Source organism: Fringilla coelebs, assembly GCF_963513975.1.
Source record: "Fringilla coelebs genome assembly, chromosome: 7".
Lineage (NCBI taxonomy): Eukaryota > Metazoa > Chordata > Aves > Passeriformes > Fringillidae > Fringilla > Fringilla coelebs.
Window position 1 is genome coordinate 4,083,736 of NC_140035.1, and position 1,027,226 is coordinate 5,110,961.

The 1,027,226-nt window shown below is 39.3% G+C and overlaps 3 protein-coding genes across 3 annotated transcripts in view; 1 reads left to right on the plus strand and 2 right to left on the minus strand.

Annotated features, from left to right (window-relative positions):
* Positions 1-40,195, minus strand: part of ARHGAP15 (Rho GTPase activating protein 15) — a 302,702-nt gene extending 262,507 nt beyond the window's left edge. Inside the window, exons 1-4 of the mRNA XM_084209803.1 lie at positions 40,016-40,195; positions 10,045-10,119; positions 6,848-6,909; positions 5,440-5,527 (exon numbers count right to left, since the gene is read on the minus strand). Coding sequence (XP_084065929.1) covers positions 5,440-5,527; positions 6,848-6,909; positions 10,045-10,119; positions 40,016-40,180 — 390 coding nt within the window. The 5' untranslated portion in view covers positions 40,181-40,195. The remainder of the gene's footprint in view (positions 1-5,439; positions 5,528-6,847; positions 6,910-10,044; positions 10,120-40,015) is intronic.
* A 30,387-nt stretch (positions 40,196-70,582) lies between these two features.
* KYNU (kynureninase) lies at positions 70,583-128,179 on the minus strand (the record flags this gene model as incomplete). The annotated part of the gene is made up of 14 exons (XM_084208980.1): positions 70,583-70,798; positions 72,008-72,238; positions 75,884-75,969; positions 77,421-77,473; positions 94,269-94,342; positions 95,083-95,181; positions 101,430-101,576; positions 102,865-102,939; positions 104,426-104,497; positions 105,827-105,888; positions 111,455-111,537; positions 118,148-118,268; positions 123,545-123,734; positions 128,096-128,179. 14 exons carry the CDS (start codon positions 128,177-128,179, stop codon positions 70,646-70,648), a joined length of 1,530 nt encoding a protein of 509 aa, XP_084065106.1. The 3' UTR covers positions 70,583-70,645.
* Positions 128,180-353,181: 225,002 nt separating this feature from the next.
* Positions 353,182-971,665, plus strand: LRP1B (LDL receptor related protein 1B; the record flags this gene model as incomplete). The annotated part of the gene is made up of 91 exons (XM_084209463.1): positions 353,182-353,263; positions 512,736-512,861; positions 610,387-610,524; positions 681,939-682,058; positions 684,365-684,493; positions 690,473-690,730; positions 710,484-710,646; positions 745,773-745,995; positions 748,809-748,980; positions 751,657-751,800; positions 753,677-753,913; positions 758,398-758,578; positions 761,387-761,606; positions 763,232-763,421; positions 768,265-768,387; positions 770,416-770,556; positions 773,787-773,912; positions 775,648-775,764; positions 778,811-778,891; positions 780,150-780,317; positions 781,987-782,169; positions 788,781-788,981; positions 789,789-790,034; positions 795,314-795,511; positions 796,222-796,426; positions 798,693-798,857; positions 799,349-799,593; positions 805,987-806,118; positions 807,303-807,530; positions 810,309-810,483; positions 810,786-810,880; positions 814,461-814,610; positions 823,301-823,441; positions 824,160-824,285; positions 825,432-825,563; positions 828,840-828,974; positions 830,436-830,565; positions 832,892-833,018; positions 833,173-833,324; positions 833,613-833,737; positions 836,799-837,170; positions 847,273-847,462; positions 849,329-849,533; positions 854,758-854,950; positions 856,074-856,199; positions 858,216-858,344; positions 859,723-859,842; positions 861,345-861,458; positions 861,649-861,798; positions 864,297-864,419; positions 866,157-866,276; positions 868,309-868,437; positions 869,299-869,421; positions 870,656-870,796; positions 872,000-872,187; positions 873,611-873,794; positions 875,020-875,105; positions 878,601-878,723; positions 882,382-882,563; positions 884,791-884,990; positions 895,164-895,352; positions 896,107-896,255; positions 899,623-899,716; positions 900,749-900,865; positions 901,036-901,155; positions 902,599-902,718; positions 905,268-905,384; positions 910,283-910,389; positions 911,047-911,176; positions 912,164-912,270; positions 912,539-912,671; positions 915,892-916,014; positions 916,472-916,594; positions 917,281-917,418; positions 917,982-918,116; positions 918,821-918,940; positions 920,080-920,321; positions 925,897-926,120; positions 926,367-926,473; positions 928,160-928,276; positions 930,094-930,267; positions 930,797-930,922; positions 937,940-938,104; positions 947,009-947,170; positions 951,266-951,440; positions 952,074-952,178; positions 963,419-963,495; positions 965,554-965,644; positions 967,896-968,040; positions 969,053-969,151; positions 971,525-971,665. 91 exons carry the CDS (start codon positions 353,182-353,184, stop codon positions 971,663-971,665), a joined length of 13,800 nt encoding a protein of 4,599 aa, XP_084065589.1.
* Positions 971,666-1,027,226: the final 55,561 nt, after the last annotated feature.

Here is a 1,027,226-nt window from a genome sequence, read left to right on the forward strand (position 1 = left end):
ACAGACTTTATAGAGTTAAGAGTGGCCAGTCCAGCACCAGCCACAGAGTCAGCTTTCCAAAAACTACTCACTGGATTTCTCTGATGTTGTTATTAAAGGCTAAAATATGTGAGTTCTCCAGGATGCCTTTGAGATGGGAGGAAGAGAACCTATTTAGGTTAAAAGAGGCAAAGAGATCCTGGTCAAGTGATTTGCAGGCCTAGTATCTGGAAGTTTTCAGTGCTGGGATTGCAATTATGTTCTCCATTTGCCAAACCAGAAAACCACCATGGTTAGGCTCCACTGAAACTGACAGTCCTGTGTGCCTTTGTTCCTTTTTTTTTATTATTATTAATTTTTTTAATAGAAGAAATATACTGTTCAAAACAGAAGGATGTTCTTGTGGTTAAACCACGGGAAGAAAAGAACTTGGATTTCTTTTTCCCCACCTCTGCCTCAAATTTCCTGCCTGGCCTCTGACAAGAGCTTAGTCTTTCCAATTTTTTAATAGCAGATCAAAACTGCAGCATTGAGACTTGATTTTGCAAAAAAAAAAAAAAAATTGAGAAATTTAATCAGCTAATATTTGCATGGCAAAAATTATGAAGTTGTAAAAAAAAACCTCCGAGCACCAATATATTAATGCAAATAAATATTCAAATTGTAGAGGAAATGAATGAGTTTTAAATATTCTAATACTTTTATAAATAGTGCTATGAAGTTTAGATCATCTCCAGGACTCCATGCAATGCCCAGATATGCACCACACAGGCAGCTCTGCAACCCATCAGGAACACACAAGACAGGCTTCTCAAAGTGGGCAATCTTCCTCTCTTTGAAAAAAGATTACCCACATGGATAGTTTGAGTTGGAAAATACTTTCACAAAGAGGGGCAGCTTAATTCCACCAGCAGAAAGAGTTGAGAAATTTTGGAAACACATTATGAGATTAAAAGAAGAGATTAACATGTAGACAAAGGAAGAGAAATAGTTTTTTGATAGTGAACATTACTGGGCTACAGAATATTTTCCTCAGGAAAACTGCCATGGAACACTGAAGGGAGAAAAAACAAAAGCCTAAAGAGGTGTTGCAGGAAGATGGAATAGTGAACTGAGTAATATCTCTAATTTCTATTTAAATTTATTGTACAAAAATATATGCAACAGCAGCAGCTGGACCTTCCTGTGCACCCAGTGAACACAGAGTGTAATTTTGCTGCTGTTGCAGTACTCTGGAGTTTGTTTACAGCTCTGATTTTGTAACAAGCAGAAGAAAAGTACAAGCATGTGCATCTCCCTCTCCAGAAAGGATGGGATGCAGGCTTGTGGTGTGGGAAAGATGAACAGGCTTCTGCTGTGTGCAGTAATTATTTGAGTCAGTCTCTTTCTCTGGGGGAAATAAATATGTATTGAGCAACCTGGTCTAGTGGAAGGTTTCCTTCCCCACAGCAGGGGAGTGGAACAAAATGATCCTTAAGGTCCTTTCCAACCCAAACTCTAGAATTCTATGAAAACTTACCCTTTGGAGAATTTATCAGTTCTGACCACAGTGTGTCTATGAACTCATGAGTATGGCATAAAAATGAAGCTTCTGATGAAAACTTCATGCTAAATCATTCACAGAATGACCAGGTTGGAAGAGACCTTCAAGATTATCGAGTCCAGCCCCAACACCTCAACTCAACCCTGGCACCCAGTGCCACATCCAGGCTTTGTTAAACACACCCAGGGATGGGGACTCCACCACTTCCTTGGGCAGCCACTCCAGAATTTTATCACTCTTTCCATAAAATACTTTTTCCTAATATCCAACCTATATTTCCCTTGGTGCAGCCTGAGGCTGTGTGCTCTGGTTGTGTCAGTGCTGCCTGGAGAAAGAGCCCAGCCCCGCTGAGCACAGGCACCTTTCAGGAGCTGTGAGAGTGATGAGGGCACCCCTGAGCCTCCTTTTCTCCAGGCTGAGCACCCCCAGCTCGCTTTTCAGAGCCACTGAGCCTGAAACTGCCCATCACTCTCCTGCTGCACACCTGGGGTGCACCCGCTGAAATCCATCAGAGCTCCAGAAAATGCACAAGGAAATTCATTCTGGCCTAAACATTTCCCTGCTACAGAGCTGGCTTCCCAGGTTATGCAACACCCAGAGACCCTGGGAGAGAGCAAGTTAAGGTGACTGGGAAGCCTGAGCTCTCCACGTCCTTGCTTTGTGCTCTGCAGTCAGAGCAATTATGTTATATCAATGTTGTTGCAGGGGGTTACGCTGTAAATTGATACAAGTGTCTGCTAAGATGAAATCTTCCTAAACATGAATATGGATTTCAGCAGCATTTTCACTCGCTAAATTACTTTGCAGATGGGCTAATAACCTGAGGTTAAAATAACCTCTGTTGAATAAACTATCTGAGGGAATAAACTGACTACATTTTCTTGGTCGGAAAGACCAACTGATGATAGAATTAAATGCTGGTAAGGAAGAATGTAGCTGTGATTCATTTAGATCACAGTGTCCTTAATTTAAAATAAAGAACGAGTCAAATTCCTAAGAATTGTTAAACAAAAACAAACAAAAAAACCCAACAGCAACAAAAAAGTATTTTAAAGCCAGTACCACAAAAAAATCAAGGCAGCAGAAAAAGCTAATGATTTAGCTACACGGGATGCAAACTTGCATTTTCAGTAGTATTTGTAAACAATCTCATTTTCTGAATCTCTCCTCTGTGTGCTTTAATTGCTGTGCTCTATTGCTTCCAATAACTCCAGATTTTGTCACCAGCTTCACCAGAAAGCAAAGCAATGGATCCCAGTCCTCTCCACGCAAAGTTGCCACAGTGAGTGCTGCACCTACAGTCATACACAGGAGCAGCAAAACCTTTTAGGTATTGCCAGTTCCTTGATCAAAAACATTACTAAAGATTTAGATAAATAGAATTTCAGATCACCTTTAAATGCTGTTTAGTCCCATTGTCATGAATAGAGGTATTAGAGGGGCTCTCTTTTCTTTCTCTCCTGCTGCCTTTGTTTTGTGAAATATCATTCCTCTTTTAACGATGCTGTCTGAGTCTAAATTTTTGCTCCAAGTACAGTATTGAATAATTAATAATTAATGAATTAATAACTTTAGAATATAAAGGAACTTTAATGTTTTTGTTAAGTCACATCATTTTCCTGCTAACAATAAAAATGCTTTGTTATAATTCATACTATTGTGGATGAGCATAGCTTCTCTTACATTATTTAATTAATGGTTGAGTTCCCCCTATTCCAAAGTAAGCAAAAACTGGAAAAATAAAATAAAATCAGTAAACAAATGGCTTCTAATGAATCTTTTTTGGTATTAGTCCCTTTCCAGTATCAAAATTATATCTGGTTAAGTGGTTTACAAAGGAAATAAGCACTGCATTTACTCATTTACAAATGAGATAAGCATGGAAGTTGAGCTTTTTTTGACATGCAAAATTTGAGTTTAGGAAATTGAGTTATAAAATTATGAACACTGACAGCTCTTGTTGTTTTCAAGCTTTATCTAATTTGTTTATTTACTGCTGCATTTAAGTTTTATGCAACAGACAGAAAATGTAACTTCAACAGATTTTTCTCACCTAGTGAACATTGAGTTCGCAGCCTCAATATTCAAAGATAGCATGGAATAAAACAAAACAAAACAAAAAACCCAACATTTTTTTCCCTCCCCAGAATGAGAAAAATACAGGTTCAATATGTCTGTGCTCTTCCTAACACAGGAGATTTTATCTCACTGATAAAATGAGCACTGGTTGTGACTGAGGCTTCAGGGAAAGGGACTGACCTCTCAGAAGGTCCCGTTTCATAACCCATCATCCCTTTTTCAGTTAAATCATTTGAGATCTGGGCCAAAATCCCCATTTTCCAGGCTGGTCTAGTTTAGTATCCAAATCCCTAAAGAGCTAATGGGGATTTTAACCATATTGAGGAGTCTCAGAGCAAAATCAAGCATCCTGTGTGTTAAATTTCCACCAGTTCATTTATCTCCTGAAATCTGGGTAAGGACTTGCAAAGAGAGGGAAGAGGTAACAGATAGAGGTGCAAGACACTTAGTAAATTATGATAGTTCTAATAAGTTCACCTTTGACATTTTTCTTTTTCCTAATAACATAAAAGTCAACTTTATGGAAAACAGGTAATTCTGAAAAAAAAATTAATTCAAGCTTTTCTGTTCTGATGGCTGCAGAGAAGTTGTATTTTCCAGCTGGACTAGCAAAACACAAGCAGGAAATGCCAGATTTCACCCTTTATTTATTTGTATTGTTTCATATCTTAGTTCTGGGGTTCTTTTTCTACAAAGCTCAAAAAATGTGAGGCATGAAAAGGTGCTCTTCAAGGCTGATTTTATGACAGGTGGCATTGATAGATCTAGGATTTATAGAAGAATGGTCTGCATCACCTGCCACAGGAAAAATAACTTATTGTTTGTGACTCCTGCCAAAGAGAGCACCTTGGTGGCCACCCATCAAGCCAATGAGGTTTGGCAGGTTCGATCAGGCCTTGAGAGCCTTTCACAACAGGGCTTTGTCAAGCCTGTCCCTTCACCCCCACAGTGTCACAGAGCCACCAAACTCCCCTTGTGTTGCCCAAGCCGAGGTTTGGCCGTGCCCAGCACCGAGGGGACGCGCCACTACCGCTCACGCAGCGGAGCTGTCACGGGTCCCCAGATGGAGATCAGTGGCCTTTCCTTGGGGCACAATAAAAAGGTGCTGCAAATTTCACTTTGTAGTAACTACAGGCTACAGAAATTGCATTAGCTGCATTAGATGGAGTCGTAGAAATATTCAGGAAGGTTAGCGGGATATGGTGGATGTCACATTTATACTGCGATAAAAAATCACTTTGCTAACTTATAATGTTTTCTGCTTTGGTAACACCCTATATTAAGGTGCCGCTTATAAATAATTTATTATTATTTATTAATGTATAAACCACTTTATAGGATGGTAGATAACAACTTAAATTCATGTATTAAAGATGCACATGCATGGTTTAATACAATTTACGCCTCACAATATCCTTTGCAACAGATTCTCATCGCATCATCTGTTCAGCATTTATTACTAATGCATTTTATAACATACTTTATAATACATTATTTGAGGAAGTAGCTGCATTTAGTGATCATTTTCATAAATAAGAATAAAGCATTTATAAGTGGCACCTTAATTTAAAGTGTTACCTTCACATTACTGGGTAGTCACTCACCATTTGTCTCACTTTGCAATTACTCTCGAAATGCACCTCTTAATAAAGGACATGCTGTGTCCTAGTTCTTCACATACACTACATCTGATTAAGAGTTTATCAAGGCATTTTTCCTTCAGCTGCTTTCAAACCTTTGAAGTTGCCAGCTCAGTCTAAATTTGTCTTCTGTAAACACCAAACTTTTTTAGATTGAAATAATAGTTGCCAGGAGACTGAGGATATTGGATTGCCTACCAGGTTGGCCATCGCCGGCTGCTTGGACTCTTTGTAGAATTCCATTTTCCGAGCAGTAAGAACAATCCAGGAGGTAGACCAATTTTTCCTTACAAAGAATATAAAAAAAAAAAAAAAAAAAACAAGGAAAAAAGAAAAAAATAAATCTGTGAGGCATTCAAGCAGGAGGTAAAATATATTTCATTTCTAGACATGGCTTTTAATTATTAAAACATAATACATATTAATATATATATGTCAGATACAAAAATGGTCTAAAGTCAACATTGCCAATAAACTTCCATCAACATTGATGGAGTTGCACCACCCTAATTATACCCAAAATGTGACCTATCAAAGCTTGAAGGGCTTCTTTCTCCTCATTCACATTTTGAAGCCCATTTGTGTTTCTTTTTTGCCATGGTGTCAAATGAAAACAGTGGGATTATTCACACATGCTCAAAGTTCACAAGAAGAGGGCTCCGAAATAGCTGGTGCCCTTCTGGTACCTAATACTTAAAATAAAGCTGAGAAGGAAAAATGTTGATCTGACTACACAGAGCTCAGTAACAGGTCTATTTTGAAAGGTCCCAAATGCTGGCTCCTTTCCCTAAATTAAAAGTTTACACGAGTGCAAGGAAGATAAGAACAATATCTGAGCAAGGTTTGAGTAACCATTAAATAGCAGGAGTTCACAGTACAGCCCTAGAGAACTGAACAAACTGTGGGGGCTAGGGAGAAGTAAAAATACACATGGACATGTGTAAGAAAGACCCCTGATACAGAAAACCATAATATTCAACTCAGAGGAAAATGCTATTATATATGTTATCTATAGCAGGTTTCAAACCACTACACATCATCAAAAATCTGATCTGATAAAAAGCTATTTTTAGATCAACAGCTCAAGTTTAACTTTTGAATTTAGGGGTCCTAATATCTGATATTTACAGGAAAGTTCATAAACACGTTATCGATCTGCTTCACATGGTGAATATGAGTTGTCTATTGGTAACCACCACCTCAGATCTTCAGTATTTTCTCTATTTTTTCTTTCCATCTAAAAGAGGTCTTGTAAGTGCACAAGGGTGTGAGTGGTCAAACGTGCTATGTGCAGATTTAAACAAACTTTCCTATGAGTTGGATAGGCTGACTGAAATTACCAAGGAACTCAGTGGTAATATATCTTGGAATACATCTTAAACCCAGTACCAATTTATACCAAATGACCCCGGTTATGGATAGGATGGGACATCCACGACTTCTCTGGGCAACCTGTGACAGGATTTCATCCTAATATCCCATTTGACCCTGCTCTATGTTGGTTTGAATCCATTCCCCCTTTTCCTGTCTATCCAGGCCCTTGTCCTAAGTCCCTTTCCAGCTCTCTTGGATCCCCCTTGGGCTCTGTCACATTCCCATGTTATACCTTAATTTCTTGCCACCATCTGCTATTTTTGCTTTTAGAAGATATCCTTCCTTTGCCACTACCTGCAAGAAAGGAAAAAAAAGGTCATAACCATATTATTTATTGAGCTGAACAAAACCACTTAATACATGCATAGGAGTTTGCATCCAGATTCCCTGGTATGGGGGATCTTACCACTAATTCTCAGTTTTATCACCTCTTTTTCTGATATGTTCCATTCTTTTGAATAATATTCAAACAACACTTAAAGTCAACTACTACACAAAATTAACCACAATAAAAACCCAATAAAGTTTTATTTTACTTTATTTTATTCTATTTATTTTAGAATAAATTTGTGTAAGTGTGGGCAAAGTTTCTAGCTATGAGTAAATGAGAATTTTAAACGCATTGCAGGTAAATTATGTTAAAATATCATTTTATATATTGTGTTTCACTACTAGCTGTGAGGGACACAGCACACTGAGGATTCTATATGGGAATGTGACACTTGATTGTCAGGTCCCAACACCATGCTTGAGTTTTGGTGTATTAGAAGCAAGACCTAGTCTTGCTCTTTGTTTTGTTTTTTTTTTCCATTTCAATTTGTGCTCCTACACCTCTCTGAACACCCTCCTTAAGCCAGACCCCCTTGGAGACCCTTGGCTCTCTGATCAGCTGAAATATCCCATTTTACCACTGGGATAGGGGTTATTCTTGTCTGTATAAATTTATATTTAAAAGCTAAAACCCAAACAAAGCAAGATGACTGTTTTTGAGCCAAACGCAGCGACCTTCCATCTCATCAGGTCTCATCAACTGAGGATGTCTCAGCTGTGTCAGGAATGGGAAAAAGAAACAAATAGTGATTAAGAGTCTGGTTTTGCTTTCAAACACTACTGAGCCAGTGCCCGACTTGGATATTAGAAACTCCACATGGTCTTTGTAGTAAATTGCATCACAAGGCAATTTCATAACAATTTCAATAGAATTTTGCTGTCTGCAAAGCCATTAAATAGCAATAAAACATGCTTTAAGAGGCAATATAAGGATTTTTAAATCAAACATGTCTGTTAGTTTGACTGTACAAAAAGCATTATTTTAACAGTGTAGTATGTTTCAGAATTTCCTCAGATTCAGGCTGTGGTTGATATACAACATGTAATGACATATATACTGTGTAGGTGTCTGTTTGTACCTATGGAAAGGTCTGTAGGCCCATGGACAGTGATTTAAGTGACATTCTCAAGAGGGTACAGGAGGATCAGCACATGCTTCATCTGTAATTTGTACTTAATCTCATGTAAATTCCTGTCATGCATATCATTACCACAGAAAACCAAGAGAGAAAGTGTGCAGGGATTATTGTGCAGAGTTATGTCACTATTTATCTAGTGATGGATGGGTGAACTAACAGACCTAAAATAAGGTTTAATCCCCATCTCCACCTACTTCTTTTTTTTTTCCCCCCCTTACTTTACATTTTCGATATTTTTCTTCCCGTTCTAGTGCTTCTTTTTTGTGGTATAAAACTTCTGGTCATTGGCCAGGGCCAGAGATGCCAAACATCATATGAGAAAAGTTATTCTTTTTAATATTTCTATCCATCTGGAAACAGAAACTGGGAGGAGCATTGTCTAGCCATTCAAGCTGCTGACTCCTTCTCTGAATCAGACCCCAAATCTCATGTTTTCAAAGTTTACCAACCACTTTCCCAAACTGCTATCTTAAGCAATCCAGGACTAAAGGAAAATATTATTTTTCAACATCACATCTGAATCACCTTTGTTGTCAATCTGGGGAAGTTAAGAACTGGATGTGCTTCCAGATGAAAATGTTGCTTCTCAGTCATATTTTCCTTATAATTGTCTTCAGCCAGGATATCAAATCCACTAACAAATATTGGGTGTATAAAATATCCTGACTGAAATTACATAGCTCAAATCCACCATTTGCTATAAATTAAATGGCTCAAAACTGAACAGTAAAAAACTACAAGAGCTGCAGTTAATATGAGCCCTCTCAGTGCTAAGAAAACTCCTTTCACACACATTGCTTTAACTGAATTAGTACAGGTGCTGTACTTAAAATTAGCACAGCCTCCTCTAATTGATAACGTGCACAGTTTTCTCTGTAATTAATATAAAGGGCATGCATGGAATTATGAAAAAACTACCACAAAGTCAAATAAAAATATGTCTAGGATGACCCCAATATTTTTATAACTTTTTTTGGGGGTGCTGCATTCCCCTTGTTAAACATCTATTAATAGCCCCTTTTCTATGCAACTTTTTTTTCCAAGAAAACTCTTCTAGGACAGCTCAGAATCAACTTGCAATACCTCTGCAAATGGATGATATTGGATTGAAAAGAATTCCAAATATATCCTAGTGATACATTCTGTCTCAATAAATATCATCATCTTTTGTTAAGCTGCTGCCCTTCCTGCACCTTTTCAACATGTGGAAGGTTGATAAAATGACCCAAAATGCCCTGAAGAATTAGCATAGAAATAGGAAAATGGAAGTATTTTGTGGAGTTTGTGTTGATTTGTTTTTAAATTGTTTTTAGAAGAATAGTACAGATGAGAGCACATAGTGTAAATATTTGAGTTTCTAATACTCTCATTGTCATGGGCTAATATTGTTAGATACTATAAGGAAACATAATTATCACATTCAGGCTTTATAATTTTCTTGAGTAGAATTCAAACCTTCTGAACATACCTAATCCTGAAAAGTTTGTGTAAGTAACAGTACTGCTGATACCGAACTTTCTTTACTTAATCTGTATTTTCATATTCATTTTATTTTACCAGAAAAACATCTGTTTCCCATTCCCCCCAGATTCTTCTAATGTCAAGAATTTATTGTTGTTAATTTCATTATGATATTTCTTATACAAATGAACGCTAATATTAAAAACACCTTAATAAGGGCAAAGAGAGGACAAAGTCTTCATTGCCTTTTTTTATGCCAAAGATTAGCACACTGAAATCTCAGTCAAGTACAACAGAATTAACAGCTAAGTCAAGTCATATAAATGATTTTGCACCTTCTAAAATTATTCTTTTTATTGATTAATCAAAGTCCCTCACGTTTCTCAACATCTTGAGGCATCCAAATCCTCCGTATTCATTCTTTAGTAGAGCAAGTGCAACATTTAATTATCAATAAAGAACCAGAGTGATTTATCAGCTCCACAGAGCAATTCCTTACCGTGGTGTCCTGGGTACTGATGATGTCTGCAAACGTCAGGTTGTGTTGGGAAAGGTTTCTTCTGTGACGGTTTATCTGAAAAAGAAGGAGAGATATTTCCATTCAGACAGGATTCAAACCCAGGCAGGTAAAGGTGGGCCAACACATTTAATTACAGGGCACACACAGCGTGCATTGGGTGGAGGTTTGGGGTTTCTTTCTGGTGCTCCTCTGAGCCCTGGGTATTTAAAATGTGCAGCTGATATGCTCTGGTATAAAAGTCTGGTATAAATGTGTTTCTTGGTGATGTCACATTGGCAAATTTACCTCAAAATTAATCAGCTGATAATAATAACCTAAATTATGTTTTGGGTTTTTTTTCTCATTAGGAACCTCAAAAATGGTTTAACTGCTTAGGTGCTCTTAAACCCATTTTAGAGAAATAGGAAAGCTGCTGATTGTAACATCAAGGCCACGAAAAGCAAGTTAGTGAAGAAACCAGAAAACGATTGGGCACAAGCACACAAAAATCCAGCAAGTTTAAACTGCTTTGAAGGCTGTTTCTAAAGTCTCCATGATTGAAAGGTTACAGCAACACTGGACTGTGACTCTACAATTGCTCTCAAATACAGAGTCCTTGGTGTCCTCCAATTCTCCCTTTTATTTTAGGAAGACAATGTAATCAACTGTGACTTAATTCTGAAAAATTATTGCTTTATACCAGAAACTATTAAAACAAAATAAAAGTTACTTCACAAATCAAGCATTTGGCAGAGCTCAATAGCATTTTACTTCCTTGAAAATCTGCAACAAAGAACAGATCACTCAAAAGTGTGTGCAAGTATATGTGTGTGTGAGTGTATATATACATACAGATAAAACTTTTACTGTTTAAATTCAGTATCAATCAAAAGATATATAATTAGGAGCTGAGGTCCTGTAAAATTTAGTGATTATTTCATCTTTTAGCTCAAGTCACCAAGCAAACAACAAAATATAGCCTCAACTAGCTTCCACTGTATTCATCATAATGCATTCTCTTTTCCCCTATTAAAAGAGAGTTAACCAAAAGTCATAATGTATTCTGTTTATATTCAAGTGTCTGAATATAGAAAATGTTCTTAATTAATCCAGAGGGCCACGCTCAAAAAACAGTTAAACATATTATGATCCCATATTTTTTCCTCCACACATTGCTTTCATGTTTATTTGTAAGCACTAAGGTTTTTAAGCCTTGAAATCTATATCCTAGATATTGCTCTACTCTCCTAGTCAGAGCTAATGAGCTTAATGAATTACCAGTTCTAAATTTAATACAAACATTTCAAAGAAAGAGATAAAACATCCTTCACAATTCAAAAGTTTCTCTGACCTATTTATGAAGAATATCACTTAACAATTTCATTAAGGGTGAGTAACAGCTGGTGACATGGCTGTGTCCTAAAGTGTTTTTCTCTCTTAATATTCTGCATCTTAAGCAATCGAGCTTTCATAAGAAATACTTTAGTTAGTGGCAGTCCCTCCTTTGGGGAGAAAAAAAATGTCAGACCACATTTTCTGTATTTTGCAATCTTGTTTTCAGGAGTGTCATGTTCCTGTTTTATTAGCATGTAGGGTAAACAAGAATGATTTGCTGATGCTATTGAGAGAACTTCTAAGATTGCAGTCCTTCTATTTAGATTTTCGATGGAGCTTAATATTAATGCAGGCAGAGGCATGTATATAAATTCAAAATAAATTAATTCCATTTATCTTTTTCTTTTTCTTTACTGTTAGACAACTCTGAAGGTTCTATAGTGCCTGAGACATATAGCTAAACTATTCAGGTCTAGATCACAGGAACTCTTTCTTACCCAGATCCCCCACATCCTAATTATTCCTTAACATACAAGAGAGCACACTGCCCGGCGATGGCTTCTCAAATATATTCTTCACTCATCCAAATTAAATAACAAGGTACACCACCACTCCACAGTGCCTGCTTTAACATTCAGCTGCTCTCTCCAGGAGCCCCACGTGGCTGTTGGGGGCCCTGAGTGCAACTTTGTGAAGTGTGGAGCACCGAGCCGAGCTCCCGGCCGCTCTCTGGCTCAGCGATCAGAGCATTTGCCAAAGAAATGCTCACGTTTGATACTTGCTAAAAAAGAATTTATCCAGAGCCCTAAATCCATCCACAACAGAAGGAAGAAACGAGCAAAATTTCCTATTTTTGTAGGCCTAGAAAATTATTGGGGTGGTGTAATTAAAGGACACTATTCAAGATTTCCAGGAAATACGAAGCAACTAAGGAAAATAAAATTCCAGGTGTGGACGATGCTATGTCCTTTAAGAAACTTCTTTATGTATGCAAAGAAGAAGTGTTAGGGAAAACTGCATGAAGGCAAGGAAAAGAGTAAACCTCTTACACAATTTTTTAATTGATACTTCTGCTAAAAAGGTGTGTCTTTTTAGCCTACTAATGTGCAATCTCATGCAAAGAAAGTCCTGAAGCTCCATAGTCTGAACCTAGCTACAATTATACAACCAAAATCCACAATTATGTAAGCCAAGATCCAGCTCTTCTGGAAAAAGACTCCAAATATTTTGCTCACAAGTGGAATTAATGGAAACTTCAATAAAGTTCTTACTGTTTTCTACCAGCCTTTTGGTTTAGAAATAGAACTTCAAAGAAAATTAATCAAAACAACTTGAAAAAAATAAACAGGATCATCAGAGGAAATGTATTCTTTTAGACTGATTTGATAAAATTCCAGCAGGGCTGATAGAAATTTGGTCTTAAATATATTTTACAAATACCAGTGGATGGGTTAGTTACATCACTTCCCTTAAGATAAATCCAGTTGAAAGTTAAAATGTTCTCAGCAGAACCTGGGTGACAGCAGTCAAGATGGCCATGTTTCAATATACTCACAATTTTCAGTGAAGTACCAAAATATTCAAAGGGAGGTGTAGGCTCTGTTATTTTCATTCCTTCATTCAGCTTTTAATAGATAGACCATAAAGGAGGGAGGTTTAGATTTTTTTTTTCCTCCATAGCTCCATTTGATTACCCTAATAAACTCAAGAAAAACCTACATAATATCTGTCACAAGTCCTCTACCTCACCTCCCAGGGTACAATGAAAGGCAGAGATTTACAGAAGTTCGTGAGATCCCTTTTTGGGAAAGGCAGCTTATCAGCAGTTTTCTGATTTGATGAACATTCTTCAGTCAGCAACAATGTCACCTGCAGCACTAAAAATCCACTCTGCGAGCGCTTGCAAGTCTGTGGGCAAGTCTGGTTTTGTTAAATTCAGCCTGAGCTGCCCCCCCCTTCCCTTAGCTAAAGGGGATCCATCTCCTACCAGAGTTATTTCAGCATCTAAGCACTAATCCGTCATCATCCTTCCCACAAAGGCAAAGCCTCCGCTCCGTGCGCCGGGTACCCCGGTGTGAAGGGACAACCATCTGACAGCTGCTGTTTGGACAGGGAGGTAAAACACTGGAACCTGATGTTTCATTTAATTTCTCTCTGTGTTCCCGTTTGTTCTTTAAATTCTCCCTCTTTTTCTGAGGATTTATCATGGCTAAGTCAGCGACTCTTTTCACACACTGTGGCGTTGATTTAAAAAGAATCTTGGAGGATGCATTTGTTTTTTATTTCCCATTACAGGCATATTTCTAACCTAATTCATCTCGTCTATGAGAAGCAGCAGACTTCTTTTTGATTTCAACCAAACCTAACAAAACCAACCAGCATTACTCAAAATGCTGCTCTAGTGCAAAGTACAGACAATTAATTATTTCCTGAAATGTCATTCTGAATTCACTGGTATCCCTAAGTAATTAAGATAATTGTATGACCTTTCTAGGTGGCTTTCAAGATTGTCAAGTAAGTTATTCACCACACATTATTTATCCACAACCACCACCTACAAGTAGCCTGGGAAAACCATGGCTTTCTCAAACAAGCAGCACCTGGTCCAGCAGAGCTCTGCTTTGGATGGGAAGCCCTAAACTGACATCTACCTGCTGTTTTCTCCATCATTCACAGTATTGCTCTGCCAAGGAGATGGTTCTCATGGAGGGTTTGATAGATTTCTACCAAAACCTATTCATGCTGTTCATGGCTTGACCTTTCTTTTCAGGGCTCTAGCTGTTGTTTTGTTTCATCCTGCCGACACTGCAACCATGTATGTGGAGATTCCTTTATAAATAACCAAAAAAAAAAAAAGAGAGAAATCCCCTACTGTTGAGCCCTACTGCTGCCTGATGCTCTGCTCTGGACCCAATCCAGCAAAGCACTCTGCAGTGGCCTTAAGTGTTTTTCTGGATCAGGGCCAGAACACTCCATTCTTTACAGGATCGAACTTACTGGTGGCAGCTCGAAAGTTTTGCAATAAAAGTACAAACTGGTCGCATAAACTTCTGTGGAAACCATTCCCTCAACAGAGAAGGAGGGGTGACACCTGATTTAGTGATGTCTGTGGTCATTTCGTTCCCAGTCACTCCCAAACTGCAGTGACAGCTCATAATCGCTTAGATAAAGAAACTTAACAAAAATGTATTGTAGCATTTCTTAATGGTCACATCCCTTGAAAGACACCTATGCAATGGCAGGGAGAATCCTGTAACATTTCACTCACTGCCATGCTCAAAGGGACTGGTTTTCAAGATCCAATCTTGGGAAGTATGGCAAATCCATCGTTATCTACAGAAATTATTTGGAAACAGCTGAGCTATGATATGATTTCATGTCGGCTGTGAAAGGCACTGAGAAAATCCCACGGGCCTCCCCAGTCAGAGATGCCCCTTTGTCATTTTCAAGGGCATTTTATGACATGGAAATTATGACAGAGCCCTTCAAAGTGACAGAGGGCAGGGTTAGATTATAGGTCAGGAAGAAATCCTTCTCTCACCCAAGGGTGGTGAGGCCCTAGCATGGGGTGCCCCATCTCTGGAAGCATCCAAGGCCAGACTGGATGGGGCTTGGAGCAACCTGCAATACTGGAAGGTGTCCCTGCCCATGGCAGGGGGTGGCACTGGATGCCATATAAACCACACATTATTCTCTGACTCTATTCAATTCTATTCATTTCAGTTCAGCAAATAAGGAATTTTACTCCATTATCAAGTAGAGGATATCAAGAAACAGCAGGAACTCTCCCCTTCCTGCCCCACACTGCTGCAGATGCTCCCAGTGCATTTGACCTGTGCCATCTCTCAGCAGAAGAACCCTTCCAGCTCTGGGGAAAGCTCCATGTCCCAGTGGCCTTCCTGCCTTGCTCTGGAGCCCTCCTAACACCATCCTCCTGAGGATCACATTAGAACCACGTGGTTTATGTTTTCTTTTCCCCCTTCCTTGTCTCAAAGAGGTTTCTTCAGGAAAAAAGGTAATGAGATTAAAGGCAGTATAATATGATATTTGGTCTCACTGCCTTTTTTCCAAGGCTTGCAGGAGAGAGAGACAAAAAATGCAGTTTCAGTCCTGCCCCCACCAGCCCAGATTTGCTCCTCACCCTCCATCCCCAAGCTCCCCAAAACTCATTACCGCGCAGGTGACCGAACACTGCTCAGGAATAGGAACTTGCATGGATGGAGCTTTTGTGTGCTGGCTACAGACCAGATAATCTCTCCATGCATCATTTAATAAGAAAACCACTTCACAGTCCTCCCAGGCCTGCGTTACATACGACATGCTCTCAGCAGAATCTGCAGCCTGAAATCGGCGGGGGAAGAGGAAAAGCAGCAAGCAGGACTGCGCTGCCTTCGCCCTGCGCGCCTCCCTTTGAGCACACTGCCCTCTACACTCAGCTCGCTTCTCCAGAGCCTCTGAAAATAATGATAATGGTTTTGCTTCCCTTGACCTCCTGCTCCCTTATAAATCAGAATCCTATAGACCTTTCCCACAGTGCAGGGGTCCTCCTTTGTATCCGAGCCTGTGAAGGTGGGTATTTTTTATCAAGGCAATATAACCACGTGGGCGTGCTGCTCCCTGGCTCCAGGACTTGCTGTAGACGAGCACCACGGTGCCTCTGCTGGGGGAGTATCTCCATTTATCTTCATTCATGAAAGAAGAGTAAAATAATTACTCAGATCCTAGTTTAAAATTCAGCCCAGTGTTAAGATGAGCTCATTCTCTCTGATCAGAGAATCATTAATCGCGAGTTTGATTACAAAGCAGAGCCTGTTTGAAACTGCGTTGCCTTCCTTCCCCAAATTATTGGAGGGGTATTCTAAATCTGAGGTAACCAGTTTTGGCTAATATTTTCAGTCCAAGAATTAGCTTTCTGGGTACTTTTCTCCATTAATGGCTTGCTGTTTCCCAGGAGCAGATTTTTCCCTAGAGTGTGAGCCCTTTTGTTCCTCTCTAGTCACTCAAATGGCCTTTGAAATTTGTCCAATTGATCCTTGCTTTGAGGGAGTCCCAGCTGATGTAGTTGGCTTCATTTTTAGCATTTTCAGGAGTAGGAGAAGTGCCAAAAGCCTATGTAGAAGAAGAGACAGCTACAAAAGGTTCTTACCACCCATATGTGTTCAAGAAATCCTAGGGCTGCTCTAAATTTGACTGTGGGTCACTCGGATTCGTGTACCTGGGGATCCAACCATCACAAAGGAACCAACAGCTGTGCTGCCTCTAATCCGCAGGATTTCCAACTGGAAATCAAACTGGAACCTGGTCTCTAAGCTTCAATATGCTTTAATTGCATTAAACACAATCCTCATCGATTCCAGCAAAGAACATTAAATTTGGGACTCCTGATATATTTCTATTTGCCTTTTCTGTTACAGCCTGTAATATGCAACAAAATGTAGCAAGGTACACACTGTGACAGCATTCATCCAGCCATGCCTAAAAAGGTATATTATGAAATCTAATGTATTGATAAGTTTCCTATTCTGATTTTTCTATTCAACACACAGTCATTATTTCACTGCGATATTTTAATATATTTATCTAAACTACTGCAGGTGATTTGGTAAAATTACAGATGAGTAGTGCAGCAATGGTAGAAAAAATATGGAGTAAAACCAGCAGGAATAAAACTGCAATAACTATCAGAGCTTCACTGTTCTTTGCCTCTGACATCTACATCTGCAAAACTGCTCTTTGATGTTATGGCTCTAAAAGGTAAAAATCAAAGTTAATACAGACATAGAGTAATGATAGATTATATTTTCATGTCCCCTCTGGATCTTAGAAAAATAAAGACAATAAATGTGAGAACTCAGCTGTGACAGCAAACTGTGTCAGCAACTATGACCTGAAATTGCACCCCAGAACTGTAGTCTCAGGGTAAAAGGAAAGCAAAAAAAAATATCATTAAAACTTACTAAGTAAATGTGCAAAAACAACTACAAGAATTGCCTTTACAAAAATCACATCCAGCACATACACTATGATCAAAATGCTCTGAAAAGCTCTCTCCTGAAAGGACTGTCTTACAGAAAAGCGTAATTAACATTGATGTCACACTCCTGCAAGTCATCCATTGCTGTTTGCCATATAAATACCCTTGTAGAAAATAATATTAATATTCCTAGACAAATGCTCAGTCCCCTCTAGTGGACCCCACATTAGCACATTGCTTTATCCTGCCTACCTAATTCCTTCTTTCAGATTTAAACAAGCCAAAAACTCACCTTATGCTACTGCAGAAGCAATTTTTATTTTTGAAGGTTAATCCAACTCAGCAGGATTTAGGGATGGCACTTTTGCTTGGTCGTAGGCATGTTGGCTCAGGCCAGACAGCTGTTTGGACATTCTCCACTGGGAATCTTGCCCTCAACACCCACAGTTGATGCACATACATGGTCTACTGGCTGCCTACTTCCATGCCCATCTGTTCAGATGGCATGGTGCCCACTCACAAGTTCGCTGGATCCTTGCCCTTAGTGTGTAGATGCCAGGCAATGATGGGCTTAGATGGGCAGCCTGCAAAATACTGAAAGTGATCATTTTTTTCCTGTAGGAAGTCCTTCCTCTGCAATAGCACTGAAGCATGGGCACCACATGCTACCCTACACTTAATAACACCTGTGGACATATATGTGCCAGGAACAGAAAGGGAGGGGGTGGGGGAGAACGTGCTTGGGGGGAAATGCAAAGTGGAAAGATACAAAAAATTTGCAAGGATTCCTGTATAAGAATATAGTCTCTGTTGCCCATGGCAGTGGAGGGACACCCAGGGTAAGTGGGAGCAAAGTGGCTCAAGCATCAGAGCAGCACAGACGTGGCCACATTGGCCAGAGCACAGCTGGTTTAGCCTGATTCCCACTTCTGATACCCAAATTTCCTTACAGCTACCTTGGGTACTGCACACCACTCACTACACACTCAAAGTGTATAAAAATCAAAACCAAATCACACCAAAACCAGTGTGATCTAGACCTAGACCTGTCTAAACTTCAACATTCCATATACACCACACAGCACAAAACATTCCATGGCAAGCCATGGCACCAGTAAAGGTAGATAGGAAATAAATAATTTTAACAAAGGTCCACTTTAACTTATGTCATTGCCCTTTAAAACAATAACTGAGAAAACTGTACTGGGTAACAAGAGATTATTTCAGATAATTTAGTAGATAAGAAAAGTTTTGGTTTTTTTCCCCCCCAAAGTCCAAAAATCAACCTTATTGCAGCTATATTAGGACAAAGCAGCAATTTAAATTATCATTTTCTTCCCTAGTTCAATTAACAGTAAATCAACATACAGCAATAATTTTATTGCTTGAAATAAGCTACTTAAAAAATTAATACTTTGTTAACTATTCCAAAAAGATACATTTTATTTACATTTTTATTGGAATTATTTGAACTGTGTGCCTATAAATCCCAAGGTATTTTCACAGGCCATCCATTCCTTAGTTGTTCTTTGTACATTGTGTGGTAGTCTTTAGAAAAGTCAGAGAGACTCTGCTCTTTGATTAGATGAACTAAACTTTTAGAAGGAGGGAGGGGAAAATCAAAGACTGCTCAAGAGTGTATTTCCAGTGTCATTTTGTAGGAATACCAACACTGTGGAGACCAAGCTATCAGTCTTACCAACATGCATGGAAAAATTGAGAAACTGAATTGCAAATACCCATGAAACATACTGAAATAAGTACTCCAACAAGTGCTTATTTCTCTTTTTTCTTCCCCTTCCCATCTCTGAGCGCACCCCGACAACGCTCCAACAATTTCGGGTGAGTGAGAGCAGGCTGGAAAAAGAGATAAATCTACAAGACTGAATCTGCAGCCTGGCTCAGGGCTCTCATGGAGTCAGCAGTGTGCTGTGCTTGGAGGCACATTTAAGCTGTGTCTAACTTAGTGTTTACTCTGGGGTGACTGGATTTGAGCGCGCTGTCCCTACCCCAGAGAATTGTTCGCCGTGCGGAGACATCAGTCTTGTCTTTGAGCATGCTCCGCCGAGTCACTCATGTGTGGCTGCTTGATCTGTTTGGGTCTGGACATATTGTCAAATCCTTGTGTCCAAGTTCCACGGGAGCAGTGCCGAAAAAGTCCTGGCTCCAGAATGAAATTAGATTTATACAGAACGCAAGCCAAAATAGTCGCTATGAACATCCGGTGACAAAAATCAAAGAGTCGGAATAAAAAGTGGTTTGCTCTGACTCTCGAGCTTAGTTCAACTTCTTTAATCTGAAGGGAAAAGAAACCACTAAGATCACCTCCTTTCTAGTTTTTAGGCTCTTGATTCCAGGCAAAGCAGAGGTGAAACGCTGGTTTTTACAATGGAAAGTCCTTTGTTCTCCTCAGTGCAGAAATTCTCACAAAGAACCTTTTTGTGTGATTGAAAGGAGTATCTTCTAACACAGGTCATAGCTGACAACCCCATAGCTAAATCTTATTAAAAACTGTTCAGAGACCAAAATTAGAGACTGTAATACAGAACCACTTGGATACCTGTCAGATTGATAATATCTAGATGACCATCTAACTTGCCACCTGCTCTCCCTTCCCTTTGCACTAATAACCTGAATAAGCTTGTGAATACTTTTTCCCCAGTCCTGTTGGCTCATATTAGTCTTTCATACCATCAAGACCTGCAATCTCTTAAAAAAGTCAGTTGTGCTTATTAGCATTGTTCAGAGGAGCAAATTAAAGATTGCAGCACAAGAAAGAATGAAGCAAAGTTTTCAAATAGATTTTCCCAGGTGCCATTATAAACATTAACACGAAAGAAAGAGTAATCAAGATAATAACTGATCTACTTCAAGTAGCTTTTTAAGCAAATGACTAATTTTGCAAAGGTCAATTAGCAGGATGACTCCTTCCTATTAGATTTGACACCACAATATTCAGCAAGGAAAAGAATGAAAATATTTAAAAGCCTAACTTTTCTCCCCTCTTCCTTGGAGATTTCTCAGTTTTATATTTAATCACAACCTTGTAACAAACCAGGTAGCAAGCAGTGATTGCTAGTGCTGCTACCCAGCTCAGGGATTCTCCACTTACAATTTGCCTTCATTTCACACAAAATTAATATCCTAGCATTTTTACCACAACCTGCTGACACAGTAAAACTATGATAATGTAAAGGTTAGGGCTTGGTTAGGGGTTTTTCAAATACCAAAGTTAGTTCTTCAAATTTGTATCAGACTTCAGGATTCATGATGAGATTCTTTGTCATACACATTAAAAAAAAAAAAAGTGGAATCTATTTGTGTCTTGGCAAAATTAGAAGTACAATTGCAAAACTCTATTCTTCATATTGCTTAAGTGCTATTTCATTATTTGCCTTCAGAGACACAGAAACATTTCAAAAAAATCTACTCCCCAAGTTGGGCCATGTCCTGAAGAGAACACAGGGGACAGGGAATATTCCTGATCCCAGCTCACTGAACCTCCTGGTATTACTCCTGTGCCATCACACTGACAGCAAACCACATAATGCTAGCACAGCAGATAAAGTAAGGGAGAAATGGAATTATCCTGTTTGAAACTTCTGAAGCGTCTAGACAGACTGAAAATTGCCCTGATTTGATTTTCCTAATTCTGTTCTGATAGGGAAAAGTCAGCTATTTTTCAAAATGTTAAAAAAAAATACTCTCAGCAATAAAAAGATCATCCACTACCATCCAAGATGTGGGCAGTGTATAAAGGCAGCACTTACACCAGAGAAGCAATTTACCTTTTTTTAAAAACCCCAACATTTTACATCTATATAATTCATTAAAAAAACCAAACAAACACCGAGCCACTCAAGGAAACAAATCAACCAAACATTGTTAGAAGGTTTGGTGGCACACGAAAAACAGGACTTTAACTGCATATTTCAGTGCCTATACCGTGTTGTACATACATTTATACCACACTCTCAGCAAAGTCACAAATATACATTATGTATTGTAGGGAAAAAGGTTTTGATTTATCACTTCTGTGCTTGGTTTCTTCCTCTTTCAGCCCCAGCTCAACTGAGGCTTTCAAACAGCACCTGCCACCAGATTGCTTTGCCTCTCCACCCCACGACATGGATAAGGAATCAAGATGGCACCACTTATGAAAATGTTTATATAAATATTTTATCCAAACTGTGCTGGACTTAGCATATGCTATTTCTCTCTGATATCTCCCTGGAAGGGACACATTTCTTGGTTGAAGGCATGAAAACACAATGAATTTACCAATCCTCTTGGTAGTTTCCCACCAGTCTTTTGCAAAATGTGCTGTAATTCTCATTTTATTTTGGGGGGGTTCCAACTTCCTGACATTTCATCTTGTATACCCATTTCCCACTACATTAAAGAACTCTGGTGCTCAATGATGTCCCATAAGGTAGGAAAGAGAGAAATAATTTGCCTTTCAATTTCTTTCAATAATTTAAACATGCTGAGGTCTGTAGGTCCTTCATTGTCAAGACAATTTTCCTAGCCTCACTTTTAAAATTTGTTTTAACTCTTCCTTGCATAATCTTAATTATTTTAGAATCACTATTCTGATCTACTCATCAGTGCCATTGACAGATACGGGCATTTGCCATCTCCCTGCTTCATTTTCACTCAAATTGGTCAGCTCAAAACACTCACAAAATCTACATTTTACAGCAAAATCCCAGAACACAGTTCCTAATTCTGGGTGCAGCAGGGCCTGTTTCCCATATATACATATATTTGGATAAATTAAAATGCACTTTCAGCCATTAAGCCATCCAGATCACTCTCCATGAGTGCCTTTACCCAGACCTATTTGCCAGTCCATCAATCTTTGCTTTATTTTCAAATGTTATTAGAACTGTTCTATTTACTTCCATATCATGGATAAAGAGAGTGATTAGTGTCAAGCTTAATACTAGTCCCTGGAGAACAACTCTAAAAATTCACCCAGTTGATGATGATTCCCCAGGGACTACTTTCCAAAACGTGTAAATTAATCAGTTCTTAATCCATTTAATGTGTGCTTCACTGATACTGCACATAACTAATATTTAATCAGAATGTCACGTACTATTAAGTCGAGTGACTTAAAAACTTTCACTGCACAAGTATGGCTCCTTTTCCAACCAGACTTACATCAAAAAATAATCCATTTGGTTGCATTTTTAAAATTTTTTATTTGTTCACTTATTATGATTGACACCAATGATATTCCTATTTTTTAATTGAACCCTGGAACACTTTTCCATTAATTGACCAAATACTCTTATAGGATAATTTGACTGTGAAATTTTCCAAGTCATGCCATTTTCCCTTTCTGAACACTGACATAATGATTGCCCCTTTTTTAAATTTTGTAATTTCCATGCCAACTAATTATTTACAATTTGAATGAACAAGCACGGACCACCTCAGAAAAATCTGCAAGGTTGTAGTAAGACATTCATTTAGGTTTCCTAAAGTTTTGCCAGATATTGCTGATTTCTTCTGAAATTAGCATTCAACAGGCTTTCAGTCATTAATAGGATAGAAAGTTCATCATCACTTTCTCATAATCAAGCAGTGTGATTTTAGGAAAACACCAAACAAACCACAAACACAAAACCCCACAAATATTTATTAATTTTTCTGGGTTTTTTTCTGCAGCACTGTTATAAGCCTCATCATCTTAGCTGTGAGCCTGTAACAGCACAGAATAAAACTCTTAAAAATAGAGATAAAACAAGTGAATTGAAATTATTCCTGTGCACAGAGTTCAGAACTTAAAGAATTTGGAAACCCTCAGGACACAGGGAATGGCTCCCTTTTTTCCAGCACTGCAGGGCTTGCAGGATTCCCCTCAGGGTACAATACCTGGCATGAAGTTGGCTGTAGGGAAGGTTTTATGCACATTTTAACATTTGGCTGCTTTCCACTGTGTAAAGGACCTGTCTTTGCCTGTACCAAGTCTTTGCCATCACTAAAACCAGTCAATTAGCCAATACAGCCCAGTTTGTCACTGCTTAGATTCAGTGGCTATATATAACCTGCTGAATGCACAGTACACCTGACAGACAGAACAAAACTATCTGGACTCTACTGCAAAATCCACTTCATTATTTAGCATGTGGAAGCTGCATTTTATACAACCACCTCTTTTTCTGTGAGGAAAGCTGCTAAATCAAAAATGTGATATTTTCTCTCACTCATACAGGTGCACATACAGCCAGGAAGGCAGAGGCAGGCTGATATACTGTGACACGCTGATTTTTTAAACACCTTGCAGGTTTAAGAACGTATATGGTTACAGTGGAGCATAAGGGAAGATAAATCCACCTAAATTATAATCCCTTCAGTCATTTATTACACATTGCCATAGAAACAAATTCACAAACTACTAAAAGTATCAAAATTCATCTTAAAACGTTCTGCTGTCGGTATACAAAGGGCCATTCACTTCCCAGCTCAAATTCCCAAAATACTGTAAATGGAGTCTGACCTAAATAAATGCTGCTCCAGATCTGAAGATCATCAGATCCATTACACACAGCCATTCAGGCACAGACAGAGTGGTGGTCGCAAATGTTCAGATAAATTAGCATAAAGGCACATGTATCTCTAATAGGTTAATAAGTACAACCAGTGGGAAGTGAAAATGGTTGTTTGCCTATGGACTACTGTGAGAGTTCATCAATTACGGGGGAAACACACAGAAAAGTGTGACAGTGATTATTCTTCCCCATCCCCCGAAACGCCATTATTTTAATAATTATTGAAAGATTAGGAGGCAGCCCAATGGTGTAGATGGAATTTCCTTGAAATGCTTTGGATCTGCTTTGCAAGTGATATTTTTCCGAGCCCAACACCCCCTGTTTTGTAGGTCACACGGATATCCACAGACTGCGGATACTGAAGGCGCTTGTCCTTCAGCCTTCTGCCTCACCACATGATTGAGCATCCGTATACCTTACAACCATACACCCTGTCGAGTGTTATTCTCTTACATATCACAATTTACCTCGCTTCCTCCACTCAAACATGCAACCAAGCTGAGCAACAAGCTGCTTCAGCTGCCATGTCATTTCAGTTTTTACACATCTTCTCTTTTTATGTGTGCTCCACATCTCCGTGATGTCTCATCTCCCCGTTCCACTGCCATAGGCTACGAGTCAGGAACAAAGCTCAGGCTCAATGTCAAACAGAGTGAAAATGGGAAAATATCATAGAAGAGAAAATTAATGGGCACAAACACAGCTCTGAAACTTCCATCCTTGTGGGCTTTGCAACATCCCATCATTTCTTGGCAAAATGGGAAGGAGAAGGGAGTAAGTAATGGTATTGCTACAGAAAATGCCTCAAAAAAGGTATTTAGCTAAGGAAAATACCAAGTGGAAGAGTTATGCTTGCATATTAAAAAATAAATAATCTTGTAAATGTGCAATCAGGCCATTTAATTTAAAAAAAAAATAAATATTTCCACTCTCCACCACTTTCCTGCTGTCCCTCTTTCCTTGCCTGACCACCGTGGTTTGCCGAGGTTCATGTTTCCAAAAATGCCTCAGCAATAAAAAGTCCCAAGTCTGACACACAGGAACAGACCCTGAGGCTGGAATCACGGCTCCTCTGCATGAACTGAGGTCTTGCTCTCATTTCAAACAGGGAGATTTCAAGGTGAAACACCCACAAAATCTCTCTTGTCAACAGGTTCACTAGTTATGTCTTTAAAACAAGTACGGTGCCTTTCAACTCTTCTGTTTGGTTTTTTTTCTGTAATAAAAATGTTGAGTTTCAGGGAAATTATGATGTTTGCAACCCACATCATAAAAAAAATCAAAATTAACCACACAAACCCCCAAATCCCAGTATCTTAAAAATGGTTGATTCTAGCCACATGGACATGGCTGGCAAATTCCATTGTATGGAATCAAGGTCTTGGATATCATTAGACATTTGGTGACTGTGAAATCTAATTCATGGCCTTAGACTTTTTAAAAAATAGAGATTTTCAAAAAAATACAAAATAGAAGTCTCAGACTACAATAATGCAAAGGAAAAATGGGATGCTTCAGTTTTATTCTTAAATGGTAGAATTATCTTGCTGTAGAAAATATATTATTGTTTAGAAACCTGTATCTCTCATCCCCAAATTAGCTATTTTTTTAAAAAATAGCCCTCCTCTTTTTGTCAGTCACCAAAATCAAACACAAGCATAAATGCTAGTATATCAAATATTAACATTGGTATTTATTCGCATCCAGGTACTTGATTTATCAGCTAAATTATTTATTCAAGCGGTAACACCACTTCATGTAACCCCATTTCGTATTATGTGCAAACCTTATCTGAATATATTAGGTGCAATCTTAATAAACCTTTTCACTTTTCTATTTCAGTCCTTCATTTTTTTCACTGTTTGAAACATATAATTTATTTTTTGGACTAACATGCTATAACTGAGTTTACTGCAAACTGTACACATACTTTTTAATATTTTTCAGATGAGCAAACCATAGTCAAAAAATAAAATGTCTTTTTTTTTGGGTGGGGGGTGAATTCATTCATGATGCATTTTCAGTCTGTTTATTAAGTAATCATATCTGGGTACAAGTGTCAACACAATTTACGTTTTGAATAATGTGAAGCAGATAACCTCAATTAACAAGTAATTAGAGTCATTTTCCTATTAAGCAGTTTCCCTAATTGTTTTTGAAACCTGGAACTAAAATTGTAATAAATAATAAGCGGCCAAAACATGTCCCTGCATTAGTTTAATCCAGGCTGTTCCAGTGGAGCCTGGGAAAAGAAGCAGCAGAAATAAGGGCTGACTCCTCGTGAAGTATTGAGAGAAGGGGGAAATATTTTGTAGCTGTGGACTCTTCATAGTGTACTCTTCTGTCATTTTTTTTTAATTTATGTTATTTCCTTTCCCTCTCTTTTTTCACCCCCAAGATTTCATAGATGAACTTTTAACATATGAGATATCCGACTTAATCATTGCTGTGGATTGACTAGAGCTCATCAGGGAAAAGCCATCCCCCAGTGAACACAGAGGGTGTGATCTCAGCTGAACTACATTTTATAGTAATACAAATTAATTTGATCCCTTACATTCTACCTTGTCAGCATACCATGCCTCTCTTTGTATAAAATAATAAATAACAACCTGTTTTTCAACAAAAATAGAACAATTTGTGTGTTTGCTGCTGGTCATAAAAGAAAAAAAAAAGTCCTTCACTTGAATATCTTCTTTAAATAGATACCTGTCTTATCTCAAGTACAATAAATGAGCTTAGAGAACATACAAATTTCACATATATTTCTCTGCTCACACTGCGTGGTTTCATGGAAAACACCTAGGTTACACTCTGTCTGTCACATCCAAAAACGGGGAGAAATAATTTTCTAGCTGAAAACAAAATCCAGCAGCTGCTCCTCACCCAGAGCCAAAACAAACAAGTGAACTAAAAACTAACAGAAAAGCTACACAAAAATCCCAGGGAAAAAAAAAAAAAAAAAAAAGGAAGAAAAAAAAAGAAAGAAAAAGGGAAAAGAGCAAGTGCAATAATATGGGGCTGCCCCATTCCTGGACGTGTCCAAGACCAGGTGAGATGGAGCTCTGAGCAGCCTGGTGGGGTGGAAGGTGTCCCTGCCCATGGCAGGGAAAACACCTGGATGTGCTTTATGGTCCCTTCCAACCCAAACCATTCCCTGGTTTTGTGATTCTATTCTCTTCAGCCACAAACTCCAGCCCAAGCCAGAGCCTCCTGACCTGCAGTTACATTTATCACAATTCCAGCTATTAGGAGATACCATTTTCACCTGAAGGAGAGGAAGGAGATGGAATTCTTACAGACCATGAAGGAGCCAAGCTACTCAAAAAGGTTCTTGGCACATTTCTAAATAGACTTCACCCTCCACCCCACAAACACTTGGCTGTTGTCTTTAAGTCTACAGGAAATTTTGCCAGCCTTGGAAGAGTACAAGATTTCTATTTACTTAATTTTTTACAAAATCTCAATAAAGCAGCAAATCAAAACCAGACCCCTCAAAATAAAAATTAAAAACCCTAGGAAGACAGCCTGAGAAATTCCAGGAAAAACTGGCAGCCACAGAAGGACATGATCTGTCCAGAAGGAATACAAACATTTAAATAACTTGCTGGAAATTAGACTTTGTGAAAAATACCATTGATTCCTTTCAAGTCATTTTATTAAAAGGTCTATTAATGCTTGGCTTGCACTTTGTGGCCATGAGAGATGTTGGAGCAAAGAGCTATCAAAGGTGGCTATCAAAGTTGGGTTTTTTCCATTTAACTTTCTCTAACTATTAAGCTGCTCATTTTGTGGAGACAATCATTAGTGTCTTTAATGTGAAACAAAGCTTCTGGATAAGAGCTGCTAGCTGAAGATCAATATGAAAGATATCATTTCAGTTACAGCTTTAATAACTGTAACAATAGGGAGCCTGGCATTGCAGGCTTTATGCATTAATGTAATTTAGAATCTACCAGGTACAAATCTTATCAAACATTAGCAGTGGCTGCATTGGGATTTTCTAGGTAAGAAAACTGTGTGATAAATGGGAAGTATTTGAAAGGTAAACTTTCATGTAATCAGGCTCATCTGCCATAAAAACATGAAAGAATTTACATGAAGAAAGTGAAATAAATAAACCAAAACAGATTCTGGGAAAAGGATGGACAATTTTAAGGAGCTAGTGGTTCATGTGCTCAGAGTACACTAGAATGTCTCTCTTGTTTATATCAGCACAAATATGACCCACAAAACTGGAATTTCAGCCAAATTCAGTACAACTAAAGATTTTATGTGAACCACCATACACAGAAAAACAAACCTACCTGGATGTGCAGTCAGCCAAACCCCAAAACTCATGGGAAGCTTTTTCCCTGCCTGCCAACAATAGCACTAAAGACCAGGATCCCAACCCTTCCTCCAACCACAATTCACAGCTCCACCCAGCAAATTTACCTTTCCCACCCCATTTCTTCCCACCCACCTGACTCCAAATCCCTCTGCTCCCTACTTACCCCATGCTTTTAACAATAGGCCCAGCTACCCCAACCTTTTCCAGGTTTTTGAAATTTGCATGGTGGTGTCAACCTTAGTCTTCCACAACAGTTTATCTACAACCATGTTATTTCTTTTCCCAGCTCTCTAATTTCTTGGTTAAAATAAAATGTAAAAAAAAAAAATACAAAAAAACTCAACCCACCACCAAAGGGGAAAAAACCCAAGAAAATCAGGCCTGAAAATGTTAAACCACAAATTTTGGATCTTCCCTGCAAAGTTATTCTTAAAACCTGATGCAACCAATTGGCAGTTCTTTAAACAATTTGTTTAACTCGTGTCCAAATGTCTTCAGGTTTTAGTGCTTACAGGTGGCTACTTTAGATTTACACTTTAATTTTGAGAAAGATCTAAACTGGGAACACTGAATTTTCAGTTTATCATTTGCTGATAAAAAATGGAAAGCTCAAAGTTAAAGTAGCCAACTACTGGAAAGAGTTGGCACCTGGCATTTTAATTTTTAAACATTGGGGGGGTTTTGTGTAATGAGGTTATAAAGTAAGAGTCTGACTTCAGGACCACAATCAAGAAGAATGAGCTCTTAAGGATGACAGAATCACTGATGGGAAGCTCAGTTGGTCCAAAATCCAGGTTTGGTCCAAATAAATAAACAAAAGTTTGGATGCTTGTCTGGGTTTTCTACCTGCCTTGGGGCTAGAGATGTCATGAGAACAGATTCTCTCATCACAGCTGCAGCACTTCCAGTCCTGGCCATGGATGAAATATCCAGGAGAACAATCTTTCTTACAGAGCTCTGGGGCAGGGGAGGGAAGTAAGGGAAAATAGGATGGGGATTTCACAGTCTTTCAAATTTGATTCCAAAACTGAGGTAAGATTCAGAGACGAGAAAGGAAAACACAATTTTCTACTCTACTTGGGTTTTGGCTGTAGTCTTCAATGCCACTTTTTACTGCAATTGGCAGAGTAAGTGGCAGCTCAGAGAGTCAATAATCACACAAAGAAAGGTGCAACTGCTTCTAAAGTTTAGGCATACTCAGTATTGTCCTAAAATAACAAACATGACATAGTTGCCTTGGTCTATGACATGTAAGTAAAAAAATTGATTTTTTTTTATTTTTTAATAGGCTGTATATTGAGAAACTAAGCTCATTTTTCCTCTCAAGGTGTTGGGTTCTGGGCTCCTTGAAGGGGGAGGTTCCAACCCAGCTGTGTGTCTATGCAGGCACACCCTTAACTACAAAATCATGGATGATAAAGTCCTATTTCCATTAAGGCTATGAATCACACCAAACAGGAAATCAAACAGAAAATAAAATATTACCATGTTAACATGACAGGATCAGATGCTGAAAAAAAATAAAGAAAGGTCGACTTCAAAGGAAATTTGAACTGATTTAGGGCAGGAGAATTGTGCTGTCAACTATTTGTCTAAGAATAGGCACATTGCCTAACAAGGACACTCTTGTCTGTTTTAGAACCCCTTCTCATTGCATTAAACAACACTTATTAAGCATGTGCATACACAGTGCAATAGCACATGTGTTTAGGGCATGCACAAAGTAATTTGATCCCCATTTCATCTCATTGGTACTGCAAATGTTTCACTGCAGTAATAAAACAGGCAAAAAAACCCAAACCAAAACAAAAAAACCCTGGTTCTTTACCTCTCCTGTCATGTTGCATTGGGTCACTCGGTGCCACACGATGTGATATCATATAGCTCAATGCAAGGAGACACATGTCCCTTCTCATTGGAAATTTAAAGAAATGGAGCTTACTTTTCCCCTGTGGGAAGCTATGCAGGTCAGGTGCCCAAGACTAGCTATGGGAAGTTTGATATAATCTCAGTTTCAGTACCTACATATTTCAAATCTGACGGCATTTTTGAAAGGAAATGTGTTAGATGCCACAATTCAGCTGTAACACAGTATTTAATAAAGATAGCGTAAAAGGAATATAATTCCACAGCTTATGTTCCCTGTCACGGTGTGCACTGACACAGATTTCCAGAGAGACTCCTTTAAACAACACTTTTTAAGCATACTTTTTGAAATATACAGCACAGAACACAAAGGCCCTCAGAGAAACCTAACGCCGCTGAAAGCACAGGGGTATAGAATCAAGGGAAGAGAACTGATTAATGATGAAGCCAAAATAAGGTTTTTTTGGATGAAAAATAGTGAAACAGTTAAGCACAGAGAATATAGATAAGGAAAATGTACAGGACCTGGGGCCAAGTTCTCCTCTCAGTTACACTAGCATAATTGTGGAATAATTCTGTTTTAATTAATAGAGTTAATATGATGAGAATGGAATTATCTACATAAAGAGCATGATTGAAACATTACGGTTGAACCAGCTTTGAGGCAGCCTCTTTAATGTGTGGGAAAGAAATATACATTCTCCACAGTCCCACTTTACAGGTAGAGAAACAGAGAAAAGTACTAAAAAATCCCTTTGGCAGGCAAACATCCAGGCTGGGACCAGGGAAACATGACAAATTCCAGTCCAGCTCCTTCTTCACTTGGTTGCAATGAATAAATACAACTGAAGGCTGTCTTGGAAGCCAAGTAAAATATTATGTGTATAAAATTATCTTGCTAACATCATGGCAGGTTGCTGTCTCACTCCTGAATCAAAAAGATGTGGCTTTATAGTGTGTTGGCCTGTTTAGCATCATGATGGCAACTTCAGTGTCATTAACATGTCTGGGTATTTGGATGCCACTTCTTACAGGATAAAGCAGTCAAAAAATTAGAAGGCTGAGGATCAGAATCAGTAGAGATTTTATGAAATAAATTTTTCCTGCAGGTAAAAAGCACAAGGATATATTGGTATGGACTCTGTCATGATGGTAATACAAAAGCACTGAGATAATTGATATTTGAACCAGATGTTAAGGCAGAGAAAAGAATATTATTTGGAGGGTTGGTTCAAACCTCATGTCCAAGTTTCCTTAGTCTGCTGCATTGCCTTACCAGGACAGCTCAAAAGCCACACTCTGCAGTGTTTTGGAGCAAGCAAGTTCTGAGCTACAAAGTCCTGATTCAACTCCATGATGGTTCTTTAGGTTTGAGCAAGATAAGGGGAAGGAGAGGAACATTCAGAGTTCTTAGAGTTCACCTCATTTCAGCACTTTCACACATTTCTGATGGATAGAATGAAGAGGGGTGTCTATTTTTCCTTGCAAGTTCCTGTTGGTTCCACAGCCCCAGTCCCCAGTTATCAGTGAGAAATGGCAGTCTCAGTCTGTGCCTGCACTCTGCTCTTTAACAAGACAGCACATTTTATATCATGTGGACCAAAATTGGTATTAGCATGAATTTCCACTACTCTTCTATAGATGACAATAAAATCAATAATTACTAATCCAGATACTCCCATTTACTCCTTGTTTTTCCTGTGTTCTCTGAAGAACTACCAACACTACCGTAGAAGATATTTTTTGAGCGTTTCTCTGTCTACTTTCCTATCAATGTCTTAGTGTTAACAAATGAGAGTGGGAGTGAGAGAGTGGCCAAATATCTCAAAGGGTGAGTTCAGGGTTCCTGGTGCTGCCCCAAGCTCTCACAAGGTCCTGCCCTGAGCACTGACACCCCAAAGCCCCAGGTCCTTGAGAAGAACCAGCACTGCCACCTCATGTCTCCACAGCTCCTGCCAGCATCAGACACTGAAAGGGCTGTGAAGAGATTAAAAGAAAATATGGAACAAAAGAAGCCAAGCATGGGTTTTAGATGGTAAATTAAATAATATTTTCATGACCAAGTTTTCATTTTTCCCCCCCTCAAGACATACATTACAACAGAGAGAAATGTCTCATCTGAAAAGAAAAAAAACTCTTTAATTTTTTTACCCTTTTTTTAGATGTCCTATGAGCTTAAAAATATTTTTATATGTATCTACACCAAGCTTTCTATGAAACTCAAAGGGATATGCAGACTTTGAGGAATGCATTGATCTTCTCATAAACCACCCAAATTGTAGAAAACTCTATTAATGATAAAGAAAATGTTGGATTTGTTCACTAGATGTTAGGAAAACAACGGCGGGGGGGGGGGTGTGTGGTATTCATAAAGAGGATGAAAAACTTCTTAACAGAGCATTCAGTTAGGAGAGTGTTTTAATATTGAACGACCTTTCAAATAATTCCATTTTCAGGCGACGGATGATGGGAACGCCAATGTTTTAGAGCCAGCTGCTCCTCTAGCTAGCATCTCCCCAATTTTTAAGGGAAAAAAAAAGAATAATAAAAAGGGAAAGGGGAAGGAAAGGGGGGGAGGTGGAGGGGTGGAAAGGCGTTTGTCACGGGGTTGTGGGTCCGTGGGATCAGCTGCTCCAGCTGCAATCCCTGGTGCTGCTCTGCCCCCTGGTGCTGCCGCGGCCGCAGAGCATCCCCCGCCGAGCATCCCCCGCTGTCACTTCTCACTTCTCCGCCAAGTTCAAGGTCAGTGCCTAGCTATTTTCAGCTCATCTCTTCTTGATCCATGCAGAGAAATGACAAGGTAACGTGATTTGGGGTCAGCTGTATTACAGGAACCGTTACATAAACGGAGAAAGTGGAAATCAATCCCGGCTGACAGTGTCTTCGGGATAATCAGCGCTCACTCCATGCCGCTGTCAGCTCTCCTGCATCAAACACCATGTTACTTCTGTCACATCTCCTTAACAAAACCAGAGTCTCACTTTTGGCAAAGTAAATAAATATTTCACTCGGGCTTGCATTTGATTCATTGTTTAGAGAACTTTAACACTTTGGACTTGCAAAGAGTCCCCATTTGGAGGAGAAAAGACAGCTTACCCTGTCAGGTCCATTACCGCTTGCAAAGGGCGCTGGCAAAGATACAGTGGACTCTTATGAAACGCCCCGTTCCTCGCGTTTTGGGCTTGATTTCTTTAAGCAGACGATCGTCCTCCAAATCTCCGTCGCCGAGCGGACATCGCCTTCCCAAAGCGCTTCACCTAACCCACGGTCACCCCGGCCCCATCCCCATCACAGCTCTTCCCCCTAACCTTCTAGGACACCTCCCCTCAATTTGTCTGATTATTATTGCTCGATCTGAACCGTTTCCTCCCCTGAGCAGACATCTTTCCCTAACGCAGAATTATGAACATATCATTTCACAAGATGCGCCGCGTTAGCCGCGTCTCGGTGGCAGCACATGGTGCGTCGGTTTAGGGGGAGAGCAGCCACTCCATCCCACCCACCTTGTGCTCCCATGGAACTGCCAAGCCCGCCGAGGAACAATTTGCCATAATATTAGTTGTCAGTAAATTCAAAGACGGAGCTCCTAAAGCTATAAAATGGATTAGAAGCAATTTAAAAAAGAATTAACAAACTAGAGTAAGAGTATACTGTCAACAAACAAATGCTTCATCATAGCACTGTAATTTGGAATTTTAATTACCCCTCTGCTTCTGTAACAAAACAATGTCTGAACTGGCAGCCATTTGAATCTCTCACAGGTCATTGAGCATTCTAGTTAATTACTCTATGAATAGCCTGTTTTTCTCCCCTCTGGAAACACGTTTCTAATGGCAGTCAAGGTCTGACAAATGTGTCATCTACATAATTAGCTAGGAAGCAACACAAAACATTAAACATGCTTTGTGCCGACAACTATCAAAACATTTCATTTGTTGTCAATTATTCATTACTTTGTAGGTTCTGAAGGGGTTGTTATTATGAAAATAAGTCCAGATGCTAACAAGGTTAGAGTTTTTTATTCAAATTAGTAATCAGAGGACTAACTTTAAAAAATGTGTCTTGTGTACGTTTATGGCAGCGTTCAATCAGCACTAAATTATAAACGAATTTAGCTAAGTTCAAGTGAAAATAGCCATGGCAGAGCACATACACTAATTTGTGGAGTTGCAGCTCTCTTTGAAGTTTTAGGATCTAAGCTGAAGTAGCAAACTTTCAGAACCTTTGGCAAGACTAATTTGTGCTTGGTAAATAGAGTAAAGATTTTCACAGCGTGAGATAATGTAAGATTGCAAAAAAAAAAAAAAAAAAAAGAAAAAAAATGGAGGTTTTTGAACCTTTTTTTCTACCCTTCTGTCACACTGAGTAAAAGTCAAAATCAGCAATTCTGACCCCTATAATATCTTGTCTGAACTTCGGTTTGGCTTAACAAGGAAGCCAAACCAGTTACATTCACCACTCCCTTAATAGAGCTGAAATGAATTTATCCTTGCTTTCAAGAAGAAATAGGTGCTGGTTATTTCCTTTTCCTATGATCTCATTATGATGCTGCCCGTCAAGCAACACAGCTGAAATTGTACAGTGAAACTGTGGGGAGGAGAAATAAATGGGGAGTTGAACAATAAAATTAACTTCTTCCTTTTTAGCCAGGATTATTTCAGCCAAAGTGCTGCCATGTAAATATACAATAAAGCATAACTTCTCACAGGGCATATTTAAGACAATAGAAACGAAAAAAATATTATTCACAAAAGCAAGAGGCTTGTTTTGAACGTGAAAACACACCTGCACACAAAATATTGGTGCTGTGAAAGGGCTGGGAGGCAAACCTGAGAAAAATCACTTATAGAAGGTAAGCTGAGCCCTAAAATAGGCTCATGCATTAATATTCCACTTTCAGCTTTTAAGTCAGAGGAGTTCATGGTATAGAGAACACACAAGAGCACAGAGGGGCATCTGTGCAGGCTGAGGGCCTCTGCCCTGGAGCCAGAGCAGCTCCTCAGGTAGGGAGCAAGGGACACAGCAGTGAAATGGGTGAAAATCTGGAGCCAAGGGCTGAAGGAGGCAGTCTGTGGGCACTCTCAGCAGAGAGCAGATTCATGTTTTCAAAACACAAAACCAGTCTGAATACAGTAAGGGGACATAGGACACACTTCATTTCTCTTTTTCCTGCCCTGGAAAGGAGAATGACTAACGTTGCTAAACAGACTTGCTTTCTTTTAGCAATATTCATGCCCAAGAAGTGAAACTGGACTGTGTGGAGCCAAGGATTTCACACCTACCCTGAAATACTTGGAGCAAATAAGGTGTAAGCTTGCATTTATTAACAATTCCCACCCTTGTCATGGGAAGCTCAAATATCTTTCTGTATCTGTCCCAGTGCTGTTACATGATTTGTGTACACCTTGAAGGGAACACAGCATTTTTCTTTTACAGAGACAGACGTGGCTGCATCTATAACAGACCAGTGTTTGATGACAAAATTTGCAGAGAATAAAGCCTGGGCAGTCACTATTAGATCAGAGCAAAGAGAATATTTTTCAAAACTACATCAGGTGAAGGTTTTCTGCTTTTAGAAATATTTTGTCAAGATTTGCTTTTTCCTCCAAGAAAAAAAGTAAACTGGGGGAAGAAAAAAAAAAAAGAGCTATCCTTAAAAACTTTCCCTAAATAAACTACGCTATAAAAGAAGCTCTGATGATCTCTCAGAGATTGAAATAATCCCTTTTTGAGCTAAAACTACCCATAGCAATGAAACTGAAAATACTCTAAAAGAGGGCTGGAAACTGCCTTGCAATTAACATTAAACAGATAACATATTTACGAGGAAGTCAAAATATTTTGGAAGCCGATAATCCTGTAAGCCTTAACGTGGTATAAAAACAACAAATAAATGCAAAGTGTTACTGTTACACATGCCTGCCTGATCAATGGTTTTCACATATTGATCTATAAATGGAGTTGACAGTCTGTGTTGGCTGCACATTTTCCAAGCAGCTCTATTTTTGTACAAAACCAATACGGGCAATTACCTTTGTTTGAGATGCCAAGTCTTATCAATTCAATGTGATTTAGTGTCATTTTAATTAAATATCAGGATCTACTTCAGGACAATCTATACAAACAAAGCCTCAAACTTGACTATAAGCTTGATTTGAAGTAAACATGTACAAGCCCTGCAATTTCAAAATATGGCTCAAAAACTCTGCTAAACAGAAGGTTTATATTTTTAGCAAATTTATTTCTGTCTTTTTGGCTAGCCATAACTTTGGCAAGTGTTCTATGATCACAGGAGTAAGAAACAAAAGAAGATTGCTTCCCATTTGTCTGATAATGTATTAGGGAGATAAATAAACCTACCAGTTTGTTTAACCTAATCAGAGAAAGCTCTAATACATTAACATTTTGGAATGTCTAAATAGGTTCTAATTCTTAATATAGACACCAATAAAAAAGACATTTCATTGTTTGAAGTTGTTCTGAATGAAGCAAAATGCACTTCCCTGGGGTTTAACAGATGAAAATAGCAAATATTCATTTACACTGCTAGTCAAGACAATACCATTAAGCACAGAAAGAGCCCTCACTTGCCGCAGCCTGTGTCCAGCTTCATGATTTGTGCTCTTTAGACTCAACATTAATATCAATTTCAACCTTTGCACAAAGCTCAGGCATTTCCATTGAAATAAATAACACAACCCCCCAATAACCTCTTGCTTGTTCAGTTCCTGCCTCCCACATTTGCATCTGCACCACTATAAAATGGACGCGTGCATATGGCCCTGCTGGTGTATGATGCACATCCTTCCCTGTCACCCTGCAGAAAATAATCTGTTCACCTTCAAAAGTACAGCCCCAGGTGTGTTCACAAACACCACAGCACATGCCTCAGACTGCAGCAAATCCCTCAGAGAAAATGAGGCATGTTTCTCCTCTATAAATCACCACTCATCTTTCTACCTTTGTGCCTGGTTTATGCCCTTTATTGTCCAGAGTGGGCATTTCCTCTTTCCAAATAAGTTTTAGAAATCTATATTTCTATTGATTGTTCAAAATGTGCCAAAGGCTGGTTGCCTTAATCCACTAAAGTCAGTAGGTTTTGCATGAGTTGAGTAAAAAGGATTTGACCCATTTATTAATAGAACAGAGCATATTGCACACACCAACCATGGACAGCAAAAGTGTGGTATGGAATCCTTTATTCAGCTGCTTCTAGTTTTTTTCAAAAGAAAAATCTCTCCAATAATAGGACAAAAATACTCAGTCAATGTAAAATAGAAAATAAACATAATCAATGGATGCCTCATGGATTATATCCATCATCTAAACAGAGGCAGACCGTGAAAACAGAAAATTTCCAAGTGGAAAGATGAGGATAAATCCTTTTTTTCTTCAAGCACAAAATAATTAGCTTTGATTAATATTCTGGTAATATGTGTCTTTTAGCAGGGATCTGCATGCCTCTAAATGCAGTAGTGAAGACTGTGTAGAAAAGTGCAACGGGAGGAACGCCTTGATTTTTAAAAAAATATTATTAAATATATAAATATATAAATATATAAATATACACATATATAAATATATATAAATATAAAATATATATAAATATACACATATATGCCTGTGTCAGATGGACTCTTCTTTTTTCAAGACACTTGGAAGGACAGGAGATGCTCACTCCCCTGCATTACTTTCCCCCAAATCCTTCCCAAGTCACATGCCCAGATATGTCAGCACAAGGCTGATGCACACAATTGGTATTTCACTGTTCCTTTAACTCACTGCATTTAAAACCCACAGCTGAAAGCATTTGGATCCTTGGGAATTTTTGCTTTTACTTTGGGCGTTAGCAAACAACTTTAAGAGGCTTATTTAAGTAAATACGCCCAAACACTTTCAGCCTGTCAATATCTAGTCAGAAAATTCTGCATGGCAAAAAGAGATGAAAAGAATTGAAACAGAAAGGAAATTAGTAGCATGGCAAGCTTTCAATCTATTATGTGGGAGCCAAGTTTGCTTGGTAAAATGACATATACTCGGTAAAATTCCGCTTTTATGTAATTAGCTGCTAAACAAATGCAACACAAAGCAACTTTCCAGCTCCCAGCCAATGAACATATATTGCACCTGGTGTGGCTGTTGGGATACAGCAGTGAATATTTATGTCTAATTTAACTTTTTAGAGCCCTTGCTCTGTAACAGTCCAGCATACTATCCCCCAAACTAAAGTTATGTAACAAGGTAATATCAACAATGAGAAACTGCATGATAAAATCCTGCCCAAAAGTGAAAAATGCTAATTTTGTCTCATTTAGCAGCTGGATACAGAAATGCTCATTAGTTTTAAGAGGGTTAATCCTTTTAACTTTTGCATATTGATATGCCAATTATGCCTAATTGTACAAGAGGCATCAGTCAAGGTAATAGTGCATAAACACATGAAAGTTATTAAGTACATCCCAACATGTAATAAAGTAGGTGTTAATTGGTAGCTGAGTTCTGCAGGCTATTGAGGTGGATAATTCATTGAGAGATGGATCACTTGTAATTTCTCTACATAATTCCTTTTGCAGTCTCATGCTGTGATGTTTTCATGCTTGTCAAAAACAACTGCAGCCTAGTGCCTTTTGTTAAACACAGCCAATAAAATGTTAGGCACCATTAAATATACTTAACTTTTAAACTTTTTCAAAGGTACAGTTCTTCCTGATATTACATTACAGTATTCCCAGTGAATTATTATAAGCAGTGTTCCAAGTTTTTGGTGGAGGAACACTGCAAGTCAGATAAAAGGAGGAAACATATGCAGTGTGTCTGAGGCAAAGAATATAATTTAAATAAATGGTAAATGAGTATCTTATCAGCTGCTAAGATCTAAACAGATTTTTCACTCTAGAAATATAAGGAGAAATGAGTTAAATTACACCAGAGAAATTAATCACTAGAATAACATATTTCTAAATAAGTCTAAATTTTGAGGTTTAATTTTGAGTAAAAAGGAAATACTGAGGGTCTCGTGGCTTTCCTCCATTTAATAACTTTGTCAAAAAGCTGAATATTTCATAGGAATCCATTACATCAACAGCAAAAAAAATAATGGTTGGCATGGTTGTGAGAAGTGGCTGAGATCTGGGACTCTGTCCCCAGCTAACAGAGTTTTCCCCCTCATTTGCATTCTCTGAGAACAAAATGGATCTGGAGTCCAAAAAAGTGGCTAACATTGCATAAATAATTTTGTAACATCATATGGCCTCAGCTGCAAGTTGCCACCATTATGGAAGGAAATTAACCAGGGGAGACTCATACCAATCAGTTTGTTTAGTAGCTCACAAGGAGTGCAGGGGCAGGGATGCAACTGGCAATGGAGTTCATCACTAACTATTTAATTTTAAAAAAAGTGCTAATGGATAAAAAAACAACTCAACTCCTTTAATTCTGTTTACTAATGAAATAACAGCACGCATTCAGTGCCTGATTTTTGTACAGTCCGTTCAGTCTTAGAGCAAGACCTTTTTTTGTTACAAAGTTATTTGCAGAGTTTGAAATTTCTATTTGTTTTCTTCTGTCCGCTTTTGAAGTTTGCCTTTTGAGAAACTGTGATATGTGTCTGAAACTGGAAGTGCTATTATCTGCTTACTTAAGCCTTACTTAAGTGCTGTTACAACTGAGAGTTGGAATGCTGAGTAGATGTTATGATCATGGCCACCAAAGCCAAATTCTGCATTTCATGAAGGAAAATTGTTATCCCAATGCCTAGAGATACTCCTAAAAATGTGTTAGTGACTTTAGATCCCTCCTTTCAAAGGATGATAATGGAACCAGTGTCTTAACAAGCAGAAAATAAATCTGTAGATGTTTTAAAAAATTGGAAGACTGAGAAAATATTAGGAGTGTTTTACTTACGGGCTCGGCGACTTTCACATTCTCAGAGAGAATCATAGATTTGCTTTGGCTCAGCCTGTCGTGGTGACTGTTGGAATTTTTGATCCTCATTTGAACAGCCCCCATGCTATGGTGGGAAGGATTAGGCTTTTCAGAGGCTGTATCAGAAGTTGAAGACCTTTCCATGGTTGCTGGGTTGACCTGAAGAATGTGAAATAAGAGCATTAATCTAAGGACTCCTCACACAAAAACGTATCAACGCCAGGTCTGTGTCACTGCAGTCAGGAGAAGAAGCTGAGTTGTCTTGCTGGCAAGATCTTGATCATCTTTGAGCACCAGGATAACTATCAGCTGTGTCAGCCTGCAGTTTTATTATTGTCCTTATCACCCTCCCATCCAAACCGCCTTGGAAGAGTTAGTTTATGTAAAAGATTATCCTTATCTCAAAAGCCATTCTCCTCCATGGTGTAATCTCCCTGCAAGCCTCTGCCACATCCAGCTGGCAGCCACTCCACTTTGTCTTTGGCCCTGCTCACAGGACACATTTTAAATCTTGCACAGGGAAAGGACAGGCTGTGAAGCCAATTAACATATCTTACCTCCACAGTCCCACACGGGCCAGCTACAAGTGCATCTCAGGGCCACACTGAAACCCTGCAGTGGCCTGGAGCTGATAAAATAGCCCTCAATTTTCACAATCCTACCAGCAGCAGGGATGAGATTTTTGTTTCTCTGTCCATTTTTAAAATTGAGAAATGGCTGAGCTCTCAAACCCTTGGATGGGGAGAGGACCTAGAGTGATCACGGTGCTGCTGTTCAACCTCCCATATTAGTGTTAAAACAACTCAGCTAACCCCCTCCTAGCTATTCAAAACATTTTTGGAGGCAAAAGTTGCCTTATATTTCAGTAGAAAACACCAAGACAGTGATGTACAACACTTGCTCTGTTTTCCTCCCCCCTTGCTCACCCTCGTACTACTGCATGTAGCTCGTGGGTGCAGCAATCTACTGAGAGTCACAAGAAAACTGGCTCTTTATATTGCTGTGTAACCACATGAGAAAATGTGTAAGGAAAAGATACTACACAAGCTGAAATAGCTGGTTTCCCAACTATGGAGCCAGGGAAATGGAAATCCATTTAAGTGCAGCTATAGCACAAACTGTTGAAGAATCAGCGTTTTCCAAACGCTGGGTTGGAGAGCATGGCTATTTCTAGCAACATCCTGGCAACTTCTGAAGGCTCTGAAAGATTAAATTCCTTGATTTCAAGAAAGCCCATTAGTGTAGAGACATCAGAGCAGAGAACACATTGTCCAGGTGTGAAGGTGGGAGGGGGAGATGGGGAGCTCTGCTGCACGACTCTGGGCAGGTGGGAGGACACAGCTCCCACAGCTTCAGCCTCTCAGCACTGATAAAACCATCCCTCAGAGGAAATCACCCTAAATGGAGAGGATGATAACAACAGGTCATGTAGTAGGAATGGCTGAGGGGGGAAGAGACCTTGGTAGGGCATCTGGGCCAACCTGTTTAAACAGGAACACCTAGAAGAGGTTGGCCCATGTCCAGAAGGCTTTTCATAGAACCCCAGATTTTTGGGGGGATTGGATCACATCAAAGATCACAGATTTCCAACTCCCCTGGCATGGGCTGGGACCTCCAGTGGAATTTATATGCACTCATGATAGCACTCTCGACAAAAGAAAGAGGGAAGTACTTTAATATTAGCCCATTACTCACTCAATAGGATAGAAACTGAATTTAATCCAAAAAAATCCATACCAAAAATAAAGCCTGTGCCCATTGGCTGTTTCCTGCATTGACTCAGTTACTCAAAGATCCCCACAGAAGTTGAACCTCAGGTTATAGAAATTAGATTAAAGCTGTTTCATGTTACTTAGGAGCATGCCTGCCTATGACTGCTGCAGAGCTGGTGTATTGTACTTGAGAAAACTCTTTCCATGGATCTCTGGTGGGCAGCACTGTGTGTTCTCCCTCCCCAAGACGCTTCTCACCACCCTTCAGAGCAGTCAGCACCCAAATCCGTGTCACAGGGATACTTTGCCATTTTGGCAGTAAGGACTGCAGCAGCTCCCAGCAGGAAATTATTTTTTCTCTCCTCCTAAACTTGGAGAGTCAAACCATTTTGTATTTCATGTTGGTATCAAATCAAAATTGCTTCTCAACAGATTTTCAGTAGGCTCCAGGCTGGAGAGCGGATCAGACTCGAGAGACGAGAGCAGCGCTGGCTCTGTCACGGATCCAATGTTTGGCTGGAGCACATTGCTCAGATTTTTCTTCTGAAATCTCCCACCTATAAAGCTCTGACATATCCCTTCTTGGGAGCATTATGAGTTTTAATTAGGTAGTCTCTGCCTGGTGTTGTCAGTGCACGACATGCCATAAAAAAGTTTAATAGTGGGATGAAGCCATGCCCTGGATGACAAGTAGGAGCACAGTCAGTAACCAGCAGGGCTGCAAAGACTCCTGAAACTCTTGGTTCTGATCTCATTGAACCTGGGTTAATTTTCCTGAAATTTGAGCTAATTTGCAAACATCAAAGTATTACAAGGAGGCTTTCCAAGATACTAAAATTACAGGAACTGCTGCAAAAGAAACAACAACAAAACCCAAAATGGAGCATTTCCACCATGAGATTTGTCTTAGTGTAAAACACAGTGAGATCCTGCAGAATATGAAGGAGGTCTGGTATAGATAGGGAAGAAAGGTACATAAGTTGTGCCCTTAGGATTTCAGGTAGGAATCCTTTGCTGCCCGAGCTCCAGGCAGGCTCCTGACAGCGTTACCAGCCCTACGTGCCAGTAGATGGCACCCTGAATATGAGCTCCACAAACGCAACAGCACGACATTTGCATTTGCAAGGAGGATTTGGTAATCCTCGCACTCTGCCCTGCCTCTGTTGTTTGTTTGCTTATTTTTGTTCTGACTTTTTTTTTTTTTTTAATAACAGAGGGGAAGAGCATCAGGAAACTGATAAAATATCGTCAGAAAACATTAAAAGGATCCTATATTCTGCATTTATGAGTTGGTGCTTCCAAATTGTTATGAGAAGCATCAGGGCCAAGTTTGGGCCCGTTTTGCAGGGGAATTTGTTTTGCTTCCTGTGGAAGTCAGAGCTGCCAAGCCCCGTGCAACTGCTTGTGTGGCACTCCATGTCCATTATATAATTATCTAATTTGCCTTTTGGCAAACAGTTCTCATCTGGATATAAATTTCAGTTTTGGAACCTCCTAGGGTTGATTTGCTAGAGCAAGGCATTAACCCAAGACAGAATTTCCCCTCCTCTCCACCTTGTGGTTTAGAGTGTTCCTGGAGCAAAGGGGCAGGGCAACTTTGAGACATTAACCTAAGAGAAGGGAAACAAGGGCACACACTCAAAATTCCTCTTGGAAATACCTGGTTTGGGGCACTGTGGAACAGAAGGGGCAGGTTGGAAAAGGGTGAGGAATAGTCAGGGGCAAGATGAGGATGGATGGATGACACAGGAAGAAAAAACTGATTCTTAGAGTGGGGAAAAGAGGCTACAGTAGGCATGTGGAAAGATAAATTTAATTTCTGGAGAGTGGGTGAAACACTTACTTATGGGGGAGGAAACACCACCAAGGTGAAGGAACAAGATCACCTTTTTTGGCTGCAGCAGCAAAACCAGGTCAGTCCTACACAACTTTCAGAGATACTTCAGGAGGTCAGAAGCCTTCTTTGAAGGAAGAAGTGGTTCATCCTTTCATGAAATTTGCAGCCTTAGTGGGCCAACTCTTGAAAAGACTTTTCCCACAGATGGGTCCATGTGTTTGGAATGCTCCAGGAGGATGTGAGTCTGCTCCAGCAAGTAGCATAGCAACCTTGTAGTGCAGCAGATTGAGTTAAGCCAGAGCTCAGGCACCAGCTACAGGGGGGAGCTGGCTGATAAACATTCAAGTGGCATTTGACAGTTCCTAGAGAGTTTAGATCTCCAATTTCTAAATGTACAGCTGACTTTCAATCACACGGCGTGAAAATAATGAGGGTTGTAGAGGTGAAAAACAGAAAGGTTATTGCTGATGCAAATCCACAGACAGCAAAGCCATCCCACATCTGAGAATCCAGCCCAGGTTTAGAGAATTGCATTAGAGCAAATGGTGAGGATCAGACCTCCTCCTTCCCCACAAAGTGCTGGGAATTGCCAAAACTATGCACCAGAAGATTTTCTGCAATGTTTCATTTAAAAGTTGAGCTTTCACCGAATCATGACGTTTGATAACAGTAAAAATATGTCAATTATTTTTGTTTGATGGGGAAAAATTATTTTCTGTCCTTTTGAAAAGAGAAAGGAGATGGCAAAGCAAACAAAAACGAAAGCAAACCCTTCTGTTGCTATTTAGAGTTTCTATCAAAAAAAACAAAAATGCACTTTTTAGCTTTTTGAAAAAATGAAATAGTGAATTGCTCTTATCCCTACCATTCTTACATCTTCTGTAGCTGAACTATGGTTTGTGTCTCAGAATGACAGTCTGTAAGTACTGCCCCCCTACAGCACCTCATGGACTTAGAATGAGTTTCATATTGAATTTATCAGTATTTTAATCCACTTTATACATGCTGATTTGTCCAAAAAGTGACCCTATAATGAGCAAACTGATTGATATTAGCCAATTATTTCTTGAGTTTTGCTGCAGCACTGGTAATCAGTATGCACATCTTCTACAAAGCAGAGAATTAATTCTTCAAGAAACAAGAAGATAGCAGTATTTCCAACATTTGGCTTGAGCTGTACCTACATTTCCTGCAGCTACATACAGTAGAAGACAGAATGCAAATGATAATTCATCAGCATCTTGTACCAGAGAAGCTGTGGCTGCCCCATCCCTGGAAGTGTCCAAGGCCAGGTTTGATGGGGCTTGAAGCAATCTGGAATACTGGAAGGTGTCCCTGCCCATGGCAGAGGGTTGGAACAAAATGGTCTTTAAAACCCCTTCCAACCCACATTATTCCAGGTTTCTATGAATAAACAGGTAACATGTACTTTTCTCCAAAAACTGGGGGAAAAAAAGGCTAATTAATAGGGCTCAAATTTATTATTCAGGATTATGAGTTTAAAATAATATATTTTTCAGTATTCCTTAATAAGCTTTTAATTTCTCCCACGTTTTCTCCTTATGACTTGCACCACTGTCAAATCAGAAGCATAATGAACATGAAAGTTCACTACACAGCAGAGTGCAAACACTGCAAAACTGAAGTGCATCTTGTTGCATTGACTAATTTAAGTACTTAGCTCAAGAACACGCAGTACTTGAAGAGCATGGGCAAAACCTAATGCAATATCACAGAAGGATAAAAATCAGCACTAGGTTCACCATCACAGCAGACCTGTGAGCCTGCAAAACCACAAAAATGGAAGCAGAAGTTGCAGTTAACAACTGAAAAAACCAAGAGAACGCCAGACACGTGGTGAGTTGGAGCACTCCTGTTGAGGAGAACATGCCAGTGTGTCTGTGAAAGTGCTTATCACCAAAATCAACTCACCTATGTGCATAGTGCTGCTGCCAGGTTTTGCCCTTGCCACACTCATATCTCTGCAGAGGCACAGCTCAGGGCAGCAAGTGCTTGAACACACGCAGTGATGGAAAATAAAGGTGCACAAATGAATTTTTTTTTTTTAATTATTCCTATCTGCGCTTTGCTGTGTCTACTTTAGTTCAGCCTTCCCCACTGGGCTGCTCTGAGAGCTGACACATCACACCCCTGTGCCCAGGGCAGGCACATGGACAGGAAAGGCTGCTGAGGGATGCAGTGTCCTGGGCTGGTGCCCAGGAGTGTCCTGAAGCCAGTTTATCTGAGTACTGGAAAGCAGAGAAACCTATTGGACTGAAAATACAAAGCAGATATAACCTTCCTATGCCTTTTCATTTGTAAAAAATATCAGGTACTTAGGAAGCAGGATTAATTTCAATCATCACTTCTACCTTTAATCAAAGCAGGACAACAGGAATGACACATCACCACTGCCTGGTCCTTTAACCCACTTTTGTCTCTTTATATCAGATAGACAATAAACCAGAATTTAGTGCCAGGTTCAGCCTGCTGTAAAATGTTAAATGTCCTAAGCTCAGCAGCTCAGTTTCCCTTATCACCCAAAACTGCAGTCTCATCTCTAAGTTGATGCACCCTCCAGAAACCATGTTCATCAGCATTAATCATCACACCCTCTTTGAATTTTTTACCCTGTTGCAGCCATATTAGAGTTTTGCTGGTGTCTCAGAACAGACAACACACACAGCAAGGATCGTGGGGCTCCTCTAAAAGCTGGCTTTGTAATTTCTCTTTCCTAGTCCAGTACTTGTGGACTTTCTGCAAATAAGAGCAGAAATGGCCCACTCCAATTTATGTGTACAGTCACCCATCTCTCTGCTGTGGTCAAAGAGAAGAGCAAATCATCTTTTATGCTTTGTTTGGAGCCGTATCTCACTGTCCAGAATTTCTCTGTCACCATGTGTGGCACAATCTGCCTGACCATTATTCACAATTTTTTATGCTCTGAGGTATATCATTCAGTCTCTATGAAGGATGCACCTAAAGGCAAATTTCTCAACACAGCTTGACCCAAATCATAGAATCAGAGCATAATTGAGCTTGGGAAATGCCTCAAACATGCTCTGTTGACAGGTCCATCACTAAACCATGTCCTGAAGCATCACATCTCCATGTTTTTGAGCACTTCTGGGCGCTGTGATTCCACCACTTTCCTAGGCAGCCCGTTCCAATGCTTGATCACCCTTTCAGTGAAGAAATTTTCCCTAAAATCCAATATAAACCTCCCCTAACACAACCTGAAGCTATTTCCTCTTGTCATATCACTTAGCAGACCGTCTAAGTAGTAACTCAATACAAGAGTAAAGCATTAAACAAGTCTCTAGGCTGAAAAACCTGTTATCTGTGAGATTTTAACCTGATCCTTGGCATGATGACAATTTCAACCCCTCTGATTTATTCTCTTTTATTACAAAGGGACTATATTTTACAACTCTTGGTTAGAAATTACGTAATTCTCACAACAGAAATCTAACATATCAACCTAATATCCAGTAGGAACAAAATGTGTTTTCATAGAACATAATTTCTTTCTGGCTTGTACAATACAGAAAAGGTGGTTCCAGGCAGGTTTTACAGGACTGAGTGTGGTTTTGTGCTCCCAGTGACCCAGCTGAGGCTGATGGAATTACAGCTGGCCAACAGCAACATTTAGGACCCCTGAGGAGGGGAGACAAAGCATTCATTGCATTATGGATCAGGCAAGGAAAAGCACTTTGTAACAAGAGGGAAGGGCATAGATTTGCCCCATTATACATGAGCAATGGTTTTGTTTAATTTTGGGTCTAAGAACATACTTAAAGTATGGTTTTTTGATGACTCAGTTCCTAAGAATTAAAGTATTGGAGTGTGGTACTTCATTTCTCATTCCTGAGGGTTTTCCACACATATTAGGGATGTGCTACTCTCACAGACCCACATAAATACAGTCTGCACCCCACAGTACCTTATAGACTTGTACAGTTGGTGCTTCAGTCATTTCCTGCCCATGGACAGAGGGGTTAAAACTATGAGTGGCTTATTGATGTGAAGATTGACTGCAGCCTTTTTTCTATTTTTTCAACAAGTAATAGCACACTACAAAATAAAAAAAAATAATTAAAGGATAAAATATAATAACAAAAGGCTTATATCAAGTCCCACTTTCTAGCAAGTGGCAGAAAAAATATATTATCCAAATATATTCAATGGAAATATTGTTAATTTAATTTACAAAAATTTACAAATTTTTGCTTGATTTTTCTCCAGGTTTGGAGGGAGAGAAACATGAAGAGAGAAAATTTATGGGCCTCTTCTGGACTGACAATGGTTATCACTGAGGATTACAAGGGGCCTGAAGTCCTCCTTTGTGTTATTCTGGAATTTCATAGAGGATGACAACCCCAGAGTGTTTCCTTCTATACAAATACATTCCTACCCTGCTATACAGGGGTTTTTAAACCCTTGAAAAAAGCAGGACAGAAGACAAAGGAAAACAGGGAAAATCTGCTTGGTCCCTATAGGGCAGAGACCTGCTCCCTCTGGAAATGCTTTCCCATCTGGCTGGAAATGTTCTGAGAATTAGAAAGAGAGGACAATGGGAGAGTTACAATTCCAAAGTTTTGTGGATACAATGGCAAACCCTTCACATCCACATTTTATGACTCCAGATCCAGCTCTAATCCTGTATTGCTCCATGACCTGCTGTCTGCAGGTCTTCCCTGCACAAATAAAACTTGCTTGGAAATGTCACTGGGATATTATTGAAAACAACAAAACCACATTTAATAGGGTTAAAAAAAGTCATCAAGTGACTTCATGTGGTCATGCCTCCTCTTGTACCACTTAGTTTCCTAATTATGTTACATGGGAAAGTCACAGCAAAGGTAGCAGTTGTTTCAAAAGTTCTTCTGTCCCAATATATCATATGGGATAGCATGATGGAGTCTATTTTCACCATTCCTATGTCAATTCACTCTCTCAGCTTCCAGTGGAACTTGAAGCTAAAAGTATCCTTTGTGTACAGTTTGGCCTGCATATGTTCTGGGAACAGTTGTCCATAGTAGAAATTCAGTTGAATATGTAAAAGAACATGCCTGAGGAAAAAAAAAAATAAAAATGCTACTTCCAGGTCTTCCTGCTGGCAGCACCTTTCATTTCTTTCTGGATTGCTTCTGATCCAGGACACCTGCCTCTGTTTTCTGTGCTGTGCAAGCTAGACTACAATCCTTCTGATGGAGAATATTGGTTCTATAGATTAAGGATTAAAAACCAGTCTGTGAGTATCATCCCATGCACAGCACTTCCAATGCTTCCCATGGCCCTGAACAGGACTGGAATGGTTTGGACATTAGGCCAATGGCACTGAGTAATTTACAGCAGCAAAAAATTTAGTGACAATTCATAATTCATGCATTTAATTGGCTTAACTCTAAATATGACCTGGTAAGTGTTAGAGGAGAATGCTTGGTTATTCCTGACCTGTCCTACTCATAAGGAGAAGAAAATTTCCTTCTACCTCTGTCCTTTATTCTAAAGTTTTATTTACTGGAGATAACTACAGAGTAGAGCCATGGCTTTGCAGACACCCCAAGACTGACCAGTCTAAACCCATTTCACACCTGCACCTGATGCTGGTTTCATGGCAACTTTTTAGTTTAAAGCTGTCTAATTCAGAATTTAAAAAAAAAAAATAAAATCAATGTTTTCTCTAGGAAGATCACATAAGAATCACAAATTTTCCCCGGTGCTTGAAAGAAATCTGTTCCTATAGCCTAAATGTTCAGAAAAGTGTTGTTACTTTTAATGTTGCCAGATCTGGAGTGATGAGATACTATGGGAAAGGTTATTCTTGCAGTATTTACAGATACAAGCAGAAGCAGAAGTGACAGAAATTTCAAAGTAAGGCTGCTTGAAATACTTCCAGCTCAATTTTGCAGAACTTCTCCTCACAGAGATTTGGATATTCATCCAAGCTTTCCATGCTTACCTGAACTAGACATGTGGTGATGGTTATTTTGGAACAACCCAAAGTCTCTGGAGAAGTAGAAGAGTTTGTACCACAAGACAAACTGATGTATTAGAAAAATATTTTTTAAACACCTGAAAGCTTTCTGCAAATAGCCCAAGAAACAACCTTCCTGTAAGTTCTAAATTTCAGAGCTTTGCCAATTTTGGGATTAATTTGACAGGGGCAGGGCTGTCACAAGGGCTGCTTGGGTAGGGTGTGCCAGCCCCTTTGTGCCCTCCCCACAGCTCCCCTGGGTGATTCACTGGGAGGAAGCATTTCATGTTCATCTCTGAGTTAAACTAACACAAGTTTTATCTCACTCTACCTCAGTTGGGCACTGCTGAACATGTGGAGCAGTCGTAAGTCATGGCTCACTTTGCCCTCAGCTCCTTCAGCAGCACCATCCCCTTCACCAGAAAAAATTCCTTCTTGAGTTCTGTAAAGCCTTTGGTGAAGCAGCAGCAGCAGTTTTAACCTCTTAGAGTGTCTGAGAGCTCCTCAGCTTAGCAGTTTCAATGCACATTTGCTGTGTCTTAATCCCTTTTGCAGTTCCATATACCCATCATCCCACAGAAGACATCTGTCAAACTCAGATACTGAGATTATTGAATACCAAGGGCTTTAAATCTTCTCAGACTTTAAAAATAAATTAAAGAATAAAGTGAATTTATGATAAACTTATTTCTCTTGTTATTTAAAACTTTAAAACTTAAAATAACACTTTTTTTTCCTCTTTTTTTTGGCTGACCCTGCCTCCTGCCTCAGTAGTTCTACAGAGAGGAGGCTTGTCCTTTACCCAGGCTGAGAGATGCCCTCCCTCCCACTCCCCTGATGATGTTTGACTTCCTGTGCTGTGCACATGAAACAGTCCCTCCCACCCTCTCCCCATCTCCCATCATCTCTATCTGCAGCAGTTTTTCTGCTGTGATCCTGCAGCTGTTCCCTTACTTCTTCTCACTGCTCCCACTTCCCATCTGAGGGAGGAAAAAAATCCTCCAGACACTTTTGATCTGTTCCCACACTCCATCCCCACTTTCCTCTGCAGAGCTCCTGGTGCTGCACTTCCAAGAGAGGCTGCTGTGAAATGCAGCAGAGACAGCACCTGCAGCTCTAGGAGAAAACTTTTGAGCTATAGCAGGAACCAGGAGGGGAAATTCTTTGTGGTTTGCTTTGAGCAAGCCCCTCTTCTGCATTTCATGGGGCCTCCAGTTTGCTTTCTTCTGCAGCAGGAGCGCCTGCCCCAGCAAGCTGCTCCCCAGCACCACGTGGCAAAGAGGAGACAAAAGCCCCTGTTCTGTGTGATAACATCTGATATCACACACACCCTGCAGCTGAGATGGCTGCACAGGGAAATACCAAGGGTGCTGTGCCGTCAAAAAAGTTAATTTCATATACTTATGTTATGGTTTAGGCTGCAAAGGGCCTTAAAAATCATCTATGTGCAATTCTCCTATCATGATTGCTTTGATGATGCAAGTAGTTTGAGCATAGGCTCTGTTAATTATACTTAATTTTATTTTTTTTTTCTGCAAATGAAATTCTTTAGCAAGGGACTAGAAAGCTTTATGTCACTGAGATGGTTCAGGTGATCCCAGGAAACCTTGTACCCATTTTCTGCAGGCCAGGAGGCCACAGCCACCTGTGTCCCAGCACAGATGTGCTGCACACAGCCAAAGTCAATGCCAATGGCCCCAGGAGCACAGAAGGGCCACCTGCAAGCACCAACACTCACAGTGAGACAGTCACAGCCATTCAGCTGCCCCCAGCACTGTTCAGGGCAAAAATACCTAATGACTGTGACATTTTCCACTGGGTTTATGAGGGAGCATCCTCAAACCCCTTTTTGGATGAAACAGCTGCACTCAGCTCAAATGACCCTCTGCAGTCCTGTGCACCTGAGTTAAAATGTCCTTAGACTGCATCAACATTGTTCCCTGAATACCTGAATCTTGGTGCAGGGTACAACCCCAGTAAGAAATATCTTCATTTAACTTCTTTCATTCTTTTATTCTGTACAATTTTCACTCCACATCTTAACAGATTCCCTCTTTTCAGCTACCCCCACTCTAAGAAAGGTTTTACAAAAGACTCAAACTTCAGAAGAAAATGCAAGCTAGAAAGGAAGTTTTCAAATTCAAGCCCTGTGCAGCAAGAATGTCTCAGGTGTCTGTGACTGCATCCTACTCAAGCAGGAGCTAATGCTGGACTGTCCAAAAGAAATTCAAGAATGTGTTGAAGACATGACTCCCTCTAAACTTCTGCTGAAGCTCGGGGCACTCCTTGCCTTTTCCAGGGTTTAGGATTGATGAAGGAGGAGGAACTGACATGCTTTCACTTGGGCTGTTTCTGCTTATTTTGGCACTCCCAGAGCAGATGGATTAATGGTGGATGGATTAATGCTAAATGGGTTAATTCTGAATCTAAAAATCATCACAAGAATTTGATTACTTGTTACTATACTTTGTTGGATGTTTTTTTTGTTTTCAATAAATTAACCAAGAATGCAATGTACTGCTGATAATGGAAACATTGATCTCTCTGGATCAAACCTCAGCAGGACTCAGCCCAACACACAAATGGCTGCATGTTCCAGAACCCTGAGAGATGGAAAGGCTGATGTGACACCCTCCCAGGTGAAAAATATTGATTAATTCATAGCACAACTATTTTTGAGTGAGCTCAAGAAGGCTTCAGTTGGTGTTTGCTGTGGGTGTCCATGGTGTGGCCGTGGCCCTCCTGTGATGTGTGTGGGTTTGGCTCTGAGCCCCAGCTGCAGCAGAGACACCAAAAAGCTGAGAAGCTCCTGACACCCAGCAGGGTGGGGACAGACCCACCAGCCCTGGAGGGGACAGAACCCTCTCAGAGACACAACTCCAGAGCTTCAACTGCTTTCACAAAATATCTCTGTCATTTCCTTCCTCACCCCGAAAGGAAGAGAATTTGTAACATCCTGAGTAGCAAATAAACAAGTTCAGGTGCCAAGGGCTGTGTCCTGCCCCAGAGCACTTTCAGTAACTGGTATCTGATTCAGCACCAAATACAGAAGAGGTTTTGGTCAGGGTGTGGCAGAAAAAGAAATCCAAAACAAAGAACAAGCACATGTTCAAAGGACGTCTCTTCAGCTCTAAGCCACGTTCACTTCTGTTTTCCCTTCCTCCTCATCTCAGGTTGCAGGTGCACTGAAAACTGATGGATGCTTTGCAGAAGGAATCACAAGTCCCTTTAAGTTCATCTGCTCAAGGACTGTGCCTGCTTGGTGTGTCAGGCACAAGGTTTGGAAGAAATATTCATGAAAACCACAGTAGAAATATTCATGTAAACCACAATACCCAGCTTAACTGCAGGTGACTGGTTTAATATCTGTGACTCTCCAATGGCAGGAAGAGTTATATGGATCTTAAAGAACCTACCACCAACCCTAGCACCATCAAACTCAGTTAATTTATTGAAGAAATGCTTCAGTAAACACCTGAGCACTCCCTGAGTTAATGCAACACACACAGTAGCTTAGCAGATAGTTTGGAGAATATAAATATCTGTTTAAACCTCTGTTACCTTTCCTACCTAATTCTGAAACTTTCTTTCTCATAAGTCAGCTGAGTGAAAATATAGACAAATTAAGAGAAAAAGGTCAAAATTTTAAAGCATATATGAATTTTGGTTCCTGCTTTCTGCAAACAGGATTTATTTTACATGTGCCAGTTGTCAACATCCCCAGATTACTTTAATATGGACCAATAATGCTCTGAAAAACTTCTCCAGCATGGCCTGGCTGCTTCCACTGACAGCTCTTGCATGGGCTAGATTTGCCCCATTGTCAGTTTAAACATCTAAACATTTGTCATCTAAACATCTGTGCCCAGAAAATGATTTCCTAACCTTCTTAATGAAAATCCAAGTGCTTTCCTTTTGCTCCTGTCTCAGCCAGCCTGGAAGTTTGCAACCCAGGGAGCTCCAAGCTGTGACAAAAATGATGCAAGACTCTGTGGCACTCACTCTTTAGGTAAAAAATAGCTCTGCATTGAGGAAGTCCCAGTGTAAATGAGGAGCTAGCAGGGCTTGTTTTGCAGTGAGTCTCCAAAACAACCTTTTTATAGTATTTCTCAAAGCAGGGAGGACTGGCAGAGGCATGCTGAGGGTGTGAAGGCATGATCCTAACACCCAGCACAGCAAGGAAACCATCTCTGTCCTTCAGGGGCTGGTGAGAGTGAAAGTCAGATTCACTGGCTGAAGCAGACCCACCTTAAGAGAAGGTTTCAGAGCTGGTAACACCAAAACCTCCTCACCTAGCCCAGGACCCCCAGTGCTGAAGGCAGCACTCAGCCCACCCTGACCCTCAGAGGTCATGACACCGGTTTGGTGGTGACAAAAGCCACCACAGAATGGAAAAGGGACAGTTCTGTGCAGGTTGTGTAGCCAGGTGGGGAAATCTGCTGCAGTGCTCTGAATGGCACTTGAATTATCATGGAAAATCTGGGCCAAAATTGTATCCAATCTGCTTTCTTCGAGATTTATACTACCAAAAAAATGAAATCAGGAAAACCATCTGCATGTAACAGGATCCATCAGCACCAATTCCTGCCTTTGTAGCACTGAGAAACAGGTTTCATGCATCCATATGGAGCTCTTAGGAGCTGAGTGGAATGCAGAGACTTTGGCTGGAGCTCAGGTGATGCTTTATTTTGTTTTTCAAAGAGATCAGCCCAAACAGCACCAATAGAGGATTAGGACACGTTCTGCACAAATGCTGTGTTTCAGGTTAAAAGTTAGGAACACTCTTAAGTACTGACAGACTTCTTCAACAAGAGATGGTTCCTAGCCCCACGCAGGCTTTAACAGCTCATTAAATGGTTAACAGCTCATTAAATGGTCAACAACTCACACTGATTGATCTGATACAGCACAGAGCTATCTAACAACAAAAAAAACCCCAAAAAACAAAAAACAGATCAGGGACCAGAAACAGAGAGACAAATCCAAACCAGAGCTGTTGGAATTCTCCAGCACCACGTTGGAGGTTGTGGAGTTTTGCTACCCAAACACCAGGAGGAAAATTCAAGCATGCTTCTGCCACCATTTGATTTTCTCTTTCCTGTTTCACTCCAGGTAGGGAGGAACATACCCAAGGCCAGGATACAGCCCTGTGGTGACAGGGACAACCAAACTGCTCTCAAGCTTGGGTGAAAGAAGATGGAGAACCTCTTCCAAACCAGGATATCTTTGTGTCAAAGCAAAAAAGAAGTTTCTACAACAAATGCTGTCAAAAAAAGCAATTTTTTTTTTTTTCAATTCAATAATAGTGTATAGCAGGAGCTTTAAAATAGAGTGCTTCTGCTGTTCACTCTATTTGGAAAGGAAAATGAACAAATGTACATCAGAGATGTAATTGGATGGAGAGGTAAACTGAACAAGACATGCTGCTTTAAAATGAATTTTCTTTGGACACAAAGAGGTAAGTTGCAGAGAAAGGGAGAAAATAAAGACATAAAACTCTGAGAATTCAAACTACTTCACCAAATCTCACAGCTCTTTGGAAAATGCATTTTAAATTACTCTAAGACTCTGCAGCAGAAACATAAAAATCACGACAAACACAGCCCAGGAAGAGAACATATTCTTTTTATACAATTTCCCTGTCTGTGCTGATTTGTGTATGCAGGCAGGACAGCTTTTTTTTTTTCTCCAAAAAAGTACAGAAAATATGAAATGTGATCTTCCAACATTACCCTAAAATCTGTCTCCAATTAGTATGCACAATTCCAAAAAGAGCTCCGAGCCACGTGTGATATCTTTCAACTCTGACCCATATTTCCAAAAAAACCCCAAGTTGCCTGTGTGGAGAAGGCAATCAGTTACAAACGGGAGCACAAGTCATAAAGTTTGCTATGTGTTACTGGGATAAAAAACCTTCAGTATAAAACAAGCCTTGCTAATTCTGGCTCTCCTTTATGTGGCCCATAATCAAAGTGCTTTATTGTGTTATTTGAGCATCTTCCTGAATCGTTATTTCTTTGCAAAGCTGTGCAGGCCAAAAAGTTGTTTGCCTACCAACAGCAATGCAAAGGTGTCTTTGCTGAGGGAAAACTCTGAGGTCAGGACATCCAGCCCTTTTCTGGCCAGCTCTGAAGGATGAATTAATCTGGGTTTAAACAACCCACACAGGAAACACACAGCCACGACATCTCCACTGAACAGCTCCACCATCAACTGCCCATAGAGAAACCCTGGATATTTTATGCAAAATTTCCTTTATGCCCCGTGCTCTTTTCCTACCTGACAAATAATAGAGTGGTATCAAACTTGTTGATATTGAGTAGGGCAAGAAATCCCTCTATCAACATCTTCAGACTCTAGAAGTACCAAAACAGCTACATACCTACCCTCAGCACTTTTACAGTATCCATGGCTACTAATCACATCCCTCATGGTCACCAGCACAGGAGCCAGTTAATCAAACAGTGCTAAAGTGCACTCAGGAAGGGCAAATGCTGGGAAAAGTGATCTAATCTCATTTCCCAGCCAGTGCCACAAACTTTTATATATTTTTGGGGAGAGCTAGTTAGTTCCAGCTGGGATACAAGAAGGGATTAGTGGTTTGGGGTACTAGACAGGGTCAGGTAAAGTTGCCTCTTGCAGAGAATGCAACAGATTTGCTAAACTCTGAGCACTGATTTAAAGCATCATTTCACATCTGTATCCTCTACACTTCTCTCCTTGCTTTCAAACCCACAAAGGTGTACAGAAAGAAAGTAATTGTGCAATTCAACCAACCTGATTTGAATGCCTACAAAACGCTCACAGCTACAATTATTTATAAAAAAATTCAGCAGGAGGTTTCCCAAACTGCACTGAGATGGATCAGAGGCTCCTTACCTGCAGCCTCAGGGACGTTGTCATCTCATCTCAAGCCGCCATCAATGAGCAACAGTTTTAACTATTTCAAAAGAACGGAAAAGATCAAGGTCACATGTCTAGAGACGGCACTTGAGTTAGTCCCACAGCTCGTATAGAGTGAAAAAAAGCAGGGAAAAAGTAAAGTAAAACCACTTCCTGCAAGAGCAGAAGTGCACCATCTCACCAGTGAGTGACTTACTTCTAGAGGTTAGTGTAAGATTCTTCTGGATTGGAGAAAAAAAAAAAGATATTTTAAAGTGTGAAAGTAAAGTAAAGCAGCTCCTTTGTGAAAATTGCAGCAAACAGGGTGGCTTTTGCAAAAGGTAAAGATGAGGTTTAAAAGGAAATGCTGAAAGGAATTACGATTCTAAGCCTTAAGACAACTTCCCTTTTCTTGCCTTCAATGAAACCCTTTGAGTACTGAAATAAATAACTTGCAACAAATCTGCTTTGCTATTTTGAAAAATAGCTTTAGCAGGCAGGACACTTACTGTAGTGCTATTTAGATTAATAAAGTAGCAAGTTCTGGACAATCAGAGAGTTTGCTACTAAAAAAAAAGCCAGGCAGAGGTCAGGCAGGCAAACACTTGTGTTTCTTTGATTTTCTGCTTTAAGCCTTCTCCACAAAGCTGCCCATGGAGAAGCAGGGGCACACTCAGCTGCTGCCCTGCGTCACTTCCCGCAGCACCCACACCCCAAAGGTCCCTCCCAGGCAGGGGGAACCCAGAGAGCCACCAGATTCAGGCACTGCTCTGGGCCTCTGGAAACGCCCCTTCCTTGTAAATGCCTTCATCAGCAGCTGCCACGTGGATGTTTTTTTTCTCTCAGCAAGGAACAATCATATATTTCTGGTATTTGTAGGTGATGCTGCTAACTGGAGCAGCGGGGATTCCCGCGCAGGGCAAGACTGCGGAACAATCACGATGCTGCTCGGGCTGAAGAGCTCTCTGGTAATGCTTTGGCAGAAAAAGGGGGCTTTTTTTGGTTGTGTCCCACAAAAAAACAACAAAAAAAACCAACAAACACCAAACGCCTGCCATACGACCTGAGAAAATCATGGCTGTCCTGGTATTTAGGGTTTTGTCCCAACAGTGAGGGAAAATGAGCTCTGTTGAGAAGTGGAGCTCCTCAAGAAGCTCTGTCCCATCTGTACAGAGGTCCAGGAGCAAAGAGGATCCCACAGAACAACCCATGGTTGTAATAGAGGGAAACAGAGATAATGGGGAGAGCAGAGCCATCCTAATGGAGATAGGAAACAAGGAGTGGGATCTGTGCCTGGACTGTGCCTTGGGGAGCCCTACAAGGGGATTGTGATGCATTTTACAAGGCTGCAAAGAAAAGTCTGATTTGCAGGTGGGTCATTTCCTACTGCATCAAGAAAATGATGCAAGAAAGTTCCTGCAGAGAGGAGTTTTAGTCCATCATGCACTTACTGAGGCAGTGGGGTAGCAAGAGCTTCAGGGACTCAAGATAAGTGCAGCAATAAAACAGGGGGACACAGCCCTGCTGAAGGGATGGCAGAGCTCTTAGGCCACACAGTGACCCTACTACTATTATTATTATTATTATTATTATTATTATTATTATTATTATTATTATTATTATTATTATTATTTCTTTTTTAGTAACTTCTGCAAGATCCATTTCATGACCAAAGATCCAATTATGCCAAAGGCCACACAAAGCCAGAACCAAGACTCTCCTTGTTTCCAAATGCAGCCTACGTGGGCCAAGAGGCAGCACACAGGGGCAAGCAGGAGAGGGAGCTGAACAGCACAATGGCTGCTCTTCACCATTCTAAACTGTCATTTCTTTGGAGGCCCTGCATTTCAGGGATGTATTTTAAAGCTGGACTTCTGAAATAAAAATGTGAATGATGTCTATGGATTTTGATGAGGGGTTTCTCCCAGGTTTGAGGAGGTGAGAGAGCAATACAGTATTTTTCTGTAAACTAACCATTTCTAGAAACCATTTCAGCAGTACTAATTAACTGCTAACTCTTTTACAAGCAATATATATACCAATTTATTTTGCCATATTAAATAATTTTTAATTGAAAAATCTATTGTAGCTGTGTGGATCTCAAGACTTCCCTCAAATAAAATCACTGGAAGCATTTTTCAGTCACAAAATATTTGTCAGTGGTATGGACAACAAAACTTAACCACTAAAGTATGGAAAGCCATCATCAAACCTGTAAAATGCTGCAGCAGAAGTTGCCTGTGTTACCTGGTTCAAACCCTAGATGACTGGGGACATGACATTTTCCATGAAAACATCTTTCACCGCACACCTAACATTTCACTCGAGCTGCAGACTGCGTCTGAGCTCCTTCACATCCCTTTGACAGTATGTCAGCAGTGACAAAATTCTATAAAAGGATGGCAGCTTTGCATACAGCTCAAACTTATGCAGCACAAGCTTCCTGTGTGATCTCTGAGAGGCTGAAAATACTTTAGATGTGCAAAAAAAAAAAAAAAAAAAAAAAAAAAGAAGCCGGTTTAACAAAATCTAAGCGCTCCTTTTTGATCTAAGTAAAACTAAGCAGGAAACAGAAGCTGCACAGACACTACCTGGAGCAGATTGCTGTGCAATAGGTTGGCCCTTGTGTTTGCTGTGCAAGTTAAAGATGGAGCATCATTTCTGAGGCGCTGATTTCTCGTCCCTGTTTTAGTGGCTGATGGCGTCATTGCCTCTGAGACGTGTCACCAGGCTGGGGAGCATCCAGATTGCCTCATCTCATACCTCACAGAATTAAAGCTAAAAAAGCTGTCTTAAAAAAATCACTGTTGGCTGAAGGTGCTGAATGCCCAGCATACGTTATCAACTCTGTTATGATAAATTCAAGAGGTATCATGAGCTCCCTCAGGTGCATAAACAGCTATCCTGAGACATTCTGGACCAGCAGTCTCCTGGGGGGGAAAAGAAAACTTGACTTTTTCTGTTGCTTTTGCCTAGTTCAGCCTTTACTCCCTGTTGTGATGACTGGCAGGCAGCCTGGTGTCTGGCTTGTAGAGCAGACACCCAGTAGCAAAACTAATTCAGTGCTTAAATCAAGCCATAACAGACAATACAAACCTGACAGCACACAGGCACAGGGCTGGAAGGACGATTGTGCATGCATTGCCTTGCTGCAGAAGAAAATCATTTTTTGTTATTAAAAAATGCCTAAAGCACCAAAACTTTTCAATTCACTGGGAAAAACCCTAGGAAGCCATCATCAGTGATGATCATGGAATCATGGAATCATGGAATGGTTTGGTTTGTAAGGGCCCTTAAAGAAAATCCAGTTCCAGCCTCTTGCCATGGTCAGGGACACCTTCCACTTAAGCAGATTGCTCCAAGCCCCATTGAGCCTGGCCTTGGACAGTTAAAAATAATGATTTTTTCCCCCACATCTTTCACCAGGGAAATGCCATTTTTTTCATAATTTTAGAACATTTCAAAAAGAGAAAAAGATGCTTTTTTTTTTCATGGCCAGTAATTCATATTCTTGCTCATAGCAATCATTTGCTCAGAATGCCGATGTCCATTCCACAACCATTATTTTATTTTTTTTTTTTGCTACAAGGGCCTTGAATATTTAATCCCAGCAAAAATGTATCTGGAAGCACATTGTGATGTGTCAAGAAGGCCATGCTTGTGGCCATGTAACAACTCCAACAGCTCATAGCCCAGGTGAGCAGCAGCCTCTGATATCACCTGCTTGGGCTGTAAATTATGCAGGAGCCTGAATGCAAATGTCAATGTAAATATATAGAAATGGCTGAATTCACAGAGCCCTTCTCAACCACAATGTGCATTATAAACATCCTGGTGCCATCTTCCAAACCCTTTTACTCTGAGCTGACTTTTTCCCCCAAACAATCCCTTTCACTTACCGCACTCTTCAAAGTGCAAGAGACGTTTTAACAAAGTGGTCACAGGTGGTAGGGAATAGATCTTTAGAGATTCTCCAGCACTCTAATGTTGGCTCTATGGAAGGAACATATGTGCTGTGACTTGAGGTCTAAAACCCAGAACATTCACATTTTAGCAGAAAAATGATCTGACATTAAATCACTTAATAGCTGAGCCACTGAAGTTTTGACAGCAGATAGACTGTAGGAAGCAGCAGAGAAGTTCAGGATAGAGCTCTCTGAGCACTGACTCCTAATAAACTTCATTTGGCCTTAAAATGAGGTTTGGATTCAGAAATATTCATAGCCGAGAAAATAACATGCATTTTTTGGTTTAACCTCATTATGTTTCAAGCTTAGTTATTGCTATATTTCATTGTGAAAGAAAAAAAAAATAGGACACTAAAGTTAACAAAAACTACTGGGTAAGAAAGTTCTATAAAAATCCAAAATAGTCTTTTTCTCTCTCTTTCCCAGGTGTTTTTACAGATCTTGCCATTTATTTTAAAAGCCAGCCTTGCCTAGGGCTATATTTAATAACTTAGAAAAGCCACTCCAATCCATTGTATAGCCATACTGTACTAAAAAAAGAGACAAAACCCCAGCATATGTTGATGCATTATGTAAAGACTTTCCTTGACAGGATTTAGTTACATGCAAGCTTGAAATGCAGTGTAAATGTATTTTCTGGAGTGCTAAAAGTACTACAATACCAAACTGCCAAAAAAGGTGGTTTTACACACTTTGTCACACAATAAGGAACCTTCAAAGAAAAGAGTTGTGCTCTCTGGGAGACAATATCTTGATCTATGAGCCCATGATCAAGTCAGAGCTACAAAAACAGTCAATGTTTTCATGGGGAAGGAAGAGTCTGGAAGGAATATGTCAGTCCTTAGCACAAAAAGGATGCTCAGCCAGTGTTGCTTCTACCTCTGTTAAAGGAGTTTCAGTTACTTGGTGAATAGTTTCTAGTGGAGAAAGTCCCAAATCCTGTAAAATCCCATGCTGAGGATGGACAGAGAACAAAGATAAGATGTTCTGAGATATTTTCTCCTTCTGCTTCAGCCTTTGAGGAAAATCAGTCTCATTTCTACAGGATCAAAGCCTCCATTCACAATAAATAAATAAACAAATAAACATAAAGCAAGCAGCCAAAGAAGCTATTCACAAAAACAATGCGTCCCCATCAAATCTAGTGGAAATAAGAATTGCTGAAGTCTTTTCTTGTCTCTTGCTAACAGAGGCTTTATCCAAGTGGCAGCTCTGCTCTCACCCATGCTGCCTCCCAGAGTGCATCAGAACTGTCCAGGCACTGGTGCCAGAAAAAAGAAAGCAAGAAATGCAAGGGAGAGTGAGTTGCAGGATGTCAAACTCCTCTGCAGACAGATGAATGCCCTCTCTTGTGTCCAGAAGCTTTCAGGGGAGACTGTGCTGCTTGGAATGGACTGGGAAACATCAAATAAATCAGTTTATCAGAGACTTGAAGCAGTTAGTTGAATTAATTAATTCCGTATGTCAGTTCCAATCCCTTCCTGTGATTTTATTTGCTCATGTAATACACAGATCCTTCTAGTTCGTGTGCATGGCTCTACCCCTTTGCCCTTTTCCTCAGCTCCCTCCTTCTGGCAGGCAATTGCTGTATTCTCACAGGATCTGGGAGATGTCAGGAAATCAGGTTATTGGTGAATGGGGGTATCCAGATCTGAGGAAGGAAAAAAGAAAAAAAAAAAAAAGAAAATAAGAAGGGCATATTCAGAGCAACTCATAGCCAGCAAGCTGAGCATTAGATATGTTTGGCTGTTTGCACTTCTTGGAAGACTTAGTCACAGCAGCCACCTACGGAAAATAAGAATGTCTTTACTCAGAGCACTTCAACATGTCCATGGAAATACAATGAATTTCAGCTTGCTACAAGCACACAAAAATAGAAAACTGATGGCCCTCATTCTATAGCCCTTGAGCTTGTTCCAGTTTTTCAGTTCCTTTTAATTCTATAGTCTGTGGCCTCTCAAGTCAGAGACTTCCTTTTCCCTTGTTTCTCAAGGCCATGTTGTCCTCTTTGCTCTGGCCCTTGCCTGTAATATTGGTTTTTTGGGACCCTTTTTATTTCATTAATCTGGCAAGATTGATAAAGACTCTCCTAAAGCAGGTACCCAGCACTGTCTTACCCTGATGCTGCAGTCATCTCTCTGTAGGTTTTCAAGAATCACCTCCAGGCTACAGCAGAAGGAGCCTGGAGCTATGTTTTACAACATCTCCACTCTTGCATGAGGTGTGTAGGGGGTTGTTTAGCAAAATTATTGCAATGCTAATTTCTTCTGAGCCAGAATTGGACCTTCTGAGCTGTGAGAAATGTTCATCCAGACCCATTATTTCCATAAGTGCAGGAAAACCCTGAGACAGGACAAAGTGTATCATCAGCAGTTCCAAAGAAAAGTGGTATTTAGAGCTAGGTAATAATTTTAGGAGTATTTAGGATGTAGGAAAGAGTGAGAGAAGGAGTTTCTGCTGCAGTCTCTAGGCTTTTATAAAAGCTTAATTAATTACAAACCCTTCAGTCCAACTCCCCACCTCTGTTATCATCTCACCTTTATTTCAAGCTCCAGTTACTATGACCCTCCTAATTCTTCTGAGAAAAAAAAAAAACATTAAACATTAGGTCTGTTGGGAAAAATACTCTCCATGAGGCTTTTTAATCCTGGTTTATTCTTGCCTTGTAACAGGGTCTGCAAAACCAACTTGCACTCATTACTTATTTCTTCACAGAGCCAAGAGTTCTTTGTGATAACCTTTAACAGCGACAGTCGATGGAGGCACCAGCCCCTCTCCCCCTGTGCATAAGCTTGCAAATCTAAAATAGGGCCTTAATGAAAAGAAATTTAAATATTATAACTCCACAGTATATGTCATTATGATATATTGAATGCAAAGCAGCTGTTCCTGACAGATTTGGCATATAACAGGGGTAAAGTAATTTTACACAAATCATTATGTTCATTATTTTAAATTAATAGATTAAAATTAGTCAGGGATGTTTTGTAAGGCCATCTTACCCGCAGAGCCCTTTATCCTCAAATTCTAAGAGGGTTTTTTTTTTTGTTTCTCCTCAATATTCTGTGCAGAGAGGACATAAATGCCCTGATACTTGCACCATAAGCCCCTAAATTCATGGCTGTTGAGCCTTTTCCAATATAAGCATCTGAAGAAAAGGTACTTAAGGGAAATAGAAAATGACATCATTTTTTTTCCTGATCTTTTGAAGAATGATTCCCCCCCCATCCTACAGGAACAGATTCTGGACTAATTTTTCCTACCAAAGGCTTTAAAGTCTAAAATTCATCAAACATCTTGTCCTCAGAGACAATGTCATCCAAGTTCAAAGGATCTATAGCCCAGCAAAGCTGATGTCTTATTTCAGAGCTAACGTCTTTGTTTCCACCGAATGTTTGATTCCATCAAATTAAACCACTTCTTACACTTCCCATAAATGTGAAAAAAAATAAAATTAAAGACAGAACCAATTTATTCTCTGGAGAAGAGCATACATATATATATATATATATATATGTATATATACACATACATGTACATGTATATCAAATACATTAATTTGGGATGTTTTTCCAATATTTTTTTGGGGGATGGACCTGTTATATATATCATCAGGTTTTTCATATACTTTTGAAGAGAATTTGAATTGAAAATAGTAGCCTTCCAAGACATTTGTTTTAATGATCATCATTATAATTAAGAGCATGCTTTTCATAACTATGTATAAAAAGAATTTTTTTCAAGTCTGGGTGATGGAATAATTTCAAGATCCTTTGTTGAGAAGAATTTCAATATTCATTCAGAAAAATGTCAGAAGATCAGACTTCAACATAGAACTTTGGTGATTCATACTTCTTCTGGTATTTTATCACTTTATCACTTTATTTTAATATCCAGTTAAAGAGAGAAAGTTTGAATAAAATAAGAATACTTATGAAAATCAAGCAGTCATAAGCTACATCATCTTCTACAGAACTTAGGATATTCCAAAAACTGACATGTAGCTTTTTCCTTCATCCATATCTGATACAGAGCAATGCAGAATCTTTCATTTAGTAGTTACATTTGAAAAGTTGAGAGTAACTCCTCAAAATTCGGTGTACTTGTCACTGCTGTATTAATGTAGAAGAAATTTATCTTTTCTAAGCCAAGTTCTTTCAAAATCAAATGAAATTTAAATGTTGTAATGAGGTTTATAAAGTCATTAAATTAATCTGGCACTGTATTGTATTGAACTAGAAGTCAAACAAAAATCAGGGAAAACGTTTAGTGGTGGACTTGGCAGCATCAGGTCTAAGGTTGGACTCAGTGACCTCAAAGTCTTTTCCAACATAAATGATTCCATGATTCTATAATAAGTGGGATTTTCACATCAGTTTAAAAATAAGAAAAAACCCCACACTTTCAGGGTCAATGAAGGGAGCTCAGAAGCAGGTTAGTGTGCTCTTCCACTCACAGTTCCTCTAAATGAGTCCCTCACATGTTTCCTCTTTAAGTAGGAGCAGTACAGAAAAGTCCAGAAGCATCCTTAAAAAGGAAGGGCCACAGATTCACCAGTTACCCAGCTGTGAGGTCTTTTCCACAGAAGCAGAGAGGAATTGTCAGCATCTGTTGCCTTGTGGCCACAATGGTTTAAATGAGATATCACAGAACAACAACTGAGCATTTTGCACAAACCTTCAGCTAAGATGTTAAAACTGCTTCCATGTCTTGTCTGAAGAATGAATATTTCTGAATATTGCCTTTAACCTCCCAGATGAAAATTAAAATAACACACTCATTAAGAAGAAACAGGGTGCTGTGTGCTTGACACACCTCAGTGAATTAAACAGAAAATACAGGTAAAATAATGACAAGTGTGTTTCTGCTGAGATTAATTGATGGCATTTAGGAACTCCCAGTTCTTATTGCCTTGTGCTCAGGTATCAAAGGGAACTTTGCAGATGTCCTCTCCCAATCACCTTTGGAACAGCCACCCCAGGCTTTCAAAACTGAGGCACCAGGAACGTCCTTGGAGTAGAAAAGTTGCAGGTTGAATTCAAGAAGTTGGATTTGGCCCCTGCTGCCAAAATTATGAGGCAAGCCCCAGCCCACCACACTTCATGGATATCTTCAAATTCATACCTTGTACAGGGATGGTACAACTGCCACTCACTTTTATTTCAGGCGAAGGGGTCTCGGTGCTGTTTGCCCCCACGCTCATTTCAGAAGCCTGTATAAATCTTCCCCCACGTGGGAATCATTTTGAACATATTGAATAATGATTTTTCTATGTCTCTGCCACTTTGATGTAGTCTCAGAGGAGGAAGAACTATCCTGGATAGACCACTTGGCCATGTTTTAACAATTTGAGGATCACTTCAAAATTCCTCAGTAAAATACAAGGTAAAAAAAAAAAAAAAAAAAAAAAGAACACAAGTTCAGTTGATGAGGCCCCACCCCCCACCCCCAAATTATAATGTAGCAAGTTTTTGAACATATACTTTAAATTCAAAATTCGTTTCTAATTTTAAAGCTGTATTTTATCATTTGATTAATTGCTTAAAACTGTACACAAAGATAAAGGGAACTTTGAAATTCATACCTTGGAGTATTAACATGTACTCAGGACTAGATGTAAAATGTCAGAGAGAAAAAAGATCTAATGAACTCTTTATTGGTGAAATACAGTATTGCAGCTGCCCAGAATTTTAAAAGGTTTGTAGCCAGCTCCAAAGCCAAATAACTACAGAAGTTTACTTACAGCAGGACTCTCATTCAGCACTTCCAATCTCTTCTTCCAGGGTTCTTTTTACATTAATAAAATGTCCAGAGAAAAAATAATAAAAGAAAAAAAGTGCAACCGCAGAAGAATTTTTCTGTCTAGAAAATTACACTACCATAAGTTTTCCTTTTCCCTGATGTCTTCTCTGCCATAATAATGGTTTCAGGATTTAAATCCTTTGCTACTATTGTGACTTCAAAGCCTTAAAACTGCAATTGAATGAAGTAGTTCATCTGTCATTATTCAAATATGAAGCAATTATGATGAAATAAAGATAGAATTCCATTGAGAAATACCCCAATCAATTCTCACTTATATTTAACTAGAAACATAAAACGATGCTTAGAAGAGTAAGTTTAGGAAATAAAAACTCGGGATATAAAAAGTATGAATTACTGATCTATAACTTACTCATTTCTGAATAAGCTGTCTAAATATATTTCACAAATATTGACAAAAGTTTAAGCTTACCATGCAAAACTGTCTCTCAGCTGGTCTCAGAGAGTGAGCAGCTTTGCAGAAATATATTTACACCAGCTGGAGTGCCCAGAGGTTCAGATGGGAACCTGCAGAAGTTTTGGGGGTCTCTGGGTAGGTCAGCTCCCTCTGAAGTGTGTTTTATAGGAAATAACGCACCTACCTCAGCCATGGCTTCATTATAATAGTGAACATGGCAATTCTGGGCTGGACTCGATCATCTTGGAGTTCTTTTAAATCCTCAGCGATTCTGTGACTCAGGGAAAGGTGTTAAAATAAAATATTGATGTGGCTGCTTTGATGTCAGCACATCCTGTCAGGCCCCTCTGTGGATTTAGCCCAAAGTGTTTCTTTTCACCTTTTTGAACCCAGCCAAAGCCCATTCCTACCCCAGGGGCTGGAATTTCACAGGGAATTCCCTCTGTACCCTGTTCTGTTTGGGAATATTTAACACAAGTTAAAAAGTTAATTATTTTGTTTTAGCATCTTCCATCCTTTCTTGCACCTTTCTTGCTTCATCTACCAATGCATAATAATTTGCTGGTAAAATGAAATCAAGGTGGGTTCTGTCACTGTCAGACAAGGACTTTTTGGGGTTTAAGCTTTACAAATGAGCCACATTCTTCCCACTCTCACTAATGCCACAAGCTCAGATGTAAAAATTCCTGTGTCATGCCTTTTCCTTCCCTCAGAGTATATTGTTCTTTTGTAAGACAAAGGCATCCTCTGCTGCTTGGGAAGGGAGACTTTGCCTTGTCTTTGGTGTTCCCGTGGCAGAACAGGGTTAAAAATGCACAGATGGATCCCATAGTATTTCCTCCTCATATTTTCAACAGTTGCAGTGAGCTTAAGAGTTCTGTGCATTTTTAAATGTTGTTGTGCTGAAAAAGATCACACACAACCAGGGATCTGTGTGCTCACATTTGCCTTCATTTTGTAGGCATTTTCTCACTCTACCTGGGTATCAATCTTCTGTCATCTACAGATCCTCATGTCCTGCAGTTCAATTTGAAAAATGTAATTTCTACAGACAATCCAAGAATGAAATGTTATCACAATTAGAAAGCCTTGCTACTTAGTATTGAATTTTAAATCAGAGATGTAACTAGCAAGAAGCATTCGGGGTATATACAATTAATTATTTCACACATAATTATTCCTGATATTACTCTAACTGTGATAACTTAAAGCATTTGAAAAAGAAGACTGCAATATTATTCTTTTTTTTTTTTTCACAGAAGCTCTTTCCCTTGATATTCTTTTGCTAAATAATATGTAAAATACTGACACCTAATGTTAACTTCCAGTATTATTCATTTTGCAAAACTTTTACTTCAGGTAGGGAAAGACCATGTGAAACTGGTGCTTATGCTGCAATTTTGTTTCAGTAAAATCAGTAAACTGCAATACAGGCTTCACTCACTTTTTGGAAATAATTTTCTGAATTTATTTTTAGATATATATGCCTATAAATGCAAGGATCTTTCAGTTTTATTATCACAAGTCACAGGTAAAAAAGAGATAATAAAATAGTTGAAATAAGTGAGTTTTGATGCACTGAATTTAATCAAATCCATCAAATCAACACAAATACATATATTTAAAGTCGATATTTGTACCTGTAGCTGGAAATGATACTAAAAGACAAAATATTATCAAATATTTATTATTAATCTGTTAGTCTTTGAAAACTGAACAGCATATATTCATTACTTACCTACTATGTGTTTCACTTTCTTCTGAGACACAAAAAATTTATTTTACAGTGTGGGAATCAAAAGCAGATCTCAAATTTCCCCAAAATCACTGTTTATCTGCCCAGAACTGCCAAGAAAGCTTGTCCAAACTTGAGGTCTAAATGCTATTTAGAAAGAGATTTTGGGATTCTTACTCCTCTGGGGTTTGAGTTGATATCACAATAAGATATTTTATAATATTATCTAATTCAATTTTATAATAATATCTAATTCATACCTGAGTTTATGTTAAGTTTGCCTGACTTTATAGGGAAGATGGAAGAGTGAGCTGGCATTTGCACACAAGAGCTGCAAAGGCACTGACACTGAGTTCAACCCCTTTTCAACACCGTGGACCTGCACATTTTTATATTCAGTGCTTTTTGCATCAACTGTCACTCTATGGAAAAGGGCCCTTCTCTAAGATCAGATGAAGTAGCTGAGCTGCAGGTGCAAGGATAAAAACAAACCCACAAAAACACAGATACCTGGCCTGCAGCATGATCCAGCTCAGCTGAACCGAGGAGAGATGACGTCAGTGCAATCAGAACCTCTTGAGTGAGACAGAGCTTTCCAACTGATTAAGACTCCTGTCCTATTCTTTATAACAATATTCTGGTTAAAGGAGCTTGTCTTTCTCTTCACAAGCACTAAAAATACCAACAAATGCTGCATTTGCAGTTCTTTCCGCTTTCCCCTGCATATTACAACCAATAAAATAGGCGTCAGTGCAGCAAGGGTTTCAACACTACACATCTTTGGGGAATTTTAGAGAGCAGGTAGGTGCAGTGCAGGCCCTTGGGTTCCCTTGTGCTGCAGGAGGTGCTCTGAGGGTGTGAAAGTTTCAACCAGAAAAAGCAAATCTAAGAGAAAGCAGAGAAGGCCTCACTCCCCCCAAAATCCTTCCTCACTCTTGAAATAGAATAAAAAGTATCATAGAATCAGAGCAGTTTGGGTTGGAATGGACCTTTTAAAGGGTCCACCAGAGCAGGCTGCTCAGAGCCCCATCCAGCCTGGCCTTGAATGTTTCCAGGGATGCATCCCCCACCTCTCTGTTCCAGTGTTTCAGCCCCTTCACTGTAAAAAACTGCCTTCCTATATCTATCCTAAATCCCCCTCCTCCAGTTTAAAACCATCCCCCTCGTTCTACCACACCAGTTTGTCCCTGTCCTTATTACAGGCTCCCTTCACATATTCAAAGCACTACTGGATGTAATTTTCTGAGTGTTTCATACCAAAAATGAGACACATTGAACATCATCAGAGAGGAAGTTTCAGCTGATTCTTGGAAAACGCTGCGTGAATAGCTGCAGACTTTAGGGCTTAATTGCCAATTATGCCAAGGTGTTATTTATGCCTTAAAACAACTTTGGATAAAGAGTTGCTGAAATGTAAGCAGTTTTTCTGTGTTGGTCTTGCCTGCCTGGTGCAAATCTCTGTAAAAATTTGGGCCACACGGTGAGCTAACAATGAAATGTTTTGCTGCTGCTTAAAGAGCTCAGGGTTCATTTTGCCTAATCCCAACTAAGCCTCCCTAAAGCTGCAGGGAGTGCTCCCACAGCCCTTCACGCTGCCTTACACGGGTCTACAACTCCACTCAGCTTCCTCCAGCTCCTCCTCTCCAACAGGGCTACCTAGAAAGATAAAATGGTTTGTTTTGGCCAACTGTATCACAGCAAAGAAGGTATCTGCAATGTAAATTGGTTCTTAAATTAAATCATTCATTAAAGCAAAATTTCAAAATATTGGGCCCTTTGAAAAACTCGGTGTGCAGCAGTCAGGAGTTTTGAAACAATTGTTCAACTTCTACTTTTCAAGTATATCCTGTACTTTAAATAGAATTACTAAATTAAAAATGTAAATTGGACTGTATCTTTAACAGTTGGTGATTTGTCTATTTTCCACATTTTATTATGCATAATTTTTATAATAAAGAAGGGATTTTTTTTTCATCCCTGTTCTAGTTGATAGCAATTTTTCCATGCTTCTCAAGGCTAATGTAATAAAACTACATAAAATGTTTAAGAAGAGCCCCATTAAAATATACAAAGCACACTAATTCATGAAGTCAAAGTCAAAGCAGAGTGGAAATATGAGCTTTAATAAAACTATGTCTGTTGTAAATAACTATTCAAGCACAGTCATTTTTTTGCAAATTGCATGGGATATAGCTCGGTCTACTCGAAGCAAAGAATCACTCAGCAGGATAAATGCATCTTGGTCAGAAATAGATTAAAAGGTACAGCTGAGCCATCAATAAGAACCAGATAGCACAGTATTATTTGCTGTTTGTTTTGAAGATGTAATTGCAGATCCCAGGATTTCAATAAATCTGTGCACATCAAGGAAGGAATTGTAGAGAGGAACTGGGGCAACACGAAGAGCGTTTGGTTCCCGCATGTCACACTGCAAAACAGAGAGGGAGCATTCAGTAAATTCAGGTCACTTCTTGTCTATCTGTCAGGCTGTATTTTTTTAAATGCCACAACTTGTCTTCAAGGAAGAATGACTGGACTGACAAGGAAGCACATGTAAAACCTTTGGGATGTTCAAGGAGCTACAGTGAGGAGCATGACTGTGAAAAATTTAGTAACAAGAGTAGCTTTGCCTAAAAAAATGATGCAAACTCAGAATAGGCAGGACTTTAGCAGTGCCATTGAGGACTTCAAGCCAACTATGTAGCCCCAAAATAAACTTTAATGCCTATAGCAACCCAGAGTTGAAGAGGCACAGAGATGACAAAAAAAAAAAACCAACCCAAAAACCCCCAATTCCAATATGTGAGCGTCTTGTTCTAAAGGTACAAGTAATGGCACAGGCATTGCAGTACTTTTCTTCCCCTCACTGTGATTTTGAACATTTTCCTGAATATAATAATCTCTTCTATTTGAAAAATATCACTGCAGTGCAAAGACAAGCCAACAATGTGAGGCTCCATGCCCTGTTAAAAGCAGGAGTTCCTGGAATTCCCTGGCAGCACCAAAGCAGCAGCAGCATACGTAACCTAAAAGAGGTGCCCTTTGGGGAGACAAGTGACCAGCAGAAAGAAAACTGAGATCTCATTTCTATGGCATTGTGCTATCAGCCTCACCTCCCAGCACATCTAAATCACCCAATGTATGGCCCTAAATTTCACTTTTATTCTTTTGGAGCAGTGCTCGATGGTACCTGTGTCATTACAAGGAAGTGGCTGCTTTTTCTGAGTGCTAAAACACATCTCTAGGGAAATGGTAGCCTCTCTATTGCTCCATCTCAATGTCTCACAAAGCTTTTGGCCACTTGTGGATCAAGAAGGGGACTGATGTAGGTTCAGAGTTCCTTGTCATGTAAATCTGTAGCTGTGCCTCCCATCCTAATGCACCCATGATACAGCTGTAACCTCAGAAGTGACTCCAGAACTACTGGAAATAATTTGACAGTAAAAGGGCAATACAGAGCCTTACAAATAATTTATAAAATAACTCTATGTATTTGACTGCTTGTATAAGTAAAAATTGAAATTGTAAGAAATCATCATCAGTCCTAGTGGGTTTTTGCCTTATATGAGACTACGTTTGAATAAAAGCAAATTAATGGTTTGTTACTTGTAAAGAAGATGAAGTTTGATTTACTTACAGCCACTCCTCTCTTCTCCAGCTCTTTAAAGACAGATTTGATTGGAAGGGAAAACGTCAGAGTGAGCTGGCATCCTCTCTCCTCAATCTGAGATGGTGTGATTATTCTTACAAAGGGCTTCTCTGGGTTTGTTTTATCCTCACTGTAGTAATGCTTTATCAGGTACTCCAGGTAACCAGTGAGTAGAACAGATTTCCTCCTCAATGCTTTCATTGTAGTTTGGCTAAAAACCTGTGATGATTTGAAATCATTAGAATGAGAATGTGTTGCTGTAGAAAATGAAAAGGAAATACACATAGATTTCTCTATACATTATCACTGGAATCAAGTAGTAACACCAGAGACACATTTCACATAAACATGGCAGGATTGGGCTTTGGAATAATGTGTTTTAGATAATGACAGATATTTGTGCCTACTGTTTAGAAGTTCCATAAGCGTCTGTGTCAGCAGAAATAACTTGAACACAAAGCCAGTTTGTTAATAGAGCATTGCTCTGCATGTCTAAAAAGAATCCATAAATCCTTTATAGGTGCAATAGTGCTGAATGAAACTCAAAACCACATGACAGTTTTCCCTTGTGTGTACCTTTAATACTCACCTTCCCACTCTCTACATGTCCCTGAAAGGAGGGTGGAGCCAGGTGGGGTTTGGTCTCCTCTCCCCGGAAAAAATTGATAGAAAAAGAGGAAACAGCCTCAAGTGGCACCAGGAGAGGTTTAGTTTGGATATTAGGAAGAATTTCTTAACTAAAAGTATGGTCAAGCACTGGAACAGGCTGTCCATGCAGGAATCACTGTCCCTGGAAGTGTTCCAAACCACGCAGGTGTGGCACTTGAGGTCATGGTTTGGTGGTGGACCTGGCAGTGCTGGTTTAATGATCTTGGAGGTCTTTTCCAAACTGAATGATTCTAATAACAAAATTCAAGGCCCAAGACTGAAACATCAGGACTGGTGTAGAAATTCTTGCCAGTGAAAGCCCAAAATGAATATTAACATTGACTTCACAGCTTTAAGTACTGTGCAGGCTCACTCTCTCTAGTCCACATGAAGAAAAAAAACACATTCACTGAATTATTTTTCAATAGCTCTGTGCCCCTACACATCTACAAGTACCAGAGAGTTTCAAAATATAATGCAAAAATGACTGCTTGGAAAAGGCAGTGCTGTTTGGCCTCACAAACAAGACCAATGTGTTAGAGGAGTTTGGGAACAGAGGGTGAGACAGCTTCTGCTTTTGCTCTGGAAAGGCACCATTGCAGGGAATGATAGAAATGCAACCCCAGAAACAATTCACCCCTGCCTTCCTCAAACCTCCCTTTCCTTCTTCCCATGGAATTAGCTGCAGGGGAAAATGACAAGGATACAGACATGCAAGTGCCCAACAGCCACTTCAAATCACATCCTGGCTCATCAGTGATCGTGGACAGCTCTCTCTCTACACTGACTGCAGCTGCAAATCACAGGCAAGGCAGTGCCCTGGATGAAAATCCACAATCTTCACTCTCAACAAATCACTGTTCTACACTAGAGAAGCAACAATTTTAAGATTACTTATATCATAACCTGGAAAAGCATAAAGAGAGGTACCTGAGGAATCCTACTCAAAATATGCCAAATTCTGGTTTCCAGCAGCATCTGGAAAACGTAGTTTTTTAGAACATCCCAAATCTCACTCCCTGATGCTATCACAGCCACTAGATGCTGCACAAAACCAAGAACCCCTGAATTTTGTGCCTGTTAAACGGAATGTGGATGCTGTAAGGCAGACTTTGAAAGGGAATAAATGTGACAGGGACTAGAGCCACCAGCAGCCAGCAGTTGCACAGGTCAACAAAAATCTAGAGGTGCTTCCCTCTCCACCTAGGCAGGCAGAGCAGACAGAACTGTTCAGTGCATTACTAGAGGGAAAACAGACCTGCCTCCTATTCCTCCAGGATTTGCAGGAGGATGAGGGATGGATCTCCTTAGGCTGCAAGCAAAAATCTGCTTCCACAGGCTTTGTGCAAGGAATACTTGGTCTCCTGGGTGAAATTTTTTGAAAAAGGTCTTTAAAATGTGTCTGTAGAGCGCTCCCCTTTTTTCCATAAAAGGCAGCAGCCAGTGCCATAACAGTCACTTTAAGCATTATTGAGGAATAACATCCATTAACACTTGCAGTTTTCATTGTTTCCATTGGAAACACTGCCTTCTGCTTAATGTGTCCCAGTGAAGGTGGCATGCAATTTCACTAGCCATCTCTTGCCAGACATGAAAACTACTTTGTTTCCCACTGTATTAGAGCAATTAGCACTGGGAAATCCTGGCTGTGCCAAAAGGTAATGTGGGCAGGGAAAGGGGAGGCAATGGAAACTGCTCAGCCCTCATTGTTCCAGGCTCCCTGCAGTGGGCTAAATGACACCAGCCCACACAAACCCGAGCACTCACAATCTGGGTCATGGCAGAACAGCTTTCAGCTTATCTCCAAGGTCACATAAAGTTTAAAACAATATAGTGGATGTTTAAGGACTAAAAAAAAATAAATTGTCAGGCGTAACAAGAAGCATGGCTGTGCCCTTTGCAGTCCTTCAGCGTTGCATGCAGGATGGAGAGCTCAGAACTGGCAATTTTCTGACTTTGTTTGCTTAAGATGCTGTTTTTTCAGTAAATACAGAAGAGGGATGTGGACCCAGCTCTTTGTTCCAGCATCAGCTCAGCCATTCCACTAGAATTAATGGAATTCTAACCAGAAAGAAATTTCTGCCATTTATGCTGGTGGCAAAACCTTGCTACCCAAGACTGCCTTGAAAACCAGCTTAAGGATGATTTTATAGTCTAATATATTGCACACAGCAGGTAAATCTCAGTAACACCACCTTTTTGAGCCACAGAGACTGAGTCCTGATTTCAGGGGCGAACCATCCTTATGAGAGCAGCTGGAACATCCTGATATGAAACACAGGTGTTTGGGGAACAGCTCCATCCCTTTGTTTGGGGAACAGCTCCATCCCTCAAACAGGGAAGGGCTGTGCTCTCCAAGGCAGATCAGAGGCTTTCAGCACAGGATCACACCTTCAGAGGAGGAATTAGCTCAGTATGGCAGCACTGCCCTTCCCACAGCCACAGTGTCAGTGATTCACACAGAGATAGGTCAGGGATGGGGCTCTGCTCCTTTGGCCACCAGAAAACTAATGATTCAATGAAAGAAAAGACAGCTTGGAGCTATGCCACACTCATGGATTCCTCTTTTAGGAAACATTTGCTGATAGTTTCTCTCTTCTGCTTGTAACCAAAGGCAGAACAGGTTCCTTGAGCCACTGGATCAGTTGATCCAGGAGAGGCAGGACACCTAATTTTGTTTCATAAAGGATAGAAGTCTGCTTTGCTGGTGGAATATATGAAGCAGCAGCTCTTGATGCAACTTTTCAGACTTACATGACTCCTTTGCAGGAAGATGCTGAGCATAATTCTTCCCATGAGTAGTACTGAGACAAGGCACTGTTGGACTTGGTGATCTCAGAGATCTCTCCCAACTTTAATTATTCTGTGATTTTGAGCCCTCAATATTTCTATGGGATAAAGGTGCTGTTTGTACCGAGCTCCTAAAAGCAGGGACAAACACACTGCCAGAGTTTAGATTTGGAGGTGCAAACCTCAAATACCGTTGGTCCAACTCAGGGTCCTCCAGCAGAGTTTGTGAGAAACATGGGGATATGAGTATATTCATTAAAGGTCTGTCAGGGCTGTGGGGTTATTTTGTTTGCTTTTCATTACTTCTCCCCTTCCACATTCAAATATTTCACAGTTTTCTTAAAGGGAGGCAGCAATAACACACGTAACATTCATTAAACATTTTTATACTCTTAAATTCAGGCTCAAAGTAAAGCAATTACTTACCTCTAAACTGGCATGCAGAGCACAGACCAGTAAAATTGGAGGATTTGATAACCGGAATCCATTAATTCCTTCACTTAGTTGTAATTCTGGAAAATGAATAACTTATATTAGTGTTTTTGATTTCTTCATTTTAATGGATTGGACCTTATCTTGAAGTCTGTCCTCACGCAGTAAAATATTTCCCTAATGTGGCCCGTAGGAATTGGTCATTAAAAGGAAATAGTAATCTATTCCCAGCTAATACTTTCAACTTCGAGAGAAGCCCAATTTAATCCAGCAGAAGACCTCATTAGCAGCTTCATGGGAACCAGAGAACTGCAATTAATTTGTTTAAATGGTGTGTGCTAAAACCACCTTTACACTTGAATCTCTTTTAAGGCTGACACGAGGCAGAGGAATTCCAAGTCAGCAGAGGCACGCTCACGCGGAGCAAGGAATCACGTTCCTTCACTTTATTGAGCTGATGAGACACATGGGAGGTTGCATATGCAGCTAAGTGTAGCTTCAGGCCAAGGAGAGGGAGCTGCCTAGACTTTGGGCTGGGAAATTTCACAAAATCTATTTAATAAATCTACAAAAGCCCGGCTGTAAGTTCTGTGTCACCGTTGATATTTCATGCTCCAGCACCAGAGCGGGAGGGCGCGGTGCAGGAAACGCTTTTCGCGCACAGCAGATTGGCTAATTTTATGATGCCCAACTTCTCCCCTGTAAACTACTCATGGAAATGAATAAACAACGTTTTTCTTCTTCTAGCAGTATTTCAAGGCAATTTGTGTCTCCTGCTGGCTTTCCATAGTGCCACTCTCTTGCATTTGGTCTGAAAACAAAGAGCAGACTGAGGCTATTAGAGAGGTGCTCTCCAGCCAAAGCCACATCAACAGGCGCTGCCACAGAAAATTAAAAATATATTAGAAGCAAAACAACCAATCAAACCAAAAAGCTCCTTTCTCATCCTGATCCCTCAGGATATTCTCTCTGCCATAGCTTAAACTGGAGCTGAACAGTCTAGTTGCCAGATTTGGAAACGAATTCTCATTTTGTGTTGGGACAATAAACACTATTTCAGAGCAGGTTTGTCTTACAACCCATGCCTCCCTAGTGCAGGAAATTTGGAGATGCTGAAACATTAGTGAGATTTTATGACTTTTGTCAGGTTGCCTTACCTGAATTTGTATAATTTCTCATTAATTCCAGTAGAACTAATCCTGAAGAAAGATATTACCCCAGTGACTGATAGCAGATCCTCGCTCCTCAGAGACTTTTAAATTTAATTCACTGAGATACTTTGAAAGTTTCATCCATATTCTATATCTGCTTTTTGAAGGTATTTCAGCAAAATGTCTAGGAGCAGACAGTCAAACCCTTATGCCCACACACAAATTTATTCCAACATTTATTTTGTTAATTCCACTGCTTCACATATTTAGCATGAGGAAATGCAAAGTTCTGTCCTTTCTCCTCAAACTAGTACAGAAGAGAAGCTGGTTACATATAAATAAATCAAATAAGGTAAAATTGAGAGTGTATAAATACATACTGTTTTCCATGAGGAATCGTGTTTTGAAGTCATGGCCCCACCAGCCAATTAGCCTAAGATTTTTTAAAGAAAATGAATTAATACAATTTAATATCTTTCAACTTAGCTTTGAGTATTAAGAATTACATAAGATTGAGCAATATATAAATTTCTAATAATACATTTTATTTCTAACAATGACATAAAAATGAAATAAATTCTCTAAAGAGTTAGCACTAAAAACTTAACATTACCATTTGAGAATTTCTCTTTTACTGCAAATAATAAAACACACCACATCTTTCAATTAACTATTGATTTTAACAATATCCATTTTCTCTGAATTCACTTCACAAAACAAAAAATAGTACAGAAATATTTCCACTGGTTCCAAGGCATTAAATTCAAAACATTCTCCCCTGCTCTTAAACTTAGTTTAATGAATATTGAAAGCTATAAGGAGTTATAAAATCTGACTTAGTTTCACCAAGGAAAGGACTTTTTGGTGAGCTACAAGCAAACAAGACCTTGGAATGAGGATTGTGTGGGCATTGCCTTGTCCTTACTGTGAGACCACTGTGAATTCTGCATACACTTTTATTTTCCTGAACTAAACTTATTCTTTGAAAAACTTTCTTTAAAATAATACCCAAACCAGCTTAATGCTATATTCCCTTTTTTAAAGATTGTATCCTGAAAAAAAACCAAACCCATACAGTTATTTTAAAAATAATATGTCTGAGTTTGGACATTAAAATGACATTATATTATTAACTCCTATTTAATGGAAAGCATGTTTGAGGGCATTGCTACAAGCAGTTTTCTAAAGCAGCTGGATGCACTGGATCACCTACTGCCAGGGCACTGCAGATAAAACAAATATTGCAAAATCAGGGACTTTTTTCCCCACCTCCCTTGGATTCTCCACTTCTTATCTCAGCACACAATGATATCAGTGACTAATATTGCCAGTCCTGCTTGAGACTCCCCTGTATTAATGCTTTTAAAATATCAAGAAGTCCCCATCACAAACTCCTTCCTGAACTTCTCAGCTCCCAGAACTGTACATATTGGCCACCATTTCTGCCAAGGTTTTGCTCAGTTTTCCCTATGCCAGATAGCAAAATTTTAGGAGTGAAGCCTGGCAAAACTTGTAATGATAAAAAAAATCTATATGTAAAGGTCACAGTAGATCAGCCTTCCTGGAAGCAAACAGGGAAAAGGAAGTCATGGCCCCTCCCTCAAGGAGCATTTTGCAGTTTGCCTGAAAGAGCTGAGCTCTGCAGAATTAAGACCACATTTGAGTTAGAAACTTGTTATATGAATACTGCAGAGTGTAAAATAAAGTAGTTCGTATTTCTGTATAACAACACAGGTTTTATGTTTACTTCTGTGAGCTGCATCTAAACAGAGGCTCTACAGAAAAGGATGTTTTTTTCTTTATTGCTGCATGATGTTTTTATTATTCTGAGACCCATGAAAATTAATAGTGCAATATACATCCATTTTAAATGAGGTATTGCATTGCCAAAATGAATACACCCCAAATAAAGCACAACAGAGCCTCTGCCCAAGTGACTCCATCACTGATGCTTTTAATCATAAAAGATATTTCAGTTATTTTATAGGAACTCTACAACATATATATAACATTGTACTGAAAACTCTGAATATTGCATGTTCCTGCAACAATCTGCTGATATCAATGTCTACACACAAATTCTATGAATTTCAAAGCTTTGAAGCAGAAAAGAAATCGAAAAGGAAATAAAACATCTGGACAAATAGTCTGTGAGAAGGCGAAAACAACAATTGTTCCACTTGGACCACACCCAGAAAGCAAAGACAAAATACAGATCCACCAGACCATTATCCAGATCAGGGCTGATGAAAAGCTCCCCTATTGCACTTCAAATGCTCAAAATTCACTAATTCTGAAGTTGGCTTCAACCCAGATCTCAGCTGCAGCACCACGGAGGCAACTTGGAAAGTGAAATTTCAAAACTTTTCCAAAATGACAGAATGAAGGATTTTTTTTAAAAAGACAGTTTTAGCTGTCTTGCCCTTTCCTACCATAATCTGACAATTTGCTTTTCCTCTTTTTTATTTTTTCTGTTTTGGCTGTTCTAGAACTTCAGAGGTGTCACTGCAGGATGTGCACTTTGAGGCAGCTCTGGTCCTACACTCTCATTGATCTAATGGTCCATATGGATGTCATGTTATTTGACATTTAAGTTGACAGGCTTCAAAGCGTGGAAATTAACAAAATCTTCACAAATTATAGCGGTTTGCTGTTTACAATTTTCTGTGAAAATTTTGAAATGAAGGTTGCCGCCGCTATGCCAAATTTCAACCTGTTGTGATGGGAGAGAGCTAAGGTGTTAAACCCCAAACATAACGCTTTATAAATGCTCACTAAAAATAATAGGCAATAAAACTGCACATTAACTTACTGCAGTAAAAATTCTTATTAAAGAGTTGTTACTCTGCATGCAAAGTGAGCATTTTGAACTGCAGTTGCTATTTCAACTCTTCCTGCCCCAAAAACAAAGGCACCAAGATCTAAATAGATTCTGAATTCCAACCCATAACTTTTGGCAAAATACATGAAGTGGAAGGCTCTGCAAAGCCATATATGATGTGCTTGTGATTAAAAACACCTTAAACATGTTAGCAATGGGACTGTCAAGTTACGTGCTTCCCATGGCAGATAAAACCCATTGTGGGAAGTGTGTTAAGATCAGCATCTAAAGAGATAAAGTTCTAATTTAGCAAATGCTCCACTACAAATTAAAAATGCAAATTTATCCAAACTGAGCCCTTGTTTTAACACATCACTAATCAAAATTGTTAACTCAGTGATAGAAGGGTTTTGTTTGCAGCATCCTGCTGCCAGTCCCAGGTATTCCCAGCAGCCTCCCAAGGCTGGTCAGCAGAGATGCTCCTCCACAGAGAACTATCTCCATCCTGGAGCAAAAGCATATTTGAAATCCATTGAGAAATCATTACTAAAATGAGAGTAAATTAGTGCCAAACTAGCTGTGTCTTTTTCTGCAAGGTGAGCATGTTCTTACAAGCCCACTTCTGTTAGAAAATAACCTTTCAAATGGATTGTTCCATTCTGTGCCTCAAATAAAACCACTGGCATCACAGAATGTCTTGGGTCGGAAGGCACCTTGAAAAGCATCTCTTTCCAACCCCTGCCATGAGCAGGGACACCTTCCACTGGACCAGGTTGCTGAAGGACCCATCCAACCTTGTCTGGGTCCTCACAGCTTGATAACACTGAGACCTTCCCAGAGAATTCTGCCACTTCCAGTCTTTGCACGGAATTTTTACATGTGCCACATAAAATTTAAGGCAAACTGTTATTAGCTCGGCTTCATGAAACAAGTAAGAATATAATTAAATATTGCTGAAAGATTTTCAAAATCCTTTTTATTTTTTTTTTAACTCCAAAATGTTCTCTTGTTTTACAAATCAATGAACAAAGGTTTGCTGGGCTGGAAAATGACTGCAGAAAGGAACAGTATCCTCTTATTTAGTCATACTCTCTTTAAGGACATTTACACCAGGGAAAAATCCCTCCAGTAAGTATTTTTATTTAGCTCATTTTCCTCCTTCATATCTGTCTGCATTAGACTGAAGCACTGGTTGTTCATAACTTGAGTCATCTCATTTGTAGTTGTATTAATGATGCAGGAGTGCAGGATATAATGATCATGATGCATGTGCAGTGTAAACATCAAAGAAGATCCAGTTAAAGAACACAGAAAAAAATACAAAAAAAATTCCTCTGACCTTTGCTTTGGCATTACAGATGATCATGCTACTCATTTATAATTTACAGCCTGGAGCAACACGGGTCTCATTTTCCTTCTCAGCAAGAAAAAGAGACAGAAACTCTTGAGTAGTGATAGAGAAAACAGGGAAATACCATTAATGTGGCCCAGCTTTTACAGTGCAGGGCAATGTGTTGAAGTATCCTGTCATTATATTGTGTGAGATAATCATTTCAGATCCAGAGGAAGGCAAGTTGAAAAGCTACAGGAATGCAGTGTGAAATTTGTAATACTTGATTTTACATCTTCCAGCTTCCCTGGGCATGGAGCAGTTTGTTTCCTCTCCCTTATCAGGTCACAAAGCGAGCTGGAAATTTCATAGTCATTATTTAGATTATATTAGGAGCATATACCAGCAAAGCATGTTATGTTTATGAAAGGATGGATTAAGCCAAATCATAAACAGGCACTTTGGGGCCAGGCTGTGTCCACAAAGGAGCTGATGTAACTGCTGGGTGGCAGCTAAGCTCTTCATTCACACATTGCTTTAATTTTGCAAAAGCATCCAGGTGTTGGCAAAGATTTGTTTGATTTTTTTTCATGCTACTGTTCCAGCCATGAGAAAGAATCAGCTCTGAGGAGTTAATGAGACTTGTCACTGCTCCCAAAGTTCATTACACAGAGCCAGGCAGATCTTATGCTATGTCTGCAAAGGCAGCCTTGTGCAGGGAAAAGAATGAAAGGGCCAAAAATAACCATTAAGTTCTGTTTCTTGCAGTCCTAAATGTCCATGGCACAGCTGGCTGGTTGAAGAGCACATCCATGTCTCAAAACACCCTGAAGACCTAAGATGGGCAAGCAACAAACACTGTGACACAGGTTTAGAGGAAAGAGGTTAATTGTGACTTAAATATCACTCTCTTAGCAGGAAATGTGTGACAAAAACACCCATGAAGCCTTAGAAATTAAACTGCAAAAGGACATAGAAAGCCTGGAGCTAGGAACAATCCACATCTGACCATGCTGAACCATCATCCTTCTGCCTAGAAGAACGTTGTGGCACCACATCCAAAGCCCAAGTTTTCATATTTCAGCTTCCAGGATTAAAAAACCCAAACCAAACCAAATAAACAAAGCCCCGAACCAACAAATGGTACAATCAGCTCCTCAAACCCAAAAGCATTTCTAAACATGCCTTACATCCATATTTGAATCTCCAGCTCAACTGAAAGGTTGTTTCCACATTCTGAGGAACATTCCTTCAGTTTCCTGGGCTCTATGTAGTGCAATGCAGATAGAAAAAGTACCCAGGACTCAGATCATCAGCAGGAGCATCTCCTAATGCTGCTGCACTCAGTCAAAGGTCAATCCCAGAAATCAAACTCACAGAAACAGTTCTCTCACCCCCTCAAATCCACCTTGCTGTCACCCAGATCTGCAAACAGCTCTGCAGAACCTCTGAGCACAGACCTGGTCCCCAGGCTCAACAGCTGGGCTCAACTCTTTGCATTCTACTCTGCATTAATTTTACTGCAGCTTTCTAATTGCAATTTTTATATGTTTTAATTTAATTTCTATGGCATTAATTTTATTGCAAGCACATGAGCATGATTGTGTTTCTTTGGATTCAATGCCAAAACTCAGAATAAATAGAATGACACATACACACACCAACTAAGAAAACAGAAAAACCTGCTCGTTGCTTTACATGGCATATTTTTGGCTCACTGGCTGGAGTTTGAGAAGGAGTTTCAATTTTCTTTGCTATCAGACTTGTCTGATCACTGATGAGTCATTTGGTCTCTCCATGCCTCAAGCCCTCATCTCTAGGAATTCTGCTCAGGACTGCACTAACTCTGCAGTGAGGGATGATATAAATATAATTGTTAAAATATAAAATATATTTGTTAAAATGTACTCACATATTTAACAATGAGGACCATGTAAGGATGAATAAAAGCATTTATGTGGAACATCTTATGTGAGATTTTTTAATATGCAGATAAGAAAAGGGCATTTGGAAGTAAAGCTGATGTCACTTGGTTTTTTCCCCTCCTGTCAGCCTTTCCCCAAATTATCACCTCATCCTCCAAAGTTGTTGCTAGTTTAGGTTTCTATTAATTTCAGAATTGAATCTTTTTCTTGATCTAGGTCGCTAAACTGGCATTTCTGATAAAGTTTAAAAAAAAAATTAAAAAGCTCAATATTTCTACTACTTAATTCCACATGGCATTTTAGGGCTGTGCTGAACAAACCAAACCCAAGTGGATGGACAACGTTATTCCAGTCCACCCCACCCTCTCCACACTGAGCACCCCAGCAGAATCCTGCTCTCACCCAGAGCTTCCCTGCTGACAGCTCACTGAAAGGGAGAAAAGACATTTCAAATGATTTTTAAAATGATGAGGGGTCTGTTTAATCAAAACAAAGACTAATGGAAAAATGACTCCTGCTTTCATCACTGAAATCAAGAATTCAACGATTTTAACCCCCTTGTGTAGGTGAAATTCTCCCCATACTGAGAAGCTGTCAGTTATGGAGTATCCCCACAGTACATATCTATAAGGGCTAGGATTTGCACAGGGGATTAAGGGACTTATAGCAGCTACCCCTGTTAGACTTCAGCAATATTTCCAACCTTACTCTCACAGTCTCCTTCAGAAAACCTTGCCAAGATTGCCAGAAGCTATATTTAAAGCCTTTTTTTTTCTTCCTTTATATCTTTTCAGCTATCCTTTATCCCAAATGGTAAGCTTGGACTTGTTTCATTATTCTCTTCTGTGCAGTGCCTGTTAATTTTAAGTAGGATCTGTTGTTAGGATTTGAAAAGCTTTTGAAGCCCAGGTAATTATTAGCCTGAGACTTCTGTAGTTTAGAACTTGCTCACACTCTGCTGCTTTCCTTACCCTTTTCAACTCATTACAAATGTTTCCTAATTATTAAGCATATGTGACTTGTGAGCGGCGCCATATATTATTAATGGGCCAGTCTCTTAGAACTCAGTGGAAAAAATCAAAACTCCTTATGAAAAGTTGCTTCTGTGAAAGTAGTAACTTTTCATATTTAATATCAATGAGGCTTTACTTTGTCAAAGGACCAAAGTAATGTGATTGTATTAGGGGCTAATAGCATGACATTTTTCTTCTGTTAAGAGGCTTGCACTTTCAGTACCATCTAAAGGGAGACAATTTTTCTCCTCTATTTTGAGGCTTGTCTTGGTTAAAAAATAGCTAAACTCACTTTCTGCCTAGCAGCAAGTTTTAACAGCAAAGACCCAAATCCAGAAAAACAGTCTCATAATTTAAACAATGACACTTAACTATGCAGCTGCAATGGATGGAATTAAGAAACTTCTAGATTTGAGTAATCACCCTCTTTCCAAAAGTAGCTGGGCAGCTCTCAGCTCCCTGAGCTTTGCTGCTCTTCGAGGTGGGTGATTTAACAAAACTGTTGCCACAATTAGGGAGGCTCTTGGGTGAAAAACTCGGGGCTGTTTGGTCAGTGGAGTACAAGGTGATTTGCAGCTCGTGGCTACGTGGAGACAGAGGGTGCACACACTCTTCCTGGATTGATTTTTACCTTGTTAGTGGTTTAGGCTCGACACAAGTGGGAATACACCAATTTCAACATGTCCATCCATATTACCCCTCCAGGTCAAAACAAAAGGAGATTGAGCTCAGTTTTGTAGCAGGAAACAAGTTGCTGTGGCCAGGGCATGAGGAAGAGGGATGGATGCAATGCTGCCAATCCAATCAGGGCTCTCCACCAAACCTCCGAGGCGCTGGCCATAAGGGACAATAATTTCATTCGCCATGATTAGGCAAAAGAAAGGTATGATCCAACAGCAGACAAAATGGGAGCCTAAATTAAATCCCAGGAGAAGATTTCACAAAAAACAAACCCCCTAAGGCTAATGAAGTTGAATTAAAAACTGTTAAATCAGCTTACGAACAACTATTATCACAAAGTGCTCATATAACACTTTCACTGGCCAAATATCAGATATATGAAAAGGGGGAATACAGCCAACAGTATGTTCACACATTTAGTAAGGGGAAATTGAATATTCTGCCTAACACTAGAAATTAAAAATCAAGCAGGGAGCCAATTTACTCACAGAGATATTAATAAAGTTCTCAGTGATTTTTATAAAGTACTGAATAGCTCTCAATTATTTTATGGTGATAAAAAAAAAAAAGAAGCATGATATATTCTTTAAGAATTCCATGATTTTTTTCCAGTCTGTTTCAAATAGATTAAATTAAACGAGTGAAAGCAACAGTCTCTCCTAGAGCTACTTTTAAATGTGGATTCTGACTTAAAGGAGACTTAGACAGTTTTGATTACTATGATGTGTTTACTCAGCTATACAGTCTCTGCAATCCCTTGAATAAAGCTTTCAGAGGAGGATATCTAGATCGATTTCTAAATAATAAATACATCTCACTGAAATACAGTATAAAAATTTTAACATCTGGGAGGTCTTTCTTGTTTTTGAATAGATGAATCATGATTTTAATGCAAGACCTTTATCATACCAGAATCCTTATTAGCTAAAATGTAAGTTATCACCTCTGCTCTTTGCCTGAAACAAGAAACAATCCACATTAGATGAGATTTTTTTTTAATGACAGTGGCTAGAACTAATTGAATTCATAGTTTCAAGTGCCAGCAAATTTGCCACAGAATCCAGTACTTGTGTTACAAAACCTTTACTGAGTGATACTGAAGGAGGAAAACTCAGACAAAGTCTTTTCAGCTGAAATCTAAGACATAAGACAATCTAAGACAAGCTGAAATAATTAAGGGAAAACAGAAATGGGCATCTTTCAGAATTGTTTTAAAGAGTTTCTCTTCAAAAAGATAAAATTTCATCCATCACTAGAAAGCAAGAACTATGTGACTTAGGGGCCTTTCTTTATTGGGCTGCAATTACCCAAATTTTCAGTAGCACATAAATTTAAGTCTTAAATTTATGTTATTTATTTATATAAATAAAAAATAAACAGTTTTGACATGAGGGCCAATGTAAGTATGTCACGTCTGACATGAGGTCCAGGAGCTCCAGGCTCTTCTCACTGCAGAAACAGGTTAGAAGCATCAAATAAGGACATTTCTATGGACTTATTGTCCTGTCAGAAAATAACTGTACCTGCAACTCTGACCTTCAACACACACTGACAAAATCTCCACGCACTAGCTCACAATGGGTTGCTCAAAAGTCATCTCAGAAAACTGTCAGTGAAAACAGAGGGATGCTGAAAAACTAAATTTCAGTAGGAAATGATTCCATTTTTTGCTCAATAATCTGCACACAGCTAAAGAAAATAATTCTTCATGTTGAGCAGCTGTTTTTCATGGCATGGGACAGAAAGAACCTAACATTTTCCTAAAACTGATATACTGGTGTGATTAGATCAGTGAATTGATGTCATGCTGACTGAGAAATTAGGGAAAGGAAAAGGAAAGGGAAGATTCTGTGTTTCTCCCAGCATCTCACTAAAACTCCTCTCCAGACACTTGAGTGAGCTCTTTACAGCTGGAACTGCCCTGCAGTTCCCATGCGGTGGAAGGCAGCAAGAGGCAGCTGCCAGCAAGCACTGAAAATTACTCCAGTGAAAAATGAGGAGTAGCCACTGTGACAGTAAAAATTTACCAGCAGCAACAAAGAGGTGTGAAAATAAGTATTTCACAATTGGAAAGTGAGAGGAAGGATGGCTTACAGCGAGTGGGCAAGAATAGACAATATATGTCATGAAGGCCTCCAGGAAGCTCCTGATTCAAAGACATGTGGAAATGGGTAAGAAATAAGAGACAGCAGGCTGTGGATGTCTTTTGCTGAACTTTAAGATAAAATAGATTTGATTAAGGGACACGAAAGAAAAATAGAAATATGAAGGTTTCTGACCTGGTGAAACCTTATCTTGGTTGAGTGTTGGAAAAGTTTTAGGCAGGAGAGAGTATGAGGACTAGAATCCCCATGAACGTGTGGAAACAAATAGGCACAAGGGGTAAACGAAAGAAAGAAAGAAAGAAAGAAAGAAAGAAAGAAAGAAAGAAAGAAAGAAAGAAAGAAAGAAAGAAAGAAAGAAAGAAAGAAAGAAAGAAAGAAAGAAAGAAAGAAAGAAAGAAAGAAAGAAAGAAAGAAAAGACCCTTTCATAATGCCCCCATGCACAAATCCAGAACTCCAGCTTAGCAAAAGGTGAGAAGACTGAATTATTTCCTTAACCTGAGCGATGACCTTTGAAAATGCTTATGGTTTGAGCCAGGTGCTGTCTGGGACATGAATCACAACCTGAGCTGTATGTGTGACTCCAGAGCTGCAGCTAAAGCCAGAGAGGTGCTCAGCCAGGTCAGGGACACAAACAGCTCTGGGAGACATCCCAGGCACAAAATCCCGTCTGAACACGTAGCTGAGAATTGCAGGAACATATTCTGGGGGACAGAATTGGAGAGAAAACTGGTGACACTTAATGGCACAAAAGCATAAAGGCTCTTGCTGGTGCTTTCAGCTTAGAGCAATTTCAAGGCATACCATGACCTCAGAGCACATTCTATAAGGAGAAATTAGACACATTTTCCCACTGTGGTCTAATGAACCAATACAAAAGCATGAGCAAATCTCATTTTTAAAGGGCGTGTGCAGACTACAGGTTTATCTGAGAATCTTAGGAGGAAAGCTTCATACAAAGTTCCAAAATTTCTGAAGTAGAAAAAGTGAAAAAGGATCAAACACCGAAAGGGAGTCAACATCTAGCAGGAAATCCCAGGTGCAAAATTGCATTAGTTCCAGCACATTTCTGCACAGAGGTAAGCAAGCTCTTAGTGGCAATGGCAGAAGATTTACTAGAGGTTTTTTTCACTAAAAATAAACCCTTTCCTCCCTAATATAGAAAGGTTCTGTGAGGTGGCAACAGAAACACACAGATAAATGGATAAGAGGAGAAATAATACCTCTTTTTGTGACTTACTAAGAAAGCAGGCAAAGAAGGTTTTCTTTCCATTTTCCTAGAGGTGTGTAACACCAGTACGAGTGTTGCATCTCTGTAAATTAATTCAGCAGGAAGGAAGCTTGCTGCTTTGTCTTATTGAGAAAAATCAAGACACAGCAAAGTGCTTTCAAAACTACCTGCCTGGAAGTGGAGAACTGAGGCACACAGAGCAGGCAGATAACAACACAGGGCCTTTGAAATGCAAGGGAAAATCAGAGCAACCATCCAGACTCCAAGGAGAGCCCCAGGATCCCTTCCCTGCTAGTTAACAGGATGCAAGAGTCGCCCCCAGGCTACATTCACCTTTCCATCAGGCTAAGCCGGCTGGTTCCTTTCATCTGTTTGAGCAGTTGTGTCTTACACCATCCATGAGAAAGCTCGAGGCACTGCAGATGGGAAAGCAAATGTGGAAGGAACAGAGCCACCTCCCTCTCATTCCCGAGGCTGGGAGCGGGACAGGACCGTGGCACAGCACAGCAAGTGATGTCCCTTCAGCGTGATCCAGGAGGAAAAATGCATGGGAGTGCACTCAGGGGATGAGAGCAGCACATTTCTTCCACACTCACCCCACAGGTGATGTGGAGTTCACATCCAGCACCTTTACAATCACCTTAAAATCCAACCAGGCCAAAGGTGACAAAACAAGAAGGAAGACTTTCAAGAAGGAAAGAACAAGAGGGATATTTATAATGAGAAAAGAGGTGAGATTGCTCGAAGATACAGCTTAATTACAAGGAAAGATTTGAAGGAAGAGGGAGAGAAAATGCTTGACAGAGAACAAGGAGACAATCATGGGAGCCACATAAAAGGAGCCGAAGAAAAAGAATGGGAATAGATGATGTGAGTGCACATTAACCTCTCGTTTTTTCTCTCAGAGACTCACTCCAAAGTTAAAAAATGCTCTTGGATATCTGCCATGCAGTTGGTGAATCCGAGAACACACCCCTGCAGGCCCATCATGGGTCTAGATTGGCCTAATAAATCACTTGTCCCAAGACAATGCAATTAAGCCTAATTAGCCGATAGCTTTATTCCTAAACAGTCTCTTCCCAAGGGAGGTTTTAACTTTTGGTTTCTAAATTAGCTCAAGGAGCTAAATTGCTCTCATCTCCTTGGCAAAGCAACAGTTCATGTCTACCTTAGCACAGGATACTTCAGGCACTCGGGGGACACGTGTAGCTGCACGAGTAGTTTATTTACATTAGCCCACAGTCTGAGTCCAGCAGGACCAGGGAGAGCCCTTCTGGAAACAGCAGCATGTTCACTGCCATCTGTCACCACTGACTTCCCCACCTGACTTCCCTGCGAGTCTCTGTGCTGCTTCTCCAGATCCTCTCCTTGACCAGGACAAGGTGTTCTGTCCTGATAAAGCTTCCAGTAGTGCTGAGATGCTCAGAGGAGACAAATTAAACAGGCCAGTGAGAAATGGGCAATCTTGGCCTATTATCCGAGTAAAGTCTGAGTAGAAGACTTAGTCTGGGTGAAGAAATTCTTCCCTGTGAGGATGGAGAGGCCCTGGCACAGGTGCCCAGGGAAGCTGTGGCTGCCCTGGATTCCTGGAAGTGTCCAAGGCCAGGTTGGATGGGGCTAGGAGCACCCTGGGATAGTGCAAGGTGCCCCTGCCATGGCCGGGGGTTGAATAAGATGAGCTTTAAGGTCCCCCCCAACCAAAATCATCCTATAATCCCATGATTCCTAGAAGCATTCCAAAGATCACCATTAGTTCTTTCCAGTAGAGTAAAACGACCTTCCAAAGCCTTTTATGACTGTCCTTTGCTTCCAACTCACGTTCCTCCAAAGTTACATTATTTTCAGCAGTTTTACAGAAGATTCAGCTCTTTATTTTGGGGATTATGTGACTCTAATTCAAAAAAAAGACTAATGTGATATCTCCTCATAAATCAAGAAAATGAGCAAAGAAAAACTCAGGGGGAGCTACCAGTCCAAGAAGGTGTAGAGTAACCTCTTGCAAAACAGTTACTGGAGAGAGAAGGTTTGCACTGGAGCAGGATGGGCATCCAGAGCACCTGGGAAAAATGGGAAGGGGAAATTATAAAGAGTTGGAGTAGCAAATTTCTGTTTATCTGACACCAGGGTTAGAGGTCACATACAAAACAAGCTGTGCAGGTCTCTATAAAGGACTAACAGGAAGCTATTTGCTCTCTGGCATTTTCATTGGCATCAAAATGCCAAAAGGGGAAGCAGTATAAGAAAAAGAGCTGATATCTCACCTCTGTCTGTGAAAAAGTTCGCTGAAGATGCCTTTTGTTCCTCAAAGCTAATATGAAATCATTACCTTTTTGCTTCTTGCTCTTTCAAACTTTGTTTTTATTCTATGGTAAAAGCCAACAAATCTTTGGACATCAACTGCTTCCTGCACATGCAGCATTTCTTCACATCACAGAAACTTTTTACTTTTAAACACTACCTGCTGCTAGTGTGGGCTAAAGTCTTGATAAATCCCCTCATTTTAAACCCTGCACAGTTTTCATTTAATCCTCTGCAAGGGTTTATCTATTATTTTCCTGACTGCTTTACATACATTTATTTCCCTTTCATCTGTTTAAACTGTGCCTTACTTTTACTTATTTTACTGTCTCAGGGCTCTGTAAATTTGTCTCCTCCTGTTCCTTTCACCCCCTGGCAGCAGAGCTGAGCCTACTGGCCATCTACAGCTGCAAACACCCTGCTGGGAACACCTGACTCAAGCATCTTCTCCCCCAGGTGCTCACCAACATTCACATTTCATTACATCCAAATTGCTTGGGAATTCAAGTTATCCTTTTTATAAATGGAGAATTAGGGAGGGAGCAAAAAATTTCAAAAATTAAAATGGGAACTTTACTGGAGCTCAAACAGCTTGACAAGCAAAATTTCAGTATTAGTAGGGCACTTCAATGCTCTCTGTGTGTTGGAAACCTCCCCTCTGCAACACTTACATGGAAACCTGGTGGCACAGGCTCAGCCTGCATTGACCTGATGGTTTCAGTAGTATTTCATAGCTCTGCTCTCTCCAGGTCCTTTTTTTTTAATTTGAAACCTTCCCATAAAGAAATCACTCTCACCCAAATAGCCAGGAATATATTGCATTGTGATATATAGAGGCTGGTATTAAAAAAGCTATTTGAGTATTAAGAGAGACTTCAAAGGAGGTGAGATCATGGGAGAGTGGGATAGATCAGACCCATATATGTCAGATTGATTCAGTTTTGCTGCTCTCAGGACAAAGCTGGGGACTAGCAAAGCACCACCCCACAAGCTTTGGTAGAGATGTTAATTGGGCTGGTTACAACATGTCACTTTTAGAGCCATGGCCCCTGCAGTGAATTAGAGAACCATCCCAAGCCAAGCCAAGGTGTTTGCAGGACAGCAGGCTGGTGTTAGCAGTGACACAAAACAACAGCAGGACACAGGAGATTCTATCACCCTCAGCTTTCACCTGATCTAAAGATCAAGCCCTGCCCTCAGATAGAAATCCTTTCCCCAGAATTCCCAACTTTCTAACTCCTGTGGGAAGCTTGCACTTCCATGAAGAAGGGTGGCCCTGGTTTGCCTTTTGTCTGCTGGGACAGGCTAAGGTATTGCTGATTTACATCAGGTCTGGGTTGTGGAGGTTTGCAGCAAGGCAGCCCCAAAGCAGAAAACAGCTCTGGCATGGCCTCATGTAGTGATGGGAAGGCTATTAAATATTTTAAATACTTTAAACAGTTCTATCCCAAGTTGCATTTTAAAAGAAAGCAGCAAATAAATGTTTTGGTTTTTGAGGGAGCAGCTGGAGAGGAACAAACCCAGTTTCTTAAACTGGGCATAAGACAAAGCATACTCACAAATTTAGGAGAAGTTAAAACAAAATACCTAAATTCCTTTGGTGATATGCAGTAGCTGGGTCTGGGGGCTTTAAAAATGCAATTTTGGACCGAGTGTTTTATTTCCAACAAGCCCTTTTTGCCCCAGCCTCAGACAGTAAAAAGCAAATGTTCTGCCTCCCTGAATTACAGTCAGAGCACACATTTTCCCATTAAGACACAATAGATTATTTCCATATTAAAATAACTACCTAGTCGATAACTTGCAGGAAATATGAAGGATGAGACAAATTAGAAAAATTTATAGAGGTGAGTAAAAAGTGACTCACCTAAAACCAGCCATGAGTTAGAACACTATTTCAGACAGCTCACAGGACGAAAGGGTGTCAGCTGGAATGGAATTTAATTCCCTGCTCGTGTGTGGGCTGAGGTGCAAAGAAACAAGTGGCTGGTGCCTCTGTTCTTGACTGAAGTTGTGTGGCCACTGGGTGTCATCCTTGTTTCAGATGACAGCCAGGGACTCTGCAGCTGCAGAGCAGAGCCTGCAACTTCCCGAGCAGTTAAATTCCACTCTATTTGATTGTACAACATACAGCAAATTGCTCTGCATTTAAATCAGCTATACAATTGAATACTTTGACATAGACAAATTCTCCTTTGTCTCAGAGCCTTATTTGGAGACCTGAAATGGCTGGTTGCTGCAGGAAAGAAAGAAAAGTAATGCAATGGGGGCATAGGAACTACAAACAATTTGATGAGTGATTATCAAATCTTGGGAAATATGAAATAACTATGATTAAATAATGCAGAGGGTCGATGCAGGAAGTTTGGAATTATATCTGCAATTTGTCCCCAGGCTGGAAAAGCCTATTCCATATAGGTAATTTCATTTGAGATATTCAGTATCCAGATTCAGTGCACAAATTAATGACTATGTATGAAGGAGCTGGTCCAGGGAAAACTAATCTAAACTGTTACCCACAGTACCAAGCTAGTTCCCTCAGAAAAGTTCCAAAATGTCATCAAGGAGGAAAAAAAGACTGAATTTTATTAATTTCACCTATTGCTATTCTGTATTTTTTCACATTTTTTCCACTGTTCAGTATCTTCCCAGTTCCCCACCACCAGGATCCACGGGAGCCACACAACCAGGTGTGGCCATGGGAGCAATGCCTGCACCTGGCAACAGAGGAGCAGGAAAAAGCCTCTCCAGAAGAAATATCCTGATATCCAGTAAGTTTTCCCTTGCTCACATACAAGGTTTGGAATTGGCTCACAACAGGTCATATGTCATCCTAATGAGTTTTCTGTTATGGGTGACTGAAAAGAACTTATCAGCGTTATTTTGTTATCTCCTGAGAGTCTAGACAGTCTGAAACCAGCACACAGTGCAGCAAAGCTGCTTATTATAATATTATTTGTCTCTGGAACCTGATTTGGTTTGCGTTCTTCGAGCTAAAATAAAAGGAAGTGCCAGCAATTTCTCCAAGCATTACAGCCAGAAATGTTTACATTTGTCAGTGCATTCAAAGTATTTATCTCAGTGTTCTTAATAGACAGAGTATAGCCATAAAATGGCTTAAATAACAGGTATTTTTGTTAATGCAGCTAACCTCAGCTGATAGCTCAGCTTTCCATGGATTATATAGTCTTTCAGAGCAGATCTCCATGTAATACTTCCTAGCTTTACCAGTGGATATAATTTTAATGAAAACATGCCACTACTAAAGAGCTATTAGGCACAGAGTTGAAACTGTCTTTGATTTTGTTCACCAACCAAAGACTTCAATAATTATTTAAAATCCATTTTTAAAGGCAGATGTTAAATATTCTCTTTATATTAAGCAGCTTCACAGACATGATTTTGGATCCTTTTTTTTTAATATTACCAACACTCTCTTTTATGGTTCTGTTTAGTTAAGAATTGGTAGCAGACTCAAAGGAGGAAATGCATTTTAGATGGGAGCATATGCATTAGCAATTTCAAAATTTACTAAAGTTAGTGAAAACAACCCATCTGAAGTAACAAAGTCAGATAATCAAATTGTCTAAATGTTTATTACCCTTTTCATTGAAGTAATAAACCAGTAACAAATATTACCCCAATGAGTTCTTATTAAAACTGGAATTTTCTTCTGTTTCTATAAATAGATGCACATACCCATATTCTATGGCTACAAACTTACACAATTTCACTTTCAGATCTCAATTCTGAAACAGAAACTTCTTTCCCATTTCAACTTCGCAGCACCTTTTATTCGGAAGTTTATTATTAGAAAAATACTTACGCTGGTTTAATACTCTTGGAATGCTTTTCATGAATGTAGGCAGCACCAAGGCCTCCTGCTCCAGAATTTAAATACTGCAAAGAATAAATCAACATATACATGTTGTGCTCATTATTGTAAAGTATCACTTTCCTTCCCTCACCCTGGTCTATAAAACAAACCAATTTTAACGTTTCTAGTGGTTTCTAGATGGAGATTTTAGCATTTGTCACAAAGTGCTGATGGAGGTAAAAGCAGATATATTTTTTCAGATTAGTTTTTAAAGTATCTCTCTTGGCTTACGTATGGTATTTGAAGTCTAAGAGGCCAGAAAATTGAAGTACATCTGAAACAGTTCCATATATATTTGCTATATATATATGGCAAAGTCATCAAACAATTCATCTGACTATGTCTGACGAGTCTTAATCCCACTGGGATTAAAAGAACTAAAGATACCTTGCTCTGTGATCTGAAATTATTAAAGTTTAGACAAGAATATTCTCTTATTTAGGGACCACTTCATAAAATATTATCGCTGTGAGACCTTCTTGGTGTGAGAAATAGGAAGAGTCTCTGATTCCATGTCCACAGGGCAGATGTTTAACCACCACCAGTACCCATCTCACATCCACAAGACCCTATAGGTCATTGCTGCTTTTTGGACCAATTCATAACAGAGGCACCATTAAAGTCAGTGTCCATCTTTTTGCTGTGGCAAATTCAAAATCTTGCTCAGCTGTTCAGGTGCAGCTCTTATTCACCTGACCTGTGTGCTGACCCATGAGATGAGTGACATTATGGAAAGCAGTCTCCAACAATGAATCTGTTTTACCTTGTAGGAGCACCAGCAGGCAAAATCTACTCCCCAGTCATGCAAATGAAGCTCTACGTTCCCAACTGCATGAGCCAGGTCGAATCCGACAAAGCATCCCTGCAGGAAAGAGATAATTACTGGGTTACTTATTAAGATAATCATCACTGTGATATTATTTTGAAAAGAAGTCTCTCAGAGCTTAACTCGCTCTCAGTATGTGCAGGCTACCTAGAAACTTTTTAAAGAAGCAGAGAGTGATAGGATAAGTGGGAATGGATTTAAACTCAAAGAGGGGAGATTTAGGTTAGATGTTAAGAAGAAATATTTTTCTGTGAGGGCGGTGAGACACTGGAATAAGTTACTCAGAGAAAGTGTGGCTGCCCCATTCCTGGGAGTGTTCAAGGCCAGGTTGGATGGGGCTTGGAGCAACCTGGGACAGTGGAGGGTGTCCCTGCCCATGGGACAAACCAATCTTAAGGTCCCTTCCAACCCAAACCCTTCTATGATTAATCTATCTAGTCCCATCCGTTCTGAGTGATTACTAGAAACAAGTTCTCTATACCACAGATACACATAGAAATCCCCAATTTTTCTGTGATTTGTCTTCAAGGATGCTTGGATAGGGTTTAGATTTCTGAGGTTTTGTTTGTGCAGTACTTGAAACAAGTATTGAGAACAATCAAGGATGCTTGGATAGGGTTTAGATTTCTGAGGTTTTGTTTGTGCAGTACTTGAAACAAGTATTGAGAACAAATGCATAAATACAAACACTTCCTGTATGGCACAACAACCCCCAGGCAGAGACAAAGCAATAATGGTCATACTGATGCCAGTTACCCATGAACAATTACATTTCAATATATATTCATGCTCAAGGTGTCCCTGGTATTTAAACAAGGAGCACATTGTTCTTTGGGAATCCAAATGGATGAGATAGCAGCTTATGCAATGCCTTGATCTTTAAGAACTTTTGTATTTGTCCTTAAAAAGAAGGAATCTGTCCTTTCTCTGTGAAAAGTATTTTATTTGGCATAAGCCAAATTTGCACAGGACACTGTGAAAAAGGTGGGGGGAACCCAATATCTAAGGACTGAGAGATTTCTAGATCTAAAAGTATGAGTTTTACACATGAAATAACCACTGGATGGCAGCATTTTTAAACTAAAAAGCTATTCTAAGCCTTGCTATTTATTTAAGAGCAGAGAAATAAAACTGCTTTTTGTGCCTGGACTACAAATTAAATGCTATTTTACATTTTGCTTTTAAAACACAAACAGCTTGCTTGCAAGCAGCAGGGTAGGAATAAGAGTGAGAGCACAGGCTTCAGAAAAATCAACGTCCAATAATAAAACAAAGGGTTTTTTTAAGAATCTCCTGCTGTTTCTTGCATGGAGGGAGTCTTAGCTAAATTATTTAAGCAGTACTTTGGTATATTTAATCTTCTGTATAAACTAGATAACAATTTGTAAGGAGCAGCATTTTAAGAAGATGTGACACGTTAATTCTAATGGAGACATTTGTGAAGTTATCAGCTTGAAAAATTACTCCAAAACGATGGGAAGAAAACTCACTGCCAGAGCATTTGCGTGATCTAAATGTTGGAACCAGAGTCCCAATAAATAGCCGTGGTGTCTTGATTTCACAGGGACACAGAGGACTAAGTTAAGAGAAATCAACTGAAATGGTGAAGCTAATGCAGAGAGGCTGGGACATGCTGAATTCCGATGGGAATGCTCTCATCCAGGGATAAAACGGCTTTGGATCAGAGAAATAAGCTACAGCAAACTAAAGCCAATTGCCAATGCATGAGGAGGCTGTCATAGGGTTTTAAGGCATCGACTTCAAAACTTCAGTTGAGTGGATTTAAACCTTAACAGGTACGTACATCCCACACAAACTTTTGGAAGCAATTCTATGACAGATGCACTGGTTTCAGTGGAAACCAGGAATAACAGATGAGAGTCTTGCAGAATGCATGCATCTGGCTGTACATTAACAAAATTGAAACCAAAAAAAAAAGAAAAAAAGAAAAAAAGTAAATTGCTCATAAGGAAAAAGCATGTAAGAAATTTAATTCTATAAATCATGTGCCAAAACCAGTTGTCCTTTCCCTGTCAGTACACCGTATATGCTATAAAAAATTATCTTCAACTACATGATATCAAATTATGAAAATACAGTAGGTGGAAGCTAGGAGGAGACACCTTGGGACAGTTGGATGCCCTCACACTAATGAGGCTCCATAACCACATCCACACGTGCTACCTTGACATGGACAAAAGTTCTTGGGCACTGACAGCGGCTGCAACAGATCAGCTTGAACAAAAAAGAAGGTCATTGACATAATACCCATGGGCCATCTTCCTGAACTCCTTTAGCTGCTCCCCACCACTTTGAAACTGGTTGGTAGATTCCACTTAACAATACTGAGGCACGGGAAATTTGGGTTCAGGGTTGGCAGGGTTCCCGCATCGTCTCAGAAACGCCCACTCGCACCAGTTTGTTCGAGTCGTCATCTGCAAGATGGGGTGTGCTGGTTTGCTTTCCCAGGGAGGTGTCTGGCACTTGAGTCACACAAACAGCAAATGTTTAGCCACACAGATTGCATGGAAAAAGTAAAACAAACTGAAGCAGCTCTCCCTGCACAAGCCACGCAGAACCAGGACTGCGTGGGAACGGCGCTTCTCCAGACTGGGGGGAAAACAGAGCTCTCCATCTGCTCCGGGCAAAGGAGAGGACATGTGCTCTCCCCTGCCTCTTCTGTTTTATTCTAACATCTAAAAGTCATTTCTGCCAAGTGTCTGGGTAGCTGCTGATAACCAGCAGGTAACAACTCAGCATGGACAATGACATTTGGAGAGAGGGAGAGAAATGACAGCTTCACGCCAGCAAAGCTGGGACATTTAGAAAGAGAGACAGGAAAAGAAATGAAGATGAAGGATCTTAAAGCTCTTCCTACTGGGACTCAAGAGATTAAAATATTTTACATAACAGTACAGAGTCAGTGGAAAGTACGATATAACTTATGAAATGAAAATTGTATTTGAAAGGTAGAATCTCCTAAAAGTCAACCATTTCTTCACTTGTAGAAGAATAAAACAACTCAGCCTCCTCCATCCTCTAGAGCAAGCTTGAAAGTATGAAACAAGGAAAACTGGTACATCCTCCTCAGCCTGCTGATGAGTCTCTTGCACAATACGTAGTAATTTCGATTTATCTGAGAGTCCTTAGATGGAAAAATAGCCTGAGGTAATTTTTCAAGCTTAATTTAGTTCATTTAATATTTAATGACTTAATGAAGCTGTCTATGTGCAGAGCTTTCACTCTGGGAGGAATCTTAATGTACGCAGAGAACTTAGGAAATTGGCTTAAAAAATGTAAAAGGAAATCAGTAACTTAATTCATAAATGATTGACCTCAAGAATCCTAGGACATTTTCCAGGCCTCCAGAGCTCACAGCTCAAATCTCTTGCCAAGCCCTGATAGGGCACAACACTGTGGGACTTTATTTCAACAGTACATTAAAAGAATTATTAAGACCATCTGTGTAGGACTTTTCTCTCTGACATACTGGCTGACAAGTGATTTTTTTTTCCCTGTCTTCTACCAAACAGCATTTTCACCTTGTATTTTCCCCTTCTGAATCCTTTGCTTGTCAGTTCTCCCCAACCTATTTTCTGTTCAGGAGTGCAGGGTCATCCCCCATCCTTCATCCCTGGGAAGGAGAGCCTTGCATTTTTGCTACAAACGTGACTTTTCAGTCTTATCTGCTTTCAAAAGAACTTTCAGCCTATCTGTGACAATATGTTGACGAGAAGACAATTCTGGATTCATCAGGTCCAGAAGCTCTTGAAGGAGATATGGTAAGTCAAATTAAAGCCATGTATAGACACAAAGACACTAGTGATTCTGCTTCAGCAGTTGTTTTTGTTTTCCTCTAATCCAACAGCAGCTCCTAACCCCACCTCTGGCCTGGAAAAGAGGAGAGGAGCCAATTCTTTTGAAACCCCCACATTTCAGGCATTTTGATAGCCAGAAGCCTTGTGTCCAAGATAAGCAGCAGGGAGCAGAAATGCTTCTTACCAACATAAACACTTCATGAATCAACGATTTTGTGGCTGTTCATGTAAATATTTGTCATACATAGACGTTGAAGTGTGGTGTAACAGTTTCTTACATGGAGGGTTTGTATAAACATATAAACATCACTTAACCTGTGGGCAGAATCTGTAAGGACACTGAGCTGAGTGTATCTGACAGGAGGGAAATAAAAACACGGCTGGCTCATGCTTTTCAAGCCTTGAGGGTACTCAAACAGTTCTTCAGGTTGAATTAATTTTGCTTTTTCAGTATACTAATGATATTTTACTTCATTAATCTACCTGGATCTCAACCCTGCACACTCGAACCACTAGAAATTCAATTTGATGGGTTTTTTTTTCTTTCTCTTGAAAAAATCTGTGGAAGAAGAGATTCATGTCTACATGATGTCATTTCTAACAGGCATTCAGATGGAAACAGGCCTTTGACATCAACCTGTTCCTCTGGAATGCTGAATTGCTGTCACAAATTGCTCTCCTCTTCAGGAACATGACACAGTCTCTGGGTAAAGTGTGTGGTGGTTTCGTGTGCATCCCTGTGGAAGCCCATACACGTGGGTTAATATTATTACTATTTGCACTGCCTTGCAGAAATTTTAATCTTTCTCCATCAAGTCCTGGTTATCTCCTCAGATTTTATAAACATCCAATCCATTTTCCCTCTCTATAATAAGCTGGGAGTGACTACTCTCTCCCAGAACACCACTTTGGGGCAGTTTAGAGCTATCAGTGAAACTGCATCTCTTCCACATATCCAAGTCTGCAGCCCACAGTCCAGAGAGCATCTTTGGAGAAGTGGTAAAGCAATAGGTTTTTTCCCAGGTTGTTCATCTTTATGGAAAGGAAGGAAGATTTCTCTCTCTCTTTCTCAGACACCTTTCAGACACATCACGGAGCGGCTTTCTGGGAAGCAGCACTGAAGACATGTAGGTGTTGGCAGCTCTGCTGCCACCAGGAGAGAGAGAGAGTAGAGCAGTGGGTGGCACCATCCTGTTAATAACCTGTCTTCCCTTTCTAACATTCCAGCACGGTGGAATTGTGATTTTTTTTTTTTTTTTTGTGGTCAGCAAAGTGCTGGCAGGCACTCCAGGAAAGCACCATGAGGGTGTTGCTTTTGGAGCTCCTGCACAAACCCACTTCCCCTGCAGCTGACTCCCCACATTTCTTTTCACCCTGCTTTTCCATATCCCTGTCAGAAGTTGGTTTTGTTTAGTGCTGTTTCTAACACTGGTTTTAACACCAGGTGCTGCTCTGTGGGAACATTCCCTTTTTACATCCCACGGGCCCTGCACCAGCTCTCACACCTGCTCTGCTCTCCCAGGGGGGACTTCACCATCTTTTGCATCAGCAGAACTTACGCCCTGAAGTCCAGAAAAAATTCCACTGCCAAACCTGCAGCTACAGAAGATGTATAGTGTAGGAACCTCTCCAGAGAGTTAAACCATTAAATATAAAGAGTTAGCTGGTTTGCCAAAAACCCAGTGATACCAAATAAGTTTACCCTTCAGTGGTTTAATCTTGTATGAGATAAGCTGCATCCAGTAAAAGGCTGCCAGCATGGAAAGTCTGGTGAACTCCTGTTGATAAGACAACTTAATTAAAAATTATTTTCTGCTGGATTCCTAAGGCTATTGAGATGGTTGAAGAGTTTTACAGCTATGTCCACAGAACACACTGCCTGCAAGCTCTGAAGGCTGAGTCATCACTAAAATACACTCATCTTGTGATGTTGATGTGCTCCACACTGTGCCTGTCTCCAGAAAACTCATCAGTGGAGTCTGAGCAGTGCTGGCTCCATGGGGATCTCACCTCCCTGCTCAGGGGGGAGCAAAATCTGCCATAACACAGCTAGAGGAAAGGAGGAAAATCATGAAAGTCTCATGCTGAAAGAGTTCAGAAAAAACTCAGAAATCTTACACAAAGTAACTGTCAAAGACAGGTTAGAGCTGTGATTGCCTCCTCTTCCTCCTTCACTGAGGCTCTTGGTATTCTACCCTTCAAGAAAAGCCATATCAAAGTTAAAAGTCATGAATTACCTTTTCCAAATAGTTTAACATTCATCTGCCTGAAAGATTGCTCCCACAGGGCTATTTCTTCATGCAGCCCACTGTCCCCAAAGGTCTGGGCACAGAGTGCTTTTACCTTTTACCAGAGACCTAAAAATTTCTGTGTTTTGTTCCACAAAAAAAAAACCCAGACCAACTGATTTCACAGAGAAAACTGATCTAAAATTGGTATGAAAAGACACATCTGGAGCAGTCCTACCTTTTTTTGGCCAGCCCTTGTTATTCTAGGGATGTCAAACAACTGTCCCGTGTAGTACTGCACCCCACTGAGCATAATGACAGCAATAGAGTCCCCTTCCTTCTCAATTACAGACAGGATATCTTCAGTCCTCAAGGTCTCCTCCCCCTAAAACAAAATTAAAGGACATATTTTACATCAACTCTGGCAGTAATGACATTGCCACCACTTATTTCATAATCTATATTTTACCATGAAAGGAGATCAAAAGCAAACCTTTGTCTTGGTAATGATATACAAAGGTAGTGCCCATGACCAAGCAAACTCAAAAAAATAAACATTAGCAAGTGAATCTTGGAGGTACCTGCTGTAAAATGTCTATTCACTTCATACTCTTTAGTATTTCTGACAGTTTTAATTTACAGTCAAAAATTCCTGCTGCAGACAGACTATCTAATGATTTTTAAGTGGCATCTGAAATTTGTGACACCCACAAGATTTGAAAGTTGTCTATCAGCTTCAGTCTTTACTTTTCTGATAAACTTGGTATCCCACAGGAAGCTATTATAAACCTGACATATTCATATTTCAAAAACAATGTCTCACATCATCAAAAGTACAAAAATCCCCAAACCTGTGGTCATTAAATATAGAAGAATTTCAACCACAAGAAAAAAAAAAATCAACCTCATTTTTGATTCTTTACAGGAAAATTACTGCCCCATCCTCCTCCTGTCTTCCTAGCAAGGGATCTTGTAAAACATACCACCACCTAGGGATCAATTAGGCAGTGAAAACCTAGAATTAAATTAGACTTGTTACTGAAAAAAGCTTGGGCAAGATGGTTGAATTGCAAGGGACTGTTATTATCTCAACAATCTCTGCAAATCTATCAAGCGTTCAGGAGTGGGCTCTTTACTCACAAGATGACTCAGATTTCAGAAGCAAAAGGTCACCCTGGGTTTATAGTTAGGTGACAAAGTTCTTAATGCTGCAGAAGTGAAGCGAGGCAGCATTTCAAATTAATCTGAATTGCATATTACTGAGAGCAGACCTTTCCCTCAGCCCGTGCTGATGCAGACACAGTGCTGCTCGTGTTATGGCAATCTCTTACCTCAGGACATTCAAAGGACACTGGGAATTCTCAGTGAGTCAAAATCATGCTTTGCAGGTGACTCAGGTTTGGGTTTTTTTGGAAACAGGAAAAATAGAGAGAATGGCTTTTTTGTTGTATTTGCTGTTCTTCTGGGGAAAGTTAACTATTGAATCAGCAATTATAAAATGGGGTCTAATGTAAAAAATATGCACGGAAAGACACCTGTTTATGATTCATAAATTTCATCTATATTTTAATGCACAGATTACAACTTCTATACTAGAATATTTGAGAATATTCACATGAAAGGTGTTTCTGCCCTTGGTGGCAGCAAGCAGAAGGGACAGGTTCCTCACCAACCTGCCGTGGCTGCAGCAGGACCATGCTTTTCTCCACATCCAGCCCATGCAGTTGGAGCTGGGACTCCACAGCATACTGGAAGAGAATTCCATGTAGACAGCATTAACTCAAATACATGATAAACAACTACAAGGAAAAAAAGACATCACATCAAGACTTGAGAAAGCTGTTCAGATGTCTTGCCTTTCACTAAAAGTAATGCTTGAAAGCATAATCCAAGTCCACTGAGAAATTCACAGATTTCCTTTGGAGTAAAAAAGATCTGAATTTAATTCACATGAGAATGAATTCCTTTGCAAGGACCAAGTCAAAGCCTGAATCCCACAGGATAAATCCATGGAGCAGAATGAGGGTGGAGATAGGGCCCTTAGCAACCTGATCCAGTGGGTGACATCCCTGCCCATGGAAGAAGGGTGGGAACATGATAATCTTGAAATCCTTTCCAACCTAAACCATTCCATGGTCCTGTGGTGTGATGGATGCACTTCACCAGAGGCCAGAAAGCCAAGCCTGCAGGGATAACAGCCAAGGAGGACTGAGCATCCCTTCTCCAGGAGCCCTGGGTACCCACATGCCCTGCTGCCAACACAAACGAGGTACGGCCAGCACAGACATCCTGCCCTGTGACATCCTCACCTCTTCTATTTGCTGCACATCTGGAGGAAAATAAGAGATTTAAACTCTCAAGCTATTTAAAAAATCCTGTCTGCCAATTTTATTGATAAATAATGGTCCTGGAGATCAAATAACAATCATCAAATAACAGTATAAAAGAGTTTAAAATTTCACAAGAGGAACTGAAGCGGTGGCAGTTGCAGAGATTATTCCTGAAGTGCCACAGAAATTTAAGAGGATGGAGTGTAAATGCACAAGTGCATGTGGAACAAATATGGAATTAATCTGAACATTACTTAGAATAAAAGCAATTTGAGGTGTATACATCTGTGCCAGCATCTTCATTACAAATAAACCTGTTAGTAGCTTGAGTCACTTTTATTGCACCTCAGAGATCAAATTTGTTATCAATTTCCAGGAGTTTACGGTGCTGATGATAAAGTAGCAGTGCCCCACAAAACCAAAGATTAATTTGCTCGAAGCTCTGATGCACAGGCTATTGTCTCTTATTTTATAGCAGACAAATTATGTTTGAACTAGTAATCTAAAGTCCTAAGAACAAACATTTCCATCTCTGTCTGGGGATATATAAGTGTTAATGTTGTGAGTTTGTATTGATTTGGTTTCATAAAGTAAAACTGCAACAAGAATTAATAAAACATTTACAGCTTTAGTTGATTTAGGCCAGTAGTTTGCTCGATGTCTTTAAAAAGACTAATAAATCAATGCACCCATTCATTCTTTTCCTCATGCAACACTTCTTATTTGAACAAAAGGAATAAAGCTAGGATCTGTAAAGTATGCTGAGCTCAAAAGTTTCTGACAGATTTTTTTATTGTAATGTTACTTGGACAAGATGAGCTAATAAATATTCAAATTGTACTACTGATATTCTTTGGAAAAATATGATTAATAATACAAATATGGTGAAATATTAATTTCTTACATGGTCAGATGGAAAGGCTCTTGCTTCTAGAAGAATTTTATAGCGTCTTGGAGTAGGCTTAAAGAAAGATAACTGTTAAGGAAAAAGAAAGAAAGAAATATTGAAATTTATCTAAGCAGAGATGGGAAAGATGCTCCCAGCATATAACTTAATAAAGACTGCTTTACTGTCATGCAGACCTACAGAGAATCCCCTAGAAATTACAAATATTTCTTTGTCCATATAACATTTATCAAAGTAGGAAAGTGTTACAATACTGTATTTCACATATCCATAACAAAGCCACCAAAACCCAGCAGTGAAAACTTGCACTTACAGGAATCAATGGCAAAGCTTTGACTGCAGCCAGGCAAGCTGGGATTTCACCCAGCTCCATCCAGCAATCAAAAGCAGCAGCTGAAGAGTACCAGACAGTGAAAAAGAATTAGATTTACATCCCTGCACTTAAACTTTAGTTATGGAATCATCCCTTACTCCAAAACAAGGCTGACCAAAGACCTGATCTCAGCACCTGAGGTGGGTGATCTTCTCAGGTCCTGGCAAGCTGGGCTGGCCACTGTGCCAGGAGGAGTACAGAGATTTGCAAGCCCTCCTGCTCAATTTACCTTGGATTACACAACCCTCTGCACGGTCTGTGTACTCCAGAAATTCACATTTAATTCAGGGCAGAGTAGCCACCTGAATTGACTGTACTAAACCTACCCTGCTCCATGTTCATTAATTTTTAAGAGGTCCAGAGGAGCAGATCCAAGTGATAAACCTTGTTGTGAGAACCACACAAAGCAAGCTTCACATCTACACTCAAACCAAATCTTTGGAACCAAATCTTTGGAAATATTGGAGAACCAGAGACAGGCTCTGTGCAGCCACAGGGACACCCGAGCATGAATAAGACACATTTATGGTTGCTATGGCATGCAAGTCAAAATGCTTTAGCACATTTTTGATACATATAAAATAGCATAATTCTAAGTGTCATCTCTTGTAAGCAGCTGCATTTTAAACTTGACTGATATTACAGCTTTGTTTGCTCACTGCTGAACTCGTTTCCTTAACTTTGAAATTTGACATGGAATCAAAATTTGAGAGGTTGCTTGTAAATGTTTCTTAAATAATAAGATTTCCTCTGGCAACTGACATACAACACATGTGAGAACAGCTGAAACTTCCCTTACAGAGTCCTTGAAAATATTTCTCTGTCCAGCTTTCCTGCTTAGTATTGAGTCAGACCGGGTCTCGCACATACATTATTCAAGATACAACTCCCAAGGCTTAAAAACTTAATCTGTCACCCAGTGCTGTCTCTGTGAGGTTCTCAGAAAGCACTTTGCTTACACACACACAAAGAAAGGAGAAAAATACTTGTCAACACAAGATCAAATATTCATCATAAAGACATACCATCTGAAGGTGCAAGTTAACAGTCAGCCCATTCATTAAGGCTATTTCTTGTGTTTTGGCCCCTAAAAAATGAAAAAGATAAAAAATTTGAAAAATGGTTGGAGTATTTCTTTAAAATTTCAGAGAAATAGAACAGAGAGCAGAGAACAGTAGTGAGAAAGCAAAAGAATTCAGTCAGTGTCTCTCCAAAGCCTGGAAAGGAAACAAATGTTTATGGTGTCATCAGAGTGAAATAAAAAGATTTCTTGTCTGACTCTCTATGCTGCACTGGCAGGAAAATATTTATTTTTTCAGGTCAGACACAGAAAACAAAACAACCCCACAACTAAATCTTTCCATTTCCCAGCAAACCACCAGTGGATTTATTATCTTGAATATCTCAGACAAGTGAGGTCACAAAGACTATATGTAAAGCAAGACTTGAAGACTTAGTTTTGTCAGAAGTTCATATGTAACACAAGTGAGAAAGCATATTGAGATAATCATCTGTTGTAAGTGATTACTGTAATGTCAAGATAAATCTCATCCCTAATTAAAAAATTAAATAAGCAAAATTGACCTATTGGATATAACAGTCCATTATTAATGTATAAGCTTTACAAGAAGCCATACCCACGTTGCTCCAAGGAGGATAATAACAGATGCCTTTGGACTACAGCTAATCACAAGCAGAGCTAATTAGTAACAACTAATTGTTGTTAGCAAGTATTTAGTAACAAATTCTCCAGCATTTGTCAAGCCCTGGTGAAAGGTTTTAGGTAGGACAAGGAATTGTGTGTTGGGCAGCACCAAGACACGGAGAAAATGAATTCCTGTTTCTTTCTGGTATGCTTGGTGTCTGTTGTTGAAAAAGAGAAATTCATTCTTGAGACAAATCAACATTTTGAGAGTCTTCTTCAGATGGGAGATGTGTTCATGCATCTTGTCCTGATCCTCACTCAGCCTCAGATTCACCGAATGTGGAGAGAGGCTGCAGAGAGGGAGGGATGAAGAGAAGTGTAAGCAGGCAGGGAGGGCAACAGCCACTCTTGGAATCAATAAAGAAGAAGGAAAAGCTGATTTGGGGATATAAAAGGGTAAGGGGAGGCACAAGAAAAGGAAAGCTGAACTCTGAATTTCTCTTGTCCCTGCCTTGGGGGATACCTGACACACTGCCACCATATCCTAAACAGTTTAAATTTACAGAGTGATTGCTATGTCAGTGTAGGAGAAATGATATAACAATGGGTTCAACCCAATGCAGGCAAATATAGCCAAAGAACACTGAAATCTATAATTATAATTAATTCATACATTCCTCTCAAGCAAGCCTCAGCTTCTGCCAGCCCAGGAAAAGCCAAGCACCATTCTCATTGAGGTGTTCAAGGACATTTCCACTTGTTGCTGAAATCTCCAGGTTTTGGACAGAAGGATTTGGAAAACAGGTGTCATTGACTGGGAATGATCAGTCCAGGGGATGAGCCACACAAAAATGACTAAGCTCCCTCCTCCTTCAGACACCAGGAACATCATCAAGTTTGTAGAAAGAAATATATTAAGGACTTTCTTCATAGGGAAGAATAAGCTTTTTTTCTTCACTTAAACTCCTTTCCTTTGCTTTCTTTTCTTCCCTCTGATAGCATTGCATCTTAAGGCTCCATGCTGCTGGAAGAGGTCACCTTGGGGTTGCTCTATTGCAGATCCAGGAGACAGCTAGAGAGAGTGATTGCAGCTCAAAACAGTATTATTTGCAGTCTTAATATTTCTATGGAACTCTTGAGGCTGGAAAAGGGACAGGATCAAGAAATGGCATTGTTCTTATTCGTCCCTCTGCTCCTTCTGTGAAGTCTGTGGCTTTCACAGCAAATTCTGCACGAGCAATCCCCTGCCTGCTGTACTGATTCTGTATAAAACAAATGGTTAATCTGTAGATCACTTTTAGCTGCATGTTAGCATCCCAAATTAAATATGACACTACATTTGTCATGTAAGTCTTGGTCTTCCGTAAATTATATATTTATTAAAAGCCTTCCATTATTGAATTTCATGCCCACAAAACAAACCTCATCCATGTCATTGGAAAACTGTTATCCTTTATAACCTGCACTGCATTTCAGAAAACAACCTTTCCATGATCCAATTAACCTATTACAATATTCAAAGACCCGGCACACGGGAGACAAAATTATGTTTGCCTTCCTTATTTCCTAACTTTATACCATATCTCCAGGACAGGCTAAAACCTGTATGTTCTGCATGATAAATCTCCTCTTTAATAAAAGGAAGCAGCGTTTGCAAAGTACAACTTCAGAGACAATTATGATTGCGTTAGGCAGACACTGCCATCCTTCTCCTCTCTGACTGCCAGGGAAGTCTGATCCTCGCTGGAGTAAGTAAAAAGCATTTTGTAAAATGATTGGAAAAAGGCTAAGAGCCCCAATTTTGAAAACATTTTGGTTATTTCAAATAATCCTTATCACTCAAAGTCACTCCAAATCTGCTCAGCATTCAGTCTTCCCTCAACAGAGACCTGCCCGAGCCCATCGTGGAGCAGCAGTCACACAGTTAATCTTGTTCCATCAGAAGGTGATCCTGCCAAGGTTGTAATGTTTTAATAAAGTCTGGTAGGAGAGGCAGAGATTGCCTTCATTGCCTTCTGCCACTTGGTGTGAGCACAGGAAAAAAGCTTTGGCCTCCGCTGACCTTGACTCTTCATTTCACAACGTATTTACTACTGTAACTTTCATTGAACAAGAAAATGTGACTGCCTTTAATAAGCAAGGTGCTCGTGCACTATAAACCATTAAGCAGACAATGGTGTTTTACAGTCCTTGGTCCATTTCTGAGTAAGTTTTAGTTGCTACCACTGCTTAGGGTGAGAAATGACAATTCTTCTTCCTCCTCCTCCTCCAAAGCATGTTCAATAGTGAATAAAAAACACAGTAAAATTCTGTTATTGTTCTTACATTAAAGTCAATAAGAAAGTAAATTCAGAATTCATTCAGCTACGTACTCGTACATAATCAATATTATTATTTATTGGAAAACTGTACTTAAGCATAAATTGTGAGGGCTGGAACTCTAATATCCCTTCCAACCTAAATCACTTCATGAATCTGTGGATTACTGCATTGAAAAGAGCATTTTAACATCGCTTTTTTTTCCATCCATTTATCCTTTTAACCTCTTCACCATCGCCTACAAGTTTAAAAATTGGAATTTACTATGATACATCCATTATTTGGAAAATATTAATTCATCTGCATTCCAAGAATCCCTCATCTGTGTCCTGGAAAAGATCCATGAGGGTAGTTTCTAAACAAAACCCTGCACACAAACTTAAGGGCCAGATGTGAGCCTAGACCACATTTTATAATTTAATCAAACAATGCCCCAGAAATTCTGGAGAACAGAATCCAAACCATGCTTATTATCTTTGAGAAAGACAACAGGAAGCACTTCCCAGGAAATTACTTTCAAAACAAAATATTAGGTTATTAGGGTGACTTCAGTAATAATTTTTATCAAAAATTTTGGAATATTTGTTTACCATTTAAAAAATGATAATAAATCCATTGTGGTTAAGACATGGTGATGTAAAAGCACTGGTGTCACCTGGAGCTTGATAAATAAAAGGAAAGTAAGGAGATGGATGAGCAATTAGATGAAATTTAAGCGAAGCTCTCATTTCCATCTCCTTACACCTAGTTGTATTTAATTAATATTAAAATAGAGACTTAGTTGGCAGCCTCTATAAGACAGATGGTTAAGGGTAAAAGGGTCCCAGCCTCGTTCTCTGCTTTCTGCAGTGACTCTTAACCTACAGCTGAGGCCAGAGGGACGCTGGCAGGGGCAGTGGCAGCAGGTCAGGGCTCAGCCTGCCTCAGGGCTCCACATTCTGCAAACAAAGCACAAGCAAACAGAGGTGATGCAGGGAAAGATGATAACTCAGAAGCTTCCAGTTGTCCTTTGGGGAATCTTGGCTCTCTCTCTCCTGGTCGTGTGAAGAACGTCAGTGGTCGTACTTTGATTACAAATGGGGGTGCCTGGGAGTATGATATAAGAGAAATTCTTGTCTGCCTGCTTAGTTAAATTCAAGGTTTCCAGTTGAAAATTCCAAGGCACATTTTCACATCTTCCTAGTTCTACCCTGAGAGAACAAGAATATCCACTGGCCAAGGGAGATGGGTCATACTGGAGAAAACCCTAAATCAGCTGTGTTCAGCATTTCAACACCCTCCACTCCCTTTATAGTTCCACATTTTTATGTCCTATGAGGCTTAACAGAGGGTGATGAGCTTGTCCTTGAATGCAATGAAAGCAAGAGAAGTAACTTAACCTCCTGAGCAGCACCAGGTACAACAATAGCAACTCATAAAACCAGAACCCCCAATCTGCATTTTGAGATTTTTATTTCATTCTGCAGATGGGATTTTCCTACATAGCTCAGTGATGCCCGGTGTAGCCACAGTTGTATTTATATTATCTCAGAGTTTACATCATGGATAGACCAACTACAACAATAATTTATTGCATTTGTTCTGCTCCAATAATAACACCCACTATTTTAGCTATTTTGAAACTTCATAAAGAATTCAGAGAGGGATTTTATTTATAAGTTTATAAATAAACTTGTCATGAAACATTCTTTAATGTCTCTGCTCCCAATTGTTCCAATCCTATTTGCTTTTCTTGAAGGAGAAAACCCATAATTTTCTCATTGAACACTTGTCTGCAGTTGGAGGAGAAATTACGATACAATATCTAGGATACAGCAGGTCAACACAAGGGCAATATTTTTCCTTAGTGATGGCACAAATGAATGCCTGATAATTCAGTTCTGATAGTCACTATTGAGAGTTGCCTTCAACACCTACCTTGAAAAATGGGCCAGATCTCCCCAAAATCTACTAACCTAGCCTTGACAACAGCTGGGAGGTTTGGGGAGAAAAAGACCTTGCCAAGGTAATTTCTCTTCCCCTTTAGAGACAACTCTGAAGAAAACCCCAGTGCAAGATTACATCATCAACTACACAGAGTAAGAAGTGATAGAGGAGATTTGCATTCTCACTCAGCTGACTGCTTTCATGGCATATTCACCAGGAGGAGTCTCCAGGGCTCCTCAATCCCTGGAACAACCAGAAGCACTTCCTGCCCAAGTCCTGCAGCACTGCAGGCTCCTCAAGGGGACAACGGGGTCGTGGGAGCTCATCAATAGCAGGGCCTGCCCCAGTTATCTGCTCCATTGCCATAAGCAGCTCTTAAAGATGAGTCTGGGTTTAGGGGCAGGGTAAAGAGGAAAACCAGAAAAATTCTGGATAGAAACAATTTATCAAAGGGGAGGAAAGTTCATAATTTTACTTCCGGAAGAGTGACTGAGATTCTGCAATACCAAGTACCCATGTGTCCAAGTGGTTTATGATGCTCCAATAAATCCTCTGCTGTAATTAGTTTATCCCACACATTCATCCCCTAAAACACTCACAGCCTTAAAATAAAATGTTAGCCCATGCACAAGAAAACCTGCTTCCAAACACAAGAATAAAAGGAACTAAATTCTGCCTACCAAGTTTCAGGGGTTTGAGTCTTAAAGCAGCTAGATTTGTTTTTATTTCTAGAGAAAGGTTTTGCCTTGCATGTCACACCTACCAACCAGCTCAGCCATCAGGTCCAGGATGCACTCATCTGCCAAAGCCCACGGGCGTCGGCCATTGAAATGGCCATGGACACCTCTGAAAAGGAATAGAAAAATTATGAAAATGTGTAGTATTCTATTTGGATCAGTCCTAAGAATCATATCTGATTTGGACACTCCACATTTGGAATATGAGACTTGCCTAAGGTTAGAACAACAATTTTCTCATACTCTTAAACCTCAGAGCAAAGGCAATTTATTGGTTTATGACAGGATTTCAGTTGCTTGAAAATTATTTATTTTGGCCCATAAAATTCCTCTAGAAATTCCTCAGAATTAAAGATGATGTTTTTTTTCACAAGCCCCCTGGAAGTGGCTACAAGGGCTCTGGAAGACTCTGGGAACAGTAAAGCTGGGACAGGGCATCCCAGTGTGGGATGGCACCTGCTAAGCCAGGCTGGCATCACTGCACAGACAGCAGAGATCCCCCCACAGACTAACCCAGCCTGCATTTCTGGCTGGGCATCAGATGGTGCAGAGGATGACAGACTTAAATACTGCCTTGCTCCCAGACAGGAATCTTTCTTATCAGAAACAATTTCCATCCTCCTGCATCTCCTATCTGAGCTCACTCTCCTGCATAAACCAGAGGGTTCTTCATGCAGGTGCTTCCTTGCGTCAACAGAGCTGCTTGCTAATTCTTATTGCTTATCTTTTCCCTGAAAAGTTGTTCTAGATCTCAGTGTACATAAAGCTTTTTGGGTAGACAAAGGCTATTTTAAAACTTTGTGTTTCAAACTGCTCCTGTCTGCAGGGGATCGTATGGTCACCTTAAGCTCAAGTGTGCTGTTACTCTGAAGAGACAGATGTATAAATTCAGTTCTGGATTAAGTGCTCTGAACTAAATTGTCCTTCAATTATGACAGAGAAGAAAACTTCTCAGTTTTCTTATACATCTGCCATGCATATATAAATAAAAAGGTGCCTATTTTCTTAAACATGCAGGGTGTAGAGCACAGATTTAAATGCAAATGGAGGCAGATTGAGAAAAGTAATAATGGTGCTAATCCAGGGAAACATTGCTCTGGGCTCCCATCTCACACTGGATGATTTTCATATTTGCTGAGCACCACAGGGTACTTGTGGAGTTGGAAACACCAGGCTGCATGAGGCTGAGTATAAAGCTGTTTCAAAATAAGGGGAAAAGCCAGTAGGAAGCTGGGTAGAGAGCAGAAGAAGCCCTAAAAGCTTTGATGTGAGAAAAAAGGGGGGAAAAAAAGTAGCAAACATTTTAAAGAAGAACTGTCCCACAAGGTTCACTCAAAATCACAAGAGGACAGCTGTCACATTAAGACCTGAGAAAGGAGGATGCATGAGACACTACCCCATCCTATTTAAAACCTTGGTTTTCCCTATCCACCTCATACTTTCCCTTCTCAGGTAGAGTTTCTTTCTGTCTCTTGCAAATATTACATGGGTGTTTTACAGTCAGATCCTTTTTGATTGACTTGGGTCTAATTCATGCCTCATAGAGATATTTCCAAAAAAGAATTACAATCCTAAAAAATGGGAGAGCTGATGCTTTTAAAAAACTCAGTTGTAGTAACCATTTTGAGACTCTCATCCTTACAAAACCCCATTTAATTTTGGGCTAGATTAGGTCAACAGCTGAAGGAGTGCAAAGGTACAACTGAACATCTCTTACAGATAGAATAGCATCCCCATGCTCAACGAGTCCAATCCCACACCAACAAGGAGGACCCTGCTCCTCAGTTTGGATGAGGTCCTGGTACAGCAGCTGACTGCTTTTCTCCATTTTACAATTGCTCTCTGATGAGTCCTGGACAGCAGAGAGCAGGCAGTGTGAAATAACCCTCATTTACAAGAGCATTTCATAGATGAGGAATAAAGGCAGTAGATGGGGAGAGGAGAAAATGCTGTGAGGGGCAGGAGTAATGCTAAAATTTCCTCCCTTCTATCAGCCCACAATGCAGCTGCATTCCCTGAAGACAGGGGGTATATGTTTCACAAACAGCAAGACATTTATTGGTAATTTCCTGTCTTATTCTTAACTGTAATAGAGTGATCAAGGGACTTTAGGATAATACAGACTGTTAAAATAAAACCCCCAAAGATTTTCAGTGGCTCCCAGCCTGAGGGAATCTGTATTTCTGAAAGAGGATAGCAAATATAATAAGATGGGAAAAATAAGTCCTAACTACCTATGGGATTCTCTTTCATTAGCTTTCCCTGATTTTATAGCTATTAGTGTCATCCTAATGGGAATTTACTAATGAAAGTTCTCTCTATCAGCACACAGGACTAACAAAATTTCAGAATAAATTTCCAAGTTATCATGAAAACAGTTGTGAGATTTTGGTCATGAGAATGTTTTATTTTGAGAGGAAGACATGGACATTTAACCATATTGAAAGAAGGGAGAGGCAGCATTTATTATTATTCTTATTATTATTATTATGGCACAGCTTACAGCTTGCCTCCCTCTTGATGGCCAATATAAATGCCAAGAGACAAAAATTATTGCCTCTAAAATGGTAGTTAAAAGCATATTCTTGGACCCTTTTTTTTATTTTAATCACATGAAACTCTGTAGACTTTGCTGATGGCACAATACATCCTATTACACTTAGGTTGTAAAATTCTATGCTCTGCCTCAGAGAATTTATATCTCTGTATATTATGCCACCCCTCTCTCAGCTCTGGTAGGCACTGGGGGTAATAATCTTTAAGGACACAAGTGCAGTGCTCCTGGCATTCTCCTCATACATAGAGAGCCTTTTTTCCCCCCACTGCACCCTAGGTAGGAAAAGAGATTTAAATTGAGGTATCCAAATTAATGAATACAAAACTTCACCCATGAAATCACAGAGCATCAGACAAACAGATATTTCTTCAACTTCTATGAGAGTTTCTCATTGTGCAAATTAATTTTTAGTCAGTTACCATTTTATTTTCAGATTGGCAGGAAATCACAATTCCACGTTTTATTCGCTGAGGTCTGGTTGATTTAAAGCTGGCTAGGGGAGCTAGAAACACATTTTTTGAGATGATCCCAGGGTTTCAAAGGCGGTGAGAAAAGGAATTTAAATTAATTGCCATCTTCAGGAATCTTCTGTGCTCATCCAAATCTTAGTCAAGTGCAAATTTCCTTCTTGCTCCTTTGCCAAAAATGATGCAAGGTATTTAATGAGCCAGTACAGACTCTTAAATTGGACCAAGGTTTCCAGCAAAGAAACAGCCAAAAAAAGGGAAGACATCAAAAGAAAAAGAACTGCATGGACCAGCAGATTAAAGACAAAACTTAAAATCCCAGGGCATTAAAGCAGGAATTTGCAGCTCCAGCACAAAACCTGGTGAAAGGCAGAGTCCTGAGAATGGCAGGAGAGGTGGGGATGTCCAACAGGGCTTGGCCAAGCTGCACTCCTCTTTGCAGCCTTCTCATATCTTGCAGGATTAGTTCAGCACACACAAAGATACCTTCTGACTTGCTGAAAATTGTCTTGCCACTGCAAGTGTTATATTACAAAGCCTTCCTCAAACTGGGAGGTGGTCAATATCCTACACCCATGTCAGCCTCTTGCCACATCACTTCAATGCTTAGAAGTATATATATATATAAATATATATAGATATAGATAATTTCTAGCCTCAATCTATTAATTCCTTGTTTATATTTACTATGCCAACATGCTTTTCATATAAGTGGTTCCTTCCCTCCCCTACACTGATACATCCACAGAGAACAATCATTTTCCCTTTCAGTCTTAATTTTGCTCAACAGCTCCAGTCCTCAAGACTTGCATGCAGCAGGTTCCCCACTCCCCAGTCACCCTGCCAGCCCTTCACAGGAGCACAACTGGCTGCAGCAGGCTCCCTTCTGTTTTAATTGTTCCACTTTAATGAGTTATTCAGAGGAGAGACATTGCCTGCTGCAGTGAGTATGCTCACACACAGTAATGATTCTATAAAATATTTTAATTACTTAACCAGTTCTGGCAGGGCAGAGGGGAAAACAAGGCACTGCAAAGCATCTCTTGGCCTTCCTCCAACCAAAAAAATGCCCCTTGAAGTTTGGATTTTTAAAACATTGGTTTATTGGCTACTCTAGGCTAAACGTGAGGGAACAACCCTTCATCCCTTTTTACCCATTATTCAATAAATCTTGGATTTAGCTGAAATCATAACTGAAAGATGAAGCCTCAGAGGCTGGTTTTAAATCCATAATAAGAATTCCAGTGGCTTGGATTTGTAATCTTGCTACATTAGCATAAGGAACAGTGGAAAGGGATATGGAGAGGAAGAATACAAATCCAGAGAAGGCATGTGGGAGGCAGATGTAGGATGAGAGCTGGAACCCACCAGTTAAAGTGGAGGTGAGGGAAAGGAACTAAGCACTGAGAGGAAACACAACAAGAGAGAGGCTTTTCCATGTTTTCCTCTCCCAGCTGTTTGCCTGATGAGTTTTACCATCACTACTTGGAGGGAAAGCTACAGCTCCCCTGCCCTTGACCAGCAGTGGGTAATCTTCCTTTTCACTCTTGCCCTTAACTACGAGCAGTGAAAGCCATTTAAATAGACTCACAGCTCTTTGAGAGGGGTCCCAAGACACAACAAACAGAAAATGCAATAAACCAATTTATAAGAAAGCCAGAATCTATACCATGGCTGACTTGATGGATGTCCCTAATTTGCATGCCATTTCCTAGATTCTTGCTACTTATTTATCTAAGCCAGAGCCACTACATCCCACACTGCTGACACAACAGCCATTGAACAGCCCTCAGCTGGAACAGCTACCACCTTAGACTGGGTTTTGCTAAGCTGTGCTTGGTGACTGGAATAAAAGTACTCATTTCTGTACCTTCAGCCATCTATTCCTTTGCATTCCATTCACCACCTTCTCTAAGACACACTGCTCTCCTCAAAATTAGCTTGATCTTACCCTAGCTGTCTCAGTTGCTTTAGGTTCAGGATTTAATTCTGTTTCTTTGTTGATCTTAATTTGAGGGGTTTTTTTTAGTTGGTACTTTGTTTTTTTGATTTATTCTGGGCAAGGCTTTTGAGGCCAAGCTGTGGTTTTGGCAAACAACCTTTCTGGTTGTGCTCCCTCTCTTGCAGTGGCTAGAAATCAATGTTCAGCCATTTTCCCCCACTAGACACAGATCCTGAAGGCACTTTTGATCTGAAGGAACACACTGCCTACCTTTTTTCTTCCAGGTTTTTACAGTCACTGAGGAAAAACTCATCTTTCACTGCAGCAAAGACAAACACAAGAATAGAAGTGAGGCAGTGAAAAGATACAGTAGAGGAGCTGAAATACTTTTGCAGTCCCAGTGCATCACTCTAAGAATGTTATCTGACTTCTGCCTTTTGAAGGAGCTCAGCTGTTTCCCTGACAAAGTGGGATAACAGCACAGAAATGGACAGGGTTGCAATTTTTTCAAACGACTGGAGAAACTGCATTGCTGCGCTGCCTGAATAACCAGAAGGAATGAGCTCTTCCCAAAGTTCCACTCATTCCCACTCATTCTCAGCCTTCTCACCTATAAGAATACAGGTGAAAAATAGGAATCAATAAACCATATTGATGAGCTCCCAGCATTCATACATTTACGAGTGGAAGAGCAGCTACAGATTTCTCACATTTGCATTGAGAAGCCTCCATCTCGACCGTTCCTGCTGAAACAAGGCTGCCCACTTAGCAGAATTCATTTTTCCTCTTCTGCCTCTCCATATTTCCTCTGCTCTCTCACCATGAAATCACATCTGTTCCACTCATATCCTGTACCCTATAAAAGAGTTCATCTCTCACCCAGCTCACTCACTCATCTGGATGTTATTTTCCTTTCCCACCTTCAGTTCCCTGTTTTTCACTCATCATTTTCCTTACTCATCCCTGCTCCAGCTGCTCAGGCAGGTGCAGGAGATCTCAAAGCACAGACTCTTAATGGAACAGAACATAATATTAAAAAAACCTAAATAAAGAGCAAAAACAGCTTTTTCTTTCCCCTCTGTATATTAAAAGGTTCCCCATTTGTTATGATGACAGTGCCTCTTTCCTTCTTTTTTCCTGTCTCTTTTACATCAGGTTGATTTAGCAAAGCTTGTTGTAATTCACACTCAGCTCCTTACTGACAAGACAGGAATGTTTCTTTCTAAATAAAATGAACTTGTCAGGCAGAGACCTGGTTTAAGAGAAGCCAAAAACCTGCCAGCATGGGCTGCAGCACTACCTGCATTCAGTGCTTTTTCAAGGGCAACTGCTTGTTGCAAGGTCTGCAGGGCGAATCACGCAGTTAAAAACATTAATTAGAAAATCACAGGGCCTGGAACCCCACCACATTCACCAGCAAGCAGCAGCAGCCAAATAGGTTTGTGTGCTTTGTGAGGACACTTTATAAACACTGCAGAGTGGAGAGGGTTAAACTGCAAAGGTCCTCCAGGTGAGCCAAGCAGAGCCACAACACACAGCACGGGCTATCACAGCTGAAAGGGTCTATTTGCCTGTTTTACTGCTCCTGCCTTTAAAAGAGATATAAACAGCACTAGGGAAACACTGAACATGTTTTACTCCTGGGCTGGAGCATTTTTAATGCACTCTTCTGCTGCTCAAGCAGTTCCAAGGAAGATCCCAAAATAAAGAGCTCCTCTGAAGCACAGGTCAGCATCTGGCACACGGTACTCACGTCCGAGCCCACTTGTCCAGCTCTTCATCCAAGTAAGTTTTAACTTTTCTTGGCTGGAGCCCAAGAGAATTCCCAGCAAAGTACACACAGCTCTCCTCTCCATTCACCAGGGTCAGGTCAGCTGCGGAGGGAAACCAGAGAAACGAAATGCACGTGGGACTGAGCACTGGAGGGTCACCACAGTACATGTGGGACACGGCACAGCAAGGTCAACACGTGTGGGACTGAGCACAGCAGGGTCAGCACAGCACGTGTGGGACACTGCACAGGAGGATCAGCATGTGTGGGACAGAGCACAGGAGGGCAGCAGGTGTGCACACCCCCCCCAAACACCCCTGCCACCCCCAGAGCTCTGTCCATCCCCCATCCCCTGGACATCCCGGTCCCCACATGCAAACAGAGATGTCACATCCTGACCTCTCTCCCAGAACATCACCGAAGAGCATCTAAGGAGACAATTTGCAAGCAACTATGCACATTTTCCTCCTACAATTTTTGGAGCTAATTAGAGTTCAGGCACCAGTAAATCCCCAGCTCTCAGGGGCTGTGTGAGAAGCAGACACTGGCACCAATTTTATCAGGTCTGTAACCAACAGTGAGTATATTCCCAATCAGGCTATTCACTTTTCTTCCACCACCAATATATGCCTACTCTGAGTGATGAAGCTGCTGGAATCATGCATTTAATAAAAGTTAGGCCTAGGTAAATCTGTGTCTTAATGTAAATTGTCCCTGCACAATTAAATCTCTGTTCAGAAAAAATGTAATTGTCAAGGAGAATATTTTAAAGCAGTCTTAAAAGTTTTTGTCTTGTCAGCAAATACTGTGGGCTGCACTTCATGTCATCATCTGAGGAGAAGGAGGAAATCTGTGTTGACAAATCCTTTCAATGATTAGGAGAAAAGCAAGGCAGTAGAAATTTATAAATAATAGCTCTAGTGAGGTTCTGAACAATCTAATTACCCTGTGTCATCATCTATCAATCCAAACACAGCCTTCTTCTGTTATTTCTCATGTTAGAGATTCTTGGAGGGACAAGTGATGGTGACCTTCTAGAAGTGGTAATTTGCATTTTTCTATACCTATACTTACAATACCCCTGAAAGATAATATCACATATAATTTTGATAAATATAATTGATATCCCTCAGAATAGGGATCAAATGAATGAGTATGTTAAAATACATGCTAAAAATTAACTTCAATTCAATCTGTGAAAATCTTGTAAGTCCTGTAGAAAAACAGCCTGGAAAAGGTTTCTTACTACCTTTTGCACTAACAATTACCAATTTCATTGAACTTCCCCAGAAAAACATTTTTCAGGAGTATAGACAACTTGGGTAATTTCCTAATTAAAGTTTTAGAGGCTTTTTAAAAGCATAAGTCAGAGAGCAATCTCAGCCTAATCTGTTTTGCAGATACTCTGTCTGTTTTACATCTCCATTGTAATATGAATGAAAACAGAGAGGCATAAATATCATCCATGCCCCCAAACTGATTATATTAAAAGTTCTTTTCCTACCAAGAAACACAATAACACTGTCCCCATGGGGTTAGAGAGAAGGATCCTTGCTCAAGAATCTGGAGCTGCATCTCACCAATGCTCACCAAGCAGTAAAAGAGGTGAGGAATTATCAGCAAGGCAGCTTTTCTTACACCACAGTCCTTTCTAAATAAAAACACCCCTGTTTACCATTGGAGAGACAGGGCATTGCCTTTTTGATAAAGTTATTTTAACACCTTTTTACCTGTTCCTTTCGATATTCTTTTCTTGATGTGCTATCAACTCTAAATCTGGATGAACTTTTTTCCCTTTTGACAAAAAGCTCTTTACTTCCCCCTCTCTGACATCACTAAAATATTCATTTTAGACCATTGCTGCTTATTTTTTTCACCATCTTTGTAATTTCTCCTGATCAGCACCTCCTCATGCTCCAACAACTCTACATTCACTGTAATATTCTTTTTTCCTAGCACTTGTCTTTCCCCAAATTACATTTATTTTTCACAGTATAGGCTCTGTTACTTTCTGGAGGAGCTGTGGTTGATTTGAAATACATATTGAAATATTCTAACAGGAAATAAACACAATTCAGGAAATAAAAGCAAAGAAAAAAAATAATTATTGAAATGTGTTCTTAGAGTAGCCTGGATCAAAAAATACATTTTTGTTAAGATTAATTAAATATATATTCACACACCTACTCAAATTCCTGCAAACTGGTCAAATCTAACACATATATTGCTCTGCATTCTAATTGTATCCATTCATCTACATTCAATATGCCCTTCTGTATCTTTAAACCTAAAAGGAAAAGGAAGTTTATTGTCAGAAATATTCAGTTCAAACAAAAAGGAAAAATGTAATGGGTTCTTTAACCAGAAAGGAAGGACTAAATCTGCTTATACTTATCTAAGCTCTGTCCTTAGCTGAAGGATAAAAGATCTCCACTTCCACACCTGCCTCTACCCCCCTCACCAGGCCTCCAAAAAGCCAGATTTTCATGGCTAACCATTCCTTTTAATAATTTCTTCTGGAAATACAACTCAGCACTTTCACTCCAGGGCATCTTTTTATTCCCAAGAAACCCAAATGATGCCCCACTCCTTCAGCAGGTGACGAAGCACAAGCCATAGCCTTAATCAGATGGGTGATTTGGTGCCCAGCCCATTTCTGCCTCCTCCCTGGAGTGCACGAAAAGAGGTTCAAGAGACTTTGTTGTCAGCTCTGAGAAGAGCAACGGGATCCAAACATTTCCCTAAATCTTCTGCTGTAATCTTTTCCTCACCTGAGCTTTGCCCCTCATGCTTGCACATAAAACCTCCCAGATCTGCAGGGAGCTAGGCTGCTACTGGTTTCCTCCGGATGGATACTGCAAATAAACAGCTCTGACAGTTTATAACTTGATAACTAAATTAAACTATTCTAATGACTTCCTAAATATTTTCCTGTACGTCATCTTACTGTTGTCTCCTATGGATGTTCTCATCTGCTTCTTGTAAGGTTTCATTTTAAAGCCTCATTGTAATGTTTTATGTAAATATATAAAGAGCATTTGATGGCTAATATCTGGAATGACATTTATCTTCAGGAATGTGTTATCTGGCATCCTCTCCTGGGCGCAGATAAATGTCATGGCAGATCTGTCTCTATGCTATAGTCACACAATGTAAATATATATATATATTTACACCCCTGCTGCTCTTCAGCAGGGAAGCTGTTCCTGATGACAGCTGAAGCACAGAAAAGGACAGGAAAAAAAGGGGAGGGAAAACCCCCTCAATTTAGGAACACCAGAAGGATGGGTTATCTGTGCTTTTCAACTGGTACTACTTTGTACATCACTTATCTTCACTAAAACATATCTATCCACAGTTTGGGACTAAATATTATTGTAACTACAGGGGGGAAACCCCACAGAAGCAGTCTTTGGGTCTAAATATTGTGGTAATTGAAAACCAAACAATAATGGATGTTGAAAGGGAAGAAACCAAAACTGTCACATGGGTATCAAAACCTCTACCTGCTTCTCAGAAGATTCTTTAATCTGAAGCTGCTGCAACACTACACTGAAAAGTGACCTTTGATGTCCTGGAGAGACATTTGACATTCTGCAAAGATCCAGCTGCTCCTGCTTGGGCTGGGTTCCAGCAGCACCACTGCCGTGGGAACTGTGTTCCAGCATCTTTCCAGCTTTAGTGGCACATCTTGCAGCACAATGGTGGCAGCTGAAGGGGCTTTGAGCACAGTATAGTCAAATGTCCAAGCAAACAGAGGAGGTTTAGAAAACTCTCTTTTTTTACCCCTCTCAGGGTAAAAAAAAAATGAAAAAGAAAAATTACAGGGGCATGGAGGAAGCACATAGTTTAAATATTTGCAAAGTGTCCACTCCTGCTCTGAATAATAGAAACAGAAAAACTCAGGGATTTAAATGTAGGGAAAGATAAGCCAATACCACCAGAACACAGCGAACTGAGATTTATCATCCCTGTGTCCCAAGGGCAGGAGCAGACTGCATTCCCAACACTCGTCACTGCTCAGCAGGAAGGTACTGAAGACAGACTGTTTCAAAAGATGTCCAGGAATTCAGACTATTGACACCATTTTCTATCATAGTCCTTTACTGATCACACTTTTGTGAATGCACCTGTATTTCTCATTTACCATCAGTAATGTCCTTTCAGAAAAAAAAAAATCTGCAGAAAATTCTATCTGCATTCATTGGAAAATGAAAAAAAAATTGCAAGGAAGTTCTATCATATTTTTTCTTTTCATTTTCAATAGTTACATTTGGCCAAGGCAGGAAAGGAGGAGAGTGACTGTGCCTGTGTGTGTTCACCATCTAAGGAAATAATCTGCCATTTCTCCAGTGTGCAGTGACCAGGGCCTGCAGAGCCAGCACAGCTTTTGCTCTCCAGGTAACTGACACAAAAATAAACCCAGACAGGGCTTGGGAAGCAGGAGGAGAGACCAGGACCTTGCTGCCTCCATAGGTGGCTGCTCCCACCAGGTTTCCCTGCGTGAATTTGGCTAAACATGGTGGCTATTGCAGGTACCAAAAAAAAGTTGGAGCTGGGTCTTGGTTTTGATGGTCTGGGAGTACTAACCCCAAACAAATGCTTCCCTCTCAGCCTGCCACCCCCTTTTCCACCCCTCCTGCCTCCACACCAAGCCCTCCCCAAGCCCAGACGTGCCACAGGCTCCTCAAAGCAACCTGTGGAACCGGAAAGAAGGAGAAAAATGTCCAGAACTATTTCACATAGCTTCACTGAAGTCAGGTGCTGTCTATTTTTAGGCAATTCATGAGGAAAGTGGAAAATATCTTCAAATAAAAGGCTTCATTATGAATTATTTGCTCAGATCAATTATTTGTTCTGAGGCACAGTCTTCCATTTGGCCTCAGTGAGAAAATAGCTCCACCAGCAGCAATAAGACATAAATGTTCACATAATATATATACTGCCTCTTTCATTAACTAAAATAATTGTAACCAGACAGATAATTCCAAGCTGAATCACACCAAGGAAGCAACTGCTCTGAACTACCCAAGCGAGGCTGCTGTTTCGAGCCATTAGACAGAAAAGCTCCTGCCTATAATTTTCAATCAGTCACTACATTGTTCAAAGCTGCTGACTGACAGCATAAGCACCACATAAGTACTGTATCCTCACATTTGATTCAGGATGGCAACGAGAACATAGAGCTTTTGGTGCTAGAATAAGCTGATGGATTGATTTAGCAACAGCGGGGACATTCTGTGCTCAGATATGACTACAATTGCTCAATTATCTCATAAGTGACGATGATTTCCAAAGACTTGGAATAAACACATGCAGAAGATGTGAAGCCCAGCCCTTTCCCCCTCCCTCTCCCTCAACAGCAATTATAACTCTCACTTGGAGGCAGATCCTTGACTTTGGGGATACAGAAACATTCTCGAAGGTGCTTTAACTCATCTTTTTCATCTAAGTGGAAAGCAAGTTTTCTGTCCGTGGGACTGCACCCGAGCTGCAAGGCAGTTTGTTCCAGAATGCTTGTTGGGAGCACAGGAGAAGATGGATCCATTTTCAGGTCATTCAATTTCACCTGAAAATCAGAAATGCCAGTTTAGCTTCTGCAGTTTGCATAGTCACGAGTGGCTGATAAGCAGCCACTAAAGCTGCACCATTCAAGACCCAAACTTACTTGATTTAAAGCTTTTAAAAAGTGAAGTGTCTGAATAGAATAGTAAACCTGATCAAATATTTCCAAGGCAACATATTGCTTTAACCCCCAAAGGCTTTTTTCTTTCACTTCTACAGATACAAAGCTCTTCCTTTTTTAAACTTTATCAGCCTCTTCTAAGTTCTCCCACCAGACTGACAGCAGCTCCAAATGCTGGAGTGTCACTCACAGTCTGGAGACGTCAAAGCCAGAGGCAGCATTATTGTTTCTGCAGTTTGAGCTCCTAAGAATAGCAGGTGCACAGACACATTGAAGTTGTTTCCACATTTTCCAATGTTCAGCCCCTTTCAGCATTTTTTACCTCAAAAATTGGAGGGGGTGTTTGTATACGGCCGTGTTCATGTGCAAGGGCAGAGCAGGCAGGATGCAGGTGGCAGGCTAACACGGCTTTCAAAATCAGGGCCTTGAATTATTATTTCCTTTCAGCTACACCAAATATCCTGCTGGTTTAGATCTGTTTCTCCTGGGAAAGGAGAGAAGCCCAAGTGAAATCAGAAATATGACAGACCATGAATGCTAAGAGAATGCCCAAAACTAACTGCAAAATTTACAAGCTCATTGATCTTGATATGAAAACAGTCCTGTAACTGTAATGCTCAGAGACACACTGTGTTCCAGACAGCTCTGGTGCACTTGGCTTTACAATTGGCAGAGAAGGTTTGCAGCACATACTCTGCACTTTAGGGCAAGATTTCCCTGCTGTGTTTTGTGGCAGCAGGCAGCCAAGAGGCTCAACGAGGTGCTTGGTGGATGCCCCAGTTTAGGGAAATGTGTAGTTACACCACATAACATTCTCTGCCTTTTTAACATCCTCAAGAGTCTTGGTGCAAAGGAACCCTCGAGGGGATAGGCTGAAATAGGATAGATTAGCACATAACAAGGAACACAGAGCCACTAGAGAATATCGCTTCTTCTCTCTGTTTGAGAAAGAAAACTCTTTAAGCGCATGTCTTCCATAAGCTCTCATTTCTTAAAGCCAAGATATCCTACATATAGCTATCAGAAACAAGCTGTGGATAGAACAACAGATGACTATTGAGAAGAGCTTTGTCAACACATATGGGAAGGACAACGGTTGGTATTTAAATATAAACTCCCCAAACAGCACAGCCTCCTCAGTGCTAATTAACCCAAACCTGTTTATACTCTGGCCAAATGGCCAGCATGATGCTACTTACCTGCTTTAATCTGCTATCATTTGGTTTTATGATGAGAACATAATCTTTTACCCCTCCAGACCTGGTATCTTACACAGTAACAATTTTTCCCCTTCAACCAGCATGCAGAGTTAAAATTAAAGAAAAAATTTAAAAAATAGCAGCAGAGTTCTTTAAAACAACAGTTTTCATTTAGCTAATGTTCTCCTTCCTCTGGGATTTATTGGAGACATCCTATTTTTATGCTGTCTCCACACAGGTTGTTTACACCTCCTCATTGTCACTAAATTTATCATTCCCACTCATTCACCCTAATCATCATTTAGCTGGGGAAAAGGAAAATATAATGGCAAAAAAAGTTTGGGAAAAAAAAATTAGCATCTTGGTTTTCAGAGTGCTTTTCAAGGTTTCTAGGAGGCTGAGGGCTACACCCAGACCAGGAGCTGGATGTGATGCTCAAGTGGCCCCAACTCCCAAAGAGCTGCATCCCACTGAAAGCCCTGAGGAAGGTGTGACCAGGCTCCCTGTGCCCCAGGGAACTGCTCCTCAGTTCCTCCACAGCTGAGCAGCTGATCCAAGGTGCTGCTCCCTGCTGGGATGTCAGTCACAGATGTGATTTTCTGCAGGTCACCTTCTGCACCTGATTTGGCACACACCAGGGAGGGTGGCTTAGGGATCTCTATTTCTTCCAGGTGTTGTGAACCAACAAGAAAAGCAAGTTATGGTCACAGACACCATGGCCATCACTAATGCAGTCACCTCATTATACACACAGAGTAACTCCAGTTTCACTTCTCCAAATTACAGGATTAATGAGACCTTATTTCCAAGCAACACTTGGATCAGCACTTGGAAAGCAGAACTAGGTTTTGTTTCCAAAGCTTGTTTATTTGATTTACAACCCCAGCATGGATGTCCTGATCCCATTATCAAAGCATGTCCAGCACATACATAATAAAGATAGAGCCCTCTGTTTTTAATAATGAGCACTTAATGCAAATTATGTAAAAAAAATCCTTAGATGAGTGATTGAAACCCATGTCTCCCTTACTGTCTCCTTCTAGGTAAAAGAATTGCCAGTGCAAGCTGCAAAATCTCCTTCCCACTCAAGTTAATGCCTGGATTTTTTTTTTTTTTTTTTTTTTTTTTACTCCCTGGTGACATTCTCCTGGAGGTAAGGAGCCTTTTCAGCTCTCTAAACAGATCAATCTTGAGTTAAGAATATTTGCTCAGTGATGCTCAGCCCCCATGGTCCCTAGGAAGTATTGCCATCACCTCTGTCCTCTTCTGAAAACAGCCTAAAGAGGGTTTGAGACTCTCCAGCGTTCATCTCCTGGGACCACTGGGGTAATTGTCCTGAAATTTGTGATCAGGAGGTGGATAATAAGGGTGCTTGAAGGATTATTTGGTATTGTAACCCCATTCTTCTCATCCAGCCTGTGGAATCCCTGCTCCACACCACATGAGCATAGCACAGCTTCCTATTATTTAGGAATTCCTATGATTTATCTCAGCAGTCTCCTTTTTTTAGCAAGGACACCTAGTTATTGCAGTGGATTTGTGGCCATCATCTCCCAGGCCATCCACTGACCCACCTGGCAAGCACAGATGGGTTTTGGTTCCATTTGAGACCTGACTCAAACCTCCCTGAAATCAATAAGTGTCTCTACTACAGACAGCAATTCCTGGATCAGGCTCTTGGTTCCCTGTCATTGCTGCATCTGATCAATGATTTACATTTATTCTGATTATAATTGAAATTAGATTTTGACAACAAATATAATATTAAATACAGAGATCTAGAAGTTAAAAAAAGATTAAATGCTCAGGGGTATCTGATTTAATACAAATATTATTAAATAAGGTAAAACAATGAATATAAAATCAATCAAAATCCTGTTGGGGAATGAAATCCTAGAGATCCAATTCTGAGACCAGCATAAGAAAGTACTTTTGCCCTTTGAGTAGGAATTAGGCTTCATAGAGAGGAATCCCAGAATTTCTTGGGGTTGGTTTTTCCCACTCCCCTTAACTCTGACTGGCATTGTTGTATTTTTTTTTTTTCCAGAATAGAGTCCTGTGCAACTCTTTTACAATAATGCATGAGTCATTTGCTGTTTTCTACATGTAGGACAAACACATTTGTATAAGAACAGCACACTTTATCTCCTTATAACTGAAAACAATATTCAATAACCTCTTCAAACTAAAATTCAGACCCATCAGAGGAAAATGCATTTCCCACTTTGATAAACATAGCTCCTTACCAGAATTTTTTTTTTTCAGATAAAAAAGAATATTTTAAGAGAAATAATTTGTCTCCACTACCTACTACAAAAAAAGTCATACAGGTGTTTTAATACAATCCCAGAATGGTTTGGGTAGGAAGGGATTTTAAAGGCCACTTTGTTTCAATCCCTGCCATGGGCAGAGACACCTTCCACTAGATCAGGTTTTCTTATTTCTTTCCTTGAAAATGTATTACAGTTTTTGATTTAACAGATGACATGAAGTCAGTATATTTTTACTTTTTTCCTCTTTCTTTGTTCTTTTGCTCTTCCACAGAACTTGCTTGTACTACACCCTGATTCAATGTAAAAACTCAACTATGACTGTAGGCAATCTTTCATATTCAAAAAGATCACATGCAACTTATATTAAGAAAAAAAAGCAATTTTTCCATCACTTATCAGCCCCTATCAAACATTGGCCTCTACTACTTATTTCCCATTTTAAAGCTATGAAAGACAATGGATGAGAATTAGTCAGGCACAAGTGACACAAATGTCTGGGTGATTATTTCAGTTTTGTCCTTTATGCATAATTTACTGACTAAATAAAAAAAAAAAAGTGAATATTAGCAAGTCATCTTATCAAACCTCCTCAGAAAGGTCCATTAGGCTTAATTATAAAATGATAATTTGTCCTGGTTTAGATCTGCTTGTATCTTTATGGATCTCCCCTCTGTCTTGATGTCTTTGTAAAAAAAAAAAAATAAGAAAAAAGTAAAGTTCCCTTAACCCTCCCCTTAAACATTTTCTTTAAATATTCCAAGATGTTACTCACAGTCTTTGTACCCAGCACAGTGCTGACAGGCACACAATGAATCCCTACTTTCCGCTGTATCCTCATGGGATAAGGGTTTATCATGGAAATGTCCTGCCCTCTCTGCCCTCCAATAGTTGTTCTCCAGGTTGCTAAACACAGCTCAGCCCACAGACCTTTGATATGGTGGGGCTGGTGTCCTAATGCACCCTTTGGGGGGGAAAACTGGGGGTGTGCACAGTGTGAGTGGGGAAGTTTGCAGCACAGGTCCGGGCTGTCAAAATACACCCACTGAAAGCACCAATAGCGCCGTAATTGAGGCTGGTTTAGAAAACAAACAAAAGAGGAACTCCAGAACTGCGCAGCGTGTAGGGCTGATTCTCTTCCCATCTTTACACCAAAGAAATTGCTTTGCTTGAGCATGATTGTGCAGAAGGAAGTTTCTAAAACAGCACAGCCCAAAGCAGCATGCAGCCTAGATTACTTCAGGTTAAATACACTTCAGTGAATTTGTTTAAATTACGGAACCAGAGAGAAAGAAAAATCTAAATATTCATAACATCCCCAACAACAGACACACAGCAGCAACCGCCACTGTATAATTAAATAAGTTATACAGCACAGTGTCACAGCTGCAGCAAGGGAATGTGACAGAGAGGAATTATAATAAACTCAGTTACTTTGAGTAATTTAGGCACTTATTGACCTTCATGTCAAGAAGCGCTATGGTGCTAAAAGTAATTTTACATAGAAAACTCATCTTTTCTCCTCTAGAGTGAAACCACATTACCCTGTGGTCGGCAGCCCTTCCTGGGAGGGGTGATGAAACTCCTGAGCAAATACTCATTGCTGCATGGAGAAACAGCCACAGTCACATGCCTGGCTCCCCAGACTCTGACCCCACCAGCCACATGATCTCTGAGTTAACCAAAAACCAGGTGTATATACAATTATTTCTCCTATTATTATCTTTTCCTTTGTCACCATGGTGGAATTTAAAGCTCTGATTAAATTAAGAATGCACCCCTCTTCCATATGGGCATGGGAAAATAAACACAGCTGTAATGAAAGTGGTTTTAGACCAAACTCTTTTACTTTAGTGAAGGAGACAGCAGAGATAGGAGATAGCAGAACGGCAAGAAGCCAGTAGTGTTTGCAACCACATGGCAGAGGAAGTGGTGGGAATTTACACAGAATGCAGATTTGCCAGGGTGGAAAACAGAAGAATTGAAGGTGAAATCAGGAATGAATAGAGTTGATATCTCTCTTTGCTCTCTATAAACATTATCTCAAACCAGCCATGTGTTTGCTCAAGCCCCTCCATTCAAGCTTGAGTGACACCCATTCTTACACACAGCTAGAACACAGGAATATGGAAAAAGAAAAAATGTTTTCATCCAGCCTCTGTGAAGCTTCAGAGGAGGGTTAAAAAAAAAAAAAAAGAAAAAAAAAAGAAAGAAAAACCACCAAAATATATAACGGAACTGTGAGGAGAGATATAGGGGCAGGAGGGTCAGAGTTGTGGACTAACAATGTAATTCAGAGATACATCTCCATCCTGGAGTTCTGTGTGCCCAGACCCCTGCAGTAATGCTTGTTTATTATCTGGATTTCCATTTTCAGTAAGCATCAATAGATGTGACACTCTTGAACTGTAACATTTCATCTTCTTTGCTAGAAAAAAGCCCAACAAAACAACCACACAGAGCACTTAATATTGACCCAAAATAGAGCTGACCTCTATCCATCAGTTCCTGGAGTATCAGTGCCCTCTTTTGCACTGTCAAATTACTTTTTCTGGGGCTTCCTACTAACTCAGCTTGTTTACTCCACCAGCAAGACAACGGGACTGCTGCTCAAGAAACTTTATCCTGCCAGGAGTCTGGTCTGGGAAAGAGGCAGGAGACTGGGGCACTTCAGCTACTGAAGCAAAAGGGATCCAAAGTCAAATGCAGCCCAAAAGGGGTTTCTGTTTCTTGTTTGGCTGGCCATTTAGGTCAAACCAAGCTGAAATACACTGCAACTTTTCAATTTGCCTTTGGAAATGAAACTGCACAAACAGCGGAGTGAAAATTTTCCCACTACATTTCCCTTTGAATGAGCATCGTGCATTTTAACCTTGATTGTGGATGGTGGCAGGAAAGCAGCTGTGCTGGCAAAGGCCATATGCTTGCAGACTTATATGAGAATTGGAGTATTGACCCCTTCTTCCCAACTATTTTCCTCAACCTTTCTTCTGGAATGAAAGAAAAACAGAGACAAAATCCTTTGGCCCTAAATTCAAGGATCAAACATCAGCAAACATATAGCCTGGGTACATTTATTTTTAGCTACAGAACAAGTAAAATGGTCTGGGTTTTTTTGGTTTTTCTTGGTGTTTTTTGTGTGTGTGTGTTTTCCCCTTGTGTGGCAGCTGCTGTAAGTTCCAGCAAGACCAATGTACAGGGGAGTGAGGCTGCATGAGATGGCCAAAGTCCCAGCAGGCACAGGTCTAAGTGGCAGAGAATGCAACGGAGGGCAGCTCAGCCCTCATTCTCTCAAAGGATCTGTTAGGAACATGATGGGAAGGCAGAGACATCTGACAGTTTAGAGAAGGAAAAAGAAGAATAAAAGGAGCTCTGTGTGTCTGTAACTAAGGGCTGTGTGGGGTACTTGGGGCAGAGAAGGGATTGAGGGGGGGGGCAGGAAAACACATTTCCCATACCAGCAGCTTCCTTGTCTCATAACATTTAGCCACCCACTGCCAGCCACATCCTTGGGTGTGCTGAGACTGCTTCATCTCAGGTTCCCCCCAGTTATTTGCTGTGTCCATCTGCCATCCATCACTGCCCCTCCCAGACTGACCAGAGACCACTCAAGCCTTGTCCCTTCACCGGAAGGAACTGTGTGAGCTTTTCCACAGGAGCGGCAGTAAAAGTTGCAACAAATTAATTTAACAAAACACATGCCTTCTTCTGAAGGCATGTGATGACAACAAATAACCAAGGGCACCCTACAGCAAACTCAGCCCGTGCCAGATGGGATGCCAGGACACTGGGTCCATCAGGTCATGAAAGCTTGCCTTGGCACTGCTAGCCCTGAGCCTTCTTTCTGTCAAGAGGATAAAATGATCCAGCAAACAAAGAAGGATTCTCTCTAACAGGAACAGGCAGGTCTTACACACAATGAGACGGCCTGGAAGACCCTCAGGCAGGAAAACTATGGCTCTTACAGTCAGGAAAGGAGCATCAAAGCAGTGACTGTCCAAGCAGCACACACTGCACCTGCAGCACGGGCTCTGCTCAGTCACAGATGCTCAGAAAAACCAGGATTGTCTGTACTTACAAGGCAAGCCCCACGGCTATTTTTTAAGGCATGCCATCTGCACCTTGTGATGCCACGATGCATTTCACCTCGGGCTTCACAGCAATCCCTCAGTAAACAACAGCACAAAACCTTTGGTCTCCTCCCTGCTGAGCTTGCTATAACAACTTTCTTATCACTTTTGTTTTCTCTCCACTCCATCAACACCCCTGCTCTGCCCGAAAGCTCCTCTGTTACCTCAGGTCACATTTAAACCCTGTGTGATAAGGGTGCCCTACACCTGCACCTCACTTAACTGCTTCTCCTCCCTCCCCCTCAGCCCCAGCCGAGTTGCTTTTTCCCTCTGAAGTTATTTGAAGGGAACATGTATATTTGACCTTTTTGCAGGAGTGGATTGCTCTGGCTGTCTGATTTTAACTTTTGGTCTTCAGATTAAGACTAAAAAATCCTTGCTCAGTCCATTGAACTTTTCTTTATAGAGACTTCGCTCCCTATAATGATGATCCAGTGTTTATTTTTTTATTTATTTATGAAGCAGTCATTAGTAGCTCCTGCTAAATAATTAATTGCACTTTGAGTAGCCAAAATGAGCTCCTAAAACCTTCCTCCTTGTCTGAATGGATTTTCCCTGTTTTCTTTTCAGTAAGACTGTTAGGCATATCTTATCTAAATAGATATGGTTTTTTCCTGTTATGTGACCTGCTCCTAGTATTGTTTTTCTTCAGGCTCTGTATTAGTAATCATTTTCATTTCTTTCTGAGTCATTAAACATAATATTTGTCCTTTAAAATCTATTCTCAAAGTAGTGCCTCGATGAAAAAAAAAAAAAACACAGGAATAAGAAATTATTTACTTTTCTGTAGTAACATTTAAGGAGAACTATTGCACTGCTGCACTGATAACAGTAATACCCAGAGAGGGACAATAAGAGAATGAGTCAAGTGATTTCCACGTAAAGGAAACAAGAGCAGTAACTCCCCATGGCTCTGATAACTCCATGGTAGCTGCAGCAGCAGGAGAACACATTTTGAATAGATGAAATTTCCTTGTGTCTCTCCAAGTTAGCTGCTACTAATAAAAGATGACTGTAGCTCGGGTGCCCTCACCTGCAGTTCCAGGCTGGATGCACACACACGTTGGTTTTTTAAAGCCTCTTGCTATAAGGAATGGCTTCACTGTTGTTGATCTTAATGTTTTGCAAAGAATAAAAGATTTCCCCCACCTCTGGTCAAATACTTGGTCTCAAAGTTTGCTCTGGATAAGGACAAGGACAAGCAAGGACATTTCGAGTGGTTTTTACCTAAGGCAGGGACAGGAGGGGGGACATGCCTGTCCCCTCCTGAAGGAGCAGTAGTGTGACGGCCAAGGGGGCATTTGAGACACTGAAAGAAAAATGGGGGATGTGAGACCCCCTCTTCTCACAGCAGCTGCTTGCTATGTGGTATAAAATCCTAAAAATCAAACTGAGCGCCTTGGGGATGGATTTCCAGCCAACTTCCTAATTGCTCTTTCTGCAAGGTGCTTCCAAAGGTGTTTCTGTATCAGATGTAGCCTCTTTCTACCTAGCCACATTTTCCTCATCTCCCAAATGACCAGCTGCGTGTCCAGAACTCACAGAACAACACCACCAACAACTTCTCCATCTGCTTGTAGCACATTTCCTGCCTGTGGTCACAGAACTTCTGAAAAGGGGGAAATCAGACACCAGCTACGAGCCAGATGCAATGGGATAACAACCACACTTCACTGAGAGGCTTCCCACAACACCAGAAGTTTCCTTTTGTCCTAAATGTTTGAGTTGCATGTCTTTTATGATTCTCTTCACACCACTGCAGGCTGACAAATAGCTGAGGACATGAACTGAGCTGAGGCAGACAAACGACCCTGGTGCCTTTCCCCTCCTTCCCCCTTCCCTCGTTTGCAGCTCCATAAAAGTGAAAGCACTTCACACTTTTCACTCTTGTTTTTAAGCTCTTGCAGCAGTTACCACCTGGAACAAGGCTCAGGAATGGGGGAAGGAAGAAAAGGCAGGACAGAAAATAACAAGCTGAGCTTGTATTACATGTATGAAAAATGAAATGAAATGAAGAAAGGAAAGGGAAAGGAAAAGGGAAAGGGAAAACGGAAAAGAAAAGAAAATCCAAAGGTCGCACATAGCATGGTACAGGTTAATGAACCATCACACGGATCTGGACCTGCCAAAAGCTGGAATTGCAAGGCTGGGCTCGGCTGATTTAAATAGTGTGCTACTGTTCTGGATAGCCTGGAATTAGAAGAGGGACCAATGGCCCACAAAGGATGGTGACAAAGCGCTGCGTGACACCTGAGGGAGTCCAGCAGTGACTTAGGAAGGGGATATGGTCACACATCCTGTGATAAGAAAGTCATTCTGCAGCTTTCTCTCCGAGCAGCTTTATTTAACAGCACACACAGAAACAGAGACACTCTCCTTGGCAAAGCTGAACATCCTGGAAAACTCTCTAATGCCAAATAACATGAGAAAAGCAACAAGCTTTAAGGCCACCAGGGCACAGCACGGCTCCTGCAAGGGGCCAGAGGTGAAGAGAAAACCTCGAGCTTCATTCACAAAACCAGCAGGCTGCACGGGAGCACAGCAGTACCAAACTCTATCCAGGAGAACAAGCAGGTTCTTGTGCTGCTCTGAGGAGCTTTTGCTATCCACACACTCACTCCTCCTTCCCCCAGCCCCAGAGTCCAAGCTTCCAGCCCTCCCTGAGCACAGGTTTTATCTTTGCTTGACTCACTAATAAACTGATTAGGCAGCAGATCAGACCACAGACCGACCAAGGTTTAAACAAAGCTTTAGCCAACATTTAACTCCATATTGATAGTTATAATCCCCAAATAACCCTTTGTTTGTCCCCTCCCTGGTTCCAGGCGGTGACTCAGCAGGCACAGGGCTCCATTAATATTCCCAGAGCGTTTCCTTTCCACTGGCTGTCTCCCTTGTGCTGTGATCAGACCTATCAGGATGTGGTGAATTGCTCTGAGGAAGGTTACAGGTCTCCATAGGGACTGCTCATGATCTTTGAAAAATGCATTTCCCTCTAGCAAGCTATAAATGCTTATGAGAGTTGCTAAAGATCACTCAAAATAGATTATTGAACACTTTGATGCTGCACTCTCATTTTGTGTTATCATATACTTAAAGTATATTAAAAGATTCCCTAAATGCCAAGTGCATTTGCCTGGAAGAGATTTGTGTTTTCCAAAGCCAGAAGAAAATATCTTTGTATCATTCCAGGATATGTAATGCTTTTTTTCTGCCATCCTGCAGAATGGATTATAAGTGTTTGACAGTACTTTTTTTATTTTTTTTTCCCCTTCTTTTTTTCCCTTCCCCCAGAACCACTGACTGCTGTGATAGACTTTAGTTAACTTCTTTGGATTGTTTTTTGCCTCACCAACAGTCTGCAGTCAAAATGAAAAATAAGAACCTTCTGGATCCTGCCTTGATAAGGTCAGGCTGTAGAATTTTTCTTTCCAGCAATTTAGCCAGGATCTCTCCTTGCAGAATACATTTACTTGGTAATAAACATCTCCAGACAGCCAGGCTGTACAGACTGGAAACAATTAAGCCAAAATTGGGAAAAGCAGCACATGAATAAATATTTCACTTTTCAATGAAATTAGACTGAAAATTTCAGAAGCAAAGAAAGCAACAACACTTTCAAATTATATTAATTAGACAGATTTGTAAAAACCTATGCTCATGCAAGTACCTTATGCATATTTTAATACAAAACTATGAAGAAAATGTGCTGGATAATCACAAGCCTTTGGTGCTGTCCTGCTGTGGTCAAGCACCAGACACACACAAACATTTAGGGAACATAATTCAATATCTAGTAGGAACAACAATGAAGTTTTGTTATATTCCTTTGGCTTTACAAAAGGAGCTCTGCTAAGCAACAGGTTAAAAGGGTTTGTCTAACTAAAGTAGAATAAGATGAAAATGTAGTTTATTCCAGAAATGAATTAACAGTTTACGAAAAGACTCATCTCTCAGGTAAACAATGAAATAAATGTTTAGATGCCCCAACTTGTTAGAGATCCAAGTAAAATTCCTTTGTAACAACCCAGAGTTTTTCTACCATCACAAACACTTCACCAGATCCTAAATTCCACAGTTTTCCAATTTTTTCATAAAGACACTTATTGCAAATCCACCACCTGTTTGCACGCAGTAAGAGAACAAAAAGCATCTGTTGTGTTATTTTTAATTAGTTTATCCTCCTACACCTCCTCTGTCCAACATCCTCAAATAGTTTAGATGTAAATTCTTAAATAATTTAGAACTGAAAAATTATACATCATGTTTGTGACATCATTTGGTGTGATTTTCTCCAGAGTCTCAAAACTGGCACAAAACGAAATTTGGTTTTAGAAAGAACTACTTTTTTTTCAGTTTGGAAAGTTCACAGCATTTTCCAGAGGAATTAATGAACATTGCTAATAGCTTGATCCAAGTTATAAGGCATTAGGAGGACACAAGCAGGAGGAAAGGCAATATATAACCTTTAGATGAGACAATTAGAGATCAATTATTAGAGCCAGAGAAGAGCATTTGAAAGCAGCTTCTTCATTAATCAAAGATTATCTCAAATTAGAATGTTTAATTATTTGCCACAGTTCCTTGTATTTTCTTCTGCACAAAAAAAAAAAAAAAAAAGAAAAAAAAAAGCAAGGGCTTTTTGAAAGCTGCTAGGTTTTGAACATTCAATTTTAACATTATTTTAAACCTAAAATACCAAATACTTAAAAAAACAGGTAACAGTGATATTGCATGACTCGGGAGATTACACTGAAGATGCACAACTGATGATTTTTATATGCTAAATCTGTTGGTTTAATCTATTAATCTATTTGGATCTCCAAATACCTGGAAAAATTATTTTAATATAAATGGCAATAAAGGGAAAGATGGGAGCATCCTATGCACTGTAGTGACCTGGGGCAGGATCCAAGGGTTTGATGTTGGGTTTAGACTGAATTTGCAGATGGCTGAGTTTTAGATTCTCAAACAATTGAGCACATCCGAAACCTCGAGTGGGAGGCAGCATCACCAGCAGGCACAGGAAGGGTGATCAGAGCAGCTGGAGGGTGAAAATGCTGGGCAATGCTCCGGATGGGAGCTGCACAACCTGCTGGAGGCTGGGTCAGCTTTACCTCCTGTCCTGGGGTGACTTCATGGTGCTCAGGGTATCCCCATTGGTCTGTTTAACCCAGAAATAAGTTTTGCACCTTTAAGATCGGGTCTGAGAGCAAAGTGGGGGGAGAAGAAGGACACAGTTTGTTTTCAGACGCTGCACTCACTCCTCCACATTCCTGCTCCTGGACTGCGCTGTCTGCAGCATGGACAGACAGCGGGACAGAGCTCTCCTGTGCTTTTAGTTAGTTTTTAGCTTGCTGAGGCAGAGAAGCTCCCTGGACTGTGGTTTTTCTTCTTCTTGGAGCTGTTTTAACCTGCTCTGGACTGAGGAGCACTGGCAACTCACACCCGTGGCCCAGTGGGCCGGGCCTGGGCCGCGCCATTTCCTGAGTGAGCCGAGCTGCAGTCCACCAAGGAGACTTTATCACCTCGTAAAGAACAGCAGGAGGATTTATTCTTTAATATTGTTCATTTTTTGTGCTGGTAGATGCTTTGCCTGTTAAATAAACAGGTTTTTTTCCACTTTCCTCCAAGGAAATCTTCTCCCGAACCGGTTGGGGGAGAGGCCGTGTGAATCTGCTTTCTAGAGGAGCCCCTTTGGAGGGTTTATCTCCCAAATTTGCCCTAAACCAGGACACCTTCCCTGGCCTGGTGGCCACCACCGACCAAACCAGCACTGGCTTTTGTAAGTCCAGACAGCTGAGATGAGAGCTGGCAGGAGATACGCCTGGAGAGCAGGAAAGGCCTTTTGCAGGCAGGCATTTTGGGCTAACAGGGGCACAGAGAGCTTTGCTGGGAGCCCTCGGCAGCCCAGGGAGCTCAGCAGGAACAACAACTGCTACTCATCATCAGAAGGGCTGGAGCAGGGCAGGACCCTGCTGAAACATCCCCAGAACCTCCCATCCCCACGGACACTCTCCAGCCATGCCAGGGCTCTGAGGGAATGCCATCTGCTGGCTGCTCCTGAGGGACAGGTGGGTCATTCTGTGCTTGCCGCCATCTCCTCACCATCCATCTCCTGGGAGGGAGAGACGTGCTTGGTGACCGCAGCAGCAGCTGTCCAGGGGCTGTGCCACCTGATTCCTGCTCATGGATCTTCTCAGGAACCGTGTCCCAGCACGGTGCCTCAGCAGTTATTCTTCAGTGACAGCCAGACACAGATGTAGATCCAGGCTGGGGGCCCAAGCTGTTCCTTTTATGAGATAATTTTCTTACACAGACATTTTTTCCTCTTGGCCAACCCCATAAGGCCACAATAAAGCTATTTTATGTCTTTACTCTTTTGTAAGGTGTATCCTGAACTTGGATACAGACTTTCTTCTCCTGGATGACCTCCCCTTGCAAGGCCCCATCCTTTGTTGTCCAGCTTAGGATGACCCCAGGCACGTTCAGAGTAATTCAAACTAGGTTTTTAGAATCATTGAATCATTTAGGTTGGAAAAACCTTAAGATCATCAAGTCCAACAGTCCCTCCAGCAGTGCCAAGTCTGCCATTAACCCCTGTCCCCAGGTGCCACAACTACACACCTTAAACACCTCCAGGGATGGTGACTCAGGCACTGCCCTGAGCAGCCTGTTCCAGGGAAAAAATGTTCCCTAAAATCCAATATAAATCTTCCTTGGTGCAACTCAAGGCCATTCCCTCTCCTCCTGTCCCTGTTCCCTGGGAGCAGAGCCTTTCCTTCCTGTCAGGGAGTCATGCAGAGCCACAAGGTCCCCCCTGAGCCTCCTTTTCTCAGGCTGAGCCCCTTTCCCAGCTCCCTCCAATCCAGCTCCAGAAGATGCTGCTCTCCATGCAGTCACAACAGCTTTTGCACAAGAAGATACTCTTCACTTAAACATGAAAAAACAAAAGTCCCTTTTATTGCCCCGCTAGTTTTTGCCCCAGAAACTATTGTTATTCTACAATCTTATTTTAATGAAGTAAAGGCAAAATGTGCTTCCTACTGGCATAAGCTGAAGAAGTTTATACCAGACAGAGATTTTGAGAGACAGAGCCCATAAAAAGGGTTTACTGACATATGTGCACAGGTTGCACATTTCTGGCAGAAAGCAAGTCTCACTTGACCTTGAAGGAAAGAGTTTCCAACAATTTAACACCAAGGACTCATCCATGTGTGTGTCTCCACCAGCTTTACCTATTCTGTGAGCTCTCCACAACCCTTCTCCCATATAAGGGTTGAAAAAATGAGGCCAAGAAGTCACATTCAGAACTAAGGTTAAGATAAAAATTTTGCAGCAAGGTGCATCTTTTTATTATGGAAGTTCAGATCCTAAGGGATCCCAAAATCTCCCCACAGCCTCTATGAACTTTGACTAAAAATAAAAGATAATGATTGCATTAAGGCCCTGAAGTTCTGGTCAGGATTTCAAGCTGTCCCTCTCTGGTATATGTATTAACCTGCCTTTGATAATAAAATACATGGCTGATGCAATTCTCAATGAATTTCCCATTTAAGAAAAATAAAAAGTAGAAGGAAAAAAAAAAAGAAAACAAAACCAAAGTTTAAAAAAGACCAAAGAACTTGCTATTTAGCTATTTGAAAACTGGCTGCATGCATGTTGAGGTATGTCTGAGTATATCAGGCTTAACCCAAAAATGTATTCCTCTGCACTCCATTAGAAAAGCCTGCAAACAGAGTTTATTACAGCTTTACTAAAGACAGCACCATAATTTTGATGTCTCAGGGGTGATTGGAAAAACACATCCCTGCAGGTTATCCCTAACTCTTCTTAATCAATACCCAATCTTGTTCTGTATCACACAGAAATATTACTATTTCCAAACCTCTCAGAGCAGAGCTAAGATGCAGCATCTGCCAAGTAAGAGCCAGTCCTGCCAGCCAAGCTCTCAGCCTCACCACAGGCTTTTTCTACAGTCCCTCTAGTGCAAAAGATCTATAAATACCACCAATAAAACCTTTTTCCTGTCTTCCCAGTGTAAGTCTTAGGGATTTCACTGCTGGAGTAATACCCTGCCTCCTCCAGAAGGTTATTTTTATAGGGAAAAAAAAAATATATATATATATGTTGAGCTAAAAAACCTCAATGCCACAGCATGCACTACTCATGAAGTCAGTCAGAAATCACTGAGAGCTGCAGTGATACCACTCATGATTGTGCTGAGGGTGGAGTGGCTGCTCAGCACTCAGCACAGCTACAAACCCAGGTGTTCCTGCCCCTGCAGGAGATACGGCACTGCAGAGGGGCAGGTTCTCATCAGGAAGCAGCAGTGACCCCATGCACAAAGAAATTGAGACCTAAGGTCCATAGGATAATAAATTCTGAATTAAAATCCTACTAATAAGTAAGGAAATTATATTCTGGGGAAATATTCATGATGGAAACAGCCCACATATATGTGTACACAAATGGAATTTTATATTTAAATATCAATGTTTTAACACCGAGTCAGTAATGAGGGAAATTTTGGTTTTAAATGTCTGCTATCAGATGCTGGAACAATTAACAGTGTGTTTTGAAAATGACATTCCCTAATCCTCTCTTTCTCCTGACTAAAGGAGGACAAATGTGATTAGCAGAGAACACATACACCTGCATGGGAACATTTTCTAGTTATTCACGTGGCTGTAAATGATCCCTGGCATCTTGTAACATGATGAAAACTGAAGATAAACAGTACATGCCACTGGGAAAAGAGTGCAAATCCTTCCCTATTTCCCTTGAAATGAAACTTTTGGCCTTGTTATTGCAAAGAAATAAAATTGAACACACAGTTTTATGAAGGTTTAAGGTCTCCTCTTGTGTTTGCCACATACTTCCAGCACCTCTATTGTGCCAACACTAATTATCAAGTTGTTTAAAAATTGTTTAAAAATTAATTTCCTACCTTTTTTTTTAAATTTATTTAATCTACCTTAGCTTTCAGCTTATTATCCAGCTGTCCAGAAGGTCACTAAAAAGTTGGACTGCTGGCTTATGTGGGAGAAGCATGGATGTTTGTACAGATAGAAGAGGGGTGAAGGGATGACAAATTCAGTGCTAACTTGGACCTTTCAATCTAATTGCAAACCAGAAATTGCTGATTTACCCTCACCTGAGGTAACAGAGATTCCCATATTACACAAGGACCCCTGCAATTTCTCATGGTGTGTTTGCACCCATTAACTGCAGTACAAAACCACACAAGATCATAAAACAAATTGGTTCTGTCTGCAAATGGGAGAGACAAACTTGTTAGAGAAGATGGAAATCTCTGCATTTCTCTCAGAAACAAGCTTTACAGCTTAGCAATAAATACCCAAAAATCTTGCTTTCTAATAGAACTGTGATCCAAGTTAATATATTTTGTTTCTAGGTGGCACATGGAGAAGTAGAAAATCCAATGTGTCCCCATGGCAAACCTACAGCTGGAAGTTGCAATTTTAATTTTTTATATAGTTTACCTGCACAGGAATCAAGCTCAATCTAGTGCCAGCTGAGAATTAACTCAGTCCCAATGTTTATTACAACAGTGCACAAAATAAATTATATCATAACTGTATTGCCATAAAATTATGGTATATAGTTTTGAGGTGGCAATGCTAAATAAATATTTTTTAATTTCTTAGAATAATGATTTTGAATAATAGTTAGTTCACAACTTGCTTTGATTAATTTGCTGATGGAAACAGTATACATTGTTCCTATTACTTCTGTTTTAATGGAAGAATATCTTTACTGTCCTATTCTATTTCAAATAATTACATTATACTGAGATAGCTTTAACAATTCACAAACCATTCAGAAAAAAAGCCCAAAATGAATGCAGTTATTAAAGTGACATTAAGTGCTTTAATAATCATTTTTGGTCAGGGCAGATGTGTTATAAATAAATTCAAATGCGGTATTAATCTTAAATTAAAAAAAAAAAAAACAGAAAAATCGCAGTCAGCAAGAAAATTGGATATCTTACCAAACTTTGCTTTGCAACTTCTGAATTCCCTGAGAGGATTTTACTGGAAGTGATACTTAACCTTTAGATGTCGTGATCCTGGAATGGCCAGGTGTACACTTCTACAGCCAGGCCAATTATCTTCAATTAAGCAATAAATGTGCAAGGCTTGTTCAGTGCCAGTAGAAATTCCTCAGATTTATACCACACCTTCAGAAATACACTAAGAGTTAAAAAACAGAATTACCTTCCAGTAAGAGCTTAATGAAACACACCTTTATGTAGCTTCACCATTTAATACCTCTAATTTGGATTTATTTTTTTTTAAGTTTTACAGCAGCCTTAAAGAATAAAACTGCTTGGCTGTCCTAATTTGGATTAGAAAGCATATTGCTCTAGTGCCTTACAGAAGTGTCTGAACTACCCACCACAGATATTTCTCCTAGACAATGACCATATAAAAGATGAACATGTTGAGTTTCTTCATTGTAAAACATCAAATTTTTTGGAGCAGTTCATTTTTTTTGGAATTGACTCTAAAAGATTGCAATCACCTACCCTGCAGGAACAACAGTAATATATCTGCAACACAGCTTATTCACATGGTACTTTGGGGCTTGCTATTGAAGAGGAAGAAGAAATAGACAGAGACATATGCTGAGAGGTTTTTTAAGATGCAACAGAAATGTTATTTAATTTTCCTTAGAAGTAACATATTCTGTTTAGGTGATTTTAGTGATCAAAAGGCATTAATTGCAAAGGTATAAAATAGGGGCTATATGGGCTACCCTGGTGTTATCAGGACACAAAAGAAAACATCCAACAGGCGGGAGGAAAGTGAGATACAGTGCTCTCAGTGATTTTAACGGGGTGTTTATGGGCCACTTATATCACACTTTGCTTTATAACACAATCCCAGAGTGCACAGAACTTTTGAGATTCCCAGAAATGCCGTTGTGCTGACCCTGACCCAAAAAAAAAAAAAAAAAGATCAGAGAATTTTTAGTGTGCAGTGAAAGAGAACACAATACAGGAAAAGTAAACCACAAATGATTTGACAAAATGCTGCATGGCATTTACTTACAGCTGATGTGCCTTTTCAGCACACTTATTCTCTCATTCCTCCAACATGTGTTTCCAAAAGTGAGTCTTGCAAATAGCAGGGAAATCAAAGACCTCACTAACCATGTCTTTTCCTTACTAACTGGTGAGATTAATCCCTTTTTATATCACTTTTTGTCCATAGCCACTTTTATTTACATTTCTTTACAAAACTGCAGGACCAGCTCAGTCCTTCTTTATATAATATCACTACTAAACCACTGATCCATAAAAATCAGGCAAAACCATGATGCAGAGAACAACCCACAGCTCCAGCTCATCTCTGGGATTCACAAAGCCACATTCAGAGCAGATAACTCAGATTTTTATATTCCCAGGGCCAAGGCAATGGGTTGAGTCTCAGCAACCACATTCTGAGAACTATGGTCTGCCAAACCTGCAAGAGACAAGGTTAAAAAATCCAAAATATTTAATGGTACCTCTGCATGCGGGTCCTCTGTTGGTACACGAAATGTTTTCTGTGTTTTATATTGCTCTCTGTGTGTGAAATTAAGTGCACTTTGACTGGCACTGAGAAATTTGGGTTTAATCACAGTCAAAACAGGCAGAAAATATTCCCAAGCTGCAGCCAGCTGGGCAAGGGATAACACAGATTGCTGGATGGAGCCCCCAGCCACATTTCCCTACCCTCCATCTTACTGACGCAAGGGAATTCACTGGCTTAGCATTAACCAGAAAAATAAAAAACAGCTGCACCAGCTGCCAGGCAGCCTCAGAGGAAACACCACATTATTTACAGCAGCAAGAAATTCTTTATTTTACCATTAAATATTTTCAAGCATTTTTGGATTCATTCTTTACAATTCGTTAAATAAAGCTACAAGGTTTTAAATATTTCCTGTTCCATATTTAAAAACCCTCTGCTGCAAGTTTCCAAATGTAGTTTATCCATGGATGTCTATTATGACCATGCCACTGAATGAGGTTTTAAAATGACCTTAAAAGAGCCTCATTGTCAGTTGGATTCTCCACTTCTCCCCAGGTTGGGTGGTGAGCATGAGAGACTCTTCTCAGAGGAAACTTTTTGTGGAGTTTCAAAAGCAGCTATTGAACAGCTCTAATAACCACACTGCTCTCAGAGTCTCCAAATCCTTCTGGCAATGTCTTTGCCTGGCACTCAGTAGAGATAAAAAAGATTTCACTAAAAATATCAGCCTCCTCCTCCCTGTTACCTTCTCTGGCTGTGAATTCAAAAATTCAGTCACTGCTGAGGTGGGTCTGTGATGGAAACATGGGTCTTCACTTCTGAATGAAAGGAATGGAGGTACTTCCTTTAGCATAATTTAAAATCAATCACAAGAGTTACAAAGGAATCTATTTATCAGATTTGTTCTTATTTGGCACTATCCAAATGAATTTTCCAGAATATTTTCTTTAACTTTTTAATGAATTAAAGAAACACAATAAACATGCATTTAAATCAGAACCTACGGTGTAATCTAAGTGATCCAACTCAGGACAGAGAGAAGGAGCTGTGCTGTTAAGAGGCCTTTATTCCATAGATGGTTTTTCCTTATGGTGAGTTATTTTATAATGCAGTGCTTTTATTGCTGTGGCACTGGTAATTACAATAAAATTTCTTATTAACTAAATAAAATATCAGAAATATGTATTTTTGAAATTTTTATTAAACTCCAATCATAATGTCAGTGAGTCCATTGGGAATTAGTTAGAGGCTTGCAATAGCACCTTTTTCTCTGAAAAAAATTGTATTTCTATACAGTACATGTTAGGTAGAGCATGTTACCTTCGTACCTAGCCAGCACATACAACACAGCCTGCAGCAGAATCACGGCTACAAGTCACAGTGACAGCAGCAGAGAGTCAGGAAAATTTAGAGAGCTGTGGGGTAAAGTCCCACATGCTTCTGCTCCCTTTCTTAAGCCAGCAGTAACACTGATCCCTTTCCAAGATGAGCTGTTGGGAGGAATTATGCAACAGCTCCAATACTATCCCCATATTCATCTAAGCTTATCCATCTAATCCTCAGGTTGTGCCAGGGAAGGTTTAGGTTGGATTTTAGGAATAATTTCTTCACCAAAAGAGTTGCCAATCCCTGGCACAGCTGCCCAGGGCAGTGGTGGAGTCCCCATCCCTGGAGGGATTTAAAATCATGGGGATGTGGCACTTGGGGACATGGGTTAGTGCTGGCCTTGGCAGTGCTGGGGGATGCCTGTGCTCAATGATCTTAAGGGTCTTTTCCAATCTAAAATAATCTGTGATTTTCTGGATCTCACTCAAACACTGAGAAGAGCAGCTGGCTCACAGCAGCTTTACTGGGTGTACAATTCTTCAACAAAATATGTTAAAAAAGATAAAAACCATGGCAACTTCACCTGATTTGGTTTTCTTCCCAGAGCAGAACCTGAGCATCCACAGAGGAACTGTAGCTCTCAGCGTCCTGTTGCTACCTCCTTCCCAAGGCTGAGCATATCCTGAACAGGAGGAACACAAAAACAGAAAGCTGAAAAATCAACATAAGAGTGCTTCTAAAGAAGCCTTATCACCCCCACCTGAGATGTCAGAATTAAGGAAAAGACTCCAAATTGAAATTTAGACACTCTGACCACTGCTGCTGCCACACAGCATCACCTATGTGATTATAGAACAGATATGCAAAGGACAAAAATAAAATTACAGACAATTACACACTTAGCATTTCTTAATTCTGAAGTGTTTACCTTCCCAATTAAAATACTGCTTAGCCAATAAGGTTATTTTATATCTGATATATGCTTTATGAATATATATGGAGCTGTGGTACTAAAATCAATATGAACATCTCAAGAATACTTTGATTTGTTTCTGTTATTAAATAAAGCCAGTGGATCTTTTAATCTCTATGTGTATAGCTATTCATCTCCCTTTTATGATCCCCCTTGGTTATTTTTTATTTCTCTGTCCTGCTTTGATCAGGTTCATGACTGATTCCAAATCAGGAAGACCCTCCTTAAAAAGTGTCTGTACTGAGTCTGTGTTTGAAAATGTTAACATTATTCAGGATTTGACTTTTTTGCACATACCCAAGGCAGTGAAGCTAGGATTATTTTCAGCGATCCCAGAACTAATTTTTATTTGTGATGAATATCAATTTCTTTCTCAAAATGGGATTTCTTATAGAATGCCTCCCAGTTTAACATTTTTAATAGGAATTTGCCATTGATAAGATTTGCAAATTTCAAGGACATTTCTCACATGTCAGCAGGAAGCCACCACTAGTATGTCACTCAAATTTTATGACAACACAGCCCCAATATTACTGACAGATGTCTGAAGAACAAGTCACCTGTTACATCCAGTGGCTTAGAGCTGACACTTTTCTGATTTTATATGCTAGATTTTTAATGTACAATAATTTAAAACTATTTCTCTCCTCAATGGCTTTAAAACAGATAAAGCCCTTTGTTACACAAGCCAGACAATTTTTACAATGTGGCAGCACATCCCACATTTTTCTTTTATGCAAGGGTTTTACTCACAGCAGGAGCAAAACACCTATTTAATATCATCCAGGGTAAAAATCACACATTTTTTTGTGTTCAATTTACCCAGAAATGCAATGAGGTCCTAAACATTTAAAGTGAATTATCCCAAGTGTCTCTGTGTCTTGCTGAACAGTTTGCCAATTCAAAGGGATGTCAGGAAGAAGTAACATTAAACTAACAGCCGTGTGCATTGATTTTCTGAAAGATTAGGGATTGCAAAATTGTGAGGAGAAAAAACTTCAGAAACTTGCTTGACATAAGGGAATGAGCAGTGGAGATTCATTAATCAAAGTCTATAAGGACTTTATTAATAACCTTGTCTGATAAGTTTGAAAAGAAAATAATGATATTTTAAAGCATTTAGAATATTTAGGGTACCTGCAGGAATTGCCTTTGTTAGAAGCTGCCTTCAGGCTAAAGCTCCACTAATAAGATGAAAATTGCTGATATCAGTTTGAGAAAAATATAAGAGTAATTTAGGCAGAGATGAGTTTGCAAGAATGCAGTTAATGAAAGCATCTGAGAACAGTCTTTTGGAGCTTTCCTAGTGACACAGCTTTCCTTTTCTAGTGACACAAGAGCATCTGAGGATAGCAGACCAGATGATGTTGTAAAAATGAAAAGAAGAAAAGGAAAAGACCTGAAGTTTATCTTATTTGTTTCCTTCAATGACTTGATGTAAAGAACAGCTTGGGTTTTAGTACATGGGGTGACAAACAATTATTTAGATTTTTTTCATGGTAAACCTATAAATTTTTGTAATTAGTCAATGAAATGCTGGCAGTCAAGCCTGTCTCTCTCATCTCAGCTCATCCAGAGAGTGAACCCAGTGTTTTGGGAAGAATATCAGATTTTGGGGTTAAAGATTTATTCCACTCTAATTCTTAAATGCAACAAAATATTACTTGGAAGCCATTAGCAAAAAAGGTCATTCTAAACTATAAAATTATTCAGGGTAAAATTATTCCAGAGACAAATATACAGTATTGATAATTAAATTGTTAGATAATTAAATTAACCAGACTTTCTGTAGTGGAAGGTCTATCCTGAACTTTGGTGCATAGCATATAAAATTATTTTTGTATTACATAAATAAATATCTAAATTAACACAAACTTTTATGGCTATTCAACTAAATACAAAATATGCTTTTCAGTTTAAATAATGCTTATTTTTCAGCTGAATGGTCCTATTCCTTTTAAATTTTGCTTTGAATGTTCCTCTTTCTCTGCAAGATTATTGTGCCTAGCATTTGGTGAAGACCTCCACAAAGCATTTTACTTAAAAATAAAAAAAATATCCTCCTTTGGGGCTTTAATCCTGCTGAATTTGTGAAGATGTCATTAAAATAGGACTTTTTTTTTTTTTTAAGACCTTGGTGTAGAACCACTAAATTGTCTTTACTGTACTCACCTCCTCAGCAGTACTCAGTGAGAGCAATCAGGCCATATTTTCCACTCATGCTTATGTAAATCACAAATAAATCATTTGCAGCCAGCAGGCGTGACCCAGTGAGAACAGGTTCCCAGCTGTTCAGCACGGGCTTACTCAGGAAAGATTTGTTGGACTCGGTGGTTCACACTAAAATGAGTAAAGAGCAGCTTTATCTCTGCTCCTGGTTCACAGGCCATGCCTGGAATTTGGGGTTTGTAGCAGGTTTTATCACTTTGTCCTTCCCTGAATGCATACAGAGAGCTAATTACCATGAGGAGGAGTTGTGATCCCGTTCAGGCTCTGACTCAGCCCTCGGCTCTCCCTGAGCATCCTCCTGCTGCCTGAGCATCCTTCTCTTTATCCTAACCACACACAACAGCAGCGATTCACCGACAAACTGCGGGGCCAGAGGCAGAAACAATTCGTGCACATTTTACCATTCTTTTGGACTCATTTCCTCGGGAATTAAGCCGAAATTCCAAACCCTGAGCACCTCCAAGTACCTGGTCCTTTCTTCCACTGCAGTTGTCCTACCATCTGCCTCAGAGCTGGCTTTTCCAGCTTGTCCCAGGAACTGGCAGGGTTTGGAGGAGAGGCACGGTGGAAGCATCAAACAGCACTTTACATTTCTTGCTACCTTATCTATCCTATACATTTATGCATTGGCTATTCTGAATATAACATTTTATACCTTGAGAAGAGACAAGCAAGACTGGGCTAGGCCTGGGCAGAGTTTGTAAATTGTCCCCACACAGTGGCAGATGGATGTACATCCAACCTTGTACAGCTCGAGTGCGTGCAAACATCAAAATCAAATTTCATTTCTCCTCTATCAAATAAGACAGAGCATGCTGTAGTCTTTGAGTAATCAGTGTTATCTGCTCAGGCACTGATATTTCTGATCTCCTAAACTCTGTTAGCCCAGCCCTTGGAAGATCTTCCTCTGTGATTAGAGAGTGGGGATAATGTGGTCAAAAGAAAAGAATGGTTATATCAGTGCACATACACAGCTGCTTCTGTCTAAGCATTGATACTGGGAAAACAGATCCCTCCTGGTAAGCATCCTGAAAGCTGGGGTGAAGCAGTGTTAATAAAACAACATTGAATTAGAGCTGCTTTCCCAGCTCTAAATTTACCAAAATTTATCTAAAATTTCTCAGTACAAAAAGACATGCAATATCAAATCCCACTTGTGAAGGAAAAGATTCTCCCCAGAACCTGCTGAATCTCTGATTAATAAAGTTTAGATTTAACTAAACTAAAGCATGATTTTTTTTTTCTTTAGTATCTGACTTTCTAGGGAATAAAGCACAATAGTTTGGGTTTTTCAAAAAACATATCTTCCTAAGCTTGTATTTCCATTCAATAAAGCAGATGCATTAGGGGACCGAGGCCTTATTCAATCTAAGCATTTAAATTACTTAATGGAATGTAAAACAGAAACAAAACTTTCAGCTGATGGCTATCGGCAGCCCTGAGCTTCCACGGGCTTGATCGGCCTCAGTGGGCAATATCCATCAGTCACAGGTGGGCTCCACACCTGAGGGCTGAGGTGGAGTCTGTGCCTGGGGCAGAGCCCAGCCCAGGGTCCCACGCACACATCAGGGCTCAGCTGCTCTGAACCAAGAAGGCCAATGGCTCCTGGATCAGGAATGGTGAGGCCAGCAGGAGCAGGGAGGGCATTCTGCCCCTGCACTGGGCAGGGCACACCTCGAGTGCTGTGAGCAATTCTGACCCCTCAGCTTGGGAAGGATGTTGAGATGCTTGAGCACATCCAGGGGAGGCAATGGGGCTGGAGAGGGGCTGGGAACACAAACCCTGTGAGGAACCCCTGAGGGAGCTGGGGGTGCTCAGCCTGGAGAAAAGGAGGCTCAGGGGTGCCCTCATCACTCTCACAGCTCCCTGTGAAAAGTGCCTGCGCTCAGCTGGGCTGGGCTCTTTCTCCAGGCAGCACTGACACAACCAGAGCACACAGCCTCGAGCTGCACCAAGGGAAATACAGGTTGGATATCAGGAAAAAGTTTTTCATGGAAAGAGTGATAAAGTTCTAGAATGACTGCCCAGGGAGAAGTCCCCATCCCTGAGTGTGTTTAACAAAGCCTGGATGTGGCACTGGGTGCCAGGGTTGAGTTGAGGTGCTGGAGCATGGGTTGGACTTGAGGATCTTGAGAGTCTGTGGGTTTTCATCACCTGTCTGCTGTAATTACACTCCATGGCACCCAGGCTGTCTCTGTGCTGACTTTGGACCTCACAGATCACCTTAAGGCATTTGGGACCTTTTCACCATCCTTGGTGCAGTCAGGGCTTGGCTCTTGCTTCCACCACCATTAGCCTTTCACTTTTAGCCTGGCTTAGTTTAAAAGTTAATTATGGCTTAGTGTCTGCCTTTATAAACAGGGATCTGTGTGGTTTTTATTATTAAAGAGCTATATTTTCTTCCAAAAAAAAAAAAAAACCCAACAAAACCTTTCTGAATGATTCTTTATATGACTACTTCAATTTTTAAGCAGACACAGCAGCAGAAAGAACAGTGAGAGTTCAGCATTTCTTATCTCCTGGAATCAGGAATCGTTCAAGCAAGTAAACTCAAAACAGCTGTGGTAATTGGCTGAAATTGCCACTTTTAATGACACAAATTATACCAGAGTGATGTTTAATGAAAGCTACAATTCCCAGCTTCTATATGCAAAATTTAAAACATTCTCCTAAATTGTGTTGACCTCTCTTGTTTAATACCCTGCTAATCATTGAAAATTGGAAACAAATGCTTCAATTAAGAGACAATTAATTGACAATTAATTCAACAATAAGCAGATGGCCAGAAAGAGCATCCTGCTATTAAATGAATCAAATGTGAGAGGGAGCATTTGACCTTTCTTATGTAAAGCTCCCCTCCTCGAAAAAAACGCTTTTCCCGAAAAAAGAAAATGTGCAGATTTTTTTGTCTCTTACTCTGCAGAGCTATAACTTTGAAAAATGAAAATAAAAACCTTATTTACATCAGCATTTTGGTCTAGGGGATAGGAATTGTGAATTAGGAGGGAAATAAGGAGCAGTAGCATGCACAAGTGCAAGAGGATTTACAATAGCTCTTGCACCCCAAGGCCTAATAGAAGAAAATAAAGCCGCCATTATCATCAAAACTGCAGATGATCTCATAAAGGCCTTGTCTACACGGGGAGGTCAGCACAGAACAAGCTCTGTTATGAATTTTAAGTAATGTTGCAACTTTTCCTGGCTCCCCGTGCAGGAGGGGCGGCTGCTCGTCCATGGTTCCCCTGGATGAGGCACAGAGAGGGGCTGGGGCAGGAGTGTGTTACCCAAAACTGCAGCGAGGAACCCCGAGCACAAACACAGCTCAAAAAGGGTGGGTGGGAAGGAGGCTGGAGAAGCTGCTCTGCAGGTGGGGTGGGGAAAAGGCTCTTTGCATTCACCCCTCTACTCATTCCCTCTTAGCACCCCTGTGCAGATCAGCCTGATGGGTTGTTGTTCTAATTGTGTCTTGGCATGCATCACAGAACGGGCTGGGCTGGAGGGGTCCTTAAAGCCCACCTCATCCCAGCCCCTGCCGTGGGCAGGGACACCTTCCCCTATCCCAGGAAGCTCAGAACCCTGTCCCACCCGGCCTTGGATGTTTCCAGGGATGGGGCAGCCACAGCTTCTCTGGGCACCCAGTGCCAGAGAGTGATTCCTTCCCAAAATCACATCTAGCCCTGCCCTCTGGCAGTGGGAAGCCATCCCCCCTGTCCTGTCCCTCTCCAGCTCTCTTGGAAGCTCTTCAGGCCGTGGAAGGGGCTCTGTGATCTTCCTGGAGCCTTCTCAAGGCTGAACAACCCCAGCTCTCTTATCCCTTTGCAGGGCTGTACGAGGAGAAGGTTTGAACTCCATACCAAAAGTCCCTTGGCAAGTCAAGGTTTCACCCTACATAGCTCAAAAACTCAAAGCCAAATTCTCAGTGGCACTGGGAATATTTTCAGATAACTTCAGAAAATGGTCCTCTTTCATTTCCTTTCTCCTGTGAGAAAATGTGTAAAATTCTAATTTAGCTCAGAGAACCATTTTACGTGTAAACAAAAATTTATGCTAAAGTTGTAATGTACTACATAAGACAGAAAAGCTACTTGTCCCACACATAAAGAATAGTGTCTCTGAATCACTAAGAAATTAATTTTGTTAGCAAAAGATTAGTTATCTTGTCTCAAATATATTGCAAAATTAAATTGATGAAGCAAAAAAAAAAAAATACATTGAACAATGGAAAAAGTTCCTTTAAAAGAACTCGAGCTAGAGATAAACCAAAGTTTCTGTTCTCCAAATTTTTATTTAACCTATAGTTAAAAAACTAACATGGTTAATGATTAAAACTCATAAATAAATAATTCCTGCCATGCCTCACACAGCACTGCAGGTGCTCTGACTGTGTTTCATTTGATGCTGTATTTTATGCAGTCTGACTACGATTTCCTTGGTAATTTATACTGCATAAACCTTGACACCTGGGTGGCAGGAGCAGTAAGCTGAGCTTTCTGGGGCTTTGGCATAGGTAAAGGAGGCAGGTTAATCATTGCTTATACCTGGAGCTGTCTGGGTTCTGTTAATATTCATCAGGTGCTCCTGCCCTTTATTTCTGTGGCTGCCTCTTAATCCCACCATGAGAACAACCTAATCCAAAAGCCAGAGCAGCAAGACCATTAAGCAAATTCATGAATACTTTCTTCATAATACTCATCTTTCCTATGTCAACATAATAGGGATGTTTTTTTCCTTTAATATTAATAACACATTTGTACTTGAAAAAAGAGGTTTTTTTAAGAATTCCAGAAGTTAAACAACCAAATAAAAGTCACTGTGGAAAATCAGTTGTATTTTGTGAGTTGTGCTTGGTGTGCCCTGGAAAGGACTTCCTGAACTGGTGAGAATCTGGGGAAAAATTTGCATAATTTAGACAAGAAATGTGCAGACAGAAATAATTAAACTGGCTTTCTCCAAGTAATTGATGGAAAGTGGAAGTCAATGGAACTGGAAATAAATTCTATTATTTCAGGAAACAAGCCAGAAAGAGAAGAGGAAATACAATAATTTCAATGCTTATAAAATCAGAGTCCTTAAATATTTTGTTCTCTGAGAAGGAACCAGACAGAACTGTGGTGACACAGAGAGGTGGCTCCTGGTGGAGCCTCCAGGAGTGGCAGAGCTCAGAACTGGGGGCCAGAAACAATCAGAGAGTTTAGCAGCACCAACGTTCTTTTAGTCAGGATAAACTTCCCAGCCAGACCTCTCAAATCTTAAAGATGAATTATTTTACCACCGCGTGTCTTTGATTCCTCTGCAGTTTGCTCCTGCTCCTGCTTGGTACATGAGACTGTAAGATTGTAAAGGACACAAGAAATGACATATTGAAATAATGACATATTGAAAGAATAATGACATATTGTAAATAAATGATGGATGATGTTCAGAGACTTAAAGGATTTTTTTTTATACTCAAATAGTAACTTTTTTTTACTTAAGTCACTGTCTCAGTTGTTCTCATGTTCAAGAGAGGTCTTGTTACTGATTGCTGGATTATCTTGCTTTCTGCAAGGATTTAGTTAAACTTTCTGAGTTAGTGAACTCTAAAAACCACTTTAAAATTATAGCACCGGTTCAAGTTTCCTTCTTTAATTAAATTTTAAACAGTCCCCAGAAGTTTTGTGTCTGTCTCCTGCCTTGGAATATCTCAATCCATTCCCAGCTGTCATACTCAGAGTGCTGGGTCTGCACATTCATTATCAGATACCAGAGAGATAGCAAAAGAAACATCAAAAACCCAAAACAAACAAACAAAACAAAACAAAGTGGAGAAGATACTGAATATAGTTTAGGAAAATTCATAAATAAATATGTGTCAAGTTTTTCTTCACATGTCATTGGTATTTTAAAATATTTTAGATTGTCTTCTGATATCAAAAATGCAAATATTTTCAAATGAATAATTTTGTTATTAATGACTTAACACTTGTTTTAAGCTTGAAATAGGGAAAAACAAGTATTGTAACTTTTTTCATTTTCATCTTTCTAGTTCATAATACCTTTTTAAGCTTTATACTCTAACAAAGGATTTTAAAAAGTGAAAAGAAAACAAAGAGACAAAAACAAACTAAAAAACCTCCAAACAAATGTATTAAAAACATGAAAGTAAAATGTTTAGGTCAATATAAAGAAAATGTTCTTGGGACATTTGTTATTTTTAATTTGCATGCCAAAAAGAGATTTGAATTTTAGTAAACATGTTTTTTTTCCAAAATAAGTCATCTCATTTTCTGAAGATTATGAAAAGAGCATTTGTTCTGCATGCTATAATTTTGTCTACTTTTGCTAAGATTAGATAGCCTTTGATTTTCTGAAAATTATTTGCAAAATGTTTAATGCCTGTAGTACCCAAGATAATTACAAAAAAGGGGGGTTTATTAGTTCCACACTGGAGCTTCTAAATATCTGCAAAAGCAGCTGTTGTAACCATTAATATAGCTTTTATTTTAAAATATTCATTGTTAAATTAATACTGGAATAATCTGGGGCTGTTCCAAATGATCAGAAAATACCTGAAAAAAAAACCCTTGTCAATGTTTTAACAGAATGCACAAGACCATCTGTGTAATTCTATTTCTTAGCCTTTTATTCTAGGCTCAATCTTGGTCTCTAATGCCACCAAAATTGAGGGTTGGACTAATACAGTCCCCATCCCTCTGTAGCAATGATAATGTGAATAAATTGATGAGGGCTCAGCACTGCACTGAGATCCAATAGCCAGACACATTTAGATATTCTACAAATTCAAATATGGTTGATTTCCTTTGTCCATGAAGGTATTTGAAACAATAAAATGCATAAATTAGAGTGTCTTTACTATTTAATCATTAAGAAATCCAGAGGCAACTTGTTTACCTACAGCTGTGGGAATTCCTATAAAGCCAGTACATTCCAAGAGACAAATGTGGAACCAGAGATCCAAATGAACCCTTGTTCAGTGAGGGCTTGTGGTCAGTTCTGCAAATTTAAAAACAAAAAAAAAAAAAAAAAAGAAAACAAAAAACCCCCAACAAAACAAAAAAAAAGGACAAAAATAAACAAATTAACAGACTAAAGTCTTCTGCCCTCATTTTTCTTTGTTGCTGCTGGAACATAGGCTTAACTGGGGTTTTTTTGTAGCCCTTCATCAAGTCTTGGCAGCTTATCTGCAGCTCCAAGGCAGGATACAGGTTAGCAGGGTATTAGCTCTGTGTCGTCTTCACTTGAGACCAAGAAAGCATTCAGTCAGCTCATGAAAGATAGAGTAGACCTGGCAGTTTATTACAAATCCTGTGCACTCCTCAGCCGTCCCAGCCAGCAGGTACACCCCTGCAGCTCAATTCAGGGATGCACAGAGGATAATGCTCCCTTTAGATCCAACTCTGCTCTTTGCTAATCTCCTGTCAGCCAAATTCTCTTTGCTCTTCTCCATTTCGCACCGTGTTTCATTTTGGAAATCCTTAATTAGCCACCAGGCAGGTTGGAAAAAAAAATTGACACAACTGATGAGTCAGCATTTCGACTAACAATTGCTAAAGTTTTGGGTATTTTTTTTAAGTCCCCAACTCAAGAAGAGTCTGGCTCTGCAGCTCACTTTCTGGGGCTTTGAAATGCAAATCACTAAGTCCAGTAGACTGAAATTCAATCTGAATTACTCAGAAGTGTCAGAACAACAAAGGCTATGAAAGTGCAGTGCCCTATTTAACAAACCTTTGTGAAGAGATCATGGTGGAGAAAGTGTGGAGTTTGTCACCTGAAAGCCTTTAAAAAGTTGTCTGCCTAATCACAACTGCCAGACCTTTCTGAGCAAGGATTAGATAACACAGATATAAAAGTTCATCCAGTCCCCCAAAGACCATCCTAACAGTTTTATATAATGTGATTTAAGAGGGGTGGTGCAAAGGGTGAAGAGCATGACAAGTCCAAGGCCAAATCTTCAAACCTTTATTCAGCCATGATTTCTGCAGCTCACATTCTGCCTCAGTGAGGCACACAAAGTGTCCTTAGTCCCAGGGAAGTTCCACCTCTGCAAGGAGACATGAGGAAATGTATGAGAATCCCCTTGTCTGGATGCTTCCCTGACAGACTGCTTCCTCCCATGCAATAATTAGCAGGCATTAATTCACCATAACTATTTGTTCCTGTAAAATTTTGGAGAAGCACAGGCCTTCAAAGCCCACACCAGAAATATCCCACGCACTCATTAACTGTGTGATTCACCAAATTTAAATACTGTACAAAAATATCCTTGTGGACACTCATTTCCAGATATGTGACATCTGATTTCCTCCTTTTCCAGAGCATGAATTTAAATATACCCATGAAATCCCCTCATTTGCCATGTGGTTGCCTTGTTCCCTCACAGATGTGGGGCTACCTCCTGTTTTCCCACCTGCTCCTGCTCATTTCCCCTCCCCAGGTCTCACACACTCAGCACAGTGGCCTAAACTTTCTTGCAAGTTGTCAGTAACATCATTCTACAAATAAAACACCTCATAGGAGAGACCCCTTTCCTTAGGAGAAGAGAATAAAGAGCTAGAAAAGATACTGGGATCTGCTTCAAATGTACTCAGCATTATGCCAGTAAATTTACAGAGCAAAATAGCCCTGACTGTGCTGGGAAGGCTTTTCAGAGCAGACTTCAAGGTTCATCTCAAGGAGAGTGCTTTGCAATATGACTGGAAAGGTCTGTTGGCTTCCTGACACACTGATAATCCTTCTGCAGAGTCGGGGTGTTCAGTGTGGTGGCCACAGTCATTGGGGCTTCAAAGATGCTCGGCAGAACCTGCCCATCCTCCTGCTCCAGCTGGGCACAGAGTGGTTTGCCTTGCAAAGAGAGCCAGGCTGGATTTCCATGTGGGCTCACTGCAGAGAATGGGTGCAATCACCAGACCTACAGCAGCTCCTGGCAGAGCTGAGCTGATGTTCCCACCAGGCTTTTCTACCTTGCAACCCATAGATCAGTGAAGGCTGCTGAGTTTCTCACCTAATTATACCTAATTATTTGGGATCTCTAAACACAGAGTTTCCTGCTAACACAGCCAGGAACCCATTTTCAGATGAAAAGAGCAACTCCCTGCTTTATGTGAGGTGAAGCTTTAGGTCAGCCTTTTGCTGCTACAAAACACAGATGAGCTCAGCAAAGGTCTTTTAAGCAAACAGACCTTCTCAGACCTAATTTCAACCACCAGTGGAGAGTTTGTGCCATCATTCTTTCTAACTAATCCATGCCTGTGAGCTCAGCCATTTTGTCTCCCCAATAAGTTACTTCAGATCAGCACTGTCAGAAATACAAATAACATCTTTATTTCAACCCATTGCCATTCCTCCAACAGGTACAGAGCTGGAGCATCCTGCTGGAATAGCAGACAGAAATTCATCCCCTTGTTTGAGCCCAAACACCTGTGCACCATCTCACTTGCATGAGATGGTTATTTGGCAATTTATAAACAGAGCTCTGAGACTAATGTCTGTGTGCTCTATGGCTGCCTGCTTACCCCCAGCTCCTGTTTGGCATCTCCCATCTATTTAAGGGAAAAAAACCCCAAACAACAACAAAACAAAACAAATTATAGGAATAATGAAAGACTGTGCCATGAGATACCTGCCCAGAACAGAGCGATTAATTCAAATTAGCATAGGGATTTCAGTGGGCCACGGGGACACAATGATTTATGTGAAATACACTTCATGCTAGAATAACAAAGGAGACTTACTCACTTCCATCTATTACAGCAATTAGAGAGGAAAAAAAAATGAAAAAGGACGTGCAATATTTCCATGGAGGTTAAACTAAAGATACATCTATATCAGTCCTTAGTGTCCATGGTTTCAACCCAAAATTTACCCTCAGCACTTCCTAAATCTTCCCAGTGCCCATCCCTGCAGACACAAGCCTGTCTCCCCTCTCCCCAGCAGGTTCCACGTGGCTCTGTCACACCTTCTCAAAGGGAAGTAAAACAAGCGTGAGAAAAGTGCAAACAAACAGAAGCTGCCACATACATGTTCTGGAAGAGCTTATTCCTGTGTGGGAAGTGCTACTGTGTGATAAAGGACTTTTATATCTGGGTGATTGTAATGCCCTGGGATTGTGCCAGCAGTGCCAAAGATGGAGATTTTCACAGCCCTGGTTAATCTGACTACGGAAACTTTGTGCAGGCCAAAATTAGATTTAATTTATATTAACACTGCTCATTGCTCACAGTGGAAGTTGTACTTGCTCAGAAGGAGACCTTTGTGTGTCATACAGGGGTACTGTGACCTAAGGTACCTGCTTGGTATCTACAAGATCAACAAATATTCCATGAAAAGTTTGCCTGCCTTGTATGTCAGAAAATAAACGTAAAACAGAAAAACTCCTATTTGAAGTACCATGTGAAATTTGATTTTCTTAACCATGCATTTTTAATGAATGTGAAAATGACCTGACTAAAACCTAGAAATTTCTATTAATAAGGATCAATGAGTAAATAAAAGCATCCAAATGCATTGTTGTCCCCTATGGCCAGAGAAAACACCTTGTATTTGCCTTAGCACAGTGGAGTCACTGAACTGATAAATAAATAACAACCAGACCCAAGAATACTGTCATCGTGATGTGCCAAAGAAAACAACACACCACATTCACCAGGAGCAAAGGCAAAAAACAATACCTGGCATTATATGGTTTGCAAGATAAAATTTACCTATCCTCTGAAGTAATTAGCAAGTACATGAAGCTCGTAAACAGAGAAAAAGGGGCATCTCCTGTTCTGCATCTCAGGCTGTCAGGCACGGATCAGGAGTGAGAACCTGCCTGACAGCGACAAGGCACAGCGGAGAGCGTGGCACCGCCCGGCTGGCAGCATTTCATCAAACCACAGCTCCTTCAGAAGGGCAAATTAGCTGTTCTTGTTCTTCTTCCTGCCCCTCCTAAAATATGCTGTCTGCGTCCAAATAGAGACATCGGGACACGAGACAGCTGGGCTGTCAGGGATGCTGCTAACCCAGATCTGTCAAGGTGAACATGTGAGAGACTTCAGTTCTCCATAGGCTGGGTGGAGGAGGAGAAGGCTGTGCTGTCCCTGCTAAGCTGCTGCTGCCAGGGAATCGGGAAGCTTTCTGAATACACAACTTATTCAACTTTTTGTGCCCTGTGAGGATGCTGACCGCAGGTACCCGCGTGGAGGGGCTGCTGGTGAGGCAAGGCTCGGGACAAAAATCATGGCTTGCTTTGTAGAGCCAGGATTGTCCCATACCCAGCAGGGATTCTTTAACTGGTATCCACACCACCACTGTGATGAAAGGATTGAACACTCTGAACAGAGAAGAACTCTCCTGCAAGCCCAGGAGCATCTGCTCTGCTTTTAATTTGTCTGTAGCACAAAATCCTTTAAGGCTCTGTCCTACAGGTGTTGGCACCTTTGGGGTGAAATGTTAAAATCCTGTCTGCTCCCCTTAAGAGCTGGTGGCACTTTGGTTACAAGCTGGGGTTCACCACAACCTTCCTGGTTTCTCCCAGAGATAAACTTTAAATTTTAACACTGTTTTCTAAAGGTTCTCATTGAAGTTCAAGTTTTGCACATTTTTGTACTTTTCATGCACAGACAGAATCACCACTGTAGAACAGAGAAAAAATTTGTTGAAATAAGACTTAGAGAGCATCCAGCAAAGAAAAGGCTACACTGGTAAGTGATGTCCTGACACAGGCTCAGCAGATGCCTTTTCCAGAGGAATCTGGTCAATATTAGGATGAGTTAAGAGAATACTTAGAGAAAGCAATAGGTATTTTCAAAATGGATGGGCCATTAGCAGCAGATAATTGAATACCTGTGGTTAAGAAGTGCCATTGAGTTCAATAGGAGCTGCACATACATCTGAAGCCAACACAGGGTTTTGACAGAGCCCAGATAAGGTGATGGGGAAGCAGAACATTTCTGAACAACAGGGGAAAAAAAACACTAGGTTACAATAAAAATTGTGGGGGGGAAAGCAAACAAACAAATAAACAAACCACAAACTGAAGCTAAAATATTTTCACTGTGGCTAAACTTTTTCCAAAATGAAAATCTTGGGTGGAAATTTGTGATTCACTCCCTTTGGGGCTGCTTTGTGAATAGAGTCTCCCTTCTGGTCTGGGGAAAAACAAAGTACTGGAATGTCTCACCAGCTGTAGCTCTTCACCTTCTACCATTTATGATGAGGAAAGTTGTATGTATATTTATATATAACTCATAGAGAGTTTGAATTAAAATTCAGTGTTTCTTTCCTGTCCAAAGAACAAGAAAACTGCTCCTACATAAAGATATTCCTGCTTGCTCAAGAGCTTTGATATCCTACAGACCAAAATATGAGGTTTGTCAAGGGTTTTATACAATTTACCAATCTCCCATAGGGAGATGACAGAATTCTCATGACAGCCTAAATAAAGGTTTTTTTGGAACACACACCTCTGGCAGACACAGGTGGATCCCATTTCAGCCCTTTGCAAATCCAGCAAGTACTGCAGGCCCTCTTCTGCTGCCTTGCCATCACTTCTGGCCTGTGAGCAACCTCCAGACCCAAGGCAAATGATGGCAGCAAGGATCCACCCAGCTGTGATGAAGCAGCACAGGACTGAAATGAGCTTCTCACTGACTTACAGCAAGGCACTCAGTCTGGTGGGGACCTGTTTGTGCTTGTAGGGTCATAGCAATGGGTAAAGTCAAAAATAAGATTTCACAGAACTTCTTCATGCTGTGAGCCTTGACTTCCCTGATAAGAAGGTCCCAGAGCTGACCTGAGCCATTTGGCTCTTTCTCTCTGACCTTACACCATATCTGTTACCTCTTTCACATTGCTAAACACACATCTTCTCATCTAGTTCTTTTTCTTTGGCTTCAGCTGCCTTACATTTGATTATCTCCCTGCTTAACTGAAAAAGGCATGCCAAATATTCCTGTTGCTTTTGCTTTGGCATTAATTATGCCCTGTTTTCATCTTTAATTTGGATTCTGGCTGTACATTTGCAAAGTAGATTTGCTGGGAATGCATGCTGCATCATTTGTCAGCAGCTGCTCTCCCAAACTGCCTCCTGAAGAAGTTCCTCTGCCAGACAAAAAAGTCTGCAACGTTCAAAGGGGCTGCACAGAACTTACAAGACTTTCTCCTAATTAAGAGTTCAATATTTGTATTAAGCATTTGAAATAGGAGGTGAATTTATTCAGCCTCAATATTATTTTCCTGTATATTTTATCGATCTGCATGGCTACTTTGCTGCTTCCCAATACTTCTCCTGTATTCCTATAAATAAGTTGATTACAGTTGTAAAATACAGATTAGCTCTCAATTCTCTCAAAGACAGTGTTAGGACTTAACCTATAACATTCTTCCCAATACATTTGAAAAAGACAGAAGTGAGGATTTCAGAGACATAAAGCATACTAATGTCTGTGTTATGTGATACTTCACAGACATTTTTCCCAAAATAAAAATGGTTAATTTAATCAAACCTTGGATTTTGAATCTCCAGTCACTGATAGATAAAATGACATTATTCAACTGACATTGATACAAGTAAAAAAAAAAGCTTTCTATCTCCTAGCTTTGGTTGTACTTGACCCATTTTATTTTAAATAACTATTTTTGAGGGCTAAAATAATAATAATAGATTCACTGTGATTTTTAGTTAGTTTTTCTGATTTTTTTTTGCCAATCCCACAGGTTATGCATGGGGGCCAGAAGCACAAGCTACATGGCACAAGCTACCCCAGTAATCTTAAACACAAATATTTTGAGGCAATTCCAGAACGATATGTTGGTCTCCCAAAGGTGGTTTACAGTCATGGTTTTGTTTACAGATTATTCCTTTGTAATAGCTAAATATTTTTCTGGTACTGAAAATGGAAGATGTTATATTTATCACTTGAGAGATGTTGAATATAAAACTGCAGCCTGCATTATTCAGCTTTGTGTGAGGTCTAGCAGCACCAAAAATTCTCTTTAGTCTGAAAAATATCTGTGGAAGGCTCCATTTGTATCAGGAATTAACTAGAGAATGAGGAACATGACCACTTGAAAATAATTTGTGTCTCTCCCCCAACCTCTACTTAGTCTTAGTCTTAGTCTTTTCCTAAAAAAATAATTAGCTATTGTGAAAAATGCTCACAGAAGTTCTGCACACTGAAAGGAAGAGGAAAAAAAAAAAATCACAGATTTTTATCCTTGCAGCTGACAAGGAAGAAACGACTATGAGCCAGGATGTTTTGCAGATTTGGGAACACCTTGTGCAAGGGTAATTGTGCCAGTGACGCTGCTGGTCCTCTTGGGAGCAGCGACCTTTGCAAAGAGCAGCAGCACCCACAAACACTAATTTGGAAAGACAGAGGAGGAATGCACAGAGTCCATAAACACCTGGAACCAGCTGTTTAAAAAGTAGCCCATAAATATGAAAACCCAGCTCACGGAGCCCTGGCAGCTCTCTGCCAGGCAATGTCACCAGGAGCTGTGCCCTTCCACTACAGAGCACAGATATTTTTTTATATATTTATATACTTTTTTTTTTTCCAGTCCATCAGAATTTGTGCTCCTGCTCTGCGAATCCATCAGGCAGCTCTGAAGGCATAACAATAGCTGGTCAAGGACAGAGCACACAATGTCTTTTCACAAGGGGCAAAGGCAATCAAGAGATTTCACACATATTTGTGCTGCCTGAGAAACATCCTTAATGTGTGGGGACACAGACAAGGGTAAGAGCAAGAAAGATAAATTATCTTGCTCCTAGCTACAGTCAGCCTGTGGATAGAAGCAGATTGACACAGTTGAGTACAAGCACCACGAGCCAGAGACTGTAAATACCTGTTAGAGTGCAAGCTGAGCTGAGCAAGGAAAAATGTCTGTCTCCTTCCTCCTAACCCTTCTGCTTGTCTTTATCTGTCTCTCCTGGTAATTTTATCATCCTTCTCAGAGAGCAGAGAGGGGATGGAAAGGGTAAGTGGCATTTCTAACACCAGCGCTGGATATTAAGGGTGAGGTATTTAAATCTGCAAGATAGATTTAAGAGTCATCAGCCTTCGGAGACAAGCTCTTAGATTAGCAGCTCTAAAAACTCTTCAGGAATTACAGCTAAAGCAACACAGACAAAGCCTCCCAGTAATCCCATTTTTGCACATTTGCAGAAATGGATTGAGGAGGCTGAGAAACATTCAGCCCACAGAAACCCCATAGCTTAAGTGGCTACTGCTGCAGACTTTGGCTAATTACACTGCCAGGTGTGGATCCTACAGAAAGATTTAGGCCTGAGAAGAAAAACACAGGAAAATGATGAAAATTTCTTTGAAATATTCCTATTTGCCCTCCTCCTAAGTCCTTCTGTTTCTGCATATGTTGTGAAACTGCTTCTGCTTGGTGATGGCTGAGGCTTGTACAGAGAATGCAACACACTGGGACAACATCTCACTGGATTCATGTCTGGCACTGCACCATCACTCCTGAGCAGATTGAGATAGCAGGGATTGACCAGATAGAGCCAAGAAAATAATGGACAACCTCTAGGTTTCCTGGTGCCCTTAGCACTGGAGTGTAGCAAAGCCTGCATTTTGGGCCTGCCCCAGCACAAAGCTCACTGAGCTGCTTTCACAGGATTGTCCCAGCAGATCACCCCTACATGGGGCACAGGGAGCTTTGGGATTGCCCCATGGAAACCCAGAACTAGCAAAAGGTCACTAAGAAGCTGATAGTGCTGTTGGGCACTGGCTTTCCTCATCATTCAAACTGCAGAATGGGATTCTCTTTTACTCCATTCCAAGGGGCACGTGAAGACTTCCCTTCATGGAAGATCAAGGGGCAGAGAGCAGCTGAATGTCTAAACCTTCTCCTCTCATTTACAGGGCACAAGTAGGGCATGGCAGCCTGGAAATATTTCCATTAATTTATAGGTTAACTGGAGGTTTGTTCAGCTATGGCTATGCCTAACCTAATGAGGGCTGCATCTGGGAACATCCCAGAGAATCCTTCAGCAGAGCCCGTGCTCCACGAGCAGATGTGGGCCACAGCCCACTGCAAACGTGTGTAATGGACAGGAAAAGTGGGAGTCTTGCTGGTCACTTTGTCTGCTGACATTCCTGCACTGGAAAAGATGTGGGAGAGCTCTTTGTGCTGAGGAAGTGATATCCTGAATTCCAGGAGCAGCACGGTGATCATCTGGACACACGGCCATATGGCAGGTCATGTGTGCCAGGAGAAGCTCCCAGGAGAGGAGTTTCCACCTTCAGAATATGACTGCTAATCACTGTCCTCCAGATTGCAACAGGCAGGACACAGAGCACCCCATCAGACTCACAGAGAGGCTGATAAAAGAGCGAACATGTTATGTACGTAGGAAATTCAGCGCAATATTGAAATATGAATAAAATGGAATACATTGGAATAATATTATCAATGTGTCTTGAAATGCAGTTTGATACTCTCCAATTGAATTGTCTTGCTTTGTTTCACTTCAACGTCTGAATTTTGTTTTCTTACTTTGATTTGGAGCTCATTTCAAGTACAAAGAATTTACCACAAAACAGGAAAAAAAAAGTTGCTCATCGGTCAAAGGCAAACACTTTGCATTTAACATGGAAACACAGCTCCTCACAACTGTGTAAATCCCTGATCAAAAGATAAATCTCTTTTTTTGGTTTTTTTTAATCAAATATTAGTGATTACTGTAAGGATCACTGCAAACACCAGCTCCATGAGCACTGGAGGAGCCTACTGAACACAGGATCTAAGCAGACATGCTAATAACCCTAAATTAGACTAGAGTTTACTGAATATTAAGATTGCTGAATATTAAATAGGAAACTTGCAAATTCCAACACAGCTGATCATCCTCTAGATGAGCCAGTGAATAAAACCACCCCTGAAGTGCTCAAATTCATGTACTGTTGAATCGAATTTTTCATCTCTGATTGAAGAGCAGAATGTCTCTGTGTTTTCTTAGTTTTTATCTCCATGGAGAGCTAAAGACAGCTACTGTCATCTTGTATGCCAGGTCTGTCACTCTTGGGACATCTTGCAGTGGGAGCCTAAGCATATTCATTTTTTAAGTAAAGTCTTCTCAAATGCAAGATATAAGCTGTGAAAGAAAAAATAAAAAACTTACCAAAAGAAGAAATAAGAAATTAATTGCTCAAGTTGCAAGTCAGAGGAAAAGGCACACTTCTCTGCTGTTTAATTTTCAGAGAGAACGAAAACAGAAGAAAAATCACAACCAAATGCAACATTTCATCATTAAAACCACAATTAAATCCAAACATCAGAAATAATGTCTGTTTGCTGTAATTAAAACTGAAAGCACAGGAGTGAGTGCCTTGGAGGCAGCTCTCATTGCCTGCCAGAACCCATATGTTTGCTTAGGTACCAGGTTGAGAGCTGCTTAAGAAATGCTGACACACATATTCAGTTGATACAGTAGTGGACTAAGTGTAAAACAGCAACAAAAACATTTTACTTGTGAAAATAGATAAGTTAATGACATTTTTTTTAATATATATATAGGCACACTTTTCATTATTACAGTGAAGAGTGTCTGGGAGTCAGGCCCATAAATGAGATGAAAAGGAAGCTGTGCTGTACCTGAAAACTCTTCATCCCACCCTTCCTCTTCTTTTTTTCACCTTGTTTTGTTCAAACATTCACCTTAAGGCTTTGAGTGAACAACTGCATCAACCTGGGTCTTACTGCCCAACAACAGGAGCTTCCAGGGACGGGGTTCAGCCCAGCTGGAGAAAGATCCTGAGACACCTTTTGTTTGGGTGATGTCCCAAATTACCTGTGCATTACCCAAACCAGCTTGGTGGTACTGAGTGAGCCCATAAGCAAAAGTATTGGACTAGTGAGAACTTAATTTTTCCTGCTGGAGGAAGTGTGTCATAACCAATGCCTTTTCTATTCAAAATTAATTGTCTCAAGCAGCATATGACACTAAAACTGAAATTTGCAGCTCACTCTTTTAAGGTGCTGAAGTGCATGGCTTTAATCCCCAGAGGCATTAGTGCAGGTACTTAAAGTTTGTACGTGTGCGGTCTTATTGATGTAAGCACTTGGTTAAAAAGGGCCAGATTACAAAGCTTCTTTGAGGATCTAGCCCCGAGCAGTGAAAAGAAACAGTTTAGGCCAGAGACATCAGAGTGGGCTAGAGCCCACATGGGTTATTTGCATTTGGAATGAAAGCATTTTAAGAATTTAATCACCTTTGAAAAGCATTGTGCGGAGACGATCCCCAGTCATTTTGAGGAACTAAGTCCTCTTAAATTCTAATTCTTACCCTTCTGCTTATTCACAAAATAGCTTTAAGGAATATCTTGCAGTGCCTCAGCTTTTCCATCCCCACAATACATACCTCAAAGGGCCATTGTGCCTGTCATTAAATAGTGCTGGTAAAGCACTCTGAATATCTGCACTGGTATATACATTCCATGAGAAATTATTACTGTAGCATTAGTACCATATGAAGTTTGATATAAATCCATGAACTATACCATTGGTTACAATTCTCTATACACTATCACCAGCATAAAGATATTAAGTGAAAGAAATAGTTGACTACTTTAGAACATGGCTCTCTAAAACCTTTATTCTTATAGCTATATTATATTCAAATGTCAAAATATATCCAAACCCCTATTTTTATTTTAAGCTTGGCTGATTTATTGATGGCTGTGCTTAATTTTTAAAACATTTTCTCCTTTAGAAATTAGTCTTCTGTCAACCTCTCTAATGTACACAATCTGGAGTCACAGCATTCATCTTAAGCAGCTTAGCATTAATGTTTAATTCTGCAGTCCTTACCCTGGCTGTGCAGAACAGTTTGATAGTTTATGTCTTTTGCAATCAGTAGTTAATATATATCGCTGTATTCTCCACTGTAGTGATAGTAAGTTGCTTTTCTCTCACACTCTATTTTTCCTGGGTTTTCCCCCTTAATTTCTACCTGGTTTAAGATACTTGATTTTTCATTAAAAAGTAATTTTGAGAGATAGCAACTGAAATGCTGAAGGACACAGGATCTCTGGCCCCTCACTGAATGCTGGAGTTCTCGAGATGTTTTGGAATCAGATGCCCTGGGCACCCCTAGGTGGGACTTGCTTATTTGCTGCTGGGGGTCATGGAATGGTTTGGGTTAGGAGGGACCTTAAAACCAGTTCCATCCCCCTGCCATGGGCAGGGACACCTTGCACTAGACCAGGTTGCTCCAGACCTCATCCAGCCTGGCCTTGGGGTATCCCTTGGGCACCAAGGGCTTCAGCCCCCCAGCCCTCAGTGTTGTGAATAGAATGCCTGGTTGTCCCACAGAGCAGACCTTCACACAAGGACTGTTCCTGTTGCAACAAGCAGAAACAATGCATTAACCTCTCTCACACTTCATGTAGGTCAGAATAAAGCATGGGGTGCCTTAAGCACTGATACATAGTCCCCAGGGCAATTTAGGCTGGCTAAAGCACACTGCTTTTCTTCATTTTTCATATTTCTGCCTACAGCTGTACATGTCAAACACCTACACTTATACACCCCAGGCTTGCTGTCTGCTAGAATCCACACCCAAGCAGCCCACTTTCCACGTGAGAGATTCAGGGCTGCCACTCTGGAGTACGTGGAGATTGGGTAGGTGAGTGTATGCTTAACATTAGTCCATGCTTATCTTCTATTAAACCTAGTAGGACTCAGTGCTTGTTTAATGTTAATTATACCCTTATGTGGTTTTATGGATTGGGGCCTGGATTACTTATTTGATTGCAATTAGGCCTGTGATTGCATGTTCACTGAGCTGAGACCATTCAGCAAAGAGCCTGAGTGCTGGTCTACTCCCCCCTGCCCTCCTTTGGAGTCACAGAAGTCACTCTGCTGGCAGTGCTGAGAGGTTTCTCTCAGCCTCATGGTCATGATGGATTAAAAAATAAAAATACCATCACTCCTTTTCTCAGTGCCTTGTGATAGCGAGCAGATAGAGCTGTCTCAATGAGAGGGTGAGCAAACCATCTCCAAAACACAAACCTTTTACAACTTTGGTACATGAATATACACATGCATTTCTCCCATCCAGAGAAGCTGTAAACAAGTGAACTCTTCTAACCTCAGTCAAAACTGTCAAACTGAAAACCAGAAAACAAATGCTCTGGTGAAAAGGAAGAGGTAGAGCAACCTTTAGCAGAGCCACAAAATCTCACACCTTCCACTGTGAAAAGCAAAAACTCAAGAGGAGAAATTCCCATCCTGCTAAACACTAACAGGCTTAGAGCTCAGTGTGACCATAGCAATTTAACTCTTTCTTGCAGAGTCAAAACCCACCATCATCTGGAAACAATATTAATTATAGAGGCACAAAATTCACAATTCATTTTGTGCAGGGCAATGCTTACAGAGTTTTTTAAACAGTTAATTTCTTCATGCAAACTGTCTTCTCTAGACAAACATATGAAGAAAAAAACTGATATCCTCATCATAATGGTCTTGTGGCTAAGGTAACAGATTGGGAGTCATTCCCAAGGTCTGTGTCCTTTTCGTGTCTTATCTTTGAGAGACAGATTGTGAACCAGTTATTCTCATTGATGAGGAGCACTTGCACTAGTTGCCCCATACAAAATAATGATACAGCTCATGCAGGCACTCGTCCATCACTCCAAAAAAGACATTCTCAATGTAACCTTTAGGTTGAAAGAGATGTTCAGGGAAGTCACTATCTCCTCCTGCATTTAGCACAAAGGTCTCCCTGCAGCTGGCATGTCAAAGGATCTGCAATATAAGTAAAGACAGCCTCAACAGTAGCCAGAAAACATCTTTCTAGAATATTTAAGTAAAGGTTACTGCAGGCAAAATATTAAAATATTTTCCGCTGTAAAATCATTGTCAGCCACATCCCTACATCTCAATGATCTTAGAGGTCTTTTCCAACCTAAACTGCTCTATGATTTTGTTTGAGGCCTCAAGGACAGATTTGAGGCTAAAATATAAAAGAAAAGGAGTAGTTAAATACTGATTCATACACAAAAGCTTAGTTCTTTTTTATTTCCATAAATGGCAATCATTCAAGCTATCAATCATCTGGAGAGGAAGAATCAGCAGGCAATCTAATTCAAGGAATTAGATTGTAATGTCTGATGTAGATCTACCAGTTAATTTAAATAATGAGTCACCTGGTAGGCAATCAAATCTAGGTCAGGACATTTAGCAGGCTGAAAATAATGAGTCTAACAGCAACAGAGCTAACAAAACAATCCAGATAATAATGACAGCACAGAATGACAGTCCTAAGGTAATCAGACAGTGTGCACAAACTGTAAATAGACAGAGTAAAGAGACTGAACTTGTGTAGGGAGGCAAAACATATTCTCCAATGAAACTATTATAGAAGAATTATGTTTGGTTAAAAGGAAGCATAGTGACAATCACAGTGAGGACATGCAATATTTATGTGCTCTGACTGCATCTACGATATCAGTGAAAGCCTTCTTTCCCAGGTTTTTAGTTTGTTTTGCTTTGTATGAAAAGCAAACACTGTAAAATTTGATTGTTGTTGGATTGAGAAAGTGAGGCCCCCCATTTTCCTACTGTCTTTTCTTGACCTTTCCTTGAAATAATTTTTGATCTTGATTTTAGAAATTGCTTCTCAGCTCAAGAAAATAAGACTGGGGGAGAAATAAAGTAAATATTCAAAAGCAGCTCCCCTCTGCCCTGGTGCCCACATGGATCAGGATATTGGAGACACAGGTAGCAGGGACAGGGAATTCTGCTCCTGAAAAGCACGAGCAGGAGATGTGTTAGAGTGGGAAACACTAGATGTCAGCAGCCCTCCTTGCTCTCCAAAGGGCGCTGCCTGCTCAAGGAGAGTTTGTCGTTTATGCATCTGCTCCTCTCTGGATGCACAGTTCCCTAATGATGGGATTTTTATCTCCACAGTGTCCTGACTGCATTCAGCTGCCACAAAGTGTTTTCTTGTGTGTGGTTTCAGCCTTGTTCATTCACACAAGCAGAGGGTAATGTGTTCTGTTGGTGTATCAGGAAGCAAATTCTTTTTGTACAACCTGCAGTGCAAAGCAAGTCACTGACTCTGCCAGGGGGGTCAGACCCTCTTTCCCCAGTGCTCTGCTCCAGAAATTTAAGAATTATAGAACCATTAAGATTGAAAAAGTCCTCTAAGATCATCAAGTTCCCATTAACCCAGCACTGCCAAGCCCACCTCTAACCCACATCCCCATGTGCCTCTTTTAAATCCTTCCAGGGGTGGTGATCCCTCAAGCAGTGCCCTGGGCTGCCTGTTCCAAAGCCTGACCTATGCTTTAATTTGGAGGGGGTTCTGTGGCTCTTTTGGGTTGTTTTTTTATTGAGATTAGCTCTTTGTTACCAATGACACCACCAAGTTTTTCAGACAAAATGAGGAATGGCGACAGATTTACCTATGGAGATGAATTTTATAATCCATTACCCATATGATGCTGCAGGCAGCTGGAGCTCTGCTGGCTTGTCACTAATGCTGGGCTCTTGGGTTTATTCAGCTTAAACTAATCAGGGAGCATATAGGAGATGACTATCAAATAAATATCCTTCAACTTCAGCATCTCATTATGCCTTCAAACCTGGCATCTCATTATGTCCTAAAATGAATGATGGCACTACTTACCATAACTCCAGGTAGCTAGCTAATGCTGAACAGTCAATTTTTCCCCTTTGTGAACTGATTATTTAGTTTATAATTACAATTTCAGTTTTAAAAGCATTGTTGTGTTCCACTGACAGATTTTAGAAAGTGTAGGGCTTTGTAGCTCAGCTTTATGTTTTCCAAGCATGTCATGGACTCCTTCAAGAGAATCTGTGGGAGCTCTTGTGATTCCTTACATCATGAATTTTTTCTTTGAAAAGTCAAAAGGGAATGATCAGACTTTATTGTTACCTACATCAGTGGGAATTATCTCTGCCTATGAACTGGACCTACTGTGGTGATAAGGCAGTATCAGGTAGCTACTTGGAAAAACTTCATCAGGTTTCAGAAATAAAAAATGGGTGAAGAGTCTAAACTGGGGTTTATTGAAATGCAAAAATTTCATCTTCTGAAGTAATTTAGTCATTTCTTGTAGGACTTCTGAGCTCTGCTGCAACCCAAGTGGTGAGAGGAAGAAGAGATGGCAGATAAGTCCATCTTCCCTATTCTGCTGTACTGTGTGTAGACTATTCACACTATTTGAAGTCAGATTTCTGTTGTGATGTTCTTATTATTTAATTGTATGTTAATCTGGTTTATGTCTTCTCAAAGGTAACAAGAACTCCCTTATACATCAGAGAAGTGGTATTCAATGCACAGAGAAGGTTGTGGAGTGTTTTGAGGTCCACTTCAATGAAGAGAGCCTTATATAATGAGAAATAATATCTAAAAACTAACCTTAAGATTTTGGAATACCCAAAAAAGCACCAACCCGTACAAGCAAGATGGAAATTACAACCTTATCACTAATTCACATATTTAATTTGTATCATTTGTTTCCCCAATTTTGGAGCCTGTCACATCTGGAAACTCTTCCACAGCTGGAGAGTAGCACCTTTAAGCTGTAAATTGTAACATTTGGCTAGCAGGGCCTGCTAAAGTGCTAATCCCAGAAACAGCAATTTTCCTCTTTTTACACATACTTAACAGTTTTTTATATGCCTGAAATAGTAATGCCATATGTAATTCTCTTTCTAGCCAAGCCTACTTAAAATGCTCGCTCAGAAGTAATAAGTGCAATATTTTTTCTAATCAGGTCCCCTTGGAATGAAATCATGGAAAAACTGTTCCTGCCAGCTCATGCTGATTACCTGTGTGTCTCATTACTCTAAACCCTATCTGACAGCCACACAGTCGTAACTGTCTTTCAACAAGAGCTACCACCGAGTCTTTTAAAATAATTTCATTTCAATTTTAGCTAGTTCTAGCTTAAACAGCACATTTAATTGCCTAATAAGCAGTTCATAAGAAGAACATAATTTCAAAGTAAAATGTTGGACCTACCCGGTCTTTGACAGTGAGGGAAATTAGAGATGCCTTTTAAGTCCTCCAGTGCAAGTTATTCTGCAGCAGAGGAATCAGCAACCTGGAAACTCGTTAGAATACTGATTACACTTTCAAAGCATGCACAGAATTAAAAAATAATAATAATAAAAATTACTGGAAATATTAAGCAATTACTGAGTGCAGAAGGTAGAATATTTTAACAGTTTCAGAAGTAGCAGTAGGCTCCAAAGTAATAAGAATCCCAGCAGGTTTGGTTTGTCTATAGGGAAAACTTCCCACACCACTGGAAACTGCTGTTATTTTATTACACATGAAATATCAGAATAAATGTACAATGTGCAGGGGCTAATTTTGCCTGATCTCCCATGAAACAAAGACAACAAGACTCAGTCCACGTGTTTTTCCTTTCAGCCCCATTATCAGTGCCTAATGAACTCCCAGTTCCAGAATGCTGCATTATCTTGAGGAGGCCCAGAAATCACAGACTGGGCCAAGTTGTATTAAATCCCTGAGCTCAACAGGGAAATTCCCTGAGGATTTACAGCAGGTGGACTTCAGCCATCAGTGTTGGAATATCTCACCTCCACGTGTCCTTGGGTCTGTGCCCATGGGATGGATCCTCTTGGCAACTTGCAAGACCCACATCTGGCAGGGAAAATCCAGGCTGCAAGGGAAAGCAGGCAGGGAAGAGGGCAGGAGGACCAGAGTCCTTCAACGTGGAGCTGGGACATGACTGAGAAATCTTCTGGGAAATCTTCAACGTGGAGCTGGGACATGACTGGGAAATCTTCTGGGGTTCATCCCACCCAAGCAAAGCATGGCCACAGACCTCAAGTTCTAATTCACCAAATGAGCAAGTCCCTCACCCTCTGGATTTTTGTTGAGTCCTCAAATAATTAGACATTAAGTTCCAAAGCCTAAGGCAGAGATAATGGCTAAGAGACTGCCCCTTGTTTGTCCATTTGGGATGGCAGCTGTTGATTTCTTCTAGACAATGTCTTTTCCTGCCAGTGTGAATATTTCTAGGATTCATAAAAACTTCTGTCAAGTTCCTGAGGAATGAAAAGTGGCTGACAGACACAGTAAACTGCCAACATGGGCATTTATTTGATATCCAGGAATGTTTTCTTTTTCTGAAAGACACTAAACCCAGTTACTACAGGGAATACCCTATAGAAAGGCAATGAAATAAATTAAGATCTGTAATGGAAATGCTTTTCTATTGAAAAAATATTCAGTTCTGGAAACTGATCGTTTTGTCACAATGTCTTGACTCTGATTAAACTGCACAAATAAAAAAAGAAGGAAAATAATCAAACCCCAGTGATATTCATGAGGTCAAATGCACTGTCATATATCTGTTCATTGTTTTGAACTATTTTTTAAGATTTTATGAGAACATTACAAATTGGATGACCAAGGAAAAAAAAATCTAAAATTTCTATGCTCTGCTTTTATCTGAATTAAATGGGAGACTTCTGGCTTCATTTTAAATGAAATACTGTGTTATTAAATTGCATCAAATTTTTCATCAGATCACTTTTAAGAAAAAAAAAAACTTAAGAAACTCTAGCTGTAAAGAACAAAGTGAAATAAAATTGCATAGCAATATTTAGGAAATATTAGTAAATACAAGAAGTACTGCTGAAGAAAAATCAATTTTCTTCACCCATCAGCTCAAAATAGAATTGTCTGATTTTACTCCCAGAAAATGAGGAAATAATTTTGTCTATGAACATTGGAAAACTGATAAACTAGAAGTGTAAACTATGAAGTCATAAATCAAATACAAAACAAATTTCAGAAATGATCAAACAATAACTCATTTTCTGCTATAGATTTCTCTGTGTGTCTGCCTGTGAAATACCCTTTTAACCTGCCTTTTCCCATGTTTTTTGAAAGTATGGTATATTCAGCCCCTCAACAAAATTCTTATTAGTGAAAGCATTAATCATTGGTTAATTGTAATTACTTAGCCTGTGGAAAATTTGGGAATGGAATTAGACTGTGACTACAAGTCAAATAAAGTTTGCCTTTCCTATTGATTTAAACACTTTTGAGACAGATGTCCAATATGGTTTGCTTGGCATTTTCTTTTTTTTTTTTTGATGCTTGGTCAATGTGCTGAATAATAATTGAACTCACTCTCTACACAAAATTTTTGTATCCCACTGAAGTTACCTTGTAATCATCAATTTTCCTAACGAGAGAGGACAGCACATATATTGCTTTTCCAATAAACTTGCACAAATGTACAAAGCAAGATATTTTTGAGCTTCTAGAATTTTTTGTTGTTGAACTGAATGTTCCTGACAACATTAAAAATTATTTAAAGCCTGCTCTACACACTTTGATGCCTTCTTTAAAGACATTTAAGCTTTTTCAGTGTCACAGTCCGATGCTGTTTCCTTTATTTATGCTTAGAAGGGCAGAGCCTCAACAGGGTTTCAGTGTTGGGATGGGGCATTGCCTGCATCTGACACTGGGTGTTCTTCAGTCAATCAGAAATGTGAAAGGGAAGATCAAGGGCTTAATTTTTCCATCACTGGAGTTCCTGTCTTTTTTTCTTTCCCTTCTTTTTTTTTTTTTAATATCACCTTTAATGAAGACTTCAACTTTAATATCACCTTTGATGACTTCAACTATTAAGAAAATATTAATTTTTTCGCTGATTTTTTTTTGAAACTGGATGAAGATCCTTTCAGAACTGATCAAACCTATCATTGTAAAATTTTGCCAAAAAAATTTATATTTTTTTTAACTCTGAATCACAACACAGAGAACCTTCCCTGACAAATTATAATGTCATAACCTAACAATATTTATTCTTACAGCAAATAAATATTTCATGCACATTTAAATTTATTACAAAATTTTTTCATGGTTTTCTGAACCAGCCACACATTACCACTTCCAGTGGTAGATTATTTCACTTTCCTGAAGTCTGTTTTTCTAAACTTAAGTCTGGAAAATAACAGCCTTATTTTCTTGTCCATTCAGATTTCAAATATAAAGCTAATGACATTTTATTATTCACACAGTTGGAATCTCTTGTGAATACTTGCTTTTAAAAGAATGTCTGAGAATACTCCCAAATGGGAGGGGGGAAAAAAGCATATTTATTTAGAACAATTTGAGCTGTTTCATTTTAAATTCAATGCCAAAAAGCTTCAGCAGTTCCCCCCATGACCTCCCATAACATGAGTCATCAGAGATAACTGTATCTATTATTATGCTGCAAAAAGGTAGGAGGTTTTGCTTTTTCAAACACTTTTAGCTAACTTTTCCCCCATTTCCAGGGCAGGCTAAGGTAATAATTTACTGCTTGCAGAAAAATTACAAGACTTCCACAATGACTCATCTATGCTGCTTGGGTTTTACATGAAAGCAGCTGTACAGCACAAGTTTTTAACCTGATTTATTCTTAGGTTGAAGATTTGGATGCTTTTTGGGATAACAAGTTGGGTAACAAAGTGAAGAGGTTTTGATGTTTCAAGTTTTAGGCTCCTCAGCTCTGAGCTGCTGTGGGAAGAGCAGACAGACAAACCTGACCAACTTCCTGAGTTCCCCTCCATCCCAGCTTCTCCAGAGATCTCTGCTGGCCACCAGCTCAACCCCTACTCGCATTCCTTGCACCAAAGCTCCAGCATTTGCAGCAAAACCACAGACTGCATGATTTTTCTTTTCTTTCATCTGCCTTTTTAAATGGAGGTGATAAAATAAAACCCAATAATGAGTTTGCAAAGTCCTTCTGATGCTCACAGAACCCTCCAATCCATAAGGAAGGTCTTGGATGCAGGTCATGGGAAGGAGGACTCCTGTAATGAACACCACATCAATAAATAAAAACATGCTGTCTTCCTGAGAATTCTTTCCTAGAAAGAGGCATAGTAATAATGAGTATATTCTTACTTACAGAATTCACAAACTAAAGCCATGATTCAAAGCAAAAGCTTCAGAAGAGGATGGATAGAGAGTATCAGAAGTCAAGACTTAGTACATAATTATAAAGACAATATCAGCAAAACATTGCATCGGTGTCTCTACATTTGGTCGTGCCATAATTAATCCAGCCCAAATCCTTTTGTAAAAGAAATAAACTAGTGAGATAATTTTAATGAGTTTTAAATTGATGTTGTACTTTGCATTCCCTCTAAATCTAAATATTGGTAATAATTTCTCCACCTAAATATTTTCTTCTGTTATAATTTCAGTAACTACAGCATATGCAAGCCAAGATATGAGTTAGAGAATGAAAAGAAACATTGGATAATAGATCATTAACCTTAGGCCATATTTTAATCTTCATTTCTAAAGGTTTCCCTTTCTGCACACTTTATTCATTTTGCATTTCCTGCTTGCAACAAGCAAATTCAGCAAACATTATTTATCAGAGTTCCTTTGTAGGCAAACAACAGCCTGAGTTTCCTGATGTGTCGTGGAGGACAAACCAAGGAGGCAGATTCCACAAAAATAAATGGTTGATGCCCAAGTTAGTGATGTATTTCTTTAAACGTAGTGGAAATACCCTTAAAAGCTGCAAGGACACATAATCAAGTGTCCCAAGAGGAGACTAACTCATGCTCTGACCTTTTATACCAGTTTGGTTATAGTAGGTATTCAATTACCCAATTAAAAGAAAAAAATGAGAGAGAAGAAAACGGGTATAAATCCATAGCAATATCATCTTGATGCCTCTGATTCTTGAACTGAGTTATACCTTATTCAGAGGTACAATGAGGCCCTCAAAAGCAAAAATTCCAAGTGCCACAATATTTATGAGAAGATATTCTGAAAGGAATTAAACTTTTTTGATCAACAACTCTTTTTATGAAATTGCCATTTTTTTCCTCTTTTATAATACCTGACTTTTCCTGCCCACTTCTTACTTTCTTGTCTTCATAAACCTGGAAATTAGAAATATGTCCTGGTTTGAAAGGAGGAGGAGATACCTTACATCAAAGAGTAAACAGCACATTTCTATCTCAGTAAATGAGGTCATTTTGCTATTTCTCCACTCTGCTTTATTCTTTCTTTCCCTGGATACTGAACTCTGAAACTAAATTATCCCTACTTCCTTTTCTGAAGAACTGAAAAGGCAAATTTAGTGCACATCATAATTTGCAACAACCACAGGGGTTTAAATTTTGTAGCCCATAGGTAAATGCAACATTTTCTTCTAGTTAAAAGAACTTCTTTCTCTAGCATTACAATGTGTTATAATTGCATTGTACATTCCATTTCTTAGCTAGGTGAAAGTTGCAAACCCTATCAACAATTTTTAAAAATATTCTTTTTTCATATGATACCCAAAGGAATTTTTTCATACTAAGAACAATATTTGCAAAAATATCTACTTATTTTTTGGTTTATTTGATCGCTGTATGTTTGCTAAACATGCTGGATAGATCTGTGGGGGGACATTCATTGCTCTTATTTAAAACTGGAGGTGTTCATCCATTTTCAGATTCCCAGCTCCTTCTTTCTTGGCATCACCGATGTCAGCCTGAGTTCTGTGGTTGTGTCAGTGGTACCGCGCTCAAGTCTATAAATTCATGTGCCGTTGGAAAGTCTAAATTTCATCAGTGTCATCAATCATGAATTGATGAATAACAAAGAGTCTTCAAAGATTTCTTATCCAACAAGAATCTGTTGCAAAAGAAACACAAAATCATCTTTGTTACAACCAAGACTGATGCTGGTCCACATCGAGTGAGATTCTTTACTTAAGAATTACTTGTGCCACTAAAACAAGTTGGAAGAGTGGCAGTAATATTTGTTACCATGGTACAATTACTTTCATAACTGAGAAAACATTGTTCAGTTTTATTTTCAAAAGAAATTATTGTATTTTTCCCAAAATTCCATCATTAATCTTTGTAAAGAATGGCTGAGGACGGAATAGAATTATGATCCCCTTCTGTCAGGAAGAGAAAGATTAGAATTACAATACTCTTCTGTCAGGAAGAGAAAGATTAGATTACACTTCATATTTTATGTGAAGAAAATTGTGGCTACTTTGGCCATAAATATAGACTCTAAGAAGAAAAAATACTGAATTTGGATTGCCAGTGCAATGCTATTATGCCAGAGTAATATAATATGCCCACAGATATGATAGGTGCTTTCAGAAAAGTCCAGCTATGTAACATGATACACTACACTGCAGATGAAACCTTCTCTTAATATATAACCTGCATAACAATTTCAGTGTAATAAATGGTGGGTGGATTTCTTGTTATTGATTTTACCATCCCAGGCAGTTGGAGGTCATCATGCATTTACACAGGAAATACTACAAATCCCAATGGTCATAAGTTTGTTACCTCAGCTTATTTTTCTGGGTTCTTTTTTCATATAGTTGGTACAGCAGTAAACACGGAGAATAATAATCCTTACTGCTTAGCAATTTCTTTTATTGTCCTTTGCATTATATACAATCTTTTGGTGGGAAAGCCCTTAAGAGAAACAAAATCAATAGGACACTATGAAACTGTAATAGGAGTCTACAAAAATCACTCTAAGAAGCATCAGATATAATAGAAAGAGATTAAACCTCCATAGGGCTTTTCTTTCTAGGGAAAAAAAAAAGCTAATAATTGTAAAAAAGGTAAAAAGCTTGTTTGCTGTTACTTAGTAGGTTGTGCTAAATTCTTACAGGGGCTGAGGGAGGGAAGGTGCCACTGTAATTCTGAACATAAATGCACAAGAAAAGCTCAGCTCTCAGAGGAGGACTTGCTTCCCCAAAGACTCATGGAAGACTCTTCCAGAGCATCCAAATTCTTCAAAAGGGAAAATTATATAAATTGGGAAATACTGGAATGTTGAGGAGTTTATTTCTCCAGCACAAGATCACTAAGTGTTAAATTTCCAAAGAAATTCCTGAGTTGCACCAGGGCTGTTCAGAGAATAAGCAGGTGAAACAGCTCCTTGATCCAGCCACCAGTGTTTCTCTATTTATCTCCTGGAAGGAAAGCCCAGAGGAAAGTGCTTTAGGTTTTTGCACAACTCTTTTTGCAGGTCTTTGGTATCAGCCTGCACACTCAGTCACAGTTTGAGTGCTTTATCTCTGCAGGGTTCCTTCCTGATATGGCCCATGCTGATGAGCTGATGACTCACAAAAGATTTAACACCAAGAGCACCACAAAGTTATTCTCATTTAATTTCTATTCAATGATATTCTTAAAACCTTTCAAGAAGTTTGAGAGGTGATGATAGCATAGGTCCTGATCCAAACTTACCTACAGTCAGTAAGAACTTAGACTTTGACTTATTTAATCCTGATTGAGCTAGATAATAAAGCCAGTGCTGAATTTTAAGTGTGCAAATAGTTCTATATTATGCATACAAATCCCTTTCCAGATTAGGCTAAATGTTAATCAGTAGAACACCAGTAGAACTCCCCCAGTCAGCTTCCTTTTCACAACTAAGAAATTCACAATGGGGACTCAGAATGACTACTTCAAAATTCTTATATTCAAAGGTAAGTGAAAGCTTCAGTGGGCTGGACACTGGACTATTCCCTGTCAATTACTGTACTTGTGAAACCTCTTCCTCACATGGTTTAACTTGTGGCATTTCATGGAGGTGTTTTGAATCTGTAATACCTGTCTGTCCTGTACTGCCTGCTTGGGCTCTAGCTTTGGATAGCTAAATTATCTCAGTTAAATGCCCAGAGAATATGAAATACATGGTGAACCATGTATTCATGGTGAGCAAATGTGATGAAATACATGGTGAGCTGTGCGCTGAAGAAATGATTTGTCAAACCCCACACTCTTCCACATCACTGCAATTTTGTTGAACTGGATAGAATTAAATCCAATGTGCTCTTTGTATTTGAATCTGCATTAATACTCAAATAATTTGTGCATCTGTACACTGACAGTGGAAACTATTTTTGGCAATGTAAATTTATTTTGTTAAATATCTAAACCAACCTGGACCAAGGGCTGAACTCACTCATAGCAGCTGCTGCATCAAGAACATGAATGTTCTATTTCCCCTCACATCCCAGCCACAGGAGCACCACTCAGCCCATATATTCATCAGAGTGTTTTAGTGTACCTTCTAAATTGTCATCATTCTCTCTGCTCCATTAATAGAACTATCTGCATGAAAGAAAGAACAAATTGTCTTCTAACTGGTCTATTACAAGGTACATTAATGAAGATAGGGGAACTTTATTAGTGCTTTAATGGTGTACCTGTTCACTTCACGTTTTCTTGGGTGTTATTGTTGTAAGGGGCTGCTTGACAGGCATCAAAGTGCTGCCAGGTACAACAAACAATGCATTAGAAAGCAACTTTTATGCTTGTACAGTTCTTTTTCCTTGTAAAACAAGTATTTTCCAAGCAACATTTACCACCAGTCATTTGATGGCCACTGATATTTGACCATCTTAAATGCGGTTGCCGAGCCAGGCACTTCAAGTTTCACACCCTTGTAAAGTGACTTTTGTGGTTTTTTGGTTTTTTTAAACAAAAAAAACAGTTTTAAAATAAATTCTGAGGAGCAGAGCATTAACTTAATGTTTTATCACATTAACTAAACTATATCCTGTAAAAAAACTGCACTATAAAACACTGCATTAAAGTTAATGCAAGACTGAATATTATACATGGGCATATCCACTGCAATTTAGATCCTCACTAGGACTAAGCTTCCATGGATGCCCTTGAGAAATTGGCTTGACTAAACATAGGGAAATTAAACCATGTATTAAAGAGGAAAGTGACCTTCTAGCACATGGGTCATACATAAGTTTTTTGAATATTTTTTTTTTTTTTAAGGCTGGCCTAATCATTGAAAACTGGAAATGAAAAGACAAATTAAAATGCCCTGTTTCCGTGTTACAGTTGTTATCCACAGATCAGCAAAGGGTAAGGGCCACCATGGGATGGTCTGGGTGTAAAACTCATGTACAGGATACAAAAATTCATTCATTTCATAGTGATTTCTCACACTGTCCTAAAGCATCATCGTGGTGTCTTTTGTTAAAAACATTTTCAGCCATTTCCTGACAAGATCAGCAAATTGTTTGTGCTTCAATAAGCTATTACAGAGCAGGCAAATATTATAAACCCACAGTATTTACTTTGCAAATGTAAAGATAAATTTGTTGTTGCTCATATGACTCAGTTCTGTAAATTTATTACTATAAATGTATATCTAAATTATACATATAAATATGTGCTATATATTGGATAAGGTTGCCGTCCCTTCATAAACAATCCAAAATAATGGGAATGATAGTCAAAATCTGAAAATAAATTGTTACTAAAGAGAAATATTTTAAGGAGATGAGAGAGAGAGAAGTACCAATCTGATATTCACATTTCATATTTGTGAAATTTATATGATTAAAAGCAACAATGACTTTTCAATGACTGAAATTCCCTTTTTCACTGCCAAAGAAAGCTGAATAATTTTGGGGGTTTGTTTTTTTTTTGTTGGGAGAGTGCATGCTTGGTTTTTGTTTGCTTGTTTATTTGCTTGGGGGTTTTTATCATAAATCACCACATTGAATTCTAAATGCTTTGTCCTTGTCTTCCTTTCTGGAATAAACACAGAAAGACTCTTCTACTGAAAAGTAAGGTAAAAAACCTTTTGAGAGATTATGTCTTCCTCTTTTCTCTGTTTTAAAATGAATATTTGCAAGTGGGGGCAGAAATATCTGGAATTACCTTGTTCAGTGGGCCCTACCAGTGACCAGGACCTACCAGTGAGGTTGTGATAAACATTTACAAGTGTGCATGGAACAGAAATCTTTGACATGGCCTAATTTCACTCCATATTCACAACCTGTTTGTTCATAATCATTTACCAGCTCGTGTGGTTTTTTAACAAAGTAGTTTTTCAGAAAGGTTTGAAGAAAACTTAATCTGGTAAAAGGCTTTAAACATCTCAGAAGTACAATGAGGTTGAAGTTAGCATTAATGTTTATATGCATGAAAATCATTATTGTCTGAGCATTTTACACTGCTTTTTCTTCCAAGCTGATAACACAGGCTGACGTACCATGATGCATTTTTTATTAAGTGCTTGATTATTCAGTTTGATTTCCTGGAGGCTTTGTGTCTAATTTGCAGAGGAGGGAGGGGATCAGCTTCAGCTTTGTGCAGAAAGTGGAAATAACACATCTTATGGAGACCTGTTATGGTGTGACATGATTATATGGGGCCAATCTTCATGAGGCTGTAGAAATAATCTCAGTTCCTGAAAAGTGGCAGAGCTTATCAGATTGTGAGGAATAAATAAAAATGAATGCAAACTTTATGCAAAATCCTCAAAATTTAAGAAATAGGGAAGAAGACACAAAGGCATCAGATTTAACTCCCATTTTGATGTTCACTTTGCAACATCTAAATTGCAAAGACTAAAATATCTCCTAGCTGCAATTATGTAATTTTCATTCCAGAGTTCAGCGCTATTGTAGAGGCATTTTTCAGTCTAGACAGAGGGCTAACTACTTCAGTTTTACAACAGGTCAAAGTGACCCAAACTAACTCTTCTCTGGTGGTAAATGTAATTTTTTATTTTTTTTTAAACCACTTTGTCAAGGTTTATAAAGAGATCACTTCATTTAAATGCTGGATCACATGTTCTGCACTCAACCAGAGTGTACACCTTGGCAGGTTGAATATAATTCACATATTGCTTAATATCATATAAATATTTATATGCAAAAAGTATTGGGATGGAGTGCACGGCTGCCAGTGAAATATTCCTGCAGAAATTATGAGAAAGATATTTTGCAAGAAAACAGCAGTATCAAACCTTTGAGTCCTTTAACTAAATCTTGGCTAATTATCAGCAATCATGATATTCACTATCAGAAATGCAGCAAAATCTTCCACTAAGTTCATTTTGTATCATTCACAGCTTGGGTAAAACCCAGCTTGCCAACTTTGTGTTTGAGCACATTCACTGGAGGAGACTCAGGTACCTGCAGTGTCATTTCTCATTTTCATTATTATTTTTTATATCATATATGCTTGTTTTATAGGTATATTTCTGTTGCTGTTAGAGGTGATTAGAAGAAATGAATGAAATGTACATTTCACTGTCAGAGTGAAATGTACATTTCAAGTATACAATTAAGAAAAAAAATAATGTGATACAAAAGCAAGCATATATGTACTGTGGTAGAAAGCCTTTTGAGTTGGAAAAGCTTTGTGGAAAGTGGCCAAAAATGGAGGTAAATTACATCAACATAGATTTATCTCTGTGCTTAGTTCAATGTTTTGTAATCCTGATACAAATACACAGTTTATTTTAAACCACAAAGCACAGCAAACACGATCAGATAGAAAGACTCAACTGATTTCTTTCAGTTATTAGGCCCCTGACATTCATAAATCACCAGAAAGGCTGACCAGATATTCTGAAACCCATCCAATTCGCCATAGCACTGATGGGTTACACTTTGGAAACTTGATCCTTCATTCTGATCATTATAATAATTTGAACTGCCAAAATAAATCACAGAATACCAGGTTGGAAGAGACCTCAAGGATCATCTGGTCCCACCTTTCTTGGCAAAGACACATCCTAGACATGGCCCAGCATCCTGTCCAGGCAACTCTTTAAAGTGTCCAGCGTTGGTGAATCCACCACTTCCCTGTGGAGAATATTCAATATTTACATTGATTTCATCAGGACAGGATTTCTTGCCATTAGAAGTGTTGTTTTATGTTTAATATCTTTTTCCCTCAGGTTTAGGCACCAGCCCAGGAAGAGGTCTGTGCGTGGCGTTAAACATGTACTCACTTTAGTCTGGGTTTAAACATTTAAATAATGCACTTAATGCCTTCTGCCTCAACATCAGCAATTTTTAGAGAATTGATTGTAGCTGGCTCTGCTGTCACCTGCAGTTTCTGACCCAAACCACCTGTTCCAGCCACATCCACCCTCACTGGGGTCGTGTTTCCCCTTGCACTGTAAAAATGTGTACAGCTCATCAAAAATGCATTTCGTTACCTTCAGCATATTCCAATTGCAGCCTGAGCCTGAGATGCATTTTTAAAACCAAAGTTACGTTTTGCAGAACAGAAGAATATTTGGGGAAAAGTCCCAAATGTGATGTCAATCAGACAAAATGTATTGCTTTCATGGAATCCGCTGGTTTGTTGTGTTCCACAAAAAGAACAAAGCCCCTTCCCAGAGTTTAATGGGTGGCATGTGCCTCCAGCTATGCAGCAGAATAAATGGGGCTCCAAATTTTTTTTTCCTAATTATACAGCTGTTTAGAGAACACATAACATTTATAGAGATGTGCCTTGTCAAAAGTTAGAAGTGGTGCCTCTTGGCAGGCCGGCACACTCAGACCTCATGTCCACCTACACTCATTTAAACTCTGCCAGAAAAAGCAGAGGAAAAGGGTGAACAGCAGAGAAAAGAGGTAAACTTTGCTGTTCACCAAAGAGCAAAGTTCATTTAAATAATATTCCTTTAAATAATATTCCTGACTCTCACTGCTGTCTGTTCTCCTTTCTGAGCTCCACAATAATTTTTTGATTATTTTTGCACCATTCCTCTGGGATTTGCGGAGCTAAATGCTCTCCATAAGATTCCTCAGAGAATTTCCTCATCCCAAGTGCTAAGGAAAAGGTCAGTGCCATGAGTTTGCCCCTGAATTTGTGATGGGCCTCATTTTGAGGCACCCCTTTCTCTGCTTCCCCTGACTGAGCTCTTGAGTCAACAAAGCCATCACCATCTCTTTGCATTAAAGACACCTCCAAGGTTTTTTTCCACAGTTGAGTATTGCTCCTGTCATTAAAATTTTATGGATGAATGCTCCACAAGCATCCAGTAGTGTTTCTAAGAGCCCTATTGCCTCCCATTATTAATTAAAAGATTGGAGGAAGACTGACTAAGTCTTTGAAGTAGGAACTATAAGAAACCATGTCTAAAAGGGTTTAAAATTGCTGTAACAATTATAAAGTATAGATACATTTTAGATATTGCATAAAAACCATATAAATATAAAATAATTTGAGAAATTCTTTGCTCTGAGGGTGATGAGGCAGAGGGTGCCCAGAGCAGCTGTGGCTGCCCCTGGATCCCTGGAAATGTCTAAGGCCAGGCTGGACAGGCTTGGAGCAACCTGGGACAGTGGAAGGTGTCCCTGACTATGGCAAGAGGTGGAATGGGATGATTTTCAGGGTCCTTTCCAACCCAAAATATTCTATGATCTTGTGAAAAGTTAAATTATAGAAACTATTATAACCATTATCATTACTTTAATATTTATAAATTATAAAAATTATATAAATTCTAAATTATTAGTATATTACATATAGAAATTATCTATATACAGAGTATGTGTTTAAATTTATAGCACAGTCCCACCCAGGGCTATCAGCCAAGAACCTGATTTCCACAGTGTTAGGCATATATTAACACAAAATTAAAGCATAATTTTCCCGTGCAGAACTTTCAAGGTGGCTGAAAAAAAAAAATGAATGGAGTATATTTAAATAGTAACTAAGCATTTTTCTGTGTAATAATTCTATGCAAGAAGTGTGATCATGGAGAATAGAGCAAGAAATGAGAGTGAACATGAGAGGGAAAAACACTTTGGCTGTCCAGGTACCAATTCCTCTCTAAGCAGAGGCCCATGAAATCAGGGAGTGTTTGAGAGACAGTGCCACTTACTGAGCAAAGAGACAGTCCAAACACCTTAATCTCAGAGGATTACAACCACTACAAATGGAAACAAACTTTCCAGCTCCTTTCCAAATTAAACAATTAACTCTGATATTCACACCCTTGGAGAGATTTCAGTTGAGCTAGCATGTCTAATTTATAATCGATGATTAACAGAAGATGCAACTAATTTGTCTTTGTTATTTGATTTTTCCCCAGTCAAATTTACTCAGTAAAATGGATTGAAACAATGTTCTAAAGGCTGGTAAGCATTGAATTAGATATCTGGTATGGCTTCATTGGAGACCAGCATTAAATAGATGTATTACAGGACACTATCTCTTGCCTTGAGTAGTTTTAACAAATTAATTTTGACCCGTGAGCTTAATAAAGTCTGTTAAGTAGGCCCAACCTCTTTGTTAAGTTAAAGAGACTGAATATTTAATTATTTTAATTGTCTGATGAATTTGAAATAGCAAATCTTAAAAATACATTTTCAACCTTGTGTGCAATTAAGCATTACTATTGTGATTTGACTGCAGTCAAGAGGTCACAAAATCAAGCCCAGTCAACCCTGATGGGATGAGAATTGCACATTAGATCAAGAAAAACAGTTTTCTGGAGGTTAAAGTAACAGTTCAGGGAAACTAAGATACATTTGCAGGAATATTTAGAATTGTGATTAGGCAGCAGAAGAGCTAACAAAGATGGGCAGCCTAAATAATGGTAAAATACACCTTGCTGAAGTGGTTTATGGTCATTCTTATGGTAAAGACATGAAACTCCAGCAGTTTGTGCATGAAGTATCTCTTTCACAGTCATCTTCTACACTAAATATGGAGATGTAAACATTTAGAGATGGGGGAGCTGTCCCAGAGCCCACTGCTAGATCCAGCATAGCTCAGTGTACCCCCTCACCTCTCCCAGTTCCCAGTCAGTTCCCTGTTCTTTTTGGGGGGGTTAAGGGTTTTTGGCACAAATTTGCCCTAATAGACATCAGCAAATCTCACATGCACAGAAATCATTGCTGGCACTCAGTTTAAGCTGGCAGTGTCACTGACAGGACCATGTCCTGTGTCCCCCAGCCTTGGGCATCTGATTTGTGACACTGGTCCCCAAAGATCTGCTGAGCAGCAGAATTCCTGCACTGTCCCAAAGCAGTGGGCTGCAGGGAATGAGGAAGCATCAGGAGCAGAGGTAAAGCTGCAATGGAACCTGCAGAAAGCAGGATTTGATTATCCAGCTCCAGCTCAAACATAAAGATTTTGAGCAATCTAATTTCTGAGCAGCACCACTGAAGTCAATAGTAAATGAGGCTGTGACATTTCCTAGAAAGTTCTTCAAAAAAAAAAAAAAAAAGAAGGGTTTAACAAGGATCATGAATGAACACAAAAGTGACCTACGTCACAGCCTGATATTTTCCTGCAACATTTTTTCCCAAATTATTTGAACTGAAATCATCTCCAGTTTATGGGCATGCAATGGAACAACCCTCTTAGATAAATATATCCTGAATTTTCTATCTTTTAATTTTACATAATAATCCAATAAGAACACAAGCTGACTCAACTGCAGTTATTAGGTCTAATCTCTTCAAGTAATTATTTTACTAAGAAAAAAGTAGAAGTATTTCTGAAAGTGCTCTCTCCAGAGGATGGTTCTACACTGGACATCAGACAGAAACTAATCAGACACAGTAAAATAAGGACAAAAAAAAGCAGCCACAGTCACTGTGCTGAGAAGTCATCCCAGTTAAAATCAATACTGTAATTAATGTTAAAACACAGGAGATCAGAATCCATCATGCAATATTTTTCCTGTCTGTGCTGTTATTTTTATAGCTGAATTTTGCTAGGCTGAACTGCTTCACATCTGAATAATTGCTGGAAAGGAGCTCCAGCCCTTTCTGGAGAAACAAAGGGAGACTGAGGTTTTTATTTTCACAGGAAGAAAGAGGGTGAGAAGGGAAAATTAAGTGAAAGCAAATCTGTGTGTTATTTATATGAACTGCAGAGCACGAAGCAAACCACACAACCTGGCAGGCAATTTCTGCTGAAATTGCTGCAAAATCTTTCAAGGTTTCCTGAGATGAAGTTCCCCAATTTCTGCTGCAGACACCTCCACTCTGGTGACCCTGGACCTCCCTGCTGAAGGACTGGTGGTCACAGCATTTCTCCTGCTTGCCTATTCTTTTCTGAATTCATTTTCCACTGCAACAAGAGCCATGTCCTCAATTTCCATCCCCTGAAAAGCAACCATGATGCATTGACAGATAATTTTAAAAGACAGGATCAAGTTCATATAATTAAAAAATATCTGTTCAGAATATTTCAGGCTTTCAGTCTCTCTTTGTTTTTTTTTTAATTTAAAGTCTTTCATTTCTGCAATAAGAATGACCTTGATACATAATAAATATATTGGTTGTCTGGTATTTTAACATGAAGTTGCAATGTGAGGTAGAAAAATTGGTTTTTCTTAGTTTCTTAAATTAAAATCACAAGTCTTGCATCTACAAGTAGAAGCTGTTCCTGCCCATGGCAGGGACTTGGAACGAGATGATGTTTAAGATTTCATCCAACCCATACCATTCTATGGTTCTATGATCTGAAAAATTTGATTGGTGACACAGCAATATTCACTGTATGGAAACGTGACTGAACACATTGTGCAAGAGCACAAATAACCTTTTCTACCCTTAAAGCTACAGAAAATAGTCATTAATTCCAGCTAACCCCCATCCCCACCCACCTACAGTGCCTGGCATGTTTCACAGCACCTTGATGGGAGCACACTGGTGAGTACCAGCAACTTCACCAAGGGGGAAATCCATCCCTGGATCAGTAACAGAGTGCAAACTTCTGAGTCCCACACAGGAATGCAGTCACTCTAAAGGAACTAATCAGGAGTAACCTCTCTTAGCTGTGAAAAAAATACAACAGAGTTCTCTTCTACCTGAAAGCTGTGCACAAGAAAAGAAGAAAAACAGCTCATTCTCCTGTTCCAGCTTGGCTGGGCTCTCTGTTTATAAACAGACTGCAGAGATGTGGCAGTCTAGCCCTCAGTTTTGTCCTTCTTCCACAGTAATAGCCCATAATATTATTGTTTTCTAAACAATTGAGGTGATTTGAATTTACCTTGAAACTGACATGGGCTGAGCATGTTTTTAAATCCCTTTTGGTCTCACTGCACTTATATATAAAAACTGCAGAAGCGTTGTCAGTGGATATTTTACAAATTTGCTAAAGACTATTATTTAACCATGCTAATTATAACAATAAATGATTTAGCACTAATTATAAAGTCATATAGTAGAGAAGTACACATATTTTATCCACCTAGCAGATTTTATTAGACAGCTATATTGGGCTCTGGTTTTCATCATCTCACACATGTTTATGCATCAAAGATTTCAGTTTGACACTTGCTTTTTTCCTTTTCCATTTTATATTATTATTGATGTATTATTAAACGGTGGAAGATTTTGAACACATATGTTGATAAACAGAAAAGGAGCTTTGTTTTCCATAGGAACGTTGTTTTTTTATCTTTTCTTCATTGAATTGTCAAGACTGAATACTTAATCACAGCTGGATGTTGGGCCTCATCTTGAACACCATAAAGTCAACGAGAGTTTTGCAACTGATTTTTATTGGAATGGGGCTGAGAACAGTATTGGTAATGTGCAACTTATAAATGCCATTTGCACACATATCAATTTTATTAACTCCCTTAGTATGGAATTTTCAGAATGTAATAGTTTGGCAGGCATTACTTTAGATTTATAGTGCTCCAGGATGACACTATTAAGCCACATTCACACCTCTGAAAATTGCTATAGCAACAGACCAGGACCAGTTCTTCCTCCACACTGGTGGGTGAGAATTATCTCAACAACTGAGGCTCCTGCTGCTGCCTTTTGGGGGGCATTGCTTCAGGAAGAGGTGCCTCTGTGAGATGTATCCACCAACAAAACACACACAAGTAAATATAGATGCAAACAGCACGAGCAGATGGTCACAAACTGGTAGAGCAGAGATGATATGGGAAGGCATGGAATGTGTGGGACTGTCAAAGCAAACTGCCTGAATGGATTTCTCTTTGGGAAGGAATAGGGGCAACAGGAGCAGGCTGCCCAGAGGAGCAGGGATGTCACCATTCCTGGAAGAGTTCAAAAGACAGAAGTGGCACCTGGGGACAAGGTTCAGTGTGAGCTTGGTGCTGGGTTAATGACTGGACTCAGTGATTTCAGAGGTCTTTTCTGATGTCAAGGATTCTGATTTTAACCCATGAATCTTTCATCTTCTACAGACCTGATGGAAACAAGACAAAACCTGGAAAGGAAGATTGAGCACTCCTTAAAATATCAGTAATTCCTGTTAGAGAGAGAGGAGGTGACAGACCAGTCTGGCTCTCAGTGCTGCCTCCAAAACTCTGCACAAGCCACATCTGACCTTGCCAGAGCCCCTCTGCCATGGCAGGGGAAATATCCACCCCTCATCCCTGAGAGGTTCTGAAACAAACAGAAGTGCTGAATGGACAAGAGAGATGAAGTCAAGCTTCACTTGAAGTCAAGGGCACTGCTGGAGAGAAACCTCAGGCCTGAAAATTCCACTCCCCTTCATGGAGGAACAGGGATCATGCAGGGACAGCCTGACCTGAGTCACTGCTTCCTGTGGGAGTAGAAATGAGGATTTTCCCTTTGTCTGAGAGAACAGATCACTGAAGAAAACCTGGAAGAATGACAATCTCCTGTTGCTATTTCTGACACTTAGAGGTTTGCCTTTATCCTGGCCATGAAACCATCTTAAAACACCAAACATCAAGGGACCACAATTTTTTATAAGATTACTTTTAACTATTTCTTCATACTTTCAACTAATCTTTACATTTCTATTTGCCCAGGGTTAAAAAAAAAAAAAAGCATCTCTGAATCCAATGGCCTGTCAATTATTGTACTTCAAAGTGGAATTTCAGAATTTCAGGTCCATTTCCTCTGTATCTGTAACACATGGTAGAGCCTGAGTCACTTTTTTGGCAATGATGTCACCCCTGACTCATGCTGAATCATGCTGGCAACGCTGTTTCATCATTTTCTGGCAGAAAAGCTACAGGCAACATTTTCTCCAAACTATGACTTAAGATCAATTTGTCTACAAAACAAAAATAAAACTCATTATATACTTCTGAGTTCTAGATATTCTTTAAGGAGTTACCTAATCCTGAATTATTGCCTCCTAAAGCGTTTCTGAGCAATCGTATTTTGGTAAGATTCTAGAGGTACAGGTAGGTAGTAGCTGAAGCTAGCAAAAGCAAGCTTTTGAAATAAAGAGACTTAAAAGCCAGAGGAGGGATCTCAGTGGCTGGAGATGGAGTGCAACCATCACAAAAATTTCTTTGCGTTTTTTTCTTCGAGAGATGGTAAAAATGCTTCCCTCTTCCACAATAGGTGGGAGGGCAAAATCTGATAGCTTCAAATGGGTGGCATGTCTTTGCTGTTCTCTAACCACTGAGAAACAGATTCAGTCTCCTTCTGCAGTCATTTCAATTAGACAATAATCCAAAGAGATTCCAAATCCAGAGAGAGAAAACTCTCGTCCTCCCAGGCATACCAAGACAAGCGCTGACAGGGGCATAAATCCCATTGCCTTAAATCAGCTGTGCTGGGTCTGGCCCAAAGCTCTTATGATTCATTGTGCTTAAAGGTTTTAAATAAAATGTCAAACCATTGCCATGGCCACTGCCATCAGCTATGTCACCATCCTGGCTCCAATGTGCTCCCTGGCTTGTCACTGCAGCTTGAGCATGGGGTGATACCAGCAAACACTTACTGAAGGGGACTTGAAAGGGAGAAGTGAAAAATTACTCCAAAATTTGCAAGAGAAATGGCATTTTCCTTGCAAAATATCTGCTGCATCGAGCCTCAGATGCAGCTGCTCCATCACAACCCCACTGCATCATTGCTGGTGCCTGCAGAAAACCTGAGTGCTCCTCCAAGCACTTGTTTGTTGATGCACTGCTGTGCTCCCATGGATGAATTTTGAAAATGTGCTTTAGCTCACCAGCTATGGAGCTTACTCTTTCCTTTCCTTGCTAAACTAAGCATGTCCTTAAAGTGAATGCAGTCTCACATGCACGTAGACATTCCTGCAGAACTCACAACACACTGCTAAGATGATATGATTTGTTCATATTTGTTGACAGATCACTGGTCAGGAAGAATTAAAATAATTAAAAGGCCCTTCATTAGCAAAAGCAGGAAAAAATCCCCAACTAATAGTGAAGTCTAAAGACAGGAAAACTACTTTTCAGGTTTTAAAAGAAGTAAAAGAGTCAATGGGCAAAATTAGGAGTCTACTCTCAATTTTTCTGTGACAATAATTTTAAAATGTTTGGAATTTGAGGCAGTACTCTCCATGATAGTGGTAAATATCACACTTTCTTTCCAACACACTTCAGCTCCTGTCAGCTCAGTTCTGCCTACCCATGTTTAACTCCCTTTGTTCTTCCTGTGGACCAAGGTCTGGAGCTTTTCTAGAATAACTGGAATGTGTCTGCCTATGGCAGGGGGATTGAGGATCTTTAAGGTCCCTTCCAACCTCAAAACCACTCTGTAATTATGTGCCAGCTGCATAAACTGCATATCATGATCTGAGAAAATTCTGCCAGTGCTTTTTCTCTTGTACCCATTTCCCCTCAGATAGGATGTTCAGATATGCTTTCCCAAACTTCCCCACCATTTCAGCTAGTCTCTTAAATCTCTGTTTCCTGCAGACTGATCTCTGACAAAGCTCTTTTCTCCAACAGAGCCATTCCAAGGATTACTAAGCTGCAAATCACTATTGAAAGTATTCCACACCTAAACCTCGAAGCGAGCTAAACATGATTTATCTTTAAAAAGAAAAAGCAAAACCAAACCAAACCAAACAAACAAAAAAAAATTAAAAAACCAACAGTCTTTGGATTGGCACAGAATACAGTCAGGAAAAAACAAAGAGCAGGCATTCATTTGGAGCAAAGGGAAATATCAATGCAAGTTACAAACACCAGATATTTGTGTTTGTGTTTTCCTGGGCTGGATTATTGCTGTTATTAATTGCATGTCTAAACCTAAATCCCCACTCTTTAATGTGCAGACAGAATTGTAAAAATAGGTGTTGTTAAATGCTGCTGTCTTTATAAAGACCTCTGCAAAAACACAAACCAATGACTGCAGCACTGATTTTGATTTTCTGTTTTTCTTATATGTGTATCAGTGGGTTTTCTCTCTCAAAAGCAGATTGCTTATTCAAAGGAAGGCTGGCTATATGATACACAGGCTTGCTTTGAAGTAAGAACAATTTTTCTGCTTCCTTTTAATCTATCTGTAAACTGTGAAGTTGCCATCAAGTAGCTCCATATTAGTTGTGGGTGTTAAAACCTGTCAATCATGCAAGATAATTTAAATTCGTAGGTTCCTTAGACAGTGATTTTCTCCCAGATATCAAGTTATCTCCTTCTTAAAAAGGATACAATAACTTGAGACACCTGTAGGAAAAAAAACCATGATGATCATGAAGCTGGTGGGTTTGTTCCCATGTATAATTTGGTGTTATTCTTAAATTTCCACATAACATCTCTTTTATATGAGTTATTTTCATTTATGGTGATTAAAACTTCAGGACTACAATTACAAATTTTCTAGCACAGAGGGGAAAAAAAAGAAAAGAAACCATTCTAATCAATTGTAACCATTGTAATCAATTGTCTTCAGCATGTGGGGTGCAATCTCTTTTAATGGCAAAAAATCCCCTGCTAGGTGAGACCTTTGATCCATCAAATCCAGCTGGGAGAGCCTGCATGACTTCCTGTGGTTCACAGCCTTCTCCAACATCCACATTTCCTGGATTAGGGACATTATTGCAGACATCTCTGCCTGTTCCCTTCCATCAGTGCATTTTCATGGACTGTCCATGGATTTTTCTATCCTTTTTTGAGCAGGCTGATGCTGCCCCACGACCTCCAGAGACAGCCACTTCCAGACTTCACTTGCACAGTGATAAAAGTACTTTTCTTTGGTAGGTGTTGAAGATTTTCTTCTCGTTCTAATGAGTTTCAGAACCAAGTGTGGCTTGTATTAAAATGCCCCTTTGGTCTCTCCAAAGCCCAGAACTTCAGGAGCTCAGGGTGATGCACTTCTCTCTTTTCCTGGGCTTTTCCAGCACATGACTGTGCCCATGAAAGCCACTGTCCTGTGGGAAGGTACAGACTCTTCCAGTCCTTCCAGCTCTACCAGATCACAGATTTTTCACATCTTCCCTTTCTCTGAGTCCCTCCATTTACCTCCAGTCCTGCAGTAAAAAGTCCCCCCTTGCACTGCCTCCTCTTTGTCCCTGTGAGGACATCCATGGCAGTGATGCAACCTCTGCCTGCAGCAGAGAACACACTGGGGGTGTGGATCAGAAGTTGGCTCTGCTGGAGAGCCTTTAGCAGGAAACACCACAAAACCAAAGGAAAAACATTTTCTTCAGACACCAATGCCGTGACATGATGTGTCAATAAATTCAATTTAACTATTAAAATTAATCTAAGGATGACCTCTGCAAAGGTAGGATATAAAGATAAGATTCTAAGAACAGTGATTAAGACTAAATATCCTTCTCTTGTGGTTTCCTAATAAGACACAGCAAGCCCCGCTGACTAGTCAACACAAACACCTAAAGAATGAAATGGACTAAGGAAAACAAAAAGAATTGTTTAGCTTGGTTTTCTGAACTAATTCCTAAAGCTTGCTTTAACTGTTTTTCTAATTTAGATAGATGCCACTTGGAGGCACTCTTATACTATTCTTACTTGAAGTTTCTTAGCAGCTCTTCATGCAGGGAAAAAGTAATTTTTTTTTAATTTCTTTTTTCTTCTAATAATCATCTGGAAATGGGTAATTAACAATGGTTTGGGTAGTTAAACTTTGACATTACTTGTATTTATTACCTTGTAACTTTGTCAGAGGTAAATAGTTCCCTATACTCTCAGTAAAACTGACTTAATTCCCTTATGCAATGGGTGATAAGCTGTGTCTGTGATGCAATGCTGGCTCAAAGTGGCTAGAAAGGATTACAAACTGCCAACTTATACAGATTATTCACTTTAAAACTGTGTGGGGTTTTATCATTTCAGATTTGAAATTAAGCACCTAGTTTATCATTACATCCCTTATATATTAAATTATCTTTGAGAAGCAGATAAAAGTATTTCTGTTTTATAGGCACATATAATCTCCCAATTTTGATTGCATTTTAGATGTGGAACTTTGGAATGCATTTCAGTGTATTTGGAGCCTTGTAAAATTCTCAGTCTAAGCAGGGGTGACATTTTGCAAAGCACTGTAGGAGTACTTTTAAAATTCTTATGTAATGTGTTCATTAATTTTCAATAGCTCAACAACCAAAAAATTAATCAGGCTAAAAGAAAGCTTGGCCATCAGTTGCAAGGCAACGCCTTGCACACCTGGGAAAGCCTACAAGAGGGAGAAAAGAGCTTGGAGCACAGTGTTTTCCTTATTAAAGGATGCATAAAAAGGGTCTAAAAAGTCTACTACCATGAAAAAAACAAAACTGTGATTCAGAAAGTCAGGGACTGAGTCCTTTCCTGTGGTATTTTCTGAGTCCCCCATGGCAGGAAGGAAATGATGAATCTGACTTCATGTTCTTAGAGGGCTAATTTATTATTTTATGATAGTATATTATATTAAAGAATACTATACTAAAGAACAGAGAAAGGGTGCAGACAGAAAGCTAGAAGATACTCATTAAAAACTCACAACTGACCCCTCAGAATCTGACACAGCCTGACTGTGATTGGTCATTAGGTCAAAACAATTCACATGTTGGATAAACAATCTCCAACCACATTCCAAAGCAGCAAAACACAAGAGAAGCAAATGAGATAATATTGTTTTTCTTTTTCTCTAAGGCTTCTCAGCTTGCCAGGAGAAGAATCCTGGGCAAGGGGATTTTTCAGTAAATATGACAGTGACACTTTCCACCCTAACCCTGAGATGTGCACCCACCTCTCCTGTCCCACCTCACACCTCTGCAGGGGTCAGCCAAGCACCATTTGTAAGGGGATGATGCAGGACCCAGGATCATTCTGCTGAGGATGTGCAGCCCAGCCCCAGGATGTGCTGAGGTGCTGTAAATCCCACCAGCATGGCCTTGTGGCACCCAGCAAACAGCAATTTTACGAGTTCCTCTCACTCCAAATGACCATTTCACGCAGCTCAGCTGTGCAGTTCAAAACCCATCTGAACAGAGATGTACCTCACACTCATCTTCCCAAAGAAATCCTTGCATATGCTCTAGATAAACATTAGGAATTCCTCAGAGTGAAAGAGATTAGTACAAACTGTACTTGAGCAGAGCATAAGTCTAAATAGAGAGTGGTGAGGGATAATACCTGCCTGGGGAGCCATCAGGACAAAGTGTGCTCACAGAGAATGATGGCTTTCAGCAGTGTCAGGAAGAAGGCAGCGAGAGGAAACCTCTGCTTCGGGAGGATGGGAGAGAGTTGAAAGCCAGGGAAGTCCAGTGCCATGAGAAGGGCGAAGGCAAATGGATATTAACCCTTTGGAAATCTTCTGGTTCTGCTGGCATCCTGCTTTTTGAGGGCTAAGTTTCTTTTGCAACATGCACTGACCATGCTTTTCTGCCAGCCTGGTTCTTTACTGACACAGGAGCAGCCACAGAGGCCCAGAGCAGCAGTGCCAGATCCCATATCCCAACTCCAACAGCAGGGAAAAGCCAAAGCCTCTGCACATCCCATCCCATCCCATCCCATCCCATCCCATCCCATCGACCCAGCATCCACCACATGTTCTTTCCAAGTACTAAGACACCCACAGGGGATTAATCTTCAATCAATGTGTCCAGCTTCTATTTGAACTTCAAGTCTCTTTTCTGTGCCTTTTTATGTTCTCCTCTCTGCTGAAGACACCTAAGCTGAGCATGTAGAGCATATGGAAGTAATAGTGACTGTGAAAAAGCGATGGAGAGAGCACAAATTTTCCCCACATCCTGTAGAGGAGTTTTGAAGCTTATCCCACACTTCATAGCTTGTTTGTTTTGAATCTGCCACCTCCTACTCATCCCCCTCTCTCTCAGCACTTGAAATATTTTTTATTTTGCCCTTTTCCCCTTCCCTTTTTATTTGCTTACATTTTTTCTTTTTCACTCTACCCCAAACCATTTCCCTGTTCTTCTCCTCTACATTTATTTTTCACTCCAGTTTCTACAGCTCTCTCTCTCGTTTCAGGCACATTATTGGCATAAAAATATTGTCTGCAAAATTAAGGAGGAATTGGAAAGGCACATCGCCTGAGAGGCAGGATTTCTTACAGGTCTTATTCTACTCAGACAAATCTTCTGGCACTGTTCACAATTCAGAATTGTATTGGGTAAACTCCTAAACACTTTTTTCAGTGAAGTAGGTGGTTTGCCACATCCTTCCTTTGCTGCGTCTTTCCTTGCTCTTTGACTGCTAAAGATTTTTCCCACAGCAGAAAGACCTAAATGGAATTTGACCTAAGCCAAGCACTTACATAGAAGTCAAATTTCCTGAGAACAAAGTGGTGGAGGCAGCACAAAGGACCTGATGATCGATTTAATGAACATACCTGTCAGTGAGATGTTACCCCACCACTGTTGGTTCACTTAAACTTGGTTTTCCGAACAGCCCTCCATGGTCTGGAGTCAAAATCTTGGCAGTTTCTGGGTAGTGGGAGCATCAGACCATGGCACTGAGGACTCATAAATATCCTTTCTTTGCTGTTGTTTCAAGCTCAGTAGGCACCTCCATGACTTCCTGATAAAAGGATGCAGACCCTGCAGAGGAGGGGTCAGCTCCGAGTGGCCAACCTCCCACTCAAAGGTGGCACCAGAGCACAGGAAAGGCTCTTCTTCAAGTTAAAAGTTTCCTTTTAGCCAATGCTTCATCCACCCTCAGGTCACCAACTGATTTATGATTTCACATCCAAACCAGTCTCTGATGCTAATTTGACAAGCCAACTGGTGAATCCTGAAACACTTCCCTGCTAAAGATGAGACAGAGTTGAAACTGTGCATTAGGGCGTCAGTCACAGAAACCATCTGTTCTAACAGGGCTTTTTGTTCTTCCCAAATTCAAGCTTTCTGAATGAGATGCTGACTGTTTTATAAAATACTGACAAGAATCAGTATACAAGAAATTACCTATTCAGCATCTCTAAGAGATGGTAATTGACAGTAGTCAGTTAAGAAGTAAAGATGTTTTGAATGATTAGCATTAGGGAGGATGAGTTATAGAATCTCTTCGTTAACTCTGTATAAAATTAACCTTCCTAGCACTTACAGTTTCAGAATTGCTTTGCAAAACACTACAAATGAGCCTTAAGTGCAAGGCATTGTTTCCCATGGCTAGTCACAACAGTCATAAAATAAATCAGGGGTCTGGATAAGCTTTGCTGCCTTTCTTCAAGACAATATCCTGGAGTAATTTTATTTTTGGCCATGAATGACTCACTATCACCTCCATCTTTTCATTTATCACTCTAATATTTCAAAACTAAGGAAGAGTGACTCAGAGAAAGCCTTTTCCCCCACGAGAGCAGTCAATGAGAGAAGATTGCCCACCTCCAACCTCATAGATTTGCAGCATCCAAGTGGATCAAGCCCCAGACAAGTGAGCCAGACCCCAGGGTTGACCCTTCTGGAACAGGAAATCCAACCCAAGACCTGCTGGGGCCCTTCCTACCTAAATTACCACAGATCCCAGCACAGGCAACTTGCACCAGTATCTCTGATTGACAATTCATAGAAATCAGGCTGTTCCTGCCTTGTCTTGAGTACAGCAATGCTCCCTAACCCTCCCAAAGTTTAAGGCAGTCATTTTATTATTTCCCACCAAATTTCAACTCTGATTTCTGCTTTGGCCCCTTTAGCAGAGCTGACACTGAATTACCACACCAGGGTTTTCTGGTGTGGTAAAAAAAATTAATTTCCCAGAATTTCTTCTTTTCAGACTCTCTAAAGATAGTTTGGATTGATAGCAGAGAAATACCAATATTTTGATCACAGATATTTTGAAATTTCATGCCCGTCAGAAGCTACATGGCATTGCCAACCAAACCTCTCGCAGCAAACTGTAAACAGATTCTTTTTGGACACCTGAAGGTTGAGGAGACACTTTTCTATTCTGAGGACACAATTTACATAGATAAAACAGATAATACCAAGAACTCAAGCAGAAAGAACAATTTTATATCAGACTCCTCTTAATATACACTGAGATTTGTCTTTATTGTGAAAGTAGTAGCTACCAACTTTCTTTACAATGTATTTCCCATACCTCAAAATGAATTCTTCTCCATCTCTTCTTTCCATTCATAGAAATGGCATGAAGTTCTATTTTTTCCCTTGGTGAAGCACCTGAGGCTGCTTGCATCAAATCACAGAATGGGTTGGGTTGGAAAGGACCATGAAGATCATCAGGGACACTTTCCACTATCCCAGGTTGCCCCAAGCCCTGTCCAACCTGACCTCAGACACTGCCTGGGGGCAGCCACAGCTTCTCTGGGAAAGCTGTGCCAGGGCCTTACCCCCTCCCAGGGAAGGATTTCTTCCCAATATCCCAGCTAGCCCAGCCTTCTGTCAGTGACAATCCATTGCCCCTGGCCCTGTCACTCCATGCCCATCTCCAAAGCTCCTCTCCAGATCTCTTGGAGCCCCCTTAGGTATTTGAAGAGGCTCTGAGGTCTCCCCAGAGCTTTCTCCAGGCTGAACATCCCCAACCTTCCCTGCCTGGCTACAGACCAGAAGGGTCTCAGCCCTCTGTGGCCTCCTCTGGACCTCCTCCAGCAGCTCCAGTCCTTCTTGTGCTGGGGACCCCCCAGCTGGATGCAGTGCCCTGAGTGGGGGTCTGACTTGTGAGAAGAATTCCATTGACATCTTCCCTGTACGTGTTGAAATACAAAAGAAAAAAAACGGATGAGCGAGCTACGAATATATTTTTCTGTATTAAAACAAGAATGACATTACAAATATCTGTTCTATCACAGCAGAGTGTTCCTTTATCAGCAGGCTGTGAAGCTGAGGCTGCTCTAGGTGTTCTCTGCGAGGCTGCTCAACAGACTGCAGGGATAGAACAGACCTTCACTCTGTGAAATCCTGCTGACAGCTCCGAGCTGAATGCTGCAGCTCCTTGTCCCCTTAAGATAACACAATTGCTTGGATGCACAGCATCTTATGCAGTTTATGAGGCAGTGATCAATCTCTGATTGACAATTCTAATTAGCAGCTCTCTTATGTGCAACATTATGGCATTTTATAGCAACTTTCTCCTGGATATTAAACCTCCACCACCATCTTACATGAAACAAAGTACTTTATAGATCATTTGATACCCAATGCTATAAATTCTGTTTGTTTATACTGAAAGGCTATGTTGGTATTATAATTTTGATATAAAAATTCATATCTTTAATTCCCAGCAATATCTTCTAAGGCCTCAGCTTTTCTTCTCTGAAGAGCTCTTGGCATTCAAGGCTGATGCAGGAGGAGGACTACCGTATCCTATTATTGCTATTTTCAGAACTCTGTGTATCTGTGTATTCCAGGTATAAGGTTTTGCTCATTTAGAGATGAAGATTATTTTCCTCCCCCCAACAGCAGTGATTCATAATGGAATACAGCAATCATAAGAAAAAATGACATCTGTTTAAAAATGTGGTTCTCTGTTACAGTCACAATGACATATCACATTTTGCTTGGTTGAAAACAGCTATAAAATGGTGTTCATTTGAGATGTGTTATGAAACATCTAAACAGATTTGTCATGGAATAACAGCTTTTCCCCCCCCAGCCCACCCCAAACCAGGCAATAGTTACACAGCAGGGTCATTCCTGAGCATCCCCATTAGAATCTGTAACTAGCAGACCAAAGTCCATCAGAAATACAGGAAATGAGCTTGGGTTTGAGTCACTGAATTCCTCACCTGTACTAAATGTGAGTTTGTTTCAGGGTATTTTTTTTCCCTCCCTGATATTTCTTTTGGAGAACTAGGCTTTCCATCATACAGAAGGTGATAAATTACTGAGAAAAACACAGTATCTTTTCTTGTCATGTGTGTGGCTTGTACCACAGATCTGTTTTCCCTGGTGTTCTCAGAGGGAGAGACAGTATATAAAATAAAGTTTTCCTCCTCCCTCCCCAGAAATCCCTAAACAGTAATTTGAGCTTAAATGTTACCTTAAGCCTACTTTAAATTAACCACCCTACACTTCCAAAACTCAATTTAAAGATGAGGAATCAGCAAAAATTCTGTAACAACACCAAAAGAAAAAAAAGATTGTAAAGTACAGATAAGGAGGTTGATGATATATACACTTGAAATGCCAGATATCAGCAGACAGAATGCAAAGCACAGCAGGGCAGTTACAACTCAGTGTGATTCATCTTTTAAATGATAAGACTTCTCTAATTTTATGAAGTATTTGTCATATCAAATGCTTCCTAGTCCCATGAAAAATTTCTTTCCTTTCCATCCCTTAGGATTTTGATGTACAGTACAGTGCTGCCTTAATATCAGGATTAATGTTGGAATTATAAATAAACCACTCAATATTTAGGGCTATTGATGGTGGTAAGTGACACCCTGAAAGTTGAATTTCCACTCTGAACAGTAACTTTACAGTATTGCACAAACCAGGAGCTGTACAGGGACAATCTCCCTTATTTTATTCAGAAGGGAGAGGGCCTGAAGATCCATTGATTTCAAACTTATTTTGCAAGTTTTCATTTAAATATCATAAATCCTCCCAGTAAATTGAGAAAATACATTTTTTCCCTTTGGAAATTAATCAGGAGGCAATTTATATGCATATATCTAATACATAGGCACACAGACATATAAAAATGTGATTTGAGGGAAGAGCTTGTATTGCATTAATAAAAGCAAAGATAAAAATTCAAATAGGAGCTTCAGCATAACCAGTCCCTTCAAGTCACATTGACTGTGCAGGAGTTCAGCCACCCCAGCTGCCCTTTGGCTGTTCCTGCAGGTCATCCTCCTGCACTGGGGCTGCTCCTGCTCCCTGGCTCAGGGATTTCTCCCTCAGCTGCCAGCCCCAGTTGCTGTTTGCACAGCCAGGTGCTCTGCTCATCCTCTGCTAACGAGGCTTTTCTTCTGCTCCACTGAAAAACTTTCTCTTTTGCTATTTTGGCAGGCTTCACTCCCTCCTACCTACGCCTTCTCACCCTCATCACCCTCCTCTCCTGCCAAAACACACCTTTCCTGAGCCGCTTTTTCTCCATTTCATTTCCATACCTCTCATCCTGTGTGACTCATCAAATACACCTGGTCCCCAAACATCAGGGAGAACCTCTGGTACACGCAGGGTTCTTATGTTTTACCTTTAAATTGAGTTTTGCCATGACACTAAACAATTTGTGCTGAATGTTTTCACTCAATTTGTTAAAGAACGGGGGACCTTGTTCAAATTTAAACAGGACTCCCCCTGCTACACACCAAAACCCCCCAAAACGACCCAAATTTTCTTCACATGTTAAACAGCAATAATCAGAAGTGGCAAAGAATGCATTTAATTCCCAACACAGCTGTACTTGAGGGAGGCATGGGGCTCACCCACCCTGAAGTCATTGTTAAATTTGGCATCACTAACACGGCCGCAGACGAGGATAAATCTTCCTTCTCATCCGCATTCAGGCGCGGTTGAGAGCAGCGCTGCCTGTTCCACACTCCTGCTTTTCTCTGCTGAGTTTGGGGGGAGAGAGGTATAAAATATGCAGCACAGAGCCCCGCTGCAAACTGGAGGATGTGTGGTTCCTCCTGCTTTGATGGAGGGAAAATGTGTTTCTCTCATCTATTCTCCTCGGACTGCAAAGGCAGGAAAGGGGAAGGCCGTGGCAAGCCTTTGGAAAGGAGAGGGCTGGTAGTCCAAGCAGCTGAGTCCAGAAATAAAAAAAAAAAACATAAAAATAGTTCTAGTAGTTGATTAAAATTGTGTGATATTCCCCATGGAGAAAAAAGGCTTCCACAATGTTAAGGTGTTCAACTTGTGGAGTTAAGATTGTGATGTAACGGTATAACACAGCCCAAATCTCGCTCAGCAATCAAATTTGCTAAATAACTTCTGGAAAGGCCTAAGTGTATTTTAAATAACATCCATAGTTATTTATCCAGTATCTTTAGAACTATAGTCAAAAAGACATGTGAGTAATGTAGCATGCAAGCAACTCTCACACTGAGGAATTTATTTTATTCTACCTTTTTTAACACATATACAGACACATAAAACAGATCAACCTTTTTGTATATCCTAATAGTTCTCAACTTCTGTTGTTAATATTTTTTTTAATATTCAGTTCATGAGACAATCCAAAATTAAGGCATCTACATATAAAGGGCAGTAAAACATAAAACATTAATTTTGCATTTTAACATTAATTTTATCTCAGATACTTTACACCACTTCATAAAATTTAAAGCTATTCAATTTTAAGGCTTTACTTATATTGAATTTTAGCACTTGTCTTATTTAGGATAGACCTTCAGTACAGGAGATGTAATTTAAGATGACCTGTAAAACATATAGACAAAGCATCTTCTGATGTGTATCCTATACCAGGTCAATTTTACTGACATGCCCTCAAAAATTAGCTTGCCCTTGACAAGGAAATTATTTCAAAATGCTCTTCTATTTTTCCTTATCACTGTATACAAGGGAAACAGGTTAACAGAAAATTCAATTGCCCGAGATTATCTAGGAACTCAGAGGTAAAGATCCAGATTGAATATGCATCTTCCAGCTCTTCAAACACCAATACATTCCCAAGAGATCTTCTCCTGTATCATATCAGTTAAAAAAAAAAACAAAACAGAAGATAAATGGCAGGCATGCCAGACAGCAGCCCTGCCTGCTGTTTTCCCTAGTTAGAAATGCAAACAAGAATTGACCTGTGCCACTTCTGATCTCAAACCAGTTATCAGAGTGCATCTCCTTCAGCAGCCAGGCCAAGGGAACTGGAGTCAATGACCGTGGATAAAAGCTTTTCCGATAAACCCTCAATCCATTAAATCAAATGGCGACTTTAAATTGATGAAGATTATAATAAATTATTTCTTAATCCTGATGTATCAATCTATCATAGGTGGTGGCACTGCGCAACGAGCGGCAGCACTAAAAGCTTTATGAAAGTCATCTCCTGTTCCCTCAGAGCTCAGAGGGTGGGAGAGGAGCTGCAGCAGGGCACAGAGGAGTGAGAGGTCACAGCTCCTGTGCCAGGGGGAGGAAGGACCTGATGTTGGCATCCCGTTGGGAAAAGGGACTCTGGTGGAGGTTCCCATCACGGCACAGGGGCTGACAGCGCCATGGAAAGGACCAGACCATTCCAGTTACTTTGAGGAGCAGAAGGAACAGGATACTCCCTCAGTTTGGGGAATATTTACAGTTGTTATCCTGTTGTTAGTAATGAGATTGAGAAGCACAGAGACCCTTTAGTCTGCTGCGGGCACGCTGCTAAGTCTGAACTCTGCTCGCTTCTGTTTATCATCCTAATTCAGCAAATGGCAAGAATGAACTCTTTTTGGAGCATGCTCACAGCTATCTCCTAAATAATGAACATTGAAACAGTTTCTTTCAAAGCCCTTGGAATTCATAAAAAGAGGAAGTGGCAACTCTAAGGAAGCTTTATTTATTTTTTAACAAAACTATTCTAATCCAAGCATTATACCATGAAAACATTCAGATCCAAGCCTGGCCATTCCATTACCATTTGACATTTCTGCCTGATGTATTTCTCCTGGATTCAGGCACTTCACCACCAGCTGGTGAAATGAGGTGTTGGTTTTGATCCACTGCACTGGATCCTCATTATCCAAGGCTGCTTCTCCACTAACACAAAGGAAGGAGGGATCATGACTCCAAGGAAGTGCCTGAAGTAGGGCAGCATAAAGGGCTACACCTATGGCCATATCTCCAAGCATTCCAGGCTCTGCAGCCTTCCCCTTGCTGCCTTTGTTTGGAAATTCCAACCTGTGTTGGCTGGGATGGTGTTCTCTCCTTACACCTGGTGACTTTCACGGTCGTGGGAGCTTCCCAATAATTTACATTTCTCCAAACACACATGGTTTGGCCTCAGGACAATGACAGCGTCACAAACCCACCTTCCTTTCACACTGACTGTTAAGAGCTTAAAAAGACCAGATGAGTTTTTCTACAAATCCTGGAGAGTTTGGTTCAGTGAATACTCAAAGACCTTTATTTGATAGCCTTTGCTGCACAGGTCAGCTGAGCTCTTTATCTGCCTGTCCTGTATGCTCTGAGCTGCAACATTTGAGAGCTCTAAACCCAAAAATGAACCTAAGAAATGTTTGACTTTGAGTTGCATTTTACTTCAGACATTTTCTATGCACCGCTGCACGCACACAAAAGGCAAATCTGATGGGAATACTGCAAGAAAGGGTGTTGTCATCAGGTTTTGAGACCACTGTTGAAGACTGAAGACTTCAGATGAAAACTCAAAATTTTGAAGTCTTCCTTGTAGTTAGTAATATATATTTACACAGCCAGACAAGCAACTCATAACATTTTACATTTCTTCTAGAAATAAATCTTGCAACATCTGTGTGAGATAAAAACTTAAATACAGTTATTTTACAGATGAGGAAACTTAAGCACAGAGAAAAGTGCATGACTAAGAAATTGACATTTACTTTCAATGTCTAAAAGGGACTCTCAGGCATCTAAATGATGGCTTAAGTATTCACATTCAGAAATGAGCATTTTGCTCCAATTAAAAAAAAAAAGAGCTGTCAGGTATAAAAATACATAAACCCCTAAAAATAACCTAGTTAACATCTTAGGCTGATTTAAAGGCTTATGACTTCTACCTGGTAACTTTCCAAACAGCAACCCTGGGGGAAAGCAGAGATCTAAATATTAATAACAGGATTTCTGCCACTGGACCTACTATGATTATAAAAAGAAGAGATTATTTTTGGCTTAAAAGTGTGTGGTTGGGATGTTTATTTATCACCTTGGTAAATGAAAAAAAAAAAAAAAAAAAGCCAGAAACTTCAATTCACAAATAGAAGCACATTTAGCAACTGCTATTGCAAACAGTTGGTCCATCTCACCATGAAAAATATAGGTCTCATAGCTACTAAAAAAAAAATTGCAATTTTCTATATTTAAAAATTTTCTAATTCTTAAATAATTTTTTTCTTAGTTATAAGGCATCTTTATGTTTTCCTTAAGTATCAACCCAAGGCATGCTTTTAATTTTGGGGGTTTTTTTAGTGTCTTCAAAGTTTGGTCACGCCACCTTCTCTCACCTGCCACTTCCCAAACCTCTTTTCTTCTCCTTGAGCACAGAAGATGGCCCAGACAATGCAGCAATCATTCAAATCACATCTCCAGCACACACGCTGGATCTGCTATGGCTCGCGCTGCTTCCATCCCTCGCGATAAATTTTAATCAGATACTTTGTACCCTGTTGTACTCTTGTCTGAAACCATCCAAAATGCTGTTGTTGCTAAGGAAACCACTTCCCGTTATCCTCACACTCATCTCTGCTGCCTCTTTCCCTCCCTTCCCCTGTTCCCCATGTTTTCCTTGGCTCCAAGGGCACCACTGAGCATTCACCCCCTCATACCTTGGGGTGCAATCTCACTTGAGGCACATGAGAAATCCCTTCAACCAGAATTGGGGGTGTTTAAAGCGTGACCATCCTTGCACAGGCCCATTATTTAATTAGTCCCTGCACAGCAGGGAACAAACCAATCCCAATGGCTGCCACAGTGAGGAGAAGCTCTAACCTCCTGTGAAAAAAAGGCAAAATTGCAGCTCTGGGCTCTTCTTGCAGGAGACGAAATTAGAAATACATGGAATGGAATACATGGTCTGGATAAGCAAATGTTTGGGTACTTTTCCTAAGGAATGAAGTTTCAGACCTCTGCACTCTCCCCTGCAGAGCCCTCCCACCATAAGAAGCCCACTACAGGAAGAGTTGTTTACCTCTCTCAGAGAAATCAAGTCCCCGGAGCCATTTGACTGCAGAATTGATTTCTGACCCTTTGCTTTCTTCCAGGCTCCTGATGTTTAAATCACCAGGAAGGGTGCTCGTGTTTAGAGTTTTATCTTCTCAAAGCTTTGCAAAGCACGGCTCCATCACCACAAGGCACGAGGGAAAAATAAGAAAAGGGGAAATCTGGCTTTTGCCATGACCATCCTGCATGCCCAGAAGCAGAACTAAGCCAGGCTGTTAACTGAAAGAGGCTCAGGGGATGCACAGCAAGGAAATAAAGTCAGCAACCATTAGAGTGCTTTCTTCTACAGGAAGGGATAAAGCAGCATTTGAATAATATTTCAACTTTTATTTGGTAGGTTTTTTCAGGGAAAAGGAAATTCATTCAACATACACCATTCCCTAATGGAAAGGCCCCTTTAACTATATATTGTGTTGTCAGTAATGGGGATTTTGACATATTTGCCCTTTTTCTACACTCATTACTCTTCTCCCCACCTTGCTTTTGCTTTTTACCACACTCAGATTTGTGTAGGGGGATGTAGAAGAGGCAAAAGGCAAAATTCAGAGCTAAAGAGCAATCAACCTCTAATATTACAGAGCTTTCTCTGTGTTTTTGCTTTCCCCAACTAAGCCTCCCTGCCACTAGTATTGAGTGTGAGGAGCCTGCTGGGTCTGTTGCAGTTGTCCTATTGACTTTCTCTGGATGAATAAGTTCCTGTCAAGAGCAGCACTAAATATCCACTTTAGAAAAGCACTTTTAGCCATAAAGAGCACATTTTCCCTTCCTTTCTAGAGTCAGAGCCAGCGCTGCAAAGCACAATGGAAATGCAGTCTTTGGAGACAGATATAATTATAAGTAAATACTTCACAGGCATTAATTAGCAACATTTTTTCACCTGTGGTTTGTATAGGGAGTCAAACATCCCCCAGCAGAATTTGCTGCTGCTCCTATACTTGCTACCAACACTTCATAAGTAATAATTACACCAAACCCTTGTACTGCACCAAGCTTCAGATGCTTGAATAATATGAATCCAAAGCCTCAGTTGTGGATTTTTTTTTAATTTTATTTTTTTTTTAGTCAAAAGCAGCTAAGACACAGATCCTGAATCAACTGCATGAAGCTTCTTAATACTTTCTTGTGGTCAGGAGCTGAATCAGGGATAGACCCCTTGCCAAAAAAATTTCACAAAATTCCAGAATGCTTATTTGGGATTTCAGCTAATTATCTGAAAAAAAAAAATCCTTGAGAGGAACAAAGTAATGGCTCATCTGCATTCAGCATCAGTGCCATAAGATGAAGGTTAAAGAAAAAAACTGTACAGAAACAGGAAAGCAGAAGAGACAAAAATAAAGGCCAGTGTATTGGTCTACAGCCTTGCAGAGCAGCAGAGCAAATGCTCAGTGAGGAACACAACCATGGGGCTGTGTTTGCCAGCAAAGAGAACAGCCAATTTCTTTGGGCTGTGCATGTCCAAAGGCTCTGCAGTTTTTTTAATCAAAGTCTACTGCTCTCACCCACTTAGACAATACATTACTGATATAATACAGAAAGGGCCTTAAAGAATTCCTGAAATTATTTTTCACGTAATAAATTTCAGAATTCTTGACTCACTTGGCAGAATTCTTCCCTTTCCTTTAGGCAAAAAAAACATAAAAGAAGTTGTTCCCTTGCTTTGTTGGGGTGATGTTCAGGGTTAAGGTTCCCATGCTGGAAATCCCACAGAGAAGCTCATGCATATATTGCTAAATTATTACAGAGGTTTTATTCTGGGGAGTATTGTCATCAATAAACCCACATGCTATAGAAAGTTCAGAGGCAGGTGGGAGAGAAACATCAACATATTCATCTGAAAACTAAGTTAAATGTTAGAAAGCCTGGATTTGTTTTGCATAAGCCTTGGAACGTGTGCCACCAGCGTGGCCCTGGAGCAGCTTCAGGAAACACTGGCTGTGAACACAGACTGGTGGAAAAACAGCAGAGCCACTTCTGGCTCTGACTCAGCATCATGAGTGCCTCCTGACACACTGCCTGCTGCCACCACGGACTCCAAGGGCTCCAGTCAAGCAGCAGAACCTGTGTTTTCATTCCCAAACACCTCCAGATTTCTCATGAGGGCCCAGATCACCTCGTCCCTTAGCTGGGCAGAGGGGAACGTTCACATAACCACCTCCAGATTTCCATCTGAGACGCAGAGTTCGCTGTTTGAACATATGAATATGCAGTCAGGAGCTGTCAAAAAATCATGCAGCTATTCACTGGAACAAACAAGAGAGGAGAAATGTCTTAATATCAGAGCTGGCTTGACATTTCCCAGCATAACCAGATCTGGCTGTGGTCTGCAAGAAATCAATTCACAGAGAAGCCACAAATATCAGCTAATGCCTTGGTTCATAAACTTTTATCCATGCTGGTATGAAAGACCTATTAAAGTAAATAGGGCGAGAGCCTCAGGCTCAGGTTGAGGGCCCAGAGAAGGTAAGAAGTCAAGCAGGCTCTTTGAAAGCTCCCTGGGGAAAAGAACAGGGATATCACTTGGAAAACAGCCCTAAATTTTTTTCCTTCACATACATTGCCCCTATTTTGCATACCCTGGACAGAGCCTGAACCAAAGAGATTTCTTAGTGCCTTAGTTTTGGTAAAGGTCATATGAATATTGATCGCTACTGGAGAAGTTCAAAAAACCTTTTAAACTGATGCCTTTTGTTTGGCACCAATTAATTTTTATTCCCATATTTTGAAATGAAAAGTTCCCAATTCCATCTACTTGAAAAATGATTCTGAGTATTGTGAATAAGAAGCTTTTACAGGACTAGGTAAATTGCTGGAAGATTTTTAAGGATTGCACTTCACTCCTTCAGATCTGTTATTTTTGACAAGAGGAAAGAAAGGTTAGAGTAGTGTACAGCATAAATAATTTTCAACTAATGACCTAAGACTTCAGGGTCAGGTCTTTCAGGAGTTTATTATTAATCTCTTGACTTAACTGACTTGTGGTTTCATTTGTGGGATTTTTTTAAAAAAAGAAAATAAGGAGGTCTTTCTCCTTTTAGAAAAACATTGTTAGTTTCAGCTATATTCTCAGGTTTTCACAGATTAAGGTCTTGATTATGGTTTTCCTGAATGTGTAGCATGTTTCTGATGAAGAGAAGGGCTTGAGAGCTATTTAAGTTGGTGACAGGATTTAACACTAATTGGGTCTACACTGGGGATTATTCTTACAGGTATTATTACAATGGAAATAGAGACAGCCAAGAGGACAAGCATTTAGTGAAGATATGCACTAAATAGAACAGTGCTTGCAGTAATTAATATTTCAGAAATCCGTGAGAGTAAATTGGCAGTAAAGAGGCAGAATTGCAATTTGGATTTCCAGGTCTCTGCTCTAAAACCAAGCAAGGTCAAGGATAGGATTAATTTCTTCAGTACAGGTTATGGTCTCAGTGACTGTTTAAATTTTATATGACCATAGTGGCCATAAAACAAATAGGAAGAGAAGAGGCACGAGAAGAAAAAGGAAGAGTGTTTTTATCATCTGTCTGGGAAAAAAAAAAATCAAGACCCATTGGAATTTTCTCCATAGAATCATAGGATGGGTTGGGTTAGAAGGGACCTTAAAAGATCATCTAGTTCCAATCCCCCTGCCATGGGCAGGGATTTAATCAGTAAGTTCATTTCAGTATCCACACAGTTCTTTACCAACAGTGCAAACATGAGCTGCAGAATACAGCAGGTGCTAAACATGCAATATCTAAATATAAAGACAATATTTCTGTATACTAATTAAAATATTACACTTTTAAAGATAAAGCCTACTGAAAATAGACTTTTACAGAGACAGGCCTGATTTTCTATCAGGTGTCCTTTACTCATGAACATGTAAAAGCAACTCCCATTTAGGTGAAAAACATTAATAACTGCTTTAAGCTCATAGTGGGAGAACTTTTTTTTTTTAGTGCAGAGAAGTTAAGATGTCTCCATTTGGAAATTGTTCCCTACAAATTCCACACAGACTTCTGTGATGGCTGGAATGACCATGGGGTTTGGTAACCTGACCTTGGCGTCTTCTTTCTCTCAGGTGGAAGGAGGTAGCTGAACAAAACCCTTCCACTCTGGAGACAGACTTTGGAGCTGATTAGTCAGCCACACACTTAAGTCTATTAATACATAGTACTATTGCCATGGTAGCAGGTTAAAGTTAGAAGTAACTAGATTTGAATAATTTAAATATGCTAAAAATACCAACTTCTGGGCTTAAGTGGTTCTATTTGTCACCTATAATGACAATTGCCACCTATGCTAGAAAGTCTCCTTGGAAAGCTTCCTCTCAGCATGTGCAGAATTTTCTATGTGATCATGCTCCAAAATCTGTGTCATGGTTCCATCTGCAGACATCAAAACCAATAGTTGTGTTTCTCAGATGTAGTGAATACGCACAGCTTGATCTCTGTCATAAACCAAACCAAAGCTAATAATTGGAAGATAATTGGAAGGTTGAATCCAATTAGTTTGATTTGGTATGGCCCAGGCACCTCCAGATGAATCCAAGTACAATTTCACCAGTTTCCCTTTTCCCACATGTTTACATCTACACAGAGACCACAGAAAAAAAGAATAATAAGCTTAAAATTTAAGAAGGAGTGCACATGTATAATAAAACCTACAAGAGGTGCAAAGAATACTAAACTATATTGCCCTACCATCTAAAAATATTGACTATACTTGGGAAAAAAAACCAACCCAAATCAATACCAAACAACCAATGAACCAATCCAGAATACAACAAACCAAACCATAAAAACTAACACTGTTTTTCAGAAAGGTATTAAGAAAAATTATCTCTCCTATCAGTTTAGCAAAGTACAACCCAAATGTAAGGTAAAATTTGTTCTATTTCTAAGAATTTCTGGCTTGGTGCTCCAGACTCACTAAATTAATGCAGTGTCAATTCCAATCAATCCAACCCACTCACCTAAGTAAAATCCTGCAGGTACATTACTGTTTCCAGGACTGTTTGACAGCAATGGGAAAGATACAGGGCTCAGAGTTAACAAAAAAATTTCAAAACCAGTTTCTGTCTGCATTTAGCACAGACACCATATTTCAGATCTTAGCTTGTCGTGCTCATTTCTTAATTAAAAAAAAAATTAACAGGGAATATTAAACATATTCCTATTTCATCTTTCAATATGCAGATTGTAGGTGCAGCCTGGTAGCAGCCTGTAGGATGTGGCTGGATGACACAGGTGGAAGGAGGAAAGATAATTTTAACACCAAGAGATTACAACTACAAATTTACCTATCAGTAACCCAGCTGGGAAGCTGATTAATAACACTGGAATGAAGATTTTGAACTAAAAGTAAGAAAAATGCAGGACATGGGGTTTAATATAATTTGGGAGTGGACAAGCCTTTTCACCTTCTAGGGAATTAAAAAAAAAAAGTATTTTTTCTTATTTCTACACCAGCCTATAGAAATGAAAAATATTTTTTTGCAATGTTCACCCTCCCCCTTCCATCTGGTGAGACCATGGGGCCCTGGATCCACAAGGGTCTGATCATCCACATCTGGGCGCAGCTGTGTCCGTGTGTCTGTCCCAGCCCCTCAGGGGCAGAGCAGCCCTGTTTTTGTGGGATATCAGGAAGGACTGACTGGCCCAAGATGAAATGGCTCTGCCCAGCTGCCCACAGTGCAGGACTGAGGTCCTGGCAGGTCCAACCCCTGCCTGGGCAAGCATGGAGTTTTCCTAAAATGATGTTATCACACACAGGAACAGGAGGCTAATTGGGAAACAGAGCTGCAGCAAGGAGCTTCCAGGAAGGATTTTAAAGATAAAGAAGAGCCAGCTAAGCTTAGAGAACAAGCCAATACTGATAGCTGTGTGAAATGCAGATGCAGGGAGCCAGATGTTTTAAACTTGAGCTGTTGTTGTGACTGTGGAGTCCCAGCACTGCTTCATTTGCTGCCCCCATTAGACTGCCACTCTGAGTTTCTCTGCTGTGCTGGGCCAACCTTCTCCTGGGATCATTACAAATATCTCAATTTAGTTTTCCAATAAAAATAGGAAAGTTGCAGTTTAGCAGCACAGCTGCACTTATTGAAATAGCTCTGTCTCTGCTGGTGAGGGCTGTGAGGTGGAGAAGGAAGGGGAGAGGAGCAGCTGCAGTGCAGAGGAGCTGGTTGGGGACAGACACAAAAAAGGCAGGGAAGGATAAGGAGGCTTCACATCAGGAGAAGCAGAGGTGGTGCACATCAGCACAGGCTTTATTTCACTGTGTTCCTATTTAATGAATTGAGAAATCTTGTCTGAATCAGAGCCAAGGCTGAGAGTTCACCCCCCTGTTCCATCCTGCTCTTTGACCTCTTCATGCTCCTCTGTACATTTATTGTACACAGATATATTAAATATCATTACAATAGATATTGTGTATAATTACACATAACCAACAGCCTGAATATCTCATAAAACAGCAATACAAAGACATCTCCTCACTGTGCAGAGCAGTCATAGAGGTGAACATCACAGTGAGGAGGTGCCACCCTTGCTGAACTCATGGGACAGCCTTTCATACTCTGTGTGTGCTGACCCACCTGGCACTCATGCTTCTCATACAATTTAATTATTTAAAATGATGATTCTTTGCATATATCAATGGGCAATTATGACCAAGCTGTAGATGGGCTTGCCCTTCAAAACAGATTTTGAAGGTCACCATTAGAAGTCTCAGCTGCCACAGTTTGAATTGGTACACCTAGGACTTCAGGCTTTGTTTTTCCTCACAATCAGGTAAACAAAAGAATGAGAATATGAATTGTTAGCTAAAAAACCCAAAGGCAGAAGATGTAAAGATTCACAGAACAACTATGTTCATAATTCCAAAGAAATGGGAAAAGGAAAATCTACATTAAAAGGAAATGTCAGCAAATGTGGAGAAATTGTCAAGACATTCTGTGGAATTAAAACAAAACAAAAAAAACCCTTTAAAATTCAGGACAGCTGTTGTTAAAGGACAGCTTATTCAGGGCACATCAGTATCAAATAATCCTGATGCAGGGAAAATGGAAGAAATAGAGACCCAGGACCTCTTTAACAACCCAGATAATCAGAAAGGAATTGTACTTAAAGTGGAGTTGAGCTGAAAGTGGATATATAATTAAGGACAAGTGTAAATGAATAGTACAAGTATGTAGGCATAGAATTGAAAAGACAGAGGCACAAAACAAGGTATGACCAGGTATTAATGTAAATGAAAGCAGGAAAACAATTCCAGAAATGCAACATTCATAACAGAAGATAAAGAGTCAACAAGTTGCCTTATTTTAGTTATAATAATGGCAAATGCAGGAAAACTCAAGTAGCCAAAACCTGCCTTTCTTCAGTTTTCACTTAGAGTAATTACAGCCAGATACTAAAACAATTAATTTTAACTGGAAGCTAAAAGCATAGGACAGGAATATGAAAAGCAAAGGTTGAAGAATATTTAAGTTAGACATATTTGAGTTCCAAAGACAAATGAAATGCACTGTAAAGTACTCAAGGAATTAACTTGAGCCATCTAAGAACCATTAGCAATTATGTTTGAGATTTCAGAGGGCAGGGAAGTCTTGGGGGACCGGGGAAGGGCAGAGAGAGCACTAGCTCTGCAAAGAGAAGACAGAAGGAAGGTCCAAGGATTTAGAGATCAGACAACATGGTTTTTGTATTTGGGAGTGTATTAGAACTGTGCTTGAAATGAGGAGACACAAATGTGAACATGTAGAGTGTGGAAGTCTGGAGAGCAGATTAACCCTGTCACCAACCAGGGGCATTGCTGGCGCCGAGGAGCACATGGGAGGCTGCAGGTGCAGCCTGGTGAAGCTGCTGATAGCAAGATCAACTCCCATCACTTCCATGAGTCAACTCAGAAGAAAGGTCTAAAGAGAAGTTCTGGTGGAGCATGTAGACAGCTGGTTTAAAAGCAGCACTCAAACCTTTTACCTTTGACCAGCCTCTAAAATGGAAAGGTGCTGTCCTGGATTTTGTTCTGCATTCTCGTGCTGGGGCAGAACAGATTCTCAAGAGGAGCTGCTGGAGCTTTGCCTCACCCAGGGACACAGCTGCCACTGCAGAGCAGGGACTGCACAGAGCCAGGGGCAGTTCTGCTCCTCAGCCCACCAGCAAGGGGCTGGAAGGGCTCCAGAAGCTGGGAAGGGACACAGCTGGGACAGCAAACCCCAGGTGACCCAAGGAACACCCTGGAACGTTTGGCATCATGCTCAGCATGTAACTTGGGGGTGGAAAGAGGGAACTGGGGCCATTCTGAGCCCTGCTTTCCTGGGGATGGCTGAACACCTGCCCACCCATGAGCAGTGGTGGAGAATTCCTTGATTTGCTTTGCTTTGCTTGCATGGACAGCTTTTGCTTTACCTATCAAACTTTCATCTCCACCCACAAGGTTCTCACCTCTCCAGTTCTTTGCCCGTGCCACTGTGGGGAATTTGAGTGGCTGTGCAGGGCTTGGCTGGCAGCTGAGGCTAAGCAACAACAGTTCTTTAGCAAGAAATGCCTGTTTTGACAAATACAGCTGTTTGTGTGGTCCCAAAGTAGCAAGCAGATAATAGAGTAGCATTTTGCTAGAGGACTGGGAACAGTTATTTTAAGTTGGAGACATTTCTGGAAAGGTTGTCTTCCACGAAACGCTGTGTGGAGTTACTGTGCTCAGCAAGCCTCAGTTACCTCCTGATTCTGAAAGGAATCCTGCAGCAGAGCCAGGCACTGAGTGACAGTGCTGAGGACAGATGTGAGGAGATGAGGATTTATCAGCTGAGATAAGGGGCTTTGGCTTCCTCATTAGTTACAGTCACTGTGGTTGAGCAACTGCATTGCCTCCTCCTCCTCCACACCAGGGGGGACAAAGCAAGCTACAAATTGCTGGGAATGCTGCATTTATCATCAGCTCCAATTCACTCCCAAGCTAAGCACTAGCAGTGCAGTTGTATTTATAACTCATTCGGGGGAAAAAATAAAAATATTTATAGCCATAACAAAGAAACAGCCATTTTGATGCTGTTTGCTCAAATCCCATTTCTGACATTGGGGATACGATGAGCTTGGAGTCTCTACCATCTCAGAACAACACAACACATGCAGGAATATTTTTCTTGAGATCAGCCAAGCATAAGGACCAGGCAGACCAGGTAGGGGGTGCCCATCTGATATAGCAGTATTGCTCTTGGTACTCAAAGCACATCTTGCTCAGGACTATGGAATCAGAAAATATTTTATCCCTTTTGTTAGATTTCCTTCACAGACCCCTGCAGAAATAGGTAAAGGACACACTTTCCCTCATGAAATCAAAATACCTCTTGAAGGTGCCGCTTCAAAACCTTAAAAAAAGTTTGAAAGTCACAACAAGTAACAAAAGACCAATGAGTCACAGTAACAGAACACAGCACAGGAAACAAACTCTACAACTGTCTTTTCCTAGAGGAAAAATAGCTCTGAGATTGGCCCTTTTGTAAAAAGGAAATAAAATCCACTGATGAACCTTCAAGGGCCTGGTGTTAGGTATTGCAGAATAATGGAAGGATAAAGGGTTGAAAGGGGCATTAAAGCCCATCCAGTCCCACCCCCTGCCACGGCAGGAGCACCTTCCTCTATCCCAGGTTGCTCCAACCTGACTTGGACACTCCCAGGGATCCAGGGGCAGCCACAGCTGTGCCAGGGCCTCATCACTTTCACAGGGAGGAATTTCTTTATGATATTGAACCTAAATTTCTCCTCTTACAATTTGTATCCACTGCTCCTTGTCCTGCCCCTACAGTTCCTGGTGTATTTTTCCTTGCATGTCTAATGTTAAAAACAAACTGCACACCTCTTCCCCCTTCCAAGGGGATCACAGATATTTTTATGCATATTATGGCTTGACCCCAAAGAATGTTGATTCAAGGAATACCTTGACAGCAGAACTGAAGATAAAACTAAGGACAATACAGCAAATTTAAATTGTTGATATGATAGTTGCATATTCATCAAACCAAAGAGTTGCTGAGGCTTCCATATTGAGCTAAATTGGATTCACACAGAGGGACATGAGCAGTGAGAAAGAAGTTCTTCCTCACCAAAGCTCTTTCACTCTAAGCCTGAGGACCAGGAGTGAGGCAGCAGCACAACCAGCCAAAATAAAAAAAAAAAAAAAGAAGAATGGATAAGATTAAGGCTATTACTTTTCTCCCTGCAGATATCTCAGCAAGCCAGTACGGGTACATGCACATGATATTTGGAAAGAAAACAGCAAGGGGGGAAATGGGCTTGTGCTTCTTTCCTTCTCTGAAAGTATTTTCTGAAAATTCTTTTTGTGTAGAATTAAGATTAGCCTTCCTAAGTCTGCCTGAATAACAAGGATGTTTAGCAGGAATGCTCTTGTCTTAAGGAGATTGGCAGGTTGAGAGGTTACACCTTAGCAAGATGTATTTTCTACAAACTCATTGAACCTCTGACACTGCTTAAAAATCATTATTACCTAAAATGCTCTATTTTTGTCATCAGTGTTGCTCCCTGCCCCAAGTGTTCTGTCACTGCAGAGTAGCTCAGCTTTAACTGAGACCAAACTTCTGATGTAAACAGGAGCAGAGTTCTCCCCCAGTCAGTCCTGCACAAATATTGCAGCCCTGACACAGAGCATGGAGCTGGGTCACCATCCCTTTCTGTCCAAGTAATGAAGTGTTCCAAAGCCATGTCCCCCTGGCATTGCATACACAGACACACATGCACAGATCCCCCTGGGCACCGAGACTTCCAACTGCAGTACAGCATTAAAAGGTATATTCTTCCTTCAAAGTCCATTTATAATTCCCACCAACACTTTGGAGAGCTGTGCAAACCCATTAAGAAAGAGATGAATATACTTCCCTCCTGTGCACAGCCTTGAATTACAAACCAGGAGCAGCTACAGAGGTCTGACACCTAAGAGCAAAACTTGAAAATCTATATTTCTTGCAGAGATGCATCTTCTCCTCTCATTCCAGCAGGGCTACAGTACAGTGTGCTCTGCTCACCTCTGCTGCCTGATGGTGCAGATATTCTTTCTGTGGTCAAAGTTAAGAAGTGCTAAAGATATTTAAAATCCATTTCCAGATCAGCCCTATCTGCATCTGTTTACTTGACTGAAAACAAACAAACATATGTCTGCAATACTCACTTATTTTTCTATAGAAAAGTCATGCTGACATATATTCAAGGACCAGAGCTCTTCAGCAGGTTTCCAGGCTGTTTTGGTATTCATTTCCAAAGTGTTTTCCTGCTTTCTTTTATAACAACAATCATAACAAAACACACTTTGGAAAACAGGAACATAAAAGTCAGCTGATTATGCCCTCATCCCCCCGCCCCAGAGGCAGACAGGAGCTCTCACTTTTCATAGATGAAAAGCTGTTCTTGAAAACACTTTTTGGTGGCCTTTCTCACCTCTGAGACTACAGATCTCTCACCAAGGCCAGGTTTGTTTCTTCAAACAAACCTTTACAGTCCAGTGATGCCAAACTCCTGCTGAAGCCCAAGTGTGGGCACCCAGTGGGATTGGCAATTTGTCCCTCACAGGAAAGATGGGAAGACACACCCATTATTTGATGAGGGTGTCCAGAATTGCATCAAGTTTACATGTGTGAGAAATTAACTTATAAGAAAAAACAGCTCCTTATTTGTCTTTAAGGATGTGATGAATGAAATACTATCACTGGTCTCCTGCATCATTTCCTTGCACAGACTAGAACAAACATAAATTGGAGCAAAATGATAATTAATTGTAATTTGCTTTACTCGAGGAAAGCATTATTTCCTGGACTAGGTGTAGAGACACCCCTGCTCTTTCCCACCTGTGTTACTCACCCACTGACTGATCTGTTCATGCTGTTCTGCCTTTGTACCTGATTTCTGATTTCTGAACTGGTAAGGAGAGGGAAATAATTACTGATTTGAGTATTGCCAGATCAATTTGCCTTAAAGACATGTGGACACACATAACTTCATCAGAATTTTCAAAATGCTCAAGACAATCTCCTATTCCCCATTAGCAAAGCTTCCCATTGTACCACTACAACCTGGAGTAACAACCAACCTCTAAAACTCCCAACACACAGCAACTCCTTTAATTTTCAACACTTCACTGTAACTTGCAGCCAACTTGTGCACTTGTTCCATTGCACAGAGCTCTTTTTCCTGCAGGTAGATGATGGTATAATACACACCAGTGGTGATGGAGCTCTTGCAGAAATCAGAGAGTTTAGTGTCAGTCAAGTGACCCCAGGGAGCTCTTTGTTGCCCAGCTGCCATGAGGATGGCTCGTGGCTGTGTCTGTCCTTTTGAAAAATAGATTCTTCAGATTCATCTGAGATGCCTGGACAGCAGTGCCCAGAAATCCTTCATTTATTCTCCACCTTACACAAATCAACCCCTCAGGGCATGCTTGCTGCCACTGAGGATTGTCCAGCCTCCTGCTCGCCTGCTCAAAATTGATTTTTACCTCTTGGAAAATTTAAAAGCCCCAGCAGTACAGAATTTACAGCACAGTTGCACCACAGATGCATTGGACAAACTGCCCATGATGCACCACACATCTGAGCTCATGCTTCTGGAGAGTCTGCCTTGCTTTTGCCACCAGTGGATGCAGCTGGGCTGGTTTGGTGATGCTTTTATGTTTTGTTCTAAATTAGCCCCATGTACTCACTTGCTGAAGGAAGGAGTGCTATCACAGGTGACAGGACACAGCAAGCTGAATGTTGACAGGTGTTCTTTTCCACTGGGGAAAAAAAAAATTCTTCAAACATAGAAAAGCTGTGCTGGGGTTTCAAGTTTTCTCATCAGAATTCAACACCACTCCAACACCTCCAGGGTGAACAAACACCACGCAGGAAAGAGAGCTTGGTGAAGAAAGAAGCAAAGCAAGGTGTTTTAAGCGCTGTGCTTGATTCACCTTCCCTTTCTCCTCAGCCATCCTTGCCTCCCCCTCAGCCCCCACTCACCCTGAGAGGTCCCTGCCCTGTGGCTCCTCTGGAGCAGGTGAAGCCACATCTGCCCACAGCTGTGTGTGTCAGAGCCCACCAGGCTCACGCTGTATTTGCTGCATCACAGCATCACAAATGGCTTTTTTAGGGGGCAGTGGCAGAGGGTGAAGTTTGCTGGAGCCTCAGGGAATCAAAGGAGGAGCAAAGCTTACTGAAACAGTTCCTAGTAACAGCAGCAGACTGAAAATCAGCCTGTTTGTTGTTCTGCTTGGGTTGATGAACCTCCAGAGTCTGTGCATAACAGAAGACAACAGGACACAGCTTTCCTGTCAACTGTCAGTTCAACTTTTAGATATTCCTGATGGTTTCAGGCTGCACTTTGTTCTAAACCCTCAGTCCATGGTAATGGGCTAAGCAGGTGCTTTTTCTAATAGAAAATTGATTACACAGCAAAGTTTAGTGCAGAGCTGAAACAGTATGGGTATTAAATGGCTATTTAGCAAGGAAAAATGATTAGCCATTGCAAATGCTAAGCTCTGATTTCACATAAAAGGTCAATGTTAAAAAAAAAAAAATTAGCTCCAGCTTCATTGAAATACTGTTTTGACAGATGTGTTAGAGGGCTTGGGGAGGATCAGGGATGCACAGGAGACTTCCTGGTGTCAGGTGCAAAACCCACTGCAACTAATGTCTGAAAAAAAGAGTTCCGTTTTCATCCACCTTGTGCCTCACCTGGCCATTTCCACAATGAATACAAAAAAAAAAGGTCATGTAAGAAGAGAAAAAGTCTACACCTACATAGAATTTGCTCTGCCCACCTGTAATGCTCCAGCAGAGCCAGTGTTGCCCACTCAACATCATGCACTTCATGAGGTGCTCTAGGGGAGCTGAAAGACAAAGTAGACTAATTGAGAAGGCACAGAGAAAGCAAGATCAGGAGAAACAAAAATAAGAACAAATGTGGCTGGATATAATCTGTAAAATGGACAAGACTGAATATCTGATGGGCCTTTTTTTTAATAAACCTGAATACAATAACTATTCCAACCTGCAAACAACACATAGGGCAATAAGAAATATTTCACATCATTGTTATTTAATAGAGACTCGTCCAAGGCAGAGAGGACAGTGAAGATCATGATGGGCAGATTTCAATGCTTTTGTTTAAAGAGGTCATAAAATAATAAAGAAGTTTATACAAGCACTTTTACAGTCTGGAAGACAGAAGGAAACAAGCAACAGAGTGGAGGAAACTTCCTCACCCAAGAGCCAGAAGTTCAGCATGTTGGTGTTTCAGGGTTTTTATGGTTTTTGTTTGCTTTTTTTTTAATACAGGTAGCAGAAACCAACAATGTAATCCAAAATACAACCTCAGTCTGGCAGTGGTTTGGCACACTAAATGTAGTTAATATTGTCATTAAATTCATTACCTCAGTGGAAGAAAGACAAGCTGTAGCCACTACTATGCTGCAGAAATATGTGTATTTTCCACTAGGGAACACAAGGAAAGGGAAAGTAAAGGAATTCTTCAAACCACCTGTTGTTAAAAAAAATAAAGTCTCTAGAATTCTCTTGACTCAGACAGAAAGAAGAAAAAAGGAAACAAGACTTGGACACACACTCTGATCCTGGCAGGAAAAGAAGCATAATAAGTTGATTTATGTACAAGTGCTGAAGAATGAGCAACATCACCCTTGAAAGAGAACATAGACCGCATTTTGCTTTGAGAAGATCTGGTATGGCCAGCAATGGAAAATATTTGCACTTCAGGCAGCTTCCATCTGAATAAAAGTACTCTTAAAGAAGTGTTAACATGTCTGAGAACTGAAAAGTTTGTGTGGTACTGAAACGCAGCTCGAATGAGCGTGATGGACTTGGATCATGGTTTGGTGAGTGCCTGAGATGGTGTTCATTGTCGTTAAACTTGGGTGGAAGAAGAGTAAATGGAACTCCTTTATCTGGGGGAATTCAGGAGAAAGTGCAAGCCAGGCTGGTAAAACATCTTTTCCAAACACCTCCCAAGACCAAAAATCATTTGAGGGGTTTTTTGGTGTTTTGGGTTTGTTTTGTTTTTTCTCTTGCAATGGGAATCTTTAACTTAAGGTGTCATGAAAGTCTTTAACTTAAGGTGTCAAGAAAAACAAACCAACAAAAACCACCAAAACAAAAAACCTGAAACAGGGTCTAGAGGAACAAGGACAAGGTGTCCACTACAAAACACCTTCCCTTTGGTGCTTCTGAGATGAAAAGGCGCCACATCTTTTCACAAAGCAGCGCTGAGATGATTGTTTCTGCACCTTCAGAGCCTCTTCCTCCCAGCAGTCAGAGCAGGAGAAATGCCCTCTGGGGATGAGAAACCTCCTCTGTCCAAGTGCTTTTTCAGACACATCCATGCAAACCATGCAGCCCCAGGAATTCCAGCCCTGGGAGCAGAACCTGGAGTGAGCACTTCCCACATTCAGGTTTTCACCCGAGCTCACTGAATTGCGACTAATGACTCCAGCACAGTGCTGCAAACCCCGAACAAAATGAAAAAATCCTCACTTTACTCACCCAGCCAATCTATTTCAGGCTCGTGCATAATCAGTGCTGTAGCTGGCTCTTGCCCAGGAGCCCTCTCAGAAAAGCCATGCATTTCCCAGAGCTCCTCCACAGCCACCAGTTAGAAAGGGAAGCTTCAAACTGAGAAATAGTCGGTGTAGGTTTTTATGAGGTTTTTTTTAAGGCATATTTACCTCCTATCATTAAACAGATAATATCATGTTAAAAATAGACTCAAATTACGGCCAACACTGCTCTTAAGTTTTCAGGAATCTGGCAAAAGTCAAGGGGAGAAACACTTGGCAAAAGGAGGAAAGGTAAGAAGTCATTTTTACATTTTTCCTCACGTGGGGTGGGGGGAAGTGTTACAGGCCTTCTGCAGTGGAGTCTCTGCACTTAGCTCCCTCTCTTACTCAGGGATCTCAGAGCCACATCACAGATTTTGATACTGATTTTCCACTGAAGCCTCAAGAGGCCATCAAAAAACTATTTATTCTCTGTACCTACTCAAGTTTAAGACTCATCATCCACCCCACAATCCTGGGACAAATGAGTGCCTAAAGAAACAAGACACCTCAATTTTCAGCTTTAACATGAATATCGTTTTCACCAAGCAATAAATCAGAATATCAAATTTAGCCTGCTGCTTCCTAGGATTTCCTGAGACAAATATCCACTGTGTGAGGAGCTTGGGAGTTCTTCAGGGGTGTTCCTTCAGCTCCTGCCCTGTGATGCTCAGCATCAACTCAGCTCTCAGTGGGCAAAAGCTGGGAGCCCTCGGTGGCACCTGACATGTGTAGGTTGCTGTGTCCTGTCAGAGCTCCTGTGTTCCCTCAGTCAGAGGTTAGGAGGCACAAACATTCCCTGTGGCTGAGTGCTTGTAATTAAACACAGCGCTGAAGAAGCTAATTAAAAAAATGTTTTGATGATAGCTGTGTAATGCTTAATAACCTTCGTAGTGGAACAGCTGTGCAGAACAGTCTTAATTTGTGCATGTTTTTAGGAGTGTGATATCAGCACTGTGCTGGCATGCTGCAGGCACTAAGGAGCAGGAGAGGCATCAGTTTGGGTGGCTTTTGGGCTCTTCAGAAGGAGAAGCCATCACCTTCTCTGCCCCAGGGGAACCCTGCTTTGCACCACTGCCTTCTGTAAGCACAGAGGGTAATTTAAATGTTCTTATTCCCTTAGGGTAAACTTGGGTTTGGGCATTTTGGGTGCAAAAGTTGCATGCAAGCATATCCAGGTAAAAATCTGATTGCCATCCCCCGGTGAGGAACTCTCCTTTCATGACAAAAGTGGTTTTGGCTGCTTAGATATATATCTATATATTTACATACACACTCCCTCCCCTTTGCTCTCTATAGGAGCTCAATTAAAAGTTAGGAATGTTTGGATTCTACTCTGGTGTCAGCTCTGAGGAACCTGGTCTAGTGGAAGGTGTCCCTCCCCAGGGAAGAGGTGTTGGAAAATTATTTTCTTTAAAGTCCCTTTCAACCCAGGCCACTCTGTGATTCCATGAATGAAGAAGCAGAAGTCACAGCACTACAGATAGGGACCAGTCCCCAGATTCAGACATTTCCTCTTGTACCAAATCCCCACTCCCCACCAGTTCCTGGGACTCTGCATCTCACCGAACTCATGAAAGAAAAATCACTTTCTCTGTGCCTTAACAGCACAATCAGTTTTCACAAACCACAGAAGTCACAAACAGATCACTGTAAGGGACAGATTCCAAACAGATATTTCAACTTCTTATGCACACAGAAAAGCAGGGACAAAGAAGAATCAATAGCAATATGCTTACTAATATGTGCCTTAGCCACAGGCTGCAGCATGGGATGCAATATACATAAGGTAAACATCTTCAATGCAACACAGTTCAATAAAATGATAGATATTCCAAAACTAAAGTATCCCCAAAGAAACAAAAAACATAATATCTGCCCAAAAAAAGGAGAAAATCCATGTAACCTCAGCAGTGAGTATACAATAATTTATACCTTCAAGGCTAGCTTTGGAATAAAAAAAGCTCTTTGGGGAAAAAAAAAAAAAAACACTAAAGTTTTCTCTATTGCAGAAAGGCCAGGCAGCCCAGGGATGCTCACTGAAGTGCTCAGCAATGCTGACAGGGGATGCACTCCTGCATTGTGGGAAGTGCATTTGTAAAGGGCTTTTAGGTCTTGGTAGAAGATTTACACAGTATGCATTTGTATGTTAATTTTGAAATAAAAAAAATGCTGATTTAGAAATGTTATGGAATAGGATAGATATTGTCAAGTGAGAAACAGAGTTAGAAAAAAGTTTTAAAGCGTGGTTTTGTAAATAAGGCTAGATATTTGTGGAGAAATAGAATTATGAAAGATGTATTGTAGCAGGATTTATGAGGGGCAGTTTTAGATGATTGGTTTTATGGTATTTATAGTAAGGTGTGGTAAAAAGTTGATAAGAAATGTTTATAGTGTATTGTAACAAGAAAATAGTTGGGTATTGATTGTGATGGTGTGAATTATAATATTTGTATTGTTTCAATTTTTTTAATGAGACTGAAAATGGAATAAAAGTTTTTAAAACATCTTTTAGTTACTTTCTCTCTAAGTTAAGAAAAGAGTATTCTCCAACACTGTGTCAGGGCTGGGGCAGCTCCAGAACCTCCTGGGGAATTCTTGGGGGAGACTTGAACGGAGCCACCCGGTCCAGGGGCAGGAGATCCCAAGGGGAGCAAATCTCTCCAACAGCACAGGATCTTCCCAGAGCAAACAACAGCAGCACAGGGCTGAAATGAACACTTTAAAAAGTACAATTCCCATTTCCAACAACTTTCAAAGGGCCTTGTTCCTCCTGCACTTCCCACCTCGGGACTAATTGCCAAGGGTTCACCCAATTGCAGCGTGGAAAGCAAACACAAATCCATCCTCACTGTCTGCTTGACAATCATCTGATTTTTCAAGCAATCCCCCAGTGCATGTGATTTGTAGGGGAGGATGTGAGTTTGACAGCTGCATCCCTCAATATTGCACATAAATTAAAAATACACCATGGACATCTCAAAGGAAATCTTGAAACGCTTCATCTTTTCTTTTGCAACAAGTCCAGCTAACTCCTTTTCAAGTATCTTCCTACTTAAAACTGATCTTCATTATTCCAGCCAACTGGCAAAAGCCAGAAGCTGGGAGGGTGATGAATTAAGAAGCGCTGGAGTTTCTGGTTGTTTAATATTTGCTTATGAAACACTGAACTTTAGTTAAATGCGAGTGCTGAGGGCTTGGGCTAATTGCTGCTTTTTTTTTTCATCTTGCCAGGTTATTTGCTTTAATCCTGTCACCTCACTGACTTCCAGCACCTCATTATACCTTGGAGAACCAAGTTAACCAACAAAAAGGACTTGGCCAAGGTTTCTTGAACGCTCTCTTAAGGCATAAAATTATAAAAACAATAGTTCAGCAACAAAATAAAGACTACCCTTCATTCCACTCTTCATATGATTATTTTGCAAGAAAAAAAATATTTTTCATGTCTGCAAGGCTTTTATTGAAAAAAAATGTCTTTTTGGATGGAAAAAGTTTCTTGAACCTTGAATGACTGAGCACCATTTTTCATTATGCTAATTTAAGTGGTTAAAGGTTTGCCTGACTGACACTAATTGATGGTCCCTCCTGGGGCTTAATTGACATGAGCTTGTCTCTATAAACCTGCACTGTTAATCAGCTCCTTAGCCACTCTGGAAAATGTTTGCAGCTGAAGAAGTGTCGGTGGGGGCTGCAGACAAACATTGATTCTGAGTGAGGGTGCTTTTCAGCACTCTTGTTGTGATATTTCATTAAACTGATATTTTCCTGATTCCTTTTCTAAAGCAGGAAGATCATGGCTTACATTAATTTTCTGCTGGATTTATTTCTGCTGTTGTTTGGGAAGCATTTCATTTAGCTGTTGAGTGTTTCCTTTGATCTTCTGCAGCAGGCTTAGATAACGAGATGTTAAATACTGGCTGAAACATCTCGAATTAGCCACAATATCGAGTCATCCACCAGGAAAGAGTCATCCTTTGCTACACCCTTGTTATTCCTGCAGTGATATCGTGCTTAGAAAATGCAAGTGGGGAAAAAATTGTTATTTTAGTTATAGGACCAATATCCTTTCTTCCTTTTCAGAGCCAGCACTGAATATTTTCTGAAGTTTCTCTCAACTATTAAATTACTCCAGTATTAAATTTCCCCAACAACCCTGTCCCTTGCTATGATATATTCACATTTTGATTTAAAAAGTCCTTTCATAAACTGCTGTGTTCCATTTGAAAGTGGCTTATAGCCACATTTCCTTCTCCTATCCCTTGACCAGAACCATTCCAAACTTCTCATTTTTAGCACATCTTTTCCTTGCGTTGATTTTCTGATTTTTAAGAAATCCCGAGTGCACACAATGTAAGTCATTACCTATTAATAATGGTACAATTATTGTAAACACTGAAGAGAGATGGGGATTCAGATATGCAGATTTCTCATCTATCATGCACAAAAAAGTGACTTTGTAGCATTCTCAATAGAAAGTAGGGAGTGTATCAAGTTACAACTTTGATTTGCTTTGCTGACAGGAATGTTTGCTCTCTAAAAATATCAGAAAAATGGTTAAAAGTAGTTTTAAAGAATAAAAAAAAAAGTGATTTACAAAATAGGACTCAATATTTTCCTGCCCATTGCAGGGATGCCTGGCAGAAGTTGGGAACTGCTCAGTAACAGCATGGTAGGTGACTTACACCAAGGCAGAGGCTACTCTACATGTTAGAATGACTCTGAAAAAAGCTTTTTTCTCAAAAGATGTTTGGGATGATAAAACAGGACAGCCTGGTATTTCCTGAAATTAATTTGGGACAAATATACACTGTAATTCCACCTCAAAATGTGCTTAGGCACCAGCTATAGACAAGCAGTTATAAATAACTTAAAGTTCTGCAGAAGTAACCCACAGGATATTTTGGGGATGTGACTTTTCCTCAGGCCATGCTCCCAGCTCTGGGACCCCAGGTTCAGCACAGCCCCCCAAAGCCTTCCTGCTGTAAAGACATTTCACTGCCCCACCCTGCTCACTCCCCCACTTGGGTTTTCCAAACTAGCACCCCCATATCACATTTTGCTCTTGGGAGTAACACTTTAGAAATATCTTTAAAAGTACTTCACTATTCCCCTTCCAAACATAATTCACCTGCCATGAAGCACCTTGGAATAGTAACTAGATTTTGGAGGGGGGGGTTGCCCTGTGCTTAAATAATTCTTGCTATAAGGTCATAGAAGATGTAGATAAGTTGATAATAATGGTAATATTTGGTAGGTTCAGAAAAATACTGAACTGCCTCCAATTTTATGACAGCTACCTGAGTGGGAAGCACACAGCAGTAAACATGGCTAAATCCATTTTTATAGACATGTATATAAATTATTGGGATAAACTCATCAAAAGCACAGCAGGTTAACTGGTACACCAAGGGGGGAAAAAATCTGATGTCCTAAAAACAGCAATACGAGTGTGGCCTTTAAATTGTTAAATTATTTGGACAGGGAAAATTATGTACATAAAGATAAGCATGGGATGCATCCTGAATAATTTATTTCAGTTCAACTTCTTGTTTCCTAAGAAGTCAAAACTTGTGGGTTGCTTTGAATTTACAAGTCATAATGGGCTGACCCAATTTATACCAGCACATTGCAAGTCTCCAGAACCATTTTTCACATTGTTCTCTTAACATCTTTCTTTGAGGGCTGGATTGTTTAGCTGGCCATATGTGAAAAGATACCATATGCTGTCAGGAAGGGGTTTTTTTTTAAGTTCCACCAAGACACAGAAAGATTGAAAAGATTTTAAGACAGGCTTGTGAAAACTTTAAATCATAAACCATTCCACAATGCATAAATCATACAATTGTTCAGATAGCAGCCCTCAGTTTACATCTGTTGGGCGAGCAGCTATCAAAGCTATTTCATATTTCTTCAGTTCTATTTGCCTGCTTCATACTCTGCCCAGTGTTGTTTTCATCTCCTCTTGCCTGAAATGCAATATATAAAATACACAGATATTGTTTGCCATTACATCAACTCAGTTTTGAGTGTTGAACAACAAAACGCTGAGAAATAAAGCAAATTTCAGACAGAATATGGGGAGAGTCACATGCTTCATCCACAAGTTATAGTTATGCAGTGAAAGCTGCCACTTCAGGGTGCTTTTGCTGACAATCTCCCAATATATTTTACTAATATAACAAGAATTCTTCCTCATCAGCATTTTTCATTCTTACTATTGTCCATGAGATGCTGAAAACCTCACGCCAGCCAACACACACTGTATTTTACAGCAATTAAATATGCTGAGAGACTTCAGAATAAATATGTCTCAGGCAGCCCAGGAGAGGAGTTCACCCCTGGAGTTGCACCTTGGCTGTGCTACCTGAGCCAGAACAGACATAAAAATCATTTAAAGCTTTGCAGCGAGCAGGAATGCAAGTTGTAACTGAAAACAAAGCTCTACAGTCAACCCTGACAGATTTCTCAAAATGCTTTTTCTGAGCAGATTAGGTAAATTATTTACAGCTGTGGAGGAGTGGCTGTGGGGTCAATTTGCCCAGGATTAGTTCAGGAATTGAAGGTTTTCTGAAGCCCCTCAGAGCTCAAACACCTTCCCTGCTCCCCTGATGCTGCTGGGTGTAGATGTCCCACACCAAGACACTGCAAAGCCCTTCCTCCACTCCCAGCTGTGGTACCAGCTCCTGGAGGATCTTCACACCAAGGAGGATCCCTTACAAATCCCATACCTCAAATATTTTCTTTCTTAACATCAAAATACCTGAACACTCCGAATTCCATTTATTCCTATCTTAATGAGGCTGGATTAATTGAAGGCACCATTCAAAGTCCAGACCAAATCAAAAGTTTAGAAGGATTCAAATGGGAAATTCAACCAGGCTTATTTAATATGCTCAGTCCAATGTAAACATAAAATCCCTTTTATTTTCTGAATTGAGCAGCCAAACTTTAGACTCCTATTTAATCAAAAGTAGGCAGCAGCCTAGGTTTAATTGCTATCCTCAGGATTGCTTTCAAAGGCACAAATTTTGGGTTGAGGGGGTATCACCCTCAGCCAGGTTTGCCATTTGCTTGGGGATTCATTCACATCTCATCTCCCCTACTCTTGGACTTGTTATTTTTCCTTCAAAGCTTCACCTATTTGAAAATATAGATTTCACTTTGGGAGTTCATTTTTTTATATTTAAATGGGTGGAAAACCAGAAATCCATTGAGCCAGAAAAGGCTCCCTCACCTGTTAAAGCCATTCACAAATCAAAAGGCTGAATGGTTTCAATCAGCCACAGAAAACTTTGACATGCAAACAGAAATTCATAGTTTAGAAATCTATAAACTTTAAACCCATTTATATAGTTAATGAGCCTTGATTAATGACTTTGGGGAAAATGGATGATGCATAATCCTAGCCTTGGACATAACAAAATCAAAGAATTTAAATGCTGAAAGAGAGATGGCATGTGTAATAAAGTTCATGGTGGTAAAATATTAAGAGTTTTGAGAGAATTGCAGTGTTTGCTAATTTACATGCCATGAACTACACTAGCAAGCTCTGGGGATCTTTTTATGCAAATGGGATCTGGAGTAGACTAAAATGAAATTCCAAATAAACATATATATGTATGGGTCATAATCCAGTAACTGTAGTAAACACATCCTGAATAAAATTACAGAGGAGAACAACAAGAAATCCTTGAGCAAACCCTGGAGTGGTGTTTGGGTACTTTATACAAAGCAAAAAACCCTTTGTGCATTTGTATATTCGTGCCAGAGAGGCACCATGCAGCAGTGCAGCCTTCAAGCAGGTGCACAAATTATCCCTGTGATACAGAATGGATCTGTGCAGGAAATTGAGCCCCTTCCCAAAGACTCAGGTGATCAATGCCAGAAGAATTGGTGGCTCAGATGTCAAGCCATTTCACCTAAGAGCTCTAACATGAAGTATTTGCATTGTCAAATCAAGGGGAGTGGGTGCATTTCCAGTATTTACCTTTAATTTATTAAAAATTGAGTTCTATTTTTAAATAAAGTTTTTTTTAAGGATAAACTGTTAAATTAGGACATTAAATTATTTTGATTTTTAACTTAATGACTAATTATTTGTGGTTTGTAATGTGGATTTTTAAATTTAATTATATAATATTTAAACTTATGAAGAAGGATTAGTTATTGTTTTAAAAAATTTATTTTCTTTTATATATATTATTGTATTTCTAAATTTTAAGGTTTTATTATGTGATAATATACTTTTATTTAAATAATAATGTAATAATTTTATTTAAAAGTTTTATTTATTTTTTTAATTTAAATAAATAATATAATATACTTTTATTTAAATTAAGCACTCAATCTTAGTTTTATTATTTAATTTTGGAAGTGTTTTCTAGATTAAATGTAGAGTTCTTTTGGGGGTTAGTATAAAGTCTAAAATTCTCAGCAGTTAGGGTTCTAGCAGCAGATAGCCAGTTATTGTGAGCTGATCCACACTGCTTTTCTAGACACTTGAGTTTCTGCTAGAAAACTCAGTTTATCAGCTGGCTGCTCTAATTAATTTGCTCTCTCAGCTCTGTAGTTGTCACAGTACAGAGATGAGATGGACACAGGGAGACTCCCTCCAAATCAGCATTTTCTAGACCATGAAAAGTTGGTCTGACTATCAGAACTCTCCCAAACCAAACACTTAAAGCTCATCTGGAAGCTGCTGGTCAAACACCCAGCCTTGGTTCACTGAGCACACCAGTGGCACACAATTGCAGCCTTGCAGGGGCATTTCAAAGCTGCCTTGACACAATCAATAACCCATTCTCCACAAAGAACAAGCAGAGTATTGGAAATAAACAGCTGTGTCGCCAGGTCAGGCCCACGCTGGCTTTTCCAATTGCAGCACTGTACATTTTTGTACAAGGGCTTATTGCCCCTCAACTTATGCTAAAGAGAGGCAAATAAACCCTCACCCAGCAGCTCAGGCCACCAGCACGAGCTTTGCTGATGCTTTGATTAGTCAGAGGATGAATATAAAGTCAAAGGATGGATTTCCCTGTGTGGTTTGACATGTTGCCCCTATATCTCTTCTGCCAATTATTTTATTTTCTTAGTCAAACCAGGCAATGTCATTCCTGCTGTGCTGTCTGACCCTTCAGAGTTATCACCCATCTTCTTGTGGCTGTTTTTAGGAAACTGATCTTTGGGGGGCATTTCAGTGATACTCAGTAGGAACTCTCATACATTTTGCCACTCCTCATTTACACACAAGAAATATGCGATACTTCAACAAATATTGAATAATTTCTGGTTCAAAACAACTCCCTCAAATTTAAAAACCCATGAAGAAACTAGAGCTGACACTTAGGGTTCAGGGCCAAGCTCTTCACTCACATTTACTGTGAAATGCTGTGGGATAAAAGAGTATCCCTGCTAAACACTGCTTCCAATGTGTCTCACCACACATAAACTGCAGCTTTTCAAATATAAGGACTAACTCTACAACATATAGAACGAATTTTTCTTTTTCTTACACTTTTAAAGATGACAGCTGCAATCAATTCTCTTTTCTGATGACATTAGGAGTTGTCTGTATTAAACATTCCCATGGAAGACTCAATTTTTGGATTTCTTTTAAGAGGCCAATCTAAGAGAAGGCAGGAAACCTGAGATCTACCCCAAATGCACTAAGAAATAAAACAGATCAAGAAGCTGAATTCTGTGTCAGAGCTGCATTTGTTTTCAGCAAGAGCAGCTTATGAATCTTTGAAGTTCAGACCAAAGTGGATAATTAGAGTAATTAAGTCTAGGAAGAAGCTCAGGCACATGGGAAAGGATTCATTTCTGACCATTCCATTTCATGGCTGCACATGCCTGTGCAATCCTCCCCAGCTGATGCATTCTGTGCTTTCCTGATCCTGGGTTGTTACACAGCCAGCAAGACAGACAAGATAAATAAGTCAAAATCCAATCCCACAAAAGCCAGGCAATATCTCTGTATCAGTGACCCAAGCTAGGCTAGAGCAGGTACAAGCAAAGAAAATGGAAAAGGGATGGAGCAGGAGGGCAGTGAATTCCTGATCCTTTCAGGGGATGCCCTGACTGAGGTTAACCCCAGGTCCCCCAGAAATCACATCCTGGTAAAAATGGGCAAAACCATCGTGCAAGGTGAGCATGAATAAGGAGATATTTTTCATTGCCAGTCCTCTGAAAACCAAGAGAGGAAGAATCAAAGAATCAGCTCTTGCAACCTGTCATGATAAAATTTTGAAACCAACTTTGAATTCCTCTTTCAGCTGACCTTGTATCAGCAACTGCTCCTTTCATCCCATTAGCAGAACCTCACTCACTAAAGCACCTTCCTTTTTGTGCATTCCTGAAAAAACTCCCAGATTAACATGTTGCTCATAATTCCTTGGGTTTAGAATTCCTTTCTCTAAGAAGGAGTCTGCACAGCCTTTTAATAGATGCTTTAAAAGAAGAACCCTAAAGAAATAGAAAAAGTACTTCACAAAACTCACCAAGGCTCACCACTGCCATGGGAGGAGACCCCAGATGTTCTGTTTAAGCCTGGAGTTGATTCCTTCTCACAACAAAAGTGTTCACACCTGGGAAAAATACTTAGGCTTTAGTATCAAGTTGCTGTTGTGCATTTCCAATACTGTTCTGTGTGCACAGTGCCTCCAATAAATAATAAAAAGTAATGCACTGCTGTGCTGTGGCCTCAGAAACACAGCAAGTGGGGTTAAAAGCACAAGAACCTCAGACATGGGGAAAGAAATGCAAGCAGGTGGAGGAGGAGGAGCTCTAAGCATGTCAAGGCAAAGAAAAAGTTAGATTTTTAAAAAATCCAATGTGAATTTTAAAAAAAAACTCAAGGTGTTGTTCCTAGGGAAACTTAGGCTGGGTGAAGAAGGAAGAATTTCAGTGCCTGCTGTTGTCTTCTCCAAGGTGCCCCATATCTGGCAAGGTATTGAAGAACCAGAAGAGCTGGAATTAATTAATTTAATTCAAATCCTAAGTCATCAGTGCAATGATGCTACAGGAGAGATACATGACCTCTCTTAATCAAAGCTGGAGAAATGATTTCCCACACTGGAAGGGATGACATGTACTCTTCCCTAGTCTATCCAGCATATTTTCCCATTTATTTAGATTATTCTGTATTTATGTGTGTATTTAGGTGAGATTTTCACTGTACTGAGCCATAAATGCTGGAGGAAAGAGTTTCTGCCTGTTCATAAACAGTGTACCAGGTGTCAGGGTTGCAATTCAGCTGTCAATGGCCAAGACTGAATTGTGATAATAGAGGCAGAATTGCATAAAGGAAGATCTCATCACTCTTGAATTAGATTATTGCACCTTTGTCTTATTCAAGATTTTCTCCTTTATAAAAAGAAAGCCTCACTTCTGACTCCTCTGACAAGTGATAAGGAAAATATGAACATGTTGGACTGGGAAAAAGCGGCTTGTAACTGGCTGTGTCCCAAAAATCTGCATGATCTGGAGCAGCCCCTGTTCCCCCTTGAGCTTCTAGGGAGCTGACTCCCCTCACATGTATCCCAGAACCAGCAGCTATAAATAAAGCATGCAACAAGACTGCAAACCTGCCAATAGAGTCTTTGGCAATCAGAGCTACCCCTCATTATATTTAAAACAACAAGAAAAATTAATGCATGAATAAGATCCCAGGGGGAAGCACAAAAAATAGTGGCAACTAACCTAAAAAAGACACCAAACCTCTCTGAATGCCATTTTTAACTCCAAAGCATAAAGTTCTGTACTTTAAACTGATTTTTTTACAAAAAAGCAATGAGGCATTGGTTCTGCCAGTAACAGACACGGGAAAATGCAGCTTTCTGAAAAATAGGAAAAGCTTATAATATTTTTTCCTTATTTTTGTAATGTGTCCTTAGAAAACATCACTGAGTAATTATCCTTGTGCTGTTGCATATTTTCTGCGTTGCTCAGGCTCCTTTGTCTGAGCCAGGTGTCTACATGAAGGAACAGATCCTCAAAAGCAGTTAATACCTCACAGCTCCACCTGATGAAGGTATCATCATCTCTGAAGAAACAGCCTCCCCTGTCTCCTCATTTAGCCATCACTGCATTTACAAAGAAAATAATGCAAATAATTTATGCAGACAAGCTACCAACACCTGCAGAAGGACCTGCCAGGAAGGTCCTGGAGAATCTTCATTTTTTCTTCCTCCTGGTCCAGCTGGAGGGTCCCAGCTGACAAGAAGCAGGCAGAGAGCTTGGGGAAAAACCTTGTGCCAAATGCTCTAAGATGCAGCAGGTCTTTCTAAGCGAGGGAACCTATAACCGGGTGGACCAGCAGAAAAAGAAAACTAGAAATATTCACATTTCACTTGGCAAGTTCTTGTCATACACTAAGAAATCATTTTGGAGCTCCTTAAAGGATAAAAATGCCTTTTTTAAGGATTAATTGGGAATTTCAAAGGGCTCTTAAAGGGTTTAAGCATTCTTCCAGCACCACAGGGAAAGCAATAATTAGCTTTTCTCAGCCAACCTGTACTTTAGAGCACTGGAGAATAATGAAGTATTTTCCATATCCCTACCTCCACAACGTTTATCCTCATCCCTGTGAGCCAAGCTCAGCCAGGCAGGCTGCAGGTGGCTGTAGACTTTGCTAATGTTAAGAGAGGTATAGGCACTCCTTTGGGGGAAATTAACTGTGAAATATACAGATCAACTCAGTAATTCTTAACCTTTTTCTTTGTGGAACAATTCATTCATTTAAACTGCCCTTATTATGTTAATCCACCTAAAGCAAGTTTCATAACAAACAAGCAGCCACAACCATTTTCTCTCCTAAATAAAAACAAAACAGAATATGTAAGTGTATACATTTTGAAAGCTTTTTTTTTTTAAAAAAGCATCTTTACTGGCAACATCAGGATCAGTGGGAGGCTACACAGAGCACCAGCGAGACAAGTATCTGCAGAGGTTTGCTTGGGTGAATTCATTATTGCTTGGCAAACTGAGCACTTTCCTCAGGAAATATTTTGTCCTTTGGAGTTTTTGATTTAAACATACTCAGTTGATGCAGCTTTTTCCTAAGTGTCTCTTTCTTAAAAGCGCCTCTGGCAAAAAGCAGAGGATAAAGGCACAGCAGAGCCCAGGATGCACTTGCAGCCTGTGTGCCCCTGCTATACCCCCAGGAGGCAAGGGCAGGAGGAAGGTGAACACAACCTTGGCTGGATTGTCCTTGGGCAATCACAATTTGGAGGGGACAAAACCCACCAGGGGATCTGCACTGCCAATTTTCCTCTGTTAAGGCTAAAATGTGCAGCTTCTCCAGGGGAGCCCAGCCACTCACCCACACCCACCTCACCACCAGGCTCGCTGCAATCAGCCCTTCCCCTCCTCCCCTTCACTTTTAGATGCTTTGCTGCCATCAGAGATGTGATTCCTGCCACCTGTCCTACAGAGCTGTCCCACCCTCACCTCCAAAGGCCCGTCACATTAATAAATGCTGTGCCACAGCAGGATGGAATCTGCCTCAGGCTGCACTGCCTGCACACCAAGGATGGACTGGAGGGATGAGACAGACCAGGTAAAAGCCCTAAATATTTTCTATTATGAACATCAAGTAATGGATAAAATCTTAGATCTCTGCTAATGATTAAGCTCATGGGAAAAGAATACATCTGTGTGATGTAAGCTACATAAATCCATCCAGGTGAAAGACATGAATTTTGTACCTTGGATGTTTTTGGTGCCACAGGAGTCTGTGCAGATAGGTGTGCAGACTCCAACACCTCACAGCTGAGGTCCTCAGTTCTCAGAGAGCAATAACTGGATTATGTGGATGAGCTGGATTTATCCCAACAGCCACATTGTGGTGTCCATCCAACACACTGAGGGAATTCCTCCAGACCACGTCAGTCCCTGCTGCTTGACGGTGCAACCTCTGAGCTGGTGCAGTTTCAAAACCAGCATCCACAAGGAATTGGAGCTCCAAACAGCAGAGCTCCTCAGGGCCATCAGCTCCCTGCTCATCCAGGACAATTTTAAAGTCAGTTGCCTGTGAGAGCAGCCTGCAGGTCACAGTCACAGGAGTCCCCACTCCTGGCCACTGCCACCAGTGACAGGAGCCCAAAGCTCTGCACAGGGGCTGGAACCCCCTCATTCAGTTTCTGGACACATGACACCACAGAGCAGGACTGCACAAAAAGCAGAGGCAAGAGCAAAAGGGAAAAGAGTTTATGTGGTTAAGCTGAGTGTGAACACCAGAGAGGTTGGACCTAAATATCAATATAACCTATTTCCTTCCAAGGATGGATTTCTTGCCCACTGAATGATCAGTTAATCCTCCTTTTTATTCTCTTCCTTTCAGTAAAACTCCCAAGTTATTGCAGGTGTTATCCAGGGACACAATATTCACAGTTCCATTTGCTTATGTTTTACTGCTCCCATTAAAATTTGTACAAAGTTTAGAGACTGAACTTGAATTGTGCCCTTACTGGAAGCAGCTTGAACCCCACAGTTCTTCACTTTCATACTACAAAGTGAGGAATATCCCCAGAACTCTCTGAGAGTTTAATGAGAAATTAATCCTTTTTTTTACTCTCTTATTTTTCTTTCTCTATGTCCCCAGCCTTGCTTTTTTATACACCTTTCAAACCTCAGCATATGCATGTACCTCATTTTGGGCCCACCTTGACTTGCTAAAATCATATGCAATCCATGCCTTCCATCTCACCAGAGTGAATGCACTAAAAGAGCAGAATGTCTTTTTTTCTGAGATGTCATGTAACACAAGATATGCAAACTGTCTCTGATTGGAAAGAAGAGATTATTTTTCCTGTCAAATACATATGCTTTATGTACACTGCTTGTTAGAACAATGTTCAACAAACGTTCCATTTTTTAAAGGCTAGAATATGCCGAAAATGAGTTTTGCATGCAAAATCTTCGTGTATAAGAAGAAAAATAGGAGCACTACACAGTGCATTCTGTTATCAGGAATAAACATGGGCAGCAAGAAGCTTCTGAGGGAGTGGAGACTGCCAAGTTTGTCAGTTCAATTTTGGGTTTGTCTTTTTTATATAATGACCGGTGTGGTGGGGAGGGAAAATACACGGGGCAGTGCCAGCCCTGGGGCCGGTGCTGAGAGGAGGGAGGAGCCATTGTGGGGATGCAGAGGCTCTGTGCAGGCTCTGTGGCATCCGTAGGATTCAGCCAATCTGTTCCTGCAGCTGCCAGTTTGATGCATGATTTACCTGGCTGGATGCAGATCCCGCACCGGCGCTGCCAGCTCCAGGGTTGGACAGCCACGCTGCCAGGGCTGCTCAGAGCATCCTCCCAGCCCTCTGCTGCCCCACAAAAGGGAGGAGAAAGCCTCCAGGATTTTGGTCTGCTTTGTTTTAATTTGTATTGTTTTTTGGTTTTTTTAAATTTTTTTAAATTTTTTTTTCCCCTGTATAGCTCTCAATGCTTGAAGACTAAAAAAAAAAAAATTTCTATTTTTCCTCCAGATGGGCTTCTACTTAAGATTATAAGTAAACCAAGGAAAACACATATGAAAAAAAGCTTTTTTTTTAACCAGGCAGCAGGACAGCACACACACTCGTCATCCCTCCATGAAGCATAGACTATTAAAGATGTAATATTTCCACTATATCTCAGCTGCAGTACAACAAGTGACTCCAGGTGAGCTCACACAGCTGACCTTCCATAAGCATTTCCAATACCCTTCAAAATATCACATTATTTACCAGTTGTGGGAAAGTGTTCTTTAGTAAGCAGCACAAAGCAATCACAGTGGCTTTAGAGATTTTAAAGGTTTCCTAAGGAGCCACAAGTGTCTGTAAGATGCCCTTGGGGATTCTGTTTTGCACTGTGATTGTGCAGTGTTTTATTTCTGTCATAAAGTACATACAAAGGGAAAAGGAAGGAAGTAATCTCCTACAGCTGGAAACCAAATTACAAGACTCTCTTATAATAAGGAGAGATTTTCCCCAAAGTGACACAGTGGGACATTAAGTCTTTGAATTTGATCCTACCTAAATGAACAGGAAAAATTTCCATTGACTTTAGTGGTAGAGGATCAAACTCCAAAGGAGCTATTTAAAATATTATGTAGGTGATGTATGAGTGTGGTTTCATGTATGTTCATTAAGTCTTTTTATCCCCTCCTCCCCTCTGAAAATGCTGCAGAAATATTATCAGGTTCTGTGATTACAGCGTGTGCTGATATGCCAAAGGTATCTCTAAGAGCAGCGTTTCTGTGGAGGAACCAACCCAGATGAGCTTTATATTAACAGGAGTTCACAAATAAGGTTTTGTTATCTCTGCTCCTGGCAATTGTCAGGGCACACTGAAGCATTATTAACATTGCTGCAATCAGCAAATGAAGCACGACACCCAGGACCCAGCATTATCCCTAACTTCAGTTCTAAACAGTTTCCTTCTAATCTAGCTTTTAGCACTACTTCCAGAAAAGAAGGAATTAATACAGAGAGAAAGCAGAGTTTCTGAGAAGGACTCTCTGGCAGCTTGAATCCTCTTTGAAGTAGAAAAAAAAAAAAAAAAGAAGTAATGGTACCTGCACCCCATTACATTGGTGTGAGTCACATTTAGGAGATTCAGCTGCTATGGCAGATTTTACAGAAGTCACTATATCCTACTTTGCCTCTCCATGAACACCTCATGAAAAACCTGGACCTGAGCTCAAATGCAGAGGAAATAGGAATTTTACAATTATTAAGGATGAAAACGAGTACCATTTAAATGAATGCATTGAAAGATGTTTGTAATCCACCTGAATTTACCTTTCCTGTTAGCACTAAACTGAAGTTGCTTGCAGTCACCTGCCTCAGGGTTATACTCAGAGTTATACTTGAAGGAAGGAATTATAACTTGTGAGGCCAAATTTTTCAGTCTCATTCCAGTTAACCCAATGTCCTGAAAGGACTTGGATTCATCCTGATGATTCTTTAGCTGTAGGACAGTTCATGAACTGCAGAACCAGGATTTAGCTCCTTGGAATATTTTTGTACAGTCACCCCTGTTTCATTGTAAGGCCTGATCCAGAAAGTGCTTGTGTTCATTTTCCTATTCACTACAAAAGATTTTAGAAAATCTTTAATAGGAGTCAGAAAGTGATATGAGAGAAATCATAGCCTGGCTGGCTAACTGGTAAAAGAAGAAATGAGATAAATCTGAGCTAATGGCTTGTCTTGAGAGATTCCTATGGGACAGGATCATCCTTAAATAAAAAACTGTTAAGAACAGGCCTTCTAATTTTGTGATAGTTGCTCAAGCTTTGCTCTTCCCACAAAAAGAACTTTTAGTTTACATGGTAGGGTATAACATTGCAATATGGGATAAACCAGGCAGCTTCAGGACAACAACTGCTGAAACTAAATAAACTTTGAAAGGCAAGGAAAAGGAAAAAAAGGCCTTTTAAAAGTAGTGTCCTGGACATCCAAAGAAGATTATGATTTTGTAATTCAGTTTCTTAACAAAATCCTTGCTAATACTCACGTTCCTGTAAGCTCTGAAGTGCTGCTTTCATACAGACAGGCAAGTTCAGTCTGCCCTACCCTGAGCTGATCCCTTCCAAACCATTTCAGTAAAACCCAATCAGATCTCTAACAAAAGGAGCTGCAGTGGCTCTTTGACTGCTGGCAGTGACTTTATCACTCCCTTCCCTTTTGTGGCTGCCTCTATACAGCTGTGAGCTCATCACTGCCAGTCTGGAGCTGGGATTTCAGGATTTTTGCTCTTAGCAGAGCTTTAGCTCAGTGCTTTGAATCGCTGCTTATGGGATCCTGAGTTATTTTAAAAAGTAACTAAGGGCTGTGGCTGTGCATGGGTTAATGGTTGTGATGCTTTGCTGCTCCCAGGTGAGTGGTCTGGTCCCTGCCTTTCCCATCTCTGTGATCCCTCATCCCTCCTGCCAGCTCTGCTCCCTCTAAGCTTCTCTGTGAGCTTGCAGGAACAGCTCTTTTGCTGGGTGCTTTCTCTACCACCAAGTGTAATTGGATTAGAATTGTAGAATTACCTCGTGGAGGTGTCAGCAGGGCAGCAAAGCTGGTGTAAAATGCACAGATGAAGGATGTAACCAGGAGCAGAGGATGGGAAGATCAGGGTCTCCTCTCTCCAGCAGCAAGAAGCTCTTCTGTCAGCTCACCACCTCCTGCCCACAGGCATCTAATGGGTGCTGGAATATCTTTCAGTCTGCTCCTTTCTAAATCTCTTTTGTTAGGGTTGGAAAAAACCTGCACAGCAGAGCAGCCTAAAATTGATGTGCTTAGTCTAAAACTTCCAAGAGGGAGACACAGCCCATCCCCAGCTGAGCTGCTCAGGGGTGCCTTCATCCAGGGCTGCCCATTTGGAGTCATTAATGTCACACACTCCTCTGCAGGGACCTCAGCTGGGTTCCTTGAGGAGTGCAGGAAAAGCTCACATGAGTGTTATTATTTTTGTTAAAATCACAGACAGGCTAGAATGACCCATCTTCCTGCTGAGAGACAAGGTCGCAGCTCCTCCCCAAAATGCAGGAGCATCTCCCACTCCTGGTGCTGCTCCATCTCTTTAAACCTGCACCAGAGACAGTCTGGCCTCCCCTTGGCTGCTACAGCTCTGCATCCTGTCAGGCTAAAACATGAATCTCTGCTCCAGGGGGATGGTTGCACAGTTTACATGAAACTCCCCAGCAGAAAGAGCTGCTTTTTGAGGCAAGGGCTGCACTCCGAGGTCCCTTGCTCCTTAGCATCCCAACCACAAGCCTACAAAAGCTTCTCTCATGTTTTTTTATCCTTTCTCACAATATATTTTGAATACTTGATGCTGAGTGAGGCAGCTTGAGAAAGCGAGAGGCGCCTTCAGGCTGCACAGCCTGTGTGCTGGTGGCTGGTTTGTGCTGCACAAATGGCAGCTCCATGGGCAAAGCTGGGAATTCAGGACACTGCTTTCACCTCAGGCAGGGGCTCCCATCAGGTATTCACCTTCTCTGAAAGCAAACAGGGAATGTGGCTGTGTTTTCATCCTGGATGAAAGTCACTTTTCCAGGGTTGGCAAAAGGAGGTCATGATGAGCACAAAGGGCCTTTACAGCTCAGCTGAGAGTAAAGAGTTGTAGAATCATCCAGGTTGGAAAAAACCTCTGAGATCATCGAGCCTGACTTCTGCAGCCAGTCCTGGTGCAAAAGGAGAAAGGGAAAAGGTTGTAAAGTCACACTGCCACACATTCAGAGGCAAATATCCTGCTGCAAGGTCTACAACAATTTCTGGAAGGCTCTTGCACTAAAACTGCTGCATTCAGATGCTTCATTAACAACTCCAGCTTTGATTGCTTGATATGTTTTCTGCTCAGTAATTTGAAGCCATAAATCACTGTTTAAGCTCCTAAAAATGAAGTGATCGTTAAGGAATTAAGAGTATATTACTGTCAGTAATATCTGATCCTTTGAGATGGGAGAGCATCTTACACCACATAGCATTTCTCTAACTATCTCTGTGGAGATTGTGGAGAAGGAAGATTTTTTTTAATGCAGGTATTAGAGTCAGAATTCCAGAAGGGGAAACTGGGAATATTATGTTTACAAGAAGCCTGATAACCTGAAATCCAGACAGTTTTTACCTAGATACTTTCTTTTGAAAAAAACACAAACATCATCAGTGGAAGTTAGCTGAACTGGACTGCTGATTTTACCCAGAAATAAACAAAAATCCTGGGTGTGTATATATTTAGAAGTAGGAGGAGTGATCAATCAGTCAATAAGATTGGCCTGGACTTGGAAGTAGGTTAACCTTCCAGAAAAAGCATTATTTTAGTTTTGGAGTTGACTTCTTATTAGAGCAGACCAGGCTCTGCTTCCAAACAAGAATTTGGGTCTAAATTAGATACTGAATCACCTAAATAAAAAAAAAATAAATAAAAAGAAGAAACCAACAAGAATTAGCCTGAGAACAGAATTTAAACCTCAGAATCAAAAGTAAGAAACTAAGAGTTTAGACAGCTGAAGGCATGGGAGTAATCTAGAAGACTTTCACATTGTGAGACCATTACTAGCAACTAGCTATTAGGAAATGCTAAACACATAACTGTGTTGGAAGCCTCAGTTCTCTCTGGAGATTAAATGCCAGGCTGAATCAGGTTGGAAAAAAGGCATTCCCATTCCCTCCAGGCTCCCCAGTCTGCAGTGTATTCCCAAGGGTTTAAATCAAAAGTTCAAAAAGTTTAACTCTGCAGAAGTCCCAGCTTCACTGGCAAAGCCAAGCCCAAGCACCATGACTCACCTCCCTGCTCTGGGTGAGCAGGCAGAATGTGCATTTTTCACCCCGTAAAGCATCACAGAGAGGCAGCACTTGCACAGCTGTGGGGTCACAGGATGCAGGTCAGGAGTCAGACAGAATTAACAAGGTGGGATATAAAACAAGCTGTGGCAGGGAGTCTGCCCATCAAGGAGCAGGAAACCTGTGCTCAAGTCTATACTTCATTCTACAAGGGAGAAGAAGAGGGGTGTGTGAGGGATTTTGATCTGTTAATGATATAAAAGCATGGAGTTTGGGGTTTTTTTTTGCCTTTTTTTTTCCCTTCACTTTAGGGTGTCTTATTTAACTATACTGCACAAACTTTGTCTCTGAAAGGGTTTCAAAACTCAGCTGCGCAGCATTGAAGATTTGTCACAAAACTGAAGGTTTGGCTGGGATCTTGTTTTCAGTATCCTCTGAAATTTTTAGTAAAGTTCAATTTCATGTACTCATAACAATTTTATTTGTTTCCTGTTGAGTGACAGGCTAGGGATAAAAACATCTTTGAAGAACTGGGATTGTATTGGATATGAGAGCACGTCATTTTTTTTTTTCTTGAGTTCCTCAGGCAGCACCCAAAATTCAGACCATTTTAAGGCAAATTTCTGGTAGTAGCAAGATAAAATTGTAAGGGAACTACTATATAAAATTGTTAGAGAACAACTATTCTTCAGGTAATTTTTGTTATCAATGACAGATTTTTCCAACAGAAATGTACTTCAACTGTGTGCTGCAGTTCTTGTGACTTGGAGCTGCATAAGCCAAAGACACTGATTTCAGTGCACTGAGCACAGGTGGTAAAGCAGCAGACCCTCATTAGGAAAGAACATTTTAAAATTAATTATCTATTGCTGCAAAATGTGAAAAATAATGGAAATGTAGTTAAATTTTCCATATGTCCTATTGACTCAATCTCTGATCTTGTTAGGGAAAATATAAAGCACCTGTCTTTGATAAGGGTGAATTGCTTCTCCAGGACCAATTCTCTGGGCTCTTTGGAATTGGCATTGGATATTTTTTAAGTGCAATGTGTTGCTTGATTTAATTTCTGGCATGATGGCTTCTCTCCCTTGATTTTCAGCTGCTCAAGAAGTAGAAAGATGATGGATTTGGTCTCTCTGAGAAAATCTTCCTCAATGAAGCAAACTGGCGATTCCATCTAATTCCAGAGAGAATGAATGAACACCACACAGATAAAAAGTAAAAAAAAAAATTACAATAATTATTCAATGGCATTTAAGTCTTGTGTTAAATTTCATTGGGAAATAAAACATTTGACTGAGACCATATTAACATCACCAGACAGCTTCATGCCCAGACCTGGGTGGAAATAGTTAGAAACTTTACATTAGGCTGAAGCTTTAAGCTTACCCCACATGTATAAAAGTTTTGTAACAGAAGGAATACTTGCCTTTCATCTTTGCTATTGGCACAGAAACTCTTTGAATGAAGGGATGAGCTCAAAAGTTGCCCATTTATCATCTAAAGTATTAAATCAAGCTGTGGGCTTACATGGCTGAAGAGGATGAAATGTTCATCACTTGTAGGGACATTGAAAATTCTGTACAAAAATTACAAACAACATAAAACAGCGAGTCATTTAAATGCTGACTTTATCCATTAGGATGTGCAATGTAGAACAGAAAGTTTTAATTCCATATCCCATTTTTTTTTCAGCAGGAAGATTGCTGCAGCTTATTACACTTCATTATGTATTTAGCAAAATCAGCAAACAATCCAGAACTGAATACTAATGAGGATCACACATGTGTGAAATGGTACAGGAGGAGGCAGAAGGACAGAACTGCAAGCTAAAAATCTTTGTAGGAAGAAGTGGCTCTCCAAAGTTTGCCTGTGATCATAAAATCATGGAATGGTTTGGGTTGGAAGAGATCTTAAAGAACACCTCCTTCCAACCCCCTGCCTTGGGCAGGGACACCTTCCACGAGACCAGGCTGCTCCCAGCCCTGTCCAACCTGGCCTTGAGCACTTCCAGGGATGTGGCATCCTGATCCCTGCTCATGCAGACACAGCAGCCATCTCAGCTGCTCATTAGCAGGGTAATTGCTTGAGTAATTATGGCAAGAGTTGCCCAGATCTTAAGCCTGTTCTGCTAAATAAATTTGTGCCTCTGTAGTTGCACCTCTTGTGAGGCTGAGAGGCTCATTCAACCCAGGGCTGGGAGTGGCACCTCAGTGCTTTCTTTCTGCTTCTGTGAACTTCTCGAAGGTGCTAAAAAATCTACTGAAAACAAGGAATGAGTAGCTAAGAGAAGGAATTTTAGAAGGAGCTCTGTCTTCCCTTCAGTGGAAGTGATCCAAGATCTCTGTGCTCTCTTCCATCAGCCCCACAAGTGTTGCCCACCCACCATCCTTTTTTACCAATAAAATTTCTCCCGTTTTGCATTTTCAGCTGTTTCACCGATAATTTTAGATATTAGTGTTTCACTCTTTGAAAAACAAGATTTAACTACATTATCCACGGAAAATGCTTTCCAAACAAACGCCAACAAGGATAGGCAAGAAATAATAAAGATTGGTAAGTTGAATTATTCTCTGACTGATCTTTACTCTATTCTGAATAAAACTTTAGCCAAAACCAAATGCCAAATTCATTTCTTCCTTCCTCAACTCTCCATTATCAACTGGAGTATCAGTCTGCAGATGATGGTGGCCATATTTTTTTCTAGGCTCTTAGGAAATCATCCAAAGTAAATATTAATAATGTTTGAGCATATCAATCTGTAAAAGCTGATGGAAAATCTTCCTAGTGGTCCCTAGTGGCATCCCCACGTGCTCTCCATCACCCAGGAGGGGCTGCAGCATCAGCACCCACAGGTCAGGACCTGAGGTCACTTCTGGAATGTTCTGTCTCCCTCTGCACTGCCCTGGCACAGTGTGGGATGCTCCAGGTGTCCTGGGACAGATTGGTACCTGCTCCTTGAGACCTGCACATGCACCTTGTAGTTGAAAATCGGTGCAGAGGATATTTATTCAACTTAAGAAAAACAGTATATGAATGTACTTTAAAAAATATAAAGCACAGTTTTCCCCAAGAAGCCCAGACTAATTTGTAGGGATTCTGATACAACTGATTATTGCATTACTGTCTGATTATTGAATTGAAAAAGTGCAGCTGTTGCTCTCCAATTTCTGTGCATTAAAAGCTCCTTAAATTTTCAAGATATCCAGAGGAATTTCCCTTACTGTGTCTTCATTTTCAGTGTATCCTGCTCCTGCAGTGTGATGCTGAGTGTAAGGTGTAAGGAAGATGCTTTTTCTCTCCTCTGCAATGCTTTCTGAATTCTCTAGGACTGCTGTATCTCATCTTGCATAACACAGCAGATGGGAGAGAGAACAGAGTGGGGCAGAATCCAGTAACATCCTTTGGATGGTTGGACTGGCAGATTGCAGGAAACTGTGTTGATGGTACCTGCCAAGTCACCAATCAGCCTGAATCAATTAATTGTCAAACTGGCACACAACTCCTAGCAGGAAGCTCCGTGTCTCGTTGGGTTGGTTGTCTTTGCGTTTTTATTTTTATCTATCCAATGTCACTTTTTTTTTTTTGTTTGTTTTAATATCCTTACGCTTTTGAAGGTTCATCTTTTTGTTTACTGACATCTTGAGTATCTGTGCTTCTTGTAAGCCTGTAGATAATGCATCAAAGTCAGTACTGCCTGGTTTTGCTGGTGTTTAATATTTTCTGGATAACAAATTGTTTTCAGGAAGTGAAAATATTATTCAAGGGAAGATATGTTTAAGATCTCAGAAGTTAAAACATCACTGACAATACTGGAAAAGATGTTTTATTTCTTCATTAGCAACATCCTCTAGCCACTTAAAAGTCCTGGTTTCTATTTTTGTGTGTGCCTTTCTCCAGCAGTAATACTGCTGCTGGCTTCCCATAAATGACCTTGTTTATGTCTTCATATTTATTCATAGCACCAAGCTATGACATAGTATACAAATGTAATATACACATTACTAACAGCATTTAAATTAAATATGGACTGTAGCACAGGCAGCTCTTCCCTGGGATAGGGAGATCCATCCCCACTATCCCTATTCCTGTTGGTAAAATCCTTTTTAGCCCTGTATCTCCCAGGGCAGGGGATGTGCCAGCCCCAGAAGTGCCCCTTGGAGCCTTTGTGTGCATCCCCACCACCCAGGAAACATTGCAGCTGCTCTTTTTCTATGTATTATTTCCTTCTAGATTGTTTTTGGAGCAGATTTAGCTCTGCCTCACCTCTCTGCTTGCCCAAATGCCTGTAAAGGTACAAGTCTACAGCTCCAACAATCAGCGATACTTCCCAGCACAGTGGAAGCCCCTCATGTCCTCATATCCACTGGCACAAAATCAGGGGGAACTGATGAAAGCTGCTGTGGTGTGGATAGCAGACACCTGCCTGGCTGCACCAGCCCTCCCAAACCACCATGTCCCCACTATTTTTGGGTAAAATATGACGCTGTTCATAAGTGTGCTGGGAGCTGCAACGTGAGCTCTATGCAAAGAGCAGCTCTTCTATGAACTCATTCAGCAAAAAAAAAAAGTAAATTTTTCAAAAAAGTAACTTTCTGATTTTTTTGGCTGTGGGGAAGATACGAAATACTTGCAGGAGTGGGCTCTGGCCCGTAGGAAGCAGGTGCTGCCTCCCAGCCCTGCTGCCATGGATGGTCCCAAGACATCTGTCATTGTGCAGGGAAAGGTGGTCTGAGCTCAGCAGAGGCACAGACGAATGGAGCCGAGCTTGTACTGCACAGAAAAGAGTTACAAACGTTTCAGAAGAGAAATCAGCCTTAAATCCTGCAGCCTGTGCAGGGCCTGGGAGAATCTTCTTGTCTGAGATGGGCCCAAGGGTTTGACACTGGGTGGAGAGGGCCAGAGGAATCCCTCAAGTGGGGATGGACTCTGTGTCCTGCCAGAGGAATCCTTTAAGTGGGGATGGACTCTGGGTCCTGCCAGATGAATCCCTCAAGTGGGGATGGACTCTGGGTCCTGTCAGATGCACCCCTCAAGTGGGGATGGACTCTGGGTCCTGCCAGGCACATATTAGCACTGTAAATGCCAGATCTTCACCAGGATGTGACCTGGTGTCTCCACTTCTCTCAATCAGGTGGGCACACAACATGGATTTTGTGCCATTGAAGGAAGACAGAGACTGGAAGTCTCAGCATTCAATGGCAATGATGCGCGGGGCATCTCCTCACATAAATTTAACTCGTAAAAATCTCCTGGATCAGCAGCATGGGTTCAGACCAGGCTCTGTATGAGAGGGCCACAGGGGCTGTAACCCTGTAGCAGAGGCCCTGCTGGACAATTTCTGAGCGGGGATCTTGTGTAGACCATGGTCTGCCATATCCACGGTCTCACCCTGCTTCTAGACTCTAAAACATCGCTCCTGCTCTTGTCAGAATGCAATGCACTGGGGCAATCCTCACCTTGGAACTTGCAAGCCCAAGCATGGGGGACATCAACTGGCCAAACCCCAAGAATAAGAGCTGAATTGATTTTGAGAAGCACAGATCCTCTGAAGACCAAAGCATAAAGAAATAAGTGAGAGTGTGTGAGTCTGTGTGAAACCATTGCACGCACAATCAAAGAATTTGAGAGGAAAACTTTTGCCAGAGCCAAACAGCCATGTGCCCTCATCCAGAATTGCATATAAAATCTTAGTAAATTTTAATGTGTTTTAATCCAGCCTTTATGGTTTCTTTGAATACTTGCAACTCTCTTTCCATATCAGTGCATTATTGTATAATAAGTTAAATCTTTTGCAAAGTTGCTTTATGTGGCTGAGTTTGAACTGCTGTACAAAGGATTTTTCCATTTATGAACTTGGTGGATGGTGATTCTTTCTCTACAGTTGTCCAATTAATTTTGTTCCTAAATGTGAACAAAAACCAGCTTGTATCAGGATAGTTCCTGTTATACTTCAATGTGATTTTGATTACATTATGTTACAGAAGTAGCACTGGCCTTCCTTCAAGTCTAGGTGAGAAGCTAATTGGTTTCAAACTGTTTTAAATATGCTGAAGTTATAGTTGTCAATTATTTTTCTGGAACAATAATAATTTCTCAGATTGAACTCTGCTTTGTTAAAGGGCTTTAAAAGCTGAAATAATGAAATAACTTCCTTTTTTTTTTTCTTGTTTTTCTCTGCTTTCACATTTAGAATCTTTTGGTTCCTGACCCCCACAGCCTGTTAATTTTGATCAGCTTTCATTCTGATTTGAAAGAAAGGCTCCCTTTTTTTTGTTTTTTAATCAGTGTTGCGTTAATACATTTTACATTGCTTAAAAGTTACTTCAGGAGCTGGTTCTGAAAGAGGCATGGCAATATCTTTAATAAGCTCTCTATTCATGCTTACTTTTAATGTCTTTTTACTGATTTAATCAATAATTTTGAAGCAGCATTGTGCCATCTTTGTGGGCATCTCTCAACAAACCAATTAAAAATTCTTTTTAATAGATATGCAAGGGTAATGTGTCATCACAAAGACTTAGCTATGGAAATGCAGTAGTGCTGTACACACACAGAATTTCCTCAAAATTTCAGCTGAGATGTACACAAAATTATTATCCACTTCCCAAAAGGAGAAGTAGTTCTGCAAACATTGCCTTATGTGTGTGTTTGTCACAGCACCACATTCAGAACACACATCTGGCTACTCCCAGCTACAGCAGCCTTTTACTGTTTTTTTGAGTAATATATTGTCACAGAACATTTATCACTTTTGATACATAATTATCTGTAAAACAGGGATTAGGATTTTGTTGGGTAAGGCCCAGCCGTATGTGAAATCAGAACAAGGGTCATTACCTTTAATGCCTTTTTATATCTTTGGATGCTGCAACAATTACTGCCTGGAAAGAGGGAGGATGGGGCGTGAGAATGGGCACTCCAAGGTGTTCCAGACATCTGCTTGACTGAACCAGCATGCAAGAAAAAAAGAAACACTGAGAAATTCCACCAAAAACTAGAAGGTAATCCTCCTGAAAGCAAAACCCACCACAGAAAATGGAGCCTGTTCTGGTGAGGGATGAGTTGCTGGTGGGGCAGGGTGATTGGATTTCCTGATGGAAGAAAGGAGATTTCCTCGCCTGCATATGGCCAGAGCCATTTTCTTCAAGGGTTTTCCATTTTTTTTCCAGTTTTAGCACTCTGTCTTAATGGTGATTCAGGGTTTAACCAATGGAAGTGAAGAGATTTCGTGCTGAAGCCCAAGGGAGATAGCTTTAGTTTTGAGGGTTTTTACATGAACAGCCAATATTATTTCAAGTGTTTTATGAATATGGGATTCACCTTGGCAGATCAGATTAGTCCAGCACAAGATCTGTCTGACAACACTGGCCAATATTGATGTCTGATAATGTCAAACACCTCTTGGCTGGGTCTACAGCTGCTCACCCTGACCTTGGGCAACCAGATAACTTCTCTCCTGATGTGCAGAGATTTATGATGCTCATATATTTCCATTCTCTCAGCATAACTGCAGATATTTTACTGGGGTATTTTTTCTTTTATTTTCAACTGTAATTTCTCATCATCTTTGCATCTTACTGACCTTTGCTATGATGAGCTGTTAGGCTGAGCTTCTGCTGCTGCAGCTCCACATGTTTACCTAGAAGGATTCATGGAAAATGACGTTTATAAAGCAAATCCAGAGCACAAACATCTGCTCCTGCTCCTGCTGACATCAGGGCCCTGCTGCTGGTGCTGTGCATGGGATGAAGAGGAGATCCTGAGGGTGTGGAATTTAACAGCTCTGGGCAAGGTGCAAGGAAGTTGTGATCAGAGTGGTGGAGTGTGAGATGTGTGAGCAAGTGCTGGGTGTCTGCTGCAGCCTCCCTGAGCTGATACATGGCAGGCACAGGTAGGGAGAGGGGTGGCAGTAACTCCAAACATCCTCTAAAGAGCTACCTGCTTCTTCTACCTGCTCCTCTTCCCACTGACATGCTGGATAAAGCAAACTAAAGGATCCAGGACCCCCTGCTCTTCCCACAGAAGAAAGCTTCCTGGAGCACATGGAGGGGAAAGGGAACTTTGTTTTCTTATTCTCTGGTGACTTTATCCGTGTGGAGAGGCTCCTGCAGAGTGTCACAAAGCCAGGATAAATGTTAGGAAGCTGAATTAATTTATTGCTGGAGGTCCCTTCCAACTGAAAGTATTCTTTCTCTTCTTCTCCATTCCATTCCATTCCATTCCATTCCATTCCATTCCATTCCATCCCATCCCATCCCATCCCATCCCATTCACCAAGCACCCCCAAAAGAACGATCTGACAGAAGGCACCTGCTAACATATGGCGTGCTGCACTTAGGGGCTGCGAGGAAGATTGTGCTGGGAGAGCTTTATTTCTGTTTGGTGGAAAATGTACTTAGTGACTCCAGAGAGCAGGCTGCAAGCCCCAGAAAACAATTCTGGGGTATGAGAGTATGAGCTGCTGCAGCAGGCTCTGCTTGCTCATTCTGGGAACGTGCCCCTGCCCTGATGAGGACAGACCACCTACTGAGAAGTGCAAGTAATTCTCTTTCCACACCAGTTCATTTTTTGGCTCCTTCACTAAGATTAATTCCTCTCTTTGTATTTAACAGCATCTCCAACTAGCAAAACAAAACCAGCTTCATGAATAGCAGCGAACAACCTCCAGCCAGGTTGCCAGGTACTGTGGTGGCTTTGCAGGAGAGACATCTGTCTGATGGCAACTTGACCAAGACCAACAGCAGAGCAGAGTCACAGTCCCATGTGCCAACATCAAGCTGGTGTTGCCAGCCATGGACTAAAGGAGAAATTGAGGGGTTTTTTCAGTTGTGTTACCACTGGTCTGAAATTTCCTGTCTGCGTCTAAAAACTGCTCTTGATTTGGCGCTTGGCATAACAAATGCCCCGGAATGCAGTGCAGAGCTTTAAAAGCAAAATAGCCTGTTCTTGCCACTGAGCCTATGCACAGGCTTTTCTCCAAGGTCCTCTCCCTAAAGGTTTTGGAACAAATTTCAGTCCCTGTAATAGTCACAGCCTGAGAAAAAAATATAAGTTTAAAGTTTCTGAATAAAAGAAAAAAAAATCCCAGATAAGTACTCATGAAACTGGAACAGAGGACCAAAGTATTCATCTCTTGCATCAGAACACACACCCAGCTCTAAGTCCAAACCCACAATGGATGCATTCCTCACGTATGGAAGGGTTGAATTCACACGAGAAAAGCTATTTTTGCAAGGCTTTGGCTTTTGATGGCAGGATCTGAGATCTAATCTCTGCAATTTGAGGCTGAGCAGCTATGGAGCATATGTTGTGAAATGCAGAACAGAGTTCTGACCCTCCATTCCAGCATTTCGCTGCCTCCTGCTCCCCGGCATCCTTCCCTGAGCCCTCGGGTCCCAGTTTGTGCACAAAGAGCCAGCTTTTCCCTCCTTTCCATGCCAGCCCCAATCTCATCTCTCTTCTAAATATGGGCTTGGCAGTGTTTTAAGCATTTGGTTGAAGTCTGTGTGTGTTTGAACCAGAACGCTTTTTCTCCGCAATCCCTTTACAGGAACATGCCAGACTGATTTGAAAGTGTCTGATACAGGAATTACTTATTTGCCTTTCCACACAGGGACTGCAATGCTCTTAAAAGGCACATTTCCACTGGAATAACCAGATCTGTGCCAACACAGGTAAAGGGTTTCAAACTCCTGATGCTTGCAGCGCTTTTGCCCAGTTTGCTGCATCACTCCTTGCCATGACAGCTCAACCTCTGCTTTGGTCACCTTTAGCACCTCTCATCCCCACTCCAGGGTGGACAGGACCCATAAAACCTCTTTTATAATCTCCACAAGTCTCTTTAAAATAAATGAAATCCACAGTCCAACCTTGAACTTCCAGCATGCCCGGAAGCTGGCTGAGCATCTCCTCCCATGCTCGGCGTGCCTGTGTTTGTCCTTGTTGTACGAGTGGTTCCTGGTGAGACGTGGCTGTCAGCTTTGCTGCAGACACAGAGGAAATGTTTTGCACTTGTACAGCAGTGCACTCACTGGAGGAAATGCTGCTGCACACCAGCCTGTGCTGGGCTAACAGGAAAAGGCAGTTTTCTCATCTCTTTGGAGAAGCTCAATCTGCAGTGTGGTGCATGATTTAGCAGCGTTTGTGGTGTTTCCCTGATTCATTCTCAGAAAGGTTTCTCAGCAACAGATGAAGGAAGGGAGACCATGAGCACTTTTCCACAGGAGAAACTTCTTTGTGTTGTTGTGTGGTGTCAAGTGTTAGGATTTTTACTTTCCCCTTTGTAAGTGCACACAGAGGTCTCTGGCATGAAGTCACTTCTCTGGATATGCATTCCTGACATAAGTAACTGAGTTAGGGAAGCTTCTCTGGCATGACAGAAGAGAGGGAAATAGGTAATTTCTTGAAATTCTAGCAGCTGGATTTGAAACTCACAGTGATCATTTGGTTAAAATATTTCTCAAAGCATGCCAGGTTCAATTTTAGGGATTTATAGGATATATTCTGTAATCTTCTAGGGAAATCTCAAAGGAAAAGAGTGAGAAAAGCAAGGTTAGACTTTTATTTTTATATTCCTGGACATGGAGGTAACAGTTGTATTTACAATTAATTTCCAATGTTACAGAAACTGTCTGTAAACATGTGTTTGAGATCCTGTCTGATAAGACCAGAAAATTTCATATTAGAATGTGACCCTTACAGATTTTTAATGGGAAACTTAAATAAGACAAAATAGAATGAATGCACCATTTCCATTATTCCCTCCTACCTTTTAGCCCATAAAAGCCTATTCCTTTAAAAATTAGGCACAGTGCCTACAGAGAAAAAGTGTCATTAGCAAAAAAGCTTCATGCTTCCACTGAAACACAAAGTATCAGTAGAACTCATCTGTGATTGGAATTAAAATTGTACCAGAAGACTGCAGCACTTGTGCATCCTTCTGGAAAAATAAAGGTGGAGCCTCCATGGCAGGTTTATCTTTGTACTCAAGGAAACTTCCCAGTAGGAGTCCTAGGAGGAAAAAGCTGGTATTTTCCTAAGGCTAGTAAACCAACTAGTTAATCCAAGGGAAATTCAGCTAGATAATTGTAAGCTGTTAAATCCTTAATTAAAGGATGGTACAAAGGTATCTCAGCAGACACAGACACAAAGGTATTTGTCCTCTCCTCAGTTCTAATAAAATTGTTGTTTAGATGGATTTATGAATTGACTTCAGGATTAGATGCTTCCCTTATATGTGTCTTCATGGTCTGGGAATAAAATTAACACCACAGCAGAATGCAGATGCCAAAGTGAAAAAAAAGCTGAAGTGCTAAAAAACTGAGAAACAAGGATAAGTGCTTAGTTGAGGGGTTACTCCTTGTAAGAAAGCAAAATCTAACAAAAAAAGTTTGTTTTCCTATGAATTACAACTCAGATGCAGGATTCTGTGTGTGATTAATCCCAAATTTAGGGTGAATATTCTGTGTGTGTGGATTGTGGCTGGGGTAATGGTTTGCAAGACTGAGCTCCCAGCACACATTCCCAGGTCATTACCTTTAAATCAAGTCTTGGAAATTCAATATTGAATTTCTGGGATTTCTGAGGAACCCGTGATGAGTATTTGCAAAAGTCAGAAGGAGAGAAGGGCAGATGGGCCAACACACAGATTTTGGTTCTCGTGCCAGGGAGAGGGAGCAGACAGTGAGGACTGCAATCCCTGCTGCTCCATCCTGCACCCAGAGCTCAGCAATTCCCTCATCCTCTGCTTTTCTTCCCCCTGGGGGCTGCCCTCAAAATAAAAACCCTCAACTCCCCCACTTCCCCTTCTCAGCTCTCCATCCTTCACACTGCAAGCAGGGAGCTCTGTGTGCTGAGGAACAGCTTGACAGTTTGAAGAAGTGTATAGGACAATCCATCATGAATATGAAGACTTGAAAGAATGTTTAATTTTGCTTTCTTCAGGAAACCAGCAGCCCAAGATTCCAGCTGCTCAAAATATGTCAGCAGTGGCTCTAACTGCAGGGCCCTGAGAGGGAATTTGTAGAAACCACGTGGATTTATGCATCTGCTGCTTCTGTGCTGCTAAGCTGGGTCTCCATCTTTTATTGTTGGTACATCCCACCCATATTTATTTGATTTTTACTCCCAAATTTTGTGCAGTACAAAACACAGCCCACCTTACAACAGTAGCAGTCCCACTTCTCTCACAGAAAGTTATTTCAGAAGGCAAAGGGTGGCAGGGTTTCCATGTTCTTTCACCAGATGGCATCAATTAATACACCTTCTAACCCCAAATGTTAATATTTTATAGGACTGAGAGAACATTCACTTATTTTATTTCTCTTCCCACAAGCATACACTTGCAAAAATGTTTCCTAACTTATCTTAATTCATATCTCTTATTTCATAATTACCATTTTACTATTCTTTCTGCCCCTGTCATAGCTTAGTTGTGTTTTTTTTAAATTTAATCAAATAATAATTAAATTCTGAGGGTAACGCCTCTGGTTATCTCTTCATAATTAAAGTTTACTTTTTTCTTCAGGAATATTTGAAAGGAAAAGGCAATTGCTTGTAAGAATGCATGCATATAATTTGTGTGTGAGTTTGATGACTGGAGTGACTTTGGCAGGGAATTCAGAGGAAATAAAATTTATGTACTCAGATACTGGGACTTTGGAATTTTTCTTTTTTTAATTTGGGTTGGTTAACTGGTTTCAAGAAGTCCCAGCTACATGTCAAACAAAACCCAAGAGGCTTGTATGCTTTCTGTCTTAAACATTGCTTTTGCTGAGCATGGTAGGTGCTACCAATTGCTCTCTCTACCTTCCCTCACAGGCAGACTAAATTCTTTCCAAGATGTGTTCAAGGAAGACCCATCAATATTTACTTAATGGGGCGCTGTTTTTTCCCTGAAATCCCAGGAAAAAAATCCAAACTTCACTTTTCTGGAGAGGAGTGAGATACAGTTAAAGCACTATTAATGCAGAGAGAGCTGTGCCCCAGCTACCACTCTGCTCAGACAACAATTTTTCTTTGCTCCAGTCCAGGGTTACTTGGCATCTGAGATTTATAAAGGTGAAAAATAACCCGACACCATAACCCTTTCAATATTTCAGAGTTTACATTGACAAAATTGTTCTTAATATTTTATTGGACTATCTCCTCGCTAGACAGCTTGAGGATATTTTCCTCAAAATAAATAATGGTCAAGAAGATCTAAAATAATAGCTTTTCATTCTGGTGTTATTTACAGTCCTATGATTAAGTCATGAAAATGCAGAATAGAGGTGATTATAACATTGTCAGCGTCCAGCAAAGTGTCTGACAGGACCTAGCTGGGCCACTGCACCCCCAGCTGTGACAGATGTGGCAGCAAAGAAAGACAACACAGTTTGAGTCTATCAGCAGTGGAAAACAAGATTTCAAATGTGCTGTCAGAGACCAAGAGCGAAAATCATTCTGGTGCTAGAGAAAGTGATGAAAGTTCCCCCAAAGCTGAACTGGGAGCAGGGCAGAGGGAACAGTAAATAATCAGAGCTCGTGCCACAGGCAGGGTGGTGTGATGTGCTTGTTCTTGGCTACATGGAATAGTTCTGCAAGCAAAATGGGCTGTTAAGTATTGCACATCAGCGCTCCTTACCTTATTAGATTACAAGGCTTCACAGCGCTCTCCCAGAACCTGATAACAGTCCTGACTCCCTCTCCTTACACAAACCTTGACAACCATACAGCATTTTACATTTAATTACTTGAGCTGAAACTGTTCCTTGTACAAAGGTTGTTTTCAAATTAATTAATCTGCTTCCTCCATATGTCACAATTCTCTTTTGTATCCCTCATGATCTTTCAGACACGAACAAAACTCATCCAAGATCCATATGTCTCTCTATTTGCTGTTGTTATGCGCTTGTACCTGATTTTTTTAAACTTTCATTGAAGAGCTACTTTTAAAACTAATAAAAAAATAAAATAAAAAAGCTTTTCACAATGTCACCTAGTCATGATATACTTTTTTTGTTGTTGTTGTTATGTGAGAACTGTTATCACCAGCATGAACACTAATCTCATTCATATAACAACTACCTCAGGAAGCTACTGGGTATTTGGACTTTTTAATGCAATCCAAGGGCTGGAATAACTTAAGCCCATGGATAAACAGCAGTAACTCTGCAGGTCACCCTCTAGCTGCCCACAACAACAATATCCAGCAGAAGTTAACACCTAATCTAATTAGTTTCCTTGAGGGGGAAAATTATGAAAAAGACAGAGCAGTATCTCTCTGGGTTTATAATGTATATTTTATTTAATCCTGTAATTAGCATTGCAGTGGCTTATCCTGGTAGCATAAGATAGTCAAAGCTATCAGCTTTGCTACCCAAATTAGAACTCTTAGTCTTTCCTGATTCAAACTGTCACAAAATAATTATAATAATAATATTTTATTATGAAAAAAAAAAACATGTCAGGAACATCACAGCTGTCTTGTGTCCTCATGCAGCGAGTTTGAAGACAGCAGCTGGGACTCAGGAGAGGGTGAGCTCTTGAGCAACTGCTGCTCCCACCTGAAATGGATTCAGCCATTCCCATTCTGGGAAGGTTTGGAGGTCACTGGATTAGCCAAATTTTCATTAATACAGTCACAAGCATTAGAAAATCGTTCTCCCCAGCTCTTTGCAATCATGGGTTTTGTTATCAGAAAGCTGAAAGAAACTGGATTGTTTTCCCTACCTGAACTTTACTTCTCTTCAGGATAAAGGGAAAGGAAAAGAAAGCATCTATTGCCTGAATATTGATCTCTGAACTGGAGTCTCATGGACATTTTTCATTGTTTACACTTTGAAAAATAGGGAAAAAAAAGATTGGTAACATCAGAGGTTGACTTGGATGAGTATCATAATTTTGTGACACAAAAAAAGTCAGGAAACCTTAAACAATTTGCTGATCTTGTGCCTTCTGTGTCATCAATTTGCTTTATTTTTAGATCAACTCTTGAGAGCAAAGCTGTATGTTGCTGCACCTAGATTTTTTAATGTTCAGGTTAAAAGATGGGAGTCAGCTGAAGCTGGAAAGACTCTCATTATGACAACACTTTTGGGCATCAATACATGAGGTCTGAATATTTCCAAATCTGGAAATAACCTTTTTCAGGTTTAACCTTTAACTTTTTTCAGGTCTTGGCAAAATCTCCATCTTCAGGGGATGCACTAGAGCATGGGAAGAGCAGAGTTTGTACTAACAGTGACAGACCAGCTCACAAATTCAATGGCATTGTTGGGATTCCACTGAGAATACTGTTAATTTTGTAAATTATAACAACATAATCATGCAGGAAGTGCTGCATAAGATGGAAAAAAATTATAAGAAACTTCTACTCCAAGGCTCTAAGGTGGGTTTTTTAGGGTTTTTTTTTCTACTTTATTATTTTTCCCATATTAAAGAGGCTGGATAACAAAAAGTCCATGGTTTTCACTTCAGATTTCACCGTGTAATTCTGAGTGCACCTTAAACCATGAAGGATAAGGCATGGAATACCAAGAATTATCCATGCTGCAGCAGATAGAAGACAGTGCCAGCACAGTTTTTTTTCACAGCTCTTCTTCACAAACAGCAAACAGAGGAAGATGGAGAAATGAGAGGAAGATGGTTTATTACTGGCAAGGGCTCCAAGTCTGGGAAGCCTGACACGTGACTCAAAATGTGACAGTTGAAATATATGAAATTTCAGAGTATTAGGAACATTATTCTGGATGTCTTATTGAAACACACTACACAATCATCTGCCACAAAAGTGGAGTGATTCAATTTTAAGGCAATTTAAAAATCAAATTGAGGACATCTCTCATTTGAAGTGAGTGAGACTTGGCTGGTCCTTTAGAGATGAGAAGAGTTAAGCCCTGCTGCTGCCTGGAAAGTTCTGAATCACAGAGGTGGGAACCACAGAAGGGGAAAAAAAACCAAAAAACTTTACAACTTGTATGACTGAGGGGAGAAGTGTGCCCTTGAAAACCAGAAGGGAGATCAGAAGAATCATTTATGTGGATTTGTGTGGGGGTTTTTATCTCCTGGTCAACGAGTTCTGAGCATATAAGTTGTTTATGTAAAAAAAAAAACAACTTAAGAGCAGGGAGCAGAAAAAAAAAGATAACAAATATAAGGGAGTATTTTCTCCAAAAAGTCAATGAAAAATAAGAATTCATTACTAGAGAAGAAGCATTAGCAAAGTTCAGCAAATAGCCAATGAACAACAGGGGAAAAACAAAAGCACAAAAAATTTTGAGGGTAAGCCCAAGAAATGTGCCCAATAATCTTAAACACATGTGTGATTGAATGGGTTTGTAACTCAGATTGTTAATGGGATTGAGATAAATAATTTGCTACACAGGAATAAAACCCTAAGTTTTGGAAATGTACCTGGTGATCAAATCTATGAATTTATTCAAGTGACTAAACAGATGCAAAAGGATCAAAGTGGATTTTTAAAACCACATGGATATTTCCACATATTATTGGACCCAGCTCAATTTTTTGAAATGACCTAGGGTCAGACTTGTGAAGTTATTCAACAGCCTAAAATATATACACAAGTACTAATGGGACCTACATAATTGCTTAACTAATTCAGTTACTTGACTTCTGTTAAAAATTTCAATTAATATATTCCACTGGGCTTTGAAAATGAATTGGAAATGCTGAGCATTTATTCATTAAGAGCTCATCTTCATAATCTGGTGTGTAAGAAAAACAATGTTAAATTCTCTTTGCTGTCATCAGATGTATCTGTTGATCATCTAAATCCGAGCAGTCTGAAGTTATTTTTGTACTCCAGACTATTCACTGAGACTTTATCAAACATGCCAAGGCAATTTCATTATTATTTCTCCTGACATAAAATTTGAGTTTTATCTTCAGATGTATCAATATGATTTTGGCTCCATCTGCACTTGCTAAGTAAAATTAATTGGAATCACATTTACCACGATCAAACTAAAATTAATTGAGATTGTTATACTGGAGACATGCTTTTTTTTTTCTGTGTTAGGCAGAATTAAAACAGAGATTTTTTCCTCCTCTTTCCTGGATGTGATATTTTTTCTCTTAAATTCTTAAATCCAAAGAAATAGAAGGAAGTCAGCATAAAACATGGGGTTTTTTTATTCTTTCCTCTATTACTGGTTAAAAGCACCGTGCAATCATTTTCATTTTAAAACCCCAATAGGAGAATTACAGACTTTTCTATTTTTTTGCGAAGGATACCATTTTGCAAATACGCAGGGAAAATGATTAATAAAAAATGGAGAACAGCACTGATTGAATATTAGTGTCTGTGCTCAGCCACTAAGCCGGTCTGGGGGAGATGTGCTTTGTACTCAGGGCATTGTGTGCATTCAGAATGAGATAATCAGTTTAAAACTATCCAAGAACTTCTGAACTGCAGATTAACTTCCATCATCCTCTGCAAAATAGGAGAGTGATTGCCATATGCCTGCTGCCAACACAATCCAGGGGAGGAATTCTTTGCCCTTTCTTCTCTATATACATAAAAATGGCCTGGAAAGTTTAATTTATTTCTTGGTGAAATACCTGAGGCTGTTTGCATCAGATGAGATTGGTTTGGGTTGAAAGCGACAAAAAAAATCATCTCATTCCAATCCCCTGCCATGGGACACCTTCCACTGTCCCAGGCTGCTCAGAATCCCATCCAGCCTGGCCTTGGACACTTCCAGGGATCCAGGGGCAGGCACAGCCCCTCTGAATAACCCATGCCAGGCCCTCACCACCCTCACAGGGAAGAATTTCTTCTTAAAACCTAATCCCCTGCTCTCTGTCAGTTTGAAGACTTTGCCACTTGTCCTGTCACTCCAGGCTCTTGTCCCCAGTCCCTCTCCAGCTCTCTTGGAGCCCCTTTAGGCCCTGGAAAGGGCTCTAAGGTCTTGCAGGAGCCTTCTCCAGGCTGGAAAACCCCAACTCTCCCATCCTGTCTCCAGAGCAGAGGGGCTCCCACCCTCAGAACATTCCATGGCTCCCTCTGGACTCACTCCAGCAGGTCCTTCTGATTTCCAGGGCCTCAGAGCTGGAGAGGGCTCCTCTGTTACCTATAATTATTTATTTTGTGCCCACTGAGGAGACAGAAAGAGGAATGCAAATTAACAAAACCTTAAAATTATGTCAACAATTAATCTGCAAGTCATTTCTGCCTGGCATCCTATCTAACCCTGATATCCTACATCAAATTCCATTTCTGCTGGCCCCCTCTAGCCTTGAGTTAAAGGTTCATCCCCACCTCCTTCCAAGTAAATTTTTCTGTCTGGATGCTTCAGACAGGAGATAAGAGTATTATTTTCCACTTTATTTTTCAGAAGGCATTCCATTTCTGAAATACTTTCAATTAGTAGAACACAGCCAACGATATCCAAGGCATCTCTCATTTCTGAAGAGAACACAAGCTTTCCTCACTAACTTGTCAATGCTGACTCTTGATCTGATGCACTTCTCCAAAGCATCGCCTTTCTATTTATTTTCAGGGACCAGGTATCTGTGACAAACAATTCAAAATGAGTGATAAGGTTAAGAACATCTTCTCTGAGTTTGTGTACAAACATTCTGCACATTCTCAAGCCTCCCCTGCCCAGCTGCCTCTCTGCAGTCATGTTCTCCATTCTTGCACCGCGGCTGTGGTTGCTGTAAATGTTGCAGCACCATGAGAAAGCCCTAAATCACCGTGTGCTGTGAGTGCTGACTTTGTAACCAGCGAAAAGAGAGCTTACTGCACCACACAAAAGATCCATGTTTCCACACATTCAACAAACTGCTGAAAGACCTGCAATTTAGATAGCAGGAACTAAGTTCTAAGTAGGCAGGAGATAAAGGGCTGTGAGGCAAAGGGAGGGAGAAGATAAAGAGCATCACTGTAAGACCAGTATTTGATACTATCAATCCCATTTAACCATCTTCTTTTAGCTAAAATGTTTGTTTATACTGTCCTGGGGTTTTATTCCAAATGTCAAAGCGACAGGAATGATATGAAAAACGTAGATTAGAAAGCAATTGCTCAAGTGCAGCGTCCTCTGAGGCAGAGAGGAGAGTTTCTTTAGGAAGCCTTGGACAGAAGGAACATAGTGCTTTCATTCTCCACATTTCAAGCCAGCTGACTACAGCAGCACTGCTAAAACCCAGAATGTCTCTACCCTACTTGTTCTAAGCAGCAATTGCTGTCTATACCATGCCAACTGTGCCTGTTCCTGGAGTTCCCATCAATAGAGGAAAAGGAAAATTCCTTCTCTCTGTCTTGAGAGACCATGGCAAGGAGAGACCCTTGACCTTCAGGCTCATGGAGGAGGCTGACCTCACCCCCAGGGTGTCCAGAGCTCCTTGGAGCAGACTGGTGTAAATGGTAGAATGCTTGGTTTGCAATCCCATGGGCTGCATATAACTCCTGTGGCCATGCAGGGATCATGGGAAGAAACCAGGATGCAGACATAGACCTTGTTTGGAGCAGTGCAATAAGCATTTCCATAAATCAAAAGCTTCTACAAATTGGTGTGGTTTTTTGAGAAAGCATTAAAAATGGTTCTTTGCACAGCCATATGACCTATTTTAAATATACATAAAACCAGCAGCCAGTTCCTTACTGTCTCAGCACCCAATTTGCCAGCATAGTCCCACTTGCTTAGGAAAAACAAACAACGCTGATTTCTTGTCTTTCAGAGGTGCTGCTTGGAAAACTTTGTTACAAATAGCTTTCAGTGAACTTTAAAAGGAAGTTATGTTGTATATTGCAGAAGGACTCAGCACCTTCAATCCTTGTTCCCTGCAGGAAATGATTAAAATAACCAAAGATGTTGCAGTCATTTGGAGAGTTTAGCCAAGGCATGTCCCTATAACCATTGCTACGGGGTTTTATTGCATTCTAGGCAGTACCTGAGCTCACTGTGGGCACATCCACACAGCTCAAGAAATAACCTGAGCTCCAGAAAAGGTCACAGGAGCAGGCAAGCACACAGGCAGGGTGGGCAACCACGGGAATCCCAGGGCCTCTCAGTAGGTGAGAACCACAGAATCATTAATGCTGGAGAACACCTCTAAGATCATCATGTCAAACCATCAATAGAAGCAAACAATTTCTAAGCTATAAGTTGTGAAAATGAGGACTCTGGACTGGACTAATCCACTATCCACTCTCTGGTGGACAATGCAGCTGCTTTTAATGTTCTTGCATGGAGGCATTAATGGCAGCTCTGGGAGTTGTCTGGGTCTGGGCTGTGCCCTGACCCCCTCACACTGCTGGCTGCAGCAGAGAGATTGACTGGGTAAAGGATGTGAGTCCAGCTCAGAGCAAAGGTGAGCAGAGCAGTTTAAACCACTCTTCAGCAGTCATTGAAACCAAACTGGAGTGAATTAGGTCATACAAGTTTACAGTCATACCAGCTACAGCCAAAGAGAGCTTTAAAAACTGTCCTTGACACCTCTTAGCTTTTAGTTATTCTGATCTTGTTTCTTTATGACTCCGTCATTCAATCCACCATCCAAGCTGCCTCTTGCTCAGGAGCAGCTCAGGCCAATTCCCTGGTTTTTGGGGGAAAAAAAATGGTGCTTAAAGAACAGAGAAAGTGTGAGGGTTTGACCAGGGGCCTTGGCAGCAGGGGAGGAACAGGACTTTGAAATCAGAGGGGTGGCACAGCTGGATGTGACTGTAGCTGCTCTTCCTCCTCCACGTGGGTGAGCTCTGAGCCCGAGTCAGGGTTGAAAAAGTTTGCTCAAAGACACACAGGGGAGCTCCTGGAGAGGAGAAGCAGCTGTGAACATTCTGGTTTTGGGGTGAAAATTATCAACAGCTCTTGGTAATGATTGTAAGGATTAGATTGACATTTGTCCTTCTAACTTTGGTCTGTCCACTCATTTTTGTATAAATTAAACATCACACAATCACCTTAAGAAAAAGGTCTGCAACATCGATCTGAAATAGAACTAGTAATCATTTGCATATATTCTGCCCCAAATTTAGGTTTGTATTTTTAGATTTGGAGTGTGCTCCTGTCAGTGGTGATCCTGGTTTTGCTGGTCACCCCCCTATACCTGCATATAATTCACCACCTCAGAGATTTACTCATTTAGTCTACAATAACAATATGTAATTAAAAAAAAAAAAGAGAAAAAAACCAACATAATTCTACCCCCACACAATATCATGAATGAATCCAGTTTGATCTGGTCTTATCTTGGGCTATCTTGGCTTGAAGAGAGCGGGTTAAGCCTGGGAATAACAGGGGAGAAGGGCTGGTGTGGTTCCCATGTTCTTCCTGCTCTTGCCTAAGCAGCAGCACAGAGCAACTTAGAGTAAAAACCTCCCAATGAAATGTTCAAGGAGCCAGAGTGGGATCAGTGAAGGCATCACTCAGATATCCTTTTTTAATCAGGTGTTGCTCTCCAGCTTTCAAATCTTGAATGGGGGAATTTGCAGAAGCAGCACAAGAGACACAACCCAGTGTGTGGGTATAATTAAAAAAAAGTAGCAGCATAATTAAAATGATAACAGAGGCAGAAAGGTAACCAGTTTTCAAAGGTGATTTGAGAAAGCACCAAGGTGAAATGGGATTTTTGCCATTAACTTTACTAAAACTGGGTTTTCCCTACAAGTTTAACAACTTCCTAGGTGTCCTATTTTTTTTTTTTTATTTAATAGGAGCTTTACAGGTAAAAATCAATTAGATCATTGTCATTGTGTGATACTTTCAAAAAAAAAAAAGACAGTAAAGTTGTCTTCTAGAAACATAATATTTTCATTTTAGAGCATAATATTTATTTGATAGCTCAGAGCATCATTTCAGCCTTTCCTTCTACATGAAATAATATGTATGCAATGGAGTGATACAGAACATTGTGATAAAAAACATTTCCCAAAGTTCAATTGCTCATAATGGCTTATATTGCCTATGCATATGTGCCTGCACAGGGGAAGGTTTATTTCAAGGAAAAAAAAAAAAAAAAAAGAGTGGAAATTTGCAGTATTTGTTACACTTATCAGACTTGAACACCTTTAAGTGGTTTCCTATGAAAGATGTTTCTATGTGACCAAAAGCTGTTAATAGCAGTTTTTTGCTGGAGACCTGCAGCTATCTTTCTGTAAAAGACTGGGGCTGTAAAGTCCTTGTCTCTGTGTCTGTTACAGACCGGGGAAATGCAGCTGCAGGGCTGCAGAAGGAGGAGCTGTGCTCGTGGGGTTGGTTTCCTTCAGAAGGGAGATGCTGTGCACCTTGTCTGCCTGTGTTTCCACAACAATCCACTACTGCTTAATAACAATCCATAATGTTCTAAAAATAATAAGCCTAGGTGGTCTGGAAAGCAAGGAAATAGAAAGGCTGTCACATTTTCTCCAGAGGGAATTGATACATTTTGTTGTGCTCTATTCCCCAAAGGGCACAGCAGATGTACAGGTACTAGGCTAGAAATTGTTATAATTACAAAACCTGTATTCAGTTCCTCAGAGAGCTTTGAAATTTCAACATACAGTAGAAACTGGAGCTTTGAAGAGGAAAAAAAAAATCCATATGCCTGAAGAACAATAGAGTACAGGATGATTTCCTGAATTATTTACTGCAGCAAGTCGATCATTAAGAAATACAACACAACAAACAAAACTTAAAAGAAGCACTGTAAATCTAAAGTACATCAAAACCAAAATTTCTGGCCCACGAAGGATTTTTTAATACATATATACCACTTTTGTTTTGCACTTTCTGCACAGAGTGGTTATATAAGAATCTATACAGACTGATATCCCTCTCCTTCTCACCCCATCTCCGTTGCCTGTGAATTGCAGCTATTTGTTTTCTGTGAGGGGAAAAGCCTTTATTAATGCTAACATAGGAAAATGAATTGAATTATTTATGTTCCTGTGCAGCTAAAGAACAAAACAAAACAAAAACCAAAAAAAGCTTACTGTCTTACTCTATGTTTGGAAACGGTCAATCACCGGTGATGGCAATAGAGGAGAAAAGGTTTTCAGGTCCTTTCTGATTTCACTGAGTCATTGATTCATGGAATGCTCTGGTTTGGCTGTGGTTTTAACACTCATCTAATCCAAACTCTTTCCCATGGGCAGAGACACCTTCCACTATCCACCCTGTGGCATCACCTCCCCTCCTTCATAAGGAAGAATTTCTCCACAATATCCAATCTAACCCAGCCCAATTTCAGTGTGAATCCATTCCCTCTTGTCCTGTCCCTCTTGTCCAAAATCCCTCTCCAGCTCTCCTGCAGCCCCTTACAGGAACCCACAACAGCTGTTCTCTTTGGTCCCCTGCCATTCTCCCAAGGCCACAAACCCATGGGTAAATCCTCTGGTTTCTTGGGCACCTGAAAAACATACTGACATCAGCATGAGGCTCATAGGCCTTCATCAGTACTTCTGGGATGCCCACATGTTCCTTCTAAATCAAGATATATAATTTATGGATATCCTCTGGAGATGACAACATTTCATGTAGATCTGTCCCAATTATTTGACAATCTGCATTGTTCAAATTTCATCCCTTCGTAGTATCACTGGAAATTCATATGAAAATTGAAATGCACTGTAAGATGGTTTCAAATTTCTCCTGGGAACTTGGCAAGAGCAGAGTTTCCTTGGGTTTACCATGTTAACTCCCTGCTGTATTTACCTGAGGCCAATTTGCTGCAGGGGAGTGCAGAAATCTCACAGGCAAGTGGGGAGAAGCCTAAAGTGCCTGGGGCCTGGAGCATTTGGTGACTGGCATAGCACCAAATTATTAATCCTGTGATAGCAGCTTTAAATCAGACCCTGTGATGTCTGTCCTTCTCCTTTTAATTGCTGAGCCCTTTCTGCTAGTCACTGGCACTGCTGTTATTTAATCTCTTTCCTTTAGGAGACTGTGCTCAGGTAGGAAGAGTGAGGCAGGGGAAAGGAGAGAGCAGAGGGAGGAAGATGAGGAGGAGAAGGCAGGATGAAGGCAGAAGGCCCAAGGTAAATGTTCAGAACTATTATCCAAGCCCAGGCAGCCACCACAGTGAGGTGACACGACCTCCAGAACAGGTATCTCCAAACAGGATAAAGCAGGAACTGTGGTTTTCCCATTTTTCATTCTGATTTCTAAACTGTTCTCAAATCATTGTTGTGTGCTACTCTTAGTGTGGGTTACAAATAACAGCCTAATCCACATTTTTGTTAAAATTGTTTGATAAATATTCTTTTATACCAGGAAAGCTTCAGTCTTATTGAAAACATGAAAGCTATTATACAATGGATTTTTGACAGGCTCACTGGAGCCCACTCTGATAAATCTATAGGGAAATCACTCTTTAGAGCATTCTTACATATACAATAAATTGTGCTAGCATAGCTCTTAAGGAGAAGCACTTGAAAGAAAAATATTTGAGGGTTAAAAAAAAAACTACCTAACACAAACAAACAACTGAAAAATAACACTCAGAGAATATCCTGGCACTTACATTTCTCACAATTAAGTTCCAAGCAAGGGATTTCTCTCTACTTTGAAGGAAACTTCTGTAGCAACCTTTTCAAATTTTGCAAAGCCATAAGAGGATGTACTAGAATTGCAACGCACTGTGTTTCATCTGGCATAGCTCTTCCATCTCTTCAATAATTTCTGGTGCCACAAAATGTCTTCATGTAACATAGCAACAGTTTCAGCAACTGTGCAGATTTAGAATCATCAAAAACATTGTAGTTTGGTCGAAATTGCATGGCTCCCTTCCCTCTTCTATACATTGCATAATGTGTGGGTGTATCATTCGTAAATAGCTGTCTGTAGTCCCACAGTAAAAAAAGAATAATAATGATAAGACAATGTGAACAGGTGCTGCATCTGATGCTGGAAATCCCTACAAAGCATCTGAAATCTCTTGGAAAGGAAAAAAAATCCTGACACAGGGACAAAAGACCCTTTTCCTTCTGGATACTTAATGACATTCATGGCCAAAATAACCAGATAGGAACAAATAAAGTGGAAATTGTAAAATGAAGAAAAACCTCTGGCTGGTGGAACGTGTGCTTTCTTGTACAATGTGCTGTGCCTCTAAAGGCCTTTCAAACAGATACTCAGTGTACAAGTTTGTGCTCCCAACAGGGTTTGGACACATGGGTTGAGTTCAGAGAACACTGTGGGGAGCGCCAGAGCCTGGGATGTGATGGTTCACAGGCAGGAGCTTCCACACAGAGCACAATTTCCTCACATCAAATAAACCCTGCAATAGGATTTTAAGTATACTTTTAAGGTTACATATTTAAATAAGGAAATGTGTAGGATTAACTTGCTAAGGGTTTGGTGTTTTCTCTTTATAAGGGTTTGAGAAAGGATGATATAAATGATCTTTCTTTAATTTGTGGAGTGGTGTAACTGTGCTCAGGGGCAGTGGATGGTCAGTGAGGGAAGACAAGTGCTGCAGTTGCACTTCAGTGTATATAAACACTTATCTCTGTCTGAGTGTGCATAAAATGTATGTGAGCAAACACAGCTGGAACATGGAGACTCTACCCTGAAAGAAAACTTCTTTCTCACCTCTCTCTCTCTAATGTGCAAGTAGGTTCCAAAATTACAGCTGCAGGGAGTTCTCCTCAGCAGAACTCCCCAGTCAGAGCAGGGGAAAGGAGCAGCTACACAGTGGGATGGGCCCCTCAGTGGGATGATGCATGAAATGTCTCCTGATCACACTGAGATGAAATCAAGACTTCCAGAAAACAAAATGAAGGCCATGCTGGTCTGAAAAACACTGAAGAATATTATTAAAAATCAAAAACTCCTCCTGCAGTTCAGTTGACTGACCTGAAATTTCCAAGGAGCACATTCAATATACAATAGCCAAGCAATATACAATATACAATATGCAATATACAATATACAATATACAACATACAATATACAATAGCCAAGCATTGTCTAAGTAGGTGGCACTGAGATGCCACCAGGCTCTGCTCCCAGCCCAGAGATGGGAACTGTTCTTGCCTCTGTGCTGAGCTGAGGTGCACCTCACAACCCTGCACTTGGATTTGAGCTGATGTGCACCTTTCCAGTGGGCAGCAAAAGCAGAAGGAGCTGGTGCACAACCCAAACCAGCCTCTGCCAATGAGCATGGATCACTACCTTGTTGTTTTTGGTTTCCCTCTCTTCCTGGAGCAGATGTGGAAGACACAGCCCTCACACTTCAGCAGCCATTGAGATGTCCAGAACATTAGCTGATGGGAACCAGGTGAGCAATTATCTCATTCTGAATATGCAGTTTCTGGAAAGATCTAATTTTCCCTCTCAGACAGAGCATCCTAAAAAATAATGGTGAAGTGGAACATGGATGTGAATGTTACTAAAAATTTACTGGCGGTGCCTGACTTCATCTTTAGCAAACAGCACATTGAAAGAGTAGGAGAAAGTGCAATCTAAAATCTCATTTAAAAACAAATATATGTTCTTTCCCTTAATTAAGTTCATTAGTTCTTGCAATTAATCTAATTGTAACTGGGATTTCAAACAAATAGTTTCTGGCAATATTATCACAGATAGTAACACTTGCCACAGCTGGAGGTCATGAGAACTTAAGGGCATTTTCCAGCCTCTTCCCTGAGCACCATTTTGGCAAGGAATAATTATGCAGAGTGAAAGCTGATGGATTGTTCTGATATCAGTGAAGCCTTCATGTCTTTTCACCAGATGTAAAGTGTAATCAGAATTTTTCAGAAGTACTTCTGAATGTCATTTTTACAGTTTTATTGGCAGCTTTTTAGAATCCATTTCCTGCCATACATGGAGGCACAAAGAGGCAGAATTGTAAAAATGCTGCACTTCTTTTCCTCCTTTTTCTTCAGCAGGGGGAAGATAGCAAGAAGAAAGGGAAGACAGAATTGGTATCAGATGTGCAACACTGTGAAGGATCTTAGGTTGCCCTGCAAGCTGGCTGTGGGTTTTTTCCCATGGCCTGATAGTGCCAGGCTGCCTATAATCTCAACTTTTGTAATTAAAATGTCTTTAGTCAGAAGCACCCGTGTATTGCTATGCTCACTGACTGAAAATTTCCCTTCATCAGCCTCCCCTGCCAAACACCTCCTGCACGCTGCTCTCAGCACCTGGGACCTGTGGTTTACAGCAGCTCCCCATCCTGCAGAAAGGAAATATTTGGATGGCAGTCAGGGCTTGCAGTGGCAAAGCAGAGCTGATGGTGGCGTGCGGGGAAGTGCAGCTGTGCCAATGGCAGGGGAAGAGCTCAGCGGAAGGTTGCCCAGTTGTTTTTGTGGACAATCCACACACCTGACCAAACCTTGGAGAAGCTCATGGCCAATCACCAGCCAACAATCATTAGTCCATCTTTAATTAAAGTGCATCACTTCTGATTGCTGATATTGCACGGTTAATTTGGTGTTGGTAGATCAGCTGTAGGGACTGTTGTCATGGGCGACATTTGGGACTCCACGGTGCCAGATCATAAAAAGATTGGCAGCACACAGCAATACTGAGAATCTTACACCTGTAAAGCTGTCAAATCATAGATAATGTATGTACTCATTGTCTCACAAAGCAGATAAAGGGAAAGGTTTATCAACAAGAAAGGATTTTGCCTGCTTGACTTCTCCAAATTGAAAAGGAAGATCCATATTGGCAAGATCTTTATCAACTGAAGGCTGTTTTCTGAAATCAGCAAGGACAGTTTTGCTTCTCAGGCTTCCTCTCACTGCTACACTGAGAGAATGAGCTCAGTCTTTGTTTTTCTGTTTTGCTCCTTAGTGAGCACTTTCACATCATGAAATGGGCCCTTTCCTTTCAGACTGTACTCAGGAGACAACTGGGTGTTGTTTCAGACCTGAATGCATAGTGAGGGGACAAAACTCAAAGCTCCTACCATTCTCAGTGTGGCACAGTAAGGTATAATGGACCCACATTTCTGAAACATCAAGGCAGAAAGTGTTGCCCAGAGCACAAAAAGTGTAGGTAGATGATGTGACACGTCATGACCAGACAGCAAAGGCACCTTTGGAAAACATTTGGGTGATATAAGGCCAGCAATCTTTTATTTGTTTTTTGCTTTGATGACATTACCTAAGCAACAAGGACACACTAGAAATTATGGTTTTGATCTTGCTGGGAGTTAATGGGAGGGGAACTGTGAGCTGGTGATTGTGGGTGCTGTTCTCCCAGGAGGTCTTTCAGACAAAACTAAAAAATATGTGAAATCATGCTATGAGTAATCCCAGGAGCAGTGCACCTGAGCACACTGACATATTTGTTGGGTAGGAACAATCCAAAGGGTTTGCCTTTGGTGCAGTTAATTAGCCCAGTAAGAGCTTGCAGAGTTAGAGATGGAATGATGCTCTGCAGTTTTTGCTCAATGATCTGCACAATGTGGTTGCACTGGGAAATTATGTTTGAGCTTGGAAGCAAATCAGTCTAACCCAGCTGTCTGCCTGTGCATCGTGCACACAATGCAGACTCCACAAGCTCTTTGTCATGACTACTCACTTCTGAGTCTGCTAAACTGCCCTTCCCATTCCTTGTCTCATTTTAAGATGGATCTGCTATTCCCTGAACCTTCTTGTTTGGCTTTTCTCTCACAGGTTTGACATCCCTGCAGTGATAAAGTTGCTCATGAAAGTACAGAATTTCAATGTATCAGGAAATAATGCACCTAATTATTAACCAAATATTAGTAGCCACACCAACAGCACTGCTTTTATGACAAAGTAGAATGGGGCTCCGAAATCTGCTTTCAGATTATCTTCAGGCTGCTGAGATATTTTCCAGTGTGCTTAGCCTTGGTTCCAGTCTTCTGCCCTGGTGCTTATGGCCAGTGGGTAAATGGAGAATGAGAGGATGAACAGGAAAACTGAATAATTTGGCATAAATTCCTGCAAGTGTTACTGAACCTGGGAGATTCCCTGGGGCAAAAAGCATAAGACATAGGGGTTTTGTACCAGCTGACAATCAAGATAGGCAATGCTGTTAGCAGCACTGTAAGAAGGTTTATTTCTATTCCTGTAATTTCAAGTAGGTTTTAAGTAGAAGGAAAGTATCTGTGATGTTTGCTGTCTGCACAGCTGTGAATTTCATCAAGTCCAATGCAGTTCTTAGGCATTTAAGGAAGGAGCTTCTAAACCAACAAAGTAAAAGCTGAGCTCTATTCAGAATTACAGCAAAAGCAACTTCTGAGGGTATCATCTATCTCCAAATCTGCTTTTCTTGGCTTTGTGTGATACAGAGCACCATGACCTTCTCCCACACATCCAAAAGAAAGGATATTTTGCTTTCAAGAAACCTTTCAACTTTTCTTTGACATCCCCAAGGTGCCTAAATAACAGAGTCAAGCTGTCCAACCTTGGAGTCAACTTAGCCAGCCTTGATTTTTCCAGACTCACACACCAATATGAAAAGAAATACTGGCTCAAAGTCAATAGGTTTATGCATGCACTCAGGAAGATTTAAGTCAGTGTCGAACACAAGTACTTGATTTCAGGTTTAGCTGAGTACAATCAAAACTCTTGTCAGATAAAAGTCTTTAATTAGATTTATTTTTTTCCCCATGCTATTTCTACGGTAACATTTATATTATCCATGAGAGCTGGTAATATCATTCTCCTTGCAGCATATTTACACTCCAACAAGCTCCTCTGTCAGTAAATGCACCCAGACAGAGCACATCAGTTGCCACCATCTCACTGCCAAGAGCCAAAACAAAAGAAAAAGGGCAAAGTTATTAGTATATTTTTTCCAACAAACTGAAGAAGAAGAGTCAGTCATGAGAGCAAATGATTGCCACTCCATGAGAGATAGGAAGACTACAGCTGCAGAATGTAAAAGAATTTCATTGACCTGTTATTGGTTGGAAAAGATAAAGAGCTTTCTCCAGAAGTGCTTTAAAAGTGTACACACACACACAGAGAAGGGTAACAGAAAGCTAAAAAAGTTCAGCTGCAAGAATTTATATCGGCAGAGCTGTGATATCTTGATGTGACCAGGAACAGGTTGTACCTGTCTCATATCTGGTCAAGGAGTTTCTGAATGTCTGGGAAAAGAAGAGTAAGCCCTGTTAATTAAAGCTGGGACTGGGAGAAACGAATCAGTAAGAAATAAAGCAAGAGAGGTAATCAATGAGGAAGGAGGATTTTGCTGGTAGGCTGCAATTAGACTTCGAGGAAAAGGACACAGAGCAATTGATCATCCAGTAGCTCCCTGGCTATCCAGAAATATTTTGCTCTCTTCACTCTGAGGGCACAAATGTGGTAAACGTGGCAATCCTGCAGTCAAAGTTTTGAAACAGAAAGAAGTTGACACAGATAATTGCATTGAATGGGGAAAAAAAATCAAACATTGAAAGCACCATCATGCATTGATAGTCACAGCATCTTTCTATTGGATATTAGAAAAGAGAAAAAGTGGAATCATGGACAGAGATAAATGTTGAATTTTCTAGAATGATCTTAAATAACAAAGAAGAACTGGAGGAAAAGGTTTCTCCTCAGAAACATTGGTAGGATCAGGAAGACTTTTTGATGAAAATAAAAGAATAGACAAATAGGTAAAACAAGAAAAGGCATAGAAAAGCACTAGATTTCTTTTTGTGCAGAAACCCTGAGGCAGCCTGTAGCTGATGTGGATGCCTGCCTTTGAGGCTTTTTTGGGTGGAGATCAGTTGAAATGGGATGGATCACTGTGAAAGTCTAGTTGGAATGGTTATGGACTCAAATCTCATTATATGATGTGAGCTCACATGGTAATATTGAAGTCTCTTCTGGCCCCTCCATGGGGCCAGGACACCACTGTGGTAATGTCAAATTCCTATCAACTCAGTTGTTTATTAACAACTAAACCAAGCCCAACATTTTTGTAGAAAGTAGATTAACTTAATTTTCAACTTCCATCAGCCCAGTATACCTGCTGGATTATTCTTCACATAGGCTCTGGATTTTTAACTTTTTTTTTTCTTGGGGTTTTTTTGGGTTTTTTTTCAAATCATTCAACACCATATGACATAGTGACCCCAAAAGGTAAACCACTGGGGCCACAGACCAGACTGGGGGAGGATATTACAGGACATAAATGGAAAGAAGAAGCTGTAAATTCCTAACACACCGGCTTCTTTCCTTGCCTTCACCACTGGGGCTCCTGGGATATATTGCTACCATTGAGGAAGTCACCTCTGAAACTGAAACCCAGAAAGGGCAAATGCTGTGTTCTCCTTGCAAGTTGTTTTCACAGAGGTATTTCTTTGTTTTCTGTTCTAGCAGGGCAGCCACAGCTGCTCATTCTGCTTTTCTTCTTCTTCTTGAAATTAATGTTGTGAGCAAATGAAAAAAGTCACACCTAAAATATTTCTCCATCTGTAAAAATGGGAATAACAACATCTCCTTCACAGGGGTGTTGTGCATCACAATTATAGGTTTGGCACTCTCTGAGGCATCTCCCCTCTGTCAGTGTGGCTTGCTCAGCCCTCAGCTCCCTCCTCACGTCTTTGCACAGGAGCTGACCCTCAGCAACTTCTCAGGTGCCTTGATTTTGTTTAAAGTTGGTAGCCTAAAGCTCCTGTCTGTCCTCCAAATTTCTAATCTATATTCCTGCACATCTTGAGTTTTACTCTGATACAGACTTCAGAAGAATCCATTAAAATATCAAATGTCTTGGATAATTATTTAAGGGCTTTTTGTAGTAATATGCTCTAAAATTAAAACTTACAAAGAGTTGTCAATGGCACTTGGGGACAGATTTCAGTAGTGAGCTTGGCAGGATTCATGGCTGGACTTGATGATCTTAGAGGTCTTTACCAGTCTAAATAATTCTGTGATTCTAATCACTGTGCAGCCTGTGGGTGCTGCTAAGTAAAATCCCAGGGCTATCCAAGGGGGAGAATGTTCACACCATGCTCCTTCAGCTCAAGGACCCACAGAGAGCCAATGCCCTGCGTGTTGAATTTAGAACCTGGCCACCCTCCCTGAAACTTTATAGAAATTATTTAAAAGATTTCTTTTTCTTCTACTTCCTTCAAGCTGATGTGAGTGGGGATAATTTTTTTTTGCAGGTTGCATTCTTCCTTTCCAACATGAAATGTGACATCTGTTGACAGCTGGGTGATATTTTCTTGACAGGAATGGGTTTTTTGGGGGAGAAGAGGAATCAAATTTGGTGACATGAAACATTTAACAAATTTACTTTGCTTTCTCTGCGGATCTTGTGCTGAACAGATTTCATAAAAGCAGTTAGGTTAGTGTTGACTTTACAGGAATAAAATAATATCATGACATCTTAGTGAGCATTACTGTTGTGTAATGGAAGTGCATGTGGGCAAAAGACATTTAATAAGAATATGTTTTAAAGACACTAAACCTAGATTTTAAAAAAACAACAGAACAAAACAAAAAAAACCAAAACTGTATCTTACAGCATTCTTCTCAATGGAGAATATTTTCCTAATAACATTTTAATGCTGGAATTTTCTCCACCATTGCAGACTAGAGGAATTGCAATTCCTATTGAAGATAATTGTCTTTAAAAATCAGTGGGAGAAGGGATGCCAGTGTCATCTTTTCTCCCTATTTAACAAGCATGGTGCAGCTTTTCCTGGGCAGGACAGGAGTGCTCCCATCCCTGTCTGTGCTTTGTGCCCCCCCCTGGAAATGACACCCAGTGCACAAAGGTAGGGACACAGCTTTCCTGGTTACACACATCCTTCTTACCAGGGGATGTTGTCTCTGCCATCCTGCACTGGTTGAAATCCCAACCCCAGGAGGAAATAGAGATGCTTTGGTGTAAAACCAGACTAAGGAAGGGAAGAATTCAACATCCATCTCTGAAGAGTTCCTGGTAACATGATTTTGCCTGTAGCAATGGTTTACTTTTGAGGTCACCTTTCTAAAAAATGTACTTTCAACAACTCTGTGCTGTTTTCCAAATATTTGGAATATGTTTGCAGCAGTTCAGGGGAGTCAGGACTGTGAGAAAGCAAATGAGACACCCTCACTATCTATCTTTGAACATCACAGTTTAAATATCCTTTTTCCTACCCAGTTGCATATCTATATGCACTCAAAATGGAATATATTTTTCACTGAACTTCAGTATTTTTCAAAATTAAATATTAGATCCAGTTTCACATGGCAGTGTGAGCAATATGAGTGGCAGTGGCATAAGGGCTCTTCCCACCAGCCCAAGTGTCCCTTCCAGAGGGTCCCAGTGCATCCATTCTCCCACCCTCCTGCCAGCATTCCCAAATTGCTGCTTCCAGCACCTCTTTGCTTTGGTGGTTCCTCCCCCTTAAAAACTGGTGAATGTCAGAGCAGCCCTGATGGGATGAAAACCCTCAACAAAAAGATGATGATTACAGACTCATTAGGCCAACCTGCAGTGAAAGTGCTGTGACCAAATGTTCAGCACTTAGGGTGCCATAAATTTTCCTAAATGGGAAAGCAGTGTTTTAAGCAGGCTCACACTTATTCTAGGTCAGGGTCATTAGGGAAGGATTCTCTCCTGCTGTAACTCATGTGGCAGAAACAAGAGGTTGTATATTTTGGGGTTGCTTCATTTTTACTTTTAAAAGATGGTCTCGAGCCAAAAGGCCTGGATGTGAAACTCAAGCTTTGAATCCAGGTTTGGTGCTATCAAAGTTGCCTGTAAGAGCCAAGGGCAGTGGAACATAAGAAATGTTCCTTTCAATTTGAATTTCAAACTTCCATCTGAAAGATCTGGATCCTTGATTTTTGATTCACTAAAGATGAGCAGTATCTGTACACAGGAGAATAATTTTGGTTCTCACCTCTTTGCAATGTGGGGAGCATAAGTAGTTTTATGTTATTTTTTTTCCCTTGTTTTCAAGGTCAGGCTGGATGGGATTCTAAACAACTTAGTCTAGTGGAAGATGTCCCTGCCCATGACAGGGAGGTTGAAATGAGATGGTCTGTAAGGTCCCTTCCAACCCAGGCCATTCTATGATTCCATGATTCATAAAGAAAGAGAAGTGTAGTGTTTTCACAGCAGCAATTAATATTAAAAATGGTACATATATAATTGTTGGCGATGAGGACTGTGTAAATGAAGCCTGGTGTTTATGTTTCTTGGAGGGGTTTGTGTCTTTCATCCAAAACTGATTATTTATTTTGCCCTGACTTTACTGCACCCCTTTAAACTCCCTAGCTCTGACCCCACGGCCCTGTGCCTTTGTGGGGATGAGCAGTGCAACCTCCATGAAGGAAAGAGCAGCCTGGAGAGGGGAGCAGTGCTATTGATGTCTGTCCTGCAGTAAGAGAAAATAATGCCCTCTGCACCCTCCACGGGGTCCAACAGAGCTGCTGGACATCACTCAGATATTTCCCTGTAGGAGCATCCGAATGGAAATCTTGGCCTCCTACAGGAAACTCCAGGTAATAAAAAACGGATTAGTCTTTGGGTACCGTTCTGCTATGATTAATAGTGGAAACAGTGAAAATCTTTTTTTATAATAGTCCATGGGGTTGCTAAGGTTGGCCCAAGTGTACCTGAATGTTAACTTTGGACCATTTTTTCCTGTGTACTGCAGCTTTTTGTCAGCTGTATCAAGAGTTACTGTTCAGCTCTGGTCACCAGAGGGATAGGCAAAACAAGCTGAACAATAATAGAGACATTTGTGCAATTTCAACCACTCTTGCCTTTGCTTCTTGAGTGACAAGTGGCAGGAAGCCAACTTTTCAGAGAGTGTTTGGAAAGAAGGGACGAGCTCATTGTACTCCTGTTCAAAACATGCCCATGGGTGAGGAAAGGGAACAATTCACCACTGCTGGAAGCTGAGAGGGGACACCATCTCCTCCCTGAGTACAGCATGGAGCTCAACACTGGGAACTGCTGGAGGAGGAGCTGCTGAACTTAATCACAACACAAGAGGAAAACAAACAGAATAAATGCTCATTAATAAATGGAGCTGAAAATCGGAAGGGTTTTAACTATCACAGGAGTGAGGTTATGAGAACGTGTTTAGATAGAAGTCCACATATCAGCAGAATCTTATTCCTAGAGATGCCTCTGCTGCATTTATCTGACTTCTTTCATTCCTTTCTTTAAAATGAAAAAATGAATCAGAGAAATGCACTATTGACATTATGTCAGTCCCACGAGCTTGCCATGTTCTGTTGAGAAATAACTACAGCTCCACTCTTATTCACCTCAATGTTACTCTTAGATTTGCACATTTGCTCTTTTTTTTTTTCCCCTTTACTTATATTCCTGCTGCAATATCTTTCAAAGATTAAATAAATTGCTATTCAAAAGGCAGCACTACAATTCTATTTATACTCCCAGGCTCTTCACCAAAACTCAATACTACAATGTAGTTTCTAAAAGTGAAAGAATTTGCCATTTTTTTTGTAAGATATGTTAATATAGAAAGGCTTTTGAAGGAGAAGGAACTTGAAAGACTCTCTAATGCTCTGTTATTATCTAGTCCATAAAAAGGGTACCACAGCAGCATACCTTGCTGACTGTGCATATGACTACCTTTTTTTTTTTTTTTTTTTTTTTTACTTTAGGACATATAAGGAAAAATTAATTACATGAATTACACTATCAGTCATTTCACAAAATGGTTCTGGGGAAAGATTAAGCTTCACCTGTGCATTTCCCTGAAGCACAGTCATTTGTGTATATACACGAAGCAAAATACACCTCTACAATACTGGGCCATTATAAAGAACTGTTTTCCACTAAATAAATATTCAGCAAATGGGCAATTTTGCACCTTGGCTGTTTTGCTTCTTGTGCTTGAAGGATTATTTTAGTTACTCTTCTTCATACCCAGTGAAATATCACTTGACTGAAGGGCCTGGGAGCTCCTGCAGCTATTTCAGCTGGGAATATTGAAAAGGAGTCTGGTGTCTTACCATGATTTCTGGGTCTGTTTCAGTGAGCACACAAAGAAAAAACAGCATCTGTCACCCCACTGTGTGCTGTTGGATTCCTTAGGGCTGTACCCCTCTACCTGCTGGGCATCTCTGTGGCTACAGGGACACCAGGGGGATGGACCACAGGGATGGGGATGGGTAGTAGTGTCAGCCCTCACAGATATTGCCACAATATTCCCTTCTGCCTCTGCCAACAAATATAATATCTCTTACATAGTTTAACCACTGGGGAATTTTTCTCTAATGAACCATATTTAAGAAAAAAAAGAAAATGGACTCACACACATACACAGTGATATCTACTGATATTAATCAGACAAGATACTGCATATGCTCCGAGCCATGGAAATTTCTTAGTCTCCAAAGGCAGTTACAGATGTTGTGATCATTATTAAAGGAAAAGAAAGAAAAAAGGAAACGAGAACCTCAAGCTGTCAAGGCTTTAGAAAGAGGTTTCTGAAGATTTCTGGAGGTCTCTGGGAGGCAATGGGGGGCACAGCTTCCACAGGGTGCTCCTCAGAGGCAGCACACCGTGCTCTCTCCGCCCAGCACTGTGCCACGCTCATGCGGCAGTGAGCGGTACTGAGGCTGCACAAACCAGCATTCCATGGAATTGCAACTGCTGATGTGCTTTGGAACAAAGGCTGCAAACGTGCTTAGGAATCTTTTCTGCAGTCTTTTCTCAGAAGGTTTTAGCACAACACAGCTCTGGACAGGTCCTCTCTAGACCTGTTTAGTGTCCAAGACTGAAGGAAGGCAGAGCTTTGCTCTGCAGGCAGCGCCACATTTTGAGCCTCAGTGTGGGGCAGGGGAGGCATAAAATAAACCAGGAGAAAAATCACCCCTTTTCAATCCTTATTTTGTTTTAAGAAAACTGCACACTGCCAGAAATGAAAGCATGAGAAACATCTGTGGTTTTTAATTCTTCTAGAATTGTTATTCTTTGAGTGCTGTCTGATGCATATCCCACGCTTTTTTTTTTTAATAGTTTGCACCTTTTTAATTGAAAGATATTTTTTCTAGCATTTTCAAGCACTGCTTACTTTTCCTGCCATTGTAGGATTTTTGAAGTTTACAGGAGGAAAAGCAGTAACCATAAGATTTTTGAGGTGAGTAGATAAACTAAAGCACAAAAAGAACCTGTAACAAGGTATTACAGCAGGGAGAAGCATCAGACAGGTGTATCATCCCCGAGAAGTCAGTGAAAGCAGAGAAGTGACAGGACAAATTATGTTCTACAAATTAAAATGTAGAGAAACTCTTACTAAGCACCTTGAATGTCTCATGAAATAAGAGGTCACTGAAAAATTGCTCTTTCTCCTCTCAATAGGATCCCACCAAACACAAACACCTGCCTTGTGATGGTGGGATGAAATATCTATTCCTCCATTACTACTTCTACACTTTTGTTTTGCATCTCTGTCAAACACTGAACACAGCATCTTTACTCATTGCCTTATAAATCTGCTGCAGTAACCTAGGAGTCGTGAAGTTGTCAATGTGTATTTATGGAATAGGTCTATTTTATCAGGGCATTTTTCTTCCACAACATTTAGTGCTTGTAGACTGATACCTATTGAAATTCAGAAACATTTTCTGTAAATATATGTTTATCTTGCTGTTATTTAAATATATGAGACTGTACTCTGTGTGTGTCTCCTGATACTTATATGCAAATTTCTTTTAAAAAGATGACTAAGCCAATTTAAACTGAAAGTAAAGAAAACAGTTCTTTGCTGAGACTTGCATGCCAAATTTGAGCCAGAAAGGATTTTAATAGAGAACTCTTAGACTCACAAACCCTTAGAAACAGTATTTATAATGGAAATTTTGACAGCACCTTCAGTACAGCAGTGAAAATAACACCACCATAATGAAAAAGAAATGATGATAAACAGAATATATTATAAAGTAGGGTCTAACAAATTCATAGCCTTTAGTTTTGTCAGCAAGCTGGCAACAAGCAGTGAAATACAAAACAAGCCTTAGCTTTTAAATGAGAACAGCCTGAACAACAAAAATGATTCTGTAAAATAGATTAAGAAAATATAATACCACCCTTACTGCATAAAGTACTATTTTCATTAGGAACCTTAATTCAAAAATTAACACTAAGAGCACTTAGAATGGAAGAAGTTAAAAATGCGGCTATCTGTCATTTTGGTAGCGTATTTTCTTCAAAAAGACATTCTTATTACATTTGCCAGGCAGGTTTGCTAATGCCTTTTGTTTAAATATTCATATGTGGGCTTTTGAGCTTGATTCCTGTGAAGAGAGACAGAGCCTGAGAGCTCCTGCTGAAGCAGCTCCAAGATGTGATCCATGGCACAAGAGGGGACAGACACAGGGGGATGCTCTGTCCTCCCTCCTGTGGCATCCCAGCACCTGCTCACGCCTGAGCACACCCACCCACACACAGATGTGCCCACAGGCTCCTCAGGAGCCTGGCCTCTGCTAAAATCTCCAAACCAAGTACTGGGAACCATCCCCTTCCCATATTTTTTTAGCCACATCTCTGTATCATGGCTTCCAAGGGTCGCGACAGAAGATGGGTTCCAGTGGTAGAGTGTTGTGGGGTTGGGGATGGAGATCTTCCCTTGCCCAGTCACACAATGAAATAACATCTCCATGTGAAGGCAAGGTGGAAACAGTCACATAGAAATAAATGTGGCTTTTGTGTCAACTTTCATTGGCGTGAATACAGCTATTAGCTTGCATAGTGAGCCTGTGTAATAATATGTTAAACATGGGATCAGGCATTCTTGTATTGATGGAAAAACCTGCATGCAGTGGAAACACACACCTACAACAGAACTTGGGTTCTGTAAAAATGTGGAAGGTAAAAGATATCATCTAGGAACTGCTTTGTTCCCACATTTCATCTGCCTAATGTAATACACTATTGGAAAAATGAAGTGTAAGACAAAAAATTCAGACCATGGATGCCCTCCCCCTCCACTTGGAGTTGTGGGTTGGAACTGGGTGATCTTTTAGGTCCCTTACAAACCAAGTCATTCTATTCCAGGTAAAACAGATACTCCTGAGTTTGCAATGTATTATTTTTTCTTTCAAGACAAATATCAAGGTTAATCCACTAGGAATGCGCGTTGTTTCCTCTTGCTCCCAGAACCTCATTGCCATCTGTGGGCTAATATGAGCTGAATTCTTCAAAGTGAAGAAATCAGTGGCCTCCTATATAATTTTGTAAATATAAAGTGAGACATTTTATTGTTTTTATTTTAAAATTTACTTTTCAGCACTATCTTTTATGTCAATTTATATAATGCCTTTCTCTAGCGTGTTGGCAGTATATTTAGTAATCGGAGATGCTATCTTTAACCTCTCTATTAATTTTCTCCTGGCAATGTCCTCTTCACACTCCCAGCTGTGTCCATCAGGTTATCTGAATTTCATGCATGATCCATGCGATGTGAAATATCTCTGCACTTGTCCCTCAGCCTGTAAGTCCTCATAACCTTGGCAAGGTGTTTCTAGCACTTCAGAGTGCTGCATCATCTGTCCTATCCATGGATTAAATTTAAACCATCTGCATTGCTATTCTTGGCCAAGACATGACAGCACCGAGGATGAGGCCTGAGGGCAGCAGTGCTGGGCCAAGGTCACTTCCAGACTCCTGGGGACCACAGCTGGTCAAGGTGCAGCAATGGGGTTTTGTCCCCAGATGACTCTTGGTGACACTGGGACCAGCTTGGGCAAAGCAGTAACCTCTGCAGAGGTCTTACAACAAACAACATGATAAACAGCAAAATCTGGGCTTTTAAACATCACTTTACATGCTAACCCACTCAGCAGCTGACAAATGCATCTTCCATTCATTAGGGCATGCCTGGGGAACAACAGACTCTTCTCCTTTTGGCTGCTGATGATTTCCTTTGGCATTAACCACATTACCCACACATTATGTTCCATCTCTAATTTTCTATTAACTTATAAGACTTTCTGGCCTCAGATGACCTAACCTGAATTCACTCTTCACTTGAGTGAAGATTTGAGTGAACATTTCTTGTCTGGGAGCACTGTGGGTGACACCACCAGTTAATCAGTTTCTAGCTCTTCTGATAAAATCTTACAGATATTTTCTACCCAGCATGTCTTGTATGCATAGGTTTTATAAATATCAAAACAGCTTGAAATTAACCCAGACCTTTTTTCATCATGAATTTCAGCTAGTGCAGCCCTCTTCTCTTTGCTTTTATGAGTACATGCCTGTCTTAAGCAGAATACTGTTCTTAATTCCTTGTCTTTCTCATCTTACTCCTCCTGCTTTCTCTCCTGTGTCAAACATAAACTTCTTGTTTCCTCCTCCAAAGCCATGCCGTATCCCCATCTCTGACCAGATCATACCACTGAACTCCACTTTTAAAGGATTCATTTTTCAAGTTGGCACTTTGATGCTTTCTCCCATACTATCACTCCCTCTTTGCAGGAGCTTCCCATAAACATGAGAAAAAATAACTACTCCTCCTCCAGAATGTCTCTCAAACCTCTCTTTTTGTGAAGTGACTGTTTTTCATTGGCTATGGCCACACTGAGATATACTACACACCGTGTTAATCAATATTACCTCATTGCTTTCTCGGATTCACCATTCTTTTTTATTTATTTCTACATTCTTGCCTGTCTTACTTTGAGATTAGAAAATCATCTTTATGTCCTGCATGTTCACCTTATTTAGATAGCTGCCCACCCCTATGATGAGGTCTCATAGGCAATATAGTGACACTAAAAATAAAGAGTTATGGGCTTATAAAGACGTCTGTGAATCGGAAGCACTCTCCTAAAGGGAGCAGAGTGGAAATTTACTGGTGAACATTAAATCTCAACTGTTCTCTAATTTAAAAAAAATGGTACACCCAGACTCAGATGGAGATGTACTGGTGGGCAGCATGTGGTTTTTCATTAAGTATAGAGATATACTTTGAGTTATAGCTGTGACTTGACTCATGTTTTATAGGAGAAAAGCACAGACCCTCGACAGGATCCATCTCTAGGTAAATATTCCTGTCTCTGTGAGCCCAACATTTCTCCCAACAAGGGGTCATACTTTAGTGCTTATTTCTGGAAGCAGACAAGGAAGTGAATTCCCAAAATGCTTTTCTTCCCTCTCCTTCAGGACAAATGTTTCCTGGTTGAATACTACATATAATGTAGCATATGTACTTGAATATGGAAGAGTAAGTAATACAAGGCTCCCCACCTTTAACCAGTCACTGTCTGCAACCATTAGGATGAAAAATTGTAGTTGTTTTCCCATCTTACATTGCTCTGCATAATAACTAATACAGGATAGGCATGGCAGGAGACACAGGATGCATCACTGTAATACATTTTAGAGACAAAACTTTACTCTGTGTTATTGACTAAAATGCCCCTGTTAAATTGGTGATGATACCACCTCCTTTTTATTATAAGGGCAAAAAAGTGGCAAGCTCAGATATTTTTAAATACTTCCTTACATGTAGAGATGATGGAGGGAAATAGAAAACCATGCAAATAAAACCTTCATCAGTCAGTCCTGGAGGCCAGCCAGGGACCAGATAATTTGGACAAGATCATGATGGGCTGGATGAAGGAATGGGAACAAGGTTCTGCTTCCAGGCTTTGTAAAATGGCTGTAGACAGCCTGTCCCTTCCTAAAATGTCCTGGTTTTTTTTTATTTCAGACTGAAAACACAACCAAATATTTTTTTCCTAGTTCATTGGAAAACAAAGTCTTGAGAAGAAGAAGAATGAGAAAACCCATGTTTGCTGTAATGCTGCTATGTTATTGAGCCATAATATTATAGCACAAAAAATACACCACTTAAGAATCTGCTTTTTAAAAGCTGCCAGGATTTTTAACCTCATCTCAAAATGCATGAGAGACCTCTTAAAATGTATGGCCTCAGTACATTGCAAATCTATTCATTTAGCAGTTGTATCAGATATATTTCTTTGTCAGCCACCCATTTAAGACGGGATCATCTTAAAAGGCACTGACATAAATTGTTGCACAGGAGATCGATCAGTTTAAAAGGTTTTTCCTTTTAACAGATCAGATATCTATTATATCTCACCATTTGGCATATGGAATTTCCATTGAATAATTTCAGTGTTTAATCACTTCTTTAAACACGTATTCACATTAAAAGATTTCTCCCAGATTCCATGATCACGGCTTACTGAAATGAGTTTTATGCTCATGTGTTGCATCAAATAGATGACCAAATGGCCAGGACATTCTTCCTAAGAAACCAGTTCAATTAGCTGGGAGAGACCTTTGGTGCAAAGGTAGGGGTTATTCAGCTGAGGCAAGGAAAAGCAGTTTTACAAGGTAGGTGACAAATTATCAGAATTTTGCTATTTATTCCTGAGCCTACAGGTGAGCATTACACACCTCTAGAAGTCATGGCAGGGCAGTGGGTGGGATCCCATCCTCCCCATGTTAATCCCTGAATCAATTCCTGCAGATGTGCAAAGGAATGCACATGGACTGTTGCTCTTTACTGCTCTGAAAATCACACTTCTTGACAGATATATAATTGCTATTGTTTCTCGCAATTAGTTCATAAGAAAGATGCTGAAAACAGCAATCTGGTAAATAACTTTAATTGAATTCTAAGGGCAAAATGCTGCCAATCATTAGTCCCATTGGTAACACCTTTCTCTACAATCATTCCATTGATTTGGCTGAGATGACTGTTGAGGTTTACATCGGGGGCCACAACAAAAAAACGACAGAGCAGAACTTCACCTGAGCACTGAAACATGGCATCAATGTTTTCTTCTCTTCCTCTCCTTCCCTTCCATCTTGCTCAGGCTGAGGGACTCCATCCCTTGTCCCAGACCATCAGTGCTTATTCTGTAGGGATGCCACAGAGGCTGGATGTGCTACTGCTGAGCATCTCTAACAGTCACTTTATTTCCTTCCTCTCTGGGGACAGCCTGGAGACCAGAGCAACTTCTCATATTCAGTGGCCACAATCCATTTCTCCTCTGGAAGATAAGAATTCCCAAATAGCCATCCAACAACAATGGCACTTGGATATTATAAATAGTGGATAACAGAAGCATAAAGTTTCAGCAATAGACTTTGTTTATACTGTTTCTTCTGTATGAATTCCAACTATTTATTTTTTCTCCTTGACCTGATAAAAGAATTATTTGACAGCTCCACAAACTTCAGACTCACTGAGAATTAAACAAACTAACTGCAGTAAAACTATGATCTCATCAGCCTCCCACACATTTACTTTTGTGTTGTACTCATTTATATTGCATGCCTAATTAGTCAGGGGACATGACAATTACAAAATTAAACTACCAATAGATTTTCTTGAGTTCTTAAAGCTTTGAAAAAAAGAAACAGAATCAAAAAGAAAGGATTATGAATCAGAAAGTTGCTGGAAATTGTATAACCACAGTGCTTCCTATTCAGAAGTCATCCAGTTATATTTTCAAGCCCACCAATGGATTTTTAGCCTAAGTCTCAAAGCAAACCTAGATTTATACTGCTGCTGAGGGATTTTTTTTTTATTATTTATAGTTTGTTTTCTCACAAAAGCCATATATAGAAATAAAGAAAACATTTCCATCCTTATTCCTTTTTTTTTAGCATCCTTCCATAATCTGAACATTAACAAGAAGATGTCACATTTTAGATGAGTTAGACAGATTCATAGGGTTTTGAAGGCAAGAATATCTCCATATGAATGGAATTTCAACCCCAAACTCAGACATTATGCTGTAATTCCCTCTGAAGACTCACATAGCACACATTTAATAACAACCTGAACTGTCTAGTTTCTAAAACTAGACAATTTTTAGTATTCCAGTAGCTATTTACAGAGGAGCTGTACACTCCACATGCAATGCAGCGATGTTCTCATTCCCCTGAACCTCTTTTCTCTGCCAGGACCGTGCTCTTCTTCAAGCTCCTTGTTGACTGATACAAATTCCTTTTGAATGTTTGTTGATTGCATTTGACACAAAGGTCTGCTGGACACAAAAGCTGCGTAACTCAATGAAGATTCATTTTCTAAAGCCGCCAACCTCCCAAGTGACAGCAGGGACACTTGTGCTAAAATTATTGTTTTCTTCATCCTTGCAAATTCCTCTTTACATCTCTGACCTTTTCCAGTTTGTGTGCGTACAATTGTGTACGTACCAGATCCATCTGGAGAGTAGGAATGAACAAGACTCTTTTCATGCTTTTGTTGTGTTTTCTGCACCCTCAGCACAGCCCTTCAGATGATGTCCTTCATAGGAGATCTCTTTAGGAATGAGTGAGATTCCTGTGCTGTATCCTGTTCTCCTCACAGTCAGGACAACACTAACTGGCAACAACAAGGGGTGTAGAACCTGCACCCCCTAGGAAGGCAGCAAGTGAGGTTTTCTGAAAAATCCCATCCAGGGGCTCCATTACTCCAGAAAATCCATATGTCAGAAGTCACAGAGAGCAAATATATTTGTTCTGCATAGGTCAGACAGTCTGTGCACTAAAACTGATAACAAATAGCCATTTTTGTTTGCTCTGTGTCCAGTGAGAGTGGAAGAATTGGCAACCAGCCCACCCACAAAACTATCTGCTTTGCATACCTTCAGTAGACATATTTTCCCTCTCCTTGTACATCCCCAGCTTCCCTCCTGCTGGATTTTAACAGAATTTGTAGAAGCCTCTATTTCAGTTGTGTTCCAAGTGGCTCTTGGAGAGAGGGAAGTTTGCTCTCTCTGGGTTTTGCTGTCCCAGAGTCCCTGAGGTAGGTGCACACTTTGTGAGCTCAGGGTGACCTGGAGAACTGCAGGTACTGTCAATAAAGCCCACAACTCAGATTGTCCCATTGCCACATCATTGAATAGACTCTTCTCTTCTGCACCCACTCCAGGCCAACAACACTTTATGTCCAGCCCCTGTTGGATTTTCTCAGGGACCCTCAATTTTCTCACTGCTCTCGGAATGTTCTTATTACACATCACATGTTCATATTTCTTCCCATTGCTTCCAGGATTATATTGTTTCTTACTATCCAGTACAACTGCAATTTGTGAAAAAATAATCCCCAGCAATGCATCCAAATTCCAAGCAAACTTTTTTTCCTACATTGCACTTATTACATTGTTTTTGTCAGCCCTTGCATTTTTTTTTCCCTGTCATATTACTTTATGGAATGTATATACTTGACATGAGAACTATCAGTGTGTCTGGCTCTTCAGCAAAAGTTCTAGTCATAAGCACAGAAAACAACTTGCTGAAATATTTTCTAAACATTCTCCTTCTGGTTTTCTATTGAGTGCCACTCACAAAAAAAAATTAGAAAGAAGTGAAAGCAATCTATCAGGAAAATGGAACAAATGCAGTTGAAGGAAAAAGATCTGTGTTTGGGGACATTTGTATCAGACTATTGGGGCTTTAGTTATGTGCCCAGGCAGAGTACATGCCCTAATAAAGCAGATAATGCAGTGGGATTTTGAATTAGTTCCTTCAGGTTACAATTTTTATTGGCAGGTGCAATGAGTTATGTGGCATTTGTTATGTAGTAATGATGAACAGCATTTTCATGTACATAAACAAGGTGATTTTGCAAAGAGATGCATGGCACACATTGGGAATTTAGAATATAGCATGTAAGTTTCATCTCTAACAACACCAAACCTATGTCGCAGGACACTTTAAAAAAAAAAAAAAAACAAACCAAACATAAAAAACATGAGTAGAATGTGCTATAGCCCCTATGTGGAGAAGCCAAAAGCAGGTAATAGCTCCTAATCACAGAGAAGGAAGAATCTTATGAATAATCAAAGGAGATTTGTGCCTACTTAGTATTTCAGAATTGTTTCCAACTTGGGGAAAGCACTGAGAGCCCCTCAGGAAAAGCTGCCATACTGTAATGCAAAGGCAGGATAAAGATTAATACGTGTTTTCAAATATATATAAGAACAACTGCTGGTAGAATAAGAATTCAAACATTTCCTGTATTATGCTTGAAGGCATTCAAGCTGCCAGCCAATAGGTATAACAAGAAACTTCCCATTTTGCTATTATATTGTTGTGCTGTATAGGGTTTTTCTCTGAAGCATCTGGTATGGGTTATTGTCAAAATCCTACTTTGAGCAACGCTCCAGCTTAACATGAGAATTTCTGTGCTCCTGAAACTGGGACATTCTAATTATCTTTCAACAATACAGTGCTGTGCTACCAAACCCACTTTAATCTATAATAATAATAGAAAAGAATCATAAGCCAAAAAGACTGTTTACAAGTTGACACAAATGACCCAATCTTTACAAAGAGCCACGGTGGAAAAAGTGTGAAAAATGTACTTCACAGAAGCATCCTTGGCAGAGGACGTGAATTCAGTGAAAAGGTTTAAAACATTTCAACGAAAGCCTGAATTGGATGACAGAGCTGCAAGAAGTTTATCTTGTACCAAAAGAGGGAACAGAAAAGATCTCAGAAAAATACAGTACATATCTTCTCTGTTACCAAACAGACTTCAAAATAGCAAACACAATAAACAGACAAATGACAAGAAAATGCCTAAACACAACAAACTAACCTCTGCAGGGTTCTTCACGGCTTTATTCCCTCGTATATGACCTGTGATTTGCATGTATATCAATATTTTTCTAGCAGTTGCACAGGTCCATTAGCCAGATGCCATTCTTCATAACAAAACCATTATAAATATATGGCCTCAAAGTGCTTTTGGCCCGAGTCCAGCAGATCCCATCTTTCAACAAGCCATTTCAATATAGGGAAAAGAGAAAGAAAGAAGGAAAATTTCTTTTCGAGCGTGTCATACCTCCAAGTCTAATAATGAGTAGTGAGAAAGATCAGGCAGGTTTCTGTATTGTCCAAAAGTTACAAATTAAACCTAGGAGAGGCTGTTTAATGAAGTCTGAGTGCAGCACAATAGGAAATCATGATATTGCCCTCAATGCTGCTGCCTTGACAGCACTGAGTTTCCTGTAGGGAAAGAGAAGTGAGGTTTGAAATTCCACATTCAGAGAGGAAATGCCCTGCAATATTGCAAACTAGAAGAAGAAAAATAGAAATAACTATTTTATAAACTTTCCTTGATAATATTTTTTCCATTATTTCATCAAAGTAAAACAAGTGAGAACAATTGTCACGTCACTCTGAAGTAAACTGTGCTTACCAGTGCTTAAAGAAAAGTCAACATGGTTCACCAATACTTTGTCTCTGAAAATCGACCTTTCTTAGCAAAATAAAGGTTTGAAAACCCTCTGCTACTTTAAAAGACATCTGACATCCAGACCCCAGCTAAGGACAATCTTCATTTTCACATTTGAGCCATCAGAGGTTAACATTCTAGTGTAAGCAGAGTGGCATTCTAATTGTGAACTTATTAAAGTAAAAGATAATTTTATGTGTTTCATTTGGTTGCTTGGGTTTTTTTGGTTTTTTTTTCTTACCAAATGAGGTACAATATGAAATCAAGCAATTCCAGTAATGTTAATGGGATCATGAATAATTGGCTGGGATTTTCCTCACTCTGGAGGTGTTAGATGCAGTTTGGATTAAGGCAGAGAAGAGATTCTAAGGCACTTGGCAGTACATATTTACCCTGTAATACAAGGATAAACAGATGCAAATAAGCAATTAAATATGTGAGAAGATTAAAAATCATGTACCCCTACCCTTAGTGCCATAAAAATAAGCCTTACAAAAATTTATAGCTTCAGAGAAAGGTCTCACCCTTCAAATAGCTTGGAAACTCCCAAAATAATTTCTATTTCCCTGGCCCCTATGTTTGCTCTCCCTCCCCTTAGGAAAGCTGAAAAAATACCTAAGTACATACAAAAAAAAAACCAAAACCAAAAACAAAAAACAAAACACAAAACTGAATAGAAGAGATAAAAAAAAATAATTTGAGGGATTGAAATTTATGTCATCTAGTTCTCCATGATTCAGCCCAGCAACAAAGGGGAGGCATCAGGGAGGGCTCAGCTAGCTCTAGGCAAGGCAAAGCCACTTCAGCCAGAGGTCTCAGAGTAATGAGAGACCCCACAAAAGCAATCATGGGAAGGGAACAAATATGTGATCCTGTGGTAAAAAAGGCTTTGCCTGCATGTGTGACACGAAACCCAAGGAATAAACAAATTGTGTCTAAACACTGCAAAAGCTCTTGGGTCTGCAGAAGTTCTGCAGCAATTTGTGGCTGCAGAAATGTGTAGAGAGCAGGGGAGATCCAGGACCAGAAGGAGTCACTTCTCCTGCTGCTGCTGCTGGGCCATGCATGTGGCTTTGAGTCTGTCAGAACAATGCACCAGTGTGGCTTTATGTGGGTGTCAGTCAGGTCACTGATACACTGGATCATGTTAGGTCTGAGTTTAATGAGATCTGATCTTAATCTGATTCCTGAAGTCCCTTCTCTGGCCTGAACATTGTGGTACTGGACTTTATGCAATGCAGACCCATCCTTCTCAAAGCTGCCCTCCAGCAAACCTACAAGAACAGCAAATATTGAAATGCCATGTGCTGGATACAGGCTCCAAGCTGCTGAGCACCAAATCCCCACCCCTGCTGAGAGAAAAGGGTCAGGGGTTCAGGTAAGGGCCTATTTTGAGAGTCTGAACAGTCAAGTTTGGGTTATGGCAGCGAGGAAAATGATAGGTATTCATTTCAGTTCATGATTTCTCAATTTTTAATTTGGTTTTAAAGATTTCTCATCAGCAGCATATTTCCTAATTTTTCCACTGTCTGAACCTGTCAGATAGCTCTGAACCAAAGCCAGACCGCATAGACTGCCTCAAATTAATGAAAAAGGTGAAATGAGAAAGTTCTATCTCCACTACACTAAATAACAAAGCTCTGTAGCAAGTACACCAAACACATGAACAGAACCCCGGCAAGGTGAAGCCACTCCTAACAGTTCTGAGAACCACTTATTTGACAAAAATACAACTTTCAAAAAAACCATTTCAAACTTAGTAAAAAAAAAAAAATATAATGCTTTGGGGTCCTTGTCCCCAGCTCTATTGTGGCTTTAGGGGCACTGGGAAATTCTATTAGTGACTGTAAGTTCAGGCATGGTGACTCAGCCGTGCTGCACCCATTGAGTGAGTCTTTAGGCCAGCTCAAGATAAGGCTCAGTTCAAGAGAGGTTTATGTTTTCCTTTAGAAACTTGTGAGAACACGATACTTGGATTGAGACACTCATCTCGAGAAACAGCTCTTGCTTTTCAAACCTGCAGGAGTTATTTGGGTAGCGTGTGCTCTCCGGTCCTTCATATTTAATGGCCATAATGCCTCCATTGTGTGGTTGTCATTAAATATAACACTGCCCTCCAACCTTTGAATTACCACTAGAAGCTGCCATGAACAATTTATATGCCAATCTTGATTCCCAGAAGAAACTCAGGCAGAAGCTTCTCCTTTTAAAATGTTCAAATGTGCTTTGTATCAAAAGAAAAAAGAAATATATTTGTGAAGTACTTACCATCAATTACAAATATCTGTGGTAAAATTAAGTAGTGGAAGGCTCTTTTATATCCAGAAACTTTCAAGAATTACCAAAAGTTGAAACCTGTCAGATATTTTAAGTAGATTTATAACAGAAGACTGTATCTATGGCTTTAGTATCTCATATGTACAAAGCTAAACTGACAGAATTAAAGCTATTCATGCTGGAAAATCCCACAGTGCAGTTATCAGACTCCAGGAATAATATGCATAAATGAAAGAAGTCTTATGATCAGGAGGGAATTAAAGAAAAAAGGGCTGATCCTCAGTGTTGGTGTGTTTTTAGCAAACGTGGGTCCTGTGCACCTAAAAGCATGAGGTGCTACAAGTGCCTTTGGAAATCAGATAACAGTATTCTACATTTCACTATTGTGCATGAACCCCTTGCTTTATGCAGGATTTTGACAGTGGGAAGTGTTGTGCATTATTTTAAATAATTAGCCTTATTTTTAAGCCCTTAAAACTGCTTTTGTACTGCTTGCAAAGGGTTTTGTCTTGTTTTTAGTCTTTCTCCTCCCACCCATCTACCAAACTGCTTTGAATCCATTATCCTAAAGAACAATATAGCAATATCTTCCTCTGTTTATATGACCAAGAATGGCTCTCCTAAGCATTTTGAGTTCTTGTAGAGGCTGCACATCATATTCAACACCAGGAGAACTGAGATGGACACTGATGCATGTACATTAAATATTGTGCTCTGCTTGCAGGATCCCTTTCAAATTAGGGGACCGTGAGATGGTCCCCACGGGCCCATGCTTTGAGGCAGGATTGCATATGGGCATGAGAATAAAGTAGTTAGAAGAGCCAAAATGCCACTGTGCTCTGCATATTTTATGTGCTTTAATTGTATTATATTGATTTGAGTCCATTATAGCCTGGTTTGTTACTCTAATAAATTACATTGTTCTTTGAAACAATGATGGCTTAAGATTGAAATATTATATTAAAACTTATATCTGACTGGCAGGCTTCAAATGTGATATTTACCACTGGCTATGGAGAAAGTAATCCTTGAAAGGCTTTCACTCTTTAAATAAAACCTCCAAGTCACAATGTACAAGTTTAAAAATGGTCCTCAAGTATTGGTTAAGAGTGGGAGGAGAACAGCAGAGGGAACGGGCATTCTTCAGGCTGGGATTTGAAAACAGGACATGTAAGCAAAAAGAAAAGAAATAACTTTTCATTTAGATTTGAGGAACAGAAGGGTTTTAGCTTTTAAACTCCAAACAAAGCTTTATTATGATGACTTTCTGTTTATATTTTAGGTTGAGGTTTTGGAACATTTAATTCATAAAAGAAAAACAAATTTCCAAAAATGTATTTGTATTAAGCATTTAATGTTTAATTGATTATATGCTTTGTGTGGCAATTCTTATGAAATCTAAAGCTGAAAGAGCTCAGCATATAAAGATGAATATTTTTTTATGATTGGGCTTGGTTTTTTTTTTTTTAGCAAAACAAGAGAGAACAATTTTCAAAGTAAATACCAAGCCAAGACTGAGAAAGCAGGGTTTTTTAAAAAAGAAGCCTGCTAGGCACCATATATTTCACATACCCTATGTGTTTTTCTGGAAGTACAAAGTTTTTTTTAGGTGAAGTAAAAGGGAAACAGGGCATTGTTGGAATGGAAAACTGTAAACAGGAGCTCAGAGTAGATTAAAAAAAGAAATTTCATGACAACATACACATTTAAAAGATGAAGGTGAGTCATCACCATGAGATGAATACCTTATTTTTTAAACCCCTGGGAGTTGTCTTTGATGAGCAGCATCACAGTCACTGCAGGTAGGTGCATTTTGACAGGCAAAGAGCTGCACTGCACTAATTCACTCTGTCAGAAATTCCCACCACAGCACAGAGGTGATTTTGTGGGATTCAGCTCCTGGGGTGCAGCGAGTCTGGAGGTGGGACCCTGCAGCAGCAGACGTTCAGTGGCAGAAGAGCAAGCTGCTGCTGAATAAGGAAATTTTGTCTTTATAGCCCAAACAAACTACTGAACATTGTCCTCAGACATGCAGAATTTTAAACTTTATGTAAACTTATTCACAAAAAAAACAAAACCTCATTCAAAATATCCATAGGCATTTTTTTAAAAACACCATGAAGAGATGTAAGCAACAAAACTGGAATTTTGGCAGTTTTTCAAACCTGGTTATATTTTGGTGCTTATTGCTTTTATATATAGTAGCTACTTTTTTTTTTTGATTACTTCTTTTGCCTTCTGGTAGCCTGACAAACAAATGTATCACCTGATGGCAGGTGTAAAAGCAGCTCCACGTGGGTTACTTGCCCCAGCTTTGGACTGAAGCAGGACTGAGGCATGCCCTGTGCCATGCAGACAGGAGGAGCTGATTCCCGTAGTCCCTCCCATTCCCTCTCTCCATCGAGGCTTCCAGACAGCCCAGGACTGTGTCACTGCTGGAGTTACCACTGGGACTGACATTACAGAATTGGCCATTCATCATCTTTGACACCAGGGCTATTTCAGAAAGTACTGCTTTGGCACATTCAGGAATAATCATATCAAAGTTGGGGCTGTGCTTTGCTTCACAGGGAGGTCATGCAGACAATAATAATGTATCACGGGTTTTTGTTCTATTAGAATGCTACCTATGCCTTATGTGTGGGTTGTGGTACTCCTCTGAAACCTTCCAGGGGTGGGTGGCAGGGCTGTTTGACCTCAGAGACAGCCTGCATGCAGAGGGCAGGCAAAAAGCAGGACAAAATGGGGAGCAATGCAAAAGAAAACAAGAAAATTAAAAAAAAAATCAAGTGGAAAAAAAGTGGGATTCTTATACAAAATTATGTGTTTTAACATACTTAAAAGAATTCACAAGGAAAGTCAAGGTTGACTTGGAAAAATCTCAAACTTATAGATCAATATGCAAACTGACATTATGCATTCAAAACAACATATTATGTTTCATTTATAAAGGCACATGTCACAGTCCCAGGGATAGACACTACAAAACGGTCTGATTTACACAAAGTAGAACATACACACACCAAATTATAAACGCAAACCTGAATGTTTTCCATGCAATCAGAAGGCCTGTCTGTACACCTTTCATGGTAATAGCAAAATTATGCTTCCAGTAGGCATAAGATTGGCTCATAATGGCCTAATCCCACTGATGTTCCTTACCTTGGCATACGTCAGCCTTATGAATAATTCCATGGGTGTCAGGAAAGATGCAGCTGTTAAAATGCTAAGCCAGGCCTGATCATTACATTAGCCTGAAAACAGTGGCTTAAAAATGTGAGTTCTCAGAACTGACGCCTGATGTTAAACCTTTCAGATCAATTTTCTCAAGATCTTCACCAAAATTTAAAATTAGCATTTCTTTTTCTCCTTTTCCTTTCTCATTCTTTTTCCTCTCGAAAACCTCAGCTTCCATCAGCAAACATAGCTCCTAAAGGAAATTTGTTTAAGGGGAATATCAACTGAGAGCAGAGTTACAATAAACAGGCAAGAATCAGCAACATGGAGTTTTCATGAGATCTCTCCATTTGCTGAGTGCTGTTGTAAGGAGATATAAACTCTCCAGTGCCACTCAAAGGACAATATTTTGTCTTTACATATTAGTGCAAAGTGAACTTGGAGCTCAAGAAACCTTACCCAACAAGTTCTATTACATCCTGATTACAAAGGACATGCACTTGACAAGCAAACCAGCAGAACTGAGATGGTTTCAGCCTGAGCTTTGGAGTGCAGTATAAACAAACACCAAAACCCACAGTTAATTACATCTACTGCTGCCTGCTTCAGAGGATATAAAAATATATCTGTGCTTCTCAGGAAAAGCATTAGGACTTTGACCTACTGGCAATTTGCACTGAAAATACAGGATCAAACATTCAAAGACCAGTTTTCCTCCCACTAAGGCAACAGCAACATAAAAAGTATGTGGTATTATTTATATCTTTACCATCCTTATAATGATGATGAAAACTGGACATTAAAATAGTTCCAGGAAACAAACCCCTGAGAAATATCCTTATGCATTCTATTTTTACTGGAGATTAGGCACTGAACATTTCATCATCACTGTCCTTGATTCTTTATAAGCAAAGCACTGCTATGAGTTAAACTGCCAACAAAAACCCAAAAACTGTATTCCCTTTCACTTTCAGATTTTGTCAAGGAGTTTTTCACCCTACAGACATAAAGTTTGGTTTAATATTTTAACTGCAACCAAAATAGTCCTTTTTCTGGTACACAAAGCTTCCCTGGAAAACAGAGGGGTAGCTGATAACGAGGATAATCCAATGTTTTAGGCACTAACAGTGCTGAAAGAGGAATTACAAAGGTGCAGGTGTACTCACAGTGCCAAGCAGAACTCAAGAGGGAGGAAAGGCTGAGGGTGAGGATGAGGAAGGAGGAAATGATGCAGGAGTGCAGATGAAAACCCCTCTTCCAATATGCATGTTCCTCCAGGACCCTAAAGGAAAAGAAAAAGAAAAAGGGAAAAAAAATTGTTTAAGAAAATTACCACCAAAATTCTACATATAGGTACTATAAGAATTTGAGATCCCAGTGAAACTGAGGATAATTTAGCTTCCTAGTTAGAAAAACTGTCAGAATCATGACTCAGCTTGAAGAAAATCATAAAGTTTGAAGTTGGGGGGTTATAACCAACAAACCAATGTCTATATCACATCTCAGTCACTAACTAAAAACCAACCTCATCCTCAAAAAATCTTTTTTTCCCCATGTCTGGTGTCAGGAAGCAAATTCCCTCCCTTGTTCCCTGGCTCCTCTTCTTCCAGCTATCAAAGGTGAGCCTGCACCCATCTGTTCATGACACTTTTAAGACCCTACATTGCTTTGACAAAATGATAGGTTTTTAATTGTTTCTTCTTATTTGTTTTTTTTTTTCCCATTTTTGCCATTTCAGCACAAAATTTGAGGGTAATTATCCTCAGATGAAAGAGAGGTGAAAGTCAAACCTGTTCTCATGTTATAAAATTTAAGATTTTACTCCTAGGTGGTGACTGTGGAATCACAGCTAATGTGTGGGTACCTGAAACTACACATTCAATGTTCAGGGATGGTATTTGGCAAGGATTAGATTTCCAGTTGAAGGTACACATTCCAGAGCTTGCTAGAACCACATAAACCAAAATCTAACTAAATTGATTCAGGTATTATGTAAAAATCCTCTGAAATACTAAAGTCCTCCTAAAGTACTAAAAAATGGACTATGTAAATTTTCCTCTAAAGCAATGGAGATAATATTTTTTCTCTGTCTTTACTTACAAGAACAACCCAAAGCAAGCCCCAGGTTTTCACTTTTGAAAATCAGCCCATATCTTGAATGGAAACTCTGAAGAAAATGTTAATTAACACTTAAGAAGACAAGGAGTCCCTTTTACATAAATTGTCTTTCTTCCCAGTAGCTATTAAGAAAGGCAAAGGAAAGCTTTTGGAACATAAAGGATGCAATCCCCATCACTTTCACTACAAGTTTCCTTGGAACAAAAATGAAAGCTTTATGTTTGATGAGCACCAGAAGCTTCAATTTCTATGTGGTGTAATTTAAGTCTCATGTCAAACAAACAAAAAAGAGGAATTTTGGCATTAAATCCTCCAGCAATTTACTGCAACACTTGTAACTCACGAAGTACCTGGTAGGGAACCAGTGACTTTGCTGCAACTGGAAGAAATTAGTACATCTATCTAATAGCAATGAGAGAGCTTCATTTGAATGAAATGTTCATACTTTGGTCAAGCATTGCTGTATACAAGATAGAATTTGAGAAAAAGATTCGCTGCCTCACACATTTCCCCAGACTTACCATAAAACACCAGAAAAATTGCATCTATTGCCTGGAATTACACTGTTTTATCCATGATTTTCCACTCACAAAAACTAGAATATAATTTGTCATTTCTTGCCCTTACACTAATTGAACTGACACAGCTCTATTAAAATGAGTCAAATCTAATAACAGCGTTTCAATGGATAGGAAAGATATCTGCTTGTTTTTCTTAAAAGACAAGAAGGGGGAAAAAGATATTTTTGGGTTGGCTAAGCATCTATTCCCAACACATAATAAGGTTGTTATCAACCAGAAAAGCCTATTAAGATAGAAAATGAATACTGAAAGCTTTCTAATTAAACACTTTCCACTTACATGATACTGAAAAAATAGAGTGGGAGATGCTGGTCCTGATACTGTATTAGTCATTGTATCACTCATATCATGATCTTGTAATCAGCTCTCAGGATGAATAGCCCAGGTGCTCAAGCTGTGCTGCGATTTGTAATTGGAAACATCTTTGGATAATAGTTGTCTCATGAGTTGTTTTCTCCTCTTGTCATATTTTTTTTTAATGTGATGTGACTTATAATTGAGTTTTCTATTAGCTGTCATGCAGTTGTGTTTTTTAAAAACTTTAAATCTGCTCCTGCCAAGCTGGTCTGTGCAGGTTCATCCTGGGCTGGAGTGGGATGTGTGCATGGACATGGGGCAGCACGAGTCCTGTCCCTCTGAGGCAGCAGGCAGGATTAGGGCTGCAAGATTTCCTTCTTTGAGGGAGGATTATCATTTTGATATCTACCCACAAGGATCCCCACTATGGGGGGTATATTCTGATATTAGTATTAATTTTTTCTAACAGGGACAAAGCTAAACCAACCACAGCAGACAGATTCCCTTCTTCAAACAGATATCTCCTGTCACATCTCACCAAAATGTTACATAGCAAACAACTCAATGAGTTCTCTTTACTTGCAATATTCCAACATGCTACTAATAAGCATAACTTTTGCTACTTTTATTCTAATAAACTATATAACTTTTATACTAATAAGCATAACTTCCAATAAGTTCATCGTTTTACATATCTGGCTGGTTAAAAGTGTAGTAACGACTTTTAGTGCTAGGAGATTTGCAAGAAAGAGAGAGGATTTGGTAGCCAGCCTTGAGAAACACAATTAAATTTGGTCTGAGTGGAAGGTTAAAAATCATATAATCTCAGCTACATTAAAACCACTGGCATGTTATAGATTACAAGCAGAAGCCCATAGTATTCAAATTTATATAATTTATTTCTTTCATATTTTTAATTAGGTACTTCAGCTCTACCACATACTGTTCATGGGCTCTACCAAGATACAGCACAAATCTATACAACCAATAATCTTAAAACACAGAAATCATTATTATCTTTAATGTTCTCAAGTGCAAACTGTTCCTAATATATATTTTTCTATGTAATCTGGCCAAAAGGTTTTAAATTAGCAAAAAGTGTATAGCAGTAACAGGGTGGACATGAGAGCTCTGGATATGGTACTTTCACATAGGTGAAGCAGATTAAAAAGTTGGATATAAATATATAGTTCCTCTATTAAATGTAAGAAGGACAGATAATTTTAAAGTGCTTAATGCTGTGCACAGGAGCATCTCTGCTAGGGGAGCACATGGCAGCCTGCACATAGCAGATCAAACCTCCTGCAGCACTGGCCCCAAGGAAAGTGTGGTTTAGAGAATTTCCATTTATTAAGATTTCTCCAATTCCCAATGATCATTTTTTCTGCTGTAGGAGCTGCCTGCATTCAGTGGCTGTTTATTCTCTTGGCTTTCCCCAGTGGCCAGTGGTAATTCCCCAAGTACACATAACAAGGATGAACAGAAATTTGGGCTCTTTTTCTGACACAAGGAGTGGAACTGCCAGTTGTAATTATGGATTATGATGATTATTGAAAATATTTTGAAATTTTAAGCAGGGGTTTGCTGTTGACCCAGAAGGAGCAGTGCTGTGTCTCTGGCAGTGCTGCTGTCTGTGTCACCAGCCTTCCTTGGCTGATCTGCTGCAGGGTGATATGGAAAAATTCAAGCCAGGTTTTAATTGCACTCTTCTTTGGAGGAGAGGACTGTGGGCTGTTGAATCCAAGCCCTGTGACTTCCTCACCCGGTTTTGCTGGCCTGGCTCCTTTGCTGCCCTCCCCTCTCTGTTTGGTTACACACAGAGATACATCAAATATCACCTTATGCTGTACAATGGCAGAGGCTGCCCAAAAAATTATCCTTGCCAGCCAAACAATTTCTGTGAGGCAATGTAGCTAATTCTTGTTCTAAATTCTACCATCATCACACTCAAGGTCACTCTCTTCAGTCCTGTGAATTGATCCCCAAGATGGGAACTAAAACATGTTGGGGTGGCCCAAAATTTTAGATTTAAATTGCAAATGTGCAAGCAAAGTGCCAGCTCAGTTCCTTAATTGTTGGTAAAATATACAGAAACCTAAAATGCTTCCCTCAGATGCAAATTCTGCAGTGTTTGACTGTGCAGAAGCTTCCTTCCCTGGGAGTTTGGGAACTTAGTTAACGATGCAACCACGTGGTCATTTATTCTAATTAATGTGAATACATTTGCATTTGCAGATCTAGCAGCTTTAGCAAGCCAAGAAACAGCCCACAGTGGTTTTACAGGGTGCACACAGATGTGCTGGTGCAGCACAGGACACTCTGGTCAATGCAGAACGTGGCAGATACCCAGTACTGGAGGCCCCAGACTGTGCTCAGTAAATGTTTTCCAACATCTTTGACCCATGAGAGGCTGAACTTGCTGTGCAACAGTTGTGGGAACCTTTTGTTCCAACAGAGACAGTTATCAGAAACTTGGCTAAATTATTCATATTAAAAAAACAAATAAAGCACATAGATGAGCCTTCTTGGACCTGCATAAATTAGAGCCAGCCCATTCCTCTGTGCTTTGTTCCCAATTGCTGTTACTTTCTTCTACAGGCAAGATTTTATTTGGGAAGTCACAAGTTCTTAGTTAAAACAGGTTTAACTATTTATCATCAGATTCATCCACCTACATAAAACCCTCCAACTGTTGAAGTTGTTAAAGGGACACTGTCAATTTCAAAACTGCCCATCTATTTAAAAATGTTTTACCTTCTGTTGTTAGAAGTGATCCCTAAGGTGGGATACTTGAAAGGCAGTAGAGAGAATACATCTCCTTGAGCATTTTAAGTATCATCTTTTTCACTTTTTCTCCCTAAATGCCCAGGCCAATGACATGCTCTGATGCCCCCAAGGGGAACTTGGGCTGCAGAGTAACTTCTCCAGCTCTAAACAGATTTTTATTTTTACATAAGTGACTGCCTGTCCAGGTGATGCTCTTTTGTAGTTTAAATAAAGGAAAAACTATAAAGCAAACTTTCCACAGTATCAGCCTAATCCCTCCTGGGACACCACAGGCTTTGAACTCTGCCCTTCAACAACAGCTCCACATCTACTAATTCTTACCAAAAATTAATTCTTACAAGGACTGACCAGCACTGGAAGAGGAGATTTCAGTGGCTTGAGGGACAGAAAAAAGATAAAGAGAGAAAAGTAGGAGTAAATGAAGAAGAAGATTTAAGAGCACATGAGATAAAGCCAAGGGATACTAATACCATGAAGCAGCGAGGGAAAACTTTTGTGGAAAAGGGAATGCAAATCTGCTGTTAAAGACAGTATTATATTTTATATGCAGCAGGAGGCTTAGTTTGAAGTGGCATAAGGTAGCAATGATTTTTATGGTATTTCCATGCTTCTAGTGTTTGATTTTGCTAACTTAACTTTCTTTTAGTGTGTGTTTTAATGTAATATAGAGATTTGGGATGGTTTATTTTTTGTGATTGTAATGCATAATTCTGACTGACTCAACCTTTAATTTGATTTCCTCTTCATAGTTCAGATTAGAGAACTAAAATATAGCAGCGTGATGTAAGTGAACTTCCTCTCCTTTAACTGCAAAAGGGGAGGTTTTGGCTAAGTTAGTTTTCACACAGCTTTATCTCTGGGAATAAATGGAAAGAAGAGGTAAGAGATGCTGGGAGGACACTGGCAGGCAGTGAGGAGCACCTCACACCACCAGTGCCTTGGGCTTCCCAGGCGTCACAGAGAGAAGCCAAAAGAAACTCCTGGGATGAGCTCACTCAGCAGCTCATCTCCATATTTTTGCATACTGACATGTGCTGAAGGGCACACATGTTTCTCAAGACAGCACAAAGTTGCTGCCTTGAGGAGCAGAACTGACTCCAAATGCATTTTAGATGTTGTGTAAATTACCTACATAGAGCCCTGTTGTCCCCATGTGATCCTTTGCAGGTTCTAAATAAGCAAACCAATGTGTCTCAGCAGTTGCATTTTTGGAATCTTTGTACCCCTAAGCTGTAAAAGAAGGTAGGATGTGTATTCAGAAAATGAGGAAAAGGGAGTCTTTGGTTACTTTTTTGTCTTTCTAGGATATTCTGAATGCCAGCAGGGTAAGGGAGGTGATTCTGTCCCTCTGTTCTGCTCTTGTGAGACCCCACCTGCATCCAGCTCTGGGCCCCCTACCCAGGAAGGACATGGAGCTGTTGGAATGAGCCCAGAGGAGGCCACGAAGATGCTCTGGAGGCTGGAGCCCCTCTGCTCCAGAGACAGGCTGGGAGAGCTGGGGCTGTTCATCCTGGAGAAGAGAAGGTTCTGGGGAGTCTTAGAGCCCCTTCAAATGCCTGAAGCTGTGGAAGGACTTTGGACAAAAGCATGAAGTGACAGGACAAGGGGGAATGGCTCAGTCAAAGCAAAGGCAGGGTTAGATGGGATATTGGGAAGAAATTCTTGACTGTGAGAGTGATAAGACATTGGAACTGTTTGTCCAGGGAAGCTGTGGATGCTTCACTTTGGAAGTGTTCAAGACCAGGGCTTGGAGCAACCTGGGATAGTGGAAGGTGTCCCTGCCCATGGCAGGAGATTGGAATGGGATGACCTTTTTAGGTCCCTTGGAACTCAAACCATTCTATGATTCTCTGATTTTGCCTTTCTATAGTTTTATATTTTTAGGCATTATACATTGTAATAGTGAAGGCTCATGTCCTCTTCCACCACCTAAAGTTAACTAAAGAATATATGAGTAAACTAATATTGGCTGGAATAGACAGGAGAATTATTGCCTTTTTAGGGAGACAAGAGAAAGGAATAAACAGACATAAACATGTAAATGTGCTAAAGCTCCATTCACAATCACAGTTCATTATATGCCAGTAAAACTGCCTGAATAAATGCAAACCTTTAATCCTCAGAGGAAGTAGAATTACTTTCACTGTAAATAACTGCAGAATAGGGTTTTCAGGCACCTGATATTTCTCTTCAGCAGCAGTGCAAGGGACACTCATTCAGATTTCACTATCGCAGTGCACAAGACAGGAGAACTTTTATCAATATCATGATGCTTTTCTAAAAGACCTGGTTTTAAAGGTGAATTATGCATACTGGAAATTCAGGGAAAAGGAAGGCTGAGTGTCTGTGTGAACGACTTTTGCTCATATTCCATCATAAGTAAGAATAATAATGAATCTTCTGAATAAAGGAAAGAAGTTCTGCATTAGCTGACACTCATTTTTCCAAAAGATATAACTGCTTTACTTAATGCCTGATCTAAAGCCCTGGGAAATTTTTCTCACTTCATTGTACTCCCATCTTCTCTATGGAAGACATACTTGGTCAAACAGTTAACAATTAATTAAGTAAATTAAGTACTTTGGCCCCAACTTCTTTCCAGTAAGACTTGAGTAATAATAATGATATCAGTGTGTGACATATGTGCAATGAAGTCAGCATTTGACATTATACTTCTGAAGAAACTTTCAGTGAAGTATGTACCATTAATGATGATAAAGCTTAGAGAAAAGGCTCAAAAATTGCATCCTCTTACTTAGCAGATCTGATCCTGATGATCTCAGGGAGGCTGTCAGAAATACATTTGACTCCAAAACATATATGCCTCATATAGAGCTGCAGAAAGGCAGTAAATAAATAAAAGGTCTTAACATCATTTTTTCATGGTATATTTTCCTAGTGACTTTAGTGAGAATGAGACAAGTTTATGGGGATGGAAAAGCAACAGACCTGTTATCCCTTAAATATGGTCGGAAAGGGAAAACAGAAACAAACAGAAGAAAATCCACAGAAGTCTCCCAGCACAACTAGATTGACAGGCTTTTCAGATGAAAGAGAGAGAAAGGGATGCAGAAAAGTATTTCCTGTGCTGTAATATGAATGAGAAGTATTCTAAATGGTCCAGAGGGATTTGCAAAGTATCGTGTTGCTTTTGTTGCTGCTATTTGCTCTATAAGTAAGGTTTGTTTATTTGAAAATTAAAATAGATTAAGTTAATTTGAACATTTTCCCCTGTTGTGGCTTTATGATGTTCACTACTTTATTGGTGAAAAAAAAGCTGAACCTGCTCTGGAGGTTTGCTGAAGAGCCATTAGTGTGCAGTAATTTACAGCTACTCAGAACCATGCATTGAGCTCCTAATTGATTGCTAATGTTGATGCGCTTGATTGGATGTCAAGTTATGTGTAAAATTTATTGAAAATAATTCTGTTTCTTTCCTCTCTCTAACACCACAGACAGTAAATTGAAATAGATATGCAGATAGCTGCATCTATTTCCCCAGGCCTGAATTTTACAGAACCTCCCACCAAATAAGACCTTTTCAGACTGTACCACCAGGATATCCTAAAACCCCTCACTAAAAATAAGCAAAATAGAATATTCCCATGCCCTTTTCCACCCTACCATTTTGCACAAAGACATAAAAAACGTTGCTAGCACCCAGAGCCAGAGCTGCTACTCCCACATTTCAAATGAGCAGCTTTAACCTCAGGAGCTTTGATATCAGCTGGAACATTAACCACGATACTTCTTCCTCTGCGCGCTGCTCAAAGTCCCCACGGTCTTTTAAACTGGGAGTTGCAGGTGCTGAATTGCCCGTGAGGGATGAAAGAGTGACAGGTCTGAACTCTGCCATCCACTCAGGAGGCAGGGGATGGCACCCCAGGGAAAAGAGCAACCTGGAGAACAGTAGCGCTGCAGATGGCACCATGTGCTGCTCTCAACGAGACGTTGCAGGATTTTTGTGTCCTGGGTTTGCCTGTGCTTCAGGCCATGCCCTAAAGGATCAGCTGAACAAAAAGTTTTTCTAGCCCAAAAGAAAATTACAGCTATTAATTCATATATATAGATAAATGTATATTTGTCTATAAATGTTTCTAGACTCAGCAGTTGGAAAACTAGATCAGGATCAAAACGTGCAAATGTTTATTTGCTGTCTAACTGGTAGGGGAAAAAGAAGTTATTCAGAAATATTTTAGATTATTTGTTTCAAGCATTTGGAGCATTGAAACAGCACTACTACCCCTCTAATAAAGGAATAGTTTGGAAAGGCTGGAATTTGTGCTCCTTTGCATGCATGGCCAAAGAAGGGAAACGGAGCTGGGGTCTGGAACATAAATCTGAAGGGTCTAGGGGGGCTCAACTTGGAGAAAAGGAGGCTCAGGGGGGACCTTCTTGCTCCATAAAATTTTCTGAAAGAAGGGTGTTGCCAGGGGGGATTGATCTCTTATCACAAGAAGTCACAAGAAGCAGGACAAGAAGAAATGGCCTCAAGTTGCACCAGGGAAGACTTAGATTGGATATTGACACTGAAAGGGCTGTCATGCCCTGGCACAGCTGCCCAGGGCAGTGGCAGAGTCATCATCTCCAGAGGGATTTAAAAGTCATGTACATGTGGCACTTGGGGACACGGTTTGTGCTGGCCTTGGCAGTGCTGGGGGAATGGCTGGACTCAATGATCTTAAAGGTCCTTTCCAGACTAAGTGATTCTGTAATTCTTTTCTATCAGAGATGGAGAATATTGGAGAGGACATAGGAGGGACCCAATTCTTTTGACAAAGTTTGTACAGAAGCATCAACAGAACTGAAGGCATTCAAAACCTTAGAAGCACTTCTGTGTTTGTTTATTCATGACATAGAATGCTTTTTAATCCAGAAGGTGGCAGAAATATAGAAAAAAATATACAGTGTTTATAAATTCCTTTTCCTGTCCTCTCCAAAGATGAGCTAGACTGAAGAGAGCAACACATATAAAAAACAAGAGACAAGATCCGATTTGATTCAAGAGCTTTATAAAGGGTTTCATTTTGGAGGAGACATGGAATGATCTAACCAATATTTCTGTTTCAAAGATTAACTTAAAAAATTAGTTTTCAAAAGCATTAATATCACCAAGCAAACAGCAAAACACCTCCTAAAGTCTGTGACACGAAGATATTAATATTTCTTCCATGAACACTTTTTAATGCCCCTCCTGAGACAGCAGCAGGATTGGAGCACATGTTCCCTGATTTCACAGTAATTTTACACTTTTGCCTGCTCCCCCCCATGCCATGAATGCTGGCAGATCCCTCCACAGCAGTGCAACGTGATAGAAACTCCACAGGGTAAATGCTGAAGAGCTTTTGTAACACCAAGCTGCTCCCCAGGAGATCTCTCAAAGGAAAAGCCAGACTATCCTTCAGAGCTGTGTTCCAGGCTTTCCATGAGTTAAGATGTGTTTTATTTAAAAGATAAGTAATTAACAGCTGTATCATAGAAGAGAGAAACTTTAGAGAAGTTGGGGCTATGTCTAAAATGGATTCTTTAAAAGAAACCACAATATTTAATAGGGATATTTTGAAGGAAACATTTCACCAGTTACTGTTGCTGTGCTTTGCTGTCTAAACATCCTACTCTGTACTGTCATCATGCTCATTTTTCAGCTGTCAGTGCTAGAGACATGCAAATAATGAAACAGCAGCATGTCCAAATTAGCTTATATAATCATGAATACAGCAGAGTAAATAATTTAATAGGAACTATGTATCTGGAAAACCTATCTCTGTGTTTTTCCTATTCAGAATATACTTGAGAGGAGTTCAGAATTTATACAAATTAATTCAGGATTTGGTTTTGTAAGGAGAATTTCCAGCTTGCAGCCTCATCTTGAATATCTCTTCATTAGGTTTTAGTAGTTTGTGTTTGAGGGAAAGGCAGTGGCAGCACTCAGTGCTGCTGCCTGGGAACTGGGAGAACAGGATCACATCTGCCAGGGATTTGGCCTCAATTCTTCTGTGCCTCTGAAATCCCCCTGAAAGATGATGAGAATGTGACAGTCTTTTTTTGAAGCCCAGAGGAAGCTCCTTTCCTTGCAAAAGTAGGGAAATCGTGGAGAAGTGACTGTCTATGGTTCACATTCTTGGGTACCACCTAGTGGCACCAGCTTGGTTAAGGATGGATGTGACTGCTTCACAGAGCCAGGGTTTGGTTATCAGGATCTTGGCACGAAGTTTGTGTCCTTATCAACTGTCAGACCACATCCAATGTGACCAAAAATAACTGCAGGAACCTCCTGAAAAGAAACAGGCCAAATATTCACAGGTATCATACAGAAATATTTATCCTGGTGGAATCACAATAATCCACTTCCCTAATTTTGTTGTAGTGGTCGCTGGATTATTTTAAGCATTTTTCCTTAACTTGCAACAACATTAATAGAAGCTGAGTAATTTTAAGAGAGTTTGTTGTAATTTTAAGAGAGGCATTTTGTTACCCCATGGAGAATATCTCTCAACTGAAGAGGAGCAGCACTCCAGACTCCTCCTGTGGCTTTGATGGTTTGATCCACCAGCAGTATAAACTATTTGCAGACAATGCAAAATGCCTTTGTTTTATAGATTCTTTCCCTGGCGTCCTGAATGAAATGCATATCACTAACCTATTAAGTACAAATCGCTTAAAGATGTAAATTTTTTATGACTTGCTAAATGCTAATGTATGACTTGTAAAATGTTAAAGTAGTAAATAGCGTCTTTGAGCTCATACACACTAAATTTCATTCTCTAGCCCTGAGCATTTAAGGTAGCATTTGTCAGAGAGATTTCCATAATCCTCATTTACTTTAATTTATTGTTGTTCAAAAAAAAAAAATTAAGAATTAATGTCCATAGAATAGAAAAATTGGCCTTTGTCAATGGATAACACTCTCCTACTAATAGGAGACTGTTGAGACATTCCCTAAGAATAAATGTTATGAAATATGAAACACATGATACAATACCACAATATGTAATTACAGCTATTTTATGTCAGCTGTTCTGAATGACTCCAGAAGATATTATCAAAATCTGATTAATGTTTCCACATTCGATACTTCTTGATTTATTGATGCAATAACCAGCTGAGAAGGTCTCACAAAACCAATTTATTTAAAGTTTGCCATAGAAGCTCCTATATACCCTGCCTCCCATCTGCTAGAATATTTCCTATATTTAGAATAATATACGCATAAAAATGAAAGCCACCAAGTGGAATTTGTTCTGGCTGGAAATATCAGAGGCTGATATGGTTATTTGTTGAGAAGGGAGCAAGCTAGTTTCCAGAGAATATTGATGAATGGTCTCCAGATACACAGCAAAGAGCTAAATTCAGAGGTGTGAAATTAATGTGACTGCACCTGCGAAAACTAGCCACGAATTTGTTCCAAAATGATATATTATGAATATGTGGAGATAGAAAAGATACTCAGGGCCTTGGAAGAAATACTGTAGTAAATCATGAAGATCCTAGCATTAAAAAACAAACAAACAAACAAACAAGAAAATTCAGGTGCTCTTTATGTCCCCTTTGCTTAGCTATTTCCAAGTTAGCTAGGTATTTAGCACCAAATTTTGATTCTGTTATTCATGGAATATATTAATTTTCAGGGGCTGTTAAGGAATTGGTTCTTGCTGTCAGTACAGCTTCTCCCTTTAAGTCACAAGAGAGTAGATATGCTAAATATTTTCATCTTGTAGAATAAAGAGCATTCTGTTTCAGTTTTTAATAACGTTTTGAGATCTATTCCAAGCGTGATTCATTTAAATAAAAATCAATAGGCTTAGCTGCTTCTTTTGAATCATTTAAGACAACATCTTTCCATTGGCTCTTCATCAGGGGCCAAATTCTGACCTGATTTATGCTCTAATTTACACTGCAACCCATTGCCTTTAGAGGATCTGCACATTGTGTAAATTAGTACAGATTTGACTCCAGGGATCTTTGGTAAGTGGCATAAATTAAGAACAGGGAAAATCTGCTCTCTTTTAAAACCCCATAAAGGTCAATACAAAATTGAGAACAAGACACAGCCCCAAGTCTCTCAGTTAAAATGTATTAAAAGGTTTCAGGGAGCAGTTTTATCCTCCCTGCCTCAATCTGCCCTCATTCTGCTGTCCCGCAGTGCCTCATTCACATCCACCACACTGGGACACTGACAGCGAGATGAGCCAGAATTTGCCCCACAGGGGATCACATTTTGCACACTGTGTTGACTTCTAACTTGGCTGATAGCACCTGGCATCAGCTTAAGGCAAAGGTGACTGTGGCTGGAACAATCTTTTTTATCGGTCACGATCCCACAGGCTGCGACTTCCGTCCGAGGGAAGGATTTATGCAATTGCTAATCCGGGCATTTCATTACAAGTATTAATATTTGAGGACATCTGAGATTTCTTCTGGAAGACAACTGCATAAAAAATTTAGCACTACCAAGGAGCATTATTTCTTCTTTTTTTTCTTCTTTTTTTAAGGTGCTCCCTTCTGACAAGAGCACTTTCTCTCCCCTGCACTAGTCATTGTGGAGGGACAGGGATATTTGTGGCCAGTGTGGAATGGTGAGCTCTCTCTGGGTAATCAATCACTTCCCCTTGGTCACCAGGATAGTCAGGGCAGGTTGCCCGCTGCAGTTTGTGCTGACAGGGGCATTTTGGCAGAAGCTGGAGGGACACTAAAGAAGGTGAGATGTCCTTTAGTGCTGCACAGCACACGAGCTGAATGGAGAGATTGCTTGGAATTATTTAGGGTTTACTTAACAAGCATCAGCTCTGTTTGCCTGTAAGACCATGGGTCTCCTTCACAAGGATTCCCAACGCTCAAAGCAATGCTCAGTTGCTGCCCATCCACATTTTTCATAAGGAAAAATATATAAAATAATCACTCTTCAGCTGTGATGCACAGCAATTTCACACAGTTTGATTCACCAGCTTGGACTAAGTTTATATGCCCTATGAATATAGGTCTTACTAGAAAATTTCACATGAAGCCACAGATTGTGCATTGACTTCTTGTAGGACAATTGATATTTTCACCTTTTCTTTCTGGCAGCAATGACTGCAGTGTATATCATGAGATCCCATCACTGGAATTAATGGGATGCAGAAAATATTTTGACTGGTATAATCTACAATTCATCTAAAAGAAGAAGAAGGGAACCAGGCATCAAAACTGAAAATACAATTTACTCTCAGGCTGCAGAGACAAGGCTTTCTGATGTGTGAACAAGCACAGCAAATAGCCCCAATGGACTGGGCTCTGGATGTGTTGTGGGCACAGTTAATCATCCTGGGGTGAGGGGGTTTGCGTAATCCATGGGTTCAGAGAGCAATGAATTCTTTCAAGTTTTCTAAGGAGAACTTTTTTTTGCAATGTTGAGAGAAGCACAGGGCTTATTACTCACTCATGGTAAGTGATGCAAATGAATGCAAATATTTTGTGTGGGCCACAGTAGAGAGAATTTTACTTTTAAAGAATAAGATAAATTCCCTTTTAATGCCAGACATGAAACTAAGTTCAAGGACCCAAAGGACTCTGTATATTGACAAGTTCACAAATGCAAAATGCCACAATGGGCCATGTAGTTCCCCATCCTATCTCTGGTTCTCCAAGGAATAATTTTCAAGCAGAATTGAGAGGTTTTGTCCCTTTCTGAGTCATGCTTAACACTCCACCATGCCTGGCTTTGCAGGAACTAGCCTTCAAAAATTATTTCTGTGGGTGCAGAGATCCACTGTAGCCATGGTTTCTAGCATTTGATGCATTAATTGGTTCCTCTGCAAACAGAAATCAACAGCAAGGACTGCAAACATCTCGCTGCAGTACCTGAGCAGGGGATCCATGAAAATTCCAGATTCCATCTACACATGCATTTGGAATGAGCATTGTCGTTGCAGGGAGCAGCTGAACAATGAACTGTGATTAACCTCTGCTTGTGAAGTGCTGCCATTAATTTTGGCATTTATCATGGAAATACTTCTGAAATTTTACAGATTTGAATAATTCTATTGATATTTTCCTGGGCCTTTTGATTACTGAGAAATGAATTATCTGAACATTCTAGAGTCATGAATATACAAGAGATGAGGAAATGTGACAATACCTTCCTCATTAAAATCAGCTTTAAGGCACAGGACATAGGGAATTAAAAAGCCAATGTAGCTAAACTATTTATAACTACCTGATACTCTTTCAATCACTTTATCTAACATTAGGCTATTTTGAAAGAGACATAAAATAAAACCCTCAGCACACTTAAATCCACTGACTTCAAAAGCGTCAAGATATCAATTATACTCTGTTATTTTTAAGGAATAAGAATTGAGTGAGGGATAAATGAATTAATTCAAGTTTAGCTTTTCAGCTATGCTAATACTCATTTGGTTTCAATTTTTCCAAGTTTTCCATCTGGGTTCATTTTCTGAGGTGAAATTCATTTTCATTTTACTGGGCTCTATCAGAGTAGATTTTAGAGGTCTCTAACTTTGATAAATTAGACATGTATAAAAATTGGCCAGAGGATGAATGGGACAGATGTTGGGGCTCACATGTTTATAAAAGTCTGACAGTGGTTTTTACCTGCACTTACTCAGAATTAAGGCAAGAACCAATTTTTTTGCTTTTAACTTGGATTAACTTGCTTTTAACTGTGAATTTCTAGAAGCTTATTCCTCATTAATGTCTTTAAAAACAAAACAAAGCAAAACAGACAAACTAACAGTGACTCCAGTTTTATGCAGAATATAATTCAAACAAGTTAGGAGATTAATTTTAGGAGTAATGATTTTGACAACACATTTCATTCAATTCAGGAAAATTCAGATTTGTTGTTAACACTTATAATCTATTCATACAAAGTCTTTTTGGCGTCATGAGATCAAACAAATGTCAGATATTTGAGATGGAGACATCAGCCCTTCCTGAGACAAAGCACACAAAAAAGGATATTAAATGTATCAACTGGGAAGTAAAGAATGAAAAGTAATGGACATTGCTACAAAGCAAACACAAAAATAAAATTTAATAGATTAGATAGTTAAGAAACAACAACTTCCAGCTGTCCTAAACCACTGTGTAATATGATGTCTACCTGTACTGGCAAATGTACTGAATTATTAATTAAATTTTATACAATAGTTCTCAATAGTTCTCAGTTTTATACAATAGTTCTCAAATATATGACATAGGAGAAACCATAGAAAGTGATACTTCTAACAGAAAGTGTTACTTTAAAAAGCAACAAAAAGGAGAAGACAAAAGAGTGAAATATTAGCAGTAAGCTGACAACTTTTAATTTTTTTTTTTAAAACCCAAAACTTGGTTTTGACTTTAGGCAATCCCTCAGCAAAATCATTTTCAGAAAAGGTCAAGAAAAAAAAAAATCATGGGTCTTAGTTAAAGAACACTACACAGGAGATAATTAGAAAGAATAAAAAATCTTTTAAAAAATCAAATTGAAATAATGGAAATAATAGAAAACAGTATGAGTTCTGTCAATTTAAATGTGGCAGCACGGTCAGGCAGACCTGGGCAATGTGAATGCCTTCTGCAGGGAGCACATTTCACAGCTCTGAGCAACAGCAATGAAATAGCTAAAGAAACTACAGGTGCAGAAGTGGTGTGGGAAGCCACTACTCACTCAGAGGAAAGGCAACAAAATTCCAGGATGTGTTAGGGAAGGCACAGAAAGTGAAAAAGCCAAGTCATGCAGTGCTATGTCAGCTCACAAACCCACAGTACTAACGTCCTGACCAAATACTGGAGTGGAAATGTTTGGAGAAGATGAGTGGAGGTTTAATAAATGGGATGACTTCTGTGTGAAGATCAACAAAACCTGTGGTCTGACTAAAAATGTCTTTTATTCTGTTCTCCTACTCGTGGCAAAGGCTGGCAGCAGGTGGCCAGCGTCATTTGGAGTGCTGGCACTGTTAGTCCATAATTATTTGTGGGATGCCATACCGCTGATAATATAAAAATCAGAGGTAGTAGAAGTGAAATTTGAATAGTTGATACCATAATTTGAGATGAATTTAGTAAGTTTTTCTCATCCATGATTTTAAAGGGCTTTTACATTATCAGATGTCCTCTGTGCTATGAATTTATGGTATTTCATATCTGCATCTCACTAGTACACAGTAAGGTTTCCATCTTCTCTGCCTTGGCCACTTTGAGATTAGAATGCCCCAAGGTCTCCCCATGCAAATGTTCCTTCAATCTCCTGGATAAGAGGTGGAATTGCAGAAAGCACATGTGCTCCTGAGGGCTATGGGTCTGGTACAGGTTTTTCTAATGGCTTCTGCCTTGGATCTGGGATGGAATTTTTCCACCTATTAATTCCCAAATGCTACTGGATCTGCCCATAGGAAAGGCTGCAGCTCCTCCTGAGAGGATCTCCTACGGGGTAGAACATCTTCAAAAGCCATTTTCACTGCCCACATTCATACCAGGGCTTCCTAATGATTTCCATGTTTAAGGACATTTAATGTACCCAGATAGTCTTACCCAGATCCCCTTGATGGGTTTATATTTGCCAAAGTAATATCAGAGAGATATTTCAGTGATGTTTCATTCCACACTTACTCTGCAAACCAGGATGATTGTACCTAATGAAAATTAAATTGCAGATTACCCTGAAAAGAAGGTAAACAGCTAATGAAATGAACATTTTATTTAACCTCATCTACTCTAGAAGTTTTTTAAGCTAACCTCTAACCCATCCTTAGGTTGCACATCTCCAGGCTCTTGTCACACATTGGTGACAGCTCCATTTGTCCCACGTGTGACCTTTGTATCCAATACTGGTGCACTGAGATTTTGTGAGAGAAAAAGCTGTATTTTAATCTACCAGATACTGTATTTGAACAAGTAAAAAAACGAGTAAATCCACTGCTTTCTGACTAACATTAGGTAATCAAACAAGAAACAGAGATGATACAATTTAGTCAAAGAGGGGAACATTTTGCAAACCACAAGTTCTCCCGTATAATAGTTTTTATACAGCTTCATTTTAATTTTCTTTCCAAAAAGCAATAAAGCAGAAGTTGTTTTTACAACACAGACAGAAAATTGATTAATTAAGTGTTGATCATTGTCCAAGGGTACTTCAGAATTTCTAAACTACTGCATATTTAATAGGAATTTTGTTTTTAGTTTAAATAAAAATTCCAATAAAGAGATTAACGGTTAACCTGCTGATGATTTACATATTGCTATGTGCTATTATTTCTCCTACAATTATCCATTATGTTCTTCTGTTTGCTCATACTTAAAAGACGTGGAACATTTTGGTCCTTTTTTGCATTGATTGCTCTTTTTGCTCACCTTAAGTAAACTACTGTATAGCTGAAAATGAGAATCTGAATATAATAGCATATTGCAAGCAATTTACCGCTTGTACTTCTCATTTCAACTCTTTTTTTTTTCATTTTCATTTTTTTTTGACAGGAATGCAATTTGCATTTTCTTATTAATACTGATAAGAAGCCGGACATTACAGTTATTGGAAACACAAGTCAATTTGGTTTGCCCTTCAAACAAAATACTCTTTTGTTACAAGACTTGGCAGCTCTGCAGTATAAGATTGATAGGTCTGAATGTTGAATTCTTTGTAACTGAAAGGTTACCAGCAAAGACTGTTTATACTAAAGCTGAGAGTGAATTTGATGCTACTTGCAGGTAAAAATTAAAAAATTAAAAAAGAAAATACCTGTGAATTTTAATTCTAAGTCTCTCTGAAACAAATGTGAATTTTAACCAGTGCACTCAGTGTACAAGAGAGTGTCATTGCAAAGGAGTTCTTGGAGCAATGCTGAAGCAGAAAGTACAAATACACCTTCTGCAAGAACAGCACACAAATTGTTTTTAAGGGAAGGGGATTTTTATATGCAGTCCAGCTCATAGGGGGTTTATAGCCAAGGTCACATAATTTTATAGACAATGAAACCAGTGCCAAGCAGATAATAGGCTGCTGTGCTTAGAATATTTGTTTTTCATTAAAAAAATGCAAGTCTAGTGCCTCCACTTCTCTTGCTAGGAAAATGGATATTTCATTTTTTAAATTTTTATAGTAACAGGCTTTTTTCCCCCCCATTTTTGTAGCTGTTGTTGTTTGTTCTGTTTGGGGTTTTTTTTAGATTTTGGGGTTTTTTGTTTTTCCATAGGAAAGCTTTCTTCTCAATCCACATCTAAGGACATAACTTGATTCAGAAGCAATAGTGACTCAGGCTTCTTAGTGCTTTTTGTTCTTCTTTGTAATTGAAAACTTCAAAAATCTTATTTTTATGTCTTAAAAAAAGGTTGAGAGGGGAGGGGGTAGAATGAAAGGCAGCACAAAAGAGAATGAGACAGAAAATTGAGCAGACCATAAAACTTTTTTTCTTTTATTATTATTTCTTCCACCTGAAACTTAGATGCCAGAAGTACTGTAGGAAACATTCACCTCTGAATAAATGTCTCTCCCATTCAAAAGAACTCTCTGCTACCACCTTATCACTGTGGATAAAGAAAAGTACCCATTTTTGGTTGTTTGCTGAGGGGCTTCTCTGCATTCAGACAGGAATAATTCAAGCAGTGGTCCAAGCCCATTCCCTGGGATAACACAGTGAGTTTGGCCACTGAGTTTTTAGGATTTGCAAGACTGTATGGATGAGGATTTTCCTCTCAGTGAAGGATCCAAGTGTGACAAGTGAACAACTCAAGCTTTGCACTCACCACTTACAAGCAGGTCATTTATTAGGGCTCAGCCTGGGCTGTGCCTCACCACGTGGTGAATGCCTTTATTCATAAAGATATTATTTTTATTTAGAAACATGCCCCTGGCAATGAAAATAACAAAGAGAAGAGATGCCACACACTCCTTTGGTGCTTAAAATAGAGTTTGCTTCTAACTTTATTGAAACACATCAGGGCTTGGGGATCATATGACACCAATTTGATTTATATAAACTCCCTCCACTGTTTGTCTTTGTAAGTTGTACTAGACTTCAAGGACAGGTTTCATGTTGGAATGACAGAATGGCAGGATTCAAGTAAACAGAACAGTCAGGGTTTTTTATTTTCTTCTCCTATTTAATATAATTGCTAGTTTTTTTCTCAGAGTGACCCTGAAAGTCATCTCAGTGGTAATGAAATTGAGCTGCATAAAAAAGCTGTCTGATTTGAAGAAAAAATTAAGGTCCCAGTTTTTCAATAGGTAAGGAGCCCTTCCCAGACTGACAATTTGTTTTTAAATTGACCATCTCCAACAGAATAGATGCCTTTATTACAAAAAGCACTACAGTTTTCTTGATGAGTGGGTATAGAAGAAAGAAATATGTCTTGATCTGCCATGTTTAGTTAACTTAATATCTGTTTTCTAACTTCACCACTCCTGCTTATCCTCCCAGCCAGCCAGCTCATGGCTGTTCCTATTCCCTGTGTCCAGGAGCCTTAAAGGAGGGGTTAGGAGGATTCCAATCGAGCACACTGTACATACAACACCCAAAAGGAAAATTAACTTCTTTTTATATACATAATCATAGAATCATAGGATGGTTTGGGTTGGGAGGGACTTTAAATACAGCTCACTCCATAGGCAGGGACACCTTCCACTCTCCAAGCCCCAGCCAGCCTGGCCTTGGACACTTACAGGGATGGGGCAGCCACAGCTTTGGGAAACTTGTGCCAGGACCTCATCACCCTCACAGGCAAGAGCTTCCTCCTGACATCTAATCTGATCTCTCCCTTTCTTTAGTTTAAAATCATTCCCCCTTTTATTTTATTTTATTTGATTTTAGTTTAAAATCAGATCCCACCATCATCTGCCAGTGTAAAAGTCACTCAGCAAAGCTGGGCTCATGGTAGTGAGAAAATACACTGAGCTCAGCTCAGGTGATAATGAGTGTCCATGGGATAATCCTTCATTATTGGGAGTTCAGAGTACTCAAGCAAGGCATGGGGAGCTGGGATGGTGATTCCTGCTTCCCTGGAGGTGTGAGCACTCTCAGCTCTCACTTCAGCAAGTTTGCTCCAATTCACTCTCTGACATTGCTTTACTTGGTGCATGCCTTGGCTACCTTAAAGCATCAAAGTATTTTCACATGGGCAAATCTGAGAAACAGCAGATGTTGCCCAGCATTCACATTAGATCCTATTATACATCCTATTAGATCTTTTAGGATATTAATTGCATAGGCTACTCTTTCCACCCAATTTCTCTACCTTTGGGAAGAGCTATGCCTTCCCCCCAGCTTTGCCACTGTTGTCTCTTTACAACACTTTTGAACCATTCCTGATCTATTCTGTTATTCTCACATCTGAAATATTAACAAGCAGAAAGTCTGACGCTCTTCAAACCAAAGCCAAGGGATGCCTCACTGACACCATAAAAATCAGATGTAAATTAACTGGGCCAATTATTTCTAGATATTTTTTGCCTTGCTTCTCTCCCAGCATTAAATTTTCATTTTAATTGAAAGCAGATAAGTTTAAGTAACACAGCCTGCTTGCTGTTGGGTTACTTCTTTAATCTCTGACAGTAGTTGCTACATGTGCTGTCTCTTCAGCACACCACCAAACCCACCAGTTACCTCTGTGTTAAGTTATATCCAGTAATGATTTTTTCCCAGTATCAATCAGAAGCATAAAGCAGAATGGATAGCTAGATGTAGGAGTCAAGATTTTGATTGACAGTGAAGAGCAAACAATATTTCCAGCTCAATAAATGTCAGTGAGCTATTGATAAGTAAGATAAACTGTAATAATCTCTGGAGCAGAACATTGTACAAGAATAGTAAAAAAAAAAAAAAAAAAAAAGCCATAAAAAAATAAAATCCTAAAAATTTAATTTAGGTGAAAGAAGCCAAACCAACTATTTGAAATATTTTGAGCATTTCTGCAAAATGTGGTTCACAATTCCATATGAACAGTTGTTGTAGAAAAAAGGAAAAGTAAAGAACTTGTTTTCATTAATTCTGTAGATGTAATGAAAGGACTCAAAAGAAATACAGCAACATAAAGGAAGAAAATGTTAGTTTTGTATTCCTGAATTAATGTTCACTTCTTACACCCACAATATTAAAAGAGTAAATTTAATCACCACATATGATATGTCAAATATTATATCTGGTCTAAATATAAGATCAATAAAGTACATGATAGAAATCACTAAGAATCAATTCCAAGAGTTAGACAGAAACAATATAAAAGGAACCATGCACAGAAATCTGTGCATGAAACAGATTCCAAGCTGTTGTGAAAACTCTCTCTCCTTTGTTTGGTGCAGTTGACCAGGTTTACAGGTGGACATATTTGGGATCTCTGGATATTCATTTCCATGGTGCATATATAATATGTCTCCAAAACCTATTGAGTATTGTTATCTATATAACTTTTCTTCCCTTTTGGGGCAGGGCAGATGGGAAATATAAAACATGAATTTCTTGTGCCTAGGAGTCATCATGTTGTCCTCTCATTAATCAGGGGCAAGAAGATTAGAATCAGTCCTAGAAGATTACAAATTTTGTAGCCCATCCTTATATTTTCAGTCTCTAGAGAACTTTTCAGGGAGCATGGCAAACCAGAAGTCAATACTTGAACTTAGGGAGATGTGGATGAATAAACAGGTTATCTCTCTCCTTTCTAAAACCTGTCATGCTGCTCCTGAACTTCCTTCAATAATCTAGCATGAAGAAAATGAACCAGTTCAAAATTTTAAAGTGATTCTAAATCTTGAACTTCTGTGCAATTTTCTAAATTTATTTAGTAAACCCTTGATTTAAGTAGTGGATTCACACCTTATTCTCAAGCTGAGAAACTGTTTATATTTTCCCCAACTTGCATAACTGGTTGCAGACAGGAAGGCTTTGGAGAATGTTCTGTGCCTGTGAGGAGGTAAGAGGTAAGGTGAGTCTGACAGACAAGTTTTTAATACAGAATAACTTGTAATGATGTTTTGGGGATAAAAATATATTATTTATTTGGTGACAGAATATTTTTGCACAGTGTAAAAGGATATTATGATTTATCTGCCTGCTCAATGTCTAGTGGACAAAAATCTATAAGGAAGCAATGTCAATTAGTCTTCTAGTGGCACATTATTATTTTGGTAGATTCAGGATTGGGATGCATCTAGATCAAGGCTTTAAAATATGTTTTGTCGAGGTTTTTTGTTTGTTTGTGGGGATTTTTTTTTTTTGGTATTTTGTCAAATAGTTTGTTTTCTATAACAGAATGTCAATACTTAGGAAGGAAATTTTTCTGGGAGTCACAGAATGCAGATATTTAGGAAGGAGAAGACCTTCTGAATCTGAATATCCTTCTAAAAACTCAGTGGCTGTACTTGATTTTGACCCACAGAAGAATAATATAATATAGGGCCACATCAAAATTCTCTCTGCAGCCTAAAATGGTTACTTTGGTCCAGGCCTTGTTTATGTTTAATCCTTTCAACATCTGTGTGACATAAGAGTGCATTAAAGCCTATATCTAAAAACAAACTACAGAAGGGAAGATCTTTCGCCCTGCTGAGTGCTCGCTGATTTCTAGTGCCTCCATTTTGGGGAGGAAGGGATGTGCACTCATCAGAGGCATCTAAAACTTGTTCAGAGATGTCAAAATTACTATAATCAGCCTCCACTCATAATCAGCTTCAGTGAGTAAGTATTCAGCTAATCTAAAAATTGATCTCAAGAGTGTCTCCAGCCGCATGTTCAAGTGGGACCCGAAATGAGGGAGCGCCCTCGGGACTCTGGGTTCACTGCTGGGCCAGGGAGACTCCAGCACCACGGGGAACCAAGCAGCTCTGCTGCAGCCTCACCTTCCACCAGCTCCTCTCCCTCAACTGAGGTCAGTTTGCTGCTATGGGATCTGCTCCTGGCTGTCACTACAGGCTTATGCAGAGACAGCCACCAAGTGTGTGGATGGGGGGCTGTGTTCATAGCCAGCACCAGGTCTGTGGGACATTCCTTTTTTTCACTGAGTAGGATGAACTATGTGGTCCTTCCCTACAGACAAATCACTATATCATGGTAGTCTGACAAGTGTCTGATATATTTTTTTCCCCATTATTTCCTTGTTGAAATGTTACAGTTTTAATGCTTTTTTTTTTTTTATTAATGAAATTACCATATTTTTTCTCCTGTCTATTCACTGCCATCAACTTAGCTCAAAATAAAATAAAGGAATCTAACAATTAGGATTCTGTGTTGGAGAACGATGCTGCCTTGACTGAGAGCTCTGGAAATGGCATTGTCATTTTACAACAAAGAATAGCAACAATTTGCTCAGTGACACTGAAAGGCCACCCACGCTCTTTTACCTCTCACAACATTGATTTGATGGGATCCATCTCAAAGGCAGAGAGAAAGTAATTTTGGCTAGGAAATTCTTGCCTTTTCCCTTTTCTGCAAGGCTGGCCACCAGTGATTATATGGTGTAAACACCTCTCCATCATCACACAGGCTGTGAACATCAGCAGTGAGCACGGAGGATCACCTGAGATGGGGTAATAACAGCCTCCTCTCAGCAACAGAGATGACGAGATTGGAGCAAGACCTCAAGTGAATTGCACCTATACAGGATTGAACATGGATATCCATTCTGGACTGCTATCATTTACATTAAGGAAGGAAAAAAGAAAAAGGAAAAGGAAAAAAAAAAAAAAGATGCATTGCACTGACCAGTTTCACAGTTTCACCTTTCTCCTTGTCATGTAAGATAAATTTATCTAAAGCCTTTTTCTTGGCCATACATTTGTCAGATTTCTTACATTTTAGGTTTTAGCCCTATGCAAATAAAAACATGGGGACATCTGTTACAAAATGAAATTCTTCTTCTCCTGTTACCTATCCCCTCAACTGTTTTCTGCCTGCCCAGTTCCCTCACAAGTGTCTCATACTTGCACTTTTATGTTCTGAATGACAACCCTGTATTGATCTGGCAACAAAACCCCTCCTAATTTAAATCCCCTTCAGGCTTTCCCTCTGTCGTGACAACTTTGGGAAATCATCCAAAAAAATGGAAAATTATTTGGATGAGGACAGGCACACAAAAGCGTATCCTTAAAGAGAACAAGTGTATGTAAATCTCATGTTCTTCCTCTTTTCCAGCCTTGCAGAACTGCCTCCTTTTCAGAAGCCTTTTCAGAAGCTCACTGGCCCCATTCTTTGGAGAAAAAAGGAAGAAATAGGGTTAAGCAGCCATGTCCTGACTCCCATCAGTCCAAAGGGGGAAGCCAGAAGGGAAGCCCAGCCCAAGAGCCCTGAGCCAGGCCAGCACCACATAGGGAGCAAAATGAGATGTGGGGCATTGCCTGGACCCAATAAATCACCTCACAGACACCTTTAATGCCATCATTCAATCAGTCTGGGCTTTGCTTACGTTTTTAACAACTTCCAAGTAATTGCCAAAGTTATCTGAGGATGAATGTTCAGGTAAATAACTTGGTGCACATGGATTGCTGGTGGGGGTGGAAAGCTTTTCCTTTCCTGCAGTCTCTCACCATATGGAGCTCTGAAAAATAAAGGTTTTTGTTGTCTGTGTACTGTGCTGTACGTTATTTAGGTTCCACTGAAAAAAAAAATCAAGAAAACCAGGTAGGATTTTCTCTTCTTCTCCTCCTTTTTCTCCATCCCAGGAGATGGTGGATGCATAGCCTCCTTACTGGAAATATTTCAGTTCCCTGGATCATAACATGTTCCTTGTGCTTTGTTGTATGATGTTCTTAACTAGACCATTAAATGCTAATATATTTTTCTTATATTGCTTTTACCCACAGTGACTCAAGGAAGTCAGATTCTAGAAGAGTTATTTTAAATCTGACTTTAGAGGACATTGGATAGAATCCTGAGTTTGAAACACCTTGTTATGCCATCACAGAAACACATTTTGGTACTTGCTGTTTGAAGATTCCATAAATGGCATAGAAGATCTTTTATTCATAGTTTACTGTTGCAGCTGATACAGTTGGATTTAACTCTGCTTTTTTATTCATAGATAAATGAATACTTTAAATGGCTTTGAACCCTTTTTAAGTATGAATTTCCCATTAAATATATTGAGACAACTGATTAATCAGACCTGATTTCTTTTTCCCCCTTTTCCAAATTTTTCTCAGGGTAGTGCACACTACCCTGAGAATTATGTTTATTTTCCAGTGTTAATGATTCCAAAACTGATAAAGCTATTCACAAAACATTGTGTTCCATGTTTATCTTGCATTTTCTTGGATGATTCCAGGTACTCACTGGAAACCAGAAGTCCTGAGCTAAATTGCTGACTATAACTACAACTACAATGATATAGAATTAAGGAATTATAGAATTACAGAATGGTCTGGGCTGCAAAAATCTTGAAGCTCATCCCCTCCCACCCCCTGCCATGGGCAGGGACCCCTTCCACTATCCCAGGTTGCTCCAAGCCCTGCCCAACCTGGCCTTGGACACTTCCAGGGATGGGGCAGCCACAGCTGCTCTGGACAACATGTGGACTTATCCCAAGTTATTCTGACAAGTGTTATCCCCAAAATTTATTAATATTTTGGAAAATTATGAGTCATGAAAGGAGCTGCATACACAAGTAAGAAAATCCATTTGATCAATCCCAATTTCAGTGCTATTGACTATTATTCCTGAGGAACAAGGAAATCCATATATCAATAATTGTCATCTCCAAAACCCACTAAATTGAATTAGTGTTAATTCACATTTCATTATAAAATTATTTTTATCAATCATCTCAGGGCTCTATGTAACAAAGCCTACAGTGCACAATGGAGAAATAATGCCAGGAAATTAAATCAGGAAAACTTACAAAATACATTATCTAGATTAAACCTGTGATTCTGCAGAAATTTAAACTCAGCATGAAATTGACCCACAATATTCCAGAAGGGGAAAAAAAAATTTGTTATTTGGTCATAGAAATAACCAGAGTAGTCTTCTTTGTGTCATCTCCCTCTCTTTGCAGGTGAGAGGCTTGAGGGATCACAGTAGATATATATTTCCCATGTCTTCCTGAGCATCTTTATAACAATAATAATAATAATAATAATAATAATAATAATAATAATAATAATAATAATAATAATAATAATAATAATCTCAATGCTTATGTATTTTGAATAAGAATTCTGTATAATTAAATCCTGATGACCTTGAGGGTTTTTCTCAGTTCAAATCCAGACAAACACCCATTCACAGCACTGCCCACCAAGCCCAAGACCCAGTAGCTGCAACTCCTGCCTTTGGCACATGGATCCATAAAGGCCAATGATAATTCCAGTTTTCAAAAAGTTTCCATCTTGATCTATATATAGTGATTGCCCTGGCTCAAAGATTCCAATTTCACCTAAAATTAGCTCTCAAGCCTTCTGGAATTTGGAATAATAAGTTATTACACACCTTAATTTCCTGTGAGTGTTTCAGCAAAGAGTCCTGGTAAAAGCAGGACAAGCACAAGCAGTCCTGCCCCCTGTTGTCCCCCTCCTCCTTCTTTGCTCCATGGAAAATGGAGCTTGGTGAGATTTCTAAGAGTTTGTGAGGTGGGTGTTGAACTCAGCCTGTGCACCAGCCTGAGCTCTTACCTGGGAGAGAGCAGGACTCCCTCCACTCCTCTTTTATTTGTGTGGCCACTTGTGCAAATTCATTGTGCGGTTGTGCACTTGAATCCTCTTTGTTATGATGTTTTGTGCTGGAAAACAAGATCTGGGAATGCTTTAGTGGATCCTGGTGTCTTCATGCAACCACTCTTAAACAGGGTTTTATGGGATGCCCCAATCTTGAAAAGGCAACTCCAGCTACCCCAAACGTGCTGCAGAGAAGGATGTTACAGAGAAGGATGTTACAGAGAAGGATGTTGCAAGGATATTTACAGATAGCCATCTTCTGTTTTCTCAAATATAACTAAATATTCTCTTGCTCAAAATGTCATGAAAATTACTCATTCACAGTGACTTTGTACAATCCTGTTCCCTCAAAGCTCTTCTCCCTGCACACAGAGTCTCTAGAGGTTTTTTTGCTGACCCCTCCCTCCACAGCTAAAAAGCATTAGAGCCACCACTGCTGGGCACACAATCAAACCAGGCTGAGTTAGAGCAGTAAAACAGATTATACTTATTAGCCAAGTGACTGCAGCAGACTTTGTACACAGGTTGGAGTTTTTTTACAATGACAAGCACAACACTTTTGCTTAAACCTCTGTGGAGGTGATTTAAGTAAAGTCTGCTGCTTTATGATTTGGGCTTTGAAAGTGCCTCAGTCAAATAACTTAATTTTACCCCATGATGTTTCAAATGCTTTCCTCTTAAAAAAAAAGGAGAATGCTTGTTTGACATGAAGGACCATAAAATAATTAAAGATGTTTTTGTCAACTGTTTATTTGAAATGTTGAAGGGAGATCAATATGTTGATTTGCGTGAGCAGATACTGATTTGCATGAGCAGATATTTAAGAATGTGAGCAAAGCATTCATGTCTTTTTTCCTCATAATTAATACCTGCAGAACACTGAAAAAAGAAGTCCTACAATTCACTGGATATAGGAGCATACAAGGCCTGAAATTCCCTTCAGTTAATTCAGGCAATTACTGCCAAAAATTTTTTTAAAAGGTCTGAAAGCTTCGTCATGATAGAGTCACTGCAGTTACCAGTGAGGACAACCTGAAAACTATTCAATGATGCTAGTTTGGGTCCAATTTGAAAAGTAGCCCAAGACAGGAAGCAATTTTCTCAGGCCATAAAACACTTTCAGATAACAAAAGTCCCACTCTGGGGTGAGGGAGGACCAAGAGGTTTCAAAAATTTTCACCATAAAACAAAATTATAAAAACTCATTGTTGGAGGCATTCACACAAGGTGTGACCGAGCCAAGCTTGGCTCTTTTCCTCTCTGGTTCAGGGTTTTCAGGCTTCTGGACATCAGTGCCTGCCAGCCTATTGCATATTCCTCTGCTGATCTTCTGCTGGATGGGGCTGCTTTTCACAGGTAAATAAACAGGATTTGCACAAATAGATGCGTAAGGGTGAGCAAAGGAGGCTGAAGAAGTACTTGACTCAAAACAATGGCATGATTCCGTTTCCAGGTGAAGACCAAGACACTCAGAAAGTCTTTATTTCTGTGTTTCCTCTTGGTTTGGAAAAGGAATCTTGGATGTCTTAATGATCCTATGGCTCTATACCCCAGTGGGGATAGATGTTCATATAGTTGAGGAAGGTGTGCTCAGGTAGTTTGCATCAAACAAAAATAGGTGTAGTTTTCTCTTTATATTACTGGAATTAGAATTTTCACTCCCAATTTGTATACCATTTTAGGCAAAAGTTTTCTAAAAACTGTTACTTTCCCATTAAACAATTTGCTTTGTTACAGTCAGAATTTTTTAATGAAACATTCTGCTAATAAATAAAAAAATCCTGAGTATATAGTAATTTTTTTCCCACCAGTAAAGTTGTTGGTGTAAGTTGCTGCAATCTGGAGTCAAGTTCAGAAGAGCATTGTCAATATGTAAAATAAACCATTTAAGCATAAGGTCGGCTTCACACTGAGGTCATGGTGGACTGACTTGACTTATATTTGCTGCTGAGAGGCAACAAACTATTATTTTTCCCACCTTCTGCTCAGTCAACCATCTCAACTCCTATTGATTCCAACAGAGATTCACTTGCTTTAAGGTTTGATTTGCAAGTTACATATTTTGCATTTGACCTATTACCAAGATACATTTTTACCTATATTCTCTATTTCTGTCAATGCATTTTAATCCAAACAAAATTTTACAAAGGAATAGAGCATCAAATTATATATATCTACACATTAAAAAAAATCCTTCTTATTCAAAGCTAAATCAGAAAATAAGCAATTTTTAAACTGTTCACAAGACCAATTTTTTTTTTATTATATTTATCTTTTCTATATCATGATCAGAAATTGAATTAAAATCAGTATCCTTGCATTCATAACTTAGGGGAATCTTTACAGAATGAGCTAGGTTTATAAATTTTGTCTTCCTGACTTGGGAAATTATTCAGTGTGATTGTGGACAAGATTTAAAAATCATGCAGGTGCCTAAAGGATGACTCAGGTGATGTTCAATCATCTCAGTTGAAGATTTTGCTCAAAATGTTCTTCCAGCTGTGAGGTACCCTGGGTATGTCGGGGTTGACCTTCTCTGCTACCCACAGCTTCTCTCTTGCACCCATCAAGCTGATCAGAACTGAGAAATCAGAAAATTTTTTCCCTTTAATCTCTTGAGGAATTTGATCTAATAGCTGTTCAGAGATCACAGCCAACAAACATGTGAAGAATACAGATGAAGTGACTTTATTTTTAAAACTTGGCCCTTGAGAGAATGATTGGTGGCAGTGCTCATGTGTTATATACGCTATTTCTTACAGTGTTTGCCCAAGAAATGGAGAATATATATTTGATTTCACCTTCTGCCAGGGAAGGTGCAAGCCCACGTTCCCAGCCCCACAGTGCAGTTCTTCCTTAAGCCATGCTGGTGGGTTTCTGATCTCAGGACCAGAGGTATTTTCCAAAGACAGTTTAATCTAGCAGCAGAGAGTTTAACTGCTTCCAGGAGGGAAGGGAGCTGCACTCCAGGCTCTGTGTCTGTACAAATGATAAACCAGTTGGTAGCTGCACAGGCACTGGGCCTGCTGCTGGCCCTTTCTAAAACCCTGTCAGCATGTGAAGGGATGGTCAGAGGTGCCTCTCCCAGTCAGAGGGGCTCAGATGAACCATTCCCCCACCTCAGCTGCTGCTTGGCCAGCAGACAGCTAATCCTGGATGTGGCAGGATGGGAAAACTTCCTCCATTCTCAGCACTGATTAACACCACACAGCACACTGCCCTTATCAGTTCTTTTCCTGAATAGCCTCACAGAGACTTTCCCTGTGGTGTGTTCACCATCCCAAAGATGTTCTGTGCAAAGCAAGTAGCCCTCAAAAAACTGCATTTGTTGAAACACTTCTGAGGGGCTTTTTTTCCCATTAGTTATTTAAATAGTACATTACTATAGCAACTAGTGCCTCACTATCTTTAATGTATTAAACTACATTACACCACATGAGGCAGGAGAATATTATTATTTTACTTTACAAAGGTGGGAGCAAGATACAGATACTAAATGGGTGTTTACACAGAAAAGCTAAATTAGAATTTCAGCAAAGAAGGTGCATTCAGGTTAACTCTATTTTAGCAGCCACTGCTAGCAACAGGAGCAAAGACAACCTAATGTGGAGTGGTAACTGGCACCCCAAATCTCCCAGCTCCCATTGCCAGGGGTTCACGTGTTGAACATGAGTTCGTGCACATTTTGCAGCCACATGTTATTTTACCTCAGTGATGATGGGCAGGAGCTTTCTTTCCATGAATCATGACACAGCATTTCAATCCTTTTCTGCCACAAGAAGCGAGTCCTGGAGAAAGCTGCAGCATCATCCATGGCCCCAGCAGCACCTCCATCCCACTGCCAGGTCAGTCCTGCATGGAGCAGACAAAACTCTGCATCACACAAGGTTCTGTGTGTCTGTGTGTCGTGCCCCACACAGGGCCACACCACTCCTGATGTGTCACTTCTCAAAGTCACCATTATTTAACTGAGAGAACACATGAATTGATAGCACTTTATTAGCATTTCTGGCACATCGCTCCTGCAAAGCAGAGTGGCAAGCGAGGTCACTCCCTCATGCAAAAGAAATGTGTTTTATTATTCCAATACTCGTTTTGATCTTTAATTTATTTGCTTCATGTTAAAAAAAAAAATCAGTGACAGATATGTGGATTCAGAATGTCTGTTAACAGTAGTGCTCTGAGGTTTATCAAAGAAAGACAAGTTTGAAAAGGAAGATAAATTTTCAAAAAGAAAGGAAAATCAGAAGTCAGTTTTAACATGAGTGTATTTTTTTTAAACCTTTCCTGGAAATTATTCTTAAGCTTTAACAGCAGCTGTTGCTTCAATTAGATTTTCCTTTTTTTTTAAATTCTTCAATTAAGATGTTACAAGAAGTAAGTCTGGATTTAGATTTAACTTAACCAATGAGTCAATCATTATAAAACTGCAAATGATGAGGATATCTAGTATTAACATGAGTTTGGTCACCCACACAGGTAGCTAATATACACAGGCCAGAGACACAGTCTGCAGAAGTCACCTAAGTCTCCCTAATGACTTCAAGAAGCTACAAACAAAACTATTGAATAGAATATTGTAAAGCCTAGCTCTGCAGTAGAATTTGCATGGCAAGCTGTTCTTCACTCTGAAATCATCTTCTGGAATCTCAGGCTGTGGTTTTCAAATGTTCTGACACTAGTCATGATGTCTACATGGAAGAGGTTGAAAAACTTAGCTGAAGGTAACTGCAAGAATATATCCCTGAGTTTTCAAAGTCTGAAATATAGTTTGTGAGAAGCAGGAATGAAGCATTCATCTGAGAGACTCATTAAACCCCAGACCCTGGAGCAAGAGCTGGAAGAGAATTCAATGTGCAGGGATCTAAAGAAACAATGGATTCCAAATCAATACATAACACAATTGTTGCTGTAACTGCATGATGTTCTGTTTTTCCATTCAGACTCCACTTCCCCTTTGGCCATATCCCTGTTATCATGAAACTAAACAGCAAAGATTTCATTCATTTCACTGCCCCAGTAACTAATCTATCACCTGAACTACTTCTATGTGCAAGATCAAAAGTGGTGTTGAAGAATAGGTGCTTGCTGTCAGATTTAAGGAAAAAAAAAATGTTCTAATTTGTTGAAGAAAATCCAGCATGGGAAAGGAAGAAAAAAAAAAAATAACCAAGAAGTGATGAAGGAAAGTCAGTGCTGATAGTGGGAAAAGCCTGAGGATGTGCCTTGCATTGCAGCACATCATCACACGCCGTCAGGGATGCGCTCTCTGCCTGAGGATGCTGGCTGTGCTTCCTGGAGAGAATGATCCTCCTCCCCAGGTAGCAAAACCTCTGCTGATAGCAAGGATATGGGATGGAGGGAATTGCTCTGAGAAATGCAGGGGAGTGCTCCCACAGCCCAGCTGGAAGGGGAAACAGATAAACCCCTTGTATGGCTTCTCCTCAGGGAACAGCTCAGCACCCGTGAGGCATTTTTCAAAAAGAACTGAATGATCTTCCGAGGCCAGGGAATAATTTTGAAAGATGTCTGGGGGCACCAGAAAGGAGCCCTGCTTGGAGAACAAGCTCTGGGGGTGGCAAAAGTTGTTTCAACTTTCTTTTTGTCAATGTAAAGAGTATCACCTGAGGGGGTCTTATTGCTCTGTTCAGGGATTTTTTTGAGTTTTTAACAGCATTTGTAAAAATTTTTAACAGTGTTCAGTTGTTAACACATACAGAATTACAGAATCATCAAGGTTTGAAGAGGCTTTCAAGGTCATCCTGTCCCGTTATCAGCCTAGCTCCAACATAAATACCCCTGAACCATATCCTAAAGTGCCACATCCAGACCCCTCTGGAACACTGGCAGAGAGAGTAACTCCACCACCAGCCTGGACAGTCTTATTTGTAGTATCTAATCTGAATCTCCCATGGCACATCTTAATAAGGCCATTTCCTCATTTCCTTCAGGTAATGCAGAGGGGACTGAGCTCTCCCTCACTACAAACTCCTTCCAGGTAGTTGTGGAGAGGAATGAGATCCCCTGCAAAGAAGTTGTCTTGAAAATATAAATGGGATTAAAAAGCCCAGCAATCTGATTGCCAGGTTGTCTCTGGCACTGGCTGAGGGCACTGTGGCACAGACCCTAAAGAGCCTCCATCCTTCCCAATCCTTTATCCACCTTATGACATGACCCAGCAAAGGCCAAGTGCTGGCACTCCTCTCCCACTCCTCCTCCTCTTCCTCTGCTCTGCTTCAGCCCTTTGAAATAGTCCAATTGCTTCTGAGTGCTGCCTGGGTACTCCTTGTCCACTCTATCCAGCTTTTGTTGCTTCATATGGAGTGGTGTGAACTCTCTCAGTCTCTGACTTGAAAGCCCCACTTTGGGGAATGATGTGAAAAGCATTTCTTTTAAAATGAAGAAAGTGAATGGACTTTTTTCTTTCTTTTGGTAACCATCAAGGCTATGAATAAGAGCAAGGAAATACATGAAAGTAACCAGCTGATGGGTGCTGAAGGTGTCCACTTTGGATGGATTATCAAATCCATCCTCAAATATTTCAAGGCACATTTTATAACAGGCATTTACTATTAAAATAATAGTAAAAGGAAAAATAATGGATTTTTTTAAATTTTAAATCATATTCTCTCTTCAGTCTATAACAATATTCCAGTTAATGACTTGATCTATTATATAGTTCTGTTATTAGCATATAAAGTTAATATACTTCCCATTTCAAAAGTGCTTTCCAAGATTATTGTATCAATTACTCTTATTAAAGCTTTCTGATGGTCCTGAGGGGTGGACTATTCAAATCCAAGGGATATTATAGTACCTCCCTAACCCTTTAAAACACAGCCAGTGTGGATGCTGGGTTTTGAGCTTTGTTAGACCAATGTGTTGCTGTTGTGTTTTAGCAAACTCTTTTGCAAGAACACTGTCAAAAGAAAATAATGCCATGGTTAGCTGTACATTGAGCAAACTAATGGATCTGAAAGAAATTTCAATGTGGTAAATAATCTTCTGTCTGCTATAATTAAGGATGTATTTGAGAAGAGGAAGATTACTTATCTGCTAGCACGAAAGGAAAAGAGCGTGAATGAAAATAAATTACCTGCAGCCCTCTCAGGGAAGGGGACTGCCCCTGGGTTCTCACTGTGAGAGATTTTTGTGTTCCTAAGGACATTCCTGCATCTGCTCTGCTGTGCATGAGTGCAGGAGGATGGAGGGGAACCTGTAACCCAAAGCTTCCATTGATCCTGTCCCCTCTATGTCAGTAAAACACCATGCCAACATCATTGTGGCACCAGAGACCCAACAGCTCAGTGCACAACATCAGCAAATTGTTCTCCACTCAGATGTGGTGAATAACATGACATTTCTGAGGCTGACAGGACCTGCTGTACTCTGTGTCTGTATCACACCACATTGACCTACCACAACCAACAGCTTGGGAAAACTGGGAAACCTCTAAATGGTCCAAGTTCTGTTTAACTGCAACACGCACAATCCTCCTCCCTGCCCTGCCTTTTGGAGTTGTTTATAGGATGCTCAGGGCACACATTAGGTTTGACAGCAAAAACAGCAAATGGGTGGAGAACTATTTCACCTGGGCATAATTTCACGTGGGATTAAGGAATAGAGCATGAGGTATTTTGAAGAGTAGTGAATCTATCCACGTGGGAGCCAGAGCCTGTATTAGTGCAGTGCCCAGACCTAACTCACTCAAACACTGCATCTCACCTCCTCTTTAATTATGGTTTTCCTCCCATCTGCAGACATAACACCCTGGTGACCCGCAGTGAGGAAAAACCTAGGCTAGAGGGCTAGAGGAAAAACCTAGGAGGAAAGATTTTTTGGAACAAAAGACCTGAATTCTATGAAATATGAAATTATTCACATTCACAGGGGCTGAGGGACTCTCTGCAATGTTTCTAATTAGTCTGGAAGCAGAAAAAGTCAAAATCGGTTTTTATTTTTTGGGAGATGGAATGTCACTTATGGACATTGGCATGATCAAAGCACAGGAGTTTTCTTCTCTCAAGCTCTTCCAAGAAAGATACAAGAACACTTCAGAAAGGACAGCAAGAGAGTGTTTTCCTTATTCCATTATGCGACTGGCTAATTCCATTAAGCATGAGCATTTTAGGAAGTTTGCACTGTACATTTGTCAGTGATGATCTGATTATCCATAAAACACCTTACTCTTCTCTTCAGAACCCCAACAATCACTAATCTTGAGTTCCAGGGGTCAGTAGGGGGAGAAGAAGGTGGGAGAGGAGATGTGTAATTTAACATTTTCCTATGTGTTTGAAAGGAGAGAGTTTTCAGTTTTATTGAATATTTTATCCCTCTTACACTAAGAAAGTTGATACACTCTCAGTTTACCTCCTGATAAGTAATATACAGCACTTAGGATTTTATTTACTGCTTCATTTTTCATCATTTCTGCAGAAGTTAAACCATTATTACTGCCTGTAATATAAAACCCAAATTATCTCAAGGTTTCTCTTCTTTTTTTTTTTTACAGTTTACGTTTTTGCTCAGTATATCCCATTATTAGTGTTACACATTCTAGGAAATAACCAAAATTGAAGACATAATTGCAGGTAAGACCATAACATTGAGATGATTTGCTGATACTGTAACCTCTCCAGGAGTAAAAAATGCAGTAGAAAAATAGTAGAGTATTTTGTTTGCCTTTCATTCTACTATTATGGGCAGGGATAGTATTAAATATTCCACTACGCAACTCAAAACATCTGCAAGAATGAATTAAAGTAGATATTGTATTTTCACCAGCAATTTTTAAGAGATATTTCTTGTTAAAAGGTGCAGACTGGGTGGTTCTTTTTGTTCTTTTGCAATTGTAGCATCATTTAAGCTGATAAGCACCCTGACTCTCCCAGACCTTGGGAGTGGAAATACCAGCTCATAATCATTCTGAGAGCTCCTGGAGCAATGCAGAGGCCAAGCTGTGTCAGCCTGCACGAGCAGGATATTGCTGCATGGGAGAACCTGGAGGAAGGCAGTAATTTGAATGGATGGGAGTTCACATGGAGGCTTCCACTGAATCTATTTCATCCAGAAAATCCTGGAGTGCAAACCATAAGTTGTGACTCCATGAACCAGTCTGGGAAAGAAGCATCCTGTTTGATAGCAAAGGATAAATTTCAGCTCAGTTTCTTAACATTGCCTTTTTCCTTCCTCCTTTCAGCTTTCCAGAGGTCCTGCAGAGTGCTCCCTCATTTCTTTCTGGAGGAGCAGTGCAGCACTAACAAAATCAAGATACAAGTCTCACTTCTGCATCCAACTCCTCACATTCCTTGGGCCAAATTTGGATTTCATTTCTTTTTTGTGCTGGTGTATTTCTTCTGCAGAGCACTGGCTTCCTGAGGACCATGAGCTGTACATATCTGTGTATGCCTATATCTATACATATGCATATATATCTCTATATATATACATAGATATATAGGTATAAAAAGTGTCAGGTTCTGTGATCCTGAAGAAACTGCACAAATAGCACAGAAAGTTTCACAGGAAAGTGACTTCTTCATATAGTGGAAGCACCAAACCGGAGGTGTTTACTGCTCTTTTTCTTCTCAGCCTAATTTCTAATTTTGTTTACTTTCTTGATAGGTCCACTGACATCTGAGGAAGAAAGATTGCTGACTGCAAAAACACCTTCCTTTGGCAGAGTCATCCCTGTAATTTGTGCTGACCATATGAATATCTACGTGGTTAATACAGCAAGGGAAGGTTTTTTTTTTTCAAAGTGGGGAAAAAAGATTTCTCTGCATCATGCTGGGCGAGAATATAAGATCTTCTTGAACAATTCAGTTAGGAAAGAAGTTGGAGTTCAAATAAAAAATACCTATTTTCAGTTACTCTGGTTTACATCTAAAATGATTTAATTGAAGTAAGTGAAATTATTTTTGTGTTACCTTCAGCTAAATGCTCAGAATCCAGCCACACTGCACCACTGTGCATTTTTCTCCTACTAGAAAGGAAGAATATCACAACTTAATTTTTGATGGCAAAGAAGGAGGCCTTAGCACCACATTTAAAGTGGAATTTTAGCTCCTGTGTCACACAATTTCCAGGACAGTATCACAGATGAGCACTGCAGCCTGCCTACCACGGGCAGTAATTACTTTCCTGGATGGCTTGAGGTATATTTCATTTAAAAGAAGCTCTTTTCCATATAAATTTGGAAATGCATAGTAGGTATACACACATATGTGCATACCTATACATTTGTATATTGCAGCAATGAGGAAAAGTAGATAGAAATACACACATTTGTGGATCCCTTTAATAAGGCCAAGAATGAGGATGAAGACAAGTCTTACAAAAAACCCAAATCTCAACTCCCAAAATCATCAACTTTCAGTGTGTGAATTAGTCAACCTGAAGTCAACCCAATTACTCTCTCTCCAGTGTTGATTCTAATTCTTTCTGGATATTTTTATTCATTTCCTTGAGCTTCCCTCAGGCTGATTTCTGATTTTTTAAGTTAATTTTTAAGTCCAGGGTTGTTTGTTTTGGAAAATCTAGAATATTTGTCGTTTTCATACAGCAGCTATCCTGGATTAATGGACTTAGCCCACAGCCCTCTATTTCACACTAAATGAATGGAAAATAAAAATCTATTAATCACTGATTCTATAATAACTCCTAAATTATGGGAATTATATTTTGAGGTAAAAATAGTAAGGCTTTTAAATTCAAAACTGAGGAAACCATCTCTGTGTATTCATAATGTTTCAAATCAAATTATTGTCTTGGGTTTGGGTTTTTACTAATGTTAAATTCTTTAAAGAAAAAAATATGTAAAATAACCCAGTGTTCCATTTCAAATCTTGGTGAGTTTTACAGGACATCACTGGTTATCATGAATAAATTTGATGTAAATCTAAATGCCCATTGCATTGTGGATTAAATTAGATGTTACTTACTAGATATTTATTGAACTTATCTAGTAAGACTATTCTGATTTGGAGCTTATTTTAAAATCATTACAAAAAGAAGGAGAGATAAAAGAAAATATCCTGAAATCTCTGCTTAACAAACAGGATGAACAAAAGAGGAAAGAGGAACGAAAGAAGCATGGAGATGATTAAAACCCCCTATTGTCCTAACAGTCAGCTTTGAAAAAGTTCAAAGAAACATAAAATCTTTCCAGTCAGAGCTTTAAAGAGAAAGGGAATAAAAATGATCGCTTCAAAACTGTGAGCATATTCACTTGTGGCTCTGTTACTCCAGCAAGACACCCACAGCTCCCCTCCATGCCAAGCTCAGCAGCTCAGGAGCATCAGCAGACTGACAAGGCAAACTAACAGCACTTTATGTAGGGAGCTATATTTGATACTGCTCAGTAGAGTCTTATCCTTCTATAAAACTAAAGCTGTGTCTTCTCAAAATCCCCAATACCAAACCTATTTTCTTTATTTCCATACACTCATCCTGTCCAGGAAAGTACTAAAAATATTTGCAATGATTATGGGCCCCTTTTTCCTACTTGTAAATTTAACATTGTTCTAAGCAATAATATCTTTTAGTTTTGGTCCTGCCCTGAAATTCAGACTTACATTAATTTAGTGTTGCTATGAATGGACAACATCTGTAAGGCCCATAGTAGCAAGACCTTGCATAAATTTAAAATAAATCAATAAAATTGAATCCATGCTAATGATTAATTTGCAAGCATTTTCAGGTTCTTGTAATAAGCAGAAGACAGAGGTGTAAGTTGAATCATGATTGCATATCACTGGCACAATATTATCTCATTCCTTTAAACAAATTTGAGCTACATGAATCAACATGAGATTGGATCAGAAATGGGATGGAACCAATTTTCCTGCAGCATGATCTCCTGCCGGCAACTTTGGGGAGAGCTCTTTTTGTGACGATGCACACAGTTTAATCTCTCACCTTGAAGTTAATTTTATCCTGCAGTAGGCAGAACAGCCATTATGTAGGAGCAGGATGAATTTCAGAGAAGTTGCTTTCACATGCAAACACACGAGACCTGGGAGAGCTTGAGCGCTGCTACGGTGCCAAGGCCTGTCTGCCTGAGCTGGTGAGGGAGGATGGCTCAGCAGCAGGTCTGTGGAAATGCAAACACAACTCACCAAACAGCCACAATCACCTCAGTCTAGATTTTAAATATGGACAGGAATAGCAGAACACAAAGATGTAGGAATTAGGAACTTGGACTAAAAGCTGAATGCCTCAGAAGTATGAAGCGCTCTAAGGAAATATGAACTCCTTTACTCTTGTGTCTCTGGGTGCTGGGCTGGAGGGACACCTTCCAGTTCTCTCATTTCTACTTGCCAGAGGACCAGAAGTGGCCAGGAACAGGATTTTCTGGGTTTAAGATTTAGGGCTCTTGGTTGGTAGAAAGGAACTCTTGCTCAATGTGCTGCTCCCTTTATACTATAAATAGTTATCAGATACATGGAGATAACTCTGATTAACAGAACATTATCAGACATAAAACAGAAGGACACAAGCATTACAGGGAAAAAAAAAAAAGAAATCATTTTGAGATGTCTGAAAGGCTTGTTTTCCTCACAAAGAGATGGGTACTGTAAGGTAAGTTGATTACTTCTGCACGAATGGCATCGCTGATACCTGAGAACATTCTGCAGCACAGAACAAACTGGTTAAAAGTCTGAGAAATTCTGGTTTGGACTAACAATGACTTTTTCCCCCCTCCTCTTTCTCAATAACTTTTTTGTAGGATCAGGGAACATTTAGGCGAGAAGAGATGTTGGGCAACAATGTTACCATTTTTCTGCAAATAATCAGCTTTTATCAATATACTTCTGATTCATTATGCTTACATTGACCACAACCCAGTTTTAGACCTAGTAATTCTTGGTTCATCAGGTCAAAAGAAACCTACCAAGCCAGTTTGGACATATATCCTGATGACCCCCAATACAGCAGTGTGGATTAAAGACTATTTTTCAGGATTGAATCTTTGGCTTGAGCCAACCCATTGTGACTGGGATGTCCCTGGCATTCCTGAATGCAAACCAGTATCAATATCTCATTGCTTCCCCCTGCAGGGTTGCAGACTGTGGTGTTGAGGTTGCGGTCTGTAAGAAGAATTGTAATCCCTGCGGCAAGGACTGGGAGATACAAGTAGGAGCACTGCAGTGATTAAGACTGATCACACAAATGGGGGGTTTGGTATTGTGAGAGGGCAGGGGGTTTTATGTTGATTACTGTTGTAATGAAGTTGATTGCTCCCAGGATTGAAGAGATACCGGCCAGGTGTAGGGAGAAAATTGCAAGGTCAGCTGAGGCTCCAGCATGAGCTAGGTTGCCAGCTAGTGGTGGGCACACTGTTCAGCCTGTACCAACCCCTGCTTCGACTCTAGAGGATGCTAGCAGGAGAAGGAAGGATGGGGGGAGTAATCAGATGTTCCCCAGCCAGAACCTTTAGGGAGTTTGTTGCTCTTCCTGGTACAGGACTGGTGTAATACTGGGTTGCTGCCAAGCTTAGGGCACTATTTAAACTGCATTTCAAAGTTTACACTTTGAGTGCTCTTTTGTGCAACTTTAGATTTTTGGCTGAAATGTTGTAATGCCAGAGAAACTTCTAAAAATAATACTTCATAATTGCAACATATAAATCTTACATAACGCCTCCTTTCAGCTGAGACAGGTTTATTTGCAACAGGAAAGCAAAGCCCTTGGTGCTGCTGGCTAGAACAGAGATTCAGAGGGAGGGAGGGGGAAAGAGAGCAAGTCTTGTTCTTTCATGTTGTTCATTTTTACTGTCAGGATTCACATCTATTCCTAACAGCATCTCAAGACCTGAGGAAGAGGGGAACCATGACATAGACGCGGAATGCAAGAATTTACACAAGGTCGTGCCAAACAGGACTGGGTAAGGTAGCAGCAAACCTTTTTTAGGGTTGTAAACTTTTTTCTCCTTGGCTTGAGCAAGGATTGGGCTAAAGGAATAAGAGGGACAGGCTGGGGCAGCAACAGGGAAGTACAAATATAGGTGCTAAGGTGAAGAGGCTGACAGAACCAGGCAGGATCCTTCCGCAGCAGCAGAGGATCAACAGAAATCATGTGTGTCTGAGCAATAAACAACCAGTGCAAAGCATTTAACAAGCATCAAGATCAGGATTCAGGATTTCCTTTTCTCATCTTCATGTTCATAACTTATAATAATTTCACTGAAATTTAAAATATGGTTGAAAGGAAGCATAAGGTAACGAATAATCATTAGTGCTAAATTAAGTAAGTTTTGTCAGTAAGTAAAACAAAAAAAAATCAGTTTATTTCTAACTATAAAAGAAATTTCAAAACACAGCTATAATTTAAATATCTTTAGACTTGAAGCAGAAACACTTTTCCTGTAATTCAGGAGAGCTTTGAGATAATTTTTTTCTCTTTTAGGTTGACTTTTTTGCATCCTTAATTATTTAGTTTGGTAAGTAAAAAGCATATAATTGCCATAGCTATGTCCATAGCTATGCCTATAGCTTTGTAACTTAAGGGCCAGAACACACAAATTCTATCTTGAAATTAGTGAACATTTTAATCTTCTTATCTAAGGCCTTCAGTATATGATTGTATAGGTGTGTCCTGGCTTCTTAACAAAATGCAAATCCCTCTCAGCAAATATTTGTTCAAAGAAGTAGAACTTAAAATTAAAATAATCTTTTCTCATTACTATCATTAGGTGGGATAGGTGAGAATATTGGGAGAGAACAAGGCACCTATAAATCACATTATGAGGTATTCTCATATTCCTGTGTTGAGCATATGGTGAATAAAGGCTTTTTATGTTTTTCTCCAGACACACTCAAGGAAAAATTGTTGTCTTCATCAGCAGAGGCAAAAGGAATCTCTCTCTCTCTCTCTCCTTTTGCCCAGATCTCATATTTCTGTGGTTGCTATAGAAAGCTATTACTGGAACTCATATCTAGTAAGTTTTCCTCTCCATCACCAAATAAGTCCTTAATACCCAGTATTCCAAGCTGTTTGTTTTAGATATTGTTCTCCAAGATCTCCTTTTTCTTTTTTTTTTTTTAACCTGTAAAAGGGTCAAGGTTTTATTTTCTCTCCAGATACCTTCTAACTTCAAAGTTTCTGAATTTAATAAAATTCCTCCACTGTCAAGCAACAGCCACCAAGACACACAACAAACCACTCTTACTTGTTTCACTTTTGCTCTGTTGTGAAGCTGAGCAGCTCATGGTTCCTGCTGCAGCTGACAAGGAGCAGTTTTGGTGGCCTGGCATTTTCAGGTGGACTGATTTCTGCAGGGTGGCAAGTCTTTGCCTCTTCCTTCCATTGTAGCAGTGGCTCTGCCAGCCTCTGAGGGGCCATTGGGAGCCAGGATGGGAACAAGAATGGGAAATGGGGTGTGAACAGGAAGAGTTTTATTAAAAACAAACAAACAACAACAACAACAACAACAACAACAAAAAAACCCTCCACCAGTAACAAAGCACAGAACTAAAAGTTTTTTCCATTTTTTTTCAGGAAAAAAATAGCTACAGTAGCAGCCTTTCTTCTGTAAAGTAGATGTTACATGAGTGACAGAAAAAGGCTGAATTCTAAAGTCTTGAGAGTGACTCTTGCAGAACATTCAGGACCCCTTTGTACGTGTGACTGGTGAGGGTGGAGTTTTGCCCAGGGCAGCAGAGCCCCTCCAAGGCTGATGGCGTGAAAAGATTACTCAGAAAAGCTCCTTCTCTGTCAGTGTCAGGTATGTGCCTCAGACAATGCAGAACTCGATGATGCATCATTTATGTTATTGTCCTATGAGGGTTATGAATTCCATAATGTAAAAAGCTCTGTATGACACACATCTACTTTTCTTCCACTCCTTTTAGTGAAATTCAGGAAGAAAGATGTGCTAAAAGCAGAAATGTTAGCTGAATTACACCCCATCACAAGAGTTTTGTATATCAAACAAAAGAGGATTCCTACATCCAATTATGCAGAGTGAAATGCAATAGTAAACTCAAAGACTATTTTTTTATCTTAATGCTTAAATGTTAAGCTAGATATAAAAAGGACATATAAATAAATGATAAATTGTTGATTATTTTGAAAGCTAATTTGAAATTTTTGTACTGTGCTGGCAGCAGTGAGTGTCCTAAATTGGCCCAAGAGATGCAACTTAATGTAGAAGCATCATGAGAGGGTGGGGATTCACCTGATAAGGAGATGGGGGTTGGAGATGGGGCTCAGAGCACCAAAGTGATTCCGTCCACAAGAAAATAAAGCCATTACACAATCTGTTACAACATGTGTGTGAGATTTCTAACACAGGAACAGTGAGGGAGAAAAATAACTCACAATTGGACCGTTAAATCTGGCCTGGACTTGACAAATGCACACAAAAAAATACGGCCTTCATTTTCCTGTGTTGAGTATTTCAGTGTAGCATAAAATTACGTTTAGCTGGTTCCCCACTCCCTGCCTCCATTTCTACCAAAAATGCACTTGCATGGTTGCATGCTCACATTTAACCATATGCACACTGATTCCCCAGCACATTTTAAGGTGCTCCAAATTGATATAGCAAGTGGCAGAGCGTGGCTTTTATGGTCTGGCTTCAGAATGATAGCTATTCCTCATGCATTGTGTGTTCTCCCACTTCAAAAAGAGAGCTCCTACCCTGATTCAGTCTTTTTCTTCAGGTTGCCATTATGTCTTCTTCAGTCTGTCCAGGTCCCTTGCTTGGGGGCTGGCCTTTATGGGCTTCTGGCAGGCTCAGAATCCTCTCCCTGCCATCCAGTAGAACGAGTTTTGTCTTCAATAGCTGAGGGCAGTGCAGGCAGGATGCAGCCAGCCCTTCTTTCCACTGCCTGTGGGCAGATCAGGTGTTACTGAGGGTTAACACACAGAGGAATGGGATGTGAAAATGGCATCTGAATTTCTGTTTGCATTACAACCCTCTGCTGTTTGATTAAAAAATCAGCATTAGTCATCTCCCTGGGGAATCTCCCTCACCTCTAAGGATATTGCAGTGCTGTGGAAGTCTACCTGAATATTGGCTTGTGATGTCTTTCTGGGAATATGGATATTTGGGGAAGTGGGAAAGGCTTTTGTGCATTGCATGGAAAAGCCAGAGGAACAAACTGTCACAGCCTTTTCACAGAGCCACACAGGCACTGAAATCAGCTGCTCTTTGGAAAAGCTTGGACAAATGGGAAATATTTGATCCAGAAAAGCATGCTTTTCACTAGCTCTTCTCCTGAAGGAATTGGCAAATTGGGGCAATGAAAGGCCATGCCCGACAGTTTTAGCAGAAGGCCAGCATCCAGTGAAAGAGCAGGACCTTGCCCCAAAGGCATTGCCCTATCCACGTTCCCCCTTGAATGACCTTATCGCTGGCAGTCCAGCTCCATCTGTGCTCCAGCCTTAGCAGGGCGGGTGTTTCCTATGAGTGCTCTCCAAAATTAGGAAGGCAATTTTACTTCAGCCTTGAATTGCCATAATTAAGATGCTTTTTTGCATCTGATGCCTTTCTGCGTACCGAACACTGATCACATGGCCTAGACTGTCCTGCTCCTTCCCATACCATCCACCACCCACTTCTGCTGCTACTGGCTGCTTTTTGCACTGTGCAGGGAAGAGCAGCATGTGCTCCATACCCAGGATCATCTCGACTCCCAAACTGGGGATGGATGGGTGGTAAGCCACAGGATGACAGACAGACAGAAAGCAGCTCATGCATGGAACCTGAGGGTGGGGAGAACAGCGCCTGCCAAAACCTCTGAGATCTGGGTGTGCACCTGGTGGGTTTGGTTGCTGGTCCAGTTCTGCTGTCCCAGCTTCCTTGGCTGCTCCATGTGCTTGCTCCCCTGGGGAATAATGAAGTGGGGCTGCATTTTTAGGAAGCTCAGATGAGTCTCCAACTTGGGGGGTTTCATCTTGTGCTGCCTGACTCCTTAGAGAGAAGCACACGCTCCTCTCTGAGGTGGAAATAAGGAATGTGGGTCCCAGGAAGTGGGATCATTGTTCTGAATGCCAAGACTGACATCCCACAGTCCCGGGAAAGAGGCCAGTGCATCTTTTGAATCTGACTTTCAGGCTCTGAGGCACCAGGATTGTGTTCAATAGATCTCATTCTCTACGTGCCAGACCAGATCGTGCACTCTGAACGTATCACTCCAGATGCTGACAACAGGGCTCAGCCAGCTGAACCTGCACGATCCAACCCCGCCTGGTGTGGAAAGTCTGAGCTCAGGCAGCAGGCTGGGCTTTAACAGGAGGAAATCTCATATTTATTCATGATTTAATTAAGAGAGACAAGACTTTTCAGCCTGTTTTGAATATACATGAAAACAAATACATAGATAAGGCTATCGTTCTTTTTATCAGCCCCATGCTTCTGAACAAAACAGCAATTTCAAATATTCTGGATAGTGAGATTTAATCCATCACAAGGGCCTGACCTTGCTTCTCCCATATAGGGATTTAGAGTGTGGTGCTACAGATTTGAATCCTGAACACCAAAGAAAAGACACATGAAAAGCAAAAATCTCTCACTGAATTTTGTTCCAGCCTTGTTTGAACACAAACCTCCCTGTGATTTGGATTTTATTCATTAAAATAAAGCACACAGAATAACTCTCACCTACTATTATTAATCATAAGGATTTGCTTGGGAAAACAAATATACTTGGGCTTTCAGAACAAATCAATTTGGAGAAAGAGAATATTCTGTCATGACAGCCCAGAAGAGGGTAAAAACAAACATCTCTGCTGCTGCTGGTTTACAGCTGACTCCGCGATGGACTGCTGGTGATGTGTGATGCTATTTTTACACAGCAATTGTTTAATCACTTCTGTTCCCATGGGCTGAGACTAAAAATGATGCCTCCAGAGCACTTTGTCTACAAGCAGGTAGAAATAATTTGATCACATCCTTTACGGCTGCAGAGGAGATGGAGCTTTATGAAGCATCAGCAGCACATTTCACAAAGAATCTAAATATTGAGCAGGAGTGAGAGTGTGTTGATCATGACATCTAAGTGGCATAATGTCACCAAATGATTTGCTATGAAACATATCACCCTCTCCAACAGAAAAGGGAAGAGCAGTGCTTGAAGCTGTGCATTTTTTCTGGCTTTTTTTTTCTTTTTTGTGCAGAGTTACCTCTTGGGGCTCATATCCCCACTTTCCAGGAAAGATGTGGACTATACTGAAGGACACTGGCAATTGTATGAAAGCATTTTGAGTGTAGATATTTCTGGGATTGTTTATTGGGCTTGTTGTTGGTTGTTGTACTTCACACCTCCCGTGAAGTGAACTTCTCCCAGTGAAAGCAAAATTAAACACCAGTGGATTTGAACTTCAAAATTGTGAACTTCTCCCAGTGAAAGCAAAATTAAACACCAATGGATTTGCCAGGAAGAAAGTGTGACAATGTCTCACTCAACACAATCTCAGCCTCAGCCTCCCCACAATTCTGAACAACGACTGACTGTACCTCTACACCTGGGTGTTTATAGCATGCTTGTTCGTAACACAGAACAATTCCTATTATAAATATTGAAGCAGTCCTCCTGCAGAAAAACATTAATTCCAGCAAACTGGAGATATTCCCTCGGTCAAACCCCGGCGTAACTCTGTAAATCAGAAAATTATGCGAACGAGAAACTTGACCTAATAGACAGAGCAAACACTTAAACCTCCAGCACGGAGAGTAATAGCCCAGCTTCACAGATGTCAATGGGAATTTTACTATTGACTTCCATAGGGCCAGCATCTCACCCATATCTGCATAGATGATTAATAGCTCCCCTGCCTTTCAATATCCTCCCTGGCTAACAATAAATTATCTCTGCCAGTGATTACTTTTAAGATGTAGCTCATAAAAATCCTTGTGAAAAGCAAAATAGTTTTGCCTTTGGGACAGACTATATTAAAGTAAGTGTAGGATATTTTTGAAATCTTCCCCAGACGGATTGCCATAGGGCACTACAAGATCTTCCTGCATTCATTTCAAATAATCCCAGCCACTTGTCCTGCTACAGCATTACCCTTGCAGAGGGTTTTTTTTTTCAGAAAGAAGGATTTAAGCTTTCTATCAAAGTGTGTTTAATATGAGAGATTGTGAAATGGTTTTGTCTCCTTCCTAGTTTATGTGTTTGCAGAGATACTTCTGTTTACTTTGAGAAAAGACATAAGTACTGTCCCTTGTATCTGGGTTTTTGATTTGTTTGTTTTGGGTTTCCTTTGCAGACACTTGTACCCCTTATATATAGTGTTCAGAACAAGTTAATAGGAGGAATCTGCTAGTTTAAGTTTGTTTTAATAATCTGAAAGTATTGGCCAAGTGCCAGCTTCAGGGTGTATTCTGCTGCAAAGAAAAAGAAAAGAGGTAAATAAGGTGTGATTTTGAAAGTTACAGGACCCCTTCATTCAATAATCCTCCTGTGGACCAATGGTATTTAACATCTCTTTCCATCAGATAATTCATTCCCATTCCTGCCTCTCCTCTCCTTTCCTTTTTTTTTTTAATTTTTTTTTTAAAATTTCAAGAAGCTTTTCAGATCAGCTGGAGAATGTTTCCCTCAGGACCACGATTCCCAACTGGCCCAGCTGCCAGTGACTTTCTCTTCTGCAGATTTCTTGGGTTTCCTTTTCTGTCTTCTGTTGCTCCCTGTATCGTTTCCTCACTCTTCAATCCCCTGCATTCTCATTCAGAGGAAGGGCGCCAGGTTACTGGTTTACACAAGGCTTCTGCATGTATTAGGACAGTGTAAACCTCAATGTAAGAAATGTAAGAGATGTCTTCTTGGCTTGCATGTGATACTGCAGAAATATCCTTGGGGACTCCTAGAGTGACTTCCACTTTCCTCACAAGAAAATAATAATATTTTACTGCTACCCTTTTTTTTTCTAATCACCCAGCTTTTTATCCATCAAGAAATTTCTTGTCTTACCCTGCTGCAGTTTCCTTTCAGACTTATATGACAGCATTCTTGAAAGCCCATTGCAAAGGTACAGGCAGATGCTGAACTGTGTCCTTCTTGCAAGGAGAAAAGGAACTGAGCCCCATTTTTCTGCATGTGCAGAGAACTGTACGTTGCTATCAAGGGAAAAGGACTGGAGAAGAGGTTTATGTTCATATCCTCATGATTACAGCTGAAAATGATGTCAGGCCAGGTCCCTCACACCCACAGACATCCACGTGTGTTTTGACATCATTTGCTCTCTTTTGCTGCTGTGATTGTATTGAAAAAGATGTTGAAGATCTTGAAGTTTTTTTGCACGTGTAACTGTCATTGGATATTACCTAATATCCAGTGCCCCTTCATTTCTGCATGAGTGCACAGCTTGTTCTGCTACCCCTTTGGATGGGCAGGTCACACACAGCCATGAAAGAGCTGCTCAGGTTTTTGAAGTGAGTTCCCACCTTAACCAGGATCACCAAAACACAGAGTTGGTTCAACACAAAGGTCTTCTGTCTCTCTGCTCTTCTCCTTTCCCCAAACCAGCACTACCTGTATCCTTGCTCCAGGTGAAGAAGTGCCACAATCCTGGGCAGTGGAGGGGGAGACCCAACCTTTAGAGGAGACAGAGAGAGGGGAAAGAGGGAAATCAGCGTTTTGAACCAGAATTATATTTTTCAAGAGGAATCCTTCTAAAAGCTCAAGCAGTGACTGTAAAACTATTGTCAGTCAAGATCTGTCTAGCAACTTGTTTAAGGAAAATTCTTCCAGACCGACTCAGTGTGCACTGCAGAGCCTGGGAGGAGAAACAGGCTGCTGAGCATCCCACTGCATCAGCCACTTACACGTGAGCTGAAATCTCTCCTGTGAGAGAAGGGGGACAGCAAATGAGCTGGACTTCTTACCCAGGAGAGTCAAAATCATTCCATGGGAGCAGTTAGTCTGCAGTTCTAGCTCAGGGATTAAATTCAACATACAGAGCTGTGTTATTCTGATTTGCACACTTGCACTGGTAGCAGATCTACCTGCTTCTGTTACAAGGAAGAGATAAATAAAGATGAATGTGATCTTTGTTTAGAAGTTGAATTTGGATTTTCCCTCAGCATCCTTCACTGTAGTCTCTCATTTTCAGTTCTCCCTCTCCTCCATGTAGCAATTTCTGTGTTTCATTGTTATTCCATCTACAGACACAAGAGTAAATGCTGTGATTCCCTAACAGCATTAGCCAGATAAGCCTGGGGGAATTAACCCCTCAGAGGGTTTATGTTCCATTCTGAATCACCTTCTAACATATTATTCAATGACTGTACCCACTGAACTTTTTTTTATATCCCAGTTAATATTTTCTCTCAATAGTTTCCTTTGATTCCTCTACCACTTTCCTTCTTCATGCTCCTTAAGTGCATTTGTGCAGGTATGAGATGCTCCAAAGGTGGGTGGGTATGTGACAAGGAGATATCTGACCCAGCCAAGGTCATGTGTGTGAAGTTTCTTTATGTGCAAAGTGTGAGGTTTACTTTCACATCAACCACAGATAAAAGGACATCATATTTTAGTGTCAGTTATAAAAAGAGAGAGTATTTACAGAAGTTTAAAAGTCCTACTTTTTAAGTATTCATCATAATTAGCTTTTAAAAAAAAATCTAATAGAATTTAGGAATTTATATAAGTTATCTTATTTTGAGAACTATATAATTCCAAGTTCCAGTATGCTTTTGCAGTTTTTATTCCCATAAAAATTTGAATTGTTAATTCTGTTAGAAAAGTAACTATTATGCTTCTTAAAACATGTTATTTCTATTTTTTTTTTCAATTTGAATGGCCACATTGAAATAAATTATATTTAGAATTATCTGAAGCCTTAACCCTACTAAACACAGACTATTCAAAAAATAAAATACAACGTAAATAGTTACAGTTATGTAAACCACTGTAATGTCCTTTTGTGATCTATAATTTTATTGCGGGAGGGGGATGACTTCGATTTTAAGATTTTACGCTTTTTTTGCCCCAAAATGGAAAAATTTTGGGTTTGAGCCTAGTTTAAAGCGATGATTTGAGCAGTAGCCTATGGGGGGCACTCAAGGACTGCGAACAGATCCCGCTCCTCCCAAACTTCTCAGATCGTCTGCGCCGGGATGGGGCAGACCCTGGGGCACATTTTCACATTACGTTTTATAAAAGGAAGAAAAGTGAGGAAAATAAACTAAACCATTTTTGTCGCAGCCTCACTATTCCCCGATGAAAGAAAAAATTATATTAAAAGGTGCATTTAAATGACATTCAGAGCCTGATTATGCTAAAAGCGTAAGAGCATCGTGCAGACTGTGGAGCTTGTCTGCATTTTTAAACTCTAAACAAGGTACCTTTTACATGATGTTTCAATAGTAGAGACAATTATTGTTCGCCTACCGAGTTTTTGGGATCGTTTTAAACTTTAATGGCATTTGCATGCTCTATTCCTGGCTTTATGGAGTGAAACAATTATTTATGCAAATTGTTTTGATTTTTTTTTTTTTTTTTTTTGCCATGAAGGAAAATTTTGCCTACTGTAGTGGTGGCTGTTTGCCACAGCAGCCATTTGGACCGTCACCGTTAAGCCTTTATCTGATGGCAAAAATCTTGTACCAGATGTTCTTTTATTTGATCTGCTTTATGATTAATCAGATTTAGCCCAAAACCAGAATGAAAACTCTGCTCTGGCACCTGGCTGCTGTCGCACAATAATTTGCTTTGTAGTCGGGGGGGAGGCTCGTTTAGCCTTTGAAACGCTGTGGTGCAGACTCATAAGTTTTCATTCTGATATATTTTGGAGGAAGAGAGTAAAAAGTCACTATAATAGCTGTCGGCAGGATAATTTTCCAAACATCTCAGACTGGTAAATAGCACTAATTTCTCCTAGAGGGAAAGTTAAAGGAAGTTTGGATAGCAAACAGTTATGCACAGAAGCTCTAGTGCCTGGCCAGGCAGCACTGATGCTGCTGAAGTAGGGGTGGGACAGAGCCTGGGCTGATGCACCACCAGCCACGGAGCTAAACCTCATCCAAATAGTAAAATTCCACTTCTCTGTAGAAAAATATTGTGCCAGAAGGAAAGCATTCCTACAGGCTCCTTCAGTAATGCAAGTGTCTAAGGTTTATCAAGAAGGGAAAATGTTCTGAGTTTATGAAGCTGCTGAATTGAGTACTGTGGAGGTATGTTTGGAGTGCAAAGGGAGGGCTCTTCCCTTAGGAAAATCACCTAAAATGCAAATGTGAAGCATCATCACTGTTTTGCTTCAAGCTGGGATCATTTTGGCATGAAGAGCCGATGTAGAACTGAGAGTGGCAACTGTAATTTTTTAATAATAAATACGTTAACTATAGTTGATTTTATTGCATTAGGAGAAATGGTTTATGCGCTTCCTGGGCATGCCAAACAACCATGAGCTCCCCAGGTTTGTCAAGAGAGACACCCCTATTCTGTGGTATATCATCTTTTCTTCTTATGCTGCACGACTGGGAATACACAATTGATATTTGTCAAATAGCATCCATTTACAACACAAGTATCTCCAATTTCAGCACCGCCAGGTGTACGTCTTAAAAAAAAAAAACCCTTTTTTTTAGATATTCCTTCTGTGCGCCTGGTAAATGGCAAATATATGATCCTTGAGAGCAGTAAGATATGGGAGCATAATAGGAGATTGTGGAAATGGATAATGACTGCTGTCAAAGACATTATGCATTATGCATTATTATTATTTTAATCATTTGCCATCACTAAGAAAGATCTTAGTAGGTTATTCCTGATGCAGTGTTTAGGAAAATGAAAGAGGTCGATAAAGCTGTACGTTTTACTTCACAACACTTGCGTGATGAAATTGAAAATTTCATAAATAAGTTGCATTGAAATCTAATTTAAAAAGGGGAAAAAAAAAGAAAAAAAAAAGATGAGTTCTCTCCTTTGGCGATATTCATGTGGGTTTTTGAGTAGGTGTTGTGTGAATGCCATAAATAATGGAGTTAATCCTAAATTACTAATGGTAGGACTGGTTGTCTTTGCTACTCCTTTGGGCTAACTGGAGAGGCACTTAGCTGTCCAGATCTCAAAAAATTTCAGTAACTGGACCTTCAGGACTAAAGATGTAGAACAAATTCATGATTAAGCTCATGCTCATGGGTATTTGGGAGATGAGCTTTTGATATCCACTGTCTCAGAAAATAACATTATATTAAGCAAAGGTAATGTTATTGTGTTATTCAGAGCTATGTAGTATATTTATTTTATGACAAGCTGGTGAAGGAAGTACTTTGAACTGGCTAAAATGCAACATGGTCTGGTCACAAATTTTACAATGAGAGTTTGAAACAGATGGAATCAGATATTTTTTAATTTTTTTCTATTTCTCATACTTTTTCTGAGCAGTGACTGTGAACATTATTTTTTTGGAAAAGGACTTTCTACCCCACTCATTGGAAATAAATTTCATCTCTTCCTGCATGTGCATTCAGCAGGATGGTGGGTAAGGAATTTGGCCTGTTTTATATAAACATCTTAATTTATTGGGTAATAGAATGATTTGGAAGTTTCTTTTGAATGAAATACTTTTTTTGTGCATGTCTCAAAATTGTCCTTTAAACAGACTTGAAAGGTGATGAGTTCTTCTCTGTTCCAATAACTTTTATGAGGCTATTTTTACGAGAATCAAACCTTGCAATCAGCATTAAGATTTCCCATTTATGCCTTCGCTAAAGCATGTCCAGTTAACTGCAAAATGTCACTTGTCCTGAGCAGATGTCTGGGTACCACAGGCTGGCGTTGAGCTGCCCTTTAGCAGAGCTGCAGCAGTTCACTGCACTTCCTCTGGTGTGGGCCAGCACCACTTCTCAAGAGTTTTGCAAGAAAAAAAGAATCAGGATTTCTTTACAATAGCTGGAAGATGGAGTTTAGTGCAGATCAAGGTCATGGTTTCCAGGTTTAGGACTTTGCCTTTTGCTTTGTGTCTCATTTATTGTTGCACTTGTGAGGCAGGGTCTTCACACTGATGTGTTTTTATGTGGCTTTTAGTACCTCCCAATTTATGTATTAAAGCCAGGCCAAATCATCTGGAATGCCAGGCAGCAATTTCTATCCATGACACCCGGTATGCAAATATCCACATTACAGCTCACACATGAAGAACTTTTCCTACAGCTGTTGGAGATGCACATTCAGAAAGTCTTTAATAATGAAACCAACGTTGCACTGCAGTAATGAAAAATTCCTTCAGGGATGTTTTCTCCAGCAGGGATAGCATGTAATGCAACCCTCTGAATTCAGATAGGGTGGGTTTTTTTGTTCTGTTTTTAATCTTTGGTCTTTCTTCTCTTTTCGATCCTCTCAAATACTTTCTCCCTTCTTTCTGCTCCTGTGTCAGCTGCTGCCTGGCAACTTTTCTCTGTGTGGTGGGACAGGGCAGGGCACCAGACCGCCTTTGGTCTGGCTGCCAGCACCATCCCCTAGCAACCAGGCCAGGCACTGTGATGCTCTGCAAAGGGCTGCACACCAGCCAGCAACCTTTGTCCTCACTGCCCCTGTCACACCAGGCACTGATGCCACCATCCCTGCCCACCCACACAACCACTCGAAGGCTGTGGCTGGTACACAATAAACAAGAGCCCAACCCAGGTCTCAGTGATGCAGTCCAGGCATTTTCACAGTGACTCATGCCAGAATTACCTTCTGGTGATAATTAATATTCCTGTGTTGTATTATACCGGCAAGTATGAATGATTGGTTCTACTTTGTTTAATTTATCTAAATAAGAGATTTCATAATATTCTATAGCTTGATGAATTAATTTATTTAACTTGTCAGTGTTAATAACTCTGATTATGAGGAAGAAGTTATAAAGTACCCTAAGTGCGAACAGATCTCTAACAGCAGTTTTAACTTTGAATTTAATTCTGACAAGTATTTCAGTCTAGTCTCCTATGCAATTAGCTTCCTTTTTTTGGCTGTGGCAAGGAAAAGAGATTCCCTGGATTCTTTTCTGTAGCTCTCCACTGTATCCTGCTCTCTGTGTATCTCCCCAGTGCTTCTGATTTGGATTTTTCTAGTGGGACTGAGTGAAGACTTCAATAAATATTTGACAAGCCAGACTGGTTCCTGAGCTGTGTACCTGCACTGGTCCTGCGTGTCTCGACATTCAGACACCACACAGAAATCTGAACACAGCTGTGTGCATTCAAACAGCAACAGGGAGGCTGGGAATGCAGAAACTGCTCCCAGCTAAAATTGCCATTCCCTTTTTTTTCTCAAGTCTGAGGCTAAAAAGCCTGTCATACAGCAGGTGATGGCTTGAAGCATCTGAATTATAATATATGTATAGGTACTGCCTTGGATTACGGTCATTTCAGCAAACATTTCAGCCAATTTTTTTTTTTTTTTATTCATAGAATATACACATTAAAACTTTCCCACAGTTCTTGGTGCAGCCTTTATTTGGATGTGGAAAGGAGAGATGAGAGTGGCAGTTAATTCTGTGTAGTTTTACTGTACCATTGAGGTCAGTCATTCCATCATATAGAGATGCACCATCCTTCCAACACTTCATAGGAATTGATGTTTAATGGAAATGAGGCTGAGGGGAATGATTTATCAAAGGTCAACTTTTATTTGTTCAACAGCCTGTATTTTAAAAACCAGACTTCTATGAGAATTCTCGCCTCATGGTGTTATCTTAAAGCAAGTTATATTTTTAGGCAATTTGAAAAATAATTACTTATCAGTAATTGTGTTTTAAGTCGTAATTCTCACTGCATACTCCATATCAAAACTTTATGTCCTGTAAACAAGGAGGCCATTGACTTTTATTATAAATATAATTTAAATATTTTAATAAGCTTATGTGCGTATGTGATCAGCAGTATTGAAAGCAAGATCAATCAGTTCTTCAAAGTCTCTCATAAATGCTAATGTTTAAAATGGGCACTAAATGGCACCGTATCATTAAAGGAAATTATTCACAGAGAGTAGTGAGGACTGTTGTTAAACAAGTATGGAATAAGAATGAAAAGGAGCAAATTAGATGGTAGGAAAGCAGGATTTTAGCTGAGGTGCTTTTGTGAGGAGGCACGAAAGGGCAGCACGCCAATTAACAGATAATAATGTTTGGGGGAAAAGCATCACCGCTTGCAACCCTGCAGACCTTGAAAATTTTGCAGAAGATGCGAGAAGTCAAGATGAAGGAAGGCTATTCTGCAGACAGTTCCACATCCTGAGAATGCCGGGACAGCGTGTTCGCTGTGAATATGTGTGTCTTTATACCATGTGACAGTCCTGGCACGGGGGAAATGCCACTGATTTAATGAGGAATTCCTTAAAACTTGGAATTCCCTTGTTTTCCTTCACACATTTTTCTCACTTTGCTCTAGCGTCTCCACATTTTCGTATTTGAAATGCAGTAGGTTGCTCAAATAACGCCGCAATTAACGCCTAAGAGCCGTATGGTGGTGGCTTGGGGGGTTTGAGGCAGGACACAGGGCAATCCCATCCATAAACCCGGTGGAATGATGTTCCAGGGTGACATTCAGCACGGCTTCATTTTGGTTATAAAAGCAACCGATTTCCAAGATCATGGACACTGCCAGATTTTTTCATCTTCATTCAGACCTGTTTCTGTATTAGCAAAGGTTTTCTACTCTGGGATCCATAATTCTGCTCACTTATGTCTGTATAAATGCTAATTGACTGTAGGTGAATTACACAGGCTTTAAAGGCAGTAGATAAATGCAGAATTTGATCCAAGCGGATTTTCCCCTTTAGCTGTAAATTCTTTGCTGTCAACAAGCAAACCTGCAACCCTCTGTGAGTCCTGACAATCCTTGACCTCAGAGGCGACTCTGGGACCCAGACTGGGCTCTTCAGTTCTTGGGCAATTGAACTTCCCCCAGTTCAACAGATATAATGAAATATTTGACGTACTACGTTGTGTACTTTTCTGTCCTTCAGCATTGCTTGGTCTGGTTCTGGAAGCCCCTTGGCCGTAGTGCTTCATATAAAAGGTATTTAGGCTCTGTGCTGTGGATATAAACGTGAAGGTGAAAGAGCTGAGGCTCTACGCTTGGAATGTGAAGGTCTCAGCCATCAATATTAGCACCCGGCTGTCTTCGGAGAAAACTAATATCTGAGGATGATGTAGAAGTATTATCACCTTTCACCTATTAAAGGGTCTGTTTTTTTTAAAAAAAAAAAGAAAACAAACTTGTGAAGATGTGATAAACTGCAGTTTTGGTATGGGGCCGTTTCAAGGTAATTCTCCTATGTAAAGTCACATAAAGTCTAAACAGGCAGTATCGACTGTGAACTCAGACTTACCTCAAGACAAAAAAGAACACTTAAAGAAGATTGAGCGGTCATTGGTTGTGTTGTTAAAGTAGCGTGATCTCCTACTTTCATTGTCTGTGAATTACTTAAAAACAAAACCCTGTTCAAGGACAGGTTAGCCGAGGCTTGGAGCCACCTGGTCTACTGGGAGTTGTCCCTGCCCACGGCGAATGGCTGGAACTGGATGGGCTTTGGTGTTAACCACAAACCATTCGGCGATTCCGTGGAGCATCTTTAACCCAAGCCAAATTTACCTGGGCATCTTTGGACGACGACTTGGCGCTCACAGCCGGAGGCGGCGCGCACCTCCTTCCCTCAGCATCCCCACAGCTTCACACGGCAAAAGGGCCTGTGGATTTTGTTTTTGTTTTTTTTTTTTTTTCTTTTTAATATATATATATTTTCTTTTTGCTAACTCACTCCTCCTCTCTCAGCCTCACTCGCCTTTGCGAATTATGAAAAAAAAAAAAAAAAAAGAGGAGACACAAGCCCTCCAATTTCAGAGCGCACCCCGGTTCCCACTCGCGGCGGGAGGCCCGGGCGCTGAGGGGCGCCTCCCTTCAGGCGGCTTCGCGCCTCCGGCGCGCGCGTGCGGGGAGCGGGGGGGGGGGGGCGGCGCGCGGCTGTGGCGGCGGGCGGGGGGAGCGGGCGGCGCGAGCGGCGCGCGGAGCCCCGCGGGGCGGCGCGCGGAGCCGTGAGGGGCGGCGCGGGGCGGTGCGCGGGGCGGTGCGGGGCGGAGCGCGGCGCTGCCGGCCGCCGGCGCCCCGCGCTGCCCGCTCGCTGCGTGCGGCGAGCCCAGCCGCGCTCCGCGCTCCGCAAAGTGCCGGCGGTGCCGCCGCGCCTCCTCCCGCACGGGCTCTGCCGCTCCGCGCCCGCGGCAGACAGGCTCGGCTCCTCAGCCTCTTCTCCCGCACGCCCGCCGCGATGTCCGCGCTCCTCCTGGCCCTGGCGACGCTCTGGGGATTACCGCCCGTCGCCGAGGCGCTGGCAGCGGCAGCCCGCGGAGGTAAGGCGCGTCCTTGGCGGGGTGCGGAGCCGCGGGACTTCCCGCCGCTTCTGCTCGGGAAGTTTTGCTCCCTCGTGCCTTGCGCGGACGGGCGCGGCCGCGGAGCGCACCCCTGACCGCGCTCCATCACCGCGCTCCCCTGACCGCGCTCCATCACCGCGCTCCATCACCGCGCTCCCGCACGCCTGGATTGCGGGCGCGCTGCGCTGGGTTGGGGGCGAATCTCGGCGGCGGCGAATACATGGGGGCGAGGAGCGGGATGATGTGCCCGGTGGTCCCGATGACCTCGCCGGGCGCGAACCGCGGGGTGCGATCCGCCACGGGGCGGGCGAGCCGCTGGTGCCGGCGACCCCCGCGGTCCTGGCCGCGGCTCCCCGTGGCAGCCCTGCGGCCGGCGGAGATGTGCCGCAGGAACGGCGAGCGCCCTCCGCTTCCCACAGCCGTCCAAAAGTTCCCTCCTCAATGTCCCCGAGTTGCCGCTCAGTGCCCGAACTTGGATTTGGGCACGGGGGCTCGGGGTCCCGCAGCCGCGGGGTGGGAGATCGCGGAACTTCCAACTCTGTTCTGCTTAGAGAAGTCCCTGATCCGAGAGGGTTGCGGGCTCTGGGTTTCGTGTCTCTTATTGCACAGTCACCAGAGCGCTCTCATCTTCCTGCGAGATGTTTGAATTGGATATTTTCTAAGTATAGCCCAAGTCCGCCTTCTGTGTGGCTCAGGTGCGGGAACGGCGGTGTGCTGCTCTGACTCAGGTTTTCTTAGCGCTGTAGAAAACCCCGCGCGCCAGAAAATTGTCTGTCGGCTTGTTGGAGCCCTTCAGCTCCCAAACTGCGTGGTCTCATGAATGAGATGCCCGGGGTGATGTACACACTCTGCGAGGGTTTAGTTAGATATCAGTAGAAATGCAAATCTCTAAAGCTTTGAATTCTCACTGTTAGACATCCAGCTCCTCTCCATCACGTACACATTACCTACTAAATTGTTTACTAACTGCTTACAACTCGTTTGGGTGAGTGCGGATGCCTCTGCACAGTCGGTCTGGGGTATAGATTTCTGCTTCAGTCGAACTACCAAACCTCTCCCGTCCCTTTCCCACGTAGCCATCAGAATTACATAGGTGATTCATGCTGCGAAAATGAGAAATAACTACCTATCAACGAGGAAAGTATTGCTGCAGCATCGCAAACTAGCATGTTTAAAACACTGCATCACAAGGTGCAGGGATATTGCGAGGAAATGAGGATAGTGTTCCATAGAACGGCACTTGAACAGCCAGAGAGGAAAGGGTCTCAGGAAATCTTTCCAGTTTTATGAAGGGTACATATGCTTTTGCTTTGGTTCACAAAGATTCGTGGTCGTGGTAGTGCTTGTTTGATGGAAAATATTTCAAGAACTTTCCATGTTATTCACAGAATGGTCAGATTAGATTTCAGCAACTGTAGCTTGTATCTGATTTCATGAATAAAAATCAAACTTACAAACATTTAGTGGAATTGTTTTGGAAACTGATTTGTCGCTCTGTATTCCTTCATGGCAGTAAGCAAGTGCCAATTATGCATGAATATTAATTTCTGGTGTTTAAATTTTGTTGAATTTTACCCTTTTTTTTATTTTTCATAGTTACCTTGCTCTGATTTAGGGTTTCACCAAAAAAAAAAAAAAAAAGGTGCTGCCAGCTTTTATTAAAATCAATCCTATCTTAAAACACAGCATCCTGGTAAATCATACCAGCCCCAAAAGTGGGATAAATCAAATTTACTTAGACTCAACTAACTCATCATATCATAATGTCATGTCTTATCAAAACTGAGCACTGCACAAATTATGACTTAAAAGGCATTTTGTTTCACAAAAAACGTCAAGTGGTCTCAACCTAAAAGGGATTCAGGATGAGGCATCCAGAAAAGGAATTACATTCTCACATCAGATAAACTTTATGATACAGTGTAAAAATTATTGACCATACCAAGCTGATTTTCCTTTACAGGAGGAAATTCTGAGTCATTGGAGCATGCTAAGCTCCAATGTGAAAGGCACCGAAATTTGGAATGCACTGAGGTTGGCCATAGGTAATAAGAGAATTGGGAAAATGTCATGGGTTGTGTTAATAGCACTGTTGTGGTAGCCATGGTAATATAACATACTAGTGAGATGCTGTAGGGAGAAGTAACACTCTCCCTTAGATCAGTGGGCAACATCAGGAGGAAAAAAGAGGTGGGGGGTGAACCCCACCAAAGTTTGAATTATCTAAGCTCTTTTCTCTGGGTTTGAAATACAATTAATTCTTTCAGTCTTATCGGGTCTGTCCTCAGCCAGGTTACAGCTCCTCTAACTTCATGTATATAAATAAAATTGTGAAGAGAAAATGATATGGAGAGGGGGAGCTGGAAAAAGGGAAGTGAGCAGAAGGGAGTCCAGCCAGGAGAGTGTGGTAGGATAAGGGCCAAGTCTTGCTGCAGCTGAGGTTGTGCCACTGAAGCCACAAAGAGGTGATTTCTTTTCCTTCTACTTCAGTCAGTTCTTCCTAAGGAAATGGATGGACTCAGATTCCTTGCGACACTTGCAACTCCTTCACAGTGTAGCTGCAACAAATGAATTTATGGAGCCTGAGAAAAACCTTGCAAACAGTTTGGGAAGCTGAGAATGCAACATTTGTTACCTGCTCTCCCTACAGACGCTCAAGGGAACTTCACAGGTCCCATCGGTGCTCTGGTTCTTGTGGGCGTTTCCTTCCCACAGCTCTTCCCAGCCTTGGAGCTTCACCCTGCTCCCTGCCTGGGCTCCTACACCCTTTTTTGTCATCCTTGACTTTTGTGTCTGCTGCTGTGAGCATCATTACATGGACCCACTGCACTAATTGGAGTGATTACCTAGAGGTGATCCAAATTGCAGAGATGCCCTGGATAATGGGAGCTTGACTGGGTAATCTCGGTGTTGTCAGTGAGATGTGTATCCACACCAGTATTAATGAGTTGCATTGCTCGTTATTAATCGACTTGCTGTCTATGCTGAGGCTTGTTTGTGTTGGGTTTTGGTGGCACGTCACTGCTGTCAGCAGCACTGAGCCACTGTCTTCTCCCACTCTTTCATGTGTGGTTTTAGTGTTTTGGAGCTTGCAGGCAGGCACTGGCATGGTGAAACAGCTTCTCAGCAAAGTCTTGCAGATGAGAGATGCTCCTGCAAAGGGAGACTTTGTATGGGATGGGAAAATGTCACATAACTTAAAACTCAAGTTCATGAGTGATGGCATATCACACTTGCTGATTTGAAAACTGTTTTTTTGAAGGAACGACAAATCTTCATGAATTTTACTCCTTTCTGCAGTCCCAAAAACACTTCCAAAACTTCTGTCTTCATCCCACTTAACACGGAATTTATTGTTCTCACAGTGTCCTTTGACCATATTTAAGTGAAATCTGGAAGCAAATTACTTTGAAATGGAATTTTCAGGCTTAAGGTCAGGCTGGTGGGAGTTTGGATTTCTCACCCTGTGGCAGAAACACAAACCAAGCAAAATAAATTTGTCTCCTTGGGATGACTGTTGATGGCCTTCATTCCCTGGTGAGGTGCCACAGCAGGCAACTCTGACTTCACTGGGAGCCTTTACAATACAACTTTGTCATTACTAGCACCTTAATGCTGGAAACTGGGTGTGCCAGCACTGCTGTACTTCACCAGACTGAGCTCCAGCTTGGCCATCTGTTGGAAAGTGTTCTTGAAAAAAACCTACAAAAGCTGTTTCTGTGCTGTACTACAGAGGTGGATATTCCCATAGTTAACTCTGTTATGTTCTGAACATAGATAATATGTATTAGTGTCTTATGTGCAAAAGAGATGATTCCAATGTCATAGTGACTTTGCTGTTTATTTATTTACCCTAAAAAAAACCCACTACTTAAAAACATGCCTATCATTAGAGAGGCAAAATTACAGAGGAGGGTGAAAATATATCAAGGAATTTGGGACAGTTCTTTGCAGGATGTGTGATAAGGGTTAATTAAAGTCAGGAATGGTGGGAGATGTCCACAAGCGCAGTTTCAGTCGCTGACTGGTTTTGGAGGCACTCAGAGCTGTCTGTCTGCCCTCAGCTGAATTTGTGAGTGCACACACAAACCCCTGGCACTCCTGGAGCCGGAGCTCTGTGTGTGGGTTCCTGTGAACTGACGTGCACATTCTCTCTTACCTAGTTTGCTCTTTCAGTGGTTTCTGAGAGCTGAAGTTTAGTAAAAAGAAAGTGGTAGAAACACACAAACTATTTAAAGGCTAAGCTGCATTTTAAAGTTCAATACTAGGTGTTTGATGTGAAAAGACTATGTGTAAACTTGTTCTGCAGCAAGCCTTTTACTAATTTATCACAGCAGTTCTGCTGGAGCTGTGGCAGGTTGAAGGAGCTGTCCTCCAAAGGCTTGGAGAGAAGCTCTCACTTCGCACAGTGCTTCCTTTGAAGAGCTGCATGACGGCTGCTATGTAAATCTGACTAGATGCCATACCTTTGAGGTTCATATGGACCCCAATCTTTCTGCATTTAACCTGGCAAAACTCACATTGACTTCATCTGCAAGGTTGGAAGTGAGTGTTCCTCCAGCACCTTCTTACATATCCTTTACTGTTTTTTTGCAGTTGAAGAAATTTGGTTTCTCCATTTTGCACTGGCTCAAAGGACTTATGTAATTGTAACTTGTGAATTTAGAATTATGGCTTTCTCTAGAAAGGCTGGCAATTTAGATAATAGAACATTGTTTTTGTTACAGTAGCATATTTGGAATCCCAGCATGTTGTTGCTTTTTTCCTGGTTTTTATGCATTAATCTGTCGCTTAATAGTCTTGTTCTTCAAATGCAATTAAAAAAATTTTGCTTAGAGAACTCATTTTAATTGCACTTCCTCAAAACATTCTTAATGATGAACAGTGAAGATGAAAATAGCAGAACTTGGCTACTTCTAAGCGAGTTATACAGACTATTGAGTCTGTATTTAATGTCAGTTTGGGCTAAGTGTAGACATTGGAGAACTAGGTCTTAAATTTGTAAGTGCAATTAGGAACTAATTGGGTTTCTTTAAAAATATAATTACTCAAATAATGACTTTGCACCTTCTGTCTAACCCACTAGTTTGCTTTTTAATTGAACAAGTGGATTTTTTTCCCCATAAATTATCTCTATCGAAGATATGAAAATATTTGTAAACTTATCCCAGATAGCTAGCCAGTTGTTGACCATAATGGGACAAATTCCCAAGATGTACCAAAACATAGGGCTGTAAAGTGATACAAATCTTAATTTTTAAGCAGTTGGTAAAGTGAAATAACCAGGACTTGTTGCTGTAGAATCAGCTGCTCAGCCCAGCCGTGGTCCTGCTGACAGGATTCCTTTGGTGAGGATGCTCTGGAGCCTCTGCAGGAGGGAAGGGCATTTTCCCATGGGTGCTGGGCTGTGGGAGAGCAGGATTAGACCTCAGTAATGGAATTCCAATAAAACTCAGTCAGTGCCTTTTAATTAGATTTAATGGCAACTGGGAAGGATCATTAGAGATAAACACATGCTTTTGCCAGTAATACGTTCACCATGTTATTAATCTGATTTAATTTGCAAGATCCACATAGCAGGAGTAAGATTTTTCTCTGTACCTGGGAAGTGTTATATGAGCCCATTACATTTTGTTGTTCTATATGTCATTGCTTCCCAAGCAGTATGTAAATCCAGAATTGGGGCTGGGCTCTGTGTGTGGTGGTTATGAACCCTGGCAGTCTTAGGGCAGGGCTGCATGCTGGAGAGAAGGCTGTTTGTCTCTTTAGAAACCGCATTTTTATTGACCATTTTGCTATAAATTGCAATGGTGTATTAATAACAAAACACTGCAATATGCAGAGTGTGCTGCTAAGTAATAGGGCTTTTTAGAGATGATGTAATGCCAGTCTGGAAGTGAGGTACGCCTGGAGATTTTTATTTCCATGCAGTTGGAAATACAGCCTAGTTCTCTGAGGCGGAAAAACAGATTACAGCATTACGAGTTCTAGATATGGTACGTTGCATCCTGAAATGCTCTTCCCAACCCAACAGTGCTCCTAAACACCTCTCCTGCTGCTTCCTGCTGAGTGATGAGCCCTTCCAGAGGAGCCAGACAGCTGAAACTCAGCTTCACTTCAGAAACAAGGATGTACAAGGATGTTTCCTTTTCTTGGAAATACTCATGTATTTTGGGCTATCTATTGCCTGGTTGTCTGCATGACATCCCTTGGTAACATTTGGCCATGGCACTCTTGAATGACTTACACTTCAAGTGCAGTAGAATAAGTGCTAGCAGCTAAAATCTAAGCCATGAGAATAATATCTGTTATTCCTCAAAGTTTTCACTACTGCAGGGCTCTGTTTTTAACAGCAGTTCATAAGAGTGACTCCTGGTTTTCCTCGAATGAGCAGAGAGAATGAAAAGGTGCAGTTGTGGTTTTTGCAGTGGTATTTTGGGCTGGGGATGGGCTGTGTGCAAGCAAGACTAATGCCAATGCAATGCTCTGAAATGCAGTGTTTTGATGTGAGGTGCTCTGTCTAGAAGATTGTTCTGTGAACACATGGACATGCTCCCACAAAAATTCCCATCTGGCTTTCTTATAAAGCTTTGTGATTGTAATTTACTGCCTGGAAACTTAACAAAAATATCTTCTCAGTGCTACTTTTTAAAATACAATTTTGATATTGTCAAATAGTTTGGGCTGCTGTGTATAATTTTCTCAGAGGCTGTGATATGGTGTAGAGCACTTGGGTCTCCACCTCCCTTAACATGCAGGAAAGTATTTTTCCTGAAGCAAAGTTCTTCTCAATAATTCCAAGGCACTGGAAGTACCAAAAACCCATCACTTCTGATACATCCCTCTTAGCGTATAATTTTTTTTTTGAGAAATGCTGTAGTGTTGTGTAGTCAAAAAAATGCGAGTTTGAAAAAGTTACACTAATGCCAGAAGATCACAAAAAATCAGAAGTTTTCTACATGATAGGTAGATTTCCACAAAACACCTGCCTCTTTTTCCTTGCAAATAGAGGGAAGATAAAAGAGGAGAGAGCAAAGTAAGTTCATTGCTGCTTGGATGCTCTTTTGCATATGCAAACACACACTGATTTACCCAAAGTATATTGGTATTTGTGTAAAGCTGTGTGCTTAGGAAATCAAAGTGTGTCATTTGCCAATGAGACTTTTTCTTCTCTGAAGCAAAACATTTTTAATGTTTTGTAAACAAATAGATTTCAGACCTTCATCAAGACCCCTGAAGTCAATGGATTCTTTGTTTTCTCCTTGAAGTAATAGAATCAGGTTGCATCTAAGTGTAAAGGAACTTTGAAGAATTTTATTAAAATTTCACTGGAAATTCTTAATTAGAGGATCTCTAATTAAATTACATTGTCTGTATTGCCCTATGACTTTTATGAAAGAAATACCTATTTAGCGAAATATTTCTATTCCAATAGTTGGTTCAGTTTTGTAGGATTTGTCAAACTGAACACGTTTATATTTCTCTTATCTAATTTTAAATTATGTGCATCACATGCATGATTACTTCTCATTTCAGAATCTGTAATCCTCTAGAAGAAGAGTTATTGCATGAATTCTTTTAATAAAGTTTATTTGATTTTTTTTAATGTAAAAACATTAGTTTTTGCTAGGAAACTGCCTTCCTGTGAGGTCAGAAAACCTGAGAAAATTCCAGACAGGTCAATATGCTAAGATGTGTATGGTCTGCAAGTCATTGGTTGGTTAAGCCTAGTTTTTTTCTACACAGAAGGATCTGCTGGTCTTCTACATGATGCACTACCCTTTTCTTCATAAAAAATGTATATTGGCTTTGGAGATGTGGAAGTATTATAAAGGTGGCACCTTCTCACTCTGCACATCAGTTCCCTATGAATCTTTGCAGATTTATCCAAGGATGAGCATGCTTGACCTTCTTTTGGAGCCTGTCCTAAAGCAGCTGTTTTTCCAGCAGTATTTAGTAAAGTATAATGAGGGGTAGGTCAAGCCTGTGTGTTCTCCAGTGCTGATAGTCATATTTCTCCTGGAGGAAAACTGGCCTGCCTTCCAAATTCATCAGAAACACTTGGTTTAAAATAGGTTTATTTTGTGTAACTATTGAAGTTGCTTTTTCTGAGGAATGTTTGCAGGCAGTGGGAGTTTAAGAGTACAAGGAGTGGAGGAAGGCTGCAAAATGGAATTTGTTCTCCTTGGGCCCAAGTCCTAAGCCAAGTGTTTTTATTCTTATATTTAGATTTCAGAAAGAATGGTGAGCAGAAAATGGTTTCTTCATTGTGGTATCTTACAGTAAGGAGTCTTAGGCAAAACTCTTGAGGCTGCAATGTTAAATCCTGTGCAAGGGAGATGGAGCAGGTCTGAAACTTAAATGTTAAATCCTGTGCAAGGGCGATGAAGCAGGTCTGGATTATAAAAGTGTGAAAACTTAAGCGCTGTGCTGGGCCTACAGCTTATGTATGCCTTTGGAAACAAAGCTGTTCTGTGCTGGAGCAAAAAGATGTTTCAGAGGCTCACCTGGGCAGGTGATGCTGTAGGACTGCTGTAAACCCTTCTGTGAGAATATATTGCACATATATGCATATGTATATAGAGCTGTAGAGGGGGAGACATGAGAGGTGCTGTGCTAAGTACAGCAAAGCCAGGAGTACCAGGGCTTTTTTCAGCAGATAGAATCTGATGCCCTGACCCAAGTGGCCCATTATCACATTTCTTCAAACTGGAGCAAGCTATTCAGGTCAGTGTGTGTGTACAGACCCACCTGAATGAATTCCTCAGCTTGCACTTGCTGTGTTACATTTCTTACTCTGGGTTTCCAGTGGCCGTGAGTTGAGTAGAGTTGACAGTACACAATATTACCTATTTACTCGGTAGATTATACTCCTCTGGAGAATTGGTGTCAGCTAATCTGCTACTTCTGCATTTTCAGAGACCTGTGAACTGCATCTGCAGTACTATTGCAGAAGAGTGTCAGATCTAAATTTCTATAATTTTCTTATTTACCTTGGATTTCTGGGCCTCTGTGTCCAGGTCTCCAGCCTTTGACACTTATTTTGTCCTGTGAATCGCTTGCTTTCTGTGCAGAAATTCTCTCTGTCAGTATCCAATTTTGGCCACTCTTAGGGTGGTAAGAAGTTTGAAGCAGATGGTTGTCAACAGATGATGACAAAATTCTGAAATACGGCTCTGATACAAACTGTGAGGCTGACTATTTAAGGCCTATTTGAAGCACATTCAAGTGTATGGTGCCTGCTTGTGTTTCTAATGCTATTGCTACCTTTGCTGTGGAACATTCTCGGAACAATTCATAAGTTCCATACTTTTTTCTGAAAACAGCATAACTCCCCACACCAATTAGTGGTGTTCAGTAATGAGTATATGAACCATGTTATGATTTTGTGTCAGTTAGAATTGTTAAATGCTCCTTGATGAAACCATGCTGATTTACATTAATTGGTGGCCTGTCTTCCCACAATGGCATCACACTGTGTCAGAAGTGCCTCACAAAAAGTTGTAACATAACTAAACTCTCAGTGATTGCCCATGATTGCCATTCTGCTGTTGACTGCTGCTCTGAATACTTACCAGCAAAAGACTTGAAAATTCAGGAGATTTTAATAAGTGGCTGTGAGCCTTAGGAGCATAACTAAAAGCATTTGCATAAAATGAGCGCTGAGATCCAGTAGGTGTGGCACAACTCAGATCCTTCCACTGCATTCCCTTTGCTAATCCAGCAGCTCAAAGAAATTGAAGTGCATTAAAGTCTGTTTACGTGGCTATGAAAAGCATGATGCAAATATGCAAATTGAAGAGCGCATCTTCCACAAGTTTATATATCTTAATGAAAAATGTCAGAGCGTAATATATCAACAGTCTGCTTCGCCCCACAGTAGCCAGTTTTTTCTAAAGATAGCACAGCATGTCCTTGGTGTACTACTAGGAGTAAATTAACACAGCAGCGTGCTTGCTTTGAAGTCAGCTGATGATTCTTCTGCTGATTTTTGGGGAGGGAGGACTTGTCTGCTGAGGGTGGTCATCTTGAACTGCTTACCACTTATTCATGCACACAAAATCTTTATCTAATTTCTTTTGGTATCCTGTTTTCTGTTGAGTGGAAAAGTTGCCCCACCTGAGTGGAAATCTTGGATTGTGTATTGTGGGACACATGAGAAGCATAAGCTGGCCATGGGTGTTTTGCTAGTGGGCCAGCAGAGTGGTCACTCCCACTTGGGTGCATCTGATTTCACCTCACGAATTCTGGTTTCATCCTGAGTAGGATATCCCTCTCTTTTTTCCTTTTTTTTCTTCGTGTCAAATTTACAAAATCTCATGTCTGGGAAATTCCCTTACAGCTTCAGGAGGCCAGGTGCTGCTGAGCTCATTGGAGAGTCACAGCTGTTGATGGTACAGGTGTCTGTCAAATGCTGTGTTTTCATTTGGGGTTTGCAGCCACAGGGAAAAAAACAAACTGGAAGTGAATGGAGGAGGGTTACTTGTTAAATTACAGCATTATTTTATTTGATGGGAAGCTGAAAAGGCATGTCCAGTACCAAAAAACCCTAAAAATCTCCACAGTGCTTCTGAACCGAAAAGAACTTGTGTTGCTGAATACATGAGGAGTTAAGCAGCAACATTTGGTATGTGCAAGTATTGTCTTTGATAAGCCATGGGGAAATCAACATCTTTTCTTTCTTTCCTGAAAATACAGGAGGCTTCTTGAAGCACTTGCTTTTGGGAATGAGTGTATTAGTGAAGAGTTCATGGATGATCCAGATCTAATTTTTATAGAAATGAATGGTAACCCACTGTGGGACCTCAAGTCTGCGTGGGTGTATTTTTGCATTCACCTTCCTTATTCTAGACTTAAGGAATCCTTTTTATTTTTTTATTTTTTCCCCACTGATAAATAAGTGAAGTTTAAAAGTAACTCATCCCAGTAGGAATCACTACCATTGTAAGAAGGGGAAAAAAAGAAGTCAGCATTAGTGCAGTGATGTTTGAATAGCACCATGTAATCCCCCCACACTTCGGTAATAAAGCTGCATGGGCTGCAGTCAGCGTTCCTGTCAGTACCTTTCTATTGACATCTTTCTGTCAGAAAGGATGAAGTGAAGAGTAAAACCTAACTCTGTTTTCTCTTATGCTAAATGTATTCTGCAAAGCTTTGGTGAAATACAAAGCATGTGGACTTTGCAGATAGTGTTTGCATTTGGGACTTGTGGGAAAATTTATGTGAACTTTGTGCTGTGGGAATGGTTGCCCTTTAAAGCAATTGGTTATATTTAATGTAAGTACATACCTCAAAACTGTATTTGGTGGAGTGCTCTGTTCTTCAGAGCTCTTTTGTTTTTAGGGGCAGGAGTGTGTAATGACTGGTATGAACTGAGTTTTTACAATTTGGTCGGCTTGGGTGCACACACTTACTGTTTTTTTGCCCTGAGAAGTCTGTTAGTGTTTAAAAGCAGCAGACAAACCCAAAACCCTGTCAAAGTAAGCCAGAGTACTTTGCAATTGTCTGCTGAAACCATCTAATAACATAGTCCAAAAGCTCATTAATATTGATTTTCTTAATTCTCTCAATAACCTGAACATTTGTTCTAATTACAAGAGGAATAAAAAGCAGACTAACAGGTTCTTAGATGTCAAAGTCTGTTGGACCACAAAGTATCCAAAAGGATATCCTTCAGAAGGAGTAAGTGGGAGGTATGAGTATGAATTTCATTAGCCAGTAACAATATGCATACCCATATTTGGGGGAGAAACACCTCTCAAAACATCTCCTTCCTGCTGGACCTCTGGGCTCATACACTTGGCAAGGTCACGACTCCTGCCTACCTTTGCAGCCTTTTCTGTGCAAGAGGCTGGGGAAAGTTTTGGAAAAACTGGTAAATTACATTTTTTTTGCAAAGAAAATACCTGAGCAATTAGGACTAGGTAAAGCACCTCTGGAAGGAGTGGGGTTGGGCTCCTGTTTCTCCTGTGATGGTGGAGAAAGGTTGCCCATGGTGTGATGGTCTAGTTCTTCATGTGAATGATGCAGGCATCAAGAATAGCATTAGTTCTTGGAGCAATTTTAAATGTGAGCTAAGTATTCTTCTTAAGAAAAAAAAACAATAAAAGGAAGCATTTTAATTTTTCTGTGTAGTCTTAAGTGTTATATAATAGGGAAGAAAATCACTCTTTTGTCCTTAGTAACCCTTTGATTGCCATAGAATCTGATCTGAGACATGCCTTCTGTGCTGGTGGTGCTGCTGATGCTGATCTTGGAGTGAGGGGCCAAGGATGGAGCTCTGACCCTGGCCCACCTGGGCTATACCCTGGCTCCTCCCCAGGGGAGGGTTCCCCCTCCTCAGACCTCATTCCCTGTCAGGCCCAGATTACCACATTCAGTTTGTGTGGGCTTTGTACCCAACAAACCTGTGCAGAGCTTGGGCACAGCAATAACAGTCCTCGAGGCTGAGGTTGTTCTTCCTCCCAGTCTCTTATCAGGTGGGTGCTGATAAAGCTTGAGATCCCTCTTGAATTTCATTGGAAATTCTTTTGGAGAAGACTGGCTAGTAATAGCCCAAGGAGGAGAAATGGTGTCCCAGGAAAGGCAATGGTGTTGCTGAAGAAGGAAAATCTGAAGGATTTTCTTCCCTGAGTGCTGTGCTTCCTACACAGGAAGAGACGAAAGGCTTCATCAATCTCCCTCTTATTAAACTGGCACAGCTAATATATTCTGCTAAAATGTGTTCATCATGCTGTTTAAAACAGCCAGGTTAGAAATCTACTGACAATAAATGAAGATTTATTGGTTTTTGTGTCATTGGGGCACCTAAGACAGGTTTGGAATACTAACTGGAATTTGTGAAAGGGGAAAAAACTGTTTCGGTGCCATTTAATTAACTATCTGGCCAATATTTCTCCCTTTTTATTGTAAAATCTGTAAGTTGCAACTGGCTGCAAAAGTACTCTTCTGCAACTCTGCCAACAGTTAACAAATAAACACATTAATACAGAAAGTCTTGTAGAGATCCATGTGTACTGGATAAAACCATACCTTGAACTGCAGAGATGGCTTGTTTTAACAAACCAGCAAGCTAGAAGATAATAATTGCATTTTGTGTATCTCTTGGTAAGTGTGGCTGTGCAGGATAACTGAAATCAGTGCAAATATGAGCAGTATTTTCTTTTTAACTGAAGTCATACCTGGAGCCCGATGTAAATAACCTATTTTATGCAAGTCCCAGATACTTTTATTGCTTAGTCTCTGTATTGTGTTGTTATTCTAAGCAATAGCACTGTAAGCTGTGATCCAAATACAGAGTTGCAAGTCTTCAAATTTCTACCAAAATTTGAATCAAGTTTGTGGATTAAGGCCTAACAAGATTTATTGAGGTTAAAAGAAAAGTATTTTTTGGAGAGCTGATTTATGTAAACATTCATGTAATTTGTCCAAGCAATCTTGACTGAGAGATAGCACTATGGATCATGACTTCAGACACTTTCTGGGATCCACTGAAGTAAAAACTGGGAGTTTGTGTGCTTTGCTGGTCACTGTTCCTCTCCCAGCTTCCCATGGCAGGAGTGCTGCCCTGCAGGCTGCGTCTCCCTGACCTTTGAGGAGATTGCTACTGCTGTTTGGGGAGCTGCAAGCACAAAGGGAAAATTGGGATTTTTATCACTCAAGGTCAAAGCACTGACACCAAATGACTGGTTCGTGTTTTAGCTTAAAATGCTGCAGACAGCACATTATGGGCAAGGATATGTAAAGCTCACCTTCACTGTGAGATCTACCAAAGGGGGAAATATCTGAGCCTGCCTCGTGATGCACAAAATGCTGTGGCAAGCAACTGTTTTGGGGAGATGGAGACCAAGTTTTGTAAGCATTTAGAAAAAAATGAAAAGAAATCCAAAGCTGAATTAACTTTATTCTCTCTCTTGCAGCTGCTGGAGCTCTTGCAGTCCCTCTGGTCAGGCTTCCAGCGGGAGCTCTCGGGTTGAAAGGTTAACGACTCATTTACTAAGCAGTGCCATTTTCTTTCATTTTTCATCTGCAATTATCTCTACTCCTCTAAAAACTGAAAGGCCCTTCCAAAACATATTGTACTGATGCATTATTGCTGTCAATTAGTTATTAAATCATAGATCTTTAAAAGTGAAATCCAAGTATGCATGAATTTATTCGGCTGCTGCACAGCCACTCAATTACAGAAGTGATGCATATCATATCCAGGCAGCTCTGAATATTGGCAGATGTTTCTTAATAAGGATCACAGTGTTCATTTGAATTGTCATTTTTGGGGGATTCTGGGGGAAGGATGGATACTGAAGGAAGCACCTTGAGGATGGTGCAGTAGAGGAGCAAAGCAGATCCATCCTGCTGTGGGATTGTTTGTGGGGTGAGAGCTCAATGTGAGAGCTGGAGACAATCAGGGTGAGAGATGGCAATGCCTTCTATGTAGGGGTGGCAAGATTAGAAAAGAACCACATCCTGAGCCCTGGTTACAGGGATGGTGGCAAGGAAAGAGGAATTGCCAGTAACTTGTAAATCATAGGCTTAAAGACTGCAATAGTGGTGTTGTGGTTTCAGGGAATGGAAGATGATGAGGGCAAAAGCCAGATTTTTTCACAGCTGTTTGATATGGTATTCGTGTTCATTTATGAATTCCTTAAATTAGCAGTTTCACTTTTCTGCTGTCTACTATACTTTGACTCTTAACTGAATTAAGTCACGTTATAAATGACATCTTTCCACAGTTGGAATACGGGTTAGCACTCCCAAGAGGGGTGCTTTAATGAGGTTGTTGCTATGACAGCTCAGCTTCAGGTAGCACATGTGCCACTTCAGAGTACCCTCTCTCCCCTCAAAACATTGCAGCAACTTCTGCGAGGGCATTTTAGACCTTTCAGTGTATTTTATGACCAGCACTTTGTATTTCTCTTCTCCTAATAATGCCGCTGAGGTATTCTGTTTGTTTCTGCTTTTATTCCTGCAATGTTAATAGCAGTGCATGACTTGACAAGTTAAAGAAACAAGGAGGTGTTGGTTCTTTGGCAATTTCAAAGGATTCTCTGAGGACAAGTCAAAACATTTACAGAAAGAACAGGTGCAAACACTATAGTGTTTACAGCGGAGATGTGTGGGGCCTGCACTTCTGATATTCACATCAAAGAACTTCACAATGAATGGAAATTGTTTATTACCTACTTGGACACCTGGTAGGAATACAGACATTCCTGTTGGGATACAGCCTTGTAGGTGGCTGCAGGGATTTGCCTCTGCAGAGCAGCTGGCTGTGGTCTGTGGCCAGGCTGTGTAATGGCTCTCAGTACCTCAAAGATGTTAAATCATGCAGTTGTATTTTTCAGAAACACTCTGAGGTTGTATTTGCTTTGCCACTGCTGTCTGCTAGAGTCATGAGGCTGCCTGGTAGGGCGAGAAAAGTCTTTCCTATTAGAAACCAATTCACTCCATCCCTGCCTTTCTACGGGGGCTCTGCTCTTGTTGAGTGCCAATTTTTGCACAGTTACATGTGGGTAGGTAGTTCCAAGCTCAAGGCTTTGAATCTCAGTGTGGTCCAGACAAAGACTGACACCAGTATTTTTGGAAAAAAAAAAAAACAACAAACAACCAGAAATAGCAGAAGTCCTCACCACAGTTTAACAAAGTTATTCCACAAAGGTGTTGGAACAGCCTTTAGGACGCATGGTGTCAGAGTTAGCACTCTGTATTGTGAATATTGCTCTGTTGTTGCTTGCCCATGAAATGACAAAATGTCATGTTTAAACTCAAGTGAGCAGCTCTAAAATGCATTTCTGCTGCTTCAGTGTTTTCTAGTTGCTTTGTAGACACAAGAGACTTTATTATTGAGTCTCCTCTTCCTTCCAAGCTCTGAATGTGAGTTTTTAGATGTATGACACTGACATACAGAAAGGAGTCAGTCAAATCTGACATGACCTATATAAATATTGCCTTAAACACTGGCCTGGATGAAAAGGCTTTTTCCCTTTCCAAAGGTATTCAGTTTTGTTTGCTTAGCTGTGGATTGTTGCAGTTGCTTCTCATTGGATGTGTGTCTCTACCCACCAGTGGATGCTCTGTCTCCTCAGCACCTGTCAGAAATAAATTTCTTTGTCACTACTCCTGTCAATGAAGTTAAACCCAGGGAGATGCTCAGCAACTCTACAACCAGAAAGCTTTGCCATTTTGAAGTTATTTGGCTTAAAAGATTTTTTTGTTTTGTTTGCTACTGCCTTAGAAACTGTGTACTATAATGATCAGGATTCATTTCTTTCAAGTGTTTTATTGAAAGCTAAAACACCTTGGGACTAAAGAGTGAAAAGGCTGGCTTTATAAATCAATGCTTCTTTGTATGTATTATGCTATTTACTACTCTTCCAAGTATAGTAAATTTTTACAAATGCAAAATCATTCAGCTGTATCCAGATTGGTTTAAAAGGTGATGATGAGAACAGTTAAGTTTTTTGCGGGTTCTGATAATACTGTTTGCCATAATTGTTCTTGTTCCAGTTCTTTTCTGTGACCATGCTGAAAGTGCAATTTATCTGGAATTTTAATGACCAGTAAATAGGTCCAAATATTCCTCACATTATACTCTTTTTCCTATTCTCTATTTGACTTTCTTGGCCATTAGTGCCACTTATTCTCAGATCATAATGTTGCCTTGTCTGGTAAGAAGGTGAGATGGAGATTAGGAGATTTTACCTCGCAGAAAAACACAGCAGAAAAAGCAAACCCAGCACCCAGGGTGCCTCGACAAAAGGAGACCAGATGCAGAGTGAAAAGCACATGGTGCAGATTCTGGCTTCTCCCTGCAAAGATTGCTGCAAGAACAGAAAGCACGCTGTGATTTATTCTCGTGGCAAAAAATCCGCAAGTGGAACAAAGAGTACAGAAATCTCAATATGTTGTTGCTAATACAATTTACATTTAGAACAGTGTGTCCTCCTTCACCACCATGCTCTGTTTGAACATAGCTAAGTTCAACTAGTCTATAGCTTGAACTGCAGTCAGAGCTTCCACTAAATGAACATCTGAAACTTAATGGTAATTATATAGCTTCTAAAAAAAAAATTCCCCCTGTATTATATTTGTTCAGGAGTTATCTCCATGTATAATAATATCAAATTATTATGCTGTCTCTCAAAGACATAAATCGCATCATTTTTACACAGACCAGAAAATGACTTGCACTTAATGACATGTTTATCTGTGTATATATGGTAGATTTTAAATTGAACAGTTCCAGACATAATTTTCCTAATATTTGTTAATCCATCTTTAATTAAAATGTTAATTACTAATCCAGATATCACACAGAGAAAAATCAGCCTACAGTAAACTGTGCCTTATTTGCACAAGGACAAAACCCCTGCATTTACATGTCAGTCTGCTGAGTTTCAGCATCGTCACTTTCATGTGTGATAACCAACTAAAAACGTATTGGTGAGTTATTGTACTCAGTGTTTACCCCCAGAAACCGCTGTGGGGGAGTCCAGGGGGGCATGGAGTTAATTTAGTGCTAGTTAAAAATTGCCAGAGTAGGGTCTGAAGCGCTCTTTGATGGGGTTTTTTGCACAGAATGGCTTCTGCCAGTGCTGCTGTGGCTGAAGTTGCCTCTGACAGTTCCTGGGATAGAAAACACTGCTGAAATCGTGTCCTGTGTAGCCCAGAACAAAACTCCCTCTGTGTCTGAGCCCTGCTTTCCAGAAGTCAGGCCCAGCCTGTCCTGTTTCCCAGCCAAGGGTTAGGGAAGGTAAAGTTAGCTAGATGGAAGTTGTACTTGCCATGTAAGAAAAGTGCATTAAGGTTAACTTGCTTTGGAAGGCTGGGGTGAGGAAGACTCACTCATGCTTTTCCTCACTAAGATCCAGTCTGTATGCAAATCTGTTTACTGATATTTTCATTTGTGCTACTCCATACAGAGAGTTCCAGCACTTCACACCTAACAAGAAATAATCCTGTGATTCCCTGTGCAAAGTTGCACATGTAGCTGCAAACAGGAAGGCTTTTGTTTGTGTATGTGAATTAAAATACCTTGTTGACAGAAGCTAATTACAATCTTCAAGACTGAAAACAAATTGTTATTCTTGTAAAAATTAGGAAATGCGAATTGTTCAGATTTCTTGCCTTGTATATATATTTTTCATCTGTCATTAATGACATTGTTAGGGACAATCCAGTTTAAACAGAATTCATGTGACTTTTTCAGTGTTGTTGTCTCCAAATGGCAAACTCTTTAAATCACACAAGAATTTTCAGGCAAAGCCATATAATTAATGAGGAAAATAAGGACTTGCCTATAGTGTGCCATCTGTTGATTTTTATTTAATTAGAAACTAATTTTCATAACTTTGTCTCGCTTATATAAAATGTATACTAATAGTTAGATTTTTAAAAGAGTATTTTTTAAAGTCTGAGAGGAAAAACATTTTGCCAAATACATCTAGAATATTAACTACTGCTAAATAGTATTTCACAAATATCACATCTCTTGATTCCAGAAGCCTTAACAATCTGTTCCTATTTGGGGTTTGTCTGAATACTACTGAAAGGGCTTGAGCTTTTGGGTTTCAGATGTGCTTTCTTCATATTTTTTAACCTGTTCATTTTTTCATCAAAGGAGGTCACCTCTTCACCTTTCTTTTAATCTTTCCTCCCTTTCATTCCCCTTATTCCAGTGTTCTTTCCAGCTTGTGAAAGTCACTTAATCTCTGTTTGAAACTGTACCTGATTTGCTCCGGCAGCATGGCTTCTCTTAGCAAGATCATCCACATGGATAAAGAGGAGGCTGCCTTTGACATTTCTGCTGCACCAGGAGGATGCAGCCCTGCCTTGTCCAAGAGCTACAAACAAGAGGTTATTTTAGGAATGCTATGGATTGGTGTGTATCGCTCTGCCTTGGTTTGCAGTCGCCGTGTCTTTGAGACGTGTTGGAATATCTGCTATCAGTGCATGAATAATACTGCTATTTATAACTTGTTTGCAGGCAAGAGAGGCCTCTCCTGGCCCTGTCCACCAGGAGAGGCAGTCTGCCTGCATGGAAATTGAGTTTGTTTCGGTTCCTTGCTAAAAACAGTCCAAGCTCCACCACTCCTCAAGGTGAGGTGGTGTTTGTGAGCTGTCCCTTGGCCAGGCACAGCCCTCTCCAGAGCAGCCTGTGCCCCGGCGAGCCCAAAGCCAGGCTCCTGGGGGAGCTCTTGTCTTTCCCATGCCAAGTCCTTAAACCATCTTAGCTACAAACCTGCAAACAAATGGTGAGAACATGCCATCCCTCCACCTGGCATCTTTATTCCTGCAACCTGCTTGGAAGTGGATTTTCTTCCCCCATGTCTCCTTATGTCTGGTCTGCTGAGCACAGGCAGGGCACTGGGGCTCTGGAGCTCACTCACTTGTGCCTCACTCATATTATTTCCTTTTGTTCTTAGCTGGACACAGCAGATTAAGAATTGCTTCCTCTTCCCCTTGCATGGTAAGCCAGGACTAACAAAAACTAAAGACAAATCTGCTACTACAGCTATTGCTTATTAGGGAATGGGGTGAGGGAGAAGGTTCAGAATTGGCAGCTAATAGACACGTAAAACTCATCTTCACAAGATATTCCCAAAGTCATTATTCAGTGAAGAATCTTATAAATGAGGGGGTTGCTTAACAATTGCATTCTCGAGTATAGTACATTTTTCACTTAATTTGCCTTTGCAAGCTGATTTTTCTTGAACCTGCAAAATTGAATTCTTTCCTAAGTGGAGGACCAGTTACCAAAAGAGTGTGAGATGTATATTGGGTGTATGTTGATTTGGGGGTTATCTGGTAAAAGAAAAATGATGCTTTCAGGAAGAGAGAATGCAGATTAATAAAAATTTGTCCTCAGATGAGATCAAGACACCCACTCTGTCAATGTGAGGAGCTGCCAGACTTCAAATGTCCCCTCTTAACTTGTGATGAAGGCGGGTCTAAAGGTGAACAGACTGGAAAACTTTTGGAGTAGGTGTTAAAAAAAAAAGAAAAAAAAATAGCAGGTTTCTCTTAGCATGATATCAGGGAAGAGTGGGTAAAATGGCCTCAAGTCTTGAACCAAAAAAATATTAGGGTGAGAGAGGTAGTTTTAGGGCAGAAAGGATGTATGAAAGGTGGGAGATGACCTTAATTTCTTAAGAGTATTTTTTCTTTTTCCTTCCTTGTTCTACATTAATAGCTCCACTCTGTAAAGCTCCTGCATTTATCCTGGAATAACCATCCCTGGAGCTTCAGCCTTTTTACTGAAATTCATTTTGAAAAAAGCTCTAAGTGGAAGTTTAGCAACCCCTCTCCTCCAATAAAGATTGTTCAATAAAATCAAAACTGTATTCCTTGGCCCAAATCCATGTGTCTGATTCTGCACAGATGCAGAGCAAAACCTGCTGCAAGACAAGGAGGGCATCCACCAGGTGAACTTTGTCCTTGTTTTCTTGTTTTCTTTAACCTCTGCACGCCCCTTTGTTATGCTTTTCATGCAGTAGAAATTTCTGAGGTGCTTTTGGTGTGAGCCTTACCTTCACATCTTCTTGAAAGATGTTTTAAAGCAGCTCTGAAGAGGATCCCTTTCTACCACAGCACCCATGATTTTTACAGTGGCAAGCTCTGTGTTCACAAACCCCCATTCCTTCTTTGCTGTTTTCAGTTGCTCCTGGACAAGCCTGCCTTCGGAACTGGTTGATGAACCTCTTCCATCCCACACTGTTCTCTTTGTGTTTAGCTGTTTATTTCCCACTATACTCTTTAAAATCCTAATAGCTTTGTCTTCAGTGTGCTGTGCTTGGCATCAGCAATTTAGAATTTCCTTGCCAAGTAAGCACAACCTTTGTTTTGCTCAGGCAACACCTTAAGACGTAAAAACTGGGAGTGTGGTAAATCATATGGGGAGAAAAAAAAGTCTTCCTTTAAAAATACATCTAATAACTGTGTTTGTATTTCTTCAGTGGTATAGCAATAACTTCTAAGTGCTTTACCACTGTGGTGATTTCTAGTTCACTTTCAAAAATGCAGCTTATTGAAAGTGTCACTATTAATAGCATCCTGGTGGCACAATAAAGGATAATTCAATAGGATATCCCAGTTAAGCAGGGTACCGTGTTTACATTGGGTTCCTGCCCAGCAGCTGCTTATGCTGAAATAATTCTGCACATAATTCAGGAATTAATCAAGGTGTAACCATGGGGACAATGCCAGCGTGGCCATCATAATGTGGCCTATAAAGACAAATTATATAATTCATCTGCAGTTTGGTGTGATCATGGGCAATAAGCTGATTTCTTGACCACCTTGGCAATATGGTAATGCTGTTGTTGCTGATGCTACCCAGAAGAGGTAAAGAAAATGCAAAAAACAATATTTATGGAAATAGAGATCAATTTTTCTTACATGTCTATCCATAAAGTGTGAAATATATATATATATATATATATATGCAGCAGCATAAGTGCATGTTTCTGGGTGCAGATTGCATGATCATTTGTGCATGTTTTCTGAGACAAAAGTGCTGGGAAAAACAACTGGTCAGTATTAGTGAGAATGAAGTAATTTAATTGGATTTTTCATTTTTATTTTTAGCTTGCAAGATAATTGCCTCATTATGGGTGGTAGATTCTGATTTTATTTTATCAGTATTAATCAGAACTACATGCAGTTCCCAGAAAGATGTAACCACTCACAAAGGCCCTTTGGATGCCCAGAAAAGGCTATTAAAAATTGAATAGTTCAAATAGATAAAGATGGGATTTCTAGCAAAACAGCCATTTTGGGGAAGGGGAGTGCAAGCATAATTTTGTTTTGTTCTATTGATGGTACTATTTTAGTTCAGGCCTCCATTTAGAGCTCATCAAGACACCCATGGGAATATATGAATTAGTTTGTTTTAATTGGATTATTTAATTTGATTGTTTAAATTGCCTTTCTGTTTTTATTTGCAGCCCTTTTTTTAGCCGAAAGCATTTTCAGATTTGGATTTGTGTGTGTGCTTGTTTTGTATGCTCACTACTTTGATTCTCTTCCAAAGGTCTTTTCTTTTTCCTTGGAAAAAAAAAATGGTGAAAATTAATATGTTGGCAAAATCCAGCCATGAGTTCAGAGAGAGTTGTGAATAATGGATGCGGGATCTTTCTCTCTCACTGCAAAGGCAGTGCAACATTATCCAGCTTTTTATTAAAAATGCTGCATTTTTAATTACACCCCAGAAATAAACAAATCAAATGCAGGAAACTTTTAGACCCTGACCCGCCAGTATTCCATGAGTGGTCAGATGGGGCCTGATCTAATGGAAGCAGAGTTCTGCACTGGTTCAACCAGAGTGATGTACACAGAGCTGGATCTGGGTTTCCAGGCCAAGAAAAGAACGAGTTAGCTTTGAACCAGGGCTTGTGGAAAGATAAACATGCAGGGGCTGACACGGGCAAAGATTCTGCCTGCACGTTACTTGAGCGTTACAGCATGAGGTGCTGTAATTCTTGACATTGTCTTTGTTAGTCTATAAAAGTAATTTATCAGATGGTGCTGATAATTGTCTGAACGTGATTCTGGCAGGGCAGGCAGGAGTTTGGTTTGTGCAGCCTAAGGGAATCCTCCCGAACCATCCACCCCCAGTCGATGGCAGCTTTGTCATTGACTGAAAGATTAAAGGGTTCAATAAGGTGAATTGACATAAATCAAAGTGATTTAATTCTGATTTAAACCAACAAGCAGAAAACTTTGATTTAAATAATTGATTTTAATCTAATTGTGAATTTATAGTGTTAGTGGTTTTCTCTGAGGCAAATTACTTGATTGGTGTATCAGGGTAAACGCACTGATTTGTGACCAAAGAGAAATTTAGCAGATACTTTTTTTTGGCCTAACAGTGAAACAATTCTCTCCTCACAGTTATATGTGTCTTTTTCATGTGAGATCTGTATTGAACCTTAACTCTTCATCAATTTTCAGCTCCTGTTTGAAAAGTGAATGGGTGAGATTTAATTCAGTGACTATTAATTCTCAGGATATATTAATTTTCATCTGCATTTATTTTTAAACTGGTATCATGCATTTTAGTCACCATTTGGAGTGGATTTTTGTGGACACTAGAGGGAGTACACATTGTTTCAGGAAGTTTTAGTTCAAACCACGATGATCTAATCAGGCACTATAGAGCTAGATCTGATGTTATAGCTGATGTTTGTAATCAAGTTTTTATATCTTGGGTCGTTTATGGAGGAAAAAACACAAAAAAACAAAGAGGTTTTTCAAAAAACCCTCTAAAATAATAAAAAAAAATCTTATATTTTCAATGATGCAAAAGTGGCACCTTGTGTTCTCCAGCATAGTTTAAAATAGAAATCAGCCACAAAGTGGCCAGGCAGTGCAGGCTTCAGGCTGAATTTAGTCAGCACTGCTGGATGTGAGAGGGAGGAACCAGCATCATCTGCCTCCTCTGCTGGGCGAGGTGCTGATTCCCACTGGGCTCTGTGTTTTCCTTGCCCTGTCACAGGAAATCCCACAACATGGCATCCAGGCAATAGAGATAAGAATTGGAGGATTGTTTTTAATGAAATTTCTAAAATCTACAGGTAAATAAAAAAAAAAGAAAATAGTAAAACAAGAAAAAAGTAGTAGTATGACACCCTCTGCACCATCCTGCTTTCTGTGTTATTAAGAAAGTGTGTTGCCTGATTAAAATGAGATTGCTACAATCTAAAGTATCATTTGGGCAGGGACATGGAGTTGTTGACAGTGCATTAAATGGTTCAAGGTGAATGAGGCTAGAGCAATGATAAAGAAAATAAAAATATTCCAAGTTTTCTGAAACATAGTAAGGTTTGCAGCACTAGTAGATTTTTTGTGTGTATGTGTTTTCCCACTCTTTAGCCTTTTAATCAGTTTTAAGTCAGTTTCAATGACTCCAGGTTGGTTCAGTAGTGTTACATACATTCCAGGGGAAATGTATTGGTTATAATAAGAATAGTTTGTCTCAGATGTAATTTTATTGGCTTGTGTTAAAATGCATTGATTTTTTGGCTGAAATATTTGGGCTTCGGGGTAGATACATTTGTTCTGGTTAGGAGTGCACTGGAGTCAGTAGAGCTCTTGTGCTTCAGCAAATACATTTTTATTTAAAAGTAAATGTAACATTTGAAAGGATGAAATGGGAATTAATTGGTCAGGTGCTGTATTTTCAGACCTGCCATCCGTTCTAACGTGAAATGTTCTGACACTTGAAAGAGCACTGTCTGGTCATCATATTTTTAATATATGTAATTGTAAATCTTCTTTGTAATATTGTATTCTGTGTAATATTGTAACATTCTTAATAAAATATATATAAACCACATATACAAATAATATTTTCTCTTCCAATGTTAAAATCCATGGACAAGGCTGTCAAAGAGAAAATTTTAACTTGTTTTTTGGGGAATGCCTATTCCTCGTTTTCCTGCCTTCTTTTAATTCTGCTCTGATCATCTCCCATTGAAAAACTTGGTCTTAGTCCCTTCTCTGTGATTTGTCACTAGCTCAGAGTTTTGACAGAATTGAAAGATCTGTGGAAATTATGGATGTGATAAATCTGGATGAGCTTTGGCTGAGTTTGCTGTTCATGTCAGCAGATGGAGCTCTGATGGACCTCAGCTCCATTGCCAGCGCTGAAATTGCCTCACTGGCTGGGCAGAGCCCCATGCCTGGCTCTCTGCTCCTGGGTTCATAAATTAAATACATTATTTGTGTTCTTTGTGTTGTTCTTTTGCAAGCTGGATGTAAGCAGCTCTACCACATATGGAGCAAGCAAGCTGTGGTGCAAATGGCTTATAAAGCCAATATTTCTGTAATCAGCTGTACCTGAGAGGTGGCTGGAACTGCTTTGCTCTCTGCTGTTTCACCATGTTTGGGAGGGAGGAGAAGCCTTCCTCTTGTTCCCTTCCTCCTGCCAAATATCCTTTCCCCTGATCAGTCTGTGCCCTGAGCTTGAGGAGAATGACATGAGATTCAAAGTCTTCTTAAAATGTGCATAATTAGGCCAGCCACAAAATTTGTGCCTAATACTAAGTTGGATAAGATGCACAACACTTACCTTTTCTGGAAACACTTACCTTTCTGTGTATATCTGTCTTATGACCTTGAATATTTTTCCCACATTTGGCCGTCAAACTACCCCAAAATCTCATGTAAGATTCCAATTCTGTTTATTCTCCCTTTAATTCATATAAGTCTAAGGATATTTTTTCAGACTCCAGCTACATACAGAAGTCCTATCAACTCTAATGGTTGTTACTTGCAGTTAAAGAAAGGCAAATAGACTTTTATGTGTTTTAAATCCTACTAGTATGGCTATCAAAAAATTAATGACTTACAAAACCAAAAGCAATCCTGCCACATTTAATATTCTGCAACTGCAAGTCAACTTATTATATGCATTAATCAATTTGTCATAAATGAACCCCTGTTTTATATACAAGCAAATAAAACAACCATGCAGCAACATATTTTATTCATAAACCAATATGCAGCAAAGCAAATGGACATAGATTTAATGTCTCACTTTTTAAATAAAATATGGTTACATCAATCTGCTTGTTATACAAATTTATGTAGCCTATATGAATCAATATGTGATATGTATAAACTACTTTTCAATCTGGCATGTTTGGTACTTCATAATTACCTCAATTAAATGAAAAATTCCTAGTTTTAAAGAGTCCTAGAAGCAACTCAGATTTTAATTAAAAGTTTTACCTTGGTTTTAAAAAGGTCATATTAGCCAAGGGGAGATAATGTCCTTTTATAGAAGCACATCTTACTTCTGTTGCTAATTGATGTTATTTGCTGAAGAATAATTTATGCTGCTGTTAAGGCAAGAAAGAGGAAAAAAAATCAGTAATGTTGTTACAATTTTTTGAGAATTATATTTTTTTCAGTGCCAGAATGTTCATGCTTCATCCAGTAGATAAATACTGTTTAAAAAAAGAAGTGCATTCTTAATTGGTGGAAAAATGTGATATTTTACTAATGAAGGAAAAGTGTCTGCCAGGATGTGTTTACTGGTGAGACAGCAGTGTGTGCTGTGGTCCACTGGGAAATTATATGTTAAAGCATGTACCTGTCCTTTGGCTTTCAACCCAGTCATGACATTTCATTTTGGTTGGGAAAATGGACTGTGATGTTCACCATGGAGTGTTTGCTCATCACTCTGAATGCATGATTACAGAAAAAGACTTCTAGGTACTTTTAAATTCCTGGAGATTAAAATGAAAATAAGAAATAAAATGAACAAAACAATATAACTGTTCAAAGAGAATGTGTAAAGCAAGATCTGAGTGTTATTCAAAAACCAAAATAGGCAGGCTTTAAATTCAACAATTTTTTTTTCTGAAGAGATGTTCCCTCTGGTGCAAAATACTCTCTTTAGAAGACTGAAATACAAGGGGATTCATGATGGGAGGTGAATCAAACCAAGGGGAAGACAAACAATAGATTGACAAAAGCAATCAAAGGAACAGTAGAAGCAAAATAAGAAAAGCAAAGGGAGTATTCTGACATCTTGATCTTTAAGAAACCTCTTCCCAGTCATCATAAACCCTTGAACTTGAAGGCAAGAGCTGATTCTGCTGATATGCATCCCCTGTAGCCCCATCATTTCTGTCAAAGACAAAAGGGAGAGCTTTTTGAGATGTCATTTTTCCTTTGCCATGCACATTGCAATGGGATGCCCAGCCTGAGAACTGAGGAGTATTTCAGTAGAATTCAAGAAACCATGCATGGGGCTGATTTGATTTAATATATTAACTCCATCAGTGCTTCATTATGAATAACCTGTGTGTTTAAACCACTTCTTGATCCTAAAATGATATAAGGAAAATAAATTAGAATTGTAGAATAGAATAATAGAATATCCTTTGTTGGAAGGGACCTTGTCAAAGCCCAGCTCTTCTTGGTCTATCATGGGACAGCTCCAGAAATGACAGCACATGCCTGAGAGCATTGTCTAAATACTCCTTGAGCTCTGGCAGCCTTGGGGTCATGACCATCTTTGTAACCCTCCTTTGGATACTCTCTAATGGCCTAATTTCTTTATTTTGATTGTGGTGCCCCAAACTGCCCCCAGGACTCGGTGTCTTTGTTGATCTCTGTTGTAGAGCTGCTGTTTGCCAGCCCTCTCATTTGTCCAGGCCTCTCTGCAGAGCCCCTTTACTCGGCACCGAAGGGAGACTGAAGGACCTTTAATTTCCAGGGTCATCCTTCTTGAAAATTGGGAAAACATTTGCCAGCTTAACAGGGATCTCTCCACATTCCCAAGACTGTTCAAAACTCATTGAGAGAGGCCTTGTGGTGATCAGCCAGCTCTTCATGCGTTCTCAGCTGAATCCCTTCAGGCCCCATAGACCTACGGGGATCCAGCTGGAGTAGCAGATCCCACACAAGTTCAGGGTTGACTGGGAGTTTGCCATTCCCACAGTCAATGTTATTTCTACACTGCCTTTTGCTATTAATGCATTTAAATAATCTCATTGTTCCCCACAGTTCTGGCCAACTTCAACTGTAATTGAGCTCTGGACACACAAATTTTCTCTCTACAGTGGTGAGCAGCATCTCATTCCTGTCATGTCACCTGACCTTGCTTCCATTGGTTCTTCCCTTCTCTTTTTTTTTTGCCTTAGCTCCAGAAGGTCATCCCTGGTCAGCCAAGCCAGCTGGAGGATTAAAATCCTGCCTTGTTTGCTTATCTTCTAACATTTCAGAATTGCCTCTGCTGGTGGGAGGTGTTGCTAGAAGGCAACCAACGCTGATGGACCCCAGCAGAAGTATTTTTCCAAGGGGCTTTTACTCACACCCTGAGCAGCTTGAAATCTGCTCTCCTCGTGCCCAAGTTTCATTTAAGTAGTTTTCATTTGCTTTCCTTCCTGTCACCATGTTTTAAACTCGATTCTTTCGTGACTGCTGTGGCCATGATGGCCACCAACCACACTTCACTCATGAGGCCCTCTCTGCTAACAGGCAGCAAATCAAGGAGGGCATCGTCCCTGGCTGGTTCCCTCTGTTCCTGTACCTGAGATTAGTCCTTACCTAGAGACACCCTCAGCCATGCCACTGCCAACTGCCAGCTCCACAATTCCAGCCCTTCTGTTGCATACAACTCCACCCTCTGCTTCCATTCTTAAGGAAGAAACTGAGTGGCTTCTTGGCTGCAATTTTCATAAAACTGTAACCACAAGGATGGAGCACAACATTGACAGCTGCACACGTAACTTTGCTAAATTTTCAAAAGATAAATTTGCTAAGAAAGAGCTAAGACACCTTTTGTTAAGGCGGATATAATTTAAGAGACATATTTACAAACACTTGCTGTTGGCTTGCTCTAAGAATCAAGGATCCTGCTGAGCATTAAGAATTATTGAAAATCAATAAATTCTTAGTGTGCAGAAGGTCAGATGTGTTTCTAAAATACAGTGATGTACAATTAAATTATTATAGTGCATATGTGCCCTGTTTAAAAGATCTCTTTATGACACATTGTTATTCCCCTCAATCTATCAAGTAGTTAATTTTAAATCCTAAGGAAACACATATCCGTATGTGTGTTACTCTGGAAAGTCGTTATGTTGCTTTGAGCATATCAACACATATTTTTAATGTTGTCTGTGCTTCTGTTTTCCTGTCAAATGGATGTCAGAGCCATTGTTATCTTTTATGTTATTTACAAAGTTACCCCTCTGCTGTTCTACACTACAGCTCATGAAGTTTTGCATGTCAACCTTTATCTTCTTCTCTTTTCTCCCCCTAGACATCACAGGTCTGTCTTTACACCCCAAGCCAGCTGACTTTTCCTACAAGTAACCTGGATCACTTGATCTGGAACATGAATTTTTGGAAATCTACTCTAAGGCATAGCATATAAGTTCATGTATAGGTACCAGAATAAGTGATTAGATTAATCATCGATATTGCAAAGTTCTCTGCACTTCCTGCAAAAAGTCAGACAAGAGTTGTGTATTATTTGGGTTTGTGGGTTTGTGGGATGGGTGGGTTCTGGTTTTAAAAATCTTGGTCCAGGTTCTTACTATAGTCAGGCCAGTAGATGTATGCTGTCTGTTGTCCTGTCCCAAAGGATACCTGCAGTGTCAGGTGATGTTTTGGTGTTCGATGACAAAATTCTGCTGTCTTGTGGAACCAACTGCTGGCTCTGTGGCCTAGAAATCTTGCAGAGTCTGTTCTTACTTTTTGTTGGCAGTAATAACAGTCACTCTACTACTGCTTGTCAACACTCCTCAAATTATCTTGGAAGTTCTGAATCATCAGTGTAATAATTAGTTAAAAGCTCATTAAAAAAGATAAAGGATAATTGAACTAAGGGGTTTCCCAGACTGCCTCAAAAATAGCAGAAGAGTCGAGGTGGTTTGACTCAAAGCATTATCACCATGGTGGTTGGTAACCGGTGCCTGGTCTCATAAGAAACAAACAAACAAAACCCAAAAACACCAACAAAAGACAATAAAACTGTTAATCACTCCCCCAATATGTAATGTGTAGGTTTAAATGAAACATGAAGTTCAGTGGTTTGAATGCTGCCCCTGGGCAGTGAGAAGTGGATAGAGAGGAATAGTGTTTCCACCTGTGTTTGGGAGGAGACTTTCTCTGGTTTCGGTGACATTAGGAAGTGGTCATGACTTGCAGCAAGGGAAATTCCAGCTAGAAAAAAAAAAGATTTCCCCATGAGAGAATCTTCAGTGGTAGTACTGGTGCCTAGAGGAGCTGTGATATTTCCATCCTTGTCTACAAATGTCCAGCAGTAAGCCTGTCCTGCTCCAGGGCAAACAGATTTAACTCTGAATTTAATTCTGCTTTGAGCAAGGGGTTTCAACCAGGACCTTTGAAGGTGTGTCCCAACTTACAGGGGGAAAACAGGAGTATTATAGTCTTGGAAGATTTTGAATCACGTCCCCTATTATGGGTTTGAAAAAATAAAAGGTACCAGTCTTTCAGTCAGCCACTGAAAAATGCAAGAGCTATCAAGGAAGCCTTTAAAACTTGCCTAAAATTGCGCCGAAATAATGAGCTCCTTGAAGAGACAGTCCCATAGTTGAGGCCAGATATACACATATATACAGTTAGCCTAAATCACGATCTGTTTGAAAAAAGATTTGTGAAAGCTATGGTGTCTGAGCAAGCCATTATTGTTCATAGCACAAAATATCAAAAGTTCAAGAAAGAGCCACAATGTAAATTTGCAAAGGGAATTTTCAGAATACAAAAGGCTTTTCTTTAGAAAAGCTGTTTTGCCTGTGAAAGTGTTTCTAACCAGTGCAGTTATTGCTACAGGACACACAGGGTAGCTGCTAATACAATGATGGCATCATAATGTCAGCCTCAGAGGTGGGTTTTCACAGCAACCCAGCTTTGGGTTGCAAAGCTGGTTAAGGTGGATATGATGAGTGGCTTGATAAGGTGGAGAAAGACAGGTTTTTCTTTGCACAGTGACATTGATCCTTGCAGGAATTGTTACAAAAGCCACTGAACCTCGCCAACACAAAAACAGCTGGAAAAGAATAAAAAGACTGGCAGAAAAAGTTCAGCTTCAGCAATGTAGCTTCAACCTGGGCTTGTCAGAAGTGGTGTTGACCCTCAGGCACAGGGAGACTTGAATTTCACTTGTCAGTGCTCCGAATGTGATGCAGAGTACGTGGTGTACTTGGGTTTGTATTAAAGGTTGGATAGCAATGTTTATCCTGCTGCGCTTGGACAACAAAAATTAAAGGATGTCTCCAACTTTCTCGTTGGACCAGAGGTAGTAATTAATTTGAGGGTTAATGTGGGGGGAAATAAAAAGAGAAGTTGGAGAATAAAAGCAAACAGTTCCTAAACAGTTCTTGGCAGGGTCAACAAATAAGATACTCGTAAGATGATGGGTGACAATTCTCTTTAGTTGCAGGAGCTACTTAAGGACCACAATGTTTTGGAGAAGGAAATGCTTCTCTGGGATGGGACAGGAATGAGGGAAAATATTTCGTTCCTTCCAAAGCAAGAATGCTAATGAGAGGGACAAATGTTAATAAATTTCTCTGAAAGCCTGTAGAAGTTAAGAAATATTAGCTTTATGTTCTTCTGGAATAGTCTGCATGTAGTATATAGTATTTCTAGTCTGAAGTAACAGCAACCTTGTTTTGACTTCTTGCTTTAATCTTATTTTAAGTTAAAAAGTTGGAAAGTAATTTATTTCATAACTAATGTCTAATTACTGAATTTATCAGTTTCAGAGTGTTTGTTTCCTTATTTAGACATGCCTATCTAATATGTTACTATAGTAGTCATTGGAAAATTTTAAAATATTTAATGAATACTTTTTGGTAATCCAAATATCAGAAGTACTTCTTTGATAATCAAGAATAATGGTGTAAAATTGTGCTGTTTAATGAGTGATGGCCTTACTGCACCCATTGAAATGACTGTTTCCTCATTTGGACCTGTAATCTCCTACAAACAGTTTTCATTTCCTTTTGGGAGTATGGAAGTTCTGAAGAATGCCACTTATCATTAATTTGGTATGTTAATCTAGAAGAATAAAAAATTTCAATTTTTGAGTTTTGACAGCACCTTTGGGTCAGTTTCTGGATTTAGCTATTTGTTCAGTCTTCTCAAGCTACACTAATATGAATTCCTGCACGTATATGAAAAAGCTTTGTGAAGCATAACATGTCTACAGACTTTTCTGTAAATGTAGCAAGGAAAATCAGACAAGATGGACACATCAGGGGGAAAAATCCTGGCTGAGCAGTCAGCTTGCAATAAAAATAAGAGAAATAAAGGCTGTGTGAATTAATTGCTGAAGTAGCACAACATCCTTTTTGAAGATACAGATGAGAAGTGTGAGGACAAGACTGACTCAGGCAAGATTTTATAAATCGCCAACTTTAGGCATTCTGTTTCTTCTGATTTAAACAAACACTAATCCCAACCAGGACACTGTGTGTTCCATATTCATGAATGAAAAGCCTTTTTTTATTGTCTGCTTCAAGGAAATTGTTCCCAGAATTGAGATTATCTTCTGAAGTTGAAAATTTTGGATGAACAGGTAAGTTTTGAGAACTGGTAAAACAATAGAAAAATGAATAAATGTCAACCCCAGGCATAACCAAAGCAGTTTCCATAGGAACACAGATGTGTAGCTCCTATTCATGACAGATTTAGCAATTTGATTGCATGTTTGTTGTGACCTTACATTTAAAAAAAGCCATATTTGAACTCTAGTATTTGAGGATCCTAACAAGGGTGTTGTGCTAATGGCACCTGAAATATCCCTAAACTCCTGTGTTAATGTTTGTAGCTGTAAATGGCTCACAAAGAATCAGAAACAGAAATTGTTAGGTGATGAGTTCCAGGTTAGCCTTGGCAAAGTGCTTTGCTGATGTCTAGGATAAAGAAAATGTGCGTGGACACATCCTTTATTGTGGTCCCCAGAGATTTTGGAAGCCAGAGCTGAGGTGACATTGAGCAGTGACCTTTTTCCAGGAAATGCTGTGTTTCCCTAGGTTGCCATGAGGGTCAATGTTCTCTAACACTCCTCCTGTGGTACCCTCCAGGGCTCTGCAGCCTCTCCTGCTGCTGACTCCTCTCTTTGCCAAACTAAACATTAAAGCCAACCAAAGTCTCTCAAGATGAAAGCCACATTTCATAGAACCATAGAATGGTTTGGGTTGGAAGGAACCTTAAAGATGCTTTAGTTCCAATTCCCTTCTGTGGATAGGGACACCTTCCACTATGGCAGATTGCTCTGAACTCCTTCCAGCATAGCCTTGGACACTTCCAGTGACGGGGCAGCCACAGATCTGTAGAGGTGTGTGACTCCCTGAAGACTTTTAAAAGTATAATTGATTACAGTTAACTTTTTGATTAATGTGAAACATTCCAGTGTCCAATAACTTGTTCTGGCTGAGCTTTGTAGCCTAATGAGTTGAGTCTGCATGAAACTTTCTAATCTGCATAAAGGTCAACCAGTCAATAATTTTAGCTTCTGCTGTTTTAACACACTGAAGTGTACACGAAGATGAAAAAGCTTCTGTGCTAACTCAAGTGGCCTTGCTTTTTTTTTTCTTTCTTCTCAGATTCAAAGTCACAACCTGAGTGATGCCTAAAGTTTTAGCTTTCATATTTTTCAGCTTCTGTACTGTCATAGTGTATAACTCTAAACTTCATATAAAGTTCTTTTCACAGTTCACAAAACTTTTCCCAGCCTGAGAACCAAGGACACCATTGCAGTTTCAGACCCAAAAAGTGTAAACACCAACAAATTGAGGAGAGCAGTCTGGGAGGATATGACTTAATAACCTGAAGCTGTAATTGGACATTTGACCCCAATATGTCAAAACTTATAAAAGTGTGAAAACTTGTGACCAGCTGTCCATTTTGTGTCCATCTTGGGTCCATCTGGGGCAGAGCCATGGCTGGGCTCTTGTACTGCCCAAGGTGTATCCTTTGAAAGCCTTTTATGAAACTTTATTCCTTTATTCCTGCTTTATTCCTTTAACTCTGTCTAGCCTCTGTTCTAGGCACCATGAACCCCTCTGTTGTGGCACTGTGCCTCAGCAGATGCCAGTGGCACTCAATCGCCTCAGAGATACCATGCCATGACTTATGTCTCTTATTTCTGCTGTAGTTATAAGGAGTATCTAAATTGGAACATAAATTGTCTCTGGTTAATTGTTTCATTAAATGAGCAATGTGGACTGCTAAGCATTATTATTCCCATTTTACAATTGAAGAAATGCAGTTAGCAATGTCTCAGTGATGCGGATGTGAATATTTAGTTGCATATCTGCACTCTCATGAGTATCATAAATAAGCCCAAAATCTGGCATGTTTCAACTGTTGGAGTCATTGAAAAGAGACTGATAATGAAGACAAATTTGTGCATATGCTGTACTTGTTCTGAATGTACAATTGCTGCTTATTTCCGCAAGAATCAAAGGCGAGCTCTGAACTCTGGCTACTGAATGCTCCAGGATAATTTGAAAGCCCAAAAAAGTGAGTCCCAGAATGGGATTTAGTGATACCATTGATCTCTTTGTTGTAGCAAGCTCAGGCACTTAAACAGAGATGTCCACATTTAGACACCCCTTTTTATCTGGTAGATGATTTTCTGGAGATAAGCATACACATTACAATCTGGTGGTATTTTTCAAAGACTTAAAAAAAAAAAATTTAAAAAAAAGGTTTCTTTTGTTACAGATCACTTATTTTTGCAAGATGTATGTTACCTTTCAGAACAGTGTGAGTACAGGACTGGGTGTTTGTAAATATTTTCTTACATTCCCAGACATTTTCGTGTGTTGATAAATGGGTTTCAGCACTTACTTCAGTTCATCAGAGATGTCTGAATGGAGCATCAAGAACAGTGAGCTCTGAGGTGTGTCTGTGGCTGCTCTTGCAGTATTTGAGTTGTGAAACAAAGAAATGGATTTCACCAATTTAACTTCCACAGTATGACTTCTTAAAATACTTAATTTTGGCTCCTCAAATCACCCTGCAAAACCAGAAAATTAGTGGTGCAAATTGAGACTGGAGTCAGCTTTTTTTTTCCCCTCTGATATGCAGTGTTTTTCCAGATCCAGGAAAGGATGTGGTGTGGCACAGCTGACACACCTGTGTGGGGTGTGCTTTCCTTGTCTAGTGTGAAGTGAACACATGGGGTCATGCAGATTGAAATGACTATTTAAGCATACCATGAGGTTACTATTCATTGCACCTGATGATGATGTTATTAAAATATTCCATGAATACCGAGCCTTTAGGCACACAAATGCTCCAGGGTTGTAATTAGGTGGTTGAGGGTTTCTTCCTTTTGTGACCTGCCACCAGAGCTGGGGCACTTAGGGGATCTCTCAGGCACATGTAAACTTTGTCAGTTTGTGGAGAGCTGAGCTCCTTGGTCAGATGTATTTGTGAGATCCTGCAGGGAGCCGAGGAAATCTATGTTTCAAATACCCTGTGCCCTGCAGAGAGAGCTTTCATGTAGGCACTTGCTGCAGATCTTGGAGGAAACGCTGAACTTTTAAGTGCTCACTGATGTGTGTCTCATCCAGCCCAAGGGAAATAATTGGGAAGTGTTTATAAAATACAGCCTTGCCATCAGCATTTGGAGGGGAATGGGAGAAAATGGGATCCTGTGGTGTGGCAACTGTACTCAGAATTGTAATAAAACAGCTAAAGAAAGAAGATTTGTGTGATGTGTTGCAACTAGAAAGAACAGAAGCTGCCACATCTGCAGGCTTGCAGTGAATGAGAAATATTTTTATTTCCTATTTCATTATCATTATGCCAGTCCTTTAAGAACATTCCTGAAGAAGAGTGAGTGGCTCAGTGCTAGGAAGAATTACATCTTTTCTGCAGGCCGCTTTGTATGAATATAGGATTTTTTTTCCCCATAATGGGAATGTTTGTTGTTTTACCATCAAAACAGACACACCATGTGTACATCTGCCTATTAGCATACGAATGACAAAATTGCATATAGAAATGTGATGATCATATTTAACAGCGGGGGTCACATTTGGGTACAACATCTGTCAGTTCTTTGTGACCAGCATAAGAAATTGCTTTAGGGACATTGTGTTGTGTGGGATTAATCTAAATTAAAGTTCTGATTTAACTGTTATTCCCAGGCCTTGAATAATCATGCAAACTTTGGCTTAGTCTAGAGGGCAGGAGCAGAGGGTGCAGAGTTTGCCTTGTGCTGTTTTGTGGGGTGAAGTGTCTTAAACTTCCACAGAGTGAATTCTGCTTCTTCCTCCCATTCCCAGTGTGTAAATTAGGGGTAGCTCAAGGAAGCTGCAGGATTGCACTGATGCAAACTGAGTGCTTCTTCCCCTGATAGCTTCAGAGTTCACAGCTTCAGTAAAGTTTTTCATGTATGAGCTCCTCTTCAGATTCCTGAAATAGAAATGATCACAGGCTGGTGCCCTCAGACCAGCTCTTCTCCCCATGAGCAGAGGACTCATTATGTTAATCGCCATGGAAAGGATGTATTTCATGGGAGAACAGAAAAACATTTTTTCTCACCATTTTTAGTCAGCCTTTCAAGAAAGCTGCCTTTTTTCAAGTGCCTGCACTGTGAAATCTCAGATATTGTTCAGTATGGGATGGATCCGAGAAGGGTTGCTGGGTGATGCCAAGAGTGGCTGCACCCTCTGAGCATCTGGGAGGCTTCTGTCTCTGCAGTGTGCAGATCTCCACCCTGCCAGCCACAGTCTGTGCTGGAGAGACACAATTTCTAATGCAAAGTAAAGCAGACTCAGAAAAACAGTTGCACAAATTTCTCCTTTCACCCCTGCATTTTGCTTCTAGTCTAAACAAGACAGCTCTGATTTATCCTATGTGGGGGAATGGTGGGGTTTTATTCTTTAAGGCATTTGCTTCATCTACAGCATGCTTGACAATAAAAACATCTCAACATCCCAATGCTGTTCTCCCATCTGTGGAGTTTAGAGGTCAGTGTGGTTAAACCCCATTACTAAACCAAGAGTGGCTTAAGGCAAAACAAATTGGATGGGAAAAGAAGATTTCTAAGCAGTATTTTTTTAAACCCTCGTGCATTTGGAGGAGATTGGTAAAGGGATAAAAATGATCTTTCCAAGGAAGCTGATTGTCCTCTCACCCATGGGACAGTGGGCAGGGAAAGGGGTCATGGCTGCTTCAGATGACATGGAACATCTTTGAATTTGCCAGGGCCACAGATCCCCTTTTGCTTCTTCCTCTGACCTGTGTTTGCTTCACTGTCAAGCTTTGTGTGAATAATGTTTGGAAGTATTGACATCTAAAGAGTAAGAGCAGTGATGTATGAAAGGCAGCATTTTACAAACTCCAGATGATACATCTTAGTGTTTAATCATAGACTCAAAATCATACATCTGATTGTGTTTATGGGGGTTTTTCCCCTCTTTGCATAGAATTATAATAAACCAGAATTTATTCAAGGTATTGTATGAAATTCTCTCAAAGGAGGCAAAGGGGATTGTTTTGTGGCTCCATCAAAGCATCTAAAGAACATAAACTTGGCTTTCATGATATTATCAATCAAATGCTTATTTTGAAGTTGTTGCCATCATCCAAGTCTTTCTTTGAAGAGGAAGTCAGAAGGTCAAGATTTCACAGACTGTTCTCTCCATAGACCTCTTCTGTGTATATGGGGTTTTGATTCAGAGAATGATGGCTGGAGTTTGAAAACAGTTTAGAACATATCAGCAGTGAGTGATCTCAGGGGGAAGGTTTCAAAGGGCCCAGAGGGGCAGAGAGCAGCTGTACCCCTTAGGAAGGTCCAATAACTGAGTGAGAAGGACTCTGCTGCTGCCCTGGGGGGATGCCTGGGTAGGTACCTAACGTGTTTTTTTATTGTCATGTCCAGAATGACGATTTTGAAGAAGTTAGTGACACTCTGCTTTGAGCATATTAGAAATTATAAGCAATAGGATCACTGTAAACCTTTGCCTGTGTGATGTAAAAGTCCATCTTTTCCAAAGAGAGAGCTAAAAAAGCCCCAACCCTCCTTTCCTCTGACACCCCTTACAGGTGCAATGTCGTGGTGCTGTTCTTCATCCAGCTCCACATCAAGTTAAAAGGAATCTATTTTGAGTGTTTCCTTATCTTTTATTCTTAATTTTATAAATTAATTTTTCTTTATAGAAGGGCTTTTAGACCATGTATATTTCTGTTAGTCCATCAATCTTGGTGAATGCAGTGGCAATATTTTTTATATTAATAGTATTGCATTAGGTTAAAATAAATCAGTGTCAAATTATTTACTGCCCTCTTATGCAAAGTACTGCACGTTCTCAGGGGCTTGGTTTGTCCATGTCTAAAAAAATTGGATCTTCTGCTACACTGTCAACTGATACTTGTCTTTAAAGTGTGCTCTTTCTGTCTCAGTTGCAATGCTGTTCCCTTTGCAGAACAAAAGGACGATGAGCTTTTTCCTACAGTCCATTCCCATAACCCTGGAATGTAGAACTCACTGCCAGCTGAGGTACAAAGCAGCTGGCACCGAACAGAAAGGACACAAAAGATTGACCAGAATTCAAACTACCACAAAATGAAATTAAAATTATCTCCTATCAGCAGCATCTCAGTAGTACAGTTTTGTTTGAACAATGAAAACTAGCATTTCAATTACATAATGGACCTTAACAGAACCACAGAGCATAAGAGGAAAATTCAGAACACTTAGGTCAGCTGAGCTCCTCTGAGCTTTTCTTGGCTAAAAGGAAAGCCAGTGGCAGATGAATGCACTCAAATACTGTAAAAATAATAATGTTCTCTGGTATTTACTGCCTGTCACTGGAAGATCTCCAAGAGTTTTTCTTTAAATAATAATTAAGCATTGCAACTAATTTTAATATCTCTTCAAGGATGATTTGATCTGCACTTCTGTAAGGGCTAGAAATGTGGCATTTTTTTCTTTTTGTTTCTTTTTCCTTATTTATCCCTAGTTAGAAATAAGGTGAATGGTAAATCTAGGAATAAAGTCAAGGTGTCGGCAGTCACTCTGGCATGTGCAAAGAGGAGAAATTAATTTTCTCTTCCTTCAAGTTCAAACACTACAAATGCCACAGGCTGCCTGATCTAATATTTATCTTGTCATTTCCCAAAAGGCTGTTTCCTTTCCTGGTAGGTGAGTGCTTGCAGTGGGCTGCTCTTCTGCCCTTTCCATTTTGGGAGTGTTCCTGCATTTCGAAGAAGCTCAAATCTCCCAAAGAGAAGTTAGATGTAAATTTTCACCTGAGTGTAAATCAATAAGTTTGAAAAATGGCCATAATCTGGGTACCTGGTACCTTTTAAAATCATTAAACTATATATTAGGCAAAAGGAAATAAGAGCAAAATGAATTAGAAGTGAGGAAACTAGGTGGTTTTTTCACCTCTGATTTTTAAGGGGTGAATTTAATGGAGGATCAATAGAGCTGGCAAGGGTCAGCTTTACTTTAGCAAGGTAATATATGCAGTTCTCAACATCGTCTTCTACAGCATCTCAGCCATGACCATCAATACTCTGTGACTCCTGTAGTGCATCAGTTTGAAGCAGAGGATGCCAATCTGCTGTCTTGTGCACTGATCTATGAGCAAATCTATAATAATGGAATTTAGTCATCGAAGGATGTTGTGTGAACATTAATTAACCTTTAAAAATAAGTATGGGGAAAGTAATACTGTTCCTGTTTCAGAGCTTGTGGTATCTAAAATATGGGAAGATGAGCTTGGCTGGGTTTTTCAAAAATTGCAAGGGTTCATTTGGAGTACAAGGAAGGGCAAGTGCTCAAATCTTGGGGTATGGCTTTGTGTGTAAGATATCCTAGAAAATCAAGTAATCCCTGGGGACATCCATCTTCCCAAGCTGTGGAGGGGCACAGGACCAGCAGGTGGCTGTGCCAGGTCTGGTGCATGACAGGACCTCAACATGTGTCTGTTCATGAGGTGATGGGTTTTTTGGGAGGTTTTGCTATCAATGAGAGAGATTTTAAGCCATTTTGTACATATCTTAACCATCCAAGTAGGGCTTTTGAGCTGGTGTCTAGAGCCAAAACATGGGGGTACAAATCCCATGAAAGCAGCTTTGTGTGCCCCATGACAATGTGTTTTTTGAGGCTGAGTTTGTGGGTGTGACTCTGTGTGCCTGTACTGGCATCTCTTCCTGAACCATGTGAACTCTTCCTTTTTTCCATAGCATATAAAATATCACGTCCTTGTGACATATTATTGGCTTTTTCATTAGAGTTAATTTCTTCTCTTGTTTATTTTATTGCACTGACTTAAGAAATATACAATACTATGCTTGTCATTGCCTTAGGATTTTTTTCTTTATAAATATTATCTTTTTGATGATTCCGAGAACTCTGAAGAAAAAAAAAATATTGATTTCTCTATGTCAAAAGGCTCTTCTGTATCTCATAAATATTCTTTTTGTCAGGATTTAATAATTTATTGTCCAATCCAGTGCTTAAGTAAAATAGATTTACGTTAATACAAACTTTCTTTGGTATTTAGATGATCAATTTTTCAAATGAGGAAAAAAAGGAAGGTGTTAGGAGCAACAAATTATCACATGTACTATGGTTTACTTGTAACCTTGGGTTCAAAGCAGATGATTTGGAGGAAGAGTTCATTGGGAAGATGTTAAAATGCATTTAGGGAAGGAGGCACTTTTGCATAGCAGCCTTAGGGGTGATACTGAGACTCTGCTCATCAGAGTCAGCAGAGATGTTGAATCAAAATGTCTGCAGGATGGTTTTCCACACTTGTCTTGGACAACATCTGGAAATATGAATATTAGAATTGATTTTCAGATTTCGATTCAACCTGAAAGCTCCAGTCCAGCGTGCTCAAAAAGCAGTTTTCCAAGTTTGCTGTGCTCAGCCAGGTGCCAACTGTGCACCCATGGGGCAGGGAGAGGCTTTCCACAGGACTGAGCAGGAGTCTCCACAGGCCAGGGCATCCCTTCTTCTTGCTAAAGGTAAGAGGGATTGGGCTGTAAAGTAGTTCATGTATCAGTGAAAGCCCAGTGATTTCAGTTAGAGTTGATGAAAATGAGACAAGGCACTCTCTTCTACTACGTGTGTTAAAAGCCAGGCGGGGACTGAGGAGATAAAGACAGCTGGTTCAGTCTTACACTTCTGGGCTGTTTTTGCCTGTTAAGCCCTTTATAAACTGGGAATAAATGCATATTACAGCTCAGATAAAGGAAAAGGAAAAATCCCCAAAGCTGGGTGTATTGCCTGCCTTCACTGGCCCACTTATTCTTACATTTTTTTAATGGGTGTCCTTATGGGTGTTGTTCCTTATGGGTATTATCTCTATATATCAGCTGAGTTTTGTTGCTGGCTTTCTAACAATGAAGAATACAATTTAAAAATAAATCAGTTTCTAATTTAATTACATGGGCTTTGTTTTTAATTGCATGCTTCTACTAATAGAACAGCAGATCATGTAAAATTGAGGATGGAAAAATAAATTTGCAGGATATTTTTCTTCATGGTTTTGGTGAGTCGTTATGTTACAGAATCATACTTTTTCCGCAAACTGAATTGGGAAGGCAAACTAGAATGCAGATATTTTGTTACATGTTTATTGATGTTTTTTATTTTAACGGGACTCAAAGTTTGACTTGCTGCCTGATGAGAATCGAGGGTTATATTTCTTCCTGCAGCAAAGTTTCAGACCAATGAGCCTCCTGGCAGGGTGATCAGAGCTGAGTTTCAGTGATGGCTGCACAGATTGCCATATGATATTGTATGTAATTAGCATTTGTTGTTCAGAATTCTTCTCTGTTATACCAGTGAGAAGCCACAAGTACTCTCCTGAGATCAATGCATTTTCTCTGCTATTTGCACTGCTGAAATCACAGTTTAGCTCATTGTATGTTTGTATAATATGTTGTACACAACTGTGAATGCATATTTGATTATAATAGAAATGTGATTAAATTTCAGCTTTGTTCACTTCACCTGCTTTTGCTCACTGTATCTCTGCTGAGATTTATTCTGGCAATCAAAACTCTTCAACTGATTCATGTGGCTGCCAGAAAAATGAAAACAGCAAACAACAAACAAATAAAAACCCTTCTGCCAAGACCTTGATTCTTTTTCTTCCTGCAAACACAGGTTTCATCTCTGCTACTGTGGCAAATTTATACATTGGATATTTCCATTCCCTGCAGCAACAGAAATAGAGGCTCACAGCCAAACCAAAAGAAATGGATAGGTCTTCAAATACTAACTTTAAAATATAGGTCGTAGGTATAATTTCCTGTGTTTGTAGCTTGTTTTCCAAGAGAAAAATTGAAAATTATCCTGGTAACTTGAGCAAGATTGCAGTCTGTGGAATGAGGCTGGAGTGTCTCATGGCCAAGCTTTGGGCTGCCCGACGTTAATCTCTGCATTTCCATTGGAACACCTCTGCAGTCCCAGGCACCAAGAGCTCCAAAGTGATGCATCAACCTCTGCCAGCATCACTGTCCTGACTCTCTCCATGAGAGCCAAGCTCTTGGGATAAATCAGCCCTCTGCTAAAGGCCTGTCGACCCAAGCCCAAGTGTTCCTGCTGTAATTTTTCCTTTAGTGTTGCATCCAGTTTCATGGGGTAAGCCTGTGTTTATCGTCCGCTCCTCTCCCTGTTTCAAACAGAAAAACCCAAGATATTCTTTCTGAAAAAGAAGGGGAGATACAGCCACTGAACTTGCCTCTGTATGAATTAGCACGACATAGTTCTCCTTTTCAGTAGGAAACAATGTGCCACTGACTGGATCAATAAAAATTGATTTTTGAATAGGGAGTAGAAGCAAACAATTGCATAAAGGGGGAAATAATCTTATGCTGAAAGCAATTGAGTAATACACGTTTTACCAGGAGCCCATGAGTGTGTAGAGATGAAAAATAAAGCAGGACATTTATGACCTGGGGGGAAAAAAAAGAAGTCAAATGAGGTTTTAATTCTGATTTGCGATATTTTTATGACTGATATAGAACAAAGTATCTAATTTTATTCTAAGCAGGGTAGTTCAGGGTTTGGTTTTGGTTTTTTTTTTCCATCTTTGCTGGCTTATTTCTGTTCAGTTGTGAGAGAAGTGTGCTAAATAGACCCAGAAGGGCTTTCAAAGGATAGATTGCTATTGCTTTCGCTTGTACAAAAAGGTTAATTATGGAGGTTGGGAAAATGTTGCTGCTTTAATGATAAGGGACTGCTGTACAGAAATGACTGACTGAGCTAGTTTTCAGGGTCATCTTAATTTAAAATAAATGACAAAACATCAGGCTCCTTGATCACTCTGAGCATTAAAAATGAAAGGTCCGACATGCATGAGAAATACCTAATGATCAGAAAATCTGATAGGTAACAGAGGAGGAGCTCAACCAAAAAATAATTCATTAGAATTTCTATGTAACACAATCTTTCTAGAAATTAATTTTTAAAAATGTACAGAACCAAAGTTGTAGAATTTTTGCCTGAGTTTATAGACTGTTAAATAAAACAGAATTTGTAATAAATTGAACTGTAATTTAAACCTCTATTTTTTATGCTTCTCTTCATGGTTCCTCTTCTACCATTCCAGTCAATTAGGCACTGCAGAATTTCAAAGGAGAACAGAATTTGGATTTTATTGTTGACATACTAAACTTGATGTATTATCACCATTTTTGCTTTAGTATTGGTGCTGTGATACAAGTTTTCACATAGAAAATATGTATTTCCCCCATTTTTGCACTGAAGACTGAAAAAGTGAAAGGTCTGTTCAAGGTTTATGCCACACTTCTTTGCCAGGAACATGAAGGCCTGTAAAGCACAGTGTTTACTAGAAAATACAAAGAAGTTAAAATACCTACCTGGTAAAATAAGAGTGATTACTTTAGAGCATCATCCTTGAAAAGTGCTGAGAGCAATGGAGGGTGAACCTCAGTAGGTTCTAGAAATTCACATTCTCCCTAAATAAGTGTCTTAAAGAATGCATTGAGTCCGGTGCAAATCACTGCAGGCCAGTGAACCTGTGAGAAATCCTGCAATAAGCACATGTCCTCTGGGATCGCCATCCAGGTGCCCTTCAGGGTCTCCTCTGTGAGCACACAGGTTGTTGGGATCCCGGGCTGTTCTGGGCTGGGAATGGTTGATGCTCTCTGCCAAGCCAGTCCTGGAAAAATTTCACAGCAGAGGGGAGTCCTCTAGGGCTCAGATGCAATTTATTTCTCAATACCTTCTGTATCCATTACCTTATGGTTTTGGGCCACTGTCATTATTTTAGGTCATCTGTAAGTCTCAGAGTTTTGTTGGAGCACCAAGCCCAAGCTACAGAGAGTTGGAGTTTTCACATTCCCATTTTTTCTTTTTGGAGTTGCAGGAATTTACACTGATTTTTGAAGACAGTCATTTTGTGTCTTACTCCACTATAATGACTTGCTTGGATTGAAAAGAATCCTCCCACTGCCTACTGCTGGAACCAAGTATCTGTAGGAAGTGCCCAAGCAACAATCTCATCAGCATTCCCAAGATTCTCCATTTGGTATTAATTCTTCAGAATCCAATACCCAGTATTTAAAAAATTTATAATCCTAGCCTGTTGATGTGGCAGTCAGTGAAAAAATATGTAAAAGTAATGAAGAATTGATAATACAGTAGAAATTAGCAAGGATAGATATTTGGAAGTTATTGCATTAATTTAAAATTCATAAAATTAATGAGTTTTGTATAAAAGTTACTATCTCAAGATACTTAGAATGAAAACAGTTATTAGAAACATTATTAATCTTAGAATGAAGAAACATTTTGCTTTTTCTCCTCATTTTTTTATGCCTGCCTTTTGCAATTTTGAATTGTTGGTCTTACAAATTATGATGGTGCAGAAACAAAAGTGGTGGAAGTTCAGTGGTGATGAAATATGGAATCTCAGCCATGTTTTACTTATGTGAATTATTAATATACACATATTTTTGCTTCTGTTTGTTTCTTTATTTCTTCTTAAGTGGAACAGGTATGATTTTTCTCAGTTTTTGAGGACAGAACTGGGCCTCACTTGGGCTCTGAGGTTTTAGTTCAGATCAGCAGTACTTGTCCCCAGGCATCACAATATTGCCCAGTGGCTGCACAGACTGAGCTTGAAACTGTAACAGATATAACAGGAGGTTGTAGCTATCCCTTAAAATTACATATGTATTTCATATATATATGAAATGTATGTGTGTGTATGTGTGTGTGTGTGTGTGTGTATTTGTGAGCTGCTGTGCTTCTGTGGTTCGTCTCCTGTCTTGTTGGTAAGAATTACAAGACTGACTCCCAAAATTACATACAACATTGGCTACCATATCCTACAACAAAGAGCAAAACTGTTGCTTGTTCCAGGGAGTCATTACTTAGATCTTGGCAGAGACAAAATGTTGGAGTTAAAGAAAATACTACTGAGGAAGTGATGTGGGAAAGCTGGTCATGGATGCTGAGGCTCAAAGTGATGAGAGCTGGAGCTGCTGGAAGGGACTCTTGGGGGATAGAGAGGGCCACTGCAAACAGAGATAGGTGGCATTGCAAATGTAGATTGGTAACTGGAGGCAAGCCAAAGAACTGGAGAAGAACAGCATTTAGTAGGAAAACACTGTGCTCAGCAAAGGAGTTAGTAGCTTGGAATTTTGTGGTTTGTCCAAGAGAGTCTTGGAAGCTTGGAGAATAGAAAATTAGAATTATGATTATTGAGAGTCTGAAAAATTGTGGGGATGAAAAAGACTGAAAGGAGGGGTTGGGATGAAAAGCGTTTTAGTGTGACTGTGTTTGCAGTGAGTTGATCGAGCCAATGCTTTGGTGAAGACTCCCCAGTGCTGGAGGTTTGCCTGGGGGAGTAAATGCAGAATATCTCTGTGCTCCAGAGATCTCATGGACATTAGACAGCCCTGGCTCAGACTGCGATTCTGCTCCTTTTTGGTAGACAACTTTTAACTTACTAAATTTCTTCTTGTGTATTGTACTTAAAAGCAGAGTGTGTTTTATTGAAATACCTCACCCAACAAACCTAAAATATAAACAGCTTTGCTTATTCTGAAACATGTGGCTTTGTTAGGACAAATAGCTGCATTTGCTTTTGTTTCACATGAATGCAGGAAATAAATATTTTCATTTGCTGTAGTTATTCGTAACTAGTATGTTAAAGTCTTCAGCATAAGCAGCATATATAGATTTAAGAGTTAACCAGGACTTAAGTGTAATTCCTTTTGAGCATTTAGCTATTAACTTCATGCAAGTAAAGCCATTGAGTTGCTTATTTAATGATTTATTTGTTTATATGGAAAATCAATTAGCACAGCTCCTGGGGTTTCCTTACCTTTTTTCTTCAAGGATTCTCCCCAGGAGCAGTACTGGCACAGTGAGCTTTTGGCATCCATGAAGTGCCTCGGTTCACAGGGGGTTCCTGAGGTGCAGGAACCTGCCAAGTCAGTGCACCAGAGCAGGGGAGGAGCTGGGGACTGAGACTTCAGAGCCTTTGAACTTGCCCTTACAGCCAACACTAAGAAATGCCAGCCTTGGGTATTGATGGGGAAGATAATGTTAATAGAAAGAAAAGCATCATTGCTTTATTTGAATAATTAGTGGCTCCAAAAGGCTTAGTTCTAGCCTGTGCTCTTAGGAGCACTTGCAACTTGTTTTTCTTTCGTCTCCTCCTTTTGTTAAAATGGTGGATGCTCTCTAGGGCATGTGTGTGTGCTGGGGAGAACTGTGCTGGAATAGCTCTGTGTACAGGGGGATGGAGGGAGAGGTGCTGGGCTCATCTCTCTCATTTGCTGCCAGTTCAGCTGGTTCTGGGCCCTGGTGGCACCAGGCCTGTTCTCCTCAGAGCAGGAGAGCCCAGTGCCTCCAAGCTGTGTGCTGGGCCTTCGTGTCCCTGCTCTGAAGCAGCTCTGCCTCCTCTCAGGAGTCACTCTTGAAGCCTCCAGCATTTTTTGCCCAAATTGGCCCAGATTCACAAAGTTGTCTGTATATGCTTGCCACACTGAGATAAATCAAGTTTTTTTCCATGGAAAGTAAATTATATTCCCATTTATCTGCCTGCAGATGCTTATTAAAAGGAAGTCTTCTAGTTCAAGAAAGCACAAAGTAAAAAGCTGTTGATGGGCAGTGAAGCCCACACATTTCTCCTGGCACTCAGATACAGAATGGTCACCACCATCACATACCAAGATCCCTTTGGAGCTGGGGTTGTTGGCAGCAAACATGTGCTTGTAGGTACTAAATCTGAAATTAAAAACAAATGGCATTGACAGCACAAGGGAGACATGTGCTGTTAATTATGTTGCTTTGAATCAACAGGTGAAGGAGGGACACTGAGGTTGAGTGAATGAAACCCAGCCCTCTTAACTATATCATTCTTATTTTCAATAGACATTCAAGAATAACTGATTTTTGATTCTAGATTTCTCTAAGCACTCACTGTAAATAAGAAGGGAAACTGTAAATAAGAAGGGAAACCATAAATAAAACAGCAATAACTGATCTTCTACTTTTATTTTTAATCTTGGTATCATAGAACTTCCTAAAGAGCAGTTATTTTGACAGTTCTATTTAGCTTAGGAGTCTAAATATTCAATTTTTTAAATCATAGAAATGAAAAGGCTGCTGGTTTTAAAATTGCAACTATTGAAACAGTCTTCTTTATATGGCTTCTAAGAAGTCTGATGACTTTGAAGGAAGCTGACAAATAAAGCATATTTAAACCTGGATGGAAGCATCACTCCTCCAGTACTCATTTATAATTATGCCCAATTTTGAAACTCAAGATTCAGAAAAGAGATTATTTTTTTTCATAGATAGGATGCCATGAGGCATTTCCCAGTTTATTAACCCGTGCTGCTCAGCAGAGAAAAGGCAGAGCAAACACCAGATCCCCACTGGAGAGAGTTTGATCATTGTGTTGGGTGTTGATGGAGTGAAACAGTGACATTCAGCAAACAGGTTTTAAGGCTTGTGTGGCAGATATGAAACGCAGAGTAAATATTCCTAGTGGACTGTGTAAGCCTTTGCCATCAGCGTCTCCGATTGCCACCGTCAATCACACCCCCCCTGGGACTGGCCTTGTGCTGCACAGCCTCATTGACTTTTATTGTGGGGTGTATTTCATCCTCTGCAGGAAGGAAACAGTCTGGGCATGCAGCTTGCTCTGCAGAGCAAGGGAAGCAGTTTGGTGGAGAGGGGATCCAGACAGCCCCTTGCTCCTGGTTGAGGAGGAAATGGACATTTGACATGGTGACAGAACAAGGGAGAATGGGTTCAGAGTGACAGTAGAATAAGGTTAGATATTTGGAAAAGTTCTCTGCTGTGAGGGTGGTGGGGACCTGGGACAAGTATCCCAGAGAAGCTGTGGCTGCCCCAATCCTGGAAGTGTCCAAGGCCAGGTTGGATGGAGCTCTGAGCAGCCTGGTCTAGTAGAATGCATCCCTGCCCATGGCAGGGCAGTGGAGCTAGGTGGTCTTTGGGTTGGTAGTACCTTCCAAACCATTCCATGATTTTATGATTCTGTGATTCTATACTCTATTTCAGAATACATCACTGGCCTGAAATTAAATTAATTAAATATATTTTTTCAATACTCTGCACATATTTTCATGCTATAACTGTGCCCAGGGTGTCAACAATGTAATTTTTTCACCTTTGCTGAATTCTCACCTCTATGGCTCCATAAGAGCCTGACATGTGCAACAGGCAGCCAGACTGAGACTTAATTCTACAGTCTGCTCCTGATGGGAATACATGCATAGTACCCATTAAAATGAAGGGATTTCAGCACAGGAGCAGTGGTCTGTTTGGACACAGCTGGAAAAACTGGAGATTAAATATATTATTTCAGAACAGCAGCTGTGAAGCTGATGACTCACTGCAAAAACTGCTGACAGGATCCTGCTCTGCATGTATTTTTAACATATGCAGTAATAAATGTATAAAATACAGTTAAAAATAAAGAGTATTAAATCCCCATTAAAAAAAAAAAATAAAATGCCATAGTTATCGAGCAGAGAATTTCTTCAGGAAAAATTTAAGTTCTTAAAAGTACCAGAAGATTAAATAGGTTACGTCACTAATCCTCGTTCAAGCTGTGGTTTGGAAATGTCTGAAAAAAGGTGAAAAAAAGTGAAATTTTTGATGTGCTTTTGAGAGAGAGATTGGAATAAGTGCTGAGGACAAGAGTGGATTGATCATTTTGAATAGGAGATCAAGGCAAATCAGGGTAAATGAAAATAATTTGGGGGAAGCCCTATTTTAAGTACTTTTTAAGAAGATACATCCTTTGTGGAGTTGTGAGAGCTTATTCTCATAAATGAGCATGTTTCACAATGAACATACTCAATTCTGGGTTACCAGCCTCCATTGCCAAACAGGAGATGGCCCTGCAAAGCCTGCTGGCAAAAGGATCACACATTTCCACTCAATGGACACCAAATGGTGTCACATATAAGAACTTGAGTTCAGTTGGTCTGGAAAAGTAGAAGCAAAAGATTGTTTATCATTAAGGCCCATAAATCACTGTGGTTGCATCTTTTTGGGGTGCCTCAGCTGGTTGGACGCCATGCCTGGTGAGCAGTAACTGAGGAATGTCATTCCCACTAGGGCAAATTGAACCCAAGGCAAATTTTGTGAGTGTTCCTAGTTAATTAAGATATTACAAGTTCAGCAAAAAATATAGAACAGTAAAAAGTGCAGTAAAATGTAGATACATGTTTTAATGCAATCTTGGATCATTTGTCTCCTGGTCAGCATTTCTTTGAAATGCTACCAAAGATGGGCGAGGCGGGAGTGTAATTGGAATAAGGATTGTCTGTGAACTTCTCCTGGTGCTAAAGCTCTTGATCCCCAGCTCACACCTACACACTGACATTAACTGAAAGCACTTGCAATTAACCCACAAATCCAGGTGCCTGCTGGTGTCAGGGAAAAGAGAGAGAGTGATGCTATATTTTCAAAATATCTGTAAACTCTAATATGACACATCTTGCAGCAGGTAGAAGGATTTGCTGCTTTATTGTGGGAGGAAAATCTTTTTTATATTAGCTCTCTTACCTTTCAGATGCTTTTATAAAGGCTGAAATGTATACCTGAAAGGAAAAATACTCTGCTTGAAGCTATGGAAAACAAAGGAAGTCAGTCCTTTTTCATCTTGCTACAATTAGAATACAACCATAAACCATGTAGCTCAAATATTGTTTATGAACTCACAGGTCTGAACTGAATAACCATCCGTAAATTTTAAAAATTAAAATCCCTTTAGGAAGTAGTGACCTCGGAGAACTTAAATTGCTTCTAAAATCCTGAAGGCTGAATTAGTTAGGAAAAGCGATGAGCTTGATTAAAAAAAATAAGTCAGTACAAGCTGTTCTTCCCTGTCTGTCCAAAGGGCTGGAAGAAACGCCTGACTTTTGGCTGAACTGTCTGGTGTTTGCTGTAAGTTTGTGATCAGACCCCAGCAGCTTTAGCAAACGACTCAAGCAGGGGCTCAGCTGCGAGTCGGGAACTGTCCGCGAACCACGATCGATGCTGTCAGAGGGACGGGCTGGCATGTGCTGGGGGGGAAAGAGGAATGTCACACAGTGCTTATCCAACAGAAGCATTCCTTGCAAACCATAGGTGGAACCTGGGTTACAGAGGGGAATCCATCGTGTTGGACACTGGAGAGGTGCTCGTGTTGGGGTTCATTGGGGGCGAGGCATTTTCAGTGCGGAATTCCCATGGGGATGCTGAATGCCAGCGCTGCAGGCTGGGCTCTCCCAGCAGAGTGAGGTGAGGTCAAACTCCTGCTCTCCCTGTGCTGCAGGCCCTACACTGTCAGCAGTCATGGGGCTGTTGTCTTATCTCGGCTGGGGGTGGGCAGCTGAGCTGAGAAAGGTCTCGCTCTGCTCTTTCTTCTCTATTTTTGTGTCAAAGGTGATGCTCCTGCTGAAGATTTTGGTGGCAGCAACAAAGTTCCCCCTGACCTCTGGTTGTCAAATGTTATAAAGGCTTTATTAAATGGTAAATAAGAGATGCTGTGGAAGGAAAGCCCTAAAGAGAGGGATCTTGGCCAAAATAATGCTGCAGAATGGTCTGTAGAATAACAGGTGAGTGAGCTCAAATACCAGCAGAAGCAAGGATGCCCATATTGGCCATTATGGGGCACCTGGAGGCCTCTGCAGCAGCCTGAACTTTCTGCCAATTAATTTTGTGTTGTTTTGAAGCTGGATCATCTTCACTACTGTTGTGAAAATGCCATTAATTTAAAGAGCTGTCAGTCAGAGCTGGTTATTAGCCTTCAGGGGTGGTAGTGCACAGAATTCATTGTAGGCCAAAATACTTTAGTCCAATCCCTGTATACAGGATGGAGATCAAATATGGCACAAACTGATAAAGAACTTCTCAAAGCTCACAGTGTCTTTTAAACAGAACTCTGAAGCTGGAGTTTTAAAATTCCATTATTTAATGTTTAACCATTAAAAAAATTACTCTTTAAAGACTAGGTAGCACTGACATTATGTCATCATCTTTTCACAGAATCACAGAATGGTTTGGATTGGAAGGGGCCTTAAAGATCCACTGCCATAAGTGGGCACACCTTCCTCTAGATCAGGTTGCTCCAAGCCCCATTCAACCTGGCCTTGGACACTTTGAGGGATGAGGACTCACACTTTAAGAATTTTTTCTTTTTCTTCCAGACACAAGCCAGAAGTTGCATAATTAAGACTTCAAATCCAAAATTAACAGGATTATTGTACAAGTAGTGCAACAAAATAACAGTATTCTTCTAAGAATGAGCTTTACAGCAAAAAAGCCCACAATTTTTCTACTACTTAAAAACTTGTACTTGTTTTATCAGGGATCTGATAAATGGTTGAGCTGTGTTGGCTTCAATTAGGTCTGTTGACTTCTTGCTCTTCATTAAAGGTGGTGTGTACTACCTGTACTACTATACTAGCTTAGGTTCAGATTTGTACCTAAAACAGAGCAGAAAACAGCAGTAAAACTCTAATATAACTAGCACAAAATCTCAATAGTGTACAAAATGTCACTTAAGAAACTCTTTGATGTTTGTGGAAACAGCATATTAGCTTTTTTTTGTCTGTTTGTTCCATTTGCATTTCTGTGCTCTTTGCTTCCCGAGGAAATCTTTTTCCATTTAATTAGCCACAAAAGCTCAGATACATACTTGTTAACAGGCTTAATTTGCAACGCTGTGCCAAAGGTTCTTTGCAAGCCTTTGTCTGCAGTGTGGGAAGAGAGGACAGTTTCATGTTGTTCCTACCAAGCCCATAGCAGAAATGGCATTGCTGCTTTCGTGCCACTGTTTCCAGTGCAGCTGCTGTTGGATTCAACATTTTTTGCTCTTAATCAGGTGTTTAAAAAGCCCCTGTCTCGCCTGCCTTGCCACCTCACACACCTGCAGAGGTGGGGGTAACAACACCAGTTCCAGGTGTTGCTAAACATGTGACTTTCAAATCTTAAAACTTGTCTGGTGCATACTAGATGTTTATACAACTTAATATTATCAACATTTGGGGCATAATCTTATGAAAACCAGTGTTGTTGATATTTTCTAAAATGTTAAATACATTGAGGATTATTGCCATATATTGCCCTCATTAATTTTTAGAAACATGTTCAAAATAGGGGTGAAATGTCATAATATTATTTTTCTGTTGGACACAAATATAATAGGAGTATTCTGATTTGCAGCTAATTTGCAGACTTCCCTTTGTGTATGAACTTTCTACACTAAACCCTTTTCAGTGTGATTTTTCAAATTAACTTTTGATAGTCCATCTGTCCCATTAAAAGGTTCTTCCTCTCTTTTTTTATATAGATAGGTTGTTTTCCAGTAAGCAATGGTGGGGGAGGGGGGGGGAATTATTCAATCCATCAAGAAGGATTAGGGAAGGTAAAGAATAACAATGATAGAAAAAAAAGTTATGATCTCCTTCATAAAAGAACTTAGGATCTAAACTGGGTCCTGGACTTCAGTCAGCTTGTTGACCCCAAGATCCCCCAAAGTAATCGACTGATGTATCAGTTAATATCCATGGATAAATTCCATGTTGCAATAAATTGAGAGTGTTTCATTTTCAGAAGGCTGTCCCATGTAATTCTAAATATTCTCCCTAATGCAGTATTAACTCTTAAAGAAAACAAAAATCTCTGCTCTCCCAGGTCTGATGTCCAGCAGTGGTTATTCCTGATGCCAAACAGCCTTTTCCAAATTAATCATCCTACTAAACCAACAGCAGTGTAATCCCAAAGGGTAACTTCCAAATCATCCACATTTCCTGTTCTGATAAAACACAGCTGGGAATTTACTCATTTTGTGTGTTTTATGCTAGCAGAAGGTGACTGAACTGTCAGAATGAAAACATCTAACAGCAATAATTTGATTGCAAGGAAATGGAGGTGGAATTGAGACAGAAGCAATTGCTTTCTGGCAGTGTCTCCCAGATTTCCTTGTGGACCAGCTGAAGAGCTGCTGTCTGCTGGGAGCCTGGGAATCCCTCAGCCTCACCCACCCATCCTGCCTCTGGCAGGAGCTGCTTAGGGAAGGGAATCATTCTGCACATTTGAACAACAGAGCGATTAAATATCATAATTTTTGTCTTCCAGCAAAAATTACTGACTTGCTGGTCAGTCTGGGAGTTTTCCTAGAGCTCCTGTGTAATTGCCACGCTAAAGGTTTGCAAAACAGCCCCTTCCAAGTTTAAGAACCAACGAGTGTAGCAGCACCCAGCCCCCTCCGTACAGCGCTCGTACGTTGAATTGGTGTGCACATATAAATCAACATTAACAACTTTCTGTATTGGGTAATCCCTGACATTTTCAGCTCAGCAGATATACAGGCTACTTAGACTATATTGTATGAGTGTGGAAGCAATGTAACTCTTTAATTACACATTTTATGTAGTAGCAAGTTACTAAATTACACATATGTAATTCGCACGTGGAGCAGTATATTGCCCTGGTGCCCTCTGCTTTTTAATTCCCATCCTAAAAGCAGCATCTGCAAGTAATTTCTTTATAGGCATATTTTCCATGATTTGTTGCAAAATAAAACTTGACTCTTTTATTTTATCCTTTTAGTTGGTTGTCACCTTTTCACACTCTTAAAGCAGTATTTCACAGTGATCCACCATACCCATGTTCCTGCTGAAATTCCCTGCATTTGGTGCAGATTTCTGCACGAGAGGAAGGCTGGATTTGCAGATCTTTACACTATCAGGTAAAGGTTTGTGGTTTAGAGCACAATGTGTGTTTATAGTACACTTTGTGTGGTGAAGAACTTACCCTCCACACTGAATGCCCTGGACTACTTTAAGTGAGAAAAACTAGTAAGGCTAACTCCAAACAACTGCTTTATTAATTCTATTTCATTTCAAGCTACTGCTGAAAGCTACTCCAAAAGCAGTTTTTATGATACTTGCTCAGTTGGGCTGTGTGGATTTCTCCCATGTTGGGGCATTGTTACAGAGGGAATTCTGGAATGTTTCTCCTATGAGGCAATGCTGATAATTGATAATTTTTTGAAAAGTAATATTGGTTCTTAATTGGAAATTATACTTTCTAAATGCTTTCTTTTGTGTTTACAAAAAGATATAAGACAACAAGGACAGGCTTGATTTAAAATTAATTATTTGGAACCACTTAATATTTTTTAGAATGTTCATGTATGCACATTTTGCAGATTTAGGGCTCATTCATGATTAGGGGGAAAAAAAGAATTCAAGTACCTATTCCATATAGGGTATTAGTTCTGTGCTTCATATCTGATTTGAATAAATTATACTATGCTGAGTCCAGAATATTCTGTGCCCCCCCAACCATGCAAGTTGAAACAGCCTGAGCCTTATATATTTGTAACATTTTACTGAATATGCTATATATTTAAATTGTATTTTTTGTTAATCAAGATGAGGAAAACTCATTGGTCATGTTGGACTTGCATCTAGACTCATTGTAGCCTTGAGACTGAATTGTTACTTAATTGGAAAAGCAAAAGTATAAGGAATTGCACACATAAAAACATTTCAGAACGTTCCTATATTTGAAGGGAGAATCAGTTGTCTCCTTTATCAGGTAATGCAGGGTTCTCTTTCCTACCATCCCTCTTTCACAAATTAATCATGATTTATACGTGGAACTGCACATCATGAGTCATTAACAGTGGCAATGAACCCAATTTTGGATAGCATGCACACACAATACATACAAACCTCATAAATCAGAACGCATTCACAAGCAAACAAATGCACAGTTACCGTCCTGTGTGCATAAGGACACAGCAAATGCTCTCCATCTGCAAAGGGATGACCTTCTGCACTGGCAAATGAATTGCAAAATCTTTTCTAGCTGCTACCAGTGTGCAGATCATATTCTTAGCACACCCATAAACATCCTAGTTACTGCCAATTTGAAGAATTTAGCTCAGTACTCTTTTCTCTCTCGCTGCTATGAGGGGAAAAAAATCCTTCTTGTTAGAAGGACAAGATGTACTGCGGGATTGTGTCCTGACAAATGACCTTTCCCAGGCTTTAACAGCTCCAGGAAGGGTATCCTTGAAAGTAAGTGGGTGTTTACAGTTGCCTTTTGAATGGGCAAGCACTGCACCTTTCTCCTGGCCTCTTTGGGTGGTGTGGGTTAAAACTACCTTTTGACATACCCCTCCTGTACGTTTCTCTTCTGCTGAGGAGCAGCCTGAAATGTGCTGCTTTTGTTTTACTAAACTCTTCAGTTTTGTAAAAATAGACACCAAGTGTCTGGCTGAAGCAGATCCAAGCAGGATTGCTCACTGTGACATTGTGTTGCTGCGTGAAGGGGGAAAAAGGCACTATTGCAACTTTTCATGGAGGAAGGACAAAATCCAGCCTTCCTTATTCATTAGAGCCTTTCAGGCTGTGACCGTTCTGTCACAGCTGAGGTGACAGGAGGCCATCCTTCACAGTGATGAACATGTCAGCCTATGCTCTTCTCAGCTGTCACCCATCATTATGCATATGGCAGAGAGAAGAAAAAAAAAGAAAGAAACGGAAAAGACACAATTTGATTGAAACATGGATTTGTGCAGACATAAGGATCGTGGCTCAACAGGTGTGAGCCCTACGTTTGAAATAGGGACGAAAATAGGAATCAGACATCACTGGAGTTTGCCCAGCTGCCTTGTATGAGTCGTGTTGGGTGTGAGGGGTTCTGTTCCTGCAGCTTTCCTGCACGGAACCTGTGCTGCTGATGCCATTCATGATTTAGTCAGAGATAAAACAACTTCTTTTAGTAAGACTGCAGCTCTGTCTTGCAGTGTTTGTATTAACAGGTACAGCTCCTGTGCCTAACCTACACAAATTAAAGGAGGAATATCTAGAAGGACTTTATTCTGGATCTTGTTGCCTGTCTGCACCTCCGGAAGGCAAAGCTCTAAGTCAGTAAGGATCAGAGGAGCAGCTGGTCTCAAAGGAGAGGGCTGTGCTGGGTGGAGCTCAATGTAGGGCTTGCAGCAGGACCTTGAGTAAATGGATGAATTGTCAGAATCTTTTATATAACACACAGCTCAGATAATGCAAATTTTTTTGTGTGTGTGTAAATAAGACAAAGCAGCTACACAAATAACTGATATTAAAATCCCTGTAGTGGTTAGAAATTTGTATTAGTCTTAGAATTCACTGTGTATTGCTTTGATTTATGGAGCTCTGTAACTGTACAGCTGTCTGGAGAGAGCAGAAACATCCTGTGCAGATTTCACAGCTGCCTGGTGTCGGGAGAAGTGACATTCAAAGCCATCATATTTGAAGTCTGCTTTAGAAGGGAGTTTTGTTGCTGCAAGATGATACATTGAGTATACTGTCATTTAGTTATTTGAAAACATGATGATAATGTGACAGAAAAAATAAATGTGAAAATGTTGACCTGTGTAGAAAATCAACTCTTGAAGGGAAGTAAATCAAGTGTTATTCTTGTGATGACCACAGGAAAGTATTTGACAACGTGATATATGAAGAGAAAATGATACCTAGAGGAGGGGTAAAGGAAAGGAAGATGGAATGATTTTAGGAAATACTTACCATTCTGACTTTCTTTTTAGATTAGACTGATTAGGGAAAAACAAAACCAAATCCAAACTCCTGCAATTCTCATATTACATTTGGTCTGTTTAAGATTCAGTAGTGATAAGGAGCTTGCTGGAGAAGCCAAGGACTACATGAGAATTAAAAAAAAAAAAAAAAAAAGTGATTCAGTGGCCTGGCGTAAACTGGATTTCATTTGCTCTACTTATTGCAATTTAGTGGAGACTAATTTAAGTGTTACTTACTTCAGAGGTGCTGCTCTGATCTACAGTCAGGGAGGAAATGTGAACTCCAGTATCAGCCCTCTGGACTGAACTTTTTGTTGTGGCCCTGAAAAAAAACCCTCACTCAGTACTTTTTTAACTTACATAATGTGTCTCAGTGCCAATTGTTCAATCTATCTATTAACCTACATATGTCCATAGTGGGGAAAAGAGTGCAGATGTGCTACTTGCTATTTCTGTGTGCCCTTGAAACTTCAAATGAATCAGACAGAATAAGACCACTCTGATTTCCACCAGCACTGCACAGAGCTGGGTTTCACAGGGAGAAAGTAGTGGGGCTCTCACTGCAGTCATTCAATATAGCTGCAATGTGTTTACAAAAGGGTTTTTTTATTATTTTCAGATTAAAATGTAGCATCAGTGATAATGCACTCCCTTGTAACCACACCCTAGGCAATAACACATCTTTTGAAGTGGGATCAGTGTTGTATGCAAAGCTTCTTTTTTTTAGAAATAGAAATTCTGAATATTCTCTATAACGTGCTTTTATTATCTACCCTCCACTGTTACTAGGCTTTAATAAGAGCAAACATCACACAAAAAAATAAAAGGTCATTTATGACAAGAGTATAAATATATGGTAAATCCACAGCAAAAATATGCCATGGAGTTATTTAGGGGAGTTCATTCCAGTCTAGCTTTTGTAAGGGTAGAGTAGCTTAAAAGATTTGTTTATCAACAAATATTACTCTTCATAAATTTTGTACTATGCTGAAGTTTTTCCTCCCTTTTTTTTCTATTTGTCTGCAGAAGCAGACACTGTCTGTGGCTGCTTTAAGCTGATCCAGTGCAATCCCAGCGTAGGGAGAGCTGGCCTAGATGGATAATGGGTTTTTGGGGGAGGTTGAGTTTTTTCAATATTTAAACTTCTTTATTTCAGGAGCACTTACTTCACTCAGTGAGGCAAAATGAGCTACATTTAGAGGGGAAAGAAAATAGAACAGAGGAATTGAGATAAGTTAAAGTGATGTTTAGAGGCTTTGCTAGCAGAGCTGCACCACTGTAATTGCTGCTAACAAGAGTGGGCACTGTAAAGCTGCTTCAGCACAGGAATGAGGGTGCAGGAGCTTGCACAGCTTCCCTGGAAAGCCCCAAACCCCAGCCTAAAGGGCCTCCCTGCTGGTGTCAGGTACCCCAGGGATTAATTACACAGACTGACAATTAAAAGTACAAAAATAGATTGAGCTGTACTATTTCAGCTTACAGGATTTCATGCATTACCTTAGAATGATGTATTTCATAGAATTGTGCAATCCTGGAATGGTTTGGGTTGGAAGGTCATCTCCTTCCAAGCACCCTACCTGTCCCATGGGCAGGGCCACCTTCCCCTAAACCTGATAGCTCAGAGCTCCATCCAGCTGAGGCTTGGGAATAGATCTGAGTCTGAGCTGAATAAGAGGAGGAACCAAGGAAAGCATAAATCAAAAAGCAGAAAATCCTAGGCTGTCCAAGTATTTACTTGCTGCTGGAGTCCCATAATTTCCTATTTGCCCCAACAGAGAACTTAGTTTTCTCTGTGCATGTTAATAAGAGCCTGCAGAGAATGTTTGGGGGCACAGGTACTGTTACACTTTTAATTAACTTTTACAACAATTACGGTTTTTCTGCTTTTTTGGTTCTATTCCAAGACCTGTGGGGTTTTTTTTTGGAGCACTTACACGCAGGTCTCATTTTTTACTTTTCTGCCATCCTCTAAGTTATAGAGGTGTTTATTTAAGGACAAGTGAGAGGTGCTGGGAGGGGCAGACATCATGATTGAACTGTGGGCTCCAAACTGAAAAGACTTTTAAAGTTGGGTGTTATTAAGAGCACATTTAATCAGGGAAAGTGACAAACAATTTGTTGTAAGACACATAAATACTAGTGGGAAACTAATTTCACTGGCATAAAAAACAATCAACACTTGCATATAAAGTAAATGGAAAACAAGTGCCCCTGCACATTATTGCTCCTGCCGTGTATCACAGTTATTTACAACAATTACTTTCTGCTCTCAACCAAACCAGCCCTTTTATTACCCACAGAGTAACTCAGGGGCAGAAAAATATTCAGGAAATGCAAAAACATCCACGGGATTTTCCTTTTTTTTCCTTTTTAGTTGGTCATATTTAATAATCATAAACTTCCTTGTTGCTTAAGAGCCTGACCTTCTCTGTTAGCAAAGCTCGCACCTAAAAATCCTGCAAAGTTTCAATTTCTAAATGTCACAAAATATCAAATGGGTGCAGAAGATAAGAAGCAACTCAATAAATGTTTGTATTCTTCTTTTGATGCTCTTTTGTGTTTCATTTTCTTTGGAAAAAAAAAATAACCCCAAGTTTAATTTCTGCTCCAAATAGAAGAAAGAAAGAGAGCAGAGCCTGGGGTAGCAGTCAGTTAAAATATTGATTACAGTGCATAGCAATTCGCTGAAAAATAAATAAATAAACTCCAAATGCCTGCAAACTATTTAGGAAAAAGCATACTGTTTCCTATGGTGGGAAGAAGTATAATTAAAAAGCTATCAACAGTCTGGGGTTGTCAAAAATACTTTGTCACCTGAAGCACATTCCTTGTAATTATCTTTTGGGCTTTAAGCTAGATCACCATTAACCTCCCAAGAAGAAGGGTTACTATGCTTTCTGGTGTGAGAAATTGTATCATCATGTAAATTAAACCCTGTTAGGTAGTCAAATTGGATTTGGGAAACGATTGAGTGTTAAACCTAGTCATGTATATTATCAAATGACACAAAGCATGAAATGCTAAGAGGGAAGGAAAAAGAAAATTATTTCTTCCTTCCTTAAAAATGTCAGCATTCTTGTACAAAAACCTACTTTTTTTTTCTCTGGTGGAGATAAAAACAAGAAGCTGAGGTAGTATGTATATATATATATACACATTTTGATTACTTTTTAAAAGTTTTTGTTTTCCAGAGCACAGAGAATGAGACAAGCCAGCGCTAGCTGATATTAATGTAACAATCCTTGGATGACACATATCTATTACTCAGGATCTCATACCCTGACACATAAGTTGCCAGGATTGATAGCAATGCCTCCTTCTACCCAAATGAAATGAGTTCACCAAATATGTTGGTGTATTTGCAGCTGTGGTGACTGCATGGAAGGAAACTTCCTCCATCTCTGCCTGCAACCAGCTGCTTGGTAACAGTAATATCAAGCACAAAAATTAGTCAATTGCTAAAAAAGTGGTAATGTCCTATAGAGCATAAAAGGTATTGTTTAGAATAAAGGAAATTAAAAAAAAACCAACAAAACTTGAGTTTTCTTCTTACTCTATTTTACTCTATTTTCTTTCTACTTGCTTACAGCATAGTCAGTATCTGCCTGAGGAATTTGTGGTTTGAATCCAAGGAGAAGTAACACCTTTTAAGCATAGACTTTTTTCTTGTTAGCTTTTCTAGCAGTGTTTACAAGATGCAGTATCTCAGTGACCAGCATAAAATAAAGGGTGATTTCACTCTGATTACAGTGGTAGAGCTGAACCTGCAAAGACACCGAGTCTGTGTTCCTGTAGGTGTTTTAGACAGGACAACTTAAAGTGCAGCATTAAAATTTCAGATTTCAAAATTGTTTGTGGTGGCAAAGCCATTCCTTGTCCTGTTTCCTACACCCCCTCTGTTTGTTATCTGCTTGCTGAAATGCCATCAGCTCTTGCAGAAATTGTAAGTTCAAACCAAATGTCTCTGTTTCCCAAGCCCAAATGGGGGGATGGGGGCTCAGGGTGTCCCTCGGATCCCTGGCTCTGTGTGGAGAACAGCCGTGCTCACCTCTGTGCCCAACAGTGTTTTCAACAAGGAAAAGAAAGAAAAAGGGGAAAAAAAAAAAAACCATGCACAACTTTTCACTTGTGCAAAGAACTGACAGAAAGGAGAAGGCTGAACTTCATTTAATGGTGAGGGAAGAGCAGATAATATATTTTTCTCAGGAACAGGAGGAGTGAAACTCAGACCTTTGCAAATAGCTAACATCCTGTTCCATCATTAGGGAGCACACACTTCTTTGTAGTTGCTAAATATAAAAATAATTTCCTGGCAATCTTCAAAGCTGAGAGTATAAATTTACTTTTTTATTATTATTTTGAAGAGAACTTTTTTTTAAAATTTTTCTGCCAAATTCGCGCATGTTGACAATGGTTTGTATCCAGCATTTACAGGCTTTTCACTTTCAACTCATGGAAAGTGGGTAATTGAAGTGGTGTGCACAACAAAGGAAAACATCCATTGGTTCCATATAAACCTTTTAAAAGCTTCTGAGTGAAAAGTAAGGCAGGCTGATATGAATTGCAAAAGGACACAATTAATTTGTACATGAAAGGAGATTTTTTAGTATGCCATTAGCCTCTGTAATAGCCAAAAAATAAAAAGGCAATCATGGATAACCTTGCCAAAAGTATGACGAACAGCTTGTCATGAAGAAGTTTTGCATTTTAAGCAAACGCATAATGTTTTTATTAAAATTACTTTGTTAACTCTTACTTGCTTCCAAGGAAATAATGTCTAAAAAATGTTATTGAAAGGCATATGATCATTTCATATTAATGAAAAATCAACTGCATCCACTGGTATAAGTGGAAGTGTTGTTGCTGTTTGGAAGAGTTTTGAATTTTCAGCAGAGCAGTTCTATCTCATTTCCTCTGTGTCCTTGTGCCTTTCCATATAACTTATTAATGGAAGCATCAGTTAAAAAAAAGCCATGGGGAAGTTATGAACCTCTGTTCTATGTCCCATATCTCTAAGAAGCTAATTTTTCCCATTTTATTTTTTTAAAAAAGAAAGTCTCTTCTCATTTCCCCCTTTTCTTCTCCCTAAGTTAGTTAATCTTTTTCAGCATATATTATCTGCATGTTATATAGCATATAGTCTATTTTTAGGAAAAAAAATGTAAATTCTAGGAATTTATTAAGTGGTTTTATTTCTAGCCATAGCTAGCCAAGGTCATAAACTGCTCTTGAAGATTCCTGCTAACAATGAAAGTTAAATTACGCTACAGGTATTAAAAAGACAAGATTGGGCGACTGATAAATTATTTTCTGCATACCATGAAAAGAAAATGAGTCATGGGATTTCAGTAGCTTGATTTAATCAATAACTCCGTAATTTCTAATCAATCATAGCTTACTTTTATCCATCATTACAAGAGTGCAATAATTGTTAGTCCTCTATGAGAGTATCTGACAGCATTAAATAATTTATAGAATAATACAGGCACTCTTATGAGACAACAAGGAGCTGGTGTCTTGTCAGTGATGGTGAGAAACCATCATTTATGTTAATAACAGTTAAAATATCACAGTAGTCTAAAGAGACCCCTGAATCTTACATCAGTAATGGGGACTACAGACTGTACCTGCTGGAAATACGGTGGGATATACTTGCTGGAAAAATGTATTTCTCAAATATTGCATCGTTTACAATGCTTAGTATGTATTTATTTGGAAAAAAAAATCATTATGGCAATTTATGGAGCAATAAACTGTAGCATGGGTGAATTTTATAAGCCTTCCTTGTGTGCCCACTACAGAAGAGTCTTATCGATTATCGGTCTGATTTTTTTCATCAGTGCTGCTCATTTCTAACTCCATTCATATTCATCTGGTAGCAGGAGAAGGGGCAGTTTCTCAGTGCCTGTGGCAATGGAGACAATTTATCTCCAGACAGAAATCTCCTGCAGAGTCACAGATCTGTGGTAGCAGCAGCTCGATACCTGCTCTCCAAAGTCCTGGCTCGTCTCCCTCCACTTCCCTCCCTGCCATTTACTCACCCTCACCCTCTTCACATCCAAAGGTTTTGATTCTCCTTTTGGTACCTGCTGGATTCTACAAATGAGGTCTTCAAAAGGTCCGGTTGGATCTCTGACTGGGGTAGGTTTATGATTGCCTGTGCTATCACTGGTATATTCTGCTCTACACATACATCTATTTGGATTAATCATATGAATTAAGTTTCTGGGTTTTCCCCTTTCTCTTTTCTTCTTTGATGCTCTAAATTGGTAGAAATCAGGACTGATGAGACACTTGCAGTCAGCAGATACTGTGTGGCAGAGAATCTGTTTTCCACCATTGTAACCAGGTTTTTCTTCTTCCTCTGTGATCCTTCTTTGCCATTTCTGACAAATTTCTCCACTCCACTGTGCTTTATTTCTCTCATTTTTCCTTCCTCCTCTGGATGAATGCTGCCTTCCTCCGCCTCTCATATTTTCTCCAGTTGTGAACTGCTCAAGGCTGTGCTTGGCCCAGGGCAGTATTTCTTTTCTCCTGCCCTTCACCATGGTCTGTTCTCTCTGCAGCCATGGCAAAGCTTTGCCATAAATCCCAAAAGCATTTTCTGCTACTTTTCCAGCTGTGGAAAATAGTCCTCTTGATAAGCCAGCCATTTTAATTAATGACAATTACAGCCCTGTTTAGGATTCCCCCTGCAGGTTTGTACTCTCTAGCCTAGGGTAGAATTGAACACAGGGACAAAGCCCTGGTACCTGATCTAATGGGGAAATCAACCCTGGGAGGGGCAGTGGGTTGGACCTCCTGAGGGCTTTACAGCCTAAATCATTGTCTGGTTCCAAATATAGCCTTCTTCCCAAGGTGTTCTTTAAAGAGATGTGTAAGACTCCCTAAGGATGCACGAAGCGTCTCCTCTTCTCTCCCATCTGGATTTCTGCTTTTCATTTTGCCTCCCAAGGAATCCACACTTAAAAGCACAGTTGGGGTATTGGGCTTCTTTCCAAAAGAGTTAAAGAAATATCAAGCTCCAATTAGTCTGAAACATCTTGATTTTTTCCTGTTTTATGTTCTGAGATAGAGAAAATTAATTATGACTATCATGTAGAAAACAGAGAATTAAATACAAAATAATTTTTAAAAATAATAATAATGGATTTTATTTGAATGATCCTTTCTGGACCTCTAAAATTTTCTTGGCTTATTTTTTTAGGACCAGGGGAAAAAAAAAAAACAACTGAAGGATTACACCATTTACACTCTTAAATTTTGAGAAGAAATGTGGTGAGGCAAAGAGTCAGACTCACCCTGGCATGATTTGATCAGATTTGAGGAATTTACACCAGGGATTAATTTGGTCCAGGAAGCTGGTAATCATGTACCACAGATGTTACAGTATTTGAAGGCAATGGTCCATTATAGCAGAAGGAACAATATTGTGCCCCAAAGGACCTATCAAGTGAATGAGATGTTGAGAGGCTTTTTACACAAACATTGATTCAGTACTGGTTGCAAGATCCAAATGTGCCCAAGAAAATGAAAGACTTTGCTGGATCTTAACATTGGTGTCTCTTTTAGAGCTACCAGGGAACATTTTAAGATCATCCCCTAACTGCCTGTATGGAAATGGCCAGTTCAATATGCAAATGGTACTTCTATTTCTTTGCCAGTAGTCTTTAAAATAGTGAAGGAATGTCCTCATATGTAGCTCAAAATGTCTTGACAAAAATGCTTAATTTAAGTTCTTAATATTTTCAAATATCTATTTTTAAGTTAATGGCTGTTAAAATCTATGCACATCTATGTATTTTGAAAACCAATCACATAGTTTATCATTGGAGGCCAGAGGTTAGAGGCGTATTAGAAATAGAACAATTATGGTTTGTACTCTGTGATTAAATATCAGAAGCATTAACCAGCCTCAGCATTACAGTCATAATATTAGAATAAAAATGACAGTTACTCTTGTAAAAGGCTAATAAGGTTGCGTGTGTATAAATCTCTTCTGTAATTTCAAATGGGATACAGATCCACATAGACTGATTCATTCCACCTACTCAAAAAAGAGGAGACTTCCCAAATCTTTCCTTTTTCAAAAGTAAGAACCAAGTCCTTTGTTATAATCCAGATGAACTCTGAATCCCTGGTGGCTCCTTCCCAGCAAACCAGCTGGCTAAAGCAGGCAACTCAGTGGCCCTGACCTTTTGGGTTCCCATCACTGGGCATGTTGTAAGAGGCAAAGATGATGAACTTCAAAATGAGCTTTTGTTTTCTTTACTACCTCTTTAACTGACACTGGAAAGAACTTTCTGGGCAGCTTGAAGGATTTGGTAAAGCCCATTTAACTTGTCCTGGTGACTGCATAACAAGGTGTTTTATATCCTGACAAAATGTCATATTCACTTTCTCATTTCTTAGCAGTTTAAGTTTTTTCCCCTGGTTGGTTTGTTATTTCGGCAGTGCTCCTGAAAGGTCACGTGAGCCTCAAATTCTGCAGGTCTTGGCAGCAGCTGTGGACTTCTCTGCTGCTGCTGTTTTTCTGTGCATGTGTTTTATTTAGATTAAAAGGCAAAGTACATTCATTCAAGGCTTAGGCAGTTTAGCATAATTAATTGCACAATACAAATAATTTAATTAAGTTTAAACATTGCTGAATTAAAGTCCTCATAAAGCACATTTGCTGTTTTCATTATGCCAGACATACTCTCTCTGTCTTCACTGGAGATTATTTTTTCAGCATATTCAGTGCAAGGAAGCGGCAGAGAATAAACAGTGCCCAAAACCCCAAAACCTGGTGAGGGCCCCTTGCACATGTAAGAAGGGGGTCAAGTGCTCTTCCTGTAAGACAAGTGTTGGATGGACATAGTTTTGAAAAGGCTGAAATGATTTGTGTCACCCTCTGCCCCTCTGCTCTCCTGGACAGGTTGTCCTTGCCGTAAATAACTCCATATTGTATTGTTGTGTTGTGTTTGACACGTCTGTCCTACAGAAAATGGATTGAACCTGTCTGTCAGCCCCATGTGCTCTCCAGACAATTATGATTTCTTCATTACTCTTCCCATGATTGTGTGTCTTTTAGTGACTTCAAAATGAGGTCTTCATCAAGTTGGCAATCCCTTGGGGCTCACGGGTCTCCCAACACCCCAACCATTTAATCTAATTTATTATGCAGATAGAAATGAAGTGCTGCTGTCACTGCTGCACAGGGGAGAGGGAGCAAAGTGCTGTGAGGTCTCAGAGCCCCAGCCTCCACCCAGAGGGACCGTGGTGTGTCCTCCAAGATTTCTGTCCTTAAACCTGCTCATTCCTTTCAGCTCAGTCACTGTTTTCACCTCCATAATGCGGTTGCTGCTAGTTATGCCGAGCACTGCATATTTTTGCCTTTCTGCTATTCAAGAAAAAGGTTAAGAACGAAAATATCTGCCAGCTAAGGTATTCTCTACTGTTTTTCCAAGATAGAGTCCAGCTGACACATTTTGTATTGACAGCTGGTGAGACGTTCACAAAAATGACATCTGCCCATTAAAAATATCCCTGTTACTTTTCCTTATCCCTGGGGATTTCAAGACTGCAAATCATTTTCATGAGAGATGTAACCTTAGATCAAGCTATATAAAAATACATCACTTCCATCAAGTGAAATAATCACAGTGTGATACAGGAATATTAAACAACTGCCTTCCCGCGTGGTGTGCGCGCGAATTTTTGGAGTTTTCCTCTCAGTGCCTCCAATTGTTATTTCATATTGTGACACCTGTAATTGTATATAGCAATCTAGACTTTAAAATCCTGACAAGGCTGCTCTGGGTTCCACTGCATACATAAATCCATCACAGCAGATGAAATAGATTTTAAATTGATGGTACCACACCAAGCACTGAAATAAAAGCAGTAGCTTCACTTATCCTTGTAGACTAATAGCTGCAAATGATTTTATGAATCGTTAGTTCAGATCCTATAGTCCTACTCATTTGAAACCATTTCTAGATTAATGCCTTTTTGTCTGTGATATGATATTAATAGGCAACTGAAAAGCATGCAGTTTCTAGTGGTTTGTCACAGCAGCATCTTAGTAATGGGAGGCAGTTTGTAGTATTGGAATAAATGATGGATTGCTGGGATTTGGATAACTGGCAGTTTTTTCAGGAGACTGTCTCCTGAGAGCTAGCGTCCAGTGAGAAAATATGAATTCTGAGCATGGATTGCTTGCTGCTGAGTAGTTCTGTTTGGATGATAATTGTTGTGCTCTCCTGAGACCCTACCTGCAGTGCCGTGTCCATCAGTGTAAGGCTGTAGAGCTGCCGGAGTGAATCCAGAGGGAGCCACGGAGATACTCCAAGGGCTGGAGTCCCTCTGCTCTGGAGCCAGGCTGGGAGAGCTGGGGGTGTTCACCTGGAGAAGGCTCCAGGGAGACCTCAGCCCCTTCCAGTGTTTAAAGGGGCTCCAGAAGAGCTGGAGAGTGACTTGGGACCAGGTCAAGGAGTGAGAGGACAAGAGAGAATGGATCTAAAATTACAGACATTAGGTTTAGATCAGATGCTGGGAAAAAATTCTTCCCTGTGAGGATGGGCAGGCCCTGGCACAGGGTACCCAGAGAAGCTGTGGCTGCCCCTGGATCCCTGGAAGTGTCCAAGGCCAGGTTGGACAGGGCTTGAGCAGCTTGGTCTAGTGGAAGGTGTCCCTGCCCATGGCAGGGGAGCTGGAACAAAGCTCCCCTTAAAGTTCAAGGTCCTTCCCAACTCACACCAGTCTGTGATTCTGTCATTCTATGCACAGGGCTCTCTGTAAGCTTAATAATCATACAAAAGCTTCAAATAGAGCTCTTTATGAATTTACTCTGAGTAATTTATAATTATGTAGAATGAGAAAAACTATTTAAGTGTTTTTTTTAAAGTAAATGAGTCTCAACCACTATCTTTCAGCTTATTAGGTATTTAATATTAATGAAACTAAAAAGATGCAGTAAAATTGTGTGAAAAAATAAAACCTGGTGTGCCTGTTCCTATTCAGGCAAGTAGAATAACACTTGTATTTTCCACCTTCCTATCATCCTTCCTAGGGAATTTGGGGTCTCTGCTCTCCACTAAGAGCGCAGAGCCAGGGAGATGAGGCTCTTCCCTGTGCTTATTTAGACAGTTATGGTATGATGTCACGTCTTAACATGATAGCAAGGAAAAATCTATGGATCAGTTGTTACTTAATTAGCTCTCTTTATCATGCTGCTGAATCCAGGAGGATCAGAGGTTAGTAATAACAACGTGATAGAAGGACCTGCAGTGCTGGAGGGCTGATACTTGAAAGAGATGTGCTTTCTGTAATGATATGATCTAGGAAAATGTTGCAGTTTTAATGTTGTTATTGTTGCATTTAGTTTGCTTTTCTTTCTACAGTGGAGTAGTAAATTATGTTGGATTTATTTTCTTTTGTGTCCCACATGAGAGACTGACATCCATTTATACCTAATTTGAAACAAAAGTTAGAATCACAACCTTTTTTTTTTTTTTCTCCTTGTACACTATTCTGAATTTCTCAGCCACAGTGCTAAAAATAATAGAAGTCTGTGTATTTACTGGTCATCTGTAAATAAACCTTGCAGGCATGCCTACATTTTAAACTCAGTATAATCTTACCATATATTCATAGGTGCAGAAGTCAGATCCTGCTATTGACGTTCTAACACTTTTTAGGTTTTTATAATTTTATATTTAGATCCTGCCATGAGACTCATTCTTCAGTCTCTGAGCCGCAGTCCTTGAGCACACAGGGGCTGACATTGACGTCTGCCGAACGTGCTGCGCAGGGTACAGGAGAGTTATCTCCATCATTATGTGCCTCCGTGCTCCTTAAATAAGCTGGAGGAATGTGAGGGGGGAGGAGGCAAGAGCAAGGTTTCCAGAGGATGGCTGTGCAAACCTGGGAAGATGGATGGGTGTCATACCCAGCACACGTAGGAGGCTTCTTCAGCCCAATGTGACCCACATTCCTGCCGGAGGAGAGAACGGCACAAAGTCAATGTCACTCCCCCTCTTCCTAAGTTTCTCTTGTTTTTGTTCTTTTTTCTCCATTCAGGTTTAATTACAGAGGAACTTCCTGCCATATAAATTAGAGTAACCCATGAATTTCAGCCGTGGTGCCAGAATTTCCACCAGCTGAGGAAGGGTCCTCAAGCCCTTCCGGAGGTTTGTGGGGGGCATCGCGTACCTGAGTCAGCCTCCTCTGTCTGGCTGCCCTAATCAATTCCTGAATGCTGTGCTCAAACATATCATGATATTCATCAATTCCCCTCTCCAAATAAGCAAGAAAAATTCTGTGAAGGTTTTTCTGTCGTTACTGATGTTCATAATGTAGTGAGATTGATGGATTGCACTAAAATCCTTGCTGTGGCAATGGAGCATTTTGAAACACGCTGGAAGAGAAAACAGGTTTAGTGCAGGGGTATGCAAGAATATTTAAGGATGTTGTGGTGAAACATGCTGGGTTTGTTAGGGATGAGGGAATATTAGGAAAAAAACATATGTTTGAACAAATGTGTAAATCGGGAGATCAAAACCTGTACTGAACTTGCAAAAAAATAAAGCAAAAAAAAAAAAAAAAGAAATTTGCAAATGCATCCTTTTTAATTCAATTTTTCTATTTCATAATAAAAAAATGTGTTGTGGAGAGTCTTTGGAAAAACCTTAGTGGTGTCTGGCACACAAAAGCCTTTACAGGAGGTAGTTAAAGGGCTTGTCAGTAAATTTAGAACATGGAGTTGCTTAGAAGTACTTAGAGCAAACATCCTAAGTGCAAACATTTTTGTAGAATAAAAATTAGTTTTCATATATAATTTGTATCCAAAAATTAGAGAGGAATAAAGGACAGGATCAGAGTAAATGAGCTCTTAGATCCTAAAATTTGTTGTTGGCAAATGTAGCACTGGCTGCTATTTTTCGGCTCCATGTATTAATTAATGTGTGTGGCAAATGTGCATGTAACCATTAAAAAAAACCAAAAAAAACAAGAACAGACCTATATTTGTTCCACAAATCGCCAATACAGAACTGTCCAGTATGCTTTTATTTATCACTAAAAGCAGGAAAATTTCTAAAGCAGTAGAGGAAAATACATCTTTGCAAAGATAGAAAGTTGGCTTACTAAATCCCAGGAAACATGACTTCCAAAACTAACCTGCCACTTTCATGCCAGAAACAGCATTTCACCTTGAAAACTATTTCTTGATCTTGAGCATTTGATACTCACAGCAGCTGTCTTGTGCGGTCAAGAAAATCAGACTCTCAGGGACTTCCATACAAAGGGTCACACAAGGCTTTCAAGTCTGTTTTAGACAAATCTGAACAATAACAACAATCAAACTCCTGAATCCTCTACTGAAAACTTTAATTTCTGCCTCCAAGATCCTCTCTGCTCTTATTTTTTTCCGAGAAATATATCAAGCTTCCTTTCAAATCAGTTTGCCTATATTACCTTCTTTGGGAAGTCTGCAAATTGTCAGAAATCTCCTAAATTCCAGTCTAAATTTATTCATGAACAATTTATAACCCCTCGGTCTTGTATGAGTATCAGCCTTCAAACTTAAATAATTCTTCTCCCTCCCTGCTGTTTACTTCCAAATGTACCTATAAAGAATAATTGCATCCCCTCTCAGACTTCATTTTGCTGGGCTAAACAGACCAAGCTCTTTTTAATTTCCTCTTCCTTAATCATCCTACCAGGACTTGGCTGTACTTTTCACAAACCACGGTATGTGGAACGGTTCATGTTGCATCTTGCTAATGCTTTCTGTGGCAGTCTAGACTCTGCTTAAAACTTACCTTCAATTTTGTTATCAAATTTTGCAAATAAGAGAAAGTACTTGCAAGTTAATTTTAAAAAACTTATTTCTTTTTGGAGTCCTGAATATCTGTTTGATGGCAGTGCCTGTCACTGCCTAATTGCTTGGATTAGACTCAAGCCTTTGCATTCAAACGGGCAAAACTTCTGAGAACCCCAATTTCTCTAATTAGCTTTACTGCTCTCTGTTCCAAAAAGATGCATCTTCATTGTAGGGATGCAATTTTTAGGTTGACTCATGACTGGTCTAACGCCATCCTAAGCAGGGTTAGAGTTGCTATAAACAGAAAAACGGCTCCTGTGCTGTCCTCCTTAATTTCATCAGTCATGGCACAGGACAAGTTTTTCAGCCTGTGATAAGATCCATAAACTTACAGTATCGTCTCTTTGTTGCTCATTTTGCATCTTATGCTCCTTTTGACATCTCACCTTGTTCATCCAATTTATTTAAATACAATTTTTCACTAATTGGGTGATTAGACAGCATTCACTGTAGTCCTGTTTTTGCCCTCTGGGATTTTGACCCAGCGCAAGAAAACATCGTTTATATTGTTCCAGACTGCATAAATATTTGTGAATGAGTATTAAAATCTCAGATGTCAAGTACAGTGCAAAAAAAGGCATTGATGAATCTCCTTCTGTGCCCTCATTTGGTGGTGATTAGGTGACCTGCCAGCCAGCTCGACAGCCCTTCAGTGATCTTATCATTTTCTGGCAGCTCCTGAAAGAGCAAATGGATAAGAGTCGAGTCTGTCTGGCAGCAGTGAGGACTCTGCTGCAGGTCTGCCTGCCATGACCTGCCCAACCCCTCCGTCACCGCAGCTGCACATTTGGTAAATTACAGTTATCTGGGCCCTGGCAGGGGCGAGGGACCTTGGTTATTAAGAATTAGGAAGAGCAGAGAAATAGTGCAGGCAGTCAGTGGGAGAGCTGAGATGATAACTCATGGTCTCTTCACCTGGACCCCGCTGCTCTTTGTGCTAAAGTCAAGCTTATCGTGGCAAGCAGCTCTCGGAGTAAATACGCAGCATTTTATCAGTTCCTGCAGGAGCACCTTGCAGGGGTGCCAGATTCATGATACTGCCCCAAGACATGAGGCAGGTCTTTATATAAAAGTGTCTTCAGTCTCCCAGCCCTGTGCTTTAACCTCTGGCTGTGCATCTTCTCAGGGCTCCATTCTGGCTCAGAGGAGGGTTCAAAGGAGTGACCCCTGGGATCAACACAAGGTGTTGAGTTCTCCTCTGGGGCGGGTTGGTCTCAGTGGCAGAGGAGTGTCATGGGCTGCCTGCCCCTGTGTGCTGGGCTAAGGGACACCTGGGAGCATTGGAAGGTGGCTGTGGACAACCACAAGGTCACACTTGTGACCTTGTAACCTGGGACAGTGGAAGTAGTCCTTGCAATGGGACATGGACTGGAACTAGATGATCTTTAGGGTCACTTCCAACCCAAAGTATTCTATGATTCTTCCTGTTTCCAGTGCTACAGCTCTGTGGGCGTTTTTAGATTATTCTTGTAGTTTATTTCTGGTGCTCTCTGTTGTGTGATAATAACTCCAAGCCAGGGAGCACACAAGGGGTGCAGGTGATAGTTGGTGACTGAGTACAGATACAGAATTACTGAGTTTCTTATTTTTCTCTGTTAGAGATGGGCACTAAGTGAAGCTCTCCTTTGTGGTTTTGCCCTTAGAGATAGAAAAGGCACTTTAAATTATATCTGTGTTTTCAAAAGCTGAATGCTGCTTTGCTAGAAGTAAACTACTCCTCAGCACTTCAGACTTAACCAATACATGCCAATTAATATCAATACAGTTCTGTACCAGTGAGAGGCCACAAGGGATTGTCCTGACCTGTCAGCTGCTGGGAGCAGAGGCATTTTCAGCATGAAGCCAGGGCTCCCTCTACCTGGCTTAGATGCTACCATTATGGCAAGTGGCCACTTCCCTGCCATCCCCTCTGCTGTGCCCAGAGTCAGTGGAAGGATGCTCACTAATTTTCAGCAGGCATTAGATCTTGTCTTAAATGGTCTGAAAGCAGCCTGTAATTTGTTTGTAGGATGTGTTATGAGGAAATTGGAACCACTCTTGATTAGGAAATTCCTCCCTTATTCAAAATGTATTAGCTGAAGAGAAGATACAAGTGAAGGTGCATTCTATAGCAGTGGATTTCTGTTTTGCTAGTTAACCATACACTACATGCCTCAGAAATCCCCGAGCCAGACATTTAAGAAGTGTGAATTTTTTGCCATCTCATTTGCTATAAATGCAGATTAGAAGGTGTTTTGGGACATGCAGGGCAGTAAGTGTTGGTTAAGCAAAGGCAGTTACAGAATTCCCTGTAAACACATATCTGAAGGTGAGATATGTTGGAGATGGAAATCAACATGACTCACTTGAGGGGTGGTTCTGTTTTCTCCTGTATCCCTGACATTTTGATGTGTGCAAGACAAGAGAATGGCTATTATAGGTAACGATGATGTCATTTATTTAAACACCAGTAAAATATGGATTTTCCCCCTCCAGTTCATAACTGCAGTCCCTGGAATCACCTCCCCAGAGATGCACGTGGATGATTGTTTGCTTTATACATCTGAAGGCAGCTTTGTGGAACTACAATTGGAAAAATTCTACAGAAAGCATCTGTGCTTCAAGTGCCAAAGCCTTCAGGCTGAAAGCAGCCCCTGGAAATACTTTTTTGAAAGCCCATATTGACAGACTGAGTTCTGAGCATGGTTACACTGATTATATGGCACTGTAGTCTCCTCTGCACTAAAATACACCGCTATTAGATGGATTTTTGGTCAGGTGCTATGTGAGTCTCAAAGAATGACAACCAATATACTACAGCAGTTAGGCTTTCTTTTCTATTATTAGTGGTAACTTTCTCCTGAATATTGAAAGAATGGTGTATTTTCCACTGAAAAACTCCTGGATAAAAGACATCAGATAGCAGGGGCTGGTGTTCCAATGTTCCAGAAACATTGGCAGAAGAGGGAAATAGGGTCATGAAATACCAACTATTCATCTTTAAGGGGTTTTCTTACTCCCCATGCACTGTCATTGTCTCCCTTTTGCCCCTTCCTATGTCTTTAGTTATATATCATTGCCCTTAAGTCTTCCTCAGTTTTTCTTAAAGCAATTCTCAGCTTTCACCTTGGTTGCTCTGTAGACCTGTGGCCAAAATTAGAGATTCGCACTCGTTCTTTCTCTCACTTGCCTGGGGCGAGGTATTTGCAGCATCCTGAATAACAAATTGCATTTGCATGTTTCAGATGCTGATGGTGGCAGTGATCATCATCATTTCACTGTCATGGTGTGCAGCTTTTAACCTTTTGTTATACCCATCTGTTGTCTGTGCCTCACCTTATGCTGTGGCTGTGAAATGGTTGTTGTGGGGATCATCTGCCTGGGATGGATGTTTGTACAGCACTTTTAGCCTGCTCCAATCCTAATCCCAAACCAGAGCTTTTAATTGTTGCTGCAGTGCAAATATATTGACAAGGTCAGGCCAGATGTTACAAAAATTAAAGCCACCTTTTGTCTCTGTCGGTGCCAGTGCCCTTCAGTTACAGAGAGAAATGCTGTTTATGTGCCTGTAGCTGGAAAAAAATATTTCCTGTGAGAGTGATGAGGCCCTGACACAGGTGACCCAGAGAAGCTGTTGGTTACCCCATCCCTGGAAGTGTTCATGGTCAGGCTGGATGGGGTTTGGAACAATCTGGGATAGTGGAAGGAGTCCCTGCAATGGGACATGGATTGGAACTAGTTGATCTTTAGGGTCACTTCCAACCCAAAGTATTCTATGATTCTTCCTGTCTCCAGTGCTACAGCTCTGTGGGCTTTTAGCAACTTCTCTCTTAGATTATTCTTGTAGTTTATTTCTCTATGTTGTGTGATAATAACTCCAAGCCAGGGAGCACAGCTGAGATGCAGACCATGTTTTCCACATGGTTCAGAAGATTCCTTGGGTCCTTGTCCTTCCACACTCTTGTCAAACCTCATGGAGAGGCCATGAACAGGCAGAGTTGTGGTGATGGATAATCCTCATGCCAGCAATCATGGGTAAAGGATTCCTTTCCCTTCATGCACCTGTGAGTGCATGGCAACTGTTTTCCCCTGGGTTTTGAAGCATCCTTTGCAGGCTACCATAATTGAAAAGGTTAAGTGGAATGGCTGGTGAATTTAAAACTGAGAGCATTGCCTCTTGTCATTTCTTTATGCTTGTTAATGAGCCTTCATCTCCTGTTTATAGTAGGGAGGTAAAACAGTAGTGGAGGTTGAGATACACAGAAAGGCTTTGAGAAAAGCAAGTCTTCTATGAAATAGAATCTCAACTTTAAGGAAAAAAAAATTACCTACTAATAAATTACATTACAAAATGTGTCTTCACATAAAGCCTGGAGTCTGATTTACATAAAAACATGCCTGGGAGCTCTTAAGTTCTTGTTGTTCTGCCACAAGCCAAGATCTCTTTTGGAAAGACAAATGAGAAGTGTCACCACTTGCAATCATATGTATAAAACTAATGGTCTTCCAGTATCCTCTGTTGCAATGGAATTGCTTTCCTGAGCTTAGGCTGTTGATGGGCCAGTGCAGAGGAAGCTTGGGAACATTGGAGTTTTGGAATGCTGTACCCTTCCCTCCAGCAGCCTAGAAAATCCCATGCACCTTTTGACTAGTGTGGGCTCTGACAGGGACCACACATGCAGGTTTGAGCCTATAGAGTAAAGAACAGGAAACCTTTTTTTCCCCTGGAGGAATATCACAGACAGCAGCAGTAAGTAGTGATGCCAGCTAATGCCAGTCATGATTAGGGTTTGTAGGAGAGCACCCATTATGGGATGGATCACGCTTCCCTTCTGTGCTGTGAGAGACTCTGCTGCCTTGCTCTCTGCCACTTGCTGTGTTCTCACTCAGGGTGTGCCTGTGCTGAGAGCCCCGTGCCAGGGCTGTGCACACAGGTGAGCTCTGGGGGGGCTCCTCAGGACAGCAGGTTTTTGGGGAGGTTCCGGTTCTGAGGATCTGCAGGCAGTGCTGCTGAAGGGCAGCCCAGCACACGGCAGGACAAATGCGAGGAAAGGTCATCGTGTCCCGCTTTCAGAGAGGCCCATGGGCTCTGTGTCGAGCAGGATTTCTCCCCATGGACTCTGCTATCTGTAAATGGCACCAATTCCCTCAAATCTCTGCTCCTGGCCAGGTTTCCACCAAGTCTGTATTTGTTGATTAGGCTCTTTCACTGGAAAAGAGCAGGTACAGAAATACCGTGAACCCATAAGGTGTGTTAGTTATGGAAAGATAAAGAAAGCAACAAAAAGAAATTACTACTTTTATTTTTCAGTATGATTGTGCTTTCTGAGAGTTAAAATGCTTTCAGAAAGAGCTGGGAAATTCAGATTAAACATGCAATGAATTAGTATTCAGCCTTAGTATCCGTGATTTCTTAATCCTTCCTTAGCCTAACATCTCCCCAAAACAGCCTTATAAGAAAAACAGACCAGGAAAAAAAAGGAGCATAAAAACTTACAGGTTTTCTCAAAGGTTAATTAATTGCAATTAATTGTGAAGTGCTACAGCACGGAACAGTAGCTTTGAATTTGATAATGAAAACCAAAAAACACAAAACCAAAAAAGAGGAAATACTCATACGGAACAATCCTGGGCTTGCAGATGTGTTTTTTTCCTCCCCTCTGAGTAGGTTCAGTTTACAAACTTAACTCAGACAATTTACAAATATGGTTTCAGTTGAGAATTATTTTAGGGTGGTGTGGTGGAAAGAACAGAATGTTTTCTTTAGGAAAGTAGAGACCAGCAGTTCTGTACAGGACAAAGTGAGCAAGACTATGAATGCTCTTCACAAATAGAGGGTGACTTTCAATGAGATTGGGCCCTGACTTTGGGATTATTTAGATTAAAATAAATACTGAATCAGTAGTGAAAAGAATGGAAGGCTCATTTTTTTGCCCTCTTGAGTTGCTCTTGAAGAAATTGCTCAGAAATAGACCTGTCTGGTTTGGCTGGGTTCTCAAAGGGGTCTGTGTCCTGTGGTACAGGCACAGGACTGAGACAGTCACTGGGAGGGACTGGGAGCGCTTCTTCCATGTCCTTCTCTCTCCAGTTCAATGCTCTGAAGAGTCAGTTGTTTGTCAGCATTGGAGAAGTGCTAAGAAGCACCAACCTAAAATGTTGTGGGCAAATGTTAGGTGTGAGTTTCAAGCCCAGACTGCTCACCAGTGTATGAGGTGGGGAAAAGAGTAGGTTGAAGATTGATTTCTTCAAGGCCAAATTCAGTGACAGAGTTAAAAACAAACCCAGAACCCTCTCCCTTTGTGCTGGGGTGCTGTTCCCTCTCTTAACTCTCTCTGCCTCTTGCCTACCACGATCTCAAATTCTGAGCTGGTGGTGCTGAGAGCACCCACCTGGCATCTGGGCAATGCATGGCCACGAGCACCACGGCTCTGTGACACCCCCAGGGATGCTGCAGAGCCTGTGGAGGGCAGGATCTGCCACTGATGAAGTTGAAGGAATTCAGGGCACAGCCTCCCCTCTTTCCATGGCCCAAAACACAAGTCTCACCGTGCAGGAGAATTCATTTCACTTGCTTTCTCATCTGCTGAAGTAATAGGGTCAGATCAGTGGGGAAAGCAGAAATTACTTTCAAGTTTCCTGACTCCCTGAGAAGGCTGCTCTCTGTATATGATGTGGTTACAGCTCCCAGACTGATGTATTTATTTTACAGCCACAGCTCTGAGTGCACAGAGCAGGGTTACACAATAGTAACAACAATGAAAGTTTACAGAAGGTGTTACTTAGCTAGTAAACCTACAGATAAAATAACAGGGTGCAGGTACGTGGAGATATGTGAGACATGGCTGGTCATGTTTGTTTAGAACAGACTCATCCTGTCATCATAAAGGATCCCTTGAGCCTTCTCAAAATCTTATTTCAAAATTTATTATGCTATTTAGCATATACAAAGTTACAAAAATCAGCACCACAGCCAGATGGCTGGGGAATTGTATTATCCTGTAGCTCTCTTCCCTACTGCCAATAAATTTGGTGGCCAAGGCAGGGCACCAGATGCAAAATGCTGCCAATTGGGCCAGCTGTGGGAATGGGAGCCTGGATCTCCTCTGATCACTTCCAGTCCCCAAAGAGAGCCTGTCTGCTTTGGCTCGGCAGCCTCGATCCTATACAGAGTTACTGCTGCAAGAGGAGAGCAAATTGGGTGGGATCAGAGGAATGGGCACTTTATCCACCTGTTAGAAAAAAGAATTATTGCCAGTGCAGTGAGGTTGTTATAAAATTAATGAGATAAAGAAGAAAAGTCATATTTAATTAAATCATGCCCTTTTCCTCTTCTAGACAATGTGTCACTGGGGCTATGCTTCAGAGTTTATAGATTTGTATAGAAATTGGTGCTAATAGTTCAATTTTTGTGTAATTATTATGCTAGTAATGTTGAAAATGAAGAATCTGGATAGAGGGAGGAAGAGACAATATTTCTATAAATACTTAATATCCAGAGGAGGCAGATGGGGTAAAATTATATTTAGAGATTAAAGATAAAGCAAAGAACCACTGCAATCTAATTCCAGCTCTGACCCGGAGTTTCTGTCCATCATGAGATGTCACTAAAGCTCTCTGGGTCTGGGTTATGTTTTTTTTTCTTAAATCTTTTACATGAAGATAATGCCTTGCTCTCTCACTGGGGTTTTTTGACAATTCATGTCTGTATAACACTTTGAAGCAGAGCTTGTAAAGTGCTAAGTATTATTAAGATGAGATGAGGAGAATCTCTTATCTCAAACATCAAGTTCTTCAGGGATGGGGAAGGAGGCAGTGATCTATTATCTGTAATACTCCTCTACAGACTAGGTTTGATCAGCCTTAGTGTGATTCAACAAAACCCTGTTCAACTGTGGACAAATGGACATCTCTATTATAAGTGATGAAATGGAAACCTGGATAAAGGCAGAAATCGCCCGACACCGTCTTTGATCATAATCTACCTGCGCCTCAAAGGAGAGCATAATAATACAAACATATTTGCAGAGGTAATCCAAAAATAACTCCTCCTGTTGTTCTGCCTGCATAGAGCCATCAGGAATGAGCTCAGGCACTTGTTGTTGTTGTTGTTGTTGTTGTTGTTGCTGTCAGCGTTGTGCAGTGTTGCTGTGCCAATTCAGAGGCTGCCAAGACGCTCGCGATGGGTGCCACATCCCAGCAGCCTGATGGTGCTTGTTTGCAATATTTGCAAAGCACCTCAGCATCATCTTTTGGAAAGGCAGTGAAGAATTAGGATGAACTTTGTCACTTGGTGATGATAGACACTGCTGTATCATCTCTGGGATGATTTAAAGAAAGTAAATAAGGCCATGTTTATGGGCAAAGGATTATTGCAGAGAAAAACACGGGACAGAATCAGCTGTGGAGTCAGAAAGGAGCAGGTAAGCTTCAAGCAGTAACACAGATTTTCATCAAATCTTTGAGGAAGAACAGGAGAGAGTAATTTTGCATGTAGAAATGCTCTTACATGTCAATAACTGTTCTGAAGCAGCACAGAGACTCACTGTAACATTCAGAGGCTCTGCTCCTTCAGCAATTTGAGCTTTCTGGACATAATTTCAAGGTCACACATCAGCGTCAACCCTGTTGTCAGTCAAGTAATCAGCATTTCACTCACTCCTCCTCACTCTTTCTTCCTGATACTCTATTCTGCATCCCTGTGCACAGAGCCAGCCTTTGCAGCCTTAGTGTCTTTTTCATGGTGGTTCAAAAAAATAAATAAGACTTTGAATCCTTCTGCTTTGCTTATGTTATGTTTTCCTTTTGGGAAAGAGCTTCCTTTAAGTAAACAACAGGGAAATAAAAGCAGATTTCTAAACCTGCTGTTATTCATCTGTTTTCCCTGTGGGTCTGCAGTGCCTTTCTCTGAGACATGAGACCTGATGAATATTGACACAGAAATAATGACTGACCATTGCAACAGTGCCACTTGTGTTATCTGTTGAAATTTATGCCTTCATTATTTAATAACAATAAATGAATAAAATCGAATATTTCCATTTGCAAGGTCACCTATAAATTGTACCATAAATTCTTATTATAAATTACTGTGTACTTCAAAGTAGAAATGTGCTGATTGGAACAGAGGTTTTGGAGTATTTGTACTCCCCAAAGGACATAGTTCAACAAATTTTCATTAATAATTAATCATGACACAGTGGTTCTAGGAGGTTAACAAGAACATAGCAAGTATAAGACTCCCAGAATTACAAGTTTTGGGTGAATGGGGCATGAAATGTTGGCATCTTTTGCTACTTTTATCTGTTCTAGCCATTACTTGGGATGGGAGTGAGTAATGGACATGTGTTTGTTCTCTGTGCTTCTCTGCTTTTCTTCCCAAGACATTTTTTTATGTCAGTAATGATGGACTCATGTCAGTGAAACTGTGTTCTCTATATAGGAATATAAATACATAAATAAGTATAAAATATGTATAAAATATATAGGGGAAACAATAGTAGAGCCATCTTCATTTAAGTTTTTACATTTAAAGTTTTCATCTACTCTCTTCAGAACCATCAATCTCTCTGAGATGTCAGGATGTATGTTCTACCAGCACAGTATTCCAGGAATGTCCTAATTACATGTGTCAGGTCTTGCCATGCAGCCTGTGAGCCCCTTCACATTCACTCAGTTACTTTACTTATTCAGCATCCTAGGATGCTCCTTGTTACTGATGCATCCTTGCTCCTGATTGTCTTTTCAATATGCACCTTGGAGATGCCAACATGCTAGAAGGTAAAACTGCAGGCTATAGAAGCTCTTAAAAGTCAGATTTTGCCAACCACAGACTTGTCATAGGAAAGATTTTAAGGCTAATGAAGGAAGAGTAATGGGATCTCGAACCTCACAGTGCTTTATATTAATTGCTTGCAAATTCTGACTGCTGGCAACTGTGCTACACTCAAAGCATAATGGACTGGGGAGGCCAAACTTGCATTCCTGCAATGTAGGAGTTTTTTAATCAGGCAGTCAAAATAACTGCAGAGGACATGGAAGTGTTTGTGTCCACCCAGTGATGCTTGGGAGGTCTGCAGGAGAGCAGCCTTGCACATAACCTTGTGTGTTGCATACACTTTAATTAGGTCTTACTGCTTTTCAGGTGAGCTCTGAAGAGCTGCAAGATACAGAAAAAGAAGATCCAATATTCCAGCCCTTCTTCTGTTGACTCTGAGAGTCATTTGTCTCAATTTGCCAGCGTAGTCATAGATGATACTCACACAAAATACATTAGTTCAAAAACCAGAGCAGACGAATGGAGTTAAAAATTCTAGACTTTACTTACTCACAATATATTGTCTGTCTTTTTCATGAGAAAAAAAATAAAGATATATTAAAGACAGGGAAGCAGTGCTTATGTGGTCTGATAGATTAAAAACCTCTGGGAGATGAGGCAGGGAAAGGCCTGCCAAGCACAGGGAGCCTGAGAGCAACAGTTTGGCTTCATTTGACTCCTTTTTGTGAGACAGTTTCCAAGTTTTCAATTGGCTTCATTAGGCTGAAGTGGTTTATCTTGCTTTGTACATCTCGGCCTACTTTTAGCCTTTTTTTCCCTTTCCTTTTACCATGAAACTCATGTTCTCCTATGAGCAAAGTGAACATGGAGAAAAGGAAAGGCTGGCACTTTAGAATGTGACTCTTTTGTCTTCCTGACTTTTTCCCAGCTCAAAATGTTTTAGCATTTTGTGAGCAGGGTTTTTGCATATGAAGACACAGGAGCTTTTAAGAGCTGCTAATGGAAGTTAAAACTAAACCAACAACCACTAAGACTTTAGGGAATATCCAGTTTATGAAACATGTTTTCAGCATTTCCCTTTATTCACTGGGAATTGTTAGGACATTCCACATATGTGTGTTCCAAAAAAGCTGGTATTTACTTGTAGCTCGGTGCTGTGGGGATGATAATGAATGAGCAATTGTAGCTTTTAATAAAAAGACTTGGGGAACAGTGTGGTTTTAAGAAACAAAATTCTATTTTCTTGTACTGGTTTTTAGTGACAGATAATCAAAGAGGAATTCATCATTACACTACATCACATTAAAGCCTTGCTTCTCCCTTAGGTGTCAGGTCTCTGTAAATGGGTGGGATAGCTACCAAAACATCTCACTGTGTTTTAGGTTCCAGCAGTGGGAGGTGAGGTGGCCACCACTGTAAGCAGTTGGGGGATTAACTTTGGTGTCCCCATCAGAGCTCAGGGAAGGTTTTCTAGTTTGAGAGGTGACTTGTTTGGCTGAAGTCAGTCCCTCTTAGACAAACATCCTCACCTCCTTTTGGGGAAGGAGAGTGTTTACTGACACTGCACCAGGATTTTGGGAAGATGTAGAGGCTGTCAGGCTGTTCGTGCAGCTCTGGTCATGGCAGGCTCTCTCCCACTAACATCACTCCACTGGCACTGAGAGGTGTCCATGTTAATCAGCTCATCTTTATTTTTATGAACAAATCCTGATATAGCCACAGGCTCGAGATTCAAAGCAAGGTTTCCATTAAAACACAGACCACTGTCACTTTTGTGGCCAGTCCACACCCTGTGCTGTGACAGAGGAGCTGTCACTACCTGTGGCATTGAGCATTCATAAAAGACCTTAAAAGCATCCTGCAGACCAAACCTGAATTGTGACTCCTACAAAACTGGCCAAAAGATGGATTGAGACACTCTTGTCCTTGTCACTGTGCCCAGCATACCCAGACCATCACCCTAAAACAAGCTGGGTTGGCCCCAGGCTTTTCTGAAATGTAAGTGTCCCCATAAATAACAGAAGCTGATTACAATAATTCTTTTCTGAAATTAGCAGAGATCTGTTTTCTCTCCAAAGACACTTGCATGTTTTCTTAGAAGTTGCTAGAAAATGTACATAAAGTTGTTTCTGCTTATACTATTCCATACAGAAGCTCATACACAAATTAACTTTGAAAAGATATGAGCATAGCTAGAATGTTTTGTTCTTTTACCTAAAATCTGTACATGAAACCCAAAATAAAAGTTCCTTCCTTTCTGCATTTAAACAGAAACTAGGTAGGTTTTCACATTAGGCAACAAAAATTATTATCCTAGCAGAGTGATTGAGATAAGCTCATTCAACCTAACTAAAATGTTGTCATTTTCAATAACATTTCTTGTTCTGCACGAAGAAAATCACGTTGAAGTCTCAAAAAATTAAACGAAATTACAGTTGCATAATGAAGCTGAGCTCTTTATGGCTGGTAATAGAGGAGCAAGAATTTAGAGTTTAGTAAATTCATAGTGGTTTGGAAATGTTATGACAGAAAGAGGGCAATGCAGAGACAATAACAGAAGAACTTTCCATCCTATGACTTTATGCTGCTTATGAACAGATTGCAAGTTCTGGCACAATCTGCAGCAGAAAACATATCTATTTTTCATTTTGCAATTATCAGAAAGATCAGAGGCTCCTATTTTTGCAGATTTTTGCTGGGGGAATTTGGCTGAATTGCTCAGAAGATGATCCCTGAGTGTTTTTCTAAATTGCGTGCGTATAAACACATCCAGTGGTGACAGCCCTCTGCTCAGGGAGCAGCCTCACCCAGATTCACCATAACAGGAGGACCTTCCTCACCAAGAGGGATCAGCAAAGTGTAGCTCAGAGCATTTCCACAGCTCACCCCAAATTCCTACACAAGTCCTGGAGCCTTCTCTGCCTCTGGCATGGAATTCAGCTGCCTCCCAGATGTGCTGCAGCCTAATCCAGCTGCACACTAAAACACTGTGCAGTGAGATTTATGCAATCATTCCATCCCTTCTGGCTCAAAATTGGCCTGGAAGGCAGAAATACAGAGAATAATGGTAATGGAGCTTTTCTGATCATCAGGATATATGTGCATTTGATTCGGCAAAGGGTCGAGGGCTGTCAGGGTACAATTCACCACATTCCTGTATTTGTTTCAATTTGCTTATACATAATCTTGTCAAAGTGATTTTTTTTCCCCCTCTCCAAGGCTGTTGCATGAATGGGAGCTTCAAAGTGGAGCTCACAAAAAGTCAAACACGACTCGGTGCGTTCCATCTGAAGCAGCAGCTCTGACACACACAAAAGGGAAAATGGAAACAAATGAAAACATCCTTCAGAGATGGTGTTTTGCATCATGATCACTGGCTGTGTGATGCAAGGGATGATTTCTGAGATGCATTCTCAGAGAACAGAGAGAGCTTTGATACTGAATATACACGAGCTACGTGATTTTCACACCGCAAGTGCAAAGGGAGCCATGTACTTGGATTGTTCTGTGGGGGTTTTTTTAATAAATTAGGAATTCATTATACTAATAAGTAAAGCAGATGCATGGCAAAAGGTGGTGGTCTGTAATGAATGCAGAAGGCTCTGCTGTACATAATTTAGCAGAGCATTTGAAATGCTCTTTGACTTTCCCTTTGTGGATGCTCAGCTGCTTAATGTCAGGTATTTTTATACTCACAAACCAAAGAAGGTCCTCTGTAGTGCCTCTTGCCTTGTTGTTTCAGAGACTTGCAGCATAACAGCAGGTTTCTTATTCCTTACTTTTGTATTAGCTCCTTCCTAGAGCACTTATCACAACTTGGGAACCTCTCTGATTTCCACTAAATACCACCAGTCCCCTCTGTGTCTGCTGAGCGGGCACCAGCCACTTCATCTCCATCCTTTTTCCTACAAGTTTCATGAAGCAGTTCCCAAATCCTCTCCCTCCCCCTCCAAGCAGAGAGAGCAGGAGGTTGCAATGAGCCTGAAATGCACAGATGGTTTAATTCTTAACATCTCAAGAACTTTTATAATATCATTGGGGCTAATAGCAGAAAAGATAATTAACCTTTCATCCTTGAAAGACTTTCCCTAAATAGCTGCAATAGATAAAGTTCAGGACAAATAGGAAGAGGAATTCTGCTTCACATCTTTCAGACCACAAAATGTGCATGTATTTCATGTGAATTTGTGCTGAACACTTTCAGTGATTTCCTGTGCTCAGGCCTCTAGATAGGCTCATGTTGTGGGGAAGTTGTGGGGTCTTCCTTTTTCCGTTTGTAAACATTTGTAAGTGTTCTCTAGTAGGAAGGCAGTATCCTCTTCAGCTCCATATCACCCATTCCCAGACTGAAATACTGAGGTATTCAGCATTGTTGATAAGTCATTTCTCTTTTACTTCTTTCTTTGTGCAGGCTCAAGCAGTGTTTACTGCTTCGCTAAATCAAGGTGCTCAAAGGAAATCTAAACCTCTGCTGGGTTTTCTGCAGAGCATAAAACAATATCTGCAACAAACTTCTGGAGCATTACGTGCCCAAAAGCCTGGAAACAAGTCAGCCCCAGGGCTGACATGACAAGCTCTCTACGTTCCTCCACCTGGAAGTTTCTCTGTGCCTCTTCCTCCTGGCTGATTCATGGCAGAGCTGCTCCCAAGGATTGCTTTTTCAGGCTACTTTTTGGTCCATGTCAGCTGGCAGCTTCATATGAAGCAGGAGAGGCCTTGAGGGAGCAAAGCCTGAACTGCAAGCAGGCAGGTAACCAGAGTCAGAGAAACAGGAGAGGATGGCAGGGATGGTATTCCTCATCTAAAGCATTCAGTCACTTTGTGTCTGACAATCCTTTTCTTAAATCCCTCTGTCCCAAATCTTTTGTCCTGGCACATGGGACCTGCAGAGCCCTTGCACTCCTGTTCTGAACATGGCTGGAATTGCTCTCTCTGTTGCCCATCAAAACTAAGGGATGTCCAAACATGAGAGAGAAAAGTCACATATAATAAGGAATGTCACATATGATGAGGAATAGATTCCTTGTGGGTAGGAGGCAGCACAGCCCTGTAGATGCAGATGAGAGCTGGTACTAGAGCCAAGCCCAGCTCAGAGCTTGTGACTTGGAAAAAAAGTTTTGTCTAATGGGGGAAAAAAGCTGAAGCAATCAGCACTGCAAAGTGCTGACTGAAAGAATTAACATTAAAGAGATAAAGCAGACCAGAAGGCAAAAGCAATCAGATTTGTAAAAGAGAGCAGATTCTGATTTTATCTTATGGAAATAGATGCAATAAAAGCTTTCTAACTGGAGTTGTATAAAGTTGCAAAATATTTTATGCAATAGGAGAAAAATTTATGCCAGTGGTTCCTTTAATATTTTATGGAAATTTGTTCAGCAAATAAATTGAAGTGGTTTTTTATTTGCAAACAGAAGGTAAATGGGACAACTGAAGCTTTTTTTTCTAAATATATATATTTTTTTTCTATTAGATGGATTCACCCTATGGTTGGGTAGCTTCTGCAAACAGTTTTTAGATACAATTTAAACATCATAAGCCAAGCCACCCCTGACCACCCAGGACTGAATGTGTCTGGGGCTAGAAATGCCTGGTGTTGCTTCACCACAGAGCTGGACTGAGCTCCTGAGCGTGGGCCAGCAATCAGACCTGATGGCCAGCACTCAGATCCTCTCTTAGTGTCACTAATGCAAACTGAAGTAGAACAGAAGTGACAGAGAAGCTGCAGCACATACAGGCATATATGGCTTTTCCTTTGAAAAGCGAGGGAGCCAGCACAATGCATTAGAGCAGTCATCTCCTTTTATCTGATAGCAGGGGAAAAAAAATTAACCCAACTAAAAATAGTCAGGGCATTTTGCCCTATGATCTTTTCTCATCTTATGGATCAATATGCCCTGAGCTTGCATCCCATACATAAACAGCTTTCATGGGTGAGATGACCTTGCTATGCAATAGATGGATCTGTAATCAACAGACCGTAGTACAGTAGGGCCAGTAGGGTAGAAGGTAACAGAGTTTATAAATAATTGAACTCAATTAAATTCAAACTAAGATAAATCAGAAAATGTTTCTTTGAAACCTCAAGACTTAATGATTGAGGAGGCATTTTAGTGCCTTGGCAGAACTCTGTTGACAGTGGCAACATTTTACCAAAATTTTGAGGTTGTTCTGTGGCTATTCAGGAGTTGCACTCCATCATCCTTGTGGGTTCCTTCCAACTCAGGCTGTTCTGTGGTTCTGTAACTGCTGAAGGAGGGGGGCAGGACTTAAAGAAGCACCTTCCTTTCTGAATTTACCACTTAGAGGTGGAAGGTGGAGGGGCAGGAGTACACAGCACACAGGGATCGTGATGCAATAAGAAATTAGGGCTGGCTGTGAAACCAGTCCACACACTAAATACCTGTATTATTTTGACATGCAAGGAAGGTGTGTACAGTTTTTATCCCTAAAATTATTAATAACTGTGAACATCTCTTTCTTTTTGGAGATCAATCTCTAGGTGGTTCTTTCATCAGTAAAGTCCTGAGCATGGTGTCCCAGATGAGTTGTCAGAGGAACACTGAGAATGCCCTGCATAATTTTGTAATTTGGTCATTTGCTTGTCTGCAAGGAGATTTGTATTTGGTGTTATAATTAAGAAAGAATGATTTTGTATATTTTGAGATTTTATTACAAAAATGCAGGCTAGGTTCTAAATTAACAAAAAGATTAAACATTATTCCCTTGTTATTTTTATTTCTTCATAATTAGGAAGCAATTTTCTTTAATAACATTGTTCAGAAAGTTAAGAGGAGCTGTCTAGTTCTCTGTGTAAGAAACAGAGGGCAGACAGGATCAAGATGCTTGTGCATGTGTGCAACATGTGAGATACACAGAAGTACCTGCAGGCAAAAACCCTTCATGTTTTTGGTTTTTTTTTTTTTTCTTCTCTGCAAGACTGCACCAAGTTAGTGCAGCAAGTAAAAAAACATTTGAAGGGGGAAAAACCTGAGTATAATAAATACAAAAATTCCACAGCAAGATGTGTTAAGTTCTAAATCCTATCTGGAGCATTCAAGGGCTGCTTTGTCAGGAAATCCTGCTGGTTGGAAGAGGGAGATGTACATCTCACACTGAGGCTGCACTAAGGTGTGCTGCAGGAATGGTCCCAGCATCTGCAGTGGCATTGATGCTTCAGCATTCAGCCCTGAGCTGAATTTTTGCTTGTTTCCATGATAGTGGAGAGTCACAAACTCCTTGTGATTCTCAGAGCATGACCCAGCCTGCCCTGGGAGGGGCACTGATCATTAACCCAGGCCATCAGGATGGCCGAGTTCAGTCCAGTCTGACAGGCGTTCTGTCACACTTGCTTAATTTAATTTCTGCCCTAATATAAACTTTTATTAAAACTTCAATTTACAATTCTCATATTAGTTTTAAGTACAGTTCAAGGAAAAGATGTAAAGAATTAAAATTAGGTGCAATCCGTCGTGTCCTGATTTGATTTCTGCCAACAGGAGAGTTGCTAAGGAGAAAAAACATCCGTGGAAGCACGGAATGCAAATTGCTCAGCACACACAGAGTCCTGACACAAGCTGGGTGTTAATTTATTTAAAGCTCATGATATTGTAATGAATTCAGGGTTTGCTTGGCTTTGAGGGAGAAACTGTATATATCAGGTAGCAGTTGGATATAACATTCAACTGCTTATTCTTGCCTCTGCTATTGTGGATGGAGCCCACACTGCTTCCTCCTTCACCCTTTGAAAGCAGCAGCAGAGCTCCTCAGGCGTGGGATCAAATCCTTGTAGAACTGTGCCCTGGAAGGAAGGAAAAAAGGAAAGAAGGAAAGAAGGAAAGAAGTCCATTATGTGGATGAGACAGCATCCCTTCAGTGTGGGGCACACTGTGTCTGTTCGATCAGGTGAATCACACACAAACTCAGAGGAGGAGAGGCTGAGCCATTTAAATTTTATAGCCACATAAATTATAGATGGAAATCACTTCTGGAATAAGGAAAATTACAATTGCCGTGTTCAGACAGACCATTCGTACGGCAGCTGACGGTTAAGTTTTGCGAGATGGTGATCACTGGTAATAGTCACTAGTAATAATTTATTTAAAATTCAGCAGTGCCCAGAGACTTCAGCTGAGCTCAGAGCCACTGTGGAAGTCTTTGCACAAACACCTGACAAGAGATCTTGACAGGGTTTTAGAGTAGGAGATAAGAATTGTTATTATTCTCATTTCAGAGATTTAGAGAGATCGAGCAATTCTGAAATGGCTCCTGGGAAGTCTGAGCCTTGCACTGGTGTTAGAAAGCAAAGAGGAAATCCAGCTGACACTTTGTTAACTGATTTTGAACTATTCTGCCTTTTAAAGTTGTGCCTTTTCCACCTTTCCTACTTGGAAATAGTCAGCGTTTCAGTTCAATTAATAAAAAAAATTCTGTTTAAGTCTCTTGACATGTTTGCAAAGTTCCATATGTTAGTCCATAACCACTGCTCAAAGATATTCTCTTACTTCATATGCCTGTGCTATGGGTTTTTCCTTGGGTTTTTTTCCCCCTTGTGTTATTTTAGAGTTCAGTACATAAATATTGAAGTTTTCAACCCCAAGTCCATATAAGCAGGAGAATAATAAATATAACATTAAATTATGTATGGTGTAATAATGTGCTAACCACTTTCATGTTCACCAAGTAAAGTAGAGGGAAATAATTTGTGTCTAAACAAGGGCAGCATTTTTTACATTGTGGAGGTCACTGGAACACATTGTTCTCATTAGATACACAGAAACCTTGGGAAGGAGTAGAATCCTAGATAAGCACAAGCAAATCTCTAATGGATAGTCTGGGAATGTGTCAGCTGATTTGTAAAATGTAAATGCTTTATGAGTAATAGGGTTTTAAAGCTGATTTTGATTAATGAAATGCAATCTACTTATTCCTTCAGCAGTCAGGCTACAAACATCTAACCAACTAATTAGTCTGTTTAGGTAAAGTATTAAATCTGTCTTTTGTTTAAAAATAGGAAAAAGAAAAACAGACATGCTCTGGAAGGTGCATGCAGTAAGGAAAAAACCTTCATTGGTGTGAATGACCTGATCACAAAAGTACAGTAATTACATAAAACTTTGCAAGGCTTTGTACTTCTAAACATACTGACAATTTCAATCTCAGAAGTTAAATTATTAAATGGAAAAAATGGGGGCAAACAGAAATGATATCTTTATATTTTGCAGACTTTTGCAGACTGAGGCAAGGATGGTTTTGTGAAATCAGGCGAGGTCATGAATTTTACAGCCAGTTTAGCAATCACTGAGGTAGACAAGGTCAGAAAGTCTAAGGAGTCCTTTCTTGTTTATGGGTTTAATTTGCAGCCCTTAGTGCTCTGTTACAAGTGTTGCACAGTATGACATTTGTGAATTGGATTCCTGTGGTGGTACACTGGAGAAGAGGCCTCCAACTAGAAGTTGCTGAAAGCCTTTGACACAGAGCTTACCTGTGCAGGACCACTGGTTTGATTGCTCATGATATTCATAATGGGAAGCATTAAAATGGATTTGGCAGATTTTTTTTTTTTTAATCTGGTTTTATCATTCTGCCTAGTTCTGTTTTTTCTTGGCTGTTCCATTAAAACAAGCAGACTAATTCCAAACATGTCCAGTCCCAGCATATTCCCCTCACAGGCATCCAGTAACAAGACTGAAAACTTAAGCAGGTGCTTAAGACCAGTGCCTGAATAAACCACCTACCCTTGGGTTATAATATTTACGAACCTCTATAATTAAATAGACTGAAGAAGAGAGGTAATGACACACCTTCATTCTGTAGCCATGTCCATCAAATCTGGGAACTGGAGAGCACTTTAAAAGCCAGCAAGATGGTAGCAGGGTTAAGAAAAGGGAGAGTGGCAAAGACAGCTGGAGAAGGCAAATGGAGGCTCATCTCATTCCCAAGAGCTCTTTAGTTCTCTGAAATAGTGCACTGGTTGGGCTGTTCCAGTGCAATCCGTGATGGTGCCCTCTGAACCAGTGCTTGGAATAGGGCCTGAGGTTGGGAAGGTCAGACACATGCATGGGGTCATTCCTCAACACTCCAACAGCGTTGGAGCTGGTAAAACACTGCAGAAAGCCTGGATTTAATCCCATATGTGTTTGGCCACTGATGATAAGACACAGTTCTGCTACTTCACTGAACTGTGGGTGAGTTTTCCTATCTGCATTACAGCTCCTCTGCTGCAGGAGGAAGGCTTAGTCCTTCATCAGTGCTAGAGGCTTTTTCTGTTGAGAATTTTCTCTGATTCCATTTCACATTATCTCAAAAATAACCTGTTGTTTTTGTTTTGTTTTGTTTTTAACAGAATATCTATTTTCTTTGTCAGTGTTTTTTTCAGTTATATTTCATATCTGTCTCTTCCTGCTGTCCTCTTTCCCATTAATTCTCAAAATAACGTGCATTGATTGTTCTGTTCTAGTAGTGCCAAGATCATCATGGCACTACATGTACTATTTCCCTTAGGAAAGGTGCTACTTCTTCCAGGAAGAAAAGAAAACAGGAAAAAATATATATTTCTATTATATTTCTAAAACAATCTAAATTATCTGCTTCAATACATGTGTAGACAGTACAGTGGAGCAAAGGAAACCTGTTTTCTCTTGTTTCAGAGATTTTTCTTTATTGCACATCTTGATCATTTCTTTAAGTGAGGAAACTTCTGCAGGAAAACATCACACAGAATTGCTCTATTTCTCCATTTTGTGTGATCAGAAAGATTTGGTACATAAACACCATTTCATCCTAAAACTGTACTAATCCACGTGTTATTAATTTAAGTGTTTCCTCAATCCTGCTTAGGATGACTTTGGTAAAAGATCCTCTGGCTGTTACTCAACATGCTTATTCTGCTAATATTTTCATGATTATCCCATTCTCTCTCTTTTGGATGAGAATTAGGATTTATTCTTCAACTACTCTGGAACCTTCTCACCATTTCAAATATCCCAGGGGAATCTTTCATAATTCCGTTACTGTTGCTCCACAGCTCTAGCTGTGAAAGCTCAGGCAAAGCTGCTTAACAAACAAGTGAGCTCACTTTAGGGAAAAAAAAACCCAAACAACAACAACAACATAAAGAAAAACCAACCCAACAAAAACAACATAAAATTGTTGGATTCACCAGGCTTTTATGTTTGACACATCAGTGCCACATGTCATTTTGCTGGGGTCTCCAGTTGCTTGGCTTTCCTGCAGTGTCTGCGTCAGCAAAAATGGGTTGTCAACCAAGAAGTGACAGAAGCCATGGACAGAAGCCCTTTGCTTTCTGTTGATGCATTTGTGAAGTCTTTTTGTAAGGTTTTTTTATGTTTCTTGAGAGATGCTTTTAGCACTTACCCTGTTTAATACCTTCTGAGCATTCAAAAGACAGCAGCTTTACATCAGGAGAGGTTTATAACAAGTACAAACAGTGAAATGTTTCCACAGCAGAGTGGCAAGTCCTTGGACCAGGACAATGCCTCGGAGTCAGTAGTGGGGATGGAAGTGGGAAAGCTGCTGGTTTCATTCTGAGCTTTCTGGCACAATGATATTACAAAGCCTCTGGCCACTGCCCCAACAACCTACTGTGCTTTGGCACTCATTTTTTCAAAGAGAGCAAGTGATGCTGCCCAGAAAAGCAGCGTCTTCCTGTGCAGATACTGAAATATGTGAATCCCAAGAATATGCATGGAAACACAGAACAATCAAGGTCCGTATGAAAACTGAATCCCAGCCAGCACATTTTGGTTGGTGGAGATCTCATCTGAAACATGGTGATGAAAGAGCCTCCACTATGTGGCCACAGTTAGTTCATGTTCATGCTTCATCACTGAAAGTGCTGGACACATTAATCAATGGGACACATTTTATTTTTAAAAATGGACAAATGCTTTTTGCTGCGACACTGTTAGCCCATTTTCAAAAGTCAAAATGGTTGTACATTCTGTTAATGTGTTACTGGAATAAAATCATGCTGCACATTTAGGGCTGGATTATGTGGAGAGCAGCCAATACTTGCAGCATTGATTACGAGGTCTATGCCTAAGTAGTTTTCTTCCTGATTTATGAGCCAGACATTATCATTCATTGAGTGACAGAGTAAGCTACTAGATTTGTTAATTGGACAATAAACCACACTTTCATTCTCCTCTTCCAGTGTTTTTCATTAAGAAGAGACATATCTAACATTTAATGAAATGCTTAAATAAATAAATGGATACAGAAATGTTGAACATAAACCCTTTGCTTGTTTCAAGAGTAGTGTATGGTGTATTTATTAATTAGTCTGGTGAATGTAATTAAAGGGCTATAAACTCTGTGAGGAAGTTAATCAGCCTTGTAATAAACACCAATTTATAGGTACAGTAGGTCAGCTGGTATTAAGTAAAGAGGTAACCTGCATAGAAGCTCATCTTTAGCAAGGAGAAAATGTAAATAAGTTATCTTCATGAAAAATACAGCTGACCTTGCAGATTCAAAGGCAGCAGATTGCAATGTTTTCACAAGTTCATGTAGTTTTTTATCTCCTAGCAACTGTATGTCATTTACATATTTTACCACATCGAACATCTTAAAGAGATTTTTCTGATGGCTGGTGTTGGAGAAGAGTCATTGTAGCGTAGTTCCTGGTAGACTGTTGTTTTTCATAACTGTGCTTAATGTCTTTATGGGAGGCTCTGAAGTGACATAAAAGGTTTCAGTGTAGGAATTTGATACTACAAGCACTTTTAGATTGTTTTTTGAGGTGTTTATCAAAACACCGGGGTCTGAGTTCAAGAACTGGCACATCTACTGCTGACATTAGTCTGAAAGACACCAGTATAAAGTACACACATATACATAAATATAAATTATATATATATATATATGTGTATCTATATGTGTTTGTGTATATATAATTACATAGCCACTTTCTATATTAAAAAAAAGTGTACAGATTTTCTTCATTAAGATTTTTCCTCATTAGTTCTGCTCATTAATTCTCTGATGGCTGCTTCAGTTAGCACATGAGGCTCCCAGCAATGGCAAGGGAAGGAGTCTGGGGCCATGCTCTGGCACACAGTAATGTTTCTGCCCAGAGGGTCAGACGTGAATTCAGCTGAACATTTTTATTTGTATAGAAAATCTATCATTCTTGTACCACTAATGGTAGTAGGTGGTGAAATTTCCGAGCCAGGACAAACCCCAGGAGAATATTGGATGTAGAAATAGGATCAAAAGACATGAGGAGGACTGAGAGTTTGTTGCTATATCATCAGTCCAGTCCTCCCTTTGCTATAGGTGGGAAGCAGAATCCTTACAGGATTTGAGCTGTTGTGGTGAAGCAGAGGCAGGACAGAACCTCTCTCACTGTAGCACATGGAAAGGCATTTGAGTTCATTTGAGCCTCATCAGCTGAGCCCATGAAATTGCAAGCACTCTGCTCACTTAGAGATAAATCTGACACAAGCAGCACTTGATGGCTAAAACTCAACTTTGCTCACAAAGAGAAATGTTAAGGAATTTGAAGGCAGATCAGGTGTTCCCAGGAGTTTTTCTGATGAGTGAGGGCTGTAATCCTGGGCAAAGGGAACAGGAATGTGAAGACACCAGTAGCAAATCTCCTATCAGGTTGGCATCACCTGTAGAGAGCCAAGGACCCAACTTAGGGTTCAGCTTCACAGAGCAAAATGCAGGCATTGAAATGCTGAGCTCTGCCTTTTCTCTCACTGGAAAGCTGGGCTCTCCTGCTGGAATTAACCCAGGGTGATCCAGAATCACTCCTTAGGTGCTCTGTAATCTAACACAGCCCAAAATGTGAGCATGGCACCTGTTCTGCCATCAGGAGTTCAGCTGTGGTTGCTATAAATCACTCTTCAGCCCCACCAATTTTCTATCAATGTAATTGATTGTGTGCTTGTTTCTCTTTCCCAGCAATTCTGTGTAATCAATTACAGCACCCCAGTCACAGCAGTTGCTTTGGGAAATTTGTGAAATGACAAGGGACCTCATGCAAGCTGTACAAAATTACCAATTATGGAACTACACAATCTTTTCTGGGATGCCATAAAGTGCTGTTATTCACCCTAAAAGAGAATGTCTAAACAGATCGGTTTCTCATCAAATGCCATTGCTCAGGGATCTGAAGAATATGGAAATGCCTGAGTTTAAATCATCTGTATGCCTGAAAAAGCATAAGAAATTAGTTTCTCGAGCTATTTTTTATGAGGTTTTTTTTCATAGCTTACAGCTAAGTCATGCATTATGGTGAATCATTAACTACTGACTTTTATAGCTAGTCCTTATATTGCCTATTTTTACCTTTGATGACAGTTTTGGGATGTGATATTGTATAGACCACAAATGCTCATCAGACAATGCAATCACCTGTTTCTAACACGTCCCCAGGTTTACTCTTTCGCTGTAGAAAATACAGCAAGGAACTGACCTTTATTTGTAGTGTGCTTTGTGCTGTTCTTTGATTCCTTCCACAGCCTCACCTTCATGGGGAGTGATTTTCCCATCATTTGGGAGAGATGCACAATTCAATTCCTGCTACACATAAAATCCCCGCCGGTCTGCGCAGACCGGAATAGCTCCATCTGCAATGCCAAGCGCTCTGCATTCCCTCCTTGTCACCAGGGAAGGGACAAATCAGCTCAAACTGATGCCTGTCAGGATAAGATTGGAGGGACAAACCTGTTTGCTTGCCACATTTCAATTGGGAACAAGTCAGGCCTTTAAACTCCAAAGCAAGTCCTTCTGTAATTTCTTCGTACGGAAATGCAGATAATCAAATCTTTTTCTTGCCAGACACAATGTAATTTTATGCTTTGATTTATTCTGAAGCATTCGATTTATAGTTATCCCTAACCCTGAAGAGTCCTGTTGGAATTGAATAAAGCCAGCAGATAACATCCCAATTAGAGTTTTCTGTGGGGAAATAAGATAAATAAAGGAAATTCTGCCAAAAAGAGATCCTTGATGAAACCTGGGGCTCATAGGTGTTTTAGCACATGTAACTCTTGGTGACAGTGACAAAATACAGATAAAACTGAGAATGTAAATAGAAAAATATGTGGGTTTTACTCTGTGTGTGTATGACTCAAACTGTGGAGAGATGCAGAAGCCTTTACTGGGTCCATTTGAAGTCTGTGGGTGTGGGAAATAGCTTGACGTGGCCAAAGGTTGAAGACAGGTGTCCTTCCGAAATGGTTAGTACAAAAAAATAAAAAAATAGTTAGTTTTGGAGAGTGGGAGTGAGACTAATGATGGAGGTGGCACCTTCATACATACCTGAAGAGGGGAATGAGGACAGCTGGGTCACAGCCTGGTCTGGTGCTCTCAGACCTCACATTGCTCTGGGACTTGCCTGAGCTGTGCAAGTCCCATAATATAATAACAAAAATAACAATAAGATGCTTTGGGGAAGGAGATTCATGCTAAGAATGGACAATGTCCTGTTCCTGCAGGGCCATTGATACTTTATGTGACACAACCATCAGAGGGCCAAGGGGGTTTTGAAGAGTTAATTTTGGCTTGTCACACATCAGACAGGTATCCAAATCCTTCTTAAATTTCTCCTTTGAATCTGTCTTCTGCATAGAAAAGGAACCATTTAAAGTGTGCAGAAGAATATAGCTGTTTCTGGTTGCTCCTTCTCAGGAACCTTTCAGAATTACTTACGACTCAGTTCATCCTCATCTTTTTATTCAGAAAGGTTTCACAATATTTTCTTTTTTAAGGAAAGTGAAAAGACTCTGTTGAGGTTTGGACAGATGTGCATTAATATTGAGTGATTTGATTTAGATTGACACTTTGAGATGCTCAGTTAAACTTCAGCTCTCTGAAACAAATTCTTTTGTTTCAATGTTTCAAGGAAACAATGGCAGAAATCAAACTCTGTGGAAAATATTTACCTGGAAACTTTATAAATATCTCTTCTTGCAGCTGAGTTTCTGGTGTTCATGTCTAGGGGGTCAGATTTAATGGAAGTCTGTATGTAGATGATACCTTTGTAACTCCTTCTCTGTGCCAATACTACCATACTAGTCAGTGGACCAAGGAATTCATCTGTTTAAGTCCATCCAAAAAAAAAAAAAAAGAAAAAATTATACTAAAAATTAAAAAAAAAAAGAATCTATTTCAGCTGGGAGGGCTGCTGCATGTAGCTGGATGCAGAGGACAGGAATCTGGAGCTGGAGGCAGGGGCAGAGGAGGATCATTGCAGGGATCCAGATCCAGACTGATGTGGGGTCAGGGTTAGAGAGCACAGCAGTGGGGTGAGAGGTGCTGGGCTCACGTCATGCTGGGATGTGTGATGCACAAAAATGCCACCTCACCTGTGTGTTGGTTTCCAGGTCTTGCTGGGCTAATTCTCAAAAAGGTAACAACTGAGCCTAAAATACTGACTCATGCCAAAGCTGAAGTTTTAATTATTTTAAGGTGGCAAATGTTATACTAGTAAAGAAGGTCAGTTTTGAGCTTAATTTAAAGACAAGCCTCATCATAAGCACTTGCCCTGCCTTGTAAAGGTAAGACATACAGCTTGGTCTGTTCACAGCTGCAGCAGCAAGGCTGGGAGTATTATGCAGTAGATGGTGGGTAATGATGCTTTAAGGGAGTGAATATAACATTTTTGAATTTTCACAGCTCTCCTTTTTGTTCTTTGTGGACAGGAAAACAATTAGACCTGCAAAGCTCTGTGTGAGGCTCTGGGATAAAGCGACATATCAAATGCCTTTTCTCACGGGGACGTTGAAGCCTTGTGGGTAAACTTTTAAATAAACAGAAGATTTATTCACAGTAGTTGGGTGCTCTTGTTCCAAACTGAAGGCATCCTTTTAATAAAAATTATCCAGTTCCTTCTTCCCCCGTGGGCTCTGAGGGTGGGTGTCCACAGGGGCGAGCGCGGGGAGCGCGTTCCCTCTGGCTTTGGATGCCTCACAAGTCTTTCTGTGTGTGCCTTAATAGTCCTCTGAGGGAACTGAAGTCTCATTTTGTGTGACTCTGAATTTAAATCCAGGTCACAGAGATGTTAAATAGCAAATGACACATTTACTGTGCCGCCCAGCTGCCTTCTGTAATGCAGCAGGAATGCTTTCTGAGCAGGGACAGTATGCCAATATTAACTTATATACAGGTTGGTTTATTGTAGAAGCTAATGGTAAAAAATAGGGAAAAAAGAAATCAAGAGATGCTGCTCACATTTAAATAGCTACTTATTCCCTTTGCACCTTCTCTCCTGAAGTGCTAATGCACTTCCCTGACTGAAGAATTCCTAAAACATTAAAACATTCATCCTTTTCAGTTCAAACGTTTACATTTATATTTATTATAAAAATAAAATTAAAAAAATCCATTAAACCATTCTGGTTTCAAGGTCACCAGAAATCATGTCAATATGCTATTCTAACTCCTGTGCTTAGTTAAAAACTCAAATTACCTCTTCGGTTTCTGATCCTTTCTGTAATATTCTCCTTTTGTGAAAGCACATACTTTATTTCTCTGGGAGGAAGGTGGTTTGTCAGAGGCTGCTGCATTATTGCAGCCTTACAAGCAAATAATGAACCTGGACACCTGCATTCTGTACAAAAAGGCTTTGATCAGGCAGATGGAGAATGTGCTCCTGGGCATCAAAAAGGCTCATCACAAAATTGAAAAGATGGGGATATTGGGGTATTTGCTGCACAGATGTCCTTTCTGGAATAGTACTGCAAAATACATACCCAAGCAGCAGCTAAATGGGCTTCTGACCAATAGATGGAGACAAAAAGTGGTTTTTTTCATTAACCTGCCTTGTTCCTATTGAGAAGATCAGTTTACCTGCAGGTCCTTCTCTGCTCTGAGTTGTTCAAAGCGGGTGTGTAGGTGAGTTAATTTCTTTTTTGTCATTGTTGGTGTTTGGGGTTTTTGTTTGGTTGGTTGGTTTGGTTTGTTTTTGTGTTTGGTTTCCCCAATGAATACTTAGATGAGGGATTTAGCTCTGATGGTGGTTTCTCAGGTGACATGGTTGGTTTTCCCTTAATTCATAATGCTGTGGAACAGCTTTTGGGGTTAATGACCTCAGTTTTACTTCAGTTTTGGGACAAGAACGAGCTAATAGGAATTAGTCTCTTCCTCTGTTTTTGTTTTTTTTTTTCTCTGCTCATGTTTCAGTGGTTTTAATTTAAAGTTGTCAGATTGCAACTTACCCACTTCTGAATCTCTCTGGTTTCTAGGACTGTTACCTCCAGATCTAAGTTAAAACTTTATTTTTCCAATCATCAGTTGCATGGGTTCACCCCTTTTGTATTTCTTAGGTGTTCTAATTGCCATGTTTCAAACCCACAAATTTGTTCTTAAACCCTTATTAAGCACTGACACTATTGTCTTATAAACCTAATTTAGATTAATGTATAATAAGAAAAAAAAAAAACAAAACACAAAAACCCCCAAGACCAATACTGTTCTGCCATCTGTTGATTATGTTTTACTGTGCCTTAGTGAATCACTACCTATTTCTGTTCCTTGAATCTAAATATAATTTCAGTTTACTTCTGATTTCCTGAAACCCCAAATTACTGTGTTTAATTTATAAATTGCTTCTTATATATTCTGTTCATGGCTGGTGAATGTAATTAACATTTTCTTATGAAAAACCTGTACCTATAAATATCAAGGCTGTGACACACATTATTAATTTTAAAAAAATGACAAGGGTTGTTGGTTTTGCAAATATATAAATAGCTTTCAAAAATGTGCCATAAGTCTTCACATCTCCTCTCTAATAAGTATAAATATATTTATTTCGTGATTATTAGGAAGGGGATGTGGGATACTGGAGTAATATTTAAGTATCACACCAGGATCAAGTAAATAAGACCTGGAATCACTTCTCAGCACTGAGCAGCCTTTCCCATGCACACAGCAGATTTCAGTCCTGTGTGAAGGAATTTTGCATCAAAATACAATTCCTAACCTAGGAGCAAGACAGTCTGGCAGCTCTATCTTTTCACTGTTAATTACTTCCCCAAACAAACCAGTTTGGATTTCATGTGATCATTGCTCTGTTCACAGGCTGGAGAATAAACCAACCCACTTCAATAAATTTGAGAAAGCAAAGGCAAGAATAATCTGTGCAAAATTGATTATAATCTGACTATTTGGGGGGACTTTTTGACAACATCATTGTGCCTGTGGTTCAAGTCAGTTGTTAGCCCTGCTCCTCTTTAGTTATTTCTGGTTGTTTGGGTTTTTTAGGATTTTCTTCTTGACCTTTTTTCCAAGGCCTGGATCCCAGTATCTATAGGAATTCCCTTCAACCAAAAGGAGTTTACCTCTTACTGCTCATTTCTTCATAATTAACTAAAAATATGAGATTTAAACACAAAGGCACAATTTTGAGCTTATCAAACAAGCAACAGAAGTCCCTTGAACATAACTCGGTTTTTAATTACCCACTTACTATTGATCTCAGGCTTCGGTAATGTGCAGCAGCACATTTTTCTGCTGGGTAAGGATGTAAATTTGGGAGGATGAAACATTTTCAAGTGTCTGACTCTTGTTCCTCGAGCTGCATTTTCCTGTTTTCTCCCTGGTAAGGATTTCTGATGGATTTTCTTATTTTCTTGGCTAGATGGCAGATCCTTGAAACCTTTCTTATCTGGCATGCACAAACAAGGCTTTTCTTCACCATGAAATATTCATAGAATAAAACACTTACAAAGATGTTAAAGGACATGGAACATTTAGTCCCAGTCCAAATCTTTCCAACTTCATTTAACCCCAGAAGGGTGGAATTCTCCTGGGAATTACCATAGAGTTGTGAGTCAGAAATAAAGTAATAAGCTTCAAAATTGTTGCTCATTTAGCCCTAAGGGCTAGAACCCTGCATAAGGGGTTTCCTTAAAAATAGCTGCAAGTAAACCTGACAGGCTTGGCTCAGGCAATGCAAAGTTTTAGCTTTTTTTTTTTAATGTACTCAACACACAGTTTTCTGAGTATTATCATACTAAACTAAATTTGGCCATGAACATGCCCAGATCAACTGGGGATTTGATTAGGACAAGAAAATTAATTGTTACTGGGATTTAGAGTTGATTTGAGCCTGCTAAAGACAAGGTAGCCCTATATTTCACCTTGATTAAAGAAGAAAAATCTAGTCAGGTATTATACAATTACAGCAAAAGTGACATCATGATTTATTGTGTCAAACCGTTTCTTTCTTCTTACAGCACCACAAAGGTCAGTGAAAAACGAGGCTGCTGCGTAAGATCAAGAAAGAAACTGGTAGTGTGAATAAAAGCCATGAATGTCATTTTTAATTTTCAGTGTCCCTGCTTTTGTGGCTGGGAGCCAGACCATAGCATTTCATTTGCTTTTAAAAAAAACCAAAAACTATATTCACTGCTTTTTTCAAAGAAGTCCAGTTGAACTCTCTGGAGAGTGGGCATCAGACTAGAAAAAAATATCTGCAAACTTTTTTGTATGACAGAACAGAGTCTGATGGGATTGCTAGTAATTTTTATTTTTTTAATGCTTTTTTGTGGCAAAAGGAGGGGGAGAGGTTCCTCAGAAAACCTTGCAGTGGCACATGCTGGCACATGCTGGCACTGTCATGGAAATTGTTTCTAATTCTTCTGATAGTAGTGCAATTGGAAAGCAGGAAGAAACTGGCCACCTGTGCTAAAAGAATTTTTAAATCTATATTATTTATAAATTAAGAGTATAAATAGCAGAGGAGATGAATGGCAAGCATCCAGCAGTCCAAGACACTTATGCAGGTTGTTTAGTTCTTCTGAACGGAATTGTTTACTTCTTAAGACCATTAGTAGTGTGACTTTAACACAGCCTTGGTGATACAGAATTAAAGAAGCCTTTTGATCCTTAAGTAAGAACCTCACTTTGATTGCTTTTGTACCTAATGGTAAATGTGATTATCTTTAACGTGACAACGTTGTCTTTAGGATGGAGAGCAGCTCAATTTTCCTGCCTCTTTTTCCCAAGCGTCCCGAATGTTTTATAAAGCAGCATCTTTCCATGGCAGACACCAGAGCATGGTGAGCACATATACCAGAGATCATGGGGGTCAGTAGTCATTTTTCAGCTGACTGCAGTGATCTTTGATGTGCTTGGCAATATTTAACCAAGTTCTCAAATGCTGTTGTTCCTGCAGGTCAGGCTCAGAAGCTGCAATGCAGGAAGACCGAAACAAGTCAAATAAACCGATTGTGCTATAAAAACAAGCAATCAGCAAAGTGCTAGAAAATCCCATTTTGGCAAGAAAACACTCCAGCTTTGTTCTTTGGTGTTATGATGTGGTGGAAAGCCCTCAGCAGTGCTATAAATTTGTGTTACACGAATGTTTATCTCCAGACCTCTATGCATGCAGTGTATAATTCGAAACACAATCCATGCTCTTTTCTCACACATTTGTTTCTTTGCCTCTCACAGTCTTGGTGTTTTTTACAGGAGGTCTCCATTTCCTACAGGCTTAGGTGATTCTGATAAATTAAAACAAGCATCTCCACAGACAGTGTTATTTCAGTTCATGTGACATATTCCACTTTACCACAGATTGCCTGTGGTGCACAAATCTGTTACTCGTGGTAACGAGTTCCTGTGTCCACGACGTTAATCCGTTTTTAAAAAAATGGATTTAAACCACAGTAAAAATGATTTATGGGGTTTACAAAGTCTTTCCACTAGTTTAGCAAGATTAATTTAAAATCATGCTAAGTCAAATAACAACTTGTGGTAGATAAGGCCTTATTCTTTCCCTATCTTTCTCTTTCACATGTCCCTTGTTCTTATAATCTCTTATGACTATGTATATTGCATGACATATTTTGGTATAATTTAACAACAAGAACTTCTGAGCTTTTTCCCTGCAAGCTGCAGGAAATGGCCAGATTTTTGAAAGAAGATAGTTGCAGCTTGCTCTTGTAAAAATACTGCTTGTAGTACCTAAGGCTCATGGAAACTCCCCACATGCCCAGTCAGCTAAATGTCTAGGAAATGTCTCAGTCTTTGAAATCCAGAACACAGTGATTTAATTTATGTTCATGTTTTGATAACTTGCTGAAACCTAACTTACTTCAGCAGTACAACATTTGGGAAGGGAAATAGGTTGGCACCATAATATTACTGCACGAGTCCTGTGATCTGTGGGTGGAAACTTCATATTCAAAGTTCACTCTCCTAGGGATATTTGTACATGGAGTTTGTCTAGGTAGAGCACGTGATGGGAAGAATGTGGTTGTAGGACAGGTAATTATTGAATGGCTCCTACAATGGAAACAAAGAGTGGGCTATGAAATCACTGTTGATTGAACATAGCCAATTCTCATTAAGCAGAGTGAAAGGAGGTAATTTTGGAAGGAACCTTAACTTCAAGTAGTTGTATATAGTGATGTCAGTGCTGAAGAGATGTGATTGTACCAGCTGCCAGCCCATTCTGTTCACACCCTGCTTCTCTGGCCTGGCCCTTAATCCTGCTGCTGTCCCACCTCTGGAGAGCAGGGGGCAGAAGGCCGAGGAGGCATCTTTGGATTCACAAATGCTCGGGAAAGAGGCTTTCATTTAGCTCAGCCAGAAGTGCTGAGGACAGGCTGTGCCTCCTGAATCCCACCAGCTGAGTGTATCTTGCAAAGCACCCTCAGAGGTGCTTTGTGAGTTTGAGGTACTGTGGGAACAGGGGATTGGAAGCAGGCAATAGAAAGGATTGTGTTAGGAAAGGTAAAATTGGGAATTTGGCATTACATTAATTGTGTGGTACCAAGGAGTAGGATGGATTAGCATCCCTGGCTTTTTTTGGGCGTCTAAAACCAGGCTGTGATGCCCTTAGCAAAAATGAACACAATAATACCCAAACTATCCTCCAAGGAGTCAAATGCTATTCAAGCAAATACTGAGAAAAAACAAGTTCTGTGAAAAATGTAGCTATTTTCCAGGGAAAAAACAAAACAAACCAAAACAACAAAACTAAGAAACTTTTCAAAACTTCTTAAGTGGTGCTCCACCTCCAGGCTGTCTGGGTGGGATTCAATAGGAGGCTAACCTAAATATCAGCATCTGCATGCAGCCAGTGTGTCTCATCTGCCAGGGGAGATGTGATTGATGAAGCCATAGAGCCCTGGGGAGTGGCTGGCCCTACAAATTCCTGTGTCTCCATGCTGGATCTCCAGTGGCAATGGATTTTAGGCATCTGGCTCACAGACAGGCTTATGAATTCCAACATGGAAATGTAATGTTCTTGTACTGCAGCTTTCTTGCCATGACCTCAGTCAGCCACGCTATTTTGGAGCTTATAAACTTTTAACTCCGTCTTAATGAGGTTGAGCTAGTAGAAAGCCCCATATAAATAATTTAATAATATGTCTGGATGAAATGGCTGCTATCTAACTGGTAGAATAACAGAAGTGATTAAATTAAATTCAATATACACATTAGCCACTGAACTACACAGCCATAAAAGAATGAAGAGTGTGGTCTAAAGAGTTGTCTCTTTTCCTCCCACAGCTTCATAATTATATCTTCAGGGAAATGCCACAGCTCAGCATTTAACGATCTGCCATCAGAGACATTTACGAGGAGATTTTCAGGGAAGGAGAGAGTTGAAGGTGTCTTTTGTACCAAAAAAAGCAGTCATTGAATACTCTGGCAATCACCTGCTGAGAGGAGCATTGATCCATATATTTACATATGATCTGAAGTTAATAATTCTAAGTTTTTTCTCAAAGAAAATCCACAACAAGGTCACGATCTCCCAGGAATTGTTTGGAAAATAGAGCATAAATCTTGGGCAATGTCAATCTGTCACTGCACTGCAGCAGATTTGTATGGTTTGAGAGAGCACAGCTGATCAGTTCAGGACACTGTGTTCCATGAGGAGTGGCTCTGGAGACACCCAGCCCCTTTTCAATGCTGACACGCAGGGTGCTCTGGAAAAAGGGGGAGGCTTTTGCAGTGTAAGAAGCAGTGGAATGAAGTGCTCATGAAGAATTAACAGATGGGCCAGAGTAAACAAATGTAAAAAATCAGTGAAATACTCTTACTAGTGCCAGACTATAAATCAAATTGAAATATCCTGAGTAGGTGTAGCTGGTATGGATATGGAGATGTGACTGTTACTTTGAAGGTGGAAACTAAAATTCTGGATGAAGACTAGTGTGTTAAAGGCTCAGCATGAGAAACTTCCAACTTAAATACATATTTAATTTTCAAAATAGACAAGGAAAAGTCCAGGTTGTGGCTGTCAAGTGTATCCTAGACATTTCAAAACATGGCTTTCATTACCACTCATCTCTTAAAGCAGATTAGGTTGTCCAAATGGATTCTGAAATGCAGGAAAAGATCAAGTACCCTTAAGAAGAAAAAGACAAACTTAAACAGACCTGTGAGTGCATTTATTTGAGTCACTGAAATGCTCAATAAGAGTTGAAGAAGTCTCTTTAATTAAGTTGCATGCACTCCTAATCTAGTGAGACAGGGATTTCCAAGGGGATATTGTCAGTTTCCCAGTGAGGTGGTAACAACATCCACTGCTTTGTCATTTATAGTGGCCGTTTATCACTTGCATTTGTCCCGGCACAGGCGGTCAAAGACATAAATCACACTCTCCTGTACTCGCAGCAAAAATGAAAATACAGTGTACTATTACATTTTATCCATTTTTAAGGTGTTAGCTCCTACTGACCTCGTTCATGGACTGGAGCCTCACAAAGCAGCTCAGCTGTTTGTGTGAGAGATGCTCTTTTCTTTTGAGCATCCTCTGCTGTAGCCCGTGAACAGGAGAGTCCCTCATCACTGCTAGGATTTTGCAAAGAGGGAATTACCAAAAAAAGCTGGTTTAATTTCAAGCTCCATTAGACACAGTGTTTGCCAAATGGAAGAAGACCAAATTGTTTGGAAATCTTGTCCTGAAACCTCTATGTTGGTATTAAAAATCAGAAGGAGTAGGTATTAATAAATAGAAATCATATAATGTATCATCTGAATCACTCCCTTTAAATCACTTTGAGTCTTTTAATTTTTTTTTTCTTGTGGAAATGTAAAGTACTTACTCTGGGAGTATTTATTACAGAATTGTACTACCAGTCTGGGATTTCCAGTACTAGATTGTTGAAATCAGTATTTGAATGGCTTGAAAGTAATTAGGCTATGTATAAATACATATATATGTGTGTATGCATAAATTTTCCTTCATTTTTCTTTATCCTTCCTTTAAAATGTTTAAAATTCATACATGGTACTTTATGATGTGAACATAGCAATTAGGGGAAGGAAATAATATAATTAACAAGTAGTAAAGCTGATTTTTAATCCAATCTATTCTTTTTACCATGAATTTTAAGTGGCAAGATTTTCTTCCTCCATCTACAGACTGAAGTGCTTGTGTTCACACAGAGCTTTTCCCTCAGGAAGGTCTGTGTTCCAGCCTCACCAGATGAACTGCCTCTGTGGTGCTGATGTGCTATTCCTCCTGCAAATGTTGATGCTGGGGGTTGAGGGCTCCTGCCCAGGCACTGAGAGCAGTGTTTTACAATTTCACATTTATATTCAAATGACAAAGTCATACTCAAATTCTTAGGGTTCTGCCAAAGTCATCAGCTTGTTCAATGTCCAGCTGAAGTATGTGTAGGGGAATTTGTTGCTGGCAGAGGTTGAACATGAGCCAGCTGTGGCCAGAAGGGCTGATGGCACCTGGTTTATATCAGCAATGGTGTGGCCAGCAGGGCCAGGGCAATGACTGTGCCCCTGTACTGGGATGTGACAAGGCCACCTTTTGAGTCTGCATCAGTTCTGTCCCCTCACTACAAGAAAAACATTGAAGGGCTGGAATGTATCCCCAGTGGGGAAGGGTCTGGAGCACCAGGAGCAGCTGAGTGGGCTCAGCCAGGAGAAAAGGAGGCCCAGGGGGACCTTATCAGTCTTGATAGCTCCCAAAAAGGAGACTGTGGTGAGGTGAGGTCAGTCTCTTCTTCCAGCACTAGGACTAGAGGAAATGGCCTCAAGTTGTCCTGAGGGAGGTCCAGGTTGGATATTAGGGAAAAAATTCTTCTCTGAAAGGTTTTGAGGCACTGGAGTGGGCTTCCCAGGGAAGTGGTGGAGTCACCATCCCTGGAGGTCTATAAAAGATGTGTAGATGTGGCACTTGGGGACATGGCTCAGTGCTGGGTTTGGCAGTGCTGGAGGAATGGTTGGACTCGATCCTAGATGGCTTTTCCAGCCTAAATGACTCTATGATTCTGTGTTCAGTAATTAATGTAAGAAATATCTCTCTGACTGTACTAAGAAGCAGGATGGCTCTCTGCTCTGATGTATGGGTTCAATTGATCCAGCAGCCAGAGTGATGGATAAGGAGGTGTGTGAACTCATCCCTGCAGGCTGGGCTGACGCCGCTGGCTGCGGCACGGGCCCCAGTGCCATTTGTAGGTCTGCCAAGGCCAGGAGTAGCTGTCAGGCATCTGAACTGCATGGCTTTAGTCTCCTTTTTAAAAATTTTCCCCACAAGCATTATTACCAGAATTGCCAATATTAAAAGTACCCTTAGTTTGGAAAATAGGGACCTGGGGAGGCAGTAGTGATGCAGGATCTCAAGGCACAGCCCGTCGTGGGGCACAGGGCCCTCAGCCTGGAGGTGCTGCCACATGTAAGGTAGACAAGACAAGCAGGACAGTTAAATTGGTTTAATGGATCAGATTTAAGCTGAATCTGATTTAAAATGGATATACATTTGTGTGCTTGCTTGTTAGGAAAGATGGGATCAGCCGCCAGAGCCACCCCTGGGGGCTGCACCAGTGGTGTTGATATGCAGTGCCAGCAGCAGGCTGAGCCTCCTGGAGTGCTGCAGAGTGAATGCCAGCTCCTTTAATCTCTGTCAGCATGGTCCTCCCTCACTTCATCCGCTCCAAAGAAAGTTTTAAAGGATGCATTTAAAGAAATGTTTTTAGGATTCGCTGGAGGAAGTGTGTTCCTGGGTGTCTACTGGCTCTAGCTTAACCCATGGTGCTCCATGTGTGATTTTGGAATCACCTCCCAGCGCCAAGGATGGAGCGTTTATTTGTTATTGTGTCTGGTAATACAGTGATTGCTCTGTGACTCAGGAGGGAAATAGCTTCGTGAGTGCTGGGCACTGTTGAAAAAGTCAGTGTTTACCATGAGGTCAGAAATCTGTAGCAGGAGCCAGATCCGTTATTGTCTGTAACTTAAATTTTGCATATATATGTTTTGTGTTCAGGGACGTGTATATAGATACATGTACTCCTCTCTCTCTCTGTCTTTCTGTGCGTGCATATCAAGGTTAGTAAGGAAAGAAATTGTTATAGTCTCATATAAAGAACTTAAAAATGAATATTTTTCCATCTGAGTCTAGCATGAAACAAGCAATTCTCACCACTTTAGTGCCTAATTTTTTGAAGATCTGACAGGTCGTTTTGAGAACGTGCTGCATACATTGGCATGTTTGCATTTTTCAAATCCTTTCGATGCTGCAGGGTGACAGGAGACTTTTACAGCCGGGAAAGAGCAGCTCCTGTAGCCTTTCCTACAGAAGCCTCCTCTCCCATAGCAGTGATTTCTACTTCCCAGGGAGCGGAACTCGGCACACACTGCTCGGCTTTATTGCAAGGCACTGCACCAGCTGAAGGAATGGATCCACTCATTCAGGACAAGTAAGCAAATTCAGCTGGCTGATGAAAGGAAGCCTAGACAACGGTGTTTAAACACTCGCTCCCATTTCCTCCCCCCGTCCCCAGATGTCTGGTTTCAGTTTTAAAACATAATAACATTTCATTAAGGAGTCATAGCAACCCCTCACTAATTTGTGAAGAGTACATCGTGAGCTACATTCTGTACTTATCAACATTTGAGCACTTTAGATCTTGTTTCATCTCATTAGTGGATGTTTATGGGACCTGAGGGTTTCAGCACTCTCTGACAGCTGCACCACCACAGAGATGTCATTTCAAAGAGCTGGATATTTAAATTGCTGGTTCTGGAAAAATTTAGCCACGGGATGGCATTTACAGGAAACAGCAAACCAGAAGAATGTGCCGTGTTGGAAATTGCTTGATGTTAACCTCAGGAAGAGTGGAAATTCTGCTCTCCCACTCTGCTCCCCCACTTTACTGGACCGAAGCCTTTTTCCCCTGAATGCTCCAGTTAGGTTCGTGCAGGATTTAATTTGTATGAAAATAAGTGTTCTTTTTCCTCCACTAAATCTATTAAGCAGTGCACCATTTAGTAAACTGTCAGTGGCATCTGTTGGAGAAAAGGCAAATAAAATACTGATGCACAAGGAGGTAGTTTTTCCAGATTATTGATATGTAGTTTCACAAATTTATAAAAAAATTCCCATGGCACATGATTTATTTGGAAATAATCCACCAGTCTGCTTTTTGTGCCTTTGTTTTTAATATCGCTTTTCTTCCCCATCACAATGTAGGGTTTTCTCTGAAATGCACTAACAGGAAAAACAAATGCAAGTGTGAATGAACAGTGTGATGTAAACGATGGAGCAGGAAATGGCATCTTAAATTTGTTTACAGTATGCTATAAGTCAAAGCATAGGAAACTGTTTTAATAACAAGCAGTTGATAATCATGTTAATTAGGAAATCACAGAAAAGAACTGTGCCACTTCTGTGATAATTGCCTTATTAACACTGCATAGACTGAATTCATTTTTCAAGGATTATTGCGGAATTCACATTCACAAGTGCTTTTACAAAAATGGTGGGGATTTGTTTCATTATAGGTGGAGCCTTGGTGGTGTCATTGGGAGGAGATAGCTGGTAGGGTTCTTAAAAATCCCTGCCAGAATGGAAGTGCAATGAAGATCAATATCAGATCTTATCTGAATAAATATTTCTGAATTTTACAGTTGCTACCTGGCAAACTGTGCTTATGGAATAATAACTTTACAAATTGGAAATCTCTTGCCTCATTCATCAAGTATAACTACAGTAATGCTGCATGAGTTCGTGACCAATTTTTATGCATGAGTCGCTGGGCACCTTGTGGTTTTGATGGGAAATGGAAAACTGAGTGCTCTCTGAGGAGACTTGGATTTGAAGGGGAAAAAAGGCAATATTTGATTTCAAAAGGCTGGAGTACAGATAGCAGCAACACCAATGCTTCTCTTCCCTGCTGAACAGCTGAACAAGCTGCTGAGCACCAGCACGTCATCCTCCAAGAGCCTGGTGCTGCTGGAGCTGTCAGAGGACACATCATCCCTCCAAGAGCCTGGAGCTGTCAGAGGACACATCATCCCTCCAAGAGCCTGGAGCTGTCAGAGGACACATCATCCCTCCAAGAGCCTGGAGCTGTCAGAGGACACATCATCCCTCCAAGAGCCTGGAGCTCTCAGAGGACCCAGCAGTGAGGCCCCAAACCCCTCTGTGAGGCCAAGGCTGCCAGGGTTGTGGCAGAGGAGGTTCTGCAACTCTGGCATCATGGCAGCACCAGCATGTGCTGCATCTGCATCTTTCCTCTCACTTATGTGAATACAAACAGCTTTGCAGGTGCTGGAAGGTTTTGGAGAGGGTGAAATTGCTGCATTTAGTCCACCTCACACATTTCCAGCAGTTAGTTCAAGCTGACACTGGTAGTTTTGCTGTGAGGACCCTGCTAACTGGAACCAGCCCAGCTCAGTACCTGTGTGCCTGCTGGAGTGGCCGTGCTTGAGAACCAGGCATCAGCTGAGAACATCTTCAGGCTCTAGTGCTTATTCCATTTCATCCATGTTTCTTTATTCCTTTCTTCAGCTGTACTTACACAAGGGTAAAAGCTGTGTTCCTAGAGCTGTCTGGCAGCACAGCTTTCCAGGCTTGGGTTTTTTTTAAATGTTACTTGAAGCAAAGTGCTTCCCTTTCTGCCGTGCAGAGCTGAATGTCATTCTGCCTCTGGAGCAGAATGGCAGCATCCTCACACACCCACACTTGGTGCCATTCCCGTATCATCCTTGTGGAGACATCCAGGCTATGGGCATTGGAACAGTTGGAGAGATCCACAAGGAGCCTTCTTAAATGGAAACTTAAGGCTGTAGTCCTCTGGCAGAATTTGGGATATTTTTTTTTTCCTCTTATCAAGACCTAAACTTGTTAGGAACAGTTGTAGCTCTGCCTGCAAGCAAAGCATCCTGTTCCCATTGCAGGCTTTCAGCTTGATGGAGGATCATAAGGAAAGGGAGTCAAGGAAATAATGAGGAAAAGGACTAACATTTTAGGGAAGGTCTTTGCACCTCTTCATCTTTAGACTTTTGCCCTGGGTCGCCACAGATTGTCCAAGAGCACATCCTTCCAGAAGTGGATAATTCTGTCACTCTGACTCCATGGACTGACATGAATCTTGCTTAGGTCATCAGCCCCTCACAACCAAGAGAAGATGCTTTTCTCTGATCTTTTTAGAGACAGAATTTGCTGCAAGAGCATGGATAACTTAAAGGGACCCCACATTAGATTTTGTCTTGAGCTTGTATTGCTTGTTTCTTCAGCTTGTATTTTCAGTAGTCCAGGGCAAGTTAACACAGTTACTTCTGGAGAACAAGAGGGCTTCAAGGCCCTGGAATGGCTGCTTTTAAAGGCTGTTTTGACTTTGGCCAATATCTTGTGTGTAGAATGTTTAGTCCTTGGCAGCAGCCACTGATTTTTGCTATTCATGTTGGCAGTTGTGTCACCTGGTGACTCAAAAGGGATTTTCCCCGTTCATCTGTGCTGGCTTCTTTCTGCTCTCTAAATCACACCTCTCTTTCTCACTGTCCTTTCCCTGTGTTTTTCCTTGCTGCATCTCTGCTGTGTGCCCTCTGGAATTCCTGATGGGTCTGCAGTGCTATCCAGGGGCTGAGAGGATGTTTTCAACAGATTCCTGGAGAATCATAGCCACCATCTGTGATGCTGGTGGCTGTTGGGAGAGCAAAGTCTATCCTGCACCTTTAGGTGTCCAAATGGCAGAAGCCAATGGGCCATACTGGTCCCACTGTCTCCCCTCCACAGAGAATCCCACTGCTGGACTTCTGCTAGGAAAGATTTATAACCCCTTCAAAAGAACTAACAAAAAAAAATTTTGTAGGTAAATTTGCCACACTTAAAGCATGGCCTCTTATCAATAATCAGATCTTAATCTGCTTTTGCAAAGCCTGCCTCTGTCTGAAGCATTTGTCCTTGGCCATGGTCCATCCAGTGCAGCATCCTGGCTGCCTGGATTTGATTAAGAAGATGACTTACATCTTCTTTACTGTGTAGTGATACTCTGATCTAGACACCAGCTCAGCAGACACTGAGGTGTTTTATTGGAGTCAGGACATGCAAAAATGTATTGCTGCACTGCCTTAGACAAAGTCCTTTGGTGAGCTGAAAATGAGGAAGGAGCAGGAGTTCCCTCAGGGCAGTGATTGACTGCTCCATTATGAATCAGCTGGAGTGACTGGAGCCACAGAGATGTCACAGTGCTGAAGCTGCTCCTCGCCTTGCCTTGCAAACGCAGCCCAACACAGGTTTTTCAGTTGTTTTATGATTTTACCATGTTGATGCTGAGCAAGGGGAACAGGCACAGATCTCATTTCCTGTTGTTATCAATAGCAGTGACAGTTCATAACTCCCCAGTGAGTTAGATAATACTTTTGTTCATTTTTTACTTTCATATAAATGAACCAAAAGAACTGGCAATAAACACACAGTAGGCAAGAACATCCTAATGCACATCACGTGCAAAATTTATACAGTAGTAAAAACAAGGGAATATTCCAGTTTAAATCCACTCTCTGCTTTGATCTGGCTCACCTACCTGGCAAACAATATTTCTTCTAGCTATGAGCTAGATGTCACCTTTTATAAAGATATGTGGAAAACCAGTAATTGTTCCAGTCAACGATGACATTTGTCATATCCCATTTAGTGAACTCAATCTCTTTACTCGTTCACAGTGGTGTTTGTGAAATCCTTGATGTCTGACACATTGATTTGTCTGTGTAAAAAGCAGAAATACCTGACATTGCCACAGAACAAAGTTTCCCAGCGGGTGTACAAGCTGCAGGTCCTCCAGGGCAACATGGTGAGAGTTTCTTTAGCTGCAAACCAGAGAATGCATGGAGGGGGATAGGAGAGGTCTCATCCTGCCACATCCATCTCAGGAACTGGGAACTGCCAGCAGATCCCATGTCTGAGGAAAGCCTTAGAGCTCCCATAGTCCCTTACTCATGGAGAAAACTGTTATCTAAGGCACTGCCTCTCAGGTTAAAAAAAAAAAAAAAGAAGCAAAAGAAAAGTGATAATATATAAATGTTGGGATTTTGATTTATTAATATAACTGACTCAATTGATGTTTAATATCTCATTCCATGCTGAACAGAATCCCCAAACTCATATTGTGCTGCTTATCTAAATAGCAAAATACATTTTTTTCTGGTTTAAAGGTCTAGTAAGTAGATATTAGCTGATTTTAAGATACACATACTTCATGCTCTGATGTAAAGAAAATGTGTTCTCCCCAGTTGTCTTTGTCTGCTGTTCTAGAGCAATGTTTCTTCTGCTCAGATATTTTTTTTCCCCTTTAAATGTTTAATCTGGGGATAATTTCTTTTGCCTTTAAATGTTTTATCTGGGGATGTCATTTGACTTCTTTCTCCAGTTAGAGCACCAGTACAAGTCATGCTGTGCAATGCACATTTTACATGGTATTCTGCTTTCAAAAAAAGCTAATGAACATGAGCATTTGGGATTCATTGGAAATGGTCTACTTAATGTGGTGCTTCTGTAGGAGATATAGTCCTTTCCAAAAGTTACTGCTTCTCCAGTCCTTGCAGCTATTCCTGTCAGATACACAGGGGAGCCCTGGCAAGGACATGGAGTACACTGGCTTTTTTTAGTGCCAAAATGACTCTAATCGATCTTATTTATTCTTTACACTAACATTCAACAGGAAGAAAAGCTCCAAATTCAGACTTGTGGCAGCAACTTCATTAGGGCATAAGGAACACAGAGAACTTCAGTGCTTGGGACACTTCTTAAGAGACTTTTCAGAGTATTTCCATGTCAACAGGAGTCAAACCCTGATCTTATTCTTTCTGAAGCCCACAATGACTTTCCTGTTAAATGCACTGGCTCAGCATTGGCTGGTAATAAAGGAGGGTGATTGTCCTTCATACTAAACCTTTCAGCCCAGATCACTGTAAAAGTGGTATTAGTGTGATTAAGAAGATCCAGGCCAAGACTATTTAACTGCTTAATCTTAGAAATGAGATAGCACAGATTGCAGTGTGAATGCCCAGGCTGCAAGATCAGCACAAGAGGTGCCTTAAAAAAAAAAAAAAAAATGTGTGAAACTGTCTTGCCTGTCCATGAAAAACATTGGATGAATGTATTTGTGCCACTTTTACAGTAAAAACAGCAAGATCCCCATCCCTGGAAGTGTCCAGGGTCAGGCTGGATGGGCTTGGAGTAACCTGGGACAGTGGAAGGTATGGATGGAACTGGATGGTGTTTAAGGTCCTTCCACCCCAAACCACTGTGGGATTTTGCCATGCAGACAAACCACATCATCATCTGCAAGGAAGTTTTCTGGGCCCCTCTCAGAGGGCATTTTGGGGACAAAGGTGTAACTCAGCATTTATGTGGCTCCTGTGCCTTAAAAGGGGAGCAGATCATGGCTATTCCTCTGTCCCCTTGAACCATTCATTGGTGGAACCAGTACAGCTTTAGGCTGGAGGGTTTGTTCACCCAATTTGAATTTCCATCCACTTTAGACACCAAAGCTGTGTGCTGCCAGGTCCCTGATGAATCCCTTGTTCTTTAATGTATCAATCTTGATAATTCCTCTGTGAAGTTTGGAAAAGCACAGAAATTTTAATTGTGGCATTAAAAGCCACCTAGATCCTTGTACTGAAATCCAAAGGTACCTGTGAGATTTCTAAAAAAATCTCCTCTCAGGAAATCTGTCAGGGAACTGCATCTGCATCCTTTTCATTACAGACTGCTGCTGTAATGATTCAAGCATCTTCTCCTCATCAGGGACAGTGTATTTACAGTGCTATCCATTAGGGAGATGATTGCTCCTGGAAGAGATGCCAAAATACCACTGTTTTTGATGTGTGAATGTTCACAGTCACCTGTATAAATAGCAGTAGGCTGCTGGAGAAAACTGTATTGATGCTTTTTGCTTTTGCTTCTGGGATTTGGTTTATTTGCCTTTCATGATCAGTGAGAATTGTTGTAGAAGTGCTTCCCCAGAACAATGCTGTGAGGAGCAGGGGGGCAGCGAGCGAGCACCGGGGTCCTGGGGGGCTGAGCTGTCAGATGGAGCTGATTTCTGTCTGCAGCTGTGAGCTTAATTTAAAAGATATTCGTTGTCAGCACGGGGTTTTATTTCTAGAGCCACAGTTTGAGCCAGAGGAGGGGCAGGGATGTGAGAAGTGTTATCAGTTATTGTTGCCCTGAAGACTGCTGCACCAGAGCAGCAATAGATGCCAATGGATTTCCGGTGGATAATTCAATGGCAACTTTCTTCTGAGCACTGCAGCGTGGGAGCCTTTGAAAGAAAGAGGTTAAGAGACAAGTAAGTAGGATTGGAGTGCTATTATTACAGCTATTTTTCTTTACCTCTTATACATGTCATCCTCTTTTATTTGGAGCTGACTGTTGAACCAGGAAAACGGATGTTACAGTGTACAAATGATGCCTAGGCGAGGAAGGATCACTGATAAGTGATCTGTAGTATATTGACCTTTCAGAAAAATTGAATAAAAAATACACGTGCTTTGAGACTTTCAAAAGTAAAAGATCACCTACATCCTCTCATTGTGCACAGAGAGCATGAGTACCTCCAGCAGCAACATGGAAAACAAAGGCACCACCATCCCCACCATAACCCCCCAGCCACAGGATCTAGGCATTGTCTCTCACCAAAATCACAGCTCTTGACATAGCAGGGAGCTGCAGGGAGAACTGGGAATACCAGAGATGTCACATTTGAGTGAACGCTTCCCATGTCCCAGCTGTACAACTCTTAAGCTCTCCATATGCTATTCAAATATCAACTGATTAATGTTTGCTGTGGTGTGTGATTTAACCATATATTCAGGGTTTCTTTGTTCACTTAGCAGCAATGAGATATCACAGCAACATCTACTGAGAGATCAAGGAGAAAAGTCAACTTTTAAGTGCAGTTTTGTGAGCTTTCAGTGTTTTCCTAAAAATTTGTACTGCCCTCCCCAAAATCACACTCTTGTCTGTTCTGCTTCTCCATACCCATAGCCACCCAGCCTTCCTGTTCCACATGTGAAGTCACTGTGTTTGTCTTAGACAGTAATTTTTCACAGGTTAGAGTTTGTAAACACCATTTTTTTTCCTACCATGCTGTTTCGATGCATTTGATGTGAAACCCACCTACTTTCTCCTTGGTCTTCATAAACAAGGTTTGTGCATCCTGCTCAGCAGAGTCTGTTAATCTCAGCATTCTGAGACTCTCGACAGGAAGGTTTTGGTTGAGCTTGTGCTTGGCTACAACAAGGAATCTGGGGGGAAAAAAAATCAGCCAGCTGGTCACAGCTTGGTTACAACCCAGTTTTCTGGTACATTATGAAAGAATTCTCTTACAACAGAATTGACAGCAGTGGAGGTGTCCTAGACCAGCTGAATATAGCTTGCATAGAGGAGGTTTTGGTCAGACTCATCCCTTTCTCTAATGGAAATAACTACAGAGAGAAAATATAGGTGATGAGGCTGGGGATGGGTGTGAAAACTTGTGAAAGTTCTGCATGTGGACATTCTGTAAGCAGAGAATACACTCATACATAAACATTTATACACAACTATATACACTTGGATCAGCTTTCCATTAAGGAATTTAGCTGAGGAGACTGGTCAAGTAAAGCCTTTAAATCCCCCAAGTGACTGATTTCAGCCTGTGTGTCCTCTCAGGGACACTGAGTGCCCCTTCTCAGGAGCTTGGAGGAGCCTGTGGCTGGCTGAGTGCTGAGCTGTGGGAGGTGGCTGCTGGGGGAGAAAATAATTTACACAGGAAACAACATTCCTCACAGGAGAGACAGAAATTAAAAAAAAAAAAAGTATAATTGAAGGGCTCTAAATCCTCTAAGCATGAGTTTTCTTCTTCTTTCTTCCTTATTGTCATAAGGAAAATAGGACAGAGGTGTAACAGGAGCTTAGGAAGAGCTGATTTCCAGAGAGTGCCATGTACCACACTGCCAGGTAACTTGAAGTTCCCTGATTTCTCTTGGTGCTTTTCCAGTTAATTTTTAAACACTTTATCCTTGTTTGGATATTGAGAAGGTGGGGACAAAGAGAGAGAGGAACAGGCCCAATGTCACTTGTGAATTTGACTGAGATCTGAGCTTTGTGTTCTGCTGGTAGAAAAATCAACCAACAGGAACATTAAAAGATGGATTTTCTTTTAAATTAATTAGGTTGGATTTCTGTGTGTTCCACATCACAGACCTGTCAGTCTTCCTTCTGCGAACCTGGAAGCTGTTGGTCATATGGAAGTGAATGCCATATATGTGTATGAGGGTGGTGGAAAATGTTCATTTTGACCTTCAACAGTTGTCCTTTAAGTAACACAGAATAAAACTGCTGAGGTCTTGTGCATGGCCAAAGTCTCTGGTGAGATCTCTAAAATAGGGTCAAGAGCCCTGTTTAAGGAAATTATCTTTCTCTAAGCAGGAGCAAAAAGCTTGCAAGGAGACTGGGCAGGCAAGGGGAGCAAATAAGATGTAGGGAGTGAACGGAGAGCCAGGAGGATTGTTATCAGGTGAGACTTTGCTCAGCTTGGCACAGATGGCCTCTGAGTTTTGGCTGAGGAATAGCTGAGATGGCTCTGGAAATCTGACGGATTCTTTGGCCTGCTGTGTGCAGGTCAATTCTGTCAGGATGTGGAGTGGGAGAAAATTACCTGGCAGCAAAGGTCGGGGGTAATGACATTTTGTAAGGCATAGTCTCTTTAATAAAGTGGAATTAAGAGCTGATTAAGGGAGTCATCACCTAAAGAAGCAGCGGCAGAAGGCATTGACACCTCCAGGTGTGATCCCTTCCCCAGCTCCTGCCAGGGAGGAGGTCTGAGAGCCCCTGAGCCATTCCCACACTCCAGGTGTGCATGCAGCTGTGCCCACAGCAGGGGAAAGGAGAGAGAGGTGGCAAAGCCCAGCTGTGGTTCTGGAACTCTTAAGAGCAGGAAGGTTAATCAAATGTACAAACTCTGCAGGTACAGAGGAGACCACAGGGCGGTGGTGACTGTTCCCCCAGGGCATTGCAGTCTGACCCTTGAGCTTCTCACTTTCCCTCCCAGGAGAGTCACAAAAAAAGCAGCCTGTTAATTCACTTCAGAGGAGTAGTGCAAAAGGAAAGGAGAAATCCAAGCCTTTAGGGTGAGATTTTTAATCTTCAGGTTCAATTTAGACTGTTGCTTAAAGTATGCACTGAAATAGTGTTACATGTGTAATTAGCAAATTAATAGCTCACCATGTTGTGCAGAAATGTCAGCACCTACAAATGTCATTGCAATTTCTTTACAAGCTCAACTTTTCATTTTTAGACCAATAATTTTGTCTCCAATGAGAATGGGCTGTTTCACTGCTGATTAATGGAACAATGTTTATAAGAAGGCTGCAATTTTAACGTTTTGAAGACAGCTTAATTGACAGTAATTGACACTTTAACAGTCTGCATACATAAATATTTTTGTTTGTGAAGGTGATGTTCTCCAGGCTGCTGGAGACAGGGGTGAAGTTTGTTTTAGAAGAAACAGGACATTTTATTCCCCTTTAAGCCATACTAACACGTGCTCCATGCTGTGCTCTGGGATAAAAACCTCATGGTTTGCTGTGGGGACCCAGTTTCAGGGCTGGGACAGACTGGTGAGGAGTCAAAGTGTGGATTGTGTTTCAGTTTCTGTAAAAATCTGCTTTACCACTGCCAAAGGCATCCCGGGATCTGGGAGCTCAGCGAGGAATTAATCTCTGCTACAGAGTGCACAGCACTACAAAAAAGAAAAAAAAAATTAGAAAAAGCAAATGAATAATAAAAATACTATATTGCACTGCATTATACCTACCAGAAAAAAAATGCAAAATGAGGCATGATTTCCATTCTGGTACCTGCCATTTAAAATTAGTTCCCCCCCAGTTAGCACTCGTTTTTTGTTTGACTGGATAATTAGATGGTGATTTTGTTTTGTTAGAGTAAGTGCAACAAATTGATCACATTATTTTCAAAATGCTTTGCTTTCTTAAAAGTAATTGAAAAGCTGGGACCAGAAAACCACCATCAATACCCATATTTATCTAATTTAAAGTTTTATTGAAACTTTTTTAGGAGGGAAAATATATAATGAGATGATTTTTGATGCTTATAATAATAAAGTGAGAGTGGGGGTTTTGTAATTTTTTTTTAAAGCTAAATCTCTGTACAATGAAAAAGTCTCCTGAAATAAGTGCTTGAAGGTTACTGTGAGATAAAACAACAGGTTGGTAACTCCTTTTTCAGTTGTTTTATCCTAACTAAAATCCACTATGTTGTTTACTGCATAATATTTATTTAATTGAGGTTTGCAAAGCCCCAGTAACAATTTACTTTTATTGTTTCAGCAGTTCAGCTTAGTTTCATTTTGATAACACAAGAGCTACAAGTAAACAGTTCATCTGCATACCAAAGATTATTTTATTTTTCCTGGTGGGAAACTTTTCCTTGCAGATTAACTCTTTCTGCAGCGACTTTGACATTATTGTAATTACAACTCATATATAACCTATCCCTTCAGTAGGAGGAAAAAAAATAAGAGAAGCAGCCATTAATTTTGCTCATTCAAATTGTGTTTGCTTGCAAGAAGACAGGCTATTATTTCTTCTTACAAAAGCCATAATGAGAAATTTTCTGAGCTGATTGTTCAGATCAAGCAAAGGGCAATGTGCAGTTGATTAAAGTCCACCCAAAGTCTTGAGCCTGGGAGTATTGAATGGGAAAGCAAACCTGGTTTTTAATCCCAGAAGACTTAAGTAGACCCTGAGCGTGGGTCAGCTGGGATTTTTTATAAGGAAAAAAAAAAAAATAGAGCTAGATTACCTGGAAAGATTAAAACTCTGAGAGACAAAAAAAAAACCACAATAAACCCCAAACCCAGGAATATCTGTTGTAGGAATTCATAAAGATACAGATAAAGTCTTTTCTTGCCTAGAGTAAATGCCACTTCAATTTGTAAGTTCATTTGATATTCCCTTTTTAGGGACTATTTCCCTCCTACGTTGTTAGCACCTTTGTTTCCCCACACGCAGCACCAGGAAAATAACAAGCAACATGAAACTTGTTAAAAATATCAGTCAGCCTGATGGCCCTTAGTTGATTCTACCCATAATCTCCATGGGTACACATGCCATTTCACAGGATCTGATCAATAAGGCAGCAGCAGCAGCAGCCTGGGAGCTCCAGCAGAGTGTTAATAAATCCACTTTTCCAGGAAGTTGTATATGAACTCTTGTTGGAGTCACTTGGAGTTTGGCAAGCTGATCAATGGCAGGGTTGGACACAAAAGCCAAGGGAAAAGGGAGAGAAATTATTCCTCTCCCACAAGTAGCACTGCCATCAGGAATATCAGAAACTTTATTGTGTCGTAGGACTTGCTGCACCAAGCAAAGCATTCAAGTGTCAACCTCCAAGTTTTGCTGGTGCTTGACTGTGTGAAAGTTCCAGGAATAAGGTAATGTGCCATCAATCCCAAATAATTACTGCCATTTACACAGGAAAAGGAGAGGGGGAAAATATTTCATGTTACAGTGTGCTCCAGGGAGCTGCTCATCCCTGACTTCCTTCATCAGAGAAGTTTCAGCTGTGCAATCCCTTAAAAAGGAGCAGGGAACAATTTTATATGTTTCTAAGTGGATTTTTCCATGAAGAAGCTATGCATTGATGGGACAGGGTGAGCAGAAAATGATGGCTCTAGTCTCTGTCTTGCAGTGCTGCAGTTGTGCCCTGGCCTCATGTTGGGTGAGACAAGGGACAAAATGTGAAGAAATGAATTGGTACAGCTCTGCCCATGGGATCAGGAGCACCATTCCTCTTTCCACTACTCTTCTGCCTCACTTACTTCACTCTCTTTGTCTTATCTGCCCCAATTAAGCACACAAAGATTAACCAAATCCAGTGTTGGAACTCACAGTAAATGTGCTGTGTGTGTATTCTAAAGTGAAGAAGAAAAAAACCCTTGCAAGCAAGCTGAAGTAACAGATGGAGAACCACTAAGGTTTCTCTTTCCTCAGTTAGAAACTTCCTTACCCATGAAAAGGCTCAAAGGACAGTGCAGAATTTGGACTCCTTGCTTAAAAGGATGTGATATCACCATTTCAAACACTAGTGCATTTGGAAAGGAGCGATGGAAATGTTTGCTCTGGGTGGAGAAGGGCTCAGCTGAGGGAGTTTTCTGGGTGTTGACGGTGAGATGCATTTTGTCCTCTGTATCCCTGTGGAAAAGTGCATCCCTCTCAGCTGGACCTGCCTGCAACCACAATATTCTCCTTGTGGTTAAACAAAGGATGTTTTTTAGCTGGTACTGGATGTGATGAAAACCACAGTTTCATTTCTTGTGAAGCCAGCTGGATTCTTCTGGTACTTCCAGCTGTTTCAGCATAATTTTTGCCTCTCTGAAAAGAAGATTTGGAAAGATTAATTGGAAAACTGAAAATGTTTGGTTTCCTGAAAATGTCTCTGGTCTGATAACCAAAAGGAGGAAGGGCGCAAAGTGCTGTGTCTAGCTGAAATTTGAACTGAAAAGAAAGGGGTTGGTACATGTAAGTAATTTCTGCCCTAGGCAATCTCTTGTTAGCATTCACAGCACTGAAGAGTTTTTCTCTGGGATTTTTTTTTGCAGAGGACAAAATACAAATGTTGAGTGGTTTTGTAGATTGAAATTTGAAACCCAAGCAGCTTTACTTGGATGCACTGGATCATGTAGGGTGTTTTATTTCTGGTTAAGAATCTGTTAGGGCTCTTTCCTGTGCCCAGCGAAGTCAAATAAAGTACTTCCATTGATCTGAAAGAGTTATTATTAGGATGAGATAATTGTGAGGAGGTAGATGAGTGGAAAATTAATAATTATTTATGCATAAACATGATTATAAATTTAAAATTAATGTTCTAATTATATTCTTTTCATATTCAGGGACATTAATTTTAAATTCACTGCTTTGGTGATTAATCTTGCCTTAAATAAATCTGCCAAAATATGAAACCCAGGGAACACAAAGGGACAAGAATGGAGTAAAAAAAAATTCTTGTAACTCTATGGATATTTATAAAATGGTCTATGCTCTGGCACTTACCTAACTTTAGGGCTTTTTTTCTCTCTCAGTTTCTGTTGTGCCTTGTTGATACACTTGCTGGTTGATTCCTAAGTGAAGGCATTGGGAGTTTTCCCATTAACTGCACTGAACTATGAAACAGGCACCGCATGTCACTGCCTTCATCAACACATCAGTTTAGGTGTAGTGCCTTCTATTTTTTTAATGAAACAAAATAATAACTCTGCAGGGCAGCTGATCACCTTATTATTTTCCATAAATCTACATTACTGTCTCACACAAGAAGGGCCTGTCTGCCAGAGAAGAGATTCAATTAAAAGACTGCCAGAACAAACGGACCTGCCCTGCATCCCAAAGCCGGACACGTTTGGTGCCACAAAATACCAGAGCAGCTTTCTCAGATGGAGTCCCTCTCCTTGAAACCTCTCCCCATCATTTTTACACAGTTTGCTTGAGGAATCAACAGCTGAAGTGTCTTTTACTGCCCTGATGAATCACAGCTCACTTATTCTTTACCTTGGCAGAGATCATGTCATCATAGGATAGAATTTTTCACTACAGGTGGTACTAGAGCTTTCATTTCACCAAATTTTTACAAAGACTATCTAAAAGTGTTGCCTCTTGTTTAGTGTAGGAGCTTTCTAGTCCTTCACGAGGTATCTCAGTGCTAGGTGGGATCATAATTGAAGATTCCAATAATCAAAAGACACAAAAAGTATGTTACATTTGTCAAAAGCCATCCCTAAACTGGGAGGATTTGTTCAGGTGCCCTGTGGCTCCAACAAGGGTCCATTTCCTATGTATTTCCATGGTCTTACTTGGAAATAAAAACAAACATCTAAATCTGAAATTATCCTTAAGCCTTTCCCATAATACTGATGGGGGAATATGTTTAGAGGGTGTTTTAATTATTTACTGCCAGTATAATACAACTGTATTGAGGTCATATCTTTAAAAGTTCACATTTAAAAAAAAAAGTTTCACTCTTCCATTTATGTATATGAGAGTAAAGTTTCTGCACCTTAAGCCAAAATTTAAAAGGTTGATCCATCTTCTGATTTCTTTTTCAAGCATTCTTTATCTTTTCCACTTGTTGCTAAGATTTTTTTGGGGGTTATTTACATCAATCACCTCTGTCAATGGCCTTTTCTTTCTTATGTGCAATATCTAATAGCAGTATAAATATTCCCTGAAATCTCACATTTAGTTATTCACTTTGATGTTTTTAGTAGGTTGTTCAATACTAACTTTATTTTGCTGTTTACCAGCAACAAAAAAAGTCACATTATCAACTTTTTCCACATTAATTGATCTCATACTTCTTGATTCTGCAGCTCTTTAGCTATTATAGAATGGTTTGGGTTGGGAGTGACTTTATAGATCATTTAATTTCAAACCCCTGCCATCAAATCAGATTAGCCTTTTTTTAGTAAGAAAATCTGCATTTGAAGTTTCTCAGCAAATTCAGACCAGTACACAGTTTTTTTGCTCCTGGTGCAAATGTCCAAGAGCAAAAGAGGACAGTGCTTGGGAGTGGTTGTGTAGCAGAAAAAAGAAACTGCAGGTAGATTTTTAAAAATAAAAAAAAATGTAATAATGTTGGCATGAGTTGCATCTAGGATCAGGATATTTAAAGGGAAAAGTGTAATGTTCTGCCTTAAAGAGAACTTGAGGAAATCTTTCCACAGCAAGGTGCATCGGTATGAAACAGAGTTTAATGTCAAGGGATGCCAGTAATTGTACCATTACCTGTGGCAGTGACAGGCAATTTAAAGCTAAGCCCACATATTGATGGCCTTGGCATGTGAGTTCCCTGCCCTGGGTACCTTGGGGAGTGATGAGGATGTGAGAAACATCCCAGCCTCTTCCCAAAGGGCTCTCCCTCTTAGGAGTTATTAGGCACAGGGAGGTGTAGGGAGGTGTAATAACCTTTTTTTTCCCATGCCCACAGTGCAGGAGTCATTCTGCCCTGAGCCAAACACGATCCCTCAGGAAGCCTTTTCCAGGTGGGTTTCTAGCAGTGGAGTTGGCTCCCAGCCTTGCAGAAAGCCTTGGACACAGCAGGTATTTCCCTACTGTTTGCCAAATGTCTCGTTTTCAAAGCTACTGCAGAACTGGAGACACGGCTTGAGGAAAATCAGTTTAGACCCAAGACAATTTAAAATAGTTTTAAGAGTAAAAAGCAATGAAGAGCCTGTGTTGATCCTCTATGTCATACCTGCCATGAGCTCAACTAAATTTTCATTTCTCTGAAGTTCTGGCAGTAAATTTTTTTTACAGAAAGAGCAGAAAATATCCCCTCCAGCACTATATAGATATTTTTATCCCAGCAAATGCCTAATGGTATGAGGATTTCTTTGATGACATGAAAGATTTTTTTAATACTGCTTTATGCTTTGGTAGCCCATCCAAGGAAAACAACGCTGGCATTTGTGAATTACATTTGAAGTTGGGTGGTTTTGCCTGCTGGAGTGCCATTGCAGAGTGTGTGAGTGAAATTTTTTTACACCTTCCTAAAATTATACAGAAAACAGAGCAATATTATTTAAGAGTTACAGCACATGGAAAACCTGCAAGGGGGAGCGAGCTGGGGTCTCCTTGGAGGATGATTCCCTTTACCCCTCTCCGTACGACATTGTGGAAAACAGGAATTCTGCACAGGCTTTGCCCCTGTCCAGAATCTCTGGTCCTGCTCTGGGGTTTCTCTGCCATTGAGCTGTGACTCTACCAACTGTTAGAGAAACAAAAGCTCTTTCCAGCTCACATCACCCAGAAATAGCCTGCTGTCTGCACTCCTTCCTAGCCCAGCTCTCCACTCTCTATTTTAACATCCCACCCCAGTTCTGTGGGGCAGATCCTAAATCTGCCAGGTGTTTTTTTCCTGCAGTCCTGGCCCAGAGCACCCTGCAGGCTGGGCTGCAGGATGCTGTGCCACGGCCTCCTTTCAAGGCACAGGGCACAGAGGCTGCTGCAGAGAAGGTCAGAGCCCTTTGTGGCCAGAGATCCAAGGGAAATGCGGCTTCACACGCTCTCAAAGACAAAATCTCGCAAAGGCTTTCAGGGCAACAGATCTGTAATATCTCAATTCTATTCTGAAGCTGTCAGACAATAAAATAACAATGAGTCCCTGGCCTGATAATCACATTTCAAGCAGAAGGTAGCAGAGAACAAAATGCTTTTATTTCTCAAGAAAAAAAAAGTCTGATTATGCTGGTTATATGCTGCCATCCAGAAATCCTCGAGGAGCAGCCAGCAGACACTAGAGGGTAAAATGTAGGATTGCCCATTTAGTTTACAGATAGCTGGATTTAAAACAAAGAGTGGTATGAAATTATATACACAGTGCACTGTACTGACAGGCCTCCCAAGGTGTATTCTGCAGAAAATACTTTGTGTGTATTATCTCTGTGTCATTGACAAAACAGGTTGTGGGATTGTGGATGCAGATCCACTCCTAGACCTAGCTCAGAAAAATAAGTGCAAGAATTCTGTTTCATCAGACCCATCCAAATTACTGGTGTAACCATAGTTCTCTGCTTAAATGAGAGTTTCCATGGCAGCAAACATAATATTCTTAATTGGTAGGAGAAGTAGGTGAAACACAAAAAATTACATGAAAAATTTTAATATTATTTTATTTCAACTTCATCTGATCAGAAACAGCTTCTAGGGGATTTGTCAATGCATTTTCAAATACACCTTTAAAACTTTCGTATTTAGTTTTAGCAGCTAAATGCATTAGTTCCACCAGAACAGAATATATCTACCAGGCACTCTGAACCCTGGAGCTCCCCTCCCTCATTCATTGCTGAGAAACTTTGTGTTGGGAACTTGGAGATCACGGATGACACTATTCCAGCTACCTACATCAAAATTTCTTGATTGCTTTACAGACTTGGCTTACTTTGCAAATCCTGCAAGTACATTTCAATCAAGCTTGAATTTGATTTAAAAATAAAAATATTTCATCCAAGAAATTGGATTTTTCAATTTATTATGACTTTTAAAAAGATTCAAGCTAGTGTGGATGACCCAATATAGTATGACTATGATGTTTTAAAAATCATCAAAGCAATTCTTTCTTATCTGTGAATTTGCTTGCAAGTTTGACCTTACTTGCTACATTTTCTACATGTACTGCAGTGCTTTAACCACATCATTTCCAGTAATCTTTCATGACTGCAGCTCTCCTTAGAAAGTCAGATGGATAATAGCATTTCATTGATGTCCCTTTCTTTATATCAAACTAATTTGAAAATTGAATGCATTGAAGTTGCAGGAAAATTGAGGGTGAAGCAATGGCTCTTTTTTTCCTGTGGAAATTATTTATGATTTTTCTATACAGCTCACAAGCTAAAAGATGCAGTAGACAGAATGATGTCCCTTTCTTCATCTGTGAAATTCAGGAAATGATAGCTGTTATTTGTGTAATCTTAGCACTGTTGTAGGGAATCGATTGCTGTATGTACTGTACAAGTTACACTCTGGCATTTCCTACACAGATAAATTAAAATAAGGCTCTTCTGCACATTGGAGTGAGACTCAGAAGAACAGATGACAGAACCTATTAAGGCTGTGAATTGAGTTAGAAGGGGCTGTGATTCCACCAACATACAGGAAAGTGGTTTCTGAGGTTTCTAGATAAGATTGTTTCTTGTTGATCAAAGTTCAAAAAGCAAAGTATAAACAATAATCCCTTTTTTATGCAATAGTTGAGACTCTTTATTCTAAAATTATTCTTCCTGTGTCACTCTAACACTGGTGGTTAAAGTCCTTCACTTACCAATGATCCCAGAACCATGGGATACTTTGTGTTGGAAGGGACTTTGAAGCTCATCTCATTCCATTCCTGCCATGGGCAGGGACACCTTCCCCTATTCCAGGTTGTTCCAAGCCCCATCCAGCCTGGCCTGGCCTTGGACACTTCCAGGGATCCAGGGGCAGCCTCAGCTTCTCTGGGTACCCTGTGCCAGGCCCTGCCCACCCTCACATGGAAGAATTTTTTATAATACCTAACTCCCTGCTCTCTGTCAGTTTGAAGCCATTCCCCCTTGTCCTGTCCCTCCAGGCCCTTGTCCAAAGCCCCTCCCCAGCTCTCTTGGAGCCCCTTTAGATCCTGGTAGGGTCTCTTAATTCTCCTCAGAGCCTTCATTCCTCAAAGCCATATTAAAGAATAGTAAGGAATGTTTTATGAAAAATGTAGATTAACACAGCCTTGATCATCTCCTCAGACACTCTTCTCTTTTTTCCTGTGTGTTACTGGCCCCAAGATACAAACACAGCTTTTTAATAAAAAACTCAGAAGCAAAGTGATAAAAGCTGAAGGTTTTGAATTGGGAAGCTTAAAACCATGAGCTTGTGCAAACAATACTCTCCATATGGTGTTTTATACTTACTGGTTTTACTTAATGTGTGGGTTCAGTCTTTGGAATAGCTTTGAGTGTTATAATTACAACTCTGGTGAGTGCATTGGGCTTGAGGCTACAGCTCCTGAGCCTTGATACCCATGAACCTGGTGTCTGCACAAGGTGTGACCCCATTAGCTGGGCAGAGCTGAGTGCATTTGAGTCACAGCTGCACTTTGGGGAAATCTTCATCTTATTCCAATATAATTAAGGAAATCCAGGCTACAGTGGTTCAACACAGAGTGTTTTATGCTCACTCAAGTAGCATTACAGGGAATTGCTGAAGAGATGTAATAAATTCTCTAGGATTGTATCTGGGACTTTGATTGCCAAGCAAAACATCGAGAAGGATATTTCATGTCTTGAATGTCACATTTCTCCACTTGTAAAGACAGTATTGTCAAACAGGATAATGCACTCTTCTGCAAAAACAAGTTCTGTAAATGGAGTTTGTATGTAATAACTAGTTAATATATCAAATCTTCTTACTCTGCCTGTTCTTGGCAGCACAGCTGGTGCTCCAGGGACGAGCCAGCTGTGACTCCGTGGTGGAAACATGCAGTCAGTGCAGTGTGAGCAGGAGCACACTCTGTGCTGGCCACACATCCCAAACTGGGGTTTTAACAACTCTTTGGAGCTTTGTGCAGCGAGAAAGGGGTGAAATTTTGCATCGTTTGCATGTCTCACAAGGCAGAATGGAAATTCCCACTAGAACAAGGTCAGGATGATAAAAGCCACATGAAAGAGGGTCTTTTGAGAAGGATGGCATTGACAATCTTGGGCTTTAGAAGGAGAAAAATGTCTCAGGGAGTTGGTAATGGGATAGAGATTATATTTCCTATAGGTCACTGTCTCTGCTCCTGCTCGGATCAGTAGTGGTGGCTGAACATCACAAGGAGCCAGTGGCTGGGTTAGGCCGAGCTGTGAATGTGCCGACTGTTCCAGCCTGTTTTCTTGCGGGATTATTCACATCTCAGAAATGCCATCTTGACTCTGACTAACTGCTGTCCCCATTAGCACTGTAAACAAGGAGGTCAAGGACCCAGCTGGAACAAAGGCTGAGCTATTGCCTCCTCTCAGGCTGCACTGAGCCTGGGAGCTCACAGGGAGGATGCAGTCCCTCTGTAAAGAGATTTCCATCTGCAAGGCACTCTTCTTAAAGGTCTCATATGTCCAGCCACACACAAGAACTCATTAGAAATTAAAATAATGTGATTAAGAGTTTAAAAATGAGTAGTTCAGGCTTTTACAGAGAGAACATGCAGTGTGTATCTAAGAGAAAAACTGCAGCATTATTTTGAAGATGGTATTCTGCCTCAGCCTGAAAGCATTCCTTAAAAAATTGTAATAGTATTTACATTTCTAATTTTACGCATTTCTAATCCCATGCATTTGCATGGACATGAGGCACTGAAATAAATTTAATCTCATTCCCTCCTCCTAAAACAGTATCTGTTCTTGGTGACCCAGTGATTCCCTGATGGAGAGCTGACTGACATCTTTTAAAGGGAGAACCACCTTGAATCTTCCAGCCTCTAAACTCTAATGGATGAGACAAATTGTGTGTTAAAATTTTGAAAAAAAAAAATTAAGAAAAAAAATTGGAGGGAACACTATCCCTTTAATTTCCAGCCTAATGATGTTATCATCCTTTCAGGTTGCTCCAAGAGCACATAGTGATTAATGAGTTAAGTAAGAAGTAATGAGCATTTATTTGTCCAGTTGCACCCTCTTACTGGAACACAGAACAAATGCTGCTTATCCACTCATCTCTGAGAAGTGCATTAAATGCTTCTACCTCCAAACCCCGATGGTGATATTATTTATCTCACAGGGATACCGATGCAGACTTTGAGCACTGCAAAGCATTAACTGTTGGGTCTTTGGGAAGGACCTGAGTGCTGCTCAGCCCAGCACCTCCATCCTTTGGTACCCACAGCCCTAGGGGTGTTCTCCCTGTCCTTATCACTGCCCCAGGACAGATAAGAGCTGGAAATGGAGTCAGAGGGGCTGTGCTGCTCCAGGGCTGAGGATTAAAGTGGGAGGCAAAGGGTCAGCAGGACCCTGCCACTTTTACAAAAAAAAAAAAAGCAGCATGGGATGGAGCACAGGGATCCCCATCTCACTCAGGAATGAACTCTGGGATCACAATTTTGTCTTTATTGCAGAGAGCAGTGCTTCTCTCAGCCGTCTGCTCTGGGGATCCAGCTGTGCTAGGGAAGTTGTGCCTCTGGACACAAAAATATCTGCTTAGATCCATGGAGCTGTTCTTCATCATTGCTGAACCTGCACAGCTGCAGATATTTTGGGCAGTTTCATAGGAGAACTAAGGTAGGGTTAGGATTTTTTTGGATCTCATTCACAGCAGGTGTGGTAGTGGATGAAGCCAAGAGGGATGTGGATGTTCCTTGGTAGCGGCATCGCCACATAATCTCTTTAATTAATTCATTAATTAATTCAACATCACTTGAAGCTGATTGGGTTAATGGTGTACTTTTATCTCTGCTGCCCTTCCTGGGACACTGTCCAAGATGATGGTGTCTTACCTGGAGCTGTCAAGCTAAGCCTTGCTGCTCCTAGAGGAAATATATGGTACCTTACACCTTGGCAGTGGCATTCTTGAACCTGAATATTTCCTTCCTCCTGATATCTGCTGCTCCTTCTCCCTGTCCTGTCCAGCCTGACCTGGGCGTTTAAAAATCCGTGACATAAACCTGATTTTCTTGGTTTCAGGGCAATTAGCAATATATTGGGCCTGTATGTTTTTAGAAGGAAACCTCAGGTAAGAAGTGTAATATCAACATAAAGTCTAATTTTTCTGTCAATGTTATTTTGGAGTGATTCAGTGTGTGTGTGTCTGCAATGTGACTAGAAGGTTGATAAAGTAATTACCGTTTTTATGAATCTTGGAGTTATTATTCCCTTAGTACAAGCCCTTGTAACTTGTCAGCTTCAGGGGGAACATTCATCACAATTTTTTTTTTTTATTATAATGGCGACATGATATAAAAATGGCTTATGCAAGAAAATTCTCCTTACATGTTCTAATAACTGCTTTCAATTTGTTCTTCCCATCAGCACTATTAATATGCAAATAGAATACAAAATTATGATGTCAAATCATAGATCTAATCAGTATATTCTACTTTGTGTATGATATTTGCTATTATTCTAGAAAAAATGAAAAATATAGGAAAAAAATTGTGAGCCTAATTATTGTTCATCAAAACAATTACAAAAGACAGGAGAAAAGGGAAAAAAAAACCAATATTGGAAAAAAGAATTTGTCTTCTGGGTAAGCCACTGGCAAGTGTCCTTTTCAGACAGCAAAACTGTATTAATAAGATCCCTGGAAAGCAATAGCTTGTGAGGTATTTGTTTTCAATTGAATCAGAAGATCATATTGATCTTCAGATTTGTGATTTTGTCTGATTTGCTCTGGACTATTTTGCAATATATATAAATAAATTTGCTTTAAAAATAATATTCCTGTTTGTTTAGGGCAGTAACACAGTCTGCTATAATATTTGTATCTGTAAATTTTAACTTTTTGATACACGCAAAACTTTTAAAGTATTCAGATAAACGCTAAGTATCCATCTTTAACCAGTGAAAAGACATTTCAAGGAAACTGGACAGGGTGTATGCACAGAATGAGTGCAGATGGCACAGAATTAACATGTGCAAAAAAAGCCCTGAAAAAATATGAGAAGAGGGAGCACAGTGTTTCCAACTGCTAATTCGAGTTGTCCATCCCTGGGCTCTATGAATCCCACAGGCTGTGGTGTAAAAGCAATTTGTTGGAAATATCAATAGGCAGTTATAAAAAGTGATGTAAAAAACAAGAGTGGAAATCCAGCCATCAACCATGGTTCTGGCAACTTGCTGCTTTTCAAATGTGCAGACCCACAAAACCCCATGGTGGTGATGTGTGACTTTGACATGTTACTTCAAAGGGTTTTTTGTGAGGCTAAGATAAACAACACAAGAAAAGCAGTGCATTAGGTAATATTACTGGAAAGCTGGGTGAAATTAGAATCAGTTTTATTTTAACACCATATATTAATATAATTTCCAGTCCAGTTTGTTTTGTTCTTTAATAGCCCCCTGGCAGGTGAGCCTGCACATATCTATCATTTCCTTCTAAGCATCGTCTGATGGCAGCAATTATAACTTTATAAACTCCATCACTGGATCCTCCCTGAGAGACCCAGACACTAATGGGAGATTTATGAAGTATTTAAGTACTTGCTCTAGAACTGAGATCCAACAACCACCCTGCAGCTGCTGGGTTTTTGGCTACAGGTTACCCAGACATCTACATTCTGCAGAAACCCCTTGGTATTTTTGAAAGGTACCAGGCTCTGAGGGGGTGTAAGCATTCCCAGCTTTCTAAAGCATGCAGGTGCTGGGACCCCACACCATTGTGAAACATACTGGGATCATGCCAGGAACTGGTTTATTTGCCTCTTCACCTGCCAGAAATCCCCAAGACCTGGCTGTGCTGTTGGAGAGAGGGGGCACTGCATATTCTGAGCAAAACACTACAAAGAGCAGTGATATCCCCTAAGATCCCCAAACCTAGAAACAAACCATTGCAAAAGAACAAGCTATAGTTACACATTTTTAATTTTATTTATGGTTTATTATTACATTTTCCCCCCAAAACCATACATAAAGGTACAGAGCATACAGCATGATTTCAGATTTTTTGGGTTTTTTTAAGATCATTAAAGGTCAGGTGTGATTAAAGAGAATAATTCAAACCAGCTGTGATGAATCGTTGGCCTCCTCGTTGGACTTGGTGGAAAACTCCTGAACTCAGTTAAGATTTAGGAGGCAAGGGTGGACAAAGAAAAGCAGCAGCTTTGTGGTATTTTAAGAGAAAGCAACTTCTGGAATTTAATCTGGGAAGAAGGAATAATCAGGAGTATGGAGCAGTGCAGAACAAACTGGGTGCGTGATAATTACATTTAGGTAAAATACATAGTTGGGGGTGAAAGGGAAAAGTGATCTTAATTAAGGGGGGCTTTGAGTCTGGAAAAAGTGTTGGTTTTTGTGCTTCCTGAGGGGGAGGCTGGTAAGGAGCAGGGAAGGGGAATGGAAAAGGACACTAGAGAAGCCTTGAGGCAGTGATTGCACTGAAAGAATAACCAGTTGTATGTAAGGAAGGTGAGGTAGGGGATGCTGTCCCTGGGGTTGGTCTCCAGCTTTCCTGCCCTTGGGAGCTCCAGGGATCTCAGGTGTGAGAGCTGTTCTGCTCAGATCTAATGCACTGATTCTGCCCATATTATAAATTGTTCTTGCTAATGGGTCTGAGGTTGTGCATGGGGGAAGAGCAAAGATTGTTTTCAGGGTTCAGAACCACTAAAGTGTTGTTCAGGTCTGTTGGTAAGAGAAATTTGCTGTTTGCTTGCTGGAGTCTCTGGAAGAGAATATTTAGGGGGTGAAATGAGTTGGTTTATTTTTATGGAAAACCTGTTCAAGCAATTTTAAACACAGAATAGATAAATACCCAAATGTTGTATTGTTAGCCATGGTTGAGCTAGGACTGCTAATTGCTCTACAGAAATGGGAGCACAGCAGTGCTGCAAGGACTGAGAGACACAGGAGGGCAAAAGGAAAGAGAAAACCTGCCCTGGTGCTAGGAGGGAAACCTGGATGGGAGCTGGTGTTGACCCTGGCAGAGCTGAGAGATTTTGCAAACTCTGAAATGCTTAATAGTTCTTTTTAGTTGGCTGTGAAAGCACAGTGGGTTTTCATGGCACAAACCAGCTCAGAGGTTTATCTGTGTATTAATAAAACTCCTTGTGATAAGCAGTGCTATCTTTCTATCAGTTGGAATAAACCATATCCAAGGTTTATAACTCTTAGAGCAACTTGGATTGAAAAATACCTGCGTGTGTTATTCTGCCATGTCAAAGAGCTTTTGTCAGACCAGCCCCTGTCCCTGGTGAAAGCAGAGGAGAATCATAGAGGTTCTTGGATATAAATGGATGGAGAAATGGGTTTGACTGGTTATTTGAAAGTGATTTGTGTGTCTGGGGTTTATCAGTTGTGCTTCCTGAAGCAAAGATGGAGTATTTCTTCTTTTCAGGCACAGTGTGCTGTATCCAAACACCTGGACAATAACTACACCTTTTCCAGTTTGGGATATTCTTTGGTTCTGTGCAAAGTACAGCAAACATCTCATTCATATTTCCATATATTTTTGAGAACAGGCCAAGAGGCTGCTGAAACAGCATAATTTAGTCAATCTGGATCATAGATGGGGCCTAACCCCAACTTTGGTTAGATAAGGTAAATCATGTTGACTTCCATAGCTGAACATTTTTATTTACCTGTTTTAGTTTTCCCATCCTTCCCTATAGATCATAGACTCAGCATTCTCTCTGTTGCATAATATCCTATTTCAAGGTCAAAATTAAACTTGCCTCAGCCACTTCCATTATTGTATTAAAATGAATGTTCCTGACAATGTCAGCAAAACGTGTCCCTGTAATCAGCATCACACAGTGGATCCCTCCTTAATCTGAATTGAGAAGCACTATCTGGAGCTGGAGGCTGAGTGGCAGCCCCAGAGCTGCTGTGCAATTTAAAATGCCAGGGTTACGTCTCAGGATGTTGTAGTGTTCCCTCAAGTCCCAGAACAATCTAAATTGTTCTTCTCTTTTCCTACCTGTGCTATTCAGTGCTGAGTTTTGTAGGCCAGCGCTAATGGAAAATGTGTCTGCCCAAGGGAGAGGGTGAGTTTTGTATCAAGTACTTCCTGCCTTTAAAGCAGTTTGACTGATTGCTTCTGTTTAAATTTTTATATAAATAGTGACGGGAGCATTCCTTCACAGAAATATCTGAAATCTGTAAGAAGTTCCTGTTTTGTGCACTGTTGCAATGAGACATCCCTCAAATATAGTCATATCTCTACTTATTTGATAAATGGAAGCTTATCAAACTTTCAAAACTCCCTTTTTAGAAAATGGAAGCACAGATATTATTATTTTTTTAATAAATAAAGCAACAGCCTTTTCATAGATTTTAATTTTAAGTAAATTGATTTTTTTTTCCCCCTATGCCATTTCTGACCATACTTACCTGTTGGCATTAATGCCACTGGTGTGCTCACAAAAACCAAGGTGGAACATCACATGTGACAAAGGATCCCTCCAATTTGCTCTAAACAATTGTAAGGCGTGTGATAACCACCACTGAGAGATCTAGAGATTACTGGGAACCTCCAAGATAAGGCTGTGTCTCTAATTAGCTGTTAATTAAAATCTTGATATCTGGACTGTATCCAGTGGCAATTCCAAACAAGCTGATAACATCATTCTGTAGTGTAGTTTCCTTATTCTAGAACACTTTACATTGAGTTTTACTTCAGCTATTTACCATCAGCTAGTGTGTTTCACTCATTTTAATTTCTGAAAGGATTAATCAAGTATCTTTTATTGCAAGCACTCCATAACGCCATGCCCAGGTGGTTTGTTCCCTTCCATCTTGAACAGAAGATGATTTTTGTTGGCAATTAATTCTGGATGATTTCTCAGGATAGATTTCACAGGTTTATTAAACTTTTCCATTAACTTTTTTCAGGGAGGTTTGAGCATCCTCCTGCAGAAATGATGAAGAGGTGTAATTGGAAGAGAAGTTAGATTTTTTCAGGGTGACTGTTGAGTTGTTTTTATTGTTGCTCAATAATTGTTCAGTGCAAAACTGTCTGAGCCCTGCTAGAAACAGAGACTGGAGCCCATCCTGGCCTGTCTGATGGGATCCTTGGGGCAAAAGCTCACTCCTCTGGAGAAAGAGGTGTTCACAGATTGGGGATAAGGTTTCAGAGGGGGAGTTTGGAGTCTGTAAGCAAAAGCTTTCCTTTGGTTGGTCTCCTGGGAGATGGAAACTGTGGGTGAACTCTCTGCTCTAGCTGAGGATTTTGAGCATTTGGCCAAATGCTTTGATGTACCTGCTCTTATCCATTAGGCTCCTAACAAAACAGGGGTTTGAAAGGGAAACAGTGAGATAATTCTTGTTATTTGTCTAGTGGGTATTGACACCAGCCTCGAGGAGAGGGATCTGGTCTGAATCTGTGGGAGGATGAAGGTGCAGAGCAATGGAGTCAATGGAGGTACCTGGCAGCAGCAGGATTTCAAACCCACACAGACAGCATTCCATCGACTTTGATCCTAGGCCAGCCTTCCTCCAGGATGTGTGCCTTGGAGCACGAGTGCTGGGCTTTTCAGGCATCCCTGGACAGAGCCCTGCTCCATGTGCTGGGGGTCTCAGTCTCCTGGAGCCTTCCTGGGCCATCCTGAGACAGGAATGGCTGAGTAGGTGCAGCCTGGGCTGGCAGTGGACTCAGAACCTGCTGCACTTGACTGAATGTGGCTGTGCGTGCCCTGCTCACATCCTTGGTCTCATAAAGTTTGTAACAAGCAGTCTGAGTAGCCAGATATATTTTTCTTTTCTTTGGAAACAGGATGCTGCTGGTCTTGCACTGAAAGCTTGCAAAGGTTAATGTCATTTTGAGCAAAGAGCTCTGCTTATTTTATGCTAATCCAATGAAAGTTATATAAAAGTAACAACTCTGTGGCTCTTCTGAATGTAATTTTGCTAAGGGGAAGATCCCAACCCTTTTGAAGTCAGTGGCATAATGCCATTGACTGGTTCAGCCTTTAACCCTCTGTGTATCAACCAGGCAAGAAAATAAACTTTTTCTGTGACTTTGACTAAACCTCAGTACTTGCATGCAAGTTTTACAGAACACTAAAACCAGGCAAAATGCAGCACATGTACTATTTATGCATTGAAGAACTCCAATTTTCTTCAAAGCCAGATCTTCTGCAGTATCATACAATTACTTTCAACTGCTTATATGCTTTTACTTCCAGGACTTGCCTTAAATGTGTTTAAAAGATAGGAAGGAATTTCTACCAGGCGATAGCATGAAAGATCAAATATTTCCCTGTCTTCATTTTCTTTATCTCTTTAGAAGGCTTAGAGACAGCAGCAGGTAATTTGGGGTGTACATTTTTGAAGAACATCAGCCTCTAGCTGTTCCCATTACCAAGCCAAGATTTCAGAAAAACATGGTCACTTCATAAGGATGTCTGACAAGAACTGCCTTCTTTTGAGGAAAAAAAGCTGTTGGTCTTTATCTTCTATTTAAATAAAAATTGAAATAACTAAAAAGCCAAAAAAGCAAAAAGGGAATACAATTCAGCTAACAGACAATACATATGAAAAGGCATAACCCTACCAGAGAGGTTACTTCAAGGGAGAAAAACACATTCTTGCCTGGCTTTGCACTTGTCCAGCACAAAGTAAGTAAAAAGAGGTGGCAGACTTGGGTTTGAAAACAGGAGGAGTGTGTGCTTGCTGCACTCTGTGTGTGTGTGTGCTTAATCCTACTTTTAGAGTTCATGAAAGTCCATTCCAGAGTCTAGTTTCAGAAAACGTTATATGATCCCTTTGGTGGCTTATCACAATTAGCTGCAATTGCAAACAGGTCATCAGTTGTCCAGAAACCAGACATGAAGTTTGTGTGGGCCAAAAATAGCAGGGGTCTACAGGACTGTGAAAGTTGAATTTGAAGGGAAGTGAGATTTTTCACTCCAGTGTGTTCTCATAATGAATTTATCACATACCATGTTCTTCCTCTTCATCATCCCCTTCATCTTTTCTCTCAGTGATACTAAATAAGCAGAATCAACATTTCTTAGAATGAAAATACTTGCTGCTACTCCAGCATTTTACCTAAACAAAAGATGGGTTTAGGTTCCATAGATGGGGGCTTGTTTCCTTGCCTTTGACTCCTTAAATATTGCTGTCTTAGCCAAAAACCTATTAAAAGTTGAGGCAGCGTGGCTTCTCATTGCTCTGTGTCCCAAATTCATCCTCTTCTCACAGCTTTGTGCTGATGGCACCCTTGGGTACTGGGTGCTGCAAACCCTGGCTCCCCTCCAGCCAGGGCAAGTCCCAGGCTGTGTAAATTCAGAAAGGAGGGATCATGAACAGATTTAATTGCTTCTTTGAGTTTCATTTTGTGTCCTTGCTATTTTCCCACATTGCTTTGTATCTGTCCTGTAAAATGTGGTCCATAGGGCTGTTAAACTCACTTATATTCGCTGTGGATATTAAACATGTGAGTTTGAAGCTGCTGAGAGGAGAAACAAGCAGGGTTGAACTTTATTCCTCTCCTTTCTGAAATGGCACTCTTCAGGAGTCCCAGAAGGCTTAAGGAAGAAGGTAATATTTTAATTGCCTTGTATTTCTCCAGCAGATTAATAGTGCTGTCAGTGCAGGAGAGGGCATGAAGCTGAAATACACACAGGAAGATGCACGACAAGAAATACAAACCTCACTGATGGCTCTGCAGGGCCAAATCCTGCTCCCCTGAGTCCTGTGCACTGTGGGGATTTAAGGCCAGCTGGTCATGGCTGAGTTGTGCTGCTCATGGACTAGATGAGGGCTGTAGCTTCCTTCCAAGTGAGCTGTTCTATGTCACCTGCCCCAACTACAGCATAAAAGTGTGTGTGTACATAAATTTATGAATTTGATCAGTAATTCCTCCTGGAAAATCCTCAACTTTTGTGTAAGGAAAACATTTTTTACTGACTCTTTGTGCCTGAGTCATTTGCCAGGGCAAGGAGGAAGGGGGGACATGACTGCAGGTACTGAGATGGTGTCAGGGGTTTTGATGCTCTCTCCTGGATTTACTTGTAGTCTATATCTGATGCCTCAATTTCTTATGCTGAATGATTCCCCCCTCTAATTACTGTTTTGCTAGCATGAATATGCATCACTGCTTATGGTATAAACCTGAAGGGCAGCACAAATAAGTGGGAAGATGTGCTGCTCTTAGATTTTGGCACTTTTTTCCCTCAAAAATTCCTCATGCTGACTCTGATGCTGAGTATTAAAAAAAACCAAAAACCCAAACAAAAGCGTTATTGTAAGAGAAGATATATTAATGATAGAGAAAGAAAACATCAAAATTTGCTATTTGGTCCTTGGAGTGTTTTTCAGTTCAGGTTGTCAGCTGGCAAAGGTTTCTCAGCTCTAACAGATGTTCCTGTTCTCAACCAGAGTCCTTCTGCAGAGGGACAAACTGGATTTTTCATTGCTCACATTTCTCATGAGAGAGGGAGTGATGTGAAACTTAGTTTGTGCATTACCAGGGAGAAAACAGCTGTTTCCATGGGCTCCAACTCCACATTTCCAGCAATCTTTCTGCTTAGCTCTGTGTGGAGGCTCTTGCTGCCTGCAAATGCCAGCGGTTTGCACAGTGCATGGTGTGGCAGAGCTGGCCTTTGTGGGTAAATGATACCTTTGATGCAGGGTATTGGATTTATTTGTGTAGCTAATGGCTTTTGTCAATGGAAGTTACACTGCAGGTAATGCTCATTTCAGTCTTTAGTAAATATGAGCATCTGGGTTGGGGGTATTCCTATTCAGAGGATTAAGCATGTGTGAGAAGTGGTACAAACATTTCCTATACATGGGAATTGTCAAATGTCTCTTAGATCAAAGGAAGAAAAGATAAACTGCTTAAAAAAATATAGCAAAGCTCCTATTTTATTAGTCCTCTTAAGAGGATGAATCTGTGGAATAATCTACACTATTGGGAGGAAGTTCTAGTTAGTTTCATGTTTTTCCTCAGCAGGAGAGAAGGATGTGAGCTTAGTCTCCTGGTTTTATTCACCCTGGTGAATTCCAGTCATGATTCATTCTCACTAATGAGATCAAAGCACAGAGTTACCCTTCCACTAACACACTCCCTCAAAGGTATTAATTGCTTCTCAAAAAAGAAGAAGAAAAAAAATATATGTATGTTGGCAAAGCCACAGAGCTTCATTGTGTTATCACAGGTGCTTAACCAACCTTTGAAATTAAAAATAAAAAAAAAGATTTGTTATTTTGCACTTTATGCCAAATGAATGGATGAGGGATTCCTCTACAGCTCAGCTGACACAAAGGCAGAGCCTGGCAGGTAGCAGTTCTCTGTGAGTGCCACTGGGTGTTGGGGCTGATGTAGGACATGCTGAGAGGGATAAGGGTGATGAACCTCTATTTTCCAGCTTGAGAGATGGATAGGGGCAGCAGAGCTGATAGAAATGTAGTGTAATGCCTTTCTAAATTGGCCTAAATGGGATTGGCTCTGGAGAGGGGTTGGCAAATTATGGCATGTTCACTTCTACCTTTGGGAAATGTTCACTGCATTCTTATTGTTACCACAAATCAGAAAGGTTGGTCCATAAGGCAGTTGTTTTCTATAGCTTAAACAGTCCAGGCTGTGGGCAGTACTGCGCTTAAAATATATTTTAAAAAATTAAAATGAATAAAGTGGTGTTTTACAAACCAGTTGTTTCTTGATGCAAGTTAAATTCCAGCAGGTGTGTATTGCAGGTGGGGATGATCAACCCTTTATGACAACCCTGTTTGTAATTTTCCTCTCATTTCCCTGATTGCTTATGAGTTAATTGTGTGTGTAGTGAAAGAAAGACTTCAGACTGCTTCTTCATCAGTTAATTAAGAGTAAATCAACATATTTTAAAAGGTGGCAAAATAGTTTTTGACTTGTATTTAGGGTTCTTGAGCTGTGCCTACTTTATGAAATTTCTTTTTCTTCTTCTGAACTCTGTACTCTGCAAACCTGTTGTGTAATTGCAGTTGGCTACTGAATGAGAAGTTAAACAACTGTTCACATACTAATCAAGAGCTCCTTTTGTATTTCCAAATCTCTTTGCCCTGCTTGCAGAAGGAGTGCTGAGTCTAAAGGATGATTTGGTTCTAGCTTGCTAAGGAGTTTACATGAGTAAATATATAATTGCACCTCTTTTTGCCAATTGATTTTATTACAGTGCTTAATGGTTTGTTGAATAGTTTATAGGATAATGAATGTCATTTCCTTGTATTATACTATAAATAACTTGGCAAATTTTTAATTAGGATAATCACGGTAGCTTTCTCTACTGCTGTAATCAAGCTTTGCTTTTTGCATCCAAGAAACAATGTACATCTATATCAAGTTAGAACAATTATGCTTTTCTAGAGAGTACAAGATTTTTTTGATTGTATTTTTTTTTAATAGACTTCCCTTTTTAAATCTTAGCTCTGCTTCTGTTGAAATGATAATTAGCTCAATTGGATGAATTTCACTTACTTTAATATTCTGATTAGAAGAATGAATGACACAAAACTTTTGTCCTATGTCAGATTTTGAAGCATGGCTTTCTGTAGCATTGGAATACAATCAGGCACTTCCTACCATAATGTATAAAGATATTTTACAGCCACACCAAGTTGAATATTTACTTTGGTTTCAGTTGTAATCTCAAAGTCTATTAAATAGAGAAAGTAAAACTATAGAAAGAATAAAGCAATTCAAGCAAAACTTTTCAAGTGTTCCAAGTACTGCATGGAGTGCTCTCCTACCTGGGGGAGCCCAGTGTGCAGGACCTGATGTCCAGCACAGCTTGGAGATGCTCAGGGGTCCCCAGCACGAAGGGATGGCAGTGTTGGAAGGCACCTGAAAGCTCATCCAGTTCCACCCCCTGCCATGGGCAGGCACATCTTCCACTAGACCAGGCTCCTCCAAGCTCCATCTTGGGCACTTCCAGGGATCCAGGGGCAGCCACAGCTCCTCTGGGCACCCTGTGCCAGGGCCTCACCACCCTCACAGGGAGGAATGAGACTTGAGACATCAGGACAGATAGATGGAGCTGTGCTTAAATTCTCCCTGTGCTGCTGTTCCTTGAGTGTGTTCTCTTCTGGCTGTTTAAGAAGTTGCTGCTTGGAAATTTTTTTCAAATAGATTAATCAGAAAAAAAACCAAAAACAAAACCCAGACCTTTTATAAAGTGATTATTATTGTCTGAATCTGGAAAGCCACACCCTTTCCAGTAAAACTTCTTCCTGAAGGAGAGAGTCCTTAGGCTCATGAAGGAATTCTGAAGGAGAAAGTCTATCTCCATTTTTTCTCTTTTGAGCAAGAAGGTTTTTCTAGCACCTACAACTTCATAAAACATTCATAAAGTTTCTGTCTTACCATAGTGCTGTTTTGTAAATGATGATGGATCTACAGAAAGGCCAACCCCTCTTTTCCACAGAACCCAAAAACCCAGACAGATTCAAATTTGCCATTTCCTCTGGTACTTCTGTAAATGTAGCCTGGTTTATGTTAAGGGCTGCCTGGTCTCCTGCTTGTGCTATAACTGGCAGTGTAAATATCCATTTCATTGCTGAGATTTGGAAGCTGTTAACATGGCTTTCACCACACTGCAGAATGTTTCTGCAGCTTTGCAGCTCCTTCTCAAGGCTAGTGCTGCTGCAGTTTTGCAATTATGCAATCAAATACAAATCTAAACATATGGCCATTTCTCTAAAATACAGAGCCTGAGGAAACTGGAGACAGCAATGATGAGTTGGAATTAAAATCCAGTGGAAACAGAGTTAAATGTCAATGTCTGCATTGTGCCTAGTTAATATTTCACAGGAATGCTGTCAACTTGCTATAGAGCCCAGAGGATTTATACATTTTCCTGACAGATGATCATGATTCCCATCAGTACACTTAATGCCAACATCTGCAGGGTTCTACCTAATTTGGGAAACAAATATATTCTGTCCTCATCAGAAAAGAATACTTTGTATGTTCCAGGAAATGCTCATTACCTTAGGGTCATTGCAATTAAGTGGAGGACAGAGATTTTTCAAGGGGTACCATTACACTTCCTTTTTGGCTGCTTTGGCTTCCTTTTTATCTTGAAATGCAAGTTGGCAGGTGCCAGCTCCTGGTCTTGGCATTGCAGTGAAAAAATGCTTTTGATCATGGGTCTAAGTAAACACATGAGAATAAAGTATAAACATGGTCATTAGGAAAGTTTTGGTCATACCATCTGTGCTTTATGGGTGAGGAATGTTGAGAATGTATTGTACACAACAGCTTTATATCCTTATCATCCCTTTCTTTAAGATCCACTATATTTGATTATTTTATGCCTTTATTGGTCATTAGGGAAAACTTCTCAAAATTTAGGTTTTATAACTTTCTGTGCATTAAATCATGGCCAGTCTAGATATTAAGGACAAGGACACCTGTATAAACATTCATTTTTCTTGAGTCTCTTCTACCTTCTTCAGAGCTGATGATCGTCCCATCAACCTCTATTTCATTTTGCTAAATAAATAACTTTCACTTGATTTCTTCTCTTGATGATCTTTATTCCCCAGATTATAGTTCAGCTGGCTGGAATTCTAAATTATTTATGTGGGTGTGAGGATACCCAAGGAAGAAGTTATGTTTCATGTTGTTGCATGGATGAGTTTTGTTTATACAAATGCAGTTGAGTGATGGCAGTGTAGCATAAGTGCAAGCAGAAGTAGAGGTGGAGTAGGAATAGAATTCCTTCTCTGGGAAGCACACCAGAAAACTCAGGGAAGACAGCCTGCCTGGATTAATGATGTATTTCCATGCCTAGAGCAGGAGCAGTCTGGCCAGGAATTATGAAAAATGATAACAGGATTTCTCATGAGCTATTAGAAAAAATAACAGAAAATGGAGAAGATAGGAAATGTTAGCTTGGGTTTGGTAAAGAAAAAGAAAAGGCAAGTTTTTAAAGAGGTCATTATTTCTAGGTAACTCATAAAATTATTTTCTTCTAGTTCTTGTAGTTCTGCAGATTTCTGCCATTTGTCACTTTTAAGTTATGTAAAGTAACTATCTATGTTAAATTTGGTGTCGTTGAATTTTAATTTTTGCAGTACTTAAGGCAGTTACCTTCAGGGTTGGGGGAAAAAATCAGAATTTTTCATGAAGCAGTCTCTTTTATGTTGGTGTTGTTCAACCAGACCATGACTAGAAAAACTTGGAAAGGATTTTACCCAGCCACAGGATGCTATTGGGACATTTTTAATATAAAAATTTTTCTTTGGAGTGATAAATGTCCTGTTATGTACTGAAATGTCAGCCTTGAGAATGTCTTGGTCCTGTGTTCTTTTGACAAGTTGAGGAAGAACAATGGTGTCTATCAGTGAATCAGATCAGAATGAAAATGAACTTGTAAACCAATAAAGTGAGTGTCTCCCACCTTATTAGAAACAGCATTGAGTCGAACAGGAACAATCCTGCATTTGGGTTTGAGTGATGAATAAGGCTTCACTTTCAAAGGTTATTTTCTCTGTCTATTGCTGCAAACTCAGTGCACCACTGATAAAAGGTTCCCTTTGACTCACCTGGTCCCTCCATGGATTTGGATGTGCTGAGGTCAGTTTCTAAGTGTATGAAAACCATTTCAAACAAGGTAGTAACTCCTTGATCTTTTTGTTGTGCTTTAATGCTGTAATTTAAAAATATTTTAGTTGTCTCTATTTTCATCTCCTTCTTGTCTATCTTAACATAATTTTATCTAGTTTTTGCTTCCTTATCAGCAGCCCTGTTACTTTTGTCCTTTTCCCTTTTCAGATGAGGGAGAGCTCTTTCTTCCCATCAATTTATCTGGGGCATTCTTAAATACTGAAATAATATAATAGGTTGGGAAAGAGAGCTTTAAATGACATCTAGTCCAACCCCACTGCCATGGACAGGACAACAACATCTTCAACAGCATCAGGTTGCTCAGAACCATTTCCAACCTGATCTTGGAAGTTTTGAGGAATGGGGCATCCACAGCATCTCTGGGCAAGATGTGCCAGGGCCTCACCTCCCTCACAGGGAAGAATTTCTTCCTAATATCTAATCTAACCTGGCTGTGTGTCACTGTGAAGCCATTCCCCCTTGCTCTGCCACTCCTGGCCCTTTTCAGAAATCCCTCTGCTTTAGCTCTTTTTCCATCTGAACAACTCCAATTCTCTCGAGCCTTTCTGTCTTGCAGAGGTGCTCTGGTTGCCAGTCACCTTTGTGGTCTCCTCTGGACCACACTGAATGACAAATAGTGTCACTTGGTAGAAATGAGAAGGGAGACGGTGTCCAGTGACATTTGGGCCAGCTCAGAAAAGCATGAGGACCAAACAATGTCCTTGTTGAGGCCAGGCACGGTCAGGGAGTAGAGCCATGGAAAGTGGTTTTCATGCAAATGTCCAATGAAAACCTTGAAGAGCTTCTTTTCAGAGGTGAAATCAGTGGAGTTTAGAAGAGCTCTGGAAACATGGATTTTGTAACTCATTCATCTTTGTAAATTGTGAGTGCCTGTACAGTTTCCCCTTAGTGCTCACAAATCCATGAATCTTTCTGCTGCAGAAGGTAGAGTTTGTTTGGCCTGGCAGATTAATCTCTGTGGGAGGTGAAACTGCTCACATGTCCACCTAAAGAGGGAAATTATGGATCCAGCTCTGCCTCCTCACTCTCCTTACTGCATTGTGTCACGTCCCTTTTTAGCTAAAATCATTCCCAGTGGGATGTTTCTGATGGAACAAAAGCAAGGGTGAGTGCTGCCCCAGATGTGGGCTGGGGTAAAACACCCCTCTGATGTGGATCTCCATCAGCACAGCAGGAGAGGGAAAAGGTGAGCCAAGCCAGTTGAAAGATGCTTTGTTTTGTGGAGCACAGTGGGGATGGTTTGCCTGTTGGTGCCTCTGTCCATGGGTGTGATGGGAATGAGCCTTGAATCCTGCTGGGGCTCTGAGACAGAGCTCTCCTGGAGTGTCCTCAGGAGGCATCACCCTGCCCTTTCAGGGGCTGCTTAAAACACCTCACTGTTCCCAGCTGGAGATCTTGGGAAATTCATGAATACCTAGATCTGATTTACCAGCTTTTCTGTCAAGTTGTAGTAATTATGATAAAAATATTCCTCATTCCATTTAGCAGAGCAGTTAAGGAAATGTTGCTTGACTAGAGTATCTTATCCTGTTTTTAATGTGATTTTCATTGACCAAAGTTTCACAGTTTTGATGCCTGTTTACAATACTACAGTGTCATCTTTCTGTTTCCTCAAAAGGCACGTTTCCAAAATGCTTTCAAATATCCAGCCATTTTAATGAATACCTCAAGGGATCATTGAAATATCTTTAAACAGGTGGTGTGAGTTTAAAAAGTTTTCCCCTGTGTATCCATCTGCATTCATCACCTTAGGTCATCTTCAATATTCATGTCTTCTACCTGGAATGCTGGTTTTGTCCTCAGTGATAACATGTGGTTTTCTTCAAAATGAAGCATATGGTTTATTTTGCTTGTAAAATTGCCCTTAAAATCTCTTGGATTTTTTTTTTCCTGGTATTTGTATCTGCCAGGATTGGAAGACTTAGTTTTTGCTTAAACTATCTCAGTATTTATGATAGTGTTCATTATTGAGAAATAAATGACAGGAAAAAATATTTTTATTTGTGCAGATACACAAAGCAGCTTGCAAACAGCCTTGGTTTCTTGCTAAATCTTACCTAAAGTTCCCTGCCAAGCTACCATAAATTTAGTTTCACAATGCAATCTTTAGAAATATCTTCAAAGCCATTTCTCTGGTTTTCTTGGTTGTTTTTTTGTTTTGTTTTGTTCTGTTTTGATCATTTTCCCCCCTCCTTTAACACCACTGCAGAAAATGGATTTAAGAGGGGGAAAAAAATAGCTGTATTTTTATCAGTCTTTTAAAGGCAAATGATGAAAAATTTTTTGTTTATTAATTCCTAGAGCTCAGTTTAGTTAGACTTGGTTCAATCAATGCCAGTGTTCTGCTATTTTCTTAGAGTTTAAAGGAACTTGTTACAGTGAGAGAATTGTTGTTTATACTCATTAGCCATCAATGGCTTAATGAGGAATAGAATTAAATATCTAAATATCTTAAATAGATGGACTCAGGGCAGGTGGCCAGGGAGGAATTTCTCCAGGGGCACTCAGCAGTGAAGTCACTCAATTTCACAGAATCCCTGGGTTGGAAGAGACCTTCAAGATCATCGAGTCCAACCCAGCCCCAACAGCTCAACTCAACCCTGGCACCCAGTGCCACATCCAATCCTTGTTTAAACACATCCAATCTCTTTTTAAACGTACAAACACATGGCCAGTGTGACATGGCTTTAGGGGCTGCTTTAGTTGCAGTCCCCAAGTGAAGGTGCAATAGTGTCTCTGAATCAATCCAGGAACTAAATTTTTACCAACTTTTTAAGGGAAAGTAAATTAAAGACATTGGGGCCATCTTATGAATTCATGTGCCTCTCTTGCCAGTGCTCGAACACATTTTAGTGGGTCATAGCTATAATTCTTGCTATATTTCTTATTTTTTAATTTTTATTTTTAAATAGAAAATAGGTGTCACTGTTCTGCCACAGGTGTGCTTTCTGTGAGACGGCACTTTAAATCTACTCGAGCGTCATTATTGTAGAGACTCAAACAGTTTAGATCTTAATTGATATTAATAGGAATAACCCTCAATGACGTGAACTTGGCAAGCCAGAAATTGCAGCTGTTCTCAGCAGTAGTGGCAGTAACAAAGATAATTAATTGTTTTTCCCTGGGAGATATATTTAGATTGTACAAACTAAATATTCCATTCCCTGAGCCCTAATTCAAGCTTCTATTTGTTCTGTAAATACAGGAAGTGAAACGAAAGTTAATATTTTTTGACTGTCACACCATAATGTGAGCTATTGCAATTATTTTGGAGAAATGAAGTATTTAAAATATTTATTCCATGTCTTCCAATAATAACTTCAGCAGTTGATGTTGTGTACGATTTTGTCAGCATAAAATGAGTAATAATTTGATATTTTTAATTTTTTTTTGTTGGTATATAAGAGCTGGTACTTCATTTGGCCCCAGCAGTAGTGTGCAAAGGGGATCATATTGTATATTGCAGAGCACGTGTCCCTGGCAGAGTTTTAGACAAAAAGTATTCCTGAGTGAGCACAACTTCATTTGCTAAGAACTTGCAGTCAGCATTATAATCCTCCTGGATTATTAAAGAATACATCAAGGTTCAGTTTTGAATTGCACAGGGATGTGTTAATGGCACTGTAAAATGTTTATACCCATCGTGCAGGAGGCCTCTGTCTGGGTTATTGATTGCCAGGCTTTAAATTCTTCCCGTTTTGCTTAAATAAGAGTGTGAAGGAATCTTCACAGATCCTTCCCCTGTGTCAGCTGCAAGTGGGCTGAACCACCTGGGGAGTATTTACTTCTGGTCCTGGTTCTTGAAGCTGTAATAGACACCCCCACAAGAATGTATATTCATATGCTCTAAGTGTGTGGTTTTTATTAATACTTATTTTAATAGTGGTTGTAAAACTCATGCATTTAAATGCAGTTCTTTAAAGCAATGGCATTTTGAGCAAGGGTTTCTTTCACTGGTTATTTATTTCTACAATAGAAAGTCTCTGGTGTGGGTGTAATTTTGTCTACGCTGATAGCATCCACCTTGAAAATGTAACATGCAGAGGATGCTCTGTTGCTTGCTACCAAAGTAATTTTCTATTACAGGTTTTAAATCTCTGATATCCTAAAAACTGGAGCTGCCTCAGGTGTGGCTGGACCCAGAGGCAACAGCTCTGAGCAATGCAGGTGCCCTTCAGCACCTTCACAGCTGCCTCCCTTCACAGTCAAGAAATGAGACTTTATTTCCCCAAACTAATATGGCACTAAACCACCAATCTAAACATTTACCTTTGTGATGTAAATATTTCCTAAGCTCAGCTTCTTTCAAATCCTGCCATTATTTGCATTGCTCAGGGAGAGGAGCAGACTTTGCAGCAGGAAAATGTGTTCTTTATGAATGGGATGAAACTCTTTTCTTCACTTGCATCTTAAATGCAATCTAAATGATCCATCATGCCCTGCACACAGCCAAAGCAATAGGTATGATGAAAGTCTGATTGCATGTAATCAGCAGCAGTAGTGATTTGAATGTTTTGTCCTGTATTTTCCCTCAGCCTACTGCCCAGAAAAGCTGCTGCTTTAGTGTATTGAAAGAAATTGCTAGAGTTCATCAACTGGGTTAGTTCAGAACCCCATTTCCCTGGTTCTCTCTTGGGTTTTTTGATCATTACACGGCTAGAATATCAGTTGCTTTGGATACTTATTAAAAATATTTACAATATTGCACAATCTAGGCTGGCATTCAGGTCCACAGCTCCTTATCAACAGTGGATTTAAGAGGTAAAACTGTTTTTTTTACCTGTGCCCTAAAGTACAGAGAATTGTTCTTAAAAAAACACCAGCTGGGGGAAACTTAGAAATGGGATGCCACTAAAAAAAAAAAAAACAAAAACACTTAAGAAGTATTGCTATTACTGTGGTCTTAGATCAGGCCAAACCATCTCTTTCTGGAGGGTGTGTGCATACATTCTGCAGGATCTGTCGAGGATAAACCAGTGCAGCACTGACAGAGCCGTCCCCTCAGTAATTCCCTGACTGGAGCCCACTCACAAGTGAAATCACTGTTCTGCAGAGCTCTGAAGCTGTGTCTGTCTTCTGGGGAAAATTGCCTGCTCGTACGCTTCTGCATCTCTTTCTTTCCTGCTGCTAGAATATAATTAAATACGCTAGAATATAATTAAAGTTGCTAAAAATACATGCTTTCTGATATTGTTTTTTTCTGTGTAGGCGGCTGCTGTTACTCTGTTCTCAGGGGAGGAGATGGTATAAAGATGAGTGTCACTTAACTCTATTAAGTGGTCCATATTGCATAGGGATATAAAAGCTCCTTACTTGTGGCCTGATCCAAAGCCCCATGGAGTTTTTAAATATATATATATATATATATATATATATGTACAGTGCTTTGTTATTTTTACAGAAGCATTTTTCCCCTATCGGCAAAGAGGAGATTTCTGAAAACTACCACTTTCATGTTAGCTGTGAGAATTTACATTCTTAGTGCTGAAGAAATTAGTAGAACAAGCAGGGCCATAATTACTGTGCTTTTACAATACCGACTTTGTACCTAATTAGGGTTTAGTCTACAGAGCACTCTGTTTGTTTAATAATCCCAGCAGACATAGTTGGAGTTTTTGCATCACCTGGATGTAGCTGGGGACAACCATGGAAGTGACAGTTGACAAGATTTTACCTATTTTACAGTATAAAGCATTGGCTCACCTTTGAAATGCATGGAATCAGTTAAGGGGGAGCTGGAATCAGCATTTAGAGGCAAAGCAGCTCAATGCAAAAAGAGTCTTTGTTCACTTTTTTGTGTGGTAAAACCAGGGCTTAATTTTCTCTTCACAATCTCAGCAGCTTGCAAAGCTGGTAATAAAATCCTCAGCACCCCTGCTGATGAAGTCAGATCTGCTATTGCTAACAAAGGTTAAACATCCATCATCTTTTGACCTGCTAAAATTATTCCATCTGCAGGTTTGATCCTGAATTTACCACCTGTCCCATGCCTTTTGGTTTCTATTTAAAGATGACCGATTTTTTCCTGAATATGAAGTTCTTGATTGCCTTTCCTGCCTCCTCAGCCATCATTTAAATTGTAATTATCTTTTCATATGGAAAGTCTCAAAAAATACTTAAAGATTTTTGGATAGAGAGGGGACAAAGAGGACCCTGAGTCTGTATTTGTGATGGATTTCCTCCAGCCTGTTCTGTGGTGAGACCTTCCCCAGTGAAACCTGGGTCTGTCATATTTGTTCAGGTGTCCACCAACTCCTTGTTCAGCACTTCAGGGTTATGACCCTCATTTCCATGACTGTGGTGGAATTTCTTAAAAGTTAGTTTTCTTGGCCACCCTTCAGTCCCCAAACTCCAGGATTGATTGAAGAAAGCAGTTACATTAAAAATTAAATTATTTCTTCCTTGGTTTTTGTGCAACTAAAACATTTACTCTGTGTGTAATCCTGCATACCATCCTATCCATTCTGTTCCTGATGCTGTCTTTAATTTTCTAATTGCCTGTTTCTCTTGATCATCCTGTGTGACACAAATAGCCTCAGGGATGGCAGGGATTTGAAAAAGCAGTAGCTGAGGAAAGCCTTTCCACAGGAATGCTACCTTTGAATTAAATTTTTCCTCCATAAGGATATGTGGGGGTCTTTTGGTTTTTTATCAAGTGTCCAAATGCCTTGGAAAGAAACTTTTAAAATTATTTTGACCAAGTTGCTTGATAATGAAGTTGTTATATTCAAAGTTGTCTTTATTTCCCGTGTGTCTGTTTTGATATGCTTTTTTACAGTATTTTTTTTAAATAGCAGTCAACACTTATGAATTATAATAGAACATCACCTTAATAAATCAAAGGAATAATTATCTAAACTGATGGTTCGTTGGATTTTGTTTGCCTTTGAATAATCCAATGTTTAATTTATATATAACTGTTTTAATAAATGTTTATGCTTTAAAACATTCAATAAATAAATGTTTTATGATTTTTTTAAGTAACATTTAATAACTCTGAGCAATAATACTTGGTTTTCTTTGCACGATGAACCAGTGGTGACTGTAGAATGCAACTTAGGACAAGAGCTTGTTCCTGCAGCAAAGCTCTTGACAGAGAAAGGTGACTTTTGGCTCCCTTTAAAAAAAAAAGGGTTTTGTTATCAGTCCAGACTTGAAGCCTGTAATAGCCTTCTCATCCTTTTATCAATCCAACTCCTCTCCTTAGTGTCGAGGCTTTGGCCATTTCCTCCTTGTTTGGAGGAGCCAATGGGCGGATGGGCTCATTAATCCTGCCTGTGGTCACTCACAGTGGGGCAATAAATCCAAGCAGAGAGGGTTTCACAGCTTGTTTGTAGGTAGCTGGGTGACACCAGGCTGATGTCACATCTATCTTTTACTTTTTACTTTGATCCTTCTTTGTAACATGGATTTTTTGGGTGAAATGCAAGCTGCCCTGCAAAATACCATTTAAAATATTTTAGCAGAAGCCTTTTGCTAAATATTGTGTCTTGCTGCCTGTGAATATTTTTGCCTGTTCAGAAAATCACATTGAAGACCTACTGATAGCAGCAGCTAATATCACAATACATTGCTCTCTAGTGGTGTGAAAATTATTATTCAGTGTATGCGCTTCCAAATTACACCTTAAATTATCAGTCTTGGATCATGCTATCAAGAAAGTCAGACCTGAGCTGCAGAAGATCACAATTGTAACTACTTTCCCAACTGTTAAATTGCAATTAAACCTATATTAAGTGACCCTTTGGTGTGCCTTTTACTTAATTCTTACAATTTCACTTAGCACTGTTGATTGCAGTTATTTAAAATAATGGATACAATTTCAGTAGGGTCCAGCATAAATGTAGAGACGTGTGTAGGATTAGAGTAATTTTTTTATAGTTTATATGAGAAACAGATTATTTTAGTTACAAGTTTCTAATAATACTATTATAGTTTTTATGTTTGGTGACATCCAACTTGAATAAAATAGTTTACCCTGGTAATGAGATTTTCCTTTTAATTCTTTATGTAGACACTATTTAGAAGGGAATTTTAGCTTGGTTTTCCCCTAGTTCTCACATGCTTTTAATAAGTGAGTGTAGTTTAAAGTTATCTTAGTATTTAACCCCGTTTCCCTGTAGATTAATTATCCTAATATAAAACAAATGTGTATTAAACATATGCAGCTGCTTACGGAAGCAGATTTAACTGTTCCATTTAATATAAGTCTCTTGTTGCACAAAACAAACCCGTCATATTTAAGATTTCTCTGGTCATTAAAACTGAATTATGTAATAGGCTTCCATCTGCTATTGAAACCTGTTCATCATTATTTTGTGTCATTTTAAGTGGGAGCATTCTGAGAAATGCTTAGTGACAGCAGGCTTGGCTCTCCTGGCAGGGTAGGACACGGCTTCCTTCCTTTGGAGATGCAAAAATGAATGCATCGCCTTCTGAGAAGGTTTTCTCCAAGAGTTTGGTTCTCCCTTCTCCAGCCTTGCCACCTTCTGGAAAATTCTGTGTTTCATTTGTGCTGTTAAACTGTGTGCAGGTTGGAATCTCCTCCCTGTGTCTCCCCCAGCCCTTTGCATCAATTGCTGTGGGATAATTCAGCGCTGCCATCCGCCAGCCCCACCCGGTCTGGGGGATGCTGATGGTGCTGAGCAGAGCAGGCAGCACTCAGTGATGGCTCTGCAGTGACATCCAACCTCCCTCACAGCTTGTCCAAGAGCTGCATGGACCACCTGTGAGGGAGCTGGGCTGGGGAACTTCATGAGAACAAACCATTCCGTTGACAGAAGGTATCTGATTTCAGGATTAACATTTCTGGTATCTTATTCAAGATGTAATTTCTGGATATGGCAAAAGGAATAAAGTTTGTGCTTGAGTCCTAAAACAAACAAATCTAGCACCAATGCTAGCATAGCTTCAACATCTTCCTCCAGGGAAATAAAAGAGAAAGTAAAAAAGATAGTTCAGATACTTTATAATTCTTTCCTTACTGTTTTTAATTTTTTAATCCTTTATGATAAATTATTTTCTCTGTTTTCTCAATATAACTTAGTTTTCCCAACTAAGCAGTCATCTGAGATACCTAGATCTTACCTATCTCTTTCCCTCATAAAGTTATCTGTGCTTTAAAAGAAAACTTTACTTTTATTCAAAGTGAGGATAAGCAGAGCCTCTTTTTTTTTCTTAATATTCCCATAATGTTTCCAGTATCTTAAAATATTTCAACAGTTTGTGCTTTTCCTTCCTTGTGTGGACAGATGTCATTCTATTACAGTTTGAAATATTCAAGTGAAATTGCTTTGTAATGTTTTATATGGTAAGAAAACTACCAAATTAAAACAATTACATCATTGATTGCCCTTTGATAGATGAAATTTATCTAAATTAATTATCTTTTAGTATTTGCTAAAAATGTTTATATGTGAAAATTCACAATGATAGAACATCTGCTCAGCAGAGGGCTTATCAAAGGTATTGTAATAAGCTATGTAATGAATGTTTCAGCTTTCAAAAGAGAAAATATTTTGCGTGGCATTTATTTAAATAATTTGTCTCAAGTTAGGATTTCCATCCCACTTTAAGAAAAAGAAGCAATTTTGTTGTGAAAACATTTCAATTGAATTTGGAAGCTTTACAACTCAGTGAAGGAAGAAGTGTAACTTGGAAATATCTAAATTCCAGGAGCTAGGAGATGAAAAAGGTTCATTTGAAGTCCTGCTTGGAGGCACAGCGAGCGGCGCGCTGCGGCGAGCTGGGTTTGAAATCGCGCCGGGTGACTTGTCCTCAGTCCCCACCCGTCTGCTCATTTCTTATGCTCTTCAGGAGTTTGCCTGTCAGACCTTCTGGAGGTTTGATCCTGGGAGCAGCTGGAAACCTCACTCTTTTCTCCATTGAGCCTCCTGATGAAGCAGGAAACATGTTTGTGTACAAGAAACCTGTTATTCAAGTCGCGGCTCCTAGAATTCCTTTTTCATGTGAAAGTTTGTGTTGCTTATCCAAGTGTAGAGGAAATGTCCTTATATAAGAGCTCCAAGATGCTTGCCATTCCTTATAAAAACCTATTTCTTATTCCTGTATATTTATTAACTTTTTCAAGTCTTCTGTCACAACCATTCCTACCTGTCAAATAAGAAATAAAATTACAATTTTATGAACACACTCTGATAATACAGGCTAAGGTAGTGGAGAGGCTCAGAGGTTTCCACCTTCCATAAAAATGGTTTTTTTCAAAGTCATTTTGTTCTTTGACGTGGGAAAGAAAGAAGGGTTGTTTCAGTGGGAGCCTTTGAAGGCTTTCCACAAGTGAGAACATTTTTGCTCATGTTCACCCTGGCACTGGCTGTCAGCAGCTGAAAGGGCACCTTGTTGACTCTGGTACAGGGCTTGTCACTCTTCACACACAGAGGGATAAGTGATGGTCACTTTGACCCTCCACCCTGACATTTACATTGAATCCACGTCAGGCTGCTTGGAAAGAAGGACCACTTCACCCTGGGGAATATCTGTGCATGTTTCCTCCAGCTTTCAAGGAGGTGAAGGATAATTGTGAAGAAAAGGTTCAGAGGGAGCTTGTTTAGCCTTTGGCCTCCTTTCTTTGTAGGGCTGCTGGGAGCAGGGATTGGCAAAGGGCAGGACTGCAGGTAATGTGTTTCTATTAGGGTCTCTCTGTTGTGTTAGAAAAGGCACCTGGCTATTCTGTGGTATTTTTGAGCCATTAAGGAACATAACTATTATATCATTTTGTAGTTTGCTGAGATAGGTATTATTCTGTGACCCTTTGTTGATTAGATAAAAATTGGCTCAGGAATATTTGGGTGTTTCTCATTATCTATTTCTTAAATTTCTCTGTCCATAGATTGTGCCAAGCTGAGTTTGAATAACCTTGTTATTCAAACTTCTCTTGTTCAAATCCAGGAGGGAACTTGGTGTCCCCCCTCTTAATGGAAATATGTTTTTGGCAAAGAAAGAGGCAAAAAGAACAAGAAACGAGACAGTCCCTAAACTTACCACCTGCCCACTTCCAGAAATGCTCCAGGATTTTCATCAATTAGTGGATGTTTCTCATCTTCCTGTTAGTACTGACTTCTCAATATTTGCTTAATCTGGTCCATAAATTGTACTAGCACACAGCAAGTCCAAAAAATATGAAGAGCTCTTGCAGCTGTGTGATGTAAATAAGGGATTTAAGCATGAATATTATGGACTGAGATCTGGGATGTCCAATGTCACTCCACAGACTCCAAACAAGATGCCTGTGACCTTGCTGGGTGGGAGATGTGCACGCTGAGGAAAGTTTGCACATGGAATTTAAACATATGTGGTTTAAACTGAGCATATGGTGCTTTTACTGACAGGTACCTGTTCGTGTGCCTTGCTTATGGATAAAGCAATTAGCTGATTAGTAAATGCTGAATAAGTGATAACTTTAATGCCTAGAGCTGAATAAATACACATAAAACATCTGTATTCCTTTTTAGAAGGCTGCATGTGAACATACCAGCAGCTCTCTTAGCCCCTTTGCATTGTGGAAGCACAAATCAGGGCTTGGTAGATCCTGTGAGAGATTTTTGGGTTCTGTAAATAAAATGTCATGACTTTGAACACAGCATTACACTGAACCAAGTAGGACAGAAATAAATGGTATCATAATAATATTTTTATACCCTGAATGTAAAACTCTGTTTACTGTTTTGCAAGATGAATCTCAAGGATTTTGTCTGCAGTTTAGTGTGGCCAAAATGTAAATGTTTTACTCTGTGCTGGGCTCTAAAAATGCAGTTTTAACTCCAAAGGTATGAAAGATTTCTAAAGTATTATATAAAGTCTGAAATTCATAAGTAGGAAATGCTGTGCATGCTTTTTCCTCACATCTCCCTTTCAGTTACAGTAATTTAGGTTTTAGTGTATGATGAATTCTGTCATAAATTACTACCAGAATACATTTTTCAGCTTTGGAGTAAATTTTGCTTAAATTAATATGGAAACCCTCCCATGTTTGAGTGAGAGATCAAAGAAAATCCCAAATGGAAAACATGCTTTTGAGAGGGGGGAAAAAAATAGTTCTGAGTTCTTAAACTCTTGCAATGAAGATAACTTAATTAAAATCAAAGCAAAACCAATTATGAACTTAAAAGTGGAAGTTTTTGGTTGCATAACATCCCTGAAACGTGGCAGGATAGGTTTATTGTCATTGCCAGAATTCCTGGTCATACAGACAGGTGATGCCAATGGATCCCAATGGAAATGTACAGCTGGATTGCAGCTAAGGGACAAACTAACTGAGATCTATCAATTTGTAATTTTTATTCATGGATTTCATGGTTCATTCCTTGAATTAACCATTCTCAAGTGGAAAATGAAAGCATGTTCACACACATCCCCCTAGTCTATGTGCACCTTTCCTTGCCATTTTCCTTGAAAATGGAGAGGGAATTGAAAATTTCAGCTTTGTTTGTTTGTTTCACTCGAAACACAGTGAAAATATATTTTTAAGTGCAAAATTAAATTAAATAATTTAGTGAGGCATTCTTACTTCACACTGATCTTAAGCTATTGCTATAAAAGCTTTTAAATATGATGCTCTGATGATCTCTAATCCTCCAGCATTCATTCCCATCGTGCTTCTATCATATCCTTCAAAAGCTTCTCCAGGAATGTGATTTTTGGGTTAGCGTGCACATGTGGTTTTTCTCAATATTTAGTGAAAGCCTAATGAGCAGGCTCCCTGCTCTAGTAGATCAAGACTTCATCAGGCTGAGTTTTGCTCTTTGAAGAGCGTTGCCATATGGGAGGTTTGTTTTTTTGGGCTCTCTCAGGTGCTCTTGGCAGATGGAGCTGGACGCGCTCGGGAGACGGAGCACCGAGCAACTCCCATGCAGGGGGCTGGGGGGTCACCAGGGCCACAGCAGGAGCCTGGCACATCCACAGAGGAAAGAAGGAAGCACTGTTCTGGAATTCAGCAGCTTCTCTGGGCACCTGGCTCCTTGACCAAGGCAGTTCTTAATTAGATTCACGGCAAGTTGTTCCCAGTCTCGTGACAGAGCTGGAGAGCCCTCAATTCTATAAATGTTATCTCCCATTCAGGTCTGCTCAAGAGCCCTGTTGACCTCCTTTTCTTCATTGCATTCCCTCAAACAGGAAAGATCCAGATCCCTTAGACCCTAAACAGTGACCACAGGCAGTGATCTCCATCCCTACTTATTTAGGAGCTGAATGCAAGTTTACAAAGGCAAATGCCTTTTTAATCCAGGAGCATTCCTGGTCCAGGCAGACATCACCCACTGCCTTGTGTGCTGGTTGGTTGACTGGTTTGCTTCCCTTTTTCCTCTTTTCTGTTGTCATCATAATGGAATTGTGGTTTTCCAAATTCAGTGTAATTTCATACAGTGTAATTCTAGTTGTTTTCCTAATGAAGATTATGAGCTTCATCCTCTTTAAAAAATGTTCATCTTTAAAAAAAAAAAATCACCACGTTTTTGGCTGTGGGAACATTGACTTTCAACAAAGGCACCAGGTTTCTTATTTATTTTTTTTACTTTCCTTCTAAGAGGCACTGCCAGGTGTTTGCAGCATAGGATAGGAGCATAGGAGTAGTATCCTTAGGGAGGCAAGGCTTTCATTTACCCATAGAGGGATGATTTCTCACCATCTGCTCTGCATCTCAGACAACTGGGATGTTAAAAAAGTGAATTTTCCCGTCCACTGGGAGCTTTCCTGCACAGCTCACGTATTACAGAAAGAAAAAGATGTCACTGAAAAGAACTGTTTTACTTCTGGGCCATCACAGATGACTATTTTTCAGCAAGAGGGTTGTTGTGATTTTTGTTTTATTTTTTTTAAAGCCCGCTAATTAGTGCATGTTCGTAATTAACTGGTCAAATTCATTCTGTAAAGAAAACAGCTGAAAACAAAAATAACTCAGTGGTTATGCAAAATAAAAACATTTGAGAAAGCACTTTCAGAGCCAATAAAACCCTGAGGTAATATTAAACTGCTTTATTCTAAACAAAATCTATTTTTCAAAGTGTTTTAGAAGTTAGTGTTTTTTTCACTCTGCTAAGTTTTTCTCAAGGTAGAGAATATAAAAAGCTTAGATCTCCATAATTTCTGTATTGTTGCATAAAATGGAAAGCAAGAATTTAATAGTATGGAAATAGCTTAATTTTTCTCCATTTTTTAAAAAAGGTAGCAAACAAGCTTTTTTTCCAGTACAAACATTCAACTCCGAGCTCAATGTGAAATTACTTTTAAGAACTTCTTTATATCCTGTTACTTAGGCTATTTTCATAAATTTTGCCCAAAAGAGGAGCAAATGCAAGATTTTTTTTGTGTAACCATGTGTGACCATCTGCAGATTTGGAAGAAGCATTTGCACTGAGGAAGGGATAATCACCCTGCCAGGTTTTGTTTCAGACAAGATTTCTATTCTATAGGTGCTGTAAATGGAGTTATTTGGGGAGGTTTGTGTAGAACCAGACACTTGTGTGACCTTGACTGTAGAAGTGTTTTCACAACTTTACATTTCTATATTTATTCAGTAATATTTTTCACTTAGCTGTCAGTTCAGAAACCTCTCTAAATAAATAAATAAATTACTCTTAATAATTAAAGAATTTTCAACAATTTTTTTGCTCTGAGGAATAGTCATTCCAGAACTGAATAAATAAGTGGACACGTTTGGCAATGCTAGTTTTAATTTTTCCTGGTCAGTTAGAAGCAGATGTGCAATACACAGAAAATTGCAGTTCATCCTGTAGTAAAAGCAGAAATGTACCATGGTTTCAAGAATACTCTAAAACCAAATATTATAGAGTTCTTCTGTGTGTTTCTCACACTACTCTACATCTTTGAAATGCTAAAACTTGCCAAACTCTCTCCCTCTTTCTGACTTCCAGGATGGTTTTTCAAGATGTGCTATCAAAGCAGGGCCTTTAATCATCTCCCTGAAAGCTTTAAGCAAAACCACTCCATGTAAACTTCTACTCTTAATTATCCAGTTGCTCATTTTTGCTGTTCAGGGGAAGGAATTAAGATATAACAAAAATCCTTTCATTCTTGAAGGCTTAAAAGAAGTTGTGATACAGTTATTTTAAGAAATAGGAAATATATCTACATAGTAGTTGCAAATTTGGCTTGTTGTAAAATTGAGTGGCATCAGTAGTTGAGAACCTGACCTCAGAAATGAGACCTGCACACAGGAAATTATTAAATTATTACTCTAATAAAGGATTCTTGTTGTTTTTTCCTTTAGAGATAATACATCCCATGGCTTTTGGAGGAACTAAGCCAATGGGGAGATCTATGAGTGGATTGGGTTTTGTCTCCTCTTTTATTCTTGGTTTTATGTCTTTGTGGCAGTATTGACTCCAGTGAAGTTATTTCTCTCTTGTGCCAGTGTAAGAATAATGAGGAAACCTTTTCCCAGCAATCTGCAATGTAACCTTGTGGAAGACACTACTGTAATTTATATATTGATAAAATGAATATAATATATTGCACAGAGGTTTTGTGAGCTTTAATTAATATTAGAATAGTTTTACATTGAATAATGATGGAATAGTCTTGAGTTAATTAACTCTAGATCTCAAGGACATCAGCCTGTGGTGGTTGAATGCAGCAGATAGTGTGGGTGTGCCAAACTTCCAGAATTGCCCTCTTTTAAAAGCCATTGTTTTCAAGGTGCCCCAGTGTTGACTTTAAATTCTTTGTTTGCTAATATGTCACGTGAACTATAAAATAATTTTTATATAAAATGGAGGAAGGATTTGGTCATGAAAAGGTGTCTAAGGGAATAGTTGAAAATAGATATGTTTATTTAGATAGAACTTTGACTACTTGCAAAAATACATCTTTGAAAATTTGATTATTTGAAACAATTTAAAAATATTTTCTGTGGCAGAAGAGGTGAGTTGGGAACCTCTCTGCTGGTAGCATGACATTAAAGCTTGTTGGTTTCTGTCTAGTGAGCAAATTTACTTCCTGGTGAAATACATAGAAAAAAAGCAGATTTTTCTTAAAATTTTATTCCATACAAGTAGTTCATGGTGATGTTGTTCCTGTCAGGCTGGAAGGGTGATGGGCAGCTCCCACTGAACCCTCAGCTGGATCTTGGATCTCCCTAAGTGAGGGTACCAGATACCACTAAATTATTACTTCATATCGTTCCTATCATTTGCTTTGATTTTTGCTTTTTCAATCATTCCATTTTCACTTTTGATTTTCATTGTGCCATTTATTTTTTTCCCCTTCACCTTTAACCATTTCACTCTAACCCATTCTCATTTCCAGAAGAGCATCCCTTGTGTGACGTAGGGGAGTTCCTGTGCCACGACGGTGTCACTTGTGTGTCCTGGCACTGGCTGTGTGACGGGGAGCCCGACTGTCCTGATGATTCTGATGAGTCCTTAGACACCTGTAAGTAAAGGAGGAGCTGATCTTTGCTTTCATCTGCCTTTAAACTGGAACATTTTCAGTCACACTGATGATACAACTGGAAGGGCAGATCCCATTTTGTTTTATCAGTTTTGTATGAATGTTCTTGTTGAGGGGAGCAGGTTAGATTCTCAGTGTAGGTGAGAGGCAGAAGCAATGGATGGGATGGAAGGTGTTTTGTTCTTGTGCTACTCTGTCATGAGCACTGGCACTGGAGAATATGTGCCCTCTGCTCTCCCTGAGCTGTTGATGGGCTGAGAGGGGACAGGCAGAGTCAGGCACAGGAAAATGTGATCCTCTGAATACATTCAGGGGGAGCTGGGGTGGAAGAGAAGAGTGCAAAGTATTTTCAATACAAATATGAAAAGCATACAAACATCAAAGGGGAAAATGAAAGACGATGTGAGGGCTGTGAGGGGGGAAATAAACAAAGAAAGGAAGATGATGGAAAGCTTTAATAAAACATATTTAATTATAGTGAGGACCTTTTTGGGTTTTTTTTGGTTTTTAATGTGGCTAAGAGCTTTTGAACACCAGAGTAACAACCTTACAGACTTTTTTCTTATCAGCCTTGTAGACTACTGATGAGGTGTTATTAAATCTTAATGTTCCCTTGTTTCCTGTGTTCTGAGGAAAATGAGGGAATTTCCTGATTTTATCCCCAGGATAATCACTTAATGTAAAAGAAGGACCATGTATTTTGTATCAAAGCAATACTGACAATCAGGAAGGCTGGAAATGGGGTTTGCTGCTCAAAGAAAAGAAAATATCAAACATCAGACAGCATTTAGGAGTCTAATCTTTAAAATGAGGAACAGGAGCTCAAGATGTCTGGGAGCCATTTCTGTCTGGGCAAACACTGCAGTGCTGATTGCAGCCTTCCTGCTCCAGAGTTTGTTCTCTGCTACTGATCAGAAAATTGCCTTGGGGGCTGTGGTGAGGGTGCTCTGATTAACCACCCTCCACACTCTCTGGGATTCTCAGCCACAACATCCTGCAGTGGGAAGCGTTGGGTACAGCTGGGGTTTTGTTACTGCACTGCTGACTGATTGCCCCCCTCTCTGATGTGTTTTTGAGCACAGTGTTGATGTGTGCAGATAAAAGTTTTTCTGACTAATGGATATTGAGGCAGGAGCACACAAATGGTCACACACAGTTTTTAACTTGCCTTCTGATATTCACCACGTAGTTCCAAATCCAACAGCTTGCTGGATGCCCAGGTATTTTCCTCTTGAGAGTATCATATGTTTTGTAAGACCTGTGTTCAGCAATTCCATTTAAAGTATTAAAATCATGACATTTGGAGTTTATTGATGGCTGGAAAAAAAGGGGAGGGAGTGGGAGAGTCTACACTTTTCCTGACATCAACCAGCATGGCCCTCTTGGAAGCACCTTTCCCTTTGCAAACGTGAACAGTTTATGTCAGATGCTTCCCTTAGGCTGTCCTAAGCCAAAGGTAGGAGTCAGCACCGTGGCCTTTCTGGTTATAGAGAAGGAAGGTGCTGGAATCTTTCATCTTTTGCACCTTGCATGGCCCTTTGCTGAGGAGCTGCTGGGTAATGAGGTGCCTGGGCCACGGCTGAGTGAGTGAGACAATAATTGCCTCAGGTCTGCTGCCCTCTCTCACCCTCTCAGTGTAACTCAGCCCAGGACTGAGTGAGAGCCAAGTGACAGCGCTGGGGCATCGGTGGAACTCTGTTACATAATTGCTCACAATTCTGGTTTGCACTGGATGGTTCTGTGTTTTTTTAGTCAGCACAATCTTCTGTTAAATTGTTGAAAATGTGTGCCTACTTTGGCTTCATCAGGTAAGTTGTTTCTCATTTAAAATCAATATAACTCTCCTGATTTTTCCTGCTGATACTTTGCACCATGGTGTCTGTAGAAACCTAAAAATTACATAAAAAATATTCCTATGATATATTTGATCCCTGGTGCTAATGCCTGGGACAAAGCACATTCAGTTTTTTGTGCACAGAGTCGTGTGTCTGTTTGTTTTAGATGACTTTGTCAGCTCTTTTTTGACTTGCATATGATGAATTATTTGGTGTAGCCTGACAGATATTGCTAGTTGTTTCTATAGCCATAAACAAATGGATTTTGATTGATTTTCTGTGGATTTGTGCCTAGTAATAGGGTTTTCTGGGTTCTAATAATGTGCTAGCATTGATCAAAGCTTTTCCTGCAAGTGGAAGTTCTTAACTTTTCTCCTGTGGGGATTTCAAAGTATAGAAAAGGAGAGAAATTCTCAAGTTGCAGCTTTTCCCATGGTGAGAATATGAGAAGTCTTATTAGTCTCATCACTCAAGCATCTATTTACAGCAAACATCCAGGAACTAAATATCTTAGTGAGCAATCTCCTAGTGGCATTTTAACCAAGTTTTGCAATGGAATCTGAAAGTTATTTGGCTGTACACACATACATGATATGCCTGTATCCACTAAATGCCTCAGGAACCCACCTGAAATCCTACAATCTAGTAGGTTATTAGTGTTTGGAAGGAGATCTGGGATGGGACAGAAAAGGGGGAAATTGTGGCATCTTTATTTATTGTTAAATTCAGCGTCTGCTGGCAAAAGCCTGGGCAGGGCTCTGTGCAGGCACAACTTCCTTGAGCTGTTGGGTTTGTGCTGGAGGAGTCCTGGCTCAGCCTGTGTGTTCTTTTCAGGCAGCAGAAAGCTTCCAGCACCAGTCTGTTCCCCTTCTACTTCCCACCTTCCTCTAAATGGTCTCACAAACAGCTTGGTGAAATCACAAGTGAACTCCTGCAGCACCTACACTTGTGTTCCCTTCCATTTCTTAGCAGCTGTAGTTCTTTCTGCTCTCTGAAGATGCTGTTTTTTACAGTACCAAGGTGCCTCAGTAACTTATAATGAATAATTTAGTCAACAAATTCTGTTGCTTTTCTGTTCCAGAGTTGTTCATGAGAAAATTGATTTTTGAAAAAAATAAAATGTATTAATAAAACTCTTGACCAAGTAATTTTTATGCCTTCTTGGGTGGTCTCTTGGTTGTTCACGAGTTTTTTGCAAATAGTCAGGATTCAAAAATCAATTTACTCAAGCTAATCAGATGATGCTGGGTTCTTCAGTAGGCTAAATCAGCAAGCTCACTCAGAATCAATAGAACTTTATCAGACAGCCCAGAATCTGGCCAGACAGTTTGGCTTTTACAGATAGCTGTGAGCCTGGAGGCTGATGCAAATGTTCAGAGGCAGGGCTCTGTTAAAAGGAAAAATAAAATGGCTGGCTGCAGACTCACCTGGCACGTGATTTGGGTGGGACAATTACAAACTCAAATCCATTGCTGAAAAGCATAGAGTTTAAAAACATAACATTGACAACAATTTGTATATTTGTATCATTAACTGACTCCACTACTGTGTGCTGTAGGCAGTTACCACTTCTAATCATCAATGCAATACTCATTTTCTTGGGAATGGTTTTAGTGGTGTTTTGGGGGGCTTTTTTGGTTGTTTGTTTTATTTTTGGTGTTTTGGTTGGATTTTTTGGCTTATTTTACCATTCTTGCCACTAGTGTTGGTCTTAAGCTGTAAATATTTGCCTATCTCAGCAACTGCAAGCAGAGAACTTCACTAATTTTTTTGTGTCTTAAAGATCCAGTTTAAAACATGGTTTTTACCTGTGTGTTTTGTATTCCACAATTGTACCTCTCAATAACATATTCATCCTAAGTAAGCCATGTCCAAGGAATACTGTGGTTTCTGAAACCAGACAAATATTTGATGTGATGTGCTATTATCTGCTTTTCTCCTCAGCCTCCTACTAACAGAGCTGAGATCTAAAAGGTACATTGGCAAATTACTCCTTCCATTTAGTACTTAAGGCTTTTTCTGTGTGTTTGCAGCTTCAGAACTCATCTGGCTTGCATGTTGTTTTCAAATCTGAGCTCACCAACCCCTCTCTGTCAGAATGCATTCTGCCAGGGCGAGGTGAAACAAAGGAGCAGGGAGAGAAGTTGCTGTTTTCCTACAGCTTCTTTTTGAAACTGTGCACACTGATTGTGTTTGGGTATTGTGATGCTGCTGGGTGCAGCAGCTCCAGCAAAAGCTGTTTTTGTCTCTCAGCCATGGAGAAGAAAAAGATGCTATAACAGTACCTGACAGCTGCCCTGTAAGGAGACACTTGAGGTGTGGAACGAGGTTCCCCTGAACTCCTTTTGTATCCATCTGTGGTAGAACAGGCAGCAGAATCTGCAGCAGCACAGCTTCCCCCATCTATCACCACAAATACTGCTTGAATGCCATGAGCAACCCAGAGGGAATAGAACCCTACAATATCAGATCTCCCATCAACAGAGCAGCACTCTACAAGGAACTGCCAAGTCCAAAAGTGCTTGATGGTCATTTATTTTAGCAGCAGCAAAATCCTGAAAACATTTTACTCTTGTCTCTCCTATTGTCCTCAACTGCCCTTTATTTGTGATCCTGACACTGTTGCTCTGGTATTTGAGCCTTCCTAAATGTTGTCCAAATACTGTTTGCATACCTTCCACACACACAATTTATTTGTGCCTGACTGGCCCTGCATTGAAGCAACACTGGTTGCCGTTAATAAATCATCAAATTTGAATGGTCCCTGTCTCTGGTAGTTGAGTAGATGTACCCTTATTGTAGCATGTTGAAAGTATTTCTGATAATTATCTTCCTCTGGGATTGTAGGGAATGTCAGTCTCTATAATCGTGATTAAACTGGAGTTGGAGGAGCAAAAGAAATGCAGCAACCACAAGTGCCTTGTTTAAAAGCTTGAGTCTCACTTTGGTTGCTAAAAGTGTGTCTTTCATTCTCTGGATGCTAATTATGGGAGACTAGTTTCAGAAGCTTAAAAATTGTTAATTGGGTACCTCTGTTGTAGTTCTTTTACCAGCAAAGGATGAGATAATTGGATGCAATGTTGCTCTTGTGGTATGAAACAATAAAGATAAAATTTCCTAAAGCTCCTAATTCTTTTATGAGTAGATTCATTGAAATTCAATAGAAGCTGGGATCCCAAACCACTCTTTAGTAGCTTTGGAAAATCCCAGCTCAATAAATAATGTGCATACATTGAAGGTGCACTGCCATGAAGCTGCTAAATGTAAATGAAGAAAATGCTGGACATGAGGGGAAAATGTGGTCTTGTGTTTCTACTCTTGATAATTTTGGTGTGTGTAGTTACTGTTGAATAAGGAATCTGCTGTATAAAATACCTCTTTAAACCTATTTTTCAGCAAGATATTTGAACTTGTTACTGGCCAGATATTAATTTAATCTGTTTTGAGATGATGAATGGGTACTCCCTTTCTTCCTCTGCATCAGGATTGTTCCTATCAGTAGTGCAGAATTCTGAAGCTGTTGTACGAAATGAACCACAGCAAAATGACAAATGTCAACAAATTTTATCCAACTGCTGCTAGTTTACATAAAATTAAGTTAAATGCTTAATGCAGCAATACAATATTGCCAGCTTTTATGTTAGCTGGTGAGAAGTGTTTCTGACAGAACGAGATGAATGTTTTGTAGGAATATTAGCTTTCCTGATACTATTTATACAGACCTGAAACAAAACACACTTCCCACTGAAGCTCTTCTTGCAGTTTACCCTGGCAAAGCTTCTGTGGTTGGTGAACACTGGTAAAGAAAAGACTTATAAAGACATTTTTCTTCTTGCTGGAGCCTTTGCCATCCTATTTACTGGCACATAGCCTGTCAGGGCTGCTGGCTTCATCCCATCCAGGCTGTTGGCTCCTGGAAAACATCTCAGTGACTGTGACCTGGGCTTCAGCTTTTGACCTCATTTTCTCCTTACTCCATCATGTGGAAAACCAGAGCTCAGCCCTTCCAGGAAATGTGATTTTGCTGGTGTGATGGGATTTCTGATGTTCTGATAGTTAATGGGGTGTTGGAGCAAACAGTCTGGAAAGGATGGGTGTCCAAAGTGCTGAGCCCTTTGGGAAGGTTACCCAAAGCACCCCAGTGAGACAAATCCTGCACTGCCATCCGTGTGGAGGAGCTCAGCCTGTTCCTCTGGGGGGTTTGGGGCTGCTCTTGATGGTGCCTGGTTGTCATCCTAAGGGGGATCATTGCTGGAGGATGTTCTGCCTTTCTCTCCACTGATTCTGCTCCTTTTCCCTCTGGGCTTCCCATCTTTGGCTGTTGGGGAGCACTTGCCTGGGGCCAGGGGATAATTTTGATGCTTCTGATGTATTCACTTCCTGCCACAACCAGCATATAGGCGGTGCTGCTGAGGCTCCAGAGCACATTTAGAGGCAATTCCTTTGTATAATTTCCCAGTGGGCTCCAATGCTACTTCTGAGGCGTGAGCACACTGTCCCATCACTGGCATACAACATTTGCCTTCTCTACATAAATTAGTTTATTCACTTTTTTTCAGGGGGAGTGACTTTAAATACTTGGTGGGATTAGGCAGTGTCAGGTAACACCATGGGAACGAAAATTTCCACCAGACTGAACATAAGGATCTGGGAAGAGCAAGGTGTGAAGCTGAGCAACTTGAGTCAGAGATGTAGAGATTCTCATTCCTGGTGAGTCAGGCACTGCTGCCTGAGCTCTAAAGGGCTGGAAAGAGCAGCTTAGCCCCCAGCAGCTTCATTAAGCAAGGGGCTACAATTTCAGCTTTCTGAATAAAAAGCAGTTTGTCTCAAATAATTATTTTGCAAATGTCCTGCTACACTCGGGTATACATTGGAATTTGGCAGGGAATAGAATTACTTGCTTCTGCTAATTTTCTTTAAAGCATTTTAAAGACTAAAAATGCTCAGTTAAATTTTGTGCTTTGTTGTTTGCTTTTTTTCTTCCTACTTTATTTTCTATTCTGGGTATTCATTTCACTTTGGTTCCCAGTCTGAAAGTTCTTTGTTTCCTTTACATAGTCCAAACACCCAAACCTCTTCCAGCCAAATATAATTAGTTGAAGACTGAATTTTATCATTCTGAAGTTGGTGTGTTACATATGCAGATATTTGAACAGTTATTTATACCTTCAAATATAAAGTGTTACATTATTGTAACTATTGTAGTGAAATGGTTTTGGTAAGTTGAGCTCATTTTTGGTGTGCTAGGAATGATTTTTGCCTCACAAATATATAGCAGAAGGTTTGTGTGGTGCACAAAGAGTTTAAGAAAGAAGGGTTCCTTTGTTTTTTAAATGCTTCAGTGCATAGTAAGAGAATAACCTTCTACAAGATTTTCACTTCTATTCAACCAAGTGCTTGAGTTTCTCACCATCTGAGTACACAAAATGCAGCATAATGCATAAAATTAGATTTCATTTTGCCTTTGCACATGGTGCAAAATATTCAAAATCTTTAATTATGAATTTGGGGAGTTGATGATGTCAAAACCACAAATTTTCTACTCTGTGTCAATGATGAGAACTACGTGGGGAGGAATCATGGATCTGTTATTGCATGGAAATTCAGCAGCCCTGGCAAGAGGTCCAAGATCAAATAAGTGTAATTTCTGTGGCTGTGTACTTTCCTTTGGAATAAAGTAAGCACAAAGAAGTTCAGTGCTGAAGGATGTAAAGGTCATTGTATCTCTCAGTGACACAGTTATTAGAAATACTACCTCCTCTTTTTTGCCTGTGCCTGATTATCCTGAGCATGATTTTCCACAGTGATTTATGGGGAATTCAATTAAATGACTGCCGGCAAAATGAGCTTCTTTTGAGTTCTGTGGAAACATGGAGATGTAATCCAAGGCCAGCACTGAGCCTTTGAAGGGTGATACCCAATACCTAAAACTCTGAAACAGCTCATTTATGGATTAATTGCTTGCTAAAATTGCAATTCCTACACAGAGGCAGACCTAATGTGATATATACTCATAAGATGAGAAAATTAAAAGATCAATCTTTTGAAAAACCTATAAAAGTAATTCATACTTTGAGGAAGACTTTGTTTTTAAGTTTTTTAACCCAAAACAATTTTATTTTCATACCTAAGCTATAAATTATACCCAAAAAAAGCCCTTAATAAAGAATTGCCCATGGGGAGAGAAGAAATGGACAGACGTGGCACAGTTTGTCTTTCCTGAGGTTGTGCTCGCTGTTAAGCTGAGCCTAATGGCTTTAGTTTTTCTTTCCAAGAATTGACCTTCTTGACAGCATTTGGCCACGAGTAAGACACTTGTTTCAGTGTGAGGCATGGTTTGAGAGTGGCCTGTCTGTCAGGTGTGCTCTCTGCTTTCACAGGAGGGATGTGTCTCTGAGCTAAACAGGAGCCCTGAGGATCAAACTGCACCTCTGAGATCCACTGGGGCAGAAAATGCCCCCAAAGGGCCAGGAACTGTTCACTAGGCAAGTGAGGGAGCAGAGATGTGAGGTTGCAGCGTGGGGGGTTTGTTTGGGCTTTTTTCAGAAACCCTTTATGGTATTTTGGTCCCCATTTCTATGTGCATTTATTTACAATCCATTTAATTTGTATTCTATTTAACAGCAGTTTTATTTTTTTATTTTCTTTTCTCCTCTTTCATATTTATGTCCTTGCAAATCTCTCAAGGCCTTCTGTACATCAGCTGAGCCCTTTCACTGTAGCACTGCATTTTCACACAGTATTTTCTTTCTCCCTAATCCTTGCTGTTGCTTTATTCATTACTTTAACACCTTCCTTGCTTTTTTTCTTAGTTCTGCTGACAAACTATTAAAACTGCTATGAAAACTATTTTTCATTTTCCACGTTCCTTTATTTTTCCTCTCTCATCATCATCAACAGGTTCCCTTTCCCCTCTCAGAGGTCTCATCAATTTTGCTGATACCCAAACCCACTCATTCATTTTCTGTTTTTCACTCCACTAACAGTCCTTTGTGCCTTGCTGTCCTGTGATGCTGTTGTTCTAGAGTCAACATCAGGAAAAGAGAATATTTTGGGAAATGAGGAATGCACTTTGGCAGGATAATTCAGCCAAATCCCAGAGCTGATTGTGAAGGTATTGATTTTCAGGGTGTCATTTGGGCTTTCTCTGCCAGGAACAGCTCTGGTATAAGGGAAGTGGAGAAATTGCTGCATCACAGCAATGTCTAATCAATAGGCATTGACAAAATGTAGAAACATATTTAGGAGAAAACATAAGAATATAGCATCATCAAACCTCTTCTTGGCTCTGCTGACATCAAAAGGTAATTTTTGATAACACAGGGATTTAGAAATTACAGCAATCTTGGGTATGAAATGGCTTGTTGAGAGGTTTTTATCTGAGGTGGTGCTACTTCACCCAATTGCACTGAGGCTCATTACAGATGTTTATAATTATAATGATGCATCTGGCCTGTAGATCTTACACTGTGAGAAATGTCACGGATTTAAACAGAGGGCTGGATGGATTTCTTATTTGTCACTTCAAATTGCCAGGGTAATAATCATTTTTCTTCTCCTTCAAAATTACTGATGAACACAACTCTCATTAGCAAGCAGATGAATTTCTGGAAGAAAGGTAAAATTGCTTTTTTTTTTTTGAAAATAGGGCTGTGATTTAAAGTATGAGTTTGTATATGTTTGTATTGATGACATGCACAGTAATTTTAGTCAGCAAAGAGGGCACTTTGCCATGGATGAAGAAATAGAGCTAGACCAAAACCTCTGCTCACAAAGAGTAGTGCAGAACTATGACAGAGGAGTGGAACTTAATAAAGCAGAAAAGGAGAAGAAAAAAAATAATTTCAAACAAATTGAGATTTAATAAGTATTTAATTCCTCCTGTTAACTTACAAATGCACAGGTGTAATCCAGTGAGCCCATGTTTTAGCAGCTCTTACTCATGCCCAGGTAGTTCTGGGGGAAATTTAACTGTGCCAGAGGAAACATTTTCAAGTCTGCATTGCTCAAGACCTTCATGTCACATTGTTCAAAGATGCATCAGCAGGCATATGCAACCACTTTGGAGGACTGTGAGCTGTGCCCTCAGAAATGGGTCTTAAACTGGATGTAGAACTTGGAAAATGCCCACTGTGAGGTACTTTCAAGTTAGTTTTACTCATGAGAGCAGCCATTTATAGGACTGGACCCAAGTTTGTGTTTATACTTCCTCACAGAGAATGCTAAATTAATTTTTACCATCTGCCATTTATCACCTCGTTAAGGGCTCAGGTATAGCTGTTAATGGTAGATATGCTATAAAATGAGTTACTTCAGAGAAAGGATGTGGGAAACTTTGCATTATTTAACTGTTGTAACAAAATCTAGGAGTGGGGGGAGAAACCTGTTTTTTCATAGTATAATAAAACTACCTCTGAAGTTTTTCTTCTTCCTTCACTTGTTAAGCATTCATAAATAGGCCAGGGCTGCAAGAAGTGTCTCTTGCTGCTCTTGTGCTCAGGCTGTGGAGGATATTGGGATGGCATTTTCTAACTCATTCTTATTTTCTTTTGCTCTGCTTCCACACCAGGCTATTGATCTTTGAGACAATTTTTAAAAACTATTTAGACTAAAGTTGTCTAAGGTGGTTTTCTTCTTTTTGCAAGGTGTAGCTTCATTTACAAGTGTGCTGTGTTACCTGAAGCAATGAGCTCAGGTGACAAAACCCAGGTACAAATAATGAATAGGATAAATAATGGATGCCTGCTCTACTATGAGGAGAGCAGTTATATGCTATAACACCTGCTTGGTTCAATAACAAAGTAAACCCCACATTATTCTCTACTGAAATCTGACTGTATTTTCGTAGAAAAAATAGCAGCTATTGTCATTTTGCCTTTCAATGGATTTCTCTCCACTTTCCTAAGCCTTTTCAGTCCCAACTGCTGCTGCTGCCATCCCTGGCTGTGCTTCAGTCCTGGGGCAGTCGCATTCAGGGGGATGTGAGCTGGGGCCACAGTGTCAGCACCTAAAAATAATAAGGGAAGGTGTTCAGACACTGTGTTGTCCATAACAACAAAGGCTTTGTTCCATTGATTTGCAATTCCAAGTTTGAAATGAGACAATTCAGTTTAGCAGCAGCCTTATTTTCACAGTTGGGTTTTTATTTAGTAAGTTCTCTGTCCAAGACAGAGAATAATCTTCTCTCCTCTTTCCTCTTTACCTAAAGCTGGGTTTTTGGATTTTTTTAAATTTTTTTTTTAATTTCTACCTGCAGTTGTAAGTGTACTGGAGGCTGTGGTTTGGCTCATTAGGCTCCTCTAACACCAAGTCTCATTTCTTTTTGGCTGCACTGGAGGTGTCTCTGAGGTCAGCCAGGTCAAAGCTGCAGATTCTGCAAGTGACCATGAAACCTCTTTCCTGTTAACAGTCCCAGGAATTTGAATGTGCCTGATGAATGAGGTCAGCTGAAATGAGCTGCCTATGTATTTACAAAATTATGATTTTTGCCTTCTTCTCACCTTCCTTCAATGTGTCTTTGGCCTGGCCTTCCACCCATGTCACTCCTTGATCAGCAGTGGATGTCATGCCCACCCTGCCTGTGTGACTTCATGGCAGGAGGAGGAAATTACAAAAAGATCATTAAGGTGTGAAATTAAATTCTTAAAGATGACACATCTGAAATAGCTAAAACATTACCCCCAAAACAAACAGTACCATTGATCCCACTTAATTACATGCTTAATAATTTTATACCAATGTAAAGCACATTGGTGATGCACTAATCCATTTCATATTCACTGCCACCACAGATTTTCTCCTCCTTATTTGCTTTGAATCTCATCATTATTGTGCACATAAAACTAGTATTCTTAGAATTTTTATAGTGCCATTTCCATATAAAATGAGGAAAAGACTAATATATGAATACTAAACAGCTCATTAACATGGTTTGCAATATATTTATTCATGATAAAAGCAGCTGAGAAATGCTGATATAAAATAGTACTTCAGTCCCAGAGTATGTCTAAGATTAGAAAAATCATGCCTCGGATAATAAATACTTCAGGGAAAACAGGAAATTTTAAATACAAATAACATCAAATAAAGAGCTTTGTATGCTTAATTAAACACATTAACAGATGCATTTATTTCAGTTAAATAATTAATATATTACTAATACTAGCAGCAAGAATTTTTTTATGCTTTAAAAAATTACCTGAAAAGGTTTTTATTTCAGGAGAAAAAAAATGCTGCCTTTAAAAGACATTAGAGACATTCTTATCTGGAAGTGGCACAAAGATTGTTAATGATCAAATTACACAGCAAGCAAAATGCTGCAAGGAGAGCCTAATCTACCATGTCAAGAACCCTGATCTCTGAATTTGCTCTGTATGAGCAAGCCACTGTCTCCAGCCTAAGGAGCAGGATGGGCTTTGGAACAATTTAAGTGATGAATGCTTTCTTCTCTGCCCATGTGCATTAAATGCTGGTCCTTCAAGTTATTTTTGGTGGCCTTTCAGCCATGCTTGCTGTGCCCAGGCCAGAGGAACAGGCTGTTGTGAATTACCTGTCCAGAACTGGCCCAAGGCTGTGTGACAGAGAAAAATCCTGCATTTGCTGGAAGCATTTTATAGAGTCTGGAGCAGGAGTTTAGGAATATATTCTGCAGGAATAATTAATGCATTGAGGGTTTAAGTGGTTATAAATGGATCATTTGGTGTAGATTTAGCTATGTGCTTATTTCCTTTCTGCAAGTATTTTATACTGACCTGAACCAGAAGCTTTTGCTGCTATTTAGTTGTTGGGCCATATTAATTCAGCTGAAGATTCATATTCCACATATCCATATTCCAAAATCATATTCAGGATTCCAGTCTATCAATAAACACTGCTGATACCTCTAAAAAGGGTCAGGGAAGGTCCTTGATCTTCACTCAGATAGAAAATTGTATGAGTGATTATTAAGATCAAAAGATAAAAACGTTTGGTCATCCAAAATGGCAATAAATAAATATCCAGCCAATTGTTTCTACTAGAAACACATCTGCTGTTGTTGACAGGAAGTATTATGTAGTACCCTCTCCATACTGCTGAATATCCCCAAATTGGAAAAATCCCACTGATACTTTTTGGGGTTTTTTAGATAAAAGGGAATTTCTCCTCCAGTTTTCAGATTGCATTGTTGAGTCACCAAAATGGGGAAATTGGGAGTTAGCTAGAGGGAGAGTGAATTCATGTGTGTGCAAGGTAGAGTGCAGAGCTGTGGGGAAGATGGGGCCAGTTTTGATTTCCTTTCTGCTGTAGAGGAGAGGGCACAGTCCTGGTGCTGGGCTTGGGGACAGGGCTGCCTTTGGACTGCTCCTTTCCTTGTTTACCAGCACAGCTCACAGTGATGGTGCAGATGAGCAAGAACATTAAAAGCAGCCATTTCACAGCACTGTTCCTTAGTCTGCCACAGAAAAGGGTGCTGGAAGAAGAACTTGGCTAATTTAATGTTTCTGTGAAGTGTGCTAATTGGTTAGGCATGTATATGGATTTTAACTTTTTTTTTAAACATTTTGTATTTTCTTACAAGAACTGGAAACATGAAATAGATAAATACTCCTTAATAAGCCAGAAGAAGGTCAACTTTGACTAATCCAATCTTAAAGACAAAGAGGCTTGGTGGTTGGAGCTTTTTTTTTATTATTTTTTTGAGCTGGTGATAGGTTGAAATGATGCATATTATATTCCTTGACCTTTAAGGCCTGGGCTCTGTTTTTTTGGCACGCTGCTGTCAGGAGCAGCCCCCAGAAAGATGAGAGCACACCGTGGTTACACCTGCAGCATCCCTAATGCAGCCACAGGCAGGAGGGGGAGCACAGCTGCTGCAGGGATCTGCTGCAGGGATCTGCTGCTGCTGCTGCCCCTTGGAAAACCCTCCTGGGGCTGTGCAGGACAAATGGCTCAGCAGGAGCCCTTGGATGGGCAGGGGAGAGCTGGAGATGGAGGAGCCACAGGATCTGATCGCTTTTCAGGGCTTCTCCCAGCCCACACAGGTCAGTGAGAATGGAGCAGCCTTCACCCCTGAGCCTGGACTGTGCAGTGCTGCTGCCAGGCAGGGACAGCTCACAGAGCCTGGCACTCCTGAGTCACTGCCCCAGCACTGAGCACTTTTCAGCTCCTTTTCTTACAGTCAAACAGCTTTATCTTGTCCTCTCTGCATCCTACAGTTGTGGGTTTTTTGATTATTTTTATATATATATTTTTTTTTTAAGAATTAGTTTTCAAAGGGCTTAAAATAGCTTGCTCTAATTGGGAGCAATCCAAGTCGAGAAAGGAAGAGAAAATTGCAGTCATCCAGACAGCCCAGTGGCTTTTCTGGGGTAAATCATAAAGCCATAAATCACCGTGTGTTTATTCTGTTTTTATGTGACTCAGCTGCATTTGTGGCTGCATTTTAGCTGCCAGCAAGCTTATAATTTTGAGTGTATAAAAATTACCGTGAGATTCTTTAGGGAGATTTTACTTTTTTCAGCTTGATTTTTGTATGACAGTAAAGAGCTGACAAACTTCATCCACAGTCAAGGGAAATGTTTCTTTTCCATTGTGGAGAAGAAAGCTAAGAGACATGTAAAATTGTACCTGAGGAATGTACTGAGAGGAAGAGACAGTGATGCAGCACCCATAATTACCTCAAATTTCCATTTTTTAACAAGAAATCCATGTTTCATAGGGGCATAGAATGGTTTATAGGACCTTAAAAGTCATGTAGTCCCAGCCTCCTGCCATGGGCAGGGACACTTTCCACTAGACCAGGTTGCTCCAAGCCCTGTCCCAGCTGGTCTTGAACATCAGCAGATTTTGACTCCTTTATGTATGACCCCCACTGAAAGGTTTGTTTTTTTTTTACTAAAAAAACTCCTAACTCTTGGAAAATCAACGTGAAAAGTTACTGAGGGCAGAAGGAGGTGTTGGATTTCAGGTGGATTTAATGTGGGTATCTGTTGGGATCTCTCTTTTGGTTTTTATCTCTTTGTGGCTGCGTAGAGCAGCACTTCCTTGGATGCACTTTTAGTTATGCTTGAATTTAAAGATTTCTTTCTCTTCTCAGGACAGTGTGGAAGAACCTTGCCATTAATGTGTGTTTGCACGTTTCTATAGCAATGCTACTGTGTAAGGAGCCCCACTCCTGGAGCTGCAGAGCGCAGGGCTCAGTTAAACCTGACAGCAAATCTTGTGCTGCTCTGCTGCAGTGCTGGGCTGGGACTGAGCCCCATCCCTCAGGAAGAGCATCTTGATCAAAAATAGGAGCATGGTCCACCTGTAGCCCTGCAGGTCAGCAGAGCAGGGCTCACCTGGCATCCCCCCAGCCTGGCACTGTGTGATCTCTGAAAGGCTGAGATCACAGGGTGTGCCCAGGGGTGGGCAGGACTCCTCTCAGCCACAGCCTTGTTAGTGGTACCATTTAATGAACCTGGGGTGCTGAAGGGATTTTGCCTTATAATGCATCAGCTTGGCTGTAGGATCTCTTTTATCAACCGAAATTACCAGAATAAAAGAGTGTAAGCAAAACCCTCAGTGCCAAGCACCAAAGGTAATTCCCATCACTGTGCAACGGCCTCTGCACACGCACTGCCCATGTGCCCACTTTATTGTTACTTATTTGTAATGACAGATTGGTTTTAGCAGGATGTTTTTAGCTTGTTAGAGCTGCAGCAGTTAGTCTGCAGCCAGCAGCAGCGTTTGGAAAGTGATCCATGCCCTCCCCAGCACACTGCTCACGAGGCAGTGATCTTTGGTGTGGCCTCCGCGCGTGGCTGTGCTGAGCTCATTAAGATGTCTCAGCCTCACAGAAGGTATCAGCTATATTAAGTAAGGAGTCCTGGCTATAAAAACAAATGCAGCATGGCATGGAAATACATTAACATCCCCTGGTTCACTGTAGCATCGTGTTTTCAGGGAAACAAACAAAGGAGATATAATCAACTGAGCTGGCATCAGCCCAGTTACTCTGAGCAAACAGTAATAGCTTTCACAGGGTTCAGGGTTGGGTCTTCTGCTCATTAATATTCCTCTAAAGGGATGCAGGATCTTTGCTGCTGAAATAAAGAGTGAATAAAATGAAAACTAGAGATGTCTCCGAGCTTTGCCAGGTGTGTTGCTGGGAGATGTTTAATAAAAAGCTTGGCCCTGGTGTGAATGGTTTCCCTGCTGGGTGTCAGGGCCTCCTCCAGCCCCCACAGCACAGCCAGTCACTGATGGCACTGCAGTGCTCACCATGTTGCTGCTGCTTGCTGTAGTTGAGGACTCAGATTAGTTAGAACCAGTTTTTTCTGCATGTCTCTGTGCTCGGGCGGCTCGCTGGCAGCCGCGCTGCCCAAAGCACCTCCAGGTGAACGCCCTCTGCCCCGTGTTTTGCCAGAGAGCTGGGAGGGTGTACAGACAAACCAGCATGAATGTAACCTGTGCAAACCAGCTCTTCCTCCTGCATCCTCCAGCAGTCCCTGGAAAGCAGGATTCATCCTCCCCAGCAGCTCTGGCAATCACAGGCTTTTAGCTGGGCTTGGGAAAGGTTTGACATAAATGCAAAACCTGCTCACAGTTTGGGCTTCATGAATCCTTTGTCTACAGAGCTCAAGCGCTCAGTTTTTGTCTTTTTAAAGTCTGGTTTGTAAATCCTCCACTGGTAACTGTTTTTTCTTGTTTTTTCTCTTCTCTCCTCCTCCAGAGAGACTTTTGGAAGGCTGTTTTAGCACGGATGCCATGAGGCTGATTATGAACTGCAGCTAATTCTGGCATCTTGTAAATATCAAAACAGCACATTTTGTTTTTACACTAATGCACTAAGGTCAAAATTGCCTTTCTATTTGAACAGATAAGCATTTCATCTTTGTTAATATCCACAACCTAAAAGCTGTAGGAGGATAACAGGAATTTTTAATAGTGATATGTTGATGTTTCGGCTTGCTCTCTGAGGAGAACTTCCGAAGACAGAAATATAACATGATGGTATAGCGTTCTGCTGCGTGCCAGCTCGCTCTGCGCTCTGCAAGGAGCTTTATGTGCTGCTTTCTAGACATTGCACTGGGAAAGAACCAGGCACTGCTGCTCCTGGAGGTGTTCTGAGCTCTTGTTTCAGCATTGCATCCTCTTTTGATGACATCTCTCCAGTTCCCAAGCTGTCTTTTCAGATTGGAGGCTGATGTCCACAGGACATTTCTGTGCAGTAGGGTTTTCATATTGCTGACTCAGCTGGCATCATTCCCCCAGTGTCATTGCATCCTATTTACTTTATTGTGCATCTGTTTAGGTCTGGTGCTCCCTCAGGGCATACAAGATCACTAATCTAAGTCCTCAGTTTCATCTCACCACTTTCCTACTCTTGTGGTTTGATGTGCTGTATAAATATCATTGTTGCTTGAGCACTAATGCACGATTTAAAAATAATAAATACCCCATTTGCTGAAGGCTAATAGGCAATTCATTTTGTGCTGCAGTATCTCCAGTTCCTCCTGCAAAGGATTTGTTCTCTCAGGAGGTGGTTTTGTGAACTTTGCCATGCCATCCAAACTCTGCAAAGTGATGCAATTCTGGTTCTTTTGTTGTTTTTTTGACAAATTCTGCTGTCTCACTGTGGGTTTGGCTTGGTGGCCAGAGTGCCTCTGCAAGTCAGGGCAACAACTCACCCCAGGGCCATGCTTTGAGTGGTGGAAACTTGGTAAAACCTGCAGTTCTGGAGGAGAACTGGACCCCTCTCAAAGGGAGGTTGTTTGGAGGTGAAGGGCAGAGCCTCAGGATATGCGTGGGGTGCATTGACTCAATATTGTGTTACCCCCAACATTTTTATCAACCTTGTCTATCCATGTGAATTCTGCTCCTTAAATTTGACGCTTTTTCTTTGGTATTTTTATTTTTTATTATTATTTTTTAGGGCTGATTCATTCATGACCAGTGCTCATTTTAGTCTTGCATTACCTCAAATCTCTTCTATGTTTTTTTTCCTTTTTTTCTGTGTAACCTGTAGCACAGGATAGTCATCACTATTTTTTCATCTTTATGTGGGCTGCAGTGGGAAGGTTTAGGTTGGACATTAGGAAGAATTTCATCACAGAAAGGGTGTTTAGACATTGGAATGGGCTGCCCAGGGAGGTTGTGGAGTCCATGGAGATGTTTAAGGCACCCTGTGTCATGGTCTGATTTTGGTCAGAGGTTACACTAAATGATTTCAGAGCCCCTCTCCAACCTAATTGATTCTATGCAATTCTGTGGTTCTTGAGTTTTACAGTTTGTTTTTCTAATGTGACTCACCTGGAAAATTTTGGTTATTTCAACAGAATTTTCACCCCACATTTCGAGGGGCAGCATAGCCTGTGATAGGCTCAATTTCAGCCATGCCATTAAAAACCTCATGGAGTTACAAATGTTATTCTTTAATCACTCAGGCAGGAAGGGCCTGAAGGAGCATTGGTTAGGTGGGGCCATATAAATGTGGTCAGTATATTGCAATATTAGCTTTGGCATAACATAACCAGTGCTTTCACACTCTTCCCAGAGATTTTTAGACAGATTCTCACAAGTGAAGGATGCTCTGAGAAGTTCCACAAATTGTGGGAGGATAAGAAATGTGTTAGTCCCACATTTATTGAGGATTTTTATCTGTGAAGTGTGTGGAAACATGAGTAGAAAACAAGAAACAGAAATAACTTGTTTGATTTCAAAATGTAAAGTAGCACAAAAAGAATATTGCTCTGTCTAGAAAAGAAATTTATAAAGGAAAAATGTTTTTTATATTATTATTTCCAGGTTGTCTCTGGATGGAAAAAAGGTTATGTTTTCCCCTGTTTGTTTTATTTTTGTTTAGCAGTGAGGTGGAAGAAGGAAGATCATCAGATTTTGTGGTGAGCAGCGGTATAATCAGTTTATCATCTTGTCAGCATTTGATAAATACCTTTTGGAGAAGCTCCTATATGAAAAGAATCTCATAAGAAATGAAAAGCATGGCTATGGAACCTCTGTGGAGTTTAGCCAGTAGATGTCACAGATATCACATGGGAGATGTAGCTAAAAGGCAAAGCATTTTAGTTTCTCTTTTAAGTAATTCAGGTGAAGGTGGACACACACAGACAGGTGGGCACTCAAGAGCCAGACCTACACACAAAAATTGTCTGATGTAGTGGTAGCTGATCCTGGACAGAATTTTTGTGGTGCCTCAGATGAAGTGTGTGAGTGTGGGGAGAGAAGCAGGAGCTTTGTCTGATTGTCTGGGCTGGCTGTTTGTCTGTCTGTGCCCAGACACCGTAGGATGGTTCGTTCAGATCGGGCTCCAAAGGACGAGGCTGGACTCTCTGATTTTCGGTCTTCAAGGTTGTTTATTATTTCTTATCTACAAAGTTTTCTCTCTGCCCAGCCGGGATCTGCCCAGCAAGGCAGCCAAAGACACTCTGACAGCCCACGGGGCAGTCGTGTCTTTCTATAACAAAACCTATGTAAATCTTATTTACCTTTTCTCCCCAATACCTTTCACCCTTGTTGGTAAGTGTACCTTCACCAAGAACCTATCCACAAGTATCTGTGTCACTCAGAAAATGGATGACAAGAAGAAGGAAGAAGAGCCACGAGGCAGGCCCAAATTCCTCCATCTTGTCTCCATAACCCCCCTGTACCAAAACCTTAAAACCTGTGTTTCACCTTGTAAATAAACTGTTTCTATACCCTTTAAACCCCAGTGATTCTCATATCCTCATACACAAGTGGCACATCCCTAGAGGGATCAAAGTCAAGCCACCAGGTACTTTTGGCAACATCCCAAGCCCTCCAAGCCCCCCGAGGGTTCTCTCGGTAGCTCTGGACATCCAGAGCGATGTGCTGGATTCCCACATCTGGTGTGTTGGCAAAATTCTAACAGAACACCAAGAAGAAAGCAAGGTGTGAAAACAGTGACCTTGCTGCACGAGGGAAACACAAGAGCTGAGCTACCACTGAGGCTCAAAGAGGTTCTGAATTGAGTCAGCAGACTTACACCTTTCAGAATGACCCTATTTCTAGGTGATGAGCTATTTTGCAAGTAGGTCACAATCACATAATTGTTTGAACAAATTCAATATTTGGGGGTTTCAAGAGAGAGAAAATTTGATTTCCTGTACCCATAGCCTGAGCTGGCAGTGTAACTATTGAGGGAGCACTGAAGCCCATGAACCAAGACAGGGAAAAGCAGCAGTGGAAATGTGTCCTGGTGAGACAAAGGGGCTGTTTCCATCCCCTGCACAGGAAAAATAGACCTTTCTCCTCTACATGGCTACTCTCTAAGGAAGCTTTCTGGGTTATTTTTCCTAGAAATATAATAAAATGCATCAGTAAAACACTTTCCCAATGTTTTTCCAGTAATTATTTTTATTTCATAATGTATAAGATCACAGTGATATTTACCTAGTAAAATAAAACAGGTTTAAAAATGACCTAAGCACATATAAGGGGAGCAAAGTATGTTGAGTGCCAGAAATAGTAGGCAGAGGTAGAGCCTGTGGTGACTTCATATTTGGCAAGTTTCTATACCCATCTACATTTCCTTCCATGTTTACACAAACATGTTGAGGTTTTTTCCACTGTTTTTCAAATCTGGGTTGATTCAGGAACAGTAGTTTGTTAGAGGATGGTCTTGTAGAAACTGCCAGGCTTCTGTTATGAGGAAGACAGAATAATAAAATAATTAAACTATTGTTTATTCTTGTCTTGCAATCATCATGCACTTCCAGACTCATCATTTTGGGACATGGGGTTGTTAAAACTGGCAGGTAAGAGTCACTGCTTGAGGTGATGGGAGAAGTGTTGCAGCTTGTAACAGGTAAAAGGTAAATTAGGCTGCCTAATAACTTGGACACTCTTTGCTCTACATCATGCAAAAAGTGCCCCCCAACATGAAGTGCTCTGCCTAATAGGTTGTGCAAAGTACAATAAAAGGGCTCAAACAGCTTTCTGTCATGATGCAGGATCAGTTCAGGTGCTCTAGAGGATGAGGGCAAGGACCATGCCATGATAGTGATTTATGCTAATGATTTAATGATAATGGTTATCACTGGTGCACACAAATTGCTAATGAACCAGGAGGTGCACTTGTAATCTTCCCTGAGCTTTCTAGAAAGTCTTTAATTTCCAAGGCAGCAAATAGAGGTGCCTGGGTTTCTTTCACTGGTCACAGCAGCATGAAGTTGTCAGAAGAGGCTGCTGCAGGGTTTGTGGTGGCCTGCAGGCAGACTGGTTCAGTGAGAGGCAAGACTCATGCTACAGGGATTTTCAGAGAGAAAAATGGGAAAAGGAGTTCTCACTTTGGAAACCCTTTTTGGAAACCCTCACTTTGGAAACACAAGGAAATTGTGAGATGAGTTTGAGCTTGGGGAGGCAAAGGGAAGAGGAGAGGGCAGCTCTGATGTGTCCCTTCACTGTGGCAGTGGGAGGCTGTGTTTGGGTGTTAGGGGTGTTCCAGCTGTGCAGACCTCATTGCATTGGATTCTTGGCATATTTTGGGTTTGCCTACATTTCATCTCACACATCATAGCAGAGGATTGCTTCCCTCAGAGTCCCAGGCTGAGACAGGCACGTGGCTTCCTCAGGTAGGCAGGATCTATACAGATGGATTTCAGAGAGCAACAAGATCATGATTATTTAGGGCATTGCTCAGTGGTTGCGACAACACTGAGCTTTCTTTAAAGGCTTTTCTAAACCTGGAGATATTTTCAATGTAAAATATAGTTTTGCTGTTTGTTTACCTCTTAAAATGTATTTTTCATGCTAAACCTTTAAAGTGCCCTTCTTATCTATCTTCTGCAAAGTATCACAAGTAAAGTTGAAGACTTAATCTACAAATCCCTTTGTCATGTCCTATAATAAAATATGAGCAGAAGGTAGTTAAAACTATTTATCACAGAATACTTGGCAAGTCTGGGACTTTTTAAGTTAGATAAATTGGCAACTGCTCCATTTTTTATCTCATAAGACAGAACTAAACCAGAGTGAAGCATTGAGCCTTCTTGCTTTAGGAAGATGCTGGAGTTTGCTGGTGTGTTTTTTACTTATTAAAGTCAAAAAATGTTAAAGAGAATTTAGGACACTATACTTTTGCTTCTATTTAAATTATCTTCTGTATGGTACTTTTTTATAAATTGTAATTTCCCTTTCAGGATAATATTTTTTTGAATATGCCTGTCAGGAAATTATTAGGTATTCCTGGTCACTTTATCCACTTACAGTGCATGCTAAACAAACTCAATAAGCATTTCATTCAGCATTAATGGGATAATTATTGTATGTGGAATACTGATTTATGATTAAAGGCACTTTTACTGGGATCTGACATTTGTTCAATTCATTACTCCTGTAAGATAGCAATTAAGCTTTACAAGGTTATTTTAAATTGATTGGTACAGAATTTTTGTAACAATAGTCTTTATAATACATCATCTACAGCTCCAGTGCCATGTTAACCAAACATTAATTTTAAGTCATGTGTAGATGTTCTGCTGTTAATTGTAGCTACTCATTGTTTACACTGCATTGTAGCACAGGAGGGCAGAGTATTGTTTGTTGGTGCGCTGGGTATTTTGGTCAAGAATGGTTTTGACCTAAATTCTGTTGAAACCGGTGATGCAGTGCTTATGGATTTCTTAATTACACAGAAAATTGCATCCCAAAGCTCTGTAATAGAATGGAAAATGCATCAGGAATTTCATCCCTCTGAACAACCTTGCAGACAAGCACAGATCCTGCTGGTTTTTCTGAGAGGCACTTTTAGCACCTCCAGCTTTCCTCTCCTGTTCCCTTAATCTCCTTTTTGGAGAGGCCTTGGGGAGTCCTTGTTTCATTCTAATGAATAATGGATAAAGTCCCTGTCCATCCCAAGGAAAGGCAGAGTGAGTGAGGAGAGTTTCAGTGTGAGAACAAGGCTGTGTCAGAGAGATTGACGCTGCCTTGGAACGGGGAAAGCTCTCAGCATTCCTGGGGAGGGATATTGAGCTCAGACAAGGGAGGCAAATGAGCAATTGTGTCTCTTGTCTGAGGCTCCTGAGCTGGCTCCAGGGCTCCTGCCAAGGTTGGGTGTAGGGGAGCCCCTGGAAGCTCTGGGTCTCTGTCCCCCCTGACCTCCTGGAAACTCCTGTTCCTCCAACCCACAGCTGACCCTGAGCAGCATTTCAGCAAATCCTAAACCCATTCCCTTCTGGCTCCTTGCCTGCTTGCTGTTTCTTTGCTTTCAAGCACTTAGTAGCTGTTGAAATCCCTCTACTGCATAGCTGCTTTTACCCCCTTTCTTTTATTTCTTTCCCCCCCCAAAAATAAAAATGAAGTGTAAAAGGAACAGGATGCTGGAATGGGAGGATGCTCTCGAGACTAGAAAAGAGAAAAAAGGAATCTGGCTGTGGGAGAAAGTTGAAAGAAAAAAAATCTCCAGCCCAGCATTAAGTCAACCTATGAATTCAGAAAAGTGAGATTTGCAAGACTCTTAAGTCTGTTTCCTGCCCAAGATGCCTTCCTGCCACCAAGATAATTGCCCTTTTTTAGGCAGAAAAAGCACAAGCAGGATTTGCTGTATTTGGTAGAGGAACCAAAAATGTATTTTTCAGGAAATGCTCCACACAGGATAACCAAATAACTGTCTGCATGGATGGAAGCTCCTGGTATCTAAAGGAAATCACCTTTAATACAGTTTTTATGCTGTTATTATTATGACTCATTACTAGCAATGGTATGAGGCTACAAATGACTGAAGGTGGAAAATAATTAGTAAAATATTACCAGATCCTTAAATGTAATTAGTAGGCTTTTTAATTTTGTGTGTGTATTTTAAAAAGGGGGGAAAATATTTTTTTTTGCAATACATTGGAGGAAGATGCTCAGACATGAGTCCTAAGTACATCAAGACCAGCAAAGTGTAGCCTACTATGAAAGACCATATGCCTGTGGGTTAGTGTGCTGAATTAAACTGAATTTCTTACAATATTAAAATTATTTGTCTTCTAGAATAGCCCAGAATTTAAAAAAAAAAAAAAATCTTTTGTCAAAGTCAGATAGTTTCTACGAACTTTATATATTAGAAAACTTCATCTTTTCAAACCCTTGGAAATGGGAAAAAAATCTTGTAGAGAGGAACTCTAATCTCTTGCTCTGATTTATGTAACATATAAAATGTATCCATTCTTTTTAAGTTTCCAATTAAATAAGAGATACTCTCTCATTGTTACACTGTTCCAAAGAGGAAAAAATTGAAATTATATGGAAAAAGAAGAAAACCTTTTAAAAGAGACTTCTTTCTCCTCTTCCAGTTGACAAGTTGGATTTTATGTAACAGGCAGTGACTGAAACATCAGTTCAGAAATTAAAACTCCTCTGTAGTTTAAAAATGTGTCATCAACTTCCCAATCACTCCTGGTTTAATCTTTGTGCGATTCCCGAAAGAAGTGAAAAGAAAAAATATCACAAGAAGAGCCCTGTAAATTATTGTTATTATTTTTTTTTCTCTCTGATGCCAATGAATGACTTAAATCACTTATGCTGATTAAAAACCCAGAACATAATCAGTCTTTTGTTTTTATTTTTTTTTACTTTTTTAGTGTTTCATGCAGGAAAATTATTGATGTTACTTAAAAGTAGAAAGAGAGAACATTCTGGATACAGCAAAAATTGACATCTCAGGTTTTCAGAGTTTGCGGTGAACCCACCCCCTTGAATTTAATCTGGTGTTAACCCCAGACTGTGATTTTTCTTTGTTCTTTTCTTCCAACTACTTTTTTTTTTTTTTTTTAGTCTGAAACTCCTCTTAGTTATCAATATAGAACTTTTCCTCATCATTATTTTTACATGAAAAAATATATTCCTCAGAAGTAAAACTAAGTTTTTTTTTAAGTTTTTTGCTTCTTAAGATTGGACACAGGTTTTTGCCCTGTACCACAAAAAATAAAAAATGGGTTTATATGTTCAGTACCCTTAGTCCATGAGCTCTTAGAGAAGTAGATATTCTTAATAGAAGGCCAAAATTAATTATGAGCAGGCTTGATTAACTAAAATAAACAAAACAGGGCTAAGAAACCAGATTTAAAAAGGGCACAAATGTGACTTTGTTTTGTTTTTTTTTTTTTTTTAAGTTTTAAGTATATTGAATAATTCTGAGCAGGTAGAATGTTTCAGTAGAATTAAAGGCAGCATTTCCTGCCTTTTTTTCCCATATTTTTAGCTTTCAAATGTTAGATCATATATGGAGTACTTTCTAAAATAATATATGAGGATGAATTTTTGTAGTTCCAGCATATTTGATTGCATAGGTACTTTAGGAAAAATTAGTCTTTAAGCAATTAAAAAAATGAAGCATTAGTTAAATTAAAAAAAAAAAAAGACTATAATTCTGACTTTCTATTAGGCAATTCATTTATTTAACTAAGCAGAGAGAAATAAAATGCCCCAAAGTATGTCTTTTACAGAGGATTACTCCCACAGCGTTATTTAATTTTATCTGTATGTATCCTACTGATATTGCCTATATTCTTCATTTCTTTATTCCTGTTTGTACATAAAGAATCTTATTAGCACATCAGTAATTTGCAGTCTAAGCTCCCTCCAGGTACTGGAGTACCCTCCAGTGCTTTTCCTGCACTTTTTTATGTAGATCTCCCAGGTGTTGCTGTTCAAAATACAGTGCCAAAGCCTCAGGTTGACAAAAGGAATTGTCATCTATCAGCAAGGTGCTCCTTCTTTTTGTATTGAAAAGTGCAAGGGGTAATATAATTGAAAAGAAAGTTATTGCAAAAATGGCTTTGTCTCCCAATCCAGTGTCCTGGATTGGGAAAAGCAAAGGAACAAACTGGATTGGAAAAGCAAAGGAACAAAGTGGATTGGGAAAAGCAAAGGAACAAAGTGGATTGGGAAAAGCAAAGGAACAAACTGGATTGGAAAAGCAAAGGAACAAAGTGGATTGGGAAAAGCAAAGTTCACCTTGCAGCCCTAGACCCTAATGGGTCACAGGACCTGAGTGGTTTTACAGATTTGCCTTCTGGAACTTCACCTTCCCATTTTTAGCACATCTCTTAGGCTGTGTTAGTAAGCTCTTCATCCCTCTGGTTACACAAGGGGGGAGTAGTGAGGAGAGCATCACCTCCAGAAAATCCCTGTTTGCCTTTTCACCCTCCGGAACTACAACTGGAGCCATTCCCCTGCTTCCAGCAGAGATGATCCTCTGGAATTACCAGTGGAGATCTTGCAGCAGGGATGATCCTCCCTCTGCTGTCCCAGAACTCCCTTTCTCTCCTGTGTACAGGTCAGCAGCTCCAGCTGGCAGGGAGATTCCCTGGGTGCTCCATGCTGGGCACTCTGTGCTTCCCAGCCTGTCCCTCGCATGGAGCGGGATGCTGACACTGCCATTCCCTGTCTGCCCGAGCTGCCAGGCTCCACAACAATTAAAGGCTGCATCCATAGAGTTTAGACAGATGCCTGTCACCTCAGAAGTGTAAGTCCAGGCTCCAGATCTTCAGCAGGCAGCTCAGCTGCCACTCAAACCGGCAGCTTCCCCCGGCAGCTCTGGCAGGGATCGCGCTCGGCTCTGCAGAGGGTGCGTGACGGATTGGGTTATGTAGGAAAGACTGGTGGCAGCTGCAGAGTGAGTATTTGGCACTCACTGGAGCAGGACTCCAAGTGAGGCAGTCATCATTAGCTGACTGTCCTGGCTGGCTGGCTCTTGAATGTGAGTTTTGACTCAAAATGCTCTTTTGATGCCGGCCCAGTGAATATTAGCTGTGACACGGAGCAGTGCCAGCGAGCAGGAGGAGAGTGCCTCGCTCAGAGATGCTGCACAGGCTCTGTGGAGTGGAGGGATCAGGAGATGCACACTCAGACCCTTCTAATGTGGTCCAGTACATTAGAAGTTTTGAAAGACAAATTTATTGCAGAGGTAGGGTGTAGGGGCACTGGGATGGGAATGAAAAGCAGCAGCGTGCTTTCATCTTGGTGCCACAAAGTAAAGGGCTGCATTTCATATCTGCTTCTTGTGTTTTAATTAAAGTTATGGAAAGATGAAAAATAAAAAGCTTGTTAATCATAAATGGCTTTTCACCTCCTTCAACATTTCAGTTCACTTTCTACTGCTCCCCTTTAAGTCATGATCGACTTAGAACCTTTTAACTTTACCTCTTGATCCTGCCTTCCCCTTCATGCTGCCCTGCCAGGGCAAGGGGATGGGAATGGGCCAAGGGAAAGTTTGAAATTTGGTTTCTGCAGAATATCTTGGCCAGCCAAGCCTGTGTGTGGGCAGGTGAGCTGCTGTGCTGCTGCAGACCAGAGAGCATCTCTGCTGAGCAGTTACTGACAGTACCAGTGCCCTGTGGTGGGTGCCTTCACCCTCTGGGACTGAAAGCCCAAACTGTGCCCCTTCAATGGCTCTGGGTGACCCAATTTGCTTGTGGGATGTTCAGGGGAAAAGAAGGATCAGTGCATCAGTATAAAACAGCTTTTCTCAATGTAATGTAGAAACAAGAAAAGTTCACTTTGTAAACTGCAAAGTGTAATATTTTCATCCTCTGGCTTTTCCTTTTGTGCATTTGTTGCCTGTAATGTGTCTGTGTCACAGATATTAAATCTTTGAAAAGGAATTGAACCTACTAAATGAAAAAGCATTCAGAGTTGCACCACACTCCTTAATACCGTAGGGTCTCTGCAGACATGCTTTAATCTTTGTTAAGGTTAATAATTACATTATAATTTTTTGTAACTGTATGAGGGTTAATGAAGCAGGAGTGTGGTTTATGGAGGAATTCCTTTTAGTGAATTGCTTTCAAAAATTTTTCAAGTGGAATAGTGTTCAACTACATATTTTTCAGTTCAGGAAATCTGTTTCAGTGGGAATTAGATTCAGAGAAAACTTATTATTCCAGTGCAACTAATGTCTTTCATTTTTAAAGTCATAGTTTGAATATTTTATCTGTGGGATAACGATACTCTTGGTGGCTTTGCCATACTGATATCACTTGCAGCTATCATTTAGGAAAAAAAAAAGAAAAAGAAAGAAAGGACAATGATGCAAAATAAAGAAAGTCCTGGTTGGGACTATAGGAACAAATTATAGGATTACAATTTGTTCCAAATCAGTAAAGTCTAATTTTTATTCAAGATGATGGCTTTTCCAAAACAAACTGGTCCTGTTTATCTATTACTCCTGTTTGAAGGTTGTGGAGAACAAAGCACAAGTAGTTTAAAGTCCCTACTAATCTAGAAAGGGCACACAATAATTTCCATTCACCTCTGGGACTTAAACACAGACTGTTGTGTAAAATAAGTTATGACCTCCTGCAGAAAGGAGTTTCCAGAGTCCATCTGGTGTACAAAATCATGCAAGCTCACCCTCTGAAGGAGAACAGGGTGGAGATAAAACATAGCAGGTTCCACTCCCTGGGGGTTCTTAGCTGCTGTCCACAGAGGCCTGGCAGAGCTTTAATGCTGCTTTAAAAGTTCAAGTCCTAAAAGGCAAAGCAAACCAGGGGAGGCTGGGGAGGAGCAGCAGGAAGGCTGAGATTTGGTACAGGGCATGTCAGGAGCATCTTTCCTTGTGCTGTAAAGCATTCAGAGCTTGGCTTTGCTGGGGAGACAGTGAAGAGGGTGAAAAGGGATGAAATTTAAAGTGATTTTGTAGTTTCCAGAACAAGCTTGTGTTTGTCCCAGTGCTCTGGGGGTGGGGAAGGGGAAATGGAGTGTGCTGCATCCATAAAAACCAGCAGGTGACACAAATGTCAATTTGCCCAGGAGCCTCCCGAACCTGGTGCCAGTTGGCAAACTGGGCTGCTGTTCAAGCATCAGTCAAGAGATTCTGGGATGAAACTGTTTTGCAAACAGTGCCTCTCCATGTGATTCTAATGACAAGTCTGCAACATCTGGCTGTGGTTTTGGGCTCAGAGCTCATACATTTGCATGCCCTGGTCCCTCCACAAATGGTTTCTGTCTTGAAGGGTGAACAGTAGCCTTTGTATGAACACTACATCCATGGTTTGTAATATCTCCTCTTTTCATTGCTTCTTAGCAGCCTAGAACAGATATTTTGAAATTACTTAGGAGTGCATTAATTTTAAGAGTTTGCTCAAGATCTTTCTATTTAATTGTTCCTGAGTTTGTTTATTTTGTTCTTGTTGTTTTCCAACTCCTTCATAAGTTTCTTACTGGTTCTTCAGCCAGTTCTGTTCCCTCAGAACATGGGGACTTTTTCCATGCAATCCTGAGATGCCAAGGGCTCTGCTCCATAGAGCTGACCTGGAACATAGATGTGGGAGTTTGCATCTTGTATGTGTTAAGCTCCAAACCTGCTAATTCTGATGGAACAGAGATGTTTCTGTCAAAAAAATTCAGAATATACATTCTTGTGTTCATGTTGAATTAGCAGTAAGACCTGAATACATTTTGGAGGTGATTCAATTATCTCTGTATCACCATTAAGTTACTAACTGGAAGATGGGACTAGAAATAATTGTCATTGTTCAACAGAGACAGAAAAAAAAAGAATCAAATACAGAAATACAATCTGCAGAGATTATAGGTGGGAACGGTTCAGCTTGGGCTGACTGTTGTGCAGTGTCTGGGCTTTAATTCTTTGTTTGGTTTTTCTTTTGAGATTGCATTTTTACCTGTTCTGAGTTTGGATCTGAAACACCCTTTATTGAAACTTTTTTGCAGTGACAGAAAATCAGAAAGTGCTAAAACACAATGATACAGCAAAGATAATCCCCATTGATGGATGGAGCATTAATGGACATTGACCCTCCTTTAATGACCAAATTGTTTCCAGTGTCACTGTGTGCAATGTCAAACACATTTCTTGTCCAGTGCAGTGTCAACTTTATAGTCAGTGGGCAGTTCCTAAATTCTGTGCTCGGTGTATTTCCCTTCAGTTTGCTGGAGGTGTTCTTGGGAAATGAAGTGACTGACAGTCCCGTGGTGATGGCTCAATGCACCTCCAGCTGCACCACAAATTGTCACCAGGAGTAGAGTAAGAGATTAAAGGGGACTCGCTGTGAGAGGCAACAAAAGCAACAAACTCATCCCCACAAGGGGATTTCAGTTCAGTGTGTTCAGAAAAAGCTGAGCTTGAGTCACAGTCAAATCAACTCGAGTCACTCAAATACCATTTGAGTCACAGTCAAAGCAATGAATTGCTGGAGAAGCAGGAGATGGATTAAAAAGTAATTACACAGGGGGAAAAGGTGTTCTGGGAGTAGGTCTAGAAGTGACTAATTTTTTTTTATAAGCAGTCCTAACCTAAGTCTTTGATGACTATGCCAATGTATGGGAGATACAGAAAAAAACCCATAGCATTTAGAAGACTCTGCTTGTAATGGCCCATATTTCATCAGGGGTAACTTGTGAATCATTGTGTGCATCACACCTCTTTTACTGTGTCACCTCCTTGTCTTTTTGTTCATGGCAGCCAGACAGATTTTTTCTTTGGATATTCTGTAGATTCTTTATTTAAATCTCCAGCATGAATGCCACATCACTTTTGGATTTTTCTGGAAGTTTACATTTCTGTGATCTTTAGTAAGTCAAACCACCAAGCATAGAGGCCACCTGGTGTGACCCATGATGGAGGAGTGGTTTGTGGCTGGGTTTGTAGCCCCTGCTCCCTCACTGTGTGCCCTGGGCAGGGGCTCTGGGGGATTCCTTGGGCATTTGCCTGTCACAGAAGTCTTTGGGAAAGGCTTCATTGATTCCAGTGGACTGGGATCAATTAGTCTTCAATTAGAGAATGACCTTGATACTCTTTCTCTAATCAGCATTTCCCAGTTACATCAGTGCTGCTTGGCACTGTCCTAGCTCCAGCCTGAGTATTTAATTATTATTTTTTTTTTTTACTTCTAGATCTGCATTACTGCTTTTAGATTGGAGTAAAGTCAATTGAAGTAAATTTCCTCCTTTGCTTTATGTCTGTACCAACACACATCGTTTACTTAATGCAATCCATTAGTTTTCTTTCTGTCTCATCTGTTAGCCATTACTTTATTACTTTTAATTTAGAAGCTCTAGATTTCCTTCAATAATATTTCAGTCTTAGTATAGATCCTATAATAGTTCTTTTTTTTTTTTAATAAAGATATCATATAACATATACCCAGGCAAATACTCCAGTTGGTAATCATATGAAATCTATTTATTAACTTTAGAGAAACAGAACTACACATTTCCATAAATGCCTTAAATATTCTAATTAATTGGGATGTGATCTTTCCTAAATGTGCCGGATCACTTCAGCCTGAGTGCCATTCAATGTTGCAAATTTTGTTTTCTGACTTTTAATCATTAGTGGTTATTCCCCTGATGAGCTTATTAGCCTTGAGTACAAATACTTCATCTACCCTAGTGAAGAACTATGTCTGAGGAACTCCTTAAATATGCATGGATATCTAAAGTTCCTTTTTTTTTTTCTTCTTCTTCTTCATAGAAAGTGAAGTGATACTGTCATATAACATTATCTTCACTAATTTTACTATTTCAAGGTTGAATACTCATATTTTGTAGGAATATGCAATGTCTGTAGTTTGATATAGATGGAAAATACAAGTCTTGTACATACCAGAGCTATCTGAAAAAAGCTCTGCATTTTATCTGTTTGCTGTGGAGTTTTACTCCAAAATTATATTAACTAGTCAAGCAGGAGACACCACATTTCTGTGCAGCTTCCATCCAGTTGAATTCTTTGGGCTGTAATGGTGTTTTGTTCAGAGTAAGGACCGAGTGTAGTCCAAGGACACTGTTTTTTAATCAATCTATGATGACAGATGCTAATGATACATAATTATGCACGATATAAAAACGATAAATTAGAACCACAAGGGTTATTTTGGTGTTCATACTTTCTCTTGAAAACAGAGGTGATAGAAGCTCTGAAAAGACTTTTCAATCATTTTCATTTTGATCTCAAAAGTTCATCAGTTGTGCAATCTCTGTGTTAGAATGGTTTCATCCCCTTCAGTGATGTGGACAGTCAGACAGGGAAGTTTCCTTAACTTGTGAGCTTTGCTTGGTCTTTGTTTCTATTTCTTTCATTATCAGGCTAAATATTATTTTCATGGGTTTTTATTGCTGTATAACACAGCAGAAACATCCTTAGGACCAATTTGAACCATCCTTCTTTCGATGGAACATGGCACAGGATGTAGGAGCTGGGACTGGAGACAGGAAAACGGCAGCAGGGATTTTTGGAAAAGATTTGAGTATAATGTCTCATCAATTTCTTGAACTGTTTTTTTACCTGTCAATCAGTCACTTTTTCTTTTGTTTTCTGAAAATTTCTAGACACTGAAATCTCTAAGTGTATGTCAAAGTTTGAGAAACTATTATTTTCCTCCCTCTTTTACTTGATTTTACACTGGGGCACAAGGAAGTAATGTGGCTTTCTCTAGTGAAAATGAGAATAGTGGAATATTAGAAACCTGAATTTTAGCATTAAATATATGTACAGTGAGTGTTTGCAGTGCTTACATATATGTGTGCACTACTAAAAATAGATATTATTTTCCCCAACCATCTTGTTTTGCTGGTCATAGCTTTAAGTTTCTTTCTTTCCCTTTTTTTTTTTTTTTTAACCTACTTAAACTTTCCTCAAATATTTCCAAATACTATGAACCATTTGTAGCTGTCCTAATTCTGGCTCATAAGCAATGCTAAAAATTCCTCCCCCAATTGACAGCTTTCTTTGCCAGATTACAATATTCCCAGCTGATTAGTTATCTTAACCGCAGGGCTTTTTCTGAAAAGTACAATTAGCAGAATTTGTTTCAAGCTCCTACTAACAGTTTGCTGTAGAATGTAATTTATTTCATGTTTTCTGAGCAATGAATGTTATTCAAGTATTTTTGAAAAATCTGCTAAGAGTATATTTTTATCCCTTTCCTTTCTTTCTTCTTCCCAATGCCAAGAAATAAAAATTGAAAATATGATTTCATCTGGAACTAAGAACAGAGTGGGGTTCTGGGTGTGCAGCAGTTGTTACTGTTAAATTCAGCTATTTATGACATAACAGCATGTGGAGAGGTTGCTGGGAGGAGAGGGGAAGCAGGAGGATTAGGAGCTTTCAGCAGTGGGGATTTCTGAGCCTTGGAGCAGGCAGTGCTCTGCTGGGCTGAGTTTGAAGAGCTCACAGCTCAAAGTTGAAGCTGAGGGGAATCAGAAGTGAAGGTCTCGTCCTTTGCCAGCACAGACATTTAATTTTCATTCATTAGGGAGTTCCAGCTGCAAACTCTACAGCAGAAAGCTGTGGCTTTGTCCCTGTTTATTTATCAGCACTGATGGGAAAAGGCAGGCAGCAAACATGCACGTAGCTTTTGTAAAACTATACAAAGATAAAAACCCGGTAATGTATCCTTGACTTGGAGCACGGCAGCTGACACTTGCTGAATGGCTGCTGGAGTGTGATTAAATCCTTGGGAAAAAAGGGAAGAGTTACTGCAAGGAGCTGTTAAAAAGCTTGAGAAATAAATACAGGAGGCTGGATGTGTCTGGTTTGTGTTGGGAGGCAGCACAGCAGATCTGAGAGGAAGAGGGAGGATGGAAGAAGTGAATAATGCTGGTCCCAGATTTCCCACTGTCATGGTCTGGTTGTTCTGCTTAGGTTTTTTGGAAGCTGAACAAAAACTGGAAGAAGTGATATCAAAACCTCCCTGTCCCAGTGTGCAGTAAATACATCCCACATATTTATGAATTGGAGACAGAGAGTACTGTGGTGAAAAAGATGGGAATAGGGTTTTTCTTGCTCAAAATTAGGAAGTCTTTTTCTGTTTATACCTAATAGTTCTGATTTCAGTAAACAGTGAGAAGGCTGAAGTGCTACACAGGCACTTCAGAAAATGCCATCGGTTTCTCTCTCAGCTGCATAGAAAATCTGTGTCCTTTATTTAAGTAATTGTCAGAAAAATTAAAGAATCTGAATCTATGTTTATTGTAAAATTTCTATTTTACAAATCTCTTCTACAGACTCACTGAATTTAAAGACATTAAATGAGAAGCTGGACTGGTTGTTTATAAGACACAGGTAGAATTTTCATAGGCTAGGGAAATTTCAGACCATTAATGGTAATTTTCACATTTAGCAGTTAGTGGAAGGTAATGTGGCTGCTTATACTCAGGATAATACTTATTTTTATTTAAATGGTTATTTTCACAATGAAGTCACGGGAGATTGAAGCCTGCTTCTCTCTTTGTTTCATTCTTTTCTTGCACATTGTTTTCTCTTATAAAGAAATAAAAGACTAAAGAGATTTACACTGGCCAGAGTTTAATTTGTATTGACATTTGTATCTTACCTCTGAGGTTTTGGAAAAAAATGGAATTCAATGAGGTCAGACACATACAAATGAGAAGATATTGCTCTGAGTTGCATGAGCACTGAGACACCTAAATGCAACTTAAACAAAAGTGAGCTGGAAACTTAGCCCAGCCTGTGAAACATGGACTTTGGGGCTGCAAAACCAGTTTGTGTTTTAGTGAGTATTTATTGAAACCATAAAGCTCTGGGTTGGAGGGATAGAATTCAGAATACCAAATAATTTGAATAATATTAAATAATTTTCAATATGGGAGAAAAATACCAGTTGATCTGCTATCCTCTGGATGGTAAAGAACATGAAAACTGCTCTGATTTCCAACAGTGGTGCTGCAGGTTTTGGTCATCCCACACAATTTAGCACATGATGTGACCATGGGCAATTTATATTAACAAATAGAGTTAGCTTTATGTGTTTATAACTTGTATATAGGACTAAAATACTGTATAAGGAACTCATAAGAGCAAATCCTCCTGAGCTATTCTCCTGTTCTAAATTTGAGTATTTTTCAAGGAGATGCATAAATATCCCAGCATTTCCTACTATCTACCAATTTGTGAAGTATCTTCTCAAAAGCTTTTCTTGAGAACTTGCTTTGTGCATCGACTACAGAAACATTTCTTTCCCACAATTGCCTAATGTGGACTGAAGGAAATAACAGTAGAATTTTCAGTCACAGGGAGCAATTTCAAACTCTGCATTCTGTTAAGGGTAAATTTCTTCCCTGAGTCTTTTATTCCCAAGATTGTGTTTGTACCAAGTGGGATAAATGCTCTGCTGTTTGCACATTAGTACTTATGTGATACTTGGTGTTAAATCAGAAACTGCATTTTACAAATTCTGTCACAGTGGTGTTGCTGATCATGTAATTACTACAGTTATTTTTGATTAGCCAGCTACCACAGTGATGCTGGGTGGTGCAGGGAAGTCATCCTTACCCAAAGCATCCCTGGACCTCAGTCAGAGGAGATGCTAAAATCACCCTGTACCTCCTGTTATTGAAATGGATGCTGTGAGCATTATCTGCTGACCCTGATGGCTGAGGGGATTGTAGAATCACTAATAAAAGGCTGCATGTGATGAAAGCTGCTGGCTGATGGGGAGTTACCTGACCCTTTCAAGGCAGCCTGCACTGCCCCTGTGCACCAGTGTTATGTAGAATGCTGAACTTGGGTGTTTTGTTGGGGAGACTTCTGTGAGACAAAAGGGGGGCTCAAAGAGATCCTTTTAAATAACTTGGGTATCTTAAAATGAGGTAGTTTGAAACAAATTATTTGCATTTCAGTATTAATGACCCTAAAAGTAAAACTGCTCCTGCTTTTTTTTTTTCTTCCTTTTTTATGAGCATCAATATGATCAAGAGCATATCCAAAAGTGCACAGATCTTTAGTTTCCTGCAGAACCAGGGGGGAAAAATACATGTAAAGCAGCATAATGTGTGAGAATTGGCCCTTTCCCTGCTCTCAATGATGTTTGAGAATAATAAAACGTGGCACTATGACAGATACCTTTTGGGAGCACTTAGAGCTTTAAATGGACTCTCTGTATTACAATACTAAATTGCAGAGTTACCATAAAACACACCAAATAGATTTACATTTAAATTGTAACAGAACAAGGGAGATAATGTCACAACCAGGCAACAAAAATGGGAAGGCCAATAAATGTCAGCTCCTTATTTCACTCTCCAGTTCGTTGGGAAGTTAGGAACTTTTGAATTTTGAGCCACTTCTTGCCAAGAAATGAATAGATAAACTTGTTCCTCTGAAGCTTTTCAGCCTCATGGATAAACCCTCTTCAATGAAGGTATGGGTCAGTGTGAGGGGCTAGGATAGATCCAGATTGATCACTGCAACAACAGCTCCCTTCTCCCAGAGCTCTTCTCTACTCTCTTCCTCCACCATGGTTCAGACTCTTTACTCTTTGTCCTTTTTATATTTTTAAAATTGAAGGTTTTAAATTTTTTTTTTTTTTTTTAGTCCATGGTGGTATGGTTTTCCTCTCCAGCTTTACTTTTTTTTTCCCAACTGTGGCCTTCACACAATCTCTGTCTGTTCTCTCTCACTTGATTTTATTTCTTCAGATATTATGAATGATATAATTGCATCCTGGCTCCTTGGGACTGCTGGTGCAGTAGTGTAAAAGTGGAAACAACTGTATTTTGAGAATATGGCACAGAATGTATCTCTCCTTTCCTTTGGTTCATAGAACCATAGTAGATTAACTCAACTAATAGTGATTTTTCTGCAGCCCATCAGTGTGACATGGCATAAATATTCAGAAGTACCAGTGGAGCTTTTTTTTGACAGTTACTCAATGAGTTTGACTCAGAAATGCTTTGTGATGATGAGTTTTCTCTTTATTCATAAACAGCTTGGGTATTAGTCAAACCTGTGAGTTAAATTCTGCTTTAGCATAAAAGCATGGCCTTCACTTGAAAAATCATTTTTTCCGCTGCCTAAATCTGGAGTTTTGCAAGGTCTGATTAATTCACTTAGAAAACTTTCTAGCTACCTTGTGATTTATGAATGGACAGAACTGTGCTTTAAAAAGAAGAGCTTTTTTCTTACAAAGAAAACAAAATAGATGTTGAAAAGGGGACTTGCCTGTAACAGTATTTTCTGTGACTTGCATAAAATGTATTTGTCTTTATAATGACATTGATTTTTATAGCTCCTATAACTACAAAAATAATTAAGAGCGTTTCACTGAGCTAAAGAGGGATGTTTCATATTGACTTGAGAGTTAATTTAAATTACAAATGAAATACAGGAGAAGTGCCCTAAAAACTGATGTGTACATTTTTGTAGCACGGTGAACAGATAGCAATTAGTGATAACTGATTTGCCTCCAAGTTGCTTTGAATAGCAGATGAGGAAGAGCTCAATACAGAGCAAATAAGCTCAGGCTGGCTGGAGAGAAGACAGAGGAGTTAATCTCCCCTCCAGGGCAATGATGTTCCAGGTGATATCCTTACAATGGATTTTGTCACTTTGTGTTTTAATGCTCCCAAACAATGGGTTTTCACCTGTTATTTCCTCAGGATATTCTCTCATAAATGATCTATTTAGCAAGGCTTAGGCTTCCCTCCTGTCTTCTCTTTGCAAATGAACCAACAGCATCAATTAGGATTGATTGGGAAGGTCAGGCTTGGTTTTGCACTGGAAAGATTCACAACCAGAGGTGGTCATGGCATGAATGTACAGGACTGGTCATGTTGTTGGACGGGAGCAGGGCTGGTGTCCAGAATATTGTGCTCAGCAGGAACAGGACAGCGAGACCCACCTGTGCTGGGGCCACACCATCAATCCCTTTGGGCCTGCATAGCAAGAAAGCTATTGAAGGGCTGGAGTGTGTCCAGAGGAGGGAACAGAGCTTGGGAGGGTCTGGAGAACCAGGAGCAGCTGAGGGGGTTCAGCCAGGAGAAAAGGAGGCTCTGGAGGGACCTTCTCACTCCCAAAAACTCCCTGACAGGAGGGTGCAGCCCAGGTGGGGTCTGTCTTTTCTCCTTGATAACAAGCAGTAGGAAAAGAAGAAACAGCCTTAGGTTGTACCAGGGGAGGTTTAGATTAGATATTGGAGAAAATTTCTTCACTGAACTGGTTGTCAAGCCCTGGCACAGCTGCTCAGGGAGGTGGCAGGCTCCCTGTCCCTGCAGGGATTTTAAAGCCATGTAGGTGTGGTACCTGGGGACATGGTTCAGTGGTGGCCTTGCCAGTGCAGGGTTACTGGTTGCACTCAATGATCTTAAATGTTTTTTTTCCAACCTTAATAATTCTATGAGAATTCAAAATAATTGCTGCATCTGGAGACAGCTAAAATAGGCATTAAAAAGGAAATATGTGAAAAAGCCAGTAAATGACACAGAATTCAGCCCATATTGATGCCTTGTGAAGGCTGACCTAGAACAGAGACTAGGCAGAGCTAAGGAATAAAGTAGGGATTTATTGAAAGGCCTCCATGGATGCACCTGGGGCAGCACAAGAGCCCAGCCAGGGCTGTGCCCAAAATGAACCAAAATGGGCACAAAATGGATGACTGGTCATGGGGTTTCTCACTTTTATAAGTTCTGGTCCATTTGCATATTGGAGTTAATTGTCCAGTTACAGCTTTAGCTAATGGAGTCCCATCCTGTTTGTTTTTCTCTCTTCAGCCCACATTGTTTATACTATCTCAGCCCCGAGCTGGGGCAGAGATTTGGATCCTTTGTCCTTGGTCCCCAGCTAGAGAAGGAATTGTTTTGTCTCCCTGCTCTGTGCAGAGAGCTCACTGTCCCTTAATATGAAGCTCAGACCCATACACTAAAGCAGCACAGAATCTGAAAAACATAAAAGCTAAAATCTCAGGCTTCAATATGAATCGGAGACTTGTAAGAAAGTGTCATCTCTTGACAACTGTTTATTGATGGAATCAGTACTTTTCTAATTGATACTTCAGGAACATTGTAATGAAATTTCAGCTGTTTTGCTTCTACCATAATGTACAAATGAGTAAAGCTATTTTTGATTGTAGATGTTTTTTATATTGTTTTGTCAAATTTGCCACTCTAACTGATGACAACTTTGAAACCTTTTAGGGAATAGTATAGATGCCAAAACATCATATAGATGCCAATGCTACTGAGTAGCCTCTCTCAATTATATTTTGTGGCAGAGAATTATGTCATATAGATAAAGTTTTTCCATTGCTTGGGCTTGAATCTATTTTAATTCATACTCTTCAGCTCTTTCTGATTCTTGATTTTTGGTTTTTATTATCTGTCTTTTTCCTGAAAATTGTAGTGCAATTTGACATCGCATCACAGAGGTATATTTGATTTTTTTTTTATTATTTTTATATTTTCTGCATTCTAATTTGGCAGAACTGGGCAGAATAGAACTGCTGTGTGTCTGGGTGTGTTTACTTTTCTAACGAATATCTTTTCTGGCTGAACTGGAAAATTTCAGGACAGACATCCTGTAGCTGTGCCATAGCCAGTGCTTTGGTTAGACTGGAAAAATCCAGGTCTGCTCTTGAGCCACACTGGGTCAACAGATGAGCACTTGTGCTCCACAGTAAACCCAAAGAAGTAGGAGACACCAATTATGGGATATGCAGGTGTGTGTGCATTTCTGTTTAGGTAATCCAGGATAGGAATATGTGAGTCTTAACGGCACAGGAAAAATAAAAAATAGCTGGGGGCCTTAAAGGATTATTTTCTTCCAAGCCTGCCCTCAAAGCAGTTTTTATTCAGCACATGATTTATATGTCTGATTTCTGTGGTGTGTTTCTTCCAGAGAGAGAAACTGAGGGTGGTGGGGACTCTTGGAAGCCAGCGTGGGAAGCAGGGGTGGCTCTGTGGTCCCTGAGATTTCTGCTGCCTCCTGGGGGGGAGGATGCTCCCCGTGCTCTGCTGGCTCAGCAGGCAGCCCCTGCTTCATTGATCCTCCTGGGATCAATGGGGAAGTGCTGTGCACAAATTACTGCCCAGGTTTGGTCCTCACACGGAGCAGTGGCTGTGAGCAAAAGCTCAAGAGAGGCGGAAACACGGAGTGGGGATTTCTTGCAGAGCACATCCTACTACTGCAGGTGGTCTTGCAGGAGGCTGAATAGTCACTTTTGCTGCTGCCAGCTCAGGTGTGAGGCAGCAGGACAGGCTGGAGCAATTAAAAAGCCACTGCACCCCCTGCCAGGCCTTCCCAGGGTATTTGCTGAATGCCAGGTGCAGCCTGCCTCGCTGGAACAGAAATTGCTTGCATTGATTTTGATGATGTTGGGCTTCATTTCAAAAGCTCGAGAAGTTGTTCTGGTGTGGATGTTGAAGAAAAGGGCTTCAGAATTAAGAAATAGAATCCATGCAAAACTCCAGGAGTAAAGTGGCAATAAGAAAAGTACTGGCACCTGTCCATGTGCTGCAGTCTTATTGGAATAAATGCAAATCATCTTTGGGCTGAAAGGAGCACATGTGAAAGCTTTTAATTTTGTTAAAATGAATTACCCATCATTATCTTGTTGTTAATATGTAGAAGTAGACTACTGAAAGACACTGAATAGTCACAGTAATTTACCATTAATCAAGGAAAAAAAGCCTCATAAGACAGGTTACAAAATCACATTACTGAGAAAGCAGTTTGCATCTTACATGAGTAATTTGCTGTGTAAAATTCAACACAGAAATAACAGCAGTGTGTGACTCTATTGACGAGGTTTGTCTGCAGGTGTCTCTTAGAGTAATAAGAGGCCACACAGATAGGTACTTCACAAGAAAACATCTTTCTCTGTACTTTTAGTGTACAATTTGATTTGGTTTTACATTTCCTCCTTTCTGTAACTGTGGATTGTCTCATTTTGGTCCATACTCAGCTTGGAAGTTCTCACTGGGAGAGATTTGGTGCTGATCCTTAAAAGTGTCGTGTTTGTTGCAATGTGTTTAACTCAGGTTGACCTTGGGGTTTGAGCTATAATTATTATACAGAAGGATGAAAATTTGCAAGGAACGGTGACTTTATTCTAATGAGCACACCTCTGTAAATATTCTTACTCTGTTTATTCTCGTTCTTGTGCTTTACTAACAAGCAAGACAAAGAGCAGCCTTAGTAACTCCTAGAGCTAAAATCACTAGGTTTCCTTGAAATGGGGAAACATCAGATTTTCTGGCTTTAACCTTTCCCAAGGATGATGTGAAGATTCTTTGTTGTCACCTGCCCCTTCCCACCTCTGACACTGTAAATGGTGGTTGATGCCATATGAGTGAGTCCCTTGGAAGGGAAGGCAGATGTGCTTCAAGTTTGTCATGTGCCAAAACAGGTTTTGAGTCAGGCTGTAAGTGAGAAAGGACTGCAAATTTAAACCCCATGGTGATTCTGGCACTGCTGCCAGACTGAGAGTCTGAGGGGGAAGGTGCTCCCAGAGCACCTCAGCACTGCAGACTGAACCATTTCCATCATTCAAGTGGGAAGGTGTAGGCACCTAAATCATTCTGGTGCTCCTGCTGTTGAAGCTGCTGTAAATTCAGGTAGCCCCTTCTCATTTCTCTCAAATCTGTGTGTGGCTGTGAAGCTTTGATCCCTGCATGAAGCTGACAAGTGATAAAAGTTTCTGGAGTCCTGGCCTATTTCTGTGTGGTTTTTCTTGCCAAGGGAGCAGCAAAAGAACAATTAATCTGCTCAGTCAGACACATTTTGCAGGTAGGATTTGGTTATTGTAACAAATTTGGTTCAGTGATTTCCCCTTTGCAGTTTCTCAAATCCTTCCATGTGTCTCATTGTAGCATTTGCAAAACAAAAGCAGAAACATGTTTTTGAATCTGATAATGTGGGGAAATGTTTCATGAATTATAAATGAACGTCAGTGATGTATGAATGTGCACGTTAAACTGCTGGAAGATTTGAAATATGCAACATGTTAGCATATAACTTCACTCAGTTTTCAATTTTTGAGTTTCACTTAGGGAGTCACAGTAGTACTTCAAAACCAATTTAAAAATATTGTCATTAGGATAAGTTATGTTTTTATTCACTATTAGTATATGGGAGCTGTCATGTACCATATCCTAATAGGGGATTTCAAAATCTGGTCTTCTGTTCTGTCAACTGGAATTTTTAATAAATTTTCTTATTGAGCTCAGGTTTTTAAAAATCTTTAGATTTTACTGTTTAAATCAAGGTAGACCACTGAAAAAATAACTGATGGCAACTCTTTGGAAAGTGTTTTATTTCTATTACATGCCATTGAATTAGGGAGGGGCAAGATATTATATGTACAAGCAAACACAAGGTGACATCCTGAGCGTGGTTATCAAAACTCTGGTGATGCAAAGCTTCTTGCCAGCTCAGTAACATTTCTTCTCTCACACAGCTTTGTGTGTTTTCTTTCCTGTCCATCAAAATGAAACATTCTAAAGCTTGAGGATTTTATTAATCAAGTAAGCTCATCCAAATTACTTTCATTTACTTGAAAGCTCTGTCAAGACACATGAAGCCATGTGATCTTGCTGTTTTTAACCAGGTGCAGAGAATCTAGGCTTAAATAAGACTTGCAGCTACAAGTTCTGGCTAATCCTTCTCTTAAAGAACAGAACAGCAGCCTAAGTTTCTCTCTGTGGTTGCTGAATGGTATGAGGCCAGACAGCTAACATGCTTCACAGTCAAAGGAACAGAAACTATTTGGTTATTTATACTTTTCTTTTACTTTCATCCTTCCAGTTACATTTTTTTTTTCCTTCCAGCTTGGCATATTTCACCTTATAAAAATAAACTTAGTTAGTATTTATGGGTTCCTTGTACCACAGCAGGGCCTAGGAGGCCTCAAAGGGATGCAATTATTCCAAATGCTTGGAAACAGCATGCTCCCCAATCACAATAAAATTCAAGATAATCAATTTAATCTAATTTGTTTCAACTGTTTTGAAAGATAAAGTTGATTGTGAGAGCAGCTGGACCTTGAAATTCTGTTCTTTAGACATTTAAAAAAAAATTATTGTGGAAAACAGAGGAATGAGAGTATAAAGCTGTTATGCAGTTTAGTGTTGGGGAAATATATACATCAAGACTGAAAGCATTCATTGCCCTTTATATTCAAAATGTTCTATTGGTAGGCATTGACTTGTGTTGCTTCTGCAGTTGACCATTTCAAGCAAACACATGGATCAAAACTACTCTTGACCACTTTAAAATTATTTTATTATTTATTGTTAATTTCAAGTTTATGCTTCAGATAGGCTTTATATTTGGCTGGAGGAGAGGCCATACTGAAATCCAAAATTTGAATTGTAGGTTTGAGAATGGATTGGTGTGGTGGTCATCATTTTATGCTGGCATTAAGTGTTTAGGAGTATCAGGGCTGTGTATCAATTTGACTGGTTTTGAAGCATTTTCATTTTCACAGATGCAATTAATGTTGAACTACTTATTGCCTTCTGTCAGACTCTGAGTAATATGTTTTTGTGAATTAGTGAATCAGTTGTTCCATTTGTCACACTGCTACTAGACACTAAAAAACATAAATAGAAATACATTACCTGTTTTGAAGAGCAGTCTTCCAAGAGAAATGTCCAGTCAAATTCTCCATTTTCAAAATATCTGGAATAATTCCTCAAATATCAGCCCAAATGAGGGATATCAAAGTAGGTGGATTTCTCCTTCCCTTAAATACTGCTTTTGCTCTCTTTTACTGTCCCATCTTCACTGCCACAATTATTTGATTTAAGGTATGGCTTTAGGTGTGTTTTTATTTCTCTTCCCCATTCTTTTTGGTTTTGTTCTTTATTGTCAATAAAATTGGTATCATTTTGTCCCAGCTGCAAAAGTTACTCCCTTCAAAGCACTGCACCTGCGGGTTCATTTTATTGAAAGGCATTTTGAGATGTAGACAGTAAAACTTAACAATTCTTTTGATAGAAATTGATGTGGAAAACTGCCACAAAGATAAGGAAAACAACAGCAGGGAGTGAGAAAAGGAACAGAGGAAAAGAAGGTTTTTTTTTTTCATAAACTCTACTCTGTTCCAACAGACTGACCTGTATTAAAAGTAGAAAGACATTTTAGATCTTGCACTCAGCTTTTCCCAACTATTTTGTTCACAACATTTGATGGTTTGCAACAAATAAAAAGAAAATATTTTGAAATGTTTAAAAGTGAGAGATTTTTAGGTATCAGGAAGACATTCCCATATCATTTAAGGGACTTTGAGTAACCAGGTATAGTGGAAGGTGCCCATAGCAGGGGTTTGAAATGAGATTATCTTTAATATCCCTTCCAACCCAAACCTTTGTATGATTCTATGAATGTTCTTAGTTTGGTAATCTTTTAATGTAGTATAGATTCAATCCAATTTACTGTTTTCACTAAACTCAAAGTGAACACTGTTGAATTTGTGTGGGGTTATGGTGATTTACACCAAGATTTTGCTGCAGTAGGTGTTCAGCCTTCAGTAACCCACTCTGATTAAATAAAGAGCTGCAGGTAAGCTTATACCACTTTTTTTTGGTCTGGATTTGTTGGTTTGTGTGTTTACTTCTTAGTTGTTTGCAGCATCAGCAACTTTAATTGATGTAATGAACCAAAAATTTGTTGTTCCTGCCTCGGTAATGGTGACTCAGTGAGTTTTTAAAGTTGAGTTCTTAAAACTGACTTTTAAATCAGGAGCCAGCAACTGTAGAAAAACATGGCCCTAGGGTGACCTGCTTCTCCCAGACTATGGAACTTCAGCTGTCATAACTGTATTTATAGTTATTGGTAACTTAATATAGGAAATGATTCACTTATTAAATCTATTAAGTAATTTTGTTGTGAGCTACTGGCTAGCAGTAGCAGTTGTTGGCAGTAAAAGGTGTCCATTCCCTTGCTTTAGTAATGAAAGTAAAAAGGAATTCAGCAAAAGCTATTTTCTTTCTCTGTCCTTTGTCAACATCTTTCTCTGGAGCCTTTTTGCTTTCCCAAAGTAGATCTTTCTGTGGAGTACTGAAAGTAAGAGGCTGGAATTCTGACCCCTAAAGGCATAGATAGTTTGGGATTTACATGTGGCACAGAAAAATGCATCAAAGCCCCTTCAGAATTTTTGAAGTTTTGTAGACCTTTTTGCTCATATAACTGTTTGCTGGATTTTGGCTATGAGTCAGCCAAATGACTGTAGAAATGGTGTTTATTGAGTTGGTTTCCTGCCTCAGTTCACCACAAGTGCTGCCTTTATTGCCTGAGAGAAAACTCTGCTTTTGGTGATCACCCACCTGCTGAGCTGTCAGAGCCCAACAGGGCACAGCCTTTACTCTGCAGCTTCCCAGAAATCCACCAGAAGGTAGTGGGAATTCCCAGCTGGACCCCCACTCTGATTACTTGTAACTAAAAATCCTCCTCAAAACAAAGACTGGCTTACCAAATACCATTTCCACTTCTCTGCTGTTTGTCCCTGCTTCTTCTTTTCAGGAAAGCTCTGGGATGTAATGACTCCAAAGTCAGGGCTGGCTGACTGCACCCAGTCACAGAAAAAAAGATGTCATCTCTGTTGAGTTAAAAAAAAAAAAAAAAAGGTTTTCTGAAAAGAAGAATTATAAAACAAACTGCTAATGCCTGGTGCTGTTTTGATCTGGCAAAGGAGAGCTTGCAGGAGCAGAGATTGCTGGGCATCTCAGTTTTTAGCTGCATTTTTCCTGTTGGCCATAGGTATCTTTCTGGCAATTGCTGACAAGGATAGAGGCTGTGGAGTGAAGAAGGGATCTGATTTAACTTCATACCAGGATGCTTAATTGTTATGTTAAGGGCTAAAATTTCAGGGCATGCCCCTTTCAAGGCTGGCTGATCTCACTGGGCTGCAGCTTTTCCTGCCACAGACCATGGCATGTGCAGGTGTCTGATTTGCTGTTCCAGCCATGGAGACCTGCTCAGGGATGTCAGAGCTGCTGCTGCTTCCTTACCACTGCTCTCCACACTTCCCTCTTGATGAGTGGGTACAAAAGGCTCCATGAAACATTTGGTATATGCAAATGAACAAACAGGTGAATTATCAAGAACTATAGGTTCAGGAGGAAAAAAAAAAAAAGTCAATTGTCTTATCTTTCCTGGAGACATGCTATGGCCAGATAAGCAGTTCATCTTCCCAGGTATGTTCCATTAAGTATATTACCCAATCAAGTAGGATATATAAAGCATATTGCAAGTCTAATCTCCCCAGGCAAGTAGTATTCAATTATCCTTACCATTTTCAAGAGAGAAATATCCTGAGCTTTTAGAGTGCTTGTATTCTTGACACTCAGTCGTGTTATGTGAGGGCTAATAAAGAACATTCCAGCTAAGCAGGCATAAGACAGGCAGATGAAATATTGAAGAAAATAGTATTATGTAAGTCCTGAGGTGCAAATGTTCACCATCCCTCAAAGTGGTTTTGTGACATCTTATCTAATGTTTTGAAATGGGGTCAAGGATGAGAGAGACTGAGAATTGCCATCCACTGTGCCTACAGTGTGTCTTTTGTGTGTATAGTCATAATTGAAAGAGAAATTCTGTGGAATACTTTGTTTGCAAGTGCCCTTTCTGTTTTAAAACTGCTTTTTTTTTGTTGTGTGTTGTTTTGCTATGTAAATTGCTTTTTGAATTGAATACTCTTCAGACAGACCAATTTTCCTGTTACTCTTCTAAGCAAGCATTAGAGATGTCAGAAGTCCCAGCTCCTGGAGTGCTCTTGGAAGCAGTGTCTTCTCTGCCACGTGAGATGTGGCAGGTGGCAGCTCAGTTCAGTCACAGACAGCTTCAGAATTTGGTAGCTGACAAGAATCCAGGGAATATCTTTGGAGGGTTATGGGAAAAGCTCTGCTTTGTATCTGTTCCTGGCAGGACTTGCAGCAGGGGTCCCTGTGGGGATTTTTTGCTGCCTTCCCAGACCAAACCCTGCTCTCAGGGGTTGTTTCTCTTCTGCTGAGCTTTGCATGTATTGCAGAAATTTTAGTGTCAGCTATATGAGCAAAGCTAAATACCAGGATATTTCAGTCTATGAAATGTGTCCAGTGTTTCAGAGAGAGAGAGAGAGATTAAAGGAAAATATATTCTTTGCCTGATTATTGTATATAAATGGTACAGCATTTCATGGGATGTGTTGTAAAGGTTGAAACAAGGAAGCATTTCCCAAATTCCTTTTTTCCCCCATTCTTTAAGTGACCTATGAGCTTCTTCATTCAAACATTAAAAGCTGTTGTTAAGAGTACACATATTCTGTTCTTACTCCTGCCCATGATGCACTGTACTCTTCATATCCGTATTTTGCCAAGATATAAACACCTAAAAATTCCCATTTACTGTATTTTCCTACATTTTAGCACCTACTTTCATTGCTGGTCCTTTGTGTTTTTTTCCCACAGGGCATGTTCCATACACCCATGAAAATAGTGCAGTGTTATTTTCCTCTCACTTTGATTTTTGTTTCCATTCTGTCACCAGAACAGGGCAGAGTCCTTCATATCTGCCCACCTCCAAAGGTTTGCTTTATGTAAAGCACAGTCTAGGGTGTCATCCCAGGGAATGTCTCCTGCCAAAATGGGATTCTTCACCAAAACTGATGTGCATTAATCTGCTATTAGACAGATTTAATCTTCACATGCTTTCAGTGTTGCTAGTCAGAGCTGAAACCTTGCAAAAGTAACAAATCTTTAATTAGGCCTTTGTGAGCTGGAAGTGAGCAAGGCACAGAGATAAAAGGCTGTTTTTTTCACAAGAATTTCGATGTTTGCAAGGTCAGAGAGAAACTTAAATCTGTAGGTGTGCTCCAGAGTGTGTGTTTGGCCAAATTTAGTCTTCTGAACTCTTGAAATACCTGGTATAACATCTATTTACAGAAGAGCTAATTTTTTTCTCAGTTAAGTAGAGAAGCAGTAAAGATATGTACTTATTAATGAAAAGGAATACGTGGATTTGAGCTGAAACTGGAAGGTGACATGAGAGGACTGATATTCCCTGCATCCCTCTGTACCCCACAGTTGTTTTCTACTCAATTTATATGGTTCTCAGAGCAGCTCTAACCTAATCAAGTGGAATACATCTATTTCCCCCTACCCTGTCTGGAGTACATGGCTGTTTGTAAATTAAGGCTTTTGAAGCCTGTTTTTTTCCCTCACTTACAGTTGTTTAGCACAAAAGCAAAATGAAAGAAAATCCCCCAATGTGGTAAATAGGACTTATTACTTAGTGACAGCGCCTTCCATTTCCAACCTCTGGTTCCCAGTGGGTCCCACATTTGCCTCTCCAGCTAACTTTGCAATGAAGTGTTCATCTCTTTCTGATAGAAATGCCTTTTCAGAAGATAAGCAGTTCAGACAGAAATAATAAAAGCCTGGCTTACAACACTTACCTTCTGGTGGCCACTTGGGAAATGCTGCCTTCTTTTACATCACATATTGCCTGGATTATGCAGGAGAGAAAAGTGTTTGTCTGGCTGTCCCCACAGCTTTTGCAGTCTAATTCAGGCCAGTCACAGATACTTGGGTCATGCTGCATGTTTCCCCCTGAATTCCAACTTTTCTAAAAGTTCAAGAGTCTCAGCAGATCACATTAATTCTGAACCCTGACCCAGTTTCATGATCATCCTCATCCCTCAGTCTTTGTTTCTCTTGCTCCCCCTGAATAGTTTGCAGCAGCCCAAGGGTCAGGATTTCCAAACAGCTGGTTTAGAAATAAGCAGTGTATGCTAACAAAAAATGCTTCATGGAAATAATTCTGCTTTTTTGTTATAGAAGCACGTGAGACTAAGAATATTCATGTCAATATCTCCTAATTTTGGAGAGGGTTTTAGTGGTAGAATCTGTTACGTCAGTTATGCTGCTGCTGTTGTTCAAGTCCAGGAACTTCTGAAGGAGCACTGAGATTATATGAAGCAAACAGAACTGGACTGGTTCTGTCACAAAGCCAAAAAACTTCAATTAAGCTTTCAAAACCAGATTTCATTCTTTGTTCACAGACTTATAGCTGTAGTGATGGATCTGTAAGGTGGGAACATTATACAAAAATAAAAGTGCTTTTCTCTTAATTATTTCCCTCTACATTTCTATTATATCTTCACCATAAGCAGAGTAGAATAAAGGCTGTTTTGTTTTGTTTGCCCTATGACTCTACTGCCCAGAGAAGTATTTCAGATAACCTGTATACAATGTCTCCTGCCTAAGCTGCAATTTGTACATTTATTAAGTGATTCCTGCTACTGAACTAAAAGTCCAGCTGCAAATAAGACAGTCAAATTTAAAAGATAGCACAATTTCCACTAAAATCCATGTATCCAACAGTTCAGTGCTTTGTAGCACGAGGAATACTCCAGTCAGGAGGAGTTGAGCCAGAAAAGGTGATACCAGGAGGCCAACACAAGCTGGCAGCTGAAGGACTCCAAACTCTTGGTTGCTCTGTCAAAAGCATCTCCTGTCACTTCCTCAGTTAATTACTGTGGTTGCCACTGCAGAAATGGATATTTTTCAAAGAATAATATCCCTTGATCACCTGCAGCACAGGTCTGGGGTTGTCTTTTACTGCCCGTGTAGAGCCTCACTATAATTGGTTGTGACTAAATCTCCCATGACAAAATTTTGAAATGATTTTTCATCTTGGTGTTTCTGATGCATGCAGTGTGTGCCAAATCTTCAAACCTCAAAAAATTGTCTGAGGATGGCATATAGGGTCACTAATGGCATTTTTAGAGATGTCATTAAAGATAAAAATTTTCTAGGCCTAATGAATATTTAACCAGAAGTACATTAATACTTTTTTTTTTGTTCACCAAAGTTGACTTTTCATCATCAAAGTATTTGTAAGAATAATTTTTATGTAGAATGTAGAATGCTCAACTATAGAACCTTTTTTTTTATTGATCATAGAATTTAGGAAATATTAATGTATGAGAATACAGACTCCTGAGATGAAAGCAAAAATATTGTAGTTTCTTGCTCTATGTAACTTCATACCAACAGCTGTCTTTCATTTTTTAATGCCTAAAACACATGTTAATCTATTCCAGAATAAATACACTAGCAGAAAGAAAGGGAAAGTCAGAGAATTCAAAAGTCTAACATATGCAAAGACATTTACTCTTCATAGGTGCTCCACAAGTGGAGGCTCTCTAACTTTCTGACTGAGTTTCTAAGTTTCATGAAATGTATGCTTTTTTAAGAAGTAATGATGAATATTGAGGAATAAAATTTGTTCTTTTCTCCTTTCCTCTTTGAACAGCGCTTTTAATGATATATAAAATCAGCATGCCTTGAGAAAATCTCCTTTGCTTTTTAGAGAAATAGGAAATCTTAACCTAAAGAATTCTGTGGAAATATTGCCTGGGGATATCAAATTTATTCTGCATTTTAATGAAATCACAAATGAGTCAATTTAAAAGTAGTATACTATAAACTCTGCTTCCTTCCTACATCTGTTCATAAACATAGAAGGGATGTATACCTAGGGGAAACTTGCTTCCTCTTACATGCAAAGAGGAAGAAATTCTAAGTAGGAATACAAATTTTTCCTCATTCCCTGTGGGTAAGCATCACAGAAGGCAACCTAGTTAAGTTTCATTTGTGAGAGGCAGAGCTCCTGGTGGATGCTCGTTGTTAATCAGGTTTGGTGCAGACAGAAGCCTGGCACTCTGCGTCTGAGCAGTGCTGCAATTTGCATCGACCAGTCGAGCAGAACTCCTGCCTAACAAACCATACAAACCATCATAACAAAAAAAAAAAAAAAAAAAAATAAAAAACCCAAACAAAACCAAAGAGTAAGAAAAGTTTTATTCGCTAACAACTTTTCTGCAGAAAGTTTCCTGGATTCTTTAGCAAAGAGCACCTCTCTTAAAAACGCTGAAACAAACTTTGAGGACATGTTTAGTAATTACCTATAATCAAAATGCTTACATATAGTCTCTAGGTCTTCCAAATAGACATTTGTAAAAATTAGAGCTGACACATGCAGGCAGATTATTAATGAGCCCTTGTGTCATCATTGCCTGCTTCTGTCAAAAGTGGATCCCCAATTTCTGCTGCACTGCACTGTGTGCATAAACACTTCTAAAGCAGTGTTTCTGTTAAGTGACATAATCAGGCATCAGAGGTTGCAAGTGACATCTCAGCTGTCACTGTGCAGTCACACAATGATTTACTGCAAAGGGTGACTGCTCATTTTGTGTACAAGGAGTGGGATGTGGGGAGGGTAATCCTTGAGTGCCATAAGCTGGATTCTAAATCCACATTTCTTCTAGGAGCGGTGACTGAGCATGTTTGGTGAACAAAAGGAATGTTTTTACCACTGCTAGCTTTTTTTGCCTTTTTTTTTTTGTTTGTTTGTTTTTGGTACCTGAGCAATGCTATATTTATATTTCTTCTGAATGAATCATCCATACCACTTCAGAGATGTCAAACTCAGAGTGAGGACTGCAAGTTTTCTGTTCAGGTACACCTGAAACTTTGTCAGTATGAATGGAACTAAAGGGGTAGTTAACAGAACACTTAGGGTGTTACCTATGCTTGATATAGAAATATCCCCTAAAAAATGTCACATTTATTCTCACTGATTCAAAACTGTTGCTTTGCTGTATTTTTAAGGTGTTTCCTGGCACAACATAAAGTGTGTGGGCTTGATGCACTAAATTGCATAAAGATGGTGCTCCATGAACCCAGCCACAAATAAGAGACACAGTGGGTTTCCATTCCATGAGCACTCGTGTCATCCTTCAGTAGGATAAACATTTTGAGCAATCCTGAATCATTCTTGAATTCATTTTTGTTTCTGAAATGCTAGAAGGAGTATAATTGTCTAAATCTAGAAGGAAGATTCAGAATCACGTAGGAAGTTGGACCTCAGTGCATTAACTGTGAAAGTTTATTTTCCCAAATGTGTAAATGGACTTTATTGGCCCATGTACAGATGCTGATACACTTTTTATTTTTGCAGCTATAAGTAGCAGCAGAGAAATTAGAGGTTTGTCATCTGAAATGTTGATCCACCCTCCTCTCAATATGATCTCCAGGTGTTTTGCAAACATTACAGTGATACATTGTCCTTATCTCCTTTAAATTAATATTTTCTTAGCATCTCTTAATTTCTGTACTGAATCAGTTCGAAATGGTCACAGTATTTTAACAGCTTTCTTTCTTTTAATATGACACTTGTGTTTGAGGTGAAAGTTGTGCTGTCCTCCATCTCTAATTAATTGTGCCAGCAGCCATAACATTTTATTATGTGATTCATAAAGCTTTTATTTGGCACGAAATAGAAGTAAGTTAGCTTTGGGGTATGAACTGTTCCAGGAGCAGAGCCTCGTATTTAATTCTCTTTTAAATCCCCTTAGAAGGTATTTAAAGATTCCTTTTGGTCCTGCTCAGGTATTTCTGAGGCTTTGGTTGTTGTTCCCTTCGGAAGAAGGTGACAGCTGGAGGATCAGCGCTCCTGGGGATGTCCCTGCACGCCCTGAGCATCCCCAGCCCTGCTCTCTGGTTTGCCCAGCGCTGCCTGATCTCTGCCCTGGGGTGACAGGCTGCCAGGAGCCTCAGGATCAGATTCAGTTTAATCCACACCCAGCCCGTTGTTATTCCCCTTTTCTCCCTCCTCGGCTCCAGGTGTGTTGGTGTTTTGCAGGGACATCAGTCAGGGGGAATAAGCTGTGGATGGAGAATATCAGAACAAGCTCAGTAGATCAGCTCCTGTCTTTAGCCTTTGTGTGGGGTTTTGACTCAAACCACAGTGTCAGAAAGGCTAAACCTCTAGCAGGGCATCAAGGGAAAGGAAATGTTCCCATTACAGAGAGATAAAGAGCTTTAGGTTGCAGTCTGCTTTCTCTCCAGTGGTAGCAGGGTCATCATTCGTCATTCATTATTGCACAACACCTTCAATATTGGGTTTAATTACAATTCAGGTCATTATGTTTTCTAATAATTTCATATCTAAGATACTAATATCCAAAATTAGAACAAATGTAGTATAATAATTTCCTTATTAGCAGCCTTTATCTCATCAAGAAGCCATATCAGACGAACAGGGTGAAGGCCATTGTGTTCTACTGGTTGATTAGCAAAGTCTGGGTTTATTTGGTTTAAATATAAGACAAAACAAGATGAAGGGAAGGAAGAAAAAAACCTTTAAGCATGTTATGATGGAATCACTTGGCATAGCTTCTTAAATCTCTGCCTTCTACCTAACATCATGTTAATTCAATATTACAAAAGAAAACCTGAGAGGGTTCAAAAAGTCGTTGGTGTTAGGTCACTGTAGTGGCTGAAAGAGACAGAAATGGGACACAAAAGGAGCATTTTAACACTCAGAAACACTGAGACCTCAGCTCTGGTTCATAGCAGGCAACACAAACCAGGCTTAACCTGGGACTCTGGGTCAGGGGTTTTAAGAACTCCTCCATCCTGGCCATGCTCTCCCTCAGCATCCAAAAGGAAAGATTCATCTTTGGCTCTTTGATATTGACACCTGTATCCAAAGAGTGATTTCATTGGAGAATAGTTACTATTCACCCTCGTGGCTATTACATGAATATTTAACACAAGATCAAAATGCCATAACCATGTTCTTGCTTCTGATTCAAAACACACCATCAGGAGTGATTTGCAGTTAATATCAGAGAGCCTCTGGGCGACAACTGCCTCCCAGAAACCAGCCTTCCTAAAGCAGCATTCAAATGTTGTCTGATCTGCAAATACAGAATTCCCCAGGGCTTTCTGTACAATAACCTCACATATTAAGTGCAGTTTTGTCTTCCCAGTAGAGTCTTTAGGAAATTCTGTGCTTGAAGTCAGTTTTTTTGTGTGTGTGTGTGTTTTGTAACTTACTGATGTAATTTTTCAAAGCAAATTTCTTAGACCGTTTTTATTTTTAAGATCTATTGATTTACCAAGAAACAAATTCAGGAAGAAAAAATTCCAAACAAACGGTCCATAGTATTAAAAACTGTGTGGGTGGGGATTGAAGAAAATGTTTTGTAAATGTACTTTGATTTATACTAACACTTGCAAACTCAGGAGCAAAGCATAATCTATTATAGTGTACAGAGTCTATTTTGGATTAATTTCCTAGGAAATTCTGTGAAAACTCCTCAACCTACTGCCTTCCCTGAAGAAGGGGAAGGGAAATCTGTCTCTCAGCAGATTCTAAAAGGTCATGCCTGTCATTCTGCTATTTGTGTGGTGTCATTCCAAACTGTGAGCTGGATTTTAAGACCATGGAATGGTTTGGGTTGGAAGGGACCTTACAGACCATGCAGTTCCACCCCTTCCATGGCAGGTTGCAGAGCAGGTTGCTCAGTGCCTCATCCATCCTGGCTGTGTTGTGCCTGTTTTCCTCTCCTCTGTGTGTTTTCTATTACAGCTTGGTGCTAATTTGGAGGGTTAGGAGCAGTAAGATACCATCCCATCAGTGTCAGTGTCTTAGGGGCAGGGCAGCACATCTTTTTTTGTGTCCAGACTAATTATCTCTCTACCACACACGCTCACAGAGTGAATCCCACAAGTGGCCTATCTATTTCTCTCCAGGTTTTGCAGAGCCAAGAGGCTGAGTAACAAACACACTGAACTGCTCAATGTTTAACCATATTCCAGTGAGGATTGCATTGTGGACCAGACTGTAGAAATTGAGGAAAATTGCAACATTTGCTATCAGCACAGAGTAACTCACACTGTACTTTCTTCTGTGCATTGCCTGTCTGCAGAGCTCTGAATAGAGCAAAACTATTAACTCCTGGGAGAGGGGTTTATCTCACTGAATAGGAAAAAGAGTATTTTACATGCATGGCAATGATTTAAGTACTTTGTAAAAGCAATTTACTTGCTTTTAAGCAAAACTGGTGGCAATGCAGGTTGCAGTTGCTCAGTGTGTGTGTGCTTTCAGGCTTCTGCAGAGGTGTCTGAGTGCTCTGCTGGATGGGGTCAGAGCACAGAAATGCTCAGACACATCCTTAAGTGTGGGCACACAGATCTGGGCTTGGCTGATTTGCCCTAAATACATGGCTAAATATAATACTAGGGAAAGATTGCTGGGATAATGATCAGGAAATGGAGCCTTTCCCAAGGGGATGATGCTCTTTCTAAGATCTTCCAGTGCATCTCTGGTTAAATCCACGGCTTTTTGCTTGTTACAGGATGATCACCTCTGCCTCTTGAGCAGAGCTTGTGCCTACAGAGGCAGTGTAGTACACAGAGGTAAAATAAGGGAGAAAATCTTTCAAATAAAATATTGTAAATTATTAAATTAACAGAAAATGCCTGCTGGAGTTTGTGGTCCGTATAGAGGAATATATAAAAGGGGAAAAAAAAGTTAATCAATGAAACAAAGTTTAATTTCTTATCCCAAAGTGCGTTTTCTTCTTTCACACTAATTGTTTACAAGGTTTAACAAGAAAACTGACCACTCTTTTGTTGTATTTCCAGGAGAAAATCAATATAATTGGCTATTCCTGTTAGAAGGAAGAGCCCCTTTCTCTGGGAGCATCACTGAAATATTGCCTGAGAGTTTGCTGCATCCCTGTCCATGTTTTAGTGGGATTTGGACTATCTCCTTAATAATAAATAGAGTTTAACTTTTGGTCATCCCTTATGTGGTTGGGCAGTTGAACTTGATGGTCACTGTAGACCCTTCCAACTTTGGACTTGACTTCTATTTTGTTCTCTTCTTTCTATTTTGACACTTAAAACTCAGCCCAGAGACAAACAAGAAGATCAAAGTTATGCAAATAGTTCTAATGAAATGTTGGAGAGTGTTTACAAAGCTTTCAGTTCAGGTTGGGAATTGGATATAGTCAAAGGCTCTCACTGAATAATGTTTTCATACTATTATTTGCTTATGTCTAAAAAGAAATTCTCTAACCACTGGGAGAGTGAGGTTTGTGAACTGCCTTAAATAGAAACAAAAGTTTAACAAAAACCCCAAAAACTAATTCTAAGTAATAATTAAATTATCTGTAATTAATGTTTTAGTAAGATCACATGTTCCTCAATTGGAAATAAGATTATTTTCCAATTGTACCTAGTAAAATAATTTTGCTATAATATCCTTTAGTTTTCAAAATGCATCTTGATTACTTCCTCTGGAGTAAACAAAAAGAGGAAGAAACATCATTTTATTTAATTTCTTTTGATTTTAAAAAAAGCCAACCCATTTGCATTTATATTCATGCATGTCTGGGTCCACATTTAAGCAAAGCAACCTAAAACATTCCTCCATACATGTTAGGATATGTTTCAATCCTGTATCTGTTTTCAGATCTGCTTAAAATTTAGTATTGGGCTACACACATGGAAATCTCAAAAGCAGAATATCATTACAGCAGCTTGTGAAGGTAGACTGAAAGATTTCTATGGTCATGTGAATAATATTCTCAGCAGTATTGGGATTGTAATTAAAGCCAGTCTGGTGCTAGCACTGGTATGGTGGGACACTGAGCAGTGTGCAGGTCAAAATTATTTGTTGATATATACATTTTACCAGTGAAAAAAATTCAGAAATAGAATTTCAGTTACATAAAAACCTAAGAGACAGATAATAAATGCACATTTCAACTCAGGGAAGCAGTATTTGTGTATTGGATCTGGAAAACAACTTGTAAAAGAAAATAAATCCTTTTTTCAAGCCAGATTTGGAAGGACAAATGGGAGGATGCTGGCTTGCAATAGGCAGACCCTGTCACCTCTGTGTTATGCCTACAATTGCACTTGCCTTTTGCAGCTCCTCTTATTTTTCAGCAGTTTCTGACTCAACAGCAATTACCTTCAGCGCAGGGCAGCAAGGGGTGTTCAGGGAAAGCAGGAGCATTTCATAATCCTTGTGTATTCTGTGGATCTGTGCTTTTATTTCACCTGACAGGAAGAAGCAGAGAAGATAAAACAGGCAGCATTAGGCTTTGATTTGAGCTTTTTTCATTTTAAATGTCCTGAGACACTAACATTGTTCAGGCTGTGATATTCAGATTTCCAGCACTTTTATTTCAAGTGTCATTGCTTATCATTATGATAAAAAGACATTGCCACTGAGAGAAAGAGGAGTCAGCTGTGCATATTGTCAGACCCTCCTTTGGAGTGGATATTTTCAAACACAAGGTCCTGTTGAATTTGGAGTGCAGGGAGGTTGATTGATGCTGTAATTGATTTAAAGCTGATTTCTGTTAGAACTGTCATTGGAAGAGCGGAGGTGATAACACAGCTTTCATGATTAGCTCTGCATATGGTTTGCTGATAAGGAAATATTGTATTTAAAAAGAATATTCAGGATGGAAGGAAGAGAAGAGGGAAGGAAGGTGAAAGCTTTGACAGTGCTAACATTTCTGCTGGATCCAAATCAGCACAGAGTCCTGCAGCAGGGCCAAAAGCATGGATACAAATGAAAGGGCTGAAATCCAGAACAAAGCAACACTTATTTAACAAAAAATGCATGTAAAACCCACAACACAGTGGTAAATTATTCTAAGACTTGGATATTCCTCAAAATATTGCGATAAATTCTTTAAATGCTGCTGTCAAATTCACCTTCTGCAGTCAATTTAGCTCAGCTGAATGGAACTGAAATTCTGATATACTGAATTTTATCTATACATATCTATATTTATGATGCTCTGAGCAACATGGTGTCATGGGAGGTGTCTCTGTCTATGGCACTGAGGTTGGAAGTAGATGATTTTTATGGTCCTTTCCAAAATAAACCATTCTATGGTATGTATGTGTATACACACATATATATGTGTGTCATCTTTCATTTGAAAAGACATATTATTTGAGACTTTGCTCTCTAATTTTTGGAGCTTTTTAGGTGCCTGAAAATTGCATTTTCCTCAAATTAGTGAATAATCATGGTTTTGGAAGTTGCTCAAGTTCATTCACACCTTGAGAACAGCTTGAAAATTACCTACCAGTCTGCTCCTGAAATTTTTCTAGTGCCCAAAATGGGAAAATACAGTAAAAGTAACCTGTACTTTTACAAATCTTAACCTGATAATCATGCTATGAACAAAGCGCAAAAATGATAATATTTATCAATTCATGCACTGTAACATCTTAATTATGAGCAGGATGAGGGAGATAAATTACCCTGACACGATTTTTGCCTTGACTCACAGATCTGTGTTAAAAGGTGGGATTTTGGTAGTGGCACCTCTCTCTGAAGTGCAGCTGGGCATATGCAGTGCCAGCAGGGGCTACTCTGCCTCCAGGGTTTTGTGTCTTCATAGGTCTGCCAGAACTCTGGAACCCATTTATAGAAATATATGAGGTAAGCAAATGTTATTTATAGCATTTAATGCCTGTGGAGTTTTGTTTGTTTGTTTGTTTGTTTGTTTTTAATTTTTTTTCCCTTGGTGATAACTCTCAGGATCCCTAAAAGAAAAGAACAAACCATGATTAAGTCTTTCTCATGCAAATGCAGGTAATGATCCATTAACCCTGGGTGTCAAAGCTATTTGCACATTCATCATTCAGCAATCTTCTGATATGGGGAAAATAAATACAATTCCAGCCTACTCTGTTGAGCTGGTCCATTTTCTAACAGTACAATAAACTTGTAGAAGAATGATCGAAATTTAAAATATGGGTGAAGGCTGAGGTTAGTGTTAACACAGAAAACACACCCACTCCCAATTAAAAAAAAAAAAAGACACAAAACCACAACAACAAAACCCTGAAAACCAAAAAAAACCCCCACAACTTTAAAATTTAAAATTGTTTTACTTTTGATTTTGACACTTGGGTGTTAGAGTGTCAAGAGCAACAGTGAATCACAAATGACTGTAACAGTGATAAAAGAAAAGCTGTTGAAAGCATAGTACATGCTATTAACAAACAATTAAATCAGTCTCTTCTTTTTTTTTAGCATTTTTCTACCCATATGTTTATCTTTAGAATACTTGTGACTGGAAAAGGTACCTGCATCTTCTGTTTTACCCATATGGTCCCATAGCAGCAGATGCCTGAAATGGCTTAGGAAAGGTGTGACTCATGCTATCTGCTGGATTTTTCCTGGCATTTTTTCCCTTGATTTGTCAAAATATTGCACAAAAGAATGTTCATTTATAGGATTACAGACCAAAACCTACATTTAGAAATGCTGTCATAAATGCCTGCATGCAGTCTGGCTGTCTTTCCTGCCAAGGACTGTTAATGCTTAAATTAGCCACCTGATGGTCTGGTGCCTTGTTGTTCACAAATGTCAACTGCTCGTGAAAGAAATAACAGGTTTTTTTCCATCAATTCACAGAATAACATTCTGAGTGAGCTCATAAACCCTGCTAATTGCTGGCAAAAATTTGCATGTACTTTTCTTTTGGATTGTTTAGTGCTTCATTGCACGTGGAGCTGCCACCCAGCCTGCAAGTGGGACTCCTCAAACTTTGCCTCTTGGAAAGAAGGGGTGGCTGAGTCTAGGAAAACAAACACAATCCAAAACTTGATCTGAGTCTTGTTGCTGGTTATAATCATACATAATTATTAGGCAAGGAATTTAAATTACAGCTTTTTCCTCTTTACAGAGCTTATTCAGATAAAAGGCATATTCATTTTCTATGGTTTTCTGCCACTGAAGCATCATTATTTAACATAATTTGGGTTTTTTTTTGTTAGTCTCTATCTCCTGTTTGCCCTCTCTTCTCTAGGTCTGAATTCTGCAAAATACACAACCTGTATCAAAGCTCACATGGGTTTTAAACATATATCTATAAATAAAAATTGTGTTTCTGATTTGAGGAGCAATGTTTAAGAAATGTAATCTTTTAAAAACTTTTTTCTTGAGTTATCAAAACCACCCAAAGTCAAGCTGTGACATGTTTCCTATAATGCAATCTTATTTCTAGAATCATGTTACCAAAAGAGCCATTTAATTTGTACTTTTCAGCAATTTTCAACTAATTCTCTATTGTAGTTTCTGGAACCATGCCTTAGAATACATTTTATTTCAGATATATAACTACCCCCTGAAGCTCAGGCAACCTTCATCTGATGAAAATGTGATTTTTAGAGCTGTCTACCACACTATTCTGAGAACTAATGAATCAGTTAGGGTAGCTACAAATACCTGGAATTCCCGTAGCTCAGCAGCAGTTTATTTGACAGTAGGCAAATGGAAATATTTTTGAAGAAATAGAGGCTTTAATGGAAAGACTGAGAAAACAGAAAGCCCAGATGGAATATTGTCACTGTTGATGTGTTTGTATCAGGCACAAAGACAAGGTTTGCCTCTGCAGAGCCTCCAGAGATGTTCTTTAAATCTCTGCCTCCTCCCAGCCTATTCCAGCTAGTCTGGTCAGGAGATTCAAAATAAGAATGTTCTCAATATTGGATGGTTTTGTAAAGCCAAATTTTGAATTCTTTAGAAAATGGTGGGAATATATGTGACAAAATGAGGCAGCTGATTGACATCGTAGGTTTAGTGGAAAGGGTCCTGGGCAATTGCAGGGCTTGGTGTAAGGTGATCTTGAGAGTCCTTTCCAACCCAAAGCATTCCATGGTTCAACACAGGTCCTGACTTCCACTTTCCTTAGAGGAGCAAAGTGCTTTGTGAGAAACCAGCTGTGAGAAACACCCTCACTTTTAACATTTTAAATCTTTATTAAACCCTAACAAAAAACACAACAAAAGGCTTAATAAGGAGAATTGCACCACTGGCTGTTTCCAGGACTATCAGCCAGGTGGCTTATCTATAAAATGGATGCTCTGCCTTTTATACCCTCAGCCCTCCCAAAGTTTTGTCAGTTTACTCTTTTTCTGCCATCCACTGGTGGAGATCACTTTCTTACATCTTGACTGGATGTTTTTATGCTGCCCCTCCTGGTACCAAGCTGGCTCTCTCCAAATACCCTGACTACTGAGGCTGGTGAAAGGGGGAGGGGAAAGAGGAATATGGGAGGAAACATTGCAGTAACATCATTATACATCTTAACATACACTTAATATTCACCCCTTAATTGTGAGAGTCAGCTAGATATCACTCATCTATAGCACCAGCTATTCCATTATGCATTAATAATTAATAGGAAAAACCTCCAAACTATTAAACAGAGTGTTTCCATGGAGAATCTTCTGTTGTGATCTTTTGCTGTGCATTATTTATGTGTATTTGCTAAGGTGGTGAATGAAATGGAAAAGCATTTAGGGTTTTACCACTGCATTGAGCACAGTCATGTAGAAGAGGATTCACCTGTTGGAATTACCCCTGTGCCACTTACTCACTTCAATGCAAACAGCTCATTGTCATGGTTATATTGTGTGGATAAAAAGGTTTGGAAACAAAACAAAATCTTCCTTTTTGATACACCACTGGGCATTTCTTAGAAAAGGAGCAGTTCTCTTACTTTGGGAGACACGTCAGGGAGACTTCCACATCACCTCATGCTTCTTTCAGATGTTCTGAGGCAGAGTTGGGAAACAAGTTTCAAAGATGCTGTGTTCTTTGTGCCAGGGCAGAACATTATTTGATGTGGTTTAGAGTTATTATACACTTCTGCTGCTCTTTTCAATGAATAAAAGAAATACTAAAATATTTAGGCATAGTTTAGCCTAAGAACATGGTTACTTTCAGTGGGGAAGTAGAAAGGCAGTGAACAGAAACTGCTCCTCTGTGTACTAGAAAACTCTGGTTTTCTACTATTGCTGCTTCAAAAGCTTTGTAAAGAGAAAAAGGAAATCTGCTGGGCACTATAGAGTTGAATGTCATAAGCAAAATAGTCCATATTTGGAAAAAAAAAGAAATTTATAAAAGAGCTATTGTAATTATGTCACTGATGTGAACATTTTAGGAAAAGCCAATTAAATACTTTGCACTGATTCAAAATACTGTATAGTTTTATAGAAGAATAGTTTATTTCCCAGGGAAAAAAAGGGATATGAATATAATTGCACCAATTTTCTATCCAGTGTTTTTGACCAGAGTATGAACTTTTACAAGACCTACATCTTTTATTAGCTCCCAGCTGTCTTCAGTCAGTTTATATAAACCCCTAATTTTGTCTTTGACAGTGTCAAAAAATTTAATCTGGACATCCACATTATGACATTTTTACTTCACAATTTTGATTCTTTCACTGAGATGAATAAACTGTGCTCAATCATTGCTGTAAAAATATTTTTCTTTTTAAGACAGCAAATGGGTGCATATTCTATGGTCCAACATCCAGAAGTAGAAGGAAAATGAAATGACATTTCATTTGTTTCAGAACTTCCAATACTCTTCATGTTCTATAGAGATGTTAATTTTTATTTCAAATATCTAAATATCTGTGTGATTGTGTGTATATATATATATATCTATATATATATGAATGCAGCTTTGCAAACCTACTTTAAGAAATTCCAAGAGCAAATTTCCCCCTGGATGTTCTCAATCAATACCTTCAACATACTGTTTTTAATCAATCATTTTTACCTACAATGTCCAGAGAAATCTTGCTGGCAGAAACTGATGGAGCTGCCCAATACCTGAGAGCAGAACAGTGAGAACCCTCCAGGGAATTGAAACAGGGATTAAAATATGCTCAGCTGGAGGAGGATGTGGAGCAGGATCTCCCATGGGGAATGTTCTGGCAGGAGCAGGCAAAGGGGTGCCTTTTTTTTTTCTTTTTCCTGAAATAATCAGAGCTCATTAACACAATGAACCTGACAGGTGAAAGGGCTGAAGGTCATCTTGCCCTGATGGGTTTTGACCATAAACTTGAACAGTTTTGCCCTTAAGCAAAACTGTTTTGCCCATGAACTCCAGGATGTTGGATGTAAGATCTTAAAGTTTTTATGTTTAGATGCCCAAGGCTTCTTGAAAATGTATTTTATAGTTTTTATACCAGAAAATACCAAATTAAAGTTACTTCAGCAATGGCTTTTTTCTTCTTTTTTAGAACTGCTCTTTGTCATAACTAAAACAATTCATCTTGGGAAGGTACAGATGCCAGCAGAAGGATAACGTTGTGCTGATATTTAAAAAGAGTCACTGCTGCTGATTGCTGGCCTGTTAGCCTGGTATTGATCCAGAGCAAAATAATGCAGTGGCTAATGCAAGGCTTGCTTAATAAAAATGTAAGGAATGTAATGTAATTATTGCCTATTAGCATTGGATGAGGGAAAATATATCCTAGCAAGCTACCTTGGTCTTGGTTTTGATGAGATTAGAAGTTGGTTGATAAAACAAAGATGTTGACATTAGTCATGAGCCTTGGAAAAAATATCTGTAGCATGAGTTACCTCAGGAACAGCAGCAACACAACTCAGTGCTGGAGGTTAGCAATAACCAAATGGTGTATTTGCAGTTCTGCCCAAACAATTTGGGCACCTCAGAGTACAAAATCCAAACCTCTTTAGCCTTAATTACAGAGCTGACTGAACAATCTGACTGCAGAGAACCTTGCCATTTCACTCTGAAGGATTATCACCACTCTGGTGGTACTGCTGCATTTGTGAGGTCAGCTGAGCCACTGTTCACCCAAACTCTCAAGAATTATGGACCCTGGAGCTTGGCTGAGTGAGGGAATCAAAACTTCTTTCAGCCAAGATTTCCACTCACAGTAACGTGGGTAAATATACTTGTCACATTTCTTTCTTCATAGCAATGAAGTGGGAATTTCTAGCTAAAGACATGTTCTAAAATTCCATGCATAAACAGAAAGGGGAGTAAATTTTGGCTGCTCTAGTGCTGCGTGGAAGGCTGGGGAAATCTTTATCAAACTAAAGAATCAGCTGTCAAAAAAGAGCAATATATACCTTACTGGTATAGATATTATTTGAGAAGCCTCAAGACAGCAATGACAGTAAGTGGATTTTTGGAGGGTGAGAAAGAAAGGAAGATAGACAGAACAAGCCCCATAGCCAAGTTAAGCAAGACAAATTCCCAATTTTATTTTTAGTAAGATAAAGCAGTTGTAGGGAACAGAGCTATATGCTATAAATGAAGAGTGCTGACAAAGCATATGTTGTTAAAATCTGAGAAAGGGTAATGAAATAGGACAGAGAAGGCTGAAATTTTGTCAGCATTTCATAATGCAAATGAAAAGAAGCCATTACAGTTGATCTTTCTTGAGGAAGTGGTCTTCACATATTCATTTGTTAAATCAAAAAGGAGATTAAATGTTTCAGTTAAAAAAAAGAATCATAATTCCCTGTTTCATTTTTTTGTAAGTATCTGGTAAATCTACATTGAAAGTATGAGAGGAGATGAAATGGAGTTTTATTCCCACTTTGGGTGTAGAATTAAGAGAGATTCTTTTTGGTAAAGGGAAAAAGCAGATGATCATATAGGGAGGACTGGAGAAATTGTCATTAGGGAAGTTTGTGCTAATTTTAATATAGAGTTGATTTAGAATTTCTGTGACAAATTCATTTTTGTTTTAAAGGCTAAACTTACTAAAATATGTCTCTGAAAGGATCCTAGAAAATAGTATTAAGTCTAAATTTTCAGCACACTTAAAATTGCTTTCCTTCTCTGCTGCTGCCTTTGTGAACTCATAAAAATGAGGAGAGTTCCCTCACTGGTTAAATAATAAGAGTGTAAGTCAGTGCTCAGGTGTGTGCAGAGCTCATCCTCAAGGCAGCCATGCAGTTGTTATATAGATATTTTTAACTGCCTCATTGTTTAGTGTGCATTACTAACTTCAGGGTAGTCAGGATAATAAAACAAGATGAGTAAACCCCAGACTAAAATATCATGCAAACCTGAAGCTAATATTGGTTCAATATTCCTAAGTACCCACATGCTTTACATAGTGGCAGTGTATTTTGTTTTTTCAGGACTCTGTCCTTTGGTTCATGATCTCACTTTGGGGTGAGGGGAAACTTGTTGACTATAATCTAAGGCAAGTTTTCATCTGTGCCATGCTAGAAGTATGAGGAATGCTTGAAATCTTCCACTGGAAGCAGATTTCTGACTTTCCAAATCTTCTCCCTTAATGGAGATTCTTTTGAATATCAGGAACACAAAGGCCCTTCTCATAAATTAGCACAGGCTCAATTAACTGCATCTCTAGCTGGTATTGAACAAATATTTCATTGAAAGCAAAAGTATTTTTCAATTTTTTGACATTTTTCCTTAAAGTGATATTAAAAAGTCTGGTGAAATTCACCATCAGTTTAATTCAAACTCATCCTGCCTGGGCCTGGGATCCCTGCAATCCCTGACCCAGGCTGGCCAGCTGAACAAAAGGAAGCCTTAATTAAATGATTACATAAAATTCCCTCTGGAGAAGCTGAATGAAATTCATTACATGAAGGATTTCCAGCTCTGAGCAGATGTGAAAGAAAATCTGGAAGCCTCATGAACTGGCAGAGAAATCCCAAATCTAAGCTATTGAAAAATGATGGGATGAGAGATGATTATTTTTGAAAGAAGAGCATCCCCCTTTCGAGGAACTCCTGTTATTTCTCAGCCTGGCTCGTGTCTGGGAGGTTTGTTTGGAGTTGATTAAATACTTTGTGCTCATGACTGACAGCGTGCCTGGTGCCAGAGAGGGGAGATGGAGGTTTGCTGCACATTGTACACACTTGTCAGAAGAGAAGCAGGGAAACATCTGTTTCTCTGACATGACAAGGTGCTGGTGAACAGCAAATATTACATGTAGAGCTTGTTGGCTTTGTGCAGCCAAAATATTTTGCAGGGATCTGTCAGTTTGATGTTTTGGGTGAAGGGGGGAAGGGGAAGAAGGACTTCCCAAAGTAGTGTGTAAGAACTGTGCTGAGATAATCTAAAGTGTTTGAATGCTCTGAGCATGGAGAGCAGAACCTTGGGCAGGGGCTGTGATGGGCTTTATGTTCCTCTCAAACACCATCCTGAGCATCATTGAAAGGAAGGAGTGTGAGTATAACTTTGAAAAGAATATTTCAACCTGCCAGTTCTGGGTAACCATTCAAAACATTTAATTTTTCTCAATTTACACCAACCATAGTTTTTGAAATACTAAAATGCTACGGTAAAGTATTGACACAGCCTTGCAAGGGTTTCTCTGCCTGCCTGTGTTGGTGTTTTTTGTCTAAAAATAACTATTAAATAATGGATTTAAGAGGTTGTTGTTCACTCTGGTGTCCCATGGCTTGTCATGATAGAAGAATCATTTCTCCAATTTCAGGATGGGGCTTTAGAGCTCAAACTCAAACATTGAGTCTGCATCCCATCCCACAGAATCATTCCAGAGATGCCCTCCATGGGGAGTACCAGTGTTCCACCACATTTAACTGCCTACCAAATGGGATTTTACAAGATCTGCTCTGCTAATAATGCTGAGGGTGCACAACCTGACATTCTCACAGTTCTCCTGTGCCTTCCTAATGCCACCACACAGGAAGCAGACCTGCTCACTGACCAATTCAATTATTTTTCTGTAGCTGGACACGTTGCTAATGGTAATCCATTAGAATCTCCTTGTACTGCTGGCAGGTCTTTATTTATCCCTGGGACTGAAAGCATTTTAAATCTCTCTGGGAAAAAGATCTTGGTAGGAAGAAGTGAACAGTCCTCTGAAAAGATGAGGACAAGTCCTGTGTTTTCCTCTTTAGCAAGGACTTTTTAATGGAAATAAGATGTTATGGAAGTATTGGCTCTTGTTTTATGCTGAATAACAATGATGATGATGATGATAGAAATAGATTGAATCAGACTATTTGCATATGGTTCCTCCAGCATCAGTTTCTGTTGTTCCTTCATTTCCATCACTTAAATTCTACCCATGAGCAGAGTGAGCTGTGATGGGAGCTGATCTGGCTGCAGCCTGTGCTGTTCCATCACGGGATAATTTTGGCACACTGCAGCTTTCTGTGCAGTCTGGGATGCCACAAGTGCCAGTGCTGGCACAGAGGAGGAGGACAGCCAAGCCTGGGGAGCAGAGGCTGAGCAGGAACAGATATTTTAAACTGCAGTCCCAGTGTATTTTCTGAGTCCTGCGTGCCTTGAATGGCAGCAATTTAGCAATTTGCTGGGTAAGTTGTTGTTTTAAAGAAAAAAATTCAGATATTACTGTCCACTGACTCAGACAGAATCTCTGCCTGTTTATTCCAGTCCTTGACCTTTGCCCTGGAGTTGTCTTTCAATTTCTGCAGTACAGCAAATTTCCAACCAATTTTCAGCTCTGGGTTAGCTAATAGTTCTGTGTGAGGAGGTTCACACTGGTTTAAATGCTGTCTGGCTGTTTAAATAACTTTTCTTTTCTTTTTCTTTTTTTTGAAAGCTGTGAGAATGCCACCACAAAAAAATAAATAGAAAATAAGGGGAAAAAAAGTGTGATACTTGGAAATAACTTTGTAATGAACTGTAAAGAGGTATCTCAAATCTCAACTAGACAACTCCTATCCAATAATAGTAAAATAAAATATACAAATAAAATAGTAGCTAAATAAAAGTTTAATTGGATTAGGTGTGCATTAACAATAAATAAGCTTAAGGAGTCAGAAACATAAAAACTTCTAAGATGGAGAATCCAATGGCCCAACCAACTCAATAGAGTCTTCTGGAAAGTGGCCAGCTGGGAGAAATCAAGCATCCAGGATACAGGGAGACTTGTCCAACCTTGGGATACTTCACAGATTTTAACTGAGAAGTCAAGGACAAAGAAAAATCCCTCCTGAGCCAGGGTTTGTATTTGCACCATCCTAACTGGTTGGCAGTGACAGACTTTGCCCTGACCTGTTTTTGAGCAACTGACTTCAATCAAATCCTCAGCACTGTTGCAAAACTATGATTTCAAATGGTAGTTTTACAGGATTGTTTAAATTTATCATCTTTTGCTTCTTTGAAACACATGAATTGATTTTTTTTTAATGTCCTCATATGATTTGGTATTTTATTTTGCCTGGTTTTGTTTCTTTTACTTTATTGCTCTTAAAAATTTTGTTCTACTTGCAGGGCTTCCCCTCCCTCCCCCCCCCTTTCCATGACATGTGTGGTTTTTTCCTATTTAGAAAGTTCTGTAAAATATATCTTTTAATTTATTTCTTTATATATATAATTATTTGTTTATTTATTTATTTATTTTCTTTTTTTCATAGTACTGCCTTAAGGCTTTCTTGAGGTGAGATCCCTGGGATTGCATGGAAAATTCCAGACGTGCATCATGAATTTACACAATGGGGTGATGATGGTTTTGAGATATTCTTAATAGTTTTCTATTTGCCTTTTTGAGAGCTACTGAGCATTAAGCTGACACTTTTAGGGAACTGTCTGACATGACACCAGATATCTTGTATGAGTGGCAATGTCTTATCTGGGGTTTATTATTGCTCTAGGTAGGGTTATTTTTACTTCTGTGCTGCCATTTAGATGGATCTGCCATTTTATCACCAGTCTGTGTTGTCTGTGCCTTTTCCTTCAAACTTATGTACAAACCTTCCAACTTGCCACATGATTTACTTAAATGTTGAATAGCACAGCTCTGAGCCCTGATCCTTGAAATAACCTACATCTATTACAGGAGGGGGAAATAAAAATTCTGCCATATGCTTTTAATCTTTTAGAGACTCTGGAATTCACAGGATGACCTTCTCTCTTACCTCATGGTGGTACAGTTATTTTAAGATATTTAGGTAAGGGACAGTAGTAAAAAGGGTTATCATATAGATATGACTTATATTCATTATTCTTTTCCAGAAGCTTCTCACCTTTTCAATAGGCTTATGTAAACTTGAGAGACACTTTATTTCTATTTCAATTCTATGTATTTTTTAGCCTCCTCTTTGTATCTTATTCATTATCTTATCATCTTTGTTAGTTCTTTTTTTTTTTTTTTGAATATAATTTCCACCTGTTTTCTATGATTGGAAGTCTCATTTTGTCTCTACCAACTTCTGTTTTATGTAAATACTAATAACCCACTAATTGCTCTAATACTGCTCCTACTACTAAGGGATGTGGGTAAGATCTATCACATGTAGGTTGTTCATTACTCCTGAAAAGGAAAAGACATTGAGAGAAATACTTTAATTTTTGTAGTGCATTGCATTGATTTTACTTGGGGGGATGTTTGGATTGTGGTTATTTGTTTACATAAAGAGGAAAAAAAAGAGGTTCCCTTAGCAATTTTTTTTCATCTGGGTTTTTACTGAGCTCACATTATGATAATGACTTGCCTCTGAAGAATTGTTCTATATAAATTTAGCCTTCGTGATTAAATTTAGAATATAGTGAAACAGAATTTTAACTCACTTAAAAACTCTCAATCCATCTCTAAATGAAGTTTTCCATAATCAACTTATATGGGGGGAAAGAAAATTAAGAAAATTCAATATTTAACAGTTAAAATGTGACATTGTGCAGACCCCAAGACAGCAGGAAGAAGAAAGTCCTGCTAGGCTTTACTTTAAGGAACATTTCGAAGCCAATTTTCCAAACTCATTTGCACTGTCTTTTGAACAGCAAAATTTGATTTTTTTTCTCTAGGAAACTTACTCAGTTTAGGAAAAAAAAAAAAAAAAAGAAAAGAAAAGATGTTTTGATACATTGTCTTTCTCAGATAAATTCCCAGCAATGAGAAATTGCAAATGAGTGTCAAATCATGATTCTCTGTCACTGAAATGTGTTCTAACCCAGCAGCTCTCACAACACAAAGCTGTCTGGGATGGTGTTATGTAGAGCCAGTGGGTTTTGTGGAGCTATTTAATATTCTTATTTCCACATTATTTATTCAGAAGAAATTTCTATTAACAGAGCATTGGACTCACAAGGCAATTAACTCCCTCCCCTCTCAAGGATCCCTCTTCAGATACACTGACATGCTCTGCAGAACAAAGGATTTGATCTTTGGGGAAAATAATTTGCTGGAATGTTTTTCTTTCTTTTTTTTTTTTTTTTTCCTTTTCTTTTTTCTCATTTGCTTATCACAGTGTTAACATGTGAGGGAAAACAATGAGTTACTCTGCTGCTCTCTGAGAAGACACAGATCAGGAGGATGCATTTACACCTACATCCATTTCAGAATTGTTTTCCATCTCATGTTCAGAGCATCCAACATGATTGTCTTTTCTTCCTTCCAGTCTGCTTTGCCCTCATCTCCCTGGGAAAAAGCAGAAATAGAGTACACAGCTTGTGAATTCTACATTTAGTTTGGTGCCTGATGGAGATACAAAACACAGATGATGGCTCCTCTCAAAGAGCACAAGTGAAGGATTTCATGAGTAGGAAAATGCACCCTTTCTCATTTCCATGAGGTTCAGGAGGCAGTTCTGGGGTGGTGGATGCCTCTGTGCAAGATGGTTTGTTTCTACATAGCTCTATTAAATGCTGCAATGCTGAAGTAATGCACTTTTTAATTATTCTAAAACATAATTTATACATTAGTTTCCATAGTAACTTGTCATTGCTGTGACATGGTTGGAGCTAGTGACATTTGTGAGTCAATTAAGCAATGATTTGCAGTGGTTTATTTCTCAAGTAATTTTTTTTTTGTTATAGTCAGCCACATTTATATTGAAATTGTTATACATTCCATAGTTATATGCTAGATGGAAAATTAGTCAATGAGGTAACTGTATTTTAAGCATGAAAGAAGTGTAATTGAAATCTGTTTCTGCAGAAGGTTGTATTTTCAAAAATACACTACTTTGACACATGGGAATATTGTTTCTTCCGGGCTTGCTCCACTATTAAATAAAGATTTAAGTGTTTGGCTCTGAAGGAATCATCACTTTCAACCAGGGACAATTCACTGTGCCAATAAAAAGGTTGTGTACAATTTAGAAAGGACCAGAAAACAGTGTCCTTGGCTCTAATTAGTTTTCTTGATATATAAGGTAATATATTTCTCAGAAGGATATAAATGATGCTAACACTTTTATTTTGACATAATAAGCCTTCTAAGGAATTACTGAGTTTAAATGAAAAATACATACAGTACTAGCAACTCCTGTTTTCCATTGGTACTCCCACAGCCATAGCTGCAAATGTCTGTACCTGGAGGAAAATCAGGGACTAAAGTGTTGTGATATTGTTGTTACAAACTGATTTTTTTTATGGGAATCTTCTAGATTGTGGCCATCTCCAGCAGTAGAAGATGTTGGAGAACTAGTTCACCCCACAGTGGGTTTGTTGGTGTGGAAGAGAAGCAACACACAAATTTTCTCTCAATTATCCAGTTTTCAAATATTCCTGGTCATATATTGGGAAGAAATTCCTTACTGTGAGCGTGGCAGGGGCCCTGGCACAGGTGCCTCAGTGAGGTTGTGTTGGAACCCAGGACATCCCTCTGGGTGCCCTGGAGGGCTCGAGCCCCTGGCTGGGGGCTCAGAGACCTTGGCACAAAGCCAAAGACACCTGCAGCTTAAATTTTGACCCATGGAGAAAATTACCAACCTTATGTGAATATGTACAAGCCACGAGAGTTCAAGTAGAATGATAGTTAGTTTGTTACAAGATAGAAAGGTGGAATTTTGAGTTTTTAGAATGGGGGCTCAGAAGCCAAGATGCAGGGATTTGGGTGTGCCTTGTCCTTCTTCTTTCTTCTTCTTAGCCTCCATCTTCTGGGTGATGGTGGCACTTTTGGATTGGTTTAGAGTAGAAACAGACTGTCTAACACAGGTGATAGGTATTGGAAAATTATTGTAAATAATGTACACTTAGTCTTTAGTATAAAAAGATAACACCACCCCAAGGGCAGTCAGTGTGCCATGGACTGACCTGTCAGACCTCAGCAGGTCAGAGAAAGAATGTTTCAGATAACAGAGAATAAACAACCTTGAGAACCACAGCCAAAGAATCCTGACTCCTTCTTTGATCTCAGGGCTGGGAAAAAGAGACTTTCCAACACCTTGGGGTCAACTCAACCACAGAGACTCCAAGAAGGTTGGGGCTGACCTTGGAAGTATCCATGGGATGATCCATTCTGTGATGTTGGTTACAGACTCGGAAAGCTGCAAATCCACAATTGCAAATGAGTGGTCTTAGAAAGGCTCCACAGGTGGCTGAGCTTAGAATGCCAAATACCCATGATCTGATGGAGAAAATGTCCTTTTGTTTGTAGATTCACTAGATCTGGGATGTCGCTGAGCCTGCGACCCCGAGATGCGTTAAAAATCTCTGTTTCAGCCCGCGCGTTCAAAGGATGAGTCAAAGCTCTTCAGTTTTTGGTCTTGGAGTTGTTTATTAAATCTTATCTATAAATTTTTTTCTCCTGTCCTGCCAAGGTCCACCCAGCAGGACAGTTCCAGGCACTCTGCCTGCCCCCGGGGCGGTGTTATCTTTATGTACTAAAAACTACGTATAGCATGTTTACAATAATTTTCCAATACCTATCACCTATGTTAGACAGTGAGCTTCTACTCTAAACCAATCTAAAAGTGCCAACATCACCACTGAGGATGGAGGTAGAGAAGAAGAAGAAGAAAGGCTAGACACACCCAAGTCCCCCCATCTTGTCCCCAAAACCCTTATACTAAAAATCCCAAAACTTACATTTACACCCTGTGATAACTTTATTATTACACTGCTGAGGTTGCTGTGGCTTTTAGATCTTCATGTAAAGTTGGCAATTTGTTCCACGGGCCATAATGGAACCCACTGGTGTTTTGGGCTGTGTGCCAGGGTCTCTGAGCCCCCTGGCAGGGGTCCCGGCAACTCCAGACTCCCAAAGGGATGCCCTGAGTTCTGACAACTAGATTATATGGGAAAAATATTTGGATGTATTTAAACAGTAGCTTCATGCCAGAGTTTTTGTTTGTTTGTTTGTTTTAATTATAATGCCAGGTTTTAGAACACAGGTGAGTAGATACACAGTTAGAGGAAATGTTTTTCATTGTGCAAAACAACTTTGCAGAGAGAGCTGCCATAAGTGAGCACAAGGATGGAGTCCCTGATCACAGCCCCACCTCTGGGTGATACCAAACCCTCTCCTCTGGCAGCAACAGCCCCGGGGTGATGCCCTGTGCCAGGGAGGTGCAGCCAGGTGGAAAGGGTGCCCAACTAGGGGGAGCTTCATTTCAGCTCATCAATAAATTACTACCTGTGTTAGAGCAGGAGTATTGGAGTGGAAAGTGTGCCAGCTCACAAACAGGTGTTGTAAAGGACAGGATGGGAAGTGGGGATGGAGCCCAGCAGGAAACTCCTGCTCTCCTATCCTGCCTGCCCCAGAAATTCTCATTGTCCATCACACCTATTGTTCCCATTCTCAGTGGATGACAGAGGAATCAGGAATAGGTCTGTTCTGTGAGGTCAGCTGAAATACTGATGGAGAAATAAAGTGAGATTGTTTCTGAAGGGAATGTTCTCAGGCATTTGAATAAGGCTTGGCTTTTTCATTCTTTCCCTCCACCTCCCCAGTCACCAGAAATAACTGGCCAATGGAAATGTTAGAGACTGATGGACTGGCACTGCCTAGAAATTCATCTGCATTTTTATATTTACCCATTCTGAGCATTTCCAGCTACTGATGGAGACAGTAAAAGGTTGTGCATAGCATTACAAAAGTCTGCTCCGAATAACAATTGGGGTTGGGAGGGATAAAATATATGAATAAAATTGGAAAACAATAAAAGTCACATCAGTGAAGCTTCCCTAATACCTGACATGCTTTATTTTAGTAAAATTTCTTAATAGTTTTACTTCCCACAACGATCTACACACACATATATTACAATTATTGCAGTACTAAAAAGATCATAAAAAATTGTTTAAAAAAGGCAACGTGTGGAAGACTACTGAAGGCTGGCTGTAAATTGGAGACAGGGTGGAAACAGCAGGGGCAGATTTGAGATGAAGAACCAGAAGTTTATCAGTCAGTTTATTGTTTCAGCTGTTTTATCTGTAAAATGAGGACGCTGTGTTGGGTGGGTTGGTCAGAACGTGGTCACGTACACAAATTACAATAGTTCAGGAAGTTAGTGCCTGTCAAAAGAGCAGCAAAACCAGTATAAATATTCCATCACTTCTGAGAGTAAAATGTGAAAGCTCAACCCATGTGCATTATCCTTGGGAAATGAAGCGTGTTCTGCCTGCACCCAGATATCCACACACACACAGAGGAGTGACTGTGATGTGGTAGATAAACTGTAATTTAGCTGTCATCACACGAATGTGGCCAGTGACTCGTGAGCAGAACCAGCTTTGAATCCGTGTTTTGCAAATATCCAGTGCACTGGAGGAGGAGAGCATTTGGGCTGCAGTACACACTGTTGGTAGTTAGCAGGTTTCATGTTCATGCCTTTTTATGCAGTGTTAGGAGTGCTGCTGTTAAAATTGCTGCTGTTTATCTAAGTGACTGCAATGTTGTCAGTGTGACCACTTGCTTGAGATGTGCTATTTCTTCACTTCTCTTTCTTTAACCCTAATGGAATCCAAATGCTTTTAATGAGCTGGTATTTAGGGTGTTGTCTTCTCTTCATCTCCTGGGGCAAGGGCAATGAGGATTTCCTTTAAGTTTCTCATCATTTCTCATCAACAGTTGCAGTAATCTTAGATCAGGGTTGAATTCTGAATTGTTTAGGTTTGGAATTCTTAAAATCTGAATTATGTTTTCATTTCAGTGAACTGCATTAACATCTGTTTCTATTACTGTACAGTTTTGCTACATAACTCGTCCCCATTTCTGTATAAACAAAGTGTTCTTCCGTTTATTTCTGAAAGGATCATCAAAAGCATCCCTTTGGTGACTGAAAGACTTGGGTATTTTAGCCCTCTTTTTACAAATTAATGAAGTACAGCATGTGAATTGCTGCACTATATAACCCTCATGGTCACTGGGCACCTTATAGAAGATTGCAAAATATCTCTATTTCATCTCATTATAGTGTTGTGAGTCGACACAGTTATCTGAAAAAAAGCAACAATGGAAGGGTTTTCATTTAGCAAAGTATTTATTACACTATCATCATTAAGATGAAAAGAATTTTAATGCATGTTTAGATTTCCATTGCAAAACTGAGCAGCTTTGATCTGTGTGCACTGCTAGGTCTTCATTCTTTTCCATGACACCTATACACATCAAAAACGTGTAGTAGTGAAAATCTGTCAATTTTCACCACATATATCTTTAGACTGCCACGTTGCTGCATCGTTTTTTCACTAGGAAAAGTGGCATGTGTAATTAGAGGGAAGGCACAACTACAAATTGCATGCAATTACAGCCAAACAAGTAAACAAAATAAAACTACATTCAGTGAGCTAAGGAGTAGCTGAAAGCCTTTTAATGGGGATGCCAAAGATGAGCTTTTGCAGCTCTACAATTTACCAGTCAAATTATTGTTATTTAGGAGAACTTCCCCACAGCAGCTCAAAGTAGAGTGAATGATTGGCAAATCGTCTTTTGAAATTGGTATATACTCTTCTGATTGGCTTCCCCCCATTATTCATTTACAAGATCTTAATATTTTCAAAGATGAGACGTGGAGCATGTTTTCTTTAAATCTGAACTTTCATATTCTACTTGTCTCATAAAATGTGACACATTCACTGAGGGCACATCTCAGGAAATCAGTAACATTTTGAAGGTGTGCACATAATAAAAAGATTTATGAGTTTTTGAAAAGATGGCACAAAAGAGGATAAGTACTGTGCCTGCATTGTTGAGAAGTTTATCACTGAAATAAGTTCTATCTTCTGGATCTAAATCAATGGGAGAAGTAAACAAAGCTGCAGAGACAAGGTTGTGTTGCCACTAGAGATGGATCCTATTCTAAAGAAATTTAGTTCTGGTTCTAACCAGCTGCTGAGAATTTAAGTTCTCCTGTGGACAGTGGAGCTGTGGTGCAATTACAGCTGGACACAAAGGTTAAACAGACATTTTCTCTCACCTCTTCTACCCTAGTAGGACTGCCTCCCATAGAAGTTTTTTTGATTTTTTCTTTTCTTCTATTTCTAAGATCAAAACTTATTGTGAAATTTGAATAAAAGGAAGAGCTGGCATAGGGATTCCTTTAGATTCCTTTTAACAAAAAAAGCATTATAAAAAAAGTGTTCCTCAGCCTACCCAGACACAGATTATTTTATGATAATGTAGAATGTGTTTGGCAGCTGCATCCTCTTGACAAATAACCCTCCCTCTCCCCCAGCAGCATACTTCAAGATAATTGGCTGAAACGTTCTTAGCAAATAATTATTTGACCAATTAACGCTGTTAGTCGGCAGAGTAATGAACTGTGAATAGTTTTAATTCCTGTGAAATCCCACACTTTCACAAATGGAGGGAAGAGCATCTTAAAGTTGTTGAACAAATAATTTTTTTTAGAAAACACTGAAAAGATATAAAAGTTTTTTTTTTTTTCTTCCTGCAAACACTTGTGGAAACCAAATGCTACTCAGATTGATGTTTGAGAGGAAAAAAGCTGTAAAATGGGAGATGAATACTGTCAGGTGCAATTTTTAGAGTTTCTTCAAGACAAGGCTTTTGAATCCTTTTTGAGTTTATTCACACAGAATCATAAAGTGAATGATTATCATAGAAGTCAAGAGCCTGTCTGTGAAGAATTTTCTATTTAGCCTTTAGTATATTTTAGCTAAATTTAATATGGACTTTGTAACTGGGCAGAAATAACCTTGAAATATGTTCCTCAAAACAAACTGAGTGGTCCAGCTACTGCCAGAACTTGGATTAAAATTCTGTTGTGGAAACTAAGGGGGGAAAAAAATAAGAAACAACAGGACTATGTAAAGAAAACCTGCTTGGACAGATATTAAAGGAGAAAGTAAATAGAAAGAGGGGGGAAAAACCCCCAGAAAAACAACAACAACAAAAAAAAAACCCACATCAAAACTAAGAGCAGAGGACCAAACCAGGAGATTCTGAGAAATACTGAGGGTGAAGGAATATTAGCAAAAGCAACAGGAACTAAACACTAAAGCCAAAGGAGAGGAGTGGCAAAAGTAGCTGGGGGCAGAGCATTTATCAGGCTGAAACAATGGCACTTTCACACCATTGTGTTCTGAAGTAATTTGCCTGTAGGACAGAAAAATATCTTGTTTTGAAATCAGATGGAAATTAAAATGCAGCACTGTCTCCCAGGTTCTTTTTTTAGGAAAGCATTTTGACAGCTACCAATGTCAGAAAAAGCTTCCTGTCTTAGTGCCTCTAACTTGAATTAAGAAAAATAAGCAAGAAGTAGGACTTTGATGAATCTTGTGTCACTGTGTACATGGATAGAAATTTGAGTTATCTGTTACTTTGTAGATACTCTACAGAGAAATTTCTCAGATTTCAGCGGCATGAACTGTATTTAAAAGTGGTTAAACAAATTGTGTGAGAGATTATAGACTGAAAATCAGCATTCACTTGAAAATATCATTAGGAAATATCACCTTGCTACTTTTGCTTAGTGTCTCATTAAACAGAAGAGGTTACATTTTTACTAAATGAAAAGAAAAAAAAGTTTATGGTGCAGTTCCTAGGTAAATAAAAGAGATCTTCCACTACCCAGGAAGTTCACCTATAAATATGTTTAGCAATTTTTCAGAACTAGTTCTTTCTATTCTGGCAAATTTGGATCCTTCTGCAATAATTTAAATAGAGATTATGTTGAATTGTACAAATTTACATAGTTCCTTAATTTGCTAATATTTTGTGATTATCATATAGAAGAGGTTTTATAAAATTTGGGAGGGAGGAATGGCAGTGGGAGTGCAAGGAGGATAGAGGGGTTTTTTGGGGTTTTTTTTTGTATTTTTACATCTCTTCTTGTTAATCTGAATAGTCGTGGACAGAATCTTGCTCCAGGCGAGGGTGGATGTTGGACTCCACTTGTGGAGCCACAGAATGAACAGCCAAGAGCCCAGGGAAGTTTGAAGGAATTCCTCCAGCAGCACACTTTCTTTTTTTCTCTCACCCAGTCGGTGCTTGGAGACTGCAGCTTTAATTACTGCAAATAACCTTGATTTGATCTTTAGTTAAGTAAAAATGTCGTGCTATATCAGCAATTAGAACAAAGCAAAGATGGCAAAAAGTTTTTTTGCTGGTCCAAGCTGTAGGAAAATCTTTTTTTTTTTTTTTTAATTTTCTCTTTTTGCCCTTTTTTTTTTTCACTTTGCCACAATAAGAATATCATGCTTTTATTCACAGAATTGTGCAAAGGGAATGGCAGGAACACCCCTGTTACCTGATATTCATAGGTGGTTTGATTGAGGAGAGATCAGATGAGGGCAGGAATGTCACTGGAACTGAAGAACTAATTGTGCAGCACCATGGGATGCATAAATATTCAAATGGCTAGGAAGAGGTGTGTGCTGGCAAGTGCATTGCATTAATGATTAATCTGATTTTGAGTAATGACTAAATATGATCATTACAGCCAGGTAAATGGTTCTATATTTCTGGGATACTTTGCTCCTGGGAAACAGTCCCCCAGTCATCCATCAACTTTTCCTACTTGAAAAGCAGCCCTAATGAACCTCAGTTTTAATGGTGTAGGTCATCTTTACCTGCATCTATTTTATAGCCCTATAATTGCCTTGATTTCTGTCGACTTGCTCCTGATTTATGTTGCTATAAATAAATAAAGAACAAATATTAACTAATACAGCCACACAATCTCCATGCAATTATATGGATGTGAGCTGGATTAGCCTCTCAGCATCCCACTTAAAAGTCTGGACTAAAGAGCATCAGGTGTTTTACAGGAAGGTTAGTGAATATTAATAGCCCTAAATAGAAGAAAAAATTCAATTATGAGCCTGATAAAGAAATTACCCAAAGTTGTGTTGTGTGTGCTCTTAGTATGCAGTTAATTATGCATGATCTAGCAGGCATTTTTTTGCTTTTCCTCTGTATTTGATTACTTGAATTTAATAATTTACATACTTTCCATCAACACACCCTTGGGAACCCTCATCTGATGTTTCCCAAATTAAAGCCTCATTGGTTATGTTAAATGAAGCTAAATATATAATTCAGAAAAATGAGAAGGACCAACCAATATTGACAACTCCTCCTGGAATTCAGGGTCTGGAGTAAAACTCATCTTGAAATCTCCATCTCCACTTTGTTGGAGGATTTTATCAAAATCAAACTTTCACATTTTCCCATTAATATTTCTGCATGATTTGTATAATTATATACATTTCTGGAGGGAATTACAGGGTGTCATAGTACAGTAAACATTTTATTTGAAGCAAGGGGCAGCTGTGAGTATCATAAATATATTAAACCATTTGTCCTTATTTCAGGTGTGATGTTAGTGTAGAAAGGTTCTGTTCCATAAGAATTAAAATAAAGTTAATTGTACCTTACTTTATATACCTTGAATTAAACATTTAATTTAAAGGTGAATGTGCTGTGCTTCTGCAGGTGTTCAGCTCTAGTCTGTGTGCTCCACATGGATGTAAAAGATTTGTCCAGCAGTTGTTTCAAACTGAGAAGTTGTCATTTTGAACTTCTTTTAAATAGTTTTGAATAAGTAGAATAATTAATAAGGCCATCACAGAGGTATTTTGTTGTTGTGTCTTCTACTTGCTACTTCACTGGCTCTTTTGGATATCTGATGGTATTTTTATTATCATTTTTTTCCCAGCTCATGACTTTTGTCGTTTGATTACATTGCTTGTTCAAAGATTGTTTTCTGTCAAGAACCCAGATCAGGTGTGTCTCTACAAAAGCATTAAAAAAAAAAAATTAGTTACAAACACACGAGGAGTGATGTTTGCTGAGTGGTTTAGGAACAGAAAAGATTTCTCTCACTAAAAGTTGGTAGCTTCTCTTTAAAGGGCCAGCAGCATAAAAGCAGCTGTTGCTCTTCTATCCACTGAAACACTTAGCAAACCAGTGCTCTCTACTTTTTTATGTTCTAAATGTAAATACTGCTCTTCCACCTTCTTGTTCTTTCTGTCTTCTTAAAAGGATCCCACATACATTATATTTTCACTGACATTTGCCTTGTCTCTTTTTGAAGTCCCTGTCAGTGTAAAATGGTGTTTTCACATGCTTTCTTCATGCCTTGGCTAATGCAAAAAGAGAAAAATCAATGGTGGGTGTGCTGCCTGATCCACCCTGTGCTCTCCCTTCCTTTCACACAAATCTCCCACCTGGACCTGCCTTTCTCCAGACTGCCCACCAGTTTAACCAGTGGGGACAGGACTCATCCCACGTCCCCAGGACCACTGTGACACCTTGCTCTGCACTGACACTTTGTGTTTTGCAAGGATTACCATTTGCTTTGCTCATTTTGTGTCAGATGTACGTGGGGTTTGATAAAATTGGGTTCATGAACTCAATAAGAATCAAGTCTCGTAGTCCTGTCAGGATCTGGAATAATTTAAACTCACTGAGAAGTTTGATCAGATGCACCTTATCTATAGAGTTCATTGGGCTTTTGTGTTGTCCTTTTTAGTTTGCTTTTATTTATCATTTGTCTGTTGGTGAAGATGTGGGGTTTAGATGAGGGAAGGGCAAAAAGCAGTTTTCAACGAGGAGAAATCGATTTTATGCCTGCATAAAAATTTGCCTGCCGTGGCAAAACTGCCTTGTGGAGAAAGGAGTATTTTTTTTTTTTTCCAAGTTTTGAAAATTATTTATAAAAGTTTTTCTGCTCTTTCTCTCTGGTTTTTTTTTTTTTTTTTTTTTCTTATTTTCTCTTTACTGTTTTAATTCAGGGTTGTTTAGGATTTAAATCAAGCCCCAAACAGGTCAAAGCCTGATTGTTTTGCTGGCCTAAGGAATAAATGTCAGAGCTGAGGGACTCTTTCTCCTGAGCTTGTGTGTGCTCAGCAGCTCACTGGAGCTCTACCAAGGAGCAATTCCAGTCAGATCTGACAATCATTGAAATATCTGTGCATGTCAAGAGCTGTCCCCAGGTCACCTGGGGTGACAGAGACATCTCTGGCTGGATGGAAACTGATGGCGAGTCACTCAAGCAGTCTCCCCAGTTGTTGAACATAGATAAGCTGTAAATCACTTAAGGTGGAAGGGGAAAAAAAAAAAAAGCCAACCAAAACCACTTTTGAGAGGGCACCAGGAGATCTAGGTGAAAAAGTGAGATAAGAGTTGGAAAATCAGCTTGTAAAGGATTCAGTTCCTTCACAGCGTGAGAAACTGTAAAGAAATTCATATTTAATACTTGATTTTTGAAGCTTGTGACAATGCAGCCTTCAAGCAAGAAGCCTTGCTTAAAAATTTTTCATGTAAGGGGTGGAACTGGTGATTACCAAAAAACTGGTGATTACCAAAAAACTGATGATGACAGCTTTGCCACCAAAAAAAATATTATGTGGGTTTGGATGATGGCATGCTTGGCTGAGCTGGAGACAATTACAGAAATCAGAAGTGATAATAATCCATTTCTGTAACACGTGGGGCACTGCTGCCTTCCAGGATGAACAGGGAGGATCCAATTTTGCCATGCTGGAGGAATGTCTGAGATTGCCCTGACTCCTCAGCATCACCACACTGCTGGAGTTTGCTCCTACCAGTTTCCTGTTGAAAGAAAACAAACAAAAAACCAACAGTAGGCACGGTGCCTGCAGAACTGCACAGGAGAGGGAGGAGGGGTTCAATCAGCTGCAGCATTCTGACTGGAAACTCTCAGAAGATATAACAGGAATTGAGAATTTGACTGCCAGCTCTGGACTGCACACACATGGCTGTGCTCTGGCTTTCCAACAGGCTGTGATTGGAAGAAATACCCTTCCATTCAAAAGAAACCCAGAAACCTAAAACAAAACAAAAAACCCAAAAAAACTCAAAATACAACAGCAAAAAAAAAAACCCTAAATAAAACTAAAAAAGAAAAACCAACAAACATCTGAGAGAGCAGAAAAACTTATTTTTGTTTTAAGCCATTTTTCCAAAATGGGAAGAAAAGACAATATTCCTTTCTTCAAGAGGCAGTTTTGTCAAGGCAGGCAGAGTTTTATGCAGGCATAAAATCAATTTCTCCCCATTGAAAACTGCTTTTCATTTCACTGAGTCCTAACATGTCCATGAGGGGTGGGAGCTGGAGTTGTCTGTCAAGGCTGGAATAACTCTTGGAACATCACTTGTTCTTGCTCTAAACGTTGCCTACTTGATAACAGCAGCAGCTCTTGTATCAGAAGTGATGGGAGGTAAAAGGTTCTAGGCCCTTATGAAAATTGATTATTTGTTTTCTTAAGTTCATTTGATGCTGCACAAAAAAACCCCAAACAAACAAAAAACCCAAACAAACAAAGACCCCCAAATTTATTAAACTTAAAAACTTTATTAAAAGAGGATGATTTCCTGCAAGTGACAGTAAATATGGTTAGAAAGCAGGAAAGACTTGCAATGTAAATAAAGCAGAGCCAAAGGTTGAATTAAGCAATAACAAGCACATTTCTTTCTAAGAGTATTTATCTGTCTGTGGCACGTGTCCAGCACCAGGCAGATGGAGTCTGAAATGCTGAACAATTGAAGCTAGAGACTGAAGGGGTCTCAGCTTGCCCATTAAAAACAAAACAAAACAAAATTATTTTAGTTGCTGATCTTACCAGGGTTGTCCTAGAGCTGCAGTAATGAGCAGGGAAGGCACTTTGGGTACAGTCTCACAAATATGAACTGGTGCAAGAGAGAAAATTACATTGGGATGTTGGAATATATGGGCTTTGGTGAAGAGGAGCTGCTGAATTTTTAAGCAGTTACTGTGCATGGGAAATATCAGTTTTAATTAAATGTTATTGAGCAAATGGTGAAATCAGAAAGCACGAAATAATCCAGTGAGTGTTCATCAAAGGTGTGGATGACTCAAGTTCATGGGCTTCTTCAGCTCTGGTTGAGACAGCTCAATTAGATTATAGCACTTTGTGGACAGTGTTTACAAAACAACAAAAAAAAATTCTTCTTCCTTTTTGCATTTGTACTTGGAAATTTAAAAAAAAAGTTATAGAAAACCAGCTAATGAATATTAGCCACAAAAAACCTAGGAAAATTCTCTCTAAAAAAGGACAAGTTAGAAAAGCCATGCAATTCTGTAAATGCCAAAAGGGAGCATTCCAAAGTGTGCCTACATTTTGTTACAAAACTCTCCTTTGCTTTTACTGAGCTCTGTTGGGAAATCTGCTTTTCTAGAAGATGAGGGAATGATGGTAAAAAGCAGAATCTCCCTGGAGCTGCTGTGGCACAGGCACTAACTGAAGCTGGTGAAAACAAAGATGGGAAGTGTTCAGAAAAAAATGAAATCTTAGCAGTAAATAGAGTTTTAGAAGTGAGATGAAATAGGTCTGAAGGAAAATAAAAAAGGGCTATTAATAGTGTGTGGTTGGTGGACTAAGAAGACTGAGCCACCATTGTGAATACACATCAAGAGGAAAATTGTATTTAGTTAACATTTAGATTTCTTTCTTCAGATATAAAAGGACACTAATTGTATAATTCACAGTTCATGTTCAGAAAAGGGAGAGATTTGCTCTGAATTAAAAGTCCTGCTATGAAACAGCCAGGCAGGAGAGAAATTGGCAGCTCTGCACAATAGGCCAAGCATGAATTCCATTATCCCCATGGCACAGAAAGCAAAGCTCTCTGCACACTGTCCAAAACTGTGTAAAAGTCAAAGTGTGGAACAGGGAGGAGGATGCTCAGCACAGCAATTAGTCAGCAAGTAACATTACCCCCAAAAAAAGGAGCCCAGTGATGAATCAAAAGCTGTGCCCATCTTGAAATCCACCTTTCAAACCAGTTCAAATCCTGGCAGTGGATGTACAGAATTCTAATAATCTGATGAACTAAATTTGAAGATGTAAAACTTAAACTTTGGATAATTTCTTGAGAACAAGGGAATTTTTGGATCTCAGAATGCCTCCAGACTTTAAGTAGTTTAAAAATGGGTTTCTGCCTTTAGACACTTAAGTCTAGGACTTTTTTCTTTTTTCTCAGAAACCATGGCAATTTCTCTAAAAGCTCAACTGGGAACTAAAGAAGTTCACTTAGACCTCTGACTGAAAATCTTTCAGGTAATAGCTGGTTGTGTCTGCACACCAGTAAATACACAGGGAAACAATGTGAGTACTGACAGGGTACGGGGACTTTTATGGAGCTCTACAAATCTCCCTCTTGTTTATCTTCCAACACATAAAGGTGCCTTCATGGAAGGGAATAAATGATCCATTTATCTATTTGTGGACATACAAATGCATCCATTGAATACATAGATATGTCAGACCTTGTTTTTTCAACTCATTTAAATTAGGAGAGAAACTTTTTTACTACTCATCAATCAAAGACTTCCAGCAAGCACTGTAGGTCTTTAAAACAAATTGCACAAAAATGTTATAGCAGATGAAGATCTTGAGGGGGTTGGCTTTGTTTTTATATTTTTCCCCTCCACGTGTCTGTTGCCTAATTTCTTGTCTCTTGATGGCATCCCTCCCCACAGCAGGAGGGTAGGAACTTAAATCATCTTTAAGGTCCCTTTCAACCCCAAACATTTTGTGATTTTTCTCTGTCTCTGATCCTGGGTTATGCTTCCAGTATTCCTTTGTCTATGCAGATATGTTCATAGTAATACCATTTTTCATTTCATTTTCTCCTTGATGTTTGTACTGACTGATGGATTCTGTAGCTGCTCTGCAGGCAGTGACAAAAGGAGAAACTTTGCAAACTAATATTTACATAACCCACTGCCTGCAGCAAGGAGCCTCACAACTGTTGTTTTATGAAAGTAAGTGGGAAAAACACTTCTGTTTAATTGCAAAATAAAGGCCTTGAAATGGATTTGGATACTGGCAGGGTCACTCATTATTGTTCCTCTGACAAGTATTACCTTGAAGCAAACCTGAGACAGGCAAAGTTGAGCAATGAGATTCCAAGGAGCAGATCTGAAAAGCAGGCAGTACATTTGCTAGGAAAAATGGGGCCAATTCTTTGATATTGTGATCTCAGCTTCAATGCTTTTCTTTTAATGTATAAAATAAATGCACCAGGGTAAAGCCTGTGACTGCCAGGCAAAGGCATTCAAATAGCAGAACATGAGTCGGGACTAAAGAAATGCTTAAAAGTGGATTTTTAAAAATAAAACTCAAAAAACAAAGGCCACCAGGAGGCAGAGATAGCAAAAATGGGAGAAAGATCCTCCAAACAGCATATTGAATATATATATAAAACTTTTTTTTTTTCCCATAAAAGCATCCAAGGCACAATAGTAAGGAGAAAGGGAAACATCACCTTTTAAATATTTGTTGTAGTTAAGAGGTCCAGAGACAGAGTCATGGTGTAGACTTCTCCTTTTTAATCATCTCTAGCATGGGTAAAAAACGAAAAAAAAAAGCATCTGTGAGAAAGGGCATGAATAAAAGATACATTTAAAATACTTCCCTCCAACTCCATTGTTTAAGTAAACTCTTTATAATTGAGACATCTGGGTCAAAGATCAGGAAGAAGAAAGAAAAAAATCCTACATTCTTTTAAAATTGAAACAAATTTCAATGGCTCAAGAATAAAACATCATTTTTGAGCCAGCAAAAGGGGGATAAAATGTTATCCCAGCTACAGATCTTCTTAGAAGGACATCAGAAAAATCTGAGACAGAAGGGGCAACTCCAGCATCACTAATGGACAGTGAAACCAACACAATTGATTTTGGTGTCTGCTTTTAGTCAGAGGACAAATGGTTTCACTATGGAGAGGCACTGACATTTTTCCTTTTTTTAAGCAAGACTAGCCAAGGAAAAAATGGGAATTTGGGCACAACACAGGCTTTGTTCTTAAAAATGAGGTATTTTCACAGGGCAAACTGCAGCAGGGTGTTTGTGTAGCAATGGGAGAGGGCTGGAAAAGGAGACTGGCAATGCAACTTCTGCATCTTCTCCAGTCAAACACAAAAGGACAGTTCAAATTCTGCACTCCAACCTTCTTAACCTGCAATTCAGGTCTTTGCCCAGAAAAAACCCCAATATTCAGTCTCCTCTTGGAGCAATAAGAGCCAGCATTGATGCTGATACAGCCCTCAAAGCCCAGGTTGATCCCAGCTGGAATTAATGATAAAGGGAAATTAATTATTTTATAGTTAGTTGGTGGCAGCTGAGTTCTCATCTCTTCCATGATGCTCCTGTGTGTTGTGCAAACACCTCCCTTTCCAACTCTTCCAGGTGCTTCTGCTTAGCAGTGCTTTGAACTGAAAGTGAATTTTATTCATGGAGTTTTGGAGACTTTTTCAGTCTTAACATTGAATTTAGTTGTCCAAATTTCATCTAGTTTCACTCCACATGCTCTGGATCTACGCCCAGAACTTTTTGAAGTTGTGGGAGGTAATAAACAGACAGAAAACTGTATATTTGCAAAAATATTTTTTATTATTATTTTTCAAAAAAAAAATCTACGGGCACCATTGACTGCTTTACTTAGGAAAGAAATAAAAGACATTTATCTGTGAGAAGCTGAATGTTAAAAAAATGTGAATGGGTGATAACTAAAATCACATCTTGCTCTTGTGGAAGCTGCCTAAGGTTGACAGGAGTTGAGCATGGATGAAAACTAAGCAGTGCTAAGAAAAGGACACAATTCTCTTACTTTTTAGGTTCTAGCCCAGAAGTACACAGCACAAAAGCAAACTATGGAGATTAATAGGATAACATTGTCAGTGTAGCAGGCTCTAAATGGAATCCTTTAAATATATGTGTCCTAAAAGTGCTTAGGAATGTATTCAGATAAAATATGAATAATGCAGTCTTTTCTTTCTGAGCTGCTCTCATCAGAATAAAGTGACTTTTGTGCTTCACCAAATGCCAGAGCACAGCAGATAGGTTCACTAACCACAAAGGGAATGTCTTGAAATTATATTCAAGTAAATGAGTTACTTCTCCTAGAACCTGTCTGTAAAGGCTGTAAATGATTTTGGCAGCACTCAGACTCACCCATGTCTCTTCTGTAGTTATCAAATATAGAATTTCTGTCATTATTTAGTCAACCATTGAAGATTTGAAAAAAAAACCAAAAACCACCAGTACCCACCAATATCTGTTATGTACTGTCACTTTCCTGGAAAATTTCTGCTTTCTATTTCAAGTGAACAATAAATGTCCCTACTCTAAAGATACTTAAATTGCAGCACTTTTTCCCAGCTGCACTGAGCCTATCCATTTTTTTGGGCACTGCTGATTCTCAGCAAGAATTACTGAATACTGAGTCACTGGTAATATTTTGGAACCATGGCTTAAATTTTTTTGTAGGGCTTTTTTATATATTAAATAGAAAAAAAAAATCAGTTTGATGTCATTCATGTCATCCCTTTCCTGGAAGAGGAGAATCATTACAAAGTTGGACTTGAAAATACCAAGTTCATACCAGAAATTTCCATACCATCATCTCCCAGGTCTTTTGGCTACAGGTAAATCAGTGGGAAGGTTGCTATCTCTCTATTTAACATTTATATATTCAACAAAAATATAAAGAATTATATTTTATTAACCATTATGAAATTAAAAGGACAATTATATCCTCTTTCTGTCTAAATCTGATTTTCAAAATTGTTTTTTACAGATCTATATAAGAACTTTAGAATATTTTGTAAATATAGGCTCAGGAATATTTTTTTTTTTTTTTGCCATATTGAACTTTAGCTGTTGAGTCACAGCATGTTAGCACAAGACAGTAAAAAAAAGTTTTAGACAGAAACTCCACTTTCATTTTGACAAAGCAGCATGTTCTAAGGTTTAGAATATTATATATAAAACCAGCATAATATATATCTTCTTTATAAACCATTTTGACACTTTCTTGGGTTTGATATTTGAAAACATTACAACTATTCACCTGAATATAGTTTTAAATCTGGAGTCTTGACAGTTAAAGCCCAATATTGGAGGAAATAGTCTTAACAGCAATCATCAGTCCAGCTCAGGGCACTCTGTTGCAATTATCTGGAAATCTTTCCACCACTAGTCCTATTGTGAAAGAGAGGAAATACCTTCCATAAAATGGTTTTTATCCCTGTTAAAAATAGAAAAATGTCTTCATTTCTATCTTCAACATGCTAATTTTATCTCACAATTAGTTTATTACCAAAAACTTCTAGTTCAGGTACACAAAATACTTTCTAAAAACAGTGTACATAGAATAAAAGTGATGTGTTTGTTCTGTGTCTATTTTACTTGGGAACATTACTAAATAATATAATTACCATTGTAATTACCATTTCATAGATTTATATGGAAGAGGTTTGATTTTATTTCATAATTTCATAACAAGTTTTGTTGGTTTTTTGTTTCTTCTTTTTTAATTTGTTTATTTTAATGGCAATTTAAGTTATGCACAAGATTTTAATAAGGGCTTGGATTCATTTAAAGATTTTTTTTTAATAAACTAAAAGGATGTTTTCTCATCTTGGAGTATTATTTTTAAAGATTGTTCTGTGACACACACCTCTCTGCTAGACCTTGATGAGTACCAATAATGGCTGGATTTCTTGGTAAACACTCCCCATGATGGAGGTGATTTCCTTAGTCAGAAATGATGAATCTCATGGCTTGACAGCACTATTTTATTGAAGAGAGACAAAATATTGAGATCATAGAATAGTTTTTTGGCATTATAAGTTGTAGAAAAAATGGTGCCAGATATGGTAAAAGATGGAAAGCTGAAGGTGGTTTTGGTTATTGTCTTCCAGCATTTTGGCTGTTTGCATTCATTTCCCTCTGTCAAAGTCCCTGCACTTCTGGGCATCCTCTTGAGTCCTCTGAAGTGTTCAGCTCTTCTAGGACATGATGGAAACTCAAAATATCCTATAAACAGTGAATAAGCAGTGAATATCTATAAACAGTAGGTAAATAAGCAGTGAATATCTACATGCTCAGCTCTGAGAAGCTTTGCTGTTGATGATGAGGGGGAAATGTCTGGAGAGCAGAAGTCAGCAAGCAAATAATACTTTTAAACCAAATGTATTCTTTCTGGATTTCCCACTCAATCAAATAGGATCCTCAGTGTCTGCACAACACAAAGCTCTGCCATTTCTATCTTTTTGACACATTGTAGACTCCAACAAAGCTGATTAAATCTTTTATAGTGTTATATTTTGTACTTAGAGCAATTGAAATTGGTTCTCATCCTTTCAGTGCATGGCTAGGTAAGAAAATAAACAAGTAAAACACTTACTTTAATTGGATGCAATTTATATGTCTGTGTACAAAATAAAAATGAATAAGTTTCTGATTGCAAACTGCCTAGCTTGGTTTAAAAATGCATGAGAACTATTCCTAAGTTTTGGTGTTAAAGCTGAATTAAACATATAAGATAATCTTAAAAATGAATGAGTAATGCAGATTTTTTTTTTTAAACTCAAATGCTTCGACAGTGTTGGCCCACAAAGCAAATTTTTCATTTGGCATTTTAATGGTAAATTTTTACCCCAAATCAAATAAAGCATGCATGTTGATACTAACATCATTTGCTGAAACATCTGAAAGTATTGGAAATGAGGTGAAAACTTTGTGCTTTGCTATTTATAGTTAGGATTTAAAGCATGTTCTAGTCTTGTCTTGTTTTAAAAAATTTCTCAGGTTACAAATTTCATCCAACCATGTAAAATTTTGTGTTATTTAGGGCTTTTTTTGTTTATGTATTTGAATTCCAGTTGTGCTGATGGAAAAGTGAGCTTGGAAATTCCTTCTCAGTCCATAGGCATTTCTGAGGCTGTGTGGGAGATCATAAATGTTTATAAGATGCAGGCCTTGGGTTTCCATCAGAGCTTGGGATTGCCACAATCCATTAAAAATCTTCTTCTAAGGGGATCTTATTTGGATATTATTTCTGTGTCTGATGAAGAGCAGAGCTGGAACTCGATGGAAAGGTCTGCACAGAGAGGGATGATGTGTAAATGTGTCACACACACTTTTACAATGTCAAACAGACTTTTTTAAACGTCTCTTTGGGGTGCTGCAGAGCTTTGGGTGGCTGCTGCATCCAGCTGTTCTACTGCATGATCACACTGCTTTACAAAGAACATTTACAAGTGACATTTATTCATTTTGGCTGTGCAAACATCTATAACAGGAGTGTTGATGTGTTACCCTACTGCTGGTGCTGGGTACTTTAATTGTTTGGGTAATTAACACTTCAGTTCACCTCGTGCCATTTCCTCAGTGAGACCCCAGCAGCAGCCACACACAGACACCAAGGCAGCCTTGAGATGTGTGACACTAATTAAATCAAAATCTCCAAATTAAAAATAGGTTCCTTATAACTAATGAGGAGTGACCATCTACATGAGACAATATTCATTTTTTACTTCATTGATCATAAATTATTGCTGTGGTGTGTTGTAGTAAATCACCAAAAAATCCATTAGCAAAGCTTTTTTGTCCCTGCAAGTACAAAGAATATTAATTATTTTTGCTTCCTGGGAACATACTTTTTTTTTTTTTCCCCTTTCTCCTCATCATTGACAAATGTTTGCAAAGCCATTCCTTAAAAATAAACAGGGAATATAAATTAGCAATGGCTTTGCTGATGTTACATAAAAGGACTTCCCTTTATATTCTGATGCATGCTACAAGCAAGAGCTTAGGATTAGGTTTTTAATTTTTAGGATCTGTGGCAAAGAGCACAAATTCTCTCATCTCTATGGGAGGTTTTAGTGCTCAAGCTAAAGCTGTGGTCATTGAACAAGATATAAAATGCATTGATGCATAAATGTATTGTGTTGGACCATTGTGATGGAAGATTGTAACGGCAAGAATTGTTTTATTGTTGTTTTTAATCAAAAAAGCTACTGCCACACTGAGCCCTTTGCAAGACTAGACAGAGATTTGATTTTTAATAAAAATTCATGCTGGATGTGTTCTCTTGTTGGTTCTTCATTCTTGCTTCCAAGCCCAACCAGTTTTGTCTACAGATAAATATCTTGGTTAGTGTTTCCTGACTGCAAGGAGAGGTTTTTTGATAGCTTGTGTGAGATAATGCTTTATCTTCCACACTATTTAATATTGTAAGACTACATCTTTTTATTTACAGCAATTTTACATGAAATTTTAAGGTGAAATGGGAAATTTAGGAATATTTAGGCCATATCAGAGGTGTAAAAACTATGCAAGACGTGTTCCTTATATCTACATTCACAATTTGAGGACATTATAGAATGGAGAATGGGAAAGGTGAGGTACCAAATTAGCATGGTAGTAGGTCTTATGTGCATATGAAGCAGTAGAAATAAGGCTCTGATTTAAGCAAAATGGCAAAAATGAGGATATTTATCTTGACTTCAGCAAAGGCTGGATTTTTATACCCTGTTCCATAGGAATGAAAATGTCATTTTGCATAGAGGTGCAGCCCTGCTGACAATAACAGTAGACATTCCAACCTCATCAATTCTTTGAATGGATAATTTTCACTGATATCAGGAAAAAACACAAGCACAAACATCTCTTGTACTTTAGGTCCTTGTCAGTTCCTCTATAAAGCAGTTAGGTGTTTGTGTTGCCCTCTCCCCTGAACTGGATTTTCATTCTGGAAGAGTGTTGCAGTGTTTGAGCACTATATATTAATTAATTTATTTATTACATGGAGCTCCTCCCATTCCTCCAGGGAATGAATATTGGAACTCCCCAGGCTACACTAATCTCAGTTCCTCTTCTCCTTGCCATCACTTGTTTTTTTGTTTATTTCTGTAACCAGACAGGCTGCAGAGCAGTGAGGGTGAGGTAAATTTTGGTGTTCCAGTTGTGACCATGGATTTCAATGATCACCCTGAATGTTGTTTCAAAAAGAAAAACCAAAAACCAAAAAACAAACAAACCAATGCCAAATGTAAAAAACCCCACATTGTCACTGTATTTAATCCAGAATTGGTTACATTTAGAGCTGTTCAGTGAAAAAAATACCCCAGTCTTGTAGAATGGTAGCATTAGGTGGAGGTTGGCTGAGGAGGTGTCTAAAGGGATCTTTTCTTCCTTTGCAAGGTGAATTTTCTATTTTGAGATAATTTAGGGTTTCAAAAATCCAACTTAATTTAGGGATATAGATGGACTTTGCTGTTAATGAGCTGATTTTACTATTAAAAATCTGAATACCTGCATGGCTTTTATAGCTTTAGTGGCAACATTAATGTTAGGTGGAAACCACATTTAAGTCAGGTCCCAGTTCTGGCTGCTCTTGGCCTGACCCCCCCAAGATCTGTGCTCTGCCTCCAGCCCCAGCCTGAGACTGCCCAGAGGGGTTTTTGGATAATGATTCAGCACTGAGCTCTTTCAGAAAGATTTCCTCCACCTCTTTTTTCCTCTCCATCAGCTTTTGTGCAACCTTCAGCACAGCTTTCCCCCTGTCTCCAGTGGCCATCAGCTCCATTACAGGAGAAAGGATGAGTCCTGTGGCTCTGTAAATTATTTACATCTGTGCAGTGAAGATGAGCAAGTGTCTGACACACAGAAAGCAGTGAACAGGAAACAGAGCCAGAGGGGAAGTGTTTGCTGAAAAGCCATCTCAAACAGAGCTGACAGAGCCCTTATTGTGGTTTGAAATGAAGTATTTCCAAAATCAAAGTTGGTGTGTGATATTAGATTTAGGCTGGCTTGCTGTTTGCTTGTCTGGTGTGTACAAATCCACACAGAGGAGAAGGGGAGCGTAGAGAATTACTCTGGAAGTGTGATGCTCATGAAGGCAACATCCATATGCTGTGTGCTGCACCTGTGAGTTCATTTGGGCACAATTCTGGTGCTAAGGGTGTCACAGGAGTCCAGGAATGGGAGTCTTGTGAGTCACTGTGAGCCCTGTTAAGCTTTCAAGATAACATCTTGAACTGTTTTTACTGCACAGAATTGGGAAGCTATTCTTTGGAAGGGAATTTTAATGTGGATTTTTTTTTCTTTAATTTTTTGTTATTGTGTGTTATTGACTGATCAAATTATATATCACAGAATCATTTAGGTCTGAAAAGCCTGCAAAGATTATTGAGTCCAGCACCACTGTGTTCACCACTCAGCCTTGTTTCCAAGGGCCACATTGTCTTTTAAATATCTCCAGGGATGGTGACCCCACCACTGCCCTGGCTGACCTGTCCCAGTGCCTGATCATCCTTTTGTGGTTCTGATGGAATTGGGATGTTTGGCTGGGCTAGCTCTTCTGGTAAGATGTTTGGCTGGGTTAGCTGTTTTGGTTGGATTTGGGAATGTTTGGCTGGGGTAGCTGTTCTGATGGGATTGGGAATGTTTGGCTGGGTTAGCTGTTCTGATGGGATTGGGAATGTTTGGCTGGGTTAGCTGTTCTGATGGGATTGGGAATGTTTTGCTGGGTTAGCTGTTCTGATGGGATTGGGAATGTTTGGCTGGGTTAGCTGTTTTTGTTGGATTTGGGAATGTTTGGCTGGGGTAGCTGTTCTGATAAGACTGGGAATGTTTGGCTGAGGTAGCTGTTCTGATGGAATTGGGAATGTTTGGCTGAGGTAGCTGTTCTGGTGGGATTGGGATTGTTTGGCTGGGCCAGCTGTTCTGATGGGATTGGGAATGTTTGCTGGGTTAGCTGTTCTGATGGGATTGGGAATGTTTGGCTGGGGTAGCTGTTCTGATAAGATTGGGAATGTTTGGCTGGGGTAGCTGTTCTGATAAGATTGGGAATGTTTGGCTGGGTTAGCTGTTCTGTTAAGATTGGGATTGTTTGGCTGAGGTAGCTGTTCTGATGGGATTGGGAATGTTTGCTGGGTTAGCTGTTTTGGTCGGATTGGGAATGTTTGGCTGGGGTAGCTGTTCTGATGGGATTGGGAATGTTTTGCTGGGTTAGCTGTTTTGGTCGGATTTGGGAATGTTTGGCTGTTTTTTCTGCTGCCTGTGCAGAGCAGAAGGAGCTGCTGACTCCCCCAGGTAAAGAGCAGACACTTGTCACCAGGTGTGTGACAAGAGGAGGCAGCACAGATAACTGCTGGTCACACTGTGGTGACTCAAAGGCATCTTCAATTTCTGAAGTTCTTAATTTTCTCTTTTGTTCCTGTTTGTTTTGGTGTTGGTTTCTCCAGTTTTAACTCCTCTCTTAGCTTTGGTCATAAGCCCTGACTTTTGTGTGCTGGAGCTACATTTGCTCACTTGCCTACTCACAAAGCCACTGGTTGCCACTGGTTTTATTGTTTCTTTGAAGTGTTATTTTGAAGATAAAATGCTGTGTCTGAGGGGTCACAGTTTCCACTTCTTGTGCTGTTCTACTTTGCTCTTTTCAGTTACCCACATCCTGCTCTAGATGTTTATTATTCTCCTTACATGGGCAGCTGAATACCTGATTTGATTGAAGGTGACTTCAAATTTATATTAATTATCAGTCTGCATGGTTGAATGGAGCATATGGATAAAAGTGACTATGGATAAGGGGTTACTTATGCAGCATAAATCCTTATTAAATATGAAATTCTTCCTTTGCATATATATAAGATAGCACAGAGTGAGGATTTTAAGTCATTTCTGTACATTTATCCCAGTGTTTCAAAGTCTTGGTATTAGAAATGTGCCTCTGGTCTGTGTAAAAATTGACTTTATAAAGCAGTTGTGATACCATGAGATACCTTATGTGTTTAGTTTGCATTTACATGAACTCATAGCTACAGAAATTAATACCTAGTATTCAACCTCTTGTGAGAGTTCAAATATTTAAGTTAAAAAAAAAAAAAAAAAGCAAAACCAAATACAAAATCATCTGATGTTCCCATAAAAACAATGTCTTCATTAAACTACAATATGTCTTGTCTTGGCAGGGTCAGAGACATTACTTTAAGATGCTGTGATTATAAGTTTTCTAAACAATAAGCACTTTTGAAACCCCCCCCATAGCTCTGGGGGGCTCTCCCATACCCCTGGGGGCTCTCCCATAGCCCTGGGGGGCTCCCCCGTGGCCCTGGCTCGGTTTCTGCAGCTCAGCTCTTGCCCATTCCTCTGCCATCTGTTCCCTGACAATTACTCACAGAAACACTTGGATGTTCTGCTGCCTGAGCTGACTCTCTTGAGCTGCTTGCATCCTCTTTGCCCTCCAAGCAGCGTCCCAGGATGAATGTTTGAAACATCAGGATGTTGTATTACCAGAATTGCAGCCAGTAGTTTTGACTATTTTTCCACCAACTGGCAAGGCTAGGAATTATTATGTCTTTTGAAGGGAAGAAAAGACACCATCAGTCTTTTATATTCTTAGCATTCTTGCACTGATGTAAAATACACCGAGATTATTTTGAAGAAGAACACTTTTAAATTCCTTTTCCCCAAGTTCACTTGATAACACTGCCAGAAGTGGCTGTCTGTTAAAGGCAGAGTGAAGAGGAGTAAACAAGATAAAAAGCTACTCTTCTTTATTTGCATTAGACATTTCAGAAAGTGCAGCAGCTGGGAAGGATTCAGTGGGAGAAGCAAGTGCTGCTTCAAAGGCATCACAACATGCAGCTTGATTTGGCTTTTAATTTTTTTTAGTTTTTTTTCAGTAGAGGTCATAGAAATTGTGGGCAGGGAGGCCTGCTGTCCTATTCTACTGGTGTTGATGGTTGAGACTTATTACCATTTAGAGTTATTTTGCAGACAAAATAAGTCACAAAGCTTCTACAAAACAGGACTTTTTGGGACTGAAGCTCATCTTCATTTTTAAGTCAAGTTGCCCTCCAAATATGATCCTTGCAACAAGTCAAAGTACAAATGAATTTATCACATGGATAAGGGAATCACTTCCAATCTTCTCCTTTCACAAGTGGTGCACAAAGTTTCTAACAAAACCAAAACAATTCGAGAAATATTTCCTGGAGTGATTTTCAGTGTCCCATCCTATGTTCCCAATCAATTCAATCTTAATTAGGAAGCTCCTCTGTTAGAATTTTGAGTTAGAAAATATGTTTAGAATTGCACAATGTTTGTGTCCTGGCGGAATCTTGTATGTTAAGAGCAAGTAGAATCAAATCAAAAATGTGATAGACAGGAAGGTGTCAGACTAGTCTATTAAGGGTTTCAATGTTAATAAGAGATTCCTCCTTTCACTCATTAAATTTAGGATATATGTAAATATGTTTATATGGTTTTGGTCACAGCTCCCAAGTTTTCTGTTTGCTAAAGTACAAAAACCCTCTAGTGATCTAAAGTTTATAATAATGTAGGTGCCATGGTTCACATGCTTCACAGATCTGATTTTTTTTCCAAAGAATGTTCTGTGTTTTAGAAGAAAAGACTTTTTCACTCCTCACATTCTATCACAGATGCTCTTACACAAAGAATAAGCAAGTTATTACTGGCAAATCAGAGAATGAATTTGGTTTATTTACATGTCAGGTGCCTTCAAGTACTGATGGGAATAAAATTAAACCCTGTGGTTTTATATGACCTCCATGGCACTGAGCTTTGGGCTGCTTTATTTATGCTCTTCCTTGAAGGGTCTGCAGAGTCAAAGCAGTCCTGGAGGAGTCCTGGCACTGCCAGGGGTTGTAGGTACTGTAGGTACATGGGATGCTTCATGGCATGAAATGTCCTGCCTCCAGGGTACAACATGAGGAATGCAATGCCTCAAACCCAAACTCTCACTGTCTCTTTTTCATTACCATAGTCAGCAAATCCTGCCATAATTTTGATCAAACTTCAATGTTCTGTTGTTAAGTTCTTCATGTATTTTACTGAAAAATGCAGGCAGTATTTGTTCTTTGTGAAACATTTTAATCCCTCTACGTTTGAATTGCATGTATTTAACCTGGAGAATGGTGGGGATAGTTTGTGTTTCATCCTGGGAGCACACAAATCCTTTGAGACAAGGTACATTCATGCACACAAACATTACCTTCCCATGCCTAGAGCCAGTGTGCTGTGTCCCTGTGAATCAGGAATTCCTCAAGGATGTCCCTGGTGTCCCTCAGGGGTACCAGGTGTGGAGCTGGGAGGTCAGAGGAGGGAGCAGGGCACTGCATCCCTTTTTCCTGCACAAGGGTGGGCCCTGCTAGGGGCTCCTGCTTTGCTTGGGGAAGGAGAGCACTGTCCTGTGCTGTTGGGGGTTTTCTAATTGGGACAAATTTTGTAGGTTAGATTCTTTATTTAATGATCTGTGCCGAGAGGCATCTCAGCACATTTGTTATAGAAGTTGTAGATTCCCCTCAAATGGTTTGTCCTGCTGACTCCAAGAGACAAGACCTGAGAAAGCTGAGGTTTTCCAACTTATTAATTAGAGAGCTTTCAGCTACTGCCAGTGATTTCTGTCCTTCCTCCTGGAGTTGTGCCTCGAGGGAGGCGAAAGCATCTTGCACTTGAGCACTGTGCATCCAAGGATAGATTTCCCTAAGGGACTGTTCCAAAGTGCACAGACCCAAGGCTCCAACAGGAGAAATCAAGGAGGTTCAAGTTGTTTTCCTAAAAAATTTCCACCCCTTTGGTCTGTGAGCAGCTAATGATATGCAATGTGTAAATTATGGTTCAACATCTAACTGAGGCAAACCCTTCAGACCTCTAAAAGTTCTTTGCTGTGTTAAAAATCTCAAAGTCTTTGTAGTGTGGAATTATGGGGGGAATTTTATCAGTCAGAACCATTTCTAAGAGATAAACAAAAGTGATTCTCAAGAGTCTCTAAGCTCCCCTAAAACTCCCTGAACCAAAGACTTCAGGGAAAAGGGGACAGGAGCAGTGATTGCAGCGGGGGTGGTATCCCAAAGGGAGCAATCACAGCATCCTTATCCTCCCCCTTCCATCCTGGACTCTGCAGTTTTTGAGGCAGTCTCCTGGGCTGGAGCAACAGTTTCTCTCATCTAATGCAGCCACAAAGATGTGAAATTTATATGTAATTTCATAAATATCTAAAATTATCTGCATGGCACAACAGTGGAAGTAAATACTGGTACCCATTACTCTTGATATGACTCTTGATGGGATATTCACAGGTCAATTGAAAATCTTAGTTTAATATTTTTAGTGTCTGAAGGCCTTTTTTAGCAGCTACAAAAACACCAGTATTTTAGGAAATAATCCTCTGAGCCATTGATTTGTAATTGCACTAATTATTTCTTGATGACTTTATGTGTGATAACAAGGCCCTAAAGTCTACCAAATGAACAAATCCTTCAAAATTAACTAACACACAGAGTGTCACCCTTAGCTTTAGAAAGGAAACAAGGGGCTGAACTTTCTTTGCCTTGTGGTGGCTGTAAAAACACGTGTGAGAAATTTTCCATCTGTTCTTTAGGTCCTGAGGAATCAGATTTCAAGTGCAGCCCAAATTTCATCAGCTGCATTGGTACCAACAAATGCATCCACTTGTCCCAGCTCTGCAACGGGGTCTACGACTGCTCCGATGGCTACGACGAAGGAGTTCATTGCAGGGGTGAGTGAAAATTGCTTTGACTTCAAATCCTCCACTGCATTTTCATTTTTGAGTTCAAAGAGAACCAGAATTTACTCCTTGGGAATACATACAGTTATATATGAGCGTATGTATGTGTGTAAACATCCAAAGTAAACTGATAGAACTGTATTTTATTGATAGAAGTGTATTTTAATTTGAAGCGTGCTTCAACTTAATTTAAAAAAATATTTTGTGTGAAACAAATGCAAGTAAAAAACACACAGAGATCTGGGGACTTTTATTGCATTAGTTACTAAGTTTATGTGATGGAAGCTCTTGTATCTAAAGAAGGATTAGGAAACTTTACTGAGCAAAAGTTGGGCAGCACAAACAATGAATTTTCCTTTCCTTATACTTCTACTTAAAAAAAAAAAAGTAAAAGAAAACCACTGAAAAATATATCAAATTTGCTATGTGCATTATCAATAAAATATATCAACAAATACATCAAATATATAAATAAAATATATCAAATTTGGTATGAGCATTATTTTGCATGGAGGACTTTTTTCAGGAGGGTTTTATGGAAATAATCTACTGTTTAATAATGTAGCCACCAAATTCTGACAATGAGAAGTCTTAAATAGAAATTGGGGAAGGTCAACTATTTAATATCTCAGCTCAGCTGAGATGACTTTTTGAGGTCTGCATTGAGGATAGCTTTAGGGCCAAATCTTGGATACCTTGAATCAGTTATTTTTAATCAGCAGATTTCCAGATGAGTGATTGTTGATGATGTTCAACAGATCTGATGTTCCAAACCAGAAATCCAGAGACAGGTGCTGGGACTTCTGCTGCAATGCAAAATGACAATATACAGTGGAAGATACAATTAATGGTAGAGTTCAGAAAGTTAAATTAGAATTTAAAATTTCATGTGGACATATTTTCAGAGCTGTCAGAGTAAAATCTAAGCCTACACCAAAAATAAGCCACATTGAAAAAAGAAATTAAAATTAGAAAAAAAAAAGTGCCATCTGGAATTAATCAGTGCAATACTGCTGACTTCACAAAACTACAAATAGTTATTTTTACATAACCAGGTGAGGATACAGGCTGTCATAAAATAGATGAAAATTCTTATTCACAGTGATAGGAATCATTTCTTTTCTTGAAGGCTCAACTGTTTTATAGTCCTTGTTCAATGAGCATTACACAAAATCAAAATTTGTGCCAGCATATTGGGTTTAGCACTGGGCCCTGCATCCAAAAAACCCCAGAAGTTAAACTGGGCAAAGCCTTTTGGCCTATACTGACACTTTCTGAAGTTGCAGGTGAGTGTTTTTCAGAGAATAGTATTGACTCATTAAGTTCTGTTTAAATTTATGTTCCTCAATATTTCATGTTTTTCTGTAAATTACATTGAATTAAATGACAGAGGATTAAAAATCTCCAGTGCTGAATAATTATTATATTATAACTGTATTATATTTTGATTGTATTTTAAGTGTTTAAACCACAAGATAAATGGAATTAGAAAAAAAAAATGTAGACTAAAAGTACAATCCCATGTTAGTGGCAATGAAATATGTTTGCTTTTCTTATTGTACATGTGTTCTGTATTTTGGAATGTGATAGCATAGAAAATACCCAATCTATACTCACATCCTTTTAATTTATGCTCAGATACACTTTGTAAGGTTCATGTTGATTCCCACTCCTTTCTTTATTGTCTTGCATGAATATGAAAGCTTCCCAGTGGAAAAATTAATGTCTGCTTTAATCAATCACCATAGAATTGTGGTAAAACATTCTAAATAAATACTTCTGCTAGACCACACAGAACACCTACATAATGAAGTGTCACTATCTAGGAAATGGTTAACAACTCACTAATATTGATTTTTCTGGCAGTTCCATATTTTTACTTGCTTAGTGGGGACAGAATTGAAAATATCAGTGGAAATGCCAGTGAAAATAGCAGCCAAAGAGTATAGAAAACCATAATTTTACATTATGATCCTGTAGTTTGTTACAAACAGCTGCAAGTAAATTATCATTATGTTACATTCATATATATATATCAAATATTTGGTGTGAGTTAGTTGTAATTATTGTCTCCCCCTCTCTCTCTCTCTCTATATATATATATATATATATATATATATTTCTGTTTATTGGAAAAATGTTTGGATAACCTTTGAGTCACTCCTCATTACTTTCTGAGTCTTGAACACACAAGTATTTTGAACTCATTTTTGTGACCAAAAGTTGCAAAGTTACTTCAGGAATCCAGCCAAACCATTAGCTTGTCCTTTCTATTGCTCCCAAGAGTGGCATTATCAATTGTGCTGTAATTAACAGTGGCCATGTGAAGTTTGTGATCAAGGAAGGCAGCAGCAATTTTCAATATTGAATTGCAAGGAGCTGGTCACAGAGCTGGGTTAAAATCATCTCTTGCTGGGGACACTGATAGTGCTGTGTAAATAAGTCACAGTCCAAGCACCAGGAAAATCAGTTATGGTTTGAAATATGGGGGTGTCACCAGAGCAAAACCCATTTCAGGGCACAGAGAAGTCCAAAGGGGTGAAATCTCTAAGAACTAATGGAGTGTAAGCATCCAGTAAGTGGAATTATTCTAATTTCTTTCTCTAAATTTCACATTCTCACATTAATTCATTATTAACAATCTTTCAGAGTTGTATTCAGGCCTGCACCTTTCCCTGGCAAGGGGAAATATGGTCATTGCTCTAGTGTGAAATGGTAATATATGGGAAATTTCAAGGGAATAGTAGTAAATACAATGACATTCCTGTAGGATCATCTTTTATTTCAGGCACATATGCATTTTTGCAGGTGAATGTAATGCATAAATTCAGGAGAGGTTGTGGCAATATGAAATAAAAAATGTTTTATTATGCATGGTTGTTTCACATTATGTGTTCCAATGTCCTTCAGAGGAGAAAGGGGTGTGTAATTCACTGGATTTGAACCTCAGAGCATATAGAAGTGATAAGACATCTGTATTTGGTAATTCTGGGCTCCTTTTCATTTTTTATCGAATTGAAGAATGCTTTAGAGAGGCTGAATAAGGGAAAAATCAAAATATATATTAACCCTTCCTATAAAGGAAGAGTTAATGAATATTATACTGGGGCTGTTCAGCTTTCTGAAAATCTCAACAATTCCCCCAGGACCCAGCCCTGATGAATGGGGGGCTCACTCCCACCAGCTCCTGGGAGAGTTGCTAAAGCTCAGATAAAATTTACCAGTGCCAAACCTAGAGCCAAGCTTGAGTAGTTCCAGTTGAAGACTGCTCCAGATCTGCTCTTGGCAATTAAGCTTCTTTCTTTGACACACCTCTCCAGGCTTCTTTGGAGAGCCAGGCCTTTATTTCAGCTGCATTTGCAGCCACTTTCACTGCTCAGCTGAGCAATGAGCTGAGAACTCTCCTGCCCCAGGGAGCTGCCAAATTATTGCAAACTGAACTTTTTAGTTCCAAGTCTTTCCTTCACAGGGTTTATCCCAGTATGGGGCTGGGGCTGGCTCTGGTTAGTTAAAGCTGGGCTCGTGTGACTGCAGCTTGTCCCAGTCTGATTTGGAGTTTTTCAGGCTTTTTTTTTCCTCCTGAAAAATTTGAGGAATGGCTCAGGCAAATATCTGTCATGGATGGGGTAGTTGGAATTGCCTGGCCTTGAGTATGTAAAGCATTAGATATAATTATTGAGATAATTTCTAGAGAATTGCAGTCACAATCCCATGAATCTAGTAAAGATGGGGGTTTTTTTGGGTTTTTTGAATAGGTCTGCAGAGGTGAGCTGTGCAGTTTTATAAATCAGGGCTTTACATACCTGTATATGGCACACAATTGAAAGTGGTGTGCCAAAACTGGGATTTGGTCTGAGTTAGAGCTATAGGAAAGTAAAACTTGTACAGAATATGGAGATCTCCTTTGTTAATTAACTAACTTATTATTTAGAAGCTCCTGGAATATCTGTGCTAATATTTTAGCTTTCCAGCCAGAAAATGCTAAAAGAATACTGCAAAAAAATACCAGTGCAAATAGAATCCTTCCAAGTCTTCAGATTATTTGGATCTTTGTTAACTGTGATCTGAACCATAATCTCTGAAGTCCCTAATCAATAAAATATTCAAAGGCAAACTCTGGATCATTTAGCATTAAAAACCTGCAGAACACACATTGAGAAGTTTTGGCCAAAAGCTGTTCTGTTTTAGCGGCCTATAATCAGATTATTATTTTTCTGTTCAGGATTTTTGAATGAATTGTTATCAGAAGATGAAGATAAATGCTGCTGTTACTCAATGATGTTTTGTTCTGGTCTTTCTGCAGCTGAAACAGTGGGAAATTATAAGTAGTGTTTACCGGAGAGGAAATACAAATTTCAGAATTTTAAGGAAAATTCAGACTTTTCAAGAATGATGCAAAGTTATAAAACTGAAAGATATAGACCTACATTTAGATCCTAGTCTTAATTTTGGGGGGTTTTTTGGGTTTTTTTCCCTAGTGAAGTTGTGTAACAAGGTAACAAAAAACCCCTGAATCAGTCAGGAGTTATAAATGTCCCTCCATTTTCTCATGAGAGCTTTTTCTGGAAGTAATGCTCACCTGCATCAGACTTCCCTGTGAACTCATTTGATTTATTCTGACAAGCTTTAAATCACTCATCCTTTAAGGCTGTGATGTGCAAAGCCTCACATGAGGTTGCAGAATCCTGGAACCCCCAGGAAATCTCCCAGAGCTCCTGATGGACCAGTGGGGCTGCTGAAACCATCAGGTAACATTTGGAATGATTCCCACTGTGACCATCCTGCATTCTGTATCAAGGGTTCCACTTGGATTATTAGGTAGAAAAGAGAAAAAAAAACAGGGGTATTAAAAAAATCAAAAATTTTGTGGTTTTGCTGGGGAACAGAGCTGCTGGTAAAGAGCTCTGTTTGTCTGGCTGAAGGCTCAATTTGCACAGTTTAGTATTATGATTTCTCCTCATTTCAGCATCCAAACATCCAATTTCTTGTATATTACTGTCTTTCCCCTATTTTTGCCTCAATAGAGCATGATGTGGCTCATTCAAATTAGCCAAGGTCATTTAGTCTGCTCTACTGTCAAGACAAAGAAGTCATGGGCTTGGTGATTTAATAACTTTCCTTCACAAAATCCTTTTGCAGCAAAGCAAATTAGAGGAGGCTGGTGGGGGAATGAGCAGTGGAAGACATTTGATTGATGTGATTTCATCCTACCTTGATGGGCTGCTGCTGAGGAGTTTTTCAGGCTAGAATTCACAAAGGAAAGCTGTTGTGAAGGAACCAGCATTGTCTCTGTGGCAAATTAAATGTAGGATTTAAATGTTTGGCCATTAATGATGAGAGCAGATCATTAATTGGTTCATGGTTTGTAGAGAGGGTTCTGATCTTGTCCGCTGGAGGAGCAATCTGTGTCCTGTCTGCTCCCAGCCAGTGTTTCCATTTCAGTTGCAGCATCCACTTTCCTGAGAGAAAACCTTGGCTACTGTTCCTTGCTGGTGAAATCAAGTGTTGGTCAGGTCTGGCCTCCCTGGATACAAATTTTGATCAGTATTTTTAGCACACACATTTAAATAGACATGCTTTCCTCAGGGCACAGAAACCATGCTTGCAGTAGCAATGCAGTGTTGGATGGTTAACCCGTGGACTTCTACATTATGAAAAAGAGGAGTAAAGATTATAACTCAAATATTTCAGGTTTCCTATGATCCTGTTGCCCAGTCAAATGCACAAAGTGTAGCAGAGATGTTAATCTATCCTATTTGAGATGAGATGGTGGTGGGTAAGAGGGCCAGTTAGTGGTTGTTAACTGGCTCATGGACAGGGCTGCAGAAACCCAAGGAAAGCAGCTACAGTCAGTGACTCAGGGGATGGCAAGGAAGGAGCTGAGAAATCTTTATTCTGCTTGCCAGGGATTTAGGTTAAATGGTATTTATCGTTGCCTGCTGTTGTTGTTGCCTGCTGTTACTGTTTTGAGGCTGCCCTTTTTTGAGAAAACAAACATTTAAACTCATGCTATGAGCATCTCCTTTTCACTTTTACTCGAGATGCTTTATTACCTTTCTGTTGATTAGTGCGCAGAGTTACCTGTTAATTTGTCCCTGTTAACAAACAAATAATCTAATAAAACTCCTTGAGGAGCAAGAAATGCAGCTAGCTTTTTGTATGAATAAATCTCAAAGGATTTTTATGTAGATAAATACTCTGGGCATAATCTCTGTATCAGGAGTTCCAGACATATTTGCATGGCAAAAAAAACCCTGACACTCAGCCCGGGAGCAGGAATTGTAGCTGTGTAGCTGCTGCCTGGCTGCCATTAGATCACATCAGAGAGTAAATCTTCAGTGTATTTTCAATATCCAGGCCTCAGGGACAGCTTTTCACCAGGCAGAGACTGGGACCTGACACCAAATGCTTGTGAAGCGCTGGTAACCTTGAGGCGTAGGGAGAACGACAGCACGGGGTCTGTCTTCAGCTATCACCACCTAGATTTGAGGAGATGGGATAGCTTAGACATCCTGAAATCTTATTTAGAAGGAATATTTCCTTTTGGGCATTTTTTCCTTTTTTTCTTTCTCCCAGTATATACATAAACTATTACATTGAGAATTTAGTGTGAGAATTTAATTACTATTTCTTACATTAACTAATAGTAAAATTATATCTGCTGCAGAAAAAAAACATCTGAGGCATCTGGCCATCAATAAAACATGTCATTAAATTTCCATGTACTCTTTTTCCAGCGACATTATTTGCCTATTCATTGCCTCATTCAACAGTGTTAAAATAATTGGGCAACCTGGTGTTTGAAGTGAGAAGGAAAAAAAAAAAAAAAGTGACAGGCATGTGTGCTGAAAAACGTGATTTTGGTCCTCCTAGAGCAATTTATAATGTCAGCCTAAATTTACAGAATGGTATCAAATTGGAGACAGAGAAGAAGAAAGAAAAGAGCAAATTCCGGGGCTAGCATCACATAATTTGTCAGAAGTGCAGTTGTCAGTTTTCTGCCCCGGGAGCCCTCAGCCAGGCTGCATTAGAAGACTTGGTTTCAAGTTCTTCCACTTCTTGCCTGGGGGGATTTGACTTCCCAGCTCCTGATCTTCCCAAGGTGAATAAACAAATAAGGAAACTGCATCTGTTCTGTGAAGGGGATACTTTTGCTCCTCGGGGCTCTTTTCCAGGAGCCATAAACAGTTAAACATTTATTGTACAAATACTTGAAGCTGCAGGAGCGTTCATTTGCATTTGCAGAGCGAGTTCTGGTCTCTCACTTGTTCCCATCTCAGCAATTAGCTGTGTGTTGTTAACCAGAGAGGTAAATTCTGGGAGCTGGGGTAGGAGTATTCCTACCTGGAATGCAGATGCCTCTGCACAGCATCCACCTGCCTGACCACCTGTACACAGAGCACAGCAGATTCTGCATTTTCACAGACTGCAATTCATAGCTGAAATGAGGAGAAACCATATTTTTTTTTACTTCCAGACAAGGGCTTTGCTTCCCTGCCATTCCCTACTTGCATTTTTCAATTTTAAGCTCATGGAACTGTATAATCCAAAAGCCTAAGTCATTCTCAAACTGTGTAATATAGTTTAAAAATTAAAATTTGCCATTATTTTTGAGACTATGATAAACAAGTCAAGATGTCACCGGCAGTTTTAAGTGAGATTGATACTACTCAGTGGTGTGAAGTTTGCTTTGACACATTGAGAAATTGCTCTTGCTCTTCCACTCAGAAGCAAGAACATGCACAGAGCGTACAAAAACTGATTTCAGAATTCATTATACCCTCTCAGATTCCAGTCATCTTTTCTCCACAAAATTCTATGAAAGTGTAACTTAATCTTTAACTCACTGCAGTAATGCTCATGATTTTAGTTACATGACAAATGGACAGATTAAAATACTGTGAGATGAAATGGAATAAGTTAAAAATTGTGGGCAACAGGGGAAAAAATACCTGGAAGCAATCAGGTAAAACAGAAAACTGGGGGGACACAGAGCCCAGTCAATAGCAAGGTTCAGTGTGAGATTTTATTTGAGAGATTGTCAGGCAGAACTACTTTAAATCAGTATTCTCTGGAACAATGTCCATCAAAGAATGAGAACGTGTTCCCAGTGCATTGACTCCAATATGAAAATAAAGAGTTTTCCAGGAGATTCCATAATCTAAAAATACTTCATCTCTTGTGAAAATGAGTGTGTTGAAAGCATTGTTACTGTACATGGGTGACAGGATATGAGCTGTGCACAAGAAGGAAAAAAAAAAAATTAAAAAATAGTTATGATGAGACCTGAGTCCTGCTGGAATGAATGGCAGCATTTCCTTGGGTTTAGGCTTCTGGACTGGGAAAAAAAAAGGGTATTTTTTTTTTAATCCCTTTTATTCAAGTACTGTAAGCATTTACATATGAAAAAAAAAATAAAAAGAAAAAAAAACTCCAGGTAACTGTTCCATCTGAGGAAGAATAAGCCATATTTAAAGCTCAAAACACGACCATGACGCACTCTCTGCAAATCAACAATATTTCCTGACACTCAGCTGTTGGAAAAGGCAGCTGCAGTTGCATTGGCTGCTCTCTGAGCATCTCTTTCTAAGGGTGAGATATCCTGGTAGAACAAATCCTATGACATCAAACATTTTGAGACTGCATTAAGAATATTTCTAAAATATTTTCCATCAATCTAGTCCTTCTTCAAATCCATTAACACACAGGAAAATACAAAAAATGCAGATTGGATGATAGGGTATCTTGTACATGGGATGGATTACTGGAACAAAGTACAGTGCCCACTTTCCCCAAGGAATTCTTGGCCACTAGGATCAAAAATGAAGAAAAATTAGCAGCAGTCCAGATTATGATTCCAACAAAGGATTCATCCCACGCGCACAGTGACGCTTTCCTGACTTTTCAGCTTGGTTTTCACACTCATGTGAGAGAGATTCCACAACAGCTGATGTCACATTCCCAGAGCAAGATCAGTAAGGGAGAAAATGTCTGTGGTTTGCAATAAAAGCATCATTCATAGTGGTTCAATAGCCAAACACATTTTTTTGCCCAACTATACAGAAGGTCAAAATCCTCACTCATTAAGAACTAAATATGGTCTTTTTTTAACAAATGCCCTGTTTAATTACCAGCAGGCAATTCAGCACAATTAGTTGCTGTCTAGGGTACTTTTTTCTTTTTTCTAATGGTCTTGCATATTTCATAAACCATGCATCAGATGGAAGACCTGCTACTTGTTTAATTGACTTTTTCCCTCTCTTAATGATGTGCACCTCCTGGAATTTTAGCAGAGATGAGTCTAACTTACAAATAAAAAAGAAAAAGAGAGTTCACAACTCTTAAGTAGAAGAACATTTAGCTGTCTTTTCACAAATTGAGATTTTTTTTAATCCACTGAAAGGCAAGGAAGCAGAGCTACACAAAACATTTATGTGCAGGTAACTTATAGGTTTCTACAGGAAAGACATGAGTGTAGTTTTACATTCTCAGACTAATGGCACACAGTGGCATCAGGAGGATAAAAAAGAGTGGGAATAATTTCTGTTCTGTAAAATGTTACATAAAATGAGCACAGTTACATTAAAAAAAAATTCAGACATCCTGAAGACTCACATTGAAGGTGCATGGACACTAAAAATACTTCTGTGAGGCACAATTGTTCTGCTTTCTGCCATGAGCTGACACAATTTATGTTAAAAAATAAACAATGAATTATTTATAAATTTAAGTGGACACGGTTTGGGGCCCATACTTTTGTTTTGTGGTAAACTTGAATGTCCTGTGTTCAAAAAAAGTGTGAAGTGAGCCCTTCAGGAAAACCTGGGAATGCAGCCTGCCCTTTGCATAGGAGGTGGATGTTTTGATTTTTAGTGAAGATTAAAAATCTCCCAAACAAAAACTCAAACCAAATGTGATATTGGTCAGAATGTCTGCTATTAAAGGATAAAGCACTGTCCTCTTCAAACTGTAATTTCTCTCTTGAGCTTAGTGGAGGGGGGAAAAAAAAAAAAACATCTTTAAATAGCAGCATTGCTTTTAGTGACATGGTGTGGGTTATAGTTCAGCTGGAGGAAAATGGGGATCATGGGGGTCCCTCTCTGACTGAAAAGGTTGCTGGGTCCTACACACATGTCCTGTTTGGGTCTCCAAAGAAGAACCAGATGAAAGGCAAAAAAAATGCCCTTACATGATCCCCATAATGAATCAGCCTTTCTGCTGTTTGAAAACTTTTTCTTTTTAAGTCCACCAATTTCTAGATGTTGTCTGGAAACTGCAGCAAGGTCATGAATCATTCCAGTGCAAAACCAGTCAAGTTTTTGGTATATAAATTTCATGTTAAATGCAGAAATTTGCACTCTTTTGATTTATATCTCTTAAAAAGTCAATTCATTACTTGTAATATATATATTTTTTTCTGCCAGTCTAGGAATTTTTTTTTCCTTCTGATGCCAAAGGTGTCTAGAGCTGAGAGGAGCCATTTGGAGAATGCCTCAGGTTTTCCAAGACTCATCACCAAGCCAGAAAGAGCCCTTGCTGTATCTAAAGGATATATGTGCTCCATATGATTTAAAGGATATTTAAAGGATATATGTGCTCCATATGATCTAAAGGATATTTAAAGGATATATGTGCTCCGTATGATCTAAAGGATATCTAAAGGATATATGTGCTCCATATGATACATCTCTAAGGATTACATAAATCATCCCAAGTTCCCAGCAGGCAGCTGGAGAGGGAAGCTGGACAGGGTGTCAAGGCACACAGGACAGGAATGGGCTGGGTTTGAACCTCAGCTCTGAAAACATCCCCTGAGAACAGGGACAGAGAGCTTTGAAAGGATTCATCCCTCCAGTGCTGGCGTGTGGAAAATCAGTCTGCTGGTCTTGGAGCACCATTCCTGGTGTTCACCAAGGCACCCAGGAAGTTCTTTTCAATAGATGGACTGTAAATAACAGCAGGAATTGCTGCTGTGTTAGAATCTAACTCTGAGTGAAATACAATTGTGGTTCAGGGTGCATCTGCAGGTCTTTGCTGCTGGCTTCAGCTGTGGGAGTGCTGCTCACACAGGGTTTGTTCCCCTAATGAAGGCACAGCTGTGCATTTAGGGATTGACAAAGAGTGTGATTAGGGATTCTAAACTTCCAGAATAGTTTATCTGCCTTCAAAGAGTTGTTGTTAGCAACTAATTCTTGGAGAGATTCGTTATTGTCTTGTGCTGAGGGCATTTCTGGAGGTAGCAGTTCAGTGAATCTTCGCCTTGGCCAGAGTTTACATTCTGCTTCATTTGAGTTTGGGGTCTGGATGAGCAAGTGAGACTGTGTAAAGTCTGAAAACATTAGTTCAAATAGAAATTACTGGCTGTGGAAGCCCAGGGCACTGGGAATATTTCCCTGTCTGGGGTGCCCTGACCCCCACGGCAGCACTGACTTTGACCCTCACTCATGGAGAAAGTTTCCTAAACTTCAAGATAGACTGGAATCCACAGAAGTGTGAAATAGATTATAGAGAGCAGTGTAGGTGTGTCACTGGGTGAGAAATTGAGGGTTTGGGGTTTTTAGTGTGTTGTGGATGGCAGCAAGAGGGAGGGCACAGGGTTTGTCCTGGGTTTCTTCACCTTCTTCCTCCTCCTCCATGGGTTTGGGTGGCATTTTGTAATTGGGCAGAAAAGTCCCCATTGGGGCTCTGTGGGATCAGTTATTGGGTTAAAAGGGAAAATAATCCAGGTGTCAGCTCTTAATTGGATAGTTTAGTCTTAAAAGCCCTTGGAACAAGAGATTGTTGGGCATTTTGTGCCTTCTGATGAACTCACAGCAGTGAGAGTGTTTAACTGATAAGAAATAATAAACACCTGAGTGTGAACACGAATTACTGTCTCAAGTGCCTTCAATCCAGACCCAGAGAAACCCACAGCTGGGTGTTTCTTTGCTTTTGGTTGGAATCTCTTTGACCTTTCTTGTCTCATCCCTGGTAGTGGAGTTTTCCTCCAGGAGAGGTGGCTCAGCTCAGCCATGCCGTGCTGATCCTGGGCACAGGACCTGCCCTGCAGTGATCTTCTTCAGCTGTAATGCACATTCCAGCCTCCATTTCTGCTCAGGAGCTCCCCTCCCTGCATGCAAGGATTACAAATGGAGACCATAATTTGTTTGGACTGTGTAAAATATGTCTGAGGCTTCCAAGGAGCTGACAATGCTGATGTTCAGCACTGTGAGTTCTGCTGGCAGGTAGCTCGGAAATGTTGATTATAGTGCTAAGCATTGCTTGTACTTGCATCTGGATGTTAAAAAGGACATTTAAAAAGGAAGTTTAAAAGGAAAAAATGTGTGTGGCAAAAATATAAAATGATAATTGATTTTTTTTTTAGTAGCCATTAGCCAAAAAGTTCTGGAGTTTTTTATACAAATTAATCTTGATTGCTGTGTACAGAAGGCTAGAATATTTGTAAATTAAAAAATGAAACGAGAATTTTAAAAACAATTTGATATTAGGTCTTTAGCAAAACACCACAGACTCTGATTTAATTATATGTTTTGTTGTGTTCCCATGCTGATGTATTTTAAGAAGAGAGTTGCAGAAACCTCCCCTAAATCCATGCTCTACATAGAGATGTTTACTTTAGGAAAGGTCATACAATACATTAAAAAAATAGAGTTTAGAATTTTTAAAAACTAGATTTTATAGATTGTGATAAAAATGTAAAATAATTACTGGAAATTAAGAACAAATAATACTTGATTCTTCAAAAATTTAATTTAAAATTTGAAAAGTGCCAGCATTTGGATGAGAGGTGTCTTGTCCCTTTGATATTACGATGGAAACTCTTCTGTGCTACTTGCAAAGCACAGATAATTGATGGAATTGGGAAAGCAACAGTTGATCAAGAACCTTCTGGATGTGGAGGAGATGAAGGTGGTGCTGAGATGAAGGAGACCTGTGGATCCAGGCAGGAAAATGCCCAAGGGAGAAGGAGAGCAGTGTGCTTCCTGAAATCACAGAGTTCAAATCCAGAATTTTCTTCCTGGGTGTTCTCCTCTTGTATGTTCTGGACAGATTTTCCAGCAGGCAGGGAATAACCTTGAGCTGGTGGAGGAGTAGGGCTGGTCAGAAGCTTTGAAAGCACATCTAATGTTGCCTGGAATAGAGAGCTAGGCCTTTACAAAGCAGCATGAAAATCGTTTTTACCTCAATGCTTTTTTAAAAAGAGATGTGTGTCACCAGCTGCAGTGTAATTTACTTTCAGAATATCATACAAAAACTTCTCTAGTCTCCTCAGAGGGTCATCTAAATATGGATGTTTTCAAGGAGAAAAAGCTGATCAATCCAAAACCTGCAGGATAAAACTTTTCTAACTGTTTTGAAGCTCTTTTGGAATTCATAATCTTAACTCACATTTCTTGTCCAAAAATATTTTTTAAAAATTATGTTTGTGTTAAAAATTGTGGATATTTGACATCTTTAAACTCAGGGATGTTCTGGAAACATGGAAAGGTCTAATGTGGAGTCCTTGATGGAGTTGCCTCTTGTACTGTCCATGGTATTGGCTGCAATTTCCTGCTTTCCCTCCTTAATTACCTGGCTGCTGAAGGATTGGAAGTTCCCTGTGACAGAGGAACACCTCACTTGATTGAGGGGATCTGCTTGTGTAGTTTGAACTCCTGGGCTCTGAGGTAATAATGATTACCTTATAATAATTATGGCTAATCACCCCAGAGACAATTCTCACACACTGAGGTGTGTGCATAAGGGAAAACCCATGGCTGCTCCATGGAGCTGGGATCAATGAGCCTGCAAGAGACCTTAGGGTGGAATCCAAACACCCTGGCTGCTCAGAACACCCAACAGCCCCTTCAGTGACAAAATACACCACCAAGAGTAAGGGAAAATGCTGCCTCCTGTGCCTCACTGAAAAACAAATTAATTTCTAAGAGTTTTGATTGATCTGCTAAATGAAAGAAAGTTCAAGGGGGAAAACATAGCACAGACTGCACAAAAATTTTAACAGTGCTCAGCACTTCAGTGAGAAGAAGCAGAAGTTAAGGAAGAGATTTAAAAGAATGGTTTAAATGTTTGCTTTTTCTCCTTGCTTTAGCAGTTTGTGTAATAAGAATCAATGGCTATTTGCCTTTTAAGTCCCCATAATCTCTTAGTGGAATGAAAATTTGAGAATATGTTTCCCTGGCACAGTCAAATGCTTTGTGGATTTATATTGATGAAGATCTGGAGCCTCTTTGCAGTGGTGATGTGTGCTTTTAATCCATCCATCTTTCAGCAGTGACAAAAAGAGCCTGCTCTCGTTTTAATCATAAAGTTAACTTCAAAAAGGGGATGTCAGTAAGTAAAATAAAGTGATTTTCATCTTTTAATATCACTACAAACCCATTTTTTATTGATAGGTGCCAGAAAAGGTTGCAATCATTCCTCATGGCTTTAAAGCCAAAGGACTTTAGCCTGAGCACATTAAATCTGCACCAGTGGCTTTAAGGAGGTGGCAATTACCATGTGGCTTTTGTTCCTCACAGCCAGGGAATGATCAAGTCCATAAGCACAGATTCAGGTATTTTAATCATTACCAGGAAAACTTAAAAATATTAATCATTTTGTTGGTGTTTGACTAATGTTCTGTCACTGGGCTTGATTTGCCAATGCATTCATTTGTTGCTTGTTATTTTGTCATTGAGTTATAATTCCATTATTCTCTGACCTTCTTTGTCCTCTGCTCGTGCAGTTGCAGTGTAAGGGTGGTTGATACCATTTGGACAGAATAAAAAACAATCTAAACTTTTGTTTTCCAATGAAGCTGAATGGAGCATAAGTCCCAGTTGGGTTCAGCTGATTTTCTGCTGTGGTTGCACCATGACTGCTGGCAAAAGACCAAACATTGAGACAATCCAACCTGGAGGGTGTCTGGGTAGGCAAGGAGCACAGTGAGCTAGGCATCTTCTCCATCATAAATTCACCCAAACTGCAGTTTAGGGACTGTTGAAGTCTGGATTATTTTAAAACTGAAAAGCCAGACATGCTGTATATATACATATTTTTATATTTCTAATATTGCCTCAGAATTTATTCACAGCAAAATGAATTGGCTTCTGTTTAACTGCAAAATGTCTGCTACACCTTTCCTCTCCTAATTTGGTGCTACAGATTGAAAATTTAAGATTACTTTTATTTTAGGGCACTTCAAAACTAATACTATAGAATAGTTATTCATAGGGTGAGGGAGAACTTTTTATGCCCTAGTTCCTACTACATAGTAAAAAGCTGATGTAACATTTTGGAAACAGGAATTTAATGCACTTCAAAGTGTTTGAATTCCAATATTCTGAATAGTTCATGGTTACTCTGGTGCATTGATATAATTTTCACCCATATTCATATTTTACACTTCTGTAAAGCCAGACATACTGTAAAGTCTGCCTCAGAGGGCTTCCACTTCAGCTGCAAATTAAATATCCTGAGCATTCATATATTTTCATGTGTATCTAACCCAGACCAAACTATTCAAACCCTCTATCCACAACTAACATTACAATAATAACAATTCATAAGATAATGGATGCCACACTCGTGTGACAAACTTTTCCTTGGGATAATGGGACTGTGTAGTAAAACAGAAAAAAAGAAAAATCAAAACCTTTCACCTCTGAGGGACTTTGTATCATTCCTGTTGGAATCACAGGAGAGATGAGGAGATGAGAGAGACTGTCCTTCCCTGCCCTGATGCCTCCAAGAGACACGTTTTTTATGATTAGAGAACTCACCTGTTCACCAAGGTCAACAGTGGTTTCAAACAGTGGCTTCTCTTTGGTGTGTGTCCTGCACTGCAGCAGGATAATAACCTGTTAATAAATAGTTCTGCCTGACAGCTCTGCCTGGGCTTAGTGGCTTACAGAGAGCCTCCATCCCCAACAGGAACAGAGGGCTGTGCCTCTCCTACTCTGTGCCCTCACTAATGGCCAGGGCTTTGACTCCATGCCTTAAAAGCTCACTGCAGATCTGGATCCAGCTCCAGGCCTGTCGTGGAGGATGGAGGATGATTATTATCATTGTTAGCTAACTGCCTTCTCCATCTGTGCATCAACTGCAGGGAGATCCTCCCAAACTAAAACTAATGTGGCAGCTGCATGGAAATTTCAAGCAGCTGTGTCCTATATAGGTGGGGTTTTATGTGTGCTGCTGAGTGCTCTGCAAAATTCACCACCACTGAGACCCTCTCCTGGCTCAGGGGGCATTGGGAATGTGATCTGTTAAAGAGAAAATTAACAATGAAAGAGGGACGTTTGCTTTTAACAGCTCTTCTTCTGTCTTCTTTCCAGGGCTTTAAACTTTTTGCTCTATTTCATTCTTGTAAGGGCAGAAGTAGGGATGCTGGCATGCCAAAGCAGATCCAAAAGTTGGCAGTCTAGGAGCACTTGAGTTATTCATGCAGGGCAGCCTGAGTCTGATTCAGGGCATGTTACACAATTTGGCTCTCAAAGCTGTGTGCAGAGTGCTCTGTGCAGCATGGGGGCAGTTTGGGACCTGGCATCAATGGCCTTGGGTGCTGAAAGGGCACCAAAAAGTTCCTGTTCCTGAGTGGTGCTGGGCTGAAGGCGAGGGGCTGAAGGTGAGCTGCCAGGAGGGAGAGGGGAAATGGAGAGGGGTGGTCATCCAGAGGCTTTGGAGTATCCAGGAGCTGGGCCTGGCACTGCCCTGCCTCTCTCACAAGGACTCTGGATGTGTCCACAACCAGAGCAGAGCTCCTTGGCTCAGGTTAGGGAGGCTCTTGTTTCCTGTGGTGTTTTATCCCAAAGTCCTGGTGTGCTGCTTTCATTATCTTGGCTACACAGGCCTTGTTCTGTGAGCCTGCACAGACTGAACTGTTGTTATTAACTGCCCTATTTTACTTCATCCTGAGCTGCTGCTACTAGCACCAGGGCTGCTGTAACAAATTCCCTTCCTTCCATCCCAGACATGGATGCATTTCAGTTGGAGGATGACTCTCAGATAGCTCACAATTACTTTATGATCCTTTTGCATGGAAGATTATTACTGTTCAGCGCTGACCTGAATATTTTTCTTATGTGTTAATACAACTGCTTGGCACTTTGAAGCAAAATTGAGGAATAAAAAAGCATAACCTCCCACACCAAGGAGCTGTAGTATGAAGTGGCTTTAGGAAACAGTTGTGAAATCCTAATGTGCTGCTCATAACTTTTGATGTTTAGGAGGCTGATGCTTTGCTGCTGTGCCCAGACATAAGATTTGTGTGGTGTAAGAGCTGCTGTTCTCATCCTGGCAGCCTTTGGCACACCTAGGAGGGAGGAAGGCTCAGGACTCTCAGGTTGCTGCACCTTCCCTTCCATGGTTTCTGAGCAGTCTTTTCAGTCTTCATGCATTTCTCCAAAACACATTTAAATCTTATGCATGGAAATCAAATAGAAAAGAAATTACTTTCATTATGTTGGTTTTATTTGTTTTCTGACTTAGCCTAATGCTGAGGATTATTATAGCCAAAATATATAGCACATTAGAAGCAGTACAACAAAGGTGTGTACAGTTTCAATGGAAGGAAGTTTATATCAGCAAAAGTGCATAAATATGAGAAAAGCCCAATTGTGCACATTAGGAAGACAATAAATGAAAGTAGGCCATTTTTACACAGTTTTTAAACAAAATTGTTGCTCATTACTGTACTGTCTGTGCTTTTGTCCCTTCTGCATTCTCCTACTCCATGGCATTGGTTTGGGGGAGAATAATAATAATAATAATAATAATAATAATAATAATAATAGTCCACAAAAGAGGGGTTTATAGTTTGTGATAACAATTCTCATGCTTGCCTAAAGAAACTGCTCCCTTCTAGACTCCAACTACCCCAGCCTAAAGGTGGAAACAGACTTCTTGATCTTGAGCTGTGTAACAAAGGTAGCAGAGAGCAGCCAAGGCATTGAAAACAGCCACCATCCACTCCACATTCAGATTTCCTGGCTTTTTTATTCCTTTTTTTACAGCAGCACTCACAAATTATCAAATGTATTGTTGTAAACATCAGCGCATTGTTGCCGAGGACAAGGTGTACTGAAAAATCTATATTTCATGGAGTCGAAATTGTGCTGAATATCCAAAGACATTCAGTAGCTACTTCAACACTTCCTGCTGGGTTTTTTATGTACTTCAGGGAAGTCATTTGGGATTCTCGAGTCACCAAAATTTAAGGTGACATGACAACCCAGAAAAGCATTTCAGTCTCCCAGAGACACTTTTGTGCCATAAGAAGAGCAGTTAAATAACTGAGAATCTCTGTGTTGATTTTTTCAATCTTCCTGACTGTTTGCTTCCATAAAAGGAACTTGACAATTCCATATTTCACACTCTTTGCCCCTGAATGACCAACACAGTCGTGCTGTTGGCTGTGGAGCAGTGGAACCAGCAGGAAGCCACCATCTGTCCTGTGACCTTGGGGGTGACCCCTGCAGCACAAAGGGGAGAACAAATGGAGAATGTGCTGCTCCAATATTCCATGCTGCATGGAATTAGAATCTATTTCAATGATGTTCCTTCTTCCTTGTGTCCACCCCGACACTTGCTCGTCGTATCAGATGCGCTTTCTTTAGGGCCAAGCTGCAAGGTCATTTCTCTTACAAGTTCTGACAGTTTTTACTACAAAGCTGGAACTCTAGAAGGGAAATCAAACCTGTTTCAGTTTTCCTTCTATATGGAAAACCTTGCAGTCTGCTGCTCATGCTAAGGGAAGCTCCTGGGAGCAAGGGCACAGGACTGAAGTGCACTATCAAGAGCGCTCCTCGGAACATGCCCGTGTTCTTGAACAGAGAACTCTGCTATGGCTGGAGTGTCTATGCTGAGTTGGTTTAACAAAAAGAGGAGGTTTTCCCAGTCCATGACCTCTAGCCCTAAGCTGGACAGGATCCAGGTTTTGCTTTCACACTTCCAGGCAGCGCCCACTGGGTGCCAACTGTCCAGTCATTCTCAACTGGAGTTTCTTGGCCATAATGCCAAACCTTGGTGAATAACACATTTCTTCACAAGGAAAAATACTTCCTAGATCATCGTGGTTTGTGTCTTCCAGCTGATTGCAAAGCAGATTTGCCTATTTAGATCACCAGCAAATGCCAGTCTGTCCCCTGAGCATCAATTTGATCTGTTTCTTGTCCTGTTCAGAAGTGACTTGCTTTAGCCAGGAATTTGTGCATGTTCAGAAGTAAATCCTGTACACAGAGCTGGTTTTAAAGGGAGGTTTTAGTTTTTTTTCCACAGCACTACCCAGCACCACTTAGTATTACAAGAATCCCACTAGTATTCTGTCCATGAAAATAAATTTCTGACAATGGAAGCTGACAAGAGCCAGTAATAGCAGTAAATTAATGTAAGGAGGGCAGCAAATACGTATGTAACATAGATTTCATATTAAAAATCAGACTGGGTTTATGATCTTTGGTTGTGGATGAAAGGCTGAGACACCTACCATAATATTAATTTAAATTTAAATTAAATCTTCATTCCTGTTGGTCTGTAATAAATAAATATTACATAGGACAGTAAGCAAAAAAAAATGTCCTGCATAAAAATGTTCCCTTTGAGCTTCTCAGGTTTTGGATTAATAGATTTTTGGGTTTTGTTAGTTTCATTTTTTTGTTTTGTATGTATGTTTTTTTGTGATTTTTCCTCCCTAAATGACAATTATAGGTATATAAACTAAATTTAGTTCATTTCCTCAGCTTTAACAGATGCTACGCTTTTGCCAAGTATTCTCTGGTCAAAGGTTTGTGCATTTTAGTTATTTTAATGTCATTTAACTTAATTAGGATGTGAAGAAAAATAACAAAAACATTTCTTTCAAATAAATAGATTGAAATAACATTCTGTCTTCTTTCCTTTCCTTAGGCTTTTTAGTTTAGCCATGCATTGATTAAAAAAAAATCCACAGGAAAACACCATGGGACAAAACTGAAATCTGTAGTGATCTCAATTATTTTCTTTTTTTAAATTTAAATTAAAAATTTTGGAAATTGATGTAAATCAGTGGATTTCAGTGAGATTATCATAGTTGATTTATTACATGGTCTGTGTTTATTTCTGTAATATTCACTTGATTTTATTTGGCACTTTTATTTGGACTCTTGACAGGATTCCAAATGTAGGTGGAACTAATTGTTAAAGCAAATTTAAGTTTACAAAGAAAGAAATACACTTTTTTTTTCCCCCTAAAGCATGTCTGCATTTAAGATAAACAAAGAGAAAGCAGGTTCCACAATGCAAAAGTTATGAAGATAATGCTAATTATTTACTAATTGGATAGTCTAGAGACATGAACAGTGCACAAGGTCCTGCTGAATGTTCTGAAGATGCTTTTTGGGATTTCAACAAGGTTGCTGCTTTATGTTAGAATGGCTTTGAGAGATGAAAACCAAAAGAGTTTTAGTGGTTTTTTTTCATGAAGAAGTCTGCTGCTTCACAGGGAAATAAACTGAAATTTCAAAGCACCCAAAGGATGTAGATATAGGTCCTTCTTTTCCCTTCTGGTTATGGCACTGTAAAAGTAGTGTATTTGCTGACTTTCTCTTCAATTGGTGCCAATGAAATTAATCACTGGGTTAATTCTAACCCCAGTTTTGCTGACTTGCCCAAACTGTGCTGTCATATATTATTACAGCAATTTATACAGGCTGACAGTTTTATACTCCTGAGGTCAAAATTTTAAAAATGTGATATTATTTATACGAACGTGTTAAGTGACAAGAGAATTCACTAAATATAAAAGCATGGGCCAAAATTCCTCAGAGCTTTCCCTGCCTAAGTGACCAGCTAGTGAGATTTTATGTGTAGTTTCAGCCAGTTAGACAACTTGTCTCCATAAATCTCCTCAGCATCCAGCCAGGTGATAAAATTTGTGTCAGACACGACTGTGCTGTTTATCATTTCACGTGCAAGTTTGTACACATTCCCACTCCTCCCCACTGCTGTTAGATCTAAGTAGACAGGTATGATCGATGTATCCTGTGCAAGAGCGCTGATCAATACATCTTCCCTTGCTAGAAAATAAAGATTTCAGGTTAACAAGTTGTTGGAATTCCACTGATCTTCATTGTTGGGATGATTTTGTGAATTTCCCAAGAGGACAGAGTCATATTTGGGGATTATCTGTATTGTTTTCCCTGCTGAATAAAGTATCAATTAATATAAAGCATTGCCAAGAAGTTTCTCTCAAAAAGGCTCCATGGACACTCCAGAAAAATTTTTTTGGATTTGTACATATGAACAAAAACAGAAAGAAAACTTTGTTAAGGAATAGGAGAAGTCTCTACATCCCCCCTCTCCATGGAGAACTGTAGTTTTCCCCTTCTTGACACATGGTACCAAATATCAAAACTTTGTGGATTGTTTCCAAATGGGTGAAAAAAAAGGAAAAAAAAAAGGGCTCTGCATATCTAGATCTTTATGCAGTTCATGTAATTAGTATATTTTACACTACTTGTGTTGGTCTTGGAAACAAAGAGCCCAGAAGCATCCCACATGGAACTGCCTCTCCTTGCAGAAGTTAAACCAGAGCTCTCAGGAGATCAATCCTTCCCTGTTATTGACTCTAAATAGACAAATCAAGATGAACAGAAAACTTAATTAATTGTCAGAGATTTACCTCGAGTGTCCCTAAAGTGACACAACAGCATTTTCTTTAAGACTAAAGGGTTACTCATCTAAAAAAAAAAGTTAGAATAAATTTTTATCGGTTGAATCTTGGAATGTTTAACAGTGCCATCTGGTGACCTCTGCCATAACGACAGTGGTGTCACTTGGAGCATCCTGCTTCTGAGGCTCTGCACAAACTCCTGCGTGTTCCAAAACTCTGCTTAGGGACAGCCTCAGACATTTGGTATTTCTGTTTGTCTCCCTTCACTCTGCAGCTTCCCCAGCTGAGATAAGATGATTCATGCAGTCTTATTTTGGTCTTAATAATAATAACAACACATTGAAATAATAGCCATGTGATATTTTATGGTTATACATCTACCTGTAGGAAGGCAGGTGTGATTACAGCTGGGTAATCAGACATTGGCACAATTAATAGTTCCTTTTAAAAAGATTGCTCTGAACTTGCCTCATCTAAAGGCAAATCCCTTAAATCACTGGTGAGGACCCCATTTACAGAGATGGACCTGACAGTGATTTTAATAATATTGTTTATAGTAAAAGTCATATATTTATTTATAACAAAATTTTTAATCTCCCCCCCAGTGATATGATAGACATAATGTATATTGTTAATCCTTCCATGTTTTGTGCATTGACATGTGAAACATTTTGGGACAGGAACTCTCTGAGAATGAGTTGTGGAGATCTCACTGTTGATCTCTGGAAAGTACTTGCAGTAAAACAAGCTGTTAGAACTATTTTTTAAAATTTTGCTTTAAAAAATAAATTTGCATTCAAATGAACACTTTGAAAAGGGTTTTGGAAGAGAAGCAAAATAAAATGTTATTGAATGTTGGTTTTTTTTTGTTTTCTTCATGGGGACAAAATCAGGGCAAGAATACTCCTCCCTGCAGAACAAGGAGGAAGAAAACGAAGTAGCTTATTTAGTTTAGATATTTTTTCTAAAGCATCTTCTAAGCATGACACAAGGAAGCTCTTCACTGACTACAGGGGTGGTGGGAGCACCTTTAGGCAAACATGGAGCACTCCCTGAGCTCTGGGACACCCACATGGAATAGGTACAGGGAAATGAACAGAAATAGAAAACCCACAAACAGCTTTAAACTTCTGCATGTGTCTTCTGCCCCATGAAGGGGCACATGCTGTGTGCTCTTCACCCAATTAGGAGAAAAGAGAAAACAGGAAAGCCAGACCCAAGCAATGGGGGATGTTTGTGTCCATCCATCCAAAGCCATTTTATCCCATCTCTTCTGGTGATATTCTTCATTGTCTTATGTCCCTTGACTCATCCCTCAGTAATGATTGCACATCCTGATCACTCCTTTCTTTGTCACATGTTATTCCAAACTCAACTTTGGCAAGCCCTTCCTTCTCTGAGCATCAGGTGAGATGTGTTGTTCAGAGATTGTGGCAGTGTTTGTTTCATTTGGCTGCTGCCCTGCAAAGGGCTTTGTGTGAAAATATTGTGGTTTACAAAGTGAGGTTTGTGAAGCTCTGAAGCGTTGTAGGGACGCTCTGCTGTGTTGATCTGAATTTTAAAAAATAGTACTTTTTTTCCTGGAAAGCAGAGATTGGTAACAGAGTAGGACTCAATGAATGTGTTTGGTGGTTTTTAATTAAAATTTCAGGTTTTACTGAGTAATTTGAAAGTTGCATTTTAATAACATTTTCAGAACATGTTGTCCTGAGATGCACAGAATTTTGGGAGAAGACCCCCCTTCTTTAACTTAAGTGTTCAAATCACTTCATCAGGAAGCATGAGACACTCTTTCAAACTGTGTCTGCTTGAGTCAATGTGAGCTTTTCCCCAGATTTATTAGCACAGCTGACTAACCATCATTCTGGGAAGTATTTTGAGTAGGTAGCTCTCAATCTCCATTGGTGCTGATTTATTCTAAAATACTTTAATGTGAGATATCCTTCAGTGACAAACTGGAGCCTAGGTTTGTACCTCTGGAGGATAAGTACCAAGTTCTAGAGAAATTATCTTTTTTATCTTTTGGCTTAGACATATATTTGCCTTGTAAAGTAGAAAATCCTAGCCAAGACCTGTCCTGGTGAGATGTAATTCCAAATCAGGCAAGTGAGATCTCTGTTTTCATCTCCCACAACGTGGATATCAATCAGAGTAGTTGGGGAATGAAAGATTGCTTCTCCCACTCTGCAGAACTGGGGAGAAATGAGTGTAGGGCAGCAAGTTTTATTGAACAAGGAGGGTGGAGTTATGTGTTTTTAGGATTAGTGGAGCAAGCTACCATGTCCATGTTGGAATATTTTAGGGATGTGTAAAAGCATAGGTGAGGGGGATAGGGGTTGTTGCTGTGTGTCTTTTCAATGACAGAATTTACAGGGCATCAGTCAAAGCTGATGGGTGTCAGACCAATCACTACAAATATTCTTCAACACATTGGATAAGGAGCCTTTAAAATTCCTCTCCAAAGAATCTTGTGAATGGGAGTTTTAATGGGTGCAAGGACAAACTGGGTGTGGAGAATGGGAGAAGAATTCTCAGAAGGTTATGGGATATACAGCAAATGCAGAAAAATCTCTGACATGAATACATTTAGAGTGTGAGAGGCTGCTAAGGGGAAGTGTCACTCACATGGCCTCTTCTTGGTCTTCTCTGGATGTCAGACAGGGCCACTCAGCAACTGAGCCAGATCCTCTATTGGTCAAATGCCTTATTAATTCTGAACTAGAAAATAGCTGGAGAAAAGGTGATTCTGCCAAAAATAAATAAATCAATACCTGAGAATACACATTTTTGGCTGACCTAGGCATTTTTATAATTCCTCTGTTTTCAGTTTGCTCAGGGGATTTGTGAAGGAAATAAAATTAATGTTATATAGTATCAGTTGCTTCATTTAAATGTATATACAGGCTTATAGGTTTCACTTGCAGATGTGGATTCATGAATAAATAAGGCATATTGTTTAGGAAAAAGATACATAATTTGAGATGTGTTTCCTTTTAAGAGTGGTCAGATCTAGGCCTTTTGGAACTGCTATAGTTCTTTATTCTATGTTCTATATAATTCTATAATTTCTATAATTCTTTCTTTTTTGGAGGGGCGGGAGGGGGAGGGTTTCACTTGTTATCATGCTTATTTTCTCCTGGGATTAGCAATGAATTACATTTCCAGAAATAAAATAGGTTCAGTCCTGAAGCTCAGAGTTGAGAGACCCCTCAGCTTTGAAGCTCCCAAGGCTGTGCTGCAGCAGGGGTAGAGTTTGATCCATAGCAGGAGGAACAATTATCTGGTCCTGCAGGATCCTCAGCCTGTGCTAGCACTGATGCCTTGTTTTGTACACAGGTCATGAATGCTCTAATGACCACAATTCATGTTGCCATTTAGAGACCAGGAGAGCACGCTGTGCTCCCCCTTGCTCTTACAAGGCTGGCTGACACAAACAATCAGGTCAAAATCACAGGATATATGAAGCTGCTTTTATCATATCGGCTCGGCTAACGAGGCAACAATAAATGTGTGCAAGCATTTCCATTATACACACAAGCTTGGCATTTGAAATCTGAGCTCTTAAAGCATTCCAGAAGATGAAACACAAAGTGTTTGCTAGTTTATCAAAAATACAAAAAATGGAAAATAAAAAAAAGTCTATTACAATAAAATTCTTTGTGTTCGTCAAGCTTTCTTTTTAATGAGAGAATGACAAATTTTAAATGTGCTCAACTGCCTGGTCAGGGATTTTAAATGGTGATACACTGCTTTATGTTGTGCAGTGAGTTGTATTCAAACACAAAAGCAAACCTGGGGAATCAGTCAGTTCACCTCCAGCCATGGAGGAGCAGCAATGTCCTGTGCACAGAGTTCTCTGCAGTGGGAAGGAGAGTGTGAAGGGCAGGGAGCTCCCCGTGTGCCTTCCAAGGGTCACTCTGCTCCCAGGGTGAGGATGGAGTTATTTACACACAGATGTGTGATCTCAGCATGCTCAGGGGATAGATTAGGACTAGCTCAGGGTCTGTGGGATGTCCAGTCCCACCCCTGCAGCTCCCACTGCTTGTCCCAACATTTTTGATATTAGACATGAATCCAACACGATGCTCAGCAGTAGTTTGTACACCAATTTATGTCTTAGTGTTGTGGATTGAGAGGAAGTAGGTTTTTTTGGGATGCTGTGGTTACTCTCTTTTTTTTTCTCTATTTCCTGCAATAGCTGTCTTATTTACAAAATTAGTGCAGAACTTGATGGTTGTTTCAGATTTTCTCATTATAATATTGTTATCCCAGTCTGGAGCACTGGGACTGTAATTCAGCAATTCCACATTTTTACTCATTGAAGCAGGAGCCCACCTCTTCTGAGTGTGAAGCTGCATTAACTATTGAGGGGATTACATGGGACTCTTGTTAACAACTTAGAAATGAGCAGATATTAAAGAGGTCTGTGAGCTGGGCATCATGAAGTGTCTTTGCCAGGCAGTAACATTTATGTAAATAGGAAAAACACCCAAACAATGACAACAACAATAAATAAATGGTCTTGGAAAGCTTTGAAGATTAATTCTTTTGCTCTGTGGTGTTCCTTAAAACATTTAACAAAAAAAGCCTACTTTGTAGTGACCACACATGTTTAATATTTTATTGTCCCATCTTTTTTTTTTTGTCACAGTACAAGGCACACATGCATCATAGATCTCCCAGTTGATATATGTCCCCATCCATCTGCTGTGCCACATAAATCTCTTCAGATAGTGATAATGATATAATATTTTAAAGAACTGACGGAACCAGTTCATCCAGAATTGTTGGGGATTGTTTTGGTTTGGATTTGGGGTTTTTTTGTGTTTTCTTTTGTGTTTTTTTAATTTTTTTTTTTTTTGTGTGTGTGTTGTTGAGATAATTCAGTGAAAATAAGAGTGGGAAGTTTGTTAAGAGTGGAAAGTTTGTTGGTAGGTCAAAATTTTACTTTTTTATTAAGGGGAGAAAAGGGTGCAAGCCATTGATAACCCTGCAGATAATTCACCTTGACATGAAAATCATTGTCTGTAGATAATCTGTCAATAGAAGCAACAGAGAAAGGCACCCTCATAGTGCTGGAACAGCAACTGTGCTCAGCCTGAAACATCTCAGGGCAAACAAAATGAGAATAACAGATTGTATTCTGGAGAGCACTGTATGATGAAGCTGAAGGGAACATATTGCCAGCCTGAAGATTTCTGAGCTATCTGATGAAATACCAAGCCAGACCTTTGAGCAGAGAGGAAGAAGCCTCAGACAGCTCCTCTCTCCACCTCTGAATGAAGAAATTTTCCAGGCTAATGACTTGACCTTTATGTTGTGTACGAGGAGCCCATAATTTTTCAGGAGTGCACAGTATAAATGAAATGTGATCTTCTTTACAAAGTAGTATTTAGTCACCAGAACTCTCCTGGGAGCTTTTCTGTATTAAAAACATATTCTAGGGGAAATACAGTTAAACTGTGTGTGTGGATGTGTATGAGGTTAAGGATTTTGTTCCCTTTATTCCAGTGGAACATACCCATTGGATTTTAATGCTTTCAACAGTTAGCACTTTACCTGCTGAATTATGCATGCATTGCAAGTGTTCACTGCCTTTCAACTCTAGCAGGGTCCACTGTGTCTTCCAAGAGAAAAAAAAAAAAAAAAAAAATCAATGTTTACCAGTAAGAAATTTTCATCTGCACTATTTTTTTTTTTTTTTTCATTTCTCCTTTTATTTGCATTTCAAATGCACAACACCTTTGGCTGCTTTATTTTGAAATTCCAGCCTTTCTTAATTGACCTTTTCACCATGTTTGGATTTGGCAGGTTTTTCCTGCTCACACTTCTAGCAGTGCTGGGAATTTCAGTGCACTCAGCCATTGCTGTGTATTTCTTAAAATAATCAAATATGGTCTTTTTGGAAAAAAAGGTTGGGAATTCATCACCTTCCTGAATAACTCATGGAAATAGTTAAAATAACTAATTTACTTGTTGGGCCACCAACCAGGTGACACAACAGCATTGCTTCCCAGTGTAAATCTACAACAGATCTTCAAACTTGATGAGATTTAGGCGAAGATAATCAGATCTCAGCTAAAATAATTCAGCTGATTTCATCATTCACTTAAAAATATCTAGAGAATCTGTCTTAACTGTGGAGTTTCAAAATATTGCACTCTTGTCCTGCTTTGTTCCACTGGGAGTTCTGATTTTGAAAACAGCTTTATATATTTTCATGGCAGATTTTGTCATAATGCCAAAAACTTTGCAAACTTTAAAATACTTTTTTTTTTTTTCAGTGCATATAGTGAATATTTTATCTGAACCAAGAGAGCAGTAAATTAGCAACTTTTTAGTTGTTTTTAAGAGACAAGTCACCCCTGTGCAGCCGGTGTCTGGCCACAGACAGTTCCACAGCATCTGTGTTTTCATTCACTGGGAGGGAATTCTCACTCCCAGCTTCAGCTCACAGGGTAGCTCAGGGTTTTGCCAGATTATTCACACGTCTTTCAGACATCCCAAAGGTTTTAGCACGCAATAGAAAAGTGATCTATGGGCTAATATAACAAACACAGCGATGAGGCAGGTCATGCACTGCCACCACCATTAGCCTGCTAAGTGTGGCCAGGTTCAAAAGCCACGACTTGAAATTACAGAGCCTTGGCTCTCTCTGCAAGGATCTCTCCCTCTCCTTCAGATCCACTTCCAGCTGCCAATACTGTCCTTTAATGTGGGGAGGAATAAATGATTGAACTTGCTGTTGCATCCAGGATGTTTGTGACTTGAGAATCCTTTAAAAGGCTGTTGACCCTGTTGGGGTTTTTAACTTAGCAGAAATTCAAGCAGAGCAATTTAGATGCTTGAGGAACGTGGTTAATTAGAAGTTTTTCCTGCCTGACCTGAGTGGATCGAACAGTGGGAATGCTGATATAAACAAGTTACTGGATAACCCACAAAGGTTATTTCAATTGTTGATCAGGGAATAAAGCAAGTGTGAGAAATTATGCAAGTTAGAAACACAGGCAGCATTGATACTGAGTGGCACAAACAGAAATTAATCACTTGGATACCAAATGAAGATTAGACACCTTTGTACATCAGTAATTAGAGGTCAGAAGTACCAGATATATAAAATATAAGATATATATAAGATATATAAGATCAACATGCATTGCCTACTTTCTTGGAGTGTATATTGAGGGAAGTTTAGGGGATTTTAGTTTGTGGTGAAAACTTCTAAAACTTCTAAAACTTCTAAAACCCAAGGCTCACTCCCCCTTTTGTTGAATGAGCAATCAGCCTGAGAAATTTGTTCTGTCTTTACTAGACACTCAAGTAGAGTCTCACAGAAATATTGCTGATTTTTTTTTTCCAGTTTCAGTGTTTGCCTGGAGAAGTTAAATTTTGATTATTTTGATAACAAAGGCTGTCCCAGACTGGAAAGGCTGACTTGCTCATTTGTAGGGAAATTCCACTTTCTTGCACTCTCTTCTCTCTCAAAATCTTCTACTCCAGGTTTGCTCCAGTATTTCCTTGTGTACCATTTTCTGCCAGTTAAAATGTTCAGCAGGCAGTGATAGGTAGGTACAACATTTCTCCTCCAGGGACTTTGGCAGCTAATACTCCCCTGGGCTGTCTCAGCGTGTCAGATCTGATAACCATTACATTTCAGCAAATATCTACCATTCCTGTACATAATTGCATTAGTAGCATTATTATTACTTTGCAGTAAGCAAAGAAAACAGAGGTGCAGAGGTAAACAGCACTTACAGACTGCTGCCTGCCTCCAAGTTGTGCTGCCTCTTGTTGTCACCACAGGAAAGTGACTTTCAGCTCATGTTTGCTTTGTGTTTGGTGCTGGATCTGCTGTGTAACTGGATTTGTTAATAGTTATGGTGCATGGGGTTTTGTGGCTATTCCCTTCATATGTTTTTTTATTTTTTTACTCAGGATATGGCTAAATTATCCTTACAATTTAAAGGAAAAATAATAATAATAAAAAAAGGGCATAATCACATTCCTGCTAGCACTATTGATCAGTAGCTAGTTCATCTGGCCCAGCCATCAGTTGGAGATGTTCACTGGCCTCTGGCTGTCAGCTCCTGGGAAGATAAACCAGAGGAAAGATGACTCTGAGCATGTCTTGTTGGTAGTATATTTTCCTAAGCATTTGCTCCTGGCAATTTTCAGGAAGAGGACACAGCCCTGATAGATTTTGTGACTGTGCCAATATGGGACTACATACATCTCCCCCGGCCACTTTCCGCTGGTTTTTTCACTACTTTTTGTTTTTCTTATTTTACAAACTGATGATATTTGTTCAGGAGTGTCCTGGAGCAGATGAGAACCCTCTATCCTATGGACATCTTAGACATCAGGATGTATTGGGGACTATTGGGAAAATCTCTTTTCCCTGCCCTGGTAGATTCTGCCTCTCCTGGTTATCACTGCAAGTTCCATGACAAATTTCATAGGAGCTATAAACCAGGTCACTTCTGGTTTATGCCAGAAGTAATTTTAATCTGTTATGCCAAGGAGGCAACTTTCCCAAGGTCCTCTATCAGCCTGGATAGAATTTCTTCTTTATATCTTTCTTTAGCTTTCAACTGTGCCTTACCTGTCCCTGGCAAATGACTGGAATGAAACCTTATAAAAAGACCAGGCTCTAAGCTGGGATAAATGAGTAACATAACTGATAGAGGTTTTAAGTTCTTGGCACTTTTGGTTGTTTGCTGGAACTACAGTTGGGCTGTATTTTTTTTTTTTTCTGTCAATATTCCAAACATGACCAAATAGTCTCTGTGCAGGGTTTTCAGCCCTCTCCCAGGTGCTGAAGTCCTTGCTGCAGTTCTTTTCCATTAAGAGTATCCTTTAACTTCTCTACCTTTTTACAATGAAAAATATTTTTGTCAGTAGTAATTGCATTACTAGTCACTCTGTCCTGATTTGTCTTACCATTGTGAGACAAATGGACTTCATAATCTGTCTAGACAGTCTGGTTGTTACTTTAACAGATGTTTCATCTCCAAAAGCAAGACATCCCTCTGCTGTTTTCTAGAAACCTTTCAGACACAGCTTTAATTCATTTTTATGTGTCCAGCCTTTGTTTTAAATCATATTTTTCATTTTTTCTGAGACATCTGTGAGGTATGAAAGTACCTGCACTGTTTGTTCCATCATGGATCATCAGGAGGACCAGCTCCTTGCTACTTCCCTTGGAAACTCAATTCCACTGCAACATTTACATCCCAACTTTTTCTTTGAAGTTGTTGACTGGATCCAGAATCTCTAAAGACTTTTTATTTTTTTCCCAGTAGAAATTTTAAAAATGATGCTGAAAGCTTTTTTTTTGGTGTGAGTGTGTGTTTTTTTGGGCTTGTTGGTGTTTTTTTCATTAGTTTGTATTTTGGTTTTAACTCAATCCCATTTAGTCACAGAGAACATGCAAAGCTCTTTTCCCTCAGCCAGGAATTGCAACGCAGATGATGTCTCTGGCTCTCCAGCATTCAGCCCAGCAGCTTTCCTGCTTAACTTTGTTTTGTTTTTTTTGTTTTTAAGGGCAGAGCTTCCAAAACCTCCTTGGCTATGCCCCAGGTTATTTGCAGCTTTTTTTTTTTTTCTTTGGTCTCTGCTTCACCAGTCTTTCTAGTTCTTTCTCAATAATAGGAAAACAATCCTAAAATAATGCTCAGTGAAGCCTCTGTTCACAAATGTCCTGTCCATGCCCTCTCAGGCTGAATAGTGGCAGCTACCAGACTTTTAAAGAAGTATCAATTCTTTTTTCAGCTACCTTGTTCCACAAAGGAGTTTTCCAGCTTTTTACCAGCATTTCTAATGAATTCACAGCTAATTCTAAGACCTATTGTGCACTCAAGGAGCCGAGCACAGAAATTTATAACCAAAGCAGTTCACTTTTGGATTACTTGGCATTTAACTCCACTAGAAATGGTGGAGTTAACCCAGAAATAGAAATAGTTAACCTAGAAACAGGCTGCAGACAAGGAATTCTTCAAAGAAATTAGAGAGAAAGATTCAAAACAAGATTTTTTTTTTTTTTTTTTTTTTGGGTGTTGGAATGAGTTTCATTCTTGATGTATATTTACAACAGATTTTTTCCCCCCTTCTAATTTTAGCTATACGGGCAAAAAAATCCTTGTCTTAGAAGAAACAAACAAAAATTTTGCTGAGGTTTCCTTTCTTAACACTGTTTATTCTCCAGAAGGATTTCACTGTTTTTTTTCTTTGATGTGTTAGTACATCTTTTATTTCTTGGTATTTTTCCCCATGAAAAAAAAATGTCCACCTCCACATTTCTTTTGCAGGAGTTGTGTACGTGAATATCTTCCTAATTATTTTGATGAGTGAATAGTTTTGCACAATTTCAGTTATCTAGAGATATTCAAACCATGTTCTGTTAGTAGATAAATCAATTTTTTTAGTAGTATTAGGATGAGTGCAATATTGTGGAATTTGTAATTACACAGTTTGGAAAGAAGGATGGTTTCCAGACACCTATTTTTTTTATGCTGGTATAGTTTTTGTGATTTAATAATTAAAAATAGAGTTAATTAGGTGTGGGTTAAATCCATCCATTGATAGTTCATGCTCTACAATTTGAGAGCTCTCTGAATTTATAGGTATTCATTTTTTCCAACCTAGATATGCCTGAATAACCATATCTTTATTTCCCTTTTGTTTTCTGTGGTTTCTGGACAGACTAAAGACTTGTGAGAAATATAAAACCAGGAAGAATAATGTCTGCAGCAGAGAGGGGCATGTTTTATTGATAGAGAAAGCTGTTTAGGTCTGGAACTAAACCATTAAATATTCCATACATTGTTATCAGGGGATGCTAGCTTTCATTCCTTGTCAGTTCCATATCTTTTTCTGTTCTTAACACAGCTCCTTGTTCTTCCCTACCTATCCCAGCTCTAGTTTCTTGCCTATTGAGATTTTCCCTTTTCTTTCCTTTCATTCAGACTCCAGATCTGAGCCTGGTGTTTGACTCTCTTGCCCCTAAGGCTGGAAGAGTACCAGAATAGAAGGAACCCTCAGTGACTGCAGTGATGGATCTGTTTCATATCTTGCTCTCCAATGACATTGCAGAAAGATTGCAAACCACTCTCTCACACATAATTCCAGTAGCTCAGATGAGCATGGGGGTGGTCACAAGGCCATCTTGAGTTTTAGCTACAAGAATGTTTGTAGAAACTTAGTTCTTAAAATAATAGTGAAGAATTGCTTCAGATGCACTAATTTAATATTCACATCAGGAAATAATTATAGTTACTGCAGCCATGCAAAAACATGATAGAAACATAATATGGGATCTGTGGTTTCAGACAATTATCTCAGCCTGTAAGTGCTGAGTAACAAATCCCCTAGAGAAACTCAAACAGAACAAGAAACTGCACACAAAGAATTATTTACAGCAATAGTTCACAGGATGTTTCCAAAGGCAATAATAAAAATATTTGAAAAAAAACCCAAAAAACAACAGAACTCTGCAATCTTGGTATGAGTAAAACTTAGATCTTAAATCGTCTAGTAAATTGTTAATTATTTATGCATCTCTTCTTGGGAGTTCAAGTGGGTGTAATTGGTTGGTCCCTAATGAGATTTGGTGAGGATTTACATTTTTTCCTGTTGAGTTGATAAGAATCAAATGAGGAGAGCCTCTGATTATGTCTGTCCAAGGTGTGTATGCAGATGGGCTAATTCCAGTGGTGCTGGGAAAGGTCTGGAAGGGCAGCAGGAGTGGAAAGAAAGGTGGAAGCAGAAAGAGGAACTGGATTGGTGGAGGATTTCATATCTTTTTCTGTTTTAATAAAATGCAGATTAGACACTTTCTGTTTGCTCTCTAAATAGACCAAGTGCCCCGATGTGAGAATTTCCAGTTTTCTGAAGTATCACCAAGAAAGAAAACTCAAATGAACCTAGATGAAATATTCTGTGTAACAGGGAATGCAGAAGTGCACTTCTACAGAAAAATCAAATGCTGCATGAACTGGGAGCTCAAGTCCAAAGTCATGCATAAGAATTCAGTTTGGTTTGGGGTGTCCTTCTCCTTAGGTGCCTGTGCTTTGAGTCAGTACCAGATATCTGTGTGCTGTGCTATAGGAAAAACACCCACCCAACCAACAACTAGGGTTTGAAGTACCTCAGATAAATTTGCTTTTCTATTTCATTAGTATGATTTTCATTAAAAAAACCCCAACAAATAGTGCTGTTTCAATGAATTTTAAAACCCTAAACTTTAGGGGACTCATGTCTTTCATATTTTGAGCTATATGCCTCACAAGTGCCGAGAAACCAAATACCAAGACCACAAGAACCGGATACCAGAGGATTGTGAAACACCTGGACTGTAACCGATCTTTAACTCTGAGAAATGCAGGCAGAAAAGACACCAATCAAGAAGTGTGTATTTGGTGTACTTAGCAGTTTGTAGAATCTATAAATATGTGTGTAATGTAAACCAGAAATGGTTTCTGCTTGGTCATATTGGTCAGTTGTACAGGAGTTCCTGGATTTCCCACATGCCCCTTGAGCTGTACCCAGAGTAGAGCCAACAGGAGCAGCAAATCTCCTTTACCCCACTAGAGCTGTCTGCAGCAAACTTGAAAATACTGATGGCAACAATAACAACATCTCTGGGTTTGCAGCATGATTATTTAGATTTTTGTGCAAACAGCACGTGCTAGCTCAATGCTCTAGTCTGAACCCCCAGGCATCACATTTCTAGGGTGTGCTCAAACATCACTTCAGAGGTTTTGGTGTTTGCCTTGGGAGCTGCCAGATGTAGGAAATGAAAAGACCTCTTGTGCCACTGTCAAGAATTGGATTCTTCACCCTGGAAGGTATCTGCCCCAAATGTGAGATCTCAGCACACCTGGTGCACATCTGATAAGGAGAGCTCGGGCAGGGGGTTGAGTTACACCAGATTGTTGTGAGCACACTCAGCTGAAAATCCGAGTGCTGAGTACAATTGCTGAAGTTATTTTAGTTACACATCTAAAAGCTGTTCTTGAAAATTCCATTCTCCAAAGGCATTTTGAAGCATTGACAACAAATAATGGGGACTTTGATTTCCCTATTGTTTCATGGAAATGTTTTTGGTCGGGTTATTTTGAGGTGGGAATGGTTAGTATTGTATTTAAAAATGTAACTGACACATAAAAGACTTTGACATGTACAGCTTCATTCAGAAGCAAAACATCAACAAATAAAACAGGAGAATATTTTTTGCTTCATTATTATGATAGAAATCCAAAGAATTCATCTTGATTTAATCTAATTTGACCCAAAGTTACTCTTCTATTACAGTATTTGTTATTTTGTCCTTTATAAAAGTATCAGAAGACATTTCTTACTATGAAAGCTCTACTATAATTAGTGTCAAGTCCAAGTAAATAAAAGATTGTAGTTGACTGACAATAATAAGATTATTTAGTTTGCTGTGGCCTTAAATGAATGCTGTATTGGCTACACCTTGTAGAAACATAGCAATCAGACCTGCTGCATGTGAGAAAGATCACAGCTCACCTCACACATTTCTTCTAACAAGTACATAAAAAAACAGTCATCAGAGAATAAAATAATTGGATTTGGAAGTGTGGAGCACTTGTCATTAATTTTTATTCTTTAATACAAATAGTTTTTACAGGAGGTAAGAATAGAGAGCAAATGATCGTGTTCCCTTCTCCTAGAACAGGATCTTTTTCTTACCTGTTTATTGAACCTAAAACTGACAACAGTTCCTTCAGCTTTGTGTAATTTGTCTGACACCCTTGGCTAGGAAAATCAGTTCTATCTGGGCATTGTTAAAATGTGAATACTTGTGGATTGAAATCCCAATGTAACTTCCTGCTTCATAGCATCTTTTCCGACTGCTGTCTGTTATTGCACTGTTTACTGTAGCATCACAAGTGGTGGAAATTGAGGCTTCAGATGCTCTTAAGGAGGAATGTGTGGTAACTTCCCCGAGAATTTCATGTCAGAGTGGTCAAATCCTTTCAGTGTAACTTCTACTGAAAGCAACTGAAGGGCAAAGGGGACTTTGGTGAATTTTGTGGGTGTGCTGCCAGGGCCTTTCAAAGGAGCTCTGATAGACTGAAGCTGCCTGGGTGAAGTGATCTTAAACAAAAAAAGGGAAATGGTTACCAGGTAGCTCTTTCTCATCTGGAAAAGCCAGTGAAAGATTCACTTTTTCCCTCCATGTTCAAGAGAACTTCATTCTACCAACCAGTGAAGAAAAAAATATCACTCCATTTTGTTCCATTTTAACAATCTAGTAAAAATCCAATAGAAGAGCCCTCTTACTCAGGATTTCTTTTTTTTTTTTTTTTTCTGTGTAAAACTACCTTACACTGATTTTTTTTTCTCCTAATGACAGAGCAGTTTTAATAGTCAGTATGTAAAATACCACTTTTTAAACTAGTAGTAAAAATATTCAGCTATGAGTGTTATTATCCTGTGACTGCAAGATCCACTGCCTGTAACCTCTTTCTTCTGTCTTCCAACCAATCCCATTTTGATATCTTTATTCCCTCCTTTACTTTGGCACTAAGGCACTTTCATCAGCTACCTTAATAGTTGAGTCAAACTAATTTTCATCAAATTATGGGGTTTTGGAAAATATTGCTCAAAAGTTCATCCAATAATAGTTCATCCATATAAAAAATGTTCTTGACCCTGCTCTGGATCAGATCTGGGACGCTTAATGCTGCAGATGGGAACATTATTTCCTCACTTCTATAACCCCCATTAGAAGTTCAACCCTTTGAGCTCCCAGGGACACCAGGCTACTGCCCATCTGTCAAGGCAGAAGCTTACTTAGCTAAAAATGTGCAAGATCTGAGCAACCCAATCATAATTAACCCATCAATTAGCCATTCCTCTGATCAGCTGGCCCTGCAGGTGATCATGGTGTCTGTCCCTGCAGCAGCTTTTCCCTGCAGTGCAGGCAAACCCACAGAAACTGTCATGAACTCCTTGAGATGGAAACCTCTGTGCCTCCTTGGATGCAGGGGAGGATCTCTCTCAGCTGCTTGATGACCAAGTTTGTCTGTAATTTTGCTAAATATACACTCCAACATAGGCTGGAGCAGTCTGATTGCTAAATTCAAACAAAACAAAAAAGCTTCTTATTGCATTCCTTGATTGCCATACTAATGGAAGTGAGCAGAACCTGGGCTGCTTTCCTATTTCTCTTTTTGCTAAGGGCTTTTTCAGACACTTTCCATGGCTGGATGCAAGCCTGTACAGCAGCTAGATAGAGATTCAGGCCTACATTCAATGTCTATATAAAATCTCTTTGGAATAAAATTCTTTTCTTGCTTCAGTTCAGCAGGTTTCTGCTGTTCTGCATTCTGATATCTGCCACACAGCAAGGCTGAAATCTGTAATTTTCCTGTATGCATCAGAGAGAGATTTATGTTGGTTTGTAATTGTTTATGAAATATCAGAGATGTGGGTAATTGGGAAAGGGAAATTTGGTTGGGCACAGCCACATCAGTATTTGGAATGTTTTGTTATAATTTATTACTCTGTTTCATCTTCTTACTTTATGGTTTAAACCATCATGGAAATACAAGTTGGCCAAAATGCTACATTGTGTAGTATTAGCTGCCATAATAATATCTCCCACATTTAAGGCTCTGTGAGTTAATTAATACATTAATTACCAAGTTGGAAACCACTGCAGAGTCACAACAGCTGAACTGTTTATTCTTCATTGCTAAAGGACCCACAACAGTGGTGATTGTGAAAGAAGAAATGTTTAAACAAGAGTTGACCTAACAATAAGCACACTGGTGTAGATGGCAGAGGGATTATTCTGTTTGGTGATGGAAGTATAAAAACTCTTTCCTTGATGTGGTTTTGGATGCTCAGGATTGATCAGGAACTGTCAGCTCTGAGGGAAGGGCTGTGTTTTGAAAAGCTCCTCGGAGAGGAAAGCTGCTGCTCCTTACAGCTGGCAGTGCTGATGGCCACCAAGACAGGGTTAATACATTATCACAGAGTTTAAGAGGTGGTGATACTTTCTTGAAATACATCAGCATTCTAACAAGACCTCATCACACGAAACAACAATGTTCCCAGCTCACCATAAATCATTCCTAGCGGTACAATGAGTTATCCTGGGGTGTCCTGATGGGTGTCAGACCTCAGCAGAAAGCTTCTTGCATCTGAGAGAGAAAGACTTGACTACCAGATTCCTTCTTGTCTGTTTATGTCAAGTGATAAACGAAATGGAATATTGTTTTGACCAGCTTCTCTTGTACAGAATTAATGTTGTGAGCTTCAGCTTAAAGGCCTAGGATTTGCATTTTAATTGTAAACAATATTTGCACTTTGTAGTCATTTCTAAGGATTTTTTTTTCCCTTGAAAAATACTGATAATAATCTGTCAGCACAATTACTTTTTTCTTTTAATTGGAGTTTGGATTCGTGCAATACAGCATAAGAGAGGGATAAGAATTAACAATTTTAAATAGGAAAAACCAGAACAATTTACTAAGAAGGTTTTGTTAAAAGGGAGCTGGTAGCTGGATAATAGACTATCACAAACAAGATATGATTACAGCTCTTTTCTAAAAGAGGATCTATAGGAGAAATTTCCAACAGCTGAGAAACAGGATTTTACCATAATTGTGACTGATTTTTATGATAGCTAGGTCAATTCTTAGCATTTCATTTTCAGAAATTTTGCAAGCATTAATTGAGCTTCATCACATCCTGTTGAGTATGTGCAAGTTAATAGCATGTGTGTTAAATCTCTGACATTCCTGATGTCATCTGGGGCTGGGAAACAACACTTTCCCCTTCACAGCCCGTCTCTTCCTGAGAAGCACAGAGCCATTACCCTCCTACAAACTTTGCCTCACCTGTGTAGCTCCTCCAGCTTGATTTGCAGTTAATCTTTCTGCTCTGCTTCTCATGCTGATCGTGGCAGAGGCAGCAGAGTGAGGTCTGTACCAGCCTGGAACCTGACAGTTGTAATGCAAACACAACAAACTGTCACTCCTTAATAGCACCAGGTCTATTACCACAATTGCAGCAGAGCCTGTTCATGAAACAAGCTGATATTCTTTATGTGCTCATGGTTAATACTGAGATGTATGTGCTGTCAGCTGAAATCCAGGTAATGTTTTTACTGCTTCTGAGGTTTTTTATCATGCCACAGCAGTCTAGCAGCAGACATATAGATCCCTGAACAAAGGCACCCGTCAGAGACATCAAATACACATTTGCCTTTTGGTATAGAGGAGAAATATCTGATTCTAAGGCATTCAGGCTGAGGGGAATTGTATTCACTTTAACACCTCAAGACGTTTGTAAAAGCAGCTGAAAATCAGCTGCAGGCCATTCAAAGAGTTTGATAGCAGGGAGAGTCCTGGTTGTGCCAGTAAACTGCTTTTGCAGAAAGAGAGCAGGGGCCCTGTGCCTTTCATGCTACAGAGCAGAGGAAAGAAATAAGACCCAGTGGAAGAGGCAGGGAAATTGTGTGTCTGGTCTTTGCTCAAGATAGGAAAAACACCTGAGATAGGAATTGAAGGAGAATGTGTGGCTAGAATTCTGAAAATCAGAGAGGGAATGTAAGATGTGAATCAAGGCACTGTAGGAGGATTGGAGGGATTAAAGGCAGGAATCAGCAAGAAGAGATGCTGATGTTCTCCAAGGAAAGGAGGCAGCAGCCTTCTGGAAAGAGAGAAAATAAGGATTCAACTACTGGAATCAGTGCAAAGACCAAGGAAATAGTGACGAATCATAGAATGAAAAGATCCTTAGTCACCAAGAACCAAGAGAAAAAAAAAAGAAATAGTTCTCTTAGAATTATAAAATATATTTAAAAATGGAATAGTATCTTGCATCTTTGTCCATCCCCCAGAAAAGCCAGTTTGCTGTAAAGCCATGAGTGTTCCTAAGTGTCCCTTTCCCCTTCCTAGGCTAGCTCAGACATTCCTTCCAGGCCTGACTCTGCTGCCATCCTTCCCTCCACAGTCTCCCTCCCTCCCTGCAGTGCCCCCCAAACCCTCCCTTGTCCCCCAGCCTTCACCCCAGTGGGCAGCCCTGTCTGGGGTACCCAGAAACACTGCCCAGGGTTCATTGGCACAGCAGTGTGGGAGGTGATTGCCAAAGCCACTGGGACAAACCAGGGAGAGAGGTTTTTCACAGCTTCCCTGGTAATGGAGGCTGGAAATAAGTTACTCACATGCCAAGCTCTTGATTTGCACAAATCTTGTCAGAATATAATATCTTTAAAAGTCAGCCTTTTGCTTAGTTGAAATAGTCCAACATCTTCAAGAGCTGTAAACTGTCTGTTCAAGTGGAAAAACACACTTGAAAAGTGTAGCTGTGTTCTGAAGAGCAATACTCTTCTCATTTTTAACATTATTCCTAAATTCTTCATTACTGTGAGTGCCTAACTGCACACACAATGTGTTCCTTTCAGGTTGAGTTCCCACTCTGAATTATACATGAACAAAAATGAATGTCCAGTGGCTTTGCCATGAAAAGATTGTCATGTCAAATCCCAGCATTTCCCTCGCATATTTTTTCTAAACGCCTTGGTGATTTTGGAGCTCGTGAGACACACGACATTTGCTCTGGGAGCTGTGTTATTGGAGAGGACAGGAGCATCTCTGCAGGACTCAGGGACAGGAGCTTGACCTGGACACGTGGGTGCAGGCAGGGCTGGCTTCACACCCAGCAGAGATCAGTGCAAGGTGCAGAACCTCACCTGTGTGTGAGCATCATCGGCTCAGTCCCGCGGGACAGCGCCCAGCTGAGCTGCACAACCAGAGCAGGGGAGCAGCCTGAAATCTGCCCAGCCTTCCTGCCCACTGACAGATCATTTTCCAGCCAGCCCCTGCCCTCCCAGGGTTTGGATCCTTGGATTCTTGCTGCAGCTGCTGACAGGCACAGAGGAGCTGGGTGCCAGTTGTTGTGCCACACATAATTATCCCTGTGGCTCCTGCATCCTTCATCAGTGCTGCTGCTGCTGCTGCTTTCTCCTGTGTCAGTGCCACCTGGTCCCATGGCAGGGTGACAGACAGCAGCAGCCTGCCTGGGAGCAAAGGCAGGAGAGAGAAGGTGAATATGAAAAAATACGAGGAAAAAAAAAAATCACAGTGAAAGGCAGACATGCATTTATTTACAGTCTTATTTGTGTTGCAGCCCCAAGGGGTGAGATATCCACTTCCTCTCCTCTGCTGCTGCCCACTTCTCATGCAGTTCCTGCACGTCTTTCAGAGCTGCTAAGAAGGACAGGAGCAAGGTCACTTTTTCCTTGGCCAGGAGAAAAGCTGATGCACAGAGCTTCTGGCTGGCTCCCTGTCGCCTGCAGACAGAGCACTCCAAATCTGCAGCGCCTGCACTTTCCCCAGGGATAGGAACTTAACAACTGCTCTGCATTTGCAATCTATAACACAAGGCCTTAGTGAGATACACCCAGCGTGACAATTCCACAAAGGAGTCTCAAGTCTGCATTCAGATCTGTGTGTAAATGGAATTACAGACTGAAGTATTGCTGCCTACCTGTTTCCTAACAGAATCACAATGAAAAAAAAAGAAAAAAAAGTGCTGGAGTGCTGCTGCTTTATCTCAGAAAACATTTTAAAACCTATTACTTTGAGTAGTCATTCCCATTCAGCTCTTAGAGAAAATGGATGGGTCTGGGCTTCCCTGCTGAAGGAATTATTCCCTTGGGTGTAGCTGTTGATACTGTACTTGTTGTGTGATGAGAGGAAAATAACCTCCAGCACCCAGATCAAGTCTGAATTCTGCATAACTGTTGCAGAAAAACATGTAAAGCTTGTGTTAATGATATCCTTTGGAGCCTTCTGATCAAAAAGCCTCAGATGGGTTATGGCTTCAACCAAGATTTTGGTTGTTTCTTTATTTTTGAGGAGGATTATCATTGGTGCTTACACAGGACCAAAACTGAGCAGGAAACTGGAGACTTACAGCGACATAACTGTCCTAGTTCGAGTGTCCTAAATGTTCTTCTGTTTTATTACAAAAAAAAAAAAAAAAAAAAAAAAAAAAAAAAAAAAAAAAAAAAGAAGAAAAGAAAGAAAAGAAAAGTAAAACAAAAGAAATTAGAAAAACAACCCACAAAAAATCAACTCCAAACTTCTGAAAGGCATTTTGGTGTTGAATGTAGGGAAATGGATTTCTACTTTCACTGAAGGCAGCACAGGCAACATTTGCTGCAGTTGAGCATCCTGGAATAAGCAATGGAAGAGGCTCTTTTCTCAACTCTTTGGTCCTGCCATTCAAATTTCTTCTATTTCTTCCACACAACATGCCTTGTTTATTAAAATCAAGTGGCATAGCTGTTTTGTTTCCTCCTGGTATCAACCCACAGCTATTTATGCATTTATACTTATGCCCTTTTTTGGCTTTTATTCAGTCTTTCCAAGAACAAGCCTAATTATTCCTGTAAGGAGATAAACACAAAAAGCAGTTTGCAAATACTAACCCCATACCTATGGTAATCATTGTCATTGGGTTTTAATCCTTAGCACCATGAATTTCCTCCAGCACAGTCTGTGGTGATACTGCTGTGAATTAATTCCATGCTGCTCACTAAATTGTTAGCAAAAATAGTGTTAGATGAGGCCCATTGAGCTCCACTCACTATGGATGTGTGGTAGAATTTAAGAGACCAGAGTTAGGATAATTTTGGCTGGTTGATAAGTTATTTTAAGGGATGGCAGCAGCACAGTTCATGTTCGTTAGAATACAAATTGCAGCTCGCTGATGACTTTTTCAAATCATCAATAAAATATTGTGCTTCCTCTCTGCTTCTCTGTCACACAAATATAAGTTATCTCAGTCTTTAGAAGCCACCTGGGAGAATTGCTTTTAGATGAAGGAATTAAAATAACCTCATATGTTAAGGTTTATAAGCCACAAGGCTCTTGTTAGGGAACGTGCTGCCATGCCATGGTACTCGTGCAAAAAGAAATGTGGCTCCAAATCAGGCTGCAAACTTGCCCAGAGAGCAGGAGGAGCAACCATTTGTCACCCATGTGCCATTCTTTTGTCTTCCCCACCATCTGAATTTAGCCTAAATTCTTCTCAGGCATACACTGGAAGGGCACAGCAGGGAATTCCATGCACTACCATGTCCTGCTGGTGCAAACGATCAAGTGCAGAATAAACAATTTTGAATTTAAACTGAGAGTTTGGAAGCTCGTTTAATGAATATAAGAATTATAATAGAAGAAAAGGCATATTTACCAATAAACCTAGAGGAAATCTTCTACATTCATGATTTTCTAAAAAAATTGTGCCCAAGTGATTAAATGATTTTAGGATTTTTTTTTTTCCCAAAAAGTTCAATTTACTTATGAGCGAAATACTTTTTAAAGTTGAAAATTTCAGAAGCATAATAGAATGCTATTAAAAGAAGCATTTTAATAGCATCTTCACATATTGCAAGTATCCATTTTTTTGCTGAGTGAAGGATTACTCTCCCCCTTTTTTTTTCTTTTTTTTTTTTTTCTCTTAAGTGTTATGGTTGGCTTCTTTTCATCTAGCTACATCTGTTCCTTTTTATAAATAAGCCTTTTCTCCCCCTAAGGATCAAGCAGAACTTCTTCCAAGCCTTCTATTCTCAAGTGTAACTTCAGAAGAGCAGAAATAATAGCTTTAATACTTGGCCTTTATTGGCTAATTCAATAGCTTTATGTACTGTATCCGAGAAAGGTAAATGTAAGGGGGATTAGAAGGCAAGGGGAGAAACTTTTCCTTTTAATTCTGACCCCAAAATAACTTCTCTGCAAAGGTCCAGCTGGCCAAGGATCCAATCTCTGCCAGGAGCCAGGAGTCATTGTTTGGGGAATATATTAGAAAAAGAGCTGGTGGGGAGACAAGGAGTGTGTGCCCTTTGTTTTGGGAAGATAAGCATCTCCCACAGTGTTGCATCTGGATCTCCTTTTCCCACCTAGTTTTATAAACATCTTTCATCCATTTTAAGAAAGTTTATGTTTTTTTCCTCCATGACCTCCATAACCACAACTTTTTCCTCTGTGGCCACACCGTGGCCATGCTGTTTGTTGTTTATCATCTCCTAGTAATGCAATCAATAGTTCTAACCAGGCCAGGCACAGGAGAGATCCACACTGATCCTGCACTTCTTCACAGCTGCAGGATCCACAGCCTTCATCAGCTTTGTGTTTCAGGCTTGCACTGCACCCCTGGCAGATGGAGCTGGGTGAGTGAGGTCAAGCCCTGCACTGGTGTCATCCCTCAGCTCAGGGAGGATTTGGGGAAATTCCAGAGGAGCTGGCAGCAGCTCACTCTGAGACAGAGGAAAATCCTCCTCATCCTCCTGTTCCTCCTCCTCCTCCTTGTCCTTTTGCCTTGTTGTCACTTGTTTCCCTTGTGAAGGAGTGAATTTTGGCAGCTCTCAGGATTTGAACTACAGCTTAGTACTGCTGCCTAATTCAGGAGCTAGCACAGGGTGGGCCTCATCCTTTCCAAGAAAGGAAGCAGCTTTTTTTGACAAATATATTTTGCCATATTCTTGGAGAGTGTTGGCCACAATTAAAGTCTTCCTTCAATTAGATATAATTTATCTTACAGAAAACTGCACAGTTTATTTGGTTTTGCTTTCCCCTCACTAACTACTCCCAAAGACTGTAAATCTCAGCTTATTTAGTGGCACACACCTGGAGTGGATAATAGACAGCAGCACGAGTTCACTGGGGTTACATTGTGAGAAACCCTTTGGGAATGACTGCTGGTTATTATCAGTGACCTGAAGTGCATCAGGATTTCAAAACTAAAAGTGAAATCTAACAAAGCAAGGATGTGCCAATAGGAGCCAATAAATCCACATTCATTCCTCTCTCCAACGAGCACATTTGCTGAGTGCTGTTTAAGACATCCCCATAATGTAAAAGGTTTACAGTGAGGTCAGCAAAAATTCATCCATCACATTCAAGTCTTATTAACACAACATTCTGAAAGATCCAAGTTTTATTATTGGTTGTCAAAGCCACTTTTCTCTGACTTCAGATAAAGTAGCTCATTGAATTAAATGGTCTAAATCAGTTTTGCAAACATCTCTTTGCTTTGGGATACTGTAGTACTTATACTATTTTTTTTTCATGTCCAGAAAACTTCTTTTGAAATAGGACAATAAATCAAAGAGGAAAACATTCTAAGAAAAATTGAATCTCCCAGTCACCCTACAACTCTTTTTTTTTTGCTTTTTTTTTTTGAGTGGTGTCAAATATCTGTTTTATGTGTTTTATATAATCCCAGGTTTGGAATGTACTGGTTGGTGGCTAAAGGCACAGAACCAGTGGGAGGGAGTCCTGGTACTGCTCTGAACCCAAGAGTTCCTTGTCCTTTCTGGTCTTTATTACTTTCCTTTCCTTCAAGATGGTGTGAGATGATGCTGATATCAAATAGGCATGAGCTTTTGAATTGAAAAAAAAAAAAAAAGTTTTATTTTTATCCAACAGAAACTTGTGCAATCAGAGCTGTGGCTGCAAAATGAGAGTGATTGTGACAATTATAGCAATACAGATGTGGCCCTCTTCATTGAATTCTTCTGTGCACAAGAAGCCTCAGATCAATAAGGAAAAAATAATTCAACCACCTGTGAATGCATTCTAAGGACAAATCCACAGATTGGGAAGTTTTTTCTGGATCTCATGATATACAAAGATTTAAAATCAAAGTCACAAAATGTTTTGAGTGAGTTTAGTTGGGTCAGTCAAGACAGCACCCAACACTGCCAGTGAAAACTGTGCATTATATTTTCTGTGAGTTGTGTGAGGGAAGGAAACTCTAAGTTGGATATTGTACATTAAAACATATCCCTAAGTCTTTTAATATATGATAATATGAATCTTGATCTAAAAGATTTTAGAATAATTATCTTCCCTAAGTAAACCACAGCTTTGATTGCTACAGGTTCAGCAAAGTCTGGCTTTTTGAGGTTGTCTTTTATATTCCAAGTGAGTTCAAAAGGTGTCCATTTTATTATAGGTTCTAAATTCTCTGCTTTGAAACTCCACATGTACAGGAAGCAACAGAAACAGCCACATACCCATGCTTGCAGCTTTTATTAACAGGAGCTTGATGGAATTTCAGAGTGCCAAAATAAAAATGAAGAATTAATATGCATAGAAGTTGTAAATTTAATTAGCTGGTCTTATCAATTAAGCACACTCAGTAGAACTCCAGAAGGAATTTTGATTTAGTATATCTGCCAAAGAGTTGGAAAAAATGCAAAATGAATATTCAATTAAAAACTGAAAATTATCAAATATTCTGTTTTTTTCATTCTGTAATCTACTGGAACAAGTACAGAGGTAAATATTTATTCACTCAAAGTGATAGTGACCATTTTTGAACAAGCAGGGTGAGATCCTGTAGTTCCCCACTGATTATTATTAAGCATAAATCTTAATTTCTGGGTTTTCATCTAAGGATAGAGAGAATTATTTTACTGGCTTATTATGGGCATGGCACTGCTGAGCTAATTTATAAAGAACTCTTAACAATTACTGTGATCAACTCATAGAGCTATTTATCAATTACTCTAAGAAATTAGAGATGAAATATTTATGTTGTATCTTCTGGTCATCCCAGTTTTAGTTCAGGATTTTTCCCAGGAGTGTAAGTTTGATGAGCCTTCCACCATTTCCACTTGAAAATGAAATAGCCATTAATGGTATATTTAAAAATCCCCTTAGATTGTAAATACTGGCATAAATTCCAGCAGATGGAAAAGTGAACTTTACTTTTCACTGCTTATTATGTGCCAAGTGAAAACCAAAGTGATATATAAATTTTTATATTTTTTAGCAAAGTAGGGAGTTTTTTTCAAATAATAGAAGACCTTTTGTAAAGAGTGTCCTTAGTCCTTTTGAAATGAAATTGAAATGCCTTCACCTTGCTCATTTGTCCCAAATTTAGACAGACTCACACCTCTGAAGTAACAAGGACCCTTTGCTTTGTTGCAATGATTTCTTTTAATGTCAGAACAGGTTTTTGTGTGAATGGAAGAAAGAAGAGGAAAAATGTGCACTTTTTGTCCTTTCCTAATAGTTTTTCTTCTGGTTGTGCTGCTTCCTGTTTTCCTCATTCATCTTCAGTCCCAACCATTTGGAGCTTGGGCCAAACTTCTCAGTTTCCAACAAACTAGAAAGGAACTTTTAATGCAAGTAGCATTTCACAAAATAGAAGTAAGAAAAGGATAAGAAATTATGTTTTCTCACTGGGTGTAAGCAACTAATTAAGCTGCTATCAGACATGCAGGCAAGCAAAAGGGCAATTTTAAAGTATGGTTTAATGTGGTACTGGCAAGCATGATCCAAAAATTATCTGAAAGTCATTTTGTTTATCCTTATGCTGCTAGAATATTTAGATTTCATTAGCATCACCTCTGTTAATTAACACTTCATACTTCACTTTTTGGTAGATCCAATATGCCTCAGCAGAGAGTACCAACTTCCAAAGGGAGTTTGTTATAAAATCCAAGTCTGTAAAAGAGGATTCTGATTATATGTTAAACCTGCCCCCTACCTACATTCTATACAGTCAAGAAAAAATACCTGCTGCTTTTTTTTTTAGTAGAGGGGCACCTCTACTATATTTTCAGCATAAGAGAAATTGAGTTATTCATGCATCAACAAGAAAATGGATAAATTACAGTAAAAGGGATTTCTGCCCTGAGTTACTGGCAAAAAAATAATAATTTGTATAATAAGCTTATATCTATGTTGAGTAGCCACAGGGTAGCACACATTACACATTTTAAAATATTTACTCCACAGAATTAATTTTTTTTCAAAGTGTTCCTTGCCCAAAGAGAAACTAAAATTTAGAGAAATGTAGATAATAAATTATAATATTCTTTTATGGGAAAATATATTTTGTGCTGGCGAGGCTCCTGCATAATTCACCCAATATCTGAGCTCTTATTGCAAGGATCTCAACTTGTGGTCAGCATAATTATTGAAACTAAACCCAAAATACCATCTCAGAACAAAGGACTTTTTTCTTAGTAGATGACAATTATTTTAGTGACATCATCTGGGAAAATATTTTACCACAAGGACAAATATAAGCAAAATATGATATAGTAAAAGCAATTTTAATGTGATGTGATACAGGATAAGAAAATCACAAAGGTTGGAAAAGACCTCTAAGACTATCGAGTTCCACCTTTGGAAGTATTTATTAGTGTTTTAAAGAATATTTTCATGTGGTTTTAAGCTTTGATACCAATTAAACACAAAGCCTTACAATATAGCTGTCAAAATCAAACATCAAAGAAATCATTTATAATAGCATTTAGTGATTTAGGCTTCTTGGTTTGGAATTCTGGGACAGAGAAGAACTTGTAGAGGAGCAGCTTTTCCTGGTAAAAGCTGGGTCCCAGCACCCATCTCATCTCATCTCATCTTCTTGGGTAGGTATTTTTACTTGTTCCAGAATTTATGTCATGTGTGAAATATGGATGTCCATATTTAAGGAAATCTTATTCTTCAGTAAAACAAATCAAAACTCAAAAAGTTGTTAGAAAAACAGGGCTTGAGTCTAGGCTAGAGCCCAGCTGCACCTTGAGCCAAATGAAGAAACAAAGGGGTGTGCAGAAAAATACATTGTTAGAGAAAAGACTTGGCATTTGGTATTCCTGAAATACCAGGGGGAAAAAAATTTTAAAAAAAGCAGCAGCTTGGAATGAGGGTTGTGAGAGTTCCCATCAGGACAATCCTCAGGGAGGCACAGGGAAGAGCCATTGTGCAGGAATGCTGGCTGTGCTGACATTTGCTCCTGTGGCTTTGCAGGTGAGCTCAGCACCTGCCCCTGGCCCTGCCAGGCTGCCCCTGCTCAAGGGCTGCCTTTTGTCACCCTCCCAGAGGATCACAGCTGTCACACAGCCCTGCCACTGTCACAGACTTCAAAATCCCAGGAATGGAGATTCCTGGGAGGATTCTTGATGATGTGCTCATGTTATCAGTAACCATGGGCAGGTATCAGCACACACCAGGGCTCTGATTGCATGTATGTATAAACTGCCTCCTCTGCCTGCTGCAGTTTTTTCTGACTATTAAAGTTGTCCTTTTTATCCTCTAAATCTCCTTTCTTTCCAGTCCTAACCCACCTCTATCTCAAGCTCTTTTCATAGGCTTGTCCAGCCCCTTATTTTTTAGGGTTATAGGAATATTCCAGTTGTCACTTGCTGCTGGATGGTCGATGCCATTTTTTCATTCCAGCCCTGAAGATGTTCTGTGAGGGGAAAAGAAAAAATCACACTCAAATCTAAATCTTGATCTCCTTGAATAATATTGAATCTATAGCTGTTTTGAAAATCCAGGCAGTCTGCTTTGACTTGTGAGCCTGTACCATGCAGAGCTCTCAAAATCAGTAAAAGTTCAGGAGCCTGCACATTTCCTAACAGAGGGCAGCTGCTGGCTAAGAAATTGTACTTTTTATACCTCTGACTTAGAAACTCAGTTGTACAGAGGTGCAGAAAAGCAGATTTATGCCAACAATAAACATTGCTTTAACAGTTAGTTTGCATGGGATTGGCTGAGGAGTCACTACACAGTAGTTTTCACATGAGAACTGAAATTGTGTGCTAGATCTTCCCAGACTGAGCAGTCTCCCTCTCCCTATCTCTATTCCTATTTCAGGACCACTGTTGTATCTTCAACAATAATCACTATCCTTTGTAGCTCTTATAATGTGATCTAGAGTTCAATAAATGATGTTCAAGCAAGTGAACATATTCTCCATCTTTTAAAAGGATATTGAAACTTAAGCAGCAGAACTTACATTATTTTGGCAGCTTCTCTTGTTTTTCATATTGGATTTCTGGAATTAATATTTTCCTGATTTTCTTTACTGCACATGCATTGTTTTCAGGATGATTCAGCTGTAGATAGAGCAAAAACATATAAAAAGCTTAAAAGAGACTTAGAGTTATTCAGTAAAGATTTTTGCAATGGGTTTATAACTATTTTTGAAAAAGAAATATTACATCCTGCCACATGATATTACAGACTTGGTTTTTTTTTTAATATTTCCTTTTTTTTCTCCTCTGATCTTAAGGAAGGAGTTGTTGCAAACAGTTTAGAGTTGGCAATTAAATATTGCAGCATAGCATGGAAAGGGTGAGGGATTTGGTTTTATTTTTTCCTCAAGGATGAGATGTGGATGAGTTCTGCTACCAAAGTGTTGGATATAAACCCATTATCCCTGCCCAGGTACTTTAGCCCTCTCCATTTCTTTTCTTTTTGTAGATGCCCAGTGGTTTTCCACTCAATTACTCATTCTGTTTTAATGTCTCATTTTCTTATTTCTTTAACTTAAGTAGAATTTTCTCATCCAACACTCCTTTGGATTCTTTACCACATTAATTTTGCTTTAGTTTACTTCAAATCAAAAGTAAGAGTAGATTAATTCTGTAATTTTTGTTCTAATTTGCTTGACTTGTTGGCTCTTGGTGCTTCGCTTTGGGATGCACAGAACACTGAGTTGTAGATTTGTTAAGTGCAGCATATTCATTTGAAAAAGTGCATAAAAATACATAAAATAAATTCTTTAAGATTTAAGAAGATATGGTAGTCAAAGAGACTCAAAAATAAAAGACTCAGACAAAATCACAAGTAGACCCAGTTCTGTTAGTAAGTGCAAAGCACTGAAGCTGCAAAAGTTAAGAAAAGATTCAAATTATTTACTCGAAAGAAAACTTTTTAAAGAAAAAAGAAATAAATTTCAAAGCAGAAGAGAGGAGTAGAAACTGGCCACAAGTTTTCTTTATTAACTTTAAGGGGTGGGGGTGTGTGTGAGAGGGAAGATGGTTGACTAAGTTATTTTGAAACTCTTCTGGACAAAATTTGTGTCTCCTTCTTTGTGATGGAGCAGCCTAAGATCTAAATAATTCTGCTGGTCTCCCTTTTGTTCAAACTGTGGGGTGGAGAGGATGGACCAGGGCAGATGAAGAAGTGCAGCTGAAGAAGAGCAGGATGTCAATTTTCAGAGACAGCAAACAGGGTCAGTGAGGGCATGGGTGGGAGAGGTGCTGGGTGGTGACTCTGGCATTCCAGACAGACCTTCCCTGGTGACATTGAGAACAAACTGGGAGGCATTTGGAAGTAATTCTCTCTATTGATTCTGTGCTCAGTGTGGAAATGATTATTTTGTTTGTGCAGCAGCTGCTAAACATGCTAAGCTGATTTATCAGCATCTCTTGGTTTTAATATTCTCCACGATAACCTTTGGCACCGCAGTCCCACACGGAGAAAGGAGTCCTAATCCCCCCTAGCACTTTGAGTTGATTTTATTAACACATTTCCTCTCTGATTGACAGGCCCAGTCATTAAATTATGAAATCCAAATTAACCCCAGGCTCTGTGTTCTGTGTCATTTCTTGTCAGGGTCAAGGGAAACCAGCCCAAATTATCCATTGTCTTTTTTATTTTTTTCTTTTTTTTTTCTTACAGATTAGAGTTGAAACAGAGATAGAACTATATCTCTCATCTGTTCTGGAAAAAAAGTTTGATGATTCATTAGAAACAACTTTAAACAGATCAAAAGTCAGGTTTATTAAGAGTACTGACCAATTTGAGAGGAGCCCTGGATGTCCACACGTTAGTTTCCTGCAGAAGAGGTACCAAGTTCTTTTTTGCACAATAAACCCAATATGGCTCTGAAGAGCCACTGCAGCATTAGTCAGCCTATTTTGCAGCCATTTCTATTCACAAGAGGGAATAAAAAAATCATCCAACTTCTAAATTCTCTAAATGAGGTCTACCTCCCTTTCTTTGAAAGAAAATAGAAAGCTTGTTGCCTGGTGGAGCTCAGCTGGGACCTGTTACCTCTGAGTGATTAGGAGAACACACTTTGTGCCCACTCTTCTCAGTCAGGGAGCACTTTTCTCCTTTGGGGAAAAAAAAAAAAAAGAAAGATGGGACAAAGCTATTGTTACTGACCAGCATTTTTCAATCAGGTCATCTCATCTTTTTATAAAAATCTAAAGAATATTGCAGCTGCTGCCAGTTGTTCTTCTTGAAGGGCTTTTGAATGGCATTTCATTAAAGGAAGAAAAAAAGATCGTATCGAGGGATACAGTAATTCTTGCAAGAAATGGGAGATCATGGAAATACATTAGCTTTTTTATTTTTCAGCTGTAATTGTCACCTCACTAGGTCTCTTAACATGGAATTTTTGGTGTTCTACTTGTTGTTTTTTCCCAGTTTTCAGTTGCTTTTCCACAGATTTTTATCAACATCAGCCTTTTATATTTGCTGTCTCTGTGTCCAAAGAATGAAATGAAATAATTTAATCTGAAGGTAGTTAATTTAAATATGGAATTAAGTGGTAACTTTAGCTAATAGATAGTCGCTTATCAATGTCTATATGTCTATTAATTGTGGAAAGTAAAAGCAGAGGTGTAGTGATTTCTGGAATCATGGGATGTATCAGTATCTTTAATACCGACTTAGACATTTATGGATTCCTTTTTTCCAGTTTTGAGTCATGCTTTGGGTCTAAATAGCAGGATTTTTGTGGTATGTACGATCCAATAATCCATTTTGTTACTTCATTGACCTGCCTGCCACAGCCACACTCATCCAGTCTTTTTCTTCCAGTGAAAACAGGAACGCTGAGCTCAGTGTAGCCTTCCCCACGTGGTGATACCTCTGCTGGTTAATTTATTTTGTGTGGGCTGGCTGTGAGCACAGTCAGCCCCCTGGGGCTGGTGAGAGCCCTGCTTCCCCTCTCCGAGCCCCGCTGTCCCTGTGTCACCACCAGGAACCGACAGGAGCTGCTGCACCCTGGAGCTTGGCAGCGAGTCCCTTGAATTTCTCAGAAAAACTTTCAAGAGCAACCATGGATTTTCCAACTGTAGAAGATAAAACAGGCAGCAGACAGCCACCCTGCAACAAATGGGGCCATCTGAAAACGTGGAGTTATGATTGTTTTAAACCACGTGGTTTTATGCTGAGCAGGTTGGGTGGATGTGGGTGTGGGTCTGCCATATCTCAGGATCTTCATGGGAAGTGGTGGCACTTTGAAAGCTCCTTTAAGTCATCCTCCTGCTCCATTGCAGTGGCTGAGGGAGGCTGGAATAGGCTGGAGAGACCTGAGTGGAGCACAGGAGCCATCCTGGGGTGGAACAGCAGAGCTTTCCTCTGTCAGACACTTTGCTACCACGAAGGCATTTGCATACTCTCTATTTTCCAAACAATCTTCCTTCTTTCTCCTGGCTTTCCCCACGTGCCTGGTGCTGCACAGCCCCGTGACCTCCCTGTGCTGCCTTCTGGGTGTTTGACAATCGGCTCTGAGTCCATCAGGCTGCCTCAATTGTGGAGCAGCAGCCGCCAAAGAGCAACTCGACGCAGCGGTATCAGCCTCATTAGCAGCAATAATGGGCTCTTAGTGCACTCTTGATTCTCCTATGATTTTAATGGCACAGCTTTCCCTGTAGGTTTTTTTTGTATGGAGAAAGCATGAAGTCAGAGAACTTTTGTCGCCGGTAAAATATGGAGGGGTTGCGGATGCACATTTCTTATTCTCAAGGTGTCGTTCTCTTTGTTCCGAGGAGAGCACCATTGTCAATAAAAAAAAAAATAAAAAAGTGTTTGATGGGAGATTTTCATTAGAAAACCGAATTTGAAATATTCAGGTCAGGAAGAGCACACTGTGATAGTCAGCATTCGGTTTGAACTTCTGAATGTTGGAAGGGTTTTTGGAGGTGCTGCTTGAAAGGAAGTAGATCTCTGATCTTGGATAGTCTCTCAATTTATTAAAACCCTGAATGCACTAATAAAGGCACTTCAGAGAACATGAGACATTGTGAAAAGTTAGGAAAAGTAATATGGGTCCCTTAGAAGTTCTCCATACGAATTTTTTGGAAATAGTTTTGGATGTAGTTGTATTTTTCTTACAGCTGAGCCTGGTAGGCAGCCGGGGGCTGCAGAACAATTGGATTTCTTACTGGTTGATGCATTGCTGGATTTTGCTGGTATGATTTTAATTGGGAGTCTTGTTCCCAGTCCTTTCATCCAAGTATAATCCCAGTTTTGTTCTCATTTATATTGGAATAAAGGCCTGGGTTTGCTTTTAAAAGGTGAAGCATGAATTTTGGCACGTCTCTGCTTGATACTCTACCTCATTCCTACAAGGAAACTGACTTTCCTTTTCATTTTTTTCCTTACTCCTAGGAGCTAAAATTACTGTGATAATTAGCAGTTTGTTTAAATATTTTACGGTAAGTCCTAGAGATCAGCCAAGTTCTCCTTCCTTACAACTCTGTGCATCCCAGTAGTGCAGTCAGATGGTAGCAGCAATGTAGTGTAGATCTATTAGGAGTAGTAGAGGGAGTAGTAAAGAACATGTAATTCTTTACCCTCTATTTTCATGCCTGTGTTGCTGTCATGAGAATTGTTGTGCTTTTTAAAGACAAGAATTGCTCTGGCAAGAGGAGAGAACTGCAGGAATGTGTGCCTTTTCAGTAAAATATTGTGGGAGCCCAAACCTTACATGTCCTTCCAGGAGCCTAATGGAGAGAAAGTGGTAGAGTTCTCCTGTGTTCATTTTGGGACAGGGGACAACTAATCACATCCACCCCCAGGGTCTGTAAAGCACATGAGCTGTGGCAGTCTGGCCTCAGAGTGAACAGACATGGTTTAAATACTGTAGCATTTCAGCAGAGCACACAGATAGATCCACTTGCCATAAGATATAAAGATATTTCCCTTTGTCACTGCAGTGCTTGCATCCCCTCAGAACAATCTGCACATCTTGTTGGCAAACCAACCCTTTCAGAAACAAAGAACTTGATCATCATTAATTTTATTTATCAGGATCAAGAAAATGTGGATGAATCCTACTTGTAGTATTGTAGGATCCTTAGGTTGTGAATTTGGTTTTTTTCCCTCAAAGGTAGCCTCTATTAACTGCCCTAAACTTACATCAGTGTAGTTGTTACATCACTTGATATAGAAAATTTACATCACTTGATGTTGTCCCTTTGTTTGTTTTTAATAAATGTTTCCTATCTCAAAAAAAAAAAACCAAAAAAAACCACAACAACTTTGTCTGAGGGCACTTCTAGTAGGATCACCATTTTCTTTAAATAATGGAGCAAATTGTATTTTAAGGAAAGCTAAAATTTCTGCGTCTTGACTAATTTTTCAATCTTTAAAAGAAAAATGTTAGTTTTCCTTAATTGCACTAAAAACTATTAAAAAATTGTATTTCTCTCCCTGCAAAAATTGTAGGAGGTAGGATATGCTCATACAACCTCATTTACACAATTCCTTTTTTATTAATTTAACCATTCAGGGTTGTTTTTCGCCTCATATTTTATCATAATGGTTGTGGATTTGAAATGAGTCTGAAGCATTATAGTAAACCTGTAGAAATATTTCTTACACCAGCAGCTAATATCCTGCAGCTCATCTGCATCCTGTACCTGAATCACCTACTGCAGTGACAAGTAGAGCAAGGGAAAGTGAAATAAAATATAAAATAAAAGAAGCTGCTCACTGCAGTTGGAAATATGACCTAAAATTAGCATCACTTCTAGGTCCCACAACAGCCTTTATGTCACCTGAATAATAATAAGCATTGTCTATGGAAATATTCCATCAGATTTTACTGGTGGACAGATATTATTCCTCAAAATCTGAATCAGGTTTGAAGTCTCAGCTGTGCTGAGAAGGAAAAGCCAATGCAGAAATAAGTGGTCACTGCAGAGAAAAGTGAGTTTTGGGGAAATATTACATTCAAAATCATGTGATGGTGTTGATGCTTTCAAAAAATGAAAATTTTTGCCCAAGTATCTGTGCTAACATCTGTTCATTACTTGTTTCTTTTGAAGCTGTGTGGGGAATGGTTTTGGTTTTGGTTTTTTTATTAAATTAGGTGGGATTTTTTTTGGTTTTTTTTTTTGGCTCGTGGGTGGTTTTTTTGTTTTGTTTTGTTTTGTTTCTTATTTTTTTTTTTGTTGTTGCAATAGCAGTTTTCTTTGCCTTGTAAATGTACAAAGTGGTCACTTCCTCTTTGGCTTCCAGATTTCTTTTTTGGCTCAAACCCACTATTCTGTAGATACATTCACATTCATGCAATAATGAGGTTTTTCAAGAAAACCCCATGCACAACTGCATGTATTGAAGATAAGCTCCAAACCTAAAAACTTGCTGTAAAATTGGAGAAGGGATATCAAATGGGAGAAGGAAAGTCTATGAAATACATGTGCAGCTGAACTGTAAAGATGACTTATATACTCCTGAGCCTCTTGCTGCAACTGGTGACATCTTTTATAGAAGTGTCACCTTTAGGAGGCTATTTCTGGCAATGATGTTTCAGCATGGGATTGTAAGGGTAACAGTGGGGATTGGATATATCCTCCAGAGATCACCTTCACACTGCCTCAAATATTTCTAGGCGCATGAAAAAAAGTGAGCAGTATAACTTGCTGAAGAGCTCTGCACACTTGTTTTATTCTTTCTCATAAAACCAGATTCAGTAAAAAACTTGGCCTGAATCTGCTATAATTTTCATCAGGATTGAAAGCCATTACTTTCTCTGGATAAACAGCAGTTAGTACAAATCTTAAATATACATGTAGGGAAATATTCAGGCTCTGTACCATTTGTCACTTGCAGAACAGCTAAAGCAGCAGAAGAGAGGCACAGCCTGTGCTGGGGAAAAAAAAAAAAACCTTTATACCTAGCTAGTCTGGAATTAGCCAACTGTCACTTTCCTGAGCCAGGAATAGGTGGAAGAGGAGACAGTGATAAAACTTAACTGACTCTTAGTTTTTCTTCTTTCTTCAAAGAGTGTGAGGCTGTTCCGCGGCTCAGGAAGCCGCAGGTTCCGGGGGGCTCGCTGTGCACGAGCGTTTAAGGGAGCTCTACAAACTCTGCTGGCAGAGGCTTTGACATTTCCAGGGCTTGTGGGGAAGTCAGTCATTACAGACAGGCTGCTAAATTATGGAGGCAATTTTTATCTGCCAGTTCTTTGCTTCTATTGCTTCCTATAAGCTTCAAGAATATTTGAGGGAAAGGGATTGGCGTACATGGTTGGCTGAGCGGCTCCCTGAGTTACTTACAGCCTTTCATTCCCAGGCTGTTCACAGATTTCTTATGTTGGCCTGGACCCTTTTTGGCCACTCCAGCAGGTAGGCTGATCTCCAGCTCATTTTACAGCCAGTTCTAGGAGAAAAGAAACCTCCTTTTGCTATTCCTCGCGCGAAATCCGTAGTGAAGATTCCTTACGGAGCTCTGCTTCTGTCTTTGCAGTGTTCTCTGTGCACAGCCTCCAGTCATGGAGCAGAGGAAAAATGGAGAGACAGAGAGAATTTTTAAAAAGGGGAGGCAAATACTGTGACTTTCTGCTTTGCTGCTTCCTTGGTACGGTCTCTGTCAGAATTTACCTTAGTAAATAACTCTATAACTACATTTAGAAGGGGAAGTATTTTAACAAGACACAAGACTCAGCGCAACAAAATCTATTTAAATGCAGCATAATTGAAATGTCAACATAGCTATGAAATGCCTCAAGGTGTTTCTTTGGTGAAGGCTAGGTATGACACAAAATAGATGGCTGAATACTGTGGTGCAGAAAAAGCCTTTTTGTACTCAAGTCCAGTCTCACACTCACCTTACGGAATGTTTGCAAATGCTGGCTGCTGCTGTGCTTCCTGCTCTTGCCTTCTCCCAGGGAATCTGACAGTTCAGAGAAGGTCTTGGGCTCAGAGGAGGGAAGAGCTCTTGGGCAGGGAGTTTTTCCTGCAGGGACTCCCAGGCTCAGCCTGGAGCTCGTGCCCTGCCTGGCAGGACAGACCTTGTACTGCTCAGTGAGTGCCCGGGCACTGGGGAGATGTGTAGGGAATCTTGTTCTCCCAGGGCGAGGGCTGATTCTTCATTCAGATTCTGTTAGAGTGACTTGAAAGAAGACAGCACCATTGCACACCAGCTGCTCTCCTCCCCTCCCTCCTCCACAAAGAGCAGAGAATACAAAGTGCCATTAAAATGTTTTTTTTCATCTTTCAGATTTTTGCAAAATTAAGCAGTGCCTGTATGCTAGTCTTTTCTTCAGCAAGTCCTCTGCTTGGTGACCCATAAACCATGCTCCTTGAAGCAAGCTGCTTTGCTGCCCCTCCTGTGGAAGTAAAACCTCCACAGTGAAGGGGACTCAGCAGCAGAAGTGTCCTCACAGCCTCCAGCTGGTGCTGCTGAACGAGGATGGGCTGTGGCACAGGGCCCAGCGTGGTTCTGGTTATTCCAAGTGTCAGAGCTGTGTGTACCCTAGTCAGCACTCTGGCTCCAGGTCTCAGTCTGCCTGTGTGACACATCTTTTTTTAGCAGCTGATAGACAGAGAAGACCAATCCATGCGACTCCTGCTTTATGAGGCCCCGCAGGTTTTTTGCAAGAGGTTAAGTTCAGTTTGATCTTCAGCAGCAAACTGTGATTTCAGAAGGAAAATGAACTTGACAACTGTTTCACCAACCTGAATGTTTATGTATATCTTCACTTAATGCCTAAAGTCAATATTTGTTAAGTCTGATTGATAAAAATATGTGCCTTTCATCAAGGTCAAATTAATTTGAGGAAATTTGCTTTTGCTTACCATGCTGCTTTTGCACAGAACCCCTTGTCAGGCTTTGCAAAAAACTATGCAGGCATTTTCTCATTTGAATTATGATTATCTTCACTATGAACTTCCCTAAGAACACCACCTCATTTGAATGAGTCTTTTTTTTAAAGGATGCCACAGATTGGATTCCAATTCAGACAGGTGATAAATTACCTGCCTTGACCTAATTCATTAAGCTTAATGGTATTTGAAGTCTTTATTTTATTCAGGGTCTTCCAATAGACCTGTCTTGTAGACATCTTTATAATAATGTCCATTCATCAGCCACTTAAAGGGCATCACTTGAAATTGGATGTGACTGTGAGGATACAGACTTGTTCCTGGGTTGTGTTCTGCCTTAGGATTCTGTCACTGTCATATTTTCTGAAAAATCCTTTCACCAGGATTTCTTCTCCTGGGAAGCTGAGAAGCCTCAGAGAAAAATGAAAACAATATTTATCTGATTTGCTTCTCCAGTTTTGCTCCTTTGGAATGTGATTGGAGATTGTTTATCCAGCAGGTGAATTGTTTTTTGGCTTAATGACCAATCACAGTCAGGCTGTGTCGGGATCTGGAAGCAGTCACAAGTTTTCATAATCATTCTTTGTAACCTTCTGTCCGTATCCTTTCTCTATTCTTTAGTATAGTTTATTATAGCATTCTTTTATATAATATAAGTACATAAAATAATAAACTCCCTTCTAAGAATATGGAGTCAGATTCATCAATTCCTCCTTCATCCTGGGGACCCAGCAAATACCACAGGATTCCTTGGATGTTGCAGGCTACATCAGGCTGACTTTGCATGAGGCAGGGAGGCTTGGGAAGGATCTCTGGAGCTGTGTGTTCAACATGCATGGCTGGATTTGTGTGAATTCAAAATTCATCTCGTGAAAGGTGGAGCTGCTGCCTTCAGTGGGCACAGCCCCGCCGTGCGCTGTAGCACAGATGTGGGGTACAGAGGAGGGCTGATAATGGCATCACTGTGGAACAGTCCTTAGGGGCTGGCTTGGTGGGACAGAGGGGGAGGATTCTCTCCAGAAATTTTAAGTTTTACTTTCAGTTGTACTATTAAAACTATAAAAGTCATGCTAGGCCACAATGGGGTTAATTGTACAAAGAAGAAAAGAACCCTCTGTGGATTTGTGCCTGATGCAGATTCCTCTTGTGATCTCCTGTATTCTCTGAAAATGTGGGGCTCTTAACAGGTGAATCTCATTGAAAATGGATCAGGTTGGGAAAGGGAAACATGACAGGGCTGAAAAAGCAAGTTGGCACCGAGTAACAACCCAGCAACTATTACTTTCCAACCACAGAACCAGTTTTCTGTCTCATTTCTGTTAAAAGAAATACATGTACAGCAACTACTAACACTACACCAAAGAAATCACCAAAGCTGCTTGTGAGCTGACATTTAACCACTGAAGGCTTCTGGGTTTGTCCTTCTTCTTCTGAGTCTGGGGAGAGAGGTGTGGAAGGACTGTGAAAAAGCTGTGGCAGGAAATGGGAATGGCTGTCTCCTCATTGCTCTGAAATGCTACTGACACACACAGAAAAAAAAAAAAAAAATCAGATTAAATCCATGAAAACCGTGGCATTTACAAAGCTTCAGATGAGGGCAGGATGGAACTGTTTGGGGGTAACCTGGCCTGAGGGGATGGGGTGCCACAGCTGCCACAGGGAGGCCAGCAGCAGGTGTGGCTGGAGTTCACTCACATTAAAGCATGAAACAAAAAAATACATCAGATTTAATGCAGGTTAAATAGTTTCAATTAATTGTACATGTGCATTCAGGTAACAGTGAGGAGTTTTTAATGATGCCAGATTTTCTAATCTGACTTTTCCTACCTCATCAAAAAGAAGCAAGAAAGGAAAAATGCTGCAAAATAACAATTTTGCCTTCTGAAACCTCTCCTATTTTAAATGTGGCAGTGGAATTGTTTTTCACAGTTATGCAAGTATTGTGGATTTTTCTTTTAGTTGGATATGCCCTGTCTTTTAGAGGCAGTTGAAAGAAAAACCTTTTGTTTCTGGTGTCCTTTATTCTGTATGCTGGACTGAGAGCAGTGAAAAAGTTTGGGAGAAGTAGAAAATGCTGCTTTTTGGAGAATAATTGAATGCAGAATATTTGGGAGTGTGGTGGAGGGGGGGACAATAAGGAGCATGAAGCAAAATAAAAAGCTTGGGAGATATCAAAAAGGCATGTCCAAATTAAATAAATTTAAAAATAAATGCTAATAGACTTTGCAGATCAAAGCAAGACTTTTTTCTAAATTTGAGTAGAGTTATTATATTTTGTTTGTTAGAAAAAGTGAAGGTGAAATGTACACATTTAAATTTTGCTGTTGCTACAAATGCTCTCTCAATTTAATTTTCAATTTCTGTATTCTTCATGAAGAATTTAATTGTCCTACAACCATTCTAACTCATTCCCACTTTAACTGCTTCTTTTTTTTTTTTTTCCACAGTAATCATCTATTCAGATTTTTTTTTTTTTTTGCTTTACAGAACATTCTGATATTCAGGTATTTAATAGCTTTTATTAAAAGTTAGTAAATAAATAACTAAATAAAGTAACACATGGAGCCCTTGTGTCAATACCTTGCAATTCCATGTTTATTCTCAGCAGCTGATCTTTGGGGTGCCTTTCAACCCCCAAAGCACATCACCTGAGTCCCATTTTCAGTGTTATCCTTTGCAGCTGTGCCTCCCATAATCTTGGGCTCTGGAATCCTGAAATTGGCTCTGAGCACCATCATGTTTTATTAGCTTTTTTCTCTGCTTGTGGCCTGAAGAATGAAGCAAGGGGCAGGTTACAGGGATTACATTTATTTACATTATGGCCACTAATAAAATGTGTAAATGACATCTCTTGTGAAAAAACTGCATTTTTCTTTTCCTTGACATGCAGAGGTACATGCAGCTACATAAAAATATCACTGTACTTGATCATAAAAGCTCCAGGTGCCTGAAATGATTAATCACTGGAGTTTTCTGTTCACCAGTTCTTTGATTTATAGGATGGGAAAAGGGAAGGGTTTTATTTTGGGCTCTAGAGACCTGAAATGCTTTGCAAAAAAAAAAAAAAAATCCTGAAACAACAGCTGGAGGATTTACAATGAAAAAAAACCCAGAATAATATGTAAAATATTCAGTAAAATTAAGGTGTCCTGCATAGATTTTGTGTGGCTATGACAATAACATGCATGGGAAATAAAGAAGCTCTGACTTGCAGCTGAATGAAGAGATGAATGAAAAGCAGCTCTTGGCCTTCTGTTGCCTTCAAACTCAGTGCCACTGGATCAGTCACACATTGCCAAGGGCTGAGGGCTCATTAGCTGGCTAAAATATGAGAAATGCAGCAAGGGGAGATGGGGCATGGGGAAGAGGCAGCAAATCTTGCCATGGTTGGCAGTGGTGCTGCTGATCGTGCTTGCAGCTGGGGCTCCAAGTTTGGTGCTTCCAGAAAAGTCCTTGCTGAGCAATCCCAGCTGGATGCCAGGTGAGATGATAGCAAATCACCAAAGATGGAATTGTGTGTGTTCTCCCAAACACTGGCACAGCAGGTTTGAGTCACAGTGAGCTCCTAGGCGTTGGGATTTGATGGTTCCCATGTCCTGCATCTCTGGACACCTGAATTTGTGCATCCTGACACACTTGTGACACCCATGGGTGAGAGATGCTCAGGAAAACACTGCCAGCCTTGAGAACTGGTAATTGTGAGTGGTTCCAGGCAGCAATACAACACCCAAAGTAGAATTTTCATTAATTGTTCACTTCCAATGGGACAAACAAGCTCCAAAAATCAACTTGAATCCCACCCTGCTTGCTGCAGGGAAAAATTCAAATATTCAGCCTCTTTAGATGACTGAACATCTGCTTGTGAGGGAGTGTATAACTTACTGCCAGAGTCCAGGAGTACATATGTCTGTCTCCTTGGAATAAAAGCAGTCAACAACTGAATAAGGATTTTATTTCTCTAGCATAACTTTTCCTTGCTGCAAGTTTTTAATTTTGCTTCTAACTTAAAGTCCTTCCTGTTATCCTTCACTGGGTTTAGTTTGCACATAAACAATGTTCACTTACTGCATCTCATGTTTGGTTCTCTGGAACCTGCTGCTATTTTTGTAATTGATTCCAAGTCCTTGGCTGAGTTTCCAGAAAGGCTCAGCCTCATGAGCCTGAGGTTTCTGCTTGGCAATTTTTTGAGGATTTTATCTGTCAAGTGTAGTTGTGTTCACGAAGAGAAGCAATTTCTGAGGTACTACTTCCATGAAGAGGCATGAAATTGGGCGTTGGGAAAAGCTATTATAGGTGTCTTTTGTGATTTCAGAATGATTTAATTATGTTTTTCCACATATCTACAAACCCAGCAAAGTAAATAAAGTTGCCAGCTTTTTTTTTGTTTTCCCTTTTTCTTCACCCCCTTCCCCCTCAAGTATCAGTAAAAGAAAATTAATAATTTTTTGGCCTCTCTGCAATGTTTTAAAAGTTCCACACCCTTCCCAGCTCTGTTGCACCATTGTAGCTGTAGCACTAGATGAGGCAGCACAACAAAGAGAGTGTACACTTGTTTTATATCTCTAAAAATTGTTGCTCCAGAGGAGGAGTGGGACATCTTGGTGTGCCACATGAAGGAAAGGGGGCATTGCCACACTGGGGTGCACTCACTTGAGGCACATGAGAGATTTTCAGCTGATTTTTGTGGGCCATTTCTGGCCATGCCCAGAAATCCAGCTATGAAAATACACCACTGGTTTTGGGTGAGCTGATGCTCATGAGGCAGTGAGATGGTTCAGTCCTCTGCAAGAGACTAAGAGAGACACTGAGCATTGACGGTGCTGTACTGTGAACTGGCTTTCCATGAATAAAGCTGGATAAAATAAATCTCTTTCCATAAATAAACATGTATAAAACCACAGGAAGTCACACTTTTTCCACTTAGAAGTCCTTGTCATCCAGTGACCAGATAACTGTGTGCCTAGGTGAGGGGACAGCCCAGGAGAGACAAGCAGGGCCAGTCTGCCCAACATTCCTTAGATTTCCAGAGCTCCTCCTGAGAGGCTTCCTAACATCCTTTACTGCCACCAAACATTCCTGAGCATTTTTCCCAGCAGAGCCTGCTCTGCTCCTGCCAGCAAATTGCTGCTCTGGTGTCCAAGCATTCCTCAGGCAGTGAACTGCAATTTGCTTACAAGGCTGAGAAATTGTGAGCTAATTCTGGAAATGCATTTTATACACCTAAGTCCAGACTAAAAAGCCCAGGTGATCTGCTCCTGCTGACTTCTGGACCTCTCTGTAGTTTGTCCATTCTGCCATTCACAGACTTCATCACTCTCTGCTTTCATCTTTGGCCTTTTAACATGTGCAGCATTGTCAGGCTTCATATCTCATTAGACACCCATAAAGATTATTATCTGTACCTCAAGGAACATGTACTCAATACCATGAAAATTGGTGTATTGAATGACATTGAATATGCCTAAAACTATAAATGGGCTAATATAAGCTTAAATTAATGTGTATTCTTCTCATAGCTATTTTAAATTTATATCTCATATCCAGGTTAAAAAACTCTCTTCAGCCATGAAATCATTTATCCAGTTTGTTTTTTCCCATGTGAACTTTTCTTTAGTTTATGCTTGTGTATGGCAGCCAAGGTATAACTGAAACAGCAAAAGGTCAGGATAATGAGCCATTTCCATGGGTGAAGCCAATATTTCTCTACATGCCCCCTACCTGCTGATCTCATCTTTTAAAGTGTTGTGTGATGCTATGGTTGAAGAACACCACATAAAACAAATTGTTTTGAAGCTGAGCCAAATATTGTAGGTCAAGATTTAGACAGGCAGAAATTTCAATAGTACATCCTTGAAAAATAAATTTATCCATGAACTGGGTAGGGAGATACTGTTCAGTAGTATTTTTAAGATAGTTATACTCTGAAAAGAACTGCTGGATGTTATGGAAAAATAATATTTAATGGTTTTTTTTTTTTTTTCTGCAACATTCCTTCTTCTCTCTGATTTTGATATGTTGGAAATGACTGAAGGGAAAAAAAATCTGTCTTTTGTAAATAATATCTTGTTACTCAGAAGCAGCCTGAACTTACTCAGCAAGATGTGCCCATTTTCACTGAACAATAATCACAGTGAGACACTTCTGGTTGTGAGCAGACTGACAGGCAGATTAAACAAGATATGTAATTTTCCTGTAATCATAAAACAGACAAACATGCTGTAATGTCTATTTAAAATAACAAATTAAATTGTTCAGCAGCTGATTGCCAACACATAGACAGTGATGTGGGGAAAGATACAATAGAGGCTTGAGATACATCAGGTGAAATTGTGAAGCACAGCCCACCATGCTGCTCTTTTCCAAGTAGAACTTCCTGCATCACTTGTTGATGCAGGCCAAGGTTCTCCTGCTGGTGGGGCTGAGCTCTGACACAGTGCATTAAGGCCATTTTTACAAATAAATTATAATTTATATGACAAAATGAGGTGCTCAGCCTTTATGTGACAGCAATTGTTTAGGAGAGGGTAACCAGGACTGCTCAGTGTTTCCTCAGTGTTTCACAGCCCATCATCCTTTCCTGCACAGGATGCACCAGTTGCTGCATCATGTGTTCTCAGGTTGAATCAATATTGCTGGGAAAAAGGCTCACTTGCCTGATGATGGTAGTAGTGAAAAAGGGTGGAAATATAGCAACCTGTTAATACATTTTATCCAGTAAATATTTTGTGGAGAATTTAGAGCAGCCTGGTACCCAGGACAAAGCACCATCCTCAAGCATCATTTCTCTCCCTCTGTATTAAAATTATTATTGTAACACTTCAGCCTCAGGAAGAGATTCTGCCCTCAGGAGTTTGAGCACTTGGAGTTACCCATCAGCAGTCCTAGCTTAGACATCCCAGGAGCCTGAAGGAAAAGGCTTGTGGTCATACCCAGGACTCAGAGTTTGCCGTGGCTTGCTGTCAGAGCTCACAGTGCAGTTTTAACTCTTCATTCTGGGGCCTGATTACCCTGTCTGTGAATTGTGCAGGAATCCTGCACTGCCTGATGGATCCTGGGGCAGGGCTACAGACTTGAGCTGTAAAGGGCTGAGTCTTTAACATATCCCAGTTTATTTTTCTGAATGGATGTTTTTGTTTTTTTGTTTTTTTTTTTTTCCTAGGAGCTAATAAACCCCAACATTTTTAAATTTGACTCCTTGTGCTTTCCTGCTGAATTTGACAGAGGTCACCCACAGCAGGGCTGTAAGGTCATGATCTCTGATTTCCATGTCTCTTTTTCTGTGCTGCATCTACCATAACAGAGTTATGGGCTGATGTGTCTGACAAAGTTCATTACAGTTCTGTCTTTTTTGCTTTTGTGGTAAGATATTAAAAACTAATAACATGACCAACAAATGTAAGATAAAAACATGCTGCATTATTTCAGTCCAGCAGTTGAATTCTATCAATCAAGCCACCCTTTTCTGCCAGAGAAGCAATCCATGGAGCTTTATATTGTCTCTCTAGCATCAACAATAACAAACAAACAAAAACTTATAGTAGATTACAACAAAGTCTAATTTGTGAAAGAGCTGTTCTTCAAAAACTCAAAACATAAGCCAGAAAAGAAAAATAAGATATGGCATATGTGTGATAAGAATAGTCTAGACATCAGTGTATGAATATTGAATCACAAAAACTGAATAAAACAGAGATAAAATCAAGTAAATTTATGAAACACAAAGGTGCCGAAAAGAATACTAATATTTAAGAGGAAAAAAAAAGAGAATGCACAGAGTTCAATTAGAAGAATAGCTGAGTAACAAGCTCCTGTAAGTTTTCCTTTGGGTATATTTCAGACACAAGGAAAAAAAGAAAAAAATTGATCTTAGTTCCGTCATGAAAACTTGTGTTTTAGTATCAGGCAGTATGCTGCTTGAGGAACACAGTGAAGGAACCTCCTGGGTCACACAAATGGTTTCTGATATTTCAGGGCCCTTTCCATATGCTGGTTTTCCCTGGTCTATCATAATCCATGTCAAAAGCAAGCACTTATTTTCTGTCCCTGCTCTTCCTGCTCAAAGAGGAGTTCCAGAACCTGATTATGGTAATAGCTAAGAACCTTCTCATTTTCAGCCAGAATTTATTAATGGCCAATTTATACTCATTTGTACTTCTGCCAATAGCCCTTTAGTTTAAATTGTCTCTTTCCCTGCTGTTGATCCTCTGATATATTCATAGACAGCAGTCCTAATTCCTCTTCATTTTCATCCCCTGGCACCAATCAAGATGAAAATTTACAGTCTCCCCATCAGATTGCAGCTCTCCATTCCCCTGCTAATCCCTCAGGCTGTGATTCTGCTTAAAGCTGAGTTTATCCTCCTGGTGCCCCTCGGGGTGTGCCCAGCTGCCAGCAGCTGCCTCCTGGAAGAGAAGCACTCAGGAGCATCCTGGGCCTCGACATCAACACTTCTCTGGGAAACATTTCCCCCAGTGCTCTCAGTGATGCATTTCCCTTTTTCCCAGGCAGCATTGCACTGGTAGCTCCTGGTCACTCTCTGATGAACTATGTGACAAGGATCCTTTGTTGTTTCAAATTGGGGAGTCCTGAACTGACAACAGAAGCTCTGCTTTTATCCCCTTGGTGTATTGTCTGGCACTTTCAACATGTAAACTTCAGCCAGTTTCTTTTATATGCCCCAGCTCTGTATTTTTGATGTTTATCAGCATTACATAGCCAGTAAATTTTAATTCACAGAGTACTGAAATGTTGTCAGTACTCTCCAGTACATATTGCCATTACAAAAAGAGCAGGAGAGGATTTACATATTACATAACTGGGAACCCATTGGAGCCAAAAGGCTTTATTATCATGCAGGACGTTCAGAAATAAATAATGGCAGCTAAATACATTTTTCTCTGTGTGTGCCTCAAGTCTGCTTTCATACAGAATCCCAGAAAGGTTTGGCTTGGAAGGGACCTAAAAGAGCATCTCATTGCATCCCACACCACCCTGCCAAGGCCTGGGACACCTTCCACTGATGAGGCTGCTCAGGGCCCCATCCTACCTGGCCTTGGTTGTTTTCCCTGGCAGGAAAGACAAAGCTAAGAGGTGTAGGCACACAGTTTGTGGTGCCTGGGATGGGGCTGTGGCCCAGCCTCATCCTCATGGGCACAGCTGTGAGCAGCAGGAGAACAGCACTGACAGCAGTGAGCCATGGAGTGCCCAGGGACACTGAGCAACCACCAAAGGGAACAGAGGGCACACAGGGGCAGTGCCTGAACATGAGGGGTGTAAAGGGTTGGGATGAAGAACAAGGAGAATTGGTGCTTGAAACCCTCTGATGAGCTGTGGTGTTACTCTGTATGGGTTGAATTGTTCTGGAATTATATGATGATGCTCTGTGTTTTGTGGCTGTCTCAACTGTGACAAACAGGTACATTTGTAAATCTGTGGGGATTTTTTTTGTTGTGGTTTTTGGGATTTTTTTTTTTTTGGTGGGTTTTTTTTTTTTTTTTTTTTTTTGCAGTCCCCAGTAGCCACCAAATAAATAAATTCAGTATTAAGAAGCTGCAAGCTGAGTTTCTTTTCCCTTTTGCAGAAACAGCCAAAACATCTGAGCACGAGAACCTGATGTGAACCCTTTGTGAACCTCATGTCAGCTCAGGAGGAACTGACAAAAAGGATAGTCAGATCAATTGCGTAAACCTTTCATTAAAAAGCCATTCAGGAGAAGTTAGTTCCTTATATCATTCATCTTGAATGAACTGTGATAAGCAGTGTGTTTCATTGAGCACAGAAGGAATAAATGAAGGCAGGATTTTATTACAGTGAATTCCTGTGGGAGCAGTTTGTCCAGGAAGCTTACAGCTCCTCTGAGTCATTGTCAAAGGTGTATCACTTTAGGGGAGATGAGATCAGCAGCATCTTCCCCTGATTGACTGCTCTCCTGTGGGAGCAGATGCCTGGGAGTTAGAGCAGCATGAAAGGCAGGAAGCACAAGCCTGGCATGGGTGGCTTTTGTGGCAGAGCTGCCTCACAACTTCAGAGAGTTCATGGAGATGTAGGGAAGTAAAAAATGCTGCCCTTCATGTCTCCCATGGAAGAAAGAAAACACTGAACAAAATGACCTAAATCAGAGTTGGATGAATTGTCACTGCTCCCTGGGTTTGGGGAAAGTAGATCATCCTAAAGGCGCTCGCAGCTGCTGCTGCTGCCCCGTATTTCTGCAAATCTCAGGGCTTGCTCTGCAGCTCCTTGTCTTGAACTGTGGCTCTGCCAGTAAAGCTCTCTCCTGTTGTTTCCTTCAGTGCAGCTCCTTCCTTTAAATCTTGCAGCAGAAATACCAGGCTTTGACAAATGCAGAGGTTTCTGTAGCTGTGATGAAAGTGGAAAGCTCAGTGATGCTCATTCTTCACTGCCTGTGTACTTTGTAAACCAGTTCTCGCTGAGAAAGGCAGATCAAAGTGGGTGCAGAATTTTAGAAAAGACAAGAAATGACAGTCCCTGGCTTTTATCTCTTTAAATGTCCTAGCTGGAGCATTAAAAATATCAGTGTTCTGCTTCATGATTTTTCTTTGCCTCCTCACTTCCCAAGAAACCTGTTACAAATCTAACCAAGCCTTAAATGTATACACTGTCTTCCATAGCTTGTCCTTCAATATTTCAAACATTGCCAGAGGCAGTCAAACTCTGTTTTCTTCCAAAGGTTTTCAGGTTCACTATCACAGCTACTACAAGCTAGCTAGTAAAGTAGAAAATACATTTGCTATTTTAGTGTTTAATGTTTTATTTATTAAAGGCATCAGGTAGAGGCATTAAGAACATGCCCTAACTCTTGGCCAGTCCTGCAGGGCTCCAGCAGTTGGACTAAAAGATCGTTGTAGGTCCCTTTCAAATGAAATATTCTTTCCTTATTTATTCTATTTTGTTCTATTCTATCTATTCTTGCCCTCAATTATTATTGTATTTTTTGCTTTTTCACTTATGGGTTCCCCCAGCAGGGTTAGCAGATCAGCAACAGAGCAAAAATTTCTAGGGCCAAAAAGTGCCTGTCACAATAAAAAAGCAAAATGTATTTGAAATGATCTGATGTATAATTTAGGGGACGAGGGGAAAATGTCAGTCTGAAGTCAGAAACAGATGGCAGCTAACAGTGGTTCTTTAATGGTTTTGTAAAGGAAATGCAACCATTTTGCTGTTAAAAGCCACTCATGATTCTGCAATAACTTAAAATTAACGAAATACAACCGTTTCTGTGAAAAAAATGAGCAGATGGACTTTTGCCATTGTTGCTTGGGTTTCTTTTTTGTTTGGTTGGTTGTTTGTTTTTAATTTTGTTTCTAATTTTCCCCAAACGGACCTCACTTGCCAATTTATTGTCACTGTTCTCCAGCTCTCCTGGCTGTGTGCAGATGTGCTCTGGTTCAGGATGCTGTCTGCATCCATCAAGGAAAGAGTGCAAACAAACCAAGACTCACTGTTGGGGAGTCAAACAGTTCTCAGCCAGTAGGAGCTCCTGGCTGTGCAGCATCAGACAAATATTGGAAGAAGAAAATTATAGGTGGTAAAGGATGGTTGATCCATGTTTGCTCAGAAAATGAGCTGTATGTGTTGGTTTTGTTCAGGTAGATATATTAAATCAACAGCTCTGCATCTCAGCCTGCAGAACCATTTTAGGGAATTTTAGGGAAGTTCTCCAGTCTACCCTCTGTGTGGGAATTGTTCTTGGAAAGGTGTGGCAGATTTAAGGACTGGACTAGGGACAGGAAAACAACAAAGCCAGCTACAGCCACAAAATATAATATCTTCCTATGCACAGGGGCCCAAAAGGCAGAGAAATATACCAGAAACCACTGGGAAAATGGGCAGATTTAGACAGCGTGTGGTTTATGGGCCTCTGGGCAGTCTGTAGATTGTGTAGCACAGAGTTAGGGAATGCCCTGAGAAAATTGTGTGAAATCACTTTCTTTTTAGAAAGTTGCATTAGAATAAGTAGTAACTTGGTGTGCCAACCACATCCACTTTTCTCCCAAAATTTCAGCTTTATTTTGACAGTGGCAGTTGCTCCAGAATGGAAGCTCCAGGGCTCAGATGCTGATAGAGACTCTTCTTCATATTCATGTTCATTCTACTCCCAAGTAGAACTCAATGAATAATGATCAGATGGCTTAAAACTGTTCATATATTGGGATACAGATTTCTCTTTTTCCTTAGGTCATATCCAGTTACTTAAAGCCAGCCCTGTAGCAGAAATTTCTCTGTCCATTTGCAGGTTATTTTCTGACTCATCTGCATAGTTTTGAAAAATATCCTCAGAGCACCTCCTTAAGCTGGGTTTCTCAATTTTATTTTTTTTTTTCCTGGAGGGGAAAAATTGTTCATTAATTTTTTATTTTTTTTTTTTTGATCAGCAAAATTATTGAAACATGGTACAGAGCTTGAGCTGGGAAGGGTTGGAGTGGCTCTTTTTGGTTTTGTGATGTTTCATGCTGAAAAACATTGCAGTCTGTATTTCTACGAGATTTCTTCAGTTTGTTTGCATCATGCCTTGTGCTGATGGTGTGTGTTTAAGCAGATTCTATGAAGGATGTCTGCAGTAATGAGATATATCATCTCCACAGGTATATCCAGCATTACTTGTCCAATGTTAAATTATTGAGGCAGAATGTATCCCCATTGTTTGGTGTGAAGGTTTTGTGTGCATCATTAAATTAAAACAAACTTTTAAAAATTAGAAAATCAATTGGTATGAGGAATAATAAAGACATAGGTGTTGAAAAATTTTGAAGAATAATTTTTTTATAACTGTTACCATTTCAGGATTGTTTTTGCTTTGGTTTATTTTTTTTCCCAACAATAGTTACGACTAACATGCAAAAAATGGATGTTTAAGCAGAGCAACTGCACACTTCAATTATAAACTTGTGAGCAACTCTAGATAGAAATAAAATGTTGATTTCCAACATGTAACTTGCTAACATGCAGTTTGCATAACAAGCTCTTTACAGGGTGTGTGTGTGATATATTCCCAGCTAATGTAAATGCTGGTGGTGCTTCCTTCCTGAGGCATGCACTTAAATATATTTCAGTGTTTCTAAAGTTTGGGATTTAGGGATAACGCAAATATTTAGTGACATGTTGCTCTGTTTCCATTCCCAGAGCTGCTCCCCAAGTGCCAGCAGATGAGCTGCCAGCACAGATGTGCCATCACCAGGAACGGCACCCGCTGTTACTGCGGGGACGGATACGAGACAAGCCCTGACGGGAGAGGCTGCACAGGTAAACAAGAAACTCCACGTAACATCAACACCCAGGTGTCTCCATGGCTCCCTGCTGGCTCTCAGGGCCAGGGAGCTGGTGGACAACCAGCACAGCAATGCTGCTTCCTCATCCTTCTTCAGAGGTGTTGGTCAGGGACAAGCGTGGACTTTGGGGAATGGGAAAGAGTGTCCCTAAAATGAGAGCCAGGACCTCCCTCCTGACTCTCTGATGCTCCTGTACCCCAGCAGCAGCTGACCTAAGTCACAGAAGGATCAGTGTGTTGGGTTTTCCCACAAATAGGACAGGACTGTTGGGATGTGTTCTTTGAGCTTTACTGTAGTGTCAGCCTCATGACATCGTTGACACAATTGGAAGATGGTAACAGCTCACGTACTGCCAGCAGCCAAAGATTTTTCTTTGTTGCAGAGTATTTAAAAAACTTTCTAGCCAATAGCATATTGCTAAAGCTTACTGTCTTGGTTTGGAAAGACAGGTGCCTGCTAAAGGAGACAGGAGCCTCCCCTGAAATGGAGAATGCAAACCCTCCCCACCCCTCTGAATTGCTATGAATTTTAAATTAAGGGGCTCTCAGGCAAAAAATATGGGAGCAGGAAATAACAGTTCTTTAATAGGGAAGGGAAAAAATAAAGGATAAAATAAAACAATGCAATACACTAGAACAACACTGTCAGAGTCAGAACTCAACCTGACACCCTGTGGGTCAGGGTGTTGGTAGCAGTCCAGTTGGAAAAGGGGCTGCAGTCCTCCTGGAGTGTCAGGCGTGGTTCTGTTGGAGCAGGGCAGTCCTGTAGGAAAGGGGTGAATTCTTCCTCACAGATCCGTGGAAGTAGAAGCAGCTGCTGTTCCTCTGGGGAGTCCAGTGGAGAAAAAAGCTGTGCTGGTCTCCAGATTATATCTGGGTAGGAATGCTTGGCTCCTCCCTCTGGGCGGAGCATCTCACAATGGGATGTTATAGTTCTTATCAGTCATGTGGTGACATTCAATAGCCCCTTATCAGCAGATGTTCCCTGCTGAGGGACCTTGATTATGATCACTCAGGAAGAGAGATAAGGAGCATTGCCCACTTGACACCAGACAGCTGCCATACAGATGGCAATAGAATACATCTTGCCTTGCAATCTGGAACACTTACAGACAATTGTTCTAGCCAGTCACCAAAAGTACAGGTCTGCCTGCTTCAGACAATGTTTGCTGTAAGCATCACCTTACCTTTACTGTTTCCCACAGCTCAGCCAGACTGGAGCAGTTGTGGAGCTGCAGCTCAGTTGTGTGAGCTGCTCTCTCTCCACACCTCCCCACCAGGAGAGCCTCTACAACTTGTAGTGTTTCACCTCAGGGCCATGAAGTCACACCTAGATTAGGATTTGATAAAGAAACCCTCCCAAGGTCCTACGACTTAGCTGTAAATGTTACTTTGGAGTAATTAATTGTAGACTGTTCTCTTCTATTTTTTGAAATAATATATGACTTCCTCATTCTCTATCCAGGTGTTTGTTTCTTGCTTTATTTAGTTTTTTTTTTTCTATTAATAATCATAGTGGAGTTCTGTGGCCCTATGGATGTTCTCACTACCAATCACTTCTCTCTCCAACTAAAAGTACTGAGCCAGATTCTTCATAAATATAATTTATTATAAGTTCTTTCTCTCTATGGTTGTCATGTTTTGTGATTAAAAATATATCTCAGGAAGTAATTTAAACAGCAGGTTTTTTTTTAGAATGTCAATTTCTTACTTAAACTCTCAACCACTGTTAAATAGCATATCTTGATTTTATGGTATTATTTTTATATACCCTAGTTGAGAAAAAGGTTCTGGATATTTATTAGAGGAGTATATAGTTTTTGATGTTGGATGGTGGTTTAATGGGGACGGGGTGACAGCTCATTTAAGGAACTGTAAGACATTGCCAGCATAAATAGGTTGAGAAGGGTAATCAATTACTTCTTCTCCTGAAATGTTGCTCCATTCATCAACCCTGATAACTAGTGATCTCTATTGCTAACAAGGACCCAAATGTCTCCCTGACATGATATAGGCATTGGAGACTACTTGAAATAATGAAGGTTTTATCTTTCCAAAATTAAGAGCTATTGAACTTGAAAACTCCTACCCTCCTTTCTGGCTACTTGAGTGATTTCAACAGGCAACATCCCTGATAAATTCACGGTTTGGGAAAGGAAAAACATCAGGCCTCCCACCAAAATGATTCATGACTTATAAAACTCGCTTAGAATACTCAATTTTATTGAATTTCTTTCTTTTTTCCTAATCCCTAAACTAGATCTTGTTAATGTCCCTTTAGATGTGAATGAATGTGACACTTATGGAAGCTGTAGCCAGATGTGTGTAAATACAGATGGATCCTACACTTGCAGCTGTGTGGAGGGTTATGTGCTTCAGCCTGATAACAAGTCCTGCAAGGCCAAAAATAGTAAGTTTTAACTTCTTTTTACCTTCCTGAAAATATTTTGTGGTTTGGTTCTGGATGATTCATGTGAAAAGACAGAGATGAACATAGGTGAGATGAACTTTCCTTCCCTCCACTACAAAGAGCTGCACAACGAGCTTAGGAAAAAAAAATTCACTTATTAAGACAATACTCCAAGGGAAATATCAAAAGTTATTATCTGGATATTATTAATTAAAGCAAAATACTCAATTCAGCCAAGATTAGAAGAGTTCCCAGTTTCCCTGTTCATAAATAAATCAAAGATTTTCCTCACACAAACAAAAAAAAGGCTGTTTACCCTGGGAAGACAATGGAGACAGGGGAAATGATCATGAGGTAATTGTACCCTTAGGATGAAAAAAGACATGAGATTGCTTTGTCCTTGCATCATCCCAAGAGGTGAATTTCCTGATATACATATTCACATGAGGCTTTTTGTTGCTTTGTGCATGTTTTCATTACTTATAGTGGATTGGGTATTTGAGGAAATTAGTCAATTGTGCTTAATGAGGCAATATAGTACACAGTGTTTTCTTATTCAGCATAATGAATTAACAATGCTCTTATATTAAAACACAAAAAAAGTTCCTTAAGGAATTCTTCAACATCCACAACACTGAAGCATGTGCAGCTGAGTATGAAGCCCCGTTTATTGTGTATATTTTTAAGGCTTCCTTTTTGTAATTATTTTGCCTTTAGAAAATAGAAAGGTCTGGTGATGGTTTTGAGGCTTCCTCACCTAAAGATCATACTAAAGGTGTCCTTCCTTGATCACCATTAGGAGTTAGAGTGTTTTCCTACTTATACTGGTTTTTCTTTATCCATATATGGACTTTAAAAAAAAAAAAACAAAACCCTGAAGTCTTGTGAAATAAGACCATCCATGTGAAGTAAAAATAGTTTATTCTTTCTTACCTCGTGAAAATCAAAAATGCAATTCTCATGGTGCCAGTACTGGGCTAGAGATGACCCTTTTAGTTTCCCTTTTTACACACAGCAAACTGAGTAGCAACTGAGTGTTGTAGTTTGCTGTTGGTGTCAAGATGAAGCAAATCACATTAATAAGGAACTTCTCTGTAGTGTTTGCTACTTTATCGTGTTTATTTGACAGAAGTTTTCACATTTTTGGTATTCTCGGAAAGGAATCACTACTCATTAATCAAAGAAATCCCTGTAGGACAAAACAAACCAGGGTCATGGTGCTGCACAGAAATGAGTGTTCCCCATTACTTTAGGTTTTTTGAAAAAAAAAAAAAAAAAAAAAAAAGGAAGCTTTGGATCAGAAGAACAGGATCCAAGAAAAAAAAAAAAGGCAGGTGTCTAAGGAAAAAAGAAACCCAGCCCTTAGAAAACCTTTTTTGTCCTTAAAGAGCCTAAAGCAAATAAGGATGGAAAATGAGCATCCTCTCTGCTTTGGCTACCTTTGGCAGAAGCAGTTGTCAAACAGATGAATTAAATGAGCTGAGGGACGTTGAGCTCTGTGTGTAAAAGCTGTGAGAGATAAGAAGCAGCACTAGAGCTTTAGGCTGGGCTTTCTGTGGAGCTTCCAACGTTAATAACAGCAGATCTGCTCTGAATGTGAATTTCCATCCATGCTGAGATCCTGGGCACAGCCCAGAGCCCCAAACCCCCCAGCTGGCTCTGGAATGAGCTGGGAGGTTTCTGAGCCCTGAGGAGTGTGTTGGAGGTTTGCACAAACAGGATGGCACTGCTGGGACACATCCCTTGAGCTTCCTTGTGGCACCAGCCCCATTTCATAGTCCAGACAATTGGAAGATGGCAGAGCTCAAATCTTGCCAGCAGTACCCAAGGATGTCTCTGTTACAGAGCATTTTAAAAACTTTCTAGCCAATAGCATATTCCTAAAGCTTATAGATCATTGCTCTAGCCAATCACTAAATGTGCACCTGCTTCACACAGTGCTTGTGTGCCTTCCATTAACCATACACAACACTCTGTTATTAAGCCTAAAACCTTCTACTGTCTTGCTAAGTGTATTTTTCCAAATTTTTTTCTGTAGTCTCCTATAGACTATTTTTTCTGTAGTCTTCAGGTCTATCTCGATCAAACCTAAAAGTCAAACTCCTGTTTCACGCCCTTGCTTGCTGTACCACTGTAACTTTTCTACTTTCAGGCTTTACAGCTACAACTAGCTGGAAGCTCTTTACTGTTTCTGAGACCTGTTTTCACAGCTTTCTAGAAATCTTCCCACCTTCCCTATTTTTCCCACGAGGTGCTGAGCAGGTGACACGTGTTGGCACCTGCAGGAGCCCTGCCCTGGGGACAGTGTGGTGACCCCACAGCTCCATCAGCTGCTGGGGGACATCAGATCCTGTCCCCTCTCAACCACCTCTGCACGTCTGGGGTGGCACAATCAGCAGAGAGCTCCCCAAAATCTGCTCCTTGCTGCCCTTCAGGCAGCCAAATGCTCGGCTGGGAAGGCGCTGAGGTCTCCCTCTCATTAAATTCTGCATTTTCTTCCTCAGCACAATTAAATAACTCTGGAGCTGAAAGCTTTCAGCTGCACATTCCCTTTGGGAGGGATGTTAAAATGGGTATCAAAACAGCTGGGGGCTCACTGTGGGGTTTTTTCCAGACTTTTAAAGCATATTTTCTTCTATGAAAAAAGAGACAGTTAATGGTTTCTTCTGAGGTGAAAATGAAACAAAACAGAGCTTTCTGAACAGAATTTAAGAATTTACTTGTTGACCAGGTTTTTATGCCTAAATTGCAAAGTCTGCATGTGATGAGAAGAGTATTTAAGGAAAGGGAATTACAGAATTGGGAGTATCTAGCTGAGGAAAAGAAATTCACCTGTTTTACAAAAGCTCCTGGTCTGTTTTATATCTCCAAAGCCAATCTACAGAGAAATGCTGTGTGGTGGGAAACATTGTCATGTAGATAAAGTGGGATGAACTGACAATGACTAAAGAAAAAAAAAATTCTAGCTTCTAGAAAAAAAAAAAATCAGCCCTGTTTAACTGATTGACAACACAATTTTTTTGTAAAATCTCATGAAAAGTTTTAAAGCTTTAGAAATAAAACAACCCATTTTTGAGTACATTATGGTTAAACATCAAAAATAATGTAAGAAAAAATTGGACTTTTCAGTATTTTTTCAGTTTCTTATATGATACATGCATTGGTGACAGCAAAGCTCTTATGATTTGCAATGTATACCCCAGGAAAAGGGGTGAAGCTGTTGGTAAACCCTGAATTCTGGGGTTTGGTGCTGGAAAAATTAGAAAATGCTGGCATTTTTGAAGTTTTTTTCAGATGAGAAGTCTGTGTGCAGTGCAAGACACCTTCATTTCTGATTTGTTGTGGCATCACTTATTGATCTGTATTTTAGACAAGATCAGGTAGGAGGGAAATGCAAGCCTTTCATCTTTTCCACTACTCTATCTTAAACATAATTCAAAGGAGGATGCTTTCATTTTAGTCAAGAAGGATGAATCATAAAACTTCCCTGGATTAAAGAGCTATTCACTTCTTATCTTTCCTATAAAATAAAAGAAAAAATAAAAAAAGAAAAGGAAAAACTTGTGAAAATAACACACATGAAGTCCACTCGCTTGAAAAGCTGCTGTCAGCTCACTGCAACTCACCCTAAAGCTGTCCACTAAACTTTTAAGCTGTGTAGAATCTGTTCTCCAAAAACAGACAAGTGGTTTTTGTGAGAATAAAGACATGATTTTTTTTAATATCTCCTGTTTTTCATCTGCATTATGCTATGCAGTAAGTTAATGTCTATATTTTTATAAAATGTATTTATTTTGTAGCATTTTATTATCAATATATTATGTTTTTCAAATTATGTAATCAGCCTTTATCTGAGCAACACTGAAGGAAGCAGGTAATCCACCCTACTGTGCCAAACCATGATTAACTGCTTTAATCCATTGAATTATTTAATGCATTTATGCTTTAAAAATACAATTTCAAGGCCAGTAATCCAGTTTCTGTATTTTTAAAGTGTAATGGTGCCTGCTGAGCAGAACCTCTTGGCAATGCCACAGGTCCTTGCAACACCTTTGTCTGCAGCCAGGTTTGATTACAACTGCTGCTCAAGAGGGTGGAACTGAATTCCTTTTAAGAATTCCTTTATGTCTCAGACCCTAATACCAAAATACAGCCTTTCTCTGGAGTTTAGTGAGGTATTAAATCCTCGTTACAGTTTTCAGGAGGTCAGTTCAAAGAAAAGATCTGGTTCTCTCTCCAGCCCTAAACCACCTGGTGGCTTTGAAACTGCAAACAGCTCCTGTGAGCTGCCTTCTCTTTGAGGCTTTAGATACTGCAGGCTGTGGAAATACCCAGCTTAACACACAGAATAAGAGCAAAAATCATAATAAAGGTCTTTCCACGCTGCTGGGAGCTGGGGAAAGAGTGATTGAATCCAGAAGTAGGCAGTGGTGTTATTTTGTGGGGAGAGAGAAGCTGAGCACAGAGCTGCTGGATGTGGAAATAAATCCCTAGACTCAGCAGGATGCAGGTGGAAACTCTCCTTTTGTTCCAGTCTAGGGTGAGTGGGTGATAGGGACAGAAGTTCCTAAATCTGCTTTCCTCAAGGGTAGCAAAAGTTGCTAAGAACAAGGGGAAAGAGAGATTCCCAGGCACTGACTGCAAAGGGACTTACCTGGCAGATTTCAAACAAAAAATTGCTTAGTGAGAACTCCCCCTCCCCTCCACTGCTTTATCTTTTGGAAAGGGAAAAACAAACAAGATCGAGAGCTTCACTCGTGGCTTACACCACCAGGGATTGTTTTGCAAAGAAATTCAATCCCTGCAGTTCTTGGATTTCTTCTGAAATTCAAAGAAAAATAATTCTTGGATCTGATCTGATGGGTGGAAGTGAATGTGAGGATGATGAGGACAGGCAGTAAGTTCCAAAAGCAATGCTGCAGAAGTGTGGATTTACAAATGTCACTCTGGGATTTACTGAGGAGGGACAAGATGTGTAACAAGACAGAATATACATTATGGAATGAGAATAACTGAGTAAATGAAATACATATTGGAAGAAATAAACACTGAAGCTCTATAGAAATAAGTTTTTTTTACCTGATAAAATAAATAAAAAACTAAAGCAAGATATTTAAATAAAAGCAGATATTACCAAAGAACAGAACACCTTTTTCTGTGCCTTTGAGTGAGACCACTGAGCACTGCACTCACTGAAATATTCTTTTCTCTTTAATCAGACCTGCTGATGAAGTACCATTTGTCAAAACCTTTTATTTATGCCATTTTTTCCCACCATTTAGACATCTGGAACTGCTTAGGGAAAAATTGTGAACTCCATTAGGTGGAATGTTGATTGAAAGTGCTGCATGTCAATGCAGCGTTCAAACATTGATGCATTCCTTTGAAAACAATCAGATTACATTGGGGTGAGAGCTCCTGATGTGGCAACACAAATTTTTTTCACATGTGCCTAAACTGACGAGTTTCTATGTTTTAAGGTTTCACTGCACTGGATTTATTGTCAGGTTGGTTATAAGTTCTTTGAGTGGCACCCACTCCTCAGATTTTTGTCCTATTTTATAGACTCTTCTATAAAAAGCATCTTACAATTTCATGTGTCCTCATGAGTTCTGCAGGTTTTTCTGGCCTTAATTCCTTTTGAAATTCCAGTAATCTGGACAGAAATCATTTGCATAAGATGTATTTCATTTTATGACTTGGGCATGAAAAATGTTGCAATAATGATACTTGGAATTAAACAGAGGCTGTGAGGCTGGGGTAATTAATTTTCTTTAATGATGTGAACTGTTGGAACAGCAGGATAAAATAGACTAATAATTGAGAATATATGATAGTTATGAAAATAAAAACAAAACCAATTTATTGCCTATCTTAAAACAAACAGGTAAGAACATTAAAAGCTACATTAAAACCAAAAAGATAAAAACGAAGCCTACATCCTGTTAATCCATCAAACTCTCCTCGCTTTGTTTCCAGAGCCTGCTGATAGACCTCCCCTCCTTCTGCTAGCAAGCCCTGAGACCATTGAGGTGCTGCACCTGAATGGCAGCAGGGTGTCTGCCTGGAGCCCTGTGAAGGGCTCTGCCGTGGTCACCCTGGACTACAGCTACAGAGAGGACACCCTGTGCTGGCTGGAGTCCAGAGACCTCTCCAGCCAGCTCAAGTGCTCCAGGATCTCCAAAACCGGGACCCTTCCGGAGGAGTGGACGGTCAACATCGCCCAGAACCTTCACAGTGAGTATTTGGCACACAGAGGTGTCTGTCCTGGCAAACAGGAGCCTGCAGAAGTGGTTTTGGGCTTGCTGCTGAAAGCAGGCTTGAGGAATTAAATATTGCAGCTTACTCTGAAGTGATTTTAGGGTTTTTCACTCATATATTCAGTAGTGTTTGTATCTCCGTAAAGGTTTTTAAGATTTGTGGTTTTATAGACTGACTGTAATGCGTGGGAGTTACAAAACCAGCAGGGCAATGGAAGAAGAAATGTTAAAGGCAAAATAGTGCTACATAAAGCTGGAGAGTCATTCTTTGCTACTGGGACAATGCTAACAATGAAATGGAATCAGATTTAGCACAACCACTATCATAGGTATGTTAGTTCTTGAAAATACCTAAATATTTCCTGATTTACTGGAAACAAACTGCTGCCTGTATTTTTTTTTTTAATTAAGAAAATAAATTTAGAAATCCCTGAAGTCATCACACTGAATTAGACTCTGCATTACAGTGTTGTTCCTCAGTCAGCTTTTCAGTTTGTGGGACAGTTACCTTATGAGGAAGGTGCTCATCCCCAGACACACTGATACCTTAAGGTTTAGCTTTCATATTTTTTTAGATTCTGAACTGCATTAGTATAACTTTGGACCTCATAAAAAGTGTTAGTGAGTTCTCTTCACAGCTTAGTCAGACAAAACAATCCTTTCCCAGCCTGCGAGCCAAGAACACCACTACAAAAAATGTCCAAAAAGTGTAAAGACCAACAAATTGAAGAGAGCAATCTGGGAGGATGGGACTTCATAACCTGAAGCTGATATTGGACATTTGACCCCAATATGGAAATGGCCCAAAATTTGTCAAAGTGTGAAAACTCATGACTTGGAATCCATCTTGGCTGTAGCCATGGCTGGGCTCTTGTGTTGCCCAAGGTGTATCCTTGAAGGCCTTTTAATAAATCCCTGCTTTATTCCTTTAACTCTGTCTAGCCTCTCTTCCAGGCATCAGCATTAGCATGTGAACAGACTGCAAAATGTCATGCAGGGAATGAAAAAAAAAAAGGGGGGATTTTCTTCCTCTTTCACAGAGATGTTCTAAAATTTGATCTAAGCTTTGGAAAAATCCTTTTAAGGTGAGATGTGCATCAAGGAATATCTCTGGAAGGATTTCAAACCCTCTGACCATGAGTTCAGGAATATTTAAACCACAAATTTTACTATAACTCTGAGAGGTGCAAACATGATAAATTCTTCATTGGGATTGTCCTTTGGACTATCAAGATAGCAGTTTTTAGGTATGCTCATTGATGCAGGGCAAGGGTCTTTTTTTAAGGGTCTATTTTCCTAATTTTATATGTATTATAATAGTAAATTGAATTTTAAAAAAAATCTCTCCAAAAATAGGGTTTGGATACTGTGGATCTTTTTATTCACTATTCATTGTGAGTATGAGTATACTTTTAGTGAGAACTCTCATCCTAGGCATAAATATAAGTATTTGCAAGGTTTTTTTTTCTTGCTTTCTTTTTGTTGCCTCTATTCAGTTGTTGTGTGTGTTTTTTTGGTTTTTTTTTTTTTTTTTTAGGGGTTTTAAGTGTATTTTTGAGGCCTTTTTATACTTTAGACATCAAATACCCTAAAGATCATGGTGGTAGTATTTCACTGTGCGTTTTCAGTTCACCTAGCCATTGATATTTTGGTTTCCTTTTAGCAAGAAAAATCAAATTAACCACAGTCCTGGGCAAAATGTGCTTTGTTTTGAACTCTGTGTGTGCATTCTGTCATGATGTTTGCACCATCAGAGTGGATCTCAGCCTTCCAGCCTGTGCTCCTGTCCCTCTGTTCCCTGCATGTCCAGGGAATTTCTGATCCTGTGCTGGCCAGATCTGCAGCTCTGCATCTGCTTGCAAAATCCTGGGATGGATTTGAAATGAACACAGTGCTGGAATTAATGAGCTGCTCATTTTTCATAATGCCAGCACACACCGGCTTGTGGTATCTAATATTCTTCTCAAACTTCATGGTAATCATTCAATCTAATTTAGATGAAGAACAATAATTCCCTTGGACATGAGCTGACTGTAGAGACTTGCTTTGCCTTTTTCTTTGATTTTGATTTGGGAAGTAGTGCTTAGGGACTTCAATAAAACAACTTAGCTGGGAGCTCTGACTGGCACTCTCTCCCAGATGGAGCTGTGGGAGTGTTTTTCCCCAGCACACACATCCACAGACACTTCTGTTGTGTTGCTCAGAGGAGCTGCATCAATCCCCATGGTCTGGGCATGTCTCCTCAGAGGGAGAAGCAGCATGAAACTTGCTTTTGTTCACCTAATTAGGATCTTCGAGACACCCCTTGAGTTATTCCTGCCAGGACATGGCAGGAATCTCATGTCGCTCGGCGTGGTATATTTGCCAGATAATCTTGTGGCTGCTGCAAAATTGAGTCTTCATTTTAAATTCTCCTTTTTCTTCGCTCCACCTTCTGTTACCTGTCAGGTTATTTCTGCTGTTTCTCTTCATTGTACAGCGCTACACCTGATGAGGCAAATTAATTTTGTTACTCTGTCAAGGAAAATGTTTTCTAGTCTAATTGCATTTTCTGCCAGCTCAAGCCAAATAAATGGTCAGGGCCGTGGGGTGATTCACATAAAATTGTACATTCAGTTCTTCATAGGAAGTTTTCTTTTGTGTTTTGTGAAATTGGTTATTCCTAAAAGTACTAGGGAAAAAAGAAAAAAAAAAACCAAAACATAAAAAGCTTTCTTAGCAGTGTTTTTGGAATTTATCTTTTTTTTTCCAATCTTCTAATCATTTTGTTAGTGAAAAAAAAATCTGCATTTGACACAAAAAGTGCTAGAAAAGTCAGTTATACAAAGTGATTGGGACTGCTTGAAGTAGATTTATTCAAAGTGTTTTCTCCAGTGAAGGCAAGTAAGTCTTGTAGTTAGGAACAAAGAATACAGATCATCTTTAAAGATGAAAGTCTCCATCTAGGAAAGCAGGGACTATGAAAATGACTTCATTTTCATGATGGGTCATACAGCACCAGCTCCAGGTACTGAACATAAGCTTTGGATTCACAAAAGAAAGGAAATTACAGTCCTCTAGTTCCCATCATTCACCCTCAGAAGAGTCCAATGTGACTTCACTTTGGAGAGGATGAGTCCCAGAGGGATGGAATCAGATCCTTTGAAGCACTGGGGAGCTTGGTCAGTGTCTCACTCTGCAGAAGGGGAAAGGCTGAGGAGAGGCTGATCCTGCCCTTGGGTGTTTTTTGCTCTGCAGAACAGGATGCTGCTCCAGAGATGCCCCCTTGTGCTTAGTATTTAGGCTAATTTCACCCTTAAAATATTGATTATCCCAGGGCTTGTTTAGTAGTTTTATCCCCTCACATAAGGGCAGCTTCTGCAGGCACAGCAGGATCAGCACAAGCATTTTGGTCTCAGCCAAGGCCAGGCATTGTCACATCGTTTCACCTTTGTTTTTTTAAAACCAAGAAGTTTTTGGAATAGAAGCTGGATTTTTTCCTCTTGGAAAAGCTTTATGCAGGCAGTGCAGGAGCCAAATGGGCTTTCAGAGGTGATTTTCCTGTAAGGAGGCTGGTGCAAGCTCTGTCCATGGTGACAGAGGTGCTCCTTGACACCTCACAGCCCACTTCAGTGAGAACAGCGAGACTTTCAGGAACAATCATTTATTTAAACTGATATATCTAGGCCCAAACTAACAAAAATTCTTTCTAATGGCATGAATGTGGAAAATCTCCCAATTTTCTGCCCTTTCAAACCCATGATGTGCAGTCTTACATTAATGCTTTTTGTGTGTGGGAGCTGAGAGGTGGCCAGAACAGCATCCTCTGGATGCAAGAATCCCCCTCTTGCTCATTTTAGGAGGCATTTTGTGTCTTCATCCTTACAAGCTCCACACACCTTTCATGCTCTACAAACCAGCGCCAGGCAGCACAACCTGGGGTTTAGCTGCTATTCTTCTGCAGAATATAACAAAATCTCTTCTGGGACGATGCTTCAATGATGATGCATGATATTTTCCGCTTGGCTGACGTTTGATTCAGCTTTTCCTGGCACTCAGTTATCTCAGCACACCACAAGTGATGCTGCAGTGCCATGCTCAGCTTTGCCACCTGTGCTTTGTGCCCACAGCTGATCACACCTCACCTGGGAAGGGGCACAGGCTTTTCTCTTGGCAGCTGTGTTTGGACAGGACTGCTCTGGATTAAGAGAAACATCTTGTTTCTTCTGTAGTAATTCAGTTTTTACTGAATTACTACAGCTTGGGAGCCAAGGCTGGGAGCAGGGGGTGGGTATGGAGGGCCTGGAGTCTCTGGAGGGAGAGGGATTTGCCTCTCTGCTTGTGGGACCCAGAACCTTCTACTTGACCTGCTGGGCACAATCCAGGCTGGCTGTTTGGATCTCCCTCTTTCTGGATGTGAGTGAAGAACACCAGACAATGAGCCCAGGGAATCTGACCACAAGCCAGCAGTGTCTGTTTGGGTACATTACTGCTTCCTTCCCTGATTTTCATCCCCCTAATGGCTCCTCCACCTCCTGAGCTAAACCACTGCTCAGCAGTGATTATCCATAAACACTGCTGTGTTCAGAGAAGCTGCAGTCATTTCCCTTGGCATTGATGAGGCTCAGTGACTGAAGGAAACCCCAAGCACTGGAGATGGTGTTCCTGTCAGAAATTCCTGTGAACTGCCATGAATATTCATGGAAAATCAGAGCAAAGTTTGGCTTGCTCTGCAGCAGCAAAACTGTGAAGATCTGGGGGAAAGTGTTTATTTCTACACAGCCTACCCCAAACTTGGCTCCAGACAGGCACTAAGAGCTGTCACACAGTTGTAGGATGTGGGTTTGCTTTTCCTCCTGTGATAGACAGCCCATGTGCCTTGAGGATGCACAAAGGAGAAGGTTTCATGTAAAAGGTCATTTATACCTCACAAAGGTCATTTATACCTTGTAGTGTTCAGAGTGCCTGAATCAGTCATGGGGACCCCACTGGGAGGTGAGAAGAGTGTCCTAAGGGAGTTTCACAGAATAATTTTCCTGAGTGTGGACTTCTCAAGCTCTGGCTGATCTTGCTTTGCTGTCCTTGCATTTCTGCGAAGACTGGTCAAGTGCTGCTTTTGGGATAATGGACTTTCTTTGTCCAAAGGTGGGCTTTTTGGCTTTAGATTTTTAATAATTTTAGTAGTGTCAACATCTCTTTTTAATTTTTTAATAGTGTCAACATCTCCTTCTTAAGTGCTCTATAGAGAGCCATGAGCAAATATACAAAACTAGGACATTTCTCTCATTAACTGTTTATTCAGCTTGAATTTATCATCTCCTTTCACTGTCCAGCCATTCAGTCTCCTAAAGTCCTGCAGTTCTTCAAGACACCCATCCTCATTGCTGTTCTGGAAATCTCATTTTTCTTGGATCTCATCACCTTGTCTTTCATGTCCTCTTCCAGGAGGCTCGTGGATGTTGTCTCACACAGGTTCCAGCACAGGCTGTGGCTCTGGAACTTGGTGATGCTCCACAGGGAACCAGGATTGATCCACTTGGGTCATCCTTGCTCCATCTCTGTCCTGTATATCTTTCCCGAGTCTGCCTCGTGTTTTCCTCAGTGTCTGTTGGGATTTTCATGTTTTCCTGATTACATTTGTTTTTAATTTCCATATGCTTTCAGATATTTGGAGCCCAAATATTTTTTGAAACTTCATGCTCCATGATATGGGAAATGCTTTCTTTGCAACTGTTTTATTCCTCATTCTGGTGTCCCTGAACTTACAGAACTTTTGATCCAGGATTTGATACAGCCTCAATAAGGTGCTTTCCTAGCATGGTATGGACTTTTATTTAGTGCAGGAAATGGTGCTATCTGATAATTGTCCTTTTCCTGAGAGTTTTTCTGTCCCCTGTAATGCCAAAACTCCTTTAGAGACTTAGGCCTGTACAGAAGCTTCCTTTGATCAGTGTGCTCCTCTTTAGCTCCTTGTCTTTGCTGATTTTTGGCCCTGCACAGCTTTTTTGATGGTTATCAGGGTTAGTGGAAGGATAAGGGTAGGTCATCTCTTCATTCAACCTTTCTGCTCTAGCAAGCACAATCACTGGGACATCCTCCTTTATGGTGTGTACTGCAAATGGATTATCCTTTTTTAATGAATAATATTCATATAATCAGGTCCATTCCTCAATTCTCAATGGTGTTTGCACAGAAGTTAAGATACAATCTGTACAGCTGAAACCCTAAGAGGGCCTTTCTTCTCTGATGGGGTTCTAAACATTATCTGTGAAGGATCTGCCTGCTTTTGCTGCATCTTTTAGGTACAGACTTTTCCATCTGGCTTGGGATTTGTTCTAGTGTTTTGAGTATTGCCACCAGGACATTGTGTTGTGTCACTTTGAGATCCAAGCTCCCATGGCAGAGAGCCTGAATTGGTGGCATTTCCCTCCAAAGCTAGGAGATCTGCACTTAGTCCTTGTTGACACCAGAGCTATTTATTAACTGACTGTTAATTGCTACAAATGGATTTTTTTATTTTCAGAGATGGGATGTTATTATTTTTTGAGCTTTGCACAATTGATCTTGCATTGACATTGGTCAAAACCCCGTGCCTGACTTCTGTTCCTGGCAAAGCTGGCATGATATCTGTTTTTTAGTTACTTTTCAGTAGTGGTGTCCTGGACAGTTACATCTCAGGCTGGGTACAGGAAATAAAAAGCCTTATCTCAATGGTATTTCTCAGTGCAAATTTTTGTTTGCTTTTGTTTTGTTTTGTATTTTTTTCTCCTTGTCTAAACTCCTAGGCTCTGCCTGGATCAGTCTACTGAATGCTCTCTCTGCAAAATGATCAAAAATTATCAATGCTGAATTGTCATTATCCCTTTTCCCTGCTTTATCAATTTCTTAGCTCACCATTTTTGGACTTTAATTCCAGATTTGTTGTTGTCCTAAAGTGGCACATGACTGGATCTTTTTATGTCTTACATCCCAACCCATCCTGGGTAGAAAAGCTCTTGCACCAGGGAGGAAATGCAAGAGCAAGGAAGCAAACTCCCACAGCAGCAGAAGGGTTTTGTAAAGAAATAAGGATTTTTGTGTCAAAGCAGCAGCAACCACGTAAATTTATCTTTATCAGTCAGAATTCTGAGGGGCTCTTTGTCTCTGTCAAATTGAATTATTATGCTGCTTGTAAAACAGTAGCTTTTTGATTTTGTTAACAAGAGTTTTAAGGTAGAATAAAAAAAAATGTGGGGACTATAGAGACGTAATGTGTAGATAACTCAGTTCCTGCTAATGTAAATCACAGTTTTGTAGTGAATATTTTCCAAAAGCACTTCTATCTTCATATACAACAGGAGTGAAGTACAAAACTATATTCACAAGTCATTTATTTTTCCTGAAATGTTGCATTAATTATTGCATATTTTATGGGATTAGACTCACATTTTTCCATAAAACTTTGACATCCACATGCACCACGTTGGCTTCATTTTGTTCCTTACTTGGTAGCCACTGAGCTGTTCTTGGAATTATCCCACGTTTCCTCAGTATTCCCAGGAGCTTTTCTCCTGCCTTTTTTTCCAGTGAGGAGAGATATAGGAGATAAAGAAGAGGCAAACACTTGTCAGCTGCCCATTTCAGTAAAATTGTTTATGGACTTGAGTCTTCAAATGCACTCTTGGAAACTTTCTTAATGGCAATAAAATAAATTATTAATATTTCTGTGTGCTAATTACATATGCATAACTTTTTTTGCTTTCTACTGCTACTCTATTATGGTCTCTATAAATTTCATATCTCTCATGATTTAGCCAGTGGTTGTTTTCTTGAGGGGTAAAATATCTTTGTAAATGCAAGTCACATACATTGCTAACCAAGTTTGCTTCATTTAGACTAATTGACAGCAAATTCACCACACAGATATTTATTTAATAATGCAAATATTTAATTCAGATTTCATAAAAAAACTAAAATACTCCACTGAAGTCAAATGAAGAAGTCAAGAATTCTTGGTTTTGGGCTTTTTTTCTTTTTCATAATGCACTTTGGAGTGTGTCATTTAATGAGTTGTTCTGCCTCCTAAAGATTTTTCCTGAGGCACAGACCAACATTGCAGGAAACTTTAAAAAGTCTTTGTCTTCTTTAAAAGTACTTTTACCTTTATAGGAGCAAAGGGGACATAAAAACTATAAACTCCAAAATATGGTTTGTTTCCATCCAGCATCATAACTGAAACCATGTTTAGATATAAAAAAAGAAGCACTTGAGCAATTGCAGACCAAAGTCCATCCCAAAGAGGGATTTATCAGTAGCTAAAGCCATGAGGGAGCAGTATTTTGTTAGCAATGATCCTGAGCAGGGTTAGGAATTCTCTGTGCTACACAGAGATCTGAGTCTGCAGGGAGGTGACCCACAGGGGATGGCACAGCTGAACCACACATTCCACCTGCTGTAAATCTTGGGGAAGCAGCAGGAAAAGGAAAAAAAAAAAGGAAATAAAGATCAGTTTATGTGTCTTATGCAAGGAAAAGATTCATAGACAAAAATCACAAATATGCAACTCCTGATCAAACTTGCGGCCTCTGGAAATCGCTGTTGGAAACTCAGGTTTTGATCTGATGCTTTGTTCTACTGCAGGGAAAAGGGTAAAAAGAGAGCATGCCTTTCAGGAAGGAATAACAATGAATAACTGCATGAATGCAAGCAAATCTGACAGAGAAGCTGCATATGTGATGAAATTCAAACCAGCTGCTACAGCACCTTAAACTCCTGCCTAATCTGCTTTCTGTACTCACAGCAGCCTGGGTATTTCTGTGCTGGGCTGGAGTCTGTGCAGAGAAACACCAAAAAGTTTGTGTGTTTCAGAATAAATCAAGGGCTCGTTCTTTCCTTGTCACTTTATCAGGAGCCCTTACAAAAAGATGAATTGCATATTTTGCAAAGTTGTGATTATTATTTAGATTGTGATGGACATGACAAATTAAAACCTCCATCTGATTGTGGGGATTTAATATAGGATTGCTTTCTTCAGTTTTTAACTCCTTTGAGTGGCAGAAGCAATGACTGGCTCAATGAATAATATCTCCAGACCTTGGAAATATTTGTTTCGTTGTCAATACCTAAAATTGTGGATTTTTACTAGGAATGAAACAAATTTATTTAGAACTTTCTTGTGACTTCAGCTCTGGAGTAGAACTTGAAATGCTGAAAACATTATGGGTGGTGTCAGCATCATGGAATAAATAAAGTGTAACAACAAAGTTTGTCCTTTTCACTATTTGTCAATCGAGTTCAATATAATAAAATCTTGGTTTTTCTTGCACATTTTTAATAGCTGAGTGAAGCATGTTTCCAAAACTGACAAATTACATGCAACAAATGCTCCATCTGAAGTAGATCACTTTTGCTAGAGGCCAAATCTGATTTTCTTTGTTCTGGAAAAGAAAGTGTTGGAACCATTGTAAGCAGTGAAATGATAAGGACAGGATATGCAAAGGGTCAGTTTGCTTGCATAAAATGGATGCCCTGAGTGTTATCAGCATGTCACTCAGCAGCTGCCACTCTGTGTGCTGGGCCAGGCACCCACTGTGACAATTCTGAGCTGGGGACAAAGTTTGGGTTCTCTGTGCATGTGTAATTCCATAACATTGCTGTCACACTGTGTAAGCAAAAATAATGAGCTGACTGAGGAGTGAGTGGGGATCTGTGCCACAAATGACAGTTCAGGGCATCCTGCTCTTTTTGGTAATTTGGGACTTGTCTTGAGTGTCATTTATTGCTCTTTTACTTAAATGCATTATCACACTTTTTAATTTTGGGGAGTTTTTTCTATTGATATATAAGGAGATAAGTATAATGTGTTATAAAACATTAGTGCCTTTTCCCTGTGCATATACTGAAAATATGTACTTTCCTTTTAAGGCTCTTCAGAGGTGATATTGTTTTGTCACTGGGTCTGTACAACTGGTTGCAGAATTCAGATTTGTTTTAAACAGCCACAACCCCTGCATTACCTTCAGAAACAAACCCAGTGAGAAAAGGCAACTCAAGTAAGATGGAGTAATAGAAAATGTATTTTCTGACAGCCTGTGAATGCATTGTGATCTGTGCTCTGCAGAGCAGGGCTGCTGCAGGCTGCAGGGTCTCAGGAGCACCTGGGGCTGAGCTCCTGCCCCACTCAGTGTCACACCATGGCCTGTGGGATCCCCCAGCACAGAAGTGGGCTCACATCAGGGCAGGCAAAACTTTAATGAGTGATAATTATTGCTAGGAGGAATCCAAGGGGACAGGGAGAGAGTGCAGTGCAGATCTGTGTCTCTCCTCTGCACTTTGCACGGGTTGGGACAATTTGTTTTTACTGCTTACATGAAAGGAGCAGTAATGTAGGAAAAAAGGCAATATGCTGTGTTTTGTCTTTTCCCCTCTAAATGTAGAATATGTCAAGGGAAATACAGGTTGGACATCAGGAAAAAGCTTTTTATTGAAAAAGTGACAAAGTTCTGGAATGGCTGCCTGGGGAGGTGGTGGAGTCCCCATCCCTGGGGGTGTTTAACAAAGCCTGGATGTGGCACTGGGTGCCAGGGCTGAGTTGGGGTGCTGGAGCATGGGTTGTACCCCATGATCTTGGAGGTCTCTTCCAACCTGGTCATTCTGTGAATACAGAGAATAACAGACACTGTGAGGTTTAACACCTGAAATGCTGGGGGATACACAAGTAGTTGGCACAAGGTACCTGGAGCTTCAGGGGTTGTGAGCAGGGATTAGGGGCTCTCATCTTCCTGGGGTGGGCAGTTTTGGGAAGGGCTGGAAGCCTTCTGAAAGCAAAGGTCAGGCTCTGACATATAAGCACATTGAGTTGGAGTCATATTTCTGGAAGCACTGGCTGTGTGAGTGATTTATGAGACTTTTAATGGGATCTATGGTGCCATTCTGGTTTAAGATAATGCTCAGGTAGGCCAATAACAACACTCTTGGGGTGATGAGAGAAATAAATAAACAACAACAAAAGAAGCAGTGGCCCAATGTCTGGTTGAAAATGGATGGAAAAATAATTTATGTATAAATCTAAAGCCATGTTTTATTTTTATTTCTTATATTACTGGAAATAAGTTCACAAGGAATTTTTTATATTATTTTTAAGTGCAGTAACAATGTCAATATTTTAAGTCTGGGCAGTTGTCTGTCTTGTTGGTGAGGTCACATGTAATGAATAACTGTCTTCTCCTCAAAGGTTACTATTCTTATATTGAAAATATGTAATAAAGGGGTGAAAAAAAGAGAAAAGGACAGAGAGGGAGAAAGGGAGGATGAGGTAATGTTTACATGGGATACATTTATTATTATCTGTTGGCAGCATTGGTAGGCAGGAAGGGTTTTTATTGTTTGTTTTTCTCAGATGACTTTTGTAGGTGCTGAGCAGTGGTTTCAGAGTTTTGCAGGAGTGCCAGCCTGCTGATGGCATGGTGTGATGATCCCTCTGCTAGGGGGAAAGGAAAAGATGAAGAAAAAAACTCAATGTCTTTAATAAAAGAAGCATTTTTTTCCTTTCCTTAGCAACCCCAAAAATGAGGCTTTTTATCTAGTAAAGTACATGATAGGGTTTTGTTTCCAAAATACTGTGTGGAGAAATGAGGTGTATGTTTGCAAACATACAGGTCATATATTTTAATATTGGGAATATTTTTAGGTTGTCTAAGTTGTAATTCTCAAGCTGGATTTGAAATGGCCTCTGTATGCAGATTTTAATTATATAAAAAGCAAGTTCTATTTATTTTAGCAATAAAGTTGGGTATTTTTGGTTGGTGGTTTGTTGGGGTTTTTTTTGATTGGTTGGGTTGTCTTTGGGTTTTTTTTTTTGGTTTTTTTGGGGTTTTTTTTGTGGTTTGAAATGAAAACAAAGACTTTTGTGCCCAATGTGAATGGGTCTGTACAACAAAATTAAATACTCTATGGTCAGTATTAGCTTCTGATTAAAACCAAGCGTAGTAATGTCCTTTGGGAATGGTTTACACCAGTGGGTCATGGCATATCCTGCATTTCACATTGGCTAGACCATTTATTGCCAACAGCAACTAGAGTGGGCAGCAGATGAAATCATCCTACAGGATTCAGGCCTGCATGGTGCCTGCAAGAACCTACAGCATATCTGGATCCTGTGAATGAGTGTTCTCTGACAAATGTTGCCTTCTACAAAAAAAGTGCAGAGTGAGTTTCCTTTCCTGGGTTCCCTAACTCATTTGAAAAGAGTTGTCAGGCATTATTCACTTCTCAATTATCCCCCAAAAAGCATTTCTCAAAGCACTGTTGCTTACCTCTGGTATTAAACCATTCAAACTTCCTCTGGAAATCATTTCCCTTAAATACTTTGCATTGTGAAAGCAACTCCATATATTTATTGCCATCTCTTTGCATTGCAATCATCTGCTGATTAGCCTGTCTGCGTGGAAAAAACCGTTTTAAGTGGCTTTATTGTTGTGTGATGATGATTGATGGGGTTCATAACCCATGCAGGGGGCAGTCCTGGGGGGTGGGAGGTGGTTGGAGGAAGGGAATGTCACAGCCTGGAGCAGCCAGGCCGTGTCCCCACAGCAGCTCTCCGAGGCCACGTGCCTGATGGGATGCCTGTTGCAGCTGAATTATGCTTTAATTTTAACAGTGGGTGACTTAACTGCTTTGGAGTAAATAACTGGGTTTGATTTACAGTCTCGCTAGATTTATAAGAAGCTGTTGAATGTGCAGCTGAAAAGAAAAAAAAAATAAGGCTGTTATAGCTATGTACCTCTATAAATCTGTCTTTATTGTTCAGCATGTACATGGGCCACTGGGACCCCATTACAGGTTTGCAATCGCTGGGCAATGTGTTTGAGACTCAGCAATGCAGAAATTAGGAATGTTATGGTTTTCAGCTATTCTTAGTTATTTCTGACATCAGATTGATGTCAGAAAATTCACCCTCTGTAAAAATCTTAGCAGTCAGGATTAAAAGATAGAGCCACTCACAAGGCCCTTATTTAATTGTTTCACACTTTCTCCTTGCTCCTTTAACCCGTTGGCATCACAGCCAGCTCTGTGATGCAGGGCCCAATAACAGAAAGTTCATTCATCTTACTCATTCCAGAAGCCCCATGCATTTCCTGATAGAATCATTCTATAACAAAAGTAAAAGTAATATGCTTAAGAATGCTTAAGAATTTAGGGCCAGATTTTGGTGTAAAATTCCTGAGAAAGGCACAAAGATATCTTGGGCATCATCACATTTCCACTGAGCGCTGTGTCAGGGAATTTGTCAGAGGAGGATGTTGCTGATGATTGTTGTTGTCATCACTGTTGTCAATATTGGGTTTTGGGATCCCCAGTGGAAGAAGGACGTTTATTAAAGCCACACTTTCACATTTCTCTCTCAGTACCTGCTGAATATTCCACCTCAGCCAATGCAGAATTATGGAATCACAGTTTGGTTTGGGTTGAAAGAGAGCTCTAAGATCATCTCATTCCCCTGACAAGGGCAGGGACACCTTCCACTGTCCCAGGCTGGTCCAAGCCCCATCCAGCCTGGCCTTGGACACTTCCAGGGATCCAGGAGCAGCCACAACCTGTTCCAGCTCCTCACCAAATGCCCAGAATTTTTCTTTTCTGCACCTGCTGGGAAGCTGAATCCCTGAATCTCAGAGTGTCTGAATCGACCACATCTCTGAGAGACTTTGTGTCTTTCTGAGCCATCAGGATGCTTTCATTAAGTATTCATAATATTTAGATTATTCTTATATTTTTGAAAATTCTTTAACTTGGAGAAAATGCTATTGTCTCAGTGTTCACAGTTACAGGTTTTTACAGCAGTATCTTATGCTCCAGGGTTGAAAGAAAGCCAACAATATTTTTGTCAGTAACCACATTGATTGAAATTGAAATGCTTTTACTCCACAAAGAAAAGGAAAAGCTTTCTCTTCTTTTGAGGAACTTGAAGTCTAGATGCTTTAAAGTGCTTATTTAAATTTATTATATTTTAGGTTCTTCATTGTGCTTCTCACAAAGATTATCTCCGAAGGCTGATTCAATTCAGAGGAATCAGATATTTGAGGATGAGTAATTTGAAAAAGATGGATGGATATTTTTCACTTGATTTTTCACTTTTCAACTTATGTAATAATCACTCTGGACATGGCTGTTAAAAGTTGAGACACCAGTGTGTCTGACTTATTGAATGATGGCATCTTCAATAAAAATCATATTTTTTAAGTGGCATTGCAGACAGAATTCCAGCTTCACGTTCCCAAGGCACAGTGTCAGTACAAGGCTGTCTGGGCTGCTAATTAGGAGCATTAATGTCAAAAGAGTGGCACAGCAAAGGCAGTGATGCTGCAGGGTTTCACAGCTTGTCATTTATGTGATCCAACACTTCTTACCTGCTCTCACCATCACTGGCTATTGGAGGAAAAAAAAGAAGACTTGATGCTCCTTGTCTTGTTCCAAACTTGGCTTTTTACTCAGAGGAGGCTAAAAGTATTCCCAAGTGGTTTTCTGCTGGTCTTTGCAATAAATTTTGTTTGTTCCCTGATAAATACATAATTTTATCTCTTTTTTTCTTTCTAACTGGATAATAAATTAAACTAAGTCTGGCCATGCCAGTTTGAACATTGCAATCAGGAGATATAGGGGTTATAGAAGAAAAATTAGTAATTTAAAACAATCAAAATAATTCTTCCTTTATAATCAATTTTTGAAAAGAACCAAACCAAACCAATAAAAAACAAAAAAACCAAAACAAACTCAAAAAAAGAGGAAAAAACAAACAAAAACACACAAAAACTTAAAAAACTTCCCAGAATTTCCATGTGAAAAACAACGATTGTTTTAAGCACTTTCAAATATATGTTTTAAAATATATATCAATATGGGGAAAATCTAAATATTAACTCAATACTGATTTATATATGCATATATGAGGGAGTTTTCATGTCAGGAATGTCCAGACTAAGGAAAAATTGACTATACAAGGCAGTAGAAGCTAAGTTCTTTCCCTTAAAATAGTGAGAAATGGTCCATCTCTTTCATCATTGACTAGAAACATATGGAGAGTTCAGGGAATATTTCAAATTTTAATTACATTTCATTCAAAATCATTCCCCAGTTCACTCAGAAGTTTTTCAAAAATAGTCCAACAACTCCAGAATTCCACTGAGTAGTTTGCTCAGATCAGTTCTTACATTAAAAACAAAGAATGTTTATACTGAAGCTTTTAACAGGAAAAATCTTGATAGTTTTTGTTTCCATATCTGGGGAAAATGAAATCTGTGAATATAATACTGATTTTAATAGATGGTGCATGAGCAGAATCCTTGATTACAGCAGTAACAGAAATACAAGAATATGTCACTGCTTTTGCCTCTCTTCTGCTGAAGATCTGAAGTCTTGTACTAATCTTGATTTGAAATGGAAATAAATGTAATAATTCATGCAAGATATATGTTGGAAAATCAAAGTAAAAGAAGAGAGCCATTCTATTTTTCTCTGATTTCCATAAACTATGGATTGGCCATAAGACATATATTTCCAGAACCCTTTGAAGATTTAGCCACCCTTATATGAAATTATTATTTTCTCTAAAGGTCTAATGATGTCTGTGTGTTTAAAAGACATAGGAAAAGTTCACTCCCAGACACATTTTTGCTGTGCCCACAGTCCACATAATGTCATTAAGTAAAGCAGAATTTAACCTATATGCTGTCTTAACTATTCTTTATGAAGTCCTTAAGAGGAAATCCTAGTTTTTAGAAAGTAATAAAGGAAAGATGATCACATTTGGCAGAAATGCTCCAAGGAAACTGTTATTAATATAGGAAAAACCCTCAGAACTATATAGAAGATTGCTCTGAATAAATATGTGTGTTTTCAAGGGGAAACATTTCTTTTTAGAGACTTCTGAAACCGTGCGAATGAAAGAAAAAAAGATTAATTACTTTAAAGATGTGAGTGGACCAGACATCTTCACATAGTGGGGTTTAAATATGAATCCAGAAATAGGCATGAAATGAATGCAGGCGCTTCTTGAGTACAAAAAGTTCTATGTATATTTTCTAAGTCCCCAGTTCAACCAGAGCCCTTCCTCAGTGGTTTGCAGTGGGTGCAGCTGGTGTGATAGCTGGGGAGCCATTCCCAGCAGCTTCATGCAGAGAGATAAAAAGGGATTCACACAACCCATCCTCTGCCAGATGAGGGGATTTCTCATGTAGAATTTAATTTTTGGGGGGAGTGGGACAATTCTTTACAAACTTCTCTGGTGAGAAGGTGGATGTGTCCAACGCGGGGGGCAGGAACAGAGAGCAAGCCCAGAGCAGATCAATGGTGCCCCCAACACAGAAATGCCAAATGGGCTCAGTGCCCACATGAATTGCTGAGGACAGTGATGGGCTGGTTTGGAGGGAAGTGTTCTTTGCATAGGAGGACTGAAGCACAGACAAATGACACTTTAATTAAAGTTGAAAAATGGTGTGTTTATTACAGTGCCAGGCACAAGTGGAACAATTTCCAAAAGCACGTGCAAAGAATCACAGGCTGTGGCTCTCTATTGATCTAAAAAAGTCTTACATATTCATATAATTCCCAAAACACCTAATACATATTCATTACCCAACCCCACCTACCCTTGTTTAGCATTAAAATGTATTTAAATGAGCCCAAAGTTCCTTCACACTTGTGCAGTCCCTCACCTCCAATAGGTGGATGGGTTCTGAAATGGGTCAGGGGTTCTGAAATGGGTCATGGGCTGTGAAATGCATTCTGAAATGGTTAAGTGACCTTTCCTGTTGCCTTGTTGGCAGGCTTTGAACCCCTTCTATAGCCCAAGTTTCAGGGCCCAGGTGCAGGCCATGGTCCTCTTCTTTTTCACAATTAGATGCACATCCTATCCTGCTTCTTTAAACACATTAAATACATGATTTATATCTCAGCCTTTACTATTCCATCTGCTAAGAATTAACTATCCCTTACTATTTCTTCTTGCTATACTCTTAGTTGTTTCTCTCCCCTCCCTAACTAAATCTAGCCAAACTTTTAACTCTTTCAGTTTCTTTAAACCCTCTATTCAGGACATGTCTGGCAGTCTGTTCTTGTGAAGAAAATTACTGTGAATTAATCTGGAAACTCTGTGATAAAAGTGATGAAACATGAGATGCTCTGGAAAGATCAGCTTTACAAGGAATGCAGTTTGAATTAGCCTAAACCTCTCCAACAGCCCATGCTGCTGGGAGCTCCATGCCCTTCCCAAACCCTGCTGGGCAGGAAACTTGCATAAATAAATGTTCACAGCTACTAATGCTGTTTAACACAATGTTTATGGTGTGGTATTGCTTTGGGATTTCTCACTTTTCCTGGAATGTTTCAGTTTTAACTGCCTAATGCAAATGGTTATCCCTAATACAACCTTGAACAAATTATTCTTGGTTTTCACAAAAAAAAAAACCCCAAGTGGTTTGGTGCAATTTCTTGTGACATGTTACCAAAAACCTAAGGAAAGAACAGAGCAAACATTTTATAACTGTAAGTATTGCTCTGTTAGCAAATCCAATAACCTGTGTGTGACGTGCCTTTCACATATATATATATCACTTTTATCTCATAATAGGTACATTTTTCACACAATAAGAAAAACTCCTCCAACAGGCTGCTACTTAACCTTGTTCTTTTTCATCCACTTGCCAGTGTACAGCAATCTTCTAGAGCTCTCATTGCAGGAATTTAATTACTAGTTTTATTTCTACAAATGTTTGAAATTGGATCCCTTTTGTACCTTTTGTCCCATTTAAACAATATTTTCTGAAATGCTTCTGTTACACAGAAGCTTATCTGCAATTTTCAAAAGTCTCCCTGAATCAGTAAACCATAAATTTTTTTCATTCCACAAATCCAACTTTAGAAAATGGTAAGCAGGCACACTGAAAATGCTTTAACTATTACTGATTTCCACAGGCACAGAGTTTTCTTCTGGCATTTTTAAAAGCATGTCATATATTTTGTTTGGAAAAAGAGAGGAGAAAAAAAAATTGGTTTCTTCCTATTGTCTGAAATATATCAGTGCTCACATATCTCACAGTGCATCAGACATTGGCTTTCTCTGGAGTTTGGATATTGGGCTAAATGGAGCATTTCTCTATTCTGGCTCAGCAGATCTTGGTAATAGGACTTATCAGGCACAATATTCCCTTTGAATTAAAAGGGAAATGAGTAGTGGAAGGGCAGGAATGGGAGAGACAGAAGACAGCAGTGAAGTGTGTAATGGGGTGGCTGAGGTGGGATACAGTTGGTGTTCCTGGTGTTTCACTGAGTAAATCTTATTTAAGTTACCTGCACTTTGAAGGACAATAAGTGAACTTCCATGTCTGTTTTAAGTACAAGGCTCATAAGCCCTGAGTTATCATCAAAAACTCAATGAATACAATTTTTGTTCAATCAAATTTACTTACTACTCTCCAGTGCAGTGTGGATGTGATGGAAGCAATTTTTTTTTTTCTTTTTTGGACTGTTGAAAGCAAACCTAAAAATCCCCCAGCTGAAGAATTATAAATATACAGAAAACTAAAAGTAAAAAAAAAAAAACAAAACCAAACAGTTTTTCTGTGTAATGATATTTTATCACTTCTGGCTTCTTCTATCATGACAGAATCTCAGCTTATGTTAGCACTGTTTTGAAAGCAGTGTAATACAATAAGCATATTTGAATTTTTTAATTAAAATATCATTGATATTGATCATTGAAAACATTTAACAGGATATATTTTTCTATTAATTGCAGTATTTGTTATTAAAGAATAACTAATTCTGTCCTACAGAGTGGAATCAATACAATACTGTCAATAAGAAGAGGAGGAAAAGAAATCTTAGCTAAATGAAATTTATAAAGTTATGTTCTTTGCACTTCTCTGTACTTTTGCTTACTCTACGGTAGTGCAATGGAAGGTCAGCTGATTTATAAGAAAAATGGAGGATTTATAAGGCATTTACAGAGGGTGGTTCCAGGATCCCACAAAGAAAAGAAAGGAGGGAACATCTGTGTTAGGGTGCTGTGGAGCTGCCAGAGTCCTGAGAAGGAAAACTTGGTTGTTTGTGAATGTCTCTATATAACCACAGAAAAATTTACCTCAATGCTACTTGTGGCAACTATCAGAAATGTAGCAGCATCCAGATACCCCAGAACTACAAGAAAAAAGTGTTTTAAATGAAAATGAACGAACAGATAACGTGGTTTTAGACGTGCATATCACATTTTATTTATTTCTGGTCACTTTTAGTCCTCTTCAAATATAACCAACAAATTTCTTTAAGCTTTACCAATGGGGTCTGGCAGACATCCTGGAACACTAAATCCAGAATCTGGGTGACTTCAGAGCTGCCTTCCCCAGCAAGCAGGCACCACCAGTGTTCCAGCTGTTTCACAGGTGCACTGTCATTCAGTGCTGCTGCTTCTGAGGAGACCACAAAAAAATCACAATGACAGACTGGAAAATATTTAACAGAGCTCAAAACCACTGTGGTATCTTTCAAACCACCGTGGTTGCACTTGGATGTCTGTACTTAACAAGGGAAAAATTCTCCCCAACCTGTATTTGTGTATTGAGGATTGGATTCCTTATTAGAAACCCTGTAATAGATGCAAAGCAGCTGGAGATCTTTAAGTGAGTGGAGCATCTGCTGGCAGAGCAGCCAGCACTGGCTTACTTGGATTGAAACTGCACTCCTGAGCTCCTTTTTCTTTCTTTTTTTTTTTTTTTTGGCAGATGTGCAGCAAATAGCAATGGACTGGATCACGGGGAATTTTTACTTTGTGGATCACGTCAGTGACAGGATCTTTGTCTGCAGCCAGAATGGCTCAGTGTGTGTGACCCTCATCGAGCTGGACCTGAGCAACCCCAAGGCCATAGCTGTTGATCCAACATCAGGGTAAGGCTCTTTCTCTGCACTGGGGTTTATTTCACATGAGTCTGTGACTGCACATCATGTATCTGTTCCATGCAGGTGTTTTAATAACTATTTTTCCTTTGCTGTGTTGAGTTTCTTGCATAGTTGCTGTACTAAAGCAGTAATGTGTAATGAACTTGGAGCAAATAGTTAACTGTGTTAATTGCAATGATTATTGCAGCATGTGCCTTGTGACTTCTCAAAATGGAATCAAAACTGAGAAAGCAATTTAATCCCTACTTGTCACAACATTTGCTTTTCTGTTTGCTTTTCTATAAGTTGTGCTTCTAGCTCAACTATGTGGGAAAGGAATTTTTGAAGGATTTTTATGCTCTATCCCCTCATTTACAGGAATATGAGTTTGCTGAGCTTATTTACACAAAAAAAAAGTGGAAGAATTTTTACTGTGCTTTAGAGGGTCAGCTCTAATGGTAAAATTACCATTTTCTGTTCCACAGATAACTACATTCAGTGCCAGTTGGGAATGAAACCTTGCTTAAAATACAGAGTACTAAATGTCCTCCAATTTATAACATCCACCAGCTGGGAAAAGTTTTTAAGCAATAATGATGTAAAAGCATTGCTTAATAGGAGTAGGAATAGGATCAAATTAATTTATAACTAAATTTTGGTAATGGTTTTGAGCAAGGATTTTACCTTGTTTTTATTAGTCAGTAAATACTTCAGACCAAAATCCCTGATGGAATATGTCCTAAACTGCCATAAGCCCCTTCTCAACAAATACAAAAATATTTACAGTAGAACAGCTTGTCATCCATATGTGGACTTTTGTCAGTCTTTATTTAAAGCCTGAACGAATATTAAGAAGCATTATCACAATGACTTCAATTCTGACAGGAACAGCTTGCATGTAAAGTTTACAAAGAAGTTTGATAATGTGATCTTGGGTATAGCTGTATTTCTCTCTGCAGCAGATGGTAAGCTTGACTTGATCTGACTGCAGAGTTGTTTAAAAAGAAAAATAAAAATTCATGTAGAAATTGATTTTCTGCAAGTTCTGATCTGAAGGAACTCGAAGCTTTCAAAATTGCTGACAGCAGCCTTTTTTTCTATGCCTTTACTTGTATATTCTTTGCTGGATTTACTGGATGAATCCAAAGCTTGTCATTAGCTAATCTTAACTGTCAGGGATGTAGGAATTGTGCCCAAGCCTTTGGTTTTGTGAGGAGGGACAGAAAAATGAAAGATTTCAATTGTTACCTGCTGGCTACAAACCATTGCTGCTCAGAGCCACGTGCAAGGTGAGGAGTGGGGAGAGGGAAGTGCTGGCCTGTGGGAAAGGCCACAAGTGACCCTGCTATTTTACACTGTTTCTTATTCTTATTAGGCAATCTCCATTTATTTTGTGGTGAAAATACAGTGTGGACAATTTTATCAGCATGCATGTTTTGCAGCAGTTATTTCATTACTGTTTTTTTGGCATTTTTATTAATTATCTGATGTGTGTTGTTCTGTTAATTGGATACCTAACATACATTTTAACTGCTAAACCCCAGTTAATATATTAATTTTTTTTATTTTTGACTGGGTTTTGATCCAGAATACAAACAGATCATGAAAAAGCATTCTGGCTATTTAAAAGAAAAAATCTCCTGATCCTTTATTTTGTCTTTTGTTTTCTGTCCTTCTTTTAACCCTTTCATGCTGATTGTAGTCGCAGCTTATTTTGGTGTCAGATTTTTAGGGTGGTACTGCTCTCTTGATAACTTAATGGGTTTATTTTATTTTAAAAAATCACAAAACTATCCATACTAAAACCTATATTGCAAGTTGAGCTCTGAATGAGTTGCTGCTCACACAGAGGGGACCATTTCCAATGCTAAGAAATTCAGAGTGTGATCCCAAGCCTTTATGTCTGTGATAAACTTCCTGTAGTAGCACAGGGTCAAGCCCTGCTATTCTTGCATGTTCACATCCCTGTGTTAGGAGTTTGGTTATGTCATGAACCAGAAATTCTGATTTTATCCATAAAACAACCAAGGCAGGGTGGAAAATGTGCTCATTCCAAATGGTTCCCCTCGCTGCACTCAGGAATATCTTTTCTGAGTGTGGTTAATTTTACTTCTGTGTGCCTGCAAGTTCTGTATGATGTTTAGTGGTGATGGTTTGATAAATTCTCCTGTGAGCTTACAATGGAACTTGAGCTACTGAGCCTCTTTCATATCACACAGTGAGTGAAAGAACTTTTCATAAAAGTTTATTCTCATAAAACTGAATTTGAAATTGAGGGGAAAAACAGATTTTGTTATTCATACAGCTCTTGAAGAGCCACGTTTGTTATGTTTCTCTTCCAAGCACGTTACTTTGGCAGGATTTCAGCACTTTATCAATCTGAACTGTGTCTGATGTTTTGGGTATTCCAGACTTGATCTAATGCACAACCACCAGAAAAATACCTGCTCCCCCAGTGAGCTGGTAAATCACCCAGTTAGGGGTTTTGCAGTGCTGGTACTCCTCTGTTACATCAACTAATTGTCAATTAAAGGTAGCACAGTGTCAGTATCAGACCTGTGGTAAGGAGAGCATTTCCAGGGGAGGAGAATGTGCCTCCACTCATCCCTGGGAGCACTTCAGAGCCCAGACACAGCAGTGAACCATGGGCTGGAGGAAAAGCTGGGACGAGGAGAGTAGGAAATAAAGTGGCAATTGGTAACAGAGAGGGAGAATAAATTGTTTTACAATAATACATTATCTATCAAATGCCTTTGAACGAAGATGTTTGCCTCCATGTGTCTGCAGTTGATAGCTTTGATAAATTTTAATATGGGACTTCTTTTCTTCAGTGGACAAGGAACAGAAGCAATTACTTTTGCTGGTCCATGAAATTGGTGTAAAATTGATGATGGTGCTGCTGACTGTCAACATGAAACAAATACAAGCTGGGTTAGAATGGGTTTAGCTGAGATCCTCAGTTCAGGCCTGCTGTACTCATGGGGAATGGTTTTTCAAAGTATTCCAGCCAGTATTCCATTGGCATATTCATGAGACTGATCACCAGACACTGATGATGGGGAAGGTAACACATTTAAAACTCACAAGAGGATAGATCAGATTTAGGTTCTCTCTCAGCTCTGCCACAACCAGCTAAATGGCTCTACACAGAGCATTCTATTTTTTTATGGCTCTGCATCTCTTTGTATTTAAGAAGAAGCATGCAATGCCCATTGTTCAAGCTATGTGATATTTGAATTCATTCAGGAGCATTAGGAATTAATATTGTGGAATGTTAACTATGCACATCTTCATATTTATTCTGTAAATATGTCTACTTAATTGCCTCCAGTGTTCAAGGCAAATTGTTGCCTTCCACCGTACCACAATGGCCATGGAGGATGTACTGCTTCATTTTACAGAGCAAAAATGCCTTGGAGCAGGGGGATGTGCTGCAGTTCCCTCCCAACACTTCAGTCCTGGTCATACTGCTCAGACATCTGATATATATGGAATAATAAAATTTCTCTTCATACCCATTGTCTGATTTCTTTGGGAATGCCAGAAAATGGGGAAAGGACAGGAAGAGCAGATGAGGCTGCAGCCTTGGGGCTACTCCAGGTTCCAGAAATGTGCAGCTTGTACCACTGGCTGTGATGCTCCTTTGGGATGCCAGCCACAACTTTCTACTTCATTTCCCAGGCTTATGGAAAAAAGATGAACTTTGAGGAGGTGGGGTTTGAAATGTGGATGGCATTGATGGAGCATCCACTGACAAAACTGTTCAAACATAAGGAGATGTGGGACTAGAGGTTGCACAGAGTGACATTGCAAAGAGGATGTGCAGAGCAAGGCTGGAGCATGGAAGGATGTGTGGAGCAGAATGAGGAGCAGTAATGGAGTAAGGAAATGGATTAGACACCACCTCCACAGAATCATCACAGAATTCCAGAAGAGTTTGGGTTGGAAAGGGCCTTAAAACTCAGCCAGTTCTACCCCCTGTCATGGCAGTGACACCTTTGCTATCCCACAGGGTTACTCCAAGCCCTGTCCATTCTGGCCTGGGACACTTCCAGGGATGGGGCAGCCACAGCTGCTGTGGGCACCCTGTGCCAGGGCCCCACCTCCCATCCCACAGGGATGAATCTCTTCCCAGTATCCCATCTGACCCTGCCCTCCTTCAGTGGGAAGCCATTCCCCCTTGTCCTCTCCCTCCATCCCAAGTCTCTCTCCAGCTCTCCTGGAGCCATTTAGGCTCTGGAAGGGGCTCTGAGGTCTCTCTGGGGGCTCTGAAGACCCCCAGCTCTCCCAGCCTGGCTCCAGAGCAGGGGGGCTCCAGCCCTGGGAGCATCTCTGTGGCCTCCAGGAGTTCCTCCAGCAGCTCCAGCTCCTTCCAGCACTGAGGATCCCAGGGCTGGAGGCAGCTCTGCACGTGGGGTCTCACCTTGACCTCTCCACTCTGCTTGTGACCAGCCAGGACCTGTGTGGCTTTCTGGGCTGCCAGGACACACTGGAGGGCAATAAAAGAGATGCTGGACTGGGGGGAGAACATCGAGGGGGAAGAGAAGAACCAGAGGGGATGAACAATTGAGTCATTGCTGGAGTCATTCAAACTTGTGACTGCCATTTAAAAGTTGTATTGGGAACAAAGGGGAGAAAAGACTTCTAAAGAGATTTGTGAAAGGAGCAAGCTCACATTTTAATACTGCAACAGTGTGTGTCATGTAAATATTTGAATAAATCTTTTAATCGGCTTTTCTTTCTGCTATGGTGTAGAAATACAAAAAAACCCACAGGCTCCACTTATTTCTTCCACACAGCATTTGTGAATGCATTCAGAAAGAGATTGTGTTATGATGATTGAAGAACAACAGCTATTAATGTGTTATGGTGTTATGTACCATTTCTTGGCAATGTTAGTGAGTCAGGAAAAAACAAACAAATCCACAACAGCAAAAAAAAAAAAAAAAAATACTCTGTAATAGCAATCATTTGATACCTCTGGGATTAACAAAGGGGAACAGGGAAACAAGTGAAGAATTAACAGCTGAAGTTGTCTACTTCATCATTTCAGAAATTTATTCCAAGGAAAAAATATAAAAATATTATTCTGGGAACTTCCTCGCAGATTCTGAAGATGCTAAGCACAGATTTCATCTGTGGCTCAAATCAAAGCCCCAGTATGAAAATAATAATGATAATTAAAAATACACAATGTCATTGTGTAAAACACAATAGGGAAATTTGCCTCAGTCTAAAATTTCAGAAGACAGCAGGAAGCAAGGGGGTAAGAAGATATTTTGAAATTCAGCCTTCTGTATAAGAACAGAGTTGAACAGCAGCTTTAAGATACCACATTTGAAGGATCTGGGAGGAGAATAATAAGAAATATTTAATCTTACCTTTTAATTTTTTTTTTCTTTTGGATTTACTTTTGAATTTGTGCTACCTCTCAAATCTGGTAGAGCTAAGAGGAGGAAACTGGGGGCTGGTCATGCCCCTGTTGTGACCAGGGTGTTTAGATGCTGTTGCAAATGTTTTTTCTCAAGCTGTGTGTGACCATCCTTGCGGGATGTTTGCTTTTCTTGGTCAGGTCAAAATGCAATGCAAGGTCCACCAAGCACTTTTCACTAAAAATTGAAGGGAATGGAAAATATTCATCATTTTTCATTGAATGAAAAGTTTTCCTTATTAGAGAGCCATGGTCAGGAGATGGTGCCTGGGGTTTGAAAAAGCCATCCCAGAGGATGGAAAACAGACCTTAGTGAGCCAAAGAGATGGAAGGTATAAATAGAAAGGGTTTTGGGCTGACAACTCAACCTGTTTGGCACCATGGGCAGACATGTAACCAGTAAGAGCTGTCCTGCTTGGTGGGGTTTTGGACAGAAGATGGTGCAGGTCTCTGATGGGACAGAACCCGAGGCCAGCCCTGAAATTTTGCATTAATAAATCCACAACAGCCAGCAAAGAGCAAACCAGCTGCTGAGGGGTGGACCCTTTCTGAAACAAATTTATTGACAGTCATTTGGTTTTTCTTCTCTTTCTGTACCTATGTATTTAAAAAAAAAATCAAACAAATGCAATTTGTATTAGACACAATGAATAGAGTTTGCATTCAACTCATATTTGCCTGGAGGTATCAGTGAGGAGCTGAATTGTTTTGCAGGGAGGAAGAGTAGAAATTCAAAAAGGAAGGGAGGTTAAACCATACTTTTTTTTTTCTCTATTTCCTTCATTGTTATTTAGATAAGAGAGTAGTTCAGGATAAAAATAAAACATCTGCACTTATTGTCTGCTGCCTGTTTTATTCTCTTTTTACTCTCTTGCCTTTGAGCTTTTATAGCAGCCATTGGGCTTAGGAGAGACTCAGTCTTAAAACTTTGGGGTTTTTTTTCCCTATCAGATTAGTCACCATTTTCTGCTGATCAAAGAGGATAGTTATAATCATTATAGCTCACTTTTAAACAGCCAAATCATTAGTGGTTTAATAACATGCCGTTATTAAAAGAGCTCAGCTCCTTCTCTTGTCACAAAGATTTTCAAAGAGCTGTAAGATACATATAAGACTCACTCACTTCAAAAAACTTAAAAATGGCCTGAAAAGGAATCTTAAAAAAAAATGAAAAAAAAAAACAACAAAAAAACAAGCAAACAAAAAAAAAAACCCCTCAAACCAAAAAACACTAAAAACTTTGTAGTAACTAATCATAACTAATCATAATATGAAAGTCTTCATTAAGAATTCATATTTTGTTGCTCATCCTCCCCCTCTACAACCTCTTTCAGGCAGTGAACAGTTGGAGAAAGTGTAATAGAGGAGCCAAAATAAGATGAGAGAAGAAAAGATACTTAATCAGACAAAAAAAAAAAATCCCAAAAACATGCTTTTTAAAATTATTTCCACTTCTTTTTTTTATCCCTTTAGCTCAAATGCTTGCTAGAAAATTATGAAAAAAAGATTTTTTTGCCTGATCTCAGGTTTTACAAAACTGCTTCCAGTTTCATGCTATTCCATCTTTTAATTGTTGTAACTAAACTGAGACAGAAAACTCTTTCACCTTTGCATTTCCCCCTGGATATTTTCTCCCTTGAAACTTTAATTCCAGTGCAGCAGCACCAGTCTGCTCACTGGGAAACCCTTTGGCTGCTGCTCTTGGTAAGAGAAAGAAGCAAGAGATATTGTCACATGTTGAAGACAGGTTTTGATATGAATTAGAGCACTGCATGAGTGGAAGAGCAGAATAACATGTCCATTTCTGAGACTTCCTTCACAAAAAATAAAACCCAAAGAAACCCCCAAATTCTAATCCATAGATCTAAGGTAATTCCAAGAAAAGAAGAACATTTTGAGCAGAAGCTTAATTAGTGAAGAACTGGTGTCCTTCCCAAAATAAGGGGATACAATGATTCTGCATTCATGTGCAAACAGAAGATAGGAGAAATTATAGTTCTTTTTATCAGAAAACTAAAAAATAAATAAAATTTGATTTATGAACATGGAAAAATATGAGCTTGTATGAAAAAGCCAGCTAATTCAGTTGAAAAGGACTCAGAGTAGCTGACAAATCTAAAGGGATTAAGATACCAAGCATGTGACCTAACTGCATTAAAAAGGAACTCATTCACAATGTCAGGTGTTTGGTGTGGATTGAAGTGACAAATATAATCAAAATAATAAAAATTGAATAGGCTTGAACAGGTTTTGTACATGCAGATTCTTAATCATAATTCTTTGCTATTGTGCATACTTTTCATTACTCAAACATTGCTGAAAATAAAGATGGATAGGTATAATTAATATCTTCTTATATACCCTGAAGGAGGGCTGTATTGGGTGCCCAATCCAAGCTGCATTCAGAGAAAAAAAAAAAGCACTGATAGCAGTGACAAAGGATGTATTTTTTGATAATAATCCTATGTGAAAGAGCTGGCAAGGTGAACATTGGCAATGTTATTAGAATAGTTCAGAACTGATGTTCTGAGACTTGGTGTTATAACAATACTGCCTGGAGAATGAAAAGCTAACTAGAGTGCTACTGCTGAAGCATGAACTGAAGTGAGCCTTTTTTCTTATGCAGCATGTGCCCAGTAATGGATTTCATATATTGCTACTAACAGGAACAACATTTGAGTAGTGTCAGCAAGTATGGAAAAAAAAATCAGTGGGAATACAGAAACATTTGTGAAATTACAAGATAGTTGTGTTTGTAAAAAGCAAAAATTAAAAACCACAAAAAATAGCTTGTAAGTCAGTAAAACTTTTCTTTATTTCTCCCAAGTCTGGTGCAGAGGAGCACGAAGGCAGTGTGGTGTCTCTGTCAGGGGCTCAGGTTCTCCTGAGCTGTCAAACCTCAGCATCTTCATTACCCAAACCAGCTCTGCCTTCTGCTTTTGGGCCCTGACCATCAGAAGTGGCTCAGCAAACCAGGCTGGGCACAGGAACAGCACCAATGAAACTGAGCTGCACTGCCTGGGGCATCCTCAGCTGATCCAACACATCCTCCCTCCCACACCTCCCTGTGAGATTGCAGTCCTTACTCTGTCTGCTGCCTCTCCTCACACCCCTCAGCTTGCTCAAAATGCTCTTCTTGTACTGAAATTACCATAGACCTATGAATTAGAAAATTTTATATATATATATATATATATATATATATATATATATATATATATAAAATAACTGAGATGTCCAGGCAAAAGCTACATGCTTTAAGTCACCCTATCGGTGATTTTCTTCAAGTTGAAAGCAATTAAGCTGGAAAGAATTGAGGCCACTTTGTTTCTGAATGAGAATATAAATGGGAGTTTAAGGCTCCATAATGCATGGACATAATGTTCATGTCCATTTGAAGTCTCCTTTTTTTTTTTTTAAATTTTATTACCTGATTATCTTATTATCTAACCAGCTTCTGTAAGGTCATTTATGTTGAAGGCAGGCTCTGATATAGAGCACTGCAAGAGTGGGAGAACAGAATTAAAAATATAGCTGCTAAGGACCTTTTTTTTTTTTAGATGTACTTGCATTAGTCTAGACCTAAAAATATCCATGTATATAGATAGGTATTGATAGAGATATTTTTTTCCTCTAAAATGAAGAAAATAAAAACAGGAACAAAAAGCTCATGTTTAACACAGATAGTGTATTATTGTGTTAAAAAGTTTTCCAAATCTCTTCTCCTAGTGCAGCCCACACATTTCTTGGGCTTTTTAACTGAGTCTTACCATTGCAGTAGTGCAAAATTGTGCCAACCATGAATTTCCTAATAAGCTCTTGCCATGCCATTCTCTTCCTTCTTCCCACAAGATAAATAACTGCCTGTGTGGATGCCATGTTTGAAGAATAAAACCACTAAATCATAGAATATTCTCAGTTGGAAGGGACCCAAAAGGATCATTGAGTCCATTACTCTTGCTCTGGATTAACCAGAACCACCCAGAGTAACAAAAATGATGGATTTAGTCAATTCAGTTAATTCATCAGCTGTGTGATGATATCATCCTGATGGAGCTGCTGTTTTCTCAGGGCTGATTACATGGATGGCTATTTTTTTAATATATATTGACTTTTCCAATTTTATTTTTTTCCTGAGGTTTCTTGCATGTCAGTGGCCTTGTTTCTATGCTCAGTAGGGTGAACATGCCTTGCTGGAGCTCAGCTGCAACATGACCCCTTTTGGTGGAAGATAGAGAAAAGCTGGAGGAAATCTGGAGATATTAATAGGAAATAAAAAAATATAAAAACCTCATGGCCTGTGTAAAACTTGCAGGAACTGTGGTAACCTATTCCAGGAGAGAAAATCCATACTATTCCTGTAAAAGAATGGTAGAATAGCAAGGTAGATTTTAATTCTTATTGAAGAAAGAACAGGAAAAATAATTTTAATTAGCAGATACAGGTAAATAGAGGAAAAAAATTCAATTCTGAGGCAACCTTAGCATTTAACTGATGTAGAAGTGTCTCTGTCATTAGGGACACTTGGGACTGTCTGTCTGGAAGGAATTCAAGGTTCAGCCTTGAATTTCACATCAGGATGTATGTGTGTGCAGGTCTGTAAGCTTATAATGTCAAAGAATGGTGTGCTAGAAGAATAAATGTCAATAATTCTATTTACTAATGTTTCAGTGCTGCTATTTAAAAGTATGGCTGAATCATTACCAAAGTAACCCTTTGTTTTGTTTCTCCACTTGGAGGAATTTGAGAGGTTGTAAGGAAAATGGGTCAAAACATAAATTCTAGGAAGTTTTGTTTTCTTCTTTTATAGGATTTGCTGCAAATGAAACTGCAAATTGGATTTTAAAGGGATTTTGATACCAAAAATTTATCGTGGAACACATTCAAAAGTTCCTACCCACAAGCTGCATCCTCACTTTTTAGGAATTGCCTTGATTGGAGGGGTTAAATTGTGTCAGCCTACAGTGGAAGGAGAATCAATTTCTGCTTCACCATCCTAAAAACTCCAGCAAAAGTCCTCAAAATGTGGGAGCACTGGCTCTGTCTTGGTTCTGAAATGAATATGCTCTGTGCTAGGAACTTCCAAACCTTTTGAAGTTTGCTCACTACCAGTTAGCTTGGGTTGCTTGGTTCATTTTCACACACAAACACGTTCATGTGCACACAAAAAACTTGGTCTAAATTTGCAGTTGGCCTCAGTCTTGATGTTTCCAAGGAGCAAAATTTAGGAGTTTGGGCAGTGTCCAGGCTGGCACTTGAAAAAGTTGTTTACTTTGAATCAATGGGTAATTAGCTGACTGAGGAGGCAAACCTTTAGCACAGGGAAATCTAGGAAAAGGCCATCGAGTTAAAAAATAATCTCATTGACTCTGCTTCAGTTTCGTTTAGATCATTTTTATTCATCAGGATTTGACAGCAAATCGACAAACCCCAAACCAAAATACTCAGGGATCTTTATTCAACAGATATTAAATGAAAATACCCTATTAATAGTAGAATATTGGAACCTCACTGCCTTTTTTACATGCTGAGAAACCACTGCTTGCATTCTGAGAGCTCTGTAAGTTTTACAAACACGGGGCTGGCTGACAGGCTTCTCCAGAGCCAGGGATTGCACAGCACCACCTCTTGGCTGTTCTCCTCCAGCAGAACAGAAATGCACTGTACTTTCTGCTGGCACAGCTCCTGGGGCTGAGCAGAAGGAGAGGAGAAAAAGCAAACTGCATTCCCAACAGGGATTACACTGCCTTCAACAGAAAATCAGACCTCTAACCAAAATATTTAAATTGGAACAGAACTCGGTTGACTACACCAAGCCAAGCTCTTGTTTGGATTCCTGAGTGCCTGACATGGTTTACTGATGTGAGAACATTGCAGCTTCTGAAAGTTCAAGGATTTATTTGTTTGTTTTTATGTATGAATCTCTTTGTTAAATGACTGTTCTGTTACTTGTCACGTAGAGTTTTCTGAATGCAGTAATACTTTAGCAGATCACAATACTTTGGTGTGTGCAGCTGTCACTTCAGAAACCTTGATGCCTATTCTAACATTTTCAAAAGTGAAATCTTAATATTGGAATTTGCACACGTGCTTAAACTTTCAATATGCTGGCAGCTTTATTTTGAAAGGTTTGAATGCCCACAGGTCTTACCCAATTCAGGGAACAGCTGAGACTGCTGAAGTGAGGCTGCTTACATAATACATCTTGTGTCTGTGTATGATTTCCAAGACTTCAGGAGAGGATTGCTGTCTTTTGCTGGTGAACTGTTTTAGCCTGATGTTCTACAAGGCACTACTGCATATGTATTTTAATATAATTATACATATATATATATAAATAATAGTTGATGAGCCACCTGTGTCCTCAGGCAGAAGTTTTGGCTGTGTTGAACTGCCTGTGATCTGGGATGAGGCTTTTGCAAATAACAGTCTCAGTGTCACAGGCAGAATCAGGCTCTGCAGCATCAGGCTTAAGCTGAGCAGTCATAATTACTGGGTAGGCTTGAAATTGTGGTTTAAATTCTGTGTGAGGCTCACTTCATTTAAGCTTGGGAGGATTTTGTGAAGAAGAATTCATTACTGTCTGGGAAGCAGTGGGAGACAGAGGTGTGAACACTGGTAAGTGCCTGTTTGGAAATGAGCAGCTTTGCATTCTGAGCAGGAGTCGAACAGAATCCATCTCTGTGGAAGGGTGTGAGGCAGCACTTATGGAAGGAAGCAGCAGTCACTCCTCAGAGCATGAGGAGGGTGTTTTGAAATAATAACCAGTGGATGTAATCAGAGAATTCTGATTGCTCATATCATGGGAAAATTTAAGGCGACGCAGGAATTGTAATGCTCGCTAGTATTTGAATGCTTGGATTTGCACTTATAACATTTCAATGTCTATTTTTATTTTTGTTTTGTTCTTACTTATCTCACAGCCTGGAGATAAGTTACATAGATCCATACCTGCCCTACCTTGTCCAATTTGTATGGAAAAGGAGTAGAGATTAGACACAGAGGTGGAGAGGTTGCCTATTTTATCACGTTTTTTGAAGGCAGAATAAATGAGCCTGTGACATTCTACAAGCAGGTTTTGTCTAAATTTCACAATCCATGATACTCAGAGAGGAGGTTGCATGAACTATACATCTTTCCCTCTGTCAGTTTAAGATTATTGTCTCTAATTGCCCTGTGAGCTGGCATGGAGAACAGTTTATTTGCCTCTTCTTGCAGTGACTTTTCAGCTACTTCAGGAAAACTAGCAGATAGTTCTATTAATCCAGACTAAGAAAACTCACTTCTTGCAATTTAATTTTTTATATATACCCCACCACTAACACCTTCTTCATCCAAACTTCTAATTTTTTTAATTGCTGCTCTCTGTAGAGTCTGTGTTTGGTCTCCATTTTCCTGGGAAGCTGATGGAAGTAGGAAAGTTTGTTTGTCTCCTGTTGTAAACACTTGAGTGTAATACTTGCTGTTTATCTGGAGTTTTTTTCCTTGGCACTGTGGTAAAGCTGACTTGAGTCTAGATTCTGGTCAGGTGTTACCTTGGTAAAAGAGATTTAATGATTTGGATTTTCCTCCTCTTTCTGTGCCCTTCCAGCTGATACTGCCTCACCTTTTAGATCCTTTCCTGAAGTGCTCTTGCAGATCCAGGTTCTCCCTGCCTTGTATCTGTGTAGATGAGTCACTAATCATTATAAAGAGGGATTAAAAAAAGAGGATTGTGGTATTTTTGGGGTCCTGCAACGAAGGGAGGAAATGATGAATCTGACTCCATGTTCTTAGAAGGCTCATTTATTATATTATGGTACTATATTATATTAAAGAACACTATACTAAACTATACGAAAGGATAGAGAAAGGATACAGACAGAAGGCTTAACAAGATACAAATGAAAAACTTGTTACTCTCTCCAGAGCCTCAACACAGCTGGCTGTGATTGGTCATTAAGTCAAAACAATTCATGTGAAACCAATGAAACAATGACCAGTTGGTAAACAATGTCCAAACCACATTCCAAAGCAGCAAAACACAAGAGAAGAGAATCAGATAATTATTGTTTTCATTTTTCTCTGAGGCTTCTCAGCTTCCCAGGAGAAGAAATCCCAGTGAAGGAATTTTTCAGAGAATATGATGGTGACAGGGGATTTTGCACAGGGGAATCCATTGGGATGGTTCTGTTGAAATCACACTGTACAGACAGCTTTTCCTATGCATCCCACTCACCTGCATCCCATTGCAGCTGGAACAGTGGGATGTCTTAATTCCCTTCCTCACATTCCTTGCCACCTCTTACTTTTTGGTGCTGTTCAAAGCAAGATGTGTTCTTTATTCTGTGGCACATTGCTCATCATTCCAAAAGATAGTTTTCTGATGCCCAGCAGAACTTCAGAAAAGGATTTCTACTGAGTTTCCACTTCCATTTTTTAAAGTGACCCTGGGAGGTTTGGAGGGACACAGCTGCCAGAGTGTGGGAGTGTGAGCTCCTGTCATCACCCCAGTGCCACACGACTCAGAGGAGGGTGAAGTTGGCAGCAGCTGCCTCCCAGCACAATAATGTGTAACCTGGTTTCTGACCCTTCTGTAAAAAGGGAAGAAAAAGCCAAAAAAACCCCACATACAGGACAGGACTGTTGTAGCAGAAGTACAGATGCTAGAGATGGAATGCAAAAGCTTTCTGACAAGAGATTTATTACTGTAAATACCCACAGACAGACCACAGGGCTGCATGAGGATATTCTTGTCTTTCATCTCATGTACTCCTTAGAGATATGGCTGTGTATGATCTGCCTCCCTCTTGCCAGTTAATAACAGGAAATATAACTTTACTAAGAAACATCAGCCTCAGAAATAAATATATTTAGTCCATAGGCTGTTAAGTCTCTATTCATCTGTCCATACAAGCTCTGCAGTGAACATGTAACTGTAATTAACATCATGGACTAGTTACAGGGTGAATTAAACCTTTCATTTCCCATATGGGGACATCTGAGACTGCTCAGCCTTTGTGGCTTCCAGTCAAGGGGCAGTGCTCTGAAACAGGGAGGTGAGGATAAATGTCTAGTTAAGGAGCTAAATAGTAGTGTGAGAAATAGATGGATAGAGAGACTTGAAGAAAAGATGGGAATTAAGGGGACCAAGAAAAAAAAAATGGAATGTGTCTTTTATTCTGGTTACAGATATAAAGGAAGAATATAAAGAAATTAAAATATTTAAAAAAGAAGCCTTGTGCAAGTGGGGCAATCTCAGTCTTTAGCTTTATTGTACAAGTGTTCAATGCTCTTGAGAAACTGTGCTCCACCTATTGTTAGTATTTAAACTGGAATATTAATATTTTGATTGGAATATTTACTGTAAGCAGTGAAGGACAGTGGTTTTGTGGGAGAACCCACAGAGAGCCCGTGCATCTTTCTCTCATAGCCAGTGCATTTTATTGAAAACTGAACTTTGCCTCCTGCATGCAAAAACCAACAGGATCTCACCAAAAATTTAAACAAGGACTTCTGAGCAGTGAGTGCTCTGTGCCTGCTGCCAGGGCAGCTTTCCCCAGGCAGGGCCCTCGGTGCCTCCTGTGCCCTGTGGCACTTTCTGGGCTCTGGAGATGGTGCTCTGGCCTTCTGTGAGATCATTATTGCTGAATGTTGTGGGGTATTTTATTGCCCAAATTGCTAAAATACCCCAATGAGCTCTATCACCTTGAAGGCATCAGCATTAACAGGTGAAGGCAGCAGGTGATGCTGCAGATGAAATGTTAATATTTTCACGTAGAGTTTTTCTTGCATTCCAGGATAGCAAGAATGCAATTAAAAATAGCAACAGCAAAGTGATCACATCCTTCCTGCAGGCACTCACAGGCAAGCTCCAATCACCTCTCCCAATGTGCTGCTCTCAAATATGCTTTTCTTCATTTCTGGGTAAACCATTCTCAATTATATCACCTGAAATAAGGAGTGGATGCATGTTGTGGTATTTGGTTTAACAGGGTTGCAGGGGGGTGTAAGAAGTCACAGCTGAAAGTCCCACAGCTGTATGGAGGTCACTGACAGCAGGGCAGTCCTCTTGTGGGGCAAACACTGCCATGGAGACCCTGGAAGTGTCTTGTAGACAGGGCAAGGAGAAACTGGGATTTCAGTCAACTGACAGTTTTCTTTCTTTCTCATTAGAGAAATACAATGCTGATTTGTGTGTCAACACTTCTTTTCCTTTTGCCTCAGTGGTTCCAACCTCCACTTGATAAAAAGTTGCCCACAAACAAGTTTGGGCATTTTCATTCAAGTAAAAGTGGTTGTAGGACTGACTGTAATGCATAGTAAGCTAGAGAAAGCAAACCAGAGGAGCAGCTGCTGCCAAAAAAATCTCCAAAAAATTCTGCTTTCAGCCCCTGAAACTCATGGAGAAAGTTGCAGAAAAAAAAAAGTTCCCTGGATTTTATTTTTCCAAACTTGTATTTGTAAACAAATACAACATGGATTATCCTCTACCATGTTAAATGTTATATTGCAGGAAGATAAGGAGTGAAATTCCAGGCAGAATTGCAAACCTATTTGCTTACAATACAAAAGATTGCCCACCTCAACAGCTGTTCAACATCTGTCCCCTGAAGGTAATGAGATAAACACAGGACAAACAACATGTAAATATCTGGCAGCTGATTCACCTGGAGCCATGGGGAGGGACACAAAGCTGCAATCCAGTTGCTGGGGCAGAGCCACAGTAAATGACAGTATAACACTCCAAAAAGAAATATGAGCTACAATCACAACAATTTTGCCTGATGTGTGGGGTTTGTGATGGCTGAACTGGCTTGTTTCCAGCCAGCTTGGGAAATTTTTGGATTGCATTTGAGGGTTTGTAAAAGCTGAATGGGAAAAGTAGTTTCATACATAGACTATTGTATCACACATAGATGAGATTTTGGGAGAGCTGCCTCAGAGTGTGGTTTTACACTGGCAGAAAAAGAATTGCACCTACAAATAAACCCTTAGAGGTGTTAGCTAAAGCATCCTTTATAGAAACACTCCCCACACTGTTCTCTTTGTATTTTCATTTCAGCAATTCCGAGGCCTAGAATAGCACACAGTTTGATTGCAGTTTGTGTAACTCCTTTCTATTTATCACTCTCACATTCAAATGCACCTTAAATGCTCAGCTAAATAAATACAATGCAGATTACTGCTTGATGTATTAAATGCCAAACACTATCTTGCCAAAAGCCAAATATCTATTTATGTTTTGGCTCGCCTCCAGATTCACACACACTGGGGCTTAATGATGAGTTTTTTATTCTACCATATTTCTCTGCATGGATGTTCCAGGGGAAAAGAGACCATAAAAAAAGATGTGAACTTCACAGTTACAGAGCCTTCTCTATGATCAAGTTTAAATGGATGGGTTTGAATGTCTTGAGGCTATCGCTTCTCTCTTCAATTTCAAATCACATTGGAAAGCTGTAGAAGGGAAAGTACAATTTAGTGCTTAAAATGAGTATGGACAGACATGGAAAAGACAATATAAAATGCCAGCTTGTAGAAAGGGCAATAAAAATAATCTGAGGTCAGACAAGCAGACACAATTCAAAGTGCAAAAGGAGCAAATTGGGTGAGAGGGGACGAAAGTATGAGAAGAGTGGACAAACTTATTTGGGGAAAAATAAGGGGAGAAAAAGGAAAGGAGGAACAAAGCTAAGAAAGCTTCAGCATGAAGAACATCATTAGGTTGTTGCAGACAGGCAGAGGCATTAGAAAAAGGAAAAGCTGTGATCCTGCCCATTGCTGTAAATTCCTTCAGTGTGTGGATGGTTCCCAGGGCACAGGTTTGGTTTTGATTTACAGGTGTTAGGGTGAGCTGGCCCCAGCTTGAACCCTGGCTGTCTGCTCTGGAGAAGCCTCTCCAGGATGGCCACTCTGCACCTCCCTGAGTGCACAATTCCATTTCTTTGTGCTTCTTTACTTGGTTTCACTCGTTACCAGCAAAGTACCACTGTAAAATCAGATAATGAAGTCTTACAGACCTCTTAGAATAAAAAATATGACAGCTAATAATAACCAGGGGCACCTGAGCTGTATTTTCTCCTCAGCATGTGGTGGGTTTGAGAGCTCATATTAGGTTTGCCATGGATGAGAAAGATAATTTAGCCATTTTCTATCTGCTGAAGGAGAAATAGTGGAGATAGAAGAGCTATGACAGCAGCTTTCCTGTGTTTATGAAGTTGTAGGCTCTGTCTTACTGTCAGGTAAGTAATTATGTGCAGTTACAAAGTGTGCATGTATTAAATAATCCTAGGTAACATTTTCAGTCTTCCAAGCAGCTGAAAAGCAGCTCTGATCCTATTTAAATGACATTTTTACTCAATGTCTTCCTACATACAGTCACACAGACAGATTATATGTTCCTAAATGTGCGCCTATTTGAACACCCAAAGGAAAATGAAAGGAATATATTTTTGTGGTGGGAAAATAGCTGCTCTAGTGCTGTGACACAAATCTCCATTTGTTAACTGTCTATGGCTGAATTACATTTTAATTTGAGCAACCTGCTTTTGTTTAGGTAAAGAGAAAATAGGAGCCACAAATGGACCACTTCACATAGAGCAGAATTACACAAATTGTAGCAGCTTTGATTTTCCCTTACTCATGGATGGGACCCAATTTTTTCTTGACGAGACAAACTCTAGCATTTCACATCTGGTGTCCTGCTGGTGCTTCATTTTGCTGTTGTGATACTGCAGAGAAATAGAGCTCCTAATTTGCAGTTTGAAATCCACAGGTGTTGATAGGAAGCTTTTGCCACTGCAGCGTAGTATGGATTTCTGCAAGTGGGAAGAAAACCCTGAGATGAAGATTGCAGAATCTTTCTTTTCCAAGCAGAGTTCTTACAGGTTTGGGAGATGATACTGTTTTTCAGTATTAGGAATTAATGACTGTCACTGTCAGTGCCAAACCTCTGGGGAAAGATTTTTCCATTTGGGCTGGGAGGGACTGGGGAGGAAAGAAATTGTACTTAACTCTTCTCTGTCACTGCTGGTTTGCAACCAAAATGAGTAAAATGAGAGCTGCTCCAGCCCTTTTCACACCAATACACCTGGCTCCTGAAACCAGCACCATCCTGGAAGAGAGATTTTCAGGGGAGGCGCAGACAGGGAAGTGCCAGCCCCTGTAGCTGGGGTAGTGCTGGCACTCAGTCCAGCCCTAATGGAGTTTTGTGTGCAGTGCTGAGCTCAGCCTGGCGCTTTCCCTATTTTTTTACCTCTCTGTGAAAGTAAATATTCACAGAATTCACAGAATCTCTGGGTTGGAAGAGACTTTCAAGGTCATCGAGTCCAACAGCTCAACTCAACCCTGGCACCCAGTGCCACATCCAGGCTTTGTTAAACACACCCAGGGATGGGGACTGCACCACCTCCCTGGGCAGAACATTCCAGAACTTTATCAGTCTTTCAGTAAAAAACTTTTTCCTGATATCCAACCTATGTTTCCCTTGACACAGTTTGAGACTGTGTCCCCTGGCACAGATCATTCAAATATCATCATTTAAACCATCAGGTCCAGCCACTCAAGCCCTGAACAGGCTCACACCAGGGATGGTGAGCTCACCCCTGATCTTTGGGGGATGTCCATGGCCTGGATTTTCTGCTTCCCTCCTTTCCCTAAACTGATTATTAGGCAAACTGTTCAAATTTCAGATTCTCTGAAGAACTTGGTGCTCATGGAAGGTACTTCAACAGGAATTTGCTGTAATATCAGAGTAAAGAAGGAAAGATGCTGAAGTTTTATCTGGGAGGTGAATCTAACCATTCTGGTTTCCTGCAGATATATATTATATCCTCTCTGTGGCTATATATTATTTTCCTAGATAGAATGCCTCATGAAAACTTAGCCAGCTGTAATTACTTCATTCCTTTAATTGCAAAAAAAAAAAAAAAAAAAAAAGACTTAAAAAATCCCATGAAAATTTCCAGTGGAGAATCTTTCCTGTGTTGCTGCTGAGTTTAGAAGGTTGTTCCAGTTCTGGTTTATGTGATTTTTAACTCCTGTTTTCTGTTTCTAACACCATTCTGCCTCACAATAAATAAAGCAGAGGTCGTGCCACAGCTCTGTAGGCACCAGGAGTGTTTTGCAGTGCACCTGTCAGAGGTCAGTGGCTGCCCACAGCCTGGCCTCTCTAGGTGAAGCTGTCTGTGTTGCATATTTGCACATGTGGTAGAGTTTAAAGGAAAAAAAAAGAAAAAAAAAATCATACACAGAATTAGTTTTAAGTCTTCCCTAATTGTATTTTTAATCATAAGATTGGTGACATTTACCTTTCGTTGTGTCATTTTATTTCTCATTTTGTGCTTCAAGCGAGTGTTCCCCAAACTCAGTGCTGCTTCAAAATGCTTAATCAAATGAAAATGCTTATTTTCCATCACTGGATTTATAGCTACAGTCATGATGGATTAAAGAAAAAAAAATTTAAACAGTTTTGTGACAGCAATGAAGAAATATTTCAAGTCATTATATGCATTTTAAAATTCATTGTGTGCTTAAAATACAGTGTATTTATCTACGTGCACCGTGAGCTCTTTTCAAGAATATGCAATTACTCTTTATTGAATGCCAAGCTCTAAAATCTCAAAAACAAGCTGGATGAATTAAACCTTTCATTTCCCAAATGGGGACATCTGAGACTGCTCAGCCTTTGTGGCTTCCAGTCAAGGGGCAGTGCTCTGAAACAGGGAGGTGAGGATAAATATCTAGTTAAGGAGCTAAATAGTGGTGTGAGAAATAGATGGATAGAGAGACTTGAAGAAAAGATGGGAATTAAGGGGACCAAAAAAAAAAAAAAAAGTGGAATGTGTCTTTTATTCTGGTTAAAGATATAAAGAAAGAATATAAAGAAATTTCAATATTTAAAAAAGAAGCCTTGTGCAAGTGGGGCAATCTCAATCTTTAGCTTTATTGTGCCTGTTTTCAATGCTCTTGAGAAACTGTGCTCCACCTATTATTAAACTGGAATATTAATATTTTGATTGGAATATTTACTGTAAGCAGTGATGGGACAGTGGTTTTGTGGGAGAACCCACGAACCTGTGCATCTTTCTCTCACAGCAAGTACATTTTATTGAAAACTGAACTTTGCCTCCTGCATGCAAAAACCAACAAGATCTCACCAAAAATTTAAACAAGGACTTATGAGCAGTGAAGGCTCTTCAGCTGTAAAATCTAAGTCCCTTGGAGAGAATCCTTTGTACAGAAATATGGCTGGGAAAAGGTGAAACCAAAAAACTGAATCATTGTTTTGATAAAATCTTGCCCTAATTACAGCAGCTGCCACTGTGGCTCTGTGGCAGAGACCTAAAACCTTGACCAGAAACGTAGAGGAGGCTTTCATAAAATCTTACCAAAACTCACTTTTTTTATCAAGTTTTCTGGACATGTAGCAGGAGGCAGAACTGAGCACTTTGTGTTTCTAAATTCCTGGGGTGTGTCACAGGCACAGAGAGTCCTCCTCATCTTCTGCAGCACATCAGCTTAATTCCACGTGAGCCAAATGAGCTTATTTTGAGGTTTATACTCAATAGAGTTATAAATTATTTGATGTCAATGCAGGGCTTGGGAAATGAAAGCAAATATTTGCTGTGCCTGGCAAACAAGGAGATGCCAATGCGTCTCTGTCTCCCGTGATGTGTTCAAGCTCCCGGCACGCTGCCTGCTCGGTGTTCAGTAAAGACCCAGCTACAAACAGATGGGGAAGGAACAGGTGTAAGAGCTCAAAAAACACTGATTTTTCTTCCTGTTTTCATACTTGTCAGTTTTGTGAGCTCACTGCTCTACATTTCAACCTCCCCACCTCTAAAATGCCGGCCTGTTGCGGAGCGCTTTGAGAAGGATGACAATTAATGAGTGTTTGTTACGAATGACTGATTAGTGATGGGATTTCTATTAGGAAAACCTGAAAAGAGGCTTAATAATATCATCCTTTCCAGTGCTTTTACCCTGTGAATTTCTTAGCTCTCTTGGATCACTGACTTTGTTATGTGGCATTACAGAATGCCTTTGAAAACCAGCTGCTAATAAAGCACATGTGTATCCTGCTCTCATGGCTTCCATTTCTGTGCTTCAAACAGAATGAGTTCAAACTGAAACACAGATTAATCAACATCCCATGATGTCCAGTGATCTGTTATGACAATGGAAGAGCTTCATGTCCAATTATTTATTTCTATAAATAGCTGGTGTTTTCACAAATAAATGATGGCATTGTGTAGTTTAAAGCATTCTGAGCGTTGGTTTGAAGCAGCTCATCTGTTTCTGGATATGAGGATAGCTGGATATCCTTAACAGATTAGGAAAACACAAAATAAACACTGCAGGTACTGAGCTGCTTCCTTCAGTTTAGGCTACTCCTAAGTATAAAGAGAGCATTTTCTGTAAGGAATCACCTGATATCTGGGATTTCTAGGGTCAAAATTGATTGTGCTTTTGTTTTGTTTCTTTGCAGAGAAAGTTGAATCATTTTTATCTCTTAATGTTTCAGAAGTTGAGGTGATAGGGAGAACTTTTTCTGTCCTGCAGAAAGATTTTCTGTTCTATTTTGAGGTGAACCTGGGAACTTTCAAAGTTGCCATGAAAAAGGAAATATCTTGGGAAAACCATGGCCACAGGAGATCCTCATGTAATGTCTGATACTTCCAAATCCAAGCATCTCCACTCCTCCAACACACCAGACAAGTGCTTAGCTACAAAATATTACCTTTTTGAACCTTTTTTTTCAACATGTAAATAAATAATTTTCATTAGAGATGTGACAATTTTTTGTCTCACTCATACCTGGTTTTATTGATTTTGTTCTCTCTTCTGTTTTAAATAGTAATAGTCAATTTCAGATGGGAATTTTGGGCCAGGTTCTCTGACATAGAGGTAGGTACATGCAGATTTGAAGACCTCATCAAGTCAGTGACAGATTTATCCCAGCCCTTGCAGTATCTGGTACACTCTGTTACCCTCTCACCACAAAACTTCATGTGATGCTGAAATCGCTGTGCTTGATAAAATATTAAAGCAAAATCCCTACTGCAGACTAATTACCCAATAAACCAAAGAAATGCCCCTCTCTCTCCAGTAAACACTTCTTTTTGATTGAATTTTTCCTCGCCTTTGGAATTGTCCTTAGATTTTCAGCTGTTATTTAGATACTGAGGAGAGCGCTGCCTTTTCCTAGATATTTTCAATATCCCAATGCTCAGATGGCAATTTATTTCCTCTTTACAGCTGTCTGATGCTTGCAGATTAGATGTTCCAGCCTGGGCTTTGAGTGGCAGAGTTTTGGGAGCATGTGTTGAACATACCCTGAGTTATTTAATTGAGTTCAGCTCATAGCACAGCCTCAATTACTAGTTTAATTAAGAAGAAAATAAAAAAAGAAAAAAAAAAAAAAAAGAACCAAATAATAGCAGGAAGGATGAAGTTTTGAATTATAATTGAGTGGTGCTTCTGTGTTCAGAGTTCTTGGGGTTCATCACTTGCCTGGTGAGGTCCTGTCTGATTTAACAGGGATGGGACTGGATCTCAGTGACTTGGGAAGCAATCAGGATTTCCAAAAAAGAGCTGAATCCCAGGGGTTTATCCTTTTTATTGGTGTAGGTTTCACAGGGATCTGGGCACCATCTGATCTGCTGTGCTGATTGTCACTGCTGCTGTCTCCCCATTATGCTTTGACAAGCGAGCGCCTCCCTTGCCAGGTGCCATCAAGGAGCAGGTTGAACCAAGCAATTACTGCTTGCTGAACACAGGAGCAGCTCTTAAGGAATATAAAGTAGTCTCCTTACTGCTCTTCAGTCTTCCCTCTTTTGGAAAAAAAATGTGAAAAGACCTGGAGCAAATCTTTTACTAAGGTAAGAAAGGCAATGAGTGCTGTGCAGCAGGTGGTGCCTGCGTGTCCCAACCCAAGCTGTCTTCACTTCAAAGAGGGCAGTGAGGAATGTGAGTGATCACCAAGTGCTGGAGGTTGTGGGATGATTCACTGGGGTGTGGCAAAGGGAGGGGAAGAAAGCCCTGAGTTAATCTGGACTCCCTTCACCTCAGGCTGATTGGAGTAAATTCACTTCTATCACAGGTAATATGCAAAATAGGTATTAATTATATTTCTGCCATCAGACAAAAATAATGCAAAGAATATGTTTCATTAATGATGCCTGTGGATTAATGCTTTTATCCTGTAATCAAGCAAGCAAACAGGCAGTGCCCTGAGCCCCTCCAAATCCCACCAGGCTGTTTGCTGATCCACTCTCACTCATGTCAGTGTATATCAGTTTTTTCCTAAAATAAAGAAGTTAAGCCTTCCTGACAGGTATTCACACCATGAGCTGCTTTCAGGCTGTCTGCTGCAGAGAGAATCTTCTGCTCAGACTGTATCAGCTGTTTTAATAAAAGCATCTCCATCAGTTCCTCTTGGGCTGCAGGTGCAGCTGCCTTCCTTGTGTAGCTTCACCTCCTTTCCTGCTCTCACTCAGTCCATGAGATATCAGGAACTCAGCATTTGGATTGTTTCTTCTTCTCCAAAAGTGAGATAATTAGTTAATTAATAAAACTAATAAATTAAGCAGCTCTAAAATGCAACTGTACTCATCACTGTGTGCCTGGTGGACTGGAGTCATGGGGAGCAGTGTTGCTTTGAGCAAGGAAAAAGTGATTTAGTGAGCACTGATGTGACCAAAAGTCTGTGAGACTGAGTGGCATGAATCATAAATATGCTAGAATTCCTTTTTTCATATAGTATTAATGACATCAGCCGTAACTTACTTCTCAAAATCTCCTAGCAGAAAATTTCTGGTTGATATTAATAGATAGACAGTTGACCCAATAATCCCCTGAAATAATATTTATTTTGTTGTTGAATATTTTGGTCAGTTTTTACCATGGTTTTGCAGATTCTCTGGGAGAAGACAGGGAATTTATTTTATTTATTTTATTTCTATCTTCGTTTATTTGATTTCAGCTAATCCCTTCATCATATTTGTAAACAAATCATAATTTTTTGCTACCACATTTTGCCAACTGCTTAAAAAAAAATTATATAAATGTGTTTGGAGCAGAAGTGGATGCTGTGCCTCTGGATCAGCTGACAGCATCTTTAATCCCACAATTCCCACGTTGCTTTTTGCAGCCTCTTATTTAATTCATTACTTATGTTCACAGCTCTGTAACAAGCACAGTGAGTGTATTACACATATGGCTTTTCTATAAAGTACTTTGTCATGCCAGCACAGGTTTTCACTGCTCTTCAAATGACACAAGCTTCATGTGGAAAGCAGCAGCAGATAATTCAGTAAATAAGGATTATTAGAATGATCTGCTCTATTGAAAAGGGAAATTTCAAACTAATGACTGAAATAAATAAATATCTGCATATTTATCACTTTGAACATCAAAATGCAGAACCTCCAGCAGTTTACTGTTACACTCCAGTCAGTATCTCCATATCATTACATACCACCACATACTGAAACTTTTTTGTCTTTGTATTCTTCTTGGCACTCAGTAAATCTTTCAGGAAAAGTCTGTGAAAATATTTCCTAACTAGAGACAAAAGCAGGAACTCCTTTTTACAGTTATTTGTATAGTTTCCCTGCCAAATTAGAAATTTATTAACTAATGTTGCAGATCATTGAATGGGCTCTCAGTTGGGGAACCTTGGGAAGTCAAAATGGAAATATTTCTGTTGTTTATGTATTTGTGTTACAAATCAGCACCCCTTGACTTTAAATCCTGAATATATGCACAGCTTTCTAGCAGCTTCATATTAGTTCTAGTAATTAGGCACTAATTACTAGTGGTATCATAAATAATTCTGCCTTCCCACTAGGCCTTGCTGCTGTAAATTAAAGGTTAACAGATCAAGAATAGATTAACAACAGCAAAAGCACAAGAGCCTTCTCCATGGTGAAATAAAACCAATTTTGTTGACACTTAACTGAAATTGAGTTCTGTTTTGTAGTGCCTTAGGAAAAAATATCATGAAGATTTAAAGATTGTGTGATCTCAGAAGAGATAAAATAATGCAAATACAATACTTCCAACTTAATTTCAAATATTACAGTTCTGTAAAAATCCTGCTTTGCTTTTTCTTTCTCCTTGATCATTTGTTCCCTATGATCTTTGTTTTAGACAAGACTTTGGTTTGGGGTTTGGGTTTTTTTATAATTTTAATTTGCAAGTACAGTTTTGGGGAGAATATGACTCGTTTACTCAGTAATTAATGAGGAAGCAAAACTGCCTCTTTTTACCTACTGTCAAATGCCAGGATGAGACATGGAATCAGGAAATTCACTTGTTGCTGACATTAAATAATGAATTTTTTAGTGGGAAGATTTGTATGTCTGACTCCTGCACAGAGATGTGCCACCACTGAGCCTGGTGTGGACCAGCAGCATCCAAACCAACTGCTGCAGCAGAAAATATTTGAAATCCAGAAATATATTTGAATATTGAAATGTTTAAAATATGGAAAAATCTTTGAAACATCAGAAATTCAAGATATAAGTTCTAATATTCACTTTAGAACTTATCACTTTGCCAAAAAAAAAAAAACCCACAAATATTAAATAATAGAGATTTCTAAACAGGAGAATTGAAGTGCTGGATGATAATCTTGGTTTTATTTCATTTTGTGTAGTTGCAGTTTGGCTAGATGCATTTTTTTAGTGGTGAGCCCTGAGTATTTCTCGTTGCTGTTCACCACTGGAATCATCAATTGAATTGAAATAATTCAATTAATAATAATTCTGCAAAGTTTACTGCATCACCCCAAAGGATACAGATCAGTTCTGTCCATTGCTGCCAAGCACAGGCTGTGTATTTTCTGCTGTTTTCTGTTCTACACTGATAAATAACCATTGGCACAATGTAAACCAGCTCCAGGATTTATTGTGTTAGTAGTGTTTGCTTGTGGAGATCAAATATTAAATGGTTTTGCTCCTCTTTGGCATAAGGTGAGATCATTAACGTGCATAAACTTAATTTGAAATAATTTTTATTGCTTATTATTTATTCTAAATATTAAATTAGAATTTGTAAATGTATTGGAAATATAAATTTCGGATGTAATTTTGTCAGAATAGTTTTTTTTACAGCCTCACCTGTTTCATCATCCAAGATCATCTTCAGCTTTGATGTCATTGATTATATTTAATGGTTAAAGGGTTATTTAATGGTTAAATGGTTGATTATATTTAATGACTTAAATGTAACTCAAGAGCTTTGAGAGCAGGGGCACTGAGGGATGTACCAGCAATGCTGCTTCCCACAGCATGCAGAAAAAAGCAGAAAACACACAAAAAACCAAACAAAACCAATAAACCAAAAATAAAAACCAACTAAAAAAAACCTATAAACACCCAACCAAAAAAAAAACAAAACAAAAACAAAGCAAAGAAAACAACAACAACCACAAACAAAAATGCAAACAAACAAACAAAAAGCCCAAAACCCCCCTTAGATGAGAAAGAAAGAGTGACCCAGCATCCAGCAGCAGCTCCCACAGCAAACCTGCCAGTGTCCAGCTGTGCTGGGATTTTCAGAGTTTGAAACATCTCTGCATTTAATAGCATTGGTACATCTTTCCTTGAATTTGCTGGAAAGAAAAAAAAAAAAAAATAATTCCCCTCCCTTCTGTTGGCTGCTAACTCATCCTAACTTAAAGCCATCAGTTTTCAGGGTCTGAAGCCTGTGGGATCTGAAGTCTCGGTGTAATCCTGGCCTTTCTGCCTGGGAAGGAGCCCTGAGATTCCTAAAGCTTGCACACTGTGGATTTTTGATTAATTTAATGTAATCCTACATAATGATGATTATTGTAGCATTTTCTGCATAAGATGGATGAGACAGGTTCTCAAATGCCAGCTATTACTGACATTTAATCTGGTATAGGTCATCAAATACCAAGGTGGGAGAACTGTTTTAATTTATTTTTTCTCATTAATAATACATTTAAAATAAATTAATATTGCAAAAATGTTTCCTTTTTTCATTGCTTGTCGCTTAGTGGGAAAAAGTTGGCTGACAGAAATCACATAGTTGAAGACAAAGCATCCTGTATTGTGATTGATGCTGGTGGTGTGGAAAACATGATTTTAAATCCCTGACAAACTGAGTGGGCCCATTTTCCACATTTCATCGTGCCAAATGCTCCATGCAGCCATCATTTCTCAGCCTGGGTTGAAAAGGCCACGTCTCAAATTCTGGGAAGGAGCAGGCCCTGGAGAAGTGAGGCTGTGTTTGGGAAATGATGTCCCCCTGTGTCTAGACAGTCATTTTTAAACAAGGACTTGCTGCTGGTGCTGTCCTGATTTGCTCTGAGCCTAAGCTTAGCTCCAGGACTAAAGTTAAACCCTCCCAACTCCACACTGCTTTAGCCTGAAGCTGCTCAGGCTGCAAGTCAAACACAATTTCAGGGATCTTCTTTATTTCTACCTTTATTGCCCTACAATCACTGAACAATTAATGAAAACTTTCCCCCTCCCTCCCCAAAAAATCTTATTTTCAAAGTAATTTTTAATATTGTCGCTTTTCAACTAAGGGAAAAGGTTATTTATTAAGTGGAAGAAGCAATAGAGTCTGACTGCACATAATATCTTGTGAAAATTAAATACCTTCAGGAAAAGTGCTGCATTTATTTCTTCTGTGAAAGAGCTTTGGTACAACAGTGAGGAAATCTTTGAAAATCAGTGTATGAATATGTGTATTCTGCTCTGTACATAACAGAGTGCATGGAGAGAGTATAAAAGGTCACATGGCACCATTTTGATGCTCCAGAAATCATTGAAAACAGAATAATCAAGAATTGCTCATTGAAATACCTATCTTGGGTTGAGTTTGAGGGATAACAAATATATCAGAGCCTGAGCCGCCAATGGAGAAAGAGAATTTTAATTTTCTGTGGCAAAATTATTTCCCTGCATCTTGTACAGCTGGTAAAGGAGTGGAAATGAACCATCTTACCCTCAAAAATAAATACTCAGGATAATCCAAGGACTATTCATCATCCTGTTCCAGATTTCAGTATCTCTAACATCATTGTATAGTTTGAATGTAAACGCATATTTTGTAACTATATAAAATCTGCTAATATTTTATTTTGTGGGAGGGTTTTATATCTACTTTTTAAAAATATGATAGAGACTTCATGGTATTATTTGGATGTCACATTAAAAGTCCACTTAAATGTTGATATAAAGCCATGTAACATGGCACTTTGTTTATAAAATGATTTTTTTTCAGTGGATCAGCACATTGATTTGGCACAGCTGGTTTGTGATAAAATGGGAATAATCAATGTTTCTTCATTTCTGTTCTAATTGATGAGCTGGTTGGTGCACATGGGGAAACACATTTAGTTTGAAAGGACTCTTAATTCCAAATTTCTGTGTCTGATTTAAGTCTGAATCCTTGCATTTTCAGATAAAGGGCAGCAATCTGACAAATAAATACTGATGTTCAGGGCCCTTAATGAAGCCAGGAATAAATCTGCAATGTGTCTTCCATTTCAAAGTGACAGTTATTAAAACTTTGCATGCATTTATAGAACAAAAATGTGGCTGAAGAGATAATATTGGATTTACTTACAAAAACTTTATATTGGGAATAAATTTGGAAAATTCAGAGAACATGCTTTTTATTCAGAAAATTTCTTTGTGCACCAAATTACTCAAGGTAATTCATTATTTTAATGAAAAGATATTGAATTGTATGTAGACAGAAAGCAGGTTTAAGCAAGTATAAATTTGATATATTTTAAGGGATGCACTTTTCCAAGAGTACATCCCATTGCTGGGGTCTTGATATAGGAAAAAAGAAAAAAACAGACAATTCTTGTGATGAGAGTGCAAGACAAACTTTCTCTGCAAGCAGAACCTGGGAACTTCCATTTCTCAGTGTGTTTGATTTATTGCTGTTATATTCCAGATGTGCTTTTTGAGCAGCCACAACTACTCAAAAATGGAGCAAGAAATAGAACATGGTAGGATTGATATGAGTTTATTGCATATTTAAATATTAAATAGGTAATATAAAATATGTAATATGTATATATATATATGTAAGATAGGATATTTCATATTTTACATATTCCTCTGTAAAGAAGTAGAAGTAGAGCTTGTGTGAGAAAACTTCAACTTTGACAAAACATCATTAGACAGAAACTCAGCTGTATATCTTTCTATCCTATATCACCCCTGCAGGACTCAGAGATGAGTGCACAGGACAGGCATCTGCACTCTCACCCTGCAGAAAAAGCATATTTGGCTGGAAGAAGGAGGGGCAAACACTTTCAAGGATTATTATGAATTTTAAATGTGTATATTTGATTGACATCCCTAAGACAAATAAAGGCTTTTGTACCCTCTGTGGTGGAAGGGATCAAACTTAAAGAATAACTTGCAGGATTGCTAAAACAGTTGTGGAGTACAGTCATAACAATAAATTAAACAACCATACTTCATTGGTAAATTGTGTTCCCTTTATAACACCTCAAAAATTCACTTTTCTGTGTCTGTAAGGAAATGGGGGACTGGGGGGACCTGTTGATGGCAAACCAATTTAGCTTTCTAACAGGCATGTTTTTATACATGGATGATGAACAGTTTAAATAGAAACAAACAAACAAATATGACAACTTGTACCTTCTTTAGCAGCGAGCCAGAATGGCTTCGATTTTAATCCATCCCCAAATTCTCAGCTACTTTTCCCATTTGTTGCTCAGGCCTCCACCCCTGTTGCTTCAAATAAGAAAACTTTTGTTTGAATTGGCAATTTCCCTGCAAAGAGAAGTGTATTTCATGACAAATGTCCCCCCTGGGGGCTGAGTTTTGCTGATTTTTGCCTGTTGCTGTGCAGCGAGCAGTGAGTGGAGCTGGGCTCTGCGTGCTGAGAATGAGTTGTCTGACTGGATTTTACTTTTATCTGCAGCTCGACCCTGTGCTGCTTCCTGCCTGGCACTAAATCTGCAGCTCTCTAGGAGGAGAAACCATTATTATTTTACTCACTGCTAGATTTCCAAAATGCCAGGAACATTTGGAACATATGTCCTCCTTTACGCTGCAGAAATCGCAGAGGAACTTTAATAGAATTTCACTCCCGTGCAGCACAAAAACATCCACTCCATATTTCCTTCCAATATCAGTTACAAAAAAAAAAAATAAAATTAAAAAATAAGGCACTTTGCTGGAGAGCCAAAGAGTTTCTAACCCCCCAAAATAGCGTGGGAAATTATCCTCCAGGTGATGGAGGCTGCCTTGTGCTGGAAAGAAGCAGAGGAAGGAAAAACCCAAATACCCAAATCCAGCGGTATTTCAGTTCCTCCTCTGGGGAAAAATTTCCCTAAAATCTGTCTGGGACACTGAGGGCCATGGATCATTTATTACCAAAATTGAGCCAAATCTGAGGGTGGCCCACTTCTTTTGCTTTAGATGTGGATGAAAAAGAAAACTGCTGAACCCAGAAACCAACCTAAACAGCATCAGAGTTAAAAATGTTCCTGGACCATGCTAGAAAGCTTATTATTAATTAAATGTGATGGAAACTAAATCAAATCACATTCATTTTTTTAAATGCAGTAGAAATCAGTCCCCTTCTAAAAGTGCAGTCAGTGGATCACCTCATAGCACAGGCTGCAGGAGAACCCCAGGGGTGTTTTCACACAGTCCTTTTAATTAGCTGTTTTGATCACCTCCTCTGAAGAAGGTTACTTGTTCACCACAGTCCCCACAATTTTAGTTATCTTATTTGTCCTACAGTAAATCTGGATGGTGCCACTCAATGCCAATGCTGTTCTCATTATGCTTCAAACCAATTAAATTGCACAGCATTTCTCTTAATTCCAATTCAAACTTTTTCCCCACATCAAAATCCTGCTCCTAAATTGGTAAAAAGCCTCTAACTTTTTGTGACTTGTTCATTTGGCTAAGACCAGCTGAATATCTTTAGTTGCCTTCTGTCTTGCAAATGACCCTCAGTGTAATTTCTGAAAATTAAACACTAAGCTTTCTACTCATAGCTCCTGTTGAGGTGTGCTAGGAATTATTTTACTTTATTCTAATTAGGTCTTGTTCAGAGCAGTAACTTTGCCTAAGAAAGCATCCTTTTTTTCTATATATACTTTACTAATTTACTTCCTATAATATTTCATTGGCTTTTTGTCAAGGAGCTCCAGAATTGTGCATTTTTGCCCCCCAAACTCTGATTGTTCTGTACAGTGTCTGGCATCTTAAGTGCATTAGAAATTAGCAGTTTTCAGTCATGCAAGTGCCCCAATGTAATTTTACAGAGAAAACAATTCTTTCTCAGCTAATTGAATAGGTGGATTATGAAGGATGTGTCTGAAAGCTTGGAAAACAAAAGGAAGTGATGAGAGAGGAGGTTCTGGGCAAAACCAGTAATAGAGGGAAGGATGAGTTTGTATCAGCAGCATAATAGAGCTGTGAAAATATGAAAATAGCAGATGTCATCCAGGGGTGGCTGAGTCTCCAGCTGGTGCAGGGAGGTTGCTGGGCTGTTGTGCAGACCCCAGTGAACTCAGCTCTGGAACAGCAACCCCAGTGCTGGCCATGCTTGTTCAATTACTGACCTAAAATTGGAATAACTGCACAGGAGGGCAGCAGGAAGGGCCTGTCTGATGAGAGGAGGATGTCTGCCTTGCCTTGCTTATCTCTGACTGCTAGGCAGAGGGAAAGAATTTGATTTCCATCTAGAAATAGCTCTGGAGAGGAGCACAGGTGAAAATGGCTCTTTAAGCCAAATAAGCTGCTGCAGAAATCAGTCTGTGTAATTCAGCCTGGAAGATATCACCATTAGTTATCAGATGTAGATTCCTAACTGCTGGGACCACAGTGAAGCCATTCTGGAAGAGTCAAAACAGCTGAATACTTATGAGTTTAAATGCCTGCAAAGGACCAGGACTTGATGAAGAACATCCTCCTTTTTGTTGTTATCTAACTAGAGGCAGAATTCAGAATTTTCACACATGAAGTCTATAGCTTTCAAAAGATAACCTGCCTTAATAAAATTCAGTTTAGTGCCAACATTGTTGCTGTTGCAGCAGCCTCAATTAGCCATCAATTAGCCTCATTAGCAGTCTCAGGAAATGAAGGCTGCAATGGACTCAGCTCCCTCTGTCAGCCCCAGTGCCCTGAGCTGGGCTCTGCAGGGACATGCACACTGAGTTTTCCTCCCAAAATTGCTCTGTGAATGGATAAAAGATTTCATTGCCCTCTGCTGAAAATGGAGAGGCAAACCCAGCACCATTTGTGAGCACAGAAATGAGCCTAGAGCTGAAATAAATACTGTACAGTGCATCCTTTAGAGCTCCCAAGGCAAAGGCAGTACAGTGCAATTGTGGGTCAACTTCCTGTGTTAGAAATGCACTTCTGGTTTAAACCTCACTCTAAAAATCTGCATTAGTCATTAAATACAGAACTGCATTTAAAGATTACATAGTAAAGCATTTAATTTTCTTAATTTAATTTTCAGAGCACTTTGATCATGCACTTAGGGAACTATTTTCTTGTTCTGTCTTTTACCTCTTTAATTATAAAGCTTCATTTTTGTCAGTCTCAAGGAGAAGAAAAATTATTTTTAAAGTAAAAAGAGTATAATTTATATATGAAGTCAAGATAACTTGCACAAATTATGTTATTATAAGACAGATATTGAGGAAAAAAAAGAATTGACCCCCTATTCCACAAAGCTGGAGCAACTTCTTAAATTCTTAAATATTCTTGGATGTTCCTTACTGGGTCTATTTGCTATTGACATACAAACATTTTATTTCTTGTCTGATCTGAAAAGATACTCTTGTTGTAAAAGCTAATATATTTTTTTTTAATTTTAACTTTTTTTTTAATCTTTTGAATTGTTAAATTGTTAATAAAACCAAAGACTATGCAGCAGAGTCAGTCTGAAGTCAAACTTCAGGTGTTTATAACTGCTGTGTGTCTGGATCTGTATTTAAATAAATGTGTGGTTCTAGATTTATTTGTATGTCAGTGTCTGATCACAGCAAACCCAGTTGGTTCTATGATTCCAAAGTGATCTTTATTTGAATTATTGAATCTTGATGCACAAAGTTCTGTTAAATAACATAAATCAAATCCCCAGAAGTACAAATTGTATTCTAGAGTACATGCAGCACTTTAACAACTTATTTTAAATATATATAGGTGTTGGCCTTGTTATTTCTGATGATCTGAATTCATACATAAATAAGTGTATATACTACTATATACACTTTTTTTTTTTTCTTTCTGTTTTCATTCCAAATTACTTTTGCTTTTCAGGCATGATTTTTACTTTGCAAATATTCTGTGCTATGGACATTTTGATTTATATAGACCTGGATGTTAAGTTGGTGTTTTTAAATATATTCTTAGAGTACAGCTGGATTAAAGAATGACAATGAAGGACAGGACAGGAATTCAGAATTTGTTTGATAAATAGACATCCCTCTCAGGAATGGAGTTATCCCTCAGGAATGTTATAGGTAAAGTTTATTCTGCCTTATGGCCTGGTGATGGACTACATGACCTTTCAAAGTCTCCTCCAGCCCTATTTTATGATTCTGAGATCAATTCATTTTGGCATTTGACAGCTCCTGTACATAGACTAGAGATGATTCTAATGCCTTTACTTTTTAAAAAAGTTGTTGTGTTGTTTTTTTTTCTATTTTATTTGTATTTTTTTGCACTTGAAACACTTTACCTCTAAAATGTATTCTTATTTATTTGCAGACTAAAACTAAAGGATATGGGTTTCATTCTGCTCTTCAGCAAATAGCCTAAAACTGGATTTTTATGAGAAGTTACAAGGCTATAAATTACTGCTCTATCACATAAAGATATCAGAATTTTTATATGCTGTTGATCCAAAGTTGTTCCCATTAGTGGTAATAACTAGGAGATAATTCACTTCATTTGGGTAATGAAATCCTTGCTCTCAAAGTGGTTTTAGTAACATTCAGCCTGGAATCAGATTATTCTTTACAGCATGTTAAAGTCATGGCAAGGTGGTCTCCAGCCTGCAAGTGTAATTTGTTCTCACAAATAGGTAATCCTGTTAAAATATTGTCAGGTTAATCAGAATTGATTTGCTGAACCCTGTGAATGCTAATCAAGCATTGGGTTAGGGAGCTTTAGCAGCAATTTTAAGTCTTTGATAGTTTCCCATTATTCCTGGATGGAATGACTCACTGGGTTTTTGGAAGCATTTTGAAACCTGAACACCTTTCCAAGGCTGGAGACAAATGTGCTTCAGACTAAAGCAACTCCTCCAGAAATAGATGTTAAAGCACCAGACAGTGGGGATCCCTGTAATTCTTACAGCTTATGTGCAATAACTGTTCTCCAGACAACCTGAGTGCTTTGTGCTTTTGTCACTGTTATCTGCAACTATCCTACCATTTTCTACAAGTAATGGTTAAAAATGAATTTAAGATTGTAATTTTAGAATGTTACATGGTGCATCTGTTTTGCAAGGAAAGGCATTTAGAACTTCTGTCTTTTACATTTGAAAGGTAATTCTGTGTAATTGTTAATTTGTTAGAAGATATGGTGAATTTTAAAAATAATCATGGGATACATAGGAAATTGAAATGACAAAGAACGAAAACTTCCTTTTTCCAGAGCCAGCAGGAGCTTTGCACTCTGCTCACACCCTTTAAAACTCACAACATCTTATTTTCTTTCAACAGCAAGCTTTTCTTTACAGACTACGGGAATGCTGCCAAGGTGGAGAGATGTGACATGGATGGAATGAACAGGACGTGGATAGTAGACTCGAAAATTGAACAGCCAACTGCTCTGGCACTAGACCTCATCAATAAATATGTGTACTGGCTTGACATATATCTGGAGAGTGTGGAAGTTGTTGACTATCAGGGGAGAAGGAGGCAAACAATAACTAAAGGCAGACAAGTAGGTATTTATTTGTAAATCAGTAAAAAGTAATAATATCAATGAATGAATGTACATAATGCTAGCAGCTATAGGAATAATAATTTCATCATTTGTTAGCTTTTTAGCTCAAATGTGTTAGAATTTAAAAGATCCAGCTACATGCTTTGGTTTATCTGCAATTTAGCAATTTTGCAACCTATGAATATTTCCATGCAGTGTCTCATTAACAATGCACCCTGTAAGTCACCATTGTAAAAGACTTCAGGAGGGAAAATCTGGGGTGGAAAGGTGCAGAGAGATAAATCATTAATGACAAGATGTCCTTACCCACTCAGGAAGGAGAGACTAACAGGCACAATCATGTGAAAAGAATAGCAAAAGCTATTCACCCATTCAGACTAATCTGGATGCCCTTAAATCTTATTTTTGTTGGTGGCAATGATGCTTTTCACAGCTGATCCTGATGTTCAGAGTCACAAATACAAACTCTGAGAGTGTGAGTCTTAGAGCAGGAGCATTTTAGTCTATTAGCCTGGAGAGTGGAAGAGTTTTCTGGCACTTGTGAGTCTTTTGTAAATCCAGGGAAAATCAGCAAAGACCAAACTGTTCTGGTCACTACCTGGATTACCAGGTGTGGGCACCAAGTTTGCGTGTATTTCTGCCTAAAGTTAAACAGAGAAGGCAAAAATCTGCAAAAAGAAGAAACATTTTAAAAGTTCTTCTGTCATTTGTTGCTTCCAACAATCAGTGTTTAGCAAAATGCAACTGGTTAGACTGTTAACAAAAAATAGGCAGAAAATGTGACAAAAAGCAGTCTAAGTGGTGGTTTGGCAAAGCCCTTCCTATTTTTGCCAATCTATCCCCAGTCTTTAACCAATTCTGGAACAAGAGGACTTTCAAACTTTTGGCAGTTTTTTGGTGGGTTTTTTTTTTTTTTTTTAAGGTACCATTTTGGACTAGATACTTAAAAAGTAAAATCATTTTCAGAAGGTGTTAAAAAATACCTTTACAGGCTTCTAACTGAGGTGTACTTGTGTCATAGGAGAGGTGCTTGTTCTTCCTCTTCTTGCTGAAATTTAGATGGAAAAGAGGATACTTTATCAAGTGCAGACAAATTTTTCTCAAAACTAACTTAAAAAATGAGATCTCTGTTTTTTGATATGAGTGAAGGGTATTAAGAAGTTTGGCCTCTCACTGTTGTCACAAGTGGCACTGATTGTCTCTCCCCTCAAATGAAGAATTGGTAATTTCAGTATGTTTTGTGCTGCATTTGCCATGATCTAGAATGACTGTTTCTCCAAATCCCTCCTCATTAGTCCAAGGAAACAGCAGACTGCAAAACTGCTCCCAGGAATTTTTAGGGACTAAAGTTTATTGTGTAAGTACAGACATGTCAAAGATGTGATTCCAAACAAAACTGGATTCTGTGATTGGCAGCCTGGGTGGCTTTCAGAGGACAAGCCAGTAATGTTTTTACTCATGCATGGGGTTGCTGGAAAGCTTCAGGAGATGTAGAAAACCCAACAAATTAAAAAATACAAATAATTAGATCATTATAAAAAGTGTTGCAAAATGAGCCACACAGTTTTAATAGTTTTAATTAAGAAAATCTCTCATGGGAGTTAAATTATAAAAATTTAAAGTGAGTGGAAATGGAAATAGGGAAGAAAGGATTGTAATTCAGGAGGGAATTCCACAGTTTGGTACAGATATGGCTTTATTTTCAAGGCTGTTTTCTTTTCCATCTTACTATAATTGCATTGAATTTCTATTGGGTTATAATCAAATGCTTCCAGTGATGTCAATTATTATTCCTTTTTCTGGGTAAAGACAGAATACAATGGAAAGACTTGGCCAACTGGGTATAATTTCCAGAACAACTAAAATACTTGATGCACAACAGGGTTTTTTTGTTTGGATTGGGTTTTGGTGATGTGTCTGAATTTGGGAGTGAATGAGATGAGGAAATACTTTGTGCTGAGCAACTGAATGGTTAAAGTAATAAGATATTCAGCCTGTGAATATCTGAACATCTGCCAAAAAAATTCTCTTTAATTGGTTCACTTTTCAGAATTGCCAGTGAGATATTTTGCATTTTCTAAATCTATAAATCAAGCACGGCCTCTAAATTATTGACACATTGTGTTTGAGCTGTGATTGTCTAACTACCAGCTATTAGGTAATTTTTAATCAATGTAACCAGACACATCAGAGATTATCACAATTTTAGAATTCACTTTTTGATAAGCAAGCACTGCCAAGTGGCCACCACCATATTCAGAGACACCATCACAAAAGGAACTCAGCAGAGCTGACAGAATTTGTTTATTTCTCATAAACTATTTTATCAAGAAAATATTCAGCAGGTATATCTTGCACCATTTGCCCTGATTTGATCATAAAATAATTTTTAAAAGTGGATCAATTACACCTATGAACTGTGTTTTAAATTCTAAGTTTGCTATATTTATTAGTTAATAGTAGTTAATTTATCTTAATCACTATTAGTTAATGATCATTGGTTAATACTAATATAGCTGTTGCACTTCAAGAATGTAAAAGATTTTAATTCAAAAATTTTTAAAGGAATTTAGATTCCTAAATAATTTTTGTTCTACCTTTCTTGTATAAAGCTTTTCTAATTACAAATTTCACACTACAAGAATGTGAACTATACTTTTAGTGAATTTTGTGTTTATTATTTACAAGTACTCAGAAAGCCCTTTGTGCAGTTTATCACATACAATCCACAGTAGTGTTTGACCTGTACAACTCAGACACATGCCTAAAATATTGAGCTAAAATAATGATACCATTTGTTTCTTTTCCAGATTAGGCATCTTTGTGGCTTGGCAGTGTTTGAGAACTATTTGTACACAGTCAATTCAGACAACCTCAGCATTTTACGAATCCACAGATACAATGGTACTGATGTTCAGGCTCTGGCGAGGCTGGACAATGCCAAAGAGATCCGTGTGTTCCAGAAGAGAACTCAAGCAGCAGGTAGGATCAAATTTCCACAAGTAAGTGCTTGTGCAGTCAAAAAGGTCCTACCAAAAAAAGTATCTGAAGATGGAATGGAAATTTGTCCTTGTGCCACAACTTTGTGTTCCTTGAGTTTTGCGCGGTTGCTCCAATTTTTCGGTGTCTCTAAGCTCCAACTCAGCCCTTTCCAGAGAATTCAGTTTGGAGAGCTGCCCAAGAGCCTTCCCTTCTCTGCAGGATGTGGCATTCATCACTCTGAGAATTTTACACCTTCAGCATTGTTGGATGTCCAATGTTGTCCACATGCTTTGGGTCTCAGACCTCAGAGATTCCTGATATCTCAGAGATTCCTGATATCCCTGGGTCTGCTTTTCAGACAGACCCACACCTCAGGTGAGCTCCCATCTTTGGGGCTGCCAGAAAGGCACAGAGGTGTGGGCAGCCAAGCTGCCAGCACGGGCCTGGTGAGAGAGGGAAATGCTGACAGGGTGAATATCAGCTTTGCCATCTGCGAAAGAAATCTTCGTTTTCATCTAGAATGAAAGAACTCTGTTTTTATCTCTGAATTTTTTGGTAAAACAGCAATTTCTGAGTAGTCCTGTATGACTGTAATCTGCTCACATCCTTTCTGTATGCAGAGCATCAGTGGGAGCTCTGGGAACTTTGTGCAAAGATAGCAAGATCCAAAATGTTTACCGCGACGCTTTATGGGAATGTTTTTGGCATGACTGATAACAATAAATCGTTGCCATGACTGCTTAGACAGAAAAGCCAACACATCAATTCTCAATGTCAATGTTTCTAAACAGAATGGCTGCTTCTGAAGAAGCTTGTGAAGTGGGAACAAACTCTAAATTGATGTAGAGTGGGTGAACTAATTTTCACCCTGGAGCTGAGGACATTGATTTGCAGATGTCAATGTCTGAAGGAGGCTGCAAAGACTCTTTCTTTGCTATTATCATCCCTCTCGTACTCCTGAGGGAGTCAGGGAGGTTGAGTAGAGGAGAGACATGAGCACAGTGTAATCTTTTATTACATCCTGTGATTACTCCCCTACTCCTTTTGTTTTGAATGGACATGTTTGTTGCTTGTCAAGATTCTCTGTAACAGCTGTCTCAGCTCGGTGGAGTTTCTGTATTACCTTTAACCTTATCGACCCTAAACCACTTGATTGCTTTATTTTAAAAGAAACAAACCTGAAAATCTTGAGGTAAGGTAGGAAGAACAGAACATTTTTTGAACTAGAATACTCTTTTCTGATTTAAGCCAGCTTAGAAAATTTAAGATAGCCTGGTAGATTTTGTTTCCTCAGCATACTGCCTTAAACAGTAAAAAAATAATAATAAAAGGCTGCTAATATAGAACAATGCATTTGGAAAAAAATATGAAATCAAGGATAAGAAATTATTTGATTTCTTCAACTGGATTTATATTCCAACTGTACAAATCTGTACCCCATCCCAGGAAGTGTTCAAGGCCAGGTTGGATGGGGCTTGGAACATCCTGGTTTCATGGGAGGTGTCCCTGCCAATGGCAGGGGTTTGGAATAAAATGGGCTCTAAGGCCCCTTTCCAACCCAAACCATTCTGTGACTCTATAAATATGGAAGAATTCTGTGAGGTTTGTTCTGCTCTTTAGTTTCAGCATATGTATCTGCCCAGAGAGGTGCTGTCTAATGGAGTAGGAGGAATACCAGACTGTGTGAGCATGGGATGCACTCTGTCCTCAGAAAACCCCAACCAGCCACATGAACCAAAGCAACAAATGGAAAAAGGGAGAAGTGTGAGCTCCCCCAGGGAAGCACTGCCCAGCAAATGCTGTGCAGGGGCTCATTCACAAAGGGGTGATTGCCACAGGCATGGCACAATAGCCCTGGGCATTATTGGCCTGGCTTGGATACCATCTTTAAAAAACACCTTCCTTAGAAATTATATATTGTATTTGCAGGGATCCCCAACACAGGCAGGAATGTTGAATTTCACTCCATGTTCTCAGAAGGCTAATTTATTACTTTATCATACTATATCATATTAAAGAATACTAAACTATACTGTACTAAAGAATACAGAAAGGATACTTACAGAATGCTAAAAAGATAATAATGACTTTTGGCACTGATTGGCCAAAGAGTGAAAACAACTCATGCCAGAATCCAATGAAACAATCACCTGTGGGTAAACAATCTGCAAACACATTCCACATGAGAGCACAACACAGGAGAAGCAAATGAGATGAGAATTGTTTCCCTTTTCTCTGAGGCTTCTCAGCTCCCCAGGAGAAAAATCCTGGGCGAAGGGATTTTTTCAGAGAATGTGAATGCCACAGTTATACTCTGGGTAAAGATTTCTTGGGACACAAACCCCCTTTCTTTATTTTTTCCTCTGTCTAACCTCTCCCCATGCTGATGTAATTGCCTTGCTTTCAGTGATGTGAGCTGTTTTCCCCACCCCATAGTCAGAGCCCACCCATATGAGTTGGATCCTTCTGGAATGCCGGGGGGATGCTCCCACATCTGCCTGCTCAGCAGCAGCCACAAAACCATCTTCAAAAAACACCTTCCTTAGCAGTAATATTCTGGGGAAAGATTTCTTGTGACACAAACCCCCTTTCCTTACGTTTTCCCCCTGCCTAACCCCTCCCCATGCTGGTGTTTGCCTTGCTGTCAATGATCTGAGCTGTTTTCCCCTGCCATAGTCAGAAGCCACGCCTGTGAGTCGGATCCTTCTGGAATGCCGGGGGGATGCTCCCACATCTGCCTGCTCAGCAGCAGCCACAAAGCAAGGACCTGTCGCTGCAGGACTGGCTTCATCCTGGGGACTGATGGCAGGTCATGCAAAAGTATGTCCTTGAGGTCACAGGCTGCCAGCCAGGAATAGTCCAGGGGATGGTTCTGGGTGTTCTCTAGCAAATCACATGGGCTGCTCTGGGGTAAAGTTTGTTTCAAATTAAATGAGTGAGACAGTATTTTTTGTTGTTGAAATTCAAATGTTTATTAATTCTTATGTATTCTAATTCCTATCTCTATTATAGTCTCACAAACTCTGAATTTTACAATACTTTAAAAAACTTTATTTTTTTGTAATGAAAAAAAAATCGAAGTAAAAATAAATATTTAAATTATTTTTACTTTTAACCTAAAAACAAATTACTTATAATCTATAATATAGACTATTTGATTTAGTTAGAATTAATAATTTTAACTGTTATTATAATTTAATTACAATTTATTAATTACTATACTTTTTAAACTCATTTAAAAAAGGTAAAAAACCCCCTAACTTCTATCCTAAAACTTCTATCTTACTTTATATATATTACTATATTCTACAACATTAAAGTCTCAATTTTCCACTGTATATAATTACACACTTTTAACATGTACCTGACACTTTGTTCACATGCTCCTTTCATTGCCTTAAAATTATTTTATTTGGCTCAGTTCACAGGAGTGACAGGTTAAACCTGGAATGCTCAAAGAATACTAAAATTACCACAAGTTTTTACATTAATCAGCCTCACTCCTTATTTATTTGCCATGGCTTTTCACAGCACACAGGTGCTGCTACAATTTCCACCCATGCAATCAACTTAGAGCAGAAAAGCAGAACATTCATGTGAGCAAGTCAAAGTTTTTCTCAGAACACTCTGTGAAAACAAATGTGATTTGTCCAGCTGTGGTTATATCTAAGGTTACATGTGAACAATCTGTTGGTCACCTAGAGCCATCAGGAGTTTTGGGGAATGCCTGGTTTTTCAGTTAAAGGGTGTTGATTTAGTTCAGATAAAAGACATGCAGTTAGATACTCTGATGGATGCTGGCAGATGGATTTATTTGACCTCAGTCAGACCTGATGCAGTTTTCACTGACAATTCCATCAAAAAGCCCTGAGAGCCAGCAGGAAAAATATAGAGAGAATTTTAAGAGATATATTCATAGCATTAAGGCTTTAAGGATAAGTATCTTTATGGAAAGAAAATCACTTTGCTAAGCTTTAGTTGTTTGCAATCAGCTTAATTATTTGAATTGTAAAAATCTTTAGAAATATGAACTTTTGATATCCATGTTTTCTACCTCAGCTGGAAAGAACAAAGTATGTTGATTTGTTTTACTCCTTTCAATCTTAAAGAAATGTAATCTTTTTTTTGTTTGATTCTGAAAAAGTTTAGGTGGAAAAAAAGCATTTTGTAAATGCCAGCCTTCATGGTGTTGTTAGATTTTAAGATTACTTAGGTTGTGGTCTACATTACCTTGATAGATCCTAAAGAATTGTAAAATTAATGTCTACAGAGCTAAATATGTCCACTTCACAGCAGATGCAAAGTTATTCTGTGGTCGACAACTGCTTTTTCAGTGTGAATTTTTACACAAAAAAATTAATTAGATGTAAGCAGCTCACTAAAGTAACTTGTGTTTTGAGTAAGGTAATGTAGTTAGCTATTTTTTCTTGTTTTTTTTTTTTTTTCTCAATTTTTTTGTTTGGTTGGGTTTTTTCGTTTGTTTGGTTTGGGGTTTTTTTGTTTGTTTGTTTGTTTTGTTGGGTTTTTTTTTATTTTTGATCTAGATACCTTCAGAATATATGGAAGTTTAATTTTCAGTATCGAACAAGGCTCCTGCTCCCCACTAATTATGCCACTTAATTAAACAGGGACATTATGCACTGTGAGGAAGATTAGGCAGCATCAGTTGTTTATGTTTGCAATCTTTCTTTTGCAGGACCAAAGAACGAATTGTTTCTTTTTTACGGGAAGGGTCGGCCAGGAATAATCCGGGGAATGGACCTGAACACCAAAATGTCAGATGAGTACATGATCCCCATCGAGAACCTGGTCAATCCTCGTGCTCTGGACTTCCACGCTGAAAGCAATTACATTTACTTTGCTGATACCACCAGTTTTCTGATTGGGAGGCAGAAAATTGATGGCACAGAGAGAGAAACAATCCTCAAAGACGGTGGGTGATGCTCCGTGCTGGTGACATTCAGAGATGCTCGCTACTGAGAGGTTGAACTGACACTTGCAGATAATTAAAAGGGGTTTTTGAGACCCCATAGAAAACAGACACAAATTTGACCTCAAACAGAATTGGAGATACTTTTTTACAGCTTCCTGTTTTTTCTTTTTTTTTTTTAATGTAAAGTTTGGTTAAGTCACTCTGTTGTGAATTCTCACTGTGTCCATTTAAGCTCACCACTGGTGAGTAATTCCTATTTCTCCACTTTGTCCTTCCAGTAGCTGGATACTTGTTGAGCCATCCCAAATCCTTGCAGGTTTTGTAAGATTTCTTCACTCCAGCCTGCATCCCACTGTGGATTCTGGAGCTTATTCAAGTAGTTTGGCAGAATGAGACTGTCTGTAGTGCTTGAAAACTCATTAGGAAAAAAGCATTGTCTTTCCTGATGCATTTTCCATTGTGAATGTGGAAGCAACAGTTCGACCTAAACATTTATTAGAACCTTAATTAAGATGCTTGTACCATTTATTATAGCAATAAGAGAAAATGCCAGCAAGTCTTTAGTTTCCATATCTCCCACTACACTGAATCTCCCTGGTCTAGAATCATATCTCATCACACCAAATGTTGTAGTGAAAAAATCTTCCAGTTTGTCAATTGATATTTTGCTTTCCTTTATGGACCCTTCTCTGAAATACTGCTTCAGCAGGAGGTAGCAACTGCCTCAGCTGCAATTCATTCTACAGTAATTATTTTCTAGTCCTCAATCTAAGAAGAAGCATAAATATTCATCTTAGCCTTCAGAGAGCTTAATATATTTACTTGTGAATGGAAGCTCAGGACAGTGAAAGTAACTAAAATACCATTGTTTCAGCAGAGGGATGTTCACTCCCTGTCATTCATAAAGCATGTTTTAATGCACACTTCTGAGGAGCCATCTCCTCTGTGCAGTGATATGATGCTCTTTTAGTGTAAGGTCTCTCCTCAGAGCCTGCACAAAGATCCCTTCAGCAGCAGTTGCAAGGAATAGTGACAGGCTCTTTACCCTGCTCTGGTGAATGGTTAATAAAGGGCATTTGTCTCAGAAAATAACAAATACTCAGCTGTCAGTCTGGTAATTCTTCATTTCACTGCCAGCACGGGAAGGGATAATGTACATCTCACATCCTCCATTGCTGACTTTCCTCTCCTAACTGTGAATTTCATTTGACAGGGAAGCAGTTCAAATGTGGAGTAGAGGAAGGAGCAGGAAATATGTAAATTAAAACATTATAAAGGGGCAGCAAGGAGTATCCTGGCTGAGAGGTGTAAAACAGATTGGGGTCAGACAGGTTGGGGTCAAACAGGTTGGGATTAGCCTACTCAAATATGAATAAACTTTGTAAACCAAACCAGAAAATTGGTGATATTCCTGTAAATAATGTTTAAGTGCAGAGTCTACTCTTTATGAGTACAAGATAGCAAAAATATTAATGCAATACTGAAAGAGTTGTGGATTATCTGATGATTTATTTTTGGTGATTCTATTTGCAAAGACCAAAAATATGTCACTGTCATTCTCTCCTTTCCCAGGAGCTTACATTGTTAGTTCTAACTTGGTGTAGTTTCATAACTTTAAAGTATATTTAAAGAACATTTGTTAATGTATTTTTCATTATTTAAAAAATTAATATGGCCTCCAGCCCTAACACCTCAGCTTTTATTCTTGTCAACTCTCACAAACTCAGCAGGGACAGATTAAATCATTCCTTGGTGGAAGGCTACTACAGAAAATCAGGTGTGTCAGGAGGTGGTGTAATATTTGCTTTAAACAGCAGGCTGCTAAGAGCTTCTAGCTGTGGTAGGTGCCACTTCTCAGATTAGAAGTTGCCTTTTTTTGGTGACTATCAGGTTTTTTGAGAATATATACACTTGTTCAGACAGCATTGCAGCTCAGATAATTACAGTTTGCCTACATGAGAGCCTGATCCTACAGCTGTTGGCTGGGAATTGAGATCACTGAGCACCTCACACTGCTGGAGTTTGATTTCCCATATAGTTTCAGCTGTGATTTCTGTTTCTTCACTTTGGGAAGCAAACTGCTGGGTAGTGTTGATAACAATTTGACAGCCCCCAGCACAGCCTGGCTTGGAGCTGGTGGCACAGCTGCAGCAGTACTGTACTTCCACCAGCACCAAGAATGATAATTAACCTTTCAAATGTGCATGTAAAATCAATCTTTTACGTTAAAAATTGGAAAAAAAAAAAACACCTAGACATTTTTAGTGTCTGTGTTTTTAAAAACCACTGACATTTTTAAATTACTCTAAATACTGTTCAGTCAGTATGAACACAAACTCAGGGGTTTTTATTTGTTTTTGTACCCTAATGTTTTTTTGTGGGGTTGCTATGACTCTAAAATTTTTATAATATTTACTTGTAAATATTAGTCAAGATTTGTCAACCTGTTGCTTAAAAAAGGCCAAGTAAGGCTGTAAAGCTCTTTTAAAGCTGTTTAGATGGTTGGTATATAGAAGAATTATTTTCCCACCGGGTTTTATGTTAATCTAACATTTGTGGCACTATTTATTACACATGGCATTGGTGAACTTGGCCATTCTGTACCAAATTACATGTTGTGCCTGTTTTCTGTTTCATACTGAAAAACAGTGTGGCAAACTGCTGCCTCTAGAACTGCTTTTAAAAACCTTCCATCTACATTCAACCTATTTGGAGCTCTCATAGCAGTGTTGGTAGGAAAATCCTGGTAGAAATTCCAAAATTACAAGAATTAACTTTTCAATGAGCAAGTGAAGAATGATCACAAGGGTATTTTATTACTTCATCCCTTCTATGCTGAAAGGGCTTTACTGCAGAAGGACAGAGTTACTGTAGTCAAATCAAGACAAGAAAGGCAGAATGACCATTGTTTTCTTCCTATTTACTGCTTGATGTGAAACCCATTTGAAGAGTAATTAATGTATTTAAAGCTTTTAGTGAAATAAAAGTGACTTTTTAATTATGACTCCACAAAACCAATGAAAGTTATCTCTATAGGGTCATGATGTAGAATTCTCCTTTAAAAAAGCCAAAATTTCTGATATATTAAATATCTAGTCACCATGAGGGGTTTTTTTGACTTAACTTGTTTTTAGTTTAGAACCACAATTGCCCCAAAATTCCTGAAGAAGGCAAGGTAGCTCAAAGACAGTATTTTATGAAGCTGAATAGATGTGGAGCAAAAGTCTTGTAAATTTTAGGAGGTGTCCAGCATTCCAATCTGACAGTTTTGACTGATTTGACTCCCAAAGAAGCAAAAAAATCGGCAAAATATTTTCCTTAAAAGGATGATTTTATTAATATAAAAATCTGAGCTTATTAGTATCAAAAGCTTTGTTTAGCTCAAATTGCCTATGTCAGACAGGATAAAAATAAAATGGGTTTTGAACAAATCAGTCAGTGTCCTCAAGCTTGATTTTACCCATGTCAGTGGTTTCTTGACTTGAGCAAAATCTGCTGAAGCCTCTCAGAGCTCAATAGGACATTTCTTGCACAGCTCAAGTTTCTCTGTGTTGCCTGTTTTGTTCAGCAGATGTTTATTTTTTGGGGTTTTTTTTGTTTGGTTGGTTTTTTGGTTTGTTTTGTTTTGTTTTGTTTTTTGGGTTTTCTTGGGGTTTTTTTGTTTGTTTTTTTTTTTTTCCCTCTGTCCCTTAAGCTCCAGATCCTTGGTTAAATTCTCTCTTCTTTTCCCTTCCATTCTTAGCACTTTTCTCAACCTCTTTGACGACTCCAAGACCAAAGGCCACTCTCCTCTTTCAGGAACTTTCAATTTCTTCTGACACTGTCTTTTCCAAAGAACGTAGCAAAGGCACTGAGAGATGAAAAATAAAACTGTCAGTGTCCATCAGTGTCCTGGGGAAGCTGGCTGAGCTGCTGGCACTGCTCTCAGACACCACCTGACCCACAGTTGTTCTGTGCTATGGTGATTCTTGTGAGACCAGGTGGTTGCTGGCTTAGAAATGTCACCATTCTCTTGTTTCATGTCCTAGAGAGCTCATTCTGACACCTTTGCTTCCCTCCAGCTTCTTACACCACAAGGAAAAATAGTTTCCCAAAAGTGATGTTCAGGTGTATCAGAAACACGGATAAAAATGTTAAAACACATTTTGCAAGGCTCCTCAGCTCATACCACTGTGTTTTTTTGTTGGGTTTTTTTTTTTATTTTTCAAATAGCTTTCTCCTATTTTGTCTTATAGGACATATTGTCATCTCTACACCTGTGTCTGATTTACCAAATTTAGGTTTAGTTTCCTAGGTGAACAAGCTTTAGTTGGTACTTTGGTCGGTACTAAATATCTGTAATTTGCTTTGGACCTTCAGTAGATAAGGGAAAAAAGCACTTTTAGAAATATGACACCTATATCACATAATAAACAGTGACCATAAGTACACATAGAACATAAATAGTATGAAACTCTTACTAACTGCTCTCTCTCTCTCAACAGATCTTGATAATGTGGAAGGCATAGCAGTGGACTGGATTGGAAATAATCTGTATTGGACCAATGATGGCCACAGGAAAACCATTGCTGTTGCCAGGCTGGAAAAAGCTGCTCAGAGCAGGAAAACCTTGTTGGAGGGAGACATGTCCCACCCCAGGGGAATTGTTGTCGATCCTGTCAATGGGTATGAAGCAAACTGATTTTTCTGTAGTGGTTGTCTTTGTGGCATGAACACAGGATTCAGTTTGCTCAGGATGAGGTTTGTAGAGTCATGCAGTGGTCTGTAATCCTTCAGGAGCGTGTAGGATCTGTAACTCCTGCCCAACATTCTTGCCCTGAAGCCTTCAGAAGAATTTGTATGCCTGTCACTGGTGCATGTCTGTCCTGTTAATCTGAATGTGACTCACCTTTTTCTCAAATAAATTGAAGGTGTAAGTCCTTTATGAATTTTTAATATCAAGTGAATTTTAAGATACTCTCCTGTGTTTCTCTCTCTGTAATCTCAATTTCTGGAGAAATCTCAATTATGACCATATCCTTGTACACATTGGTTTACAAAACAGAGACACGTACTCTTCATTACTTATTAGCCTAAATTAATTTTGGTAAGCTGCATAATAAAGAAAACCACAATATATTACTGTGGTATAATGGTTGGTTACTTAAAAAATCACTGAATGATTTGGATATCCAATGATGTGGGTAGGTAGTTTCAGTGTGGCTAGATTGATTGCTATTTTCCTATTATAGAAAATATTTGCACTCTCAGGTTTTTCCCTTTTGAGCCTGTCCTTTGAGGAGTGGAAGTGACTGTGGAAAAGCTGCAATTCATTAAGGTCAGACAGTGAGGGTATAAAATGAGACCACGAGCCATAACCACACCTGCAATTACTTTGTTAAATTTTCCAGCTCAGTAAATGCATGGCACAGGAAGCAGTGTATGAAGATGTATTGCCTGAAAAGGGCCATTATATAAAACACTTCTCTAATAAAATAGCATGTCCTTCATGATTATACTTCTCATGGAAGCTCTTCCTGAGGGATAGCATTTATTATGGCTTTTTAATTGTGTTTCCAAAATTTTAGTCTTGATTTAACCGGTGTTGGAGCATTAACTGCATTTTGAGATACAAGTAAAGCACACTGACATAAATGCCTGTCACTGTGAGCAGGTTTTAGCTTATGACAGGATAAATGGAATAAGGACAGACAAAAAGTTAATGGGGAAAAGCTCAGTAATTGCTGTTGAGAAGTCATGTAAATATTTGTGAAACATATTTTGTCTCCCAATAAAAAAAGTGCCATATTGACCTGAACCTCGGGGCATGTGCAGGGTTTATAATTCTGTGATTAAACCTAGTGCTGTTAGAGTCAAACATGCAATGGAGTTTGTAAGGCTTGTAGATCAAAAATAGATTGATGTTCTTTGCACATGTTTACAAAAACATTAAAAGAACCCAAAACAACCTTCTAGTGGGTCATTTGAGAGAAATGAAAAGTAAACAAAAAAGTTGCATATAAATATCCACAAACTTGTGTCATGCAATTTTTTTTCCAGTCTCTCATAAATATCAAATTATGCTTATACATAAAATTGCATTTGAATATTTTTTTGACCAGTAGATTTGATCTAATTTACACAGGAAAATAATTTTTTACTTCAGTTTATCATTCAAAATTCAGTATTTAAATTCCAGGACTTTATTCTTCCAAGTACAGGCCAATTAAATGGTTATTGGGTTAGGATCACAGAAGGTACTTCAGAAACATAAATCTGGTGAAAGAAAAGGTGAGGTATATTAATAGCAATTAAAGCAGGATGAACAAATAGGATTTAAGACTGGCATGATGTTTTTGTTCTCTTTAATGCTTATTAATTGAAGTCCTAGGTTTGACTAAAAGTAAACATCTGCTGTCTGGCAAATGTTTTCATTTATGAAATGATGTGACTTTATGTGATACAATCTGAGATAATTCACAGAGTGCTTACATTTTTCTAAGTGTTTCTTCCCATTAACTCATTTCCTTAGGGAAAAACATGTTTTAAAAAAAGAGAAAAAAGAAAAGTGGTTTCTTGGCATATTTTTTACCCTCTGTTTTTGTACAAGTTCAAGTTGCATATTTTAAATGGTTGAAATCACTGTTTTCAAGGGCAAATTCTGTAATAGAATATGATATTCAGAATAATTCAATAAGGAAAGGTTTATTCTGTAGTTTCCAGTAGAGAATGGCTCATAGAATTCCTCTGAGCCAATACTTTTAGAGGAGTTAATAGATTTTTTAAACTTTTCCAAAGTAATATTGGTGCCTCTCTTTCAGACTTTTTTGGATTTTTTTTAATCTATATTGCTGCACTACAAGCCATAAAACTATACTCAAATTGCCTACTGGCTTTTTTTTCAACTAATTTTCACAGCAACTGTTTCTAAACATTTTTGTGATGGACAAAGTACACCTTACATTTTTCTGAGTGATTTAGCTGCTTTCATGAAGTTCACAGAACATCAAGGTTACCCTTTAGCTCTAAAACCAGAGTGCAAATAATTATTGTGCTGCAACTTCTTTGATAGAATTAGGTGTAATAAAAAGTATATTTACATCATAAAGGCAAATTGACCTGGCCAGAACCAGCTCACTGAAAATGTGAGGTTTTTGACAGAGTCAATAAAAGAAATGGTTTAAAAAAAAAACCAACAAATAAAGAAACCTTATAATTCTGGTGGGAATAAATAAGGTCTTAGTTCTTTCACTTTTCTTGTCTGTTGGTTCTCTGGTAATCATGTAATTTATCACAATATGAGCAAAAGAACATAAGTGTCACTTCAGCAACATCCAGTGGTCAGGGACAGTAAATAGAGTTGCAGAAACAGCAATGGAAAGAAACCTGAAAAAGTCAAAATTGCTCTGGCTTGGACGAGCCGCTGCTAAAAGCCGGCAGCACAATTCACCTGATTAAAATGGGATCTGAATGCTCATTTCTGTAATTCCCCAGATGGATGTATTGGACAGACTGGGAGGAAGATGAAATAGATGCCAGCGTGGGGAGGATTGAGAAGGCCTGGATGGATGGCTACAGCCGGCAGGTTTTTGTCACATCAAAGATGCTCTGGCCAAATGGTTTAACTCTGGACTACCGTGCCAACGTGCTCTACTGGTGTGATGCCTATTATGATCACATTGAAAGGATCTATTTGAATGGGACTGACAGAAAGGTAAAAGAGAAATGCTGCTGGTTTGCCACGGGCCTGTTCTGTCTCTGGATTTTATTGTGTCGTGTTAAAAATACTTCCCAAGGATTTTAAAGTGTGCGGATCCCACGGCGTGTCCCACGTCGCCACTGCTGGAACCATGGTGGCAGTCTCGAGTGAGAGGCTGAAACACAGCTGAGGGTGTTCCTCTGGCCTAAGTGACACCAAGCCTGATTTTTGGCCTATTTTTAGCCTATTTTTTCTCATGTGGCAATGAGTTATGTTTTGATTGAGCCATGAGGCTGAAAAGAGCTTTTTGATAGAAAAACCCTTTTTTTTTGTCTTTGCGAGAGAGAGGCTTTTCCCTGAACTTTGCTGGATGGGTTTATCTGAATCTCTGCACCCCTTTTGAGCATTTGTGGTAATATTCAGAGGGGCAGCACTCAGCAAATGCTGTCAAAGATGGAGAGAGATTGCTTTAGCTGGTACTAATGCCTTTACTAGTTGGATACAAGGCTGTGCAGTCATTCTGTGTGGGTTTGTAGAAGCAACAAGCAACAGAATAAGACACTGACAATGGTTAAGGCTCAAACTGGAGTCTGATAATTTGGGGAAGTTTTACCATCTGCTTCATAAAATTAGTGACTAGTGAATAATAAGAAACACATGTCTACAGGTTTTATTTTGATGTGTGTCAGAATGTTGGGGTTTTTTGGTTTTTTTTGAAAAGTGAGTTTTCTAGAATCTAGATGTAATAAAAATGCATAACTACTTGAATTTATGTAGCTGGAAATAACTGTAAGATACATTTTTTTTAATGCTTAATAATTTGTATTTAATTATAGGTTATTTTTGTCAAAATTTAATGGGGTCAGTCACATCTATAATTCTTTAACACAGTAAAGATTTTGGGGGATAGGGAGGTCCTTAATTCCACTAATAGCTGTCAGATTATTGACTGATTGATTAATTTGGATCAAAAGCAGTTCGAAGATGAGGAGCTTTGACTATAAGATTTCAAGTCCAAAGAGGAAATTTAAAGGGCAAAAGGGGATGATGTTTGTCAATCACCTCAAAAGAGTATTCTAGTTGTCTTTTTCTCCTTGTTCTCCTGGGTTTGTGGCTAGAAATAGACAAGGGAAGGCATGTGAGGCTGGTTCCTCCTCTCTACAGGCAAGGTAGAAAAAAGGCTCTTGGTTCAAGCAAGGATCCCAGCCAGAAGGAGACCAATGACTCCAAACTGAATCTGCTGGGATAAAATCACAGGATCATGGAATGGTTTATGTCGGAAAAGTCCTTAAGATCTTCAAGTCCAACCCTTAATGCAGCATTGCCAAATTCACCACTAACCACGACCCTAAACCCCACTTCTAGGTCTTTCCAATCCTCCCAGGGTTAGAGACTGCACCAGTTCCTGTGTTCTCTGATGGGGGCCACTTAAAGTGAATTTCTGTGAATTTTTTTTCAAGTTAGATATTGGTTCTGCTGCACAGAAGGGCTCTGCACTCTTGATTTCATTTTATTGCAGTAGGTTGTTATGTTTGGGACAGTAATGATCTCAGTTTTTCCTATTTCTTGTTTTACCCTCTCTAGAAAATTAAAGACTCTTTCAACCTTGCTGATGCTCACCTACCACTAATTAATTGCAGGTAGTCTACAATGGAAAAGATTTGAACCATCCTTTTGGACTGTCACACCATGGAAATTATATATACTGGACAGACTACATGAATGGGTCAATTTTCCAGCTGGATCTGATAACGAGGAATGTGACACTCTTGAGAAGTGAGAGGCCACCTTTGTTTGGGCTCCAGATTTATGATCCACGCAAACAGCAAGGTACTTATACAGCTTCTTCAGAGCTTTGTTATTAAAGGACATTTTTCCTTAGAGTCTCCAAGCATTTTGAGGTGACTGGATGAACAAAAATAGAAAAACAAATAGGAGTTGTGGCATGAGAAAGTCCAGAGTTTCAGTCCATTGAAGTAGAAATTGATTCTCTCACAAATAATAAAAAGTGAATCACAGCATTATTCCTGTCTGAATTCCTTCTGTGCACTCACACTGCCTTATTGCCCTTTTCCCTTGTGGGACCAAGAGATGCTCTGCAAGTATCAATGACAGAGAAAAACATATCTGCATGGGTCCATAGATATAAAATATGTGATTACATTTACCTTTTCTTAAATGAGATCATAGATCCTGCCTGCATTTTTTTCTTTTTTTAAATTTGCTCCCCAGTCTTGGTCTGCAATCAACACTGCATGCTGCACAGGATAAAAGTAGTTACTTGAGAGTAGTGGAAAAATCCAAAGTTGTTGCTACTTGGATCAGTAGAGAAATGAGATAAAAGCCATAAGTTTGCATGGATGGAATTTAGAAAATACAATTGCTACTCTATAGGTGAAGATAAAAATGTGTTTTACTGAAGGAAACTTTGAATTCCATTTACTGCATGCAGTGTTCCTGTGAGTTGTTGAGTATTTTTTTGGTCGCTTCAGTTAAAACATATTACTAATTACCAGAATGTTTGGTCTGCAGCCAAACATAAAAATGAGCATCAGGAATTATTATAGATAAAATACTGTTTAAAAGATTATTTTTTTACTGTTTAAATTTTCTCTGTTCTGATACTAAAATTTCCTGTCCCTAAACCAATCTGGTCTGTGTAGCACTGTGCTAAGTCAGAGATGCTGCAGCAGTGTTCCTCTTATCACAGCTGCTTTTTAGGGACTCTCTGACATTCAAAGACATGTAAAAGTATAGTTTGTGTGGAGTTTTTTTGTATTTAGTATGGGTTTTGTTCTCTTGGTGCTTTTAAGGCAAAATCTGGGCCCAAATCTACCCTCGAGGTGGCCAAATTTCAGAATGCTGTGCCTGCTGATAGAAGATGCAGTGTTTGCTTTCAATATGACTGCTGCTTTATTTGGTACTCAGAAAATTCCTTTATTTTTCAGGAAAAAAAGGGGCATTCAATGCAGTTGCTGCTGGCTTCCAAATAAGCTGACACCAGAGAGAGAAAGTATTGCCTCTTAGACAGTTTTGCTGAACGGGCTAAAGTCTTAAGGGAGGGAACTTGGCTTGTTAATATATTCTTTGTTTGAAATTGTAATTGGAATTTTGTAAGCTAAGTGCAGCCTTTAGGAACTTCCCTTTTTGTCGTGATCAGTGAGGTTGATCTTGCCATTGCTCCCAAAGGAGCATAAAAATTTCTTTTAAAGAAACTATTTGTGTGTGTGTGCATGTTTTCCTTGTAAAAGAGCAAGCTCAGGGCTGAATAGTTGTATAGAGAAAACCGCTTTATAGATGAGTGGTATATTGAAGATATAACATGCTGTAACCTGCACATGCCTCAGAAACTTTTGGCTGTGGTATTTTGAGGTGACAGCTTTGGTGCTGCTGGTCTTGTGACACAGGCAGGAACTGTCATTTCATTTGGGCATGGTTCAATTCAGACTGGCATTGTTTAGGGGGGCTTTTCCAGGATGCTGTTCCAATCCTGCTTTGCTTTGTGCTTTGGGTAGGGACATGAGGCTTTTGGGATCTCGTCAAGAAGAGATGTTTTTCATTGTCTCTCTCTCATGAGGCATGATCCCATTGAAGTTTTTGGTTTGTTTTTCTTGTTTCCCTTTCCTTGCTTTCAGAGCTTGGAATTCACCTTACTTTCTTAGGCTGAGTTTTTGGATCTCTGTGCATCATAAAATATGGGAGGGTGAGGCATAGTTATCATAACAGCTCAGAATATGACCCTGCAGGTATTTCCACTGCATTGAAAGGCTGGATTGCTGCTCCCATGGGAATAACTCTGGACTAAGTGCATTCACAGCAGTTAAAGTAGCCTCTTTTGAAACCAGCTAATGTTTTAGCTCCTCAGATGGCAAAGAAGAGCTCAAGCACCAGGCTGCTGCTCCTCGTTTGTGGAGGATGACCCTAAGAGTGGCCTTACACAGTTTAACAGTACTTGAGGTTAGGTTCATAAGAAACTACAAATACAATAAATACTTCAGTGTATCTCCTAAATCTTCATGGTTTCCATTTTTTTTTTTCCTGAGAGCTTTGAAATGCAGTTACATTGTTGTAACTGGCTTAGCTCTGGACTAATTTTTTTGCTAATTAAAATGGAATTGGCCTAATTTATTCACATGCAAGAAAGAGGCCAACAACTGTTTTAAAAGCTGTCAAAATATGAAAAATATGATAATAGCTTAGAGAATATTTAAAAAGTTGGGACTACTTTAAGAACAACCATATAAAATAGCTGTTAGGAATTATAGTTGAGGAAATTTAATTCCCCAAATACTTGATAGCTTTACAGGTTCTACAGCTTGCTCAATAAAGAGGCTTAACTTACTTGAACTGTGTTTTGGGAGACATTTAAGCCTAGGAGTCTCTTCAGCAAGACTGATGAGACTGAAGGTCTCCTTGCACCTTCAGGTTGAAGACTGCACTTTATAAACCTTTTTATCTTGGATCTTTTTGCTTTTACTCTTGTTACTTCTATTTTCCTTGTCATCATCCCCTCTTTTATCACTTTACCTAGCACATAACCCACTGTGCAGGAGTTTGTCATCCCAATTATGAGGTTAAGTAGGAACTTTTCATCTTCAAGATGGACCACTTGACTTTGATCTAGTGATTTCATAGTTGATAGTATTTATTTTCAGCTTTCATTGGGTTTCAGACTCATCACTATATGTTTTCAATATTTGGCTGAAATAGTCTTTTATTCTGCAGATTTATTTTCTTTTAGTGAGGTGACAAACTCATATACAGGCTTTAATTAAATCACTGCAAATGTTTTGACTTGTGCCATGTAATTTTGGAGTCACTTTTGAAGGTTTTATTTTGGTTTCTTTATTTTGGCAGCTTCTGAGAACTTATTAAAACTTTGTTTACTGACATCCTTTGATTTGTACAATGATGGCCCTGTAAAGATGCAGAGACTTTCAAGGCTACTTTTTCTGAGGCTTTGTTTTACCTGAGCTTTTCAAAAATTTAGACTCAAATACATTTCTTCGGTTTTTTGATGTTTTGTTCATAATATTTCTGTTTTGGTGACCACAGCTGTAACAGTGGATTTTTTTAGTCATTTGATCATAGTCCAGACTTGAAGTCAGGATCTAATAATGTATTAATTGTCCAGTCTTAGCTCTTTCTAAAATTGTGATCAAGCCCTCAGACTTCTCAGAGAATTCCCATTTTCCCTGGTTTTAGACCTGTGTTCTTGTCATCTCACTCACACCCTGCCCACTGAAAGTACCACAGTGGCCTTTCACATCATTCTCTATTAATCATTTTGCACAATTTTATTTAAAAGTTCACTGGGTCTTTAATGGGCTGTTTACACATTTTCTACTAAGAAATGTTGTGTATGGTGGATCAGAAAAAGTATAGAAAAAGGTTATTAAATGCTGCTCAATATTGTAAGACATATTAGGGTGCATCTCAAAATATAAAAATTTTCAAAATCTTAAATTATTTGTTCATTGTCTGATGTTCATTTGATAATTTAAAGAGATTTCCCTGCACCTGCAGGACTGGCTCTGATGGGACACTTTAATATCCATGTTCATAGCTCCATGAGAACTTAATATTATATTTTCTAGGAAAAGTGAAGTGAGGAGCTTTGAGAAGAGGGAGTCTGGTTTATGGAGTCTGGTTTAGCCCAGCAAGCTGATAAATGTTTTCTACACTTTTAAAATGAGGAACTGCTTTTTACTAGCACAGGAAGATAAAAAAAAAGGAAAAAAGTTTTCATTAAAGGTTCAGCAGACATGAAGTTTTGTATCTTCCTTGATCATAATCACTTCTCACCAGCACCTGAAATCAGCAGAGCTGATTTTTTTGCTCATGGGAAGCTGGGTGTCCCCAGCAGTGCAGCTCTCAGCAAAGGTCATGACCAAAGTGACACAAACAGAAATTGGGACATTTGTGGGCTCTCAGTGACTGAAGTCTGGCTGCCTCAGGAATGAGGTGGTGAGGGTGCAGCAGCCCTTGGTGGATGGTGAAACACCTGACAGCTGGCAGGGTTTTCATGGGAACAGCTTGGGGAAGGAACAATAACACAGAAAAGCAAAGCACAGCAATGGCAGATGCGCTCAGAAAAGAGTCGTGGAATATTTGCCTGTATTCTGTCTGCCATAAATCTCTTTATACTTCTGTTTTCTCTCTTTATTTTTTCCTAATCTATATTTGTAGTCACATTGCTTTAACATGTACAGATGCCAATTAACTTCAGAACATTCCTTTATCTCCTGTGTGGTTCCTTGAAGCCAATGTGTGCATGTAGCTGTGCCAAATATTTTGCAGTATTTGTTCCTTTCAGAAAGCAATGATAAAATTATTTGAGCTGGTGGTGAAGTTTTTTGCGGTATTATTATTATTATTATTATTATTATTATTATTATTATTATTTTATCATCATAAATATTATTGTTATTTTGTTATTGCTATTGTTATTATTACTACTACTACTAACAATAGTGATCTGTAACTAATTATGTTTAAACATTAAAACCCACAATAACTAAAATATGAGAGTAATGTGCTCCTAACACAAGAGGAAAGTAAGTGCTAAAAATTCTTCAGTTGTTTATGTTCCTAAAGAAAAAAAAAGGCAACTAAAACCCCCTTGTTTAGTCCTAGCATGGCTGTTAAAGTTGCTTTTTATTTCTTTTCCCAGGTGATAATGCCTGTCGTGTTAATAATGGAGGCTGCAGCACTCTTTGTTTGGCCATTCCTGGAGGCAGAGTTTGTGCCTGTGCTGATAATCAGCTTTTGGAGGAAAACAGTACAACCTGCATGAGTAAGATTCTTACAGAATATCTGAGTTGATGCTGCTGTTAAGGGATCAAGTCAGACATGAAAATAAAACCAGAAAGTGTGGCCTCCTAGAGGGTCTGTAAGACAAAGACACATTACCTGAATAAATATTCTAGTTTACAGTTTACAGAATAGAAAAGATTTTCCAAAGAAAACAGAATATTAAGTAGAGTATTTAAGGATAAAATGCATTGGAAAATATTTCAGCACATCTGATATGATAAAGCCCTTAAATAGTTCATTGAAATATTTTAAAAATATCAGAAATGGATCCATAGAATTATAAAATTAAATATATATGAACAGTTTTGAGATTATTGTACTAAGTGTCTTAAACAGAAATCTGACATTGAAATGTTCATTAAGAAACTGTTCATAAAACACATCAAGCAGATGTATTTATGTATGATAGATTCTTACACAGACAGTGCAAATATTGCTGTCTTTCATCTTTTCTTTATTTATCTTCATTGAAACAATGATAAAAGTTATTCTAATAAAGGTGAGAATTTCAATTGAAATAATAACTTGCCAGGTACTACAGGTATGTCTGTTTTAAAATGCTTAGACATGTTGTTTGTAACTTTCTAAAAGTTTTCTCTGATTCTTTAAAGTCTCATTGATGTATTTCTTGAAGTTAATTGTAACATTTTACATAAGTCTCCAGCAATAAGCTTAGTAGAGACGAGAGAAGCATGAGGATTATTTCATAACATGATGAACATTATGGAGCCTGCAATGACCAGGCAGAGCCATCACTTAGGAAAGAAAAGCTCTTTTTCTTTTTAGCAGAAGTAACTGGAATGGGGAATCCTCACTGGTAAAATGGAATGTAGGCATTAGGAATAGAGACAAGAGAGTTTGAGAGTGGAATGGGGCAGGTTTCCTGGATTTTTCCCAACACACGTCACTGCCTGGCTCTTTCCAAAGACTCTGGTATTCTTCAGAGGGTCCTGGACTGGTGTGTGCCATTTACACATGAAGCATTCTGAACCTGATATGGAGGAGAGCATCTGCCTGGATTTATTAACAAGCTTCTATATTGCTACTTAACTCTACCCCAGCAGAATTTTATCCTTTCTTCTCTGCCGAGTCTTTTTTCTCTACCAGTGCATAATGCAGGTGTTTGAGTTGTTGCTTGGAGACAAGAATCAGCTTTTTAGTAACCATTTCCAATCTCTAAATGTGCACCAGAATTTGGCCAATGTCTGTCAGAATACTTCCTGTTTACTTTTGATGAGGTATTGCAATATTGAAACTGATACTTTACACTGTAATCGAAACACCAATTTTAAAACCAGTTTGAGTGCCATTCTGCTCAGAGTTTTTCTATTTATTAAGAGATCATTCCTTCAACCACATTCAGATATGTGTGCCACCACAGGCTTCAGGTGGAGTTACCTCAGATGTGCTGAGTTTATTTAAAAACACTCTGAAGTGCTAGAACAAGAATTGATATTTCCCTCAGTTTGGGAAGGATGTTGAGATGCTTGAGCGCATCCAGGGGAGGCAATGGGGCTGGAGAGGGGCTGGGAACACAAACCCTGTGAGGAGCCACTGAAGGAGCTGGGGGTGCTCAGCCTGAAGAAAAGGAGACTCAGGGCTGCCCTCATCACTCTCACAGCTCCCTGTGAAAGGTGCCTGTGCTCAGCTGGGCTGGGCTCTTTCTCCAGGCAGCACTGACACAACCAGAGCACAGAGCCTCGAGCTGCACCAAGGGAAATACAGGTTGGATATCAGGAAAAAGTATTTTATGGAAAGAGTGATAAAGTTCTAGAATGACTGCCCAGGGAGGAGTCCCCATCCCTGGGTGTTTAACAAAGCCTGGATGTGGCACTGGGTGTCAAGGTTGAGTTGAGGTGTTGAGGCTGGGTTGGACTCGATAATCTTGAAGGTCTCTTCCAACCCAGAGATTCTGTGAATTCTGTGATAATTATTTATTTAGGGGCAGTATTGCATCCTGGCTGTATCAAGCAGATAAAGAGATGTTCTTGTTGGATGTTTTCCCCAGTTAAAGAGGGAGAAGTGCTGCCCCAGCTGTGCAAGGCGGAGCAGTTCCAGTGCAGCAACAAGCGCTGCATCCAGGAGCGCTGGCGCTGTGACGGCGACGACGACTGCCTGGACGGCAGCGACGAGCACTCAGAGATCTGCTGTACGTAGGCACTTCCCTTTTGCCCCACAGCCCATGCTTGACTTCAAGGATTGCAACCCAAACCATGCACCCAAACTAAAGCAATCACCTTGCAGCCGTTCCTGCAAATCTTTCATTTCCTTCTTTTCCTGCGTGCAGGGATGGCAGCCCTTTCAAATCTCGCTGGTGCACTCGTTGCATAGCACAGTGCCAGAGCTGTCATCTTTTGGGGTTGGCAGAGTCATTCCTGATTCTTTGAATATTGGTGGGTTTTGTTTTGTTTTCCACTGTTTCTTACACAGTATAACACCCAATGGGAGGAAATGGAAAAAGGGAGCCAGGCTCTTCTTGGTAATGTCGCTGGTAGGACAAGAGGTAATGGGCACTAACTGAAAAGCATTAAATTTGTCTTAAAATCTGAAAGATAACACTTTTTTACTGTCAGACACTGGAATAGATTGCCCAAACTGGTTGTGGAGTTTCTGTCTGTGAAGATGCTTGAAACCTCTATGGACACAGTCCTGAAAAACCTGTTCTGTCTGGCCCTGCTCAAGTAGGGGATTACACCAGGGGATTTTAGCAGGTCCCTTCCAACCATGAAAATTTCTGAGATTGTATAATGCATTTCTTAAAAAAACACTCAAAAATCATCAGGAAAAAAAAAACAAACAAAAAAGCTAAATAAACCCAAAAAACCCCTCAAGTAATCAAACCAACAAAGTAAACAAACCACCTCCTCCCCGAAACTCCCCCAAGAAAACCAAACCAGCAGCAAAATCAAAAGTCAAATCCCTACACAACTTGGAGTATTAAATTACTGTACGTTGTGTTTAAAGTAATAGTTTTACAAGAGATGTATTTTTTTGCTGTAGAGGAGTTCCACTGTTGAAATGAAAAATAATAGAAAACATACCAATTATGTCCCTGTCATTTCTGGAAGGTTCTTAAGTGGCCTGCTTTAAAATTAGTGTTGCAGCACTGAGAGTCCTCCTCCTTACTCTGTTTGTCACAATGCTTTCTATTTCTGTCCTCAGATCTTTTCTCTGAACCAAATCTCCTTTACTGAAATGAAAGTACAATACTTCTCCCAATCAGTTGTAGACATGAACACTCTTCTGCTCTGCAGTACTGTAGAGTCTGAAAACTCTTTTCATAGTCTCTCTTTCTTATCTCTTTGAGACCAAACAACTCTAAACTGTTATAGGGTTTTGTTAGTTTTTTGTTGTGTTTTGTTGGGTTTTTTTGGCTTTTTTTTCCCCCTAGTGGATCATGGCAGGTTTTTTTTTTTAGATTTCATTGCTCTTTTCTGAAGTGATTCTAGGGGTTGGATGTCCAAAACTGGACAAGTGTATTTCTGCTGAGGCCATTGTGAAGCTGGTTAAGGTGAGAGAATGTGTTTGTGGAGGGTGATTTTTTATTCATCCTTGGGTAAATCTTGCCTGCTTCACACGGGCCTGATCCTGCTGATACAAACTGATCTTGTGATCCTCTGTAATGCCCAGACCTTTTGCCATATGGCTGTTAAATGGCCACTTTTGGATTGTTGTCTTTCATTTTGTTGTTTTTTTTTTTTAACAGTGTTTATGGATTTGGGTAGCTCCATGTGGTAGCCATTGCTGATTTCAGAAATATTTTAAGAAATATTTTCCTAGTTCTGAATTGTAGAGCTTACTCTCATTTTGCTTTGAAACCTGCATTTCCTGCACTTAAATTAAGGAGCTCAGCTAATAAAGAGAGTGAGAAGGAAAATCTTTCAGCAGATTTGACTTGATTGTCTTTTAAATTAGTGTGAGGAAGACCAGTTCATTGATCAAAGCTTGCAATTCTCTGAGGATTTATACAAAAATAAATGAAATAATAACCTGAACGTGATCTATAGTTTACATGGGCAGTGTGATAACATTGATCTCTTCTCAGCAGTTGCCATAGTAACTCCAATAGTTCTTTATGAGTTTGAAATATTTGCAATTATGAGTACAATACACGTTACTAAATATACATGAGCCAAAGCTAAACGACCATTTAAAGCAGTATCTATGTCAAGTATTAAAGTCAAATTAAAAAAAAAATACTTCAAATTGTGATTTTATTGCTTGGATGATCCCAGTTTTATTCTCCAATCACATTGCAAACTTTGGAAGTAGGAGATTGGGGACACCTTTCTGCTGAGATTATTAATTATTCTCTGCTTCCTGTGCTTCTGCACCCTGCACACAGACCAGGGTTCGTGTGCTATTGGTATCACCCTCGCTCTGTGTCGTCTTCAATTGCAAGAATAGGCAGAAAGGTCAAAGATAAAAGCTGCTGAAATGTCAAGGATAAGCCTGCAAGACATCCTTTCATTTTAAATACCCTTTGTTTCCAGATGTATGTTAAACTTTAAAAAAGAGCCTGTGGAAGACTGAGTAGGTGAAAAATAGCTGGAGATTATTTTTAACCCAGTGTTTGGAACCGTGTGCAGTTTACTGTTCTTGTCTAGATCAAGATGAGCAAGATCTGCTAATAATAGATGTTATTAGCCTGAAAGAAGCAGAGCATAAACACTTACTACAGTTGCAAGAGCAGGCCAATAGTATTTACATAAATCCTGTGCATTCAGCTTCATCCTTTCTTGAGAATTGGTAGCCAGCAAAAACATGTTTGAGAGATACCTCGTTCACTCCTGAATCCCAGATATTTTTTTTCTGTTAGTTTTACACCGTGTTGCATATTTCACTTTTTGACACCTACAATTTCATGGTGAGTAAACAGCAGATCTATATGTGGCCATTGACAGTAATGTGCCTCATTTTAGAAGCATTTTATGACCTGCCCAAATCCCTGCTCACTGTGGTGTCATATTTTGGATCTGCACTTAGCAGCTTGCAGCTGTTCCCTTTGGTGTTTTCCTTTGTTTATATGCACTTTAGTTTGCAAACCTCATCACACTGCCCAAATGTGATTGAGAACGTGTTTCTTTAAGGAAACAACTCCATAAAATGCTGCTACCTTTTATCACCTAATAGAAGAGGATCCCCATATTGGCATCTTTATTAGATATTATTTAATTTATGATTGAAGCACTGCAATGTTTGTAATTGACTGGTTGGCTGAACAATCTTTATGTCATGGTAGTTATACATACAAGATAACCACGCTAACTGCATCACTAGGGAATAGCATTTAATGTGTTCTTTTCACAGATTTCACAGCTGTTTTTCTCAGGTTATCTTCTTAGGGGGAAAAAAACCTTCTCTTTTTGTCCTCCACAGTCAATCACAGCTGTCCTGATGATCAGTTTAAGTGCCAAAATAATCGCTGCATTCCCAAGAGGTGGCTTTGTGATGGAGCTAATGATTGTGGTAATAACGAAGATGAATCAAATGAAACTTGTGCAGGTAAAAATTTTACTTGGTTGTGCAAACAGTTCCATGAATAGTTCAGGACTGATTTGAACTAAACTGAACCAAGCTGCTACTTTTAATCTGATTATTGACATCTTAAATGAATTCAGATTTTGATGCCACCGAGACTGGAATGCAAATTATATTTCACTTAATCCATGTGCTTGGCTGTGCTTTCCAAAGTTATTCAGCTCTTAATCTTTCCATATGGGTTGACTGTCAAAGCAATGCTCAGGTACAAACTCTGAGGTACAAATCTTTTTTGGCAGTTAGAACTTTTTTTAGTGTGCTGCGATGGGTGCCGTGTCACCAGTAAATTTTATTTTATGCTGATTTAGTTTATGCATAATTAGTTATTCAGTTTCCACTCGGTGCCTTTAAATTCTTCTCATTTTGGAGTTATTAACTGGTGAGTGGGTTTCTAAGCAAACAGCAAGATGAGGATTGTTTACTGATTCCACTGTAGTAAATCATGGAATTCCCAAATCTGTCCTTTGCTTGTGTGGAAGTGATATTTAGTGCTTGTTGTCAGAGTACTCCAAACAAGCATTAAATCTCAAATATGCAACATGCCATCCATCAATAAGCTGATGAGTGTTTTGAACTGAAGTGCAGTGCAAGACAACACACACTGTGTATTAAAATATTCCCTGTTGCCTTACTGCCTTGATATTCTTTGATATCCAACTGTTTGCTTGTAGGGTGAGAGTCTAATTTGAAGACCATTTTTCCAACCCTGTGTCAGTTGACAATGAATCAAATTTTGTATTCTTGTTTTTCCATTTATTCCTGCAGTGGCAAACACAGTTAATGTTTAAAAAATTACTTTGAAATATCTTAAACTTAGATTCCTCTTTGGTGTTTTGGGCTACTTCTCTGAAGAAAAAGGAAAATGGTAGTTGAAAATAATAAATGAAGAAATATTATTTCAGTCACTGGGGTCTTTGACATATCAGTCATTTTTTTAAAGTGTAGAATAACATGCAGGTGAACTCTAAAAGCTCAAAATTGTAATCAAAATCTGTGTTGCTATCTCTGGCATTTTTATGGGTTCAAATTTTAAATAAACAAAATTATACATAATGGCAGTTTTCTATGTTAGCTTTTTAGTGACATTTTACAACTCATTTTACAATTCATTACTTTCAAAGTAATTTCTGTAGCTACATAGCACAAATTCTTTTAGTGATCCTTATTTCTTCAGGAGAAAGACATGCATTGATTCCTTTAATGGATGATTGCAGTTCAGTGTTTGCAAAGGCAAGGATTCTAAGTAAAGTGAGGCCAGGCACATCACACACAGGCTAATTCCCATTTTCCTGTGTAAATACAAAACTCACATGATCATTGTTCATGGTGTGGAACACAGGCTGTTACTATTCCAACTGGTGGGCATTTTTATGCCCTGGTTTTTGTTTACTTTTGTTTACTTGTTTAATTCTTTTCTTACCACCTAGCTTTGCACAGTTAAATCTAGAATTTCATTTTATTTTATGAGGAAGAAACCACTAGCAATTCCACACAGCAGAGGTAGAACACAGCCCTGCAGGTGACCTCAGTTTTCTCTGAAATCAAAGGAGGTGAACGATGTTTAGTCAGAGCAGGGGAAAGGTGCAGCAGGCCAGGAGGTGCCCTCCAGCCCTGCAGCTTCTAAAATCAGACACCCACCAAGAGACCTAATGGATCTAGTCCATTTCCCTTGTATTTTTGGAGTGCTTTGTCTTGACAGCAAGAACTTGTCAGGTTAATCAGTTTTCTTGTGGCAACGGACGGTGTATTCCGACGTCGTGGCTGTGTGACAGGGAGGATGACTGTGGAGATGGAACTGATGAAATGACATCCTGTGGTAAGTGGATTTTTGTTTGGGGGGGAAAGGAAAATTCTTCTGTAACATATAAAGCATATAGGGATCTCTTGTCAAATTAAATGGCAATGTTATTACTGAAATAGAAAATAGACTTTGTTTGGTTGATAAATAAACCCCAAAGCAAATGCAACATTTTCTAGTTAATGAGTTTTTAACTACAATACCAAATATGCAGATCAATCAAGACTTTTTTAATTTACAGCCCATTATCAAATGCTGTCACCCTCAAAAATCATACTTTATCTCTGCCACATACTTCTCCAATGGGCCCCCTCAGCATATTCTAGATGTCAATAAAATCAGCCTGTTTCAAGCACAAAAGGAGTATATTTGATCTTGTATTTTTCTGGGAAAAAACAAAAAGTCTTGGTTCCATCATGAGAGAGTATCAGCAGCTGTGCTGACTGCTGCTTTGCTGAGATACTGCAGAGAGGGGTGTGCTCTCTCTAATCAGCTGCTTCCAAACAATTAAGGATTTTAATAGTCACTTGTTTTGCAGGGCACTGGTAACTGCTGTGAGTCTGAGAGCACGAGGGTCAATGAGCTGTCTGCAGATGCAGAATCACAGAACAGGATGGATTGCAGTGTCGAAGCACAGGGTGCTTTGGGTTGGAAGGATCCTTAGAGACCATTTTGTTCCAACCCTCTCCATGGGCAGGGACACCTCCCACCAGACCAGACCTCCATCCAAACTGGCATTGAGCACTTGCAGGGATGGGGCAGAAAATGAAATCTTTACATGAATCAAAATAACAATATTATTAAGGTAGACTTCTAATTGCCTTGATTCGAATCAAAGTAGTTCAGTTGTGTACAGAGGTAGGATGAGTGAGCAGGGGATTTGCATTTTGCAATCTCTAAAGTTCTAACTCTCAGTTTAATGGCACAGCACTGGCTCTCAGTGCTAGAGAGGTTTCTCTGCCTCTACCTCGTGCTCCCAGGCATGTCAGCAACACACAGATGTTACTGGCACCTTTGGAAATCCTTCCTGTGAGCTTTGTTCAGTGTCCTCTCAGCTCACCTGGGATATTTCTTCAGATCCTTTAATCAGGATTTATGTGACTGGCTGTTTTTCCGTATAGCCAAACTTGTTTCATATTTTAGCATCTTGTTTTATTATCCTCAAACACTGTGGCTGTGCAAATATGGTCAAATATTTTATTTTTCATCCTGCCCTATAATTTGATCACTAATGGGCATGCTAATGGCATTTACTTACGTGTTCTGTTCAGTGGGAAATATTTCCTTCTATGAAACAGTTTAAAACTCTTGTACCCATAAGGACCCAGGAGAGAAATGAGATTGGTGTGGGGAGACCTCACTGGGAGCTCAAGAGTCACCTTTGCTCATTTCTGTGGCACTCAGGACAGGGCTGGGTGAGGGTCAGCTGCAGTTCTGAGAAGGAGGAAATAGGGACAAGGAGGGGAGTGCTGGGTGTGCTCTGGCATGTGAGCAGGAGCTGTGGCTAGTGAAGGCTGGGGCAAACTCTGGACATGCCACAAAGAATTCTTGGAAAGGCTGTGCTGGGCTGGGAGTCGTGAGCTGGCTGCTGCTGGTGGTGCTGAGGGTAATCACAATTCTCTTTAATCGGTTTCTGTCCCTCTGTACAGGGCAACACAAAGAAAATTAAGTCGTGGAGGCATTCATGTATGGAAAAGAGGAAAATTGCATTTAATGAACAAGTTAAATTTGTGGAAAAAATATTTGAAAAAGCAAAATTAAAAGTTGCTTTCAGCTCTGCTTGAAGCATGTGGGGCATAGATTGTGGCTAAGCACTACTGCAGTTGCACACTGCCGTTTTTTTTTCTTGGAACAGATTTTTTGTCATTGTAATTATTATGTTTAGCAAAAAGAACCCAAACAAACAAACAAAAACACTCAAAACACCAAAATCCGTATACCAACTAACCCAAACAAAACCCAAACCCAACCAAACAAAAAAAGCAAGAACTTTCTAGAAGTAACTGATAAAGTGTTTTCATCAATGGGAGCTTTTTTCCTTACCCTTTTATTCTTACCCTTTGAAGCAGGATAATCACCTCTGTTCAATTAAGTTCTTGGTGCTCTCTATGTAATTTTTTAAATAAAAACTTATTTTGTTTTAAATCTGTTATTAGATGAAGCTGGTTTGGTTTAGTGCTTCATCAGAGCGTGACTCTTTTTGAGCCAAAACTTTGTGAGGTTAAGTAAAAGCAAAGTGATTTCAGTTCTCATCCTAATCAAGTTTTATATTTATATGGCATGGTTTAAAAATTTAGAAAAGACTCTTCAGTATTTCTCAGAGTGTTTAGCAGGTTAATAATAAATTCACACATCTGCCTATGCCATTGGCTTTAGAAGAAAAAGAAGTCTGAAAAAATTCAGACCACATTTAAGTTACTCTATTCAGAAGCATATGAGATAATTATGAAACAAATATGTGTGGTCAATACAGATGATTCTTTGTGAATAATATTGTCTCAGATTTCTACTGCTTTACTGGAATGCTGGGAGGAATTGCTTGTGAAGGCTGACATTTCAGTCTTGTATTTTATTATTCCAGTGTAGAGTAAGTTTATTTCTTGGCTGTTCTTTAGCTTGGTACTTAACCTTCCCATTTTATAGTGCTCCATTTCCTGTCTCTTCCTGGCAGTGCTGTTGCAATTGGAGAACCCTTCTGTAAATAAGCACATGGAAAATAGAGCTTGTATCAGTCATCAAGCTATGGTTAGTCTTAAATATTGGCATAGTGGGAAAACCAGCCTTGGTCTGATGGGAATATAGGACCAGACTATTTATTACAGAGGAATGAATTTCATGTTGATGAAAAGTAGGGTTTAGACAGTATTTGCAGTTGGAAGCCATTTTATTATTCTTTTTGGTGTCTTACCTTTTTCTCCTCTCCACATTCAATATCTGGCAGGTGCAAATGTTTGCTACAGCACACTTGTGTAATTTATGCATACAGGGAGGTGACAGAATATTACTGAAGAGTAATATTAAATTATGTTAAACAGTTTTTATTTCTTTTTGAACCCTTTCACAGAATTCCCAACATGTGAGCCACTAACTCAGTTTATCTGCAGAAATGGAAGATGCATTAGCAGCAAATGGCTCTGTGATTCAGGCAAGTATCAAGTCCTCTATATCTGAAATGAATATGAGGGATATCACATAAATACTGCTTTGATGTTCTTTTCTCTGAGACTCATTTTGTCACCTTGGCTTGTAAGTGGTCAGAGAATAAATAAAGCATTTGAGAATTACTGATCTGACCTAGAAATCAGCAACACTGAAGGTTCAGATAAGGAATGAAGCATTGTATATTGTAATAGGTACAAATACTATATTATGTAGAATGAAGTATGATGATTCATTATTAAAAAAAAAAAAAGAGGAAAGCAAAGCTATTGCTTTTGAAAGTGTTTTCTGTTCTGAGAAAACAACATGATTTCGGTGACCAATATATCTGATTTTTTGCTATTTGTGGACAAGTTCAGTAAAATAAAGAGCATCCTTGAGGACTGAAGGCCAGCACAACTTTATAATGTATTTAGTTCTTTTGGCTGGAAGAGTACATATTTGAATGCTAAAATAAATCTCCTCTCAGAGCTTGTGGTGTGGGAGTGATGTTGCTCCAGTCCTAATAACATTGGGTTGGTCCAAAACATTTGGTGCTCCTATAATTTTATTTGTCTGACAGGAATTTTTAGCTGTAAATGGACAAATTCCCGAAATTATCACAGTGTGCTGATGAATTTCTGTGCATGGAGACCCTTTAGAGTGTACCTAACATATTTATCTCCTTCCTCCCTTGATGACCACGATCAAATTACGGGAATTGCCTTAAGACTGCTGTAATGACTGCAACATTAGAGTAATGAGAAACTGCAGTCCATGATTACTTATGTGCTTTCTCCACTTTGCACTCTTGCAAGCACATGGAAACAAAGTTTAACAGCACTGAAAAGAAATTTGTCAGGTTTTTATTTTGGTTTATATGAAAACCAAATGTTTGTGTCTGTGATTAACTATCTTAGGCTATCACAGAGAATAAAGTAAACCAACTGGGTTTGAAAGCCTGTGTTGTCACACGCAGTTAAAGAAATTAAGAAAATCTGCAGGCCTGTCTTGCTTGCTGGTGTCTGTGGTTGAATAACTGAGTAAGGGGTTAGACTATCCAACTATGACTGAGTTGAGTGCTGTTGGTAAATAATATTTAAAGTATTATGCGCATTAGCAATAATTTGATGCCTGTGGGCAGAAAACATACGACTTTATTTACTGGATTTTTTTTCTTTTGCCTTTTTCAAAATTATTTTCCCTCCTCACCTATTTCATTCAGGACTTTTGAATTTTAAAGTATTTTCAAATGTTGTTTGCAGACGATGACTGCGGTGACGGCAGCGACGAGCTGGGCTGCGTTCACTCGTGCTCTGCTGATCAGTTCAGGTGTCAGAATGGCAGATGCATCCCAGGTCACTGGGCCTGTGATGGTGACAATGACTGTGGAGATTTCAGTGATGAAACCAGAACAAACTGCAGCAGGGAAGGTTAGATTTTTATTTTTTTTCCCCAAGTTTTTAATGCAGAGAATAATTTTGTTATGAATACCTGACCTCCAGCCAATGGGAAAAGAGGAGATGCTTTTAACCTTGGTAAAGGCTGGGATGGGAAATATGTCAAGTGCAATGTGATAGCACAGAAGTGTATCATGAAGAGGAATGCATTTGGAAACAGAACAGGTATTACAGAGAGATAAGTTTTACAGTTTTACTTCAGGGAATTATGCTAGATGTGGTGTTTTGCTTACTGCAGAGATGCATGCTGTCTAGGTGAAGAGACAGAAACATTCTTTAAGGTATTATTGATATTTTCTGGGTTTTTTCATGCAGTGGAACAGTAATACTCTCACTTTTGTGTGATGGAAGTCTTTGTGGTTTTTTTTTTACATAAAAGCATTTTAACAAACTCCAGCCCTGTTTAAATGCCATGCACTGTATTTATTTGACTGGGGAGAGAAAGGAAGGATGCCTATGGCAAAGGATAAAGAATAATCAGATCAGAATGAGGGAATATCTTTCCTATTTTCCTCTTAATGTGTTTTCTACAAAAAAGTAATTGTACAAAATATTATTGGTCCCTTTTAATAACTTTATATTTTAAACCTAGTTGGATACCTCATACAAATACATGAATTATCAGAATGTCATACTAATTTTATATATTCACAAAAGTAATTTTATCAATATCAAAATGATCAGTCTGGAACTGAACAACCCACTTTTACCCCTGTTCATTTCCATTTTAAACTTAAAGCCTTGCTCTAACCTTTTACAATAGGATGTTGATTATGTAAGGGAAAAAAAACAACAAAGCAATGTTAAATAAAATAAAATGTATATTTATAAACAGTGCTATAAGAATTGATTCAAATAGTGCTTCTTGGTACAAGCAGGGAAGTATAAGTAGGCCATTACTTTAAAGTTCATGCTATTGTCATTAGAATGTCATTAAATAATAGAAATACAGTTGTAATAGCTTGGGAAAAGAAAAGCAAGAATAAAATTGAAATGGCCATAAGCTAGAAAATGCTTAGAGAATTATGCACGTGATGAATAATTAAAACCTCCCAGTAATTATTGTTTGAAGCAGTCAGCACTGATTCCAGGGCTGCCCTGAGTGCACCCCTTTGCTGTGGGGTTTGGAACAGCTCCAGCTGCTCCTGCAGGGCTGTGACAGCACAAACCAGAAGGTGTGGGGGCCTTTGAGAGCCCAGGTGGGACCCTTCAGCTTCTGTGCATCAGGAAATGGACATTGTTGGGTAGAAAAGGAGAATGGGGAAAGATGAGGGAAAGCAGCTTGAGGATTAAGCACAGGGTTTGTGAAATGCCAGGGAGACTTCATCAGCTTTGTTCCTCTTCCTTGTACCTTTAAACTCCTTCCTGTTTGACAGATGTGAAAAAAGGTAATAAAAATCAGCATTGTGCATGGTCTGGAAGGGGAGTGAAGGAAGTGAGGAGGATAAGAAAGAGTTTGAAGCTTGTGTTGAAGGTGTGAGTTATAAGATGGAATAAGGCATTTTGAGGGTTATCCTTGGGAGCTCTGATTTTGGCTTGGATTAGGAAGAGCATTCTAAGCCAGTGTAGACTTGGAATGGGAAAAAAAAAAAAAACAAACTCACACGAGCAAATTCTTCAATGTAATTCTTATTTTTCTAAGAAACTCCCTCTCCTGGAAGGTGCAGTGGGAGGGAATTTCAGTGCAGTCCTGACGGGAGCTGCGTTCCTGAGCTGTGGCGCTGCGATGGAGAGAAGGACTGTGAGGATGGAAGTGATGAGAAGGGCTGCAATGGCACTCTCAGGGTGTGTGATGAGAAAACAAAGTTCTCCTGCAGGAGTACAGGTAGGGGCTTGCAGGTGCATTTTCCTCTCACTTACTCTGTGTGTGTCTGGGTGAGTTTGTGTTGTTTCATCACATATCTACTCTTTAACTAATGCTTAACACTCATGAGGTGAGGTTACCCATTGTATTCCTACCAGCAAAACAATATTGATGCACATGTCCTGTTTTCTGATTTACAATATGAAATGGATGAGTTTTGAGATTACTTAAAGCTGAGACCGCTCTCTATGACAGTACATCACACCAAATACTTCAATAAAGCATTTAATAGTACTCCAAAGCTCAGGTGTTTTCTTCTCTTTCCCCTTTCTGGCCCTAGAAATAAGTTGAATGGAACAGTATAGAGTACCTTGAATATTTGAAGAATTAACAACTACAGCACTGGAAATTTGAAGTGCAGTATTGTAAGAAAATACATTCTTTGATTGTGTTTAAAATTAATTTTTTTCTCTAAGTATACTACACTAAAAGGTGGGATAAGAATGTGACAATCATTGCATGAGGATATGCAATGATATAAACAATAATGCTTAGATGGAACTTTTTTTAAGGGAAAGTCCTGTTAAAGAAGAAATGAATATATGTCAGCGCAGTACTAATATTTTTGTGATTTCTATCAAAGCTTTTGTGATATTAGGGCTAAAACAACATTCAGAGCAATATTTAAAGACTGTAAGAAGTAGGAAAATTGTTGCAACAAATGTTAAAGGAAGGGAGAACCCTTTCTAATGCCAGTGTTGCAGCTAAGCACAATAAATGTGTCAGAGGGGTTGTGTGATCTCTGTCCAAAAGTATCATCCTCTTCCTTGTATTTTAAAGTTATAAAAATCATGATGTCTTGAAAAAGAAATATGGAATACAGAATTGTGTCTAAAAAAACACATTTCCTCTTGTATCCCAAAAGATGTGCAGAATAAGTAGCTGTTACATGAAACTTTTTCTGTAGGTAAAAATGGATTATTCACTTCCAACAGAATGGTCTGTTTCCTGAAACTGAGAGATGGAAACCCTGGTACAGGAAATAGCACCAGGAGCAAGTGTATTTCCTTGTGCCTAAATGGGGAAAAACTAACACCAGTCCAAGTGGCCAGAATTATTAGAGGCAAGAAAGGTGCATAAATCACAATAGATGAGGTTTATTTTCATCAGCTGCATTTGGAAAGCTAATGAGAAAGATATTACTAACAAGAGGAAGTAGAGATAGGTTAGAGGCAGTGGGGAGTACAAAATGGAGTGCAGACTTTAGTTATTAGGCTTCATTCCTTTCAGAAAAGCTTGCTTCTTAGGCTGGGCTTTGGTTTCTTACTTGTCCTGAATGGTTTTAGATACAGAGAATGGAAAGCCCTTTCTGGTGGTAAGCTGAGGTTTTCCAAATACAGCTGCCATAATAACAGGAAATAGCAAGGATTTCAATTCAGCACAAATGAATGAGCTGTTTTTTTCAACAGAGAACTAGAACCCCATTTCAAAGTCCACAGTCCAAGCTGCACTCCCTCATAATGTACTTCTCCCTCATAATGTACTTCTCAATGTTTGTAGTCAGGTTAAAGGAGGGCACTGTCTCAGTGTACGAGGTGAAAGGTGACTTCTCTGGCTGTTCACATAAAAATATAGGAGAACAAAAATTTTCATCAAAAATTTGCTAAATTCAAGGGTATATGGCTTTGATTTGAAGGAAAATGCAATTGTGCTTGTTTATTGTTTGGAAACACCACTGGAGCAACCAGTTATGACAGTCATAATTTTCTCTTTTGCAATATTCCTTCCTCCTGGAAGGAGCAAAGTTTGGAGGAGGCATGCAGTAATGCACTGTGGCAGAAAACAGCAAAGGCAAATAAATTTTTGTTTAGCTACTTTTCCATTTGTTCCATGTGGTTTGGACAAAGGACTAATAATGGGTTTGTGAGAAATAGTTGCTGGAATGTTTCAGAAGAAGTGTAATTTTCTCTGTGCATGATTCTAAAGAAATAATGCTGTCTGGCTTGTGCATGTATGGCAGCTGTTTGGTGGGGAGGCACTGGCTAATTGTCCCCTCAGAGCCTGCTGGGTGGTGACATCTGATCCAGAATGTGATGGGTTTGTGTAGGAACATGTGAGAGGAGGGAGCTGAATCAGCCAGTACTTCAGGAGGGAAGGGGCAGCTGGTGGGAACAGTGATAGTGAGAGGGTACTGCCCATTTTTTGCTTATTTCTTTCCATTTTATGTCTGTAATTAGTAGCTGCAGGGTCTTTCCTTACTGTGGCTTTTGTGGCTTTGGTTGATGTGTAACAGTGCCCCAGGGGTGAATGCCAAGCTACAAAGGCAGGATTTGTCAGCATTCAGCCAAAAGGGATTTTTCTGCTTACAGAGGTGGTGATCTCAAGAACCCCCTGTACCCAGTTCCTCCTCCAATATTGAGTTAAGGATCTATGGCAGAGGGTGTTCTAAAACTTACAGAGATGGCTTTTTGTCATTTGCCTCTGGTAGTTGAACATTTTATTCCTAACAAGTCATCTGACTCCTTTGGATATTAAATGACTTATGGCTCCCTAAATGGATTATTTGTTGAATAAACAAATACTTTGCTTCTCCCCTTGAACATCTTCCATTTCTGTTTTGTGTTTTTACACTTTTATTATTTTGGTTGGTCTTGCTGGAACTGTCCAGCCTGGGCAGTCCTTGAGCTGGTTTATCCAAAGTCAGCCAAAATGCTGCAGGATACTTAAGCTAACAGATTTCACAATTGTTTTTCTATTTTTTTTTTTAAACCATCCCATGTTTGTTTGTAGGAATGTGTGAAAAAAAATATAGAGGTTGCACAGCAGTAGGATGAGAGAAGCATTCATTACCTGATTGAGATTGACTACTCTTGGGCTGCTGCTAGCCAATTATTTTCTGGTTTAAAATTAGATTAGGCTCCTTTTAAATTAGTCTAGATTAATTTAAATTGTACAAAGGTCCAACTTTCTATTTTAAATTCCGATTCTGTCCTCCAAAAATTATTATAGGCATGTACTTCAGCTCAATTTTATGTACTACAAAAATTATTACAGGCATGTACTTCAGCTCAATTTTATCCTTTTTATTCCATCTCCATGCTTTTCAGTTAGTGGTGCTGCACTAGAGCAGAATCTGTGCAATCTCACTTAAAATGTCATCTAATTACTCTAATGATCATAATGAAGTACTTCTGTGAAGACAAATGCAAAATAGCCATGAATACTTCAGTTTAGTAAGCAGTACATCTGAGCTGTAATGCTTATTTGTCATATTTACTCTTCTTTTATTTTTTCAAGCAGCATCCCCCCATTTTTCATGCTACTCTGTGGACTAATTTTTTATGCTTTACAGTTTTTTGGGGGTTTTTTTTTTTGGTTTTTTGTTTTTTTTTTTTTTTACCCTTACATGCAATAATATATTAGAGGGGGAAAAGGATTTTGAAGAAAGAAGGAGTATTGGTTTAGAATGGAAAATAAGGAAAGTACATAGAGGAAATCAAATCAATGGGTGCAGATCACAGTGATGCTTGCAGAATATAACAAAAGCAGCCCTGCTGCTGTCTGGATGGGGATTGTCAGAGTCCAGATTAGATTTGTGACCAAAGAATCTGCAGCTGAGGAAGGCTGGGAAGGAAACGTTTTCCAGAAACGTGATGAGGAAATTGATGGTATTTTTATCCTTAGCTCATGGCCACATTGTTTTCTGTATCAGCTGTATCAACTCTCTTCTTCTTCTTTAGGCCTAGATTTTTGGCTTTTTTTTCCCCTCCTGTCTCATCCAGCAGTAATTTATAAACATCTGCTTTCTACTAAATTCTTTAAATTGAGAAATGACCACACTTTTGAAAATGTGATTCAGTCTAAATCCCAGGTGTGTTCTGCAGGACAAGTGAGATCACCAACCATCACAACATTCTGTTAAATGGGTCAGGCTGGAACATTCTGTAATGTTGATGGGATGGAGACTGAATCTATGCTGAATTTGGAAGGTGTAACATTACAGCTTTAGGCAGCAAGAATTAGCTGTGAGAGGAAACAGTGCAATTAATGCTCCACCAAAGTAGTTTTCTTATGGTTGAAGATGTATTCAGTCAAAAAAGCTCCTGTGTACAATATCCTGAGGAAGGCTGAATTGGTGTATAAATAGTTAATTCTGTTGATAATATTTGCAGGAAATAAAAAGCATTGGAGAAGCATTTGGATCAGGCTTTGCCACATAGCTGCTCTGAGGACTTCTGATTCACTGTGTTACACAAAAGAGCTTTGGAAAAGGGCAGATGCAGCTATTGAGGCAATTAATTTATGATGGAATTTTACTAAAGAGGTTCCTGGAAACCAGAAGTGAGAGTTTCACTAAGGGGCAATAAAGGAAAAAGACTTCAGTGAATTCTAAGTAATGATTTCAAGACAGTCATAATATTTCATTAAGTCCATCTCTTCAGAATGTTGGCAAAGATTAATTCCTTGAAAGTATATTCTACTTAAGAACATGTCAAATCTATCATAATGAAAGATGAATCTTTCATTATAAAACATATCTTCGGTAAGGTACAAGAAAAGCAGGGGAACTGATTTTCTCTGTAAACATTTGAATGCATTAAAGATTAAAATAACAGATTAGGAGCACTACTGGAAGCAACTTCAATTTACTTTGGGTTATGGTTGGTTTGGTTCATGTTGGTGTTTTCCATTAGCTTGCATTCTACTGCTGTGTTATAGTAATATATAAAATCAATGATCATTCAGGATAATAAAGAATAGGGCCACTTTTTTGAAACACTTTTGATTGCATGCAATGATAAGCTGTGTACATATCATGCATACAATTTTGTTCCCTCACGTCTGTGTAGTTCTGTCTTTTCAGTCTGGGATATTTGGGACTTTGGCCACTAAAGAAAATAGTTGAAGATTTTCATTCTAATTGCCACCCCTCCCTGTTTGTTTTCTAGCTGATTTTGCACTGGCAAAATGATGTTCTGTTGTTTAAACCTCACATTCAATGTAGTATGGTCCTGAAGTTTCACTTCTTGCTTTTCTTCACCAAAAGTGAGAACAGTCTCACATTTTCCTCATGAGTGCTGCAGAATTGTAGGGTTTTTTTCAGTCTTGTTTCACTGTCTTTTATCCCCTTGACTTTTTGTGAGGACATTAACTATTTTTGCATCAAAAGAAGATTAAAATGTCAAACCAAGTGCATTAAACCAATCTTCAACAAATGTGTCCTTTTAAGAAAACCAAAATCTGTTATTGCATAAGCTGTGAAGGGTGGGCAGAAAGTCATGTCAGTTCACACTGAGCAGGTTTGAATTTAGGAGTCTCAGGCTTTGCCAGTCAGTGCCTGGGCATCCAGAAGAATTGCTTTTAATGTAACTAAACACTTCCTTCCTATTCCAATTGAATTTTTCTCTGCATAACTAATTCAAAAAAATTCTAGATCCGCTTCATTAGCTGTGGTTCTATCTGTTCTCTCTCTATTAATTGGAAAATAAAGAACATGACTTTTCTGTTCAGGCTCAGTGTTATCAAAATCTACAGCTAAACCCTCCTGGCTGTAGGTAGCAAGTAGAAAAATAGGTTGGGACAGGAGCACACACACCCACCTCTAAGTGTCAGCATTCACAGTCTTGGCTCTTTTCACTTAAATCCATCTTCTGTTGATTCTAATTTAATACTTCCATGATTTTAAAGGTTAAAACCCTTTTTTTCTAATCAGGAGGCTTTCTTGCCTCTCTAAACATTGATGGTCATCACAAATTCCTTTTCTCCCTTTTAAGACATGATCAGAACACTGATTTGACAAAGCTGAAGTAATTTAGGAAATTTTGTCTGCTGTAATTATTTTGCCTAAAAGCTGATCATTTATCTGACATCACTGGGGAATAGGTTGTGTCTACTTTTAGAAAAGATTTTTGCTTTGCAAACCCATGTTAATTAAAAGTCATGTATTGAAACAATGCTTCGATGGAGGGCTGTTGCTGTAGAAGGTAAAAGAAGAGAGATGAAGAAAAGCAAAAATTAAAAATAATTAGAAAGTTTTAGCATCATTTGGTTTATTTAACAGATTTTGAGGTTATGTCCTGCCTGCATGCACTTTTGTGCAGCACACATATAAGTAGGGCTGGTATGCTGCTATGGAACATGAAAGAACACAGGCACACACTGCTGCTCTCAAGGTGAAGAGCAAAAAAGGGAAGTTTATTTTCTGACTCCAACATTTATGGTTTTCCAAAAGTGACAGTGGATTGGAGGGTGACAGTGCCACCTCTCTAATGACACTGGACAAACCAAAGTTCTCCTCCTCCACAAAAGAATGCAAAACAATGTGTTATTTACAGAAAGTGTGTGAGAAAGTTCTCTACAAGAATGTCAACGTCAGAAGGCTTAGAAAATATTAAAAAATCAGGGCGACACTGGTGTTGTTTGGAAAATTAGATTGCCAAAAGTGCTGTAACGATGCTTCAGAGTATGAGTGCAAGTTGGTTTCTTTCTGCTCATCAAAGAGGGAAAAAGCATTAATAGAAAAGAATAATAATAATAAAAGAGGAATCTGTACATTGTTTTGAAGGTTTTTCTTTCCTCCTAAAGTTTGCTTCCAGTCTGATTTCCTGTGTTTATTGTCTCTTTTCCCCAAGGGAGATGCATTAGCAAAGCGTGGCTATGTGATGGCGATATTGATTGTGAGGATCAGTCTGATGAGGATAATTGCGAGGGCTATTTGTGTGGACCACCAAAATACCCTTGTGCTAATGATACCTCCATCTGCCTACAGCCTGAGAAGCTCTGCAATGGGAGAAGAGATTGTCCTGATGGATCTGATGAAGGCGATCTTTGTGGTACTTTTTAGACACCTTTTTCTGATTGCTCATGATATTCCTGCCTGTTGTGATACCTCCTGTTGAGAAAAAGGCTCTCCTGCTGAAATTTTAGCACTGGAGCCTGTCAGAGGATTTTAGTTTACTTAGAGTCATACTGAGTTTATGCTTGAAGGTTTAGCTTTCTTCAGATAAGGCAAAGGAGACAAGTCTGTTGTTTTCAACAAAACATTCCTGGAGGTAAAAAAATTTAAAGGCCGTTGATGTATAGGAAAGGACTTCAGCTCATCTGCAGTTCTGTCCAGCTACAGAAGCTTGAGTTCCTACCATGGAATGATTTGGCTTGGAAGGCGCCTTAAATGCAGCTTATTCTGACCTCCTGCTTGGTCAGGGATACTTCTGTTGGACCAGGTTACTCCAGGGATACTTCTGTTAGACCAGGTTACTCCAGGGATACTTCTGTTAGACCAGGTTACTCCCAGCCCCTTCCAACCTGGCCTTGGACACTTCCAGGGATGGGGCAGCCACAGCTTCTCTGAGGCCATGGCCTCAGCACTCTCAAAGTCACAAATTTCTTCCCAATATCACTGACTCCTGAGGATCACCACTTGCACATGGAGCTATGCCAAAACCTTGAAGGATTCAGTAAAGCTTCCAGGTTGCACATCAGATAATTTTAAAAGCAAGTATAGAAATCTGATTTAGAAATATAAATTTTTTGTTTGCCCATCTTGGAGGCTTCTGTAGGTTTTTTAGTTGGCTTTGCTATATGCAACCTAACTGGCAGCTTTTGCAGCCCTTAATTATTGTTTTTCCATGTTATTTCAGATGAATGTTCACTTAACAATGGTGGATGTAGCCATCAGTGTTCTGTGGTTCCTGGAGGAAGAATTGTGTGCTCCTGCCCTGCAGGATTCAATCTTACTGCAGACAACAAAACTTGTGAGATTATGGATTTCTGCACCAAGCACCTCAAGTGCAGCCAAGTTTGTGAACAGCATAAAAATACTGTCAAGTGCTCCTGTTATGAAGGCTGGAAACTCAGTAAGGATGGAGAGAGCTGTGTTAGTACTGGTAAGTCGAAATTTGGTGCATGTTCAATATTCAGGATGTTAAGAGTTGTGATAGCAAAGCAATTTATTGAGAGCTTCTTTCACTTTTTTTTCCCCTATATATGAAATACAGGCTGGGATTGCCCAAATGTGGGGTTGATTGCAATCTAAGGGCTCATTAAAGCTGTCCCTATTCTTGATGTACAAAGGGGTATTGAAATATTGTTGCTAACCTAAGAATGGGAATATCAGATGTTTCTAGGAATGTCAATATGGTATAATTCTGAAATTGCTTGAAGTTTTACACAGTTTTTCATGTGCAGTTAATATACATGAGCATATATATACATGTTCTATATGGGAAAATGACTCTGTATTTTTAAGAAATGGATCAATCATGATATTGATCAGCATTGGCTGAGGGTTCAGAGGGTTAATTTTGAATGTGCAATTATATGCTGCCTGTTAGCATTCAATATTTAAGATGCTTTTTCCCCTAAGGCATTCTGGCAGTTGTTTTTTGACAGCAGTAAAAGCCTGCTCAGCTCACTAATCGAGGTGAAACCCAACATGAGCCAAAGCAGGAGAGGGGAATGAATTCTCCTCATTGTTCACTGTTAATAAGTACTGAGGCATCATTTGGGAACCATGTTAGGAGTGTGTTTTTCAGGTGCAGTGTTGTGTGTAAAACAGAAACATGCATGTGCAATATAAACTGTTATCACACCTTTACCTCCCCTGTAGGGACTTAAAAATAATACTGAGGTTTTTTTCCTAGATTATCATAACTCAGTTTTCTTTCGTTTAGGATTCTTTGATAATTTTATTCTATATTATCTCTATTGTTTCTTAGAGTTTTATCACCTCTGAACAGAAATATCTTCCACATTCTCTTTTGCTGATTTGGATATTTCACAATTTAGTAAATATGATTAGGATATTCTTTATTTATTCTTACTCTGCAGTGATTGGTGTTAAAATTCTTGTTTTATGTCAGTGCTTTGGTCTGGTTCCCAATGATTTTTGATCAATCTGATTTGCTATATTATGGGCACTTCCAGTAACTGGAAAAAAAGTTCATTCTTATTGGGTTAGAGAAAGGAGAGGATTAAAGGAATTTAAGACAGTGTTAGTAACTCATATGAGGAAAGCTTGAAACAAACTTTAAACCAAATCAGGTAGAAATGACTTGACTGATATTTGGAAACTAAATGGGGGAAAATATGAAGTATACTCACTTGTGGTATCAAATAAGAAAAGTGAGACTACAGTTCCTTGGGTTTCTTAAGCCCATGAGATATTTCTGCTTAATGTTTACTGGTGTTGGTGAGAATCTGAAGTTCCAAATTGATTTCTCCAGATTTTTTTCAAAGAATGTAATACTAAATATATGATCTGAGACCTGTGGTGTCAGCTGATATAAAGAAAAATGATTCTTTTCTTTACAAACTGTAATGATGCTTCCCTAATGCCATCAAAGCTGTGACAAAATTATTCCATATTAAATATGGCATGTGCCTTTAAAGGCACAAATCATCTTGGCCCTTTTCAGTTTATTTAATTCAAAAGGCATGGGAAGTTCTCTGGAGGACAGATCCTCTGACACTTCAGTTGTTGATTGTGTGAAGGGCATTTTAGGAAAGTGAGAACAATTTTGGTTTCTTTTGTGAACCTGTGAGACTCAAAATGTCCCCATCATCTGAGTCTCTGAGCATGAGCTCTTGAATGAACTTAGAATGAAGAAAACACTTTTATATTATACTATTAGAAATAAAGTTCAAAGTGACCTTATGAAGACAAGCTGTCCCCCAAATGCCAAAGTGCTATTTCAACAATTTCAGTTGTTGTGAAGTAATTCTTAGAATAGCCATGGTGATTTAAGATGCCTTGAACCAGGTGTGTATTCTATTAGAACAGCAACTTGTAATCTGTTTTCCAGAAGAAAAAATAAATTACTGAGAAGAAAATGAGAGCATTGCCCTTTACCTTTTTTTTTCCTCTATCTGAAATAGCATTTTCCTATGTATAAGAAACATTTCACAAGTACACAGCAATAACATGTGAAGTTAGTATGCAACATGCTTTCAGAATATGGTAAAAACATTTATTTGTGAGTCCATTAGAGGGGGAATATGAGTGTTGAAAATGCAAGAACTATGTGATTCTATCTTTTTTTCCTGATTGCATTTCAGTATCAAAAAGTGGGCTTGTCAGGGAACCTAATGAATTGCCAGTGAAATATAATGAGTTACAGAATAATAAATATATAGAACTAAAATGCTTGAATTGAGCAGTTCTTCTCTTTCCAGTTTCTTTTCCCAAGCCCTTCTTAGTTTCCTCTGTTGCATCTCATTTCTACTTCTGTTGTCTTCATTTCTTGAGGGTTTTAAATGTTGTCTTTTTTCTCCTCCAGAGTTTCAGCACTTTCCATGCCTCTTGTTTTCATCTCCTTTGCTTGTTGCTGTTCTGGCATTGTGACATTACTGACTTCCCAAACTTTAAATGTTTCCTTTAGATTTAAATTTGTATTGATTGAAGTAAGAGTGTGTTACAGAGCTCCATTATTCAGATGGAAAGTCAATACAAATTATATGTTTTCATACTCGGGTTCCTGGTTTCTCTTAAAACACATTTCAAAATAGGTTGTGCTGATATATTGCACTTGCTCTTTTAAATGATAATAAGCATTCAGAAGGAAAACAACTGATCTTAAAAGATATTTAAATTTCATGTTTACATTCAACCTTTCAGACTTTGGTATAATAAATGTTAGATGAGCTCAGAAACACTTAGTTTAAAATTGATTATCAGTCTTTCTTAAGCACTGGAAACTGTTATATCACTTCATATATATATATATATATATATGTATATGTATATATAAATAGATGATGATGTGTCTGTCTTTTTGATCTGTCTTAGCTGATTTGAAACTCAATTTTGTTATAATTTCCAGATACCTTTCAATGCTAATATGGAGAGGGGAATAGTTCAATCCTCTCTGAGCTTAGTCAAGCTTTTAATTAAAGTTTCTTTTCAGAATCTTTATCAAGTTATGTTTTTCTTTGAGGTAATTTTCATAAAAGCACAGTGTAGATTGCTTGCTGTGCTGTTGTTGTTATGGTGAGCTTCAATCAAACAATCAGGTTCAACTGGAATTTTTCCTAAGAAAGAATTTTAAACTTAACCCAGTGAAAAATGTGAGGCATTATTCTTTATAGAGTCTTTTTTGATGGCATTTTGTGGGCAGTTTCCTTCTAGCAGAGATTTTTCTTTTACAGTTTTTCATGTAGTTCATACTTTTTTTGCCTCATATATTTCGGATCCTAATCTTTGTGGTAAAAAAAAATTGAGGTATTTATGAAATCATGGAGTGCAGAAATGTATGATTTTTCTCAACAAATTGATAGCAGTTAATTTTCCTGAAAGTTTTAAAGAATGTGATCAATAACCATCGTATTGATTTGAGACCTTAAAGAAATTATTTTAATCAATTTGCAGAACAAAAAGTATTTGCTCTCAATTTCTAGAAGATTGATCAGGAAGATAACATCAAATTTTGAGTTTATTGGGTAATGGAAGCATATTTATTTTTTTAAAATTTATTTGATTGAGCCTGAAAGTCCCAATTCCCTGTAATGTGGCTGGTTTTATAGAGCCATTGAATGATCAGGTTGGAAGGAAGATCAAAGCCCAGCTAATACTGCTGCTGTTGATCTGCTTTCCAAGACCTTCAGGACACCTTCAGTGCTAAACTCCAAGTTTCCCAGGGGTGAAATGTTTTGTTGACTCACTCTCCTGAAGACTTTTGTTTTTCTGGGCTTTCTGAGTCTTCCTGGTCCAGTTTAAGCCTTTAATCCTTGCCCTACTTGTTATTTATACAGAAAACAGGATTTTTCCTGTTTTCAATTCATAAGCCTTTTATGTCTTAAGGGAATTTTACGTGCTCCCACTCATCTTCTAATTCCATTTTTTTTAGACTAAGCAGTTCCAGATTGTTCATTCTTCCCTTGCAGGCCATGATTTCTAGACCTCCTGGAACAGCTGCTCATTTCCACTTGTGTTTCTGTACTGATTCACACTCCTCTTCAGGAGCTGTGCTCAGAGGAGGGTGCAGCCTTGCAGGCTGTTGTCAGCCAAGCTTAGGGTTTTGTTGTGTTTATTTCAATTGTCAATCCTGTCAAGATCCCATTGAACTTCAATCCTTCTCATAAAGATAAATTGCACTGTTGGTTATTTATCTCCAACTGTATTTCCTCTGCTTTGAATGAAAATAAAACAGTCTAACATAGCACAGATTTATTATTTCTTTTTTCTCCCATTGTGTTGTTAATTGCTGAGAATTAAATTAAGTTAAATTAAGTTAAATTAAGTTAAATTGTATGGAAAGCAAGCCTTCCAGAATAATCTGTGTTTCACTCTAGGAGAAGGAACTCAGAGTGTTTTGGGGGGAACAACTATTTCCCCACCAAAAAGGCTTGCTGGGAAAAAAATATCATTATCAAAGTGGATATACTGAATTGATTCAACAGTTTATAGAATCCAATTTTTTGTCTTTCTTGTTTGTTTTATTAACACAGCTCCTTGCTTGAAAAAACATTTCCTGATCTATGTAAAACTATAATAAAAGATAAAATCAATTTCATAGTATGGTTGACCAATGCTGATCATGTTTACAGATATTTTTATGCACTTTGATATCAACTCACTGGCACAAATCACGTAGCAATAATTCATTAACAATGGAAGGAGAAAGTAATTGGTAGCTGGATTTGTGATGACATCAAATGTTCATTTTCTTGGTTGCTAGTTTGGCATGAGGGGTTTTTATGGCCTTCAATTGAAAACACAAGGTACACTGTATATTCAAAAGGTGCTTTATGTATTAGTAAATGGTGTCAGCTGATTGGCTTTTGAAACAATGTATGTTTTAATGGTTTCATTTTTCTGAACCTTTTGAGCAGCAGATTTTATGTTTGATAATGTGACTTTTTAAAGCTCTAATTATGGTCTCATAATGCTAGAACTACAAAATACAGTTCAACAGTTGAGTCTGATATTCCCAAATTTAATGTCTAATATCTCTAGTTGGGATCAAAGATAATGCTAGAAGGGAGAATTAAGAAGTCTGTTGGACTGAAAAAGTAATTGAAAGACTCCTTATCAGAAGATGAATTGTTTTAATCATCTCTTTCTCCTGATAAAGTATTCTGTTTTTCACCTTCTACTTGTCATTTATATCAATTTGTAGCAATATCTTTTTTTATTATTCCTTTGAAATGTTTAATCTTCGTCTTCCAGATCCATTTGAGGCTTTCATAATTTTTTCTATTCGACATGAGATCAGAAAAATTGATCTTCACAAGCGTGACTACAGTCTCTTAGTTCCTGGTTTAAGAAACACAATAGCCCTGGATTTTCACTTCAGTCAGAGTTTACTGTACTGGACAGATGTGGTGGAGGATAAAATTTACAGAGGGAAGCTCTCTGATACTGGAGGTATGGATTGAATCTATTTCCTTAACAGTTAGAGCACCTGCAGTCACAGGGTGTGAGACCTGGTCAGTCAGAACTGAGCTGCCATTCTCAGAAACAGAATTTGTGATGGCATCCTGCCTTTCACAAGGGCTGGATCAGGGTTGTACTTCATTTCCAGGCAGAAAAAGACTTTTGTTATCAAAGTTTCCTTTTGCAGTATGCTGTAAGGGGGAGAAAATGGCAAATGCAAAGAATTGGTGTTTCTTCCTGGTCCAATGAGTGCAATGTTGATTTATTTCTTTATTTCTTTTTTTCTTTTTTTTTTTTTTTTTTTTGCAGTTTATCTTCACCTTATTAAAAAAGTATAAGAATTTATCAGATGTCTGATGAATTAGCTCCTCTCACTAGGTGAAAGATTCTGCTTCAATATTTTATAGCATCCAGAAAGACTTTTTCTTTGCTCTGGTGACATACTGATGGCCTATAACTCAATGTAATCTCATAATATATACAAAAGAGTTTCTACAAAATGTTCTTTGTTAAAGTGCATGTTCCAGTGCTTCCATTTAAAAGGCAAACCCCAAATAATCCAGAAATTACTCCAAGAACATCTGAAAAGCTTGTATGTCCATGTTCATTCTACCAGTCTCTATATCAGTTCTTTACGAGTCTCTTTCTTTTCCTCTCTTTTTTTTTTTTCTTTCTTTCTTATTTTTTCCTTTTTCTGTAAGGTGTTAGTGCCATTGAGGTTGTGGTGCAGCATGGCCTGGCCACTCCTGAAGGTCTGACTGTGGATTGGATAGCAGGAAACATTTACTGGATAGACAGCAACCTGGACCAAATTGAAGTAGCAAAACTCGATGGCACTTTGAGGACAACGTTAATAGCTGGAGCTATGGAGCACCCAAGAGCTATTGCTTTGGATCCCAGATATGGGTAATTATAAATTATAAAAACATTATTTTCCCTTGTTGCAAAGTATTGTAACGATGTTTCAATGTGATATTTGTTTCATTTCCTTTTTTTGCTGTGAGTTATAGTTTCTAATAGCTCTTGAAAGTCTTTTTTGAATAATAAAAAATCCATTATTAATGTGTTTTTTCTAAGTGAAAAGGATTTAAAAATGGTAAATCAGGAGTTACAGGAATCTTTTTGTTGACAAATTGCTTATCTTGCCATGTTGTTGTTTCATTTCTTTTTTTTCAATGTGGATGATAACTGGAATGTTTGGTCTAACATTTGTGTGATTCATGGACAGATTTAGGTGATTCTTCACACTTGGAGTCCATTTTTTCAGGGGGGTAATTTTGTGAGTTTTTTGTTGTTTTGTTTGTTTTGGGTTTGGTTGGTTTTTTCTTGTTGTTTTTTTTATTTTGGTGGAACTATAAAAATACAACTTAGATGCTACTGGAAGCCTAATGACTGAGTGAGATGAATGCCACCTTTTCTGTTTGGTTTTCATCTCTAAAGTGGAGATAATGCTTGCCAGCTCCTGTCAGTATTTTTTCTACCTATTCATTAGGGTTATGCTATATATCAGAATATTATGTATATTCAATAGCTCCATCTTCTTCATAAAATTATTGCTCTTTCAGAGAGGGGGGAAAATACCCCAAACAAACAAAAACATTCAGAAAACCACAACAAAATCGCCCAGCCACCAGCCATAAATTAAATGTGGCCAAAAATAACATAACTGACCTGTTTTCAAAGTCATGATATAGGAATTTGCTGTGGTTTGTCATGTGTCTTCACTGAATATTTCTCTCAGAAGCAAAGCTGTGAATAAAAAAATAAAGATTGATAAAGGTCCCAAATTCTGGGATCTAAATTGTGAATTAGGATGTACATGCCTTAATGATTAAGGCTTTTGCCTTCTCAACTGAGCTGTTAAAAAGCTTATTTACAGAGTGCATCGCTTATCTGTAAAGATCTTTAAAAAGAGGCATCCTGTTGGCAGAAAAATTGGCAGAGAAGTTGATCAAATTAAATGGTTGGGAGGGAAAAAAAAAATCAAATCACCACTCTTCTTGAAACTGAAGGCTTAATCTGCCTTTTGAAGAGCCAGAAGCAATTGATGCTACATTATTTTAGAAGTCAGGAAAGAAAAAAAAAATCTTTAAACACAGACAGGAATAGCTCCTCATCCTTTCACAAATAAATATGAATATACACTGTTGATTCAAGGAAAAGGGTTGTGTTAGGAGTGCACAAATCCTGTATCTCAGGATTTATCAGCCTGCAGTGGGGCTGAGCAGGTGTTCTCAGTCCCCACCCATACAGATGTGTGCAAAATAAACATCTGTAGATAAACACATCCCCTGTGAACCTCCCTGGCTGCTAAGGTTGAAGGTCTTTCAGTGGGAAATACACAAACTTGTCAGAAGTTTTGTTGCAGTTTGGCTCTTTGCAATTAGCTCTTTACAACTAACCACAAGCTTTCCTATCAAAAGTATAATTTTCCTTTAACAAGACTGTGCGTTGTTGGAAATTCAGTAATCTAAGAATAGTTAGAGTTTATTTCTGTCTTCTTGGTGATGCTGCTTCTGTTAATTAACAAGACACTTCTTTGGTTATAACAATGAAAGTTCTCCTTATTAGAAGAACATTAGAGATGGTACAAAACTTAGAGAGACAACAATAATACCTGTCTTTGAAGTTTTCTTAGCAAGTCAAATCTGTATAAAATTCATTAGTGACATAACAAAATCCAGGGGTCTTAATTAAAACACTCTTAAGAGCAGCTGAAAATCTCTTGTTTAGCCTGTTCCTTGATCCCTGCTACCTTAAATCACCTTTCTTCCCATTCTCCCCTCCCCCTCCTTCTTATCCTTGGATTGCTTTCAAAGGCTCTCATTATAATTTCTCTTAATGAGCTGGGTTTCTAATTACAGAGGAAAGACAAGGCAAGCTGCCACTGTGTACATGGACATGGAAAAGGGAATGCTACTAAACCCCTAGTTCTTTTTTTTAAAGTTCTTTATTTTCATGATAGCTCTAACTAATAATGAAATATTACCTCCATGTTACCCTAAGGAATTTATATAGAGACCCAAATCGATCTCTGTTTAATCCTTTCATTTCAAGTATGTAAATGGTTCAACCTTTTTTCCAACTGTTGCCTCATAAACCATTTCAGATTTTTTCTTCATGCTTTAATATTTTCTTCTATCCCCCTTTCTTTTCCTTTTCCTCTCACCAGAATTCTGTTTTGGACAGACTGGGATGCAAATTTCCCTCGCATTGAGTCTGCTTCCATGAGTGGAGCAGAGAGGAAAATCATCTACAAGGACATGGACACTGGAGCCTGGCCCAATGGCCTCACCGTGGATCACTTTGAAAAAAGAATAGTGTGGACAGATGCCAGGTAAAGTGCTCACAGCATCCTTATTGTCACTCAGAAATGCTCATTGGATGGAGAGTGGAATGTAGTTATGGACAATATGGACATCAAGAGCCCTGGGCAGGCACATGAACAAAATGTACATTGATTTAACTTTCCTGCCAGCTCTGGGATCACCCTGTGCTTTTCCATGTGTCCTCCTTGACACTCATCCATGCAAGGCCCAAGTTAGTTCATTATTTTTTAAAGATCATCAGAAAGAAAACTGAATTTTCTGTTGTGTTTCTCACACCATTGAGGCAAAGTAAAGTGTTATACAAACAAGTATTTTGTATGTCTAGCTAAATTAATAATATGAACTTTAGAGATTATAAAGTTAATGATTGCACTACAAAAAGTCTTTGGTCTTGCCACTCTTACAAAGTAAGTTTTTTACACATTTTGCCCAATGTCATAATGGTTGTGTGATTTTTATTTCATTTTTACATAATCTTAAATTTGGGGTTGTCTTGTAGATCGGATGCCATTTATTCTGCATTGTATGATGGAACCAGCATGATAGAGATTATTCGGGGTCACGAATATCTTTCTCACCCTTTTGCTGTTTCTTTGTATGGGAGTGAAGTTTATTGGACAGATTGGAGGACCAATACCCTCGCCAAAGCCAATAAATGGACTGGCCAAAATGTCAGTGTAATACAAAAAACAAGTGCTCAGCCATTTGATCTCCAGATTTATCATCCAAGCCGCCAGCCACAAGGTGAATATTTATAGAGTAATTTATTACTGAGGGGGAAATAAGTATTCTTTTTCTATATAAATATCTGGATTATTAATAGAATAATTAATTATTCCTCTCTGAGGGGGGAAATCCGTGTTCTTTTTATATATAAATATTTGTGTATTGTTTTGTCTTGAACTGTTGTGTTCAGCACTAGATGAAGTCAAAAGCGCACAACCCATGTGGCAGAAGTTTTTATTTGCTGCAAATATATATTTGTATAGGTTAGGATGTAATGGGCAAGATAGCAATGCTGAAAAAAAACAGTATGAATTTTTGTTGTGAGATACAAAAAATACAGTGAATATTTTATAGAGAAATATTGGAAAGTGAAAAATACCACTGGAGGATGACCACCAATTAGTTAAAGAATCTTCCATGTTCTCTGGATAAATTTCAACTTTCCTGGCAAGAAGTTAATCTTAGTACAATATTATTTTAGAATTTATCTCATGAATACATGTTGTTTTTCTACTTTTTAATACTGAGAAATTATATTTTGTTTTTCTCCTCAACCAGGGTTTGTAGCTCTCATCAAGGAACTTAGACTTTTATGTTAGTAGGTTGTGAGCAATCTTGATTTGAAAACTTCAAATCCTGACAATTTTGGATAGCTGTGTAAATGTATTGGAGCCCAATTCTGCATTGGTTATGCATAGAAAATGATGGTTAAAGCTCTAATGTAAATGAGTACCAGCAAGGAAAATTCTACTGCACAGTAGAAGGCAAAGGATGTGAGGAATGTTCTCACATGGAAGAAAGGAAAAGTAAGGAATGGACATCACTGTTGGGCAGTGTTTCCAAGCATGGTGAAAACTGTGGCCTCTCAATATGGGACATAAACTGTCAGGACTCATTTTTCTGATGCTTTTATTTTAAAATAAAAATGGATGTATATTGAAGATATATGTTACAGGTTTTCAGTGGATGTCAAGTCTCTTGGACTTCATCACTTTCTGAAATAAGGGATTTATTTCCCTTTATTCTTCAGAATTTACTTTTTGGGGCAGGGTTCTTGAAAGCTGTCTGACTTCTGCTGAAGAAAATATGTGTGCTCAGGCAGTTAAAATAGGAGTGGAGTAAACATGCAGCTCTGCATACACCTTTCAAATAAGTTTTTTTTCCTTTTTTTTTCTCTTTTGTTTCAGCTTTTTGGGTGCTTTTGTTTGTTTGGAATCTTTTAGCAATTTTCTTTTAATTTCTTTATTTTGGCAATTTTTCTTTTCATTTATTCGCTCATAACTTTGGGATTTGAGGAACAGTGCTGCATATTTGATGTCTCTAAAGTAGCAGGAGAGTTGCTATTTGCCTTTTCTTGCTCTCAGAAAAAGAACAACTCCTTTGTGTTTGGACTGGGGCCAGACAGCATCTTCAGAGGGATTCTGTAGCCTAGGGAGACATCAGGCAGTATTCCACAGTCACAGATATCTTGGCCTCCAGGCAAATAAAAGCTGTAGAAAAGTCTTCAGTTGTTTTTTTTTTTTTTTTGCCAAAATCGAGAAGTTCAAGGATCAAGTTGTGTAATTGCAGCTTTTATTTTATGATGTAGAAAGCACCAGATTCTGATTTATGTTTGGCATTCTGGGTTTGCTCCAAATTACTGTCTTCCAGCAGGAGCAATTTTTTTTCTTCAAAACTGCAGTATCTTTTTATTTGAGCTGAAGAAATGATGATACTGCCTGATTAGTTGTTAAATTTTCCTTTGAATTTGTAGCTATTTTGCAATAAATGAACAAGACAGTGTGCAGGTTAGAATCTTAAAATAAAATTAGGAGTAGATTTACACTGCAAATTGTATGAGTAGAGCACTGCAGGATGAACATTTTGCATTTTCATCTCCATCTGGGTCATCTACCTGGGTGAAAGTTTATTAGCTTTTAATATATACATCAAGGAAGTTATTTTGATTGAAATGAAGTAGAGGGGAGCTAAATAAACTCTCCTAGCCTGAAGCCATGTTATTTGAGTCAATCTAGGAGAGATGCTAATTTAAGGCAGCAAAGTTAAAGTGAGATATTTGTATGGGTGATAAGTTTAGCTCTCAGAAAAACACAGGGATGGGGGAAGCTTCTCCCCTAATGCAGAAAATTCTCAGGAATGTGAGCTTGAGCCCCATTTGTCTCCCCAGAATCAAAGCTGTGTGTCAGGAGTGCTGGTGAGATGGCAAACACAGGGTTTCTAGGAAGATTTTAATTTTTTTTTCAACTATCATTGTTTGTTTAAAAATCCACCTGCTGCAAAGAACAAGGTCTATTTTATTCACAAGAAGTTGTAGCAGAGCACTACTGAAGATGGTGGTAAGAGGGGTAAATAGAGAGTGTTGGAAGGATCACAGCTTGAAAACACAAAGCTGTAAATTTCTCACACTTCCCCCTTTTTTTTTTTTTTTTTCATCTCTCCAAGGTACTAATTTGAATTAAAATTAAAAACCAAACATGGCTATGACATTATTTTTCTTTCTGCAGATTAAATTTTTATTTAGAAATCAGGACAAACAGTACAATAAGAAATATAGTATATTGGTGCCACTGGGCTCTTTTGTAATTAATAAAATAAAGAACATTTAATTCATAGCACTGTTTTGTTACAATATTCTACTGAGGCCCAGATTGCCAGCTGTTTAAAATATTAAACTCTTACAAAAATGTAGCTAAAGATGAGAAGAACTAAAAACTTTTATTACTTTGAGATCTTATCTCAACCTTTTATATGTTCTTTTTACTTCAAAACGAGCAGAAAGTTTGGTATATGTATTAAAAATAATATGAAATATTTATTATTTTACTTATATTTATAATATATTTATTATATATATTACTATATGTTTTTCTGAGATTTTTTTAAGAATGTGCTTTGTTCTAAGAGTATTCCTGTTTATTTAGTTTTGTGGTGAATGTGTAAATTTTTCAACTGACTAATTTTTAAAATGAATGATTAAAAAATGAAACAGAGTGATTAGTGGAAATAAATATTTACTTTAGAACTTACACATCTGATCAGTCCTAATCTTCAATTTCAAAGATTGGTGTTAAAATAACCAGATATAATCAGGTAGTATAAAGATTAAACTTGGCTGAGTACTTTGGCCTTAGGAAAAGCAATTTTATTGGAGGTATTGACAGCGAGCAGAGGATTTGATCTGTAACTGGTTTTAATTATGAGTGGGAATCAATTGCCAGCAATCCTTTTGGTGTGGCTGTAGTGCAGGTATTTGAAGGTTTAGGCAGGATCCAAACATTCTGTGCGCTGTTAAAGGGTAAGATCAAACTTTGTCTCGCTGAAATCCGGCGCCACGAAGGGACAAACTCAGCACGAAGTTAATGCAGGGGATGAGCTGGCCGTAGGAAATGCATATTGAGAGGCTGTCAGAGAGAGTTTTCATTTGTCAGCTGGTGATGCAATGTTTGAGGGGGTTGTTCCTAAGGGTTACTGGTCAAGAAAAAGAAGCATTTAGCTTAAATGAAGTTTTAGAGAGCAGTCAAGAAGCAAAGTGACAACGCTGGCATGGGTACACCTGTGCACAGCGCTGTGAGACAAACAGATTGACAAGCAATCAGCACTGGGAATCAATCAAATAATGAAAAAGGCTGTGCAGTCAGGGAAAATGCCAGATCTGTGGCTTGCTGTGATCAAAAGGAAAATAGATTGGTGGAAATGATTAGGAAAGGAATAAAGCAGCACAGGTAGTAAACTGTGATGCTGTATAAATCCATATCACTCCTACAGCTGGAATACTGTATACAGACCATATACAGCACATCAAGGAAGCCTGACAGGCTGATCAAGGGTATGGGACAGGTTTTGCAGTGGGGACAGGTCGGCTGATGTTGCTGGAAATACCATTTATAGACAGGCTTCTGTATGGTGGCAGTCTGTGAAATCATAACTGGCTCTGGAAAGGTGAGTAACAAATGCCTATGAGGTTATTCACAATAGAAATAGAAGTGTTAGAATGAGCACAAGAAAATAAAAAAAGCCAAATTTTTGAGAGTCAGAGCAATAAGAGTGTGCCCCCAGGAGAATTAGTTTTTATTAGGAAATAAAGAGCAGGCTAAGCTGTTATTGCATGAAAGCAGTATGAATATGAAAGGAATCTATAAATATGTGTTGCTAGAAGTAACGTTTAGAACATGGTACTTTGCTCCTAGAGTTGTGCACTCAAGTGGAAACAAACACATCTGCTTTATAACATTTCTTTTGCCACCAATTTTATGTTCTGTGCAATATGGAGGGAGTTGTGATGTGAACAGGACACAAATTGCACTGGCTCCTTGGTGGATGCTTGGAGCACACTTGAACTACAACATTCTCTTTAAAATAATCATTAACCAATATGCCTTTTATTTTTTTTCTTCTGTCTGTTCTTCTTTTTAAATTCCATAAAGCACTACTTGCATGGAAAGACAATACAGGGATTAATTATTCTTAGGCTCTGAGTAAATCCTTGTCACATGGTTGTATGCATACAGAGAGGTTCAAATTCCACAGAAACTACTGCTCTGTATTGGTAAATAAATGAAAGCAAAACTCAGGACCAGATTTTTACAGTTTTGCAGCACCTGTGGAAAAAATGCCCAAAAAATTGCAGGAGGTTAAATCTCTAGCTGGTTTCCTGATATCCCTTTACAACATAAATGATTGTGTGATCTCCTTCACAATATTTTCAAAACTCTGAGTTGTGTTTTGTTCCTGATGTACACTTCATAGGGATAGATGACTTCTCTTTACTAATAGTTTATTAATAATTGGAAAGGGTCCCTGAGCCTTGTTAACTTCAGGGTCTTTTCTTCAACTTCACACTTTTTTTGTCTTCCACATGAAGTTGTGAATTTATTGCAGGAGATCACCCAGATTTTATCCGTCTTCCTATTGATGCAAGAAAAGTGGTGTTAAATAAACATTCCTCATTTTTAGGTCCTGGGAAAGGCTCAGTGGCCTCCAGTGCTCAAAAGGGGCAAATGGGATGATTTTATAGAAAACAGTAAAAGCCTGGTTTGTGGTTCTTTTTTGTTTAGGTTTTTTTTTTTAATTTTGTTTGTTTGGTTTTAGTTTTTTGTTTGTTTTGTTTTAATAGAATGATGGCTACAATTGTAATTAACATGTTTTTCCAAGATTTTGAAAGTTTTTTCCTTCCCACAGTACAAGGTAGACAGTTAAAGGATTCAGGAACTGCTGGATAATTTAAGGAAGTATTCACTGGTGGTAAAAAAATGATTCAATGAAGCTTTAAATTGTAGTGTCTTTAAATTGTAGTGCTTTAAATTGTAGTGCTTGAATTTGTCTTTAAATTGTAGTGCTTGAATTTGAGCTAAATTTATTTTTTAAGGAAATTCATACATTAGATTGCTATGGTTATCTAATTACTTGTACTGCAGCCTAGCACAATGTTAGAGGAATATATTCTATGCTAATTGGTTTTGGTAATTATAAGTTTGTCTTTGAGTCAGTCAATCCCACTTCCCTTTTCATCAATGTTAATTTTCAAAGTATTTTTTTTCTTACCAAAGGAAGACTCAACATTACTTTCTGTATATGCTTGAAATGTCTGTTCAGCAGTGCTCTGGACCTTTGGGGTTTAGAAAAAGGAATGAAGATGATAAGAAACATTTTCAGGTTTTGTAAGACTAAGGGGCTCCTCTCTGGTCAGCTTTCTTCCTGCTCTTTAAAGCAATTTTAGTACATCTTATTCAGTGAGCTATAGGAAGCAACTTGTGAAAACCTGCACCTATGAGAGGTTTTCTTTGAGAAATACTTTGCTGTGTTTTTGTTGGTTTTTTTGGGTTTTTTGGGTTTTTTTTCCTTTCAGATTCTCTTTCTGTGTTAGATTTCCAACTAATATTCTAGTAAGGAAATCAAATTGAGAAGAAAATTGAATTTACCATAGTTCATCTCATAATCTAAGCTTTGACTATTGCTTTCACACAATTAAATCTGTTTTTCAGGTCCACATCATATTGACATTTTTTTAACCTCATGTGTTTTGATTAGGAGTGTAAGATTTAAATCTTATGAAAACGCTGCAAAGTTAATATCTCCGTGGGAAAATGATATCCAGTGGCTTCCTAAAATTATAATTATAAACTTTGGCTGTATTAAAAAGCAAAACTAAAATATGTATAGATATATAGATATATCTAAAGGTATTGCTATGGGGTGAATAGATTTTATATATCTATATATATTTTCTTGGACTGGAGTTGAATATTCGCCTATAAGTTGAATATTACCCTATAAGAAATTATTAGAGCACAGTTAATCAGTTAGGCTGGGTTTGTCATCAGACAGAATTTTTACCCTCTCTCAGCTGTTTGGCAAACCCTGCTTTTCAACAAGTGTTTTTACATGTTGTGTCTTTCAATGATTCTGTTTTAGCCCCCAACCCCTGTGCTGCTAACGAGGGCAGGGGTCCCTGCTCTCACATGTGTCTGATCAATCACAACAGAAGTGCTGCCTGTGCCTGTCCACACCTGATGAAACTCTCTTCAGACAAAAAAACATGTTATGGTAAGTTTTCCTCCCACAGCCTGGCAATTGCATTGATTTTAGAATCAATGGGCAAATTAATGTTAAAAATAAAATTTGTACAGTGCTTTTGCATGGTGTGTTTTAAAGCAGAAGCTGCTTTTTGGGAATCAATGACTTATTCTAATAGTTGAGGTCTGTGGTGAGTTGATATTTGCTGCCACAGCTGTTCCTTTGTGCTGCTGGTGTGTGTGATGTGTTCATAAAATTTATCTCTGCAAAACAGAGAGCTTTATACTGAAACGTGCATCCTCCCAACATTCTGAGTCAGGTAAGCTGAATAACAAAAAGATGCTTAATACCTTAAATCTCTACCTGCTCTGGAGTTGTCTTAGTTTCATTTTCAAGGATTAAAAAACAAAGAGTAAATATTAGAAGTGCATCCTTGCAGGGAAGTTTTATAAAAAACTGCAAAACACACTTTTAAGCTCTGAAAGCCCTTGAAATGTCAAATAATTGTGTGTGTTATCTATAAAACCTTGCACTAAATTATCCTTTTTACTGTTGATTAATAACATTCAAGAAATAGAAAAGAAAATAATATTTTGGCACGTCAGGGATATTGCAGGAAAAAAAAAAGTTCCTTTTACTGTTCAATTGGAGGTGCTTGCTCCAACCATTCAGAGTTTTGAGATGAAAAAGAGAGCTCTGCTTTGCCTTTAATTTATCATCCTTTTTCACTAGTGGAGGTGTAAATTAAAACAACCAATTTGCCCTTTTTGTTCCAGCTGTTTGCTTTTCACACACACACATTTGCTGTTTGCAAAACTTCCCTTTTATAGTGAATCTGATACCCTGAGATACCAAACATAAATATCTCTTACAATGTGCAGGTGAAGAAGGATTTGCTTGAGTGGACTAAAGAGAGTGAAATATTTAAAATAACATTTTCAACATTTTTTTCTTTCACACTCATGAGACCATTATGATTTAGAGGTGTGGTAACAATGTCCAACATACAGAATTCTTATATTTTTTTCTGTGATTTTTATGCTCTGTAACATTATTTCTCAAGTGTCACTAGGCTGCAGGTTTTCTGGAGATGTTTAATCACATATACAAATGTCATCTGCACATTTGTAAAGTGCTCTCAAATGAATGACTTTGATTTCTGTTAGAGATGTTGTGAAGAGGATGAGGAATGACGTTTTCCCTTTTTCTAACAGAAAGAAAAAAGTTTCTTCTTTATGCAAGGCGATCAGAAATAAGAGGGGTGGACATAGAGAACCCATATTTCAACTTCATCACAGCCTTCACTGTTCCTGACATTGATGATGTGACAGTCATAGATTTTGATGCCGTTGAGGAACGTTTGTACTGGACTGATGTGAAAACACAGACCATCAAACGCGCCTTCATCAACGGGACTGGCTTAGAAACCATCATTTCAAGAGGTAAACAGCACAGCATTGAAGTAAAAATAACTCCTTCTAGGTAAATGAGCATGCTGAAATAGGAACATGCAGGTTGTTGATATGTGTAGCTTGCCCTGGTATTGGATAATTGATCTAAACAATAAGCAAGCAGAATTTTCTTTAGGATACTAGTTCACTTTATCGATTGATAATTCAATTTTGTGTAAACAAATTGGGATGTAATTTTGCATTGATTTTGTACAAGATTGAAACGTGTAGTAAGAAAAGGAAGCTAATTCTTGAAGGCAGAAAGAATAAAGATAAAAAGCAGGAGAAGCCCAGTATCCTGACATAGCTTTGCACTGGGGAATGCTGACCTGTGTTGACCTAGCAAAGAAATTGGCTCTGTCAGGGTTATTTTCTCTTTCTGGTCCATGTAGATCTCTCAGCTTTGGGACCATTGGTGAAACCACAACATGGCAGCCTGGTAATTTTGGTGATACTGGTGTAATGTGTTGTTTTTTCTGTAGAGAATATGTACATAAGCACAGAAACTTAATGATTATAAAGTCTCTATCTGATTGCTTCAACCCTATTTCAGTAGCCCTGGTACTGAAGTGAAAACCATTATTTGTCCTTGGTAACATTTGGTTTTTGTTTCTAACCACTATCAGCTCCTTTTCTGGCAGCATTTGTTGTTCCACTTTGTAATGAACCTACCTGCTTGAAAGTAGGAAAAACTGACTATATGAAAGTTAATTTTGCTAGCTCTGGTTCCCCAACAGTCAAGTGAATGTTTGGTGGGGAGGAAAAGACATAGCTCACTTGGGTAAGATCAGATATTTTCTGACTTGGAGAACAAACAAACACTATTTGATTATTTGGGGACTTCAGAAAATTAATAGTTCAAGCTCTGCCCTTTGTGTCACTTTAGAAGAAATTACTTCTGCGTTAGCACATTTGGGAAATGTTTGGACAAATATGGCAATTTCCCCATTTTGTAGACTGTGAATTCATTTATTTTGCATAGCTACTTTTTCTTTCCCCCTGCTATTTCAGAGACAACTTTATTAACAATCAGATATGTTTTTCAGTCCCAGTAATGAGAACAAGGCTTAGAATGCCTCCTGGAGATCTTTGTATCAGGTATTCAGGGGCCCAACAGAGGGACTTGTTGCTTGCTTTTTTTCAGAAAGTAGCAGAATAAAAAAGTTGTTTATTATAGAAAAACCACTGAACTTGTCAAGGAACTTAATGAAACCAAAGGAAATATACTATTCTTTCATATTCCTTTTATTATGGTAGCTTCTGTGGTGGAGTTTTTTGTGATTTGGTTTGTTTTGATTTTTTGGGTTTTTTTTTTGTTCCAGATATAACTTTTGTGTAATAAGTTTGGGAAAATTACAATGTTCTGGCACATCAAGACATTGTAAAGACTATTTATTATGTGTAAACTGTCCCATTTGCTTACAGTCATATTTTTATACTTCTTATAAGAACATAAGAAGCTTTGTAAGCACGTCCTGCTGGGGTTCTCGTTGGGTGAAGTCTTATGCCAGTGTCACAAAGATGCCAAGTCATACTTTAATCTTTTTAAGAGTATAAAATTATTATTTTCTATCCTACAAGCAAAAAAAAAAAAAACCCAAAAAAAACCAAAGCAGAAGGGCAGGGGAGCAATTTAAAATGGGTCAAGGACTGTGTGTTTGGTGTCCTTCATTGCATTCTGTGATGTTGGCAAACTTCCCAATGCCCAATCACTGCTCAGCCTCATGGACGTGCAGAGCAGTCCTCAGCCACTTCCATGTCAGCTTGTCAAGGGCAATAATCCTGTCAGGGCAAATTACCATGTTGAGCTGACAGGAGATGTGTATAAATGATGAACTATAATGAATCATTGAATCACCCTTCTCCACAAAGATGCCAACCACTATTAGCTCAGGGCAGAGGGGTGTGTTGGTACCTAGAGATGGAGCAGTGACTTTACACCCAGTATTTCAGGCAGATTTTAACACAGATTGACATTTATTTAAATACCTTGCTAAGGAAGGCCATCGAGTTACCAAACCAGTCTTATCATATTCCTGTTTTGCTGCCTCAGGAAATAATGGTGCTGTAACCCTCAGCCCCCCCCACAGCTGCTCCTTCATGGGGAAGAGAATCAGAAGGGTAAAAGTGAGAAAAGTCTTGTGTATCTTATAAAAAACCACTTAATTTGAAAAGTAAAAGCTATGAAGAGCAAGAAAGCAAAATAAAAAATTCCTTCCCTGCTTCCCTTTGGCTGACAGATGTTTTGCCATATCAAGGAAGGCAGGGGAGTAACTTGAAGTCTTCAAAACCTTCAAAAGTAAAACCAGTCAATTTCTCCAGTGACACAAGTACTTATGAGCCAAAGAACTATGTTCTAGACCAGTGGATTTAATCCAGATCCTCTGCATTGAGCCTTTGTGGAGCTGAAGAAGGGAGGAGGCTTTTAAATTTCAGCATAGCATTGTTTTACTATGCCACTGAGCAATAAACACTTTCTGAAGTAGAAAAATACAATGCAGAAGTTCAGCATCTCTGATTAATTTTTTGGGATAATGGGTTTCATGCTGTGAATATTCAGTGTGATTTTCATGTTCTTATTGTTAGTGTATCAGGCCCAGGAAGAAAAATAAAGATGATTAATTCTTGGCAACTAGTTAATAAATCCATCTGAATGGAATATTGCACCGCATTGTTAACAAACTGTAGAATAATTTTATTTTTTTTTTATCCCAAACACTGACAACAATCCAGAAAGAAAATCAAACAAACTGCTTTCCCTTTTTGCAGATATTCAGAGTATTAGAGGTCTTGCAGTGGATTGGATATCCCGTAATTTATATTGGATTAGCTCAGAATTTGATGAAACCCAAATTAACGTGGCACATTTGGATGGTTCCTTGAAAACCTCAATCATCCATGGAATTGACAAGCCCCAGTGTCTTGCAGTTCACCCAGTAAAAGGGTAAGGTGATAAATAAACTGCAGTAAAACTCATCAGAAGGTGGCTCTTCATTTATATTTTAAGTTTGGCCATTCTGTTTTCTTTCAAACTTAAAAGCTTGAATTTTGAAGATTTTACTGAAAATATCTTAACTGAATACTTCCCTTAGAAAGCTGCTGATTAAATCATGTTGCTATTATTTTATTTATTATTTATTAGTTGTGCACTTTGTCTCCTAAACTGATGAATGTTTTCACTGCTGACTCATTAGAAACACTGTGTGCACAAAGCAATATTGTAAACATGTAAATTCTCCTCTTCAGGAAGCTCTACTGGACGGATGGCAACACAATCAACATGGCAAACATGGATGGCAGCAACAGCAAAATACTCTTTCAGAATCAAAAAGATCCTGTTGGTAAATATCTTTTTTCCTGTTTGTTTTTAAAATGAGAGTGATTTATTATGGACGTTATCTTGAACTCCTATTTAAACGTACAGTGAGGTTTTTCATCTACAGTGATAAGAACAGACATAAAGAAATGAACACTTGTGTTGTGATTCACAATTTAAGCTTTTTTTAGCCCATTCTAACTGAAATCCACTGTAGATTTAGGGGAGCATTATTGACTTCTAGGACTGCAGTAGACCGAAGGAGAGCCCATCTGTATTTCTCAATTTTTGTATCGTGGTTACAAAAATGTGGAGGTCAGGGTTTTAATAAGTCATGGATATTTGTGAGAGAATGTTTTGACTGCACATGTGGATCCTTCCTCACCAAAATCTCAACTGCATAATCAAAAGATAAACTGACCATTAAATTTTCACACAGAGGAAAATGCAATAGTTGAAGCTTGGATTTCATATCATAACTTACCCTCAGGTTTAGTATTTGAGGATTCGCATAGCTGATGATAAATTATGGCACTTTAAAAAAAAAAACCTCTTTCCATGTGCATTTTTTGGTTTTTTTCAAGTCTCTTTTGGTAGATAATTTCATTTTTAGGGAGTTAAAGTGATTATGTCAATTGTTGCTGCCTTATTAATGGCCCACCAATAAAGTGATTTAAAAACATTTATTTTTTTTTACAACTGAATGCATTAAGCCAGCAGAAGTGAAAGTGATTTAAAGAATTCAATAAATTTGACATAAGAGCAACGTGACATGCATTTTACAGCCTAAATTCAATGAATTTTGTAGAAATTACTTGATAACTGTTTTCCTGTTGATAAGATTATCTGTCTATCCACTTGAAGAGACAATTACCTTTTCATCTGGAGAGAAAAGAGTGGCAAACCCACTAATTTTAAGGTGAAGAAAAAACACTTTTAATAACATTAGAACAATATTAAGGACAGTTGTGGGCAACACTTTGCACTGAATATTTTATGTTCAGAGGTTACAAGGTCCTAAATTGCAATGCTTAGGGTTTCCAGTATCAAACTCTGAATTAAATTATATGCAAAATGCCAGTTTCAATGGTTTAAATGTTTTTTTACCATTAGCAAAATACAGTCCCATGCTAAGAACAACAAAATCCTTCTAAAGATTTAGAAAGTAGCAGTCTTAAAACCTTAATTGAATATTTCATTTGTTCTCTGAGAAAACTGCATTTGTCCTTAAGTGAAGCTCTAGTACATGCAGTGCTAATTTTGAGTGTTTGGAGAGTTCTCAAGTAATTTGCTGAAAAAGACAAATATCTCTTTCATTAGAGTTGGATATCCTGGAAATGGATGGGATGTTCTTGAGGCAAAATTTCAGAATTTGAAAAATGAGGGAATTTTCCAATCTGTGACCTGAATTAAGCAAATGGATTTATTTTTCCTATTTGAGTTCATCAAAACAAGGAGACAATTTTTCATTTACAGTATTTTCTGTTATTACCAAGGGTATTTTTAGTTTGGAAATTTTGGGAACTGATACTCTTAGAAAGACAGATGGTGTCATTTTTTTTTTATTTTTAACTAGTACAAACTAGTTATGGTTTGCTGGTCCATTCTGCACTCCTAAATGTCTCCGGTGCTAGCACATATGTTTGGTGATAAAAGAACTGATCATTGGAGTGCAAACAATCTGCACTCTTAGGAATTCAGAATTCATACTTAATTTGATACTTTGCTGGGCAAATCATTTGCTCATTTGAATTCCCTGAGAGACTTATTGCCCAATCTTCATGGTCAGATTCACTTGAGCATCTCATAAGGTCTAAGCCAGCAACCTGCACTTGAGTTCATCATGAATATCTGTGATGCTTATGGCTTATAAACCACTTGCTTCCATTAGTAAAACAGGACAATTCCTGAAAAAAATCTAGTTAAACATGCTCTGCCTACATTAGAAATAATGTGTTTTTGCAAAGGTTGGTAATAGGTGGGAAGTATTTGGGGGACAATAATGTGCTAGAAGAAGAAGGAATGTTTAGAAGGAGACAGGAATGATTTTCATGTCACTTGCTGCTGTGTGGTTGGACTGCTTATGTGAAGAAGCACCAGTTGGATATCTGAAGTATAAAACCAGACAGGACAGGACTGTAATTGCTGCTCAGCTGGCACTGGCAGTGCCACACAAACAGATCCCATCCGGGGGCAATCTGTGTGCAGCAGCTCGTGGGCAGGAGCTGTGGCAGATCCCAAAAGCTGCTCAGCTCAGAGCAGGGCAACCTTCCTGCTGGTGTATTCCCTGTGAACCCACCCTGATATTCCCAGGGCAGTTCCCTGTGCTGGGAATTCCCTGTGCTGTGCCTGTGTCCAGGATCCCTGGGGCTCTGTGCTGCAGGGAAGCTCCTTGTGCAAACGTGAGGATGGGACACCGTGATGTGAGTCCCTCCCAAAGGAGCTGCTCCAGCTTCTTCTCCCAGCATGTGATGTTTCCTCCTGGGTGAGACACTTGCAGAGAGGTGGAAGGAAATATCAGTGCCTGCAAAGGGATTGGAAAGGTGCTTATAGAAGCTCAGAATCAGACACATTTTGGCCTGCTGTGTCAAATGTGCGTAAAGAAGTGACACGATGGCAGCTGTAAGGGCTGCACCTCATGGCACTGCTCTCTCCTGTCAGGGTTTCCAAAACAGCTTTCCCCAGGATGGAAAAGACTACAGTTCAATATCCAGAGCTTGACCCATGCAGTGAAATACACTATTTTTTTGGCAGCTTGCTGCTGGATACTTAGCATGAGTTCTGGGAAAGCTGGAGCACTGAAGCAAATTGTTATGGCGGGTATTGTTACCATGCCAAGAATATTTCACTGTGGAAAATCTCCTGCTACCACTTCTTGAACATTTTTAAAGGATTACAGAAGTCTGAAATACATTATCTCCTAGTTCTTTGCCCTTACTTTCAGTAACTCTATACTTTATTCATTTAGTAGCTTATTTTGCAAGTATCTTTATGTTGACAATACTCTTGCTTCAAGCTCCAAAGAACTGATTATGAGGTCAGTTCACTGTGAATCAAAATGAAAAGTAATACTTTAAATTTATCAGGAGTTTGGATTAGATTTTGGTATTTCATCATCCTAAGCAGGGAGAGAACAGAATTTTTATAGTTCTGAATCACAAAAAAGGACCTTGTTTACCACTTCTCTGTGTATTCATAATTTTAAAATATAAATCATGGCTTCTGGTTTGCATTTACAAGTTGTTAGTAACCTTGCTTAGGACCTCAGCTTATTCAAGTAATTCCTCATTGCCAGATAAGGCTCTTTCATCAGTCAGTCACTAGTTTTGGTAACTGCTGAAAGAAATGAAAGGAACTAATCTTTCCAAAAGCCTGTTTTATTCTGCTGAAAATTACCAAGTTCAGTTTTCTCAATTATTAATTTTTTTAAGTTTAAATAGATGAGCCACTAGATAACATAATTGTATGTGTGTATATACATTATACTATATATATTATATATATAGAATATATTTCTCAAGTGTACTTTCATAATGAAAACAGTTTAACAATACATGTATATAACCCATTAAAGCTACAGTTAAAGTTGTATGTGTTAATTACAGGTTTATCAATAGATTATGGGGAGAACAAGCTTTACTGGATCAGTTCAGGAAATGGAACCATAAGTAGATGCAATTTGGATGGTGGTAATCTCGAAATAATTGAATCAATGAAAGAAGACTTAACAAAAGCCACAGCTTTAACCATTATGGGTAAGTCCAATGATAATATATTTTTAATTATTCAAAGCTAATTAAGAAAGAAATATAAGAAGCTTAGGGAAGTTATTGTTGGTTTTATGCAAATAATACATACAGTACATTAATGAGTGAGACTTGTGTTGTCCATGAAAAGTTCTTTGTGTGCAATTTGTATTACAAGGATATTTCTAAATGGAGATTTGCACACACACATATATATATATACTATATATATATAAAGGAATGAAGGTAACAAATTGATGGCTTATATTTAACATAGTCACATGTAAAGTATTTTGAAAAGGGAAGGGGCTGTTGCATGTTTATTACACAGAATTATCCATGACATGTTTCCTCTGCTCAATTCCTCCTACTTAATACAGAATATTCCTAGTTTGTTGGATTGCCTGGCACTTTGGGAAGACTTCTTTGGGTTATGAATTGATGATTGAGGGATTTGGATTTTCAGATGTTTGCTCATATTCCATGTATTAAAGTGATTGAAAGAAAAATATTCTCTTTCTTACAGTTTGTAAATAAGAAATGTTTAGAATGTTCACAAACATCTATCAGAAAAATCAAAAGAAGAGTAGCATAAGGAACAATTCCTAAAAAAAAAAAATTCCTAAAAAAAAAATCAGCTAATTGCTGATCACAGAATATTATAAAAATATTGCTTCAAATGGACTTTTTCTCATATGCACCTTCAGCTCTTGGTCCTTGTTGTAGCTGGGACAGAGTGTAGTAAGAAATTACAGGCTGACTCAGAATTTACATGTATGCTTCTGCTTTTTTAAAGATGACTTTAGAGCTTTCCATACTTCCTGCAAATTACTGACCTCTATTCTGGTTCACTCAAAAATTGCTTGTATTTATCTTGGATATTAAAAAAAAAAAAAAAAGTTCAGTCCATAAACAGTCCTTTGTTGGGATGAATGGGTTATCAGCTGCCACTATTTTGAGAAAATATTTTTATATTTCTTATATTTTAATGGTTTTTATTATTTTTATATTGTCTTATTACAGCTATATTTTCTTCTTATTTTTAATATTTTTATTATGAAATATTTTATTTGATGGATTAATTAAATAGTAATTATGTACATATAAATGGTGTGCTAGTGAAATTTAAATAAGATTTAATTATTTTTATGCACATGGTGCAAATTATGTCATTCAAAGTGGTGATTACTAAATTGGATTTATTATACACCCATTTGGCCAGTCCTGAGCTCTAAATGCTGTCAGTTGGACATATTATGTTTTCATATATGCATTCATAACCACGAGCAGGTTTGGTGTCAGAAGGAATCATGAATGTTAATTTGGACAAATTGTATTTCATTGATTGCATTGTGACTGGAAGTAGACTGAATAAAATGGCCCTTACTCTGGGGAGCTGTTGGAAGATTTACTAGGAGGTGTAAAGTCTGTTTTGGTTATTCATACTGTCACTGAGCTGGGGGTGGTGCCAGGTCTTCACCTGCCATTCACAGAAGCTACAGCAGTGATGATCCCCCTGGGACAGGGAATAAAGAGTTTATAGCTGCCATGTAAAGAAGAGTGTGTGAAAGTAGTTGAATTTTTGCACAGCTGGAGATGGAAGAATATCTCCATCACTGTGTAGGTTTTATCACATGTACCTCTAATATTCATAGTTTGGGATCCTGGGTTTTTATGGGTGATGACAGTTCTCTCTCCTCAAAAATGGTGAACAAAACTTGCAAAGAGTTTTGGGGCTTTCTGTTTGTTTTGCTTTGGGGTTTTAGGGTTCTGCTAAACTGCATCTTGGCATTGCAGTGGGATTCCCCATAAAAACCTGCTGGGGAAAAGTACAAGCACACACAATTTTATCAGCAGGATTGTATGTGCAGATTGAAAAACATGAAAAGTCCCTGCATTCATTTCTCTTGTAAGCTTCCATATTGTGGAACACACTGTGGTGATATAAATGCCATTTATTTTCCTAAAGAGTGAGTGGATGTGCATCAGCTTCTTACAAGCAGGCTTTTGTGCATGTAAATTGGGTCACAACAGAAAATCCAGTGCCATATGAAGCAAGATAAGAGTTTATCTAATTGATAAATGGTCATAACTAATAATATATAAGTACAGAAGAATGACTTATTTGTTCCAATGAAAGATTTAATGTGATAGTGTATGAAAATTTACTACCCCTGCTGATCTGCTTGTCTGCAAGTTTAATCAGAGGTTTAAGCAGGTGAATCACAGTAATTGCAATGTTTATTGCATCATTTTCGCTCCTATTCCTAAATTTTCTTGACTGCTTGTATCTAAAAACACAGTAAACACAATAAAGCATGAATGAAATATTTCTCCTCTGTGAATATACTGAGCTATCTTTTTTTGTAGCACTTGAATTCACCAGTGACTGAAGAGAGAGATGACACCTGTGCCCAAACCCTTAACTGTTTTGTAGAATTTAATTTCTGCTGAGTGCTGGAGAGTTCTGCAATCTTCAGCTTTCTTTTGCATTAATCTGCCTTTTGCATTTAGTGTCTTCCCAGATAAAAGCAGTGTTTTGGGCAGTTAATTTTCTTAGTTTCTGTATTTTACTATATGATCTTGACATATTGTCGGGTTATATTTCCACTGAGCAGAAAAAGGAGGTGGATTTTGGTATTTTGAATGTGCCTTTGTACATTTGGGTCACCAGGTCACAGAGCTGGTCACTCATTGATCACCAGGACCTTTACTGGCCTGAGGAGCTGAAACAAGGGCACAGTGGAGGGCACCTCAGCGGGTTGAGGGGATGGGTAACGTGGTCTGAGTAGCCCTGGTTGCCATGTACCCATTCCCTGCCAAGGCTAGGTGCTCTGAAGGAGCAAGGATCTTCAGAAAAATTAAATTCCTAATAAATTTACTACAGCAGTGATGTCTCTTCAAGCTCTTCAGCTGTTGATTTTGAAAATTTCTTTGTCTGTTTGAGAAGCATCTTCCCCAGCCATCAGTCTCCTTGTGAGAAAGCGTGACCTCAGAGACATCCAAAGAGAATCCTACAGCCTGTGTCAAGAGCTAATGCCTTCCATCCCATGTCTGGACAGAGTTCTGCACAGAAAACTCACAGATCTGACAGTTCCCAGTGGCTTTTGCTGTATCTTATGCTTCAGATTCCAAAAAATTTTCAGAGCCATAAAAAAAGCAATGACTGGGAGAGGCTTGGCCCAACCAAGACTTGTTCAGTTTGTCTTGGTGATCTCTGTGCTGTTCTAAAAGCTCAAGTTTCTTGATCTTTGATTCTGTTAGTTCCAGTATTGGAAAAGAGAAGCAGTTAGGCCCTCCATGGTTGTGTTCTATGATTTGAACTCAATAGACACTGCCAGCAAAGTCAGTAAAGTTTTTGGTTTGCTTTGTAATACAATTTATGGAGTGGTTCAGAGCTTCACCAGCAATGAGGGTTCTCCTTTAGCACGACCCCTCAATCTCCACATTGTTTTTATTGCTTCCAATTCCTCTATTTTAGCATTGCAGTTTAGCTGCTGGAAACCATTTGGAAGTTACCACTTCTGTTTCAGATGTTTGCTGTTGTTTAGTCCTTTCCAGGCTCTGTTTAACATTTTCCTACTATTGCATTCTTTAGTGGAAGCTTATAGAAGGTAATGATAAGACATAAAAAATAATGTTAGCAAACAAGTTGGTGCCAAGGTAACTGTCAGGTTTATCCTTGAGGGGAATGGAAACAATATATAATTCACATCTTTCTGTATTTTGGGTCTTTCATTTATTGGTTTTCTACTCAGCGGCGTCAGTCATCTTTCTTTTTCAATATGCTGAGCAAAATTCCTAGTCTTTTGTTGCCTGCTCTTGCTAAATCTTTTTGAATGTGTACATATCAAATGGAATATTATTTTCATCCCATAATATTCCATCTGATATGTACAAAATGGCTATTTTTCCATGCCTTTAACCAAACAAACCAAAAAAAAAAAAAAGTTTGCTGTTGCCATTCTGTATAACAATAAAGTTGCTGTAAATCTATGTTGTCCTACATGCTTTCCCACTCTTACCACTTTTTCTTCAAATCCAGATTCACTCTGCAAGATGTCAGTGTATGGAACATCAGCCATTTTTAATTAATCTATCAGTCAAAACCACATGAATGCTTTGTCTAGTACCTCCCACTGGTTATTGTCTTGCACTTGGTCATAGCAATTTTCTTCCATTACTATGTAAACTTGACATTTTATTTTCTTCAAAGACCTCTGCTGGTTTCTTTTAGTCATTTAGAAGTTTATCTGATTCACAGCACCCTGTGCCCTACATAATTTTCAATACCTGCTGCTGGCACAATTTATAAGTTGATATCAAATAGATCCCCTGTTCTGATATTCAGCATGTTCCACGTGAAGGAATCTCTGAATGTCTTATACAGTACAGCAAAATTCTTTTCAGCAACAATAAAATACTTTCTACATTTGTCTTAAAGTTTGAGTTTAATCTACCATTCAATATCTGATTTTAGCCATTTTCCTGGTAGCCAGTGTTTTCAGTGGGATCAAATGATGAAGATATATTTGGAGTTCTGTATAAAGTCTCATTTCCTGCCTTCCAACTTAGTGAAAACGGTTCCTTGACTGTTATTGAAATTGGTTAGAAATTCCCCTTTGATGTGAGAGCTGTATTTCTGGATTGGGGAGCAGAGTCATTATTTCACACAATCTGAGTTGCAGAGAAGCTCACAGCAGTATCTGACGTGTTTCCAAACTGGTGTGTGGTTTCTTGAATGACAAATGACTCTGAATGAGAAACTGGAAAAGTATTGATTAGTTACTGTAAGTCTGTAACTGAGAAGAAAGGGATGCTGAAGGCTTCTGTCAGCAGTTTTGGTGGAGGCATCTGGTTGGATTTTGAATCAGGTGCTCACAGAAATACAATTTACACAAAACCACAACATTCAGATCATTTCTCTAAAAAATAGGTATATAATGTGGATTGTATTATGAGGACATAATTTGGTCTATTTTTAGTATAAAGTAGCGTAACTCTACGTAGTGAATGATTTTATTTGTAAGTGCTATTTTTGTTGAAATTCGTATTAAAAAAATTCAATCTGCAATACAACAAAATCAAATATACATAATAGCTTTTCAATGGGCATGCAGATATTAGAAGAACATTTTTTGAACAAAAAGGGTATATAAATATAGCCATCAAGTTGTATTATCAAGCCATCAAAACAGAAAGCAACAATTATAGTATTTCATTTTAGACAGAAAATGTAGGTTAATATTACCAAAATATATTCATGCTCTTGTTTACTTTCATCATGCCTTAGATGATATATTGGTTATTTGATTTTTGTTTCATCCTAAACAAAGTTTCAAAACTAACACCAGAATGCTTCCTTAGTAGCTCAGATGCTGTGACTTTGCTGGATCTGTTTGCAAAGTGAGAGGGGCTGCTCAGATCAGGGGACTTCAAACACATACACCTTAATTTTCCAAGTCATCAGTCTTCTAATTGCCGTAGCACCATTCATTACGTTAGCATTAATACATGAAATATATCTAGGCAATTTGCCCAGCTCTAAGTGCAGTACATAGTTGTCTCCCATAAATACTCAAACCACCATTAATGAAAACTAATGGCCCATCAGAATTTGCATTCAGAGTACTACTTGAAGTCTCCAAAGGACTGTCCACGAAGCCAGGGTAGCAATTTTTGGCATCTGAAGTTGCTCTTTCCCAATATGTTGCTGTGCTTAATGCTAATTACCCAACAGAATGGATAAATACAACAATTTTAATATAGATTATGTCCCAGTTTCAGCAGCAAGATTGTAATTAGTGCTTGAGCAACATTCTTGTTAGCATAATCAAGCAAAAAAATCACTTTAGTTTGATGTTTAAAGGTCCAAAACAGCATTTTTTCTTCCCCTGTGTGTGAAAACAAGTTGTCTTTACGCTGAAGTGGGTTTTTTTGTAAAATCATCTACTATATTTTAAAGTTAATATAGAAATAATTAGTTAATCCTGAATACTAGACATCATAGATGAGTTGTCTACTGACAGAATATCAATAATGCAGAGAGAAATAGTCCAAATTTGACTTAGAATTATGGTCAAAAATAGACTTGGAATTGTTTTGTTTTTTATTTCTTTATTTGAGACTGACGTGGTGTTTGTTGGTCACCTAGCAGTTTCTAAAGAATTGAAACATTTATTTCTTAGGTCTTAGGGCATAACTGGCAAGTTTTTGGTAGCCATAAGAGGTTTGACCTCAAGATGTCTGTACTTCAGAATTTGTGCATTGTTCAGACATATTGGTTGGGTTTTTTTAGATTGGTGGGGTTTTTTGATTTTATTATATTTTTTACCTTTTGTTTTTTTTATTTTATTTTTAACTATACTAGGTCAGGATTTATATGACCTTTCTCATTTAAATCCCCCTACTCTATCCTTGTCTCTTTCTAAAAATCGTAGTGTATCATTCTGTGTAAGAGATGAATAAACCCTAGTTCAGTAAGATTTTGTAAGTTACACATTTATTTAAAGGTTTATCCAGGTTTCACATTAACAAGGATGAAAGTGGAAGATAAAATTATCATTCTGAAGAGTATTGTGTTACTTCACTTGTGAATTGTTATGATTTGTCCTTTATATTGGTGTAGGGGATATAGGAGACTCCCCAACCTCTGCAGCCACAGTTGAGTGCCTTAGGATTAGTAATGAGTTTATGAAATGTTATTTTTGGCACCAGAGGAGAACATGTGTCCAGGATCTCATGTGTCTGACCCCACTGATGGAAATTGTTTAGACACTCTTAACTGTGCATGGAAACAGATGTGGTCTCATTGAGTACCTCAATAAACAAAAGAGGTACCTGGTGGAACATTCAGCTGCTTGTGTAAAAATGGGTTTGGCCCTGTACTTGGCTCCCAAACAGAAGAAACTGAAATATTTGTGGTGTGGATAATCACTGGTAATTAAACTTCTTCATTAAGTACAAGGCATGTCTTCATCTCTTGGTAAAACAAGAGGACAAGTTGGTTATTTTTGGTTTTGTTTCCTTCCTTTTCCTAAGGAGACAGGCAGCTCAGCCAAGGACAAGTCTGAGAGGTTGTTGAAACCACAGCCAAAGTTGAGGTTTTGCACAAAATACTAAAGAAATGACCAAACCAGTTTGATTACTTGAAATAAAGGATGAAAACACCAAAACCATATGTAATTTGCTTTCTTCCTGTACCCCAGTCTTACAAAACAAGTCATTTTTTTAGAAACAAGTTTGGATGTGTAAAACAGTAATTTCATGTTACTATGCACAAAAAACAAGTCATTATTTAATTTGGTTAATTTAATTAAATTAACCAAAATTATTGAATGGCCTTTTCTGATTTGTGGTCACAAAGAGGATATGAGGAACAAAAATTCTTCCTCACATACAAATATTTCATTGAAAAAGTTCATTTAACCTTTAGGATTGTAGGGCATTATCTAACAGGAAGAAAACTAACTCAAATTCCCAATATTTCCTATATGGATTATAACACACAGTCACCTTCACATTTTTAGCTTTCATGTGCCTTTTTGTTATAATTGACATAATCAAAATTGAACACAGGCACTTCTTGTTCTAAGGATTTTCTGATAAAAATGTCTTTAGATGCAAGCTGCTGTTGATTGATCATTATTGCATGATGATGTTTTGAATCAGGGAATTATAGACTGACTAATCAATGCATAAAATTATTGGATTTCTTTAATTTTGATCCAAATTTAAATAGAGAGTTCCATTTGTGTATCCAAATCTTGATATTTAGAGTATTTTTCATTCCACAGATTCTGGTTTTATCATATACTTGCAGAGAGAATGTTTTTGATTTTTCCTAGATATGGTATTTTGTGCTGTAACTTTTTACAGTTAACACAGTGGAAATTATTTTTTAAATCTGCACTTTCTATCAGAAATCATTCAACTCTGGGGCTCTATAAATCTGTAATTTAAATATTAAAACTGTAGTGTAGGCAAAAATTCTCTTAACTGAAAAGAGAATTAACTAAAAGTGAAGTTAATACACAATATTTGTTGCAAAGGCAGTGTTCCTGAAGTTTAAAGGTTTTCAGTTCAAGGTTTTGCTTTTGGTTCCTCTACAGTAATTATCTTTTCTGTCTGAAATTAAGAACCCTGAGCCCATCTCATCATTCATCTGTGTGGACTCAAGTGAGGACTTGTGACAGGGATAATCAGAGGATTGGCTACAGTCTTCAGCCATTAGTTCACTGAAGTTTGAGCTTGAAATCAGAGCAGTTAAAATTGAAACTCTGAAACTTTGGGAGGCAGTGCCTGCTTTTCAATTTTTTCAGGATTTCTTAGTAACTGATTGTAACTTTTTTTAATAAAAGATTTAGTTTAATATTTCAAGCAATTTTGTTTGCTTGTGAAAATGAATTTCTTCCCTAGGGTAACACTAGAATTTCCACATATATATGAAAAATGAGGTATTTTTCTATGCAGGTAGCCTCAAATCAGTGGTTGTCTCAGCAAAAATTTAACTGATGAAAATTGCATTCATGTCTGCAGAATCTCAATAACACAATTTCTTCAGATATTCTCTATAACCTTTAGGCAATTTCCCTTAAAACTGATGTAGGAATTGACCTCAAAAGCTTTTTCCCACCTTAGGTCTCAACACCTTACAGTTTGATAGTGATCCTCCTAATTTCTGAAACTGAATTTTGCAGATAAAAAGCTTTGGTGGGCAGACCAGAACTTGGCTCAGATTGGCACCTGTAATAAAAAAGATGGAAGAAACCCAACTGTCCTGAGAAACAAAACTGCAGGTGTGGTTCATATGAAAGTGTATGATAAGGCAGCACAGCAAGGTAAGTCACATTTGAAGGATCTTTAACTAATTTTTAGAGTGCACAATATCTTTTCTCATGTGATTCTTCCAATGTGAAGAAAATAATAACTTGTAATCAATTAATTCCTTGAGTATCTTAGTGAATTTACATTTTTCTTTAGGAAGCTTCAAATTTCTGAGATGTGTTTAGTTTACTGTGTATAATGGCTATTATAAATCCTATTAAAAATAGTTTTTCTATTACCTAAATATTATAATAATTAGGCAGTTTGGAGCATGGATTTGTGATATCATTTTAGAGTATGTCTTAAATATACTGAAAATGTCTTGTTCATGAAGATTACAAGGCTACTGTAATATTTGATGAATGAATAGGATCTTATCAATGATTTGTTTGTTAAGATACACTAATATCAGGGAGATTTCATCATTAACTCAGCATACAATGTTTTTCAGGTGCTTTCACTTTAAAATAGGCAGATTTTTCAGAAAACAGAATTATTTATGTTCCGGGGGAAAATGTGAGGTTGCAATTCTGCATGAATATGCAGTAGTGAATGAATGAGTGAAGCATGGAAAGCTATATGAATTGACATAATATCTCAATTTTTCAAATAGGTTACCTCAACAAAAAATTGGAAATAATAGTAATTTATTGACAACAACACTTACTTTTTAGCCTGGGTTTCATTGCTCAAGTTTTGGTTTCTCTTCTCTCTTCTCCTATGGTGTCACAGGCAGCAATTCCTGTCAGTTAAACAATGGGGGATGCTCCCAGCTCTGTCTGCCAACATCAGAAACCACCAGAACCTGTGTGTGCACAGTAGGCTACAACCTCCAGAAGAACCGCATGGCCTGCAAAGGTAAAATGGCTCTCAGCATTTGTTTTAACTAACTTAACCTCCAGGGGAACACTGCAATGAGGAAATAAACTTAACTCAGTCATTTTCAGTTAAATAACTACACTCAATATGCTTGATTGAAGCAGTAACAGAGAAATGTCTGTTGTGGTTAAGACAGAATTAAATTTAGCTTTGCATTAAATTATTCAAATAAATTTCTGTGGTAACTCTGATTATTTTTTTTTTATGTAGACAGAAAAGCAGACCATATGAACCATCATGCATAAATATTTGCTCAAGGTCATATAACTTATCTTTAAATTACAGGCTACAAGTATCTGAATGGTTGGGTATCTCATCCTATTGTATTGCTTTTAATATAAAATAAAACCAGTTTTTTTCCTTAAATCTTTTTTTTTTTTAAGTGTGCAGAAATCAGAACATAGCTCGCAGCCAAAGTCTTACCCTTTGCCTGAATAATGCAAAACAACTTTATGGTCAAGGTGTCTTATAGTTTTATAAATTAAATATTATTTATGACTATTAATTAGGACTAGGTAATTCCTGAGAATTATTATGTAAGAAGAAGTCTACACAGAATTTATTCCTACTTAACAGAAATAGGTGCATTTGGAATTTATCTAACACAAAAGTAACATTTAAAATGCATCACTAAGCTATGTAATTCTCTCTCTCTGTAAAGGAAATGTGCATAACTGAAGTGAGATGAAACCTGTACCTCAACAGACAATTTACTCTCCTGTTTTCCACAAGTTGTTTTTTTTAATTACCTCTTGCTGAACATGTTCAGAAAGCACAGATGTGCACTGAAAATATCCTTAAATTTCTCATAATTCAAACAAATTTTTTTCTTAAATTTTAATTTTAATTTCTGCTGAAATTGAATAAATTGAATTAATTACCTGATTATAAGGTCGTGCTTGACATGGACAGTAATTCCCTTCTCTTGATAGGACCACATTTGTAATTTAATTAGAAATGCACTCTAATGACTCATGGATATCTTTTCAAAGAGCTGGAGTTGTCACTCTGCAAAACTGTGGAGCACTTGTGGAAAATTATGTCAAATGTATGCTATCTCCTCTAATCTTGGTTATTTGGAAAGTTTCCCCTTTGCTCTCATTGGCTGCTTTGTCTTTCCCTTAGGTATTGAGTCATTTCTCATGTACTCTGTCCATGAGGGAATTAGAGGAATTCCTCTGGATCCAAATGATAAAATGGATGCTTTAATGCCTATTTCTGGGGCTTCTTTTGCTGTGGGCATAGACTTCCACGCAGGTAAATATCATAAAAAATTTATTGTACGTAAGATTAAAATCATAAATTCTTCTCATAAATGAAATAACCCCTTGTTCTCAAACCTTCTAAGAAGTTACAGCTGTGTTTAAAGGAATTGGAAATGCATCATGTTACAGAGTTAAGCTCTAGCTTTAATATTTACAGTAAATAGGAAATATTGTGCACATGCCAATTGTTCTGGCAGCAGCAGCTGCTCTCTTCTGGCAGAGTCATCACTGAGAACCTGAGTAGGAAACTGGTGGTTTTAGAGAAGTGTGAAAGGGCTTGTTCCTGCTATGACACTGTTTCCATGGAGTTTTCTTAGTCCTGGGTGGTGTTGTACCTAGCAGTGCCTTTGACAGCTGGGATGGTTTTCTCCCTGTCCAGCCCAGCTCAGCCGCGTTCCTGCAGGGCACAAGCAAGTCTGGATCTGTCCCTTCCTTCTGGAAGGAGCTCTGACAGCCTGAAGGAGCATTTCCACCTTGTGTACACTGCACACCTTTCCTCTGTATATACAGAAATAGTTTTTAATTTACACAGCCTCACAAACTTCCTGTGACGTTAGGAGATTTCAGTTTTGCGTGCGTGTGAAAAAAGGGGGGAAAAAATTAAAGATCAGATTCTAAAAGTGATTGGATGGTGGTGTTGTTTGGATATCTTCAAACATGTTAGCAAGTTTTGATTAGGTTTTGAAAAATAAATAATCTGTGACCAAGGAATGACCTGAAACATATCCTGAATCTCTGTATTTTTAGCCCATCAGCCTTCCTTCAGACTCATTTTGTTGCCCATCAAGTTTCCAAACTGGCAGTCTAGAAATAAAATCTTAAGTTGCCTGTGTTATTTAAATACAGACATTACCTTCTTGCAACATACAATTATTTTTCCATACTCCATTTTTTTTTAATTTTGACATAGATTCTGCCTGGGAACTCAGCATTGAGAGATCCTAACATTTTTCTTAATTGTATGTTAATATTTGCCTTGGTATTGAAATCAGACATATTTCTGTTGACTCTGTTGGATTACTTTATCACCCAAATATCACTAATTTTTTTTTTATCAGGTTGGAAGTTAAATTCATTAGATCTTCACTTTTTTTGACCTGCTTCTTCACTGATGCTCTTGCATCTCTGAGTAGAAAAATTTCAAGTTCTCTCAACATTTTACAGCACCCTCATAGCTGCATATTTTGCTTTCAAATCAGTGGCAGCTGACGTTCAGAGTTTTCCTATTTTTTAATTTAAGTTATGCTAACTTTGCAAATATATTACATCTTACACAGAATATTAAAATTTGACCTTTTCAATTTAAAATAACAATATTGTATTGACTTATATTGGTTTTATTAGCTATTTTGCATCTCATATTTTTTGGTTTGGGATTTATTTTCTTTTTTACAGTAGCCATATGATATACTTTAGAGAGGTTAATGTAGACTTAGCTAATAAATATCAAATTAATATTTTGGAAGAATGAGATTTTTGACTTTTTGAAAAAAATGAAATTTGAGGCTGGATGAAATTGAGGTTCTCCAACTTGGCTTGATGTAGTCACAGCACAGGGAACATGACTAGAATTGGCAGTGACAAATGCATTGCAAAGATAAATGTAAATGGTGTGCAGCAGTGAAAACACCAGGGGATATGTGTTATAAAAATGTTACAGCATTCAACTGCATTTCAGCTTCAAAAACATCTGGTTTTCTCATTTTGGTACCTTACATTCAATTGTATAAATTCATTTCTAAAACCTACATATATCAAATGGGACTCAGAAAGCAAGGGAAGGTACTTTCAGATTTCATATTTTTTCTTTATTTTCCATTTAGTGAGTGGTGCTTTCATTTCACTTATAATCATGAAGGATTCCCAGTAATTTAGTTATGCAAAGTGGATAAAATGTATTTACATATGCTAGTAGTGCAGTGTATCATAATTAAAAGTCTAATGACAATGTTTTTGCAGGGATGAACAAGCTAGAATATGCATGCACCTTTTTTCTCCCCGTGTTTTGATACTTTTAACTAAATTCTAATTGGCAAATAAGTAGCAAAATGCATGACTCACATTTATTTTGACTACTGGAAGTCAGAATTGCAATTTGTTTAATTGGAGGTGGGATAAGATTCTTGAACATACCAATATTGTTTGGTCACAAATAACTATCTTATTTTATAAATATATCTATCAATCTACACAAATATCCACACATATACATTTATATAGATACGTGTCAATATGTAGATATGAATTATTTATATTTAATTCTATAGGTAACATTTTATGCTCTATCTAGAAATATATATTCTATAAATACACTCACACTATTACAGAATTAAAAGCAAATTTACAAAGTATGAGAAAAATAATGAAGGAACAAATATTATTTAATATCTCTCTGCAAAATATCTCACTCAGGAGGTCATCAGCTCATTACTTTACAAGCAGAATGTTGTTTGCAGCTTATTGACAGTACCCTGTCAGTGAAAATAGAGACAATTCTGCTTGAGGGGCGTTCTCACTTCATTTGCCCCACCTCTTTTTTGAGGTTATTATGTGCCACAAAGGGGATTTTGTGTCTGTGCTTGGGCCATTTCAAATTCTCCATCTGGATGTTGAGTTTAAATTGTCAGGTAGTCCCTCTTTTCTACTTTATGGACAATCACTGCAGTAGAAAGGCTGGAAAGACAGCTGAGATGCCTTGAAACACCAAACAAAAAGACTGTTAGTGGAAGCTTGTCAGGACATTTAAAATAAAAACTGACTTGTGGATGGAATATATTTTTTTATTCTTTTGTCAGCATATCACTGTCAAATGTCACTTTTTATTTCCCTAGTTAATTTTTTTCCTTACACTGTTAAAATTCAGTGTGTCTGATTACTGAAGGAAAAGTCTGTTTAAGCAGTTTTACACTGTAGCTTTTCAGACTCCTGAATATTTTGGAATGGTGACAAAGAAAATAGTATGTTTTTGAAGCATTTATTCCATAGGGAAAAGGTAAAGACAGCATATTTATTGTGACTTTTAACAGAGGTAGTAGCTTCCTGTCATAGCCCCATTGTGCTACATGTGCTATACTAAACAACTTAGAATTCTGACAGAATTGTTTTAAACAAAATTCAAGAACAGGCAAACAGATGAAGAATTAAAGCTGGTAATTTTGATACTTAATACATGTTAAAGCTACAAGTGGCAATATTTACAGTTGCTAATGCAGCTACTAGGACTGGAGAAAGTGAATTAAAATGAGAATCATTGGCATGTGCTTTATAGGAAACGACACAATCTATTGGACAGACATGGGTTTCAACAAGATCAGCAGGGCTAAGCGAGACCAAACCTGGAAAGAAGACATTGTCACAAATGGTCTGGGCAGAGTGGAAGGCATTGCAGTGGACTGGATAGCAGGTAGGTCTGAGCCTGCTCCAGGGTGTGTCTGCATGGGGAATAAATCACACAGGACTCCCTTTTCTTCATGGTGGGAAAAGGCCTCTCCTTTATTCACACAACTCCTTTTTATACAGTTTTACAGACCTCGTGCTGGACTCCAATTGGTTAGTAGTTTTCTTGCCAATTACTTTTCTTGCTAAGTAAAAAGTTGCTATTCTGTGTTGATTGGTCACTCAAACTCTCTTCCATATGTGCATGGAAGTTGTTTGTGAAAGGTAGTTTTCATTTTTCTAAGGGTGCAAAAACAGTTTATACAGGTGCAAGATGTTTTTTACCCAGAAATTGTTATACTAATGAATTGCTCGCAAAAGGATTGCCTTCACATGGAAACTTGCAAAATGCTAGCTTTCACAAGGCCAGCCACTGATTCCAGGAGAGCAGGCTTCATTTTATGAAGCCTTTCTCTATGATTTTTCTACCTTACTGCAACACATGTCATCATTTCTGAGAGTACAGCCTTGCCTCTTCAGCCCAAGGTTAAATAACTTTGATTCCTTTCAGCTCTAATTTCTAGTACTGTAAATGTCTGGAAATTACTTTTTATAATATTTAAAATTATATATTTATGTATAGGGTGGTACTTCCTAGATTAACAGTTTCAAGTTTATGCTATAAAAAGGCTGGCTAATACTATAAATTACAAACATAATGCCTATGCAAATGAAAATATAGCAGTTAGTTTCTGGTTCTGACTTAAGCAGGAGTAGTCTGCTTAAGTGTTGGAATTCAGGACATCCCTCTGGCTGTTCTGGATTGTCAGGACCCCTGCCAGGGGGCTCAGAGACCTTGGCACAGAGTCCAAGATGTCTGTGGTTTTGATTATGACCCATGGAGCAAGTTACCAACCTTATATGAGAATCTGCAAGCCACAAAAGTATAAGTAGAATAATAATTAGTTTTTCACAGGGTGAAAAATAGATTTTTTGGGGGTTTTTAGAATGGGGGTTCAGGGGGCAAGATGGAGGAATCTGGGCATGTCCAGCCTTTCTCCTTCTTCTTCTTTGTGTCCATCTTCTGCTGTGATGGTGGCACTTTTGGATTGGTTTAGAGTAGAAGCTCACTGTCCAACACAGGTGATGGGTATTGGGAAGTGATTGTAAATATTGTACACGTGGTTTTTAGTATAAAAAGATAACACTGCCCTGGGGGTAGGCAGAGGGCCTCTGGCTGTCCTGCTGAGCAGACCTTGGCTGGACAGGAGAAAGAATTTTATAGATAAGATACAATAAGCAACCTTGAGAGCGAGAAATGAAGAGCTCTGACTCCTTCTTTGACCGCCGGGCTGGTAAAAGAGACTTTCTAACTTATCTTGGGTGACTCTGAGCAGCTAGAGTCCCGAGATTTATACAGCAGTTTTCAAGTAGCCTTTTCTTCAAGTAGCCTTTCCTTCAAGCAGTGACTCCAGGGTATTTTTTCCAGGTAACATCTACTGGACAGACCACGGCTTCAACCTGATCGAGGTGGCGCGGCTGAACGGCTCCTTCCGCTACGTGGTGATCTCCCAAGGGCTGGACCAGCCACGCTCTATCGCGGTACACCCAGAGAAAGGGTAACATGTTATTCCTAACCTACACAGAGCTTTTGCCTTGCTCTCTGTAGTCATAACATTCTGGAAGTTCTCTGCAAAATGGTTTTGGTTTTCTAAGGAAACCGTTCCACCGGAAGGTTAGGCGTTGCTTGCTTCAGTCTGAAGTGCCCAGCAAATCCAAGGAAGCCACGCCAGCTGATGAAGGATTTCATGATGAAATCCCAGAGCAGGGTAATCCTTGGTAGTTATAAACTCCAGGATCATGTGACATCCCAGGGAGTTGCCAGAATAGCTGAAAGTCACTAGAGATGAATGTTGTGGATGGGAGAGTAACAGCTGGCAAAAGTGACATCTGTACTCACCCAGCTGATTTTTGAGGGCAGGGACTACCCTGCAGAATTGACAGAAATAGGGACTGTACCATCCCCTTCCACCTCCAGAACTCCTTGTGGAATCCCCATCCCTGGAGTTCTTCCAGGCCAGGCTGGACAGGGCTCTGAGTAACCTGGCCTAGTGGAAAGTGTTCCTGGCCGTGGCATGGGGGTTGTTTAGGATACTTAAGGAGAATTAGAGGACCACAGACTACTGTTTTACATGTCTGGTAGAACGGTGTATCTTCTACAAAAGAAGAATATCTTCATTTCTTTTATAATATTGTGATAACTTGAGATGTCTCTACTCAGCTCCTCCAGGAGAAGCACAGCAGCATTTTGCTGGGGAAGCACAGGGCTGCCTTCTGTGCCAAGATTAAGGCCTTTTTGCCCTTTGCATTATTTTTAAATCTCTTCCTCTTTTTGAGGTAAAACTTTCAAAGGTGTTCTTCCCTCCCCTTGCCCTGACTTCGCATTCTGCATTTGTCTGGAAGCTGGAGTTGACAGCTGTAAGAATAGAGAAGAAAATAGCAGTTATTAGAGCTCGTTGAATCTGCCATTTATGCCAAGATGGGAAGCAGGCAGCGTTCAGCTGGTTGGTGACATTATTTATTGTCACTGAGGAGAAAGTGAGGAATGTGTAGCCCTACAAAAGGATGTCTTTGTCCCTCTTCAGGTATATTTATACATATAATATTTTTTGGCAGCTGGTTATGATTTTCTTTGGAGAATTTTAGATTCATTTAACTGGATAATTATGGGTTGGTTTAAGGAGTATTTGAGTATATAAATGTCTGCTTTCCTGTGGTCAACATTTAGTTCATATCTATTTAGAAAGTCTCAAATAAATCTCTGACCTCTGACCAGATGCCTGAAAACAATTTCAGTTATTTAGCAGTGCTGTTAATGATCTGGTTAAAATTGCATTAAACTTATGTGGTGATTGTCAAAATTCAGCTGATTAATGCTGCCTATTTTGGCATTCCTCAGCATATTTTTACTTTAGTCCACATTGCTGTTCTTTTTCCTAGTCTGCATGAGTTTTTTCATTAGTATAAATGGTATCATTCGTTATATCAAGAACTATGAGAACAGATTCATTTTTCCTGGAGCCAGAAAGCTCAACAATGAGCACCAAAGTGGGTTGTTTCAGAAGCTGAACTTGATGAGCAAATTATAGGATTCATATTTTTTTCACCCTTATCACATTATTATCCCTCATTATTTCACATATCTGTAGTCATCTAGTCAAATACAGCTGCTTAAACGCAGACTGGTGTAATGATGTCACCAGACACAGGGGAGAACTGTTGAGTAGTGCCCAGAAGATTTTGTAGTCTTTAAGGTTACTGTTCATAAAGGAAGTGCTCTGTGTAGATTTTTGGCTTCAGCAACAGACAGAGGAGTTTATCAAGGTTGAAGCTTGACAAAGCACCTTGTCCCAAATTAATGATGCAAATGTGGCAGTGAGTATCCAGGAACATGAGATTCGATACGATTCAGATTGCTCCCATGAAGCATTTGGCAGAATTTGAAAAATATTTTCTTCTCAAATAAGGTCTTGCTTCTCTACCATTTCCCACAGTATTTCTCATTATTTCATATCTAAAACATTTTTGAATTAGGTATCCCTTGTATATCCCAGCATTTGTTAGTGATTAGATGTAAGAGCCTCTGGTCCAGAATTTATTTTAATTTTTTTAACTTTCTTTTATTTTTTTTCCAAGCACAAAGCTGAATTCTTTAAGGAATAGGATTGCATATGGACTCATGGAATACAGTTTTAAGAAATCCTTCGTATATGTAATTTGAAAACAATATCTTAACAAACCGTCCAATAAACAAGTATTATGATCCATTTAACTTCTTAAGATTATTTAGAGACGTCAGCACCATATGGTATTTTTTGATATCCATTTAATGGTAATAGTGCATTTTGATTGCAATTTTAATTGCTGATTTCTACAACATTCTAGGTATTTATTTTGGACAGAGTGGGGACAGAGCCCTTGCATAGGCAGAGCACACTTGGATGGCTCTGAGAAGGTTGTCCTTGTGAGCCTGGGGATTGCATGGCCTAACGGGATTTCCATCGATTACGAGGTGGGTTCCTCTGTCTTCCAGCATACCTTAAAACCTGCAGTATTTGTTATGTTTCATTAAAGCCAGCTGGTGTTCCACCTTGATGTAATCTTAATAACTCTTAATTAAGTACTTGGACAAGCCTGTTGACGTTTCCTTTGAAATTAATCTTTAGGAAAATAAATTGTATTGGTGTGATGCTCGTACCGACAAGATAGAAAGAATTGACCTTGAGAGTGGAGGCAGTCGGGAGATTGTGCTGTCAGGGAGCAATGTGGATATGTTTTCAGTTGCTGTGTTCGGAGCTTACATCTACTGGTCTGACAGGTAATTTATTTTTCATAAGTATTTTAAACCTCCAAACGCTGTTTCGGTGCCAGGTGCCTCACCTTTGTAGGATTAGCCGCTCCTTAGCAAGGTCGCAGGCGGGATCGCGGAATCCCGCGCAGTTTCCAAGGAGAGGGAGTTCTGAAAGATGAAAAGTGCCTCGGTGCCGTAGATGAGAGCAGGCTTCTCCACCTCCTGTTAAGTGAACTCTGCACTGCTCCTCAGTCATTTGTTCGGTGTTGAATTAGTTGAGGATTGTTGATGAGACATCTTCAACTTTTTTGGCAGAGCACATGCAAATGGCTCTATTAGAAGAGGCCACAAGAATGAGGCCACGGATGCTGTGACCATGAGGACTGGCCTTGGGATAAACCTGAAGGAAGTGAAAGTCTTTAATAGAGCACGAGAGAAAGGTTGGCTGTTCTTAAGGATGCTATTGATTGTTTTAATATCACCTGCTACTCTTTCTGTATATTAAAGCATACCAAAAATTGTCATTAATTATTTTATCACCACTTTTTTAGTCTTGAAGTATTTTTTTTTTAACTAAAATTAATGTACTAAAGAAAGCATATAGTACAAATCCTACTAAAATTCTTCAGAGTGTTTCAAAAAGAAAACCTAAAACCAAAACACTTCCTATCATTCCAGGTTTGATGGTTTTTGTTTTGTTGTTCTTAAAACAGTCTTAGGATTGGGAGACGTTGATCTGTGCTTTACAAAGCAGTAATTTCAGGAGATTCAGATTTCTATTGAAAAGCAAATCAGATTTTTTTAAAAATTCCCATCCTCTGTGTCTCAATATTTATTTACTGACATTACTTGTTTTGAGTCTCTTTTTTTTTCTTTTTTTTTTCCTCCTTCTGTGGAAAGAGACCTTGTAAATAATCACATTTCCTTTATATTCAATTAGTTTGGCAAACTCAAGAGACAAAAGTTATTATAGACTCTCTGTGATTTATGGTACTGATGGTTAAACTTTATTCTCCACTACCTGACTAAGAATAATCTTGATATTTAATCATCTTTTTACTTCTAAAATTCTGGTTTTGACAAGACCTTGAAAAACTTGTTTTATGAGAAAAATTTGTTAGATATCTACCAAAAAATATGATGATTTCCTCAGAAAAAACTGCTACTGGGTAATCCAGACAAAAATTTCTAGAAATATACTCAAAAGAGAGGAAAAAAAAAAGTGCTAACAAAAAATACTAACACCATTATATATAAGTTTTTAATACAAACATATTTATAGTGTTAGTAGCACTCAAAATTTGCTTTAATCACAGCATTATATATCCAAAGATTCTGTGTCTTCTGCTTAAATCTGTCCAAATAATTGCATTATATATGACATGTTAAATAAATCTGCATTTTGAAAGGAAACATATTTACGAATTAATAAAACACTTTAAAAAAATTTAAATATTTTGGAGAAAAAATAATTTGTGAACATATATGCATAATAATTTTACTATGGATTTCTGCATGCAATTTCAGAGCATTATATTTTGTGGATAAAAATAAATTCACACCACTATCCATTTCTTTTAACTAGGCTAGAAATTGTTAATGTCTGCTGGCTTGGAAGGGCTTTATTTTATGGAATTAGGAAAGTAGAACAGTGGGATAAAACAATGCTTCTTTATGTGTAGTTTTTATTGATGGATTTAGAGACTTGATCACATAAGGAACAGGAGAAATGGTACTGAGACTAAAAGTCTACTGATGTTAGTTTGAAAAACATACCTGAATGATTTTTTAATACATTTTTCAAATTTTACTAGGGTACAAATGGTTAATGTCATTGGGAGGGGATGTCAGTGAGCCAGAAGGACAAAAGGGAAAAAACAGGTGAAAAATATTTTTGGAATGTTTTTCTCTCTCACACTATTAAATATATATATTTTTCTTTTTAAGTTTATTGAACTAGAAATAGTTAAGACTTTAAAAAAAAAATGTAATTAAATAGTGTCTTGACTTTTGTTATTTAAACAACCCCCCAAACAAAACAAAACAAAAAAACCCAAAAAAAACCCCAAAAAACAACAACAAAAAAACAAACCCAAAAAAACTCAACACCCCAATGAGCTGTGCTGATTGTGAGTGATGATTTTTTCCAAACACCTCTTTTACCTTTCTGATGAATCCATCCTGCAAAGATTCCCATCCTTCAGTGCAATTTTACAGGTGTGCCAGGACATGCCCTGACTTCCCTGGCTTCAGAACTGGCCATTTTTAAAGATGTTTACAGCTGGTGAACCATGGAAGCATTGAAGTTTTCCAAGAGACTTTAGAAGCTTGAGGATCTCTTTCATATATTTTATTTTTTTCTTTTCGACCTCTCATCCTTCCAAACAGATATTAACTTTTCTAGCCTAATAAATCTTTTAAAGTATCTTTTAAGCAAATGGAATGTAAAAGTGTCTATACCTGAATCTTCACATGTTTTACATAACTCCAGAGGACTAGATCATGGAATTTTTCCTAGGAGAACAAAATTAAATATTTCTTCTTTGAAGAGCAAGTTACTCTCATTTGCCATGATTTTTTTCTTAAAAGGATTTTCAGCTTGAATTGTATCAGTTAAAGAATTCAATCAACAGTACTTTCAGACACTACATCTTCCCATCAATTACAGTTTTGTACCTCAAAACATTCTATTAAAATGTTTTATTCACCTTCATTATGTGGAAAATCTTCAGAAATGGGAAAATTGCTATACTAAAAAAGCTGAGTTGCTAGGTGGAAAGGGCTGTCAGAAACAGAAGCTGAATTATCTCAACTAGCTATAATAGTAATTCATAGATAGTACAAAATAAAAAAGACAAATAGCTCCCAATTATTGATGATTACAGTTATTTTAAATATAACTTGTTACAATTGTAGTTACTAATTTGACAGTGATTCCTTAATGGTGTGCAATTGTTGGGGAGTAGGTTTTTGAAGTCAGGTTTTGAATTAAATTAGAACAAATTGTTGGGAAATGTCTTCATTAAAAACAGGGAACTGGATTCACACAGTTTTTTACCAGTCAATATGTGCATATTTAACTTGGTAGAAAATACCTTAAAGCAGTACTGTATTCTGATTGTAGCTAAATTTAACTTTCTGACAGTAACAGGTGTTTTAAAAACAAAATTAAAGCTCAAAGGACTTGAAACATTTTCTAAGTCTTCAGCTGGTTTTGGAGGAATAACCCATTTTATCTTTTTCTATTCATAAAATATGTGCCATTGTGAATTGAAAAGGACATTAATTGTATTTGCTCATTGATTGTATTCTTTAATATTATCTTTCGGTGTGGTTAAAGTTGCATTATTTGCTCTTCTGGTCTTTTGTTTTCTTTGTGAAGATAGCCCAAATAATTTTTAAGAGGAGAATTCCCAGAACACATAAAAAAATCATTTCTGCTTAAGTTAACTAAGTATATTTTGATTTATAAAAGACAGGATTTATGATGCTTTTTCCCAGGTACCAACGTCTGTGCCAAGAACAACGGCGGATGCCACCAGCTCTGCCTGTACCGCGGCAACGCGCGCAGAACTTGCGCCTGCGCTCACGGGTACCTGGCAGAGGATGGGATCAGCTGCCTCAGGCACGAGGGCTACCTGCTCTACTCAGGAAGGACAATATTAAAAAGCATCCACCTGACAGATGAGGCCAACCTGAATTCTCCAGTGAGGCCCTACGAAAACCCAGAGTACTTCAAAAATGTGATAGCGCTGGCCTTCGACTACAGCCTGAAGGGAAGGGGCACCAATCGTATCTTTTTCAGTGATGCCCACTATGGAAACATCCAAGTTATTAAAGACAACTGGGCGGGCAGAGAAGTGCTAATTGAAAGTAAGTACAAATAAACCACAACGTATTTCCCAAAATGCCTGTTTTATTTCAATAAAATTTGAGTGAAAAGTTGGTGATCACTTGGCTTTATAGAGTAAAAAAGTCAATGAAATGTTACCATAATTCATTCTTACAGTTTACCCCTGTATGATACATTTAAACATTAGCCCCTTCAAAATAATTTGGTTTAAAATGGGTTTATGAGGTGTGATGCATATTACTTGAAAACAGAAATGATGATGGCAATGCTTAATTTATATTACTGGGACTTTAGGAGCTTGACTGTTGAAACAAAACCTCACTGTGCATTGCCTGGAAATGAAAATATTTGGTTGTTTATCTTTCTGCTTAGTGAGGGTGAAGTCTCTGGTGTAGCCATTTCCCAGTATAAAATATTAAGACCTTGGTCAGCATGTTCATTTGAGTCACCCTTCTTGAAGTGAAGCCCAAGAAAGAGGTTTGTGCTCATTGATAATCAGAGGCAAATTCCAACCTAGACTTTCTAGCCTTTGAAACTTCATGCTTTGCACTATCATCAAGAAATTTCTACCAGCATCATCATCAAAGTCTTCAGGATTAGACAAACCATATTTTACATCTGAGGTCTCAATAAAATCTCAATACCTGGCAATAAATTATCAACCACATCTGACACAACTGTAATATGAGGTGTATGGAAGGTACCAGGTTTGTCATGGGAAAATCTGAATTTGAGGAAAAATCTGAATGTGAATGCATAAGGAATGCATCCTTAATGCTAAACACCTATAAGTCTGTATGACTAAAGTGTTAATTGTAAAAACTTCTGGTATCTTTAATTTCTGTTCTATTCAGTTTTTCCTAAAATATGCAACAAACCACACTCATCAGTAGTCACTTATCAGATGCAGATACTTAATTTGTTTGTTCTCTTTTCCTTTTTCAATACTTTCTGGTTTATTTGAAGGCTGCAATTTCAGTAATAGTTTTCTAAAATGTCTGTTCAATGTAGCATTTATTCCTTAAGATGTGGACGAACCGGTCTGTGATTTTATATGATACAAGGTGTTGAGCTTTTTTCCTATTGATTTCCTGTGTGTGGATGTCTTAGAGGAATTTATGACATTTGTATTGAGATATGTTGAAGATAAACTAAGCAATGTTGTCAGGGTGTTCCCACTACTCCCAGAAAAGCACCCAGGGATTCAGAGCTGAGCTTAGCTGCACACGAGACTGAAACGTGCAGTGATGACATAGAAGCACAGTTTTAACTCTTGTTTTATAAGAAGAGATTAAGAGTATTATATGAAAAGTCACTGGAATTTTCAGCATTTAAAACAGACAAAGAGGAGAAATAAATACTGGTGAAGCACTAATGCAGATAGAAATTGGTTTTTAAAAGAACAATAAAGTATTCCTCATTAGTTCATAATAGGTTGCTCTACAAGAGCTAAAGACATTCCATAAAGCATAGCTGGGAATTATAGTTTTAAGAAATTGCAAGGAAGTGTTTCTACTTGTAGCTTAATATGCCAGATTTCATTTTTCATTAGCAGAGTCAGCACTCTGAATAATTGAATGTCAGATGAAATTTTGTATCCTTGTAAAAGCATTCACTGTACATGCTTGGGATGTACATGTGAGCTATGGAATTTTGTAGAAATACTTGTGTAGAAATGCTTCCTTTGTAAGTGAGAAGGGACATAACATACATTAATATGTTTGTTGCTCTCTTTCATGTGTTTTAAACCCCTTCAGTTTGTGTTGAGTCATTCTTTTTCAGCTGGTATTTTTGTAGCCTTCCATCCCACAGTCTGCATGTGATTTTTCTCTCACTGTAAACAGCAGAGAATTCATGAAGCTGCTTGATATAGTGGAGGTATTTATTCAACCTCCACTTATAAGGAGAAAAACAGTGGTAAGATTGGTTGACACCAGAAATTCCATCCACTGGAAGATGAAAAATTCTAAAGTTTTCCTATTTCTACATTAAGAATCTGTGATCTAGAAATTATTAAATGGAATCCTGCAGAGAGATTTTAGCAATAATGTTTCATTTAAGTACTGAAAAATTACATATTTGTTATTGATTTTTGCTATTTTTCCTCGAAAATTATTAGAATGCATCCGTAGGAAGTTTTCCTTTATCAAGAAGAGATTCAAAACCATATTGGAAATACTAGTGTGACTATATCAGTTCTACACTCTTTTTCTGCTTCATTAAATTGAAGTCTACAAATCGTGAAAACCTTTACTCAGTAATTGACTTTAATAGAGAAAATAGGGTATGATACATCCAAGACACTGGTGTCCCAGATTTTTATTCCCTGAATGTAAATCTCCTCATAAAGGATCTATTTTCAGATGGATGATCTCTCCCTCCCTGAAATGTGCCACTCAAATCTAATAGATCCGTGAACTTTTCTGCACACTAAAAACACTTAAGACTCATAGAGCTCTTTGTAAAACAGGTTTCCAGCTCACTAAAAACAGATTTACAACTCACGAGCAACCCATTATCTAACATGTTTTTAGCTCACTGAGAACAGATTTACTACCCAGAAACAACCCATTATCTAACATGTTTCCAGTTCACTGAAAACAGATTTACAACCCATACACAAGCTATTATCTAACATAGTTCCGACTCACTGAATATTGATTTAGAATTCATAAACAAGCCATTATCTGACAAATTTTCACCTCACTGAACAGATTTGCAACTCATAAACAACCCATTAGATAACACGTTTTCGGCTCAGGGAAAGTAGATTTACGGCGTATAAACAACTTCATCTTACTTGTTCTGGTTCACTAAAAACAGATCCCAAACTCGCCAAGATTCCTGTACCTGGCAGGGTCCTGTCTCCAGCCAGAAGAAACAATGCCAACAACAACAATAAACCAGTCCAGGATGTGCACAGTGCCATGCCCTAACACTTTTATTGTTGGTGCAATGTAGGGGTTTTTTTCTGTTGTTGTTGTAGTTTTTTGTTGGTTTTTTTTTTTTTTTTCCTAAGTAACTTTATCAGGTTACTCTTTCTTAGTCCCACTTTTTAGAAACAAGAACCTTGTTCTTGCATATGATTTCTGACAAATGATCTTTTGGCTGATCTAAGTTGTTACAAAGATTATGTTTATACCAAGCAGCCTTCTTAGAAGGCAAAGTTTCAGTTTCTAGTTCATTATTGGTTTTATTTATTTTTTTATTTATTTATTTATTTATTTATTTATCATAGGGAAAAGTTTGAAGTAATATATTCACTAATCAAAACCTGTCAGTGTATCTGGAAAAGCTGTGCAGTGTTCCAATAGGTTTATACACTGGTACAACAGTAGACAGAAGACCAATGAACAAGTTAAAAATTACAGAAAAAAGGTGGAGGCAAGGAAAAACAAACCAAAAAGATCAAATGAGAAAGAGTGAAAAGTATTAGGATGAGATACACTCATGGGCATTTTTTTCTTCTGCCTGTGTAAACAATGGCACTGAGACATTTTGCCAGTGTAGTGTCATTCTGGGCACAAAAATGAAATGTTTTGTGAAAAAAACGCTCCTGTTTTGAACCTGAGGTGCTCATGCCCAAGGAATGCAAAAATCTTTTCACTGCTAACGTAAGTGTCAGATCCTGTGATGTATTTTAAGGCTTTTTACAGTCTGAATCTTTTAAAGATGTTCCAGTGTGTGCTGCTATTCTTCCCAACTAAATGGGTCCAATTTAACTGTCAAAAAGGCATTTATGTTCCCATTTCTCTTAAAGAGCATTACATTTTGTACATTGTATGAGATCCCTTTAGTTTTGGAGCTTTCTTCTCCAGGAAAGAACTTTTTAATCTGTTAAAAATAAATACTTGAATATTGCCATTTTTCATGTCATAAATGAATGGGATTCATGATAACTGTGTGTGTTGGAATAGAGGTCCAGTGATTTTTCACTTTTTAAAGGAGTGAAAGTGCGAGGCTGTTGTTAAGTCTAGGATATTTAAATAGTAAAACATAATATTTATCATTTCAATGCCAAGATTGTTAGGGGAAAACAAAGTGTCTGGTTTGTCAATGTAATTTTTTTATGTATGTTGTTGCATATTACAGAATCAGACAATAACTGAGTGTTTTTGTTGGAAGGGACCTTTAAGACCATCTTGTTCTAAGACTCTGCCAGGGCAGGGATATCTTCCACTAGACTAAGATCAGTGGGTAAGATCTATGAGTTGCTGTTATAGATGAAGTTTACTAATTTTATACTAATCTTTTTAAAATTTTATTTTAGAAATGTGCGCTTTTCATGCGTCAGGTGTTCTTGGTGTGAAGCTCTGAAATATATTCATGATGGGAGCTGACTCCCAGTGAACATTTAGTTTGGTGTGTCCTGAGCATTCCCAGCCTCATTACTGAGAAAAGGTGTTCCTGCCCATTGCACTTGAGATGGTTCATGAAGAATAAACAATGTTTGTGACTTATTCAACTCTAAACGTTGCCCTTAAATTTATATTGATGTACACATTTGCTATTTTTATCCATCAGCAGATGTGATTTAGTTGCATAAAATGTAAAACTGTGTTTGGTGGATTTTCAGGAAAAAGTTGCAGAAGACCATCCTTTTAATTTAATTGGGTTTTTTCTAAAGGGTAATGTGATCTAGCAAATATTATTAGATCATGAGGCTTTACTAGGCTATTCTGTCATTAATGCCTCAAATAGCTCTTTTTCAGCAGCAGCAATAAAAGTGTGTGATTATACACATTTATTAGAAAGCTTATTAGGATTGTTGTGATATTGTTCTGAAGGTGGTAAGGGTGAAGATTTTGGGGTTTTTTTAGAGTGCACAAGTAATGCATAAAAAGATAATGAGAGCTCCTGTAATTAGGAAAACATTTCTTCCATGAAAATTGTAGAGATTTTTAATAATCTAGTAAAACACTTCCATCTTTATGTGTTAGCTTTCCATTCCAGATCTCTTTCTGCTTGTAAAACTTCTTTTATATGGATATGTTTAACTACACTGAAGTTATGATATCATAACACTTGCTAACTAGTAATGATTTGTTGAAACGTCCTTGGAGGATTCCAGTTACACAAAATACTATTGGCTTCCTGAATTGTTTAGTTCCCTGCATTTTCTTAAGTTTTTGTAGTCCTTTGCTACATTATTCCTGCTGACCCTAAGACAATCCCTGAATTTATTAAAGGAGTAAGTTATATCTCAGATAACGAAGCACAGAGTACTGCAGGTTTGCATCTCTTTTGTGATTTTCCTTGGTAAAAAAACAGGGAACATTTGGAGAAGGACTACATCCATTGTCTGGAAAGAAATAATTGGAGGTAGGTTTAGATTTTGTCAAAAAGCTGTTGATGGTTTTGGCAGACACCAAATGTTTTGCTAGATATGAGATTTCAGTATTACACTTTCCACAAAAAAAACCCCAAACAAATAACCAAACAAAAAGCAACTAAAAGGATTGAGGGATTTTTCTGCTTTTAGAATGGTCTTATATTTCTTTATATCATTCCCAACAAATGTTCATTCCTTCCAATATTGTCTCAGGAAGTTTGAGTAGCGAGGTTGCATCCATGGAAATATTTGTAGTGTCTCTAACTTTATTTAACTACCTTTGACCTTGACCAACCCGAAGCCTTTGTTCCTGCCATCTTATTGCATTTAAAAATATTTAATGTGGGATAGCTTATAGCATGGGTTTATTTTTTCAAGATAGAGAAAAATGGTACAGATATTTGCTCATTTTTGGTATCATTTTAGCAGACTTTACATCTGCTCTGAAACTAAATTATATTCTCAGGCTAAATAGAATGATGTCATAACTGGTTATTGTAGTTTATTATAAAATTAGTTCTGTCTTAGAACTATTGTTTGGCAAAAGGCTTTCTGGTACTCAAGGAGCAAAGTGAGGATGGGAATTACGTGAAGTTCTGATTGTGCAGTCAGTGAGAGATGTGAAAATAAACACTTTCCTTCAGGTGCCTTGCTGCTCGTGAGGCTTTGCTTTCAGCCCAGATAAAACGGTGACCACCTGTTACCTGTCACCATAATCCAACACAAACAGAGTGACAGAAACCACGGCCCCCTCCTGTGACCAGCCTGCTGGAACCATCCACAGGCTGGGTCCTGAAAGGGAAATTGCAAAACTGAGCCAGAAAATGAATACTGATCGTTAAACCATTGCCAATGCTCTGATAGCAAAGTGCTGTTTATGCTCAATTTTATTACTTGGATGGCTTTTCAGTGTTAAAAAGATGATGATGTTGACAGTTGTTCTTGCTTTACATCATTGTTAAAGAAAAGGAGTTGGTTGAAATAGGAAATTAAAGGAACAAGGTAATTAAGTGGTGCAACTGGAAAAGTTTGACTGGAAACTTTCTAAATGGCTTTAAAACAGAAGATAAGAGGTAAAAATCTAGGAAATGAAGAACTAGTGTGTGTGTGTGTGTGTGTGTGTGTACATATATAACCAAACCAAATTATTGGATAATTTAAACTTTGTCCTTTAGTATTCTTATTTTCTGTTTGCATTAATAAGGGAGCATATCCTGAGTTTTCAGCTATTGATTTGTTGCTTGTCTGTTCCCCAAGAAAGTCAGCTGAAGATCAGCATGGCAATATTTATAGGCTGCATCTCATCTGTGGGATGCAATCTATCTTCGTTAACTTCAGTAAAAGTGATAGATAGCATTTGGCAACATAATGATGTGATCACTCTGGCATTGCCTTTGTAAATCATAGGCTGTTACATTCTCTTGTGTAGATATTTAATCAGTTATACACCCCATTACTGATTTAATTCAGAACGTCAGTGGCAGGTGAATAATGTGAGTATTTGTATATTAATATCATATTGTATTAATGTTCTTTTCATTTAAGTATGCTATTCATGTGAAAATCATAAACTGTTGCTTCATGGCTAGAATAAATTTAATCAGTGCTGTAGGCATCTAATGCCATCAGTGTTTTAATTCAATATGTCAGTGAAACAAATGGGATTCTTTTCATTTCCAGTTTCTTTATGCTTTACCAATTCAGAATATTACATGATGCTGCAGAAATATGAAGCTTAGAGTAAACAAATTGCTAATTTTCAACCTTGGGACTAAATCCCCCAACTGTAGCACCAGAGAGGATGAGTACATATTTCTGATGTATTTTCCAGTTACTGAGTATATAATGATAAATTAAATTTAAGGAAAAAACTGCTCTAGAATATTCTTTAAAGGAGTATGAGATAAGTAAATATAAAATATATCTATGCAAATCAGTAGTGATATTACACTGCTTAGGAATATTCTCCAGTGTCCTATCTTTAGAAATATAAAGTTGCTGAAATGTTTTAAGGAACAGCCTAAAGTCTAGAGAACCTTTTCTAGGATAAATCTGTCCTTGGTCACTGTTTTATCCCTGATAAAAAGATTTGCAGGAATTTGGAGAGTCATCAGCAACTAAACAAACAAAGAAGAAAACCAAAACAAAAACACAAACAAACCCCCCCCCAAAAAAACCCCAAACAAATTTAATCTAGAAACATATAAATTAGCAAAAAGTACACTGCTAGCATATCCAGCTCACACCACACGCTAGCAAGAACAAAGTTACTTGTGTTATCCATTGTAAGAATTTATCTAAAAGTTGTACTGTTCTCTAAATCATTGCCCTTGACACTTTAAAACCACCTTATTTATAGTTTTCTCACGCTATAAATGAGTCACTTCTATATTGGCTGAGTTGTCAATTCCATAAGTACAGAACATGATAAAACTAAAAGTTTATTAGCAAATTAAAGAGTGTGCCTGGTGTAAATCCTTCAGAATTAATGCTTTTGGTGGAGTTAAGAAAATGCACTTGGTGTGTGTTTGCAGCAGTTAGTTTTCTTTTTAATTTTTTTTTCTTGTCTTGTAGCAATTGAATTCCTCTGATTTTTTTTTTTTTTGTAACAGCAATTTTTTTCTCTGAGTTTTTCTACTTCAATCATGTATGAAACAATTTGTATGGCAAAGGTTTTTTTGCAAAACTGCATATTTGACATAATTTATTAAAACATTTTTCCTCTGTGTGCTAAATGTTGGCTTGTCTTCGTACATGGCATAACCTCCCATGTAGCTGCTGTCTAAAAATTTAGAAATTACCATTTTATAAACAATAACTTGAAATTAAACCTCCTTCTGTCACCATTCACAGGCCTAAACATGGAACTGCAGTATGATGTGAGAAGAAGGAACTTTGCTTTCTGATACCCCTGGGAAAATTGAGTTTCCCTCTTTAGTGCAGGAATTACTCATAAAACAACAAATCTGGCATTGAAGAGCACTTTCATCCCTGTTTGAGTTGATCACATCTTGCTGTGACATTATTTTTTGTCTGCTACAGAAAAATTTTGGACTATGTTCTGTAATCAGTTTGCTCTCAAATTTCTTGACAGATTCAGACGGCAAACAAAGTTAAAATGGATAGAAATTCAAGAGGTTACACCAGGAAAATGATTTTTTTATTTTTTCTGTCATCTTAAAAATGACAAGTAATAAATGGTTTTATGGTTTGTTCCTTACAATTGCAGTGTAGAATTGGTCAGGAAATGTCAATAACTCTGTCATTTTTTTAATAGAATCACAGAATATCTGAGTTTGAAGGGACCCATAAGGACCATTGAGACCAAGTTGTGATTCTACACAGGGAAACCTGGTAGATTAATCATATATGTAAGAGCATTTGTTTTAGTTTAGGGAATTGTATGTAGCTTTGAATTTGGATTCAGCACATAAATTATAAGGAAATCTCTCTTATGATATTTGAGAGAACTGATTATCTTTGAATTTCAGTTGGTGATTTCTAAAAACTTCACTATATTGCAATATTTTGAGTTACCTTTAAATGAGCTGAAGGTACATGGGGTTTGTTTCATAAATTCTGTTTCATAAGTAGACAAACTATTTTTTGCACATATTCATCTCCCTTTAAGGAGTGTCATCTCATTTATTTTTTCTGTTGATTCTTCTTGAATATGAGTCATTGTAACTTCTCCACAGATATGTCACAAAATGTGACATCAGAAGATGGCCAAATGCCTTAACAAGAAAAATACAAAAAACTGATACATCATTATTGGCCTCATAGTTTTGATTTACATGCCTCAAAACTTGGATTCAGTGTTTGCTCTTTCAAAGTGATCAACCAAGTCAAAAAGTTGGGACCTTTTGTTCTATATATATGAATTGCATATTCTCAGCAAACTGAATGTAAATTGTAATAGCCAACATGATATAATCCTAATGATATTTCTAGATTTTTGCCTTCTGTAGCTCATTAATAAGCTGCATGAACCTTCTGGTCTAAAAATATTTGTTTCTAGCAAAATAATAAGTGAAGTTATCAACATACATATTTCTGTAGTAATTCACAAATAGGGGTAGAAAATAATTATTCCTATTTCTCACAGTCTGTCACTTTTATATATTAGGATTAAATACAATTTATCTTTTCTGGGCATTAAATATATGTTTTAGTTGCTTATTAATATCTTTTTTCCCCCTAGCTTACAGTTTTTTGTGTTGAATGAATGAGTGTGGTGTCATGGCTTATTAAAATTATATATTGATGCCGAGACCTTCAGAGCTGGTATTTTTTCAGTAATTTTCAGGTGTTTAGCAAAAGCCAATACAGTTGTTAACAACAGGGTACTTTGATCCCTATTAGTACAGCGTGTCAGTGCTACAAAATATATTGAGAGATGGTGCTAAATAATACAAGTAACTGTTGAAAAAATGCCAAGACCTGGTTTAAATAATATTTGAAGTTGAGACAAAATAATTATTGTTTGGAATAAATGTTTGTTATTCTGCAGTGTTATCTGGGGACACTGTAGTGGTAATACCAGTTTAATGCTTGTTAGAATGGATATAGTAAAGTGTTATTGACAGTGGTTTTGGCTTCTGTTTTAATTAAAATTTATGAAAAATATAAGATTTTTATTACAATAAAAATAAGCAGAAGAAATTTAAAAAATAATAATAAGCTGAAATAACTGAATCCTGTGAGTCGGCAGGACCGCCTCTGAGGAAAAACAAAACCAACCCATTGGCAGGAGTTTGATTTGCTCTGTCTGTCACCGTATCTTGCAGATGTTGGGTCAGTGGAGGGCCTGGCTTACCACAGAGCTTGGGACACTCTGTACTGGACCAGCTCCACCACGTCCTCCATCACCAGGCACAGCGTGGACCAGCGGCACCGCGGGGCGTTCAACCGCGAGGCCGTCATCACCATGGCTGAGGACGACCATCCCCACGTGCTGGCCCTGGATGAATGCCAAAAGTAGGTGTTGCATCTCTCCTGCAAGCCCTAATCATTGCCTGGTGTCAAGTAACACTTCTTTCTTTCAGCTGAACCCTATGGAGGTTAATTAGATTTCTCCGCTTAGGAGGCAAATGTTAACGTGTTTTATTTTTGATATCTTTTGTTGTCTTGCTCTTATAAAGAAGTTGCAGAAGTAAGATTCAATATTTTATGTGTTCTTACGCTTCAGGTCAAATAATCATTGCATATTCACGGAATGTTAAAAAAAAAATCAAGCTGGTTTTCGTAAGAGTGAGCTAAACGCAAATTACTGAGTGGTCATTTTCTCTGACGTGTTATGGGTGCCTGAGATTTTAGCTTCTATATTTTTTGGACTCTGTGCTGCTTCAGTGTGCAGTTCTGAGCTTCATTTTGGGGGATGGTGAGCTCTCTTCCCAGAGTAGGGAGACAAAACAATTCCTTCTCTAGCTGGGGACCAAGGACAAATGATCCAAATCTCATCCCCAAGATCATAAACAACACTTCATAAGCTAAAGCTGTAATTGGACAATTAACTCCAATATGCAAATGGACCAAAACTTCCAAAAGTGTGAGACCCTGTGAGCAGTTTTGCCTTTTGTGACCATTTTGGTTCATCTTGGGTATAGCCCTGGCTGGGCTCTTGTGCTGCCCAAGGTGTATCCATTCAGGCCTTTTAATAAGTCCCCACTTTATTCTTTAACTCCATCTAGCCTCTGTTCTAAGTCAGCCTTCATAAGGCATTGTCACTCTTACTGCTAAAGTTTAAAAAAAAATCCAAAATTAATTTAATCACTTACAAAAAAGAAGTCTGAGTTTCTCGTGTGCAACATAGAGTTCAACGTGTTTATCACAGAAATCAGTGTTGTGTAGAAGTATGTAACAATGAAAAAATCCTGTAAAGAAGTCTAACTTAGTTCCTTCCCACCACTCTCAAAAATACTGTGTTAGTGTGAGGATTTTTATTTTTTTCTTCAGTGTCATACATATTTGTGGTACTTTATATTTTTCTGTTAATTCTAGGAGAAAGGCAATCTGCTTTTTCTGCTTCTTGTAACTGTCTCTGTCTTTTGGGGAACTTGGGGAACACTTCTGCCATATTAAATTCTATTTTTAACTTGTGTTAGCTGAATGTACAAAGCTGCATGAATAGTGAAGCATATTTCATATTTCCATGTGTGACTTCATGTCCTGTTAATGCAAGTCAAGAGTTTATGCTGCATTGTAAAATACAATTACTGAGGTGCCACCAATAAGCTCCAAAGCTCTGATGGAGGTTACAATAAGAGGAGGGGCAGGTTCTGTCAGCCCATGGATTAGAATTCCATCAGCAGCCCAGTCCATAACATTTTCTGTCATTGCTAATAGCAACAAGGGCTGACTGAGCCTCCTGTAGAGCACATTAAGGTCCTTTTCTTCCCATGATCAACTCTCTGCACACCAGTCCTTAGGTCTGTATTAGAGCTCTAACATGGGAGGAGCTGCAGATTAATTTTCACTGTTAAATATTACTAATATACACATTAGCTGAATTAGGTTTTTATCATTACACAGCTTGTATCTCTCTCTAATAACAAATTACTACAGAGACAAGATCAGGATTCAACAGATCTGTAAGAGAAAAGAATTATGCTCCTATGCAAATTAAGGGACTACATAACTGCTATAATTTATATATATAACTTATTTATAGGCTGTTGCATTTTCTTATTCACTATTGATTATCACAATTATTTATAGATGCCATTCAGAGTTGTTTATGAAGGCATTTGTTTTTTGTTTTTTTCTCTCTGTTGCTCATTTTGTAGAGAATTAAATTATAAAATGTATCTTATGGTTTTGTTTGTTATTTTGATTTTAATACAGCTTAATGTTTTGGACTAACTGGAATGAGCAGCTCCCAAGCATCATGAGATCCACCCTCTCAGGCAAAAATGCCCAGGTTATCATTAGCACTGATATTCTGACACCAAATGGACTCACCATTGATCACAGGGCAGAGAAACTTTACTTTTCAGATGGCAGCTTGGGGAAAATTGAGAGGTGTGAATATGATGGATCACAAAGATATGTAAGTAAAACAAAAATTCTGTGCATACCCATTGTATGTTTGTTTGAATTCATTGCCATCTTCAAAGTGAAATTGTTACAGAAAGATTAATAATTGCCTCATTTTCTCCTAGTTAGTTGTATATTAGACTTTTAACTCTATTGAAATACAAATAATGCTTTGTTTGCTCAGAATTTCTTATGTATAATGCTTGAGTGTTTCTCAAATCTTATTTCTAATATTTTCTAACTATACATTTTCAGATATTGAACTGCTCTCCATTAGTCTTTCATCATAATACATTTTGCTCCTTGAGCACTCTTTTAATTTCAGGTCAAACAGATCTTTTACTAGGAATGTGCTGAAGGCAGTTGATCTGTGCTTGTGGTTTTGTTACATCTTTAGCACTACATTTCTCGTATTTCATGAAATCTTCATTTCAGGGACTTCCTACATCCCAAAGTTCAGGATATAATGAATGAAGGGCATGTTCTGGCTTGTATTCAATTCCCAGTTTTACAAGAGTGTGCATCGTCTCACTTTGATAGCTATTAACTTTTAAAAAGTGCTTCATATGCAATATATGAACTTTGAAATTTTTTTTTTTCATTTTAAATGAAAACTACATGGCTTTTTGGAATCTTATCCAGTAGTTCCCTACACTATTTTTAGACATTTTTTTTTTTCAGAATAAAATAGGAGAGCCAAGCTTGTAAAAGCAGATCTGAAGTACAGTCAGCATGGATAGGCACATTCTTTTCCTTGCTCCATTTGTTTTCCTTCTGTAAAAATTGACCACAGCTCACTAATGCTTTCAGATGCAGTAACTGTATCAAAAACTTGGCAAACCAACCAAATGGATTCTGAAGTTTTCAGTCTCTTACTATATCCTTATTAACACAAAACAGAAGTACAAGGCAATTAGTTAAGTACAAGGTAATTAGTAGGTTGTGATTAAATAGTTTCACTTCATCTTTGCATAAGGTGTAACAAAATAGGCATCACAGACATGAAGTAGGACATGATGCCACTCAGTTACAGAAACCATTACTAAAATACTACTTTTTAAATCGGGTCTTTGGCTTTCACTTTGCAGCAGCAAGAAGAAAATTAAGTTTTCTCAGAGACTGAACATTGAAACTTACAGTTTTTCTGAGTACCTTGCCTCTTGGTTTGGCTTTCTGACAATTTACCTCTTCTCCATTGCAGTAAAAAATAAACCTCCTGGACAGAATGATCTGAGTCCAGCATGCTCTTCTGAAAGGTTTTAGGGAGCTCTGGCATGTTACACCCATACCTGTTGTGGGATAATCACCTGATTCTGTTGTCAAAAGCTCTGATCTGGGTTCTCATTCTTCCTGCATTGCTTAATGAGGATTGTTATGGCAGAAGGAAAAGCCCAGCAGGCTGCTTGGCCTCTAGCAGCGCTCCAGCAGAGTGGCTGATCGTGCTGTAGATCATTCTTACTTCATTTTTACTGACACAAGCAATGCCAGAATCCAGCCTGTTGACTCTGTTATTGACCTAGTGAAAAATAATATTTCCAGGGCAGTTGTTTCACTCAGCCCATGTGCTGTCCTTCTGGATGAGGCCCCTGATTTCTGTGACATCAATGCAAGGAATGATTGTTCAGTTCTGCTGGTGATCTCAGATTCTTTGGGGTGCTTCAGTCCTCCTGTCAAAAATTGTTTGGACAGATTAGCCTTTTCCCCAGTATCTCTGCTTCATTGCTCTCTGGTTTCAGTGAGGTTTACAAGGGTAGAAATTGGGTAGTAGAACATGAAAGGCTAATGGCAATGTAATGAATTTCCTTCCAGATAGCAGCTTCTTTCTTCATTCTGCTCACCACAATGATCTAGTGCAATGAATTAGTAGAAAATCATTTAGCAATATTGAACTGACTCTTTAAAGTGGATTGTAAGGGTTTATTGATTTTTGTGTTGAGCTGATATTTTAATATCAGTATTTGGTTTCAGGAATACTCTTTCAAGTTTGGAAGATTTTTTTTTTGTTACTATTGTTTCTTCTTATTCCTTAAAAGATATGAAGATTCTGGGGGTTGGATTTTTATCATTTTTTGTTTTTTCTGTCAAATCTTCTGGTTTCAAAAACAGAAGTGGTGCTTTTAAAAAAATTATTATTATTCTTTCCCATTTTCTTCTGTTTTCTTTCCCCTGCCCTTCCATGGATTTAATATTATGGCCACACTTGGTTTTAGCTGCTTAGTGCTTTAAATACAACATTTTTTTAAGGAACAGAGATTTCAGCAAATAAAGCTAATTTCAAGTTTTGAAATTTATTTTTCTAATAAATCATGAGCTACTTTGATTTATTTCTCTTTTTCTTCTTCAGTGTGAAATATTTTGTAACATTTTATGCGTGAAAAACTAGAAACATCATTAACTTCCTGTAAACAGTTATTTTTTTTAACATCTAGGTGGAATGTTTTGTTCTCTGCTATAATTTTGAAGACTTATAGGTGTGATTGTAAAAAAATCAATATGGGTTTAGAGATATTTCTGGTAATTATAACCTTCATGTAATTGCAACCTGCCAGTAATTGTAACTTTCAATTTCTAGGATGTTTGTTTTTATTCTGTTGAATTTCTGTATTAATGCAATTCAAGAAGTTCCAGAGTTGGTATTCAACTTCTGTTTTATTCAATTAGATTTTATCAGATATCTTTAGTCTACAGCAGAATTTCAAGCTTTAGGTTTCGCTGTGCATTTTTGAAAAACCAGAGAAACCAGAGAAAAATTTTCTCCTGTTCCTTAGAGCTTGAAATATTCTTCTGTAACTGAAGTTTGGTACCATTTAGAATTAAAACATGGGATGTACTCTTGGATGTGTCCAACTTCCACTCTTGCAGGTGGAAGGGGTGGTAGGGATGTCTTTTCATGACTCCTTAAAGTTTTAAAATTGTACTTTTGTTGTTGCAAGTTTTGGTATAAATTCAGACTTAAAAAAAATAGAAATAAAAAATTGTCACAACTTTCAGTGTTACTATATAAATTAGAATTTCAAAGAGCTGTTGAGGTGGACAAAAGCTGATAGAAATATGAAGTATTTATTTTGGTTGCTTGAATAAAACCAATGCCCTTGGATAGAGCTGTGACTTAATACAGAGACTCCAGGAAATGAAATACAATGAGCATAGTGAAAAAATGTTTGGTTTTGTGGCACTTATTTGGATCTCAGCTCTCCTAAGGCTGAACAGCAATGATCAGTTCTGCAGTGAATTTGCATCCTATTCTTACCATCTGAGATAAATTGGGACAGTGCTCCCCAGCACAAAAAGCTTAGCAGGGCAATGCTTTAGTCTTGGTTTTAACAATAAAATCTTTCCAACTGGGACAGTTTCACACTAGCACAGAGAATATGGGGCTGCAAAATCTGCACGGTCAGATTTCATAAAGATCTTTCAGAAACATAGATGATTTTTAATTTTTTTCCCCTTGAAATGTCTGAATATGAATACTTTAAGCTTTTAAGAGTGTATTATGAAAAGTGTCTTACTGGAAATGTGCACAATTAGAGAAAAATTCTTTTACCATTAATTTATTCCCATTTATCTTTTAATACTTTTCATTCCAGAAAAATGTTGGGTAGAGAAGAGTGTTCCTCCTGGGATATTTATCACTGGGAAAAAACCTTTGCTGGGTAAAATGATTTGCTGTCCAACCCTCTTTAAAATATGCAGAAATACATGATGTGCGTAGTGAAGCAGAATTTGTTATAATTATCTGATTAATGTAAGCAATTTTGACATTCTGTCTGTATAAGTGAATTTAAACACGGACAAGAAGGTTCCTGTGCACAGGACTAGAATTATTTATGTTAGCAGGTTGTTGAGATGTCCTGAACTGGCACAGGTGGGAGCAAACCTGGAGCATCCCTTGGTATTGAATCCTGCAGAACTTCTTAGTCTCCAAGGCATAGCTGTAGTATCAAAACTGGGGGCTTTTGTTTCACAAAATGAAATGTGGATGTCCTCTATAGTCAGTGCATTTGTTATATGGAGAAAAACTTCCTACACACCCAAAATGAATTATTTAATAATTAAATATGGGATTGACTATTACATCTCTGTTCTCATCCCAGCATTTTTTAAAGAGCTGTCACACAGCATCCCCTTGCAAGCACAAAGGATTGCTGATTCATGGGGATTTCCATGAAATCTCGTAGTTGTTATAAACTCCCTCTGGGAAAGGGGATAAAGCACACCAAGCAGATGGAAAACCATGGTGATCTAAGTACATGTGTTAAAGGATGTTATTTTTCTAGTTTTATCCCAATTTCCCTATGATAAGTTGCACATAGACACAGGATTTTTTTTTTTTTCATAGCCTGGGTGAGAACTGTTCCCTCTTTATAAATATACATAACCTACTATTTTTTCACAGACAAATCCAGAATACAATTCAATAAAAACAATGAGTGTTATTGATATCCATTATCTAATAGAATTAACCCCCTTCCTGTAATTCTCTTCAGCCAAAATTAAACTTTTAACTAAAAAACTGATAGAAGTTCATAATATTCTTCAGAAGGGAAGGTGTTCATGTGAAATTTTTAATTCTGATATATGGAAAAAAAGAACATATACAAATATTTTACAGGAGCTGTTGTTTTGGATTGAGATAAAAGTCATTGTATTTCTAGAATTTTTTTTAAACCTTATAGTGACCTCATAGTGCTAGTTTTTTCAAACTATATATAATGACCTTCAATTCATTTGTTCCTTCTAGGTTTTAAATTTGTTATTACCATGGTGAGATTGTATTTTTTTTCTGAATTGGGAAACCTGAAACATTTATTATCTAGGGTTCAGGTTTCTAATGTGATGATGTGGTGAGCACTCTTCAGTTCTGAAGCTCTTCAGTTCACTTTGGTTCCTAAAGACTGAATTTTTAGACTTTCAGCCATGCTGAAAGAACCTCTTCTCTCTTCTGTTGGAGCTATTAAGCAGGTAAAGTGTTGACTAGGTATTTTTACAGGCACGTTCAGATAAACTGTGATTTTTTTAATTAAGGAACAGCTGCCTGGTTTTCTGAAATTTGGATGCCTGTGGCATCCTTTTAACACATTTTAAATGCTGTTATCTCATTTCCCCAGGTGCTGCAGGTATAAAAGTATTAAGCCTTTTGCCTAAACGTCATGGGAGTCGCAGTTTGCACTTTAAAATCCCCTCATTCAGTGACAGCACTTCCTCTCCTGTTTCTCTTCTGCACTTTTGCATTTTAGGTCATTGTCAAGTCTGGCCCAGGCACCTTCCTCAGCCTGGCTGTGTACGACGAGTACATCTTCTGGTCGGATGGAGTGAGGAGAGCCATCCTGCGTTCCAGCAAATACACGGGAGGGGACACCAAAGTTCTCCGCTCCGACATCCCGCACCAGCCCATGGGAATCATCGCTGTCGCCAACGACACCAACAGCTGTAAGCTACAAAGCAGTTTTCCTAATGCCAATAGCATTCATTTCTGGGATTTTACTTAGTTTTAGCGGAGTTAAAAGTGTTTCATGGTGTTTCATAAATTCTTTTGTTAAGAAAAGATGGGGTATAACTTTTTCCAAGTCTGAAAAGACAGGTGTCTGCTAAGGAAGGCAGGGGTCTTCCTTGAAATGGAAAATGTAAATCCCCTCCCTCCAAATTATTATAATTTTTAAAATAAGAGGATCTCAGGCAAAGATATAGGAATAGGAATAGCAGTTCTTTACGAGGAAAATTAAAATACAAATGCAATAGTACAAACAAACAATAGAAAATCCACTGACAGAGTCAGAATAGGACCCAACCCCCTGTGTGTCAGGGTGGGGGCACAGCCCCATCCCAGGGGGGCTCAGCCCTCCTGCAGTGCCAGCTGTGGCTCTGCTGCAGCAGGATCCTGCACAAGGGGGGAGTTTTCCTCTGCAGCTCCAGGGCTGCTGGAGATGGGCCTGCTCTCCCTCTGGGAATGCAGGGCAGGAGAAAGCTGCTCCTCTGGGAATGCAGGGGGCAAAGGCTGCTGGGGTGTTCCAAACCTCAGATTGTATCCAGGTAGGAATGCTTGGCTCCTCCCCCTGGGCAGAGCATCTCCCCATGGGATGATGGAATTTAATCAGCCATGCAGGGACACTCACTGGCCCATTAACAGAAGAAATTTTCCCAGAGGGAGGATTGTTTTGTGGAAGAGAGAAAGAAAACTGCCCAATTAACTGTCCCACCTCTAACAGATGGCAATAGACTACACACTTATCTTGCAACCCAGGACACCAAGTAAATAAGCATTATTTAGAATGTTCTGCTATGGGTGTTGAGCTCAGTGGATAGCAGTTAAATACTTTCCTGTCAAATTTCTGCAGTTTTGAATGTTGCAGGTTTTTAAAATTATTATTTTCCAGGTGTTTGTTTATCTTTAGCATGCCAGCATCTGAGGGATGCTGACATTTTCATCTGACTGATAAAACCGGAATCAATTGCCCATGAATCTGAGATACGGTGACTTTTGCTCCCTCAAAGACATTGGCCACTGAAGCAAATTTAATAAAATAGAGTTCATCTCTTGTCGTTTGTCTTCCAGGTGAGTTATCTCCCTGTGCACAAATGAATGGAGGCTGCCATGATTTGTGCCTTCTGACGCCTGATGGACGAGTCAACTGCTCGTGCAGAGGGGACAGAGTCCTGATAGATGATAACAGATGTGTGAGTAAGTAATAGTGGCTGACATGATGCTTTTCTGTGCTCTGAGGCACTTTGCTTTCATAGGACAGTTGGCCCAAGCCATTCATTTTATTTCTTCTGTATACTGAAAAAAATTGATCTGGCTATTCAGCACAAACCAGGCTTTTAGCTCTTTTGTCTCATAAGGCTTTTGGGGGGTTAAAACATGTTCATACTCTCCTTAAACTCCTAGTATGGTAGTGGGTTGCTGTTTCCTATAAATAGAATTTTTACGTATTTATCACAATTACTGCTAAGATAGATATATCTGTATGTATCCTTCCCTGGGGTTATGTGGGATAAGCTACTGAAGTTGAACCTTAATTAAAGCACTTTCTCACCTATCTCTCTATGTTGTCAAACCAGTGATTGGCAGTGGAAGTGAGAGAGGTTCAGCAGATGCATTCACATGCCTAACAATTTATTTTATAATTATATGGCATTTATATTTTCCAAATGCATCGCAATTCTTAAAATTGCTCTTAGGTAAAACCATGTTTAAATTGTCATCTAGGAGATGAAATAAGATTTAATCTTCTAAATTACTCTGTAGAGTGTTTACAGGAAATGTTGATCTCAGTTATCAGGAAAGAAAAAGAAGACGACATTAAATGATGGGTAGAGTAGCACAGAAAGGATGGAAACAAGACAGACTAGAGTTTAGCTTTGAGATCAAAAGTTCCTTTCTTCATAAAAGAATTGCAAGTGATACTCAATAAAATTGAAAGTTAGCAATTCTAGCTGAGAGAAAGAATTAACTGTCCTTTCACAGTGTAATTAGGCTGTATGACTTACTGCCAGTCAAGAGTCCTGAGACAAAGCTTCAGTGAAATTCTGAGGGGGGGAGATGATGATATGGGTAATGACTGCTCCGACTACTTACTTGTCATCAAAGAAACCGTTTGAAAGGTGTTTAAATTTTTTATTTCTCCAAGATGGAGTTTGAAGCAATCTCTACAAGGGTGTCCAGTTAGACTCAAACTGAGGGCAGGTTATACTGCATATACTTTTATTATTTTCATTTTTTTTTTCTAAAGATTGCAGTCTAAGATGCTGAACTAGATGAAATACGAATGGAATTGATAATTATTCTCCATAAGTTCTTACAATGCTAAAAAATGGAGGGAAAAGAGATAAAAATATGAGAATGTAAAGGACTAAATAAGTCATATTCAAGACCAAATCTCACCTTGTTCAGAATCTGTTTTCAGCACTTTTTCTTCATGTTTCAATCAAATCAAGAAATGCTTTCAGTTTATATTGGCTTGGCTATTGCGTATAACAAACATTTGTTCTTCCTGAATTTTTACTGAAGTGATTCTATTGGAAACAAGAAAGAAGCATAACAATTGGGTATAATTTCTCCATACTTCTTCTTTTTGAGTGATCTTAATGATGCTTTGATGCTCCTAGTTTCTCTTCACTTTGATATTTTGGTTAGAACCATACTCACAAAGCAGATGCATGACTTATCCTGAAGTTCATGACCAAACTGTTGTGTCTAATTTGTGAAATGTTTTTGTTTCTTAAGTAAAAGAGTAAAAATTTTAAATGTGCTCCTGGTTCTCTTCTAAAATAAGAGATAAAACATCTACTAGTTAAGAAGGGGAGGGTTTTTGTGCATGAAAGAAAAATGTAAAATGGAAGCAGTAGGTTTTGTGCCTTGGGGTTTAGGCTGTATCATTCAAGCTGGGGGTTGGGATGGCATGGGTGGGTAGAAGGAAGCTGAGCACAGTAGTTCCAAAATTCTTCTCTTATCAGAATGAGTGCTTGTGAATTGTTTCACTGCATGTTCCTTCATGGATATTTGTCAATGTAATTTCTTTTACAGGTTGTCTTTGTAGAAGCTTTTAAATTCTGATGCCATGGTGTGTTTTACTGTTTTGTACTCAGGTTTTCAAAATTCACGTAGGTCAAAATTGAAATGCAGCCAGCATGTTTTCTCATTTTCACTAGTTGTAAAAGCTTTTAAAAATTACATGTTAATGTGGTTTATTTTTAGGTAAAAATTCTACTTGCAACATCTATTCAGAGTTTGAATGTGGGAACGGTGAATGCATTGATTATCAGCTGACTTGTGATGGCATTACTCACTGTAAGGACAAGTCTGATGAGAAACTTTTCTACTGTGGTGGGTATTTCCAGATCTTTCACCTTCCTGTTGTCATGGTGGTGTTAAACATGCTTAGTTTGCTTCCTCTTATTCCCACCAACTGCTTGGCCAAGATGCCCAGGAAGAAAATGCCAATACACAATGAGAAAACCTTGACATGACATGGAAAAAATTACCTCAAAATTTTTTTTCTTCCAAACTTCATGTATTAACTGACATATTTAAGAAAAAGCATCTCAAAGGTTCTCTCATGTTTCTATCTAGAACAAAAAGAAGGAAAAACATGGCTAACTGATTTTTTAAAGATGGAAGATACCTTATTGTACAATAATATAAAATATATAAATGCTAGTTATTAAAATTATAAATAGATTTATAAATACAAGATTTGTTGCCCAGAGCAGCTGTGGCTGCCCCATCCCTGGAAGTGTCCAAGGCCAGGTTGGACAGGGTTTGGAGCAGCCTGGGAAAGTGGAAGGCGTCCCTGCCCATGGCCTGGGGTGGAAGGAGATGGTTTTTAAGATCCCTTCAAACCCATTCCATGATTCTGTGATTCTGAGAACAAACAGTTTGTTTTTCCATGGATTTGCCACGTAATTTTATGAAGGACATGCTTTAATTTGCAATGTGACAGTGAACACCTTTCCTCGTTTAAATCAACTGTACCAAATATTTTGCTACATGTTGGAGAAAAAACCTGGAAGAACTGGGGCCCTTTCATGCACTAGGTCATATACAGGATGTTGCTTTCTGAAGCTGATAAAGAGCAGAGTGCTGGACTCATTATTTTGATTAACTAAGGCAGTGAACATTATTATTGTGACTTCTGCAATAATTAGGGCTTTAGTAAATCAGTCCTGAATTTTCAGACATATCATTATATGTTAAATTCATACATTCTTCAATAGTGTTCTTGAGCAGAATACTTTTGGTATTGGTGCTCAGAAATCCAGAAACCTCTCTGCTAATGTTTTTTGTTATTTTATTCTGCATTTATTCCTGTTTTGGTTTAGGCCAAATTTGGTACGCTTCATTCTGTGTGATGCCACATGCAAACATTCTCCCCAAACAAGTGTGTCAAAACAAATGCATTTAAAGTACATGGGCATTTTGTACCAAGATAATAAAAGCTGGGAATTAGACCACCCTTTTTTCTTTTTTTTTTTTTTTGGGTCATTCTTTCTCATCATGCTTTCATTTATTGCTCTTTATCCCCATATCAGTCCAAGTTACGCTGCATAATAGATGAGCAATTTCTGAAGTTTGGTTTTTTTTCCCCTGTAGCTTGGAATGCATCACCAATTAAAATATTGTTCTGGAACGTTTGTTTGGATGGAGGGTAAGGCTGTTTTCACGAGGTGTCAATCCAATCATGAGCTGCTATTTAACTTTCCAGAAAACAGAGGCTGTCGGAAGGGCTTCAAGCCGTGCTCCAACCGCCGCTGTGTTCCCAGTGACAGAGTCTGTGATGGTGCCAATGACTGTGGTGACAACTCTGATGAATTTGACTGCAAAGGTAAATGGCATCTTATTTCCAAGGTGATTTCACAATATTGCTTTGTAAATACTCATTATGCAAATAGGAGTAGCTGGAAAATAACGTGCGATTTAATCATAAGGTGGGATTGATGCAAAGGCTGATTTCGGTTTGCACCTATGGTCTTCTAGAAGGAGAGTGGTTTTGGCTATAAAATATAAAATATACATCTGCATTATGCATATAATATTTAATGTTTTATATGTATAAAATATAAAATACAGGTATCTTCTGTGAGGTAATGAGAGAGTAACTTTACTGCAGGCGCATTGAAAGATGGTGATTTCTCCTCTGCATGTGCCTCTTCCCTGAAGCAGGAAATGCTTCATTTCTCTGCTTCTCAGACGCATGGCACTGTCTGTGTCCTTTGCAAAGCTTGCTAGAATTGTTCTCCTCTTCATATCAGAATTGTTTTTTGATTGATATCTTTTAACATGAATATTTATATCTGTGCAACAGCCAATGCATATAGACCAGCAAGCAGACACACAAATCCTTAGTTACAATTCAGAAGGGCTGGCAGGGATATTATTCCACGTGATTTATAACTAAAAGCTAAATAGCAACAAGCATTTTGTGAAGGCACCAAATTATTTTAGTCATTTATCTAAGTAGGGGTAAAAGCATATAGGCAAGAACCCCAAGCTGGTTTTACACAAAATAAATCTGAGATTCATGGATGATCCTGAAAATACTTCTTCCTCCCTCAAATGATGATGTGGTGGTTTCAGTTCAAAACCAGTTGGAAACACCAATTTCATGTATTGGTTTTGGTTCACCAATCTGAGATTTTGTCAATTTTGGGATTTCCTGGCCAATGCATCAATGAGTGTGGTGGGTTCAGTGCTGGCCAGTCACCAGAGCATTCACTTCCTGCTGTGAGGTAGGATTAGGAGAAAGGCAAAGCAGGCTCAAAACTTTAAAAGGGTAAAAAGAAAAATTTATTAACAGTAACTAGAAGAAAGAGTTATAAGAATCAGAACAAAACCTTCAGAACACTTGTCCTCCCCTCACAACCTTTTCTTTCCCACTGGCAACGTAAAGAAACAAAACCTAAAATTTCAGTAAGTTTGCCACTTGTAGAAAAGTCTTTCTTCAGTTCACTTAGGAAGAGAAGTCCCTCTTGTTAATGTTATGGAGATTTCTCCACAAGAAATAAAACAGTTCTCTTGTGGCTCACAATTTTTTTCACAAATAGCAGCCGCCCAGGGAAATCTGCAATCGTGCAAAACGAGGACAATTGATTATCTCAAAATGAATTGAACTGCCTAGACACACTTTTAGGCTTAAAAAATAAATTAAAAAATTAGCAACCTATAAGGTGTAATAAACTCCAAATCACACATCTGCTGGAAAGTACAGCGTGTCCTGAATGCCTCATTCTGAAAGGCAGAAGGTTTAACCATCACCACGTGTCTGATGTGCATCTGAAGAGCGTGTTTAGCACACAAATTTCCATCCTTTCCAACCGCGTGTTGCAGACTCGGCGTGCGCCCCGGCGGAGTTCCGCTGCGCGGACGGGCTGTGCGTCGGGAAATCGGCGCGCTGCAACCAGATCATTGACTGTGCAGATGCCTCGGATGAAAAGAACTGCAGTGAGTTTGTGTTCCTGCCCCCTCCCAGCAGCTGCTCCCTGATTGTTCCTTGTTACGGAGCGGTTCAATCCCGGGTGTTGCTGCTTGGGATTCCAACGCCTGCGTGGGCTCCTCCAGCCCGACGTGAAAATTAAACGTTGAGGCTCTCAGGCTGTGTTAGGTGTTGTGGAAATTTTCTGTCTCTTTCCAGATAATACAAACTGTGCTTACTTCTACAAACTTGGGATAAAATCTTCAGGATTTATCAGCTGTAATTCCACTTCCCTCTGTATACTGCCAGAATGGATTTGTGATGGCTCTAATGACTGCGGAGATTATACAGATGAATTAAAATGCCCAGGTAACTGTAAAAAAAATTTTAAAAACCAAACACAAAACATTAATTTACCTTTTAAACAAATAAAAAAAATTCCTGTTTGGGGAGGGAGAGTGTTTCTCATTGTGTTGCAAAATGTTTATTCAGTCAATACTGATTTATTTAACATAGATATTATTCCAATGCTGAATGCAGTTTATTCACCTTTATTTTGTTTTTCCTGGGATTATGCAAATTATTACAAATGAATACTGACTTTTTTTCTGAAGCAAACTGTAATGTCTAGCTTTCTATTTCCTCCAGGTTAGGCCTGTCATTTATCATTTTTATTTAAGTAAAACATGAGTCATTAAAATGTCAAGCTCATCAAGCATCAGCATAATCACTCAGGAACTTTTATTAGCTACTGCTTTAGTGGGTGGTATTTCTTTTCTTGCTGACTTGTTTTACTTTCTCTTTTATTTGGTGGAGGTCCTTGGAATAGGCTGCCAGGGTAGAATGCTTTTGTGGTAGGAGCCAGGAGAAAGGGATCATGACAACTTGAGCCCCAGACACAGGACTGGGATTCTATTTAATGTTAACCAGTGAATTATTCATAATATCAAATTCTTACCTAATGAAGGAGGGCATTTATGTGCTTGCTCCATTTTTATCCAGAACCCCTCGTTTGAGTTTGAAAATATGAATTACAAAATGAAAATATTTTTTATTTCTATTTTTTTATATTTGATTCATTTTAGAGTGAAATTAACCTCCTGTTGACCAGTAACTCTCTTTCCTCTAAGAACTAGTGTTGAATAAAAATAAATATTTGCTAAATAATACATTTTATTTGCTTATAAATTTAGAACTTCTAATTTTTTGTTGTTCAATGCCATCAAATTTTGGCATAGTAGTGGACAGAATCTGATTCTTTCCATTTAATATTCTCTTTATCTGCGTGATAATCCTGTTGTGTCACCAGAAGGTTCTGTTAGAATTCTCACATACATTGTGCCAAATTTATTGACAAAAATATTACCAGGATCCAGAGGAACCTGGGACTTCAGCAGAACTGTCAGCCAACCTATCATTAGGAACTTCCATCAGTCCTATAAAATAGATGAATATTTAGTTAGAATTTTCATTCTAATCTCTGCCTTCTCTAGATTATCTCTTAATTATGAAGAATTTATTGTATATAACATTTCATTAAGGTCAAAGTAGCTGAACTTGCTGTGTTTTTAGACAAAGAAAAGGGTTGTTTTTCCGTACCAAGGAAAATGTTGAGAGCAGGGTGCTACAGCTTGGGTAAACTAATGTTGCATAAGTGCACTAATGTGCATTTTATTCCATTGTCCATTTATTTGTATTACTTCTCTCTGAATTCCAAATGTGTGCCAAAATGTTCCATCATTTTAATGTGTGACTAATTGCCTGGATCATTCCTCCCTTTACTTGGAAGCAATACCATCCCCACTCAGCCTACATGTGATTTCCTTTGCCATTTCATTCAAAACTGACCAGCTCTGGCACATTAAGTTTTTGAGTGTTGTTTCTGTTATGAATATTGCAATTCCCATTAGCAGTTTAGTTCAGTGTCATTGTTCTTACAGAAAATTACAGCAAAATACTCATGGAGGGTAGCTTTGCTTAGGGAATCCTTAATATCTACCAAGTCATCACAGATGTTCCACTTCTTTCTTTAGTCTTTTTTTTTGTTGTTTTCTTTTTCATTCATACAGCTGTAGAAGCCATAAATGTTTATTTTACCTTTCCTTTTAAAAGAGAGGAGGCTGAAAACAAATCCAGTACACTGAGGGAATAATGAAAATCATGGCAGAGAGTTTCAGTGGTCTCCAGAGCTTGGAATTCCATCCTGGGTTTTCTCAGGACCTTGCTTAAGATTTTGAAAATAAGCTGGTTTTAGACTAATAATTGTGCTTGCATCATGAAACTCTACATGTGGCATGTTTTCTTTCCTCACGCCTGGTTTCTTAGCCATTCACAAAAGTCAAATTTTAAATTACTTTCTGACTAAACAAAATTAAAAAGACGAGGGGGAGCGTTTTAATTCCTGACCAAGTCTAAACCTCTGGCTCCAGCATCACTAGTTTAGCTCCTGTTAGTCAGTGCATGCATGAGATTTGTGGCTTCTCCCAGTGACAAAAATACTGCCACAATTAGATTATTTTGTAAATGACAACAGAAAGTTCAGAAGGGCAATTTCTTCAGCTGGTGTAACACAACAAGCAATGCTGACCTGCCTGACCTCAAAACCTGTAAACTGAACTACTTTCCTCTCCAGGCCTTTTGATTTAGTTTGTAGCTGTGCTCTGATTCTTCTCTAAAAATAAAAAAATAACTACTTCAACTCCTTAAACTACTTAGCAATCACTTTTTTTTTTATGAACGCATTTTTTTTTCCATTTTTAGACATAAACACTTTGTCCATCAGTATTCAGAAATTTAGCAGAAATGTATTAGGCTCCTAATCATACTAGTAGAGACCATTTTACATTACATTCTTTATTTTATCACAGTTCAAAACAAACCCACATGTGAAGAAAATTATTTTGGTTGTCCTAGTGGAAGATGTATTCTGACCACCTGGCTTTGTGATGGGCAGAAAGACTGTGAGGACGGAGTAGATGAATTGCACTGTGGTGAGCATTTTGTCTTATTTGTATTTCTCTAGTCACTAATGCACTTTGGAAACAGACAAGTGTGCATTTATATCTCAGAGAGTCTAAAAAGTCTTTAAAGCTGTGTTTTCAGATTCAGCTCTAATACTTCATGCTGCCAATACCTTAAATTCTATTTCATGCCAGCTCTTTAATTTATTTTTTTTCTCTTAAGGATATATTTATATCCAGGGTTTTTACAAGGTTTTCTATTACTTTAATATTTAACAATTCCACTAACTCTTCACAACTCCTCATTAGAAGTGTTTTACAGATATAATGAATTTGAATCAGTGTCTGGAGCCCATGAGGAAATACCCAAGCCTCAAAGTAGGCATTGCTTAGCATCAGAGGCCATACAGATATAACTGTTTAAAGTAATGACAAAAGTGATGTAAATATAATACAGCATGAACTGTGAACTGGATTAACGGTCTGTTCTGTCTCAGATCTTATCAGATTCTTAAATTTTACCTAATTGAGGCACAAAGCAGGTTGGTTTTACTCCTAGTGAAAGCTGGTTTTTCAGTTTGTATGGATTACCTGAATGGATTATTTTTTGTAATGAAATTGTACCAGAAAGTACTGTCAAATTTTTCCATTCCCAATTTAAATAAGGCCTGAAATTTGGGGGTTTTTTCCATTTTTTTTGTGGGTTTTTTCCTTTACTTCTTACCATGACTGAACATTTTATTGCTTGGTATTTATTTTACTACTCTCTTCATGACCCAGTTCCCACTGACATGGTTCCATATTTGGTTTGCAGTTTACATTGTACATTTTTATCTCGTAACTTTGAAATTAGGAAGTGCTGTGCACTGTGACAATCAGAATATTTTTTGTTGGCCACATTTATCAAGCATAACTTGGTGTTTACATTTCTCCAGGTGTTATTCTCTTGTGTACAATACTGTAAACTGATTTTTGTGGGCAAAAGGGAAGGGGGATTAAGTCAATGTTCTTACCCCATTGATTGCTCTTGGTCATTTTGTGATACCTGTTACAATGCTCTCCTTTTAATTCAGATTTCTTACCTAAAATTCTTTTAATGTTAATATTAAAATTTGTTGTCATCAAAATCAGTTGCAACAAAATAGACTTTATTCTTAAAGAAAGAAGCCTGGGAAAAATGAAAGATCTGAATTTTTCAGAAAAGATTAGCACTGATTTAGGACAGTTTTGCAGTCTGATTTTTGAATATAGAAACTAAGCTTTAATTTTCAATGTATAGAAAAGTGTAAATGGGAAAAAGAAAATACACAGAAATTTTTCTTGTGAGAAAAAATAATGATATCTTTTAAAGATGGAGTTAACTTCTGGAATACCAGGAGGAAGGCTGGGTTGGAAATTTTGAACTGTGCCCTCTCTGTCCTACTACCCAAATAAAGTTCACTGTAGCTGTAGGAGTTGTTAAACGTGCAAACCAGGCTTCAGTTTTCTAAGCTGTTTATCCTCATCCTACTTACAAAATATTTGAAAATATGGAATGTCTTTTGGAATATGTTTATTTTAAAAAATATGTTGGTGAATACAAACTTGCACAAACTGGTAATATGCTGAATAACAAGATTGGGATTGTACAGTGTTGGAGCACTTTAATATATGGAAGATGGGAGGAGAGAAAGGAGCAATGCAAAAAATCCTAAACTGTGCTTAAAATGGCAGGGAATGCAGTGATGTTGTGAACCTAACAAATGCAGGGCCTGGTGTCACCCCCAGATTCATCCTGCTCCTGGAATCAGTTTGCTTGCTCTGCACACAAGTGCATCTCCAGGCAGTGGACCTGCGACGGCGAGGACGACTGCGGAGATGGGTTAGATGAGAGCGATGCCATCTGTGGTGAGCTCACTCCTGATCTTTTCCATTCTGGGCTGGGTCAGATCATGCTGAATGATGGTGATCATGTGCTCCAAAGAGAGGCTGAGAGGGGAGCAAGGACAGAAACTCCAAAGGGTGTGAGGGATCTCCTCCCTCAGCCCCCTCCACCCAGCAGATAGCTTCATTTTTATAGGGACCATATGATTTGTGTGATTCTATTGATGCCTAAAGAGGCTGACCTAGAACAGAGGCTAGATTGAGTTAAAGGAATTAAGTAGGTTTTTATTAAAAGGCCTTCAAAAGATACACCTTGGGCAGTCCAAGAGCCTGCCCATGGCTCTGCCCAGGATGGACCCAAAATGGTCACAAAAATGGACAATTGGTTAGGAGTTTTCACACTTTTATAAGTTTTGGTCCATTTCCATATTGGGGTCAAATGTCCAATTACAGCTTCAGGTTATATAGTCCCACCCTCCCAGTTTGTTCTCCTCAATTAGTTGGTGTTTACACTTTTTGGGCCTGAAGCTGCAATGGTGTCCTTGGTTCCCAGGCTGGGAAAGGATTGTTTTGTCTGACTACCCTGTGGAGAGAACTTGCTAACACTTCGTATGAAGTTTAGAGTTACACACCATGACAGTACAGAAGCTGAAAAATATGAAAGCTAAAACTTAAGGCATCACTATCAGTAAAGTTATGAATGGCAAACCAGCTGGGTAAAAGGACGGCCAGCCTGTTCTCCAGTTCCTATCCTTGATGTAAAACCCCTGTTTGAGTTTTACATTTGAGTGCGAGGTGCTCGAAGACCCTAAAGGTATTGTATTTTTGTTTTAAGTTTGTTTTTCTTCCTAGCTCTTTCTTCTATTCCCTCTTAGATAAGTTAAAAATACTTCACTAAAAAGGAGACAGTGCATTTTCTACTAGTTTTAATTGGAATTAAATAAAATAATAATTTTTAAAAAATTTTTTTCTATCTTACTTATGCAAAAGGAGCAACTTTTGCTTACTTACACTCATTTGCCACTTTTTTGATATTTCTGGATTTTAACTTAATGTAAGAAAAATACTGATTTTTCCCTAAGATTTTCTGTCAAATGGGGGAAGTTTAACCCTAGGGTATAATATTATCTAAAAAATAGCCAAAAAAAAAAAAAAGATTAGTCAGGTAAATAATATGTTGAGTTAGTTGGATCAGAGCTGTCAGATATTTTTTGCTACCACTACTGTTGTACTTGGCAGACATTGTTTTTTTCTATGTGGGACTGATTAACAAAAGTTTGGAGTTCCCTTGGCTTCCTGGCATAGAATTTGGTGATGCAGGGATCACGTGGTTTGGAAGATCACTTCCTGTGTCCAGTCAGTCCAAACATGCAGCCAAAGTTACTGACCAAAACTGGTTTGAAAAGTTATTCTGCTGGATAGTTTCCATGAAGTGTGGGGAATTTAAGAGGCTGAATAAATGAAAAGAATGGAAGAAAGAGCAGATGGTCAAAAGCTGGGGTTGTTTAGCTTGGAGAAAAGGAGACTCAGAGGTGACCTTATCACTCCTTATCTATAACTCCCTGAAAGGTGGTTGTAGCCAGGGGGGTTGGGTTCTTTCACCAGGCAGCACTGACAGAACCAGAGGACACAGTCTCAGGCTGCACCAAGGGAAATACAGGTTGGATATTAGGAAAAAGTTTTTAATGGAAAGAGAGACAAAGCTCTGGAATGGCTGCCTGGGGAGGTGGTGGAGTCCCCATCCCTGGGTGTGTTTAACAAAGCCTGGATGTGGCACTGGGTGCCAGGGTTTAGCTGAGGTGTTGGAGCTGGGTTGGACTCCATGATCTTGATGATCTCTTCCGACTGGTCATGCTGTGAATTCTGTGAAAATTTGACTGTAAAACGATCCCAGCCCGTAGGTTTATCGTAATGTGCAGAATGAAATAATCGCTGAGATTTGAAAATAAACCCCTTTAATCATTACCATTAGTCACCATACGAGCATGGGCTAGGGTTTTCCAGCTGGGGATTTGGGATGGGGCAGTGCTGAGGGCTCCCTGCCATGTGTCCCCAGGCTCAGTGACGTGTGCTGCAGACACCTTCAGCTGCCTGGGCTCCCACGCCTGCGTGCCCCAGCACTGGCTCTGCGACGGCGAGCGCGACTGCCCCAACGGAAGCGATGAGCTCTCCACGGCGGGCTGTGGTAGGTTTGCATGTCAAAAACACATTATTCTCATCCTATTTCATGCTATTTTCATGTCCACTTTGCTAGTGGTGTGTGCTGGCCCCTGTGTGAGTACATGGAGGGGATCCTTCACCGCTTTACTCAGGCTGACAGAGCGAGGCAGCCCAGCTGGAGGTCAGGGTGTGTGGCACTTCACAGGTGTTATTCAGTGTTCACTGGTGAAAATCAGCACTTCAGTGACTCTGCAGTTTTATTGCCCTTCCTGAAGGAAATGCTGCTGCTCATGTCAAGGGGGATGTACATCAAGGAAAGAGATGCAAGTTCTGTCTTCAGTTTGCTCTGTCTAATTGTTCAGATCCTGACAGCTCTTGCCCTATAAAATGCTACTTCCAGCCTACCTGAGACAGGTTTCCATGAACAATGTCAGGAGTTCAGTAATAGTTTCATTGGAGGGTTTTTTTTTTTTATTAATACATAAAAATGGTACATAAGTACATTCTATATATTTTGAGTGTTTGTGGCCTTCAAAGAGCATTTGTTCAGGAACAGATCAATATAAAGACATCTCTTTTTCCAAAATATTCTTTTCTTCAAAGCCAGACTTTAGTTTAGCCATGGACAGCATTGACTTCTGAAGCTTTTCTTTCTTGGATTACAGAAGATTTTAGCTATCTTTACTTCTGTAACATTCTTTCTGATGAGTAGCTTTTTCTAGTATTGAATTGTGTGATGCTTTTTATCTGACTAAAAAGTTATGGTTATTTCCATTGAATTCCCTCAAATTCACTTCTCATTTCAGCTTTGTGTAAGAAAATCGGCTGTTTATCTGATTGTTCTCAATTTCTATCTTTTTTTTTTTATGTGCTGTATTTTCCTTAGCTCCCAATAACACTTGTGATGAGAATGCTTTCATGTGCCATAACAAAGTCTGCATTCCCAAACAGTTTGTTTGTGACCACGATGACGACTGTGGAGATGGATCAGATGAATCCCTGGAATGTGGCAAGTATAACAAAAATAGAGTAAATAAAACGATTTCACACTGCTGTAAGGCATTCTTCAGGTCTGCCACTCTAAGGCATTATTGAAAAGGAAAGCTCATCTTTTTTTTTTTTTAATTGTTTTAATTCTCAATTTAAATTATGCATTAATTAATACAGCTTGGAATTAACTTGGATCTGGGGCTACAGTGACAAATTATTTTCCATAGAGTCTTACAGTTGATTGCTAATAAAATTTAGGAGAATTTTAAAAGTATGCCCTAGAATTTCTTGTTTAATAAGTTTATCTTTATGATATTTATTTTTGTCTTTGTCTCCATATACCTTTTTTTAATCAAAGAATCAAACTCATCTGTCATGATTATCACTGCATTTAAATTCTATCAACTATAACCTTATGTGAATGTTTAATTTTCACCATTCACATGAATTTAGGGTTTCTTATATGTTCTGAGTGTCTGTTCAATGTATCTGGGCCATACTCAGAAATATTAATCTATGTAAATAATTTTTTATGGAAAATACAGAGCAAATATCCCCTTCAAAATGACAAATTGGTGATTATCTGTGGTATTTGCTGGGTCCCCAGGACGAAGGAGGAATTGAGAATCTGACTCCAGGTTCTTAGAAGGCTTATTTATTATTTTATGTACTTATATTAAAGAATACTATACTAAAACTATACTAACGAATAGAGAAAAGATACTTAAAGAAGGCTTAACAGGATACTAATGAAAAACTTGTGACTGCTTCCAGAGCCTGAACACAGCTGGCTGTGACTGGTCATTAAGTAAAAACAATTCACATGTCGGATAAACAATCTCCAATGACATTCCAAAACAGCAAAACACAGGAGAAGGAAGTCAGATAATTATTGTTTTCATTTTTCTCTGAGCTTTCTCAGCTTCCCAGGAGAAGAAATCCTGGCAAAGAGATTTTTCCAGAAAATATGACAGCAACAATTATCATGCCTGGTTTTGTGCTGTTACAATCTATATTGGTTATTTACTCTTAAATTTGCTCCAGAAATGAGAACACAACAGAAAATAGCTAGAAAATATCTGTATATTATAGATGTCTTTATTTTGATTTCTCTCTTTGCTGGTGTACGAGCACAACACTGTGCATCTCTAAATGGAGCAAAAAAAAATTTTCTTTCTGCTGCTTCAACCATGCAGAATTTTATGTTGAAGCTCTGAGAGCAAGCATGAGGTGGGTGGTTGCTGGTTTTGCAGGGTACCGTCGCTGCCGTCCTGGAGAGTTCACCTGTGCTGATGGGCGCTGCCTGCTCAATTCCCAGTGGCAATGTGATGGGGACTTCGACTGCCCAGACCACTCTGATGAAGCCCCTATCAACACCAAGTGCAAAAGTTCAGGTTTGTAATGTTTTGCACCAAGTGCAAAAGTTTGGGTTTGTAATGTTTTGCACCAAGTGCAAAAGTTCAGGTTTGTAATTTTTTGAAGAACACATGTGAGCTTTCCTTTTTAGAGCGATGGTTTAGGGCTCTAAGTCAGCACATGTAAAACCTCATACCTTAAATTTCCACAGCTTTCATGGTGATTTTGCTCATGTCTTGCAAGGAGAAATTGTTCTGAGCATCCAAAACTTTGGCTTATCAAGTCCAAGCCACAAGTTCCTATGGAATAAAATAGCAGACACTTCCTTAATGCATAACTCCTGTTGATGCTAAAATAAGATGATCTTAATATTGTAATTTCCAAAATTTCTAGCTTGCTCTTATAATGGTTACTGTGTTCCAGATATTCATCATGCAGGAGTTCATATAAAAGGGGATGTAAAGTGGCTCCCACTCTATATAATAAACATGGTTTTCATTTTTTAAGTAAATTATTGACTGAATGCTATTGGTTTTATTGATATTTTCTGCTTACATTAATAATTTTGATGAGGTCTGTTTGGTTTTTGAGAGGGAAATTAGTCCTGGTCTGCATATGTTGTTCTAGTCTGTGGCTTTTTGAAAGACCAATTCTTCTGCCTAGACCTTAGGATTTCACTGCACTGTAGCCAAGTTCTTTATTCCAGTTTTGATGGAAAACACTCCTCTGCTGTGAGGTGAGGCAGCACACCTACCTTATATTTATTTAAATGTTCCAATTGTTGTTTGAAGGATCTGAATGTAGCTGAAATGATGTGTTGAAGTTTTGCCAAACAGGGAAGAACATATTTGCAGGTCATTAGACAAGGAATGCACTGGAATTCAGCCAGTTGTGTCCCTAAACCCCTCAGCATCCACAGGGGGGGAACCCATGTTTTTAAACTTCTGGAAACTAGAACTGTATTTTATGCAGGGATTATATTGAGGGTTCTCCATTATATGAAAACAAATGTGTAGTAGGGAGTAATAAGTTGATGTCTTCACCCATTTTTCCAGGAGAGGAATAACCTTCAAAGACACTGAAAAGTGATTTTTCATAAAGCTAACAATAAGGAATAAACATTCAGTTGTTACACATCTTTTTTTCCTTTTGCATGCACACAGCAGCTGATCCATGAGAAAGCTAATTCCAAATACTAAGAGATGACACCAAGTTGTGTGGTTTTTTTTTTTGTTTTTCAGAGCAGTCATGTAACAGCTCTTTCTTTATGTGCAAAAATGGCAAGTGCATTCCTCAGAGCGAGGTTTGTGATAACAAAGAAGATTGCAGTGATGGTTCTGATGAGAAAAGCTGCCACATTAATGAATGCCTCAGTAAGAAAGTCAGTGGCTGTTCCCAGGATTGCCAGGACCTTCCTGTTGGGTACAAGGTGAATGATTGCAAAATGTGGTTTAGCTCTCAACTGTTTAACTACTGCATGATTATACTCTGTGGTATCTCTTTGTAGTGAAGTAGCTTACATGCCAAAATAAGAACATTCAAATTTTCATTTCCTGTAAGCAAATTGCCAATTGTATTTAAAAAATGGTACAGTACATATTTTCAACCTATGGAAAGGTACTTTAAATACAACAAATCGTACTGGTGTATACAGAGCACTGAAAATCAATGAGTAAAAATTTTACAATACATAGGAATGAACGGCAGAAATAGTGGTTGTTTCTCCAGTTTTTTGTTTTGTTTTGGTTTTTTTCTTTTTTTTTTCTCCAAGACAGACTCTTACAGAAATATTTAAACAAAGTAATATCACCTTAGTAGCAGAATAAAACTGTTCGTTGTCTGCATGTGAGGATGTTTTTTGAATCTGCTCTTTGGCCTTGACAGCCTGCAGCAGCCTGTAAATAGCAGCTAAAAATAGAAGAAAGACTTTTTTCAGGGTTTTAACTCTGAAGTAACCCTAACTTCACTCCCAAAGTTTCATCTTTTCAGCTGAACATTGGCCCACTGAGAACTAAATAAAATCTGTGCAGCTTGGCTTAGATCTGCAGGTATTCAACCCTCTGTAACTGTGAGGGTTGAGACAGAAACTCTAGAGCTGTTGGGTTCAACAAAACCCTTGTTGAAGTGGTGGAGAAAGCACGTCCTGGATCTCTGCAGAGAGAAATAGAGAATATAGGAGAGAATATGGCAGGAGTCTTCTGTCAACAAAATTTATGCCTCTTTTTTCAAAACCCCTCTGCCCAGTTGTATTTTGCACCTTTCACATTGCATGTGATAAAGTTGCCAGGATCATCACCAGACCCAAATAAATTTCAGAGAAACAGAGAATATTATGAGTTAGAAAAGATCTACAAGAATTGCCCATGCCCAGCTCCTAATCAGCCTCAAGAGATCTGATTCACATTCCTGTGTTGGTTACACAGATTGCTAGGTGGTATCAGTGATTCCAAAATAGTCAAAAACTATCTATCTTTACCAAAAAACACAGGCAAAATTGAAATTTAAGAACTGCAAAGGGTCCATCCATCATTATTTTCAAGAAAAAATCCTTTCTATATTTTTGAAAATGTGTGCTTTACTTTTTCTTCAGTTAAAATAGAAAGAATAATTACTCGTTCCACAGGGTTTTGTTTGGGTTTTTATGGAGGAAATAGTGCTTAGGATCACATCAGCAATATTTGAAAAGAAAAGTGGGCATGCCTCCTATAAACCATACAAGCAGCAAAGTAATTAGGATGTTACTTGAAAAAAATGAGATGCATAAAAAGTTTATGATGCTAACATATTCAGAAGCAAGTACACACAGGTGATAAACAGAATTAAAAATTAATGTATTTGGTTTTATTTTGCAGTGCAAATGCTGGCCTGGATTCCTCCTGAAGGATGATGGCAAAACGTGTGTAGATATTGATGAATGTTCATCTGGATTTCCCTGTAGCCAGCAATGCATCAATACCTATGGAACCTACAAATGCTTGTGTGCAGAAGGGTATGAAACACAGCCTGACAACCCAAATGGCTGCAAATCCCTTTCAGGTATTACTGTTTAATGTTTTTATAATCCACAGCTGTATCAAAATAATTTGTGGGAAAAAAAACTTAGCCCCGAGGTCTGTGGTACCTTTATATGCAAGATAGAAACAGAGTTACTTTGAATCTGCTGCTTTTTTAGTATAAAATACAAATGTGACTGTGTCTGAATGCAATAATAAGTTATAATTTTAGTCTGTGTTTTCCTCAGTTCATTTGTAGTAAATAGATACAGTAGTTTTTGAAAGTGTGAATAATTAACTTTATTAGAAAAAGTATTAGAAAAGTTAAAATACACCACTTAGTTCTGCTTCTGAGTCAGAACTCATAACTGTAATAATAGCATGGTTATGATAAGATTTCATGACCTTTAGAATATTAGAATGTACATCAAACTTCCTCATCTGAAAAGGAGGAACAGGAAAAAAAAAATAGAAATAGCAACTCTGTTATAACATGCAAATGTGTTCAGTACAGGAGCAGAGTAGGCTGGACAACACATTACATTCTAGAGTGCAAGAGCTGTAGATGCAAAGCCTTTAATACATTTTTAATTACCACTTGTGATATTTTTTTTTATTTTAGTCGAGGTGTCTCTTAATAGAGCTAAAATAAAGACAGCCTTAAAAATATATTTTTAGAATTATATATGTCAGTGTCAGAGATGTTTCAGTGATGTCATGAATGAGTATCTGAAAGTTAATACTTTTTATAAAGTAGAAAGCCAGGGTACACAAAGTCAAATCTGACTTCAGTTCAAACTTAAAAAAACAAGGTTTTTATGAGTAGCTGTTTCTTTCTCACTGTACCATTCAGACTAATGAAATCTCAAAAAGCAATGGTCAAAACCTGCTTGGTTTGCAACCATAATTAGTAGTCACTGTTAAATTGAAAGGAAATGTTGAAATTAAAACATATGGAATGAAATATATTTCCCATTTAATCTCTGACATTAAATTAGGATAAAATGCAGTGTGGTTCCCATATTGCAAAGGCAAAAGAATTAAATTGCATTGAAAGATATACTAATTGATTGCTTTGTTCATTTTTATACTGCATCATTGATCTTTCTCGGAGCATTTGAATGTTTTAAATATTTCTTTCATCCATAACATTGACCAGAGCATGTAACATTTATTTTTCAAGCCATCTGTATTTCAGCATTGTATTCCTGATTTTCCATAAATTAACGTAAAAGCTAGTCTAATATATTCTTTCTCCCGGGGTTTAGATGAGGAACCTTTCTTAATTCTGGCTGATCATCATGAAATAAGAAAAATTAGCACTGATGGATCCAACTACACTTTGTTGAAACAGGTATAACCATAGTACCATGCTCTAAGTTTAACTCAATACTTTTATTTTTTTCTAAAGTTTGCAACTGACAGAAACATCATCCTATAATTGGCATTGTGTGCACCACAGAACAACTGCAGTGCCTTCAGAGTTATTACAATACTTTTAATTGACTACTTTTTCTGGATTTGACATGATTAAAGCTCAGGCAGTTGTTTTGTCAGTCATTGTGATGTACTAAAAAATTATGTTATTTGTGATCCTCTTCCATCACAATATATTTTGTGCAATTTGTCTATTTCAGTTTAAAAAAAACAAACAAAAATCCCCACCTATTTGGCCATGTATTATTTGGGCCACTTACTGTCATGATCTAAATCTATTTTCAGACAGGCAATCCCAATATTTGTGGTATTACAAAATGTGAACTCTTATCTTTGTGTAAATCTAATTTTTAAAGTAATTACTCAAAAATATTATAACAGAGAAAAGAAAAAGTAAAAAACTGCAAAAATAGAAAGTCACCCAGTAAATACAGAGCTGCCTTTTTTAGCAGTCTGCTGTCCTTCTATGCTTCACCTAAGTGTAGTTATTTACCACAGATTAGATTTCCAAAATATGTTTTAATAAAAATATCGATTTCCTTGAATGCTAATGGACCAATTGTAGCAAGACTAGGAAATTATTTACTCCCCATCAATATCATTAGGATTTTATAACTTCTTGTGTCACTATGCTGTGCACCTAAACATCATGAGAGAGGTGCTCAGGTTTTCACAACAGTAATTATGAAATTAACCATCTTGAATTGCCTTTATTTAAGCTTAGACATTGTGAAAGTCTGTCTGTTATCCTGAAATCCTTCTGATTCCCTTTCATTTGCATCTCGCTGCCTCTCTCCTCTTTTGCTGGTGTACCTGTTCATAGAGACCTGTGAAAAGAGGGGAGCAACAGGAAATTTTCTTCGTGGTTGGTGCTGACAGATGGTCCTGAACTCAATGGGCTCCTCTTCAATGCATTAGGGAGCAGCTCCAGCCACTGAACAAAATCTGTGTTTTTCCCATGTTCCATCCATTCACTGGGCTGTTACACACCTCTGCCTTGAACCCACTGCTCTTTGTTCCTGCAAAGGCAGCGTTTGATGGGAAAGCCAAAGATGGATCTTTACCAGCAGAACAGGGGGGTTGTGTCCCTCATAAGGACATCCTTGTGTCCTTGCAGTGCTGTGATGGATTTGGCTTCCTGCACATCTGGCAAACACCAGAGTGGCTCTGGCAGAGGAGCAAACCCACCCTTCTCTCTGTGTACTTGATCTGGGATTACCATTCTAATAGTTGTTCATATAAATTCAGAATAAAGGAGCTCAAACTGGGAGCTCCTTCAGTCTTCTCTGAGTTATGTCCCAGCTTTTTCCTCTATTTTCTTTTTCTTTCTTCTCTTTTTTATTCCAAATACACATAAACAGTACAACTGTTTGAATTGTGTCTCATGTATCGTCTTTGCTTTCCATTTCCTTCACTCCTCGTCATCAAAATCCTCAGGGTTTCAATAGGCAGAGTAGATAATCTTCCTCCTCATTATTTGTGATTTTTATCTCCATGTTTTTAAGTGGGGCACCAAGGGAACACAAATCACAGCCAAGGATATATTGTGTGCTGTGTGTAACAGAAACAAACCCAAAAGTTTAAGATGAGAGACTAAGGCAGCTGATGCCATTTTAAATCTTCCCTATTCCTTCTAAAAAGCATATTACTTGTGAAATGACAGAATTATGCTAGGAGGGCTTAAGTGAGATATGTACATGATAAAGAGGAAATTATGTCTGGACAGTGAACTCTGTTACAGATGTGCAAAATTCTTTGCCTGCAGTTGATGTTCTGATAAAAATTGAAATTAAACTGACCCAAAATATAACACTTGAAACCAAAGATGTGCAGGCAGTCAGTTCTCTGTATTAGCCTTGATCCTTAGGAAACCTTTACAGTGTTGTGGAATATATAGAGAAAAGGCCATATTTTTTTACAAATTGCTGACTTTGATTTATAGAATGTAATAAAATTGTATTAAATAATATTTTGTATCTGTTGACCTCTTGTCTCCTTGGTTAAGAATTTGGGGTGGGGGTTTCTTTGAAGATGCAATTATGCTAACAGGAGGGAAAGAGACAGGAGAAGTGTTTTGCAGCCCAGTTATGACTGACAGAGCTGCAGCTGGTTCTGTGAAAAGTGTCTGCATGTATATGATATTTTTGGAAAATGAGAGTGGTCTTCCTACACTGAATTGTCTCAGGCTTTTTATAATGATCATTTGTGCAGCCTAACTCCTCTTTTCCTCTACATTTTGATCAGAAGCTGGATTTACAGTAATTACACAGCAGAAGTTGGTAGATAAGCCATGTATCAATTTCTGTACAATTAAATATTGTCCTTAGTTGTTTACTTTAGAGCTGGCTGGTCCAGCACACCCCTTCCCAGCAATGAATTACACTAAACAGGAAGGCTGCTGATCTACCTGAGAGCAGGATGCCGTTGGGCTGATAAGGGAATTGATTAACTGACCTTGAATTTAGAGAGGGAATGCAGACCACATCCGTTCCTTTCAGCGCCGCTACCCTGTATTTCATTGATAACAACACCCTGCCATATTAAGAATAATTGTGATTTCACTACCCATCAGAACATTCAGCAGGTTATGGGGCAGATAAGGAAATAAGAGCCATCATCTGAATGCAACCCTCTTCTTCCTTATCAGCCATTTGGGATGAAAAGCCATTATTGTACGACTGCTCCTCCCAGCGTGTTGGAGTACCTCAGATATAATCACCACTCTCTCTCAAAATGTGTTGGCTTTGTAATTGGAGCCATAGGAGATTCCCAGATTCCTGCTGGATCTCCAACTTTCATCCTTTTTGTATCCACCACTGTGTCTGTGTGTATCCACACACACATATACATAAATACATATACATAGAGTACCTATAATATAGCATCTAAGTCAAAACCTCCTCATTCAGGAATTAACATTAATGTCTTTTTGCATCACCACCACCATTTTGAATTCCTGATTAATTTATATTACTGAGGAACTTTTTTTCTTATTTAAATAAAGATTATATTATTTCTGATTCTCCCATCTAGTTTGCCAAAGAAAGGCCAAAGGTAGCAATCAGCAGTGAATTCGACATATGAGTCTAATTCATGAGCAGAAATTAGACATATTTACTGATAAATTTCGTTTAAAGAAGAGTATAGAAAAACTCAGCAGCCTCACGTAGTTTCATGTATCATCTGCATTTTTTGAAATGACACAGTTAATTTCTCACCATATTTATTTTTGTTACAGTCTTTGTCTTAGTCTGTTTACAAGTAATGTATGGAAAAGAGAGGGAAGTGCTTCAGAAATATGCAGACAGTAAAACAAAGCATTAGGAATATTAACTGTGTTTTGCATTCTGAATGCTATCCAGCAGTTTGTGTTCAAACATTTGAATAAATGAACCTTTTTTTCTGTTTTTAGGGGCTGAACAATGTGATTGCAATAGACTTTGACTACAGAGAAGAGTTCATTTATTGGATTGATTCCAGCAGACCAAATGGCAGTCGCATAAACAGAATGTCTTTAAATGGAAGTGACATCAAGGTAATTGAGGATTAATAATGTCACTACTAGAATTAAATTTTTTGAGTGCTTTGGGAAATGCTCCCTCATACATTTAACCCAGATTGTGAGGCTTTGGTGTATGAATACAAACGCAGCATGAGCTAGCGAGTCCTAGCAAAATTTAATTGCATTTGTATCTTATTTGAAGTAAAGATAGGAACAAGGAGAACTGTGTTTAGGAGCTAAATTCCTTATGACTTATCTGACAGTTTACTGAATTGGCAGTTCCATGTGGCTTCCAGGATGCCAAAGAATAAAAGAGCTATAATTAGGTGTAAGCTGTGTAAATACACTGGTGTATAATTTCTTCCTATGCAACATTTCCTGTGATCTTCAGTTTGTTTTTGTTTCACCTCCACTACACTGATAATTAAAATAACTCAGTGTCTCTGCTGTGAAGGGTAAAAGTGCACTCCCATTTCTGCACAGCCTCTTCTGCCTCTGTAGTGGATTAAGTTCACAAATCCACTATAAAGCACATTTGTTGACTTGTGTGAACATTTTCCCAGAACTGATGATAAGCAGCAAGGAATGCTTTGTTTATTCTATCATGTCTGACCTTCTGAAACAGGGACCTAAATGAGCAGCAACATATCCTGTGGTTTTTGTTCCCTCTCTGCACACCAAGAAACATGCAGAGAGAAAAGATTTGTGGTTTTCATTCTCAGCTTGGTGAGTGGACTGACACAACCTCCGAGCATGTCAGCTTTGCTCCTTACGTGAGTTAGGGTTTGAAATTCACTGGTTCCAGGGAACCTTGTTTGCATCCTTCAAACCAAAATAATTGTTCTTAAAAAAAAAAAAGCAAGTGGACGAGCAGCTCCTGGCAATCTGATTGCATTGGGGTAAAAGTAAAACCCAGCATGCACTCAGAAGTTTTACCTGTGTGGGGAAAAAAATAGAAGACTGGGAAGTGTGGGGATCAAAATCTATTAAATCCTTGAATCATACTTATTGTCCTTAAACAGTTTCCAAAGCATCCTCCTCAGCTTCTGTCCCTTCTGGATGATTCATTATTATGTAAAGGCTGGGGATTACTCAGACTCTTTATTTCTAATCCTCACTATTTCAACAACAAAGAATTTTTCCCAGTTAAGAGTGTTCCAATAACCAGGTCGAGTACTATAAAAAAATTGCTTTCTACTGATTCATTAATAATTTCATTTTTTAAGAAAAGATTTCAAAAAGTTGAACAACCGCTAGAAGAAAATTAAGATGAGGACATGGAGGATATTTCGTTTTTCCATCAATTTGCAATTTGCCCAACAAGTGTCATGTTGATGAAAATTTTGCTCATATAGGATGCCATATTCAAAGCAATAATCATAAAAAGAATTCCATTTAACTTTCATACAAAAAACTACTTTATCTGTGAAAAACTTGGCCCAGATTTGGCCTCTAAAAGGTAAGAAAAAAAAGGTGAAGAAAATTAGCAAAAATCAAGTACTGTAGCTGTCTAATAGTCTGTCAGTAACCTTTTATGTGGTGCCAAATTTTTGTAGCTCTTTGACTTTCCGATTAGGTTGTTATAGGACATACTTAATAACTGATATTATTAAAAATTAGTTCAAATGAAATTATTATAATTATTTATTTAATTATTTAAATGCTGGTGTTATTATTTAGCACACCTGTTTGCATCTTTTAATGGGGTTGTTTTGTCACGAGAGGGAGTTTTTATGGTTTCCCCCCTGATGAAGCTCTCATTTTAATATCTCCTCACTTGTTGTGTTATTCTTTGCTATAAATAGATCTGCTCTCAGTGTAAGTGATGCTATTTGATGTATTGCCTTGGATTCCCCTTGCAGGAGATGGCATTTCTTCAGCACACCAGCTCTGGGAAGCCTGATGGCATCTCATTTTTCTTCTGCCTCTGCTCATGGAGGAGATACTTAGAGAATTGAAATGACAGCTTTTTCACATGGCTGTGTTCAGCTGTTCACACAGTGCTTTATGGAGAGTTTGGATTCAAACATGAGTGGGAAATGCAGTCCAGAGCTGGACCATGCCCATGAAGTGCCACCCTGGTGGTCTCAGTGCCTGGGACAGCTTGAAGTGACTCTCCCAAGGGAAAAATCATCAGAAAGAGAGACTCATTATTTTGGTTGTTGCTCTAGTGTAGTGTTTAGACAGCTAAACCACTACCCACATTTTCAGTTATCCATTTCTGCATGAAATGTCCCTTGTGCCAGCGCAGCAGTTGCTGCAATTACACATTTATAAACTGGTGAAGCTGGTAATGTGATGTTTTAGAAAACAGAACCTCTCATTGCCATTAAAAAAGCAGCATATCCTGGAATTTAACTTTTTAAAAAGATTTTATAAGGTGATAAATTATGTAACAACCTGAGAAGGTGCTTTTACATATTCATAACTATAAAATTGCTTTAAAGCATCTCACCATACCCCCTCTTATCTTGAAGGCTTTTCCATGTCTTCAGATGGTAAATAAATTTTAAACTAGCACATTCAGTTATACATAATACAGGTTTATACATGAAGTTTATACTCTGGTGCACATGCTGTTGGTGATGAAGATAACAGTAAATTAGAATGTACACCACAGCAATAAACCCATTATTAGTGCTTAAGAAATACCATAAATTTTCAAGTATTGCTTTCTGATTTGTGGGGTTTTTTTCTGAAGTTCTAGTTGCACAAACCTTAATAGGAATGGAATAGGTCAGGATAGATCCTCTCAGGAATAGAATTTTCAAGCCTAGAAGAAATTGGACTCAAATGATTGTGAATATCCAAATATTACTGAACACTTGACATGAAGTACTCCCCGACAAGCCACACTGACTCATGCCATGATGAGATTTGTAATCACATATTTGTAATATATCTAAAGGAATTTGTTCCAGTTCCAGAATTATCCAAGTCGTCAAAAACCCTGAGAATAACACATCCCTGTCACTAGTCTGTAGGCTTTCCAGTAGGTGACTAAATTGCTTTTGTCTCTTAGCAATGTAGCACTATTGAAATTTAGCTAATTCTTGGAATGTTCCTCATTCTTCTGCCACATGAATGCTGGAAATAAAAGCACAGTATTTCCTTTCCAGCCAGTAACTCTGAGTGCTCTCATGGTCTCTGTGTCACGATGACATATGGCACTACTGTGACATTAAAATGAAGGATATGCTGATGGAGACTGCAGGGAGAAATGGGGAGGCGAGCAGCAGATGTGCTCAAGGGCACACTGTGGGGAGGGCAGCCACACCTCCACCCTGCTCTGTGGAACAAAAAATGAAATAGTGACAGGGAGGAAAGTTTGGTTTTGTTTGATTTTTTTTTTTTACATTAAGAGAAAACTAAGTACTTAAGATGAAAAATGAAAGATAAAAAGTTTTTAAAAGTTTGTGCACTGTGCAGAGAAGTTGGTAATTTCCTCTTTACAACATCATAGTCTGCTCCATTCTCCCTCACTTGGAGGAAAGTTTCACATTGTAGTAGCTACTTAAGAAGTGTCATTACCTGAGAAGTGTCAGTGTTTAGCAGTGAATACCCAATTTTTACATGCTGTACGTCACTGTATCAAATATCCAGTCTCAATATCCTGCCATCAGTACCTCAAATTCTTGTTCCTTTTCCCAGTTATGTAGATAAATAATGAATGTAATTTTTGCTTTTCCAGGTAGTTCACAATACAGCTGTTCCCAATGCCCTGGCTGTCGATTGGATTGGGAAGAATCTCTATTGGTCTGATACTGAAAAGAGAATTATTGAGGTGTCTAAACTCAATGGCTTGTACCCAACTGTCCTCGTGAGCAAGAGAGTGAAATTTCCCAGAGATTTGTCCTTAGATCCTCAAGCTGGGTATGGAGCAGCCAATTTTCAGTACTGCCTACTTAATCCTGATTTGATGTTAAAATATTTTTATTCAAAAATACATAGGAAATAATACTTAGTTGTTTGTTGGTTTGGGTTTTTTAATCTAATATTCAGTGAAAGGAAAAGTGTTTGTGTTGGCCTGGACTCTACCTAAACAAAAGAAAGCAGTGTTTTTCCTTGCATAAAAATATAAACTATCTAGTTTACTATTTTTTTCAAGATAAAAGCTATTTTCTACTATTTCTTAGAACCAGAATTTAATCTTCTGGTAACTGTACCTTTTCTTCCCTGTAATATTTGGGAGGGAGGATACAGAGCTTTGTTTAATGTCTTCAAGAGATGAGTACATGGGATCGTTCTGTGGTTGCCTGGACATCCCTAAGTATGCAAAAATCACTCTACAAACTTAGTACACATAGTCCCAGATCAAAGTCTTTTAGGAAGACTTAAATATATAAATAAATAGGCATAATAACTTAATGGGTTTTTTTTTTGTTTGTATAGACAGCTTTCCAAAGCTGTTTTTTACATTTTTATTACTAAACTTAAGCCTTTGTTCATTTATTTTAATATAGAATTTTACTGGAAATAAAAAATCAAAATCAGAGTTATAATTTGAAATGGTGTTACTTGTATCTTGGGTCTTTGTTTTTTCCTCACAAATGAGAAATGCTTGGTGAATTATCCTGCTGCTGCCACGCAGTTTGTTTCCAAAGAAAACATTTTCTGTTGGAGAGAGTGGAGAAAGTTTCCTCCTCTGTCTGCTGCTTGTGTGGAGCAGGCTGGGTGCCAGCATATTGCGCCTGTGTCTTGTAGGATACCTGTAACTGGTCTTAGGGCCACCATTTCCTCCTGCACACAAATTCTGTTCCAGGTGGTTATCAGGAATATGAGCTGCATCTGGATTTTGGAGAGCCTGTCCAAAGCCTGTAGAGCAGAATCAGCTTCCCAGCTGGAAAGATCTGTCCTGAGGTTCTGAGTAATGGCACACAACAGCATCCGTGTACTAAATAATGGGATTTTTCTTTCTTTATGGCAAACGTGCTCTGCATTGTGGTTAAATAGCATGTTGAGGGGAAAATTGCTGCTCAGCTTTATGACAGTCTCTCTCAGTGTCTCACCCCTTTTTAAACCCTCTGTGCAAGAAACTGTTTTAATGTTTTGCAGGTAGTACTTCCTGAAGCAATTCAATTTGCATTATGTGCGCAGCAAAAAAAAGTTTTGTAACGTGTAAAAAAAAAAAAGTAGATGTAATACATATTTCTGATCAATTTATTAATGATGCCATTTATGAAGGATGTAGGATTCACAAATTCCAGTTTGGGTGGTGCTTCAAATTCTAAGGTATCAAGACTAAGCCATTTAAATGCACATTTTATTAGTCCGTAATCAATTTAATAAAATCACACCTAGCATGGGGATTCCTATTCAAACCCTTTACAGTCAGCACACCTATTTACAGACAGGTCCAGAAAACTCGAAGATTTATCTGGAAGGTGGAAATATTGTAATTACTGATTTATTCTTGAGGTCAGCCAAATAAATTAAGCATTGAGTCACAGAATGATTAAGAAGAGACCCAAAGATCATCCAGTTTCAAACCCCCAAGATAGGCAGGGATGCCATTCACTACCCCAGGTTGCTCAAAGCCCCATCCAACCTGGTCTTGGACACTTCCAGGGATGGGGCAGCCACAGCTTCTCTGGTCAATTATTGCTGCTGATGCCTTGCAAAGGCTGACCTAGAACAGAGACTAGACAGAGCTAAAGAATGAAGTAGGGATTTATTAGAAGGTTTCAATAGATCCACCTTGGGCAGCACAAGAGCCCAGCCAGGGCTGCATCCAAGGTGAATCCAAAATGGTCACAAAAATGCACGACTGGTCATGAGGTCTCTCACTTTTAGAAGTTCTGCTCCATTTTCATATTGGAGTTAATTATCCAGTTACAGCTTTAGCTTATGAAGTCCCATCCTTCTTGTTTTTCTCTCTTCAGTCCATGTCATTTATGCTGCTGGGCCTGAGATCTGGAATGGTTGTCCTTGGTCCCCAGCTAGAGAAGGAATTGTTTTGTCTCCCTGCTCTGTGCAGAGAGCTCACTGTCCCCTAATATGAAGCCCAGACCCCCTCACTAAAGCACCACAGGATCTGAAACCTATAAAAGCTAAAACCTGAGGCATCACAGTTACTCAGCTGCTGTGCTTGGTTCCACAGATACCTGTACTGGATCGATTGCTGTGAGTCCCCTCACATTGGCCGTGTTGGGATGGATGGATCCAGGCAAGCTGTGGTTATAGAAACACAGATCTCCAGACCTATGGCTCTCACCATAGACTATGTCAACCACAGACTTTACTGGGCTGATGAAAACCACATTGAGTTTTCTGACATGGATGGATCTCACAGACATAAAGGTTGGTTAACACTACACTTGTTTTTTTTTTTCTTTTTGATGTTTTCAATATTATGTATAGTTATCTAAAAGCTATCCTTTAAAACACTTTTCCAATCTTTTTTGAGATTTTTTTTCCTTTTATCAATATTTTAAAATCTGCTTTTCATTTTTGTTCTCTGCTATTGATATGAATAACTTTTAAACGTGCAGCACTATGTGTTTGTGGGAAAAATGTCAGATAGAAAAAGAAGCTCTAGGAACACACACACCCTTTCCATTTTATACTCTGGCATATATAATGTTCTTGATTAATGTTCTTGCAAAGTGAGTGAAACTTGCCGTTAAAAGTAGAAGGGATAGATCCTCTGTGCCATGTGTCAGAATAGGGGGCTAAAATCAGCCTTTTCTCCTACCTCAGAAAGCCTGGAAAAGCTATTAGTCTGCTCAGGATGACACCAGTATTTCAAATGTAATTTGGGGCTTTCCTGGTAGATGGGTGAAATAATAACTTTTGAAATACTTATGTAATGAACTAATCTTTATCCCTGTGTTTTGCTTCTCACCTGACAGATAATTAAACAGCTTGTGTCATTTATCGGTGAAGTATTCAAAAGAAAAGTAAAATTCTACACTGTGATGAATTGTTCTCATATTCCAAATTGTATAATTAAAGAGCTTTCATTTTAATTCAAATATATGAAATGGTATTGGTCTACTAAGATTTTTTGGGGGGTTTTATTTGAGATGAAGTTGTTACCTGAGCTCCTTCTTCAAGCTTTACCCAAACCTCAGCACTGCTGTACTGCTGGTAAAACTCCATGGATCTGGCCTTTTTTAGGCTTTTATCTCATACTGGGTGCCTCCAGGTCTTCTCCAAACCACAATTGATGAAATAACTACTTTATTTTCAGATCAAAGGTTCACCATGAGGTAAAAAACGGAAACCAACAAGTTTTCTAGCCCTTGCACTCATGAGTTGTAGGTTATAAATGCATCATGAATAATTCAATGGCAGTTGACTGAGATGGTAGATTGGAGACACTCTTGCAGTGGCTACAAGAGCTGTAAATATTCCCATTAATTTCAGCATAATGTCCATGGGTTTTTTTGGGATGAACACCGGTCAGTCATAACCTGCTCACCTAAGCAGCACTCACTCAGACATAGCCCCGAGCTGGATTCCTGCTGACAGTCTGCTCTTCTGACAGAGGAAGCAAAGCTCCCTACTCTTCTTGATGTCATTCCCTGTGCTGCTATTTTCATTCCCATAAAATTATCCTCTTACTCTTCTTTTTGGATCTTTCAAAGGAAAGAAGTAAATAATAGCCTATGTGTCTCTCTCCCTAAACTGACTGCAGTGGTCAAACCTATCACAGTCTTCCCTTTCAGCCTGAGAGTTTCAGAGTTTTTCTTTCCCCAGAAATGTTCTTCTGTCACTAAACTCAGGAGATAGCTGCAAAATTCCAGCCAGACCATCTTCAGTGTCCATTGCCTTGGTCTCCAGCCTGTGGGGTTCTCCTGAACAATTACATAAAATCAGTTTCAACTGCTTTATATCCACAGAGTTAATGTCTTCTTCTGAGGATGCCTGATCCTGGAGAAGAAGGAAATTTGTCACAATGTCACAGCAAATTTATCCAAATTTGGTACCAGTGAAGTATATGAGGCATGCTCCAAAAGCAATAGTGACTTTGCATAAAGCTGGTGTCATGCTGCTTCTGAGGACATGTCCCTGTCACATCCAGATGGTGTATAAATATTTAAGCCATAAGAATTGAGCTTTGGGAGAAAGATCCTGGGGTATTTAAATTATGTGAAAGCAAGATTTTTTCCTTAGGCAATCGTTGTGGAGGATGAGGTTGGTAGAGACCTCATGGATCACCCTGTCCAACCTCATGGATCACCCAGTCCAACCTCATGGATCACCCAGCCCAACCTCATGGATCACCCAGTCCAACCTCATGGATCACCTAGTCCAACCTCATGGATCACCCAGCCCAACCTCATGGATCACCCAGTCGAACCTCATGGATCACCCAGTCCAATCTTTTCACGGTTGAGATGACCCACAACCATGTCCAGCTGTATCTTAAAAGTGCCCAATCCACCATTTCCTTGGGAAGATTATTCCAATGGCTCATTGTTCTCATTGTGAAAGTTTTCCCCTTGTCTCCAGTCAGAATCTTCCCGAGAGTAACCTGTTCCCATCACCCCTCGCCTTTTCCATGTAAAAAGGGAGTCTCCATTTCTTTGCAGCTTCTTTAAAGGCTGGAATGTGGTGATGAGGTTTTTCTTCTTTAGAGTGAACAAGCCCAGTTCTCTCAGCCTTTGTTCTCATGGCAGCTTCCCAAGCCTTGGATCATCTTTGTGCCCCTTGTCTGGATCCTCTCCCGTCTGCCCACACCTAATGCCTCTTGTCGCTTTCTGCTGTCAGGAGTTTCACTCAAAACATCATTAACAAATTAAAATGAAGTTGTAGAAAAGTTTCTGTGGATTTAACAAGACAGTGATCGAATTCTTGATGTCTGAAACAGATGAGACAACCCCGTGGGTGCTCCAAGGAGAGCTTTGACAGCTTTGCAGAGTTCACACATAATGATCAATTTGCCTTTAATCAGTGTCTTTTCCCTTTCTCCCAGCTTCTTCCTGGAACAACCAACCAAAAAAATATTAATTTCTTTGGATGATGAAATTTAGCCATTGTAAAATGATTATTTTAATAGGAGAAGCTCAGTGTTCAAGTCCAGTGTTTGGAACTGTGATCCCCCTTGGCCTTCTGATATCTGGAATCCACACTGATAAGAACTTAAATGAGAAAGATTAGGTTTTATCTCTTGTGATAACTTGAAGGCATGTTTTCCACATGGATTTCATGGCTTGTTTTCCTTTGTCATTTTGAACATTTTGTATTGTCAGAGTTAACTAAGGGGGAGGTTAGTTTGCTCTTTTCCTTTGTGTTTTCGAATGGAGAAGGATAAAGGCACAGATATGGCAATCACAGAATGAATTTTCATGGAGGAAAGGAAAAAAGTCTGAGCAGGAATGCTGGGAGTGATGCAATCTAAAGTGCTAATAATGGCAAACTAAACATTTTCTCACCTGTTTCTGTGACCTCTGAGGATAAGGCTGGCTTGATCTGAGATTTTTTTTTCCTGAGAATATGATTTTTGGATCTTAAATTGTCTGTTACAAAATGTATCAGAAAATGCCACAGAGATTTCAAAAGACACAGCAATTATAAGTAACTTGTCAGAATTAGTGGGTTTCATATCATTAAGAGACGGTATGAGTGTGCAGTGCTCTGTGCTCCACATCAGATAATTTAGGATAAACACGACAATCTTAGGCTAATTATTGACATGCTGTCAGCTAAACCAAGGAGTGTTTTCTACATACAATGGGAGTTTACTTGTATTTAGATCTTGGTGTTAACATTTCTTCAACAAGTATGGGGTTTTTTTTGTTTGTTTCTTCTGGACCTTAAAGCTTTTTGAGGAGAACATCTGCTGCTTTTCTCTCATAAAATTCCTCTGCGTTTCAACAGAGAAATTGTCTTTTATAATTGCCAAGAGACTCCTCGTAAGAATTTTGAAAACATGCTAACTAGGCCAGAAATCTTAGAGTGTTTGGGAGCTCTTCTTGGCACTGGGGCAGCGATGACCTTGCTGAGCTGTTTGAAGTTTAATGCTTGGTTATATAAACTGTCTTTAGAGCTTAGCCAATTCAGCACTGCAGCATTCACAAATGTTATACACTGTAAATGATTAAGCAAGTATTGAAGCGCTAATCTGGCTAAGCACTAAGCTGGTTTACTTATGTGAGCTTTAAAATAAAAAATAAATTAAAAATTTAAGAATTTGTCAGACTTAGCTGCTTTCTGTTCCCACAGCCCAGAGGAGATGCAGGCTCCACAGTTCCCTGGGTATCTGGCTGCTCCATGCAGGTTTTCCCAACCTTCAGGGCTCCTAAATCCCACAGCTGCCTGCATCCCCCATTTCCATTTGAAGATGAACATTTCAGTAAAATGAAACTATAAAAGGGAAATCAGACAGTCCAGTTTAGGAAGTACAGAAACTTTTCTGAGATTAGGCTTTACTTTCCATGCAGCTGTTCCTGTCAGGGGACATCAGGACAGAGAACATAAACCAGAGATTTTTGTTTTCTCCCTGTTCCAATCAACACAATGGAAAACAGAAGGATTTTGATCAAGGCAGTGGCAGTGTTGAACAGCTCCCATGGTTCCAGTAGAAGATAAATGAGATAAACCAAAGTGGCCCAGTGGTTTATGTGCTCAAAGTTGGATGGTGGCAGGAGAGGGAAAGCTGAAAGAAGGAATAGCTTGGGAGTCACTGGGAATGGATATCAAAACCAAGACAGGAGTCTAAGGTGAGGGGATGGCAGGCAGGTAAAAGGTCTCTGAAAATCTGAAGAATAATTTAAAATCCTTTAAAACTCACTAGCAAACACAGTTATTCCACTCAGATAGTGACTTGTGTATATTTGAGAGTAATTTACTACTGCTCTGTACTGCCGTGGAGTAACTGGCATATAAACAGCTGCTCACAGTGAATTAAAAAAGGTAATAAAACATTTTAAAGTGTGACAATAAAATACTGCATTCCTAGTTTTTATCAATTGGTTTTATAGGCAGATTTTGAAAAATTTATGCATCTCTTCTCATGGTGTTGTTATATCTAATAGTGAATTTTAATATCTCAAACACATGAGTGCCTTAAGATGTTGAGATTTAAGGCTAAATTTCCTGCTTCTTTAGTGATAGCAGTTTGGGGATGTATAGCAAGTTTTGTGTGAGTTTGTCGAAATATTCTCAGTTTTCATTGTTTCAGTTGTATTTTCATACTGGCAAAATATCCCACTACTGAATTCTAGGACTTTTATCTTCCATACTTAACCCAATATGGATGTGTGTGTTTTATATGATATATATATATTAATTTTGCAGAAATAAATATGTATGCATGGACATGTTATTAAAGATATGAGTAATAACATCCTAAAACTATAAATATAGTTTATATATAGACTTAATCTATATAGTCCAAGAATATTTTTTTGCTGTTCATTGAGTTTGATAGGTTTAGGTTTCTAAACCAAGTGTCAATTTCATAGCAGTAATAATGATTGTAAAATGTCTCATCTTTAAAATAGAGTATTTTAACATAATATACTTAAATTTAATTATATCTGTCAGAACTACATACTTTGTCACAAGCTTAAAAAAGATAATCTTATTGTCATTATTCATTATTAATTTTATGGACTAAGCACTTCAAATTCTTTATCAAAGGGAACAAGCATCAGGAGTAAGTAGTACAGGAAATAAAGAAGTATTGACTGTGTCTCAGAGAGGCTCCAATTGAATGTAAAATGAGACAGAAACAGCTACAAGGGAGTTCACTTGGCAAGAGGACAGTGGGGGCCAGGAATTGCTGCAGTAGAGATCAGCAGTCTCCAGGTTTCTTGGGTTTTGTAGGTTTAATTGCTATTTTCTTATTAAGTGTTGCTCTTCCTTGATGCAATTTGTCTTTGGAGGGTTTGGAACCCTTCCTAGGAGATTACCACTGGTTCCTTTTAGATCAAGATGTCAGTAGGCTTTTTGTTTCTGTTTTATTGTAGTTCAGAAAATCAAGTTTCAGGGAGTGGAATTCAAAGTAGTGTAGCCTGTTTTTTCAGGTTGGGTCACCCATGTAAATTTTCTGTGTTTGGGTGCCAAAATTCTTAAAGAGAAACTGCTCGAATGCTACAGGGAGCTAGAACATAATTTAAATTGTGTTTTAACAATAAATAATTATCTTTAGCAATGGCTTGCCAGTACTGGCACTCTAGCTGGGTGAATTTTTGGGAAGAGCCTAACAGGGATCTTTCACCCCTTCTGTTTTTGTAGATTTGCACAAGGGCAGGACAAGGTTGCAGCCCCTTGTTTTTGGAAAGGGAAGGGACACATCCCTTTCTGTCTTGGAAGTGATCAACCATCTTATGGACATGATAGGGCACTGATAAATTTGATACTTTGATAACTTTTGATACTTTTGATATTTTTTTTAAACTTTGATAATTTTGTTTTTGTCTTTCTCTTAGGAGGGTCAACATTTGTCCTTCAAAGGACACTTTTTCTTGGCACATTGATTTTACCACCCACCAGTGAGACCTTTTTTGTTATTAATCATGTTATTGTATTTGCTCTTCTATTTGGAAAAACTTGTGTTTCAATAAGAGCCAAGGCATCTGGGCTTCACTTTGTATGGCTTCATGTTCTGTAGCTCAGGAATCCTAGATGGAATGATTTTCATTCCTGAAATCAATTGAACATATTTTTATGCTTATGTAAATGTGCTCAGAAAATATAAGGGAAGCAGAGTTCACTTTTCAGAGAAAAGCAAACATTTGCATCACAAATATGACTTGCAGCCTATGAATTTATATTCTTGGATCAAAATTGATACAAAATGCAGGACAGAGAGAGAGAGACAGATCTACTTTAAGTCTGTCATGGTTCTCATGTTTCTACATAGCCATGTTCCCTCCTGTGGCTCTTCTCTTAAATTCATGCAGCACTTTATCTTCCTTTATTGTGTCATATATTGTCATTTTTGTCTTCAAGTATCTAATAATTTTTATTTCCCATCACTTCTGATCTGTTGCCAGCCTCCTCGTTTTTCCCTTTATTACCTGCCTGTGTTTTTTCCTCCTGTTTTCTGCCTGTGCATTCCTTCTCCTTTCTGCCTCTTTCTTGCCCCTTTTCTCATCTACTTGTTTGGGATTAGCCCTGTTTGGGATTGGCATTCAGTGTCAGAAAATCCATGATTTATGGGTAAAATGAAACACCACTAGAGAATCAGAGTTGGCAGCAGGTCTGTTAGAAGAGGAGGAATTGCAAGGAACTTGCCCAGCTCTGAGAGGAGGAAGTTGTGGAGGAGAAAGGAATCACCAAAGTAATTTTTTTTAGCTTTAACAGAATATATTCCTTTCTTCCTAATGGGTTTGAAATGGGATAAAATGTTTTAAAATGATGCAGAGAAAACAGAGGTGCTTTATTATGACTAACCTGCCTTTGTTTTGAATTCATCCAAAATAATCTGGTTTTGCAGTGTTTGCCAAAGAGGAATCTTGCTTGTAGGGTAAATAATAAAGAGCTTGCTGTAGGGTAAATAATTAGTATTAATTAGGGTTCATAATTAGTATTAGACATACAGTATTAGTACTGTATGTCATTTATGATGGGATCAACCATCTAAGCGTTTTTGGAGTTACAGGAAAGAGTGAAAAAAAGGAAGTGGGTGTTTCTACTATTCCATACATTTGTAAAAAAAATCAATATTCACTGCCTGGAATTTTGGAAAGTGTTAAACACTGATGTCCTCAAAGGCAAAGAATAAAGAGCATGAGAGACTATTTTACAGCTCCATCAGATAATCAGGTGTAAAAATGACCTCAGTTTTCTGTTCCTTTTTGTCTGGTCATTCACAAGTGATGGGAACTGTAAATTCTGTAACCTCTTACATGTCAACAGTTCTGATGTTTCCTTGCTATAACTTAGTAAAAGGCAAAGAAGAATTGTATTCAGTTATGATACAACTATTCCTTAAACAGTAGAGTAAGTCAGAGTTGGTTGCCATTCAATGCCTGTTTTAAGAAAACTCTCTCAGGCTTTATAGGTTTATCTTCTACAGGAAAATACTTTAAGTTTTATTGGTCAGCTTAGAAGAAATTTTATAATTTTTTCTGTTATGCAATTATTATTAATTCTTCTTTTATAAGAATTTTATGTTTTTATGGGCAGTGTAGGATTTTTGTCAGAAATATTTGTTCAGTGATTCTGTAGTTATATTCTATTTTACTTCAAATGGATTTTCATTTGCATATATGTGTACTATTCATTGCTTTCTTAATTGATTTTTAATAACTTTGTTTCACAACAGAATACATTTAGCTTTAACAGCTTTAAATGGTGCAACCTTGTGTTGATTGTGACCTAATGAAAAGTTAATGCAGAAGCCCATTAAAATTACAGAGCTGGTCAGAAATAAAAATAGTGACAGGACAAACTGCAACCTGAATCTGTGAGTGCTAAGACACTGACAGTTTCAACTTTATACCTATAAATGGTAATAATAGGAAACCAAATTTTTAGAAACAAATATATTTTGTCATTCTTCTTTTAAAGAACGTAAAGAGAAGAGAATCTAATAGTTGTTGCATTGTTCCTGATAAGGTGGGTTTATTTTTAAGAAGTTTGAAAGAGTTAAGCTTTTAAACCTGGTACTTGTAGAATTTAATTTTCTTTAAATAAAAGAAAATTGTACTTGAGTCAATGAACAATGTTCTTCTGTTCAGTTCTAACTGTAATATTTAATATTTTGTGCCACACACTTAACTTGGCTTCATTGTTAATGCAGTGTGATGGGACAATTCAGGCAGTGTAAGATAATCTCCTGAATCTTCTTTAGCTCATGAATATAAAGTTTCATCTGAATTTTGATGTATGTCTAATCCAAGGAAGGCAGGATAAATTGTCTGGCCACCCACAAACATCCACAAATACAAAGAATAAGCATTTATCCATATATCTATGCTTAGGGTATGGGGTTTACTTCCTGGATATACAAAATAAGGATGGCTATTGGGTGTATTTTTCATTGGTGGGTAATAATAAAAATTATGAAATCAAAATATTTTTTCTATTTAAATCTCTGCATGTAATTTAGTGCTTTTTAAATGCCCTTTTATTCTGATTTTAAGCTTAACTTTGATCAGAAAAAGAGAAAACAGACAAAACAGGACATTTTTTGTTTTTAGAGAGACTGGAGTGGGACCTTTGACATCTTTATTTGGTGCCAAAAGTAGAAGCAAGGGTCATGATTTATATGAGCCAATACTGTGTCAGAACTGAAACAAAAATAAAATCATTTGTTTCATGGAAAGCTTCAGGGCATCATTCAGGGCAGCAGCTTCTGATGTCCCATCCTGCTCCTCCTGTCAGCCTGATTTGTATTCCTCATTGGAAACATTCCACAGTGGGACTCTAAAAATCACAGAAATTACAAAAGCTCTTCTTGTCCTGTACCATGTATGGAACTGTGGCAAAGTTGCCTCTGTAATGCGGATTAAGATAAAATTGCCAGAATTTCTTTGAACTTTGACTGATTTCTCGGAAATGCTCTGAAGCTCTTTCAAAAAGATCATATTCTTATTTCAGTGTGATGGATGTGGTTCATGGAGACATATAAGAAGGGAAAATAATTTCAGGCTTAAGCAGCAAGGTCTCCTTGACCAGAGGGCAACGTGCCCTGCACTGGAGTTCAGTACAGGGAGGACTACTGGACAGAAAATTGAATTTCCTAAGTTGATGTTCCATACACTCAGTACCAGTCATCAGATCTCAGTGAGCTATAAAATGTTCCAGTGGGAATTTGAGATTTGCCTACTCTATGTCAACACTTTTCAGGTAAAAAGATGCAGAAAACAAGGTAAAGGTGTTAAAGATGTGCTAGTTAAACGTGACAGTCAGCTGCTCTGCCTTTTCACCTCTATCAGTAATTAGGTGATTCAGCAACAAAAGGTTATCATTTACAAGTTAATTATTGTGGCCAGATATGCTCCTCGGACATCTATGATTCCTACTATTGATGTTAAAGGGAATTAAAAAAGAAAGGTGGCATTCAGTTACTGTTTACCAAGAATAAATATTTCAGGTTAAGGACTGTACTGCAGGATAAAGAATGCTCCAAAGCTTTTTCTCCCTTTTGTCCTTCCATCCTTTTCCAAATGATGTTGGCTCATAATTTTGTGATACTGTAGCTATGGACTTTTTTTTTTTTTTATATTGTGTGGTTGGTGATGCTAGAAATGATCAATAATCCCTCTTACTGCAATGGTTATTTTAATGCCATTTTTTGGTTCTTTTTCCTGTCTCTCTAGTCAGTATATTTTGATGAAATAAAATTCCATTAATTGTGTGAAAGGGTATTAAACATAGAGCATCAGGAGATGTATATGTTACGTTCTGGATGTTTTCTAATAACATTTATTCCACTAAAAGAGCAAATTTATATTACTTATGCACCGAGTAGGGAAAGTTACAGTGGGGAATATTTTAATACTGTGCAGTGGGGAATATTTTAACTGGCAATTTCCCAAGGGTGAACATTAATCTGAGCATCTCTCCTTCCAGTCCCTAATCAAGACATCCCAGGGGTGATTGCACTGACGTTGTTTGAAGACTACATCTACTGGACAGACGGGAAAACCAAATCCCTCAGCCGTGCCCACAAAACCTCTGGCTCAGACAGGCTCTCCCTGATTAACTCGTGGCACACCATCACAGACATCCAGGTGTATCATTCCTACAGGCAGCCTGATGGTAATTATCCTGTCTCTGCTTCCCAGGCAGCACATGGGTGTATTTAACTGAGTAGCCATGTGCTGAGGTGCTGCATGCTCATTTATCTGCAATGATTGCTTCTGTTCTGTTTCAGATTGTGGAAGTTTTCACGTTATCGTTTTTAAACATAAATCTGTGATTAATGTTTTAAGCACATCCAGTATTAAATGCATCTAACAAAATTTGTTCAGTAGAGAGATAATTTATGTGCTTAAAAATTAACCCAAATACTGGCTGAAAGTAAAGAACCGTTAAGTTGCATTACAGTACAATTTAAAATTTTTTAAGAGAGGAACAGTGTGTTACAAAAACTTTTAACCTGGTTTTTTGAAAAGTGTTAATATTGCTGAAGAATACTGAGGGAATGTCAGAGAATGTGAGTGGTATGATTGTGTCTTATCTGCTGATATCATTGTATTTGAATTGTAACTGAATGCTATTTGGCAATTGACCTAGATAAGCTAATTTTTCTCTCATTATATTTTAAAAAAGAGCCTTTTTCTTCCTCTCATTCCTTTAGTATAGATTTTACAGCCACTGTAATAATTCATTTTTGCATACAACGGAGAATAGCTTAAAGGCAGCAGGAAGAGTTTGCCTCTGTGGGTTTTTGATTTGGGGCACTGCATTTTAAAGATGCAACATGGCACACAATTTTCTTCCTCCATCAAGCAGATCCCCCGAAGTGTGCCGAGATAAAAGGCTCTGATCCACCTCCCTGTTCTGTCCACAGTGTCCAGACACGTGTGCACACTGAACAATGGTGGCTGCAGCCACCTGTGCCTGCTGGCCCCTGGCAAGCTGCACTCGTGCGCCTGCCCCACCAACTTCTACCTGGCCGCGGACAACAGGACGTGCCTGTCCAACTGCACCGCCAGCCAGGTACGGCCTGCAGGGAATGGGGCTCCTCTGCCCTGCTCCTGCTGGGCAACAGGGAATGCTGGCTTCACCCAGGGAGTGGGGAGCTTCAAAAGGAGCCCAGCACTCAGGGGGCACTTGTGGGCTTGAATGCTGGCAGTGATCTCCCTGCTCGGCTAAGCTGGGAGGAGCTGGCGAATGGAAGAGGAATGGGAGTGATGGATTGTCTTGGTTTTGGAAAGACAGGTGCCTGCTAAAGGAGACAGGAGCCTCGCCTGAAATGGAGAATGCAAACCCTCCCCACCCTTCCGAATTGCTATGAATTTTAAATAAGGGGCTCTCAGGCAAAAATATGGGAGCAGGAAATAACAGTTCTTTAATAGGGAAGGGAAAAAATAAAAGGATAAAATAAAACAATGCAATACACTAGAACAACACTGACAGAGTCAGAACTCAACCTGACACCCTGTGGGTCAGGGTGTTGGTAGCAGTCCAGTTGGAAAAGGGCTGCAGTCCTCCTGGAGTGTCAGGCGTGGTTCTGTTGGAGCAGGGGAGTCTTGTAGGAAAGGGGTGTCTTCTTCCTCCAAAGATCCGTGGAAGGAGAAGCAGCTGCTGTTCCTCTGGGGAGTCCAGTGGAGAAGAGCTGCATGGTGTGTCAGAATCTTCTAGGTTATGAGTAGAAATGCTTGGCTCCTCCCTCTGGGCGGAGCATCTCACCATGGGATGTTACAGTTCTTATCAGTCACCTGGTGACATTCAACAGCCCCTTATCAGCAGATGTCCCCTGTTGATTATGATCACTCAGGAAGAGAGATAAGGAGAATTGCCCACTTGACACCAGACAACTGTCAAACAGATGGCAATAGAATACATCTTGCCTTGAAATCTGGAACATGGATCTAGCCTGGGAAATAAAAACTTTAATAACAAAAAGGACAAAGGGGGCGCAGGGTACAGAGCTGGGTCCAAATGCAGGCAGGTATAGGGGCACAAGGTGCAGTCAGGAAGGTGAGCTCAGAACATGGCCTTATCAGAAAAAAGTCCTGAACCAAGGGAGAAGGAGAACTGGAAACTTGACCAAATATATAGGATGGTTCTATTAGCATACTACTAAGTCCCACTCTTCCCCTCCCCTCAGTGCCCTGCCTGCCCTGGTGTGTGCCCAAAGCCCTCTGCAAATGCATCTGCAGCAGGAATCCCAGCAGGACCAGATTCCACAGAGCCTTTCCTCTCCAAGGCTGTTAGTGGGAAACACTTGCAAATGGCCTTTTCTCCAGGGAATACAGGACTTGTTCACTTTCAAATGTTGTTGTTCCTGCCAGTCCCCAAAACAAATACAGCGGCTGCACCCGTAAAAATAGCCTTGAAAAAAACATTTGTCTGAAATATCAAAATACAAAGTGTGTGTAACAGTGATTTGGGATGCCTGAATGAATTTTGCATTAAAAAAAGAAAACAAGCTCAGTCCAGTTAGAAAGATTGGAAAATTATAGACTTGTGTTAAAAACAATCCAGTAGGTAAAACAGAAAAAAATAATCTATTGAAACACTAAAGTACTTAAAAGAAAGAATCTTGAACACCAAAACTCCATCCATTAAAGACCCATGTGACCCTCATCCCTTATTTTGCAGGGTTTTATCTCCACAGTTTAGAAGGGAATGCGAGTATCTTCAAAACAACATCTCAGAGTTAGTGCCTATTTCCTGGAAATAAGTTTCTGATGCCATTTTGACAGCCTGAAGTCCCTTGTGGTGAACAGAACAAGTAGAGAACACAAAGAATGACAGTTGTCTGAGTTTCTTTTAGCTCCTGCCTTTGGCATTTTCCTGCTGAGCCCCTCTGAGCTGCAGATCTGTGTGGGGCAGTAACAGCTGCCCTTCAGCCCTGCCTGTTACACAGCAGGTCCCTCAAGGTGCTACAGGAATGATGTAGCTCCAGCTATAGGTTCTATATCATAAATGCCTTTGAAACCCTAATTTTTCTTGTCAGGAAAGATAAACTGAGCCAAGGCACCAAATTTAATATACCATTTAAATACGGCTTTATTGAATAATCAATGATTTTTAAAATGTGAAAAAAAGCTGCCCAGAGACAGAAAAGGAAATGTCTTGCCATTCTAAACATTTTTTCTGTGTTCACAGAGACACGAGGTAGGAAAACCAACATTTCTTAAAAGCTGACTGATAATCTACCCAGATTTTTCTCCCTGACATGAGCCACATAATGTACTCTGTTTTTAGGTTTAGCCCTAGAAAATTACATCAGTTTGTACCGTTTGTTTTGTTTGCATTCCCCTTTCAGTCAGAGCAACAGTCACCTGAGTAGAGAGTAAATGCACAGCCTTCTTACAAAGGATTGTTCAGTTTTTCCTACGGATGTTTTATCCTTTTGAAGGTCTGGAAGGCTTTACATTTGGTTTGTTCATTTAATTCAAACAATGTAAGCAATACTGTATACAACACCACACATTAAGGCTCTTTTCTCTAACTGTGGGTGTTTGGGTATATCTGGAAAAATGATGTTGTCTGCTTCAACAGTCTATAAAAGCAGAATTGAAGCGTTTGCTTTGAATAAGACCTTCAAGAATGAAAACACAGAATGCAGCAAAACATAATGAGCAGTTTGTGTTGGGGCATTGTAAGCCAGTGTAACACAGTCATCGAAACAACAGTGATTTTTATCACTTCGGTAACCTCAGTGCCAAACATCTCCAAATAAAAAAAAAAAAAAAAAAACAACATTTAAAATACAAGTTTTGTAAAATTATCAGCCAGAAACTTATCAATGCATCAACATCTCAAGCAGCTGATTTGGGGAAAAAACCACTCCACAACTTGTAAAAGTTGTAAAGTCGGTATGATTTATTATAGTGTTGGGCACATGTGGGATAGCTTCCCTTAAAGGACACGTGTACCTCCAAAAATTTCTGAGTCTGTTTTATCCCCCAACCTGTTGCCTATGCATAAAAGACACATGCATATGTACTAAACTGTCTTATCAATCTTTATGAGCCTGCACACTCCTTCAGTCACTTACCTGTAGTGGGGTGTTGGTCACCCAGATTCAGCTTTTCTGTCTGCTTTAGCCCCAAGGTCAGCGGGGCCCCTCTTTATCTCTCTTCAGCTTGGATGCTTGCAATTTCCATTGTTTTCTCTGAAGAGAATCTCTTTGTTTCTCTAAGCACAAGTTAACAGATTGAACAAGTTTAAACAGCAGACTCCAGCTAAATCCAAAATTGGTTTCTACCTTAAGTTACACTTCTAAGCCCCTGTCTCACAGCGGAGCTGATTTTCATTAACTCCGCCATTCCTGCTCATAAATAAATAAATAAATGAGTGAATAAATGTCAACATGAAATCTTTTATTCCTGCTGGCCTTTCCTCTTTGCAGTTCCGTTGCAAAACCGACAAGTGCATCCCATTCTGGTGGAAGTGTGACACGGTGGATGACTGCGGGGACGGCTCCGACGAGCCCGCCGAGTGCCGTGAGTGCGCGCTGGCTCTGGGGGCTGGCTCTGCCACCGGGCCCAAACCAAACACAACACTTATTTAGAAAGTTTAGAAGAGGATTTCTGTGGGCACTGCCTTATGTTCTTTGGTCTCTGAGCCTTTTAAGATCTTTGGAAAATCATGCGTTATTTTTCATCTTGCAAACCTTTGCTTCATCCCGGTTATGTTTTTGCTAACGATTTTAATTTTGAAGTTGTGGAATTCTTTGCATGAACACAAAGTTCTGACAGGTTTATTTGTTTGATTTTTTTTCTGTGTAATAAACACGTGGGGTTCTAATCTCATTTACCTGTGTTTTGTTGCAATTGTAGGCATTTAGATACACATTATTCTTCTCTGCAGTTTTCTGAGTAATAACAATGTTCTCCCTGTGATCCTTGCCTTCCCTAAGCTTATACTTGAAAAAAATACTCTGTGTTTTCTACAATCTTCTGGTTAATTAAAAGTTAATTTGATTTTTTTTTTTTGGTATTGAAATCCTTCACCCCCATTTTTAAAATTTTATAATTAATTCTCTTCTCCTGCTGCAGATTTTACCATATGTAATCATTCTACATAAGTTTTTATGTTAAGCTACTCTATGCTTATATATAATATTACTATAGAGGTACATAATTGCTCATTATTTCTAATGACAGTGGCTGGAGAAGGAGCAATTCATTTCTTGGGAAATAGAATTACAGTGGGATAGGGAGTTTCTTAAAAACAGACAAGATCTGAAATTGCAGGTCTCTGTTGAGCCTTTGGTAAGCTTCAACCTGCAGGGGGTTTTCACTCTGTGTCATTAGCACCGTAACTAGAGCTGTACAAATTAAAGATATTAGACTTTGAAATTAGTCTTGCAATCATATATGTACCCTTTAATTACTAATATCTACTCAGATTGGGATTATAAAGGAAATACAAGTTTATAGGTATTTTTTATTAGTCCATGGCTTAAGAACAGCAATAGTGAGACTTAAACCATTGCTCTGGTAGTATTCATAAGCAGCTTTGTCTTTTCCCAGCTGAATTCAGATGTCAGCCAGGACGTTTCCAGTGTGGAACTGGACTTTGTGCTCTTCCAGCCTTTATCTGTGATGGAGAGAATGACTGTGGGGACAATTCTGATGAACTGAACTGTGGTAGGTGCTTGTATACACTGCAGGCTTCAGAAACAGGCCAAACTTCTTTAAATGTCATGTTTCACACTCTGTCAACAAACATCATTTTTCTTCATTTACATTTGGAGTTTTGAATCTGTTCAACTTTTAATCATTTTAACTTGTTCTTTTTGTTTTCCTTGAATTTACAGACACACACGTGTGTCTGTCGGGGCAATTCAAGTGCACAAAGAACCAGAAGTGTATCCCAATAAACCTGAGATGCAATGGCCAGGATGACTGTGGTGATGAAGAAGATGAAAGAGACTGTCGTAAGTTCTGCTTAGAGAATTTTCCTCTGTAGCTGGTTTTAAACAGGGAGCTGGAATAAAACACTGTAAATGTCCTCTAAAACAATTTGAGAATGTGCAAACAGTTAATTCACAGGACTGGTGAGCAACACTTTCTAAAGAGCAAACTAAAATGCCATTTATTAATTCCAAATTTAAAGTCATTGCAAAGAAGAGAGGGGTAAAAACAATTTCAGGCATTTAATTGGGTTTTTGACTGAGGTTGAAACACGTATTTGACTCTGAACCACCTCACAAATGACTCATCTTCCTGGGGCTTTCATCTGCCATGCCTTGCAGCAATACATTTCAATGGAAAAAGATGTTTTTCAGAATCTTTTGTTGGGAAAGCTGTAAATCCAAAGCTCCTTCTACATTCTTGTTCTTTCATTGATTATTTTTACCTTTTCTGTTCCCCTTTCTCTGGGGATTTCATTAATTTATCTATGTAACTGTATCTCCATTTTAGTGGAGCTTTTAGTGCAACTTACTTTTCACACATTTATTTTCACTTTACATTTCTTAGATATAAGTGGAGAAAGAATTTTTAGATTTATAATGGAAATTTGTTGAATAAAGTTTGTGTCTGATCATTTTATAACAAAGATGATGGGCCTGCCTTGAAATGTAGCTCTGTCTTTTACTGATTTCACTGCTCAGATCTGCTGCTGATCTGAGCTGCTTGTTCTGGATCAACTTTCTCAAGGTTTGCTTCATTTCTGCAAGGAACAAATCCCTCTCCAAGGGGAGAAGGGTTGCTAAGGATAGCAAGGCTTTGTGGATGGTCATGTTTAATGGCTGTCTTCCAAACTGCTCAGGAGAAATGTAAATACAAGTTTTGCAGAAAGCTCTTTATGTTGGTTTGCACGTTGGGTTTCTTTAAAAACTGATTAAGAGGGATCAGGAAAGCTCCTGTGAAAGATAAGGGAGATTACTTTTTTCCCTTGGAAAGAACTGCACATGGTACATGGAAGGCTCCCAAAACCTTGAGGTGTAGCTGGCAGAAGTTAAATCAGAGCAGCAGAGTCTACAGCTCAGGGGCTGTGAGTTCATATTGACCTGGGCTCTGGCACAAGGCAGGTAACAGGTGAGAGTCTCCCTCACTCTAATGTCACCAGTCTGGGACCCATAAAATGTGGTTTGATTCTATCAATGGTAAGTCTATTTGATGTTAAAAGAATATTACAATAGACACTTTATTAAGTGTATTTGTTTTAACTTAATGTTTATATAAAATAGTATAAAAGAAAATGACAAAACTATAAACAGTATAAACCTGAAATTTTTTTCTTACAGATAGTATATAAATTATTCTGGAAAGATCCAATTTCTGATTCTTGAAAACTTTTTTTTTTCCCTTTAAAACACATATTTTAAATATTAGCAGAAATTTCTAATTTTGATCTGGAATTCTTTTATTTAAAGCTGAAAACAGTTGTTCTCCAGACCACTTCCAGTGTAAAACAACCAAACACTGCATTTCCAAGCTGTGGGTGTGTGATGAAGACCCAGATTGTGCAGATGGATCAGATGAAGCAAACTGTGGTGAGTATGCCAGTGGTTCTGCATCTGTTGATGTGCCTTGAAATTGCTTTAGCAAAAGGAAATAATCATCCCACTTTTTATATCCTCTTTCAGGATATAAATCTGTAACCTCTCTGCCTCATCCAGTTCTTATTGAAGGGCAATCTTTGTATGGGTAGTTAATAAATTTCCTATTCTACCACTTCTTTTTTGGCTCTCATTTGGCATTTAGAGTCATAGAAGTGGCACAGAATGTGGTGGCTGTCATAGGATAAGGTGATATTCTTTATTTTTATCCAGTTTCTATCAGTTCAGTCTACACTTAACTGCTGCTGTGTTTCATAAATAATGAAAATACAATAATTTGCAAATCCTGGTAGTTAAGATTGATGGTATAGAAAGGTTCAGAGTTTCTAACTTGACATGGCTCTGTGAGCTCCAGGGAGTTGTGACTCAGCTCTTATTGTTGTAATTAGAGAAAATAATAGATATAAATATTCTGCCTGGGAAATGGATTACAGACAATCAGAGGAAGAGAAAGTGGATCAGTACTGCTGGAAAATCCCTGAAGGTGGGTGTCAGTGCAAGACACACTCTAACCATGTGCAGAAACACTTGTGAAACTTCCAAGGCTGGTCTATAAAGGAAAATGCAGAAAAATGGTCTGAGGTGGAGGAGAACAAGACAAATATGGAGCATTTAAACCTCTCCCCATTATTCATCCACACATCAGTGAATGGTTTGATGAAACACCTGTGTCTGGACAGGTTTATCTCTGGGACAACAGAGTAACAAAACTACAAGCTACAGTCAAGGACAAAGCACTGAGCTGCTTTTCCATGGAGGTGTTTCAAATAATTGACACATGAGCATATATAAAAAATGCTGAAGGTGGCAAATATGCCTGGGAAAATGAACTTTCTCAACACTGAAAATCCAAGACCATCGTTTGAATTTGATGGGGAAAATAATTACTCCTGTCAACTAGTGAGAAGTTTACAGGGCAAGGAATCATTTGTTTTGAAGAAACAGAGAATGCAAAGGAGATGAAGCTTCACCTCCACTTTTGGGCTGTTATTGAAGCAGCCCTGCACTGCTCACTTTCTGTTCTGTGTCACAGCTACTTTCACCTCCACCATTCCACATCACCTGGATCTCCAGCATGCAGTGGCTTTCCAATTGGGACAGCATTCCAAGCTTCTAAACTGTGGATTCACATTTTGGCCAACCTCTGCACTCCCAACTGGTGTGGCACAAGTGGTCCTAAAATATTTCATCCATTAATATCCTCAAGTCACAATTAGTTTGTTTTTTTTTTTTAAGAGGAAAAGAAATAATACTGACAGCAAATAGGAAAAACTGTATTTAGAATTAAGTCCTTCACTCTGAGCCATCATTTTACAATAGATAGAATAAAAATTCCTCACATGACTAAAAAGTATAGAGAAGAAATTTGGGACTGTGTGCAGTCCCAAGCTCAAAAGGATCTTTAAATCACAACATATCCAGCTGGAGGTGTTGGTTCATATCTGAGACTCAACTTTTGTCCTGTCTCTGTCAGGAATACGTGAGCAAAGCAGCCCCATGCTGAAACCTCCCTGGAATACCCTTCCATCCTCTAACAACTGGAGAATCAGAGATATTGGCAGTCAAATATGTCTCTGTTTACAATAATTCATCATAGGTTTCACTTTTTTTACTTTTTTAAAGTTTTCACAGCACGCTGCACCGAGGTGTCCCCCAGCTTAACCACACATTCCCCAGAAAAAACACCCACATCTTTATTTTTAATCTCCTGGCTGCATACACTGCTCTTGTTTTTCGTGTTGGAGGAGACAAAAATTTATCCATAGTCACAATTTCTGTGCCAAACACGGTTGACTACACATGGAACAGCTAAGCCTTGACAAGGACAGGGTGTGTTCAATCACATTTTGAAGTTTTCCATATTTTTTTAGCATTTGAAATATGGTTAAATGACCTTACAATGGCAGTAGTTTCAACACAATTTGGTCTTCTGCATTTTATTTTTCAAGTTAAAGATTGTTATTTTTATGTGCAAAGTTTGATAGAATTAAATTCTATGAAGTATATGAATGAGTATAAAAAGGATCTACATATGTTGATCTAACACTAATTTGTTATTGTTTGGAGTTCATTTCTAAAATGTCTGCAATGCAAAACTTGTGTACAAGAATCTCGTTTTGCTTGAGTGCTGCCTGGCCATATGTATTTTGCTTAGTCAACTTCTGCTGCTGTGTGTTATTGGAGATATTACAGGGAGAACATTTCTAGAAGCAATTTCTGAATTTCATATTTTTTTAACTCTTTATGACTGTTTATGCACTGCATATTTTAATTTAATCAAATTTAACATTAAGGTGTGAATGTATAAATAGAAGTTTAAAGAATGTTATGAGAAATAAATTATACCTGGAAGTAAAACTTCAAGTATTGAAGGTTGCTCATCCTTATATGTATCCAGTACCTTTATAATGCATTTATTGGGAGTCTTTCTCATTTTGACTCTTTGTTTGCAATGCTGTAAATATTATTCACCCTAATTACAGATAAGAAAACTTGTGGACCTCATGAGTTCCAGTGCAAAAACAACAACTGCATTCCAGATCACTGGAGATGTGACAGCCAGAATGATTGTGGAGATAATTCTGATGAAGAAAACTGCAGTAAGTAACTTTTACCTTGGTCCATGGTAGAACATTCTCTTGGCAATGTGCAAGAGAAAACTTTTGAATTTTTATAAAATACATGTGTATTTTCATTCAACACCCTCTGATCTGCTGAAAATCAGCTGACCACAATTGAAAATGTCCCTTGCTGTAATTCTTCAATTCTGTTCACTCTGATAAAGAGCTGTATCAGCTATGAAAAGATGCTTGACCTCCAACTGCTTAATAATCTGGTGAATTGAAAATAAATATTACAATTAGTTTACCTAAACCAGTTAGGTACATATCAGACTTCTTATCTTTAAAGAAGAATCCTAAACACTGTTCAGAAGTGAAGTGATAAGCATTTTTTAACAAGGAAATTTGATCAAACCTGCCTGCTTGTTATATTCATTGCATTCTTGAGATGATTTGCCTTGTTTCATATTGAGAAGTCGATTTCTGTAGTATTTAATTGCATTGAGAAGTAGATGTGGTTATTCAAAGCAGCTCAGTTACCCAGTTCTCTCCTACCCATGAGGAACCTGAAGGTCTAATAAATCTCTGTAATTCCACTTTCAGGGAGTTAATTTCTATCTGGGTCTCAGGAAGAAATGAAAAATGTGTAATAATTTTATCTAATAATTATTGTCTTTATAAAATATTTCAAGAGGGACATTCCCTAAATAGTTCTGAAGGGCCTTCTCTTGACAATTGCTGTGGGATTTTTTTTCCTTTTGACTGGGAAATGCATGAATTTAATATCTTTTTCTTGCATATAATCTTGAATACACATTCCTGATTGTATACCATGAGTGTATATTTAGTATCTTCAGGGTGATGAGCTAGAAAGATTAATAAATTAGGCATTCTAATGCTGAGTGGATGCTGCTGCCCCTTTCTGCAGTCCAAGATGTGGTGTCCATAGGTACAGAGGGTCTCATTCAGCTTGGGAGGTTAAAGTGGATTTGTCTGCTTGATAATTACTCCCTGCACTTGAAAATGTTGTGAGTTTTATTATTGCAAGCAGCAGTGCTGTGGTGCATAAGAAAGGGAAAATGTTGTGTGTCTCAGTAATCACTCAGAACCTTTTGTTGTTGTACCCCAGGGGGGGTTGGCACACAAAAGCTTTCTTAGCTTTGTGGGAGATTTTACTTAGGAATTGATTATTAGTGTCAGTTTTCTGTACTGCCAGTAGCATGAAATTATTTTATGTTTTTATTCTCATGTAGAAATCAAATAGAGAGTGATAGTTTTGCTGTGGTGGTGTTAATCTACAGGACTGGGCAGTCTGTTGAAAATTTGGAAAAAAAAACAAAACAGAAACTTCCACAAAATGTTATTGCTATTTGCAAAAAAAATGTTGAGTATCATATTTGAAATTAACCATGTGTATGATCCAGTAGTAATATTTCTCTTCTTAAAGACCAGATCATCATACTAGAAAGTGATATTTAAAAGTTCAAATAATGAGAGAGAAATAATCTGAACTTTTTAAGAAAAAAAAAATTAAGTTAGCCAGCTTTGTGTTCATATTAATAACAAAGTTATACATTCAGTTCTTGATTGTTCACTAGACTAGAAGATAAAGAAATTTGGAATTAATTGTAATGGATGGAATTAGAAAGTTGAGAGTACCCAGATACAGAAGGTGAATTAAACTAAAGGATATTAGGGTTTTTTTTTTAATTTACTTGTCAAATGCATACTTAAATTCTAGCTATATATTCTCCTGTTTAAATTAAACACTGTAGGCTGGCACAGTTTTAAAATCCAAAATCTTGGAAGCACTTTATACTATTCAGCTGTTTGGAATAGTTGTATAAAATTTTTATAGACCATCAAGCCACTTACAGAATAAAGTGTAATGAAACAAATATAGATGAAATTAGAACTTCAAAAGCATTTGGCAAAATAAGTTACATTGCACAGTGAGTTAAATTGTTCATGGCATCCATGAATATAATATACAAAGGGCTGTCAGGGAAATATATCAGAAAATGAGTTGTTTCTCAAGAATGAGGAATTAATTCACTGAATTACAGAAATTCAGCTCAAGCATTTACACTTTTCTCTATAATTTCTTCACATGCAAGAAATTCCCTTTTCTGGTCATATCATGACAAAGTCTTAATGGGCACACAATGATACAACGCTAATAATTTTTCACACCCATTCAGTTATTTTTTTTTAAATCCAATGAGCAGATGGTGTTTGACCCAAATTCTTTGTTAACAAATGCTTATCACTTTACCTCTGAACAGTGTTTATGATTCTTTTTCAGAAGTAAGAAATCCAGTACCTAACATACTGATAAAGGTAAACTAATTGCTATATTTCTTTTTAATTCACCAGATTATTGAACAGCTGGAGGTCAGGCATTTTTTCATAGCTGATACAGCTCCTTATAAGAGCTTTTGTCATTATTTGTCTTACAGTCTATTGTTTTTTTAACTATATTTGGACACTGTGAAATAAAAGTTTTTACCTTGGATATTGGTCCATCATGGGTCCACAATAAAAAATGTAGGATATATTGTCAACTCTTCTGAGGTAATATCTGTCTGAAGGGAGAATTTGCTTTCAGAGTTTATTTGGATTTTTAAAAACAAATTACTGCAAAAATAGAGTTTCCTCTTTCAGGAAACTCCAAAAAAGGAAAATTCCATGGGAATTAATCTTATTCTAGCTATCTAACCTAAAAGGAAGGCGCCAATATTTTTTTTTAAATTTAATGTGATTAAAGAAAATGTAAGGTACTGTAACCATTGAAGCAAAGCAAACAGATAATGCTGCAGCAAGACATTAATTCAATCAATGTAAAAATATTTGTGCTGCTACAAATTCTTCATAATGCTTTTCTGTTGCTTCTACAAGTTGCCAAGAAAAGAAATTAGTTAATTTTGTCCTGGGACAAGTTTATATCCCAAATGCTTTTCTTGGGAAGGAGTTTCAGTGTTTTGGTAAAGCAGAAGCTAAACAGTGCTGTCCTTCATGAGTTTACAGAACTCCATTAATGCCTGTTCCTTTAATATTGTTTTTTATTAATAATTATTCCTTTCTAACAATCTGAGCACTGATGGAAAAGTACTTTTGTGTGCTCATATGTAAATCACAGAGCTGGATCCCAGCAGCAAAAGAAATATTTCTTGCAAACAGAGAATTGAGTACTTAGCTCTTTGTGTAATTTTTTTCCAGTATCAAATCTCTGCTTATAAATAATTTATTAGCAGTATAGCAAAAGTATTTGCTTTGTATTTTCCAATCAATATAGAAACATGGCAAATATGGTTTTTGCTTGAGAAGTACTTTTCCCACAAATTATTTCCTTTACATATTTTATCATATCATTAAATTCTCCTTCTTGGCTTGTTGAAAACAAAAAGAATCAAATATCAGGGATTTGCTAGAGCTTGCACTTTGAAAAAATATTTGAGGTAGTGTGAGTCCACATAAAGGCCAACCTTTGGTTTGCTGAAATGTAACATTTCTGAAGAACTGATGCAATTGTTATAGATGTGCTTTTAAAATTACTTTCCTACAACATCAAAATTAAAATTTGTTCTTACCTGAAAAATGAAATTTCTATTAAAAAAATTTCAAACAGAGTCATTTTGAATCTTTTTATGAAGTAAAGAATGGAAAAAAGGCAGTGGAAATTTGACTAAAACTATTCCCTTCCTGGAACTGTTTTTGATTGTTATAAATCCTGGGGAAGCCAGCCAACCAACCAACCAAACAACAAAACCAAAACACACGAAGTCAAGTTTGTTACATCCAAGTAACTTGTGTGTGGTGTATTCTCATGCTTTCAAACTTTTTATCAGTTTGAGTGCTCTACTTTTGTGTTTGCTTTTTTTTATCACTGTGGCACATTTTACAAAAGCCTTCATGCTTGCACCTTCCATAACTCACTAAAGGTTCTTCAGCATTTCTCAAATTATTGCTGTCCATTCCTGCTGCCCATTGTTGCTGTCTGCTCTGTCTCTTCTCTTTTTTTCCCCCCTTTCTTCCTTTGGTTCAATCACTGTAATTTGTTGTTCCCCATCTCTCTGATGAAAAGGTTTTACTAATTAATCCTTATTCTTGATTTTACATCATTTACATAATTCATTGTTTCCTGTGGTGGAAATAATCCTTGTTTGCCTTCTAAGTCCTTTTTTTTTCCCAAGCCCTCTGACTGACACATCTAAATTGCATATAGAGATTTGTTTAACTTCTCCTAAATCCCCAATACCTCTACACCTTTGTTTATTCTAATGCTCCAGCATCCAAAAAATATCTTTTGGAGTGGTCCTCATTCTCAGGAGAAAATCACATGATGTTCTCATGTGCAGCTCTTCCCCAGAGGTCCCCCTTGCCAAGGTTTCTGTGTCAGCAGCAGTGAAAAATTTTATTTTATTTGAAACACCAAATTTTGTGTTCCCTTTGCCATTCCCCTGAATGCTGAGCACAGGGGAAGCTGACTCTTGGCACACACACACTCAAAGGTATCTGATAAATGATGTGCTACTGTGTGATGGAAAGTCAGAAATCTGCTGAGTTCTAATTGCATTGGATACTGACATGCACAATGTATTTCTGGCCTCTGGTGCAAATCTCACAAACCCTGTAATCACACACATGTGTGGAAATTCATAAAATATATATACTCAACGCCATGTTATTTTGCAAAGAAATCTAGTAGAACCCAAATGTGTGAAAGTAATGAAAGTATTTTATCTTAGTATATGTAAATGAAATTTAGTTAAAATATGTTGTGGAATAAAGTCCCATAGAGAACGATTCCTTATCATTTGTAAGATACTTGTTTGGAGCTTTTCATATTTATTTATTGGTTGATTGGGGGGCAGTTATGTGTAAAATATTTAAAGGAAATTATAATAAACCTAGGGTTGTTTCTTTTCTTTCTTCAGAGCCTCAAACATGCACTTTGAAAGATTTTCCTTGTGCAAATGGAGATTGTGTTTCAGCAAGATTCTGGTGCGATGGAGACTATGACTGTGCAGATGGCTCAGATGAGGTAGGCATCTTCCAGAAAAGGTATTTCTTCAGAGAATTAGTAGTTTTAAATTGTAGGAGAATGGATTCCTGCATAGAAATTTTCTAAAAGGCAGCAGTGGGAACTCTACACATGAATCCCTTTATGCAAATATCATTACTAAATTAAAAACAAACCTCTCAATGCAATTATTCTAAAAAGAGAACATACAAATAAATCAAGTAAAGCTGAAGAGTATTCTTCATTTTCTTGTCCAAACAGGGATCTGAACCTCTTCCCACCATATAAAAACCTTGTGTCCTGATTGGGAAACCATTCTTTTTACACACAGCACTGGTTTGGTTTGAGGGATTTGGGATTTTTTTGAGAGAACAATGAAGACTGTTGTGTATCAGAAGCTCACTGGAAAATACTTCACTGGTTTTCTGTTCTTTTTTTTTTCCCCCTTTTCCCCTTTTTTCCTGTCAATGCTGAACTCAGGTGTTTCCAGCCATTTAGAGCATGTGAGCCACCATTTTGAATCATATCCACAAATATATTTCATTTCACAAGACTTTAATTACTACCTATTTCATAACATGGAGGATTATGGGCTGCAACTTCTGTCACCAGCTGCACATGTACCAGTGTTTAATATAAACTCTTGATCTTGTTTTTTGGTTGTTTCTTTGGTACCAGAGGTATTGTGAAACAGGCTGTTCTAGGGATCAGTTCCAGTGCTCCAATGGCCAGTGCATCTCAGCAAAATGGAAATGTGATGGCCACGAGGACTGCAAACTTGGGGATGATGAGAAAAATTGTGAACCAGGTATTGTTTTAAATAATTGTGAATTGTAACATGAAGCCAGGAATGAATCAGAGTGAAGGAAGAATATAAATCATCAAATCATGATTTCTTGGGCACTAGTAGCAGCAAGAAAGTGCAAAAAAACCCTGAAATACTTCACCTTTTGAGTTTGCATCATTGTGTCTTCCTGCTGGTGTTTAGAAAACCCTACTTATGAACAACTCTGCAGTGTCAAGCTTGTTGGGGCATTGGTATTTAATTATTTTGAATTGCAATTTGATAATAAACACTCAACATATAAAATTCTGCTCTGAAAACATTAGGAAATCTTGGTGTGTCCTGAAATGTTTTGCTTTGTGGTCTTCATTCAAAGTTTAATAGTCCATATGCAAAGATTTTTGTCTATTAATTTATTGTTATTTTTATTTTAATTTATTTTTGCTGTCTTGGAAAATGCAGTTGTTTATTTTTTCAGGAACTTTCCTAAATTTTTTTTGTAAGCTAGATGTAACTGATAAAAGTCTATGACAAAACTCTCCTGATTTAGAGTGCAACAAAAAATACCAACCTTTATATTAAAATGTCCTGTTTAATATTTATGTGTTTTAATTGTTATAATATATACTTTCCAATGAAATTGTTTCCTAAAAATTTAGCTTATTCAATTATAAATTAGCTACATTTAGCTAAACTCTAAGCCCATTATAAGGAATGCAATTTTTAAAATATATTCATTCTGTGAATGCATGCATTTGTGTAGTTGCCTTTGTTACCAAGCATAAGGAGAAAATAAAATTAAATTTCTAAGAGAAAAAACACAAATACCTTTTCACTATCATTATGCAATTTATTTAGGATGCCACAATTCAGATTTGCCACAATTCAAATATTTTATTGTAGTTTATGAAAGTGCTTAGATACAATCAACCGGAAGGAAACTTTAAATTAAAAATCAATTTATTCATAAGTTGTCTTTTTCTTAATGCTAAAATATGTGTTTGTAACCAGCATCTCCAACCTGCTCTTCAAGTGAGTACGTGTGTGCAAGTGGAGGCTGCATTTCAGCATCCCTGAAATGCAACGGGGAGCTGGACTGTGCTGACGGCTCTGATGAGGTACCTGACACATTTCTGGCGATTTGTTTCTTTTTCCTGATTTATTTTAATTGAAAAGGCAAATTGTGTTAGATAGCTTAGCCCCATGGTTGTGTGTTTCTGTGGTCTGTGGGCAGGTTTTGGAGTGCAAAAATTTGGTTTTCTCAAAGTCAACCCCCAAGCACGGCTCTGGGGCGGTTTCCACCAGCGCCTGCTCCCCCCTGGCAGCGCGGACGAGTCGTTGCTGCTCCCGTTCACTCACCCAGAGCTGCTGTCTGTGTTCCCACAGATGGATTGTGTGACAGACTGCAAGGAAGAGCAGTTTCGCTGCAGGAACAAGGCCTACTGCATCCCCGTGCGATGGCTTTGTGACGGCATCCATGACTGCGTGGATGGCAGCGACGAGGAAAACTGCGACCAAGGCAAGAGACGCTTCTCTGAACAAGCTCGTTGGGCTTCTCATGAGCACACACAGTTAGTGGCACCCTGGCCATTGTGAGTGGAGAAAGGAAAGCTCTGTGACCTCTCCTGACAAAGGCAGTACAGCAATTTAACAAGAGATCTGCAGGAATAAGCAAAACTTAGGTTGTTTATGACTTGTTCCTCCTTTCTCTTTCCCTCCCCAGTGATGAAAAGGTCACGTTGTTACTGGAAGCATATTCTTTTTCATCAAGGAAGTCAGCAGTAAATCTGGTTAATTCAAGCTTTTATAGGCCCCAATAAACTACAAAGCCATGCACAATAAATCACACAGCTGTGCCATATAATGAACATTTGCTAAATAAGTCATCTTAAGAGCCTGGGTTTCTGTTTATTTCAGAGAATCACAGAACACTTTGGGTTGGAAGAGACTTTAAAAGTCATCCAGTCCCAGCCCTCTGCCATGTGCAGAGACACCTTCCACTGTCCCAGGTTCCTCCAAGCCCCATCCAACCTGGCCTTGGACACTTCCAGGGATGGGCATCTGTGGTCAACCTGTGCCAGTGCTTCCCCTTCTTTTTTTTCTGTTTGTCCAGGAGCAACTTGTTCATCCAAAGAGTCCTTCTGGCACATTTTGTCTTCCCCTTTGTTGGGACACATCGCTCCTGGGCTTGGATGAGGGGATGCTTGGATACCAACCAGGCTCTCCTGGGCCCCTCTTCCCTCCAGGGCTTTCCCAAGCACATCCTGGAGAATCCCAAGTGTGCTGTCCTGGAATCCAGTGCAGGGAGCTTGCTCAGCACCCTCCTTGCAGCCCCAAAGGATTTAACTCCACCATTCCATGGTCACTGCATCCCAGGCTGCCCTTGAGCTCCACATTCCTCATCAGACCCCCCTCTAAGTCAAATTTAAGGATTTTTTTTCTAAAGAACAGTTTTAGTTGGCGTTTTGTCATCTTCTTGGGGTTTTTTTCCTGGATTTTTCTTCTTTTTCTTTAAAGTGTGTAATTCTGTGGGTTAGCCTTCTACAGTCACATGTTCTGTGCTTAAATTCAAAACAGAATGGAGTACAGTTATATGGGATAATAATCAGATAAAAAGTAATCATTGTAAATTATCCTTTCCTTGTTTTAAGTCTATTACACAATACTTCAGACTAAAAGGAAAGAAAAAAGACATAATGTGGGGGTGATTACGTTTGAAATAAAGACCAGAAAATTCAGAGTATGTGAAGAATATTCCAGAGATGTTTAGGTGAAAGAAGACAGATAACAAAGTCAAATAAATAAATAAATAAATAAATAAATAAATAAATAAATAAATAACAACCATCTAGTCAATTTTAAAACTGCTTTTAAAATATCTGGACTGTATCTCTTTAAAACCCAATGAAGTGTAAGTAAATAGTAGCACTTATTTTATCTGATGCCCACATTATTCTTTGGGTAGCATAATGGAGCTTCTGTGAACTGCAAATTGCTTACAATACAATAAGAAGCCCATTCCTAGTTGGTTATTGCTATCATACTTTGTATTTATGTCACAATTATGATTCTGTTGCAGAAATCTATTTTATAAAGGAATTATGACAGGCAGAGCAATCACATGAAAGAAATGCCAGTTTATCTCACTGATAACTAATTTTTTCAGCTTTGGAAATTCAGCAAACACAAATGGAGCTTTATTCTACAGCATTCTAAAATAATATCCATAATATTTATCTGTGGCCCACTGTGCATGTTTGCAAAAATAACTCTCTTCAATCTTATTAAACAACTAGAATGATGGTTATCTTGTGATTGCACACACTATTATTTGGATTCATGCCTTTCATCATGAAGAGTACTTGAATTTTATATATTTTCCTTGGATAATTATACAGGATATTTCTGTTAATGTTGATAAGTTATATTTGCCATGGGAGTGAATTATACCTGGTAGCACAGTGTGAGAGTTCGAATATCCTTTTATGCAACGGGCATTTCACGGAAATTAGCTTCTGGGGGAAAAAAGTTCAGCCATTCTGAACCTTTATAGCAAAAGAAAGCCTTCTGTTGATTTTAATGAGGTGTGAACAGGGCGTTGAATGAATGAGTAAAAAGCCACTGAAGCCTGATCTAGCTCTGAGAGTGGGTGTAATGCATTGAGGTAAGCCACACTGAGAGTTTTGGCATTATCATATAAAATTTCATTGTTTCCTTCTCTGAAGGTACACAGCTTTATTTATGTCATACTCCACTCCTCTCAGGAAACTGAAAATCCAGTAACCAAAAAACGTTTTATAGGAAATTAATTGCAAGAACTTTCCATAACTTTGTTGATTGGTAGTGATAAAATTTAGTCATAATTGAGAAACAAATTCTCTCTTAGCACGACACACATTAAAACTGAATCCACCTTGAAATAATTTTTAAAGCCTGGGAGCACTCTGCCCTAAACCATTTTCCCTTACCCTATGTTCCCTTTTATTAGATGATTCAGAACACAAGGAAGATTTCATTCTTGCTGCTTTCTGTGTTCAATAAATATCCTGATGAGTCATTTCAGAAGTTACAGAACGGAAGATCCTGTCAGAGGTCACTTTATTTTATCTGTTCTGTGCCCACGTGGCTGGACCTTTCCTAGACACAGCATTTAGAGGTGGTGGGGGTTTTACCAACCTGGCCAAGCCTGCTGCTCCTCAGGAGAAGAAGAAGGTGTTGCCTCGTGGCAGATGGGCTGCAATCACTTTCTCTCTGAATGTGACTCAGAGTGGAGCAGGAATAGGTGGAGGATCAGACATTGGTGTGAAACAAACCTGGACTCAAGTGGCTTTTCACATATTTGGCCCTATTTCTGTTTATCTCCTTCTCTGATGGCCCAAATTCCTGATGTAGCACCAGGCCTTTGCTGAGAGGCTGCATCACCAAGGAGAGTGGCAGACAGGGAGTCTGAACATCTCCTGGCTAAATGCAAGTGGAACATTCCCAGTTGGTCACTGGTTTGGTCATTCCCAGCCAGCAGCCAGGAGCAGGAACTGTTTGGTCAAGGAGGAGTTTTTGGATGAGTATTCCTCTTCCTCTCCAGCATGTTCTTTGGGATCCTAAATTTAGTTATGCTACCTGTGCTACTCTCTGCAAATAGGATGTGATAAGTGGTTGTACTGGTTTTACCAAAAACTGACTTTCATCTTTTTGTTTTCCTGCCTTTTTTTTTTTTTTCTGTTGTCTTTTCATCTCCCCAGGGGGAAATATATGTAGAGCTGATGAATTTTTGTGCAACAATTCCCTCTGCAAACTACATTTCTGGGTTTGTGATGGTGAGGATGACTGTGGAGATAACTCCGATGAAGTTCCTGAAATGTGTGGTATGGCATTATATTTTTCAGAGTTTTTTTGTATAATAAAGCAAGAATGACATTTAAGACACAGAAATTTATAAAGGCATGTGTGTCTTCAATTTTGTCTTGCTTTTAGAAGATAAGCTTGAAATGTGGGGATATAGTTTTCTTCTGTTATTGCTTTTCATGTAATTTCAGATATTTGATATTTGCTATTTTTGAGAAATGAAACTTTTCTGTAGGAAACCCACAGAGGGAAGAAAAAGTTACTTGTATGATGTAATATCGAGCATCATTACACTTCATCCTTCTTTTGCTATTTTTCTGCCATATTTACTAGTTCTCAAAAAAAGCTATAAATCACCCTTATGACACAAAATCTCTAAACGAAGAACTTAGAGCGCCAACACATATCCGGCTTTGATGTGTCATTAAAAAAGGATTAATAGCTGGGTAACAGCTGCTTCTTTTCTTTGCTGTGCAGTGAAGTTTCCCTGCCCTCCAACCAGGCCCTACAGATGTAGGAACAACAGGGTTTGTCTGCGGCCTGAGCAGATTTGCAACGAGGTCGATGACTGTGGAGACAACTCGGATGAAGATCACTGTGGTAGGTGATATCACCTTTCAAGGCATTCAGAGCAAAGAAAACACCTTGAAGGCAAACTTTCTTACACAGATCTGCTTGTGAGAAATAGCTCCTCGCTTTTCATAGTTTAGGAAGGGTTCTTAAACCTTATCAAAAATACAACAGAGGACTGAATAAAGAAAAAATGTTACGGCGCTGATAGAAAAAGATTTTCCCTGCCATGTGCTCAGACCCCTCACAATGGAGGTTTTTCCTTTTTAACCCTTTAACCTCTCCCCAAGTTCTGTCCATCAACCCTTTCTTCACTGTCCAGTGGTAGAGATCTCTTCCTCAAACCCTGATTGGAGGTCAGGGGTACCACAGTGACAACCCAGCCCTCCCAGATGTCCCAACTCCAGCTGAACCTTGATAACTACACCAGAGAGTACAACATAACTATAAATCTATAAATTTTTCTTAACTTATATACATGATATTTGTCCATTAATTGTGGGAGTCAATCATTGCATTACCCATCTATCACATGCTTGTCCTTCAGGCTTAACTGCAGGTTAGCAGATCAGAATTTGAAACCAAAAGAAATTAAGCTTGAAATAAATTCCAGTTGCTTAATGCTTCGAGGTCCTTCCCATTTGTATGTGTCTAAAATAACCAGAGAATCCTAAATACTGATCATTTTTTTCCCTTATTAATCTGTGATTATGTAGATAAAATCACATATAAAGCCAGACCATGTAAAAAAGATGAGTTTGCTTGCAATGACAAGAAGTGCATTCCCATGGAGCTGCAGTGTGACTGGTTTGATGACTGTGGAGATGGCTCAGATGAGCAGGACTGCAAAATAAGTGAGTTGGGCTGGCAAGATCTGTTCTCTTGATTGTAGCAGAAAAGAAACAATTAACCAAGATTCATCTGTGCAAGGCCTATTGAACAATTCAGAAGTCAGTTTAACGTAGATCCTTCTTTTATTTAAAAATAGATGGAATTCTGTACCACAAGAGCAAGGCAAATTTGATGGCAATTCAAGTTGTAGAGGATTTTTGGTGTAGTAACAAGTTCTTTACTAAATTTAAGTACAAGTTGATTGTATTGTTTCATATTTGCAACAAGAAAAATTTTAGTATTAAATTCTTGTTGGGAAATGTATCTGTTAAATACTGTCATTGCATAAAATATAATACATTAAATTATGTAGATGTAGATAAGCTGTAAATGTAGATGTAGATAAGCTGTAGATGTAGATGTAGATAAGATGTAAATGTATAATGTCATTTATTTGTTAAAAATTTACCTGATGCCCTTTAAACAGAAAGATGAATTTGTTATTTGTTGTTGTCACTTTAGATATCATTTTTAACCCTTTGAACAAACCTATCAGGGATTTTTTAGACATTTTTTTTATGTTTAGGCATCGCTGAATATACATGTGAAGATAATGTGAATCCTTGTGGAGATGATGCATTCTGCAATCAAACAAAATCATCCCTTTTGTGTCAGTGTAAACCTGGATTTCAGAGAAACAGGAGGAATAGACAATGTGAAGGTACACATATTTTCCATCTTCCTTTGATGCAAAATATTAAAAGTCAGTTCTGTAGTCAAATTTCTGTGCTGGAGAAGGAGATACATATCATGTTTGAAGTTTTTTTCTGCAGAATAAAAGTTGTTGGATGGCTATGCCATTATGAAATTTAAAAAAAAAACAAACAAAGAAAAAACCCAACAAAACCACAAAACAAAAAGCAAAACAAAAAAAACCCAACCAAACCAAAACAGAAAAAAATCAACAACAAACAAAAACACCAGAAAGTATCTACAAAATGTAGATTCATACATTTTACCTGGAGAGGTTATCAAAGATTTAACATTAGTTGTTAAGAACAACTAATTGAACATAAGTCGTTAGAATGTCAAAAATTTCAAGTCAGATTAATAAAAAATTCAAGGAGTAAATGGATTTTTTAAGTTCTAGTAGATTATTTAACATTGCTTGAGGTTGGCATATGAGGATATTTTGAGATGCATAAAATAATGAAGATGCATAATACAAAATTGAAATCAAAGTGAACAGATAGAAAATGAAATTCCTTAGAAAATGTAGTCTTGATATGTATGATGCCACACTGGTCAGCAGGAAAATGTTTATGAGCTCCCATTGTTCATCTGCTTTGTTCCATGATTGTATGAACATGTTAAATAGAAGTGTGTTGAACTACAGGTGTATAAATGACAATTTTTTCTTCATAGATGTCAATGAGTGCATGGTATTTGGCACCTGCTCCCAACACTGCCATAATTTAAAGGGCTCTTACAGATGTGAGTGTGAGAAAAATTATAAGGAGAGGAACAACAGTTGCATAGCAAAAGGTAAGGCTGTAAAAATCAAAATAGGCAGTGCTGTCATTTGTTATATAGATTGTCCATATTTTTGAAGGAAATTTGCCATGGGAAGATTGTATTAATGAGTCATTAGTATTTCACACATAGCATGGACTCTCTCAGGGTTTGGCATCATTGCCTGTTACTAAAGAAATCAGATTATGACATGGGAACAAATAGGGTTACTAATGGAAGATAATAGTTTGTCATTATAGGAACACAGATATAATTCTGAGAGTTTATAATTTAAAAATCTGGGAATCGTTATCCTAAATCTGAATTTTCCACAAGCTTCATTTCCATTGTAATACCGTTCATGCTTCCTTCTTTCCTCACTGATATTTGCTTTAACCAACCTCCTCTTTGTCAGGAGGAAGGGAACAAATGATGTTTGATATTTCATACTGATAAGGAGGAAGTGTGACATTTTAAATTGATTCTCTATGGGTAAATGAGATATGAATGGAGAAATAAAAATTATCCAAATACATTCTAAATTATCAAGCAGATTTTAACTTTCTCAAAACTTAATGTATTGATATTTGAGAACATTTTCTTATGAATAATATACTTTATAACATAGGGTAGGGATCAAGATGGCATCTGGCTGTCTGAAATGAGGTGTAAGACACAGGTTCTGTTGCAGTCAAAACTTCACAGCCTTCACTAAAGATAAAATCATTCCACTTCTAATTCCCAACAGAGCAATTTAAAACCATGTTTATTGACAGCTCTGTGTTCCTTTAATATATACAGTTAGGACCCTCTAAAGACAGCATGCATAAAAAAATATGGTATTCATATGGGCTGAATGCATAATATCCTGTATTTTTGTATACTGCTTAAAAATATTCAAATTCTTATATTACAAACACCTTAAAATATAGTCCTGGCTGTCTCCCTGTGTGCTTGGAGTGCACTGAAGTTTATATGTTGATATCAGAATATCAAGAGTTGCATTTATTGACCAGAGTGTAAAGGTTTCTGCAGTCTTCAACAACCAGAAAATAATTTTGACCTCAGAAATTCTGTCAGCTGAGCACCAAAAAGCTACTTGAGTTAAACACGCTGATTTTTTGCATTAGTTGACATTTACCTTATTTTTGTTTCATTACAATAATCCCTAGGCTCTGAAGATCAAGTTCTCTATGTTGCTAATGACACTGACATCCTGGGTTTTGCATATCCATTCAACTACAGTGATGCTCATCAGCAAATCTCACATATTGAACACAATTCAAGGATAACTGGAATGGATGCATATTTTCAAGGGGATATGATTGTTTGGAGCACTCAGTTTAATCCAGGAGGGATTTTCTACAGAAAACTTCACGACAGAGAGAGAAGGCAGAGTAACAGTGGCTTGATAGTAAGTGATCAACATCAAAGATTAAATCACACAAATTTCACTCAATTTATTTTTCTATTCTGACTCTTCTATAATAGCGTGGGCTGATTCAGTAAATTAAAATGTCTATCTGAGAAGGATTTTATTTCAGTGATATATATATGGCTACTAAAGCTTTTCTGTTCAAGACTCTGACAGATTTGGTAGAGTCTCCAAGACAACACAATTGTAGGATTTAAAAAACTTTCCTGCAGAGAAGTAAACACTATATTAGAACATTGGGAAGGCTGTATACCATCAAGATTTTTTATTTCAACAGAGAAAACGGAAGAATATAATATATAGAAGAAGAAAGCCATGAATTTCTAATCTTTGGAAGACAGAAAATGGAGATTAAACACAAGCTTAATTTCCACAGTGATCATATAAACAATAATATTGGAAAAGTTATGACATATGTTTAAATGTTAGAACAATTTGTATTTATTCCCATTTTTGTTGAACTGCATATTATCTTATTTGAATAAGCATAAATGTAGGTTTGGACTTTGCAACAGAAATGTGGATTTTCATAAGCTCGGGTAATTTTAGGTAACTTTTACTTGAAAATAAAATAAATGCAGGTTGATACTCATTTTGCCTGAAATATTTCTACAAAATTCTCTAGGAAGTGATATTGCTGAACTGAGAGTAACGATGTGGTCTTTACATTGGCGTTTCTATAATGCTGTAAATTTAGATTTTAGGATTTTTAGTCTTCATTGAACTTGACAGCAGAGTAGAGTTTTTGATTTTTTTCTTGGCCAGTTAGAAGAAACACCTGTCTGGCCATTTCATGGTTCCTTAAACTTAGGAGAGGAAACAGTGATGACCTCCCATCACATGCCTGCCTCTGTACACCCAGAATCAACAGGAGTAGCAACAGCAGCCCAATCTTTCATCTATAATTCATACACTTCTGACACCACTTCTGAGTACATTCCACCCAAGAATATTTCCTCTCCAAATGAATGACATTCCTGACCTTTGACACCAGCAGGGCAAAAAGCACCAATGGACCCTGAAGGTGCCTGGAATTTGTTGTTGCATCTTTATAAGAGTGGTTTAAAAGCAACACTTCCACCTGCCCAGCAGAAGTGTCACAGAAAGTGTATGGAAAGTAGATCTGAAGTAGAAAATAATGCCTAGGATCTCTAACAGATCAGCTCTGTTGTTTGTGTTTTGCAGAAGGACACCTGTATTGAAGATGTGGAGTAATTCTACTGTGGAGTTTTTCTCATTTAACAGTGTGGTGTCCATTTCTGTTTAAAAAATCCCAATAAACAGATCTCTGTATTGAGTTATTCATTAGAAAATAATGAAAGTGTAAAACCTTGTGAAGTTAGTGTTGAGGAGCTAGTGGTGTTATTTTTTTATTTATTTTATTTTTGGGGTTAATCTGCAGGTGCATTCTGCAGCAAGAGCAGTAGTTTGCTGACCTGCAGCCTCTCTAATAAATCTAACATTTTCTTAGAGGTCCATAAAATGGAGCATGAGCTTCCTTCAGAAATCTTCATAGTCCAGGGATGGAAATTTTCACAGCTCATTTGTCACTGTCTCCCTGTTTAAACTAATAGAGATAAAATATTCTTAGAATTAGTATTTTCCTAATGTACTGAAATAGTATTCATTTTCTTGTATCCTTTTTCACTGTTATCTCTTAGTCACTTTATTTTCTATTCAAAGATATTGAAAAAATGATGTTATTTTTTATACCCTGTGTTGCCCTGTCTCTTCAGTGCATGTAGGTCCTTGGGACAATGCTTGATCCAAGCTAGACAAAGCTTTTTTACAAATCTGAATGTGGAAAATGCAAATACAGACTGTATTTGAATATATCTTGGACACTTCTCATTTATATTTGTGAAACATTTGCTTCTCATTGTACTTGACTATTCAGTTATTTTCCCAGCGTTATCTCATTAATATTCAAATATTGTTGCTTTATTTGCAGCTGATCAATAGGTTAATTGGTTTTATAGTGTTGCTTTAATATTGTCACTGAAATTTGGTTTTAAAAGGCTTGAGAATTCCTTAATTTTAACCCAAGTTTTTTTTTAATGGGTAAGTTTTCAAAGGTTACATTATAACTTTTATATCTAGACTTTGATATGTAAATCAGGACAGTAAACTTGAACAAAGTCACCTGCATTTTCAGGTAATTACATTAATGCAAAAACCCATCTCAACCGAAATTGCTCCACAGCATTAGCATATCAAGAGCCTTCCTCAGAGAATAGCTCTAAGTAGCTCTCCTGATTTTCCGTGAAAAGGGGTTTAAGACCGGCACAAATTCAAGCATTAAAGGAAATAGTAAATATCAACTCTTCAGAGTTTATTGACAGATGCAGAAGAGGATTTCATCCCGACTGAGTTCAGGCAGTCAGGGTGAATTGGTGATAACTGGGGCAGCTGTTTGCTGCCTAATCCCTGGAGAGAGCTGCAGAAGTTATCTGAGGTGAACCATGTACACAGGGCCACCCCACACTTCAGCTCAAGAGCTTTATTTTGTGGAGGAGGACAAAAAGATGAACACTAAAATGATGACACCACCTAACAGGAGGAAAAGCACAGGTTTTGGGGTGTATCCAGGCAGTTTATTGCCAGCCCCAGAGTTCTGAGAGCTTCAGGAGAGCCCTCAACCACCCTTGTGATGAGTCCACTCCTGTTTCCCAACACTTGCCCCAGGGCCCAGTGCAGCCCTGTGAATGCAAACTGCTTCCAGCCCATTTTCTCTAAAAAACCAGGAATTTACAGTTCTGTCTGGATGAAGTTTATATACTCAGAGAGCTCTTTCTGGAATCAGCTGGTTGGGGTTTATAAATGATCCTACTTCATGTAATACCAGTGGTGGTTTGGTGAATTACAGCACCCACTGGGATGCTCATCTATCAGCAAAAATGTTGTGTTTCAGTGGGCAAAATTTTTACTGTTCTAGTAATTATACATTAGATAATGTATTATTTTTTAATGAGGAGGCAAAATAAAACATTCCTTTATTTTGTCCCACAGCAATTCCATACCCAAAATATCTGCAAAATAAATAACATACTGCTTCAGGTGTGCTTATGATACAAGTGAGATTTGTCATTTATTCTTCCTGTTAAACATTGCAAGGGGATGTGCTCCTACTGCATGTGCAACGTATTTTCTTCAGTCAAACTCAGCTTTAGGGGCTGAAAATCTGTAATCTGCCATTATATGAAAAAGGTTTCCAGATCCAAGTTGTTACTGCAGCTTCTTTTTTTATATTTGGTTTTTTTGGGGTTGTTTTTTCTTTTTTTTTTTATTAATTCCTTACCTTGAAAACAGAATTTACAAAAGTCAGCAGTTCTGATCAAAAGTCATCGAGCTGACGTGGTCTGTAGCTGTGCAGAGACTTCCAAACTGTGAAAGGCAATTAGCTTTCAAACCCCAATTTTTCTAATAAGTTGTAGTACATTATAATTACCATCAAAGTGGGCTAAAATCACTGCAGAAAACATTAATGTGATTTTCTTCCTGTATTTTCATCCTTATTTTGTATGCAGAATTATTCTACAAAATTAACATAATCCAAATAAGCTATTAGGTAAGAGCTCATTTCCAGTTAGCAATTTTACTAGACAGTGTGAGAAGATGCAGAAGAGCTCAGAAATATGATGTGGCTGCAACTTAATGAACACAACTGGAAATTGCACAGCCACAGCATCAGCTAGTGGGGTTTTTTTCCTCTTTTTTTAAAATCTCCTACACCAGATGGCTCCTTGACATTTCTTCTGTTCATCTCCTTCTTCATTTGATCTTTAATATTCCCCCCAGCATTACTGGAACTGAAACCAGACTTTTCCTGTCTGGTTGAGGAGTCTGGGTCAGTATTCCTCAACAACTCCATCCTCCTTCCCCAGTTTTTGTCAGCTGTCTCTTTTAGGATGTCTCATCTGCTTCTATAAGCACCTTTTTTGGGAACCATCTCTCAGTCTGTTGCCCATCTTGGTCTTTCCAGGCTCTCAAAAATGAGTCTTATTGTAAACTGTGGGTTTGAACAGTCACAAAAAAGAAAAGGTGAGAGGTTTTTCTGGCCATGACAGCTTTAAAAAGCCATGACATCTTTTTAAAAGAATATTTGGTTCCAGCACTGTAAGCCATTAATCCTTGTAGTATCCAAAGAGATCTCCAGGTATGAGAGGTTTGTTGACTCAGGTGCCTGAATTTTGCCCAGAATTAAAAGGAGTTTGAACTGAAAATACAGTTTGTGTCTTCTGAAAATACCCCTTTTTTGGTATCTGGTCCTTTCTGTGAATGTTGCTTGGATAGTAACAAAGAAAAAAGTTTGTTACATGCAAATGCTACACTTAAAAAATTCTGTTATTTGTGGAAGCATATGCCACCAGTGTCATCATCTCATACCAAAGAATTATGGTACAATATTTTATTCAACTTTAAAAATCAACCCTGTTTCTGAAAAATACTGTTTTGTAAATGCAGTGACTGATTTTGCTGCTTTACTATTCCTCTAAATAGAAAATCAAGGTTCTACATATCTATAATACATACCTTCTATGAAATTTTTGCAGAATTAAAAAGATTATGAGCAATGAACTCTAAATTCACCCTTGTGGTCCTCTTATTTCACCCAGAGAATGAAATGACCATTATTTTATGATAAAAATAGTCTACAAATGTCTTGTGGTATTAAGGAACTCTGACACTTAAGGGAAACAAGTTATTTTAGGATTTTCTTTCCTGGTTTTCAGTTATGTGGCTTAGTAGCATTTCATTGTTTCATTTTTAAGGAATATCTGAGGTTTTTTCATCATTTAACTTGATATAGTTATAAGTAAATAGGCAAACAACTGCATGTGTATTTAGCTCATGCTGGTTTTGAGGTTTTCATGATACACTGCATTCATGTTAGAAAGAGTTGGTTAATCCTATTTGACAGGGAATACTGATTTCTGCAGGAATTCCAGTAAACTTCAGAGTTGTTCATGTAGCTCTCCTATTTGCAATAGGAACTCCTGTCCTTAGGACCATCTTTCAGAGCTGAGCCTTAATGATTATGGAAAAAAAAAAAGATGGAGATCCCACAGCTGATAAATTTAATGTTATAATCAGTCAAGCACCTTTTATGTGTGAAGATGAATATTCATGAACACAGAGGGAATTTCATGCAGTTTTCTAAATGCAGTGATTTTCTCTACCTGCTCCTCAGGATGGGTTCACACTGTTTTCACTGAGGGCTTTGGGATGGAACACCATGGAATAAAATAGCTGCAGAATCTTAAAACTTTCTTGGCCTTCAGTTTCAAATTACAGTCCAAAACACTTGTTTGCTTCAGAATCAATAGTAGTTGATGTCAAAGTGATTTTTCCCTACTGAGGGAAGCCTTAAACTTGAGAGAACAGATTTGAAACTTTGACTTGTTCTTCTGCATGGACTAGAGGTGTCAGAGCTGCAGGTGCAGTTTAAGTCTTCCCAACGCAGCGTTTCTGAAAATAGACAGGAATTTGTGGCTGTGCAGCTGCTGTGAAAGGCCATTTCCCCAAATCTGACTGCCACATCTGTTCTTTCCAGTGTCCAGAGTTCAAAAGGCCCAGGGGCATTGCTGTGGACTGGGTGGCTGGGAATATTTACTGGACTGATCATTCCCGAATGCATTGGTTCAGCTACTACACAACTCACTGGACCAGCCTCAGGTACTCCATCAATGTGGGACAGCTGAAGGGACCCAACTGCACCAGGCTGCTCACCAGCATTGCAGGAGAGCCATATGCAATTGCTGTCAACCCTAAAAAGGGGTATGTATCCTCCAACACCGCTCTGATTTGGTAATTCCGATAAAATCGCAAAATGCGGCAAGGGAAAGAAAGAAAATTCTGCAGTTGTCTAAACTTTTCCAAGTTGTTTCTTTAATTTCCTGCTCAACTCACCTGAATGTAAACCAAGACCTTCACTCTGCCAGGAATGTTGAAAGGCTCAAAAAAATTGAGTATCATTGAAGAGTTTTGAGGCTCTGTGCTTAATTTTTGTGTTTAATATTTCAGGATGATGTACTGGACAGTTATTGGGGATCGGTCCCACATAGAGGAATCATCTATGGATGGTACTTTGAGAAGGATACTGGTTCAAAAGAACCTGCAAAGACCTACAGGTAAACTCCTTATTTTTCCCAAATACCTGGTGCTCACTAGCTCAGGAAGATTTCAGTTTCTCTGTTTAAAAAAAAAGAAAAAACAAACAAACAAAAAAACCCTGACAAAACACACAAGAAATGGGCATTTTCCTGTATTTGCTGCCTGGAAATACTTTAGTAACATCCTTCTGTGTTTTCTTCCTCTACTTCATGGCAGAAAATGGATGTTCATGGAGTTTTAAAATTTTTTGTCAGATATTTAACACAGGCCCCTATAGAGGGAACGCAAAGAAAGAGTTCAAACCTTTAATATTTTCTCCCAATTGGAACTTTACTAATATTATTTACACTGTTGTTAAATTTATTACCACATATGGCTTTCCTACTTCAAATAGGAGGGAGAGTTTGAGCATTTGGGCTTGACTTCATAGGATTCACAGGGAAATGGCTATCACAGGAGTGTTATATGTATAAAACAAATAAAAATACTTTTATCTCTGATACCATGGAAGTACATTGAAAATACTAGTTACATATTAATTTGTATTTAAATCTTCTCATTAAAATGCAAAGGATAATTTAAAGCTGGAAAGTGGGGACTGCTTCTAAAGCATGCCCCTTTCAGGTCCCATGTGTCACACAGAAATGACACACTGTGATTGCCTTTTACCAGAAATTATTCTCTTTAGCCATATCCCTGAAATGCCAGTGTTTCTTTAAAAGAGGGTTTTTTTTAATGGAGTTTAAAATGTAAACACATTTCACTGGTCTGTGAGTCAGATTTTCTCTGCTTCCTCTCATCTATCTGCAGCTGATTAATTTATGACCTTAAGAGGAGTATTTTCGCTGCTATGTATAATTTCTTTTGATGTATTTTTTCTGACTTACCTGCCTACATAAATAGGAAGAAAAATACCTTTTCCCATTCTTATTAAAGATGCACTGCAACTTCAAAAGCTCAGAATGAAATTATTTTATGGTTTTAATATTTTCTTCAGGCTGTAGTGTTTGACATGACTTAAAATGGCATATTAACCATTTAATCTTCCTTTGTGAAGCATGGACTACTTGATTTAACTATTTAATTCTTGCCTAGAGGCTGGCTATTTATAATGTCATTGATCTTTTATTCTCTTTTGTTTTCTTTTCATATACAGATGGAAAAAAATATATATATAGCTATATATCTTCCAATATTTCTGTTTAAGTCTTGAAGCAATAATGTAGTTGAAATAATCTGTTTTTTAATTCTTCAAGACTGCATGGGAAGTCTTGGTGATGAAAATGAGAACAGAACTAAATACAGGGTGCAAAGACTTCATGAATTCTGAATGCCTTGTTTTTAACACAGGATCACACTGGTGCAATTGGCATATTAGATTTTGGTTGGGAGGACAGGGTAGAGGATTTGCCTCTATATTTAATTCCCACCTGGTATTTCTATCTCGAGGAGAATGGGTTAGAAAAGGTGCTGACCTTGGGCAGAGTAAGGTAAAGAAAGTAAAAAACCATGGTTGCCCCAAGGGGAAGGTTTAAGTGGGAGCTGTAATATTTTATTCTCTTTGTTTTCCAGTCAAGTCTTTTCATTGCCACAATATTTTGTGTACATGAGAATATGAATGGCATAAAAATGTAAAGTTATAGAAAAATACTAATTTTTTTTTCAGGTTTTATGTTCCTATTTGATCTTTATCTCCTTTGTAGGTCTCGTAGTTGATCCCTTCAGCCAACGCTTGTTCTGGGCTGATTTTGAGCTGTCTGTTATTGGCAGTGTTCATTTTGATGGGTCCGACTCTGTTGTGTCTGTGAGCACAAAACAAGGTATTTTACTTTTATTTTTTTATTTTATTTTATTTTATTTGGCTGAAATTTCACCATTCAGAGGAATTATCTAAGCAAAAATCAGTGATTATTGAGTAATTTTTTTGTGGTTTTGTTGGACAATGCTTCAAACATTATCCAAGCAAGTGGTTTAGATAAAATAAAGATAATTTCAGCTTTAAGATAATCTAATAAAGTTACCTTAGGGGAACAAAGATTCAATGATATGTCAGAGCTGCAAGTATAGATATTACTGAGTAACATTGTGATTAATATTTAGGCTTGATCTCACTTGGACTTCTATTAGAGCTGCCTGCATTGAACTGGAGTTTTAGGGGTTGTAGGACAGTTGATCTGAATCAGTTTTTGGAGAATAATGGGCTTGGCTTCCAGGTCAGTGAGTAATCACAGAATTCTGCTAACAGAATGTGAATGAAGAGAGCTCCTTTTGATAAAAAAGGAGATTCTGGTGAAGCAAACTGTTTGCAATTGCAAAATGGCTTTTTAACAATTTGTTAAGTAAGGAATTTATGAAATTTGAGTAGAAAATAAAAGGAACACATTAAAAAAAGATTTGAAAGCAGCCTTTTGGGGAGGATTGATGAGTGGGCAGCTGGTTCTGGAGAATTGTCAGGGTGTTATTATACCTGGTGCTGCTGAGTGTTTTAACCCTAAATCCACCAGGATATTCTGGAGGATTCTAGGAGGAATCTCCCATAATCCTAATTGAGCAGGACAAGATGGAAAACATATTCTTTTGGTTTAAAAGCATGTTATTCCACAACTTGTACCAATATACATAAAGTTAATCATCTGGAGAGAGATCACTTTGAGTCTAGGGATCTGACCTCAACCTCCTCTAGCACTGGACCACAGGAAAATTGGGGCAGTTTAGAAATTGCTTTACAAAGAGACTAAAATCTTCAACCCAAGAGCAAGCCTAAAAGAATTAATTAGAATTCATTCATATTTTTATGAAAATGAAATACTGGGTGCCAGGCATTGATACTATGAAAGAACAATAGGAAGAAATGAAGGCTGATTGATGAAAATTAAGTAAATAGAAGGGAAATACAAAACCATTTTTTGAGTAAATGGAGAAAATAGGAGGCACAAGGTGTCACAAGGAATATATTCTGATTCTTTATGGCTTCAGGAAGAGATGCATCTCAGGCAAAGAAGTTTGAGTTAGAAGCCATTTCCTTGTTGAGGGCAAATGTGAAATTCTACAGCCAGTTGTACACAGGAATCCAACTGGTGGCCTAAGAGGCCCTCAGAGCTCTTAAAAACGAGGAGTTGGTGGAGTTAACAATTTCTTTTGCATTAATTTACTGTAATTATGAACTAAAACAAGTGTAGTACAAAAACTAGCATTTGGAATATGTTAGGAAGGAGCTGAAGAATTGTTTTGTCAGAATAATTTCTTTGATGTGAAGCCAAATGACCTCTTTCTTCCTTGTCACATGCATCTAGTTAAGGTGTTGTACCTAAGGTACAACAAGTAGAACAAGTCTGCTCTAATTAGTGAGTTTTTACTACAGAGTTTCTTTTTTTTCAGTTGCCAGCCAGTTTCTGAAACTCAATTGTGTGGAAAACTGACAAAAATCTTGAGATTTAAGTTGTCTGCAAAATGGAAAGGGTTCCTTTGAGGAAGATTGCTTTCCTAAAAGTAATTTTTGTGAGGACCAAACAAGCTGTCTGAAAAATAATGTCCTTAGGTGTTAATCACAGTAATGAATTGAAGTTTTTATTTTAAAAAGTTGTTTATTACTTGAATATGAATATGTATTTGTGTTTACTATCCATTTTTATTCAAGGTTTACTGCATCCACATAGAATTGACATTTTTGAGGATTACATATATGGAGCAGGCCCTAAAAATGGTGCATTTCGAGTGCACAAATTTGGCAAGAGCCTTGTGGAATATCTAAGTGTGGATGTTGATAAAGCAAAAAGTGCCTTGATTTTTCACCGCTACAAACAAACGGACTGTGAGTAAGCATAATTACTGTAAATACTTTAAATTCAACCTCAGGGGGAGGGAAAATAGCCAAGTTGTAAAAGCATAAACCAGAGCCTGATTGTACAAACTGAAAATAGATTTAGTCATATTTCTTTATATCATTTTGATGTCTTTGCACTCATTTGAAAGGAGGCTGGATAAATTTGTACAGAAATGCCTTTTGTACCTGCACTGTAACTGAGATGTAAAAAAAATTTGAGGAGAGATGAATAACAATCCCTCTAGCCAGAAGCAGATGAAATTTTTTACTCCATGTTACCAATAGATTTTTTGGTAATGGAATAAATTCTATCCTTCTGTGGGTCTTCCATTGCTGTTTGGGGAATGTGTTCACAGACTCGAGGCTGTTGATATCCTGGGAAGTGGAAGTGTATCAGGATTTTTTTATCTGATTATTTATATTTTCTTAGCTTTAGAACACAGTTCTAAATTTTTTTAAATTAAAAAAAAATCAATATTTTGTCTTTTATATCTAATATTTTGTCTTTTTTAAACAGTGCCTAACCCCTGCTTGGACCTGACGTGTGAATTCATTTGTTTACTCAACCCTTCTGGGGCAACGTGTGCATGTCCAGAAGGAAAGGCATTGATGAATGGAACATGCATTGATCAGAGCCTCCTAGGTAGGTACTGAAAACTGCAGGAAAACCAGAAAATGAGCAGCTGGTCAGTTTTGGTCATTGCAAAAGGCCAGGCTGGCTGTGAGTGCAGAGTTTTGTGATGTTGTTCAATATACACATTAATTAGCTGAAACTGAAAGGTGAAGAAATAAAATCCCTGATTCAAAAAAATACCTCCCCTGCTAATATTCATCAAAATGAGCTTTCAGCTTAACTGATACAAGATGATACCTAAAAGTACTCACTCAGAAATACTGACCAAAAGGAGTTTGAGAAGCACTGAGGTGTTTTGGATCCTAAATTAAAAGTGAGTCATTCAGGAGAATAAAACACTGCAGCAATGGTGAAAAGGCAGTGAGGGCAACATAGCAAATAATAATGACTTTGAAGTAACAGTCAAAGAAAGGAAAAAAACCTGCAGCATTTTTATCTAAAATTGTATATTCTGGGAACCTCTGGAATGACTAATACTGAGACCCAGGAAACCAGAATTTCTGAGAAAAGAGCCTCTAAGTTCTTGCTGTGGTTTAGGGGTGGGGAGGGAATATTTTCTGTAGAATATTATTAAGTACTTTAAAATGTCTTCACTCTAATTTAGGCCAAACCTAGCTTGGTCACACTGCTGGAATGATTTCTTAGCCAGCTTGAATTCTAGAAATCACAGAATAGCATTTCTTGTTGTATTATGTGAATTAGGATGTTTTTCTGATGTTTAATTCCAGGCTCAGAAGTGCAAGTGATGGGTATTTTGGTGAGATCCTCTGTGCTTAAAGTGCTCAATTTAGCAATTAAATTAATTTACCTGAAATGTCATAATTCCTTGGAGAAAATCTCATTGATCTATACTGCCTAGGCTTTAAGTATTGAATTAACAAGACTGTGCTTTAGTGGTTCATGATGTGGTATTAATAAAACTGTTCAACTCTGGACACAAATCAGTCTGAACACAAAACCTCCAAGTGTCAGCTCTTTGTCCATCTCAGGTGGACACATGTCAAGAATTTCTGCTGTTACAGCACCACCTAAAAATTATTTCAAATTACCCATAGTTACTACTTGGGTGTTGAAGAATAGAAAAAGAGAAGAAATTTGTTTTCACTGCTGACTTCTACCAGTTGGAACTCATAATTTCAGTAATGCTCCATTTTTACAAGTGGGCAAAGCATTATGCTGTGGGAATGTTTTCAGGAATGTGTGTTTTTATTAAAGAGAGATCTGAAGAGGTTTTTAAATGACTTGTTATAAATTTTTATGGGCAGACAGAAAATGCCTAGAGAAGCATTTTTAATTTATTTATAATTTTCAGCACTTTCCCATGGCTGAAATATCTGTTATCACTTTTTAAAGGGCTGCTGAATAAGTGCTTCCTTAGTTTTTTGTTTACAATCATATTTCAAGTAATGCCTAATGTAGGCTTTTTCTTACTTTTTCTTTCATCTAGGTTATTTTTGTAATAGTAGACTGCAAGTTTTGGAGTATCACAGATTACAAATTAGGAAACATCTGTATCATAGCACTCTCTAATAATTTTTTTGCAGTATTTTGGAGGGGTTTTTTTTAAGTGTTAGGGGAAGTGAAATGTTTATCTCTTGTTGAGACTCCACTTCAGCTCCCAAGGACCAGCAGAGATTTCTGGAAAGATCAGAGCTGACCCCAAGATCAGCATCTTGAACTGATACAGGTTTATAATTAAAGGCTGACTGACAGTCACTTGCCATTAATAGGTCACTAATAGCCTGCAAACTAACAAAAAATCAATTTATAAATCAGGTCCTTCTCCTTTAGGAGGTTTTACAGTATGGAATAAAAAACTAGGTGCTGCAGTTTTCCTTTTCTGGTGAAGAGCTAGAAAATGTATGTGAAATATTGCAGACCCCACACATTCACCTTGTTTGAAGCTATTCAGAACATTTTTGGCACAGTTAAGGATGTCAATAACCCAAAACAGAAAATCCTACCTTCCTTGACTGTGTATGGTTGAAAGGTGACCTGACAATCCAAAGGGAGGTTAGACAGACATTTTTTTTCTATTTCTCTGCAATAAAATCCTGATTCAAAGTAAATCAAAATATTTTTGTTTAATTTGTTGGTCTTCTGGTTTTTGAAGTGTTCTGGTTTTATTGTGCTTGCACATAGCTATTTTAGGTCATGTAAGAAGTCTTTTACTCTTAGAAATTACTAGCAATTGTGGATATCAAGAACTTGTAGGGTTGAACTGTACTTTTTGAATAATATATAATTCAAGTTACAATAGAAAATGGTGGGATCTTGACTATTCATACTATTTTTGGATTGTTTTTTAAGTCTTTTTAAAAGCACTAAGGGAACTACTGCTAGATTTCCATGACTTGGCAGAGCCAAAATGGGAGAGCCATCCCCATTTCAATTGAATTTCTTCATAGTCTGCCTACCATAAAGGTTGGTGACTGGAAGATAATCTCAGTCTTGCTCTGTTCCTTGTGCTACATCCCAAAAACTGACTCAGATCCTTGTTCATTGGATTGTTCAGTTTCTTTCCTTTTTTGTTTTGTTTTTTTTTTTAATCAGAAGAAAATTAGCTAAATCCTAAAATTCTGCAGTTCTGCATACTGCTACTCCTGACTTGGTCTACTGTATTTTTCTTCATGAGGAATGTTAAATATTGACTCCTCAGTGGCTTTCTGTAGGACTGAATCCAGATTGCCTCAGACAGCTGTTTCCCCAGCACCTCAGGCAACTGAGGAGAAACAGCTTCTGGGTTTGATCTGGAGTCATTTCAACATATGGGTTTGTGGCATCACTGAGAATGTTTTTTCATAACAGAGTGACTACAAGTTCCAGTGTTTTCTGAGATAAGCTTCCATCTCATTTCTCCCTGGATGATTGTGGCTGACAGACCAGAATTCTTTTGGGGTTTATTTATGGACTGAAACAGGCTGGACTTTTTCACTTTAGAAGCCACCCTTCAGTTTTCCTCAAGGAAAGAGCAGAGCACCACCTCATTTTCCTAAAAGAGACCGCTGGATTTGCATCCATTGGGTTTCTTGTATCTGATTGTCTGCAGCACAATGAAGCTAAAAATGTACCCAGAGGATGAGAAAGGAGAGAATTGCCCTGGAGGAAGACTCTGAGTCCCACAGCTGAAGGAGCAGGAGTGAGGAACACTTCCAAGAGTTCCCTGTTCTGGAGGCACACACACTTGCATCTTAAGAGGGGAACATTTCTGCCCTTTTGGTTGAATGGAAAGCCTGAGGAAAGAGTTCCAAAGACTCAGAACTGGTGTTGCTTCTGAGCAGAGATGAAACATTTGATTTATCATGTTGCTGCCCTCAGCACGTCTCTGTGGGACTTTCTCACTGCACACAGAGATTGCAGGCAGAGAAGGAGCTTTGGCTGGGGTTGGAGAGGTTCATCCTTGTGTACCTTCCTTTTCAACCCCAAAATCTGCCTCAGGGAGGAGGAGCACTGCAGTTTGGTCCATGCTGTCTTTTTGTGGGTTCTGCTGCTTTTCCAGACTTCTTAGATTTCAGAAAAACAAGGGTCACAAAGAAATCTGCTTCTGGTTTGGAAAAAAAAAAAAAATCTGTTTACAGCATTTCTTCTGTATTTACAAAGGGGTCGTGGTTGGGAGGGTTATTTCCCAGTGCAGAAGAAAATGGGTGCCAGTTAGATTTTCACACTGTGCATTCTTAGCCATTCTCTTCCTTTTAAAATTGTAAAGAAAACAGATGTTTTAAGAGGGGAAAAAAAAAAAAGTGAAGGGAAAACAAAGAGGAGCATCTGTCTTACAGCCTTCAGACAAAATTTGGGGAGAACAACTTGTTCTGATACTTTTCAGCATATGGCAAATTGGCAGGTGTAGTACAGCTCTCATCTGAAGAAGATTTATAGAACTTTACCTCAACATTAGAACTCTGCTCTCTGTCTTTATTAGGTGCATTCAGCTCAGTAAAAGATGAGCTACACCTTGTCCAAAAGAGAGCCAAGAGCAAAGAACTTTCTCCCCCACGGGATGAATATTTCTCACTGTGGGGAAAACTGGTTTTGTCCCAAAGAATGTAAATCCCAAACCTGGTGCTCTATAACATCATCTCCTCATTTAACTTGTCTAGTCCAGAAACTGGGGGATACTCCAAAAAGGAGAAAATAGCAAAAAGATGCATTTCCCTCAAGAAAGAATAGGGTTGTTATAGAAATGTCAATAAAAGGGGTGTCTTGTGTAAGTGGGGGTAGAGGAATGGAATATCTAAAAATTGATCAAGTGAAAGAAAAAAATATCAGTAGAGCTCACAAAGCTTTGATTTGCTGTTTTTTCAGTGTTTCTTCTTTGTAAGATTTTCCTTTTGCTTCCAGTATAAGGGAAGAGTCAACGATGAAGCTGATAAGACAAAGCCTATTAATGTTTGTGTCAAACAGTTTTAGTGAGAAGAAAATTATAAGAGAAATGGCAAATCAAAATTCTTTGATTATGTATTAAAGATGTTAAGATGGAAACAGGCAAGACAAGGCAGTAGAAGACTAAATATCCAGATTAGGGGAGAATATATAAAATTACATGATCTGTAATCCTTTATTTCTTTCATGTTAGAGAGATTCAGTAGCTAGACTAGAGGTAGTATCAGAAGTGAAATGATATACCTCTGTCATTCCAGAAGTGAAAAGAGCAGCTGAGAGGTCTTTAAGTCTGGGTTTAGCAAGCTCAGAGCAGCATATAAGACTGGATTTAGAAACTTTTCTGGTTTTGTCTGTTTAACAAGATTGTTCCAAGGGTGGGTACTAGCTGGACCTGTTCCCACTTCTTCTTTCTGAGGTATTTATTCAGTAATTCCAATTAACTGTATTCAGCTTTTTCTACTAATTCTTCTGTATATTTCCTGTATTCCTTTTCTTCCTGTCTTCTCCTATGGAACCATTCTGTTCATGTTCCCCACACAAAGGCAGGCATGTCATCCTCTTTTTGTACTCAGCTGATGTGAATCAGTGTAATTTGTTTCTTGTATTTACCTCTAGACAGCAAAGCAGCAGCATTAAACCCCATATATTATTCAAGTCTAATACACTATTTTAAAACTGCCTTTTCCATTGCATCTTTCAATCCTCTTTCTCAGCTTATTGAAAGTCCAAAATTGCTCTATTACCATTTCTCTGCTCCATACTAGAGTTGGACTGAGACTCTTGAATTTAAAATGTATCATAGACAATAAAATCAGTAGTAATTTCCATTCCCCCCCCCCTCAAATTTTATATCTTAATTCTATGGAATTGCTCTAAAAGAGAAATAGAACATGTTTTTAATGCACTATCAGAAAGGTTCATAAAAATGAGCAGTCGTCTGTATGTCACTGTTATTTATTCTGTTTTTTGCCAAGTTCTGCTCCATAAACTCATGACTAATGATAAGTAAAACAGATAAGATAAGCAAAACAAAAATAGACCTTCTCTCCAATAAGATATGCTACATTATCCATTCAAACAACTTCTGTAATGAGTAACTGAAGAACGGTTCATGGAACATCAAAGGATTTAATGAACCACCCAAATTAATAAAACACTGAAGCATCCTCAAACTCCCAAATACAAAGTAGCTTTCTTACATCAATTGTATATGTGCAGGGTGGATATCAAAAACTCAAGTGAAAACAGGATTTCATATTTTTACTGTACAACTCATGAAATAACAAGGCACCAGCCAGTCCATCTCAGGAAATTTAAGATTTGCTGCCTAGTTGCAGCTTAATTTTAGAAAAGTACAATTATCTGAAAGATGACGGTTCCCAGAAGTTTTCTTTAAATAGGTTCCATCCCAGGTTTTGTGTCAACATTCCTAAACCAAACTCTGCACTTGCAACACAATTTGTTTCTTTAAACCTCAAAGGAGTTGCTGTGCCTGTGCCTTGCCAGTCAATGCCAGACCTCAACCAGAAAGGGACAAATGGGAACTTTGACTCCTTTTCATGAATTGTTTGACTAAAGCAGATGAACTCAGCAACACTCCTGCAGCTGGTGGATGTATGACTGAAAAGTTCTTGGTACTTGTGGCAGCTCTCTTGTTTAAAGCCATGTTGGCTAAATTCCTGGGTTTGTTAGGAAGCAGTCTGGCTTCACAGGATTGTTTTGCTGTTTGACAAATGAAAGCATGATTTGGGCTGGAAAAGTGCTTTTCTGCTTTTTTAGGATTACAGTTGTTTGTATGTTTGAGCATTGTGTGTGTGCTCATCTATAATCAATTTGCTGTTGTTATCATTGAGTGATTTTGTACCTTGTTCATTGAAATTAATTTGCTGTTCAAAGTGTTTCTAAGAGAGACACAACTCTAATTATAAAAGAGCTTCACATGAACACTGAATTTGGCCTGATCAGAGTTTGTGTCCCTCCCCTTTTACCTCATCTCTAAGAGGGTGGCACTGCTGCCATGAGAATTGTGATTGCAGAGCAGCAGGCAGCTTCCCTTCTCAGGGATTTTACAGTCTGAGCAGAAAAAAATAAATTAACAGAAAATATTAATTAGGAGCAACAAGTTTGTATGCAAATAGCCATTTTGGAAGAGGATTTAAAAGCTAAATAATTTCCTTTTAAGTATTTCAGAGAGCTTAGTTAAGAAGGCTGTTAGGTAGCAGAGAGTGTGGAAGAGAAATCCAAAAAAGGCTAATAAAAAAGGCCTGAGGTCACCAGAACATGACAGAAGTTTTCTGGGTTCTCCCAGATGAAACCAGCATTCATTTTCCAATTTTCAGACTTGGAATTATAGTTTCAAACAAGAATTCAGATTATCATTACTCACTTAGATCCTAGGGAGGCCAACCCCTCTGTGCCATGAGAGAGCTCCCACCAGCCCTAAAGCTCCTGGGAGCCTTTCCAGGGTTTATGGTCCCCAAAGTGTGGGGTTTTCTGTCACTGTGCAAACAGAAGGAATAGCTCACTTTCTGAAAAGTGATGTTTTACCCCTCACTGACAGAGACCTGTGGCTGTGTTTGAGGCAAGGCTCTGTTTTGCCATTTCTTGGAGCTGGGGGTGTTGAAGCTGTGTGTGTTCTTGCTGCAGATGACAGCTGTAAATTGACCTGTGAGAACGGAGGGAAGTGCATCATAAACGAGAAGGGGAGTGCCCGGTGCCACTGCTGGCCAAGCTACTCTGGGGAAAGGTGTGAAACCAACCACTGCTACAACTACTGCCAGAATGGAGGAACCTGTGGGGCCTCTCTCCTTGGTAAGGATTTCTGAACAGCTCTATCTTGACCTGCATTAAATGCTTGAGTTCGTTCCTTTTAATTTTTTTTTTTTCTTTTTCTCTTTATTGGCTTTGTCTGTATTTAAACAAAATGCAAAAAAATTAGCAGCATATTCCACACATATTCTTTGTAATCAGTAGGGATTTTTATTTACTTATCTGTGTGTTTCAGCACAATTAAACTTTATACCAAAAAAAGGAGAATAAAAGTAAATATTCAGTGTAATGACATCCGTGTTGTGGTGTAGCAGTGGAATTGTAAACCAGAATGTCCAGTCAAGCTACATCTACAACAGTCCAGACATCATCATCTTTAAATTTATATCAATTCACCCCCTAAATGTATATGTGCATACACAGAGATATTTGCTTAAATACCTGGCCTCAGTCCTTTGCTTTTGTCTTACTGGGGTTCACCAAATAGGAATTCAACTCACCTAATTCTCTGGAAGACTTTGTTGATGTGAACTCAGATCCTTCATTTTCATGAAGGAATTTGAAATTACATCTCCTGGGTTCAGGGGGTTTATCCTGTTAAAAAGCAGTCATTTGACAATTGGTCTTTGTCCCTAACATATAAGCTTTTTTATCTTGTATAATATTTGGGCTAGAGAGGAAAAGTGTAACAAGAAGTAATTCTGTGAGAAAGGAGAAGTAGAACTCTATTTTCTGCTTCAATTAATATTTAAATATTTGATTCAAAATACAAGAGCTGGAGAAGAGTTTTCCACTTCCTTCTTAGAAGCTTTTATCTGCTTAAGATGCTGTGAATCATTTTCTCCTGTGTGATGAAGTGGCCACCACCCTCTGAAAAAAAGTCCAGGCACCTGACCTTGAGAAGTTTGTGACTGTTCATCAGAGACTCCTCTCTGTAATGCATAATTCTGTATCTGAGCCTCTGTGGCAGAGAGGGCTTGGATTGCAGAGATTTCCATGGCATTCCTTACTAATTAATGTAAGTAGTTTGCTAATTTAGCCCCACTTGCTGGCTTCTCTGGAGCCTCCTCCCGTTGACTGAGACGTGGTGGCAAAATTCCAAGAGAATGCAAGTCTAGTAATTTATTCTTTCAGTTCTGAGTCGTTGAGGGTTAATAATGTTGTTCATAATAATGACTAAATATAAGAAAATGAGAATTACTTGTACTGGAAGTTGATGAATTAGACTTTAAACTGCTCCTAACAGCTGATGGAACTACTGGCACAAGTGATAAGCAGAGATCTTTATCAATGTGGTGAGATCAATAAATGCTAAGTGAGGACGTGCAAGTGAGTGGAAGTGATGGTTTAAATGGCATGCAGAACTTCCTCACCATCTGAAGAGAGGATGTTTATTCCCACATTTTTACATGTCTGGCATCTAATTGATTCTTTTGCTGGGTTAAAAGGCTTAATAAAATTAATAACTTGGCTCCTGGAACTCAGCTCTGTTGTGAGTCCTGCAGAGACCCCAGGGTTTTATTTAATCCTTTTTTTTGGCAGTAGCCACAGGGCTCACTCACCTCCAGCAGTTTGTTTTCCCTCTCCCAGGCAGCTCACACTTGCTGTGCTCACATGGCTATGCTATCACATGGATATTTTTAATTTTCATTTGCTAAATCCAGCCTCTGAAATCTCTCAGCCTTGCTAAAATAATTAGTGCAGAAGGTTTTTCCACCAGTGGGTAGAGGCAAGATATGAGCAGGGTCTACAGTAGACTTTGTTGATTTCTTAACATGGGCCTGGGGAGGAAGGAATCAGCCTGGGAAGGGCAGGAATCAGCCTGGGGAGGAAGGAATCAGCCTGGGGATGAAGGAATCAGCCTGAGGAGGAAGGAATCAGGCTGGGGAGGGCAGGAATCAGCCTGATGCCTGCTCCCAAATGGAATGATGTGTCTGCACTCAAGGGCACCAGGAGAGCCAGCATGGGTGTCACCACCATCACATGTCATTGTTCAGCTGCCTGATTTGGGACAATCTGAACCTTTGACAGCAGCTGAAGTTTATTGCAGCACACATGAGCAAAGTGTGCCTGTAAGAGCTGAGACCAGCACGGTTCTGGTTCTCATGGCTGTACTTGAGCACACCCACTGATAGCAGTATTCTTCTGCTGTGGTGGCTCCCTTTAGTTTCATCAAATTTTTAACAGCCATATTTCAGGTTAACCAGATGTCCTCTCTGCCATTTCCAATTCATGAGGGTAGCTGTGCCTTGGAGCCCACACCATAACTTTCATGTGCTGGAAATGTGGAAAAAAGACCTTGTATCTTTCTGTATCACAGTGACTCCATCCAATATTCCAGATAAAATGTTCAGGTTGATGTGCATCTCATCTTCCTTGCATGCCTAGCCCCTGGACCTGGTAAATATTCTATTAAGAGGTAATCTCTATTTCTTATCAGGCTGTATTTCTTATCTCTATCAGTCCATAAATCGTGTGGTACTGAAACAAACTACCATGCCAGTGAGATGCCCCTTATCACATTTTAATCTAGCCAGGGATGTACTAAGGCTGTTACATGTTTTACAGAGAAAAGTTCCACTGGACCCCCCAAAAGCATTGAGAAAAAAGTCATTAAACCAAGAAAGCTAAATTCCTCAAGTGTTTTTGCAGCAACATTTTTTTTTTTTTCCAGTTGGATACGCAGCCCTTGAACTGGGCAGGGCACTTTTAGCCCCAGGGCATGGACAAGCCCTCTGCAGCTGGGCTGAAGGTGTGAAATCCAGACCAGCCTTCTCCTTGTCTCTCCTTCCAGGCAGAGCTGAGCTGCTGTGCCAGGCTCAAGTGAGAGTTGTCAGTCTGTCCTTACTTTAGTCTTGCACATTTCTACACGTAGGAGTGAAAGCTTTCTTTATTACCAGAAATTGCTGTTTCTCATTAATGGTTTTAGAACTCCAGCATTGCATTTTGTCTGGGTTTATAGCTTGTCCTACCTGGCTGGTCTGTCTGACAGCAATAGAGCCATAGAATCATTAAGTCTGGAAAAGACCTCTGAGGTTGAGGCCAGCCCTTAACCCAGCTCTGCCAGGTCCCCACTAAGCCAGGGCTACAAATGTCACATCCTTTAAATCCCTGTGTTCCAATAGGTGTATTGCAAACTGATTTTGGTACAGAACTCCCTCAGTCTCTGTGAAGTATAAGATTGCTATTTTGAAATTGTCAGCTCAGTATCATTTGACTTTGATCTGCTGTGCTGTTGCTGTCTGTGCTCACAAACACCTCCTCAACAAGCAGCAGTCATCCTTCTGATCCATTATACATCTGACTCATCAAACTGACCTGCTAAACTCCTGAAATCAAGTTCCACTTGTTTTCCCAACTTTGCCTTTTCTTGAAGTGTATTTTTGTTCAAAATGACGACAATTTTTCCTCTGGAAGTTGCAGAAGCCATGCGTGTACCAGTGCCAATCTAAACCCAATGTGCAAAATACAAATGACCTGTGATCATTTCAGCTTGCTTGACCCTCTCTTTCTTGGAGGCTTGAGTTGCCCCTGTCAGTTCTGACATGTTATTGTCACAGCTTTGATGCAGTCAATCTCACAAGTGTCATTTTGTACACGTGGCTTATGGAGAGCTTAGGGGCTGCCAGCAGTTTTAGCCTCGTGAGATGATGCTTCCAAAGTGTCCCTGCAGCTGGAAGCTTCCCCAGGAGTCAGGGCATTTCCTTACTGATCATTTCTGGCTCAAAAAATGAGGATATTTCCTGGGAATGCACCTTGCTTCATATTCTCATCCAAATAAAACGATGCAGCACACAAAATACTCTTCTGCTGAATGTGTGTGTTCTAGTGAATGTGTAAATCCTCTTCTCTTTCCCCACCTAATATAGAATAGTAATGTGATAACTAATTAAGTAAATTGCAGAGTATTACTAATTTTTTTAAAACATGATTGTGCTAAATCTTTGCTGGATGTGTTAAGTTGTAGAACCTCATTATCTGCACACAAATGTTAATTTGTTAAACAAATCCCACTGGCAATTCAGGGATTATTCACTGTTGGCTTACTTACTGCTAAGCCTTTTGGCAAATTCCTATGTGAATGTTATATAGCCAGAGATTGGAGCAGCTTTAATTAAAATTTATAAGTTTACGACAGTTGTATTGAACTACAATAATTGAACAAAGAAAATGTCATCAGTTAATTAAAAGTACACATCTGAGACATGTAATTAAAAGTTTGGGTGTAATAATGAACACTTTCCAGTAAGCCAAATTAATGGGAATTTGGGCAAAAAAAAATCACTGTTGCCATAAAAACACACTTTGTTTCTCCATGTAGTTTAAAAATATTGCAGGAATAGTTTGCTGATTGTCTAAGGTATGTCTAATCATACAGAATTGTGATGTTTGTATCAAAATGAGTGAAAAAAAAAAAAGTTTTTCCTTTAAATGAAAATGTATGAAATAGTCTGAAGGAATCATTGTGTATGAAGCAGGTATTATTTTGTATTCTATTTAATGAGCAAAACAAGGTGATTTGATGCCTGCTGGGAACACTGTCAGGGAAGAAGCTGTTTTGTGGATGCCAAATCAGTCCCAGGAGTTCCCCAAGGTGCTGTCAGCAGGATGGGGACTGTGGGCAGCACGAGGGTGGTGATTCCCTGGAGCTGACCCCAGCAGAACCACCAGCCCTGGAAAGAGCAGTCCCTGAGACTCCTGAGATATTTAGAAATTGTTCTTTTCTCCTTTCCAGTAACACAGAGGGACATAGTATCTGTTGGGATAGATCCCAATCAGCTCACCTACTAATTATCTTCAATAATGCAGCTTCTCTCCACTCCTATTGTTTCAGTAAAGCTAATTATGGTTCATCAGCCACACAGAAATGAACTATTGTGATTCCCACAGACTGCTGATAACAACTCCAAAGGACAAGATATTGCTTACAGAAAGCTCATGTAGAGCCACCTCCTTTTCTTTAATAGTGACAGCAAGTTAAATATTGAAATTAATTGTGCATATTCACACATAAGGACTTCAGAACACACATTGCTGGTAGTGAATTTGCCAGTGACTGGAAGAAATAAATAATGTAGGTTTTGGGGAAGACATTCATCTGGATTATCTCAGTTTTCAAAAGTTGCAGAAAGCATAATATGCTGCATAATATTTGCTATAATTATAGCAAAAATAATGCTATTGGCCTAGGTTTTAATTATTTTGAATTTTTTTGAACTTTATTTGGTTATTGAAAATGTAGAGTATTTTTCTCTTGTTTAGGCAATGTCATGAATGAAAATTGATCTCCTTAAAATTCTAATAATTGCAAAATATATATAAATATAAGGTTAAGATATATGAATGAATTCCCAAAAGTCACCCACATATTACAGAGTAAGTAAACCGAGATATTTCTGAGCAATTTTTGAAGTTTATTTGAAAAGTTAATATATAGAAAAAAGTTACTAAACTATTTAATAACTAAAAAGGTGTTAACGATAATATTTAGTTATTATATATTATATATTATGTAGGAAATTTGCTGACAAACCAGGAGTAACTACAGCTTCTGTAACTGAACCTAATGGAACATTAAAAAATTTTAATCCCTGGGTTTTTTTTTCCTTCTTTTTGAATGATTTATTTTTTGTAAGAAGGGGTGAAACTACATTTCATTTCTATGTCAAAAATTTCATGTATTTTTTTAATATCCTACTGCTGAAGATAACTTATGTCTTAGAGTCACCAGAATATATTCTCCTTTATTCTACTAAATTCTGTTCTGCATTTGAAGCAGTTTAACATTCTGTATACCGCTTTCCATGTGAATATTTTTCTACATGCTAATGTCTTGTGAATCTTTCTGTGGTGGTGATGGTCCAGAATTTAGAGGGAGTTTTAATTCTGTGTCTGTAGAGTTCTAATCCTGAGATTTCATGGCCAGAGAAGGTGCTGGAGCTCTCTGTGCATGAGCTCATCCTGCAATTTCTGCTAGCTGGGTTATGTGACATCTCGGTCACATGGCTGTTTCCTTTGCAAACATAAATCTGTGTTTTGATTCCATGATACAAAACCTTGTGTCGTTGTTTGGCATTGTTTAATGCTGCAGTTTTGTTAAACTGCTCTTGGAACCATTTTTTTTTGGTATCAGAAATAATTTATGAGAATAAGGCAAATGAAAATGTCATTATTAGTATTATTTTGGTGTCAACAGTCTGTGTATAAATAGGAAATGGACTGTTAACATTACTGAAAGTCATGTTAAATTGAGTGACAAAAATGGGGTTTAGGCTATAGTGTATTAAATTTTCATTTAGCTGTCAGCAGTTTGGCATATTTATAAGTCTACTTTAGTAAAGAACAGAATAATCTTTTCTATAAACTAGAAAAACATCATTGTCTCATCCTTTTAACAGATAGAGGAGTATTTATAATGAAAACTGATTTCAGACCTCCAGATCTATGTTCTGTCACTATTTTATTTTTTATTTTTTTTTACTGAAACATTGTTTCAGATGAAGGATTATGTGAAACCCCCTGTCTTGGGGGCAGAAATTTAAATACATCTGTATACATGGGGAAAAACAAGTGGAATGTGTGCTAACATCTGAGTTCAACATCTTTGATTTAATGTTTAGATCACAGGGGACAGATATGAATAACCAGGCTGATGCATATTAAAGGAGTTGGAGCTATTTTTAGGTCAGTGGTTTTGTTCCTGCTGTACTCATTAGAGAAAGAGACTAACTGATCTCATGGCCCTTAGGATGATTTGCAAAACACTTTAAATTAGCATAGCTTAAAATAGAAAACACAGAGAAGAATTAGACGAAGTGTGTCATGTTAGAAGGGCAAGAAGTGAAGGAGAAAGATTGAATAAATCATTCTTACGAGTCAGAGAGAGGAGACAAAATTTGGGTGCTTCACTTGCACTGAAAAATTCCCCAAAGAATTTGATATTACATGATTGCACAGGATTAAACGAGAGGCAGACCAGAAGAAAAATCAAATTGTGGGGTTTGTGGAATACTCAGTTTAACCTTAATTACTCAATAACACTGCCAGCTAAGTGGAGAAGAAAGACCAGCAAGGTAAGCAGGGTTGCACATCTCAGAGTTTCAGATGCAGCTGTGGTGAGCACCAAGTGGGAAAATGGATGTGTTGGGCTGTCAATGGTAAAATCTGGGAGGTTGTTTTTCCTGTTTATGCCTGTAATTCCAGTCCAGTGATTCTGCATCACACATGCAGTACATTATGTAGTTAACTTGATTAACACCAAATCATTAAATGTTTGGGGTTGGACGGAACCTTAACGCTCATCTTATTCCAACCTGTCTTGTCTGCCCTTTTATTTCAGAAGGGTCCTCAGGTCCTGCTTAATCTTCATTTCTTTCCTTCCTGGGAAGCTGGGAAAAATAAAAGTGTTAAACTTTGTTCTCCAAAAATTTAGGAAAATCCTTAAAGCTGAATGAAAGTGAAGAGGAGGGTGAGGGAAAAATAATGTCTTGCAAGAGGTAATCAAGAATGAGAATAGTTTATTAGGAAGTGAGAAGGGAGATGGCTGGTTGGACACATCAAGTCATTTACCTGAAGATTATAAATGAGATAAAAAAGCAAAGTCAGGAGATGGAAAAACATTAATGGGATCTAGAAGTTTGTTTTAAAGAAGATAAGCCTTAAGAAAATAAGATGGGAAAGTGGAAGGGTTTAATAAAACAGTGGAATTGTAACAAAGCTATAAATCCTTTAGACATGAGATTTAGATAAGGAAAAAAAATGGGAAAACTACAATAGAGAAGAATCATAGGAGGAAAATGCATTGGGTTTTAAAGGCTATTTTTAAATCCTTTGAAAAGAAGCTGTAGACTAGGAGTTCATTGTGTGCAAATGTTCATCCCCAAGTGTTAACTGCTTCTCAGACATTGAATATTGATGTTACAGGCATCTTTGGTCTGATGCCAGACAGCAATTTTTATGTAACAGCCTCCATTATCTGGAGGCCAACAACACAAAACAGGCACAGATACTTGTGGCTTATTAAAAATTGTTCTGTAAAGTGTAGCTATTAGTACATTAGTAAATATTTGTTTTTCTTGTGATTATATATCAGGGTTTGTAGATTTAAGAATAATGTAGTGCACTCTGAAGAGACACCAATGGTGATCACACAGTTATCCTCTGCAACAAGAGGAACCCAGCATGGCAGGATGACTTGAAGAGTTCAGTCATATCTTAAATTCCTGCTTAGGACCACCTTTGAAATGGTTGTATGTTGTGGTGTTGTGGGGGTCCCCAGGATGAGGTGAGAGATGAGAATCTGACTCCAAGTTCTCAGAAGGCTGATTTATTATTTTATGATATTATATTAAAAGAAATTCTATACTAAAACTATACTAAAGAAAGAGAAAGCAGGCATCAGAAGGCTAGACAAGAATGAATAATAAAAACTCATGACTGACCAGAGTCCCAACTCAGCTGGACTGGGATTGATCATTAATTAAAAACAATTCACATGGAACCAATCAAAGATGCATCTGTTGGTAAGCAACCTCCAAACCACATTCCAAGCAATCAGGTAATTATTGTTTACATTTCTTTTCTGAGGCTTCTCAGGAGAAAAATCCTGGTGAAGGGATTTTTCAGAAAATATCATGATGACAATTGTATATTTTGAATAATGACTTTTTTTTCATAAAAGAGTCGTTGACTGTACATGCACAAGGATAAAAATGCAGAGATTCAGTTTTTGAATGCCCATAACTCCCAGACATTATTTAGCTTTTCAAAAGTTCTGCATTCAAGCAACGTTTACAAAGGCACGTTCTCTCAGCGTCCAGAGAAACACAGTTGGGCTAGAACACCGAAACCTCCTCCTCTTACAACAAACCTGGTTGAGAAAGTGCTGATTACAGTTTGAATTTGTGTTTATTTTTATCATAAAACAGCTTTCTCTGTTCTGGACAGGCCGGCCGACCTGCAGCTGCGCTCTGGGTTTTACGGGGCCGCGCTGCGACCAGAGCGTGTGCGAGCGCTTCTGCCAGAACGGCGGCACCTGCAGCGTCACTGCTGGCAACCAGCCCTTCTGTGCCTGCCTGCCCGAGTACACAGGAGACAGGTGCCAGTACTGTGAGTAATCCCCACCAATTATTCCTTCTGGGTTTGTAGGAAAAGCTCCACGCTATGGAAGTTTAAATCCTGCGTGGGTGATTTCTTTTTCTTTTTTTTTTTTTTTGGTTAAATTTAGCCCCAGATTATTTGTGCTGCTGAGGCAATGTCATCTGGTGTGTTCAGGTGATCTTTGAGCTGATTTCTCCCTTTCTACATAGCTGGAAAAAGAGCTTTTTTAGGAATGATTTATTGTTATTTTCATGAATAAGCCGTAGAGCGGAGTGGTACAAGACAGATGACTTTGTCGGTAGCCAGGAGATAACTGTGTTAAAATCTTCTACTACAACTTGTCATGTGTTTTGTTAAGCTGGTAATGAATTGACATAGTTGGTTAAAGAACCTTCTGGTGTCCCTAATCTTTGCAGACAAAAAAGTCTTTTAAACTGCTCCTTTACCTTTGTTTTTGATTTCTCACCCCAGCAAGCAGCACCTTGAGGATAGATTTGAGTTTCACAAGGCTGTATTCCTTCAGCTTGCTCAAAGATCACCCTGAGCGTGTTTCCTGCCACATCCTGGTGTTGGAATTGTAAAGGATTTCCGAATGTTACTCTTGTTTAATTCTCAGGACTTAGGTTCTGTCTTTTGTATCTGATTTTCTCCCTGTTTCTTCATTCCACTGACTCATCAGTCTCTTCTCATTGAGATAGTTTTCTGAAGGTTTCCATGCCCTTAGAAAGGCTCTACTCACTTTCTACAATATCCTCTAATTTTTCACTTCTTTAACAGAGGAGTAAGAAAAGTAGATTATCACCTAGTAGGCATTTTGCTCTTCATTTATATTTATTTCCTTGCCATGCTTTTGTTTTCTTTCATTATCTCTTTTCAGTAACTCAAGACATTTTAACATAATCTTGAATTTCAGGTTTTGGCCACTCATTTAAAAACAGCAGTTTGTCTTCCAGATGTCTTTTCAAAAATGATGACTCACAAGCACCCTTCCTTAAATTAGAACAAATTATTTTACTGAGATCTGAATGATGTTTTTTAATAATCTCCTTTTTTCTGCTCCTGCTTTTCTTTGACTGTAACATTCTAAAGGCAAGGACTGCCATAGCCTTGTTAGACTTGTCATAGTGCTTGTCAGAGAGCATTAAATGTGAAAGCCATCATCTCTTATATACCTTCAGTGAATTTGCTGAAGAAGGCTTGATTTAAGAAAAAAAGGGTTAGGAAATTAGCTGTTATAAAGGTCTGGTTTCGAATTATCTACAATATAAGAAATTATTTTGTTTTAGAGAAAGGTCTGTCAGACAAGGAAAGGGATAGTGTGTATCTTAAAAAGAATTTGTACTGAAGTAAACTGAATATATTTCCAGTTGGGAGACTATGAAATAAATTGAAACCTTTGAATGGAAAACCAGCAGTAATTGTGATTCTCTCCCCCTTGGTATTAAACAAACTGCATGAATCCACAAATAAGTATCTGCAAACACAATTGGGTATTTGAAAATAGTATAGCACATAAATCATGCACAGACAGACACACAGATTAAGGAAAAATATTTACTTGAGGCTTACCCAAAACCAAACAAATTGTTTCTAGTTGAATGCTTCTGCAAACATCCTTTTTTTTTTTTTTTTTTTAAAGAGAATTAATTTAAATGTAAATTCAGGAATTTAGGGGTACTTTTTAAACAGTGCTTATTATCAGATTTGGATTGTCTGGGAAACTGCCACAATACAGAGACTCAGGGACTTTATAAAATACAAAATAAAATTAAGCTTTTGAGCTTTTGCTGATTCAAAACTTAAAGTCTTTTGGGGGAAAAAAAAAGTCTTGCAATCTTTTAGAGTATTTTTTCCTGCCCAATAATTTTTGTGATATTATACCAGTCTACAGTTAATAATGTGTATATAAAGTATACCAGTATACAGTTAATAATGTGTATATATCTGTAATTTTTTTGCTTTATTCACACATGTGCATGATGTTTTGCTTTATTAATTACCTTCACTTTGTATGCCAGTTGGAATACATTAATATGGCATTATTGCCAAGATTGGTTGCCTCCCAGACATCTTTTTCAGTCTGTCTTAGCTGTGATTGAAGGTAGTTCATATGCAAAGGATGACACATGAATGTGTGTAGGTATTTTACTCCTGCTCCCAAGCTTAAAATATTATTAGTAGGGTTTTATGGCAGGGAGAAGACATTTGCTTGCAGAATTACCAGCTTGCAAAGACCTCATTTTCCCCACACTTATCGTCTCCAATTACCCAATGCAGAGTTTCTCCTGTGATTAGTTCACATAAGGGCTAATAACCTAAATGAGTGCTCCGTGTCAAGGCACTGGCATGGCTGAAATAAATTTAAGTGACTGAATTTACATAGAATTCTACTAACACTGTGCATGTTATTAAATACACATAAATCTGATGTATTTGAATGTAGCTCCCTGTTTTAAATTCCAGAAAAAAGACACACAGAGTAGCTGAAGTTCATTTCTTGTATCATTTAAGGCCCAAACTACCTTAAAAATAGGAAAAATTTTCATGCAGTTACAATCATTCACAGTGGATACAGTGATCCCACAAGCTGTGACTTTCTCTGAAACTGAAATCCCTTTTTTTAGGAGCGAAAAGAAATAATTTTGTGTCATTTCAACCTAAATGTAGCATAAACATTTTAGGTACTGCAGATGATTTTAGGTATTTGTGGCTGCAATCAATCCTAAAAACTAATAATTGTTTTGACATATGACCTTCCTATTCCTACGTGTTTGAGTCTTTTGGTTTTGGAGTTTTTTTATTGTAATGTACATGCAAACATATGCCCCTTGCACTGCACTTACATAAAATCACTCTCAGTATTAGCTTTCAAACTGCAGTAGTTTTTGTTCCAAAAAACAGCCCCCTGCTGCAAATTGCCATTCCATACCTGGAACTGGGGAACAAGAAACAATCAACAACTTCATTTAGCATTTTTTAAGCTGCTCTTGTTGCTAATTCCTTAAGCAGCTGAGCCTACAGCCTGCACAGACAGTGGAGACATAAAATGAATATTCAAAGAGAAATAACTCCTCCAGCAGCCATGCTCTGTCCCTCAGCAAAACTCTTCCAGAAATACTCACTCCTTGGAGAGGAGGAGCAGCAGCACAGGGTAACATGGGCAAAATGTGTTCCTGACTTTGAGATATCCTCACAAGTGATTCCCAGAGAAGCTGTGGCTGCCCCATCCCTGGAAGTGTTCAGGGCCAGGCTGGATGGGGCTTGGAGGAGCCTGGGATAGTGGAAGGTGTCCCTGCTCATTAAGGAGCTTAAATGATGACTTTAAATTAAAAAACAAACCATGAAATAAAGTTGGCACTACCACATAAATAAAAATTAACCCCAGTGTTAGGATGCCAGTATTTTGTAGCCCTTGGAAGCTTCTTCAGTTAGGAAATTTCATTTTTTAAAAGGGATGAAAACTGAGACAGTTACTGGTGATTCTGAAGAGTCAAAGAATTCACTGCTTGAAATCTCTGTTTTACTGGCATTTAAACAGTTAAATACCATAATAGGGTCTTGCAGACTCTGTGAGGCTTATGCCTGTTTGTAGTACTTTGTAGAACTTATGGATTATGTCTTTATATATTATTATTAGAACTTCATGAAATTTTAATATGTGGATAAATGAAAATAAAACTTAATTATTTCAAAATATCGTTTCAATTTCAGTTTAGCATAATGCTGTTAATGGTAATGTGAATGTATCAGAAGATTTTTATTCAGCCAACGTCCCATTAAATACATTAACATTGCTCTGCTTTTCTCATCAGGACTCTTTATATTATGTGGAATGATGCCATAAATGGTTAGACAACTAGAAAGGAAAAAAAAAAAACCCTCTTATGAGTTTATACTTCCATTTCACTTCCCAAGATTACATTGTTAATATATTATATATCTGCTTACGGGGTACTCTCAATCCCTGTGGTTACCAGTGAGTCACCAGCTTCAGTTTCCATTTTCTCTTTATTACAGCGCCTTTCCAAACATGACAGCAATGTATTCTCCATTGCTATAACGCTCCTCAATGTCTTTTAGCAATGAGGTCTGGTGCTGTTTCAGATGTCTGCCACCACTACTGCGTGAACTCCGAGTCGTGCACGATCTCGGCCGACGGCCGCGTGGAATGCGTCTGCCCCGCGCGCTTCGAGGGCCCCAAGTGCGAGGTGGACAAGTGCAGCCGCTGCCACGGGGGACACTGCATCCCAAACAAGGACAGCAGCGACGTAGTGTGCAAGTGAGTGTGCCTGGGGGAGAGGGTTTGTTCCAAATCCCACCTTGCACAGCGTTTTTTCCGCGCTGTCCGCGGCATCTCTGGTGCCGTAGCTCGTCCCTAGTGCGGTCACGTCACATCAGTCCCTCTGTGTGCTTCCTGCCCACACCAAACCAGCTCCTGGCTCTCAAAACCAACTTGTGGAGCACTCCTCACTGGAGGAAGCACAATCTAACAGGAAACTGAATGGCTTTTCATTTGGAAACGCTGAAATTAATCACGTTAGCAATGGCATTCTTCTATACTGTTGGAATTTCTCCTTTGTTCATCACTGTTGAAAATTCTGCTTTATCTGTGACAGTGATAGAAACATACTAAATACTGTTGGGAGCATAGGTAACGTGCTGTTCTATTTCTGAGTGATTGTTTTGTATTCTAATAGTTTATTTTCATTAAAAAGAAAGAATAAATATATATTGTGCAATAACATTGCCTGTGCTAGCTTTTCAAACCAGAAACCTAGAATTCTTTCAATCTGTAGATCTTATAATAATATATTAAAATGCTGATTTGACAGTTAAATGCTCAGATTTACTGAAATGCTCATTGCACTTTGGTTTTTTTTCTTGTTTTTTTTTTCCCTTTTGACCATGGCAGTTGCACTAATGGAAAAATTGCCTCCACCTGTCAGCTGTGTGATGGCTACTGCTACAATGGTGGCACCTGTCAGCTGGACCCAGAGACAAATATACCTGTCTGTCTGTGAGTATCCTGCCTCCTGCAGATCATTGCAATGCCTGTGTGACAACAAATAATAAAATTATTATGCATGTTTCTGCATTGTTGGTCTCTCTAGGATGAATAATGTGCTGGTTGCAGTTTCACCTTACAGTATTTGTTTTCTAGCTGTTTGTGTAACCTCATACTTTGCATCCCTTTTTGCAAAATGTGTGTTGAAATTTAGAACTAAGGGCTCTATTGTGAATGCATATAGATACAAAGATGTTTCTTTGGAGACTTACAGTAATTTTAGGTTTGTTCAGGCATTTTTTTCTGGAATGGAAACTCAAGATTGCCTGTCCTGCTTCTCAGAGGTGGATTAACTCTGTTTTGTCCTACAGATTTGGAGGCAAAACCCCTCTCCTGATAGCTGGAGAATAGGAAAAATCATGCCAGTGTTATTTCCCTTATGGAGATATGCTCATGTATTTCATATTTCTGCCCTAACCTTCCCACTGCCCAGAGTATTGTGGCTGTTCTGGAGTGAGATTGTGCTCTCCCTCCTGTGTCATGGTCAGGAGAGTAATTCAGGGTGCTTTTCTTAAACTCAGACACAAAATGCAAAAGAAATTGGTATTTTGTAGCTTAGAAGTGAAATACCGTTGCAAGCAGTAAAGCCTACATTCTACTCCTTTCTTGAGAGCTATGGTGTATCTTCTTTTTCAGCTGCTCTATATAAAATACTGAAGTAGCCACTGTAGCAAGAAATTAATTTCTTTCCTACTCTCAGTTACTCTGAGCTACCTAGTCCCACTCTTTTTATTAATTTTTTTTTTAATTTATTGCCTTAAAATATTCATTTTACAACGATCTTCCACTTCTTCCACACAAACAACCTGGAGCTCAGAGCATCCTCCAGGCTGGAAGAGAGAGGTGTTAGAAGACAGAATTGGACATGAGTGTCTCATTCCCTGGGTGACATAAGCAAATTGTTGCCCCAAGGGATCTGGCACCACAACTTTGTGAATAAAGATACAGCCATTCCTGCATTTTGTTGATGCAGGTTACCTTGAAAGAGAGTTTTATTCAGACTCTCAAAGGAGTTTTGTAAATGCCTAGATTTTGTGAGTCTGACCAGTGGAAGACATGTGCCAAAGGTTCCTCCCTGTGAGAGCTGAAGCACTTCTGCTTGAGAAAAAGGACACACAATTGTAGTGGCACTACCACTGAAAAATTTTCAATGTCTGTTTGCAGGTTCAAGGCTGAAGACAATGTAATTTAGTTTTGCATGGTAGCCCTTATTCATTTGGAAATACTTTTGGTGCTTATTTTTCTCCCATTATTATTTTTCCTGTTTTTACCATTTTGCCTATTATTTGAGCCTCCTGAAATGTCTTCAGTTGAGGACTAGAGGCTGATAAATCCTGACAAAAGGAGAGTATCACAGCTATAATAAGTAAGGCCCAAATATGCTGGTGATTCATTTGCTTAAACACCTAGAATGGCCACTTTGGAAGCTTGTGACTTTTCATTAATTTTTTTTCTTATAAAACTCTCATATTCTTCTTCAATTCACACGGAACACCATAGCATCTCAAGGAAAAAAAAAAAAAAGGTTTTGTACTTAATTTATGTGTGGATTTACAATACATGAATGCTGCAGCATGCACCAACACCCCTAACAATGCCAAGAAAATGGTAATGACCATTTTTTAAGGCCATCACAATCTGGATCAATCGATAGAAATGTACATCTGACAACAATACTCTGAGATCCCTTCAGGCAGCATAGGCCCATTGTTTTAAAAACTGCTTGATCATCGCTCATGAGCAAACTCTTCAGTGTTGCCAGATGGGCCTTCCACAAAAAAGCAAATATTGGTTTTGTCTTCTGTGGGTGTGTGCCGTGTACGTGTGCGTGTCTTGCCGTCGTCGTGTATAACGCGTTTAAGATCTGTCCAGCACAAGGCAGAATATTTATGTAGGTCTATTTTACTGAAATTCTGCAGATGCTCTGTGGGGTTTAAAAGTCAGCGCTGTGACCAGAAAGTGAACCCTTGTGATTACTACTGTCAGAATGAGGGAATTTGCACTTTAACCACGTTTAATGAACCGAGATGCAAGTAGGTTTAACCTTCCACTTAATGCTGCACATTCTGTGACATCATTCCAGGCCACGGTTCATTGGTTCAAGTCATGCACATTCACATACATTTCACAATATATACTTAATCTGGGGGACCATTTCTGTAATACACACTTACCCTTTGAGAGTTGCACTGATGAGTATATTTAAAAATACATTTGGAGTGTGTGTATCATCAGAGGAAGAAATAAAAAGCTTTATTTTGCTTAATAAATTGGGAAAAAACTGAAAATTTTTGGCCTCTATTGCTCATGTTTCGAGATATTTTACCCAGTTAATCCTACATAGCACAAAGTTTAGTGAACAGTGATATTGCACATGTTCTGTAGTCTGACTTCCTATTTCTTCTCTGAACAGGGAAAGGAACAGAACAGCTATTTAGGTGCTACTTCAGGAAAGAAGCTTTTATTTTTAAGTCTTGTTAATTTTATATAAATAATGCTGTAAAAGAGAAATTTTTAAACAAAAGTATATGAGCTACATCATAACCTTGACTTGTCTGGTTAAAAAAGAAGATTACATTTTTATTCTCTACTTCTCTAAAGGATTTTAGGTCTGTTTCTTAAAGAGAAAATTTTAATCTTCATCAGGAAAAGAAACGACCTTAGTCTTTGCAAATCCTGTAAGGCAGATGTACAGAGAGACACAAAACACCTGTCAGATGAATAAGCTTCGCTCAGTGGTTGTGATGCAAAAGTCAGTAGTGAAATCATGAACCAAAGACCTAGACTTGGGAGAAAATGTGAAATTCACACAGATTTAAACTTCTCTCAGTGAAAAGTTTATGGAAGCACAGAATGCTGTGGGGATGTGATGTGGGTGTCTGGTGGGTAGTAAAGACAGTGACTGCTTAGGGTGAATAATCCAATTTTTTTTGAAACATGGTCTCAGTTGCTTTTTGTTCTCATGCAATGAAACTCTCTGGCTTGAGGTACCATAAATCAGTTGGAAACAAGATTAATGCCCTAGCTACCACTTCTTAGAGTTGGAAAAGCATGGAGTGGGGGACAGGGGTGCTTGGAACTTTTTGTATCTCCACGTATCATACTTGTGTTTTCAGAATCATGCAGCCCTAAGAACATCCTGCTGCCTATAAAGTCACATATTGAATGTACCTTTCCTGCTTTTCCTCTCAAATGCTCCATAAGCCATTTGTCCACAGGTCAATGTTTTTCTAAACCAGCCTCTAATTGGGGAGTGGGTGATTTTTAGAAGAAATAGGAGATGCCCGGGTTTATTGTCATTCAGCAGGAGCTCTGCTCTCCTCACAGTCAGCATCAGTTGAGAATGCAAACTTTACACATAATCATGCCCTTATTATCATTCAGTAAAGACAACAGAGAATAAGCTTTAGCTGTTCCAAAGGGCAATCCTAAAGCCATAATTATAGAGCAACTCTAAGCTTGTAAGAACAGACTCTCCTTTCAACAGCCTGCACTGCTAGCACACATTTTTATTTTATCTTCCTGTCTCAAGGTGTCTTTTTAATGTTGAATGCACTAAATGACCTAAATATCAGTTGCATGTTGGAAGGAGGAGTTGTGGTTTTCACCTAACCATTTTAGGAATGAATGAAGGCCTTACTGTGGCTCCATTTAAGCCACCAAAGAAAAAGAAGGTTTTATGAAGGCTATTGCCAGTTTCAGTGAAAGCTCTGTCATGGTTTCAAATATGCAGAATGTGCTGTGATTTCTCTTTGGACTGCTATGCAATCTAGAATATTAATTCTTCACTTTATTTTTAGGTATGTGATGATTAATATGCCCCCTCCCACCCCCCATTATTGTTCTTGCTCAGATACAAAGGTCATGAGAGAGTTTCAGAATGTTAAAATTTGGGGTAATGACCTTTTCTGAAAAATGTTCTACTTAGGGTGTCTTAAAGTAGCATAATCTTCTGTATAGTCACTGCCATCCTAGTATCCCCATACTACATTTTCAAGGATCTCTTTAGTACTGCTCACTAATGGTGGGGGTGTGTGTGGTGTGCATAGCAGGAGAAGCATGTGACATATGCCTGAATTGCACCAGTAAATTCACAGATCAGTTGAAAACAAAAAAAAAAAGAATAATCAGATCAGATTCATATGGGAAATAATCAAGAAATGCTTTTTCTGTGTATTTCACAAACTGTTCATTCCATCTGTTCTATCAGTTTGTCTTTAAATAAATACCTTTATTTATGTCTCTGTTTCCTTCTCACTAATTACCCACCTGTGTATTCATTCCTGCAAGAGAAGCAGGGTTCAGAGAGAGACTACACCTTGTATGGTACCAGTGAAGAGAACTGGAAAGAATTGAAACTTTCAAGTACTCAAGGGTGGCTCTTGTTGTCAAATGCACAGGGCTTTCATTACAGAAACTTTAGCACAGAATATTGCTCTCTCTCAGCTTTGTTTCTTTTATACTTTCATCATACCTATATTTTGCTAGAACTCCATCTTTTTTTCTTTTTTGTATTACTGTTGTTATTTGTACCTGCACATGGATGTGTTCTATTATTATTATCTGAAAATAAATGTGATCAAATCATAACCCTCTTCCACAATCCCCTTAGGCATTCTAGAAATATAAAAATCAGAAGACAAAATATAGCATTGCTTTAGTTGCCTGTGGCTGGATGTGCTAACTGTTCTGAGGGATTCAAGTGTGTGTTGTATTTCAAAATTAGAACAAACATCAGTTCCTCTGTAGTGAAGAACAAGTCATCCTGGAGAGTTAATGAGGAAGCACAGACCGTGCAGGAGCTTGGAAGAATTTGCTAAGAGAGGAAACTGAAAAGTGAAGGGTGGAGAAAGAATCACTGACTTCATTTCTTAATGGAGAATTTTGGTCAAGTAACAGGTTGAGGACCATGAACAACTGGGGAGAGAATAAGTTGTGGAATTACTTAACAAAGTTTGAACCTGGAAGGGCAGACATGGATAAGTTAGGAAAAGCAGCTCCTGCAGGAGTGAAACAAGCAGGAGAGCTGTTCTTACAGAATCCTAGGATGCTTTTGGCTGGAAGGGACCTTAAAGCTCACCTTGTTCCAACCCCCCTGCCACTGGCAGGAACACCTTCCACTGGAGCAGGCTGCTCAGAGCCCACCCAGCCTGGCCTGGGCATTCCAGGGATGGGGAACAGCTCCTCTGGGAAACCTGGTCCAGTGTTGCCAAGTTGTTCTTGCCAGCTTTTTATACCCAGGAGGCTGGGGAGAGACTCTGTGTGAGGGGAGAGTGTGGGGGTGAGCACCTGTGTGTGTGGGGGGGGTTTAGGTCCCAGAATTCAGGAATAAAAGGGTGCATTCCTCTTTCTGGAGGAGCTCCCCTGCAGCTCAAGTGCCTGTGGTGCTGTCCCTTCCTCCTGACATTCCTTTCCTGTTGAAAAAATCTTCCCATAAGAACAGTTTTTATTTAAGTGCACATACAGCTGTGCAAGTGTTACATTTACACGCAGGTTTGTAATAAATAAACTCATCACTAAAGCAAACTTCTGCTCAAAAAAAGGTTCATCCATGGTCCAGTAGTGGACAAATAAGGGACCACAGCCTGCAGTCTCTGACTGGCATTTTCTGGAGGCTGAGTAGAAAAAGCCTCTGTGGTGTAGAACAGTTGCAGGATTGAAAAGCCTGACTAAGAGAAGGCCCTGGTAACCCTGAGAGGCAGCACAAACCAGGAAATTTTATCAAGTATCCTGCAATAAATGCTTTCCATATGATTTCCTGGGGTATATTTAATGAGGTCCCCGATTGCAATTGCAACAGGAATGTCACAGCATTCTGCCAGTCCTTTGAGAGCTTTCTTTTTCAACTAAAAATACCTTTGTTATAAATATCTTGAAACTGAATATAATCCGCAGGTTTTACCTTTGTATGATAAAAGATCTTTTATCCACTTTGTGCCACAAACTAGTAGTAGCTCAAGAACCAAATGAAAACAGGTGTTTGAAGAGTGGTTGTCAGAGGAGGAAATGTTAAGATCTTGGAAAAGAGGAATATGTATCTTTTTCATGGAGCATTTACTAAGTAGGCTATAATGCAGATATCTTTTGTCCATGAGTTTAAAATTGTTCAAATAAAACTTGTATAATATTTGCTGCTGTATATCACTGCTTGGGAAAAACATGCTTGGGTTTTTATCTACCTACTTACCCAGTCTTTTCTCATCTTTTGTCTTTAGTTTTACCATGTCAACCTCTTTTCATTTTGTTTTCGTGTTCAGTGTAATTTCAGCTGAGTTGTAGTCACCTAGACATGCTTTTATTTATTTTTATGTTATTATTTTTAGTATTTGTGTAGCTTCTGTACTGTACACATATTGCTAATTGCATGGTGGTTAATGACTTTCAGTTTCTTCTTTTTCTTACCTTGGGGAGTGAGGCTGAGTTGCACATGGAAGTTGTTCCTTTACAGTGAACATCATGCAGCTGTGAATAATCATTTGTTCATAGTAATCTCATGCCCAAATTAACATTCATTTTTAAAGGCACTTTTTTTTTTAATGTATATTTTTACTAAATTCAGGGATTTTTTGATGTTCCTGAAAAGAAATTTTTTTATTGTTTTGCCTGTTTTTGAATGATGTCGTTGTCCTGTTCTGAATGCACTGGATTGCAAGGTAATTTGTATTTCATTTTGAGGTAACAAGTATAAATTTTGTATCCCTTAGCTTCTACACTATTCTCCTTTTATGATGTTGAGGGATGCTCATTAGACAAAACTACTAAAATGTGGTTTCTTCAGGTATGAAATGATCATGGAAAAGTTACTACTTGAAAATAATGAAACCCTACAATAGAGGGGAAGCTGCAGAATGTGCAAATATTGATCAGTCCTGGGGTGGGATTTTTGGTCTTTGTTATGAAAGTGCTTTAGAGAGTTAATCAGTGGATTTAACTGAATTATATCAGCTCCCTCAATGAACAATGTATGTCTGCAGAAGTATTCTGAAATTCATTATAAGGAATAGTTTAATTATTTGGTTTAGTGCAAGACTTTTGTCATCCTCTGGCATCCTACAGAATGGTGAGGAAAAAGGGAATTTTGATTTCTCTCTTTCATTGCAATTTAATCTAGATAGTAAATAAGTGTAATCCAGATGTTCTCTTACAGTTTTAATATTAATGATAAAACAAGATCCAGTGAAATTTTAATGTTAAGTGTTCCTAAAATAGTGAGGCTAGATACTTTCATTATGATGTTTAATATATATTGCTATATAGTGACCAAAAGGAAAAGCAAAGTTAAAAAATTACTTTGTATAATGAAGAAATATCATTTATAGCTAAGAAACATTTTCAGTTCCCCTTCCACCTTTGTTTTGTAAGGACTGTTCCACAGATTCTGTTGCACCTCTAGACTAATCTTTCAATGTTGTTGTCATTTTTGGATCTGCACTGGTATATTGAGTTGGAAAACAGTTGTCTACAAAAGCACTTTTAACTGCATGTTATGCCTTCTGTATTATATTTTTATGACAATGCCTGTGGCACAAAGAGAGAGAAAAAAGGAGAAACAAACTTTTTTAAAAATTGCACATTGCCACCAAATTAGCTCTTTTTTTTACTATTTTTTTTTTCTATTTACTCAGTAATTTCATAGTCAAATGGTCAAGTACCTGTATAATGGAGTTTAGAGAGTTTGACCACACTGACCTGTAAGGTTTATACAAAAGTAGAGGAAAGGGACATTTTCTGTCATGAACAGACTCTGTAATAACAGCATGATTGGAAATGTAAATATCTCCAGTCTAAATATTCCTCACTCCAAGTGTAACACCTTCATAACATCAATTGAAAGTTTTATAAAGTTCTCTCTTTGCAATACTATTTCTTTAAAATAGATAATCCCCATGGCAGAGGAATCCAGTAGCTCAGAGCCACTTCCCAAGCACTCATCTCTTTGTAAATGTGGAACTAAATTGTTGCAGAGAGAGCTGTAGCAGTTTTATCAATGACCTTGGCAGCAGAACCTGTGCAACCTTTTATTTTTTACTTTTATTCACTCTCAGTTTTCATATGGGCATCCCCTGTGGTACTGGTGCTCTTTGATCTTTGGTTCTGCTGGGAGCTGGAGATTTTCACCTGAGACGTTCTCTGCAGCACCTTGCAGCACACAGCTGGCTCCAGCCTGTCCTTCCCTGTCAGCTCCCCCCTCTGTTTCCATCTGTATTTCTCTGGGAGTGACTCAATTCAGGCATTTCCACTGCTCTTTCTCCCGAGTTTGTGATGATGTGAACGTGTTTGATGAAACAAAGTGGCTTTATGGGGTCCTGATTCATTAATGCCTTTTTGTTTGCTCACACTGCAAACGTCCTGCCTGACCACACAGCCCCAAAAATGGCACAGAACAGCAGCTCCTGGTACCAGAGAGTTTGGAAAAGGACAAACCCCTGCACATCCAACTCAACCAGGAGTCAGTTCCCATGCTAGGAGCTGAGCTGTCTGAATTGAAATGTCCTGACACCAGAAAATTCTGTTATTAAGAGCAATTTCTCTCTCAGACAATTCAAACTGGTAAAGATCTGTCCATTTCCCACGTTCCTGCATGAAGAGTTGTCCATGTCCCAGCCCCATCATTATTCATGTGCCTGCTCATGGCTGATTCTCTGTGTCAAACTCCCTTGCAGAAAACATGCCTTTCCCTTGGGCTTTATTCCTTTTTCTCCTCCTCCTTCTTTTCTGCCCAAGACAAGCCTTCAGTAGCTTGCTGGACCATCCAAGGGCAGAAGGAAATGATTGCCATCCTTGCAGCTTCAGTCTCTTTAACATTTATTGGAGAAAGCAAGCATTTGGAAAAAAAAAATTAAAATATAGTGGCAACTAACAATGTTTTTATGAGACTTCTGTCAAATGCCTCAGGTGTTTCAATATTGCTGATGTTTTGCAATTAGAATGACAAGATAGGTAAAGAACTTTTAATATGTTTGCCTTATTTTTTCCTCTGTTTACTGCATACCTAGCTGTAGGATTTTTTTTCTTCCCCAGCTGTTTTGATATCATGTCTGCTATAAGGTTTTGAAAAATGTAATTGTACATTATACAATTTTCTCATGAGCTTGTACTTCTTCATGGTGATCCTTTTGCTAGTCTCACTGTCTTATTTTTTCTAAACTGTTTTTATGACAGAGTTATCATAAAGACTTTTTATACAGTGGAAGCTTTTGAAACATTTAATATAGGAATTTAGTTACAAAGTTAGATATGTCTAACTTGGAAATATTTTTCCCCTTCAATAATGTAGTATTAAATGCAAATTGCCTGTCATCACAAGTTTTAATTACATGAGCTGAATCCTGAGCAGGAATGATGCAAAATATCAGGAAGAAATATAAAGACTTTGTTTCATGTTTGTCATGTGCCAACAGCTTGGAGCTGAGTAGAATATTTTAAGTGCAAAGACTTATAGTGTTTCTCTACAAGAATGCAGACACTTATTTTGCAGCTATATGTTGAAAATTGGTATTTTAAAAAAACAAATTCCTTGAACAGTATCTTAGTAAGGTAAGCTGTCACTGCAAGCATTTTTATCTTACATAATTGCTAAATAGAGATCTGGAAAGGAAAAGGAACAGATGCATCTTTTGAAAGATTAAAGTTGTGTTCCCTGTGACTTGCAGTGTGCTAAAGTGATGGTAAGCAGGTGGAAAAGTCAGTTGGGTTCAGTTATAAAATATATCATTGTGAAGCATGTGTGTAATTAGGAATTGGGGGTTCTTTGCAGTGAGGAAACCTAAGTGTGTATTTGCCATATTTATTTAAGTAAGCAAACTTATTTCAATGAACATGAAGAACTTCTAAATTATAATGCAATTTAGCCAGTGTGTGACAATATATGAATCAGCTAGCAATTAGATTCAATATATTAAAAAAAAATCAATAATGCTTCTAAACACCCTCTGTAGAGCTTAAGCACTTTCACAGTGCATCCTACCAAAAATTAAATTAACTTTCCAAAAGAAGTTCAAGCCTAATATGAAACCCAGCAAAGAGATTGATCTGAATGTTCTGGAATAGGTTTAGGAGCAAGGAGAGAAGCGAGCCAGTGTTCTGCAGTGATCTGCAAAGACAGAAGAGAGCCCAAAGCATCTCCAGCACGGCTGCCTGGGCCTCCTCTCTGAGAATGGCATTGTTTTTGTCCAGAATATTTGGTGTCTCTCCAAAACTTCTTTTATTATAGAGAAACATCAGTTGTTAAGCGTAACCAGCTCTAAACTTTGCAATTTATTAAATCCTTAGGAAGGCATCAGATAGCAGTAGTTCTTGGAACTGCATGAGGGTAATGCTCTATTGCACCTCCCTAAAGATAACTGATGTTGAAATTCATAAATAATTCAAAAAGACTTAGAAAAAACATGATTCATTGCACAATATGCAACAGAGGCAGATGAAAAGTGACTACTTCCTGCTGTTTCCACAAGGAGACTTTGAGGGTCTGTAGTAAACTTAATCATATTTGCAGCAGGTTGAATAAGCAATTGAATTTCATTCAGGTATTTGTTGCTGTTTTTGATGGATTTGCTGAGTCTGCTTCCATGGACTCCTTGTGTTTCCTTGTGTGCATGGAGATTGTTCTGAATCCCAGCTGAAGAAGTATTTGCATATTGGTAGTCACACAAGGAAATTATAGCAGGATAGCTGTGAATAATCCAGGCACCTGGCTCCTGGAACACATATTCTGAATATAAATAGTATTTAGGGCTTTCTGAGGCCAGGAGATGCTCCTGTCCCTTTAGGACAACTCTTTATTCTTTGACTCTCAGGCCTGCTTACACACACACCCACACATGTGGCTATATTCCTGCAAATAAACATCTGGTTAAAAAGTTCAACGTTTCAAAAGTTAAAATGCTAATATACCCTTGATTAAACTTGTTTTATTATTTGAGAAATTAGAAAAGGACTCTGGAATTAAGGTTGCAGTGATAATAACAGGAATCAAGCACAAAAAGGTGTAGGTTTGAACTAAATCCCCACTCTGAGTTGTCAGTGCTGTGGCAGGGTCCTGCTGACTCCTTCCACGAGGATTCCTGTTGGCTTTGTAGAAGCACTGCTGTGGTTCATGGAGCTCTTGAGAAGATGCTGGTGCTCTCTTTCATGGGTTGCTGTGTTAATAGCTGACATTTATTAACTTCCCCATCCTAATTGGGTCCTTTCAGATGTTCAGCCAACTGGTCAGGCACGCAGTGTGAGAGGCCAGCTCCCAAAAGCAGCAAGTCTGACAACATCAGCACCAGTAAGTGCTTCCAATCATTGCTGTCACTTGGCAAGTTTGGCTCACTTTAGAAATCTAAGCCTTGTGCTATCTTAAAACGTGAGTTTGTGTCATGAAAAATGCTCATTACTGGCGTCTTTTTCTTTAAAAAACCCAAAATGTGGATTTTTCTAGACTTTGACATTGCCATTTGGTGATGCACAAGGCAGTTCTTAGGCTTTGCACTCCCAGCTCCAAGGGCTAGCTGCACTTTTCTGAAGGAAAGCATATCCAGTGACAAGCACTTGGCCATATCAGCCCTGTGCAGGGAACTGACCATTTAAATCCTACTGAAAGCATCAAAAACAGAGCTGTAAGTAGTGCATAACTTTTGTATTGGCCATCTGCAGAGGGGTGAGTTCTCCCTACTGTGAAAATCATCCTGAAAGCAAGAATAGCTCCTGCTGAATGTTTTTAAACACCTCTGAAAGCACAAAAGGATGGCATTGCTGCAGAATTGGCAGCTGAAAGTGGCCAAGGCTGCCTGCAGAGTGCTGAGTGTGCTGCTGGTGCCCTGCTGTACCTGCCCTGGTCACATTTAGCCCAAGAGGAGCAGCACAATGAGCTGCCTGCTATCCAGGTCAGCTTGGCGGGCAGATGAAACTTTCCCAGCCATCCACACGAGTGAGAGAGCACTCACAAGCTGGAAATAGGCAAAGAAAGCAGGCAGAACTTGGGTCACTGCTTCATTGGGAGGAAATAAGGGCTGCATTTTGGGGAAGGGGCTTCTCCTAGACCCTGAGCTGCCCCTTGGCCACCAAATGGTAATTCATGCCTGCTGGGATGTTTTCAAGGCTTTTTATTCCTGAATGTTTACATGCCAAGCCAAAATTAACTTTTTTTGGCACCTAGGTAGAACTTAAGGCAGTTATTTATCAAATGTTTTCTTAAAAGAGCCTTGCTGTAATGTCCTTTACATGCTGAATCTTCATAAGCTGAAGTGAACTCAGGATGCTTCAAGTTTTTATTCAGTACTTCATTTTGTGTCTCTGACAACCTGACTTGGCTTTCAGGCAGAAAGCCTTCAGGCAGAATTCAAAGCAGTTCTCAATTCTTTATTTAGACTGTGCTTAATGTAGAGCAGACACTGCCAGCAGCTTATTTTTTTTAATAAATCAATAAATGTTGTCAGTGAAACAACCAGCAATATTTTTGTTTTCCACCAGTTAAGGATTGTGATATTTAAGAAAATACATGCCTCTCCACACTGGCTTTATGCTGAATTCCTGCTTTTATAAGTCCTGTATTTATAACATAAAATTATTTGTTGCATGTATTTCTTTATGAGCAGACACTTAAAGCAAGGCTCAGAAATAAGGGTACAGTTACTGACCTTATTTTTGCAGATAGTCTCATTTCAGTGAAATTATCTGCCAAAATAATGTGAAGCCCATTTTGTTCTTCCCTGTTCCCTCCTCTCCTTTAACACTGCTGTCTGATCTGTGCACTGTTTTTCTGCTGCATTAAGCATTATTGTAGTTTTTGTGATTGCCTATATCAACATAACAAAATTGTTGGCTCTCGAGTACAATGCAGTAAAATGCAGCAAAATGCAGGAATGCACCAACCACCTAGAAATGAAGATTGCTGGCTGCTTTTTATTCTCCCACAAATAAAGTTAATACTAATTAAAATACCAATTAATTCTTCAACCAGAGCTAGGCCTACTGGATATTTTAAATTAATAATTGCACGACCTAAACTGCTGAAGATCCTGGCCATGCCATTCCAGTCCAAATTGTTCAGCAGTTCCAGATTTTCATGGACTGTTGCTGCAAATGGGGGCAGGAATTAATCCAAATTATATTGGTATCCGAAAAGAGGAAACTCCTGATTTGTTTATAAAAGTACTTGTGTGTACACTATTAACTGTAATGAAGTTGGGGTTTTTATTGATCAGCGTTAAAATCTCAAATTGATGAGTGAAGCTCATCGCATGAAATTGCATTGTTGGTATGGGAAATTATTCTCTTTTAATTAATTTTACTGTTTTACAGCTGTGGAGCCATGATTATTCAATGATATTTCCTTCTGTTTTAGGAAGCATAGCAATCATTGTTCCTCTTGTTCTACTGGTGACTTTGATCACCACTCTTGTAATTGGACTATTTCTTTGCAAAAGAAAACGAAGGTAAGTAATTTTATATTGATTTATGAAGTAAAAAATAAATAAATTTTTCAAGTATTTGCATCTTTCTTATATAGAAAAAATCAATTATGTGAGGAAAAAAAATGCAACAAATGACCCAAGACTTGTTTCTGGAGGCAGCAAATCAGTTACAGTTTGGTTCTTGCTGGAACAACCACATCTGGTATTGATACTTGAGTTCCTCATGCAGTAGATAAAAAATTGTAGGTGTTACACACTTTGCTCAATCCTGACAGGGCTGTGTAAGTGTGAATAACTTTATCCAGAGACTTAGAGAACATAATTAATGTATTTCATTGAAACCACATACTCAAATTTTGAGTATTGTTTTCATCTTCAAGTTATATTGAAGATGCAAACAGTTATTAAAATATTTACTTTAGAGCCCCAAACCTTTTCCTTATTAATGTGTTCCTTTAGTATCTTGCAGGGAATATTTTGTTCTCTTGAATTTAGCTGCCTTGGAGCTGATAATGAGCTTGAGTTTGACTTTTTGACTTTGGGCCGTTCTTCCAAGGCCACGTTGGGCGGCCAGGGGAGGCGGGAGTGTCTCTGCTGTATGAGACACCTGAGAGAGCTGCTGCCCTTCACATGTTCAAAGAACATCACCTTGATGGGGATGCAGATTTAGCAAGGGAAGATTCCTGGTAAAAAGGACATGGCCCACTAGGGAAGGCAGAGTGGGAATCTGAGAGCAAACCATTTCCTTCAGGCCTGTAGCTGTCCTGCTTGCTGGCCTTGAGCAGCTGTCTGCCTTTCTCCTGGGGCTTGTTACCCCACATCTGAAACCAAGATAATGTCTCTTTGTTCAGTCCTTTAAAAGTTAGTGATGAATCTGCTGTTTCTGCAAACGTGGCCATTTACGAGGCTATTTCAGTGCTCCAGGCTAAAAGAATCTTTTGAGTTCTGATGATCTGGCGTCATATGCAGCATCTCTCTCCCCTGCAAACTCTAGTGTAAACTAGTGAGCATCAAATTTTAAAACCTTTTTTGTAAAGCCAATAAGATAAATACATTTCCTGACCACACTGTGAGTAGTGCTGACCCTGCCAGACTCCATGGATGTCATTATGTGCTGCTGCACCTAAAATGCCAAGTTTAGTGATAGCCAAATCCTGAAACCAGTTGCTGCTCTGTAAATTATTTAGGTTACTGAGAATCACTTGTTAAATAATAGATTTTCAGTGGAGAAATAGAACTAGCCTCAATAAAGGGCTTTCTTCTTAAAATTATATTTGAAAATGTATTTTAGAGTTATTTTATCTCTTCAGAGAAGACTGTCAAGCATTAAACTAGGTGTAGCTGTTCTACACTTGCATGCGACCGTTAAGTGCCTATTTTAGGAAATATTTTTTCAATGACATTTCAGAAAAATACAGATCATTTAGTATATTGGATTTCAGATACTGACTGCATCTTACTCAGCCAACAAGAGGACTTGACTGTTATCATCCTGACTGTGACCTCCCTGTTATTCCCTTGTAATTCTAGAGAACATATTGCACTGGGAAAAAATTACCCTCTTGAGGTTATTTCAATTGCTTGGGCTGAAATCACCTCCTTAGCTGAAAGAAATGAATTCAGCAACAGAAACAATTCAACTCAATCACTTATCTTTACTGATACCTAATTCAAGGTTAAAAATAAGGCTCTGTCTTTTATTAAGGCTTGAAAGAAAATTCAAGTTGAACTTCAGTGTTCCAATCACCACTGGCAGGGAATGCAAACCGGAATGAGGAGAAGTTCATACATTTTTAATGCATCCTGATGGAACCATTTGCTTGTCCTCAGTTTGCAGCTGACTTTGGGCAACTGGCTTGAAACAAAAGTGAAATGAATGAGCAAGAGGACATGACTCATATTCTCTTGGCCTTCATTCCTGCAGGGAATTGGCAATGACTTTGCAAGGCTTTCCTTGGAAGTGAGGGAAATCTGGGAATAATTGGAGGAAGTCAGGGTTGTAGACAGTGAGTTAGCACTTTGTATGGATTCATACCACTACAGCCAAACTGGGCAAAACAATAAAATTCTGGTTCCAGCTTCTGCGAGATCTATATGTAGACTCAGATTGTTACTTTGCTTGAAAAATTGAAGGATTTTATGATTGTCTCTGCAGGAAATGTGTTTTCATCCTGTTGATCTTAGAGATTAAAGAGAGACAAAATACCCAACAGGTCGCTTGAAAGTTCAATAACTTCTTTTTTTTTTTTTTTGGTATGTTTATGCATTGCAGGACAAAAACTATCAGAAGACAGCCCATAATAAATGGAGGACTCAATGTAGAAATTGGCAATCCATCATATAACATGTATGAGGTGGGCCATGACCACACTGAAGGTGGTCTTTTAGCCTCAGATTTTACTCTAAATGCAGAAAAGGTAATTTCTTTTCTCTTTCTAATGGCAAAGCCATTTTATGTCTTGCAAAGGTTTTGTCTTTAAATGTAATGAATAGCAATGTAGAACAATGACATTTAGATTTAGTTAATGAATATAAAACCAAGTTAGATTTCATTATAATAAATGTCATGTATATATTAACAGCTGTTTTGTAGTCTGATGCTGTCTGATGGTCATTTTTCCTAGTGCCTGTATTTGATCAAAATAGAGTTAGAAATTAACTCCGAAATGATTGGGGTTTTTTTGTCAAGGCAGACATGTTTATGAGCTGGCAAACCACAACCTAGTGGCAAATATTTAAAACTGGAAACACATTACTGTCCAGCCCCTGTCTGAAGCAGAAAAGAGTGCATGCATGCATAGGAGACCAACTTATTCCACGCGCGAAAACTTGCCAAGGCGCGAGGAGCCGGGATCCCTGACGGGGCAGATAGAAGAAATGTTTGCACAAAGCTAGCAAGTATTATCATTTCCTTGTAAGAGATGCTGTCAGTCCTGCAGCAGTGATTGAAGTGCCTGAGTGATGTGACACGGGATGAGCGGGGTAACGCCGCGCTGTCTCTCCCGGAGCTCCGTAATCAGGCGCACACCAAAGGGCAGCCATCGCTCCCTGGCAGTTCTGACAAGGCAATAACAGGATTACTGATAGCTCTAGGAATGTCACCACTGCGTCACACAGGCTGTGTGGTGCTCAGTGCAGGAGGTAAGCTGAAAATGGGGTTACTCACTGGAGGCAGAGTGGCTGAGCCAATGCTTATTGTGAGGTCTGGCCCTAATCCTCAGTGGAAAATAGTTGGAAAATGCTGAATTTTATTCTGGTGTTGGATGTAAGAGTTTTTCGTGCTGAGGATTGCCTAGAGGGAGGTTTTTATAAATGTAGATCTCTCTAAAATAATGTTTTGAGTTGGTGCACTGTTTATTCAACAGTGTCGATAAGTACACGTGGAAAATGCTCTATTAGCACAGAAACTGAAATTTTCTGTTTATACAGGCCAGATACATAGGGGGAGGGTCCACTGCATTCAAGCTTCCCCACACAGCTCCATCAATCTACCTAAACTCTGACTTGAAAGGACCACTATCAACAGGGGTGAGAAATGATGATCCAAGTCCATTCCATTCCACCACAGCCCCTGTCTAAAGAAAGTTTGTCTGTCATTTTTGAGTAGAGGCATTTTCTGTTTGTTTTTAATTTTGTTTTGCTTCTTTTACTGGAATGAAGAATGACAGTAAATAATACATTTTCTATTCGAAATAAAGGGTCTCCCTCTGCATACAAAATTTCATCTGTACCCATCATCCTAACATGATCTAAAACTGCAAATGTCTTTGCAAAGGAATAAAAAAACCAGTAAGCAATGTGATGCTTTGCCACATTATAAGTTATTATATAAGTTTAGCATGGTCATCACAGCCATTTATCCTGATATATTTGAAATTTGTACGTAGTTACAGGCATTTTTCAAAGTTTATCAAACTGAAAGATGGTCCCAAATAATGGAAACAAGTGGTTTTATTTTAGAGGAATTTGATGCACATAAAAATTAACTATTTCCTTCATTATTTGCAAAACATGTTATAATTGTTCAGATTTCAATGGATTTGTATCATAAAAGAGCTCCTCCTAAAACATTGGATTTTTAACTCCAACTTAGCGTGAGGTTTGCAAACATTAAGATTTAAGATACAAAAGGACATCAATGCAACATTCATTTTCATGTGCCTCAATATATATCCATCTTTTGTGCCATTCACGTTCTTGCATGACTGTAATATGTTGTATTTGGAAAGTTAATAATTGTTATGGGGTGTGTTTTTTCTGATGGAGCACAGAACCATGGATGATAAAAGCCAGAATATTCACCCATCTTTAACTTTTTTCTCTTAAATTCTTGTCACTCCAGCTTCTTTCTGTACCTCACTGTACTGCCTTGTGCAATCAGTACCACTCAAAGAGGGATCATGAGGCAGACACTATTATATATAATTTTAACAACTCAATAAGGCACTGCACAGATGCAAAGCATCTCTGTTCTGTTGTGGTTATCATCTTTAATAATGGTTGTCAATGAAGTAAAAAAGTCCTGACAAATGAAATAAAACTAAATTTCTGATTATAATCGTGACCACAAAATTAAAGAAAGGTCTATGGGGATAGACAGACAGATAGAACTGAGTAGATTTTATTTTTTTTTTTTTTTTTTTTTAATTAAATAGATGTGGCTCACCTTGTTCTGCCTCCATTCCAGGAAAGTCTGGACCACAAGGCAATCACTTTTTCATCTGTAATAGATGGATTGGGCAGGTTTTAACTCACTAACTGAGCAGCTGCTGTAGCTGAGGAATATCTTAATCCTGGGCTCAGAAACAGAGTTGAGCAACAAGGAAAGGAAGAACTAAGACTTAAAGTCATTTTTCATTCCTTGTTTCCCAGGACATACTCAGGATATTTTCAAGTCAGGAAAACTTACCCAGTTCTGCTTTGGCCAATTCAAAGTTTATCCACTTCTTATTCCACCAAACAAATTAATTTCCCTTTTTTAGAGCTTCTGGATGTTCCCCTCAGCATCTGTGCAAGCAGAGCAGTGCTGATAAATTAGTTGTAAAAAGAGGAGGATTTTGACCACAAGGTGCCCTCTCCTGTTATCATGGATAAAAGCTGAACTCTAATTGGGTAGCAAAGTTCTTCTAGAGACAATAAAGGCACAGAGTATGAAGGAAGTAGTGGAGACTCAGGGGATTTCTCACACAATGAAGTGCTTTGCAGCATTAAAAATGGACTTGTCCAATGCTGAAGTGCCACTCATTTCAAGAGATTTTTTTCATTCCAGTCCAAACCACCAAAATTGCTGAGAAAAGGCTTATCAGCTTGTAACTACTATAATATATTAATAGTTATGCTGGTTTATTATTAAAGTTTAATTTACATGACGAAAGTCTTGAATATTTTGGTCAAATCATGTTGTGTATTTGGGCCACAGAATTCGAAAACATGGTCAGCTATTGATGGGATGCTGATGTCTTAGAACAGGTAATATATGGAAACTGTTGGCTGCAGTTTTCTACTGTTAAACTTGTCACATGGTCTCACAGTGCACCTTCTCTATAAACTCCTTCATATCTATTCTGAAATCTTCCAGTGTAATAAGGTGGACAAGTCAACCTCAGAGACATTTTTTCAAGGTTTTTAATTTAATTTTTGTCAATGTTTTTATGGTTTTAATATCATAATATGCTGCATGTCATGTCATTGGTTACTTTAATAGCATGTCTCATCATGAATTTAATTTTCAACTAAATAATTAACTCATCATCAGGTTTGCAGACGTCCAGGTATCTATTAAATATGTCCCGTTGTATTTTATGTGTACTTGTTCTTGCTTTAACAAAGCCATTTCCATTTCCATAAATGCTAATTTTGATTCAGCCTGACTGGTCTAATGTTTGCTTCATTCCTCTGCAGCCAACAAATTACGCCAATCCAGTATATGCAAAGTTATACGTGGATGGACAAAACTGTCGAAACTCCTTAGCAAGCGTTGATGAAAGAAGAGAACTTCTTCCAAAGAAAATAGATATTGGGATAAGGGAGACTGTGGCATAATCTGCTGTTACCTTTTATACTCTGTATAAATGTATAAAATATAAGGATTACTTTTCTATGTACCAACAGTATTATAATTGTTTTGGCATCAGCATTACCTCTGTTTTTTGTTTGGTTGATTGTTTTCTGGGTTTTTCTTTTGCTGATGACTTTTGACTGACCATTTGTAAGGTATTTTTATGAAAAAGAAACTGCACTACGGTACAATTTACAACAATGCTGCTGAAATAACACACCTTTAAATTTGTTAAAATGGCAAACAACATATTCGTTTGTAGCGTGAAAATGAGCAATCTATTTTCTATGAACTTTTTTGGTTCTACTTAATCGATGAAGATGGTATCTGCACTTTTTCATTATGTAGTCTGGAAGCTGTAGTACAGTGTGTAATTTTGTTTATTTTAAATGGTGAAAGAATGATTGAATGGTCTACTCTCTTCTTTGTGCCCATTAGAACTTCTCTTCAGATCCTGATGAAGCTAGATAACTTTTCACAAACAAACATAACTTGCTTTTAAATTAGCTTTAGGTTGCCAAGAAGTAAACAAGACTATAGAAGTGAAACATCTAATGATCTGCATGAACACAATGATTATGTTTCAGAAATTCAGTGACTGTACATGATATACTAAACATATATACCATGTAAACAAGCTTTGTATTTATTAAAACCTTATAGAACATAGTAACAATATATCTTGGAAGCTGAAACCTTACTTGCTGTGGGACAAAGCATACAAACTCCAACAGTCCTGTAGGACAGTAGCCACCCTAGAGCACAAGAGGGCATTGCCTACACATGCTTTACATGTTTATTCACTTAATCACACGCAGTTCTTATGGATTAATAACTCCCCAACTCACACCCAGCAGTAGGGAAAAAGCCAGACCCCAAACCTTAAGCACACTCAGATGATCACAGCATTCGGTTTTGACAATCATAAATAAAACCCCTCACACCTCTTTAGTGATACTAAAGGATTCAAGACACAGCAGTTTCTTTAAATTAAGATAAACTGTGGTATTGTGGAGGTAAAAGGAGCCAAGCTGCATATTTGTGAAACCTTAGCAAAGCCCAAGTTTCAGTAGTCTGGGTTCAATATCAAAGTCCAAGTAGCAAAAGTGAAAAGCATCAGTATCAGTTTCCAGCACTTCTCTGACCTGGCCTGTTTTCTGTTGTTGCTAAGAGGCAAAATCCGACTCACCTTTTTTTTAATTTTGATGGAAATAAAGAATACAATTACTTTCAGGTTTGAACTGAATCAGAATATTTTATACATAACTTTAAAGGCACAAAAGACGTAATCACACATACACTGTGGAGGACTCTTCCTTCCTCTGCTAGACATGACTGACTTTTAGCTATCATAATATATTAACCTAACAGATTAAATATGTTTGTGGTTGCTCTTTATTCCCTTTGTACAAGCATTACAAAAATAACTGCTGTTTTATAAGAGATTTTTGTTGTACTATTGTGCATGCATACTACCTATTTCTAAACTTTGCCATATTGGGGCCTTTATAAAACTCTTGATTTATGTAATACTAGTGCAATTTTGCTTGAACAATGTTATGCATATCATAAACTTTTTCAGGTTCTTGTTTAAGTACATTTTTTTAAATTGAACAGTATTTTTCATTTTGGTTATAATAGTCATTTTGCCTATGTTTCTACAATGAAGTGTTAAATACTTTATAAAAAAATTGTTGACTGATTTATTTAAATGAAAATCTACATACTTAATTCAGTGTGTTGACTAATTTTTAAATTTGACTTATAAAATGAGAGCTAAAGAAAGAGCAAATTGAAGCAAAAAAACCCATTACTTTGTACAAATGGCTAAATCCATTTTCTTAATGAAACTTTTTGCTTTTTATACAAATTCTATTTGAATGTTTTTGCAGCTCTGCACGTGTTTGGATGACTTAGGTGTATAGCTGTATATTAATGTCAATAGAATTTTAAAGCTATTATTTTTTCTATAAAAATACTGTATTAAATAGTTTCATACCACACAGCTACGATTCCACAGGTTCTGCCTTTGTTCTGCTGACATCATCAGAGATGGATTAGGCCCTCATTTATTTTTTTTTCCCCCACAATTGCAGTTGTTATGAGGCATAAGTAGTTGAAAATTTCAGAAACTTTCTGGAAGACCATCTCTTATCTTCAAAACTCAGGTAGATCCAAACTTTATCTGGTGGGTATAGAAGTAACATGAGTTAAAACATGAATTCTTACACAGGCCTGAGGAATTTTACTTACTGTGATGTCTCAGTTTCCCATCACTGAGACATTTTATTTACTTTACACCTGCTTGAGAGTTTTTTATAAATAATAATTTATTTCCCTATAAATACACAGTTGATGTTAGTGGAGCTATTAAATATTCAACATTAGATCAGAATGAGGTCATAAATATGTAGGCAGAATTTTGATGGAGATGCTGAGCTCTACCACTGCCATACTTAATAATCTTTAAATTGCACATAGGTGTAACAATCCACAGTGGGGTTTTTTTTGTTTGTTTTTTCACTTTACCAAGGTTCTCCACAGGAGCTGTTTCCACAATCCTTCCACAGCCCCACAATCCCCAGGTTCTGTAGGTGGGCAGAACACACAAGGAGCTGAAGAGTGAAAGATTGAGGACCTGTTCAATTACTTATACATGTATCCTCATAAGTTCAGTAAAATGGTTTTGGGAAGGAAATTCTATAAAATTTTACAAGGGACAAGAGAAATGTTTAATTTTTTACATTCCCATAGCCTTTTTGCTGTTATTTAGAGTACAGATTCATGTGTGTTGTAATTTGACACAAGCTTAGAAGTAAAAAAATTGGTAGCATCACAGATAGAAGAATCTGTCTCTTCAGAGTGTACTTGCAAGGCTTTTTTCTGGTTGTTTCCCTGTGAAAGCATTCAGGTGAAATGCCAGTTCTGTACTATTCCACAGAATTCATTGGGATACATTTTTTCTCCCACGGTACTAATGATTTTGCTTGGCAATGGGAAGCTGTCTGTGGGTTCCACAAATAGCAGGAGTTGAAATTATTTACAGAGAAGGAATTGTTCATTGACTTTGTGCTCTTAGGCTAAGGAATACCCACATTTTCTTTCAATAGACAACAAAAATAAGTCTAAATTTGAAGGGGGACATGTGATGTCTTCCATCACAAACTAGGCTCTAAAATTCTTTGCTGAATGGAGAATCTCTATGCAAAACGTGAAAAAAAGGGATGTGTCGAAAATTTTATAGTTCTCTCTAATGGATTTTATGTTTCCCCACAGAAATTATTCTAGTTTATTTACATAATAGTGCAGTGGAGTCTCTGCCTTGTAATTGGCCTCTTGGTCTACACAGAGTTTGCATAAACTCTGAATGATGACAACAAAATTCTAAATGACAAATTGAGATGGGTGATGCTCCTGGTACTCTGATTAGTCACTCCACAAAATTGACATTGCCAGCATGAATGCAGTGCTCTTGATGAACACACTAGGAAGCAGATTTGAGAATATTTATTTTGCTGAGCATATTCTAATTGTTTCTTTCTCATTTCTAAGAGAGTCATGGTGTTTGATGTTTGCAGAAGGAAAATCCTGTAGTGGAATGCCTTTAAAATTCCTCCTTCAGTCAATTACCTGGCAGTGGGATTGCTGAGAAACTCCTAATGTAGCAGCAATTGAGTTATTTTTATCAGAATCAGTGTAGTCACAAATATTAACTGAATTTTGTGTAAACATTTCAGAAAATTTGTGCAAGTGCCTAAGGTATCAGAATAGAACCAATGCATCCCCTTTTTGGAGGATGAGAAGATGATAGAGGGAAGCAATGTCAGTGATGATAGAAGGTCCTCAAAGTTGTCAGCCTTAAAAGTGAAGACATTTTTCATGTGGAACAAGCAGAACAACAATGAATCTTGTCTGTGCAACCCTGGGCATCTCTGCAAAAGTACTGAGGCATTTGGAATTTTTCAAGTCTTAGCTGGACAGAAGGATGGCTGATGGAGGGAAGGACAATTTATCATCCTAGGTCACTAATTTATTGTGCTTTACCATCTCCAGATGTGAAATACAGATCTCACGGAGGCAGGGGTTGCTCATATTTTAAGTGCCCATATTTTAAGGTGACAAAAAGGAAGAAAAAAGCAAAAGGAATCTTTCTGCTTCCCTGTGGCAGCTGCACATCACTCGGTGCGTGTTGTGCCTCTCGTGACCTCTGACAGTGATGTTCAAAGCTGAGCTTGCAGAGAGGGAGCTGTCTGCTGGCCTCAAAGGATGTTCAATCAGCTTTCCCTGGAATGAAGATGATGGTACTGCTGACCTCCACTACTGTTACTAAGCCTACTAATGATCCATTTTTTGGTTAAAAAAAAAAACCTTTAAAATACCACAATTCGTACAGATACAAAATGTATATAGTGAGTAGTATAGTATCAGAACTCATCTGGAGTTACTCTGAGTAAAAAATAATTTTCACAGTTGAATAGAAAGGAAGAGCTGAAACTACCGTGGAAACTCAAATGAGATATTAATTTAGGATTACTGCTAAAGCTCTTTTAAAGTATCTGTTCATGCTGGAGAGAAAAAAAAATGGATTATAGAAACTGGCCACTTAATTTTTCTTAAAATGTTTCTTAAATAAACAATTTTGAACGTTACAAGAGTTGGCACCTCAGAAGGTTTCAGGAAACAAGCTGTGCAGTCCAATAGTTTCTCACTGTTTGTAATGCACAGGCAGCATTCTGTCCCATGAGTTGGTGTTGGATGATTCATTAGTGATAAAGAGAATAAGGAAAGTGTGTGCAGATCCATAGAACGCTTGCTGAAGGGATGAGCTGCTCAACAGGTGAGTGTCCAAGCTTCTGAGTAGCTCAAGGGGGTGTCAAGGATTGATTTGAGCCTAGGGGAATGGGTTTCCACCTGCTGATGTTTAAATCTGGTGCCCTGTGTGTGTGAGCAGCTCCCTGAGCTGGGGGACAGACCAACACCTGAAGCAGGGCAGGAGCCACGGTGGACTTGGCTCTGTCCAAGGAGCAGCAGCCAATGTTGGGGCAAAGCTTTAATTCCATTGAGGACTCTGAGGTTTTGGGTCTCCCAAAGTGGAGCCAAAAGTGGTCTGATAGAAAAGCAAGAATGAAGCTCTGAGGAGCACGAGGCTGCTGGGTGTGAGAGCAGGGACAGCTGAGAGCAAATCTGCATCAGGGGCTCAGGGGGAGCTCCCTGCCCTCAGCTCTGCCCTCGTGCTGTGCTCTGGACATCACACCCTGCCTTTCCTTCACTTCACACACTCAGAGAGTGGCCAGCTACCCCCAGAGCTGCCCAACAGCAATTCTGCACATTTGGTGAAATATGAGCTTAACTGCTTGGTAAATCAGGCAGTGATTGCTGAAATGTAAGTACAGCAGCTGTAGTTGTGCTGTTACTTTGAGGTGGTACAGGGCCATAAAAAATTTTTCTTTTTAAAAAAGGAAATTTTTCATTTTAAAAGGAAAAGGAAGAAATGTTCAAGTAATATTCCCACATACTGGGAGGCATTCTGCCATGTCTTATAATAACACATCAGGAGAGATGTCCTTCAGGAAAAATGAAACAAGATGGGATGAGTGGTCTGGTTTATGTATAAGGTTAAGGCTGCTCTTCTACAGGTAAGTTATAATTCTGGACATCTCTTTTCTCCTACCTGACACAAAAATGGAATATGTGCATATCCTGCATTTCTGTCTACACTTGTTCAACTTCAAAAGTCTGGTCCTATCTGCTGCTTTTCAGAGCAGGGGGAGTGCACTGGGGAGTAGAACTGGGTAAAGGTGTCCAGTGCATTCCCCAGTGATGAGATTTGTTGGAATATCAATGCTGCGCGTCTGTCCTTACTTCAGGAGTCACAAAATTTCAATTAGAGCCTGGCAGTCATTGGAACTTCTCTTATGTAGTGAGAGTGGGCCAGGGCTCTTTGTAGAGCAGAGCCAGAGTCTCTGTGCACCAAGAGCTGTGTGTGCAGCCCTGCTCCCCCAGGATGGAGATCCCAAGGATTCTGGGGTCCTTTCCGCTGTGGTGGTACAAACAGGACCCATCTCACCTGTAGGGCTCTGCAGCTCAGCAGGCAGTTTGAAATTGGTCTGTTTTAAAGAAAGAGACCTTCTCTGGGATTTGTAAGTGTGTGCATGATTGGGTTCAGCCCCTGTTCTGCCCTGATGTGTCTTATCTGACACTTTTCAGAAGATGTTAAGCTTTAGTGGAAGATCTGTGATGATTTTCTGCATATATTCAGCTATTTTAATCATCTTGAAATTCCTGAAATCCTAGTAGTTCATTGCCCTGAAAAGTAATTTAATGTAAATTTTTCTACAGTTTTAGCTCTAGTTCATTTTTTTCTAGTTTGTTTCCTACAGTGCAGAACCAGATATATTTCTCCCCTATTCTTAATGAACATGAATAAAATAAAACATAATGCCTAATTTGAGATTGCTATTATGTAGATATACTACCACAGTTGTGTCTGATAGGATTAAGTTGTGCTTTTTTTCCTGCTCAAATTAAAACATTAATGCAGCTTTCAGTGATAGGTACTAAAACATCTTTATAAATATTTGAAAAGACACTGTTCAATGAACTGTGCAAGACAGGAAGCTGACCTCGCACCACTAATTAATTACCACAATCAGAGCAACCTCAGACAAAGTACCCTCTCCAGCAATTTGAAAGGTAATTAACATTCATGTCTCGTAAAAGTCACTTGACTTCCAATTATGATTAAATATGCAAGGGCAGGGGGACAGAGCACTGGGAGAGCTGAGAGCAATCCCCCAGTGCTGGCAGCAGCTGGAAAGGAATGTCAGGCATGGAAGGACTGGGGGGGACAGGGAAATGGGGATTACACATCCTTGTGTCCCCCTGAAGGGCTCATGGGGTGAAGGAGCTCCAGCACCACCACTGGGTTTGGCCCCACTTCTTTAGCCCAACAAAATTCTTAGCTGGTTATTTCCCAGGCTGAGTCAGGCTGGGCACTTACAGTTCTCCATAATCCTAACCCAAATATTGTCTACCCAGATTTAAGAATATCTGGCAAGCTACATGACAGCTCTTATGCATTTTGTTATAGAACTAATTAGTCTTAAAGGATTGAACAGCATCTCTTGTCACTGAAAAAGTCCTAATTAGGCACATCTGACTTGACAACAGTGCCTTTCTTCAAGGAATAGCAACATTGAATGAAAGAATATTAAATTACTTTTAAGGGTCTATAATCAGCAGGACAAACCTCTTTTTTGTAGTAAAAAGTTTATGCATCCATTACAACTTGTGTCTACTGCTATAAGTGTTTTAAAATGTAGCTAACATTTCAATATTTGAAAATACCTTTAAGGAATTTTCTTCTCAAACATCTTTTTAAAGTAGACTTCCAGAAAGATGTTTTTTTAAATTAACATTTTAATGAGGTAATAAAATAATTTAGGTTAACAAGCACATTAACAGTAAATGAAACAGCAAATAAATTACCAGAATGAAAATTGAAAAGCAGCAATCATATTGTCTGTTTAAATAGCCATATCCCATAAATACAGTATGACAACCTGGATCTTGTCACATATTACTGTATCACATCCTATTTTCATCTGCATCATTAATATCAGAACAATTGCTGCAGTCCACCAAAGAGAAAAATGCTGAGGTCAGTCACCCCGGGGTGGTTAATTGCTTCCATGTCAGCAGGGCAGGCAATAACCTGTGAACACTGAAACTCCAAGGCACTGCTGGGTCAAGTGTGCCTCTTTGTACAGCCTGATGTAAAATAGGAAAGTTCATTGGAAAGGACACCTCACCCTTGGTGATTCTGCAGAGGGAGGGAACAGGAGCGTTCCCCTCCTGGGACAGGGAGCAATTAGTTACTCCATCAGGAGAGGAGATGTTTCTCGACCTAACAAAGCAACAGTTGTGTCTCAGAGGAAGGGAAATGAGGCCTTTCTTCATTAAAAATAAACAAAAAACACCTACACATCTTGGAATGGCAAGAGAGCAAGATTAGATCTGGGATGAGCCTTTGGGGAGCTCACAAAGTCTGCCTGGCTCCACAAACAAGTGCTGGGAGAGGGAACTGTCTCCAGAGGTGTGGAGCAAAATGATGAAGATTCCAAGAGGTACATGGAAAGCTACGTGTGAGTTACCTAAAATTAAAAGAAAAAAAAGAGAAGAAATAATGAGACTTACAGTTTTTGGTGGGAGAGTGGTCATTTGGAGCTCTGTGGTGTATTTTAAATGGGGATATTATGAAGAAATAGCTCAGTTTAGATTTTCCCTTAGCTGGCTGAGGGGACTTTGAGGGATGTCAAAGCTCAGTATAATAACTTCTCACAAGAAGTTATGGAAAATGAGCCTAGCTAGTAAAACACCTTACATATCCTTTGAATTCTTGTTTTCAAATATTTCAGAGAGTAACTATCTCTATAGATACTATGTGTATCCAAAATCTGTAGGACTCAGTTACTGGAAGCCTCTTATTTGTTAAATTGTTTTCAACTCCTCCTTATCCCTATTCCAAAGTACTCAAATGCAATTCTATTTCTTTAATGTTTTCATAGGGTTTTTTGCTTCCTACTCCCTGGCAGGTTGAAAAAAGTCAGGGAAATTAACTGGATTTCCACGGGTACAGATAATATAAAATTGAGTTCTTTGTTCAGAGCAGTTCCTTTTATTTATACTTCCTGCAATTTCAGAGTTCAAATTGCAGTTTAAAAACTTGTGGTGTTTTGGAAGAGTTGAATGACAGAACCACAGAATCATACTCATTGTAGATGACAAAAACCCTGTGGACAGCACCGAGGGAGGGAACTACTTAATTAAGAATAAGAAATACAGAATCACAGGGCTTGACAGTACCTTGGGGTTCTTCTTGCCCTCTCCACGTTTCTCTAACAGCATCAGCTACAGCTCAGGCAGTGCCTCAGCTCAGAAATGCCTCCATAGGCATTTCTCCAGAATTTCTGAAGACTGACAGCACTGTCCCTAAACAGCCAATTTCAGCACTTGCTGTCCTTATTTTTATTTTTTTTTTAATTTTGATGCATATGTCTCAGTTTCTGCTGGTGAAGTTTAAAGCTGCTTGTCCCATCCATCATGGACAAACTACTCTCCTTTTTACAGCCCTTAAGAAAGTGAGGAGTCAAAATGAAGCAGAGATGACCCCATTGTGCTGGGACCTGCTCTACATCTCATAAACACACAGGGTCCTGCAGTCCAAGTGACCACAGAGCTCTGATTTGTCACTTCATTGCTGTAAATCTTGCTCTCAGAGAGAAGACATGCATTGATCCCTTGCTGATGCCAGGCAGGATCTGTAGGAGCTAACCCCCAAATTGAACTGGCACTGTGAGCAGATATCTTCATATTTCAGCAGAGAAAAACTCCAAACAAACAAGGCTGCATCCATACCTCTGCAAAATTCTGGGCATCAGAGCCATGCAGATAGAATTTAATGTATCCAAGTTGGACTCAATCCCTGTGGGTAAATTTGAACCCTGGATGATCTATGATAATGCAGCCAATGTAGCTAATTTCATAATGTCTGTAAGAGCAAGATCTCTGCCTACAAACATTCTGAATCACTTCTCCTGGAGAAACCTCTGAGTTTTTTTGGGTTGGAGGAAGATCTGTGTAGAATGAAGAAGAGCCTTTCCCCAGGATGACGTTTCAAATAGCTGGTGTCTTGTCACGTTGCCAGGTGCTCTAGTGAGGTGGGATTTTTTGTTATTTGGGATTCCAAGGAGGATTTCACAAAACAGAAAAGAAGGCAAGAGAAGTGAACACCAGAGAACAATCCCAGGAAGGCCCTGACCCCACATTTCCTTCATGAAGGGCAGAAAATGCTTTTCTGTAAAGGCTGCAGTTGTGCAAGGCATTGGGTCTGTTCTGTGCAATTGCGATGATCACCCTGATTTTGTCTCCAGCATTTTCTCTTCAGCAGCCCTTAACTTGCACTCCAGCTCCCTCCTCTCACTCCTCACCCTTGCCACCAGGCTCTCTGGCCCCAAGGAATTGAAATTCTGCCATTTCTCCTCCTGATGGCTCTTGAATTCTCTCTCAGCTCCACTCTGTGCTGACCTGCTCTGAGCACCAGAATCATCATCACCTGCAGAGGATGGGCATCTCAGCCAGCTGGGCTGGGCTGGCTCAGGATAACCTTACACAGCAGTGAGGCTCATGGAAAGTTACATTTCTAAAGGATTCAGAGGGAAATGGACATTTATGATAATAAGGCCATCTCCTACTTCAGTCTTCTTTGCTGTCACTGAGTTGAGATTTTTTTGTTTCCATTGAAAACTCTGCCTGACCTAACCTGGAGCAGCCTTGCAAAGCAAAGTGCTCCATTATGTTACATTTTATTTTCCCCCCTGTAATTTCAATTTTGATTGCTTTTAAGAGTTCTCTGTACCTGTTCTGCTTGCTAAGCTGGGGGAACTTGGCAGCAGCCACCACAGAGATGGATCTGCTTTACTTGATTATGCTCATGGTGCTGCTTAGCTTCCTGTTAGAATGTCAAAATCACTTTTGTAAGTATTTTTTGTGTCAGTGTGAGATGTAGTGACGCTGATTTTTAGGGGGTTTTAGGAACTTTTAGGAATTTCAGGATATTTGAGGTTATTGTGCTGCAGAAACACAGGGATGTCTTCTAAAGTCCAGGTACATGGGCAGGGAGTGAATTTCTGATTTTCATAGTGTGGTATCACATAATTAAATTTCTAATAGGAAATGGATATTTACATAACCTGCTCTTTAAGAGTGCTCTGAATTCCAAGTTTGCCAGGAACAGAGCATTTATTGTGACAAGTGTTCAGTGTCCATTGCTTTCCTTAGATGATGGCAAAAAAGGTGCCACTCTCATAGGGACTAAACAGCTTTACTCATGAAGCATTGAAACTGCTGAATTTTAATCTAATCTACTTAACTATTTTATCAACATGCTTTAAGCTGATTACATCAGTGTTTTTATACTCTAGAATTTAAAATCCCTTCTCTGGATGTTTCCTGTGAGAGCTTGCAGTTAGTCCAGCGTGTGTGTGTGAATGTACAGTGGAAATTAAAGGCTGTTCAAAATTCTATGGAGCAAACCTGCTTCTTAATGACAGGGAGGTTTTTTTTAGGTTCACTGTGCAGTCTGGGCATATGAGTTTATTTTATTTTTTTTCCTGAACCAAGTTTACAGCTGAAGGTAGCAATGTAGTTCACACTAGAGCATAAATCTGCAGGCTGAAACCCTTGCAAGAACACACAGTATTGCTATTGAGAGTACTCAAGTGAAAAATTTGAAAAATTGTGTATTTAAAAGTGCTTGTAAAACCCTGTTGCCCTATGGATATGTCCAGGCCCCTTGTTTACTTCCATTTTTCAACAATAACAATAATGTCACTGCAATGAACATTGCTTGGACGCTGCTGATGGGCATCAGGATGTGAAATGATAGTCACATGCCAAAGGCCAAAAGAAATAAGAGCTATCACTATGTCAGAGCAGCACCATCCTCTCCACATAGCCTGGAGAAAAAACTTGTTTTCCCAATGTACACCTCAGGATATTCCATCTTTTAACCCTGCCAGTAGCAGTTTGGCCATTTCCTGGTCCCCCAGGCTCTTTCATGCTTTTTATTTTTTTTTGCTAGAGAAGTATAGAAAGTATATTAATTATAGCTATTATACTGATAGAAAGTATTGGCCAAAGGGAAGGGGCCCCACAGCTGGAGCACAGGAGGGGCACTCCTCCACACCCCCCAGAATTTCACAGAATATATTTACAAACAGTTTCACAGTGTCCCTACTTTCCCATCTTCATTCGCGATAGTTTTTGCTCTTGAGAGTATTTTATAAATTCAAAATGCATTCAGGATTTTTGTAGCCATGATATTTTCTGAAAAATCCTTTCCTTAGGATATTTCCTCCTGAGAAGCTGAGAGGCCTCAGGAACAACATGTGAACAATGATTGTCTGCTGCTGTGGGATGCAGCAGGTGGATCTGGGATTGGTCTCATGTGGTTGTTTTAATTAATGGCCAATCACAGTTCAGCTGTCCAGGCTGTTTCAGTCAGAGACAAACCTTTGTTATTCATTCCTTTTCTATTCTTAGCCAGCCTTCTGATGAAATCCTTTCTTCTATTCTTTTAGTATAGTTTTAACATAATATATATCATAAAATAATAAATCATCCTTCTGAAACATGGAGCCAACATTCTCATCTCCTCCCTCATCCTGGGACCCCTGTGACCACCCTCTCATATATTTCACTAGGAAAACACCTTAATCTAAAGTGAACACTTAGATTTTAACCAAATCTACAATATATAGAGTGTATCTGCTGGAAGAAGGAAAAATCCAGTTCTTGGGAGACAGAGAGGATGTAATTAACTTGAGTTACATCACTTACTGCTGTATCCATGGGCCCAAATTCAATTCTCTTTGACATAGCTTTTAAAAAATCCATTGCTATGAAAAGTAAAGCACAGCTTCACTACTGAAACTCATTCTGAGCTCCTGCCTTTCCCTGCACTTTAAAGTTCAGTACAGAATGGACAGGGAGCCCTGCTTGGCTCCTGAGCCTGGAGAACTTGTGCTGAAAGTGCAGGGTCATTGCTCTGTGTCCCTTCCTTGGAATCCACCCTGTCCCTTTGCTCCTTCTGGCATAACCTGATGGTTTTATCTTCCTTCAGCATCCAGCATCCTCTACAAATTATAATTTCTTATATATATTATCCATTCATGAGAAATAATTAGCACTGTCAATTAGCCCCTGTATCCAGCATCTTCTCTTTCTTTGCTGTCAGCTGACACCTGCATGCACCTTGCATTGAATTACATTGCACTACAATATTACATTAACTATATCATTTACAGTTCTCAGCTGATATTTCAGGTAGAATTCCTCTGACTGAATTCCCTACACTGTTTATCCTGTAGATGCAGCTGGGGAACATGGTGCTGCCACTGAACAGAAAAGTGAATTCCACCACAGACATCCCGCCTCACCTCCTTACCCTTCTTCCTCTGGGCTCTGAATGCAAATTTTCTGCACTTGTGGGACTCTCCACGTCCAGTGTGAGCTGTGCTCACAAACCCTGGGCTGCTGGGTGTGTGTGGCAGAGCAGAGGACAGAGCAGTGGGGAGGCACAGCTGGAGGCACACTCAAGAGCAGGGTTAATTGTGCTTAATGAAAGAGTGAGCTGGAAAGAAAAATATTCACCCACTCCCAGCTTTAGCTCTCTGTGGCTCTGGTAAATTGTTCTGTAAAAGTCTTTGCTCAGGAGGGAAGGCTGCAGGAGGCTGTGTTTGATGGCAGGACATTGTGAAACTCATATAATGTGCCTCTGGCTTTGCTTTTTGTTCTTGCTTTGTCTATAAAAATAAGTTGGGGTGAGGCACTTTGCTGCTGTGTGTGTGTCCTGAGTGTCACACGGCACGTCAGGCTGCTGCTGGGGATAGCTGCAGCCACAGAAGCCAGGTGCTCTCACAGTGACAGCAATTTTCAGCTCTGGAACGGCTTTTGTGTGTCTAAAAACCAAAAGGGGCACTCCTGAAATGGAAAAGATGAACTGCCACAAAATGAGTGCCTGTTATCCAGCATTTTACCCGCTTTTGGAGGCTCAGCTCCTCTCTGCTCCACGCAGCAGCCTCTCCCCAGCCTCCCTCAGCACCACAGCCACCTTTGCTGAGAAGGAAATCCATCTGCCCGTGCCCATGCACTGGCTGCTCCTGCTCTGGGGAAGGCAAGCTGAGCATCCCTCCCCATCCTTTTTGGAGCATGAATACCTGTGACTCTGAGGCGTGCTCACAGCAAATATCTCCTGTGCCAATTTAAAACCCCCAGCCTTCGCTGTCTAATCACCAGCAAAAGCTGTTTATTGCTTTCTGTACACCAGTGTCTCAATGCTGGGCTTTAATTAACTGCCTCAGCCTTGGCTGTCATTTGACACAGCTTTTATTGGGGGAGATGTTCAACCCTGCCTTTCATAACTGTGTCTTAAACACATCTGCACCCAACTCTTTTAGGCAGTGATCAGCTTCCATCAGCTGTCTTGCATTCCTTTCACCTTAAAGTCCAGCACAGCCTTCCTGCACTGCCACTTCTCCCAGCTCTTTGGGCAGAGTGGGGAAGCTGTGGCCCAAATTTATTTGCTCTTCTCCTGGAGGGCACTCCTGAGGCTGACCTTCACCAGCCCAACCTCCTCCTGGGGTTGCTGCAGCTCTCTGAAAGTCACCTGGTGCTGGGGAGCTCCAGCAGGGATTCCCACAGCGTCAGCCCTGAGCACACCTGAGAGGTTGAACATTTCACCAAAACTCTTGTGGTCTTGCCACTTTTTCCTCCTGAAGATCCACAGCCACATCCTTCACTCCTTTCTCTCTTCCCTTGGAGCAGGGATGCCCTGCCCAAGCCTGCAGCCTGTGCTCCATCACAGAGCTCCACGCTCCTCCTGCCACTGCTGTGTCCTCCTGGCTGCACTTCATCACCTGGGATGGCTTTTCCTGGCTTTCCTGCCTGATTTAACCAACTGCTTACCCACCAGTGCAATATTTTTTTATTCCTCTTTTATATTCTTCTTTATAAATGTTAGGTTAGAGCTTTCTAATTTTACTGTTGTGGATCCTTGGAGAGTTTTTGGAAGGGAAGGGGATATATTTCTCTGCTGCTTTAGCCAGAAGCAGCTAGAAATCTGGGGGTGACATATCTGAGCTGCTCTGCTCCCCTCCAGCCTTGTCCTGGGGACAGGCAGTGCTTTCTCTCTAAACACCAGCACCCTTCAATCCCACAGCATGATCCCTGGAAGGCTCCAGTCCCACCTCCCATGCAGAGCAAAGCTACCAACTTATCCACTGACAGAGGTGCTTTCATGTCTCAGTTACCCTGTGTTTGTATTTCATTATTTTTCCCTTCCTCCTGGCATTTTGGACACTGTTATTTCCCAGTTAACACGGCCCAGCTCCTCACAGGTTACACAAAGTGGCCACTTTTCTCTTCATGGCTATTCAGTTAAATATTTAAAGAATTTAGGTATCAAGGCTTTTTTATAGATCACTTCCAAATGTGTGTTGTCTTCTTTAGCACACAGATCCAAAGCTCTCCCACCTGAGCATCCCACCCCATCCTCAGGAAGGGCACCCAGCTAACAGGGTAGGAGGAAACAAAAGTAAAAAAAAACCAAAACAAAAACCAAAAATACCCCCAAAACCATACCAAAACAGCAACAAAACAAAATAAAACCACAAAAAAAACCAAAACAACAAACAAAAACTAAAAAAAAAAAAAAAATACTTTATGTCTGACCCAAAATTGCTGCAGATTTGGGCTTTTGTGTTCTTTGGTGAGGCTGAGTGGAGGCACACACCTGTGAATGTTCTCCAGGGCTTTTTTCTCTGTGAATTTGTGCTTCAGGCTGCCTTGCCATTACAGATCTCTAAATGGAGGATTGGACATTATTGGAATAAATTTACCCCCACAGGAGAGACCCAGATGGAGAGCTGTAAGGAGAATTTCAGTGTGCAGAAATGTCCATTCCTATGCACCCTGATGCCATTGCTGTTGGGACTGTGCCTGAAGTTTTCCCATCATTTTTAGTTCCTTTTGGGAGATGCTGTGAGACTCATCTTTCTCTGCAATGCTATTTATTGATGCAGCTGGCTTGAACTACCTTGAAAGGGTCATGCATTTATATTTAACATTTAATTGTTGCTATTTTCTCAGGCCCTGGGAGAATGATCTATTTTAATATTTCTGTGATTCCTACTGTGAACTGCTTGTAATAGGAAAAACAAACCAACAAAAAGAAAAAAAAAAAAATCAGTCTTTCCTTTTTTGCTTTTATTGTTCTAGAAGTGACCAAACCCAGCGAGCTGTTGGCTGTTTATGCTCAGGAGCCTTAAAACCAAACTGCCCCAAAGAGCTCACAGAGAAAGATGGTGCAGAAGCTGTCAGAATGGCTCGTTTAGTGAGGAGATGAACTGCCTGTGGGAAAACCTTGCCACTAAATGGTTTCCTGTAAAATCCTAATGGCAGATGTGTGGATATTTGGCCTTACTCCAAGGGCCACACGTCCTAAAGTCGAGATTGGGCGTATTTTGAGGCAAGACATTAATGCCAGTGGGAGGGCAGGGATGATACATTTTATTGCCTTTCTGGAAAAAGAATTCTCTAGCCTAGGTGCAGGCTACTATTAAGAAAGGAGAAATGATTTTTCTTCTTCTTTATATTTATATTCTATATATTTATCAGGGTGTCTGTCCTGTGCTCCAGTGAAGGCAGAGCAAAATTAAGAGCTCGTGGAGGTGCAGCCAGCCCTGCTGCTGCCACCACATCCCCCAACCTGTGCTGGGCAGGTGTGCCCTGAGAAAAGCATCAGCTCTGAGCCCTGTCTGCTCTCCCTCACACCCAAAATACATCAGGTTTGTGAGCCCATCCTCCCTTTTCAGAATACACCACGTTTTCTTCCCCCACACTCACACTTCCCTCATGCCATCAATAATGTCCTCCTTCCTCCGTGTATTTCTGGTTTTCATCTCTTCTGCTTTGTTCCTGGCACTTGCTCCTTATTCACCTCCCTCCAGAGCAAGCAAAACCCCTACAGCCAGGGGCTCCCTGTTGTGTTTCCAAATTAAATTGGGATGTGAGGGGACTGGGGAGGGCTGCCCTGGAGGTTGGCTCTTCCCTGAGTGCTGCCTTTGCCCTGCTGTCCCCTGGCCCGGCCTCAAGAGAAGTTCTGCCCCCCTCCCTGCAAAGGGCCAAAACCTCAGAGAGAGATGGGGCACGTTCTCCCCCCAGCCAGGCATCCCTTCACTTGCATGTGCTGGTCTCCATCCAACAGCAGGAACCTCTTAAAGGACAAAATATTGGGGAAAAGGCACGGTAAAATATTGGGGAAAAGGGCACAGTTTGGTTGTTAATGGGAGCAGCTCGTCTCTCCATCAGCTGGAAAATACAGAGAGAGACGTGGTGATCCTTCTAGCAGTTAAAGGTGGGGGGAAAGCATTGCTGGGATAAAGCTTTAGCTGGGGGAAAAAAGGGGTTTGTCACACAGATGTGTCCCAGCATTGGGGTGCAGGCTGTGCTGGTGTCAGAGCTGCACATCTGCCAAGGGAGTGGTGTTTCACAGCCACCTCTGCCTTCCAGCCTGGACTTTTCCTCTCATTCCTATCCCAATCCCTTGACAAAAGTGCAGAAGCAGATCCCCCTTGCACACACAGCCCTCTTTGTGACCCTGCACAGGACCAGCAGCACAGCCAGAGGTGAGGTGCCCCACACTGAGTCCTGCCATCCAGCTTGGGCAAACCAAATGGGTTTTTAATTTGGGAAAGCAGCAGCTGGTGGCTGGAGCCAGGATCTCCCAGGGAAGCGCTGCTGCTGCCTGGGACAGAGCCCATTCCCCTTCCTGCAGCAGCCCTGGCCCCTGGCTGGGCTCAGCCTCTCCTGCTGCCGCTCCAGCGCCAGGCTGGGGCTCCATGGGGATATTTATGGGATCCTTTCCCTGCAGCAGCCCAGCTGGAGGTGTAAGATAACCCCAGAAGCATCCAGCCCTGCTCACAGTGCATCTCTGGGAGCTGTGAGGAGGGGAGGCTGCAGTGTCAGGGAGCTGACAGCCCAGGCGGGCACGGGAAGAGTTATGGGCATTCAGCAGACATTAAAAGGACAATAACACACTGGCTTATGGCTATTTATTTTTTATGAGTGACTTTGGCAGGGTTTTGTTTGAAGTTTTGATGGCCATATGTTTTCCAGGGAGGCACAGCGCTTTCCTCTGTTTGTAAACTGTGCTATAATTGAAATTGAATTTTTATGAAATCTATGTGAAATATGATAACACATTAAAACATTCTCCTTTGGAGAGTTTCCTCATTGATTTTTGTAGCATTAAATCTGTTTACACATCAAAGGGAAATATTGCATTCTGTCTGTCTTCATTTCAGTCACACCCTTCCTTTTGTTTCCCAGAGACCACACATGGCAAAGCAAAATCCTCTCTGTTGAGAGCTCCTCCAGCATGGACACTTCTCCTGGTGAAATGATGCTTTACACTATAATTGCCTTTCTTTCTCCCATCTGCTTAGGAAACCAGGAACTTTATGATGTCTTTTTCTTCCTTCATCTTTTCAGCAACTCAGCCATGTTTATACAATGGAACCAATCCTTCCCTGCTGAAAATACAGGGGATTTGATGGCTGACTTTGTGTCCTTCAGGATCAATCTGATACAGACAAACTCTCTAGCTGGAGTACAAAACATCATGGGCCAGTTCACTTCAGAGGAGCTGTGCAGATTTATCTGAGAATCTGTTCTCAGAAAAGTTGTTTGTTTTTGTTTTTGTTTTTTTTTTATTGTGGCAGAAATAATTTTAAATTCAACCAGCATATCTTATCTCTGGCTTCTAAACTATTTTGTGTGTGTGTGTGTAAAGATCATGGATAAGTGTCCTAGAAAAAGCTTGTAGGGTGGCAAGGGGAATTGATACTTATTCTAAAATCAATATATTTTGAAAACATAAATTTTAACCTACTGCTCCCCATGATTAGCCTAATGCAGAGGCTTCTTCTCCCTCCCTCCTCCTGCCCATGTGCATGGCAGTGTGTCTGAGGTGAGAACATTCAATTTCTGGGGGTGCCAGATATGGTGACATTTGTGCTGAAAGCAAGTGGCCTCTTTTTCTACCCACAGACTACGGGTCCAGAGTGGGCAATGCCAGTGAGGAGAGCTGCATGGATGACTTTCCTACACATAAAAAGAAAAGGTGAGGTCCATTGTGCCCAGTTTCCTGCTTGGAGAAGTGGAAATAGGATTGGCTTACAGCTAAATCCTCTCCTCCACTAAACACCAGGTGTGACACAGTGCCCCAGCAGGTGCCTCCACACATGAAAGTCTGAGGGATTGATATCCCTAACCCTCATAGGCATTAAAAACCCAACAAAAAAACAAAACAAAAAAAAAAAAATACAAACCTAAAAGTATTTTCTGACCTTATAAATGGAATGTCTTCTCCTGCCTGGTGTGTTCTGCAGGGAGCCAGCCCTGCCCATTCCTGTCTGTGTCTCCCAGGGCAGATGTGATGGGACCCCAAACCAGACAGAGATGATCTGCACTTGCCTTCTCTGGGTTTTGAGATCTCAAGAAGGAACAGAGTGTTTAAAATAAATAAATAAATAAATAAATAAATAAATGGGAAAAAAAAAGACAGAACACCTACAAAATATTTTTTCAGCTCGCTTTTGCCTGGTATTTGCCATCTAAAACAAACAGAAATCTTCAAAGGAATGAGCTGAGCAGCGACAGAACAACAGCAAAAAAGAGTTTTCTGTGCATCTCCTCCTGTCTCCCCTGGCACACTTGCAGCTCTGTGCTGGCTTGTGGGATTTGCTTTGGTTAATTCTCTTTCTGAGCTGCAGCAAACGGTGCCCTCCTCTCTCTCATCTCTGGGCAGGTTCATTTTCTCACCTCCTCTGAGCCCAGGCTCTTGGCTCCTCATCTTCCCTGCAGCCTCTCTCCTTGAGCTACGTGCTCCCCATCTGGAACTTTGCTTTTCATGCCCCTGCACCGTGGGGCACAAGGGGCTGGAGGCTGCCCCTGGGCACCTGGGACCACTTGCTCCTCTCCCTCCTTTATGGGCTTCCAAATCAAATGGAAAACAAACAAATCCAAGCTGCTCCCTGGCAGAGCAGGCAGAGTGAAATAGCGTGCTAAAGCTAACAGAGTGTTGTAGGCAAAAGGGAAAAGAGATAAAGTGAGAGAATTAAAAGTAAAAAAAAAAAGGGAAAGTGGGTGGAGGGCAGAAGAAACATGTAAACCAGCACAGAGTGACATGAGTGGTTTGGGTTGGAAGGACCATGCAGTTCCAACCCCCCAGAGACACCACCCACCAAAGACTGGTCCAGAATTTGTGGTGGCCCAGCTGAGGTGAGACCAGGTAGGATGGGAAGTAACAACTGGTGCCTGCTGCCAGCAGATCCTTTCCAGAGCTCACCACATGGAAGCAGTGTGAGCATTCTGCATTCAGAATTAATCATAGCACCTCCTCCTGTGACAAATTACTAAATAAACCATCAGGAGTTGCTGGGGCTGGAAATGCAGAGTGCCACTTCCCAGTTCCACATGTCAGGTGGTACTGGTGAGGGAACAGGCTGCAAACCCATCCCTGAAATCAGTGCCCTGGCTGTGGGAAGCAGGGATTGTCAGTGCCCTGGCTGTGGGAAGCAGGGACTGTCCTCACAGGGACACAGGGACACGCTCTGTGCCAGCAGCAGCACAGGCTCCTCACCTCTTTCTCCCTCAAGCTGTGGTCGCGCCCTGCAGAAATAAAGTTAATTTGTATTTCTGACACGGGTGGGAGGGGAGGGCAGAGCAGAGGCTGCAGGCTTTGCTCACATGCAGATTGTGTGAGTGTGTGTACATACAGACTGCTCTGCATCCATATGCAAATGCATGTTATCTATTGTATCCTTATTAAAAAATGTGTATAGATTTGAGTCAATACATGAATTAACTGCCTTTGAGTGTCCTTGCCCATGGCATTGGGGGTTGGAGCTAGATTAAGGGTAGTTAAGATTATTTTAAGATCCCTTAACCTTAACTAAAGGTTAAGATGCCTTAACTAGTTTAAAGGGATCTTTATGGTCCCTTCTAACCCAAACCACTCTGTGACTCTCTGGCTCTATGAAATGTAAGGACAAACATCCCATTTACAAAAAATGATGCTCATATTTTCAGGGCCATCTCCACAGCACTCCTTCCCATCCAGGAGGAGAGAGCAACCCCAGGAAGGACTTGACTTGCCCTGCATGTTCTTCTGGGCTGCCCAGGTTTCCAGCACACTGCCCTGGATGCTCTACCTGCCTTGTGCTCACCTGGATGTCAGGTAAACCCTTAGAATCCCTTTCTGGGTATTAAATATTGGTCTTATTAGATGCATAAAGTGTTTTGTTCATGTTTAGGGTGAAAAACAACGCTTGATGGAGTTCTGGCACCTTATTCCTTATGAACCCCAGTGAAATCAGTGGGTCTGAGGTCTGGGTGGTACAGGGGAGCCTGCCATGTGCATTTTAAGGAATAACAACTTATTTATCCAGTTACAGCTGTCCTGGGGGTATTCTGCTGCTTTTGGCAATAAGTTTAAATCACAATTTGAACTCCCAGCACCAACACCCAGGTGTGTGGGCATCAGAGCCAAGCTTTTGGGTGGGAATGGGAGCCCATCCTGCACTGAAGCAGAACCAGGGCTGAGGATGGACAGAATCCAGTGCACTTCCTGCAGGAAACTTGGCTTCCCTTAATTATGAAGTAGTGTGAGAGCAAAGAGCCATAGAATGAAGATAGCAACAGCAGAAACAATTTAGGAAACAATATTTCACAAGTTGGTTAATTAGCCAGTCATGTTGTGGTTGATAGTAAATATATGGCTGGTTAGTTCTGCCACAATAAAAGGTCAATGTACACACTAATAGTTATGCAATAGACACTGAATAGTTATGCATTTCCTCCAAAACATGGATGTTAATTGTAGATTTTGTTAAATTTGACCTATAAGACATGAGCTGTTTTTTCTGTTAATTAAACACAGCACACAAAGTATTTCTCATATCTGTATTTATAAAAAGATTAATATGCAATAGATGACCAAAATATTCCCTTGTTTTAAGTAAAGACTGAAACAATAGTCGTTACAGTTGATGCATTTTCAAAATTAATTTTTTTTTAATACTTGTTCTTGTTTTCTTTCTTGGTATCTTTTAAGCTTTCTAATCTTTCTAGAACTGTGTTCAAAATAATATTTAGCATAGAGAGAAACACTAAATATTTCATGGTATAATTAAATCTTATTAATGTAATTGTCTGCACAGTTCATATTAAAAATTTACAAGAACCTTTTTCCTTTTCACTAAGAGTTATATTTTCTTATGAATTTCCATAAATGTTTTGAGCTTAACCTAACCTAATTGTGGGAAGCATCAGAAGTTTTCTCATTATTTGATGTTGAATCTAAGTTGCTTTACTCGTATTTTTTCTTAGCCCAGCCAGAGACTCTCTGTCATGGATTTAGTACTCATGTAATTAAAGTGCAAAAGATTAAGTATTTGCTTTACCATTTGTGGATCTAACTGCTGGCTTTTAATGTTCTCCAACTTTTAGGGTTCTCTTTTCTGTTGAAAAGATGGTTCATGAGCAGATGTTTTTAATATTTTTTTCTATTTCTGTGCTCTGCTACATTCAAGGCATGTACAGAACAATATTCAATTTTAACTTTGAAAGAGATCTTTCTGTGCAACTGAGTTTTTATAAGCTAAGTAATTCCACACAAGTCCATTCTACCCCTTACTTGTAACACCAGAGAAGCTGTAATGTGGCCTGGGAATGCAGAGGAACAGCATGTGGCTGTGGTTCATCCCAGCTCAGTGCTTTCCCTACTGATATTCTGGAAAGTTTCCTTCTCTACCTCGAGCCCCCTGCCCCAAATCCCCCTCCTGCTGAAGACTGAATCAATATTCCAGGCTGTCCCTGAAGACTGATCTGTCTACAGCTGTAGAGATTCCATGCTCACTATTCCTTCCCTTTAAAACAAATTCTATTTTTGGATGGAAAAAACCACCAGGACTCCCTTTAAGCAGCAGGAAGGGAACGCATTTCAGCGATCCTCTAATTTCCAAGACCTTTATGATAAAATTTAAATCCTAGTGAAGTTGCCCTGAATCCATCAAATATTCATCCAAATGGTTCTGTTTATTGGCATTCCCACGTTGGCCTGCTCAGATGCACTCAGCCATTCATCTGCCTGGTGCTCACATCCAGCAGGCTTTGCTCAGACACCACTACCATTAAAAGAAGCTTTTTCACTTGAACTTGCTTTCATTTAAGTCACTGCTAACGTAGAAAGGAGCTCATTTAGTGATGCTTTTTCACCTTTATGTTAACTATGAATGCATCATTAGCAGGGAGATGTTGACTAATTTGGAAGGAGTTTAGCGAAAAGCTCTAAAAATGGTTTGCAGGTCGGCAGAGCAGGCACTGTGTGGAAAGATAAAATGAGCTATCAGTGTCTAGACTGGCAGGAAAACCATGATTAGAAATTCCTAAAGGATGTAAAAATGGATAGAGGAGTGGAATTCAGGGCATTAAAACTCTGCTGAAGGGCTGGCACAGGTAATGTGGGCACAAAGCACAGAGTAGAAAATCCCTCTTCAGATATTTGTGGTGGCCAGCTGGGTTGGTTGGGACACCACAGTGCAGGGAGACAGACCAAAGGATTTCAGCAGCTCCTGCCTGCTGAAAAGTGTGTGTTTTAGTAGTGAAGCAGGGGGAAATGCCACAAAAACTAGAGAAAAAAAATTACTACAAGAAGGACAGGATCACCACCTATTTGTGGCAACTTTTTTGTGGCAAGACATTTATCGAGTTATAGAAGTCTCCCTTCCGAACTTCTGGGGGGCTTAGCATGCACAGCTTTAGAAATCAGAAAACAGTAATATGAAATGGAGAACATTCTGGCATTTCAGGAGACTTTTGACCCAAATCCCCACAGTGGGGCAGCTCTAATAGCAACTGGCACCACCTGGCAGAGTTATTTCAGCATTGCTCCATCACAGAGCCTCTGGGTGGTCCGAGAGAGCATTCACTTGCAATTTGTTGCCTATTTTATTTTGATTTGACTCACAGCTGTGCAAGTCAGGGACTCTGGATTTGCAATTTCAGTGTCACTGCAGAGTGATGCACGTCACACAGGTTTTTGGTTGTGCCCACTTTGCTCCATCTGTCCTCCATCCTCACGGAGAGCAGGCTGTAAACCAGGGACAAAACCACACGTCAGAATCCCACGCAGGAGCTACTTTGCACAGTCACAAAATACTGTTTTAATTTGTGGACAGACTGCAGGAACAGTGGATGATGGAGTTTATAAAAGAAATTAAGTTGGGAAGGATTCAAATGAAATATCCGCTTGGGAGGGTAAACTCATTTGTATTCCGAAATGCAATTATAAAGTGGCCTCAGGAAACTCCGTGCTCCTTCTGGTCAGCAGCACTGGCAATATCTTTGCACAAGATCATGGATAGCTTTAATTTCCAAAGAAAAAACTCAGTGAGAGGAACACGAAAACCACTGCACAGGTAAACATTTCATAAGCTGGCTGACAACTGCACTAGAAATATTAAACAAGTTTAGAAAGCGTTACTGAGCTCGCCTACAAATTGTAATGTGATTGCAGAGAAAAATGCTGCCTGACTGCATCTGAGGATGCAGTGATTAGGAGCTGAATGAGACCTAAAGACCACACATTTCAGCAATCTGTCTCTGTCAGTGGTGAGATGCCTGAAAAAAAGTAAAAAGTAAGCTCTTCCCCTAAATTCAGGATGCAAAGATACAAAATGCAATCCAGCCCAATAATATGTGAAATGTAAATGTTTGAACTTCCTTCCAGCTTCTTCAGGAGCTGCTAATTATGTCTCTGGATACATTGGCTGTCCATAGGATTATACACTCCCTTTGAAAATTCTTGTCCTGTGGCAAATTTAATCTACAAGTCAGGCTGTAGTGTAGGAACTGCTCCTGCTCAGGGATTAAGTTCTTGTCCGACTCAAGCAGGGATGTACTTTAAACTCTCCTGCTTGTTTGCTTATAACTAAAATTCTGTGTGAGGTTTCACAGCTTAGAGGCAAAACCTGTGACAATCCTTGTGGATACCTCATCCCTGGCAGCATCCACAGCCACAGTGGATGGGGCTTGGAGCCTGGTCCAGTGGAAGGTGTCCCATGGCAGGGGATGGAGCAGGAGGATCTTTAAGGTCCTGTCCTACTCAAACCATTCTATGGTTCTATGGTATTAAAAAAATCAAAACTAACCACAACCAACAAAGAAAACCCCACAAAAAACCAAACCAAACCAACAAACGAAACACACAACATCCACCAAAGAACAAACAAACAAAACCAGCAGATCAGAGGAGAGTTTGAGAGGAGGATCCGCCTTGAGCACAGTGTCCAGCCCCCCCAAACCAAAACCAGGCAACTTCACCCAGGTGATCTTTAAAAAGTAATAAAGTGAAGTCACTTTGCCCACTCCAATGGCTGCTCTGGGTCTATCTGTGGTTTGTTAGGTTATTTTCTGGGCCCACTGACCACTGTGTTGCCAAGGAAAAGTTCCATGATATAGTGAATTTTGCAGCAAATCCACCACAGATCACTGTTCCAATGGGTGCTGCAAGTGACATTTGGCCCAAAGGCCAAATCTTCCCTCATTCAACAGCAGAAAAAAGCTGTATATTCTCACATAAATAAAAACATAGCACATATTCCTAAGGGAGGGATGTGTGCAGGGTGGGGAGCAGAGGGCAATATCCTCTCCTGCAGGCTGGGCTGACTCTGCTCCGAGATGGCAACACAGAGATTGTTCCTTGTGCTTAAAAAAGCTGGTGAAGCATGAGTTTAGCTGGAGGGAAATGCTGATGCAAAGGATACTCCAGGAGAAAAATGATGGGTAGGAAATGTAATTTATCTTGTTCTTCCATCCTAATAGTTGGAAAGGGAAGAAAAAAGGCAAAGGCAACACCACCCCCTCATCACCTGAAAAGTCTCCAAAAGAACAGCCAAAAGAACAAAACAGAAGTAAAAATGTCAGAGAAGAAGAAAAGACCTACTCAATGGAAGTAGCTCCTTGTGTTCTAAATATTAATTGAAGAAATAGCATTAAAAAAGTGGCCCTTTTTATTAAGATGTTGATATTTTATAGCAATATTCTCATGAATAATACTCATGTTGAATACTATAGTTGTGTTGAAAATAAAACTTTTTTCTTTTTTTTTTTCTAATACCTTAAAAAAATGAATTAGGAAAAAAATGCACTTTTTTTGTTACTCAAATCAGTCACTAATATGATGTGTTTGGTATTTTCTGTAAAATACATGGTAAATTGAGATTTACCAAAATTACTGAAAATTAAATTGTCTCCTTTCACTGCACCGAAGTTCAGCAAAATCTAATGGAGGAATTTGCTATGCCAAAGTTAAAAAAAATGCTATTTCACTAATAAAAGCCTGAAGTATTATCATTTACAGAGGCAAGAAGATAAGACATGTTTATTCTTTTCAGTGCTTATATCTCTGTGCATTCAGCAACACACATTACCATAATTTGTTTTTATTTAAAGTGCAATATAGGCGTGCTCCTGCAAGCAAATTTAACCCCATTTATTTAAATCTGCTTGAAAATCCTTGGCTGGGAATCAACAGAAATATACTGCAAAAGTCTGATCTGCACCTGTGTGAGGTGTGTCCAGAACTGAGTGGGTCTCAAACCTGCACCCTCCATTCCAGCTCCTGATCCCTTGTTTGCCTTCCAGGGAACACCAGAAATGAGCAATTTCACAGCCCCAATTAGTGAATTTACTGACAGCTCCAAGTGAGAGAGGGAATGCAAAACTCTTCCTTTCTCTTAGCAGACCTGAGCACACCCTGAGTCTTCCCTGAGCACCTCAGGAATGAGACATTCAGCCCAAAGCTTTGTTTCATCCAAAGGGCTTTGTGGGGAATCACAGCATCCCCCATGGGCATGGAGCCAGGTGTCCCACAGCAAAGGAAGGAGGAAAAGCACTTCATTTTTGTAGAAAGCAGTGAGGGATTTAGATGATGTCTGCTTGCTGGGAGCTGCCTGTGCTAGCTTGAAGTGGGAAACATTCATTCCAGAGCTCTGCTTGGATTAGATGGTGTGCCTGTGAAACAGGGGAAGATGGCCAAGGCATTCCCACTGCCTGACAGAGCTTATATTATTAAAATGATATTATAGTATCAAAGACTATGATGTTATCAGCAGCTCTCTTTTTCTTTCAGGAAAATTTTTATTTATTATTATTTACTGTCAGGGTGGTAAAGCTCTGGAACTATTCACCCACAGAAGTTGTGGATGCTCCATCACTTGAAGTGTTCAAGACCAGGCTGGATGGAGCTCAGAGCAACCTGGTCTAGTGGGAGGTGTCCCTGTCGATGGCAGGCAGTCAGGAGGAGATGAGCTTTAAAATCCCTCCCAATCCAAACCATTCTATAATTTTATTATTTAGATGCTCTACTATGATTTGGCAACACAATGATTAAGACGAAAAATTCAGTTCAAAACATCAAGAATGCAAAACCCTTTCTTCAGTTATCATGCCTCACCCAAAAGTGATGGTGGCTTGAAGGAAGAGCATTTCACCTCAAGGACTACATGTCCCAGAAATCCTCTGTGCTGAGGGCTGCTCTCCCCAAGCAACTTCCCTAGAGAACTTCTCTTGAGAGCTCATCATGGTGTAGGCGACACTCAAAGCTGCTAATATTGCTAATAAGGATATCGTGACTTTTGGCAAGGCTAAAACAAAATATCAATGAACCCAGCTAATGTTTGAAACTAAATATAGTTCACATTAAATTTTAAAGCTTTGAATTGCATGAAGAGCTTCACAAGTTCTAGTTCAATCAACAGTAATTTCAATTCCCCTTCAGCTACTGTGTCTCTGTGTTATTTTTCCTTGTTGGTGTGCGAGATAACAAATGTGTGAATGACATTTCAGTCTGGTAATTGGGCCATTTATAGCTCCTTGTTAGTTCCTGCTGGATAAGGGCTCTGGTGCTGATTTTACATAAGGATCAAGCACCTCATTAAAAGCCCTGCTGAAAGCATGCCTGCTATACTTGACTGCGAGACAAGTGTTGCCATGTAATACACGAAAAATAAGTGACTTTGTGCTTGCCATTTTCATTAAAAGATGGCACTTTTGACAACCAAAGTGATCCCTCAGTCTTTTTCTCCACTGACCTCGCTGGTAGGGAAGGCTGTGCTGGTTGGAGCGCTGTTCCTCCTCCTTGCCCTGGTTGTTTCTGCAGGAGCTGAGCCAGGATGGCTGTGCCATGCCAGCCCTGCTCCCCTCTGCCTGCTGGGCACCAGGCTGGTGGGAGGCTCCAGGGGATGCTCCAGCAAAGCCCTGGCTGTGTTCAGCTCAGCTGGGTCTGCACAAGGACACAGAGACTGCACGGGGCAGCGTCCTCCTCCCTCCTCTGTGCTGGTCACACACGTGTGGAGTCACAGACATATTTTGTGAAAAATCATTTTGCTAGGATCTTTTCTCCTGAGAAGCTGAGAAATTTCAGCTTCTTCATGTTTTGCTGCTTTGGAATGTTCAGCTGGGTCTGCACAAGGACGCAGAGACTGCACGGGGCAGCATCCTCCTCCATCCTCTATCACACCGCGGCACGTGTGGGGTCACATATTTTGTGAAAAATCATTTTGCTAGGATCTTTTCTCCTGAGAAGCTGAGAAGTTTCTCCTTCTTCATGTTTTGCTGCTTAAGAATGTGATTTGGAGAATTGTTTACCCAGCATGTGAAATTGTTTTCACTTGATGGCCAATGGCAGCCACCTGTGTCGAGGCTGTGAGCAGTCACAAGATTTTATTATCATTCCTTTCCTTGCTAGCCTTCTGATGAAATCCTTCTTCTATTCTTTTAGTGTAGTTTTAATTTATCATTTTCTTTTAATATAATAAATATCATAAAATTAAAAATCAGCCTTCTGAAACATGGAGTCAAGAGTCTCAGCTCTTTCCTTGCCCTGGGACCCCTGTGAACACCACCACAGTGGGGTTCTTGGGATTTCCCTGCTCAGGGTCAGCAGTTGGACTCAAAGGATCCTTTTGGGTCTCTTCCAACACAGAATATTCTGAGATTCTCTGTTTATTCCTCATTATGTGTCAGTCACTCCCAGAGGCAGGTAAGCCAGGACAGAGAGCTGCAGCACTGTTTTTCTCCCCATGTTTTTTTTTTGACAATTTTCACTCCAAAGGCTATGAAGAAGATCTGAGTGTTTCTTTAGACCAATATTTTACTGTCTTTGGCAATGTCAGAGAGTGTGAGTGTTGGAGGATTCCCTGACATAGGTGGTGTAAATGAGTTATAAGGGGTTGCAGGAAGAAAATTGCTCTCAGTACAGGGGGAAAAACACCAAACCCCAATAGATGCATTCAGATACAAAACTTTTACCACAGATAGAGATTCATCATTCTTCTAGCTATGTTTTAAAAGGCATTTCCTCCTTTCCTGAAAACCTCATCTCTCTTATATTCCAGTTCTTACACTGCTATCATAATATCAGCAGGAAAAGGTAAGCATCTCTCCATCTGCAAAACATTCCCTGATACCATCAGGGACTATGTTTTTTGTTTTTTTTTTTTTTAACTTGGATGCATAAAACCAAGATTTTCAAGTTAAAAATACCAGTTCTGTAGTAAAAAAAGTGATTTCCCCACCACTCCCCACCGAGGGTTTGTAACACCATTTTCTGTTTGGTTTTGGCTTCGCTGCTGCGCTGTGGAGGCTGCTGGAAATTTTCAGTGGCAAAATGGGAGGAATTCAGTGAACATGTGGGAGAAAAAGCCTGTCTAGACTTGTCAAGATTGTCACTTAGGGGGGAAAAAAAAAAAAACCCTATGAGAAATACAGGTTGCATTTAACACTACACTAGCACTGACTTGGAACATTTCTCATTATTAAATTCCTGGTGTTCACAGCGCTCAAAAGTGAGTGCAAAATGTGCCTGACTTCTCTAATGGGTTTTGGAATCAGAAAAATATGTAAATGCCTCAAGATATTTCCAGTGATGTTGTCACCATCCATCTGCATTGCATTTTTGCTTCAAACTAGAAGATTCCTTCCCGATGAATAGGATGCTTAAAGGGAAGGCTTCTATTGCCTCTTTTATTGATTATTAATGAAATCACAGTGCTCTCAGTCTGTTACAGCTGCAGCCCTAAAATAAGCCTTTGCAGTGATAATTGCTTCTCTTAAATCATGGATGTATTAAGGAAGGGAGCTTTTCTGGAATAGTTTATGATTTGTGAAAAGTGTTTAATAATTGTTGCCTGATTTGCTGGGAATTTGGAGAAATACTTGAAGCTTCTTCAGAGAAACCAGCATATTTCATGTTTTTTAAATTTCCAGGCATTGGGTAAGGAGGACTAGTTGGAAAAACCCAATTGATAATAATAAAAAATGTGACAACATTCTCAATAAAAGAACAGCATGGAAAGCCATTGCCTGGCTTAGTATCTAAGAGAGCAGAAAGTGTTTATGAATAAATAATACATGTGTTTTTATTGCTTTGCAAAGATAGATGGTGTACCAAACAGCAACTAAATTTCCCACTTCCTGGAACGTGGATTCACCAAGAAGAATTCCATGCCCAGGCTGTGAAAGCAGAACAGGCCACTGGTGGATCTGCCCTGGACCAGGGATGTGTCCTCAGGGACACGAGGCCAAAATGTCTTGGTGCTAGAGCACCTTATCCTGATGTTACAAGGAAAACTGGATTTGCAGAATAACTTCATGCAAAAATTCAGGATCTATGCTTGGTGTACTAAAGCACTTTAAATAATCAGCTTTACGACTGGTCAAAGCTGAATTTTCAATTAAATCTTGTCAGATCAGTGAAAATAATGAAAACAAGGGCTCTTGGAAGAAGTGTTTGTGCTCACCTGGCACCACCACATATCACACAGCATGAGGCATCACCTCTGCCAGGCACTGACTGCTAAAAATCCTCATTCCTTGAACTTTTTTTCATTTGCAGAGTGTTTCCATGGAATTGCCATGCCAGCAGGATCAGGTCATCCCTAGTTAATATGCTATAACAGGTGCAGGTTGGGTTATAATTTTTCCTGAGCTCAGTGGCTGTGTCTCCTTTGTATGGGCAGAAATTACTGAGCTTTGTAAAAGTTTTCCATTTTATCCTTTCATGCAGGACATTCCTTGAGCTACACCTTTAAGTTTCTGAGGGGTTGAAAAGGAGCCAAAATGCTGTTTCAGGTCAGTTCATTGTTATTTCAACAAAGACAGACTTCCAGCTCCAAGCATGTCTGCTTAAATTCAGTTCTCACAAAGGCTTTGCATGGAGTGATCACCAAAGCAGGTATTGTTTCTTTTTAAGTATCTTTGTAGGGATATTTCTTTTTAGTTTTGGCAAGGAAATTGCTTAAAAATTGCCAGATAATGACTGCCTAAAGAATTTTGACTTTGTAGTCAGTTGGAGGAAAATCAAAAAGACACAAAAATGTAATTTTCTGAGTTATCATTTTAAAAAGTTTTGTGATTTTGATTGCAGCAAAATACAAAACACCTGAAAATAGGCCCCTCAGAGGACCATATCATTTGGGGTCTGTTAAGAAATGTGTGTAATTTTTCACCTCTAAGCAGACAGATGGATTTGCAGTAAGGAACTTTTTCTATAAAGCATTTCTCAGTAGCAAATGTTCTTAGCATTTGAGGAATTAAGAATTTAGAACGCTTCAAAAAAAGAATTAATTTGTATTTAAGTTATTCAAGCCCACACAAAGGCTTCTAGAAATGAGACCTTTTTCTTCAAATAGGGATAAGGAAAGAGCTGTGGATGTGCCAGTTTGGGGGGTTTGCTGTTCTGCTGCTGGAGCAGGAAAAGCACCCTGAGATCAGACCAGGGTAGATGAGGAGCTGTGACAGAACACCTGCTTTGTGTGGCACAGAGAGAGCCTGGTTTTTCATGAGGCACAGGGAAATAATGAAGGGTGTGAATCAGAGATTCCCTTCACTCTGCAACTTTACATCTGCTCTTCTCTGAGACAGCAACATCATCATTAGCCTGCTCTGCCAGGGCTAGGAGCATCTCTCACACAGATTTATTTGGATTTTATACTCGTGGGGATATTAAGCAGGTTTTATCTTGGTGGTTTGTTGGGTTTTTTTTTGGTTTTTGTTTTTTTTGAACCATCTTCTGAATGTTTCCTACACAGGAGACCAAGTCTGTCAAGTGAAGAATGATTTTACAGATCCTTTTTAAATCCAAACCCAATGGAAATATCCTGTTTCCTCTTTCTCTATCAAGCAAAAATAAAAGCAAAACAAAAGAGAACAGTCCCCAAAGCCACAATTAGTTATTTTTCTGACTTTCAGATGAAGAGCTAGTGTCTCCTCACCATCATCTTCTCCCACCTCCTCCCCCTCAAAACCACCTCCCAGATTTCTGACTGATGCCCATGCTGTGTCAGGACTCCCAGACTGACAGAGGGTAGCTCCCCAAGCCAGGATTTTGTCCCTTCCTGTTTTTCTTGCCCTCTCTTTTCCCTCCTGACCTCCTCCAGTCTCCTTCTGTCCCAGTTGTCCCAGTTCTGGTGGCCCCCCAGAATAAAGAGGGAGGAACAAGGAGGAAATGCTTAAAGGCACTGATAAAGAGCTTCCCCTCTTTTTCTCATCTTTGAAGACCACCTGGGGCTTGCCTGCTTAACTGTGAGCCCTTCCAAAAAGTGGGGTAGAATTTAACTTATAAAGTGCTAAAGATTTATTGCTGGGTTTGCCCAATCTTTTATAACTTGGCTGCTATCAAGTGTAGTACTCTAAGAGTATCAAGTTGCAATATTTGTTTTGGATATGTAAGGCATGTAACACTTTTAAAATGGGATTTTTACAAAGATATGCAGAGTTTAATGTGTGCTTATAGGTAATCACAGGCTCCTGGTGTGTTTGTTAAAGATTGCCATCATTTAATTTAAGTGCATGGGGTTCTTTTTCTGTAGCAAAGCAAGATTTTCTAATTGATAAAAAGGATATATGCATCCTTATATTTTACATTATCTTTCAGTAATAGTCTTCACACTCACATAGTTATCACAATCAAATATAAGAACGTGCCACAGGTGCTGTCTGAGCCATACAGACTGTGATTTAGTAAGTACTAAGTTAGTCAGGTTTCCAACCCTACAATAGTTCTCTGAGAACCAAATCTTTCAAGTTCTCTTGAAAATTTCTGGCCTTAAAACTTCGAATGAGTTTTTTTGTCAGAGTGAAGTTAATGCTTCATCTTTTCTAGGTTATTAAGTTTTAGCCTTCCACCACCCGTAAGAGCAGCAGTAGGTACCCAGAGAGGGCAATTGACTGTCTCAAAAGGTTAACTGCCTTCTGGCTGAAAATGAGCACAATTACTCACCAAAAAGCAAATGACTAAAACCCTCCTCTGAGGAGTTTTCAAATGCACCCCGAATAGACACGTTCAGCTGAGGCAGGATGGAATTCGTGGAAAGAAATCAAAAAAATATCTCAAGAAAGGAGAGATTAAAGTGATTCATGGTAGTGTTCCAAAACAAATGTAGATTATTTGGGGGTTTGGAAGAGAACACATCATTTACTGTTCCTCCTGAGCTCAGTTGCCTCGAAGTTGTATTAATTTGTTCAGCTGCGTGGTGGAAGGCAGGGGAATGAGAGGAGGACACGGGTCACTGCAAGGGTCACTCCATCCTTGTTCCCAGTATTGTGAGGAGACATTATTGACCAAATTGAACTGGGCATTAGATGTTGCTCATTTCAGGCCAAGCCTGGCTCTGTTAAAACCATTGAGAGGTTTGCCATTCCATGAAAGCAGCATCAGGACAATCAAGGCATGGGATTGTGTGGGAGCAAGAGAAGGAAAGCCCAAACAATGTAAAATATATGCAAGACAGAAACACACTAGAATTTGAACAAGACTGTTTAATTCAACTTAATGTGGCAAGCCTTGCAGCATTTTCAAGGTCTGATATTTTTACCATTTGCTCATTGTTTTTGACTGTGTGATGTGTAGAAATTTTGAGTGCTTGTAAATGCAGCTAATGGCAGTAGGAGGGGTGCAGTGCATGTACATCATGTCACATAATGCTGAGCACACTCAAAAATTCACATCCCAGAGGCCCCAGGCTGGACATTCAGAACTAGCAAACTGTTTTGACCTTCCTCTGTTGGTGTTTCAGTTTCCCACAATGAAATGAGCAGGCTCCTGCCCTGTCCTTGTGGTGCTGGTGTGGGGATCAAAGAGCTGCTCTGCACCAAAGCAGGGCAATAATGAACCTGATTTGAAGGTCAGTGGGGAGCCTGGCAGGTCAGTCTTCAGCACTGTGTTTAAACAGGGCTGGTAAATGTGATGCAGCCACACAATTAACAGCAGGGCTGAAATAAAATATTGACAAGCTGTGCTCATTAAAGGAGCCGTGGCTGATCCGCGCCCCAAACGAGTCGAGGGTCCTGCAGAAATGATGGCAGGCCTGGCTGTAATTACAGAACTCATCAATACAGTGCACAAGAGAGCAAAAGAGAAGGTTGCCCAGACAACCCAGCTTATGAATGCTTGACTTTGCAATATTAATGGCAAATGGTAATAAATTATTAACATTTCTATATTGTGTGTGGTGGGTACGAAATGTAGCAGAAAGCTGATCTAACCTTTCTGTCAGGTGCAGTTTGGGGAGACAGAACAAGTTCAGTGCCTCAGACACGTGCAAGAAACATTGACACACTCTGTCCTAGCACCCTAAATGACCTCACCTCAACTCTTGCTAGGACCTTCATTTTCAGACAAAACCCAGTGTTTTTATTTTTCTCAAGAAACAATTGTCTGCAGGTGCAATATCCACAGTTTTGTGCTGGATTTGATTGAATTCTGCTGTTTGATTTCTGCTGAATGATTCAATTCACTTATTTAGGCACAAACCACAGCAGGTAGCTCTGGTGTAGACCAGCTTTAGGTCCCTTCTCCTGAGACATCCCCAGCCTAACCTGCCCACCAGGGGCAGCTGGGGTATCATCTGCCAGCTCATGTGGAGAGAAGCCTTTCTGGCTTTTAAAAAATAAAAAAAAAGTTATGACTCTTTTTCCCTTCTACATTTGACTGACCCACAGTTTTTAACATGAAATTCAAGCTTTTTTGCTACAGCCTTTCTGAGCATATGTCTTGTTGTTGCCTAAACTCGTTAACAGCTCCATCTGTTTCACAGTCTTCATTTCCCAACATCATAAGGTACTCAGGAATAATAAAAGGTCATTTAGGCCTCGCAGCTTTGTTCTCTTTATCTCTAGAAGTTTTGTACCCAGCCATCTCACAGTCTGTCTGGTCTCTTGGGCAATATATTTTAATAAGCCTCAAATGCAGAACTTAATTATCTGGAACTGAAAATTCAAGCTCTTAAGCATCCTTTCCTCCTCCCCCACTCTTCTTCAGAAAGCCTCAAAAATACAGAGAAGCACATAATTTCCTTAATTATGTTTTGTTTGCTTTTGGCCATTAGGTGAACTTTAGTAATGTGTTTAGAAGCAAATGATTTTGTATTTATGTGACCTGTATTAATTACTGCATTGCTGCCTGCCCAACACTGTAGTTTTTAGTTTTGGTTTGGTTTTGGGGTTTTTTTTGCTGTGGGATGTGACTGCCCTCTCCTACCAAAGGCTCTGGAGTGGCCAGGGCTGGAACTATGGGAAAACTCAGAATATAAACCAGAACACTGGCTGTGATGGACTAGGCTGTGGAGTCATCCTGCTCACTTCCATCTCTGGCAGTAGCTGTCAGCAAATGCCTGAGGAAGGAGAGCACACCTGCAGCCTGGCTCCTCTGCTCTCACCCACACAGCATCCACATCATTGCAGATTGGCCCCAGAAGTGTGTTTCTTCTCTTTATTAGTTTAATTGCTTTTGAACCTCTTTATGATTGTAACACCCTATAATTACCAGTTCCACAGTTTAATCGTGACTGCATGAAAAAAAAATGCTGCCCTTTGCCTCTTCTTAAATTACACAAATTAATTCAGTGCACTGTCCCAAACCCTTCTGCGTTGGGAAGCAGCAGATAATTGCTCCCTATTAACTTTTTCTGCGTTGTTCATAACTTTCCTCTGTGACATCCCACCTGAGCCATCCCTTTCCCAAACAGATTGCACAGCAGCCCATTTAATCTCTCCCTACTCAGAGGCTGTATCTACATCTGCACAGATCCAGCAGCCTTTTCCTCTCCTGTGTGCCTCACATTTTATACCTCCCTACCTGGTTTCTAGTCTGAGTTGTATCAGTTGAATTGTATAAAGTCAACTCCGTGTAATACATGTGAGGAAAACTGTTCTAAAATCATGCTTTGATGTTACTTCAGAGGTATCTTTGGACTGGAGATCAAACCAAGGCACTAAATAGGGCCCCAGTGTGAATACATGCATTTCCATGGAGCAGCACTTAGGTGTCTTTTACAGGAGACAGTTCCACAATTCCTGCTTCAGATAAATCCAAGACACACAAGGTGTGAATGAAACCAGAGCAGGACCCTTGAATTCTGTAATTTTTTCCCCCTTTCTATGAGAAAATACAGACTTTTCCTTCATTCTCTACTCATTATCATGGATTAGTAACAGACCTTTATGTGGCCAGGTCAGGTAAGCCAGGTTCTGTATAACCAGGAACAAGTTACAGGATTGTCCTCCATGCAGGCATGGGGAGTGACACCTAAATTGCTCTTACAGGAACTAATTTTTCACATAGGCCTATGAGGATTTGTACTAATTATATTTGAAACATTTGCTTATACCTAAAGATAGTCTGGACTAAAGATAGTCCAGATTCTGATAATATAAAACAATTGTCCCTTGGCACACACATTTTAATTAAATGAGGGTTTACACCTCTTATGCTGCTCACTGAGAAGATGCTCTCAGCTTTTCCTGTGCTGCTGTGGAAAAACACTGTGAGAAATGCTCCACACAGGCACAAGTGTTTGCAGACCAGACACAGAGAATGGGTGGGTTTTGTCTGTGTGTGTGGTTAAAGGCTCAGCCCCACTCACATGTGAGGGGCCCAGGGCACAAATGTGTCATGTGGGATGCTGAGGAATGAAACCAAAGTTGATGAAAATCCTAATTCAGAACTGTCTCAGACTTCATGTTTCTATTGCATTTATTAATGAGTAAAGATAATTCAGTCTGAAGATGCAGTAGGAGTTAGGTCAGGTCTACTCAATTCATACAGCTTTGATGGAATTGTCTGTGATGTATCAGCTGGCCCAGATACCAAAAATATATTTAAACTGCAAGGAAGGAGTTTGTTTCTTTTAGTCTATAGCTGTGAGTTTAAATGTACAAACCAACATCTCTTCAGCCCCTGTCTGCATTAGCTGCCCAGCCAGACTGCTTTAGAGGAATGATCAGGCTTGCTGAGATTATGTCAAAGTTAGGATAAGTAGATTACAAGCTACATGCTACCTTTTATTTTTTACCAAATAAAAAACCTACAACTGAGTGGTAATTGCCACACAAACTACATTTTTTGCTGCCTTAAAGGCGGTTAAATAATATGTTGTCTTTTCTTGTGGATAACAGGAACATTTTATTTGGCATTATTCCTTCACCTGAAGATCTGTCTCATGGGAATCACTAGTGAAAGCTGTATTTGATGGTGGAGGTCTGGCTGGGTAGGACACCAGCCACCAGTGCTAATGGTTCTCTGCTGAGAAAATCGCTCGGAAAATGTAAATGCGAGAGAAGATGCATTTCAGGCAATCTTAGAAAATGAGGGAGGAATAAACAAGGCAGCTGGGACTCAGTGGCATTTTCTGATTTGTGTAGGTCCTGTTCCCCTCTTGTTACCAGCATGTGTGCAAACAGTGGCCATGCATTTTGTACTGATTAGCCTGACTGTTTGAAAGATTAGCTTGGTTTGACGTGGAACGGAGGATGCAATTAGGAAAATAGGACCATATGTTATAAGGACCTTAGCTGGATAATGAGAATGGAGGGAGATGAAAAGTGTGTTCCAAAGTCTCAGTGAAGTGATTCGTTTAACAAACAGAGGCTGTCAAATCTCGACTGACTAGACAGAAGGGGCTGCTGCATGTTGTTATTACTGCAGAGGATTTGCAGAACATGATGAGCAAATGGCAGATAATTTCACAAAGCAAAGACAAATAAGTTAACAAAGTCATCAAGAGTGTGCTTGAACTGAAAGCAGCATTGTCATGGGCACTGGTTCTCCTTAGCCACAGCACTTAGAGTTATAAATAACACATTTAAGGAGAGTGAAAACCTGCAAGGTGAAGCTAATTTATAAACTGTTTGGAAAATGAAGATGAAACTGATCTGAACTTTGCACACCAGTTTTTCTAGTGGGTTCCAGTTTTTCTTATTCAGGATGTGTGATCCTGCTTGTCAGACACACCAAGAAAGCTTCTTCCCTTCCCTTTTCCTGACAACATTTCTTGAGAAGTGCAAAAAACTGCCAGGGAAACCATGAGCAACGTGGTCAGGCATAGTTAGAAAAACTTGTCTTCAGAACCCATCTGATCTCAAGCATTTTTGCCCTTGTCTTTATCTATGAAATCCCTGTATCACCTTGTCACACAATACCATGCTCTTCTTTCCCCAACATCAGGGATGGCAGCTCTGTGTGGGTGCCTCTGTGTGAACCTCTGCTCATACCTTCTGCACTTCTCAGACACTTTTGGTTGAGCTCCACAACTTCTTTTGATTTACAGCACCCATAACTGGGTGCCTTTCACCATTCTGTAGTTGTGCAGATGATTGTTCCTGTTTAAGCACAGAATTCGTTCCTGCTGATTTCTTTCCTCCTTTATTTTTCTTTCCTCCCTTATTTTTCTTTATGCATCAGCTCCACCGCTCAAGATCATCTGGACTTTTTTAAAACTTGTTTTCATATTCCAAAGATCATCTGGACTTTTTTAAAACTTGTTTTCATATTCCAATGTGCTTGCAGTTCCCTTCTGCTTTGTGTTAGGTGTAAATTTTATAACTCTGTGCTCTGAGCTCCCCTGGTCCCTGATAAAACCTGTTCTTGCAGGAACCTGAGGGTGCTGCAGCTCTGACCTCCAGCCCCTCCTGCCTTCCCTCTCAGAGTGTGTTTGCTGGCAGTTTTTCCCTCTCCATCCCAACAAGTTCATTTAAGCTGTGTCAGTGTAAGGGAAGCACATGAAAGTAGCACGAGTCTTTTACTGTGATATATGAAAACAGTTGGCACCACTGACAACGAAGAAATTTGTCACAATCGTGTCACAGCTCCTGATGAACTTTTGCTGGTTGTTACCCATTTCCCTAATGTCTTCTGGGTACTTGCAGTGACTTAATTTAACTATTTGTTCTAATTTTTTAGTCTTAGTAAGAGAGGTTAAATTGACTGGTTTGTAAACCTCTGACTCTTCTTTTGTGCTTTGGTTTGGTTTAGGTTTTTATCTCCCCAGGGGTTTGTGGGTTTTTATGTTTAAAAGGTCTTTGACATTTTCCAGTTTTCCTTTCCCTCACCCATTTGCAATGCATTTTAGTTGGCAGACTTGAAGTCAGACAGAGCCACTCATCATAAAAGATTATGTTGTAAAACCTTTCCCAAGCATGCACTATAGATTTACAAATGTTTCTCAAAATCTACAAGCTTCATTTTTCAAAACATCAACAAAAAACCCCAGTGGGAGCAGAGAAACACAAACACTCGAGAGAACAGATGAAACCCACAGAAAATACTGGTTTGTTGCAGTATTAATCTGCTTATCTTACCAAAGGTTATCAAACACTTTAAAAAAACCTTTTCCCTTGTCTGAGAGATTGTAATTTTTTTTTTCTCCTGGTATGCTTTCATTCCTCTTACACACTAAGAAGTCAGGATTTTTTCTAATTGTTGCCTAATTAAAAACAAAACAAAACAATTACCTCTAATAAAATAATGATTCCTACTTGAGGCCATCAGCTCTCCCAGCTAATCATTAATCCCAAGGAAATGAGACAGGCTTGATTGTTATTCCTAAAATATATTTTCATCCTCCTCACCCACTTAAGAAATTGTACATGAATTTATCCACACACAAATTAAAATATCATTACAATAAACAAATGTAGGGTGTTACTCAGCAAAGTAAAATAGTCAGAATTTAAACCAGCAATGGAAATAGCAAATTTAATGTGAAGATATGGTTGGGGCCATAACAAAAACAATTTTTCTAAACAGAATGGCTGTTCAGAGAGGGGGACAAGTTGTGAAAGCACCATGGTGAAGTTTCCTATCTGTACTACCTCAGTTTCCAGTTGTGTTTGGTTCATGTGTTCTGAGAGTTTGTGAGCAGATCCTCTCAATTTTGTACAATTTTAATTCTTTTTTAAATTATGTTGATCTTAATTGCTAAATCATGTTAATGTAGATAGCTTTAAAGAATAGTTCTATAATGGTATTGAGAACAGTTAATTCTATAATTAATTGGAGCCCTTATCCATCATTATTGAGATGCAGAAAGAATTTAATCACAATCAGTGAGAGTCCTTATATATGAATGGCTGTTGAACTTGGAGAGTTTGGTCTACGATAAAATAAGAAATAATTGAGAAAAACATGCATGTCAACCAGAAATATCAGAAATTTTTCCCTGCTTTACAGGTGGTGCAAGCTTCTAAATTTCTCCCTTTGCAGAGGAGAGTATTGATAGTATTCTGTAAAGACAAGAACACCAAAACTTCCTCTCTTTTATATTTCGAGACCAGATTCAACACTGAATTTTTTGAGACCTGATAGGTTCTTTAGTTTGCAATTCTGCAAGAGAAAAGCAGACAACTCTGTCTCCAGTTTCACTTTAAATAAACACTCCATGAGTAACTGAGACCGAAACATCCTGTAAAAATGAAAAAAAACAAAAAAAAGATATAGGAAACCATGATATGGAAATGTTTTATTTCAGCCTTTTGAGTGATTAGAAAATGCCCCTGTCTGCTTAGAGCTTTATTTTGTCAAGCTGGCAATAAATCTGAAGAGATAAGAGTTTAACAGATGGGTTGTGAAATTGCTAATGTATGAACAGTACCTCTGGTGGACTCTGTGCCCTTTCTTTCATGACTGTCACCTCTTAAGTATATGTGACAGCAATAACCCTGAGTTTGGCCTGTGCTTTGCAGCTGGAAGTGCTGTGCCAAGAACAAACTTCACAGCTTGGTGAAGGCAGATTACTGAAAACCTCTCCAAACCCTTTTTGGTCTCTGGACAGTGATTTCAGTGCACTGTTGGATTCAAGGACAGCCTCAATGGGAGCAAACTGGTCTCATGGAGGGCATCCCTGCACGTGGCAGGGGCTGGGTGACCTGTGCAAGGTCCCTTACAGCCCAACCCACTCCATGGTTCTGTGGTTTCTGTTCCCCAGATGTAGCAACACTGCCCTGGAGTCCTTTCACAGCACCCCAGGACGATGCTGAATTTCCAGTGCAGCCCACAGGGGACCAAGAGCCCAGCATGACTGTCCCAGACCTTTATCCAGGGTAACCAGGGCAAAGGCACACCCTCCATCTGTTTGACTCCAAAAGTTGCACTTTTCTCTCAGCAGTGTGTTTACTGGCATAATTGCCTCCATAAACAACAGAGCTGTGCTGACAAGGTCCAAGGATTCCCACAAAAATTGGTTTTGCTGCATTCCTCCGTGCATTTCATCTGCTGTACTTCTTTTATTATTTTTCTTCTCTCCAAAATGATAGCTTTTGGGTTTTTATGAGAGGTGTTTGATGATGCTGGCTGATTAATTTGAACTCGTGTGGCTGACGTTGCCATGGATGTGCGATGGAGCTGACGCCTCCCCCGTGCTCTTCCCCCACAAACAACAACAACATTTGACTACCAAGCCACCAAATGAGGGAAGGAAAGTGTCAGCCAGGATAAACTTCATATTACAGCAGGAAGATTGGGAATATCAAATAAAATCTCAGTTGAATGGAACAGGCTTGCTGGTGATTAGCAATCAGGAAATAAAGAAAACACCTGGTTTTGTGCCGAAATCGAAGTTTTAGTCTCAAGCAAAGCATGAATGATCATTGCTAAGCTGTCTAAAATCAGTATTTCTTGTATATTTTAGAGAAGTAACTTTAAAAAAGCGTTGCTGTGTCTGTGCTCTCACAGGCAGCTCTCACAGGGTAGGAGGAGCAGCTGTGCTCTCTTGGTGTGAACACCCCTGCAGCAGAATTTCCACTTCGCTGCTGTTTTTCATGAGCCCCTCTGCAAACTTCTGACCCAAACCACTCTGAAGTTAAAGGAAATTATTCTGTGGGCTTCACTTTACTTTTCTGCTGAGCCTAGCAGAAAAGTTTGGCACAGAGGAAGGATGTGGGGGTTTTGATACATTAAATCTTACATCATTATATTTGGGTTATGTTTTTGGGGTTTTTTTTGCCTTGAATATCAGGTTAGAAACTTGTAAGTCACACTGTCTGCAGGGCCCCAATGAAAAGACCTCAGAGAAATTTCGTTTTGATGGACAGATTAATTGCTGAATGCTTCAGGCTACTGATGTACCCACACCTAGCTCACGTGTGAGGCAGGGGATCTTTGCTCAGCACAGTCCCATTTGTAATTAGCTGGTGATGGGGCATTGTTTGCTGCCTTCCTCCAACGTGCAGAGTGATTTCTGCCTCGCTGATGACTGTAAACATCATTCTAAGTACTGTTTTATGATCCCTGTAGGAATAACAATGTAAACAGCGTAATTATGTTCACCTTTGAGGCATATCTAGAAACTTTGTTCTTCCAGAAGAGTGATAACAGAAATGAGTACTGTTGACAAGGTAAACAGAGAGCCACCACAACCTGCTTGTTAGAGACAGCTAATGCTTGAGGGAACTGCACATTCAACACCATAAAAAATAAATATTAAAAAAAAAATAGTGTTATATGGTTATCTAGAGATTTATTCATGGATGTATTAATACATGGGACAAAATATTGAAAGCAGTATCTTTTGAGATCATTCTTCTTCTAAAAGAAGCATGAATACTTACTACTAGTAAACCACATTTCCCTGGGTAATTATTATGAGTTCTGTAGATCATATGCAGATTTGTGTCTATTTTTACCCCCCTTTCCCAGCACTGGCAGGGTTCCTCCAGGGTCGATCTGTACTTGAAAGACACTCACTATCTTCAGACTTCAGCCTTTCTTTGTTTGAACAGTGTAGAGCAAAGCATCCTGCTTTAGACTCCCAGGCTGTTAGTTCTTCACAGCAAGGAAACCTCAGGAATATTTCCTATCTCTTGGACTCTTTAGTGTAACACAATTAGATACTTTTTCAATGCAGGTATTTCCGTGGGGTTTTGCTACTGAAAATAAACCTGCAGCTATGATTATCACAGAGTATAATTTAACTATTTGCTTTGGATTTACCCACCATAAAACATAAGATCTGGGGAGGGGGGAGAAAAACACAGAGAGGCATTCATGATATGCCAGTTTCACAGCACTGAAGACAGTTTCATAACTTAAGACAAATCCTACAAATAGATGCACCTGCTTATCTGCAGATGGAGAATATAAAGTGTGTTATTACTGTGAAACTCCTGAATGCAATTTATGTGTTTGCCTTACTCATAAATTATATTCACAGGTTTAGAATAAACATCTCCAGCCTCACACTGCAGAGAAAATTATTCTCAGCTTTTAAATACTGCTTTTCTGCAGATTAGTCCTGCCTGTAAGACATCATAAAGTAATAAAGGTACATTTTCCACCGAGCTGCATTTGGGGATGGAAAATACCTAATGATAACAATAACAACAATTCCTGGCATTATTAGAACAGAGCTGATCCAAAGATCTCCAAATGCTTTCCAATAAGTAATTAATTAGGCCTTACCAGCACCCTGGAGAGTTAATTACAAATTATCAAGCATAATCACAAACTGCTTCCTTGAAACTATTCTTGTACTCTTTCCAGAGGAAAACAAAATATGCTGGCTATAATGCTGTGACCTTTCTCTCCCCTACACGATTTTGAAACTGTAATTAGATGAGAATTTGGATATATCCCGTTTTAAGGAAAGCTAATATGATCACTGCTGACCACAAAACTCATTACAATTTTCAGTTTCTCCAGTGAGACAATACTTTTTAATCTTGCTCCCTTCCATAAATCAACAGCAGCAGCAGCAGCAACAAAAGAGACACTGCTAAGTGTTCCAGTGGAATTCCAGAGAGATTCTAAATTGTGGTTGTCCATCTGTTGTTCTTTCACAAGGGTGGTGATTTTGAAGATGTTTGATCCAGGGTTTATTTCTTACACAGGAAGAAGAGGAGGACAGGTCTGTGCTGCCTCCATTCCTCCTGGGATGCAGCAAGCTCTGCTCATCCAAATGGGATAATTTGGGTCTGAGAACAAATTTGTCAGAGCGTGTTGATTCCCAGGGAATATCAGGAGAGAATAACAGTATTTCATCTCATGTTTCCAAAATGCCCCACAGCATATGAACTCAAACACATAGAGGGTGAGCTGCTCTAACCTGAAGAAATTAAATTTGGGCTCTTGGTAAAATAGGAATAAAAATGGAAGGAGGCAAAGGGGGGAAAAGACCGAAAGCTAAAACAGTGGTCCCAAACAGCATAAGTAGAAGCATCCTGAATTTCCACAAATTACAAGGTGAGATACAGCTTTTGCCCATCAGAGACCTGTGATTTTACCTCCATCTCATATAATCACAGGAGTAATTAAACCCCCTTTTATTTATGCTAGGTTATGTCTCTTGTTGCACCATAGTTATTGGCTTGCTTTTGATAGAAGATGAAACCAGTTTACTTGAATAATTTTCTCAGGGCAGAGTTCTCTCTTTTTTCATATATCAATTTTTGAAAAGAAATGAAAGAAGGAGCTAATAATGCTCTTGTTTGCAAAAATAAATCTCACGGACAATTTGCCATCTGAAAAAGTTCCAATATTTTAGCAGTGAAAATATGGTGCATATTCATAGGAAATATGTACAGGAACCATACAGAAATTTCAAAGGCTATTCCACTCAATATGTGAAATTAACAGTGAAGATCCTTTTTTGTCCCTCTAGCATAAAAGTCTAAAAGCAGTGATGAAAGAAACCCTGGAACTGTAGAAGCTGATTGAAAGTTTCTCTTCCCTCCTTGCTGTTGGAGTGGGATCCATGTGTAAGCAGTGAGTATTTAAATATGTATATGGCACCAGAGCAGTACAGTGCATGACCTACCTTCCCCCCTCCTGCTTTTTTTTTCCCCCTAAAATTCTAGAGGGAAGTCATTAATAAGAAAATAACAGGTTTATGAAATTTCATAAGGGCTACCAGAGGGAATTACCCTCCTGGTAAATTTAGAGACAATAAAAATGAATGTTAGGAAAATAATTGAGGTCTCCCTGTTGCAAGTATGTGTTTATGGTTGATTCTGTGCCACTGCTTTATCCCATCAGAGAAGAGAGCTAATTTTCTGAAAGCATTAATTTATTAAGCATCCATTGGTCTCATTGTTTCCATATCTGCACATGCAGTCCCAGTGAAGTCAACAGCTTCACCCAGATGTGAAAGATAATTTGATCCCAGAAGTGATTCCAAAGCATAATGGAAATTAAATAGTTCCAAAGCATAATAGAAATACTGCTATTTGTCTCTACAGCTCTTAAAGTGTAACCAAAGTAATGAGAAAGGATGCAGAGTCTAAATTCAGTTTGATTAAAGCTCTAAACACTGATTGGGTCCAGAAGATAATTTAGAGGCAGGCACAGAGAATTTTAGTGCTGGTGAAGGGATAATGAGCAGGAGAAGAAAGCCCCAGGAAAAAGCTGGACTGGTATAATTACATAAGGGAGCAGGGCTGATGGTGTGTGCTGTAAAATGCCCGCATGTAAATAAGCACAGAAGCTGCTCAAGCACTCTGTTCTTTGAACAAAAGAAGGCACAAGGTACAAAATGAGGATTTGTAACTGCACTGTGGGGCAGAACTGGAGTGAGGAGTCTCCCTGCAAACACAGGAAGCCCTGGCTGGAAGCAGCCCTTGCCATCGTTCATCCATCCCCTGGAGCAGGTCCTTGGTTGGCAGCCCTTCCCCTTGGAAGAACTTCCCCTTGGAAGGACTTTTTCTATATCAGGGATGGGCTGAGGCTTGATACATTTAGGGGAAGTTTAGATGATGATTTCTCCTCTAATAATCGTCTTTACAAAAACACTAAGGTGAGTCAATATGGTGTTAATCTTTTGCCAGCAAATTTCCCAATTTTCTTAGAGAATTTAAGTCACTCTTCTTCATTTCCCTGTAATTTATTAGACAAAATGGGGCAATTATGGATAATAATGCAATGCAGATTCAATACAAAGCTAAATATCTACTCTGGGAACTGAAAAAAGAAGTAAAATCTCATAGCGCACTTTCTTGTAATTTAATGAAAAAAAACTTGCATATCCATTCAAGAATAAAAATAATGTTAACCAAATAACAATTTTACTTTGTTTTAAAAATATCCATCATCAGCATAAATTTAGGTGAAGCTATTTAGATGCTGTCCATCATTAAAAGGCTGAAGTAAAATCCAAATGGGATCAATCCTCTCTTTTAGCTGCTCCAGATCTGAATTTCCACATCTCATTCAGAGCACACAGGCAGCTGGCCAAGGGAATACAGAGAGGTCTGGGCAGGTCCCCAAGGTGGGGATGCCAAAATAACAGAGGGAGCTGTGGGATGGCTGGAAAATGAGCACCCATTTCCAAGGAAGGGTCCCAAAAGATCTTTTTTTGGGGGACTATAGACAGAGTGAAGCAATACCTGCATAAGGTAAAAAATCTCAGTCCCAGTGACCCAGAGGGTTGATGAGTAAAAATCAATGAACTGATGCAACTTGGGTCATGGTAATTTATGATTTTTTTAATCATTTAACAATGAAACCACAGATCCATGAAAAACATGTTTCTTCAGCCCAATCTATCTAAATCTAGACTCATTCTGCAGTCTTTTTATTGTTTTCTGCACTGTGGACTTTTCTTTCTATGGGGATGGGAATGCTGGGTATTTCTGCTATTTCTGTTTGTTGGTGGTAGTTGGAACCTGTGAAATATTGCTCTTTTCTCCCAATGATTCTTTCCCAAATACTTCACATGGTCAAAGATCCATGGAAAAAAGGAATTTGGCCTTGCTGTTAATGTAATTATATGAGAAGAAAGGTAATCAGCTGTTTTCATGCACTCTGATAATGAACTACAAGCTGTGAGAAATCTGCTTGCATAATAATAAGAAAGATGCACAATAAACACTGAGTGTGATTAATTACCCGAGTACATTTGTATCCAATTTAGCATCAAAGAGTGACACAATCAGAATATTTGGTCTGTCTGGAGCCTGGAACAGAAGTATGAATGAAAGAAACTCAAGTGCATTCTGGCAAATGCTACACTTCATGTATTTGGTTTAGAATACAAAGCCTTGGAGGTAATTAGTAAATGAAGTCCTGATAGCAATGTGTTCATGACTGCCATTATTGTTAATGTTGAACATGTGCTTAACACCCTGAGCTCTCTCCCAAAACTTTATTGAAGTAGCTGCAAAAAGATGCCCAAAATGCTGCAGAGCCTGGAGTAAAACAGACTGCTAATGTCAACTAACGTGTGCAATAAAGCCAGCACACTGATTAGGTGATGCTTTCCTGAATCTCATCTTTGGGGAATAATTACTAATCTTGAAGACTCAGTCAGCAGACACTGCTCTATGCAGAGCACAGCCTGCTCTGTGAAATAGCTAAATAAAATACCTTCTTCTGAGCCAGGCTCCTACAGCCATAAAGCTGGGGAGAGAATAGCTTCAGTTGCTGCTCAGAGCAGCAGCATATCGGTGCATTGTTGTCTCCCTACTTTACATGAAATCAAAGTCTAAAATTCATCATCCTTTGATTGCTGCTTAGTGCTGTGGACAAATCTTTTGAAAATCTAGACATACTGTTGAACAAGGGCAAAACTGAGAAATGACAGAGCTCAGAGTAAAAGTTTTGACATCTTAGGGGAAGGTCAAGAAAGTTTTGCAATTATAAATAACCATAGGATGAGACATATTACATACCTGTGCTCATTTTCCTGGCTTTAAAATGATGGTGGGGTTTTTTGTTTAAGACTTCTGATGTCATCTCTTGTTGAAAAACAAATTATGATTGTCACTGCTTAGACAGTGGCAATTAATCTGTAATTTATTCTGCCACCTTAGGAGTCTCCAAGCTGCTTCCCTGTCCTGCCAGGGGCTCACTCCCTCAGCCCACATCCCTGCTGTCCAAAGTGCTGCAGCTCTCTGAACCTCCATGTGGTAACCATGGTGAACAGGCACCTGAGGCAAGTTACAACCATTATTCTGTATCCTTGAAAACAAAACCCTAGAGAAACTATTTATTAGGTTTTGCTGAAAATAGCAAGCAGCAGAAAGAAGTTGGGATAAGGGAAGAATTATAACCAGAATGGTTTCATAATGGAGCATTCAATACTTGGGAGCATGGGTAAGAAAAACCCTGGTGGCTGTTTCTATTTACTTTCCCAGAACTTACTATTTCAGAGTTATTCCTTGAGATCAATACCAGCTGCAAGATCCACAGAGCAAATCCAGACGACTGGAGCTCAAAGTCTTGTTAAATGGTCGGGTGGTGTTTTTTCCTGGCTGCTCCTCAGCACACAGTCCAGGTTCTGCAGGAGCTGCAGCAGGGAGAGGTAAAATGATAAAGGCAGAGAAAGGCTGGGGCTTTGCACACTGCTGAATGGGAGAAGGACAAAGGGAAAGCACGGAGGCAGGAGCTGGTGAATGGGTGTAATGATTATGTGCCACAAAGTTATAGTTAAATGAAGGGCTGTTTAGTGAAGAAATGAAGGCATGGAATGCATCTTCACAGAATGAACAGGCAAGGAATTTGCATGAAGTTCCCATCCCTGTGAAAATCTGCTTGCTACTCCTGGGCAGCAGTGTGCACGGGGAGCAGAATGTGGCTTGGGAATGCTCTCAGGTCTCACTGCTGTGTCTCTGAAAATAGGTGTTCTCATGGAACAGGCTGGTTGTCCACCCCATGCCAGGCTGCCTAAAAGTTGCTTTTTGTAACATGACTCAGTCGAGACATTTCCAGCTTAAAAAGGCGAAGTTTGCTCTCAATGCAAACATTCTAGCACAGCTATGGCATCAGCAGTCTCTTTATGCACAAGAGGAAGAAGCAGTTCTGAGCAAGACAAAGCTCCACAAGATGCTTAACAACTGTTCATTGTCACTACAGGTGATGTGATTATAGAAATGCAAATACTGCCAGAAAATACTCATCTGAAGCACCCCCACACACAGACTGAGCTCACAAAGGAAAATATTTACTGAAAGCACAGAGAGACTCTTTAACTCACAGGAGTTCAGCACGTGTTCATTCAAAGAAAAGGGGTTTCCTTTAGATGGGGAGATGAATATTTTAAAAATGAAGATTCACCTTATACTTATTCAACACTTCTGTGCATGTACCCTATTATTCATGGTTTATTAAACTGGTTAAAGTGGTCAACAGGCACTGCAAATGCCTTTACTTTAATGTTGCATGTTACATTAGAAATGGCTGGATAAACTTATCTAGGACATTGAGCAGTGTGAAGTGCAACCCTAAAATTCAAGTAAATGGGTTTTTAATAGTGGTTGATGTGTTATGACTATGCTGTACCATAAGTGTTAGGCATACTATTTTTGAGGTATTTACACATTGCTAAATTTCATCTATAGTACTGATGTGTTTATTAAATTATATAAACAAACATTAAAATAAATGTAACAGTCAAGTGTAAAGTTGCCCCTCAGATTTGCACAGCAGAAACAAGTTTGGATATTCCAGTGCTGTTAAGGGCTCTCACTGAAAGCAGTAAGATCAAAACTACAGAGGCAGTTGAGGTGTTGGGATGTTTATGTGAGTTCTGTTGACATGGAAATCCAGAATGGCAGATTTGTTTGTTTCCATACATTCTCAGTGAAATTCAGATAAGGCAGAACTTAAAAGTGGCCAGGTTTTGATGGATGCAGAATTCCTTGTGATGGGACATTTCAGTAGATCTAAGCCTGTTTAGCAGCAATGTGGGAGCCATATCTACAGTGAGAATTCTATGTTTAAGCTAAAATTGTCTAACAGTTCCCATAATCAACCTCTAATTTTCAGTTATAACTACCCACACTGATGTTTGCTTCTGGCTACATAATTTAAGCCACATTACTTTGATCTCCTGCTATGAGAGCTTGCTATCTGTCAGCAGATCCTCTTGTACCAGGGGTGCTTTTTGCTGACTTTGCAATCACAACTTCCCTAGAGGGGAAATCTTTGCCCACCTCTGCACGTGTCCCAGCTTTTTAGAGCTTTGCACAGTCCATTCTTCCACTGCTCCTACTCAGGGGTGACAGCCTGCCCATATTTCTATGGAGGTTTCCCTGCCCTTGGCAGGGGTTTGGAACCCCATGATCTTTAAGGTCCCTTCCAATTCAAACATTCTGTGGTTCTGTTTGGGTTTCCAGCTGTTGGAGCAGGCAAATCTCTCTGCATTTGGGGTTTTCTGTCACAGCCAGGCTCGAGCTTACAACAAAATGCTGCCTCATCCTTGCTTTTAGCAGTGCAGGTGCCAGAGGCAGGCAGGGGATCACAAAACAGATCTGGCTCAAATGATGAAAGGTAAGGACAGAGGAGGGTGAAAAGGAGGGAGGTGAAGGAGAGGGACCAAGGGAGGTGATGGGAAATGGACTGTGGTCCACTGGGAAATGGAAATAGGTGGGATGTGAGCTGAAAGTAAAAGTAAGGAAGATGATGAGAACATCAGGAGCCATAAAGATGATGGGATAGGAGGGTTGATGGGGCTAAAGGGGGGCTGGAGTCAATGCAAGGCCACTTCTCTGAGCAGCAGTGGGGCAGGAGATGGAGGAAATAGCAGGGAACAGAAGGAGCTGGGGAAAAGAGAACTGAAAATGAGGAGTGAGTTAGATCCACACAGTAACCTGAGCCAGCTGACCACCAGCATGGCCAGCTCAGCCATGGGCATCAAACAGATCATTTACTCCCCAGAGCACTGCTGGTGAAATGTGGAGCTGTGGATGGTGTCCAGAGTGCTATGGGCTGTAAAGCAGGTGCACCAAGAGCAGCTGGTGGCTCCTTTGGTGTTTAGCAGTCACCCAGAACATGCTCTGGAGGCACAAGGCACACTCCTGGAGAAGGGCAGCCACAGGATGCCCCTCTCAGAGGTGTCCCAGTGGCTGTGTGCCTGTGCTTCGTGTGCTGGCAGTGAAGAAGGTGAGTCTGAGTAATTCAGCTCTGGAATGGATGTGTTGGGAAAAGGAGCCTCTCTGTGTGAGCTCTGCCAGGATGCCACTGCTGGGGAAGCACTTTGGGACAAAGGAAAGGCCCCCCCAGGTACCACCCATGGGCCACGAGACCTGTTTGGCCCATGGCTATCAGGGAGGGAAGGGGGGATGTTGGTGAGCAGCATTTGGAAGCTTCCCCCTTTCTCATTTCCATCCCAGCAGGGACTGGGGGATGCTGAAATCACCAATCTGGTGTGCTGAGATGGAGAGGGTTTATGCCTCAGAATGGGAGTGTCCAAATTGCTCTTGCATAAATGAAAAAACAGAAAATAATTTTCATGCTTTTATAGACTGTAAAACCTCTTATGGCATTGACTGCAGTCTGACCTTCCTTAAATGAAAATTTCATCTCAACAGCTCGTAGTCTTTCCAGCCTGGGAGGAGACCCATTGAAAAATTAATATTAGAGCATTTCAACAGCAGCCACAGCTCTGTTTAGCTCCAAATTATATGATTCTTGAATTAGCTACTGTCTGTTTTCAGGAGTTTTTCATTACAAAGGGTCAGGAACCAGAGGAAATAGTTTTCTAAACCAGAAAGGAATATTAAATGACACAGCTGATAAGTATGAACAGTGGTGCGGAAGATTTATTGAGTAATGTGTTAGGTTGATAAATGATAACATTTATTTGCAATTTGAGGATGTGACCCAAATGACACTCATTAGCTCAGCTTGTGTAGAACCGATTAGTTTTGTAAATGTATTATTTGTCTGGTGCTATTGGAAGGAGAGTCTGTTTTAATTGATTGGAAATCTGTTTTATTTCAGTGAATATTATGTATTTTGGTTTTAATTGTATTCTGGTTTTTTTCATCCTGAATGTCAGGGATATTACAGTCTGTTACTTGAGCAGTGGAGTGCTGGAAGGCTGCAGTGAGTGCATTAATCCATACAGGGAGGGGCTGCAATAAAGCAAAATTTCTGTTACCCACTGGGATTCTTAGGAGTGCACTGGGAGGGAAATGAGGATGCAGCTGGTTGCCCTCCTTCTGCTGGTGGGGCTTGAACAAAATGTGCTCAACTTCCCAAAAAGGGTCATGGATTTCAAAGCACACGGAGCTTTTTGCCTGTGCCCATCAGCAGTGCCAGGTGAGGACACTGAGGAAATGTCAGGTGCTCTTTTCTGGATGCCAGTGAAGTGTGGGGGTTTGGGGAACCTGAGAATAAAGGTTTGTGTTTCACCCTTTGCTGCAAACTCCAGTGAATGTTAAACAATTACAGTTTTGCACAGGTCTTTCTGTCCCAGAAAATGGAACAGAGACTCGTGCCTTTGTTTCAGGAAAGTTCAAAAAGCCTAAAGAAAGTCACAGGATTTCTAGAGTTGTGTCTGTGTAACATTCTGAATTAGGTGAGAGCCTTGAAAGGTGTTTTGAGGAGAAGCACTGGCCTGTTGGAATCAGGAAAATGTTTGTTTCCACAAAGATATTGATGTGAAGCTCTTCAGAGAGAAAGGCTTGCATGTTATTGAAGTATTGCATTCCAACTCTTTCTAAACCCACTTATGTGTCTTCTGAAGGCTGGAAATGAGTTTTGTTTTGATACTTTGCTCTCCCTTACTGCCATGTAAACATAAGAAAATCAAAACTGAAATGAAACCTGAGAAAAATAAAAGTTTTGGGGGACTCATGAGAACTCCACCAGCCTCCCAACCTCTCTGTAATGGAGAGAGAGATCTCAGCCCTCACCCATTCCAGGCAGCCACAAATGTCCCAGACTGAAAAAATTTGGGTGAAACCAGAAAACCTTTTCCTGCCTGGTTGTCACAAGCCTTTATCATACATAGTTGTTTTATTTAGTTTCAGCTAATTCCTGCTTCTTTCAAATGAGCTGTTATTTGCTAGAGAGAGGAGACAAAAATGAAAAATGAAAGCTGTCCATTTGTTCCAACAGGTGCTTTGTTTGCTATACCACTAGGGTAGATGGTAATATTTCGTAAATCTCAAAAAAAAAAAAAAAAACAAAAACCAAACCAATAAAAGGCTAGTATTTTTTCCTGGTGCCCAGGTTTTTCTAGGACACCACAAACTAATTTTAGAGTGAGGGCAGTCTGCAAACACACATGACACAAGAAAGAAGTGATTAGAGTCAAGGGCTCCTGAGAACTTCTGGTGAAAGGTGGAAATGCAGTTCTGGCTGGCTGTTGTTCCAGAGCAAGCACATCCTTCCTATGAGAGACACATTTCCCTCATGAGAAGAATTTTCCTTTCCTAGGAAATATTGAGATTTGAATAATTTTCCTGGGGAGAGGCAAATTATTCACACTTCTGTTTGGAAGTGTAGGGCACACACTCATGTCCTCATGCTGCCACTTCTCTGCCTCCCACGAGCATCCCTCACCACGGGGTCGTGCAGACAAAAGGCTTTAGGGTTCCATTGTTTGGGCTTTATCCTTGGGATAAAGGACCTTTCCTTGCACATCCCTGTTCCCTGTCCTGGGAATCACTGTGCTGGTTCCTTCAAGGAAGGCATTTTTCATCCTGAACAGGACCTCCAGCTAAAAAGCATTTCCTGACATATTTCGTTGCTCAGACAGTGCTTTCTACCAAAAAATAGTTCAGCTATGATAAATTATTCTCCACTGGTGGCAATTCATCAAAGAAACTCCCGAGTGTGGTGGTACCAGCCTGTTTGTTTGTTTGTTTGTTTGTTTGTTTGTGCAGCTGGCACTCGGGGCTGGGTGACAGCAGTTGCTCTGCTCGAGGCAGGACGGAACAAGTCCTGCTGTGACCAAAGGAGCCTGGGCATGCACAAGGCTCCTGAATCCTTCTCATGTGCAACAAACACAGGAGCAGCCTGATCTTTTACAGAAATACCTTTCTAAAACTCCCCTGTAACTTTTTTTTTGCTGTTTGTTTGCTTCAAAATCAGTTTCAGAGCCATCCTGGGCTGAGATATAAACATTTTTTCTCTTCATATTCTCAGGGTTATTTTAGATCTTCTTTTCCTGGGGGTGACTTTTATTTCCTTCAAAAACCAGACTTTTCTGCATGCAGTTTTGAGCTACTGAAACTAAGGAGCTCATGGGCAGACCCGTGCTGCAAAAGGCAGCTCAGAGGAGCCCTGTGGGCTTTCCACACTTACTGATATAAATCCTGGCACCAGGGTTTGTGCCAAAGCTTTGCTCAAGTAAAGCAGGAGAGGACAGGACACTCATAATCTCGGGAAACCTGGCCAGTGCTGCCATCTCCAGGGTGGGCTGCCTAAACTGCATCTCTAGTTTTTGCTCCTGAAGCAAAGAGAGGCTGTAAGTCCATCTCTGCCAAATTTCCGTCGGTGGGAGATCTGTGTGAAAAGCACAGCATGGAGATGATACCTAAATGACATTTTAATAATCAGCATAGAAATTTGTTTAATCTGGATTTAAATTTCCTGGAACCATTCTTTTTTAATTTTTTTTTTTTTTGGTCTGCTATTTTAACCAAAGACATCATGCAGACAGATCTGTGGAGCAGAAAATGAGAGGATGAGAACATAAACCTGCTCACAAGTACAGAGCTGCTACTTGTGCCTCCATAATGACATTATCCCTTTTGTTGTTCACACATTATCATGTGCAGTGCAAAATAAATATGCATGCTAGAGCTGCTAATGAATATCACTTGGATCCAGCTTCAGGAATAGATCTCAGGCATGCTTTGGAGGAAGTGTAGCTCTGTGCTCATATGATCAGCCAGACTCCAGCAAATCAAGCCTATCATAGCATTTCTTTTTCTTGATAATTATAATTTTAATCTAGTCCTAGTCTATAATATTAAAAATAATTATTTGCTTGTGGTGCTTTATCTGTTATGTGATCCTTTTCTGCTGAGAAAATTTCCCATCTTTGTGGAAACACCCAAGCAGGGCATGCAGCCTCCAAGCAAAGCAGCTGCAGCTCAGGCACAGAATTACAGCTGGAAACAAATGTTTTAAAGTGCTGCACAGTGCATGCCTATGAGCTGGTCATGCAGGAAGGGATGGCAGTGCAGGCATCATCAGCCCACCATCCTTCCTGCCCTTGTGGGACCTTGTCCCTGCTGCTCCCTGTCCTGGCTGCTGAGCATCAGCCCCAGCACTCTTTTACCTGTCTGACAATTGCAATCACATTCTGCCTCCAAATTCAACATCAAAATGCTCTTATTTATAAAACAATGGTAAATACCAACCCCCAATTGCTTTTTTCCATCCTTGTCAACAGAACAAATTATGTCTTTGCTTGGTACAAACCATGCTGGCCCCATGAGACTGAAGACAGTACTAAAAAATAAATGCAGCATTTCCTCTGAATTTTCAGCTTACTCTTGCCAAATAACTCAGAGACATAGGAATTAATATTGCTAAACACTGAGAGGAAGGACAGAGTCATTTTATTGCCAGCCCACAGACAGAACGAGGAGAACTTGCTGTAATTATTTAGTGCTGCAGCACAATCCATGTGTTCAGTGTTTCACAGTTTCTTCTCATTAATAAGTCCAGAAGAAAAAATTCCCTTTATAAGAGAGCATTATGAACATTCCAGAGCAGAGCTTGAGTTCTTTTGCTGAGAATTTACTCAATTTTCTACCCAACTCTGTGTGGTTTATAATACAGGAAAAAAAAAGAAGTCTTGAGCCTTTTTCCTTCTTTCAAGGAAAGGAAAGGAAAGGAAAGGAAAGGAAAGGAAA